Here is a 1,153,433-nt window from a genome sequence, read left to right as displayed (position 1 = left end):
CTACAGAGGCGATGACAAAGTATGATAGGCATTGTAAATCATTTTTGTGATTGCTTTTAAAATGTCTAGCCACCGGATATGATGGATCGTTGTTTACGATGGCACGGAGATGTTGAAGGATCCTGACATGCACGGGTTGTCGCGTACTGCCGACATACCTAAGTCCACATGTGCATGTCAGGACGTAAATGGCAAACTCAGTTTTACAAGTGAACTGGCCCCTGATGTTGATTGGGTCAGCACAGAACGGTGTGTAATACTGAGTAGTAGATTTGCCAAATTTGCACGCCCTGCAGGAAGTGCAGCGTTTGAAACCAAAACGAGATTTCATCCACTCTTGTTTCTTCCTAAGTTCAGGACAATCATGACAGATATGTGATCTTAAGGAAGGGCCCTTCCGAAAGGTCACAGTTGGACCATCAGGCAGTCTAGGTTTTAACACCTGATCTGTAAGCAAGACTGGCCACCTTTGTGACATGATAGATTTTATTAGTCTAGCTTGCCTGCTATAGGCAGTTATGAGTCTTGGTGCTTCAGTACTATTCTCAGGGACACTGACAGATCTAGTGTTCTGCGTTTGGTCTAGCAAAGATTCGCGAGTTCTGATGTTCGCTTTCTGCAAAGCCACTTTGAGAGTACATTCACGGTAGCCCCTTTGTCTGAATCTCTCCAAGGCTTCTTTAGTGCAGACCTCAAGATCAAATTCTGTGCTGCATATTCTTTTGATCCTGAGTAACTCGCCTAGGGGGATATTTTCCACTACATGTCTAGGGTGGGCACTGCTGGCATGAAGAATACTGTTGCCAGCAGTGCTTTTTCTATGCAGTTTAGTTGCTAGGTGTCCGTTATGTACAAAGATTTTAACATCCAAAAATTCAGCCTCACGGTCACTGATAGATTTAGTGAATCTTAGATTTTCCTGATTAGTATTGAGGCTAATCACAAAGTCATCAGCACTAGCAAAATCTCCACGCCATAAAACAAAAACATCGTCTATATAACGAATCCATAGCAAAACATGTTTGTCAAAAATAAACGCATGTTGCCGCCTGAGGACCTTTCCTCCCACCAGCCTACGTGTAAACAGGCATAGCTGGGGGAAAAACAGGCCCCCATAGCAACTCCACGCTTCTGAACAAAAATATCATTCCCAAATAAAAAGAAATTATTATTCAAACACCAAGTTGTTAACTCAATTAATACCTTGTTATGGCAATAACAATTGATGGGTCTCTTGCCAAGAAAGAAATCGAGCGCTCTTAGGCCAGATGTATGCTCTATGCTCGTATAGAGCGACTCGATATCTAAGGTGATCATTAACATATCACTGCTCCATGGAATATTGTTAATTTTAGCAATGAAGTCACTGGTGTCTTTAACATAAGTAGGTAAATCTTTAACCAAGTCCTGCAGGAAGTAGTCAATATACTGTGTAACATGTTCAGCCACCCCCCCAATAGCCGAGATGATAGGCCGACCAGGGACTGGTTTAACCTGCTTATGAATTTTTGGGAGTAGATATAATTTGGGCAAGATAGGAAACTCAATATGGAGAAAATCAAACTCCTGAGCGGAAATCATACCGTCTCTTTTACATTGAAATAGCAACTTTTTTAACCCATCCTTAGCATCATTGAAATGTTTCATGTTGGAAATAGAATAACATGTTGGATCATTCAGTTGCCTTTTAGCTTCTTCAATGTAGGCTTCCTGGGGCCAGATAACTACATTTCCCCCTTTGTCCGCAGTGGTTACAATAATGCTGTGGTCGTTACCCAGTTTTTTGATGAGTGAAAAATACTCAATTTCATGCTTGTTTTTGTAGCGTTTTTTATGCTTAGTTTTGTAGTGCAATTTTTTGAGGTCCTCAACCACCACGTCCTGGAACACATCAATCGAATCCCTAGGCATGGTGGGATTAAATTTAGACTTAGGTTTGAAAGGGCTGATGTTAGCCCCTACTTGTGGAATGGAAGCTGCTCTTAGTTCTTCCTGAGTCGAAATTAAATTTGAAGATGTTGCATTGTCAGAGGCCAGATCATGTAAAGCCAATAAAGGTTTAGCGTATCTTGATGGTAGAGCTAAAGATACATTTTCAGTTTCTTTGGAACGTGAACGCTCTTGTTCCTGTTCGTTAAGCCCCTCCTTGATGTTAAAGAATTTTTTAATTTTCAGTTTTCTAATATACAGGTAAACATCAATGCGAGTCTTTGCATAATTAAAGTCAGTTGCTGGACAGTATGTTAACCCTAAGTTTAGAAGTTGTTTCTCTGCCTCAGTTAGGGTAACAGTAGATAAATTAATGATAGTATTGTCACTTATCTTTTTTTGCGCCAGTACTGTCGCTTCGGTTTTCCTGGAGATTTTCCGCTTTTTCCGGCGCTCGCTCCTCCTTTTGTTGCACCTGGCTCGCTTGATTGCTGCTGCTGTTGTCCTTTCTGTTGATGTTTTGTCCGAGGTCTTAATGTTTGTAGTCGATCCGATACTAAAAAATCGACCTCCTCTCCTAAATCCAATACCAGGGAATTGCTGTCCCATAGAGTGTTTCCATCTTCATCAGATGTAGGGCCACTTGTAAGCGATTCATTGTCGCTTATTTCTAGATTGCCGGTCATTGCAGGTGCTCCCTGCGCTGAAGTGGAGGCGCCAGCCTGGTTTGTATTTTTGCCTTGCTTGGCTTGTGCTTGTTGGGCTTGCTGTGCTAATTTTGTTTGTTTTGCAATATCAAATTTACGTGCAAACGTGTAAATCCGACCCTGGGCGTAGTCCTCCTTGTCTCTGGCGAACTTGTAAACTTTTCTCGCCTTGATTTTTTCCTCTTGTTTCAGCAATCTTTCATCAATATCCTTGCGGCCCTTGGTAATAAGATCATGGGGTTCCAGTTTGCATAAGATATCATTTAAGTCCTCAATCTCCTTCATTAATATTTCCCTGTCAATGGCAGCATATTTTACCAAAATTTGTATTAGCTTTGTAGAGGACTCCAAATTAGTTTGGCCCCATTCTTTTAACATGTTCGGATTGGGCTTGTCATAGCTGGGTGCTAATAAAATCCGCAACCCACGTGGCACACGTTTTTCTTCCAGGTACATTGAAAGGGATTTATGTTCCCACCATTTCGACATTTCCTGGTACATGCATTTTTTCAATTTTTTGAGCGTTGTACGTATTTGGCTCTCTGTACTATTTTCGTTTGCAACAGAATCCACTTTGTTGCTAGTTCCAGCATTTGGGATAACTTTTGGCAAGTTAGAGTAGAGTGCAGCAGCCGCCGCCTCTCTACCACGCAGAGTTTCAGCTGACATTGCGTTGGACTGGGTGATTAACTTTTTAAATCTATTAAGCGGGAAGCGACCCGAGCAGATAAGCTCCCAGGGTCACACGCTAGTGCCAAGTACTCCTCCCCACCGCGCTCTGAAGTTTATCGAGCACTCACCGCAAGCATTGCTGTACCAGCGTCAGGCAGCCGCCCGGTGTGTTAAAAACGCCGCTGAAGCAAATCCTTGACACGAGTGAAAGTTGAGCTCGTTAAGCACGGGGGCTGCAGTTGAAGAAATTCCCTTCAGGAAAGGCAGTAAAGATGATTGAACACCGCAGCCAGCTTAAGGGGAGTGGATTCGCCTCGGAAACAATCACCTTCCGAAATTTAAATACAGCAACAGCAGTATTTCAGGGCTCCTCATTTCATCGACCCAGAAAGACCACACGAATCCAAAACGTAAATGAAGGCACAGGGTTTATTAAAGTCTAGTCCAACAAAATCTGACGCGTTTCGGGCATCCGCCCTTGCTCACAGACAGTCAGTTAGTGCGGCATTCACATTTAAGTACCCAGAGCTTCACAGTTTTTTTCGATGTGTCAATTAACATTTTTTTCATTAGCATTTTTTCTTTTTTTCAAACACTACACCATGTGATCATGGAAAGAAAGGACATACTCCATTGTAAGCACTACAAAGTCTGTTTTCCAAACATACATGTTAACAATTGATCTCTACTACATTAGATGGTTAAAATCCATAATATATAAAGAATGAGTTAGTTAAAATTCATTATTTATAACAATATATACAATGACCAATAAATGCGACAAAGTAAATACAATTAGACGCAAATAAAATAATTGCTTATAATGCAAGCATAATATATAATATATATATAATATATAATATATATATACATACATACATACATACATATATATATATATATATATATATATATATATATATATATATATATATATATATATATATATATATATATATATATATATATATATATATATATATATATATATATATATATATATTCACTGAAAAAACCATAGGTTTCACACCAGTTATAGTTAGGAATTAGCATTTAAAAAACCTATTAAATTCACTGAAAAAACCATAGGTTTCACACCAGTTATAGTTAGCTGGAAATTTTACTGATATAAAACCATTGAAATTCCCAGGTTATAGTTAGATGGACTCACTATAACTTGCGCGTGCAATGCACTGCTGATGACATCACATATTACATCACTCATGACATGGTCAGTGACATCACTCATGACATCACTGATGACACCATCCAGTGAATGTGTGTCTTTCTGAAAAATAAATATATTTTATATATGTATATGTAAAAGTTGATGGAAGAATAAATGTTTAAATAAGTGTCTAAATGGATGGTTTTTAAAAATTGATTGGTTAACTGGCTTAATAAGACATCATCAGCAGTGCATTGCACGCGCAAGTTATAGTGAGTCCATCTAACTATAACGTGGGAATTTCAATGGTTTTATATCAGTAAAATTTCCAGCTAACTATAACTGGTGTGAAACCTATGGTTTTTTCAGTGAATTTAATAGGTTTTTTAAATGCTAATTCCTAACTATAACTGGTGTGAAACCTATGGTTTTTTCAGTGAATTTCATAGGTTTTTTAAATGCTAATTCCTTTGTATATCGAGTTTCTAACCTTTTTTTTTTTTTTTTTTACAATTGCTGTTTTTTTTTAAAGTATTCATGTTTTTTTATATAATTTTTTTCTTTTGCGCTCTGGGTGCGCGCTCCGGGAAGCTTTCATCTAAGCTCTCCGGTAAGCTTTTCCGTGAGCTCATCTGAAAGCGCACCCAGAGCGCAACTGTCGTTCGTGAAAAAAAATATGAATGAAAAGTTAATAATAATGCAAAACATTTCGTACCATACAAATAAAATTCGTTTTTTTTAATAAGGAAAATGATTATGCATTTCTATAAAAGATTGATGACGTCACTTCGGCGCGCAACGTAAGTGCCCTCGGAAGCGCCTACGTTCGCGGCGCATAAACGCACGCAAAAGCGCCTACGATCGCGCCACGTTTGCGCCCCGGAAGCGCCTACGATCGCGCTGCGTAAACGCACTGGAAGTGCTCCGGAGCGCGCAGCGTAAACGCGTCGGGTCATGTGACCCTAAAATAACACTTTTCATTGGTTGCTAACAGTTTTTTTTTACAATGAATGAAATCCCCACCCATTTCCTTCACTTCTTCTTTCACTTTTGTGACTGAAAGACCTGCCTTTTTTTGCTGTTCCATATTCCTTGATTAATCATGGCTGCCAGACCATCCAGCAGTGAAGATGACTCCAATGATTTCACTAGTCCTTGGACGAGTGGACTACTGCAATAGTCTACTCATTTCTGCCAACCAGGAACAACTTCGCAGATGGTACAGAACACCGCGGCAAGACTTATCATGAATGCTCCGCCCCGCACCCCCTCCCGCCCCCTCCTCTCCCATCTTCATTGGCTCCCGGTGCAACAGCGTATTCATTTTAAGCTGTGCTGCATTATGCATAAATGTATCTACGGCTCTGGTCCCAAATATCTGAAAGATGTCTTTCTTCCTTACTCTCCTGGACGTACCCTACGCTCCAGCAACACTATGTTGCTATACGTACCTAAAATAAATAGAGCAAGACAGGGTGGTCGTGCCCCTTCCTTTAAAGGTCCAATGCTGTGGAACTCACTCCCTCCCCAGCTAAGACAAATTCCTCACCTTCTGAACTTTAGGAAGAAACTAAAGACCTACTTATTTACACAGGACTAATTTAGCCTCCCCTTTGCCCTTTCCGACTTATAGTTTTGCATTACTCATTCAGAAGCCACGCGCGGAGATACCCCTTCGGGGCTGATTCAAGCGCGATACAAGACTATAAATAAATAAATAAATAAAATTGATGAAGAGCCTCCTCAGCCGAAGGTCAAAGAACATTTCATCTGGAAATTTTTTAAGTTTCCAGCAGACCAGAAGAAGGTGAATGCACCAAAAGTAGAGTGCAGGATCTGCAAACAGGTCCTGTCACGGGGTAACCCCCCAAAAAAATACTCTTTTGGCAACTTCACCATGATTCGCCATGTGGAGAGGAGGCACCCCCAGAATTTTGCCCGGGAAAGTGTCAGGGCTCTGGCACAAGAGGTTCCCAGAGATGGGGCCTCTACATCAACAGGAGGAGCAACTTCTTCTGGGAGAGAACAATCGCAGGAGCAGGTAGCAAACATACAACCTGCATTTAACCATGGGGTCGTCAAATGCAGATACTGCAATCAACTCCTCACCTATGGGGAGCAAAGTGTCCTGCTCATGGTTCGAGCATTGGAGAACCATCGCTGCCCTTCCCACCCCTAATTTTTTTCTTTTCTTTTTGCTCCTGTTGAGCAGTTTCCATTCCCTGTTTTTGTTCCTGTTCAGTTAAAAGAAGAAAACCAAAAGTTCTTTTCAGAACTACCTCCAATTCTCATCAAAGAGCTATATTCTTAAAAAAATGAAGAGTAAGTGAAATATAGTGCATTGATAATTGAAAGGAGAATGAGTAAGAAAGAACAGAAAGGTATGAGAGGTGAAAGGAAGTGAAGTAGGAGGAATGAAAGAAGGTGAGTGTTAGAAAAGAAAGTTATGACACAGTGAATAAACTGGAGGCCTCATTTCTGAAAAGTGACGCATCGCTACGTGAAAACAGCGATGCGTCACTTTTCTGGACGCACTCCTTATGACATTCCAGATATGTCATATTTAATATATGACTAATCAATTCGCAAGGAGTTACAGATATGTCAGTATTTCTGACGTATCTGTAAACACAAAAGTAACGCATTGCAGGAGTGCGTCACAAAAGTGACGCAACTCCAGTAATGTGTCCTTTCACATGGAAAAAGCACCATGTGAAAGGTTTGCTGTGAAGCAGGTGCAAGATTTTGGCGCAACAGCATCCTAAAAGTGACGCACTGCGTCATTATTACCAAGCTTTTTGCAAGGAACACCCCCTCTGCATGCATTATACCTGACACTATTTTTTAAAAAGTGACGCATCTAGGTACATGGGTCACTTTTTAAAACTCTGCGCCACATTATATCTGCATCAGGTATAATGTATGCAGAGGGGGCAATCCCTCGCAAAAAGCTTGGTAATAACGACGTACTGAAATCTATAAGATTTCTCTGCGTCACTTTTAGGATGCTGTTGCGTCAAAATCTTGCGCCTGCCTCGCGTCACTTTCATGTTTACAGATATGTGAGAAATACTGACTTATCTGTAACTCCTTGCAACATGATTCATCATACATTAAATATGACACATCTGGAATGTCATAAGGACTGTGGACAGAAAAGTGACGCATCACACCAGCAGTGTAATAAAATGTGCCTCGTTGCACTATATTTAAAGGATGCAACAGCATCCTAAAAGTGACGCAGTGAAATCTCAAACATTTCACTGCGTCGCTATTACAAAGCTTTTTGTGGGGGAACACCCCTTCTGCATGCATTATACCTCACGCAGATATAATGTGGCGCTTGATTTTAAAAAGTGACCCATCTACCTAGATACGTCACTTTTTAAATATAACGCAACCATGCACATTTTTTTACACCACTGGTGCGATGCGTCACTTTTCTGTGCGCACTCCTTATGACATTCCAAGTAACGCATTGCTGGAGTGCGTCACAAAAGTGACGCAACTCCAGTAATGCGTCCTTTCAAATGGGGAAAGCAGCATGTGAAAGGTCTTGCCTCAGTCTAACACCTGCTGTAAAGCAGGCACAAGATTTTGACGCAACAGCATCCTAAAAGTGACGCAGTGAAATCTCAAAGATTTCACTGCGTCGCTATTACAAAGCTTTTTGCGGGAGAACACCCCCTCTGCATGCATTATACCTGACGCTATTTTTAAAAAGTGACGCATCTAGGTACATGGGTCACTTTTTAAAACTCTGCGCCACATTATATCTGCGTCAGGTATAATGTATGCAAAGGGGGCATTCCCCCGCAAAAAGCTTGGTAATAACGACGTACTGAAATCTATAAGATTTCTCTGCGTCACTTTTAGGATGCTGTTGCGACAAAATCTTGCACCTGCCTCGCATCACTTTTATGTTTACAGATATGTCAGAAATACTGACGTATCTGTAACTCCTTGCAACATGATTCGTCATACATTAAATATGACACATCTGGAATGTCATAAGGAATGCGCACAGAAAAGTGACGCATAACACCAGCAGTGTAATAAAATGTGCCTCGTTGTACTATATTTAAAAAGTGACGCATCTAGATAGATGCGTCACTTTTTAAATATTGCATAACAATGCGCATTTTTTTACACCGCTGGTGCGTCACAAAAATTGACGCACAGGAGGCGCAAAACTAGCAGCGCAAGGCCTTCATAAATATGGTCCTGGATTTTCCCCGTGCTTCGCCGGTGCGCGTACCATGCGCTTCCCCCGCGCAAAACGAAAAAAAAAATTTAATGCCCTGCAGGACCCTATTTTAGTCCCTACATAAAACCTAGGGGGTCAGAGGGGGTCTACTCTTCCCCCTTATGGTCATTTGCCCCTTTTTTTTTCAAACCCCTTGTGTCTCGATTTTACCGAGACACAAGATGGCGGCCGCTCCAGACTGTTTAGAATGTTTACAGACACCCAAGAGCCAATCAGCTTTCTGCGCGCAAGTCGCGTGTCGCGCCAGGAGCGCACTCCGGTGCGCGCACCGGAGAGCGCCTATAGATATATATATTTTTTTGAACCTAAATTACTCAAAATCCACTGGAGCACATATCTTGAGACATAGCAAAGGCACATTGGGCTACCAGTCCCTACAATTTTGCCAAGTTTGGTGTAAATCCATTCAGCCGTTCGGGCTAAAAGTGAAATCGACCGCCCTATGGAAATTAACATGGGGAAAATGTGTTTTGGGACCCCCCTTTTATCTCGGCCCCCGCTTGACGTATCCCCCCCAAACTTTCAGGGAAGGACCGGAGCTCAACGAGGCCATTTTCAGGAAATTTTCAGGCAGATTCGTCAACCGGTACCAAAGTGATTCCAAATAGAATTTTGAGATTTAACATTGAAAAAAATCCTAACTATAACTACCTACTGGCGACCGCCAGTAGGTAATATATATATATATATATATATATATATATATATATATATATATATATATATATATATATATATATATATTTTCGGTAGGTTGTCGTCCAAAACTCAGCATACTCAGCCGAACCAAAGGATGAAGCGAGACCCGATCTTTGGTGTAGATTATTTATTTGCCCAACACCAGTCAGCCATGTCGCGTTTTGGCTACCAAAAGCCTTGATCACTTGACACCGTCATGGGGGCTGGCCACCCATTTTTAAAGTGCAAGAGTGCCTGTTGCGCGATAGACATAGTGAAAACACTATATAAGTCATTGCATAAATGCGTTAAGCGTAATAAATTCATGGTAATGCATAGCTATTTTGCTGTTCATTATTAAAATGTATAAATACATAAAGGACAGACCATTACGCTAAAACAAAATAAAAACATTGCACAAGTGAGGATAAAATACATATCAGCAATATAGAATAAACACGATAAAACATAAATAACTAAAATGTTTTAAAACGTATAAATATTCCTAATCTGTGCCAATATCATATTAAATACAAAAAAGTCACGGTAAAAGGTGGTACCTAAAAAAAACCTCTGTATGCTGAGATTAGCAACAGGGGCGTTTGTGCAAAACATGCAAATGTAAACAATACATTTCATGGATGCAGACCATGACGATAATAATGCCCATGTGGGCTGGTCCTACTTCTTGTGCAAAATATCAAAGGTTGGTGTGCAAATTTACTAGATGTGCAAAATACGCAACAGTAAAATAAGTATGAGTGAGTAAATAAATGTGTGTGTAAATGTAAAAAAAGTGGATAAAATATCTCATAATTCAAAAAGTAGTGTGGAGGACAAGGGTAGTTCTATGATTATATAAAACGATACAGCTTCAAGTTGATAATCTCAGTACAGTACTTTTGACAATGCTATTGATTTACAGGTAAGGGTGACAGTCCTCACTGGTATTGAGCCCATTTGGCATCTTGGTGTCGAGCATAATGATATACCTGGTTTCTAGTTTACGTAATAAGGATTCTCTATCGCCACCTCTTCTCTGTGGGGGCACACAGTCTATTACAAAGTAAACTAGTCCAGTTGCATTTTTTCCATGTACTTGTGGATCTGCATTGCTGATTGCTCTTAAGTGTTGCAGTATCCTTTTATGCACTTGTGGTCTTGTGCTCCCTACATACCTTAGACCGCAGGGGCATTCTAAGACATAGACCGCATATTCTGACCTGCAGTTCAACTTTCTCTGATTTTGATGGGATTGGGGGAAAGCGGTGTCCTGTATTCAGCTCTACTTACACCATTTTTACAGGCTTTACAAGATGCACATCTCAAGAAGCCCCTACTTCCACCTAGCCACGAGCCCGTGACTACTTCAGGGCTGCTTGAGACCAAACTGTCCTGCATAGATTTGGCTTTCCTGTACGTTATGCTCGGTGAGTTGGTTACCATTTTTCCAACTACTGGGTCACTAGTAATTAAGGACCAATTGTCTTTACCTATCTTGCGGATTGATTTGTGTTGGTTGCTGTAGCCAATTATTAAGTGTGTTTCATTGGCAATTGTAGTTTTGTGAATTCTAACACAATCATCCAAGGGACTCAGGAGCTGCTGTCTTTCCTGTCTGTTGGCTCTAGTGATGGCACTGTCAATGATTTCCCTGTTGTAACCTCTGGCTAGGAATCTGACCTTACACTCATTTTGTGCAGTTAGGCACTCTGTGTTGTTACTGCAGATTCTCCTGATGCAGAGCATTTCCCCGTAGGGAATGCTCTTAATCAGGTGCACTGGGTGGTGGCTAGTGGCATGCAACACAGTGTTGCCGGCCGTGGGCTTTCTGTATAGCCTGGTCTGTAGCTTGCCATTGTCCATTAACATTTCAATATCCAGAAACACAACAGATTGGGCATTGATAGTACTGGTGAATTGAAGGTTCAGATTGTTCATATTCAGTTGTTCAATGAAGTTAGCCACTTCACTTGCAGAGCCATCCCATATGAAAAAGAGGTCATCGATATACCTCAGCCAACTTTTTACCTGTGTATTCATAATGGCGGTGTGGTTAGGCATGAGGACCTGCTCCTCCCAGTAGCCCATGTGAAGACAGGCCTAACTGGGAGAGAAGCAAGCCCCCATAGCCACCCCTCTAGTCTGCAAGAACAACTGGTTTGAGAATAAAAACACATTGTTGTCTAAACACATGGAGATCATGGCAACACTCATCTTGGAATGTTCAAGGTATTTAACAGGTCTCTTGTTGAGAAAATGTTGAATGGCCCTGATACCATCCCTATGATGGATGCTCGTATGGGAGGTTACATCCAATGACACTAGGAGGAAGCCTGGTTCCCACTTAAAGTCAGAAGGTTTTTTCAATAGGTCCCCTGTGTCAATGATGAATGACGGCAGGCTTCTGACATGCTCCTGCAGGAAAAAGTCAATATACCTGCTAACATTTTCCAAGATGCTGTTGCGGGCGAAAATGATTGGCCGTCCAGGCGGCTGTTGACAGTTCTTGTGAATTTTAGGGACAAAATATATCACAGGGGTCACAGGATAGTCATTTTTCAAATATTTATATTCTTCAAATGTTAGCAGGCCTTTGCTTCTCCAGGCCATTAGTTTGGAGTAGATCTCATTTTTGACTTGTTGTACCTCCTGGATATTGGTTCGCCTGTAGCAGTCCCTGTCATTCAACTGCTTTAATGCCTCATCCATATACATTTTGCGTGGCCATATTACGACATTTACACCTTTGTCTGATTGTTGGATCACCAGGTGTTTATTATTTCTCAGTTTTTTCACCAGGTTGTGATATTGTATGTCTCTGTAATTTCGTCGTTTTTTGGCATTAGCATTCTTTACTTGTAGGTCCTTGAGCTCAGATGACACTCGATCATGGAATATATCTAAGTTGTCCTTTAACATCAGGGGACAAAATTTAGATTTAGATTTAAAGGGTGTTTTGCAAAGGGCTTGTACCGGCTCCCCACCTGGGACCGGCTGTGTTAATGCCCCTTCATCTTCCTGCAATTCCATAAACTCCTGGGTGAGTGCTAGTCCCATGGCTGGGGGACTGCTCAGTGTCATTGTTGATGTGTGGGCAGGAGTAATTTCAGTGGTTTTCTGCGAGCTGTGGTGTTTCTTCAACTTAAATTTCCGGACATACTTGAATAGATCAATTTTCGTGCTAGCATAGTGAAAGTCCCCTCGTGCACTGTAAGAAAGACCCAGCGACAGGATGGCAGTTTCGCTAGGGGTGAGCCCTACGTCTGTCAAGTTAACCACAGTTTTGGCATCTACTACTTTTGTGTTTGATTGTGTTGCCACTTTGCCCGCTGCCTCTTTTGCCTCCCGCCCACATTTCCGCCTCTTGTTGCACTTTCTCCTTTCTGAGCGCTTTCTGTTCTCTTGTTGGCGGCGGCTCCCTGCGCGCCAGAGCGGAGAGTTAATTTTCGGTCCTGCTGGACCACTTCTAGCTCTTGAGCCGGGGTAAATTTGCGAAACCCCGACGTTTTATTGCGTTTAGCCTCCGTATCTGACTCACTGTCCACCTGCGAGCTGTCCCCTGAGATGGATGGGGCCTCTGCAAGACTCATGCTGGTAGATGGCCCTGACGTATTAGCAGTGACAGTATCATTTTTCCGTTGACGCTGTTTAAGATTATCGTACTTTTTGGAGAAAGTAAAAATCTGCCTGTGATCGTAATCTAAACAATCACGTTGAAACTTGTAGGCTTTGCGTCTTTTGATGATTTCCGCTTCACGCTTGAGCCGTGCATTCATGTCCTCACGGTATTTAATAGTTGCCGGGGAACTAGGGATCTTGTCCATTTTAGCTTCAATCCTTTCTATTTCCGCCAGTAACTTAATCCTGTCGCTTTCTGCATATTGGATTAAGATTTCTATTAAACGTCTTGATGAGTCTAGGTTGCACTGTGCCCAATCAGAGAGCATTTGGGGGTCCGGTTTCTCGTAGGAGGGTGCCAGCATTATTCTGAGATCACGCGGCACCCTCCCCACCTCCAAGTATCCGGACAGGGAGCTATGCTCCCACCACTTAGCCTGCTCACTCTTGCAGCATTTCTCCAAAGCCTTAAATAAATCTTTGATGTTGTTGCTCGGTTCAGGTACCGAGCTCGAAGCTGTATTGGGTGGGAACTCCCCGGCCGGGGAGTCCGATAACATGCCCTTAGATGCCTCCACACGCCCCGTACAGTGTCTGCCGGCATGGTGTTAGATATGGGCACAGACTTTGACAAGGTAAACCAGCACTCCTACCCGACAATGCTGAGGAGTCGGTCCCTTGCACACTCCACACAGGATTTTCTGCGGGGCTCCAATGACGTCACAGGTACTCTCGGTGCAGCTCCAGCTCTCAATCAACAAGCGCCGACCTCTGACCCGGAACCACTCCCGTTCTTCCCCGCGTTGCTATCGGATTCCCCGCCTCTCCTCGGGCGCTGACGGCGTCTCCTTCCTCGAGTCTTTGAAAAAGTGTCCCAGAAACCAGAACCGTTGCTTCAAGCCGTACTTGCCCAATCGTGGAGGGGTCTCGCTGAGTCCATAAAGTATATAAATCACGTTACTCTTCAGGAAAACCACAGCAGGCAACAGCATCCTTCATGCTCTCAGCAGCCACCCGGACTCACTCAAATGGAGTATTCCGTATGGTGAGCTGTTGAGAGCAAGAAGGAATTGTAGCGACACTGCAGGGTACCAAAGAGAAGCCAACACCATGATCAAAAGGTTCAGGGAAAGAGGGTACCCAGAATGGGTCCTCGACAGAGCAATGTCAAAAATGGAAACACTACGAGAAGTGATACATTGAAAGAAAAAATGAGGGAAAACACAGACAAATCGAGAGCCCAAGAGTAGTACTCACATATAATAGGGAATCTCAAAAAATCCAGAAGATACTCAATGAAAATTGGAAAATCCTGAAAAGTGACCCAGTCATAGGTCCCCAAATTAGCGACAGACCACAAATCACGTATCGCAAGAGTAGGAGCTTGAGAGACATACTCATGCAAAGTGATATAACAGAACTAAATGACCAGAGGAGACACAACCTGAAAGGATTTTATCCTTGTGGCCTCTGTAAAGCCTGTAAGTACAGCAGGATGGTCAAAGAATTCAGCATTCCTGATAGAATAAAGAAGAAGGAAATAACCCAGTTCCTTACGTGTAGTACACCTTATGTGATATACATCTTGGAATGCCCGTGCAACAAAAGATATGTTGGCAGTACTACTCTGATGGCAAAAAAGAGAGTTATGGAACACCTGAGAGCCATCACTAATAGGGACCCACAATATCCGGTGGCACGTCACTTTGTTGAATTTCACCTCTCCAACTGTAGTCTACTGAGGTACTTTGCCATAGAGCAGGTACACGTGGGACACAGGTGAGGGAACCGTGAACTTGACCTTAGGAGGAAAGAATCCAAATGGATACTAGACCTCGAGACCAAACAGCCGAAAGGGCATAACCAGGACGAGGAGTTAGCATCACACTTAATCGAGGAATAATTCTAATGCATGCTTTCTTTCCAGGAGTTATATGTATATGCTATGTGAAAATGTAAAATGTCTAACAATGGTTTTAATTCTGTATTAGGATATTAGGTACTCCCTTTTTAATCGTTATCTCTTTCTATTTTTCAACAGGAGATTAGGAAGGTGCCCAATTTCTGTAATTCACAAACACATCACCGGCAACCTACCCTTTTCTTCATCACCACTTGGAATGCACCAAGGAAGAAATAGTTAAGAGACTCTTCTCACTTTATCACCTTTTCACTTTAAGCACTTTCAGCACTGTAATTGTTGCCTTGGCCGCATAGTGAGTGACTTGTTATATAGTTGTGGAATTAGTATCCGATTCCAATATGCCTACTTCATTTGCCACTCGTAGCGAGTATGGATAACACTGAATCAGCCACTTGGCGTTAGTATTGATCAGTATGGCGCAACTGCAACGACGTAGAACCAGGGTATTGCTCTGATGATTTGCATTTGCACTATCACACATGTAAGGACTTCCAACTACTTCATATAGTGCGTTATTTCATTAGCATTACCTGCATAATTCATGTATTCGCAGGTATGCATAATCAATGACTAATGCATATCTCTATAAGAACAGGCACACTTTCTCGAAAGAAACTTGTAGAAGGTAACATGTCATAGAATGTAATTACCCCAGTGAAGCATAACAATGTGCACGCCCTTACATTCTAAGTGTGTTTCATGTACGATGTATGAAATTAATACGTATCGTACCGCATGACTGGAATGTCTGATAAACACATTTAGGAATGGCGACCAAAATCAGAAATGTCAAGTCCTCTTTCTATACGCATACATGGCGTCTATGTATTGCACCCAGTCACGAGCACACAATGTGTGATCAAGAGAGCTCTGACTCTCGAAACGCGTAACATTGGATTAATAAACCTGCTTCAGACTTTTAACTGAGCGCACGCTGTGATTTATAAACGTTATGGAATACAATTTGCCGGCGGTAGCTCCACCGGCCCTGGCGTGCCACTAGACGAAAGGCGGATTTCCCAGGAGGAGCTGAGACCTGATATATATATATATATATATATATCCGTTTTAAGGCCTTGATCATAGCCAACTCAGTCCTGCTGCTTGCTCATAAAGCAAGACTAGTAATACAAGCACTCTTTTTCTTTGCGAGCACACAATTTGTGCCCAATCAAATGCTGTAATCAAAGCGGTCAACATGTGGATGGTCCTGTAGCCCCTCTTCTAGTAGTGCTTTTGAAAGCTCTTTTTCTGTTGATCGCAAGGTATGGCGACTGATGTTCTGTCAAGCCAGACCCAAAAGGATAGGCAATGTGGTATTTCATGCACAGGTGTCATTCGCCTTTGAGCCCTTTCTTTAGCAGAATGGGCTGTGTGTGTGTGAGTCAGCAGATTCTGATTTAGAAAAGATGTCTAAAGTCTCATTTGTCACTGCTAATGATGCCCTTATGAGGTGCTGCACAGTCACATTCTTTTCCACCTTTGAAAGTTCAAGCAACTCAGATATGCTAACATGGATCTGAAAGTAGAAAGCACATTAGACTGAGGGCCAGATGTACGATCAAGTAAATTGCGCCTCACAAATTGCGACTCTTCTGAGAGACGCAATTTGCGAGGCGCATTTTATTATGTACAACAGTGTTTTTCTCGCTGTTAGCGATTCCCAATGGGGTCGCAAATTGAGAGGCGAATATTAATGAGCCTCTCGCAATTTGCGACCCCATTGGGAGTGGCAGGCCCTCCCAGGGATGGTGGCCTGCTGGGCTCAGCAGATCACCATGCCTGGGACTGCTTTTAAATAAAGCAGTATTTTTTTTTTAATGAAGCCCATTTTCCTTAAGGAAAACAGGTTGCATTTAAAAAAAAAAGAAAATTAAACGTTTCATTTTTTAAGAGCAGGCAGTGGTCCCTGGGACCACTGCCTGCCCTTAAAAAATATTTTCTCCTGTGTTTGCAAAGGGGTAGGGGTAATCTGGGACCCCTTCCCTTTTGCGACCCCATTACCACCCTCTTGAAGAGGGTGGTAATTTGCAAGAGTTTTGCGACCGCAATTGCAGTCACAAAACATTTGTACATAGGGTTGCGCACGCTATTAGGAAGGGAACGCCCCTTCCTAATAGCGAGTCGCAAAACCCTATTTTGCGAGTCGCAAAAAAATTGTGAATCGCAAAATAGGGTTTGTACATACCCCATGCCGTTTTTGCATTCCCAAACGGGTTCACAGGTATAAAATCTACGATAAAATAAACCCGGGTGAAAATTCTGTTACGGAAATGTAATCTTGTGTAATGTCTACTTACATTTGTTATACAAAATTCCTGAAATGGCGTTATTATACCAGGTTGCATAATAGTGCACAATTCGTGCAAAAATGACAGTTCTCTGCTCTTTTGCAAGTAGCACATCCACACACATATGAGCTCCTTCGGTGCCAAGGACCACTACGGCAATGTATCATTTCTGAGACCTAAAAATATCTTCACCTTTAGGTAATTTTTATTTTTTAATATTGCTAAAAAGAAAATCTTTGTATAAATCATGAGAAAACAAACACTGACAAAATGAAAAGGTCATCAGCTCATGTCGCAACTATTGGCTTTGCCAGTGCTTGTTTCTAAAAGTATCTAATTCCCATGCAAAGGGTCCCTTGAGGTAGCAGGAGGAAGTTAACACAAGGTCAAAGTAATATTACATATTGAAGGAAGTTCCTATTAATGCAGGCTACCAAATGACTCATGATCACCAAATGGCTCATGATCATCGGAGACTCCCTGTTCCAGGGCTAGGCTTTCCTTTTACCGATCATTCATTTGAGGCGCCAGCCTAATTTGCTCAGTCAAAATTAACAAGCACTACAACATCCAGGATTAATTACAATGCTAAATTATAGGCCAGCGCTGGAACATGGTGTCCCTGCGGCATGGGCTCATCTGTTCATTCGGATATTCAAGAGTCCCAATGTACCTTTCAAGGAAAAATAAATATTAAAGAGACAGTATAAACAATTAAAGGTGTGGACTATGTATTGCATGAAAAAGGAAAATATTTTGGATTTACCAATGCTTGTTTTTTAGGCAGCACAGTAGAGACATAAGCAACTGGAAAATGGATACTTTGTGGAAAAAGGATTTATTTAAATTCCATAGCACATCATTTTCAGATGCGTTGGTTAGAGTTGAGAGAGCGCAAACTGAACAAAATGTATGAGTGCACCAGAGTTGCAAGTAGTACGCACAATTCATAAAGAGAAATGCTATGAGTGCTGAAAATATATTCATATATACCTTGAAATGTGTAGTTAATTTAGAGATTTCATATAGAAGTGGAACTAATGCAAATATGTGGGAAAATGTATACTTTTATTAGAAGTGATTAATCAGGATCCATGTTATGTAGCTGCTAATGGAAGAAATCACGCTGTAAGGCATAGAAGGGAACGGGCCTTATGGCTAGGCCAGAAGGGTTCAGAAATGAAGATTGCTTTTCATATACATGGATTGCACTAATGTTACACTGATTTGTTTATTTATTAGATTTATATTCCATAGATGTGTTTTCTTATTATGCTAAGAGAAAGAAGCTAACATGTTATTTTAGTTAACTTGCGAAAGGGTTGTAGGCCTGAAATGATGAAAGGATTTTTTTTTTTGATTTGCACGTACTGGTACAGGCTGAACTGTGTCAGGGGAAAATGTTGCAAGCTTCTGTTAGAAGTCTATGAGAATGAAGATTCAGCTACGGATGTCTGTCTGCAAATGTGAGGGAGATCCAATTAATAATTGGATGAATAGAGTTTTGTTCATAGATTGGTGCAGACACGGAGGAGGGTTCAGGAATGTTTTAGGGGGTATCGGCGGGCCGGAGAAGAGTCTGAGAAGCAAGGTCAACGCTAACGCACGAGGCCCAAGAGAAGAACATCATGGAAAAAGCCAGAAGAGACACCACGTGAGGGGCGTCTCACAAGTGGCGTCTCAAATGTTGTTGTGATTTGTATTAGGGTCAGCACCCCGGGGTGGAGTTAGAGCAGATGCCTGAGGACCCTTTAAAGAGCGGATGGGTAGGCAGAGAGGGGTCATGACTGGCGATCATAGGTTTTCATCTTGAGACTAAGTGTGGGTGATCTCCTTAGGGAGCCATTCACAGCTGACACCTTTGGTAGGTTGGGATTCTGTTAAGTAGGGATACCATCCAGAGCAGGGTAGGGACAGCCTAACCTGAACCTTTCACTCCTGCTGTAAATGACGGAGAGATCACAATACGTGTCTATGCTTGCAGCCCTTTTGATTTTAGAATTGGTACTCGTAGTGTTCTTTGCTCGCTTAAGGGCCTTTCGAGAGCACATGTATGTAGTGGTGCCTGTATATCTTTTGAATCTCATTCTGAGATGCCTGTACTTGCAGTTAACCTTAACCTTGTAATAAATCTTTAAAAGCTAGAAGTAGTTTGTGGTTTTTCCGAGCGAGTCCATTATTGATTGAGTTAACCTGGTATTGGATGCACTTTCTTTCCTCAAAGACAGGCAATAAAGGTTCAGTTGACCAGAACGGGGTTTAGATCTAGAGTGATAAGATAGAGATCTACAATCTCGCCCTCGCAGTTGGTAGCTATAGAGGATGGTTTCCTTCTTGAGGAAGGTGATCTAGGCCAGGTTAGATTACCCCAAGGCCCCTAGAGATTGATGATCGGAAGAACCGCCCGCCGAAGAAGGTCCGGATGACGTGAGACAGAAAAGCAGCAGTATCGGTCGAGAGTGAGTATAAAGGGTCATGCGTGTTAGATTGCGGTGTTTTTGTGTTGTATCTATGTTGTAATGTCTGGCGGAGATGAATGCCTGTAGAGTGACTGTGGAACAGGTTGTGAGCGCGCGCAACCGGTGAAAATCTTAAGTTCAAGGAGAGCTTAAGTGGTTCGGGTGTATCGGACATCCAGAGTAATTGTCAACCAGTGTGAAGGGGGTCAGGAGGTACCATTGATCGCCCGCAGGACCATGATAGGGGGAACGTAAGTGTGAGTGCGTAAGTAACGGACGCTGGTCGGAAGTTACTGTGTGTAAGCAACCTATCAGAGAGACGGATGACATTTCGTCAGTTGGGGTGACAATTACAGATAGACTGTGGACGTACAGTCAAGGAAAGTGACGGCTTGGTCGGAAGCAGTCATTTTTCAGTGTATGAATGGGACGCATGTGTGACCGGGAGACGAGCTGAGAAAGGAGGGGTGCTGCTGCGAAGCGGAGGCGATTGACGTCAGAAAGTGCCGCGCTGGGATTGGCCGGCCAGAGCAAGACCGCGCTGTGATAGGCCAGTTAGCAAAGCCGCGCTAGGATTGGTGGATTGTCATCAGGAAGTAAACAGCATAGCGAGGTCGGAAATTGTACGTTTAATCATGAAATGTTTTAAATGGTTAAGAGCGGCGTTTAAAAGAGAGAGACGAAGATCTTATGATGGGGAAGAAGCCCCGCCTGAGGGTACACCAGCTTATTATATGGCAGCAAATGTTGGGCTACACACGATAATGTGGATTTCAGAGTGGAGTAAGATTACAGAAGGAAATGAGGAACTAACGTTCCCAAAGTACGGGACGTTCAGATTAGAGGTGCTACACCGATTAAAAGCAGTCATGACCTCAATGAGACCTATGCCTAGACCGACCCAGTTTGAAGCTCTTAATGCATGGATTAGGGCAGCGCACGAGAGGAACCTGAATAGACGACAAGAAAGGGTGAAACGATCGGTAAGAGCAGTGCAAGATGCCAAATGGGATGCGGATGCTAAAAGATGGAGAGTGAATAACTTAGAAGTAAATAAACTGTACCCAGTATTAGAGGTGGCAGGAAACAAGAGCCCATTCGAGGAAGATGAAGAGAGCGAGACAGAAGATAGCCTGATAAATAGGTTATTGACAGATAGGCCACCCCCGTATAACAATGAGACAGGAAATGTCGAGTCATGCAAAGAAGGGGGGCCTGGAAAAGGGGAGTATGGACCTGCTTCCCACTACAGATTGGGATCCCACTGCAAGCAAAGAATTGCTTCAATCTAGTCCGGTGCAGAAGGTAGTCGGAAGATTTGTGGTATAAAGGGTGCCAGAAACGGAGTGTGCCACCTCCTACGCACTGCCAGATGCCCTGCAAGTACCTGTTACCATAGGTCCTATAGTATCGATCTATGACCCAGGGAGAGAAAAAGGGGAGGAACAGGTACGACTGGACAGGGAGAGAGCAGAAATGACAAGGAGGAATGATACAATCAATTCACCAAGTCAGTTGACAAGACCGAGAGATTGGAGCACCCCAGTTCAAACAGCAGTAGATCCAATAGGGGATCCGGGGGGCCTGAGATGGCCGGAGGATCTGAGGGGATCAGGACGGAAATCCTTCCAGGAGCTAAGTGAGTACATGAGGAAATGGGATGAGGCAGTGGAGGCTCACAAGAGCATCATAGCAGCGGAAGCTGGAAGGGAAAGCCAGGATAGCAGGACCCGGACTCACTGTGGGGCTGACGAAAGCAGTCCAGAGTGGGACGGGAAGGGTCAGGACAGTAGAGGAGACACTTGTCCTACCAGGAGAAGAGGGAGACCAGACCTGGAAAACAGGAGCCCCGAGTGTGGGGGGTGTCTCGCCCAATTCACAGCGAAGGGGATAGGAGAACGCAGGAGTACAGGAACAGTTTTAAGTGCACCCACTATGCGTCTGACAATAGTGGGCAGAACGAGAGTTGCGAGAGGTCTCGCCATAACCCCTGTGACTACGGACAGGAACGCAGTCCTGGGGAGATGGGGAGCCGAGAAGGAACCTACCGTATCTTGAGTGACACTAGGCAACGGGAAGATAGCGACAGAAGAGAGAACAGCAGAGAATCCTATCAGGGAGCAAGAGAGGACAGAGGGAATGAGATTGGGGGAAACAGGCCCGTGTTTCATCACCTTCCAAGGCAGGATGGCCGAGCATGGGACTTAGAGAGATGGGAACAAGGGAGAACACTCCTTAACTCCCCTGAGCCCAAGCGTAGGACTCGGAGTTGGGATGGTAGAGAGACCAGTGAACCCCCTAAGAAAGAGATATTGCGAGCCGAGATAAAAGCCAAGAGACTCGATGTCGCCAGCCTAAAATCAGATCTGGATGACATGGTGGATGGTACCTTGCCTCTAGAGAGAATGGAGATGTATGAACAGGATGAGATACTGTTCATGGCAAAGGACATCACTCGGAAAGCGAGAGCGGCACATGAGAAAGTAGTCGAACTAGCAGGAAAATATATGGTAGACCTGTCAAGGACCAAAGCATTACAGGGTAACCATAGGCTCCATTATTCCGATCAGGACCTAGATGAGCGAAAAACAATAGGATTAAAAACACACATAAGGGAACTGATCACGGGAATAAGGACATGGAGAGCGCTTGATAAATGGGAAGAAAGGTGGTCCAAGAAAGGGACCGTCAGGAGAAGCATGCTTGGGATGACCCCGGAGGGAGGACTGCAGAGAGTAGAGGCATACCCTTTGCGTGAGGTTGCAAACGGGAATTATGTGCATGTGCCATGGAGTAGAGGAGACTTAGCAGCTTTTACCAACTCCTTCCCTAAATTGAGGGAGAACCCAGTCGAGTGGTATAAACAGGTGGAGAGGTTCGTGAAAATCTCCAAGGTACTGTGGATAGATCTGAATACACTGTTTGATATAGTGGTACCAGGAGACCTGTGGACCGCATGTAAGGTTAGTGCAGAGTGGCCCACAGTAGAACCAGAGAGAGATGCACGGACCAATGGGCCGTCCGAGACAGTAATGGTAAAATACGAGAGAGTGATAACTTGGCTGAAAGACAAGGTGCCCATGCAAGACATAGATTGGGTCAAAATAGATCGAACTAGGCAAGAACCCAAGGAGACGGTTCATGAATATTATGAGAGATTGCTGAAGGCGTTCAAACAATATAGCGGGTTGGACGTAATGGACCCGAAAGACATAGGGCAGTTTGTGTCTAAGTTTGTCTTAGGGTTGAGACCGGATATTAGTTTAATGATTCAGCAACACTTGATTTGTTGGCAAAATAAACCTTTGGATGAAATTCTGAGATATGCTAGGTACTGTTGTGATGAGATAGACTCAAAGGCAAAGAAGCTAAAGGAAAAACTGATGGTGGTGCATATGCAGTCAGCTGGCAAGGGTGGACAACAGCAACAGCAGCAGGGGACAGGGACTGGGGGTAAGAAACAGTATGGTCAGAACAAGGGCAATGAGGAGAACTCCACCTTCAGACCTAGGGTGGACATTGCGGCATTGAAAAAGACGACCCGGTGCCATCAGTGTAACGAGGTGGGCATTGGAAACGCGAGTGTCCCTACAACATTGAAATTGGAGAACAAGAGGTAGAGGAGGAAGAGATTCAAAGCACTCCAGGAAAAGGGGTAACGCCGTACCAAGGGAAGGTGGTCAAAGGGGGGACCCCAGCTCCGCGAGCTCAGTTCCATCAACCACCCAGAATAGGGACAACGGGAAAGACCTATAGACAGATGCCTCTGTTTGTAGGAGGAGAGGAGTGCTATTACGTTGATCCCTTAACCGGACAGAGAGTAGAGAGAGAAGACTGTACCCTCGGGGCAGCCTTAGATGTGGATCAAAGGGGACCTTATGTTGAGGCAGAAGTGGCAGGGTGCCCCACGACATTCTTAGTGGACACAGGAGCCACCAGATCCACGATAAGATCAGCTGCAGTTCCAGGCCTGCCTATGTCTGGAGAGACTATTCAAGTGGTGGGGGTCGCAAACAGGAGAATAACGAGCTCATTGACGGAACCGGTACAGGTGAAAATAGGGAAGTACAGCGATGAGCATCAGTTTGTGGTTTGCGACTCTAGTCCTGTATGTTTATTGGGAAGAGACCTATTGTGTAAGTTAAATTGTACCATATATTGCACCCCGCAGGGAGTGGAGGTATTAACCAATGATGATGACGCTGACTTCAAAGTCGCAAATTCAAGAATATGTGTGGAGCTGTATCCCACTTTGACAGTGGATGAGCTCCCCTGGGATCTAAGGGAGACAGTGGCACCAGAAGTGTGGGATTTCACTGGGGAAGAGATTGGACTAGTCAAAGGAGTAGACCCAGTGAAAATAATAGTGAAACCACATGCTGAGTTTCCAAGAACACCCCAATATAAATTGACTCCAGAAACGATTGCAGGTATAAAACCCGTGATCGAGTCCATGATTAAGCAGGGAATACTGAAAGAGATCGTGGGTAGTCCGTGTAACTCCCCGATCATGGGTTTGCAGAAACCCAACGGAAAATTCAGGATAGTGCAGGATCTTCGAAAGATTAATAACATAGTTGTCTCATGTTGTCCAGTGGTACCGAATCCATCAGTGATATTGTTTCAGATACCGTTCCAAGCCGAATGGTTCACTGTGATAGATCTTTGCCAGGCTTTCTTTTCGATCCCTCTGGACGAGGAGAGCCATTTTCTTTTCGCATTTAAGCTGGAAGGTCGCGTCCTAACATGGTGTATTCCTCAGGGGTATACAGAAAGCCCATCGATCTTTAACCAGCTGTTGAAGAAAAATCTTGAAAGTCTAGTGCTGCCCCAGAAGTCAGTTCTGGTCCAGTACATAGACGACCTGCTTGTGGCGTCAGAAACGGAAGAGGCTTGCAGGGAAGACTCCATCGCTTTGCTAAATCACTTAGCTGCAAATGGGCACAAGGTGTCCCCCGGAAAATTGCAGTACTGCCTGACAGAGGTGCAGTACTTGGGGCACAGAATAGAGAAGGGGAAACGGAAGGTCTCCCCAGACAGAATAGAGGCGATCATGAAGATGAATGCGCCCAAAACTCAGAGAGAGGTCAGGATGTTCCTAGGGATGGTGGGGTATTGCCGACAGTGGATAGCGAACTTTTCACTGAAAGCAAAACCCTTGCAAAAACTGACGCACAAGGAGGTGAGTGATCCGGTACCATGGGACAAAGACTGTTTGATGGCGTTCCTGCAGCTGAGAGAGGACCTGTGTCGTGCTCCTGCTCTGGGAATGCCTGATTACGATAAAATATTCTTGCTCTACTGCTGTGAAAGAGAGGGTTGTGCTTTGTCTGTCTTGGTCCAAATCCATGGGAATGCCCGTAGACCAGTTGCCTACTTTTCGGCTACATTAGACCCAGTAGCCGCAGCGTTGCCCGGATGTCTCAAATCCGTTGCTGCAACAGGTGTCAGTATCGAGCGTTGTGAGAACATCGTCATGGGACACCCGTTAGAGGTGTACGTGCCGCATTCTGTTGAATTGTTAATGACCAGGACCAAAACACAGCATCTGACCAATAGCAGGCTCACGCGATATGAGCAAGTCATTCTTGCTGCAGAGAACGTGACTCTCAAGAGATGCTCTGTTTTGAACCCTGCCACCTTGATGCCACTCCCAGGTGACATTGATGATGATGTATGTACAGACCATGATTGCCTTGATGTGACTGAACTATGCACCAAACCGAGACCCGACATCGTGGATGAGCCACTGACTGACCCTGATGAAATATTCTTTGTCGATGACTCATGTGTAAGAGACGAAGTTGGGCAGTTGAGAGCAGCTTATGCTGTTTGTACAATTACTGGAGTTGTGGAAGCCGGATGCCTGGAAGGAGTACACTCCGCTCAGGTAGCTGAAATTATTGCCTTGACGCGTGCCTGTTTGGCAAGCAACCAAATTCGAGTCACCATATACACCGACAGCCAATATGGTTTCGGGGTAGTTCATGATTACGGGCAATTGTGGTCTCAAAGAGGTTACATGACTTCTTCAGGCTCTCCCATTCGTAATGGAGAGTTTGTACGTTTACTGTTAGAAGCTTTGCAATGTCCAGCAGGTATTGCAGTTGTAAAATGTACCGCCCACACCAGAAATATGGACTTCGTGTCACAAGGCAATAGATATGCCGACGAAGTCGCGAGATATTGCACAGAACAAGGGTACTCTTTCACGGAGGTGGAAGTGGGCGGAATAAATGTAAGAACTGAATTAGCTATGATATTGGAAACTGTAGACACTTGGGATGAGTTAAAATGCATGCAAGAAAATGCACCCGATTTTGAAAAACAAACCTGGAGGACAGCAGGATGTGTGATAGGTGAAGCCCATTTCTGGGTTTCAGCAGATGGAAGAGCAGTGTTGCCCAATGAGATGGTGAGCCCAATGGCCAGGCAGATACATGGTCCAGTACATTTAGGGAGAGATGCTATGTTGAGAGTATTCAGACAAACCTGGTACAATCCTAAGTTCAGAGTAGCAGCAGAAGCCGTGTGCCAGCGTTGTGTGACCTGTCAGCAGTTGAATGTAGGAAAAAGAACACCAGTTACATTGAGTCACATAGGAAGGTCTGGAGGTCCATTCAATAGGATGCAGATAGATTTTATTGAAATGCCAAGGTGCAACCGCCTTCGTTATGTCCTGGTGGTTGTTTGCATATTTTCTAGATGGGTCGAGGCATACCCTACACGCAGGTGTGACACCCTCACAGTAGCCAAGTTATTGCTTAGGGAGCTCATACCACGGTTTGGGGTACCGGCCTCTTTGGAATCAGATAGGGGAACCCATTTCAATAGTGAGCTTGTGAAGATGATTTGTGCGGCTCTGAACATAGACCAGAAATTGCATTGTAGTTACAGACCCGAAGCTTCAGGAATTGTGGAGCAGATAAACAGCACCATCAAAAATCGGATTGCCAAAATGTGTTCATCAACGTCCCTGAGTTGGCCTGATGCTCTGCCATTGGTTCTTATGAGTATCCGTAGTACCCCAGACAGAAGAACGGGACTGTCACCGCACGAGGTGTTAATGGGGAGGGCAATGAGATTGCCATCAGTACCAACTGCTGCACTGTTAAACATCACAGATGATATGATCCTGGACTATTGTAAGGGGCTGTCTGACGCCATTCATTCTGTGTCCCTTCAGGTGCAGGCTGCCGAGGTTCCATCGTGCCAAGACCTGTGCCATGACCTGTACCCTGGAGATTGGGTGCTTGTGAAGAAACACGTAAGGAGAAGCTGCCTAGATGTTCGTTGGCGTGGACCCTACCAGATCATCCTGATCACGAACACCGCAGTGAAGGTGGGAGGCCTGCCCAATTGGATCCACGCGTCTCATACGCGGAGGGTTCCAGCACCTCTGGAAGAAACAGCTCCTCTCTCGGATGGAAGTCCAGCTGTGGACCGAGAAGCCATAGAGGGGGCTAGCCAAGCTGTAGAGGTGCAAGAAGAAGCAGGGAACGAGTCTGACCAAGCTGAGGACGGTCAGTACAACAGCGAAACGGACGACGCTACAGAAGGAGGAAGTAGCTGGGAGTACGAATCAGACACCGACCAGTCTGAAAGAGAGCGTGAACAGACCAGAAGGAGAAGGAGCAGAAGGGTACGTGGAGAAGCCAGTTGGCCACAAAGAAGGAGTTCTAGCCTGAGGTCAACTCCAGAGAGAACCCTTGCTCCAATATCGGAGGATTCAGACCCGGAGGAAGGTGCGCAGGGCGCTGAAGCACCAGATCTAAGAAGGTCAAGAAGAGTACGTGTGCCCAGCAGAAGATACGCCACTCCTGAGTGGACATATCTGGGGACAAATGTCTTTGGAGCGGGAGACAGGGAGGATACGAGCGGTGGTGGTGTCCAGCTCTGAGCCCATCATCACTGTGGAAGTACAGCTGTTAGTGCCCGGAGTCGAAGCAGAAGGGTCACTAACGTTCACACTCCCCAACCCTCCCCGCCTGAGCAAGTTAAAGCACATGTTTTTCACCGAATTGCAATTCCCTGACTTTGGAACCAAGATAACAACCCATGAAGAGCACACTCTTCGCCTGGAAATATTGAACTATGCTATTCAAGCCGCAGGCTCTAAACTCATTGTAGATGCTTAAAGACTTTTGTAAATAAGCAAGAAAAAGAAGATTACCTAGCGCCTAGGAAGCAGAGAATATTAGGGACCTTCCTATAAGTTGACGGAGAAGGGCTAGGGTTGTCTGTGTTCAAACTTTAAAGGACTTTGCAAAGGGGATTGCCAGCTTCCAATTCTATGGTTCTAAAGACTGAATGATCAAGAGAGACTGTAAAGGGACAAAGAAGAAAAGAATTTTGAAATTGAAACAGAGAGAGGGAACCATACTGTCTGAAGAGATGGAGGCCGGTAGTCCAACTCGTAGAGCTAAATGTATAATAGGCACACTAATAGTAGGAGTGATACTTTTAATAGCTTTAGTAGTTACTGTATCATATATAAAGGGACATGAGAGTGAGGCAAGGACATCAGACGAGAAGTCTGTAGTGACACCAAAACCCACTGTTGCTGGTAAGAAAGGGGAAAACATACAGGAGAAAGCGTTATTAGCAGCAGAAGCCCGCAGGTTACACATGGATGAGTCCCAAGGTGACTATAGGTCAAATGCTTATGCTAAACTTTTGTATGAATATGTGGATGCCATGGATGTCAAGGACTGCTACGTCTGCATGCAACTGCCGGCGTCTGTGGATGAAGGCATTAGATATCATCACCTCCCGTTGACATATGGCATTACATGTAGCTTATTGCTTAGCATATTTTATGGGAGAGATAGTTTTGAATACTATTTCTCTAATTATGACTCAGTGTTACCAGAAGTCCCAAATTACAAGCAAATGAATAAATGGGACTACTGGAAGAGTGAAAACAGATTGGCCAAGTTCTTCATTCCTTGGGATACCTTAGATACTTCACATGCCCGCAGAAATAACCTGACATGCAAGGTGTCAGAAGTCGAAAAGAAGTTTATAGGGCAGGTGGATGATCGGTATAGAAGGCAAAAGATTTTGAAGAAATCAGGACAATGGAAAACAGATTGGACCGAGGAAGAGAAGGCACACAAGAGAAAGGGTAGTAGTGGTCCAATAGCTTTGGATAAGACACAGAGAGGGAAGTTATGTCTTCACAGAAGCAAAACGTATTACGAAAATGTATTCGTAGGAGAAGTCAGTTGTGAACATGCTTTCAATTTAGAATATTACACAAAGGATTTCTTGAAAGGAATGCAAGTGATTCCAAATGTATATTTTGTATGTGGAAGAAATGCCTACGTGAGACTACCTGATAACTGGTATGGATCATGTTACTTGGCAATTGTCTTTCCCAAAATATACCATGCTCAAGACTTAGAGATCATCGAGGGCAAGGCCTCGAAGAGAGGGAGAAGAGACGTGGGAGATGCAGAATTAGTTGGAGATGTATTTGGAGCTGCATTTCCTATCTTAGGACTGATCCTCAATGATGTCAAAATTAGGCGACTGGCAACAGTCGTAGACAGGTTGTCTGCCAGCACTGCTAGATCCTTAATGCTGGTGGAAGGAGAGATGCAATCGATAAGGGCCATGGTGCTTCAAAACCGTCTTGCATTAGACGTCCTGCTAGCAAAAGAGGGCGGAGTCTGTAAGGCTTTGAAGGTCCAGGAATGTTGCACTTACATTCCAGACAATTCAAAACCTCTTGAGAAGGTCATTATGAATATAACTAATATTCATAAGGAGATCGAAGACCTAACCAAAGTAAATGTTTGGGAAAAAGTGGGTCATGGAATGGGCGAAGTTGGAGGTTGGTTCGCCAACCTAGGGAAGAGTTTTGTGTGGTATGTGCTGAAACCTATCATCATAATAGTGATCTGTGTGATCTTGTTGTGGGGACTGGTGAGGTCATACCAATGGTATAGATCAAATAGATTGGAGAGATCCAGAAAAGAGCAGTTACAGAGATTGGCTGCAATGCAAGACAATCAGTACCGGAGTCTGAGGGCTCTGGAAACGCAGAAACGTGGGGCATTAGCCATTAGTTCAGTTTAACTGTTGGTGATGACCCCTAGAGGTCATCAAAGGGGGGAACTGAGAGAGCGCAAACTGAACAAAATGTATGAGTGCACCAGAGTTGCAAGTAGTACGCACAATTCATAAAGAGAAATGCTATGAGTGCTGAAAATATATTCATATATACCTTGAAATGTGTAGTTAATTTAGAGATTTCATATAGAAGTGGAACTAATGCAAATATGTGGGAAAATGTATACTTTTATTAGAAGTGATTAATCAGGATCCATGTTATGTAGCTGCTAATGGAAGAAATCACGCTGTAAGGCATAGAAGGGAACGGGCCTTATGGCTAGGCCAGAAGGGTTCAGAAACGAAGATTGCTTTTCATATACATGGATTGCACTAATGTTACACTGATTTGTTTATTCATTAGATTTATATTCCATAGATGTGTTTTCTTATTATGCTAAGAGAAAGAAGCTAACATGTTATTTTAGTTAACTTGCGAAAGGGTTGTAGGCCTGAAATGATGAAAGGATTTTTTTTTGATTTGCACGTACTGGTACAGGCTGAACTGTGTCAGGGGAAAATGTTGCAAGCTTCTGTTAGAAGTCTATGAGAATGAAGATTCAGCTACGGATGTCTGTCTGCAAATGTGAGGGAGATCCAATTAATAATTGGATGAATAGAGTTTTGTTCATAGATTGGTGCAGACACGGAGGAGGGTTCAGGAATGTTTTAGGGGGTATCGGCGGGCCGGAGAAGAGTCTGAGAAGCAAGGTCAACGCTAACGCACGAGGCCCAAGAGAAGAACATCATGGAAAAAGCCAGAAGAGACACCACGTGAGGGGCGTCTCACAAGGGGCGTCTCAAATGTTGTTGTGATTTGTATTAGGGTCAGCACCCCGGGGTGGAGTTAGAGCAGATGCCTGAGGACCCTTTAGAGAGCGGATGGGTAGGCAGAGAGGGGTCATGACTGGCGATCATAGGTTTTCATCTTGAGACTAAGTGTGGGTGATCTCCTTAGGGAGCCATTCACAGCTGACACCTTTGGTAGGTTGGGATTCTGTTAAGTAGGGATACCATCCAGAGCAGGGTAGGGACAGCCTAACCTGAACCTTTCACTCCTGCTGTAAATGACGGAGAGATCACAATACGTGTCTATGCTTGCAGCCCTTTTGATTTTAGAATTGGTACTCGTAGTGTTCTTTGCTCGCTTAAGGGCCTTTCGAGAGCACATGTATGTAGTGGTGCCTGTATATCTTTTGAATCTCATTCTGAGATGCCTGTACTTGCAGTTAACCTTAACCTTGTAATAAATCTTTAAAAGCTAGAAGTAGTTTGTGGTTTTTCCGAGCGAGTCCATTATTGATTGAGTTAACCTGGTATTGGATGCACTTTCTTTCCTCAAAGACAGGCAATAAAGGTTCAGTTGACCAGAACGGGGTTTAGATCTAGAGTGATAAGATAGAGATCTACAATCTCGCCCTCGCAGAGTTCTCGCCTCAGAGCGCCTGGGCTTGCCAACTAACTTCAGGTGCCAAATAGTGCCTGTGCATTTCAATTAAGGCTGAATCCAATTGAAAAAAATACTGAAATATTTCCTTGGGCGTGATGTAATATATTGTCCGAGATTTACCAAGACTTTGCGTCGAGATTACGTTACTTTTTAACACAGAACTGAAGCAGGGTCTACTGGTGGGATTTACTATCCAAGGCAAATCGTGATTTCTGTTGGATTGTAACTCGGCGTAACGCAAGGCAGCACAATCCCTACCTGTGTTACTTTACGTCAAGGGGGCATTCCATGGTTGGAGTACGTGCATACTGATGCAACCACCCATGGGTTTTGAGGGAAATCCCTATCTGCAAAGAATTGTAGACGACGATTTGCGTCAAAATCCTGCGCCTCCCTGAGGCTGGCGTAATGAGGCGATATGTTGTCGTTTCTTCATGTTTTTCATCTTTGCACTTGGTCTACATTTGACAGCCCACCTGCAAACAGGAAAATGCCGTACAGCATAGTTTTTCTACAGGAAGAGACCCCTTCCTGCCATAAACTATGCTGATTACAGACACCCTTGCACTATGGCTCAAGAGTGCCTCCGTTGGACCATGGCTGCCAAATTGCACAGGCGCAGGGAAAGAGCAGAACTGCTCAACTCCTTAGTAACTATAAAGCAGTTCTGCTCTTCACGTTCACGGAGCGCAGCAACGTTACTCGCTGCATAAGCAGTGGCGACTCCTTCGCTAAGGCGGAGGAGCCTCGCCCTACTGCTTTTCAGCAGTGTAAAAAAGGAAAAATAAAAGGATAAAAACACAATCATTTTATTTTTCCCTGCTGTAGCAGTTTTGCGGGGCGGGCGGGGCTGCTCTGCTCACAGACCAGGGGGAGGAGTGGTAAGTGCATGGCAGTGCACATGATGGTTTGGCCAGCCGTCTTGGGCCAGCCAAACAGACATGCGCACTATGCATGTTCTCCACCCTGTAAAGCACAGCCTGGGTGGTGAACATGCACAGGCTCCCACTGCCTGTCTGAACGCCAAACCACGGCGCTCAAACCAATCACAACACTGCTGACAGTAGCACCATGATTGGCTAAGGGGAGCCTGTGTGATTCCTGCTTCCATCCTGGCCAGAAGAGACACGGAGAGACGATGGAGGAGAGACCCGGTGAAAAGATAAATGTATTTTCTTTTCTTTTTTTCCACGCCCTACCACCTCCAATCCGTGCCAGCCGCCACTGTGCATGAACTCTTTGGAAATCTGGCCCAAAGGGTTTCAAACAGAAGCTGAAGGTTACAGATCAAAAGAAGCCAACCTTTAAAGGACGTTGACTCAAAGTTGTATCAAATAGGTACAGAATATCATTTATTTGCTATGTGTGGCGCTAGTGCGATAAGCAGCAACCTCAAAATAGGAGCCCCATAAAATATAAAAATCCGCTTTCTAAAAACGCATTGTAAATCGAAGGTTCAAGCTCAAGTTATGACGCCTTATGGTTGTCACAGGTCTATTTTCCTCACAGGTCCAAGAATGCACCGTAATTTGAAAATCAAGTCTGGACCCAGCCTCGCCTGGCTGGTGGCGCGGATGGAGTGTAAGCCATTTAGCAATGTAACTGATTTCCAGATCATGTGTCTGATATTCAAAAGCACACACAGGTGCCAAAGGAACTCCTTTATATACTTAATTTCCCATCTAATCTGATTCCTACATAGTTGAAAAAAAGCCAATTGGCAACCAGACAGGCAGTGACTCAAAGAGCAAACTATGGAACCTGATAAGCGGTCAAATTTAAGGAGTTTGCAGACTCCTAGAAGTCATTGGAAGACCTGGGAAGCTGCTGTGATCAGAATCTGGTGTAAGTAGGGAGGCTGGGTTCTGTAATGTCTGTTGTTTTATGTCCCATTGGTGTCATCTGTGCTTGCCAGAGTGTGCGGGTACATAACATCGCATTGTAATCTGTGGCTGTGTGTTCCATGTGCTGTGCCATTGCTGGGGATTGCTGTTTGGAACTGTGACTATAGGTGACAGAAATAAAGTTTGGGCGTCCAGCCCTGCCATGTTTCCCAGGTCCATGTGTGGTTTTCTGCTCCAGTTCAGGTTTTTTACTTTGAATTCTGGGACTTGTAGTCTTGTTTATTCAATTATAAAGCAGGAGTAGGAGTCCAAGGGCCTTATTTATGAAAAGTGACGCATCGCTGCGTGAAAACAGCGATGCGTCACTTTTCACTGCGCACTCCTTGCGACACCAATGATGCATCATATTTAATGTATGACGCATCATGTCACAAGGAGTTACAGATACGTCAGTATTTCTGACGTATCTGTAAGCGCAAAAGTGACGCATTTCTGGAGTGTGTCACAAAAGTGACGCAACTCCAGCAATGCGTCCTTTCACATGGGGAAAGCCCCCTGTGAAAGGGCTTGCGTCAGTCTTACGCCTGCTGTGAGGCAGGCGCAAGATTTTGACGCAACAGCGTCCTAAAAGTGACGCAGTGAAATCTCATAGATTTTACTGCGTCACTATTACGAGGCTTTTTGCGGGGGAACGCCCCCTCTGCAAACATTATACCTGACGCAGGTATAATGTGGCGCAGGGGTTTAAAAAGTGTCGCATCTACCTAGATGCGTCACGTTTTAAATATGGCGCAACAAGGCGCATGTTTTACGCCGCCGATGCGTCACAAAAAGTGACGCATCAGCAGTGCAAAACTGACGCAAGGCCTCATAAATGAGGCCCCAAGAATTCAAGGAAAAAACTTGGACTGGAGCAGCACCTGGGAGACTAGGCAGTTAAGGCCGAGACCGACCCAAAAAATAATTTTACTAGGAGTATTCTACATAGTCTAGACACACAACCCCTCAAGTTAGGTCTTGTTAGGTCCAGTACTGGTTCGAATACGTATTCTAACCAGTACTGGACCTAACAGGACCTATCTTGAGGGGTTGTGTTGTCTCTGTAGGCAAGGCCTTAACAAATGTTGATTTGTTTGAACATATTGTGTTTTAAGTACACCTAACAATCCACACTCCTCTCTCTTCCACTCCCTCTTAAGCCCCCCTCATGCATGGCTTTTCTTATAATGTGTTTTAACAAGATGTCCCAGTGTGATTGTTGGGAAACCTGAAGCTCACACCCCCCAACTGAAACTGAACAAGCCACGCCCATGATTCAGCATAACTTCTCCATTGCTGCAGGTATTTCTGGGAGTTGCTGAGTTGACTCTTAGAGCTATCGTAGTGTAGTTTGTCATTTTTTCGCTTCAGCAGTTTTTTGCTAGGCAGGTTGATGGGAGAAAGAGGGAGGTTGAGATGTTAATGATTATCGAATATTTGTTACTGATTCCCCTTTAATCAGAGTCACTACATGATTTAAAGTCCTTGTATGGAATTTACCATTGATCAAATCTGATTACCAGGCTTGTTACCGACATGCTTGCATGTCCAGGGTGGCATTCTGCCAGTCTGGTGTTTTATGCTTCAGGGGAGGGGGCTGCTTTCAGAGCTAAAGGCTTTCATCACCCAACTGTGCCACAAGGCCCCATTCTAGCCATCCCTCCTTCTGTGTCAGGTTGGTTTGAACATTATTGTCTGGGTTGATTTTGGTTTCCAGCTCAGCTCAATGTGCTGTATTTGGAATTTGACCCAGAGATTGAAGTTTTCGTAAATTTCTCAAATGTTCAGCAATTTTTTTCGACTTTTTCTTCCCTGTGTAGTTCAAAACAAAATGAAAATGGCTTCTTTTTTTATTTTAGTTTTTCTAATTTTGCCAGCCTCGCATAATAAGGCTGTTATATTGGTTGTAGAGCACACATTACCCAAACTCACATGCTTCCCAAGCTCACGCGAAAGTAGCTCATCCAGGCCAAGTTCATAATTTCTTTGCAGTCTGGGGATAATGATCATTTTATAACGAGGCAAGCATTGATACAAGTCCCAGAATAATAATAAAACTCCTTGACTGTCTAATCCAAACTGGGGTGGCTCTCAGAGCCTTGAGACCTATGTGTGGCATGCACAGCTGTCCAGTCGCCCCAAGTGCTGCCCCTTCTGCCCGTCCTGGCTTCAATCCGAACCACTAGCAATAACAAGGAGTAGGATTTCAGGTCTTTGTCTTTTTTAATGTCTAGCTTAACAGCATGACTTATCGTCACCAGTTCTTTAAAAAATGCAGACTGTGCTTTGCTTCTGCCAAGAGAATTCTTTCTCGCTTCCCTTGTGCTATTTGGCGGTTTAGTGCATCTTTCCACATCATATAGAATGCTTGGATTGCAATGCATGATGGGCAATTTTACATCCCCCAAAAACTCGGAATAATCGTTCAGTACATCTGCTTACTATCTCATACCTGCGCTGTATACAGAAACCATGTTTGCTTTGTTTTTCACGTCAGCGGCCCTTTTAATGCAGGGCTGAAAATGGAAGGCAGTTCTGTCGGCTTTGCCAATTCTCGTTGCTCTCAGTGCCTTAACAGAAAATACCCAACCAAAAGGAGGAGGGATCACACTGCCTGGTATACCAGCACACAATCAGCCCAAATGCATTCTGGCAAATGCAGTGCTTGATAACTCACACTTCAGTTGAAAGTCTTTAGTATTCCTCCTGGTTGGCATAGCTGCAAAATCGGCCCTGTAACAAAATCTGCCGAAAACCGGCTCCCAGCAAAGAGCTCGGCGGCACCCCCAACCCCCCGGGGGAGGGGTGGCGGTCGAGCACTTTGCCAGGGCCTGTTTGGTTCCCAGTCCGGCCCTGCCCGTACCGACCCCTAAGCTCTATAGGGACACAGAACCAGGAGTCGACCTGAGTGCTTTTGGTCAACCGAAGCAGGCGTTACTGGAATGATTAAAGGCCACCTCACTAGCTCAACCTCAGGCTGGTACTTCAGGGATCCAACTTCCGGGCCACTCAGGGTGCTCTCCCCAACATATCTACCTTCGCCCAGTCCCCCCCAAGATTTGGATTCCTCTTCGGGTTCTGAAGCGGAGCCAGAGTCAGGCTCTTGCCCATGACACCCTTCACCCCGTGACACACAGTCAGTTACATCTCCGAGGATTCTGCCCAGACCCCCTCTGACATGCTGGACCTAGATACCCTGGTACACCCCCACTCCTCCGAGTGGACACCTACAGATAAAGTTGTGACTTACGTAGCGGGAGGTTTCACAAGTGTCTGGACAAAGACATCCACAACCGAATGAGAGCGGGAAGCCCGCACCCCTCCCTGGGGCACAAGGTAGCATTGAGATAGATGAACGCATGGCCACCTTTGTCAGGAAGTACGTATGGGTTCCGAAGAAGAGGATTGACAGTTCCTTGTGGGCTTGCCAGGACAAGCTCTTGGACATCTCTGGCCCCTTGACCCACATCCTCAACATGGCATAGGACGCCAAGGCATCTGAGTCATTGATTTCACCCTAGGTTCTTTCAAGTTGGGCTCAGCGGGCCATCATCTTTCTGCTGGCCATTTCCGAGGCAGGTCTCGTGGCCCACGGGGGACTGTTCAGGAACCCATTGATTTGTGAGCTGGGCAAATTCGTGCAGACCTTCAACTCACTAGACCAAGCTCAGAAGTCCATTTAACGCATCTTTATGCCCCACGTTTCTTCTGAGGCTGTTAGAGGCAGGGGAGCTTGTCCAGCTGCACGCAGCATGTAGTCTCCTTCAGAGGATATCCCAACAGGAGAGGGCAGTACCAGGACACCTCCAGATTTGGGAATTTCTACCCCTCCAAGGGTCACCCCAGTCACTGGGGACCAATAGGAGGACACCGCAGTGACAGCAACCAGACTTCTAATACAGGTGAGAGTTCATCTGGTTCCTATGAATTTTCTGGAGGGCAGGATTCAGGAGTTCATCAACAGCTGTGAGTTCCTTACCTCCGATGCTTGGGTCCTACAAATTGTAAAGGGGTTCCACATAGAGTTTTACGGTGGCCCCGTCCAGGAGAGGCCTCCTATGCCTTTGATCTTCTCTTCTGCGCATGCCGAGCTGGTAGACATAGAAGTCGCTGAACTTTTTCGCAAGGGGGCGATAGTGCGCACAATTCCACTTCCAAGGTTTTTTAAAGAAATCTCTTTGTGGTGGACAAATGGGATTGTGATCAATGACCCTTTATCAACCACAAGAAGTTCAATGCGTGGCGGGTTTACTGCCATTTCAAAATGAAAGGTATCCATCTAATTAGGGACTTCCTTCAACTCAACTACTGGATCGTGTGTCTGGACCTGAAGGACGCCTATTTTCAAGTTTAAATATTAGGGGGGATACATTGGAATTCACCACGCTCCACAGTAGTCTGTCCTCCACCACGTGATGCACCCAGTAGTGGAATTATTGAGTGCCCGGGGCATACGTATGGTAATCTACTTTGACAACATCCTCTTTATGGACCAATGCCCTCTTGCTCAGTCGCCACACCTTCTGGAGTCATTAGGTTTCATTATCAACCAAGACATGCTGATCCTTGTTCCCTTGCAATCTCTGGTGTTCCTTGGTTTTGTGGTAGACTCGGTCTGAGCCACCTTCAGCTTTCCTTCCCGGAAACTGACTAAGTACAAGCATTAGCTCTAACACCTCTTGGCACAACCCTATATCTTCCTGAGGCAGATCGTGTGGGTGGTGGGGCTCCTGTCATCCTCCATACAGGCCATTTTCCCAGGCCCTCATCATTATTGGGCCCTGCAACGTCTGAAAGCCTCACACCTCACGAAAGACCTTACTTACTCCCAGGCATTTCCCCATGTATTTCCCCTATCGGAGAAGGCTCAGGAGGAGATTCAATGGTGGCTGGCTCATATGGAGGCATGGTATGGCCGGGCGATCTTCGGGTCGATGCCAGACCTAGTGATAGAGTCCGACGCAAGCTTCTCAGGTTGGGGGGCAATTTGTGAGGATTTCTCCACAGGTAGAAGATGGTCCACACAAGAAAGATCCATTCATATCAACTGCCTTGAAGTCTTAGCTGGGTTGTTCACAGCCAGATGCTGGACCAAGAACCGAACGCAGTGTTGTGTCCTCCTCAAGATGGACAATGTGGCAGCGATGCAGTACACAAATCATCTTGGGGGAACCCATTCCAAGAATTTCTCAGACCTCCCCCGCAGCTTCTGGGACTACTGCTTGGAAAACCAGGTCTCAAGGTCGGCAAAACTCCTTCAGGTAGTGTCCAATCAGGTAGTGGATTGGCATTCCCGCCACTTCAAGACTTCATCCTTTGGCGTTTGCTCCCTCTGGTGTTTCAAGCCCTCCCGTCTGGATCACCAACTCCCAAGTGTTGGACTTGGCCTTCTCCCCTGAAATGTTTTGCTTTTGACCCCCTTGACTAGGATGTCTACCCCATGGTAGTAAACCTGTATAGGCCATGTGTGGTAGGAGTTACCCTGTTTTAAAAATGTAATGTCATGCAATGGTGTGAGCACTTGTCAATTTCCCCCATTGTAAAATGCACCCTGGTAAAATGTTGTGTTTTTAAAATGGCTGCCATGGCTGTGCGTTGTGCCACCTGACTGCAGGAGGTGAGCAGTCTAGTTGTTAGGTACCCAGCCACCCCTGCATTTGGAGGGAAAGCCTGGCACCCAGGGTGCTCTACTCCTCCCTCTGAGCCAGTTAGAACTTGTTCGCCTCTCTGAGGTGGGTTAGCGGTCTAGTTGTCTGGTACCCAGCAATCCCAGCATTTGGAGGGACCTTCTAGAAGCTTCCAGCCTTTCTGGTACAGGGAGAGCAGTAGAGATGTGATGTGCAGAGACAGAGCTGGGACGGAATGTGAGGGGACCTGCTGCAAGGGGATACCGCCACTTGGGCCTGTGTGCTGGACCCTGCACCCATCTAAAACCCCTCTACTGTCCCCAGGGCTTGTAAAGCCCCACTTCAGGAGTTCCGGCTGCCGTGTGGGAGGAGGGCCACGCTGCAGTGGGGATGGTGAAAGCCTACCACCCTGCTTTGATGATGCCCCCACTACATGCTGACCTGGCCCACTAGTGCTACTGATCTGTCCCCCGGGCCCCTGAGGAAGGAGGGCCCCCCTAGGTCCCTGGAGCTATCGGGACCCTGTGCTATGCAAGCGCTGCGCCAAGAAGCGCCGAGAAGGGAAGGAGTGTTGTGGACTGGACCCCCCAGGAGGTGAGAAGAGTTACCCTGGGACCCCTGGACGTGTTACTGGGACTGTCCGCCCCCCCCCCCCCTTGCGCTGTGTGCCTGGAAGCGCTGGCCTGCAGAAGACTGCTTGTGTCCCCAGAGTGCTGTGACCAAGATTGCCCTGCTGATTGCCTGCCAAGCGCTATAAACTGGAAAGCGCTGTGCTGCAGAAGCGCTGTATGGGGAGGATTGTACCCCCAAGGAGCTGTGCTGTGAGGAGCTGCCTGTTAAGCGCTATAATTTCAAAGCGCTGGAGAAGTGCTGCTGGCCCTTTGAGCCCCAGGGCCCTGAAAGCTGTGTGGCCCGAGTGGCCTGCGCAGGATTGAGGAGCTGAGAACCAAGTGCAGCCGGTGAGTGGGGCCTTGGTCAGACTGTGATGAGGGTAGAGGGCAACAGGGCACAGGGTCGGTGTCCGCCCCCCCATGACTTGGAATATTAGAGACCTTGGGATGGAGCCCAATGTGTGAGGGCCCCCCCCCCAGTGGGCCCTGTTTGGATGGTAAACATACCCTGAACTGGGCGACGGCCTGAAGTGCGAACTAGTGTAGGCTGGATGTCAATGCTTTGCCCCTGGGTTCCCCAAGGAGTATTAAAGCCCCAAGAGCTAGGGCCAGGACTTAGGTTAATGCTGGGTTGATGTTCAGGCCGATGGTTTTGCGCCCAGTGTGCTTATGGCCTAGTGTTAATGCCCCTGTTAATGGTGGGCATCCCCATGCGTTATACTGCTGAGTCCGACTGCCCCTCTAGGGAAGTGTTAGTCGCCCGAAAAGATATTTAGGGTTGCCCTAATGAAATGTTTATGCCTGCCCAGTGACCAGGTTATAGGAAATGTTTGATTGGTTGTGACCGGTTACTACCGTTACTGATGCCAATGTATATTGATGTTTCCCGCCTGTTAGGTGATCCTACGCTGATTCCAGGCTGTTATACAAATAAGGTTGTGGGCCCCTGCGGATGTTATTTACCTGCCTAAGTGAGCCTAATGTACGCACTGGTGAGGTGCGCAATGTGTTGGATGCCCATGGTATGGCTCGAATAATGCGCCAGTGTTGATATGCTCATGGTTAAATGCCTAATGTCACACCGTAATGTGTATGCCTAAGGTTTTATTGCATACAAGGTGCCTACTTACCTGATAAGATGGTCATCCCCCTGGCCTAAGGTGATGAGACCGATATCTAATATTGATGCCCTCATGCTTTCATGCAGGTCCCGGGTTGAGTAGTTATCCAGTACCGGTTGATTCCAGATATGCTGTTGAAGCCCTATGTTTACTGAGTTTGTGCCTAAAGTTGGATGCCAACATATTTAGGCATTACAAGTTCTGCCCAGTGTTTTATTCCCACAAGATGAGGGTGGAGAAAAACCTTGACGTGCCCTTTTACTGCAGGTGTCCTGCCCCTGTGCTGGCCTGACGTGTCATTCCAGGCCCCTGGTTATATCCCATGTTAATGAGCAAGCATTGCTGATTTATTACAGGTGTTCCTGTCTGTTGGGATTTGCTGTGATGCCATGAAGTTTTCCTTTACAGGGATCGGGTTGGAGTTATACTGAATGGGGGTGTCCTGATGCTAAAGTTGTACTTTGTTGTTACATTTTACTGCTAAGGATGAGAGCCTGAGTTGGCCCCGCCATAGTGACCCCAGTTTTAATGACAAATTTAATCACCTTCTTTATTTCAGCCATGGACTTACGGACTCAGCCCTTACTTCCCCTGTAAATAATCCCCCCTGATACACTTGGCTCTGGTGCCAGTTGGCGCCGTGTTGTGATACCGCTGTTTATGCATGTTTACCTTGCAGGTTGGAGATATACTAAACTACTTACTAATTTTCCAACTCAAACTGGTGTCCTTCCTCTTTTGTGGTGTGCCTGCTGGGTCGTATGTGGGTACTGCGTGAGTGCTTCACATGTCCTCTGAGGTTTGGCCTGCCCGCTTGGTTCCATGCTACCCCCTGGAGATTTGGTAACCCCATTTCTTACACCAAGAAATTACAGTTGGAGACCGGATCTGGAGGCAGTGGCCATGGAAGCTTTCCTGCTGGACTGTCAACTCAAACTGGGTATGCCTTTACGCCTTTCGCAAAGATCAGGAGAGAGAAGGCAGATGTCGTCCTGGTGACTTCAACTTGGAAATCGCAAGCCTGGGATTCGTTTCCACTGGAACTCTCTTGGGATTTTCCAAGCCCTCTACTCCTATTTCTAGATCACTTCAGAGATCCAGAGGGAAATCCCCATCATCTGGCCATTAAAGGATCTCTGTAGCTTACACTTGGAGGATTACAGGGAGCGTTGGAAAGTCCCAGTCCTTTCATGGCAGGATGCATCTCTCCTCTTGGGAGAATGGGCCATCAGCACCATCAACGCTACAGATAGGTGTGATGTAGGTGGTTGGGCTGGTGTCACCAGAGACATCTGGATCCCATGGGGATAGATATTGTCCACATTCTGAATTTCCTCAGTTTCCTGGTGTCAGAGGTCCTAGTCTATAGATCCATTAACTCCTTTAGATCAGCAATTTTGGCAGGCTATTCACCAGTGGGTGACCATCCAGTTGAGGAACACCTTTCATATGAAAGCTTTTGTGAATCATCCGCCTGTCCTTTCTTTCAGAACCCAGATACTCTGTCCTATAAGATGTGAACAAAGTCCTTAATATGTTTTTGTCTTGGAGATCCAACAAGTTCCTCTCAGGAAGGAGCTCTCATCTAAATTAGCCACCTTTTTATTTTTGGTTTCTTGGCGGTGAGTCTCAGATGTAAGCGCTCTGGATCTAATAGGTAGAGTTTTTTCACCGGACGGGGTTACTTTCTATACCTCAAGTTGTAATTCCCATTTGGTTACCCAACCTTCCTTACCAGATTCCCCAAATCTATGTCTAGTAAGGTTCATAAAGAGCTATGAGACGATGACAGCGGATGGCCATCCAAATGGAGAGAGACAACTCCTGATAGCCCTGAGGAAGCCATTCTGGGCAGTCTCTTCATCCACTATGCCAGATGGGTTACATGGGCATTGCAAGACGCTGGCATTGATACCAAATTGTTTGGCGCTCACTCGGTCTGGGGTGCTATTGAGGATATCCTCAAACCAGAGGTCTGGTCTAAAAACTCTACTTTTAAGAGGTTCTATTTCAAATCAGTCTAGACTATAGCTTCGCTGGTTGTTGATAAACTTTAAACCACCGTAATCTTCGGTCCTGATATAGAAAGTAAAATTTCCTAGCTATCGTAACAGAAAGTTTAAATTCTATTAAGGACACAGAGGCAAAGATTAACACACTAGATTAATTTACTCCCACCTCGATATGGGAGAAGCAAGTAGGAGTAGGTATGCTTGCTTTACTCTCTTGATACTGGTTGTGTAAAAATAATTTCTTGTTGATACTGTGTAGTTTCTGACAGAATATACTCCTAGTTGATATGATATATTGTTGGCTATAAACTTTGGCTGTCATCATATTCCGTATGTGGTTTCATATATCTCCATCCTTTTACTTAGGATCTGATGGGTCAAAACAGGATTAAGATTGTCACTACCCGTCTTCAGTCACAGGAAGAAAGGGGAAGAGGTGACAGTGCCAAAGGACTATGGAGATATTGCAGAGTCAAATGATTGGACATTGTTAAAGTATGAATTTTGACTTTTCCCCCCAAGGGTTGAGGGAAATGAAGTCTATCGAAGTGTTTTCCTACTGGCTGATGTAATAAAAGTGAAGAAAGAACAGCATAATCCTCGCCTCTGTGTCCTTGATGGAATTGAAACTTTCTGTTACGATAGCTAGGAAGTTTTACATTATTTAATCATTGCACCCAACTAACTACAAATCCCAGAGGTGCCCATGCTGCAAAATGGAAACTCATCTGGAAAGATGCTGTCTTGATGACATTAAGCTAGGTGGAGGATCAAATTATGCGGCATGGCTGACTAAATTAAGTTTATTAATTAATTGTGTGGTTTCTTAAAACCATTGGAATAAAATGACAAATTTTAAAATACAAGATACGTATTCCATAAATACCCAATAAAAGTAAATGTTATATCATGAGTTTAAAACGCACATATATATGTTTTAAAAACTTTAAGATCATTAGTTCCCGTCAGTTCTGTCTGTGTCCTCAAAGGTGGATTTTTCTGATCGTCACTTTGCCCAAGTTTTAAACGATTATGTATTTATAATAAAGTGCAAGTGCGAAAAAGGTGCAGCCAATGTTATCTTTTTGAGAACAGAATGATGTGAGGATGATGGTTCCGCTAATGGGGTACCACAGCAGCCTGGCTGTGCCTGTACTTGTTCCTGGTTATGAGTGTTACAAACATGTAAAGTAAAGTGAAGATGCATAAAAGTTCAAAAAAGTGCTGCAGATATTATCCACTTGAGATTAAGATTAAGGAGTAGTGGTTCTGCTAGTGGGCTACATTTACCTCAACAGGCCTTGGAAGTGTGCTGTGAGGCGTCCTTTTCTCCACCTTTTGCAGATATTTAACAAGGCGATAATTCAACTGAGGGTGCCCTTGATTGAAGCTGGCCAGCACGGCCTGCCTTTTCAATCGTATTCCTCTTTGATTGAAGGGAATTTCATGAACTGTCTCCTTTCACCATGTATCATTGCAGGAATAGACTAAGGGCCTGATTCTGATGTGGGTTGGAAAGCTTTGCGACTGAATCGGTTTGGAAATAGTTTCCGACCCACTCGGATCGGGAGAGTCCAACTGACGAAGTACGATGCATGCGGATGCTTCCAGATACGATTTGGTTGGACTCCCATTGACTTCAATGGGAGCATATGTTCCTAACCGCATCATAATTAGGCCCTGGGTCGGGAAGACACGTTCCCGATCCGATTTGGAAGGAGCAAATGCCATTAGGAGGCCTTCCTAATCGCATCAGAATCAGGGCCTAGGTGGGAATGCTTTCCTAGCCGCATCAGAATCAGGTCCGAAGTGGAGTAGATCTTCCTTCCCAACCCTGCATAGCCCGCATGTGTTCGTATGGCATTCTCGTAATCAGGGTGGTAGGAGGACCTTAACGGGTAGCAATCCCAGTCGATATTTCAAGAACTGCATTTTGACTACGGTTGGATTTCCTGTGGTGAAATATTTTTGCTGCGCAAGGTTTTTTAGTTGTTTAATGTCATCCATTTGTGTGTTCTTTTTGATAGCGAGGCCATAACCTCAATGACAGAGCGGATTTTGAAGGCCGTCCAGGCTGTCTGGTTGAAAAACTGGTGACTGGTGGGGGTGTCACAGAGTAGTGTGAGCTCTGTGCTCTCCAGTGAGTCCTGTAAATAGTCCCTTGCCAGTGATAAGTTGTGTCTTGCAGCTTCTTCCATCGCAGGTGATTCAATGTATTAGGCTCTGCTTTCTTGATCTGTTCCAGCATAGTAAGTATGTTCCTCGCTTGGCCAGAGTCTGTTGCAGCAATCCAAATTCCAGGTGGATCTGCGCAAGTGAAGTGAGTAGTGGGAGTGAGAAGATGATCCTATAGGCACGCACCATTGCATTGTCCAGGGTTCTGGCAACCTGGCCTCTAAGCATCTCACTCCCGTATGAAATTGTTGGTATGAGTTTTGATCACGCTACTTCAAGAAGGGGTGTCAGGGAAGGCCCGGACAGTTTTTTCTTCAGGTTTTTAAGGGTTACTCCCATCACCAACCCTTTCCTTTGTATTGTCTCCTTCTGCGCTGTGAAGGAGCGTTTTTCTTATCGATGATGACCCTTAGATATTTGTATTCCATCATACTTTCGATCCGGGTGTTTCCCTGCAAAATACTTGACCTTGTTGTCAACCAGGGAGATTAGGCGATAGTTAGCTGGAGATGATCTGTCGCCACCCTTGAAGATCAGTGATAGGTCTGGTCCCTGCCACGAGGAGGGCAGGATACATGAACTCCTGATCTGTGTCAAATCCGATGCTAGAGTTTCTGCCCATAGGGCTGGGTTGAGTTTGAACACAGCGGCAGGGATCCCATTGGGGATGCACCAAGAAAAGGCAAATTATGCAACATAAAGTGGCACAGTTTTTGACTGCATTATTTTGTCTTTTATGAAAAATGTGATTATTGTCTGGGCAAAGGTTTCACCATGTTAGTAACAGTTTAACACTCAAACACAGCAGTAGGTAATTGAGAGTTAACCAGATGGCTTTTGCGAGGGGGCTTTCACTATGCAACAACATGCATCGCCGCGTTTTTACTAACTTTTGATTCACTTGCACCAGCAACAATTTTTCTCCTTAAAATCACTGTAAAATGCAGTGGATGAGGTATTATGTGGCAAATGTGGCAAGTTCATAATTATGTGGAAAACTCTATGGCCGCAAAATCACATAATTCACGGTTCGATCGCCCGGCGGCTGCTCAGCTCAGTGCCATGTGACTTTGGGCAATAGCTCACTTAATCTCCCCGACGGCCCCTAGCGCCTTGAAACGCTGAAGGGGTGTGAGATGTTTGTGCTTCACAACTAGGAATTATTAGTATTATTGTCTCTGTATGTGTTTGTGATGTAAACTGCTCCGACACCCTATACTGGCGTGAGAGGCGCTATAAAACAAATGAAATACATGTGAGAGAGGAGCTCATTCAAGAACCCCAAAAAAGATTGTTGAATCCTGGTGCATTGTAAGGTCATCATTTCCTATGCTTATAAAAGAATATAATTGAGTATATAATAAAAAGTGTGTTGGAGAATGCACCATTTTCGCCATTTTCTTGGGGTTGGGGACCCCTACAAACCCCCTTGCAGTGGTCAGGCCCGCTGGCTGCACTCACACACACTATGCACCATATAGGATCTAGTCTGACAAAATCTGCCAGGGCTGCTTTGAGTACCCAGCCGGCTCTGGTCATGAGAGGCCATATGAATCTTTCCCAGTCTAGCAGGAGGAACGTAAATTACACTTCCCAGTTGTTGAGGCTGGCATTGCTCAGGGATCATCGCTAGGTAGCACAGGAGCGGCTTTAAGCAAGTCATGCCCCCTGCCTCTGTAACACGAGCGGACTGCAGCGCCTCTTGCCAGGGGGCAGAATTTGTTGCCGGTGCCTTGTCTTTACATGGATCTTACTTCCTGTTTGCAGGCTGTCATAAAAGGGACCTCCGGGATGCTCCACCTGCGGCGTCTGCTTCAGCCGTTCAGCTCAGTCACAACACAAGGGCGGCTCTGCACGCACGCGACAGACACCATGAGCCAAGGTAAGCCAGGGCGTCCTGTCCGGGCGGGGGCCAAGCGTCACGGGCTGTGCTGGGCACTGTCACTGGGTCTGCACTCTGTGCCAGGGAGTGTGTGCCAATGTCTGTGTTCTGGTGGTCTTGTGCAAAAACTATTTGTACATTTGCAATTTTTCTTTCTGTTTGTATTTCTTCCTTTGGTGACTTTACATCTTGTATAGTTGCAATTTTTTCTGTTTGTATGGTTTATGTAACGCATGTAATCTTAAATCTTTATGTTTTGCTACTGGTTCTTATGTAAAGCGCTCTGACACCTTCGGGTAAAGTTCGCGCTATATAAAATCGCATAGAATAAAATTAAAATAAATAAGAGTTAGATTAGAAAGCAGCGTGAAAGGGAACTTTGTGCTCATGCTGCGTCTGTGATCACCAGGTTTCAAGTAACTCTACACTTGCAGTGCCAGGGTGTAGGCACGCGGCTCAGCTCTGTGCCAAGGGATGTGACAGGCAGTATGCGCTCAGCAGTACCAGCGGGTCATGTGGGCTTTATTACGCCCGATGGCTGGGAACTAGGAGGACTATATGGAAGTGGGCGAGCCCTCAAAAACTCGAGCCAGATGCCTGGCTCGGTCTCGGCTCGAGGTCCTCCAGGCTACTCGAGCCCACAACGAGCCGATCTTTCTCGGGAGTTGATTTTCCTTACTGGCCACATCTGGTAATCCATCATAAGGGCCCGGGCTCAAATCCTGACAAAACTCCCGGTGCTGAAAAATGTACCGTGGTCTGTGTTTTGTGTCTTTGCCAATATCCCGTTATATAAAACAGCCCAAAATAAAACACGGATTCTGCCTGTCACCCACACTCTAAACCTCGTCATCAAATAAACAATTAGAAAGCATTACCCTTCGGGTCACAAAGAGACAACCCTTCTAGTTGTTAAATTGCAGTGTGAAACTGGAAAATCCGAAATAAATCCTAGATGAATCAAACGGTGTGATCATAGGCATATGCTTTATTACCTCCCGTCTGTTCATTATCAGATGTATGTATGTATGTATGTATAGGCATTTATATATCGCACTACTTACCCGGAGGGTCCCAAGGCGCTTCGACCGCTGCGTAACCCTTCCTGGCTTCCCTGAGAGATGGTCCCTTAATGGGTATCTCCAGGGTGAGACCAGGCATCCCCGGCGGTCTGGTAGGGCCGTTAGTGAAGATGAGGCAAGCTAATGCCCAAGACAGCACCTTCAAATACGTACATTTAGGATGGAGCTGAACAATAAACGTCTTGTGTTTAATAGCTTATCATATTGCCCCTTCTATAATAAGAAGTTAGGCAACATCTAAGGCGCGCGTGACAACTGACTTGCCTGTTAGATCGCTTTTAGCATTTTTATTACGGCGGGGACAGTGTTTAAGAACACACTTTTAATAAAGACTTTTTAAATTACCTAATGTGCTGAAAGAAATTCTCGTTAGCAAATTTTGAAGACGCCTTATCATATTGTACGTTATTTTCAAGGCTCGGCTACCGCACAAGCTCTTGGAGCCAGAGCTGACCCTTGGCTCGAGACTCTTGGAACCAGAGCTGACCCTTGGCTCGGCTCGAGACTCTTGGAGCCAGAGCTGACCCTTGGCTCGGCTCGAGACTCTTGGAGCCAGAGCTGACCCTTGGCTCGAGACTCTTGGAGCCAGAGCTGACCCTTGGCTCGAGACTCTTGGAACCAGAGCTGACCCTTGGCTCGGCTCGAGACTCTTGGAGCTAGAGCTGACCCTTGGCTCGGCTCGAGACTCTTGGAGCCAGAGCTGACCCTTGGCTCGGCTCGAGACACTTGGAGCCAGAGCTGACCCTTGGCTCGGCTCGAGACACTTGGAGCCAGAGCTGACCCTTGGCTCGGCTCGAGACTCTTGGAGCCAGAGCTGACCCTTTGGCTCGGCTCGAGACTCTTGGAGCCAGAGCTGACCCTTGGCTCGAGACTTTTGGAGCCAGATGTGACCGTCGGCTCGGCTCGAGACTCTTGGAGCCAGAGCTGACCCTTGGCTCGAGACTCTTGGAACCAGAGCTGACCCTTGGCTCGAGACTCTTGGAACCAGAGCTGACCCTTGGCTCGGCTCGAGACACTTGGAGCCAGAGCTGACCCTTGGCTCGGCTCGAGACTCTTGGAGCCAGAGCTGACCCTTGGCTGGAGACTCTTGGAGCCAGAGCTGACCCTTGGCTTGAGACTCTTGGAGCCAGAGCTGACCCTTGGCTCGAGACTTTTGGAGCCAGATGTGACCGTCGGCTCGGCTCGAGACTCTTGGAGCCAGAGGTTAACTTCGGCTCGGCTGGAGACTCTTGGAGCCAGAGCTGACCCTTGGCTCGACTCGAGACTCTTGGAGCCAGAGGTGACCCGTGGCTCGGCTCTGCTCTTCCTGCTAGTTTGTTGGCGCGCCCACCTATAGGGCTGAATCGCCTTAACTCAGCAGTGCGACAAGACGTCTTTGCTCAGCAGGCAGCGCAGTGTGCCAAATGGTCTGTGTTCAGCTGTGTGACTGGGGTCTGTGGTCACCACACCACTGTTCCAAATGACCTTTGTTTCGCAGTACGGCGGAGGTCTGTGTTCAGCAGTATACCATTACCATATGGTCTGTGTTCAGCCTTGTGCACGATTGTCTATTTTCAGCAATGTGCGGTGGGTCTGTGTTAGCCGTTTGCCATATGTCTGTCTGTGTTCATCCTTGTGCTATATGGCCTCTGTTCAGCAGTGCGTGGCGAACCTGTATTCAGCCGTGCGGGGGTCTGTGTTGAGCCGTGGTCCGTGTTCAGCCATGTGCCATATGGTCTGTGTCAGCAGTGCAGCGGAGGTCTGTGTTCAGCCGTGTGTCATATGGTCTGTGTCAGCAGTGCAGCGGAGGTCTCTGTTAAGCCGTGGTCCGTCTGTGTTCAGCCGTGGTCTGTGTTCAGCCGTGTGTCACATGGCCTGTGTGTCAGCAGTGCAGCGAAGGTCTGTGTTGGGGCCCATCGGGAGACGGGGAGGGGAAGAAACCGACCGGACACAGATGTAGGTGTGATAAAGGCCGCTTTATTGGGAAACAGGTGCATCCTGAAAAACATACCCCAACCTTGGCCTTTGCCGTACAAAACTAGGCCTAACTAATTATGCACGTACCTGACCAGAAACCCCCACCCCCTCCCCTAACAGTTCCCCGCCAACAACATAACATTATTATCAATAAACCAAACTTTTATCACTGTTTGAACATCAGCCCTCAGTACACTCCCTCTCCTCAGCCAGTAAAACTCCTTCCTCCTATCCTACCCCCCCCCCGTTTGACTAGGAAAGCGCCATCGGACATAATCATTGCAGCACCTGCCCCCAGCGACAACACAACCCCAAGCCCTAACACAGAAAGCACCTGCTTCACAACATCCCCCGGACATCCCGCCAAGCTCAAAATCCTGGGACAACACCCCCCCCCCCCCCCCCCCCCCCACATTCCCAGAAACCTGATCTGAGGGAGGGCGGGTGGGACAACGCTAACTAAGCCCACCGGCTGCTGGGTCACTGTCTCCGGAATGGTGCCCAGCGTCTTAAAATGGCCGGTTATAACCCCCCTAGCCCAAAAGGACCTAATCCTACTAGCTTAGCCCAAAACCCAACGTTCCATCCTGTGTCCCTGTCTAACTCTTCCCCCCTCCCCTTCCTCCCGGAGCCCCAAACTTCCCCGGGGGGGAGAGCCTCCCTCCGGTCGGCCACCCCCCGCAAAGCCCATTGGGGCCCATCGGGAGACGGGGAGGGGAAGAAACCGACCGGACACAGATGTAGGTGTGATAAAGGCCGCTTTATTGGGAAACAGGTGCATCCTGAAAAACATACCCCAACCTTGGCCTTTGCCGTACAAAACTAGGCCTAACTAATTATGCACGTACCTGACCAGAAACCCCCACCCCCTCCCCTAACAGTTCCCCGCCAACAACATAACATCATTATCAATAAACCAAACTTTTATTACTGTTTGAACATCAGCCCTCAGTACACTCCCTCTCCTCAGCCAGTAAAACTCCTTCCTCCTATCCTACCCCCCCCCCCTTTGACTAGGAAAGCGCCACTCGAAAGCTCCCCCTAAGGCTTTCGACCCCCCCCTTAGGGCCCCTGCACCTTAGGATACCTGCGCACCCCTATTGCCCAGTCTAACGCCTCCTTCAATTGCACGATATATAGCTCCATCCCATATCTCGACAAATGGACACCATCCTCAAGAAAAAAGTAGACCGCCCCATATTTCAATTCCGGGTGCTCCATCCTTCCCACCCCTTCCTTATCACAAAAGGCCCGCATCTCTCTGTTTATCTTCCTCCTAGTCCTATCTATGGCCCCCGGTCTCTCCGCTCCCCTCCAACACCTCCTGGGTATGAACTCGGACCATATGACATAGCACCCTGCCCATTGCCTCTTGATTTCCAGCAAGTCCCTCCTCATTTGTTTCAGTAGCGCCAGTCCCTTGCACTGCACCAAGTCGTTCTCCCCCAGGTGAATAACCACTACATCTGGGCAGATCCCCCCTCGCACCACATTGTTCAACACCGGCACCAACTCGTGCCAACGCATGCCCCCTTTGCCCCTCCAATGACACCTAAACAAATTCACATCCAGCTCCAGATTGAGATTCCTGCATTTCTCCCACTCAGCCCTCTCCGCTCTTTTGACAAACGAGTGGCCCACCACATATATGGACACTGCTGCCGCCGTAGGCCCCGCCACCGCACCTGTAAAGAGACATATGTAAGCAGCGAGCCCAGCATCCATTTTTTAATCCAACGCTACCCCTCGCAACCTAACATACGACTTATAGCAATCTGATTTCCAGCGCCCCAGCCGTTTGATCTCCTCCTTCCCCCAGCCTTTCCTCGCTGCCTCCGTCGCTGCCCCGATGCGAAAGGAATGCGTTCCAAACGCCCCCGGGTCCTCACCCATAGACCGCAGGGCGTGCCGCAGGACCCACAACAACTGCGCCGCCGTCACACGACCCCCTTCGCTCCTGCCAAAGACCTCCGCCACATCCTGTCCCTTTTCTTCCGCCAGCCGCCTCCCCCACTCCGCCGGGCACACCGACTCGGTCCCCCCGGGGCCCAACAAGACCCACGTACCTTTCCCCCGCTGATCAGTCTTGGACCGCCGAAGCCGTACCGCCACCTCCCGGCCTTCGATCTCCACATCCCCCCACCTCAAACCTGCATTGCCCCTTAAACCCACCAACTCCGACACCCGAAAGGCTCCAAAGTACAGCCACGACATCAACGTGGAAAACCGCACCGTCTCCGCCCGATCCCTGCACACCCGCGGTAAATGGCCCAGCAAGCCTGCCAACATTTCCTCCGTAATCGGCCGCCTCTTTCGCGCTCGAGCTCCTCTCTCCCTTTCCCAACCCTCCAGCAGTCTCCCCCCCAGTTCTCCCGCCGAGGGTGCATACCCCCACCACAGCTTGCCCATGAAGGCCACACCCGCCAGTTTACCCGCGATAGTCACTCTCGCCAAACCTTTGTCCATCAATCCCAGCATGAAGCGCACCACCTGCTCCTCCTGACACCACTTGCCCCGCTGCCTTACCGCTCCAAAACGCAGAAATTCCGTCCAGGCCTGCTCGTAACTCTTCCATGTCGACGCTGCCAGGGATGACCTCACCAACTGAACGACCCGCGCTCTCCCACCAACCACATCTCCTTCGGCACCTCCGTCTTGACCGCCGCTGCCTCCGTGGCTAGCCCATGGAACCTCTGCCACTGAGAACGAGACAAGGCATCAGCAATGTCATTGTCCACTCCCGGCACATGCCTAGCCTGAAACAAGATATCGTGTTCCAAGCACCTCAAGACAAAAACGCGCATCAACTTCAGCACCTGGGGTTCCCTTGCGGACTGCCGGTTAACTACCTGCACCACTGACATATTGTCCACCTCGAACAACACCCGCCTGTGCGCCAACTCTTGTGCCCACACGGTCACAGCCACCACCAGCGGGAACAATTCCAAGAAAGCAATGCTCCTACCCCCTGCCTGCCAATGCTCCGGCCATTGTTCCGCGCACCATCTGCCTGCCCAGTAGATTCCGAAACATCCAACTCCCGCCGCATCCGATGACATCGTCACGTCCCACTCCCAGTCCTCCGGGGGTGCCATGGGCACGCCATTGAAACGCTCCAAACAAGCCAACCACATGCGCAGGTCCTCCTTCGCGCCCGCCGAGATCCGCACATGATGATGCGGCCTCGTCAGACCGGCCAATGCCAAACCCAGCCGCCGACAGAAAGTTCGTCCCGTACGCACCACGCGACAAGCAAAGTTCAAATGCCCCAGCAACACCTGAACCTCCCGCACCAACACTTTCGGCCTGGCCAACATGCTCGTCACCAACTCCACCATAACCGTCCGCTTCTCCTCTGGCAGGCGTGCTTCCATGGCTGCTGAATCGAGCTCAATCCCGAGGAACTACAGCACCGTGCTGGGCCCTTGCGTCTTCTCTGGCGCCAACGGAACCCCCAGGTGACCCATCAGGTCCGTAAAACTGTCCAGACTCCGCTGGCAGTCCGTCGAACCGGGCCGACCCACCAGGGAGAAGTCGTCCAGGTAATGCGTAATCGCCTCAGAGCCTGTGCACCAGGAAAAAGCCCACTGCAAAAAGGAGCTGAATCGTTCAAACAAGGCGCACGACACGGAACATCCCATAGGAAGCGCTCTGTCCACAAAAATCCTGCCCATCAAGCTGAATTCCCAGCAACTGATGGTCCGCCGGGTGAACCGGCAGCAACCGAAAAGCCGACTTCACATCGCATTTCGCCATGAGCGCCCCCGTGCCTGCCGTCGTCACCAAACGCCTCGCGACGTCCACGGACGAGTACGACACGGACGCCAACTCTGCCGATATAAAGTCGTTCACCGATGTGCCCTCCGGCCACGAGAGATGTTGAATCAGTCGGAATTGGCCCTGCTCTTTTTTCGGGACCATTCCAATGGGGGAGATGATCAAGCCCTGCAACGGCGCCTCTGAAAAAGGCCCCGCCATCCTCCCTTCCCTCACTTCCTTAAAGAGCTTCTCCCGGACGATACCTTTGTGTGCGTTCACGGACTTCAGGTTCTCCGCCCACCGAGCGATCCGCGGACCCTCGTACCCCAACCGGAAACCCTCCCTGAAACCCCGACGCAGCACGGATGCATCATCCGCCCGCGGATACGCCTCCAACAACGGTTCTAGCCGATCCAGCCTAACCGGAGTACGAGCCTTTGCCCATGGTACCTGCCCCCCCTCTACCTCCACCCCTCCCTCTGCCGGACCCGGGCGCCGTGTATTGAGACTGCGCCGGGCTTCCCCACGGCCCCCAGCATCGCGCCTCTGGATGTCGTCTCCCACATGCGGAGCACTCGTGTCGGAAACGGCACGCCTGCCGTAAACAGGAATCCCTGTTGAAATCCCAACAGGTTCCGACACCCTGACTACCTCCGGTACCGCCCGCCCCCACCCCTCCCCGGGTGGGGCGGGCCGAAAAGGGGGGCGGCGCCAGTGGTAAACCACTGGCCGTGAAGATGGTGCGGCCAAACTTAGCCCCACTCATCGTCTGCTGGTAGAGGTCGGAGTCCAACTCCCCCCAATTAGCCTCCGGGTCCGACGCCATGCGCGCCTGAAACTCCTCATCATAATGCGACCAAGCATTCCCTCCGTAAGTCACCTGAGCCCGCCGCACTATATCCATATACTTGAACAGCGCGACCGCTCTATCCGGGTACTTCTGACAGTACACGCTGGCATAGATCAGAAAAGCCGCCGACCAATTCTCAATAGTGACAGGCACCTTCGGACGCCTAGCTAATTCCTGTTCCTCCTCCTTCGACCCTTCTTTGGCCATCAACTCCCTGTGAAGCAACCTCAAGATCTCCACGTATTCCCCCCTCCATATCTTTTCCTTAGTTGCCAGCGACAAGTGCGCCCCCAGCGGCTTCGCCACCCCCATGTACGGCAGCTTTTTCACCGGCACGTCACAACTCTCTTTCGCCCCCGCACTAGACGCCCCCGACCCACCGGCCTTCGCCGCGTCCCCCGACCCCGTGCTCCCTGCCGCCGCACCCCCCACCGATTCTGTGCCCGACGCACCGGCCTTCGCCGCGTCCCCCGGTGCCGTACTCCCTGCCGCTGCGCCCCCTACCCCCTCTGTACCCACCCCTGCATCCGCTACGTATCTGCCCTTCACCAAGCGCACCTCCTCACCACCGCCAGCATCTGTCCCCACGGACCTCTGGCCACCACCATCCGCACCCCCACCCTCCTGACCTCCATGAGGCCTGCCCAAGCCACACCCCGACCCCGCATTGGTCTTACCTGGCGTCAAGGCTAGCGTCCTCACCGGATCCCGCCGCCTAACCAGGTCTGTTGGGGGGGCCGTCACTCGCGGCACCACTTGCCGGGGGCATATCTGCAAAACACTGCCAACAACATTACCAGTTTCCCCCCGTCCTCCCGCAGTTCCCCTTCTTCCTCCGACTCCACCTCACGCTCTCCTCCTCCCAGAACCGCTCCTGTTGACATCCTGCTCAAACCTGCCTTGTCTCTACATGCTGCCATCAACATTCCTAAATCTACACTCTCCATACTCCTGTCCGCATTTTGGTGATCCTTATATCCTGCCACATTGCTGCTCCATCCCCGTCCCCCGGCGGCCGGAGTGACCCATCGGGAGGGGGGCGTTGGAGACCCATAACCTTGCCATCTGCTGCCCGTACGCGCCTGGTCCCTCGTGGGAGCGCGACCGCCCGTACTAGGCAGAGCCGGCCCATCCTCTCTGCGGGTTGGAGCCGCATGCTGCTCACCCGAGCCCCTTACCAACTGCTCCTGCCAAGAGAAAAACGGGGAAGTCCAGCATGCCGGGGCAAAAACACCGTCACCACCCCACCCCCCTCTCCCCCCTGCTGCCGAATGACCTCCTCGCCGCGCCGGAAGCCTTTCCTCCCAGCCCCCTTCCCCCCCACCCCCAAGCCCCTGACTCGCCCCCACCCCCCCATCCGCCCCCCCTCGGACCCCAATAATCTCCGCCGCCCCTCGGCCCCCATCCGCGACCTCCCATGGCCCCCCTGAAACCGTACTCTCCCCCGCCGTACCCCCCCCTCCCCCATCCCCATCCCCAATCCCCTCCTCCATCCTCCCGTGACCCCCGAGGCATCCCCTCCGCCCCGCTACCCCCTTCGCCGCTCCCCCTCCCTCTCTGCCCGGGGCCCCACCCCCGACCCTGCGGTGTAACCGGTCTACTGGGCGGCACCACGTCTTCATCTGCTGAGGACCCCAATTCTACCTCAACCGCCCCCCCCTCCCCCTCCCCGCCCCCCACCTCCTCCCCAGAATCCTCAATGAGTAATGGTGATCCCCCCCCCCCCGACTCCCCATGCCCCCCAGCCTCCTCTTCAATCACCATGTTCTCATCTCCCTGCTCCTCTCTCCCCCCCTCTCCACCCCCTCCCACTGACTCCCTCCCAACCGTTTGCACCCCTCCTTCCTGTGCTTCCCCTGCCATCCTCCCGTCACCCCCCACCACCCCCCCCAGCCTGGCATTCGCTTTTCGTGCCTGAACGCTCCCTCGGCCCCCGGCAGAGCCTGCCCCTCCCCCCGCTCCTCCCATAGCCTCCTCATGTATGCCCCCCTACCCCCCCCGGGCCTTCCGCCCCCTGTACAAAAACCAGCGGCGCCTTCTTTCGGCCGCCGCGCCCCTTCGCCGCACCTCCTCCTCGCTTTTGTGCCCCAGCCGCCTTCGGCCCGCCGCCTCGCGCCGCTCCACCCCTTGCTCCCGCCCCCTCCCCCTTCCTCGCACGCGACCTCGGAGGCTCGCACGCCATCACCGCTGCCACGGCGCCATCAGCAGCGCGCCGTGGCGGCCTTACCCTAACGTCGTCATGAAGGAGGTCCGTTCTGCCAGCCTCCCCCAGGAGCCTCAACGCCTCACGCACCCTCGGATCCGCCATGCTCTCGGCCGCCATACCACCAGGTACGCTCTCCACAGCTCCGCCGCCACTCGTAGCTCACCCTGCTCTCCCGCCCGGCACACTCCTGTTATCCCTGTCGCCAACCACCCTCCGCTATCTCCACCACGCTACTACCAACACCGTCGACAATATAACCTAAGGCCTGCCCCTAAGACAACGACAACGCTAACTAAGCCCACCGGCTGCTGGGTCACTGTCTCCGGAATGGTGCCCAGCGTCTTAAAATGGCCGGTTATAACCCCCCTAGCCCAAAAGGACCTAATCCTACTAGCTTAGCCCAAAACCCAACGTTCCATCCTGTGTCCCTGTCTAACTCTTCCCCCCTCCCCTTCCTCCCGGAGCCCCAAACTTCCCCGGGGGGGAGAGCCTCCCTCCGGTCGGCCACCCCCCGCAAAGCCCATTCAGCCGTGGTCTGTGTTCAGCCGTGGTTTGTGCTCAGCCGTGTTTTGTGTTCAACAGTTTCCATGTGGTATGTGTTCGTGGCCCAGATCACCGTCGGCGGTCTGTGTTCCGCAGTTCAGAGGGTCTTTGTAGAGGCTGATTAGAGGGAGCAGCCCCTCGGGGCGTCAGGAGCCCCGTTGGGGCGGCTCTAAGGGACCTTCGTCACTCAGTGTGAAAAGGGGGCTCGGAAGTCGTGTTATCCGTATATCATCTTCCGGGTCCTGCGAACAAAATAACTGTAGCAATACATGCTAAACTCCAGAAGAGGCTGGGCACAAGTTGGGGGTACATGCGGGTGGACGGCGTCCACCCACTTTTTGCACAGGGTGGTCGCCATCCGCCCTGCCAAGAAGTTCGGCACCACTGAAAAAGATGCTGAATTCGTCCGGGTGTACTTTGCAAACACCAGGACACTTTCAGCAGGGCCTGCACAATATCTGCTTTCGATCTGGAGCAACGTACAGGTGGAGAGGGGGCTTTCTTATTTCGGACTCCTGCCGGGCCCATAACACAGGCCGAATTTGACGTGTGATCAGGCCTCCTTTTGATAGTCTCCTGGGTTTCAGATTGCAAAGTGTGACATTTTCATAATTTCAGTGTAATTATGAGTGACATTTCAACGACTGTGAGTGACACTTTCTTGCAAGCAAAATCAAGCAATGAAGACACAGGAAACATTTAAATATCAGAAATTACACCCATTGAGCAATGAAATGGTCTTTAGAATCATGTGTTCAAACACATGTATATAGTTGAGCCAAACGGGCGTGCATCATACCAAATATAAGCCCATGTCCATCTTGTGTGGGGAATAGTGATGAGGTGGACGGGATATCAAAGGACCATGGCACAGTGAAAATCTCAATGTAGAAATTAATGTGAGTGGGCAGGATTTCTTTACATATGAAGAAGGGCTCCTACGACAGAACATGTAAGTAAACATAATGGTGAATGGGTAGTAAGCAACATCATAAATATGCTTTTAAGCTATAGATACATCACTGTAAGAACAGTTTTATGAGTCATTGAGCATAGTACTCTCCAGTAATGTTCTGCATAATTCTTGCCATCTAAGTAAACAGCCAACAAAAAGTAAAGTTATCTCCATACGCCAGTATGATAATGTATCCCTCTTATTTGTACACTTTTTAACTGCAAGTATAAGAAAGCTTTAAAAAAATGTGTTCCAGGGGAGGAGCCACGCCAGCGACCGAGATGGCTGCTTAGGGACCGGCTCCGTCGACCTAACCATCCTGGCCTAACATCCTGGCGCTCATCCTTAGCCCTGACCCCACGCCCTGGTGGGGGAACCGCAGCGACGCCCGCGGGTAGAAATTCGGTCCATTCCCGAGGTCCGGCGGCTGCGAAACGCCGCCAGTGAGATTGCAGCCTACCGCACTGGGAAGCCGGGGCCTCGAGTGGCGGTGTGGCCGCCCGCAAATGAGACCACATTGGCCGCTGTGGGCCGGATGGGGTCGGCCTGACTCAAGACCCACGAGGAAATGCACCTCAATTGCTGCTAAGCCCCGCATTGTTGGAGCATTGGTCCGGCAGCAACATAGGGGCCCGGACACTGTGCTACCTCCGGGATCTGCCCATCTTGTGGTGAATGGGCAACGGTGGAGCTATAAACGAGCCGCGATTGCCCCGGGATATGTGGCGGGGCCCGCAGCGTAAGATCATCAGCTGGGCATTAGCGGAGGGGCACGGTCGCAGTATTGCCCTGATGGCGTCGGCCTGATTTGGCAAGCGTGCCGCAATTGCCCCGCGATACTCATAAGGCCCCACATCACAGAAGCAATTGCCATACAACAGCATTGGGGCGCAGATGTGGAGCTGTCCACGGGACCTGCCCGCCTAACTGTGTGTTCGACCCCCGGTGGTGTGGAAAGAGAGCTGTGATTGCCCCGGGGTTGCGGGCGGGCCCAGCAGCGCAGGATCATCGACTGGGAAATAGCAGAAGGACACAGACGCTGCACTGCTCATTGGGTCTGCCCGATTGTTGGCGGCTGAGAGTCCCCAGTGGGTCCTGGACGTCCTGAGGAACTGCTCGGTGGGTGCTTGTGTTTTGTTGTGCGGCTCGGCCCCCCCCTCGGAGTGCATATAGTGTATGTTGCCAGACTATCGAGCTAACCACAGTGTTTGGCTGGCGAAGAGGCTCTGGCGGTGGCGTCTGACTTCTAATTAAGGCTGCCTCTCCCGGCGTGACACAGTCTAAGAGTAGCGACCTGGATTGGCTACTGGATTGGGCCTAGCAGAGGCGAGCGCTGTGAGATTGGAGGCGGCTCGTCTCCGGATATTGGGGGCTTGCGGAGATACTGCGACCTCAACGACAGACGGAGTACTTGTCATCGGAGGGTGAGAAGGCGGCGAAAGCGGACTCAGATAAATCCATGCCCAAGTCCACTAGTGGGACCAGAAACATCCAATCCAGCAAATTGGATCGCTATACCCTGCCTAAAGGATCTCAAATCAAACTGAAAAGGGGCCCGCGGGGGGAGCCGAGGACACTCCTGCTAGAGAAGAGCCGACGCTGCTGGATCTCATGGCGGCCATTACTGGATTGCAGACATCCTTGGGCCAGAAGATGGAGGCCTTGGATAATAAACTCAATACAGTCACAATTGAGGTGGGGCTGATAAGAGCAGATCTCACAAAAGCAAGTGAGAAAGTCAAATCGCTAGAAGTCAAGACAGTTAGCCTCATAGACGATGTTAACTTGTTGCAACAAGAGGTGCGTGATCTTAGGGCCTCCAGGGTTCTTACCGACCTGAAGCTTGATGATTATGAAGGACGGACAAGACGCAACAACATTCGTATACTGGGAGTTCCGGAGAAGTCAGAGGGTCCAGCGCCAGATCTATTCGTTGAAAATCTCATTCTCAATCATCTCAAACCTAAAGATCTTGGCAACTTCTTTACGGTTGAGCGTGCTCACAGGGTCCCGGGTGGTAGACCTCGACCGGGGGCGAACCCCCGTCCTATGATTGCTAGAGTTCTCAATTTCCGAGACAGAGATGTGATCCTTCAGACCGCTCGCGCCACAGCTCCATTGAGATTCGAAAATGCGACCTTCTTATTCTTCCTGGACTTTACCCAAACCGTGCAAAAGCAACAGGAGGGGTTTTTGGTGGTAAAAAAGCAACTGAGAGACAAGGGTATAAAGAACGCCATGATGTTTCCAGCCCGCCTTCGAGTAGAGCTCAACAGGAAGGCCTGGTTCTTTGACAATCCTGATGTAGCAGCGGACTGGTTGGATAATGCCCAAAGGCCAGGCTCCGAGACTCAAGACCAAGCAGAGGCGGATGAACAATGACTTCGTAACTGCAGGGATGTAATGGGGCCATCATTTGTAGTAAGTGCTGTAGGTTTGAAGGGGGCACGTAATTAGATCCCCTGCCTAGCTGAGTTTAGCAAATTATTTTGGTGAATCAAAGTGCAGGGGTGGCTATGATAAGTCAGGGGAGGAGGGGGGGAGGGGTGGCGGACCTACCAGATGGCCCTCCTCTGTTTTCTACTTTTAGTTAATTATATATTAGATTAGGGGCGGCAGGCACACTGCTAGTTGGGGATGAGCGCTAGCTACATGCAGGGGTGCAGGGTGGGGGGATGGGGGTTCAGAATTTTGAGTTGTTTTGAGTTTCAGGTTCCTTTTTGTTTATACATTTTTCTTTTGCATCTGGTGGCAGTATTGTATTTTGATGATAGTGGTGTGGGGTGAATGTCTCGTACTAGTCAGGGATCGGGGATGAAAGTGTTGAGCTGGAATGTCAATGGGCTGGGCGACAAGATCAAAAGAGGGATGGTGAATCAGTTAATCAGAAGACACTCCCGGAGGCTGCTTTATTACAGGAGACACATCTTGTTGGGAATCGATGTATGGCTCTCCATAGAGGGGGATATAAATTAGTTGCGCATGCTGGATTTACATCCGGGTCTAGGGGGGTTGGTGTCCTTCTTAAAAATTCCTTCCCATTCGATTTGCGGGCTACATGGTCAGACCAGAGAGGCAGATATGTTGGTATCTCGGGGAAGCTGGGGGGTAAGATGGTCACCTTCTTGTCCATATATGTGCCACCTGGCCTTCAGTCCGACACCTTTAAAGATCTGAGCTCTATTTTTCTAACCTTGCCCCTGGGTCTTCTGGTATTGGGGGGAGATTTTAATGCCGTACTGGATGGCGGGGTGGATAGATTCCCGCTGCATCCTCATGCGACTGCACAGAGGTGGCTTCCTGACTTTCTCGAATCACTGGGATTGGTAGATAGCTGGAAAGTGCACAACCCGACTCAGAGATGCTTCACTCATGTGTCCGCCGCACACAATAGCATGTCTAGACTAGACTACATACTGGTTCCAGCAGCCACGGCACATATGATTAGAGAAGCAAGATATCTGGGGAGGGGTGTTTCGGATCATTCCCCGATGTGGTTGCAGGTCGATATTGGGCAGTCGGTGGTTGGTAGAATAGCCCCAATCAATGCATGGCACTTGAAGGACCCGGCCACAAAGAAAGAGGTATTCCAAATCTCAGAACATTATTTTCTGGAGAATTTGGGTACAGTCGATTCTGCACAGTCCCTGTGGGAGGCATATAAAGTGGTACTAAGAGGTGCGGTCCACTCCCTGATTGCAGGTACAAAAAAAAGGCACACCAGGCAGATGTGGTCAGAGTAGAGGCGGAAGTCGTCGACTTAGAGGAAAAAGTGGCCGATGCGCGTCTCCCTGAGCTGCCTCATCTGTTGAAACTGAAGCAAGACTAATACAAAGGCCTCTCTAGGGAAAGGGCCATCTCGCATAATAACGACATGCAGAGCCGGGTGTACGAACACTGGGATAAAGCTGGTAGGCTGATCGCTTGGTTGGAAAGTGGAGAGCGTGCCTCTCATCTGGTGCCTGAGCTAGAGGGGTCGGGATCTGATAACATAACGGACCCGCAGGCGGTGGCAGACGCATTCTCAGAGTATTATAAAGATGTATACGTCTCAGCCAATAGTTTCACAGAGATCGAAAATAGTGAAATGATAAGAGACATAGCCATGCCGAGTCTCTCAGAAGAGCATAGGGAATACTTAGATTAATCTATTACAGAGGATGAAATTACGCAAGCAATTAGCAGCATAAAATCCGGGAAGGCGACTGGTCCTAAGGGATTGCCTATAGAACTATACAAACTAAATGCCCATAAAAGTGCTTCACATATTCGTGCCATGTTTCTGGAAAGCAGAAACTCAGGGCAACTCCCTTATGATCAACGGGTGGCAAATATAGTAGTCATTCATAAAGCAGGCAGAGCCCATCTCACTTCTCAATGCTGAGCCCAAGATGTTGCCGAAGTTGCTCGCCACCAGGTTGGTTAAAGTCTTCACAACCCTTATACACCCTGACCAATCTGGCTTCATGCCACGTCGTAATACAGCTTTAAACTTGCGGAGACTTCATGGGATTTTGGGTGGCTCCACTAAGATACTGGAACCGGCGGTCTTGGTGTCTCTGGATGCTATCATGGCATTTGATCGGGTCGAATGGGCTTATTTATTTGCGGTTTTGACCAAGCTGGGCTTTGGCTCGAAATTTATTGGATGGGTTTGATTGTTGTATGCCGCTCCCTTGGCTAGAGTGATCGTAAATAATTGTAAATCGGTCGACTTCGCCCTTGGGAGGGGCACGAGGCAGGGATGTCCGCTGTCCCCACTTCTTTTCGCACTGGCGCTGGAACCGCTGGGTGCCTGGGTCCGATAGGACCGATCAATACAGGGATACGATGGACATTGGAATGGGAGGATAAAATATCGCTCTATGCGGACGATATCCTGTTATATCTCACTAACCCCAGCGCATTCCTGAGCAACTTCTTATATGTCCTGATGATATTTGGTAGATACACTGGGTTTTCCATAAATTGGACGAAATCAGTATTGTTCGTTATATCAGGTGATCCCCCTGTGGTCCTGCAGACATGCCCTATAAAGATCGAACCGGTGGGATTCAAATATCTTGGCATATACATAACACTTGATCCCAAAGCGAGATATGCTAATAATTTGGAGCCCCCTTGAACCGGCTTGGAAGAGATGTCGAACGTTGGAGGGCCCTCCTTCTGTCTTTGCTTGGAAGAGCGGTGTTGTTCAAGATGATGGCTTTGCCTCGGTTCCTATACGTACTCCAAAATACTATGGACCCAGTGCCTGTCACCTATTTCAGTGAAATTGAGACACTCCAATGGCAGCTTCTTTGGGACGGTAGGGCCCGTATAGCATTTGTTAAACTGACTCTTCCTTGGTATGATGGGGGTATCTGCCTCCCGGATTTGAAGAAATATTATTGGGCTGCTCATCTTGCGGCAGTGAATCATGTAATTTATGGCCCCCCGGGGGACCCTGGCTTCGCCATGGACCGTGGGCAGGCTCCGGGCGGAGATATTGTTAGAGCATTATATGCCAGACCGGTAAGATTCGCACTGTCGCGGCCAACAGCACATGCGGTGCACGTCTGGCATGCGGCTGCTAGAGGTTTGAGCTAGGAAGGGAAGCTGACGATGGCAACCCCCTGTTTAATTCAGAGAAGCTTGGGAGCCTGTGGAGGACCAAAGGATTTGACAAATGGGACCTCATGGAATTAGTCAGATCAAGGACGTATGGGGGAAGGGCTGTGTGCAGACGTTTGAATCTCTTCAAAAACAATATAGACTGCATGATAATAAACACTTCCGCTATTGGCAGATTAGACATGCCCTCCTAACTCATATACCCCTGGGTACAGAACTACCGGAGGCCTCCCCCCTTGAGGATAGAGTGCTTGACGATTATCTCCCAGAAAAAAACATATCCATGATTTATAAGAAACCAATCAATAATATGGAAGACCCACTTGGGAGCAACAGGAAAGCATGGGAGGCGGATGGATTGGAACTGGATGATGAAGATTGGGTGGAGGTGGTTTCCTCCCCCAAGGTGGTCGCAAATCAGATGAGGTTCGATTGGTACAACTTAAAATCTTACATAGAACATACGTCACAGGGCCTAGTCTGGTACGCATGGGGAGAGTGGCGAGCGGAGACTGTAGGAGGGGATGTTGTGAATTGGGCACTTTCATGCATATTCTATGGCATTGTATAGAGATGCAATCGTATTGGCTGAAAATACATGATGTGATTAAAGATGTGCTGGGGGAGGTGATGCGACCGGAGGCCCGCAGATGTATATTGAACACATGGGAACCCACTGATTTGAATGGATACCAGAAACAGTGGGTGACTCTGGCATATATGGTGGCGAAGCGTAACATTGCTCAATTATGGGGAGCCAGCCAGTCACCCCAGCCTACCAAGTGGTCCCAGGATTTAGACTGGTGCATGTTTAGAGAAAGGGCGGTATATGTGGCCAGGGGCTGTCCGGAGAAGTCGGGGAAGATTTGGGGGGCTTGGAATACTTACCGTGGCAACTTGTGTACACCCCCTGTGAGACAGCTAGATGTTGCGGCGCTGGAGTCCCTGTGATCCCTGGGAAAAATGTATTGTACTATATTTGTGATTTGTACGATTGACAGTTCTAACCTTGCAACGTGGCTACTACTTGCTCACCTGATGCTTTTATGTATTGTATTGTTTGTTTATTCAATAAAAAGATATTTAAAAAATAAAATGTGTTCGAGCTGCATTAATCATCAATAACTGATAAAGTAAAGAAAGACAGAAAAGCCATGATAAAAATAAATTAAGATGTTTCATACTGACCCGATTCAGGTGGGAAACTCGATTATGTAAAGCCAAAAAAATTTCTCCCACCTGAAATGTGGAAACCGTAGTCTCTGCCTCAAATTACAACACACCAGGTATTGATGCAGCCCACTGCTACTATGATAAGCATACTGACATGGAACCCAATTCATCCTGTACATGAAAATAGCTCTCATTATGTGTATATTTTGCCACAGAAACAAACACCAATTGAGGAAGTACTGATATACACACTGTCACTTACAAGTGTCAACTCCAGGATGTGACCCCGTGGAGTTGGTTTAAAGGTGTTTGGTGTGCTGTAGAAGACACCCCAGAAGACTGTTGCACCACCGCTGCACTGCTGTAAATCAATCGGTCGACCTGGAACCGGACCTTCATTTTCAAAGGGGTTGAGACCCGAGAAGGGGGGGCGGCAAATGTGCATGACTCCTGGGTCAGGGAGGAGCTGCTAGGCAGGCGCTTCAGAAACACCCTGGTCGGGGACTCACACTGCAACAAGGCTGGTAGGTGCTAATCATGTCACGAGTGAGCCCCCCCTGTGGAAATCTTCCTTAGACTTCGGTTTCAGGCTGCTGCTGTCCTCACACAGTGGTGGTCAGTCTGGCTCTCCGTGACCCGTCCACTGCACTAATCCATCGGCCGGCTCGGAAATTTTAACTGAATGCGGCAGCAGCCTTGATTATAATGGCCTACCGGAGACTGTGGCCGAGCGTCATGTGCGAGCAACAGAGCTTCCCCATGATTTCGACGGCCTTCTTGTAGAATAAACTCCCCGCTCTTTACAGCCAGCAGGACGTGACATAACCCTGCTGCGCCCTTGATAGTATCTGTTAGGCACCAGCCCGAATACGCTAGGAAGGCGGACTCAGCGGCGCACGGTGCCGAGGGTGATACATAGTAGCAGAGAGCCAGGGGCTGGCAGGCCATTGCTTAGCTGGGATCACTGCCTCAAGACCACGGGAGCAGCGCGCCGGCACAGGCAGACTCCAGGCAGTGCCTGCAGCCAGCTGACACAAGCAAGTTTGCAGCCATCAGTGAGTGTGCACCTAAGGCTGCCACTATGCATTATGCGTGACAATGCATTTCAGTGCGGTGAAGGGGAGCACCACACTGAAATGCGTGAACGTCACACATGATGCGTGATACTTGGCAGGACTGGAAGTAAATGCAGCAAAGGGGAAACAAAGGCTCACACCTAGTCAGTACTTCACACATACTTGAGAGGTAGCTTTTCACTTTGTTCAGGCTCTGTTTAGGAGATCTGCATGCACTGTAAGAACATCAGATGTGTTGATCTTTTTTACACAAAATAAATAGCATTTGTATAGTGCTTATTACCCCTGAGGTGGAGTTGTAATGATTTAAATATCACAATTTTTTCTTGTAAAGCACAATAGCTAGAGGAAGCTTTACGCTAACAAAAGGCAACGTTGGTTTATGTGAAGCTTACAAAAGTGTGAATCTTCTGCCTTAATCAGGAGGGTTTGCAAGTCTACTCGAAATGTGGTCGAATGTATTCATGATAAACCTGCTAAACATATATGTGAGGGCTTAAGATCTGATGCCCATTCCTGTGTTGTCACGCGCCTCAAGCACCGCAATGTCACGCCCCGTGATGCCACATGCATACTGATTAATTAGGTTAGTCCCCCCATTTCTTTTTTTAGATCTCGCCTGATCCAGCGCATGTTGGCGATATATATATGTATATATATGTATATATATATATATATATATATATATATATATATATATATATATATATATATATATATATCCAACCAACTCCAGTTTATGCAAATAAATTTACACTGGTGCCGCGGCCTCTGTTAAACGCTTTTTATTAAATTTTGCAACGGGTGCCCAACGCGTTTCGCTGTTTCAATCACAGCTTGTTCACAGGTAGAGTTTTGCCGATACAGTGTTACATTTGAAGTGATAGAGACTAGAAAGCCGACAGCAAATAGTGTTACATATTGCAATATGATGCAGGTTATGTCTATTTATTAATTTTGAAGCCCACTGGGGCAGTACTCAAAACAAATCATGTTTATTTATTTTTTCCTTGAAGCAGGCGCAACAATGCAAAGTGAAGCGATGACCACTGGGGTAAAACACTGTTTATAAATATCATTTGCACTGGTATTTCTTAACATCTAAATGTCTCATTATAATTACATTTTAGTTAAAATTCACAGAACTTCATTGTTTAAGATTGCTTAAAGATTAACATTGGAGTCTTTTCACTGTTTCTATTGATTGAAGGTGGAACTAGTCTCTATCACTTTAAATGTAACACTGTATCGGCAAAACTCTACCCGTGAACAAGCTGTGATTGAAACAGCGAAACGCGTTGGGCACCCATTGCAAAATTTAATAAAAAGCGTTTAACAGAGTCCGCGGCACCAGTGTGGATTTATTTGCATAAACTGGAGTTGGTTGGATATTCGGGAGTGTCGTCCCTGCCGCGTTGCCCGCCGCCATTGAGGCTCGTCGTTTGCCGAAACTTAGTGTTGGGATACATATATATATATATATATATATATATATATATCTATATATATATATATATATATATATATATATACCAAGTTTGCCTGCAAAGGAAGGAGCCCGCAAGCAAGGTGAAATCACGGCTTTTTATTCCTGTTGGGAGCAACAGTGAAATGGATGCAAATTTCCAGCAGCAGCATCAAAGTCCAGCCTGACGCGTTTCGTAGCCTTACTTCATCAGAGGCTTGGGCTTGTACTCGGAGGCAAGCGTTTTTTTATCAGGCAGCAACATACTTCCCGCCTCAGTGGGCGTTGCCAAACAGATGGCCTTTTGGTCTTGGTAGTCACCTGTCTTACTCGAGTGAGTAGCCTGCCCCCAAGCACCTAAATAATGTCACAATAAAACCCGAGTGGGGTGTGCTGTTATGCTTCTCAAATCAAAGCTGTCCATAATCTGCCAACAAGTGCCCATTTGCTTCCATACCAGTGGCGTTTTTAGGCGTCTCCATGGGGGGCCAGCCAGCCCCAGGGCCTCCTTCCGCGGCTCAGGCTCACCGCTCAAACATAAACACCAAGTTTGCCTGCAAAGGAAGGAGCCCACAAGCAAGGTGAAATCACGGCTTTTTATTCCTGTTGGGAGCAACAGTGAAATGGATGCAAATTTCCAGCAGCAGCATCAAAGTCCAGCCTGACGCATTTCGTAGTCTTACTTCATCAGAGGCTTGGGCTTGTACTCGGAGGCAAGCGTTTTTTATCAGGCAGCAACATACTTCCCGCCTCAGTGGGCGTTGCCAAACAGATGGCCTTTTGGTCTTGGTATATATATATATATATATATATATATATATATATATATATATATATATATATATATATATATATATATATATATATATATATATATACACGAAAGGCAACTCCTTCTGGATCCCCACGACCCGTGAAAGGTGGCGTGCACGTCGGCGGAGTGAAGCCGAGCGTGCTTTACAGACTTTGTTGTGCAAGGAATATATTATATATATATATATATATATATATATATATATATATATATATATATATATGAATCAGCTCCTTACAGTTCCGCTTAGCGCGCCACGCCAGCAACGAAGGAGACGGACCAGCCAGGTACAGCAAGATGGTAAGTTTATTTCACAGAGAACATGTATATATATACCAGGCGCGCAACACCCATTGGGCTCACGGGGCTTCAGCCCCCCCCCCCCCCCCCCGTCGTGTGTGTCAGCCCGGGTTGACACAGCTTCGTGGGCTGGCGACCGTCTAATTGCAGCCGCACCCGAGTACTTAACAGGTCTTTAAAAGACCATTTACTTGTAAATTAGGCTTTTGTTGTTTTGTCACCCCTTCTTACAGTCACTCTGTCTATGGTTGGAAGAATTAGCCCCCCCCCCCCGAAGTTTTTTTCAGCCCCCCCGAAATTTGGCTCTAGTTGCCCGCCTGATATATACACACATACACCTGTAAAGTAAACATTAAAAAAATTAGAATATAAATTAAAATATTAATATATGTATTTTTTTTAACCATTTTACACTACATTTAGTGCAACAGTAGGAAAAGTGTTGGCTAGCGGAGGGTAAAAAATTGCTATTCCCACTACCAGCAAGTGCAACAGTAGGAAAAGTGTTAGATAGCAGAGGGGAATAATTTACTATTCCCTCTCCAATTAGTGCAACATTAGGGAAAGTGTTGGATAGCGGAGTATAAAAAATTACTATTCCCACTCCAGCGAGTGCAACAGTAGGGAAAGTGTTGGATAGCATAGGGTAAAATTTACTATTACCACTCCAGTGAGTGCAACAGTAGGGAAAGTGTTGGATAGCCTAGGGGTATAAATTACTATTCCCACTCCTGCGAATGCAACAGTAGGGAAAGTGTTGGATAGAAAAGGGGTAAAAATTACTATTTCCACAGAACAAAATTCAAATTTAAAAACAAACACAATATCAACTACAATACAAAATATAATAGAAAAACTAAAACAAAACATATATACAAATTAACAAAACATGGAAAATATTATAATGTTGCAAAAATCTAAAATGACATAAAAATATATATATTTTTAAATTTACCAAAAAAAGTACAAATAAAGATTTTGTATTAGAAATTAATTTGAATAATACAAATAAAAATTACATAAATGTAATATTAATTTCCTACCCTGTAACACCACACATCTAAATTTAACAAAAAAGTACACCTCCATAATTAACACAATTAATTATCAAACAAATATAATTTTTTTTAAAACACATTAAAAAATGTAAACATTAATATACTAACCAAAGGTTACAGCTATTGCACCTAAATCCCCAAAGAAAATAAAAAGTAAACTATTACCAAAAATATTTATCAATTAATAAATTAATATTCATGATCAACTAATGGTTAATTAACGTAAACAAAATTATTTCCCACCCTCTACCCCAATAAACATCAAAACACACACCTACAAATATTTACACAATTTCCATAACTAATTTTACAATAATAAATTAATATCAATTAACAACAAACCATTAACTAATTAAAAAAAATACTTCCCACCATTAACCACTATAAACCCCACAACTCACATATCAAAATGATTACACAATTGGCATACTTAAATTGTAATTAATTAATTGGGATTAATTAACAAATAATTAATTATAAATAAATAACCTCCCATATTTCCCTATAAATGCCACCACCAATTTCATAAAACATGACACAATTAACATAAATAATTAACAATTAATTAATTAATAACCATTAACAAGCAACATATAAATACATATTAATACATTTATTCACACAATTAACACTATAAAATAAAATAAATTAAATATTCTATCAAAAATATTAATAAATGTATTAAAATTAAATTACTTCCTACCCTATTCCCCTATCAACCCACAACCCGTCCTAAAAAAAGAAACAATGAACATAATTACCAATTCATTAATAATAATTAACAACCAATGACTAAATAATTATTAATTAATTAATTCCCACAGTTAACACTATAAAATATTAATTAATAAAAAATAATAATAAATTAATTATATTACTTCCCACCCTATTCCCCTATAAACCACAACCCGCTCCTAAAACAATGACACAATTAACATATTTACCAATTAATTAATCAATACAAATTAACAGCAAATTATTAATTAACTAATAATAAATTAATCCCAATAATTAACGCTATAAAATCGAAAATAAATAAATACTAATATATAAAAAAATAATATTCAATTTATTATAATTAAATTACTTCCCACCCTATTCCCCTATAATCCCACAACCCACTACGTAACTAAAACGCAAAAATTAATTAAAATAAAATTAATAACTTCAAGAAATGTAACACATATATTAAAACACAAATACAATACTTAGACAAAAAATAGAGCACATACATTTAAAATACATGCTAAAATACATAACACTAACTTAAAAAAATGATATTTTTTACAACTATATTTTTGCAAACGATCTTAATGACTTCGATATTTTAGAAAACAATATTTCCTACCTTAAACTCAATGTTCTTAATCACAATATTCTTGCAGTTGATATTTATGTATCTCGATATTTTGCACTCCATATTAGTGCAGGTCAACATTTCCAACTCGAATATGTGATAGTGATGTACATTAAAAACAATCCTTCTCATCTTTAGAAAAGCATTACCTGACCTCTTAGCCTTTCCAATGCTTGGCGATTATAAACAGCAGCCGCAAGCCACTAAAGCTTAAGTCTGACCAATGGGGAGGGTGGAACGTAGGAGCATGTGCCTACGTTATGACTCGCTGGTTAGGGAATAAGAGGGAAGGAGGAAGAAAGCACGTGCACTCCCATGGAGTGTTGAAAGCAAAAGAAACAAGTAGTTCCTTGAATGTAAGCAGTAGAAGGATACACGTCATTGGACCCAGAGGGTGGTAAAGCGACCATGGAACGGACAAAGACAAGAAGAGGCAGGCAAGTTAACAAATAAGAAGAGAGGAAATGAGTGACAGAGGTCAACCAATGGTAAGCAGTGGACGGCATGAAAGCCCACAGGAATTTCCAGTTAGGCCTAAAACTACATAAACAGGTATGATCCTACTCTAGAAGTCTCTATTTTTGTACTAATGTTAAATATTATAATGTGTCGGCCAGATTTAACCCCTTCGATGCTGATGACGAGCTCAGCTCGTCATCAGCCACGGGGGGCGTGTGCGGATGACGAGCTGAGCTCGTCATCTAACGCGGCTTTTCGAAAAAAGCCGCGTAGCGCAAAAATATGCGCCGCAGCGATGAGGTTAAGCATTTAAGTGCATCTGTAGTGTAGAGGAGAGCAACTAGGAGGGCAGGCGTCTCTGAAAAGCAGGCTTTAGTAGTGTGAAGATAAATCTGCTGAGCGTTCCTGAGAGTGGAATCCGCTGTTGAAAAGGCCCTGCTTGCTTCTTTGCGTTACAGTAGTCGAGAATGCAAAATAGCATATGCAGGATAAGCCCTGCACGCAGTGGTAAAACACCATAGTTTGTTGGGAAGGACCTGAAATCCTTTTGAGTTCATCCTTTGGGCGTAGACCTTCAACAATACTGGATATTCAAGACGCAACAAGTCAGAGTAGCTAGATGTGGTGAAATGTGGTCGCTCACTCTACCTCCAGGCCTATCTGAGCCACAGCTCTCCAGACCAGCTGGAGTCACAGATTCAGGTAGGCGGTGCTAATGCCGTGATAGTTATGGCGGCACTCACTCAAATGAGTTTTTAAAAGTGTATTTTAAAAGAGAAGTGAAATTTATCTGGTGAATGCTTTATTATAGCTCTTCCTTGACTGACTTGGGGCTTACCTTCATCTACCGTTTCACCGCATAAGGCATTTGACTCACTTTTGCTCACTACCCGGCACCATTAAATGACACAAATGGCTGCTCTGTATGGCTTTGGGTTCAGAGAATTGTTGATTGACCTATATGCCCTTAATAGCGGATGGCTTGCTGGGTCCTGATGAAGGCCTTAGCTGAAACACATGAACCTTACCATATTCATGGTAAACCTGGTCTTCTTCAGGACAGGTTGCATCATAACAGAGCCAAAAATGAAAACAATGTAAATGTACATCACTGTACTTTGTGGGGCATCTCTTAGAAAACCCTAGCGTAGAATAGAGAAGGCTTTGTTTTCCTGGAGAATTGCAGATACTTCGTCACAGAATGTTGCTTACTGCTTCATTATAGGTAGGACTCCCGGTTTTATGGTATTTCTTTTTTCAACATTTCCGCCTGTATTTTTCCATATTTATTTTTTGGCCATCTTATTGGAATTTATCCATATTTATTTTGTGTTTTGTGAATAAATGGAGTTGTATAATGGTATATGTCCTCATTTATTTAACGGAACAACATTCCCCCATATGTTGATGCCTGTCGCATTATCGAAAATTAAGAAGCCACATATAACAAAATTACTAAGCACTATAGCCACAGGTTAATATTAGCATTATATCCAAATGTATGTTAACATATAATAGTATTTTGGAATATTCCATCCTCTCTTTTAACTTCCCATGCTATCTATCTGTTCGGCTGCTGGCCTGGAATTCATGAAGGACAGAGTCTCATTCACAAGAAGCACCATTTTCTGTATTTTTCCACTTTAAAAAATACAGGCCGGAAACAAAAAATTTTCTGTCGGAAACAGAAAACCGGGAGCCTTAACTATAAGGTAGATTCTAAACATGGACATTAATTATACGAATTGCATAGCTACTTACATTTTACAAGTGTCCCACTTAATTTCTCACTAAGTTAATTTCACATGGGCGAATGCTGGTCAGATGTGCTTTGAGACTTCCAAAATAGAAAATACTGCTCTGGTCAACGAGTGTACGATTGAGGGCCCAATTCTTCTTCAACATGAAATGTTGAATTTGATTATAAATATTTTGCGACACTGTAATGATCAGTTCTAAGAGGTGTGTCTAGTTAAGTCCATCGTTTTTTTTGGAGTAAATTCGAGATTATTCTGAAAGAACTTTTTTCCCTTCATTCTCTAGTATGTACGCACAAACCACAGAGCGCAAATTCATGATATTCGATTGATGCCCGATGCAAAACGTCCATCTGTTATATGTACTGACACAACCCTTATTTACTCCAGATTCCAAGGGGCCGATAACGATGGCGGGCGCAGCTGCAAAAGGGACCGCCCGCCATAGGTGCGGCAGTCCCGCCATACCAATTAGGATGCACCTGCCACACTGGCGGGTGCATCCTGTATTTTAACATTGCAGCGGTGGCAGCCCCCGCCACAATGTTAAAATACATGTTGTGCTTTTGTAAGTACAACGTGACAGGCACCGTGCGGTACCTGCCACCTTGTACATGCAAATGCAGGGGGGTACCATAGGTACCCCACACATGCAGCACCCATCCCCGACCTCCCCGGGGGAGGCATTCTCCGCCTGTCTTTTTGCGGCGGGATCGCCGCCATAGCCCCACTGTACCGTGTCCCGCAAGGTGGGCGGAAAAGGACCGCCTTGCAGGACCACGGCGGACGGTCTTTCCGTCCGCCACTGTACCATTCCCATTCCCACCGCCATCCTAATTTGGCGGTGGGAACATTCAGGTCGATGGCAGGCGGTCCGCCACCACCGGGCCGGCGGTCCTCACCACCGCCCGGCGGTGGCGGACTTCCCGCCATCGTAATCGGCTCCTATATGCGGTCAGACCAAAAATGCAAACTGTAGTGAGACAGAGCTGCCAGTTTTAAACCTATGCAGCCAGCATTGAACCCACTGAGCTATCAGATTAGCTCCTAATTATGCAATATAGTGCAGGAAACAGCGTTTCTGCCGTATCGTGCATAATAAAGCTCCAAAACTTGAATAAAGGCTGCATGAATATCCTGATGTACAGCAATCGGTGTGTTAGGTGTTAGTGCTTGAATTAAGAGCGTTTCACCTTCTATTTTGGTCACCGATCTTTGGCTACTTGCCCAGTTGAGTGAGCATGCGCGGGAGTAGGCCGAAGCACAGGGCACTGTTTATTTTCTAAACAATGCGAATATTTACTAAAAGTATGAAGTAAGTTTTCCTTCCACTGTATTGACACAACCAGTTTCCCCTGGCTCCTTTTCTGAGTATTTCTATGGTGTTCATGATTGTGTACCATTTTAGTAGAGAGCTTAACCTCTGTCATGCAGAGGCTCACCTTTGGTCGGGCCTAGTATGTTGGCCAATAAAAGTTCCATTCACCGAAATCTCAAGTTTTCTTAGCGACAGATTTGGTAATGTTTCGGAGGTTTCTTTGAAGTCTGGGATGGTTATTTTTTTTTACAGAATAAAACTCAAATCCAGGGAATAAAATCCTGGTCCAGATGAGCTCCTCTGCGTGGCTTCGTGGAATTTGAGAGTTTTCTACTCTGAGGCTTGTAGGGCCATACTTGTGGAATTTGAGAGTTTTCTACTCTGAGGCTTGTAGGGCCATACTTGTGGAATTTGAGAGTTTTGTATGCTGAGGCTTGTAGGGCCATACTTGTGGAATTTGAGTTTTCTACTCTGAGGCTTGTATGGCCATACCTGTGGAATTTGAGAGTTTTCTATTTTGAGGCTTGTAGGGCCATACTTGTGGAATTTGAGAGTTTTGTACGCTGAGGCTTGTAGGGCCATACATGTGGAATTTGAGAGTTTTGTATGCTGAGGCTTGTAGGGCCATACTTGTGGAATTTGAGAGTTTTCTATTCTGAGGCTTGCAGGGCCGGACATGCGGAATTTGAGAGTTTTCTATTCTGAGGCTTGTAAGGCCGTACGTGTGGAATTGGAGAGTTTTGTACGCTGAGGCTTATAGGGCCATACTTGTGGAATTTGAGAGTTTTGTACTCTGAGGCTTGTAGGGCCATACATATGGAATTTGAGATTTTTGTACGCTGAGGCTTGTAGGGCCATACATGTGGAATTTGAGAGCTTTCTATTCTGAGGCTTGTAGGTCCGGACATGTGGAATTTGAGAGTTTTGTTTGCTGAGGCTTGTAGGGCCAGACATGTGTAATTTGAGAGTATTGTATGCTGAGGATTGTAGGGCCATACATGTGTTTGGGAAGAATAACAGTCAGTCCAAAGTGTTGCTATTTGCAAAGCCGGAACTAGTTGAAGGCGATTGCCAATGGCATGGAGCCAGTTGTCAGCTAAGTTCCTGTCCTTGGGGGTTCAGATCAGGCATTTGTGGTGTTAGTTTCTGTGGCGACTGGAGGCGCTTTAAAGAACCAGACAATACCCACTCTTCTTAGCAGTGGCCCTTATTATGAGTGACCTCTTAGTTCAGAAGGTGGTGTAACCACAATTAAAGCCACATGCAGAATTCTATTTTTTTCTACTTTCACAGAGAGGTTCAACTGCTGAAAACTTTTTTTTTCCCAAAGGCTTGGGGAGAATGTGGAATTACCAGTGGAACTAGATTAGAATTACCACTCCCTCTTACTCCCTCTGTCCCAACAAGGTCGGACAAGGACAGAAAATAGGCACTGGCATTAAAATAAAAGAGGCTTCCATTGTTAATTAGAAAGCTAAAAAACAGTGGCCCATGTTTGCAAATTGGGGCAGTTTTGAGCTTGTAAAGATGTGCTGTACAAGTGTTTTGCAAGGTATGGAAGGATGCATGGATTTGAGCTTGTTGCAAGTAATGTTTGTTTTAATATCAGGGAAATCGACTGTAAAAACCTGCCCAGCAGAACTTAAGCGGGCCCACAAACAGCCAATAAATGGCCCACATGCTGATCGGTCAGACCAGACCATCGGGCACTGCTTGAGTGCCCACAGGTGAGTGCCCACAGGCCAGTCCGACCCTAGGCCCCGTTCCTCATTTATGAGAGGGTCAGGGGGTCCAGCTCATAACGGGCTGGATAGCCCACAACCCTAGTGTTACCCCTACCTCAGTATCGGTAAATGTGTGGGCGGCAAAAACGTAGCTAATTTTGTGGACCACTCACGAATGCCCTTATGAAGAGTGGCTCAGATTTCTTGGTGTTACCAATATCGGTGGCATCAGTAACTCCGGGTGGGGGGCAAATCCAACCCCTTTCAAGTTAGACATGAGGCTCCACCTAGAAATGAGGATCTATATAATGAATTCGTAATTCTGCTCTCAATTTCACCCAGTAATTCCTCATTCCTCTCTTGGTTTTCAACCCTACATTTCGGCGGCTTGTAGATGGACGAGCAACCGACAGGGACAGCAGAGGCCTACCCCGAGCCAGAGGTCTGCCTCCTTCTTCCACCCACCTTTTTCATCCCTCATGCACTTTCTTTCCGTTTCCTGGCCAATTCCTACCAGATTCTTCCTCCGACATCCATCATGGTCCCACCTTCTCTTTCCTGCCTCCTTCATCAACCCTTCCGCTTAACCCTACTCCAGCCACCTTCTGTTCCCTGCTCTGTTTGTCCTATGCATCCTGTGCATCATCCTGATCTCCGAACACCCAATGGACTGGTCGCCCCGGCTTGCCACTCTGCACATTGACCGTCTGGCATAGTCTGTCAGTGGAGGGATCTGCTAGAAAGCCTCCCTCCATTTGGGTGAGCTTCTGGTGGCACTTTTGTAAATCTGCTCCTTGTTCTTCCTTCACTGTTTACTTTTTGTTTGAAGAGTGGATATGTTTGAATTACACAGGCTAAGATCCAAGATAACTAATACATCATTGGGCGTCAAGGGCCTTATGAAGAATGTGTTGGATGTTGGACATCTGCTAAAAAGTGGTGGTTGTCCCATCCAACCTGTTTAAGGTGTACGAAACCCTTCGCACACAAATGTGTGAATACCAGACCTCTGCCGCTCTGTAACAGATGTGCCGTATCAGCAGAACTCTAAACCAGGCTGTAAGTAAGTCAACATATGGGTCAGCCATAGTAGTAATGTGTGACCAATTGCATTAAGGTGTCTGATTGAAAAGGTATTTTTTAACTCGCTTGGTGCTCATTAATCAGGACCCTGATCTACCAGAGTGACTCTTACCCAAGGCTTGCGATAGCTGAATGGTACTGTGCCTCGTGCCCCATGTGAGGCTTCTTCAGCCTCACCCCAAACAAGCATTGAGAAACCAATTCTTTTATGTTTTGTAGAGTGAAAAGGTTTATAGCAAACTCCACAATCGCAAATAGTACACGTCCCCCTTGGACACGGTTCTCCGGCGCGGAGCGCCCTATGGCCAGTAGCTCTTGCATGTATCTTTTATCGATCAATTTTGCATTATGGATCTCAGCCTTGGTTGGATCTGATATTGGATGTACGTTGTTACACCGCATGCTTTTACCACGCATGCTTTGCAACGCAGGTTTTTCAACGCAAGTCGTTATAACGACTTGCGTTGGGGGGTGCTGGATAGTGAATAGTTTAATTTACTATTCCAACTCCAGTCCCCGTCGATAGTAGGAAAGGTGTTGGAGAGTAAATTAAACTATTACCTATCCTAGAGCCCCCCCAGCGCAATTCGTTGTAATGACTTGCGTTGAAAAACCTGTGTTGTAAAGGCACTGCGTGGTAAAAGTTGCGTCATAAAGGATGATATTTCTTGCAGGCTTTGTGTCCCTGCTGTACTGCAACAGAAAAAGTGTGGATGTGCCTTTCATCTCTGATAAACGCTAATATTCGCCATCATTTTTTATTTGACATTGAGGGGCCCCCCTCAACTGGGGAGATACCACAACCTGTATTGGCCTCAATTATGCTGTTGTTTGATCTGAATGTATGACATTACAACAAAAACTATTACAACGCATAGCTTTACAATGCGCTCAATATAAAGCAGCTTCCATTACAACGCATGCCATTACAACGCAAGCCTTTACAACGCATATTGTATTACAACGAAAATTACTAATCTAATACCGCCGGGTGCTTACCTTAGGGAAGGCGCTGGTCAGTGAGAGATATGCGTTGTAATCCCATGCGTTACAATGGCATGGTTGTAATGGATCCTGCGTTGTGTTGATCGCATTGTAAAGGCACTGCGTTGGAATGCCTGCGTTGGAATGGATGTTTCCCGTTTGATCGATATGTCTGTTCTTTCTGGTCATGTGTAAAGCGCTCTGATACCCTCTCGGGTCAGGGTCGCACTATATAAACCTTTTTAATAAATCACCATGCAGAGCACTTCCCTTCGAGCTCTGTCATCTCCCACATGGTTGGGTGCTGGCGGGTGACTGAGCAGAGCACTGTATGCTCCAGGCGGTGATATTGGTGATCACGCAACACTGGCTATGTGAAGCAGCCAGACTTTAGGTTTGAATGCATTTATACCACATGGAATCACTGTCCCACGTGTACGCCAGTGGTCATCATACATGACATGGAAACACTTCCCATATAGGATCAAAACAAAACATCCTTCCAACCACACACCCTAGGCAGAGTTGTGTGCTACTCATGTAGACAAGCGCTTCAGCTTATACCGGATAGTATGCGCTATGTAAATGCTGTAATACAGTTTTAGGTGCCTTGACCATCACAAATCTGTCTGGCTGCCTCCTGCTTTCCTTAGGTGCTCTGAGCCTGGACTCAAGGCTGACTAACAACTTAGGGGCTGTTAGACACTGACATCCTGTCACCCCTTCCACTCATTTCAACACCTTGGCTGCACAGGATATTCCTCTGCTGTGCTGGGCCATAATGATAATGGGTGTGGTCATGACGAGCTCAGCTCGTCATGAGGACACTCGCACCGTGCCTCATGACGAGCTGAGCTCGTCATGAGCACCGAAGGGGTTAAGGCTCCCTCAGGTGATAGAGAGCTTAGATTTTCATTTTGGATGTTTCGATCTGACAGATACCTAACCATTGGTAGGCCCTTGGTGGCAGATGTTTCGGCACCTTGAGCCTTGGCGCATGCCACTTCATCGGGGCGTATCCATACAGAAAATAGTGCACCTCAGAGGCAAGGTTCAAGGAACAATATTTGCTTTAGTTAGTATTTTTTTTTTTTAGGTCTGGTGTTAGCCAAAACGTTCTGTTCTCTTTACATAAATTCTAGGTTTAATATACTTATTTATAGGGGTTTTTACGCAGTCTCCTTCGTCCATTGGTCTGCTATTGTGCCATTCGGTGGCATTTTGAGCCTCATCGCTTTTGCAGAGTAAGTAGGAGTTGTCGCTGGACCTCATGGTATAGTAAGCTGTATCCCGCCAAAATGTGCCTCAGGTTTATGCTGTTCTATACGGTCTGCTGCTTTGCGGACAGAGCATCTCTGAACGCCCTTGCTGAATATCAGGGTAGTGCTGAGGGGTGGGAGATAAGGGCGGCTAAGTTAACCAAAGTCAGTGAAGGAGACAGAGAAAAAAATTAAAGATTTGAAAAAGGATGGAGAGAAGCAAATAGTGAGCTGGAGATGGAAATGAAAGAAAATGGGTAGAAGGAAATTGGAAAGGAGGAAAGCGAGAAGGAAGACCGGAAGAAATGGTGAAAGGAAAGATGGAAAAGGTAGGGTGGAAGAAAGGGATGGTAAAAAAACAATGAAGGAAGGGTTCACGGATTAAGGCTGAAGGGACGGATGACTGGGTGGAATAATGGATGTAGTTGGATGAATGGAGGGATGTTTGAGCAGAATGGCCATTGAATGAAATGGTGGATTGAATGACAAAAGAAAATGGTGGCTGGGTGGGTGAAAGGATGAATGGATCAAACTTGGAACAGATGGTTGGATAGATCATATGGGAAATGGATCAACAGAGGGGTGAAAGAAAGGATGGATGGATGGATGAAATGACGGACAAGAGGGGTATATTGAATTGCCAGATATATAGATACAAGTGTGAACAAAACTATTCTAAGGAGGGTTGGACTTGCTTGCCTCACCCACTAGGCATCATCTAAGGGTTGGTTTAAAGCGAGTGGAGCTGCAATTATCTGGCTACCCCCTTGATGTCATCCACTTTTTCTTCCATCCACTAAAGCACACATTGAGGGTAAATTAATCGACCCACTTCAGCTATTGGTTGTTTTTACTGTGAGTGCTGCCATACTCCCCTCTCACAAGGAGCACATCCGCACATTAAGTAGTTCCTCTAAGTGTCATGGACGACTATGGCAAAGTGTGCTTCTTGGCAGTTGTTCTGTTTGCGTGCTTTTTCGATTGCCATAATAAGGAAGTATTGCAAAATCCATGAAAAAACACAAAAAGTTCATAGCCAAAAAAGGCTGGTAGCCAACACCGGCCCTCATGACTTTGCCAATGCTTGTTCCATTTTGTTTGGCAAGGGCCTGGCAGCTCCATAGATACTGCTCCGTCCTGTTTGTATGCTTTGGTGTGCCCATGATTGTACTAAAACTCCTGTTAGCACCAAGATCAAAAGGACGACTCTAGTAATAATCGGGAATCTAAATATTGCTGCCTTCTTGATTTTGCCCCTGGTAAAGCCTGGTGCAAACCATACTGGTAAAAGAGAGAGAATTGGAGTTTGCACAGGTCATAATGGCAGAATAAGTAATAGTTACGTCATCTCCCATTCCACGGGCCAAAAGTCATAAAGATGCAATAATTTGTACACCTGGTGATGTGTGTGCCAGACAAAAGGCGCGGCCCGCCATCTCTGTATTTCTCACCTGTGCAGTGTGCATCAGGGATTGCTCAATGCTTGTCACGGGAGTGTGTGGGTCCATTGACCCTGTAATTACCCACACCCTGGTTCATGACAACATGACAACATGGTAACACGGATTCCTTGACAACCCCAAGCCCTGCAGTCATGGTCGTTCTAATACCGCAGCATATACACGTCAGTAATAGTTACACTGCTCTGAAAGACTATACTCTCAGCAGTTTCTGTAATCTGACCTGTACTCTTGGCTATAAAGATCTGTGCTGTGCTTAATTTGAGTCGGTGATTGCAGGTGGCGCCCACTGCACTTTGTTTTTTGGGGGACCATCACTTATTTTTCTTCAACAGACTTTGATCCAGAGCAAGAGGGTAAAAAAAGACAAGCACTGGCGTTGCCAATAGGTCTCGCAGTAGGAAAGTTGGAGCTATTGGTTTTGTAAATGACAAAGCACTTTAGGTTTTTAAAATGAAAACAAAAATAAAAGGCATTATTTGCAATTGTAATAGCTCCAACTTTCCAAATGCGAAACCTATTGGCAAGTGCTTGTTTCCACGTTAGTAGGAGCTGTAAACACTGGTGGTCCCGTGTGGGGTGGGGGGGGGGGCAGGTCCTTACTAGCTCAGCTCATTAAAACCCAGGTGAGAGGAGGGAGCGTACAGCACTGGTGAGAGGAGGGAGCATACAGCACGGGTGAGAGGAGGGAGCGTACAGCACAGGTGAGAGGAGGGAGCGTACAGCACGGGTGAGAGGCTCGTGAGGGGGTGCTGGCCCAATCTACCAAAGGTGGCTAACAATGAGCGAGTCTGCTGCCCGGGGTGTTGTCGTGTGCTTTGGGCGAGTAGAGTGGCTTTGAAAAAAGTATTCAGTAGACAGAAGTGCACAGGTCCCGAGGACTCACACGTCACGCGCACATAGGTAAAAATGTCTCACCAGCGGGTAAACTACTCGAGCAATGAAAGTCACCCAGATTCATCGGACGGATAATCGTTTACGGAGAAGTGTCTGCGTGTGCTTTTGAATCTGTCTTTGTGTATTGTGATAATGTGTTGTGGATTGTGTCTGTAGTCTTAACTTCAGAAGTGGTGCTCGGCCAAACCACCAAAACACAGCTCAACTATCAGACATATGCATAATCCACACCAAGTTACACAATTTACTTACATGAGCACATGAACATGCATTTCTCTTTACAATACACATTTACAAATCTAGGTTTCACGTAATGTCCTTGAATTGCCTGTTTGTGTATTCCTTTGTGTGTCTATGTGTGCGCCAATGTGTCTGCGTACATAAGTTTGAATGTCAGGGTGTATTTGTGCGTGATTGTGTGTGTGGGCAAATCGATTTTTCTGTATGCGTGTTTGTATTGCATCTTTCTGTTTGTGCGTCCATGTGTGTCTGCGTACTTACGTTTGCATGTATTGTGGGTGTGGCAGAGTGTATTTGTGCGCGAATGTGTGTGCGAGCGAGTCTATTTTTCTTTACCTCTATACGTGCCTGTATGTGTGTCTTTCTGGATGTGCGTCAGTGTGTGTCCGAGAACTTAAGTCTGAATGTTTGTGTGTGTGTGTTTGCCAGTGTGTATTTGTGCGTGTGGGCAAGTTTATTTTTCTGTGTGTGTTTTATTCGTGGTTGTATTGCATATGTGTGTGTGCATTTGTGCTCCCGTGCGTGTCAGCATACTTAAGTTTGAATGTATTTGTGTGTGAGTCAGGGTGTATTTGTGTGTGACTGTGCGTGTGGGCAGTCTTTGTTTCTGTACCTGTTTGCGTCTCTGTATTGTCTTTCTGTGTGTCTATGTGTGGCAGTGAGTGTGAGAGTACTTTTAAATTTGACTGTATATGTATGCCTGTCTGTCTGTGCGCGTGCGCTTGTATGTAAATGAATGGAACAAAGTATATCTCAGTTTTTGGGATGGGATTCCCTAAGGTCTCCACGTTGTAACCTTAAACAGCGCACACAACAAACCAACATTTCCATGTGCATCGTAAACTGTTGCCTCTATAAAACCCGAAGTGCTGGTTTTCCTGCGTGTTTTTTTCACGCACTAGAGTGAGTTGATGTCAGTGTGGAAGTTCCCGTATTTTTTGAACGGCTCCATCGTCGTGCAAGTGAGGCGCAAATTTATAAAGCACACGGAGAACGCGCGCTCCTTACTACACAAAATACTACTTAAATTCACCGACCAGTCCAAGCAGGGCAACATTTGCAGTGGTAGCTGGTAGGGAACGGTGGAGGCAGGGCGGGGGAATGTGACGTCAGGGAAACTGATACAGGAGGGAAGCCGGATGGGGGCGGGAGAGCCTGGTGGGGGGGCGTGAATGCGCGAGGGGAGGCGTGTGAGAGTACTTTTAAATTTGACTGTATATGTATGCCTGTCTGTCTGTGCGCGCGCGCTTGTATGTAAATGAATGGAACTAAGTATATCCCAGTTATTTGGGATGGGATTCCCTAAGGTCGCCACGTTGTAACGTTAAACAGCGCACACAACAAACCAACATTTCTGTTATGAATAGTCCTCAGGATCGTTTTGTTGAAAGGTAAGCCCACCTCTGAATCTAGCCAACACCTGGATAGCCGTTACAGCACAGAGTGTTGACAGGATTGAGTGAGGGGAAAAATAAGGAATATCAAGGAAGGAAAGGATGGGGACAGCAGGGAGGGAGATCTGAAAGACACAAACAAACACAGGCATAAGACTAAATCCCTACACAGTAAATGGGTAGCTTCTATGACTGTTACTATGAGGTTTCATACCTGTAAAAGAAAGGATAAAGCCTTGAGGATGTGAAGAGGTACGTAGGGTTGGATATGATGTAACTATATAAGACTCCACTAAACCTCACAGGGGTAGAGTGTAATCCACACCTCCTAATCCCCTGTTAATAGAAAAGCCAAAAGAACGAGTTACACATCTGTACATATATATATGATCCGTGATACCCTTTCACACACAGTGTTTGTTATGTCTCTCAAAACTCCTCTGGAAATTCCAAAGGTGGAATTCACAACTAATACCTCTTAGCTGGGTTCCAGTTATAGTCATATGTACAACAAAGAAAAAGAGCACCCCAAAAGGAGTAACTATCCAATGTTCGATAGTACAACTGAAATCACCGCCGTTGGCCGACAATACCAACCGGGACAAATCCAAAGTAAATCCCCAAAGCAAAACACCAGAACTAATCAAGGTCTCCACAAATGCCTATACAGCCGGAGGTGGTTAGGAAATAAACCACCGCTGATAAGGAACACACAGCGTCGCGGTAAACACACTCTTACCACACCAGCAGGACAGAACTCCAAGGACGAGCAAACTACGGGTCCGGAATCACCGACGACTTGCTCCGGCCGCCATTTCCTTTTTTATCGCATCGCGGAAGCGTGATGCGCCGCAAGGAATGCCGGGAGTTGTAGTCTTTTCCCGGAGGATGCCGGGATTTGTAGTTCGCGGTACCTCCGCGATCGTAACAATTTCCATGTGCATCGTAAACTGTTGCCTCTATAAAACCCGAAGTGCCGGTTTTCCTGCGTGTTTGTTTCACGCACTAGAGTGAGTTGATGTCAGTGTGGAAGTTCCCGTATTTTTTAAACGGCTCCATCGTCGTGCAAGTGAGGCGCAAATTTATAAAGCACACGGAGAACGCGCGCTCCTTACTACACAAAATACTACTTAAATTCACGACCAGTCCAAGCAGTGCAACATTTGCAGTGGTAGCTGGTAGGGAACGGTGGAGGCAGGGCGGGGGAATGTGACGTCAGGGAAACTGATACAGGAGGGAACTGAAAGTAAGGCCGGCCTGCGGCCGGCCATGAATAATTAGGGGAGGAGAGGCCGGGAAACTGAAAGTACGGCCGGCCTGCGGCCGGCCATGAATAATTAGGGGAGGAGAAGCCCTTTGATGTGCTGTGCTGGGCCTGAATGCGCGTGCTTGTTTGCTCACGTGATTCACGTGAACTTCAAGAAAACCGCGGCTGAAAGCCCTTGGTTTGACGAGGATTTTGCCGACATGAATTCTCGTTCCGGTCAATGCGCTTGCGCACATTGATAGGTCGCGAGACCTAAAAAACGAAAGTGGGAAAGAAGGAGAAAAGCAAAGTGATAAAGGAGGGGTGAAAGAAAACCTGAAAGAGCTAAGTGGAGACCGAGGGATTGTCTGGTGGGGGATTCAAGAGGCGTGAGGTGGGATGAAGGGTAGCAGCCTTGGTGCTCGGCCCACCGACCTTTGATAGCAGCGGCCTCAGGCCTCTGGGCCCCGCCACTTTTACAAACTAAGCCCTGGATCGGTGGAATTTGACAACCTAGCTCAGTGGGTTCGGTGGTTACCGCTGGAGCCTCGGTGCAATCTGAAGGTCACTTAAATAGGGAGTGATGGCGGTGTAACAACCCTCATCCTTTCCATATCTATTAAGAGGAGCATCCGATAACAGTGGCTACAGTCTTCGCAAAATATTCGTTTTTTAGGTCTCGCTGAGCCAGCGCATGCGCTGCTCTGCGAGACATTTAGTTTGTGGGCTTTTAAAAGTCCTACCACATGCTTTTGGCTGGCCTAGAGCGTGCTGTTACGCTCACAATGAAGAGCAGAGGCGCCATATGGCTTTCCTCTCTTGTCATGATGCACGCACACCACTCGCCAGCCTGCGTGTTTTTTTTTTTATTTACTTTTTGCGCGCGTGCACACAACTCCTGGTTGCGGCCGCACGTCTTGCTCGCGATCACTTTCGTGCGCACCATTTGCTTGTTTTCCTGTCGTTTCTAGGCACCCCCTACAGGACATGTGGTTTTTCACTCTTGGGCATTGAGAATCTGGATGGAGTTTATACCAGAGCAATTTGTGCGTAGTGACTTCTTGTTTGAAGATGGTTGTTGCCATGGAGTGAAGGGTTTCATTTACGGTTGGTTATTTCCCTTTAGGATGAAAAAATGTGCCAAACCCATAGATTGTCAAACATTTAAACGCACTAGTGGGGCAGGGCGTGTAGGAGAGAAGGATTAACCAGATGTATAGTGAATGTAAGCCGTGTGTTTCTGCTGGGAGCTCACATTTTAACGTAAACTGGATTTAAGGGCATACAGACTGAAGCAATATCCTCCTGTAACTTTGTGATCTCTGTGCCCATTAATTCCAGACGCTAAGAACAAATCACATTTTTCTCTTAAGGTAACAGCATTTTTCCGAAGCAGACACTTCCTGGATGTATGCGAAGGAAGAGGTGTGATAGCGCTCTGCTCTAAGCGGTGCTTGAGATATCCCTACCAGCTCTTAAGAACACCGAGGTCTCTCCAGTTCTTTGGAATCTGGCAGCCAGTCTTTTAAGTGCAGTTTGTTCCTCTTGCACACGCAGTAGTAGATCTCACACATATTAGCACGTCTTCTTCCATATTCGCATTCAGAGTGTTTCAGGTAAAGACTGCAAAGATGCAATCCCCTTTGGTAGCGCTTTATAGAATGCTCCAATACTTCTTGTGCACCTCCTTTTGGTTCAAGTCCACTTCACAACATTAGCTTTTTCCATCCGTTTTGGAGGGTATTTGGAGACAAAAGCCCTTAAAACTGGACTCCATACTTGCACCTGTTTTACTTGACAGATGTCCTTTTGGATTGTAATACATGGGCATGTGTGCTCTGTTTATTTACTCTCAGTAAATAGTTCTTACCACAGTTTTAAAAACAAGCATTTGCATAGCCAATAGGTCTCGACTTTGGGACCTTATAAGTGTTTAGTTATCCAGCACAATATCCTTGGTGCAACAACATTAACTGTTGCATGGCTAAACACTTATAAGGTCCCAAAGGCGAGACCTATAGGAAATGCCAATGCTTGTTTAAATGAAAGCCCAGGTCTGGAACAGCCAGAGCCCAGATGTTCCAACAAGCTCTATTGTAGTATAAAATCAATGAGGCGTTGCATAGCACAAAACCTCAGTGGCATTAGCCAAACTAATCCTTATTCGGCCATGGAAATGGTTTGAATATTTTGATCCCAATATGTCAACCCTCATTCACCCTTTATACTTACCCATTTTTACCACTCGCATGAACTCCCTCTAATAATTACACCTAACACTAGAAACTGGAGGACATACTACTGTCTCCTCAGACACAAGACAAACCCAATAACAAATGCATTTTCAAGAATAGCTACTAACCCCGAACTGTAGGTTGGGGTAGGGTGATACCTGCCATAACGCACTTCAGTGCCCCCACAGGGGTAGTAGGCACTGCATAAGTTAATTTACAATATAACTGTAAATGCCCAGTTGTCCTTTCCGCCCAGCACTTTTTCTGGAAGTCGCATACATGCTATTGAATGGTAGCATTCTTGCAGCCAAGGGGTTTGCAATTACAACTAATGTGCCCCCACCTGCTACCCTTTTACAACACAACGGGAGAGCAGCTCCAGTGCTTAATTTCAGCCAGTGGTGTCTAGTGCTCAGCACTGGTTCTTAATTGCTGGAACCAGCAGTTAATTTCCGGAACCTGCACTTATGACAGCTGCCACATCTTTGCGTAAGCCTGTAATAGCAAATGAGCAGAAAAACAGTTGTTTGTGAATTCAATACTCATTAAAAAAACTAATAACTGCCACCCAAGCCATACCTAAAGATTTTGTGTCCTCGAGCAGTCTGAATTGTCACACTTGTAGTGCGATGGTTAGTAGTTGTGTAAGTACGGTGCCATGTCTGGTGCAAACTGCAGTGGCCTAGAAGACGAGGGCCCTGCACTTATTTTTTTTTTTTTTTTAATTAAGCACATTGTTTCAGCTGATTGCTGAAACTCTGTGACAGGGTGGGACTGGCCAGTAAGGAGGTTTAGCAGTGCCCAAAAGGCTGGTCTCACATGTCAGTGTGTGGGCTGTTATTCTTTGCTTGTGGGCTGGTTTTATGGTTTAGTAACCCAGTATTTATTGTTGGTTTCTCTGATAGCACTACAAATATTGCCAGATCGAGTACAAATGCATGCACTCTCCTATACCTTACAAAACACTTGCAAAGCTTTGTCCTTCTAAGTTTAAAACTGCCCTGTTTTGTAAATGTGAGCCACTTTTTAACTATCTGATTGGGTAATGGGGCCAACTTTAATTTGTTGCCCGGACCTATTTTTTGTCCCAGTCCGACCCTGCTCTGTTATTCTGAGCAAGCGACTCTATGAGCTATATTGTTTTTTTAGTAATGCAGTGGGAGCACCATAACTTGGCATATACCTCTGTTCATGAATATGCTGGCAAAATGTAAAGTGGGCTGGCGTAATTCATGTATTTCAAAATTTTACATTAAGCTTGTTACACAAAATGGCGCCACTATGCGTCAATATGCTCCGTTCACAATAAAAATGTAGAGCGAATGGGGTGATTCGTGGGTGGAAAAATGTACTATGAATGCACATGAACTACAGCACACGAATGTCTGTTCACGGTAGTCCTGTTTAAATGTATCCTAGTGCCAACAATGACAAGAGGATGCATTTTGTGATTAAATATAACAGAATTTTAAGGAATATCATTTCTCATAATTACGCATAATTTTGTGATAATTGCGTGTATTTACATAAAAGCAAATTTTTCACACCCCTATCCACAAAGAGGTAAGATGCTACCTGAGAGATATCTCTGTTTCATTAAAGAGTGTAAGAGCTGAGTCGGTGTGAGTCGTGTAGCATCGGAGCTTTGTTCGGTAAGACCCGAGCATGCCAGTCCTGTGCAAATTTAGAGATAAATAAATTTGGGCTCTCCACCATGTCGTTCCTTGGAAATCAGAAATGTCCCCTTTAAAGAACACATCCCTGCGCTTGTGGCCAAATTGGTTGGACCACTTTTGGGGATTCAAGGGTAAAGTCATTAATTTATTCTGATTCCAAAGTATCATTGCCCTTCTCCTGCAGCACTACCTCTATGCTCTGCAGTCTCATCTGAGCACGAGGTGACGTCCAACAGCCTTATCCAATCCAGATGCTGCTCTCATGTTGCATGAGTGAAGCGGTTGGATTGGCTGGCATCAGCACTCCAAAAAGCACTGGAGGTCTCTGCTTGCTCTCCAAGGACAGCTGGGTTGGAGCGTCTGAATTGCGCATGTCGGTCTGACCGTAGCAAGGAAGCTGGCCAAACCTACATTCGCAGATCACACTAAGGGGCACTCCTCATTGCTGCCAATCACTTGGCAGCAATGACGCACTGGCCCCGCCCCTACACTTGGTTCGGCAGAGAGTTAAAAATAAAATGGCACTAAAACCATTTATTACCATTATATTTTCCACTCTTTCTGCAGGAGTGGGGGGGGGGGCGCTGCTGTAAATGGGGGCCCCTGAAGTGTGCCCACCACCCCTTGAACAGCAGATGCCTGGCCTGCCTTAAGCCCCTGATGCACATTTTTTATTTGATCGAACAATCTTGGCCTCTAGCCATCCTTCTGAATCTGGTATACGGAGCATGTTGAGAAGGTCTCTGGTTATATGGGGTACTCTAGAAACGAACCAGGACACTTCTAGACCTGCAGTGTTTCTTCACTGTTTGTTCTGCTATTATGGTGATTCAGTCCTGCCAAGTATCACGCATCATGCGTGACGCTCACGCATTTCAGTGCGGTGTTCCACATCACGGCACTGAAATGCATTGTCACGCATTTTGGGCACCTGCCAGTGCGCGCCACCAGCGGTGCCTGTGCAGGCTCTCTGCTGCTCTGGGAGACGTGCTGCTTGCTGGGCTGTCAGCTCCTAATAGTTAATTCTGCTCTCAGCTCTGTGGAGTGGCTGAGAGCGCTACAATGTACCTCACTCTGCTGCCTGCTGTGTCGGAAACAATGCGGCAAAAGTGGCTGCCTGCGGCGCCCGCCGGCGCCGCTTACAGTGATCCAGACACACACTCACAAGTGTTCCAATTAGGGGGGGGCTGCGCTCTCAGCAGTGGATACTGCCTGTCAGTCAACTGTGGCACACCATGGGGGCTGGGATTAATTATCCGGATGTGCCGGGCGACGGTAGAGTGTGCCGTCAAGTCCGGAGGAAGTCCAAGGCAGTAGGCGGCAGAAGCGACGGGGGACTCATCTGAGTCAGTGGAGTGTGGCACGAGATTCGAGGGCTGCTCTGTTTGATCATCCTTCCGAGTCGGTGAGCCTGCTGCCTGAGTCCTGGTTTTACCTCTGCTCTGTCTGAGTTTTTCCTCTAGGGCACCACTAGTTGGGTATTATCATCAAGTCGGGTCAGTGTGTGACCATTAACACACTCTGCAGTGTTCTTCACATCAGTGTTTTTTTTTGTGATTTGTGCCGGTCTGCCCGGTAACACACTGACGTCACACAGACAGACCTGTGCTGTTGACTCAGTGGCTCCTCTGCTCACACATCCTGTTTGGTCCTGGACGGTCTTTGAGAGAGACCTGCCACATGACTCAGACTCGAGGCCCAGGCCAGGGGCCCCAATCTTGTTGCTAAGCATCATTACAAGGAAAGGGGAGGAGAGGCAGCTGAGCACCAGTGATGTCACCTGCAGCCCCCACCAGCACAACAACAACAGGTGGCCAGCCGGTTGCTTTTGGTTCAGCCTGTGCCACGTGATAGAGAGGCCCTGTGATGATGCTCGCTCCAACTGCAGCATCTAGAAGAAGGGAAGAGGAGAGGCCCCACCTGCCCCACCACCAGCACACACAGATGACCAGCCCAGTTTTGCTTTCCATTCAGCCTGCCTGGCCTCTCTCTCATCCTGGTTTTTCCTGCCTCGTGGTGCCCCAGCCTGGCCTGCCCCCTCCACAGAATTGGTGCTTTGGTCAGGCCAACAGAACTTCCTCTGAACATCCGTCTCTAAGGGATGTACGTTGTTACAACGCATACCTTTACCACGCGGCCGCTACAACGCAAGTCGTTACCACGACTTGCGTTGGAGGGCGCGGATTTAGGATTTTTATAATTTTATATTCCAACACCAGTCCCCGTAACAGTAGGGAAGGTGTTGGAATATACATTTATAAAATTCCTTATCCCACAGCGCCCTCCAGCGCAAGTCGTGGTAACGACTTGCATTGTAACGGCCGCGTGGTAAAGGTACCGCGTGGTAAAAACTTTGTGGTAAAGGATGTTTACCGTCTCTAAGAGCACGTGCTCTGAGAGAGTTGAACTGGTGATGCGTTTGCCTGTGTTCTCCATCACAGTGCCACCAGACTCTCTTCTGCAACACAGTACCAGCGCCAGCTCCTCTCTACTCACCAGCCTCCGAGTCTTGTCATCTTCAACTGCATTGCCACTACAGCAGGACTTCAAAAGAATATTATTTATTTTATGCAAACGCTGTTGCATCCAGTAAGTATTTTTGTATTTACCTGTGCATGTGTCAGCATATGTACACAGAACTTTAATAAAGTACTGCTACTGAAAAACTAAACTTGTGTAATATCATGGTTATGCATTTGTTTACAGTACAGTCCGGTTACAGGAGGGAGCAATGGGGTTAGTGTCCTTCCATTTCTGGTGCTCTGCAACAGTTTCAAGAACTTCTTGGAGTTTCTTGTTGCTCAAATGGCTGTAATTTCTGATATTTAGAAGTTTCTCTCGTCCTCCTTGCATGATTTTTGCTCGCGAAAAAGTGTCACTCATAGTCGTTGAAATGTCACTCATAATTTTACTCACATTTTTAAAATGTCACACATGGCAATCTGAAACCTTGGCAGCTATGGTGATTGCCTCCTCCTTTGGATATCTCGGAGGAGGACATGTTGGGTGTGGTTTTATTACTGTGTGGTTCAGCTCCTCTTTCAGTGCCCATGGCCCCGAGCTCATACAGGGTGTTCTTGCTGTCTCACTGGTTTTTCTTAGGTGTGGTGTGCATGGACTTGGCGTGCTCAGTTGTGAGTTCAAGGTTATTCCTGTTTTAGTTCAGGAGTGATGATTGATGATTTAGGTAATTGAATGTTAACAGCTTTCTTTTTTTATCCTACAGCATTTTTAGTTGTGCTACTTCCCTTCTTTGGCTTTCAATACATGCTTTTATTTCCAACTCCATTGAGTTGTGTGTTTTGTTTCACTTCTGTTAAACCCAAATGATACATTTAGTTATATGTGGGTTGTGCTGCAAACATGGTTTGTGTCATCATTTATATTGTGCGATTTAAGAGTCAATCAGAGATTTGTGTATTGGTGCAGGTGTCATTTCATATATCCTTGATTTGTGTATTCACTCCAGGTGAAGTTAATCAGTGCTTAGTTTGGGCAGGTGGGGGCCACGGGAGCTAATTTTTGGGGACCTGCACTTATATTTCTGCAACAGAAATATACTGAAATCAAGAGAGAAAACACACAAACAAAAAATACCGGGGGAAGAGCACAGTAGCGGTTGGTCTCTAGGGCCGGACTGGGAACCTAAATCGGCCCTGGCAAACTGTTCTGCCAGCCCCCCTGTGGAGAAGGGGAAGTGCGGCCGAGCTGTTTGCTAGGGCCGGGTTCGGACAATTTTGTTACAGGGGGCCGATATTGCAGGTCCCCAGTAACAAAAATGGCCCCCTGGGGTCCAAAATCGTTCCTAACCCTTGCGGCCCACCGGGGAAACGCCCAGTGCCTGCTATGGCCAGTCCGGCCCTGTTGGTCTCACGGCAAAGTGACCGGGAAGGGTATGGGGTGGGGAGATGGATGGATGACAAAATAAACACAAAAAAAATAAATAATGTATCTGCTCCTTGCCGATCACCGCTTTGCCACTCTTCTCCTTCCTGCTGTGTGTCTGCTGAGGCTCCCAGGCTCCCCACGGCCAATCCCAGTGCTTCTGGCATGCTGGCCAGCATGAGAGAAGTGCTGGGATTGGCCGAAGTGGGCTTGTTTCCTGCTCCAAAGGGGACTGGGAGCCCTACGCCACTGTGCCTGTCATGGCATAGCCCCAACCCCAAAGAATCAGATGTGCCCAGAGGAAAATTAACATGATAATAATACTGTTTTATTATCATTTTATTTTTCCTTTCCCTCAGCAGGCCAGCAAGGGGGGGGGGGGGGGGGGGGGGGGTGAAGCTTCCCGGCCATTGTGGTGGACCACCGCTTGAAGAGCGACTTGAAAACAGTCACAAAGGGAGGAAGCAGGGTCCAGCAAGAGTGACATAAAGTGGCAGGGAGCACCTTATAGTGGATTAGAGAGGTACAGGGGGATTTAGGAATACAGTCTTGGTATTTCGCGCACATACATTGAATTGCCTCAGCCTTCTGAGCAGAGCTTTGGGCAGCAGCACACTTTCATTTACAAATTAAGTAATGGGTTACAGTCCTGGAAATCTGGAGTTATTCCCTGTTCTTATCGTTCACCTAATACTTCGTTTTCGGATTCAGAGCCTGTTGTTGGGGCCTCTGAAAAGGGGCCCTAAAATAAAAACTGTATCTGAGAAACCTCCACTGCCGATGTAACTGTGGATGCGGCCTAAGCATGTTAATTTATGATTTTTCTTGTAATAAACAAAACCCAATGGTCCTCAATAAATGACATTTTTCCCATTTAGAGATTTCATAGCATTCTCCCTCATTTTTTTTTCTCCCAATATTTAGGGCAACATATATTAACCTATTTTGCATTCACAAACGGTGCAAATCGCTAAATTTGACAGTTTGCGAATGCAAAATAGCCTTTCAAGATGTATGAACAGCTTTGGCAGTACATTTTAGCTAATTACAATTTTTTTGCGATCACTCAAAATTGTGACTACAAATAGGGAATTAGTATCAAGAAGAAGGAGTCTTGGGCTATTACTGCTCTTGTCAGAGCAGAAGGTCTACGCACGATGTGCCCAAATTACATGAAATACAAAAGGTTGTCGAGGTGTTCCTACTGAGAGGGAAGAAATTAGTGCAGTCTGTAATGCATGTGGATTACAACAGGGTAACCGAGTGGTCGCCCTGGGAATCCATTTTGTTGGATTTAATGCCCTCACACACCCTTTCAGGTGTCATGCTTCATCATTTGGGCTTGCTCCTCGTTGGGATGGCGGTGCAATACCCAACGGGCAACACCTCATAGAGGGGCTCTTTGGCGGAGATCTTTTTCCAACTGCCGTGTAAATGAAGTGCGGGTATGGGGCCAGGATTCAGGGTTCCAGCGGCGATGGGTAGGTGCTTATGAATGAAGCTCAGGCTAACATCAACATTGTGGTGGAAGATCTCCTGAAGCTTTACCCGCTGGATACTGTTGTTGTTTGATTGTTTTTAACTTTAGGTACTAACAATCGCAACTTGAAGAAGGGTAATGTAGTAATATTCGCCTGTTCAACCGCTAGGATGGTAGTTAAACTAACTTACATACACCATACCAAGTGGCAATAGTGTAGATAGTTACAGATACCTTTAGATACCTTCTAACTAGTCCCCCTGGTCCTGAAGAATCGCTCAGCAAATTGTAGATTAGCGAGAAACATGTTGACCGGACTTTAACACACTCCAGAAGAGAGTGGGAAACATCACTTTCCACTACTCTCCTCTAGGATATTGGTTTTAACTAAAGCTGTCGCCCTCCTGAATAAAATTGTCTCTGGTACCACTAGCTTTATTTTACTTCACATAGTAACCTCTACCCTGAATCCTGGCCCCATACCCGCACTTCATCTACACGGCAGTTGGAAAAAGATCTCCGCCAAAGAGCCCCTCTATGAGGTGTTGCCCGTTGGGTATTGCACCGCCGACCCAACGAGGAGCAAGCCCAAATGATGAAGCATGACACCTGAAAGGGTGTGTGAGGGCATTAAATCCAACAAAATGGATTCCCAGGGCGACCACTCGGTTACCCTGTTGTAATCCACATGCATTACAGACTGCACTAATTTCTTCCCTCTCAGGAGGAACACCTCGACAACCTTTTGTATTTCATACAAATAGGGAATCTCAATTTGTCTCTAAGCACATGTACCAAGGATTTTCTGAATGCAAACTGTGCGTTTAGGAAATGCTATTACCATTGACTCCAAGGAGTCGATGGTAACTGTGCAATTTTAGAAAATGCACAAAAAATTATTTTTTCAGAATACCATATAGGGCACACATGCCTCTCCATAGAAATGAATCGAGTAGTATTACCGAATAGGGATTACCAAATTACGTACCTATTGGTGGCAAAATGCTATTACAGGAATAGCCCGAACACTAGCAGCTGTAGTTAGTGATATTCTTTTTTTTCAGTGAAAAATGCACCACGGTTTCAAAATTGATTGAAGAATGAATTTTGTGCTAAAATAGAGCATTAAATGATGGATTTCCATTGTGCATAATTATGCATCATTTCACCAAAGTGTTGCATAATTACACCAAATCAAATTTAGCACACCTTCATATTGCATTTAATAGGTTTTCTTTTACTTACCAACATTGCTGGAAGATTTTATTGCATCCAAAATGGTAGATTCTTTGCTTTGAAAAGTAGCTATTGTTGTCTCAAGTTGGTGCTGAATTAGGAGGGAGGAGGTGCGGAAATGACTGACTCCCTCAAAAGCATTGTAAGGGTGTCACGGTGGCCGTCATGAAAGCAAGGAAAATGCCCTTCTGCATTCCTCTGTTGGGTAGTAAAATGCAGCAATAACCAGTGTGCACCGGGGTCCTCCCACCCCGGCACCTGTTCGCTGCTTCAGGTGGACACTACATACTTTGGGCCAGATTCACAAAGGGTCTACGCACTTGTGGCGAGGGTTCCAACCTCCCCCATGGACATCAGCAATGAGAAACTGCAATGCCGTGGTACCGCTCTAATTGTGGGCCCCCTACCACTACAGCGGGGAGTGTCTGCTCGTAGGGCTACAAATTAAGCTACATTTGGGAGCCTTGTGCAAAGTCAGTACAAGGACTTTAGGAGTCAGACCTTCCTATGCTGCGACTATTTAGAAACCAAATACTTTATTAAAGGATGTATACAAAAAAGTAAGATGGGAAATTTAAAAATGCTCTGTAAATGTTAACAAATTTGAAGTTGACGGCTAGCATTTTAAGTTAGTATGCTTAGCTTTACTTGCAGGAACAACATTAAACAGCAAATGGACTGTAGCACGAAAGACTGAGGGTCTCAATGGAAGGGCTGGTATGGAATCCTCACCCGCCACCCATTGGGCAAAATCATGGACAGTATTGAAAGCGGGCAGGGCAGTGGGCTTGTATGCAGTGCTTAATGTATAAAAAACGAAGTGCGAAGACCCATGCTATTACAGAGGAGTCCCCTGCAGCTGGCACCACTCGCTTATCACTGTAAACTGTAGGTTTCCGTCCTAGTTTTATCATTTGTAAGGTGCATTAAATAACTACATTCCCAACTAACAAGCTCTGCTAAAAAATACACAAACCATGCCACCCTGTGGTGCATTCTAATAAATGCATGCTGGTGTTTACAAATGCAAACGACACACACTTGATTGGCGGAAGAACAAATCAAAACATTCACCCCCAGTCAAGAGATCTGGGTTAAATCCATCATTCTTTTACTCACCATGCCACCCCAGTTTAGACCTTGCCATATGCAAATCAGTCTTGGCCTTGTGCCTCATGGGGACAGTCCAGCCCGAACTGCCAAGCCAGGTCCTCCCTGGACTGAAAACAAGCATCCTAGGACCGGTTTCGGGGTTTCCAGTGCTTAATTTGTAAAATATGAAGTCCAGGTGCTCAAATGTTTGTCAGAGGCCACACCTACTTTTCACGGACCCCACCCACTTACTCTATTGGCTCCACCCACATCCTCAACTGGCACTGCTAAAACTCAGATGTAATACCCAATCTAAATATTATGTTTCTTTTGTCTTCATTGATTGATTTTGCATGCCACAAAGTGTTATTCATACTTTTTGAAATGTCTCTCATACACACTTTCATGCTACTATAAAGAACCATCAGACAGCGAGTCTAAAACTGATCTAAAACTTATGGGCCCGGCCCTTTCGGAATCATGGACCGACCTTTATTGTTGAGTTCCAAGATATTAAAACAAACATTGCCTGCATTAAGCAGCATGATGTCACTTCCGGGAGGGCAGCAGGGTATTTAGGTGGGCACCACACCTGAATATTCCTTTTTTTTTTGTGGCCAGCAGCAGAGGGCGATGGGGCCGCTAAAAATGAGAACCTCAGGCCATAAGGGGCAATGAGAAGAATGCAGCGGTGACCCCTTCATCCCGGAAGGTACAGTTGGTGTCCTGACAGCTGGGGTTGGCCTTAACTCGCTCCATGGTGGCACGGGTGCAGCAACCATTAAGATCATTGGGCCGCAGCCCCAATGTGAAATATACAGCACCGGATGAATAATAAGGTGGCAATGTAATGCCTGGTGACTGGTCCACGATGGGTGTCAGCGGTTGGTCCTAAACGGTGCTGCACTCGTATGATCACCTGTACCTTAACCTTACGTGTGTACTGCATAACAGAATATGAATAAACTTGCAACAGTTTTCCCACAAAAAATGTGTGTGGTCTGTTTTTGTTGATGATGCAATTGTATTTTGTCACAAATGTATGTGAGTAGGCATGTCAGAGGACAGAGGGGCTAGGGGTGGAAACGCTAAGGCACTGAGTCAAGATGTCTACGGGAGGACTAGAAGTTTATTCTGTAGCCTGTGAGAAGTGTTTGGTGTTAGCAAGGGTGAGGAAAGCTAGACCCTTAAAATGAGAGTAATGTTTTCTAGAGGGAGGGTGGATTTAGAGTTCATTTGTTATTACACTGTTAGGCAGGGTTTTAAGTGGGATGAGAAAACTGTGGGGGGGCATTTCTCAGGGGGCGTGGCCATTGTAATTAACCACTTGGATGCTATGGTGCTTCTGGTGCCACAATGTAATTTCCATTGAAATCAATGGAAACTCCATGACGAGTTACCCTTGTCATTAGCGGCGAAGAGGTTAAGGGTGTGGCTTAAAAACACGTAAGCTAAAAGTTTGTGCTTACTAGCATAGTGTGCCACCCGACTGGTATATTGCTGTTTTTGTCATTGCATCCAGATATATGATACAAGTAACATCATACCTACAACAAGTCAGGACTATTGGCTTTGTCAATGGTTATTAGTTGCATAAGATAAATAAGCAGCAAGTGTGGCTTGTATACAATATTGAAACATCTTCCACATAAAACCCTTATGACACCACAACAATGTTACTGCTCCGGAGTTCCAAAAAGAGAAGAGAAATCCAGAGAGAAAATGACTCTCTTTAAAGGATTTCTCTTCCCCTACAACGCTCGAAAAAAAACGACCGCCTGCCACGGCACAAAGCAGAGCCCGATAGAGACCCATTTCGAGGCCTCCTTAAAAAAAAAACACTGGTGCTCAGATCTGGTGAGACCCGGCCCACTTAAAGCCCTGCTGTTAGGGACACCTAGACTAAACAGTTCAGCCAAGAATGCTTGCTTCCGAATAAAGCAGCCATTTTTCCTCAAAATAACCGGAGTGTCGCCCTTCCATAGGGGCTCCAGTTACCAATCACATCCCATTGTTACTACCCAAGGGTCATCGATGCAAAATCTTTGTGGGTTCACGTGTTTGGGAAATCCACCAGTTTTTCCGTTTGAAAGTTGTATACAGATTTTAATTTTTGGATTTCTTTTTCTTTTCTAATTGTTTCCCAACAAGTTAAAGTTATTTCATATGAAGATCTGAAGAAAGTGACTGGGAAAGTTCCAATTTTCGACGTGAGATCGCCGGAGGAGGTCTCCAATGGGAAAATCCCGAGCTCTGTTAATATTCCAGGTAAAGAGTCACACTTTTTTTCTTTCTTGGCGATCATTTTCCCTAGATGAGTAATCTGTGCACAATTGCATGCATTTTAATTTCAGACACTCCGTGAAACTGGAGAAGGGACTGGAACTGGGGTCTGATTGCCCATGTTTTTCATAACAGTTCGTTGCTCTGCGTTCATAAAGAAGTGTGAAGAAACTGGCTTGAGACCCAGTGTTGCACAGTTGGTTCTGTACGCTCATTGCATGATCTAAAAAAAATGTTCTACTGCTCTCCCATCATGTCTAAGCACTGTAAATAATAGTTTTTACTCCATCCAGATATGCAGACCTCAAAATTGAAGAAGTTTAAAGGTGGCCCTGGCGGGTTTGATTTTTTTTCTTTTTGAGATCTCTACAGATTTCAGTGGCGAGTGTTTAAGCCACCCCAGCATCCTCCTGGGGCGTGAAGGAAGACGGAAAGTAGTGGTTCGTTCCTTATATTGCATCTCTGAGCATTCTTAAAACTTCACACACACCTTCAACATTGTACACCCCCAGTGTCCATACCCCAGGTAAACTGTACACCCACACATATTATACCTAACTTTTTACACACAATGGATTCCATTTACCAAAGTATTTCTCTCCATAATTACAAGTTTACAGCCCAAAATACCCTTTTACACCTTCCTGGAATTCCTGGTGGGTGTAAATGCATTTACTACTGGAAATTCCCTGCCACCAGTGGGGAGAAACTTACAGTAGGAAATCTGACTCAGGGTTATGTAAGAGGGTGTTCCAGACTGAACTCAGACAAGACGGAAGTCCTCATCCTTGGACCATCACCCTCCGCCTGGTACGACTCCTGGTGGCCCCCAGCCCTGGGCACCGCCCCCAAGCCGACAGACCACGCACACAACCTGGGCTTCATCCTGGACTCCTCCCTCTCGATGACCAGACAAGTCAACGCCGTCTCCTCTTCATGCTTCCACACCCTCCGCATGTTCCGCAAGATCTTCCGATGGATCCCGATCGAAACCAGGAAGACGGTCACCCAGGCCCTCGTCACTAGCCGGCTGGACTACGGAAACACCCTCTACGCCGGAACCACAGCCAAGCTACAGAAAAGACTACAACGAATCCAGAACGCCTCCGCCCGATTCATCCTGGACATCCCTCGACGCAGCCACATCTCCAGCCACCTGAGGAACCTGCACTGGCTCCCCGTCAACAAGAGGATCACGTTCAGACTCCTCACCCACGCACACAAGTCTCTCCACAACCTGGGCCCCAAGTACCTCAACGACCGCCTGACCTTCCACACGCCCACCCGCCAGCTACGGTCCGCTAGCCTCGCCGCCGTACCACGCATCCGAAGAGCCACCGCCGGAGGCAGATCCTTCTCCTACCTAGCGGCCAAGACTTGGAACTCCCTCCCCACCCACCTTCGGCTGACCAAGGACCACCTCGCCTTCAGGAGACAACTCAAGACCTGGCTATTCGAGCAGTAGCGGCCCCCCTCCCCCAAGCGCCTTGAGACCCTCCCGGGTGAGTAGCGCGCTATACAAGTGTTTTGATTGATTGACCATGGTTTGTTGGGAAGTATGAGAACGCCAACAACATCTGTGTTTGCGGACATTCCCAAAACTCTTCTCTCACCTTTTCCAACATGGATATAAACAGTTGGAAATAGCTGGAGGAATTCCCCTTACATGATAGGAAAGGGGACAGATCACCTTGAGTTTTTCCTATGGAGAAAAAAAGGCTTTTTCACAGCAGTCTCTTCCATTTGTGGAGTCAGAGTTTTATGTTAAGACCTTTACTCAAGAAACCCTCTCTCGACCCTGGGGTGTTAAAGAATTTCCGCCCCATCTCACTGCTCCCAGCCCCCGCGAAGATGTTAGAAATCCATCTGAATAAACATCTTGCTGCCTTCGTGGAAAATTCTGGCTGTTTGGACCCTTCCCAGCATGGATTCAGGAGGGAACATAGTACAGAGTCTGCCCTCACCATAGTACTGGATAATATCCGCATGTGTGTGGATGGGGGGCAGACCTCCCTCCTGATCCTCTTAGACCTTACTGCCGCCTTCGATACCCTCTCTCCCTCAGTGCTAACATCTCGCCTGATGGAGATTGGGGTTCAGGGGGAGGCACTGGCTCTACTCACTTCTTTCCTCGACAAGCGAGAGCAAAGAGTGAAGCTGGGTAGGTTTCTATCTCCATCCCTGTCTGTGCAATGTGGGGTCCCTCAGGGGTCGGCGCTTAGCCCGACCCTTTTTAACATCTATGTGACCCCCCTTGCCAGACTTATTAGATCTTTTGGGATGGAGGTAGTTTCCTATGCGGATGACACCCAGATCCTCGTCTCTCTCTCCCGGTCAGTTACTACGACTGCCTCCAATTTTAGATCTTGTATGGAGGCGGTTGGACAGTGGATGATTCACAATTCACTGAAACTGAATGGGGAGAAGACTGAAGTGATGGTGTTTGGAGGCAAGGAGGAGGTATGGTCAACTGACTGGTGGCGGGACTCACTTGGAGCATGTCCTGTCCCTGCGTCATCTGCTAAAAATCTTGGGGTGGTGATCGATCCTTCCCTCAGTATGTGTCAACAGGTAAACAGGACTATTGCCACCTGCTGGGGCATTCTACGCATACTGAGGAAGATTAGGCACTACCTTTCACAGCAGGCTAGGAAACAACTGGCAGTGGCCCTAGTGGGCTCTCGTCTGGACTACTGCAATGCGCTGTACGCGGGACTGAATAAAAGCCTGCTGCAGCGCTTGCAGGTGGTCCAGAATGCAGCGGCCAGGTTCGCTCTGGATCTGCCTCGGGGCACCTCGGCCACGCTGGCCAGGAAACGGCTCCATTGGCTCCCAATGGAGGACCGCATTCTGTTCAAAACCCTGTGCTTAATCTATAGGACCTTAGCAAAAAATAGCTCTATAGGAATCGGATTTATCCTGTCCTGCTATAGTCCTTGCAGGATCTTACGTTCCTCTAATCAGGCTCTTCTATCTGTCCCGCGTATCAGAAAAGCTCGATGGGGAGGTAAAGCCTTCTCCAATCTTGCACCCAAGTGGTGGAACGGTCTTCCCATGGAATTGAGGTCCCTCCCCACTCTGCAGCTTTTCAGAAAAGCCCTGAAGACCCGTCTCTTCGCGCTCGCATATGCATAGTCTGATCTGCCATCTTTTCGGATTTATTTTGATAGGCGCCTTGACACCTTAGGGTTTTAGTTGCGCTGTACAAATTATCTTCAATTTCAATATGTTCCATAGCACAGGTACCCGCAAACATTTTTCAAGGGGCCAAAGAGTTTGGTCTGTGGTGTGACGGAAGGCTGCACTGATGCCTGTAGTTTGGCGGTGGGTGGTGGTGGGGGGGATCAGTGCAGAGGAAGCAGGCCTTGTACAGCTAGCGGCTCAACAGCACAATGTGAAACTACAAAACCTGGGGTCAATCCTGTCTTCCCCAATTTGGCCAAACACTGTGATTGTAGCCAATTGATGTATTTCACTTTCCCTTCCCTTTTCTATATTATCACATATAACAGGACCTCGAAATACATGACTTCAGGATGTGTGCTATACAAAACCTTCTCCTAGGTTTAGATTTGATAAACCATGATGTTGTTCATGTATAATAAATAGCAACCCAGGCCAACCAAAGCGTGCATATAAGAACCAACTTGCCTCTTTGTTCACTATTTGCATTGTTGTCGGGTTGGGGTAGATTAATATTCTTAAATTCATGTTTAAAAACAATGGCATTAAAAACATATACTTTCCAATGCACTAATCTAATCTGATGTACTAAGGTGAAATAGTGTAGCATCTAAATGAAATACACTTTTTGAATTTTGAAGAGTCTTAATCATATTTTACATGTTTACTACAAGAACTGCTACCAGAGTTCAGCAGTGCGGGACACCCTAGTTACTTCTTGTCTTTCACTTCAATTAACTGTTAAGGAAATACTTGCCCATATGTTTAACGTCTTTTTAATGTTAATGCGGAGTTGAGTAAACAGCAGCCCAATGCTGCTGTTGACTAGTATGCCACATGAAAATGTCAGGAGGGCCACATGTGGACCCAGGGTGGTACTTTGAGCATCAATGTACAATTGAATAGCAGGGATCTAGTGCCACACAAGTCACATAACATTTCCAGTATAACACCTGGAAGGAAGCCTTTCATTCATGCACATTTCCTGGCACAGTAGTAGAAATGTAGGTGAATGCAAAAACAAAAAAAACAATTGTAACTTCATAGTGAAACATCGTTATGTGTGGTGTGGCTCACTGGTTAGAGGCCGCAGACCCGGAAGCAGAGAACGGCCCGGGACCAGGGTTCAATTCCCGACGCGGCAGGGTCGTGGATAAGCATGGGCGAATTTTGCGAATCTCGCGTTCGCGAATTTTGCGGATTTGCGAACTCGCAATTCGCAAAATCCGCGAATTCTCGCAATTTTTTTTTTTTTTGTGTGTTCGCGCGGGTTTCTGCCAGTTCGCGAGGGTTTTGTACAATTTTGCAAACGCGAACTTACCTGTCGGGTCGCAAGTTTCGCAAACTTGTTGTTTCTACGTGTCCAGCCTGTTTGGGACACTCTTCTTCATCACTGCCACTCTGTCACCACTGCCACTCTCTGACTACTCATGCCACCCTCTGGCCCACCCATGCCACCCTCTGTTTCATCACAGCACCCTCTGGTTGTCCAGTCAGTGTACATTATTGTGGCAAAGCAAGCACACCTTCCCTGCCTCAAGTGACCTGAATTAATTTGGGGCTGATTAATGTGTCACAGAATATTTTTTTAGCTGGCACCTGCTTCCTTAGTGCTTCCTGATTAGTGATCTTTTGCACTTGCTAAGTGCTTTCATTGTTGCAAAATTAGTTACAACACCTGCCCTGCCCCAACTGACAATAATGAATTAGGGGCTGATTAATGGATTTGAACTTCCAGCCTGGCTCCTGCTTGTCTCCCTTAGCTGTAATTCAGGACCTTTGTGGCATATGTGTAACTATTCTGAGGTTCAGAGCAGGGTCACATAATAGTTGCAACTGGCAACTGAACTCTGGAGGGGCCCCTCAGGAAGCACTACAGGAAATGGCTACTAATGATGAGCCTGAACTTTTGAACCTGGTAAGTAGTTTCAGTTTTGCTAAGATCGTATTTCTGCAATTTTGCGCTTATTCGCGGGGCGCGAAGTTGTACTGGGAAGCCGCAAACTCACGCGAACAGTGCGAGCAAGCCATAAAATCCGCTGCTCGCGGATTTTGCGGGAGATTCGCGAATCTCGCGGATTGCGAATTTACCGAAAATCCGCAAAATCCGCGAGCGAAACGGATTTTCCGCCCATGCTTAGTCGTGGACCAGGGTCAGCGGACTCGATAATTCTCGCCTCGGTGCCTACTCTAACCAGGGATCACACTCGGCAACTCTGGGCATTAGGTGTCCTCATCTCTACAACGGCCCCCCACATTCGCCGGGGATGCCTGGTTTCACCTTGGAGATACCCAGTAGGGACCATCTCACAGGGATAGCCAGGACGGGTTCCCCAGCGGTCTACAGCGCCACAACGCCTCAGGGCAGCAGTGCGCTTTACAAGACCACATACATTACATACATTACATGTTGTCTCTGAAATGGGGGCAGTGCTTAATTTGAGCAAGTGGTTCCCAGTGCTCGGCACCGGCACTTGATTGTCAGCACTCTAATGACCGTTCACCACATGGTAGCGTTGTCTGTTTAATTTTGGGATGAGCCCAACAACTGTGTTTATTAAGTCAAATCACATTGAACATGAATAATACCAGCCTCTCACGCCCTTATTATAGCTTTGTGTGGCCTGAAATAGTCCGAATTGTCACACTTGTATGAGTGCGATGGTTAGGTGTTATGTTGGTACTGTCATTGGCAGCGCTGGCAGGGGCAATGCGTGGTGCAGGCTGCAGTGGCCTTCCGAGAAGGGTCATGGCACTTATTTATTTTTTTACAAGTTAAGCACTGATCGGGAAATAACCATTTGTGCAGGTTTTCAGTGATTCCAAGCACTTTTCCACCCATATTTACTACCTGCTCTTAGCAGATTGAAAATCAGAGTGGAGGTGGTCTGTCAGATCAGGTCTTGGCAGAACATTCTCTCCCACTGGTGGCAGGAGCAGGAGTTGTTTCACTGGCTGAGTAAAATAAAGGGTGTGTTTCTGCAGCTAATGAAAACAGGCTTGGTATTCCAGCACTCAGGAATACTGTGTGTGATATACTGGGCCGCTTGGCATTGACCGGGACAGTATTACCCTGGGGAATATCACCCTGGACAACTCTTTTATGTAGTTTGAGGTTATTCTGCCCGAACCTAGATGGTTACATTTTGGAATTGTGTGTGTGAATTGGGATCTTCATTAGAATGTTTCTATGTCTCTTGCCAGTTCTGCTCTGCACCAACTGCTCCTTGGTGTCTCCGAGTTCCAAGCACGCCCCAACATGGTTGTAGTCTTCTAAATAAAACCCTCTTGCCCAATTCACAACACCAGAGGCAGCCTAGCACACCGTCCGCCCTGCAGGATTAACAATAATCTCTCACCACTGGCTTCTGCCAGGCCATAATAACAGGGCGGGTCTGGGCGTAGCAAGCATTTGGCATTTTTCCTGGAGACTGCAAGGGTGGGGCCAGTTTTGCAGCAGTGGGGGTCAGTTTTGTGTTAAAGTGCTGCAATATAAGCCCCCAGTACCAAAAGTAGCAGTGCTTCACATTTGCACACCGCTGTTCCTACAACATTGCTAGGGCTGCTTTGGGTTCCCAGACCGGCCCTGCATACTAATGGCAGAATGTGTACTGTATAAATATGATGGCCTACCATGCTCTTAGGTACCCAGTTTCTATATTTCATTTCCTGGAAGACCCCATCCATTGCTGAAACAAATATGACCGTATAACTATTGCTCATAGGAAGATAAGTAGGTGGGTCTTGTGGTCCAGTTAAACCATTGTCTTGTTTGTTCTTTCCCTTAGTTGATGAGATCGACCAAGCTCTGAAAATGGACCCCGAAGACTTTAAGAAAAAATATGCTGTGAACAAACCGACGCCAGGAGACAACATCGTCGTGCACTGTCAGATGGGCCGAAGGGGCGCACGGGCTGCTGAGATTGCCATGGCTCAGGGATTTGCAAAGTAGGGGCACCTTATGTGATCGACCACCTTCCTCTGCAATTTGTACAGATTTTCTTAATCTCCCCAGTGCACATTTGAGTATCGCAGTGATGTGATAGCTACTTAGGGTCTGCTGGTTCCTACAAGATGCCCAGGTCCTGTTGACAATGTCCTATCACAAAGACTCTGCACGTGCCTGGATCTGTGAATATGATCTGCAATCCTAGTAAGCTAAAGGCATACCACAACAGATTTAGGCATGCAATAAAAGGCAGGTTGTAGCTCTGGTTTAGCTTTAGTCTAAGGAAGCAAGGCGTCATGTGGCATGTTTGTTCCTTTGAATCTGGCTACTTCGAGGGTTTTTGTGGATGGTCATACTTTTCTTATTTCTTATCTTCAAAAATTCATTTTAGCCTGTGCAATTGGAAAATAAGCTTCCCATGGTATACATAATCATATTTTTACTTTGCTAATGTCCATCCAACTGGCGATTCCTAGATGCAAATGTTTGCAGTTTGATTTCTCTGTCCAGTTTACTTTACATGTGGAGAACCATGGGGCATATTATCAAGAACGGCGTTAAAATTATTGCCGCATTAGCGGGAGGAAACTGCAGCTAAAGCGGCGATAATGGGCTTGATAATATGCCCTTGTGAATTCCCATAGAAGCCCATGTTCTGGTGTGAACCTGGGCTTCCATGGGAATTCTCAAGGGCATATTATCAAGCCCATTATCGCCGCTTTAGCAGCAGTTTCCTGCCGCTAAAGCGGCGATAATTTTAACGCCGTTCTTGATAATATGCCCCCATCTTCCTTGACACTCTACTGATCTCTCCTCCTTTATTTCCCTTTCTCCTTCGAGGCAGTCTCTTTTCACTTTAACGCTTATTGCTTTTATGTTTGTTACCCTCAGCTCGGGTCTGTTACTGTTCTCAAAGGCTCTTGGCAAGGAAAGGATAACAAATAGTGTGAATAGTTTCAAATTAAAATCAAAGCCTCTGTAATCGTTGGACACATGAGGAAGGAGGAAACTAGCTTTATTTTTTGTTATAGTGAAATTTTGTCAGCCAGAAACATCGTGGAATGCTTTAAACTGTCCTATGGAAATTGAATACAAATATGACAACAAAAATCAAATCGTTCTGGCAAATCCAGAATAGAAAAACAATGAGTGAAATATCATAGGAGGCAGAACATGCAGAGAAATCCCAGCTTTCACCTGGAACCTGGCATTGTCTGATCAGTCAGTGATGGGAAGGAAAAGACGGAAAAGCTTTTCTCAAAGCAATGGTTAAGCCCATAGGTCTGGGTTTACTACGCTAACACATTCAGCTTCAGCACATAAAAGCGAAGTGAGAGAGAGGCAGTGGACAGAGAGCGCTACAGATGTAAAGCAGTCCCTCACGCAGTTTGATGAAAGCACTGGAGTGAGGTGGAACAATACACCCAAACAGCCAATAGCATTAGGTGAGAGATTGATGCGCTACTGTTTGGATCCAATAAGTAATTGACTAAGTCTCAAGCCAGTGGCTAAAAGAGGGTGTTCGAAGAAAGCCATTGGTTGAAAGGGCAGACTCAAAGCCCTCTCTTTATTGTTAGTAATAGGTCTGTTTGATAGCTGCACGGTCGAAACTCAGACCTAAAAAGTAGGATTTGCAACAGCGGGCAGGTAACAAGTTTCAATGGGCTGTAGGTGGCTAAACAAAAACACCACCCGCCCACAACCATGGAGGACCTTGAAGGCCAACCATTAAGGGGGACACACGGATTACTGTGGAGTGGTTTCGGCTGCCCAGTCTGCAGACCACTAGAGCATGAACGGGTAATGGGAATCTGCTGGAAGAAAGAAAAAAAATGCAGGTGCAAAATAGGGAATAACATGAACACATTTTGACCAGCTTCTGATATGCACCTGAAAGCTAAAAGAGGGATCTTACAAAAAACATCTAAATATTAATGCTTTCAGAAAGAATAGGAGTAGTGCCAAATGGTTCAGAGAAGAAATTAAAACTAAATTAAAAGTAAGTGAGGTGAATACGTAAAAAAGAAACTTTGTGTAGAATTATTAATGTTAAGAAAGTGAGGTGCCATTCAGTCCTTAAAGATGGAAGAGTTTGGAGTCACAGACATACATTATTGATTCTTGGGTTGCATCCCAAAAACATTCTTGGAGCCATAGCAGAACTTTTGACATCCAGTTTTGACTTGTCCTCTCCTTTTCTAAATTATTTTTTGGAGTGTCTATACAGTTCTTTACTTTTACATCTACTTTCTCTTACTCCTGATGTAGTCTCTTCCTCTGTCTTTTTTCTACTAGATATATATCCCCTCAGCCTGTATGTAGCAGCTAACTTGTCTTCTTTTTAAAAATGTTTCTAACTTTATTTTCCGTCTTTGCTTCTCACTCTCTTAAATTGTTTTGAAAGCTCTTCAATGTTGACAATATCAAATTTAGTATCCAAAGTTTTAATCAGTCACTTTTTGTGTACAATGTGTAATTACAGGGTCCAGAACTATGCTGGTGGCTACAAAGAATGGTCAGAAAAAGGTGGAAAATGATGAACTTCTCCTGGTCACCAGCTAAGGAAAGTGCTGCTGTTCCTCTTGTTAATCCGCCCACCACTAAACGTTCTACTGGCGATGGAATGTGCAGTAACCCCGCCCGGTGAATTTCTTTTATTCATGGACAGCTTGGATGTGAAGATGAACATTAATGTTCTTGTGTGGTTTTTTTTTTGGAACCCTCTTGGTTTTAGTTTGTGAATTTACTAATATTTAAATAAAACTATGTAATTTGTAACTCGTGTAACTTTATTTGACCCTATTGATCTGCTCCTGCGCCGGTGCTATTGAAATGCTGCACAGCAGCATCAAACTGAACCATAAAAAAGTATGCCAGGGTATGTTTAATATTTAATAGATAAATCAATGAGCCATCTATCCTTTCACTCATCATTCCAAACCTCATTTTACTACTATGATCTACCAATAAACAAGTACTAGACTCTTTCCTCTTCTTTCCCTCCATTATCCTTTTCAATCCAACTACCAGACTGGCATGTAAACCATATTTCCCTATACTAATCTTTTTGGGTTCTGGAGTAGTGTTCTACTTGTCAAAGTGCTTTGAAGTCTCTTCAGGGGTAGTAAGCGCTATATGATTACAATTATCAACCCAAGAAAGTTGGAACTAACGGTAGAGGTAGGTGTCACACCATAGTCCACAATTTGTCAGCCATGTACCTTGCTCAGTCTACCGTATGTCAGCAGTGCTATGTAGCTCAGTTTACTGTGTCAGCAGTGCTCTGTAGCTCAGTTTACCGTATGTCAGCAGTGCTCTGTAGCTCAGTCTACCGTATGTCAGCAGTGCTTTGTAGCACAGTCACCATATGTCAGCAGTGCTCTGTAGCTCAGTCTACCGTATGTCAGCAGTGCTTTGTAGCACAGTCACCATATGCCAGCAGTGCTCTGTAGCTGTTTACCGTATTTGAACAGTGCTCTGTAGCTCAGTCTACCATATGAGTGTTCTGTAGCTCAGTCTGCCGTTTGTCAGCAGTGCTCTGTAGCTAAGTCTGCCGTATGTCAGCAGTGCTCTGTAGCTCAGTCTGCCGTATGTCAGCAGTGCTCTGTAGCTCAGTCTGCCGTATGTCAGCAGTGCTCTGTAGCTCAGTTTGTGGTTTAATCAACAGCGATGGATATATCACCTTTCAACAGCAACCCAGGGCCTCAACGATGCCATCCCATGGAACTCCCTGACATGACCACGACTTCAGGAACTATACCATACCATGACTGGTCACTAACCCAGGGCGGGTAATCTGACCATTAATTACAACAACCTTCGAATCCCTTTGTAACATATCTCCTTAGGAGATAGAGCCCCACAGTTCTGAGTATTGGGACACAGGGTGCCCCCCATGATGATAAAGTTTATTAGTGCCACCTTGGCGTTATGACCCATAACGCATATATTGGCACTCTGCTTCTCAAAAACCTCGCGCATCTGCTTGTATCACTCACCGCGCATGCGCATCAGTTACTATGTGCACTTCGCACATGTTTACCCCGACGCGCAGGCGCGTAGGCAACACTACCGCCCACACATGTGCAGCCCTAATCACGGGCTCCGCGCATGCGTGCTTATTTCGAGTAGCGTAACAGCAACGCCCTGGCGCCCCGCACATGCGCACTCCTCACCACGGGCTCCGCGCATGCGCACCTACTTCATGTAGCATAACAGTAACGCCCTGGCGCGCGATTAGGCACCATGACTCGGCAGTTCGAGTCTCTCTACTCTTGCCCCCACTATGCAGGTGCACATGCTTATCCAATCAAACACCGTATATAACACTCGGCAGAACCGGCCATTACTTACCGGTATGCGAAGGAGGCACTACAGGTCCAGAGCAGGCTCTGCCGAGAAAAGCTGTGAGTATGAGAAACAACCACCACTACGACTGGTAAGCGCTACCTTTCCTTCCCTACAGGTCTCCTAATGCGAGTGGCCAAAACCTTTCTTTCCCACAGGGTCAACCCCTCGCCCCTCCTCAACCTTGAAGCAAAAAACTGCTAAACTAGCGTAAGAACCAACTCTTGCGCCTCTTCTCACATATGCACTATGTATGTGGAAACCGTGTTTTAGCCACTCCACTCCCGAACTAAAAGTGTGAACTTCACCCTAATGGTACCACCAATACCATTACACTATAGCCGTCCATAGCCAGCACTCCTCTCGCTATAGTGTCGGCAATCAGATGTATATAATGCCATACATTTCAGTGACTCTCTTTTTTCATTGTATGTTTTGTCCTTGTCCATATATGTCAAATGTACAGGTGTTTTGAGAAGGGAATCCCCCTCTCACACATAGAAAAACACTTTAGGGCGTGTATACACATAGTCTGAATTACACACCCACTAGTTTAATCACATACACTTTTTTTATATAGGTCCTGAAGAAAGCCAGCATATTCATAAGGCACTGGCTGAAACATGTTGACCCACCACTGGATGTAGGAGGTCGTAACTCACCTCTAACATCCAACAGCCTTATTTTTAACCGCTGACGGTGGCCCAGGTATTAAAGTCTAATTTACCCTCGGGTACTGGGACCCCGCCAAGCCGTTTTAAAATCACTTTCATAACACTCTTCACTGCACACTCAGCGACATACCTGCTCCGCTGTAATCAGGCGTCGAAGCACACCCGGGACACGCTAGGTGTCACTGGGTGGGCCCGATGATGAAGCATGCCACCAACTAGGTTGGTGGGTGAGGGCTTCATGAGCACACTTACCAGGTGTTCCCACCCCCTGATGAAACATACTAGAGTCCTTTTGTCAAAATTTTGTAATGCATGAGCTAGTCTCCTTCTGATTAAACCACATATAAACCCCGGGGATAAGGACTAGCTTTCTGGTCCTCTCTCTCTCGATTCGCAATCTGTAGCTCAGTTTGCCATATGTCAGCAGTGCTCTGTAGTCCAGTCTGCCATATGTCAGCAGTGCTCTGTAGCTCAGTCTACCATGTCAGCAGTGCTTATAGCTCAGTTTACCATATGTCAGCAGTGCTCTGTAGCTCAGTCTATCATATGTCAGCAGTGCTCTGTAGCTCAGTTTACCTTATGTCAGCAGAGCTCTGTAGCTCAGTCTACCTTATGTCAGCAGTGCTCTGTAGCTCAGTCTACTGTATGTCAACGTCAACAGTGCTCTGCAGCTCAGTCTACCGTATGTCAGCAGTGCTCTGTAGCCCAGTCTACCGTATGTCAGCAGTGGTCTGTAGCTCAGTCTACCATATGTAAGCAGTTCTCTGTAGCTCACTTTCCCATATGTCAGCAGTGCTCTGTAGCTCAGTTTCCCATATGTCAGCAGTGCTCTGTAGCTCAGTCTACCATATGTAAGCAGTTCTCTGTAGCTCACTTTCCCATATGTCAGCAGTGCTCTGTAGCTCAGTTTCCCATATGTCAGCAGTGCTCTGTAGCTCAGTTTACAGTATGTGAGCAGTCCTTTGTAGCTCAGTCTACTGTATGTGAGCAGTCCTTTGTAGCTCAGTCACGATATGTCAACAGTGCTTTGTAGCTCAGTCTACTATATGTCAGCAGTGCTCTGTAGCTCACTCTACCATATGTCAGCAGTGCTCTGTAGCTCAGTCTACCGTATATCAGCAGTGCTCTGTAGCCCAGGCTACATATATCAGCAGTGCTCTGTTGCTCAGTCTACAATATGTCAGCAGGGCTTTGTAGCTCAGTCACCATATGTAAGCAGTGCTTTGTAGCTCAGTCTACCGTATGTCAGCAGTGCTCTGTAGCTCAGTCTGCCATATGTCAGCAGTGCTTTGTAGCTCAGTCTGCCATATGTCAGCAGTGCTCTGTAGCTCAGTCACCATATGTCAGCAGTGCTTTGTAGCTCAGTCACCATATGTCGGCTGAACCAGTGCTATTCCAAACCAAAAACTCCAAACCATCACTATATATCCCAGGAGCTATCAAACTTTACTCGTCGGTGGGGCCCATAACACCGCAAGTCATTCATTCACACAAATCACCCTGCTCCCAAGTCTGCCATATTTCACCAGTGCTCTGTAGCTCAGTTTGCCATATGTCAGCAGTGGTCTGTAGCTCACCGTACGTCAGCAGTGCTCTGTAGCTTAGTTTACCAAATGTCAGCAGTTCTTTGTAGCTCAGTTTACCATATGTCAGCAGTGCTCTGTAGCTCAGTCTACCATATGTCAGCAGTGCTCTGTAGCTCAGTCTACCATATGTCAGCAGTGCTCTGTAGCTCAGTTTACCATATGTCAGCAGTGCTCTGTAGCTCAGTCTACCATATGTCAGCAGTGCTCTGTAGCTCCGTCTACCATATGTCAGCAGTGCTCTGTAGCTCAGTTTACCGTATGTCAGCAGTGCTCTGTAGCTTAGTCTATTGTAGTGGGAGCGCAGAATCCGTGCTCACTCCCAGACTCGCTGCATAACTGGATACTAGATCCAACCAACTAATCACCATTTCGCTTTACTTAATTCTACCAATTTAGTCCACGGTTTTTCAAAATATTCTTTAACTCATTTATATGTCCACATACGTAACAAAATGCATTTTTGGAAGCTTCTCGTATTTACGTGAGCCCATCCGGACTTCTTCGGAAATATGATCTAAATACAACCAGTAGTTCGGTGGAGCATTTTTTTTATTGCAAACCCAATGCATTTTGGGCTGTGCCATCAGCCCTTCGTCAGGGGTCACTGCTCACTCCATTATCTTCAAGCCGCTCGGCAAACGCCTGCATCAGCCAAGGAATTCACGTGGCTCAGTATACAGTATGTCAGCAGTGCTCTGTAGCTCAGTCACCATATGTAAGCAGTGCTTTGTAGCTCAGTCTACCGTGTGTCAGCAGTGCTCTGTAGCTCAGTCTACCATATGGCAGCAGTGCTTTGTAGCTCAGTCTACCGTGTGTCAGCAGTGCTCTGTAGCTCAGTCTACCATATGGCAGCAGTGCTTTGTAGCTCAGTCTACCGTATGTCAGCAGTGCTCTGTAGCTCAGTCTACCATATGTCAGCAGTGCTCTGAAGCTCGGTCTACCATATGTCAGCAGTGCTCTGAAGCTCGGTCTACCATATGTCAGCAGTGCTCTGAAGCTCGGTCTACCATATGTCAGCAGTGCTCTGAAGCTCGGTCTACCATATGTCAGCAGTGCTCTGTAGCTCGGTCTACCATATGTCAGCAGTGCTCTGTAGCTCAGTCTACCATATGTCAGCAGTGCTCTGAAGCTCGGTCTACCATATGTCAGCAGTGCTCTGTAGCTCGGTCTACCATATGTCAGCAGTGCTCTGTAGCTCAGTCCCCATATGTCAGCAGTGCTCTGAAGCTCGGTCTACCATATGTCAGCAGTGCTCTGTAGCTCGGTCTACCATATGTCAGCAGTGCTCTGTAGCTCAGTCTACTATATGTCAGCAGTGCTCTGAAGCTCGGTCTACCATATGTCAGCTGTGCTATGTAGGTCAGTTACAATACGTCAGCACTATACTGCCACTCAGTCAACCACGTTGGCACTGTACTGTAGCTCAGTCTACACTTTATCCTCCGTGTACTGCTGTTGGCCATTATCTGGGAAGAAACATTGCAGTCTGTGAACACAATGTTGCCTGGATTTCCAAAACTGCAAATGTTTGCGATTGTTGCAAATGTGAGACTTAACCATGTATGGTTACCTCAAAACCTCGGATAGTTTAGCTTCTCATTATTCACCTCTTATTCCTACAGATTCTGAGAGAGGTATATTTACACTCACAGTAACATTTTAGCGAATACATTTCATTCCTGCTTTCTTCACTTATTTTAACTGTGCAGGCTTGGGTACATCGAACACTGTAAACTAAATACTGACTTGTTTCTGATGGAACCATAACGGCCTGACGCCCACAACGAGTCTACAAGTGGGAAGATCTGTACAGGAGGGTACTGTATAGAAAGTGCTGTGTTTGGAAAAAAAACGTTATTGAACTTGTTATTAAACACAAACCTAAGTAAACAACACAACTAAAATCCCTGTGCCCATCACATAAGACACACCTTCTTCTTGAATAAAGTTACTGATCACACTATGTGTAGTCCTGTAGGAAAAATACACTTTCATCATATGGACGCAAGACCCTCAAAGCACTTCATACCCCCCCCCCCGTGCCCCATGCCACACTGCCTCCACCTTGAAACAAGGAAGATGTAAATATACTCCAAGATGCAATGCTGGGAAGACCCAGCCTCTGTTTTGAGAATGTGTGAACTAAAGCGGCGTAATGGGGGAACAACTGGAAGGAGGTAGGAATGGAGGAAAAACTTTAGTGGATGGCAAGAAGTGGGTGGTCATTGAAAGTGGGCAATAGGGACTGCCAACACGGTGGTGGAGGAGCCTTTAAGGATTGTGGTAGGAGGTGCGGATGACCGATGGAATCTGGAGTCTGGGGCTATGGATCGAGTTGATGTCCCACCAGTGCAACCCACCAAGCTCCAGCTCCTAAGGCATAAGCATCTTAAAACTAGGATCCTGTATCTTTTCTCCAGTGAGCCGAGAAGTCCAGGTAGGGTCAGGTACTTGCATCGGTGAAGGGAGATGGCAATTATATGTGCAACTTGCACCTTGAGCCTCTTCGCAAGAACCCAAGGTCGAAAGTACGGTTCGAGTCCTAGGCTTAGACATCTTCTCAGGTTTATTCAGGCACGTATGATCTCAAATGCTGACATTTAATCCTTAAAACAGCCAAGTGGAGACATTTCCTTTCTTGTCTGACACTTGTGTTTCTGTCATCTGCTGGATCGTTTGCCATGGTTTCATGTGTCTGCTTTGGCAATGGGCAGGTCATGCAAGCTGTCTAATTGCCAATTATTCTCTATAAATACATCTAACAGTAGGTTCAGGGAAGAGATCACCCAAAGCTATATGTGATCCAACATATTAACTATAAATATAAAGACCGTGAAGAAAAAAACATAAATCAATGGAAGAAAAGAAAAGGTAATTAAAGAAGCCCTTCAAACAGTATCACTAGTATCAAAAATACATTATTTATTACATCTAGTACAAAAGATTCTAAAAACAGTTACGCTCAAGAGAAAGTGCTGGTATACAAAAAAGAACATATATCAGACCAGACATGTGGCAAACAAAACCATTACATATTATGGTAAAAGAACAACAAAAACAAAGATAATGTGTCCTTAATTTAATTTTGGCCATCAAAAAGCGTCGACTGCGTTTCGACCGCTATATTATTGTGCGGTCATCTTCAGGACTCATAGTTTGCCCGAGCGTTGTATATCTGTATAAAATTGTTAGGACCAATCATTAATTATGGTCATCCGCAGAAATTCTCAGAAATATGGCATAGACGAGTGAAGACACACTACGTCATAGAAACTTAGTGGAGTCTAATCAGTGGCATCAAACTTCCACCCAACTGAACTCCCATTTAATCCGCGACTCCAAAAGGATACCGGCAGAGATAGTGCCGCTAATTAGACGTGTTCTGTCTAATTAAGCCTATGTGATATCTGTTACTTAGTAGTTTTCACTTTTGTTTGCAGGCTCCCAGCCGCACCGCTCTGTTCTTCCAAGGACAGTGCTGCGAAGTGAAACTGTAACTTTTCATTGCTTCTCCTATGGGCCACATGTCACCCAACTATATGCAATGTCCTCGGGATGGGGCTGGGGTGTGTGTATGTGTGTGTATATATATATATATATATATATATATATATATATATATATATGGCCTTATATAGTTAGGAATTAGCATTTTAAAAAAACAATGAAATTGCTCTTATATAGTTAGTTATACTAACTATATTTCGTGCACCCGCAATCCACTGCCGATGTCACATATTAGATCATTCATGACATGGTCAGTGACATCACTGATGACATCTCAAATGACATCACTGATGACATCATCCAGTGAATGTGGTTTGCTTTGTTATTTAAATATGCATTATATATATATATATAGCAATTTGCATTGAAGAATGAGTGGATATATATAAATAAATATTTGGATGGAGGATTTAGTAGCAGTGTAATTGACTGTTTACTTGACCAATTTATAGGGTCTCACTAAATATAGTGGATAGTGACTAAACTGTGTGAATATCTGTATCACTTTGTCAGTTGTTGTGTAAACTGATTCTACAGGTGGTTACTAGCTATGTGAAAGTCTATATTAGTTATTGATTAGTTAACTGAGTATTTGTATGGGAGTGTGAAAGTGTGTGTGGCTCGGTGGGGGGTGTGTGACTGCCCAAAGATGTGTGAATAGTTGATTCAGTAGATATATGAAGTTAAAAGTACATGCTCTAACAGTTTGGGTGAGTGAATCTCTTTTTGGGTGTGGTGATGAGCAAATATATTTATCAATGGTACATGTCCAACAAACTAGAAAAATAAAAGGCAGTGTATGTGTCAGTTGTATATAAATAAGTATACATAAGACTCAATGATTGTGTGAGTGACTGTATGGATAACTGTATACTTGTAATAATGATTTTAAAATTCACTAAGTATGACTTACTATCTAAATGAGTAGATGAAGTGGTGTTTGTATAAGTGTTTTGCTAAGTAAATATGTAAGTATGATCCATTGTTTGCATAAGTGAGTAGGATGACTTCATATGTGAATAGGATGTGTGCTGTTGTTTAATGTCGATATAGGTATATAAGTATTTTTGATAGTGGTCTATTGTTCATTGACAGCATGTATGAGTGAATCTACAGGTAAGTGATTAGATGTGTGTATACATCTATGAATCACTGAGTGGATTTTTAGATACTTGTATTGCTGTGACAATGGATTCAAATATGATACTCTGTACTTTACAAAGAGTGAAGAAAGATTTTAATAGTGTATTAAAAGGTGTAAGATTGTCACGTGGATGATGTCATCAGTGATGTCATCAGTGATGTCTTTTGAGATGTCATCATTGATGTCACTGACCATGTCATGAATGATCTAATATGTGACATCATCAGCAGTGGATTGGGGGTGCGCGAAATATAGTTAGTACAACTAACTATATAGGAGCAATTTCATTGGTTTTTTAAATGCTAATTCCTAACTATATAAGGCCTGAAACCTATGGTTTTTTCAGTGAATTTCAAAGGTTTTGGATATGCTAACTCCTAACTATATAAGGCCTGAAACCTATGGTTTTGTCAGTGAATTCGCAAGGTTTTTTAAATGCTAATTCTATTAGCGGATAACGTTTAAATATGTTAATATCCTTGTGGGACCACCTGAGCAGCCCTAGGGGGTCAGGGTGTTTCTACCCTGCCCCCTTTTTGCATTCTACACCTTTGTTTTTCTGCTTCTTTTGTGCCTCGGTCTACCTAGCACAAGATGAATGCCAACACTTCCTGGTTAGAAGTGTTGACAGCCAATGAGCATGCTGCTTTCATGTGAAAGGCATGCTGATTGGCTGCCACTGTCTGTCAACACTCCAAACCAGGAAGTGTTGGCAGCCATCTTGTGCCTCGGTAGAACCAAGGCACAAGAAAGCAGTGAAACAAAGGTGCACAACACGCAAAGGGGGCAGGGTAGAAGCACCCTGACCCCCCTAGGCCTGCTCAGGGGGTCCCACAAAGCCCCCCCAGGCCCCCCAATTTTTTTTCCCAGAAAATCGCGGGGGTACGCGCACCGTACGCGCGTACCCCTGCGATTTGCAGAAAAAAAATGTTGGGGGCCTGGGGGGGGGCCTTGTGGGACCCCCAGAGCAGGCCTAGGGGGTCCGGGTGCTTCTACCCTGCCCCCTTTTTGAGTTCTACACGTTTGTTTTTCTGCTTTCCTGTGCCTCAGTCTACCGAGGCACAAGATGGCTGCCAACAATTTCTGTTTTGGAGTGTTGACAGACAGTGGCAGCCAATCAGCATGCGCTCATACTCGGGAAGGTACAGAGTACAGTAAGCTTACAGTGCACTCACGGTGTCCCACCCATAAATATATAATTTGGGAAAATTCAATTTTATCAACAACTACAGGAGCGATTTTCACCAAATATAAAAAGGGCACTACTGCATACCAGTCCCTACCATGTTGCTAAGTTTGGTGTAATTCCATTCAGCCGTTCTGGCTGTAGCCGTGTCTAAAAGTCCTATGGAAAATTGCATTGGGCTACATTTCACATTACATTTTTTCAAAAACTACTGGAGGGATTTACACCAAACATACAAAAGGCACTGCTGCATACCAGTCCCTACCATTTTGCCAAATCTGGTGTAATTCCATTCAGCCGTTCGAGCTGTAGCCTTGTCAGAATGTCCCTATGGAAATTCACATGGGGAAAACACGTTTTGGGACCCCCCTTTTTTCTCGGCCCCCGCTTGACGAATCCCCACGAAACTTTCAGGGAAGGAGCAGAGTGCAGCGAGGCAAATTTAAGGAAAATTACAGGCAGATCCCTCAATCGGCGCCAAAGTTATTCCCAATAGAATGTTCGGAATATCCTATGGTAACTAGGTCCTAACTATATATACCTACTGGCGACCGCCAGTAGGTAATATATATATATATATATAATAATAATTAAAATCACACAGTAATATGATATTATTCCAATTCAACAATGTTAAAAAGGACTAAAATCATAAATAGAAATAGCAGCAGTGTATTCATTCAAGATTAAATCAATTCATATGTAATGCATTAGCTGTAATCAGACTATCCCAAGAAACCATAAGCAGGGCTATTTACAAGAAATGATACAGATCCTCCGTATTGTTTAGACTGGTAGGAGTCTTACTGTCAAACTCAATAATCATTTGCAATTCTAATTTTCTCAACAATTTTTCCCTATTGCCTCCTCGTATATAAACGTGGTTCGGTCTTATGTATTATGTTGAGAGTTTTGTTAACTGTCACTAATAATGGAGTTATGTTATGATTGCGGTCTAAACCACCTACGAGCAGGGCTCGCTTTAGGGCAGTATGGCTGGTGCGGCCGCATTGGTTGCTGACCTTGGGAGGAGGCGCTGACCTCAGGGGGGGGAGTGCTGTGTTTAGCGGTAACCTACGATTTAAAAACACCTTCAGCAGAGTTCCTTGTACCTCCAGTTTTCAGGCAGCAATTAAAAATGTCATGATAGCTCTTGTGATTAATGTTCCTGCTAGAGAGAGAAATCAATGTTTTGTGTAGGGGCAGTTTTGACTCTTCATAAAGTAGCGCAGAGAGTTAAGATGCCGGCTTCAAACAACGTGAACCCTGCAGATCACAGGTCTCTATTTTATGTGGATAATTGAGTGGATTACTGCTTATGTCACAGAGATCCTTTTGTTACAGCATTTCATAAGATACAACCTTAATATAAAACAGGGACTGTCGCACCAGGTGCCCTTCAGCTCTAAAGCCAGCCCTGCCTATGAGGGATGTTGGGTGCATGTTAAGGGTTATGTTTAATGTTTCCTGTAGAATGCGGGGTATAAATGTGTAGCTGTCCTGCCACACTCCTCTGCTTAACTGGGTAGGAGTCACAGTCAGACCTGCGACTGCCATTCCTCTGTGCAGTTGCTCAAGGCGGGAAGTTTGAAAGTGATGTGCTGCGTTAACAAGTGACCTTATGTCATGAGTGACACCTCCAGTAAGTTCTGCCACTATCTGTTGCAGCAGCCCATTTTTCTGCCTCGTCGAGCATCACTATTTTCCTTCTACATGCCGCTAAGATCGTGGTCTTGTGACCTGGCTCTTTTCCTTAGCTCTCCTTCAGCACCTGCCCCCCATCGTAGAGTTCGTCTTCCACCCAAAGAGTCTGTTGACTCCCAATACTCTGTTCACCAATTCGTAACTCAGGAAGGTATGAAGTCTCGACTGATGGAGATCTAGATGCCTATATCAGGATTAACCCCAATATCTGCCCAGCGTCAGACATCCCCAAACCAGGCAGATCATCACTAGAGAAAACCATGCCATGGTCTTGCCTTCAAAGAAAGGTCCAACAGGCGAAGCTCTGGTAAGAAACTGAGAAACATGCAATGTGAAACACACTCTGAATCTCTAAAACTGCGTCGAATTCAGAGAATGAGGAGGACCGTTAGGTCCTGAGGGAAGCACTGGAAGTAGGGTGATGCTTGCAGTGGCTACCATTCCATCCAAGGAGTGCATAGAGGGCTCAAGATGCTGGTGGGAGGCCAAGAAGAGTGCCTAAGAAAGGGCAGAGGACCATGTGGGGAAAGAGAAGACTAGAAGACCCACCTCCCGGGTGCCACTACAAAACTAATGACCACCCAACCAAGCTTCTTCCAGGACTAACTAACTGAAGCACCCTCACACCACATCTAAGGGTCAGGAGCCAATAGGGTCTCTAATCCATTCTAACACTCTTCTGACCCCACCTCAGCACCTCCATCAAGTTTTCCACGGCCCTCCAACTTCCTCACGCCGGAGCCCTCTTAACCAGCGGCTAGACCCCCCAACTCTGAAACTTAAGAGCACTTCTCTGCCCCTACCTCCCACTTCTTATCTGCTCCTTAACCCCTTCGCTGCTCATGACGAGCTCAGCTCGTCATGAGGCACAGTGGAGCTGTGCTTATGACGAGCTGAGCTGGTCATGAAACAATAGTATTCAAAGCCTCTCAGCACAGGAGGGGAAAAGCCATAGCAGCCAAGGTATTAATTTGCCCTGACTGTGCATCGACTTTCTGCTTGGACAGATGAGAGACCATTCAGAACAGAAGCCCACCTAAGGGGATACCATTTCAGACTGAAGCCCACCTAAGGGGAGACCAGTCCGGACAGACGTTCACCTAAAGGGAGACCATCAGGACCGAAGACCACCTAAGAAGAGACCATTCTAGAAAGAAGACCACCTAAGGGGAGACTATTCCGGACAGAAGCCCACCTAAGGGGAGACTATTCCGGACAGAAGCCCACCTAAGGGGAGACCATTCTAGACAGAAGTCCACCTAAGGGGAGACCATCAGGACAGAAGACCTCCTAAGGAGAGACCATTCTGGACAGAAGTCCACCTAAGGGAGACCCTCAGGACAGAAGACCTCCTAAGGAGAGACCATTCTGGACAGAAGTCCACCTAAGGGAGACCCTCAGGACAGAAGACCACCTAAGGAGAGACCATTCTGGAAAGAAGACCACCCAAGGGGAGACTATCCTGGACAGAAGGCCACCTAAGGGGAGACCATTCTGGACAGAAGTCCACCTAAGGAGAGACCATTCTGGAAAGAAGACCACCCAAGGGGAGACTATTCTGGACAGAAGTCCACCTAAGGGGAGACCATTCTAGACAGAAGCCCATCTAAGGGGAGACCATTCTGGACAGAAGCTCACCACAAGCACTGAAGTTCCAAAGCATAATGCCAAGAGACGGGGACAATCGAAATTGAAAATCCTCTTTTACCCCAATTAGATGCTAGCCTGTAATACTAATTCCAATACTATGGCATGTCCTCGTTCTGGTTTTCAGAGTCAGATCTCCCCACCCACACACGCCCTCTCTCTCTCAAAGGCGCTGGAAACAGGTTTTTGGGGGTACTGTAGCACCCTCAACATAACTATACTGCAATTCTGAAGGTAGATGAGCAATACAGATGCCTTTTAAATGTTGTTTTTCTCTTGACATGTTCAGGGCATTCAATGACAGAGGTCAAATGCGAGGCTATGCCTTCCCAAAAATTGCCTCTTATTCCTTTAACCAGAGATTGGAGTTTACTTTTTTGTCCCTGACTGCAAAAGAGGATTTTGTAAAATGGAAGGCGACAATCATGCTCTACCAATGTTCCAAGCAATATTGCACAGTGTGCAGCATGAATAAGGAAAAAAAGGGAAACATTGACACCTGGGGTGTGAAGCGCATCCAATGGTGAGTGAGTGTTCTATCGGTATTTGGCTCACACAGACCCTTCTTTAAACCAGCAACCCATTGGACCGGTCCATTCTCTGAGAGTCCCAACCAGTGACATGGAGTCAGCTGCTATACATGCTTCAATGTTATGAGCAGGGCTCCTGGTTATTTGGTATTTCTTTTTCTGACATTATCGTCGATATTTATCCATATTTATTTTTTGCTCATTTTGGGCCATATGTATCAAGCCTTTTGTGATTCGTTAAGGCCGAAATTCGCAGAATTTCGGCCTTAGCAAATCGCAAACGGCCTTTTTTGCACTTTTGAAATGTATGAAAAAATAGCAAAATAAGGAATCGCTAAAAATTGTGATTCCTTATTTTGCTTAAGCATTTAAGGAATCGCAAATTTGCGATTCCTTAAATGCTATGTATGAAGCTTTTCCAAATAGCGATTTCAGGTTTAGAAATCGCAAATTACCACCAACTTGTAGTTGGCGGTAATTTGCAATTTCTTGTAAATATGGACCATTGCGCATTTCTAAGGGTGGCATATGACGCACATACATGCCCATTGGGCATGTATGTGCGCCATTTGCACACACATGTAATTTACAGGGGTGCAGCAGGGTGTCCTTGAGACGCCCCTGCACCCTTGCAATAATTGTCAAATTGCGATTAGGAAATTGCGAATTTGCAATTTGAGAATTATTTCGCAACCATTCCTATGGGCCTCCGGGCCCATAGGAATGCATTGGAAATTATTCCTTAATTGCGAATTCGCAAAATGCGAATTCGCAAATAAGGAAGATTAAGGAATCGCTAAAATAAAGCGAATTTCTTCATACATACCATTTTGCGATTCCTAAATAGCGATTCCTTAAAAATCGCTATTTAGGAATCGCAAAACTGAACTATGATACATATGGCCCTTTATCTGTATCTATTTTTGGCTTAGCATAAGAAAATATTCTGCGACTGGTATATTTCCACATTAATTTAACGAACCTTTACTCATGTTTGAATGTGTAATAGGTCTTGGCCATTTAGAGTACAATTAAGTCATTTTAAAACCATTTCTATTGTGGAACAGCTTAAACAGCAGTACAGCTGCAGTTTTTGTAGAAGACCCAATATGTTAACAAATCTTTTTCATTTTTTTTTAACTCCCCTACCTGTCAATCTGCTCAGCTATTGAGCAGGCACTAATGACTGACAGCAGTGCGGCTCGTCCACCAGAAAACCAATTTTCCATATTTAATACTAAATACAGACAGGAACATGAATTTCTTTCAGTCTGTATATATCTGAAAAAAATCTGTAAAAACAGAAAACTGGGAACCTTAATTATGAGTAAAATCGTGTGTCATATCGTAAAACTGAGGACCATTTGTACAGTGCACACATGAGAAAGAAAGATATCAAGGCGCTTCAACAAAACATCATTGTCGTCTGGATTAGTGCCATCCCTTGGGGGGGTGATGACATTTCACAGGAGGAGCTGGAAAGAATGCAAACTCTACTGTTTGAAAGTGCATCCATTATATATATATATATATATATATATATATATATATATATATATACACGAACTGAGGTTCCGTTCTCTGAGAGTCTGGACGAACGTTACAATGCCTGAGAGTCATGTCAGGAGACACCAAAAATATGCAATATAAGGTAACGAAAAATAAACACGATATAGCGTGACAACAGATGGAACACAGTGCGACATATTTACAAGCCACTTTCACCACCGGAGCGTCACTTTATTTGATGCTGTGGTGGCGTTGTGCCATTCCCCAGATTTACAAGGCTGGATAAAGCGCCAAAAACTAAATCCAGGGAACACCTCGTTTTTTGCTCTTTCTATGTGTGCTGCATTCTGCATGTGAGAAGCACCGATAGAAAAACAATCAATAATGGGGATTTGCTCTATGTGCAGTAAGGCGTCTCTTCATGCAAATGAACAATCACCCTGCGGCGCAGGCACCCTTGCAACATGGCGGCGCAGGCACCCTTGCAACATGCTTTAGTTGCACCAGTGCTAGAGGAAACACAGGGGTGCGCCGTATTTTTGTAAATACAGCACACAGGCCCGGACTGGCCGTTGCGGGCAACTGGCAATCCCCCGGTGCGCCGCAAGGGTGGGGGCTGGTTTTGGGCCCCTGGGGGCCGTTTTTGTCACAGGGCCGTTTGCTGCAAAAACGGCCCTGTAACAAAATCGGCCGAAAACCGGGCCTGGCAACGAGCACAGTCGCACCCCCCCACCACCACCCCGGGGGGTGGGGGGGCTGGTCGAGCACTTTGCCAGGGCCGGTTTTGGTTCTCAGTCCGGCCCTGACAGCACATCCCTGCGTTTTGAAAATGTCATAGTGCGGCGCTGCCAAATTTGGGGTAGCACTAGGCTCCAGCATTTTCTTGTACATGTGCCCCAGTGTATTTCCCAGAAGTATATTGTATGGAGCTTTGTGTATTTTGTTTTTAAACACAAACAAATTAGCCAAGCACATTGGGTGCATGTATTTTTTTGGTGGGCCAATAACGGGTTTGCATGAAATAGTAGATAAGAATGAGAGATGGGTGCTAAAATACAATATTTGCAGAGAGATATTTTACCTAAGGTGCTCGCTATAGTGCTGACTGGCTCTGGTGATCAGCTGAACGCTTTACACAAAACATAGTGAAAGTTTTGAACGTGCTGTAAGTGTAGAAGGGCAGTGAACAGAATGCAGCAGCGATGTATCGGGGTGAGTGAGGGTACCTGTAATTCAGATAGTACTAGAAGAACACTGTACAGTTCGAATTTTGTATCCCACCTATTCCAATCCAATTATGCATATTTACAGTTTCCCTTTTGGGCACAGGGTGGGCGAGCGCTTCGCTGAGAATCACACATGGTTTTTGATCAAGTGTTGATGCCAGGATTCAAATGTGAGGAACGTAACCACTAAACACAGCTGGGAGCTGCACCATGAAAGATTGCCTCTGTGACAGCTCATATCATATTTCAAAAACGATTGTCATGTATAATTTCCACCTAAACTTCCACCTGAACACTCATGAGGAACCCAAAACCACTGCCCTCCTAGAGAAACTCGCCAACATAGGACTGAAGCAACTTGTCCCTGCCCCCACACACACACAGTCGGACACACACTTTACCCCATCTTTGCAGAAGGAAACGGCGTCTCCTACAGCCACACCATGGAACTCCTTTGGACAGATCATCACTGCATCCACTTCTCCTTCAGAAAACTCACTTTAAACAAACACGCCCACCGCTCACGAAATAGAAGCTGGAACAAAGTCACCAAAGACCAGCTCACCTCCACCCTCATCCGCATCCCACCATCGACGAGGCAGACGCTAACAACGTGGCAAGCAACCTCCACCTCTGGATCATGAACTGGGCCAACACACTCGCCCCCTCTCAAGAAAGCCACAGGATGACACATCATGAAAGCAAGCTGGTCCCCCTCTGCACTCCAAGAATCCAAGTGCTCCTGACAACGACTTGAAAAGCATGGAGGAATAACAAAACCCCAGAAACACGCACAGCCTACAGAGCAGCCACCACAACACACCACTAACTCATCAAATCCACAAACAAGAAATTTCTCCAATGCAGAATCCTCACCAACGTCTACAACTCCAGAGAACTTCTCCATCATCTAGGAATTTGCCAAACCCTGCAGTGAAACAACACACATCCCACCCTCCCAAGACCTCTGCAAGACTCAGCACCTTCTTTCAACTCAAGATTAAGATGATCTACGACAACTTCGACATCCAAGACCTCCGCACCGCTCCAGCTCCAACCTCTAGTGACGCCACCCAACAGACCCTGCTCACTTGGACCCCTTTCAAGACAGAAGACACCATAAAGACCATGACGAGCATCCATTCCGGAGCACCGTCAGACCCCTGCCCACCCCACATTTTCCACAGAGCCATCACTTTCATCGCACCCGAACTACGCCGGATGATCAACTGCTCCCTCGAAACCACCACATTCTTTGATGACTGGAAACATACTGAAGTCAATCCTCTCCTGAAGAAACCCTCCACAGACCCGCCGGACCTCAAGAACTTCAGGCCCATCTCCCTGCTTCCCTTTGCAGCCAAGGCAATCGAAAAAGCCATCAACACCCAGCCTGCAAACTTCATCGAAGCCAACAGTGACCTGGACACCGAGACTACTCTACTCACTGCCATCAACGACATCTGCTCCATCCTCGACCTTGGCCAAATGGCAGCCCTCATCCTCCTGGATCTCTCACCTGCCTTCAACACTGTCTCCCACTGCACACTAGCCACCAGACTCCACGACGCAGGCATCCATGGAAAGAACCTTGATTGGATATATTCATTTTTCACAGGCAGAACTCACAGAGTCAGACTCCCGCCTTACCTCTCAGAACCAACAGAGACCAGATGTGGAGTGCCCAAGGTATCCTCCCTCAGCCCCACCCTGTTCAACAGCTACATGGCCCCCATCGCAAGCAGCGCTCAACATCACCTCCTACGCTGATGACAACCAGCTCATCCTCTCACTCACCAAAGAACCCAACATCACCAGGCACAACCTCCAAGAAGGGCTGAAAGCCATTGCCACCTGAATGAAGAAGAGGTGCCTGAAACTCAACTCTGAGAAAACAGAAGTCCTCATCCTTGGCTCCTCCCCCTGCATGTGGTATGACACCTTGTGGCCCCCAGCCCTCGGAAACCCCCCCCCACCCGGATGGACCCCGCATGGAATTTAAGCATCATACTAGACTCATCGCTCACGATTAACCTTCAAATCAACGCTGTATCCTAGGCCTGCTTCAACCCCCTCCGCATACTATGAAAAACGTTCAGATGGATCCCAACCGAATCCAAAACAAACGGTCACACAAGCCCTCGTTAGTAGCAGACTGGACTACATTAACGCTCCCTATGCCGGAATCAACAAGAAACTACTTTGCAAACTCCAGACCGCCCAGAACGCCGCAGCCAGACTGATCTTAGACATCCCCCGCCACAACCATATCACCCAACACCTCTGAGATCTCCACTGGCCCCTCATCCAAAGAAGAATAACCTTCAACCTCCTCACTCACGCATACAAGGCCCTCCACAACACTGGACCAGCATACCTGAATAACCGCCTCTCCTTCCATGTGCCCAAGAGACACCTCCAATCAGCTGACCTCCTTCTGGCCACCATCCCATGCATCTACGGGACCAGAGGGGAGGAAAGTCCTTCTCCGACCTCGCAGCCAAGGCCTGAAACGACCTCCCTCTACACCTCCGGCAATCCCCCACACTGCTCCAATGCAGGAAGGACCTCAAGACCTGGTGCCTTCGAATGACCCCAGGAATCAACAGAGCCACCCCCTCCCTCTTCCCGCTTTACCAACCCCTGATTAATTGATTGCTAATTCGGCGGCTGGTGACATTTGAAAGTGGTGGGGCGTAAAAGTTGGGGGATGAGTGTTGCATTGTGAGGGAGCCAGACTGACTTAAGGCGGGTTTGGGGTGGGGTTGAAGGACTTCCCTGTGAGAAAATGTTGAAAAAAGGAGTGGTAAATGGAGTATTTTAAAGCAAATTTGAGCAAGCAAGAAAATCTATTGTGAACATGAAGTCTTGAAATATTAAAATAAGAAAAGAATTGTGAAGAACAAAATGGCATAAAAGTCTACAGAGTCGACTTTATCACCTTTAAACCTGCAGGCACGTAACCTCGCCTTTAATGCGAAAACCAGTGTCTGCATATGTTTTTTTTAAACTGCATTATACACTTTCAGCACTGTAGCCAGCTCCTCCGTTTTATTATTATTATTATCTTATTTTAAGAAAAAATGATCTAACTGTCAGGCGAAGTCAAGTAATAATATTTTGGGGAAAATCCAGTAAATCAACCAAAGAAAGAGAAATGAATGTATTGCACAAAGGTTCCGTAGTTATTAATATGGTATGCAGTCAAGCCACTCCATTAAGATAAAAAAAGATGACCATTACTTATACATTGTTCAAACTAGGTTCATAAAAGACAATAAAAAGAAGCACATCTCATTTACTAACGCGCACACTTATTTACCTAAATAAATCATCATCATGGTTTCTCATTGTGGGCAATGAAATGCCGGTTCTAAAATTCTATAATTACCGGCGAGCAGCAGTCATGAATCTTTTGGGGAGATAATTGTGCGTCTGATACAAGTGGAAGCTGCAAACGAGGACAGAGAGCAACAGAGGTGTGCCCACTCTAGTGCTACCGAGATCCGACCTCGAGATAAACAAAACCGACTCCATCCAAAAGAGAAAACAACATTTAACTGGCACATTGTAATATCACACGTCTTCCTGGTTTTCAGACTAAGCATGCAGGCTGGATTATTTAATTTTTAATCTATGGTATGTACAAGTGACAAATCAACAGTCACGGCCAGCATGACGGGTAGGGTGGAAATGGGGTCATCGTGGGAGCATGGGGGGGAGGCGGGAGGGGTTTAATTAAAGAAAATAAAACTTACTGTCTCGCCGTCTCGGCCTGCATTACGGGGCAAAGAAATACGCTCAGATATTCGAGGACGGATTATTTATTTTTCAAGTTTGAATATCTGAGGAGAGAGAGTATGTTCGTATACATTTCTGGTAGTACCAGCACAGCAGTGGGGATACTAAAGTTACAGACAGCAGGTCAGGTGCTTGGTGGAATTTGTGTAGGCTTGCTTAATGCTACCTTTCCTTTCAGTCACTGTAAAAACGTGAACTTCACTTACTAGTATGAAACCTCTCTCGGAGTGTACTCGATAGATGACGTCTTCCCACCGACGCAGATTACAGCAAGCACCAGGCGGTCCATCCGTAGTAGGCACAAACTGCTGCAAGTCAGTCACGACGACGCACGAGTCACATGGTCCACTCTCATTACCTTCGTGCTGATGATACTTTCACTATCACTACTTCACTAGTTGTTGTGTGGCAGCACTTGTGCGCCACGCGCGGTGACATCACTGCAGTTTACTGAGTTTAGGGAAATGGCCAATCACAAACGGCATGGCTGATTATAGCCATATGTGATTGGCCATACTGTGCGGCCCTCAGCCAACACCCACGCGCGGTCCCATCCTGCTGCAGCAGCCAATCCTGGCGCAGCGCTATCAGCACCACTGCGCCAGGATTGGCCTACGAGCAGGAGACTATCTGCCCTAAATGAGCCCGGGGCCCCGGGTCCTGCTATGTGTGTGTGTGCTAGAGAGAGGGGAGGGGGAGGGACGGGCTACACTGTGCGCATGCGCGGGGAAGTAAAAATATTGAAGACTCCGGGTTTTACCTTGCGCAGTCACTGCCTGCTGCTTGTCTGTGCGCTGCCTGCCTGCCACTCTTTCTGCTGCAGCCCCGCCCCCCACGGCCCACTACCTTATGGATGCCCGATTCAGTCGGGCTGGTACCGGAACGGTTGCGCGCAGTGCTCGGGTGCCTGACAGTTGCGCATTTATTTTAAAAGAAGTTAATGATTGATTAGCAGTGCGGGTGCGGTCGTCCATGGCATGGGATAGTGGGGCAACGCCCCAACGCCCCCAATGGACGCACCGCCACTGTTCGACAAGTTATTGCCATCCATGGAAGGTGGGAATTCGATTTAAGCCTGAGAGATGGCCAGCTGTTATGACAATTTGTTTACACGAGTTCAATAGATTTTTCCAGAATCTGCTTGTCTCTGGGGAAGAGTTTGATTCTTATCTGTCGCGCCTTGAGCTTGATGACTGCCAGCTTACTGCAACACAAGGCTCATTGACAATATTTTGAGTTTTCACCAAAGAATAATGCCTGTTGAACATGCAGTTTAAAGTTTGCACCTGGTATAAACTGATTATCTACTAGCACAACGTGTTTTGACATTCACATTGCCATTACCTCCGGGTAATAAGGATAGTCCCGAGCTAGTGGTAATTAAAAAAACAAAGCAGATAGGAGCACTTTTACAACAGTCCAATTATTAAAACTTTTTAGAAATGCATGAAATACAAGTCTGCAAATTTTCATGTGCAAAAAAATAAAAATAAAAATTGAAACAGGGAAAAAATTGACCAGAAAGGAACGAGGGGTTGTGGGCACACATTTAGGGTTCCAACAACACAAAGTCTATTGCCTGGCCTGCGCTGGCTGTGTTGTAGCGCGTTTTTGTGCGTTGTTAATGGGAGGGAAGAGAACACGGGTGAAGGGAGAGAGGAAGAGTGTTTGGTGGGGACGACACAGACAATCGAGGGTGTGGGCAAATAAAGCACTATTAGGCGGCCAGCACTGCCCACATCATAGCGCTTTTTTTGGTTATGGTGGGTGGGGGGCAACACTGACAATAGAAGGAGGGGTGGCTGACAGGTGGGAGAGGCAAAACTGACAATGGAAGAAAGGAGGGCTGATTGGAGCCAGCAACAACATGGAAGAAGGAGGGGGTAAGTAACAACATGGGTGGTTGCAAGAAACAACTCAGAGGGAGGGGGGGGCGGGAAGCAACACAAATGAGGTAGGCAGTGCGGTAGGGGTGAGCGGGGAGAAATACACATGAGAACCAGCTGAAAAAGACACACTCTTACAGAATACTGAAAAACAAAGAAGAAAACTAGCAAATAAACATTTTAGCAGTGGAAGGGCACAAGTAATGTGTCCATACTCCAGGGGAGGGCCAAACGCATAAAGAGGATGGAAGCCTACAGCAGCTGACCAATAAGAAGTGTCCAAATAAGAGTGACAATGAAACCAACAAGTAAACAATGTGTGGCATCTGAACCCACTGTTATAAACCAATAGATATCACAAGTAACAGCGCATGCACTCTCTTATGAGAGACCCAAAAATGGCAGGACAACTGAAGGTGGCCCACGTGACATGAGGTCACTTGTTAATTAAGCTCATCACTTTCAACCTTCTTACCTTTTTTTTGTATGGAGAGTTGGTTCGAGCAAAATGTCTCATGAGTCATGACCATGTCAACTCAGGAGAGAAATCTTTACAATATATTTTCAGAAACTGGTGGGAAAATGGAGACCTCACAATTAAAAACACAATTATGGGTACAGGGTCGCAGTCAACAATTGTGCAGCAGGCGCAGTGGCACAGGACCCAAAGGACCACGTTAATTGTATTGTACACGTTATCCAGCAGTAAAACCTGTTATTTTTGAAAGAATTGTGTGTGCTACATCAAGAAAGCACACAGCTTGCACATGCCTTTAGCGGCCACATGCATCAATCTAGGATTTTGCATTTCCTAAATAGCGAAAATTAAGGAATCGCTATTTAGGAATTGCAAAATCCTATGCATCAAGAAATCCTACATTTTTTTAGGATTTCTTAAATTTCGGAATTTGCGATTCCTTAATTGCGAATCGCAATTAAGGAATGGCATTACATTGATTCCTATAGGCCTAGAGGCCCATAGGAATCAATGCCGTTTTGCATTTCTTTTTTTAGGAAATCGCAATTTGTTGATGCATTGCAAGGGTGCAGAGGGGGGTCCAAAGGACCCCCCCCTGCACCCCTGAAATGTATTTTAAAGTGCATGTTTCACACACACATGTCCTAAGGACATGTGTGTCTGTAACATGACACTTTTCAAAATGCATTTTTGTGCTTTTTGAAACAATTTTGCAAATTAACACGAGGGTCAACCTCATGTTAATTTGCACTTCCTATTTCAAAAATCGCATTTTTAAAAAAAAATTATGCATTGCATTTAAGGAATCGCACAAATGCGATTCCTTAAATGCATTCTCATTATTAGGAAATGCAAAAAAAAACGATTTTTGAAAAAATGTTTCATGAATCCCAAAAACGTATTTAGGAAGCGCAAACGGCCGAATTTACCGATTCGCACCGTTTGCATTTCCTAAATAGGTTGATGCATGTGCCCCTTAGTTATTAGTGAAAATGCTCTCCCTTACGTGTATGTTGAGCGGAGGAGTGCAAATGTTATCGGCGTTGTTTCTGCCTGTGTGTATCTGTGCATCCTAATTGTGTACAGGGCGAAGCCACAATAAAGTAATTTATTGGAATAGTTTAGGTCACCGTCATGGGCGGCACTTGAATTAGCCAGGTTGCCAGGGTATATGAGGAACATGTAATTTTTACTGTTGCTTTGAAAATGCCACCATGTGAAGTTTTACAGATCTCTGCCTGAAACTATTTTAGGCACAGTCGAGACAATCTAAAAACTCCATAAAATGCAATGAATAAATGAAATAGACGGTGGAGAGCACATGCTCTTTCTGGAAGATCATCCCAATGGCAGACTATTGAGCATTGTCAGCTCTCTATTTTGTAGCCGACCTCTAAAATAATCGTTTCCATAAAAAGAATACTCTTTGGTTCTGAAATAAAGACGAGTGTACATTTTAATACCAAACAATTAAAGAAAGACACTATAATTAAGAGTCCCTATTACCCTAGTTAGCCAGCAGATGGCAGCATACAGCCAAGTACCGCTACCAGCACTCCTCTCCGCACATTATTGGAGTCAGTGGCTGAAATTAGGATTCCATGTTGTTGTCGTTTGTAAAGGCTAATTTTGATTTATTTTCCATTTCTTTTTAAGCGCATGGCTACCCAGACACGGGCTTCCCTACGCTTGAACAGAAATCGGGACCAGCGCAAAAAGCCTACTTGGTTCGGCCCAGCACAACCTGTATCCAGCATGCTGCTTCCCTCACTAAAAATCCTGAGAACATCTATTTGTATATATATGTATATAGAGATAACTCTAACCACTAGTATATGTAGTAGACCTTTGTACTCACTACCATTCCTATGTGATTCTTAGAGTTTATCCATTTGTATCTCTTCCTTGAGTGACTTTACAACTTGTACATTTGCAATTTTTTCTGTTTGTATCTCTTCCTTATGTGACTTTACAACTTGTACATTTGCATTTTTTTTCTGTTTGTATCTTTTATGTAACTCATGTAATCCTGAAGTCCTTATGTATCGCAACTGGTTCTTTTGTAAAGCGCTCTGACACCTTCGAGTAATGTTCGCGCTATATGAAATCGCGTTAAATAAAAATAAATAAAAATATAAACAGAAAGCAGGAGCGGCTGGTGCAGGGAAGAGCGGTGAGGGGGAACTCGACAGAGGGCGAGGGAAAACTAAATAAATAATTAATTTCCAGCCGTGGTCAGTGGAGGAAACAGCGGCGGGGCCGCGGGTGGGCGGAGGTTGGGGTTAGAGGGAGGATGGAAAGGGAAAATTAAATAAATATTTAATTTTCCCTCGTCGTCCTCTGTCGAGTCCCCCCCACCCAACCCCATCTCCCCACCGCTCTTACATGCAGGGCCACTCCTGACAGAAAGGTTTTGTTGTCTTTCTAAAGCTGAGGAGGATGTCATTGGCCCTAAGATGGATGGGAAGCGAGTTCCAAAGCTTGGAGACCTGATAACTAAAAGATCGCCATCTGCTTCTGGCATTCTTAATTCTGGGTAGGGCCAGAAGAGACTGATTGTTTGTTCTCAAATCCTGGAAAATACTGTATGGGGCAATAAGATGACTCAGGCTATGTGAACCCTGAGCGTACTTTATACAGTGGAAACAACTTCAAAATCAATTCTTTTCTTGACTGGCAGCCAATGAAGGGTCTTTCTCAAGGCTCCTAACAGGCCAAAGCAGGTTCCTGACAATTTTTTGGCCTGTGAGGCCATAGCGAGAGCCTTATCTAGAAGAACTCCCAGGCTCTAGACTTCCAGTGACGTCCCCTAGGCATGCGGACCAAATGAGGTGGTCCCAGAGAAAAGGATTGTTTCCAACCACCATGGCCTCTGTTTTGCCGTCATTCAGTTTGAGGAAACTAGAGGCCATCACCCTAACTTGCTCAAGGCAACTAGAAAGGTTCACCATGGTTTGAGTCATATTAGGTGTCAAGGAGACGATAATCTGAGTGTTCCCAGCATAAGACGCCAGTGGTAAAACAAAATAAACAAATAAAATCTATCTAGCTAAAGGCTGTCAACATATGTTCAAAAGAGTGGGGTTTAGGTAAGATCTTTGAGGCACACCACAGTTAAGCAGATGCACAGCCGATAAACAAGAGCCGTTCCTGACCTGAAAACTTCAGATCTCATGGAAAGAAGTCAGCCATATCGATGCTATTCCTGTGATACTGAACATCTCCAAACCGTGTTGAAGGATGGCACGGGAGACAGTTTCAAAAGCTGCGCTCAAATCCAAAAGAATGAGTGCAGCTGATCCTAATTGGTCGAGGATTTTCTTAAAGTCTTCTGTAGCCAACAAGAGATCTGTCTCCGTACTATACCTGGTTGTGAAGCCGGTCTGAGTCTGATGCAGAAGATTATGGGTCTCCAGAATATGGCTCAGATAGCTGTTCACCACTTTCTCTAAGATCTTACTAATACCAGGGAGGAGAGATATTGGTCTATAGTTTTCTATCTTGACCTAGTCTAGGGAGGGCTTTCTTTTACAGTGCACTATTGAACGCATGTTTCCAGGAGTCCAGCATTTGCCCACGGTCCAGTGATATGTTATACATGCTGGTAAGAGCTTGAAATAAGGTATCTTGATGTCAATAGACACCAGGTCAAGGGAAGAGCCAGACTTGACTGTTTTTGCCGCTTCTCAAACAGTCTCACAACAAAGTTGGGGGAAGGCTAGGAGAATTGGGGAGCTTTTCCTGTCAGTTGACCGCTTCTTCTTTTTACAATGTGGGATTGAAACCTCTGCCAAAGAGTCGTAGAGCGATCTAACCTTACTAAGGAAGAAATTGGCCAGCTTGTTACAGCGATCCTTGGAAGGTGAGGGACCTGCTCCTATGACTTTCGGTTTCAAGAACTAATTCACGATTGAATAGTTTTTCTTCGAGGCTGGAGGGGACTGAGAAATCCTCTGTGCAAAGCCGCCAGCCTAGCTTTTCTAATGGCGCTTTGATAATGTTTCAACACCTTTTCATAAGTGGCCTTCTTCTTGTCATCATAATGTACTCTCCATTTTCTCTCTTCTCTCTTAAAGCCCTTCTTCAGCTCCCTGATTTCTGGAGTAAACCAAACAATGCTGGGACTAGCTTGAAAGGATTTCTGGAGTCAACGTGGTATGAGGGTATCTAAAGAGGACTCCATCCATTCTCCAAATGCCCAATAAATAATATCAATGTCCCCAGCCTGGCTCCAATGGGAGGCTTGCAGTGCCTCTAACCAAAGTGTAACGTCCAGTTTGGACCATGGTCTGGTCAGTCTAATAGAGGGGGAGCTAGGTATAGATAGCCCAAGCCTATTAATGAAAACGTTGATCAACAGATGATCTTTCCAGAGTACGGTTTGTGGCTCATTCTCCACCAAGTTGGTCAGGTTTGTAAAAACAGGGTCCAATAGGTGGCCTTTAATGTGCATGGAACCCGTGACTAACTGCAAAAACTGGATTGCTGCTATTTTGTGAATAAGATTCATAGCTTGCACACAGGAGTTATTACCCAAATGGATATTAAGATCCCCCAGCAAAGTAAAATGAGCTAATTTAAGGCTGCGGGAAGCTTCTACTTCCGGAATACGTCACACAAGTTCTGTAGCAGGGCCAGGGGGCCGATATATGAGAAGCTCTGAAACTGTAAAGGAATGTGAAAGTCTAAGGGAAAACAGCAGGTTTCCACATCCTACAATATTTAAGGGCGAGGACCTGCATTCATCCTCCTTTTTGAAAATAAAAGCAACTCCGCCTCCTTTCTTGCCAGTACCATCGTTCCTAGCGATTGCGTATTCAGGGGGGAGGGTGAGGGCTATATCCAACCCACTGTCCTCATTCAGCCAAGTTTCAGTGAGGAACAAAGCTGCAGGCTGTTGTCCCTCCAGTAGGGTAAACAATTCTGCACTCTGCTTAGCTAAAGATCTACAATTCAAGCAAATCATCAGCCATGGGGACATGGGCTGCTTTGTGCCCCCACTGTACCCGTTGGCAGTTGGAATAAAATGGCATCGCTGCTGACCGGGGTCCTTCTGTGTTAACATCATGTGTAACAAACCTGAAACTACATGTTTGACATTTACTAGGCAGACCAGCAGGGTTCATCGATAGCAGGCAATGACAACTGTTTCTGTGACATGGTTGTGCACTGTCACAGGCACACTTCGGTACAAATAGATAAAGCCATCGATGGTGTCTGAAGTTTGTTGGTGTTTGTGAGATACAGCGAATTAGTAGAGGTGGATGCGTCGCTGAAAGCTCTAGCTAGATGCCTGGTTCAAGCTAAGCTTTAGGTCCTCCTTGAACGTAAATGAGGCGAGCTTTCACTGAAGGTGATGTGGCCTAGTGCCAGGGGCAGATTGGCCTATAGGGAAGTCTGGCAGTGCCAGAAGGGCTGTTCTGATTGGTCAGTATGTGCCTTTTTGTGGACTGTTTGTGGGCCTGTTTTATGCTTTTAGGGCAGTGGCTTAGCAACTTTTGTCAACTTCCCTCAGTGATGACACCCAGGGCGGCCCGCAACCACCGCAACCCACTTCCTGCGCCCCTGTTTTGGGGTATGGTTTTTACTGTTAATTTCCCAGATATCACCACAGAGAATGTCTGCAGCAAACCTAAATGCATACCTTTCAAATTGCTATGCAGTGTGTCCTTATAAGTTCAAAACTGCCCTGATTTGCAAAAGTGGAAACCTTTTTTTTAGCTGTCTGATTCACATATGGGGTCCTCTTCAGTGGTTTGAAATGCAACCAGTTTCTCGACCTCTCTACCCCAACGGCTCACCGCGAACACTAAGCAGAACTGTAAAGCCTCCTTTTTGAACATTTTCTCCCTCAACGGCTTACCTCTGACACACAGCAGACTCTGTAAAGCTTCCCCTTTGAACTTTTTCTGTACTTCTCCCTCAATGCCTTTGCCGTGTATTTTGTCTCCTCTTCATCATGTTGTAAAGTGCTCCGATACCCTCGGGTCTGGCTAGCGCTATATGAGACTTCCAAATAAGTAAGTAAATAAATAAATATAGCTCTTGCAGTTGAAAATGACAATGTTATTTATTTTTGCTTTTTTGTATCCAGTGGAGTGATGATATTTTCATTGCACTATACCATACCTATAACCTTGCGGCGCTGGAGAACCAAAAAATGGTAAATAGTTCATGAGGGAGGGGAGCCAAGAGTAATACGCTGGCTGAAAAAAAAGTAACAACATCCTGGAAAAAGCAAACACCCATTGAGAATGCAAGATTAAGTAAAGCATGTGAAATGTAAGCAGGAACAACCTGGTAAAATATTGGTGAATGGACAAGAAAGTTACTAATAAGTTAGAAGAATAGACTATTTGTACGTCACCCAGTATGTATTGTAGAGATAGTGACTGCAGCTAACTGGAACAAAGGCGGTAAGCCAAAACTGTTACAAAAGCAAACAGGCTTTAGCCCACATTAGCAATGGAGAAGTTCACTAATGGAGTGAGCCAACAAAATCTCTTCAGTTAAGCCTGGAAGTCAATTCTGGACTACACTGATAAAAAGGACAGAACCTTGCTTTGCCCAACAAGGCGGAAAGCATTAGGTATGTTTTACTGCATATGCTGGTGATATTCTAAAGTGAAAATTGTGGTTGAAAGCAGCAGCGGCGCTCCATGAGAGTGGTGGAGTGCCGCCCCCGCCACCACCAGCGAATAAAATGATAATAAAATGGGCTTTAACCTCGTTTTTACTATTGTTTTATTTTAATCCCCTTGACCCGCACCCAGGACCCTGATAAGTCTTGGGGCGGGTCCAGGGGATGACACTGCTGGTGGGGGAGCGGTGGGTACTCCCTTCACTGCACATGAGGTGTTTTGCTGGTCGTCTCAGGCCGGCCAAGCCCCTCGTATGCAGTGAAGCTCCCTCCAGCCTCAGCTGCGTTGCTGGGGCTGGGGAGAGCAGGCACAGGCTCCCAGTCTGCCTGGGAGCACAAGTTGCCGGCGCGCAGGCCAATTCTGAAGCTGCTCTCATACGAGAGCAGCTTCATGATTGGCCACAAGGCGGGCTGGGAGCCCAGGCTGCGCCAGGAGACGGCGGCAGCATTAAGGTACGTTTATTTTTTATATATATTTTTTTGTCCTCGAACCATCCCCACCTCCTTCCTCCTCCCCACCTCTCTCCTCCTTCCTCCGGCCCGTCCCCCCACTTTAGCAGGGGACGGGCCGCTACTGGTTAAAAGAGATATGGATAGCTTTTGGGTTGAGGGAAAAGGATGGTGGTCTCTCAAGTGGGAAGAATGATAGGTCTGATTAGAGAGGGAATGAGGGGGTGCAAGGTGTGTTAGTTGTTTGAAGTTTAAGGAAAGGAGCAAGTTAACATAGTCAAAGATAGATACTTCAAAAATGGTTTGACATGTATGCAGTACATGTCTCAATAAAAAAAGAAGCTTGAAACAAAGTTGCAGCATGCCTGTTTCCTTTTTCCTATGCCAAAAGCTATAAACAATGCCTTTTTGGGTTGTCTTTACAATGGCCTATACAGTAGTATATCATACAACAGACAGCTTAATTCCAGAGTCAGCAATACTGCTCAAACAAGAAAATGTTGGGGGGAAATGCAAAACCCAAATAATGACCGCATATCACCCACCAATTTGTGTAGCCCTTGAGAAACACGCACACTTTTTTGCCAGTATGTTAAAGGTGGCGCCCCGCCCCCCCCCCCTCCCTACACACGTTCTGTGATCCACTTCCTTACCCAGATACGCCCTTTCCTGACTTTGTACTCCAATACACACCCTTTGCTAGAAACTAAAAACAAAGAAACACGATTCTAAACTTCCTGTAAACGAAATATACTACCAACTGCTTTTAAGCTCAGCCGAGAGGACAGTGTTGCATTAACATCAAAGACATTATTTCACATAGTCAAGCACTGTGACAAGCACAGAAAGAGAAAATGCTAGGTGAAAAGCCAGAGTATTAATGGTATTTGTATTGGGATGGCAGATCAAACCAGTAAACTAAACATATAAAATAAAATGCATGGAACACATAAAAATTAAGCTGGAAACATGGTACCATTTTACAGATTCGGAGGAAAGCAAAGTTCGCTCACAGTGGACCCTCAGAGGGAGATGTTTCTCTTTTTAAAAAAAATAATTTTATTTTGAATTTTATTAGCTGGGGTTTACATGCAAAACAATGCATTCATGGCAATAATGCATCAGAAAAAAAGAAGAAAAAAAAGGGAGAGATTTAAATTCATTACAACAATCAATCTGAGAAACAATTTCTTAAGGGCAAGCGAAGCAAATAATGAAAGAGATAAAAAGAAAAAAAGAACCAAAAAAGAGACACAGAGATGCTAATCTTAAAACAAGCAGAATAACCATAGACATGAGTAAAATAAATAAACTAATCCTATGATTTCATTTTCTCAATTTCAATTAATCCAATCTTCGACCGGTGCCCATATCCTAGATACTGTCTCCCTCCTCCTTCTACCCTTTAAAGAAAAAACTGACATTTCAAGCCTATGGATAGCTAATAATCTGGCTCGCCAATTCATGAAGGTGGGAGCTTCAGGGGACAGCCATTGAGAAGTTATACACTGCCGAATCTGGGACATAGCTATAAACAAAAAAGCTGATATATGTCGCGAGTTTTTTACTTCTTCATTGATCCCAACATCCACACCGAATAACACCAGTTCTGGAGACAGACTACAATTGATCTTAAGTGTAGAATTAATAAAACGCTCGATGTCTGCCAGAAAACCAGAAAGGGATGGACAAGTGTAAAACATATGAATGGCATCAGCTGCATATAACCCACACCTTCCACAAGAATCACCCTTTCTACTACCCCATTTTGAGATTTTGTCCGGTGTATAATATAAATCTAATATTGCCATATAACTTTGGGTTCTAAGGGTCCCAAAGCCAAAACCTCACTGGCAAGCACCGGAACTGGTGTTAAATCAGTGCCTGTCCTTCCAAGCTTACTATCCCACTTGACACTTTGAGCCAGCAAATCATCAGGGAAAATAGATAATAAATACTGATACAACATTCCTATTTTACTTCTTTTTTGAATTCATTCTATAATAGGGAGTTTATCTAGCCAAGTAGGTGCAGCCTTCAAACATTTAATTAAAAAGCTTTGAATCTCAAGATATTTACAAAAATCACGTGATAAGTACTTAAATTTATCCTTTAAAGAAACATAAGAAAGAAGTTGACCATCCCCAACTAAATCCCCTATAACCGAGCTCCAAGCACTTGCCATCTGAACATCGTCTGATCCTGAAATATGCCAGGCAGAAGTCGAGCAGCTTTAAAGGGGGTATAAATGTTCAAATTAGGGATACGTAGATTCCGCCTGATCTTCCGCCAGATGGCATTGGCAAACATAGCCATTATAACCTTAAATCTCGTTCTTTTATAATAACTTGGTTCTAGCACCTCCAATAAAATACCCTTGGCCTCAACGCCTAGGCCTATCTCAAAGATAGTCGGACGATTACATAGTGGCACAACTGCCTAATCTCCAAGCAGCGGTACACCCAACGTCTGAGCCATAACTGCCCAATAATAAAGTAATAGGTTTGGTACAGACCAACCACCCCGAGCGCGAGGGAGGCACATCCACTTAGCTGCCCGCCATGACCACCTATACCCCCACAAAAATCTATGACAAATCCTATCGGACTTACTCAAACTGCTTTGCGATAATTCTAAAGGAATCGTCCTGAACAGATATAGAAACTTCGGGAGTACTAGCATTTTAAGAACACTGCATTGGCCATATAGAGAGAGATGAAGGTGGTCTAATCGCTCTAATTTAGTATTAACCGCGCCACCACCGGAAGAATGTTTAAATCCGGAATAGTTTCAACTGCGGCGGTTATACGGACTCCAAGATATATGGCTTCTGTGACAACTGGAGCATCGGAAAATGGCATATCAGGTGTCTGAACTACTTGAGTTTTAGATACATTTAATTTGTACCCTGACACTGCCCCAAAGTGCTCAGCCGAGATCTTAAGTGCATTGAATGCTGAAGAGACATCAGATGTTAAAACAACTATATTGTCTGCATACGCTAAAGTGCAATACGTCATTCCACCAGCCCTTATCGGTATTATGCCCTGGTTGCCCTCTATCTTGCTCAAAAACGGATCGATATAAAGGGCAAATAGCAAGGGTGAGCACGGACACCCTTGCCGGGTGCCCCTGCTTATAAAAAACGCGCTGGTCCGTTGCCCAGAGATGCGAAGTGCAGCTTTTGGGAAGGAATACAATGCCTGAATCGCTTGAACAAATTCAGTACTAAATCCCTTCCACTGAAGCACGGCCCACAAGAACCCCCAGGAGACCCTGTTGAATGCCTTCTCGTCGTCCAACAGGATCACCCCGAGGGGAGAGGGCGTGACCTGTGCCCAATCTAATAAAGCAATAACACGTCTGATATGGTCTGACGTGTCCCACCCAGGGATAAATCCATGCTGGCGCATAGAGACCAAGGGAATGATCACCCGGACCAGCCTGGCTGCCAGAATTTTAGAGTAAATTTTAGAATCGCTATTTATTAGCGATATAGGTCGAAAGGATGAAGGTAGAAGTTCCGGTTTGCCTTTCTTTTTAAACAGGACTATAGTAGTGTCTTGCCAAGATTCCGGGACAATACCCTTCTGTGCAGCTCTAAGTACATTAAGCAGGTCTAACCGAATCTCCCCCAGGAATGTCTTATAGAACTCAAGAGGCACAGCATCTGGTCCACAAGCTTTACCGTTAGCTAAAGACTTCACCGCAAGTTCCACCTCATCCCATTGAATAGGGGCCAATAAAAATTCACTCTGCTCTTGTGACAACTTAGAGGTGTCAACTCCTGATAAAAAGTCCTCCACTTCCGTCTCGATCCGAGAACTCGAAATATCCGCCTTATACAGATTAGTATAGTAATTTAAAAACACTCCTCTTACACCCTCTTGCGTATCATGGACTACCCCCATTTGATCTTGAATTTTTACAACACGACTCTGTACACTTCGCTGATGGAGTCTCTTGGAAAGAACCCTGCCAGAGTTCTCACCAAACTCAAACATCATTGTACGATATTGAAGATATTTTGTGGCAAGGTCCTGTCCAATGGACTCCAAAAGTCTGGATTTCATGATTGCAATTTCCTGTTGACAGGATTCTATGTTGTGACCATGCTTAATTTTAAGAGCTAGCTCTACTTCAGCATCCCTCAACTCCTTCACAGGACTCTTAGCCAGCTCTTGCCCTGCCTTACATCTATACGAGGAAAAGCTTTTAGTTTCTCCACGCAGGCCAGCTTTCAAAGTGTCCCAAACGATCTGATCAGAAGCAGTGCCCCTATTAATATTTAAAAATTCCACTATACATTTCCTGATATGAACACAGTAGGCCTCATCTAACAACACCTTCCTTTCAAATGTCCACTCATGTGGAGGTTTTCTAATCCGTGGCCATGGGCATTCTGCTATCAATGGGTTATGGTCCGATAGAATCCGGGGAGGAGAAAAAATTGAAGAAACAGCTGCCACCTGCTCTGAAATAAAAACGTAATCTAACCTAACGTATTTTTTGTGGGGAGCCGAGTAATATGTGTATCCATCATCTAGTTTATTCTGTAAAAACCATAAATCTATGACTCCATGCTCCTGAAGTAAAGTCTGGAGCGCTTTAAATACTTTAGGCTTCCTACCAACATAATTAGCATCTTTTTCAAGATCAAAATCGCTTTTTATATTGACATTCATATCCCCGCAGACCAAAAGTGGGCTAGGCCACGAGGCTAACTCAACATCTAAAAACGTAATCTTCTCAGGATCATCAACATTAGAGCCATAGACATTGGATAACATTAATAGTCTATCACTAATTGAAAATTCGGCAATAGCCCGTCACCCCATTCGATCTTCCCGGACCCTTTTACAGGCCCCTACCCCCCACTTCATAAGAATAGCCACTCCTCTTATCATAGAAGATTGTTTGGAGCATGCTATAAGATCGAACCCCGGTATCTTCAAGCAATCCCGCCTTCCCCAAGGTATGTGTGTCTCCTGTATACATAAAATATCAAGATACATGGTCTGCACAATGTTAGAAAATAAAGCCCGCTTCTTAGCATCATTGAGACCACACACATTCCATGTACCTATAACAAGTTTATCCTGCCACATCTAAGCAATCAAAACAGAGCTTGCTTTGTAATTCTCCCAATTTTTCAAATACATCAAAAATAAGCATGTAATCATTTTGATCTAAATACATTGCCATTTCTGCAGAGACTTTCATGATCCTACTAATCCTTACCCCTGCCTTACACCCCCCAACACCAGCCCCCCTGCCCCTACCCTACCACCCAAATGGCACCACCCCCCCTTCACACCCCCATCCCTTACAACACCCCTAAGTGGCAACAGGACTAAGTCCTTGTGATGAAAAAAGCTGGTAGCCCACTCCCACACGGTTCCCTCACCCCATGGCACAAATAGAAGAGGCACGGCTGAGGGCAAGAACACTAGTTACAAATAAAAAACACACATATTGGCTTAATGGGAGAAGAAAAAAAAGAAAAAAAAGAAATAAAAAAAAACCCAGCCCATACAAGAGCGTATAGATTATTACTCCCATCGTACATCTGGTGCTAGCCCCTTCGACCTCCCACTCTACTTCCAAAAAGCACCAAATACCCCAGAACGGTCACTCCCTATTCAAAATTTACATCGCAGAGAGGAATTCCTTGTCTTGTATTTCAGATATAAAGAATTTTGTCTGCCCTTGCCAAATAACCTTTAGCTTTGAAGGGAAAAGCAAAAAAGCCTGTGCCCCATTCGCCTGAAAGGGGGCAATCAGTTGGCGGAGCTGCCACCTCCGCTCCACTGTTGCTGGACAGAAATCTGGCCGAACAAAGAAATTGCAGCCCTTGCCCCGCCTTTTCCTATCCGGTCTTGCTAATTCATATACTTTTTCCCTTGCTAAGAAATTATTAAGGCATATCAGTATTGCAAGGGGCTTATCCCCAGTCTTTTGCTGCTGTTTAAAAGGAAAACGATGGGCACGAAGGACTTCAACCTGCCAGTCCCCCTGTAGAGTTTCCGGAAATGCCTCTTGGAAAAGTTCAACCATAAATTGCCTCACGTCCCCCCCTTCAAGGCCCTCCGGAACCCCTATAATTCTAAGATTGTTTCTTCTCAGCCTATTTTCCAAATCAGTTAATTTCCATAGTATGTCCTCCTTCTGTGCCCCAATCCAATCATTTGCATTCTTCTGGGCAGCTAGAGCATCTTCAAGGTTGGAAATCCTTTCCTCTGCTTCCCCAATTCTAGTTGCTATTACCGTGCAAGTTTTTGCTACTCTCCGAATAGAATTCTGGACTCTACGACAGACTCCCTGGGTAGGGACATTCTCTTGGCGTGAATCCTCCCGATGCGCAACAATTGTTTGATAGAAAAGTGATAGCGTGATTTCAGAGGGTGGCAATTCAGATCCCTGAAAATGTGTTGTGGTTATCGCCACCGACCTGCATTCCTCTGGACCATCAGTTAGTGAGTTGTCTATAAGTGAGAGACCCTGCACCCCCGAGCCCTCTCTCACAGGACCCCGAGCTTTCTGCCCATTCCCCTTTCGAACTGTCCGGGGAAGCCGAGGGCCCAGCCCACTACTCAAGATATCATTCTGACGCCAATCCCCATTGTCGCTGCAATCATCCGTCCAGTCAGGATCAATCTCCTCTTCATCCAGAGATGACCCAGTATTCTCTGAGAGAGAAAAAAACTTTTCGCCTTCGAGCTCCTTGCAAAGCTGATTAGTCATATCCACGGCCTGACTAGTAGTATCACTTAACTTATTAACAGTTATACTACCCATAGGCGTATGTACCAGAACGGGCACTTCACTTCCTAACTAAACTACGTTTCCCAGAATGTAGTTCCCCGGATTACTCAAATCCATACTGGAGTCTATTCTTTGTGTGTTTTGCGCCAAGTAATCCTCCGCGGTCCCCTGTCCAGGGGCCACAGATATCTTCTCAACGTCATCCTGTGCAGAGGGGGTACTGCCATTTTTGACAGCACATACGGATAAAGCCAAAGTTGATGATCCCCCCCCTGCCTCCGCCTCAGAAGCTTTTAACACACCCTCAGTCACTTGGGTTACTACACCAGGATTTTTAGTTTTAGAATTTATCTGGTTAAACAGAGCCGGTACCGTCTTTGCACCTCCTTTTACAGACATACCATTACGGTCTGCTCCAGCCCCTGCCGGTTTCTCACTGCTCCGATCCTCTTGCGCAGTGTCTACAGACTCGTTCTGTGTCTACCGGTCGTTCACAGATCCCCCAGCGGCAGCTACCACGGAGCGTGCTCGCACTGCTAGTGCAGCCTTAGAAATGACCTTCGGCACCATAGTGCAGCTGTCAGGGTCTGACTAAGCGCCTGCATTACTGTGTGGGAAAACTGTATTACGCTACTTTGGAAATGACAAGGGAAACTACATTTCCCAGAAGCCTCGGCTGAGGCTACTTTAGGCTGCCTGACACGCTTCCTGTTGCGTGTTATTCCGGGTTCCGTGTTCGAGAGAGAGAGGAGTTCGCCTCTCGCAGCTTCGTGTGTTCACCGGGGGGCCGGGTGTTTTGGACCAGCGGCTGAAGGTAGGAGCGGTGCCCCGCCTCCGTGTTCACCGGCATTAAGCGGAGCGCTGTGGTATTCCGCCACGCGTTGCCGTCTTTTCCTGCGTACAGTGAAGGAACTGTAGCGCAGTATTCTTTTGGTTATTAGAGATGCGGAGCGTGGTGGTTTCTGCCACACGTTGCCGTGTCCATGTATGAAGTATCGGGGGATATTTCTTTGGCTTTTGAGGAAGGATTGGAAGAGCGGAGCGGAGTGGCATAGGCACCACACGCCGCCGTGTCTTCGTGACTTTTGCATTATTAATTCTTTTCTGCCTATCTACTGTACAGTAGGCGGTGCACGTTGGTGGTCGCAGCTACGTGTCACCAGAACAAGCTGCTTGTTTACACGTCTTGGTGTTTATTTGATGCAAATGTGAGCGGAACGCAGTGGCGGTCGCAGCTACGCGTTTCCGTGAGTGATACTACATGAGGTGTTGTGTCCTTATAGTATTAGCCTGAGACAATACTATTTAACAAACCTTTGTTCTTTCTTTTGGACTCATTCATTTCTTATCTGTGGAAATCAAACTGATTGTTTTTCCTTGGGATTCGGCAGAGCGGAATGCTGTGGTTCTTGCCTCCCACGCATTGCCGTGTTCTGTGTTTCTATCTTCTGTGCTGCCTCTCTTTGGATTCACCTCAGTCCTCCTCTTCAGTGTGATTAGTGGGAAGCGCTCCCAGGAACCCCTTATGTTAACTTGCAGTTGCATGTAGAAGGTATTGAGAGACATAGCATACCAGGTTCAATTCTCACAGTTGTGTATATGATTCTTGGTCTCACTGTGTTTATGTTTTGTATAGGACGAGGGTACAGGCAAAGAGGGATAACAGAGATACCTTTTCAGAATTCCTGCATTTATCCACAGGTATTCAGATTATAAAGAAACTATATGAGTGTTCATATTACAGAAAAGAACAGTGTTCTTATCTCTGTGTCTTTTGTCGTTTCAGATATTCCCTTTCCCCGCAGACCCCTCCCTTTTCTTCCCTGTTTATTATTTTGTATTTACCCCTCACCTAATGGCTCAAATCCTCTGTTGACTTTTAATCAGAGGGTTTGTGACGTTTGGAGGTGGGCTGTATGATCATCATCCGGATCCTGTGGAGCGTACCTGACAGAATAACATGCCCACGAATTTAGCTACACCCGATCCGGGTGGGGGTCATATGGCTACCTTGGAGGATGTGCTTCAGGCCTTGGTATTGGTGCAACAGAAACTTGTTGCCTCCAAGGCAGAGGCCACAGCCTTAAAGGAAAAAGTGGACAGATTAAGTAGGAACCCTTTTGATGCCTCTCCCTCACAAATCCAGGTTACTGTTCCACCTCCTATCCCTCTTGCTTGCCCAGAGAGATATTCTGGGGATCCCTCCAAAACCCAAGTATTCCTGACACAAATCATGATGCACTTCTCGTGCAAGCCGGCCTCCTTCCCGACCAATCATTCTAGAGTGGCTTTCGCTATCTCCTTTTTGATTGGAGATGCTGCTAATTGGGCTGTGCCTTTGGTGCGTAACGATGACCCTGTTCTGAATAACTGGACTGCGTTTAGGGCTGAGTTTGAGCGAGTGTTCGATCGCCGAGCCACCTCTTTCAGCGCAGACAGGGAATTGTTATCTCTTAGACAGGGGAAGAGAGACTTGATAACCTATTTAACGGATTTCAATCGTTTGGTAGCTGAAACAGCTTGGCCAGAAGAAAAAAGGATGTCCCTTTTTTATCAAGGGTTGAGGGATAGCCTTAAGGATGTTATAGCACAGATTGATCCCCCAGCCAGCTACCTGTGCTGACATGATAAACCTGACCCTCCGTCTGGATGGTCGGATAAGTGACAGAGGGAGTGACAGAAGGCGATGGGAACGAGGGAACTTTGGGTCCGAAACTACACCAAGGAGAGCAGTGATGGCTACAGAACAGGGGGCTGAACCTATGGAGATAGGGGCAGTCAAGGCCCCACTGACTAAGGAAGAAAAGGAACATCGTCGAGCTCTGGGTCTGTGCCTTTACTGTGGGAAGAAAGGCCACTATGTAAGGGAGTGTCCTACTAAGCCTAAGGCAAGTGGGGGTTGGAATCGGAGTAAGAAACCGGCCATTACATCAATGGGAACTCTGGAGAAAGGCAGGAATGTGGAGGCTGAAGTAGAAAAGGGTTCCCCGCCTTACCAAATTCCATCCTTAACGGTACTGACGCTGTTAGAAACCGAAACACATATACTCCTTCCCATGGGCTTGGAGAGTCAGCGGCAGACCCATCAGGTGAGCGTCATGATTGACTCTGGAGCCACTGGGAACTTTATTGATAGCGGGCTGGTATCCGCTCTACCTCTGGAGAGAGTGCCAAGGGAGTTCCCTGAAGAAGTTCTTGCTGTAGACGGGAAACCGTTAAAGTCAGGAAAGATTACTGAACAAACTGACACTCTTGTGTTGTCTGTGAACATACCGGAAGGGCTCCATAGAGAGGAACTAAAGTTGAATATCATTGAGGCCCTCAATACGAGGTTATACTTGGAATGCCCTGGTTAAGCCGCCACAATCCGACGATTGATTGGAAAACGAAGGAGGTTCGGTTTGCTTCCGAGGAGTGTAGAGAACATGTTATTGTATCTAGCGCAGAGAAGGCTGCAGTGTCTTACCTGCCGTTAGTAGTGGCCACAGCTGCAGAAAAAATGGTGGTGTTGCCCTCGCAATATAGGGGGTATGAGGATGTCTTCAGTGAAAGCATGGCTGAACAACTGCCTCCTCATAGACCCTATGATTGTCGGATAGATTTGGTGGAAGGGGCAACGCTTCCTTCCTGCAGGGTGTATGCCCTGTCAGTCCCTGAAACAGCGCATTTGAGGGAATATCTTGACCATTACATGGCCATTGGGTTCATCCGTCCCTCCAGATCCCCAGCTGCCTCCCCCTTGTTTTTTATCAAAAAATCAAACGGAGAGTTGAGGGTGTGTGTCGACTACAGAGTGTTAAATAAAAACACAGTAAGAAATAGATACCCTTTACCCTTAATAACAGTCTTGCTAGATCAGGTGAAGGATGCTAGAATCTACACTCGACTCGATTTAAGGGGAGCCTACCACCTGGTCCGGGTTAGGGAGGGCGACGAGTGGAAGACGGCCTTTAAGACTCGTTATGGCCTGTACGAATATACTGTCATGCCGTTTGGGCTGTGTAACGCCCCTGCGGCGTTCCAGTATTTTCTTAATGACGTCCTAAAGGAGTTTGTGGATGTGTGTGCGGTTGTCTACATAGACGACATTCTTATCTATTCCAACAACTCCAAACAGCACCATGGTCATGTCACTCAAGTATTGCAGAAGTTGGGGGACAACAGACTATTTTCCAAGCTTTCCAAGTGTGAGTTCAGTGTGTCTGAAGAAGAGTTTTTGGGGGTGATACTGAATCATTCTGGGTTGCAGATGTCTGAACGAAAGGTGAAGGCGGTGCAAGAATGGCCTGTTCCTAAAAGCGTTAAGGAAGTACAAAGCTTTTTGGGATTCTCCAACTATTACCGTAGGTTTATAGCACAGTTCTCCCAGGTGGCAGCCCCCTTGTCCAGGTTGTTGAGAAAAGGGGTACCTTTTCAGTGGACTGAGATTACTGATGAAGCCTTTCAGTCCCTCAAAACTGCATTTACATCAGCTCCCATCTTGGCACACCCTAAACCAGAATACCCTTTCATTGTCGAAGCGGATGCATCGGACGAGGCTATAGGGGCTATATTGTCTCAAAGAAATCATCTTACGGGTCAATTACATCCTGTGGCCTATCTATCGAAGAAGCTTAGTCTGGCCGAGAAGAATTACACTATAGCGGAAAAGGAGCTGCTTGCGATTAAAAAGGCCTTCCAAGAATGGCGCCAACACTTGTGGGGGGCTGCTTTTCCAGTTACTGTATTCTCAGATCACTGAAACTTACAGTACATGAAAACCGCCCGCAACCTCTCTCAGAGACAAATGAGGTGGATGCTGTTTTTCTCGGAATATGACTTTGTTATCACTTTCCGTCCAGGGGCTGACAAGAAGGCGGATACCTTATCCCGACAACAACAGGGGGAGACCTCCACAGAACTACCTAGACTTGAGGCCATTGTGGATCCAAAATAGGTGGTGTGTGTGCTACAGGCCGACTCATTCTTGGATCGCATCTGTCAGGCCAAGACTCCAGGGAACTGGGTTGAGTGGGCAGCCCAGGGTAGTGGTCGCACGTTAAAGAAAGGGCTTCCTTTCCAAAACAACAAACTGTTTCTTCCTGACGTTACCATGAGAAAAACAGCTTTCGAATGGTGTCACGATTCTCAGTTGGCAGGACATCAAGGAGTGTGCAAGACTATGCAGTTAATACAGAGATACTTTTGGTGGGACACTGTCAAGAAAGACGTGGCCGCTTGGGTAAGATCGTGCAGTGAATGTGCCATGGCGAAAAATGAGACTGGGAAAAAGAAAGGATTGTTGATCCCTTTACCCACACCCAAAAGACCCTGGCAGACTATAAGCTTGGACTTTGTTACCGGCCTACCCCCTGATCAAGGGAAAACTGCGATCCTAGTGGTGATCGATTGTCTCTCCAAATTGGGCCATTTCATCCCCTGTGTAAACCTGCCCACGGCAAGTCAGACAGCGCAACTACTGTTGACCCATGTCATTAGGCTTCATGGAGTACCCGAAATCATTGTCTCTGATAGGGGACCTCAGTTCATAGCCAGGTTTTGGAAGTTTTGGTGTCAGGCTCTGGGCATTCGATCCTCTCTTTCAACCAGTTTCCATCCACAAACAGATGGACAAACGGAAAGGTTGAATCAAACCCTGAAGAAGTATCTTCGGTGTTACGCGGCAGAAGCTCAGGATTCGTGGGTTTCTTTATTGTGGCTGGCTGAAGTAGCGTACAACAACGCTTGGCACTGTTCCTTGGGGGTGTCTCCTTTTTGTGCTACCTATGGGTACGACGCTAAAATCCTTCCCATTACCATTCCTGATGTCGTATCCAATCAGCCTACCGTATTGGGTCAGATGCGTAAGGTTCAGGCCATCCACAAGACCATCAGGACCCATTTGGTAAAAGCTAAAAGGGAGTACAAGAAATACGAGGATAGACACAGGAGACAAGGGCCGTCTTATGCAGTAGGGGATAAGGTATGGCTTTCTACAAAAAACATCAGATTCAAGCTTCGCAGCATTTTTCATCCCAAATTTATTGGGCCATACATGGTGGTGAAACAGATTAACCCAGTATCCTACAAACTGAAACTGCCTGGTTCTCTTCGCATACATCCAGTATTCCATTGTAACCTGTTGAAGCCTGCATTTTCGACCAGGCGTAGGGCTCCTCCCCCTGTGATGTGTGACGGAGGCTTCGAATACGTGGTGCGGAGCATCAAGGATTCAAAGTTTCGTAGGGGTGTGTTGTGGTACCTGGTATCGTGGAAAGGGTATTCAGCTGAGGATGACTCTTGGGAACCTGTGACCAACATCCACGCTCCTGATGCCATACGATCTTTCCATCGTAGGTTCCCCCTGCGGCCTGGTCCTAGTAGGCGCTGAGAAGGGGGACATACTGTCAGGGTCTGACTAAGCGCCTGCATTACTGTGTGGGAAAACTGTATTACGCTACTTTGGAAATGACAAGGGAAACTACATTTCCCAGAAGCCTCGGCTGAGGCTACTTTAGGCTGCCTGACACGCTTCCTGTTGCGTGTTATTCCGGGTCCGTGTTCGAGAGAGAGAGGAGTTCGCCTCTCGCAGCTTCGTGTGTTCACCGGGGGGCCGGGTGTTTTGGACCAGCGGCTGAAGGTAGGAGCGGTGCCCCGCCTCCGTGTTCACCGGCATTAAGCGGAGCGCTGTGGTATTCCGCCACGCGTTGCCGTCTTTTCCTGCGTACAGTGAAGGAACTGTAGCGCAGTATTCTTTTGGTTATTAGAGATGCGGAGCGTGGTGGTTTCTGCCACACGTTGCCGTGTCCATGTATGAAGTATCGGGGGATATTTCTTTGGCTTTTGAGGAAGGATTGGAAGAGCGGAGCGGAGTGGCATAGACACCACACGCCGCCGTGTCTTCGTGACTTTTGCATTATTAATTCTTTACTGCCTATCTACTGTACAGTAGGCGGTGCACGTTGGTGGTCGCAGCTACGTGTCACCAGAACAAGCTGCTTGTTTACACGTCTTGGTGTTTATTTGATGCAAATGTGAGCGGAACGCAGTGGCGGTCGCAGCTACGCGTTTCCGTGAGTGATACTACATGAGGTGTTGTGTCCTTATAGTATTAGCCTGAGACAATACTATTTAACAAACCTTTGTTCTTTCTTTTGGACTCATTCATTTCTTATCTGTGGAAATCAAACTGATTGTTTTTCCTTGGGATTCGGCAGAGCGGAATGCTGTGGTTCTTGCCTCCCACGCATTGCCGTGTTCTGTGTTTCTATCTTCTGTGCTGCCTCTCTTTGGATTCACCTCAGTCCTCCTCTTCAGTGTGATTAGTGGGAAGCGCTCCCAGGAACCCCTTATGTTAACTTGCAGTTGCATGTAGAAGGTATTGAGAGACATAGCATACCAGGTTCAATTCTCACAGTTGTGTATATGATTCTTGGTCTCACTGTGTTTATGTTTTGTATAGGACGAGGGTACAGGCAAAGAGGGATAACAGAGATACCTTTTCAGAATTCCTGCATTTATCCACAGGTATTCAGATTATAAAGAAACTATATGAGTGTTCATATTACAGAAAAGAACAGTGTTCTTATCTCTGTGTCTTTTGTCGTTTCAGATATTCCCTTTCCCCGCAGACCCCTCCCTTTCCTTCCCTGTTTATTATTTTGTATTTACCCCTCACCTAATGGCTCAAATCCTCTGTTGACTTTTAATCAGAGGGTTTGTGACGTTTGGAGGTGGGCTGTATGATCATCATCCGGATCCTGTGGAGCGTACCTGACAGCAGCCGCCAGTATGGACGCACTGGAGGGTTGAAACAAAGCACCACACAGCACGATGAAGCGCCCGATTGACACTAGCAGGATCCGATAGCCAGGTAACAAATCTGAACATAAGGCGAAAATCTGGAGTCAATTTCCCCGCATTTTCCTCAAGCTCTTATTGCACGGAGAAGGCAATAACCGGAGAGACCGCCTAAGAGGCTTATTGCAGCTGGGGGTTAGGTTCCGTGTGAGAGTATGCCAGCTCACACAGCCAAACGGACGGCCGCCATCTTGCCTCTAGAGGAAGGTGTTTCTCGTTGAGATTTCAATATTGAAGAGTAGAGAGTTTAAGTATTTTCTGTTTGGTGGTAGCAATGGTGTTTTCTACAGTTTATTTCAGAATTGGATGCAGTGCATATTCCCCAAGCAGGTTGTACTCAGTAAGTCCAACAGGTACATTTTTAGACATGATATCTTTCTTAACTTATACACTGGCACCTGTGGCGGCCAGGCCAGATCTGGGGTGTCGAGGCAGGGGCAGCGAGGGGATAAGGGGGTATAATTGTAAAAAAAGGAAAAATTCACTTACCATCTCACTGCTCTGTCCCACGTCGTCTCTCATCCGCCGAACAGGAAGCAGCCAAGCTCCCCTGAGCCAATCACAACGCTGCAATGCCTTAGCGGAGGAGCCGCCACCGACTACCAGGCATATCTAGCAGGTTGCACATTAGCACATATAAACAAATCACCTTTTACTTTTCAGGTTTCCTCTATTATCTAGCTAGAAGCACAAAGGTTTTTTTTATCGCACATGCCTGAAGGAGCTTACCACCGTGGCTAGAGTATCTATGAAAGTGCGCATCACCGGTGGTTATAGTATCCTCACACAGAGACAATTTTCACAAAGTTACTCTTGGTTCCGCTTGCTGAACACGAATTTGTGAGTAACATTTGGGTATAGAAACATAAAAAGTTGAAGACAGTGACGAATTTAGATGTGCTTGTTGTGAATAATCCAAACTTGCCGCATTATTGTTTTTGCTTAGAGAGGCCCCTGAAGAAGGGATTGCATCCCGAAATGCGTTGGACACCCCGCTCTTGAAATGAAAGTAAAACAAGAAATGTACTGTTGTTATAGTTTCAAATGTAAAAAATCAATATAATTGAAATTAATAGGATTGTTCAATGCATTAGAATAGGACAATTAAACTCTTTTGTTAAACACAACAAAAAAAGATTACTATAGTAGCAATTAAAACAAAGGCATATAAAATGCAAAATTGTTTTTTTTAATTGTATTATGTTGAATGATTAATTCTTTAAGCAATGCTCACTGAGTCTAAGATTCCAGCGGTTCACATATGTAAGGCAGCGTACATATCAATGATGCACACAACTGATTAATAATGAAATATTGAGTAAGAATGGAAATAAAAGAGTGCATAGTACGTTTACATTTTATATTACCATGTTACAGCTGCCCGGCTCTCAGAAATAAATAGATGGATTATGGGTTCGAGATGGGTCAAGGAACAGAAATAAAAAACACAAGAGTAATATGCTGGCTGAAAAAACCTGCAACATTTACTGTTCTAGTGTGCATGAAGCAGGGAAAGGGTGCAGTACCACAGCCTGTCGCTAGGTGTCCATTGGGACCTCTTTTTGTACTGCACCCTGTAATCCTGAATTCAACACATACCCAATGACTTTTGGGCACTGTGCTAAAAAAAATGAAGCGATGTACCTGTTTTGAGGAAAGTTTTACGCTATGCATTAAAAGTGCAGATTTATTCATGATTAGGAGCGCTTCCAAGGGGCATAATGTAAAGAACAAGAAATGCCCATAAAAAACAAATGCACAATAGAATGGGTGAATGGTATCATGGCTCCATAACGAGCGCCCAGGGGTGTGAACAGGAGCACTTCAATACCACTGCGGCAAGTGACCAGTGGAAACAACAATAAACAAGGGACAATACACCAATAAGCTGTGTGAATCATGTTAGGGTGGAAGACCAAGAGGAAGCAAGAACGCATTGGATGGTCAACCAGAATGATCATTTAGTGATGTACCCTGGGCAGGTACCAAGCACGTAAAGGAGGACCAATGACAAGCAATGCACCAATCAAAAGGCAGGATTTCTGAATGGTACAACAAAGAACCAATGATAATCAACAGGTGTGCTTTAAGCCCATATTCTGGATACAACATGCCTCGTAGAGCAGCCTGCGCGCTGCCCAGGTTCGACCTAAAAAAAAGGTGAATGCCAGGGTCAAAGGATTTTCCCACAAGACCACTGCAACTTGCACCACTCATTACCACAGCCAGCGCAGCCGGATGTCGTTACCACACACCTACTGATCTTCAAACTCCTTCAAGTGCGACAGTTGAAACTGTTCCCGGCCATCAAAAGCTGTAAAAAATAGCATTAACATGCAGATTTTTTTTTTTTACTTCTATGTTATATTGCCAAACACTTTGATGTGATGAGCTCATAAATACATATACAGCTTCAGTGGATTTTAATAAGCGCCGATGTTGGGAAATAATACTGGTGCCGAGCACTGCTCAAATAATCAGTTGGCCACTTTTATGTTATTTGCCTGGGCCCATTCCCTGTTCCAGTCTGAACCGGCACATGGTTGCAGCTGCCAACAGTGTAACATGGGGAACTAGCTTCAATTCCCGGCCTTGGCTCAGCAGCCTATGTATCTCCGTGCAAAATCCCTGTGTGCCGAATTAATAAACGTCTAAAGTAGTCTGTTTGAAGCACTTTTATCTCCTTTGGTGAAGCTGGCACTATGTAAAAGTATCAAATATAAAATGGAAATATGGAATTCTATCATCTACCACACTCTATATGGCTGAGATACCCGCCACCCCCTCTCAACACAATCCCCAAATGAGGGAAACCGGAAACAGTTCTTGAAGTTTTTTGGAAGTGGGAGGGAGTGACCCTCCCGGCCGTATTTATTAAAACAAAAAATTAAAACGGTTAAACATTAATGTACAATTTCATACCACATTGCGATGTTTGGCTAACTTTAACAGATTCTCTAATACAGAGGTTCTCCTAGCCGATCTAACATCCTACAAAACATTTACTTGAAATATTGAAATTGTACATCCTAACGTTTAAGGGCCAACGGCAAGGTCGTAACCGGTGTCAAGATCCCTAACCAGACATACCCCCCCCCACTTGGTAGGGGCGACCGCACTGAGGCGTACTCACGTGCAACTACTACAATTTCCCTTGTCTTGACGGGGGCACTTATCAACTCGACGCCATTTAAAGGTCGTTCGAACTCGTGTGAGGTATCTAGAAGGTATCGTAGACCTCCCCCCAACCCCACACAACTTACCGCATCTGCCGTCGCAGATGTCACTGGCCCCGGGAAATTCCCCAGGAGGGGGCTGTACCCCCTCCTACACAGGAAGGGGCCTTGACCGCCTTTCCTCTTCTTTCGGCGACCCATCCTTAGAAGGGACCGCCTCCCCGTTGAGGGGCCAAAGGCCACCTCCCCCGAGCGCTCCCATCCGTGTTGGGTGACGCCCACTCATAGGGATCTTCCAATTAGTGCTCACCGATCATGACCTTACCGCCTACCGTCTGACCGAAATAAATACGACAAATGCTACTTAAATGAAACTACATTGGCCACTATGACCGAAAAAACCTGTACTAAATGGACCTTAAATCCGAAATTCTTTAATCACACAACCTGAAAATTACACCAATCTTTATTACACACTAAATATCAACATAACACCAAAACAACCTGAAAACGAAATAGAATAACTGATCAACTTTATTAAAACAAACTAGCTGTCCTCAGGGGCTGGTGGGTGGGTCAAAATTGGCTCTTCGTTCCGTCTCGAGCTCACGTGCAGCGAGGAGGTGCAGCTTCAGAGCACAGGAACAAGAGGATGTCTTCTGGTCTTGCGTCTCCTTTTATTCATCTTCAGGGCGGGCGTAAACCCGCCCCTGCCTGCCCCGAGGGCGTGGCCGGCGGCGTCAGTGTCTAGGCCGGCCCACTCAAGGGCGGGAAAAAGCGCGCCCCGGCTACGCCGCTTCGGGCATACCAGCCGAGACGCGCCTCCCGCCCAAAATGGCTTCCCGGGGGGATCGAGGCACTCTGCCATACGTTCGGGGGGACCGAGTGGTCGCCCCTTTCCATATGGCTGAGATACCCGCCACCCCCTCTCAACACAATCCCCAAATGAGGGAAACCGGAAACAGTTCTTGAAGTTTTTTGGAAGTGGGAGGGAGTGACCCTCCCGGCCGTATTTATTAAAACAAAAAATTAAAACGGTTAAACATTAATGTACAATTTCATACCACATTGCGATGTTTGGCTAACTTTAACAGATTCTCTAATACAGAGGTTCTCCTAGCCGATCTAACATCCTACAAAACATTTACTTGAAATATTGAAATTGTACATCCTAACGTTTAAGGGCCAACGGCAAGGTCGTAACCGGTGTCAAGATCCCTAACCAGACATACCCCCCCCCACTTGGTAGGGGCGACCGCACTGAGGCGTACTCACGTGCAACTACTACAATTTCCCTTGTCTTGACGGGGGCACTTATCAACTCGACGCCATTTAAAGGTCGTTCGAACTCGTGTGAGGTATCTAGAAGGTATCGTAGACCTCCCCCCAACCCCACACAACTTACCGCATCTGCCGTCGCAGATGTCACTGGCCCCGGGAAATTCCCCAGGAGGGGGCTGTACCCCCTCCTACACAGGAAGGGGCCTTGACCGCCTTTCCTCTTCTTTCGGCGACCCATCCTTAGAAGGGACCGCCTCCCCGTTGAGGGGCCAAAGGCCACCTCCCCCGAGCGCTCCCATCCGTGTTGGGTGACGCCCACTCATAGGGATCTTCCAATTAGTGCTCACCGATCATGACCTTACCGCCACAAGGCCGGATAGTTGACCGGCTATCCGGACTCCCCACAAAAACTCCTACCTAAAGGTCATGTTTCAAAGATTTTAACCATGCTAAGAAGTCTCCTAAGAATAACTCATTCCCCACCCAAGACAAATGCACACCATCCCCCGAATACATCCTGTCATCATTAATACAGCCATGGGAAATAGAATGCAATGTCCTGGAACGGAACAACCTACTCACTTTATTGTTAAGCTTTCTAACGGAATGATTCAAAGCAGGTATAGAGATAGCCCCCTGCCACACCTTTCGTGGAATCAAATGGGACCATGCAATCGTACACCCCGGAACTCTCCTCGCCAACCAACTTACAGTGGAAAGCATTGCCTCCAGGAGTAGTCGTCTACCGATGGTGACCAAATCATTGCCCCCAACATGTACTATAACTATAGACGGCGGTGACCTTGTCCGCCCTAACAAATCCTCAAAGAATGTTTGAAACTGGTCAATACAGAGACCGCCCCTTCCATGGAAGGACATCCTGTACCCGTATTCCCCAGCTACGTGAACCAAGTCACCTGCTTTGAATACGTCTGCGGCACGCCTCACGTATGAGTGGCCCACGACCCACACCTCCTTTTTCACAGCCGGTGATGTCTGACCGCTGGCCCGGTGTAGGGTCGACTGCGTAGTCCGCCCCGCCTCGTAGGCTTGCGTAACTGAAACCAAACAAAAACAAGAAGCGTGAGTACAGAGTACATAATTACAGCTTCACAACATGTGCAACCGCACGTATCTTTTATAACAATTGGAGGACCAACGCCCCACTCGTTTCACTTGTTCAACATTAAGACCCCTGGCTGTAGCTTCCGTAGCAGCCCCTATCCGAAAGGAATGGGTCCCAAAATCGCCCGGGTTCAAGCCCGCAGCGGCAATTGACATCGCAAGCACCCGCTGAAACTGAAATTTCGTCAGTGGGGTGGCGTCCGCGTGTCTTAACAAAGTCCCCCCCCATGATGCCACCCTTCGTGCTAGGTAATCCTCTAAACACTTTACCGGACATATGGAGGACCCAGGAATCCTGCGTATGATGACGCAGTCACCCAACCCATCTTGGTCCGTCTTGGACCTTACAAAGGAGACAGTCATTGTTTCTCCCCTGATCTGAACGTGTTCCTGGCACAAACCCCCCGCCACATCCAGTTTGTTCCTCGCAACTAGTTCGCTTACCCGCATTGCACCGTGAAATGCTAGCGTAAAAGCGGCTCGGAACAGTACCGCCTCAAACTGAGATGAACACGTGGCAGGGAGTGTAGCCAACAACTGGGACAATCTATCCAAACCTATCGGGCGCCTTAAATCCACTCTGCGACCCTCCAGGCGTTGCCACCCACGCAGCGCTTTCTGCACAACGAAAGACGCTGTAGGGTCTTGGATAGCGTGTGCTCTGGCAACAAAGGAAATGGCAGCACGATGCCTCTGGGCCGTAGCCACCGATTTCCCAGCCCTACGTAAGGACAACAGGAAATTCACTACCCATTCCTCGTGACCCCAAAGTCGCTCTCTAACAGTCCCCAAAAAGGCTAAATAGGCCCTAAACGCCCCTTCGTATGCCTTCCTCGTCCTTGGTGCTAGACTCTCTCCCACGAGGTGACGAAGTTCGGGGCACCGAGAGACCAGAGAGCTTCGGGAAATGGTGCCGGCTCCGGGTCCGCTGAGGGAAGGAAACCCGAAAAAGCCTGCATTTGAAAACGAGACAGTGCGTCAGCCGCCTGATTCAACACCCCTGGAACGTGTTTTGCTCTGAATAGCACGTTCAATTGCATACACAGTAAAACAATTTCTTTAAGCAGTCTTAAGATCAGTTTACAACGTGCTGCCTGACTATTGATGCACTCGACCACGGTCATATTGTCAGACCAAAATATGACAGAGTGATCCTCGAACCCATCAGGCCATGTTCTCAAGGCCACCAAGATGGGAAACAGTTCGAGGAAAGCAATACTACTCGTCAGACCATTCTCATGCCACCATGTCGGCCAACTTTGTGCCGACCATTTTCTGCCGAAAATGGCGCCAAAACCTACGCTTCCCGCCGAATCTGTCCACAGCCCCAGCTCTTCAGAAGACACGGCTGGTTTATTCCAGACGATTCTACCATTGAAATCCGCCAAAAATGCTAACCAAATACGCATGTCCTGGCGGATCTCGGCTGATAGTCTCGTGCGATGATGGCCTTCTTTAAGGCCAACCATCGCTTGGGCAATTGAACGGGAAAACGGGCGGGCCATTGGTATTACCCTCAGGGCAAAATTCAACTGTCCCACCACCTGCTGTAATTGTTGCAGCGTAACTTTTGATGCATTTATACACAGTTGCAGCGCAGCCCTGAACTTCAACACTTTCTCGGCTGGCAAACGGAAACACCCCTCAATGGAGTCCAACTCGATCCCCAGAAACTCGAGGCAAGTCGTAGGACCCACTGTTTTACCCGGCGCCAATGGCACACCAAACTGGTTCATCAACACACAAAATTCGGCCAAGGCCCGGCCACATTCAAAACCCCCGTCAGCCCCAAGAAACAGGAAATCATCAAGGTAGTGCATTACATCTTGGAAACCCGTTTTCTTTGTGAAGACCCATTGTAGAAAACTACTGAATTTCTCGAAATAAGCACAGGATATAGAACACCCCATTGGCATACACCTATCCATGTAATAACAACCCTGAAACATGAAACCTAGGAGACGCTGGTCGTCTGGGTGTACCGGGAGCAATCGGAACGCTGACTCGATATCTGACTTCGCCATCAGCGCCCCGGGCCCCAGGCGATTCAAAATGGCTACGGCCTCATCAAAGGATGCGTACCGCACCGAACACACTTCTGGGTCGATTGCCTCATTTACGGAACAACCTCGTGGAGCCGATAAATTATGAATTAGTCGGAACTCTCCAGGGTCTTTCTTGGGGACTACCCCTAAGGGGGAACAAACAAAATTCTGGACCGGGGGTACACTAAACGGGCCAGCGACCCGACCCCGAGTCACCTCTTTCCGGATCTTATCCTGTACTACGGTTGTATGCTGCAAGACGGAATTTTGATTTTTACACTTCTCCACACCCTGAAAGTCCCCTACCGGGATGCGGAAACCATACGAAAAACCGTTTCGCAGCACCCCAGCAGAAGTACGATCCGGGTAGTCACTGAGCCAAGGAATCATTGCCAGGGTATCAATGGGAGTGGGTAAAGGCGCCCCTCGGACTATATTAGACCTGTTTGGCACCTCCTCTCCCCCCGTTATCACCCGTTCTGGCTCTGCACGAGGCCTCAGGATGGGACGACCCACAACCACTACATTCATGTTTGAATTTACACGATCCCTGCGGTCTCGTACATTTACCTCTGTTGTAATTAAAACAGAAACCCTTTCTTCCTGTATTGCCGGTAGGTTTCGAGTAATCGTCGGCACCCGAACCTGATCGAAAGGGCGTCCCCGCATATTGTCGGGAGGATTCGCCCACATTACTTCCTACCAACGGCATTTTCAACATTCCTGACTCTTTCATTTTATCCCAAGTCAAGGCATCATAACAATCCCAGGTTAAACTTTTATTATGCTCCTTCTCTTTTCTGAACATATTATCGTAACAAAACCAATGATTACCCTGGTGCGATGTTGAGTACCCCATGATTCGTGATTGGTAGATTGGGAACTCGGAAAGCAACTCAGGTCTACGTTCCCCCAAGATTGATGCAAAGATTCCCCAGGCATTGCCCCAATTGCCGATATTCTCATTCACTTTAAAGGCGGCCATTTTTGCGCGCCAAACACTCGGATGCATGAGATCCTTCTGACTCTTTACATGCTCCACCTCATAATGATCAACAAGCAATGAAAAAATGTTCACATACTCCCCCGCCCAAATCTTTTCCTTAATTGCCAAAGGAACATGTTGCCCCAACTTTTCTCTCCGAGAGGGTGTTGACTCATCCCTCGCGATCGGCAATGGCCGCTTACCTGCACCTGACGCTGCCTCTGTTGTCGCAATCGTCCCTGGTGTCTTGTCCCCTGCTGCAGCCGGCACGGGCACCTTGGCTGCTTCCCGTTTCTCACGCAATTGCTTTATCAGCGCCTGCGCTTCGACAGCCGTGGTACCCTCGTTACCTTTTCCCAACCACGCTGCCAATTGTGCTGCCAACTCGGGCGGCATATCATCCTCGGACACGGGGGTGATTGGATTCCCCTCCTCTGGCACGGGAATTGGGGCCTCGAGCGGGGCACTGGGACCGGGGATCTCATCACCCGCTGCCCCCCTCCTGGGCCTCTTGTTTTTCCCTCCCGGGGCTGCTCCCGCCAAAGGACGTTTTGGACCCCTTTCCTCATTCTTGTCCACCCGCTTCTTTAGCTCGGACATCTCCTTCATGAGAACACGCAGCATCTGGTCGGTATTCATGCGCTTTCCAACCTTCTTCGGCATTCTCCAACAAAGTAACTGAAAAACAAACAAGAACGATTAAAACGCTCAAAATTGGCTCTTCGTTCCGTCTCGAGCTCACGTGCAGCGAGGAGGTGCAGCTTCAGAGCACAGGAACAAGAGGATGTCTTCTGGTCTTGCGTCTCCTTTTATTCATCTTCAGGGCGGGCGTAAACCCGCCCCTGCCTGCCCCGAGGGCGTGGCCGGCGGCGTCAGTGTCTAGGCCGGCCCACTCAAGGGCGGGAAAAAGCGCGCCCCGGCTACGCCGCTTCGGGCATACCAGCCGAGACGCGCCTCCCGCCCAAAATGGCTTCCCGGGGGGATCGAGGCACTCTGCCATACGTTCGGGGGGACCGAGTGGTCGCCCCTTTCCAATCTCATCCTCCAAGAAATAAGGTCAAACCTTTCTCTTTGATGTCAGGAAGAGACACACCGCTGATGGAAAAATTCCACAGTGTGAGACTGGAAAACCCGGGATCAGTCCCAGCTTCCCTGCTTTTTTGTTTTGTTTTGTTTCACAATTCTTTATTGGAAGATCAAAACAGTGTATAGGGGAAGGGGGATGGGGAACACAAGGTACCATATGTGAAACAGTAATACTATACGAAAAACAGTGCAAGATGAAACAGAGCGCTAGGTACATAGCAAGTGGTGTTCCGACGGGAATCATCCTTTACAACGCAACTTTTACCATTCAGTGCTTTTACATCGCAACTTTTACAACGTAAACCATTACAACGCATTGCGCTGGGGGCGCGCTCTAGGATAGGGAATATATTTAATTTACTATCCAACACCTTCCCTACTATCCACGGGGACTGGAGTTGGAATAGTAAATTAAACTATTCACTATCGAGCACCCCTCAACACTATGCGTTGTAAAGGCATTCGTTGTGATGTCATACATCCTGTTCCGACGAGGCAGGGGTCCTTGAAGGACGAGGAAGGGCAATTTCAGGGAGGACATGCTGGTCCACGTCTGTGCACAGAATGGTCAGCGGGATAAGGGAAAAATGCAACATGACAAAAAGAAATAAATAGAGGAAAAGCAAACAGGGAGTCTATTCTCACATCCAGCTTCCCTGCTGGGCTAAATAGTGTGATGCTAGACCAATAGTTTATTTCACCACAGCTCCTTCTCAATCATTATAACATATGACATCTCCTTCAAATTTATCAGTTCAAGAAGTGCACTGTACAAAATCCTTTCTTGCGTTTACTGACCGATAACGTGGCTCCAGGTCTAATAAGAATCTAGGCAGCATATAGGGTACACATGACCTCTGACTTGCCTCTTAGTTTGCTAATAGCATTGTCCTAAAGGCAGGGGAAGGAATATGTCTCAGTTCATGTTCTATAACTCTCACTGCTAATAAATACTCAAATAATCTGATGTACTAAGGTGAAATGCTTCAGTGTGTTAAAGAAATACAATTTTTTTAATTTTGAAGTCACCTTATCATATTCTAATACTAGCTTACCCGTAGCGCATTGCTGAGATCTCAGAAGAAAGGACATTTAAGGAAACTTGTTATAACATTCAATTTACATTGTGTCATTTTTATTGAAACTTATTCATTTTAATATGTAAAACATTTTAAAGTGTTGTTTTAATTCTGTTTAATTTATTCGAGTGCTTGTGGATACACAGTATTTTTTTTTCTGTCTGGTGCGTACACGAATAAATCAGAAGGTGTTCTGACATGTGAGCTGGCCACATACAGTTGTCATTGTGAGAAGCACGGATTCTCCAAATGTAGTCCACATACTTGCAGCGATTGTCCTTGTGCTTTGTTGATGGTCATTGCAAAAGCGAGTTGCACCGTAAACTGTAAACGCTCAGTATTTGGAAGATTATGAGGGCCCTGGGGGGCCGGTGGGGCCAATATTTATCAATTTTTTAAAAAAAAATGTTTTGCCACAAACCTTCGCGGGAGTGTACTCAACTTTTAACAAATGTTTTTTTGGGTTTTTTTTGCCAGAAACCTTCGCTGGAGTGTACTTAACAACTTCCCAAAGTTTCATGGCGATCAGATGAATGGTGTAGTAATGCATCAAGGACAAACAGACATACTTTCGTTTTTATATATATATAGAAGATGATCATTGTTGCAATATTTAGATGCCAAATATTTTGAATTCTCGGCTCGTACACAACCTCTTAGAGTCATAGCCAACACTTGGCTCGACTCTAGCTCGGCTTTCCTTGTTAATCTGTTTGATCATCCATCTTTGATGTTTAGTTAACAAATAGTTTGTGCAATTTGTTCGGAAGGCTACTTGAGTGCGATTCAGGGAGATCTTTGTTGATTCATTTGTGTGTGGTGGATGTACCGAGGTGACACTTTTCACTGCATTGGGAGGTCGGTTGTCGATTGCTCGGCTGCAGTAAAACATTCTTAATATAATAATTACCCTCTTGGTAGGAAACTGTGCTGTGATGTGTGCATGGTGGTGTGTTATGTTTAAACTAGAGCTCTCAGAGTGGACCTGCTGTGTATGTTACTTTGTGTGTGAGACAGGGCTTTTGGTTTGGTTACCTTTTGCCAGCTGTATTGATAGGTTGCTCTGATATGAACATCTTAGAAGGTGAAGCCTCTGATTATTGTTTGCTGTTGAGAGTGCTCTTTTGAAGCTGTATCTGGAACAATGGTAAAGTAGGGCAGTCATCAATCAAGAGTACTCCTGGGAAACTGATAAGACCATGATGAAGGGCTAGCAGACGTACATGGTATATGTGATATGCAAGGATTATAAGCATGTGTGGAGTGCCATGGTCTATGGTCTGTGGTGCATGCTAAAACAGGGGATCCTCTAATCTGGAGCATATCTGATTAATAGATTACAGATGGTACAGATTGCGGCAGCGAGATTAATTTGTCGAATCCCGTTCCATAACCACATCTCTCCGCACATCAGAAAAACTTCATTAGCTACCTTTAGCTAAAAGGATAGAGTTTAAGTCCCGGACTCTGGCCTTTCGGGCTTTGCAAGATGGTGGCCCAGGCTATCTTAAGTGTAGGCTCTGCCTATACCAACAAGAACTCACACTGAGGTCTAACTCCCAGCACCTGCTCTGTGTACCTCGTTTTGCTAAGTCTCGTTTGGGAGGCAGGTCCTTCACTGTGGGGACGGCCAGGCTGTGGAACTCCCTGCCTTCCCATATGCGCCTGATCAAGTCCGAACGTGAGTTCAGAAAGACCTTGAAGTCTTGGCTCTTCAGCCAATGCTAGTACCTGAACTCAGACAAGACGGAGGTCCTCATCCTCGGACATTCCCCATCTGCCTGGGACGACTCCTTGTGGCCCACAGCATTGGGCACCGCACTGACACGCACGGACCACGCACACAACCTAGGATTCATCCTGGACTCCTCACTCTCTCAATGACCAAACAAGTCAACGCCATCTTATCCTCAAGCTTCAACACCCTGTGCATGCTCCGAAAAATCTTCCGGTGGATCCCCACCGAAACCAGAAAAACAGTGACCCAGGCACTCGTCACCAGCCGACTGGACTACGGGAACGCCCTATACGCAGGATCCACAGCCAAACTTCAGAAACGACTTCAGCGCATACAGAACGCCTACGCACGACTCATCCTCGACATCCCTCGCCACAGCCCACCTGAGAATCCTGCACTGGCTCCCTGTTAGCAAAAGGATCACGTTCAGACTCCTCACCCACGCACACAAAGCACTCCACGACATAGGCCCCGAATACCTTAACAAACGCCTCTCCTTCTACACTCTGACCTGCCAGCTCCGCTCCGCCAGCCTCGCCCTCGCCACCGTCCCACGAATTCGCAGAACCACCACCAGAGGAAGATCGTTCTCCTACCTGGCCGCCAAGACTTGGAACTCCCTCCCCGCCCACTTGCGAATGACCCAGGACCCCCTCACCTTCAGGAAGCACCTCAAGACCGGGCTATTCGAGCAGTAGCAGCACCTCCCCTCCCTTCAGCGCCTTTAATCCCTCACGGGTGAGTAGCACGCTCTATAAATGGACTGGTTGATTGATTGATTACCTCGATTGGACCTCCCTCACCTGCTGTTGATCACAAAATGCCTGGACACCTCTGCTTAAGGTAGTTGTTGCGCTCTACAAATGCTATTATTATTATTGTATGTATGTCTAAGAGTGAGGTTGAGTGATGGAGACGGGTGGTCCCCTAGGCATGCAGGCCAAATGAGGTGGTTCCAGAGAGAAGGATTGCTTCCAACCACAATGATCTCTGTTTTGTCGCCATTTATTTGAGGAGTCTAATGGCATCCATTTGTAACTTGCTCTAGGCAACTAAAAAGGTTAACCATGGTTTGAGTCATGGTGGGGTCTGGCGTGGAGGAATAGCGGTATGGGGCATCTATCTTCTTGTAACTCTTAGTATGCACACTAGGGTAAGATGTGATAGTTTTAGGATCCTAGCCAGCAGAGGGAGTAACTCTGCTTTATAATATAAACTATTGTCAGGGCCACTGGAATTATGCAGCAGGAGAGGCCCAAATTATGCGGCAGGTTTGAGTACATAAGCGGCAGGAAAAGGCAAATTAAGCATATAATGCAGCACATTTTCTAATAGTATTGCTACATTATTTCATCATTTTTAAACTTGGTAACACATTCTGGACTTTGGTTTCATTACATTATTACAAATTTAACACTCAAATATATCACAAAGCAACAGAAAGGTGACCTCTCCAGCTTTCTAAAGGCCTTTCCACTCCTCAGCAACTCGTGTTGTCGCATTTTTAGTAACTTTTGAACTGTTTGGGCAAGAAACAATTTTTTTGTTGTTACAATCTGCAGATTACGCGGTCGATGATAGATTATGTGGTAAATGTATTAAATCAGGAATGTGAAAATTGCCGCGCAATCGCATAATTTCAGTGGCCCTGACTATTGTACTTGACCTCTACATGCTGATCTCTGCTTGCGTGATGGCACATCCTCCGATTCAGCTCTATTCAAAATGCTGTTTTTTTGCTGTTTTACTAAGCACTTGCCTACAAATTAGTGAACGGCATGTACACTGCTCTCTAAGAAGCGGGGTCTAAATGCCTCACCACTTGCCACAGTAGGAGGCCAGATTTCCGGGGTCTGGATGACTCAAGGGCAGTGAGTCATCCTTATAACAAGACTTGTCCAGACAACACAGCTCATCCATGCAATAAATATAATGGTTTTTTTTAGTTCGAGCCTATCCCAATCCGCAAGGAATGGATAGGGGAGAATTTTAGTGTTGCATCAGGAAAGCTAAACCAGCCGGCGGATTTCCATAGTGCATGTGATCCTGAACGCGCATCCGCCTGCTGGTTTAGGTTTCCTGATGCAACTCTAGGGATCCGCTCTGCCCCCTGCTGCACACGCTTTCCATCCGCCTGCCTAGAGCGCGTCCACTTCAAAGCCATCTGTTGCTCGGTCTCACTTCTCCACTTCTCCTCCCCCCTCCTCCCCCCTAATTACATCCCTGTTCACGGCCGTGAGGCAGTGCTTCAAAGGGATCCGCAGTCCCGCCCCTAAAAGCTTCTTTCGGCTTAGGACATTTTTGTTGAGACTTTCGAAGATTTAAGCAATTCGCTGTTATATTGTGCCGAGATTGCTTTAGCTGGTCGTGCTATTATTCAAAGTACAACAACCGTTGCCAAATGACCTCGGTGTAAAGAACATAATCCCTATGTAAGCAGTTCCTTTCATTTGAGCAGTGTAATAAACATTTCTTTCATCTTATTAAGCTTCAGAACGATCTGCCCATCTGTTCGGATGGCGTGAACGCGCATCACTCTTCAAAGAGCAGGGGTTGTGCCGGTTACTGTTGTTTTACGCGGGATCTATTGCTTTAAATGCTCCCTAAAACTGTTTATCTTTAACTGATGCAGAGAAGGCGCTTCGAATCCAGTGACTGTTTAAGAGGACAGGAAAAGCCAGTAGGGTGGTCAGCTAGTGCGACCCTAGTCCTGTTCGTTTTTTGACTGAACACATTCTGTAATGGGAATAAATGATGTCATAACAACCTTTATATTGTGTTTGACCTAAAATGTAAAGGAGCTTAACATAGCTTTTCGGAGGAACAGAAAACGAGATTGCTTCTAAGCTCACATCTATTAGATTTTGAGTACCGCTCTCGTTGATTTCCTGGTAAATTCTAAATGTCACAATACATCATTTGAGTCCCACATTGGAAATGTGTGCTGAATTTTAGCATGCTGCTCGGCCTCACTTCTCCACTTCTCCTCCCCCCTCCTACCACCTAATTACACCCCTGTTCACGGTCGCGAGGCCGTGCTTCAAAGGGATCCGCAGTCCCGCCCCTAAAAGCTTCTTTCGGCTTAGGACATTTTTGTTGAGACTTTCAAAGATTTAAGCAATTCGCTGTTATATTGTGCCCAGATTGCTTTAGCTGGTCGTGCTGTTATTCAAAGTACAACGACCGTTGCCAAATGACATCGGTGTAAAGAACATAATCCCTATGTAAGCAGTTCCTATTGTTTGAGCAGTGTAATAAACATTTCTTTCATCTTATTATTTGGAGTTGAAGATGTGAAACTTGCTCCTAATTCTGGCTGAAATGCACTGTCTAGCATTTGCTCTTTAAAGGGACAGACAATGCAAATTACTATTTGTTACCGAAAAGAGCAGCTTATCTGTCTGAAGACCAGTTTTGTCTCTTGCCTTTTGTGCCTCCGCTGCTGCCCAAGTTCCACCGCTGTGAGCCCTCTGGGGTTGGCTGCCCTGAATCCCGGAAAGCATAGCAGAGGGGGATGTATGACATTACAACGCATGCTTTTACCACGCATGCTGCTACAACTCAGTTTGTATAACGCATGCTGTTACAACGCATAGCGCTTAGGGGTGCTGGATAGTGAATAGTTTAATTTACTATTCCAACTCCAGTCCCCGTGGATAGTAGTGAAGGTGTTGGATAGTAAATTAAATCCATTCCCTATCCTAGAGCGCCCCCCAGTGCAATGTGTTGTAATGACATGCGTTGTAATAGTTGCGTCGTAAAGGCACTGCGTGGTAAAAGTTTTGTTGTAAAGGATGTTTCCCAGCAGAGGGACATGAGATGAGCAAGACTAGGCCGCCCAAAACAACACACTTTCCCTTCATGGAGTCCCCATTGCTGTGTTGTTTCAGCAGCCGATTCTTTCCCTACCCCTCCAGCCCCCCTAACCTGCTGGGACGGTTTTCTTTTCTCCCTTCCTGCCTCTGCTATTACCTTTATTTAGCTTTTCTGTAATACATGGTCTTTTCGGTGCGTGGCCAGCTGGTGGCTTTTATATACACTACTTGAACTCGGACCCCTACTGAGTCCCCAGTGTGCTTACATTCCTGAAGTTTCCTGTGCTATTGCTAGATTGCTGTACTGCAATTTATATCAATAATGTTCCTGTGCTGGTCTTCGATCATTTCTTGCACTGCTCAGGGATGCACACTCTAGCCGGTAGCTGCTGCGCTTAACGTTTCTTGTCTTACTGCCTTTAATGCGCGTATTAGGAGTTCCCTTTCTTTTTGCGCACCCATGTCTTTTTATCTCCGAATTCAGATTACATAGCAATTGTAATTGTAGTCATTTAATGCTTACTAACCCTCACAAGATTATGCAACAAAAGGATTAAAACAAAGGTTTTTTTTAAAAAAACATGACCACGCTCGCTTCTGGTTAAATATCCAAATGTGACGATATGATATGCAGGGCACGGGGTCACATGCAAGCTATTTTTCTACTTGGAGTTATTGAAATTATCAATACCAATGTGTTTTACCGAGCCATGTGGTGGGACCTCTTTTGGTCACAAAAGATATAGACCCTGCAACATGGCTCGGTAAAATCATTGGTATTGATAATGCCAATAACTCCGACGCTGGGGTGTTCCTGCGTTCACCCCTCATAACCTGTGGGTTCACCTCCTCCCTCTGTCTGCCGGAAATGGCAGGACAGTGAGATGCAAGAGGAATGCGCTCGCTTTCACAAGAAGTCGGCTCCTGAGAGGCCCTGACAAAAATAACTGCCTTTGGAGACACTGTAAATAACTGCGTTCCTCTGCACTGTCTTTCACAGGCTCACTGTATTTTCAAAGGCAGTACACAGCACAAAGCAAGTTGCAGGAGTAAAAGTAACAGTAACAACATTTGTTTATTTATGCATAAGGAAATCAAGTCTTACAATTCTTACATAATTTTCTTAAATATCAATGCTTATGTAATTTTCGTACGTAAAAAATGTACGTAATTTCCATAACATTTACATTCACACCCCCTTACACCCTCACACACCGTCACACACCCTCACACACCCTCACTCACCCTCACTCACTCCCCCTCACACACCCTCACACACCCTCACTCACTCTCACTCCCCCTCACACACACACTCACACACACACACACTCACACACACTCACACACACACACTCACACAACCTCACCAGCATAGCATAACAAAACATAGCATAGCATAGCATAGCATAACAAAACACAGCATAGCATAACAAAAAAAAGCATAGGATAGCAAAACATAGCATAGCATAACAAAACAAAGCATAGGATAGGATAGCAAAACAAAACATAGCATAGCACAACACAACACAACAAAGCATAGCATAACAAAACACAACACAACAAAACAAAGCATAGGATAGCAAAACTAAACATAGCACAGCATAACAAAACATAGCATAACATAACAAAACATAGCACAGCAAAAAAAGCATAGGATAGCAAAACAAAACATAGCACAGCATAACAAAACATAGCATAACATAACAAAACATAGCACAGCTTAACCCCTTCCATGCTGCTGTCGGCCATTGGCCGACGGCAACGCTACCTCGCTGGTGCTGCCGTCGGCCAATGGCCGACACGGCCCGCCTGTTTTGCGGAAGTGCCCATTTTCCGAAAAGCATAACAAAACATAGCATAGCATAACAAAACATAGCATAGCATAACAAAGCATAGCATAGCATAACAAAGCATAGCATAACATAGCATAGCATAGCAAAACATAGCATGGCATATAAAACACAGCATAGCATAACAAATCAAAGCATAGGATAGCAAAACATAGCATGGCATAACAAAACAAAACATAGCGTAGCATACAGCATCACTCCGCACCACCACAGCATCACTCAGGGGCGCCACAACATCACTATGCGCTACCACTGCATCACTGAAGGCCACAGCATCACTCGTTCGCCATCACAGCATCACTCAGCGCCACCACAGCATCACTGAAGGCACAGCATCACTCGTTCGCCATCACAGCATCACTCAGCGCCACCACAGCATCAATCTGTGCAACCATTCAACAACACCTGGTTCACATATGTTCTCTCAATGTTTCAAGTTCTATTACAAATGTAACAAAAAGATGTTAATATTTCACTTCTATTCTTGGATTTTTGTCACAATAAAATACACTGAACATAATCTTCACAAGAAGTATTTACAAAACTTTAAGCTAGTGCCATTATAAATTACAATAACTTTCATTTAAGTATTCATTATTGAAAAAAAATTAAAAGCCATTGTTATTTGTAATATCAATACATTTAAGTCATGTAAATACAACACATATTGCATTACAAATGCTATAGGTGTCAAATTTGCAAAAGTTAGAACTATTGGCATTGTAAATGACAAAGCTATTAATTTCGCTATTTTCAAAAACAAAACATTAATACAAAATGTGTCATTTATAAGCATGGGCGGAAAATCCGTTACGCTCGCGGATTTTGCGGATTTTTTGGAAATTCGCAATCCGCGAGATTTGCGAATTTCCCGCAAAATCCGCAAATTCGCACGCAACGGATTTTTTTGGCGGCGCGCGGCGTTGGTGATACAATTTTTGCGGCGCGCGGCGTTTATCATCGTTTGCCGAGTTGTTTTTTTCGATAGTTTGCGAGTGCTGCGCCATTTTGGATCTTGCTGTGTGATCCCGCGGGAATTGGCGAGCGCGATTACGTCATCGCGGCTTGCCAGCGATAGTTTGTCAACGCGAGTACGGCGAGATCACGTCTCGCGGTACTTCACAATTGCGAGATTTGAGATGCGGCGAGCGAAAATATAAATTTGCAATTCTGCACAAGAAATCCACCAGCAAGCAGCATAAACCTTCTAGAAATGATGATTTTTATCTGAATAACTCCTTAGTTTGACATTTGCCTGCACTTTTTTAGCGAGGAGTCCATTTTGGGGAGGGGGGCAGGGGGGTGGGAGGAAGGAAGTGCCCCACAGTCTTCAACTTCCTGTTCCTGTTCAGCAGGCTCCTCCCAGTGCTTTGTCCATCTCCTGGTCACTTTTCATTTGGGTCTGGAGCTGGAAGGATTACTTTTTGTGGATGCTGCTGGATATTTGGATTTGAGGCCTTTTTGACTTTCTTTGGATCACTGTTGGATTAGAAATTTTACAAGTAAGTTTGTTTGGGGCATTACAGTTGCTGCAATTAAAATTTTGGAATTTTCGATTTTTGGGCTGTTTTGGGGCCTTTTGCCCAGGGGTACTCAGTGGTGGGTGGACTGAGTCTTTCTGTGGGTTGTCTTGAACTTAAACATCATGGAGGCCATGGATGAATTGGGATTGTGCTGATTTTTCTGTGTTTTTCGATTTTTGACCTGTTGTTGGGGCCTTGACCAGGGGTAGTGAGTGGTGCATGGGCCTAGTCTTTCTGTGGGCTGTCTTGAACTTAAACATCATGGAGGGCATGGATGGAATGGGATTGTGCTGATTTTTCTGTGTTTTTCGATTTTTGACCTGTTGTTGGGGCCTTGACCAGGGGTAGTGAGTGGTGCATGGGCCTAGTCTTTCTGTGGGGTGTCTTGAATTTAAACATCATGGAGGGCATGGATGGAATGGGATTGTGCTGATTTTGCAGTGTTTTTCGATTTTTGGGGGTGTTCATGGGGACAGGCCATGTGGGTGGGGGCCATTTTGAGTGCTGGTACAGGCAGGCCCTGGCCATGTGCTAGGAGGCAAGTGGCCATTTTGAATGCAGGCTTTGTTGTTAGGCCTCCAACCATTTTGCCTACTTTTCAACCTTTATTTATGCCCAGGGGTAGTGAGTCTTGCATGGGCCTAGTCTTTCTGTGGGTTGTCTTGAATTTAAACATCATGGAGGCCATGGATGGAATGGGATTGTGCTGATTTTGCAGTGTTTTTCGATTTTTGGGGGTGTTCATGGGGAGGGACATGCCATGTGGCTGGTGGCCATTTTGAGTGCAGCTACAGGCACTGGCCATGTGCTGGCAGGCAAGTGGCCATTTTGAATGCAGGCTTTGTTGTTAGGCCTCCAACCATTTTGCCTACTTTTCAACCTTTATTTATGCCCAGGGGTAGTGAGTCTTGCATGGGCCTAGTCTTTCTGTGGGTTGTCTTGAATTTAAACATCATGGAGGCCATGGATGGAATGGGATTGTGCAGATTTTTCAGTGATTTTCGTTTTTTGGGCCTGTACTTGTGGCCTTTTCACCAGGGGTATTTGAGTCTAGCATGGGCCTAGTCTTTCTGTGGGCTGTCTTGAACTTAAACATCATGGAGGGCATGGATGGAATGGGATTGTGCTGATTTTTCTGGGTTTTTCGATTTTTGACCTGTTGTTGGGGCCTTGACCAGGGGTAGTGAGTGGTGCATGGGCCTAGTCTTTCTGTGGGGTGTCTTGAATTTAAACATCATGGAGGGCATGGATGGAATGGGATTGTGCTGATTTTGCAGTGTTTTTCGATTTTTGGGGGTGTTCATGGGGACAGGCCATGTGGGTGGGGGCCATTTTGAGTGCTGGTACAGGCAGGCCCTGGCCATGTGCTAGGAGGCAAGTGGCCATTTTGAATGCAGGCTTTGTTGTTAGGCCTCCAACCATTTTGCCTACTTTTCAACCTTTATTTATGCCCAGGGGTAGTGAGTCTTGCATGGGCCTAGTCTTTCTGTGGGTTGTCTTGAATTTAAACATCATGGAGGCCATGGATGGAATGGGATTGTGCTGATTTTGCAGTGTTTTTCGATTTTTGGGGGTGTTCATGGGGAGGGACATGCCATGTGGCTGGTGGCCATTTTGAGTGCAGCTACAGGCACTGGCCATGTGCTGGCAGGCAAGTGGCCATTTTGAATGCAGGCTTTGTTGTTAGGCCTCCAACCATTTTGCCTACTTTTCAACCTTTATTTATGCCCAGGGGTAGTGAGTCTTGCATGGGCCTAGTCTTTCTGTGGGTTGTCTTGAATTTAAACATCATGGAGGCCATGGATGGAATGGGATTGTGCAGATTTTTCAGTGATTTTCGATTTTTGGGGGTGTTCATGGGGAGGGACATGCCATGTGGCTGGTGGCCATTTTGAGTGCAGCTACAGGCACTGGCCATGTGCTGGCACTGGCAGGCAAGTGGCCATTTTGAATGCAGGCTTTGTTGTTAGGCCTCCAACCATTTTGCCTACTTTTCAACCTTTATTTATGCCCAGGGGTAGTGAGTCTTGCATGGGCCTTGTCTTTCTGTGGGTTGTCTTGAATTTAAACATCATGGAGGCCATGGATGGAATGGGATTGTGCAGATTTTTCAGTGATTTTCGTTTTTTGGGCCTGTACTTGTGGCCTTTTCACCAGGGGTATTTGAGTCTAGCATGGGCCTAGTCTTTCTGTGGGCTGTCTTGAACTTAAACATCATGGAGGGCATGGATGGAATGGGATTGTGCTGATTTTTCTGTGTTTTTCGATTTTTGACCTGTTGTTGGGGCCTTGACCAGGGGTAGTGAGTGGTGCATGGGCCTAGTCTTTGTGTGGGGTGTCTTGAATTTAAACATCATGGAGGGCATGGATGGAATGGGATTGTGCTGATTTTGCAGTGTTTTTCGATTTTTGGGGGTGTTCATGGGGACAGGCCATGTGGGTGGGGGCCATTTTGAGTGCTGGTACAGGCAGGCCCTGGCCATGTGCTAGGAGGCAAGTGGCCATTTTGAATGCAGGCTTTGTTGTTAGGCCTCCAACCATTTTGCCTACTTTTCAACCTTTATTTATGCCCAGGGGTAGTGAGTCTTGCATGGGCCTAGTCTTTCTGTGGGTTGTCTTGAATTTAAACATTATGGAGGGCATGGATGGATTGGGATTGTGCTGATTTTGCAGTGTTTTTCGATTTTTTTGTGCTCTATAACTGAACTGATGTTCCTCTGTCTTCCATTTTTTTTAGGTGCACAAGACTCAAGAGAACCACCAGTGCCAGGAAGAAGTCCTGCAGCGGTGTGTGTGTGCAGCATAACGTCACGCGACGTCACGTCTGGCCTCAGACAACTCTACAATTCGTGCAACTGCGGCCTGCTGTCTGACCTGCTCTGAAGAAGATGGCCCCAAAGAAAGTTCTCCGTAGCTCCTCTAGCAAGAAAGTTGCTAGTAAGGAGCAGAAGAAGCAAGTTACCAAGGAGGCTGGTGTGCCACCCGCCACGTTTTTTGGGAGCAAAAAAAAAAGTACGCCTGCAGCAGCAGGATCTGCTGGGGACCAAGCTGGGAGCAGCACCCCTGCTCCATTGGGTTCAGTGCCTCCACCACCACGCCAACTTAAGTCAAAGCCCTTGAGTGCTTCAGAGGCAGTCAGTGTACTTCTCCAATCACCATCGACCAGTGATGTTGGCTCATCGCAAGAAAGTAGCAGCAATGTCCCTGAATCAACACAGGTTGTTGTAACTCATCTGACAAGTGTTGAACAACCACAGCCGCAACAACAACACCATGTGCAAGTACACGCCCAAGTACATGTGGAAGGAGAGGCAGCAAAAGGAGATGCGCAAGCAAAGGTGCATGGAGGTTCACAAGTGCCCACAATAGTTGTTCCTCCCGAAGTAGGGGCACATCAGGAAATCGACAATGAAGCCGAGGTATCATTGGAAGCCACTCCTCCTGATGATCATTCATTGTCTTCCACATCCCTAGCAAGGAAAAGATCAAGGGGGGTGTCTACATCTTCTTCAAGCCCACCTCGTTCTGATGCAAGTGATCTGTCTTGGGAACCACAACTGCGGTCTGACAGTGAGGCACACCATGATCTGACACCGGTACCTAAGCGTAAAAGGAAGGTCGTCCAAAAACTCAAACCTATGGAGTGTGATGAGGCTCAACAAGAAGTGACAGATACTGCTGGTGATGAAGCCTCTCACGATGACGACGAGCCAGTCATCACAAAGGTCACTGCAGCCCCACCGGGCATGCAGCAAAGAGACATTTTGACCCTATCCCGAGAAGCTGCTGAGCGTGATGATGATGTCGGCGAGGAGGCAATGGAAATGGAATCATTAGATTTGGAGTTAAGTAGTACACCAAAACCTACCGCTTCCATATTTCTTCCTCGCAAGAAGGTACCCACCTCGTCCTCGACCTCAATTCGTGGTGGTGAAAGTGCAAAACGTACTGAAGTTCGGCAATCCACATCCTCCACTTCATCTGGCATTAGCAGCAGGACCACCACCACCAGTATCGCCGCCTCCTCCGGCCCCCGAAGACATTTCAAGTCTCCAGTTTGGGACTTCTTTAGTGTTTGCCCAAAAAAGGAAAACGTAGCCATTTGTAGCCTTTGTAAGCTTCGAGTTAGTCGTGGTAAGTTGGGTTCCAACTATGGTACCGGAGGCCAGAGAGGTCATCTTAGGAGAACGCACGATGTCCAATGGTTTGCGCACCTACACGCGACAAGGAAGCCCGAATTGCACGCAATGAAAACGTTGATTTTTCATCTGATGATGACGCGGAGGTAGAAGACGATTCAAACACTTCACTTACACCCAGTTCCCCTGTCAGCAGCACACCCCATGGGAGCCACACTAAGAGTGTGGGAGAGAGTGAGACATCAATGCGGAAAAGTTCATCAGCGAGCGTAACTGGGTCGAAGAGATCATCATCATCCCGTAAATCCTTGGTCCAGGGCAACATTAAAAAGATGTTGTTTACAGAAGCGCAATATGAACGCAACCACCCAATGACCCGTCTGTATAACACTAAGCTGGCTAAAATGCTAGCTCTGGACCTTCTCCCTTTTTCTTTTGTAGAAGGGGTTGGTTTTCTAGAATTAGTGAGAGCGCTCTGCCCTAAATGGAAGGTTCCTAGCCGGTTCTATTTTGCCCGAGTTGCGGTTCCAGCACTACATGAAGATGTTCTGAAGGTGATTGGGGCAGCTTTGCAGAAGAGTGCTGTTCACACTATACATCTGACAACAGACATGTGGACCAGTGGCGCAGGCGCTGATTACATGTGCATCACTGCACACTGGGTCTCTTTTTCAGGGGCTAAAGCAAAGCTAAACGCAGGTGTTGACACGAACATTGTTTTTAAAGGTGCTCGGAAACATGCAACACTAGCCATGTTTGGTTTGGAGAAACGTCACACAGCAGAAAACATTTTGGATGTCTTTAACACAAAGGTCCTTAACTGGCTGTCCCCACTAAAACGCAAGGTTGGTTATGTTTCCACGGACAATGGCGCCAATATAGTTAAGGCCATGAGGGACGGTTACTATTTCAGAGTGCCGTGTTTGGCGCACTGTATAAACCTGGTTGTCCAAAAATTCTTGGGTAATAAAGGCAGTGCAGCGTACAGTGTATTGGAGACCTGCCGAAAAATGTGCAAGCATTTCAGGCATTCTTTTAAGGCCCGGAAGCAGCTGAGGAGCCTGCTATATCAACGTCAAATGCCAGTGAAAGCACTCATCCAGGAGGTGGTAACACGTTGCAACTCAACCTTCTACATGCTTGAGCGTCTGTATGAGCAGTATACGGAACTCGATCAATATTTCCTTAAAGAGGGTACAGAGGAGCTGAGGATGGGTGGGCCGCAATGGAACATAGTTGAAAGCCTGACACGCATGCTTCGTCCTTTTGAGTTCTTCACGCGTGCAGTCAGCAAGGAGGACTCTAATTTGGGAAAAGCTATCCCATTGTTGTACATGCTGGAGGACCAACTGAAGGAGGTGTGTTCTGTGTTTGGAAAAGATGACAAAAACCAAGACTCTTTGCTTCTGGCTGAGCAATTATTAGAGCTCCTACAAGGTGATGAACGTCTTAAAAAGATCCACTCAGAACAGCATTACATTTGTGCTACTATTCTGGATCCACGCTACAAAAAGGCGCTGGCAGGCCAAGCATTCTTTCCTTTTGATGATGAACATGTTCCAAAGTACAAACGTTGGCTAGCCTTGTCAGCCAAGAAGTTTGAAACAGAACGGCTGGAAATTGAAGGAAATGGCAGTACATCAGCAGGCCATCCCCAGTCAAAACAATCCACTTCTGCACCTGTGGCTGTGGCACAAGTGACCTCTCAGCCGTTAAAGACACCGGCAACCGGATCATCTGCACGAAAGACAACAGAAACATTGGAGGCTGAAGAGGATTGGCTAGCTCTGCGTGGGTTTGGTTCTCAAAAGGTCAGAGGCACAGCAAGAGCTAAGCAAAGTGGAGGAACCTTGGATGAGGACCTTGAGTCGATGGTGAAGGACTATCTGAATGACTCAACAGAGGTCTATGTTAATTCTGACCCATTGGCGTATTGGCATGGGAAAAAAGAATTGTGGCCACAGCTCACCAACCTGGCTTTAAACTACTTGTCTTGCCCACTCGCAAGCGTGTCTTCTGAACGGGTTTTCAGTGCGGCTGGTGGGATTGTAACTCCCAAACGGAGCCGCCTCTCGCCCAAAAATGTGGAGAGGTTAACAATGATCAAGATGAATCAGCACCTCATACCACCAGATTTCAGAGTACGAGAGAGCGTGCCGGATGAAGAGGAGGTGGCCAGCAACATAGATGAGGGAATTTCTACTCTGTCAGGTGACACTGAGCTCACCCTGCCTGAATTCGCAGAGTATGATGACGAAGCCTTATTCTTATTCCTGGACCGTGATACCGAGCCCTGAAAATGAGACAACGAATCAATAACTTTCTTTTTCATCCTTATTCACTTTTATTCCTGTGTGTCTGTCTTTCTTTGTTGTGCACAGTTAATATAATTCAAACTTTAATCAGATAATCACAAAAACAAGCCCATCAGCAGAACTGTCTTCACTTGTTTGCTAATTGATTTGAAGGTGCCGCAGTCTGCATTCCTCAGGTTCACAAGTTCAGAAGAACATGCTCCTCTATCCTCCTCCTCCAGACTCCTATTTCCATCAAAGCAGAGGGCTGGTTTACGCCCGATGAAGAAAGACTCAGCACTTGTGGGGGTGTTGTTCTACCTCTTTGCAGGTGAGTTGACGGGTCTGGGGCCATTGCTGGGAAGCACTAAAAGTGGTTTGGACCAAATCCGAGGCGGACATTTTTTTGTGTTTTTGATGACTTGCTTGCCTTTGAGGTGCTCTTAGGGGGGGTTCCGTCTGTTTGTGGGTGAGTTTCGTGGTCTGGGAGCATTGCTGGGACACTCTAATCTTGATTGCATTTGCTTTTCAGGAAATCCGTTGTGCCAACCCCGACTTATGGCCTAGCTACGCAGCGCGTTTGGACCGAAGGCCCAGAAATATTGCAAGTATGAGATTTTGCTTTTGGCCTGTTTGGGGGTGTTATGCTTCTTGGCGGGTGGGTTGGCGGGTCTTGGGGCATTCCTGGGAAGGTCTAATACCGGGTAGAAGTGGTTGGGACAAAATCCAGGCCGATTTTTTTTTGGCTATTTCTGACATTTTGCTCTATGTAGCGTTTTCGGGGGCCTGTTTGGGGGGCTTCCTGGTGTTTGTGGGTGAGTTTCGTGGTCTGGGAGCACTGCTGGGACACTCTAATCTTGATTGCATTTGCTTTTCAGGAAATCCGTCGTGGCAACCCCGACTTATGGCCTAGCTACGCAGTGCGTTTGGACCGAAGGCCCAGAAATATTGCAAGTATGAGATTTTGCTTTTGGCCTGTTTGGGGGTGTTATGCTTCTTGGCGGGTGGGTTGGCGGGTCTTGGGGCATTCCTGGGAAGGTCTAATACCGGGTAGAAGTGGTTGGGACAAAATCCAGGCCGATTTTTTTTTTGGCTATTTCTGACATTTTGCTCTATGTAGCGTTTTCGGGGGCCTGTTTGGGGGGCTTCCTGGTGTTTGTGGGTGAGTTTCGTGGTCTGGGAGCACTGCTGGCTATATATACTTTACTTTGCAAGAGGTTTGAAGCAAATCCATGGTGGCAGAGGGGAGTTAGGGCCTAGCTGCAGAGCGCGCGCGGAGTGATTTGGGAAATTTGTGAAAAATTGACTAAGTCCCCGTTTTTGTACTTTTGCTCTTTGGCTGTTTGGGGGTCTTCTACTCGTTTTCTCCTGGGTTGACGGCTCTGGGGCCATTGCTGGGAAGCTCTAATACCGGATAAAAGTGTTTTGGACCAAATCCCAGGCGGAATTTTTTTTGTGTTTTTGATGACTTGCTTGCCTTTGAGGTGCTCTTAGGGGGGGTTCCGTCTGTTTGTGGGTGAGTTTCGTGGTCTGGGACCATTGCTTGGACACTCTAATCTTGATTGCATTTGCTTTTCAGGAAATCCGTCGTGCCAACCCCGACTTATAGCCTAGCTACGCAGCGCGTTTGGACCGAAGGCCCAGAAATATTGCAAGTATGAGATTTTGCTTTTGGCCTGTTTGGGGGTGTTATGCTTCTTGGCGGGTGGGTTGGCGGGTCTTGGGGCATTCCTGGGAAGGTCTAATACCGGGTAGAAGTGGTTGGGACAAAATCCAGGCCGATTTTTTTTTTGGCTATTTCTGACATTTTGCTCTATGTAGCGTTTTCGGGGGCCTGTTTGGGGGGCTTCCTGGTGTTTGTGGGTGAGTTTCGTGGTCTGGGAGCACTGCTGGCTATATATACTTTACTTTGCAAGAGGTTTGAAGCAAATCCATGGTGGCAGAGGGGAGTTAGGGCCTAGCTCCAGAGCGCGCGCGGAGTGATTTGGGAAATTTGTGAAAAATTGACTAAGTCCCCATTTTTGTACTTTTGCTCTTTGGCTGTTTGGGGGTCTTCTACTAGTTTTCTCCTGGGTTGACGGCTCTGGGGCCATTGCTGGGAAGCTCTAATACCGGATAAAAGTGTTTTGGACCAAATCCCAGGCGGAAATTTTTGTGTGTTTTTGATGACTTGCTTGCCTTTGAGGTGCTCTTAGGGGGGGTTCCGTCTGTTTGTGGGTGAGTTTCGTGGTCTGGGAGCACTGCTGGGACACTCTAATCTTGATTGCATTTGCTTTTCAGGAAATCCGTCGTGGCAACCCCGACTTATGGCCTAGCTACGCAGTGCGTTTGGACCGAAGGCCCAGAAATATTGCAAGTATGAGATTTTGCTTTTGGCCTGTTTGGGGGTGTTATGCTTCTTGGCGGGTGGGTTGGCGGGTCTTGGGGCATTCCTGGGAAGGTCTAATACCGGGTAGAAGTGGTTGGGACAAAATCCTCGCGGAAAAGCCTTTAGTTTTGGCACTTTTTGTAACTTAGGGTTCGTTAGGGTTAGCCCTAGCAGCAGGATTGCATGTGTTTCGGGGTGTTCTAGATTATTCCAACTGAGTTCTGGGGTCTTAGAGCACTCGTGAGAATGTGTAATTTTGGTTGCAAGTCATTTGAAGAAAATCCATGGTGGGAAAGGGGGGATTTGGCATAGTTAAAGAAAGCCTTTGCCACTATTCTTAACTTAGGGTTCGTTAGGGTTAGCAGTATTTCTATTGCATGTGTTTGAGTGGGGGGGATTTCGAGTCTTGGAGCGATGCTGGCTATGGCTACTTTTGCTTGGTTGCTTGCAAGTGGTTTCAATGCAATCCACGGTGGGTAATGGGTAATTAGGAAGGGGGTACTTCGGCCTACTTTTACTTTCAAAGTAAGTTTTGTCACCAGTTTTCTGCTAGGCCTCGTTTTTTGAGATTTGATTGGGGGTCTTCTACATTTTTGCGACTGGCTTTAGTAAGGGTCTGGGTGGGAGCACTGCTAGGAAGATCTAATTTTGTTCTAAAACACAGTTTACAGTACACCTAGCTTGAGGGGCAAGATCCGCTACATTAATTTGCCCATACTTATTTATCCTTCAAAAGGTGACTCAGAGTACGCACTTTCAAAAATATTGTACTGTCTACTAGGAAAATCAAATTGTGACTTTTTGCACTCCACAGCCTACATACCTTATATTTATTTATCAGTGGTGTTGTAATATTATATCACTTCCTGTTTTTCGTTGAATAATTACAGGCCGGGTTTCAGTCTCTGCAATGGGGAAAAAAGGATGGAGTCAGGCTTCACAGTAGCGAGCCACAATTCAGCATCAGGCAGGCAGTGGACAGGGTGTCTTCTGGTGACCAACATCGATGGACGAAGCGTCGACTGCAATGGAGGAGTGCCGCTAATAGGAGGATTTTTTTTCTGCAGGCAACTTACTTACCACTTCCAACAGGACCACTACAACCACATAGATACAGTATCCCTTGCCTTTTTCTCTGACTGTGACTGCATTTCTTGGCTCTCTCTCGGCTTCTAAATTGATCCCTTAACACATCACTTAGTCCACTCCACTATCACATCTGCACCACACATAGTCATTTGTAAGTGCTCCTACGTAATTCGCAAGTCGCAGCACGCCCCAGCCCGTAGAGGACTAGGATGGCCCCAATGATGAAGCATGTCACCAAGGGGCAACCCTGGTGAGTGAGGGGACACCTAGAAAACAAGCAATTTCTCCTTTTCTATCTACTATACCTTCCAGACCAACCCCACTGAGTGTTGTTGTGAATGGATTTATAGTGACCAGCAAGGCTCTCGGGTATCTGGCTAAGTACAGAGACCTTATATTGAATATCGTTATCAATAATTCCACACAGGCCCTGTACTGTCGCATTCTTTCTTCCACAGTTGTCGAATGTACTACTTACTTTTCACTGACATGCATGCAGTAGTTCCTGCACTTTCAAAGATTGATGGATAGGTTTGTACCCAAAGAATTGTTTATGTTCCATTGTTTGTCTATGCTGTGCTTTTTTTTACAGGGTGTCTTCTGGTGACCAACATCGATGGACGAAGCGTCGGCTGCAATGGAGGAGTGCCGCTAAAAGGAGGATTTTTTTTCTGCAGGCAACTTACTTACCACTTCCAACAGGACCACTACAACCACATAGATACAGTATCCCTTGCCTTTTTCTCTGAGTGTGACTGCATTTCTTGGATCTCTCTCGGCTTCTAAATTGATCCCTTAACACATCACTTAGTCCACTCCACTATCACATCTGCACCACACATAGTCATTTGTAAGTGCTCCTACGTAATTCGCAAGTCGCAGCACGCCCCAGCCCGTAGAGGACTGGGATGGCCCCAATGATGAAGCATGTCACCAAGGGGCAACCCTGGTGAGTGAGGGGACACCTAGAAAAAAAGCAATTTCTCCTTTTCTATCTACTATACCTTCCAGACCAACCCCATTGAGTGTTGTTGTGAATGGATTTATAGTGACCAGCAAGGCTCTCAGGTATCTGGCTACAGAGACCTTATGTTGAATATAGTTATCAATATTTCCACCCACGCCCTGTACTGTCGCATTCTTTCTTCCACAGTTGTCGAAAGTACTACTTACTTTTAACTGACATGCATGCAGTAGTGTATGCACTTTCAAAGATTGATGGATATGTTTGTACCCAAAGATTTGTTTATGTTCACAATTGTGTGTCCATGCTGTGCTACTTTTTCTTGTCTCCCAAAACCTTTCCCAAAAACCCCCGTACCCATCCATTTTTCAAACCCTAACCCTCTTCCCCCGGGCTGTGTGGTTTTGATTGATGTGTGACTAAATTACAGCAATAAATCCACACACTTGCTGGGGAGGATAAGGTGATAGCAACAGGCTGGTGAAGAAATCCGAGGATATATTCTTACTCTGCTTGACAAAGACCCATGGCTAATGTCAAAGAACTTCAACCGAATTAGTTATATTTTAACATTTGTTAGGCTACAATGTGGCACTGTTCTAGTGTACTTCTGTCACCTGCTATATTCTGTATTGTACCTTTGTATTGCTCAGGAGGACAAACCAGATTTCATGTTCTTTTTTTTCATAGGCAAGCAACTGCCACTGTGTCACACCACTAGTACCACCACTATGAGGACATTTTATCCGCCCAGGATTGCCAACCTTATTTGCTGTTTCCCGTGGAGCCAGCCCTGGGCCTAGCCCTACTTGCAAACAGAAATTACAGGTAAGATAGGCGTTTGGTTGGAGGTAGTATAATGGAGTATTAGGAGAGACGAGAGATTTGATTGACAGTAGTACTACTAAAGTCCTAGGACTATTCAGGAAAACAAACTTACTGTTATGTTAAACCCCCACCCACCAGACTCAAAAGCAGTAAAAAACAGGTATGGTCAGATAAAGTTTCAAAAAGTATATTTTTATAGCCCTAACAAAAGAATCTCCCGCAAGACCCTCCCTAACCCCAACGATTGTCCTTCAAAAGTCCCCAAAAATCACAACTCCCAATTCCCACCCCCCAAAAGTCTCTAAAAAAGGGGCAAGGGACACTATGGCAGGGTGCTGTTGGAATTAGCAGCCAGGGCATCATGCTCCTTGCGGAGGGTGGCAAGTTCGAAGCGGAGGCCCTCCACCACGTTCTTATAATTATGGACCTCCTGCTCCAGGTAGGACAGTCTGAGGGATAAGCGGCGCCGGTGTGCCTTGCAAATCCTGTGAGGGGCAGCTGCTTTCTTTGCTGCTGGGCGGTGGCGTTTGGCTTTGGTAGCCCGGCTCCGTACCGCTGGAGCACTGCGCTGGCTGGCAGCACGCACGGAGGAGGATGCAGCTGTCCCAGTGGACGTTGTTGTTGTACCAGACTGCGTCTCCTCCTCCTCCAGGGCCACCAGCCGCCGATATTCAGCAACAGTGGCATCCAGCCTCCGTTGCCGGGCCATTCGAGCCAGCTCCTTCCTCCTTGATGGTGTCTTGGATTTGGAAGGAGCAACTACATGAAAAAAGAAAGACATAGTCTGTAACCAATGCTCCTTAAGATTAACACAAAATGATTGAGCAGAAAGTTGTCACAGTACAAGTAGCAAATTGAAAGCACAGTGCATAACTATTGAGGACAGTAGCTATGTAACCTCCGACTTCTTCATCCTTGCTCTAACATTAGTGGGAGTTTAAGGAACAAATTCTACGAGCACTATGGACTTCTATTACAGTCGACTATGACAGTACACCACTCTTATTCTTCTTCTTCTCTCTTGTTTAGGAAAATTGGTACGTTATCTTATGCAAGCCGCCATAATGCCAGCGCAGTGAACTTGCACCCGAGAAAAACAGACGCACACCATGGTGAGTGAGACAGACTTGCTTTACTGTACCGGTCCAGTACATGCAGGTGGTGAAGCTCTTACTTTTCTATTACGGGTGGCACTGAGAATACTCTGTTAAAAGGGCTACTGCTTAATTAATTTAGCTTTCACCCTACAGTGCAAATGAGTATTAGAAAAGGAAAATGAAGAAGCTAAATTATCTGATTATCTATCACTTCACATGGGATGTATTTGATGACATATGGGATGACTTTAGATGCTTTGCTTATTATTGAGTGAACAGTGATACCCCCACACATGAATGACGTACTACTACTAAACTAAAGTTATTAAGGGAGGTAGGGAGTGTCCACCGTAATAACTGGATATATGCTGTGCTTGCAGTTGCTATACAAACTACTGCTACTATTCATGGTAGTCTTTGGACAACGTTACAACTTCTTTTCCTTGCCTTTCCTACACTAGAACGGACGTGCGGGTGCGGTGTTACATGCTCTTCAAAGTAACACTTAGTTCATCCAGTGACCGTCTACTCTCTCTAGATTCACATATGCTATCTAAGAGTCAGATAGTACCATGAATGATCCAGGCATCCATCCATTCAAAGTATATTGCACACATACAGTTTCTGTCTCACCCACCCAGGCTGTTCTCCTTCCACCCATCCTTGCTTCATCATTCACCCAGCCATGCACCATACCATTTTCTTACCTTCCCAGCCACCTCGGGGACCAAGCAAACACATATCATTCTTCTTTGCCAGTCATCATTACATTTCTCGTGCTTCCACACTTACTTACACCCTTCTTTCGCTTTTCGTTCATCCCATCCATCAAGTTCACCTCAGATCTGATTGGGATTCTTCTCGCCAAAAACTTCACAGCTAAGTCGAAGTACATTTAGAGGAGGCTACTACCTGCTTTTTTTATAATACACCCGTGCAGAAAGCACACTCTGCAGTCTTCAATCTCAATGACTAAGGAATGTATAGCTTACCTCTGCCCGCCACCACCGTGTGAACCCTCACAGGCATGCCCTTGTCCGGCACTTGCACCGCCTCCTCCCCAGAGTTGTCCTCCTCGTCCAATGCCACCACCACCTCCGCGCTGGCCCCGTCTCCAGATGTTCCACCTACAAAGTACATTTAATAATGTTAGAATTCACCACTAACTACTATATAATATTTGGTCTAGGAGGAAGAAAGAAATGTGAAAAAAAGTGTACAATTTAATAATTTTTGACTGTGTACTCTAGAGTAAAAATGTCCCTTTTTCCAGGGAAGGCTGTTGTCTTGCTGCACTTTTTGGCACAACTGATGAATGTTTGCTTTTTACTTTTTAACACGCACCACTTTTTCTCCTAACAGACAGAACCTTGACTTCTAAGAACACGAGCAGGATCAAGTTCAAACCAGGTGAGAGCTCGGCTCGACCACAAGAAATGTGTCCAATTAATCGTCAGCACTAAGCACTTTTCCATTTTCAGTTACACGTTCACTTTTATGACAAACTTGAATTTAATAAATGTGTTTACTTTTAATAAAGCTTTTAAACTTAAGTAGACTCTGTGGTTTTTGGTCCTCCAGACTAGAGTGGATGAGCTAAAGGTTTTCGAATTTTTGCAAGCATGAGTCCGTGCCTCTGCCATCGGTGACTTTGGGAGCTAAATGACTCTGCCACACTATCTAGTCAGTAAGGAGATTGGGGGTTCAACTACAAAGTCTGTTATCACTGAGGTATGTGGAAAGTCCTCCTATCCAAACCAAAAGTAAAGTAGTATCTTATTATTTCTTGGTGGTGGTCATTCACCTTTTTATTGTTGGCAATGGTCAAAGCATAAACATTTAGAATACTTGAAAAGACATTATGGACAATCCCAGAGGACTACACTCAGTGCATACAGCTATTGCTGACTAGAATGGGAGTCCAATGGAAATGCCAAATGTGCAATCTTAGTTAGCTACACAGACAGACTAATAAGAATAATCTAGTAATACCACACGGAGTCATAGTCGAGGCAGGATAAGAATTTAGATCCTGTCTACAAGAAGATCAAAGACGATTTAGAAAAAATCGAATGAGGAACGCTAGGAAAAAATAAGTACTCTATATTAAAATTAAAACTTACTGGGGCCAGCAAAGGAGCCCTCGACTGCCCGGTCCTGGCCTGCATCGACAACAGCACCCTCCTCCTCCTCCTCCTGTGTCCTCCTCTTGCCCCTGGGGGAAGCTGATGTACAACATGAAAGAAAGAAAAACAGAAAACATGGATGATATTTCTCAACCAAATCAAACATTTAAAAAAGAACTAACAAAGTAACAAAATATTTTTGCGAAATAGCAAATAGGGAACGACTCCACGGGATATATTATTGACCAATCTCATGTGGTCGACTACGTCATTACTTTAGTATTGCTTGATTTGCGGACCGTCGAATTGGAAACTACCCTATGTAACTCACTAAACAAAGTACTAAAAAGGTTTGCCTAGGATTGGCAGGCAGCAGTCCGCAGCACGCAAAGTGACAGCCAAAGTCCATCGTGATTGAAGATCAGCGACAACACTAAAGTTTCCTACTACATTCACCAGTCATTAAAATACTCAAACTATTAATCCACCACCACTATTTCTTCTTATCGCCATGTGTACAAAGGAAGGACTGGACTTGAGTCTGTAGGGGCTGATTTAGAAGGCCCTTGCGGCTCTTTTGCTCCATTGTTGCGTGACTTTTGTGACGCAGCGACAGCACAAAAGAGGCGCAATGGTGCGGCGTATATTAACAACGTGACGCATCTGGGAGATGCATCACGTTGTAAAGCCCTGCGCCAATAGGGGTGTTCCGGCGCAAGGGAGGGCGTTCCTGCGCAGGAACGCATCCTAAAAGTGGCTGAGGGAAATCTACAAGATTTCAATCAGTCACTTTGAGGACAATGATGCGTGACTCAAACCCTGCGCCTGCTTGAAGCAGACGTACGGCTTGACGCAGCATTGGGGAGATAGGGCACCCCAGAGCATTGATGGAGCTGCACCATCGTTGCGACGCAACTCCAGCAATGCGCCGCCTTTACGGCACAGATGCGTAACGCTTTGGTGACGTTTTGGGCCCATGGCGCGCCGCATTGTAAATACGGCGCACCATGGGTGATGGTGGCGTGACGCACAATTACTGGTGCATCCCTGCAACTTTGCAGGGATGCGCCGGTAATTACAAATCTGAACCTTAGTGTGTAGCATTACGCAGTTCTTTCAACTACACTCATACATAATTTCACAGGCCAATGAAATGAACACAAAATCTAAAACAAATAAGCATAGTAGCAACACTACTGAGAAGAAGGAGAGCAGTGTACCTGAAATGCACAGAAGATTTTGAAATAAAATTTACCTACAATGTAATGAGCAGCATTATTGCTCTTGGTAAAAAACAAAAATTTGCAATATAATAACACAGCAGGAGAAAACATAGTAGTAAAGACATAGCTACTACTACTCACCAAGCCCGGGGATCTCAAGGCCAAGGAGGTCGAGCAGATCTCGCTCACGGGTCAGGACATCCGTCCAGCGGTGGGTGGCCTGGTTGTAGGTGCGCCAGACCCGAGAGTGGTGGTAAATGGCCTGGCACACCTTCTCCCACCGCTTCCGGCGCTCCCGGGCCCCGTACCCGGCACTGATCCTGCCGCCTCCCATGATGGTCCTGGGGAGGCGGCGCTGAACATAAAAAATGAGTTGGGCCACCTCCTCCGGGGTAAAGATCTCCCGTGGCATCACTAGCTCCCCCCTCAAACGCCCGCACGGGAGCCGGACACGGGGTGCGGGACCCTTCCCCTTCTCGGGATGCTTCCCGGCTCCCTTCACCATGGTCTGGGCGGAAAGGAATAAAGAAAATAGAATAGGGAAGAGAAGAAAAGAAAAGAGTTTACAAAAGTAGTTTAAAATTAACCAAAAGTAGCAGTAAACACAAAAATATAGGGCTAGAAAAATAGAGGGATAGATAATAAGTAAAATAGATCAAAAAAAACTTCAAACAAGCAAAGGATGGCAGAGATTGACAGAGGATACAAAGACCATGCCCAGAACCATAGCAATGAATGAGAAACAAGATGGCCGCGCCCGTTCACGACCGCGCGGGTAAGTTCGCGTGAGATTTTCCTTGCGAACACGCGCGAGACTGTACTGGCAAGCCGCGGACTATGCGAGATTACACGTCGCGCCCGGAAACGGAAATACGTCAGGCAAACAAGATGGCTGCGCCCTTGAACGACCGCGAGGGTAACTTCGCGTCTTGCGCTACGAGCGGCTCGCAAAAACGCACAAAACCTTGCCAACTAACACGCCGCAAAAAAAACAAATTGCATATTCGCACGAATTTGTGGCTTCCGAATCCGATCTCGCGCGTGTTCGCACCCCGCGAACCCCGCGAAATTGCAGAAAAACGAGTTTTTCAAAACTGAAAGCACTCGGCAGGGGCAAGAGTTCAAACTCATCATTAGTAACAATTCCCGGTAGTGCTTCCTGACTGGGGCCCCTCCAGAATTCAGTTGCTAGTTGCAACAATTGTATGACCCTGCTCTGACCCTCACAGCAGGCTCATACAATAGCTACAAGTAGGCCACAAAGAAGGTCCTGACTCCTGGGGAAAAAAAATGCACTGCAACAGAAAGCAAAATTACAGATAAGGAAGCAGGTGCCAGACTGGAATTTTAAAACAGTGACACATTAATAAACTAACCCCAAATTAATTCATCTCAGTTGAAGCAGGGCTGGTGTGCTTGCTTTTCCCCCCCATAATCTACAGTAATGATGAACCAGGGGGTGGCATTGATGTAACAGAGGGTTGCAGTGGTGAAACAGAGGGTGCTGGGAACCTGTGATGATGAACCAGACGTAGAAACAACATAATTCGCGACCGTTGCGCGACGAAATGTAAGTTCGCAATTGCGAACTGGTACGAAACCCTCGCGAACTGGCAGAAATCCTTGCGAACACAAAAAAAAAAAAAATCCGCAAATTCGCAAGAATTCGCGGATTTTGCGGATTGCGAGTTCGCAAATCCGCAAAATTCGCGAACGCGAGATTCGCAAAATTCGCCCATACTTAGTCATTTACAATACCAATAGCTCAAACTTTCCTAATGCGAGACCTATTGCATTGCAAATGCTTTTTTGTAGAGCGACTGGTTCGAAGGAAAACTATCTTGTGTGACATTCTTGTACTTGAACTTGTCTCCACTGCGACATTTTCTGCTTGAACCAGTCCCTTGCAGGAAAAAGTCCTCAATTTTCAATATTCCGAGTGATGTTGTGAATTACAAAAATTACACTGGTGTAACAGACAATTTTGCATGCGCCTTGTTCTATTACAAGAATGCTACAGAAACTATAACTATAGATGCCTATGCCAACAGTGCTTTTTCTAGATTCAAGGCTGCTGTACTTGGAAGCCCAATGAGGAAAAAGAAACAAGCCTTGGCAAAGCCAATAGGTTTCGACTTTGGGACCTATTGACATAGCCAATGTTTTTTTAGAGATGATGTACAGCATATACCTGATGCAGTGCAACATGGCTAAAGAAAAACAAAAAAAGCCTACAATGCAGTGGATCAAAACGTGCGGTTTTTCTTTTTTTTTCTCTATTTACTGGGCGAAGTTAGATTAGTAAACAAAAGGAAATAAACATGTGGGTAAGTGTTTTTTTTTAAAGCCGGTTAGAGGAAGCAAATCGTTGGAGGTAGAAAAACACTGTGGGCAAGGGAGGTGGAAGCAACACTGGGAGCAAGGGTGAGCGAAAGCAAGATGGAGCGTGAGAGTGGGCTGAAGCGACATGGAGGGCGCGGTTGGGGGCAGAGAAAAGCAAATGAGCAAGAGACAGAGCGAAGTGGAGTGAAGAGGGGAAAAACAAACTAGACTTGGACCTGGCGTAGAAGCACACGGGCGAGAAAGCAACGTGCTTGGAAAAAGCACACTATGATGAGCGCATCAGAAAGGTTGCGCATTAGAAGCATAAAAGAGAGAGAGAAAGCAACTCTGAGCATGGAGTGGGATGAAAACCACACTCGGAAGACAGCTGCAAAACAATGCACTCTTGTGGAGTGCTTAAGGAAAAAATATAGTTAACTAAGAGTGAGTAGCGGAAGGACACAAGTACATTTTCAATGCCCCCAGGAGTGGGACAGACACAGGATGGACAAGGAAAGCAATTAAGGCTCAAGGGGTGCAAGCCTTTATAGCGCACTAATCAAAACTAAAAGTTCTTTTACAGGGGAAGTTCCATATGTTTACGTGAATTGAAGAGGCCCAGGAGCTGCTTGAGGCTATTTCTGCTGGGAAGTAATTTGATGATTTCTCTCTTTGTTTGGGTAGTTGTTCCGATTAAGGGGGGGGGGGTGCAGGTCACCTATGGTGCAAAACCAGGGCACCAGGAGTCACTAGGGGGGTGAAATGTGGACAGCGGGGGAGCTCACATTTCTAGTGGGTTGGAGTCTCTTGGGATGGAGTCTCTGGGGAGTTGGGAAGGGGCGAAAAAAATCCCAGAAAATGGAAAAGCAATGTCAAGATTTTCCAACATCGGGAGTATGATTCCAAATAATAGATCTCGTATTATATCGCTTAACGCTAATGGCATTCTAAATAGGCAAAAATATGTCGGTTTGATTAGGTGATCGGTTACATTAAAACCCCAAGTTCTTTTTATGCAAGAAACCCATTTAAAAAATAATTTACCAAAACTTTTTATTCCGGGTTGGTTTTCAAAAGCCTTTTTTGCGTCAGCTGGGATCGCCGTGAGATGGGTTGCAATTTATTTCTCAAGAGATATCGACTGGGAATTTATACAAGAAAAACGAGACACTCAAGGTAGATGAATTTGGATTAAAGTTCAAATTAATGGCAATATTGTAAATGTTATCAATTACTGCGGGCCAATTACTGATGATTCTTCAGCATTATCAACAATTCATAATCTACTTATAGGTGAGCCTGGCCAAATTGTTTTAGGTGGTGATTTTAATTACATACAAAACTTAAAAATCGATACCTCGAATTAGAACGAAAAACAGCTAAAACCTCAGACAAAGAAGGTTTTTGATGGTCTGACTTCGGATTTATATTTGATCGATGCTTGGCGTAGGATTAATCAGACTGCTTTAGAGTATACTTACTACTCTCGTCAATTTCATATGCCTCGCAAATTGATTTTATTTTTACTTCTCGATCATTGGTCTTTGTTGCTGCAAAAATTGGTTTGAAGGCTTTTTCCGATCACTCATTTGTTCAAATTGATTTCAAATTAGGGAGTGGAGTGAGGAGGAGGTCTCGGTGGCAGATGGACTGCCTCCTCCTTCAGGACCCTCTTTGGCTGGAGAGTTTCAGGGTCTGGATTCTGGATTACTTTAACACAAATGAAGGGTCAGCCAAAAAAAATTTCCATTTGGGGTGGCTTTAAAGCAGCAGCTCCGGCTCAAATGAAAGCTGTATCTGCAGGAAAGGGAAAAAACGTCTGGAAAAAATTGCAGAACTTCAGCTATCTCTTCAGACCGCTTCCAGGCTTCGTAACTCTCCAACACAGGGCCAGTGGGAGGAAGCATAGAAGTCCTTGAGAGATTTTTTTATTCTTGAGGAAATCAATAGTTCCCAAACTAATACTAAAACTTCTATGAAGAAAGACAAATGGTTGGAAAAATGTTAGCCTGGGCAACAAAAGCACGGCAGAAATCAGCCTGCGTATTAGAGATAATTGATCCCAAAACGAATACAGTAGTATCGGATAGAATAGAGGTTGATCGGGTCTTCTTTGAACATTATTATCAACTCTACACTACAAAATATACCATTAATCCTGAAGCGATTCAGGAATATTTTGCAGGAGTAGAACTTCCCAGATTAGCTGCAAACTCAGTACTACAACTGCAAAATGATATCACAATATCAGAGATTTCGGAAGTTATAAAATCTATGGCGGGTGCAAAAGCCTGTGGGGAGCATGGATTACCCATCACATTTTTTAAAACCTTTGTAAAAGAGTTGACTCCTTTTCTTAAGAAACTCTTTAATCATGTTAAGAGAGGTGGTGTTGTTCCTGCAGAGTTTGAGGCTGATCGTAGTTAGTTTTACAAAAAAGGGTAAGGAACCTAATAACGTGAATTCATATAGACCCATCAGTCTTTTAAATGCTGACTATAGGATTCTGATGAAGATCTGGGTACAGCGTATCACCCTGCTGGCCCAAGAAGTAATTCACATGGATCAAACAGGTTTTGTTGAAGGATGGGCCATGTCATCTAATACTGAATATCTGATACAAGCATTGAATTATTTTAATGGCAATGGGACACCAGCCTGTATACTGATGGTTGATGCTGAAAAAGCTTTCGATTTAGTTAATTGGGATGCTTCATTTTTTGGACTTGAAAGATTTAATTTTCCCGCCCAAGTTATTTCTATGCTACAAAATATTTATAGGGGATCTCAGGCGCAGTTAGTAATACATCGCAACCAAATAGGCTCTGTGGATATTAACAGGGGTACTAGGCAAGATTGCCCTTTATCACCTTTATTATTTACCTTTTTTATAGAACCTTTAGTAATTAAAATAAGGAGTAATAGGAATATACAAGCACTGATCCCTGGAATGGCTAAATTGAAGTTATTTGCTGATGATGCTATTCTCTATTTATCCCCTGAAAGTCAAAATATTGATCCGATTTTGATTGAATTTAGCCAATTCGAATTAATCGGGGGATACAATATTAATCCAACCAAAACAGAGATTATAATATTAAATATTGGACATAAATTCTTGCCCCATAATCTTCAACATCAGGCTCGTTAAACAGATCCTATACGGTATCTTGGTATCTATGTAACAGGGAAATTTAATGAGTTAGCTAAACTAAACTATGAGGCCACCAGTATTAAAGTACAGAAACTTCAAGTCTGCCATTAACCTTGATAGGGCGAGTGGCGCTTATCAAGATGTGTATATTACCCCAATTCATTTTTATATTTTCCAACATCATCATCAAGGTCAATGCTACCTATTTCAAGGGACTCCATTCAATGATTAGATCTTGGAACAAAAAGGTTTCTAGAGTCAAACTTTCGGTTTTACAATTAGATGCAGAATCAGGTGGTTTAGATTTACCGCATATTCATACATACTATATACATACATAGATTTTGCAGCTTGTTTATTATCCTATACAAAATATAGAGATTTTTTTTATTAATAAAATGATTGTAGAAGCTCAAATTCCCACTTTTCTCAAAAGCTCGAAACTCCCCAAAAAAACTAGATACAAAACGCTCACTGATTTTATAGGAAGACTGAACCCATTCTTTAAACACAGTGAGTTCTCGGGTCTATATGCCTTAAAGCTAAATGAGTGTAGAGATCTGGGTCTCAATATACATTCCTTCCATATTAAAATCTGGTAGGAGTCTGGCTTGGGTACAGTTAATCAGTTTTTTGTTCAGGACAGGATCATTGCATGGGAAGAAGCTCAGACAAGGAGCCATGATCGTATTAAGCCTTTATTTTTTTAATATCTTCAAATTGCTTGTTTTTTAAATAAACACAAGTTAATATTGAATTGTTCCCCTTCCAAGGTAGCTACTTCTCTTTTCTCTGTCAATATCAGAGGGGTAGGTAATTGGTATAGATTATTGCGATCTCAAAATCAATCCTTTTTGGTGAAAAGCTTTTTAGAAAAGGTTACTTTGGAAACTGCATGTTCTTTTTCTAGCTTAGAATTGCAAAATATATCAGGTGCTGCCAATAAGGTTATTAGAGCTGCCAACTTTAAGAGAATGGCGTTTCTCACACACTGGATGGCGTATTATACTCCAAAGGCCCTTAATAAATGTTACCCCCAAGTTGAAAATGGGTGTTTTCGCTGCCTCTCTGCAACTGAAGGGGAATGGAGGCATATATTTTTCTCTTGTCCAAAACTCGGGACGTTCTGGACAAAATTATTGATTATTTTAGCCAGGCTATAAAGAGACCTTATCCCCCAATTGTGGAAGCAGCTCTGTTTGATATAACAAGTAGGAAAGTCAGTCTAGTTAAATCTGAGGGCCATTTTCTTGCTATTTCAATGTTCGTGGCCTGTTCCCTAATTTTACAAAATTGGAGGTCCCTCGAACCACCTTTATACGAAAAATGGTTTAATAAAATGAAGCGCACTAAAACATTTGAAGAAGTTTATGTTAAACGAACAGGAGGCACTTAAAATGTTTTCGTCTAGTTGGAAATATTTTTAAAAAATCTATTATCTGAGAATAATTTACTAAAATTTAGTTGGTAAAATGTCTCTACAAATTGTATTTTGTGATATATAGAATGACAATGTATGTTCAAGCAAGTTATATTTTCAAGCTGTATTTTCTTTATTTCTCTTTTTCCTAGACTTTGACTTTGTAAAGATGATATTTTATATCCTGATGTCCTGCTCAATAAAAAAAAAGGAACACAATTGAACAATAAGCAGGCAAATGGGAGTGACAGCAAAGCCAACCAATTGTAATCAATGGGCGGGCTGCAAGGCACTAAATGGTCTCGGTAAACCCACACTATGGGGCTCATTAGGATGGCGGGAGGACTTTGTCCGCCCGACACCCTAACGGAGAACGGGACCGCCCGCCAGAAGTGCGGGGGTCCCGTAGGGGGAATTAGGATGTGCCCGCCACAGTGGCGGGCACATCCTGTATTTTCAGTATTGTGGCGGGCAGTGCTCTCTGCACCGCCCACCACAATACTGAAAATGATATGCAGCATTTGCATAACCAAAGCGGCAGGCACCGCGCGGTGTAAATGTGGGGGGTACCACAGGTACCCCCCCCGTGTGCACCCCCCATTCTCCTTCACTCTGGGGGCCCACCGCCACGGAAAGCCATGCCAATTTGCCCATTGTAATATGGCTGGCGGTGTCTAACAGACACCGCCACTATATTAAACATTTTTTGCCCCGGCCGCAAGGCGACCGGGGCGGAATACAGGCGGGCAGTGTTTTACACCGCCGCAGTCCCCCCGCCATCCTAATATGGTGGGGGGGAATTGGGCAGTGGATGTCGGGCGGATTGCCTCCGCCAGGCCGGCAGTGGCTACCGCCAGCCTGGCGGAGGCAATCCGCCCGACATCCTAATGACTCCCTAAGTCTTTCACACTAACATGCCTGCTAGGTGTAACCTAGAAAAGACTCATATGTGGTCAGTTATTGTAACATGAACCATATATGAAAAGATACATCTATAATAGCTGTTTGTGTTCAAATCAGACAGTATTTGTAAATGATCGTATAAACTTTTCATTAAAAAAAAGGAGGAAAATGCAAATGGTTTTGATTTACAAAAAAAATACTTTGCAATTCCTTCTAAAGAAACATTTGTTCGTACAGAATTGTGTATTAGCTTAGTCTCCACTAGAGAGATTGTGCTGCCAGTAGTTATGGGAGAAATAGATATCTATTGAATTAATATCCAGATTAACTCCTATACTTGCTTTACAATAGAAGATAAAGAAAACAGGAAGAATAATAGGTTTCATTCCAATTTTTTTTATACATAACTCTAAATGGGAAAGCAAAACATTTTATCAAAAATTGGACATCTCATTCTCAATTTGTAAATGAGTGAGATGTGAATTCCTTGATTAATCTTTTCTTGCCTAACTGTCCTCTCTTTGCTTGGGAACTGTATCCTACCCACTTCTAAGTCAGTGCATGTCAACCATGTGGTAAATTAGAGGTCTGCTCAGGACGGGTATTGGGAATGCATCATGCTGCTTGCATCAAGAGCATAGGTTTGCATTTAAAGTTCCTCTGGTAGTAAAGTGAGTCAAGCAGGGGTGAGCCCCAATGTGATTATTTATACCTTAAACTAGAGCCTGTGGTCAGTTTGGTACTGATTATTTTACATTTGAAGGGCACGCAGTAAAAGGGTATTGCATATAGAGAACTCTCCAGACCTGTGTTCATAACATTAACATACATGTAAATAGGTGTTCTGTTGTTCATGGTCTAACACGCGTGGCTTTTGTTAGAACAAGATGCCACTACTAAGGAACCCAAGAGTCGGTCAACCGACAATAGATTGTCTGCTGCTTTTGGCACAGTGGTTCTTTATTGAGTTTACACACCATTGTTGGTGGATTCACCACACATAATAAATGTGGCGACAGCTGCGCATTGCGCAATGCAGGGCGGGTTGCCATCCTCAAGAGCCAGCTTAAGAGGCGTTGGAGAGTAACAGTAAAGATAAGGAAAAGAAGAACAAGACCAACAAGCTAACAAACCGGTCTCATGCTCAACACACAGCACAAAGTCAAGAGGTGCACTGAAAGAAGCATCTGCGTATCTCAGAGTCCATTACAACTCAAGAGGAGTGTCAGGGGGTGAAGTGAGCGCAAATATGATTGGCGAGAAAGCAGCCTTGATAGGGGTCCCTCTCCATCAGAGAATGCTTGTCCTGTTTTCACACTGAAAGTTGGGGTAGAGTGAATAGTTTGGCCCAGGAGAAGAACACAGCTCCCATTCGGAACCTGCGAAGTACTGCCATGAGATATGGCCATCCCAGAGTATCAAAGGCCTTCTTGATATCAAGTTATGCCACCCACAGGGCGGTCCCAGAGGCGAAATGTTGGGATAGCTGGTATGCTCAACAAACAAAGGGGCCAGACAGATTTGTTTTTTTGAAGATTTCTGATCCCGCCCAGCCAATTATTTCTGGAGGGTCATCTATTTTATTTTAGTTTTAATTGTATTTTTAGAAAAACATTAAACCATTTGATTGTATATGTCATCAAACGAACAGTCAGCGAACAGTGAAAAAATACATACATACAAGTGAAATGTGCAATGATGTACAAGTGCTATACAAGTAATAAAAAATATATGTACATAGTCAGTTCATACAGGCAACACCAAAAGTAATAAATCAAATACCTAACAGTACATTGACATTAGGAACCAGTCCTTTGTATTAGGCACAAGAAAGACAGGCGGGCACACAGTTCAAAGGCACTGCCTGCCTGTCTTACTAAACCAAGGATACAAAAATGTATTGGGGGGTTACAAAACTAGGGAAAACACTGTATAAATTTAAACGGCCCTAGTAGCACCCTTGTTCTTTTTCCAAGGCTTAGGGTCAACGCGTTTCGAACTGCAATGTTAGTATGGGTTCTCCTCAGGACACGGACTGGATGGAGCCGTAACTGGACACGACAGATGAGTGTCAATCATAAGTAGTTGCAGTGGAACAGTACAGATACGTTGTCACCTCACTGAATCCCACAGGAAGGTTGGCTAATTGTGTTCTATGCCCAGTCAGTCTTTGGACTCTCTGCGGAGACTGCTGACACAACTGTTGTTTGACTTAGTGCCGCCCAAAGACAGCTTAAAGGTGGAAACGCTTTCTGCTTCTATTGTGAAATAAGATTGCAGCATGCATCTGGGATTACTGTGTACACACGGATGAAAGACATACTCCCGCAAGGACGCGCCTTAGCCCAACATCCCCTAGGTTTGCCTGCTCACCCTGGGCATCTTGCCTAGCCTAGGGTTAAAAAACAAGCATCGATCTCTTATCTTTATGGGGCCATGTGTTAGAAACACATGGCCACATAAACATAAGAAAGTGCTTTGCGACAGACACAAAGCAGGCCACTGAGTCCGGCTCGGAGGCCAAAGGGCGTCTACAGAAAACCCTCATTTCCAATGGCAGGCCCCCGTTCAGCATAAACGGTGACGCCAGCCAACGGAAATGAGGGACGGGGATTAAAGCCCTCTTCCGAAAGTCCTTCTTAACAATAAATCTCACGAGGCGAGTAGCGCATGCGCTGCCACGCCACGCGAAGCCTCAAAAGGTCTATGTGAGATTGTAGGTTGTGGACCTCTGATTAATGGGAGAATTCTCTCTCATCTGGATAGAGCAGGTGCCAGATGTCCACTACCTGTGTATGCGTTGCTCATTGCCGAAGGCGTTTCAACATAAATATATACCAAGTGCCCAGAACAAGTGGGGAAGATATGTCCCAAACATTGTCCTGGACTGTATTAAAGTCTCCCTCCACCCAAGATACAGGGGTGAATGTGTTAGTGAGATGAGAGGGAGTCTAAAAGTAATGTTTGATTTGCGTTTGGTGCTTATAGCGCAATCAGTGATAGTGGCGTCCCATCTAGGAGCGTCAGGGTCTATGGAGTAGGTCTACATCGTAAAGAGGATTCCCAGGGGTATCCATATTAGTACACCCCTTGCGTACCTAGAATATGTGGTGCCAACCATTATATACCACCACAGTTTTCTGAGTTTCAGTACCTCTTCCTTGTTGAGGTGAGTCTCCTGTAAAAAAAACAATATGTATACGCTTCAGGACTGAATGTATTTTGTACCATTTAACATAATTAGCCCCTGACATTCTACTCTAGAGTATTATGTCTAGGGCTGGTAGAGCCGGTGGGGTATCTCAAGAGCCATATTGTGGAAACTGAACCCTGGTGCACACTCCCTGCAACAGTATCTGTACATTCCAGTGTCTCATGTGTCTCTGCAACCCTCTGGTGACCAATACAGAAATAAAAAACTGTGAAACTGAACTCATGAACCACTTACCAAATCCCCCTTCCCAGGTCAACACACCAACAGGTGCTCCATTTGCAATGCACTATTCTGTGCATAGTCTTCTCCGATAGTGTTGGAAATATTGGGGGGTGTGGTGGAGCAGCGTCCACCCCAGGCGGTCAGTGAAGATTACTCCCCGCAAGGTTACGTGTGTAGTTCTGTGCAACTTGTGTTATGAATCTAGTAACAATTGAGGACATCCTCCCCCGCTGGGACACCCTGAAGGTGTCAAGTGGCAGAGAGCATCCCATCTGCTGTCATTGGGGTCAAGTCTGGCCATCCCAGAGAATCAAGTACACCAAAGCCATATTGGTGTCAGCATAGTCCGATCAGTGTGCAGGCGAAATTTCCAAGTTCACCGAACATGGGAATCCCAGGTTTAAGCCAATTTGCCAAGCACACTCACCCACCACCATCTAGCAGCTTGTTCTCTGGGGAAGCCGGTCGGTTCCACCTCCGAAGCAGACACAGACCATCTTACAGTATCCTGTCTTCTCTCATCCGGTGTAGCCTTCCCACTGCTCTAGAGCCAACCCTAGTCCTTGTCTGATGAGGCGTGGAATATGATAGTGTCCTGGTGACTGAACTTAAGCTTAGCAGGAAACACGAGAGGGCACAGTGGATGTTCAACTCCCAAAGACATTGCTTCACCTTGTAGAACGACTTTTTCTTTTTTGTACTTCCGAAGTATAGTCCTCAAAAACGGTGACATTGTCGTTTTCTGATTCCCAGGGCCTTGTTGTGGGGTTTACCAGTTGGATGTGATTTTGGCCCCAATAGTTAAACAATTGTGCCACTACTAGGCATGGTGGGGCACCAGGAGGAGGGGTCTGAATGGGACTCTGTGAGCCCGTACGACAGAAAAGTACCTGGCCTGTTTGCTCCCCAGCCCAACATTAATCCGCCAGTCTTCCAGGAAGAGTTCCATGCTGGAGACCTTCCTCCCTTTCAGGCAGTCCAATGATCTGAATGTTATTCGGGCGCAAGTGGCCCTCTGCATCATCAACCCTCATTCTCACATGGCGAACTTCTTCCTAGAAGGTCTTAATAGGTGCCGGTGCATCTGTTACAGAGGGGCAGAGGGAGATTACATTGCAGATTCGTTCTTGTTCATCTTGTCCTTCAAATTATTGGGATCGGCATGCATGAGGCCTATGTCCATCCTGAGTTCATCTTGTTTGGGCTCAAGAGTGGGTTTTAATTTCAAGTATAGCTGCTAGAATCTTGGAGAATTGCCCTCTATTTCATGCAATATCTGTTCCATCGCGATGGTGCAATGCGGTCCTGCAGGTTCCTGGATGTGGTCACTCATCCAGCATTTTCTCGGGGGAGGGAGTCTTGCGACCACTAGTCATTGCCATCTTGGTTTATAATGCTATGTTGCCATTGTAAGGGTTATCTGGGTCCCCCCCCTTGAAGGACTTCTTACTACCACTATCCAAGGCCTTCAGCGCTGTTGCCTGCTTTCTGCGAGTGGTCACATGTTAGCTAGTATCAGACTATAAGTCCACATTTTGTCCGTAAGGGAGGGGTGGGACTGTTGCCCCAAGGCCCACCCATGTAGTGGGATGGACAAAAAGGAGAAAGAGGCGGGACCCGCGACAGCTGGACTGACCCTGGGTAAGATCCAGTTCGGGCCTGGGGGAGTACTGAAGCTTTGTAGCTGAGTGGATTATGGTGAGCCTCCAATCCCACAACTGCTTTTTCACCGTGGTACACTCCAGGCAGGTCGGGGGAAGCAGGCTGACACTTGTTGTGAAACCTGCGGCTTGCTCCAGCACTTCTTGTTGCGACCAGTGGGCCCCACCTGTAAAGGCCCACTGCATGCGGGGGTCGGCTCATGGTCTCTTTAGACTGGTAGGGGCAATATCAACCCTTTAGCCCCTGCTGCCGGATGCCACCCACAAGACAAATGGGGCGCTGTTTGGAGAGCTGCTCTAGTTCCACTGATGTTCTGGAGAACAGTGCATTGAACCAGGCTGCACTCTCGTCTGTGGTGATAAATAGGCCTCAGTCAGTGCCCAAGAGATACACTTGTGGGGTGACCAGGGACGACTCCTCCGTTATGGCAGAGGAGCATCGCTCCACTAGGTGGCAGCAGAGGTAAACACTTGAAAAATAAAATGATAATAAACCAATTTTATTTTTCTTCTTACCTGCGACTGCCAGCGAGTGCGTCATAGGGCAGGACCATGCACTCTGCAAGAGCAGTGGGAAGGGAGGGTGATGGGCACTACTAAGTGCGCAGGACTGTTTGGCCAGCCGTCTTAGGCCCGCCAAACTGTCATGCGCACCTAGCATTTCTGTGCTATACAGCCGGGTGGAGAAAAGCCACAGGCTTCCAGTCCCTGTCTTAGCTCTGAACCATGGCACTCAGACTAATCCCAGCACTGGTCTCATGCTGGGAAACACAATCCCAGCATGAGAGAAGCATAAGGAATTGGCATCTGGGAGCCTGCACAGTGTAATCAGCCCGGGACCAGACCAGCATCGGGAGAGGAACAATGAGGCAGGTAAGTTCTATTTATTTTTTTATTTTGTGTGTTCCCCCATCTCCCCCTCCCCACTGCTTAAGATCCTGTGCAGCCGCCACTGGGGGTGACCTAGGGGCACCCCACCGTCACACCAGATGTGTTGGGGGTGCAGGATGTGTCTCAGAATCGATGATTCGGGGTGGATTTGGGATTTTGGGAGCTCACAGTCAAACGTCTGTCCCAGCCCCCATCTTGGCCATGCCTCCCAATCAATTATGTCTTCAATGTAAAAAATAAACGGTACCTTGTTCTTTTGGCTCAAACATGAGAAAAGCATGAGATAATCCATTATTTCAAGTTTTCTGGATCTACCTCACTGGAGCTAGCTGTTCTTTCTGGTCATATATATCCCTTACTGTAGGACACTGATGTTTTTACGTCTTATACTGGCATGGTGAAGCCTCCTCTCAGGGGGCATGATATATTTTCCATTCTCAGGTCTCATTCAGTTCCGTAGGGGTGGTTTTAAGTTGAAGGGTGAGAATAGACTACTATGCCATGGGAGTCCCCCTTATGCCAATACTTACAATATGCCGTTGTCAGAATTTTGCAATTAATGCCACCCATATACCTTAAGTCAAAATGACCTCAAGTATGCCAGTGCACGTATTTTTACAATGGTCGCCCCGCATGCCAAATATTGCATACGGCATGCCAGTACCACTATTTTATGAAGTGTGACCATTGTGCTAAGAATTAACTCCAACATTTTGCAGCCAGAATTTTGTCACAGGTGCCTGACATGCTAACAACTGCCTCCAGTATGCCGGCAGCAGTATTTTTCCAGGACTGCCTGTACAAGCCAAGAATTACTATCAGTATGCCACGGCCAACGGGGGGCAGGCAAGCACATTTTTACCACTTTCACTCACATTGACTCACACACTCAATTATTCTTACTCACTGGCACTCATTCACTTGTGCTAATTATCTTGCACTTGTGCTTACTCACTGACTCCCTCATAGTCACTGACACTTGATCTCACTCCTTTTCACTCACTACCTGTCCCTGACTCACTCATTCTCCCTCGCACATGCTCACACATACAGATACATGCTCACAAACACACACTGTTTTGCTTACAAACACACTCTCACCCACAAGCACGCACACAACATACATTAAAAAACTTTTTTAACTTCCATCATCTGCCCCTGGAGATATAATTGCAGCTCCTGGTGCTCTATTTTTATTACACTTATTGTGAATATTAAACTATTATTCACACTGAGTGTAATAGCAAATAGGCAGCAAACAAGGGTGAGCACCGATGCCCATAAGCACGAGGTGCCTCAGTCTTTTTTGACACTGACTTTGCTACCTCTGAGGCCAAGGGTTGCAAAGGCAGGGCCGGGGGTTGCAAGGGGCAAGCCAGTGGTCGCAGCTGCGACCACTGGTGACTCCTAAATGACGATTCATGTGTAAACTCCAAACATTTTGATTAGATTCCTTGATTTAGGATGAACCAACAACAGATGAACTTTCACTTCTTTTTCCAACGACAATGCAAGAGTTTCAATAATATGTGTGTCAGATGGAACTAGTTAAGTTCTTCCGGGTTTCTATCAAAGAAGCTCATTTTAGTACCAACTGAAAGATTTACACTTCTTATGTAGACCAATTACATTGATTTTATCAACTAGCTTCATAAATTGCTGACTAAGTGAAACCCCAGCCAATATCTGTGTGTCCTATAAAATAACAAACTTTTATATAGTGCCTCTTAAATATGAAGAGATACCTCTAGTCTGACCTATACATTTTGATCTGGCGATTGAATCACGAAATATTTCAAGGAGGATGCAATATATAGAAAAAACGTTTATTTTATTTAGGCATATTATTTTTTACTTTTTTATTTGCTTAATTTTTATCGTATTAGATACACATTCATTTTATTAAAAAAGGATTTTGTCATAATTATCAACATTTCATATAAATAGATCTGTGTGAAGCACTCTTGTAGTGCGAAAACTCTTATTTATAGCTAGAACCCCAAAACAAAATCACCATCAATTCATACCATTCATTCCATCATACACTCTTCAACATTCACTCACCAACCTACGACCTTACATTACTAACAAATAGACACAAAATAGTGAACATACAACAATAAAACTACTGAGAACCCCCTATAGGTTTTACAGGACCGTATATTCAAAGTCTCTTTTTCAAAATGTTCTACAATTTCCAATCTCTTTATTCCTTGTCTTCTTTTTCTTTTTTTCCTTTTTTCTTTTTTTGTTTTTTTTGTTATCTCTCTCTCTGTGGGGGTCTCAGATGCGTAGTGCCTCTTAACACACATCTTTCATTTCTAAACACTATACTCAACGTAATGCCCTGGGAAGGATGGAAGCTGAATTTGACTTGCTTGGAATTAAACACATACCAACACAAGGGTTTAATTTACTGATCCGCCCAACCATCAGTACTAACAACTGTTTACGATAGGTTGGCGATACACATGTAGTACGAGAAAGACTTGTAGCACAAGGCAGCAAGCACAGGTATTCCTATACTATTGCCCAATTGTTCACCTATTAGTCAAGGGTGTCTCCACAGATAAATCAGTGGGTGCAAGAAAATCTACCCTATACCCTTAAATAGGGGTACTACCGTGCTGGAACCTTGTCAGATTTTCAGTCGAACCTCTGAATATAATAATTCAGGTTTAGGTTTATTGGGCTACGAAATATTATCGTTTGTCCAATGGTTATATCTAAGGTAACCTATACTTGGAGGCCTGCCTGCTCATGTCCAATCACCTGAGAGGTATAATTACAACTAGTCCACCCTGTTCAGTCTGTATTACATCACTGCATGTTTACACGAGGCATCAACTTTTTTTTGCTGATCTCTCTTCTTACATCCTCTGTAAATTAGATAAAAACAAATCACATATTTTATCCTTGCAACAAATTAACCCCTGATATTTAAATGAACAGCAGATGTCTTACAAGTTACTTGAACTGTCCAATAGGCTATCCAGAAGTTGCTTTATTTCACATTAAAACATGCTGGAGGCAAGGGAGGGGCCAGCAAATTAAAAACACCCCCACTTTGGACTTTCCCTCTAAGGTACTGAGTGGGCGAAGCAAGTCAGTACAAATGTTCAAAAGGAGGTGTTCCTAATGAAGGGATGTTCACATCCGAAGAACATTTTTAATAAAAAAAAAAGGGCAAATGGTGCCTTACAAAGTAATGTTTAAAAAAAAAAAAAAAAAAATGAAATGTCTTTCAGGCATTTCCGAATGGGCACCCGTGAATGAATCAAAAAAACATAAAATACTGCCGATTTTATCGAGGCAGGCGCCCCTTAGTAGTGAAGGGGTGCTTACTTCCTTCCTCTCTCCTTATGCCTTTCCTTCTTTCTCTCTTCCTCTGTTTTTCCTTTTCCCCTCTACTCAATACTTTATGTTTGTTTCATTATTGTCTCTCCTTGGCTATATCTTTGCTTTAATTTTTCCGTCCCCTTCTTCACGTTCCATTACTTCTCGCTCCCTGTCCCCATCACTGTATTTTGCTTCTTTGTCAGCCCAACACTTCTTACGTCTGTCGTGAATTCCTTGACAACTGCTATCTTCTATATGAGAGCCTTAAAGAACGAATGAAACTTACATTTTTCACTGCCTACTAGGACATTGGACCTAGTGGCAACCTCTGCAGTGGCTGCTGAACCGGAGGGTTGGGAAGCAGTGGTTGTCGAGTCGACTCCACTGCTGAGTAACATATATTCTCAGTTGTTCACCCCCTCAAAGTCTGCACTGAACAATGTGATAGGCTCTTTGAAGATGAAACCGCAAAACAAAAAGACAATCAATGTACTATTGTGACTAGTATTTTTTGTGACTCCCAAAGAAAACCCTGTGATGCCTTGTCAGCTGCACAGCATAGGAGTGGTACAGGGTCATTTTCACTTTCTTAGGCCCAAAATGATATGCATCAGTAGCCAAGTAGTCTTGGAGGGTTAAAGCTAAGCATCATTGTTTTCCCAAATATCTGTCCTCCTTGTTACCGCCTGTACTGTAGTACAATGTTATTCATGCAGCGGGTGAGTGTATTTTTTAGGGCTTTATTTTAAAGGGGCCACCAGGTGAATGTCAAAATAACCCTCAAGCAAAGCAGCATTCTAGAATGCCCAAGTAACATACTAGAATGCCTAAGTAACATACTGGAATGCCTACATAACATACTGGAATGCCTAAGTAACATTCTAGAATGCCTAAGTAACATACTAGAATGCCTAAGTAACATACTAGAATGCCTAAGTAACATTCTAGAATGCCTAAGTAACATTCTAGAATGCCTAAGTAACATTCTAGAATGCTTGGGTAACATTCTAGAATACCTATTGGTGGCAACTGTTGATGATGCAATGGGGTATTTTCTGCTGCAGAAAGTTTCGAAGACAAAAATGGTAATGCAAAAAGATGGTCACCTAACAGGTCAACTCGATCACAAGTTAAAGTCACTGTGGTGGGAACAAATGCAGTTACATACACATGACAGAAGAAGGCACATTAATGTAGACTCCTAAATGGGTTGCCTAACTCTGCATCTCAGCATCTATGTGTCAGAACAATGTATGGTAGTCACCGAGGCGTCCTGCATGTGATCAGGCTGTTTGTGTAGGGTGTGGACCATGCCAAGCTGGCAAGCCTAGGGAAACCCAGGGTGGGAATACTATGTGAGTTTGTTTTCCTTTCCTTCTTTTTAGCACAAAGGCTGTGTTGGGAGGGAACAGGAACAATGTCTTCATTTATTTAGCTTCCACTGAGCTATTTATTGTTCGTCTCCAGCATTTCACAGACATTATTCGTGCACTTTTGCCACAGGGATACACCCAGTTGTCTTTGTTTTTGGATCTCTTCAAATGCATACTGCAGAAGTTTGACTAAACTAGCATTTTAATTTGCATCTTTCTGCCCTCATATTATAAGGTTTGTAGTGAAAGTGAGTGGCCTTATTCATCCTCTAAACACCAGGGTGAAAGCACTAAAAGAAATCCCTGGTGAAATTTCATGCATTTTTTAAAAAACATAGGCCCTCTTCCTGTACACCAAGATGGGACAGCTACGCCAAGTACACCTGCTCGTGCTCATCTCCATGAAAGTCATGAAGGTCTACCGTAGAGACCATTGGATGGTCACTGCCACTACTCCACTATGGTGGGAAAGAGTGGATTGCTCTCCGCTGGTAAACTGACGACCCATATTGATTGACGGCGATGGCAACATATAGGAATATATTCTGGAACAGAAGAACCTCTGAAAAAGAGTGAGACCGCCAATCAATTTCAGTGGGTCTCTAAGAGTCAATGACTTTCCCGGTTTTGCAGAGAATTGGAAATGCTTATAGAAGGCCTCTCAAAGAAGCATTTTTGCATGGACAATGATAGTTTATTTTTTTTAAAAAGCTGCACAAAGTGAAGGATAGGTAGGAGGCAAAAAGAATCACATCGCAAGGCCGACTGGTAATTTCACAGATGAAGGAGCAGGCAGAAGACGGGGAACCATAGGACAACTTTAGAATGTGGGGCTTTCTCAGCAGGAAAACTACCACTTAAAAGCAGAGGCTTCACGGATGAATACATAAGTGAAACAATATGTGTAACTTCTCTTGAGCACATTCATAGACAGGGTTCCTTTGTACACTTTCAGCAAGTGGTAGTTAAGAGATTACTACTGAGGCCTTTCCTGGGGAGGCATGCACAACAGATATTAAACAGGGCTCAATAGGAAAACCTACCCAGATGGCCTGCAGTATAGACACACAAACAGCCAGCATAGTGTGTGTGTGTCCTATGAAGGGTGCCTAAACATCACTCCAATAGAACAACCGAATATGGTATTCACCACTGAGACCAGAGAATAGTGTCCCTTCACAGGATCGAAGTTTATATCTCACCCCGTAGGCCTATTTAAGAGCCGGGCAAGCACAAGGATGGGGATGTTCAGACAAAAGCATTTAATCGGGTGAACCATTCATCAGGTTTTCTCTTTTAAACTCGTAAGCAAGCCCAGGATTCTATTCGCAGGCCAAGCAGGCCCAGAATTAATTTTTCAGGTTCCTGAAATTGAAATCCAACCAAAAAGACCATAAACAGGGCACCTCTCATAAAGAACTAAAACAACATCAACAAGCTGAAGGCAAAGACCAGGGCGAGTCTCCACAAGGAGTCCTCTGGGCATCTCCAAATTCTGGAGCCAATGGCTAGCAGGACATTACAACAGGGAGGAATGGGGTGATGCCCCCAAAGTTCTGGCACCAGACAGCCGGAATCTAAACAGGGATGACTTGCAAAATAACCAAAGGCTGGATGCGATGTCCAAATGGACATACTGACAAGCAGGATTTAAGGAATATCCATATATTCACCATTATAGCTGGGGGCATCTAAAAGGAAATTATTTCAAGGACAGCTGCAGTAGGATGGCCGTGGTTAGACAAATATCTCAGGAGTTGAGGGCTATCTTTGCAATGAAGGACGTTGCAGGGAACATCTTAACAGCAGAATCTACTTTATCTGAACAAAACAGAAAGGGCTGAAAGGATATCACTTGTAGAGTTCTTGGTCAGGTGGCCGCTCAGTAAGGAGGACAAGAGAGGCAGATTCAGTAGGCCCAGCCCCATCGGCCAGGTATCTATCGTTGGGTGCAAGTGCACATTATCTATTTGCAGATGAATGTTAGAATATCCTTGACAAAAATAATGTCTGAAATAAATATTGTGTCCGAAATAGCATGTATAAAAATATTGTCCTTTTAGGTGTAGATTTCCTATTATTAACTACAAAGGGATGACGTTTCCATAAATTATATTTAGACGCAATATTTACATCATGTGTTTTTAGTCTAAGATATTGTGGTACCATACGCTAGCTGCACAAGGTGTACATTACTTTTAGTGGGTATTTGTTAGACCTGAGATCCCTGGTTGGCTGAGGTAGGTTCCTTAGGCCAAAAACGGACCCTGGTTTTCACATCAGGGAAAGGAAGGACACCTTCTCAGATAGCCCCCGCTCACCCCCTTGGTAGCTTGGCACGCGCAACCAGGCTTATCTTCAATGCAAATGTGTAATGTATTTGCAACCACACTCACAGCAACCCAATTATGACACCACAAATGGACTCTACACGAGTTTCATAAAAATGATAAATGTATATATAAAGATATACGATAAGACCACACGATATAAATCCAACATATGCGTTTTTGTGATATTCCAGTCCAGCCAGTCCTTGTAAATTCTGGTGATATTAATGAGCACTTCTAAAAGTTCCACTGTAGTCCTAATACAATGTTATGCAGTTCGTAATGCTAGAATCAGGCACTGTGCAATGTAAAATAATGCAATGCCAAACGCAACAATCAGGCTCTTTGCAATGTAAAAATAATGCAATGCGTAACGCAACAATCAGGTATTTTGTTATGCAGAAATAATGCAATGCACAATACACTAATTAGGTCGTTTGTTATGCAGGAATAATTCAATTCATAATACGCTAATCAGGTAGTTTGTTATGCAGAAACAATACAATGCGTCATACGACAATCAGGTAGTTCGTTATGCAGAAAATGCCATGCGTAATACACTAATCAGGTATTTCTTTATGCAGGACTAATGCAATGCATAATACACTAATCAGGTAGTTCATTATGCAGAAATAATGCAATGTGTAATACACTAATCAAGTAATTCGTTATGCAGAAATAATGCAATGCGTAGTACACCTTAGGCGGGGTCTCCGCTATTCCTGCTGACTCGCAGTCAGCCTCTGTCACCAGTTGCCCCCACCACGGGTATGGTGTAACAAAAAGGGCAGCTCTGCACTCCGGGTCCATTACTGCCACTCCCTTGGTAAGTCCAGGCTGAGATATGAGCCGAAGCAGAGGCTCGGGCTGTTGGAATGAGAGAGGCTGAGAGCGTCTTCCCCCAAGCCTGCACCCCGCCCCAGACATCTACACATGTTACCTGGGGGGTGCGACCTCACTCTCCTCTCCTCTCCCAGCGACATGTGCCTCCAATGCAATCTTTGCTAATTCCGGGCAGTGGGACTCGGGCCCTCCCTCGACGAGGTTGGCTGGAGGTCCCGCTCTGGCAACGGCAGGCTCGGGCCGACGGCTCAGCTTCTCTGGGGCTGCCAGTCCGGGCCGCTACTGCTACGAAGATCTCTGGCTGCCACAGGGCACACGCACACAGTGCGCTGAGACTCACATGAACCTCCGGTGCACAATCACAGGGAACTCCTCACGAAGGTCTCAGGCTGCACAAAGCACACGCACACAGCGTCGCTGAGTCTCACTTGGACTCCGGTGCACACGATCACAGGACAATCCTCACGAAGGGCTCAGGCTCTAAAAAGCACATGCACACAGCGTCGCAGAGACTCGCTTGGACTCCAGGTGCCCACGATCATGGGGCACTCCTTACGAGGGTCTCAGGCTGCAAAAAGCACACGCACACAGCGTCACTGAGACTCTCCTGGAAAACTTTTGTGTTCCTGAGTTTCCGCAACAGGGAGCCAGCTCACCTCGGGCCCTTGGGGATAAATTACTTCAGGCCACAGCACAGCAAAGTCCTTTCAAGTAAGGGTACAAAAGAAAACAGCAAAGTCCCTTTAGCCTCTCCTTGGTTAAAACAGCAAACTGCATGCCAGCCCTGGAACACACAGCAAGGGTCAGTTCTTTCCTTCAGTCTCTTCAGTTGTTTCTTCCTTGGCAAAGGTTCCTCTTGACCACGAAGTAGCTTCAGTCTTGTTCAATCTTGATCAATCCATTTCTCCAAAGTTCAGGGGCTTCAGATCTCATAGTTATATCCCTAAATGTCTTTGAAGTCTTTGTGTTCAGGGGGCACAGACCCCTGGTCAAACCAGTTCTGGGTGCCTCCCTGCCAGTGACACCTTCTTCCTTTGATTAGTGGGGGTCTGGATTCTCAATCACTCAGCAGGAGATGGGACAATTGCTTTATGGCAGCAACCCAGGCCTCTTCACCTCTAGGGGCTACTACTCCCCTACACTCCAGATGCAGGTCAGCCTGTTGCTGTCTCACCTCCCCCTGGGTCAAGACATTCCCCAGATCCTATCGCTTTCAAATCCAGACAGTCAATCCACAACCAGGCGGAGACACACAGAAAGCACAAAAACCCAGCCACTTCTAAAAGAGTGGCTTCTAAACACACAATGCAAAAACTACCTTCATAAAAAGATGTGTTATTACATTGTGAGTTCAAGCACACTAAACTTCACCTCTCCATCTTAAACCTTTGGGAAGATGGACTGGAAAACATATTACACAGCCTCCCCATTCTATCCTATGGGCAATATGGCCTTTCAACAGTGAAAAAAGAAATGGAGATTATTTCACTGTCAGGACATGGTACACACCTTAGTACATGTCCTACCTTTCGCATGCCCTGCACCCTGCCCAGGGGGTACCCTGGACCTACCCTAGGGGTGTCTGATGTGCATAGAAAGGGAAGGGCAAGGTCTGGCAAGTAGGTGCACTTTTCAGAACAACATGGCAGTTTAACAAACTGTGAGCAGGCCCAGCAGTGGCAGGCCTGCGTTCTCTATTTTAAGGCTACTTGTGTGGGTGGCACAATTAGTGCTGCAGGCCCACTAGTAGCATTTGCATTACCAGCCCTGGCACACATAGTGCACTTTACTAGTATGGCAAACATACCAATCATGGACAACCAATTACCATTACACTTTATACAGGGAGCACGTGCACTTTGACACTGATCAGCAGCGGCAAAGTGCCCAAAGCATCTAAGTTGGCAAATCGGAATCCATCACAGCATCAAAAATAGAGGAGGTAGAGGCAAAAAGTCTGGGGTAATCACGCCAAGAAATGCCAGGTCTAACAGTGGTACTGCTCTATCAAAGCTCAATCCTAGGCCACTGTATTAGGTGGATTTGAGATCGGAGCCAAAATCCCCAAATCTCACCATCAAGTAACTGCCTCTACCATCCTGTTTAGTGGAACTTTTATAGCCCGGGCTGCCCCTCCTAGGCTAATACTCTGAGGCAAACAAAATGCTGCATGCAAGAGGGGAGAAAAAGCAGGCTGAACGTTGGTGTTTCAATTCGACAGAGGAAGTTGCAATTGGCAATTCCAGCTATCAGAAAGTCCTGTGGCCCACTCCTGACACACCCCAAAGAAATGTAAGAGGTCTTTGCCTCTTGCTGCAAAATCTTGTGTACCGTCTCACGAGAACAAGACCATGAAGAAGAGAACAGATTCCATAATTCCCTTCCACTCCCCTTCGCTCACAGATGCCTTGTGTGTCGCAGAGGGAAAGTTTAAAAAGTGATTGACCATGACCACAGAATTTGGCCAAATGTGAGGCTGGAATTAAAAACGGTGTCGCCTGGTTCTATGTTTTCATCTAGATCTAATAGAACACAACTGGGTTGGAAGTTATTCTGATTGCTAATCCAAGGGACTTCCCTTCCTAGGAAAAATGACCCTGTGGTGTTGGACCTCTCAATATTTAGAATACAGGGTTTATTTCCAACATATACTCAGGTGAGGTAGTTAAACTGAGATTGGCTGCCAAGTATCCTACTTCCGTGGACCACTGGACCATGTTGCAATGAATGTGCACTGGGCACCATGCACAGTCCATACCCACCTTATGTTTCAACGATTAAAACTCTTTCATTCTATTTAGATAAGAAAGTTGTTTGTTTTCTAAAGTTGGCTCGAAAAGTTTTGATAATGAGCAGTCAAGGCTTACCCCATGAGGTGGTAAAGATATTAAAATTCAAATATAATCCAAATAGTAATCCCATTAGATATGCTCAGTCTGCAGACGAGTTATGTCTTTAATGATGGCCTGGTTTAGAGGAGAGGGCTATCGACTCATACCGCAAAAATGCCCTACGTGGTTCATTGACTCCCTGCTCCCAAATGTCTGCTAATGTCTCCTCAAGGAAAATGTCCTGCAAAGTGATAATAGAAAGTAGTCCACCATGACTACAAATTGAACACCACAGAGCACATTTTGGCAGAAAAAAAATACTGACTAAGTAAGCCCTGAAGAAGACTGTATCACATGTCCAGTTTTTCTTCCTTTATACTATTTAAATCTCAATTTTGATTAGATCTCATATGGGCCAATCCTCTGACCGAAATTCTTAACATCCCAGCTTTTCTTACACACAGCATAATAAAGTCTATTAACAGTTGTCAAAGCAAAAGCAGAAATGCTACAGACTGGAATACAGGAAAGTGACAAACAAACTGCTGGTGATACCTAACCATAATAATTCGAGCTATATAAAAATGCATAAATAAATGTAAAAAAAATCAGAAGTCGAAGTAGCTTGAACTGGACCCTGGATATAAGAAAAGGAACTGGAAAACAACAAAATGACTTTCTTTTTTTAAATCGCACGTGCAGCTGGCAAACATGACAGCGTTATGTCTCTATGCCATACGCCAAGTACATGGCCCAGCCCAGCTCTAACTCCACCCATGAAAGCATGCTGGTTTCTTTCACCTCCAGCAGGCTCCTTTCAAAAAAGTCTTCAGCGGTCGAAGGCAGGTTAATAAACCAGGAAGCCAATCATCTCAGCGCCGGTTGGTTCTAGGAATGACTGACACAGTCAGTATCCAATTATATACACCCTCAGGCACCCAATCACCGCCTCTAGGCGTGCACAGGTGAGTCAGTTCGTGCTAGGTGTGTGCACGGTGACGTCACCCCGAGCAGGGCGGGTTCGAGGCTTCCTTGTTTGCTTCGGGCTTTATCTCGGTTTCGGCCCAGTCGATTCGAGAGTTTTTGCTTCTGTTTTTATTTTATTTTACTTGTACGTGCTTTTTGGAAAAGCGAAGAAGAATGGCTGGCTCCCCGGCTGAAATTGTGACTTTGCTGCTGTTGCTGCTTTGTTCTTGTGAGTACGAGTCGGACATTATTTAACTCTGTCTCTGTTTGTATTTCCGCGGCTTTCACTGGTGCGCTCGGTCTCTGACCCTGGGAACATATTTGCATTTCTATAATTATGTTTGTAGGCTTTCTTTTTTTAATTTAATCAGAAAATGCTTTAGTTCATTGAGTATTTTTTAATTCTTTTTGCGTAACGTACAGTAGTAGACCATTTACATGTGGAAATTTACTTTAGTTCTCAAGACGTTCTGTGGCTTTTTTTTATGTCTCACCTTGTTCCCGGAAGAGGACAAACTGGAGGTTTGGCTGGTGCTCGAGGAAAGGGCCGTTTAGTCAAGTTTAATTTGAACAAAAGACATTGCATTAGCTCTAATCAGAACGTCAAGCTTTAAAGAAGAATGCATTTGTTGTAATCGCACACATGTCCTGTGTATGTTTCGTATTTTTTTGTTGTTGTTAGGAAAGTAACTTCCGGGGATTTGGCTTGAAATATTAACATAATATAATCCAATCAATACCGCTGGTCCTATTTTAATACAAGCTTTTTAAGTGTTGCATTGTGGGGTAAGTAATACCCGGGCCACTGGAATTATTGCGGAAAGGGAGGACCAAATTATTCAGCAACAAAAAGCAAATTATCTGGCAGGTGTTGTGATAGCATTACTTATTTTGTCATTGTTGTGTGTTCTGCAGCAGATGACGGTTTATGTGACTGGTCCGTAGCTATGTGAAAAACACAGTAGCTGCGGAAACAAATAATTCCAGTGGCACTTGTTTTTACACTCCTGTATAATACCTGTTTTTAGGTCCAGCTAGAGCCAGCGCGCATGCGCTGCTTTGGCGAGCAATTTAGTAGCTGGTTAGAAAAGTGCTACCCACAGGCTTTTGCCCGTCACCAGCTTCCTATTACGCGCACAAGCGCTCGCGACGTGCACAGCTGCCATCTGCCTTGCTGTGCACGTCGCATGCCCATCTGATGGCTGGCAAAATCCTGTGGGTAGACTGCTGTCTTCGCGAGTGGTGCGCGCGCACCCCTGCTTTCACGTTGCCGTCTTGTTTTTTATTTTTACACTTTTGCCGTCTTCATGAGTACTGAGCTATTGAAAGAGCTCTTCCAGTGCACCTCAGGCTTGATCCAGTGTGGACTTGTAATCTCAGCGCTGAGGCAAACACAGAACTCTGACAAAGCGCCTCTGTCATGACTCAAGGTGCTCTTCCATCTCACCACTGAGGCTCTCACCACATTCTTTAATGGGGCTTTGTGGGGGAGCGGCCGACCAGCGGGAGGCCTGCTGCCCCTGGGGTTTTTGGTGTCCGTGAAGGGGGGGAGGAGGTGGACAGAAGCAGTGCAGGTGGTGTGCGGATTTCCTCCTTTTGGGCTGGCTTGGGCGTGGGGAATTTTTTGGGCTATTTTTGGGCTGGGGGGTTCAAAAGCGGCCATTTCGTGTCACTGGACACCATTTTGGTGCGTCGACACCGCAGCCGGGTCGACAGCAGTGGCCACGCGTTTTTTCCTGCCCACCCTCCCCTGGTTTTCCCTGGAGGCTTGGTTGTTGTGGGGTGGGGGGGGGGGGGGGGGAGGCTGTTTGTGTAGGGCATTTGCCAGGGGGTTTCTTCTGGGGGTACAGGGTTGGAATGGTGTTTGTTGGGAGCCGGTGCATCAGGGTTTTTTTTTCTTGTGAGGGTTGTTTCGTGTCACTGGAACATGTGCTGGTGTGCGTGTAAGACGGAGGGCGTGTATTGCCTAGTATATGGGGGCACATGGTAAGAGGCCTGGCCTGTTTCTGAAAGGGGGGGTTGCATATGACAAGTCATTCTAGTTAGCTAGGGAGGCAGGGTGCAGTTGGCATTTGTGGTTGTTTGTTGGGGGGAACCATTTTAGGGGTGGGGGGCTGTTAGGCAGTTAATATTTAGTGAAGAGTAGTTTTGTACAGTGCTTTTGTGTTTGTAAGGTGCACCTGCTTCCAATAAAGCGGCCTTTGTCACACCATATTTGTGTCCGTGGTTGGTGCTGTCTCCCACCCCCCCTTTCCTGATGGGCCCCAAATACCGTTTGCAGGATGCATTGTAATGTCAGTTTGAAGAACTTCATGCTCTCTTAAAAGCGCATGGGGGTAAAGGCACCTGCTGCGGAGAATGGATCGGCAGAACCATCCTTCTAAAGTTGTTAAAGCCCAGAGTTAAAAATATAATTTTTTTTCACGAGCAGCCATCGGATCTTAAGTGTCAATCTCTGTCGCATAGCTCAGGGGGTTGAGCCCCCACTCAAGAGAACTGTGTCCAACCTACAGGTCACACACAGTTTCAATCTAAGCCCAGTGGTTAACAGCTCATACCGGCTCCGACAGTCTACCTTAGTTACACACAGGGTTTTGCCAGCTCTCTTCCCTTCAGAGCTACCCCTCACATTACACATGCAGACCTCACAGAGTGGCCGTATTTGCCCCGTTACACACCCCTTCCGTCCACTCTTCCAGCCCTCCAAGTCTTTACTCAGCTCTACTTCTGCCCCCTCCCGCTGCTCAACTCGCCTTTTCCCGCACCTGATTTCCCATTCCCTCCTCTCTGGCGTCAGTCTCATGCGCGGCTTCCTTCTCGTTTGCTCTGTCATTCTTTCTTCCTTCCTCTCGTCATCGCTGCCTGACCCCCCTTCTCTGCTGCCGCTCATCCTCAGACCATGCCTCCTTTCTTTTCCTTGCGCCCTCTCCTGCTATTCCATGTTTACCTTTCCTCTGCATCCCTCCTCGTTCTTTTCATTTTCATCCCTCTGATCTTACCTTACCACCTCCATCTTTCCCTTCATTTTCTCTTACATGCTTCTCTTATCTCGCTCCCCCCACCCCATCTCCATTCTCCCCTACTTTCCTTTCCGCTTTATCTTCATTCACCTCGCCCGGGTGCCGCTCGCTCATGACTGCAGTTGTTCCAGCAAAGTTGATATGTTTTAAACCTCTCCGTCGGGTTTCATCACTCCCTCCTTCTGAGTCAGAAAACGCAAATCCGCCCCCACCCAGTCCTGGACACCGTTGCAGGCCCACCCCGCGACACCAGACAAAGGGCCTGAAGTAACAGCCTTAAAATATCCTTCTGCCAATAAATGACCCGAAGCTTGGGGCATAAGACATCCCTATCCAAATACACAACCCGGAGCCTGGGGAATAACACATCCTGATCCAGGTACAGGAGCCAGAGTCTGGGGGTGAAAGAAGTCATCTCCTGGAGCATGAGCCAGAACCAGGGGAACAAAGTACTCACTTTCCAAAACACGAGCCACATACCGGGGTGTAAAGTGCTAATATCCTAATACACGAGCCACAGCATCACTCAGGGCCACCACAGCATCACTCAGCATCGCCTTTGCAATAGTACACCACCACATCGTCATCACTCGGCAAAACCTAAGTATCATTCAGCATCACCTCAGCATCGTCGCAGCACCAGTCACCACTACCACCTCAGCATCACTCAACACCACCTCAGCCTGCTCTCGGAATCTGCTATCTGTTGATTTTCTCCTAGCATCTGGCCGCTGCTAGTGTTATAATACAGTTACTAGTTCACAATCTTCAACCCCCAATTGTTTATGCCCCCTCAAAAAAACTTTAACAAGCATTGCAAGAACAAAAGAAAAGAGGATTTTTTTTAATTTACATACATTTTTTTAATATGTTCGTTCTGTTGGACTTAATGCCTTCGTGGTCCTATATAAGTTAACAAAAATGCTTCTGGCACTTTTTTATTACAACTTTTCAGCATGCTGCACAGCAGCCACACTTCTCTACAGCACAGCTTAAAGACACTGGCAAAGTCAATAGCTCTTCCTTAACACGTATAAGGCCCCAAAGGCGAGACCTATTGGCTATACCAATGCTTGTTCAGTGTGCAGCTGGACTGCTATGGGGATGTAGTAATGATGACCTTGTGTGACTATTAAAAAAAAAAAAAAAAAAAAAGTTAAAAAAACTTCTTTTTATAGCTTCATTTTAATGGATGGTAATGAGTTTGTGACTATCTTAAACCTCTATTTCTGCTTGTTTCATTCAGATAAACCAAATAAGCACTGGGCACTCTTAATTAGATCTTTAAAATACACTGAAACCTATCTGGATAGTTTAATGGCCTTGCACAAGTTGAAAATTAAAATATTTAAAATGGCATTTAGAGACTGATGTACAATAACGTTTTATGCTCCCACTAAAACGTTTCTATGAATAACATTTCCTGTTTTTGTTTTGCATTCTGGTCCCTGTGGTCATTTATTCTTAGAACCCCAAAAAATACTAAAGTGTGAAAGGAGAACCAGACTGAAATTCCATCTCAACTAACGTGATGCAGCTTTAAAGCTGGGCCCTTGAAAATCTCTCAGAACCCACTGATAACAGAGAAGTAAATGCTAGAACAAAGCTCATCAAATGTGCCAGGGCGATCTAAGAAAGATCTTTCACAGATAGCCAGACCTTTAATGGATTTGGATAATTAAGCCAACAAAAAATTGTATCATGTTATAGGGCTTGAAAATCTGGGTATGGGTGCAAGGGCATTCTTTGCTGGAAGCCTGCATGTCCCAGGACTACCACCGTCATTGGTTGTCTAGGGTGTTCAGCACTTGTACCAGTGTGCCTTGGATATTGTCGATGCCAGCTTTCTAAGGTGCGGCAAAGCTCCAAAAACCTTGCTCTGCCATCTCAACTTTCTTATCTAATACTTCAGCTATGTCATTCATAGTATTGACAATTTGTGTAATAGAAAATTGTCTTTTTGCTCAATATACATTATCAACCACAGTCCTCTATTACTTTGAACTTCTGTGCTTAGATGTGGCCAAGATATAAAAATATATAATTGGGTCTAGCCTAGAGGCAACGCGCGTGGGCTGCTCGGCGAGGCATGTTGTATTTGAGTATGCACTGGAAGTCCCGCCCATATTGTCATTGGCTTGTGTCATTGTCTTTCGTAAATGCTGGCTTCTGAATCGTAAATGGGCTTGCTAGTCCTTCCTTGGTATATCCTTGCCTGCATTTGTTACCTCCCATAGAGACTGGACCTTTTACTTGGCTTGTTACATGGTCTGCGTTTTAAGTCAGTGAGCACTATTTTGTTTATTGACTAACTGGGACAATGCTGACTGCTTTTTGTATTTGCAGCGCCCCCACACAGGACAATGGCAGCCGCTTTTCGTATGGAACGCTTTGCCGTTTTAACTTTAACACCTTGGCTGCTAGGTGTTTTCCCCTCCTGTGCTGACTTTTGATTATTTCCATTCTTTCATGACGAGCTCAGCTCGTCACCAGCACAGCTCAACCGTGCATCATGACGAGCTGAGCTCGTCATGAGCATGGAAAGGGTTAAAAGTGGCTGCCCACAGCACTCACGGTGCAATGGCAATGATTTTTTAAAAATTATTACTTAAGTAGAACGCAGCGTCCGCTTCAGGGACATAGTGCTTTCTTCTTTTATTTGTTTAAAAATAAATGTGCATGCGGAGTGCGACGCTCGCTTTAGGAACACTGCGCTCAGTTTCAATTATTATTATTTTTTAACTTTAATGGTGAGCATGGCACCTGCTTCAGACACCACGCTCTGCAATACAATAGGTCTCGCATTTGCCAAAGTTTGACCTACTGGTATCGTAAATGACCATGCCTTTTTAATATTATAAAAGGCATTGCCATTTACAATGCCAATTGCTCAAAATCTCGCAATTGCGAGACCTATTGCACTGTAAATGCTTGTTTTTATACATTGATAACTGTTGGGTAGACTGTCATTAAGGTTCAATATAGACCAAAACTATTTTATTATAAAGCATTTATTAAGCGCATAGTTATCCAAAGGCATCCCAGTGCTTCAGAATTCAATAAGCAATTAAAGGATTTTTTTTAAGTGCTTTTGCCTAATTGAGTTTGATAAGCCAATTCAAAAGGAAAATCCTAGAGTGAGAAGATTTTCTGAGGGTCTGGTGATTGTCATGGTTATCTTAAGTTTCTCTGTTAGGTGAAGGGTTTGGCAGCTGACATGAGTATGGCTCCCCAGAAACCTGCTGTTTTTGTTATAGTGGCTAGCCGAGATACCGATTTGAAGCCCCTTAAGTAGTCAGGGTTAACATTTTCCATATGAGAATCTGGTAAAGGTTTACTCTTGTGTCACAACCTCCAACTTGAAGAACAATCATGATCTTCTCAAAGAGTGCACCATCACAGTGACGTATTGACTACCAAATACATGGGCCATATGTATGAGCGCATTTTCCCATAGACTAGATAAAAACCTTTGATGCTTCTGGCCCTGAGCGCATAAAGGACACTCTGTACACTTTAGAGATGAGAGCGGTGTGAAGGACCTCAGTTTAAGGCGGCTGAATGGATTTTCCACGAGAGTTAGTATGAGCCTCTTAAGCAAGCACAGCTAAAAAAAATCAGTGCTTCCTTTTCACAAGTATACCTCCACCACTTCTTGCTGCCCTTATGATATAATATTGTGGTTACTAAAACTGGTAGCATGGCACAGGTGTCTAGGCAGGACTGTAACATTGGCCTTCGTCATCCCTTGTCCTGATTCTTTCAAAATTAGTTTGTAGGGTTATGTCCTGGTTACAGTCCCCCTCTGGTGCCATAAAAAGTGCTGTCTGTTTCAAATATCTTACCCCTTTGTCCACCTATTCATGCCCATTCGTTTTGCGGTCTCCTGTACTCTTCTAGGACGTTGATTCTCAGCTTGCCAATACTCCCGGTTGGAGCAGAGTAATCTGCATCCGTGCGTATAATGCAATTTGCCACTCCTTTTTCAACAGATTGGTGCTACTTAACGCTGTAACATTATGGCTTTTATTTTGTACGTATAAATTGCCCTACAAGTATGTAGGATTGGAAGGAAGGAAGCAAAGTATCTAGTCCAGGAAGGAAGCCTGACGTAGGGGCGAATAACCTAATGGTTTCTGTCTGCCATGTACAATGTCTTGGCCAGACTGCCTGACAACACATGCATTAATGTGCTACAATATTCAAGGAGTTTCAATTCAATTTGGAGCTGGTCTCTAAGGTAAGCGAAGGCACAAACTCGCAAGCATCCATCCCAAGCTTTGCCTGGGTAGCAGGTATCTGACATTGCACCAGGCGGGGAATGGGGGTGGGGGGTAACCCTGTCTTTCCAGGTTTCCTTGACTGACAGCAAGGCACCAGGCCCCATCAAGCCACGGGCAGGTGGGGTCATGAAGACCACCACCTCCATCAGGCAGGAGAAAAACAGGAGTTGCCTCAGGGAGCTGCTGTTACATGATTCTGCAAGACTTCACTAAGGCCTTTCAGAGTGTACAGGGCATCAGTGGTGTATCGGTGATTTTCATAATGGGTGTTCCTAAGCACACCAACTTTGGTTCATATCGATTTACCTCAAACATTTGCATTTTCAGACGAAGATCACTGGTATTCTCTCCAAACATATGTTAATCCGAGATGGGATTTGTCTGTATTATCCCTACCCCTGTGTTTTTACTGGTACTGTTCAATATCTGCACCAGGTGTAGGACACACCTGGGGCTGGTAAGATCACAACTAATTGGGGACTTTTGAGCGACTGTATGAGGTTGAAGTGGAGGGAGAGAGTGAACCAAGTCAGAATTGATTAATTATGTCGCATAGTGTGTGCATGCCGCTGCTATGCCTGTCAAGTTTTCAAGCCTTTCTGAAAGAATGGAATGGTGAACAGTGTTGTAACCGTTATTAGGGTCGTAGGGTCATGGGGTATGAGACCGTTTCTAGATATTCATCCGACCAGAGACAAGCTAATTCATTTTTTAATTGGCACCCAACGATTCATTGAGCTTATTAATGAAATTGTGCAAAGTATAGCCATATATGTCGATTCACCAAAATGGCAGGGGAAGTGGAAGTGGCATCACATGCCCTATGTTTGCAATGAACTCACAGAAAGTGACTTCATTTGACCTTACTTCACTGCCTCTCTATAGCCTTTCACCTATCTCCTACCTCATTCGTCTTTCCCCCCGCCTCCATCTCTATATCACCTCTCTACTTCTCCACTATCGTCCCCACCTCAGAGCAGTTGCTATTTCCTTCTCACCTGTCTATTTATCATTGCTTTCTCATCTATACCACCTTTATTTTTTCCAATTTGATCCCCTCTTTCTCAGTTCTCTCACACCAGTCTGCCTAGTTGTCACCTCTCATGTCTTCCCTGTTCTAGCTCTTTGAATTGTCTCTTTATGGTCTGTCCACCATCTTTTTCTTTGTCTCTCTCATCCATCCGTCTCTGCCACTTGTGTCGCAGTGGCTGTCTCTTTATCATCTGTTGTTACAGCCTGTGTCTTTTTCTTTGTCTCTCCTATCCATCTGTCTCTGCCACTTGCGTTGCAGTGGCTGTTTCTTTATCATCTGTTGTTACAGCCTGTGTCTTTCCCTCACCTCTCTCAATTTTCCTTTCAGGTGTTGTCTATTGCTATCACAATCGGTCTTCTTTGTCTGTCAGCTGTATCTTTAGCATCTTTTGGATTTACAAATACACACGGACACATGTTTTTGTCTTTCGGTCACTGATCTGCCACTCTGCAGTGTCCTCCTCCTGTCTTTTTTCTTCTTACCCTAGTCCTCTTCCCTGTTTCACTCGCTCTCATTGTGTGTCTCCCTTTCGCATGCGCTAATTTTCTTGTTTCTTTTTTTCTTCTTTTCCTTCCACACGTGCTCACTAACACCCAAAGACTTGGAGATGTTTTTTTCCTCTGGGCTTCCTCCACTAGGAAAATAAATGAACTATATTGCAAAATTGCTGCTTTCTGCCATGAGATTGTTTTTTCTTTCATGCCTTCCTGAACTGAAAAGTTAGTTAAGGTGCACCTCGTGGTAGGAGGCCCAGCACAAATGATGGTGCCATTGTCAGGTCTTACATGGAAATGCTTTGTTTCACAGTAGCCGAGTGTTCCACTCTGTAATGTAGTCAGCAGTCTAGTAGCTGGGTGGGTGGAGTTAGCCGGGCACCAGGGGAAGAGGAGGAGCGTAGGCAGGAAAGGGGCAGATAGCGTAGGGACAGGGAAGGATGTAAATAATAAAGCTCCTTGAAACATGAAGAATCGTGTCTGTCTTCCTTGAGTTGAGGAGTGTGTCGTGTCCTGACTCATTTATTCTCATAAAGAGTATGTCTAAATAGCTGTTGGCTACTAAAAGTAAACCAGACACACGAGCCCCCTATTTAATTTATATAGCTGTCACTTCCATAAGGACATCTGATGCCAGGGGTCAATTTTGCAATATAGTTCATTTATTTTCCTAGTGGAGGAAGCCCAGAGGAAAAAACATCTCGAGGATGTAATTTAGGGGTCGCAGCTGCGGCCCCTGACTTGTCCCCTACTGCACCTGGAACTTCCTTTGCGACCCCTAAATTACATCCGCGAGTATACCCCTGAAAGTTAACAAAGAACAAAAAGGGAAGCTAACAATTGATCGGGGAGAAAACTGGTAACACAAAAGAATTAAGCACAGCCTATTCTGTTTCTTTTGATATGAATAATCTACAGAAACTGTTCTGATCTCTCTTCTCCCCGACCCCCAAAGCGGACGAGCCCAACATCTCCTACTGCTGGTCATTATGGCCAGGATGGTGAATGACCGATTGCTTCTCTGAGTTTCCATCCCAGAATTCCTATCATCCCAGAGGCATTTCTCTACACCTTTGATGGTGGTTTTGCCTCACCACTACTTTGTCAATATAGGATGACTTTTTGTCTTGAAAGTTTGTTTCCTTTGTTCAATCAGCTATAGATAATATGCTGCTTACGTCAGTGGCTGAGACCTGCTGTCTTTGTCATACCGGCATGCCCAATTGTAGTTCTCTTCTGCAGTCCAAGCAGGTCCACAAGAGGTTTGGCAACATCTGGAGTAGAGGTCTACTGTGGGTTCTCCTCACACTTGCATAGGCCACTGCACCCCCTGAATAATTTTGCCCAATACTATGAACTTCACATTGGCGACGGACTCTGAATCTCAGTTTGGGGTTATAACCCTGCATTGTAACTCGTATAATCCTTCTTTCTCAGACTACATGTGGCAATTGAACTTTCTTTAGTTGCATGGCTGTCTGTGGGGTCTGCTCTATATCTTGCCAGATCTTTGAATGGTACCAGCATGTAAAATGTTCCACTGCCAATAGATTGATTTGTGTCAACATGATCTGGAGGTTAAGGTTTTGATAGTCAACATGGACCACATTGGGCTCACTTTGGCGTTTACAACCTTGTGACTTGTTGCATGGATGCTCATTATCTCAACATTGTACAAGATGAGTTGGTATATGCATAACTAGCACTAAGGATTTGGATGAGGCTTCTCATTGCCTTCTTACCCATTCCAAACCAAAAGGTATTTGTGGTCGCAGAGGGCTGGTATAGGTGTCATCCTACTGGGCATCTTCTTAGAAAAGAGGGCACTGTAATAATAATAAATGTGTTGCATGGCATGAGACCCCCACACACCTTCCTATGCAGGCTTTGAAACAACCTTCACCTGACTATGGTACAACAAGGAAGAAATCTCTCTATGGACCCTGCTTGTTTGTCGGTTATCTGCTCTGTGTCAGAAAGTACATCTCTCTTCCTGTTTGTGGGCTATATCAAATAACAAGAGCATGAAACACCTTTCTGTAGGGATGCCCTCCTCTTGTGTGGTGAGGCAGTTGAATTGCAACGTATATTAGGATTTCATTGGCTGCTTTGGTCTGCTCTTGAGGTAGCCCAAGGCTTGTAGACATACTAATGCAACATCAACGAGCGTTGGCAAAGCTAATTGTGCTCACCTTTTATTATGCAAGTGTCAAGTTTCTGGTCTTTGCCAATGTTGGTCTGTAAAATATTGCATTGAAAAAAAAGGAAAATCATAATACTGGAGGAAAAGAAAAAAACAAGTTTTTTGTAGCGCAAAGCTGTACATTGATTTCAATGTTTTCAATCTTCATGTCAAGTTCTGAACAGAATTTAAAAAGAGTAAGAAGATCGGCATGTAAAGGGAAATGCTCCACAAGGCTTATTCACTTTTCAGATGCATAGCCTTCTGCACAATCCCAGGAATCACATGCATGGGCCTTCAGGAGAAGTGCTGTGTTGAGAGTAATTTCTTTCTAAGCACTAGCTGAGTGAATGCAGCACATAGTCCTTCCCAGAGCACCATAAAAGCTTACGCGTGACAACGCATGTGCTTCATACAATATGTGCAATGCAGGAGATAAAACGGAAGCAACACTTAAGTCTCATCTTCAGCCAGGCCCCAACAAAAATCTCCTTGTTGCTGCTGGGGGGAGTGGGTAGCAGCATCGCAGATGTGTGTGGGAATTTGAAGTGGGGAAGCAGCAAATGAGGGAGAGAGCTAGAAAACGCATGCATTCTCATGGAGTGCTGAATAAAGAAAAAGGTAGTTCCCTGCATGTGGTTAGTAGAAGGATATAAGCTCAGTAATCAACAAAATCATGCAGATGCTATACTCCAGTGCAGGAGCAAACCAAAGCAGAGCAAGACAAGTCATCGAATAAGTAGCAAACAATTGAGTGACAAAGCCATCCAATGATGAGCAATGAGCAGGTTCTAAGTCCAGTTTAAATTCGTAATGTTTTCCCAACCAGCTAGCTTGCACTTTCTAGTAGGCTCGACCTAAAAATGTGTAAAAGTCTTACATCACTGCCAAACAATTTTTTCCCCCGGAGTTTTTTATAGCACAAACTTGACCCTGAGGTATTGAGTATCAGAGCACTTTACATGAGCACCAGTTGTGTTACAGATGGACAAAGTAATTTTTTTGTTAGGCATGGGTGATTGAGTGATTGCCCAGAATCACAGGATGCTGAGCTTTGTTGCCTAGACTCGAACCCGGTTCGCTAGATTCAAAGTCAACCCCCCCCCTAGCCATTAGGCCACATCCCCTCCCCAAACCATTGAATGACACCCCTTAATGAAGAAAAAAAGCAAGCCCTGTAATGTGTATTTGTTCCATATTTGCATGTCAATTGGTGCTTTTAACTAGTGATGGCTATGAAGCCGACAACCCATTGCATGGCAATGTTATTGGTGTGTTAAACTGATATATATATATATACATACAATAAAACCACATTTGAACAGGGCTTTCTGGGGAGCCAAATTCATAAAATGGGTGGTTGCTAGAAGGAAATTTCGGGAACGTTATTAATTGTTTAAGTTACCGAATTACTGTTAATGCAGGAATTAAGACCCATTTATCAATGTTCCTTTTTTTAAACTCGAAGTGTTTGCTCAAAGAAAGGTAGTTGACCTCTCTGGACATTTCACGATGTCCACATGTTTGCTGATCCTCTTGTGTGTTAAAAGGCTAAAAAATCGAACTGATGACTTTCATTTGACTCCTAATAAGGACTTTCTTATTGAGAGAGAATTTCCTGCTCAGACGGTCTTTTGTATCTCTGGACAAACCACAGCATTCTTCCTAGCTATAGGAAGACATTAGATCAGCTGAGGTGGGAGTTGCCATACTTTAGTGTACTGCAGGACAGTGGTTGTACTGCTCAGGGCGAGGACGCCACCAATGAGTCCTCCCCACACCCTGGCAGATTTTGGCAAGACTTGCTTCTGCACCCCAATGCCTTTCCAGACTAAGTTGAGTGAAAAACCGGCTTGACACTAGATAATGTGTCTCGTTCACCTGAATTTAATCGAAGCGGGCATGGCTTCTTACAGGGAGGCCATCGCCTATGCAATATGGGCTGAGATGTCTTTTATATGTTTAAGACCTTTTGGGTAACACGTTTAGCATCTTACTTTGGACGCCTCTGTTTGCATTTACCTAGGTCTGGTCTATGATAGCTGGAGTAATGCGTTCCCTTTATCATGTTTAGTTTTTTCATGTGATCTGCCAGTTGCATTTTGAAGTACAATATTTAATTTAAATATTTTTTTCGTTAACAATTTGAGATGCTTTAAGCTCAGATTGTAAAAGAATATTTTTTTACAATGCAAAGTAGTTTAAAAACCAAAACTCCTGATGGGCAGTCTTGAGTGCGGCATGGTTGTGTTATCATGTTAAGAGGTGGTGATACTCTCAGTTGAACTAACTCCTGTAACGACTCTGCTTGAAAGCTCTTCACCACCACCGTTAGGATTTCCCATAATATACTATTGAGTAGAATTGGCAAACAATTGCAGATTATTAGTAAGAGATGGGATGCTGGGTTTGAGAACTGCTCTGCCTCATAAATTTAGCTCACACTATGGAGAGCAGAATTGTTTTATCAAATGGATACTTTTTCACCAGCGGGACAGAGTTTGATGTAACCCCGTTGTCTAAAATATTATGTCTATAAACAAAAGATGTTTGTAATGTCGGTTGCTACACTCCGTCAGATGGCTACATGATCAAGAAATGAAAAAAGCAATCACTGTGGCATTATCGATTGTTTATATGTGGTAAGAGATGTCATGGTCTTTAGGCGATAGTGCAGAAAACAGTCTGCGAAAAAGGCACTCCTTACATATAAGCATTATGTGATGAAACAATACTCAACATAGAATCCACGGTGAAATTGCATAGTGCAAGCGGATACCAGTGCTTATTCGCTTAATTTAATCTACTTCCAACTGATGGTCCTCCTTCCTGTGCTCCTTGGATGCCTGGAGCTGGCATGCTGGAGGTGCTGTGGTGGTGTTGACTCCACTCCGGTCCAGGTTTTAGCAGGAGTGTCAGGTTTTTTTTTACCCCGTGCTGACCTACCATTTATTTCTTGATCTGCCATGTTCCTGCCTCTAGCACTCCGCTGCTTCTACAGGAAAAGCACTTAATCTATCTAAATGTGCTCAGTACAAAAATAAAATTGAAATATTGCAAGGAGGCCACTGATTCTAAAAATCGAATTCCCCAGTTGTACCGCCTTCCTTTAAGTATTGGATGCCCACTGGACTTGGAATCCTCCCTTTGGCTTGTCACTCGGTTCGGTTTCAAAGCTTTTATTCGATTTGTAAACAAATCATACAAGCAAAACATGAAATCAATCCATTACATTAAAAATTTAGAAAATACAAAATTTATACAGGAATCCGGGAAAATTCATGTAAAGATAGGACACATACTAGCACGCGTTTATATTGGATCATAATTAAGAAAGACACATAAAAGTGGCAAAAGGAATAGAAGTTGACAGGTAAAATCGTACAGACAGGAGTAGATAAATTAGCACAAAAGATTAATCCTGGCAGCTGTACGTTGAACAACAAACCCCCGCCTAATCATAGGACATTAAAATTTCATTTTAAAATTTGTTAATACAAGAAAAGAAAAACATGTACAGACAGGGTTAAAGATATATTGAACACTACCAAAAAAAGTGCTCACCCTGGCAGCTGTACGTTTTGAAAAGTTCAGACAGGAATATAAAAATCATGGCAACACAATACTTTTCCTGGCAGCTGTACATTTCAAAATATAGGTTGCAACAAAAAAACATATGTCCACGTTTTCTAAAACTGATACTAACACAAGGGCATTCTTAAAAGACCGTATATTGTATTTAATAAATATAGGTTTCAAGTACCTTAGTCTTATAAAATGATAAAATTTACAAAAAAGTAGGAAATGGCAGCAACTCTGGCGTGAAACATTGTCACAAGGGCAGGGGGTGTCAGATTTCTGTTTCTGTACTGGGAAAGCAACAAGATGGTGTGCAATACCCAACCTGACGCGAGTTAAAACATATTGGTGAGATGGGCGGCTGACATGTAGGAGATATGCTTGAAACCCCGATGGCAAGTTTAGTTCTCTATAGAACTTTACGGTAGTTAACTTGCCATATGCCTCATCTCGCCCTTTCTTTTTATACATCAAGAAAGTTTGTTTAATCTCTTTTTTGGGTATTTCTACCGCGAGTTCGGGGTCAGTAAGAACGTCAATATCAAACAGAGTTTTAAACCAAAAATTAATGTATTTCAGCCAAAGAATACGTGAAGAAAAGTCCAGGCCTATACAATCAAGAATAATTTCTTGAGTGAATCGAGTTTCGGGCTTAGCCCAAATAGAACGCCACAATAAGAGTGGACGAACGGCTGCTAAGTCCGAGATAAACTCGACCCCAACCTCGTCATGAATTAATTGAATGGAGGCGGAGTGGGGAACACATAGCACTTTTCTTAAGAACTTGTTCTCCTCTTTTTGGAGATGGGTGCCATCTGTGTGGCCCCACACTCCAGCCCCATACAATGCCGAGGGAACACAACGAATATTGTAGATGTTAATCATGTCACGAATACTTCTCGAACCGAGCTTAGAAGAGAAGCGAAAAACACTACTGGTACATCGAGTCATTTTCAACCTAGCATTTTCAAGCTCTGATTTCCAGGATCCATCACTGGCATAGGTGATTCCTAAGTAACAGAATGTTTTAACTTGTAACATTTTATCGCTGTCTAGATAGAAATTGGACTTCAGTTTATTGACTGACTCGCCGCACAACATAACATAGGTCTTAGATTTGTTTACACATAGTCTCCTTTTTTGTATAAACAACATAAAACCATCAATAAGGCGTTGTAAGCCTATCTGAGTACGTGATAAAAGTACCGCGTCATCCGCATAAAGTAAGATTGAGACAGAATTGCCTCCAATCTGCGGGGCATCTGCTGATATGGTGGCCAAGGTGCGATCTACACAGTTAATGAAAAGAGAAAATAAAAGAGGAGCTAGTACGCATCCTTGGCGGATGCCCCTAGATACCTTAAAAAATGGAGTGCATTCGCCATGGCTACCATATCGGACTTTACAAGAAAGTTTCTGGTAAAGCCTAGCCAGGAAATGTACTATTTCTTTCGGCGCCCCTAACTCCAATAAAACCTGCCATAAAATGCCATGATCAACTAAATCAAATGCGCTGCTCAGATCAGCAAAACATAAAAATAAATTACCCTTTTTAGCCACAGTGTACTTATTAATTAAAAGATCCAAGTTCACGCATTGCTCCAAGGTACCCATCCCCTTCCTGAAGCCGTATTGCACTTTAGTTAGAATGCTCATATCTTCTGCCCAAGTTTCTAATCGATTGAGCAGAATTCTGCTCATAACCTTCACTGAGGCATCCAATAGAGAAATTGGCCGATAGTTTGAGGCCTCAGATTTGCTGCCTTTTTTATGTAAGGGGACAATAACCGATTGACCCCAAGAGGGAGGGAAATTACCTTCTGCTGCGCAATTGAAAGTTCTAACCAAAATGGGAGCCCACAGGTTAGGTTCTGTTTTTAATAGATCCATGGGCACCCCATCAGGTCCCGGAGCCTTCCCCCCCTTGCTATTAGCAAGGCTTTCTAGTCCCTCTTGCAGCGTAATTTCCAGAGGTATAGGTGCCCACATTGGCAAATCAACAAGAGGTAGGGTCAGTGATACCTTTTCTGGGTTAAAAATATTGGTAAAGTGAGAGATCCAGTCCTCGCAAGCAACATAAGAAGTAATTTCTGGGACGCCTTCCGAATTTAAGAATGGACTGTTGACTATTTCCCAGTAGAGTTTACTATTTTTTGTCTCAACAGCTTCATTCAATTTATCCCAAGCTTCTCTCTGTAATACCTTTTTCCTGTTTGAGATAGCCAGTTTGTAATTAACCCTTGCTTCTTTGATGCTAATGCCATCACGGGGTTTGAGCCCCAAAACTCGTTTTAGTTCCCGTAAGGTTACAATACAAGGCTTATCAAACCATCCCAATTTTGTCGTTTTATTAACTGAGGGTTTTTTAGTAAAAATACCCTCAATGATGGTATTGATGTTAATAAATTGGGATATCAGAAGGTCGTGGTTAACAACATCATTAAGGCAATAGCTGAGCTCAATTTCACAGCTAACTACTACCTCCCTTTGTTTAGCCACAGAGTTGACCCCGGTCCACTTGATTCTCGGACCATTGGGCCGTTGGGACACTATATCGGTGGTACAGGTTTCCCCAGTTCTTTGTGTGACACCCCTTAGAGGAAGGGTAACGCAGATACTGTTATGATCGCTAAGACCTTCCTCTCTCACATACAAACTTGAATAGTCCCCATGACTTGAGAACAGGATGTGATCGATAAAAGTCCCAGCTTCCCTCCCTGTAAAAGTGGGGCAACTGGCATTCTGCTTATTTTTGTTGCAATTTAATAGGGATAAATCTAATTTTAGTAGCAGGTTATTTAAGGTGGAGCCGTAATGGCAGTGCGGGAAGTGGGGAGAATCCTCACTCTTTCCTATACCCCCATTGAAATTATCCGGCTCCACACCAAAACCACAAGGGTTACCCTTGGATAGCTGGCATGGCTGCAAATTAAAGTCACCAGCCCATAAGATGTCTAGCTGCTTATTAGAAATGCCTATAGCCTTAGCAATTTCTTTTTCCAAGGGGTACAAGATGTTCCCTCTGGAGGCATCAAAGATGTTGTTATAAAAGTTAACAAGAACCAGATCCTTACCCTTAGCACATGCAATCCTTAATACCTGGCTATGGGCTCCCACATTTGAACTACTTCTAACTTTGTAGGATTCCAGTCTGTTAGAAAGGAGAATCAAAAGACCCCCCTTTGCCCTGCCAGAATTGGATTTAGTGGCATTGAGGCAATAGGAGGAATAACCTTCTACGTTGATATCTTCCTGACTCCAGGTCTCCTGGAGGAGGACTATATCAAACCCTTCTCCTATAAATCTGGACCAAAAAGGGGTATTTAGTTTCCCTGCGATACCAGCAATATTCCATGATAACAAAGTAAGGTCACCAGGCTTAGTTACATGAACCGGTATCTTCAAAAGTCCTGTTACTACCTGACAAGTGGGGGATTGGGTGTTGAAAGGGTGGGGACAAAAGGGGGGTGAATGGATGGAAGAACTTTCGGATGCTGTAGGCTTATGTAAAACCATGTGACCACTAGAAAACACAGGGGCGACTATGGGGGCAGTTTTAGGGCTGACGGGGTCAGATTGCACAACCACATCGGATACCGACCGCCTGTAGACAGTTGGTGTCGGTAAAGATGGAACATAAAGTCAATCAACCATCTCCAGGCAGTCAAATCTATTAGTGGTTTGGATGCCCTGCCACCCGCAAAACGGTTGTTATTGGGATACCAAGGACGAGGTACCCAATCCCTACCTCTAAACTGTTGAGTGTGCCATGGGTCGCCATAGTCCCATTGGTGTTCTTGGTTCAAAGGCCAATTTGGCGGTGGAATTGGGTAGTGATAATTAGAAGTAGGAGGATAAAAAAAAGGAGAGTCGATGAGTATCGATTCCTCCCTTCTTCTCTAGGTCAGGCCATGAACATATGTGATTCACAGTAGCGGCATCCTCACATGTGATAATGACACAATCCCCTTGAATGCTCTTGGGGATCTTACCCACCCAAGAAACCCTTCGTACCAAGGATATTCTGCAAGTGAATGGGGGCTTCAGAGGCCTATGGATGCAAAGCCATTGCAAAATTTTATTCCGGAGGGACCAGTGGGGTTCGTCAGTTCCCTCTGGAAGTTCCGGTACTCCTGTTAAAATTGCCGTAAATGGAGATACCTCTGGGGCCAATTGAAAAGGGCGTTTAGGTCTAGGCCTCTTTTTGTCTGCATGTGAATTAGCTTTTGGGGCCTTTTTGTTGCTGGTAGATTCCTGTAAAGGCTCATTAGTAGGGGCACGATTAGCTTCATTGGAAGTACCCTGTGGGGTCTGGGCAGCAAGAGTTTGCTGACTGGATGACGGTGTCTGAGGTGTTGGTTTGTCTTTCGGCTTACATTTGGTGCAGTTAGTACAGGTGTTAGAATTAGACAGTGTTAAAATGGTAGGATCCTTTATTATAGATTTGGTACTAAACATAACTGTATTAGCAGATGGTTTATCTATGTTAGTCTTAGCTGAGGGGACCCCCGTACAGGACACCACAGCTGAAACCACAGGTGTAACCGCCCCCGATTTAGCTGCTCCTGCCCTTGGGTGGTTGGAAGATTTATCAATAAGTATAGCAAGCTGTTTCTCAATGGCCATGATACTCCGTTCCAGGGGCAGGAGTTGTTGTTTAAACAAGTCCCTAAGGCTTTCAAACAACTGGATATTATCAAAATCAGACGGTCCAGGTGCACCCCCCTGGACAATACCATTAGAAGTGCTATATGAATTAAGCGAGACAGATGATGCAGAGTTTGTGCCGGTAGGCATATTCATGGCTGGTGCTGTAGTAGTCCCTTTCTTTTTCTTGTTTTTCGGATGTTGATTGGCCTTGTTCCCTTTATTTGTAGGTATTAACTGCTTGGGAATGGCGCCTTCTCTCACCCCCATGGAATGAGTACCTTGAGTCTGGTCGTCAACTACAATCCGCTCTAGATCCGGGGTGATCTCAAGGTTCTCAATAGAATCCAGACCTAATGACAAGTTGGTGGCCGATAAATCTACGGCATTTGGAATGGAATGTAATTGTGCTGTAACATTTGCAGGTTGAGAAAGGCTGGGAATGGATGTTACTACTGGGGCTGGGGTTACGGCTGTAGCTATGAGACCCAGGGAGGATCTCCTAGCAAACGCAAGGTCCTGGGAAACCCTGCGCTCCAAAAGGGAGATGTTTAAATTGATAGCTTCAGTGGTGGTAGAAATAAATTTGTCAATAGGACCTATGAACTGAGCGGTTCTAAGTGCAGTCTTACTTCTGGATCCCCTTGTTACTGACATAGTGCAGATAGGCAGGCACAGAGGCAGTAGACCAAAGGAATCACAATCACTCACTGTGCCAAAAAGTACCTGTAGCTGAAGAGATGATCGTCAAGCGGGTACGAACCGGATCGAAAGGGGAGGGCCCTGCCCTGCCTGGAACGGGCTGAAACGGGCCCGCCCTTGGCCCGGGCGCTCCCGCGCGCGACTCGCGGGGGCGAGGGGCGTTCCGTTCTTTCAAGCGTCTCCGGGCGCTCGTGCGGCGTCACTTCCGCCGCCGGGGCACCTGGGAGTTGTAGTGTGGATGGCGCTGGAGCGCTATGGAGCAGAGCGCTGGTAGCGCTGGCCGTTTCCCTCACGGCGTCGGTAGAGCGCTGGAGCGCTGAAATGGTAAGCTGCCTGCTTTCTGTGATCTCGATGGCCGTTCACCTCACGGCTTTTGGAAATGGAAAATGTCCCACCGGAGCTCTGGACGCTCCGTTCTTTCAAGCGCCTCCGGGCGCTCGTGCGGCGTCACTTCCGCCGCCGGGGCACCTGGGAGTTGTAGTGTGGATGGCGCTGGAGCGCTATGGAGCAGAGCGCTGGTAGCGCTGGCCGTTTCCCTCACGGCGTCGGTAGAGCGCTGGAGCGCTGAAATGGTAAGCTGCCTGCTTTCTGTGATCTCGATGGCCGTTCACCTCACGGCTTTTGGAAATGGCTTGTCACTCATTCTTATTCAAATCAGAGTTCAGGGTACAGAAGAAGGAATCTTTCTCGGCAAGAAACCATGACCTATCCCTTGTTCAAACTCGCTTTTGAAGCTTTATAACAGCAGCACATAGGATTCGTCTTTATGGCTATGCCTCCGGGATTAATACAAATAGCTGCCTTGCCTACAGAAACTGCATTCCACTCCAAATATTTTAGCTCATTTAAAATTTCTGTCCGTGTATTGAACACTATTCAAGTATAATTTAAATTTTCCAGCATCTTTTTACATTTTGTATTTTGTAATGCTTTGTCTATGTTCACAGGATCTTATGTGTCCTACACTGGTCAGAAGTATATCTGTTTCATTTGTACAAAGTGAACAAAATGTATTTCCGTGTGGCATTGAGTTCGATCTTGAAATACTCTACTCTGGGACACAGCCGAGCCAATGGACTTTATCTTCACTCTTAGTTGTCTATTATTCTGAAAGTTTTTCTTACTAAGTGCTAGGTAATTCCCTCCCACTCAGTGGCCAGGACCTTTATGGTACTGATCTGATGCTCTCTAGTAAATAGAATAGTATGAGGCAGAGTGGCAAAAGTGGCATGACTTTGATCACCCATTAAAAACCTAGATTTTTAAGTATATTGTTCGTGTAAATCAAGCCTGCTTTTTGAGGATTGTTTTTTTTTTTTTTTTTTACATTCTTGAATGATAGTTGATTTGAGAAGCTTTGTGGATAAGGGTTACTATTGTTAGGAGATTGAATAGTTTTCTCTTGATAAATATGTCCATGTTATTAATGTATAGTCCCCTTTTGTGAAACAATGGAGGCTGTCACCCCAAGAGGCTTGGGTGATGTAGGGAGTGTTGTATTCTATGTACCATTCAAATATTAGAATGTCAAGATGTTAGGTGAAAAGTGTTGGTTTGATTAGTAAGAAGACACAACCTAGGGGCAGTCGCACTGTTTGGGTCTCTTGTGCATTATATGCTAAGAATTTGTTAATGAATAGTTAACCAATTAAGCACTTTGAAAGTGGCTTCTTCGTTGGCGACAAGGATTATTTTCTCCTTCACGCAGCTAGACCCTGCTCTACAGTTGCTTACGGAGATAGCTACAGTTGTTTTTGAGGACACGGCAGATGATGTGAACCATGTACTGTGATTGGCAGAGCTGTTGTATTGTGTCCAAACACAGGATGGCGGCCAATACGGAGGTGCAGTTTTGGCCGAACTGGGAAATTGGGTTTACATTCAAGGATGGAAGCCAGTTTGTCGGTCATATTTGCAATTTATTGTGCCTACACACATGTGAATTTATTAGAAAGGGCCATTGTGAGGTTAAAGCACAGTCTTTAGATCCCATACTGATTGTGTAATTACAGTTAGTGGAGTTACTGTTCAGCATTAAAGACGCAAGTGTTGTGGGGAAGCAGTTACATTTTAATTGATGCGTTCAGCAATCAAATACTAAATATAGCACTATATAGAAGACACACGCTCGTCCCATTTGTACGCTTTGCAGTGCGAGAACAGGGCGTGTGGCTTGACCGTTTGGGCCCCCAATAGTCACAATGATTTGGATGTCACACTTGGTAAAGGAAGGGATTAATAGCGTGTGATTAGAAGCCTGGATCGGAAGGAGGAGGGTTGGGGGGGACACTAACCTTACTGTGAAGCGGATCTGCGTTGAGACAGGTCTGCCTTATTTGCAGTGCGCTCTTTGTGTAGAGGACGTGCACATGACCAACAGTCAAACCACAGAACTGGATTGAATCCACGATGGAGTGATTTTGTTTCTGCTTCATCCACTCTGGAAATAGAAAAAAGACTGATACAGAAATATCGTCATACGAAGGAAAGCTGAATATTATTACTGTTTGACTGAATAAGCCGGAATGGAAAATTGAAGGCTAGTGACAACTATGACTTATTTTATTTAAAAAATAATTATATTACCAGTCAGGGAATCAATAGCGACCCCACCAATGTTTCTACAACACTTGGAGAACCAACCACATTTTAGGAAGATTAAAACAATACTTTTGCAACCTACCTTGAGGCTATTGGAGGTTATATTTTCATTCCCAAAAGAAAAATCACTGTTAGAACCCCCGTGCAAGTGGAGAATGCTTACCAAGAGGGCTCTTCTCAAGATGACAACACAGATTTTGACACTACTTATATCTCTAAACAGAGCATAGCTGGTACCTGTGCTGAACTCAATGATCCAGAGTGGATCACGACTTTAATTCCCTCTGACCTCTGTTTTCAGGAGACGTGGGATATTTAGGGGGCCTTCACCTTGAGGGTTGTGCTTCCTTTATCAGTGCCTCACCCTCACTTAGTGGGAGAGCAAGTGGGAGGCCTTGTGATCTTTTGGTAACTCAGATCTGACAAAAAAAATTAAAAAAATCCTGTGTAACTCCCTTCACATACTCTGGGTTCTCCTTTCTTTTACTAACCATAAGAGTGTTCTGCATAAACTTGTACAAAGCAATTTACGGTAAGGAGTCCGATTATGTAGTGACTTCACTTGGTGCCTTTTTTAAGACCCTTTTCTTTCCTCTGCCCCTCGTATGCACACTATTCTGATGATCACTGGAGATTTTAATCTTCACCCCTGTAGAGATTTATACCTTGCAACAGACCCTGAGGTTGGTTCTCAGAATCAAGTCCATCTTAAGCATGCGATTCAGGGTTATCTAATGAATGAGCTTTCGATAGACCGCAACCTGGCTCTCATATCGACTGTATATGTCTTCGACAGTCCCCCCATATATCCTCCTTAGTAAATTGGATTGTATCGTGATCATATTTACCTTTTTGCTTTTTTTCACTGAGATGAGGTGGGTTGATCCACACTTCTTTTAGAACCCCAGTCACCCTTAAAGACCAGGGGGGTAGGTTAAAGTGGGACAAAGTCATTCCCGATTTATTTTTATTTTTTCCGGGGAGCTGGGTATGACTTGTTAGTCTGAATTATAGATTTGCTTGGATGAAGAGACCCCTTTTGATGGTACACTGAGGGTTTATTGCACGGTGTGTACCCAAGTCAGTTCTTCCCTTTTGAAGCCTGGGCGGGCAGGACAAAGCCCAGAGTCGTTGGTTTGATAAGAATTGTATAATGGCGCAAAAGGCACTATTAGCTTCTCAAAAAAAAAAACGCTGATCATGGGGAGGTGTAAGAGAGTAGAGCCAAATATAGACCAGCTTTAAAACATAGGAAGTTAGAATTAGAAAAGGACTTGTGGGAGGAACTCCTCACAACCAGCACCCTGAAAGATAGCACCATGTTTTTGGAACGTGGTCAATCATCCCTTCTTTAAAGAACAGGTGTCTGACCGGGCAGCGCTAGTCCCGGCCCAGGCCTGGGAGGACCATTTCTTTGCCCTGTATCAAGGGCAGGACACTGAGAATCTGACGCTACCGCTGATGCTTGCTTTTAAGTTGACCATATTCTGGGGTGAGATAAAGGGTGCTATTATGTCCCTTCCAGTGGGCAAGGCTTTGGTTGCTAATGGGGTTCCAGGTGATCTGTTTAAGTCTCTTCTGGACTTTTGGGCCCCTTTTACGTACCCTCCACATTAATACTGTTGTCAGCTATTCTTTGCCTGAGGTGTGGCACCATTCCGTGATAGTGCCTGTATTCAAGAAGGGGGACAGGAGTGACCCAGCTTGCTACTGACCTATCTCTTAAATTGACGTAGAGGTGAACATCATCGAACAGGTCATTTTAAAGAGACTAACCAAGTGGGCTGACGATCATGACCTATTGTCCGACCTACAGTATGGGTTTTGGTCCGGCAGGGGTACAATGGAGCAGAATCTAAATCTACACCTAATAATAAATAAATATATATCTGGGCAAAGAGGAGATGCCTACAACTTGCCTTCATGGACCTCAACTCAGTCTTTGACAACAAAGGCAAGATCCGGGCCGAGCTGGGGTCCTTTGGTGCTGACCACTCTTTGGTTGTCTTTCTTACAGACCTTCATCATGGTCTGACTGGTTCTGTTAGATAAGGTAGCATTGGGGAATGCACTACGTGGTTGGATTTGGAAACGGGTATCCAGCAGGGGTGCATCCTGGCATCCTTCAATTTATATCGTATATATCAACTGTTTAGAGGGGTTACTTTCAGTCCAGGAACTAGATATACCAAGAACTGGGGAGAGATCCGTCCCAGCTCCTTTATGTGCAGACAATGCAGTCCTGATCGCTTGCATTGCTAGAAGTCTTCAGCAGATGTTAGATCTTTTATAAATGTTATGGATGGTCTGGACCTACTCAACAATTTTAAGAAATCTCACGTTATGGTTCTGGGTCCAAAAGCTCTACCTTTGTGGCGCAGGGACACGTTTTAGGCAAGGTGGATGCTTTACTTATTTCCGGGCTTTAACCGACTCTGGTCTCATTTGGCAACCATTATTTAAAAAAAAACAACATAGGAAGCCTCAAAAGGGCCTGTGCTGGTGTCACTGATTTCGCCTCCTGGCAGGGCTCGAAGCTGTTGAAAAATATGCTTGATTATAAAGCTAAACGTGTTCCTATTGCTAAGTTTGGTTGTGAGATCTGGTGCTACGTTAATATCATGGGGGAGAACAAATGTTTAAGGGGACTCTTGGGCGTTGGGCAGTGTGCACTCTGAGATCCTACAGGAAGAGCTCGGGTTGAGCTACACAGCTGATTTTATCCATCTACTCCACTTTTACTTTGGAGTGCAGTCTGACTAAAGGAGGAATTTAGCCGTAACATTCTAGTTAATCTGGATTGTCTGAATTTAGATAATACATCTAATGTTCCATGGTTGCTTTATGTGAAGGGAAATTTCCACACCCTTGGGAGGCCCGAGCGTCTGTCTAACCCAGGAAGCATTGGGAAACAGGATGTCAGGTTAAGGCAGGCCTTTCATCTCAGGGTGGAAGCTGAGAGGGAAGCCGCTGCATTGGGCAAACAGACGTATCGTCATTTTGCCATGGTCAACACCGTTCCCGGTGTTACATCTAATCTTCTTCCTGAAATAACAGGCCATCAACCGCGCTTATTAACCTATTTCAGGCTGGGCATATTTCATCAGTTGCTTTTTCCCCTCGAGGGCTTCTGGTTCAAGAAGGAGGACTTGCCACCATGTATTTCTTAACGGGTGTCTATTTGCAACACCTTGCACATTGTACTTATTTGTCCTAGTTTTAAGACCTTGCATCTTAAGTTTTTAAGACCACTCTGTGGTATTCTGCTCTTTGTACTCTGCATTCCTTTCTTTGTATTCTGTGCCCTGGTGCTCCGCTTTAGTGCGAGCGATGTCGTAGAATGTTCTTCTGTGCCTGGTTGAGTGAATGTCAGTTGGAGTGTGTGGGCTGAGCAGCTGGGAAGCTGCGCACAGTGGTGTTTCTACTACCTTATAAGTTATAACTTACAATTCCTGTAACCAATTACTCCTTCTTGAACCGAAGAATAAACTTTAATCTTGTTTCATCACCTGTGCTGGATACTCTCATTCTTACGTATTACACCCTCCTTTTAACATTTGACATTACACAGGCTAGACCCACTTTATTATATCTACAGCTTTTAGCGACGCCCAAAGTTTGTTCTTGCGTGTCTCGATACCGGTCATGATTGTTTTAGCGCTAATCACTAGGACCCACCTTCCTGCCTTTTTCTTTTATCTAGTCCAGGTTATTAAATAGATGGAGTTTTATCTTGGATGAGGTAATGTTGTGCCCCCCCGCCCCCAATCCTGCTTGACCTCTCTGCGACTCTTATTGGAAGAGTCCACAATATTGGTATCGAAGGACCTGCCTGCAAGAAATCTGGGGATCATCCTAGACCATAATCTCAACATGACGGCACAAGTCAGCGCAGTGAACACCTCCCTGCTTCCACATCCTGTGCATCCTATGAAAGATCTTCAAGTGGCTGCCACAAAATACCATATCGACACACACTCATCCCAAGCAGGCTTGACTATGGCAATGTACTCTACAATGGAATTTCCAAGCAACTCCTACACCGCCTTCAGACCATCCAGAATGCAGCTGCAAGACTCGTACTTTATCTCCTCACCCGCATCGCACCATGCCTCAAGGTACTTCACTGACTACCCATCCAAAAACGGATCCAAATTAAACTCCTCCTATGCACATACAAAGTCCTATGCAGCACTAGACCAGCATACCTGAACAGTCTCATACCTTTTACCAGTCTACCAGACATCTATGCTCTGACTCGCACCCAGCCATCATTCACAAAAGGAGAACAGGAGGTCGCTCATTCTCCTACATCACACCCAAAAAATGGAACAACCTCTCTCAACACATTTGAGGAGCCTCCTCCCTTCTTGAGTTCCATTAGAGGTAGAATACCTGGCTCTTCGAGTAACCCTGTGAGGACCACATGCCTAAAACTTGCTCAAGCACCTTGATACCCTCACAGGTTATTGGTGCACTATACGATCATCCTTACCTAACACCTAGACCTGGAAACAGGGAACAATTGAAATTTTTCCTAGGTTTAGCTGAATTTTAAGTACAATTTGTGAACCAACTCACAAAAACCTAGGAGAATGCTATTGAAGAGTGAAAGGTCACTGTGGTTATGATGGAGTACTGCTAGGGCTCCAACATTAGTAATTTAATCCAAAGTATAACCGTTTTTTATCATTACGGATGGAAGTGCGTGTGGTCTGGGTTCTCTACTGCACATCAAGGGGGCCAGAGAGTTGTAGCATTTGCTTCAAGAACTTTAAGAGGAGCAGCAGTAAGTTAAGTCCTTGAGCAGCACTTACTTGCTGATGGAGAGGTACAGAATTTTAGGACATTAGTCCTCAATTTAATTCTCCATGGATTAAAAACCACTCCTTGGTGTTTTTACAACAAAAAATAAGGGTAAAGTGACTCCTTGTATGGCTATGTGGTTGTTACGACTGAGTATTCGTTTAAATGAGATATGTGCCAGGAGTGAAAAATGTCAAGGCCAATTGTCGTTCACGTTTGCCACTAATGGCCACAGCAGATGGTGGGGAATGTGATTGGATAGTAAACAATTTAGAACTGTCTTTTGGGAGAGTTTTTGGTGAAGAGGAGTGTAAAACAATCCTCAATATTGGTGAAGAGTTAGAAATTAAAGGAAAACATAGCAACGGACTGGAAAAAGAGGAAGGATGGTTTGCTTGGACAATCCAAAGTAGTTTTGGTTGGAGTCATCTGCGGTGAAGGATGTGATGTATAAAGGTTTAAGATTGGTTGTACCTGAATATCTTCTCACAAGAATCACAGAACTACTAAATGATCATTGCAGAATGTCTGCCCTGAAGTGCAATACGGCATGGATTTATGGTTGCTAGGGATGGACCGTGATAGCTCGTCATCAGCATCGAAGGGGTTAAGGTCTGGAAATTTGCTTTTCGACATCCTAGGTCTGTCGGAGTTTGAATGGGGGAGGTTTTTTCTCGCTCCACCAGCTCCCGTGAAAACTCTTTCCTAATCTCTAGTTTCCCATTTGCATCGTGGACCGGTCTGTTGAAACTGGCGTGTGCGGAAGCTGTTTCTTCCTATGTTACATTTAAGCTGTTAATCACACCGATATCAATTTCTGTCGTGATGATGCAATGCTTTATAATGTCAGTAACGCACCATGGGTCTAGGAAAGAGGCAGTACCCTGCTACTGTAGTGTCTGCTGACTCTGCGTAATATTGAGTCCTCTTCAGAATGCTGTGCCCGCCTAACAAGCACTTGCAAACTCAATAGGTTTTGGTGTGATGTGCAGCACTAACACACGAGTGAAATATAGTTGTGGAAACCTGCCGGTGCAGATCGAGAGGGACCGCAGTTGTAAATGGGCTTTGATGAAATAAAGGCATCCGTTTAAAGTGATTTTCAAATATTACATCCATTCTCCACTGGTGTGCAACCTTTATCTGTAGTACCCTTGCAAGGTGCAAGCCAGCTGTTGATTGTAAGCCAGAAAAACCCCAGGGCTATCCGAAAATGGAGGCTCTGTGGCTGCCTTGAGAGAATGTACGTTCATCGACCATTGCGGGTTATTTTAGCCGTTTATTGTGATGTCCTTTTATGGGGACATTACTAATAGGTTTGTAGTTTTATTTTGCGGAAAGTAAGCATCAGTGTGTGCGAGATCTGTCGGATGGCAAAATGCTGTCATCCACTGTTAATACAACAGTTTTTAAAAAAATGTTTCGTTATCTAAGACCGATGTTACTAAAATTATATGTATATAACCTATATTGCATCCTACACCTTTTGTCTCTATGCACTACTGCGCAGTATTGCATGGGGCAGTGGGTCAGCTCACTCCAGATATTGGCTAACGGTGAGTGACTGCACTCTGCTTTTTCACAAAGAGCACACCGGCACATAAAGTAGCACTCGTCAGTTCCAGAGATTACTGTGGCAAAGTCTGCTTTTTTGACCCCCCCCCCCCCCCCCCCCCAACACAAAAAAATACTTTTTATTTCCTTTTAGATACTGCTTTTTTTGTTTGACTGAGGAGTGCCTGGAAGCTTGCCCAACAATAAATTATTTGAATACCGATCAAAACCAGTAGTGACAGAGCCAAAAGGCTGGCATCCAAATTCCCGTTACTTATTAGCACCTCTTAGAAATCCTGCTGTGCCTTATTAAAGGTATGTTCTGCATGATTCTATCTTTCGTGCCCTGTTTACAGTTCAGCTTCTCCACTTCCAAATGCTTTACCCTTTTTGAAGTGCTCTGTGCTGCAGCATTTGGTTTTGCTTATTCTTGTCAACAAACAAGACATTAAGGAGATGCTGCTGTCCCAATGAGCTTGGATAACCGTTCCGTCACCAATATGTTGACTTAAAATTGGGTGATGCAGAAATGAACCCCCTGCCTATGATCCAAAAGACCTGGGCAGTTCCAGAAATTAAACTGGATGGAATTGGGAACCCCCTTATCCACTTGTAGCTACAGCAATACAAAAAAAGCTTCTAAAACATTTACAATGCTCTGTCAGTTTCTATGAATGTTGAACATAGTTTCAATTGCCTAATCGAAATGGCAAAGCTTTCGCATAGGCAGCTTGTATCCTTGGAGTAGATAGCTCACACCCATACTGCTCACTGATGTGAAGTTAAATCTGTAGTAAATCCTCTCAGCCATGCAGTTGAGTACAGACCTTTTGCCAAAGTGTATTTCTACTTGAGAATCCTCATGATCATGCCGGCGTTAGTACCCTGTGGGGTCTGTAGTGTGAGAAGGTGGCCTGATATGCAGTGCTCACTTTTCTAGTGAACACTATGTATCAGTCCAGCAACCCTTATTGATTGGTTGTAAGTCAACCTTATAGACCAGCTATCCTAGTAGCGTGGATACGAGCAGTCTAAGGCTAAAGACTCGAGAGGGCGTGTTAAGCCAGCTGTTATACCACACATATACCCCTTGAATACCCAGTGAAAGGACACCACACAAGTGTTATGAAAATAAACAGTTATTTATTAAGAATCACAACAGCCCTGTACTCTTTATGAGGACAGGGTACTAAGCACAAACCAAAACTCTTACAAAAATACTTAAGTTAGCACAGTATATACAAATGCCCGAGGGGCACGGAAAACCATATACTCTGAAAGTGGAATGCGAAATTACTAGCAGGTAAGTACAGTACTAATAGGCTTTGGAATCGCTAGGACTTGACTATAGAATCGTTAGATTACTTCTAGGAGGGCGTGAGAGTGCAGGGTGTGCACTCTCACGCGAGATGCGGGACAAAGTCTATGGTAGCTAGAAATTGTAAAGTTAGTGTTCTCGGGCGAACCCGACCTGGTAGGGAGAAAACGAAAGTGGATCCTGACCCTTGGATAGTGAGGCTATGCTGGGGCACCGAAATGCCGAAGTTACCTAGCCCAGGGGCTGCAGCTGCATAGGACTCAAAAGACGTCGGGAATCCTCGTTGCCGGACCAGGAGCCTGGAAGAAAGAAGTTGCTGGCAGGCGACCAGTGAAGAAAGTTCGGTGGATCCAAGCCTGGATCGATGGAAGATGACACCTGAAAGCAGAGGGGACCAAGTTCGAGACTACTAGCCAGTAGTCAGTGGGCACCAGGAGGGCACCGGATGGTAGCCACCTCGACAAGGTGAGTGGGTGACGCTGTGCTCGAAGATCTCACGGACCAGGAGGCGTTGTCGGCGACCAGAAAGGAGGATCGAGCTGTCCCACGAAGGTAGAAGCTGTCGGCGTCGCTGGACCCAGGATTGGGCAACAAAGCCTTGGCAAATTCAAGCCCACGCGGTGGACCTAAAATGGAGTCTGGAGTGGACCAGGAGGGTCCGGGGTGCCTCTCTTGAAGAAGGAAGCAAGGGCCAGTCTGGAGCAACCAGACCAGCAGCAGTGATGTCGTCGGGCGTCGTGAAGAAGGCCACAAGCCAGCCGGCTAGTAGCCACACAGCGCGGTGAGCACGCAAAAGCAGAAGGGCCCCACGCAGATCGTGGAGATGCTGGAGGGCTGATCTTCGGTGCTGGAGCTGCTCAGGGTTGGGGCTTCTCGGACCCCAAAGCACTCACCAGTGGAAGACTCGGTGGGCTTGTTACAAAGAAGTCGTGCAGTCTTGGCGATCGTCGGTCCCTCGAGGTCTCGTCGCACTCACGGTTCTCAGCTTTGCTGTAGAGGTGAGTAGAGGTCAGAGGTGCCAGGGAAGCCGGGTCTCGTCGAGCTGGGTCGTCGGATTCGTGAAGGACTTGCAGCAGACCGCAGTGTTCTTAGGATGGTGCCCGCTTGATGCAGGGTGACTACTCCTTAGCCACAAGGGAGAATCTTGAAGAAGAAATCTTGAAGTCCTTTCGAAGAAAGTCGTGTCTTGATTCCAAAGATGATCTAATTTGAACGGGGGGCCCGCTCCCATCTTTATACTAAAAAAGGGGGCTGACCCGGTGACTAGGTCCTGCCTATGGGTGGGACTAGGAGGGGGGTGGTTACACCCCTCTGCCATGCCGGACTTTCCCCAGGCCAGGGGCTGGTGTGCCCCTGGAACTGGTTCTGACCGGCCTATGCGTAGTGAGCACCGGGGTGCCACTCAGCAGTCACCTTCCTGAAAAGCCCTGCCTACCCAGGATGCACAAAACCATGTCTGGGACGGTGCTAGCACCGCCCCTGACAGGAAACCCTTTGTCCAGGCTCCCCTCACTGGGAGGACTCCCAGCTGCAGGGGGTCAGACTCGTGTCTGTGGTGGCAGCATCCATTTTGTGGAGCTGGGGCTTTGCTTAACTTTAACCGGGGTTCACGGTTACATACATGTCGTGTCCCTCTAGAAGGGTGGAATGCTAACCCCGTCGCCAGAATTGGCGAGGGGTTAGTATTCCAATTCGTATGACACCTTACTCGACATGTTTTGATAAAGCAATACCAAAGATAGCATTTAACCGCGAGGATTATAATGCACTTAAGAGTATATGGTATGCGTTATCATGGAACAGCTATTAGGACTTGGTTCCGCAAGCTGCAAACGGGCTCAGCTCATGCCAGAGCACCATCTCACACGATTCCAAGCACTCTGCCTTCAGGATTGTTAAGGCCTGCCATAGGAGTGACTGATAGGAATCTGTGTGTCCATTTTAGGGTTAGATATAGGTATACTATATCTACAGCAAAGGGTGATTACACGACTTTGCCCCAGCTGTCATGCAGCCAGTTGTGTCAAATTTAGGAGGCCAGCCAGGGGTGGCATAATACATGCTTCAGCCCCTGGCAGCCCTGGGTACACCCATGCCCTGAGTTACAGGGTCTGATAGGATGGCCCAGTACCAATTGGAAATGCACCTAGGGTACATGGAATCCATTTTACAGAGAGAGCAGTAGGCCTGGGGTCCTGATTGGCAGGGCCCCAGGTCGACTATGTCAAAAACCAGCTAAAACACAGGGCAAAAAGTTGGGGGCAACCATAGTCAGGATGTACCTTCCTACATGTAGCTCCAAGCTTCAGCTCACATTTACTGAACCGTCTACAGCATCAGTCCTGTGCTAGGTAAACAACTTGGGCTGGTCCTATATTTTGTCACCCCTCACTTCTAAACATTCATTGTTGCTGGGACTTCGTCCTTTAGTTTTTATCTGCAGGTGTAATTGGTGACGGCATGTGAGAGTTCACTCAACCTGTTGTACCAGTTTCCCAGGCGATCTACTCTGATGCAGATAATCCACCCACACAGTTTGTGGGTGCAACTTTCAGTTTTCCTGACGGGCAGGAAAAATGCATGTAAGCGGCAAGTGACAAAAACAGAACGTGAGGTAGCTTAAGTACATGGAGAGACTGCTTCAATGTCTTTTTAGAATGCGTGGTTTATAACTGGTGGTTGGAGGATGGACAGTTCTAGGCCCGGCTATTCCGTTCTCTCTGAAGTAAAAACATAATGAGACCTAAGGCTTCCACAGCCTTTGTTTAGGTATATCTATATATTCGTCCTGTGCGAAGAACTGGCAGGCAGTATGTTGGAGCTGCTGACCAGTTCTTTTTGTGTAAGGCAGCTGTTATAAATCTGGGGTCAGCGGACCGCTATGGGTCCAGTTTACAACATACTCCAAAAACACAATGTTAAAAGATTATAAAATATATGCATTAAAAATAAAATGCTACATTAAATCTGGGGATTACTAAAGGAAACTATGACTCCTATCAATTCGTTTGAGGACTCGGCTAATACTAAATATTATTTTAAAAACACTTCTGTGCAGTTTTGCACAAAACTTCACTTGTGCTAAGAAAAGTGTCTGTAAATTCTTCGGTTGAATTAAAATTAGGAGTATTTGGTGGGTGTTGTTAAGGTTGTGTTCTTCACAAAATGCAGAACTTTGGTAATTAAGCACATCTAGTCCCGGTTTGTACGTACATATGCAATGTATTATATCACAAACCTAGCTGAAAGGGCAGAGCACTGTAAAGGACCAGAGGCAATGGTGCCTTCAGCAAGTGTATTGGCCTAGTTCAAGCGGCTGGAGCCCCAGGCCAAATGGCTTTCACGCAAGTTTATTTAAATCTGCCCTAGGAGATTGTGTAGCCCTGCTTAGCCCACTTTTTATTAAAAACTTCATGTGGGGGAATGCAATGCCGGACAGCTGGAACGGTGTCATACTTGCGCCAATCCACAAATAAGGTGCATGTGATAATCTATCTAACTTTTGGCTCATCGCCCTCCTTGATGGGATGGCAAATGATTTGCCAAAAACTTAGAGTAAGAACACTGGTCCAACTCCAAGGCCCTAATACCCATCATGCAATCGGGTTTTAGGCGTGGGCATGGCACAGAAGACAACCTGATCGTATTTTCTGCCTTGATTTAAAGCTGCCAACATAAGATCAGAAAAGCCCCCCCCCATGCTTGTATCAATCGTGTGTTTTTTTGTTTTGTTTTACTACTGCCTTTGATAAAGTCGACAGAGGAAGACTTTGGCAGAAGTTATCTAACTGGGGCATCTCGGAAAATCTAAGAGCCATCCGAAGCCTATACACCAGAACTTTGATAAAGAGGTAAAAAACACAACTAATCATCACAACCCATAAAATTTGGACCTCGTCCGGATTAAATCAAGGTTGTATCCTTGCACCACTGTTGTTCAATCTCTATCTGGTGGACCTAAATAAAGCTCTGTCGTCTACATGGGCTTTTTCTCCTAAATTTGCCTGCTCCCACATTCGTTGCCTCCAGTAGACCAATGGCACTTTTCTATTTGACCACATGGTGGTAGGGCTGCAGCGATCTCTGGCGGCCCTCTCCCTTTATGGTGCAGAAATCCAATTCAAAGTCGATCATGCCAAAACTAAAATCCTGTGGAGTAAAAAATAGGCTAACCGCTAAATAACATTTTATGATGAACAAAATGGCTGTGTAACAAATGACAAGCCAAATATCTGGGCACATTTTCAATCTGCGTGGTTACCCATGTCACATACCTGTCCAGCTTAAAGGAATATGCCTTGCCAATGAGCTTTAAAAAACTGGCATTGAAGATTAGCTGCCTGGTTCTAGCTGGCATCTGTGAAGTAATCAAATGTATGCCAATGCTCACATGTGGCTCATTGATTTCTAAAGATCACATCTCTTCTGGGCTGGACAAAACCCAGACCAGATGTTGCAGATGTCTACTTGACCTTCCCGATGCTGCACCATCCTCAGATAGGGCTGGAATTCGGTCTCTCTAAACAATTTATTGTGTTGAAAGTCCGGTTCTTGGGATATTATGCGTCGCTGAAGGATGTCACTTCAGGGTCCTTTAAAGAAATGATAGGGTAAAGTATTAAAGACAAAAATTATCTGTGGGAACCCTACCTGAGGGAGACAATGGAAGCACTTGACGTGCAGAACATCTTCAAACAAAGTCGAAGCCAAAAGCTCATTGCAAAATAGTTGGTTAAAACGGCTAAGATACAGTCGGGAATCGATGGAAAAACAAGTTCTTTATCAAAACAAATGCAAATCTATGTGAAACTTTGTACCTAGATCTGGAGAAAGTATCATATCTAGTTAGTCCCATGAAATTTGCTTTTAAAAAAGATCTCTTGAGGCTGAGATGTGGCTTAATTCCCCTAAAAGGCTTCACGTTTGACCTTATATTTGGGTCAGTGGAACATAACTGCTGTTTATGCAACTATTTGAAGGAAAGTCTGACCGATGTGATATGTGTGTTCAGCGCTGAAGAGATTAAGGTGGCATTGATTGAAACCGATGTTCTCCAACCTTTGTGTAACCCAATGCAACATGCCCATTGCCGCATGTAGTTGTGCAGCTATCAGTCAGATGTGTGGAAGTTCTCAGAGAATCACTTAAGCTACTGAATGCACCGCTGGAAAGCCAGTGAAATGGAGAATTCCTTGGTCCTTTATTCATTCTTTCAGGGTACCCCATTTATGACAAGCAGGTATGGCCGCGACTGTCCTGTTTGTGGATGTAAGCCACTGTAGAACGGTTCTAACTGGGCCTGTACCTGATCATCAGCGCTTCACCTAAAAATGTGACTACTAGAGCACAGCCAAAATGGACTTCCCGCATGGCATCGCATTAGTATATTAGCTAATGAAATCATAAGTTTGCACTTCAGTAATTTGCTTCACTGACTTTACTGCACCTGCCCGTTACCTCAAAAGAATCGGATTATAAGCGCACATACAAAATGGACTACAGCTATCTCGTTGCATTTCCACTTTCCCTTTAAACTTTAAATTCGCACTCCATCCGTTGGTTTCACTGCAGAGATGCCTGCCAGTTCTGAACCAGGCACGTTTTTCAATTGCAGTCTGTTTTAAATCGCTGGCCATTCACCTCAAAAGAATCCGACTATTAGAGCACAGCCAAAATGGACCTCTCGTTGCACTTTAATCGTACCTTAAATGTAAATTTGTCATCGGCCTTGCCGCAGAATTCCTGCCAGCTCTCATTGCACTAAGCACTTTACCAAAGTCAATCTGTTCTTTGTTCATGTTCCTTCTGTAGAATTCTTCAGCCTAAGGTTCCCGTCCCTGTCGCCTAACAAACTTGTTGCGCACATGCATGGTTGCTGCTCGCACTTTCTTCACTGTTCGTCCAGTTGTTACAACACTACTACCTTTGAAGACCACATCGATCTGTTATATGGCTGCCGAAGATGCACTCATTGACCTTTTCTTTTATTTGCCTGGTCCATTGTTGGTCGCTTTAGCTGCTCTTTATTTGACTCTTATATTAAATAGATATTACCTCCAATTCACAATCCTGCTTTTTAATTCAGCAGATTTGAAATACAATCCATTTAGTTATTGTACCTTACTTTAACAATTGTATCTTCTTGAAATCACCTTTAAGCAACAGTTATTCATACTTAATACATTAAAGGTTACACATTTCATTCTTCAGAACATAATTCTCTTATCAAACTAACATGAATTTGTGCATGACAAAAAACATTAAAAGCATATCATTGCAATAGCTCTTTTGCACATTTTTCATCGTTACACCAGTCAATATTGTGAACAAACTGCCTGCCTGTGCTAACATTATTTACACTTTTTTGTTTTACTAGGCACAAAAGCAGACTCGCTACAGGGAAATAAGTATTTTTTGACTCTAGCTTAGCACCCAGACCTTCGCAGTCCTGGGCCAGAAGCATGTTTCAACTACCTTTCTGTATCCCATTCCATCTGGCACTTAATTGGATTGCGGCCCAAATGTTATGCTTTGTGTGTTACTACGATAGACTGGCTGACCATGGCTTTTATTTGGAAAGCTACTTTGAAAGTGGATTTGGCTAGCTTCTGGTAAATTCTACTAATTTTAATACATCACTGCAATCTGTATAGATAAACATTCCTTACCAGGTAGGACAACCACTTGACAACATGCATGATAATGAAGACATTTCAATAAATTATTAAAAACAAAAAAAACTTGCTCTTGGATATTGGTTTGAGGTTTGAATGACTAATCCAAACAACAAATGTATCTCGAATAACTGTAATACGTTATTAGACGGTGCTAACACCTTCTGTGGAACTCTAATCAAAAGGTTATGTCCAAGAGTCATTTTGTGGGAAATTCTAAGGTAGATGGTTTTTGATCACTTCTCAGTCTTCTGCAAACGCTTCTGCTCTGCTTATTATGACCCACAAATTTAACAGTCTTTGATAGTTGAAATAAAAAGAATAGACTAATTTGTGATCAGTTCTGAATCGCGATGCTGTGTGCTTACTCTGCTTCTACCGTTAGTACTTAGCGATGACTGCTGTTCATGCAAACATGCCTCGACCTGAAACACCGAAGGGCTGTGTTCAAGGACCTTCTAAATCTGATTCATGCACATGTCACACCTTTATCTATTGTGTCTCGTGGTGGTTTAGATGGTGTTTAAGGTAGTACTTTTCCATCCTGAGAAAACGCTTATTAGTGGGGCTGGTAAGCCGGAGAATTAAGAATTGCCACGAGTGCGTTTTCTTCCAGTGTGAAATAAAGCACGCTCAGACCTGCTGTCCTTTTAGTAAGGGTTACAAACAAATGTACTAATATTAAAAATGTTGGCATAATTCAATCAGGGAATTCTGGAATGTGGGTATCTAGGGCTGTTCTTGATTCTGTACTGGAATGTTTCAGTCCTGCTGTTCGAATGAAGTTTTTGAAATATCCCAAAAATACATTTGTTGTGCTGCTAGTGGAATCGAGCAATGCGGTACAGTGGGAGTTGGAAAACTAAATAATAGTAATGTCTTCTAACATGGCTATGATACTAATGGTCTATGTAAGTCATCAAATATATCTGAGGTGTGTGTGTGTGTGTGTGGTCCCCCCCCCCCCCCCAAAAAAAACCGTTTCCTCTCTCAAATCACCCCCCCCCCCCCCCCCCCCCCCAGTTTGCAAAGGATATGTGGACCGGTTTTGCTGAGGAAGTTGTATGTGGTTAATTGGGCCTTTGACCTGTGTCCAACATATAGTGAAGGAATGATAATTTCATAGCTGCTAGTCACCAGTGCTTCATAGTTTAACAATATTGGCCCAAGCTGAGCCAGTCCTTAAGTTTTCTACCAAATCAAGTTTGCAGGTCTTCCCTTAACTTTTTCTCCCCTCCTGTGTTCATAATTGTGTGGAGTTATTGCAGTTTAAAAAGTAGATTTTCTTCTGCTCTTGATAAATAATAAAGAAGGACCCTGAAAGAAGCTCCAGAAAAAACTTTTGGTCTTGAATTTTAATTTGAGCACGGACGAAATGGCCGCCTTAACCAAAAAACCTGTTGGTTGACATGTGATATTATGTACTTCTTGCAACATAACTACTAAGATGAAATCAAAAGATTCTGTATATCCCATGGATTGCTTCAGATTTTTTTTCTATTGGTTTCTCAATGTGTTTATTATAATACCTTCAATGTGACGTGCCCTGCTTTTGGTGCTGTATCATAAGATTACATTCTTGGCGAATATATATAATATATATACACACACACACACACACACACGCCTGCAGTCTCTGCACTTAAATAGGGCAGTTCTATCTTGTGTGTGCAGTCTCCACAGTCGTTAAGAGACTACTAGTAAAATACCTTTGTGAATAGCACACAATCGTAAACATACACAAGTGTATTTGACTTTTGTGAATTGGGCCCACTATTGCAAAACGCCTAAACTGGAGGTCTTTCCTATGCATGTAGGGAGGTTCCTTCACACCCACATCTCCACGTTGTATGTGATTAAATTTGAGAGAATTCAGGATTTTTAATTGGACCAATCTGAATACCTCTTGTATTGCTACCTCTGAGGGTTGTTTTACCTGCTTCTTCCCAATCTACATCTTGCGGTGCATCAGCATACTTTTCCCATTGTTTCTCAGGCGCCTTAGCATATCTGTGGTGTTTGAGAGTAATATTTTTTTATGCATTTGATATTGCTTCAGTCTTTAGTAGTTTGAGAACACTGTATTTAAGGGGAGACCTATCCTGGAGGGCTTGCATAAAAAATGTGTGTGTATGTATATATGTATGTACGTGTGTGTTTTATATGTATGTCCTTTGAAACCATGAAGGCAGAGTGTTCCCTCCAGAATTCCCAGCACTATAATAAATATTTATTTTAGTGTTTGGACTTCTGGAGGCAAAACTCTACCTTCATGGTTTCAAAGGATTTCATCTCTGTTCCACACTTCCTATCTATAGTGTCTCATTTCCTAAAACCAGACCAGTTCCATGCCTTCTAAAGTACAGCAATATCCCAGGAGGGGTCTCTGCAGTAATTCTCCCTTCCGAAGCTATGCATTTTAGAGCCCACCTCTACCGTGAGTCGTGGGAGATCTCCCTCTATATTCTCTATCCTCCATCGCATGTCTAGCATTACACAGTTGCCTGATGTTGTGGAGAGAAGGTCTAATTCGCTGCCACCTACTGAGATGCCCAGTAATATTTTCTCCAATCCAGAATTCAGTGTCCTTGTTGTGTGGCTCCTATGGAGTATAGTCCATTCTATTTTACCCAGGCCTCTATCCCAGAGCAATCAACAAAGTACTCTGCTCTCCATTTTGAGAAACTCCTCTGCTACAAATGATAGATATTGTGGGTCATTTCGAGCAATGTATACAAAATGTAGGGCAGGAAAAAGTTTAAACCTAGCAGCCTGGCATAATAAAGGTAACCTTCTTTAGTGGGTCACTTTCATCTGACATCTGCTCAGAACAAACTAGTTTTTCAGCACGTTGTGATGTCCTCATTGGTAAGAGACGCCCAAATATAGACTTGCCTGGTTATTTGCAGCATGCAATATCGGGTAAAGGGGGGGCCTTGGTCAATGGCTTATTCTAATCACTGAGTATCGAACAAACATTTTGCATATCTAACCACCTCGGAATCCATTAGTCATTCTCAGCCACATATAAGTATAACTCATCCACATGTAGGGAGATCTTGGTATTGCATTCTCTATCCCCACACCCACCCCTAAGTCCACTAACTAGCACATCTTTACTCACCAAGCATGGGATTGGTTCAAGCACTAGTACTAAAAGCAGCTGGGTAAGTGGAGGTCCTGCCTTGTGAAGCAAGCTAAAAGGGGGGGCGAGTGGCAGCAAACAGTGAACCTTCATCCTTGCATTTCAGGTAGAATACAGGTATCCACGATAGGAACTTTAAGTAAAGTCCTGTATACTGAATAAAAAGCCTTTTATGGCATCAAATGATAAAAGAACAATCTATTCCCTGACTCAATTACCATATTTCAGAAAACACTGCAATCTACACATGTACAGTCCTGTTGGCCAATAACACATACATATAGACTAATCTGAACACACGAGTACACTTTCCTTTTGCCTTCCTATATAATCAGTTGGCTCGTATTTTTGCCAAAATGTTAACCTCCGTCCTTTGTGGGGATATGGTTTATACATGGCGTCTTTCCCAGGTGCTTTCCAGTCTTCATGCATTGGCGTTATTGTGGCCATTCATGGCGGTACTTAAGTCTGGTGGCGAAAACCTCATCAGTATAGCCTCTTCAACCATACACACATAAGATATGTGCCGCCGTTTTACTAGAACCACTTGCACATTTCAGCAGGGGACTGATGTGGTCTCGAGGCCTTCCCTCCCTTAAATTTACTTACTGCAGTTTTATTTCTTCAACGTCACATCCACTTCCAGCCTCTTTCTATCTTATGCACTCGTTTGTAGAACTGGAGCCTGCAAAAGCTATCTTTGAAGTGGAAATACCTGGTTAGTACTCACTAAACTTAAAATATGTTATCACATCAGCTACTCCAAGTTCAGTGACTTTCAGTCAAAGTTTCAAATTAGAACAGATACAAAACTAGAATATTTATGACTGTAAATCAAGGATAATTAACTGATTCTTTTGCATTGTGGTCCTGTTTATTTTCATAATGCTGCTTTATCTTAGGAGGTGTAAAGTTAACTTTAAGAATAGCAAGAGAAATACAATACAAGAGAGAATTTATGGAAACTGAGGGAGATTTTCTGGGATGACAGCCACAATCCGGTCTGGAGATGTCAGGCCTTTAACCAAGGCGTCGGAGTGTGTGAAGAAAATGGTTCATTCAGTGGAGAGGGCAGTGCATGAATTTGATAACAACATGTGTAGTTTTTTACTCTCTTATAGTACCTACTTCCTTTCAGAAGACCAAAAATTCGGAAATCAAATGAGGTTCGAGTTAGGATTGCCAGTGTGCTTACTTCATGCCTGCTACAAAAAAAGTTGTCTAATATTTGGAAATACCTCTAATCTTCCTATTAAACTGCTCCGGATTGTCCAAAATCTCTTTAAATGTAATGACTAGTTAGCTCCACCACTCCAGCTAGTTGACAGACGTATGCACTTACAATTCTTTCTGCAAGAACCTTGTTTTGCTACTACTTTGCCTCACAATCGTTCTCAGAAATATCTTAGTTTCATAGCCTTCTATTGAGTTTTTCTTTAGGCACAATTTCCAACTATTTTCATAAATATTACTATTAAACAGTCTGTTGCTAACAAGTTCATGGCTATGCTTTAAGTCTGGGTATTAAGTCCCTGTTGCGGCAGCACATTCGATAATCGCGCTGTGCACTCCTCACTGCGTGGTTCCACAGTCCTATCTCTAAAAATGTGGGCTTAATTTTAGTTTGAGGGAGTACCCAAGTAATTCAGACAAAAATGTTAATGAGAGATCAGGTATCAGGTATAGTTATGTATAATTGTAATTGAATTTATATAGCGCTTACCCATGACGAGGTGTCCAAGCATTTTTAAATGAGTAGTGCTCTACTCCGGAACCCAAAGGGGATTATAGGTGAATTAGTTTAGGGATATTTGAAATTAATTTGAGCTGTGGGCTTGGGGGTCTATTATTTGGTTTGGAAAGGACAGTGGAGGGAAGGGTCTAGTGTTTGGTTGGCGATCATAGGAGCAGGTTAACCATGTGATAGTGTGTGTTATTGACCCTTGACATATGATGATCCTACTCCCACAAGACTGCAGAAGTGTTGTCTGCTGTAGAAAGTTCGGTCTTGAAATGCAGTAAAGGTAGTGTATGCTGGTAAATGTAGTATGAAAGATATATATTTATATATATTCACTTAAAAAACCATAGGTTTCAGGCCTTATATAGTTAGGAAATAGCATTTAAAAAACCATTGAAATTGCTCCTATATAGTTAGTTGTACTAACTATATTTCGCGCACCCGCAATCCACTGCTGATGATGTCACATTACATCATTCATGACATGGTCAGTGACATCACTGATGACATCACTGATGACATCACTGATGACATCACTGATGACATCTCAAATGACATCACTGATGACATCTCAAATGACATCTCAAATGACATCTCAAATGACATCTCAAATGACATCTCAAATGACATCTCAAATGACATCTCAAATGACATCTCAAATGACATCTCAAATGACATCTCATTTGACATCACTGATGACATCATCCAGTGACTGTGTGTTTCTGTAAAGTTTAAATTTGTTTTACATATTGAAGAATGAGTGGATGTATAAGTGTCTGGATGAAGGATTTAGTAGGTGCGTGACTGACTGTATGAGTGAGTGATTAAATGTGTCTTACTAAATGCATTGGTTAGTGACTAAACTGTCTGAATGTGTGCATCAGTATGTCTGTTGTGTAAGCTGCTGCATGTGTTGATCAGTAGCTATATGGGTTATTGATTGGTTGATCAAGTATTTGAATGGGTGACTGAATGTGTGTGTGGGTGGCTGGGAGGTGTGTGACTCTGTGCATAGATGTGTGAGCAGTTGATTCACTAGGTGTATGAGTTCAAGAGTGCATGTGGAAACGGCTATATGGGCGGTTGACTGTGTGCATGGGTGTATTGGTGAGTGAATGGATATCTCAGTGCTACATGTCCAAGTAAGTACATATGTAAAACACAGTGCATGTGAGAGTTGGCATATATAAATGACTATACATGAGAGCTAGTGAATGTGCGAGTGGCTGTATGGATCATTGTGTACTTGTATCAGTGATTGTATAAGAGTAAGTATGTGTTGGTATATGTTTGAATAAGTAAGGTGTTGTGTGTATAACTGTATAGTTGAGGAAATGGAAGTGTGATTGATTCTTTGCATGACTGACTAGGTGTGTGAGTAACTCCATGGATGAGTAAAAGTGTGAGTGTCTGTATAGGTGTATGAGTGCATATGATAGTGTTGTATTGATGAGTCATTCTATGGGTGAATGTGTGTGTGTAGACCTAGGAATCAGTGAGTGCGTATGTAGTAACTGGTATTGGTGTGTCAATGGTTTCAAGAATGGTAGTCTGTATTTAACACTGGGTGTATCAAAGGTTATATTAGAGTGTGAGGAGGTGCATCGTATTATCACATGAATGATGTCATCTGTGATGTCATCTGTGATGTCACTGACCATGTCATGAATGATGTAATATGTGACATCATCAGCAGTGGATTGAGGGTGCGCGAAATATAGTTAGTACAACTAACTACATAGGAGCAATTTCAATGGTTTTTTAAATTCTAATTCCTAACTAAACAAGGCCTGAAACCTATGGTTTTTTAAGTGAATTTGCAAGGTTTTTAAAATGCAAATTCCTAACTATATAAGGCCTGAAACATATAGTTTTTTAAATGCTAATTCCTAACTATATCAGGCGTGAAACCTATATTTTTTTTCAATAAATTTCAAAGGTTTTGTAAATGCTAATTCTATTAGCGGATAACGTTTATATATGTTATTATCCTTCTGGGACCACCTGAGCAGCCATCTTGTTTCTCAGGAGAAGTGAGGCACAAGAGAGCACAAAACAAGAGTGGAAAACGCAAAAAGGGGGCAGGGTTGAGACCCCCTAGCCCTTCTCAGGGTGTCCCAGAAGGACCACCAAGTGCAAAAAATACATATATATTTTTTTAAATTGCGGGGTACGTGCACGGTACGCGTACCGCACTCGTACGGTGCGCGTACCCCGCAATTTTTTTTAATTTAATTTTTTTTGCCCTTGGGGGTCCTTTTGGGACCCCCTGAGAAGGGCTAGAGGGTTGGGGGGTCTCTACCCTGCTTCCTTTTCGTGTTTTCCACTCTTGTTTTGGGCTCTCTTGTGCCTCAGTTCTCCTGAAAAACAAGATGGTGGCCAACACTTCCTGGTTTGGACAGTTTGGAATGTTGACAGTCGACTGCCAGCCAATCAAACTCGCTCGCGCACGTAAGGGTACGTACGCGTACCGTACGCTTACGGTGCGCGTACGGTGATCGCATATAGATATATAATTTGCTCAAATTCAATTTTCTCAATAACTACTGTAGGGATTTTCACCAAATATAGAAAAGGCACTACTGCATACCTGTCCCTACCATTTTGCCAAGTTTGGTGTAATTCCGTTCGGGCGGTAGCCATGTCTACAGGTCCCATAGAAAATGCCATTTGAAAAATTTCAAATTTCTCAAGAACTACTGGAGGGATTTTCACCAAACATAGCAAAGGCACATCTGCAAACCAGGCCCTACCATTTTGCCAAGTTTGGTGTAATTCCATTCAGCCGTTCGGGCTGTAGCAGTGTCTAAAGGTCCCTATGGAAATTAACATGGAGAAAACACGTTTTGGGACCCCCCTTCCGGCCCCCGCTTGACAAATCCCCCCGAAACTTTCAGGGAAGGAGCGGAGCTGGCCAAAATTCTGAAATTACACACAGATTCCTCAATCGGGGCCAAAGTTATTCCCAATAGAATGTTGAGCGCATACAGATATATACTTTGCTCAAATTCAATTTTCTCAAAAACTACTGGAGGGATTTACACCAAACATACAAAAGGCACTGCTGCATACCAGTCCCTACCATTTTGCCAAATCTGGTGTAATTCCGTTCAGCCGTTCGAGCTGTAGCCTTGTAAGAATGTCCCTATGAAAATTAACATGGGGAAAACACGCTTTGGGACCCCCCCTTTTTTTCTCAGCCCCCACTTGTCGAATCCCCCCGAAACTTTAAGGGACGGACCGGAGCGCAGCAAGGCAAATTTAAGGAAAATTACAGGCAGATCCCTCAATCGGCGCCAAAGTTATAACCAATAGAATGTTCGGAATTTCCTATGGTAACGAGGTCCTAACTATATATACATACTGGCTATCGCCAGTAGGATATGTGTGTGTATATATATATATATATATATATATATATATATATATATATATATATATATATATATATATATATATATATATATATACATACACACGCTCCTAGTCAAATCTTCATTCAAAAAAGAAAACCAGAGTCGCGGCCCCAATGTTTGTAAAGTGCTAGGGTTTATTGGCACAAGAGAAAAAACACCCTACGCGTTTCGAGGTCAGCCGACCTCTTGCTCACCGGTGGAGTTCTAGTACATGGCCATTCTTTTTAAAGTGAGAGTTACAAGCTCAGCAAAGAACATGTGTTCAATAGACACAAACAAAATACTTCACAATGTTACATTATTACATAGAAAAGCTTGTTGGAAACAAAGTTTACAATTTTGTAACTTTAAATTCAGCACGACTGCCAATTAAACAAAGTGGAAACTTTTATCATAAGGACCAGGCTAAGTCTAAGTTTGGAAAAAGAAATCGTCCTTATCGCCCAAGTGCGCTAATGTCCAGTCTCATTTCGTGAATACATCTAGTGATATAGCCCGGGTATTACAATGTTCCAATTCAAAGATATATTGCCCCAGTGGGCTACAGAATCCTGCAATTCATACAATTTGATCCAGTTCCTGTAATCAAAAAAGAACAATGCAACGTTTTACTCAATAAGAATATATATGTAATGCTCACATGTCAAAGATTAAAAACCAATGTTACAGTTAAAAGAATGGAGATTCCAAACTAGGCAGCAGCGAGGCAAATTCACATGATATACAGCTTGTATTTAGGATTGTAGGTGAACTGCTAATTCCTTCCCCAAGTTGTGACCTGTGGGTTGTATCGTATTATACTTTATAATGTACTTGGACTCAAGTTTTCTTAGTTCCAACCATCTGTTGCCGCCCCTTCCTGTATTTTCAACAGTTAAGTACATAGAACTTCAGTAAATTAGGATTTTGATTGTGTTCAGCAGCAAAATGTATGTATGTGTGTGTATATATGTATATATATTCACCATAAGTTGCCCCTGCTCGAGAGCGCGCCAAAGGAGACAGCAGGATTCCGTTTTATTTTTAACATCGTCCTTTATTTCGCTAGTCTGCAGGTAGCATCTCACTCCATTTCTGAGCCCTACGTGTTTTGGGACATTCTTGTTCCTTGTTCACGGGCACTTCATGCAGCCAGGCAAAGTGGTGAAGTCGAAAACCATGACGCTTTTAAACTTCCTTTGGTGTGAAGCCCTCTGGTGGGTGACTTCCTCTCGTGGAAAGCCCTCTAAGCATTGTGGAATTCGTAGTCCCTTCATCCAATTAATTATCACCCTCCAGTGGGTGTTTGCAGTGTTTGCATCCATTTCTTTTCTCCCAATTAATTGCTCTCCAGTGAGCTGTGAGGTTTAAAAGCTTTATGGTTTTCGACTTCACCACTTTGCCTGGCTGCATGAAGTGCCCGTGAACAAGGAACAAGAATGTTCCGAAACACGTAGGGCTCAGAAATGGAGTGAGATGCTACCTGCAGACTAGCGGAATAAAGGACGATGTTCAGAATAAAACGGAATCCTGCTGTCTCTTTTGGCGTGTTCTCGAGCAGGGGCAACTCTTATAGTGAATATATTTAACTCGCACCATTTGCCACTGTTTCCCAAAACATTATTTTGAGCCAGGTACACAAATATCTTAATTAAGTTGTTTATATTAAGCCCTTTTAGGGTGAGATCTTTGCAATGGTTCCAGTGCGTTTTAGAACGCAAGATTGCCCCTGGAACTGAACCTCGAAATTCCACATTATATTAGATCTGCAGATCAACAGTATTTTAGAATGCAACACTTGTAATGCCTGATGATAACAATTTATTGACCAAGAACCATAAACCCACTGTAAAATGTGTTCTTGTTAGGCACTTTAAGATTCAATAAACTTCACTTATTGCCCAGAAAAATAGCATGCCAGAATACGTAGTATACAAGAGCTTCGTAGGGAGCACCCACAAATAATTTTAACTTTGATCCTGGCGATCGTTTGGTCCTTACTGTTCAAAGTGTTAGCCTCCTTCGAAGGTTTGGGCTAGTTGTGCCGGTGCTGTATATACACTGCTAGGGTTTACCAGCGTGGGCATATAGATTACCTTCTCACCTTGGACTTCAGGCAGACTGCATCCTTACTTTGGAGCACAGCCTTAAGTCCAGTCATGCCCTTGACATCAGGAGAGCCATCAGCCATGTTGATAGTTGCTCTTTGGGTGACCCAAAGCCACCTTAGTCTTGTAGTTCGCGTGTGCACGGTTTGCACAAAATGTATGTGGCACAGCTGCCAAGGGCTTTTAGATGTTGGCCTCCTGTTAAAGAGTTATACTGGATTTGTGAAGTGTTGAACCCTGGAACAGTGAGACATTGGGCTGCTCTGCCAGGGGCTTCGAGCACTACGGCCCATTGGAAATGGGCGCCACACATCGCAAGAGCGTGGGCTTCCCCGCGCTCTGTGTGTGGACTAGTGAACTTTCGTTTCTCGTCCAGGGTGGTGCTGTTCTGCATGGTTCCTACAGATCAGTTGTGCAGCTGTGTGGGCTGCTGCTCATCAGTGGCTACCTCTTTGGGACTGGCCCTTCTGCTGCATGCAGGCTGACTAGAGCATTTTGTAGAGTGTTGAGCAATATTGCAATGATTCTTGAATGTAGTTTAATGGTCACACATTGCTCCATCAGTTTCATATAGTCAGTTCCTTATAAGTGGCTGTGAGTCATGGGAAAATTTGAGCAAAGGCGTGTTTGAACTTTGGCCATTATTTACCCTTTCATTCCAGTCCTCGTTATCTCAGTCTCGGTGTTGTCCGCATCAACTAGTTTGCAGTGCGGACATTGTTCTTTGGCTCCTCGTACCTTTTGCATTACTTCTACAACCGAAAGTGGTTGACCATGTATGTCGCAAAAAGAGAACCCGCATTGGCAATGCCTATAGGTCTGGCCTTAAAGGAATGCTGTATGGTATAGTGAAGCATTACAAGTAAAGCATCGGAATGAATGTGATTGTGTGGAAGCAAAACACTGTTGAATAAGATTGGTGCAGGTTATAGGTCAGAAGACAGTTGCACTGTCAAGCCAGACCTAAAAATACATGTTGAATAATGACTGCCCTCCTGCTGCTGCCAGAGAAAAACCACCTTAATCATGTAGTTATCCAAGATGATTTAATAGCATTACAATGCCAAATGTGTGTCCTTGAAAGATCAAGCTCGGGTAGCTGTACAAATAAACCTGACCACAGCTGTATTAAAGGCAGGATTTTTTATGTGGAAAACTAACTTTTGTCCAGTCAAAACATGTAATCCTGGCTTACAACGTGGGTGGAGCCCATAGGTCCTCTCTAGTAATGCTCACATAATTGTCTGAGGTCAGTTCACTTAAGAGCCAGACCATAACCTGGGCTGGGTGCACTAACCTGCTCCAGAGATAAGAACTTGATCTCTCTCTGTGTTGGATCATTTCTTGTGTAAAGATTTTTTTATCGCGTTCCATTTGTAATGAGTGTAAGGAAGAAGAAACACAAAATAGAAGTGCCCCATAGCGTGCTTTTCAATGGTCATTTAGATGTAAAATCTGAGCAACTTAAGGGTTTCTTCCATTCCAATGGCTATGGGCTAGAGGTGCTAAATACACTAGTCACAAAATATTGGTCGCAATTTGGATCAGTGTGTTATTTTGTGAATCGACCTTATTTACTAATGGGTCAATTTGCAAAATATCAAACATGATTGTTAATGAGGTAGATGACAAATTGATACCAGTACGATTCACTGCCATGATGGGGATGGAGGAATGCTGGGGTCAGCTGACCAACATAGCAGTGATTTATTTTTAAATAAAGTATTTTTTGTAAATGTTTTTCTTTTTTAGATGCACCTGCTTTCCTTAAAAGAACAATGAATGTGTGTTGGGACGGATAAGTTGTCCACATGGTAAAGATGTGTACCCCTGCCCTGAGTGCCCTACCGTACTGTTGTCTGTATCCCTAATGCTTTCTCGTGGATTATTGTCTTGTTGGACCTGGAGGCATGCCCAAAGCGCTGCACTCAGTGGTGGAAGACTACTGCCTTCACCAGGATCTAAGCAGCATAAGTGCAGTGCAGCATACTATGTATTGATCAGTAGCAGTGAATGGGAAGGTTTTACTCTGTGTTGCTGGAATGAGGCCTACAGCTCACTGACTAAAAAAAAAAATTTAAATAAATGTTCAGGTGCTGTGTACTTTATTTACTCTTGACCTATATCTGGTCGATGTGGAGTGCTGCACAGTGCAGGAGTATTGACTGTGCATTTGTTGTGTGTGTGCATGGAAGGGTACCTTACAGGGATGAAATAGTACTGTGGAGTGCATGTGTGGGTAATACATGAACGAGGTGTATGTGTCTGTGAGGAATGCTTTACATGAGAGATGTAGTGCTGTGCAGTTTGTGCGCTGGGAAAGCATGTTCTGGGTTGTTTGTGTGCTTGCGTTAAAGTACAATACATGAAGGGAGAAGTGTTGTACAGCAGGCCCATAGTGTGTGTTGACAGGGTGTATATTAAAATAGGCACACCAGGGTTAATTATAGGAGAGCTTCAGTACCGGGCAGCGCGCAGACTCTGTGTGTGCTAAATGCATGTGCACATCCAACGGTACAAGGCATAGAGATATTAGTGCTGGGCAGTAAGTGTACTGTGAGTGTACACTGAGTAAATGTGCCTGCAAGGGTGCATTATATGGAGGATCCTGGGTTCCTTTTTGCCTGGTGAAGACCTGAAGAGAGGAATCCCCCCAGACAGGTTTGTGGATTGCTGCATTCCTCTGAGCTGAGACACACACTGGAGTGAGAGGAGAGACTTCATTTCTCTTCAAGAGGTTGCTCTTTGATTCAGTGATAGAAAACACGGAAGGGACCGGGACACACATCAGTAAGGGAGAGGTGGCTTATACCGAAATCCTAGAGAGTAGGTTCAGAACCTGGGATTGACCTTTTCATGCACATATCGCTGTGGCTGATATCCAGGCAGGCACTTTGCCCCATAAAACAATTCATGGGAGTTACAATCTGCTTCAGAGTCATGGCTGCTGCGACAGACCTCTTTCATGAAGAAAGAGAGGTGTGTCCACATAAAAAAAAATGCAGAACCCAACATAAAACTTCAAAGACTCGGACCCCAAGTCACATTTGCTGTCTGGAAAAGGACTATAAGACGGGGAGGTGGAGTCCCCAAAAAGTGTTTCATCTGTCAAGCAGCCAAACTGGCTGTGTGAGAAGGGGAAGCTTTGCAAGGCTTCCTCCTTTGACCAGGACTAAGGGCAAAGACCTGCTAGTCTCAATGCTGGGTGAGGGGACATCACCCTGGGCACGAAGCCTGGAGCCCTATTGCCCGTCTTCTTGTCAAGACCATTGTGCTCTGTGAGGGGGAGGAGAGCATTGGAGGGCGCAAGGTCAAGTGGGTAGCTCTGCATGAGGATTCCCTGAACAAGGTGTGAGGCTGTGCACCGATCAGGTCCTTGCCAGTGCCCAATATTGGCATTGTGACCCTTGAATGCCAAGAGAGTGGTCTGGGCTATATTGGAAACGGTGTGTGGGAAGCCCAAAGCTGCTCCACAGTGACCCCGTATGCCAAGGGGGAGACCAGTGAATTGATCTTGGGCTAGGTGCGTAGGACTTGTGGCTACTGAAATCGGCAACCCAGTATGCCAGGAGGGACAACTGTAGTTAGCGTAATCACATAAGGTGAGTTGGCGCCTGGATTGTGATTACTGTGGAACTCTGAATGCCAGGAGAAGCTGCCCATACCACTTACACCTAGGGTTCATGTTGTTGCCCGGAACAAAGGACTGCTGTGACCAGCGGGTCGTTCCTGCATTCTGTTATCTGTACCTGACAAAGTCTGCAAGGTTCACAGAGAAGCTGGTGAGGACTTCGGACACTCATTGGACCTCTGGTCGGGATCCAGACGACAACACTGGTACCCCCTGCCTTCTTGATTGCCGGGGGGGGGAAGAGAGCAACTTACCTTTTGTGTCCACTGAGTGGGCGCAGCTCTGATCACTGGAAACCGACCAGCAGCGCTGCTCAACATATCGTATATTTGTAAAGTGCACGTTCACCCAAGGGTATCTTGGTACTGAATATCAGATGTTTATTGCTACCCAACTCAGTGGTACTCCTTTTATCGACCTCAGAAGGATGAAAAGCTGAGTGGACCTGTCAGGATTTGAACCTGGGACCATGAGTACGAACACAGGCCCCTACAGTGGATCATTAGTCCACAAAGCCACCAGACCACACAGGAAGAGCCTTTACCGCCAGGCTCTGACACGTCAATCGCAGCAGCCTGACTTCACCATGCGGGACCTGGAATTGGGAGTGCTCAAGGAGAGGTCACTCACTGCACCCCTGAACACGGCTGTGCTGCCGGAGCGGATATGAATGAAACCGGGTCCTTATGCTGCTAACGTTGCCGCGGTGCCATAGGCACTTTTGACTAACTAATAAGAGTCAAAGGGAGAACTCTGGAGTATGGCCTAATAGTTTGAATTCCATGGATGCAGCCTCCATTGAATAGGGAATAAGCCTGAACATGTCACACAAAGGAGAGTGGGACAAGGATTTGACTGATAACAACATGCGCGCCGACCTCAAGGAAGAATGGTGCTTTTGCTTCTGAAAGTCGTATACATTTGCATGCGTAGAGTTGAAAATAAAATGTATTTCGTTTTTTAGAAAAGTGAGTATTGGACTGGACATGGATTTATTTTGTGCCCTGTTTGCATTTTGAGTGGTCTTGTTCACTAGCCTGTGTCTAAATCCAACCCCCACCAAGGCAACCATAACTGATTGTGCACAGCTACCACTGAGAGTAAAGGGCAGAAGGGTCACTTAGTCGCGTTGCTTAGGTCTCCTAGTAGGCCTGGCCCTGGGACAGCAGGAGTAAAAGGCCTCAACCACAGTGGTTTGGTCCAGTAGCCTCTGCGTGCCCTGTGGCCCTCTAAAAGTGGTTCTGGCAATGTGCTAAAAAAAAGTTCAGCCTTTAAATTGAAGTTGTTACTATCCGCATGTATAACCATACTATGTTTACCAATATCGGAACAATCGGTTGAAAGGGAAGGCAAGCTATTCAGCCAATTTGAGCCCTTTAAAAAAATTAATGTAGTCACTGGGTGGTGGTGATGGGGGAAGGGGGGGTATAAACACCTGTGGAACCATGTTTATGCATTGCACTCTTGAATAGTAGGTAGTCATCTTTCTTCTTGACTTTCTTTTTCGTGGTCTTATCGCACTTCAAGTTAAAGCTGAGTTGACCATTTAGTACACTTCAGGCTGATGTTTTCCATTTTTAGGTCGAGCCTACAGGCAGCGTGCATGCACTGTCGCTTGGCAACGACCTATTGTGTTTAAAAAAACAAAAACGTTAAGCATGTCTTTTGCTTGCTATCAGTTTGCATCCTTATCACTCTTCTTTGCTGCCTTCTAATTCAGCAGCACTTGCAAGACGTCATATACTGCGTGCCTTCCTTGTGTTTGTGTGAAGCATGGACGAAGCACAGATTGATTTTAAGTTGGTGTCTGTCCGCTGCTTCCTGCTGTAAATTGAGGTACTACTTCGTTATTTTTATATAGCACAAACCCAGCTCGATTGGAAAGTATTGGCAGCATTACATGAGCACCAGTTCCATTATACGCAAGTTCTTGTTCATTTTATTTATGCCAGAAAATTAAGCGATTTTTCTCAAAATCACGGCATGCTGAGCAGGTGATGCCACTTTTTTTTCTTCAGCTGAAGCCCTCCATTGTTGCAATTGTTGAGCCATTAGTGCACCACTGTGGGTGGGCTTCAGGCCGTGAGGTTTTCAGTTTGCTGCATATACACACGCTCACAAGGCAGTCTAGTGCTCCGTTGCCATTGAGTCTTTCATTAAATTGAGCCCTTGTGCTCCTTGTCCACATGAAGGCAGTCCACCACCATGTATGATTTCTATATTTTCCATTTACTTTAATTTAGGAAACCCCAGTCTTTGACTGTGTTCTTCCATACAAGGGGGAATCCTGTGCCTCTTTGCTTCATTGCATTTTACCGCATACTGAGCGCACTGCAGGCTAGCTTTTCACCTTCCATGTAGAGGCATTAAATTGATATATCCCACCTCCCTGACTGTGTTGGCTCCCACGGAGTAAGCAGCAATCTATACCCCCACTATTGTAGCATGTATTGGTTTCTAGCAGGGTAGGTACTTCCTTAGATAAGTTGAATTGAATTAAATTCTTATATAGCGCAACTGCCACCCTACGGGTATCCTGGCGCACAGACTTAAATAGACCAACCTAAACACAGACCAGGATAACTGCGGGGACAGGACTAAAGATCAATCCTAGGGAAGAGCCAAGTTTTCAGGCTCTTTCTGAACTCGGCCAGGGAATTGGCTTGTCTGATATTCTGGGGCAGCTCTTTCCATAAGTAGGCGGCTGCCACATTGAAAGCCGCCCCCCCTTCCTGGAGCGCCTACATCTGGTGGTTGTCAGCAGATATGCGTGGAGCTGTCTTTTGGGGTTGTACCAGGTGAACTTCTCTTGCAGTGGAACAGGACCCAAGTCATGTGCTGCTCTGTGGGCAATGCGGAGTGATGTAAAATGAACCCTCTTCTTAATAGGCAGCCAATGAAAGGTCTCTCTGAGCCAACATTGTGGAGGACCTACGTTGCCTGTTTAGCACCATTTTTGCAGCCATAGACTGGACTCTCTGCAACCCCTGGAAGATATAATGTGGTGCTCCCAAATACAGGGAGTTGCAGTAGTCCAGCCTACGCAGCACTATTTTCCTCACTACAAGGGAGAGCAAGTCTTTAGGGAGTAGCGGGAGGTTCATTTATCTCTCGCTCCACGTTTTTTACTTTGGTAAATCCGTGTTAGACAGAACAGCTTCAATTCTGCTCCTTGACAGTATAGGCCCATGCTAGGTTTTTCTAGAAAATGTAAATAAATAAAACACTGTTTTTGATCACAACATTTCGGGATCTTCCGTTTACTTACTGATCTTCTCACCTATAGACTTTACTCAGTTTTAGTCTTCTTTAACACTGATCTTCAAAGGTGTTTGCTCACATTAAGTGAGTTCACAACCTCTCACCACATATGTGCATCCAGCATGGTTAGCACATGATCTTATTTATGCTCCTTCGTTATGGAGCCGACCAGATGCGTTTTGTTTACATTGATGCATGACCATCCGTGCAGAGTCCTTTCACACATTAAGGTTCTTGCCAGAACTAGTTGAGTCTCCTGCCGGATCACACACATACACAATTCAGTATATCGCATTTGCAAACATGTTATCTCAAATTTTCATTCATCTAGACCCATGAATTGACACATCTATTTGTATCCGACTACTGCTGTGGATCCTTCATGCTGTATACTCAGACATCCACCGCAGGAGTACCACCCTTTAGGTACTTTCATATGCCATCCACCACATCAATCTAGTTATGTTATTTCTTTCAAACCTACTTACGGGGTTTCTGCTTCCCATGTGCTTCCGATCTATGATACTTCGTCCTGATGATGACCCTGTACAAATAATTCTTTTGGGTCGAAACGTTGACACAATAGTGTACTGTTTTTGGAGCTTACCAATCTGTCCCAGCATGTGAATCAAACCTTTGCGTCCTTATCAGTTGCTATTCATGTACATATACTGTATAGCACTTGCACACTTGCATCATTAAATGGTTACAAATCTTTAGCAAGGAAACTGAGATTCACAGTCTCTTCCCCTGCTCCCTCTCAAGGGACTGTTGTCTCTTCAGCAGGGAACATTCTACTCTTGTACTTTCAATGTTCCATTACAAATCCAAACACAGAGCCAGGGTCGCTGCCAGGCACCCTCTTGGTAGGACCAGCTGCATGTGTGACCCGGTCATTTCATGCAGTTAAACTCTTAAGAATGTGGCCCATTTGCATGTTCCGCAGAGACTGCTGCTGCTTTGCAATTTACCCCACTCCAATCTACTCTACGCTATCTACCTTTCTCCAATCTGCCGCAGTTGAATACAATCTACCCCACTCCAATCTTCTCTACTCTACTCCACTATACTGCTCCTGACTGACCTTCCTTAATGTACTCTGCCCCACCCTACCAGTCTACCCGACTGCACTACAATCTATCCCAATCTACCCACTAAGTAGTAGCAGTAGGTGTTATTTCTAAAGCACAACTATCGCTCTGCTGGAGTATCTTGGCGCTGTGCAGAGACCGACAGGACGGAAAGGAGGGTGCGGCTGCCTCAATTGCTGGAGAGTTAAATAGAGAGAAGCAAAGACAGTCTGTAGCTCCAAAAATCCAGGTTTTCAAAGATTTCTTGAAACTGGATTATGATTGAATGAAACAGAGAACTGGGGACATATTCCATGCCTTTACTCCAAGAACGGTTACTGATCTCCCACCCTTAGTTTTATTGGGTTTTAAAAGATTCGCTGAGGAAGACCTAAGAGGACGTGTGGTGACTAAATCTACCTTTCCTTACTCCACTTCACTGTACCCCAGGCTACCACACCCCAATCTACCCCACTAGCTTTTAGCCATGCTGAACAGCAGTCACACTGGTGTACAAAACACATTGCCATCAACACTAGCTCTTGCATAGGTGAGAGCTGTTGTGTTGCCAGTGCTTGTTGTTATTGGAACATTGTGTGTTTCTATGGTGAAAGAAAAGATAGGTGACATTTCTGATAGAATAAGTCATTTGTTACTATTTTTCTGTTCTATGACCAAAAAGTGCGCAGGTTTGCTTAAGAGCTCTTCAGTGGACTGGTGCACAAGGAGTAACCGCGTAGTTGTCGGTTCTGCCCACAACCCTGCCACCTGGCACAAGAACGATTTAGTTTAATTACTAATGTATCATGATGGGGCTCAAGAAGTAGGTCACGATCTCCAGACTTATTTAAAATTTCCCTTGCATGACGGGGATGTATGCAGAGAATATTGAGATTTTAAACCTCATGGATCATGTTGCCGTACTTGGTGGACAACGAGGGCAGAGTTATACATAGAGACGTGAGACTGAGAAGCCTGGATACTGAACTATAAAGGGTACAGAGGACAATACATGATTACAAGTTTGATACACCGCCCATAACAGAAACCCATTGTGGTCCGGAAGTATCACCACAATTCAAACAACTACTACTTGGAATATCTAGCCTTGAGGAAGTCGCAGGGCAACACCCCATGTGACGAAACGCCTGTTGGCTGTTGAGAGCTGATGAGGAAGCCTACATGAATAAATCTTGAAAAAGAGAACATAAGATGTTTACATTTGTGTTTTACTGTGTGATACATTATTACATGTTTGATGTTATAAGTGGGACACCATATTGAGATTTGACGTGTGCTGGGGAGTAAATTCTATTTCGTGTGAAGTTGAGGCTTTGATCTGTGGAGTTTGGTGGTTCTCCATACCCTGCAGCACCATCTGAACAAATAGAGAGATTCAAAATTAGCTGTGTGATTCTGCCCAGTGGTGCCACACACCTATACCCAATACCACATTTCGGAGTATTGCAAAATTGAAAGTGCACACAATATTGTTGCATTGTTCCAAGATGCACCTTAGCGACCATCTTAAGTATACAAAATGCCATCGCTAGATGCCAGCCTGGCGCCGCTTGATTTGTCAAAACTTGCAAAATAGTTCAGCAAAGGCATTAGCTGCGGGCAGCTTGGTGAGGGTTGCTATGCTTTGGGGGAGACGCCAACCAACAGAAGTGCTTGTTTGGGAGGGGAGTGGAAAGAGGCCAAAACTGAGGCAGTGCGTTGGGGAGTACTTATGATGGGGGAGGTGTGAGTCAAGACGTGAAAAAGCAAGCAAAATGCGCACTCCTTTCATGCGCTAACACCCAAAATACCAGAGAAGTATGCAAGTGTAAAGAAACTTTCAGCCAGACACAAATCTGGGTGAAATGTAAGTGCTACAGGAGCCGTACGAACATGAGAAGAAAGTCATCAAAACAGGCGAAGTGATGGAAATGGAAATATAAGCCGTCCACACACGTGAGCAAAGCGGAAGACCGACCCACTCGAAGTGCTCCCACTCTGGGCTTGTTGAAGTACTGGTTATAGACTCGATGCTGTCTTTATCATACCTCTGAAGCCGTCTGAAGCAATATCAAACAAGCAGCTGCAATGCAACCGGTCTCGTATTTTCGCGAGTTTGAGCTATTGGCATTGTCACAATCCCTTTTATGTTTTGTTTTTTAAAACCGAACTAAAAGTCATTGTCATTTACAATGCCAATAGCTTTAACTCTCGCAAATGTGAGACCTACTACATTGCAAATACTTTTTTTTGTAAAAATATCTGTTTGTCAAATGCTTTTTTTGTTTTTGTTTGTGAAAGCCCCCATGCTGCGGTTTCATTTTAATAGAGGTCTCGTACCTTTTTTTTTTTTTTTTTAGACCTGATTCTTCTAAAGGAAGGGGTGCGGCCTTCATGCACATGAAAGTGCGGCATTGGAGCTTTGACAACAAAAAAAATTTGCAATGCCATATTTCTCTCATTTGCTAGAGTTTAAGCTGCTGGCATTTGCAATGCCAATAGCTCAAACTCTCCTAAATGCGAGACCTATGGCATTGCAAAGAAGCGGCCGCTATTGAAGAAAATAGTGCTTACAGAAGAAATAAAACATATTGTGCAGCAACAGAAGTAAAAGGGCCACTCCTCATTGGAGGTTTCAAATGAAGACAAGGCGGTACTAAGGAGGAACTAACAGGCCTATTAGCGAATCGGAAGCCAGCATTTTCAGAGGGCAATGACAAGCCAATGAAAAACATGGGGGGAGAGTGGGCGGAGCATTACGTCCATACTCAAATACAGCATGCCTTGCAGAGTAGTGCATGCGCTGCCCAGGCTCGACCTAAAAACATAGAAACCAAAGTATTACACAAGGCTTGGGGATCTGCCATGGATGCCCAACAGATTTAACACAACATCCTGTGGCACTGATCAGTTTCACTGAGTGTAAATTTGGAGTGTTCAAGTTACTAGCTCAGAAGTGTAAGGAGACACCCTTATTTTCAGTGGTTAAGATTATTTGCCTTGGAATACACGCAGTAGTTTCTTGCCAGTTACTTGGATGTTGACAATACTTGGAGACAATTGGGTATTAAAACTCTTACGTGTAAAAGGTATAGCATGAGGACGTTGGCACTGTTGCACACCTCCACCTGCAGAATTATCAATGCAATAATTGTGCAAGCTTCCACTGGAAACAGAGGATCTCTTGTGGTGGCACTGGGCTGCTGGGCTGAAACTAGTCCGTTTAGAGGAGTCCTTTCAAGCCCTTTTTTGTGCTGCACGTTTGTAAAGTAGCCAAGCACGGAAACAAGTGCATGTGCCAGCTACTGATGTGACATGCATGCAGGAGTGCACGCTTAGCACATTCCTTTTCCATGCCAATATTTGTTCTAAGATACCCACTTGCTGTCTCTGGATAGTCTGTGGACATAAACATTTGTATAGTTTATTTTCTGTTTAATAGTTGGGAAAATAAATGGGAGAATTAAACTTGATGGTTGTGTAGGATGAGCCTGCCAGTGCACTGGTTTCTTAGCTGGTCCTGAAGCAGGGATGGCTAAAAAAGGTGCACAATGGCCAGTTCATTTCATATTATAAGGATGACATGGGCTTGTAAATCATTCCATTTTGAATACATTGAATATACTTTTCATTTAGGTATCTTGAAGATCTATTTTGTCCATCTTTGACCCTGGGTTGCCTGTGTTTGTAACCATTAAAGACGCTTATTTTTGAGAGGCGATTTGAGTAGTTTAAATTTGCACCAAATTATGATTTTTGAAGGGAAAATCTGTCTAGGTGTGATAAATCCATGTGGTGCTGGGCAATCGCGCAGATGGGGATCGGTTGGAGACTCATTCCCAAGAATCAATCCTTTCTCAGAGTGAATTCTCGGTATAAGCAGGGAGAATGCACTGTTTGGGTCTTCCTTGGCCATGGTTACAGCCTATGATATTGAAGCGGCATGGGTGAGGTTTGAGGGCTGGAAAGAAACAAGGTCTCGGTAAGTGCTAAGAAATTTAAGCATTTTCTGTCCTCAAGAGAAGCTCATAAAGATTTTTGTATATAGGACCAAATGAGGAACGTATAGATTCTTCTTTTTGTTAATCAGTGTGGATGTCTTCTGCCCAAGCCAGATGTTTACGTTCAGCTACAAGGAGAGTTGAAGCGAGGGAACCATACCAAGACCTCAATTTTTCAGATTCCTAGGGTGAGCTGAGTCCTTGAGTGCGAGCCCAGCTTTGTGATGGATTGGCTTGATTCTGCAGATGTAGGAGTTCCTTAAGTGGGCATTGATCCTTTGGAATGATCTTGGACCTTCGGGTTGGACTGTTTTTCTCTTGTACATTTTTATTGGCAGTCGGACATGATGGTCTTAAGGTAAAAGGCATGCAAGCATCCTCTGGGAGAAGGTAGGCATGGTGTACAGTTCCGGTGTAAAATGGGTTGAGTTGGCATATCATGAATGTGGGATGCCAATCAACAAATACTTGAGTGCTCACATACAGCTTTTCTTTATGTTGGTCGTCTTTGGGGTGGTGTTATCAAGGCAGTCCTGACTAAAGCAGTCTACAGCAGCGGATATGAAGCTACTTTATTTAGCTTTGGATGGTGGCATGGTACATGGTATCTGCAAGAAGTTGAGGTATTTTGGGCTGTGGGGTGAATGCATCCTTGCAGGGCTAGTGAACAAGAAGTGCTGATTATCTGTATGTCTGCGCATGGTTTTTTTTTTTTTTTTTTTTTTTTTGTGTCCTCATTAGCCCTTGGCTCGGTCCAATTGTGCTCCTGACCATATATCCATCGGGGCGGCTCGCTACTCAACACCACAAAGCCCATCAGTGAACTCCCAGTGTACAGAGAGACCGTCCCGGTGTCACCCGCAGAGCTTGGACGTACCTTCTCCCTTCAGGTCTGTTTGACCAGTTGTCCAAAATCTATACTGTGCCTCCCTTTGGACAAGGAGATTTTGGGCCTAATCATCGGACCCGGGGAAAGAGAATGCGCATGGTTGATGTGATTTTGCACTTGAGCTCTTTATTCCATGTGGATTGGGTACAGCAGCAGATGCAAAGTAGAGGTCTGGTGCGTTCTTTGCTTTTTGTTTGAAGGTATGCTCCTCTCTTATGATACTGGGATTTACAGCATAGTGATTCTGGAGCCTTTTGTGGTTAATAATTAAAATGCAGAACCAGCATTTCAGCGGTTTGGTTTGTTCTACAAAAGACCTCCTAGGTTTAACTTCTCCCCGCCTGGAGGTTTCTGGTGGCATATACCACGTAGATGACATGCTCCTGAAGGAGGGGAGCCATGCGTATAAAGGCTCGAGTGCTTGAACTGACTTCTGACCGAAATAGAATAGGCGTGAGTTGCGGATTATAGGAGGTAGTGCTCTATTTATGGATGATTGTGTGTATCTATCCATCAAATCATTTGCCCGGTACGTGAGATGGAGTCTGGAAAGTTTTGGGGTGTTCCGTCGAGCTGGGTCTGACAAAAAAAGAGGGGGGGGGGGGGGGGTCCTAAAATGCTTTTTCCAATATTAATTCCCATAGGATCTTTAAACAAGCATACAGCCCAAACGGCTGGACGGAATTACACCAAATTTGGCAAAAGCTAGATCTTGGCACGCGGATTGTGCTTTTTGTGATTTGGTGTAAATCCGTTCATTAGTTTGGGAGATATTAAGTGGAAAACAAATTTGTATAACTGGGGACACCGATAATTAACGGTTCTACCCGCAAATTATCCGCAAATCTTGAGGTGAAAAACGGGCCCCAAATGGCTGGCTGCAGCTTGAAAGAAAAGTTGTGGCCACCATTTTGTTTCTTCCTATCGGCTTGGTGATAAACTGTAGAAGGAGGCTTGATACAGGTATCCTGACCCCAGAGAACACAGGAGGGGTCCCTGAGGAACCCTTATGACCCTAAAAATGTTTTTTTTTTTTATCACTGCAATTTACTATTCGCAAATCCTTCGCATTTTGGCCCCAGCAGAAAAAAAACATTGGAATTTGCTGATAAAACCAAAGGTTGCTGGGTCGTTATAGCTACACTGACTTTTTACTCGTACAAAACCATAGAAATTCAGCACTTATAGTTATACTTATGGTTTTACTTACGTTAAGAAACTATACCTTGTGCCATTAAGTAACTTAAGGCAAAGAGTCAGTTTATTAGCGTAAGTAAAAACTATAAGTATAACTAGAACTGCTGAATTTGTAAGGTTTTGTATGAGTAAAAAGTCTGCATAACTAGGACCCCATAACCTTTAGTTTCATCAGTGAAAATATATACACAAACACACACACAAATGCAGGGTGAATGCCACCAAACCTTATCCCTCTGTGGTCACTGGAAAATTACTTGTACTTTGCTAACGAAAAACCTTTATGTACACTGATCGGGTTTAGTACTTTATACATAGTCTGTAATCTCTATAGGGAAGAGTGAATCAATTCAACTGAACTACAAGTGCCGAGGAGGGTATAACCCCATAAGACCTCAGGGTCCCAAACAGGTTGCGAAAAAAGTAGTTTTTTGTGGTTCTTAACAAGTTTGATTCCTTCCACCCCTCATCCCTCCGCTAAACTTCCAGCGCCTACTCTGTCCTGTTTTCTGAAGTGCCCAACCCACACTTTGCCCTCTCGATCCTAGTTCATTTCGACTTATTGTTGAGAAATTTAGTGGAAATATCGTTGGCTGGGCAATGATCGGAGATTGTCTACATTAGCACCCCCACCAATTATTACTCCGCCCCAACCATTACTCCGCCCCAACCCTTAATTGGTTGTGCTCTGATGATGTAATGTAGAATTTTACATTGCTGCCCTCCATCAATTTTGGGCCTTCTAGCCCAACAGCTTTTTTCTAACACTTAATTTCTTAGTAACCCTCTTTACAGGAACATTTGAACACTTCCTTACCCTGCTTTTGAGTAGCCAGCATATAGATTGGAAACGGTAATGAATTGCTAGTATCCCCATAAATTACAAAGTGTGTATATTTTCCTGGAAAGCAAAAGACTGTGGTTTCCTGTAAGTCGGATTCTTGTTGGCACCGCCCATTTCCGCAGTCCTGCTCCTTAAGTGTCACTTGAAATTGACCTGCCAACTAGCACTCGTGTAGGCTGGAATGTGGTAGAGCAGGTCAATACACCACATCTCCTAAGATAAAGTTTTCCCACCTCCTTCCGTTGTAGTTTGTTTTTCAGTTTTCACCATGACACGGTTTCACACCATCTGCTGATACTGATGATGCAAAAGGTTTTATCTATAGAGAGCAAATAGAGCCTAATGTACAAGACACATTTGAAACTAGGGATTTCCAAATAGCACACTGACTAATTTGCGAACAGGAAGCAGTTTATGATGTGATTTGTGTACTGGTTGCATCCCAAGTTGTCAGTTTGCAGCATGCTGCAAAACAACCGAACAAATGTATACCAATTAGACCTGTTGCAGTATGTGAGCCCTTATGATTGTCTGCGAATGCAGCAATGGAGAGCAGACCTCAGTCCATACTTTTGCTTTACCCAACAGGAAATCTTATTTTTAAAAGAGCCCACGAGAGTACATGTGTTTTCCAGCTGTCTCCCTCATGTCCTGCCGGTCCGTTGTGCTCCTTGTTGCTCTCTCACACTTGGGAGCTTATCCTTCTCTACTCCCTGCCACTTAGTGTTATGTTGGCCCGTATGTGCTTCACACTGCATTATTTTCTCGCCCTTGTGCTCGATCCACCCCAACAGCTCCATGCAGGACCGGTCCTAGAATTTCTGGGGGCCCCGGGCAGAATAGGAAAATAAGGGGCCCCTATAATTTGCATAAGATCAAACCTCGCAGCAACAGAGGCAGTGACATCACAGAAAGTAACATAAATTGACAACTCTCTGGCATCGCTGAAGAAACTTCGCAAGAAGCTACTTATCAAGTGTGGATAACAGAAAAAGGATAAACGTTTAAAACATAATCCTATTGACACCAGTACAAATAATGTTCAGCTCTATTAAGTGAAATACGTAAAAATTATCGAACTAGGTGCAAAAGCTAGGCATGTGTTTCACTAAAACTAATATAATTTCTGCAGCGTTCACTGACCGTTTCCAGTTAATGCGTTGTTAAAATTCCAAAACAGATTGTTTTAGAGCTATACAGCAGATCTCCAAGTGACACCCATATATACCATTGAGATCAATGGATAAGACCTTTTGGTTTTCAGCAGGCATGGGGGATCAACAATGCAAATGCTGCAGTAAAGAACAGATTACCAGAAATAAGAGGAGGAGATGGCAACTATGTCTTACACAGATGGGTCGTTGATGTATTGGGAGGCAAAAGCAGGAAATGCTGGACCACAGCAACACACTGTGCTCCTAAACACATTATTTACTTTCAAACTCAATGTTTAAGAGTTCAGAGAGCTGAGCTAACTTTAAGATGTTGAGAAGAAATGGCTTAAAATACAACCATTTGTCATTAGCAACAAACAAAAACTAACCATAAGTTAAACTGAGCCAATCACTAAGCCACAGCTTTCCAAACTCTTCATGTTGGGGACACACTTTTAGGAGATGTGTAATTTTGGGACACAGTAAGGCAGTGTAGCGAGCCCGAAGCAACTAAGGGGAGTTCGGAGGTCTCTGTCTCTCTCTCTCTCTCTGTCTCTCTCTGTCTCTCTCTCTCTCTCTGTCTCTCTCTCTGTCTCTGTCTCTGTCTCTGTGTGTCTCTCTCTCTCTCTCTCTCTGTGTCTCTCTCTCTCTCTCCCTCCCTCTGCGTGTCTCCCTCCCTCTGCGTGTCTCTCTCTCTCCCTCCCTCTGCGTGTCTCTCTCTCTCCCTCCCTCTGCGTGTCTCTCTCTCTCCCTCCCTCTGCGTGTCTCTCTCTCTCCCTCCCTCTGCGTGTCTCTCTCTCTCCCTCCCTCTGCGTGTCTCTCTCTCTCCCTCCCTCTGCGTGTCTCTCTCTCTCCCTCCCTCTGCGTGTCTCCCTCCCTCTGCGTGTCTCCCAGTCTCCCTCCCTCTGCATGCCTCCCTCCCTCTGTCACCTCAACCCAGCTTACAGGGCACACACACAGCTACACCTGAGTACTTCGCAGGTCTTTATGGTTTTAGTCTTTTATTAAAGTTTTTCAGAAAAACAAAACAAAAGGTCCCCAGTTGTCCCATCAGGCAAAGCAAGACATGTTCTAATGCAGTAAGGACATGCACATCCCGTGTCCGAAGGTGCTGATCAGCAATACAGCGGTACAAAAGGGGGTGGTGATGGACGGAGCATCTGAATCAATCAAACACTCACACCCAGTCAAAAGATCTGGGTTTAATCCATCACCGTTCTTTAGCCCACTCTGCCACCCCAGTTCAGACATGGCTATGTGCAAATCAGTCTGCTCGGACCTTAATTTGCGCTGGGGGCCTTCAGCGGGGAGAACCTGCGTTGCGCCCCAAGCTGCCGGTACGCCTCGAGGGTCTGTACTCAACGGAGGGCCCTCTACCTGTGCGGCCCGACCAGCATGGCGCTTGAAAATCAGGCAGTGAAAGCAGCATAGCGACCACGCAGGGCTGCCGCACCATCTCGGACATGTTAATAAAAGGCACCCCTAAAGGTGAGAAGAGCCCGGCGCTGCCTGCAACGGCTAAGAAACCTCCCGGGCAGGAGGATGGAGGGGCCCCCATCACCAAAGCCTTCCTAGAGTCCTTATGTAACTCCCTGAGGGAGGACTTCCAGACCCTCAAACAGGACATGGCAGGGTAACACCGGGAGTTGCGTCGCGACGTGGACGGATTGGGGGAACGGGTGGTGGCGATGGAGGAAGCGGACCACACTAGGAGTGAAGAAGTAGAACTCCTACAACAGGAGGTCATTCGTCTCTGCAAACAGGTCGATCTACAGGCGCACACTTAAGACCTCAAACCGCTCTCGACGAAACATAAGGGTCCGAGGTGTGCCTTCAAATCAGAAGGGGACAATATAACCTGCTATCTGCAGAAGCTGTTTCGAGAGATCCTGGGGGAACCCGATGATTTCGAGATACGCATTGACAGGGCACATAGAGCGGGCCTAGCGCGCCAGGTGCCTGCCCCTCCCCCCTGACATATCGGCCTTCCTACAAGACTTCTCATTAAAGGAGCACATCCTGAGAGGCACGCCAGAAACATCCCCTCAAATTCCGAGGTCACTCAGTGGCGTTATATCAAGACCTTTCAGCTATCACCCTACAATAGAGGAAGGCCTTCAAGGTGGCCACAACTTTCCTACGAGACAACGGGATCCCCTACTCCTGGGGCCACTCCTTTAGACTCATCTTTAAATGGAAGGGGACTCTACACCAGCTTCGGTACATGCGGGACATGTGTGCTTTGCTGGGCATCGACATGAGGAGGGTTCAAAAATGGAAGGGACTTCAACGCAGCTATCTCTGACAAAATCCTCCCGGGATGGATGGCAACGCGTGGGACGCCGACGCTCGCCCAGAAGCAATCTTAAACCGGACCCCACGACAATGGCGCAGGAACAAGCAGCAGCTATACTGGAAGTGTCCAAGGACACTACAATCGAGACTTGATGCAGAGATCACAGGGGGTTTATTTGCACTGCCATTACACGGGGCTGGTGGGAAACGTCGGGGGGCCAACAAGGTCGCCACTGCCACACACTCCTCTACTTCTTATTACTACAGGCCTGAACTGTGTGTGACTGGCCTGAGACTATGGTTTGCAATTTGGAACTTCACGTTGGTGTTCGGGAGGGGGAGGGGGGGGGGGAGTGAGAGAGGGGGAGGGGGGAAACCTGGAGTTGAGGGGACGAGCCTCGACAGGTTTGAAACACTGACTTGCATACGAGAATTCTTGGTTGGGGTGAGAGTTGGAGGGGGGTGGACGAGGGAGACTCTCCTGACTTGCTCGGAAGAGGTCGCTCCCCCACACTCCCAAGGCCTGGTGACTCCGTGAGCATAGAGCGCTTAAAAGCTGTCCCGTGGTATCGTAGCGCCTTCCAGCAGAGTCCTCAGCACGACCTTCTCCCCCGCATTACTGCCGCTGCCTGCATTGCTCGTTTTTACATGTTATATTGAATTTGTGCATTGTGCGTTTTACCATCTCTGTACTGTACTGCTAAGTCTGCGCATTGTTGTCAGAATAGTATTTTACTTTATGCCCGATTGTGCCTCTGTTTACCCCCCAGGCTCAGCCAGTTTCGATTTCTCCTATTTGCAGCCATTTTGTTATTTGTTGTGCTTCCCAGACCGTAGCTCCACCCCGCGCCTGCCTCACAGCTGACCCTGCCTCGCCCCTCCCCCCAACACCTACATATGACAGATGCTTTCGCGCGCAGCGATCGTGCCCCAAAGGTGCGCCAAAGGTAAGCCCGTCCGTGCCTGGACCGCGCCCAGCGCCAGACCCCCTGGCCCCCACATTCCGCACTCCTCCAGCATAACGTATGACGCCGCCACCCTCCTAGCCCTTAACCAGGGACGCACACCACAATGCTACGAAGCTGCCCCGGGACGTACCCACGGTCCCTTCGCCTGCCACTCCTGAGACCCATACAACATCCACTAACCCCAAAAACCTCTCAGACTCTAACCACCTGAATTGCATCCTGCTAAACACCCGCTCGGTCCACAGACACGCCACTGAACTCTGGGATCTACTCGACACTACATCACCGGACGTCGCCTTCCTTACTGAAACATGGATGAACGCATCAACAACACCCGACATCGCCATAGCCATCCCGGACAATTACAAGATCATCCGAAAAGACCGCACCGTCCAAACAGGAGGAGGCATCGCCATCGTCCATAAGAACACCATCAAAATCACGACCAGCTCCGACGATAACCTCTCGACCGCCGAGCACCTCCACTTCCAGATCCACACCGACCCTAGGACCACACTCAGAGGCACCCTCATCTACAGGCCTCCAGGAACCCGTAAACAAGTCAGCGAAGACATCACTGACTTAATCAGTCCACATGCCCTCGCCTCCGAGAACTACATTCTACTAGGATACCTCAACTTCCACCTGGAAAAGAAAAACGACAGCAACACCACCACCCTTCTTGACAACCTGGCCAATCTCGGCCTCAAACAACTTGTTGACACCCCCACCCATGTAGCCGGACATACGCTCGACCCAATCTTCACCTCCAGCAAACACATCTCCTTCGATCGCACCACAGCTCTCCATTGGACGGACCACAGTTGTGTTCACTTCAGATACAAAACCACCTCGACCCACAACCCCCCACAACCTATTCCCCGAAGAAAATGGAACAAAATCACCACCGACCAACTCCTCACATCGCTCAACCAAAACCCACCCGCCCTCTCATCGGACCCAAACCAAGCGGCCATCAATTTCAAACAATGGATCACTCACAGCGCTGACTAATTAGCACCCTTGAAAAACCATCACACCAAACAAGACAGCAAAAAGGCCCCCTGGTTCAACGATTACCTTAAGAAATCCAAGAAGCTATGCCGCACTCGAGAAAACATGGAGAAAAAACCCAACCACCGACAACATGACCACCTTTAAGGCAGCCACCCATAAACACCACCAGCTGATTCGATCCACCAAGAAATCAGCATTCAAGAATCGACTCGACAACAACGCCCATAACAGCAAGGAACTATTCAACATCGTCAAAGAATTCACCAACCCCACCGCAGCCTCAAACGACTTCACTCCCTCCCAAGACCTCTGCGATTTGTTATCCTCCATCTTCTACAACAAAATTGCCGACATACATAACAGCTTCGAAAACAGTTCCAACGAACAATCCTCTCCACCCCCCTCAGAACCTAAACTACCCTCTAACAACCTCAGCGCCTGGAACCCAATCACCACTGAAGACACCATCCGCCTAATGAACTCCATCCATTCTGGCTCGCCAACCGACCCATGCCCCCACCACATCTTCAACAAAGCAGACTCCATCATCGCACCCCATCTCCTTGATGTCATCAACTGCTCCTTCAACTCTGCTACCTTCCCAGAAAGCTGGAAACATGCCGAAGTCAGCGCCCTCCTGAAGAAACCCACTGCAGACCCCTCTGAACTTAAAAACTACCACCCCATATCCCTCCTCCTATTCCCGGCCAAAGTCATTGAGAAAGCCGTCAATAGCCAACTCGCCGCCTTCCTCGAATCCAACAACTCCCTCGATCCCTCACAGTCCGGCTTTCGAGCCAAACACAGCACCGAAACCGCCCTCATCACAGCAACAGACGACATCCGAACACTACTGGACAACGGAGAAACGGTGGCCCTCATTCTACTCGACCTCTCCGCCGCCTTCGACACAGTCTGTCACAGCACCCTCATACAACGCCTCAGCAACATCGGCATAAAAGGAAAAGCCTTGGACTGGATCATCTCGTTCCTAGCTGGGAGAACTCAGAGTCCAACTTCCCTCGTTCAAATCAGAGGCCACCGAAGTCATCTGTGGTGTACCACAAGGATCATCACTCAGTCCCACCCTCTTCAACATTTACATGAGTCCACTCGCTTCCATCGCGCGTCAACACAACCTTAACATCTCCTACGCTGACGACACCCAGCTGATCCTTTCCCTCACCAAAGACCCCAACACCGCCAAAACCAACCTTCACGAAGGCATGAAAGAAGTAGCCGTATGGATGAAAAACAGCCGCCTAAAACTTAACTCAGACAAAACGGAAGTGCTCATCCTAGGATCATCCCCTTCTGCCTGGGACGACTCATGGTGGCTTTCGGATCTGGGCTCAGCATCCATACCCACAGACCACGCACGTAACCTTGGCTTCATCCTAGACTCCTCACTCTCGATGACCAAACAAGTCAACGCCGTCTCATCCTCCTGCGTCAACTTACTTCGTATGCTCAAAAAAATCTTCCATTGGATCCCCGCCGAAACAAGAAAGACTGTCACCCACGCACTGGTTACGAGTCGGCTAGACTACGGAAACACCCTCTATGCCGGAATTACAGCCAAATTACAGAAAAAACTCCAACGCATCCAAAACGCATCAGCGAGACTCATTTTGGACATCCCTCGCCAAGATCACATTACCGGCCACCTGAAAGACCTCCACTGGCTTCCCGTCAACAAGAGAATAACATTCAGTCTCCTCACCCACGCACACAAGGCCCTCTACAAACTAGGGCCCGAATGCCTCAACACTCTACCATCCTTCTACACACCCACCCGCCAACTACACCCACCCGCCAACTAAGATCCTCTAATCAAGGCCTCGCCTCAGTTCCGCGTATCTAAAGATCCACCATGGGAGGTAGATCCTTCTCCTACTTGGCGGCCAAGACCTGGAACTCACTCCCCACTCACCTCCGCCTTACACAGAACCACATCTCCTTCAGAAAAGAACTTAAAACCTGGCTATTCGATAAATAATGAACCCCCCTCCCCAAGCGCCTTGAGACCCTCTGGGTGAGTAGTGCGCTATATAAATTCTTGAACTTGAACTTGAGGGAGTTGGAGGGGGGGTGGGTGCCGGAGAGGGAGGGAGTTCAGGTTGTTCCTTGAAGGGGGTTTGTTTGCAGGTGGGCACCCCTCTGTCCACCCCCTTTTTTTTTCTGGGTTTTCTTCCTTCCCTTATCCTGCGGCTATCCAGAGTCCCCGAGTCAAAATTGAGAGGTGATGACCCAATCTAGACTTAAAATTCTCACCCTCAATGTGCGACGGCTAAACAACCCCATAAAGACGCGTGGTCCTGTCCCTTTTAGAACACTCGACAGTCGACCTCTGTCTCCTACAGGACACTCATTTGCTACCTAAAGACCAACATCGACAGACTTAAATCCTGTGCCTTCCCCGCGCAACTTTTCTCGCCGTCCGCCAAGAAGGCGGCAGGGGTAGCAATATTAGTGTCCAGATCATTCCCGGGCAAGGTACTTCAGCGGGAGGCGGAGATAAAGTGGCGATTGCTGGTGTACCGCTTCCTGATAGCAGGCCACACACTAGTGGTGGGCTCTCTATATGCGCCCAATGAGGGAAAGGAAGCCTTTCTCCAGCAAGCACTAGCCGCTGCCACAGCTAACACTGATAGACTTTTACTATTAGGGGGTGATCTTAGTTTAGTCTTCCGTAACACAGCCGACCGCTCCTGCCAAAGGTCAGGTCAGGTGGGGGCTCTTTCCAAGCCTGGACAGGCACACCTACGGGACTTAAGCCTTATTGACCTGAGGAGACACCTACACTCACACAGCACCTCCTACACCTATCACTCAGGGGCCCATAAGTCCTATGCTAGGCTCGATTATTTTCTCTGCACCTCCGCACTGGTGCCACGAACACAGGAAGTAGTCATCACGCCGGCTTCCCTGTCTGACCATTCCCAGATGGTGGCAACCTTCCTTTTTACAGCGGTAACGAGGCCGCAGAGACATTGGCGCCTTAGAGAAGCTCTCCTCCATACTCCATCGACAATAGACCGGATCAAGTCCACCATTACGCACTACCTGACACACAACAACTCAACACAGTGGACTGCTCTTAAAGCGGTCATACGGGGCGAATGTATATCCTATCTATCTATCACCCTTCCCCTGCCTTTTGAAAGACTATAATCAAACCGTATGATTGATGTACATGGGGCAGGCGCAACACTAAGGGAATAGAACCTTAGTCTTTGTCAGAATCATTGGATTATCCTTTTTCACTCATTTTTTCTCTTTCACTTGAGCTCAAACTTTTGCACTTTCTACTGCGCCTGGCAGAACTCCCCCAACTTTTGGGTTTCTGTAAATATGTATATATGAATATGAAATAAATTGTGAATTTATATTGTCATGCAGAACTCTGTGTCATACAATCTGTTTTGGGTATTATATTTTTTGATAAGACTGCAAACGCATTTTGCTTGTTGTTTTTCTTTCTCTTTCAGGATTAAGTCCTAAAAAGATTACTCGGATGCAAAAATGAATACTACATTTAAATGTCTTAGATAAATTGTGTCTAGGACCACTTTGTTTTCTATACCATACAATACCCAGGTCGTTGACTTTTTCTGGGTTATACCCCATTTTCTTAATGGCAACCACTGTACGGGCTGCAAATTCCTTGGCCATCCTCGGACATTACGACCGACAAATGTGGTCGGAAATTGCTGCATTGGTTGACCTCATCCTTGAAGTATCCAGAGCTGAAGCGCTAAAGATCGTGCAATAGGGTAAGAAGATTTCTTCTGAAATTATCGACTGTACGGTTGATATTTCCTCGACTGGCTTAGGTTTTACGGAGACAAGGCTGGCTCAAGTCTACGTCTTTCCGGCCGGAGGTGCAAGCGAAGATGCTTGATTTGCCCTTCGATGGTGAGTCCCTCTTCGGTAAACATGTGGACGACGCCTTGGAATCTATTAAAAAGGACACGGACACTGCTTGCGCCCTCTGTTCTTTGCAATACCGGAAGAAGCCATTTCGTGGAGCACATGGTAGAGGTACATCCTCTCATTTTCGTGGCTCCTCCCAATACTGCACCTACAGTGACAACATGCAGCGTTATTCAAACCAATCGCAGTCTCGACAGACCGACTCCAGACCATACAGGCGGAAAACCACTTACAGAGGTGGTAACTCTTCCAAGAAAAAATGACTTTCGCAAATTCAAGTCTTTTCCCACTAAGCAAATTGGAGGTCGAATCTCCCAAAGAGTTTTAGATTGGTCAGCAATAACTTCCGACCGTTGGGTTTTGGAAGTCATCCAAAGAGGCCATGCTCTGGAATTCATCAAGTTCCCACCCAACCGCCTGTCATCTGGTCCTCCTCCAAAACATCTAAAGGAACTGTTTGCACAAGCTGCAGTTATGATTCAGAAAGGTGCAGTTGAAGTGGTTCCTCAAACAGGGGATGGGCTTTTATTCCCGATTTTTTTTTTTTTTTTTTTTTTTCTTATCAGGAAAAAGTCGGGAGAGTGGCGCCCGATTTTAGACCTCAGAGCCCTCAACAAATTTGTCAAGTCCAAGACATTTCTCATGCTGACCTTGCTGGAAATCTTAAAGTTCCTGAATCCAGAAGAATTCCTTTCTACAATCAACCTCCAGGATGCATACTTCCATGTGCCAATCCATCAAAGACACAGAAAGTACCTCCGTTTCACAGTGGGATAAAAGCACTACCAATTCAAGGTTCTACCTTTTTAGACTTTGTTCCGCGCCGAGGGTCTTCACAAAGATCATGGCCCCGGTTGCGGCTTATCTGCGCCTACAACGCATACAAATCTACCCTTACTTTGACGACTGCTTAATAAAGGCACCAACCTTCCAAGCAGCAAATCAACACACTCTGACTTGCCTTTCCCTCTTCCAAAGCTTGGGTCTTTCCATCAACCGCGTAAAGTCACATGTCCATCCCTCACAGTCTTTCTGGGAGGGTTGATAGATACACGTCTAGTGAAAGTGGTTGTCTCGCAAGAACAACTGGACCGCATCATCAAACTGGTGGCTCTTTTAGGCTCAAAGAGATCCATTTCTGTCCGGATGTTAAAATCCTTTCTGGGCATGACTACGTCCTGTATAGCACTGATTCCCAATTGCAGGTTGCACATGCGAGTCCTTCAAGAAGAATTGGACAAGCAATGGCGGCACGTCTCAGGGCCGTTCAACGACAGTCTTCCTGACCCCTCGCATCCAGAGCACATTGGAATGATGGGCTCACCTTCCAAACATCCTAACAGGGCGTCTGTTTCAAGAGCTGCCCACAGCGCTTACCCTTACGACGGACGCTTCCTTAGAGGGTTGGGGTTCACACCTCGAGGAGATGATAATCAAGGGCAAATGGACAGTCGACCAGCGCAAGTGGCACATCAATCGGCTGGAGCTCCTGGCTATCTTTCTCGCCCTGAAATAGTTTCGACTACTGGTGGAAGGAAAGTATTTGTTCGTGCGTACAGACAACACCACCAGTATGCACTACCTCAACAAGCAAGGGGGTACAAGATCTCTCCCGCTCTCCACACAGGCACAACAGATCTGGAAGTGGGCAATACAACATCGTGTTCACTTGACCGCTGTTCATGTCCCGGGCATTTCCAACGCCCTTGCAGACTCTCTCAGCAAATCGACCACAGACAACCACGAGTGGGAACTCCATCAGTCAACTCTGGAGTTCGGAATTCGCAGGGGGGTGGGGGTGTCGCTTCCGGATATGGATCTGTTTGCGACTCCAGTCAACCTCAAAATCCCCACAAAGGATCGAGTGGGAATGCATTTTCGATCAACTGGTCGAACAAATTCATGTACACTTTTTCGCCGACCCCTCTCGTACTTCGCCTTCTGCGCAGAATGAGGTTTCAACCGTGTCACATCCTGCTGATTGCACCCCGGTGGCCACGTCGACCGTGGTTCACGGATCTACTTCTTCTTTCGCAGTGCGATCCGATCCCTCTTCATCTGCTGCCTCACCTTCTCACCATGACTCATGGTCAGATTTGCCATCCAGACCCGGCATCTCTCCAGCTTCACGCTTGGAGCCTGAACACCATGAGTTCCCCCATCTGAATCTTGATCCGGACTGCAGAAAGGTCCTTGCTCAAGCACGTGCTCCATCAACCATTAAGACCTATAAATTAAAGTGGAAACTGTTTTGTGTCTGGTGCCATTCGGAAAACACTGACCCTACGCTCGCTACTCCTGAGCAGATCTTGTCTTTCTTCCTCCATTTGGCAAAATCGGGACTTTCACATTCCTCCCTCAAGGTTTTCCTGGCAGCACTTTCCCGTTTTCAACATGATGGATATAGGTCTCTGTACTCCTCTCGGATCATTTGCCAGTTCTTTAAAGGTCTGTTCTGGATGTTTCCACCTATCCAGCGTCCTCCACTGGCTTGGCGTCAGAATCTGGTCCTAGCCCAACTTCTCAAACCTCCTTTTGAACCTATTCACTCAGCGGATTTGATATTCCTTACTTGGAATGTTTCCCTCTTCCGCGCACTTACGTCATCTAGGAGAGTGAGTGACATCCACGCTTTTACCATACAGCCGCCCTTTCTCCAATTCTCTAAGGACGCTGTTACTCTTCGTACAAACCCTAAGTTTATTCCGAAGGTTCCATCAGACTTCCACCTTAATGAACCGATCATTCTCAAGACTTTTTTCCCTAATCCTCAGTCCCCAGCTGAGCGTACTCTTCATTCCCTAGACCTGAACCGGTACCTCAAATTCTACATCCAATGCACTGCTGCATTTCGAAAGTCTGACCAACTCTTTGTGGCCTATGGAAGGATGCGTAAGGGTCATCCGGTCACTAAGCAAACAATCACTCGTTAGATTTCTTCTGCCATCTCCTTCTGCCATCAACGAGCTGGCAAGCCTCTTTCAGCTCCTGTGCGAGCACACTCGATGAGAGCAGATACTTCCTCTACTGCCCTGTTTGCTGGAGTGCCTCTGCATCAGACCTGCAGGGCGGCAACGTGGTCCAGTAGGCACACGTTTGAGGCACTACTGTCTGGAGACAGTCAATGCTGCGGACACTGCTGTGGGTCAAGCGGTGCTTCGAAACCTCTTCAAATAAGGTGAGCCTCTGTTGCTTCCCGCCTCCTATCATAAAAGGTTTTTTCTTATGGATATGCAATGTTGCCTGTATAGGTCTATGTGATGCAACTTTCTTATTGCCTTTTATGATTCTTATTGTGGCGTACTGCTTTCTACTCTTATTCAAGCATGTGAATCTATGAAAGACACCCCTAATACTGGAGAAGAACAGAAGTTACTTACCTGTAAACTGTGGTTCACCAGTATTGGTGTCTTTCATAGATTCACATGCGACCCACCCTTTCTCCCCTCAGAGGCTCTCTTCTCCTCATGCACTCTTGGTCACTCCTGTGCTACGAAAATCTGAGGGCTTGAGCTTCTGAGGAGCAGGTTCTAGAGGGTGCTACAGCCTGATTGGCTGGAAAGTGGACTATTATAATGACATTGATATGTTACTAAAGTGAGCTCTCCCTCAATGCTTTCTATTGGCCTATTTTGTTCTATGGTACTTCAAGCCTTTATTTTTTTTAAATAATATACATATTATGGAATATTATTTTGTGTATATATGTATATTTTATGTATATATGCTTCTTACTACTATGTTATGTACCGTGGGACTCCCACTTCGACGCCAAAGAAAATATTCAAGCATGTGAATCTATGAAAGACACCAATACTTGAGAACCACAGTTTACATGTAAGTAACTTCTGTTCTTTTTTTTCCTATGTGGTGTTGTGTTTGAAGACTAGGCACCTAAATGGCCACCGGCACTAGAGTTTGTTTTATAAGAACTACATTTTGAACACAAGGTGTTTTGATATCCTCCCTAGATATTTAACACTGCCCTCTTACATTGTTCTGATGCACTCATTGATGACATTGGCACAACTGAGCTGTTCTTGTTCCATCTCTAATAGTCTTCTGTTCTGGCTTGTCGGGCAGATGGAAAAAAAATGTTTGAGTTAGCTGCTTTGGGTGACCTGGGATGTTTTGTAGAGTACAACTTTCAGCATGAGCCCTGGCAAGTTAACGTATAATGTGCACATAGAGGGAGAACTCTTAAAAGGTTGTACAATGTCCAGCAATATGATACTGAAGAATTCCCTTGCTTCAGTTGAATTGCTCTATGTCCTACTCTTGGTTTGGTTTCCTGTGGTGGATTTTGGTCAGCCCACCTCTGCAGATGGTTTCTTATGCGAGTCCCCTTCCTCTTTTGCCTTGTGGAATGCCAATCGAGTTTTGTCCTAGTCCGGAGGAGCACTTCCCCTTTACCACTGGGTAGCATTTTGATTGGCAGTGGTCTGTATCGTCTTAGTAAGATGTGGTGGTGGCTTATTTTGTCTACTGTACTTCTAATTGTTACAGCCAAGTCAATTTCTAGATAATATGCAAAGTGAAAAGTTAAAAGGAAGGGACGGACAATGGGAATCCTATGAAATCACTTTTGACATGCACGTCCATAGGCTGATGGTGTTCACTCATTCACCTGTCGATGCACACATTTATTGTATACCTTGGTCCTTACCTGCCTGAGATTAGCTACTTTTGGATGAGCACGTCATATCATTTGAAGTGCTAGAAAAGAAGATAGTTTGCAACAGATCTACTGAATCCCCCTGGACCTACATTTTTAGGATTATACCTCAAACTTTCTGAGACTAAACTATAGTGCAACTGTTAATGTGCAAAAGTTCGTCCACCAGTTTCAGCCCAGGTCCTGAACAATGATCACACTGCAATCATTCTACACATTTAGTGTCATTGGGCTTTTGCTTACCTTCTGAGTGTGGCCAATGGCATGGTCGAGCATGTGCATTCATTAGTTGATTGTATGCACTTTTGGGGTGTCTACTTGAAGGAGGTAGCTGGACTTATTAAAAGGGAAAAAAAGGGGTTTATACTGAAGTGAATTTTAGCAACGTAATCCTTTTAGGTTTAAAGTATTTTATTCAGCATGACATACAATTGAACATGGAGCTCTGAAATGCATTGAGCTACTGATCTGGTTTGTGTTTTTGTAACTTCAACCTACATCTTTTACCTTAAATATGTTTTTCTTCTGCAGGTTCAGTAGTCCTCGGCGAAGTCACTACTACAACTGCATATCAAGCTGTAAAGGAAAATGCCTGTAAGTGCTATTTTTAAATAGTAGATTCTTTCAATGAAACCTAGTGAGGCAGTTCCTGCATTTCGAGTGTCACATTTATTTAAAAAAACCTGCAGCGGTTATTTAAAACTCACACTTCCAATGGTTCTCGTACAACGGGCTTAGAAATTAATTGGATAATTACTTGTTTGGAACCTTTCATCTCCCACTTTACTGCCCTAAGTAATTTTTGTTTTCGTGTAAATGTGATTTCTATATTGCCAAATGTAAAAAGTCTACTACATCTGCCACTTTGTGGTTTGTTCATATAGAATTGCTTTAAGGTTCATAGAAGATAAGGAATTTTACGTAATCCAATGGTGTAATGTATAATATTGTAATATGAAAATTCTTTTTTGGAATGCGGCATGGGCCAGATGGACATTAGGTGTCCCTTAAGGTCGCAATTCATTACAGCATTCAACTGGAAGTCTAAAATACAAACACAAATGGAAGATAAATTTTGGACCAAACACTGAAATTTCCTTCTCATGTGATTCTTGTTTCTAATTTTGAGGGCTCCTTTGACTCTGCAATTCCTTTGTAAGACGCCCAAAAGGCAATTTTTACATGTGTGGATTTGGGCAACCTAAATTATTCCCTAAATTTGAATACATTGAGAAGTATTTACTCCAATACTTTGCCTGTGGGTTGAAATCGACTTGTATGTGACTGGAGCGCTGGTAATTCTGCCGGTAACCATGACCCACCCCCGATGTTATAATCTGCGCAGGCAGTCATGAACAATAATTTTCAGCCTGTAATTTGGATGGGAGGTAATTGTGAAACCAATGAGAGTACCAAGAAAGAGGTGCATGATGAGGATACATCCTAGCAAAGTACGTTCTTCAGGTGCCTGTCTCGTCTTTAATCCTGAAGAAAAGTTGAGCATATTATTCCAAGTCTGCTAGACAATAGTATGGGCAGCATCTATGAAAGTGTGTCATGGAAATGATTTGAATGCTTCTGAGATGGTAATGCCTGCAGTTCCACTGAAAACTCGGCGGATTGTGCTTCACAATCTGCATCACATTAAATGTAGCAAAGGACAAGTGTGTGCCAAGGTTGGAGCTCTTCCCTGGAACAGTTGAAATCCAAGAATTACTATGGGTGAGATCGAGCCTGGTCCTAAACTCAGGATATTTGAAAAAACAAGCTTGGATAGAAAGACACCTGGGCAGGATGGAGTTGTTTAATTGGAAAACATCAACTGACTTTTGTCAAATCATAAACTGACATCTATCCCTTCTACCCTAATCACTACCTAAGTAACTTGTACCGTGATGGGCCAAAGGTCCACCCAAGTGTTTTTTTGCACTTGCAAGATGGAATTTGTAAGTTAAGAGGATAAATGTCCTTTCTAAATGTCACTTTTCGGACTCCAGGAAAAACCCAATGAAGAACAAAACTTTGATACTGCGTTCCAAAAAAGAATGAATCTCAGCCTTGGTTCAAATCCATATTTTCTCCATCACACTTTTCCATGTGGTTTCTTTTTGAATGTTCCCTTCCCCTAAATTCCACTGTTGACCAAATATAAATGAAAGATTATCGTTTGCACTTATTTTCAAAGATTTCTTACAGTATGTATGTTTACATTCTGTATATGAACGGACCCATAGCATTGAAAATACTTCAGTGCAAAACGTAGAATGTCTCCTTAAATTTGAATCCTACAATTTCTTATGAATTTTATTTTCTGTGATTGGTTTAATTCAATTTTCAGCGGTTGACTTTGTCTGCAAAGCTAACTTTGACAATCCCAATTGGAGGTGGAAGTATCAAGACAAAGATGGATCGAAGAAATTGGTGTTCATTGATGGCAAATTCACAGGTAATTTAATCAAGACAGAAATATATCTTCAGGGTCAGTCCCCCATGACTACTCCTCAGTGGTTCAAGGAATGAAAGTAGTGCTGTGCAGTACCTCAGTTACTTGGCCATCTGCAAACTCAGTAACTAGTTGGAATCCCACCACTGCCTACACTGCCCTTCATTCTATATGAGACACATGAGTTTGGATTGGAAGTATTGGTGAAGTAACGAAATATTATTTAGCATGTTGTGTGACTGATATATTAGTTATTGCTGAGAGTCTTTTTTTTCCTACATTTCAGGGGGGATGGAAACTGTGCTCGATGGTTGTGTGATCCTTCATGGTATAACCTAAATGGGAAAGATTACCACAATATAAGCTTATTAATTCGAAGCACTGCCATAAGGAACGTCCTACTACCCAAACTAAAACCAGCATTCTTAATAGTCTCTTCTGATTTCTGTTGCCATTGGATCCTGGAATGTTATGTATTTTCTTTCGAATTAGCTTATCCAGCATTGTTGCTGTTGCATGGGCTTGTAGGGAGGGAAGTGGGCAATTCTACCCACACAACACTTCCTCTAACCTCCTACCAACCATCTGTTCTAACTCCTAGCCATTTAAGGTTGATCCGACAAAATCCCTGCTCACTGCTGTATTTCCATGTTGGACAATATCGTAATTGCTACATTCACTGTCTTAATTACTTTGCATCTTGCAGATGACTACATCGGCAGAGCAACGCTTACAGGAACTGGAATTCGACTTACCGGGGTCACCAGAAAAGATACTGGAGACTACACTTGTGATGCTACTGGGGCAAATAATGCATTTGGCGAGGCCACAATGAAGCTTGTTGTTGAAGGTATTGATATTTTCTTCTTTAAATCTGAACCAAACTAAAACCTAGTACACCACTGAATGTGACTTAAGATGTGCACTACTAGATATACTTCAATGACTGTTCTTTCCAGTTAAGAGTATATACTAGGAGCAATTTTTACCCACTAGACAGAGTTTTTGCCTAAGGAATCTATACCTTTCCTTCATTGAAGGCAGTGTTATATTGACTACTTATGTCTGTCCTTAGACCCCCCTCGCTAGTCCACAGCATTATCCATTTCTATGCCTTTGAAACCTCTGAGAACTAAGATCCTTTCCATTTCAGGCTGACACAGAAGTTAAAATTCAAAGGGAGTCACAACCGACTTAACTGAGGATACTTGCAGGGTGAGGCACAGAGGAAAGAGCAGCATTGCAGTGCAGGGAATTGTGGTCCGAGCCATCCAGGAAACTAGTGCAGAGTCGCTGGGAGGAAAAACCGAAGGCAACTGCCTTGTATTTTAAATATGACTGTTTCTCTTCCTCTTTACCAGTCTCTTTAATGTGTTGCCTCACCAGTCCTAGTCCTCTCTGTTCAGTTCCTAGTTCCCCAACTTTCACTGGAAATTAGCCTGTTTGTGCCTTGTATGCTTCCAGAAAAGTCTGAGCTAAAATAGTCGCCGGATACTGACTTTTCTTGATGCCAGTTTTTCTGTTTTTCCGGTGCCGAGCACCATCCAGAGCCAGCTCACATGAACTGAAATTACACATTTAGCCAACCAGTGCAAGTAGAACTCCTCAAATCCTGTTTACGTGGGGACCTTATGTGGATATTTTGTCAAGGGCTGGCATTGGGTTCAGGACTCTTGGGCACCAATTCTAACATACCACTTCACCAACTTCCATATAACTGGTCTCTAATGGCACAGTTGAGTCCAAATGATTACCAGTGGTGAAACCTTTCCACCCATCGCTTTTACTACTGACTAGGGAATGGAGTGAGGCCAAACCTTTGAGACCAAGAACCGGGGAGAGGACAGTCTCGGAGTTCCGTGCCTAGAGGCTTGTGATTGCAAAATGTAAAGAGCAGGTCCTGTATTAAAACTGTTGAGGTGAAAGAATGAAGGTGTTTTGGTAAAGGATTTGGTTTTTTTCAGTAGCTTTGCGATTTGATTAGGGACACTATGTCCACACATACAAGTTTGTGGGAGAACAATAAAGGTTGCAAACACATTAAAAACTAGTTTTATCAGTATGCAAATGCTGTTATTAAATGCTGTATTTTTGAGACCCCTCATCACAGCATCCAACTTGTCCTACTGTGGTGTGTGCTTGTCTGTGAAGTCCGAGTCACTTTTTGAGGTTGTTTGAGGACTGCGAGGCAATCTACATCCAAGTATAAAAAACACACTGGCATAATCTGCTTCATTCTGGCTGATCTGCTCTTTGTGGTTTAAGGCACATGGATGGGTGTTAGTGTGTAGGTCTTGCATATAGATGGAATCCGGGTACTGCCGGCCATTTCTGGACTTACTCCACATGTAGAGTTTGTCTGCTGGTTGGTTGCTTCTCAGTTGCTAGGTCATGTGCAGTCTGTTTTAGAATACTTGCACTGACTCAATCCACATAAATGTGTCCCTCTGGGGTGTTGTGGTCTACTACAGTTTTTCAAGTTCCTTGTGACTAGTTGGGTGCAAGAAAATACTTTTTCTTCTTGCAAAGTGATACATTTGAGTTCACGAATATTACCCTGGGTTTTACGACCAAGAGTGAAAGTTTCAGTTGCAATGACTTTGGGGGCCCAGAGAACTTGTAGATCCAACGCTTAGCTATAGTAAAAGTAGTGGTCTGTGTCAAGTCGCGTGTGTGTTTTGGGCAGTTGTGTTTGTGGATCAAGTATTTGCACATCATATAGACTAGTGTGATCCTAGTGTTTATGCATTTCAGGATATGTGTGCATATGGTTCTCTATCTCCTTGTAACTGTCCATCCACTTACTCCAGTCCCTCACATCAGCCAGTACTGATAGTGTGATAGAGGGCAAAGCTGTTGTATTGTGCTGACCGAGCAGTTGCCCTGAATGGAAACCTAGATTTGGAATATCTTGCTCCAGTTTTAGTGTTTTGTGTACCTGTAATAAATGTTACAAGAAAAGGAGCCACCTCAGAAATGACTGCATTTTGATAGGCTCCTGTGTTAGAAAAGGCTAATATTTTATTTGTAATTATTTGTAACTGCCCTAGCTTAAATTGTTAATGCAGCAACTGGTGGTATACTATTGTAATGCCTCTGAGGCCTCCCTTAACATCTCATTATACCGATAGCAAAGGGTCCCTTAAAAATCTGACTTATGAAGTAGTTTTGAAAGGTACTTCTCATCTCCTTTTGGCGACTTCAGTATTTTAACAGAAGTTTTAAGGCATGCAACATTGTGGCTGTGAGTTAGCATGCTGATGGACTGGTGATAAACCGAATCCAAAGTTCTTCAACCGTGGCTAGCCTTTATATAAAGGAAATCCTGATAGGTTTTCAAGGGTTTTTCTGAACAGGATGTGAGTGGGTCTGGATATCCGATTCCGGTGGAGTTCATTCAAGACTCTGGGCTTCCACGGTGGACCCTAGTGATATCACACAATATTAATAAGCAATCTGCAGTGTTTGAGCATTATTGATGCTGGGAGGCTGAAGGTTCAGTTACTGACCAATGGAAACACATTGGAAAGTGAGAAGGTTTGAGGGAAAAATAGGGTATCTAAAGTTGTATGACCATCAGATAGAAGTCATTATTGGTTAAGCAAAGTCTCATGCACTAACAAAGGTGCAGATCAGTCAAGCAACAGATTTGTAAAAGTGAAAGCACTATTCCTTTTTGTCATCATATTTAAACCTATATGTGATTGTTTTACTTCTCTGCTTCAAACTCAGTTTGCAAAGGTTTCATAGCTGCCTCCATCGATCCCTTGAATAAAATAATCCAAAGGCATTTTTGTTGAAAAGAAAGAATAACCTTTTACTTTTTGTCCTTCAATTTATGTTGTGAATTTCAAATGTGTTATTTAAGCCGCCTGTTGACAGTAACTTTCCTTTTACTGTAGCACCAACATTGAAACAATTCTGTAGTACGACTACAACAATCAAAGTAAAATAAGTATATAACTTGTTTTCTCCCCCTAACAGTGCCACCCTCTACACCAGTAATGCAAGTGCCTACATCAGTTACTACTGGGAGTGAGGCTGTGCTACGATGCATCGAGAAGGACGGCTCTCCGCCTTCTACGTTCAAGTGGTACAAGAATAAGACCCTGATGCCAGAAAAGCCCAAGAGTCTCCCAATGTTCCAAAACTCCTCTTACACACTGGATTCAGCAACGGGGGTGTTGGTGAGTCGGAGCAAAGTGATCTTTTTTGCGCAATCCTTGATTCTCACCCTTTAGCCATTTGTTGATGTTTTGTTGCATCTTAGTATTTATTCCAAAAGCTTTTTTTCTCTTTCATCAGCACTTCTCAACTACAACAAAGGATGACATTGGGGAGTATTACTGTGAAGCCTCCAACTCCCTTGGGAAAGCTGCTGCTACTACTCCTGTCCTCATGGAAGTTTGTAAGTTGTCCATATTGGCCTTTTCTGTTGTTGGAGCTAGCTTGGTGAAGCTGGATATAGTGTAGCCATGCAGTTTTGTACTCCTAATGGTCTTTTACCACCCTAGTTACTGGTATTTTATTGCCATTGAAAATCTGGAAGCATGAAGTTATCCTTACTGTCTATTGCCAGACTACATCACATGCTATTAATGACACATTTAGTTCTGTTAGATCCAGATGATTGTAAAGCATGCATTGAGATTCAAACTAGTTTGTAAATTAAAGTTGTCTATAGGTTTTGTTGGGATAAACTTTATAATTATTATTTTGTATTCCTTTGGTGGGATGCATGATTTCATTCTGTTTTAAAGGCGAGTACCATGCATACTATTGGTACATGACTTTTTGCTCACATTTTAGGTTTGCTTTCTAATATGCACCGATTTGTTCGCTGCTTCAAATATGTTGGTGGTTTTTATCATTGAATGGACTAGTGTATTAGCGAACCATTAACTCATAAGTATTTGTTTCCAAAATGTTCCTTCACATTCCAATTTTGGTGCAATTTACAACAATAGAAACAAGTCGTCTTCAAATCTATGTAGATATTCTTCAATGTAATCCCAATAATCACTCTAGGAATCTTCAAGTCATTTGAACAATGTTTGCCACATGCTTTCATTATAATTTTGGTCCTAAGGATATACTAATTGCCTGCTTGGATTATGAAGTAAAATTTGAGCCTTTTTGCAACTACTTAAAGATTCAATATGCCCTTCATCCATCCCCCTCCAACATCCAGTTTATTCTGAAATTGCTGTCATGAAGTAAAAGTACAGCTACAGAATTCATGCACCTAAAACCCACAAATAAAAATCAAAAAGAAAACCTATGAGGCTAGTTAACAAAGGTTCCCTTGTTCATCATAAAAGGCCAGTGGGTCCAGGGTATGTCCAGTAGGGCTGCTTCCATGTCAGATTTTCAAGATGTCCCCATAAAATCAATGTACACAATAATCATTCCAAACCTAACTTATTGCTATGATCAGATGCTATCTTCAAAATCCAAAAAACACAGTTGATGGACAGAATGTAGAACAATGTCATACATTCACCCCAGTACAAGGATCTGGGTCTAAATCCATCGTTTTTTTGCACTCCACACCACCCTGGGTTAGACACTTGCTATATGCAAATCAGCTCTGACCCTGTGCCCCATGGGAACAGTCCAGTCCGAACTACCAAGCCATGCCTTTCCCAGACCGGAATCAAGCATCCAAGGAACGGTTTCTGGCTATCAGCCTTCATTCAGCCTGGATAGCTTGACTCCAGTGGTGTGGAGAGCCTGGGACTCACGTCTGAGTATACCCAGCACACTCGGGGTGAAAATTGCAAAAAACACAGTTGATGGACAGAATGTAGAACAATGTCATACATTCACCCCAGTACAAGGATCTGGGCCTAAATCCATCGTTTGGATGCTTGATTCCTGTCTGGGAAAGACATGGCTTGGTAGTTCGGACTGGACTGTTCCCATGCGGCACAGGGTCAGAGCTGATTTGCATATAGCCAGTGTCTAACCCAGGGTGGTGTGGAGTGCAACAAAACGATGGATTTAGGCCCAGATCTTTGTACTGGGGTGAATGTATGACATTGTTCTACATTCTGTCCATCAACTGTGTTTTTTGCAATCTTCAAAATCCAGGCACTTGAATATATGTTGGAAATACATCCGCCTGGAGATGGTGTTTTTTTTGTTCCCCATTCACTGCAAGCTGGATTGCATGTAGGACTCCTTAAAATCACTTTTTCCTCACCTGCCCGGTAGAATATGGGATTCTCACTGATCTCCAACTTACCACCCAATAAAAATGCTGCAGCATCATAACTAAAACATCTGGGAAATGAGGAGTCGTCTTCTCCAACTTGCCTTTTTTCCCAAAAAGAGGGAGCCTTTTGGTTACTTATCGTTAAGCTGGTTCTTACCTGGGACAAGCTACCCAAAAAACTGCTCAGTTGCAGAGTTAGGCACTGACTTCCTACTTTAAGAAACCCATGGTCTTCTCCCAAAAAAATGAAAAGTCTAGATCAATATAGATTTGATTTTTTTTTCATTTAGTTCTAGATCATGTTCTACCCATACTATGATGTTGAAACGATTCACATAAATAGTAGATACAGTAAAGTAAAAACTGAAGAGGCGGATATACAGTAAAGGTATGAAGCCTTAAGTCTGTTCCATATTAAAACATGCAGTTAAGACAAAATTAAAGAAAGTTAGCTGGTTTGTAGAAGACATTTAGCTTGGCTAGATTTAAGCAGTGAAAAGGAAGGAGCTGTGCAGATCTTGCCAGATTTTAGGAGCAGTGCTGAAGAAACCTCGCTTTGTGGTGGATGTTGTTTGAACATAGGTAGGTTACGGCATAATCAGGCTTTCCCTCTCTGGTACTTGTTACCTCCAGATAGTCAGTTTAGTAGACCTATATGCTGATAGAAGCGCCTTATAGTGATGCAGGTAGTCTTGTAGGCTCTTCAAGGTTTAGCCAGCTTAATGTTGACTAAATTGATAAAATGTGTTAAATATATTCTTCCTATTAATGAGCTCAGCACAGAGTGAAGTACACGTTTCAGTGATGTCTCTTGATGAGGCATTGCTTTATTCTGCTCCTTTTGTAACCACGGTTTGAATTAATGCCGGACCAGTGATGGAAGAGTGACTAGGTTTTTTACGGTTCAGCGATGATGGTTGGCACACTTGGCTCTTGCATTTATTCTGTGGTTCCAGGCCCAGTTTTAAGTATAGCACAATAGATTCAACAGATGTCTGTATTCAGTTTATCCCGCCAGACCTGTAGTAGTTCCCTATGGGCTTCGAGGAGAAAACTAGAAATTCTGGTCTCTAGAATTTGAGTTTCTGTTTAATGTTGCTCCTCCTGAGTTTCTGTTTAATGTTGCTCATCCTGTTTTAAGTCGGTTTTGAGCTCTAGGTGTGATACATAAGCTGGAGGAAGGAGTCACCATAATTTTGCACTAATTCACATGAGTGTTTTGACCCTTAGATTGAACAGGATGTGGAATACCAAAGCATGATGCGGTAAGAGATGAGGTAGATTTGTGTATCCTCTCCTGCTGGACACCGGGAGATGGGATCGGAAAAGCTCAGCACAATTCGGTCAAGCTATTCGCTCTTTCAGGAGAGAACATTATTTCTTGATCAGTAGTATCAGTAAAGACCAGTTGAGTAAAGATGATTCTCCTTTGGCCATAGGTTGGATGGAGTAGACTACAACCGTACAGAGTCTCATTTCTGTGCTGTGGTTGAGTACCGAGACCTGATTTGCATGTCCTTAAAAATATTGTACTTGTGTGCTAATTTATTGGGGTTGCAACGCACGTTTCATCGCTTAGTCAGTATGGGAGGTCAGCAAGTGGCCTAAAATTCTATTTTTCTGTAATTTGCATCAGTTTTCTTCAGAAAACAATTTGCGTGACAGATATTGAGGTGATCAGGTACCATGCCATTTTGGAGTGAAGCCTTGACAAGGCTAAATATGAGGAATGAAATGGCATCCCCAAGTTCCCTTGCTTGGATATCTGGTTGTCAACCTTGATATGATTGCCTGGTTTCCCTCCGTTGTTCCTGCTTCTCTCATTGCATGCCTGTTGATAAGATTAGTATAAATAAGAGGTTATCTTTGATTTTCTGACTCTTGGGGTGTTGAGGGCAGCAAAGGTCCAGTATGCGTGTCCGTAATAGATTAAGTTCCAGGACTACAGCATTAGAATCTGTGTTATGTGAGGCCACCACCAACTCTTTAAAGGCTGGTTGGTGAGGCGGAGTGGTCTGTTCTACAAGTCTGTTTTATGATGATTCTGTTGGAGTGAAAAGTGTAGAAGAAATATGTTTGCTGAAGAAGAAACGGGAGGTATAGGTTTGCTCAGACCAGTCAACTGGAAGAGTTTCTATCTTTGCAAGAAACTTTGCCTAATGTTGGTGGATTCTTTAGTATGGTTCCAGTTGTAAGTGGGATTGTCTTGTAAAACAAGGCTTTCATTTGCTTTAGTGTCTTGTTCTTTCCATTACTATAAGGCTGTAGGTGCTTGAGCAATTTAGAGCGTGGTTTTGGTGTTATTGAGAGGTAAATATGTACACCACTCTGGGTATCCATTTATAGGCATGATCCCCATCCCCACCACTGCAGTTGTGAGCTCTGACTAGTGAGACTGGTAGCGAGGCAAAGGCATGCTTATTTTTAAACCATTTTAGCACATTTTCTCCCACCAGGAACTTTTTGGATGACCAACTGATTCCACATCTGAGCTCCGGGAAATGTCACTGCCCACTATAATGGTCAAACGTGTACAAGTTTAGGGCACAGTTTTCTACAGAACACAAATAATATCTAAATTAATCAGTACACAGACCAGAGCCTGCTTCATTTGCTTAAATTTGTACTTCTTGTAAAGGTACAATTACAGGACATATTAATGATGCCAAATTCAAACATATCAAAGACATTTCCAATTATTGTGCATTGTAACCTTCCCTTTGGAAAATCATTAGACTTCTACCCATGCACAAGAGATTACAGGCAGGGCCATGATGCAATACACTTCAAATCGATCTAAGATAAAAAAAATTCGAAGGAGCGTGTTATCTTTCAAGCCTCAAAGGGGTAAGGACAGGTGTGCTAATCTGTCGCTATAGCCAGTGGAGCTGTCATTTATTCAATGCACACACCCGTACAGAGGCTGTTGCGTTTCAATCCTGTCCATTTCAAAAAGTACAATATGAAAACGTTGACGTCGTATATCCGGATTACACTTTAACAATGGTCGGCATCAAAAAATCTTGCATTTGCATGGCACTGTAGCTTTGTCATGTGATGAAAGGGCATGGGCACTGTAGCAGCAATAGGATAACTCGTCAGCATCACTTGATGCTTTGTTACTGATGGTAATTGATGGGAGACGAGGCCTTGATCATGAAATTAAATTGTATACAATTTAAGGACAACATTGCAGATGCATGCAATGCTTGGAGGGGACATTTTGTTTGCTCTTCGAGGTGATGGTAGTTCGGTCTTTGACTGTTATTGTGATTCATAGAAAAGCCATGACACGTTCACCAAGCATTTACCATGACTAGGGTCTGCCCTGAATGTACATCACTTTCTAGATAAAATTCAGGTAATTTCATTTGTTTTCCTCTTTGTTTCAGATGACACTAACGTGGGGGGCATCGTGGCTGCAGTGATCATAGTCCTTCTGATTTTAGTGCTGGTCGGCGTGGGCCTGTGGTTCGCTTACAGTCGTGGATACATTGGCAGTAAGTTTTCTTTTGCATGTGTACTGCTCTTGGGCCTGCTCTACATTTCTGGCACTTTGTCTCAATAGTTACCTGTAAATTCTCCAATACATTTGTAAAGATAAGGGAGTTTTGTTCAGTAGGGGATGTGGGCTTTTTGTTGCTAATCCAGAATACAATGTTTTTAATATGTTTAAGGGTTTGTATAGGTTTTGGTATTTAGAGGCACCAATTTGACTGTTGCTACATTGTATTTTGCAAAGACTCCATTTCGTTATATTGTTGTACTTGAAAAAAATGCCACAAGGCTAATAATGGCAGTTTTACCTTGTTTGCTTGCCTTTAATTGATTCCTGGCTGCTGTTTTGTTTTCACGTCGGGCCCGGTCTTGCTCTGGTCTCTAAATGCCAGAATTTTCTGCATTTGGGCCAGTGCTTAATTTTAGCCGGTGGTTTACTGTGCCCAGCACCAGCGCTTTTAATGAGCGCCAGTTAAGGACGTGTTAGTTTACGAGGAGATTAAGTCAGTTGCCCAGAATTATAGAATGTTGAGCCGAGGCAGAGACTCGAACCTAGTTCCCCAGCTCAGAAGTCTTACAACTTTGGCCATTAAATCACATCCTCTCCTCACTTTCATGGTTAGTAGGTGGGGTGGTTCCATTTTAGGTGGCGTTAACAGTAGACCTGGGCTGGTGCAAGCTGCCTCCGGACAACAGATCCGTTTTTTTTTTTTTTTAACAGATTAACCACTGCTTATGACTAGAGTGCCGCCGTATTGCATGGACCTCTGTCCCTTTTCCACCATAGCAATATTTGGAATCTCTCGCCTGGTTTCATATTGGGACATCCCATTTAAAAATGATTGTCCACTTTCATACCTGAGTAACTTTACATTGCCAGAGTCAACACCTGCATTTGAATATGTTCAGTTTAAGTGTTGAAAAACAAAGGCATGGAGTTGTTAACAGCTGTGATCTAGTGCTTCAGTCCGGCTGTCAAATTTGCCTGGTTGTCTTTTTCTCTTTGTGCTTCACACAGCCAATGATGCCTCGCATTTTGACCGTTGCAAAGCCTAAACGTGTGACCAAGCCCTATCCTAAGGGCAAATTCAGGGCCCCATCAATCTCTGTAATAAATAGTTATTTCCAATTGAGCCTTGAGGCCTAACATGAAAATGTATTACATTTTCAATACATGACGCTCTTAAGTTAGCCTCACAGAGAAGACCGAGAGTGGTTCAGTTTTAAACCATAAATGTTATTAAAGGATTAGTTAAGTTACAGGTTGAAATCATCAAATTAGTTGTCAATCGATACAAGAATACATTAGCCAATGTATAGTTAAAAGCAATTCAAAAGTAATAAAAAAGGAAAACTTATAAAGTCGTCTAAAAGCGAAAGTTGAGCAAATCCGTTCTCCCATAAAGATGGCACCCTACTCTGCTAAATCAGGGAAATGCTCAGCCAGTTAGAGAAAGGTGGGTTCTGAATGCTCATCTACATTACACTAGTTTAAAACGTACAATTCTAACATTTGATACACATGTACGTGGATCCAATATAACTATATATGGTTCCTATGTAATCTGCTGACTTTGGAGCTGGGGAACCAGGTTCAAGTCTCTGCCTTGGCCCAACATCCTGTGATTCTGGCCAAGTCGCCTAAACTCCCAGTGCCTATCAAAAATGAACTTGTCCTTTCTTTTTTACTTGTGCCATAGATCTTTTCATCTTATGTGTTTATTTGCCTAGATGCCTTTATTAGTATGTTAAGTAATTATTCCTTTTGATATATCACTTCTTACTTGATGCTATATTTTATTGTATTCCCAACAAACTTTCTTTTGAAGCTTAAAAAATGAACTTGTCCTTGTGTAACTTAACTGGTGCTCATGTAAAGCACTGTAAAACCTGTGGGTCGAGTTAGCGCTATATTAAATTGCAGAAACCCCACCCCGCCCAAAAAAAAAACTAACCTAGACCATTTTTTTCTCAAATTCCTACACAGTGAGGCTTCTCTAATGGTCCTTTAAACGTAGTTATTGGTTACATAATGAGATTCATTGGACCAAGGTGTACTCTGCAGGAGCATTGCAATAAGTTTGTTAGCACATTCCTCAAGTATCAACTAGAAAACGAATTCACATGAGAACACAACTCTTAGGCCACATTGAGGTGGTACATGTGGTGTCTGCTTCTCCTTGAAATGTGAAGACCATTATGTGAAGCAACCAGACGTTAGCCCTACAGGCCTACATTAGCTATAGTTAGTCAAAATGTGAAAAATACATAATCAATACATTGGCGTCTCATGTTAAAGTCGAATGAATGAAAAACACGTGATATAAAAATAAACTCCATCACATGTTGACATGTCCGGTTTTTTCTGTTCATATATTAATTGGTACTTAATGTGTTCTGCCAAGTGGTAGATTGGCTGAGCCTTGCCCACACTTTGTTCTTTGACCTATTCTATAGAATAGGGTTGACCCCAAAGGCAGCCCTATATATTCATCTCATCGCACATTGTGCCCATTCCTGTATTCCTTGTGAATCTTCTATTCAGCTATGGCTGCATGAATTAGTTGAGTGGAAAATGTTGTATTGCAGAATACTTTAACTTTTATTCCCAGTATTTTAACCTTTTTACCTATTTTTTGTTTCTTTCTCATTTATTTTTCAGAAAAATCAGGGTATGTATGACACCGCCTTCCTCTGATGAAAAGTCCTGCATCTGTTTCGGAGTGCATGTGTCTGTATATTTCCCAGCGGACAGGTAGCCAATATCTCCGTGTTCTTTGGAGCCCGCCCTTCTCCAAGCAGCAGAGAATACAGACCAATTTAGCGCTGATATATAGAATATATATTGTCCATGTGTTTTCTAATAGTGTTTCACTTCCAACGAGTGAAAAGATGGGAAGGGTCTCTGCACCTTTGAAGGTGCATACAAGTTGTGTATGCAGTCTGCTCATTGCTCCAAGTCCGCACTATTTAAAAGTAAGGCCTGTTTATGGAATTGCACTTAAACATTTAATCGGATTTATTTTCGTTTTTGTAAAATAAATATATGAAGTCATTGCAGCCAAGCACGTTTACTTTTTACAAAAATGCTCACAACTAAAGTCCATGGTCTTAGCGCCACAAGCATGGATGGATAATACATCAACACTAATATGAAATTATTAGTATTGTGGTAGAAAACCGATTTTAATATCTAAAGCAGCTTATGCTTCATTAGCAAACTACGTGCCATTTTAAAATTACCTCCATGTTAATTTGAGCAGTCATGATTTACTGTATAAGGCAATCAAATAACAATTTCATTTTGATTTTTTTTTTTAATGTAGAAAGGAAATAGATTTTGACTGTTTCCTCTCTGAAAAGGGAAAAACGACCCTTAATCATTCTTTTTTTTTTTAGCAAAAATAAAAGTATTTAATTTTATATCCTGTTTTTTTCTCAGTACTGGTAAAAAGGTTATCTACAGCACTCCTTCGGAGACCAGAAGTGATGTAAGTAAATTACTTATTTTCTAATCCAATATTAGTATGTTGCGTAGTCTGCAATGTGTTCAGGTCTTCAAGCTTGTACACTAATTGTGTACTCTTTGTTGCAGTGTTTTATGTTGGCTTAGCATAAGTAAGAACAACACATTTTCTGGACTGTTTAACTTTTTTAATCTCAAATCCTGCATCTGTCCCACGGTCTTGTAATTTCAAATACCTTTTATAGAACTTTTTCAAATGCGGCTACCGTAATGACTGTCAATTTCATGTGCCTTGCTGTGTCTTGGTTGTTAGAAATGTTGTAGGTTTTGCTTTTACCCGGGACCCAGCTTTGATGCATAACTGGCTTGCAAATGGTGTTTCTTAATCCACCTCCCTGTTAATGTTAATCAGATTGTTCAGTGAAGATGAGAATGCTAACCTCAGTTCTCTTGAACCAGCGATGTTCTGGATATTGTCAAACTTGATTTGGATGGTAAGAGAACTCTGCCATTATCCTAAGCATATGACTAAATGCCCAAGTAGACAAAAATCATTTTGTTAAGTTTCTTTACATATAACGATATGATACCGAAGGTCTCAGAGGGTGCGAATAAAATACTTTCCCTGCCGCAATATCCCTTTTATAGATTTCCGTTGCATACATGGTGTCTGCGCAGTCATCTTGTACAGTTTTTTTTATATATGTCTGGAAGAAACCACATAATCACCTCATAAAATGCTTAAGTAATGTGTACAAAAATATGCTTTATGTTAAAGGGCTTCTCTCTATAAAAATTTATTTTTTGAATGGTTACATATTCTTGCCTTGTCATATGAGCACCCTCCTGGATGAAGTAACCCTGCTTTTACAATGCTGCTATGTGGGCGATTGTGGGCCTCGAAACACTGCACGTGTAGTAACAGCTCAGTCAATGACTTATGAATCTTTAAGGAGCCCCTTGTATGTTTTCAGCGGTCCATTCTAATTTGTACTTGAATCGGCAAATATATTGTATCACCAAGGCCTGTTATAATCTTAGAATTCTGCACAGGGGTTTTCCTTCTCTTCTTTGCTCCGATGGTTCTAGTTGTGAATGTCTTTGTGTAATTGGGAATAGACACCAGAAAATCAGTGTAATGATGTCTTCCAAAAGTGATGTAGACAAACTACAGTGCTTTTAAATGCTGTGTCTAGAACTATGCTGAGACTTGGGAGTTTGAACCAGTTCTCAATATCTTTGCACCAGTTCAATTAATTTCTGATTCCTAAAGTTTTTCTTTCCAGTCCGGATGTAGGTGCAGACAATGTAATGCTCATACAAGTTACTATTATAACAAAATTCTTCCACTACACCTAAATACGAGATTTGTCAATTAACCAGCCCCATCTTCAAGCTAAAATAACATGGGGTGTCGAGTTATTTGTGTGCAAAGAATCCTGCTGTGAAACGTTTTGCCATGCCATATTCATGCCAATTTTCACACCTTAAATGTTATGAGCATGAAATAGCATCTCAAGTTAGAGTATAATTTCTCTACCGAACAGTGCAGAGACACCATTGCCTTTTCTTTAGAGCTTTTACCACCATAAACATATTACCTACTGCAAAGAATGTAGATAAGTGGCAGTGTTGTATTCAGTGAGCTACTTAATGTTTATCAGTGAAGATTATCCATATGAGTGTGCTCTTTTAGGGACCAACATGCTGCTTACTGTGTGCTTATTTGCTTGTTACCCTAACACTTTTCTATAATCTTAATGATTTGTCTCTTGTCCATGCAGCGGAATTTCCAGCAGACCTCCTCGTTTGTCGTGTGATCCTCAGTGGCGCAGTCTCCATTTTTAACCTCAACTGGATCTCATATATTTGTACGAAATTCGATTCCTCAACATTGTTTTGTAAATTGAACTTGAATTATTTTATTTGCCTTTTGTCTCTTGGATTGCCTTTTTTTACACAACTGTTAGATTTATGAGATTGTTTTTAGACTTGTCCTTGGCATTGCTGTAAGAATACTTGATAAGTTGCACTGAACTGGAAGGCTTGCAATTTTAACGTTGGTCATGTTTTTATGTCCTTTTTTCCTTTTCCGCTTACCCGCTAATATTCCATTTACCCTTTGTGTTTATTTGATGTGACAGCCATAGTCCGCAAGAAGGATCAAATTGTTCATGAGCATCTTGAAAGGACTTGTGATCAGCGAATTGTGTTAACATTATTTTAGATTTCTTCTCCTTTGTTAAAAAACAATGCTATTGTGTACGGATACAGTAAATCTGACCTTCCATTCAGGGCAGCATTCCTTGAATATGTAATGGATAAATAACTTTGTACTTAACTTTTCTTCAGTACTTTCTAATGTGTATGAGTGACCTGTAATAATACTTGTGACGTTTTTGTTCACTGTTCTGTGCTTTGAGGGAGAAGGTTAAACTTTTATCCATGAGCTCAAATCCTAGTTATACCGTATCCGATTATGTCTGCGGTGAAGCAGGTCCTTGATTTTATTGTGTCTATTTGCAATCAATTTAAGCATTGACGATTGGATGAGTTTTAGATTTTTACACGTTGAATCTTATTAATATGATGATGTAGGAAGGCAGAAGCTGGTGGTGAATGATCAGATTACGTGCATGTCTAAATGTTACAGCAGGTGAAGAAACCAGTCAATACAGTGAGCTTAGGTAAGGAGAAGAATTGGACAATAGGTACAGAAAAGTTCGACTAAAATTTGTTTAGTTGCTGCGTTTTGGGATGGTCTGGCTTGCTTTAAATTTTAAAAAAGAAATGTGGTTCTTTTTCCGGTGTTTGGCTAGAGTTCCTTAAACCATGCACCTTCCTTGGGTCGTGGATAAGCATACTTCCTTGTGAGCTAACTTGCTCTTAAAATGTGGTTGTTTTAAGTCTCATTGATGGCAGTTTTTCTTAAGATATTGGTGCAATATTTGATTGCTATGGATATGTTAATTGGCAGCAGGGTCTAAATAAAGCATTTGGAAACAACAATTGTTTTGTCCTGGATTGAGCGTTAAATCTAATTAATTCTGGTCCAAAAGAGTATTTGGACTTTGTGTCAGACCGTATATACCAGATTCAAATGGCACATAGGATGCTTAACCAGTTTGCTGCTTCTGTCTGCCATCGCGAGCACTACCTCGGTAGTGCTGCGCACGTCCGTAGGCCGACGCGGTCCTGCCCGCTTAATAGAACGTTCCTCACTGGCGCAGCAAACTGGTTAAAGTGGCTTCTTTTTTATTGTAGTCTTTTTTTTTTTTTTTTTTTTAAGCCTAAATTATTGGAGAGTATTTTTGAAAGTATCTATTTTGGGAGACCTTCACTGATAACATTGGTGCTTCACGCGTCCATGCAGGTTGCTTAGATAACTTTATATTTTGATGCTTGGAAAATTTACATGGGCTGCCAACAGAACAAGTATGTGCTGCAATTGTGTTGATTGAAGCACAGAAAGGAAAATTGAATCCGTTTTAAAGTGGCCTTTTGACATTAGCTATATTTGCTTACTATCTAGCAGCCATGCCTTTCCTTTCAGTGGTGTGTTTGTCTACCCTTCAACTGTGATTTCAGATTACCAGTTGAATAAGGATTGTGCGAAAACCTGCTTCTTGTCCCTCTGGAGTAGAGTTTTGTGGGCCCTGGGTCTTGGATGTACATAGTCCTAGTCCATTGTCTATTTTCATTCATTAATGTAAAGCTAAATTTGCAACACAAGTTTAAATCATTTTAAGGTGTGCAATTTTTATGTTTTCAGAAAATTATACAAATAAAGCTTGTGCTGGCCAAATCTTGTCTTTAGTCTAATTTTTTTTCTCCATGTTCTTGTTTTTCCTCAAAGTTAGCATAAAACTGCAGTGGATGTTTCTGAAAATTAACAGGAGAGGGGATGATTTACTGGCATCACTGTATAATCTACCGAATTTTTGGCACAGCACACGTCAGTTTTCACAGTTTGCGTATCTCTTTGCACCTTGGGATATGGGTCCAGAGCTTTACTCCAAGATGTGTGGTTTTCCTACACCTTTCAAAACTGCAAACACTGTGGCAGCAAAATGCCACCATCGAAAATGAGATTTCAAGCTGTGCTGCGACTGCAGCATGCAGATGTTAGTCAAGGATCTGGGCGATAGTTGTCTTTGGTGCCTAGGCACAGGACACGATTCTAAGACATTCGATCAGTGCAGCCTCATGCACCTGAAGGAGTTTATACACCGTAAAGGGAATCTGCATGTTGTGGAGCACAAAAAGCAGTTGCAGCCTTCTCATGGATTCTCCTCCCAAAATACCAAGCTTGGCCTTGAGCCCAATCTGAGGTCTATTCCTGTGACCATTTTACTTCCTGCTTAAAGTCTTCTGGTAAACCAAAGTACAAATGCAAGCATACAAGAGCAAAACGATACTCAACCCCATCCCACCACACTGACTCCAAGAAGATGTGAGGGTGTCAAGATGTAACTCCAACGCCATTGAGATTGCCAGTCACTGCGCTGATTCTTCAGTTGATCCTGTCCACCCCACAGCAGTTTGAGATCCAGTCAGCCTATTGTCAGCGGTCTGCAATGTCGTCGTCCCCCCCCCCCCTCCCGCCTACCTTTTGGATGCACCACTAGCCCATGCTGCCTTTTGGTACAGACTTCCACAATGTCTCCACAATCCAGGCCAGTTCCTGGCATCTGATACATTTGTCGGGTCCTGAATGCCTCATTTGCAGCTCAGAGGGCAGCTCCAGTGCTAGGGCTACAGTGACCTCTATTGAGAGAAAGAGAAAAGTGTTAATGGAAATACTCCAACCTTGCCAGCAAAATCTGGGTCCTTGCTTCCTATCAATGAAGCTCTTACAGTACCCTGATGGCTGCCTCATGATAACCATGTTCTTGCCTGACTGTGAACTGGTCAGAAGGTGTGGGTCAGCACCTTGTGACCCTGATTTTCATTTGTATGATGGAACCACAACTCCCTAACCCACGCATGCCTTAACATGATATTAACAATGACCGCGTCTTTACCACACATGCGTTTACAATACATTTCCCTTCCACCCTGAGCCATAAAAATCCAGCCAGCCCTGAAAACTGTCCCTCTCCCCCTGCCCTGAGCTCTACAATGTGACCTTCAGCCCTAAAATCTACCCCACCCTTTTCCCTGAGCCCTAAAACCACCCTAGCCCTTCAAGCTACCCCGAGCCTCTTCCTACCTCCCCCCACCCCCCCCCCCCGCCACAACACTCCCTGGCCCCAGCTCTACTTGCCAGCCACATCTACTGCCACATCCAGGCAAGGACATCTTAAAGTTGTTGGGGGCCCTGGGCCAAACTTATTTTTGGGGCCCCTGTTCAGAACCGCTTAGAATTTATGATCCAGTTCAGCTTTTTCATGCCCTCCTTGACCAGGTCACTGCCAGTGCCCAGGCGCACTGGTCCAAATTCTAAATGTATTTACCTCTAATATTTAGGGATAGTGATCTGGGTTTTCAATATTTTAACACAGCAGCAACTCACTAATATTACTGCAAATAATCTAAGTGATATATGAATGTGAGGTCCTGTTCTGATCTAAAAGAAACCTTTCTATGGATGTTGCGTGAAACATAAACCAAACCTTCTTCTGCAAAATGTCTGTAATGGACTCTCGCGTATCGCCCACTTTAAAAATAAATTTAAAGGAAAATAAAATTTGAAACCAACTGCTTAAGAATTATTGATGGTCATCCAAGTAAGAGTCTCGGCAGAATAGAGCTGGATCTATTGGAGGCCACCTGAAAGGTTGGGGCCTGGGCCAAAGCCCACTTGGCCCAAGCTTTAAAACTTGTCTGCATGCAGGTCCTTCCTCTCCTGATCCTTCCTGTTCCTCTCCCTGCCCATCCATTTTTCGTGGTTAAGGCAAGTGTTTTTCGGCTTGCGTAGAAACTGCAATTGTGATTAAGCCCACGTTGTTAAGGCCATTTCCCAGATGTTCACATCAAGCATCCCATTGTAGAAAGCCTTATTGTGCGGGTGTCTTAACAGTAAAGTGAATCTTAATACATTTCTCACCACTCCTCCGAATAGGGAGTTAATGAGACTTCATGCCTTTGGCAAGTGCTTGTTAACTTCAGACCGTCTGGCATTGCAGTTTGTCTGTGCAGTCTGCTAGTTGGGTCATTACATGCATGCCCTTTGGGATGTGGCATGCAAGAGCTTTCCCTCAGTTCTGGAGGATCTGAGGGCTTATGTGGCCCAGAGAATACATGATTAAAAAATGCGGCCAAATATGTCATCTGCATAGGATTGGATACTTCAGATTTCCTTGGTAGAATGCCAGTGTGGTCCTTAATGCTTAGATGAGGCCTACTTGGTTGCCAGTCTATGTACAGGGTTCACCTTTAAAGAGGGAAGACAAGGTGTTCTTTTAGGCTGTTGGCTCTGGCTAAACCATTTCCACACCACCTATAGAAATTTAGAGACTACTCCAGGATGCTGATAGATGGACAATGTTTGTATACAGCGATGCAGCAGGCAACTCAGTCCTTTTGCGCAGTGGATGCAGAACTGACAGACCACATCCAAGCCAACAGGGGGACCGATCTTGCAACTTCTCTTTCTTTGCAACATCTGCCAATATGTCTTTTTAGTTTGCCTTCAGCTGTTCATGCCTACCAAGTTGAAGGCAGAATCCTCTTTTTCCTATTGGGTGCATCACAGATGACCGACTGGTCTTGAAAAAATTTCAGAACAGCTTTACTCTACCCTTTCTTACCACTTCACCCTTTATCAGAGGAGTACTTCCCCATTCTTCTACTGGAGATGCATCTGTGGCTTTCTAAAGGTGCAATAGATACAGGCACTGACTCCGAGAAAGCAGGAGATGTTCCACTGGACATTTCCCCACTCTGGAAAAGGATAGCAGCCTAGGGCCTATCTGTTCTCTCACTGCCTTCTTCTTAAAGGGCAGATTGAAGTTGCTCACATTTGTCCATATCCTGTGTGCCTTTGATCAGTGCAACAGGATAGTGTTTTTGGACTTGCAGGATGCTTGATTTTCATACATCCATTATGCAGTTAAACAGCAGTTAGCAGCTGTTCAAGGTGGCCCAAGAGCATTTTCAGTTTATTGTCCTCCCTTTTGGCCTTCCCTAATGTGTATCCCCATACCTCAGTGACTGGCAGCTGAAGGCAGACTCATCGAGGTCAGTTTTGATTTCCCCCTCCTGTTGGCGGCAGAGCTCTTGGTATCATTGGGTACACCAAAGTACCAACAGGTTCCCTCTTAGAGCCTTCCATCCATTAGCTGATCTTGGATTTGGTGGGTTTCCAGGCTTTCCGTTGGGAGCAAGGATGCCAAGACATTCTGGGTATGATCCTGGTGTTTCAATCTTGTTCCTGGATCTAGGTGAGGGCGGTTCTGAGACTTCTTGGCCTCTTAGTCTTGTGCATCCTCTTGATCAACCACATCAGATGGAACGTAAGAGCCATATAGTGGAACATGAAATGATGGCGGGCCCAGCACCAATACTGGCTTTCCAACAACTTTCATATTTCGTGGTGGCAGCTCAGGATCTACTGTGGTGGTAGACCGACTGCAGTCTGCCCTGTGGGTGGCTGCTCTTCATTCACCACTCTCCTCTGACAGTGCTGATGCATGCATCATTGGTTGATTGCATATTAGGTCACCTGGGGGAGGTGTAGATCTGAAGATTCTCATTTCGAGCCGGCCCTCCACTTGAGACCAAACTTCAAGAGCAGGGGGGCATTCATCTGGCCTTGATGGCTTACCTGCCATCAATCAATCAATGAGAGGGAAAAGGGGGGCAGGGAAAAATGGAACATGTAAATAAAAGTGTGCATACAATCTCACGATTTTCAATGAAAAAAAGGGAGGGAAAAGCAATTTATACAATCATTTTAAATTTCCCAACAAAAGATTATTTATGTGATCCCCTGATCCCAGGGTCACAAACACAGTATCAATCAGTTCAGTAGACTTTGTGGGCACCATGCTCCTAAAACAGCTTTAAGCATCATGCTAGTGGTAGAGGCTGGTCTAGTGGAGTAGAAGTCTACGTTTCGACCCAATATGAGGTGCAGGGAAAATACCCCTTGCGGGGAGGGTTTTCTTCAGGACAGGACGGGAAGGGGAGGGCGATCCTCCTAGGGGTAAGGAGAAGAGATAGTCACATAACGGGGAGGTCTCAACAGAGATCACTCGACATTGTGGGTATACCTCATAGCAACTAGTCAGATTTTGGAGAAACTCACATAACCGAAAACCAGAGGGTTTGTAGCAAAATGACAGTGTGGCCCTCGGTGGAGTAAAACGTATACATAGTTTGAATCACAGTCTTGGACTTAAGTGCAGATCTAACCAGCAGAAGCCAATGTCTGAGCCCTTCAGAACGAACGAGCCGCCTTATGGGGGTCAACCATATAAATTAAAAATGTTGTGGTCGCCCGCTGGAAACGGAGACCTAATTAGAGTGCACACAAGCACAATACATTCCATCAATATACCTGGAATGGGAGAATTTAGGAAAAGGACAGCTTACCTCGCCGCCCATGTTATCAAGGACGGGGGAAGGGTTGATTAGAAATCTAAAAACTGCGGCGTCTTAGGTGTGCGTTCCTAGAAAGATGCATAGTTCTGGTTTGAGAGCAAATATCAAAATTGTATTGATATTGATAAGAATAATTTGAAGGTATCAACCCAGGCTATCTTGCAAACAAAACACTAGCTATGTCAAAACATTATAATATACCAAAAACAGTCATAGACTATAACACAACAATGAACTTGATATCAAAAATAATTTTGTTTTTGTAGTCTGTCAGACTGACAGACTACAGCCTCAACAATATTAGATAGGATAAACATCATTGTTTTCCCAGTGGTTTTAACTCATATGTTTTATTTGTAAAGAATATCTGTTTTATTGCATCAATTCATCATGTATACAAAACTCGATTGTGAAACTAATCTTTTTTTAATTAAAACAAATTATTTTTGATATCCAGTTCATTGTTGTGTTATAGTCTATGACTGTTTTTGGTATATTATAATGTTTTGACATAGCTAGTGTTTTGTTTGCAAGATAGCCTGGGTTGATACCTTCAAATTGTACGTTTTTCCCTGACCCAGGATCTTTATCCTCACCAGGGGGCCCTTGTTATTTCACAAAAAAATTGATATTGATAAGAGACATCTGCGTAAATGATAATGCTCACCTGCCCGTAAGGCGGACGCAGAACAAGATACACAGTTGTGGAGGATTTCGAATTAAATGTTAAAAGCTGCCTCGATGGTCCAATGATTCTAAAAAATTGAGAAAATCGAAGGGAACCATGGTTGCCACTGTGATATCATGTTTGTAAATTCTCAGAGAATGACTGAGTCAAACCGGGCGCCCTTACCTAAATTTCTTTAGGGTACCAGGGAAAGTAGTTCCACTATTCAAAGAGGGGTGGAAGATTCGAGCAGCCACTCGGTCTCTAGTAATGTTTGTCTAGAAAACGAAAAACAGGGTTAGAAAGCGGGGTTAGCCCTGAGTGAAAAATGGACTTCTGCCATAGAAATATCAGGTGGCAAGAGGAGGATCTTACCTCTCTACATATCAGGTTAACCTCATTCAACGGGAATGGCAGCATGGACAGATCAGCAGTAGCGGTGCAGACACCTCCGCATAAGTTGTAGCGTGTGCAGATAATTTCCAGGCTATCTGGTTCCGGTACCTGGGTTCAGAGTCGGGGGAAGCACCATTTAACCAAAGAAAGGGAGGGCAACAGCGTGTTATATCGATACTCTCGAGGGGTCACCTTGCCTAAAGCTGGATACTTGTGAGGACACATATATCGTTCGTTCTGAAGGGCTCAGACATAGGCTTCTGCTGGTTAGATCTGCCCTTAAGTCCAAGACTGTGTTTCAAACTATGTATGTTTTACTCCACTGAGGGCCACACTGTCCATTTGCTACAAACCCTCTGGTTTTCTGTTATGTGAGTTTCTCCAAAATCTGACTAGTTGCTATGAGGTATACCCACAATGTCGAGTGATCTCTGTTGAGACCTCCCCGTTATGTGACTGTATCGCTTCTCCTTACCCCTAGGAGGATCGCCCTCCCCTTCCCGTCCTGAAGAAGATCCTCCCAGCAAGGGGTATTTTCCCTGCACCTCATATTGGGTCGAAACGTAAACTTCTACTCCACTACACCAGCCTCTACCGCTAGCATGATGCTTACAGCTGTTTTAGTAGCATGGTGCCCACAACGTCTACTGAACGGATTGATACTGTGTTTGTGACCCTGGGATCAGGGGATCACATAAATAATCTTTTGTCGGGAAATGTAAAATGATTGTATAAATTGCTTTTCCCTCCCTTTTTTCATTGAAAATTGTGAGATTGTATGTACACTTTTTTATTTACATATTCCATTTTTCCCTGCCCCCCCCCTTTCTCCTCCCATTTTGTATGGGCGCTTATTCAAAACTATTTTTCACTAAATGTATTCTAATGTTCAGCCATTGAATATGGTCTTCAGTACATTGTGAACAAAAACTGTACATTATCCTTTTTGGTTTTATGTATGTACGTATTGGTCTGTCTCTATTTGCTATAGATCTTTTCTTTCCCAGTCCGGGACCACCCTGTCTATAACGTTCAATCACCCAGGTCCCAGTGACTTATATGGGTCTAACCCTGTCTCCTGTAATATATCAATCAATGAGAGGCTAGTTCCAATGTCTTATGGACAACACCACTTTGATATGGTACTGCAACGGGGATGGCAAAGTGTGGTCCTGGGACTTGTGCCATGAAGCTGGTTGGAGTGCTTGAGCATCTGCCTGATCACAAATCACCAGGCAGTTTCACTGAAAGCCAGAGCTGACAAATGAGCAGATGTTTTCTGAAAGATCACAAGTAGATCTCTGCACCCTTCTATGGTGCTAGGTGTCTTGCAACAGTGGGGTGAGCCTTGGCTAGATCGCTTTGCCACCGTCAAGCTTTGATGTCTGCAGTTTTGCACTTTGGGTTGCAGCAGACACACTCATTAGGAGACTTATTCTGGTTGGAATGGAACAGGATTTCTTCACACCACCACCTCTACATCTCATGCCCTTATTTCTGAAGATGAAGAATGACTGGACCAAAGTCATCTTAGTGGCACTGACTGGGCCAGGAGATTGTTATTAGGAACGCCTGGGTATGAACATCTGTTCAATTAGTCTAGTACTTCACAAGTATCTCCAATCTCAGTAACAGAGCAGGATCCTCCACCTACATTTACACCTACATGCAAGACTTTGAGCTGTGGCAATTTACTGACTTGCTGACTCAAGTGGTGGAAGTGGGAAACATCTTGTACAACGCAGTGCCTTTACGATGCAACTTTTACAACGCAGACCATTACAACACATTGCGCTGGGGGGCGCTCTAGGAAAGGGAATACGTTTAATTTACTATCCAACACCTTTCCTAGTGTCCACGGGGACTGGAGTTGGAATAGTAAATTAAACTATTCACTATAAGCACCCCAAAGCGCTATGCGTTCTAAAGGTTTTCGTTGTAAATACCGCGTTGTAAAGGCATGCGTGGTAAAAGTATGCGTTGTAACGTCATACATCCGGTGGAAGTCCTCTTTGCAGCCAGGCATCATTCCATGAAATCCAGTTTTGGCAGCTGCTTTGACAAGTTTGTTACACTTACAATCAAAGCTGTTGTACCTCTGTGTGTCTGTAAGGCATTGCAGTCGGCACTTTCAAAGGTTATTTATCAGCCTATTTGGCCTTTGTTTTTCAGACCAGCCATCGTTGTTGAAATTACCAGTTGTGATGAGCTTTATATAAGGTTTAACAGACATTTCCAACAAGGCCATAACTTGGTCTTTACATTTCTTATGTATATGTTTTATAGGCCAATGCATATCTGCTTGCTGGTCTCCTGACTTGAAGACCGTCTTCCCCATTGTAATTACATCAGCTCGTTGCTTCAGGTTCTGTTGGTGAAACTGCCGTACACCATCTTTTTCCCGGACAGTTAAGTGCTAAGGACTCGGGCAGCCTTCCTAGCAAAACATATGACTCAGTTCTGTGTTGGGCAATGCATAACCTTTGCAGCATTCTTTCTTTCCCTTCGAAAGACTAGGAGAGGCTCCATTGGTTCGACCCAAGGTGGGCTTTAAGCACTTGCACTGATCATACCAATGACTATCAAGTGGGCAATCAGCTTTTTGTGTGGTTATCCAGAGCAAAGAAATGAAAGGTTGTGCAGAAGTGGACCTTGTTGAGGTGGATTGTCCTCTGCTATGAAATGACACAAGAAGCAGCCCCAGGAAGAGAACCAATTCCATCAGGGCAACTGCAGCTACCATGGTGTTTGGCAAACTGAATGCCTGGCCAGGCTGTGACATGGACGTCTGTGTATGCATTCATGAAGCACTACTGCCTTGACAGCTAGGTCCGCAGGAAGGATTCCTTACTGCTGCCCCATCTGCCCATTTTGTGGAGAAGCCTTGTTCTAATATCTAAAAGGGTTCAAAGCTGGTACTCTACACGCTGTTTACAACCATTTTCATGCTCCACATCTGTGCGTGCTAAAATTGAAAAGGCAAGATAATGATTACGCAGAGTTGGTGCTTAACACAGGGTTATAGGCTGATCCTCTCCAATTCAGGGGCATTGTGGAACCACACAACACCACCTAGGCCCTAGAGGCATGCAGGTGCGCTGCTGTGAAAACTCTTCCCATCCAGTCTGGCGGCTGGTGGAAATTCGAAGGTGAAGGGTCTGCGGTTAGAGTATCCAGCAGAAAGAGCATTAGCGAAGGTATGTTTTCATGTTGATAAACACATGTACCTCTTTACATAACCAACCGTTATAACGGTTCTGGCTCACAATCGTCGCACTCTGTACAGTTTCCACAATAACAAACAAAATGTATAAGAATATGCCCACTTCAAGGGCCAACCGCTACAGCCCTAATACTAAAGAATTTTACAAACAGGCTGAAGAGCACTAAAATGATTCAGTTAAGAATACATTTCCTACTAGGCTTGAAATAAATTCAGAAATGCAGTCTCACAATTACAATACTTCATGTGTTCCCAAGGAAGGCATGTCAAGACGCTTCTTTTCTCAGTGTGTTCTGTTCTTTATTTTTTCATTTTCAAATGGAACAAGGACACCGCCAATGTGTTTTGTCCCAAAACGTAGGGACTTCTTCAGGGCTGTCAGACCTATACGAATAAACAAAGTAGAATCCACTCAGAGTGGTGGTGATCCCTAAAGTGATGGGGAACACACAGTGTTGTTTAAATGCCCCTCACACACCAACATGCCCCTTGGTGTCATGCTTCATCATCGGGGCCTTCGCACCCCTCTACGGGATGCGGCGTGCTGCGACTCGCGAATACGCAGGAGCACTAGAAAGTGAGCTATGTGAGGGGGTGTGTTGCTAAAGTGTGAGTGAGGTGATGTGAAAAAGTGAATGGTTAAAAAATACCTGGCACGTGGGTGAAAAATAATTTTATTAAATCCCCGGCTGGTATTATTAAAAGAAGTGCAGGGCGGGGTTGTAAGAATACGGGTTAGGGTATTACAACCACTATAAAGGTGTCAACATGTTTCGGAGCGCGGGGGCTCCTTCTTCAGGACCAGGATAAGCACTTACCCTCCCCTTACTCACATGTAAATGTAAAAGTGTAAAAAATTATTACAACAATGTGTAATATACCTAACAATGTTATATATGTAGGTGGATGTAGTTGCGCCCAATTGGCGATAGATGAAAACTTATAGTTCTCAAATATAAGACCTCATGAGCCTATGCGTGTTATTGGGGGATCCTTCCTTACTGCTCAGAAAAAAGACGATGGAGCCGCGTTGAGGGAAGGCAGGCAACTAGCCATTGCAGTAACCGTCTTTTTTCTTAATTTTGTTAAATTCTGCTGTCAGCTTGCTTATAAGGTTGTGTTTTGGGATGGAACTAGTTGGCTCTGACCTTGTTCCTTTTGAAAATAAAAAAAATAAATAGCAGAACACTGAAGATGTGTCTTGACATACCTTCCTTTGAAACACACGACTTATTATAATGTGTCTGTGCATTTCTGATTTTATTTCAAGACATGTACCTCTTTAGCCACCCATGCATTGTTTTTTTATCACATTCCTAGCTTGTATTGGTGCTATACGGTGGCCTCCGGTTCTCCTTTCTTGGCCCCACCTTTTGGAATTCCCTTCCTGTGCTCTTTCGTCACTGCCCCACTTATGATTTGTTCCGTAAAACCCTGAAAACTCACCTTTTTAAGCTGGCCTTTGAGTAATGCTCCCTGCCTCAGTTTGTTATGTCTGTTTTGAGCGCCAAGAAACCGTCTCGGTGTACGTGCGCGGTATAAATTGTTTTACATAACATTCTCTCATTGCAACCCGAAGATATAATGAAAAATGTGTAAAATATCATTTTTTGCATATCCCAAATTAAGAAACCTATATCCCAGACGGCTAACCAAAAAATGTTGCCCTCTATGCCTGGAGACCGACATTATCAACTGTGTGGGTTTTCCCATGGCATGCAGTGTTCGCAAAATCTAATAGTGCAGATCACCAAATTGTCATGATCACGGTTTATAGTACTCTGTTCATTTGATGACTGATAAACAACTCAGAACTATATAGAAGTATAAAACCTATGTTTCTGTCTGACCTAAGGAATCTATTGGTGCAATTGGTCCTCGCTGTCTGGCCATAGAACACACTGAACATGACGCTTGTTTAGCAGTTACTTTTCCAAACTTGGTGGCTCTCTCCAATCTTCTTTGTGTAGGAACATATTCCTGCCAAGTTTTGACCCTAAACTTTGTACCTCTGTGTCTTCTAAGCGTGCAGGTATGGTGCTTGTAAATGGCTTTCTATGGATCTAACGTGTTTCTATTTAGAAAAAATGGAATGGAAATGCATGTTTAGGTTGTCCTTTAATCGCTCCATTGAAATCTACAAAAAACATATTTTTTTAACTTGCACACGACATAAGGATTCCCGTTGCTGGGTGTCTGACTACTCTTGCCAGGATAGGCAGGCCATGACAACACCACGAGCAAGACCTTTTTAGATTTTCATCATGTGTCGTCCCCCCCCCCCCACCCCCAGTATGGATGTTTTCTTCTTTTTGCCACATACAAACTTCTCAATGTCAATGTCCCTGTACCCCTGCCTGATTTGGTATCGTATTTGCTCTGTGCCTGACTGCTGACCGACCGTATTAATTCCTGTGCCAGACAGTGCTGATCGTATTGCTGCTATAATAATTTTTAGTCCCAGACTGTGCCGATCGTATTGCTGCTATCATTAATTTATGTGCCATATTGTGCTGATCGTATTGCTGGTGTAATTAATTTACGCGCCAGACTGTGCCCCGATCTCGCCCTGCATTACTTTGTTGTTGTTTGGTGGTGCCATTTTGTTGGTCCCCGCCAGTCTCCCCTCTCCCAGCCGCTGCTCCCGCGCGGCCCCACCCCCGCTCCCTACAGCATCTACACTCGATCCCATCTCCCCTCTCGCCACCCCGCTCCCGCCTCCCAGCTGCTCCTCCCTCGCTCCGCCCCATGCACTATCCACTTATGTCAGGGAGACTTACGCGCAGCGTTCACGCACAGCGGGCGCTCCCATGAGCGTCAAAGGTAAGCCCATCTACGCCCGTCCGCACCCAGCACCAGACCCCCTGGCGCTCGCAGAAACCACCCCTCCTGCCTAACATACGACGCCGCATCCCTCTCTGCACTCAACACCGGCCGCCTCCCCGACTGCCACCAAGCCGCCCCAGGACGTACCCATGGACCCTTCACCTGACAATCCTGCAAGTTCTGCTGCATCAGGACCCACACTACATCCACAAACGCGAAACAGAGCTCCGACAATAACCACCTGAAGTGCATCCTGCTCAACACCCGCTCGGTCCACAGACACGATATTGAACTATGGAACCTACTAGACACTACAACGCCGGACGTCGCCTTTCTTACAGAAACCTGGATGAACGCCTCATCAGCGCCCGGCATCGCCATAGCCATCCCGGACGGCTACAAGATCATCCGAAAGGATCGCATCAACCAAACAGGAGGAGGCATCGCGATCGTCCACAAGAACACCATCCGCATCACGACCAGCTCCGACGACACCCTCACAGCAGCCAAACACCTTCACTTCCAGATACACACCAACACCAAGACCACACTTAGAGGCACCCTCATCTACAGACCACCAGGACCCCGCACACAATTTTGCGAAGACATCACTGACTTTATCAGCCCACACGCCCTCCCCTCCGAGGACTACATTCTCCTAGGGGACCTCAACTTCCACCTGGAAAGGAACAACAGCAACACATCCACCCTTCTGGACAACCTCGCCAATCTCGGACTCAAACAACTGGTAAACACCCCCACCCACTACGCCGGACACACGCTCGACCCAATCTTCTCCTCCAGCAAGCACGTCTCCTATCACGCCACAGGACTCCACTGGATGGACCACAGCTGCGTCCATTTCAACTTCAGAAAGACCACGACACATCACCACCCACAACAAGTCCCCCGCAGAAACTGGAACAAAATTACCACCGACCAGCTCACCACATCGCTAAACCAAATCCCTCCCATCAAATCATCGGACCCAAATCAAGCAGCAATCAATCTCGCACAATGGATCACCCAATGCGCTGACAAATTAGCACCCTTGAAAAACCCTCACAACAAGCCAGGTTGCAAAAAAGCCTCCTGGTTCAATGACCACCTCAAGAACTCCAAAAAGAACTGCCGCACACTCTAGAAAGCCTGGTGAAAAAACCCAACCACAGACAACATGACCGCCCTCAAGGACGCCACCCGCAAACAGCACCAGCTGATCCGATCCACCAAGAAATCTGCATTCAAAGATCGACTCAACAACAACGCCCACAACAGCAAGGAACTCTTAAGCATCGTCAAAGAGCTTACCAATCCCAACGTAAGCATGGGCGAATTTTGCGGATCTCGCGTTCGCGAATTTTGCGGATTTGCGGATTCGCAATCCGCAAAATCCGCGAATTCCCGCGAATTTGCGGATTTTTTTTTTTTTGTGTTCGCCCGTGTTTCTGCCAGTTCGCGAGGGTTTTTACAATGTCGCAATTTGCGAACTTACCTGTCGGGTCGCAAGTTTTGCGAACTTGTTGTTTCTACATGTCCAGCCTGTTTGGGACACTCTTCTTCATCACTGCCACTCTGTCACCACTGCCACTCTCTGACTACTCATGCCACCCTCTGGCCCACCCATGCCACCCTCTGTTTCATCACCACACCCTCTGGTTGTCCAGTGTACATTATTTTCGGCAAAGCACACCTTCCCTGCCTCAAGTGACCTGAATTAATTTGGGGCTGATTAATGTGTCACAGAATATTTTTTTAGCTGGCACCTGCTTACTTAGTGCGCCCTGATTAGTGATCTTTTGCACTTGCTAAGTGCTTTCATTGTTGCAAAATTAGTTACAACACCTGCCCTGCCCCAACTGACAATAATGAATTAGGGGCTAATTAATGTGTCACTGAAAGAATTTAAAGTTCCAGCCTGGCACCTGCTTGTCTGCTCCTTTAGCTGTAAATCAGGACCTTTGTGGCATACAGTTAAGGTCAGAGCAGGGTCACACAAAATAGTTGCAAGCAGGCAACCGAATTCTGGAGGGCCCCCTCAGGAAGCACTACAAAGAATCGTTACAAATCATGAGGTTGACCTTTTGCACCTGCTCATTGCTTTTGCTTTTGCTGAAATCGTTTTTCGGTTTTTTTCGCGCTATTCGCGGGGCGCGGCGTCGTGCGAAACCGACCGCGGAAGCCGCCAATTCGTGCGAATGAGCATTTTATTTTTTTGCGGCTTGTTGTTTCGCGAGTTTTTTTGCAGTATTCGCGAGCCGCTTGCAGCGCAACACGCGAATTTACCCCAAGGTCGAGTACGGGCGCGGCCATTTTGTTTCCGTGACGTATTTCCGTTTCCGCCCGCTATGTATAATCTCGCGCACTAAGCGCATTGCGAGTAGAGGTTCGCACGAGATCGCGCGGGAAATCTACAGGTTCGCACGAGATCGCGAGGAAAATCTTGCGCGAACTTTCTTTCGCGCTCGTGAACGGGCGCCGGCCATCTTGTTTTTCATTCATTTCCTGTGTCTGGGCATGGTGTTTAATCCTCTTGGTATCTTTGCCATCCTTTGCTTGTTTTCAGTTTTTTTTTAACGATTTTGCTTCTTATCTATCCCTCTCTTTTCCTAGCTGTATATTTTTGTCTTTTCTGCTATTTTTCTTTACTTTTAAACTACTTTTTTAAACTCTTTTCTTTTCTTCTTCCCTATCCTATTCTTTCTTAATTTTCTACTTCTTCCTACCTTACCTGCCCAGACCATGGTCAATGTAATACGATTGAGATAGATGCACTGCTGGTTTTATGAGGTTGATTCAAGTTAGTTGAACGTTATCCAAGTTGTGTGGTGCTCAATTAGGAGGCGTTGAGTGCCCTACAACGCCAAGGAATTGTAGAATATGTGAATCCAGACAGAATCTGGTATCATCCCTGATTGGCACACACATTAAGTTGCGTTTTCTAGATCCAGAAAAACACTTTCATTCAATGTTCATTTATATCATGGTTTATTTGTTTTTATCGTTAATTCACGTTGCATATTTATTTTTTCATTTCAAAAAGATCATCAAATAATTTGGGTTTCAAACTTCAGGCAAAAGTCAAACGTGTCCAATGCATTTCGGGCACTGGTATAATGTGCCCTTCATCAGGGAAATGACAGTGCCTGTCAAGACGACCTATCTGTCAATCTGTTGGTTTAGAGCAACGAGGCTCACCATCCAGTCTGCCTGTCTCCGCGGTGCCGGATTCACATATTCTACAGACCATGGTCAAGCCAGGCGCCGTGAAGCTGCCCAGGCACTTGAGGGCCGCAGCGGCGGCGGGGAGTAGTGCTGGACCCAGTGGCAGGACAGCATGCGGGAGATTGAGGGGGGAGCAGGTGACGCGACGGGAGATCTTCAGCCCGGAGGAAGTGGGCGCGCTGGTCTACTTCGTCCAGCGCCGCCTGCCCAGGACCATCGCGGGAGGCGGCAGGATCGCGGCCGGCGGCTACAACATGCGGGAGCGCCGGAAGCGGTGGGAGAAGGTGTGCTGGGCCATATCCCACCTCTACGGGGTCCAGCGCACCTACAGCCAGGTCACCCATCGCTGGACGGACCTCCTGGACCGCGAGCGCGACCTGCTGGACCAGCTCGGCTTGGAGATCCCCGGGCTTGGTGAGTAGTAGTAGCCATTTAATCACTCACTACTATGATGTTTTCTCCTGCTCTGTGTTGTTGTATTGCAAATATTTGTTTTTTACATGGAGCAAGCCAATAATGCCGCTGATGACGATTACATTGTAGTTAAATTATATTTCAAAATCTTCTGTGCATTTCAGGTGCACTGCTCTCCTTCTCAGTGGCGTTGCTACTATGCTTATTTGTTTTCTATTTCGTGGTCTCATTGGCCTGAGTAACTATTATGTATGAGTGTACTTTACAGAACTGCGTAATGCTAGACACTAGGGGGCAGATTACATTTACAAGCCCCTTGCGCCACGTTTACGTTGCCTTGCGTGACGCAACAGCGGCGTAAACGTGCCGCATCCCTGCGAGTCATTTACAGCATGACGCATCTAGGGAGATGCGTCATGTTATAAAGCCATGGGCCTGCACCACAATGGGTGCGTTCCTAGTACGCAGGGTGGGCGCCGCGGTCCAGCGGCTGTGCGCCTCGCAAAATTGCCTGCGTGAAATGTACAAGATTTAACGCAGGCACTTCTGCGACGCTGCTACGTCAATTCAATTCCTTATGTCTGCTCGAAGCAGGCGAAAGGACTGACACAGCATGTTAAGTATTGGGTGGCCCTGAGCATTACTGGAGTTGCATTGCGTTGGCGACGTGACTCCAGCGATGCGCCGCTCTTACGTGACGAGATGCCTCACGCAAGTGCCTACCCTTGCGCCAGGGCGCGCCGCATTGTAAATGAGGCACATCTGCCGTGTCGCAAGGGTAGTTTTGCGTGACGCATTTGATCTGGCGCATCTCTGGAGATGCGCCAGAACGCGTAAGTAAGTATGCCCCTAAGGGGCAGAATTGCAATTACCGTCGCATCCCTGCAAAGTAGCAGGGATGCGCCATTAATTGTGCGGCCCGCTACCACCACCAAACATGGTGCGCCGTATTTGCAATGCGGCGCACCATGGGCCCAAAACGTCACCGAAGCTTTACTGCTGGAGTTGCGTCGCAACGATGGCGCAGCTCCATCAATGCTCTGGGGTACCCTATCTCCCCAATGCTGGGTCAAGCCGTACGTCTGCTTCAAGCAGGTGCAGGGTTTGTGTGACGCATCATTGTCCTAAAGGTGACTGATTGATATTTTGTAGATTTCCCTCAGCCACTATTAGGATGTGTTCCAGCGCAGGAATGCCCTCCCTTGCGCCGGAACGCCCCCTGATGGCGCAGGGCTTTATAACGGGATGCATCTCCCAAACGCGTCACGTTGTTATAATATTATACGCCGCACCATGGCGCCCTTTTTTGTTTAGCTGCTGCGTCACAAAAGTCACGCAAGAACGGCGCAAAAGAGCCGCAAGGGCTTAAATCTGCCCCTTCCTTTGTAACCCTGACAATAAGAAAAATAGTGGCGGTGGATTGATAGTTTGACTATTTAAATGACTGGTAATGTAGCAGGCAACTGTTAGTGTTGTCACTGATCTGACTGAAATCACAATGGAGTTTGTCTGTCACTTTGCGTCTTGCCTGCGGACTGCTGCCTGCCAGTCCTAGGTGAACGTTTCAGTACTTTGTTTAGTGAGTTACGTGACTTTCGAAGTCACAGGTCCGCAAATAAATGAAAAGTAACCATAATCAATATAATTTCGCAGAAATATTTTGTTATTGTTCTTTTGAAATGTTTGATTTGGTTGACATTGACAAGCAACAATCATCCATGTTTTCTGTTCTTTCTTTCATGTTGTACGTCAGCTCCCCCCAGGGGCGAGAGGAGTACACAGGAGCAGCAGGCGGCGGATGCTGTTCATCAACAGGGCCAGGATCGGGCAGGCGAGGGCTCCTCTGCTGGCCCCAGTAAGTTTTCATTTTAGACTAGTACCCATTTTTCCTAGCGTTCCTCATTTGACTTTTTTCAAAATTGTCTTTGCTCTTCTTGTAGACTGTATCTAAATTCTTATCCTGCCTCTACTATGACTCCCTGTGGTATTACTAGATTATTCTTATTAGTCTGTCTGTGTAGCGAACTAAGATTGCACGGTTGGCGAAACTCCCATGATTCTAGTCAGCAATAGCTCTATCAACTTAGTGCAGTCCTCTGGGATTGTCCATAATGTCTTTTGAACTGTTCTATCTGGACTCATGCTTGCAAAAATTGCAAAACCTTTCGCTCAGTCACTCTAGTCTGGACCAAAAAACACCGATTGTATTTAAGTTTAAAAGCTTTATTAAAAGTAAACACATTTATTAAAATGAAGTCATAATAAAACTAAACGTTTAACTGATAATGGAAAAGTGGTTAGTGCTGACGATTAATTGAAGACATTTCTTGTGGTCGAGCCGAGCTCTCACCTGGTTTCAACTTGATCTTGTTGTTAGAAGTCCATCTTCTGTCTGTGTGGAGAAAAATGGTGCGTGTTAAAAAAACAGATTTCATCAGTTGTGCCTAAAAGTGCAGCAAGACAACCTTCCCTGGAAAAAGGGACATTTTTTTTAAGTTTAACGTAGACAGTCACAAATTACATTGTTTTCACATGTCTTCATTCCTAGACCAAATACTAGTGACTAGTGAGTGCTTTATTCTAACATTCCTAAATGTACTTTGTAGGTGGAACATCTGGTGGCGGGGCCAGTGTGGAGGTGGTGGTGCTCGACACGGAGGCGGAGGGCGATTCTTCAGGGGAGGAGGCGGCGGCGGCAGCTGTGAGAGTTGAGACGGTGGTGGTGGCGGCCAGAGGTAAGCTCTTATATATTCCTTACTTATTGAGATTGAAGACTAGCTGGGAAGGCAAGAATATGAGATGCATGGCTGGGTGAATGATGAAGCAATGATGGGTGGAAGGACAACAGCCTGGGTGGGTGACACAGAAACTGTATGTGTCCATATACCTGGATCATGCTACTATCTGACTCTTAGATAGCATATGTGTATCTAGAGCAGGGGTACTCCTAGTACGGCCCGCGGGCCGGTGGTGGCCCGGCAAGCCTTCGTTGGCGGTGCGCAGACCTTGCAGACAATCACTGCTCCCCCGGCCCCCACAGAGCAGAGGCTTTTTTGTATTTCACCTGTTAGCGCCCCTGCATCTCCACTCTGACAATCACTGCTCCCCCGGCCCCCACAGAGCAGAGTGGAGATGCAAGGCCACAAAGAGGTGAAATAGAACAAAGCCTCTGCTCTGTGGGGCCGGGCAAGCAGTGATTGTCAGGGTGGAGAAGCAGGGGCGCTAAAACAAACAAAGCCTCAATAATATGTTAATGGTCTTTTAAAGACCTGTTAAGTACTTTGGTGTTGTTGTCTGTGTGTGCGCGTTGAGGAAGCGGTCTCAACCCGGGCTGAAGGCTGACACAGATAGACACACACACAGTGAGATGACAGAGGGGGAGGGAGAGGGAGGGCAGGAGGGAGAGAGAGATGGAGGGAGGGCAGGAGGGAGAGAGATGTATGTAAATGCTGGGTCTGGTGGCTCAGTGGATGAGGGCATCTGCTGCAGGGACCTGTGTGCAACCTCATGGTCACAAGTTATCGTTTTGCTTTAGCCCCGCCCCCTCTGACTCCGCCCCCACCAGTGCGGCCCTCGGCCCCAAACTACACTGTAAATGTAGCCCCTGAGAGAAAGTTTGTGAGTACCCATGATCTAGAGAGAGTAGATGGTCAGTGGATGAACTAAGTGTAACTTTGAAGAGCATGTAACACTGCACCCGCACGTCCGTTCCAGTGTAGGAAAGGCAAGGAAAAGAACTTTTAATTTTGTCCAAATACTACCATAAATAGTAGCAGTAGTTTGTATTGCAAGCACTGCATAGATCCGGTTATTATGGTGGCCACTCCCTACCTCTCTTAATAAGTTTAGTAGTACTCAGTCATTCATGTGTGGATGTATCACTGGTCACTCAATAAAAAGCAAAGCACCTAAAGTCATCCCATATATAAGCAAAAACATCCCATGTGAAGTGATAGATAATCAGATTATTTATCTTCTTCAATTTTCCATTTCTAGTACTCATTTCCACTGTAGGGTGAAAGTTAAATTAATTAAGCAGTAGCCCTTGAGTTGTAACAGAGTATTCTCAGTGCCACCCGTAATAGAAAAGTAAGAGATTCACCACCTGCATGTACTGGACGGGTACAGTAACGCAACGGCAACGCAAGTCTAGGTCACTCCTCATGGCGTGCGTCTCTTTTTCTCGGGTGCAAGTTTACCGCGCTGGCATTATGCCGGCTTGCAGAAAATAACGTACCAATTTTCCAAAACAAGAGATAAGAAGAAGAATAAGACTGGTGTACTTTCATAGTCGACTCCAATGGAAGTCCACAGTGCTCATAGAATTTGTTCCTTAAACTCCCACTAATGTTAGAGCAAGGATGAAGAAGTGTGAGGTTAGATAGATACTGGCCTCAATAGTTATGTAATGCGCTTGCAAGTTGCTAGTTGTACTGCAGCACAAATTTCTGCTGAATGATTGAGTTAATCTTAAAGAGCATTGGTTACAGACTATGTCTTTCTTTCTTCATATAGGTTCTCCTTCCAAACGAACAAGGAGGAAGGAGCTGGCTAGAGCGGCCCGGCAACGGAGGATCGAGGCCACTGTTGCGGAATATCGGCGGCTGGTGGCCCTGGAGGACGTGGAAAGTGTGCAGTCGACAACTACGACAACGTCGTCTGCATCGGCCTCCGTGGCCCCACGGGCTGCCACCCAGCACAGTGGTCCACCGAGACTGAGCCGGGCTGCCAAAGGCAAACGCCACCGCCGAGCAGCAAGGCCAACAGCTGCTTCTCACAGGCCTTGCACCTGCAAGGCAGTGAAGGCACGCCTGCGCCGCACTACCCTGATGGTGTCCCGCCTTCAGCAGGAGCTCGCCTTGCTCCGCGAGGAGCATGATGCCCTGGCCCAAAAAGTTAACAGCATCCACCCATAGTGTCCCTTGCCCCTTTTTTAGAGACTTTTGGGGGGTGGGAATTGGGAGTTGGGTTTTTGGGGACTTTTGAAGGACAATCGTTGGGGTTAGGGAGGGTCTTGCGGGAGATTATTTTGTTAGGGATATAAATATACTTTTTCAAACTTTATCTGAGCATACCTGTTTTTTACTGCTTGCCTGGTGGGTGGGGGTTTAACGTTGACTGTTTTCCTGAAAGTTTAGTTCCATTTTCTTCCTTTAAGTGTAAATGCCCAAATGTTTTCAACACTAAGTGCCTCTCACAGACTAAGTGAAGTGAATCCAAGAGTCCTAGGACTTTAGTAGTACTACCTTCAGTCTCTCGTCTCTCGTACTAATACTCCATTATACCCCCAAACCACCAAACGCTTATCTTACCTGTAATTTGTGTTTGAAAGTAGGGCTAGGCCCAGGGCTGGCTCCACGGGAAACACCGAATAACGTTGGCAATCTTGGTCGGATAAAATTTCCTCATAGCGGTGGTACTAGTGGTGTGACACAGTGGCAGTTGCATGCCTATGAAAAAAAAGAAAATGAAATCTGGTTTGTCCTCCTGAGCAATTCAACGGTACAACTGAGAATATAGCAGGTGACAGAAGTACAGTAGAGCAGTGCCACATTGTAGCCTAACAAATGGTAAAGTATAACTACTAATTCGGTTGAAGTTCTTTCACATTAGCAATGGTTCTTTGTCAAGCAGAGTAAGAATATATCATCGACAACTGTGGAAAGAAAGAATGCGACAGTACAGGGCCTGTGTGGAATTATTGATAATGATATTCAACATAAGGTCTCTGTAGCCAGATACCCGAGAGCCTTGCTGGTCACTATAAATCCATTCACAACAACACTCAATGGGGTTGGTCTGGAAGGTGTCAGGTTTACTCCCCGTGATCCAGTCGATGCAAATATGGTTCCACCTCCAAATGTCACCAACACCCAGAAGTGTAAACACAGGGTGTTCGAGGCATTAGGCGGGGGAGAAAAATAACAAACTAAAATAAAAAATGTGGGATGGGTAAAGGTAGGGTCAGCAGGGAAAGGATACCTGTAAGAGAAGACAAGACAGGCATCAGTGAAGTGATGTCCTAACATACAAGGGTACTCTCATATAGTCTCACTAAATAGTCTGCAAGTCTCCCGCCTACTCATGGGAAATGTAGTTTCATAGTACGGTAGGCGCTTAGGGGCTGCGTAACCTGACAGAAGGTATAGTAGATAGAAAAGGAGAAATTGCTTTTTTTCTAGGTGTCCCCTCACTCACCAGGGTTGCCCCTTGGTGACATGCTTCATCATTGGGGCCATCCCAGTCCTCTACGGCCTGGGGCGTGCTGCGACTTGCGAATTACGTAGGAGCACTTACAAATGACTATGTGTGGTGCAGATAGTGGAGTGGACTAAGTGATGTGTTAAGGGATCAATGTAGAAGCCGAGAGAGAGCCAAGAAATGCAGTCACAGTCAGAGAAAAAGGCAAGGGATACTGTATCTATGTGGTTGTAGTGGTCCTGTTGGAAGTGGTAAGTAAGTTGCCCGCAGAAAAAAAATCCTCCTATTAGCGGCACTCCTCCATTGCAGCCGACGCTTCGTCCACCGATGTTGGTCACCAGAAGACACCCTGTCCACTGCCTGCCTGATGCTGAATTGTGGCTCGCTACTGTGAAGCCTGACTCCATCCTTTTTTCCCCATTGCAGAGACTGAAACCCGGCCTGTAATTATTCAACGAAAAACAGGAAGTGATATAATATTACAACACCACTGATAAATAAATATAAGGTATGTAGGCTGTGGAGTGCAAAAAGTCACAATTTGTTTTTCCTAGTAGACAGTACAATGTTTTTGAAAGTGCGTACTCTGAGTCACCTTTTGAAGGATAAATAAGTATGGGCAAATTAATGTAGCGGATCTTGCCCCTCAAGCTAGGTGTACTGTAAACTGTGTTTTAGAACAAAAATAGATCTTCCTAGCAGTGCTCCCACCCAGACCCTTACTAAAGCCAGTCGCAAAAATGTAGAAGACCCCCAATCAAATCTCAAAAAACGAGGCCTAGCAGAAAACTGGTGACAAAACTTACTTTGAAAGTAAAAGTAGGCCGAAGTACCCTAATTACCCATTACCCACCGTGGATTGCATTCAAACCACTTGCAAGCAACCAAGCAAAAGTAGCCATAGCCAGCATCGCTCCAAGACTCGAAATCCCCCCCACTCAAACACATGCAATAGAAATACTGCTAACCCTAACGAACCCTAAGTTAAGAATAGTGGCAAAGGCTTTCTTTAACTATGCCAAATCCCCCCTTTCCCACCATGGATTTTCTTCAAATGACTTGCAACCAAAATTACACATTCTCACGAGTGCTCTAAGACCCCAGAACTCAGTTTGAAAAATCTAGAACACCCCGATACACATGCAATCCTGCTGCTAGGGCTAACCCTAACGAACCCTAAGTTACAAAAAGTGCCAAAACTAAAGTCTTTTCTGCGCGGATTTTGTCCCAACCACTTCTACCCGGTATTAGACCTTCCCAGGAATGCCCCAAGACCCGGCAACCCACCCGCCAAGAAGCATAACCCCCCCAAACAGGCCAAAAGCAAAATCTCATACTTGCAATATTTCTGGGCCTTCGGTCCAAACGCGCTGCGTAGCTAGGCCATAAGTCGGGGTTGGCACGACGGATTTCCTGAAAAGCAAATGCAATCAAGATTAGAGTGTCCCAGCAGTGCTCCCAGACCACGCAACTCGCCCACAAACACCAGGAAGCCCCCCAAACAGGCCCCCGAAAACGCTACATAGAGCAAAATGTCAGAAATAGCCCAAAAAAAAATCGGCCTGGATTTTGTCCCAACCACTTCTACCCGGTATTAGACCTTCCCAGGAATGCCCCAAGACCCGGCAACCCACCCGCCAAGAAGCATAACACCCCCAAACAGGCCAAAAGCAAAATCTCATACTTGCAATATTTCTGGGCCTTCGGTCCAAACGCGCTGCGTAGCTAGGCCATAAGTCGGGGTTGGCACGACGGATTTCCTGAAAAGCAAATGCAATCAAGATTAGAGTGTCCCAGCAGTGCTCCCAGACCACGCAACTCACCCACAAACACCAGGAAGCCCCCCAAACAGGCCCCCGAAAACGCTACATAGAGCAAAATGTCAGAAATAGCCCAAAAAAAAATCGGCCTGGATTTTGTCCCAACCACTTCTACCCGGTATTAGACCTTCCCAGGAATGCCCCAAGACCCGGCAACCCACCCGCCAAGAAGCATAACACCCCCAAACAGGCCAAAAGCAAAATCTCATACTTGCAATATTTCTGGGCCTTCGGTCCAAACGCGCTGCGTAGCTAGGCCATAAGTCGGGGTTGGCACGACGGATTTCCTGAAAAGCAAATGCAATCAAGATTAGAGTGTCCCAGCAGTGCTCCCAGACCACGCAACTCACCCACAAACACCAGGAAGCCCCCCAAACAGGCCCCCGAAAACGCTACATAGAGCAAAATGTCAGAAATAGCCCAAAAAAAAATCGGCCTGGATTTTGTCCCAACCACTTCTACCCGGTATTAGACCTTCCCAGGAATGCCCCAAGACCCGGCAACCCACCCGCCAAGAAGCATAACACCCCCAAACAGGCCAAAAGCAAAATCTCATACTTGCAATATTTCTGGGCCTTCGGTCCAAACGCGCTGCGTAGCTAGGCCATAAGTCGGGGTTGGCACGACGGATTTCCTGAAAAGCAAATGCAATCAAGATTAGAGTGTCCCAGCAGTGCTCCCAGACCACGAAACTCACCCACAAACAGACGGAACCCCCCCTAAGAGCACCTCAAAGGCAAGCAAGTCATCAAAAACACAAAAAATTTTCCGCCTCGGATTTGGTCCAAACCACTTTTAGTGCTTCACAGCAATGGCCCCAGACCCGTCAACTCACCTGCAAAGAGGTAGAACAACACCCCCACAAGTGCTGAGTCTTTCTTCATTGGGCGTAAACCAGCCCTCTGCTTTGATGGAAATAGGAGTCTGGAGGAGGAGGATAGAGGAGCATGTTCTTCTGAACTTGTGAACCTGAGGAATGCAGACTGCGGCACCTTCAAATAAATTAGCAAACAAGTGAAGACAGTTCTGCTGATGGGCTTGTTTTTGTGATTATCTGATTAAAGTTTGAATTATATTAACTGTGCACAACAAAGAAAGACAGACACACAGGAATAAAAGTGAATAAGGATGAAAAAGAAAGTTATTGATTCGTTGTCTCATTTTCAGGGCTCGAAGTCGGTATCACGGTCCAGGAATAAGAATAAGGCTTCGTCATCATACTCTGCGAATTCAGCCAGGGTGAGGTCAGTGGCACCTGACAGAGTAGAAATTCCCTCATCTATGTTGCTGGCCACCTCCTCTTCATCCGGCACGCTCTCTCGTACTCTTATATCTGGTGGTATGAGGTGCTGATTCATCTTGATCATTGTTAACCTCTCCACATTTTTGGGCGAGAGGCGGCTCCGTTTGGGAGTTACAATCCCACCAGCCGCACTGAAAACCCGTTCAGAAGACACACTTGCGAGTGGGCAAGACAAGTAGTTTAAAGCCAGGTTGGTGAGCTGTGGCCACAATTCTTTTTTCCCATGCCAATACGCCAATGGGTCAGAATTAACATAGACCTCTGTGGAGTCATTCAGATAGTCCTTCACCATCGACTCAAGGTCCTCCTCCAAGGTTCCTCCACTTTGCGTAGCTCTTGCTGTGCCTCTGACCTTTTGAGAACCAAACCCACGCAGAGCTAGCCTATCCTCTTCAGCCTCCAATGTTTCTGTTGTCTTTCGTGCAGATGATCCGGTTGCCGGTGTCTTTAACGGCTGAGAGGTCACTTGTGCCACAGCCACAGGTGCAGAAGTGGATTGTTTTGACTGGGGATGGCCTGCTGATGTACTGCCATTTCCTTCAATTTCCAGCCGTTCTGTTTCAAACTTCTTGGCTGACAAGGCTAGCCAACGTTTGTACTTTGTAACATCTTCATCACCAAAAGGAAAGAATGCTCTGCCTGCCAGCGCCTTTTTGTAGCGTGGATCCAGAATAGTAGCACAAATGTAATGCTGTTCTGAGTGGATCTTTTTAAGACGTTCATCACCTTGTAGGAGCTCTAATAATTGCTCAGCCAGAAGCAAAGAGTCTTTCTTTTTGTCATCTTTTCCAAACACAGAACACACCTCCTTCAGTTGGTCCTCCAGCATGTACAACAATGGGATAGCTTTTCCCAAATTAGAGTCCTCCTTGCTGACTGCACGCGTGAAGACCTCAAAAGGACGAAGCATGCGTGTTAGGCTTTCAACTATGTTCCATTGCGGCCCACCCATCCTCAGCTCCTCTATACCCTCTTTCAAGAAATATTGATCGAGTTGCGTATACTGCTCATACAGACGCTCAAGCATGTAGAAGGTTGAGTTCCAACGTGTTACCACCTCCTGGATGAGTGCTTTCACTGGCATTTGACATTGATATAGCATGCTCCTCAGCTGCTTCCGGGCCTTAAAAGAATGCCTGAAATGCTTGCAAATTTTTCGGCAGTTCTCCAATACACTGTACGCTGCACTGCGTTTATTACCCAAGAATTTTTGGACAACCAGGTTTATACAGTGCGCCAAACACGGCACTCTGAAATAGTAACCGTCCCTCATGGCCTTAACTATATTGGAGCCATTGTCCGTGGAAACATAACCAACCTTGCGTTTTAGTGGGGACAGACAGTTAAGGACCTTTGTGTTAAAGACATCCAAAATGTTTTCTGCTGTGTGACGTTTCTCCAAACCAAACATGGCTAGTGTTGCATGTTTCCGAGCACCTTTAAAAACAATGTTAGTGTCAACACCTGAGTTTAGCTTTGCTTTAGCCCCTGAAAAAGAGACCCAGTGTGCAGTGATGCACATGTAATCAGCGCCTGCGCCACTGGTCCACATGTCTGTTGTCAGATGTATAGTGTGAATAGCACTCTTCTGCAAAGCTGCCCCAATCACCTTCAGAACATCTTCATGTAGTGCTGGAACTGCAACTCGGGCAAAATAGAACCGGCTAGGAACCTTCCATTTAGGGCAGAGCGCTGTCACTAATTCTAGAAAACCAACCCCTTCTACAAAAGAAAAAGGGAGAAGGTCCAGAGCTAGCATTTTAGCCAGCTTAGTGTTATACAGACGGGTCATTGGGTGGTTGCGTTCATATTGCGCTTCTGTAAACAACATCTTTTTAATGTTGCCCTGGACCAATGATTTACGGGATGATGATGATCTCTTCGACCCAGTTACGCTCGCTGATGAACTTTCCCGCATTGATGTCTCACTCTCTCCCACACTCTTAGTGTGGCTCCCATGGGGTGTGCTGCTGACATGGGAACTGGGTGTAAGTGAAGTGTTTGAATCGTCTTCTTCTACCTCCTCGTCATCAGCAGATGACAAATCAACGTTTTCATTACGTGCCATTCCGGCTTTCTTGACCGCCTCTAGGTGCGGAAACCATTGGACAGGGTGCCTTCTCTCAAGATGACCTCTCTGGCCTCCGGTACCATAGTTAGAACCAAGCTTACCACGACTAAATCGAAGCTTACAAAGGCTACAAATGGCTACGTTTTCCTTTTTTGGGCAAACACTAAAGAAGTCCCAAACTGGAGACTTGAAATGTCTTCGGGGGCCGGAGGAGGCGGCGATACTGGTGGTGGTGGTCCTGCTGCTAATGACAGATGAAGTGGAGGATGTGGATTGCCGAACTTCAGTACGTTTTGCACTTTCACCACCACGAATTGAGGTCGAGGACGAGGTGGGTACCTTCTTGCGAAGAAATATGGAAGCGGTAGGTTTTGGTGTACTACTTAACTCCAAATCTAATGATTCCATTTCCATTGCCTCCTCGCCGACATCATCATCACGCTCAGCAGCTTCTCGGGATAGGGTCAAAATGTCTCTTTGCTGCATGCCCGGTGGGGCTGCAGTGACCTTTGTGATGACTGGCTCGTCGTCATCGTGAGAGGCTTCATCACCAGCAGTATCTGTCACTTCTTGTTGAGCCTCATCACACTCCATAGGTTTGAGTTTTTGGACGACCTTCCTTTTACGCTTAGGAGGTACCGGTGTCAGATCATGGTGTGCCTCACTCTCAGGCTGCCGTGGTGGTAGTACCCATTCGTCATCCAGATCATCAGAAGGCGGTGGGCTTGAAGAAGATGTAGACACCCCCCTTGATCTTTTCCTTGCTAGGGATGTGGAAGACAATGAATGATCATCAGGAGGAGTGGCTTCCAATGATACCTCAGCTTCATTGTCGATTTCCAAATGTGCCCCTACTTCGGGAGGAACAACTATTGTGGGCACTTGTGAACCTCCATGCACCTTTGCTTGCGCATCTCCTTTTGCTGCCTCTCCTTCCACATGTACTTGGGCGTGTACTTGCACATGGTGTTGTTGTTGCGGCTGTGGTTGTTCAACACTTGTCAGATGAGTTACAACAACCTGTGTTGATTCAGGGACATTGCTGCTACTTTCTTGCGATGAGCCAACATCACTGGTCGATGGTGATTGGAGAAGTACACTGACTGCCTCTGAAGCACTCAAGGGCTTTGACTTAAGTTGGCGTGGTGGTGGAGGCACTGAACCCAATGGAGCAGGGGTGCTGCTCTCAGCTTGGTCCCCAGCAGATCCTGCTGCTGCAGGCGTACTTTTTTTTTTGCTCCCAAAAAAAGTGGCGGGTGGCACACCAGCCTCCTTGGTAACTTGCTTCTTCTGCTCCTTACTAGCAACTTTCTTGCTAGAGGAGCTACGGAGAACTTTCTTTGGGGGCGGGGCCATCTTCTTCAGAGCAGGTCAGACAGCAGGCCGCAGTTGCACGAATTGTAGAGTTGTCTGAGGCCAGACGTGACGTCGCGTGACGTTATGCTGCACACACACACCGCTGCAGGACTTCTTCCTGGCACTGGTGGTTCTCTTGAGTCTTGTGCACCTAAAAAAAATGGAAGACAGAGGAACATCAGTTCAGTTATAGAGCACAAAAAAATCGAAAAACACTGCAAAATCAGCACAATCCCAATCCATCCATGCCCTCCATAATGTTTAAATTCAAGACAACCCACAGAAAGACTAGGCCCATGCAAGACTCACTACCCCTGGGCATAAATAAAGGTTGAAAAGTAGGCAAAATGGTTGGAGGCCTAACAACAAAGCCTGCATTTAAAATGGCCACTTGCCTGACAGCACATGGCCAGTGCCTGTAGCTGCACTCAAAATGGCCACCAGCCACATGGCATGTCCCTCCCCATGAACACCCCCAAAAATCGAAAAACACTGCAAAATCAGCACAATCCCATTCAATCCATGGCCTCCATGATGTTTAAATTCAAGACAACCCACAGAAATACTAGGCCCATGCAAGACTCACTACCCCTGGGCATAAATAAAGGTTGAAAAGTAGGCAAAATGGTTGGAGGCCTAACAACAAAGCCTGCATTCAAAATGGCCACTTGCCTGCCAGCACATGGCCAGTGCCTGTAGCTGCACTCAAAATGGCCACCAGCCACATGGCATGTCCCTCCCCATGAACACCCCCAAAAATCGAAAAACACTGCAAAATCAGCACAATCCCATTCCATCCATGGCCTCCATGATGTTTAAATTCAAGACAGCCCACAGAAAGACTAGGCCCATGCTAGACTCAAATACCCCTGGTGAAAAGGCCACAAGTACAGGCCCAAAAATCGAAAAACACTGCAAAATCAGCACAATCCCATTCCATCCATGGCCTCCATGATGTTTAAATTCAAGACAGCCCACAGAAAGACTAGGCCCATGCTAGACTCAAATACCCCTGGTGAAAAGGCCACAAGTACAGGCCCAAAAATCGAAAAACACTGCAAAATCAGCACAATCCCATTCCATCCATGGCCTCCATGATGTTTAAATTCAAGACAGCCCACAGAAAGACTAGGCCCATGCTAGACTCAAATACCCCTGGTGAAAAGGCCACAAGTACAGGCCCAAAAATCGAAAAACACTGCAAAATCAGCACAATCCCATTCAATCCATGGCCTCCATGATGTTTAAATTCAAGACAACCCACAGAAATACTAGGCCCATGCAAGACTCACTACCCCTGGGCATAAATAAAGGTTGAAAAGTAGGCAAAATGGTTGGAGGCCTAACAACAAAGCCTGCATTCAAAATGGCCACTTGCCTGCCAGCACATGGCCAGTGCCTGTAGCTGCACTCAAAATGGCCACCAGCCACATGGCATGTCCCTCCCCATGAACACCCCCAAAAATCGAAAAACACTGCAAAATCAGCACAATCCCATTCCATCCATGGCCTCCATGATGTTTAAATTCAAGACAGCCCACAGAAAGACTAGGCCCATGCTAGACTCAAATACCCCTGGTGAAAAGGCCACAAGTACAGGCCCAAAAATCGAAAAACACTGCAAAATCAGCACAATCCCATTCCATCCATGGCCTCCATGATGTTTAAATTCAAGACAGCCCACAGAAAGACTAGGCCCATGCTAGACTCAAATACCCCTGGTGAAAAGGCCACAAGTACAGGCCCAAAAATCGAAAAACACTGCAAAATCAGCACAATCCCATTCAATCCATGGCCTCCATGATGTTTAAATTCAAGACAACCCACAGAAATACTAGGCCCATGCAAGACTCACTACCCCTGGGCATAAATAAAGGTTGAAAAGTAGGCAAAATGGTTGGAGGCCTAACAACAAAGCCTGCATTCAAAATGGCCACTTGCCTGCCAGCACATGGCCAGTGCCTGTAGCTGCACTCAAAATGGCCACCAGCCACATGGCATGTCCCTCCCCATGAACACCCCCAAAAATCGAAAAACACTGCAAAATCAGCACAATCCCATTCCATCCATGGCCTCCATGATGTTTAAATTCAAGACAGCCCACAGAAAGACTAGGCCCATGCTAGACTCAAATACCCCTGGTGAAAAGGCCACAAGTACAGGCCCAAAAATCGAAAAACACTGCAAAATCAGCACAATCCCATTCCATCCATGGCCTCCATGATGTTTAAATTCAAGACAGCCCACAGAAAGACTAGGCCCATGCTAGACTCAAATACCCCTGGTGAAAAGGCCACAAGTACAGGCCCAAAAATCGAAAAACACTGCAAAATCAGCACAATCCCATTCCATCCATGGCCTCCATGATGTTTAAATTCAAGACAGCCCACAGAAAGACTAGGCCCATGCTAGACTCATATACCCCTGGTGAAAAGGCCACAAGTACAGGCCCAAAAATCGAAAAACACTGCAAAATCAGCACAATCCCATTCCATCCATGGCCTCCATGATGTTTAAATTCAAGACAGCCCACAGAAAGACTAGGCCCATGCACCACTCACTACCCCTGGTCAAGGCCCCAACAACAGGTCAAAAATCGAAAAACACAAAATTTTACAAAAAAAAAAATCGAAAAACACAGAAAAATCAGCACAATCCCAATTCATCTATGGCCTCCATGATGTTTAAGTTCAAGACAACCCACAGAAAGAATCAGTCCACCCACCACTGAGTACCCCTGGGGAAAAGGCCCCAAAACAGCCCAAAAATCGAAAATCCCAAAATTTTAGTTGCAGCAACTGTAATGCCCCAAACAAACTTACTTGTAAAATTTCTAATCCAACAGTGATCCAAAGAAAGTCAAAAAGGCCTCAAATCCAAAGATCCAGCAGCATCCACAAAAAGTAATCCTTCCAGGTCCACATCCGAATGAAAAGTGACCAGGAGATGGACAAAGCACTGGGAGGAGCCTGCTGAACAGGAACAGGAAGTTGAAGACTATGGGGCACTTCCTTCCTCCCACCCCCCTGCCCCCCTCCCCAAAATGGACTCCTCGCTAAAAAAGTGCAGGCAAATGTCAAACTAAGGAGTTATTCACATAAAAATCATAATTTCTAGAAGGTTTATGCTGCTTGCTGGTGGATTTCTTGTGCAGAATTGCAAATTTATATTTTCGCTCGCCGCATCTCAAATCTCGCAATTGCGAAGTACCGCGGGACGTGATCTCGTCGTACTCGCGTTGACAAACTATCGCTGGCAAGCCGCGATGACGTAATCGCGCTCGCCAATTCCCGCGGGATCACACAGCAAGATCCAAAATGGCGCAGCACTCGCAAACTATCGAAAAAAACAACTCGGCAAACGATGATAAACGCCGCGCGCCGCAAAAATTGTATCACCAACGCCGCGCGCCGCCAAAAAAATCCGCTGCGTGCGAATTTGCGGATTTTGCGGGAAATCCGCAAATCTCGCGGATTGCGGATTTCCCGAAAATCCGCAAAATCCGCGAGCGGAACGGATTTTCCGCCCACGCTTAGCACCAACGATATCACCCCCTCTCAAGACCTCTGCAACTCTCTAGCCTCGTTCTTCCACAACAAAATCGCTGACCTACTTAACAGCTTCAGCGACCAGTCCACCCCCCTTACCACCGAACTGAAGCCCCCCACCACCACCATTCGCGCCTGTAACCCGATCAGCACCGTAGACACCATCCGCTTGATGAACTCCATTCACTCCGGATCACCTACCGACCCATGCCCCCACCACATCTTCAACAAGGCCGATTCCATCATCGCACCCCATCTCCGGGATATCAACTGCTCCCTCAACACCGCTACTTTCCAGGAAAGCTGGAAACATGCCGAACTCAGTGCCCTCCTGTAGAAAGCTACAGCAGACCCCACTGAACTTCAGAACTACCGCCCCATCTCGCTCCTCCCTTTCCCTGCCAAAGTCATAGACACAGTCAACAGTCAGCTCGCCGCCTTCCTCGAGTCTAACGGATCCCTCTGCCCCTCACAGTCCGGCTTCCGAGCCAAACACAGCACCGAGACCGCCCTTTTTCGCAGCCACAGACGACATCTGAACACTACTCGACAAAGGGGAAACAGTGGCCCTCCTCCTCCTGGACCTCTCCGCAGCGTTTGACACGGTATGTCACAGCACCCTTGTACAACGCCTCGTCAACGCGGGGATAAAAGGAAAAGCATTGGACTGGATCATCTCGTTCCTCGCCGGAAGAACCCAGAGAGTCCGCCTACCCCCTTTCAGATCAGGGGCCACTGAAGTCATCTGTGGCGTATCACAAGGATCATCGCTCAGCCCCACCCTCTTCAACGTCTACATGAGCCCCCTCGCGTCCATCGCACGCCAGCACAACCTCAGCATCATCTCCTACGCTGACGACACACAGCTGATCCTCTCCCTCACCAAAGACCCAAACACCGCCAAAACCAATCTACATGAAGGGATGAAAAACGTGGATGAAGAACAGCCGCTTAAAACTGAAGTCAGACAAAACGGGAGTCCTCATCCTAGGATCATCCCCCTCTGCATGGGACGACTCATGGTGGCCACCGGCCTTGGGCAGCGCACCCAAACCAACGGACCATGCTCGCAACCTGGGATTTATTCTAGACTCCTCCCTCTCGATGACGAGACAAGTTAACGCCATCTCATCATCATGCTTTAACATCTTCGCATGCTCAGAAAGATCTTCCGATGGATCCCCACCGAAACAAGAAAGACTGTCACCCAGGCACTGGTCACAAGCCGACTGGACTACGGAAACACCCTCTATGCCGGAACCACAGCCAAATTACAGAAAAACTCCAACGCATTCAGAACGCCTCCGCCCGACTCATCCTAGACATACCCCGCCACAATCACATAACCGGTCACTTGAGAGACCTTCACTGGCTCCCCGTCAACAAGAGAATGTTCCGTCTCCTCACCCACGCACCCAAAGCCCTCTACGACCTAGGACCCAAATACCTCAACACGCGCCTGACCTTTTACACCCCCACCCGCCAACTACGATCGTCCAATCAAGCCCTCGCCGAGATTCCACGCATCCGAAGAGCCACCATGGGAGGAAGATCTTTCTCCTACTTAGCGGCCAAAACCTGGAATTCTCTCCCCACCCACCTCCGCCTTACACAGAACCACCTCTCCTTCAGCAAACAACTCAAAACCTGGCTATTTGATAAGTAGAGAACCCCTCTCCCTCAAGCACCTTGAGACCCTCTGGGTGAGTAGTGCGCTATACAAATTTTGACTTGATATGAGCGTTGGTTTACCAAGCATGTGACTTTTCCAGAGGTTGAGAAGTGAGCTGCACAATAGATTCCAGGCAAATGTTTTGAAGGGTAACAAATCCATGGGGATTCTTTGTAGTGTTTGACCATGGGCATCAGCTGGCACCAAGGGGAACCTACTAACCCATACATTTCCCGAAAACTAGACACAGAATTCCATAGTGATGTGGCTGGCATGACTCCCAATTCTTTTTTTTTTTTTAATTTTTTTTTTAAATTTTTTACCCAGAATACATTGCAAGTGTCAAAGGATAAAAAAAAAAATCTTCACGTTTATGTGATTGAAAATTCACTGATTTCGATTTTTCTGAGATTCTACCATCGAAAGTTTTCTCACTTCTCGGGATAAAAAGAGTAGGCTAAATGTGTGTGAAGGCCTATTACATGGTACAGGAATAGGTCAAAATTATGCAGATAACATTAACTTGACATTGTCACAGATTTAGTTTGGAAGTCTGTTTCGATTGGCCAACCCACACAAAGTAAAAGTGTGGGAATGCTGGATGGTAGGAGTTTTGCTTTCACTGCCCCTGACCCCGTATCCCCGCACGCCCCCCCCCCCCCGTTCAGTTAGACCGGCTTTTTTTTTTTTTACCTGAGCCTATGTTTATACTGTACAGGGAATTCTGAGTAAGTAATAGTTGTGTGACGCACACAACCCATGATTTCACATTGTGTGTAGTTGTCAGAAACATCTGGGTTTGAAGCTTTCATTGGGGGGTGGTGTGACCCCAGGCCTATGCATCTGTGTACCATGAAGCAGCTATATGCTCCTTGGATTAATTGGCTAAGAAAATACAGTGTCGGGCGCCTCGATGTCCCACCGGTGTGTTTGCAGCTCGATATTGTATGAATTTTCCGTAGGTTAAGGAGAAATCCAAACGGCATCTGTATTCTTGCAGGGACACAACTGTTGTATATGAAAAGAGTCAGACCCTGTTACCCAAATAAAAAATGTAAAAAAAACTAAGTGTCTCCATGTGGGTGGCTCCATACAGTGGGATCGAAGCATAGTTTCTTCCTCCCACAATGGTTGTTGGACAAAGCAGCATTGTAAGAACAAGCATTTACAATGCAATGGTTTTGCCTTTGTTAAAGTTTGAGCTATTGGCAAAGCTCTTGACATTTTTATTTTAACATAAATAAATGGCAGTTATTTGCAATGCCACTAGCTTTCTTTCGCAAATGACACCCACAAACACCTACAGAGCCCCCCAACACACACCCACACAGAGCCCCCCCACACACTGCGAGCCTCCCCCACACACTGCGAGCCTCCCCCACACACTGCGAGCCTCCCACACACACTGCGAGCCTCCCCCACACACTGCGAGCCTCCCCCACACACTGCGAGCCTCCCCCACACACTGCGAGCCTCTTCCACACACTGCGAGCCACCCCCCACACAGAGAGCCTACCCCACACACTGAAAGCCCCTCCCCCACACACTGAAAGTCTCCCCCCCCCCACACACACAGAGCCCCCCGCCCACACACAGAGAGCCCTCCCCTTGTCTGGCAATGTACACTAGACCCTTAGAGTTCTATAAAGCTTTGGAGAGAGTTATTCTGCTACTGTTCATTATAAAGAATATATTCGTTCCCAACTATACAATGGTGGACAATATATCTTATACAAGCCACTCTCAGATGGACGCAGGTAGCTGCTTAGAAACTTCTTTAAACAACATACACAATGAGGTCAAGGTCTTAGAATGCGAGTGCACGTATTGTTGTAAAACATCAATAAGGCACATGAGGATGACACACAGAACCATGCATAGGCACAATCTTGCACAGTGACTTTACTAGTTTGAAAAACCCCATAACTTCTGAAGAATCTGAAGATTGATGTATAAAAGGTTGCATGGATGAATGATGGATGTGTGAAAAGGTGGGTGGGTGGATGGATAGAAACGTGGATGTCTAAAGGATGGATGTATGGATGGAAGGATGAAAGGGTGGATGGATGCAGGATGGATTGTTGAAAGTGTGGATGGAAGGATGCGTGGAAGGATGAAAGGGTGGACGGATGAAGGACGGATGGAAGAAAAGGTGGATGTATGGATGGATAAAAGGTTGCATGGATGAATGATGTATGGATGTGTGAAAAGGTGGTGGGATGAATGATGGGTGGATGGATGAAAGGGTGGGTGGATGGATGTATAGATGAAAGGGTGGGTGGATGGATGTATAGATGAAAGGGTGGATGGATGAAGGATAGATGTATGGATGGGAGAATGAAAGGATGGATAGATAAAATGTTGCATGGATGAATGATGTATGTGTGAAAAGGTAGGTGGATGAATGATGGGTGGGTGGATGGATGGATGGATGGATGCATTGATGTATGTATAGATTGGAGAATGAAATGTTAGATGGATGTATGGATGTAGAAAATGTTGCATGGATGAATGATTTATGGATGTTTGAAAAGGTGGGTGGACGAATGATGGGTGGATGGATAGAAGGGTGGATGGGTAAAGGATGGATGTATGGATGGAAAGATGAAAGGGTGGATGGATGTATTGTTAGGAGAATGAAATGGTAGATGGATGTATGGATGGATAAAAGGTTGCATGGATGAATGATGTATGGATGTGTGAAAAGGTGGGTGGCTGTATGATGGCTGGATGGATAGAAGGGTGGATGTGTAAAGGATGTATGGATGGAAAGATGCAAGGGTGGATGGATGAAGGATGGATGAATGAAAGTGTGGATGAAAGGATGCATGGAAGGATAAAAGGGTGGACGGATGAAGGACGGATGGAAGAAAAGGTTGCTGGATGGATAAAACGTTGCATGGATGAATGATGTGTGAAAAGGTGGTGGGATGAATGATGGGTGGATGGATGAAAGGGTGGGCGTATGGATGTATAGATGAAAGGGTGGGCGTATGGATGTATAGATGAAAGGGTGGATGGATGAAGAATGGATGGATGTATGGATGGGAGGATGAAAGGATGGATGGATAGATAAAACGTTGCATGGATGGATGTGTGAAAAGGTAAGTGGATGAATGATGGATGAAAGGGTGGATGGATGTATAGATGCGAGAATGAAATGTTAGATGGATGTATGGATGTAGAAAATGTTGCATGGATGAATGATGGATGGATGTCTGAAAAGGTGGGAGGACGAATGATGGGTGGATGGATAGAAGGGTGGATGGGTAAAGGATAGATGTATGGATGGAAAGATGAAAGGGTGGGTGGATGGATGTATAGTTAGGAGAATGAAATGGTAGATGGATGGATAAAAGGTTGCATGGATGAATGATGGATGGATGTGTGAAAAGGTGGGTGGCTGTATGATGGGTGCATGGATAGAAGGGTGGATGTGTAAAGGATGGATGGATGTATGGATGGAAAGAGGAAAAGGTGGATGAAGGATGGATGGAAGGATGAAAGGATGGATGTGTGAAAGTTTGAGTGGATGAATGATGGTTGGATGTGATGAGGTCTAACAGGTGCATTTATTGTTGTCAAAAGTTGATGAGGAGTACCAGTTTCTAGAAACTTTTGTTGGAAGGGGGTCCTTATGCCAAAAAATGTTTTACAAGTGTGTCTCGCAAGTGTGTCTCTGCATGAAAGTATGAAGACCTCTGCCCTTCACACACTCACACAGAGCTCCTCACACACCCACCCAGAGCTCTTTTCACACTGCGAGCTTTTTCCATACACTGTGAGGCACACACACTGTGATGTACTCTCACACACTGCGAGCTCCTCTCACATACGGGGAGTCTCCACACACATTGCGAGGTCTACAGACTGCAAGCCCTACACTCTGCAAGTCGTACACACTGCAAGCTCAACACACTGTTAGGCATTGTACATGAGGCCCTCAGAGTCTATACAGCTTTGGAGAGTTATTTTGCAACTGTTTATTATAAAGAATAGATTCTTTCTTAATTTTACAATAAAATGATATTGAAAGACACTTGCAGTTGTAAGTCTTTTTGAAGTAACTTGTTTTTCGACTATTTTCTTTCGAAGCTCACAATGCTTATTGTTGACTTGAATTGCCCATATTACAAATGTAATGTAAGACAATATATCTTATAGGAGTTCCAATGAACTTGTGATTTGTAATTTTTTTTACTATTCACTCAGAAGTTAGAAGACAGATGAACTTGCTATAGGATATACAATGAGTGCATTTGTTATAGCTTAAAAATAATTTTTTTGCACAGTAACATATGTTATGCAGTTCGTAAATAGATATGGACTGTAAGTGCCTATCTTATTCACATTGTTTAGCTTGTTGTGAGTATTATCACTGGAGTAGCACTTCTAATGAACGTGGCTATGTTTTTTTTACCATTCTTTCTGAAGGTATAAGACAGATGAATTTGCTACAGAACATAGAATGAGTGCATGTGGTATAGCTTCTTTAAAAAAAAAATTTTGCACAGTAACATATCTTAGGCATTTTGATCAATTTGCTATAGAACATAGAATGAGTGCATTTGTTGTAGTCTCTTTAAACTAAATTTGCCCAGTAACATATCTTATGTAGTTTGTAAATAATAATGCAAAGACAAGATAAGGTTTAACAATTTTATGTAAGTAAATATATTTACTATTATTGTATGAAAGCAAATTAAACTGTAATGAAAATACTGTTCTTTTTTGCATTTTTTATGAAACATAATTTGAATATTTTCTCTCTTTACTTCTATTTACAGTAAAGTATTGTGTCCTTTTTTACAACTCATGTATTTTTAGTATGTATCCGTTTTGAAAAATGACATTAACATTTTTTGGCAAGTTAGGCATTAGAGTTTCTTGAATGTCGTCAATGTCGGCTGGTATATTGAAGAAGTCCATTAGAATAGTGTTATTTATTTCCACAGATTGTAAATTTTCGGCGTTCTCAATATGTACATTTAGTGTACAGTGTTCCTGATTTGCAGTTTCTAGCCCATATATAGTCAGATTTATTTCTTCTTGTGGTGGTTGTATTTTCTGTGAAGGAAAAAGAAAAGAGTTAGTTAATTAAATTTTTTTGAAGTTCTTTTGTTTCTTTTTTTTGTTGTTGTGTTGACCTAAGCAAAACATTCTTGTTATATGCAGGCTTAAATCATGTTAATAAGTGGTGAAGATATTTGAAGAAAGGAAAGATGTGAGTAAAGATAGTGAAAAGGTATAATATAGTGTGTATAATAGAGGATTAGAGACTGTTTTGTAATGTTATAGCTACTTTAGTAAAAATACGTATTAATAAATAGTGACTAGTAGGTACTAGTATTGTGTTTTAGAGTAGTATTGTAAATAGTGATTATAGTTAATAGTGCAGTGTGAGTAGAGTTTGTGAGTTATTAGTAGAGTGTGTATGAGTTCTTTAGTGCATTGTCGAATATTTTTGGGAGTATTTCAGTTATTGGCGTACTAGTATAGAGAGAATTAGAAAGGGACAAAAAATTGTGTACTCAAGTGTTAGTATTAAAGTCATATTTGTAAGTGATAGTTGGGCATTATTAGTAAGTCATTTTGAAATAGTGAATGTTATTTTTCCGTAATAATGTGTTTTTTATGGTGTGAGTAATAAACAGAGAGTAGTAAAGATTGAGTAGTAGATTTATTAGGGGAGAGTATTAGTGAGTTTTATAGTAGTGATTAGTAGAATATGTAGTATAGCTTAACCAATTTTGATAGTGAGTATTAGAAGAGAGAGTTAGAGGGAATTGTATCTAGTGAATATAGAGTTGTATAGTGTTTTAAAAAGTAAATAGTATAGATGAGTAGTAGAGCAAGGTATTAATAGTTTAATAATTTGTACTCACTTGAAATTGTGTATTTCTTGTTGTGTTCAACATTTTATTGCTGTTAAATTCATGCACTGTCAGGTGCGTCATCTTTATGTAGGAACCAATTTCTATCGGGAAGTCTGTGGCATCTCTCCAAAGAGTTATTTTCACTGAGTCCGTTGTATCTTTCACAGTTATTGATTTAAGTTTTGTATCTTGGCCAGCGATAATAATTGTTTTTGTTTCTTCTTCCTGTAAGACAAAAAATTTGTAATAGAAATTTGTTTATTATGTTAGTGTTGGTGTGTAAGAGTGTGGGTGTTAAAGAGTGGGTGTGAGTGTTGTAGTAGAATGTGTGTGTTAAAGAGTGTGTGTGAAAGTGTTTTTTTATGAAAGTGTGTGAAAGTGTGTTTTTTTATGAAGGAGTGTTTGCGGGAGTGTTTGCGGGAGTGTTTGCGGGAGTGTTTGCGGGAGTGTTTGCGGGAGTGTTTGCGGGAGTGTTTGCGGGAGTGTTTGCGGGAGTGTTTGCGGGAGTGTTTGCGGGAGTGTTTGCGGGAGTGTTTGCGGGAGTGTTTGCGGGAGTGTTTGCGGGAGTGTTTGCGGGAGTGTTTGCGGGAGTGTTTGCGGGAGTGTTTGCGTGAGTGTTTGCGTGAGTGTTTGCGTGAGTGTTTGCGTGAGTGTTTGCGTGAGTGTTTGCGTGAGTGTTTGCGTGTTTGCGTGAGTGTTTGCGTGTTTGCGTGAGTGTTTGCGTGTTTGCGTGAGTGTTTGCGTGTTTGCGTGAGTGTTTGCGTGTTTGCGTGAGTGTTTGCGTGTTTGCGTGAGTGTTTGCGTGTTTGCGTGTTTGCGTGAGTGTTTGCGTGTTTGCGTGAGTGTTTGCGTGTTTGCGTGTTTGCGTGAGTGTTTGCGGGAGTGTTTGCGGGAGTGTTTGCGTGTTTGCGTGAGTGTTTGCGTGTTTGCGTTAGTGTTTGCGTGTTTGCGTGAGTGTTTGCGGGAGTGTTTGCGTGAGTGTTTGCGTGTTTGCGGGAGTGTTTGCGTGTTTGCGGGAGTGTTTGCGTGTTTGCGGGAGTGTTTGCGTGTTTGCGGGAGTGTTTGCGTGTTTGCGGGAGTGTTTGCGTGTTTGCGGGAGTGTTTGCGGGAGTGTTTGCGTGAGTGTTTGCGTGTTTGCGTGAGTGTTTGCGTGTTTGCTTGCGTGTTTGCGTGTTTGCTTGCGTGTTTGCGGGAGTGTTTGCGTGTTTGCGGGAGTGTTTGCGTGTTTGCGAGAGTGTTTGCGTGAGTGTTTGCGGGAGTGTTTGCGGGAGTGTTTGCGGGAGTGTTTGCGTGTTTGCGGGAGTGTTTGCGTGTTTGCGGGAGTGTTTGCGTGTTTGCGGGAGTGTTTGCGTGTTTGCGGGAGTGTTTGCGTGTTTGCGGGAGTGTTTGCGTGTTTGCGGGAGTGTTTGCGTGTTTGCGGGAGTGTTTGCGTGTTTGCGGGAGTGTTTGCGTGTTTGCGGGAGTGTTTGCGTGTTTGCGGGAGTGTTTGCGTGTTTGCGTGAGTGTTTGCGTGTTTGCGTGAGTGTTTGCGTGTTTGCGTGAGTGTTTGCGTGTTTGCGTGAGTGTTTGCGTGTTTGCGGGAGTGTTTGCGTGTTTGCGTGAGTGTTTGCGTGTTTGCGTGAGTGTTTGCGTGTTTGCGTGAGTGTTTGCGGGTTTGCGGGAGTGTTTGCGGGAGTGTTTGCGGGAGTGTTTGCGGGAGTGTTTGCGGGAGTGTTTGCGGGAGTGTTTGAGTGTTTGAGTGTTTGAGTGTTTGCGGGTTTGCGTGTTTGCGGGATTATTTGAGTGTTTGCGTGAGTGTTTGAGTGTTTGCGTGTTTGCTTGAGTGTTTGAGTGTTTGCGGGAGTGTTTGAGTGTTTGCGTGTTTGCTTGAGTGTTTGAGTGTTTGCGGGAGTGTTTGAGTGTTTGAGTGTTTGCGTGTTTGAGTGTTTGCGTGTTTGAGTGTTTGCGTGTTTGCGGGAGTGTTTGCGTGTTTGAGTGTTTGCGGGAGTGTTTGCGGGAGTGTTTGCGGGAGTGTTTGCGGGAGTGTTTGCGGGAGTGTTTGCGGGAGTGTTTGCGGGAGTGTTTGCGGGAGTGTTTGCGGGAGTGTTTGCGGGAGTGTTTGCGGGAGTGTTTGCGGGAGTGTTTGCGGGAGTGTTTGCGTGAGTGTTTGCGTGAGTGTTTGCGTGAGTGTTTGCGTGAGTGTTTGCGTGAGTGTTTGCGTGAGTGTTTGCGTGAGTGTTTGCGTGAGTGTTTGCGTGTTTGCGTGAGTGTTTGCGTGTTTGCGTGAGTGTTTGCGTGTTTGCGTGAGTGTTTGCGTGTTTGCGTGAGTGTTTGCGTGTTTGCGTGAGTGTTTGCGTGTTTGCGTGAGTGTTTGCGTGTTTGCGTGTTTGCGTGAGTGTTTGCGTGTTTGCGTGAGTGTTTGCGTGTTTGCGTGTTTGCGTGAGTGTTTGCGGGAGTGTTTGCGGGAGTGTTTGCGTGTTTGCGTGAGTGTTTGCGTGTTTGCGTTAGTGTTTGCGTGTTTGCGTGAGTGTTTGCGGGAGTGTTTGCGTGAGTGTTTGCGTGTTTGCGGGAGTGTTTGCGTGTTTGCGGGAGTGTTTGCGTGTTTGCGGGAGTGTTTGCGTGTTTGCGGGAGTGTTTGCGTGTTTGCGGGAGTGTTTGCGTGTTTGCGGGAGTGTTTGCGGGAGTGTTTGCGTGAGTGTTTGCGTGTTTGCGTGAGTGTTTGCGTGTTTGCTTGCGTGTTTGCGTGTTTGCTTGCGTGTTTGCGGGAGTGTTTGCGTGTTTGCGGGAGTGTTTGCGTGTTTGCGAGAGTGTTTGCGTGAGTGTTTGCGGGAGTGTTTGCGGGAGTGTTTGCGGGAGTGTTTGCGTGTTTGCGGGAGTGTTTGCGTGTTTGCGGGAGTGTTTGCGTGTTTGCGGGAGTGTTTGCGTGTTTGCGGGAGTGTTTGCGTGTTTGCGGGAGTGTTTGCGTGTTTGCGGGAGTGTTTGCGTGTTTGCGGGAGTGTTTGCGTGTTTGCGGGAGTGTTTGCGTGTTTGCGGGAGTGTTTGCGTGTTTGCGGGAGTGTTTGCGTGTTTGCGTGAGTGTTTGCGTGTTTGCGTGAGTGTTTGCGTGTTTGCGTGAGTGTTTGCGTGTTTGCGTGAGTGTTTGCGTGTTTGCGGGAGTGTTTGCGTGTTTGCGTGAGTGTTTGCGTGTTTGCGTGAGTGTTTGCGTGTTTGCGTGAGTGTTTGCGGGTTTGCGGGAGTGTTTGCGGGAGTGTTTGCGGGAGTGTTTGCGGGAGTGTTTGCGGGAGTGTTTGCGGGAGTGTTTGAGTGTTTGAGTGTTTGAGTGTTTGAGTGTTTGCGGGTTTGCGTGTTTGCGGGATTATTTGAGTGTTTGCGTGAGTGTTTGAGTGTTTGCGTGTTTGCTTGAGTGTTTGAGTGTTTGCGGGAGTGTTTGAGTGTTTGCGTGTTTGCTTGAGTGTTTGAGTGTTTGCGGGAGTGTTTGAGTGTTTGAGTGTTTGCGTGTTTGAGTGTTTGCGTGTTTGAGTGTTTGCGTGTTTGCGGGAGTGTTTGAGTGTTTGAGTGTTTGAGTGTTTGCGGGAGTGTTTGCGGGAGTGTTTGCGTGTTTGCGTGTTTGAGTGTTTGCGTGTTTGAGTGTTTGAGTGTTTGAGTGTTTGAGTGTTTGCGGGTTTGCGTGTTTGCGGGAGTGTTTGCGGGAGTGTTTGCGTGTTTGCGTGAGTGTTTGCGTGAGTGTTTGCGTGTTTGCGTGAGTGTTTGCGTGTTTGCGTGAGTGTTTGCGTGTTTGCGTGAGTGTTTGCGGGAGTGTTTGCGTGAGTGTTTGCGTGTTTGCGGGAGTGTTTGCGTGTTTGCGGGAGTGTTTGCGTGTTTGCGGGAGTGTTTGCGTGTTTGCGGGAGTGTTTGCGTGTTTGCGGGAGTGTTTGCGTGTTTGCGTGAGTGTTTGCGGGAGTGTTTGCGTGAGTGTTTGCGTGTTTGCGTGAGTGTTTGCGTGTTTGCTTGCGTGTTTGCGTGTTTGCTTGCGTGTTTGCGGGAGTGTTTGCGTGTTTGCGGGAGTGTTTGCGTGTTTGCGAGAGTGTTTGCGTGAGTGTTTGCGGGAGTGTTTGCGGGAGTGTTTGCGTGTTTGCGGGAGTGTTTGCGTGTTTGCGGGAGTGTTTGCGTGTTTGCGGGAGTGTTTGCGTGTTTGCGGGAGTGTTTGTGTGTTTGCGTGTTTGCGGGAGTGTTTGCGTGTTTGCGGGAGTGTTTGCGTGTTTGCGGGAGTGTTTGCGTGTTTGCGTGAGTGTTTGCGTGTTTGCGGGAGTGTTTGCGTGTTTGCGGGAGTGTTTGCGTGTTTGCGGGAGTGTTTGCGTGTTTGCGGGAGTGTTTGCGTGTTTGCGTGAGTGTTTGCGTGTTTGCGTGAGTGTTTGCGTGAGTGTTTGCGGGAGTGTTTGCGGGAGTGTTTGCGTGTTTGCGTGAGTGTTTGCGTGTTTGCGTGAGTGTTTGCGTGTTTGCGGGAGTGTTTGCGGGAGTGTTTGCGGGAGTGTTTGCGGGAGTGTTTGCGGGAGTGTTTGCGGGAGTGTTTGCGGGAGTGTTTGCGGGAGTGTTTGCGGGAGTGTTTGCGTGTTTGAGTGTTTGAGTGTTTGAGTGTTTGAGTGTTTGAGTGTTTGCGTGTTTGAGTGTTTGAGTGTTTGAGTGTTTGCGGGTTTGCGTGTTTGCGTGTTTGCAGGAGTGTTTGCGGGTTTGCGTGTTTGCGGGAGTGTTTGCGGGAGTGTTTGCGGGAGTGTTTGCGGGAGTGTTTGCGGGAGTGTTTGCGGGAGTGTTTGCGGGAGTGTTTGCGGGAGTGTTTGCGTGAGTGTTTGCGTGTTTGAGTGTTTGAGTGTTTGAGTGTTTGAGTGTTTGAGTGTTTGAGTGTTTGAGTGTTTGAGTGTTTGCGTGTTTGCGTGTTTGCGTGTTTGCGTGTTTGCGTGAGTGTTTGCGTGTTTGCGGGAGTGTTTGAGTGTTTGCGTGAGTGTTTGAGTGTTTGCGGGTTTGCGTGTTTGCGTGAGTGTTTGAGTGTTTGCGTGTTTGCTTGAGTGTTTGCGTGTTTGAGTGTTTGCGTGTTTGAGTGTTTGCGTGTTTGAGTGTTTGCGTGTTTGCGGGAGTGTTTGAGTGTTTGAGTGTTTGAGTGTTTGAGTGTTTGAGTGTTTGAGTGTTTGAGTGTTTGAGTGTTTGAGTGTTTGAGTGTTTGAGTGTTTGAGTGTTTGAGTGTTTGAGTGTTTGAGTGTTTGCGTGTTTGCGTGTTTGAGTGTTTGAGTGTTTGAGTGTTTGAGTGTTTGAGTGTTTGAGTGTTTGAGTGTTTGAGTGTTTGAGTGTTTGAGTGTTTGAGTGTTTGAGTGTTTGAGTGTTTGCGTGTTTGAGTGTTTGAGTGTTTGAGTGTTTGAGTGTTTGAGTGTTTGCGTGTTTGCAGGAGTGTTTGCGGGAGTGTTTGCGGGTTTGCGTTTTTGCGTGAGTGTTTGAGTGTTTGCGTGTTTGCGGGAGTGTTTGAGTGTTTGAGTGTTTGAGTGTTTGAGTGTTTGAGTGTTTGAGTGTTTGCGTGTTTGCGGGAGTGTTTGCGTGTTTGAGTGTTTGAGTGTTTGAGTGTTTGAGTGTTTGCGTGTTTGCGGGAGTGTTTGCGGGAGTGTTTGAGTGTTTGCGTCAAACACTCCCGCAAACACTCCCGCAAACACGCAAACACTCCCGCAAACACTCCCGCAAACACTCAAACACTCCCGCAAACACTCCCGCAAACACTCAAACACTCCCGCAAACACTCAAACACTCCCGCAAACACTCCCGCAAACACTCCCGCAAACACTCAAACACTCCCGCAAACACTCCCGCAAACACGCAAACACTCCCGCAAACACGCAAACACTCCCGCAAACACTCCCGCAAACACTCAAACACTCCCGCAAACACTCCCGCAAACACTCCCGCAAACACGCACACACTCCCGCAAACACGCAAACACTCGAACACTCCCGCAAACACTCAAACACTCCCGCAAACACTCCCGCAAACATGCAAACACTCCCGCAAACACGCAAACACTCCCGCAAACACTCCCGCAAACACTCAAACACTCCCGCAAACACTCCCGCAAACACTCCCGCAAACACTCCCGCAAACACCCAAACACTCGAACACTCCCGCAAACACTCCCGCAAACACTCAAACACTCCCGCAAACACTCAAACACTCCCGCAAACACGCAAACACTCCCGCAAACACTCCCGCAAACACTCAAACACTCCCGCAAACACTCCCGCAAACACGCAAACACTCCCGCAAACACGCAAACACTCCCGCAAACACTCCCGCAAACACTCAAACACTCCCGCAAACACTCCCGCAAACACTCCCGCAAACACGCAAACACTCCCGCAAACACGCAAACACTCGAACACTCCCGCAAACACTCAAACACTCCCGCAAACACTCCCGCAAACATGCAAACACTCCCGCAAACACGCAAACACTCCCGCAAACACTCCCGCAAACACTCAAACACTCCCGCAAACACTCCCGCAAACACTCCCGCAAACACTCCCGCAAACACGCAAACACTCCCGCAAACACCCAAACACTCGAACACTCCCGCAAACACTCCCGCAAACACTCAAACACTCCCGCAAACACTCAAACACTCCCGCAAACACGCAAACACTCCCGCAAACACTCCCGCAAACACTCAAACACTCCCGCAAACACTCCCGCAAACACTCAAACACTCCCGCAAACACTCAAACACTCCCGCAAACACTCCCGCAAACACTCCCGCAAACACTCCCGCAAACACTCCCGCAAACACTCCCGCAAACACTCCCGCAAACACTCCCGCAAACACTCCCGCAAACACTCCCGCAAACACTCAAACACTCAAACACTCAAACACTCAAACACTCAAACACTCAAACACTCAAACACTCAAACACTCAAACACTCAAACACTCAAACACTCAAACACTCAAACACTCAAACACTCCCGCAAACACGCAAACACTCAAACACTCCCGCAAACACTCAAACACTCAAGCAAACACGCAAACACTCAAACACTCACGCAAACACTCAAATAATCCCGCAAACACGCAAACCCGCAAACACTCAAACACTCCCGCAAACACTCCCGCAAACACTCCCGCAAACACTCCCGCAAACACTCCCGCAAACACTCCCGCAAACACTCCCGCAAACACTCCCGCAAACACTCCCGCAAACACTCAAACACTCCCGCAAACACTCAAACACTCCCGCAAACACTCAAACACTCCCGCAAACACTCAAACACTCCCGCAAACACTCAAACACTCCCGCAAACACTCCCGCAAACACTCCCGCAAACACTCCCGCAAACACTCCCGCAAACACTCCCGCAAACACTCCCGCAAACACTCAAACACTCCCGCAAACACTCAAACACTCCCGCAAACACTCAAACACTCCCGCAAACACTCAAACACTCCCGCAAACACTCAAACACTCCCGCAAACACTCAAACACTCCCGCAAACACTCAAACACTCCCGCAAACACTCAAACACTCCCGCAAACACTCCCGCAAACACTCCCGCAAACACTCCCGCAAACACTCCCGCAAACACTCCCGCAAACACTCAAACACTCCCGCAAACACTCCCGCAAACACTCAAACACTCAAACACTCCCGCAAACACTCAAACACTCCCGCAAACACTCCCGCAAACACTCAAACACTCCCGCAAACACTCAAACACTCCCGCAAACACTCAAACACTCCCGCAAACACTCCCGCAAACACTCCCGCAAACACTCAAACACTCCCGCAAACACCCAAACACTCAAACACTCCCGCAAACACTCAAACACTCCCGCAAACACTCCCGCAAACACTCAAACACTCCCGCAAACACTCAAACACTCCCGCAAACACTCCCGCAAACACTCAAACACTCCCGCAAACACTCAAACACTCCCGCAAACACTCCCGCAAACACTCAAACACTCCCGCAAACACTCCCGCAAACACTCAAACACTCCCGCAAACACTCAAACACTCCCGCAAACACTCCCGCAAACACTCAAACACTCCCGCAAACACCCAAACACTCAAACACTCCCGCAAACACTCAAACACTCCCGCAAACACTCAAACACTCCCGCAAACACTCCCGCAAACACTCAAACACTCCCGCAAACACTCAAACACTCCCGCAAACACTCCCGCAAACACTCCCGCAAACACTCAAACACTCCCGCAAACACTCCCGCAAACACTCAAACACTCAAACACTCCCGCAAACACTCCCGCAAACACTCAAACACTCAAACACTCCCGCAAACACTCAAACACTCAAACACTCCCGCAAACACTCCCGCAAACACTCAAACACTCCCGCAAACACTCCCGCAAACACTCAAACACTCAAACACTCCCGCAAACACTCCCGCAAACACTCCCGCAAACACTCAAACACTCCCGCAAACACTCCCGCAAACACTCCCGCAAACACTCAAACACTCCCGCAAACACTCCCGCAAACACTCCCGCAAACACTCCCGCAAACACTCCCGCAAACACTCCCGCAAACACTCAAACACTCCCGCAAACACTCAAACACTCCCGCAAACACTCACACACTCCCGCAAACACTCCCGCAAACACTCACACACTCCCGCAAACACTCCCGCAAACACTCCCGCAAACACTCCTGCAAACACTCCTGCAAACACTCCTTCAAACACTCCTTCAAACACTCCTTCAAACACTCCCGCAAACACTCAAACACTCCCGCAAACACTCCCGCAAACACTCCCGCAAACACTCCCGCAAACACTCCCGCAAACACTCCCGCAAACACTCCCGCAAACACTCCCGCAAACACTCCCGCAAACACTAAAACACTCAAACACTCCCGCAAACACTCAAACACTCCCGCAAACACTCAAACACTCCCGCAAACACTCCCGCAAACACTCAAACACTCCCGCAAACACTCAAACACTCCCGCAAACACTCCCGCAAACACTCAAACACTCCCGCAAACACTCCCGCAAACACTCAAACACTCCCGCAAACACTCCCACACTCAAACACTCCCGCAAACACCCAAACACTCAAACACTCCCGCAAACACTCAAACACTCCCGCAAACACTCCCGCAAACACTCAAACACTCCCGCAAACACGCAAACACTCAAACACTCCCGCAAACACGCAAACACTCAAACACTCCCGCAAACACTCCCGCAAACACTCCCGCAAACACTCCCGCAAACACTCAAACACTCCCGCAAACACTCCCGCAAACACTCAAACACTCCCGCAAACACTCAAACACTCCCGCAAACACTCCCACAAACACTCCCGCAAACACTCAAACACTCCCGCAAACACTCAAACACTCCCGCAAACACTCAAACACTCCCGCAAACACTCAAACACTCCCGCAAATACTCAAACACTCCCGCAAACACTCCCGCAAACACTCAAACACTCCCGCAAACACGCAAACACTCAAACACTCCCGCAAACACGCAAACACTCAAACACTCCCGCAAACACTCCCGGAAACACGCAAACACTCCCGCAAACACTCCCGCAAACACTCAAACACTCCCGCAAACACTCCCGCAAACACTCAAACACTCCCGCAAATACTCCCGCAAACACTCAAACACTCCCGCAAACACTCAAACACTCCCGCAAACACTCCCACAAACACTCCCGCAAACACTCAAACACTCCCGCAAACACTCCCGCAAACACTCAAACACTCCCTCAAACACTCAAACACTCCCGCAAACACTCCCGCAAACACTCAAACACTCCTGCAAACACACAAACACTCCCGCAAACACTCCCGCAAACACTCCCGCAAACACTCAAACACTCAAACACTCCCGCAAACACTCCCGCAAACACTCAAACACTCCCGCAAACACTCCCGCAAACACTCCCGCAAACACTCCCGCAAACACTCAAACACTCCCGCAAACACTCCCGCAAACACTCAAACACTCCCGCAAACACTCAAACACTCCCGCAAACACTCCCGCAAACACTCAAACACTCCCGCAAACACTCAAACACTCCCGCAAACACTCCCGCAAACACTCAAACACTCCCGCAAACACTCCCGCAAACACTCAAACACTCCCGCAAACACTCAAACACTCAAACACTCCCGCAAACACTCCCGCAAACACTCAAACACTCCCGCAAACACTCCCGCAAACACTCCCGCAAACACTCCCGCAAACACTCAAACACTCCCGCAAACACTCCCGCAAACACTCAAACACTCCCGCAAACACTCCCGCAAACACTCCCGCAAACACTCCCGCAAACACTCCTGCAAACACTCCTGCAAACACTCCTGCAAACACTCCTGCAAACACTCCTGCAAACACTCCTGCAAACACTCCTGCAAACACTCCTGCAAACACTCCTGCAAACACTCCTGCAAACACTCCTGCAAACACTCCTGCAAACACTCCCGCAAACACTCCCGCAAACACTCCCGCAAACACTCCCGCAAACACTCCCGCAAACACTCCCGCAAACACTCCCGCAAACACTCCCGCACAAACACGCAAACACGCAAACACTCCCGCAAACACTCCCGCAAACACTCCCGCAAACACTCCCGCAAACACTCCCGCAAACACTCCCGCAAACACTCCCGCAAACACGCAAACACGCAAACACGCAAACACTCAAACACTCCCGCAAACACGCAAACACTCAAACACTCCCGCAAACACTCAAACACTCCCGCAAACACTCAAACACTCCCGCAAACACTCAAACACTCAAACACTCCCGCAAACACTCCCGCAAACACTCAAACACTCCCGCAAACACTCCCGCAAACACTCCCGCAAACACTCCCGCAAACACTCCCGCAAACACTCCCGCAAACACTCCCGCAAACACTCAAACACTCCCGCAAACACTCCCGCAAACACTCAAACACTCAAACACTCCCGCAAACACTCAAACACTCCCGCAAACACTCAAACACTCCCGCAAACACTCCCGCAAACACTCAAACACTCCCGCAAACACTCCCGCAAACACTCAAACACTCCCGCAAACACTCCCGCAAACACTCCCGCAAACACTCCCGCAAACACTCCCGCAAACACTCCCGCAAACACTCCCGCAAACACTCCCGCAAACACTCCCGCAAACACTCCCGCAAACACTCCCGCAAACACTCCCGCAAACACTCCCGCAAACACTCCCGCAAACACTCCCGCAAACACTCCCGCAAACACTCCAACACTCCCGCAAACACTCCAACACTCCCGCAAACACTCCAACACTCCCGCAAACACTCCAACACTCCCGCAAACACTCCAACACTCCCGCAAACACTCCAACACTCCCGCAAACACTCCAACACTCCCGCAAACACTCCAACACTCCCGCAAACACTCCAACACTCCCGCAAACACTCCAACACTCCCGCAAACACTCCAACACTCCCGCAAACACTCCCGCAAACACTCCAACACTCCCGCAAACACTCCCGCAAACACTCCCGCAAACACTCCCGCAAACACTCCCGCAAACACTCCCGCAAACACTCCGCAAACACTCCGCAAACACTCCGCAAACACTCCGCAAACACTCCGCAAACACTCCCGCAAACACTCCCGCAAACACTCCAACACTCCCGCAAACACTCCAACACTCCCGCAAACACTCCCGCAAACACTCCAACACTCCCGCAAACACTCCCGCAAACACTCCAACACTCCCGCAAACACTCCCGCAAACACTCCCGCAAACACTCCCGCAAACACTCAAACACTCCCGCAAACACTCCCGCAAACACTCAAACACTCAAACACTCCCGCAAACACTCAAACACTCCCGCAAACACTCAAACACTCCCGCAAACACTCCCGCAAACACTCAAACACTCCCGCAAACACTCCCGCAAACACTCAAACACTCCCGCAAACACTCCCGCAAACACTCAAACACTCCCGCAAACACTCCCGCAAACACTCCCGCAAACACTCCCGCAAACACTCCCGCAAACACTCCCGCAAACACTCCCGCAAACACTCCCGCAAACACTCCCGCAAACACTCCCGCAAACACTCCAACACTCCCGCAAACACTCCAACACTCCCGCAAACACTCCAACACTCCCGCAAACACTCCAACACTCCCGCAAACACTCCAACACTCCCGCAAACACTCCAACACTCCCGCAAACACTCCAACACTCCCGCAAACACTCCAACACTCCCGCAAACACTCCAACACTCCCGCAAACACTCCAACACTCCCGCAAACACTCCAACACTCCCGCAAACACTCCAACACTCCCGCAAACACTCCAACACTCCCGCAAACACTCCAACACTCCCGCAAACACTCCCGCAAACACTCCAACACTCCCGCAAACACTCCCGCAAACACTCCAACACTCCCGCAAACACTCCCGCAAACACTCCCGCAAACACTCCCGCAAACACTCCCGCAAACACTCCCGCAAACACTCCGCAAACACTCCGCAAACACTCCGCAAACACTCCGCAAACACTCCGCAAACACTCCCGCAAACACTCCCGCAAACACTCCAACACTCCCGCAAACACTCCAACACTCCCGCAAACACTCCCGCAAACACTCCCGCAAACACTCCCGCAAACACTCCCGCAAACACTCCCGCAAACACTCCCGCAAACACTCCAACACTCCCGCAAACACTCCAACACTCCCGCAAACACTCCAACACTCCCGCAAACACTCCAACACTCCCGTGTTGGACTTTGGCCCTTAGGGCAGGTTCACCCCTAGACTTTTTGCGTGAAATGGTGACCTGGCAATGATGATTTTAGGGATTCTGCGCACTTTCACTGTGTCCCAGTGGAAAGTGCGTGCGCACTCTGAGTGCATGTGCTGAGCTAGGCCTGCCCGTCCATAGGAATGCATGGGGAATGTATGTGTCCCTGGTAGTTCCTGATGCGTGGGGTGTACAGGCTTGAGTCTGGTATGTGTGAACTCGTGAGAGTGAATGCTGCGAGATGGTGTATGCAGCATGTATGTGTCTAGTAGGGAAGCGCCATTTCTAGACATGGCTGTACGTGTGCTGTGAGGGTGCTGGCGTGTGATTGGCTGGAGCTGGCTGGCATGCCAGGCTCCAGGAAGTCTGGATGGGTCTGCCCCGGTGGTGAGTGGGAGATTAGCATGAGTGATGTGTGGGAGGAGTGTACCTGTGTCCTGGAGGGGCTGGGTTTTCCCCACACAATGCTGGCTCCGCCCCCCTGTGGTGCGTCTAATGACCCAAGCCCTGCCAGTGAATAGAGAGGGTGGTTGAGGTAAACAGAGTACTCAAGAACCAGCTGCGACTGGTTCCGCCCCCACTCTGCACCCTTGGACAAAGGAATACACTGTATAAAAATGGGGCTGTGTCCCCACTGAACTTGTTCTCTTCCAGGATCCTGAGGGAGCTGCTGCTGCTGACGCTGGGCCAGAGGACCGCCACTTGGAGTGTCTCCCTGCTTGGAGACCCAGTGAGCTGGCTCTGGGCCCAGCCTTGCCCCCCTGCCTGCCCAAGGACTTGTTTGCTGGGGCCCTGTCCTTGCCCCTGGGAGCACTTTATTCTGCTCGTAGCGCTCGTAGCGCGCTTTATGCCCTCTACCGCTTGGAAGCGCTTTATTCTTGATTATAGCGCTTGGAGCGCTGTGATTATCTGCCTAGCGCCTGGGAGCGCTTTTTGCACCGCCGGTGCCCACCCGGCATTTGCCCGCTCTAATTTGCCAATTTGGAAGCCCCTGGCGAGTGCCCACCTCGCCAGGGACTGTGCCGCTATTGTCGTGGCCATAGCGAGAGCCCACCTCGCCTTCTATCTAAATTTGAGGGTTCACCGCCGCTGCCCGGAGTTTGCCTCGAGGGCCCGCCTCCCGACCGAGGGCCGCGCTGCCATTGGCGGCCCCCAGTCACAGGAAGTCAGGCAGGCTATAGCGGGACAACCGGAAGTCCCGTCCTGCCCCCGGGCCCCAGGAGGAGAGAGACCCAGCGAGGAGCAGCGCGAGAAGAAGAAGCCGGCACCTGTCCCCCCCCCCCCCCCGAGGCTCCAAGAAAGTGAGGAGAGCCCCGGGGAGAGGGGAAGCGCCGGCGGAGCAGAGACGCCGCCGAGACCCAGCGCGACGGCAGGAAGCCGGTGAGTGCCGATAGACGGGAGGGGCGCCGGGACCCATTGTCGGGGTCCGCCCCCCCTAGCACGGTCTAGCGCTGTTGCTTGTTCGGGAACCACAAGGGGCATTCCTTTGTTGAGCCTAGGGGGCTCCCCCCGCCAGAGCGAGGCTCCCTCCACAGCCACATCCAGTATTTCGAGCCTAGAGAGGCTCTGACGGGCATACTTGAGTTTAGAGTCCCCCGTGAGGGACTCCGTCGTTGTGAAGGATCACAAGGGGTGATAGAGCGGCCCCACTTGGCAGCGGGTCGCTCCCCATGGTGTCGGCCCATTTGGTTTACTAGCCCAGAGAAGGCTCAAGGTGACCCATTTGTTTAAGAGCCCAGAGAGGCTCCACAGCGCCACATTTGTGTTAAGAGCCCAGCGAGGCTCTAGGGGGCACATCTTTGTTCCAGGGCACAGAGCCTGCGAGGCTCCCACGTGTGTTTTGCCCCACCCTTACCCAGTTGCCCAGCACTTTGTGGGCAACTGCCACGTTTAGGCTGGTGTACATTTGGCTCATTACAGCCTGCCCTAACTTTGGACACAGGGACTGCCACAGGTGGTGGCTAATGTGGATTTTGCGCTATTGTGGTTGCTGTTCTTGCACCTCTGAATGTGTTGGTAATACGTCATGTGCTTTGCTTTTACACCTCTGAATGTATTGTGATGCATCATGTGTTTCCTTCCTTAGACCCCTACAGGTATAGCAATACTTAGGTGGTTGTTTTATCCCTAGTACAGGTGGTGCTAGTGAGGTCCTGGTTACCAGTGATTACTGGTTGTGTGCTATTTTGTGCTAATGTAATTTTACATTCTAAGTGCTATTTTCTAAAAAGTGTTACTTCTAAAAGTGCTGATTCCTGACAGTGGTCCAGGTGGCCCTGTCTTGTAATATCCCCTGTAAATTCTGCCCGTGCCCCTGGCACATTGTAAAGTGTGTGTTTTATCTAATGTGTTTTGGTGTAACTCCCTTGCCCTGACCTTAGGAATGGTGATCCCTGACTGACCTTGACGCGAGTCTTGGCCAGCCAGGATCCCGTTTCTAACATCCCGCAAACACTCCAACACTCCCGCAAACACTCCAACACTCCCGCAAACACTCCAACACTCCCGCAAACACTCAAACACTCCCGCAAACACTCCCGCAAACACTCCCGCAAACACTCAAACACTCCCGCAAACACTCCCGCAAACACTCCCGCAAACACTCAAACACTCCCGCAAACACTCCCTCAAACACTCCCTCAAACACTCCCGCAAACACTCCCGCAAACACTCCCGCAAACACTCCAGCAAACACTCCCGCAAACACTCCCGCAAACACTCCCGCAAACACTCAATTACTCCCGCAAACACTCAAACACTCCCGCAAACACTCCCGCAAACACTCCCGCAAACACTCCCGCAAACACTCCCACAAACACTCAAACACGCAAACACTCAAACACTCCCGCAAACACTCAAACACTCCCGCAAACACTCCCGCAAACACTCCCGCAAACACTCCCGCAAACACTCCCGCAAACACTCCCGCAAACACTCCCGCAAACACTCCCACAAACACTCCCGCAAACACTCAAACACTCCCGCAAACACTCAAACACTCCCGCAAACACTCAAACACTCCCGCAAACACTCAAACACTCCCGCAAACACTCCCGCAAACACTCCCACAAACACTCCCACAAACACTCCCGCAAACACTCAAACACTCAAACACTCCCGCAAACACTCAAACACTCCCGCAAACACTCAAACACTCCCGCAAACACTCAAACACTCCCGCAAACACTCCCGCAAACACGCAAACACTCAATCACTCCCGCAAACACTCCCGCAAACACTCCCGCAAACACTCAAACACTCCCGCAAACACTCAAACACTCCCGCAAACACTCAAACACTCCCGCAAACACTCAAACACTCCCGCAAACACTCCCGCAAACACTCCCGCAAACACTCCCGCAAACACTCCCGCAAACACTCCCGCAAACACTCCCGCAAACACTCCCGCAAACACTCCCGCAAACACTCAAACACTCCCGCAAACACTCAAACACTCCCGCAAACACTCAAACACTCCCGCAAACACTCAAACACTCCCGCAAACACTCAAACACTCCCGCAAACACTCAAACACTCCCGCAAACACTCAAACACTCCCGCAAACACGCAAACACTCCCGCAAACACTCCCGCAAACACTCCCGCAAACACTCCCGCAAACACTCCCGCAAACACTCCCGCAAACACTCCCGCAAACACTCCCGCAAACACTCCCGCAAACACTCCCGCAAACACTCCCGCAAACACTCCCGCAAACACTCCCGCAAACACTCCCGCAAACACGCAAACACTCCCGCAAACACTCCCGCAAACACTCAAACACTCCCGCAAACACTCCCGCAAACACTCTAACACTCCCGCAAACACGCAAACACTCAAACACTCCCGCAAACTCTCCCGCAAACACTCCCGCAAACACTCAAACACTCCCGCAAACACTCAAACACTCCCTCAAACACTCAAACACTCAAACACTCAAACACTCCAACACTCCCGCAAACACTCCCGCAAACACTCCCGCAAACACTCCCGCAAACACTCCCGCAAACACTCCCGCAAACACTCCCGCAAACACTCCCGCAAACACTCCCGCAAACACTCTAACACTCCCGCAAACACGCAAACACTCAAACACTCCCGCAAACTCTCCCGCAAACACTCCCGCAAACACTCAAACACTCCCGCAAACACTCCCGCAAACACTCCCGCAAACACTCCCGCAAACACTCAAACACTCCCGCAAACACTCCCGCAAACACTCCCGCAAACACTCCCGCAAACACTCCCGCAAACACTCCCGCAAACACTCCCGCAAACACTCCCGCAAACACTCCCGCAAACACTCCCGCAAACACTCCCGCAAACACTCCCGCAAACACTCCCGCAAACACTCCCGCAAACACTCCCGCAAACACTCAAACACTCCCGCAAACACTCAAACACTCCCGCAAACACTCAAACACTCCCGCAAACACTCAAACACTCCCGCAAACACTCAAACACTCCCGCAAACACTCCCGCAAACACTCAAACACTCCCGCAAACACGCAAACACTCCCGCAAACACTCCCGCAAACACTCCCGCAAACACGCAAACACTCCCGCAAACACTCCCGCAAACACTCCCGCAAACACTCCCGCAAACACGCAAACACTCAATCACTCCCGCAAACACTCCCGCAAACACTCCCGCAAACACTCCCGCAAACACTCCCGCAAACACTCAAACACTCCCGCAAACACTCAAACACTCACTCAAACACTCACGCAAACACTCAAACAAACACTCAAACACTCACGCAAACACTCAAACACTCACGCAAACACTCAAACACTCACGCAAACACTCAAACACTCACGCAAACACTCAAACACTCACGCAAACACGCAAACACTCACGCAAACACTCAAACACTCCCGCAAACACTCCCTCAAACACTCCCGCAAACACTCAAACACTCCCGCAAACACTCAAACACTCCCGCAAACACTCAAACACTCCTGCAAACACTCAAACACTCCCGCAAATACTCCCGCAAATACTCCCGCAAACACTCCCGCAAACACTCCCGCAAACACTCCCGCAAACACTCCCGCAAACACTCCCGCAAACACTCCCGCAAACACTCCCGCAAACACTCCCGCAAACACTCCCGCAAACACTCAAACACTCAAACACTCCCGCAAACACTCCCGCAAACACTCAAACACTCAAACACTCCTGCAAACACGCAAACACTCAAACACTCCCGCAAACACTCCCGCAAACACTCCCGCAAACACTCAAACACTCCCGCAAACACTCAAACACTCCCGCAAACACTCAAACACTCAAACACTCCCGCAAACACTCAAACACTCAAACACTCCCGCAAACACTCAAACACTCAAACACGCAAACACTCCCGCAAACACTCCCACAAACACGCAAACACTCAAACACTCCCGCAAACACTCCCGCAAACACTCAAACACTCCCGCAAACACTCAAACACTCCCGCAAACACTCCCGCAAACACTCCCGCAAACACTCCCGCAAACACTCCCGCAAACACTCCAACACTCAAACACTCAAACACTCCCGCAAACACTCAAACACTCCCGCAAACACTCCAACACTCAAACACTCAAACACTCCCGCAAACACTCAAACACTCCCGCAAACACTCAAACACTCCCGCAAACACGCAAACACTCAAACACTCCCGCAAACACTCAAACACTCAAACACTCCCGCAAACACTCAAACACTCGCGCAAACACTCCCGCAAACACTCAAACACTCAAACACTCCCGCAAACACTCAAACACTCCCGCAAACACTCCAACACTCAAACACTCCCGCAAACACTCAAACACTCCCGCAAACACTCAAACACGCAAACACTCCCGCAAACACTCAAACACTCAAACACTCCCGCAAACACTCAAACACTCGCGCAAACACTCAAACACTCCCGCAAACACTCAAACACTCAAACACTCCCGCAAACACTCAAACACTCGCGCAAACACTCAAACACTCCCGCAAACACTCAAACACTCCCGCAAACACTCAAACACTCCCGCAAACACTCAAACACTCCCGCAAACACGCAAACACTCAAACACTCCCGCAAACACTCAAACACTCCCGCAAACACGCAAACACTCAAACACTCCCGCAAACACTCAAACACTCAAACACTCCCGCAAACACTCAAACACTCCCGCAAACACGCAAACACTCAAACACTCCCGCAAACACTCCCGCAAACACTCCCGCAAACACTCCCGCAAACACTCCCGCAAACACTCCCGCAAACACTCCCGCAAACACTCCCGCAAACACTCCCGCAAACACTCCCGCAAACACTCCCGCAAACACTCCCGCAAACACTCCCGCAAACACTCCCGCAAACACTCCCGCAAACACTCCCGCAAACACTCCCGCAAACACTCCCGCAAACACTCCCGCAAACACTCCCGCAAACACTCCCGCAAACACTCCCGCAAACACTCCCGCAAACACTCCCGCAAACACTCCCGCAAACACTCCCGCAAACACTCCCGCAAACACTCCCGCAAACACTCCCGCAAACACTCCCGCAAACACTCCCGCAAACACTCCCGCAAACACTCCCGCAAACACTCCCGCAAACACTCAAACACTCAAACACTCCCGCAAACACTCCCGCAAACACTCAAACACTCAAACACTCCCGCAAACACTCCCGCAAACACTCAAACACTCAAACACTCCCGCAAACACTCCCGCAAACACTCAAACACTCCCGCAAACACTCCCGCAAACACTCCCGCAAACACTCCCACAACACTCCCACAACACTCCCGCAAACACTCCCGCAAACACTCCCGCAAACACTCCCACAACACTCAAACACTCCCGCAAACACTCCCGCAAACACTCCCGCAAACACTCCCGCAAACACTCCCGCAAACACTCCCGCAAACACTCCCGCAAACACTCCCGCAAACACTCCCGCAAACACTCCCGCAAACACTCAAACACTCAAACACTCCCGCAAACACTCCCGCAAACACTCAAACACTCCCGCAAACACTCCCGCAAACACTCCCGCAAACACTCAAACACTCCCGCAAACACTCAAACACTCCCGCAAACACTCAAACACTCCCGCAAACACTCCCGCAAACACTCCCGCAAACACTCAAACACTCCCGCAAACACTCCCGCAAACACTCCCGCAAACACTCAAACACTCCCGCAAACACTCAAACACTCCCGCAAACACTCAAACACTCCCGCAAACACTCCCGCAAACACTCCCGCAAACACTCAAACACTCCCGCAAACACTCCCGCAAACACTCAAACACTCAAACACTCCCGCAAACACTCAAACACTCCCGCAAACACTCAAACACTCCCGCAAACACTCAAACACTCCCGCAAACACTCCCGCAAACACTCCCGCAAACACTCAAACACTCCCGCAAACACTCAAACACTCCCGCAAACACTCCCGCAAACACTCCCGCAAACACTCAAACACTCCCGCAAACACTCAAACACTCCCGCAAACACTCAAACACTCAAACACTCCCGCAAACACTCAAACACTCAAACACTCAAACACTCCCTCAAACACTCAAACACTCAAACACTCCCGCAAACACTCCAACACTCAAACACTCAAACACTCCCGCAAACACTCAAACACTCCCGCAAACACTCCAACACTCAAACACTCAAACACTCCCGCAAACACTCAAACACTCCCGCAAACACTCAAACACGCAAACACTCCCGCAAACACTCAAACACTCCCGCAAACACTCAAACACTCCCGCAAACACTCAAACACTCCCGCAAACACTCAAACACTCCCGCAAACACGCAAACACTCAAACACTCCCGCAAACACTCAAACACTCAAACACTCCCGCAAACACTCAAACACTCGCGCAAACACTCCCGCAAACACTCAAACACTCAAACACTCCCGCAAACACTCAAACACTCCCGCAAACACTCCAACACTCAAACACTCAAACACTCCCGCAAACACTCAAACACTCCCGCAAACACTCCAACACTCAAACACTCAAACACTCCCGCAAACACTCAAACACTCCCGCAAACACTCAAACACGCAAACACTCCCGCAAACACTCAAACACTCAAACACTCCCGCAAACACTCAAACACTCCCGCAAACACTCAAACACTCCCGCAAACACGCAAACACTCAAACACTCCCGCAAACACTCAAACACTCGCGCAAACACTCCCGCAAACACTCAAACACTCAAACACTCCCGCAAACACTCAAACACTCCCGCAAACACTCCAACACTCAAACACTCAAACACTCCCGCAAACACTCCAACACTCAAACACTCAAACACTCCCGCAAACACTCAAACACTCCCGCAAACACTCAAACACGCAAACACTCCCGCAAACACTCAAACACTCAAACACTCCCGCAAACACTCAAACACTCGCGCAAACACTCAAACACTCCCGCAAACACTCAAACACTCCCGCAAACACTCAAACACTCCCGCAAACACTCAAACACTCCCGCAAACACGCAAACACTCAAACACTCCCGCAAACACTCAAACACTCCCGCAAACACGCAAACACTCAAACACTCCCGCAAACACTCAAACACTCCCGCAAACACTCAAACACTCCCGCAAACACTCCCGCAAACACTCCCGCAAACACTCCCGCAAACACTCCCGCAAACACTCCCGCAAACACTCCCGCAAACACTCCCGCAAACACTCCCGCAAACACTCCCGCAAACACTCCCGCAAACACTCCCGCAAACACTCCCGCAAACACTCCCGCAAACACTCCCGCAAACACTCCCGCAAACACTCCCGCAAACACTCCCGCAAACACTCCCGCAAACACTCCCGCAAACACTCCCGCAAACACTCCCGCAAACACTCCCACAACACTCAAACACTCCCGCCAACACTCCCGCCAACACTCCCGCAAACACTCCCGCAAACACTCCCGCAAACACTCCCGCAAACACTCCCGCAAACACTCCCGCAAACACTCCCGCAAACACTCCCGCAAACACTCCCGCAAACACTCCCGCAAACACTCCCGCAAACACTCCCGCAAACACTCAAACACTCAAACACTCCCGCAAACACTCCCGCAAACACTCCCGCAAACACTCCCGCAAACACTCCCGCAAACACTCCCGCAAACACTCCCGCAAACACTCCCGCAAACACTCCCGCAAACACTCCCGCAAACACTCCCGCAAACACTCCCGCAAACACTCCCGCAAACACTCAAACACTCAAACACTCCCGCAAACACTCAAACACTCCCGCAAACACTCAAACACTCCCGCAAACACTCCCGCAAACACTCAAACACTCCCGCAAACACTCCCGCAAACACTCCCGCAAACACTCCCGCAAACACTCCCGCAAACACTCAAACACTCAAACACTCCCGCAAACACTCAAACACTCCCGCAAACACTCAAACACTCCCGCAAACACTCAAACACTCCCGCAAACACTCAAACACTCAAACACTCCCGCAAACACTCAAACACTCGCGCAAACACTCCCGCAAACACTCAAACACTCAAACACTCCCGCAAACACTCAAACACTCGCGCAAACACTCGCGCAAACACTCCCGCAAACACGCAAACACTCCCGCAAACACTCCCGCAAACACTCCCGCAAACACTCACGCAAACACTCCCGCAAACACTCACGCAAACACTCCCGCAAACACTCACGCAAACACTCACGCAAACACTCCCGCAAACACTCACGCAAACACTCCCGCAAACACTCAAACACTCCCGCAAACACTCAAACACTCCCGCAAACACTCCCGCAAACACTCCCGCAAACACTCCCGCAAACACTCCCGCAAACACTCCCGCAAACACTCCCGCAAACACTCCCGCAAACACTCCCGCAAACACTCCCGCAAACACTCCCGCAAACACTCACGCAAACACGCAAACACTCACGCAAACACTCACGCAAACACTCACGCAAACACTCAAACACTCCCGCAAACACTCCCGCAAACACTCCCGCAAACACTCCCGCAAACACTCCCGCAAACACTCCCGCAAACACTCAAACACTCAAACACTCCCGCAAACACTCAAACACTCCCGCAAACACTCAAACACTCCCGCAAACACTCCCGCAAACACTCCCGCAAACACTCCCGCAAACACTCCCGCAAACACTCCCGCAAACACTCCCTCAAACACTCCCGCAAACACTCAAACACTCCCGCAAACACTCAAACACTCCCGCAAACACTCCCGCAAACACTCCCGCAAACACTCAAACACTCAAACACTCCCGCAAACACTCCCGCAAACACTCAAACACTCCCGCAAACACTCAAACACTCCCGCAAACACTCAAACACTCCCGCAAACACTCAAACACTCCCGCAAACACGCAAACACTCCCGCAAACACGCAAACACTCAAACACTCCCGCAAACACTCCCGCAAACACTCAAACACTCGCGCAAACACTCCCGCAAACACTCAAACACTCGCGCAAACACTCCCGCAAACACTCAAACACTCCCGCAAACACTCCCTCAAACACGCAAACACTCAAACACTCAAACACTCCCGCAAACACGCAAACACTCCCGCAAACACTCCTGCAAACACTCCAACACGCAAACACTCAAACACTCCCGCAAACACGCAAACACTCAAACACTCCCGCAAACACTCCCGCAAACACTCCCGCAAACACTCCCGCAAACACTCCCGCAAACACTCCCGCAAACACGCAAACACGCAAACACGCAAACACGCAAACACGCAAACACGCAAACACGCAAACACTCAAACACTCCCGCAAACACGCAAACACTCAAACACTCAAACACTCCCGCAAACACTCAAACACTCCCGCAAACACTCAAACACTCCCGCAAACACTCAAACACTCAAACACTCCCGCAAACACTCAAACACTCCCGCAAACACTCCCGCAAACACTCCCGCAAACACTCCCGCAAACACTCCCGCAAACACTCCCGCAAACACTCCAACACTCAAACACTCAAACACTCAAACACTCCCGCAAACACTCAAACACTCAAACACTCCCGCAAACACTCCCGCAAACACTCAAACACTCCCGCAAACACTCCCGCAAACACTCCCGCAAACACTCCCGCAAACACTCCCGCAAACACTCCCGCAAACACTCCCGCAAACACTCAAACACTCAAACACTCCCGCAAACACTCCCGCAAACACTCCCGCAAACACTCCCGCAAACACTCCCGCAAACACTCCCGCAAACACTCCCGCAAACACTCCCGCAAACACTCCCGCAAACACTCCCGCAAACACGCAAACACGCAAACACGCAAACACGCAAACACGCAAACACTCTAACACTCCCGCAAACACGCAAACACTCAAACACTCCCGCAAACACTCAAACACTCCCGCAAACACTCGCACAAACACTTGCGCAAACACTCGCGCAAACACTCGCGCAAACACTCGCGCAAACACTCGCGCAAACACTCCCGCAAACACTCAAACACTCCCGCAAACACTCCCGCAAACACTCAAACACTCCCGCAAACACTCCCGCAAACACGCAAACACTCAAACACTCCCGCAAACACTCCCGCAAACACTCCCGCAAACACTCCCGCAAACACTCCCGCAAACACTCCCGCAAACACTCGCGCAAACACTCGCGCAAACACTCGCGCAAACACTCCCGCAAACACTCCCGCAAACACTCCCGCAAACACTCCCGCAAACACTCCCGCAAACACTCCCGCAAACACTCCCGCAAACACTCCCGCAAACACTCAAACACTCCCGCAAACACTCCCGCAAACACTCAAACACTCCCGCAAACACTCCCGCAAACACTCCCGCAAACACTCCCGCAAACACTCAAACACTCCCGCAAACACTCCCGCAAACACTCCCGCAAACACTCCCGCAAACACTCCCGCAAACACTCAAACACTCCCGCAAACACTCAAACACTCCCGCAAACACTCCCGCAAACACGCAAACACTCAAACACTCCCGCAAACACTCCCGCAAACACTCCCGCAAACACTCGCGCAAACACTCCCGCAAACACTCCCGCAAACACTCCCGCAAACACTCCCGCAAACACTCGCGCAAACACTCGCGCAAACACTCCCGCAAACACTCGCGCAAACACTCGCGCAAACACTCGCGCAAACACTCGCGCAAACACTCGCGCAAACACTCGCGCAAACACTCGCGCAAACACTCGCGCAAACACTCGCGCAAACACTCGCGCAAACACTCGCGCAAACACTCGCGCAAACACTCGCGCAAACACTCGCGCAAACACTCGCGCAAACACTCGCGCAAACACTCGCGCAAACACTCGCGCAAACACTCAAACACTCGCGCAAACACTCGCGCAAACACTCGCGCAAACACTCAAACACTCGCGCAAACACTCAAACACTCGCGCAAACACTCAAACACTCGCGCAAACACTCAAACACTCGCGCAAACACTCAAACACTCGCGCAAACACTCCCGCCAACACTCCCGCCAACACTCCCGCCAACACTCCCGCCAACACTCCCGCCAACACTCCCGCCAACACTCCCGCCAACACTCCCGCCAACACTCCCGCCAACACTCCCGCCAACACTCCCGCCAACACTCCCGCCAACACTCCCGCAAACACTCCCGCAAACACTCCCGCAAACACTCCCGCAAACACTCCCGCAAACACTCCCGCAAACACTCCCGCAAACACTCCCGCAAACACTCCCGCAAACACTCCCGCAAACACTCCCGCAAACACTCCCGCAAACACTCCCGCAAACACTCCCGCAAACACTCCCGCAAACACTCCCGCAAACACTCCCGCAAACACTCCCGCAAACACTCCCGCAAACACTCCCGCAAACACTCCCGCAAACACTCCCGCAAACACTCCCGCAAACACTCCCGCAAACACTCAAACACTCCCGCAAACACTCCCGCAAACACTCAAACACTCCCGCAAACACTCCCGCAAACACTCAAACACTCCCGCAAACACTCCCGCAAACACTCAAACACTCCCGCAAACACTCAAACACTCCCGCAAACACTCAAACACTCCCGCAAACACTCAAACACTCCCGCAAACACTCCCGCCAACACTCCCGCCAACACTCCCGCAAACACTCCCGCCAACACTCCCGCCAACACTCCCGCAAACACTCCCGCAAACACTCCCGCCAACACTCCCGCAAACACTCCCGCAAACACTCCCGCAAACACTCCCGCAAACACTCCCGCAAACACTCCCGCAAACACTCCCGCAAACACTCCCGCCAACACTCCCGCCAACACTCCCGCCAACACTCCCGCCAACACTCCCGCAAACACTCAAACACTCCCGCCAACACTCCCGCAAACACTCCCGCAAACACTCAAACACTCCCGCAAACACTCCCGCAAACACTCAAACACTCCCGCAAACACTCCCGCAAACACGCAAACACTCAAACACTCCCGCAAACACTCCCGCAAACACTCCCGCAAACACTCCCGCAAACACTCCCGCAAACACTCCCGCCAACACTCCCGCCAACACTCCCGCCAACACTCCCGCCAACACTCCCGCAAACACTCAAACACTCCCGCCAACACTCCCGCAAACACTCCCGCAAACACTCAAACACTCCCGCAAACACTCCCGCAAACACTCAAACACTCCCGCAAACACTCCCGCAAACACGCAAACACTCAAACACTCCCGCAAACACTCCCGCAAACACTCCCGCAAACACTCCCGCAAACACTCCCGCAAACACTCCCGCCAACACTCCCGCCAACACTCCCGCCAACACTCCCGCCAACACTCCCGCAAACACTCAAACACTCCCGCCAACACTCCCGCAAACACTCCCGCAAACACTCAAACACTCCCGCAAACACTCAAACACTCCCGCAAACACTCCCGCAAACACGCAAACACTCAAACACTCCCGCAAACACTCCCGCAAACACTCCCGCAAACACTCCCGCAAACACTCAAACACTCAAACACTCCCGCAAACACTCAAACACTCCCGCAAACACTCCCGCAAACACTCCCGCCAACACTCCCGCCAACACTCCCGCCAACACTCCCGCAAACACTCAAACACTCCCGCCAACACTCCCGCAAACACTCCCGCAAACACTCAAACACTCCCGCAAACACTCAAACACTCCCGCAAACACTCCCGCAAACACTCCCGCAAACACTCCCGCAAACACTCCCTCAAACACTCCCTCAAACACTCAAAGACTCCCGCAAACACTCAAACACTCCCGCAAACACGCAAACACTCAAACACTCCCGCAAACACTCCCGCAAACACTCCCGCAAACACTCCCGCCAACACTCCCGCAAACACTCCCGCCAACACTCCCGCCAACACTCCCGCCAACACTCCCGCCAACACTCCCGCAAACACTCCCGCAAACACTCCCGCCAACACTCCCGCCAACACTCCCGCCAACACTCCCGCCAACACTCCCGCCAACACTCCCGCCAACACTCCCGCCAACACTCCCGCCAACACTCCCGCAAACACTCCCGCAAACACTCCCGCAAACACTCCCGCAAACACTCCCGCAAACACTCCCGCAAACACTCCCGCAAACACTCCCGCAAACACTCCCGCAAACACTCCCGCAAACACTCCCGCAAACACGCAAACACTCAAACACTCCCGCAAACACTCCCGCAAACACTCCCGCAAACACTCCCGCAAACACTCAAACACTCAAACACTCCCGCAAACACTCAAACACTCCCGCAAACACTCCCGCAAACACTCCCGCCAACACTCCCGCCAACACTCCCGCCAACACTCCCGCAAACACTCAAACACTCCCGCCAACACTCCCGCAAACACTCCCGCAAACACTCAAACACTCCCGCAAACACTCAAACACTCCCGCAAACACTCCCGCAAACACTCCCGCAAACACTCCCGCAAACACTCCCGCAAACACTCCCTCAAACACTCCCTCAAACACTCAAAGACTCCCGCAAACACTCAAACACTCCCGCAAACACGCAAACACTCAAACACTCCCGCAAACACTCCCGCAAACACTCCCGCAAACACTCCCGCCAACACTCCCGCAAACACTCCCGCCAACACTCCCGCCAACACTCCCGCCAACACTCCCGCCAACACTCCCGCAAACACTCCCGCAAACACTCCCGCCAACACTCCCGCCAACACTCCCGCCAACACTCCCGCCAACACTCCCGCCAACACTCCCGCCAACACTCCCGCCAACACTCCCGCCAACACTCCCGCCAACACTCCCGCAAACACTCCCGCAAACACTCCCGCAAACACTCCCGCAAACACTCCCGCAAACACTCCCGCAAACACTCCCGCAAACACTCCCGCAAACACTCCCGCAAACACTCCCGCAAACACTCCCGCAAACACTCCCGCAAACACTCCCTCAAACACTCCCTCAAACACTCAAACACTCAAAGACTCCCGCAAACACACAAACACTCCCGCAAACACTCAAACACTCCCGCAAACACTCCCGCAAACACTCCCTCAAACACTCCCTCAAACACTCAAACACTCAAAGACTCCCGCAAACACTCAAACACTCCCGCAAACACTCCCGCAAACACTCCCTCAAACACTCAAACACTCCCGCAAACACTCCCGCAAACACTCAAACACTCCCGCAAACACTCCCGCAAACACGCAAACACTCAAACACTCCCGCAAACACTCCCGCAAACACTCAAACACTCCCGCAAACACTCCCGCAAACACGCAAACACTCAAACACTCCCGCAAACACTCCCGCAAACACTCCCGCAAACACTCCCGCCAACACTCCCGCCAACACTCCCGCCAACACTCCCGCCAACACTCCCGCCAACACTCCCGCAAACACTCCCGCAAACACTCCCGCAAACACTCCCGCAAACACTCCCGCAAACACTCCCGCAAACACTCCCGCAAACACTCCCGCAAACACTCCCGCAAACACTCCCGCAAACACTCCCGCAAACACTCCCGCAAACACTCCCTCAAACACTCCCTCAAACACTCAAACACTCAAAGACTCCCGCAAACACACAAACACTCCCGCAAACACTCAAACACTCCCGCAAACACTCCCGCAAACACTCCCGCAAACACTCCCGCAAACACTCCCTCAAACACTCCCTCAAACACTCAAACACTCAAAGACTCCCGCAAACACTCAAACACTCCCGCAAACACTCAAACACTCCCGCAAACACTCCCGCAAACACTCAAACACTCAAAGACTCCCGCAAACACTCAAACACTCCCGCAAACACTCAAACACTCCCGCAAACACTCCCGCAAACACTCCCTCAAACACGCAAACACTCAAACACTCAAACACTCCCGCAAACACGCAAACACTCCCGCAAACACTCAAACACTCCCGCAAACACTCCCGCAAACACTCAAACACTCCCGCAAACACTCAAACACTCCCGCAAACACTCAAACACTCCCGCAAACACTCAAACACTCCCGCAAACACTCAAACACTCCCGCAAACACTCCTGCAAACACGCAAACACTCAAACACTCAAACACTCCCGCAAACACTCCCGCAAACACTCAAACACTCCCGCAAACACTCAAACACTCCCGCAAACACTCAAACACTCCCGCAAACACTCCCGCAAACACTCAAACACTCCCGCAAACACTCAAACACTCCCGCAAACACTCCCGCAAACACTCAAACACTCCCGCCAACACTCCCGCCAACACTCCCGCCAACACTCCCGCCAACACTCCCGCCAACACTCCCGCCAACACTCCCGCCAACACTCCCGCCAACACTCCCGCCAACACTCCCGCCAACACTCCCGCCAACACTCCCGCAAACACGCCCGCAAACACGCCCGCAAACACTCCCGCAAACACTCCCGCAAACACTCCCGCAAACACTCCCGCAAACACTCCCGCAAACACTCCCGCAAACACTCCCGCAAACACTCCCGCAAACACTCCCGCAAACACTCCCGCAAACACTCCCGCAAACACTCCCTCAAACACTCCCTCAAACACTCAAACACTCAAAGACTCCCGCAAACACTCAAACACTCCCGCAAACACTCCCGCAAACACTCAAACACTCCCGCAAACACTCCCGCAAACACTCAAACACTCAAACACTCCCGCAAACACTCAAACACTCCCGCAAACACTCAAACACTCCCGCAAACACTCAAACACTCCCGCAAACACTCAAACACTCCCGCAAACACTCCCGCAAACACGCAAACACTCAAACACTCCCGCAAACACTCCCGCAAACACTCCCGCAAACACTCCCGCAAACACTCCCGCAAACACTCCCGCCAACACTCCCGCCAACACTCCCGCCAACACTCCCGCCAACACTCCCGCCAACACTCCCGCAAACACTCCCGCCAACACTCCCGCCAACACTCCCGCCAACACTCCCGCCAACACTCCCGCCAACACTCCCGCCAACACTCCCGCCAACACTCCCGCCAACACTCCCGCCAACACTCCCGCCAACACTCCCGCCAACACTCCCGCCAACACTCCCGCCAACACTCCCGCCAACACTCCCGCCAACACTCCCGCCAACACTCCCGCCAACACTCCCGCCAACACTCCCGCCAACACTCCCGCCAACACTCCCGCCAACACTCCCGCCAACACTCCCGCCAACACTCCCGCAAACACTCCCGCAAACACTCCCGCAAACACTCCCGCAAACACTCCCGCAAACACTCCCGCAAACACTCCCGCAAACACTCCCGCAAACACTCCCGCAAACACTCCCGCAAACACTCCCGCAAACACTCCCGCAAACACTCCCGCAAACACTCCCGCAAACACTCCCGCAAACACTCCCGCAAACACTCCCGCAAACACTCCCGCAAACACTCCCGCAAACACTCCCGCAAACACTCCGCAAACACTCCTGCAAACACTCCCGCAAACACTCAAACACTCCCGCAAACACTCCCGCAAACACTCCCGCAAACACTCCCGCAAACACTCCCGCCAACACTCCCGCAAACACTCCCGCAAACACTCCCGCAAACACTCCCGCAAACACTCCCGCAAACACTCCCGCAAACACTCCTGCAAACACTCCCGCAAACACTCCCGCAAACACTCCCGCAAACACTCCCGCAAACACTCCCGCAAACACTCCCGCAAACACTCCCGCAAACACTCCCTCAAACACTCCCTCAAACACTCCCTCAAACACTCAAACACTCCCGCAAACACTCCCGCAAACACTCAAACACTCCCGCAAACACTCCCGCAAACACTCAAACACTCCCGCAAACACTCCCGCAAACACTCAAACACTCCCGCAAACACTCAAACACTCCCGCAAACACTCAAACACTCCCGCAAACACTCAAACACTCCCGCAAACACTCAAACACTCCCGCAAACACTCCCGCAAACACTCAAACACTCCCGCAAACACTCAAACACTCCCGCAAACACTCAAACACTCCCGCAAACACTCAAACACTCCCGCAAACACTCAAACACTCCCGCAAACACGCAAACACTCAAACACTCCCGCAAACACTCCCGCAAACACTCCCGCAAACACTCCCGCAAACACTCCCTCAAACACTCAAACACGCAAACACTCCCGCAAACACGCAAACACTCCCGCAAACACTCAAACACTCCCGCAAACACTCCCGCAAACACTCAAACACTCCCGCAAACACTCAAACACTCCCGCAAACACTCCCGCAAACACTCAAACACTCCCGCAAACACTCCTGCAAACACGCAAACACTCAAACACTCCCGCAAACACGCAAACACTCCCGCAAACACTCAAACACTCCCGCAAACACTCCCGCAAACACTCAAACACTCCCGCAAACACTCAAACACTCCCGCAAACACTCCCGCAAACACTCAAACACTCCCGCAAACACTCCCGCAAACACTCAAACACTCCCGCAAACACTCCCGCAAACACGCAAACACTCCCACAAACACTCAAACACTCCCGCAAACACTCAAACACTCCCGCAAACACTCCCGCAAACACTCCTGCAAACACTCCCGCAAACACTCAAACACTCAAACACTCAAACACTCCTGCAAACACTCAAACACTCCCGCAAACACTCAAACACTCCCGCAAACACTCCCGCAAACACTCCCGCAAACACTCCCGCAAACACTCAAACACTCAAACACTCAAACACTCCCGCAAACACTCCCGCAAACACTCCCGCAAACACTCCCGCAAACACTCCCGCAAACACTCCCGCAAACACTCCCGCAAACACTCCCGCAAACACTCCCGCAAACACTCCCGCAAACACTCCCTCAAACACTCCCTCAAACACTCAAACACTCAAAGACTCCCGCAAACACACAAACACTCCCGCAAACACTCAAACACTCCCGCAAACACTCCCGCAAACACTCCCGCAAACACTCCCGCAAACACTCCCTCAAACACTCCCTCAAACACTCAAACACTCAAAGACTCCCGCAAACACTCAAACACTCCCGCAAACACTCAAACACTCCCGCAAACACTCCCGCAAACACTCAAACACTCAAAGACTCCCGCAAACACTCAAACACTCCCGCAAACACTCAAACACTCCCGCAAACACTCCCGCAAACACTCCCTCAAACACGCAAACACTCAAACACTCAAACACTCCCGCAAACACGCAAACACTCCCGCAAACACTCAAACACTCCCGCAAACACTCCCGCAAACACTCCTGCAAACACTCCCGCAAACACTCAAACACTCAAACACTCAAACACTCCTGCAAACACTCAAACACTCCCGCAAACACTCAAACACTCCCGCAAACACTCCCGCAAACACTCCCGCAAACACTCCCGCAAACACTCAAACACTCAAACACTCAAACACTCCCGCAAACACTCCCGCAAACACTCCCGCAAACACTCCCGCAAACACTCCCGCAAACACTCCCGCAAACACTCCCGCAAACACTCCCGCAAACACTCCCGCAAACACTCCCGCAAACACTCAAACACTCCCGCAAACACTCCCGCAAACACTCAAACACTCAAACACTCCCGCAAACACTCAAACACTCCCGCAAACACTCCCGCAAACACTCAAACACTCAAACACTCCCGCAAACACTCACTCCCGCAAACACTCCCGCAAACACTCCCGCAAACACTCAAACACTCCCGCAAACACTCAAACACTCCCGCAAACACTCAAACACTCCCGCAAACACTCAAACACTCCCGCAAACACTCCCGCAAACACTCAAACACTCCCGCAAACACTCCCGCAAACACTCCCGCAAACACTCCCGCAAACACTCCCGCAAACACTCCCGCAAACACTCCCGCAAACACTCAAACACTCAAACACTCCCGCAAACACTCACTCCCGCAAACACTCCCGCAAACACTCCCGCAAACACTCAAACACTCCCGCAAACACTCAAACACTCCCGCAAACACTCAAACACTCCCGCAAACACTCAAACACTCCCGCAAACACTCAAACACTCCCGCAAACACTCCCGCAAACACTCAAACACTCCCGCAAACACTCCCGCAAACACACAAACACTCCCACAAACACTCAAACACTCCCGCAAACACTCAAACACTCCCGCAAACACTCCCGCAAACACTCCTGCAAACACTCAAACACTCCCGCAAACACTCAAACACTCCCGCAAACACTCCCGCAAACACTCCCGCAAACACTCCCGCAAACACTCCCGCAAACACTCCCGCAAACACTCCCGCAAACACTCCCGCAAACACTCCCACACTCCCGCAAACACTCAAACACTCCCGCAAACACTCAAACACTCCCGCAAACACTCAAACACTCCCGCAAACACTCAAACACTCCCGCAAACACTCCCGCAAACACTCAAACACTCCCGCAAACACTCCCGCAAACACACAAACACTCCCACAAACACTCAAACACTCCCGCAAACACTCAAACACTCCCGCAAACACTCCCGCAAACACTCCTGCAAACACTCCCGCAAACACTCAAACACTCCCGCAAACACTCAAACACTCCCGCAAACACTCCCGCAAACACTCCCGCAAACACTCCCGCAAACACTCCCGCAAACACTCCCGCAAACACTCCCGCAAACACTCCCGCAAACACTCCCGCAAACACTCCCGCAAACACTCCCGCAAACACTCCCGCAAACACTCCCGCAAACACTCCCGCAAACACTCCCGCAAACACTCCCGCAAACACTCCCGCAAACACTCCCGCAAACACTCCCGCAAACACTCAAACACTCCCGCAAACACTCCCGCAAACACTCAAACACTCAAACACTCCCGCAAACACTCACTCCCGCAAACACTCCCGCAAACACTCAAACACTCCCGCAAACACTCAAACACTCCCGCAAACACTCAAACACTCCCGCAAACACTCAAACACTCCCGCAAACACTCAAACACTCCCGCAAACACTCAAACACTCCCGCAAACACTCAAACACTCCCGCAAACACTCAAACACTCCCGCAAACACTCCCGCAAACACTCCAACACTCCCGCAAACACTCCAACACTCCCGCCAACACTCCCGCAAACACTCCCGCAAACACTCCCGCAAACACTCCCGCAAACACTCCAGCAAACACTCAAACACTCCCGCAAACACTCAAACACTCCCGCAAACACTCAAACACTCCCGCAAACACTCAAACACTCCCGCAAACACTCCCGCAAACACTCCCGCAAACACTCAAACACTCAAACACTCCCGCAAACACTCCCGCAAACACTCAAACACTCCCGCAAACACTCAAACACTCAAACACTCCCGCAAACACTCAAACACTCAAACACTCCCGCAAACACTCAAACACTCCCGCAAACACTCCCGCAAACACTCAAACACTCCCGCAAACACTCCCGCAAACACTCAAACACTCCCGCAAACACTCCCGCAAACACTCCCGCAAACACTCCCGCAAACACTCAAACACTCCCGCAAACACTCCCGCAAACACTCAAACACTCCCGCAAACACTCAAACACTCAAACACTCCCGCAAACACTCAAACACTCAAACACTCCCGCAAACACTCCCGCAAACACTCAAACACTCCCGCAAACACTCCCGCAAACACTCAAACACTCCCGCAAACACTCAAACACTCAAACACTCCCGCAAACACTCAAACACTCCCGCAAACACTCCCGCAAACACTCAAACACTCCCGCAAACACTCAAACACTCCCGCAAACACTCAAACACTCCCGCAAACACTCCCGCAAACACTCAAACACTCCCGCAAACACTCCCGCAAACACGCAAACACTCCCGCAAACACGCAAACACTCCCGCAAACACTCCCGCAAACACTCCCGCAAACACTCAAACACTCCCGCAAACACTCCCGCAAACACTCAAACACTCCCGCAAACACTCAAAAACTCCCGCAAACACTCAAACACTCCCGCAAACACTCCCGCAAACACTCAAACACTCCCGCAAACACGCAAACACTCCCGCAAACACTCCCGCAAACACGCAAACACTCCCGCAAACACTCCCGCAAACACTCCCGCAAACACTCCCGCAAACACTCCCGCAAACACTCCCGCAAACACTCAAACACTCCCGCAAACACTCAAACACTCCCGCAAACACTCAAACACTCCCGCAAACACGCAAACACTCCCGCAAACACTCCCGCAAACACTCCAACACTCCCGCAAACACTCCCGCAAACACTCAAACACTCCCGCAAACACGCAAACACTCAAACACTCCCGCAAACACTCCCGCAAACACTCCCGCAAACACTCCCGCAAACACTCAAACACTCAAACACTCCCGCAAACACTCAAACACTCCCGCAAACACTCCCGCAAACACTCAAACACTCCCGCAAACACTCCCGCAAACACTCAAACACTCCCGCAAACACTCCCGCAAACACTCCCGCAAACACTCCCGCAAACACTCAAACACTCCCGCAAACACTCCCGCAAACACTCAAACACTCCCGCAAACACTCAAACACTCAAACACTCCCGCAAACACTCAAACACTCAAACACTCCCGCAAACACTCCCGCAAACACTCAAACACTCCCGCAAACACTCCCGCAAACACTCAAACACTCCCGCAAACACTCAAACACTCAAACACTCCCGCAAACACTCAAACACTCCCGCAAACACTCCCGCAAACACTCAAACACTCCCGCAAACACTCAAACACTCCCGCAAACACTCAAACACTCCCGCAAACACTCCCGCAAACACTCAAACACTCCCGCAAACACTCCCGCAAACACGCAAACACTCCCGCAAACACGCAAACACTCCCGCAAACACTCCCGCAAACACTCCCGCAAACACTCAAACACTCCCGCAAACACTCCCGCAAACACTCAAACACTCCCGCAAACACTCAAAAACTCCCGCAAACACTCAAACACTCCCGCAAACACTCCCGCAAACACTCAAACACTCCCGCAAACACGCAAACACTCCCGCAAACACTCCCGCAAACACTCCCGCAAACACTCCCGCAAACACTCCCGCAAACACTCCCGCAAACACTCCCGCAAACACTCCCGCAAACACTCAAACACTCCCGCAAACACTCAAACACTCCCGCAAACACTCAAACACTCCCGCAAACACGCAAACACTCCCGCAAACACTCCCGCAAACACTCCAACACTCCCGCAAACACTCCCGCAAACACTCAAACACTCCCGCAAACACTCAAACACTCCCGCAAACACTCAAACACTCCCGCAAACACTCAAACACTCAAACACTCCCGCAAACACTCCCGCAAACACTCAAACACTCCCGCAAACACTCAAACACTCAAACACTCCCGCAAACACTCCCGCAAACACTCCCGCAAACACTCCCGCAAACACTCAAACACTCAAACACTCCCGCAAACACTCAAACACTCCCGCAAACACTCAAACACTCCCGCAAACACTCAAACACTCAAACACTCCCGCAAACACTCCCGCAAACACTCAAACACTCCCGCAAACACGCAAACACTCCCGCAAACACGCAAACACTCCCGCAAACACTCCCGCAAACACTCAAACACTCCCGCAAACACTCCCGCAAACACTCAAACACTCCCGCAAACACTCCCGCAAACACGCAAACACTCAAACACTCCCGCAAACACTCAAACACTCCCGCAAACACTCAAACACTCCCGCAAACACTCCCGCAAACACGCAAACACTCCCGCAAACACTCCCGCAAACACTCCCGCAAACACTCCCGCAAACACTCCCGCAAACACTCCCGCAAACACTCCCGCAAACACTCCCGCAAACACTCCCGCAAACACTCCCGCAAACACTCCCGCAAACACTCCCGCAAACACTCCCGCAAACACTCCCGCAAACACTCCCGCAAACACTCGAACACTCCCGCAAACACTCAAACACTCCCGCAAACACTCAAACACTCCCGCAAACACTCAAACACTCCCGCAAACACTCAAACACTCCCTCAAACACTCAAACACTCCCTCAAACACTCCTGCAAACACTCAAAAACTCCCGCAAACACTCCTGCAAACACTCAAAAACTCCCGCAAACACTCCCGCAAACACTCCCGCAAACACTCCCGCAAACACTCCCGCAAACACTCCCGCAAACACTCCCGCAAACACTCCCGCAAACACTCCCGCAAACACTCCCGCAAACACTCCCGCAAACACTCCCGCAAACACTCCCGCAAACACTCCCGCAAACACTCCCGCAAACACTCCCGCAAACACTCCCGCAAACACTCCCGCAAACACTCCCGCAAACACTCCCGCAAACACTCCCGCAAACACTCAAACACTCCCGCAAACACTCAAACACTCCCGCAAACACTCAAACACTCCCGCAAACACTCAAACACTCCCGCAAACACTCAAACACTCCCGCAAACACTCAAACACTCCCGCAAACACTCAAACACTCCCGCAAACACTCAAACACTCAAACACTCCCGCAAACACTCAAACACTCCCGCAAACACTCAAACACTCCCTCAAACACTCAAACACTCCCTCAAACACTCAAACACTCCCTCAAACACTCCTGCAAACACTCAAAAACTCCCGCAAACACTCCCGCAAACACTCAAACACTCAAACACTCCCGCAAACACTCAAACACTCCCGCAAACACTCAAACACTCCCTCAAACACTCCTGCAAACACTCAAAAACTCCCGCAAACACTCCCGCAAACACTCAAACACTCCCGCAAACACTCAAACACTCCCGCAAACACTCAAACACTCCCGCAAACACTCAAACACTCCCTCAAACACTCAAACACTCCCTCAAACACTCCTGCAAACACTCAAAAACTCCCGCAAACACTCCTGCAAACACTCAAAAACTCCCGCAAACACTCCCGCAAACACTCCCGCAAACACTCCCGCAAACACTCCCGCAAACACTCCCGCAAACACTCCCGCAAACACTCCCGCAAACACTCCCGCAAACACTCCCGCAAACACTCCCGCAAACACTCCCGCAAACACTCCCGCAAACACTCCCGCAAACACTCCCGCAAACACTCCCGCAAACACTCCCGCAAACACTCAAACACTCCCGCAAACACTCAAACACTCCCGCAAACACTCAAACACTCCCGCAAACACTCAAACACTCCCGCAAACACTCAAACACTCCCGCAAACACTCAAACACTCCCGCAAACACTCAAACACTCCCTCAAACACTCAAACACTCCCTCAAACACTCCTGCAAACACTCAAAAACTCCCGCAAACACTCCCGCAAACACTCAAACACTCAAACACTCCCGCAAACACTCAAACACTCCCGCAAACACTCAAACACTCCCTCAAACACTCCTGCAAACACTCAAAAACTCCCGCAAACACTCCCGCAAACACTCAAACACTCAAACACTCCCGCAAACACTCCCGCAAACACTCAAACACTCCCGCAAACACTCAAACACTCCCGCAAACACTCAAACACTCCCGCAAACACTCCCGCAAACACTCAAACACTCCCGCAAACACTCAAACACTCCCGCAAACACTCAAACACTCCCTCAAACACTCAAACACTCCCTCAAACACTCAAACACTCCCTCAAACACTCCTGCAAACACTCAAAAACTCCCGCAAACACTCAAACACTCCCTCAAACACTCAAACACTCCCTCAAACACTCCTGCAAACACTCAAAAACTCCCGCAAACACTCCCGCAAACACTCAAACACTCAAACACTCCCGCAAACACTCAAACACTCCCGCAAACACTCCCGCAAACACTCAAACACTCCCGCAAACACTCAAACACTCCCGCAAACACTCAAACACTCCCGCAAACACTCCTGCAAACACTCAAACACTCCCGCAAACACTCCCGCAAACACTCCCGCAAACACTCAAACACTCAAACACTCCCGCAAACACTCAAACACTCCCGCAAACACTCAAACACTCCCGCAAACACTCCCGCAAACACGCAAACACTCCCGCAAACACTCCCGCAAACATGCAAACACTCCCGCAAACACGCAAACACTCCCGCAAACACGCAAACACTCCCGCAAACACTCCCGCAAACACTCCCGCAAACACTCCCGCAAACACTCAAACACTCCCGCAAACACTCCCGCAAACACTCCCGCAAACACGCAAACACTCCCGCAAACACGCAAACACGCAAACACTCCCGCAAACACGCAAACACTCCCGCAAACACGCAAACACTCCCGCAAACACGCAAACACTCCCGCAAACACGCAAACACTCCCGCAAACACTCAAACACTCCCGCAAACACTCAAACACTCCCGCAAACACTCCCGCAAACACTCAAACACTCCCGCAAACACTCAAACACTCCCGCAAACACTCAAACACTCCCGCAAACACTCAAACACTCCCGCAAACACTCCAACACTCCCGCAAACACTCAAACACTCCCGCAAACACTCAAACACTCCCGCAAACACTCCAACACTCCCGCAAACACTCCAACACTCCCGCAAACACTCCCGCAAACACTCCCGCAAACACTCCCGCAAACACTCAAACACTCCCGCAAACACTCCCGCAAACACTCAAACACTCCCGCAAACACTCCCGCAAACACTCAAACACTCCCGCAAACACTCAAACACTCCCGCAAACACTCAAACACTCCCGCAAACACTCAAACACTCCCGCAAACACTCCCGCAAACACTCAAACACTCCCGCAAACACTCCCGCAAACACTCAAACACTCCCGCAAACACTCCCGCAAACACGCAAACACTCCCGCAAACACTCCCGCAAACACTCCCGCAAACACTCAAACACTCCCGCAAACACTCCCGCAAACACTCAAACACTCCCGCAAACACTCCCGCAAACACGCAAACACTCAAACACTCCCGCAAACACTCAAACACTCAAACACTCCCGCAAACACTCAAACACTCCCGCAAACACTCCCGCAAACACTCCCGCAAACACTCCCGCAAACACTCCCGCAAACACTCCCGCAAACACTCCCGCAAACACGCAAACACTCCCGCAAACACTCCCGCAAACACTCCCGCAAACACTCCCGCAAACACGCAAACACTCCCGCAAACACTCCCGCAAACACACAAACACTCCCGCAAACACGCAAACACTCCCGCAAACACTCCCGCAAACACTCAAACACTCCCGCAAACACTCAAACACTCCCGCAAACACTCAAACACTCCCGCAAACACTCCCTCAAACACTCCCTCAAACACTCCCGCAAACACTCCCGCAAACACTCCCGCAAACACTCCCGCAAACACTCAAACACTCCCGCAAACACTCAAACACTCCCGCAAACACTCAAACACTCCCGCAAACACTCCCGCAAACACTCCCGCAAACACTCAAACACTCCCGCAAACACTCAAACACTCCCGCAAACACTCCCGCAAACACTCCCGCAAACACTCCCGCAAACACTCAAACACTCCCGCAAACACTCAAAAACTCCCGCAAACACTCAAAAACTCCCGCAAACACTCCCTCAAACACTCAAACACTCCCGCAAACACTCAAACACTCCCGCAAACACTCCCGCAAACACTCCCGCAAACACTCCCGCAAACACGCAAACACTCCCGCAAACACTCCCGCAAACACGCAAACACTCCCGCAAACACGCAAACACTCCCGCAAACACTCCCGCAAACACTCAAACACTCCCGCAAACACTCCTGCAAACACTCAAACACTCCCGCAAACACTCAAAAACTCCCGCAAACACTCCCTCAAACACTCAAACACTCCCGCAAACACGCAAACACTCCCGCAAACACTCCCGCAAACACGCAAACACTCCCGCAAACACGCAAACACTCCCGCAAACACTCCCGCAAACACTCCCGCAAACACTCCCGCAAACACTCCCGCAAACACTCCAACACTCCCGCAAACACTCCAACACTCCCGCAAACACTCCCGCAAACACTCCAACACTCCCGCAAACACTCCCGCAAACACTCAAACACTCCCGCAAACACTCAAACACTCCCGCAAACACTCCCGCAAACACTCCCGCAAACACTCCCGCAAACACTCCTGCAAACACTCCTGCAAACACTCCTGCAAACACTCCTGCAAACACTCCTGCAAACACTCCTGCAAACACTCCTGCAAACACTCCCGCAAACACTCCCGCAAACACTCCCGCAAACACTCCCGCAAACACTCCCGCAAACACTCCCGCAAACACTCCCGCAAACACTCCCGCAAACACTCCTGCAAACACTCCTGCAAACACTCCTGCAAACACTCCTGCAAACACTCAAACACTCAAACACTCAAACACTCAAACACTCCCGCAAACACACACTCAAACACTCCCGCAAACACTCAAACACTCCCGCAAACACTCCCGCAAACACTCCCGCAAACACTCCCGCAAACACTCCCGCAAACACTCCCGCAAACACTCCCGCAAACACTCCCGCAAACACTCCCGCAAACACTCAAACACTCAAACACTCCCGCAAACACACACTCAAACACTCCCGCAAACACTCAAACACTCCCGCAAACACTCCCGCAAACACTCCCGCAAACACGCAAACACTCCCGCAAACACTCCCGCAAACACGCAAACACTCCCGCAAACACTCCCGCAAACACGCAAACACTCCCGCAAACACTCCCGCAAACACGCAAACACTCCCGCAAACACTCCCGCAAACACGCAAACACTCCCGCAAACACTCCCGCAAACACGCAAACACTCCCGCAAACACGCAAACACTCCCGCAAACACTCCCGCAAACACTCCCGCAAACACTCCCGCAAACACTCCCGCAAACACTCCCGCAAACACTCCCGCAAACACTCCCGCAAACACTCCCGCAAACACTCAAACACTCCCGCAAACACTCCCGCAAACACGCAAACACTCCCGCAAACACTCCCGCAAACACGCAAACACTCCCGCAAACACTCCCGCAAACACGCAAACACTCCCGCAAACACTCCCGCAAACACGCAAACACTCCCGCAAACACGCAAACACTCCCGCAAACACGCAAACACTCCCGCAAACACTCCCGCAAACACTCCCGCAAACACTCCAACACTCCCGCAAACACTCCCGCAAACACTCCCGCAAACACTCCCGCAAACACTCCCGCAAACACTCCCGCAAACACTCCCGCAAACACTCCCGCAAACACTCCCGCAAACACTCCCGCAAACACTCCCGCAAACACTCAAACACTCCCGCAAACACTCAAACACTCCCGCAAACACTCCCGCAAACACTCCTGCAAACACTCCTGCAAACACTCCTGCAAACACTCCCGCAAACACTCCCGCAAACACTCCCGCAAACACTCCCGCAAACACTCCCGCAAACACTCAAACACTCAAACACTCCCGCAAACACACACTCAAACACTCCCGCAAACACTCCCGCAAACACGCAAACACTCAAACACTCCCGCAAACACGCAAACACTCCCGCAAACACTCCCGCAAACACTCCCGCAAACACGCAAACACTCCCGCAAACACGCAAACACTCCCGCAAACACGCAAACACTCCCGCAAACACGCAAACACTCCCGCAAACACGCAAACACTCCCGCAAACACTCCCGCAAACACTCCCGCAAACACTCCCGCAAACACTCCCGCAAACACTCCCGCAAACACTCAAACACTCCCGCAAACACTCAAACACTCCCGCAAACACTCAAACACTCCCGCAAACACTCAAACACTCCCGCAAACACTCAAACACTCCCGCAAACACTCCCGCAAACACTCCCGCAAACACTCCCGCAAACACTCCCGCAAACACGCAAACACTCCCGCAAACACGCAAACACTCCCGCAAACACTCCCGCAAACACGCAAACACTCCCGCAAACACTCCCGCAAACACTCCCGCAAACACTCCCGCAAACACTCCCGCAAACACTCCCGCAAACACTCCCGCAAACACTCAAACACTCCCGCAAACACTCCCGCAAACACTCCCGCAAACACTCCCGCAAACACTCCCGCAAACACACAAACACTCCCGCAAACACGCAAACACTCCCGCAAACACTCCCGCAAACACTCCCGCAAACACTCCCGCAAACACTCCCGCAAACACTCCCGCAAACACTCCCGCAAACACTCCCGCAAACACGCAAACACTCCCGCAAACACGCAAACACTCCCGCAAACACTCCCGCAAACACTCCCGCAAACACTCCCGCAAACACTCAAACACTCCCGCAAACACTCCCGCAAACACTCCCGCAAACACTCCCGCAAACACTCAAACACTCCCGCAAACACTCCCGCAAACACTCCCGCAAACACTCCCTCAAACACTCCCGCAAACACGCAAACACTCCCGCAAACACTCCCGCAAACACTCCCGCAAACACTCCCGCAAACACTCAAACACTCCCGCAAACACTCCCGCAAACACTCCCGCAAACACTCCCGCAAACACTCCCGCAAACACTCCCGCAAACACACAAACACTCCCGCAAACACGCAAACACTCCCGCAAAAACTCCCGCAAACACTCCCGCAAAAACTCCCGCAAACACTCCCGCAAACACTCCCGCAAACACTCCCGCAAACACTCCCGCAAACACTCCCGCAAACACTCAAACACTCCCGCAAACACTCCCGCAAACACTCAAACACTCCCGCAAACACTCCCGCAAACACTCCCTCAAACACTCCCGCAAACACTCAAACACTCCCGCAAACACTCAAACACTCCCGCAAACACTCAAACACTCCCGCAAACACTCAAACACTCCCGCAAACACTCAAACACTCCCGCAAACACTCAAACACTCCCGCAAACACTCCCGCAAACACTCAAACACTCCCGCAAACACTCAAACACTCCCGCAAACACTCAAACACTCCCGCAAACACTCCTGCAAACACTCAAACACTCCCGCAAACACTCAAAAACTCCCGCAAACACTCCCTCAAACACTCAAACACTCCCGCAAACACTCAAACACTCCCGCAAACACTCAAACACTCCCGCAAACACTCCCGCAAACACTCAAACACTCCCGCAAACACTCAAACACTCCCGCAAACACTCCTGCAAACACTCAAAAACTCCCGCAAACACTCAAAAACTCCCGCAAACACTCCTGCAAACACTCCCGCAAACACTCCCGCAAACACTCCCGCAAACACTCAAACACTCCCGCAAACACTCAAACACTCCCGCAAACACTCAAACACTCCCGCAAACACTCAAACACTCCCGCAAACACTCCCGCAAACACTCAAACACTCCCGCAAACACTCCCGCAAACACGCAAACACTCCCGCAAACACTCCCGCAAACACGCAAACACTCCCGCAAACACTCCCGCAAACACTCCCGCAAACACTCCCGCAAACACTCCCGCAAACACTCCCGCAAACACTCCCGCAAACACTCCCGCAAACACTCCCGCAAACACTCCAACACTCCCGCAAACACTCCCGCAAACACTCCAACACTCCCGCAAACACTCCAACACTCCCGCAAACACTCCCGCAAACACTCAAACACTCCCGCAAACACTCCCGCAAACACTCAAACACTCCCGCAAACACTCAAACACTCCCGCAAACACTCAAACACTCCCGCAAACACTCCCGCAAACACTCAAACACTCCCGCAAACACTCCCGCAAACACTCAAACACTCCCGCAAACATGCAAACACTCCCGCAAACACTCCCGCAAACACTCCCGCAAACACTCCCGCAAACACTCAAACACTCCCGCAAACACTCAAACACTCCCGCAAACACTCAAACACTCCCGCAAACACTCCCGCAAACACTCAAACACTCCCGCAAACACTCAAACACTCCCGCAAACACTCAAACACTCCCGCAAACACTCAAACACTCCCGCAAACACTCAAACACTCCCGCAAATACTCAAACACTCCCGCAAACACTCCCGCAAACACTCAAACACTCCCGCAAACACTCCCGCAAACACTCCCGCAAACACTCAAACACTCCCGCAAACACTCAAACACTCCCGCAAACACTCAAACACTCCCGCAAACACTCCCGCAAACACTCCCTCAAACACTCCCGCAAACACGCAAACACTCCCGCAAACACTCCCGCAAACACTCCCGCAAACACTCAAACACTCCCGCAAACACTCAAACACTCCCGCAAACACTCCCGCAAACACTGGGAGTGTTTGCGGGAGTGTTGGAGTGTTTGCGGGAGTGTTTGCGGGAGTGTTTGAGTGTTTGCGGGAGTGTTTGAGTGTTTGCGGGAGTGTTTGTTCCCGCAAACACTCCCGCAAACACTCAAACACTCCCGCAAACACTCAAACACTCCCGCAAACACTCAAACACTCCCGCAAACACTCCTGCAAACACTCAAACACTCCCGCAAACACTCAAAAACTCCCGCAAACACTCCCTCAAACACTCAAACACTCCCGCAAACACTCAAACACTCCCGCAAACACTCCCGCAAACACTCAAACACTCCCGCGAACACTCCCGCAAACACTCCCGCAAACACTCAAACACTCCCGCAAACACTCAAACACTCCCGCAAACACTCCCGCAAACACTCAAACACTCCCGCAAACACTCCCGCAAACACTCCCTCAAACACTCCCGCAAACACGCAAACACTCCCGCAAACACTCCCGCAAACACTCCCGCAAACACTCCCGCAAACACTCCCGCAAACACTCCCGCAAACACTCCCGCAAACACTCCCGCAAACACTCCCGCAAACACTCAAACACTCCCGCAAACACTCAAACACTCCCGCAAACACTCCCGCAAACACTCAAACACTCCCGCAAACACTCAAACACTCCCGCAAACACTCAAACACTCCCGCAAACACTCAAACACTCCCGCAAACACTCCCGCAAACACTCAAACACTCCCGCAAACACTCAAACACTCCCGCAAACACTCCTGCAAACACTCAAACACTCCCGCAAACACTCAAAAACTCCCGCAAACACTCCCGCAAACACTCCCGCAAACACTCCCGCAAACACTCCCGCAAACACTCCCGCAAACACTCAAACACTCCCGCAAACACTCAAACACTCCCGCAAACACTCAAACACTCAAACACTCCCGCAAACACTCAAACACTCCCGCAAACACTCCCGCAAACACTCAAACACTCCCGCAAACACTCAAACACTCCCGCAAACACTCAAACACTCCCGCAAACACTCCCGCAAACACGCAAACACTCCCGCAAACACTCCCGCAAACAAGCAAACACTCCCGCAAACACTCCCGCAAACACTCCCGCAAACACTCCCGCAAACACTCCCGCAAACACTCCCGCAAACACTCCCGCAAACACTCAAACACTCCCGCAAACACTCAAACACTCCCGCAAACACTCAAACACTCCCGCAAACACTCAAACACTCCCGCAAACACTCAAACACTCCCGCAAACACTCCAACACTCCCGCAAACACTCCCGCAAACACTCAAACACTCCCGCAAACACTCAAACACTCCCGCAAACACTCAAACACTCCCGCAAACACGCAAACACTCAAACACTCCCGCAAACACTCAAACACTCCCGCAAACACTCCCGCAAACACTCAAACACTCCCGCAAACACTCAAACACTCCCGCAAACACTCAAACACTCCCGCAAACACTCAAACACTCCCGCAAACACTCAAACACTCCCGCAAACACTCAAACACTCCCGCAAACACTCCCGCAAACACTCAAACACTCCCGCAAACACTCAAACACTCCCGCAAACACTCAAACACTCCCGCAAACACTCAAACACTCCCGCAAACACTCCCGCAAACACTCCAACACTCCCGCAAACACTCAAACACTCCCGCAAACACTCAAACACTCCCGCAAACACGCAAACACTCAAACACTCCCGCAAACACTCAAACACTCCCGCAAACACTCAAACACTCCCGCAAACACTCAAACACTCCCGCAAACACTCAAACACTCCCGCAAACACTCAAACACTCCCGCAAACACTCAAACACTCCCGCAAACACTCAAACACTCCCGCAAACACTCCCGCAAACACTCCAACACTCCCGCAAACACTCCCGCAAACACTCAAACACTCCCGCAAACACTCAAACACTCCCGCAAACACTCAAACACTCCCGCAAACACTCAAACACTCCCGCAAACACTCAAACACTCCCGCAAACACGCAAACACTCAAACACTCCCGCAAACACTCAAACACTCCCGCAAACACTCAAACACTCCCGCAAACACTCAAACACTCCCGCAAACACGCAAACACTCAAACACTCCCGCAAACACTCCCGCAAACACGCAAACACTCAAACACTCCCGCAAACACTCCCGCAAACACGCAAACACTCAAACACTCCCGCAAACACGCAAACACTCAAACACTCCCGCAAACACTCAAACACTCCCGCAAACACTCAAACACTCCCGCAAACACTCAAACACTCAAACACTCAAACACTCAAACACTCCCGCAAACACTCCCGCAAACACTCCCGCAAACACTCCCGCAAACACTCCCGCAAACACTCCCGCAAACACTCAAACACTCCCGCAAACACTCCCACAAACACTCAAACACTCAAACACTCAAACACTCCCGCAAACACTCAAACACTCAAACACTCCCGCAAACACTCCCGCAAACACTCAAACACTCCCGCAAACACTCCCGCAAACACTCAAACACTCAAACACTCCCGCAAACACTCCCGCAAACACTCCCGCAAACACTCAAACACTCCTGCAAACACTCCCGCAAACACTCCCGCAAACACTCCCGCAAACACTCCTGCAAACACTCCTGCAAACACTCCTGCAAACACTCCTGCAAACACTCCTGCAAACACTCCTGCAAACACTCCTGCAAACACTCCTGCAAACACTCCTGCAAACACTCCTGCAAACACTCCTGCAAACACTCCCACACTCCCGCAAACACTCCCGCAAACACTCCCGCAAACACTCCCGCAAACACTCCCGCAAACACTCAAACACTCCCGCAAACACTCAAACACTCCCGCAAACACGCAAACACTCAAACACTCCCGCAAACACTCCCGCAAACACTCAAACACTCCCGCAAACACTCAAACACTCCCGCAAACACTCAAACACTCCCGCAAACACTCAAACACTCCCGCAAACACTCAAACACTCCCGCAAACACTCAAACACTCCCGCAAACACTCAAACACTCCCTCAAACACTCAAACACTCCCGCAAACACTCAAACACTCCCGCAAACACTCCCGCAAACACGCAAACACTCAAACACTCCCGCAAACACTCCCGCAAACACTCAAACACTCCCGCAAACACTCCCGCAAACACTCAAACACTCAAACACTCCCGCAAACACTCCCGCAAACACTCAAACACTCCCGCAAACACTCAAACACTCAAACACTCAAACACTCCCTCAAACACTCCCGCAAACACTCAAACACTCAAACACTCCCGCAAACACGCAAACACTCCCGCAAACACTCCCGCAAACACTCCCGCAAACACTCCCGCAAACACTCCCGCAAACACTCAAACACTCCCGCAAACACTCAAACACTCCCGCAAACACTCCCACACTCCCGCAAACACTCAAACACTCCCGCAAACACTCAAACACTCCCGCAAACACTCAAACACTCCCGCAAACACTCAAACACTCCCGCAAACACTCAAACACTCCCGCAAACACTCAAACACTCCCGCAAACACTCCCGCAAACACTCCCGCAAACACTCCCGCAAACACTCCCGCAAACACTCCCGCAAACACTCCCGCAAACACTCCCGCAAACACTCCCGCAAACACTCCCGCAAACACTCCCGCAAACACTCAAACACTCCCGCAAACACTCAAACACTCCCGCAAACACTCAAACACTCCCGCAAACACTCAAACACTCCCGCAAACACTCAAACACTCCCGCAAACACTCAAACACTCCCGCAAACACTCAAACACTCCCGCAAACACTCCCGCAAACACTCAAACACTCAAACACTCAAACACTCCCGCAAACACTCAAACACTCCCGCAAACACTCAAACACTCCCGCAAACACTCAAACACTCCCGCAAACACTCAAACACTCCCGCAAACACTCAAACACTCCCGCAAACACTCAAACACTCCCGCAAACACTCAAACACTCCCGCAAACACTCAAACACTCCCGCAAACACTCCCGCAAACACTCAAACACTCCCGCAAACACTCAAACACTCCCGCAAACACTCAAACACTCCCGCAAACACTCAAACACTCCCGCAAACACTCAAACACTCCCGCAAACACTCCCGCAAACACTCCCGCAAACACTCCCACACTCCCGCAAACACTCCCGCAAACACTCCCGCAAACACTCCCGCAAACACTCCCGCAAACACTCCCGCAAACACTCAAACACGCAAACACTCCCGCAAACACTCAAACACTCCCGCAAACACGCAAACACTCCCGCAAACACGCAAACACTCCCGCAAACACGCAAACACTCCCACACTCCCGCAAACACTCCCACACTCCCGCAAACACTCCCACACTCCCGCAAACACTCCCGCAAACACTCCCGCAAACACTCAAACACTCCCGCAAACACGCAAACACTCAAACACTCCCGCAAACACTCCCGCAAACACTCCCACACTCCCGCAAACACTCCCGCAAACACTCCCGCAAACACTCCCGCAAACACTCCCGTAAACACTCCCGCAAACACTCCCGCAAACACTCAAACACGCAAACACTCCCGCAAACACTCAAACACTCCCGCAAACACTCAAACACTCCCGCAAACACGCAAACACGCAAACACTCCCGCAAACACTCAAACACTCCCGCAAACACTCAAACACTCCCGCAAACACGCAAACACTCCCACACTCCCGCAAACACTCCCACACTCCCGCAAACACTCCCGCAAACACTCCCGCAAACACTCCCGCAAACACTCCCGCAAACACTCCCGCAAACACTCCCGCAAACACTCCCGCAAACACTGCCGCAAACACTGCCGCAAACACGCAAACACTCCCACAAACACTCCCGCAAACACTCCCACAAACACTCCCGCAAACACTCCCGCAAACACTCCCGCAAACACTCCCGCAAACACTCCCGCAAACACTCCCGCAAACACTCAAACACTCCCGCAAACACTCAAACACTCCCGCAAACACTCCCGCAAACACTCCCGCAAACACTCCCGCAAACACTCAAACACTCCCGCAAACACTCAAACACTCCCGCAAACACTCAAACACTCCCGCAAACACTCAAACACTCCCGCAAACACTCAAACACTCCCGCAAACACTCAAACACTCCCGCAAACACTCAAACACTCCCGCAAACACTCCTGCAAACACGCAAACACTCAAACACTCAAACACTCCCGCAAACACTCCCGCAAACACGCAAACACTCAAACACTCCCGCAAACACTCCCGCAAACACTCAAACACTCCCGCAAACACTCCCGCAAACACTCAAACACTCAAACACTCCCGCAAACACTCCCGCAAACACTCAAACACTCCCGCAAACACTCAAACACTCCCGCAAACACTCAAACACTCAAACACTCAAACACTCCCGCAAACACTCAAACACTCCCGCAAACACTCCCGCAAACACTCAAACACTCCCGCAAACACTCCCGCAAACACTCAAACACTCCCGCAAACACTCCCGCAAACACTCAAACACTCCCGCAAACACTCAAACACTCAAACACTCCCGCAAACACTCAAACACTCCCGCAAACACGCAAACACTCAAACACTCCCGCAAACACTCAAACACTCCCGCAAACACTCAAACACTCCCGCAAACACTCAAACACTCCCGCAAACACTCCCGCAAACACTCAAACACTCCCGCAAACACTCAAACACTCAAACACTCCCGCAAACACTCAAACACTCCCGCAAACACTCAAACACTCCCGCAAACACTCCCGCAAACACTCAAACACTCCCGCAAACACTCAAACACTCAAACACTCCCGCAAACACTCAAACACTCAAACACTCAAACACTCCCGCAAACACTCAAACACTCAAACACTCCCGCAAACACGCAAACACTCCCGCAAACACTCCCGCAAACACTCCCGCAAACACTCCCGCAAACACTCCCGCAAACACTCCCGCAAACACTCCCACAAACACTCCCGCAAACACTCCCGCAAACACTCCCGCAAACACTCCCACACTCCCGCAAACACTCAAACACTCCCGCAAACACTCAAACACTCCCGCAAACACTCAAACACTCCCGCAAACACTCAAACACTCCCGCAAACACTCAAACACTCCCGCAAACACTCAAACACTCCCGCAAACACTCAAACACTCCCGCAAACACTCAAACACTCCCGCAAACACTCCCGCAAACACTCCCGCAAACACTCCCGCAAACACTCCCGCAAACACTCCCGCAAACACTCCCGCGGGAGATCAAACACTCCCGCAAACACTCAAACACTCCCGCAAACACTCAAACACTCCCGCAAACACTCAAACACTCCCGCAAACACTCAAACACTCCCGCAAACACTCAAACACTCCCGCAAACACTCCCGCAAACACTCAAACACTCCCGCAAACACTCCCGCAAACACTCAAACACTCAAACACTCCCGCAAACACTCAAACACTCCCGCAAACACTCAAACACTCCCTCAAACACTCCCGCAAACACTCAAACACTCCCGCAAACACTCCCGCAAACACGCAAACACTCAAACACTCCCGCAAACACTCCCGCAAACACTCAAACACTCCCGCAAACACTCAAACACTCCCGCAAACACTCAAACACTCCCGCAAACACTCAAACACTCCCGCAAACACTCAAACACTCCCGCAAACACTCAAACACTCCCGCAAACACTCCCGCAAACACTCAAACACTCCCGCAAACACTCAAACACTCCCGCAAACACGCAAACACTCCCGCAAACACTCCCGCAAACACTCCCGCAAACACTCCTGCAAACACTCCCGCAAACACTCAAACACTCCCGCAAACACTCAAACACTCCCGCAAACACTCAAACACTCCCGCAAACACTCAAACACTCCCGCAAACACTCAAACACTCCCGCAAACACTCAAACACTCCCGCAAACACTCAAACACTCAAACACTCAAACACTCCCGCAAACACTCCCGCAAACACTCCTGCAAACACTCCCGCAAACACTCAAACACTCCCGCAAACACTCAAACACTCCCGCAAACACTCAAACACTCCCGCAAACACTCAAACACTCCCGCAAACACTCCCGCAAACACTCAAACACTCCCGCAAACACTCAAACACTCAAACACTCCCGCAAACACTCAAACACTCCCGCAAACACTCAAACACTCCCGCAAACACTCAAACACTCCCGCAAACACTCAAACACTCCCGCAAACACTCCCGCAAACACTCAAACACTCCCGCAAACACTCAAACACTCCCGCAAACACTCAAACACTCAAACACTCAAACACTCCCGCAAACACTCAAACACTCAAACACTCCCGCAAACACGCAAACACTCCCGCAAACACTCCCGCAAACACTCCCGCAAACACTCCCGCAAACACTCCCACAAACACTCCCGCAAACACTCCCGCAAACACTCCCGCAAACACTCAAACACTCCCGCAAACACTCAAACACTCCCGCAAACACTCAAACACTCCCGCAAACACTCAAACACTCCCGCAAACACTCAAACACTCCCGCAAACACTCAAACACTCCCGCAAACACTCAAACACTCCCGCAAACACTCAAACACTCCCGCAAACACTCCCGCAAACACTCCCGCAAACACTCCCGCAAACACTCCCGCAAACACTCCCGCAAACACTCCCGCGGGAGATCAAACACTCCCGCAAACACTCAAACACTCCCGCAAACACTCAAACACTCCCGCAAACACTCAAACACTCCCGCAAACACTCAAACACTCCCGCAAACACTCAAACACTCCCGCAAACACTCCCGCAAACACTCAAACACTCCCGCAAACACTCAAACACTCAAACACTCCCGCAAACACTCAAACACTCCCGCAAACACTCAAACACTCCCGCAAACACTCCCGCAAACACTCAAACACTCCCGCAAACACTCAAACACTCCCGCAAACACTCCCGCAAACACGCAAACACTCAAACACTCCCGCAAACACTCCCGCAAACACTCAAACACTCCCGCAAACACTCAAACACTCCCGCAAACACTCAAACACTCCCGCAAACACTCAAACACTCCCGCAAACACTCAAACACTCCCGCAAACACTCAAACACTCCCGCAAACACTCCCGCAAACACTCAAACACTCCCGCAAACACTCAAACACTCCCGCAAACACGCAAACACTCCCGCAAACACTCCTGCAAACACTCTCGCAAACACTCAAACACTCCCGCAAACACTCAAACACTCCCGCAAACACTCAAACACTCCCGCAAACACTCAAACACTCCCGCAAACACTCAAACACTCCCGCAAACACTCAAACACTCAAACACTCAAACACTCCCGCAAACACTCCCGCAAACACTCCCGCAAACACTCCCGCAAACACTCCTGCAAACACTCCCGCAAACACTCAAACACTCCCGCAAACACTCAAACACTCCCGCAAACACTCAAACACTCCCGCAAACACTCAAACACTCCCGCAAACACTCAAACACTCCCGCAAACACTCAAACACTCCCGCAAACACTCAAACACTCCGGCAAACACTCCCGCAAACACTCAAACACTCAAACACTCCCGCAAACACTCAAACACTCAAACACTCCCGCAAACACTCAAACACTCCCGTAAACACTCCCGCAAACACTCAAACACTCCCGCAAACACTCCCGCAAACACTCCCGCAAACACTCCCGCAAACACTCCCGCAAACACTCAAACACTCCCGCAAACACTCAAACACTCCCGCAAACACTCCGCAAACACTCAAAAACTCCCGCAAACACGCAAACACTCAAACACTCCCGCAAACACTCAAACACTCCCGCAAACACTCAAACACTCCCGCAAACACTCCCGCAAACACTCGCGCAAACACTCGCGCAAACACTCGCGCAAACACTCGCGCAAACACTCGCGCAAACACTCGCGCAAACACTCGCGCAAACACTCGCGCAAACACTCGCGCAAACACTCGCGCAAACACTCGCGCAAACACTCGCGCAAACACTCGCGCAAACACTCGCGCAAACACTCGCGCAAACACTCGCGCAAACACTCGCGCAAACACTCGCGCAAACACTCGCGCAAACACTCGCGCAAACACTCGCGCAAACACTCAAACACTCGCGCAAACACTCAAACACTCAAACACTCCCGCAAACACTCAAACACTCCCGCAAACACTCAAACACTCCCGCAAACACTCCCGCAAACACTCCCGCAAACACTCCCGCAAACACTCCCGCAAACACTCCCACACGCAAACACGCAAACACTCAAACACTCCCGCAAACACGCAAACACTCAAACACTCCCGCAAACACGCAAACACTCAAACACTCCCGCAAACACTCAAACACTCCCGCAAACACTCCCGCAAACACTCCCGCAAACACTCCCGCAAACACTCCCGCAAACACTCCCGCAAACACGCAAACACTCAAACACTCCCGCAAACACTCCCGCAAACACTCCCGCAAACACTCCCGCAAACACTCCCGCAAACACGCAAACACTCAAACACTCCCGCAAACACTCCCGCAAACACTCCCGCAAACACTCCCGCAAACACTCCCGCAAACACTCCCGCAAACACTCCCGCAAACACTCCCGCAAACACTCCCGCAAACACTCCCGCAAACACTCCCGCAAACACTCCCTCAAACACTCCCTCAAACACTCCCTCAAACACTCCCGCAAACACGCAAACACTCAAACACTCCCGCAAACACTCAAACACTCCCGCAAACACTCCCGCAAACACTCCCGCAAACACTCCCTCAAACACTCCCGCAAACACGCAAACACTCAAACACTCCCGCAAACACTCCCGCAAACACTCCCGCAAACACTCCCGCAAACACTCCCGCAAACACTCCCTCAAACACTCCCTCAAACACTCCCTCAAACACTCCCGCAAACACGCAAACACTCAAACACTCCCGCAAACACTCAAACACTCCCGCAAACACTCAAACACTCCCGCAAACACTCAAACACTCCCGCAAACACTCCCGCCAACACTCCCGCCAACACTCAAACACTCCCGCAAACACTCCCGCCAACACTCCCGCCAACACTCCCGCAAACACGCAAACACTCAAACACTCCCGCAAACACTCCCGCAAACACTCCCGCAAACACTCCCGCAAACACTCAAACACTCAAACACTCCCGCAAACACTCAAACACTCCCGCAAACACTCCCGCAAACACTCCCGCCAACACTCCCGCCAACACTCCCGCAAACACTCGCGCAAACACTCGCGCAAACACTCGCGCAAACACTCGCGCAAACACTCGCGCAAACACTCCCGCCAACACTCCCGCCAACACTCCCGCCAACACTCCCGCAAACACTCCCGCAAACACTCCCGCAAACACTCCCGCAAACACTCCCGCAAACACTCCCGCAAACACTCCCGCAAACACTCAAACACTCCCGCAAACACTCCCGCCAACACTCCCGCCAACACTCAAACACTCCCGCAAACACTCCCGCCAACACTCCCGCCAACACTCCCGCCAACACTCCCGCCAACACTCCCGCCAACACTCCCGCCAACACTCCCGCCAACACTCCCGCAAACACTCCCGCAAACACTCCCGCAAACACTCCCGCAAACACTCCCGCAAACACTCCCGCAAACACTCCCGCAAACACTCCCGCAAACACTCCCGCAAACACTCAAACACTCCCGCAAACACTCAAACACTCCCGCAAACACTCAAACACTCCCGCAAACACTCCCGCAAACACGCAAACACTCAAACACTCCCGCAAACACTCAAACACTCCCGCAAACACTCCCGCCAACACTCCCGCCAACACTCCCGCCAACACTCCCGCCAACACTCCCGCCAACACTCCCGCCAACACTCCCGCCAACACTCCCGCAAACACTCCCGCAAACACTCCCGCAAACACTCCCGCAAACACTCCCGCAAACACTCCCGCAAACACTCCCGCAAACACTCAAACACTCCCGCAAACACTCAAACACTCCCGCAAACACTCCCGCAAACACGCAAACACTCAAACACTCCCGCAAACACTCAAACACTCAAACACTCCCGCAAACACGCAAACACTCCCGCAAACACTCCCTCAAACACGCAAACACTCCCGCAAACACTCCCTCAAACACGCAAACACTCAAACACTCAAACACTCCCGCAAACACTCAAACACTCCCGCAAACACTCAAACACTCCCGCAAACACTCCCGCAAACACTCCCGCAAACACTCCCGCAAACACTCCCGCAAACACTCCCGCAAACACTCCCGCAAACACTCCCGCAAACACTCCCGCAAACACTCCCGCAAACACTCCCGCAAACACTCCCGCAAACACTCAAACACTCCCGCAAACACTCCCGCAAACACTCCCGCAAACACTCAAACACTCCCGCAAACACTCAAACACTCCCGCAAACACTCCCGCAAACACTCAAACACTCCCGCAAACACTCAAACACTCAAACACTCCCGCAAACACGCAAACACTCCCGCAAACACTCCCGCAAACACTCAAACACTCAAACACTCCCGCAAACACTCAAACACTCCCGCAAACACTCAAACACTCCCGCAAACACTCAAACACTCCCGCAAACACTCCCGCAAACACTCAAACACTCCCGCAAACACTCAAACACTCCCGCAAACACTCCCGCAAACACTCAAACACTCCCGCAAACACTCAAACACTCAAACACTCCCGCAAACACGCAAACACTCCCGCAAACACTCCCGCAAACACTCAAACACTCAAACACTCCCGCAAACACTCAAACACTCCCGCAAACACTCAAACACTCCCGCAAACACTCAAACACTCCCGCAAACACTCCCGCAAACACTCAAACACTCCCGCAAACACTCAAACACTCCCGCCAACACTCCCGCCAACACTCCCGCAAACACTCCCGCAAACACTCCCGCAAACACTCCCGCAAACACTCCCGCAAACACTCCCGCAAACACTCCCGCAAACACTCCCGCAAACACTCCCGCAAACACTCAAACACTCCCGCAAACACTCAAACACTCCCGCAAACACTCCCGCAAACACTCCCGCAAACACTCAAACACTCAAACACTCCCGCAAACACGCAAACACTCCCGCAAACACTCCCTCAAACACGCAAACACTCAAACACTCAAACACTCCCGCAAACACTCAAACACTCCCGCAAACACTCAAACACTCCCGCAAACACTCCCGCAAACACTCAAACACTCCCGCAAACACTCCCACACTCCCGCAAACACTCCCGCAAACACTCAAACACTCCCGCAAACACTCAAACACTCCCGCAAACACTCCCACACTCCCGCAAACACTCCCGCAAACACTCAAACACTCCCGCAAACACTCCCGCAAACACTCAAACACTCCCGCAAACACTCAAACACTCCCGCAAACACTCCCGCAAACACTCAAACACTCCCGCAAACACTCCTGCAAACACGCAAACACTCAAACACTCCCGCAAACACGCAAACACTCAAACACTCCCGCAAACACTCCCGCAAACACTCAAACACTCCCGCAAACACTCCCGCAAACACGCAAACACTCCCGCAAACACTCAAACACTCCCGCAAACACTCAAACACTCCCGCAAACACTCCCGCAAACACTCCTGCAAACACTCAAACACTCCCGCCAACACTCCCGCCAACACTCCCGCAAACACTCCCGCAAACACTCCCGCAAACACTCCCGCAAACACTCCCGCAAACACTCCCGCAAACACTCCCGCAAACACTCAAACACTCAAACACTCAAACACTCCCGCAAACACTCAAACACTCCCGCAAACACTCAAACACTCCCGCAAACACTCAAACACTCAAACACTCAAACACTCCCGCAAACACTCAAACACTCAAACACTCAAACACTCCCGCAAACACTCAAACACTCCCGCAAACACTCAAACACTCCCGCAAACACTCAAACACTCCCGCAAACACGCAAACACTCAAACACTCCCGCAAACACTCAAACACTCCCGCAAACACGCAAACACTCAAACACTCCCGCAAACACTCAAACACTCCCGCAAACACGCAAACACTCCCGCAAACACGCAAACACTCCCGCAAACACTCCCTCAAACACGCAAACACTCAAACACTCCCGCAAACACTCAAACACTCCCGCAAACACGCAAACACTCCCGCAAACACTCCCTCAAACACGCAAACACTCAAACACTCCCGCAAACACTCAAACACTCCCGCAAACACTCAAACACTCCCGCAAACACTCCCGCAAACACTCAAACACTCCCGCAAACACTCAAACACTCCCGCAAACACTCCCGCAAACACTCCTGCAAACACGCAAACACTCAAACACTCCCGCAAACACGCAAACACTCAAACACTCCCGCAAACACTCCCGCAAACACTCAAACACTCCCGCAAACACTCCCGCAAACACGCAAACACTCCCGCAAACACTCAAACACTCCCGCAAACACTCAAACACTCCCGCAAACACTCCCGCAAACACTCCTGCAAACACTCCCGCAAACACTCAAACACTCCCGCAAACACTCAAACACTCCCGCAAACACTCCCGCAAACACTCCCGCAAACACTCCCGCAAACACTCCCGCAAACACTCCCGCAAACACTCCCGCAAACACTCCCGCAAACACTCCCGCAAACACTCCCGCAAACACTCCCGCAAACACTCAAACACTCCCGCAAACACTCCCGCAAACACTCCCGCAAACACTCCCGCAAACACTCCCGCAAACACTCCCGCAAACACTCCCGCAAACACTCCCGCAAACACTCCCGCAAACACTCCCGCAAACACTCCCGCAAACACTCCCGCAAACACTCCCGCAAACACTCCCGCAAACACTCCCGCAAACACTCCCGCAAACACTCACACACTCCCGCAAACACTCCCGCAAACACTCCTGCAAACACTCAAACACTCCCGCAAACACTCAAACACTCCCGCAAACACTCCCGCAAACACTCCCGCAAACACTCCCGCAAACACTCCCGCAAACACTCCCGCAAACACTCCCGCAAACACTCCCGCAAACACTCCCGCAAACACTCCCGCAAACCCGCAAACACTCCCGCAAACACTCCCGCAAACACTCCCGCAAACACTCCCGCAAACACTCACACACTCCCGCAAACACTCACACACTCCCGCAAACACTCCCGCAAACACTCCCGCAAACACTCCTGCAAACACTCCCTCAAACACTCAAACACTCCCGCAAACACTCAAACACTCCCGCAAACACTCAAACACTCCCGCAAACACTCAAACACTCCCGCAAACACTCAAACACTCCCGCAAACACTCCCGCAAACACTCCCGCAAACACTCCCGCAAACACGCAGACACTCCCGCAAACACTCCCGCAAACACGCAAACACTCCCGCAAACACTCAAACACTCCCGCAAACACTCAAACACTCCCGCAAGCAAACACTCAAACACTCCCGCAAACACTCCCGCAAACACTCAAACACTCCCGCAAACACTCTCGCAAACACTCAAACACTCCCGCAAACACTCAAACACTCCCGCAAACACTCAAACACTCCCGCAAACACTCAAACACTCCCGCAAACACTCCCGCAAACACTCCCGCAAACACTCCCGCAAACACTCCCGCAAACACTCCCGCAAACACTCCCGCAAACACTCCCACAACACTCAAACACTCCCGCAAACACTCCCGCAAACACTCCCGCAAACACTCCCACAAACACTCCCGCAAACACTCCCACAACACTCAAACACTCCCGCAAACACTCCCGCAAACACTCAAACACTCCCGCAAACACTCCCGCAAACACTCCCGCAAACACTCCCGCAAACACTCCCGCAAACACTCCCGCAAACACTCCCGCAAACACTCCCGCAAACACTCCCGCAAACACTCCCGCAAACACTCCCGCAAACACTCCCGCAAACACTCCCTCAAACACTCCCTCAAACACTCCCTCAAACACTCAAACACTCCCGCAAACACGCAAACACTCAAACACTCCCGCAAACACTCAAACACTCCCGCAAACACTCCCGCCAACACTCCCGCCAACACTCCCGCCAACACTCCCGCCAACACTCCCGCCAACACTCCCGCCAACACTCCCGCCAACACTCCCGCCAACACTCCCGCCAACACTCCCGCAAACACTCCCGCAAACACTCCCGCAAACACTCCCGCAAACACTCCCGCAAACACTCCCGCAAACACTCCCGCCAACACTCCCGCAAACACTCAAACACTCCCGCAAACACTCAAACACTCCCGCAAACACTCAAACACTCCCGCAAACACTCAAACACTCCCGCAAACACTCAAACACTCCCGCAAACACTCAAACACTCAAACACTCCCGCAAACACTCAAACACTCCCGCAAACACTCAAACACTCCCGCAAACACTCCCGCAAACACTCAAACACTCCCGCAAACACTCCTGCAAACACGCAAACACGCAAACACTCAAACACTCCCGCAAACACGCAAACACTCAAACACTCCCGCAAACACTCAAACACTCCCGCAAACACTCCCGCAAACACGCAAACACTCCCGCAAACACTCAAACACTCCCGCAAACACTCAAACACTCCCGCAAACACTCCCGCAAACACTCCTGCAAACACTCCCGCAAACACTCAAACACTCCCGCAAACACTCAAACACTCCCGCAAACACTCAAACACTCCCGCAAACACTCCCGCAAACACTCCCGCAAACACTCCCGCAAACACTCCCGCAAACACTCAAACACTCCCGCAAACACTCCCGCAAACACTCCCGCAAACACTCCCGCAAACACTCCCGCAAACACTCCCGCAAACACTCCCGCAAACACTCCCGCAAACACTCCCGCAAACACTCCTGCAAACACTCCCGCAAACACTCCCGCAAACACTCCCGCAAACACTCCCGCAAACACTCCCGCAAACACTCCCGCAAACACTCCCGCACTCCCGCAAACACTCCCGCAAACACTCACACACTCCCGCAAACACTCCCGCAAACACTCACACACTCCCGCAAACACTCCCGCAAACACTCACACACTCCCGCAAACACTCCCGCAAACACTCACACACTCCCGCAAACACTCCCGCAAACACTCAAACACTCCCGCAAACACTCAAACACTCCCGCAAACACTCCCGCAAACACTCCTGCAAACACGCAAACACTCAAACACTCCCGCAAACACGCAAACACTCAAACACTCCCGCAAACACTCAAACACTCCCGCAAACACTCAAACACTCCCGCAAACACTCAAACACTCCCGCAAACACTCAAACACTCCCGCAAACACTCAAACACTCCCGCAAACACGCAAACACTCCCGCAAACACGCAAACACTCAAACACTCCCGCAAACTCAAACACTCCCGCAAACACTCAAACACTCCCGCAAACACTCAAACACTCCCGCAAACACTCAAACACTCCCGCAAACACTCAAACACTCCCGCAAACACTCCCGCAAACACTCCAACACTCCCGCAAACACTCAAACACTCCCGCAAACACTCAAACACTCCCGCAACACTCAAACACTCCCGCAAACACTCCCGCAAACACTCAAACACTCCCGCAAACACTCAAACACTCCCGCAAACACTCAAACACTCCCGCAAACACTCCCGCAAACACGCAAACACTCAAACACTCCCGCAAACATGCAAACACTCCCGCAAACACTCCCGCAAACACTCCCGCAAACACTCCCGCAAACACTCCCGCAAACACTCAAACACTCCCGCAAACACTCAAACACTCCCGCAAACACTCCCGCAAACACCCAAACACTCAAACACTCCCGCAAACACTCAAACACTCAAACACTCCCGCAAACACTCAAACACTCCCGCAAACACGCAAACACTCAAACACTCCCGCAAACACTCCCGCAAACACTCAAACACTCCCGCAAACACTCCCGCAAACACTCAAACACTCCCGCAAACACGCAAACACTCAAACACTCCCGCAAACACGCAAACACTCAAACACTCCCGCAAACACTCAAACACTCCCGCAAACACTCAAACACTCCCGCAAACACTCAAACACTCAAACACTCAAACACTCAAACACTAAAAAACTCAAACACTCCCGCAAACACTCCCGCAAACACTCCCGCAAACACTCCCACAAACACTCCCGCAAACACTCCCGCAAACACTCAAACACTCCCGCAAACACTCCCGCAAACACTCAAACACTCAAACACTCCCGCAAACACTCAAACACTCAAACACTCCCGCAAACACTCAAACACTCCCGCAAACACTCCCGCAAACACTCCCGCAAACACTCCCGCAAACACTCAAACACTCCCGCAAACACTCCCGCAAACACTCAAACACTCCTGCAAACACTCCTGCAAACACTCCTGCAAACACTCCTGCAAACACTCCCGCAAACACTCCCGCAAACACTCCCGCAAACACTCCCGCAAACACTCCCGCAAACACTCAAACACTCCCGCAAACACTCCCGCAAACACTCAAACACTCCTGCAAACACTCCTGCAAACACTCCTGCAAACACTCCTGCAAACACTCCTGCAAACACTCCTGCAAACACTCCCGCAAACACTCCTGCAAACACTCCTGCAAACACTCCTGCAAACACTCCCACACTCCCGCAAACACTCCCGCAAACACTCCCGCAAACACTCCCGCAAACACTCCCGCAAACACTCCCGCAAACACTCCCGCAAACACTCAAACACGCAAACACTCCCGCAAACACTCAAACACTCCCGCAAACACTCAAACACTCCCGCAAACACGCAAACACTCACACTCCCGCAAACACTCCCACACTCCCGCAAACACTCCCGCAAACACTCCCGCAAACACTCCCGCAAACACTCCCGCAAACACTCCCGCAAACACTCCCGCAAACACTCCCGCAAACACTCCCGCAAACACTCCCGCAAACACTCCCGCAAACACTCCCGCAAACACTCCCGCAAACACTCCCGCAAACACTCCCGCAAACACTCAAACACTCCCGCAAACACTCAAACACTCCCGCAAACACTCAAACACTCCCGCAAACACTCCCGCAAACACTCAAACACTCCCGCAAACACTCAAACACTCCCGCAAACACTCAAACACTCCCGCAAACACTCCCGCAAACACTCAAACACTCCCGCAAACACTCAAACACTCCCGCAAACACTCAAACACTCCCGCAAACACCCAAACACTCCCGCAAACACTCCCGCAAACACTCAAACACTCCCGCAAACACTCAAACACTCCCGCAAACACTCCCGCAAACACGCAAACACTCAAACACTCCCGCAAACACTCCCGCAAACACGCAAACACTCCCGCAAACACTCCCGCAAACACTCAAACACGCAAACACTCCCGCAAACACTCAAACACTCCCGCAAACACGCAAACACTCACACTCCCGCAAACACTCCCACACTCCCGCAAACACTCCCGCAAACACTCCCGCAAACACTCAAACACTCCCGCAAACACTCCCGCAAACACTCAAACACTCCCGCAAACACTCAAACACTCCCGCAAACACTCCCGCAAACACTCAAACACTCCCGCAAACACTCAAACACTCCCGCAAACACTCAAACACTCCCGCAAACACTCCCGCAAACACGCAAACACTCCCGCAAACACTCAAACACTCCCGCAAACACTCAAACACTCCCGCAAACACTCAAACACTCCCGCAAACACTCAAACACTCCCGCAAACACCCAAACACTCCCGCAAACACTCCCGCAAACACTCAAACACTCCCGCAAACACTCCCGCAAACACTCAAACACTCCCGCAAACACTCAAACACTCCCGCAAACACTCCCGCAAACACGCAAACACTCAAACACTCCCGCAAACACTCCCGCAAACACGCAAACACTCCCGCAAACACTCCCGCAAACACTCAAACACGCAAACACTCCCGCAAACACTCAAACACTCCCGCAAACACGCAAACACTCACACTCCCGCAAACACTCCCACACTCCCGCAAACACTCCCGCAAACACTCCCGCAAACACTCCCGCAAACACTCAAACACTCCCGCAAACACTCCCGCAAACACTCAAACACTCCCGCAAACACTCAAACACTCCCGCAAACACTCCCGCAAACACTCAAACACTCCCGCAAACACTCAAACACTCCCGCAAACACTCAAACACTCCCGCAAACACTCCCGCAAACACGCAAACACTCAAACACTCCCGCAAACACTCCCGCAAACACTCAAACACTCCCGCAAACACTCCCGCAAACACTCAAACACTCCCGCAAACACTCAAACACTCCCGCAAACACTCCCGCAAACACTCAAACACTCCCGCAAACACTCAAACACTCCCGCAAACACTCCCGCAAACACGCAAACACTCAAACACTCCCGCAAACATTCCCGCAAACACGCAAACACTCAAACACTCCCGCAAACACTCCCGCAAACACTCAAACACTCCCGCAAACACTCCCTCAAACACTCCCGCAAACACTCCCGCAAACACTCAAACACTCCCGCAAACACTCAAACACTCCCGCAAACACTCAAACACTCAAACACTCAAACACTCAAACACTCCCGCAAACACTCAAACACTCCCGCAAACACTCCCGCAAACACTCAAACACTCCCGCAAACACTCCCGCAAACACTCAAACACTCCCGCAAACACTCAAACACTCAAACACTCCCGCAAACACTCCCGCAAACACTCAAACACTCCCGCAAACACGCAAACACTCAAACACTCCCGCAAACACTCAAACACTCCCGCAAACACTCCCGCAAACACTCAAACACTCCCGCAAACACTCAAACACTCCCGCAAACACTCAAACACTCAAACACTCAAACACTCCCGCAAACACTCAAACACTCAAACACTCAAACACTCCCGCAAACACTCAAACACTCAAACACTCCCGCAAACACGCAAACACTCCCGCAAACACTCCCGCAAACACTCCCGCAAACACTCCCGCAAACACTCCCGCAAACACTCCCGCAAACACTCCCGCAAACACTCCAACACTCAAACACTCAAACACTCCCGCAAACACTCCCGCAAACACGCAAACACTCAAACACTCCCGCAAACACTCCCGCAAACACTCAAACACTCCCGCAAACACTCCCGCAAACACTCAAACACTCCCGCAAACACTCCCGCAAACACTCAAACACTCCCGCAAACACTCAAACACTCCCGCAAACACTCAAACACTCAAACACTCAAACACTCAAACACTCCCGCAAACACTCAAACACTCCCGCAAACACTCCCGCAAACACTCAAACACTCCCGCAAACACTCCCGCAAACACTCAAACACTCCCGCAAACACTCAAACACTCAAACACTCCCGCAAACACTCCCGCAAACACTCAAACACTCCCGCAAACACGCAAACACTCAAACACTCCCGCAAACACTCAAACACTCCCGCAAACACTCCCGCAAACACTCAAACACTCCCGCAAACACTCCCGCAAACACTCAAACACTCCCGCAAACACTCAAACACTCAAACACCCCCGCAAACACTCAAACACTCAAACACTCAAACACTCCCGCAAACACTCAAACACTCCCGCAAACACTCAAACACTCAAACACTCCCGCAAACACGCAAACACTCCCGCAAACACTCCCGCAAACACTCCCGCAAACACTCCCGCAAACACTCCCGCAAACACTCCCGCAAACACTCCCGCAAACACTCCCGCAAACACTCCCGCAAACACTCCCGCAAACACTCCCGCAAACACTCCCGCAAACACTCCCGCAAACACTCCCGCAAACACTCCCACACTCCCGCAAACACTCAAACACTCCCGCAAACACTCAAACACTCCCGCAAACACTCAAACACTCCCGCAAACACTCAAACACTCCCGCAAACACGCAAACACTCCCGCAAACACGCAAACACTCCCGCAAACACTCCCGCAAACACTCCCGCAAACACTCCCGCAAACACTCCCGCAAACACTCCCGCAAACACTCCCGCAAACACTCCCGCAAACACTCCCGCAAACACTCCCGCAAACACTCCCGCAAACACTCAAACACTCCCGCAAACACTCAAACACTCCCGCAAACACTCAAACACTCCCGCAAACACTCAAACACTCCCGCAAACACTCCCGCAAACACTCAAACACTCCCGCAAACACTCCCGCAAACACTCAAACACTCCCTCAAACACTCCCGCAAACACTCAAACACTCCCTCAAACACTCCCGCAAACACTCCCGCAAACACTCAAACACTCCCGCAAACACTCAAACACTCAAACACTCAAACACTCAAACACTCAAACACTCCCGCAAACACTCAAACACTCCCGCAAACACTCCCGCAAACACTCAAACACTCCCGCAAACACTCCCGCAAACATTCAAACACTCCCGCAAACACTCAAACACTCCCGCAAACACTCAAACACTCAAACACTCCCGCAAACACTCCCGCAAACACTCAAACACTCCCGCAAACACGCAAACACTCAAACACTCCCGCAAACACTCAAACACTCCCGCAAACACTCCCGCAAACACTCAAACACTCCCGCAAACACTCCCGCAAACACTCAAACACTCCCGCAAACACTCAAACACTCCCGCAAACACTCAAACACTCAAACACTCCCGCAAACACTCAAACACTCAAACACTCAAACACTCCCGCAAACACTCAAACACTCCCGCAAACACGCAAACACTCCCGCAAACACTCCCGCAAACACTCCCGCAAACACTCCCGCAAACACTCAAACACTCAAACACTCCCGCAAACACTCCCGCAAACACGCAAACACTCAAACACTCCCGCAAACACTCCCGCAAACACTCAAACACTCCCGCAAACACTCCCGCAAACACTCAAACACTCAAACACTCCCGCAAACACTCCCGCAAACACTCAAACACTCCCGCAAACACTCAAACACTCAAACACTCAAACACTCAAACACTCAAACACTCCCGCAAACACTCAAACACTCCCGCAAACACTCCCGCAAACACTCAAACACTCCCGCAAACACTCAAACACTCCCGCAAACACTCCCGCAAACACTCAAACACTCCCGCAAACACTCCCGCAAACACTCAAACACTCCGGCAAACACTCAAACACTCAAACACTCCCGCAAACACTCCCGCAAACACTCAAACACTCCCGCAAACACGCAAACACTCAAACACTCCCGCAAACACTCAAACACTCCCGCAAACACTCCCGCAAACACTCAAACACTCCCGCAAACACTCCCGCAAACACTCAAACACTCCCGCAAACACTCAAACACTCAAACACTCCCGCAAACACTCAAACACTCAAACACTCAAACACTCAAACACTCCCGCAAACACTCAAACACTCAAACACTCCCGCAAACACGCAAACACTCCCGCAAACACTCCCGCAAACACTCCCGCAAACACTCCCGCAAACACTCCCGCAAACACTCCCGCAAACACTCCCGCAAACACTCCCGCAAACACTCCCGCAAACACTCCCGCAAACACTCAAACACTCCCGCAAACACTCAAACACTCCCGCAAACACTCAAACACTCCCGCAAACACTCAAACACTCCCGCAAACACGCAAACACTCCCGCAAACACTCCCGCAAACACTCCCGCAAACACTCCCGCAAACACTCCCGCAAACACTCAAACACTCCCGCAAACACTCAAACACTCCCGCAAACACTCAAACACTCCCGCAAACACTCAAACACTCCCGCAAACACTCAAACACTCCCGCAAACACTCCCGCAAACACTCAAACACTCCCGCAAACACTCCCGCAAACACTCAAACACTCCCGCAAACACTCAAACACTCCCGCAAACACTCCCGCAAACACGCAAACACTCAAACACTCCCGCAAACACTCCCGCAAACACTCAAACACTCCCGCAAACACTCAAACACTCCCGCAAACACTCAAACACTCCCGCAAACACTCAAACACTCCCGCAAACACTCAAACACTCCCGCAAACACTCAAACACTCCCGCAAACACTCCCGCAAACACTCAAACACTCCCGCAAACACTCAAACACTCCCGCAAACACGCAAACACTCCCGCAAACACTCCCGCAAACACTCAAACACTCCCGCAAACACTCCCACACTCCCGCAAACACTCAAACACTCCCGCAAACACTCAAACACTCCCGCAAACACTCAAACACTCCCGCAAACACTCAAACACTCCCGCAAACACTCAAACACTCCCGCAAACACTCAAACACTCCCGCAAACACTCCCACAAACACTCAAACACTCCCGCAAACACTCAAACACTCCCGCAAACACTCAAACACTCCCGCAAACACTCCCGCAAACACTCCCGCAAACACTCCCGCAAACACTCAAACACTCAAACACTCCCGCAAACACTCAAACACTCCCGCAAACACTCAAACACTCCCGCAAACACTCAAACACTCCCGCAAACACTCAAACACTCCCGCAAACACTCAAACACTCCCGCAAACACTCAAACACTCCCGCAAACACTCCCGCAAACACTCAAACACTCCCGCAAACACTCAAACACTCCCGCAAACACTCCCGCAAACACTCAAACACTCCCGCAAACACTCCCACAAACACTCCCGCAAACACTCAAACACTCCCGCAAACACTCAAACACTCCCGCAAACACGCAAACACTCAAACACTCCGGCAAACACTCCCGCAAACACTCAAACACTCAAACACTCCCGCAAACACTCAAACACTCCCGCAAACACTCCCGCAAACACTCAAACACTCCCGCAAACACTCCCGCAAACACTCCCGCAAACACTCCCGCAAACACTCCCGCAAACACTCAAACACTCCCGCAAACACTCAAACACTCCCGCAAACACTCCGCAAACACTCAAAAACTACCGCAAACACGCAAACACTCAAACACTCCCGCAAACACTCAAACACTCCCGCAAACACTCCCGCAAACACTCGCGCAAACACTCGCGCAAACACTCGCGCAAACACTCGCGCAAACACTCGCGCAAACACTCGCGCAAACACTCGCGCAAACACTCGCGCAAACACTCGCGCAAACACTCGCGCAAACACTCGCGCAAACACTCGCGCAAACACTCGCGCAAACACTCGCGCAAACACTCAAACACTCAAACACTCAAACACTCCCGCAAACACTCAAACACTCAAACACTCCCGCAAACACTCAAACACTCCCGCAAACACTCAAACACTCCCGCAAACACTCAAACACTCCCGCAAACACTCAAACACTCCCGCAAACACTCAAACACTCCCGCAAACACTCCCGCAAACACTCCCGCAAACACTCCCGCAAACACTCCCGCAAACACTCCCGCAAACACTCCCGCAAACACTCCTGCAAACACTCCCGCAAACACTCCCGCAAACACTCAAACACTCCCGCAAACACTCAAACACTCCCGCAAACACGCAAACACTCCCGCAAACACTCCCGTAAACACTCCCGCAAACACTCCCGTAAACACTCCCGCAAACACTCCCGCAAACACTCCCACAAACACTCCCACACGCAAACACGCAAACACTCAAACACTCCCGCAAACACTCAAACACTCCCGCAAACACTCAAACACTCCCGCAAACACTCAAACACTCCCGCAAACACTCCCGCAAACACGCAAACACTCAAACACTCCCGCAAACACTCAAACACTCAAACACTCCCGCAAACACTCAAACACTCAAACACTCCCGCAAACACTCCCGCAAACACTCAAACACTCCCGCAAACACTCCCGCAAACACTCAAACACTCCCGCAAACACTCCTGCAAACACGCAAACACTCAAACACTCCCGCAAACACGCAAACACTCAAACACTCCCGCAAACACTCCCGCAAACACTCAAACACTCCCGCAAACACTCCCGCAAACACTCAAACACTCAAACACTCCCGCAAACACTCCCGCAAACACTCCCGCAAACACTCCCGCAAACACTCCCGCCAACACTCCCGCCAACACTCCCGCCAACACTCCCGCAAACACTCCCGCAAACACTCCCGCAAACACTCCCGCAAACACTCCCGCAAACACTCCCGCAAACACTCCCGCAAACACTCCCGCAAACACTCCCGCAAACACTCAAACACTCCCGCAAACACTCCCGCAAACACTCCCGCAAACACTCCCGCAAACACTCCCGCAAACACTCCCGCAAACACTCAAACACTCCCGCAAACACTCCCGCAAACACTCCCGCAAACACTCCCGCAAACACTCCCGCAAACACTCCCGCAAACACTCCCGCAAACACTCCCTCAAACACTCCCGCAAACACGCAAACACTCAAACACTCCCGCAAACACGCAAACACTCCCGCAAACACTCCCGCAAACACTCCCGCAAACACTCCCGCAAACACTCCCGCAAACACTCCCGCAAACACTCCCGCAAACACTCAAACACTCAAACACTCCCGCAAACACTCAAACACTCCCGCAAACACTCAAACACTCCCGCAAACACTCCCGCAAACACTCCCGCAAACACTCCCGCAAACACTCCCGCAAACACTCCCGCAAACACTCCCGCAAACACTCAAACACGCAAACACTCAAACACTCCCGCAAACACTCCCGCCAACACTCCCGCCAACACTCCCGCAAACACTCCCGCAAACACTCCCGCAAACACTCCCGCAAACACTCCCGCAAACACTCCCGCAAACACTCCCGCAAACACTCCCGCAAACACTCAAACACTCCCGCAAACACTCAAACACTCCCGCAAACACTCCCGCCAACACTCCCGCCAACACTCCCGCCAACACTCCCGCCAACACTCCCGCAAACACTCCCGCAAACACTCCCGCAAACACTCCCGCAAACACTCCCGCAAACACTCCCGCAAACACTCCCGCAAACACTCCCGCAAACACTCCCGCAAACACTCAAACACTCAAACACTCCCGCAAACACTCAAACACTCCCGCAAACACTCAAACACTCCCGCAAACACTCAAACACTCCCGCAAACACTCAAACACTCCCGCAAACACGCAAACACTCAAACACTCAAACACTCCCGCAAACACGCAAACACTCAAACACTCAAACACTCCCGCAAACACTCAAACACTCCCGCAAACACTCAAACACTCCCGCAAACACTCCCGCAAACACTCCCGCAAACACTCCCGCAAACACTCCCGCAAACACTCCCGCAAACACTCCCGCAAACACTCCCGCAAACACTCAAACACTCAAACACTCCCGCAAACACTCAAACACTCCCGCAAACACTCAAACACTCCCGCAAACACTCCCGCCAACACTCCCGCCAACACTCCTGCCAACACTCCCGCAAACACTCCCGCCAACACTCCCGCCAACACTCCCGCCAACACTCCTGCCAACACTCCTGCCAACACTCCCGCAAACACTCCCGCAAACACTCCTGCAAACACTCCCGCAAACACTCCCGCAAACACTCCCGCAAACACTCCCGCAAACACTCCAACACTCAAACACTCAAACACTCCCGCAAACACTCAAACACTCCCGCAAACACTCAAACACTCCCGCAAACACTCCCGCAAACACGCAAACACGCAAACACTCCCGCAAACACTCAAACACTCAAACACTCCCGCAAACACGCAAACACTCAAACACTCAAACACTCCCGCAAACACGCAAACACTCCTGCAAACACTCCCTCAAACACGCAAACACTCAAACACTCAAACACTCCCGCAAACACTCAAACACTCCCGCAAACACTCAAACACTCCCGCAAACACTCCCGCAAACACTCAAACACTCCCGCAAACACTCCTGCAAACACGCAAACACTCAAACACTCCCGCAAACACGCAAACACTCAAACACTCCCGCAAACACTCCCGCAAACACTCAAACCCTCCCGCAAACACTCCCGCAAACACTCCCGCAAACACTCAAACACTCCCGCAAACACTCAAACACTCCCGCAAACACTCCCGCAAACACTCCCGCCAACACTCCCGCCAACACTCCCGCCAACACTCCCGCCAACACTCCCGCCAACACTCCCGCCAACACTCCCGCCAACACTCCCGCAAACACTCCCGCAAACACTCCCGCAAACACTCCCGCAAACACTCCCGCAAACACTCCCGCAAACACTCCCGCAAACACTCCCGCAAACACTCAAACACTCAAACACTCCCGCAAACACTCCCGCAAACACTCAAACACTCCCGCAAACACTCAAACACTCCCGCAAACACTCCCGCAAACACTCAAACACTCCCGCAAACACTCCCGCAAACACTCAAACACTCCCGCAAACACTCCTGCAAACACGCAAACACTCAAACACTCCCGCAAACACTCAAACACTCCCGCAAACACTCCCGCAAACACTCAAACACTCCCGCAAACACTCCCGCAAACACTCCCGCAAACACTCCCGCCAACACTCCCGCCAACACTCCCGCCAACACTCCCGCCAACACTCCCGCCAACACTCCCGCCAACACTCCCGCCAACACTCCCGCCAACACTCCCGCCAACACTCCCGCCAACACTCCCGCAAACACTCCCGCAAACACTCCCGCAAACACTCCCGCAAACACTCCCGCAAACACTCCCGCAAACACTCCCGCAAACACTCCCGCAAACACTCCCGCAAACACTCAAACACTCCCGCAAACACTCAAACACTCCCGCAAACACTCAAACACTCCCGCAAACACTCAAACACTCCCGCAAACACTCAAACACTCCCGCAAACACTCAAACACTCCCGCAAACACTCAAACACTCCCGCAAACACGCAAACACTCCCGCAAACACTCCCGCAAACACTCAAACACTCCCGCAAACACTCCCGCAAACACTCAAACACTCCCGCAAACACTCCCGCAAACACGCAAACACTCCCGCAAACACTCAAACACTCCCGCAAACACTCAAACACTCCCGCAAACACTCAAACACTCCCGCAAACACTCCCGCAAACACTCCCGCAAACACTCCCGCAAACACGCAGACACTCCCGCAAACACTCCCGCAAACACGCAAACACTCCCGCAAACACTCAAACACTCCCGCAAACACTCAAACACTCCCGCAAGCAAACACTCAAACACTCCCGCAAACACTCCCGCAAACACTCAAACACTCCCGCAAACACTCTCGCAAACACTCAAACACTCCCGCAAACACTCAAACACTCCCGCAAACACTCAAACACTCCCGCAAACACTCAAACACTCCCGCAAACACTCAAACACTCCCGCAAACACTCCCGCAAACACTCCCGCAAACACTCCCGCAAACACTCCCGCAAACACTCCCACAACACTCAAACACTCCCGCAAACACTCCCGCAAACACTCCCGCAAACACTCCCACAAACACTCCCGCAAACACTCCCACAACACTCAAACACTCCCGCAAACACTCCCGCAAACACTCAAACACTCCCGCAAACACTCCCGCAAACACTCCCGCAAACACTCCCGCAAACACTCCCGCAAACACTCCCGCAAACACTCCCGCAAACACTCCCGCAAACACTCCCGCAAACACTCCCGCAAACACTCCCGCAAACACTCCCGCAAACACTCCCTCAAACACTCCCTCAAACACTCCCTCAAACACTCAAACACTCCCGCAAACACGCAAACACTCAAACACTCCCGCAAACACTCAAACACTCCCGCAAACACTCCCGCCAACACTCCCGCCAACACTCCCGCCAACACTCCCGCCAACACTCCCGCCAACACTCCCGCCAACACTCCCGCCAACACTCCCGCCAACACTCCCGCCAACACTCCCGCCAACACTCCCGCAAACACTCCCGCAAACACTCCCGCAAACACTCCCGCCAACACTCCCGCAAACACTCCCGCAAACACTCCCGCAAACACTCCCGCAAACACTCCCGCAAACACTCCCGCCAACACTCCCGCAAACACTCAAACACTCCCGCAAACACTCAAACACTCCCGCAAACACTCAAACACTCCCGCAAACACTCAAACACTCCCGCAAACACTCCCGCAAACACGCAAACACTCAAACACTCCCGCAAACACTCAAACACTCAAACACTCCCGCAAACACTCAAACACTCAAACACTCCCGCAAACACTCAAACACTCCCGCAAACACTCAAACACTCCCGCAAACACTCCCGCAAACACTCAAACACTCCCGCAAACACTCCTGCAAACACGCAAACACGCAAACACTCAAACACTCCCGCAAACACGCAAACACTCAAACACTCCCGCAAACACTCAAACACTCCCGCAAACACTCCCGCAAACACGCAAACACTCCCGCAAACACTCAAACACTCCCGCAAACACTCAAACACTCCCGCAAACACTCCCGCAAACACTCCTGCAAACACTCCCGCAAACACTCAAACACTCCCGCAAACACTCAAACACTCCCGCAAACACTCAAACACTCCCGCAAACACTCCCGCAAACACTCCCGCAAACACTCCCGCAAACACTCCCGCAAACACTCAAACACTCCCGCAAACACTCCCGCAAACACTCCCGCAAACACTCCCGCAAACACTCCCGCAAACACTCCCGCAAACACTCCCGCAAACACTCCCGCAAACACTCCCGCAAACACTCCCGCAAACACTCCCGCAAACACTCCCGCAAACACTCCCGCAAACACTCCCGCAAACACTCCCGCAAACACTCCCGCAAACACTCCCGCAAACACTCCCGCACTCCCGCAAACACTCCCGCAAACACTCACACACTCCCGCAAACACTCCCGCAAACACTCACACACTCCCGCAAACACTCCCGCAAACACTCACACACTCCCGCAAACACTCCCGCAAACACTCACACACTCCCGCAAACACTCCCGCAAACACTCAAACACTCCCGCAAACACTCAAACACTCCCGCAAACACTCCCGCAAACACTCCTGCAAACACGCAAACACTCAAACACTCCCGCAAACACTCAAACACTCCCGCAAACACTCAAACACTCCCGCAAACACTCAAACACTCCCGCAAACACTCAAACACTCCCGCAAACACTCAAACACTCCCGCAAACACTCAAACACTCCCGCAAACACGCAAACACTCCCGCAAACACGCAAACACTCAAACACTCCCGCAAACTCAAACACTCCCGCAAACACTCAAACACTCCCGCAAACACTCAAACACTCCCGCAAACACTCAAACACTCCCGCAAACACTCAAACACTCCCGCAAACACTCCCGCAAACACTCCAACACTCCCGCAAACACTCAAACACTCCCGCAAACACTCAAACACTCCCGCAAACACTCAAACACTCCCGCAAACACTCCCGCAAACACTCAAACACTCCCGCAAACACTCAAACACTCCCGCAAACACTCAAACACTCCCGCAAACACTCCCGCAAACACGCAAACACTCAAACACTCCCGCAAACATGCAAACACTCCCGCAAACACTCCCGCAAACACTCCCGCAAACACTCCCGCAAACACTCCCGCAAACACTCAAACACTCCCGCAAACACTCCCGCAAACACTCAAACACTCCCTCAAACACTCCCGCAAACACTCAAACACTCAAACACTCCCGCAAACACTCAAACACTCCCGCAAACACGCAAACACTCAAACACTCCCGCAAACACTCCCGCAAACACTCAAACACTCCCGCAAACACTCCCGCAAACACTCAAACACTCCCGCAAACACGCAAACACTCAAACACTCCCGCAAACACGCAAACACTCAAACACTCCCGCAAACACTCAAACACTCCCGCAAACACTCAAACACTCCCGCAAACACTCAAACACTCAAACACTCAAACACTCAAACACTAAAAAACTCAAACACTCCCGCAAACACTCCCGCCAACACTCCCGCCAACACTCCCGCCAACACTCCCGCCAACACTCCCGCCAACACTCCCGCCAACACTCCCGCCAACACTCCCGCAAACACTCCCGCAAACACTCCCGCAAACACTCCCGCAAACACTCCCGCAAACACTCCCGCAAACACTCCCGCAAACACTCCCGCAAACACTCCCGCAAACACTCCCGCAAACACTCCCGCAAACATGCAAACACTCCCGCAAACACTCCCGCAAACACTCCCGCAAACACTCCCGCAAACACTCCCGCAAACACTCAAACACTCCCGCAAACACTCCCGCAAACACTCAAACACTCCCTCAAACACTCCCGCAAACACTCAAACACTCAAACACTCCCGCAAACACTCAAACACTCCCGCAAACACGCAAACACTCAAACACTCCCGCAAACACTCCCGCAAACACTCAAACACTCCCGCAAACACTCCCGCAAACACTCAAACACTCCCGCAAACACGCAAACACTCAAACACTCCCGCAAACACGCAAACACTCAAACACTCCCGCAAACACTCAAACACTCCCGCAAACACTCAAACACTCCCGCAAACACTCAAACACTCAAACACTCAAACACTCAAACACTAAAAAACTCAAACACTCCCGCAAACACTCCCGCAAACACTCCCGCAAACACTCCCACAAACACTCCCGCAAACACTCCCGCAAACACTCAAACACTCCCGCAAACACTCCCGCAAACACTCAAACACTCAAACACTCCCGCAAACACTCAAACACTCCCGCAAACACTCAAACACTCCCGCAAACACTCAAACACTCCCGCAAACACTCAAACACTCCCGCAAACACTCAAACACTCCCGCAAACACTCCCGCAAACACTCAAACACTCCCGCAAACACTCAAACACTCCCGCAAACACTCCCGCAAACACTCAAACACTCCCGCAAACACTCCCACAAACACTCCCGCAAACACTCAAACACTCCCGCAAACACTCAAACACTCCCGCAAACACGCAAACACTCAAACACTCCGGCAAACACTCCCGCAAACACTCAAACACTCAAACACTCCCGCAAACACTCAAACACTCCCGCAAACACTCCCGCAAACACGCAAACACTCAAACACTCCCGCAAACACTCCCGCAAACACTCAAACACTCCCGCAAACACTCCCGCAAACACTCAAACACTCCCGCAAACACTCAAACACTCCCGCAAACACTCCCGCAAACACTCAAACACTCCCGCAAACACTCAAACACTCCCGCAAACACTCCCGCAAACACGCAAACACTCAAACACTCCCGCAAACATTCCCGCAAACACGCAAACACTCAAACACTCCCGCAAACACTCCCGCAAACACTCAAACACTCCCGCAAACACTCCCTCAAACACTCCCGCAAACACTCCCGCAAACACTCAAACACTCCCGCAAACACTCAAACACTCCCGCAAACACTCAAACACTCAAACACTCAAACACTCAAACACTCCCGCAAACACTCAAACACTCCCGCAAACACTCCCGCAAACACTCAAACACTCCCGCAAACACTCCCGCAAACACTCAAACACTCCCGCAAACACTCAAACACTCAAACACTCCCGCAAACACTCCCGCAAACACTCAAACACTCCCGCAAACACGCAAACACTCAAACACTCCCGCAAACACTCAAACACTCCCGCAAACACTCCCGCAAACACTCAAACACTCCCGCAAACACTCAAACACTCCCGCAAACACTCAAACACTCAAACACTCAAACACTCCCGCAAACACTCAAACACTCAAACACTCCCGCAAACACTCAAACACTCAAACACTCCCGCAAACACTCCCGCAAACACTCCCGCAAACACTCCCGCAAACACTCCCGCAAACACTCCCGCAAACACTCCCGCAAACACTCCCGCAAACACTCCCGCAAACACTCCCGCAAACACTCCAACACTCAAACACTCAAACACTCCCGCAAACACTCCCGCAAACACGCAAACACTCAAACACTCCCGCAAACACTCCCGCAAACACTCAAACACTCCCGCAAACACTCCCGCAAACACTCAAACACTCCCGCAAACACTCCCGCAAACACTCAAACACTCCCGCAAACACTCAAACACTCCCGCAAACACTCAAACACTCAAACACTCAAACACTCAAACACTCCCGCAAACACTCAAACACTCCCGCAAACACTCCCGCAAACACTCAAACACTCCCGCAAACACTCCCGCAAACACTCAAACACTCCCGCAAACACTCAAACACTCAAACACTCCCGCAAACACTCCCGCAAACACTCAAACACTCCCGCAAACACGCAAACACTCAAACACTCCCGCAAACACTCAAACACTCCCGCAAACACTCCCGCAAACACTCAAACACTCCCGCAAACACTCCCGCAAACACTCAAACACTCCCGCAAACACTCAAACACTCAAACACTCCCGCAAACACTCAAACACTCAAACACTCCCGCAAACACGCAAACACTCCCGCAAACACTCCCGCAAACACTCCCGCAAACACTCCCGCAAACACTCCCGCAAACACTCCCGCAAACACTCCCGCAAACACTCCCGCAAACACTCCCGCAAACACTCCCGCAAACACTCCCGCAAACACTCCCGCAAACACTCCCGCAAACACTCCCGCAAACACTCAAACACTCCCGCAAACACTCAAACACTCCCGCAAACACTCCCACACTCCCGCAAACACTCAAACACTCCCGCAAACACTCAAACACTCCCGCAAACACTCAAACACTCCCGCAAACACTCAAACACTCCCGCAAACACGCAAACACTCCCGCAAACACGCAAACACTCCCGCAAACACTCCCGCAAACACTCCCGCAAACACTCCCGCAAACACTCCCGCAAACACTCCCGCAAACACTCCCGCAAACACTCCCGCAAACACTCCCGCAAACACTCCCGCAAACACTCCCGCAAACACTCCCGCAAACACTCCCGCAAACACTCCCGCAAACACTCAAACACTCCCGCAAACACTCAAACACTCCCGCAAACACTCAAACACTCCCGCAAACACTCAAACACTCCCGCAAACACTCCCGCAAACACTCAAACACTCCCGCAAACACTCCCGCAAACACTCAAACACTCCCTCAAACACTCCCGCAAACACTCCCGCAAACACTCAAACACTCCCGCAAACACTCAAACACTCAAACACTCAAACACTCAAACACTCAAACACTCCCGCAAACACTCAAACACTCCCGCAAACACTCCCGCAAACACTCAAACACTCCCGCAAACACTCCCGCAAACACTCAAACACTCCCGCAAACACTCAAACACTCCCGCAAACACTCAAACACTCAAACACTCCCGCAAACACTCCCGCAAACACTCAAACACTCCCGCAAACACGCAAACACTCAAACACTCCCGCAAACACTCAAACACTCCCGCAAACACTCCCGCAAACACTCAAACACTCCCGCAAACACTCCCGCAAACACTCAAACACTCCCGCAAACACTCAAACACTCCCGCAAACACTCAAACACTCAAACACTCCCGCAAACACTCAAACACTCAAACACTCCCGCAAACACTCAAACACTCCCGCAAACACGCAAACACTCCCGCAAACACTCCCGCAAACACTCCCGCAAACACTCCCGCAAACACTCAAACACTCAAACACTCCCGCAAACACTCCCGCAAACACGCAAACACTCAAACACTCCCGCAAACACTCCCGCAAACACTCAAACACTCCCGCAAACACTCCCGCAAACACTCAAACACTCAAACACTCCCGCAAACACTCCCGCAAACACTCAAACACTCCCGCAAACACTCAAACACTCAAACACTCAAACACTCAAACACTCAAACACTCCCGCAAACACTCAAACACTCCCGCAAACACTCCCGCAAACACTCAAACACTCCCGCAAACACTCAAACACTCCCGCAAACACTCCCGCAAACACTCAAACACTCCCGCAAACACTCCCGCAAACACTCAAACACTCCGGCAAACACTCAAACACTCAAACACTCCCGCAAACACTCCCGCAAACACTCAAACACTCCCGCAAACACGCAAACACTCAAACACTCCCGCAAACACTCAAACACTCCCGCAAACACTCCCGCAAACACTCAAACACTCCCGCAAACACTCCCGCAAACACTCAAACACTCCCGCAAACACTCAAACACTCAAACACTCCCGCAAACACTCAAACACTCAAACACTCAAACACTCAAACACTCCCGCAAACACTCAAACACTCAAACACTCCCGCAAACACGCAAACACTCCCGCAAACACTCCCGCAAACACTCCCGCAAACACTCCCGCAAACACTCCCGCAAACACTCCCGCAAACACTCCCGCAAACACTCCCGCAAACACTCCCGCAAACACTCAAACACTCCCGCAAACACTCAAACACTCCCGCAAACACTCCCACACTCCCGCAAACACTCAAACACTCCCGCAAACACTCAAACACTCCCGCAAACACGCAAACACTCCCGCAAACACTCCCGCAAACACTCCCGCAAACACTCCCGCAAACACTCCCGCAAACACTCAAACACTCCCGCAAACACTCAAACACTCCCGCAAACACTCAAACACTCCCGCAAACACTCAAACACTCCCGCAAACACTCAAACACTCCCGCAAACACTCCCGCAAACACTCAAACACTCCCGCAAACACTCCCGCAAACACTCAAACACTCCCGCAAACACTCAAACACTCCCGCAAACACTCCCGCAAACACGCAAACACTCAAACACTCCCGCAAACACTCCCGCAAACACTCAAACACTCCCGCAAACACTCAAACACTCCCGCAAACACTCAAACACTCCCGCAAACACTCAAACACTCCCGCAAACACTCAAACACTCCCGCAAACACTCAAACACTCCCGCAAACACTCCCGCAAACACTCAAACACTCCCGCAAACACTCAAACACTCCCGCAAACACGCAAACACTCCCGCAAACACTCCCGCAAACACTCAAACACTCCCGCAAACACTCCCACACTCCCGCAAACACTCAAACACTCCCGCAAACACTCAAACACTCCCGCAAACACTCAAACACTCCCGCAAACACTCAAACACTCCCGCAAACACTCAAACACTCCCGCAAACACTCAAACACTCCCGCAAACACTCCCACAAACACTCAAACACTCCCGCAAACACTCAAACACTCCCGCAAACACTCAAACACTCCCGCAAACACTCCCGCAAACACTCCCGCAAACACTCCCGCAAACACTCAAACACTCAAACACTCCCGCAAACACTCAAACACTCCCGCAAACACTCAAACACTCCCGCAAACACTCAAACACTCCCGCAAACACTCAAACACTCCCGCAAACACTCAAACACTCCCGCAAACACTCCCGCAAACACTCAAACACTCCCGCAAACACTCAAACACTCCCGCAAACACTCCCGCAAACACTCAAACACTCCCGCAAACACTCCCACAAACACTCCCGCAAACACTCAAACACTCCCGCAAACACTCAAACACTCCCGCAAACACGCAAACACTCAAACACTCCGGCAAACACTCCCGCAAACACTCAAACACTCAAACACTCCCGCAAACACTCAAACACTCCCGCAAACACTCCCGCAAACACTCAAACACTCCCGCAAACACTCAAACACTCCCGCAAACACTCCGCAAACACTCAAAAACTACCGCAAACACTCCCGCAAACACTCCCGCAAACACTCCCGCAAACACTCCCGCAAACACTCAAACACTCCCGCAAACACTCAAACACTCCCGCAAACACTCCGCAAACACTCAAAAACTACCGCAAACACGCAAACACTCAAACACTCCCGCAAACACTCAAACACTCCCGCAAACACTCGCGCAAACACTCGCGCAAACACTCGCGCAAACACTCGCGCAAACACTCGCGCAAACACTCGCGCAAACACTCGCGCAAACACTCGCGCAAACACTCGCGCAAACACTCGCGCAAACACTCGCGCAAACACTCGCGCAAACACTCGCGCAAACACTCGCGCAAACACTCGCGCAAACACTCAAACACTCAAACACTCAAACACTCCCGCAAACACTCAAACACTCAAACACTCCCGCAAACACTCAAACACTCCCGCAAACACTCAAACACTCCCGCAAACACTCAAACACTCCCGCAAACACTCAAACACTCCCGCAAACACTCAAACACTCCCGCAAACACTCCCGCAAACACTCCCGCAAACACTCCCGCAAACACTCCCGCAAACACTCCCGCAAACACTCCTGCAAACACTCCCGCAAACACTCCCGCAAACACTCAAACACTCCCGCAAACACTCAAACACTCCCGCAAACACGCAAACACTCCCGCAAACACTCCCGTAAACACTCCCGCAAACACTCCCGTAAACACTCCCGCAAACACTCCCGCAAACACTCCCACAAACACTCCCACACGCAAACACGCAAACACTCAAACACTCCCGCAAACACGCAAACACTCAAACACTCAAACACTCCCGCAAACACTCAAACACTCCCGCAAACACTCCCGCAAACACTCCCGCAAACACTCCCGCAAACACTCCCGCAAACACTCAAACACTCCCGCAAACACTCAAACACTCCCGCAAACACTCAAACACTCCCGCAAACACTCAAACACTCCCGCAAACACTCAAACACTCCCGCAAACACTCCCGCAAACACGCAAACACTCAAACACTCCCGCAAACACTCCCGCAAACACTCAAACACTCCCGCAAACACGCAAACACTCAAACACTCCCGCAAACACTCCCGCAAACACTCAAACACTCCCGCAAACACTCCCGCAAACACTCAAACACTCCCGCAAACACTCCTGCAAACACGCAAACACTCAAACACTCCCGCAAACACGCAAACACTCAAACACTCCCGCAAACACTCCCGCAAACACTCAAACACTCCCGCAAACACTCCCGCAAACACTCAAACACTCAAACACTCCCGCAAACACTCCCGCAAACACTCCCGCAAACACTCCCGCCAACACTCCCGCCAACACTCCCGCCAACACTCCCGCCAACACTCCCGCAAACACTCCCGCAAACACTCCCGCAAACACTCCCGCAAACACTCCCGCAAACACTCCCGCAAACACTCCCGCAAACACTCCCGCAAACACTCCCGCAAACACTCAAACACTCCCGCAAACACTCCCGCAAACACTCCCGCAAACACTCCCGCAAACACTCCCGCAAACACTCCCGCAAACACTCCCGCAAACACTCCCGCAAACACTCAAACACTCCCGCAAACACTCCCGCAAACACTCCCGCAAACACTCCCGCAAACACTCCCGCAAACACTCCCGCAAACACTCCCGCAAACACTCCCTCAAACACTCCCGCAAACACGCAAACACTCAAACACTCCCGCAAACACGCAAACACTCCCGCAAACACTCCCGCAAACACTCCCGCAAACACTCCCGCAAACACTCCCGCAAACACTCCCGCAAACACTCCCGCAAACACTCCCGCAAACACTCAAACACTCAAACACTCCCGCAAACACTCAAACACTCAAACACTCAAACACTCCCGCAAACACTCAAACACTCCCGCAAACACTCAAACACTCCCGCAAACACTCCCGCAAACACTCCCGCAAACACTCCCGCAAACACTCCCGCAAACACTCCCGCAAACACTCCCGCAAACACTCAAACACTCAAACACTCCCGCAAACACTCCCGCCAACACTCCCGCCAACACTCCCGCAAACACTCCCGCAAACACTCCCGCAAACACTCCCGCAAACACTCCCGCAAACACTCCCGCAAACACTCAAACACTCCCGCAAACACTCAAACACTCCCGCAAACACTCCCGCCAACACTCCCGCCAACACTCCCGCCAACACTCCCGCCAACACTCCCGCCAACACTCCCGCAAACACTCCCGCAAACACTCCCGCAAACACTCCCGCAAACACTCCCGCAAACACTCCCGCAAACACTCCCGCAAACACTCCCGCAAACACTCCCGCAAACACTCAAACACTCAAACACTCCCGCAAACACTCAAACACTCCCGCAAACACTCAAACACTCCCGCAAACACTCAAACACTCCCGCAAACACTCAAACACTCCCGCAAACACGCAAACACTCAAACACTCAAACACTCCCGCAAACACGCAAACACTCAAACACTCAAACACTCCCGCAAACACTCAAACACTCCCGCAAACACTCAAACACTCCCGCAAACACTCCCGCAAACACTCCCGCAAACACTCCCGCAAACACTCCCGCAAACACTCCCGCAAACACTCCCGCAAACACTCCCGCAAACACTCAAACACTCAAACACTCCCGCAAACACTCAAACACTCCCGCAAACACTCAAACACTCCCGCAAACACTCCCGCCAACACTCCCGCCAACACTCCTGCCAACACTCCCGCAAACACTCCCGCCAACACTCCCGCCAACACTCCCGCCAACACTCCTGCCAACACTCCCGCAAACACTCCCGCAAACACTCCTGCAAACACTCCCGCAAACACTCCCGCAAACACTCCCGCAAACACTCCCGCAAACACTCCCGCAAACACTCCAACACTCAAACACTCAAACACTCCCGCAAACACTCAAACACTCCCGCAAACACTCAAACACTCCCGCAAACACTCCCGCAAACACGCAAACACGCAAACACTCCCGCAAACACTCAAACACTCAAACACTCCCGCAAACACGCAAACACTCCTGCAAACACTCCCTCAAACACGCAAACACTCAAACACTCAAACACTCCCGCAAACACTCAAACACTCCCGCAAACACTCAAACACTCCCGCAAACACTCCCGCAAACACTCAAACACTCCCGCAAACACTCCTGCAAACACGCAAACACTCAAACACTCCCGCAAACACGCAAACACTCAAACACTCCCGCAAACACTCCCGCAAACACTCAAACCCTCCCGCAAACACTCCCGCAAACACTCCCGCAAACACTCAAACACTCCCGCAAACACTCAAACACTCCCGCAAACACTCCCGCAAACACTCCCGCCAACACTCCCGCCAACACTCCCGCCAACACTCCCGCCAACACTCCCGCCAACACTCCCGCCAACACTCCCGCCAACACTCCCGCAAACACTCCCGCAAACACTCCCGCAAACACTCCCGCAAACACTCCCGCAAACACTCCCGCAAACACTCCCGCAAACACTCCCGCAAACACTCAAACACTCAAACACTCCCGCAAACACTCCCGCAAACACTCAAACACTCCCGCAAACACTCCCGCAAACACTCAAACACTCCCGCAAACACTCCCGCAAACACTCAAACACTCCCGCAAACACTCCTGCAAACACGCAAACACTCAAACACTCCCGCAAACACTCAAACACTCCCGCAAACACTCCCGCAAACACTCAAACACTCCCGCAAACACTCCCGCAAACACTCCCGCCAACACTCCCGCCAACACTCCCGCCAACACTCCCGCCAACACTCCCGCCAACACTCCCGCCAACACTCCCGCCAACACTCCCGCCAACACTCCCGCCAACACTCCCGCAAACACTCCCGCAAACACTCCCGCAAACACTCCCGCAAACACTCCCGCAAACACTCCCGCAAACACTCCCGCAAACACTCCCGCAAACACTCCCGCAAACACTCCCGCAAACACTCAAACACTCCCGCAAACACTCAAACACTCCCGCAAACACTCAAACACTCCCGCAAACACTCAAACACTCCCGCAAACACTCAAACACTCCCGCAAACACTCAAACACTCCCGCAAACACTCAAACACTCCCGCAAACACTCAAACACTCCCGCAAACACGCAAACACTCCCGCAAACACTCCCGCAAACACTCAAACACTCCCGCAAACACTCCCGCAAACACTCAAACACTCCCGCAAACACTCCCGCAAACACGCAAACACTCCCGCAAACACTCAAACACTCCCGCAAACACTCAAACACTCCCGCAAACACTCAAACACTCCCGCAAACACTCAAACACTCCCGCAAACACTCCCGCAAACACTCCCGCCAACACTCCCGCCAACACTCCCGCCAACACTCCCGCCAACACTCCCGCCAACACTCCCGCCAACACTCCCGCAAACACTCCCGCAAACACTCCCGCAAACACTCCCGCAAACACTCCCGCAAACACTCCCGCAAACACTCCCGCAAACACTCCCGCAAACACTCCCGCAAACACTCAAACACTCCCGCAAACACTCAAACACTCCCGCAAACACTCAAACACTCCCGCAAACACTCAAACACTCCCGCAAACACTCAAACACTCCCGCAAACACTCAAACACTCCCGCAAACACTCAAACACTCCCGCAAACACTCAAACACTCCCGCAAACACTCAAACACTCCCGCAAACACTCAAACACTCCCGCAAACACTCAAACACTCCCGCAAACACTCAAACACTCCCGCAAACACTCAAACACTCCCGCAAACACGCAAACACTCAAACACTCCCGCAAACACTCAAACACTCCCGCAAACACGCAAACACTCAAACACTCCCGCAAACACTCAAACACTCCCGCAAACACTCAAACACTCCCGCAAACACTCAAACACTCCCGCAAACACGCAAACACTCAAACACTCCCGCAAACACTCAAACACTCCCGCAAACACTCCCGCAAACACGCAAACACTCCCGCAAACACTCAAACACTCCCGCAAACACTCAAACACTCCCGCAAACACTCAAACACTCCCGCAAACACTCCCGCAAACACTCCTGCAAACACTCCCGCAAACACTCAAACACTCCCGCAAACACTCAAACACTCCCGCAAACACTCCCGCAAACACTCCCGCAAACACTCCCGCAAACACTCCCGCAAACACTCCCGCAAACACTCCCGCAAACACTCCCGCAAACACTCCCGCAAACACTCCCGCAAACACTCCCGCAAACACTCCCGCAAACACTCACACACTCCCGCAAACACTCAAACACTCCCGCAAACACTCAAACACTCCCGCAAACACTCAAACACTCCCGCAAACACTCCCGCAAACACGCAAACACTCCCGCAAACACTCAAACACTCCCGCAAACACTCAAACACTCCCGCAAGCAAACACTCAAACACTCCCGCAAACACTCCCGCAAACACTCCCGCAAACACTCCCGCAAACACTCCCGCAAACACTCCCGCAAACACTCCCGCAAACACTCAAACACTCCCGCAAACACTCAAACACTCCCGCAAACACTCAAACACTCCCGCAAACACTCAAACACTCCCGCAAACACGCAAACACTCAAACACTCCCGCAAACACTCAAACACTCCCGCAAACACGCAAACACTCAAACACTCCCGCAAACACTCAAACACTCCCGCAAACACTCCCGCAAACACGCAAACACTCCCGCAAACACTCAAACACTCCCGCAAACACTCAAACACTCCCGCAAACACTCAAACACTCCCGCAAACACTCCCGCAAACACGCAAACACTCCCGCAAACACTCAAACACTCCCGCAAACACTCAAACACTCCCGCAAACACTCAAACACTCCCGCAAACACGCAAACACTCAAACACTCCCGCAAACACTCAAACACTCCCGCAAACACTCCCGCAAACACGCAAACACTCCCGCAAACACTCAAACACTCCCGCAAACACTCAAACACTCCCGCAAACACTCAAACACTCCCGCAAACACTCCCGCAAACACGCAAACACTCCCGCAAACACTCAAACACTCCCGCAAACACTCAAACACTCCCGCAAACACTCAAACACTCCCGCAAACACTCCCGCAAACACTCCTGCAAACACTCCCGCAAACACTCAAACACTCCCGCAAACACTCAAACACTCCCGCAAACACTCAAACACTCAAACACTCAAACACTCCCGCAAACACTCCCGCAAACACTCCCGCAAACACTCCCGCAAACACTCCCGCAAACACTCCCGCAAACACTCCCGCAAACACGCAAACACTCCCGCAAACACTCCCGCAAACACTCCCGCAAACACTCCCGCAAACACTCCCGCAAACACTCCCGCAAACACTCACACACTCCCGCAAACACTCCCGCAAACACTCCCGCAAACACTCAAACACTCCCGCAAACACTCAAACACTCCCGCAAACACTCCCGCAAACACGCAAACACTCCCGCAAACACTCAAACACTCCCGCAAACACTCAAACACTCCCGCAAGCAAACACTCAAACACTCCCGCAAACACTCCCGCAAACACTCCCGCAAACACTCCCGCAAACACTCCCGCAAACACTCCCGCAAACACTCCCGCAAACACTCCCGCAAACACTCCCGCAAACACTCCCACAACACTCAAACACTCCCGCAAACACTCCCGCAAACACTCCCGCAAACACTCCCGCAAACACTCCCGCAAACACTCCCGCAAACACGCAAACACTCCCGCAAACACTCCCGCAAACACTCCCGCAAACACTCCCGCAAACACTCCCGCAAACACTCCCGCAAACACTCACACACTCCCGCAAACACTCCCGCAAACACTCCCGCAAACACTCAAACACTCCCGCAAACACTCAAACACTCCCGCAAACACTCAAACACTCCCGCAAACACTCCCGCAAACACGCAAACACTCCCGCAAACACTCAAACACTCCCGCAAACACTCAAACACTCCCGCAAGCAAACACTCAAACACTCCCGCAAACACTCCCGCAAACACTCCCGCAAACACTCCCGCAAACACTCCCGCAAACACTCCCGCAAACACTCCCGCAAACACTCCCACAAACACTCCCACAACACTCAAACACTCCCGCAAACACTCCCGCAAACACTCCCGCAAACACTCCCGCAAACACTCCCGCAAACACTCCCGCAAACACTCCCGCAAACACTCCCGCAAACACTCCCGCAAACACTCCCGCAAACACTCCCGCAAACACTCCCGCAAACACTCCCGCAAACACTCCCTCAAACACTCCCTCAAACACTCCCTCAAACACTCAAACACTCCCGCAAACACGCAAACACTCAAACACTCCCGCAAACACTCAAACACTCCCGCCAACACTCCCGCCAACACTCCCGCCAACACTCCCGCCAACACTCCCGCAAACACTCCCGCAAACACTCCCGCAAACACTCCCGCAAACACTCCCGCAAACACTCCCGCAAACACTCCCGCAAACACTCCCGCAAACACTCAAACACTCAAACACTCCCGCAAACACTCAAACACTCCCGCAAACACTCAAACACTCCCGCAAACACTCAAACACTCCCGCAAACACTCAAACACTCCCGCAAACACTCAAACACTCCCGCAAACACTCAAACACTCAAACACTCCCGCAAACACGCAAACACTCCCGCAAACACGCAAACACTCCCGCAAACACGCAAACACTCCCGCAAACACTCCCTCAAACACGCAAACACTCAAACACTCAAACACTCCCGCAAACACTCAAACACTCCCGCAAACACTCAAACACTCCCGCAAACACTCCCGCAAACACTCAAACACTCCCGCAAACACTCCTGCAAACACTCAAACACTCCCGCAAACATGCAAACACTCAAACACTCCCGCAAACACTCCCGCAAACACTCAAACACTCCCGCAAACACTCCCGCAAACACGCAAACACTCCCGCAAACACTCAAACACTCCCGCAAACACTCAAACACTCCCGCAAACACTCCCGCAAACACTCCCGCAAACACTCCCGCAAACACTCCCGCAAACACTCCCGCAAACACTCCCACACTCAAACACTCCCGCAAACACTCAAACACTCCCGCAAACACTCAAACACTCCCGCAAACACTCAAACACTCCCGCAAACACTCCCGCAAACACGCAAACACTCAAACACTCCCGCAAACACTCAAACACTCCCGCAAACACGCAAACACTCCCGCAAACACTCCCTCAAACACGCAAACACTCAAACACTCAAACACTCCCGCAAACACTCAAACACTCCCGCAAACACTCAAACACTCCCGCAAACACTCAAACACTCCCGCAAACACTCCCGTAAACACTCAAACACTCCCGCAAACACTCAAACACTCCCGCAAACACGCAAACACTCAAACACTCCCGCAAACACTCCCGCAAACACTCAAACACTCCCGCAAACACTCCCGCAAACACGCAAACACTCCCGCAAACACTCAAACACTCCCGCAAACACTCAAACACTCCCGCAAACACTCCCGCAAACACTCCTGCAAACACTCCCGCAAACACTCAAACACTCCCGCAAACACTCAAACACTCCCGCAAACACTCAAACACTCCCGCAAACACTCCCGCAAACACTCCCGCAAACACTCCCGCAAACACTCAAACACTCAAACACGCAAACACTCCCGCAAACACTCCCGCAAACACTCCCGCAAACACTCCCGCAAACACTCCCGCAAACACGCAAACACTCCCGCAAACACTCCCGCAAACACGCAAACACTCCCGCAAACACTCCCGCAAACACTCCCGCAAACACTCACACACTCCCGCAAACACTCCCGCAAACACTCCTGCAAACACTCAAACACTCCCGCAAACACTCAAACACTCCCGCAAACACTCAAACACTCCCGCAAACACTCCCGCAAACACGCAAACACTCCCGCAAACACTCAAACACTCCCGCAAACACTCAAACACTCCCGCAAGCAAACACTCAAACACTCCCGCAAACACTCCCGCAAACACTCAAACACTCCCGCAAACACTCAAACACTCCCGCAAACACTCAAACACTCCCGCAAACACTCTCGCAAACACTCAAACACTCAAACACTCAAACACTCCCGCAAACACTCAAACACTCAAACACTCCCGCAAACACTCAAACACTCCCGCAAACACTCAAACACGCAAACACTCCCGCAAACACTCCCGCAAACACGCAAACACTCAAACACTCCCGCAAACACTCCCGCAAACACTCCCGCAAACACTCCCGCAAACACTCCCGCAAACACTCCCGCAAACACTCCCGCAAACACTCCCGCAAACACTCCCACAAACACTCCCGCAAACACTCCCGCAAACACTCCCGCAAACACTCCCGCAAACACTCCCGCAAACACTACCGCAAACACTCACACACTCCCGCAAACACTCCCGCAAACACTCAAACACTCCCGCAAACACTCAAACACTCCCGCAAACACTCCCGCAAACACTCCCGCAAACACTCCCTCAAACACTCAAACACTCCCGCAAACACTCACTCCCGCAAACACTCACTCCCGCAAACACTCCCGCAAACACTCCCGCAAACACTCCCGCAAACACTCCCGCAAACACTCAAACACTCCCGCAAACACTCAAACACTCCCGCAAACACTCCCGCAAACACTCCAACACTCCCGCAAACACTCCCGCAAACACTCAAACACTCAAACACTCAAACACTCCCGCAAACACTCCCGCAAACACTCAAACACTCAAACACTCCCGCAAACACTCCCGCAAACACTCAAACACTCCCGCAAACACTCCCGCAAACACTCAAACACTCCCGCAAACACTCCCGCAAACACTCAAACACTCCCGCAAACACTCCCGCAAACACTCAAACACTCCCGCAAACACTCCCGCAAACACTCCCGCAAACACTCCCGCAAACACTCCCGCAAACACTCCCGCAAACACTCCCGCAAACACTCAAACACTCCCGCAAACACTCAAACACTCCCGCAAACACTCAAACACTCCCGCAAACACTCAAACACTCCCGCAAACACTCAAACACTCCCGCAAACACTCAAACACTCCCGCAAACACTCAAACACTCCCGCAAACACTCAAACACTCCCGCAAACACTCAAACACTCCCGCAAACACGCAAACACTCCCGCAAACACTCAAACACTCCCGCAAACACTCCCTCAAACACGCAAACACTCAAACACTCAAACACTCCCGCAAACACTCAAACACTCCCGCAAACACTCAAACACTCCCGCAAACACTCCCGCAAACACTCCTGCAAACACGCAAACACTCAAACACTCCCGCAAACACGCAAACACTCAAACACTCCCGCAAACACTCCCGCAAACACTCAAACACTCCCGCAAACACTCCCGCAAACACGCAAACACTCCCGCAAACACTCAAACACTCCCGCAAACACTCAAACACTCCCGCAAACACTCAAACACTCCCGCAAACACTCCCGCAAACACTCCCGCAAACACTCCCGCAAACACTCAAACACTCCCGCAAACACTCAAACACTCCCGCAAACACTCCCGCAAACACTCCCGCAAACACTCAAACACTCAAACACTCAAACACTCCCGCAAACACTCCCGCAAACACTCCCGCAAACACTCCCGCAAACACTCCCGCAAACACTCCCGCAAACACTCCCGCAAACACTCCCGCAAACACGCAAACACTCCCGCAAACACGCAAACACTCCCGCAAACACTCACACACTCCCGCAAACACTCCCGCAAACACTCACACACTCCCGCAAACACTCCCGCAAACACTCCCGCAAACACTCCCGCAAACACTCCCGCAAACACTCCCGCAAACACTCCCGCAAACACTCCCGCAAACACTCAAACACTCCCGCAAACACTCAAACACTCCCGCAAACACTCAAACACTCCCGCAAACACTCAAACACTCCCGCAAACACTCCCGCAAACACGCAAACACTCCCGCAAACACTCAAACACTCCCGCAAACACTCAAACACTCCCGCAAGCAAACACTCAAACACTCCCGCAAACACTCCCGCAAACACTCAAACACTCCCGCAAACACTCTCGCAAACACTCAAACACTCCCGCAAACACTCAAACACTCCCGCAAACACGCAAACACTCAAACACTCCCGCAAACACGCAAACACTCAAACACTCCCGCAAACACTCCCGCAAACACTCCCGCCAACACTCCCGCCAACACTCCCGCCAACACTCCCGCCAACACTCCCGCCAACACTCCCGCCAACACTCCCGCCAACACTCCCGCCAACACTCCCGCAAACACTCAAACACTCCCGCAAACACGCAAACACTCCCGCAAACACTCCCTCAAACACGCAAACACTCAAACACTCAAACACTCCCGCAAACACTCAAACACTCCCGCAAACACTCAAACACTCCCGCAAACACTCCCGCAAACACTCAAACACTCCCGCAAACACTCCTGCAAACACGCAAACACTCAAACACTCCCGCAAACACGCAAACACTCAAACACTCCCGCAAACACTCCCGCAAACACTCAAACACTCCCGCAAACACTCCCGCAAACACGCAAACACTCCCGCAAACACTCCCGCAAACACTCAAACACTCCCGCAAACACTCCCGCAAACACTCCTGCAAACACTCCCGCAAACACTCAAACACTCCCGCAAACACTCAAACACTCCCGCAAACACTCCCGCAAACACTCCCGCAAACACTCCCGCAAACACTCCCGCAAACACTCAAACACTCAAACACGCAAACACGCAAACACTCCCGCAAACACTCCCGCAAACACTCCCGCAAACACTCCCGCAAACACTCCCGCAAACACTCCCGCAAACACTCCCGCAAACACTCCCGCAAACACTCCCGCAAACACGCAAACACTCCCGCAAACACTCCCGCAAACACTCACACACTCCCGCAAACACTCCCGCAAACACTCACACACTCCCGCAAACACTCAAACACTCCCGCAAACACTCAAACACTCCCGCAAACACTCAAACACTCCCGCAAACACGCAAACACTCCCGCAAACACTCAAACACTCCCGCAAACACTCAAACACTCCCGCAAGCAAACACTCAAACACTCCCGCAAACACTCAAACACTCCCGCAAACACTCAAACACTCCCGCAAACACTCAAACACTCCCGCAAACACTCTCGCAAACACTCAAACACTCAAACACTCAAACACTCAAACACTCCCGCAAACACTCAAACACTCAAACACTCCCGCAAACACTCAAACACTCCCGCAAACACTCAAACACGCAAACACTCCCGCAAACACTCCCGCAAACACGCAAACACTCAAACACTCCCGCAAACACTCCCGCAAACACTCCCGCAAACACTCAAACACTCCCGCAAACACTCAAACACTCCCGCAAACACTCAAACACTCCCGCAAACACTCAAACACTCCCGCAAACACGCAAACACTCCCGCAAACACTCCCGCAAACACTCCAACACTCCCGCAAACACTCCCGCAAACACTCAAACACTCAAACACTCAAACACTCAAACACTCCCGCAAACACTCCCGCAAACACTCCCGCAAACACTCAAACACTCAAACACTCCCGCAAACACTCCCGCAAACACTCAAACACTCCCGCAAACACTCAAACACTCAAACACTCCCGCAAACACTCCCGCAAACACTCAAACACTCCCGCAAACACTCCCGCAAACACTCAAACACTCCCGCAAACACTCCCGCAAACACTCAAACACTCCCGCAAACACTCCCGCAAACACGCAAACACTCCCGCAAACACGCAAACACTCCCGCAAACACTCAAACTCCCGCAAACACTCCCGCAAACACTCAAACACTCCCGCAAACACTCCCGCAAACACGCAAACACTCAAACACTCCCGCAAACACTCAAACACTCAAACACTCCCGCAAACACTCAAACACTCCCGCAAACACTCCCGCAAACACGCAAACACTCCCGCAAACACTCCCGCAAACACTCAAACACTCCCGCAAACACTCCCGCAAACACGCAAACACTCCCGCAAACACTCCCGCAAACACGCAAACACTCCCGCAAACACGCAAACACTCCCGCAAACACTCCCGCAAACACTCCCGCAAACACTCAAACACTCCCGCAAACACTCCCGCAAACACTCCCGCAAACACTCAAACACTCCCGCAAACACGCAAACACTCAAACACGCAAACACTCAAACACTCAAACACTCAAACACTCAAACACTCCCGCAAACACTCCCGCAAACACTCCCGCAAACACTCCTGCAAACACTCAAACACTCCCGCAAACACTCCCGCAAACACTCCCGCAAACACTCAAACACTCAAACACTCCCGCAAACACTCAAACACTCCCGCAAACACTCAAACACTCCCGCAAACACTCAAACACTCCCGCAAACACTCCTGCAAACACTCAAACACTCCCGCAAACACTCCTGCAAACACTCAAACACTCCCGCAAACACTCAAAAACTCCCGCAAACACTCCCGCAAACACTCAAACACTCAAACACTCCCGCAAACACTCAAACACTCCCGCAAACACTCCCGCAAACACTCAAACACTCAAACACTCCCGCAAACACTCCCGCAAACACTCAAACACTCCTGCAAACACTCCCGCAAACACTCAAACACTCCCGCAAACACTCAAACACTCCCGCAAACACGCAAACACTCAAACACTCCCGCAAACACTCCCGCAAACACTCAAACACTCCCACAAACACTCCCGCAAACACTCCCGCAAACACTCAAACACTCCCGCAAACACTCAAACACTCCCGCAAACACTCAAACACTCCCGCAAACACTCAAACACTCCCGCAAACACTCCCGCAAACACTCCCGCAAACACTCCCGCAAACACTCCCGCAAACACTCCTGCAAACACTCCTGCAAACACTCCCGCAAACACGCAAACACTCCCGCAAACACGCAAACACTCCCGCAAACACTCCCGCAAACACTCCCGCAAACACTCCCGCAAACACTCAAACACGCAAACACGCAAACACTCCCGCAAACACTCAAACACTCCCGCAAACACTCAAACACTCCCGCAAACACGCAAACACTCAAACACTCCCGCAAACACGCAAACACTCAAACACTCCCGCAAACACTCAAACACTCCCGCAAACACTCAAACACTCCCGCAAACACTCCCGCAAACACTCCCGCAAACACTCCCGCAAACACTCCCGCAAACACTCCCGCAAACACTCCCGCAAACACTCCCGCAAACACTCCCGCAAACACTCCCGCAAACACGCAAACACTCCCGCAAACACGCAAACACTCAAACACTCCCGCAAACACTCAAACACTCCCGCAAACACTCAAACACTCCCGCAAACACTCCCGCAAACACTCAAACACTCCCGCAAACACTCCCGCAAACACTCAAACACTCCCGCAAACACTCCCGCAAACACTCCCGCAAACACTCAAACACTCAAACACTCCCGCAAACACTCCCGCAAACACTCAAACACTCAAACACTCCCGCAAACACTCCCGCAAACACTCAAACACTCCCGCAAACACTCAAACACTCCCGCAAACACTCAAACACTCAAACACTCCCGCAAACACTCAAACACTCCCGCAAACACTCCCGCAAACACTCAAACACTCCCGCAAACACTCAAACACTCAAACACTCCCGCAAACACTCCTGCAAACACTCAAACACTCCCGCAAACACTCCCGCAAACACTCAAACACTCCAACACTCCCGCAAACACTCAAACACTCACGCAAACACTCAAACACTCAAACACTCAAACACTCCCGCAAACACTCAAACACTCAAACACTCAAACACTCAAACACTCCCGCAAACACTCAAACACTCCCGCAAACACTCCCGCAAACACCCCCGCAAACACTCCCGCAAACACTCCCGCAAACACTCAAACACTCCCGCAAACACTCCCGCAAACACTCAAACACTCCCGCAAACACTCAAACACTCCCGCAAACACTCAAACACTCCCGCAAACACTCAAACACTCCTGCAAACACTCAAACACTCCCGCAAACACTCAAACACTCCCGCAAACACTCCCGCAAACACTCCCGCAAACACTCCCGCAAACACTCCCGCAAACACTCCCGCAAACACTCCTGCAAACACTCCTGCAAACACTCCTGCAAACACTCCTGCAAACACTCCTGCAAACACTCCTGCAAACACTCCTGCAAACACTCCTGCAAACACTCCTGCAAACACTCCCGCAAACTTGCAAACACTCCCGCAAACACTCAAACACTCCCGCAAACACGCAAACACTCCCGCAAACACTCCCGCAAACACTCAAACACTCAAACACTCCCGCAAACACTCAAACACTCCCGCAAACACTCCCGCAAACACTCAAACACTCCCGCAAACACTCCCGCAAACACTCAAACACGCAAACACTCAAACACGCAAACACTCCCGCAAACACTCAAACACTCCCGCAAACACTCCCGCAAACACTCAAACACTCCCGCAAACACTCCCGCAAACACTCCCGCAAACACTCCCGCAAACACTCCCGCAAACACTCCCGCAAACACTCCCGCAAACACTCCCGCAAACACTCCCGCAAACACTCAAACACTCCCGCAAACACTCCCGCAAACACTCCCGCAAACACTCCCGCAAACACTCCCGCAAACACTCCCGCAAACACTCCCGCAAACACTCCCGCAAACACTCCCGCAAACACGCAAACACTCAAACACTCCCGCAAACACTCAAACACTCCCGCAAACACTCCCGCAAACACTCAAACACTCCCGCAAACACTCCCGCAAACACTCCCGCAAACACTCCCGCAAACACTCCCGCAAACACTCAAACACTCAAACACTCCCGCAAACACTCAAACACTCCCGCAAACACTCAAACACGCAAACACTCAAACACTCCCGCAAACACTCAAACACTCCCGCAAACACTCAAACACTCAAACACTCAAACACTCCCGCAAACACTCAAACACTCCCGCAAACACTCCCGCAAACACTCAAACACTCCCGCAAACACTCCCGCAAACACTCAAACACTCCCGCAAACACTCAAACACTCAAACACTCCCGCAAACACTCCCGCAAACACTCAAACACTCCCGCAAACACTCAAACACTCCCGCAAACACTCAAACACTCCCGCAAACACTCCTGCAAACACTCAAACACTCCAACACTCCCGCAAACACTCAAACACTCCCGCAAACACTCAAACACTCACGCAAACACTCCCGCAAACACTCAAACACTCAAACACTCCCGCAAACACTCAAACACTCAAACACTCAAACACTCAAACACTCCCGCAAACACTCAAACACTCCCGCAAACACTCCCGCAAACACTCCCGCAAACACTCCCGCAAACACTCCCGCAAACACTCCCGCAAACACTCCCGCAAACACTCCCGCAAACACTCCCGCAAACACTCAAACACTCCCGCAAACACTCAAACACTCCCGCAAACACTCCCGCAAACACTCCCGCAAACACTCCCGCAAACACTCCCGCAAACACTCCCGCAAACACTCCCGCAAACACTCCCGCAAACACTCCCGCAAACACTCCCGCAAACACTCCCGCAAACACGCAAACACTCAAACACTCCCGCAAACACTCAAACACTCCCGCAAACACTCCCGCAAACACTCAAACACTCCCGCAAACACTCCCGCAAACACTCCCGCAAACACTCCCGCAAACACTCCCGCAAACACTCAAACACTCAAACACTCCCGCAAACACTCAAACACTCCCGCAAACACTCAAACACGCAAACACTCAAACACTCCCGCAAACACTCAAACACTCCCGCAAACACTCAAACACTCAAACACGCAAACACTCAAACACTCCCGCAAACACTCCCGCAAACACTCAAACACTCCCGCAAACACTCAAACACTCCCGCAAACACTCAAACACTCAAACACTCCCGCAAACACTCCCGCAAACACTCAAACACTCCCGCAAACACTCAAACACTCCCGCAAACACTCAAACACTCCCGCAAACACTCCTGCAAACACTCAAACACTCCAACACTCCCGCAAACACTCAAACACTCCCGCAAACACTCAAACACTCACGCAAACACTCCCGCAAACACTCAAACACTCAAACACTCCCGCAAACACTCAAACACTCAAACACTCAAACACTCAAACACTCCCGCAAACACTCAAACACTCCCGCAAACACTCCCGCAAACACTCCCGCAAACACTCCCGCAAACACTCCCGCAAACACTCCCGCAAACACTCCCGCAAACACTCCCGCAAACACTCCCGCAAACACTCAAACACTCCCGCAAACACTCAAACACTCCCGCAAACACTCAAACACTCCCGCAAACACTCAAACACTCCCGCAAACACTCAAACACTCAAACACTCCCGCAAACACTCCCGCAAACACTCCCGCAAACACTCCTGCAAACACTCCTGCAAACACTCCTGCAAACACTCCTGCAAACACTCCTGCAAACACTCCCGCAAACACTCCCGCAAACTTGCAAACACTCCCGCAAACACTCAAACACTCCCGCAAACACGCAAACACTCCCGCAAACACTCCCGCAAACACTCAAACACTCCCGCAAACACTCAAACACTCCCGCAAACACTCAAACACTCCCGCAAACACTCCCGCAAACACTCAAACACTCCCGCAAACACTCCCGCAAACACTCCCGCAAACACTCAAACACTCCCGCAAACACGCAAACACTCAAACACTCCCGCAAACACTCCCGCAAACACTCCCGCAAACACTCCCGCAAACACTCCCGCAAACACTCAAACACTCCCGCAAACACTCCCGCAAACACTCCCGCAAACACTCCCGCAAACACTCCCGCAAACACTCCCGCAAACACTCCCGCAAACACTCCCGCAAACACTCCCGCAAACACTCCCGCAAACACGCAAACACTCAAACACTCCCGCAAACACTCAAACACTCCCGCAAACACTCAAACACTCCCGCAAACACTCCCGCAAACACTCAAACACTCCCGCAAACACTCAAACACTCCCGCAAACACTCCCGCAAACACTCCCGCAAACACTCCCGCAAACACTCCCGCAAACACTCCCGCAAACACTCCCGCAAACACTCCCGCAAACACTCCCGCAAACACTCAAACACTCCCGCAAACACTCAAACACTCCCGCAAACACTCAAACACTCCCGCAAACACTCAAACACTCCCGCAAACACTCAAACACTCCCGCAAACACTCCCGCAAACACTCCCGCAAACACTCCCGCAAACACTCCCGCAAACACTCCCGCAAACACTCAAACACTCCCGCAAACACTCAAACACTCCCGCAAACACTCAAACACTCCCGCAAACACTCAAACACTCCCGCAAACACTCAAACACTCCCGCAAACACTCAAACACTCCCGCAAACACTCCCGCAAACACTCCCGCAAACACTCCCGCAAACACTCCCGCAAACACTCCCGCAAACACTCCCGCAAACACTCCCGCAAACACTCCCGCAAACACTCAAACACTCCCGCAAACACTCAAACACTCCCGCAAACACTCAAACACTCCCGCAAACACTCAAACACTCCCGCAAACACTCAAACACTCCCGCAAACACTCAAACACTCCCGCAAACACTCCCGCAAACACTCCCGCAAACACTCCCGCAAACACTCCCGCAAACACTCCCGCAAACACTCCTGCAAACACTCCTGCAAACACTCCTGCAAACACTCCCGCAAACACTCCTGCAAACACTCCCGCAAACTTGCAAACACTCCCGCAAACACTCAAACACTCCCGCAAACACGCAAACACTCCCGCAAACACTCCCGCAAACACTCAAACACTCCCGCAAACACTCAAACACTCCCGCAAACACTCAAACACTCCCGCAAACACTCAAACACTCCCGCAAACACTCCCGCAAACACTCAAACACTCCCGCAAACACTCCCGCAAACACTCAAACACTCCCGCAAACACTCCCGCAAACACTCAAACACTCCCGCAAACACTCCCGCAAACACTCCCGCAAACACTCAAACACTCAAACACTCCCGCAAACACGCAAACACTCAAACACTCCCGCAAACACTCCCGCAAACACTCCCGCAAACACTCCCGCAAACACTCCCGCAAACACTCCCGCAAACACTCCCGCAAACACTCCCGCAAACACTCCCGCAAACACTCCCGCAAACACTCCCGCAAACACTCCCGCAAACACTCCCGCAAACACTCCCGCAAACACTCCCGCAAACACTCAAACACTCCCGCAAACACTCAAACACTCCCGCAAACACTCAAACACTCCCGCAAACACTCAAACACTCCCGCAAACACTCCCGCAAACACTCCCGCAAACACTCAAACACTCCCGCAAACACTCAAACACTCCCGCAAACACTCAAACACTCCCGCAAACACTCCCGCAAACACTCAAACACTCCCGCAAACACTCCCGCAAACACTCCCGCAAACACTCCCGCAAACACTCCCGCAAACACTCCCGCAAACACTCCCGCAAACACTCAAACACTCCCGCAAACACTCAAACACTCCCGCAAACACTCAAACACTCCCGCAAACACTCAAACACTCCCGCAAACACTCAAACACTCCCGCAAACACTCAAACACTCCCGCAAACACTCAAACACTCCCGCAAACACTCAAACACTCCCGCAAACACTCAAACACTCCCGCAAACACTCAAACACTCCCGCAAACACTCCCGCAAACACTCCCGCAAACACTCCCGCAAACACTCAAACACTCCCGCAAACACTCCCGCAAACACTCAAACACTCCCGCAAACACTCCCGCAAACACTCCCGCAAACACTCAAACACTCCCGCAAACACTCAAACACTCCCGCAAACACTCCCGCAAACACTCCCGCAAACACTCAAACACTCAAACACTCCCGCAAACACTCAAACACTCCCGCAAACACTCAAACACTCCCGCAAACACTCAAACACTCCCGCAAACACTCAAACACTCCCGCAAACACTCAAACACTCCCGCAAACACTCCCGCAAACACTCCCGCAAACACTCAAACACTCCCGCAAACACTCAAACACTCAAACACTCCCGCAAACACTCAAACACTCCCGCAAACACTCAAACACTCCCGCAAACACTCAAACACTCCCGCAAACACTCAAACACTCCCGCAAACACTCCCGCAAACACTCCCGCAAACACTCAAACACTCCCGCAAACACTCCCGCAAACACTCCCGCAAACACTCAAACACTCCCGCAAACACTCAAACACTCCCGCAAACACTCCCGCAAACACTCCCGCAAACACTCCCGCAAACACTCCCGCAAACACTCCCGCAAACACTCCCGCAAACACTCCCGCAAACACTCCCGCAAACACTCCCGCAAACACGCAAACACTCAAACACTCCCGCAAACACTCAAACACTCCCGCAAACACTCAAACACTCCCGCAAACACTCAAACACTCCCGCAAACACTCCCGCAAACACTCAAACACTCCCGCAAACACTCAAACACTCCCGCAAACACTCCCGCAAACACTCCCGCAAACACTCCCGCAAACACTCCCGCAAACACTCCCGCAAACACTCAAACACTCCCGCAAACACTCCCGCAAACACTCAAACACTCCCGCAAACACTCAAACACTCCCGCAAACACTCAAACACTCCCGCAAACACTCCCGCAAACACTCCCGCAAACACTCCCGCAAACACTCCCGCAAACACTCCCGCAAACACTCAAACACTCCCGCAAACACTCAAACACTCCCGCAAACACTCCCGCAAACACTCCCGCAAACACTCCCGCAAACACTCCCGCAAACACTCCCGCAAACACTCCCGCAAACACTCCCGCAAACACTCCCGCAAACACTCCCGCAAACACTCCTGCAAACACTCCTGCAAACACTCCTGCAAACACTCCTGCAAACACTCCTGCAAACACTCCCGCAAACTTGCAAACACTCCCGCAAACACTCAAACACTCCCGCAAACACGCAAACACTCCCGCAAACACTCCCGCAAACACTCAAACACTCAAACACTCCCGCAAACACTCAAACACTCCCGCAAACACTCAAACACTCCCGCAAACACTCCCGCAAACACTCAAACACTCAAACACTCCCGCAAACACTCCCGCAAACACTCAAACACTCAAACACTCCCGCAAACACGCAAACACTCCCGCAAACACTCCCGCAAACACTCCCGCAAACACTCCCGCAAACACTCAAACACTCAAACACTCCCGCAAACACTCCCGCAAACACTCAAACACTCCCGCAAACACTCCCGCAAACACTCAAACACTCCCGCAAACACTCAAACACTCCCGCAAACACTCCCGCAAACACTCCCGCAAACACTCCCGCAAACACTCCCGCAAACACTCCCGCAAACACTCCCGCAAACACTCCCGCAAACACTCAAACACTCCCGCAAACACTCCCGCAAACACTCAAACACTCCCGCAAACACTCAAACACTCCCGCAAACACTCAAACACTCCCGCAAACACTCAAACACTCCCGCAAACACTCACACACTCCCGCAAACACTCCCGCAAACACTCCCGCAAACACTCAAACACTCCTGCAAACACGCAAACACTCAAACACTCCCGCAAACACGCAAACACTCAAACACTCCCGCAAACACTCCCGCAAACACTCAAACACTCCCGCAAACACTCCCGCAAACACTCAAACACTCCCGCCAACACTCCCGCAAACACTCCCGCAAACACTCCCGCAAACACTCCCGCAAACACTCCCGCAAACACTCCCGCAAACACTCAAACACTCCCGCAAACACTCAAACACTCCCGCAAACACTCAAACACTCCCGCAAACACTCAAACACTCCCGCAAACACTCAAACACTCCCGCAAACACTCCCGCAAACACTCCCGCAAACACTCCCGCAAACACTCCCGCAAACACTCCCGCAAACACTTCCGCAAACACTCCCACAACACTCAAACACTCCCGCAAACACTCCCGCAAACACTCCCGCAAACACTCCCGCAAACACTCAAACACTCCCGCAAACACTCCCGCAAACACTCCCGCAAACACTCCCGCAAACACTCCCGCAAACACTCCCGCAAACACTCCCGCAAACACTCCCGCAAACACTCCCGCAAACACTCCCTCAAACACTCCCTCAAACACTCAAACACTCCCGCAAACACGCAAACACTCAAACACTCCCGCAAACACTCAAACACTCCCGCAAACACTCCCGCAAACACTCCCGCCAACACTCCCGCCAACACTCCCGCCAACACTCCCGCCAACACTCCCGCCAACACTCCCGCCAACACTCCCGCCAACACTCCCGCCAACACTCCCGCCAACACTCCCGCAAACACTCCCGCAAACACTCCCGCAAACACTCCCGCAAACACTCCCGCAAACACTCCCGCAAACACTCCCGCAAACACTCCCACACTCAAACACTCAAACACTCCCGCAAACACTCAAACACTCCCGCAAACACTCAAACACTCCCGCAAACACTCAAACACTCCCGCAAACACTCCCGCAAACACGCAAACACTCAAACACTCCCGCAAACACTCAAACACTCCCGCAAACACGCAAACACTCCCGCAAACACTCAAACACGCAAACACTCAAACACTCAAACACTCCCGCAAACACTCAAACACTCCCGCAAACACTCAAACACTCCCGCAAACACTCCCGCAAACACTCAAACACTCCCGCAAACACTCCTGCAAACACGCAAACACTCAAACACTCCCGCAAACATGCAAACACTCAAACACTCCCGCAAACACTCCCGCAAACACTCAAACACTCCCGCAAACACTCCCGCAAACACTCAAACACTCCCGCCAACACTCCCGCAAACACTCCCGCAAACACTCCCGCAAACACTCCCGCAAACACTCCCGCAAACACTCCCGCAAACACTCCCGCAAACACTCCCGCAAACACTCCCGCAAACACTCCCGCAAACACTCAAACACTCAAACACTCAAACACTCAAACACTCCCGCAAACACTCAAACACTCCCGCAAACACTCAAACACTCCCGCAAACACTCAAACACTCCCGCAAACACTCAAACACTCCCGCAAACACGCAAACACTCCCGCAAACACTCCCTCAAACACGCAAACACTCAAACACTCCCGCAAACACTCAAACACTCCCGCAAACACTCAAACACTCCCGCAAACACTCCCGCAAACACTCAAACACTCCCGCAAACACTCCTGCAAACACGCAAACACTCAAACACTCCCGCAAACACGCAAACACTCAAACACTCCCGCAAACACTCCCGCAAACACTCAAACACTCCCGCAAACACTCCCGCAAACACGCAAACACTCCCGCAAACACTCAAACACTCCCGCAAACACTCAAACACTCCCGCAAACACTCCCGCAAACACTCCTGCAAACACTCCCGCAAACACTCAAACACTCCCGCAAACACTCAAACACTCCCGCAAACACTCCCGCAAACACTCCCGCAAACACTCCCGCAAACACTCCCGCAAACACTCCCGCAAACACTCCCGCAAACACTCCCACACTCAAACACTCCCGCAAACACTCCCGCAAACACTCCCGCAAACACTCCCGCAAACACTCCCGCAAACACTCCCGCAAACACTCCCGCAAACACTCCCGCAAACACTCCCGCAAACACGCAAACACTCCCGCAAACACTCACACACTCCCGCAAACACTCCCGCAAACACTCACACACTCCCGCAAACACTCCCGCAAACACTCCTGCAAACACTCAAACACTCCCGCAAACACTCAAACACTCCCGCAAACACTCAAACACTCCCGCAAACACTCAAACACTCCCGCAAACACTCAAACACTCCCGCAAGCAAACACTCAAACACTCCCGCAAACACTCCCGCAAACACTCAAACACTCCCGCAAACACTCAAACACTCCCGCAAACACTCAAACACTCCCGCAAACACTCTCGCAAACACTCAAACACTCAAACACTCAAACACTCCCGCAAACACTCAAACACTCAAACACTCCCGCAAACACTCAAACACTCAAACACTCCCGCAAACACTCAAACACTCCCGCAAACACTCAAACACGCAAACACTCCCGCAAACACTCCCGCAAACACGCAAACACTCAAACACTCCCGCAAACACTCCCGCAAACACTCCCGCAAACACTCCCGCAAACACTCCCGCAAACACTCCCGCAAACACTCCCGCAAACACTCCCGCAAACACTCCCACAAACACTCCCGCAAACACTCCCACAAACACTCCCGCAAACACGCAAACACTCCCGCAAACACTCCCGCAAACACTCCCGCAAACACTCCCGCAAACACTCACACACTCCCGCAAACACGCAAACACTCCCGCAAACACTCCCGCAAACACTCCCGCAAACACTCCCGCAAACACTCACACACTCCCGCAAACACTCCCGCAAACACTCAAACACTCCCGCAAACACTCAAACACTCCCGCAAACACTCCCGCAAACACTCCCGCAAACACTCCCTCAAACACTCAAACACTCCCACAAACACTCACTCCCGCAAACACTCACTCCCGCAAACACTCCCGCAAACACTCCCGCAAACACTCAAACACTCCCGCAAACACTCAAACACTCCCGCAAACACTCAAACACTCCCGCAAACACTCAAACACTCCCGCAAACACGCAAACACTCAAACACTCCCGCAAACACTCCCGCAAACACTCCAACACTCCCGCAAACACTCCCGCAAACACTCAAACACTCAAACACTCAAACACTCCCGCAAACACTCCCGCAAACACTCCCGCAAACACTCAAACACTCAAACACTCCCGCAAACACTCCCGCAAACACTCAAACACTCCCGCAAACACTCAAACACTCAAACACTCCCGCAAACACTCAAACACTCCCGCAAACACTCCCGCAAACACTCAAACACTCCCGCAAACACTCCCGCAAACACTCCCGCAAACACGCAAACACTCCCGCAAACACGCAAACACTCCCGCAAACACTCCCGCAAACACTCAAACACTCCCGCAAACACTCCCGCAAACACTCCCGCAAACACTCAAACACTCCCGCAAACACTCCCGCAAACACTCCCGCAAACACGCAAACACTCCCGCAAACACGCAAACACTCCCGCAAACACTCCCGCAAACACTCAAAAACTCCCGCAAACACTCCCGCAAACACTCAAACACTCCCGCAAACACTCCCGCAAACACGCAAACACTCAAACACTCCCGCAAACACTCAAACACTCAAACACTCCCACAAACACTCAAACACTCCCGCAAACACTCCCGCAAACACGCAAACACTCCCGCAAACACTCCCGCAAACACTCAAACACTCCCGCAAACACTCCCGCAAACACGCAAACACTCCCGCAAACACTCCCGCAAACACGCAAACACTCCCGCAAACACGCAAACACTCCCGCAAACACTCCCGCAAACACTCAAACACTCCCGCAAACACTCCCGCAAACACTCAAACACTCCCGCAAACACGCAAACACTCAAACACGCAAACACGCAAACACTCAAACACTCAAACACTCAAACACTCCCGCAAACACTCCGCAAACACTCCTGCAAACACTCAAACACTCCCGCAAACACTCCCGCAAACACTCCCGCAAACACTCAAACACTCAAACACTCCCGCAAACACTCAAACACTCCCGCAAACACTCAAACACTCCCGCAAACACTCAAACACTCCCGCAAACACTCCTGCAAACACTCAAACACTCCCGCAAACACTCCTGCAAACACTCAAACACTCCCGCAAACACTCAAAAACTCCCGCAAACACTCCCGCAAACACTCAAACACTCAAACACTCCCGCAAACACTCAAACACTCCCGCAAACACTCCCGCAAACACTCAAACACTCAAACACTCCCGCAAACACTCCCGCAAACACTCAAACACTCCCGCAAACACTCAAACACTCCCGCAAACACTCAAACACTCCTGCAAACACTCCCGCAAACACTCAAACACTCCCGCAAACACTCAAACACTCCCGCAAACACGCAAACACTCAAACACTCCCGCAAACACTCCCGCAAACACTCAAACACTCCCGCAAACACTCCCGCAAACACTCCCGCAAACACTCAAACACTCCCGCAAACACTCCCGCAAACACTCAAACACTCCCGCAAACACTCAAACACTCCCGCAAACACTCAAACACTCCCGCAAACACTCAAACACTCCCGCAAACACTCCCGCAAACACTCCCGCAAACACTCCCACAAACACTCCCGCAAACACTCCCGCAAACACTCCTGCAAACACTCCCGCAAACACGCAAACACTCCCGCAAACACGCAAACACTCCCGCAAACACTCCCGCAAACACTCCCGCAAACACTCCCGCAAACACTCCCGCAAACACTCCCGCAAACACTCAAACACTCAAACACGCAAACACTCCCGCAAACACTCAAACACTCCCGCAAACACGCAAACACTCCCGCAAACACGCAAACACTCAAACACTCCCGCAAACACGCAAACACTCAAACACTCCCGCAAACACGCAAACACTCAAACACTCCCGCAAACACTCAAACACTCCCGCAAACACTCAAACACTCCCGCAAACACTCAAACACTCCCGCAAACACTCCCGCAAACACTCCCGCAAACACTCCCGCAAACACTCCCGCAAACACTCCCGCAAACACTCCCGCAAACACTCCCGCAAACACTCCCGCAAACACTCCCGCAAACACTCCCGCAAACACTCCCGCAAACACGCAAACACTCAAACACTCCCGCAAACACTCAAACACTCCCGCAAACACTCAAACACTCCCGCAAACACTCAAACACTCCCGCAAACACTCAAACACTCCCGCAAACACTCCCGCAAACACTCAAACACTCCCGCAAACACTCCCGCAAACACTCAAACACTCCCGCAAACACTCCCGCAAACACTCCCGCAAACACTCAAACACTCAAACACTCCCGCAAACACTCCCGCAAACACTTAAACACTCAAACACTCCCGCAAACACTCCCGCAAACACTCAAACACTCAAACACTCCCGCAAACACTCAAACACTCCCGCAAACACTCAAACACTCAAACACTCAAACACTCCCGCAAACACTCAAACACTCCCGCAAACACTCCCGCAAACACTCAAACACTCCCGCAAACACTCCCGCAAACACTCAAACACTCCCGCAAACACTCCCGCAAACACTCAAACACTCCCGCAAACACTCAAACACTCCCGCAAACACTCCCGCAAACACTCCCGCAAACACTCCCTCAAACACTCAAACACTCCCGCAAACACTCCTGCAAACACTCAAACACTCCCGCAAACACTCCCGCAAACACTCAAACACTCCAACACTCCCGCAAACACTCAAACACTCCAACACTCCCGCAAACACTCAAACACTCAAACACTCAAACACTCCCGCAAACACTCAAACACTCCCGCAAACACTCCCGCAAACACTCAAACACTCCCGCAAACACTCCCGCAAACACTCAAACACTCCCGCAAACACTCCCGCAAACACTCAAACACTCCCGCAAACACTCAAACACTCCCGCAAACACTCCCGCAAACACTCCCGCAAACACTCCCTCAAACACTCAAACACTCCCGCAAACACTCCTGCAAACACTCAAACACTCCCGCAAACACTCCCGCAAACACTCAAACACTCCAACACTCCCGCAAACACTCAAACACTCCAACACTCCCGCAAACACTCAAACACTCACGCAAACACTCCCGCAAACACTCAAACACTCAAACACTCAAACACTCCCGCAAACACTCAAACACTCCCGCAAACACTCCCGCAAACACTCAAACACTCCCGCAAACACTCCCGCAAACACTCAAACACTCCCGCAAACACTCAAACACTCCCGCAAACACTCAAACACTCCCGCAAACACTCAAACACTCCTGCAAACACTCAAACACTCCCGCAAACACTCAAACACTCAAACACTCAAACACTCCCGCAAACACTCAAACACTCAAACACTCAAACACTCCCGCAAACACTCAAACACTCCCGCAAACACTCCCGCAAACACTCCCGCAAACACTCCCGCAAACACTCAAACACTCAAACACTCAAACACTCCCGCAAACACTCAAACACTCCCGCAAACACTCCCGCAAACACTCCCGCAAACACTCCCGCAAACACTCCCGCAAACACTCCCGCAAACACTCCCGCAAACACTCCCGCAAACACTCAAACACTCCCGCAAACACTCAAACACTCCCGCAAACACTCCCGCAAACACTCCCGCAAACACTCCCGCAAACACTCCCGCAAACACTCCCGCAAACACTCCCGCAAACACTCCCGCAAACACTCCCGCAAACACTCCCGCAAACACTCCCGCAAACACTCCTGCAAACACTCCCGCAAACACGCAAACACTCCCGCAAACACTCCCGCAAACACTCCCGCAAACACTCCCGCAAACACTCAAACACGCAAACACTCAAACACGCAAACACTCCCGCAAACACTCAAACACTCCCGCAAACACTCAAACACTCCCGCAAACACTCAAACACTCCCGCAAACACTCAAACACTCCCGCAAACACGCAAACACTCAAACACTCCCGCAAACACGCAAACACTCAAACACTCCCGCAAACACGCAAACACTCAAACACTCCCGCAAACACTCAAACACTCAAACACTCAAACACTCCCGCAAACACTCAAACACTCCCGCAAACACTCCCGCAAACACTCAAACACTCCCGCAAACACTCAAACACTCAAACACTCCCGCAAACACTCAAACACTCAAACACTCCCGCAAACACTCCTGCAAACACTCAAACACTCCCGCAAACACTCCCGCAAACACTCAAACACTCCAACACTCCCGCAAACACTCAAACACTCACGCAAACACTCCCGCAAACACTCAAACACTCACTCAAACACTCCCGCAAACACTCAAACACTCAAACACTCAAACACTCCCGCAAACACTCAAACACTCCCGCAAACACTCCCGCAAACACTCAAACACTCCCGCAAACACTCCCGCAAACACTCAAACACTCCCGCAAACACTCAAACACTCCCGCAAACACTCAAACACTCCCGCAAACACTCAAACACTCCTGCAAACACTCAAACACTCCCGCAAACACTCAAACACTCCCGCAAACACTCCCGCAAACACTCCCGCAAACACTCCCGCAAACACTCCCGCAAACACTCCCGCAAACACTCCTGCAAACACTCCTGCAAACACTCCTGCAAACACTCCTGCAAACACTCCTGCAAACACTCCTGCAAACACTCCTGCAAACACTCCCGCAAACACTCCCGCAAACTTGCAAACACTCCCGCAAACACTCAAACACTCCCGCAAACACGCAAACACTCCCGCAAACACTCCCGCAAACACTCAAACACTCAAACACTCCCGCAAACACTCAAACACTCCCGCAAACACTCAAACACTCCCGCAAACACTCCCGCAAACACTCAAACACTCCCGCAAACACTCCCGCAAACACTCAAACACGCAAACACTCCCGCAAACACTCAAACACTCCCGCAAACACTCAAACACTCCCGCAAACACTCCCGCAAACACTCCCGCAAACACTCCCGCAAACACTCCCGCAAACACTCCCGCAAACACTCCCGCAAACACTCCCGCAAACACTCCCGCAAACACTCCCGCAAACACTCCCGCAAACACTCAAACACTCCCGCAAACACTCAAACACTCCCGCAAACACTCCCGCAAACACTCCCGCAAACACTCCCGCAAACACTCCCGCAAACACTCCCGCAAACACTCAAACACTCAAACACTCCCGCAAACACTCAAACACTCCCGCAAACACTCAAACACGCAAACACTCAAACACTCCCGCAAACACTCAAACACTCCCGCAAACACTCAAACACTCCCGCAAACACTCAAACACTCAAACACTCAAACACTCCCGCAAACACTCAAACACTCCCGCAAACACTCCCGCAAACACTCAAACACTCCCGCAAACACTCCCGCAAACACTCAAACACTCCCGCAAACACTCAAACACTCAAACACTCCCGCAAACACTCCCGCAAACACTCAAACACTCCCGCAAACACTCAAACACTCCCGCAAACACTCAAACACTCAAACACTCCCGCAAACACTCCTGCAAACACTCCCGCAAACACTCAAACACTCAAACACTCCCGCAAACACTCCTGCAAACACTCAAACACTCCAACACTCCCGCAAACACTCAAACACTCCAACACTCCCGCAAACACTCAAACACTCACGCAAACACTCCCGCAAACACTCAAACACTCCCGCAAACACTCCCGCAAACACTCAAACACTCCCGCAAACACTCAAACACTCAAACACTCCCGCAAACACTCAAACACTCCCGCAAACACTCCCGCAAACACTCCCGCAAACACTCCCGCAAACACTCCCGCAAACACTCCCGCAAACACTCAAACACTCCCGCAAACACTCAAACACTCAAACACTCCCGCAAACACTCAAACACTCCCGCAAACACTCAAACACTCCCGCAAATACTCAAACACTCCCGCAAACACTCAAACACTCCCGCAAACACTCCCGCAAACACTCAAACACTCCCGCAAACACTCAAACACTCCCGCAAACACGCAAACACTCCCGCAAACACTCCCGCAAACACTCCCGCAAACACTCCCGCAAACACTCCCGCAAACACTCCCGCAAACACTCCCGCAAACACTCCCGCAAACACTCCCGCAAACACTCCCGCAAACACTCCTGCAAACACTCCTGCAAACACTCAAACACTCCCGCAAACACTCAAACACTCCCGCAAACACTCCCGCAAACACTCAAACACTCCCGCAAACACTCCCGCAAACACTCCCGCAAACACTCAAACACTCAAACACTCAAACACTCCCGCAAACACGCAAACACTCAAACACTCCCGCAAACACTCCCGCAAACACTCCCGCAAACACTCAAACACTCCCGCAAACACTCCCGCAAACACTCCCGCAAACACTCCCGCAAACACTCCCGCAAACACTCCCGCAAACACTCCCGCAAACACGCAAACACTCAAACACTCCCGCAAACACTCAAACACTCCCGCAAACACTCAAACACTCCTGCAAACACTCCCGCAAACACTCCCGCAAACACTCAAACACTCCCGCAAACACTCAAACACTCCCGCAAACACTCCCGCAAACACTCCCGCAAACACTCCCGCAAACACTCCCGCAAACACTCCCGCAAACACTCCCGCAAACACTCCCGCAAACACTCAAACACTCCCGCAAACACTCCCGCAAACACTCAAACACTCCCGCAAACACTCAAACACTCCCGCAAACACTCAAACACTCCCGCAAACACTCAAACACTCCCGCAAACACTCAAACACTCCCGCAAACACTCAAACACTCCCGCAAACACTCCCGCAAACACTCAAACACTCCCGCAAACACTCCCGCAAACACTCAAACACTCCCGCAAACACTCAAACACTCCCGCAAACACTCCCGCAAACACTCCCGCAAACACTCCCGCAAACACTCCCGCAAACACTCCCGCAAACACTCCCGCAAACACTCCCTCAAACACTCCCGCAAACACTCCCGCAAACACTCAAACACTCCCGCAAACACTCAAACACTCCCGCAAACACTCAAACACTCCCGCAAACACTCAAACACTCCCGCAAACACTCAAACACTCCCGCAAACACTCCCGCAAACACTCAAACACTCCCGCAAACACTCAAACACTCCCGCAAACACTCAAACACTCCCGCAAACACTCAAACACTCCCGCAAACACTCCCGCAAACACTCCCGCAAACACTCCCGCAAACACTCCCGCAAACACTCCTGCAAACACTCCTGCAAACACTCCCGCAAACACTCCCGCAAACACTCCCGCAAACTTGCAAACACTCCCGCAAACACTCAAACACTCCCGCAAACACGCAAACACTCCCGCAAACACTCCCGCAAACACTCAAACACTCAAACACTCCCGCAAACACTCAAACACTCCCGCAAACACTCCCGCAAACACTCAAACACTCCCGCAAACACTCCCGCAAACACTCAAACACTCAAACACTCCCGCAAACACTCCCGCAAACACTCAAACACTCAAACACTCCCGCAAACACGCAAACACTCAAACACTCCCGCAAACACTCAAACACTCCCGCAAACACTCCCGCAAACACTCCCGCAAACACTCAAACACTCAAACACTCCCGCAAACACTCCCGCAAACACTCAAACACTCCCGCAAACACTCCCGCAAACACTCAAACACTCCCGCAAACACTCAAACACTCCCGCAAACACTCAAACACTCCCGCAAACACTCCCGCAAACACTCCCGCAAACACTCCCGCAAACACTCCCGCAAACACTCCCGCAAACACTCCCGCAAACACGCAAACACTCCCGCAAACACTCCCGCAAACACTCAAACACTCCCGCAAACACTCCCGCAAACACTCCCGCAAACACTCCCGCAAACACTCCCGCAAACACTCCCGCAAACACTCCCGCAAACACTCACTCAAACACTCCCGCAAACACTCCCGCAAACACTCCTGCAAACACTCACTCAAACACTCAAACACTCAAACACTCCCGCAAACACGCAAACACTCAAACACTCCCGCAAACACTCCCGCAAACACTCCAACACTCAAACACTCCCGCAAACACTCCCGCAAACACTTAAACACTCCCGCAAACACTCAAACACTCCCGCAAACACTCCCGCAAACACTCAAACACTCCCGCAAACACTCAAACACTCAAACACTCCCGCAAACACTCAAACACTCCCGCAAACACTCAAACACTCCCGCAAACACTCAAACACTCCCGCAAACACTCCCGCAAACACTCCCGCAAACACTCCCGCAAACACTCCCGCAAACACTCCCGCAAACACTCCCGCAAACACTCCCGCAAACACGCAAACACTCAAACACTCCCGCAAACACTCAAACACTCCCGCAAACACTCAAACACTCCCGCAAACACTCCCGCAAACACTCAAACACTCCCGCAAACACTCAAACACTCCCGCAAACACTCCCGCAAACACTCCCGCAAACACTCCCGCAAACACTCCCGCAAACACGCAAACACTCCCGCAAACACTCCCGCAAACACTCACGCAAACACTCCCGCAAACACTCAAACACGCAAACACTCAAACACGCAAACACTCCCGCAAACACTCCCGCAAACACTCAAACACGCAAACACTCAAACACGCAAACACTCCCGCAAACACTCAAACACTCCCGCAAACACTCCCGCAAACACTCAAACACTCCCGCAAACACTCCCGCAAACACTCCCGCAAACACTCACTCAAACACTCAAACACTCCCGCAAACACTCCCGCAAACACTCCCGCAAACACTCCCGCAAACACTCAAACACTCAAACACTCCCGCAAACACTCAAACACTCAAACACTCCCGCAAACACTCAAACACTCCCGCAAACACTCAAACACTCCCGCAAACACTCAAACACTCAAATACTCCCGCAAACACTCAAACACGCAAACACTCCCGCAAACACTCAAACACTCCCGCAAACACGCAAACACGCAAACACTCCCGCAAACACTCCCGCAAACACTCCCACACTCCCGCAAACACTCCCGCAAACACTCCCACACTCCCTCAAACACTCCCGCAAACACTCAAACACTCCCGCAAACACTCAAACACTCAAACACTCCCTCAAACACTCCCGCAAACACTCCCGCAAACACTCCCGCAAACACTCAAACACTCAAACACTCCCGCAAACACGCAAACACTCCCGCAAACACGCAAACACTCCCGCAAACACTCCCGCAAACACGCAAACACTCCCGCAAACACTCAAACACTCCCGCAAACACTCCCGCAAACACTCAAACACTCCCGCAAACACGCAAACACTCAAACACTCCCGCAAACACTCCCGCAAACACGCAAACACGCAAACACTCCCGCAAACACGCAAACACTCAAACACTCAAACACTCCCGCAAACACGCAAACACTCCCGCAAACACTCCTGCAAACACGCAAACACTCCCGCAAACACGCAAACACTCCCGCAAACACGCAAACACTCCCGCAAACACTCAAACACTCCCGCAAACACTCAAACACTCCCGCAAACACTCAAACACTCCCGCAAACACTCAAACACTCCCGCAAACACTCAAACACTCCCGCAAACACTCCCACAAACACGCAAACACTCCCGCAAACACTCCCGCAAACACTCCCGCAAACACTGCCGCAAACACTCCCGCAAACACTCCCGCAAACACTCAAACACTCCCGCAAACACTCCCGCAAACACTCCTGCAAACACTCCTGCAAACACTCCCGCAAACCCGCAAACACTCCCGCAAACCCGCAAACACTCCCGCAAACCCGCAAACACTCCCGCAAACCCGCAAACACTCCCGCAAACACTCCCGCAAACCCGCAAACACTCCCCCAAACACTCCCCCAAACACTCCCCCAAACACTCCCGCAAACACTCCCGCAAACACTCCCGCAAACACTCCCGCAAACACTCCCGCAAACACTCCCTCAAACACTCCCTCAAACACTCAAACACTCCCTCAAACACTCAAACACTCCCTCAAACACTCCCGCAAACACTCAAACACTCCCGCAAACACTCAAACACTCCCGCAAACACTCCCGCAAACACTCCCGCAAACACTCCCGCAAACACTCCCGCAAACACTCAAACACTCAAACACTCCCGCAAACACTCAAACACTCCCGCAAACACTCAAACACTCCCGCAAACACTCAAACACTCCCGCAAACACTCCCGCAAACACGCAAACACTCCTGCAAACACTCCCGCAAACACTCCCGCAAACACACAAACACTCCCGCAAACACTCCCGCAAACACTCCCGCAAACACTCAAACACTCCCGCAAACACTCAAACACTCCCGCAAACACTCAAACACTCCCGCAAACACTCAAACACTCCCGCAAACACTCAAACACTCCCGCAAACACTCCCGCAAACACTCCCGCAAACACTCCCGCAAACACTCCCGCAAACACTCCCGCAAACACTCCCGCAAACACTCCCGCAAACACGCAAACACTCAAACACTCCCGCAAACACTCAAACACTCCCGCAAACACTCAAACACTCCCGCAAACACTCCCGCAAACACTCAAACACTCCCGCAAACACTCAAACACTCCCGCAAACACTCCCGCAAACACTCCCGCAAACACTCCCGCAAACACTCCCGCAAACACTCCCGCAAACACGCAAACACTCCCGCAAACACTCCCGCAAACACTCACGCAAACACTCCCGCAAACACTCAAACACGCAAACACTCAAACACGCAAACACTCCCGCAAACACTCCCGCAAACACTCAAACACGCAAACACTCAAACACGCAAACACTCCCGCAAACACTCAAACACTCCCGCAAACACTCAAACACTCCCGCAAACACTCCCGCAAACACTCCCGCAAACACTCCCGCAAACACTCCCGCAAACACTCCCGCAAACACTCCCGCAAACACTCACTCAAACACTCAAACACTCCCGCAAACACTCCCGCAAACACTCCCGCAAACACTCCCGCAAACACTCAAACACTCAAACACTCCCGCAAACACTCAAACACTCAAACACTCCCGCAAACACTCAAACACTCCCGCAAACACTCAAACACTCCCGCAAACACTCAAACACTCAAATACTCCCGCAAACACTCAAACACGCAAACACTCCCGCAAACACTCAAACACTCCCGCAAACACGCAAACACGCAAACACTCCCGCAAACACTCCCGCAAACACTCCCACACTCCCGCAAACACTCCCGCAAACACTCCCACACTCCCGCAAACACTCCCGCAAACACTCAAACACTCCCGCAAACACTCAAACACTCCCGCAAACACTCAAACACTCCCGCAAACACTCAAACACTCAAACACTCCCTCAAACACTCCCGCAAACACTCCCGCAAACACTCCCGCAAACACTCAAACACTCAAACACTCCCGCAAACACGCAAACACTCCCGCAAACACGCAAACACTCCCGCAAACACTCCCGCAAACACGCAAACACTCCCGCAAACACTCAAACACTCCCGCAAACACTCCCGCAAACACTCAAACACTCCCGCAAACACTCAAACACTCCCGCAAACACTCCCGCAAACACGCAAACACGCAAACACTCCCGCAAACACGCAAACACTCAAACACTCAAACACTCCCGCAAACACGCAAACACTCCCGCAAACACTCCTGCAAACACGCAAACACTCCCGCAAACACGCAAACACTCCCGCAAACACGCAAACACTCCCGCAAACACTCAAACACTCCCGCAAACACTCAAACACTCCCGCAAACACTCAAACACTCCCGCAAACACTCAAACACTCCCACAAACACGCAAACACTCCCGCAAACACTCCCGCAAACACTCCCGCAAACACTGCCGCAAACACTCCCGCAAACACTCCCGCAAACACTCAAACACTCCCGCAAACACTCCCGCAAACACTCCTGCAAACACTCCTGCAAACACTCCCGCAAACCCGCAAACACTCCCGCAAACCCGCAAACACTCCCGCAAACCCGCAAACACTCCCGCAAACCCGCAAACACTCCCGCAAACACTCCCGCAAACCCGCAAACACTCCCCCAAACACTCCCCCAAACACTCCCCCAAACACTCCCGCAAACACTCCCGCAAACACTCCCGCAAACACTCCCGCAAACACTCCCGCAAACACTCCCTCAAACACTCCCTCAAACACTCAAACACTCCCTCAAACACTCCCGCAAACACTCAAACACTCCCGCAAACACTCAAACACTCCCGCAAACACTCAAACACTCCCGCAAACACTCAAACACTCCCGCAAACACTCAAACACTCCCGCAAACACTCCCGCAAACACTCCCGCAAACACTCCCGCAAACACTCCCGCAAACACTCCCGCAAACACTCCCGCAAACACTCCCGCAAACACTCCCGCAAACACTCCCGCAAACACTCCCGCAAACACTCAAACACTCAAACACTCCCGCAAACACTCAAACACTCCCGCAAACACTCAAACACTCCCGCAAACACTCAAACACTCCCGCAAACACTCAAACACTCCCGCAAACACTCCCGCAAACACGCAAACACTCCTGCAAACACTCCCGCAAACACTCCCGCAAACACACAAACACTCCCGCAAACACTCCCGCAAACACTCCCGCAAACACTCAAACACTCCCGCAAACACTCAAATTCTCCCGCAAACACTCCCGCAAACACGCAAACACTCAAACACTCCCGCAAACACTCCCGCAAACATGCAAACACTCCCGCAAACACTCCCGCAAACACGCAAACACTCAAACACTCAAACACTCACGCAAACACTCAAACACTCAAACACTCACGCAAACACTCAAACACTCAAACACTCCCGCAAACACTCAAACACTCCCGCAAACACTCAAACACTCCCGCAAACACACAAACACTCCCGCAAACACTCCCGCAAACACTCAAACACTCCCGCAAACACTCAAACACTCCCGCAAACACTCAAACACTCCCGCAAACACTCAAACACTCCCACAAACACTCCCGCAAACACTCAAACACTCCCGCAAACACTCCCGCAAACACTCAAACACTCCCGCAAACACTCCCGCAAACACTCCCGCAAACACTCCCGCAAACACTCCCGCAAACACTCCAACACTCCCGCAAACACTCAAACACTCCCGCAAACACTCAAACACTCCCGCAAACACTCCCGCAAACATGCAAACACTCCCGCAAATACGCAAACACTCCCGCAAACACTCAAACACTCCCGCAAACACTCAAACACTCCCGCAAACACTCCCGCAAACACGCAAACACTCCCGCAAACACTCCCGCAAACACTCAAACACTCCCGCAAACACTCCTGCAAACACTCAAACACTCCCGCAAACACTCCCGCAAACACTCAAACACGCAAACACTCCCGCAAACACGCAAACACTCCCGCAAACACTCCCGCAAACACGCAAACACTCCCGCAAACACTCCCGCAAACACGCAAACACTCCCGCAAACACTCAAACACTCCCGCAAACACTCCCGCAAACACTCAAACTCTCCCGCAAACACTCAAACACTCCCGCAAACACTCAAACACTCCCGCAAACACTCAAACACTCCCGCAAACACTCAAACACTCCCGCAAACACTCAAACACTCCCGCAAACACTCCCGCAAACACTCAAACACTCCCGCAAACACTCCCGCAAACACTCAAACATTCCCGCAAACACTCCCGCAAACACTCAAACACTCCCGCAAACACTCCCGCAAACACTCAAACACTCCCGCAAACACTCCCGCAAACACGCACACACTCAAACACTCCCGCAAACATGCAAACACTCCCGCAAACACATAAAACACGCAAACACTCAAACACTACCGCAAACACGCAAACACTCCCGCAAACACTCCTGCAAACACTCCTGCAAACACTCCCGCAAACACTCCTGCAAACACTCCCGCAAACACTCCCGCAAACACTCCCGCAAACACTCCAACACTCCCGCAAACACTCCCGCAAACACTCAAACACTCCCGCAAACACTCCCGCAAACACTCCCGCAAACACTCCCGCAAACACTCCCGCAAACACTCCCGCAAACACTCCCGCAAGCACTCCCGCAAGCACTCCCGCAAGCACTCCCGCAAGCACTCCCGCAAGCACTCCCGCAAACACTCCCGCAAACACTCCCTCAAACACTCCCGCAAACACTCCCTCAAACACTCCCGCAAACACTCAAACACTCCCGCAAACACTCAAACACTCCCGCAAACACTCAAACACTCCTGCAAACACGCAAACACTCAAACACTCCCGCAAACACTCCTGCAAACACGCAAACACTCAAACACTCCCGCAAACACTCAAACACTCCCACAAACACTCAAACACTCCCACAAACACTCCCACAAACACTCCCACACTCCCGCAAACACTCCCGCAAACACTCAAACACTCCCGCAAACACTCAAACACTCCCGCAAACACTCCCGCAAACACTCAAACTCTCCCGCAAACACTCAAACACTCCCGCAAACACTCAAACACTCCCGCAAACACTCAAACACTCCCGCAAACACTCAAACACTCCCGCAAACACTCCTGCAAACACGCAAACACTCCCGCAAACACTCAAACACTCCCGCAAACACTCCCGCAAACACTCAAACACTCCCGCAAACACTCCCGCAAACACTCAAACACTCCCGCAAACACGCAAACACTCAAACACTCCCGCAAACATGCAAACACTCCCGCAAACACGCAAACACGCAAACACGCAAACACTCCCGCAAACACGCAAACACTCAAACACTCAAACACTCCCGCAAACACGCAAACACTCCCGCAAACACTCAAACACTCCCGCAAACACTCCCGCAAACACTCACGCAAACACTCCCACAAACACTCCAACACTCCAGCAAACACTCCCGCAAACACTCAAACACTCCCGCAAACACTCCCGCAAACACTCCCGCAAACACTCCCGCAAACACTCCCGCAAACACTCTCGCAAACACTCTCGCAAACACTCCCGCAAACACTCCCGCAAGCACTCCCGCAAGCACTCCCGCAAGCACTCCCGCAAACACTCCCTCAAACACTCCCGCAAACACTCCCTCAAACACTCCCGCAAACACACCCGCAAACACTCAAACACTCCCGCAAACACTCAAACACTCCCGCAAACACTCAAACACTCCCGCAAACACTCAAACACTCCCGCAAACACTCAAACACTCCCGCAAACACGCAAACACTCAAACACTCCCGCAAACACTCCTGCAAACACGCAAACACTCAAACACTCCCGCAAACACTCCCGCAAACACTCCTGCAAACACGCAAACACTCAAACACTCCCGCAAACACACCCGCAAACACTCAAACACTCCCGCAAACACTCAAACACTCCCGCAAACACTCAAACACTCCCGCAAACACTCAAACACTCCCGCAAACACTCAAACACTCCTGCAAACACGCAAACACTCAAACACTCCCGCAAACACTCCCGCAAACACACAAACACTCCCGCAAACACTCAAACACTCCCGCAAACACTCAAACACTCAAACACTCCCGCAAACACTCAAACACTCAAACACTCCCGCAAACACTCCCGCAAACACTCAAACACTCCCGCAAACACTCCCGCAAACACGCAAACACTCCCGCAAACACTCCCGCAAACACACAAACACTCCCGCAAACACGCAAACACTCCCGCAAACACTACCGCAAACACTCCAATTCTCCCGCAAACACTCCCGCAAACACGCAAACACTCAAACACTCCCGCAAACACTCCTGCAAACACGCAAACACTCCCGCAAACACTCAAACACTCCCGCAAACACTCAAACACTCCCGCAAACACTCAAACACTCCCGCAAACACTCAAACACTCCCGCAAACACTCAAACACTCAAACACTCCCGCAAACACACAAACACTCAAACACTCCCGCAAACACTCAAACACTCACGCAAACACTCAAACACTCAAACACTCCCGCAAACACTCCCGCAAACACTCAAACACTCAAACACTCCCGCAAACACTCAAACACTCAAACACTCCCGCAAACACTCCCGCAAACACGCAAACACTCCCGCAAACACTCCCGCAAACACTCCCGCAAACACTCCCGCAAACACTCCCGCAAACACTCCCGCAAGCACTCCCGCAAACACTCCCGAAAACACTCCCGCAAACACTCCCGCAAACACTCCCGCAAACACTCCTGCAAACACGCAAACACTCAAACACTCCCGCAAACACTCAAACACTCCCGCAAACACTCAAACACTCCCGCAAACACTCCCGCAAACACTCAAACACTCCCGCAAACACTCAAACACTCCCGCAAACACTCAAACACTCAAACACTCCCGCAAACACTCAAACACTCAAACACTCCCGCAAACACTCAAACACTCAAACACTCCCGCAAACTCAAACACTCCCGCAAACACTCAAACACTCCCGCAAACACTCCCGCAAACACGCAAACACTCCCGCAAACACTCCCGCAAACACACAAACACTCCCGCAAACACGCAAACACTCCCGCAAACACTCAAACACTCCCGCAAACACTCCCGCAAACACTCCCGCAAACACTCCCGCAAACACTCAAACACTCCCGCAAACACTCAAACACTCCCGCAAACACTCAAACACTCCAACACTCCCGCAAACACTCAAACACTCCCGCAAACACTCCCGCAAACACGCAAACACTCAAACACTCCCGCAAACACTCCCGCAAACACTCAAACACTCCCGCAAACACTCAAACACTCAAACACTCCCGCAAACACTCCAACACTCAAACACTCCCACAAACACTCCCGCAAACACGCAAACACGCAAACACTCCCGCAAACACTCCCGCAAACACTCAAACACTCCCGCAAACACTCAAACACTCCCGCAAACACTCAAACACTCAAACACTCCCGCAAACACTCAAACACTCAAACACTCAAACACTCCCGCAAACACTCAAACACTCCCGCAAACACTCAAACACTCCCGCAAACACTCAAACACTCAAACACTCCCGCAAAACACTCAAACACTCCCGCAAACACTCAAACACTCAAACACTCCCGCAAAACACTCCCGCAAACACGCAAACACTCAAACACTCCCGCAAACACTCCTGCAAACACGCAAACACTCCCGCAAACACTCAAACACTCCCGCAAACACTCAAACACGCAAACACACACTCAAACACGCAAACACTCCCGCAAACACTCCCGCAAACACTCAAACACTCCCGCAAACACTCAAACACTCCCGCAAACACTCAAACACTCCCGCAAACACTCAAACACTCCCGCAAACACTCAAACACTCCCGCAAACACTCCCGCAAACACTCAAACTCTCCCGCAAACACTCAAACACTCCCGCAAACACTCAAACACTCCCGCAAACACTCAAACACTCCCGCAAACACTCAAACACTCCCGCAAACACTCCCGCAAACACTCAAACACTCCCGCAAACACTCCCGCAAACACTCAAACACTCCCGCAAACACTCCCGCAAACACTCAAACACTCCCGCAAACACTCCCGCAAACACTCAAACACTCCCGCAAACACTCCCGCAAACACTCCCGCAAACACTCCCGCAAACACGCAAACACTCAAACACTCAAACACTCCCGCAAACACGCAAACACTCCCGCAAACACGCAAACACTCAAACACTCCCGCAAACACGCAAACACTCCCGCAAACACTCAAACACTCCCGCAAACACTCCCGCAAACACTCAAACACTCCCGCAAACACTCCCGCAAACACGCAAACACTCCCGCAAACACTCCAACACTCCCGCAAACACTCCAACACTCCCGCAAACACTCCCGCAAACACTCAAACACTCCCGCAAACACTCCCGCAAACACTCAAACACTCCCGCAAACACTCCCGCAAACACTCCCCCAAACACTCCCGCAAACACTCCCGCAAACACTCCCGCAAACACTCCCGCAAACACTCCCGCAAACACTCCCGCAAGCACTCCCGCAAGCACTCCCGCAAGCACTCCCGCAAGCACTCCCGCAAACACTCCCGCAAACACTCCCTCAAACACTCCCGCAAACACTCAAACACTCCCGCAAACACTCAAACACTCCCGCAAACACTCAAACACTCCTGCAAACACGCAAACACTCAAACACTCCCGCAAACACTCAAACACTCCCGCAAACACTCAAACACTCCCGCAAACACTCAAACACTCCCGCAAACACTCAAACACTCCTGCAAACACGCAAACACTCAAACACTCCCGCAAACACTCCTGCAAACACGCAAACACTCAAACACTCCCGCAAACACTCAAACACTCCCACAAACACTCAAACACTCCCACAAACACTCCCACAAACACTCCCACACTCCCGCAAACACTCCCGCAAACACTCAAACACTCCCGCAAACACTCAAACACTCCCGCAAACACTCCCGCAAACACTCAAACACTCCCGCAAACACTCAAACACTCCCACAAACACTCAAACACTCCCACAAACACTCCCACAAACACTCCCACACTCCCGCAAACACTCCCGCAAACACTCAAACACTCCCGCAAACACTCAAACACTCCCGCAAACACTCCCGCAAACACTCAAACTCTCCCGCAAACACTCAAACACTCCCGCAAACACTCAAACACTCCCGCAAACACTCAAACACTCCCGCAAACACTCAAACACTCCCGCAAACACTCCTGCAAACACGCAAACACTCCCGCAAACACTCCCGCAAACACTCAAACACTCCCGCAAACACTCCCGCAAACACTCAAACACTCCTGCAAACACTCCCGCAAACACTCCCGCAAACACTCAAACACTCCCGCAAACACTCCCGCAAACACTCCCGCAAACACGCAAACACTCAAACACTCCCGCAAACATGCAAACACTCCCGCAAACACGCAAACACGCAAACACGCAAACACTCCCGCAAACACGCAAACACGCAAACACTCAAACACGCAAACACTCAAACACTCAAACACTCCCGCAAACACGCAGACACTCCCGCAAACACTCCCGCAAACACTCCCGCAAACACTCAAACACTCCCGCAAACACTCCCGCAAACACGCAAACACTCCCGCAAACACTCCAACACTCCCGCAAACACTCCCGCAAACACTCAAACACTCCCGCAAACACTCCCGCAAACACTCCCGCAAACACTCCCGCAAACACTCCCGCAAACACTCTCGCAAACACTCTCGCAAACACTCCCGCAAACACTCCCGCAAGCACTCCCGCAAGCACTCCCGCAAGCACTCCCGCAAGCACTCCCGCAAGCACTCCCGCAAACACTCCCGCAAACACTCCCTCAAACACTCCCTCAAACACTCCCGCAAACACACCCGCAAACACTCAAACACTCCCGCAAACACTCAAACACTCCCGCAAACACTCAAACACTCCCGCAAACACTCCTGCAAACACGCAAACACTCAAACACTCCCGCAAACACTCCTGCAAACACGCAAACACTCAAACACTCCCGCAAACACTCCCACAAACACTCAAACACTCCCACAAACACTCCCGCAAACACGCAAACACTCCAGCAAACACTCAAACACTCCCGCAAACACTCAAACACTCCCGCAAACACTCAAACACTCAAACACTCCCGCAAACATTCAAACACTCCCGCAAACACTCCCGCAAACACTCCCGCAAACACTCCCGCAAACACGCAAACACTCCCGCAAACACTCCCGCAAACACACAAACACTCCCGCAAACACGCAAACACTCCCGCAAACACTACCGCAAACACTCCAATTCTCCCGCAAACACTCAAACACTCCCGCAAACACTCAAACACTCCCGCAAACACTCAAACACTCCCGCAAACACTCAAACACTCCCGCAAACACTCAAACACTCAAACACTCCCGCAAACACTCCCGCAAACACTCAAACACTCCCGCAAACACTCAAACACTCACGCAAACACTCAAACACTCCCGCAAACACTCCCGCAAACACTCAAACACTCCCGCAAACACTCAAACACTCAAACACTCCCGCAAACACTCCCGCAAACACTCCCGCAAACACTCCCGCAAACACTCCCGCAAACACTCCCGCAAACACTCCCGCAAACACTCCCGCAAACACTCCCGCAAGCACTCCCGCAAGCACTCCTGCAAGCACTCCTGCAAGCACTCCCGCAAACACTCCCGAAAACACTCCCGCAAACACTCCCGCAAACACTCAAACACTCCCGCAAACACTCCTGCAAACACGCAAACACTCAAACACTCCCGCAAACACTCAAACACTCCCGCAAACACTCCCGCAAACACTCAAACACTCCCTCAAACACTCAAACACTCCCGCAAACACTCAAACACTCAAACACTCCCGCAAACTCAAACACTCCCGCAAACACTCAAACACTCCCGCAAACACTCCCGCAAACACGCAAACACTCCCGCAAACACTCCCGCAAACACACAAACACTCCCGCAAACACGCAAACACTCCCGCAAACACTCAAACACTCCCGCAAACACTCCCGCAAACACTCCCGCAAACACTCCCGCAAACACTCAAACACTCCCGCAAACACTCAAACACTCCCGCAAACACTCAAACACTCCCGCAAACACTCCCGCAAACACGCAAACACTCAAACACTCCCGCAAACACTCCCGCAAACACTCAAACACTCCCGCAAACACTCAAACACTCAAACACTCCCGCAAACACTCCGCAAACACTCAAACACTCCCGCAAACACTCAAACACTCCCGCAAACACGCAAACACGCAAACACTCCCGCAAACACTCCCGCAAACACTCCCGCAAACACTCAAACACTCCCGCAAACACTCAAACACTCCCGCAAACACTCAAACACTCAAACACTCAAACACTCCCGCAAACACTCAAACACTCCCGCAAACACTCAAACACTCCCGCAAACACTCAAACACTCAAACACTCCCGCAAAACACTCCCGCAAACACGCAAACACTCAAACACTCCCGCAAACACTCCTGCAAACACGCAAACACTCCCGCAAACACTCAAACACGCAAACACTCCCGCAAACACGCAAACACACACTCAAACACGCAAACACTCCCGCAAACACGCAAACACTCCCGCAAACACTCCCGCAAACACTCCCGCAAACACTCAAACACTCCCGCAAACACTCAAACACTCCCGCAAACACTCAAACACTCCCGCAAACACTCAAACACTCCCGCAAACACTCCTGCAAACACGCAAACACTCCCGCAAACACTCAAACACTCCCGCAAACACTCCCGCAAACACTCAAACACTCCCGCAAACACTCCCGCAAACACGCAAACACTCAAACACTCCCGCAAACACTCAAACACTCAAACACTCCGCAAACACTCAAACACTCAAACACTCCCGCAAACACTCCCGCAAACACTCAAACACTCAAACACTCCCGCAAACACTCAAACACTCCCGCAAACACTCAAACACTCCCGCAAACACTCAAACACTCAAACACTCAAACACTCAAACACTCCCGCAAACACTCAAACACTCCCGCAAACACTCAAACACTCCCGCAAACACTCAAACACTCCCGCAAACACTCAAACACTCCCGCAAACTCAAACACTCCCGCAAACACTCAAACACTCAAACACTCCCGCAAACACTCAAACACTCAAACACTCCCGCAAACACTCAAACACTCCCGCAAACACTCCCGCAAACACTCCCGCAAACACTCAAACACTCCCGCAAACACTCAAACACTCCCGCAAACACAAACACTCCCGCAAACACTCAAACACTCCCGCAAACATGCAAACACTCAAACACTCCCGCAAACACGCAAACACTCAAACACTCCCGCAAACACGCAAACACTCAAACACTCCCGCAAACACGCAAACACTCAAACACTCCCGCAAACACTCAAACACTCCCGCAAACACGCAAACACTCAAACACTCCCGCAAACACGCAAACCCGCAAACACTCCCGCAAACACTCCCGCAAACACTCCCGCAAACACTCAAACACTCCCGCAAACACTCAAACACTCCCGCAAACACTCCCGCAAACACTCCCGCAAACACTCAAACACTCCCGCAAACACTCCCGCAAACACTCAAACACTCAAACACTCCCGCAAACACTCAAACACTCCCGCAAACACTCAAACACTCCCGCAAACACTCAAACACTCCCGCAAACACTCAAACACTCCCGCAAACACGCAAACACTCAAACACTCCCGCAAACACGCAAACACTCAAACACTCCCGCAAACTCAAACACTCCCGCAAACACTCAAACACTCAAACACTCCCGCAAACACGCAAACACTCAAACACTCAAACACTCCCGCAAACACTCAAACACTCAAACACTCCCGCAAACACTCGAACACTCAAACACTCCCGCAAACACTCAAACACTCCCGCAAACACTCCCGCAAACACTCAAACACTCCCGCAAACACTCCCGCAAACACTCAAACACTCCCGCAAACACGCAAACACTCCCGCAAACACTCAAACACTCCCGCAAACACTCAAACACTCCCGCAAACACTCAATCACTCCCGCAAACACTCAAACACTCCCGCAAACACTCAAACACTCCCGCAAACACTCAAACACTCCCGCAAACACGCAAACACGCAAACACTCAAACACTCCCGCAAACACGCAAACACGCAAACACTCCCGCAAACACTCCCGCAAACACTCCCGCAAACACTCCCGCAAACACTCCCGCAAACACTCAAACACTCCCGCAAACACTCAAACACTCCCGCAAACACTCAAACACTCCTGCAAACACTCAAACACTCCTGCAAACACTCCCGCAAACACTCAAACACTCCCGCAAACACGCAAACACGCAAACACTCCCGCAAACACTCACGCAAACACTCACGCAAACACTCAAACACTCACGCAAACACTCAAACACTCCCGCAAACACTCCCGCAAACACTCCCGCAAACACTCCCGCAAACACTCCCGCAAACACTCCCGCAAACACTCCCGCAAACACTCCCGCAAACACTCCCACACTCCCACACTCCCACACACACTCCCACACTCCCACACACACTCCCACACTCCCACACACACTCAAACACTCCTGCAAACACTCAAACACTCCCGCAAACACTCAAACACTCCCGCAAACACTCAAACACTCAAACACTCCCGCAAACACGCAAACACTCAAACACTCAAACACTCCCGCAAACACGCAAACACTCAAACACTCCCGCAAACACTCCCGCAAACACTCCCGCAAACACTCAAACACTCCCGCAAACACTCAAACACTCCCGCAAACACTCAAACACTCCCTCAAACACTCCCGCAAACATGCAAACACTCCCGCAAACACTCCCGCAAACACGCAAACACTCAAACACTCCCGCAAACACTCAAACACTCCCGCAAACACTCAAACACTCCCTCAAACACTCCCGCAAACACGCAAACACTCCCGCAAACACTCCCGCAAACACTCCCGCAAACACTCCCGCAAACACTCCCGCAAACACTCAAACACTTAAACACTTAAACACTCAAACACTCAAACACTCAAACACTCCCGCAAACACTCCCGCAAACACTCCCGCAAACACTCCCGCAAACACTCAAACACTCAAACACTCAAACACTCCCGCAAACACTCCTGCACACACTCAAACACTCCCGCAAGCACTCCCGCAAACACTCAAACACTCCCGCAAACACTCCAACACGCAAACACTCAAACACTCCCGCAAACACTCAAACACTCCCGCAAACACTCAAACACTCCCGCAAACACTCCCGCAAACACGCAAACACTCCCGCAAACACTCCCGCAAACACACAAACACTCCCGCAAACACGCAAACACTCCCGCAAACACTCAAACACTCCCGCAAACACTCCCGCAAACACTCCCGCAAACACTCCCGCAAACACTCAAACACTCCCGCAAACACTCAAACACTCCCGCAAACACTCAAACACTCCCGCAAACACTCAAACACTCCCGCAAACACTCCCGCAAACACGCAAACACTCAAACACTCCCGCAAACACTCCCGCAAACACTCAAACACTCCCGCAAACACTCAAACACTCAAACACTCCCGCAAACACTCCGCAAACACTCAAACACTCCCGCAAACACTCAAACACTCCCGCAAACACGCAAACACGCAAACACTCCCGCAAACACTCCCGCAAACACTCAAACACTCCCGCAAACACTCAAACACTCCCGCAAACACTCAAACACTCAAACACTCCCGCAAACACGCAAACACTCCCGCAAAACACTCCCGCAAACACGCAAACACTCCCGCAAACACTCAATCACGCAAACACTCCCGCAAACACTCAAACACGCAAACACACACTCAAACACGCAAACACGCAAACACTCCCGCAAACACGCAAACACTCCCGCAAACACTCCCGCAAACACTCAAACACTCCCGCAAACACTCAAACACTCCCGCAAACACGCAAACACTCAAACACTCCCGCAAACACGCAAACACTCAAACACTCCCGCAAACTCAAACACTCCCGCAAACACTCAAACACTCAAACACTCCCGCAAACACTCAAACACTCAAACACTCCCGCAAACACTCAAACACTCAAACACTCCCGCAAACACTCGAACACTCAAACACTCCCGCAAACACTCAAACACTCCCGCAAACACTCCCGCAAACACTCAAACACTCCCGCAAACACTCCCGCAAACACTCAAACACTCCCGCAAACACGCAAACACTCCCGCAAACACTCAAACACTCCCGCAAACACTCAAACACTCCCGCAAACACTCAATCACTCCCGCAAACACTCAAACACTCCCGCAAACACTCAAACACTCCCGCAAACACTCAAACACTCCCGCAAACACGCAAACACGCAAACACTCAAACACTCCCGCAAACACGCAAACACGCAAACACTCCCGCAAACACTCCCGCAAACACTCCCGCAAACACTCAAACACTCCCGCAAACACTCAAACACTCCCGCAAACACTCCCGCAAACACTCAAACACTCCCGCAAACACTCCCGCAAACACTCAAACACTCCCGCAAACACGCAAACACTCCCGCAAACACTCAAACACTCCCGCAAACACTCAAACACTCCCGCAAACACTCAATCACTCCCGCAAACACTCAAACACTCCCGCAAACACTCAAACACTCCCGCAAACACGCAAACACGCAAACACTCAAACACTCCCGCAAACACGCAAACACGCAAACACTCCCGCAAACACTCCCGCAAACACTCCCGCAAACACTCAAACACTCCCGCAAACACTCAAACACTCCCGCAAACACTCAAACACTCAAACACTCCCGCAAACACTCAAACACTCAAACACTCCCGCAAACACTCAAACACTCAAACACTCCCGCAAACACTCGAACACTCAAACACTCCCGCAAACACTCAAACACTCCCGCAAACACTCCCGCAAACACTCAAACACTCCCGCAAACACTCCCGCAAACACTCAAACACTCCCGCAAACACGCAAACACTCCCGCAAACACTCACGCAAACACTCACGCAAACACTCAAACACTCACGCAAACACTCAAACACTCCCGCAAACACTCCCGCAAACACTCCCGCAAACACTCCCGCAAACACTCCCGCAAACACTCCCACACTCCCACACACACTCCCACACTCCCACACACACTCCCACACTCCCACACACACTCAAACACTCCTGCAAACACTCAAACACTCCCGCAAACACTCAAACACTCCCGCAAACACTCAAACACTCAAACACTCCCGCAAACACGCAAACACTCAAACACTCAAACACTCCCGCAAACACTCAAACACTCAAACACTCCTGCAAACACGCAAACACTCAAACACTCCCGCAAACACTCCCGCAAACACTCCCGCAAACACTCAAACACTCCCGCAAACACTCAAACACTCCCGCAAACACTCAAACACTCCCGCAAACACTCAAACACTCCCTCAAACACTCCCGCAAACACGCAAACACTCCCGCAAACACTCCCGCAAACACTCAAACACTCCCGCAAACACTCATACACTCCCGCATACACTCCTGCAAACACTCCCGCAAACACTCCCGCAAACACTCCCGCAAACACTCCCGCAAACACTCCCGCAAACACTCCCGCAAACACTTAAACACTTAAACACTCAAACACTCCCGCAAACACTCCCGCAAACACTCCCGCAAACACTCCCGCAAACACTCAAACACTCAAACACTCAAACACTCCCGCAAACACTCCTGCAAACACTCAAACACTCCCGCAAGCACTCCCGCAAACACTCAAACACTCCCGCAAACACTCCCGCAAACACGCAAACACTCAAACACTCCCGCAAACACTCAAACACTCCCGCAAACACTCAAACACTCCCGCAAACACTCAAACACTCCCGCAAACACTCAAACACTCAAACACTCCCGCAAACACTCAAACACTCCCGCAAACACTCAAACACTCCCGCAAACACTCAAACACTCCCGCAAACACTCCCGCAAACACTCAAACACTCCCGCAAACACTCCCGCAAACACTCCCGCAAACACTCCCGCAAACACTCCCGCAAACACTCCCGCAAACACTCCCGCAAACACGCAAACACTCAAACACTCCCGCACTCAAACACTCCCGCAAACACTCAAACACTCCCGCAAACACTCAAACACTCAAACACTCACGCAAACACGCAAACACGCAAACACGCAAACATGCAAACACGCAAACACTCCCGCAAACACTCCCGCAAACACTCCCGCAAACACTCCCGCAAACACTCCCGCAAACACTCCCGCAAACACTCCCGCAAACACTCCCACACTCCCACACACACTCAAACACTCCCGCAAACACGCAAACACTCAAACACTCAAACACTCCCGCAAACACTCAAACACTCAAACACTCAAACACTCAAACACTCCCGCAAACACGCAAACACTCAAACACTCCCGCAAACACTCAAACACTCCCGCAAACACTCAAACACTCCCGCAAACACTCAAACACTCCCGCAAACACTCAAACACTCCCTCAAACACTCCCGCAAACACGCAAACACTCAAACACTCAAACACTCCCGCAAACACTCAAACACTCAAACACTCAAACACTCAAACACTCCCGCAAACACGCAAACACTCAAACACTCCCGCAAACACTCAAACACTCCCGCAAACACTCAAACACTCCCGCAAACACTCAAACACTCCCGCAAACACTCAAACACTCCCTCAAACACTCAAACACTCCCGCAAACACTCAAACACTCCCGCAAACACTCAAACACTCCCGCAAACACTCAAACACTCCCGCAAACACTCAAACACTCCCGCAAACACTCAAACACTCCCTCAAACACTCCCGCAAACACGCAAACACTCCCGCAAACACTCCCGCAAACACGCAAACACTCAAACACTCCCGCAAACACTCAAACACTCCCGCAAACACTCAAACACTCCCGCAAACACTCCCGCAAACACTCCCGCAAACACTCCCGCAAACACTTAAACACTTAAACACTCAAACACTCAAACACTCAAACACTCCCGCAAACACTCCCGCAAACACTCCCGCAAACACTCCCGCAAACACTCAAACACTCAAACACTCCCGCAAACACTCCTGCAAACACGCAAACACTCACGCAAACACGCAAACACTCAAACACTCCCGCAAACACTCAAACACTCCCGCAAACACTCAAACACTCCCGCAAACACTCAAACACTCCCGCAAACACTCAAACACTCCCGCAAACACTCAAACACTCCCGCAAACACTCAAACACTCCCGCAAACACTCCCGCAAACACGCAAACACTCAAACACTCCCGCAAACACTCCCGCAAACACTCAAACACTCCCGCAAACACTCCCGCAAACACTCCCGCAAACACTCCCGCAAACACTCCCGCAAACACGCAAACACTCAAACACTCCCGCAAACACTCCCGCAAACACGCAAACACTCAAACACTCCCGCAAATACTCCCGCAAACACTCAAACACTCCCGCAAACACGCAAACACTCAAACACTCCCGCAAACACGCAAACACTCCCGCAAACATGCAAACACTCAAACACTCCCGCAAACACTCCCGCAAACACTCCCACAAACACTCAAACACTCCCGCAAACACTCAAACACTCCCGCAAACACTCAAACACTCCCGCAAACACTCAAACACTCAAACACTCCCGCAAACACTCAAACACTCCCGCAAACACTCAAACACTCCCGCAAACACTCAAACACTCCCGCAAACACTCCCGCAAACACGCAAACACTCAAACACTCCCGCAAACACTCCCGCAAACACTCAAACACTCCCGCAAACACTCCCGCAAACACTCCCGCAAACACTCCCGCAAACACGCAAACACTCCCGCAAACACTCCCGCAAACACTCAAACACTCCCACAAACACTCAAACACTCCCGCAAACACTCAAACACTCCGCAAACACTCAAACACTCAAACACTCCCGCAAACACTCCTGCAAACACTCAAACACTCAAACACTCCCGCAAACACTCAAACACTCCCGCAAACACTCAAACACTCCCGCAAACACTCAAACACTCAAACACTCCCGCAAACACTCAAACACTCCCGCAAACACTCAAACACTCCCGCAAACACTCAAACACTCCCGCAAACACTCAAACACTCCCGCAAACACTCAAACACTCCTCACTCAAACACTCCCGCAAACACTCAAACACTCCCGCAAACACTCAAACACTCCCGCAAACACTCAAACACTCCAGCAAACACTCAAACACTCCCGCAAACACTCAAACACTCAAACACTCCCGCAAACTCAAACACTCCCGCAAACACTCAAACACTCAAACACTCCCGCAAACACTCAAACACTCAAACACTCCCGCAAACACTCAAACACTCCCGCAAACACTCCCGCAAACACTCCCGCAAACACTCAAACACTCCCGCAAACACTCAAACACTCCCGCAAACACTCAAACACTCAAACACTCCCGCAAACACGCAAACACTCAAACACTCCCGCAAACACGCAAACACTCAAACACTCCCGCAAACACGCAAACACTCAAACACTCCCGCAAACACGCAAACACTCAAACACTCCCGCAAACACTCAAACACTCCCGCAAACACTCAAACACTCCCGCAAACACGCAAACACGCAAACCCGCAAACACTCCCGCAAACACTCCCGCAAACACTCCCGCAAACACTCCAACACTCCAACACTCCAACACTCAAACACTCAAACACTCAAACACTCCCGCAAACACTCAAACACGCAAACACTCAAACACTCAAACACTCCCGCAAACACTCAAACACTCCCGCAAACACTCAAACACTCCCGCAAACACTCAAACACTCCCACAAACACTCAAACACTCCCGCAAACACGCAAACACTCAAACACTCCCGCAAACACGCAAACACTCAAACACTCCCGCAAACTCAAACACTCCCGCAAACACTCAAACACTCAAACACTCCCGCAAACACGCAAACACTCAAACACTCAAACACTCCCGCAAACACTCAAACACTCAAACACTCCCGCAAACACTCGAACACTCAAACACTCCCGCAAACACTCAAACACTCCCGCAAACACTCCCGCAAACACTCAAACACTCCCGCAAACACTCCCGCAAACACTCAAACACTCCCGCAAACACTCCCGCAAACACTCAAACACTCCCGCAAACACGCAAACACTCCCGCAAACACTCAAACACTCCCGCAAACACTCAAACACTCCCGCAAACACTCAAACACTCCCGCAAACACTCAAACACTCCCGCAAACACGCAAACACGCAAACACTCAAACACTCCCGCAAACACGCAAACACTCAAACACTCACGCAAACACGCAAACACGCAAACACTCCCGCAAACACTCCCGCAAACACTCAAACACTCCTGCAAACACTCAAACACTCCTGCAAACACTCCCGCAAACACTCAAACACTCCCGCAAACACGCAAACACGCAAACACTCCCGCAAACACTCCCGCAAACACTCACACAAACACTCAAACACTCACGCAAACACTCAAACACTCCCGCAAACACTCCCGCAAACACTCCCGCAAACACTCCCGCAAACACTCCCGCAAACACTCCCGCAAACACTCCCGCAAACACTCCCGCACTCCCGCACTCCCACACTCCCGCACTCCCACACACACTCCCACACTCCCACACTCCCACACACACTCCCACACACACTCCCACACTCCCACACTCCCACACACACTCAAACACTCCTGCAAACACTCAAACACTCCCGCAAACACTCAAACACTCCCGCAAACACTCAAACACTCAAACACTCCCGCAAACACGCAAACACTCAAACACTCAAACACTCCCGCAAACACTCAAACACTCAAACACTCCTGCAAACACGCAAACACTCAAACACTCCCGCAAACACTCCCGCAAACACTCCCGCAAACACTCCCGCAAACACTCAAACACTCCCGCAAACACTCAAACACTCCCGCAAACACTCAAACACTCCCGCAAACACTCAAACACTCCCTCAAACACTCCCGCAAACACTCCCGCAAACACTCCCGCAAACACGCAAACACTCAAACACTCCCGCAAACACTCATACACTCCCGCAAACACTCCCGCAAACACTCCCGCAAACACTCCCGCAAACACTCCCGCAAACACTCAAACACTCAAACACTCCCGCAAACACTCCTGCAAACACTCAAACACTCCCGCAAGCACTCCCGCAAACACTCAAACACTCCCGCAAACACTCCCGCAAACACGCAAACACGCAAACACTCAAACACTCCCGCAAACACTCAAACACTCCCGCAAACACTCAAACACTCCCGCAAACACTCAAACACTCCCGCAAACACTCAAACACTCAAACACTCCCGCAAACACTCAAACACTCCCGCAAACACTCAAACACTCCCGCAAACACTCCCGCAAACACGCAAACACTCAAACACTCCCGCAAACACTCCCGCAAACACTCAAACACTCCCGCAAACACTCCCGCAAACACTCCCGCAAACACTCCCGCAAACACTCCCGCAAACACTCCCGCAAACACTCCCGCAAACACTCCCGCAAACACTCCCGCAAACACTCCCGCAAACACTCCCGCAAACACTCCCGCAAACACTCCCACACTCCCACACTCCCACACACACTCAAACACTCCCGCAAACACGCAAACACTCAAACACTCAAACACTCCCGCAAACACTCAAACACTCAAACACTCAAACACTCAAACACTCCCGCAAACACGCAAACACTCAAACACTCCCGCAAACACTCAAACACTCCCGCAAACACTCAAACACTCCCGCAAACACTCAAACACTCCCGCAAACACTCAAACACTCCCTCAAACACTCCCGCAAACACGCAAACACTCCCGCAAACACTCCCGCAAACACGCAAACACTCAAACACTCCCGCAAACACTCAAACACTCCCGCAAACACTCCCGCAAACACTCCCGCAAACACTCCCGCAAACACTCCCGCAAACACTCCCGCAAACACTCCCGCAAACACTCAAACACTCAAACACTTAAACACTTAAACACTCAAACACTCAAACACTCAAACACTCCCGCAAACACTCCCGCAAACACTCCCGCAAACACTCAAACACTCAAACACTCCCGCAAACACTCCTGCAAACACTCAAACACTCCCGCAAACACTCCCGCAAACACTCCCGCAAAAACTCACGCAAACACGCAAACACTCAAACACTCCCGCAAACACTCAAACACTCCCGCAAACACTCAAACACTCCCGCAAACACTCAAACACTCCCGCAAACACTCAAACACTCCCGCAAACACTCAAAAACTCAAACACTCCCGCAAACACTCAAACACTCCCGCAAACACTCAAACACTCCCGCAAACACTCCCGCAAACACGCAAACACTCAAACACTCCCGCAAACACTCCCGCAAACACTCAAACACTCCCGCAAACACTCCCGCAAACACGCAAACACTCAAACACTCCCGCAAACACTCCCGCAAACACTCAAACACTCCCGCAAACACTCCCGCAAACACGCAAACACTCCCGCAAACACGCAAACACTCCCGCAAACACTCAAACACTCCCGCAAACACTCCCGCAAACACTCCCACAAACACTCAAACACTCCCGCAAACACTCAAACACTCCCGCAAACACTCAAACACTCCCGCAAACACTCAAACACTCAAACACTCCCGCAAACACTCAAACACTCCCGCAAACACTCAAACACTCCCGCAAACACTCAAACACTCCCGCAAACACTCCCGCAAACACGCAAACACTCAAACACTCCCGCAAACACTCCCGCAAACACTCAAACACTCCCGCAAACACTCAAACACTCCCGCAAACACTCAAACACTCCCGCAAACACTCAAACACTCCCGCAAACACTCAAACACTCCCGCAAACACTCAAACACTCCCTCAAACACTCCCGCAAACACGCAAACACTCCCGCAAACACTCCCGCAAACACGCAAACACTCAAACACTCCCGCAAACACTCAAACACTCCCGCAAACACTCCCGCAAACACTCCCGCAAACACTCCCGCAAACACTCCCGCAAACACTCCCGCAAACACTCCCGCAAACACTCAAACACTCAAACACTCCCGCAAACACTCCTGCAAACACTCAAACACTCCCGCAAACACTCCCGCAAACACTCCCGCAAAAACTCACGCAAACACGCAAACACTCAAACACTCCCGCAAACACTCAAACACTCCCGCAAACACTCAAACACTCCCGCAAACACTCAAACACTCAAACACTCCCGCAAACACTCAAACACTCCCGCAAACACTCAAAAACTCAAACACTCCCGCAAACACTCAAACACTCCCGCAAACACTCAAACACTCCCGCAAACACTCAAACACTCCCGCAAACACTCCCGCAAACACGCAAACACTCAAACACTCCCGCAAACACTCCCGCAAACACTCCCGCAAACACTCCCGCAAACACTCCCGCAAACACTCCCGCAAACACGCAAACACTCAAACACTCCCGCAAACACTCCCGCAAACACGCAAACACTCAAACACTCCCGCAAACACTCCCGCAAACACGCAAACACTCCCGCAAACACGCAAACACTCCCGCAAACATGCAAACACTCAAACACTCCCGCAAACACTCCCGCAAACACTCCCACAAACACTCAAACACTCCCGCAAACACTCAAACACTCCCGCAAACACTCAAACACTCCCGCAAACACTCAAACACTCAAACACTCCCGCAAACACTCAAACACTCCCGCAAACACTCAAACACTCCCGCAAACACTCAAACACTCCCGCAAACACTCCCGCAAACACGCAAACACTCAAACACTCCCGCAAACACTCCCGCAAACACTCAAACACTCCCGCAAACACTCAAACACTCCCGCAAACACTCCCGCAAACACTCCCGCAAACACTCCCGCAAACACTCCCGCAAACACTCCCGCAAACACTCCCGCAAACACGCAAACACTCAAACACTCCCGCAAACACGCAAACACTCCCGCAAACATGCAAACACTCAAACACTCCCGCAAACACTCCCGCAAACACTCCCGCAAACACTCCTGCAAACACTCAAACACTCCCGCAAACACTCAAACACTCCCGCAAACACTCCCGCAAACACTCAAACACTCCCGCAAACACTCACGCAAACACTCCCGCAAACACGCAAACACTCCCGCAAACACTCCCGCAAACACGCAAACACTCCCGCAAACCCGCAAACACTCCCGCAAACACTCCCGCAAACACTCCCGCAAACACTCCCGCAAACACTCCCGCAAACACTCCCGCAAACACTCCCGCAAACACTCCCGCAAACACTCCCGCAAACACTCCCGCAAACACTCCCGCAAACACTCCCAAACTCCCGCAAACACTCCCACACTCCCGCAAACACTCCCACACTCCCGCAAACACTCCCACACTCCCGCAAACACTCCCACACTCCCGCAAACACTCCCACACTCCCGCAAACACTCAAACACTCCCGCAAACACTCAAACACTCCCGCAAACACTCCCGCAAACACTCCCACAAACACGCAAACACTCCCGCAGACACTCAAACACTCCCGCAAACACTCTCGCAAACACTCAAACACTCCCGCAAACACTCTCGCAAACACTCCCGCAAACACGCAAACACTCCCGCAAACACTCCCGCAAACACTCAAACACTCAAACACTCCCGCAAACACTCAAACACTCCCGCAAACACTCCCGCAAACACTCAAACACTCCCGCAAACACTCCTGCAAACACTCAAACACTCAAACACTCCCGCAAACACTCAAACACTCCCGCAAACACTCAAACACTCAAACACTCCCGCAAACACTCCCGCAAACACTCCCGCAAACACTCCCGCAAACACTCCCGCAAACACTCAAACACTCAAACACTCCCGCAAACACTCCCGCAAACACGCAAACACTCAAACACTCCCGCAAACACTCAAACACTCCCGCAAACACTCAAACACTCCCGCAAACACTCCCGCAAACACTCAAACACTCCCGCAAACACTCCCGCAAACACTCAAACACTCAAACACTCCCGCAAACACTCAAACACTCCCGCAAACACTCAAACACTCAAACACTCCCGCAAACACTCAAACACTCAAACACTCCCGCAAACACTCAAACACTCAAACACTCCCGCAAACACTCAAACACTCCCGCAAACACTCAAACACTCAAACACTCCCGCAAACACTCAAACACTCAAACACTCCCGCAAACACTCAAACACTCAAACACTCCCGCAAACACTCAAACACTCCCGCAAACACTCAAACACTCCCGCAAACACTCAAACACTCCCGCAAACACTCAAACACTCCCGCAAACACTCAAACACTCAAACACTCACGCAAACACTCAAACACTCAAACACTCCCGCAAACACTCAAACACTCCCGCAAACACTCAAACACTCCCGCAAACACTCCCGCAAACACTCAAACACTCCCGCAAACACTCAAACACTCCCGCAAACACTCAAACACTCCCGCAAACACTCAAACACTCCCGCAAACACGCAAACACTCCCGCAAACACGCAAACACTCAAACACTCCCGCAAACACTCCCGCAAACACGCAAACACTCAAACACTCCCGCAAACACGCAAACACTCAAACACTCCCGCAAACACTCAAACACTCCCGCAAACACGCAAACACTCAAACACTCCCACAAACACGCAAACACGCAAACCCGCAAACACTCCCGCAAACACTCCCGCAAACACTCCCGCAAACACTCCCGCAAACACTCCCGCAAACACTCCCGCAAACACTCCCGCAAACACTCCAACACTCCAACACTCCAACACTCCAACACTCCAACACTCAAACACTCAAACACTCCCGCAAACACTCAAACACTCAAACACTCCCGCAAACACTCAAACACTCCCGCAAACACTCAAACACTCAAACACTCCCGCAAACACTCCCGCAAACACTCAAACACTCCCGCAAACACTCAAACACTCCCGCAAACACTCAAACACTCCCGCAAACACTCAAACACTCCCGCAAACACGCAAACACTCAAACACTCCCGCAAACTCAAACACTCCCGCAAACACTCAAACACTCCCGCAAACACTCAAACACTCCCGCAAACACTCAAACACTCCCGCAAACACGCAAACACTCCCGCAAACACTCAAACACTCAAACACTCCCGCAAACACTCAAACACTCCCGCAAACACGCAAACACTCAAACACTCCCGCAAACACTCCCGCAAACACTCAAACACTCCCGCAAACACTCAAACACTCCCGCAAACACTCAAACACTCCCGCAAACACGCAAACACTCCCGCAAACACGCAAACACGCAAACACTCAAACACTCCCGCAAACACGCAAACACTCACGCAAACACGCAAACACGCAAACACGCAAACACTCCCGCAAACACGCAAACACGCAAACACTCAAACACTCCCGCAAACACGCAAACACTCACGCAAACACGCAAACACTCAAACACTCCCGCAAACACTCAAACACTCCTGCAAACACTCCCGCAAACACTCAAACACTCCCGCAAACACTCCCGCAAACACTCCCGCAAACACTCCCGCAAACACTCCCGCAAACACTCCCGCAAACACTCCCGCAAACACTCAAACACTCCCGCAAACACGCAAACACTCCCGCAAACACTCCCGCAAACACTCCCGCAAACACTCCCGCAAACACTCCCGCAAACACTCCCGCAAACACTCCCGCAAACACTCCCGCAAACACTCCCGCAAACACTCCCGCAAACACTCCCGCAAACACTCCCGCAAACACTCCCGCAAACACTCCCACACTCCCACACTCCCACACTCCCACACTCCCACACTCCCACACTCCCACACTCCCACACTCCCACACTCCCACATTCACTCAAACACTCAAACACTCCCGCAAACACTCAAACACTCCCGCAAACACTCAAACACTCAAACACTCAAACACTCCCGCAAACACTCAAACACTCCCGCAAACACTCAAACACTCCCTCAAACACTCCCGCAAACACGCAAACACGCCCGCAAACACTCCCACAAACACGCAAACACTGAAACACTCCCGCAAACACTCAAACACTCCCGCAAACACTCCCGCAAACACTCCCGCAAACACTCAAACACGCAAACACTCCCGCAAACACTCAAACACTCAAACACTCAAACACTCCCGCAAACACTCAAACACTCCCGCAAACACGCAAACACTCCCGCAAACACGCAAACACTCAAACACTCCCGCAAACACTCAAACACTCCCGCAAACACTCCTGCAAACACTCAAACACTCCCGCAAACACTCCCGCAAACACTCCCGCAAACACTCCTGCAAACACTCAAACACTCCCGCAAACACTCCCGCAAACACTCCCGCAAACACTCAAACACTCCCGCAAACACTCCCGCAAACACGCAAACACGCAAACACTCAAACACTCCCGCAAACACTCAAACACTCCCGCAAACACTCAAACACTCCCGCAAACACGCAAACACTCCCGCAAACACTCAAACACTCCCGCAAACACTCAAACACTCCCGCAAACACTCAAACACTCAAACACTCCCGCAAACACTCAAACACTCCCGCAAACACTCCCGCAAACACTCAAACACTCCCGCAAACACTCCCGCAAACACTCAAACACTCCCGCAAACACTCAAACACTCCCGCAAACACTCAAACACTCCCGCAAACACTCCCGCAAACACTCCCGCAAACACTCCCGCAAACACTCCCGCAAACACTCCCGCAAACACGCAAACACTCAAACACTCCCGCAAACACTCCCGCAAACACGCAAACACTCAAACACTCCCGCAAACACTCCCGCAAACACTCAAACACTCCCGCAAACACGCAAACACTCAAACACTCCCGCAAACACTCCCGCAAACACTCCCACAAACACTCAAACACTCCCGCAAACACTCAAACACTCCCGCAAACACTCAAACACTCCCGCAAACACTCAAACACTCCCGCAAACACTCAAACACTCAAACACTCCCGCAAACACTCCCGCAAACACGCAAACACTCCCGCAAACACTCCCGCAAACACGCAAACACTCAAACACTCCCGCAAACACTCAAACACTCCCGCAAACACGCAAACACTCAAACACTCCCGCAAACACGCAAACACGCAAACCCGCAAACACTCCCACAAACACTCCCGCAAACACTCCCGCAAACACTCCAACACTCCAACACTCCAACACTCCCGCAAACACTCAAACACGCAAACACTCAAACACTCAAACACTCCCGCAAACACTCAAACACTCCCGCAAACACTCAAACACTCCCGCAAACACTCAAACACTCCCGCAAACACTCAAACACTCCCGCAAACACGCAAACACTCAAACACTCCCGCAAACACGCAAACACTCAAACACTCCCGCAAACTCAAACACTCCCGCAAACACTCAAACACTCAAACACTCCCGCAAACACGCAAACACTCAAACACTCAAACACTCCCGCAAACACTCAAACACTCAAACACTCCCGCAAACACTCAAACACTCCCGCAAACACTCAAACACTCCCGCAAACACTCAAACACTCCCGCAAACACTCCCGCAAACACTCAAACACTCCCGCAAACACTCCCGCAAACACTCAAACACTCCCGCAAACACGCAAACACTCCCGCAAACACTCAAACACTCCCGCAAACACTCAAACACTCCCGCAAACACTCAATCACTCCCGCAAACACTCAAACACTCCCGCAAACACTCAAACACTCCCGCAAACACTCAAACACTCCCGCAAACACTCAAACACTCCCGCAAACACGCAAACACGCAAACACTCAAACACTCCCGCAAACACGCAAACACTCAAACACTCACGCAAACACGCAAACACTCCCGCAAACACTCCCGCAAACACTCAAACACTCCCGCAAACACTCAAACACTCCTGCAAACACTCAAACACTCCTGCAAACACTCCCGCAAACACTCAAACACTCCCGCAAACATGCAAACACGCAAACACTCCCGCAAACACTCCCGCAAACACTCACGCAAACACTCAAACACTCACGCAAACACTCAAACACTCCCGCAAACACTCCCGCAAACACTCCCGCAAACACTCCCGCAAACACTCCCGCAAACACTCCCGCAAACACTCCCGCAAACACTCCCGCAAACACTCCCGCAAACACTCCCGCAAACACTCCCGCAAACACTCCCACACTCCCACACTCCCACACACACTCCCACACTCCCACACACACTCCCACACTCCCACACACACTCCCACACACACTCAAACACTCCTGCAAACACTCAAACACTCCCGCAAACACTCAAACACTCCCGCAAACACTCAAACACTCAAACACTCACGCAAACACTCAAACACTCAAACACTCCCGCAAACACTCAAACACTCCTGCAAACACGCAAACACTCCCGCAAACACTCAAACACTCCCGCAAACACTCCCGCAAACACTCCCGCAAACACTCCCGCAAACACTCCCGCAAACACTCAAACACTCCCGCAAACACTCAAACACTCCCGCAAACACTCAAACACTCCCGCAAACACTCAAACACTCCCGCAAACACTCAAACACTCCCTCAAACACTCCCGCAAACACGCAAACACTCCCGCAAACACTCCCGCAAACACTCAAACACTCCCGCAAACACTCATACACTCCCGCAAACACTCCCGCAAACACTCCCGCAAACACTCCCGCAAACACTCCCGCAAACACTCCCGCAAACACTTAAACACTTAAACACTTAAACACTTAAACACTCAAACACTCAAACACTCCCGCAAACACTCCCGCAAACACTCAAACACTCAAACACTCCCGCAAACACTCCTGCAAACACTCAAACACTCCCGCAAGCACTCCCGCAAACACTCAAACACTCCCGCAAACACTCCCGCAAACACGCAAACACGCAAACACTCAAACACTCCCGCAAACACTCAAACACTCCCGCAAACACTCAAACACTCCCGCAAACACTCAAACACTCCCGCAAACACTCAAACACTCAAACACTCCCGCAAACACTCAAACACTCCCGCAAACACTCAAACACTCCCGCAAACACTCCCGCAAACACTCAAACACTCCCGCAAACACTCCCGCAAACACTCCCGCAAACACTCCCGCAAACACTCCCGCAAACACTCCCGCAAACACTCCCGCAAACACTCCCGCAAACACTCCCGCAAACACTCCCGCAAACACTCAAACACTCCCGCAAACACTCCCGCAAACACGCAAACACTCAAACACTCCCGCAAACACTCCCGCAAACACGCAAACACTCCCGCAAACACTCAAACACTCCCGCAAACACTCAAACACTCAAACACTCAAACACTCACGCAAACACGCAAACACGCAAACATGCAAACACGCAAACACTCCCGCAACCACTCCCGCAAACACTCCCGCAAACACTCCCGCAAACACTCCCGCAAACACTCCCGCAAACACTCCCGCAAACACTCCCGCAAACACTCCCACACTCCCACACACACTCAAACACTCCCGCAAACACGCAAACACTCCCACACACACTCAAACACTCCCGCAAACACGCAAACACTCAAACACTCAAACACTCCCGCAAACACTCAAACACTCAAACACTCAAACACTCAAACACTCCCGCAAACACGCAAACACTCAAACACTCCCGCAAACACTCAAACACTCCCGCAAACACTCAAACACTCCCGCAAACACTCAAACACTCCCGCAAACACTCAAACACTCCCGCAAACACTCAAACACTCCCTCAAACACTCCCGCAAACACGCAAACACTCCCGCAAACACTCCCGCAAACACGCAAACACTCAAACACTCCCGCAAACACTCAAACACTCCCGCAAACACTCCCGCAAACACTCCCGCAAACACTCCCGCAAACACTCCCGCAAACACTCCCGCAAACACTCAAACACTCAAACACTTAAACACTTAAACACTTAAACACTTAAACACTCAAACACTCAAACACTCAAACACTCCCGCAAACACTCCCGCAAACACTCCCGCAAACACTCCCGCAAACACTCAAACACTCAAACACTCCCGCAAACACTCCTGCAAACACTCAAACACTCCCGCAAACACTCCCGCAAACACTCCCGCAAAAACTCACGCAAACACGCAAACACTCAAACACTCCCGCAAACACTCAAACACTCCCGCAAACACTCAAACACTCCCGCAAACACTCAAACACTCCCGCAAACACTCAAACACTCCCGCAAACACTCAAACACTCCCGCAAACACTCAAACACTCAAACACTCCCGCAAACACGCAAACACTCCCGCAAACACGCAAACACTCAAACACTCCCGCAAACACTCCCGCAAACACTCAAACACTCCCGCAAACACTCCCGCAAACACTCCCGCAAACACGCAAACACTCAAACACTCCCGCAAACACTCCCGCAAACACGCAAACACTCAAACACTCCCGCAAACACTCCCGCAAACACTCAAACACTCCCGCAAACACGCAAACACTCCCGCAAACATGCAAACACTCAAACACTCCCGCAAACACTCCCGCAAACACTCCCACAAACACTCAAACACTCCCGCAAACACTCAAACACTCCCGCAAACACTCAAACACTCAAACACTCCCGCAAACACTCAAACACTCCCGCAAACACTCAAACACTCCCGCAAACACTCAAACACTCCCGCAAACACTCCCGCAAACACGCAAACACTCAAACACTCCCGCAAACACTCCCGCAAACACTCAAACACTCCCGCAAACACTCCCGCAAACACTCCCGCAAACACTCCCGCAAACACTCCCGCAAACACTCCCGCAAACACTCCCGCAAACACTCCCGCAAACACTCCCGCAAACACTCACGCAAACACTCACGCAAACACTCAAACACTCCCGCAAACACGCAAACACTCCCGCAAACATGCAAACACTCAAACACTCCCGCAAACACTCCCGCAAACACTCCCGCAAACACTCCCGCAAACACTCCCACAAACACTCAAACACTCAAACACTCCTGCAAACACTCAAACACTCCCGCAAACACTCAAACACTCCCGCAAACACTCAAACACTCCCGCAAACACTCAAACACTCCCGCAAACACTCAAACACTCCCGCAAACACTCAAACACTCCCGCAAACACTCAAACACTCCCGCAAACACTCAAACACTCCCGCAAACACTCAAACACTCCCGCAAACACTCACGCAAACACTCCCGCAAACACGCAAACACTCCCGCAAACACTCCCGCAAACACGCAAACACTCCCGCAAACACGCAAACACTCCCGCAAACACGCAAACACTCCCGCAAACACTCCCGCAAACACTCCCGCAAACACTCCCGCAAACACTCCCGCAAACACTCCCGCAAACACTCCCGCAAACACTCCCGCAAACACTCCCGCAAACACTCCCGCAAACACTCCCGCAAACACTCCCGCAAACACTCCCACACTCCCGCAAACACTCCCACACTCCCGCAAACACTCCCACACTCCCGCAAACACTCCCACACTCCCGCAAACACTCCCACACTCCCGCAAACACTCCCACACTCCCGCAAACACTCAAACACTCAAACACTCCCGCAAACACTCCCGCAAACACGCAAACACTCAAACACTCCCGCAAACACTCAAACACTCCCGCAAACACTCAAACACTCCCGCAAACACTCCCGCAAACACTCAAACACTCCCGCAAACACTCCCGCAAACACTCAAACACTCAAACACTCCCGCAAACACTCAAACACTCAAACACTCCCGCAAACACTCAAACACTCCCGCAAACACTCAAACACTCCCGCAAACACTCAAACACTCCCGCAAACACTCAAACACTCAAACACTCCCGCAAACACTCAAACACTCAAACACTCCCGCAAACACTCAAACACTCCCGCAAACACTCAAACACTCAAACACTCCCGCAAACACTCAAACACTCAAACACTCCCGCAAACACTCAAACACTCCCGCAAACACTCAAACACTCCCGCAAACACTCAAACACTCCCGCAAACACTCAAACACTCAAACACTCACGCAAACACTCAAACACTCAAACACTCCCGCAAACACTCAAACACTCCCGCAAACACTCAAACACTCCCGCAAACACTCCCGCAAACACTCAAACACTCCCGCAAACACTCAAACACTCCCGCAAACACGCAAACACTCAAACACTCCCGCAAACACTCCCGCAAACACGCAAACACTCAAACACTCCCGCAAACACGCAAACACTCAAACACTCCCGCAAACACTCAAACACTCCCGCAAACACTCAAACACTCCCGCAAACACGCAAACACGCAAACCCGCAAACACTCCCGCAAACACTCCCGCAAACACTCCCGCAAACACTCCCGCAAACACTCCCGCAAACACTCCCGCAAACACTCCCGCAAACACTCCCGCAAACACTCCAACACTCCAACACTCCAACACTCCAACACTCCAACACTCCAACACTCCAACACTCCAACACTCCAACACTCAAACACTCCAACACTCCAACACTCAAACACTCCCGCAAACACTCAAACACTCCCGCAAACACTCAAACACTCAAACACTCCCGCAAACACTCCCGCAAACACTCAAACACTCCCGCAAACACTCAAACACTCCCGCAAACACTCAAACACTCCCGCAAACACTCAAACACTCCCGCAAACACGCAAACACTCAAACACTCCCGCAAACTCAAACACTCCCGCAAACACTCAAACACTCAAACACTCCCGCAAACACGCAAACACTCAAACACTCCCGCAAACACGCAAACACTCAAACACTCCCGCAAACACTCAAACACTCAAACACTCCCGCAAACACTCAAACACTCCCGCAAACACGCAAACACTCAAACACTCCCGCAAACACTCCCGCAAACACTCAAACACTCCCGCAAACACTCAAACACTCCCGCAAACACTCAAACACTCCCGCAAACACTCAAACACTCCCGCAAACACGCAAACACTCCCGCAAACACGCAAACACTCAAACACGCAAACACTCACGCAAACACGCAAACACGCAAACACGCAAACACTCCCGCAAACACTCCCGCAAACACTCCCGCAAACACTCCCGCAAACACTCAAACACTCCCGCAAACACTCAAACACTCCTGCAAACACTCCCGCAAACACTCAAACACTCCCGCAAACACTCCCGCAAACACTCCCGCAAACACTCCCGCAAACACTCCCGCAAACACTCCCGCAAACACTCCCGCAAACACTCACGCAAACACTCAAACACTCCCGCAAACACTCCCGCAAACACTCCCGCAAACACTCCCGCAAACACTCCCGCAAACACTCCCGCAAACACTCCCGCAAACACTCCCGCAAACACTCCCGCAAACACTCCCGCAAACACTCCCGCAAACACTCCCGCAAACACTCCCGCACTCCCACACTCCCACACTCCCACACTCCCACACTCCCACACTCCCACATTCACTCAAACACTCAAACACTCAAACACTCCCGCAAACACTCAAACACTCCCGCAAACACTCAAACACTCAAACACTCAAACACTCCCGCAAACACTCAAACACTCAAACACTCCCGCAAACACTCAAACACTCCCGCAAACACTCAAACACTCCCTCAAACACTCAAACACTCCCTCAAACACTCCCGCAAACACGCAAACACGCCCGCAAACACTCCCGCAAACACGCAAACACTGAAACACTCCCGCAAACACTCAAACACTCCCGCAAACACTCCCACAAACACTCCCGCAAACACTCCCGCAAACACTCCCGCAAACACTCCCGCAAACACTCCCGCAAACACTCAAACACGCAAACACTCCCGCAAACACTCAAACACTCAAACACTCAAACACTCCCGCAAACACGCAAACACTCCCGCAAACACGCAAACACTCAAACACTCCCGCAAACACTCAAACACTCCCGCAAACACTCCTGCAAACACTCAAACACTCCCGCAAACACTCCCGCAAACACTCAAACACTCCCGCAAACACTCCTGCAAACACTCAAACACTCCCGCAAACACTCCCGCAAACACTCCCGCAAACACTCAAACACTCCCGCAAACACTCCCGCAAACACGCAAACACGCAAACACTCAAACACTCCCGCAAACACTCAAACACTCCCGCAAACACTCAAACACTCCCGCAAACACTCAAACACTCCCGCAAACACGCAAACACTCCCGCAAACACTCAAACACTCCCGCAAACACTCAAACACTCCCGCAAACACTCAAACACTCAAACACTCCCGCAAACACTCCCGCAAACACTCAAACACTCCCGCAAACACTCCCGCAAACACTCAAACACTCCCGCAAACACTCCCGCAAACACTCAAACACTCCCGCAAACACTCAAACACTCCCGCAAACACTCCCGCAAACACTCCCGCAAACACTCCCGCAAACACTCCCGCAAACACTCCCGCAAACACTCCCGCAAACACGCAAACACTCAAACACTCCCGCAAACACTCCCGCAAACACTCAAACACTCCCGCAAACACTCCCGCAAACACTCAAACACTCCCGCAAACACGCAAACACTCAAACACTCCCGCAAACACTCCCGCAAACACTCCCGCAAACACTCAAACACTCCCGCAAACACTCAAACACTCCCGCAAACACTCAAACACTCCCGCAAACACTCAAACACTCCCGCAAACACTCCCGCAAACACGCAAACACTCCCGCAAACACTCCCGCAAACACGCAAACACTCCCGCAAACACTCCCACAAACACTCCCGCAAACACTCCCGCAAACACGCAAACACTCCCGCAAACACGCAAACACTCCCGCAAACACTCCCGCAAACACTCCCGCAAACACTCCCGCAAACACTCCCGCAAACACTCCCACACTCCCGCAAACACTCCCACACTCCCGCAAACACTCCCACAAACACGCAAACACTCCCGCAGACACTCAAACACTCCCGCAAACACTCCCGCAAACACTCCCGCAATCACGCAAACACTCCCGCAAACACTCCCGCAAACACTCAAACACTCCCGCAAACACTCCCGCAAACACTCAAACACTCAAACACTCCCGCAAACACTCCCGCAAACACTCAAACACTCCCGCAAACACTCAAACACTCCCGCAAACACTCAAACACTCCCGCAAACACTCAAACACTCCCGCAAACACGCAAACACTCCCGCAAACACGCAAACACGCAAACACTCAAACACTCCCGCAAACACGCAAACACTCAAACACTCCCGCAAACACGCCCGCAAACACTCCCGCAAACACTCCCGCAAACACTCAAACACTCCCGCAAACACTCCCGCAAACACTCAAACACTCCCGCAAACACTCCCGCAAACACTCAAACACTCCCGCAAACACTCCCGCAAACACTCCCGCAAACACTCAAACACTCCCGCAAACACTCCCGCAAACACGCAAACACTCAAACACTCCCGCAAACACGCAAACACTCAAACACTCAAACACTCCCGCAAACACTCCCGCAAACACTCAAACACTCCCGCAAACACGCAAACACTCAAACACTCAAACACTCCCGCAAACACTCCCGCAAACACTCAAACACTCCCGCAAACACTCAAACACTCCCGCAAACACTCCCGCAAACACTCCCGCAAACACTCCCGCAAACACTCAAACACTCAAACACTTAAACACTCCCGCAAACACGCAAACACTCAAACACTCCCGCAAACACTCAAACACTCAAACACTCAAACACTCCCGCAAACACTCCCGCAAACACTCCTGCAAACACTCAAACACGCAAACACTCCCGCAAACACTCCCGCAAACACTCCCGCAAACACTCCCGCAGACACGCAAACACTCCCGCAAACACTCCCGCAAACACTCCCGCAAACACTCCCGCAAACACTCAAACACTCCCGCAAACACTCCCGCAAACACTCCCGCAAACACGCAAACACTCAATCACTCCCGCAAACACTCCCGCAAACACTCCCGCAAACACGCAAACACTCAATCACTCCCGCACACACGCAAACACTCAAACACTCCCGCAAACACTCAAACACTCCCGCAAACACTCCCGCAAACACGCAAACACTCAAACACTCCCGCAAACACGCAAACACTCCCGCAAACACTCCCGCAAACACTCTAACACTCCCGCAAACACGCAAACACTCCCGCAAACACTCAAACACTCCCGCAAACACGCAAACACTCAAACACTCCCGCAAACACTCAAACACTCCCGCAAACACTCAAACACTCCCTCAAACACTCAAACACTCAACACTCCCGCAAACACTCAAACACTCCCGCAAACACTCCCGCAAACACTCAAACACTCCCTCAAACACTCCCGCAAACACTCCCGCAAACACTCAAACACTCCCGCAAACACTCAAACACTCCCGCAAACACTCAAACACTCCCGCAAACACTCAAACACTCAAACACTCCCACAAACACTCAAACACTCCTGCAAACACTCAAACACTCAAACACTCCCACAAACACTCAAACACTCCCGCAAACACTCAAACACTCCCGCAAACACTCCCGCAAACACTCCCGCAAACACGCAAACACTCCCGCAAACACTCCCGCAAACACTCAAACACTCCCGCAAACACTCCCGCAAACACTCCCGCAAACACTCCCGCAAACACGCAAACACTCCCGCAAACACGCAAACACTCCCGCAAACACTCCCGCAAACACTCAAACACGCAAACACTCCCGCAAACACTCAAACACTCCCGCAAACACTCCCGCAAACACTCAAACACTCCCGCAAACACGCAAACACTCAAACACTCAAACACTCCCGCAAACACTCAAACACTCCCGCAAACACTCAAACACTCCCGCAAACACTCCCGCAAACACTCCCGCAAACACTCCCGCAAACACGCAAACACTCAAACACTCCCGCAAACACGCAAACACTCAAACACTCCCGCAAACACTCAAACACTCACGCAAACACTCAAACACTCCCGCAAACACTCAAACACTCACGCAAACACTCAAACACTCCCGCAAACACTCAAACACTCCCGCAAACACTCCCGCAAACACTCCAACACTCAAACACTCCCGCAAACACTCAAACACTCCCGCAAACACTCCCGCAAACACTCCCGCAAACACTCCCGCAAACACTCCCGCAAACACTCCCGCAAACACTCAAACACTCCCGCAAACACTCCCGCAAACACTCCCGCAAACACTCCCGCAAACACTCAAACACTCCCGCAAACACTCAAACACTCCCGCAAACACTCAAACACTCCCGCAAACACTCAAACACTCCCGCAAACACTCAAACACTCCCGCAAACACTCCCGCAAACACTCCCGCAAACACGCAAACACTCAAACACTCCCGCAAACACTCAAACACTCCCGCAAACACGCAAACACTCAAACACTCCCGCAAACACTCAAACACTCCCGCAAACACTCCAACACGCAAACACTCCCGCAAACACGCAAACACTCCCGCAAACACTCAAACACTCCCGCAAACACTCAAACACTCCCGCAAACACTCAAACACTCCCGCAAACACTCAAACACTCCCGCAAACACTCCCGCAAACACTCCCGCAAACACTCAAACACTCCCGCAAACACTCAAACACTCCCGCAAACACTCAAACACTCCCGCAAACACTCAAACACTCCCGCAAACACTCCCTCAAACACGCAAACACTCAAACACTCCCGCAAACACTCCCGCAAACACTCCCGCAAACACGCAAACACTCAAACACTCCCGCAAACACTCCCGCAAACACTCAAACACTCCCGCAAACACTCCCGCAAACACTCAAACACTCCCGCAAACACTCAAACACTCCCGCAAACACTCAAACACTCCCGCAAACACTCCCGCAAACACGCAAACACTCCCGCAAACACGCAAACACTCAAACACTCCCGCAAACACTCCCGCAAACACGCAAACACTCAAACACTCCCGCAAACACTCAAACAGTCCCGCAAACACTCCCGCAAACACTCAAACACTCCCACAAACACTCCCGCAAACACTCAAACACTCCCGCAAACACTCCCGCAAACACGCAAACACTCAAACACTCAAACACTCCCGCAAACACTCCCGCAAACACTCAAACACTCCCGCAAACACTCAAACACTCCCGCAAACACTCAAACACTCCCGCAAACACTCAAACACTCCCGCAAACACTCCCGCAAACACGCAAACACTCCCGCAAACACGCAAACACTCAAACACTCCCGCAAACACTCCCGCAAACACTCAAACACTCCCGCAAACACGCAAACACTCCCGCAAACACTCCCGCAAACACTCCCGCAAACACTCCCGCAAACACTCAAACACTCAAACAAACACTCCCGCAAACACTCCCGCAAACACTCCCGCAAACACTCCCGCAAACACGCAAACACTCCCGCAAACACTCCCGCAAACTCAAACACTCCCTCAAACACTCCCGCAAACACTCCCTCAAACACTCCCGCAAACACTCAAACACTCCCGCAAACACGCAAACACTCAAACACTCAAACACTCCCGCAAACACTCCCGCAAACACTCCCGCAAACACTCCCGCAAACACTCCCGCAAACACTCCCGCAAACACTCCCGCAAACACTCAAACACTCCCGCAAACACTCAAACACTCCCGCAAACACTCAAACACTCCCGCAAACACTCCCGCAAACACGCAAACACTCCCGCAAACACTCCCACAAACACTCAAACACTCCCGCAAACACTCCCGCAAACACTCAAACACTCCCGCAAACACTCCCGCAAACACGCAAACACTCAAACACTCCCGCAAACACGCAAACACTCAAACACTCCCGCAAACACTCCCGCAAACACTCAAACACTCAAACACGCAAACACTCCCGCAAACACTCAAACACTCAAACACTCAAACACTCCCGCAAACACTCAAACACTCCCGCAAACACTCAAACACTCCCGCAAACACTCAAACACTCCCGCAAACACTCCCTCAAACACGCAAACACTCAAACACTCAAACACTCCCGCAAACACTCCCGCAAACACTCAAACACTCAAACACTCCCGCAAACACTCCCGCAAACACGCAAACACTCCCGCAAACACTCAAACACTCCCGCAAACACTCAAACACTCCCGCAAACACTCCCGCAAACACGCAAACACTCAAACACTCAAACACTCCCGCAAACACTCCCGCAAACACGCAAACACTCAAACACTCAAACACTCCCGCAAACACTCAAACACTCCCGCAAACACTCCCGCAAACACTCCCGCAAACACGCAAACACTCAAACACTCCCGCAAACACTCACACACTCCCGCAAACACTCCCGCAAACACGCAAACACTCCCGCAAACACTCCCGCAAACACTCAAACACGCAAACACTCCCGCAAACACTCAAACACTCAAACACTCCCGCAAACACTCAAACACTCCCGCAAACACTCCCGCAAACACTCAAACACTCCCGCAAACACTCCCGCAAACACTCAAACACTCCCGCAAACACTCCCGCAAACACGCAAACACTCAAACACTCCCGCAAACACGCAAACACTCCCGCAAACACGCAAACACTCAAACACTCCCGCAAACACTCACACACTCCCGCAAACACTCCCGCAAACACTCCCGCAAACACTCCCGCAAACACTCAAACACGCAAACACTCCCGCAAACACTCAAACACTCAAACACTCAAACACTCCCGCAAACACTCAAACACTCCCGCAAACACTCAAACACTCCCGCAAACACTCCCGCAAACACTCCCGCAAACACTCCCGCAAACACTCAAACACTCCCGCAAACACTCCCGCAAACACTCCCGCAAACACGCAAACACTCAAACACTCCCGCAAACACGCAAACACTCAAACACTCAAACACTCCCGCAAACACTCCCGCAAACACTCCCGCAAACACTCAAACACTCCCGCAAACACTCAAACACTCCCGCAAACACTCAAACACTCCCGCAAACACTCCCGCAAACACTCAAACACTCCCGCAAACACTCCCGCAAACACTCAAACACTCAAACACTCCCGCAAACACTCAAACACTCCCGCAAACACTCCCGCAAACACTCAAACACTCCCGCAAACACTCCCGCAAACACTCCCGCAAACACTCAAACACTCCAGCAAACACTCCCGCAAACACTCAAACACTCCCGCAAACACTCCTGCAAACACTCAAACACTCCCGCAAACACTCAAACACTCCCGCAAACACTCAAACACTCCCGCAAACACTCCCGCAAACACTCCCGCAAACACTCAAACACTCCCGCAAACACTCCCGCAAACACTCCCGCAAACACTCCCGCAAACACTCAAACACTAAAACACTCCCGCAAACACTCCCGCAAACACTCAAACACTCAAACACTCCCGCAAACACTCCCGCAAACACTCAAACACTCCCGCAAACACTCCCGCAAACACTCAAACACTCCCGCAAACACTCCCGCAAACACTCCCGCAAACACGCAAACACTCCCGCAAACACTCCCGCAAACACTCAACCACTCCCGCAAACACTCCCGCAAACACTCAAACACTCCCGCAAACACGCAAACACTCAAACACTCAAACACTCCCGCAAACACTCCCGCAAACACTCAAAAACTCAAACACTCCCGCAAACACTCCCGCAAACACGCAAACACTCCCGCAAACACTCAAACACTCCCGCAAACACTCAAACACTCCCGCAAACACGCAAACACTCCCGCAAACACTCCCGCAAACACTCCCGCAAACACTCCCGCAAACACTCCCGCAAACACTCCCGCAAACACTCCCGCAAACACTCCCGCAAACACTCCCGCAAACACTCCCGCAAACACTCCCGCAAACACTCCCGCAAACACTCAAACACTCCCGCAAACACTCAAACACTCCCGCAAACACTCAAACACTCCCGCAAACACTCAAACACTCCCGCAAACACTCAAACACTCCCGCAAACACTCAAACACTCCCGCAAACACTCAAACACTCCCGCAAACACTCACACTCCCGCAAACACTCAAACACTCCCGCAAACACTCACACTCCCACAAACACTCCCGCAAACACTCCCGCAAACACTCAAACACTCACTCAAACACTCCCGCAAACACGCAAACACTCAAACACTCAAACACTCCCGCAAACACGCAAACACTCAAACACTCCCGCAAACACTCAAACACTCCCGCAAACACTCAAACACTCCCGCAAACACTCAAACACTCCCGCAAACACTCAAACACTCCCGCAAACACTCCCGCAAACACTCCCGCAAACACTCCCGCAAACACTCAAACACTCCCGCAAACACTCCCGCAAACACTCCCGCAAACACGCAAACACTCAAACACTCCCGCAAACACGCAAACACTCAAACACTCAAACACTCCCGCAAACACTCCCGCAAACACTCCCGCAAACACTCAAACACTCCCGCAAACACTCAAACACTCCCGCAAACACTCAAACACTCCCGCAAACACTCCCGCAAACACTCAAACACTCCCGCAAACACTCCCGCAAACACTCAAACACTCAAACACTCCCGCAAACACTCAAACACTCCCGCAAACACTCCCGCAAACACTCAAACACTCCCGCAAACACTCCCGCAAACACTCAAACACTCCCGCAAACACTCCCGCAAACACTCAAACACTCCCGCAAACACTCCTGCAAACACTCAAACACTCCCGCAAACACTCAAACACTCCCGCAAACACTCAAACACTCCCGCAAACACTCCCGCAAACACTCCCGCAAACACTCAAACACTCCAGCAAACACTCCCGCAAACACTCCCGCAAACACTCCCGCAAACACTCAAACACTCAAACACTAAAACACTCCCGCAAACACTCCCGCAAACACTCAAACACTCAAACACTCCCGCAAACACTCCCGCAAACACTCAAACACTCCCGCAAACACTCCCGCAAACACTCAAACACTCCCGCAAACACTCCCGCAAACACTCCCGCAAACACGCAAACACTCCCGCAAACACTCCCGCAAACACTCAACCACTCCCGCAAACACTCCCGCAAACACTCAAACACTCCCGCAAACACTCAAACACTCCCTCAAACACTCAAACACTCCCGCAAACACTCAAACACTCCCGCAAACACTCAAACACTCCCGCAAACACTCAAACACTCCCGCAAACACTCAAACACTCCCGCAAACACTCAAACACTCCCTCAAACACTCCCGCAAACACGCAAACACTCCCGCAAACACTCCCGCAAACACGCAAACACTCAAACACTCCCGCAAACACTCAAACACTCCCGCAAACACTCAAACACTCCCGCAAACACTCCCGCAAACACTCCCGCAAACACTCCCGCAAACACTTAAACACTTAAACACTCAAACACTCAAACACTCAAACACTCCCGCAAACACTCCCGCAAACACTCCCGCAAACACTCCCGCAAACACTCAAACACTCAAACACTCCCGCAAACACTCCTGCAAACACGCAAACACTCACGCAAACACGCAAACACTCAAACACTCCCGCAAACACTCAAACACTCCCGCAAACACTCAAACACTCCCGCAAACACTCAAACACTCCCGCAAACACTCAAACACTCCCGCAAACACTCAAACACTCCCGCAAACACTCAAACACTCCCGCAAACACTCCCGCAAACACGCAAACACTCAAACACTCCCGCAAACACTCCCGCAAACACTCAAACACTCCCGCAAACACTCCCGCAAACACTCCCGCAAACACTCCCGCAAACACTCCCGCAAACACGCAAACACTCAAACACTCCCGCAAACACTCCCGCAAACACGCAAACACTCAAACACTCCCGCAAATACTCCCGCAAACACTCAAACACTCCCGCAAACACGCAAACACTCAAACACTCCCGCAAACACGCAAACACTCCCGCAAACATGCAAACACTCAAACACTCCCGCAAACACTCCCGCAAACACTCCCACAAACACTCAAACACTCCCGCAAACACTCAAACACTCCCGCAAACACTCAAACACTCCCGCAAACACTCAAACACTCAAACACTCCCGCAAACACTCAAACACTCCCGCAAACACTCAAACACTCCCGCAAACACTCAAACACTCCCGCAAACACTCCCGCAAACACGCAAACACTCAAACACTCCCGCAAACACTCCCGCAAACACTCAAACACTCCCGCAAACACTCCCGCAAACACTCCCGCAAACACTCCCGCAAACACGCAAACACTCCCGCAAACACTCCCGCAAACACTCAAACACTCCCACAAACACTCAAACACTCCCGCAAACACTCAAACACTCCGCAAACACTCAAACACTCAAACACTCCCGCAAACACTCCTGCAAACACTCAAACACTCAAACACTCCCGCAAACACTCAAACACTCCCGCAAACACTCAAACACTCCCGCAAACACTCAAACACTCAAACACTCCCGCAAACACTCAAACACTCCCGCAAACACTCAAACACTCCCGCAAACACTCAAACACTCCCGCAAACACTCAAACACTCCCGCAAACACTCAAACACTCCTCACTCAAACACTCCCGCAAACACTCAAACACTCCCGCAAACACTCAAACACTCCCGCAAACACTCAAACACTCCAGCAAACACTCAAACACTCCCGCAAACACTCAAACACTCAAACACTCCCGCAAACTCAAACACTCCCGCAAACACTCAAACACTCAAACACTCCCGCAAACACTCAAACACTCAAACACTCCCGCAAACACTCAAACACTCCCGCAAACACTCCCGCAAACACTCCCGCAAACACTCAAACACTCCCGCAAACACTCAAACACTCCCGCAAACACTCAAACACTCAAACACTCCCGCAAACACGCAAACACTCAAACACTCCCGCAAACACGCAAACACTCAAACACTCCCGCAAACACGCAAACACTCAAACACTCCCGCAAACACGCAAACACTCAAACACTCCCGCAAACACTCAAACACTCCCGCAAACACTCAAACACTCCCGCAAACACGCAAACACGCAAACCCGCAAACACTCCCGCAAACACTCCCGCAAACACTCCCGCAAACACTCCAACACTCCAACACTCCAACACTCAAACACTCAAACACTCAAACACTCCCGCAAACACTCAAACACGCAAACACTCAAACACTCAAACACTCCCGCAAACACTCAAACACTCCCGCAAACACTCAAACACTCCCGCAAACACTCAAACACTCCCACAAACACTCAAACACTCCCGCAAACACGCAAACACTCAAACACTCCCGCAAACACGCAAACACTCAAACACTCCCGCAAACTCAAACACTCCCGCAAACACTCAAACACTCAAACACTCCCGCAAACACGCAAACACTCAAACACTCAAACACTCCCGCAAACACTCAAACACTCAAACACTCCCGCAAACACTCGAACACTCAAACACTCCCGCAAACACTCAAACACTCCCGCAAACACTCCCGCAAACACTCAAACACTCCCGCAAACACTCCCGCAAACACTCAAACACTCCCGCAAACACTCCCGCAAACACTCAAACACTCCCGCAAACACGCAAACACTCCCGCAAACACTCAAACACTCCCGCAAACACTCAAACACTCCCGCAAACACTCAAACACTCCCGCAAACACTCAAACACTCCCGCAAACACGCAAACACGCAAACACTCAAACACTCCCGCAAACACGCAAACACTCAAACACTCACGCAAACACGCAAACACGCAAACACTCCCGCAAACACTCCCGCAAACACTCAAACACTCCTGCAAACACTCAAACACTCCTGCAAACACTCCCGCAAACACTCAAACACTCCCGCAAACACGCAAACACGCAAACACTCCCGCAAACACTCCCGCAAACACTCACACAAACACTCAAACACTCACGCAAACACTCAAACACTCCCGCAAACACTCCCGCAAACACTCCCGCAAACACTCCCGCAAACACTCCCGCAAACACTCCCGCAAACACTCCCGCAAACACTCCCGCACTCCCGCACTCCCACACTCCCGCACTCCCACACACACTCCCACACTCCCACACTCCCACACACACTCCCACACACACTCCCACACTCCCACACTCCCACACACACTCAAACACTCCTGCAAACACTCAAACACTCCCGCAAACACTCAAACACTCCCGCAAACACTCAAACACTCAAACACTCCCGCAAACACGCAAACACTCAAACACTCAAACACTCCCGCAAACACTCAAACACTCAAACACTCCTGCAAACACGCAAACACTCAAACACTCCCGCAAACACTCCCGCAAACACTCCCGCAAACACTCCCGCAAACACTCAAACACTCCCGCAAACACTCAAACACTCCCGCAAACACTCAAACACTCCCGCAAACACTCAAACACTCCCTCAAACACTCCCGCAAACACTCCCGCAAACACTCCCGCAAACACGCAAACACTCAAACACTCCCGCAAACACTCATACACTCCCGCAAACACTCCCGCAAACACTCCCGCAAACACTCCCGCAAACACTCCCGCAAACACTCAAACACTCAAACACTCCCGCAAACACTCCTGCAAACACTCAAACACTCCCGCAAGCACTCCCGCAAACACTCAAACACTCCCGCAAACACTCCCGCAAACACGCAAACACGCAAACACTCAAACACTCCCGCAAACACTCAAACACTCCCGCAAACACTCAAACACTCCCGCAAACACTCAAACACTCCCGCAAACACTCAAACACTCAAACACTCCCGCAAACACTCAAACACTCCCGCAAACACTCAAACACTCCCGCAAACACTCCCGCAAACACGCAAACACTCAAACACTCCCGCAAACACTCCCGCAAACACTCAAACACTCCCGCAAACACTCCCGCAAACACTCCCGCAAACACTCCCGCAAACACTCCCGCAAACACTCCCGCAAACACTCCCGCAAACACTCCCGCAAACACTCCCGCAAACACTCCCGCAAACACTCCCGCAAACACTCCCGCAAACACTCCCACACTCCCACACTCCCACACACACTCAAACACTCCCGCAAACACGCAAACACTCAAACACTCAAACACTCCCGCAAACACTCAAACACTCAAACACTCAAACACTCAAACACTCCCGCAAACACGCAAACACTCAAACACTCCCGCAAACACTCAAACACTCCCGCAAACACTCAAACACTCCCGCAAACACTCAAACACTCCCGCAAACACTCAAACACTCCCTCAAACACTCCCGCAAACACGCAAACACTCCCGCAAACACTCCCGCAAACACGCAAACACTCAAACACTCCCGCAAACACTCAAACACTCCCGCAAACACTCCCGCAAACACTCCCGCAAACACTCCCGCAAACACTCCCGCAAACACTCCCGCAAACACTCCCGCAAACACTCAAACACTCAAACACTTAAACACTTAAACACTCAAACACTCAAACACTCAAACACTCCCGCAAACACTCCCGCAAACACTCCCGCAAACACTCAAACACTCAAACACTCCCGCAAACACTCCTGCAAACACTCAAACACTCCCGCAAACACTCCCGCAAACACTCCCGCAAAAACTCACGCAAACACGCAAACACTCAAACACTCCCGCAAACACTCAAACACTCCCGCAAACACTCAAACACTCCCGCAAACACTCAAACACTCCCGCAAACACTCAAACACTCCCGCAAACACTCAAAAACTCAAACACTCCCGCAAACACTCAAACACTCCCGCAAACACTCAAACACTCCCGCAAACACTCCCGCAAACACGCAAACACTCAAACACTCCCGCAAACACTCCCGCAAACACTCAAACACTCCCGCAAACACTCCCGCAAACACGCAAACACTCAAACACTCCCGCAAACACTCCCGCAAACACTCAAACACTCCCGCAAACACTCCCGCAAACACGCAAACACTCCCGCAAACACGCAAACACTCCCGCAAACACTCAAACACTCCCGCAAACACTCCCGCAAACACTCCCACAAACACTCAAACACTCCCGCAAACACTCAAACACTCCCGCAAACACTCAAACACTCCCGCAAACACTCAAACACTCAAACACTCCCGCAAACACTCAAACACTCCCGCAAACACTCAAACACTCCCGCAAACACTCAAACACTCCCGCAAACACTCCCGCAAACACGCAAACACTCAAACACTCCCGCAAACACTCCCGCAAACACTCAAACACTCCCGCAAACACTCAAACACTCCCGCAAACACTCAAACACTCCCGCAAACACTCAAACACTCCCGCAAACACTCAAACACTCCCGCAAACACTCAAACACTCCCTCAAACACTCCCGCAAACACGCAAACACTCCCGCAAACACTCCCGCAAACACGCAAACACTCAAACACTCCCGCAAACACTCAAACACTCCCGCAAACACTCCCGCAAACACTCCCGCAAACACTCCCGCAAACACTCCCGCAAACACTCCCGCAAACACTCCCGCAAACACTCAAACACTCAAACACTCCCGCAAACACTCCTGCAAACACTCAAACACTCCCGCAAACACTCCCGCAAACACTCCCGCAAAAACTCACGCAAACACGCAAACACTCAAACACTCCCGCAAACACTCAAACACTCCCGCAAACACTCAAACACTCCCGCAAACACTCAAACACTCAAACACTCCCGCAAACACTCAAACACTCCCGCAAACACTCAAAAACTCAAACACTCCCGCAAACACTCAAACACTCCCGCAAACACTCAAACACTCCCGCAAACACTCAAACACTCCCGCAAACACTCCCGCAAACACGCAAACACTCAAACACTCCCGCAAACACTCCCGCAAACACTCCCGCAAACACTCCCGCAAACACTCCCGCAAACACTCCCGCAAACACGCAAACACTCAAACACTCCCGCAAACACTCCCGCAAACACGCAAACACTCAAACACTCCCGCAAACACTCCCGCAAACACGCAAACACTCCCGCAAACACGCAAACACTCCCGCAAACATGCAAACACTCAAACACTCCCGCAAACACTCCCGCAAACACTCCCACAAACACTCAAACACTCCCGCAAACACTCAAACACTCCCGCAAACACTCAAACACTCCCGCAAACACTCAAACACTCAAACACTCCCGCAAACACTCAAACACTCCCGCAAACACTCAAACACTCCCGCAAACACTCAAACACTCCCGCAAACACTCCCGCAAACACGCAAACACTCAAACACTCCCGCAAACACTCCCGCAAACACTCAAACACTCCCGCAAACACTCAAACACTCCCGCAAACACTCCCGCAAACACTCCCGCAAACACTCCCGCAAACACTCCCGCAAACACTCCCGCAAACACTCCCGCAAACACGCAAACACTCAAACACTCCCGCAAACACGCAAACACTCCCGCAAACATGCAAACACTCAAACACTCCCGCAAACACTCCCGCAAACACTCCCGCAAACACTCCTGCAAACACTCAAACACTCCCGCAAACACTCAAACACTCCCGCAAACACTCCCGCAAACACTCAAACACTCCCGCAAACACTCACGCAAACACTCCCGCAAACACGCAAACACTCCCGCAAACACTCCCGCAAACACGCAAACACTCCCGCAAACCCGCAAACACTCCCGCAAACACTCCCGCAAACACTCCCGCAAACACTCCCGCAAACACTCCCGCAAACACTCCCGCAAACACTCCCGCAAACACTCCCGCAAACACTCCCGCAAACACTCCCGCAAACACTCCCGCAAACACTCCCAAACTCCCGCAAACACTCCCACACTCCCGCAAACACTCCCACACTCCCGCAAACACTCCCACACTCCCGCAAACACTCCCACACTCCCGCAAACACTCCCACACTCCCGCAAACACTCAAACACTCCCGCAAACACTCAAACACTCCCGCAAACACTCCCGCAAACACTCCCACAAACACGCAAACACTCCCGCAGACACTCAAACACTCCCGCAAACACTCTCGCAAACACTCAAACACTCCCGCAAACACTCTCGCAAACACTCCCGCAAACACGCAAACACTCCCGCAAACACTCCCGCAAACACTCAAACACTCAAACACTCCCGCAAACACTCAAACACTCCCGCAAACACTCCCGCAAACACTCAAACACTCCCGCAAACACTCCTGCAAACACTCAAACACTCAAACACTCCCGCAAACACTCAAACACTCCCGCAAACACTCAAACACTCAAACACTCCCGCAAACACTCCCGCAAACACTCCCGCAAACACTCCCGCAAACACTCCCGCAAACACTCAAACACTCAAACACTCCCGCAAACACTCCCGCAAACACGCAAACACTCAAACACTCCCGCAAACACTCAAACACTCCCGCAAACACTCAAACACTCCCGCAAACACTCCCGCAAACACTCAAACACTCCCGCAAACACTCCCGCAAACACTCAAACACTCAAACACTCCCGCAAACACTCAAACACTCCCGCAAACACTCAAACACTCAAACACTCCCGCAAACACTCAAACACTCAAACACTCCCGCAAACACTCAAACACTCAAACACTCCCGCAAACACTCAAACACTCCCGCAAACACTCAAACACTCAAACACTCCCGCAAACACTCAAACACTCAAACACTCCCGCAAACACTCAAACACTCAAACACTCCCGCAAACACTCAAACACTCCCGCAAACACTCAAACACTCCCGCAAACACTCAAACACTCCCGCAAACACTCAAACACTCCCGCAAACACTCAAACACTCAAACACTCACGCAAACACTCAAACACTCAAACACTCCCGCAAACACTCAAACACTCCCGCAAACACTCAAACACTCCCGCAAACACTCCCGCAAACACTCAAACACTCCCGCAAACACTCAAACACTCCCGCAAACACTCAAACACTCCCGCAAACACTCAAACACTCCCGCAAACACGCAAACACTCCCGCAAACACGCAAACACTCAAACACTCCCGCAAACACTCCCGCAAACACGCAAACACTCAAACACTCCCGCAAACACGCAAACACTCAAACACTCCCGCAAACACTCAAACACTCCCGCAAACACGCAAACACTCAAACACTCCCACAAACACGCAAACACGCAAACCCGCAAACACTCCCGCAAACACTCCCGCAAACACTCCCGCAAACACTCCCGCAAACACTCCCGCAAACACTCCCGCAAACACTCCCGCAAACACTCCAACACTCCAACACTCCAACACTCCAACACTCCAACACTCAAACACTCAAACACTCCCGCAAACACTCAAACACTCAAACACTCCCGCAAACACTCAAACACTCCCGCAAACACTCAAACACTCAAACACTCCCGCAAACACTCCCGCAAACACTCAAACACTCCCGCAAACACTCAAACACTCCCGCAAACACTCAAACACTCCCGCAAACACTCAAACACTCCCGCAAACACGCAAACACTCAAACACTCCCGCAAACTCAAACACTCCCGCAAACACTCAAACACTCCCGCAAACACTCAAACACTCCCGCAAACACTCAAACACTCCCGCAAACACGCAAACACTCCCGCAAACACTCAAACACTCAAACACTCCCGCAAACACTCAAACACTCCCGCAAACACGCAAACACTCAAACACTCCCGCAAACACTCCCGCAAACACTCAAACACTCCCGCAAACACTCAAACACTCCCGCAAACACTCAAACACTCCCGCAAACACGCAAACACTCCCGCAAACACGCAAACACGCAAACACTCAAACACTCCCGCAAACACGCAAACACTCACGCAAACACGCAAACACGCAAACACGCAAACACTCCCGCAAACACGCAAACACGCAAACACTCAAACACTCCCGCAAACACGCAAACACTCACGCAAACACGCAAACACTCAAACACTCCCGCAAACACTCAAACACTCCTGCAAACACTCCCGCAAACACTCAAACACTCCCGCAAACACTCCCGCAAACACTCCCGCAAACACTCCCGCAAACACTCCCGCAAACACTCCCGCAAACACTCCCGCAAACACTCAAACACTCCCGCAAACACGCAAACACTCCCGCAAACACTCCCGCAAACACTCCCGCAAACACTCCCGCAAACACTCCCGCAAACACTCCCGCAAACACTCCCGCAAACACTCCCGCAAACACTCCCGCAAACACTCCCGCAAACACTCCCGCAAACACTCCCGCAAACACTCCCGCAAACACTCCCACACTCCCACACTCCCACACTCCCACACTCCCACACTCCCACACTCCCACACTCCCACACTCCCACACTCCCACATTCACTCAAACACTCAAACACTCCCGCAAACACTCAAACACTCCCGCAAACACTCAAACACTCAAACACTCAAACACTCCCGCAAACACTCAAACACTCCCGCAAACACTCAAACACTCCCTCAAACACTCCCGCAAACACGCAAACACGCCCGCAAACACTCCCACAAACACGCAAACACTGAAACACTCCCGCAAACACTCAAACACTCCCGCAAACACTCCCGCAAACACTCCCGCAAACACTCAAACACGCAAACACTCCCGCAAACACTCAAACACTCAAACACTCAAACACTCCCGCAAACACTCAAACACTCCCGCAAACACGCAAACACTCCCGCAAACACGCAAACACTCAAACACTCCCGCAAACACTCAAACACTCCCGCAAACACTCCTGCAAACACTCAAACACTCCCGCAAACACTCCCGCAAACACTCCCGCAAACACTCCTGCAAACACTCAAACACTCCCGCAAACACTCCCGCAAACACTCCCGCAAACACTCAAACACTCCCGCAAACACTCCCGCAAACACGCAAACACGCAAACACTCAAACACTCCCGCAAACACTCAAACACTCCCGCAAACACTCAAACACTCCCGCAAACACGCAAACACTCCCGCAAACACTCAAACACTCCCGCAAACACTCAAACACTCCCGCAAACACTCAAACACTCAAACACTCCCGCAAACACTCAAACACTCCCGCAAACACTCCCGCAAACACTCAAACACTCCCGCAAACACTCCCGCAAACACTCAAACACTCCCGCAAACACTCAAACACTCCCGCAAACACTCAAACACTCCCGCAAACACTCCCGCAAACACTCCCGCAAACACTCCCGCAAACACTCCCGCAAACACTCCCGCAAACACGCAAACACTCAAACACTCCCGCAAACACTCCCGCAAACACGCAAACACTCAAACACTCCCGCAAACACTCCCGCAAACACTCAAACACTCCCGCAAACACGCAAACACTCAAACACTCCCGCAAACACTCCCGCAAACACTCCCACAAACACTCAAACACTCCCGCAAACACTCAAACACTCCCGCAAACACTCAAACACTCCCGCAAACACTCAAACACTCCCGCAAACACTCAAACACTCAAACACTCCCGCAAACACTCCCGCAAACACGCAAACACTCCCGCAAACACTCCCGCAAACACGCAAACACTCAAACACTCCCGCAAACACTCAAACACTCCCGCAAACACGCAAACACTCAAACACTCCCGCAAACACGCAAACACGCAAACCCGCAAACACTCCCACAAACACTCCCGCAAACACTCCCGCAAACACTCCAACACTCCAACACTCCAACACTCCCGCAAACACTCAAACACGCAAACACTCAAACACTCAAACACTCCCGCAAACACTCAAACACTCCCGCAAACACTCAAACACTCCCGCAAACACTCAAACACTCCCGCAAACACTCAAACACTCCCGCAAACACGCAAACACTCAAACACTCCCGCAAACACGCAAACACTCAAACACTCCCGCAAACTCAAACACTCCCGCAAACACTCAAACACTCAAACACTCCCGCAAACACGCAAACACTCAAACACTCAAACACTCCCGCAAACACTCAAACACTCAAACACTCCCGCAAACACTCAAACACTCCCGCAAACACTCAAACACTCCCGCAAACACTCAAACACTCCCGCAAACACTCCCGCAAACACTCAAACACTCCCGCAAACACTCCCGCAAACACTCAAACACTCCCGCAAACACGCAAACACTCCCGCAAACACTCAAACACTCCCGCAAACACTCAAACACTCCCGCAAACACTCAATCACTCCCGCAAACACTCAAACACTCCCGCAAACACTCAAACACTCCCGCAAACACTCAAACACTCCCGCAAACACTCAAACACTCCCGCAAACACGCAAACACGCAAACACTCAAACACTCCCGCAAACACGCAAACACTCAAACACTCACGCAAACACGCAAACACTCCCGCAAACACTCCCGCAAACACTCAAACACTCCCGCAAACACTCAAACACTCCTGCAAACACTCAAACACTCCTGCAAACACTCCCGCAAACACTCAAACACTCCCGCAAACATGCAAACACGCAAACACTCCCGCAAACACTCCCGCAAACACTCACGCAAACACTCAAACACTCACGCAAACACTCAAACACTCCCGCAAACACTCCCGCAAACACTCCCGCAAACACTCCCGCAAACACTCCCGCAAACACTCCCGCAAACACTCCCGCAAACACTCCCGCAAACACTCCCGCAAACACTCCCGCAAACACTCCCGCAAACACTCCCACACTCCCACACTCCCACACACACTCCCACACTCCCACACACACTCCCACACTCCCACACACACTCCCACACACACTCAAACACTCCTGCAAACACTCAAACACTCCCGCAAACACTCAAACACTCCCGCAAACACTCAAACACTCAAACACTCACGCAAACACTCAAACACTCAAACACTCCCGCAAACACTCAAACACTCCTGCAAACACGCAAACACTCCCGCAAACACTCAAACACTCCCGCAAACACTCCCGCAAACACTCCCGCAAACACTCCCGCAAACACTCCCGCAAACACTCAAACACTCCCGCAAACACTCAAACACTCCCGCAAACACTCAAACACTCCCGCAAACACTCAAACACTCCCGCAAACACTCAAACACTCCCTCAAACACTCCCGCAAACACGCAAACACTCCCGCAAACACTCCCGCAAACACTCAAACACTCCCGCAAACACTCATACACTCCCGCAAACACTCCCGCAAACACTCCCGCAAACACTCCCGCAAACACTCCCGCAAACACTCCCGCAAACACTTAAACACTTAAACACTTAAACACTTAAACACTCAAACACTCAAACACTCCCGCAAACACTCCCGCAAACACTCAAACACTCAAACACTCCCGCAAACACTCCTGCAAACACTCAAACACTCCCGCAAGCACTCCCGCAAACACTCAAACACTCCCGCAAACACTCCCGCAAACACGCAAACACGCAAACACTCAAACACTCCCGCAAACACTCAAACACTCCCGCAAACACTCAAACACTCCCGCAAACACTCAAACACTCCCGCAAACACTCAAACACTCAAACACTCCCGCAAACACTCAAACACTCCCGCAAACACTCAAACACTCCCGCAAACACTCCCGCAAACACTCAAACACTCCCGCAAACACTCCCGCAAACACTCCCGCAAACACTCCCGCAAACACTCCCGCAAACACTCCCGCAAACACTCCCGCAAACACTCCCGCAAACACTCCCGCAAACACTCCCGCAAACACTCAAACACTCCCGCAAACACTCCCGCAAACACGCAAACACTCAAACACTCCCGCAAACACTCCCGCAAACACGCAAACACTCCCGCAAACACTCAAACACTCCCGCAAACACTCAAACACTCAAACACTCAAACACTCACGCAAACACGCAAACACGCAAACATGCAAACACGCAAACACTCCCGCAACCACTCCCGCAAACACTCCCGCAAACACTCCCGCAAACACTCCCGCAAACACTCCCGCAAACACTCCCGCAAACACTCCCGCAAACACTCCCACACTCCCACACACACTCAAACACTCCCGCAAACACGCAAACACTCCCACACACACTCAAACACTCCCGCAAACACGCAAACACTCAAACACTCAAACACTCCCGCAAACACTCAAACACTCAAACACTCAAACACTCAAACACTCCCGCAAACACGCAAACACTCAAACACTCCCGCAAACACTCAAACACTCCCGCAAACACTCAAACACTCCCGCAAACACTCAAACACTCCCGCAAACACTCAAACACTCCCGCAAACACTCAAACACTCCCTCAAACACTCCCGCAAACACGCAAACACTCCCGCAAACACTCCCGCAAACACGCAAACACTCAAACACTCCCGCAAACACTCAAACACTCCCGCAAACACTCCCGCAAACACTCCCGCAAACACTCCCGCAAACACTCCCGCAAACACTCCCGCAAACACTCAAACACTCAAACACTTAAACACTTAAACACTTAAACACTTAAACACTCAAACACTCAAACACTCAAACACTCCCGCAAACACTCCCGCAAACACTCCCGCAAACACTCCCGCAAACACTCAAACACTCAAACACTCCCGCAAACACTCCTGCAAACACTCAAACACTCCCGCAAACACTCCCGCAAACACTCCCGCAAAAACTCACGCAAACACGCAAACACTCAAACACTCCCGCAAACACTCAAACACTCCCGCAAACACTCAAACACTCCCGCAAACACTCAAACACTCCCGCAAACACTCAAACACTCCCGCAAACACTCAAACACTCCCGCAAACACTCAAACACTCAAACACTCCCGCAAACACGCAAACACTCCCGCAAACACGCAAACACTCAAACACTCCCGCAAACACTCCCGCAAACACTCAAACACTCCCGCAAACACTCCCGCAAACACTCCCGCAAACACGCAAACACTCAAACACTCCCGCAAACACTCCCGCAAACACGCAAACACTCAAACACTCCCGCAAACACTCCCGCAAACACTCAAACACTCCCGCAAACACGCAAACACTCCCGCAAACATGCAAACACTCAAACACTCCCGCAAACACTCCCGCAAACACTCCCACAAACACTCAAACACTCCCGCAAACACTCAAACACTCCCGCAAACACTCAAACACTCAAACACTCCCGCAAACACTCAAACACTCCCGCAAACACTCAAACACTCCCGCAAACACTCAAACACTCCCGCAAACACTCCCGCAAACACGCAAACACTCAAACACTCCCGCAAACACTCCCGCAAACACTCAAACACTCCCGCAAACACTCCCGCAAACACTCCCGCAAACACTCCCGCAAACACTCCCGCAAACACTCCCGCAAACACTCCCGCAAACACTCCCGCAAACACTCCCGCAAACACTCACGCAAACACTCACGCAAACACTCAAACACTCCCGCAAACACGCAAACACTCCCGCAAACATGCAAACACTCAAACACTCCCGCAAACACTCCCGCAAACACTCCCGCAAACACTCCCGCAAACACTCCCACAAACACTCAAACACTCAAACACTCCTGCAAACACTCAAACACTCCCGCAAACACTCAAACACTCCCGCAAACACTCAAACACTCCCGCAAACACTCAAACACTCCCGCAAACACTCAAACACTCCCGCAAACACTCAAACACTCCCGCAAACACTCAAACACTCCCGCAAACACTCAAACACTCCCGCAAACACTCAAACACTCCCGCAAACACTCACGCAAACACTCCCGCAAACACGCAAACACTCCCGCAAACACTCCCGCAAACACGCAAACACTCCCGCAAACACGCAAACACTCCCGCAAACACGCAAACACTCCCGCAAACACTCCCGCAAACACTCCCGCAAACACTCCCGCAAACACTCCCGCAAACACTCCCGCAAACACTCCCGCAAACACTCCCGCAAACACTCCCGCAAACACTCCCGCAAACACTCCCGCAAACACTCCCGCAAACACTCCCACACTCCCGCAAACACTCCCACACTCCCGCAAACACTCCCACACTCCCGCAAACACTCCCACACTCCCGCAAACACTCCCACACTCCCGCAAACACTCCCACACTCCCGCAAACACTCAAACACTCAAACACTCCCGCAAACACTCCCGCAAACACGCAAACACTCAAACACTCCCGCAAACACTCAAACACTCCCGCAAACACTCAAACACTCCCGCAAACACTCCCGCAAACACTCAAACACTCCCGCAAACACTCCCGCAAACACTCAAACACTCAAACACTCCCGCAAACACTCAAACACTCAAACACTCCCGCAAACACTCAAACACTCCCGCAAACACTCAAACACTCCCGCAAACACTCAAACACTCCCGCAAACACTCAAACACTCAAACACTCCCGCAAACACTCAAACACTCAAACACTCCCGCAAACACTCAAACACTCCCGCAAACACTCAAACACTCAAACACTCCCGCAAACACTCAAACACTCAAACACTCCCGCAAACACTCAAACACTCCCGCAAACACTCAAACACTCCCGCAAACACTCAAACACTCCCGCAAACACTCAAACACTCAAACACTCACGCAAACACTCAAACACTCAAACACTCCCGCAAACACTCAAACACTCCCGCAAACACTCAAACACTCCCGCAAACACTCCCGCAAACACTCAAACACTCCCGCAAACACTCAAACACTCCCGCAAACACGCAAACACTCAAACACTCCCGCAAACACTCCCGCAAACACGCAAACACTCAAACACTCCCGCAAACACGCAAACACTCAAACACTCCCGCAAACACTCAAACACTCCCGCAAACACTCAAACACTCCCGCAAACACGCAAACACGCAAACCCGCAAACACTCCCGCAAACACTCCCGCAAACACTCCCGCAAACACTCCCGCAAACACTCCCGCAAACACTCCCGCAAACACTCCCGCAAACACTCCCGCAAACACTCCAACACTCCAACACTCCAACACTCCAACACTCCAACACTCCAACACTCCAACACTCCAACACTCCAACACTCAAACACTCCAACACTCCAACACTCAAACACTCCCGCAAACACTCAAACACTCCCGCAAACACTCAAACACTCAAACACTCCCGCAAACACTCCCGCAAACACTCAAACACTCCCGCAAACACTCAAACACTCCCGCAAACACTCAAACACTCCCGCAAACACTCAAACACTCCCGCAAACACGCAAACACTCAAACACTCCCGCAAACTCAAACACTCCCGCAAACACTCAAACACTCAAACACTCCCGCAAACACGCAAACACTCAAACACTCCCGCAAACACGCAAACACTCAAACACTCCCGCAAACACTCAAACACTCAAACACTCCCGCAAACACTCAAACACTCCCGCAAACACGCAAACACTCAAACACTCCCGCAAACACTCCCGCAAACACTCAAACACTCCCGCAAACACTCAAACACTCCCGCAAACACTCAAACACTCCCGCAAACACTCAAACACTCCCGCAAACACGCAAACACTCCCGCAAACACGCAAACACTCAAACACGCAAACACTCACGCAAACACGCAAACACGCAAACACGCAAACACTCCCGCAAACACTCCCGCAAACACTCCCGCAAACACTCCCGCAAACACTCAAACACTCCCGCAAACACTCAAACACTCCTGCAAACACTCCCGCAAACACTCAAACACTCCCGCAAACACTCCCGCAAACACTCCCGCAAACACTCCCGCAAACACTCCCGCAAACACTCCCGCAAACACTCCCGCAAACACTCACGCAAACACTCAAACACTCCCGCAAACACTCCCGCAAACACTCCCGCAAACACTCCCGCAAACACTCCCGCAAACACTCCCGCAAACACTCCCGCAAACACTCCCGCAAACACTCCCGCAAACACTCCCGCAAACACTCCCGCAAACACTCCCGCAAACACTCCCGCACTCCCACACTCCCACACTCCCACACTCCCACACTCCCACACTCCCACATTCACTCAAACACTCAAACACTCAAACACTCCCGCAAACACTCAAACACTCCCGCAAACACTCAAACACTCAAACACTCAAACACTCCCGCAAACACTCAAACACTCAAACACTCCCGCAAACACTCAAACACTCCCGCAAACACTCAAACACTCCCTCAAACACTCAAACACTCCCTCAAACACTCCCGCAAACACGCAAACACGCCCGCAAACACTCCCGCAAACACGCAAACACTGAAACACTCCCGCAAACACTCAAACACTCCCGCAAACACTCCCACAAACACTCCCGCAAACACTCCCGCAAACACTCCCGCAAACACTCCCGCAAACACTCCCGCAAACACTCAAACACGCAAACACTCCCGCAAACACTCAAACACTCAAACACTCAAACACTCCCGCAAACACGCAAACACTCCCGCAAACACGCAAACACTCAAACACTCCCGCAAACACTCAAACACTCCCGCAAACACTCCTGCAAACACTCAAACACTCCCGCAAACACTCCCGCAAACACTCAAACACTCCCGCAAACACTCCTGCAAACACTCAAACACTCCCGCAAACACTCCCGCAAACACTCCCGCAAACACTCAAACACTCCCGCAAACACTCCCGCAAACACGCAAACACGCAAACACTCAAACACTCCCGCAAACACTCAAACACTCCCGCAAACACTCAAACACTCCCGCAAACACTCAAACACTCCCGCAAACACGCAAACACTCCCGCAAACACTCAAACACTCCCGCAAACACTCAAACACTCCCGCAAACACTCAAACACTCAAACACTCCCGCAAACACTCCCGCAAACACTCAAACACTCCCGCAAACACTCCCGCAAACACTCAAACACTCCCGCAAACACTCCCGCAAACACTCAAACACTCCCGCAAACACTCAAACACTCCCGCAAACACTCCCGCAAACACTCCCGCAAACACTCCCGCAAACACTCCCGCAAACACTCCCGCAAACACTCCCGCAAACACGCAAACACTCAAACACTCCCGCAAACACTCCCGCAAACACTCAAACACTCCCGCAAACACTCCCGCAAACACTCAAACACTCCCGCAAACACGCAAACACTCAAACACTCCCGCAAACACTCCCGCAAACACTCCCGCAAACACTCAAACACTCCCGCAAACACTCAAACACTCCCGCAAACACTCAAACACTCCCGCAAACACTCAAACACTCCCGCAAACACTCCCGCAAACACGCAAACACTCCCGCAAACACTCCCGCAAACACGCAAACACTCCCGCAAACACTCCCACAAACACTCCCGCAAACACTCCCGCAAACACGCAAACACTCCCGCAAACACGCAAACACTCCCGCAAACACTCCCGCAAACACTCCCGCAAACACTCCCGCAAACACTCCCGCAAACACTCCCACACTCCCGCAAACACTCCCACACTCCCGCAAACACTCCCACAAACACGCAAACACTCCCGCAGACACTCAAACACTCCCGCAAACACTCCCGCAAACACTCCCGCAATCACGCAAACACTCCCGCAAACACTCCCGCAAACACTCAAACACTCCCGCAAACACTCCCGCAAACACTCAAACACTCAAACACTCCCGCAAACACTCCCGCAAACACTCAAACACTCCCGCAAACACTCAAACACTCCCGCAAACACTCAAACACTCCCGCAAACACTCAAACACTCCCGCAAACACGCAAACACTCCCGCAAACACGCAAACACGCAAACACTCAAACACTCCCGCAAACACGCAAACACTCAAACACTCCCGCAAACACGCCCGCAAACACTCCCGCAAACACTCCCGCAAACACTCAAACACTCCCGCAAACACTCCCGCAAACACTCAAACACTCCCGCAAACACTCCCGCAAACACTCAAACACTCCCGCAAACACTCCCGCAAACACTCCCGCAAACACTCAAACACTCCCGCAAACACTCCCGCAAACACGCAAACACTCAAACACTCCCGCAAACACGCAAACACTCAAACACTCAAACACTCCCGCAAACACTCCCGCAAACACTCAAACACTCCCGCAAACACGCAAACACTCAAACACTCAAACACTCCCGCAAACACTCCCGCAAACACTCAAACACTCCCGCAAACACTCAAACACTCCCGCAAACACTCCCGCAAACACTCCCGCAAACACTCCCGCAAACACTCAAACACTCAAACACTTAAACACTCCCGCAAACACGCAAACACTCAAACACTCCCGCAAACACTCAAACACTCAAACACTCAAACACTCCCGCAAACACTCCCGCAAACACTCCTGCAAACACTCAAACACGCAAACACTCCCGCAAACACTCCCGCAAACACTCCCGCAAACACTCCCGCAGACACGCAAACACTCCCGCAAACACTCCCGCAAACACTCCCGCAAACACTCCCGCAAACACTCAAACACTCCCGCAAACACTCCCGCAAACACTCCCGCAAACACGCAAACACTCAATCACTCCCGCAAACACTCCCGCAAACACTCCCGCAAACACGCAAACACTCAATCACTCCCGCACACACGCAAACACTCAAACACTCCCGCAAACACTCAAACACTCCCGCAAACACTCCCGCAAACACGCAAACACTCAAACACTCCCGCAAACACGCAAACACTCCCGCAAACACTCCCGCAAACACTCTAACACTCCCGCAAACACGCAAACACTCCCGCAAACACTCAAACACTCCCGCAAACACGCAAACACTCAAACACTCCCGCAAACACTCAAACACTCCCGCAAACACTCAAACACTCCCTCAAACACTCAAACACTCAACACTCCCGCAAACACTCAAACACTCCCGCAAACACTCCCGCAAACACTCAAACACTCCCTCAAACACTCCCGCAAACACTCCCGCAAACACTCAAACACTCCCGCAAACACTCAAACACTCCCGCAAACACTCAAACACTCCCGCAAACACTCAAACACTCAAACACTCCCACAAACACTCAAACACTCCTGCAAACACTCAAACACTCAAACACTCCCACAAACACTCAAACACTCCCGCAAACACTCAAACACTCCCGCAAACACTCCCGCAAACACTCCCGCAAACACGCAAACACTCCCGCAAACACTCCCGCAAACACTCAAACACTCCCGCAAACACTCCCGCAAACACTCCCGCAAACACTCCCGCAAACACGCAAACACTCCCGCAAACACGCAAACACTCCCGCAAACACTCCCGCAAACACTCAAACACGCAAACACTCCCGCAAACACTCAAACACTCCCGCAAACACTCCCGCAAACACTCAAACACTCCCGCAAACACGCAAACACTCAAACACTCAAACACTCCCGCAAACACTCAAACACTCCCGCAAACACTCAAACACTCCCGCAAACACTCCCGCAAACACTCCCGCAAACACTCCCGCAAACACGCAAACACTCAAACACTCCCGCAAACACGCAAACACTCAAACACTCCCGCAAACACTCAAACACTCACGCAAACACTCAAACACTCCCGCAAACACTCAAACACTCACGCAAACACTCAAACACTCCCGCAAACACTCAAACACTCCCGCAAACACTCCCGCAAACACTCCAACACTCAAACACTCCCGCAAACACTCAAACACTCCCGCAAACACTCCCGCAAACACTCCCGCAAACACTCCCGCAAACACTCCCGCAAACACTCCCGCAAACACTCAAACACTCCCGCAAACACTCCCGCAAACACTCCCGCAAACACTCCCGCAAACACTCAAACACTCCCGCAAACACTCAAACACTCCCGCAAACACTCAAACACTCCCGCAAACACTCAAACACTCCCGCAAACACTCAAACACTCCCGCAAACACTCCCGCAAACACTCCCGCAAACACGCAAACACTCAAACACTCCCGCAAACACTCAAACACTCCCGCAAACACGCAAACACTCAAACACTCCCGCAAACACTCAAACACTCCCGCAAACACTCCAACACGCAAACACTCCCGCAAACACGCAAACACTCCCGCAAACACTCAAACACTCCCGCAAACACTCAAACACTCCCGCAAACACTCAAACACTCCCGCAAACACTCAAACACTCCCGCAAACACTCCCGCAAACACTCCCGCAAACACTCAAACACTCCCGCAAACACTCAAACACTCCCGCAAACACTCAAACACTCCCGCAAACACTCAAACACTCCCGCAAACACTCCCTCAAACACGCAAACACTCAAACACTCCCGCAAACACTCCCGCAAACACTCCCGCAAACACGCAAACACTCAAACACTCCCGCAAACACTCCCGCAAACACTCAAACACTCCCGCAAACACTCCCGCAAACACTCAAACACTCCCGCAAACACTCAAACACTCCCGCAAACACTCAAACACTCCCGCAAACACTCCCGCAAACACGCAAACACTCCCGCAAACACGCAAACACTCAAACACTCCCGCAAACACTCCCGCAAACACGCAAACACTCAAACACTCCCGCAAACACTCAAACAGTCCCGCAAACACTCCCGCAAACACTCAAACACTCCCACAAACACTCCCGCAAACACTCAAACACTCCCGCAAACACTCCCGCAAACACGCAAACACTCAAACACTCAAACACTCCCGCAAACACTCCCGCAAACACTCAAACACTCCCGCAAACACTCAAACACTCCCGCAAACACTCAAACACTCCCGCAAACACTCAAACACTCCCGCAAACACTCCCGCAAACACGCAAACACTCCCGCAAACACGCAAACACTCAAACACTCCCGCAAACACTCCCGCAAACACTCAAACACTCCCGCAAACACGCAAACACTCCCGCAAACACTCCCGCAAACACTCCCGCAAACACTCCCGCAAACACTCAAACACTCAAACAAACACTCCCGCAAACACTCCCGCAAACACTCCCGCAAACACTCCCGCAAACACGCAAACACTCCCGCAAACACTCCCGCAAACTCAAACACTCCCTCAAACACTCCCGCAAACACTCCCTCAAACACTCCCGCAAACACTCAAACACTCCCGCAAACACGCAAACACTCAAACACTCAAACACTCCCGCAAACACTCCCGCAAACACTCCCGCAAACACTCCCGCAAACACTCCCGCAAACACTCCCGCAAACACTCCCGCAAACACTCAAACACTCCCGCAAACACTCAAACACTCCCGCAAACACTCAAACACTCCCGCAAACACTCCCGCAAACACGCAAACACTCCCGCAAACACTCCCACAAACACTCAAACACTCCCGCAAACACTCCCGCAAACACTCAAACACTCCCGCAAACACTCCCGCAAACACGCAAACACTCAAACACTCCCGCAAACACGCAAACACTCAAACACTCCCGCAAACACTCCCGCAAACACTCAAACACTCAAACACGCAAACACTCCCGCAAACACTCAAACACTCAAACACTCAAACACTCCCGCAAACACTCAAACACTCCCGCAAACACTCAAACACTCCCGCAAACACTCAAACACTCCCGCAAACACTCCCTCAAACACGCAAACACTCAAACACTCAAACACTCCCGCAAACACTCCCGCAAACACTCAAACACTCAAACACTCCCGCAAACACTCCCGCAAACACGCAAACACTCCCGCAAACACTCAAACACTCCCGCAAACACTCAAACACTCCCGCAAACACTCCCGCAAACACGCAAACACTCAAACACTCAAACACTCCCGCAAACACTCCCGCAAACACGCAAACACTCAAACACTCAAACACTCCCGCAAACACTCAAACACTCCCGCAAACACTCCCGCAAACACTCCCGCAAACACGCAAACACTCAAACACTCCCGCAAACACTCACACACTCCCGCAAACACTCCCGCAAACACGCAAACACTCCCGCAAACACTCCCGCAAACACTCAAACACGCAAACACTCCCGCAAACACTCAAACACTCAAACACTCCCGCAAACACTCAAACACTCCCGCAAACACTCCCGCAAACACTCAAACACTCCCGCAAACACTCCCGCAAACACTCAAACACTCCCGCAAACACTCCCGCAAACACGCAAACACTCAAACACTCCCGCAAACACGCAAACACTCCCGCAAACACGCAAACACTCAAACACTCCCGCAAACACTCACACACTCCCGCAAACACTCCCGCAAACACTCCCGCAAACACTCCCGCAAACACTCAAACACGCAAACACTCCCGCAAACACTCAAACACTCAAACACTCAAACACTCCCGCAAACACTCAAACACTCCCGCAAACACTCAAACACTCCCGCAAACACTCCCGCAAACACTCCCGCAAACACTCCCGCAAACACTCAAACACTCCCGCAAACACTCCCGCAAACACTCCCGCAAACACGCAAACACTCAAACACTCCCGCAAACACGCAAACACTCAAACACTCAAACACTCCCGCAAACACTCCCGCAAACACTCCCGCAAACACTCAAACACTCCCGCAAACACTCAAACACTCCCGCAAACACTCAAACACTCCCGCAAACACTCCCGCAAACACTCAAACACTCCCGCAAACACTCCCGCAAACACTCAAACACTCAAACACTCCCGCAAACACTCAAACACTCCCGCAAACACTCCCGCAAACACTCAAACACTCCCGCAAACACTCCCGCAAACACTCCCGCAAACACTCAAACACTCCAGCAAACACTCCCGCAAACACTCAAACACTCCCGCAAACACTCCTGCAAACACTCAAACACTCCCGCAAACACTCAAACACTCCCGCAAACACTCAAACACTCCCGCAAACACTCCCGCAAACACTCCCGCAAACACTCAAACACTCCCGCAAACACTCCCGCAAACACTCCCGCAAACACTCCCGCAAACACTCAAACACTAAAACACTCCCGCAAACACTCCCGCAAACACTCAAACACTCAAACACTCCCGCAAACACTCCCGCAAACACTCAAACACTCCCGCAAACACTCCCGCAAACACTCAAACACTCCCGCAAACACTCCCGCAAACACTCCCGCAAACACTCCCGCAAACACGCAAACACTCCCGCAAACACTCCCGCAAACACTCAACCACTCCCGCAAACACTCCCGCAAACACTCAAACACTCCCGCAAACACGCAAACACTCAAACACTCAAACACTCCCGCAAACACTCCCGCAAACACTCAAAAACTCAAACACTCCCGCAAACACTCCCGCAAACACGCAAACACTCCCGCAAACACTCAAACACTCCCGCAAACACTCAAACACTCCCGCAAACACGCAAACACTCCCGCAAACACTCCCGCAAACACTCCCGCAAACACTCCCGCAAACACTCCCGCAAACACTCCCGCAAACACTCCCGCAAACACTCCCGCAAACACTCCCGCAAACACTCCCGCAAACACTCCCGCAAACACTCCCGCAAACACTCAAACACTCCCGCAAACACTCAAACACTCCCGCAAACACTCAAACACTCCCGCAAACACTCAAACACTCCCGCAAACACTCAAACACTCCCGCAAACACTCAAACACTCCCGCAAACACTCAAACACTCCCGCAAACACTCACACTCCCGCAAACACTCAAACACTCCCGCAAACACTCACACTCCCACAAACACTCCCGCAAACACTCCCGCAAACACTCAAACACTCACTCAAACACTCCCGCAAACACGCAAACACTCAAACACTCAAACACTCCCGCAAACACGCAAACACTCAAACACTCCCGCAAACACTCAAACACTCCCGCAAACACTCAAACACTCCCGCAAACACTCAAACACTCCCGCAAACACTCAAACACTCCCGCAAACACTCCCGCAAACACTCCCGCAAACACTCCCGCAAACACTCAAACACTCCCGCAAACACTCCCGCAAACACTCCCGCAAACACGCAAACACTCAAACACTCCCGCAAACACGCAAACACTCAAACACTCAAACACTCCCGCAAACACTCCCGCAAACACTCCCGCAAACACTCAAACACTCCCGCAAACACTCAAACACTCCCGCAAACACTCAAACACTCCCGCAAACACTCCCGCAAACACTCAAACACTCCCGCAAACACTCCCGCAAACACTCAAACACTCAAACACTCCCGCAAACACTCAAACACTCCCGCAAACACTCCCGCAAACACTCAAACACTCCCGCAAACACTCCCGCAAACACTCAAACACTCCCGCAAACACTCCCGCAAACACTCAAACACTCCCGCAAACACTCCTGCAAACACTCAAACACTCCCGCAAACACTCAAACACTCCCGCAAACACTCAAACACTCCCGCAAACACTCCCGCAAACACTCCCGCAAACACTCAAACACTCCAGCAAACACTCCCGCAAACACTCCCGCAAACACTCCCGCAAACACTCAAACACTCAAACACTAAAACACTCCCGCAAACACTCCCGCAAACACTCAAACACTCAAACACTCCCGCAAACACTCCCGCAAACACTCAAACACTCCCGCAAACACTCCCGCAAACACTCAAACACTCCCGCAAACACTCCCGCAAACACTCCCGCAAACACGCAAACACTCCCGCAAACACTCCCGCAAACACTCAACCACTCCCGCAAACACTCCCGCAAACACTCAAACACTCCCGCAAACACGCAAACACTCAAACACTCAAACACTCCCGCAAACACTCCCGCAAACACTCAAAAACTCAAACACTCCCGCAAACACTCCCGCAAACACGCAAACACTCCCGCAAACACGCAAACACTCCCGCAAACACTCAAACACTCCCGCAAACACACCCGCAAACACTCCCGCAAACACTCCCGCAAACACTCCCGCAAACACTCCCGCAAACACTCCCGCAAACACTCCCGCAAACACTCCCGCAAACACTCCCGCAAACACTCCCGCAAACACTCCCGCAAACACTCCCGCAAACACTCCCGCAAACACTCCCGCAAACACTCCCGCAAACACTCAAACACTCCCGCAAACACTCAAACACTCCCGCAAACACTCAAACACTCCCGCAAACACTCAAACACTCCCGCAAACACTCAAACACTCCCGCAAACACTCAAACACTCCCGCAAACACTCAAACACTCCCGCAAACACTCAAACACTCCCGCAAACACTCACACTCCCACAAACACTCCCGCAAACACTCCCGCAAACACTCAAACACTCCCGCAAATACTCAAACACTCACTCAAACACTCCCGCAAACACGCAAACACTCAAACACTCAAACACTCCCGCAAACACGCAAACACTCAAACACTCCCGCAAACACTCAAACACTCCCGCAAACACTCAAACACTCCCGCAAACACTCAAACACTCCCGCAAACACTCAAACACTCCCGCAAACACTCAAACACTCCCGCAAACACTCAAACACTCCCGCAAACACGCAAACACTCCCGCAAACACTCAAACACGCAAACACTCCCGCAAACACTCAAACACTCAAACACTCAAACACTCCCGCAAACACTCCCGCAAACACTCCCGCAAACACTCCCGCAAACACTCAAACACTCCCGCAAACACTCCCGCAAACACTCAAACACTCCCGCAAACACTCAAACACTCCCGCAAACACTCCCGCAAACACTCAAACACTCCCGCAAACACTCAAACACTCCCGCAAACACTCCCGCAAACACGCAAACACTCAAACACTCCCGCAAACACGCAAACACTCAAACACTCCCGCAAACACTCCCGCAAACACGCAAACACTCCCGCAAACACTCCCGCAAACACTCCCGCAAACACTCCCGCAAACACTCCCGCAAACACTCCCGCAAACACTCCCGCAAACACTCCCGCAAACACTCCCGCAAACACTCCCGCAAACACTCAAACACTCAAACACTCAAACACTCCCGCAAACACTCAAACACTCCCACAAACACTCCCGCAAACACGCAAACTCCCGCAAACACTCCCGCAAACACGCAAACACTCCCGCAAACACTCAAACACGCAAACACTCCCGCAAACACTCAAACACTCAAACACTCAAACACTCCCGCAAACACTCCCGCAAACACTCCCGCAAACACTCCCGCAAACACTCAAACACTCCCGCAAACACTCCCGCAAACACTCAAACACTCCCGCAAACACTCAAACACTCCCGCAAACACTCCCGCAAACACTCCCGCAAACACTCAAACACTCCCGCAAACACTCCCGCAAACACGCAAACACTCAAACACTCCCGCAAACACGCAAACACTCAAACACTCCCGCAAACACTCCCGCAAACACGCAAACACTCCCGCAAACACTCCCGCAAACACTCCCGCAAACACTCCCGCAAACACTCCCGCAAACACTCCCGCAAACACTCCCGCAAACACTCAAACACTCAAACACTCAAACACTCCCGCAAACACTCAAACACTCCCACAAACACTCCCGCAAACACGCAAACTCCCGCAAACACTCCCGCAAACACTCCCGCAAACACTCAAACACTCCCGCAAACACTCAAACACTCCCGCAAACACTCAAACACTCCCGCAAACACTCCCACAAACACTCCCACAAACACGCAAACACTCCCGCAGACACTCAAACACTCCCGCAAACACTCCCGCAAACACTCCCGCAAACACGCAAACACTCCCGCAAACACTCCCGCAAACACTCCCGCAAACACTCAAACACTCCCGCAAACACGCAAACACTCAAACACTCCCGCAAACACTCCCGCAAACACGCAAACACTCAAACACTCCCGCAAACACTCCCGCAAACACTCAAACACTCCCGCAAACACTCCCGCAAACACGCAAACACTCCCGCAAACATGCAAACACTCAAACACTCCCGCAAACACGCAAACACTCAAACACTCCCGCAAACACGCCCGCAAACACTCCCGCAAACACTCCCGCAAACACTCAAACACTCCCGCAAACACTCAAACACTCCCGCAAACACTCCCGCAAACACGCAAACACTCCCGCAAACACTCCCGCAAACACTCAAACACTCCCGCAAACACTCAAACACTCCCGCAAACACTCCCGCAAACACTCCCGCAAACACTCAAACACTCAAACACTTAAACACTCACGCAAACACTCAAACACTCAAACACTCAAACACTCAAACACTCCCGCAAACACTCAAACACTCAAACACTCCCGCAAACACTCAAACACTCAAACACTCCCGCAAACACTCCCGCAAACACTCCCGCAAACACTCCCGCAAACACTCCCGCAAACACTCCCGCAGACACTCAAACACTCCTGCAAACACTCCCGCAAACACTCCCGCAAACACTCAAACACTCCCGCAAACACTCAAACACTCCCGCAAACACTCCCGCAAACACTCCCGCAAACACTCCCGCAAACACGCAAACACTCAATCACTCCCGCAAACACTCCCGCAAACACTCAAACACTCCCGCAAACACTCAAACACTCCCGCAAACACTCAAACACTCCCGCAAACACGCAAACACTCCCGCAAACACTCAAACACTCCCGCAAACACTCAAACACTCCCGCAAACACTCAAACACTCAAACACTCCCGCAAACACTCAAACACTCCCGCAAACACTCAAACACTCCCGCAAACACTCAAACACTCAAACACTCAAACACTCCCGCAAACACTCAAACACTCCCGCAAACACTCAAACACTCCCGCAAACACTCCCGCAAACACTCAAACACTCAAACACTCCCGCAAACACTCAAACACTCAAACACTTCCGCAAACACTCAAACACTCAAACACTCAAACACTCCCGCAAACACTCAAACACTCCCGCAAACACTCAAACACTCCCGCAAACACTCCCGCAAACACTCAAACACTCCCGCAAACTCTCCCGCAAACACTCAAACACTCAAACACTCCCGCAAACACTCAAACACTCCCGCAAACACTCAAACACTCAAACACTCCCGCAAACACTCAAACACTCCCGCAAACACTCAAACACTCAAACACTCCCGCAAACACTCAAACACTCAAACACTCCCACAAACACTCAAACACTCCCGCAAACACTCAAACACTCCCGCAAACACTCAAACACTCCCGCAAACACTCCCGCAAACACTCCCGCAAACACTCCCGCAAACACTCCCGCAAACACTCCTGCAAACACTCCCGCAAACACTCCCGCAAACACGCAAACACTCCCACACTCCCGCAAACACGCAAACACTCCCGCAAACACGCAAACACTCCCGCAAACACTCCCACAAACACTCCCGCAAACACTCCCGCAAACACTCAAACACGCAAACACTCAAACACGCAAACACTCCCGCAAACACTCAAACACTCACGCAAACACTCAAACACTCAAACACTCCCGCAAACACGCAAACACTCCCGCAAACACTCAAACACTCCCGCAAACACTCAAACACTCCCGCAAACACTCCCGCAAACACTCCCGCAAACACTCCCTCAAACACTCAAACACTCCCGCAAACACGCAAACACTCAAACACTCAAACACTCCCGCAAACACTCAAACACTCCCGCAAACACGCAAACACTCCCGCAAACACTCCCGCAAACACTCAAACACTCCCGCAAACACTCCCGCAAACACTCAAACACTCCCGCAAACACTCAAACACTCCCGCAAACACTCAAACACTCAAACACTCCCTCAAACACTCAAACACTCCCGCAAACACTCAAACACTCCCGCAAACACTCCAACACTCCCGCAAACACTCCCGCAAACACGCAAACACTCAAACACTCCCGCAAACACTCAAACACTCCCGCAAACACGCAAACACTCAAACACTCCCGCAAACACTCCCGCAAACACTCAAACACTCCCGCAAACACTCCCGCAAACACTCAAACACTCCCGCAAACACTCCCGCAAACACGCAAACACTCAAACACTCCCCCAAACACGCAAACACTCAAACACTCCCGCAAACACTCCCGCAAACACTCAAACACTCCCGCAAACACGCAAACACTCAAACACTCCCGCAAACACTCAAACACTCCCGCAAACACTCCCGCAAACACTCCCGCAAACACTCCCGCAAACACTCAAACACTCCCGCAAACACTCAAACACTCCCGCAAACACTCAAACACTCCCGCAAACACTCAAACACGCAAACACTCAAACACGCAAACACTCCCGCAAACACTCAAACACTCAAACACTCAAACACTCCCGCAAACACTCCCGCAAACACTCCCGCAAACACTCCCGCAAACACTCCCGCAAACACTCCCGCAAACACTCCCGCAAACACTCCCGCAAACACTCCAACACTCCAACACTCCAACACTCCAACACTCCAACACTCCAACACTCCAACACTCAAACACTCAAACACTCCCGCAAACATGCAAACACTCAAACACTCCCGCAAACACTCAAACACTCCCGCAAACACTCCCGCAAACACTCCCGCAAACACTCAAACACTCCCGCAAACACTCAAACACTCCCGCAAACACTCAAACACTCCCGCAAACACTCAAACACTCCCGCAAACACTCCCGCAAACACTCAAACACTCCCGCAAACACGCAAACACTCCCGCAAACACTCCCTCAAACACGCAAACACTCAAACACTCAAACACTCCCGCAAACACTCCCGCAAACACGCAAACACTCCCGCAAACACTCCCGCAAACACTCCCGCAAACACTCCCTCAAACACTCAAACACTCCCGCAAACACTCAAACACTCCCGCAAACACTCAAACACTCCCGCAAACACTCAAACACGCAAACACTCAAACACGCAAACACTCCCGCAAACACTCAAACACTCAAACACTCAAACACTCCCGCAAACACTCCCGCAAACACTCCCGCAAACACTCCCGCAAACACTCCCGCAAACACTCCCGCAAACACTCCCGCAAACACTCCAACACTCCAACACTCCAACACTCCAACACTCCAACACTCCAACACTCCAACACTCAAACACTCAAACACTCCCGCAAACATGCAAACACTCAAACACTCCCGCAAACACTCAAACACTCCCGCAAACACTCCCGCAAACACTCCCGCAAACACTCAAACACTCCCGCAAACACTCAAACACTCCCGCAAACACTCCCGCAAACACTCAAACACTCCCGCAAACACGCAAACACTCCCGCAAACACTCCCGCAAACACTCCCGCAAACACTCAAACACTCAAACACTCCCGCAAACACTCAAACACTCCTGCAAACACTCCCGCAAACACGCAAACACTCAAACACTCCCGCAAACACTCCCGCAAACACTCAAACACTCCCGCAAACACTCCCTCAAACACTCAAACACTCCCGCAAACACTCCCTCAAACACTCAAACACTCCCGCAAACACTCCCGCAAACACTCCCGCAAACACTCACGCAAACACGCAAACACTCCCGCAAACACTCCCGCAAACACTCAAACACTCCCGCAAACACTTCTGCAAACACGCAAACACTCAAACACTCCGGCAAACACTCAAACACTCCAGCAAACACTCAAACACTCCCGCAAACACTCCCGCAAACACTCCCGCAAACACTCCCGCAAACACTCCCGCAAACACTCAAACACTCAAACACTCAAACACTCCCGCAAACACTCAAACACTCCCGCAAACACTCCCGCAAACACTCAAACACTCCCGCAAACACTCCCGCAAACACTCCCGCAAACACTCCCGCAAACACGCAAACACTCAAACACTCCCGCAAACACTCAAACACTCCCGCAAACACGCAAACACTCCCGCAAACACGCAAACACTCCCGCAAACACTCAAACACTCCCGCAAACACTCCCGCAAACACGCAAACACTCAAACACTCCCGCAAACACTCCCGCAAACACTCCCGCAAACACTCCCGCAAACACTCCCGCAAACACTCCCACACTCCCGCAAACACACAAACACTCCCGCAAACACGCAAACACTCCCGCAAACACTCCCGCAAACACTCAAACACTCCTGCAAACACTCCCGCAAACACTCAAACACTCCCGCAAACACTCAAACACTCCCGCAAACACTCAAACACTCCCGCAAACACTCAAACACTCCCTCAAACACTCCCGCAAACACTCCCGCAAACACGCAAACACTCCCGCAAACACTCCCGCAAACACTCAAACACTCCCGCAAACACTCCCGCAAACACTCAAACACTCCCGCAAACACTCAAACACTCCCGCAAACACTCAAACACTCCCGCAAACACTCCCGCAAACACTCCCGCAAACACGCAAACACTCCCGCAAACACTCCCGCAAACACTCCCGCAAACACTCAAACACTCCCGCAAACACTCAAACACTCCCACAAACACTCCCGCAAACACTCCCGCAAACACTCCCGCAAACACTCCCGCAAACACGCAAACACTCCCGCAAACACTCCCGCAAACACTCAAACACTCCCGCAAACACTCCCGCAAACACGCAAACACTCAAACACTCCCGCAAACACTCCCGCAAACACGCAAACACTCAAACACTCCAGCAAACACTCAAACACTCCCGCAAACACTCCCGCAAACACGCAAACACTCCCGCAAACACTCCAGCAAACACTCAAACACTCCCGCAAACACTCCCGCAAACACGCAAACACTCAAACACTCAAACACTCCTGCAAACACGCCCGCAAACACGCAAACACTCAAACACTCCCGCAAACACTCCCGCAAACACTCAAACACTCCCGAAAACACTCCCGCAAACACTCAAACACTCCCGCAAACACTCCCGCAAACACTCCCGCAAACACTCCCGCAAACACTCCCGCAAACACTCCCGCAAACACGCAAACACTCAAACACTCCCGCAAACACGCAAACACTCAAACACTCAAACACTCCTGCAAACACTCCCGCAAACACGCAAACACTCCCGCAAACACTCCCGCAAACACTCAAACACTCCCGCAAACACTCCCGCAAACACTCCCGCAAACACTCCCGCAAACACTCCCGCAAACACTCCCGCAAACACTCAAACACTCAAACACTCAAACACTCAAACACTCAAACACTCCCGCAAACACTCAAACACTCAAACACTCAAACACGCAAACACGCAAACACGCAAACACTCAAACACTCAAACACTCAAACACTCCCGCAAACACTCAAACACTCCCGCAAACACTCCCGCAAACACTCCCGCAAACACTCAAACACTCCCGCAAACACTCCCGCAAACACTCCCGCAAACACTCCCGCAAACACTCCCGCAAACACTCCCACAAACACTCAAACACTCCCGCAAACACGCAAACACTCAATCACTCCCGCAAACACTCCCGCAAACACTCAAACACTCCCGCAAACACTCAAACACTCCCGCAAACACTCCCGCAAACACTCCCGCAAACACGCAAACACTCAAACACTCCCGCAAACACGCAAACACTCAAACACTCCCGCAAACACTCAAACACTCCCGCAAACACTCAAACACTCCCGCAAACACTCAAACACTCAAACACTCCCGCAAACACTCAAACACTCCCGCAAACACTCCCGCAAACACTCAAACACTCCCGCAAACACTCCCGCAAACACTCCCGCAAACACTCCCGCAAACACTCCTGCAAACACTCCCGCAAACACTCCCGCAAACACGCAAACACTCCCGCAAACACTCAAACACTCCCGCAAACACGTAAACACTCCCGCAAACAAGCAAACACTCCCGCAAACACTCCCGCAAACACTCAAACACGCAAACACTCAAACACGCAAACACTGAAACACGCAAACACTCCCGCAAACACTCAAACACTCCCGCAAACACGCAAACACTCAAACACTCCCGCAAACACTCCCGCAAACACTCAAACACTCCCGCAAACACGCAAACACTCCCGCAAACATGCAAACACTCAAACACTCCCGCAAACACTCCCACAAACACTCAAACACTCAAACACTCCCGCAAACACTCAAACACTCCCGCAAACACTCCCGCAAACACGCAAACACTCCCGCAAACACGCAAACACTCCCGCAAACACTCCCGCAAACACTCAAACACTCCCGCAAACACTCAAACACTCCCGCAAACACTCAAACACTCCCGCAAACACTCAAACACTCCCGCAAACACTCAAACACTCCCGCAAACACTCCCGCAAACACTCCCGCAAACACGCAAACACTCCCGCAAACACTCCCGCAAACACGCAAACACTCCCGCAAACACTCCCGCAAACACTCCCGCAAACACTCCCGCAAACACTCCCGCAAACACTCCCGCAAACACTCCCACACTCCCGCAAACACTCCCACACTCCCGCAAACACTCCCACACTCCCGCAAACACTCCCACACTCCCGCAAACACTCCCGCAAACACTCAAACACTCCCGCAAACACTCAAACACTCCCGCAAACACTCCCGCAAACACTCCCACAAACACGCAAACACTCCCGCAGACACTCAAACACTCCCGCAAACACTCTCGCAAACACTCAAACACTCCCGCAAACACTCTCGCAAACACTCCCGCAAACACGCAAACACTCCCGCAAACACTCCCGCAAACACTCCCGCAAACACTCAAACACTCCCGCAAACACTCCCGCAAACACTCAAACACTCAAACACTCCCGCAAACACTCAAACACTCCCGCAAACACTCCCGCAAACACTCCCGCAAACACTCAAACACTCCCGCAAACACTCCCGCAAACACTCAAACACTCAAACACTCCCGCAAACACTCAAACACTCCCGCAAACACTCAAACACTCAAACACTCCCGCAAACACTCCCGCAAACACTCCTGCAAACACTCAAACACTCCCGCAAACACTCCCGCAAACACTCAAACACTCAAACACTCCCGCAAACACGCAAACACTCCCGCAAACACTCAAACACTCCCGCAAACACTCCCGCAAACACTCAAACACTCCCGCAAACACTCCCGCAAACACTCAAACACTCAAACACTCCCGCAAACACTCAAACACTCCCGCAAACACTCAAACACTCAAACACTCCCGCAAACACTCAAACACTCCCGCAAACACGCAAACACTCAAACACTCCCGCAAACACTCAAACACTCCCGCAAACACTCAAACACTCCCGCAAACACTCAAACACTCCCGCAAACACTCAAACACTCAAACACTCCCGCAAACTCAAACACTCCCGCAAACACTCAAACACTCAAACACTCACGCAAACACTCAAACACTCAAACACTCCCGCAAACACTCAAACACTCCCGCAAACACTCAAACACTCCCGCAAACACTCCCGCAAACACTCAAACACTCCCGCAAACACTCAAACACTCCCGCAAACACTCAAACACTCCCACAAACACGCAAACACTCCCGCAAACACGCAAACACTCAAACACTCCCGCAAACACTCCCGCAAACACGCAAACACTCAAACACTCCCGCAAACACGCAAACACTCAAACACTCCCGCAAACACTCAAACACTCCCGCAAACACTCAAACACTCCCGCAAACACGCAAACACGCAAACCCGCAAACACTCCCGCAAACACTCCCGCAAACACTCCCGCAAACACTCCCGCAAACACTCCCGCAAACACTCCCGCAAACACTCCCGCAAACACTCCCGCAAACACTCAAACACTCCCGCAAACACGCAAACACTCAAACACTCCCGCAAACACTCCCGCAAACACGCAAACACTCAAACACTCCCGCAAACACTCCCGCAAACACTCAAACACTCCCGCAAACACTCCCGCAAACACGCAAACACTCCCGCAAACATGCAAACACTCAAACACTCCCGCAAACACGCAAACACTCAAACACTCCCGCAAACACGCCCGCAAACACGCAAACACTCCCGCAAACACTCCCGCAAACACTCCCGCAAACACTCCCGCAAACACTCCCGCAAACACTCAAACACTCCCGCAAACACTCAAACACTCCCGCAAACACTCAAACACTCCCGCAAACACTCAAACACTCCCGCAAACACTCCCGCAAACACTCCCGCAAACACTCAAACACTCCCGCAAACACTCAAACACTCCCGCAAACACTCCCGCAAACACTCCCGCAAACACTCAAACACTCAAACACTTAAACACTCACGCAAACACTCAAACACTCAAACACTCAAACACTCCCGCAAACACTCAAACACTCAAACACTCCCGCAAACACTCAAACACTCAAACACTCCCGCAAACACTCCCGCAAACACTCCCGCAAACACTCCCGCAAACACTCCCGCAAACACTCCCGCAAACACTCCCGCAGACACTCAAACACTCCCGCAAACACTCCCGCAAACACTCCCGCAAACACTCAAACACTCCCGCAAACACTCAAACACTCCCGCAAACACTCCCGCAAACACTCCCGCAAACACGCAAACACTCAATCACTCCCGCAAACACTCCCGCAAACACTCAAACACTCCCGCAAACACTCAAACACTCCCGCAAACACGCAAACACTCAAACACTCCCGCAAACACTCAAACACTCCCGCAAACACTCCCGCAAACACTCAAACACTCCCGCAAACACTCCCGCAAACACTCCCGCAAACACTCCCGCAAACACTCCTGCAAACACTCCCGCAAACACTCCCGCAAACACGCAAACACTCCCGCAAACACTCAAACACTCCCGCAAACACGTAAACACTCCCGCAAACAAGCAAACACTCCCGCAAACACTCCCGCAAACACTCAAACACGCAAACACTCAAACACGCAAACACTGAAACACGCAAACACTCCCGCAAACACTCAAACACTCCCGCAAACACGCAAACACTCAAACACTCCCGCAAACACTCCCGCAAACACTCAAACACTCCCGCAAACACGCAAACACTCCCGCAAACATGCAAACACTCAAACACTCCCGCAAACACTCCCACAAACACTCAAACACTCAAACACTCCCGCAAACACTCAAACACTCCCGCAAACACTCCCGCAAACACGCAAACACTCCCGCAAACACTCCCGCAAACACTCCCGCAAACACTCAAACACTCCCGCAAACACTCAAACACTCCCGCAAACACTCAAACACTCCCGCAAACACTCAAACACTCCCGCAAACACTCCCGCAAACACTCCCGCAAACACGCAAACACTCCCGCAAACACTCCCGCAAACACGCAAACACTCCCGCAAACACTCCCGCAAACACTCCCGCAAACACTCCCGCAAACACTCCCGCAAACACTCCCGCAAACACTCCCGCAAACACTCCCGCAAACACTCCCACACTCCCGCAAACACTCCCACACTCCCGCAAACACTCCCACACTCCCGCAAACACTCCCACACTCCCGCAAACACTCCCGCAAACACTCAAACACTCCCGCAAACACTCAAACACTCCCGCAAACACTCCCGCAAACACTCCCACAAACACGCAAACACTCCCGCAGACACTCAAACACTCCCGCAAACACTCTCGCAAACACTCAAACACTCCCGCAAACACTCTCGCAAACACTCCCGCAAACACGCAAACACTCCCGCAAACACTCCCGCAAACACTCCCGCAAACACTCAAACACTCCCGCAAACACTCCCGCAAACACTCAAACACTCCCGCAAACACTCCCGCAAACACTCAAACACTCCCGCAAACACTCCCGCAAACACTCAAACACTCCCGCAAACACTCCCGCAAACACTCCCGCAAACACTCAAACACTCCCGCAAACACTCCCGCAAACACTCAAACACTCAAACACTCCCGCAAACACTCAAACACTCCCGCAAACACTCCCGCAAACACTCCTGCAAACACTCAAACACTCCCGCAAACACTCCCGCAAACACTCAAACACTCAAACACTCCCGCAAACACTCCCGCAAACACGCAAACACTCCCGCAAACACTCAAACACTCCCGCAAACACTCCCGCAAACACTCAAACACTCCCGCAAACACTCCCGCAAACACTCAAACACTCAAACACTCCCGCAAACACTCAAACACTCCCGCAAACACTCAAACACTCCCGCAAACACTCAAACACTCAAACACTCCCGCAAACACTCAAACACTCCCGCAAACACTCAAACACTCCCGCAAACACTCAAACACTCAAACACTCCCGCAAACACTCAAACACTCCCGCAAACACTCAAACACTCCCGCAAACACTCAAACACTCCCGCAAACACTCAAACACTCAAACACTCCCGCAAACTCAAACACTCCCGCAAACACTCAAACACTCAAACACTCACGCAAACACTCAAACACTCAAACACTCCCGCAAACACTCAAACACTCCCGCAAACACTCAAACACTCCCGCAAACACTCCCGCAAACACTCAAACACTCCCGCAAACACTCAAACACTCCCGCAAACACTCAAACACTCCCACAAACACGCAAACACTCCCGCAAACACGCAAACACTCAAACACTCCCGCAAACACTCCCGCAAACACGCAAACACTCAAACACTCCCGCAAACACGCAAACACTCAAACACTCCCGCAAACACTCAAACACTCCCGCAAACACTCAAACACTCCCGCAAACACGCAAACACGCAAACACGCAAACACGCAAACCCGCAAACACTCCCGCAAACACTCCCGCAAACACTCCCGCAAACACTCCCGCAAACACTCCCGCAAACACTCCCGCAAACACTCCCGCAAACACTCAAACACTCCCGCAAACACGCAAACACTCAAACACTCCCGCAAACACGCAAACACTCAAACACTCCCGCAAACACTCCCGCAAACACGCAAACACTCAAACACTCCCGCAAACACTCCCGCAAACACTCAAACACTCCCGCAAACACTCCCGCAAACACGCAAACACTCCCGCAAACATGCAAACACTCAAACACTCCCGCAAACACGCAAACACTCAAACACTCCCGCAAACACGCCCGCAAACACGCAAACACTCCCGCAAACACTCCCGCAAACACTCCCGCAAACACTCCCGCAAACACTCAAACACTCCCGCAAACACTCAAACACTCCCGCAAACACTCAAACACTCCCGCAAACACTCCCGCAAACACTCCCGCAAACACTCAAACACTCCCGCAAACACTCAAACACTCCCGCAAACACTCCCGCAAACACTCCCGCAAACACTCAAACACTCAAACACTTAAACACTCACGCAAACACTCAAACACTCAAACACTCAAACACTCCCGCAAACACTCAAACACTCAAACACTCCCGCAAACACTCAAACACTCAAACACTCCCGCAAACACTCCCGCAAACACTCCCGCAAACACTCCCGCAAACACTCCCGCAAACACTCCCGCAAACACTCCCGCAAACACTCCCGCAGACACTCAAACACTCCCGCAAACACTCCCGCAAACACTCCCGCAAACACTCAAACACTCCCGCAAACACTCAAACACTCCCGCAAACACTCCCGCAAACACTCCCGCAAACACTCCCGCAAACACGCAAACACTCAATCACTCCCGCAAACACTCCCGCAAACACTCAAACACTCCCGCAAACACTCAAACACTCCCGCAAACACGCAAACACTCAAACACTCCCGCAAACACTCAAACACTCCCGCAAACACTCAAACACTCAAACACTCCCGCAAACACTCAAACACTCCCGCAAACACTCAAACACTCCCGCAAACACTCCCGCAAACACTCAAACACTCCCGCAAACACTCCCGCAAACACTCAAACACTCAAACACTTCCGCAAACACTCAAACACTCAAACACTCAAACACTCCCGCAAACACTCAAACACTCCCGCAAACACTCAAACACTCCCGCAAACACTCCCGCAAACACTCAAACACTCCCGCAAACTCTCCCGCAAACACTCAAACACTCCCGCAAACACTCAAACACTCAAACACTCCCGCAAACACTCAAACACTCCCGCAAACACTCAAACACTCAAACACTCCCGCAAACACTCAAACACTCAAACACTCCCACAAACACTCAAACACTCCCGCAAACACTCAAACACTCCCGCAAACACTCAAACACTCCCGCAAACACTCCCGCAAACACTCCCGCAAACACTCCCGCAAACACTCCCGCAAACACTCCCGCAAACACTCCCGCAAACACTCCTGCAAACACTCCCGCAAACACTCCCGCAAACACGCAAACACTCCCACACTCCCGCAAACACGCAAACACTCCCGCAAACACGCAAACACTCCCGCAAACACGCAAACACTCCCGCAAACACTCCCACAAACACTCCCGCAAACACTCCCGCAAACACTCAAACACGCAAACACTCAAACACGCAAACACTCCCGCAAACACTCAAACACTCACGCAAACACTCAAACACTCAAACACTCACGCAAACACTCAAACACTCAAACACTCCCGCAAACACTCAAACACTCCCGCAAACACTCAAACACTCCCGCAAACACTCCCGCAAACACTCCCGCAAACACTCCCGCAAACACTCCCTCAAACACTCAAACACTCCCGCAAACACGCAAACACTCAAACACTCAAACACTCCCGCAAACACTCAAACACTCCCGCAAACACGCAAACACTCCCGCAAACACTCCCGCAAACACTCAAACACTCCCGCAAACACTCCCGCAAACACTCAAACACTCCCGCAAACACTCAAACACTCCCGCAAACACTCAAACACTCAAACACTCCCGCAAACACTCAAACACTCAAACACTCCCGCAAACACTCAAACACTCCCGCAAACACTCCAACACTCCCGCAAACACTCCCGCAAACACGCAAACACTCAAACACTCCCGCAAACACTCAAACACTCCCGCAAACACTCCCGCAAACACTCAAACACTCCCGCAAACACTCCCGCAAACACTCAAACACTCCCGCAAACACTCCCGCAAACACTCAAACACTCCCCCAAACACGCAAACACTCAAACACTCCCGCAAACACTCCCGCAAACACTCAAACACTCCCGCAAACACGCAAACACTCAAACACTCCCGCAAACACTCAAACACTCCCGCAAACACTCCCGCAAACACTCCCGCAAACACTCCCGCAAACACTCCCGCAAACACTCAAACACTCAAACACTCCCGCAAACACTCAAACACTCCCGCAAACACTCAAACACTCCCGCAAACACTCAAACACGCAAACACTCAAACACGCAAACACTCCCGCAAACACTCAAACACTCAAACACTCAAACACTCCCGCAAACACTCCCGCAAACACTCCCGCAAACACTCCCGCAAACACTCCCGCAAACACTCCAACACTCCAACACTCCAACACTCCAACACTCCAACACTCCAACACTCCAACACTCAAACACTCAAACACTCCCGCAAACACGCAAACACTCAAACACTCCCGCAAACACTCCCGCAAACACTCCCGCAAACACTCAAACACTCCCGCAAACACTCAAACACTCCCGCAAACACTCAAACACTCCCGCAAACACTCCCGCAAACACTCCCGCAAACACTCAAACACTCCCGCAAACACGCAAACACTCCCGCAAACACTCCCTCAAACACGCAAACACTCAAACACTCAAACACTCCCGCAAACACTCCCGCAAACACGCAAACACTCCCGCAAACACTCCCGCAAACACTCCCGCAAACACTCCCTCAAACACTCAAACACTCAAACACTCAAACACTCAAACACTCCCGCAAACACGCAAACACTCAAACACTCCCGCAAACACTCAAACACTCCCGTAAACACTCTCGCAAACACTCAAACACTCCCGCAAACACGCAAACACTCCCACAAACACTCCCGCAAACACTCCCGCAAACACTCCCGCAAACACTCAAACACTCAAACACTCCCGCAAACACTCAAACACTCCCGCAAACACTCAAACACTCCTGCAAACACTCCCGCAAACACGCAAACACTCAAACACTCCCGCAAACACTCCCGCAAACACTCAAACACTCCCGCAAACACTCCCTCAAACACTCAAACACTCCCGCAAACACTCCCTCAAACACTCAAACACTCAAACACTCCCGCAAACACTCCCGCAAACACTCCCGCAAACACTCACGCAAACACGCAAACACTCCCGCAAACACTCCCGCAAACACTCAAACACTCCCGCAAACACTTCTGCAAACACGCAAACACTCAAACACTCCGGCAAACACTCAAACACTCCAGCAAACACTCAAACACTCCCGCAAACACTCCCGCAAACACTCCCGCAAACACTCCCGCAAACACTCCCGCAAACACTCAAACACTCAAACACTCAAACACTCCCGCAAACACTCAAACACTCCCGCAAACACTCCCGCAAACACTCCCGCAAACACTCCCGCAAACACTCCCGCAAACACTCCCGCAAACACTCCCGCAAACACGCAAACACTCAAACACTCCCGCAAACACGCAAACACTCCCGCAAACACTCAAACACTCCCGCAAACACTCCCGCAAACACTCCCGCAAACACTCCCGCAAACACTCCCGCAAACACTCCCGCAAACACTCAAACACTCCCGCAAACACGCAAACACTCCCGCAAACACGCAAACACTCCCGCAAACACGCAAACACTCCCGCAAACACTCAAACACTCCCGCAAACACTCCCGCAAACACGCAAACACTCAAACACTCCCGCAAACACTCCCGCAAACACTCCCGCAAACACTCCCGCAAACACTCCCGCAAACACTCCCGCAAACACTCCCGCAAACACTCCCGCAAACACTCCCACACTCCCGCAAACACTCCCGCAAACACTCCCACACTCCCGCAAACACTCCCGCAAACACTCCCACACTCCCGCAAACACTCCCGCAAACACTCCCACACTCCCGCAAACACGCAAACACTCCCGCAAACACTCAAACACTCAAACACTCCCGCAAACACTCAAACACTCCCGCAAACACTCCCGCAAACACGCAAACACTCCCGCAAACACTCAAACACTCCCGCAAACACTCCCGCAAACACTCAAACACTCCCGCAAACACACAAACACTCCCGCAAACACACAAACACTCCCGCAAACACTCCCGCAAACACTCAAACACTCCTGCAAACACTCCCGCAAACACTCAAACACTCCCGCAAACACTCAAACACTCCCGCAAACACTCAAACACTCCCGCAAACACTCAAACACTCCCGCAAACACTCAAACACTCCCGCAAACACTCCCGCAAACACTCCCGCAAACACTCCCGCAAACACTCCCGCAAACACTCAAACACTCCCGCAAACACTCCCGCAAACACTCAAACACTCCCGCAAACACTCAAACACTCCCGCAAACACTCAAACACTCCCGCAAACACTCCCGCAAACACTCCCGCAAACACTCCCGCAAACACTCCCGCAAACACGCAAACACTCCCGCAAACACTCCCGCAAACACTCAAACACTCCCGTAAACACTCAAACACTCCCACAAACACTCCCGCAAACACTCCCGCAAACACTCCCGCAAACACGCAAACACTCCCGCAAACACTCCCGCAAACACTCAAACACTCCCGCAAACACTCCCGCAAACACGCAAACACTCAAACACTCCCGCAAACACTCCCGCAAACACGCAAACACTCAAACACTCCCGCAAACACTCAAACACTCCCGCAAACACTCCCGCAAACACGCAAACACTCCCGCAAACACTCCAGCAAACACTCAAACACTCCCGCAAACACTCCCGCAAACACGCAAACACTCAAACACGCAAACACTCAAACACTCCTGCAAACACGCCCGCAAACATGCAAACACTCAAACACTCCCGCAAACACTCCCGCAAACACTCAAACACTCCCGAAAACACTCCCGCAAACACTCAAACACTCCCGCAAACACTCCCGCAAACACTCCCGCAAACACTCCCGCAAACACGCAAACACTCAAACACTCCCGCAAACACGCAAACACTCAAACACTCAAACACTCCTGCAAACACTCCCGCAAACACGCAAACACTCCCGCAAACACTCCCGCAAACACTCAAACACTCCCGCAAACACTCCCGCAAACACTCCCGCAAACACTCCCGCAAACACTCCCGCAAACACTCCCGCAAACACTCCCGCAAACACTCCCGCAAACACTCAAACACTCAAACACTCAAACACTCAAACACTCAAACACTCCCGCAAACACTCAAACACTCAAACACGCAAACACGCAAACACTCAAACACTCAAACACTCCCGCAAACACTCAAACACTCCCGCAAACACTCCCGCAAACACTCCCGCAAACACTCAAACACTCCCGCAAACACTCCCGCAAACACTCCCGCAAACACTCCCGCAAACACTCCCGCAAACACGCAAACACTCAATCACTCCCGCAAACACTCCCGCAAACACTCAAACACTCCCGCAAACACTCAAACACTCCCGCAAACACTCCCGCAAACACGCAAACACTCAAACACTCCCGCAAACACGCAAACACTCAAACACTCCCGCAAACACTCAAACACTCCCGCAAACACTCAAACACTCCCGCAAACACTCAAACACTCCCGCAAACACTCAAACACTCCCGCAAACACTCCCGCAAACACTCAAACACTCCCGCAAACACTCCCGCAAACACTCAAACACTCCCGCAAACACTCCCACAAACACTCAAACACTCCCGCAAACACTCCCACAAACACTCAAACACTCCCGCAAACACTCCCACAAACACTCAAACACTTCCGCAAACACTCAAACACTCAAACACTCCCGCAAACACTCAAACACTCCCGCAAACACTCAAACACTCCCGCAAACACTCCCGCAAACACTCCCGCAAACACTCAAACACTCAAACACTCCCACAAACACTCAAACACTCAAACACTCCCGCAAACACTCCGCAAACACTCAAACACTCCCGCAAACACTCAAACACTCAAACACTCCCACAAACACTCAAACACTCCCGCAAACACTCAAACACTCCCGCAAACACTCAAACACTCCCGCAAACACTCAAACACTCCCGCAAACACTCCCGCAAACACTCCCGCAAACACTCCCGCAAACACTCCTGCAAACACTCCCGCAAACACTCCCGCAAACACTCAAACACTCCCGCAAACACTCAAACACTCCCGCAAACACGTAAACACTCCCGCAAACAAGCAAACACTCCCGCAAACACTCCCGCAAACACTCAAACACGCAAACACTGAAACACGCAAACACTCCCGCAAACACTCAAACACTCCCGCAAACACGCAAACACTCAAACACTCCCGCAAACACTCCCGCAAACACTCAAACACTCCCGCAAACACGCAAACACTCCCGCAAACATGCAAACACTCAAACACTCCCGCAAACACTCCCACAAACACTCAAACACTCAAACACTCCCGCAAACACTCAAACACTCCCGCAAACACTCCCGCAAACACGCAAACACTCCCGCAAACACGCAAACACTCCCGCAAACACTCAAACACTCCCGCAAACACTCAAACACTCCCGCAAACACTCAAACACTCCCGCAAACACTCAAACACTCCCGCAAACACTCCCGCAAACACTCCCGCAAACACGCAAACACTCCCGCAAACACTCCCGCAAACACGCAAACACTCCCGCAAACACGCAAACACTCCCGCAAACACGCAAACACTCCCGCAAACACTCCCGCAAACACTCCCGCAAACACTCCCGCAAACACTCCCGCAAACACTCCCGCAAACACTCCCGCAAACACTCCCGCAAACACTCCCACACTCCCGCAAACACTCCCACACTCCCGCAAACACTCCCACACTCCCGCAAACACTCCCACACTCCCGCAAACACTCAAACACTCAAACACTCCCGCAAACACTCAAACACTCCCGCAAACACTCCCACAAACACGCAAACACTCCCGCAGACACTCAAACACTCCCGCAAACACTCTCGCAAACACTCAAACACTCCCGCAAACACTCCCGCAAACACTCAAACACTCAAACACTCCCGCAAACACTCAAACACTCCCGCAAACACTCCCGCAAACACTCCCGCAAACACTCAAACACTCCCGCAAACACTCCCGCAAACACTCAAACACTCAAACACTCCCGCAAACACTCAAACACTCCCGCAAACACTCAAACACTCAAACACTCCCGCAAACACTCCCGCAAACACTCCTGCAAACACTCAAACACTCCCGCAAACACTCCCGCAAACACTCAAACACTCAAACACTCCCGCAAACACTCCCGCAAACACGCAAACACTCCCGCAAACACTCAAACACTCCCGCAAACACTCCCGCAAACACTCAAACACTCAAACACTCCCGCAAACACTCAAACACTCCCGCAAACACTCAAACACTCAAACACTCCCGCAAACACTCAAACACTCCCGCAAACACTCAAACACTCAAACACTCCCGCAAACACTCAAACACTCAAACACTCCCGCAAACACTCAAACACTCCCGCAAACACTCAAACACTCCCGCAAACTCAAACACTCCCGCAAACACTCAAACACTCAAACACTCACGCAAACACTCAAACACTCAAACACTCCCGCAAACACTCAAACACTCCCGCAAACACTCCCGCAAACACTCAAACACTCCCGCAAACACTCAAACACTCCCACAAACACGCAAACACTCCCGCAAACACGCAAACACTCAAACACTCCCGCAAACACTCCCGCAAACACGCAAACACTCAAACACTCCCGCAAACACTCAAACACTCCCGCAAACACTCAAACACTCCCGCAAACACGCAAACACGCAAACACGCAAACACGCAAACCCGCAAACACTCCCGCAAACACTCCCGCAAACACTCCCGCAAACACTCCCGCAAACACTCCCGCAAACACTCCCGCAAACACTCCCGCAAACACTCCCGCAAACACTCCCACACTCCCACACACACTCAAACACTCCCGCAAACACGCAAACACTCAAACACTCAAACACTCCCGCAAACACTCAAACACTCAAACACTCAAACACTCAAACACTCCCGCAAACACGCAAACACTCAAACACTCCCGCAAACACTCAAACACTCCCGCAAACACTCAAACACTCCCGCAAACACTCAAACACTCCCGCAAACACTCAAACACTCCCGCAAACACTCAAACACTCCCTCAAACACTCCCGCAAACACGCAAACACTCAAACACTCAAACACTCCCGCAAACACTCAAACACTCAAACACTCAAACACTCAAACACTCCCGCAAACACGCAAACACTCAAACACTCCCGCAAACACTCAAACACTCCCGCAAACACTCAAACACTCCCGCAAACACTCAAACACTCCCGCAAACACTCAAACACTCCCTCAAACACTCAAACACTCCCTCAAACACTCAAACACTCCCGCAAACACTCAAACACTCCCGCAAACACTCAAACACTCCCGCAAACACTCAAACACTCCCGCAAACACTCAAACACTCCCGCAAACACTCAAACACTCCCTCAAACACTCCCGCAAACACGCAAACACTCCCGCAAACACTCCCGCAAACACGCAAACACTCAAACACTCCCGCAAACACTCAAACACTCCCGCAAACACTCAAACACTCCCGCAAACACTCCCGCAAACACTCCCGCAAACACTCAAACACTTAAACACTTAAACACTCAAACACTCAAACACTCAAACACTCCCGCAAACACTCCCGCAAACACTCCCGCAAACACTCCCGCAAACACTCAAACACTCAAACACTCCCGCAAACACTCCTGCAAACACGCAAACACTCACGCAAACACGCAAACACTCAAACACTCCCGCAAACACTCAAACACTCCCGCAAACACTCAAACACTCCCGCAAACACTCAAACACTCCCGCAAACACTCAAACACTCCCGCAAACACTCAAACACTCAAACACTCCCGCAAACACTCAAACACTCCCGCAAACACTCAAACACTCCCGCAAACACTCCCGCAAACACGCAAACACTCAAACACTCCCGCAAACACTCCCGCAAACACTCAAACACTCCCGCAAACACTCCCGCAAACACTCCCGCAAACACTCCCGCAAACACTCCCGCAAACACTCCCGCAAACACGCAAACACTCAAACACTCCCGCAAACACTCCCGCAAACACGCAAACACTCAAACACTCCCGCAAATACTCCCGCAAACACTCAAACACTCCCGCAAACACGCAAACACTCCCGCAAACATGCAAACACTCAAACACTCCCGCAAACACTCCCGCAAACACTCCCACAAACACTCAAACACTCCCGCAAACACTCAAACACTCCCGCAAACACTCAAACACTCCCGCAAACACTCAAACACTCAAACACTCCCGCAAACACTCAAACACTCCCGCAAACACTCAAACACTCCCGCAAACACTCAAACACTCCCGCAAACACTCCCGCAAACACGCAAACACTCAAACACTCCCGCAAACACTCCCGCAAACACTCAAACACTCCCGCAAACACTCCCGCAAACACTCCCGCAAACACTCCCGCAAACACGCAAACACTCCCGCAAACACTCCCGCAAACACTCAAACACTCCCACAAACACTCAAACACTCCCGCAAACACTCAAACACTCAAACACTCCGCAAACACTCAAACACTCAAACACTCCCGCAAACACTCCTGCAAACACTCAAACACTCAAACACTCCCGCAAACACTCAAACACTCCCGCAAACACTCAAACACTCCCGCAAACACTCAAACACTCAAACACTCCCGCAAACACTCAAACACTCCCGCAAACACTCAAACACTCCCGCAAACACTCAAACACTCCCGCAAACACTCAAACACTCCCGCAAACACTCAAACACTCCTCACTCAAACACTCCCGCAAACACTCAAACACTCCCGCAAACACTCAAACACTCCCGCAAACACTCAAACACTCCAGCAAACACTCAAACACTCCCGCAAACACTCAAACACTCAAACACTCCCGCAAACTCAAACACTCCCGCAAACACTCAAACACTCAAACACTCCCGCAAACACTCAAACACTCAAACACTCCCGCAAACACTCAAACACTCCCGCAAACACTCCCGCAAACACTCCCGCAAACACTCAAACACTCCCGCAAACACTCAAACACTCCCGCAAACACTCAAACACTCAAACACTCCCGCAAACACGCAAACACTCAAACACTCCCGCAAACACGCAAACACTCAAACACTCCCGCAAACACGCAAACACTCAAACACTCCCGCAAACACGCAAACACTCAAACACTCCCGCAAACACTCAAACACTCCCGCAAACACGCAAACACTCAAACACTCCCGCAAACACGCAAACACGCAAACCCGCAAACACTCCCGCAAACACTCCCGCAAACACTCCCGCAAACACTCCAACACTCCAACACTCCAACACTCAAACACTCAAACACTCAAACACTCCCGCAAACACTCAAACACGCAAACACTCAAACACTCAAACACTCCCGCAAACACTCAAACACTCCCGCAAACACTCAAACACTCCCGCAAACACTCAAACACTCCCACAAACACTCAAACACTCCCGCAAACACTCAAACACTCCCGCAAACACGCAAACACTCAAACACTCCCGCAAACACGCAAACACTCAAACACTCCCGCAAACTCAAACACTCCCGCAAACACTCAAACACTCAAACACTCCCGCAAACACGCAAACACTCAAACACTCAAACACTCCCGCAAACACTCAAACACTCAAACACTCCCGCAAACACTCGAACACTCAAACACTCCCGCAAACACTCAAACACTCCCGCAAACACTCCCGCAAACACTCAAACACTCCCGCAAACACTCCCGCAAACACTCAAACACTCCCGCAAACACTCCCGCAAACACTCAAACACTCCCGCAAACACGCAAACACTCCCGCAAACACTCAAACACTCCCGCAAACACTCAAACACTCCCGCAAACACTCAAACACTCCCGCAAACACTCAAACACTCCCGCAAACACGCAAACACTCAAACACTCCCGCAAACACGCAAACACTCAAACACTCACGCAAACACGCAAACACGCAAACACTCCCGCAAACACTCCCGCAAACACTCAAACACTCCTGCAAACACTCAAACACTCCTGCAAACACTCCCGCAAACACTCAAACACTCCCGCAAACACGCAAACACGCAAACACTCCCGCAAACACTCACACAAACACTCAAACACTCACGCAAACACTCAAACACTCCCGCAAACACTCCCGCAAACACTCCCGCAAACACTCCCGCAAACACTCCCGCAAACACTCCCGCAAACACTCCCGCAAACACTCCCGCACTCCCACACTCCCACACTCCCACACTCCCACACACACTCCCACACTCCCACACACACTCCCACACTCCCACACACACTCAAACACTCCTGCAAACACTCAAACACTCCCGCAAACACTCAAACACTCCCGCAAACACTCAAACACTCAAACACTCCCGCAAACACGCAAACACTCAAACACTCAAACACTCCCGCAAACACTCAAACACTCAAACACTCCTGCAAACACGCAAACACTCAAACACTCCCGCAAACACTCCCGCAAACACTCCCGCAAACACTCCCGCAAACACTCAAACACGCAAACACTCAAACACGCAAACACTGAAACACGCAAACACTCCCGCAAACACTCAAACACTCCCGCAAACACGCAAACACTCAAACACTCCCGCAAACACTCCCGCAAACACTCAAACACTCCCGCAAACACGCAAACACTCCCGCAAACATGCAAACACTCAAACACTCCCGCAAACACTCCCACAAACACTCAAACACTCAAACACTCCCGCAAACACTCAAACACTCCCGCAAACACTCCCGCAAACACGCAAACACTCCCGCAAACACGCAAACACTCCCGCAAACACTCCCGCAAACACTCAAACACTCCCGCAAACACTCAAACACTCCCGCAAACACTCAAACACTCCCGCAAACACTCAAACACTCCCGCAAACACTCAAACACTCCCGCAAACACTCCCGCAAACACTCCCGCAAACACGCAAACACTCCCGCAAACACTCCCGCAAACACGCAAACACTCCCGCAAACACTCCCGCAAACACTCCCGCAAACACTCCCGCAAACACTCCCGCAAACACTCCCGCAAACACTCCCGCAAACACTCCCGCAAACACTCCCACACTCCCGCAAACACTCCCACACTCCCGCAAACACTCCCACACTCCCGCAAACACTCCCACACTCCCGCAAACACTCCCGCAAACACTCAAACACTCCCGCAAACACTCAAACACTCCCGCAAACACTCCCGCAAACACTCCCACAAACACGCAAACACTCCCGCAGACACTCAAACACTCCCGCAAACACTCTCGCAAACACTCAAACACTCCCGCAAACACTCTCGCAAACACTCCCGCAAACACGCAAACACTCCCGCAAACACTCCCGCAAACACTCCCGCAAACACTCAAACACTCCCGCAAACACTCCCGCAAACACTCAAACACTCCCGCAAACACTCCCGCAAACACTCAAACACTCCCGCAAACACTCCCGCAAACACTCAAACACTCCCGCAAACACTCCCGCAAACACTCCCGCAAACACTCAAACACTCCCGCAAACACTCCCGCAAACACTCAAACACTCAAACACTCCCGCAAACACTCAAACACTCCCGCAAACACTCCCGCAAACACTCCTGCAAACACTCAAACACTCCCGCAAACACTCCCGCAAACACTCAAACACTCAAACACTCCCGCAAACACTCCCGCAAACACGCAAACACTCCCGCAAACACTCAAACACTCCCGCAAACACTCCCGCAAACACTCAAACACTCCCGCAAACACTCCCGCAAACACTCAAACACTCAAACACTCCCGCAAACACTCAAACACTCCCGCAAACACTCAAACACTCCCGCAAACACTCAAACACTCAAACACTCCCGCAAACACTCAAACACTCCCGCAAACACTCAAACACTCCCGCAAACACTCAAACACTCAAACACTCCCGCAAACACTCAAACACTCCCGCAAACACTCAAACACTCCCGCAAACACTCAAACACTCCCGCAAACACTCAAACACTCAAACACTCCCGCAAACTCAAACACTCCCGCAAACACTCAAACACTCAAACACTCACGCAAACACTCAAACACTCAAACACTCCCGCAAACACTCAAACACTCCCGCAAACACTCAAACACTCCCGCAAACACTCCCGCAAACACTCAAACACTCCCGCAAACACTCAAACACTCCCGCAAACACTCAAACACTCCCACAAACACGCAAACACTCCCGCAAACACGCAAACACTCAAACACTCCCGCAAACACTCCCGCAAACACGCAAACACTCAAACACTCCCGCAAACACGCAAACACTCAAACACTCCCGCAAACACTCAAACACTCCCGCAAACACTCAAACACTCCCGCAAACACGCAAACACGCAAACACGCAAACCCGCAAACACTCCCGCAAACACTCCCGCAAACACTCCCGCAAACACTCCCGCAAACACTCCCGCAAACACTCCCGCAAACACTCCCGCAAACACTCCCGCAAACACTCAAACACTCCCGCAAACACGCAAACACTCAAACACTCCCGCAAACACTCCCGCAAACACGCAAACACTCAAACACTCCCGCAAACACTCCCGCAAACACTCAAACACTCCCGCAAACACTCCCGCAAACACGCAAACACTCCCGCAAACATGCAAACACTCAAACACTCCCGCAAACACGCAAACACTCAAACACTCCCGCAAACACGCCCGCAAACACGCAAACACTCCCGCAAACACTCCCGCAAACACTCCCGCAAACACTCCCGCAAACACTCAAACACTCCCGCAAACACTCAAACACTCCCGCAAACACTCAAACACTCCCGCAAACACTCCCGCAAACACTCCCGCAAACACTCAAACACTCCCGCAAACACTCAAACACTCCCGCAAACACTCCCGCAAACACTCCCGCAAACACTCAAACACTCAAACACTTAAACACTCACGCAAACACTCAAACACTCAAACACTCAAACACTCCCGCAAACACTCAAACACTCAAACACTCCCGCAAACACTCAAACACTCAAACACTCCCGCAAACACTCCCGCAAACACTCCCGCAAACACTCCCGCAAACACTCCCGCAAACACTCCCGCAAACACTCCCGCAGACACTCAAACACTCCCGCAAACACTCCCGCAAACACTCAAACACTCCCGCAAACACTCAAACACTCCCGCAAACACTCCCGCAAACACTCCCGCAAACACTCCCGCAAACACGCAAACACTCAATCACTCCCGCAAACACTCCCGCAAACACTCAAACACTCCCGCAAACACTCAAACACTCCCGCAAACACGCAAACACTCAAACACTCCCGCAAACACTCAAACACTCCCGCAAACACTCAAACACTCAAACACTCCCGCAAACACTCAAACACTCCCGCAAACACTCAAACACTCCCGCAAACACTCCCGCAAACACTCAAACACTCCCGCAAACACTCCCGCAAACACTCAAACACTCAAACACTTCCGCAAACACTCAAACACTCAAACACTCAAACACTCCCGCAAACACTCAAACACTCCCGCAAACACTCAAACACTCCCGCAAACACTCCCGCAAACACTCAAACACTCCCGCAAACTCTCCCGCAAACACTCAAACACTCCCGCAAACACTCAAACACTCAAACACTCCCGCAAACACTCAAACACTCCCGCAAACACTCAAACACTCAAACACTCCCGCAAACACTCAAACACTCAAACACTCCCACAAACACTCAAACACTCCCGCAAACACTCAAACACTCCCGCAAACACTCAAACACTCCCGCAAACACTCCCGCAAACACTCCCGCAAACACTCCCGCAAACACTCCCGCAAACACTCCTGCAAACACTCCCGCAAACACTCCCGCAAACACGCAAACACTCCCACACTCCCGCAAACACGCAAACACTCCCGCAAACACGCAAACACTCCCGCAAACACGCAAACACTCCCGCAAACACTCCCACAAACACTCCCGCAAACACTCCCGCAAACACTCAAACACGCAAACACTCAAACACGCAAACACTCCCGCAAACACTCAAACACTCACGCAAACACTCAAACACTCAAACACTCCCGCAAACACGCAAACACTCAAACACTCAAACACTCCCGCAAACACTCAAACACTCCCGCAAACACTCAAACACTCCCGCAAACACTCCCGCAAACACTCCCGCAAACACTCCCTCAAACACTCAAACACTCCCGCAAACACGCAAACACTCAAACACTCAAACACTCCCGCAAACACTCAAACACTCCCGCAAACACGCAAACACTCCCGCAAACACTCCCGCAAACACTCAAACACTCCCGCAAACACTCCCGCAAACACTCAAACACTCCCGCAAACACTCAAACACTCCCGCAAACACTCAAACACTCAAACACTCCCGCAAACACTCAAACACTCAAACACTCCCGCAAACACTCAAACACTCCCGCAAACACTCCAACACTCCCGCAAACACTCCCGCAAACACGCAAACACTCAAACACTCCCGCAAACACTCAAACACTCCCGCAAACACGCAAACACTCAAACACTCCCGCAAACACTCCCGCAAACACTCAAACACTCCCGCAAACACTCCCGCAAACACTCAAACACTCCCGCAAACACTCCCGCAAACACTCAAACACTCCCCCAAACACGCAAACACTCAAACACTCCCGCAAACACTCCCGCAAACACTCAAACACTCCCGCAAACACGCAAACACTCAAACACTCCCGCAAACACTCAAACACTCCCGCAAACACTCCCGCAAACACTCCCGCAAACACTCCCGCAAACACTCCCGCAAACACTCAAACACTCAAACACTCCCGCAAACACTCAAACACTCCCGCAAACACTCAAACACTCCCGCAAACACTCAAACACGCAAACACTCAAACACGCAAACACTCCCGCAAACACTCAAACACTCAAACACTCAAACACTCCCGCAAACACTCCCGCAAACACTCCCGCAAACACTCCCGCAAACACTCCCGCAAACACTCCCGCAAACACTCCAACACTCCAACACTCCAACACTCCAACACTCCAACACTCCAACACTCCAACACTCAAACACTCCCGCAAACACGCAAACACTCAAACACTCCCGCAAACACTCCCGCAAACACTCCCGCAAACACTCAAACACTCCCGCAAACACTCAAACACTCCCGCAAACACTCAAACACTCCCGCAAACACTCCCGCAAACACTCAAACACTCCCGCAAACACGCAAACACTCCCGCAAACACTCCCTCAAACACGCAAACACTCAAACACTCAAACACTCCCGCAAACACTCCCGCAAACACGCAAACACTCCCGCAAACACTCCCGCAAACACTCCCGCAAACACTCCCTCAAACACTCAAACACTCAAACACTCAAACACTCCCGCAAACACGCAAACACTCAAACACTCCCGCAAACACTCAAACACTCCCGTAAACACTCTCGCAAACACTCAAACACTCCCGCAAACACGCAAACACTCCCGCAAACACTCCCGCAAACACTCCCGCAAACACTCCCGCAAACACTCAAACACTCAAACACTCCCGCAAACACTCAAACACTCCCGCAAACACTCAAACACTCCTGCAAACACTCCCGCAAACACGCAAACACTCAAACACTCCCGCAAACACTCCCGCAAACACTCAAACACTCCCGCAAACACTCCCTCAAACACTCAAACACTCAAACACTCCCGCAAACACTCCCTCAAACACTCAAACACTCAAACACTCCCGCAAACACTCCCGCAAACACTCCCGCAAACACTCACGCAAACACGCAAACACTCCCGCAAACACTCCCGCAAACACTCAAACACTCCCGCAAACACTTCTGCAAACACGCAAACACTCAAACACTCCGGCAAACACTCAAACACTCCAGCAAACACTCAAACACTCCCGCAAACACTCCCGCAAACACTCCCGCAAACACTCCCGCAAACACTCCCGCAAACACTCAAACACTCAAACACTCAAACACTCCCGCAAACACTCAAACACTCCCGCAAACACTCCCGCAAACACTCCCGCAAACACTCCCGCAAACACTCCCGCAAACACTCCCGCAAACACTCCCGCAAACACGCAAACACTCAAACACTCCCGCAAACACGCAAACACTCCCGCAAACACTCAAACACTCCCGCAAACACTCCCGCAAACACTCCCGCAAACACTCCCGCAAACACTCCCGCAAACACTCCCGCAAACACTCAAACACTCCCGCAAACACGCAAACACTCCCGCAAACACGCAAACACTCCCGCAAACACGCAAACACTCCCGCAAACACTCAAACACTCCCGCAAACACTCCCGCAAACACGCAAACACTCAAACACTCCCGCAAACACTCCCGCAAACACTCCCGCAAACACTCCCGCAAACACTCCCGCAAACACTCCCGCAAACACTCCCGCAAACACTCCCGCAAACACTCCCACACTCCCGCAAACACTCCCGCAAACACTCCCACACTCCCGCAAACACTCCCACACTCCCGCAAACACGCAAACACTCCCGCAAACACTCAAACACTCAAACACTCCCGCAAACACTCAAACACTCCCGCAAACACTCCCGCAAACACGCAAACACTCCCGCAAACACTCAAACACTCCCGCAAACACTCCCGCAAACACTCAAACACTCCCGCAAACACACAAACACTCCCGCAAACACACAAACACTCCCGCAAACACTCCCGCAAACACTCAAACACTCCTGCAAACACTCCCGCAAACACTCAAACACTCCCGCAAACACTCAAACACTCCCGCAAACACTCAAACACTCCCGCAAACACTCAAACACTCCCGCAAACACTCAAACACTCCCGCAAACACTCAAACACTCCCGCAAACACTCCCGCAAACACTCCCGCAAACACTCCCGCAAACACTCCCGCAAACACTCAAACACTCCCGCAAACACTCCCGCAAACACTCAAACACTCCCGCAAACACTCAAACACTCCCGCAAACACTCAAACACTCCCGCAAACACTCCCGCAAACACTCCCGCAAACACTCCCGCAAACACTCCCGCAAACACGCAAACACTCCCGCAAACACTCCCGCAAACACTCCCGCAAACACTCAAACACTCCCGTAAACACTCAAACACTCCCACAAACACTCCCGCAAACACTCCCGCAAACACTCCCGCAAACACGCAAACACTCCCGCAAACACTCCCGCAAACACTCAAACACTCCCGCAAACACTCCCGCAAACACGCAAACACTCAAACACTCCCGCAAACACTCCCGCAAACACGCAAACACTCAAACACTCCCGCAAACACTCAAACACTCCCGCAAACACTCCCGCAAACACGCAAACACTCCCGCAAACACTCCAGCAAACACTCAAACACTCCCGCAAACACTCCCGCAAACACGCAAACACTCAAACACGCAAACACTCAAACACTCCTGCAAACACGCCCGCAAACACGCAAACACTCAAACACTCCCGCAAACACTCCCGCAAACACTCAAACACTCCCGAAAACACTCCCGCAAACACTCAAACACTCCCGCAAACACTCCCGCAAACACTCCCGCAAACACTCCCGCAAACACTCCCGCAAACACGCAAACACTCAAACACTCCCGCAAACACGCAAACACTCAAACACTCAAACACTCCTGCAAACACTCCCGCAAACACGCAAACACTCCCGCAAACACTCCCGCAAACACTCAAACACTCCCGCAAACACTCCCGCAAACACTCCCGCAAACACTCCCGCAAACACTCCCGCAAACACTCCCGCAAACACTCCCGCAAACACTCCCGCAAACACTCAAACACTCAAACACTCAAACACTCAAACACTCAAACACTCCCGCAAACACTCAAACACTCAAACACGCAAACACGCAAACACTCAAACACTCAAACACTCCCGCAAACACTCAAACACTCCCGCAAACACTCCCGCAAACACTCCCGCAAACACTCAAACACTCCCGCAAACACTCCCGCAAACACTCCCGCAAACACTCCCGCAAACACTCCCGCAAACACGCAAACACTCAATCACTCCCGCAAACACTCCCGCAAACACTCAAACACTCCCGCAAACACTCAAACACTCCCGCAAACACTCCCGCAAACACGCAAACACTCAAACACTCCCGCAAACACGCAAACACTCAAACACTCCCGCAAACACTCAAACACTCCCGCAAACACTCAAACACTCCCGCAAACACTCAAACACTCCCGCAAACACTCAAACACTCCCGCAAACACTCCCGCAAACACTCAAACACTCCCGCAAACACTCCCGCAAACACTCAAACACTCCCGCAAACACTCCCACAAACACTCAAACACTCCCGCAAACACTCCCACAAACACTCAAACACTCCCGCAAACACTCCCACAAACACTCAAACACTTCCGCAAACACTCAAACACTCAAACACTCCCGCAAACACTCAAACACTCCCGCAAACACTCAAACACTCCCGCAAACACTCCCGCAAACACTCCCGCAAACACTCAAACACTCAAACACTCCCACAAACACTCAAACACTCAAACACTCCCGCAAACACTCCGCAAACACTCAAACACTCCCGCAAACACTCAAACACTCAAACACTCCCACAAACACTCAAACACTCCCGCAAACACTCAAACACTCCCGCAAACACTCAAACACTCCCGCAAACACTCAAACACTCCCGCAAACACTCCCGCAAACACTCCCGCAAACACTCCCGCAAACACTCCTGCAAACACTCCCGCAAACACTCCCGCAAACACGCAAACACTCCCGCAAACACTCAAACACTCCCGCAAACACGTAAACACTCCCGCAAACAAGCAAACACTCCCGCAAACACTCCCGCAAACACTCAAACACGCAAACACTCAAACACGCAAACACTGAAACACGCAAACACTCCCGCAAACACTCAAACACTCCCGCAAACACGCAAACACTCAAACACTCCCGCAAACACTCCCGCAAACACTCAAACACTCCCGCAAACACGCAAACACTCCCGCAAACATGCAAACACTCAAACACTCCCGCAAACACTCCCACAAACACTCAAACACTCAAACACTCCCGCAAACACTCAAACACTCCCGCAAACACTCCCGCAAACACGCAAACACTCCCGCAAACACGCAAACACTCCCGCAAACACTCAAACACTCCCGCAAACACTCAAACACTCCCGCAAACACTCAAACACTCCCGCAAACACTCAAACACTCCCGCAAACACTCCCGCAAACACTCCCGCAAACACGCAAACACTCCCGCAAACACTCCCGCAAACACGCAAACACTCCCGCAAACACGCAAACACTCCCGCAAACACGCAAACACTCCCGCAAACACGCAAACACTCCCGCAAACACTCCCGCAAACACTCCCGCAAACACTCCCGCAAACACTCCCGCAAACACTCCCGCAAACACTCCCGCAAACACTCCCGCAAACACTCCCGCAAACACTCCCACAAACACTCCCACACTCCCGCAAACACTCCCACACTCCCGCAAACACTCCCACACTCCCGCAAACACTCAAACACTCAAACACTCCCGCAAACACTCAAACACTCCCGCAAACACTCAAACACTCCCGCAAACACTCAAACACTCCCGCAAACACTCAAACACTCCCGCAAACACTCCCGCAAACACTCCCGCAAACACGCAAACACTCCCGCAAACACTCCCGCAAACACGCAAACACTCCCGCAAACACGCAAACACTCCCGCAAACACGCAAACACTCCCGCAAACACTCCCGCAAACACTCCCGCAAACACTCCCGCAAACACTCCCGCAAACACTCCCGCAAACACTCCCGCAAACACTCCCGCAAACACTCCCGCAAACACTCCCGCAAACACTCCCGCAAACACTCCCACAAACACTCCCACACTCCCGCAAACACTCCCACACTCCCGCAAACACTCCCACACTCCCGCAAACACTCAAACACTCAAACACTCCCGCAAACACTCAAACACTCCCGCAAACACTCCCACAAACACGCAAACACTCCCGCAGACACTCAAACACTCCCGCAAACACTCTCGCAAACACTCAAACACTCCCGCAAACACTCCCGCAAACACTCAAACACTCAAACACTCCCGCAAACACTCAAACACTCCCGCAAACACTCCCGCAAACACTCCCGCAAACACTCAAACACTCCCGCAAACACTCCCGCAAACACTCAAACACTCAAACACTCCCGCAAACACTCAAACACTCCCGCAAACACTCAAACACTCAAACACTCCCGCAAACACTCCCGTAAACACTCCTGCAAACACTCAAACACTCCCGCAAACACTCCCGCAAACACTCAAACACTCAAACACTCCCGCAAACACTCCCGCAAACACGCAAACACTCCCGCAAACACTCAAACACTCCCGCAAACACTCCCGCAAACACTCAAACACTCCCGCAAACACTCCCGCAAACACTCAAACACTCAAACACTCCCGCAAACACTCAAACACTCCCGCAAACACTCAAACACTCAAACACTCCCGCAAACACTCAAACACTCCCGCAAACACTCAAACACTCAAACACTCCCGCAAACACTCAAACACTCAAACACTCCCGCAAACACTCAAACACTCCCGCAAACACTCAAACACTCCCGCAAACACTCAAACACTCCCGCAAACACTCAAACACTCCCGCAAACTCAAACACTCCCGCAAACACTCAAACACTCAAACACTCACGCAAACACTCAAACACTCAAACACTCCCGCAAACACTCAAACACTCCCGCAAACACTCAAACACTCCCGCAAACACTCCCGCAAACACTCAAACACTCCCGCAAACACTCAAACACTCCCACAAACACGCAAACACTCCCGCAAACACTCAAACACTCCCGCAAACACTCCCGCAAACACGCAAACACTCAAACACTCCCGCAAACACTCAAACACTCCCGCAAACACTCAAACACTCCCGCAAACACGCAAACACGCAAACACGCAAACACGCAAACCCGCAAACACTCCCGCAAACACTCCCGCAAACACTCCCGCAAACACTCCCGCAAACACTCCCGCAAACACTCCCGCAAACACTCCCACACTCCCACACACACTCAAACACTCCCGCAAACACGCAAACACTCAAACACTCAAACACTCCCGCAAACACTCAAACACTCAAACACTCAAACACTCAAACACTCCCGCAAACACGCAAACACTCAAACACTCCCGCAAACACTCAAACACTCCCGCAAACACTCAAACACTCCCGCAAACACTCAAACACTCCCGCAAACACTCAAACACTCCCTCAAACACTCCCGCAAACACGCAAACACTCAAACACTCAAACACTCCCGCAAACACTCAAACACTCAAACACTCAAACACTCAAACACTCCCGCAAACACGCAAACACTCAAACACTCCCGCAAACACTCAAACACTCCCGCAAACACTCAAACACTCCCGCAAACACTCAAACACTCCCGCAAACACTCAAACACTCCCTCAAACACTCAAACACTCCCTCAAACACTCAAACACTCCCGCAAACACTCAAACACTCCCGCAAACACTCAAACACTCCCGCAAACACTCAAACACTCCCGCAAACACTCAAACACTCCCGCAAACACTCAAACACTCCCTCAAACACTCCCGCAAACACGCAAACACTCCCGCAAACACTCCCGCAAACACGCAAACACTCAAACACTCCCGCAAACACTCAAACACTCCCGCAAACACTCAAACACTCCCGCAAACACTCCCGCAAACACTCCCGCAAACACTCAAACACTTAAACACTTAAACACTTAAACACTCAAACACTCAAACACTCAAACACTCCCGCAAACACTCCCGCAAACACTCCCGCAAACACTCCCGCAAACACTCAAACACTCAAACACTCCCGCAAACACTCCTGCAAACACGCAAACACTCACGCAAACACGCAAACACTCAAACACTCCCGCAAACACTCAAACACTCCCGCAAACACTCAAACACTCCCGCAAACACTCAAACACTCCCGCAAACACTCAAACACTCCCGCAAACACTCAAACACTCAAACACTCCCGCAAACACTCAAACACTCCCGCAAACACTCAAACACTCCCGCAAACACTCCCGCAAACACGCAAACACTCAAACACTCCCGCAAACACTCCCGCAAACACTCAAACACTCCCGCAAACACTCCCGCAAACACTCCCGCAAACACTCCCGCAAACACTCCCGCAAACACGCAAACACTCAAACACTCCCGCAAACACTCCCGCAAACACGCAAACACTCAAACACTCCCGCAAATACTCCCGCAAACACTCAAACACTCCCGCAAACACGCAAACACTCCCGCAAACATGCAAACACTCAAACACTCCCGCAAACACTCCCGCAAACACTCCCACAAACACTCAAACACTCCCGCAAACACTCAAACACTCCCGCAAACACTCAAACACTCCCGCAAACACTCAAACACTCAAACACTCCCGCAAACACTCAAACACTCCCGCAAACACTCAAACACTCCCGCAAACACTCAAACACTCCCGCAAACACTCCCGCAAACACTCAAACACTCCCGCAAACACTCCCGCAAACACTCAAACACTCCCGCAAACACTCCCGCAAACACTCCCGCAAACACTCCCGCAAACACGCAAACACTCCCGCAAACACTCCCGCAAACACTCAAACACTCCCACAAACACTCAAACACTCCCGCAAACACTCAAACACTCAAACACTCCGCAAACACTCAAACACTCAAACACTCCCGCAAACACTCCTGCAAACACTCAAACACTCAAACACTCCCGCAAACACTCAAACACTCCCGCAAACACTCAAACACTCCCGCAAACACTCAAACACTCAAACACTCCCGCAAACACTCAAACACTCCCGCAAACACTCAAACACTCCCGCAAACACTCAAACACTCCCGCAAACACTCAAACACTCCCGCAAACACTCAAACACTCCTCACTCAAACACTCCCGCAAACACTCAAACACTCCCGCAAACACTCAAACACTCCCGCAAACACTCAAACACTCCAGCAAACACTCAAACACTCCCGCAAACACTCAAACACTCAAACACTCCCGCAAACTCAAACACTCCCGCAAACACTCAAACACTCAAACACTCCCGCAAACACTCAAACACTCAAACACTCCCGCAAACACTCAAACACTCCCGCAAACACTCCCGCAAACACTCCCGCAAACACTCAAACACTCCCGCAAACACTCAAACACTCCCGCAAACACTCAAACACTCAAACACTCCCGCAAACACGCAAACACTCAAACACTCCCGCAAACACGCAAACACTCAAACACTCCCGCAAACACGCAAACACTCAAACACTCCCGCAAACACGCAAACACTCAAACACTCCCGCAAACACTCAAACACTCCCGCAAACACGCAAACACTCAAACACTCCCGCAAACACGCAAACACGCAAACCCGCAAACACTCCCGCAAACACTCCCGCAAACACTCCCGCAAACACTCCAACACTCCAACACTCCAACACTCAAACACTCAAACACTCAAACACTCCCGCAAACACTCAAACACGCAAACACTCAAACACTCAAACACTCCCGCAAACACTCAAACACTCCCGCAAACACTCAAACACTCCCGCAAACACTCAAACACTCCCACAAACACTCAAACACTCCCGCAAACACTCAAACACTCCCGCAAACACGCAAACACTCAAACACTCCCGCAAACACGCAAACACTCAAACACTCCCGCAAACTCAAACACTCCCGCAAACACTCAAACACTCAAACACTCCCGCAAACACGCAAACACTCAAACACTCAAACACTCCCGCAAACACTCAAACACTCAAACACTCCCGCAAACACTCGAACACTCAAACACTCCCGCAAACACTCAAACACTCCCGCAAACACTCCCGCAAACACTCAAACACTCCCGCAAACACTCCCGCAAACACTCAAACACTCCCGCAAACACTCCCGCAAACACTCAAACACTCCCGCAAACACGCAAACACTCCCGCAAACACTCAAACACTCCCGCAAACACTCAAACACTCCCGCAAACACTCAAACACTCCCGCAAACACTCAAACACTCCCGCAAACACGCAAACACTCAAACACTCCCGCAAACACGCAAACACTCAAACACTCACGCAAACACGCAAACACGCAAACACTCCCGCAAACACTCCCGCAAACACTCAAACACTCCTGCAAACACTCAAACACTCCTGCAAACACTCCCGCAAACACTCAAACACTCCCGCAAACACGCAAACACGCAAACACTCCCGCAAACACTCACACAAACACTCAAACACTCACGCAAACACTCAAACACTCCCGCAAACACTCCCGCAAACACTCCCGCAAACACTCCCGCAAACACTCCCGCAAACACTCCCGCAAACACTCCCGCAAACACTCCCGCACTCCCACACTCCCACACTCCCACACTCCCACACACACTCCCACACTCCCACACACACTCCCACACTCCCACACACACTCAAACACTCCTGCAAACACTCAAACACTCCCGCAAACACTCAAACACTCCCGCAAACACTCAAACACTCAAACACTCCCGCAAACACGCAAACACTCAAACACTCCCGCAAACACTCAAACACTCAAACACTCCTGCAAACACGCAAACACTCAAACACTCCCGCAAACACTCCCGCAAACACTCCCGCAAACACTCCCGCAAACACTCAAACACTCCCGCAAACACTCAAACACTCCCGCAAACACTCAAACACTCCCGCAAACACTCAAACACTCCCGCAAACACTCAAACACTCCCTCAAACACTCCCGCAAACACGCAAACACTCCCGCAAACACTCCCGCAAACACGCAAACACTCAAACACTCCCGCAAACACTCATACACTCCCGCAAACACTCCCGCAAACACTCCCGCAAACACTCCCGCAAACACTCCCGCAAACACTCCCGCAAACACTCAAACACTCAAACACTCAAACACTCCCGCAAACACTCCTGCAAACACTCAAACACTCCCGCAAGCACTCCCGCAAACACTCAAACACTCCCGCAAACACTCCCGCAAACACGCAAACACGCAAACACTCAAACACTCCCGCAAACACTCAAACACTCCCGCAAACACTCAAACACTCCCGCAAACACTCAAACACTCCCGCAAACACTCAAACACTCAAACACTCCCGCAAACACTCAAACACTCCCGCAAACACTCCCGCAAACACGCAAACACTCAAACACTCCCGCAAACACTCCCGCAAACACTCAAACACTCCCGCAAACACTCCCGCAAACACTCCCGCAAACACTCCCGCAAACACTCCCGCAAACACTCCCGCAAACACTCCCGCAAACACTCCCACACTCCCACACTCCCACACACACTCAAACACTCCCGCAAACACGCAAACACTCAAACACTCAAACACTCCCGCAAACACTCAAACACTCAAACACTCAAACACTCAAACACTCCCGCAAACACGCAAACACTCAAACACTCCCGCAAACACTCAAACACTCCCGCAAACACTCAAACACTCCCGCAAACACTCAAACACTCCCTCAAACACTCCCGCAAACACGCAAACACTCCCGCAAACACTCCCGCAAACACGCAAACACTCAAACACTCCCGCAAACACTCAAACACTCCCGCAAACACTCCCGCAAACACTCCCGCAAACACTCCCGCAAACACTCCCGCAAACACTCCCGCAAACACTCAAACACTCAAACACTTAAACACTTAAACACTCAAACACTCAAACACTCAAACACTCCCGCAAACACTCCCGCAAACACTCCCGCAAACACTCAAACACTCAAACACTCCCGCAAACACTCCTGCAAACACTCAAACACTCCCGCAAACACTCCCGCAAACACTCCCGCAAAAACTCACGCAAACACGCAAACACTCAAACACTCCCGCAAACACTCAAACACTCCCGCAAACACTCAAACACTCCCGCAAACACTCAAACACTCCCGCAAACACTCAAACACTCCCGCAAACACTCAAAAACTCAAACACTCCCGCAAACACTCAAACACTCCCGCAAACACTCAAACACTCCCGCAAACACTCCCGCAAACACGCAAACACTCAAACACTCCCGCAAACACTCCCGCAAACACGCAAACACTCAAACACTCCCGCAAACACTCCCGCAAACACTCAAACACTCCCGCAAACACTCCCGCAAACACGCAAACACTCAAACACTCCCGCAAACACTCCCGCAAACACGCAAACACTCAAACACTCCCGCAAACACTCCCGCAAACACGCAAACACTCCCGCAAACACGCAAACACTCCCGCAAACATGCAAACACTCAAACACTCCCGCAAACACTCCCGCAAACACTCCCACAAACACTCAAACACTCCCGCAAACACTCAAACACTCCCGCAAACACTCAAACACTCCCGCAAACACTCAAACACTCAAACACTCCCGCAAACACTCAAACACTCCCGCAAACACTCAAACACTCCCGCAAACACTCAAACACTCCCGCAAACACTCCCGCAAACACGCAAACACTCAAACACTCCCGCAAACACTCCCGCAAACACTCAAACACTCCCGCAAACACTCAAACACTCCCGCAAACACTCAAACACTCCCGCAAACACTCAAACACTCCCGCAAACACTCAAACACTCCCGCAAACACTCAAACACTCCCTCAAACACTCCCGCAAACACGCAAACACTCCCGCAAACACTCCCGCAAACACGCAAACACTCAAACACTCCCGCAAACACTCAAACACTCCCGCAAACACTCCCGCAAACACTCCCGCAAACACTCCCGCAAACACTCCCGCAAACACTCCCGCAAACACTCCCGCAAACACTCACACACTCAAACACTTAAACACTTAAACACTCAAACACTCAAACACTCAAACACTCCCGCAAACACTCCCGCAAACACTCCCGCAAACACTCCCGCAAACACTCAAACACTCAAACACTCCCGCAAACACTCCTGCAAACACTCAAACACTCCCGCAAACACTCCCGCAAACACTCCCGCAAAAACTCACGCAAACACGCAAACACTCAAACACTCCCGCAAACACTCAAACACTCCCGCAAACACTCAAACACTCCCGCAAACACTCAAACACTCAAACACTCCCGCAAACACTCAAACACTCCCGCAAACACTCAAAAACTCAAACACTCCCGCAAACACTCAAACACTCCCGCAAACACTCAAACACTCCCGCAAACACTCAAACACTCCCGCAAACACTCCCGCAAACACGCAAACACTCAAACACTCCCGCAAACACTCCCGCAAACACTCAAACACTCCCGCAAACACTCCCGCAAACACTCCCGCAAACACTCCCGCAAACACGCAAACACTCAAACACTCCCGCAAACACTCCCGCAAACACGCAAACACTCAAACACTCCCGCAAACACTCCCGCAAACACGCAAACACTCCCGCAAACATGCAAACACTCAAACACTCCCGCAAACACTCCCGCAAACACTCCCACAAACACTCAAACACTCCCGCAAACACTCAAACACTCCCGCAAACACTCAAACACTCCCGCAAACACTCAAACACTCAAACACTCCCGCAAACACTCAAACACTCCCGCAAACACTCAAACACTCCCGCAAACACTCAAACACTCCCGCAAACACTCCCGCAAACACGCAAACACTCAAACACTCCCGCAAACACTCCCGCAAACACTCAAACACTCCCGCAAACACTCAAACACTCCCGCAAACACTCCCGCAAACACTCCCGCAAACACTCCCGCAAACACTCCCGCAAACACTCCCGCAAACACGCAAACACTCAAACACTCCCGCAAACACGCAAACACTCCCGCAAACATGCAAACACTCAAACACTCCCGCAAACACTCCCGCAAACACTCCCGCAAACACTCCCACAAACACTCAAACACTCAAACACTCCTGCAAACACTCAAACACTCCCGCAAACACTCAAACACTCCCGCAAACACTCCCGCAAACACTCAAACACTCCCGCAAACACTCACGCAAACACTCCCGCAAACACGCAAACACTCCCGCAAACACTCCCGCAAACACGCAAACACTCCCGCAAACCCGCAAACACTCCCGCAAACACTCCCGCAAACACTCCCGCAAACACTCCCGCAAACACTCCCGCAAACACTCCCACACTCCCGCAAACACTCCCACACTCCCGCAAACACTCCCACACTCCCGCAAACACTCCCACACTCCCGCAAACACTCCCACACTCCCGCAAACACTCCCACACTCCCGCAAACACTCAAACACTCCCGCAAACACTCAAACACTCCCGCAAACACTCCCGCAAACACTCCCACAAACACGCAAACACTCCCGCAGACACTCAAACACTCCCGCAAACACTCTCGCAAACACTCAAACACTCCCGCAAACACTCTCGCAAACACTCCCGCAAACACGCAAACACTCCCGCAAACACTCCCGCAAACACTCAAACACTCAAACACTCCCGCAAACACTCAAACACTCCCGCAAACACTCCCGCAAACACTCAAACACTCCCGCAAACACTCCTGCAAACACTCAAACACTCAAACACTCCCGCAAACACTCAAACACTCCCGCAAACACTCAAACACTCAAACACTCCCGCAAACACTCCCGCAAACACTCAAACACTCCCGCAAACACTCCCGCAAACACTCAAACACTCAAACACTCCCGCAAACACTCCCGCAAACACGCAAACACTCAAACACTCCCGCAAACACTCAAACACTCCCGCAAACACTCAAACACTCCCGCAAACACTCCCGCAAACACTCAAACACTCCCGCAAACACTCCCGCAAACACTCAAACACTCAAACACTCCCGCAAACACTCAAACACTCCCGCAAACACTCAAACACTCAAACACTCCCGCAAACACTCAAACACTCAAACACTCCCGCAAACACTCAAACACTCAAACACTCCCGCAAACACTCAAACACTCCCGCAAACACTCAAACACTCAAACACTCCCGCAAACACTCAAACACTCAAACACTCCCGCAAACACTCAAACACTCAAACACTCCCGCAAACACTCAAACACTCCCGCAAACACTCAAACACTCCCGCAAACACTCAAACACTCCCGCAAACACTCAAACACTCCCGCAAACACTCAAACACTCCCGCAAACACTCAAACACTCAAACACTCACGCAAACACTCAAACACTCAAACACTCCCGCAAACACTCAAACACTCCCGCAAACACTCAAACACTCCCGCAAACACTCCCGCAAACACTCAAACACTCCCGCAAACACTCAAACACTCCCGCAAACACTCAAACACTCCCGCAAACACTCAAACACTCCCGCAAACACGCAAACACTCCCGCAAACACGCAAACACTCAAACACTCCCGCAAACACTCCCGCAAACACTCAAACACTCCCGCAAACACGCAAACACTCAAACACTCCCGCAAACACTCAAACACTCCCGCAAACACGCAAACACTCAAACACTCCCGCAAACACGCAAACACGCAAACCCGCAAACACTCCCGCAAACACTCCCGCAAACACTCCCGCAAACACTCCCGCAAACACTCCCGCAAACACTCCCGCAAACACTCCCGCAAACACTCCAACACTCCAACACTCCAACACTCCAACACTCCAACACTCCAACACTCCAACACTCAAACACTCAAACACTCCCGCAAACACTCAAACACTCAAACACTCCCGCAAACACTCAAACACTCCCGCAAACACTCAAACACTCAAACACTCCCGCAAACACTCCCGCAAACACTCAAACACTCCCGCAAACACTCAAACACTCCCGCAAACACTCAAACACTCCCGCAAACACTCAAACACTCCCGCAAACACGCAAACACTCAAACACTCCCGCAAACACGCAAACACTCCCGCAAACACTCAAACACTCAAACACTCCCGCAAACACTCAAACACTCCCGCAAACACGCAAACACTCAAACACTCCCGCAAACACTCCCGCAAACACTCAAACACTCCCGCAAACACTCAAACACTCCCGCAAACACTCAAACACTCCCGCAAACACGCAAACACTCCCGCAAACACGCAAACACGCAAACACTCAAACACTCCCGCAAACACGCAAACACTCACGCAAACACGCAAACACGCAAACACGCAAACACTCCCGCAAACACTCCCGCAAACACTCCCGCAAACACTCAAACACTCCCGCAAACACTCAAACACTCCTGCAAACACTCCCGCAAACACTCAAACACTCCCGCAAACACTCCCGCAAACACTCCCGCAAACACTCCCGCAAACACTCCCGCAAACACTCCCGCAAACACTCCCGCAAACACTCAAACACTCCCGCAAACACTCAAACACTCCCGCAAACACTCCCGCAAACACTCCCGCAAACACTCCCGCAAACACTCCCGCAAACACTCCCGCAAACACTCCCGCAAACACTCCCGCAAACACTCCCGCAAACACTCCCGCAAACACTCCCGCAAACACTCCCGCAAACACTCCCGCAAACACTCCCACACTCCCACACTCCCACACTCCCACACTCCCACACTCCCACACTCCCACATTCACTCAAACACTCAAACACTCCCGCAAACACTCAAACACTCCCGCAAACACTCAAACACTCAAACACTCAAACACTCCCGCAAACACTCAAACACTCCCGCAAACACTCAAACACTCCCTCAAACACTCCCACAAACACGCAAACACTGAAACACTCCCGCAAACACTCAAACACTCCCGCAAACACTCCCGCAAACACTCCCGCAAACACTCAAACACGCAAACACTCCCGCAAACACTCAAACACTCAAACACTCAAACACTCCCGCAAACACTCAAACACTCCCGCAAACACGCAAACACTCCCGCAAACACGCAAACACTCAAACACTCCCGCAAACACTCAAACACTCCCGCAAACACTCCTGCAAACACTCAAACACTCCCGCAAACACTCCCGCAAACACTCCCGCAAACACTCCTGCAAACACTCAAACACTCCCGCAAACACTCCCGCAAACACTCCCGCAAACACTCAAACACTCCCGCAAACACTCCCGCAAACACGCAAACACGCAAACACTCAAACACTCCCGCAAACACTCAAACACTCCCGCAAACACTCAAACACTCCCGCAAACACGCAAACACTCCCGCAAACACTCAAACACTCCCGCAAACACTCAAACACTCCCGCAAACACTCAAACACTCAAACACTCCCGCAAACACTCAAACACTCCCGCAAACACTCCCGCAAACACTCAAACACTCCCGCAAACACTCCCGCAAACACTCAAACACTCCCGCAAACACTCAAACACTCCCGCAAACACTCAAACACTCCCGCAAACACTCCTGCAAACACTCAAACACTCCCGCAAACACTCAAACACTCCCGCAAACACTCAAACACTCCCGCAAACACTCAAACACTCCCGCAAACACTCAAACACTCCCGCAAACACTCAAACACTCCCGCAAACACTCAAACACTCCCTCAAACACTCAAACACTCCCGCAAACACTCAAACACTCCCGCAAACACTCAAACACTCCCGCAAACACTCAAACACTCCCGCAAACACTCAAACACTCCCGCAAACACTCAAACACTCCCTCAAACACTCCCGCAAACACGCAAACACTCCCGCAAACACTCCCGCAAACACGCAAACACTCAAACACTCCCGCAAACACTCAAACACTCCCGCAAACACTCAAACACTCCCGCAAACACTCCCGCAAACACTCCCGCAAACACTCCCGCAAACACTCAAACACTTAAACACTCAAACACTCAAACACTCAAACACTCCCGCAAACACTCCCGCAAACACTCCCGCAAACACTCCCGCAAACACTCAAACACTCAAACACTCCCGCAAACACTCCTGCAAACACGCAAACACTCCCGCAAACACTCAAACACTCCCGCAAACACTCAAACACTCCCGCAAACACTCAAACACTCCCGCAAACACTCAAACACTCAAACACTCCCGCAAACACTCAAACACTCCCGCAAACACTCAAACACTCCCGCAAACACTCCCGCAAACACGCAAACACTCAAACACTCCCGCAAACACTCCCGCAAACACTCAAACACTCCCGCAAACACTCCCGCAAACACTCCCGCAAACACTCCCGCAAACACTCCCGCAAACACGCAAACACTCAAACACTCCCGCAAACACTCCCGCAAACACGCAAACACTCAAACACTCCCGCAAATACTCCCGCAAACACTCAAACACTCCCGCAAACACGCAAACACTCCCGCAAACATGCAAACACTCAAACACTCCCGCAAACACTCCCGCAAACACTCCCACAAACACTCAAACACTCCCGCAAACACTCAAACACTCCCGCAAACACTCAAACACTCCCGCAAACACTCAAACACTCAAACACTCCCGCAAACACTCAAACACTCCCGCAAACACTCAAACACTCCCGCAAACACTCAAACACTCCCGCAAACACTCCCGCAAACACGCAAACACTCAAACACTCCCGCAAACACTCCCGCAAACACTCAAACACTCCCGCAAACACTCCCGCAAACACTCCCGCAAACACTCCCGCAAACACGCAAACACTCCCGCAAACACTCCCGCAAACACTCAAACACTCCCACAAACACTCAAACACTCCCGCAAACACTCAAACACTCAAACACTCCGCAAACACTCAAACACTCAAACACTCCCGCAAACACTCCTGCAAACACTCAAACACTCAAACACTCCCGCAAACACTCAAACACTCCCGCAAACACTCAAACACTCACTCAAACACTCCCGCAAACACTCAAACACTCCCGCAAACACTCAAACACTCCCGCAAACACTCAAACACTCCCGCAAACACTCAAACACTCCTCACTCAAACACTCCCGCAAACACTCAAACACTCCCGCAAACACTCAAACACTCCCGCAAACACTCAAACACTCCAGCAAACACTCAAACACTCCCGCAAACACTCAAACACTCAAACACTCCCGCAAACTCAAACACTCCCGCAAACACTCAAACACTCAAACACTCCCGCAAACACTCAAACACTCAAACACTCCCGCAAACACTCAAACACTCCCGCAAACACTCCCGCAAACACTCCCGCAAACACTCAAACACTCCCGCAAACACTCAAACACTCCCGCAAACACTCAAACACTCAAACACTCCCGCAAACACGCAAACACTCAAACACTCCCGCAAACACGCAAACACTCAAACACTCCCGCAAACACGCAAACACTCAAACACTCCCGCAAACACGCAAACACTCAAACACTCCCGCAAACACTCAAACACTCCCGCAAACACGCAAACACTCAAACACTCCCGCAAACACGCAAACACGCAAACCCGCAAACACTCCCGCAAACACTCCCGCAAACACTCCCGCAAACACTCCAACACTCCAACACTCCAACACTCAAACACTCAAACACTCAAACACTCCCGCAAACACTCAAACACGCAAACACTCAAACACTCAAACACTCCCGCAAACACTCAAACACTCCCGCAAACACTCAAACACTCCCGCAAACACTCAAACACTCCCACAAACACTCAAACACTCCCGCAAACACTCAAACACTCCCGCAAACACGCAAACACTCAAACACTCCCGCAAACACGCAAACACTCAAACACTCCCGCAAACTCAAACACTCCCGCAAACACTCAAACACTCAAACACTCCCGCAAACACGCAAACACTCAAACACTCAAACACTCCCGCAAACACTCAAACACTCAAACACTCCCGCAAACACTCGAACACTCAAACACTCCCGCAAACACTCAAACACTCCCGCAAACACTCCCGCAAACACTCAAACACTCCCGCAAACACTCCCGCAAACACTCAAACACTCCCGCAAACACTCCCGCAAACACTCAAACACTCCCGCAAACACGCAAACACTCCCGCAAACACTCAAACACTCCCGCAAACACTCAAACACTCCCGCAAACACTCAAACACTCCCGCAAACACTCAAACACTCCCGCAAACACGCAAACACTCAAACACTCCCGCAAACACGCAAACACTCAAACACTCACGCAAACACGCAAACACGCAAACACTCCCGCAAACACTCCCGCAAACACTCAAACACTCCTGCAAACACTCAAACACTCCTGCAAACACTCCCGCAAACACTCAAACACTCCCGCAAACACGCAAACACGCAAACACTCCCGCAAACACTCACACAAACACTCAAACACTCACGCAAACACTCAAACACTCCCGCAAACACTCCCGCAAACACTCCCGCAAACACTCCCCCCCGCAAACACTCCCGCAAACACTCCCGCAACCCCGCAAACACTCCCGCACTCCCACACTCCCACACTCCCACACTCCCACACACACTCCCACACTCCCACACACACTCCCACACTCCCACACACACTCAAACACTCCTGCAAACACTCAAACACTCCCGCAAACACTCAAACACTCCCGCAAACACTCAAACACTCAAACACTCCCGCAAACACGCAAACACTCAAACACTCAAACACTCCCGCAAACACTCAAACACTCAAACACTCCTGCAAACACGCAAACACTCAAACACTCCCGCAAACACTCCCGCAAACACTCCCGCAAACACTCCCGCAAACACTCAAACACTCCCGCAAACACTCAAACACTCCCGCAAACACTCAAACACTCCCGCAAACACTCAAACACTCCCGCAAACACTCAAACACTCCCTCAAACACTCCCGCAAACACGCAAACACTCCCGCAAACACTCCCGCAAACACGCAAACACTCAAACACTCCCGCAAACACTCATACACTCCCGCAAACACTCCCGCAAACACTCCCGCAAACACTCCCGCAAACACTCCCGCAAACACTCCCGCAAACACTCCCGCAAACACTCAAACACTCAAACACTCAAACACTCCCGCAAACACTCCTGCAAACACTCAAACACTCCCGCAAGCACTCCCGCAAACACTCAAACACTCCCGCAAACACTCCCGCAAACACGCAAACACGCAAACACTCAAACACTCCCGCAAACACTCAAACACTCCCGCAAACACTCAAACACTCCCGCAAACACTCAAACACTCCCGCAAACACTCAAACACTCAAACACTCCCGCAAACACTCAAACACTCCCGCAAACACTCAAACACTCCCGCAAACACTCAAACACTCCCGCAAACACTCCCGCAAACACGCAAACACTCAAACACTCCCGCAAACACTCCCGCAAACACTCAAACACTCCCGCAAACACTCCCGCAAACACTCCCGCAAACACTCCCGCAAACACTCCCGCAAACACTCCCGCAAACACTCCCGCAAACACTCCCGCAAACACTCCCGCAAACACTCCCACACTCCCACACTCCCACACACACTCAAACACTCCCGCAAACACGCAAACACTCAAACACTCAAACACTCCCGCAAACACTCAAACACTCAAACACTCAAACACTCCCGCAAACACGCAAACACTCAAACACTCCCGCAAACACTCAAACACTCCCGCAAACACTCAAACACTCCCGCAAACACTCAAACACTCCCGCAAACACTCAAACACTCCCTCAAACACTCCCGCAAACACGCAAACACTCCCGCAAACACTCCCGCAAACACGCAAACACTCAAACACTCCCGCAAACACTCAAACACTCCCGCAAACACTCCCGCAAACACTCCCGCAAACACTCCCGCAAACACTCCCGCAAACACTCCCGCAAACACTCAAACACTCAAACACTTAAACACTTAAACACTCAAACACTCAAACACTCAAACACTCCCGCAAACACTCCCGCAAACACTCCCGCAAACACTCAAACACTCAAACACTCCCGCAAACACTCCTGCAAACACTCAAACACTCCCGCAAACACTCCCGCAAACACTCCCGCAAAAACTCACGCAAACACGCAAACACTCAAACACTCCCGCAAACACTCAAACACTCCCGCAAACACTCAAACACTCCCGCAAACACTCAAACACTCCCGCAAACACTCAAACACTCCCGCAAACACTCAAACACTCCCGCAAACACTCAAAAACTCAAACACTCCCGCAAACACTCAAACACTCCCGCAAACACTCAAACACTCCCGCAAACACTCCCGCAAACACGCAAACACTCAAACACTCCCGCAAACACTCCCGCAAACACTCAAACACTCCCGCAAACACTCCCGCAAACACGCAAACACTCAAACACTCCCGCAAACACTCCCGCAAACACGCAAACACTCAAACACTCCCGCAAACACTCCCGCAAACACGCAAACACTCCCGCAAACACGCAAACACTCCCGCAAACATGCAAACACTCAAACACTCCCGCAAACACTCCCGCAAACACTCCCACAAACACTCAAACACTCCCGCAAACACTCAAACACTCCCGCAAACACTCAAACACTCCCGCAAACACTCAAACACTCAAACACTCCCGCAAACACTCAAACACTCCCGCAAACACTCAAACACTCCCGCAAACACTCAAACACTCCCGCAAACACTCCCGCAAACACGCAAACACTCAAACACTCCCGCAAACACTCCCGCAAACACTCAAACACTCCCGCAAACACTCAAACACTCCCGCAAACACTCAAACACTCCCGCAAACACTCCCGCAAACACGCAAACACTCAAACACTCCCGCAAACACTCCCGCAAACACTCAAACACTCCCGCAAACACTCAAACACTCCCGCAAACACTCAAACACTCCCGCAAACACTCAAACACTCCCGCAAACACTCAAACACTCCCGCAAACACTCAAACACTCCCTCAAACACTCCCGCAAACACGCAAACACTCCCGCAAACACTCCCGCAAACACGCAAACACTCAAACACTCCCGCAAACACTCAAACACTCCCGCAAACACTCCCGCAAACACTCCCGCAAACACTCCCGCAAACACTCCCGCAAACACTCCCGCAAACACTCCCGCAAACACTCACACACTCAAACACTTAAACACTTAAACACTCAAACACTCAAACACTCAAACACTCCCGCAAACACTCCCGCAAACACTCCCGCAAACACTCCCGCAAACACTCAAACACTCAAACACTCCCGCAAACACTCCTGCAAACACTCAAACACTCCCGCAAACACTCCCGCAAACACTCCCGCAAAAACTCACGCAAACACGCAAACACTCAAACACTCCCGCAAACACTCAAACACTCCCGCAAACACTCAAACACTCCCGCAAACACTCAAACACTCAAACACTCCCGCAAACACTCAAACACTCCCGCAAACACTCAAAAACTCAAACACTCCCGCAAACACTCAAACACTCCCGCAAACACTCAAACACTCCCGCAAACACTCAAACACTCCCGCAAACACTCCCGCAAACACGCAAACACTCAAACACTCCCGCAAACACTCCCGCAAACACTCAAACACTCCCGCAAACACTCCCGCAAACACTCCCGCAAACACTCCCGCAAACACGCAAACACTCAAACACTCCCGCAAACACTCCCGCAAACACGCAAACACTCAAACACTCCCGCAAACACTCCCGCAAACACGCAAACACTCCCGCAAACATGCAAACACTCAAACACTCCCGCAAACACTCCCGCAAACACTCCCACAAACACTCAAACACTCCCGCAAACACTCAAACACTCCCGCAAACACTCAAACACTCCCGCAAACACTCAAACACTCAAACACTCCCGCAAACACTCAAACACTCCCGCAAACACTCAAACACTCCCGCAAACACTCAAACACTCCCGCAAACACTCCCGCAAACACGCAAACACTCAAACACTCCCGCAAACACTCCCGCAAACACTCAAACACTCCCGCAAACACTCAAACACTCCCGCAAACACTCCCGCAAACACTCCCGCAAACACTCCCGCAAACACTCCCGCAAACACTCCCGCAAACACGCAAACACTCAAACACTCCCGCAAACACGCAAACACTCCCGCAAACATGCAAACACTCAAACACTCCCGCAAACACTCCCGCAAACACTCCCGCAAACACTCCCACAAACACTCAAACACTCAAACACTCCTGCAAACACTCAAACACTCCCGCAAACACTCAAACACTCCCGCAAACACTCCCGCAAACACTCAAACACTCCCGCAAACACTCACGCAAACACTCCCGCAAACACGCAAACACTCCCGCAAACACTCCCGCAAACACGCAAACACTCCCGCAAACCCGCAAACACTCCCGCAAACACTCCCGCAAACACTCCCGCAAACACTCCCGCAAACACTCCCGCAAACACTCCCACACTCCCGCAAACACTCCCACACTCCCGCAAACACTCCCACACTCCCGCAAACACTCCCACACTCCCGCAAACACTCCCACACTCCCGCAAACACTCCCACACTCCCGCAAACACTCAAACACTCCCGCAAACACTCAAACACTCCCGCAAACACTCCCGCAAACACTCCCACAAACACGCAAACACTCCCGCAGACACTCAAACACTCCCGCAAACACTCTCGCAAACACTCAAACACTCCCGCAAACACTCTCGCAAACACTCCCGCAAACACGCAAACACTCCCGCAAACACTCCCGCAAACACTCAAACACTCAAACACTCCCGCAAACACTCAAACACTCCCGCAAACACTCCCGCAAACACTCAAACACTCCCGCAAACACTCCTGCAAACACTCAAACACTCAAACACTCCCGCAAACACTCAAACACTCCCGCAAACACTCAAACACTCAAACACTCCCGCAAACACTCCCGCAAACACTCAAACACTCCCGCAAACACTCCCGCAAACACTCAAACACTCAAACACTCCCGCAAACACTCCCGCAAACACGCAAACACTCAAACACTCCCGCAAACACTCAAACACTCCCGCAAACACTCAAACACTCCCGCAAACACTCCCGCAAACACTCAAACACTCCCGCAAACACTCCCGCAAACACTCAAACACTCAAACACTCCCGCAAACACTCAAACACTCCCGCAAACACTCAAACACTCAAACACTCCCGCAAACACTCAAACACTCAAACACTCCCGCAAACACTCAAACACTCAAACACTCCCGCAAACACTCAAACACTCCCGCAAACACTCAAACACTCAAACACTCCCGCAAACACTCAAACACTCAAACACTCCCGCAAACACTCAAACACTCAAACACTCCCGCAAACACTCAAACACTCCCGCAAACACTCAAACACTCCCGCAAACACTCAAACACTCCCGCAAACACTCAAACACTCCCGCAAACACTCAAACACTCCCGCAAACACTCAAACACTCAAACACTCACGCAAACACTCAAACACTCAAACACTCCCGCAAACACTCAAACACTCCCGCAAACACTCAAACACTCCCGCAAACACTCCCGCAAACACTCAAACACTCCCGCAAACACTCAAACACTCCCGCAAACACTCAAACACTCCCGCAAACACTCAAACACTCCCGCAAACACGCAAACACTCCCGCAAACACGCAAACACTCAAACACTCCCGCAAACACTCCCGCAAACACTCAAACACTCCCGCAAACACGCAAACACTCAAACACTCCCGCAAACACTCAAACACTCCCGCAAACACGCAAACACTCAAACACTCCCGCAAACACGCAAACACGCAAACCCGCAAACACTCCCGCAAACACTCCCGCAAACACTCCCGCAAACACTCCCGCAAACACTCCCGCAAACACTCCCGCAAACACTCCCGCAAACACTCCAACACTCCAACACTCCAACACTCCAACACTCCAACACTCCAACACTCCAACACTCAAACACTCAAACACTCCCGCAAACACTCAAACACTCAAACACTCCCGCAAACACTCAAACACTCCCGCAAACACTCAAACACTCAAACACTCCCGCAAACACTCCCGCAAACACTCAAACACTCCCGCAAACACTCAAACACTCCCGCAAACACTCAAACACTCCCGCAAACACTCAAACACTCCCGCAAACACGCAAACACTCAAACACTCCCGCAAACACGCAAACACTCCCGCAAACACTCAAACACTCAAACACTCCCGCAAACACTCAAACACTCCCGCAAACACGCAAACACTCAAACACTCCCGCAAACACTCCCGCAAACACTCAAACACTCCCGCAAACACTCAAACACTCCCGCAAACACTCAAACACTCCCGCAAACACGCAAACACTCCCGCAAACACGCAAACACGCAAACACTCAAACACTCCCGCAAACACGCAAACACTCACGCAAACACGCAAACACGCAAACACGCAAACACTCCCGCAAACACTCCCGCAAACACTCCCGCAAACACTCAAACACTCCCGCAAACACTCAAACACTCCTGCAAACACTCCCGCAAACACTCAAACACTCCCGCAAACACTCCCGCAAACACTCCCGCAAACACTCCCGCAAACACTCCCGCAAACACTCCCGCAAACACTCCCGCAAACACTCAAACACTCCCGCAAACACTCAAACACTCCCGCAAACACTCCCGCAAACACTCCCGCAAACACTCCCGCAAACACTCCCGCAAACACTCCCGCAAACACTCCCGCAAACACTCCCGCAAACACTCCCGCAAACACTCCCGCAAACACTCCCGCAAACACTCCCGCAAACACTCCCGCAAACACTCCCACACTCCCACACTCCCACACTCCCACACTCCCACACTCCCACACTCCCACATTCACTCAAACACTCAAACACTCCCGCAAACACTCAAACACTCCCGCAAACACTCAAACACTCAAACACTCAAACACTCCCGCAAACACTCAAACACTCCCGCAAACACTCAAACACTCCCTCAAACACTCCCACAAACACGCAAACACTGAAACACTCCCGCAAACACTCAAACACTCCCGCAAACACTCCCGCAAACACTCCCGCAAACACTCAAACACGCAAACACTCCCGCAAACACTCAAACACTCAAACACTCAAACACTCCCGCAAACACTCAAACACTCCCGCAAACACGCAAACACTCCCGCAAACACGCAAACACTCAAACACTCCCGCAAACACTCAAACACTCCCGCAAACACTCCTGCAAACACTCAAACACTCCCGCAAACACTCCCGCAAACACTCCCGCAAACACTCCTGCAAACACTCAAACACTCCCGCAAACACTCCCGCAAACACTCCCGCAAACACTCAAACACTCCCGCAAACACTCCCGCAAACACGCAAACACGCAAACACTCAAACACTCCCGCAAACACTCAAACACTCCCGCAAACACTCAAACACTCCCGCAAACACGCAAACACTCCCGCAAACACTCAAACACTCCCGCAAACACTCAAACACTCCCGCAAACACTCAAACACTCAAACACTCCCGCAAACACTCAAACACTCCCGCAAACACTCCCGCAAACACTCAAACACTCCCGCAAACACTCCCGCAAACACTCAAACACTCCCGCAAACACTCAAACACTCCCGCAAACACTCAAACACTCCCGCAAACACTCCTGCAAACACTCAAACACTCCCGCAAACACTCAAACACTCCCGCAAACACTCAAACACTCCCGCAAACACTCAAACACTCCCGCAAACACTCAAACACTCCCGCAAACACTCAAACACTCCCGCAAACACTCAAACACTCCCTCAAACACTCAAACACTCCCGCAAACACTCAAACACTCCCGCAAACACTCAAACACTCCCGCAAACACTCAAACACTCCCGCAAACACTCAAACACTCCCGCAAACACTCAAACACTCCCTCAAACACTCCCGCAAACACGCAAACACTCCCGCAAACACTCCCGCAAACACGCAAACACTCAAACACTCCCGCAAACACTCAAACACTCCCGCAAACACTCAAACACTCCCGCAAACACTCCCGCAAACACTCCCGCAAACACTCCCGCAAACACTCAAACACTTAAACACTTAAACACTCAAACACTCAAACACTCAAACACTCCCGCAAACACTCCCGCAAACACTCCCGCAAACACTCCCGCAAACACTCAAACACTCAAACACTCCCGCAAACACTCCTGCAAACACGCAAACACTCACGCAAACACGCAAACACTCAAACACTCCCGCAAACACTCAAACACTCCCGCAAACACTCAAACACTCCCGCAAACACTCAAACACTCCCGCAAACACTCAAACACTCCCGCAAACACTCAAACACTCAAACACTCCCGCAAACACTCAAACACTCCCGCAAACACTCAAACACTCCCGCAAACACTCCCGCAAACACGCAAACACTCAAACACTCCCGCAAACACTCCCGCAAACACTCAAACACTCCCGCAAACACTCCCGCAAACACTCCCGCAAACACTCCCGCAAACACTCCCGCAAACACGCAAACACTCAAACACTCCCGCAAACACTCCCGCAAACACGCAAACACTCAAACACTCCCGCAAATACTCCCGCAAACACTCAAACACTCCCGCAAACACGCAAACACTCCCGCAAACATGCAAACACTCAAACACTCCCGCAAACACTCCCGCAAACACTCCCACAAACACTCAAACACTCCCGCAAACACTCAAACACTCCCGCAAACACTCAAACACTCCCGCAAACACTCAAACACTCAAACACTCCCGCAAACACTCAAACACTCCCGCAAACACTCAAACACTCCCGCAAACACTCAAACACTCCCGCAAACACTCCCGCAAACACGCAAACACTCAAACACTCCCGCAAACACTCCCGCAAACACTCAAACACTCCCGCAAACACTCCCGCAAACACTCCCGCAAACACTCCCGCAAACACGCAAACACTCCCGCAAACACTCCCGCAAACACTCAAACACTCCCACAAACACTCAAACACTCCCGCAAACACTCAAACACTCAAACACTCCGCAAACACTCAAACACTCAAACACTCCCGCAAACACTCCTGCAAACACTCAAACACTCAAACACTCCCGCAAACACTCAAACACTCCCGCAAACACTCAAACACTCACTCAAACACTCCCGCAAACACTCAAACACTCCCGCAAACACTCAAACACTCCCGCAAACACTCAAACACTCCCGCAAACACTCAAACACTCCTCACTCAAACACTCCCGCAAACACTCAAACACTCCCGCAAACACTCAAACACTCCCGCAAACACTCAAACACTCCAGCAAACACTCAAACACTCCCGCAAACACTCAAACACTCAAACACTCCCGCAAACTCAAACACTCCCGCAAACACTCAAACACTCAAACACTCCCGCAAACACTCAAACACTCAAACACTCCCGCAAACACTCAAACACTCCCGCAAACACTCCCGCAAACACTCCCGCAAACACTCAAACACTCCCGCAAACACTCAAACACTCCCGCAAACACTCAAACACTCAAACACTCCCGCAAACACGCAAACACTCAAACACTCCCGCAAACACGCAAACACTCAAACACTCCCGCAAACACGCAAACACTCAAACACTCCCGCAAACACGCAAACACTCAAACACTCCCGCAAACACTCAAACACTCCCGCAAACACGCAAACACTCAAACACTCCCGCAAACACGCAAACACGCAAACCCGCAAACACTCCCGCAAACACTCCCGCAAACACTCCCGCAAACACTCCAACACTCCAACACTCCAACACTCAAACACTCAAACACTCAAACACTCCCGCAAACACTCAAACACGCAAACACTCAAACACTCAAACACTCCCGCAAACACTCAAACACTCCCGCAAACACTCAAACACTCCCGCAAACACTCAAACACTCCCACAAACACTCAAACACTCCCGCAAACACTCAAACACTCCCGCAAACACGCAAACACTCAAACACTCCCGCAAACACGCAAACACTCAAACACTCCCGCAAACTCAAACACTCCCGCAAACACTCAAACACTCAAACACTCCCGCAAACACGCAAACACTCAAACACTCAAACACTCCCGCAAACACTCAAACACTCAAACACTCCCGCAAACACTCGAACACTCAAACACTCCCGCAAACACTCAAACACTCCCGCAAACACTCCCGCAAACACTCAAACACTCCCGCAAACACTCCCGCAAACACTCAAACACTCCCGCAAACACTCCCGCAAACACTCAAACACTCCCGCAAACACGCAAACACTCCCGCAAACACTCAAACACTCCCGCAAACACTCAAACACTCCCGCAAACACTCAAACACTCCCGCAAACACTCAAACACTCCCGCAAACACGCAAACACTCAAACACTCCCGCAAACACGCAAACACTCAAACACTCACGCAAACACGCAAACACGCAAACACTCCCGCAAACACTCCCGCAAACACTCAAACACTCCTGCAAACACTCAAACACTCCTGCAAACACTCCCGCAAACACTCAAACACTCCCGCAAACACGCAAACACGCAAACACTCCCGCAAACACTCACACAAACACTCAAACACTCACGCAAACACTCAAACACTCCCGCAAACACTCCCGCAAACACTCCCGCAAACACTCCCGCAAACACTCCCGCAAACACTCCCGCAAACACTCCCGCAAACACTCCCGCACTCCCACACTCCCACACTCCCACACTCCCACACACACTCCCACACTCCCACACACACTCCCACACTCCCACACACACTCAAACACTCCTGCAAACACTCAAACACTCCCGCAAACACTCAAACACTCCCGCAAACACTCAAACACTCAAACACTCCCGCAAACACGCAAACACTCAAACACTCAAACACTCCCGCAAACACTCAAACACTCAAACACTCCTGCAAACACGCAAACACTCAAACACTCCCGCAAACACTCCCGCAAACACTCCCGCAAACACTCCCGCAAACACTCAAACACTCCCGCAAACACTCAAACACTCCCGCAAACACTCAAACACTCCCGCAAACACTCAAACACTCCCGCAAACACTCAAACACTCCCTCAAACACTCCCGCAAACACGCAAACACTCCCGCAAACACTCCCGCAAACACGCAAACACTCAAACACTCCCGCAAACACTCATACACTCCCGCAAACACTCCCGCAAACACTCCCGCAAACACTCCCGCAAACACTCCCGCAAACACTCCCGCAAACACTCCCGCAAACACTCAAACACTCAAACACTCAAACACTCCCGCAAACACTCCTGCAAACACTCAAACACTCCCGCAAGCACTCCCGCAAACACTCAAACACTCCCGCAAACACTCCCGCAAACACGCAAACACGCAAACACTCAAACACTCCCGCAAACACTCAAACACTCCCGCAAACACTCAAACACTCCCGCAAACACTCAAACACTCCCGCAAACACTCAAACACTCAAACACTCCCGCAAACACTCAAACACTCCCGCAAACACTCAAACACTCCCGCAAACACTCAAACACTCCCGCAAACACTCCCGCAAACACGCAAACACTCAAACACTCCCGCAAACACTCCCGCAAACACTCAAACACTCCCGCAAACACTCCCGCAAACACTCCCGCAAACACTCCCGCAAACACTCCCGCAAACACTCCCGCAAACACTCCCGCAAACACTCCCGCAAACACTCCCGCAAACACTCCCACACTCCCACACTCCCACACACACTCAAACACTCCCGCAAACACGCAAACACTCAAACACTCAAACACTCCCGCAAACACTCAAACACTCAAACACTCAAACACTCCCGCAAACACGCAAACACTCAAACACTCCCGCAAACACTCAAACACTCCCGCAAACACTCAAACACTCCCGCAAACACTCAAACACTCCCGCAAACACTCAAACACTCCCTCAAACACTCCCGCAAACACGCAAACACTCCCGCAAACACTCCCGCAAACACGCAAACACTCAAACACTCCCGCAAACACTCAAACACTCCCGCAAACACTCCCGCAAACACTCCCGCAAACACTCCCGCAAACACTCCCGCAAACACTCCCGCAAACACTCAAACACTCAAACACTTAAACACTTAAACACTCAAACACTCAAACACTCAAACACTCCCGCAAACACTCCCGCAAACACTCCCGCAAACACTCAAACACTCAAACACTCCCGCAAACACTCCTGCAAACACTCAAACACTCCCGCAAACACTCCCGCAAACACTCCCGCAAAAACTCACGCAAACACGCAAACACTCAAACACTCCCGCAAACACTCAAACACTCCCGCAAACACTCAAACACTCCCGCAAACACTCAAACACTCCCGCAAACACTCAAACACTCCCGCAAACACTCAAACACTCCCGCAAACACTCAAAAACTCAAACACTCCCGCAAACACTCAAACACTCCCGCAAACACTCAAACACTCCCGCAAACACTCCCGCAAACACGCAAACACTCAAACACTCCCGCAAACACTCCCGCAAACACTCAAACACTCCCGCAAACACTCCCGCAAACACGCAAACACTCAAACACTCCCGCAAACACTCCCGCAAACACGCAAACACTCAAACACTCCCGCAAACACTCCCGCAAACACGCAAACACTCCCGCAAACACGCAAACACTCCCGCAAACATGCAAACACTCAAACACTCCCGCAAACACTCCCGCAAACACTCCCACAAACACTCAAACACTCCCGCAAACACTCAAACACTCCCGCAAACACTCAAACACTCCCGCAAACACTCAAACACTCAAACACTCCCGCAAACACTCAAACACTCCCGCAAACACTCAAACACTCCCGCAAACACTCAAACACTCCCGCAAACACTCCCGCAAACACGCAAACACTCAAACACTCCCGCAAACACTCCCGCAAACACTCAAACACTCCCGCAAACACTCAAACACTCCCGCAAACACTCAAACACTCCCGCAAACACTCAAACACTCCCGCAAACACTCAAACACTCCCTCAAACACTCCCGCAAACACGCAAACACTCCCGCAAACACTCCCGCAAACACGCAAACACTCAAACACTCCCGCAAACACTCAAACACTCCCGCAAACACTCCCGCAAACACTCCCGCAAACACTCCCGCAAACACTCCCGCAAACACTCCCGCAAACACTCCCGCAAACACTCACACACTCAAACACTTAAACACTTAAACACTCAAACACTCAAACACTCAAACACTCCCGCAAACACTCCCGCAAACACTCCCGCAAACACTCCCGCAAACACTCAAACACTCAAACACTCCCGCAAACACTCCTGCAAACACTCAAACACTCCCGCAAACACTCCCGCAAACACTCCCGCAAAAACTCACGCAAACACGCAAACACTCAAACACTCCCGCAAACACTCAAACACTCCCGCAAACACTCAAACACTCCCGCAAACACTCAAACACTCAAACACTCCCGCAAACACTCAAACACTCCCGCAAACACTCAAAAACTCAAACACTCCCGCAAACACTCAAACACTCCCGCAAACACTCAAACACTCCCGCAAACACTCAAACACTCCCGCAAACACTCCCGCAAACACGCAAACACTCAAACACTCCCGCAAACACTCCCGCAAACACTCAAACACTCCCGCAAACACTCCCGCAAACACTCCCGCAAACACTCCCGCAAACACGCAAACACTCAAACACTCCCGCAAACACTCCCGCAAACACGCAAACACTCAAACACTCCCGCAAACACTCCCGCAAACACGCAAACACTCCCGCAAACATGCAAACACTCAAAAACTCCCGCAAACACTCCCGCAAACACTCCCACAAACACTCAAACACTCCCGCAAACACTCAAACACTCCCGCAAACACTCAAACACTCCCGCAAACACTCAAACACTCAAACACTCCCGCAAACACTCAAACACTCCCGCAAACACTCAAACACTCCCGCAAACACTCAAACACTCCCGCAAACACTCCCGCAAACACGCAAACACTCAAACACTCCCGCAAACACTCCCGCAAACACTCAAACACTCCCGCAAACACTCAAACACTCCCGCAAACACTCCCGCAAACACTCCCGCAAACACTCCCGCAAACACTCCCGCAAACACTCCCGCAAACACGCAAACACTCAAACACTCCCGCAAACACGCAAACACTCCCGCAAACATGCAAACACTCAAACACTCCCGCAAACACTCCCGCAAACACTCCCGCAAACACTCCCACAAACACTCAAACACTCAAACACTCCTGCAAACACTCAAACACTCCCGCAAACACTCAAACACTCCCGCAAACACTCCCGCAAACACTCAAACACTCCCGCAAACACTCACGCAAACACTCCCGCAAACACGCAAACACTCCCGCAAACACTCCCGCAAACACGCAAACACTCCCGCAAACCCGCAAACACTCCCGCAAACACTCCCGCAAACACTCCCGCAAACACTCCCGCAAACACTCCCGCAAACACTCCCACACTCCCGCAAACACTCCCACACTCCCGCAAACACTCCCACACTCCCGCAAACACTCCCACACTCCCGCAAACACTCCCACACTCCCGCAAACACTCCCACACTCCCGCAAACACTCAAACACTCCCGCAAACACTCAAACACTCCCGCAAACACTCCCGCAAACACTCCCACAAACACGCAAACACTCCCGCAGACACTCAAACACTCCCGCAAACACTCTCGCAAACACTCAAACACTCCCGCAAACACTCTCGCAAACACTCCCGCAAACACGCAAACACTCCCGCAAACACTCCCGCAAACACTCAAACACTCAAACACTCCCGCAAACACTCAAACACTCCCGCAAACACTCCCGCAAACACTCAAACACTCCCGCAAACACTCCTGCAAACACTCAAACACTCAAACACTCCCGCAAACACTCAAACACTCCCGCAAACACTCAAACACTCAAACACTCCCGCAAACACTCCCGCAAACACTCAAACACTCCCGCAAACACTCCCGCAAACACTCAAACACTCAAACACTCCCGCAAACACTCCCGCAAACACGCAAACACTCAAACACTCCCGCAAACACTCAAACACTCCCGCAAACACTCAAACACTCCCGCAAACACTCCCGCAAACACTCAAACACTCCCGCAAACACTCCCGCAAACACTCAAACACTCAAACACTCCCGCAAACACTCAAACACTCCCGCAAACACTCAAACACTCAAACACTCCCGCAAACACTCAAACACTCAAACACTCCCGCAAACACTCAAACACTCCCGCAAACACTCAAACACTCCCGCAAACACTCAAACACTCAAACACTCCCGCAAACACTCAAACACTCAAACACTCCCGCAAACACTCAAACACTCAAACACTCCCGCAAACACTCAAACACTCCCGCAAACACTCAAACACTCCCGCAAACACTCAAACACTCCCGCAAACACTCAAACACTCCCGCAAACACTCAAACACTCCCGCAAACACTCAAACACTCCCGCAAACACTCAAACACTCAAACACTCACGCAAACACTCAAACACTCAAACACTCCCGCAAACACTCAAACACTCCCGCAAACACTCAAACACTCCCGCAAACACTCCCGCAAACACTCAAACACTCCCGCAAACACTCAAACACTCCCGCAAACACTCAAACACTCCCGCAAACACGCAAACACTCCCGCAAACACGCAAACACTCCCGCAAACACGCAAACACTCAAACACTCCCGCAAACACTCCCGCAAACACTCAAACACTCCCGCAAACACGCAAACACTCAAACACTCCCGCAAACACTCAAACACTCCCGCAAACACGCAAACACGCAAACCCGCAAACACTCCCGCAAACACTCCCGCAAACACTCCCGCAAACACTCCCGCAAACACTCCCGCAAACACTCCCGCAAACACTCCCGCAAACACTCCCGCAAACACTCCAACACTCCAACACTCCAACACTCCAACACTCCAACACTCCAACACTCCAACACTCCAACACTCAAACACTCAAACACTCCCGCAAACACTCAAACACTCAAACACTCCCGCAAACACTCAAACACTCCCGCAAACACTCAAACACTCAAACACTCCCGCAAACACTCCCGCAAACACTCAAACACTCCCGCAAACACTCAAACACTCCCGCAAACACTCAAACACTCCCGCAAACACGCAAACACTCAAACACTCCCGCAAACACGCAAACACTCCCGCAAACACTCAAACACTCAAACACTCCCGCAAACACTCAAACACTCCCGCAAACACGCAAACACTCAAACACTCCCGCAAACACTCCCGCAAACACTCAAACACTCCCGCAAACACTCAAACACTCCCGCAAACACTCAAACACTCCCGCAAACACGCAAACACGCAAACACTCAAACACTCCCGCAAACACGCAAACACTCACGCAAACACGCAAACACGCAAACACGCAAACACTCCCGCAAACACTCCCGCAAACACTCCCGCAAACACTCAAACACTCCCGCAAACACTCAAACACTCCTGCAAACACTCCCGCAAACACTCAAACACTCCCGCAAACACTCCCGCAAACACTCCCGCAAACACTCCCGCAAACACTCCCGCAAACACTCCCGCAAACACTCCCGCAAACACTCAAACACTCCCGCAAACACTCAAACACTCCCGCAAACACTCCCGCAAACACTCCCGCAAACACTCCCGCAAACACTCCCGCAAACACTCCCGCAAACACTCCCGCAAACACTCCCGCAAACACTCCCGCAAACACTCCCGCAAACACTCCCACACTCCCACACTCCCACACTCCCACACTCCCACACTCCCACACTCCCACACTCCCACATTCACTCAAACACTCAAACACTCCCGCAAACACTCAAACACTCCCGCAAACACTCAAACACTCAAACACTCAAACACTCCCGCAAACACTCAAACACTCCCGCAAACACTCAAACACTCCCTCAAACACTCCCACAAACACGCAAACACTGAAACACTCCCGCAAACACTCAAACACTCCCGCAAACACTCCCGCAAACACTCCCGCAAACACTCAAACACGCAAACACTCCCGCAAACACTCAAACACTCAAACACTCAAACACTCCCGCAAACACTCAAACACTCCCGCAAACACGCAAACACTCCCGCAAACACGCAAACACTCAAACACTCCCGCAAACACTCAAACACTCCCGCAAACACTCCTGCAAACACTCAAACACTCCCGCAAACACTCCCGCAAACACTCCCGCAAACACTCCTGCAAACACTCAAACACTCCCGCAAACACTCCCGCAAACACTCCCGCAAACACTCAAACACTCCCGCAAACACTCCCGCAAACACGCAAACACGCAAACACTCAAACACTCCCGCAAACACTCAAACACTCCCGCAAACACTCAAACACTCCCGCAAACACGCAAACACTCCCGCAAACACTCAAACACTCCCGCAAACACTCAAACACTCCCGCAAACACTCAAACACTCAAACACTCCCGCAAACACTCAAACACTCCCGCAAACACTCCCGCAAACACTCAAACACTCCCGCAAACACTCCCGCAAACACTCAAACACTCCCGCAAACACTCAAACACTCCCGCAAACACTCAAACACTCCCGCAAACACTCCCGCAAACACTCCCGCAAACACTCCCGCAAACACTCCCGCAAACACTCCCGCAAACACTCCCGCAAACACGCAAACACTCAAACACTCCCGCAAACACTCCCGCAAACACGCAAACACTCAAACACTCCCGCAAACACTCCCGCAAACACTCAAACACTCCCGCAAACACGCAAACACTCAAACACTCCCGCAAACACTCCCGCAAACACTCCCACAAACACTCAAACACTCCCGCAAACACTCAAACACTCCCGCAAACACTCAAACACTCCCGCAAACACTCAAACACTCCCGCAAACACTCAAACACTCAAACACTCCCGCAAACACTCCCGCAAACACGCAAACACTCCCGCAAACACTCCCGCAAACACGCAAACACTCAAACACTCCCGCAAACACTCAAACACTCCCGCAAACACGCAAACACTCAAACACTCCCGCAAACACGCAAACACGCAAACCCGCAAACACTCCCACAAACACTCCCGCAAACACTCCCGCAAACACTCCAACACTCCAACACTCCAACACTCCCGCAAACACTCAAACACGCAAACACTCAAACACTCAAACACTCCCGCAAACACTCAAACACTCCCGCAAACACTCAAACACTCCCGCAAACACTCAAACACTCCCGCAAACACTCAAACACTCCCGCAAACACGCAAACACTCAAACACTCCCGCAAACACGCAAACACTCAAACACTCCCGCAAACTCAAACACTCCCGCAAACACTCAAACACTCAAACACTCCCGCAAACACGCAAACACTCAAACACTCAAACACTCCCGCAAACACTCAAACACTCAAACACTCCCGCAAACACTCAAACACTCCCGCAAACACTCAAACACTCCCGCAAACACTCCCGCAAACACTCAAACACTCCCGCAAACACTCCCGCAAACACTCAAACACTCCCGCAAACACTCCCGCAAACACTCAAACACTCCCGCAAACACGCAAACACTCCCGCAAACACTCAAACACTCCCGCAAACACTCAAACACTCCCGCAAACACTCAATCACTCCCGCAAACACTCAAACACTCCCGCAAACACTCAAACACTCCCGCAAACACTCAAACACTCCCGCAAACACTCAAACACTCCCGCAAACACGCAAACACGCAAACACTCAAACACTCCCGCAAACACGCAAACACTCAAACACTCACGCAAACACGCAAACACTCCCGCAAACACTCCCGCAAACACTCAAACACTCCCGCAAACACTCAAACACTCCTGCAAACACTCAAACACTCCTGCAAACACTCCCGCAAACACTCAAACACTCCCGCAAACATGCAAACACGCAAACACTCCCGCAAACACTCCCGCAAACACTCACGCAAACACTCAAACACTCACGCAAACACTCAAACACTCCCGCAAACACTCCCGCAAACACTCCCGCAAACACTCCCGCAAACACTCCCGCAAACACTCCCGCAAACACTCCCGCAAACACTCCCGCAAACACTCCCGCAAACACTCCCACACTCCCACACTCCCACACACACTCCCACACTCCCACACACACTCCCACACACACTCAAACACTCCTGCAAACACTCAAACACTCCCGCAAACACTCAAACACTCCCGCAAACACTCAAACACTCAAACACTCACGCAAACACTCAAACACTCAAACACTCCCGCAAACACTCAAACACTCCTGCAAACACGCAAACACTCCCGCAAACACGCAAACACTCAAACACTCCCGCAAACACTCCCGCAAACACTCCCGCAAACACTCCCGCAAACACTCAAACACTCCCGCAAACACTCAAACACTCCCGCAAACACTCAAACACTCCCGCAAACACTCAAACACTCCCGCAAACACTCAAACACTCCCTCAAACACTCCCGCAAACACGCAAACACTCCCGCAAACACTCCCGCAAACACGCAAACACTCAAACACTCCCGCAAACACTCATACACTCCCGCAAACACTCCCGCAAACACTCCCGCAAACACTCCCGCAAACACTCCCGCAAACACTCCCGCAAACACTTAAACACTTAAACACTTAAACACTTAAACACTCAAACACTCAAACACTCCCGCAAACACTCCCGCAAACACTCCCGCAAACACTCAAACACTCAAACACTCAAACACTCCCGCAAACACTCCTGCAAACACTCAAACACTCCCGCAAGCACTCCCGCAAACACTCAAACACTCCCGCAAACACTCCCGCAAACACGCAAACACGCAAACACTCAAACACTCCCGCAAACACTCAAACACTCCCGCAAACACTCAAACACTCCCGCAAACACTCAAACACTCCCGCAAACACTCAAACACTCAAACACTCCCGCAAACACTCAAACACTCCCGCAAACACTCAAACACTCCCGCAAACACTCAAACACTCCCGCAAACACTCCCGCAAACACTCAAACACTCCCGCAAACACTCCCGCAAACACTCCCGCAAACACTCCCGCAAACACTCCCGCAAACACTCCCGCAAACACTCCCGCAAACACTCCCGCAAACACTCCCGCAAACACTCCCGCAAACACTCCCGCAAACACTCCCGCAAACACTCCCGCAAACACTCCCGCAAACACTCCCGCAAACACTCAAACACTCCCGCAAACACTCCCGCAAACACGCAAACACTCAAACACTCCCGCAAACACTCCCGCAAACACGCAAACACTCCCGCAAACACTCAAACACTCCCGCAAACACTCAAACACTCAAACACTCAAACACTCACGCAAACACGCAAACACGCAAACATGCAAACACGCAAACACTCCCGCAACCACTCCCGCAAACACTCCCGCAAACACTCCCGCAAACACTCCCGCAAACACTCCCGCAAACACTCCCGCAAACACTCCCACACTCCCACACACACTCAAACACTCCCGCAAACACGCAAACACTCCCACACACACTCAAACACTCCCGCAAACACGCAAACACTCAAACACTCAAACACTCCCGCAAACACTCAAACACTCAAACACTCAAACACTCAAACACTCCCGCAAACACGCAAACACTCAAACACTCCCGCAAACACTCAAACACTCCCGCAAACACTCAAACACTCCCGCAAACACTCAAACACTCCCGCAAACACTCAAACACTCCCGCAAACACTCAAACACTCCCTCAAACACTCCCGCAAACACGCAAACACTCCCGCAAACACTCCCGCAAACACGCAAACACTCAAACACTCCCGCAAACACTCAAACACTCCCGCAAACACTCCCGCAAACACTCCCGCAAACACTCCCGCAAACACTCCCGCAAACACTCCCGCAAACACTCCCGCAAACACTCAAACACTCAAACACTTAAACACTTAAACACTTAAACACTTAAACACTCAAACACTCAAACACTCAAACACTCCCGCAAACACTCCCGCAAACACTCCCGCAAACACTCCCGCAAACACTCAAACACTCCCGCAAACACTCCTGCAAACACTCAAACACTCCCGCAAACACTCCCGCAAACACTCCCGCAAAAACTCACGCAAACACGCAAACACTCAAACACTCCCGCAAACACTCAAACACTCCCGCAAACACACAAACACTCCCGCAAACACACAAACACTCCCGCAAACACTCAAACACTCCCGCAAACACTCAAACACTCCCGCAAACACTCAAACACTCCCGCAAACACTCAAACACTCAAACACTCCCGCAAACACGCAAACACTCCCGCAAACACGCAAACACTCAAACACTCCCGCAAACACTCCCGCAAACACTCAAACACTCCCGCAAACACTCCCGCAAACACTCCCGCAAACACGCAAACACTCAAACACTCCCGCAAACACTCCCGCAAACACGCAAACACTCAAACACTCCCGCAAACACTCCCGCAAACACTCAAACACTCCCGCAAACACGCAAACACTCCCGCAAACATGCAAACACTCAAACACTCCCGCAAACACTCCCGCAAACACTCCCACAAACACTCAAACACTCCCGCAAACACTCAAACACTCCCGCAAACACTCAAACACTCAAACACTCCCGCAAACACTCAAACACTCCCGCAAACACTCAAACACTCCCGCAAACACTCAAACACTCCCGCAAACACTCCCGCAAACACGCAAACACTCAAACACTCCCGCAAACACTCCCGCAAACACTCAAACACTCCCGCAAACACTCCCGCAAACACTCCCGCAAACACTCCCGCAAACACTCCCGCAAACACTCCCGCAAACACTCCCGCAAACACTCCCGCAAACACTCCCGCAAACACTCCCGCAAACACGCAAACACTCAAACACTCCCGCAAACACGCAAACACTCCCGCAAACATGCAAACACTCAAACACTCCCGCAAACACTCCCGCAAACACTCCCGCAAACACTCCCGCAAACACTCCCACAAACACTCAAACACTCAAACACTCCTGCAAACACTCAAACACTCCCGCAAACACTCAAACACTCCCGCAAACACTCAAACACTCCCGCAAACACTCAAACACTCCCGCAAACACTCAAACACTCCCGCAAACACTCAAACACTCCCGCAAACACTCACGCAAACACTCCCGCAAACACGCAAACACTCCCGCAAACACTCCCGCAAACACGCAAACACTCCCGCAAACACGCAAACACTCCCGCAAACACGCAAACACTCCCGCAAACACTCCCGCAAACACTCCCGCAAACACTCCCGCAAACACTCCCGCAAACACTCCCGCAAACACTCCCGCAAACACTCCCGCAAACACTCCCGCAAACACTCCCGCAAACACTCCCGCAAACACTCCCGCAAACACTCCCACACTCCCGCAAACACTCCCACACTCCCGCAAACACTCCCACACTCCCGCAAACACTCCCACACTCCCGCAAACACTCCCACACTCCCGCAAACACTCAAACACTCAAACACTCCCGCAAACACTCCCGCAAACACGCAAACACTCAAACACTCCCGCAAACACTCAAACACTCCCGCAAACACTCAAACACTCCCGCAAACACTCCAGCAAACACTCAAACACTCCCGCAAACACTCCCGCAAACACTCAAACACTCCCGCAAACACTCAAACACTCAAACACTCCCGCAAACACTCAAACACTCCCGCAAACACTCAAACACTCAAACACTCCCGCAAACACTCAAACACTCCCGCAAACACTCAAACACTCAAACACTCCCGCAAACACTCAAACACTCAAACACTCCCGCAAACACTCAAACACTCCCGCAAACACTCAAACACTCAAACACTCCCGCAAACACTCAAACACTCAAACACTCCCGCAAACACTCAAACACTCCCGCAAACACTCAAACACTCCCGCAAACACTCAAACACTCAAACACTCACGCAAACACTCAAACACTCAAACACTCCCGCAAACACTCAAACACTCCCGCAAACACTCAAACACTCCCGCAAACACTCCCGCAAACACTCAAACACTCCCGCAAACACTCAAACACTCCCGCAAACACTCAAACACTCCCGCAAACACGCAAACACTCCCGCAAACACGCAAACACTCCCGCAAACACGCAAACACTCAAACACTCCCGCAAACACTCCCGCAAACACGCAAACACTCAAACACTCCCGCAAACACTCAAACACTCCCGCAAACACTCAAACACTCCCGCAAACACTCAAACACTCCCGCAAACACGCAAACACGCAAACCCGCAAACACTCCCGCAAACACTCCCGCAAACACTCCCGCAAACACTCCCGCAAACACTCCCGCAAACACTCCCGCAAACACTCCCGCAAACACTCCCGCAAACACTCCCGCAAACACTCCCGCAAACACTCCAACACTCCAACACTCCAACACTCCAACACTCCAACACTCCAACACTCCAACACTCCAACACTCCAACACTCCAACACTCAAACACTCCCGCAAACACTCAAACACTCCCGCAAACACTCAAACACTCAAACACTCCCGCAAACACTCCCGCAAACACTCAAACACTCCCGCAAACACTCAAACACTCCCGCAAACACTCAAACACTCCCGCAAACACTCAAACACTCCCGCAAACACGCAAACACTCAAACACTCCCGCAAACTCAAACACTCCCGCAAACACTCAAACACTCAAACACTCCCGCAAACACGCAAACACTCAAACACTCCCGCAAACACTCAAACACTCAAACACTCCCGCAAACACTCAAACACTCCCGCAAACACGCAAACACTCAAACACTCCCGCAAACACTCCCGCAAACACTCAAACACTCCCGCAAACACTCAAACACTCCCGCAAACACTCAAACACTCCCGCAAACACGCAAACACTCCCGCAAACACGCAAACACTCAAACACGCAAACACTCACGCAAACACGCAAACACGCAAACACGCAAACACTCCCGCAAACACTCCCGCAAACACTCCCGCAAACACTCAAACACTCCCGCAAACACTCAAACACTCCTGCAAACACTCCCGCAAACACTCAAACACTCCCGCAAACACTCCCGCAAACACTCCCGCAAACACTCCCGCAAACACTCCCGCAAACACTCCCGCAAACACTCACGCAAACACTCAAACACTCCCGCAAACACTCCCGCAAACACTCCCGCAAACACTCCCGCAAACACTCCCGCAAACACTCCCGCAAACACTCCCGCAAACACTCCCGCAAACACTCCCGCAAACACTCCCGCAAACACTCCCGCAAACACTCCCGCAAACACTCCCGCAAACACTCCCACACTCCCACACTCCCACACTCCCACATTCACTCAAACACTCAAACACTCCCGCAAACACGCAAACACTCAAACACTCAAACACTCAAACACTCAAACACTCCCGCAAACACTCAAACACTCAAACACTCAAACACTCCCGCAAACACTCAAACACTCCCGCAAACACTCAAACACTCCCGCAAACACTCAAACACTCCCTCAAACACTCCCGCAAACACGCAAACATGCCCGCAAACACTCCCGCAAACACGCAAACACTGAAACACTCCCGCAAACACTCAAACACTCCCGCAAACACTCCCACAAACACTCCCGCAAACACTCCCGCAAACACTCCCGCAAACACTCCCGCAAACACTCCCGCAAACACTCAAACACGCAAACACTCCCGCAAACACTCCCACAAACACTCCCGCAAACACTCCCGCAAACACTCCCGCAAACACTCCCGCAAACACTCCCGCAAACACTCAAACACGCAAACACTCCCGCAAACACTCAAACACTCAAACACTCAAACACTCCCGCAAACACGCAAACACTCCCGCAAACACGCAAACACTCAAACACTCCCGCAAACACTCAAACACTCCCGCAAACACTCAAACACTCCCGCAAACACTCCCGCAAACACTCAAACACTCCCGCAAACACTCCTGCAAACACTCAAACACTCCCGCAAACACTCCCGCAAACACTCCCGCAAACACTCAAACACTCCCGCAAACACTCCCGCAAACACGCAAACACGCAAACACTCAAACACTCCCGCAAACACTCAAACACTCCCGCAAACACTCAAACACTCCCGCAAACACTCAAACACTCCCGCAAACACGCAAACACTCCCGCAAACACTCAAACACTCCCGCAAACACTCAAACACTCCCGCAAACACTCCCGCAAACACTCCCGCAAACACTCAAACACTCCCGCAAACACTCAAACACTCCCGCAAACACTCCCGCAAACACTCAAACACTCCCGCAAACACTCAAACACTCCCGCAAACACTCCCGCAAACACTCCCGCAAACACTCCCGCAAACACTCCCGCAAACACTCCCGCAAACACTCCCGCAAACACTCAAACACTCCCGCAAACACTCCCGCAAACACTCAAACACTCCCGCAAACACTCCCGCAAACACTCAAACACTCCCGCAAACACGCAAACACTCAAACACTCCCGCAAACACTCCCGCAAACACTCCCGCAAACACTCAAACACTCCCGCAAACACTCAAACACTCCCGCAAACACTCAAACACTCCCGCAAACACTCCCGCAAACACGCAAACACTCCCGCAAACACTCCCGCAAACACGCAAACACTCCCGCAAACACTCCCACAAACACTCCCGCAAACACTCCCGCAAACACGCAAACACTCCCGCAAACACGCAAACACTCCCGCAAACACTCCCGCAAACACTCCCACACTCCCGCAAACACTCCCACACTCCCGCAAACACTCCCGCAAACACTCCCACAAACACGCAAACACTCCCGCAGACACTCAAACACTCCCGCAAACACTCCCGCAAACACTCCCGCAATCACGCAAACACTCCCGCAAACACTCCCGCAAACACTCAAACACTCCCGCAAACACTCCCGCAAACACTCAAACACTCAAACACTCCCGCAAACACTCCCGCAAACACTCAAACACTCCCGCAAACACTCAAACACTCCCGCAAACACTCAAACACTCCCGCAAACACTCAAACACTCCCGCAAACACTCCCGCAAACACGCAAACACGCAAACACTCAAACACTCCCGCAAACACGCAAACACTCAAACACTCCCGCAAACACGCCCGCAAACACTCCCGCAAACACTCCCGCAAACACTCAAACACTCCCGCAAACACTCCCGCAAACACTCAAACACTCCCGCAAACACTCCCGCAAACACTCCCGCAAACACTCAAACACTCCCGCAAACACTCCCGCAAACACGCAAACACTCAAACACTCCCGCAAACACGCAAACACTCAAACACTCAAACACTCCCGCAAACACTCCCGCAAACACGCAAACACTCAAACACTCCCGCAAACACGCAAACACTCAAACACTCAAACACTCCCGCAAACACTCCCGCAAACACTCAAACACTCCCGCAAACACTCAAACACTCCCGCAAACACTCCCGCAAACACTCCCGCAAACACTCCCGCAAACACTCAAACACTCAAACACTTAAACACTCCCGCAAACACGCAAACACTCAAACACTCCCGCAAACACTCAAACACTCAAACACTCAAACACTCCCGCAAACACTCCCGCAAACACTCCTGCAAACACTCAAACACGCAAACACTCCCGCAAACACTCCCGCAAACACTCCCGCAAACACTCCCGCAGACACGCAAACACTCCCGCAAACACTCCCGCAAACACTCAAACACTCCCGCAAACACTCCCGCAAACACTCCCGCAAACACGCAAACACTCAATCACTCCCGCAAACACTCCCGCAAACACTCCCGCAAACACGCAAACACTCAATCACTCCCGCACACACGCAAACACTCAAACACTCCCGCAAACACTCAAACACTCCCGCAAACACTCCCGCAAACACGCAAACACTCAAACACTCCCGCAAACACGCAAACACTCCCGCAAACACTCCCGCAAACACTCTAACACTCCCGCAAACACGCAAACACTCCCGCAAACACTCAAACACTCCCGCAAACACGCAAACACTCAAACACTCCCGCAAACACTCAAACACTCCCGCAAACACTCAAACACTCCCTCAAACACTCAAACACTCAACACTCCCGCAAACACTCAAACACTCCCGCAAACACTCCCGCAAACACTCAAACACTCCCTCAAACACTCCCGCAAACACTCCCGCAAACACTCAAACACTCCCGCAAACACTCAAACACTCCCGCAAACACTCAAACACTCAAACACTCCCACAAACACTCAAACACTCCTGCAAACACTCAAACACTCAAACACTCCCACAAACACTCAAACACTCCCGCAAACACTCAAACACTCCCGCAAACACTCCCGCAAACACTCCCGCAAACACGCAAACACTCCCGCAAACACTCCCGCAAACACTCAAACACTCCCGCAAACACTCCCGCAAACACTCCCGCAAACACTCCCGCAAACACGCAAACACTCCCGCAAACACGCAAACACTCCCGCAAACACTCCCGCAAACACTCAAACACGCAAACACTCCCGCAAACACTCAAACACTCCCGCAAACACTCCCGCAAACACTCAAACACTCCCGCAAACACTCAAACACTCAAACACTCCCACAAACACTCAAACACTCCTGCAAACACTCAAACACTCAAACACTCCCGCAAACACTCAAACACTCCCGCAAACACTCAAACACTCCCGCAAACACTCCCGCAAACACTCCCGCAAACACTCCCGCAAACACGCAAACACTCAAACACTCCCGCAAACACGCAAACACTCAAACACTCCCGCAAACACTCAAACACTCACGCAAACACTCAAACACTCCCGCAAACACTCAAACACTCACGCAAACACTCAAACACTCCCGCAAACACTCAAACACTCCCGCAAACACTCCCGCAAACACTCCAACACTCAAACACTCCCGCAAACACTCAAACACTCCCGCAAACACTCCCGCAAACACTCCCGCAAACACTCCCGCAAACACTCCCGCAAACACTCAAACACTCCCGCAAACACTCAAACACTCCCGCAAACACTCCCGCAAACACTCCCGCAAACACTCCCGCAAACACTCAAACACTCCCGCAAACACTCAAACACTCCCGCAAACACTCAAACACTCCCGCAAACACTCAAACACTCCCGCAAACACTCCCGCAAACACGCAAACACTCAAACACTCCCGCAAACACTCAAACACTCCCGCAAACACGCAAACACTCAAACACTCCCGCAAACACTCAAACACTCCCGCAAACACTCCAACACGCAAACACTCCCGCAAACACGCAAACACTCCCGCAAACACTCAAACACTCCCGCAAACACTCAAACACTCCCGCAAACACTCAAACACTCCCGCAAACACTCAAACACTCCCGCAAACACTCCCGCAAACACTCCCGCAAACACTCAAACACTCCCGCAAACACTCAAACACTCCCGCAAACACTCAAACACTCCCGCAAACACTCAAACACTCCCGCAAACACTCCCTCAAACACGCAAACACTCAAACACTCCCGCAAACACTCCCGCAAACACTCCCGCAAACACGCAAACACTCAAACACTCCCGCAAACACTCAAACACTCCCGCAAACACTCCCGCAAACACTCAAACACTCCCGCAAACACTCAAACACTCCCGCAAACACTCAAACACTCCCGCAAACACGCAAACACTCCCGCAAACACGCAAACACTCAAACACTCCCGCAAACACTCCCGCAAACACGCAAACACTCAAACACTCCCGCAAACACTCAAACAGTCCCGCAAACACTCCCGCAAACACTCAAACACTCCCACAAACACTCCCGCAAACACTCAAACACTCCCGCAAACACTCCCGCAAACACGCAAACACTCAAACACTCAAACACTCCCGCAAACACTCCCGCAAACACTCAAACACTCCCGCAAACACTCAAACACTCCCGCAAACACTCAAACACTCCCGCAAACACTCCCGCAAACACGCAAACACTCCCGCAAACACGCAAACACTCAAACACTCCCGCAAACACTCCCGCAAACACTCAAACACTCCCGCAAACACGCAAACACTCCCGCAAACACTCCCGCAAACACTCCCGCAAACACTCCCGCAAACACTCCCGCAAACACTCCCGCAAACACTCCCGCAAACACTCCCGCAAACACTCCCGCAAACACTCAAACAAACACTCCCGCAAACACTCCCGCAAACACTCCCGCAAACACTCCCGCAAACACGCAAACACTCCCGCAAACACTCCCGCAAACTCAAACACTCCCTCAAACACTCCCGCAAACACTCCCGCAAACACTCAAACACTCCCGCAAACACTCAAACACTCCCGCAAACACGCAAACACTCAAACACTCAAACACTCCCGCAAACACTCCCGCAAACACTCCCGCAAACACTCCCGCAAACACTCCCGCAAACACTCCCGCAAACACTCCCGCAAACACTCAAACACTCCCGCAAACACTCAAACACTCCCGCAAACACTCAAACACTCCCGCAAACACTCCCGCAAACACGCAAACACTCCCGCAAACACTCCCACAAACACTCAAACACTCCCGCAAACACTCCCGCAAACACTCAAACACTCCCGCAAACACTCCCGCAAACACGCAAACACTCAAACACTCCCGCAAACACGCAAACACTCAAACACTCCCGCAAACACTCCCGCAAACACTCCCGCAAACACTCAAACACGCAAACACTCCCGCAAACACTCAAACACTCAAACACTCAAACACTCCCGCAAACACTCAAACACTCCCGCAAACACTCCCGCAAACACTCAAACACTCCCGCAAACACTCAAACACTCCCGCAAACACTCCCTCAAACACGCAAACACTCAAACACTCAAACACTCCCGCAAACACTCCCGCAAACACTCAAACACTCAAACACTCCCGCAAACACTCCCGCAAACACGCAAACACTCCCGCAAACACTCAAACACTCCCGCAAACACTCAAACACTCCCGCAAACACTCCCGCAAACACGCAAACACTCAAACACTCAAACACTCCCGCAAACACTCCCGCAAACACGCAAACACTCAAACACTCAAACACTCCCGCAAACACTCAAACACTCCCGCAAACACTCCCGCAAACACGCAAACACTCCCGCAAACACGCAAACACTCAAACACTCCCGCAAACACTCACACACTCCCGCAAACACTCCCGCAAACACGCAAACACTCCCGCAAACACTCCCGCAAACACTCAAACACGCAAACACTCCCGCAAACACTCAAACACTCAAACACTCCCGCAAACACTCAAACACTCCCGCAAACACTCCCGCAAACACTCAAACACTCCCGCAAACACTCCCGCAAACACTCAAACACTCCCGCAAACACTCCCGCAAACACGCAAACACTCAAACACTCCCGCAAACACGCAAACACTCCCGCAAACACGCAAACACTCAAACACTCCCGCAAACACTCACACACTCCCGCAAACACTCCCGCAAACACTCCCGCAAACACTCCCGCAAACACTCAAACACGCAAACACTCCCGCAAACACTCAAACACTCAAACACTCAAACACTCCCGCAAACACTCAAACACTCCCGCAAACACTCAAACACTCCCGCAAACACTCCCGCAAACACTCCCGCAAACACTCCCGCAAACACTCAAACACTCCCGCAAACACTCCCGCAAACACTCCCGCAAACACGCAAACACTCAAACACTCCCGCAAACACGCAAACACTCAAACACTCAAACACTCCCGCAAACACTCCCGCAAACACTCCCGCAAACACTCAAACACTCCCGCAAACACTCAAACACTCCCGCAAACACTCAAACACTCCCGCAAACACTCCCGCAAACACTCAAACACTCCCGCAAACACTCCCGCAAACACTCAAACACTCAAACACTCCCGCAAACACTCCCGCAAACACTCCCGCAAACACTCAAACACTCCCGCAAACACTCCCGCAAACACTCAAACACTCCCGCAAACACTCCCGCAAACACTCAAACACTCCCGCAAACACTCCTGCAAACACTCAAACACTCCCGCAAACACTCAAACACTCCCGCAAACACTCAAACACTCCCGCAAACACTCCCGCAAACACTCCCGCAAACACTCAAACACTCCAGCAAACACTCCCGCAAACACTCCCGCAAACACTCCCGCAAACACTCAAACACTAAAACACTCCCGCAAACACTCCCGCAAACACTCAAACACTCAAACACTCCCGCAAACACTCCCGCAAACACTCAAACACTCCCGCAAACACTCCCGCAAACACTCAAACACTCCCGCAAACACTCCCGCAAACACTCCCGCAAACACGCAAACACTCCCGCAAACACTCCCGCAAACACTCAACCACTCCCGCAAACACTCCCGCAAACACTCAAACACTCCCGCAAACACGCAAACACTCAAACACTCAAACACTCCCGCAAACACTCCCGCAAACACTCAAAAACTCAAACACTCCCGCAAACACTCCCGCAAACACGCAAACACTCCCGCAAACACTCAAACACTCCCGCAAACACTCAAACACTCCCGCAAACACGCAAACACTCCCGCAAACACTCCCGCAAACACTCCCGCAAACACTCCCGCAAACACTCCCGCAAACACTCCCGCAAACACTCCCGCAAACACTCCCGCAAACACTCAAACACTCCCGCAAACACTCAAACACTCCCGCAAACACTCAAACACTCCCGCAAACACTCAAACACTCCCGCAAACACTCAAACACTCCCGCAAACACTCAAACACTCCCGCAAACACTCAAACACTCCCGCAAACACTCAAACACTCCCGCAAACACTCACACTCCCGCAAACACTCAAACACTCCCGCAAACACTCACACTCCCACAAACACTCCCGCAAACACTCCCGCAAACACTCAAACACTCACTCAAACACTCCCGCAAACACGCAAACACTCAAACACTCAAACACTCCCGCAAACACGCAAACACTCAAACACTCCCGCAAACACTCAAACACTCCCGCAAACACTCAAACACTCCCGCAAACACTCAAACACTCCCGCAAACACTCCCGCAAACACTCCCGCAAACACTCCCGCAAACACTCAAACACTCCCGCAAACACTCCCGCAAACACTCCCGCAAACACGCAAACACTCAAACACTCCCGCAAACACGCAAACACTCAAACACTCAAACACTCCCGCAAACACTCCCGCAAACACTCCCGCAAACACTCAAACACTCCCGCAAACACTCAAACACTCCCGCAAACACTCAAACACTCCCGCAAACACTCCCGCAAACACTCAAACACTCCCGCAAACACTCCCGCAAACACTCAAACACTCAAACACTCCCGCAAACACTCAAACACTCCCGCAAACACTCCCGCAAACACTCAAACACTCCCGCAAACACTCCCGCAAACACTCAAACACTCCAGCAAACACTCCCGCAAACACTCCCGCAAACACTCCCGCAAACACTCAAACACTCAAACACTAAAACACTCCCGCAAACACTCCCGCAAACACTCAAACACTCAAACACTCCCGCAAACACTCCCGCAAACACTCAAACACTCCCGCAAACACTCCCGCAAACACTCAAACACTCCCGCAAACACTCCCGCAAACACTCCCGCAAACACGCAAACACTCCCGCAAACACTCCCGCAAACACTCAACCACTCCCGCAAACACTCCCGCAAACACTCAAACACTCCCGCAAACACGCAAACACTCAAACACTCAAACACTCCCGCAAACACTCCCGCAAACACTCAAAAACTCAAACACTCCCGCAAACACTCCCGCAAACACGCAAACACTCCCGCAAACACGCAAACACTCCCGCAAACACTCAAACACTCCCGCAAACACTCCCGCAAACACTCCCGCAAACACTCCCGCAAACACTCAAACACTCCAGCAAACACTCCCGCAAACACTCCCGCAAACACTCCCGCAAACACTCAAACACTCAAACACTAAAACACTCCCGCAAACACTCCCGCAAACACTCAAACACTCAAACACTCCCGCAAACACTCCCGCAAACACTCAAACACTCCCGCAAACACTCCCGCAAACACTCAAACACTCCCGCAAACACTCCCGCAAACACTCCCGCAAACACGCAAACACTCCCGCAAACACTCCCGCAAACACTCAACCACTCCCGCAAACACTCCCGCAAACACTCAAACACTCCCGCAAACACGCAAACACTCAAACACTCAAACACTCCCGCAAACACTCCCGCAAACACTCAAAAACTCAAACACTCCCGCAAACACTCCCGCAAACACGCAAACACTCCCGCAAACACGCAAACACTCCCGCAAACACTCAAACACTCCCGCAAACACACCCGCAAACACTCCCGCAAACACTCCCGCAAACACTCCCGCAAACACTCCCGCAAACACTCCCGCAAACACTCCCGCAAACACTCCCGCAAACACTCCCGCAAACACTCCCGCAAACACTCAAACACTCCCGCAAACACTCAAACACTCCCGCAAACACTCAAACACTCCCGCAAACACTCAAACACTCCCGCAAACACTCAAACACTCCCGCAAACACTCAAACACTCCCGCAAACACTCACACTCCCACAAACACTCCCGCAAACACTCCCGCAAACACTCAAACACTCCCGCAAATACTCAAACACTCACTCAAACACTCCCGCAAACACGCAAACACTCAAACACTCAAACACTCCCGCAAACACGCAAACACTCAAACACTCCCGCAAACACTCAAACACTCCCGCAAACACTCAAACACTCCCGCAAACACTCAAACACTCCCGCAAACACTCAAACACTCCCGCAAACACTCAAACACTCCCGCAAACACTCAAACACTCCCGCAAACACGCAAACACTCCCGCAAACACTCAAACACGCAAACACTCCCGCAAACACTCAAACACTCAAACACTCAAACACTCCCGCAAACACTCCCGCAAACACTCCCGCAAACACTCCCGCAAACACTCAAACACTCCCGCAAACACTCCCGCAAACACTCAAACACTCCCGCAAACACTCAAACACTCCCGCAAACACTCCCGCAAACACTCAAACACTCCCGCAAACACTCAAACACTCCCGCAAACACTCCCGCAAACACGCAAACACTCAAACACTCCCGCAAACACGCAAACACTCAAACACTCCCGCAAACACTCCCGCAAACACGCAAACACTCCCGCAAACACTCCCGCAAACACTCCCGCAAACACTCCCGCAAACACTCCCGCAAACACTCCCGCAAACACTCCCGCAAACACTCCCGCAAACACTCCCGCAAACACTCAAACACTCAAACACTCCCGCAAACACTCAAACACTCCCACAAACACTCCCGCAAACACGCAAACTCCCGCAAACACTCCCGCAAACACGCAAACACTCCCGCAAACACTCAAACACGCAAACACTCCCGCAAACACTCAAACACTCAAACACTCAAACACTCCCGCAAACACTCCCGCAAACACTCCCGCAAACACTCCCGCAAACACTCAAACACTCCCGCAAACACTCCCGCAAACACTCAAACACTCCCGCAAACACTCAAACACTCCCGCAAACACTCCCGCAAACACTCAAACACTCCCGCAAACACTCAAACACTCCCGCAAACACTCCCGCAAACACGCAAACACTCAAACACTCCCGCAAACACGCAAACACTCAAACACTCCCGCAAACACTCCCGCAAACACGCAAACACTCCCGCAAACACTCCCGCAAACACTCCCGCAAACACTCCCGCAAACACTCCCGCAAACACTCCCGCAAACACTCCCGCAAACACTCAAACACTCAAACACTCAAACACTCCCGCAAACACTCAAACACTCCCACAAACACTCCCGCAAACACGCAAACTCCCGCAAACACTCCCGCAAACACTCCCGCAAACACTCAAACACTCCCGCAAACACTCAAACACTCCCGCAAACACTCAAACACTCCCGCAAACACTCCCACAAACACTCCCACAAACACGCAAACACTCCCGCAGACACTCAAACACTCCCGCAAACACTCCCGCAAACACTCCCGCAAACACGCAAACACTCCCGCAAACACTCCCGCAAACACTCCCGCAAACACTCAAACACTCCCGCAAACACGCAAACACTCAAACACTCCCGCAAACACTCCCGCAAACACGCAAACACTCAAACACTCCCGCAAACACTCCCGCAAACACTCAAACACTCCCGCAAACACTCCCGCAAACACGCAAACACTCCCGCAAACATGCAAACACTCAAACACTCCCGCAAACACGCAAACACTCAAACACTCCCGCAAACACGCCCGCAAACACGCAAACACTCCCGCAAACACTCCCGCAAACACTCCCGCAAACACTCCCGCAAACACTCAAACACTCCCGCAAACACTCAAACACTCCCGCAAACACGCAAACACTCCCGCAAACACTCCCGCAAACACTCAAACACTCCCGCAAACACTCAAACACTCCCGCAAACACTCCCGCAAACACTCCCGCAAACACTCAAACACTCAAACACTTAAACACTCACGCAAACACTCAAACACTCAAACACTCAAACACTCCCGCAAACACTCAAACACTCAAACACTCCCGCAAACACTCAAACACTCAAACACTCCCGCAAACACTCCCGCAAACACTCCCGCAAACACTCCCGCAAACACTCCCGCAAACACTCCCGCAAACACTCCCGCAGACACTCAAACACTCCTGCAAACACTCCCGCAAACACTCCCGCAAACACTCAAACACTCCCGCAAACACTCAAACACTCCCGCAAACACTCCCGCAAACACTCCCGCAAACACTCCCGCAAACACGCAAACACTCAATCACTCCCGCAAACACTCCCGCAAACACTCAAACACTCCCGCAAACACTCAAACACTCCCGCAAACACTCAAACACTCCCGCAAACACGCAAACACTCAAACACTCCCGCAAACACTCAAACACTCCCGCAAACACTCAAACACTCCCGCAAACACTCAAACACTCCCGCAAACACTCAAACACTCAAACACTCAAACACTCCCGCAAACACTCAAACACTCCCGCAAACACTCAAACACTCCCGCAAACACTCCCGCAAACACTCAAACACTCCCGCAAACACTCCCGCAAACACTCAAACACTCAAACACTCCCGCAAACACTCAAACACTCAAACACTTCCGCAAACACTCAAACACTCAAACACTCAAACACTCCCGCAAACACTCAAACACTCCCGCAAACACTCAAACACTCCCGCAAACACTCCCGCAAACACTCAAACACTCCCGCAAACTCTCCCGCAAACACTCAAACACTCCCGCAAACACTCAAACACTCAAACACTCCCGCAAACACTCAAACACTCCCGCAAACACTCAAACACTCAAACACTCCCGCAAACACTCAAACACTCCCGCAAACACTCAAACACTCCCGCAAACACTCAAACACTCAAACACTCCCACAAACACTCAAACACTCCCGCAAACACTCAAACACTCCCGCAAACACTCAAACACTCCCGCAAACACTCCCGCAAACACTCCCGCAAACACTCCCGCAAACACTCCCGCAAACACTCCTGCAAACACTCCCGCAAACACTCCCGCAAACACGCAAACACTCCCACACTCCCGCAAACACGCAAACACTCCCGCAAACACGCAAACACTCCCGCAAACACTCCCACAAACACTCCCGCAAACACTCCCGCAAACACTCAAACACGCAAACACTCAAACACGCAAACACTCCCGCAAACACTCAAACACTCACGCAAACACTCAAACACTCAAACACTCCCGCAAACACGCAAACACTCAAACACTCAAACACTCCCGCAAACACTCAAACACTCCCGCAAACACTCAAACACTCCCGCAAACACTCCCGCAAACACTCCCTCAAACACTCAAACACTCCCGCAAACACGCAAACACTCAAACACTCAAACACTCCCGCAAACACTCAAACACTCCCGCAAACACGCAAACACTCCCGCAAACACTCCCGCAAACACTCAAACACTCCCGCAAACACTCCCGCAAACACTCAAACACTCCCGCAAACACTCAAACACTCCCGCAAACACTCAAACACTCAAACACTCCCGCAAACACTCAAACACTCCCGCAAACACTCCAACACTCCCGCAAACACTCCCGCAAACACGCAAACACTCAAACACTCCCGCAAACACTCAAACACTCCCGCAAACACGCAAACACTCAAACACTCCCGCAAACACTCCCGCAAACACTCAAACACTCCCGCAAACACTCCCGCAAACACTCAAACACTCCCGCAAACACTCCCGCAAACACGCAAACACTCAAACACTCCCCCAAACACGCAAACACTCAAACACTCCCGCAAACACTCCCGCAAACACTCAAACACTCCCGCAAACACGCAAACACTCAAACACTCCCGCAAACACTCAAACACTCCCGCAAACACTCCCGCAAACACTCCCGCAAACACTCCCGCAAACACTCAAACACTCAAACACTCCCGCAAACACTCAAACACTCCCGCAAACACTCAAACACTCCCGCAAACACTCAAACACGCAAACACTCAAACACGCAAACACTCCCGCAAACACTCAAACACTCAAACACTCAAACACTCCCGCAAACACTCCCGCAAACACTCCCGCAAACACTCCCGCAAACACTCCCGCAAACACTCCCGCAAACACTCCAACACTCCAACACTCCAACACTCCAACACTCCAACACTCCAACACTCCAACACTCCAACACTCCAACACTCAAACACTCAAACACTCAAACACTCCCGCAAACACGCAAACACTCAAACACTCCCGCAAACACTCAAACACTCCCGCAAACACTCCCGCAAACACTCCCGCAAACACTCAAACACTCCCGCAAACACTCAAACACTCCCGCAAACACTCAAACACTCCCGCAAACACTCCCGCAAACACTCAAACACTCCCGCAAACACGCAAACACTCCCGCAAACACTCCCTCAAACACGCAAACACTCCCGCAAACACTCCCGCAAACACTCCCGCAAACACTCCCTCAAACACTCAAACACTCAAACACTCAAACACTCAAACACTCCCGCAAACACGCAAACACTCAAACACTCCCGCAAACACTCAAACACTCCCGCAAACACTCCCGCAAACACTCAAACACTCCCGCAAACACGCAAACACTCCCGCAAACACTCCCGCAAACACTCCCGCAAACACTCCCGCAAACACTCAAACACTCAAACACTCCCGCAAACACTCAAACACTCCCGCAAACACTCAAACACTCCTGCAAACACTCCCGCAAACACGCAAACACTCAAACACTCCCGCAAACACTCCCGCAAACACTCAAACACTCCCGCAAACACTCCCTCAAACACTCAAACACTCCCGCAAACACTCCCTCAAACACTCAAACACTCCCGCAAACACTCCCGCAAACACTCCCGCAAACACTCACGCAAACACGCAAACACTCCCGCAAACACTCCCGCAAACACTCAAACACTCCCGCAAACACTTCTGCAAACACGCAAACACTCAAACACTCCGGCAAACACTCAAACACTCCAGCAAACACTCAAACACTCCCGCAAACACTCCCGCAAACACTCCCGCAAACACTCCCGCAAACACTCCCGCAAACACTCAAACACTCAAACACTCAAACACTCCCGCAAACACTCAAACACTCCCGCAAACACTCCCGCAAACACTCAAACACTCCCGCAAACACTCCCGCAAACACTCCCGCAAACACTCCCGCAAACACGCAAACACTCAAACACTCCCGCAAACACTCAAACACTCCCGCAAACACGCAAACACTCCCGCAAACACGCAAACACTCCCGCAAACACTCAAACACTCCCGCAAACACTCCCGCAAACACGCAAACACTCAAACACTCCCGCAAACACTCCCGCAAACACTCCCGCAAACACTCCCGCAAACACTCCCGCAAACACTCCCGCAAACACTCCCGCAAACACTCCCGCAAACACTCCCGCAAACACTCCCGCAAACACTCCCACACTCCCGCAAACACACAAACACTCCCGCAAACACGCAAACACTCCCGCAAACACTCCCGCAAACACTCAAACACTCCTGCAAACACTCCCGCAAACACTCAAACACTCCCGCAAACACTCAAACACTCCCGCAAACACTCAAACACTCCCGCAAACACTCAAACACTCCCGCAAACACTCAAACACTCCCGCAAACACTCCCGCAAACACTCCCGCAAACACGCAAACACTCCCGCAAACACTCCCGCAAACACTCAAACACTCCCGCAAACACTCCCGCAAACACTCAAACACTCCCGCAAACACTCAAACACTCCCGCAAACACTCAAACACTCCCGCAAACACTCCCGCAAACACTCCCGCAAACACGCAAACACTCCCGCAAACACTCCCGCAAACACTCCCGCAAACACTCAAACACTCCCGCAAACACTCAAACACTCCCACAAACACTCCCGCAAACACTCCCGCAAACACTCCCGCAAACACTCCCGCAAACACGCAAACACTCCCGCAAACACTCCCGCAAACACTCAAACACTCCCGCAAACACTCCCGCAAACACGCAAACACTCAAACACTCCCGCAAACACTCCCGCAAACACGCAAACACTCAAACACTCCAGCAAACACTCAAACACTCCCGCAAACACTCCCGCAAACACGCAAACACTCCCGCAAACACTCCAGCAAACACTCAAACACTCCCGCAAACACTCCCGCAAACACGCAAACACTCAAACACTCAAACACTCCTGCAAACACGCCCGCAAACACGCAAACACTCAAACACTCCCGCAAACACTCCCGCAAACACTCAAACACTCCCGAAAACACTCCCGCAAACACTCAAACACTCCCGCAAACACTCCCGCAAACACTCCCGCAAACACTCCCGCAAACACTCCCGCAAACACTCCCGCAAACACGCAAACACTCAAACACTCCCGCAAACACGCAAACACTCAAACACTCAAACACTCCTGCAAACACTCCCGCAAACACGCAAACACTCCCGCAAACACTCCCGCAAACACTCAAACACTCCCGCAAACACTCCCGCAAACACTCCCGCAAACACTCCCGCAAACACTCCCGCAAACACTCCCGCAAACACTCAAACACTCAAACACTCAAACACTCAAACACTCAAACACTCCCGCAAACACTCAAACACTCAAACACTCAAACACGCAAACACGCAAACACGCAAACACTCAAACACTCAAACACTCAAACACTCCCGCAAACACTCAAACACTCCCGCAAACACTCCCGCAAACACTCCCGCAAACACTCAAACACTCCCGCAAACACTCCCGCAAACACTCCCGCAAACACTCCCGCAAACACTCCCGCAAACACTCCCACAAACACTCAAACACTCCCGCAAACACGCAAACACTCAATCACTCCCGCAAACACTCCCGCAAACACTCAAACACTCCCGCAAACACTCAAACACTCCCGCAAACACTCCCGCAAACACTCCCGCAAACACGCAAACACTCAAACACTCCCGCAAACACGCAAACACTCAAACACTCCCGCAAACACTCAAACACTCCCGCAAACACTCAAACACTCCCGCAAACACTCAAACACTCAAACACTCCCGCAAACACTCAAACACTCCCGCAAACACTCCCGCAAACACTCAAACACTCCCGCAAACACTCCCGCAAACACTCCCGCAAACACTCCCGCAAACACTCCTGCAAACACTCCCGCAAACACTCCCGCAAACACGCAAACACTCCCGCAAACACTCAAACACTCCCGCAAACACGTAAACACTCCCGCAAACAAGCAAACACTCCCGCAAACACTCCCGCAAACACTCAAACACGCAAACACTCAAACACGCAAACACTGAAACACGCAAACACTCCCGCAAACACTCAAACACTCCCGCAAACACGCAAACACTCAAACACTCCCGCAAACACTCCCGCAAACACTCAAACACTCCCGCAAACACGCAAACACTCCCGCAAACATGCAAACACTCAAACACTCCCGCAAACACTCCCACAAACACTCAAACACTCAAACACTCCCGCAAACACTCAAACACTCCCGCAAACACTCCCGCAAACACGCAAACACTCCCGCAAACACGCAAACACTCCCGCAAACACTCCCGCAAACACTCAAACACTCCCGCAAACACTCAAACACTCCCGCAAACACTCAAACACTCCCGCAAACACTCAAACACTCCCGCAAACACTCCCGCAAACACTCCCGCAAACACGCAAACACTCCCGCAAACACTCCCGCAAACACGCAAACACTCCCGCAAACACTCCCGCAAACACTCCCGCAAACACTCCCGCAAACACTCCCGCAAACACTCCCGCAAACACTCCCACACTCCCGCAAACACTCCCACACTCCCGCAAACACTCCCACACTCCCGCAAACACTCCCACACTCCCGCAAACACTCCCGCAAACACTCAAACACTCCCGCAAACACTCAAACACTCCCGCAAACACTCCCGCAAACACTCCCACAAACACGCAAACACTCCCGCAGACACTCAAACACTCCCGCAAACACTCTCGCAAACACTCAAACACTCCCGCAAACACTCTCGCAAACACTCCCGCAAACACGCAAACACTCCCGCAAACACTCCCGCAAACACTCCCGCAAACACTCAAACACTCCCGCAAACACTCCCGCAAACACTCAAACACTCAAACACTCCCGCAAACACTCAAACACTCCCGCAAACACTCCCGCAAACACTCCCGCAAACACTCAAACACTCCCGCAAACACTCCCGCAAACACTCAAACACTCAAACACTCCCGCAAACACTCAAACACTCCCGCAAACACTCAAACACTCAAACACTCCCGCAAACACTCCCGCAAACACTCCTGCAAACACTCAAACACTCCCGCAAACACTCCCGCAAACACTCAAACACTCAAACACTCCCGCAAACACTCCCGCAAACACGCAAACACTCCCGCAAACACTCAAACACTCCCGCAAACACTCCCGCAAACACTCAAACACTCCCGCAAACACTCCCGCAAACACTCAAACACTCAAACACTCCCGCAAACACTCAAACACTCCCGCAAACACTCAAACACTCAAACACTCCCGCAAACACTCAAACACTCCCGCAAACACTCAAACACTCAAACACTCCCGCAAACACTCAAACACTCCCGCAAACACTCAAACACTCAAACACTCCCGCAAACACTCAAACACTCCCGCAAACACTCAAACACTCCCGCAAACACTCAAACACTCCCGCAAACACTCAAACACTCAAACACTCCCGCAAACTCAAACACTCCCGCAAACACTCAAACACTCAAACACTCACGCAAACACTCAAACACTCAAACACTCCCGCAAACACTCAAACACTCCCGCAAACACTCAAACACTCCCGCAAACACTCCCGCAAACACTCAAACACTCCCGCAAACACTCAAACACTCCCGCAAACACTCAAACACTCCCACAAACACGCAAACACTCCCGCAAACACGCAAACACTCAAACACTCCCGCAAACACTCCCGCAAACACGCAAACACTCAAACACTCCCGCAAACACGCAAACACTCAAACACTCCCGCAAACACTCAAACACTCCCGCAAACACTCAAACACTCCCGCAAACACGCAAACACGCAAACACGCAAACCCGCAAACACTCCCGCAAACACTCCCGCAAACACTCCCGCAAACACTCCCGCAAACACTCCCGCAAACACTCCCGCAAACACTCCCGCAAACACTCCCGCAAACACTCAAACACTCCCGCAAACACGCAAACACTCAAACACTCCCGCAAACACTCCCGCAAACACGCAAACACTCAAACACTCCCGCAAACACTCCCGCAAACACTCAAACACTCCCGCAAACACTCCCGCAAACACGCAAACACTCCCGCAAACATGCAAACACTCAAACACTCCCGCAAACACGCAAACACTCAAACACTCCCGCAAACACGCCCGCAAACACGCAAACACTCCCGCAAACACTCCCGCAAACACTCCCGCAAACACTCCCGCAAACACTCAAACACTCCCGCAAACACTCAAACACTCCCGCAAACACTCAAACACTCCCGCAAACACTCCCGCAAACACTCCCGCAAACACTCAAACACTCCCGCAAACACTCAAACACTCCCGCAAACACTCCCGCAAACACTCCCGCAAACACTCAAACACTCAAACACTTAAACACTCACGCAAACACTCAAACACTCAAACACTCAAACACTCCCGCAAACACTCAAACACTCAAACACTCCCGCAAACACTCAAACACTCAAACACTCCCGCAAACACTCCCGCAAACACTCCCGCAAACACTCCCGCAAACACTCCCGCAAACACTCCCGCAAACACTCCCGCAAACACTCCCGCAGACACTCAAACACTCCCGCAAACACTCCCGCAAACACTCCCGCAAACACTCAAACACTCCCGCAAACACTCAAACACTCCCGCAAACACTCCCGCAAACACTCCCGCAAACACTCCCGCAAACACGCAAACACTCAATCACTCCCGCAAACACTCCCGCAAACACTCAAACACTCCCGCAAACACTCAAACACTCCCGCAAACACGCAAACACTCAAACACTCCCGCAAACACTCAAACACTCCCGCAAACACTCCCGCAAACACTCAAACACTCCCGCAAACACTCCCGCAAACACTCCCGCAAACACTCCCGCAAACACTCCTGCAAACACTCCCGCAAACACTCCCGCAAACACGCAAACACTCCCGCAAACACTCAAACACTCCCGCAAACACGTAAACACTCCCGCAAACAAGCAAACACTCCCGCAAACACTCCCGCAAACACTCAAACACGCAAACACTCAAACACGCAAACACTGAAACACGCAAACACTCCCGCAAACACTCAAACACTCCCGCAAACACGCAAACACTCAAACACTCCCGCAAACACTCCCGCAAACACTCAAACACTCCCGCAAACACGCAAACACTCCCGCAAACATGCAAACACTCAAACACTCCCGCAAACACTCCCACAAACACTCAAACACTCAAACACTCCCGCAAACACTCAAACACTCCCGCAAACACTCCCGCAAACACGCAAACACTCCCGCAAACACGCAAACACTCCCGCAAACACTCCCGCAAACACTCAAACACTCCCGCAAACACTCAAACACTCCCGCAAACACTCAAACACTCCCGCAAACACTCAAACACTCCCGCAAACACTCAAACACTCCCGCAAACACTCCCGCAAACACTCCCGCAAACACGCAAACACTCCCGCAAACACTCCCGCAAACACGCAAACACTCCCGCAAACACTCCCGCAAACACTCCCGCAAACACTCCCGCAAACACTCCCGCAAACACTCCCGCAAACACTCCCACACTCCCGCAAACACTCCCACACTCCCGCAAACACTCCCACACTCCCGCAAACACTCCCACACTCCCGCAAACACTCCCGCAAACACTCAAACACTCCCGCAAACACTCAAACACTCCCGCAAACACTCCCGCAAACACTCCCACAAACACGCAAACACTCCCGCAGACACTCAAACACTCCCGCAAACACTCTCGCAAACACTCAAACACTCCCGCAAACACTCTCGCAAACACTCCCGCAAACACGCAAACACTCCCGCAAACACTCCCGCAAACACTCCCGCAAACACTCAAACACTCCCGCAAACACTCCCGCAAACACTCAAACACTCCCGCAAACACTCCCGCAAACACTCAAACACTCCCGCAAACACTCCCGCAAACACTCAAACACTCCCGCAAACACTCCCGCAAACACTCCCGCAAACACTCCCGCAAACACTCAAACACTCCCGCAAACACTCCCGCAAACACTCAAACACTCAAACACTCCCGCAAACACTCAAACACTCCCGCAAACACTCCCGCAAACACTCCTGCAAACACTCAAACACTCCCGCAAACACTCCCGCAAACACTCAAACACTCAAACACTCCCGCAAACACTCCCGCAAACACGCAAACACTCCCGCAAACACTCAAACACTCCCGCAAACACTCCCGCAAACACTCAAACACTCCCGCAAACACTCCCGCAAACACTCAAACACTCAAACACTCCCGCAAACACTCAAACACTCCCGCAAACACTCAAACACTCAAACACTCCCGCAAACACTCAAACACTCCCGCAAACACTCAAACACTCAAACACTCCCGCAAACACTCAAACACTCCCGCAAACACTCAAACACTCCCGCAAACACTCAAACACTCAAACACTCCCGCAAACACTCAAACACTCCCGCAAACACTCAAACACTCCCGCAAACACTCAAACACTCCCGCAAACACTCAAACACTCAAACACTCCCGCAAACTCAAACACTCCCGCAAACACTCAAACACTCAAACACTCACGCAAACACTCAAACACTCAAACACTCCCGCAAACACTCAAACACTCCCGCAAACACTCAAACACTCCCGCAAACACTCCCGCAAACACTCAAACACTCCCGCAAACACTCAAACACTCCCGCAAACACTCAAACACTCCCACAAACACGCAAACACTCCCGCAAACACGCAAACACTCAAACACTCCCGCAAACACTCCCGCAAACACGCAAACACTCAAACACTCCCGCAAACACGCAAACACTCAAACACTCCCGCAAACACTCAAACACTCCCGCAAACACTCAAACACTCCCGCAAACACGCAAACACGCAAACACGCAAACCCGCAAACACTCCCGCAAACACTCCCGCAAACACTCCCGCAAACACTCCCGCAAACACTCCCGCAAACACTCCCGCAAACACTCCCGCAAACACTCCCGCAAACACTCAAACACTCCCGCAAACACGCAAACACTCAAACACTCCCGCAAACACTCCCGCAAACACGCAAACACTCAAACACTCCCGCAAACACTCCCGCAAACACTCAAACACTCCCGCAAACACTCCCGCAAACACGCAAACACTCCCGCAAACATGCAAACACTCAAACACTCCCGCAAACACGCAAACACTCAAACACTCCCGCAAACACGCCCGCAAACACGCAAACACTCCCGCAAACACTCCCGCAAACACTCCCGCAAACACTCCCGCAAACACTCAAACACTCCCGCAAACACTCAAACACTCCCGCAAACACTCAAACACTCCCGCAAACACTCCCGCAAACACTCCCGCAAACACTCAAACACTCCCGCAAACACTCAAACACTCCCGCAAACACTCCCGCAAACACTCCCGCAAACACTCAAACACTCAAACACTTAAACACTCACGCAAACACTCAAACACTCAAACACTCAAACACTCCCGCAAACACTCAAACACTCAAACACTCCCGCAAACACTCAAACACTCAAACACTCCCGCAAACACTCCCGCAAACACTCCCGCAAACACTCCCGCAAACACTCCCGCAAACACTCCCGCAAACACTCCCGCAAACACTCCCGCAGACACTCAAACACTCCCGCAAACACTCCCGCAAACACTCCCGCAAACACTCAAACACTCCCGCAAACACTCAAACACTCCCGCAAACACTCCCGCAAACACTCCCGCAAACACTCCCGCAAACACGCAAACACTCAATCACTCCCGCAAACACTCCCGCAAACACTCAAACACTCCCGCAAACACTCAAACACTCCCGCAAACACGCAAACACTCAAACACTCCCGCAAACACTCAAACACTCCCGCAAACACTCAAACACTCAAACACTCCCGCAAACACTCAAACACTCCCGCAAACACTCAAACACTCCCGCAAACACTCCCGCAAACACTCAAACACTCCCGCAAACACTCCCGCAAACACTCAAACACTCAAACACTCCCGCAAACACTCAAACACTCAAACACTTCCGCAAACACTCAAACACTCAAACACTCAAACACTCCCGCAAACACTCAAACACTCCCGCAAACACTCAAACACTCCCGCAAACACTCCCGCAAACACTCAAACACTCCCGCAAACTCTCCCGCAAACACTCAAACACTCCCGCAAACACTCAAACACTCAAACACTCCCGCAAACACTCAAACACTCCCGCAAACACTCAAACACTCAAACACTCCCGCAAACACTCAAACACTCAAACACTCCCACAAACACTCAAACACTCCCGCAAACACTCAAACACTCCCGCAAACACTCAAACACTCCCGCAAACACTCCCGCAAACACTCCCGCAAACACTCCCGCAAACACTCCCGCAAACACTCCTGCAAACACTCCCGCAAACACTCCCGCAAACACGCAAACACTCCCACACTCCCGCAAACACGCAAACACTCCCGCAAACACGCAAACACTCCCGCAAACACGCAAACACTCCCGCAAACACTCCCACAAACACTCCCGCAAACACTCCCGCAAACACTCAAACACGCAAACACTCAAACACGCAAACACTCCCGCAAACACTCAAACACTCACGCAAACACTCAAACACTCAAACACTCCCGCAAACACGCAAACACTCAAACACTCAAACACTCCCGCAAACACTCAAACACTCCCGCAAACACTCAAACACTCCCGCAAACACTCCCGCAAACACTCCCGCAAACACTCCCGCAAACACTCCCTCAAACACTCAAACACTCCCGCAAACACGCAAACACTCAAACACTCAAACACTCCCGCAAACACTCAAACACTCCCGCAAACACGCAAACACTCCCGCAAACACTCCCGCAAACACTCAAACACTCCCGCAAACACTCCCGCAAACACTCAAACACTCCCGCAAACACTCAAACACTCCCGCAAACACTCAAACACTCAAACACTCCCGCAAACACTCAAACACTCAAACACTCCCGCAAACACTCAAACACTCCCGCAAACACTCCAACACTCCCGCAAACACTCCCGCAAACACGCAAACACTCAAACACTCCCGCAAACACTCAAACACTCCCGCAAACACGCAAACACTCAAACACTCCCGCAAACACTCCCGCAAACACTCAAACACTCCCGCAAACACTCCCGCAAACACTCAAACACTCCCGCAAACACTCCCGCAAACACGCAAACACTCAAACACTCCCCCAAACACTCAAACACTCCCGCAAACACTCCCGCAAACACTCAAACACTCCCGCAAACACGCAAACACTCAAACACTCCCGCAAACACTCAAACACTCCCGCAAACACTCCCGCAAACACTCCCGCAAACACTCCCGCAAACACTCAAACACTCAAACACTCCCGCAAACACTCAAACACTCCCGCAAACACTCAAACACTCCCGCAAACACTCAAACACGCAAACACTCAAACACGCAAACACTCCCGCAAACACTCAAACACTCAAACACTCAAACACTCCCGCAAACACTCCCGCAAACACTCCCGCAAACACTCCCGCAAACACTCCAACACTCCAACACTCCAACACTCCAACACTCCAACACTCCAACACTCCAACACTCCAACACTCAAACACTCAAACACTCCCGCAAACACGCAAACACTCAAACACTCCCGCAAACACTCCCGCAAACACTCCCGCAAACACTCAAACACTCCCGCAAACACTCAAACACTCCCGCAAACACTCAAACACTCCCGCAAACACTCAAACACTCCCGCAAACACTCCCGCAAACACTCAAACACTCCCGCAAACACGCAAACACTCCCGCAAACACTCCCTCAAACACGCAAACACTCAAACACTCAAACACTCCCGCAAACACACTCCCGCAAACACGCAAACACTCCCGCAAACACTCCCGCAAACACTCCCGCAAACACTCCCTCAAACACTCAAACACTCAAACACTCAAACACTCAAACACTCCCGCAAACACGCAAACACTCAAACACTCCCGCAAACACTCAAACACTCCCGCAAACACTCCCGCAAACACTCAAACACTCCCGCAAACACGCAAACACTCCCGCAAACACTCCCGCAAACACTCCCGCAAACACTCCCGCAAACACTCAAACACTCAAACACTCCCGCAAACACTCAAACACTCCCGCAAACACTCAAACACTCCTGCAAACACTCCCGCAAACACGCAAACACTCAAACACTCCCGCAAACACTCCCGCAAACACTCAAACACTCCCGCAAACACTCCCTCAAACACTCAAACACTCAAACACTCCCGCAAACACTCCCTCAAACACTCAAACACTCAAACACTCCCGCAAACACTCCCGCAAACACTCCCGCAAACACTCACGCAAACACGCAAACACTCCCGCAAACACTCCCGCAAACACTCAAACACTCCCGCAAACACTCAAACACTCCCGCAAACACTCAAACACGCAAACACTCAAACACGCAAACACTCCCGCAAACACTCAAACACTCAAACACTCAAACACTCCCGCAAACACTCCCGCAAACACTCCCGCAAACACTCCCGCAAACACTCCAACACTCCAACACTCAAACACTCCCGCAAACACTTCTGCAAACACGCAAACACTCAAACACTCCGGCAAACACTCAAACACTCCAGCAAACACTCAAACACTCCCGCAAACACTCCCGCAAACACTCCCGCAAACACTCCCGCAAACACTCCCGCAAACACTCAAACACTCAAACACTCAAACACTCCCGCAAACACTCAAACACTCCCGCAAACACTCCCGCAAACACTCCCGCAAACACTCCCGCAAACACTCCCGCAAACACTCCCGCAAACACTCCCGCAAACACGCAAACACTCAAACACTCCCGCAAACACGCAAACACTCCCGCAAACACTCAAACACTCCCGCAAACACTCCCGCAAACACGCAAACACTCAAACACTCCCGCAAACACTCCCGCAAACACTCCCGCAAACACTCCCGCAAACACTCCCGCAAACACTCCCGCAAACACTCCCGCAAACACTCCCGCAAACACTCCCGCAAACACTCCCACACTCCCGCAAACACTCCCGCAAACACTCCCACACTCCCGCAAACACTCCCGCAAACACTCCCACACTCCCGCAAACACGCAAACACTCCCGCAAACACTCAAACACTCAAACACTCCCGCAAACACTCAAACACTCCCGCAAACACTCCCGCAAACACGCAAACACTCCCGCAAACACTCAAACACTCCCGCAAACACTCCCGCAAACACTCAAACACTCCCGCAAACACACAAACACTCCCGCAAACACACAAACACTCCCGCAAACACTCCCGCAAACACTCAAACACTCCTGCAAACACTCCCGCAAACACTCAAACACTCCCGCAAACACTCAAACACTCCCGCAAACACTCAAACACTCCCGCAAACACTCAAACACTCCCGCAAACACTCAAACACTCCCGCAAACACTCCCGCAAACACGCAAACACTCCCGCAAACACTCCCGCAAACACTCCCGCAAACACTCAAACACTCCCGCAAACACTCCCGCAAACACTCAAACACTCCCGCAAACACTCAAACACTCCCGCAAACACTCAAACACTCCCGCAAACACTCCCGCAAACACTCCCGCAAACACTCCCGCAAACACTCCCGCAAACACTCCCGCAAACACGCAAACACTCCCGCAAACACTCCCGCAAACACTCCCGCAAACACTCAAACACTCCCGCAAACACTCAAACACTCCCACAAACACTCCCGCAAACACTCCCGCAAACACTCCCGCAAACACGCAAACACTCCCGCAAACACTCCCGCAAACACTCAAACACTCCCGCAAACACTCCCGCAAACACGCAAACACTCAAACACTCCCGCAAACACTCCCGCAAACACGCAAACACTCAAACACTCCCGCAAACACTCAAACACTCCCGCAAACACGCAAACACTCCCGCAAACACTCCAGCAAACACTCAAACACTCCCGCAAACACTCCCGCAAACACGCAAACACTCAAACACGCAAACACTCAAACACTCCTGCAAACACGCCCGCAAACACGCAAACACTCAAACACTCCCGCAAACACTCCCGCAAACACTCAAACACTCCCGAAAACACTCCCGCAAACACTCAAACACTCCCGCAAACACTCCCGCAAACACTCCCGCAAACACTCCCGCAAACACGCAAACACTCAAACACTCCCGCAAACACGCAAACACTCAAACACTCAAACACTCCTGCAAACACTCCCGCAAACACGCAAACACTCCCGCAAACACTCCCGCAAACACTCAAACACTCCCGCAAACACTCCCGCAAACACTCCCGCAAACACTCCCGCAAACACTCCCGCAAACACTCAAACACTCAAACACTCAAACACTCAAACACTCAAACACTCCCGCAAACACTCAAACACTCAAACACGCAAACACGCAAACACTCAAACACTCAAACACTCCCGCAAACACTCAAACACTCCCGCAAACACTCCCGCAAACACTCCCGCAAACACTCAAACACTCCCGCAAACACTCCCGCAAACACTCCCGCAAACACTCCCGCAAACACTCCCGCAAACACGCAAACACTCAATCACTCCCGCAAACACTCCTGCAAACACTCAAACACTCCCGCAAACACTCAAACACTCCCGCAAACACTCCCGCAAACACGCAAACACTCAAACACTCCCGCAAACACGCAAACACTCAAACACTCCCGCAAACACTCAAACACTCCCGCAAACACTCAAACACTCCCGCAAACACTCAAACACTCCCGCAAACACTCAAACACTCCCGCAAACACTCCCGCAAACACTCAAACACTCCCGCAAACACTCCCGCAAACACTCAAACACTCCCGCAAACACTCCCACAAACACTCAAACACTCCCGCAAACACTCAAACACTCCCGCAAACACTCCCACAAACACTCAAACACTTCCGCAAACACTCAAACACTCAAACACTCCCGCAAACACTCAAACACTCCCGCAAACACTCAAACACTCCCGCAAACACTCCCGCAAACACTCCCGCAAACACTCAAACACTCAAACACTCCCACAAACACTCAAACACTCAAACACTCCCGCAAACACTCCGCAAACACTCAAACACTCCCGCAAACACTCAAACACTCAAACACTCCCACAAACACTCAAACACTCCCGCAAACACTCAAACACTCCCGCAAACACTCAAACACTCCCGCAAACACTCAAACACTCCCGCAAACACTCCCGCAAACACTCCCGCAAACACTCCCGCAAACACTCCTGCAAACACTCCCAACACTCCCGCAAACACTCCCGCAAACACTCCCGCAAACACTCCCGCAAACACTCCTGCAAACACTCCCGCAAACACTCCCGCAAACACGCAAACACTCCCGCAAACACTCAAACACTCCCGCAAACACGTAAACACTCCCGCAAACAAGCAAACACTCCCGCAAACACTCCCGCAAACACTCAAACACGCAAACACGCAAACACTGAAACACGCAAACACTCCCGCAAACACTCAAACACTCCCGCAAACACGCAAACACTCAAACACTCCCGCAAACACTCCCGCAAACACTCAAACACTCCCGCAAACACGCAAACACTCCCGCAAACATGCAAACACTCAAACACTCCCGCAAACACTCCCACAAACACTCAAACACTCAAACACTCCCGCAAACACTCAAACACTCCCGCAAACACTCCCGCAAACACGCAAACACTCCCGCAAACACGCAAACACTCCCGCAAACACTCCCGCAAACACTCAAACACTCCCGCAAACACTCAAACACTCCCGCAAACACTCAAACACTCCCGCAAACACTCAAACACTCCCGCAAACACTCAAACACTCCCGCAAACACGCAAACACTCCCGCAAACACTCCCGCAAACACGCAAACACTCCCGCAAACACGCAAACACTCCCGCAAACACGCAAACACTCCCGCAAACACTCCCGCAAACACTCCCGCAAACACTCCCGCAAACACTCCCGCAAACACTCCCGCAAACACTCCCGCAAACACTCCCACACTCCCGCAAACACTCCCACACTCCCGCAAACACTCCCACACTCCCGCAAACACTCCCACACTCCCGCAAACACTCCCGCAAACACTCAAACACTCCCGCAAACACTCAAACACTCCCGCAAACACTCCCGCAAACACTCCCACAAACACGCAAACACTCCCGCAGACACTCAAACACTCCCGCAAACACTCTCGCAAACACTCCCACACTCCCGCAAACACTCCCACACTCCCGCAAACACTCCCACACTCCCGCAAACACTCCCGCAAACACTCAAACACTCCCGCAAACACTCAAACACTCCCGCAAACACTCCCGCAAACACTCCCACAAACACTCAAACACTCCCGCAGACACTCAAACACTCCCGCAAACACTCTCGCAAACACTCAAACACTCCCGCAAACACTCCCGCAAACACTCAAACACTCAAACACTCCCGCAAACACTCAAACACTCCCGCAAACACTCCCGCAAACACTCCCGCAAACACTCAAACACTCCCGCAAACACTCCCGCAAACACTCAAACACTCAAACACTCCCGCAAACACTCAAACACTCCCGCAAACACTCAAACACTCAAACACTCCCGCAAACACTCCCGCAAACACTCCTGCAAACACTCAAACACTCCCGCAAACACTCCCGCAAACACTCAAACACTCAAACACTCCCGCAAACACTCCCGCAAACACGCAAACACTCCCGCAAACACTCAAACACTCCCGCAAACACTCCCGCAAACACTCAAACACTCCCGCAAACACTCCCGCAAACACTCAAACACTCAAACACTCCCGCAAACACTCAAACACTCCCGCAAACACTCAAACACTCAAACACTCCCGCAAACACTCAAACACTCCCGCAAACACTCAAACACTCAAACACTCCCGCAAACACTCAAACACTCCCGCAAACACTCAAACACTCCCGCAAACACTCAAACACTCAAACACTCCCGCAAACACTCAAACACTCCCGCAAACACTCAAACACTCCCGCAAACACTCAAACACTCCCGCAAACACTCAAACACTCCCGCAAACACTCAAACACTCCCGCAAACTCAAACACTCCCGCAAACACTCAAACACTCAAACACTCACGCAAACACTCAAACACTCAAACACTCCCGCAAACACTCAAACACTCCCGCAAACACTCAAACACTCCCGCAAACACTCCCGCAAACACTCAAACACTCCCGCAAACACTCAAACACTCCCACAAACACGCAAACACTCCCGCAAACACGCAAACACTCAAACACTCCCGCAAACACTCCCGCAAACACGCAAACACTCAAACACTCCCGCAAACACTCAAACACTCCCGCAAACACTCAAACACTCCCGCAAACACTCAAACACTCCCGCAAACACGCAAACACGCAAACACGCAAACACTCCCGCAAACACTCCCGCAAACACTCCCGCAAACACTCCCGCAAACACTCCCGCAAACACTCCCGCAAACACTCCCGCAAACACTCCCGCAAACACTCCCGCAAACACTCCCGCAAACACTCCCGCAAACACTCCCGCAAACACTCCCACACTCCAACACTCCAACACTCCAACACTCAAACACTCCCGCAAACACTCAAACACGCAAACACTCAAACACTCAAACACTCCCGCAAACACTCCCGCAAACACTCAAACACTCCCGCAAACACTCAAACACTCCCGCAAACACTCAAACACTCCCGCAAACACGCAAACACTCAAACACTCCCGCAAACTCAAACACTCCCGCAAACACTCAAACACTCAAACACTCCCGCAAACACGCAAACACTCAAACACTCCCGCAAACACTCAAACACTCAAACACTCCCGCAAACACTCAAACACTCCCGCAAACACGCAAACACTCAAACACTCCCGCAAACACTCAAACACTCCCGCAAACACTCAAACACTCCCGCAAACACTCAAACACTCCCGCAAACACTCAAACACTCCCGCAAACACTCAAACACTCCCGCAAACACTCAAACACTCCCGCAAACACTCAATCACTCCCGCAAACACTCAATCACTCCCTCAAACACTCCCGCAAACACTCAAACACTCCCGCAAACACGCAAACACTCCCGCAAACACGCAAACACGCAAACACTCAAACACTCCCGCAAACACGCAAACACTCACGCAAACACGCAAACACGCAAACACGCAAACACTCCCGCAAACACTCCCGCAAACACTCAAACACTCCCGCAAACACTCAAACACTCCCGCAAACACTCAAACACTCCCGCAAACACTCAAACACTCCTGCAAACACTCCCGCAAACACTCAAACACTCCCGCAAACACGCAAACACGCAAACACTCCCGCAAACACTCCCGCAAACACTCACGCAAACACTCACGCAAACACTCAAACACTCCCGCAAACACTCCCGCAAACACTCCCGCAAACACTCCCGCAAACACTCCCGCAAACACTCCCGCAAACACTCCCGCAAACACTCCCGCAAACACTCCCGCAAACACTCCTTCAAACACTCCCGCAAACACTCCCACACTCCCACACTCCCACATTCCCACACTCCCACATTCACTCAAACACTCAAACACTCCCGCAAACACGCAAACACTCAAACACTCAAACACTCAAACACTCCCGCAAACACTCAAACACTCAAACACTCAAACACTCCCGCAAACACTCAAACACTCAAACACTCAAACACTCCCGCAAACACTCAAACACTCCCGCAAACACTCAAACACTCCCTCAAACACTCCCGCAAACACGCAAACACGCCCGCAAACACTCCCGCAAACACGCAAACACTCAAACACTCCCGCAAACACTCAAACACTCCCGCAAACACTCCCGCAAACACTCCCGCAAACACTCCCGCAAACACTCCCGCAAACACTCCCGCAAACACTCCCGCAAACACTCAAACACGCAAACACTCCCGCAAACACTCAAACACTCCCGCAAACACTCAAACACTCCCGCAAACACTCCCGCAAACACGCAAACACTCAAACACTCCCGCAAACACTCAAACACTCCCGCAAACACTCCTGCAAACACTCAAACACTCCCGCAAACACTCCTGCAAACACTCAAACACTCCCGCAAACACTCCCGCAAACACTCAAACACTCCCGCAAACACTCCTGCAAACACTCAAACACTCCCGCAAACACTCCCGCAAACACTCCCGCAAACACTCAAACACTCCCGCAAACACTCCCGCAAACACGCAAACACGCAAACACTCAAACACTCCCGCAAACACTCAAACACTCCCGCAAACAAACACTCCCGCAAACACGCAAACACTCCCGCAAACACTCAAACACTCCCGCAAACACTCAAACACTCCCGCAAACACTCAAACACTCCCGCAAACACTCAAACACTCCCGCAAACACTCAAACACTCCCGCAAACACTCAAACACTCCCGCAAACACTCCCGCAAACACTCAAACACTCCCGCAAACACTCAAACACTCCCGCAAACACTCAAACACTCCCGCAAACACTCCCGCAAACACTCCCGCAAACACTCCCGCAAACACTCCCGCAAACACGCAAACACTCAAACACTCCCGCAAACACGCAAACACTCAAACACTCCCGCAAACACTCCCGCAAACACTCCCGCAAACACTCAAACACTCCCGCAAACACGCAAACACTCAAACACTCCCGCAAACACTCAAACACTCCCGCAAACACTCAAACACTCCCGCAAACACTCAAACACTCCCGCAAACACTCAAACACTCCCGCAAACACTCCCGCAAACACGCAAACACTCCCGCAAACACTCCCGCAAACACGCAAACACTCCCGCAAACACTCCCACAAACACGCAAACACTCCCGCAAACACGCAAACACTCCCGCAAACACTCCCGCAAACACTCCCGCAAACACTCCCGCAAACACTCCCACACTCCCGCAAACACTCCCACAAACACGCAAACACTCCCGCAGACACTCAAACACTCCCGCAAACACTCCCGCAAACACTCCCGCAATCACGCAAACACTCCCGCAAACACTCCCGCAAACACTCCTGCAAACACTCAAACACTCCCGCAAACACTCCCGCAAACACTCAAACACTCAAACACTCCCGCAAACACTCCTGCAAACACTCAAACACTCCCGCAAACACTCAAACACTCCCGCAAACACTCAAACACTCCCGCAAACACTCCCGCAAACACTCAAACACTCCCGCAAACACTCCCGCAAACACGCAAACACTCCCGCAAACACGCAAACACTCAAACACTCCCGCAAACACGCAAACACTCAAACACTCCCGCAAACACGCCCGCAAACACTCCCGCAAACACTCCCGCAAACACTCAAACACTCCCGCAAACACTCCCGCAAACACGCAAACACTCAAACACTCCCGCAAACACTCCCGCAAACACTCCCGCAAACACTCAAACACTCCCGCAAACACTCCCGCAAACACGCAAACACTCAAACACTCCCGCAAACACGCAAACACTCAAACACTCAAACACTCCCGCAAACACTCCCGCAAACACGCAAACACTCCCGCAAACACTCAAACACTCCCGCAAACACTCCCGCAAACACTCCCGCAAACACTCCCGCAAACACTCAAACACTCAAACACTTAAACACTCCCGCAAACACGCAAACACTCAAACACTCCCGCAAACACTCCCGCAAACACTCCCGCAAACACTCAAACACTCCCGCAAACACGCAAACACTCAAACACTCCCGCAAACACTCAAACACTCCCGCAAACACTCCCGCAAACACTCCCGCAAACACTCAAACACTCAAACACTCAAACACTCCCGCAAACACTCAAACACTCCCGCAAACACTCAAACACTCAAACACTCAAACACTCCCGCAAACACTCAAACACTCCCGCAAACACTCAAACACGCAAACACTCAAACACGCAAACACTCCCGCAAACACTCAAACACTCAAACACTCAAACACTCAAACACTCCCGCAAACACTCCCGCAAACACTCCCGCAAACACTCCCGCAAACACTCCCGCAAACACTCCCGCAAACACTCCCGCAAACACTCCCGCCAACACTCCAACACTCAAACACTCAAACACTCAAACACTCAAACACTCAAACACTCAAACACTCCCGCAAACACGCAAACACTCAAACACTCCCGCAAACACTCCCGCAAACACTCCCGCAAACACTCCCGCAAACACTCAAACACTCCCGCAAACACTCCCGCAAACACTCAAACACTCAAACACTCCCGCAAACACTCAAACACTCCCGCAAACACTCAAACACTCCCGCAAACACTCCCGCAAACACTCAAACACTCCCGCAAACACGCAAACACTCCCGCAAACACTCCCTCAAACACGCAAACACTCAAACACTCAAACACTCCCGCAAACACTCCCGCAAACACGCAAACACTCCCGCAAACACTCCCGCAAACACTCCCGCAAACACTCCCGCAAACACTCCCTCAAACACTCAAACACTCAAACACTCAAACACTCAAACACTCCCGCAAACACGCAAACACTCCCGCAAACACTCCTGCAAACACTCAAACACTCCCGCAAACACTCAAACACTCCCGCAAACACTCCCGCAAACACTCAAACACTCCCGCAAACACTCCCGCAAACACGCAAACACTCCCGCAAACACTCCCGCAAACACTCCCGCAAACACTCAAACACTCCCGCAAACACTCCCGCAAACACTCAAACACTCAAACACTCCCGCAAACACTCAAACACTCCCGCAAACACTCAAACACTCCTGCAAACACTCCCGCAAACACTCAAACACTCCCGCAAACACTCCCGCAAACACTCAAACACTCCCGCAAACAGTCCCTCAAACACTCAAACACTCAAACACTCCCGCAAACACTCCCTCAAACACTCAAACACTCCCGCAAACACTCACGCAAACACGCAAACACTCCCGCAAACACTCCCGCAAACAATCAAACACTCCCGCAAACACTTCTGCAAACACGCAAACACTCAAACACTCCCGCAAACACTCAAACACTCCAGCAAACACTCAAACACTCCCGCAAACACTCCCGCAAACACTCCCGCAAACACTCCCGCAAACACTCCCGCAAACACTCAAACACTCAAACACTCCCGCAAACACTCAAACACTCCCGCAAACACTCCCGCAAACACTCAAACACTCCCGCAAACACTCCCGCAAACACTCCCGCAAACACGCAAACACTCCCGCAAACACGCAAACACTCAAACACTCCCGCAAACACGCAAACACTCCCGCAAACACGCAAACACTCCCGCAAACACGCAAACACTCCCGCAAACACTCAAACACTCCCGCAAACACTCAAACACTCCCGCAAACACTCCCGCAAACACTCAAACACTCCCGCAAACACGCAAACACTCAAACACTCCCGCAAACACTCCCGCAAACACTCCCGCAAACACTCCCGCAAACACTCCCGCAAACACTCCCGCAAACACTCCCGCAAACACTCAAACACTCCCGCAAACACTCAAACACTCCCGCAAACACTCAAACACTCAAACACTCCCGCAAACACTCCCGCAAACACGCAAACACTCCCGCAAACACTCGAACACTCCCGCAAACACTCGAACACTCCCGCAAACACTCCCGCAAACACTCAAACACTCCCGCAAACACTCCCGCAAACACTCAAACACTCCCGCAAACACTCAAACACTCAAACACTCCCGCAAACACTCCCGCAAACACTCCCGCAAACACTCAAACACTCCCGCAAACACTCCCGCAAACACTCAAACACTCCCGCAGACACGCAAACACTCCCGCAAACACTCCCGCAAACACTCCCGCAAACACTCAAACACTCCCGCAAACACTCCCGCAAACACTCCCGCAAACACGCAAACACTCAATCACTCCCGCAAACACTCCCGCACACACGCAAACACTCAAACACTCCCGCAAACACTCCCGCAAACACGCAAACACTCAAACACTCCCGCAAACACTCAAACACTCCCGCAAACACTCAAACACTCCCGCAAACACTCCCGCAAACACTCCCGCAAACACTCAAACACTCCCGCAAACACTCCCGCAAACACTCAAACACTCAAACACTCCCTCAAACACTCAAACACTCCCGCAAACACTCCAACACACAAACACTCCCGCAAACACTCCCGCAAACACTCCCGCAAACACTCCCGCAAACACTCAAACACTCAAACACTCCCGCAAACACTCCCGCAAACACTCAAACACTCCCGCAAACACTCAAACACTCCCGCAAACACTCCCGCAAACACTCAAACACTCCCGCAAACACTCAAACAATCCCGCAAACACTCAAACACTCCCGCAAACACTCAAACACTCCCGCAAACACTCAAACACTCAAACACTCCCGCAAACACTCCCGCAAACACTCAAACACTCCCGCAAACACTCCCGCAAACACTCAAACACTCCCGCAAACACTCAAACACTCCCGCAAACACTCAAACACTCCCGCAAACACTCAAACACTCCCGCAAACACTCAAACACTCAAACACTCCCGCAAACACTCCCGCAAACACTCAAACACTCCCGCAAACACGCAAACACTCAAACACTCCCGCAAACACTCCCACAAACACTCCCGCAAACACTCAAACACTCCCGCAAACACTCCCGCAAACACTCAAATACTCAAACACTCCCGCAAACACTCAAACACTCAAACACTCAAACACTCCCGCAAACACTCCCGCAAACACTCCCGCAAACACTCCCGCAAACACTCCCGCAAACACTCCCGCAAACACTCCCGCAAACACTCCCGCAAACACTCAAACACTCCCGCAAACACTCCCGCAAACACTCCCGCAAACACTCCCGCAAACACTCCCGCAAACACTCAAACACTCAAACACTCAAACACTCCCGCAAACACTCCCGCAAACACTCCCGCAAACACTCCCGCAAACACTCAAACACTCAATTACTCCCGCAAACACTCAATTACTCCCGCAAACACTCAATTACTCCCGCAAACACTCAAACACTTCCGCAAACACTCAAACACTCCCGCAAACACTCAAACACTCCCGCAAACACTCAAACATTCCCGCAAACACTCCCGCAAACACTCCCGCAAACACTCAAACACTCCCGCAAACACTCCCGCAAACACTCCCGCAAACACGCAAACACTCCCGCAAACACTCCCGCAAACACTCCCGCAAACACTCCCGCAAACACTCCCGCAAACACTCCCGCAAACACTCCCGCAAACACTCAAACACTCCCGCAAACACTCCCGCAAACACTCAAACACTCCCGCAAACACTCAATTACTCCCGCAAACACTCAAACACTTCCGCAAACACTCCCGCAAACACTCAATTACTCCCGCAAACACTCCCGCAAACACTCAATTACTCCCGCAAACACTCAAACACTCCCGCAAACACTCCCGCAAACACTCCCGCAAACACTCCCGCAAACACTCCCGCAAACACTCAAACACTCAAACACTCAAACACTCCCGCAAACACTCAAACACTCCCGCAAACACTCAAACACTCCCGCAAACACTCAAACACTCCCGCAAACACTCCCGCAAACACTCCCGCAAACACGCAAACACTCCCGCAAACACTCCCGCAAACACTCCCGCAAACACTCCCGCAAACACTCCCGCAAACACTCAAACACTCCCGCAAACACTCAAACACTCCCGCAAACACTCCCACAAACACTCCCGCAAACACTCCCGCAAACACTCAAACACTCCCGCAAACACTCAAACACTCCCGCAAACACTCCCGCAGACACTCAAACACTCCCGCAAACACTCCCGCAAACACTCCCGCAAACACTCAAACACTACCGCAAACACTCCCGCAAACACGCAAACACTCAAACACTCCCGCAAACACTCAAACACTCCCGCAAACACTCCCGCAAACACTCAAACACTCCCGCAAACACTCCCGCAAACACGCAAACACTCCCGCAAACACTCAAACACTCCCGCAAACACGCAAACACTCAAACACTCCCGCAAACACGCCCGCAAACACGCAAACACTCAAACACTCCCGCAAACACTCCCGCAAACACTCAAACACTCCCGCAAACACTCCCGCAAACACTCCCGCAAACACTCAAACACTCCCGCAAACACGCAAACACTCAAACACTCAAACACTCCCGCAAACACACACGCAAACACTCCCGCAAACACTCCCGCAAACACTCAAACACTCCCGCAAACACTCAAACACTCCCGCAAACACTCCCGCAAACACTCCCGCAAACACTCCCGCAAACACTCAAACACTCCCGCAAACACTCCCGCAAACACGCAAACACTCCCGCAAACACTCCAACACTCCCGCAAACACGCAAACACTCAAACACTCAAACACTCAAACACTCCCGCAAACACTCAAACACTCCCGCAAACACTCAAACACTCAAACACTCAAACACTCAAACACTCCCGCAAACACTCCGGCAAACACTCCCGCAAACACTCCCGCAAACACTCCCGCAGACACTCAAACACTCCCGCAAACACTCCCGCAAACACTCCCGCAAACACTCCCGCAAACACTCCCGCAAACACTCAAACACTCCCGCAAACACTCAAACACTCCCGCAAACACTCCCGCAAACACTCAAACACTCAAACACTCCCGCAAACACTCCCGCAAACACTCAAACACTCCCGCAAACACTCCCGCAAACACTCAAACACTCCCGCAAACACTCAAACACTCAAACACTCCCGCAAACACTCAAACACTCCCGCAAACACTCAAACACTCCCGCAAACACTCAAACACTCAAACACTCCCGCAAACACTCAAACACTCCCGCAAACACTCAAACACTCAAACACTCCCGCAAACACTCCCACAAACACTCCCGCAAACACTCAAACACTCCCGCAAACACTCAAACACTCCCGCAAACACTCCCGCAAACACTCAAACACTCCCGCAAACACTCAAACACTCCCGCAAACACTCCCGCAAACACTCCCGCAAACACTCCCGCAAACACGCAAACACTCCCGCAAACACGCAAACACTCCCGCAAACACTCCCGCAAACACTCCCGCAAACACTCCCGCAAACACTCCCGCAAACACTCCCGCAAACACTCAAACACGCAAACACTCAAACACGCAAACACGCAAACACTCCCGCAAACACGCAAACACTCAAACACTCCCGCAAACACACAAACACTCAAACACTCCCGCAAACACACAAACACTCAAACACTCCCGCAAACACGCAAACACGCAAACACTCAAACACTCCCGCAAACACTCAAACACTCCCGCAAACACTCAAACACTCCCGCAAACACTCAAACACTCCCGCAAACACTCCCGCAAACACTCAAACACTCCCGCAAACACTCCCGCAAACACTCAAATACTCAAACACTCCCGCAAACACTCAAACACTCCCGCAAACACTCCCGCAAACACTCCCGCAAACACTCAAACACTCCCGCAAACACTCCCGCAAACACTCCCGCAAACACTCCCGCAAACACTCCCGCAAACACTCCCGCAAACACTCCCGCAAACACTCCCGCAAACACTCCCGCAAACACTCCCGCAAACACTCAAACACTCAAACACTCCCGCAAACACTCCCGCAAACACTCAAACACTCCCGCAAACACTCCCGCAAACACTCCCGCAAACACTCCCGCAAACACTCAAACACTCAATTACTCCCGCAAACACTCAAACACTCAATTACTCCCGCAAACACTCAATTACTCCCGCAAACACTCAATTACTCCCGCAAACACTCAAACACTTCCGCAAACACTCAAACACTCCCGCAAACACTCCCGCAAACACTCCCGCAAACACTCCCGCAAACACTCCCGCAAACACTCAAACACTCCCGCAAACACTCCCGCAAACACTCCCGCAAACACTCCCGCAAACACGCAAACACTCCCGCAAACACTCCCGCAAACACTCCCGCAAACACTCCCGCAAACACTCCCGCAAACACTCCCGCAAACACTCAAACACTCCCGCAAACACTCCCGCAAACACTCAAACACTCCCGCAAACACTCAATTACTCCCGCAAACACTCAATTACTCCCGCAAACACTCAAACACTTCCGCAAACACTCCCGCAAACACTCAATTACTCCCGCAAACACTCAAACACTCCCGCAAACACTCCCGCAAACACTCCCGCAAACACTCCCGCAAACACTCAAACACTCCCGCAAACACTCAAACACTCCCGCAAACACTCAAACACTCCCGCAAACACTCAAACACTCCCGCAAACACTCCCGCAAACACTCCCGCAAACACGCAAACACTCCCGCAAACACTCCCGCAAACACTCCCGCAAACACTCCCGCAAACACTCCCGCAAACACTCCCGCAAACACTCAAACACTCCCGCAAACACTCAAACACTCCCGCAAACACTCCCGCAAACACTCCCGCAAACACTCAAACACTCCCGCAAACACTCAAACACTCCCGCAAACACTCAAACACTCCCGCAAACACTCCCGCAGACACTCAAACACTCCCGCAAACACTCTCGCAAACACTCCCGCAAACACTCAAACACTACCGCAAACACTCCCGCAAACACGCAAACACTCAAACACTCCCGCAAACACTCAAACACTCCCGCAAACACTCCCGCAAACACTCAAACACTCCCGCAAACACTCCCGCAAACACGCAAACACTCCCGCAAACACGCAAACACTCAAACACTACCGCAAACACGCCCGCAAACACGCAAACACTCAAACACTCCCGCAAACACTCCCGCAAACACTCAAACACTCCCGCAAACACTCCCGCAAACACTCAAACACTCCCGCAAACACGCAAACACTCAAACACTCAAACACTCCCGCAAACACTCCCGCAAACACGCAAACACTCCCGCAAACACTCCCGCAAACACTCAAACACTCCCGCAAACACTCAAACACTCCCGCAAACACTCCCGCAAACACTCCCGCAAACACTCAAACACTCCCGCAAACACGCAAACACTCCCGCAAACACTCCAACACTCCCGCAAACACGCAAACACTCAAACACTCAAACACTCAAACACTCAAACACTCAAACACTCCCGCAAACACTCAAACACTCAAACACTCCCGCAAACACTCAAACACTCAAACACTCCCGCAACCACTCCCGCAAACACTCCCGCAAACACTCCCGCAAACACTCCCGCAGACACTCAAACACTCCCGCAAACACTCCCGCAAACACTCCCGCAAACACTCCCGCAAACACTCCCGCAAACACTCCCGCAAACACTCAAACACTCCCGCAAACACTCAAACACTCCCGCAAACACTCCCGCAAACACTCAAACACTCAAACACTCAAACACTCAAACACTCAAACACTCCTGCAAACACTCCCGCAAACACTCCCGCAAACACTCCCGCAAACACTCCCGCAGACACTCAAACACTCCCGCAAACACTCCCGCAAACACTCCCGCAAACACTCAAACACTCCCGCAAACACTCCCGCAAACACTCCCGCAAACACTCCCGCAAACACTCAAACACTCCCGCAAACACTCCCGCAAACACGCAAACACTCAATCACTCCCGCAAACACTCCCGCAAACACTCAAACACTCCCGCAAACACTCCCGCAGACACTCAAACACTCCCGCAAACACTCCCGCAAACACTCAAACACTCCCGCAAACACTCCCGCAAACACTCTAACACTCCCGCAAACACGCAAACACTCAAACACTCCCGCAAACACTCCCGCAAACACTCCCGCAAACACTCAAACACTCCCGCAAACACTCAAACACTCCCGCAAACACTCAAACACTCCCGCAAACACTCAAACACTCCCTCAAACACTCCCTCAAACACTCCCGCAAACACTCCCGCAAACACTCCCGCAAACACTCCCGCAGACACTCAAACACTCCCGCAAACACTCCCGCAAACACTCCCGCAAACACTCAAACACTCCCGCAAACACTCAAACACTCCCGCAAACACTCCCGCAAACACTCCCGCAAACACTCAAACACTCCCGCAAACACTCCCGCAAACACTCAAACACTCCCGCAAACACTCCCGCAAACACTCTAACACTCCCGCAAACACGCAAACACTCAAACACTCCCGCAAACACTCCCGCAAACACTCCCGCAAACACTCCCGCAAACACTCAAACACTCCCGCAAACACTCAAACACTCCCGCAAACACTCAAACACTCCCGCAAACACTCAAACACTCCCGCAAACACTCAAACACTCAAACACTCCCGCAAACACTCAAACACTCCCGCAAACACTCCCGCAAACACTCAAACACTCCCGCAAACACTCCCGCAAACACTCAAACACTCAAACACTCCCGCAAACACTCAAACACTCAAACACTTCCGCAAACACTCAAACACTTCCGCAAACACTCAAACACTCCCGCAAACACTCAAACACTCCCTCAAACACTCCCGCAAACACTCAAACACTCCCGCAAACACTCCCGCAAACACTCAAACACTCCCGCAAACACTCCGCAAACACTCAAACACTCAAACACTCCCGCAAACACTCAAACACTCAAACACTCCCGCAAACACTCAAACACTCAAACACTCCCGCAAACACTCAAACACTCAAACACTCCCGCAAACACTCAAACACTCCCGCAAACACTCAAACACTCCCGCAAACACTCCTGCAAACACTCCCGCAAACACTCCCGCAAACACGCAAACACTCCCGCAAACACTCAAACACTCAAACACTCCCGCAAACACTCAAACACTCAAACACTCCCGCAAACACTCAAACACTCAAACACTCCCGCAAACACTCCCGCAAACACTCAAACACTCCCGCAAACACTCAAACACTCCCGCAAACACTCCCGCAAACACTCCCGCAAACACTCCTGCAAACACTCCCGCAAACACTCCCGCAAACACGCAAACACTCCCGCAAACACTCAAACACTCCCGCAAACACGCAAACACTCCCGCAAACACGCATACACTCCCGCAAACACTCCCGCAAACACTCCCGCAAACACTCCCGCAAACACTCCCGCAAACACTCCCGCAAACACGCAAACACTCACGCAAACACTCAAACACTCACGCAAACACTCAAACACTCAAACACTCCCGCAAACACTCAAACACTTCCGCAAACACTCAAACACTTCCGCAAACACTCAAACACTCCCGCAAACACTCAAACACTCCCTCAAACACTCCCGCAAACACTCAAACACTCCCGCAAACACTCCCGCAAACACTCAAACACTCAAACACTCACGCAAACACGCAAACACTCAAACACTCCCGCAAACACGCAAACACTCAAACACTCAAACACTCCCGCAAACACTCAAACACTCCCGCAAACACTCCCGCAAACACTCCCGCAAACACTCCCGCAAACACTCCCGCAAACACTCCCGCAAACACTCCCGCAAACACTCCCTCAAACACTCAAACACTCAAACACTCCCGCAAACACTCAAAAACTCCCGCAAACACTCCCGCAAACACTCCCGCAAACACTCAAACACTCCCGCAAACACTCCCGCAAACACTCAAACACTCCCGCAAACACTCAAACACTCCCGCAAACACTCCCGCAAACACGCAAACACTCAAACACTCCCGCAAACACTCAAACACTCACGCAAACACTCAAACACTCAAACACTCCCGCAAACACTCCCGCAAACACTCAAACACTCCCGCAAACACTCCCGCAAACACGCAAACACTCAAACACTCCCGCAAACACTCCCGCAAACACTCAAACACTCCCGCAAACACTCCCGCAAACACTCAAACACTCCCGCAAACACTCCTGCAAACACTCAAACACTCCCGCAAACACGCAAACACTCAAACACTCCCGCAAACACTCCCGCAAACACTCCCGCAAACACTCAAACACTCCCGCAAACACTCCCGCAAACACTCAAACACTCAAACACTCAAACACTCCCGCAAACACTCAAACACTCCCGCAAACACTCAAACACTCCCGCAAACACTCAAACACTCCCGCAAACACTCCCGCAAACACTCCCGCAAACACTCCCGCAAACACTCCCGCAAACACTCCCGCAAACACTCCCGCAAACACTCAAACACTCCCGCAAACACTCCCGCAAACACTCCCGCAAACACTCCCGCAAACACTCCCGCAAACACTCCCGCAAACACTCCCGCAAACACTCAAACACTCCCGCAAACACTCCCGCAAACACTCCCGCAAACACTCCCGCAAACACTCCCGCAAACACTCCCGCAAACACTCCCGCAAACACTCCCGCAAACACTCCCGCAAACACTCCCGCAAACACTCCCTCAAACACTCCCGCAAACACTCAAACACTCAAACACTCCCGCAAACACGCAAACACTCAAACACTCCCGCAAACACTCAAACACTCCCGCAAACACTCCCGCAAACACTCCCGCAAACACTCAAACACTCCCGCAAACACTCCCGCAAACACTCAAACACTCCCGCAAACACTCAAACACTCCCGCAAACACTCAAACACTCCCGCAAACACTCCTGCAAACACTCAAACACTCCCGCAAACACGCACCCACTCAAACACTCCCGCAAACACTCCCGCAAACACGCAAACACTCAAACACTCCCGCAAACACTCCCGCAAACACTCCCGCAAACACTCAAACACTCCCGCAAACACTCAAACACTCCCGCAAACACTCCCGCAAACACTCCTGCAAACACTCCCGCAAACACTCAAACACTCAAACACTCCCGCAAACACTCAAACACTCCCGCAAACACTCAAACACGCAAACACTCCCGCAAACACTCCCGCAAACACGCAAACACTCCCGCAAACACTCCCGCAAACACTCCCGCAAACACTCCCGCAAACACTCAAACACTCAAACACTTAAACACTCCCGCAAACACGCAAACACTCAAACACTCAAACACTCAAACACTCAAACACTCCCGCAAACACTCAAACACTCAAACACTCCCGCAAACACTCAAACACTCAAACACTCCCGCAAACACTCAAACACTCCCGCAAACACTCCCGCAAACACTCAAACACTCCCGCAAACACTCCCGCAAACACTCCCGCAAACACTCCCGCAAACACTCCCGCAGACACTCCCGCAGACACTCTCACAAACACTCCCGCAAACACTCCCGCAAACACTCAAACACTCCCGCAAACACTCAAACACTTCCGCAAACACTCCCGCAAACACTCCCGCAAACACTCAAACACTCCCGCAAACACTCCCGCAAACACGCAAACACTCAATCACTCCCGCAAACACTCCCGCAAACACTCAAACACTCAATCACTCCCGCAAACACTCCCGCAAACACTCAAACACTCAATCACTCCCACAAACACTCCCGCAAACACTCAAACACTCCCGCAAACACGCAAACACTCAAACACTCCCGCAAACACTCCCGCAAACACTCCCGCAAACACTCAAACACTCCCGCAAACACTCAAACACTCCCGCAAACACTCAAACACTCCCGCAAACACTCCCTCAAACACTCCCGCAAACACTCCCGCAAACACTCCCGCAAACACTCCCGCAAACACTCAAACACTCCCGCAAACACTCCCGCAAACACTCCCGCAAACACTCCCGCAAACACTCAAACACTCCCGCAAACACTCCCGCAAACACGCAAACACTCAATCACTCCCGCAAACACTCAAACACTCAATCACTCCTGCAAACACTCCCGCAAACACTCAAACACTCCCGCAAACACTCCCGCAAACACGCAAACACTCAAACACTCCCGCAAACACTCCCGCAAACACTCCCGCAAACACTCAAACACTCCCGCAAACACTCAAACACTCCCGCAAACACTCAAACACTCCCGCAAACACTCAAACACTCAAACACTCCCGCAAACACTCAAACACTCCCGCAAACACTCCCGCAAACACTCAAACACTCCCGCAAACACTCCCGCAAACACTCCCGCAAACACTCCCGCAAACATTCAAACACTCCCGCAAACACTCCCGCAAACACTCAAACACTCAAACACTCCCACAAACACTCAAACACTTCCGCAAACACTCAAACACTCCCGCAAACACTCAAACACTCCCGCAAACACTCCCGCAAACACTCAAACACTCCCGCAAACACTCCCGCAAACACTCAAACACTCAAACACTCCCGCAAACACTCCGCAAACACTCAAACACTCAAACACTCCCGCAAACACTCAAACACTCAAACACTCCCGCAAACACTCAAACACTCAAACACTCCCGCAAACACTCAAACACTCCCGCAAACACTCAAACACTCCCGCAAACACTCAAACACTCCCGCAAACACTCAAACACTCCCGCAAACACTCCCGCAAACACTCCCGCAAACACTCCTGCAAACACTCCCGCAAACACTCCCGCAAACACGCAAACACTCCCGCAAACACTCAAACACTCCCGCAAACACGCAAACACTCCCGCAAACACTCCCGCAAACACTCCCGCAAACACTCCCGCAAACACGCAAACACTCCCGCAAACACTCAAACACTCCCGCAAACACGCAAACACTCCCGCAAACACTCCCGCAAACACTCACGCAAACACGCAAACACGCAAACACTCACGCAAACACTCAAACACTCACGCAAACACTCAAACACTCCCGCAAACACGCAAACACTCAAACACTCCCGCAAACACGCAAACACTCAAACACTCAAACACTCCCGCAAACACTCAAACACTCCCGCAAACACTCCCGCAAACACTCGCGCAAACACTCAAACACTCCCGCAAACACTCCCGCAAACACTCCCGCAAACACTCGCGCAAACACTCGCGCAAACACTCCCGCAAACACTCCCGCAAACACTCCCGCAAACACTCCCTCAAACACTCAAACACTCAAACACTCAAACACTCCCGCAAACACGCAAACACTCAAACACTCCCGCAAACACTCCCGCAAACACTCCCGCAAACACTCCCGCAAACACTCAAACACTCCCGCAAACACTCCCGCAAACACTCAAACACTCCCGCAAACACTCAAACACTCCCGCAAACACTCAAACACTCCCGCAAACACTCCCGCAAACACGCAAACACTCAAACACTCCCGCAAACACTCAAACACTCCCGCAAACACGCTAACACTCCCGCAAACACTCCCGCAAACACTCAAACACTCCCGCAAACACTCCCGCAAACACGCAAACACTCAAACACTCCCGCAAACACTCCCGCAAACACTCAAACACTCCCGCAAACACTCCCGCAAACACTCAAACACTCCCGCAAACACTCCCGCAAACACTCAAACACTCCCGCAAACACTCCTGCAAACACGCAAACACTCAAACACTCCTGCAAACACGCAAACACTCAAACACTCCCGCAAACACTCCCGCAAACACTCCCGCAAACACTCCCGCAAACACTCCCGCAAACACTCCCGCAAACACTCAAACACTCCCGCAAACACTCCCGCAAACACGCAAACACTCAAACACTCCCGCAAACACTCCCGCAAACACTCAAACACTCCCGCAAACACTCAAACACTCCCGCAAACACTCCCGCAAACACTCCCGCAAACACTCCCGCAAACACTCTCGCAAACACTCCCGCAAACACTCCCGCCAACACTCCCGCAAACACTCCCGCAAACACTCCCGCAAACACTCCCGCAAACACTCCCGCAAACACTCCCGCAAACACTCCCACAACACTCAAACACTCCCGCAAACACTCCCGCAAACACTCCCGCAAACACTCAAACACTCCCGCAAACACTCCCGCAAACACTCCCGCAAACACTCCCGCAAACACTCCCGCAAACACTCCCTCAAACACTCCCTCAAACACTCAAACACTCAAACACTCCCGCAAACACGCAAACACTCAAACACTCCCGCAAACACGCAAACACTCCCGCAAACACTCCCGCAAACACTCCCGCAAACACTCAAACACTCCCGCAAACACTCCCGCAAACACTCAAACACTCCCGCAAACACTCAAACACTCCCGCAAACACTCCCGCAAACACACAAACACTCAAACACTCCCGCAAACACTCAAACACTCCCGCAAACACTCAAACACTCCCGCAAACACGCAAACACTCCCGCAAACACTCAAACACTCCCGCAAACACTCCCTCAAACACGCAAACACTCAAACACTGAAACACTCCCGCAAACACGCAAACACTCCCGCAAACACTCAAACACTCCCGCAAACACTCCCGCAAACACTCAAACACTCCCGCAAACACTCCTGCAAACACGCAAACACTCAAACACTCCTGCAAACACGCAAACACTCAAACACTCCCGCAAACACTCCCGCAAACACTCAAACACTCCCGCAAACACGCAAACACTCCCGCAAACACTCAAACACTCCCGCAAACACTCAAACACTCCCGCAAACACTCCCGCAAACACTCCCGCAAACACTCAAACACTCAAACACTCAAACACTCCCGCAAACACTCCCGCAAACACTCAAACACTCCCGCAAACACTCCCGCAAACACTCCCGCAAACACTCCCGCAAACACTCCCGCAAACACTCCCGCAAACACTCCCGCAAACACGCAAACACTCCCGCAAACACTCCCGCAAACACTCCCGCAAACACTCCCGCAAACACTCAAACACTCTCGCAAACACTCAAACACTCCCGCAAACACTCCCGCAAACACTCCTGCAAACACTCCCGCAAACACTCAAACACTCAAACACTCAAACACTCAAACACTCCCGCAAACACGCAAACACTCCCGCAAACACTCCCGCAAACACGCAAACACTCAAACACTCCCGCAAACACTCCCGCAAACACTCCCGCAAACACTCCCGCAAACACTCCCGCAAACACTCAAACGCTCAAACACTCCCGCAAACACTCCCGCAAACACTCCCGCAAACACTCAAACACTCAAACACTCCCGCAAACACTCAAACACTCCCGCAAACACTCCCGCAAACACTCCCGCAAACACTCAAACACTCCCGCAAACACTCCCGCAAACACTCCCGCAAACACTCCCGCAAACACTCAAACACTCCCGCAAACACTCAAACACTCCCGCAAACACTCAAACACTCCCGCAAACACTCAAACACTCCCGCAAACACTCCCGCAAACACGCAAACACTCCCGCAAACACTCCAACACTCCCGCAAACACTCCCGCAAACACTCAAACACTCCCGCAAACACTCCCGCAAACACGCAAACACTCAAACACTCAAACACTCCCGCAAACACTCCCGCAAACACTCCCGCAAACACTCAAACACTCAAACACTCCCGCAAACACTCCCGCAAACACTCAAACACTCCCGCAAACACTCAAACACTCAAACACTCCCGCAAACACTCAAACACTCCCGCAAACACTCCCGCAAACACTCAAACACTCCCGCAAACACTCCCGCAAACACTCAAACACTCCCGCAAACACTCCCGCAAACACGCAAACACTCCCGCAAACACGCAAACACTCCCGCAAACACTCCCGCAAACACTCAAACACTCCCGCAAACACTCCCGCAAACACTCAAACACTCCCGCAAACACTCCCGCAAACACGCAAACACTCAAACACTCAAACACTCCCGCAAACACTCAAACACTCAAACACTCCCGCAAACACTCAAACACTCCCGCAAACACTCAAACACTCCCGCAAACACGCAAACACTCCCGCAAACACTCCCGCAAACACTCAAACACTCCCGCAAACACTCCCGCAAACACGCAAACACTCCCGCAAACACTCCCGCAAACACGCAAACACTCCCGCAAACACTCCCGCAAACACTCCCGCAAACACTCCCGCAAACACTCCCGCAAACACTCCTGCAAACACTCAAACACTCCCGCAAACACTCCCGCAAACACGCAAACACTCAAACACTCCCGCAAACACTCAAACACTCAAACACTCCTGCAAACACTCCCGCAAACACTCCCGCAAACACTCAAACACTCCCGCAAACACTCAAACACTCCCGCAAACACTCCCGCAAACACTCCCGCAAACACTCCCGCAAACACTCCCGCAAACACTCCCGCAAACACTCAAACACTCCCGCAAACACTCAAACACTCCCGCAAACACTCCCGCAAACACTCAAACACTCCCGCAAACACTCAAACACTCCCGCAAACACTCCTGCAAACACTCAAACACTCCCGCAAACACTCAAAAACTCCCGCAAACACTCCCGCAAACACTCAAACACTCAAACACTCCCGCAAACACTCAAACACTCCCGCAAACACTCCCGCAAACACTCAAACACTCCCGCAAACACTCAAACACTCCCGCAAACACTCCTGCAAACACTCAAACACTCCCGCAAACACTCAAAAACTCCCACAAACACTCCCGCAAACACTCCCGCAAACACTCCCGCAAACACTCCCGCAAACACTCAAACACTCAAACACTCCCGCAAACACTCAAACACTCAAACACTCCCGCAAACACTCAAACACTCCCGCAAACACTCCCGCAAACACTCAAACACTCCCGCAAACACTCAAACACTCCCGCAAACACGCAAACACTCCCGCAAACACGCAAACACTCCCGCAAACACTCCCGCAAACACTCCCGCAAACACTCAAACACTCCCGCAAACACTCAAACACTCCCGCAAACACTCAAACACTCCCGCAAACACTCAAACACTCCCGCAAACACTCAAACACTCCCGCAAACACTCCCGCAAACACGCAAACACTCCCGCAAACACTCCCGCAAACACTCCCGCAAACACTCCCGCAAACACTCCCGCAAACACTCAAACACTCAAACACTCCCGCAAACACTCCCGCAAACACTCAAACACTCCCGCAAACACGCAAACACTCAAACACTCCCGCAAACACTCAAACACTCCCGCAAACACTCAAACACTCCCGCAAACACTCAAACACTCCCGCAAACACTAAAAAACTCAAACACTCAAACACTCCCGCAAACACTCCCGCAAACACTCCCACAAACACTCCCGCAAACACTCCCGCAAACACTCAAACACTCCCGCAAACACTCCCGCAAACACTCCAACACTCAAACACTCAAACACTCCCGCAAACACTCAAACACTCAAACACTCCCGCAAACACTCCCGCAAACACACAAACACTCAAACACTCCCGCAAACACTCAAACACTCCCGCAAACACTCAAACACTCAAACACTCCCGCAAACACTCCCGCAAACACTCAAACACTCCCGCAAACACTCCCGCAAACACTCAAACACTCCCGCAAACACTCCCGCAAACACTCAAACACTCAAACACTCCCGCAAACACGCAAACACTCAAACACTCCCGCAAACACTCCCGCAAACACTCCCGCAAACACTCAAACACTCCCGCAAACACTCCCGCAAACACTCAAACACTCCCGCAAACACTCAAACACTCCCGCAAACACTCCCGCAAACACTCCCGCAAACACTCCCGCAAACACTCCTGCAAACACTCCCGCAAACACGCAAACACTCCCGCAAACACGCAAACACTCCTGCAAACACGCAAACACTCCCGCAAACACTCCCGCAAACACTCCCGCAAACACTCAAACACGCAAACACTCCCGCAAACACGCAAACACTCAAACACTCCCGCAAACACGCAAACACTCAAACACTCCCGCAAACACGCAAACACTCAAACACTCCCGCAAACACGCAAACACTCCCGCAAACACTCCCGCAAACACTCCCGCAAACACTCCCGCAAACACTCCCGCAAACACTCCCGCAAACACTCCCGCAAACACTCACTCAAACACTCAAACACTCCCGCAAACACTCCCGCAAACACTCCCGCAAACACTCCCGCAAACACGCAAACACTCCCGCAAACACTCCCGCAAACACTCCCGCAAACACTCCCGCAAACACTCCCGCAAACACTCAAACACTCCCGCAAACACTCCCGCAAACACTCAAACACTCCCGCAAACACTCCCGCAAACACTCAAACACTCCCGCAAACACTCCCGCAAACACGCAAACACTCAAACACTCCCGCAAACACGCAAACACTCAAACACTCCCGCAAACACTCCCGCAAACACTCAAACACTCAAACACTCCCGCAAACACTCAAACACTCCCGCAAACACTCAAACACTCAAACACTCAAACACTCCCGCAAACACTCAAACACACCCGCAAACACTCAAACACTCCCGCAAACACTCCCGCAAACACTCAAACACTCCCGCAAACACTCAAACACTCCCGCAAACACTCCCGCAAACACTCAAACACTCAAACACTCCCGCAAACACTCAAACACTCAAACACTCCCGCAAACACTCCCGCAAACACTCAAACACTCCCGCAAACACGCAAACACTCAAACACTCCCACAAACACTCAAACACTCCCGCAAACACTCCCGCAAACACTCAAACACTCAAACACTCAAACACTCCCGCAAACACTCAAACACTCCCGCAAACACTCAAACACTCCCGCAAACACTCAAACACTCCCGCAAACACTCCCGCAAACACTCAAACACTCCCGCAAACACTCAAACACTCCCGCAAACACTCAAACACTCCCGCAAACACTCCCGCAAACACTCCCGCAAACACTCCCGCAAACACTCCTGCAAACACTCCTGCAAACACTCCCGCAAACACTCCCGCAAACACGCAAACACTCCCGCAAACACTCAAACACGCCCGCAAACACTCCCGCAAACACTCCCGCAAACACTCAAACACTCCCGCAAACACTCCCGCAAACACTCCCGCAAACACGCAAACACTCAAACACTCACGCAAACACTCAAACACTCAAACACTCCCGCAAACACTCCCGCAAACACTCCCGCAAACACTCCCGCAAACACTCAAACACTCCCGCAAACACTCCCGCAAACACTCAAACACTCCCGCAAACACTCCCGCAAACACTCAAACACTCAAACACTCCCGCAAACACGCAAACACTCAAACACTCCCGCAAACACTCAAACACTCCCGCAAACACTCCCGCAAACACTCCCGCAAACACTCAAACACTCCCGCAAACACTCAAACACTCAAACACTCCCGCAAACACTCCCGCAAACACTCAAACACTCCCGCAAACACTCCCGCAAACACTCCCGCAAACACACAAACACTCAAACACTCCCGCAAACACTCAAACACTCCCGCAAACACTCCCGCAAACACTCAAACACTCAAACACTCCCGCAAACACTCCCGCAAACACTCCCGCAAACACGCAAACACTCCCGCAAACACTCCTGCAAACACTCAAACACTCCCACAAACACGCAAACACTCCCGCAAACACGCAAACACTCCCGCAAACACTCCCGCAAACACTCAAACACGCAAACACTCAAACACGCAAACACTCCCGCAAACACTCAAACACTCCCGCAAACACGCAAACACTCAAACACTCCCGCAAACACGCAAACACTCAAACACTCCCGCAAACACTCAAACACTCCCGCAAACACTCAAACACTCCCGCAAACACTCCCGCAAACACTCCCGCAAACACTCCCGCAAACACTCCCGCAAACACTCCCGCAAACACTCCCGCAAACACTCACTCAAACACTCAAACACTCAAACACTCCCGCAAACACTCAAACACTCCCGCAAACACTCCCGCAAACACTCCCGCAAACACTCCCGCAAACACTTAAACACTCCCGCAAACACTCAAACACTCCCGCAAACACTCAAACACTCCCACAAACACGCAAACACTCAAACACTCCCGCAAACACTCAAACACTCCCGCAAACACTCAAACACTCCCGCAAACACTCCCGCAAACACTCCCGCAAACACTCAAACACTCCCGCAAACACTCCCGCAAACACTCCCGCAAACACTCAAACACTCCCGCAAACACTCAAACACTCCCTCAAACACTCCCGCAAACACTCAAACACTCCCGCAAACACTCAAACACTCCCGCAAACACTCAAACACTCCCGCAAACACTCCCGCAAACACGCAAACACTCCCGCAAACACTCCAACACTCCCGCAAACACTCCCGCAAACACTCAAACACTCCCGCAAACACTCCCGCAAACACGCAAACACTCAAACACTCAAACACTCCCGCAAACACTCCCGCAAACACTCCCGCAAACACTCAAACACTCAAACACTCCCGCAAACACTCCCGCAAACACTCAAACACTCCCGCAAACACTCAAACACTCCCGCAAACACTCCCGCAAACACTCAAACACTCCCGCAAACACTCCCGCAAACACGCAAACACTCCCGCAAACACGCAAACACTCCCGCAAACACTCAAACACTCCCGCAAACACTCCCGCAAACACTCAAACACTCCCGCAAACACTCCCGCAAACACGCAAACACTCAAACACTCAAACACTCCCGCAAACACTCAAACACTCAAACACTCCCGCAAACACTCAAACACTCCCGCAAACACTCAAACACTCCCGCAAACACTCCCGCAAACACGCAAACACTCCCGCAAACACTCCCGCAAACACTCAAACACTCCCGCAAACACGCAAACACTCCCGCAAACACGCAAACACTCCCGCAAACACTCCCGCAAACACGCAAACACTCCCGCAAACACTCCTGCAAACACTCAAACACTCCCGCAAACACTCCCGCAAACACGCAAACACTCAAACACTCCCGCAAACACTCAAACACTCAAACACTCCTGCAAACACTCCCGCAAACACTCCCGCAAACACTCAAACACTCCCGCAAACACTCAAACACTCCCGCAAACACTCCCGCAAACACTCCCGCAAACACTCCCGCAAACACTCAAACAATCCCGCAAACACTCAAACACTCCCGCAAACACTCCCGCAAACACTCAAACACTCCCGCAAACACTCAAACACTCCCGCAAACACTCAAACACTCCCGCAAACACTCCTGCAAACACTCAAACACTCCCGCAAACACTCAAAAACTCCCGCAAACACTCCCGCAAACACTCAAACACTCAAACACTCCCGCAAACACTCAAACACTCCCGCAAACACTCCCGCAAACACTCAAACACTCCCGCAAACACTCAAACACTCCCGCAAACACTCCTGCAAACACTCAAACACTCCCGCAAACACTCAAAAACTCCCACAAACACTCCCGCAAACACTCCCGCAAACACTCCCGCAAACACTCCCGCAAACACTCAAACACTCCCGCAAACACTCAAACACTCAAACACTCCCGCAAACACTCAAACACTCCCGCAAACACTCCCGCAAACACTCCCGCAAACACTCAAACACTCCCGCAAACACGCAAACACTCCCGCAAACACGCAAACACTCCCGCAAACACTCCCGCAAACACTCCCGCAAACACTCCCGCAAACACTCAAACACTCCCGCAAACACTCAAACACTCCCGCAAACACTCAAACACTCCCGCAAACACTCAAACACTCCCGCAAACACTCCCGCAAACACGCAAAGACTCCCGCAAACACTCCCGCAAACACTCCCGCAAACACTCCCGCAAACACTCAAACACTCCCGCAAACACTCCCGCAAACACCAAACACTCAAACACTCCCGCAAACACTCCCGCAAACACTCCCGCAAACACTCAAACACTCCCGCAAACACTCAAACACTCCCGCAAACACTCAAACACTCCCGCAAACACTCAAACACTCCCGCAAACACTCAAACACTCCCGCAAACACTCCCGCAAACACGCAAACACTCCCGCAAACACTCCCGCAAACACTCCCACAAACACTCCCGCAAACACTCCCGCAAACACTCAAACACTCAAACACTCCCGCAAACACTCAAACACTCAAACACTCCCGCAAACACTCAAACACTCCCGCAAACACTCCCGCAAACACTCAAACACTCCCGCAAACACTCAAACACTCCCGCAAACACGCAAACACTCCCGCAAACACGCAAACACTCCCGCAAACACTCCCGCAAACACTCCCGCAAACACTCCCGCAAACACTCAAACACTCCCGCAAACACTCAAACACTCCCGCAAACACTCAAACACTCCCGCAAACACTCAAACACTCCCGCAAACACTCAAACACTCCCGCAAACACTCAAACACTCCCGCAAACACTCAAACACTCCCACAAACACTCCCGCAAACACGCAAACACTCCCGCAAACACTCCCGCAAACACTCCCGCAAACACTCAAACACTCAAACACTCCCGCAAACACTCCCGCAAACACTCAAACACTCCCGCAAACACGCAAACACTCAAACACTCCCGCAAACACTCAAACACTCCCGCAAACACTCAAACACTCCCGCAAACACTCAAACACTCCCGCAAACACTAAAAAACTCAAACACTCAAACACTCCCGCAAACACTCCCGCAAACACTCCCACAAACACTCCCGCAAACACTCCCGCAAACACTCAAACACTCCCGCAAACACTCCCGCAAACACTCCAACACTCCCGCAAACACTCCCGCAAACACTCCAACACTCAAACACTCAAACACTCCCGCAAACACTCAAACACTCAAACACTCCCGCAAACACTCCCGCAAACACTCAAACACTCCCGCAAACACACAAACACTCAAACACTCCCGCAAACACTCAAACACTCCCGCAAACACTCAAACACTCAAACACTCCCGCAAACACTCCCGCAAACACTCAAACACTCCCGCAAACACTCCCGCAAACACTCAAACACTCCCGCAAACACTCCCGCAAACACTCCCGCAAACACTCAAACACTCCCGCAAACACTCCCGCAAACACTCAAACACTCCCGCAAACACTCAAACACTCCCGCAAACACGCAAACACTCAAACACTCCCGCAAACACTCCCGCAAACACTCCCGCAAACACTCAAACACTCCCGCAAACACTCCCGCAAACACTCAAACACTCCCGCAAACACTCAAACACTCCCGCAAACACTCCCGCAAACACTCCCGCAAACACTCCCGCAAACACTCCTGCAAACACTCCCGCAAACACGCAAACACTCCCGCAAACACGCAAACACTCCCGCAAACACACAAACACTCCCGCAAACACTCCAGCAAACACTCCCGCAAACACTCCCGCAAACACTCAAACACGCAAACACTCCCGCAAACACGCAAACACTCCTGCAAACACTCAAACACTCCCGCAAACACGCAAACACTCAAACACTCCCGCAAACACGCAAACACTCAAACACTCCCGCAAACACGCAAACACTCCCGCAAACACTCCCGCAAACACTCCCGCAAACACTCCCGCAAACACTCCCGCAAACACTCCCGCAAACACTCCCGCAAACACTCACTCAAACACTCAAACACTCCCGCAAACACTCCCGCAAACACTCCCGCAAACACTCCCGCAAACACTCCCAACACGCAAACACTCCCGCAAACACTCCCGCAAACACTCCCGCAAACACTCCCGCAAACACTCCCGCAAACACTCAAACACTCCCGCAAACACTCCCGCAAACACTCAAACACTCCCGCAAACACTCCCGCAAACACTCAAACACTCCCGCAAACACTCCCGCAAACACGCAAACACTCAAACACTCCCGCAAACACTCAAACACTCCCGCAAACACGCAAACACTCAAACACTCCCGCAAACACTCCCGCAAACACTCAAACACTCAAACACTCCCGCAAACACTCAAACACTCCCGCAAACACTCAAACACTCAAACACTCCCGCAAACACTCAAACACACCCGCAAACACTCAAACACTCCCGCAAACACTCCCGCAAACACTCAAACACTCCCGCAAACACTCAAACACTCCCGCAAACACTCCCGCAAACACTCAAACACTCAAACACTCCCGCAAACACTCAAACACTCAAACACTCCCGCAAACACTCCCGCAAACACTCAAACACTCCCGCAAACACGCAAACACTCAAACACTCCCACAAACACTCAAACACTCCCGCAAACACTCCCGCAAACACTCAAACACTCAAACACTCAAACACTCCCGCAAACACTCAAACACTCCCGCAAACACTCAAACACTCCCGCAAACACTCAAACACTCCCGCAAACACTCCCGCAAACACTCAAACACTCCCGCAAACACTCAAACACTCCCGCAAACACTCAAACACTCCCGCAAACACTCCCGCAAACACTCCCGCAAACACTCCTGCAAACACTCCTGCAAACACTCCCGCAAACACTCCCGCAAACACGCAAACACTCCCGCAAACACTCAAACACTCCCGCAAACACTCCCGCAAACACTCCCGCAAACACTCAAACACTCCCGCAAACACTCCCGCAAACACTCCCGCAAACACGCAAACACTCAAACACTCACGCAAACACTCAAACACTCAAACACTCCCGCAAACACTCCCGCAAACACTCCCGCAAACACTCCCGCAAACACTCCCGCAAACACTCAAACACTCCCGCAAACACTCCCGCAAACACTCAAACACTCCCGCAAACACTCCCGCAAACACTCAAACACTCCCGCAAACACGCAAACACTCAAACACTCCCGCAAACACTCAAACACTCCCGCAAACACTCCCGCAAACACTCCCGCAAACACTCCCGCAAACACTCCCGCAAACACGCAAACACTCAAACACTCCCGCAAACATTCAAACACTCCCGCAAACACTCCCGCAAACACTCAAACACTCCCGCAAACACTCCCGCAAACACTCCCGCAAACACTCCCGCAAACACACAAACACTCAAACACTCCCGCAAACACTCAAACACTCCCGCAAACACTCCCGCAAACACTCAAACACTCAAACACTCCCGCAAACACTCCCGCAAACACTCCCGCAAACACGCAAACACTCCCGCAAACACTCCCGCAAACACTCAAACACTCCCACAAACACGCAAACACTCCCGCAAACACGCAAACACTCCCGCAAACACTCAAACACGCAAACACTCAAACACGCAAACACTCCCGCAAACACTCAAACACTCCCGCAAACACGCAAACACTCAAACACTCCCGCAAACACGCAAACACTCAAACACTCCCGCAAACACTCAAACACTCCCGCAAACACTCAAACACTCCCGCAAACACTCAAACACTCCCGCAAACACTCAAACACTCCCGCAAACACTCCCGCAAACACTCCCGCAAACACTCCCACAAACACTCCCGCAAACACTCCCGCAAACACTCACTCAAACACTCAAACACTCAAACACTCCCGCAAACACTCAAACACTCCCGCAAACACTCCCGCAAACACTCCCGCAAACACTCCCGCAAACACTTAAACACTCCCGCAAACACTCAAACACTCCCGCAAACACTCAAACACTCCCACAAACACGCAAACACTCAAACACTCCCGCAAACACTCAAACACTCCCGCAAACACTCAAACACTCCCGCAAACACTCCCGCAAACACTCCCGCAAACACTCAAACACTCCCGCAAACACTCCCGCAAACACTCCCGCAAACACTCAAACACTCCCGCAAACACTCAAACACTCCCTCAAACACTCCCGCAAACACTCAAACACTCCCGCAAACACTCAAACACTCCCGCAAACACTCAAACACTCCCGCAAACACTCCCGCAAACACGCAAACACTCCCGCAAACACTCCAACACTCCCGCAAACACTCCCGCAAACACTCAAACACTCCCGCAAACACTCAAACACTCCCGCAAACACTCCCGCAAACACGCAAACACTCAAACACTCAAACACTCCCGCAAACACTCCCGCAAACACTCCCGCAAACACTCAAACACTCCCGCAAACACTCCCGCAAACACTCAAACACTCCCGCAAACACTCAAACACTCAAACACTCCCGCAAACACTCCCGCAAACACTCAAACACTCCCGCAAACACTCCCGCAAACACGCAAACACTCCCGCAAACACGCAAACACTCCCGCAAACACTCCCGCAAACACTCAAACACTCCCGCAAACACTCAAACACTCCCGCAAACACTCCCGCAAACACTCAAACACTCCCGCAAACACTCCCGCAAACACGCAAACACTCAAACACTCAAACACTCCCGCAAACACTCAAACACTCAAACACTCCCGCAAACACTCAAACACTCCCGCAAACACTCAAACACTCCCGCAAACACTCCCGCAAACACGCAAACACTCCCGCAAACACTCCCGCAAACACTCAAACACTCCCGCAAACACTCCCGCAAACACGCAAACACTCCCGCAAACACTCCCGCAAACACGCAAACACTCCCGCAAACACGCAAACACTCCCGCAAACACTCCCGCAAACACTCCCGCAAACACGCAAACACTCCCGCAAACACGCAAACACTCCCGCAAACACTCCCGCAAACACTCCCGCAAACACTCCTGCAAACACTCAAACACTCCCGCAAACACTCCCGCAAACACGCAAACACTCCCGCAAACACGCAAACACTCCCGCAAACACTCCCGCAAACACTCCCGCAAACACGCAAACACTCCCGCAAACACGCAAACACTCCCGCAAACACTCCTGCAAACACTCCCGCAAACACTCCCGCAAACACTCAAACACTCCCGCAAACACTCAAACACTCCCGCAAACACTCCCGCAAACACTCCCGCAAACACTCCCGCAAACACTCAAACAATCCCGCAAACACTCAAACACTCCCGCAAACACTCCCGCAAACACTCAAACACTCCCGCAAACACTCAAACACTCCCGCAAACACTCAAACACTCCCGCAAACACTCCTGCAAACACTCAAACACTCCCGCAAACACTCAAAAACTCCCGCAAACACTCCCGCAAACACTCAAACACTCAAACACTCCCGCAAACACTCAAACACTCCCGCAAACACTCCCGCAAACACTCAAACACTCCCGCAAACACTCAAACACTCCCGCAAACACTCCTGCAAACACTCAAACACTCCCGCAAACACTCAAAAACTCCCACAAACACTCCCGCAAACACTCCCGCAAACACTCCCGCAAACACTCCCGCAAACACTCAAACACTCCCGCAAACACTCAAACACTCAAACACTCCCGCAAACACTCAAACACTCCCGCAAACACTCCCGCAAACACTCCCGCAAACACTCAAACACTCCCGCAAACACGCAAACACTCCCGCAAACACGCAAACACTCCCGCAAACACTCCCGCAAACACTCCCGCAAACACTCCCGCAAACACTCAAACACTCCCGCAAACACTCAAACACTCCCGCAAACACTCAAACACTCCCGCAAACACTCAAACACTCCCGCAAACACTCCCGCAAACACGCAAACACTCCCGCAAACACTCCCGCAAACACTCCCGCAAACACTCCCGCAAACACTCAAACACTCCCGCAAACACTCCCGCAAACACCAAACACTCAAACACTCCCGCAAACACTCAAACACTCCCGCAAACACTCCCGCAAACACTCAAACACTCCCGCAAACACTCCCGCAAACACTCAAACACTCCCGCAAACACGCAAACACTCAAACACTCCCGCAAACACTCCCGCAAACACTCAAACACTCCCGCAAACACGCAAACACTCAAACACTCCCGCAAACACGCAAACACTCAAACACTCCCGCAAACACTCAAACACTCCCGCAAACACTCAAACACTCCCGCAAACACTGAAAAACTCAAACACTCAAACACTCCCGCAAACACTCCCGCAAACACTCCCACAAACACTCCCGCAAACACTCCCGCAAACACTCCCGCAAACACTCCAACACTCAAACACTCAAACACTCCCGCAAACACTCAAACACTCAAACACTCCCGCAAACACTCCCGCAAACACTCAAACACTCCCGCAAACACACAAACACTCAAACACTCCCGCAAACACTCAAACACTCCCGCAAACACTCAAACACTCAAACACTCCCGCAAACACTCCCGCAAACACTCAAACACTCCCGCAAACACTCAAACACTCCCGCAAACACTGAAAAACTCAAACACTCAAACACTCCCGCAAACACTCCCGCAAACACTCCCACAAACACTCCCGCAAACACTCCCGCAAACACTCCCGCAAACACTCCAACACTCAAACACTCAAACACTCCCGCAAACACTCAAACACTCAAACACTCCCGCAAACACTCCCGCAAACACTCAAACACTCCCGCAAACACACAAACACTCAAACACTCCCGCAAACACTCAAACACTCCCGCAAACACTCAAACACTCAAACACTCCCGCAAACACTCCCGCAAACACTCAAACACTCCCGCAAACACTCCCGCAAACACTCAAACACTCCCGCAAACACTCCCGCAAACACTCAAACACTCAAACACTCCCGCAAACACGCAAACACTCAAACACTCCCGCAAACACTCCCGCAAACACTCCCGCAAACACTCAAACACTCCCTCAAACACTCCCGCAAACACTCAAACACTCCCGCAAACACTCCCGCAAACACTCCCGCAAACACTCCCGCAAACACTCCTGCAAACACTCCCGCAAACACGCAAACACTCCCGCAAACAACTCCCGCAAACACGCAAACACTCCCGCAAACACGCAAACACTCCCGCAAACACGCAAACACTCCCGCAAACACGCAAACACTCCCGCAAACACTCCAGCAAACACTCCCGCAAACACTCCCGCAAACACTCAAACACGCAAACACTCCCGCAAACACGCAAACACTCCCGCAAACACTCAAACACTCCCGCAAACACGCAAACACTCAAACACTCCCGCAAACACGCAAACACTCAAACACTCCCGCAAACACGCAAACACTCCCGCAAACACTCCCGCAAACACTCCCGCAAACACTCCCGCAAACACTCCCGCAAACACTCCCGCAAACACTCCCGCAAACACTCCCGCAAACACTCCCGCAAACACTCACTCAAACACTCCCGCAAACACTCCCGCAAACACTCACTCAAACACTCAAACACTCCCGCAAACACTCCCGCAAACACTCCCGCAAACACTCCCGCAAACACTCAAACACTCCCGCAAACACTCCCGCAAACACTCCCGCAAACACTCCCGCAAACACTCCCGCAAACACTCAAACACTCCCGCAAACACTCCCGCAAACACTCAAACACTCCCGCAAACACTCAAACACTCCCGCAAACACTCCTGCAAACACGCAAACACTCAAACACTCAAACACTCCCGCAAACACGCAAACACTCAAACACTCCCGCAAACACTCAAACACTCCCGCAAACACTCCCGCAAACACGCAAACACTCAAACACTCCCGCAAACACTCCCGCAAACACTCAAACACTCAAACACTCCCGCAAACACTCAAACACTCCCGCAAACACTCAAACACTCAAACACTCAAACACTCAAACACTCCCGCAAACACTCAAACACTCCCGCAAACACTCAAACACTCCCGCAAACACTCCTGCAAACACTCCTGCAAACACTCCCGCAAACACTCCCGCAAACACGCAAACACTCCCGCAAACACTCAAACACTCCCGCAAACACTCCCGCAAACACTCAAACACTCCCGCAAACACTCCCGGAAACACTCCCGCAAACACGCAAACACTCAAACACTCACGCAAACACTCAAACACTCAAACACTCCCGCAAACACTCCCGCAAACACTCCCGCAAACACTCCCGCAAACACTCCCGCAAACACTCAAACACTCCCGCAAACACTCCCGCAAACACTCAAACACTCCCGCAAACACTCCCGCAAACACTCAAACACTCCCGCAAACACGCAAACACTCAAACACTCCCGCAAACACTCAAACACTCCCGCAAACACTCCCGCAAACACTCAAACACTCCCGCAAACACTCCCGCAAACACTCCCGCAAACACACAAACACTCAAACACTCCCGCAAACACTCCCGCAAACACTCCCGCAAACACTCAAACACTCCCGCAAACACTCCCGCAAACACTCCCGCAAACACGCAAACACTCCCGCAAACACTCCCGCAAACACTCAAACACTCCCACAAACACGCAAACACTCCCGCAAACACGCAAACACTCCCGCAAACACTCAAACACGCAAACACGCAAACACTCAAACACGCAAACACTCCCGCAAACACTCAAACACTCCCGCAAACACGCAAACACTCAAACACTCCCGCAAACACGCAAACACTCAAACACTCCCGCAAACACGCAAACACTCAAACACTCCCGCAAACACTCAAACACTCCCGCAAACACTCAAACACTCCCGCAAACACTCCCGCAAACACTCCCGCAAACACTCCCGCAAACACTCCCGCAAACACTCACTCAAACACTCAAACACTCCCGCAAACACGCAAACACTCAAACACTCCCGCAAACACTCCCGCAAACACTCCCGCAAACACTCCCGCAAACACTTAAACACTCCCGCAAACACTCAAACACTCCCGCAAACACTCAAACACTCCCACAAACACGCAAACACTCAAACACTCCCGCAAACACTCCCGCAAACACTCAAACACTCCCGCAAACACGCAAACACTCAAAAACACGCAAACACTCAAACACTCCCGCAAACACGCAAACACTCAAACACTCCCGCAAACACTCAAACACTCCCGCAAACACTCAAACACTCCCGCAAACACTCAAACACTCAAACACTAAAAAACTCAAACACTCAAACACTCCCGCAAACACTCCCACAAACACTCCCGCAAACACTCCCGCAAACACTCAAACACTCCCGCAAACACTCCCGCAAACACTCAAACACTCAAACACTCCCGCAAACACTCAAACACTCAAACACTCCCGCAAACACACAAACACTCAAACACTCCCGCAAACACTCCCGCAAACACTCAAACACTCCCGCAAACACTCAAACACTCCCGCAAACACTCAAACACTCCCGCAAACACTCCCGCAAACACTCAAACACTCCCGCAAACACTCCCGCAAACACTCAAACACTCCCGCAAACACGCAAACACTCAAACACTCCCGCAAACACTCCCGCAAACACTCCCGCAAACACTCCCGCAAACACTCAAACACTCCCGCAAACACTCCCGCAAACACTCAAACACTCCCGCAAACACTCAAACACTCCCGCAAACACTCCCGCAAACACTCCCGCAAACACTCCCGCAAACACTCCTGCAAACACTCCCGCAAACACTCCCGCAAACACGCAAACACTCCCGCAAACACTCCCGCAAACACGCAAACACTCCCGCAAACACGCAAACACTCCCGCAAACACTCCCGCAAACACTCCCGCAAACACTCCTGCAAACACTCAAACACGCAAACACTCAAACACGCAAACACTCCCGCAAACACTCAAACACTCCCGCAAACACGCAAACACTCAAACACTCCCGCAAACACGCAAACACTCAAACACTCCCGCAAACACTCCCGCAAACACTCCCGCAAACACTCCCGCAAACACTCCCGCAAACACTCCCGCAAACACTCCCGCAAACACTCAAACACTCCCGCAAACACTCCCGCAAACACTCCCGCAAACACTCCCGCAAACACTCCCGCAAACACTCCCGCAAACACTCACGCAAACACTCCCGCAAACACTCCCGCAAACACTCCCGCAAACACTCCCGCAAACACTCAAACACTCCCGCAAACACTCCCGCAAACACTCAAACACTCCCGCAAACACTCCTGCAAACACTCAAACACTCCCGCAAACACTCCTGCAAACACGCAAACACTCAAACACTCAAACACTCCCGCAAACACTCCCGCAAACACGCAAACACTCAAACACTCCCGCAAACACTCCCGCAAACACTCAAACACTCCCGCAAACACTCCCGCAAACACTCAAACACTCCCGCAAACACTCCCGCAAACACTCAAACACTCCCGCAAACACTCAAACACTCCCGCAAACACTCAAACACTCCCGCAAACACTCAAACACTCCCGCAAACACTCCCGCAAACACTCCCGCAAACACTCCCGCAAACACTCCCGCAAACACTCCCGCAAACACTCAAACACTCCCGCAAACACTCAAACACTCCCGCAAACACTCCCGCAAACACTCCCGCAAACACTCCCGCAAACACTCCCGCAAACACTCCCGCAAACACTCAAACACTCCCGCAAACACTCAAACACTCCCGCAAACACTCAAACACTCCCGCAAACACTCAAACACTCCCGCAAACACTCCCTCAAACACGCAAACACTCAAACACTCAAACACTCCCGCAAACACTCCCGCAAACACGCAAACATTCAAACACTCACTCAAACACTCCCTCAAACACTCCCGCAAACACTCAAACACTCCCGCAAACACTCAAACACTCCCGCAAACACTCAAACACTCCCGCAAACACTCCCGCAAACACGCAAACACTCAAACACACACGCAAACACTCCCGCAAACACTCAAACACTCCCGCAAACACTCCCGCAAACACGCAAACACTCCCCCAAACACTCAAACACTCCCGCAAACACTCGAACACTCCCGCAAACATTCAAACACTCCCGCAAACACGCAAACACTCAAACACTCCCGCAAACACTCCCGCAAACACTCAAACACTCCCGCAAACACTCCCGCAAACACGCAAACACTCAAACACTCCTGCAAACACTCCCGCAAACACTCCCGCAAACACTCCCGCAAACACTCCCGCAAACACTCCCGCAAACACTCCCGCAAACACTCCCGCAAACACTCCCGCAAACACTCAAACACTCCCGCAAACACTCCCGCAAACACTCAAACACTCCCGCAAACACTCCCGCAAACACTCCCGCAAACTCCCGCAAACACTCCCGCAAACACTCCCGCAAACACTCCCACAAACACGCAAACACTCAAACACTCCCGCAGACACTCCCGCAAACACTCCCGCAAACACTCCCGCAAACACTCAAACACTCCCGCAAACACTCCCGCAAACACTCCCGCAAACACGCAAACACTCCCGCAAACACTCCCACAAACACGCAAACACTCAAACACTCCCGCAAACACTCACGCAAACACTCCCGCAAACACTCCCGCAAACACTCAAACACTCCCGCAAACACGCAAACACTCAAACACTCCCGCAAACACGCAAACACTCCCGCAAACACTCAAACACTCCCGCAAACACTCAAACACTCCCGCAAACACTCAAACACTCAAACACTCAAACACTCCCGCAAACACTCAAACACTCCCGCAAACACTCCCGCAAACACGCAAACACTCAAACACTCCCGCAAACACTCAAACACTCCCGCAAACACTCCCGCAAACACTCAAACACTCCCGCAAACACGCAAACATTCCCGCAAACACTCCCGCAAACATGCAAACACTCAAACACTCCCGCAAACACTCAAACACTCAAACACTCCCGCAAACACTCCCGCAAACACTCAAACACTCCCGCAAACACGCAAACACTCAAACACTCCCGCAAACACTCAAACACTCCTGCAAACACTCCCGCAAACACTCAAACACTCAAACACTCAAACACTCCCGCAAACACTCAAACACTCAAACACTCCCGCAAACACTCAAACACTCAAACACTCCCGCAAAGACTCAAACACTCCCGCAAACACTCAAACACTCCCGCAAACACTCCCGCAAACACTCCCGCAAACACTCCCGCAAACACTCCCGCAAACACTCCCGCAAACACTCCTGCAAACACTCCCGCAAACACTCCCGCAAACACGCAAACACTCCCGCAAACACTCCCGCAAACACGCAAACACTCCCGCAAACACTCCCGCAAACACTCAAACACTCAAACACTCCCGCAAACACTCAAACACTCCCGCAAACACTCCCGCAAACACTCAAACACTCCCGCAAACACTCCCGCAAACACTCAAACACTCAAACCCTCCCGCAAACACTCAAACACTCAAACACTCCGGCAAACACGCAAACACTCAAACACTCCCGCAAACACTCAAACACTCCCGCAAACACTCCCGCAAACACTCAAACACTCAAACACTCCCGCAAACACTCCCGCAAACACTCAAACACTCCCGCAAACACTCCCGCAAACACTCAAACACTCCCGCAAACACTCAAACACTCCCGCAAACACTCAAACACTCAAACACTCCCGCAAACACTCCCGCAAACACTCCCGCAAACACGCAAACACTCCCGCAAACACTCCCGCAAACACTCAAACACTCCCGCAAACATGCAAACACTCCCGCAAACACGCAAACACTCCCGCAAACACTCAAACACGCAAACACGCAAACACTCAAACACGCAAACACTCCCGCAAACACTCAAACACTCCCGCAAACACTCAAACACTCCCGCAAACACGCAAACACTCAAACACTCCCGCAAACACGCAAACACTCAAACACTCCCGCAAACACTCAAACACTCCCGCAAACACTCCCGCAAACACTCCCGCAAACACTCCCGCAAACACTCCCACAAACACTCACTCAAACACTCAAACACTCCCGCAAACACGCAAACACTCAAACACTCCCGCAAACACTTAAACACTCCCGCAAACACTCAAACACTCCCGCAAACACTCAAACACTCCCACAAACACGCAAACACTCAAACACTCCCGCAAACACTCCCGCAAACACTCAAACACTCCCGCAAACACGCAAACACTCAAACACTCCCGCAAACACGCAAACACTCAAACACTCCCGCAAACACTCAAACACTCCCGCAAACACTCAAACACTCCCGCAAACACTCAAACACTCAAACACTAAAAAACTCAAACACTCAAACACTCCCGCAAACACTCCCGCAAACACTCCCGCAAACACTCCCGCAAACACTCAAACACTCCCGCAAACACTCCCGCAAACACTCAAACACTCAAACACTCCCGCAAAGACTCAAACACTCCCGCAAACACTCAAACACTCCCGCAAACACTCCCGCAAACACTCAAACACTCCCGCAAACACACAAACACTCAAACACTCCCGCAAACACTCAAACACTCCCGCAAACACTCCCGCAAACACTCAAACACTCAAACACTCCCGCAAACACTCCCGCAAACACTCAAACACTCCCGCAAACACTCAAACACTCCCGCAAACACTCCCGCAAACACTCAAACACTCCCGCAAACACTCCCGCAAACACTCAAACACTCCCGCAAACACTCCCGCAAACACTCAAACACTCCCGCAAACACGCAAACACTCAAACACTCCCGCAAACACTCCCGCAAACACTCCCGCAAACACTCAAACACTCCCGCAAACACTCCCGCAAACACTCCCGCAAACACTCAAACACTCCCGCAAACACTCCCGCAAACACTCAAACACTCCCGCAAACACTCAAACACTCCCGCAAACACTCCCGCAAACACTCCCGCAAACACTCCCGCAAACACGCAAACACTCCCGCAAACACGCAAACACTCCCGCAAACACTCCCACAAACACTCCCGCAAACACTCCCGCAAACACTCCCGCTAACACTCAAACACGCAAACACTCAAACACGCAAACACTCCCGCAAACACTCAAACACTCCCGCAAACACGCAAACACTCAAACACTCCCGCAAACACGCAAACACTCAAACACTCCCGCAAACACTCCCGCAAACACTCCCGCAAACACTCCCGCAAACACTCCCGCAAACACTCCCGCAAACACTCCCGCAAACACTCACTCAAACACTCAAACACTCCCGCAAACACTCCCGCAAACACTCCCGCAAACACGCAAACACTCCCGCAAACACTCCCGCAAACACTCCCGCAAACACTCAAACACTCCCGCAAACACTCAAACACTCCCGCTAACACTCCCGCAAACACTCAAACACTCCCGCAAACACTCAAACACTCCCGCAAACACTCCTGCAAACACTCAAACACTCAAACACTCCCGCAAACACTCCCGCAAACACGCAAACACTCAAACACTCCCGCAAACACTCAAACACTCCCGCAAACACTCCCGCAAACACTCAAACACTCCCGCAAACACTCCCGCAAACACTCAAACACTCCCGCAAACACTCCCGCAAACACTCAAACACTCAAACACTCCCTCAAACACTCAAACACTCCTGCAAACACTCAAACACTCAAACACTCAAACACTCCCGCAAACACTCCCGCAAACACTCAAACACTCCCGCAAACACTCCCGCAAACACTCAAACACTCCCGCAAACACTCAAACACTCAAACACTCCCGCAAACACTCCCGCAAACACTCAAACACTCCCGCAAACACTCAAACACTCAAACACTCCCGCAAACACTCCCGCAAACACTCAAACACTCCCGCAAACACGCAAACACTCAAACACTCCCGCAAACACTCCCGCAAACACTCAAACACTCCCGCAAACACTCCCGCAAACACTCCCGCAAACACTCCCGCAAACACTCCCGCAAACACTCACTCAAACACTCAAACACTCAAACACTCCCGCAAACACGCAAACACTCAAACACTCCCGCAAACACTCCCGCAAACACTCCCGCAAACACTCCCGCAAACACTTAAACACTCCCGCAAACACTCAAACACTCCCGCAAACACTCAAACACTCCCACAAACACGCAAACACTCAAACACTCCCGCAAACACTCCCGCAAACACTCAAACACTCCCGCAAACACGCAAACACTCAAACACTCCCGCAAACACGCAAACACTCAAACACTCCCGCAAACACTCAAACACTCCCGCAAACACTCAAACACTCCCGCAAACACTCAAACACTCAAACACTAAAAAACTCAAACACTCAAACACTCCCGCAAACACTCCCGCAAACACTCAAACACTCCCGCAAACACTCCCGCAAACACTCAAACACTCAAACACTCCCGCAAACACTCAAACACTCAAACACTCCCGCAAACACACAAACACTCAAACACTCCCGCAAACACTCCCGCAAACACTCAAACACTCCCGCAAACACTCAAACACTCCCGCAAACACTCAAACACTCCCGCAAACACTCCCGCAAACACTCAAACACTCCCGCAAACACTCCCGCAAACACTCAAACACTCCCGCAAACACGCAAACACTCAAACACTCCCGCAAACACTCCCGCAAACACTCCCGCAAACACTCCCGCAAACACTCAAACACTCCCGCAAACACTCCCGCAAACACTCAAACACTCCCGCAAACACTCAAACACTCCCGCAAACACTCCCGCAAACACTCCCGCAAACACTCCCGCAAACACTCCTGCAAACACTCCCGCAAACACTCCCGCAAACACGCAAACACTCCCGCAAACACTCCCGCAAACACGCAAACACTCCCGCAAACACGCAAACACTCCCGCAAACACTCCCGCAAACACTCCCGCAAACACTCCCGCAAACACTCAAACACGCAAACACTCAAACACGCAAACACTCCCGCAAACACTCAAACACTCCCGCAAACACGCAAACACTCAAACACTCCCGCAAACACTCAAACACTCCCGCAAACACTCCCGCAAACACTCCCGCAAACACTCCCGCAAACACTCCCGCAAACACTCCCGCAAACACTCCCGCAAACACTCCCGCAAACACTCAAACACTCCCGCAAACACTCCCGCAAACACTCCCGCAAACACTCCCGCAAACACTCCCGCAAACACTCCCGCAAACACTCCCGCAAACACTCAAACACTCCCGCAAACACTCCCGCAAACACTCAAACACTCCCGCAAACACTCCTGCAAACACTCAAACACTCCCGCAAACACTCCTGCAAACACGCAAACACTCAAACACTCAAACACTCCCGCAAACACTCCCGCAAACACGCAAACACTCAAACACTCCCGCAAACACTCCCGCAAACACTCAAACACTCCCGCAAACACTCCCGCAAACACTCAAACACTCCCGCAAACACTCCCGCAAACACTCAAACACTCAAACACTCCCGCAAACACTCCCGCAAACACTCAAACACTCCCTCAAACACTCAAACACTCCCGCAAACACTCCCGCAAACACTCAAACACTCCCGCAAACACTCCCGCAAACACTCAAACACTCCCGCAAACACTCAAACACTCAAACACTCCCGCAAACACTCCCGCAAACACTCAAACACTCAAACACTCCCGCAAACACTCAAACACTCAAACACTCCCGCAAACACTCCCGCAAACACTCAAACACTCCCGCAAACACGCAAACACTCAAACACTCCCGCAAACACTCCCGCAAACACTCAAACACTCAAACACTCAAACACTCCCGCAAACACTCAAACACTCAAACACTCAAACACTCAAACACTCCCGCAAACACTCAAACACTCCCGCAAACACTCCCGCAAACACTCCCGCAAACACTCAAACACTCCCGCAAACACTCCCGCAAACACTCAAACACTCCCGCAAACACTCAAACACTCCCGCAAACACTCAAACACTCCCGCAAACACTCCCGCAAACACTCCCGCAAACACTCCCGCAAACACTCCCGCAAACACTCCCGCAAACACTCCTGCAAACACTCCCGCAAACACTCCTGCAAACACTCCTGCAAACACTCCCGCAAACACTCCCGCAAACACGCAAACACTCCCGCAAACACTCCCGCAAACACTCAAACACTCCCGCAAACACGCAAACACTCCCGCAAACACTCCCGCAAACACTCAAACACTCAAACACTCCCGCAAACACTCCCGCAAACACTCAAACACTCCCGCAAACACTCCCGCAAACACTCAAACACTCAAACACTCCCGCAAACACTCCCGCAAACACTCAAACACTCAAACACTCCCGCAAACACGCAAACACTCAAACACTCCCGCAAACACTCAAACACTCCCGCAAACACTCCCGCAAACACTCAAACACTCAAACACTCCCGCAAACACTCCCGCAAACACTCCCGCAAACACTCCCGCAAACACTCCTGCAAACACTCCCGCAAACACGCAAACACTCCCGCAAACACTCCCGCAAACACTCAAACACTCCCGCAAACACTCCCGCAAACACGCAAACACTCCCGCAAACACTCCCGCAAACACTCAAACACGCAAACACGCAAACACTCCCGCAAACACTCAAACACTCCCGCAAACACGCAAACACTCAAACACTCCCGCAAACACGCAAACACTCAAACACTCCCGCAAACACGCAAACACTCAAACACTCCCGCAAACACTCAAACACTCCCGCAAACACTCAAACACTCCCGCAAACACTCAAACACTCCCGCAAACACTCCCGCAAACACTCCCGCAAACACTCACTCAAACACTCAAACACTCAAACACTCCCGCAAACACGCAAACACTCAAACACTCCCGCAAACACTCCCGCAAACACTCCCGCAAACACTCCCGCAAACACTCAAACACTCAAACACTCCCGCAAAACACTCCCGCAAACACTTAAACACTCCCGCAAACACTTAAACACTCCCGCAAACACTCAAACACTCCCGCAAACACTCAAACACTCCCGCAAACACTCAAACACTCCCGCAAACACTCAAACACTTCCGCAAACACTCAAACACTCCCGCAAACACGCAAACACTCAAACACTCAAACACTCCCGCAAACACTCCCGCAAACACTCAAACACTCCCGCAAACACTCCCGCAAACACGCAAACACCCAAACACTCCCGCAAACACTCAAACACTCCCGCAAACACTCCTGCAAACACTCAAACACTCCCGCAAACACTCCTGCAAACACTCAAACACTCCCGCAAACACGCAAACACTCAAACACTCAAACACTCCCGCAAACACACAAACACTCAAACACTCCCGCAAACACTCCCGCAAACACTCAAACACTCCCGCAAACACGCAAACACTCAAACACTCCCGCAAACACTCCCGCAAACACTCCCTCAAACACTCCCGCAAACACTCCCGCAAACACTCCCGCAAACACTCCCGCAAACACTCCCGCAAACACTCACTCAAACACTCAAACACTCAAACACTCAAACACTCAAACACTACCGCAAACACTCCCGCAAACACTCCAACACTCCCGCAAACACTCCCGCAAACACTCCCGCAAACACTCCCGCAAACACTCAAACACTCCCGCAAACACTCCCGCAAACACTCAAACACTCCCGCAAACACTCAAACACTCCCGCAAACACTCCCGCAAACACTCCCGCAAACACTCCCACAAACACTCCCGCAAACACTCCCGCAAACACTCAAACACTCCCGCAAACACTCAAACACTCCCGCAAACACTCCCGCAAACACTCCCGCAAACACTCCCGCAAACACTCAAACACTCCCGCAAACACTCAAACACTCCCGCAAACACTCAAACACTCCCGCAAACACTCCCGCAAACACTCCCGCAAACACTCCCGCAAACACTCCCGCAAACACTCCCGCAAACACTCAAACACTCCCGCAAACACTCAAACACTCCCGCAAACACTCCCGCAAACACTCCCGCAAACACTCCCGCAAACACTCCCGCAAACACTCCCGCAAACACTCCCGCAAACACTCCCGCAAACACTCCCGCAAACACTCAAACACTCCCGCAAACACTCAAACACTCCCGCAAACACTCAAACACTCCCGCAAACACTCAAACACTCCCGCAAACACTCCCTCAAACACGCAAACACTCAAACACTCAAACACTCCCGCAAACACTCCCGCAAACACGCAAACATTCAAACACTCCCGCAAACACTCAAACACTCCCTCAAACACTCCCGCAAACACTCAAACACTCCCGCAAACACTCAAACACTCCCGCAAACACTCAAACACTCCCGCAAACACTCCCGCAAACACGCAAACACTCAAACACACACGCAAACACTCCCGCAAACACTCAAACACTCCCGCAAACACTCCCGCAAACACGCAAACACTCCCCCAAACACTCAAACACTCCCGCAAACACTCGAACACTCCCGCAAACATTCAAACACTCCCGCAAACACGCAAACACTCAAACACTCCCGCAAACACTCCCGCAAACACTCAAACACTCCCGCAAACACTCCCGCAAACACGCAAACACTCAAACACTCCTGCAAACACTCCCGCAAACACTCCCGCAAACACTCCCGCAAACACTCCCGCAAACACTCCCGCAAACACTCCCGCAAACACTCCCGCAAACACTCCCGCAAACACTCCCGCAAACACTCCCGCAAACACTCAAACACTCCCGCAAACACTCCCGCAAACACTCAAACACTCCCGCAAACACTCCCGCAAACACTCCCGCAAACACTCCCGCAAACACTCCCGCAAACACTCCCACAAACACGCAAACACTCAAACACTCCCGCAGACACTCCCGCAAACACTCCCGCAAACACTCCCGCAAACACTCAAACACTCCCGCAAACACTCCCGCAAACACTCCCGCAAACACGCAAACACTCCCGCAAACACTCCCACAAACACGCAAACACTCAAACACTCCCGCAAACACTCACGCAAACACTCCCGCAAACACTCCCGCAAACACTCAAACACTCCCGCAAACACGCAAACACTCAAACACTCCCGCAAACACTCCCGCAAACACTCAAACACTCCCGCAAACACTCAAACACTCCCGCAAACACTCAAACACTCAAACACTCAAACACTCCCGCAAACACTCAAACACTCCCGCAAACACTCCCGCAAACACGCAAACACTCAAACACTCCCGCAAACACTCAAACACTCCCGCAAACACTCCCGCAAACACTCAAACACTCCCGCAAACACGCAAACATTCCCGCAAACACTCCCGCAAACATGCAAACACTCAAACACTCCCGCAAACACTCAAACACTCAAACACTCCCGCAAACACTCCCGCAAACACTCAAACACTCCCGCAAACACGCAAACACTCAAACACTCCCGCAAACACTCAAACACTCCCGCAAACACTCCCGCAAACACTCAAACACTCAAACACTCAAACACTCCCGCAAACACTCAAACACTCAAACACTCCCGCAAACACTCAAACACTCAAACACTCCCGCAAAGACTCAAACACTCCCGCAAACACTCAAACACTCCCGCAAACACTCCCGCAAACACTCCCGCAAACACTCCCGCAAACACTCCCGCAAACACTCCTGCAAACACTCCCGCAAACACTCCCGCAAACACGCAAACACTCCCGCAAACACTCCCGCAAACACGCAAACACTCCCGCAAACACTCAAACACTCAAACACTCCCGCAAACACTCAAACACTCCCGCAAACACTCCCGCAAACACTCAAACACTCCCGCAAACACTCAAACACTCAAACACTCCCGCAAACACTCCCGCAAACACTCAAACACTCCCGCAAACACGCAAACACTCAAACACTCCCGCAAACACTCCCGCAAACACTCCCGCAAACACTCCCGCAAACACTCCCGCAAACACTCCCACAAACACGCAAACACTCAAACACTCCCGCAGACACTCCCGCAAACACTCCCGCAAACACTCAAACACTCAAACACTCCCGCAAAGACTCAAACACTCAAACACTCCCGCAAACACTCCCGCAAACACTCAAACACTCAAACACTCCCGCAAAGACTCAAACACTCCCGCAAACACTCAAACACTCCCGCAAACACTCCCGCAAACACTCCCGCAAACACTCAAACACTCAAACCCTCCCGCAAACACTCAAACACTCAAACACTCCGGCAAACACGCAAACACTCAAACACTCCCGCAAACACTCAAACACTCCCGCAAACACTCCCGCAAACACTCAAACACTCAAACACTCCCGCAAACACTCCCGCAAACACTCAAACACTCCCGCAAACACTCCCGCAAACACTCAAACACTCCCGCAAACACTCAAACACTCCCGCAAACACTCCCGCAAACACTCAAACACTCAAACACTCCCGCAAACACTCCCGCAAACACTCCCGCAAACACGCAAACACTCCCGCAAACACTCCCGCAAACACTCAAACACTCCCGCAAACATGCAAACACTCCCGCAAACACGCAAACACTCCCGCAAACACTCAAACACGCAAACACGCAAACACTCAAACACGCAAACACTCCCGCAAACACTCAAACACTCCCGCAAACACTCAAACACTCCCGCAAACACGCAAACACTCAAACACTCCCGCAAACACGCAAACACTCAAACACTCCCGCAAACACTCAAACACTCCCGCAAACACTCCCGCAAACACTCCCGCAAACACTCCCGCAAACACTCCCACAAACACTCACTCAAACACTCAAACACTCAAACACTCCCGCAAACACGCAAACACTCAAACACTCCCGCAAACACTTAAACACTCCCGCAAACACTCAAACACTCCCGCAAACACTCAAACACTCCCACAAACACGCAAACACTCAAACACTCCCGCAAACACTCCCGCAAACACTCAAACACTCCCGCAAACACGCAAACACTCAAACACTCCCGCAAACACGCAAACACTCAAACACTCCCGCAAACACTCAAACACTCCCGCAAACACTCAAACACTCCCGCAAACACTCAAACACTCAAACACTAAAAAACTCAAACACTCAAACACTCCCGCAAACACTCCCGCAAACACTCCCGCAAACACTCCCGCAAACACTCAAACACTCCCGCAAACACTCCCGCAAACACTCAAACACTCAAACACTCCCGCAAAGACTCAAACACTCCCGCAAACACTCAAACACTCCCGCAAACACTCCCGCAAACACTCAAACACTCCCGCAAACACACAAACACTCAAACACTCCCGCAAACACTCAAACACTCCCGCAAACACTCCCGCAAACACTCAAACACTCAAACACTCCCGCAAACACTCCCGCAAACACTCAAACACTCCCGCAAACACTCAAACACTCCCGCAAACACTCCTGCAAACACTCAAACACTCCCGCAAACACTCCCGCAAACACTCAAACACTCCCGCAAACACTCCCGCAAACACTCAAACACTCCCGCAAACACGCAAACACTCAAACACTCCCGCAAACACTCCCGCAAACACTCCCGCAAACACTCAAACACTCCCGCAAACACTCCCGCAAACACTCCCGCAAACACTCAAACACTCCCGCAAACACTCCCGCAAACACTCAAACACTCCCGCAAACACTCAAACACTCCCGCAAACACTCCCGCAAACACTCCCGCAAACACTCCCGCAAACACTCCCGCAAACACTCCCGCAAACACTCCCGCAAACACTCCCGCAAACACTCCTGCAAACACTCCCGCAAACACGCAAACACTCCCGCAAACACGCAAACACTCCCGCAAACACTCCCACAAACACTCCCGCAAACACTCCCGCAAACACTCCCGCTAACACTCAAACACGCAAACACTCAAACACGCAAACACTCCCGCAAACACTCAAACACTCCCGCAAACACGCAAACACTCAAACACTCCCGCAAACACGCAAACACTCAAACACTCCCGCAAACACTCCCGCAAACACTCCCGCAAACACTCCCGCAAACACTCCCGCAAACACTCCCGCAAACACTCCCGCAAACACTCACTCAAACACTCAAACACTCCCGCAAACACTCCCGCAAACACTCCCGCAAACACGCAAACACTCCCGCAAACACTCCCGCAAACACTCCCGCAAACACTCAAACACTCCCGCAAACACTCAAACACTCCCGCTAACACTCCCGCAAACACTCAAACACTCCCGCAAACACTCCCGCAAACACTCAAACACTCCCGCAAACACTCCTGCAAACACTCAAACACTCAAACACTCCCGCAAACACTCCCGCAAACACGCAAACACTCAAACACTCCCGCAAACACTCAAACACTCCCGCAAACACTCCCGCAAACACTCAAACACTCCCGCAAACACTCCCGCAAACACTCAAACACTCCGCAAACACTCCCGCAAACACTCAAACACTCAAACACTCCCTCAAACACTCAAACACTCCTGCAAACACTCAAACACTCAAACACTCAAACACTCCCGCAAACACTCCCGCAAACACTCAAACACTCCCGCAAACACTCCCGCAAACACTCAAACACTCCCGCAAACACTCAAACACTCAAACACTCCCGCAAACACTCCCGCAAACACTCAAACACTCCCGCAAACACTCAAACACTCAAACACTCCCGCAAACACTCCCGCAAACACTCAAACACTCCCGCAAACACGCAAACACTCAAACACTCCCGCAAACACTCCCGCAAACACTCAAACACTCAAACACTCCCGCAAACACTCAAACACTCAAACACTCAAACACTCAAACACTCCCGCAAACACTCAAACACTCCCGCAAACACTCCCGCAAACACTCAAACACTCCCGCAAACACTCCCGCAAACACTCAAACACTCCCGCAAACACTCCCGCAAACACTCCCGCAAACACTCCCGCAAACACTCCCGCAAACACTCCCGCAAACACTCCTGCAAACACTCCCGCAAACACTCCCGCAAACACGCAAACACTCCCGCAAACACTCCCGCAAACACTCAAACACTCCCGCAAACACGCAAACACTCCCGCAAACACTCAAACACTCCCGCAAACACTCCCGCAAACACTCAAACACTCAAACACTCCCGCAAACACTCCCGCAAACACTCAAACACTCAAACACTCCCGCAAACACGCAAACACTCAAACACTCCCGCAAACACTCAAACACTCCCGCAAACACTCCCGCAAACACTCAAACACTCAAACACTCCTGCAAACACTCCTGCAAACACTCCCGCAAACACTCCCGCAAACACGCAAACACTCCCGCAAACACTCCCGCAAACACTCAAACACTCCCGCAAACACGCAAACACTCCCGCAAACACGCAAACACTCCCGCAAACACTCAAACACTCAAACACGCAAACACGCAAACACTCAAACACGCAAACACTCCCGCAAACACTCAAACACTCCCGCAAACACGCAAACACTCAAACACTCCCGCAAACACGCAAACACTCAAACACTCCCGCAAACACTCAAACACTCCCGCAAACACTCAAACACTCCCGCAAACACTCCCGCAAACACTCCCGCAAACACTCCCGCAAACACTCCCGCAAACACTCACTCAAACACTCAAACACTCAAACACTCCCGCAAACACGCAAACACTCAAACACTCCCGCAAACACTCCCGCAAACACTCCCGCAAACACTCCCGCAAACACACAAACACTCAAACACTCCCGCAAACACTCAAACACTCCCGCAAACACTCCCGCAAACACTCAAACACTCAAACACTCCCGCAAACACTCCCGCAAACACTCCCGCAAACACGCAAACACTCCCGCAAACACTCCCGCAAACACTCAAACACGCAAACACTCAAACACGCAAACACTCCCGCAAACACTCAAACACTCCCGCAAACACGCAAACACTCAAACACTCCCGCAAACACGCAAACACTCAAACACTCCCGCAAACACGCAAACACTCAAACACTCCCGCAAACACTCAAACACTCCCGCAAACACTCAAACACTCCCGCAAACACTCCCGCAAACACTCCCGCAAACACTCCCGCAAACACTCACTCAAACACTCAAACACTCAAACACTCCCGCAAACACGCAAACACTCAAACACTCCCGCAAACACTCCCGCAAACACTCCCGCAAACACTCAAACACTCCCGCAAACACTCAAACACTCCCACAAACACGCAAACACTCAAACACTCCCGCAAACACTCCCGCAAACACTCAAACACTCCCGCAAACACGCAAACACTCAAACACTCCCGCAAACACGCAAACACTCAAACACTCCCGCAAACACTCAAACACTCCCGCAAACACTCAAACACTCCCGCAAACACTCAAACACTCAAACACTAAAAAACTCAAACACTCAAACACTCCCGCAAACACTCCCACAAACACTCCCGCAAACACTCCCGCAAACACTCAAACACTCCCGCAAACACTCCCGCAAACACTCAAACACTCAAACACTCCCGCAAACACTCAAACACTCAAACACTCCCGCAAACACACAAACACTCAAACACTCCCGCAAACACTCAAACACTCCCGCAAACACTCCCGCAAACACTCAAACACTCAAACACTCCCGCAAACACTTAAACACTCCCGCAAACACTCAAACACTCCCGCAAACACTCCCGCAAACACTCAAACACTCCCGCAAACACTCCCGCAAACACTCAAACACTCAAACACTCCCGCAAACACGCAAACACTCAAACACTCCCGCAAACACTCCCGCAAACACTCCCGCAAACACTCAAACACTCCCGCAAACACTCCCGCAAACACTCCCGCAAACACTCAAACACTCCCGCAAACACTCCCGCAAACACTCAAACACTCCCGCAAACACTCAAACACTCCCGCAAACACTCCCGCAAACACTCCCGCAAACACTCCTGCAAACACTCCCGCAAACACTCCCGCAAACACTCCCGCAAACACGCAAACACTCCCGCAAACACGCAAACACTCCCGCAAACACTCCCGCAAACACTCCCGCAAACACTCCCGCAAACACTCAAACACGCAAACACTCAAACACGCAAACACTCCCGCAAACACTCAAACACTCCCGCAAACACGCAAACACTCAAACACTCCCGCAAACACTCCCGCAAACACTCCCGCAAACACTCCCGCAAACACTCCCACAAACACGCAAACACTCAAACACTCCCGCAGACACTCCCGCAAACACTCCCGCAAACACTCCCGCAAACACTCAAACACTCCCGCAAACACTCCCGCAAACACTCCCGCAAACACGCAAACACTCCCGCAAACACTCCCACAAACACGCAAACACTCAAACACTCCCGCAAACACTCACGCAAACACTCCCGCAAACACTCCCGCAAACACTCAAACACTCCCGCAAACACGCAAACACTCAAACACTCCCGCAAACACGCAAACACTCCCGCAAACACTCAAACACTCCCGCAAACACTCAAACACTCAAACACTCAAACACTCCCGCAAACACTCAAACACTCCCGCAAACACTCCCGCAAACACGCAAACACTCAAACACTCCCGCAAACACTCAAACACTCCCGCAAACACTCCCGCAAACACTCAAACACTCCCGCAAACACGCAAACACTCCCGCAAACACTCCCGCAAACATGCAAACACTCAAACACTCCCGCAAACACTCAAACACTCAAACACTCCCGCAAACACTCCCGCAAACACTCAAACACTCCCGCAAACACGCAAACACTCAAACACTCCCGCAAACACTCAAACACTCCCGCAAACACTCCCGCAAACACTCAAACACTCAAACACTCAAACACTCCCGCAAACACTCAAACACTCAAACACTCCCGCAAACACTCAAACACTCAAACACTCCCGCAAACACTCAAACACTCCCGCAAACACTCCCGCAAACACTCAAACACTCCCGCAAAGACTCAAACACTCCCGCAAAGACTCAAACACTCCCGCAAACACTCAAACACTCCCGCAAACACTCCCGCAAACACTCCCGCAAACACTCCCGCAAACACTCCTGCAAACACTCCTGCAAACACTCCCGCAAACACTCCCGCAAACACGCAAACACTCCCGCAAACACTCCCGCAAACACGCAAACACTCCCGCAAACACTCCCGCAAACACTCAAACACTCAAACACTCCCGCAAACACTCAAACACTCCCGCAAACACTCCCGCAAACACTCAAACACTCCCGCAAACACTCCCGCAAACACTCAAACACTCAAACACTCCCGCAAACACTCAAACACTCAAACACTCCCGCAAACACGCAAACACTCAAACACTCCCGCAAACACTCAAACACTCCCGCAAACACTCCCGCAAACACTCAAACACTCAAACACTCCCGCAAACACTCCCGCAAACACTCAAACACTCCCGCAAACACTCCCGCAAACACTCAAACACTCCCGCAAACACTCAAACACTCCCGCAAACACTCAAACACTCCCGCAAACACTCCCGCAAACACTCCCGCAAACATTCCCGCAAACACACAAACACTCAAACACTCCCGCAAACACTCAAACACTCCCGCAAACACTCCCGCAAACACTCAAACACTCAAACACTCCCGCAAACACTCCCGCAAACACTCCCGCAAACACTCCCGCAAACACGCAAACACTCCCGCAAACACTCCCGCAAACACTCAAACACTCCCGCAAACACGCAAACACTCCCGCAAACACGCAAACACTCCCGCAAACACTCCCGCAAACACTCAAACACGCAAACACGCAAACACTCAAACACGCAAACACTCCCGCAAACACTCAAACACTCCCGCAAACACGCAAACACTCAAACACTCCCGCAAACACGCAAACACTCAAACACTCCCGCAAACACGCAAACACTCAAACACTCCTGCAAACACTCAAACACTCCCGCAAACACTCAAACACTCCCGCAAACACTCCCGCAAACACTCCCGCAAACACTCCCGCAAACACTCACTCAAACACTCAAACACTCCCGCAAACACGCAAACACTCAAACACTCCCGCAAACACTCCCGCAAACACTCCCGCAAACACTCCCGCAAACACTCCCGCAAACACTTAAACACTCCCGCAAACACTCAAACACTCCCGCAAACACTCAAACACTCCCACAAACACGCAAACACTCAAACACTCCCGCAAACACTCCCGCAAACACTCAAACACTCCCGCAAACACGCAAACACTCAAACACTCCCGCAAACACGCAAACACTCAAACACTCCCGCAAACACTCAAACACTCCCGCAAACACTCAAACACTCCCGCAAACACTCAAACACTCCCGCAAACACTCAAACACTCAAACACTAAAAAACTCAAACACTCAAACACTCCCGCAAACACTCCCGCAAACACTCCCGCAAACACTCCCGCAAACACTCAAACACTCAAACACTCCCGCAAACACTCAAACACTCAAACACTCCCGCAAACACTCAAACACTCCCGCAAACACTCAAACACTCCCGCAAACACTCCCGCAAACACTCAAACACTCCCGCAAACACTCCCGCAAACACTCAAACACTCCCGCAAACACTCCCGCAAACACTCAAACACTCCCGCAAACACGCAAACACTCAAACACTCCCGCAAACACTCCCGCAAACACTCCCGCAAACACTCAAACACTCCCGCAAACACTCCCGCAAACACTCCCGCAAACACTCAAACACTCCCGCAAACACTCCCGCAAACACTCAAACACTCCCGCAAACACTCCCGCAAACACTCCCGCAAACACTCCCGCAAACACTCCCGCAAACACTCCCGCAAACACTCCTGCAAACACTCCCGCAAACACTCCCGCAAACACGCAAACACTCCCGCAAACACTCCCGCAAACACGCAAACACTCCCGCAAACACGCAAACACTCCCACAAACACTCCCGCAAACACTCCCGCAAACACTCCCGCTAACACTCAAACACGCAAACACTCAAACACGCAAACACTCCCGCAAACACTCAAACACTCCCGCAAACACGCAAACACTCAAACACTCCCGCAAACACGCAAACACTCAAACACTCCCGCAAACACTCAAACACTCCCGCAAACACTCCCGCAAACACTCCCGCAAACACTCCCGCAAACACTCCCGCAAACACTCACTCAAACACTCAAACACTCCCGCAAACACTCCCGCAAACACTCCCGCAAACACTCCCGCAAACACTCCCGCAAACACTCCCGCAAACACTCCCGCAAACACTCAAACACTCCCGCAAACACTCAAACACTCCCGCTAACACTCCCGCAAACACTCAAACACTCCCGCAAACACTCCCGCAAACACTCAAACACTCCCGCAAACACTCCTGCAAACACGCAAACACTCAAACACTCAAACACTCCCGCAAACACTCCCGCAAACACGCAAACACTCAAACACTCCCGCAAACACTCCCGCAAACACTCAAACACTCCCGCAAACACTCCCGCAAACACTCAAACACTCCCGCAAACACTCCCGCAAACACTCAAACACTCCCGCAAACACTCCCGCAAACACTCCCGCAAACATTCCCGCAAACACACAAACACTCAAACACTCCCGCAAACACTCAAACACTCCCGCAAACACTCCCGCAAACACTCAAACACTCAAACACTCCCGCAAACACTCCCGCAAACACTCCCGCAAACACTCCCGCAAACACGCAAACACTCCCGCAAACACTTCCGCAAACACTCAAACACTCCCGCAAACACTCCCGCAAACACTCCCGCAAACACGCAAACACTCCCGCAAACACTCCCGCAAACACTCAAACACGCAAACACGCAAACACTCAAACACGCAAACACTCCCGCAAACACTCAAACACTCCCGCAAACACGCAAACACTCAAACACTCCCGCAAACACGCAAACACTCAAACACTCCCGCAAACACGCAAACACTCAAACACTCCTGCAAACACTCAAACACTCCCGCAAACACTCAAACACTCCCGCAAACACTCCCGCAAACACTCCCGCAAACACTCCCGCAAACACTCCCGCAAACACTCACTCAAACACTCAAACACTCCCGCAAACACGCAAACACTCAAACACTCCCGCAAACACTCCCGCAAACACTCCCGCAAACACTCCCGCAAACACTCCCGCAAACACTTAAACACTCCCGCAAACACTCAAACACTCCCGCAAACACTCAAACACTCCCACAAACACGCAAACACTCAAACACTCCCGCAAACACTCCCGCAAACACTCAAACACTCCCGCAAACACGCAAACACTCAAACACTCCCGCAAACACGCAAACACTCAAACACTCCCGCAAACACTCAAACACTCCCGCAAACACTCAAACACTCCCGCAAACACTCAAACACTCCCGCAAACACTCAAACACTCAAACACTAAAAAACTCAAACACTCAAACACTCCCGCAAACACTCCCGCAAACACTCCCGCAAACACTCCCGCAAACACTCAAACACTCAAACACTCCCGCAAACACTCAAACACTCAAACACTCCCGCAAACACTCAAACACTCCCGCAAACACTCAAACACTCCCGCAAACACTCCCGCAAACACTCAAACACTCCCGCAAACACTCCCGCAAACACTCAAACACTCCCGCAAACACTCCCGCAAACACGCAAACACTCAAACACTCCCGCAAACACTCCCGCAAACACTCCCGCAAACACTCAAACACTCCCGCAAACACTCCCGCAAACACTCCCGCAAACACTCAAACACTCCCGCAAACACTCCCGCAAACACTCAAACACTCCCGCAAACACTCCCGCAAACACTCCCGCAAACACTCCCGCAAACACTCCCGCAAACACTCCCGCAAACACTCCCGCAAACACTCCCGCAAACACGCAAACACTCCCGCAAACACTCCCGCAAACACGCAAACACTCCCGCAAACACGCAAACACTCCCACAAACACTCCCGCAAACACTCCCGCAAACACTCCCGCTAACACTCAAACACGCAAACACTCAAACACGCAAACACTCCCGCAAACACTCAAACACTCCCGCAAACACGCAAACACTCAAACACTCCCGCAAACACGCAAACACTCAAACACTCCCGCAAACACTCAAACACTCCCGCAAACACTCCCGCAAACACTCCCGCAAACACTCCCGCAAACACTCCCGCAAACACTCACTCAAACACTCAAACACTCCCGCAAACACTCCCGCAAACACTCCCGCAAACACTCACGCAAACACTCCCGCAAACACTCCCGCAAACACTCCCGCAAACACTCAAACACTCCCGCAAACACTCAAACACTCCCGCTAACACTCCCGCAAACACTCAAACACTCCCGCAAACACTCCCGCAAACACTCAAACACTCCCGCAAACACTCCTGCAAACACGCAAACACTCAAACACTCAAACACTCCCGCAAACACTCCCGCAAACACGCAAACACTCAAACACTCCCGCAAACACTCCCGCAAACACTCAAACACTCCCGCAAACACTCCCGCAAACACTCAAACACTCCCGCAAACACTCCCGCAAACACTCAAACACTCCCGCAAACACTCCCGCAAACACTCAAACACTCAAACACTCCCTCAAACACTCAAACACTCCTGCAAACACTCAAACACTCAAACACTCAAACACTCCCGCAAACACTCCCGCAAACACTCAAACACTCAAACACTCCCGCAAACACTCCCGCAAACACTCAAACACTCCCGCAAACACGCAAACACTCAAACACTCCCGCAAACACTCCCGCAAACACTCAAACACTCAAACACTCAAACACTCCCGCAAACACTCAAACACTCAAACACTCAAACACTCAAACACTCCCGCAAACACTCAAACACTCCCGCAAACACTCCCGCAAACACTCAAACACTCCCGCAAACACTCCCGCAAACACTCAAACACTCCCGCAAACACTCAAACACTCCCGCAAACACTCAAACACTCCCGCAAACACGCAAACACTCCCGCAAACACTCCCGCAAACACTCCTGCAAACACTCCCGCAAACACTCCCGCAAACACGCAAACACTCCCGCAAACACTCCCGCAAACACTCAAACACTCCCGCAAACACGCAAACACTCCCGCAAACACTCAAACACTCCCGCAAACACTCCCGCAAACACTCAAACACTCAAACACTCCCGCAAACACTCCCGCAAACACTCAAACACTCAAACACTCCCGCAAACACGCAAACACTCAAACACTCCCGCAAACACTCAAACACTCCCGCAAACACTCAAACACTCAAACACTCCCGCAAACACTCCCGCAAACACTCCCGCAAACACTCCTGCAAACACTCCTGCAAACACTCCCGCAAACACTCCCGCAAACACGCAAACACTCCCGCAAACACTCCCGCAAACACTCAAACACTCCCGCAAACACGCAAACACTCCCGCAAACACGCAAACACTCCCGCAAACACTCCCGCAAACACTCAAACACTCAAACACGCAAACACGCAAACACTCAAACACGCAAACACTCCCGCAAACACTCAAACACTCCCGCAAACACGCAAACACTCAAACACTCCCGCAAACACGCAAACACTCAAACACTCCCGCAAACACTCAAACACTCCCGCAAACACTCAAACACTCCCGCAAACACTCAAACACTCCCGCAAACACTCCCGCAAACACTCCCGCAAACACTCCCGCAAACACTCCCGCAAACACTCACTCAAACACTCAAACACTCAAACACTCCCGCAAACACGCAAACACTCAAACACTCCCGCAAACACTCCCGCAAACACTCCCGCAAACACTCCCGCAAACACTCCCGCAAACACTCAAACACTCAAACACTCCCGCAAAACACTCCCGCAAACACTTAAACACTCCCGCAAACACTTAAACACTCCCGCAAACACTCAAACACTCCCGCAAACACTCAAACACTCCCGCAAACACTCAAACACTCCCGCAAACACTCAAACACTTCCGCAAACACTCAAACACTCAAACACTCAAACACTCCCGCAAACACTCCCGCAAACACTCAAACACTCCCGCAAACACTCCCGCAAACACGCAAACACCCAAACACTCCCGCAAACACTCAAACACTCCCGCAAACACTCCCGCAAACACTCAAACACTCCCGCAAACACTCCTGCAAACACGCAAACACTCAAACACTCCCGCAAACACGCAAACACTCAAACACTCAAACACTCCCGCAAACACACAAACACTCCCGCAAACACTCAAACACTCCCGCAAACACTCAAACACTCCCGCAAACACTCAAACACTCCCGCAAACACTCAAACATTCAAACACTCAAACACTCCCGCAAACACTCCCGCAAACACTCCCGAAAACACTCCCGCAAACACTCCCGCAAACACTCCCGCAAACACTCAAACACTCCCGCAAACACTCCCGCAAACACTCAAACACTCCCGCAAACACTCAAACACTCCCGCAAACACTCCCGCAAACACTCCCGCAAACACTCAAACACTCCCGCAAACACTCCCGCAAACACTCAAATACTCCCGCAAACACTCCTGCAAACACTCAAACACTCAAACACTCAAACACTCAAACACTCAAACACTCCCGCAAACACGCAAACACTCAAACACTCCCGCAAACACTCCCGCAAACACTCCCGCAAACACTCCCGCAAACACTCCCGCAAACACTCAAACACTCCCGCAAACACTCCCGCAAACACGCAAACACTCAAACACTCCCGCAAACACTCCCGCAAACACTCCCGCAAACACTCCCGCAAACACTCCCGCAAACACTCCCGCAAACACTCAAACACTCCCGCAAACACTCCCGCAAACACTCAAACACTCCCGCAAACACTCAAACACTCCCGCAAACACTCAAACACTCCCGCAAACACTCCCGCAAACACTCCCGCAAACACTCCCGCAAACACTCCCGCAAACACTCCCGCAAACACTCCCGCAAACACTCCCGCAAACACTCCCGCAAACACTCCCGCAAACACTCCCGCAAACACTCCCACACTCAAACACTCAAACACTCAAACACTCAAACACTCCCGCAAACACGCAAACACTCAAACACTCCCGCAAACACTCCCGCAAACACTCCCGCAAACACTCCCGCAAACACTCCCGCAAACACTCCCGCAAACACTCAAACACTCCCGCAAACACTCCCGCAAACACTCAAACACTCCCGCAAACACTCAAACACTCCCGCAAACACTCCCGCAAACACTCCCGCAAACACTCAAACACTCCCGCAAACACTCCCGCAAACACTCAAACACTCCCGCAAACACTCCCGCAAACACTCAAACACTCAAACACTCCCGCAAACACTCCCGCAAACACTCCCGCAAACACTCCCGCAAACACTCCTGCAAACACTCCCGCAAACACTCCCGCAAACACTCCCGCAAACACTCCCGCAAACACTCAAACACTCAAACACTCCCGCAAAACACTCCCGCAAACACTTAAACACTCCCGCAAACACTCAAACACTCCCGCAAACACTCAAACACTCCCGCAAACACTCAAACACTCCCGCAAACACTCAAACACTCCCGCAAACACTCCCGCAAACACTCCCGCAAACATTCCCGCAAACACACAAACACTCAAACACTCCCGCAAACACTCAAACACTCCCGCAAACACTCCCGCAAACACTCAAACACTCAAACACTCCCGCAAACACTCCCGCAAACACTCCCACAAACACTCCCGCAAACACGCAAACACTCCCGCAAACACTCCCGCAAACACTCAAACACTCCCGCAAACACGCAAACACTCCCGCAAACACGCAAACACTCCCGCAAACACTCCCGCAAACACTCAAACACGCAAACACTCAAACACGCAAACACTCCCGCAAACACTCAAACACTCCCGCAAACACGCAAACACTCAAACACTCCCGCAAACACGCAAACACTCAAACACTCCCGCAAACACGCAAACACTCAAACACTCCTGCAAACACTCAAACACTCCCGCAAACACTCAAACACTCCCGCAAACACTCCCGCAAACACTCCCGCAAACACTCCCGCAAACACTCCCGCAAACACTCACTCAAACACTCAAACACTCCCGCAAACACGCAAACACTCAAACACTCCCGCAAACACTCCCGCAAACACTCCCGCAAACACTCCCGCAAACACTCCCGCAAACACTTAAACACTCCCGCAAACACTCAAACACTCCCGCAAACACTCAAACACTCCCACAAACACGCAAACACTCAAACACTCCCGCAAACACTCCCGCAAACACTCAAACACTCCCGCAAACACGCAAACACTCAAACACTCCCGCAAACACGCAAACACTCAAACACTCCCGCAAACACTCAAACACTCCCGCAAACACTCAAACACTCCCGCAAACACTCAAACACTCCCGCAAACACTCAAACACTCAAACACTAAAAAACTCAAACACTCAAACACTCCCGCAAACACTCCCGCAAACACTCCCGCAAACACTCCCGCAAACACTCAAACACTCAAACACTCCCGCAAACACTCAAACACTCAAACACTCCCGCAAACACTCAAACACTCCCGCAAACACTCAAACACTCCCGCAAACACTCCCGCAAACACTCAAACACTCCCGCAAACACTCCCGCAAACACTCAAACACTCCCGCAAACACTCCCGCAAACACTCAAACACTCCCGCAAACACGCAAACACTCAAACACTCCCGCAAACACTCCCGCAAACACTCCCGCAAACACTCAAACACTCCCGCAAACACTCCCGCAAACACTCCCGCAAACACTCAAACACTCCCGCAAACACTCCCGCAAACACTCAAACACTCCCGCAAACACTCCCGCAAACACTCCCGCAAACACTCCCGCAAACACTCCCGCAAACACTCCCGCAAACACTCCTGCAAACACTCCCGCAAACACTCCCGCAAACACGCAAACACTCCCGCAAACACTCCCGCAAACACGCAAACACTCCCGCAAACACGCAAACACTCCCACAAACACTCCCGCAAACACTCCCGCAAACACTCCCGCTAACACTCAAACACGCAAACACTCAAACACGCAAACACTCCCGCAAACACTCAAACACTCCCGCAAACACGCAAACACTCAAACACTCCCGCAAACACGCAAACACTCAAACACTCCCGCAAACACTCAAACACTCCCGCAAACACTCCCGCAAACACTCCCGCAAACACTCCCGCAAACACTCCCGCAAACACTCACTCAAACACTCAAACACTCCCGCAAACACTCCCGCAAACACTCACGCAAACACTCCCGCAAACACTCCCGCAAACACTCCCGCAAACACTCCCGCAAACACTCAAACACTCCCGCAAACACTCAAACACTCCCGCTAACACTCCCGCAAACACTCAAACACTCCCGCAAACACTCCCGCAAACACTCAAACACTCCCGCAAACACTCCTGCAAACACGCAAACACTCAAACACTCAAACACTCCCGCAAACACTCCCGCAAACACGCAAACACTCAAACACTCCCGCAAACACTCCCGCAAACACTCAAACACTCCCGCAAACACTCCCGCAAACACTCAAACACTCCCGCAAACACTCCCGCAAACACTCAAACACTCCCGCAAACACTCCCGCAAACACTCCCGCAAACATTCCCGCAAACACACAAACACTCAAACACTCCCGCAAACACTCAAACACTCCCGCAAACACTCCCGCAAACACTCAAACACTCAAACACTCCCGCAAACACTCCCGCAAACACTCCCGCAAACACTCCCGCAAACACGCAAACACTCCCGCAAACACTTCCGCAAACACTCAAACACTCCCGCAAACACGCAAACACTCCCGCAAACACGCAAACACTCCCGCAAACACTCCCGCAAACACTCAAACACGCAAACACGCAAACACTCAAACACGCAAACACTCCCGCAAACACTCAAACACTCCCGCAAACACGCAAACACTCAAACACTCCCGCAAACACGCAAACACTCAAACACTCCCGCAAACACGCAAACACTCAAACACTCCTGCAAACACTCAAACACTCCCGCAAACACTCAAACACTCCCGCAAACACTCCCGCAAACACTCCCGCAAACACTCCCGCAAACACTCCCGCAAACACTCACTCAAACACTCAAACACTCCCGCAAACACGCAAACACTCAAACACTCCCGCAAACACTCCCGCAAACACTCCCGCAAACACTCCCGCAAACACTCCCGCAAACACTTAAACACTCCCGCAAACACTCAAACACTCCCGCAAACACTCAAACACTCCCACAAACACGCAAACACTCAAACACTCCCGCAAACACTCCCGCAAACACTCAAACACTCCCGCAAACACGCAAACACTCAAACACTCCCGCAAACACGCAAACACTCAAACACTCCCGCAAACACTCAAACACTCCCGCAAACACTCAAACACTCCCGCAAACACTCAAACACTCCCGCAAACACTCAAACACTCAAACACTAAAAAACTCAAACACTCAAACACTCCCGCAAACACTCCCGCAAACACTCCCGCAAACACTCCCGCAAACACTCAAACACTCAAACACTCCCGCAAACACTCAAACACTCAAACACTCCCGCAAACACTCAAACACTCCCGCAAACACTCAAACACTCCCGCAAACACTCCCGCAAACACTCAAACACTCCCGCAAACACTCCCGCAAACACTCAAACACTCCCGCAAACACTCCCGCAAACACGCAAACACTCAAACACTCCCGCAAACACTCCCGCAAACACTCCCGCAAACACTCAAACACTCCCGCAAACACTCCCGCAAACACTCCCGCAAACACTCAAACACTCCCGCAAACACTCCCGCAAACACTCAAACACTCCCGCAAACACTCCCGCAAACACTCCCGCAAACACTCCCGCAAACACTCCCGCAAACACTCCCGCAAACACTCCCGCAAACACTCCCGCAAACACGCAAACACTCCCGCAAACACTCCCGCAAACACGCAAACACTCCCGCAAACACGCAAACACTCCCACAAACACTCCCGCAAACACTCCCGCAAACACTCCCGCTAACACTCAAACACGCAAACACTCAAACACGCAAACACTCCCGCAAACACTCAAACACTCCCGCAAACACGCAAACACTCAAACACTCCCGCAAACACGCAAACACTCAAACACTCCCGCAAACACTCAAACACTCCCGCAAACACTCCCGCAAACACTCCCGCAAACACTCCCGCAAACACTCCCGCAAACACTCACTCAAACACTCAAACACTCCCGCAAACACTCCCGCAAACACTCCCGCAAACACTCACGCAAACACTCCCGCAAACACTCCCGCAAACACTCCCGCAAACACTCAAACACTCCCGCAAACACTCAAACACTCCCGCTAACACTCCCGCAAACACTCAAACACTCCCGCAAACACTCCCGCAAACACTCAAACACTCCCGCAAACACTCCTGCAAACACGCAAACACTCAAACACTCAAACACTCCCGCAAACACTCCCGCAAACACGCAAACACTCAAACACTCCCGCAAACACTCCCGCAAACACTCAAACACTCCCGCAAACACTCCCGCAAACACTCAAACACTCCCGCAAACACTCCCGCAAACACTCAAACACTCCCGCAAACACTCCCGCAAACACTCAAACACTCAAACACTCCCTCAAACACTCAAACACTCCTGCAAACACTCAAACACTCAAACACTCAAACACTCCCGCAAACACTCCCGCAAACACTCAAACACTCAAACACTCCCGCAAACACTCAAACACTCAAACACTCCCGCAAACACTCCCGCAAACACTCAAACACTCCCGCAAACACGCAAACACTCAAACACTCCCGCAAACACTCCCGCAAACACTCAAACACTCAAACACTCAAACACTCCCGCAAACACTCAAACACTCAAACACTCAAACACTCAAACACTCCCGCAAACACTCAAACACTCCCGCAAACACTCCCGCAAACACTCAAACACTCCCGCAAACACTCCCGCAAACACTCAAACACTCCCGCAAACACTCAAACACTCCCGCAAACACTCAAACACTCCCGCAAACACGCAAACACTCCCGCAAACACTCCCGCAAACACTCCTGCAAACACTCCCGCAAACACTCCCGCAAACACGCAAACACTCCCGCAAACACTCCCGCAAACACTCAAACACTCCCGCAAACACGCAAACACTCCCGCAAACACTCAAACACTCCCGCAAACACTCCCGCAAACACTCAAACACTCAAACACTCCCGCAAACACTCCCGCAAACACTCAAACACTCAAACACTCCCGCAAACACGCAAACACTCAAACACTCCCGCAAACACTCAAACACTCCCGCAAACACTCAAACACTCAAACACTCCCGCAAACACTCCCGCAAACACTCCCGCAAACACTCCTGCAAACACTCCTGCAAACACTCCCGCAAACACTCCCGCAAACACGCAAACACTCCCGCAAACACTCCCGCAAACACTCAAACACTCCCGCAAACACGCAAACACTCCCGCAAACACGCAAACACTCCCGCAAACACTCCCGCAAACACTCAAACACTCAAACACGCAAACACGCAAACACTCAAACACGCAAACACTCCCGCAAACACTCAAACACTCCCGCAAACACGCAAACACTCAAACACTCCCGCAAACACGCAAACACTCAAACACTCCCGCAAACACTCAAACACTCCCGCAAACACTCAAACACTCCCGCAAACACTCAAACACTCCCGCAAACACTCCCGCAAACACTCCCGCAAACACTCCCGCAAACACTCCCGCAAACACTCACTCAAACACTCAAACACTCAAACACTCCCGCAAACACGCAAACACTCAAACACTCCCGCAAACACTCCCGCAAACACTCCCGCAAACACTCCCGCAAACACTCCCGCAAACACTCAAACACTCAAACACTCCCGCAAAACACTCCCGCAAACACTTAAACACTCCCGCAAACACTTAAACACTCCCGCAAACACTCAAACACTCCCGCAAACACTCAAACACTCCCGCAAACACTCAAACACTCCCGCAAACACTCAAACACTTCCGCAAACACTCAAACACTCAAACACTCAAACACTCCCGCAAACACTCCCGCAAACACTCAAACACTCCCGCAAACACTCCCGCAAACACGCAAACACCCAAACACTCCCGCAAACACTCAAACACTCCCGCAAACACTCCCGCAAACACTCAAACACTCCCGCAAACACTCCTGCAAACACGCAAACACTCAAACACTCCCGCAAACACGCAAACACTCAAACACTCAAACACTCCCGCAAACACACAAACACTCCCGCAAACACTCAAACACTCCCGCAAACACTCAAACACTCCCGCAAACACTCAAACACTCCCGCAAACACTCAAACATTCAAACACTCAAACACTCCCGCAAACACTCCCGCAAACACTCCCGAAAACACTCCCGCAAACACTCCCGCAAACACTCCCGCAAACACTCAAACACTCCCGCAAACACTCCCGCAAACACTCAAACACTCCCGCAAACACTCAAACACTCCCGCAAACACTCCCGCAAACACTCCCGCAAACACTCAAACACTCCCGCAAACACTCCCGCAAACACTCAAATACTCCCGCAAACACTCCTGCAAACACTCCCGCAAACACTCCCGCAAACACTCCCGCAAACACTCCCGCAAACACTCAAACACTCCCGCAAACACTCAAACACTCCCGCAAACACTCAAACACTCCCGCAAACACTCAAACACTCCCGCAAACACTCAAACACTCCCGCAAACACTCAAACACTCAAACACTCAAACACTCAAACACTCCCGCAAACACGCAAACACTCAAACACTCCCGCAAACACTCCCGCAAACACTCCCGCAAACACTCCCGCAAACACTCCCGCAAACACTCAAACACTCCCGCAAACACTCCCGCAAACACGCAAACACTCAAACACTCCCGCAAACACTCCCGCAAACACTCCCGCAAACACTCCCGCAAACACTCCCGCAAACACTCCCGCAAACACTCAAACACTCCCGCAAACACTCCCGCAAACACTCAAACACTCCCGCAAACACTCAAACACTCCCGCAAACACTCAAACACTCCCGCAAACACTCCCGCAAACACTCCCGCAAACACTCCCGCAAACACTCCCGCAAACACTCCCGCAAACACTCCCGCAAACACTCCCGCAAACACTCCCGCAAACACTCCCGCAAACACTCCCGCAAACACTCCCACACTCAAACACTCAAACACTCAAACACTCAAACACTCCCGCAAACACGCAAACACTCAAACACTCCCGCAAACACTCCCGCAAACACTCCCGCAAACACTCCCGCAAACACTCCCGCAAACACTCAAACACTCCCGCAAACACTCCCGCAAACACTCAAACACTCCCGCAAACACTCAAACACTCCCGCAAACACTCCCGCAAACACTCCCGCAAACACTCAAACACTCCCGCAAACACTCCCGCAAACACTCAAACACTCCCGCAAACACTCCCGCAAACACTCAAACACTCAAACACTCCCGCAAACACTCCCGCAAACACTCCCGCAAACACTCCCGCAAACACTCCTGCAAACACTCCCGCAAACACTCCCGCAAACACTCCCGCAAACACTCCCGCAAACACTCAAACACTCAAACACTCCCGCAAAACACTCCCGCAAACACTTAAACACTCCCGCAAACACTCAAACACTCCCGCAAACACTCAAACACTCCCGCAAACACTCAAACACTCCTGCAAACACTCAAACACTTCCGCAAACACTCAAACACTCCCGCAAACACGCAAACACTCAAACACTCAAACACTCCTGCAAACACTCCTGCAAACACTCAAACACTCCCGCAAACACTCCCGCAAACACGCAAACACCCAAACACTCCCGCAAACACTCAAACACTCCCGCAAACACTCAAACACTCCCGCAAACACTCAAACACTCCCGCAAACACTCCTGCAAACACGCAAACACTCAAACACTCCCGCAAACACGCAAACACTCAAACACTCAAACACTCCCGCAAACACACAAACACTCAAACACTCCCGCAAACACTCCCGCAAACACTCAAACACTCCCGCAAACACGCAAACACTCAAACACTCCCGCAAACACTCAAACAATCCCGCAAACACTCCCGCAAACACTCCCGCAAACACTCAAACATTCAAACACTCAAACACTCCCGCAAACACTCCCGCAAACACTCCCGCAAACACTCCCGCAAACACTCCCGCAAACACTCCCGCAAACACTCCCGCAAACACTCAAACACTCAAACACTCAAACACTCCCGCAAACACTCAAACACTCCCGCAAACACTCAAACACTCCCGCAAACACTCCCGCAAACACTCCCGCAAACACTCAAACACTCCTGCAAACACTCCCGCAAACACTCAAACACTCCCGCAAACACTCAAACACTCCCGCAAACACTCCCGCAAACACTCCCGCAAACACTCCCACAAACACTCCCGCAAACACTCCCGCAAACACTCAAACACTCCCGCAAACACTCAAACACTCCCGCAAACACTCCCGCAAACACTCCAGCAAACACTCCCGCAAACACTCAAACACTCTAACACTCCCGCAAACACTCCCGCAAACACTCCCGCAAACACTCCCGCAAACACTCCCGCAAACACTCCCGCAAACACTCCCGCAAACACTCCCGCAAACACTCAAACACTCCCGCAAACACTCCCGCAAACACTCAAACACTCCCGCAAACACTCAAACACTCCCGCAAACACTCCCGCAAACACTCCCGCAAACACTCAAACACTCCCGCAAACACTCCCGCAAACACTCAAACACTCAAACACTCCCGCAAACACTCCCGCAAACACTCCCGCAAACACTCCTGCAAACACTCCTGCAAACACTCCCGCAAACACTCCCGCAAACACGCAAACACTCCCGCAAACACTCCCGCAAACACTCAAACACTCCCGCAAACACGCAAACACTCCCGCAAACACGCAAACACTCCCGCAAACACTCCCGCAAACACTCCCGCAAACACTCAAACACGCAAACACGCAAACACTCAAACACGCAAACACTCCCGCAAACACTCAAACACTCAAACACTCCCGCAAACACGCAAACACTCAAACACTCCCGCAAACACTCAAACACTCCCGCAAACACTCAAACACTCCCGCAAACACTCAAACACTCCCGCAAACACTCCCGCAAACACTCCCGCAAACACTCCCGCAAACACTCACTCAAACACTCAAACACTCCCGCAAACACGCAAACACTCAAACACTCCCGCAAACACTCCCGCAAACACTCAAACACTCCCGCAAACACTCCCGCAAACACTCCCGCAAACACTCCCGCAAACACTCACTCAAACACTCAAACACTCCCGCAAACACGCAAACACTCAAACACTCCCGCAAACACGCCCGCAAACACTCCCGCAAACACTCCCGCAAACACTCAAACACTCAAACACTCCCGCAAAACACTCCCGCAAACACTTAAACACTCCCGCAAACACTTAAACACTCCCGCAAACACTCAAACACTCCCGCAAACACTCAAACACTCCCGCAAACACTCAAACACTTCCGCAAACACGCAAACACTCAAACACTCAAACACTCCCGCAAACACTCCCGCAAACACTCAAACACTCCCGCAAACACTCCCGCAAACACGCAAACACCCAAACACTCCCGCAAACACTCAAACACTCCCGCAAACACTCCCGCAAACACTCAAACACTCCCGCAAACACTCCTGCAAACACGCAAACACTCAAACACTCCCGCAAACACGCAAACACTCAAACACTCAAACACTCCCGCAAACACACAAACACTCAAACACTCCCGCAAACACTCCCGCAAACACTCAAACACTCCCGCAAACACGCAAACACTCAAACACTCCCGCAAACACTCAAACACTCCCGCAAACACTCCCGCAAACACTCCCGCAAACACTCAAACATTCAAACACTCAAACACTCCCGCAAACACTCCCGCAAACACTCCCGCAAACACTCCCGCAAACACTCCCGCAAACACTCCCGCAAACACTCCCGCAAACACTCCCGCAAACACTCCCGCAAACACTCAAACACTCAAACACTCAAACACTCCCGCAAACACGCAAACACTCAAACACTCCCGCAAACACTCAAACACTCCCGCAAACACTCCCGCAAACACTCCCGCAAACACTCCCGCAAACACTCCCGCAAACACTCAAACACTCCTGCAAACACTCCCGCAAACACTCAAACACTCCCGCAAACACTCAAACACTCCCGCAAACACTCCCGCAAACACTCCCGCAAACACTCCCGCAAACACTCCCAGCAAACACTCAAACACTCCCGCAAACACTCAAACACTCCCGCAAACACTCCCGCAAACACTCCCGCAAACACTCCCGCAAACACTCAAACACTCCCGCAAACACTCAAACACTCCCGCAAACACTCAAACACTCCCGCAAACACTCCCGCAAACACTCCCGCAAACACTCCCGCAAACACTCAAACACTCCCGCAAACACTCAAACACTCCCGCAAACACTCCCTCAAACACGCAAACACTCAAACACTCAAACACTCCCGCAAACACTCCCGCAAACACGCAAACATTCAAACACTCCCGCAAACACTCAAACACTCCCTCAAACACTCCCGCAAACACTCAAACACTCCCGCAAACACTCAAACACTCCCGCAAACACTCAAACACTCCCGCAAACACTCCCGCAAACACGCAAACACTCAAACACTCCCGCAAACACGCAAACACTCCCGCAAACACTCAAACACTCCCGCAAACACTCCCGCAAACACTCAAACACTCCCGCAAACACTCGAACACTCCCGCAAACATTCAAACACTCCCGCAAACACGCAAACACTCAAACACTGCCGCAAACACTCCCGCAAACACTCAAACACTCCCGCAAACACTCCCGCAAACACGCAAACACTCAAACACTCCCGCAAACACTCCCGCAAACACTCCCGCAAACACTCCCGCAAACACTCCCGCAAACACGCAAACACTCAAACACTCCCGCAAACACTCCCGCAAACACTCCCGCAAACACTCCCGCAAACACTCCCGCAAACACGCAAACACTCCCGCAAACACTCCCGCAAACACTCAAACACTCCCGCAAACACTCCCGCAAACACTCAAACACTCCCGCAAACACTCCCGCAAACACTCAAACACTCCCGCAAACACTCCCGCAAACACTCCCGCAAACACTCCCGCAAACACGCAAACACTCCCGCAAACACTCCCGCAAACACTCCCGCAAACACTCCCGCAAACACTCCCGCAAACACTCCCGCAAACACTCCCACAAACACGCAAACACTCAAACACTCCCGCAGACACTCCCGCAAACACTCCCGCAAACACTCCCGCAAACACTCAAACACTCCCGCAAACACTCCCGCAAACACTCCCGCAAACACGCAAACACTCCCGCAAACACTCCCACAAACACGCAAACACTCAAACACTCCCGCAAACACTCACGCAAACACTCAAACACTCCCGCAAACACTCCCGCAAACACTCAAACACTCCCGCAAACACGCAAACACTCAAACACTCCCGCAAACACTCAAACACTCCCGCAAACACTCAAACACTCAAACACTCAAACACTCCCGCAAACACTCAAACACTCCCGCAAACACGCAAACACTCAAACACTCCCGCAAACACTCCCGCAAACACTCAAACACTCCCGCAAACACTCAAACACTCCCGCAAACACTCAAACACTCCCGCAAACACGCAAACACTCCCGCAAACACTCCCGCAAACATGCAAACACTCAAACACTCAAACACTCCCGCAAACACTCAAACACTCAAACACTCCCGCAAACACTCAAAAACTCCCGCAAACACTCCCGCAAACACTCAAACACTCCCGCAAACACTCAAACACTCCCTCAAACACTCCCGCAAACACGCAAACACTCAAACACTCCCGCAAACACTCACTCAAACACTCCCGCAAACACTCCCGCAGACACTCCCGCAAACACTCCCGCAAACACTCCCGCAAACACTCAAACACTCCCGCAAACACTCCCGCAAACACTCCCGCAAACATGCAAACACTCAAACACTCCCGCAAACACTCAAACACTCCCGCAAACACTCCTGCAAACACGCAAACACTCAAACACTCCCGCAAACACTCCCGCAAACACGCAAACACTCAAACACTCAAACACTCCCGCAAACACTCCCGCAAACACGCAAACACTCAAACACTCCCGCAAACACTCAAACACTCCCGCAAACACGCAAACACTCAAACACTCCCGCAAACACTCAAACACTCCCGCAAACACTCCCGCAAACACTCAAACACTCAAACACTCAAACACTCCCGCAAACACTCCCGCAAACACTCCCGCAAACACTCAAACATTCAAACACTCAAACACTCCCGCAAACACTCCCGCAAACACTCCCTCAAACACTCCCTCAAACACTCCCGCAAACACTCCCGCAAACACTCAAACACTCCCGCAAACACTCAAACACTCCCGCAAACACTCCCGCAAACACTCCCGCAAACACTCCCTCAAACACGCAAACACTCAAACACTCAAACACTCCCGCAAACACTCCCGCAAACATGCAAACACTCAAACACTCCCGCAAACACTCAAACACTCCCGCAAACACTCAAACACTCCCGCAAACACTCCCGCAAACACTCAAACACTCAAACACTCCCGCAAACACTCAAACACTCCCGCAAACACTCCCGCAAATACTCCCGCAAACACGCAAACACTCCCGCAAACACTCCCGCAAACACTCCCGCAAACACTCAAACACTCCCGCAAACACGCAAACACTCCCGCAAACACTCCTGCAAACACTCCTGCAAACACTCCTGCAAACACTCCCGCAAACACTCCCGCAGACACTCCCACAAACACTCCCGCAGACACTCCCGCAGACACTCCCGCAGACACTCCCGCAAACACTCCCGCAAACACTCCCGCAAACACTCAAACACTCCCGCAAACACTCCCGCAAACATGCAAACACTCAAACACTCAAACACTCCCGCAAACACGCAAACACTCAAACACTCAAACACTCCCGCAAACACTCAAACACTCCCGCAAACACTCCCTCAAACACTCAAACACTCCCTCAAACACGCAAACACTCAAACACTCCCTCAAACACTCCCGCAAACACTCCCGCAAACACTCAAACACTCCCGCAAACACTCAAACACTCCCGCAAACACTCCCGCAAACACTCACGCAAACACTCACGCAAACACTCAAACACTCCCGCAAACACTCAAACACTCCCGCAAACACTCCCTCAAACACTCCCGCAAACACTCCCGCAAACACGCAAACACTCAAACACTCCCGCAAACACGCAAACACTCAAACACTCCCTCAAACACTCCCGCAAACACTCCCGCAAACACTCCCGCAAACACTCAAACACTCCCGCAAACACTCAAACACTCCCGCAAACACTCCCGCAAACACTCCCGCAAACACTCCCGCAAACACTCAAACACTCCCGCAAACACTCCCTCAAACACTCCCGCAAACACTCCCGCAAACACGCAAACACTCCCGCAAACACGCAAACACTCAAACACTCAAACACTCAAACACTCCCGCAAACACTCAAACACTCCCGCAAACACTCCCGCAAACACTCCCGCAAACACTCCCGCAAACACTCCCGCAAACACTCCCGCAAACACTCAAACACTCCCGCAAACACTCCCGCAAACACTCCCGCAAACACGCAAACACTCCCGCAAACACGCAAACACTCCCGCAAACACTCAAACACTCAAACACTCCCGCAAACACTCCCGCAAACACTCAAACACTCAAACACTCCCGCAAACACTCCCGCAAACACTCCCGCAAACACTCCCGCAAACACTCAAACACTCAAACACTCCCGCAAACACTCCCGCAAACACTCACGCAAACACTCACGCAAACACTCAAACACTCCCGCAAACACTCAAACACTCCCGCAAACACTCCCTCAAACACTCCCGCAAACACTCCCGCAAACACGCAAACACTCAAACACTCCCGCAAACACGCAAACACTCAAACACTCCCTCAAACACTCCCGCAAACACTCCCGCAAACACTCCCGCAAACACTCAAACACTCCCGCAAACACTCAAACACTCCCGCAAACACTCCCGCAAACACTCCCGCAAACACTCCCGCAAACACTCAAACACTCCCGCAAACACTCCCTCAAACACTCCCGCAAACACTCCCGCAAACACTCCCGCAAACACTCCCGCAAACACTCAAACACTCCCGCAAACACTCCCGCAAACACTCCCGCAAACACTCCCGCAAACACTCAAACACTCCCGCAAACACTCCCGCAAACACTCCCGCAAACACGCAAACACTCCCGCAAACACGCAAACACTCCCGCAAACACTCAAACACTCAAACACTCCCGCAAACACTCCCGCAAACACTCAAACACTCAAACACTCCCGCAAACACTCCCGCAAACACTCCCGCAAACACTCCCGCAAACACTCCCGCAAACACTCAAACACTCAAACACTCCCGCAAACACTCCCGCAAACACTCCCGCAAACACTCCCGCAAACACTCCCGCAAACACTCCCGCAAACACTCCCGCAAACACGCAAACACTCCCGCAAATACGCAAACACTCCCGCAAACACTCAAACACTCAAACACTCCCGCAAACACTCCCGCAAACACTCAAACACTCAAACACTCCCGCAAACACTCCCGCAAACACTCCCGCAAACACTCCCGCAAACACTCAAACACTCCCGCAAACACTCCCGCAAACACGCAAACACTCAAACACTCCCGCAAACACTCCCGCAAACACTCAAACACTCCCCCAAACACTCAAACACTCCCGCAAACACGCAAACACTCAAACACTCCCTCAAACACTCCCGCAAACACTCAAACACTCAAACACTCCACTCAAACACTCCCGCAAACACTCAAACACTCCCGCAAACACTCAAACACTCCCGCAAACACTCAAACACTCAAACACTCCCGCAAACACTCAAACACTCAAACACTCAAACACTCCCGCAAACACTCAAACACTCAAACACGCACGCAAACACTCAAACACTCACTCAAACACTCAAACACTCAAACACTCCCTCAAACACTCCCGCAAACACTCCCGCAAACACTCAAACACTCCCGCAAACACTCAAACACTCCCGCAAACACTCCCGCCAACACTCCCGCCAACACTCCCGCCAACACTCCCGCCAACACTCCCGCCAACACTCCCGCAAACACTCCCGCAAACACTCCCGCAAACACTCCCGCAAACACTCCCGCAAACACTCCCGCAAACACTCCCGCAAACACTCCCGCAAACACTCCCGCAAACACTCAAACACTCCCGCAAACACTCAAACACTCCCGCAAACACTCAAACACTCCCGCAAACACTCAAACACTCCCGCAAACACTCCCGCAAACACGCAAACACTCAAACACTCCCGCAAACACTCAAACACTCAAACACTCCCGCAAACACTCAAACACTCAAACACTCCCGCAAACACTCAAACACTCCCGCAAACACTCAAACACTCCCGCAAACACTCAAACACTCCCGCAAACACTCAAACACTCAAACACTCCCGCAAACACTCAAACACTCCCGCAAACACTCAAACACTCCCGCAAACACTCCCGCAAACACTCAAACACTCCCGCAAACACTCCTGCAAACACGCAAACACGCAAACACTCAAACACTCCCGCAAACACGCAAACACTCAAACACTCCCGCAAACACTCAAACACTCCCGCAAACACTCCCGCAAACACGCAAACACTCCCGCAAACACTCAAACACTCCCGCAAACACTCAAACACTCTCGCAAACACTCCCGCAAACACTCCTGCAAACACTCCCGCAAACACTCAAACACTCCCGCAAACACTCAAACACTCCCGCAAACACTCAAACACTCCCGCAAACACTCCCGCAAACACTCCCGCAAACACTCCCGCAAACACTCCCGCAAACACTCCCGCAAACACTCCCGCAAACACTCAAACACTCCCGCAAACACTCCCGCAAACACTCCCGCAAACACTCCCGCAAACACTCCCGCAAACACTCCCGCAAACACTCCCGCAAACACTCCCGCAAACACTCCCGCAAACACTCCCGCAAACACTCCCGCAAACACTCCCGCAAACACTCCCGCAAACACTCCCGCAAACACTCCCGCAAACACTCCCGCAAACACTCCCGCAAACACTCCCGCAAACACTCACACACTCCCGCAAACACTCCCGCAAACACTCACACACTCCCGCAAACACTCCCGCAAACACTCACACACTCCCGCAAACACTCCCGCAAACACTCCCGCAAACACTCAAACACTCCCGCAAACACTCAAACACTCCCGCAAACACTCCCGCAAACACTCCTGCAAACACGCAAACACTCCCGCAAACATGCAAACACTCCCGCAAACACTCCCGCAAACACTCCCGCAAACACTCCCGCAAACACTCAAACACTCCCGCAAACACTCCCGCAAACACTCAAACACTCCCGCAAACACTCCCGCAAACACCCAAACACTCAAACACTCCCGCAAACACTCAAACACTCAAACACTCCCGCAAACACTCAAACACTCCCGCAAACACTCAAACACTCCCGCAAACACTCAAACACTCAAACACTCAAACACTCAAACACTAAAAAACTCAAACACTCCCGCAAACACTCCCGCAAACACTCCCGCAAACACTCCCACAAACACTCCCGCAAACACTCCCGCAAACACTCAAACACTCCCGCAAACACTCCCGCAAACACTCAAACACTCAAACACTCCCGCAAACACTCAAACACTCCCGCAAACACTCCCGCAAACACTCCCGCAAACACTCCCGCAAACACTCAAACACTCCCGCAAACACTCAAACACTCCTGCAAACACTCCCGCAAACACTCCTGCAAACACTCCCGCAAACACTCCCGCAAACACTCCCGCAAACACTCCCGCAAACACTCCCGCAAACACTCCCGCAAACACTCCCGCAAACACTCAAACACTCCCGCAAACACTCCCGCAAACACTCAAACACTCCTGCAAACACTCCTGCAAACACTCCTGCAAACACTCCTGCAAACACTCCCGCAAACACTCCCGCAAACACTCCCGCAAACACTCCTGCAAACACTCCCGCAAACACTCCTGCAAACACTCCTGCAAACACTCCTGCAAACACTCCCACACTCCTGCAAACACTCCCGCAAACACTCCCGCAAACACTCCCGCAAACACTCCCGCAAACACTCCCGCAAACACTCAAACACGCAAACACTCCCGCAAACACTCAAACACTCCCGCAAACACTCAAACACTCCCGCAAACACGCAAACACTCACACTCCCGCAAACACTCCCACACTCCCGCAAACACTCCCGCAAACACTCCCGCAAACACTCCCGCAAACACTCCCGCAAACACTCCCGCAAACACTCCCGCAAACACTCCCGCAAACACTCCCGCAAACACTCCCGCAAACACTCACTCAAACACTCCCGCAAACACTCCCGCAAACACTCCCGCAAACACTCCCGCAAACACTCCCGCAAACACTCCCGCAAACACTCCCGCAAACACTCCCGCAAACACTCCCGCAAACACTCCCGCAAACACTCAAACACTCCCGCAAACACTCAAACACTCCCGCAAACACTCAAACACTCCCGCAAACACTCCCGCAAACACTCAAACACTCCCGCAAACACTCCCGCAAACACTCAAACACTCCCGCAAACACTCAAACACTCCCGCAAACACTCCCGCAAACACTCAAACACTCCCGCAAACACTCAAACACTCCCGCAAACACTCAAACACTCCCGCAAACACTCAAACACTCCCGCAAACACTCAAACACTCCCGCAAACACCCAAACACTCCCGCAAACACTCCCGCAAACACTCAAACACTCCCGCAAACACTCCCGCAAACACTCAAACACTCCCGCAAACACTCAAACACTCCCGCAAACACTCCCGCAAACACGCAAACACTCAAACACTCCCGCAAACACTCCCGCAAACATGCAAACACTCCCGCAAACACTCCCGCAAACACTCAAACACGCAAACACTCCCGCAAACACTCAAACACTCCCGCAAACACTCAAACACTCCCGCAAACACGCAAACACTCACACTCCCGCAAACACTCCCACACTCCCGCAAACACTCCCGCAAACACTCCCGCAAACACTCCCGCAAACACTCCCGCAAACACTCCCGCAAACACTCCCGCAAACACTCCCGCAAACACTCCCGCAAACACTCCCGCAAACACTCACTCAAACACTCAAACACTCCCGCAAACACTCCCGCAAACACTCCCGCAAACACTCCCGCAAACACTCCCGCAAACACTCCCGCAAACACTCCCGCAAACACTCCCGCAAACACTCAAACACTCCCGCAAACACTCAAACACTCCCGCAAACACTCAAACACTCCCGCAAACACTCCCGCAAACACTCAAACACTCCCGCAAACACTCCCGCAAACACTCAAACACTCCCGCAAACACTCAAACACTCCCGCAAACACTCCCGCAAACACTCAAACACTCCCGCAAACACTCAAACACTCCCGCAAACACTCAAACACTCCCGCAAACACTCAAACACTCCCGCAAACACTCAAACACTCCCGCAAACACTCCCGCAAACACGCAAACACTCAAACACTCCCGCAAACACTCCCGCAAACACTCAAACACTCCCGCAAACACTCCCGCAAACACTCAAACACTCCCGCAAACACTCAAACACTCCCGCAAACACTCCCGCAAACACTCAAACACTCCCGCAAACACTCAAACACTCCCGCAAACACTCCCGCAAACACGCAAACACTCAAACACTCCCGCAAACACTCCCGCAAACACGCAAACACTCAAACACTCCCGCAAACACTCCCGCAAACACTCAAACACTCCCGCAAACACTCCCTCAAACACTCCCGCAAACACTCCCGCAAACACTCAAACACTCCCGCAAACACTCAAACACTCCCGCAAACACTCAAACACTCAAACACTCAAACACTCCCGCAAACACTCAAACACTCCCGCAAACACTCCCGCAAACACTCAAACACTCCCGCAAACACTCCCGCAAACACTCAAACACTCCCGCAAACACTCAAACACTCAAACACTCCCGCAAACACTCCCGCAAACACTCAAACACTCCCGCAAACACGCAAACACTCAAACACTCCCGCAAACACTCAAACACTCCCGCAAACACTCCCGCAAACACTCAAACACTCCCGCAAACACTCCCGCAAACACTCAAACACTCCCGCAAACACTCCCGCAAACACTCAAACACTCCCGCAAACACTCAAACACTCAAACACTCAAACACTCCCGCAAACACTCAAACACTCAAACACTCAAACACTCCCGCAAACACTCAAACACTCAAACACTCCCGCAAACACGCAAACACTCCCGCAAACACTCCCGCAAACACTCCCGCAAACACTCCCGCAAACACTCCCGCAAACACTCCCGCAAACACTCCAACACTCAAACACTCAAACACTCCCGCAAACACTCCCGCAAACACTCAAACACTCCCGCAAACACTCCCGCAAACACTCAAACACTCCCGCAAACACTCCCGCAAACACTCAAACACTCAAACACTCCCGCAAACACTCAAACACTCAAACACTCAAACACTCAAACACTCCCGCAAACACTCAAACACTCCCGCAAACACTCAAACACTCAAACACTCCCGCAAACACGCAAACACTCCCGCAAACACTCCCGCAAACACTCCCGCAAACACTCCCGCAAACACTCCCGCAAACACTCCCGCAAACACTCCCGCAAACACTCCCGCAAACACTCCCGCAAACACTCCCGCAAACACTCCCGCAAACACTCAAACACTCCCGCAAACACTCCCACACTCCCGCAAACACTCCCGCAAACACTCAAACACTCCCGCAAACACTCAAACACTCCCGCAAACACTCAAACACTCCCGCAAACACGCAAACACTCCCGCAAACACGCAAACACTCCCGCAAACACTCCCGCAAACACTCCCGCAAACACTCCCGCAAACACTCCCGCAAACACTCCCGCAAACACTCCCGCAAACACTCCCGCAAACACTCCCGCAAACACTCAAACACTCCCGCAAACACTCAAACACTCCCGCAAACACTCAAACACTCCCGCAAACACTCAAACACTCCCGCAAACACTCCCGCAAACACTCAAACACTCCCGCAAACACTCCCGCAAACACTCAAACACTCCCTCAAACACTCCCGCAAACACTCCCGCAAACACTCAAACACTCCCGCAAACACTCAAACACTCCCGCAAACACTCCCGCAAACACTCCCGCAAACACTCAAACACTCAAACACTCCCGCAAACACTCAAACACTCCCGCAAACACTCCCGCAAACACTCAAACACTCCCGCAAACACTCCCGCAAACACTCAAACACTCCCGCAAACACTCAAACACTCAAACACTCCCGCAAACACTCCCGCAAACACTCAAACACTCCCGCAAACACGCAAACACTCAAACACTCCCGCAAACACTCAAACACTCCCGCAAACACTCCCGCAAACACTCAAACACTCCCGCAAACACTCCCGCAAACACTCAAACACTCCCGCAAACACTCAAACACTCCCGCAAACACTCAAACACTCAAACACTCCCGCAAACACTCAAACACTCAAACACTCAAACACTCCCGCAAACACTCAAACACTCCCGCAAACACGCAAACACTCCCGCAAACACTCCCGCAAACACTCCCGCAAACACTCCCGCAAACACTCAAACACTCAAACACTCCCGCAAACACTCCCGCAAACACGCAAACACTCAAACACTCCCGCAAACACTCCCGCAAACACTCAAACACTCCCGCAAACACTCCCGCAAACACTCAAACACTCAAACACTCCCGCAAACACTCCCGCAAACACTCAAACACTCCCGCAAACACTCAAACACTCAAACACTCAAACACTCAAACACTCAAACACTCCCGCAAACACTCAAACACTCCCGCAAACACTCCCGCAAACACTCAAACACTCCCGCAAACACTCAAACACTCCCGCAAACACTCCCGCAAACACTCAAACACTCCCGCAAACACTCCCGCAAACACTCAAACACTCCGGCAAACACTCAAACACTCAAACACTCCCGCAAACACTCCCGCAAACACTCAAACACTCCCGCAAACACGCAAACACTCAAACACTCCCGCAAACACTCAAACACTCCCGCAAACACTCCCGCAAACACTCAAACACTCCCGCAAACACTCAAACACTCAAACACTCCCGCAAACACTCAAACACTCAAACACTCAAACACTCAAACACTCCCGCAAACACTCAAACACTCAAACACTCCCGCAAACACGCAAACACTCCCGCAAACACTCCCGCAAACACTCCCGCAAACACTCCCGCAAACACTCCCGCAAACACTCCCGCAAACACTCCCGCAAACACTCCCGCAAACACTCAAACACTCCCGCAAACACTCCCACACTCCCGCAAACACTCAAACACTCCCGCAAACACTCAAACACTCCCGCAAACACTCAAACACTCCCGCAAACACGCAAACACTCCCGCAAACACTCCCGCAAACACTCCCGCAAACACTCCCGCAAACACTCCCGCAAACACTCCCGCAAACACTCCCGCAAACACTCCCGCAAACACTCAAACACTCCCGCAAACACTCAAACACTCCCGCAAACACTCAAACACTCCCGCAAACACTCAAACACTCCCGCAAACACTCCCGCAAACACTCAAACACTCCCGCAAACACTCCCGCAAACACTCAAACACTCCCGCAAACACTCAAACACTCCCGCAAACACGCAAACACTCAAACACTCCCGCAAACACTCCCGCAAACACTCAAACACTCCCGCAAACACTCAAACACTCCCGCAAACACTCAAACACTCCCGCAAACACTCAAACACTCCCGCAAACACTCAAACACTCCCGCAAACACTCCCGCAAACACTCAAACACTCCCGCAAACACTCAAACACTCCCGCAAACACTCCCGCAAACACTCAAACACTCAAACACTCCCGCAAACACTCCCGCAAACACTCCCGCAAACACTCCCGCAAACACTCCCGCAAACACTCAAACACTCCCGCAAACACTCCCGCAAACACGCAAACACTCAAACACTCCCGCAAACACTCCCGCAAACACTCAAACACTCCCCCAAACACTCAAACACTCCCGCAAACACGCAAACACTCAAACACTCCCTCAAACACTCCCGCAAACACTCAAACACTCAAACACTCCACTCAAACACTCCCGCAAACACTCAAACACTCAAACACTCCCGCAAACACTCAAACACTCCCGCAAACACTCAAACACTCAAACACTCCCGCAAACACTCAAACACTCAAACACTCAAACACTCCCGCAAACACTCAAACACTCAAACACGCACGCAAACACTCAAACACTCACTCAAACACTCAAACACTCAAACACTCCCTCAAACACTCCCGCAAACACTCCCGCAAACACTCAAACACTCCCGCAAACACTCAAACACTCCCGCAAACACTCCCGCCAACACTCCCGCCAACACTCCCGCCAACACTCCCGCCAACACTCCCGCCAACACTCCCGCAAACACTCCCGCAAACACTCCCGCAAACACTCCCGCAAACACTCCCGCAAACACTCCCGCAAACACTCCCGCAAACACTCAAACACTCCCGCAAACACTCAAACACTCCCGCAAACACTCAAACACTCCCGCAAACACTCAAACACTCCCGCAAACACTCCCGCAAACACGCAAACACTCAAACACTCCCGCAAACACTCAAACACTCAAACACTCCCGCAAACACTCAAACACTCAAACACTCCCGCAAACACTCAAACACTCCCGCAAACACTCAAACACTCCCGCAAACACTCAAACACTCCCGCAAACACTCAAACACTCAAACACTCCCGCAAACACTCAAACACTCCCGCAAACACTCAAACACTCCCGCAAACACTCCCGCAAACACTCAAACACTCCCGCAAACACTCCTGCAAACACGCAAACACGCAAACACTCAAACACTCCCGCAAACACGCAAACACTCAAACACTCCCGCAAACACTCAAACACTCCCGCAAACACTCCCGCAAACACGCAAACACTCCCGCAAACACTCAAACACTCCCGCAAACACTCAAACACTCTCGCAAACACTCCCGCAAACACTCCTGCAAACACTCCCGCAAACACTCAAACACTCCCGCAAACACTCAAACACTCCCGCAAACACTCAAACACTCCCGCAAACACTCCCGCAAACACTCCCGCAAACACTCCCGCAAACACTCCCGCAAACACTCCCGCAAACACTCCCGCAAACACTCAAACACTCCCGCAAACACTCCCGCAAACACTCCCGCAAACACTCCCGCAAACACTCCCGCAAACACTCCCGCAAACACTCCCGCAAACACTCCCGCAAACACTCCCGCAAACACTCCCGCAAACACTCCCGCAAACACGCAAACACTCCCGCAAACACTCACACACTCCCGCAAACACTCACACACTCCCGCAAACACTCCCGCAAACACTCACACACTCCCGCAAACACTCCCGCAAACACTCACACACTCCCGCAAACACTCCCGCAAACACTCCCGCAAACACTCAAACACTCCCGCAAACACTCAAACACTCCCGCAAACACTCCCGCAAACACTCCTGCAAACACGCAAACACTCAAACACTCCCGCAAACACGCAAACACTCAAACACTCCCGCAAACACTCAAACACTCCCGCAAACACTCAAACACTCCCGCAAACACTCAAACACTCCCGCAAACACTCAAACACTCCCGCAAACACTCAAACACTCCCGCAAACACTCAAACACTCCCGCAAACACGCAAACACTCAAACACTCCCGCAAACTCAAACACTCCCGCAAACACTCAAACACTCCCGCAAACACTCAAACACTCCCGCAAACACTCAAACACTCCCGCAAACACTCAAACACTCCCGCAAACACTCCAACACTCCCGCAAACACTCAAACACTCCCGCAAACACTCAAACACTCCCGCAAACACTCAAACACTCCCGCAAACACTCCCGCAAACACTCAAACACTCCCGCAAACACTCAAACACTCCCGCAAACACTCAAACACTCCCGCAAACACTCCCGCAAACACGCAAACACTCAAACACTCCCGCAAACATGCAAACACTCCCGCAAACACTCCCGCAAACACTCCCGCAAACACTCCCGCAAACACTCAAACACTCCCGCAAACACTCCCGCAAACACTCAAACACTCCCGCAAACACTCCCGCAAACACCCAAACACTCAAACACTCCCGCAAACACTCAAACACTCAAACACTCCCGCAAACACTCAAACACTCCCGCAAACACGCAAACACTCAAACACTCCCGCAAACACTCAAACACTCCCGCAAACACTCAAACACTCCCGCAAACACTCAAACACTCAAACACTCAAACACTCAAACACTAAAAAACTCAAACACTCCCGCAAACACTCCCGCAAACACTCCCGCAAACACTCCCACAAACACTCCCGCAAACACTCCCGCAAACACTCAAACACTCCCGCAAACACTCCCGCAAACACTCAAACACTCAAACACTCCCGCAAACACTCAAACACTCAAACACTCCCGCAAACACTCAAACACTCCCGCAAACACTCCCGCAAACACTCCCGCAAACACTCCCGCAAACACTCAAACACTCCCGCAAACACTCCCGCAAACACTCAAACACTCCTGCAAACACTCCCGCAAACACTCCTGCAAACACTCCCGCAAACACTCCCGCAAACACTCCCGCAAACACTCCCGCAAACACTCCCGCAAACACTCCCGCAAACACTCAAACACTCCCGCAAACACTCCCGCAAACACTCAAACACTCCTGCAAACACTCCTGCAAACACTCCTGCAAACACTCCTGCAAACACTCCCGCAAACACTCCCGCAAACACTCCCGCAAACACTCCTGCAAACACTCCCGCAAACACTCCTGCAAACACTCCCGCAAACACTCCTGCAAACACTCCTGCAAACACTCCTGCAAACACTCCCACACTCCTGCAAACACTCCCGCAAACACTCCCGCAAACACTCCCGCAAACACTCCCGCAAACACTCCCGCAAACACTCAAACACGCAAACACTCCCGCAAACACTCAAACACTCCCGCAAACACGCAAACACTCACACTCCCGCAAACACTCCCACACTCCCGCAAACACTCCCGCAAACACTCCCGCAAACACTCCCGCAAACACTCCCGCAAACACTCCCGCAAACACTCCCGCAAACACTCCCGCAAACACTCCCGCAAACACTCCCGCAAACACTCCCGCAAACACTCCCGCAAACACTCAAACACTCCCGCAAACACTCCCGCAAACACTCCCGCAAACACTCCCGCAAACACTCCCGCAAACACTCCCGCAAACACTCCCGCAAACACTCCCGCAAACACTCCCGCAAACACTCCCGCAAACACTCAAACACTCCCGCAAACACTCAAACACTCCCGCAAACACTCAAACACTCCCGCAAACACTCCCGCAAACACTCAAACACTCCCGCAAACACTCCCGCAAACACTCAAACACTCCCGCAAACACTCAAACACTCCCGCAAACACTCCCGCAAACACTCAAACACTCCCGCAAACACTCAAACACTCCCGCAAACACTCAAACACTCCCGCAAACACTCAAACACTCCCGCAAACACTCAAACACTCCCGCAAACACTCAAACACTCCCGCAAACACCCAAACACTCCCGCAAACACTCCCGCAAACACTCAAACACTCCCGCAAACACTCCCGCAAACACTCAAACACTCCCGCAAACACTCAAACACTCCCGCAAACACTCCCGCAAACACGCAAACACTCAAACACTCCCGCAAACACTCCCGCAAACACGCAAACACTCCCGCAAACACTCCCGCAAACACTCAAACACGCAAACACTCCCGCAAACACTCAAACACTCCCGCAAACACTCAAACACTCCCGCAAACACTCCCGCAAACACGCAAACACTCAAACACTCCCGCAAACACTCAAACACTCAAACACTCCCGCAAACACTCAAACACTCAAACACTCCCGCAAACACTCAAACACTCCCGCAAACACTCAAACACTCCCGCAAACACTCAAACACTCCCGCAAACACTCAAACACTCAAACACTCCCGCAAACACTCAAACACTCCCGCAAACACTCAAACACTCCCGCAAACACTCCCGCAAACACTCAAACACTCCCGCAAACACTCCTGCAAACACGCAAACACGCAAACACTCAAACACTCCCGCAAACACGCAAACACTCAAACACTCCCGCAAACACTCAAACACTCCCGCAAACACTCCCGCAAACACGCAAACACTCAAACACTCCCGCAAACACTCAAACACTCCCGCAAACACTCCCGCAAACACGCAAACACTCCCGCAAACACTCAAACACTCCCGCAAACACTCAAACACTCTCGCAAACACTCCCGCAAACACTCCTGCAAACACTCCCGCAAACACTCAAACACTCCCGCAAACACTCAAACACTCCCGCAAACACTCAAACACTCCCGCAAACACTCCCGCAAACACTCCCGCAAACACTCCCGCAAACACTCCCGCAAACACTCCCGCAAACACTCCCGCAAACACTCAAACACTCCCGCAAACACTCCCGCAAACACTCCCGCAAACACTCCCGCAAACACTCCCGCAAACACTCCCGCAAACACTCCCGCAAACACTCCCGCAAACACTCCCGCAAACACGCAAACACTCCCGCAAACACTCACACACTCCCGCAAACACTCACACACTCCCGCAAACACTCCCGCAAACACTCACACACTCCCGCAAACACTCCCGCAAACACTCACACACTCCCGCAAACACTCCCGCAAACACTCCCGCAAACACTCAAACACTCCCGCAAACACTCAAACACTCCCGCAAACACTCCCGCAAACACTCCTGCAAACACGCAAACACTCAAACACTCCCGCAAACACGCAAACACTCAAACACTCCCGCAAACACTCAAACACTCCCGCAAACACTCAAACACTCCCGCAAACACTCAAACACTCCCGCAAACACTCAAACACTCCCGCAAACACTCAAACACTCCCGCAAACACTCAAACACTCCCGCAAACACTCAAACACTCCCGCAAACACGCAAACACTCAAACACTCCCGCAAACTCAAACACTCCCGCAAACACTCAAACACTCCCGCAAACACTCAAACACTCCCGCAAACACTCAAACACTCCCGCAAACACTCAAACACTCCCGCAAACACTCCAACACTCCCGCAAACACTCAAACACTCCCGCAAACACTCAAACACTCCCGCAAACACTCAAACACTCCCGCAAACACTCCCGCAAACACTCAAACACTCCCGCAAACACTCAAACACTCCCGCAAACACTCAAACACTCCCGCAAACACTCCCGCAAACACGCAAACACTCAAACACTCCCGCAAACATGCAAACACTCCCGCAAACACTCCCGCAAACACTCCCGCAAACACTCCCGCAAACACTCAAACACTCCCGCAAACACTCCCGCAAACACTCAAACACTCCCGCAAACACTCCCGCAAACACCCAAACACTCAAACACTCCCGCAAACACTCAAACACTCAAACACTCCCGCAAACACTCAAACACTCCCGCAAACACGCAAACACTCAAACACTCCCGCAAACACTCAAACACTCCCGCAAACACTCAAACACTCCCGCAAACACTCAAACACTCAAACACTCAAACACTCAAACACTAAAAAACTCAAACACTCCCGCAAACACTCCCGCAAACACTCCCGCAAACACTCCCACAAACACTCCCGCAAACACTCCCGCAAACACTCCCGCAAACACTCAAACACTCAAACACTCCCGCAAACACTCAAACACTCAAACACTCCCGCAAACACTCAAACACTCCCGCAAACACTCCCGCAAACACTCCCGCAAACACTCCCGCAAACACTCAAACACTCCCGCAAACACTCCCGCAAACACTCAAACACTCCTGCAAACACTCCCGCAAACACTCCTGCAAACACTCCCGCAAACACTCCCGCAAACACTCCCGCAAACACTCCCGCAAACACTCCCGCAAACACTCCCGCAAACACTCAAACACTCCCGCAAACACTCCCGCAAACACTCAAACACTCCTGCAAACACTCCTGCAAACACTCCTGCAAACACTCCTGCAAACACTCCCGCAAACACTCCCGCAAACACTCCCGCAAACACTCCTGCAAACACTCCCGCAAACACTCCTGCAAACACTCCTGCAAACACTCCTGCAAACACTCCCACACTCCTGCAAACACTCCCGCAAACACTCCCGCAAACACTCCCGCAAACACTCCCGCAAACACTCCCGCAAACACTCAAACACGCAAACACTCCCGCAAACACTCAAACACTCCCGCAAACACGCAAACACTCACACTCCCGCAAACACTCCCACACTCCCGCAAACACTCCCGCAAACACTCCCGCAAACACTCCCGCAAACACTCCCGCAAACACTCCCGCAAACACTCCCGCAAACACTCCCGCAAACACTCCCGCAAACACTCCCGCAAACACTCCCGCAAACACTCCCGCAAACACTCCCGCAAACACTCAAACACTCCCGCAAACACTCCCGCAAACACTCCCGCAAACACTCCCGCAAACACTCCCGCAAACACTCCCGCAAACACTCCCGCAAACACTCCCGCAAACACTCCCGCAAACACTCCCGCAAACACTCAAACACTCCCGCAAACACTCAAACACTCCCGCAAACACTCCCGCAAACACTCAAACACTCCCGCAAACACTCCCGCAAACACTCAAACACTCCCGCAAACACTCAAACACTCCCGCAAACACTCCCGCAAACACTCAAACACTCCCGCAAACACTCAAACACTCCCGCAAACACTCAAACACTCCCGCAAACACTCAAACACTCCCGCAAACACTCAAACACTCCCGCAAACACTCAAACACTCCCGCAAACACCCAAACACTCCCGCAAACACTCCCGCAAACACTCAAACACTCCCGCAAACACTCCCGCAAACACTCAAACACTCCCGCAAACACTCAAACACTCCCGCAAACACTCCCGCAAACACGCAAACACTCAAACACTCCCGCAAACACTCCCGCAAACACGCAAACACTCCCGCAAACACTCCCGCAAACACTCAAACACGCAAACACTCCCGCAAACACTCAAACACTCCCGCAAACACTCAAACACTCCCGCAAACACGCAAACACTCACACTCCCGCAAACACTCCCACACTCCCGCAAACACTCCCGCAAACACTCCCGCAAACACTCCCGCAAACACTCCCGCAAACACTCCCGCAAACACTCCCGCAAACACTCCCGCAAACACTCCCGCAAACACTCCCGCAAACACTCCCGCAAACACTCCCGCAAACACTCCCGCAAACACTCACTCAAACACTCAAACACTCCCGCAAACACTCCCGCAAACACTCCCGCAAACACTCCCGCAAACACTCCCGCAAACACTCCCGCAAACACTCCCGCAAACACTCAAACACTCCCGCAAACACTCAAACACTCCCGCAAACACTCAAACACTCCCGCAAACACTCCCGCAAACACTCAAACACTCCCGCAAACACTCCCGCAAACACTCAAACACTCCCGCAAACACTCAAACACTCCCGCAAACACTCCCGCAAACACTCAAACACTCCCGCAAACACTCAAACACTCCCGCAAACACTCAAACACTCCCGCAAACACTCCCGCAAACACGCAAACACTCAAACACTCCCGCAAACACTCCCGCAAACACTCAAACACTCCCGCAAACACTCCCGCAAACACTCAAACACTCCCGCAAACACTCAAACACTCCCGCAAACACTCCCGCAAACACTCAAACACTCCCGCAAACACTCAAACACTCCCGCAAACACTCCCGCAAACACGCAAACACTCAAACACTCCCGCAAACACTCCCGCAAACACGCAAACACTCAAACACTCCCGCAAACACTCCCGCAAACACTCAAACACTCCCGCAAACACTCCCTCAAACACTCCCGCAAACACTCCCGCAAACACTCAAACACTCCCGCAAACACTCAAACACTCCCGCAAACACTCAAACACTCAAACACTCAAACACTCCCGCAAACACTCAAACACTCCCGCAAACACTCCCGCAAACACTCAAACACTCCCGCAAACACTCCCGCAAACACTCAAACACTCCCGCAAACACTCAAACACTCAAACACTCCCGCAAACACTCCCGCAAACACTCAAACACTCCCGCAAACACGCAAACACTCAAACACTCCCGCAAACACTCAAACACTCCCGCAAACACTCCCGCAAACACTCAAACACTCCCGCAAACACTCCCGCAAACACTCAAACACTCCCGCAAACACTCCCGCAAACACTCAAACACTCCCGCAAACACTCAAACACTCAAACACTCAAACACTCAAACACTCCCGCAAACACTCAAACACTCAAACACTCCCGCAAACACTCAAACACTCCCGCAAACACGCAAACACTCCCGCAAACACTCCCGCAAACACTCCCGCAAACACTCCCGCAAACACTCCCGCAAACACTCCAACACTCAAACACTCAAACACTCCCGCAAACACTCCCGCAAACACGCAAACACTCAAACACTCCCGCAAACACTCCCGCAAACACTCAAACACTCCCGCAAACACTCCCGCAAACACTCAAACACTCAAACACTCCCGCAAACACTCCCGCAAACACTCAAACACTCCCGCAAACACTCAAACACTCCCGCAAACACTCAAACACTCAAACACTCAAACACTCAAACACTCAAACACTCCCGCAAACACTCAAACACTCCCGCAAACACTCCCGCAAACACTCAAACACTCCCGCAAACACTCCCGCAAAAACACTCAAACACTCCCGCAAACACTCAAACACTCAAACACTCCCGCAAACACTCCCGCAAACACTCAAACACTCCCGCAAACACGCAAACACTCAAACACTCCCGCAAACACTCAAACACTCCCGCAAACACTCCCGCAAACACTCAAACACTCCCGCAAACACTCCCGCAAACACTCAAACACTCAAACACTCCCGCAAACACTCAAACACTCAAACACTCAAACACTCAAACACTCCCGCAAACACTCAAACACTCCCGCAAACACTCAAACACTCAAACACTCCCGCAAACACGCAAACACTCCCGCAAACACTCCCGCAAACACTCCCGCAAACACTCCCGCAAACACTCCCGCAAACACTCCCGCAAACACTCCCGCAAACACTCCCGCAAACACTCCCGCAAACACTCAAACACTCCCGCAAACACTCCCACACTCCCGCAAACACTCAAACACTCCCGCAAACACTCAAACACTCCCGCAAACACTCAAACACTCCCGCAAACACTCAAACACTCCCGCAAACACTCAAACACTCCCGCAAACACGCAAACACTCCCGCAAACACTCCCGCAAACACTCCCGCAAACACTCCCGCAAACACTCCCGCAAACACTCCCGCAAACACTCCCGCAAACACTCCCGCAAACACTCCCGCAAACACTCAAACACTCCCGCAAACACTCAAACACTCCCGCAAACACTCAAACACTCCCGCAAACACTCAAACACTCCCGCAAACACTCCCGCAAACACTCAAACACTCCCGCAAACACTCCCGCAAACACTCAAACACTCCCTCAAACACTCCCGCAAACACTCCCGCAAACACTCAAACACTCCCGCAAACACTCAAACACTCAAACACTCAAACACTCAAACACTCAAACACTCCCGCAAACACTCAAACACTCCCGCAAACACTCCCGCAAACACTCAAACACTCCCGCAAACACTCCCGCAAACACTCAAACACTCCCGCAAACACTCAAACACTCAAACACTCCCGCAAACACTCCCGCAAACACTCAAACACTCCCGCAAACACGCAAACACTCAAACACTCCCGCAAACACTCAAACACTCCCGCAAACACTCAAACACTCCCGCAAACACTCCCGCAAACACTCAAACACTCCCGCAAACACTCAAACACTCCCGCAAACACTCAAACACTCAAACACTCCCGCAAACACTCAAACACTCAAACACTCAAACACTCCCGCAAACACTCAAACACTCCCGCAAACACGCAAACACTCCCGCAAACACTCCCGCAAACACTCCCGCAAACACTCCCGCAAACACTCAAACACTCAAACACTCCCGCAAACACTCCCGCAAACACGCAAACACTCAAACACTCCCGCAAACACTCCCGCAAACACTCAAACACTCCCGCAAACACTCCCGCAAACACTCAAACACTCAAACACTCCCGCAAACACTCCCGCAAACACTCAAACACTCCCGCAAACACTCAAACACTCAAACACTCAAACACTCAAACACTCAAACACTCCCGCAAACACTCAAACACTCCCGCAAACACTCCCGCAAACACTCAAACACTCCCGCAAACACTCAAACACTCCCGCAAACACTCCCGCAAACACTCAAACACTCCCGCAAACACTCCCGCAAACACTCAAACACTCCGGCAAACACTCAAACACTCAAACACTCCCGCAAACACTCCCGCAAACACTCAAACACTCCCGCAAACACGCAAACACTCAAACACTCCCGCAAACACTCAAACACTCCCGCAAACACTCCCGCAAACACTCAAACACTCCCGCAAACACTCCCGCAAACACTCAAACACTCCCGCAAACACTCAAACACTCAAACACTCCCGCAAACACTCAAACACTCAAACACTCAAACACTCAAACACTCCCGCAAACACTCAAACACTCAAACACTCCCGCAAACACGCAAACACTCCCGCAAACACTCCCGCAAACACTCCCGCAAACACTCCCGCAAACACTCCCGCAAACACTCCCGCAAACACTCCCGCAAACACTCCCGCAAACACTCCCGCAAACACTCAAACACTCCCGCAAACACTCCCACACTCCCGCAAACACTCAAACACTCCCGCAAACACTCAAACACTCCCGCAAACACTCAAACACTCCCGCAAACACTCAAACACTCCCGCAAACACGCAAACACTCCCGCAAACACTCCCGCAAACACTCCCGCAAACACTCCCGCAAACACTCCCGCAAACACTCCCGCAAACACTCCCGCAAACACTCAAACACTCCCGCAAACACTCAAACACTCCCGCAAACACTCAAACACTCCCGCAAACACTCAAACACTCCCGCAAACACTCCCGCAAACACTCCCGCAAACACTCAAACACTCCCGCAAACACTCCCGCAAACACTCAAACACTCCCGCAAACACTCAAACACTCCCGCAAACACTCCCGCAAACACGCAAACACTCAAACACTCCCGCAAACACTCCCGCAAACACTCAAACACTCCCGCAAACACTCAAACACTCCCGCAAACACTCAAACACTCCCGCAAACACTCAAACACTCCCGCAAACACTCAAACACTCCCGCAAACACTCAAACACTCCCGCAAACACTCCCGCAAACACTCAAACACTCCCGCAAACACTCAAACACTCCCGCAAACACGCAAACACTCCCGCAAACACTCCCGCAAACACTCCCGCAAACACTCCCGCAAACACTCCCGCAAACACTCAAACACTCCCGCAAACACTCAAACACTCCCGCAAACACTCAAACACTCCCGCAAACACTCAAACACTCCCGCAAACACTCAAACACTCCCGCAAACACTCAAACACTCCCGCAAACACTCAAACACTCCCGCAAACACTCAAACACTCCCGCAAACACTCAAACACTCCCGCAAACACTCCCACAAACACTCAAACACTCCCGCAAACACTCAAACACTCCCGCAAACACTCAAACACTCCCGCAAACACTCCCGCAAACACTCCCGCAAACACTCCCGCAAACACTCAAACACTCAAACACTCCCGCAAACACTCAAACACTCCCGCAAACACTCAAACACTCCCGCAAACACTCCCGCAAACACTCAAACACTCCCGCAAACACTCAAACACTCCCGCAAACACTCCCGCAAACACTCAAACACTCCCGCAAACACTCCCACAAACACTCCCGCAAACACTCAAACACTCCCGCAAACACTCAAACACTCCCGCAAACACGCAAACACTCAAACACTCCGGCAAACACTCCCGCAAACACTCAAACACTCAAACACTCCCGCAAACACTCAAACACTCCCGCAAACACTCCCGCAAACACTCAAACACTCCCGCAAACACTCCCGCAAACACTCCCGCAAACACTCCCGCAAACACTCCCGCAAACACTCAAACACTCCCGCAAACACTCAAACACTCCCGCAAACACTCCGCAAACACTCAAAAACTCCCGCAAACACGCAAACACTCAAACACTCCCGCAAACACTCAAACACTCCCGCAAACACTCAAACACTCCCGCAAACACTCCCGCAAACACTCGCGCAAACACTCGCGCAAACACTCGCGCAAACACTCGCGCAAACACTCGCGCAAACACTCGCGCAAACACTCGCGCAAACACTCGCGCAAACACTCGCGCAAACACTCGCGCAAACACTCGCGCAAACACTCGCGCAAACACTCAAACACTCAAACACTCCCGCAAACACTCAAACACTCAAACACTCCCGCAAACACTCAAACACTCCCGCAAACACTCAAACACTCCCGCAAACACTCAAACACTCCCGCAAACACTCCCGCAAACACTCCCGCAAACACTCCCGCAAACACTCCCGCAAACACTCCCGCAAACACTCCCGCAAACACTCCTGCAAACACTCCCGCAAACACTCCCGCAAACACTCAAACACTCCCGCAAACACGCAAACACTCCCGCAAACACTCCCGCAAACACTCCCGCAAACACTCCCGTAAACACTCCCGCAAACACTCCCGCAAACACTCCCACAAACACTCCCACACGCAAACACGCAAACACTCAAACACTCCCGCAAACACGCAAACACTCAAACACTCCCGCAAACACGCAAACACTCAAACACTCAAACACTCCCGCAAACACTCAAACACTCCCGCAAACACTCCCGCAAACACTCCCGCAAACACTTCCGCAAACACTTCCGCAAACACTCGCGCAAACACTCGCGCAAACACTCCCGCAAACACTCCCGCAAACACTCCCGCAAACACTCCCGCAAACACTCCCTCAAACACTCAAACACTCAAACACTCCCGCAAACACTCCCGCAAACACTCCCGCAAACACTCCCGCAAACACTCCCGCAAACACTCCCGCAAACACTCCCGCAAACACTCAAACACTCCCGCAAACACTCAAACACTCCCGCAAACACTCAAACACTCCCGCAAACACTCAAACACTCCCGCAAACACTCCCGCAAACACGCAAACACTCAAACACTCCCGCAAACACTCAAACACTCAAACACTCCCGCAAACACTCCCGCAAACACTCAAACACTCCCGCAAACACGCAAACACTCAAACACTCCCGCAAACACTCCCGCAAACACTCAAACACTCCCGCAAACACTCCCGCAAACACTCAAACACTCCCGCAAACACTCCTGCAAACACGCAAACACTCAAACACTCCCGCAAACACGCAAACACTCAAACACTCCCGCAAACACTCCCGCAAACACTCAAACACTCCCGCAAACACTCCCGCAAACACTCAAACACGCAAACACTCCCGCAAACACTCCCGCAAACACTCCCGCAAACACTCCCGCCAACACTCCCGCCAACACTCCCGCCAACACTCCCGCAAACACTCCCGCAAACACTCCCGCAAACACTCCCGCAAACACTCCCGCAAACACTCCCGCAAACACTCCCGCAAACACTCCCGCAAACACTCAAACACTCCCGCAAACACTCCCGCAAACACTCCCGCAAACACTCCCGCAAACACTCCCGCAAACACTCAAACACTCCCGCAAACACTCCCGCAAACACTCCCGCAAACACTCCCGCAAACACTCCCGCAAACACTCCCGCAAACACTCCCTCAAACACTCAAACACTCCCGCAAACACGCAAACACTCAAACACTCCCGCAAACACGCAAACACTCCCACAAACACTCCCGCAAACACTCCCGCAAACACTCCCGCAAACACTCCCGCAAACACTCCCGCAAACACTCCCGCAAACACTCAAACACTCCCGCAAACACTCAAACACTCCCGCAAACACTCAAACACTCCCGCAAACACTCCCGCAAACACTCCCGCAAACACTCCCGCAAACACTCCCGCAAACACTCCCGCAAACACTCCCGCAAACACTCCCGCAAACACTCAAACACGCAAACACTCAAACACTCCCGCAAACACTCCCGCCAACACTCCCGCCAACACTCCCGCCAACACTCCCGCAAACACTCCCGCAAACACTCCCGCAAACACTCCCGCAAACACTCCCGCAAACACTCCCGCAAACACTCCCGCAAACACTCAAACACTCAAACACTCCCGCAAACACTCAAACACTCCCGCAAACACTCCCGCCAACACTCCCGCCAACACTCCCGCCAACACTCCTGCCAACACTCCCGCAAACACTCCCGCAAACACTCCCGCAAACACTCCCGCAAACACTCCCGCAAACACTCCCGCAAACACTCCCGCAAACACTCCCGCAAACACTCAAACACTCAAACACTCCCGCAAACACTCAAACACTCCCGCAAACACTCAAACACTCCCGCAAACACTCCCGCAAACACGCAAACACTCCCGCAAACACTCAAACACTCAAACACTCCCGCAAACACGCAAACACTCCCGCAAACACTCCCTCAAACACGCAAACACTCAAACACTCAAACACTCCCGCAAACACTCAAACACTCCCGCAAACACTCAAACACTCCCGCAAACACTCCCGCAAACACTCAAACACTCCCGCAAACACTCCCGCAAACACTCCCGCAAACACTCCCGCAAACACTCCCGCAAACACTCCCGCAAACACTCCCGCAAACACTCAAACACTCAAACACTCCCGCAAACACTCAAACACTCCCGCAAACACTCCCGCCAACACTCCCGCCAACACTCCCGCCAACACTCCTGCCAACACTCCCGCAAACACTCCCGCAAACACTCCCGCAAACACTCCCGCAAACACTCCCGCAAACACTCCCGCAAACACTCCCGCAAACACTCCCGCAAACACTCCAACACTCAAACACTCCCGCAAACACTCAAACACTCCCGCAAACACTCAAACACTCCCGCAAACACTCCCGCAAACACGCAAACACTCCCGCAAACACTCAAACACTCAAACACTCCCGCAAACACGCAAACACTCCCGCAAACACTCCCTCAAACACGCAAACACTCAAACACTCAAACACTCCCGCAAACACTCAAACACTCCCGCAAACACTCAAACACTCCCGCAAACACTCCCGCAAACACTCAAACACTCCCGCAAACACTCCTGCAAACACGCAAACACTCAAACACTCCCGCAAACACGCAAACACTCAAACACTCCCGCAAACACTCCCGCAAACACTCAAACACTCCCGCAAACACTCCCGCAAACACGCAAACACTCCCGCAAACACTCAAACACTCCCGCAAACACTCAAACACTCCCGCAAACACTCCCGCAAACACTCCCGCAAACACTCCCGCCAACACTCCCGCCAACACTCCCGCCAACACTCCCGCAAATACTCCCGCAAACACTCCCGCAAACACTCCCGCAAACACTCCCGCAAACACTCCCGCAAACACTCCCGCAAACACTCCCGCAAACACTCCCGCAAACACTCCCGCAAACACTCCCGCAAACACTCAAACACTCAAACACTCCCGCAAACACTCCCGCAAACACTCAAACACTCCCGCAAACACTCCTGCAAACACGCAAACACTCAAACACTCCCGCAAACACGCAAACACTCAAACACTCCCGCAAACACTCCCGCAAACACTCAAACACTCCCGCAAACACTCCCGCAAACACGCAAACACTCCCGCAAACACTCAAACACTCCCGCAAACACTCAAACACTCCCGCAAACACTCCCGCCAACACTCCCGCCAACACTCCCGCCAACACTCCCGCCAACACTCCCGCCAACACTCCCGCAAACACTCCCGCAAACACTCCCGCAAACACTCCCGCAAACACTCCCGCAAACACTCCCGCAAACACTCCCGCAAACACTCCCGCAAACACTCCCGCAAACACTCCCGCAAACACTCCCGCAAACACTCAAACACTCCCGCAAACACTCAAACACTCCCGCAAACACTCAAACACTCCCGCAAACACTCAAACACTCCCGCAAACACTCAAACACTCCCGCAAACACTCAAACACTCCCGCAAACACGCAAACACTCCCGCAAACACTCCCTCAAACACGCAAACACTCAAACACTCAAACACTCCCGCAAACACTCAAACACTCAAACACTCCCGCAAACACTCAAACACTCCCGCAAACACTCAAACACTCCCGCAAACACTCAAACACTCCCGCAAACACTCCCGCAAACACTCCTGCAAACACGCAAACACTCAAACACTCCCGCAAACACGCAAACACTCAAACACTCCCGCAAACACTCCCGCAAACACTCAAACACTCCCGCAAACACTCCCGCAAACACTCAAACACTCCCGCAAACACTCCCGCAAACACGCAAACACTCCCGCAAACACTCAAACACTCCCGCAAACACTCAAACACTCCCGCAAACACTCCCGCAAACACTCCCGCAAACACTCCCGCCAACACTCCCGCCAACACTCCCGCCAACACTCCCGCAAACACTCCCGCAAACACTCCCGCAAACACTCCCGCAAACACTCCCGCAAACACTCCCGCAAACACTCCCGCAAACACTCCCGCAAACACTCCCGCAAACACTCCCGCAAACACTCCCGCAAACACTCAAACACTCAAACACTCCCGCAAACACTCCCGCAAACACTCAAACACTCCCGCAAACACTCAAACACTCCCGCAAACACTCCCGCAAACACTCAAACACTCCCGCAAACACTCCTGCAAACACGCAAACACTCCCGCAAACACTCCCGCAAACACTCCCGCAAACACTCCCGCAAACACTCCCGCAAACACTCCCGCAAACACTCCCGCAAACACTCCCGCAAACACTCCCGCAAACACTCCCTCAAACACTCCCTCAAACACTCCCTCAAACACTCAAACACTCCCGCAAACACGCAAACACTCAAACACTCCCGCAAACACTCAAACACTCCCGCCAACACTCCCGCCAACACTCCCGCCAACACTCCCGCCAACACTCCCGCCAACACTCCCGCCAACACTCCCGCAAACACTCCCGCAAACACTCCCGCAAACACTCCCGCAAACACTCCCGCAAACACTCCCGCAAACACTCAAACACTCAAACACTCCCGCAAACACTCAAACACTCCCGCAAACACTCAAACACTCCCGCAAACACTCAAACACTCCCGCAAACACTCCCGCAAACACGCAAACACTCAAACACTCCCGCAAACACTCAAACACTCCCGCAAACACGCAAACACTCCCGCAAACACTCCCTCAAACACGCAAACACTCAAACACTCAAACACTCCCGCAAACACTCAAACACTCCCGCAAACACTCAAACACTCCCGCAAACACTCCCGCAAACACTCAAACACTCCCGCAAACACTCCTGCAAACACGCAAACACTCAAACACTCCCGCAAACACGCAAACACTCAAACACTCCCGCAAACACTCCCGCAAACACTCAAACACTCCCGCAAACACTCCCGCAAACACGCAAACACTCCCGCAAACACTCAAACACTCCCGCAAACACTCAAACACTCCCGCAAACACTCCCGCAAAAACTCCCGCAAACACTCCCGCAAACACTCCCGCAAACACTCCCGCAAACACTCCCGCAAACACTCCCGCAAACACTCCCGCAAACACTCCCGCAAACACTCAAACACTCAAACACTCCCGCAAACACTCCCGCAAACACTCAAACACTCCCGCAAACACTCAAACACTCCCGCAAACACTCCCGCAAACACGCAAACACTCAAACACTCCCGCAAACACTCAAACACTCCCGCAAACACTCCCGCAAACACTCCTGCAAACACTCCCGCAAACACTCAAACACTCCCGCAAACACTCAAACACTCCCGCAAACACTCAAACACTCCCGCAAACACTCCCGCAAACACGCAAACACTCAAACACTCCCGCAAACACTCAAACACTCCCGCAAACACGCAAACACTCCCGCAAACACTCCCTCGAACACGCAAACACTCAAACACTCAAACACTCCCGCAAACACTCAAACACTCCCGCAAACACTCAAACACTCCCGCAAACACTCCCGCAAACACTCAAACACTCCCGCAAACACTCCTGCAAACACGCAAACACTCAAACACTCCCGCAAACACGCAAACACTCAAACACTCCCGCAAACACTCCCGCAAACACTCAAACACTCCCGCAAACACTCCCGCAAACACGCAAACACTCCCGCAAACACTCAAACACTCCCGCAAACACTCAAACACTCCCGCAAACACTCCCGCAAACACTCCTGCAAACACTCCCGCAAACACTCAAACACTCCCGCAAACACTCAAACACTCCCGCAAACACTCAAACACTCCCGCAAACACTCCCGCAAACACTCAAACACTCCCGCAAACACACAAACACTCAAACACTCCCGCAAACACTCCCGCAAACACTCCCGCAAACACTCAAACACTCAAACACGCAAACACTCCCGCAAACACTCCCGCAAACACTCCCGCAAACACTCCCGCAAACACGCAAACACTCCCGCAAACACTCCCGCAAACACGCAAACACTCCCGCAAACACTCCCGCAAACACTCCCGCAAACACTCACACACTCCCGCAAACACTCCCGCAAACACTCCTGCAAACACTCAAACACTCCCGCAAACACTCAAACACTCCCGCAAACACTCAAACACTCCCGCAAACACTCCCGCAAACACGCAAACACTCCCGCAAACACTCAAACACTCCCGCAAACACTCAAACACTCCCGCAAGCAAACACTCAAACACTCCCGCAAACACTCCCGCAAACACTCAAACACTCCCGCAAACACTCAAACACTCCCGCAAACACTCAAACACTCCCGCAAACACTCTCGCAAACACTCAAACACTCAAACACTCAAACACTCAAACACTCCCGCAAACACTCAAACACTCAAACACTCCCGCAAACACTCAAACACTCCCGCAAACACTCAAACACGCAAACACTCCCGCAAACACTCAAACACTCCCGCAAACACGCAAACACTCAAACACTCCCGCAAACACTCCCGCAAACACTCCCGCAAACACTCCCGCAAACACTCCCGCAAACACTCCCGCAAACACTCCCGCAAACACTCCCACAAACACTCCCGCAAACACTCCCACAAACACTCCCGCAAACACGCAAACACTCCCGCAAACACTCCCGCAAACACTCCCGCAAACACTCCCGCAAACACTACCGCAAACACTCACACACTCCCGCAAACACTCAAACACTCCCGCAAACACTCCCGCAAACACTCCCGCAAACACTCCCTCAAACACTCAAACACTCCCGCAAACACTCACTCCCGCAAACACTCACTCCCGCAAACACTCCCGCAAACACTCCCGCAAACACTCCCGCAAACACTCAAACACTCCCGCAAACACTCAAACACTCCCGCAAACACTCAAACACTCCCGCAAACACGCAAACACTCAAACACTCCCGCAAACACTCCCGCAAACACTCCAACACTCCCGCAAACACTCCCGCAAACACTCAAACACTCAAACACTCAAACACTCCCGCAAACACTCCCGCAAACACTCAAACACTCAAACACTCCCGCAAACACTCCCGCAAACACTCAAACACTCCCGCAAACACTCCCGCAAACACTCAAACACTCCCGCAAACACTCCCGCAAACACTCAAACACTCCCGCAAACACTCCCGCAAACACTCCCGCAAACACTCCCGCAAACACTCCCGCAAACACTCCCGCAAACACTCCCGCAAACACTCCCGCAAACACTCCCGCAAACACTCCCGCAAACACTCAAACACTCCCGCAAACACTCAAACACTCCCGCAAACACTCAAACACTCCCGCAAACACTCAAACACTCCCGCAAACACGCAAACACTCCCGCAAACACTCAAACACTCCCGCAAACACTCAAACACTCCCGCAAACACGCAAACACTCCCGCAAACACTCAAACACTCCCGCAAACACTCCCTCAAACACGCAAACACTCAAACACTCCCGCAAACACTCAAACACTCCCGCAAACACTCAAACACTCCCGCAAACACTCCCGCAAACACTCCTGCAAACACGCAAACACTCAAACACTCCCGCAAACACGCAAACACTCAAACACTCCCGCAAACACTCCCGCAAACACTCAAACACTCCCGCAAACACTCAAACACTCCCGCAAACACTCAAACACTCCCGCAAACACTCAAACACTCCCGCAAACACTCCCGCAAACACTCCTGCAAACACTCCCGCAAACACTCAAACACTCCCGCAAACACTCAAACACTCCCGCAAACACTCCCGCAAACACTCCCGCAAACACTCAAACACTCAAACACTCAAACACTCCCGCAAACACTCCCGCAAACACTCCCGCAAACACTCCCGCAAACACTCCCGCAAACACTCCCGCAAACACTCCCGCAAACACTCCCGCAAACACTCCCGCAAACACGCAAACACTCCCGCAAACACTCACACACTCCCGCAAACACTCCCGCAAACACTCACACACTCCCGCAAACACTCCCGCAAACACTCCCGCAAACACTCCCGCAAACACTCCCGCAAACACTCCCGCAAACACTCAAACACTCCCGCAAACACTCTCGCAAACACTCAAACACTCCCGCAAACACTCAAACACTCCCGCAAACACGCAAACACTCAAACACTCCCGCAAACACGCAAACACTCAAACACTCCCGCAAACACTCAAACACTCCCGCAAACACTCCCGCAAACACTCCCGCCAACACTCCCGCCAACACTCCCGCCAACACTCCCGCCAACACTCCCGCCAACACTCCCGCCAACACTCCCGCAAACACTCAAACACTCCCGCAAACACGCAAACACTCCCGCAAACACTCCCTCAAACACGCAAACACTCAAACACTCAAACACTCCCGCAAACACTCAAACACTCCCGCAAACACTCAAACACTCCCGCAAACACTCCCGCAAACACTCAAACACTCCCGCAAACACTCCTGCAAACACGCAAACACTCAAACACTCCCGCAAACACGCAAACACTCAAACACTCCCGCAAACACTCCCGCAAACACTCAAACACTCCCGCAAACACTCCCGCAAACACGCAAACACTCCCGCAAACACTCCCGCAAACACTCAAACACTCCCGCAAACACTCCCGCAAACACTCCTGCAAACACTCCCGCAAACACTCAAACACTCCCGCAAACACTCAAACACTCCCGCAAACACTCCCGCAAACACTCCCGCAAACACTCCCGCAAACACTCAAACACTCAAACACGCAAACACTCCCGCAAACACTCCCGCAAACACTCCCGCAAACACTCCCGCAAACACTCCCGCAAACACTCCCGCAAACACTCCCGCAAACACGCAAACACTCCCGCAAACACTCCCGCAAACACTCACACACTCCCGCAAACACTCCCGCAAACACTCACACACTCCCGCAAACACTCAAACACTCCCGCAAACACTCAAACACTCCCGCAAACACTCCCGCAAACACGCAAACACTCCCGCAAACACTCAAACACTCCCGCAAACACTCAAACACTCCCGCAAGCAAACACTCAAACACTCCCGCAAACACTCAAACACTCCCGCAAACACTCAAACACTCCCGCAAACACTCAAACACTCCCGCAAACACTCTCGCAAACACTCAAACACTCAAACACTCAAACACTCAAACACTCCCGCAAACACTCAAACACTCAAACACTCCCGCAAACACTCAAACACTCCCGCAAACACTCAAACACGCAAACACTCCCGCAAACACTCACGCAAACACTCAAACACTCCCGCAAACACTCCCGCAAACACTCCCGCAAACACTCAAACACTCCTGCAAACACTCAAACACTCCCGCAAACACTCAAACACTCCCGCAAACACTCAAACACTCCCGCAAACACGCAAACACTCAAACACTCCCGCAAACACTCCAACACTCCCGCAAACACTCCCGCAAACACTCAAACACTCAAACACTCAAACACTCAAACACTCCCGCAAACACTCCCGCAAACACTCCCGCAAACACTCAAACACTCAAACACTCCCGCAAACACTCCCGCAAACACTCAAACACTCCCGCAAACACTCAAACACTCAAACACTCCCGCAAACACTCCCGCAAACACTCAAACACTCCCACAAACACTCCCGCAAACACTCAAACACTCCCGCAAACACTCCCGCAAACACTCAAACACTCCCGCAAACACTCCCGCAAACACTCAAACACTCCCGCAAACACTCCCGCAAACACGCAAACACTCCCGCAAACACGCAAACACTCCCGCAAACACTCAAACTCCCGCAAACACTCCCGCAAACACTCAAACACTCCCGCAAACACTCCCGCAAACACGCAAACACTCAAACACTCCCGCAAACACTCAAACACTCAAACACTCCCGCAAACACTCAAACACTCCCGCAAACACTCCCGCAAACACGCAAACACTCCCGCAAACACTCCCGCAAACACTCAAACACTCCCGCAAACACTCCCGCAAACACGCAAACACTCCCGCAAACACTCCCGCAAACACGCAAACACTCCCGCAAACACGCAAACACTCCCGCAAACACTCCCGCAAACACTCCCGCAAACACTCAAACACTCCCGCAAACACTCCCGCAAACACTCCCGCAAACACTCAAACACTCCCGCAAACACGCAAACACTCAAACACGCAAACACTCAAACACTCAAACACTCAAACACTCAAACACTCCCGCAAACACTCCCGCAAACACTCCCGCAAACACTCCTGCAAACACTCAAACACTCCCGCAAACACTCCCGCAAACACTCCCGCAAACACTCAAACACTCAAACACTCCCGCAAACACTCAAACACTCCCGCAAACACTCAAACACTCCCGCAAACACTCAAACACTCCCGCAAACACTCCTGCAAACACTCAAACACTCCCGCAAACACTCCTGCAAACACTCAAACACTCCCGCAAACACTCAAAAACTCCCGCAAACACTCCCGCAAACACTCAAACACTCAAACACTCCCGCAAACACTCAAACACTCCCGCAAACACTCCCGCAAACACTCAAACACTCAAACACTCCCGCAAACACTCCCGCAAACACTCAAACACTCCCGCAAACACTCAAACACTCCCGCAAACACTCAAACACTCCTGCAAACACTCCCGCAAACACTCAAACACTCCCGCAAACACTCAAACACTCCCGCAAACACTCAAACACTCCCGCAAACACGCAAACACTCAAACACTCCCGCAAACACTCCCGCAAACACTCAAACACTCCCACAAACACTCCCGCAAACACTCCCGCAAACACTCAAACACTCCCGCAAACACTCAAACACTCCCGCAAACACTCAAACACTCCCGCAAACACTCCCGCAAACACTCCCGCAAACACTCCCGCAAACACTCCCGCAAACACTCCTGCAAACACTCCTGCAAACACTCCCGCAAACACGCAAACACTCCCGCAAACACTCCCGCAAACACTCCCGCAAACACTCCCGCAAACACTCAAACACGCAAACACGCAAACACTCCCGCAAACACTCAAACACTCCCGCAAACACTCAAACACTCCCGCAAACACGCAAACACTCAAACACTCCCGCAAACACGCAAACACTCAAACACTCCCGCAAACACGCAAACACTCAAACACTCCCGCAAACACTCAAACACTCCCGCAAACACTCCCGCAAACACTCCCGCAAACACTCCCGCAAACACTCCCGCAAACACTCCCGCAAACACTCCTGCAAACACTCCCGCAAACACTCCCGCAAACACTCCCGCAAACACTCCCGCAAACACTCCCGCAAACACTCCCGCAAACACTCCCGCAAACACTCCCGCAAACACTCCCGCAAACACTCCCGCAAACACGCAAACACTCAAACACTCCCGCAAACACTCAAACACTCCCGCAAACACTCAAACACTCCCGCAAACACTCCCGCAAACACTCAAACACTCCCGCAAACACTCCCGCAAACACTCAAACACTCCCGCAAACACTCCCGCAAACACTCAAACACTCCCGCAAACACTCCCGCAAACACTCCCGCAAACACTCAAACACTCAAACACTCCCGCAAACACTCCCGCAAACACTCAAACACTCAAACACTCCCGCAAACACTCAAACACTCCCGCAAACACTCAAACACTCAAACACTCAAACACTCCCGCAAACACTCAAACACTCCCGCAAACACTCCCGCAAACACTCAAACACTCCCGCAAACACTCAAACACTCCCGCAAACACTCCTGCAAACACTCAAACACTCCCGCAAACACTCCCGCAAACACTCAAACACTCCAACACTCCCGCAAACACTCAAACACTCACGCAAACACTCAAACACTCAAACACTCAAACACTCCCGCAAACACTCAAACACTCAAACACTCAAACACTCCCGCAAACACTCAAACACTCCCGCAAACACTCCCGCAAACACTCCCGCAAACACTCCCGCAAACACTCCCGCAAACACTCAAACACTCCCGCAAACACTCCCGCAAACACTCAAACACTCCCGCAAACACTCAAACACTCCCGCAAACACTCAAACACTCCCGCAAACACTCAAACACTCCCGCAAACACTCAAACACTCCCGCAAACACTCCCGCAAACACTCCCGCAAACACTCCCGCAAACACTCCCGCAAACACTCCTGCAAACACTCCTGCAAACACTCCTGCAAACACTCCTGCAAACACTCCTGCAAACACTCCCGCAAACACTCCCGCAAACTTGCAAACACTCCCGCAAACACTCAAACACTCCCGCAAACACGCAAACACTCCCGCAAACACTCCCGCAAACACTCAAACACTCAAACACTCCCGCAAACACTCAAACACTCCCGCAAACACTCAAACACTCCCGCAAACACTCCCGCAAACACTCAAACACTCCCGCAAACACTCCCGCAAACACTCAAACACGCAAACACTCAAACACGCAAACACTCCCGCAAACACTCAAACACTCCCGCAAACACTCAAACACTCCCGCAAACACTCAAACACTCCCGCAAACACTCCCGCAAACACTCCCGCAAACACTCCCGCAAACACTCCCGCAAACACTCCCGCAAACACTCCCGCAAACACTCCCGCAAACACTCCCGCAAACACTCAAACACTCCCGCAAACACTCCCGCAAACACTCCCGCAAACACTCCCGCAAACACTCCCGCAAACACGCAAACACTCAAACACTCCCGCAAACACTCAAACACTCCCGCAAACACTCCCGCAAACACTAAAAAAAATCCCGCAAACACTCAAACACTCCCGCAAACACTCCCGCAAACACTCCCGCAAACACTCCCGCAAACACTCCCGCAAACACTCAAACACTCAAACACTCCCGCAAACACTCAAACACTCCCGCAAACACTCAAACACGCAAACACTCAAACACTCCCGCAAACACTCAAACACTCCCGCAAACACTCAAACACTCAAACACTCAAACACTCCCGCAAACACTCAAACACTCCCGCAAACACTCCCGCAAACACTCAAACACTCCCGCAAACACTCCCGCAAACACTCAAACACTCCCGCAAACACTCAAACACTCAAACACTCCCGCAAACACTCCCGCAAACACTCAAACACTCCCGCAAACACTCAAACACTCCCGCAAACACTCAAACACTCAAACACTCCCGCAAACACTCCTGCAAACACTCAAACACTCCAACACTCCCGCAAACACTCAAACACTCCCGCAAACACTCAAACACTCACGCAAACACTCCCGCAAACACTCAAACACTCAAACACTCCCGCAAACACTCAAACACTCAAACACTCAAACACTCAAACACTCCCGCAAACACTCAAACACTCCCGCAAACACTCCCGCAAACACTCCCGCAAACACTCCCGCAAACACTCCCGCAAACACTCCCGCAAACACTCCCGCAAACACTCAAACACTCCCGCAAACACTCAAACACTCCCGCAAACACTCAAACACTCCCGCAAACACTCAAACACTCCCGCAAACACTCAAACACTCCCGCAAACACTCAAACACTCAAACACTCCCGCAAACACTCCTGCAAACACTCCTGCAAACACTCCTGCAAACACTCCTGCAAACACTCCTGCAAACACTCCTGCAAACACTCCCGCAAACACTCCCGCAAACTTGCAAACACTCCCGCAAACACTCAAACACTCCCGCAAACACGCAAACACTCCCGCAAACACTCCCGCAAACACTCAAACACTCCCGCAAACACTCAAACACTCCCGCAAACACTCAAACACTCCCGCAAACACTCCCGCAAACACTCAAACACTCCCGCAAACACTCCCGCAAACACTCCCGCAAACACTCAAACACTCCCGCAAACACGCAAACACTCAAACACTCCCGCAAACACTCCCGCAAACACTCCCGCAAACACTCCCGCAAACACTCCCGCAAACACTCAAACACTCCCGCAAACACTCAAACACTCAAACACTCCCGCAAACACTCCCGCAAACACTCCCGCAAACACTCCCGCAAACACTCCCGCAAACACTCCCGCAAACACTCCCGCAAACACTCCCGCAAACACTCCCGCAAACACGCAAACACTCAAACACTCCCGCAAACACTCAAACACTCCCGCAAACACTCAAACACTCCCGCAAACACTCCCGCAAACACTCAAACACTCCCGCAAACACTCAAACACTCCCGCAAACACTCCCGCAAACACTCCCGCAAACACTCCCGCAAACACTCCCGCAAACACTCCCGCAAACACTCAAACACTCCCGCAAACACTCCCGCAAACACTCAAACACTCCCGCAAACACTCAAACACTCCCGCAAACACTCAAACACTCCCGCAAACACTCAAACACTCCCGCAAACACTCAAACACTCCCGCAAACACTCCCGCAAACACTCCCGCAAACACTCCCGCAAACACTCCCGCAAACACTCCCGCAAACACTCCCGCAAACACTCCCGCAAACACTCCCGCAAACACTCAAACACTCCCGCAAACACTCAAACACTCCCGCAAACACTCAAACACTCCCGCAAACACTCAAACACTCCCGCAAACACTCAAACACTCCCGCAAACACTCCCGCAAACACTCCCGCAAACACTCCCGCAAACACTCCTGCAAACACTCCTGCAAACACTCCTGCAAACACTCCTGCAAACACTCCCGCAAACACTCCCGCAAACACTCCCGCAAACTTGCAAACACTCCCGCAAACACTCAAACACTCCCGCAAACACGCAAACACTCCCGCAAACACTCCCGCAAACACTCAAACACTCCCGCAAACACTCAAACACTCCCGCAAACACTCAAACACTCCCGCAAACACTCAAACACTCCCGCAAACACTCAAACACTCAAACACTCCCGCAAACACTCCTGCAAACACTCCTGCAAACACTCCTGCAAACACTCCTGCAAACACTCCTGCAAACACTCCTGCAAACACTCCCGCAAACACTCCCGCAAACTTGCAAACACTCCCGCAAACACTCAAACACTCCCGCAAACACGCAAACACTCCCGCAAACACTCCCGCAAACACTCAAACACTCCCGCAAACACTCAAACACTCCCGCAAACACTCAAACACTCCCGCAAACACTCCCGCAAACACTCAAACACTCCCGCAAACACTCCCGCAAACACTCCCGCAAACACTCAAACACTCCCGCAAACACGCAAACACTCAAACACTCCCGCAAACACTCCCGCAAACACTCCCGCAAACACTCCCGCAAACACTCCCGCAAACACTCAAACACTCCCGCAAACACTCAAACACTCAAACACTCCCGCAAACACTCCCGCAAACACTCCCGCAAACACTCCCGCAAACACTCCCGCAAACACTCCCGCAAACACTCCCGCAAACACTCCCGCAAACACTCCCGCAAACACGCAAACACTCAAACACTCCCGCAAACACTCAAACACTCCCGCAAACACTCAAACACTCCCGCAAACACTCCCGCAAACACTCAAACACTCCCGCAAACACTCAAACACTCCCGCAAACACTCCCGCAAACACTCCCGCAAACACTCCCGCAAACACTCCCGCAAACACTCCCGCAAACACTCAAACACTCCCGCAAACACTCCCGCAAACACTCAAACACTCCCGCAAACACTCAAACACTCCCGCAAACACTCAAACACTCCCGCAAACACTCAAACACTCCCGCAAACACTCCCGCAAACACTCCCGCAAACACTCCCGCAAACACTCCCGCAAACACTCCCGCAAACACTCCCGCAAACACTCCCGCAAACACTCCCGCAAACACTCCCGCAAACACTCCCGCAAACACTCAAACACTCCCGCAAACACTCAAACACTCCCGCAAACACTCAAACACTCCCGCAAACACTCAAACACTCCCGCAAACACTCAAACACTCCCGCAAACACTCCCGCAAACACTCCCGCAAACACTCCCGCAAACACTCCTGCAAACACTCCTGCAAACACTCCTGCAAACACTCCTGCAAACACTCCCGCAAACACTCCCGCAAACACTCCCGCAAACTTGCAAACACTCCCGCAAACACTCAAACACTCCCGCAAACACGCAAACACTCCCGCAAACACTCCCGCAAACACTCAAACACTCCCGCAAACACTCAAACACTCCCGCAAACACTCAAACACTCCCGCAAACACTCAAACACTCCCGCAAACACTCCCGCAAACACTCAAACACTCCCGCAAACACTCCCGCAAACACTCAAACACTCCCGCAAACACTCCCGCAAACACTCCCGCAAACACTCAAACACTCAAACACTCCCGCAAACACGCAAACACTCAAACACTCCCGCAAACACTCCCGCAAACACTCCCGCAAACACTCCCGCAAACACTCCCGCAAACACTCAAACACTCCCGCAAACACTCAAACACTCAAACACTCCCGCAAACACTCCCGCAAACACTCCCGCAAACACTCCCGCAAACACTCCCGCAAACACTCCCGCAAACACTCCCGCAAACACTCCCGCAAACACTCCCGCAAACACTCAAACACTCCCGCAAACACTCAAACACTCCCGCAAACACTCAAACACTCCCGCAAACACTCCCGCAAACACTCAAACACTCCCGCAAACACTCAAACACTCCCGCAAACACTCCCGCAAACACTCCCGCAAACACTCCCGCAAACACTCCCGCAAACACTCCCGCAAACACTCCCGCAAACACTCCCGCAAACACTCCCGCAAACACTCAAACACTCCCGCAAACACTCAAACACTCCCGCAAACACTCAAACACTCCCGCAAACACTCAAACACTCCCGCAAACACTCCCGCAAACACTCCCGCAAACACTCCCGCAAACACTCCCGCAAACACTCCCGCAAACACTCCCGCAAACACTCAAACAACTCCCGCAAACACTCCCGCAAACACTCCCGCAAACACTCCCGCAAACACTCCCGCAAACACTCCCGCAAACACTCAAACACTCCCGCAAACACTCCCGCAAACACTCAAACACTCCCGCAAACACTCAAACACTCCCGCAAACACTCAAACACTCCCGCAAACACTCAAACACTCCCGCAAACACTCAAACACTCCCGCAAACACTCCCGCAAACACTCCCGCAAACACTCCCGCAAACACTCAAACACTCCCGCAAACACTCCCGCAAACACTCCCGCAAACACTCAAACACTCCCGCAAACACTCAAACACTCCCGCAAACACTCCCGCAAACACTCCCGCAAACACTCCCGCAAACATTCCCGCAAACACTCCCGCAAACACTCCCGCAAACACTCCCGCAAACACTCTCGCAAACACGCAAACACTCAAACACTCCCGCAAACACTCAAACACTCCCGCAAACACTCAAACACTCCCGCAAACACTCCCGCAAACACTCAAACACTCCCGCAAACACTCAAACACTCCCGCAAACACTCCCGCAAACACTCCCGCAAACACTCCCGCAAACACTCCCGCAAACACTCCCGCAAACACTCCCGCAAACACTCCCGCAAACACTCCCGCAAACACTCAAACACTCCCGCAAACACTCAAACACTCCCGCAAACACTCAAACACTCCCGCAAACACTCAAACACTCCCGCAAACACTCCCGCAAACACTCCCGCAAACACTCCCGCAAACACTCCCGCAAACACTCAAACACTCCCGCAAACACTCCCGCAAACACTCCCGCAAACACTCCCGCAAACACTCCCGCAAACACTCCCGCAAACACTCCCGCAAACACTCCCGCAAACACTCCTGCAAACACTCCTGCAAACACTCCTGCAAACACTCCTGCAAACACTCCTGCAAACACTCCCGCAAACTTGCAAACACTCCCGCAAACACTCAAACACTCCCGCAAACACGCAAACACTCCCGCAAACACTCCCGCAAACACTCAAACACTCAAACACTCCCGCAAACACTCAAACACTCCCGCAAACACTCAAACACTCCCGCAAACACTCCCGCAAACACTCAAACACTCAAACACTCCCGCAAACACTCCCGCAAACACTCAAACACTCAAACACTCCCGCAAACACGCAAACACTCCCGCAAACACTCCCGCAAACACTCCCGCAAACACTCCCGCAAACACTCAAACACTCAAACACTCCCGCAAACACTCCCGCAAACACTCAAACACTCCCGCAAACACTCCCGCAAACACTCAAACACTCCCGCAAACACTCAAACACTCCCGCAAACACTCCCGCAAACACTCCCGCAAACACTCCCGCAAACACTCCCGCAAACACTCCCGCAAACACTCCCGCAAACACTCCCGCAAACACTCAAACACTCCCGCAAACACTCCCGCAAACACTCAAACACTCCCGCAAACACTCAAACACTCCCGCAAACACTCAAACACTCCCGCAAACACTCAAACACTCCCGCAAACACTCACACACTCCCGCAAACACTCCCGCAAACACTCCCGCAAACACTCAAACACTCCCGCAAACACTCAAACACTCCCGCAAACACTCAAACACTCCCGCAAACACTCAAACACTCCCGCAAACACTCCACTCCCGCAAACACTCAAACACTCCCGCAAACACTCAAACACTCCCGCAAACACTCCCGCAAACACTCCCGCAAACACTCCCGCAAACACTCCCGCAAACACTCCCACAACACTCAAACACTCCCGCAAACACTCCCGCAAACACTCCCGCAAACACTCCCGCAAACACTCAAACACTCCCGCAAACACTCCCGCAAACACTCCCGCAAACACTCCCGCAAACACTCCCGCAAACACTCCCGCAAACACTCCCGCAAACACTCCCGCAAACACTCCCGCAAACACTCCCGCAAACACTCCCGCAAACACTCCCGCAAACACTCCCGCAAACACTCCCTCAAACACTCCCTCAAACACTCCCTCAAACACTCAAACACTCCCGCAAACACGCAAACACTCAAACACTCCCGCAAACACTCAAACACTCCCGCAAACACTCCCGCAAACACTCCCGCCAACACTCCCGCCAACACTCCCGCCAACACTCCCGCCAACACTCCCGCCAACACTCCCGCCAACACTCCCGCCAACACTCCCGCCAACACTCCCGCAAACACTCCCGCAAACACTCCCGCAAACACTCCCGCAAACACTCCCGCAAACACTCCCGCAAACACTCCCGCAAACACTCCCGCAAACACTCCCACACTCAAACACTCAAACACTCAAACACTCCCGCAAACACTCAAACACTCCCGCAAACACTCAAACACTCCCGCAAACACTCCCGCAAACACTCAAACACTCCCGCAAACACTCAAACACTCCCGCAAACACGCAAACACTCCCGCAAACACTCAAACACGCAAACACTCAAACACTCAAACACTCCCGCAAACACTCAAACACTCCCGCAAACACTCAAACACTCCCGCAAACACTCCCGCAAACACTCAAACACTCCCGCAAACACTCCTGCAAACACGCAAACACTCAAACACTCCCGCAAACACGCAAACACTCAAACACTCCCGCAAACACTCCCGCAAACACTCAAACACTCCCGCAAACACTCCCGCAAACACTCAAACACTCCCGCCAACACTCCCGCAAACACTCCCGCAAACACTCCCGCAAACACTCCCGCAAACACTCCCGCAAACACTCCCGCAAACACTCCCGCAAACACTCCCGCAAACACTCAAACACTCAAACACTCAAACACTCAAACACTCCCGCAAACACTCAAACACTCCCGCAAACACTCAAACACTCCCGCAAACACTCCCGCAAACACGCAAACACTCAAACACTCCCGCAAACACTCAAACACTCCCGCAAACACGCAAACACTCCCGCAAACACTCCCTCAAACACGCAAACACTCAAACACTCCCGCAAACACTCAAACACTCCCGCAAACACTCAAACACTCCCGCAAACACTCCCGCAAACACTCAAACACTCCCGCAAACACTCCTGCAAACACGCAAACACTCAAACACTCCCGCAAACACGCAAACACTCAAACACTCCCGCAAACACTCCCGCAAACACTCAAACACTCCCGCAAACACTCCCGCAAACACGCAAACACTCCCGCAAACACTCAAACACTCCCGCAAACACTCAAACACTCCCGCAAACACTCCCGCAAACACTCCTGCAAACACTCCCGCAAACACTCAAACACTCCCGCAAACACTCAAACACTCCCGCAAACACTCCCGCAAACACTCCCGCAAACACTCCCGCAAACACTCCCGCAAACACTCCCGCAAACACTCCCGCAAACACTCCCACACTCAAACACTCAAACACTCCCGCAAACACTCCCGCAAACACTCCCGCAAACACTCCCGCAAACACTCCCGCAAACACTCCCGCAAACACTCCCGCAAACACTCCCGCAAACACTCCCGCAAACACGCAAACACTCCCGCAAACACTCCCGCAAACACTCCCGCAAACACTCACACACTCCCGCAAACACTCCCGCAAACACTCACACACTCCCGCAAACACTCCCGCAAACACTCCTGCAAACACTCAAACACTCCCGCAAACACTCAAACACTCCCGCAAACACTCAAACACTCCCGCAAACACTCAAACACTCCCGCAAACACTCAAACACTCCCGCAAGCAAACACTCAAACACTCCCGCAAACACTCCCGCAAACACTCAAACACTCCCGCAAACACTCAAACACTCCCGCAAACACTCAAACACTCCCGCAAACACTCTCGCAAACACTCAAACACTAAAACACTCAAACACTCCCGCAAACACTCAAACACTCAAACACTCCCGCAAACACTCAAACACTCCCGCAAACACTCAAACACGCAAACACTCCCGCAAACACTCCCGCAAACACGCAAACACTCAAACACTCCCGCAAACACTCCCGCAAACACTCCCGCAAACACTCCCGCAAACACTCCCGCAAACACTCCCGCAAACACTCCCGCAAACACTCCCGCAAACACTCCCACAAACACTCCCGCAAACACTCCCACAAACACTCCCGCAAACACGCAAACACTCCCGCAAACACTCCCGCAAACACTCCCGCAAACACTCCCGCAAACACTCACACACTCCCGCAAACACTCCCGCAAACACTCAAACACTCCCGCAAACACTCAAACACTCCCGCAAACACTCCCGCAAACACTCCCGCAAACACTCCCTCAAACACTCAAACACTCCCACAAACACTCACTCCCGCAAACACTCACTCCCGCAAACACTCCCGCAAACACTCCCGCAAACACTCAAACACTCCCGCAAACACTCAAACACTCCCGCAAACACTCAAACACTCCCGCAAACACTCAAACACTCCCGCAAACACGCAAACACTCAAACACTCCCGCAAACACTCCCGCAAACACTCCAACACTCCCGCAAACACTCCCGCAAACACTCAAACACTCAAACACTCAAACACTCCCGCAAACACTCCCGCAAACACTCCCGCAAACACTCAAACACTCAAACACTCCCGCAAACACTCCCGCAAACACTCAAACACTCCCGCAAACACTCAAACACTCAAACACTCCCGCAAACACTCCTGCAAACACTCAAACACTCCCGCAAACACTCCCGCAAACACTCAAACACTCCCGCAAACACTCCCGCAAACACTCCCGCAAACACGCAAACACTCCCGCAAACACGCAAACACTCCCGCAAACACTCCCGCAAACACTCAAACACTCCCGCAAACACTCCCGCAAACACTCCCGCAAACACTCAAACACTCCCGCAAACACTCCCGCAAACACTCCCGCAAACACGCAAACACTCCCGCAAACACGCAAACACTCCCGCAAACACTCCCGCAAACACTCAAAAACTCCCGCAAACACTCCCGCAAACACTCAAACACTCCCGCAAACACTCCCGCAAACACGCAAACACTCAAACACTCCCGCAAACACTCAAACACTCAAACACTCCCGCAAACACTCAAACACTCCCGCAAACACTCCCGCAAACACGCAAACACTCCCGCAAACACTCCCGCAAACACTCAAACACTCCCGCAAACACTCCCGCAAACACGCAAACACTCCCGCAAACACTCCCGCAAACACGCAAACACTCCCGCAAACACGCAAACACTCCCGCAAACACTCCCGCAAACACTCAAACACTCCCGCAAACACTCCCGCAAACACTCCCGCAAACACTCAAACACTCCCGCAAACACGCAAACACTCAAACACGCAAACACTCAAACACTCAAACACTCAAACACTCAAACACTCCCGCAAACACTCCCGCAAACACTCCTGCAAACACTCAAACACTCCCGCAAACACTCCCGCAAACACTCCCGCAAACACTCAAACACTCAAACACTCCCGCAAACACTCAAACACTCCCGCAAACACTCAAACACTCCCGCAAACACTCAAACACTCCCGCAAACACTCAAACACTCCCGCAAACACTCCTGCAAACACTCAAACACTCCCGCAAACACTCCCGCAAACACTCCAACACTCCCGCAAACACTCCCGCAAACACTCAAACACTCAAACACTCAAACACTCCCGCAAACACTCCCGCAAACACTCCCGCAAACACTCCCGCAAACACTCCCGCAAACACTCCCGCAAACACTCCCGCAAACACTCCCGCAAACACGCAAACACTCCCGCAAACACTCCCGCAAACACTCCCGCAAACACTCACACACTCCCGCAAACACTCCCGCAAACACTCACACACTCCCGCAAACACTCCCGCAAACACTCCTGCAAACACTCAAACACTCCCGCAAACACTCAAACACTCCCGCAAACACTCAAACACTCCCGCAAACACTCAAACACTCCCGCAAACACTCAAACACTCCCGCAAGCAAACACTCAAACACTCCCGCAAACACTCCCGCAAACACTCAAACACTCCCGCAAACACTCAAACACTCCCGCAAACACTCAAACACTCCCGCAAACACTCTCGCAAACACTCAAACACTAAAACACTCAAACACTCCCGCAAACACTCAAACACTCAAACACTCCCGCAAACACTCAAACACTCCCGCAAACACTCAAACACGCAAACACTCCCGCAAACACTCCCGCAAACACGCAAACACTCAAACACTCCCGCAAACACTCCCGCAAACACTCCCGCAAACACTCCCGCAAACACTCCCGCAAACACTCCCGCAAACACTCCCGCAAACACTCCCGCAAACACTCCCGCAAACACTCCCACAAACACTCCCGCAAACACTCCCACAAACACTCCCGCAAACACGCAAACACTCCCGCAAACACTCCCGCAAACACTCCCGCAAACACTCCCGCAAACACTCACACACTCCCGCAAACACTCCCGCAAACACTCAAACACTCCCGCAAACACTCAAACACTCCCGCAAACACTCCCGCAAACACTCCCGCAAACACTCCCTCAAACACTCAAACACTCCCACAAACACTCACTCCCGCAAACACTCACTCCCGCAAACACTCCCGCAAACACTCCCGCAAACACTCAAACACTCCCGCAAACACTCAAACACTCCCGCAAACACTCAAACACTCCCGCAAACACTCAAACACTCCCGCAAACACTCAAACACTCCCGCAAACACGCAAACACTCAAACACTCCCGCAAACACTCCCGCAAACACTCCAACACTCCCGCAAACACTCCCGCAAACACTCAAACACTCAAACACTCAAACACTCCCGCAAACACTCCCGCAAACACTCCCGCAAACACTCAAACACTCAAACACTCCCGCAAACACTCCCGCAAACACTCAAACACTCCCGCAAACACTCAAACACTCAAACACTCCCGCAAACACTCCTGCAAACACTCAAACACTCCCGCAAACACTCCCGCAAACACTCAAACACTCCCGCAAACACTCCCGCAAACACTCCCGCAAACACGCAAACACTCCCGCAAACACGCAAACACTCCCGCAAACACTCCCGCAAACACTCAAACACTCCCGCAAACACTCCCGCAAACACTCAAACACTCCCGCAAACACTCCCGCAAACACTCCCGCAAACACGCAAACACTCCCGCAAACACGCAAACACTCCCGCAAACACTCCCGCAAACACTCAAAAACTCCCGCAAACACTCCCGCAAACACTCAAACACTCCCGCAAACACTCCCGCAAACACGCAAACACTCAAACACTCCCGCAAACACTCAAACACTCAAACACTCCCGCAAACACTCAAACACTCCCGCAAACACTCCCGCAAACACGCAAACACTCCCGCAAACACTCCCGCAAACACTCAAACACTCCCGCAAACACTCCCGCAAACACGCAAACACTCCCGCAAACACTCCCGCAAACACGCAAACACTCCCGCAAACACGCAAACACTCCCGCAAACACTCCCGCAAACACTCAAACACTCCCGCAAACACTCCCGCAAACACTCCCGCAAACACTCAAACACTCCCGCAAACACGCAAACACTCAAACACTCAAACACTCAAACACTCAAACACTCCCGCAAACACTCCCGCAAACACTCCTGCAAACACTCAAACACTCCCGCAAACACTCCCGCAAACACTCCCGCAAACACTCAAACACTCAAACACTCCCGCAAACACTCAAACACTCCCGCAAACACTCCTGCAAACACTCAAACACTCCCGCAAACACTCCTGCAAACACTCAAACACTCCCGCAAACACTCAAAAACTCCCGCAAACACTCCCGCAAACACTCAAACACTCAAACACTCCCGCAAACACTCAAACACTCCCGCAAACACTCCCGCAAACACTCAAACACTCAAACACTCCCGCAAACACTCCCGCAAACACTCAAACACTCCCGCAAACACTCAAACACTCCCGCAAACACTCAAACACTCCTGCAAACACTCCCGCAAACACTCAAACACTCCCGCAAACACTCAAACACTCCCGCAAACACTCAAACACTCCCGCAAACACGCAAACACTCAAACACTCCCGCAAACACTCCCGCAAACACTCAAACACTCCCGCAAACACTCCCGCAAACACTCAAACACTCCCGCAAACACTCAAACACTCCCGCAAACACTCAAACACTCCCGCAAACACTCAAACACTCCCGCAAACACTCCCGCAAACACTCCCGCAAACACTCCCGCAAACACTCCCGCAAACACTCCTGCAAACACTCCCGCAAACACGCAAACACTCCCGCAAACACGCAAACACTCCCGCAAACACTCCCGCAAACACTCCCGCAAACACTCCCGCAAACACTCAAACACGCAAACACTCAAACACGCAAACACTCCCGCAAACACTCAAACACTCCCGCAAACACTCAAACACTCCCGCAAACACGCAAACACTCAAACACTCCCGCAAACACGCAAACACTCAAACACTCCCGCAAACACGCAAACACTCAAACACTCCCGCAAACACTCAAACACTCCCGCAAACACGCAAACACTCAAACACTCCCGCAAACACTCAAACACTCCCGCAAACACTCCCGCAAACACTCCCGCAAACACTCCCGCAAACACTCCCGCAAACACTCCCGCAAACACTCCCGCAAACACTCCCGCAAACACTCCCGCAAACACTCCCGCAAACACTCCCGCAAACACTCCCACACTCCCGCAAACACTCCCGCAAACACTCCCGCAAACACTCCCGCAAACACTCCCGCAAACACGCAAACACTCAAACACTCCCGCAAACACTCAAACACTCCCGCAAACACTCAAACACTCCCGCAAACACTCAAACACTCCCGCAAACACTCCCGCAAACACTCAAACACTCCCGCAAACACTCCCGCAAACACTCAAACACTCCCGCAAACACTCCCGCAAACACTCAAACACTCCCGCAAACACTCCCGCAAACACTCCCGCAAACACTCAAACACTCAAACACTCCCGCAAACACTCCCGCAAACACTCAAACACTCAAACACTCCCGCAAACACTCCCGCAAACACTCAAACACTCAAACACTCCCGCAAACACTCAAACACTCCCGCAAACACTCAAACACTCAAACACTCAAACACTCCCGCAAACACTCAAACACTCCCGCAAACACTCCCGCAAACACTCAAACACTCCCGCAAACACTCCCGCAAACACTCAAACACTCCCGCAAACACTCCCGCAAACACTCAAACACTCCCGCAAACACTCAAACACTCCCGCAAACACTCCCGCAAACACTCCCGCAAACACTCCCTCAAACACTCAAACACTCCTGCAAACAAACACTCCAACACTCCCGCAAACACTCAAACACTCACGCAAACACTCCCGCAAACACTCAAACACTCAAACACTCAAACACTCCCGCAAACACTCAAACACTCAAACACTCAAACACTCCCGCAAACACTCAAACACTCCCGCAAACACTCCCGCAAACACTCCCGCAAACACTCCCGCAAACACTCAAACACTCAAACACTCAAACACTCCCGCAAACACTCAAACACTCCCGCAAACACTCCCGCAAACACTCCCGCAAACACTCCCGCAAACACTCCCGCAAACACTCCCGCAAACACTCCCGCAAACACTCCCGCAAACACTCAAACACTCCCGCAAACACTCAAACACTCCCGCAAACACTCAAACACTCCCGCAAACACTCAAACACTCCCGCAAACACTCCCGCAAACACTCCCGCAAACACTCCCGCAAACACTCCCGCAAACACTCCTGCAAACACTCCCGCAAACACTCCCGCAAACACTCCTGCAAACACTCCCGCAAACACGCAAACACTCCCGCAAACACTCCCGCAAACACTCCCGCAAACACTCCCGCAAACACTCAAACACGCAAACACTCAAACACGCAAACACTCCCGCAAACACTCAAACACTCCCGCAAACACTCAAACACTCCCGCAAACACTCAAACACTCCCGCAAACACGCAAACACTCAAACACTCCCGCAAACACGCAAACACTCAAACACTCCCGCAAACACGCAAACACTCAAACACTCCCGCAAACACTCAAACACTCCCGCAAACACTCAAACACTCCCGCAAACACTCCCGCAAACACTCCCGCAAACACTCCCTCAAACACTCAAACACTCCCGCAAACACTCCTGCAAACACTCAAACACTCCCGCAAACACTCCCGCAAACACTCAAACACTCCAACACTCCCGCAAACACTCAAACACTCCAACACTCCCGCAAACACTCAAACACTCACGCAAACACTCCCGCAAACACTCAAACACTCAAACACTCAAACACTCCCGCAAACACTCAAACACTCAAACACTCAAACACTCCCGCAAACACTCAAACACTCCCGCAAACACTCCCGCAAACACTCCCGCAAACACTCCCGCAAACACTCAAACACTCAAACACTCAAACACTCCCGCAAACACTCAAACACTCCCGCAAACACTCCCGCAAACACTCCCGCAAACACTCCCGCAAACACTCCCGCAAACACTCCCGCAAACACTCCCGCAAACACTCCCGCAAACACTCCCGCAAACACTCAAACACTCCCGCAAACACTCAAACACTCCCGCAAACACTCAAACACTCCCGCAAACACTCCCGCAAACACTCCCGCAAACACTCCCGCAAACACTCCCGCAAACACTCCCGCAAACACTCCTGCAAACACTCCCGCAAACACTCCTGCAAACACTCCCGCAAACACGCAAACACTCCCGCAAACACTCCCGCAAACACTCCCGCAAACACTCCCGCAAACACTCCCGCAAACACTCAAACACGCAAACACTCAAACACGCAAACACTCCCGCAAACACTCAAACACTCCCGCAAACACTCAAACACTCCCGCAAACACTCAAACACTCCCGCAAACACTCAAACACTCCCGCAAACACGCAAACACTCAAACACTCCCGCAAACACGCAAACACTCAAACACTCCCGCAAACACGCAAACACTCAAACACTCCCGCAAACACTCAAACACTCCCTCAAACACTCAAACACTCAAACACTCCCGCAAACACTCAAACACTCCCGCAAACACTCCCGCAAACACTCAAACACTCCCGCAAACACTCAAACACTCAAACACTCCCGCAAACACTCAAACACTCAAACACTCCCGCAAACACTCCTGCAAACACTCAAACACTCCCGCAAACACTCCCGCAAACACTCAAACACTCCAACACTCCCGCAAACACTCAAACACTCACGCAAACACTCCCGCAAACACTCAAACACTCACTCAAACACTCCCGCAAACACTCAAACACTCAAACACTCAAACACTCCCGCAAACACTCAAACACTCCCGCAAACACTCCCGCAAACACTCAAACACTCCCGCAAACACTCCCGCAAACACTCAAACACTCCCGCAAACACTCAAACACTCCCGCAAACACTCAAACACTCCCGCAAACACTCAAACACTCCTGCAAACACTCAAACACTCCCGCAAACACTCAAACACTCCCGCAAACACTCCCGCAAACACTCCCGCAAACACTCCCGCAAACACTCCCGCAAACACTCCCGCAAACACTCCTGCAAACACTCCTGCAAACACTCCTGCAAACACTCCTGCAAACACTCCTGCAAACACTCCTGCAAACACTCCTGCAAACACTCCTGCAAACACTCCCGCAAACACTCCCGCAAACTTGCAAACACTCCCGCAAACACTCAAACACTCCCGCAAACACGCAAACACTCCCGCAAACACTCCCGCAAACACTCAAACACTCAAACACTCCCGCAAACACTCAAACACTCCCGCAAACACTCAAACACTCCCGCAAACACTCCCGCAAACACTCAAACACTCCCGCAAACACTCCCGCAAACACTCAAACACGCAAACACTCCCGCAAACACTCAAACACTCCGGCAAACACTCAAACACTCCCGCAAACACTCCCGCAAACACTCCCGCAAACACTCCCGCAAACACTCCTGCAAACACTCCCGCAAACACTCCCGCAAACACTCCCGCAAACACTCCCGCAAACACTCCCGCAAACACTCCCGCAAACACTCCCGCAAACACGCAAACACTCCCGCAAACACTCCCGCAAACACTCCCGCAAACACTCCCGCAAACACTCAAACACTCCCGCAAACACTCAAACACTCCCGCAAACACTCCCGCAAACACTCCCGCAAACACTCCCGCAAACACTCCCGCAAACACTCAAACACTCAAACACTCCCGCAAACACTCAAACACTCCCGCAAACACTCAAACACGCAAACACTCAAACACTCCCGCAAACACTCAAACACTCCCGCAAACACTCAAACACTCAAACACTCAAACACTCCCGCAAACACTCAAACACTCCCGCAAACACTCCCGCAAACACTCAAACACTCCCGCAAACACTCCCGCAAACACTCAAACACTCCCGCAAACACTCAAACACTCAAACACTCCCGCAAACACTCCCGCAAACACTCAAACACTCCCGCAAACACTCAAACACTCCCGCAAACACTCAAACACTCAAACACTCCCGCAAACACTCCTGCAAACACTCAAACACTCCAACACTCCCGCAAACACTCAAACACTCACGCAAACACTCCCGCAAACACTCAAACACTCCCGCAAACACTCAAACACTCAAACACTCAAACACTCAAACACTCAAACACTCCCGCAAACACTCAAACACTCCCGCAAACACTCCCGCAAACACTCCCGCAAACACTCCCGCAAACACTCCCGCAAACACTCCCGCAAACACTCCCGCAAACACTCAAACACTCCCGCAAACACTCAAACACTCCCGCAAACACTCAAACACTCCCGCAAATACTCAAACACTCCCGCAAACACTCAAACACTCCCGCAAACACTCCCGCAAACACTCAAACACTCCCGCAAACACTCAAACACTCCCGCAAACACTCAAACACTCCCGCAAACACTCCCGCAAACACTCCCGCAAACACTCCCGCAAACACTCCCGCAAACACTCCCGCAAACACTCCCGCAAACACTCCCGCAAACACTCCCGCAAACACTCCTGCAAACACTCCTGCAAACACTCAAACACTCAAACACTCCCGCAAACACTCAAACACTCCCGCAAACACTCAAACACTCCCGCAAACACTCCCGCAAACACTCAAACACTCCCGCAAACACTCCCGCAAACACTCCCGCAAACACTCAAACACTCAAACACTCAAACACTCCCGCAAACACGCAAACACTCAAACACTCCCGCAAACACTCAAACACTCCCGCAAACACTCCCGCAAACACTCCCGCAAACACTCAAACACTCCCGCAAACACTCCCGCAAACACTCCCGCAAACACTCCCGCAAACACTCCCGCAAACACTCCCGCAAACACTCCCGCAAACACGCAAACACTCAAACACTCCCGCAAACACTCAAACACTCCCGCAAACACTCAAACACTCCCGCAAACACTCCCGCAAACACTCCCGCAAACACTCAAACACTCCCGCAAACACTCAAACACTCCCGCAAACACTCCCGCAAACACTCCCGCAAACACTCCCGCAAACACTCCCGCAAACACTCCCGCAAACACTCCCGCAAACACTCAAACACTCCCGCAAACACTCCCGCAAACACTCAAACACTCCCGCAAACACTCAAACACTCCCGCAAACACTCAAACACTCCCGCAAACACTCAAACACTCCCGCAAACACTCAAACACTCCCGCAAACACTCCCGCAAACACTCCCGCAAACACTCAAACACTCCCGCAAACACTCCCGCAAACACTCAAACACTCCCGCAAACACTCAAACACTCCCGCAAACACTCAAACACTCCCGCAAACACTCCCGCAAACACTCCCGCAAACACTCCCGCAAACACTCCCGCAAACACTCCCGCAAACACTCCCTCAAACACTCCCGCAAACACTCCCGCAAACACTCAAACACTCCCGCAAACACTCAAACACTCCCGCAAACACTCAAACACTCCCGCAAACACTCAAACACTCCCGCAAACACTCAAACACTCCCGCAAACACTCCCGCAAACACTCAAACACTCCCGCAAACACTCAAACACTCCCGCAAACACTCAAACACTCCCGCAAACACTCAAACACTCCCGCAAACACTCAAACACTCCCGCAAACACTCCCGCAAACACTCCCGCAAACACTCCCGCAAACACTCCCGCAAACACTCCTGCAAACACTCCTGCAAACACTCCTGCAAACACTCCCGCAAACACTCAAACACTCCCGCAAACACTCAAACACTCCCGCAAACACTCAAACACTCCCGCAAACACTCAAACACTCCCGCAAACACTCAAACACTCCCGCAAACACTCCCGCAAACACTCCCGCAAACACTCCCGCAAACACTCCCGCAAACACTCCTGCAAACACTCCTGCAAACACTCCTGCAAACACTCCCGCAAACACTCCCGCAAACACTCCCGCAAACTTGCAAACACTCCCGCAAACACTCAAACACTCCCGCAAACACGCAAACACTCCCGCAAACACTCCCGCAAACACTCAAACACTCAAACACTCCCGCAAACACTCAAACACTCCCGCAAACACTCCCGCAAACACTCAAACACTCCCGCAAACACTCCCGCAAACACTCAAACACTCAAACACTCCCGCAAACACTCCCGCAAACACTCAAACACTCAAACACTCCCGCAAACACGCAAACACTCAAACACTCCCGCAAACACTCAAACACTCCCGCAAACACTCCCGCAAACACTCCCGCAAACACTCAAACACTCAAACACTCCCGCAAACACTCCCGCAAACACTCAAACACTCCCGCAAACACTCCCGCAAACACTCCCGCAAACACTCAAACACTCCCGCAAACACTCAAACACTCCCGCAAACACTCCCGCAAACACTCCCGCAAACACTCCCGCAAACACTCCCGCAAACACTCCCGCAAACACTCCCGCAAACACGCAAACACTCCCGCAAACACTCCCGCAAACACTCAAACACTCCCACAAACACTCCCGCAAACACTCCCGCAAACACTCCCGCAAACACTCCCGCAAACACTCCCGCAAACACTCCCGCAAACACTCACTCAAACACTCCCGCAAACACTCCCGCAAACACTCCTGCAAACACTCACTCAAACACTCAAACACTCAAACACTCCCGCAAACACGCAAACACTCAAACACTCCCGCAAACACTCCCGCAAACACTCCAACACTCAAACACTCCCGCAAACACTCCCGCAAACACTTAAACACTCCCGCAAACACTCAAACACTCCCGCAAACACTCCCGCAAACACTCAAACACTCCCGCAAACACTCAAACACTCAAACACTCCCGCAAACACTCAAACACTCCCGCAAACACTCAAACACTCCCGCAAACACTCAAACACTCCCGCAAACACTCCCGCAAACACTCCCGCAAACACTCCCGCAAACACTCCCGCAAACACTCCCGCAAACACGCAAACACTCAAACACTCCCGCAAACACTCAAACACTCCCGCAAACACTCAAACACTCCCGCAAACACTCCCGCAAACACTCAAACACTCCCGCAAACACTCAAACACTCCCGCAAACACTCCCGCAAACACTCCCGCAAACACTCCCGCAAACACTCCCGCAAACACGCAAACACTCCCGCAAACACTCCCGCAAACACTCAAACACGCAAACACTCAAACACGCAAACACTTCCGCAAACACTCAAACACTCCCGCAAACACGCAAACACTCAAACACTCCCGCAAACACGCAAACACTCAAACACTCCCGCAAACACTCAAACACTCCCGCAAACACTCAAACACTCCCGCAAACACTCCCGCAAACACTCCCGCAAACACTCCCGCAAACACTCCCGCAAACACTCCCGCAAACACTCCCGCAAACACTCCCGCAAACACTCACTCAAACACTCAAACACTCCCGCAAACACTCCCGCAAACACTCCCGCAAACACTCCCGCAAACACTCAAACACTCAAACACTCCCGCAAACACTCAAACACTCAAACACTCAAACACTCCCGCAAACACTCAAACACTCAAACACTCCCGCAAACACTCAAACACTCCCGCAAACACTCAAACACTCAAATACTCCCGCAAACACTCAAACACGCAAACACTCCCGCAAACACTCAAACACTCCCGCAAACACGCAAACACGCAAACACTCCCGCAAACACGCAAACACTCCCGCAAACACTCCCACACTCCCGCAAACACTCCCGCAAACACTCCCACACTCCCGCAAACACTCCCGCAAACACTCAAACACTCAAACACTCCCGCAAACACTCAAACACTCCCGCAAACACTCAAACACTCAAACACTCCCTCAAACACTCCCGCAAACACTCCCGCAAACACTCCCGCAAACACTCAAACACTCAAACACTCCCGCAAACACGCAAACACTCCCGCAAACACTCCCGCAAACACGCAAACACTCCCGCAAACACGCAAACACTCCCGCAAACACTCCCGCAAACACGCAAACACTCCCGCAAACACTCAAACACTCCCGCAAACACTCCCGCAAACACTCAAACACTCCCGCAAACACGCAAACACTCAAACACTCCCGCAAACACTCCCGCAAACACGCAAACACGCAAACACGCAAACACTCCCGCAAACACGCAAACACTCAAACACTCAAACACTCCCGCAAACACGCAAACACTCCCGCAAACACTCCTGCAAACACGCAAACACTCCCGCAAACACGCAAACACTCCCGCAAACACGCAAACACTCCCGCAAACACTCAAACACTCCCGCAAACACTCAAACACTCCCGCAAACACTCAAACACTCCCGCAAACACTCAAACACTCCCGCAAACACTCCCACAAACACGCAAACACTCCCGCAAACACTCCCGCAAACACTCCCGCAAACACTGCCGCAAACACTCCCGCAAACACTCCCGCAAACACTCAAACACTCCCGCAAACACTCCCGCAAACACTCCTGCAAACACTCCTGCAAACACTCCCGCAAACCCGCAAACACTCCCGCAAACCCGCAAACACTCCCGCAAACCCGCAAACACTCCCGCAAACCCGCAAACACTCCCGCAAACACTCCCGCAAACCCGCAAACACTCCCCCAAACACTCCCCCAAACACTCCCGCAAACACTCCCGCAAACACTCCCGCAAACACTCCCGCAAACACTCCCTCAAACACTCCCTCAAACACTCAAACACTCCCTCAAACACTCCCGCAAACACTCAAACACTCCCGCAAACACTCAAACACTCCCGCAAACACTCAAACACTCCCGCAAACACTCAAACACTCCCGCAAACACTCCCGCAAACACTCCCGCAAACACTCCCGCAAACACTCCCGCAAACACTCCCGCAAACACTCAAACACTCAAACACTCCCGCAAACACTCAAACACTCCCGCAAACACTCAAACACTCCCGCAAACACTCCCGCAAACACGCAAACACTCCTGCAAACACGCAAACACTCCCGCAAACACTCCCGCAAACACACAAACACTCCCGCAAACACTCCCGCAAACACTCCCGCAAACACTCAAACACTCCCGCAAACACTCAAATTCTCCCGCAAACACTCCCGCAAACACGCAAACACTCAAACACTCCCGCAAACACTCCCGCAAACATGCAAACACTCCCGCAAACACTCCCGCAAACACGCAAACACTCAAACACTCAAACACTCACGCAAACACTCAAACACTCAAACACTCACGCAAACACTCAAACACTCAAACACTCCCGCAAACACTCAAACACTCCCGCAAACACTCAAACACTCCCGCAAACACACAAACACTCCCGCAAACACTCCCGCAAACACTCAAACACTCCCGCAAACACTCAAACACTCCCGCAAACACTCAAACACTCCCGCAAACACTCAAACACTCCCACAAACACTCCCGCAAACACTCAAACACTCCCGCAAACACTCCCGCAAACACTCAAACACTCCCGCAAACACTCCCGCAAACACTCCCGCAAACACTCCCGCAAACACTCCCGCAAACACTCCAACACTCCCGCAAACACTCAAACACTCCCGCAAACACTCAAACACTCCCGCAAACACTCCCGCAAACACGCAAACACTCCCGCAAATACGCAAACACTCCCGCAAACACTCAAACACTCCCGCAAACACTCAAACACTCCCGCAAACACTCCCGCAAACACGCAAACACTCCCGCAAACACTCCCGCAAACACTCAAACACTCCCGCAAACACTCCTGCAAACACTCAAACACTCCCGCAAACACTCCCGCAAACACTCAAACACGCAAACACTCCCGCAAACACGCAAACACTCCCGCAAACACTCCCGCAAACACGCAAACACTCCCGCAAACACTCCCGCAAACACGCAAACACTCCCGCAAACACTCAAACACTCCCGCAAACACTCCCGCAAACACTCAAACTCTCCCGCAAACACTCAAACACTCCCGCAAACACTCAAACACTCCCGCAAACACTCAAACACTCCCGCAAACACTCAAACACTCCCGCAAACACTCCCGCAAACACTCAAACACTCCCGCAAACACTCCCGCAAACACTCAAACACTCCCGCAAACACTCCCGCAAACACTCAAACACTCCCGCAAACACTCCCGCAAACACTCAAACACTCCCGCAAACACTCCCGCAAACACGCACACACTCAAACACTCCCGCAAACATGCAAACACTCCCGCAAACACATAAAACACGCAAACACTCAAACACTACCGCAAACACGCAAACACTCCCGCAAACACTCCCGCAAACACTCCTGCAAACACTCCCGCAAACACTCCTGCAAACACTCCCGCAAACACTCCCGCAAACACTCCCGCAAACACTCCAACACTCCCGCAAACACTCCCGCAAACACTCAAACACTCCCGCAAACACTCCCGCAAACACTCCCGCAAACACTCCCGCAAACACTCCCGCAAACACTCCCGCAAACACTCCCGCAAGCACTCCCGCAAGCACTCCCGCAAGCACTCCCGCAAGCACTCCCGCAAGCACTCCCGCAAACACTCCCGCAAACACTCCCTCAAACACTCCCGCAAACACTCAAACACTCCCGCAAACACTCAAACACTCCCGCAAACACTCAAACACTCCTGCAAACACGCAAACACTCAAACACTCCCGCAAACACTCCTGCAAACACGCAAACACTCAAACACTCCCGCAAACACTCAAACACTCCCACAAACACTCAAACACTCCCACAAACACTCCCACAAACACTCCCACACTCCCGCAAACACTCCCGCAAACACTCAAACACTCCCGCAAACACTCAAACACTCCCGCAAACACTCCCGCAAACACTCAAACTCTCCCGCAAACACTCAAACACTCCCGCAAACACTCAAACACTCCCGCAAACACTCAAACACTCCCGCAAACACTCAAACACTCCCGCAAACACTCCTGCAAACACGCAAACACTCCCGCAAACACTCCCGCAAACACTCAAACACTCCCGCAAACACTCCCGCAAACACTCAAACACTCCCGCAAACACTCCCGCAAACACTCAAACACTCCCGCAAACACTCCCGCAAACACGCAAACACTCAAACACTCCCGCAAACATGCAAACACTCCCGCAAACACGCAAACACGCAAACACGCAAACACTCCCGCAAACACGCAAACACTCAAACACGCAAACACTCAAACACTCAAACACTCCCGCAAACACGCAAACACTCCCGCAAACACTCAAACACTCCCGCAAACACTCCCGCAAACACTCACGCAAACACTCCCACAAACACTCCAACACTCCCGCAAACACTCCCGCAAACACTCAAACACTCCCGCAAACACTCCCGCAAACACTCCCGCAAACACTCCCGCAAACACTCCCGCAAACACTCTCGCAAACACTCTCGCAAACACTCCCGCAAACACTCCCGCAAGCACTCCCGCAAGCACTCCCGCAAGCACTCCCGCAAACACTCCCTCAAACACTCCCGCAAACACTCCCTCAAACACTCCCGCAAACACACCCGCAAACACTCAAACACTCCCGCAAACACTCAAACACTCCCGCAAACACTCAAACACTCCCGCAAACACGCAAACACTCAAACACTCCCGCAAACACTCCTGCAAACACGCAAACACTCAAACACTCCCGCAAACACTCAAACACTCCCTCAAACACTCCCACAAACACTCCCGCAAACACGCAAACACTCCAGCAAACACTCAAACACTCCCGCAAACACTCCCGCAAACACTCCAACACTCCCGCAAACACTCCCGCAAACACTCAAACACTCCCGCAAACACTCAAACACTCAAACACTCCCGCAAACACTCAAACACTCAAACACTCCCGCAAACACTCCCGCAAACACTCAAACACTCCCGCAAACACTCCCGCAAACACGCAAACACTCCCGCAAACACTCCCGCAAACACACAAACACTCCCGCAAACACGCAAACACTCCCGCAAACACTACCGCAAACACTCCAATTCTCCCGCAAACACTCCCGCAAACACGCAAACACTCAAACACTCCCGCAAACACTCCTGCAAACACGCAAACACTCCCGCAAACACTCAAACACTCCCGCAAACACTCAAACACTCCCGCAAACACTCAAACACTCCCGCAAACACTCAAACACTCCCGCAAACACTCAAACACTCAAACACTCCCGCAAACACGCAAACACTCAAACACTCCCGCAAACACTCAAACACTCACGCAAACACTCAAACACTCAAACACTCCCGCAAACACTCCCGCAAACACTCAAACACTCAAACACTCCCGCAAACACTCAAACACTCAAACACTCCCGCAAACACTCCCGCAAACACGCAAACACTCCCGCAAACACTCCCGCAAACACTCCCGCAAACACTCCCGCAAACACTCCCGCAAACACTCCCGCAAGCACTCCCGCAAACACTCCCGAAAACACTCCCGAAAACACTCCCGCAAACACTCCCGCAAACACTCCCGCAAACACTCCTGCAAACACGCAAACACTCAAACACTCCCGCAAACACTCAAACACTCCCGCAAACACTCAAACACTCCCGCAAACACTCCCGCAAACACTCAAACACTCCCGCAAACACTCAAACACTCCCGCAAACACTCAAACACTCAAACACTCCCGCAAACACTCAAACACTCAAACACTCCCGCAAACTCAAACACTCCCGCAAACACTCAAACACTCCCGCAAACACTCCCGCAAACACGCAAACACTCCCGCAAACACTCCCGCAAACACACAAACACTCCCGCAAACACGCAAACACTCCCGCAAACACTCAAACACTCCCGCAAACACTCCCGCAAACACTCCCGCAAACACTCCCGCAAACACTCAAACACTCCCGCAAACACTCAAACACTCCCGCAAACACTCAAACACTCCAACACTCCCGCAAACACTCAAACACTCCAACACTCCCGCAAACACTCCCGCAAACACGCAAACACTCAAACACTCCCGCAAACACTCCCGCAAACACTCAAACACTCCCGCAAACACTCAAACACTCAAACACTCCCGCAAACACTCCGCAAACACTCAAACACTCAAACACTCCCACAAACACTCCCGCAAACACGCAAACACGCAAACACTCCCGCAAACACTCCCGCAAACACTCAAACACTCCCGCAAACACTCAAACACTCCCGCAAACACTCAAACACTCAAACACTCCCGCAAACACTCAAACACTCAAACACTCCCGCAAACACTCAAACACTCCCGCAAACACTCAAACACTCCCGCAAACACTCAAACACTCAAACACTCCCGCAAAACACTCAAACACTCCCGCAAACACTCAAACACTCAAACACTCCCGCAAAACACTCCCGCAAACACGCAAACACTCAAACACTCCCGCAAACACTCCTGCAAACACGCAAACACTCCCGCAAACACTCAAACACTCCCGCAAACACTCAAACACGCAAACACACACTCAAACACGCAAACACTCCCGCAAACACTCCCGCAAACACTCAAACACTCCCGCAAACACTCAAACACTCCCGCAAACACTCAAACACTCCCGCAAACACTCAAACACTCCCGCAAACACTCAAACACTCCCGCAAACACTCCAGCAAACACTCAAACACTCCCGCAAACACTCCCGCAAACACTCAAACTCTCCCGCAAACACTCAAACACTCCCGCAAACACTCAAACACTCCCGCAAACACTCAAACACTCCCGCAAACACTCAAACACTCCCGCAAACACTCCCGCAAACACTCAAACACTCCCGCAAACACTCCCGCAAACACTCAAACACTCCCGCAAACACTCCCGCAAACACTCAAACACTCCCGCAAACACTCCCGCAAACACTCAAACACTCCCGCAAACACTCCCGCAAACACTCCCGCAAACACTCCCGCAAACACGCAAACACTCAAACACTCCCGCAAACATGCAAACACTCCCGCAAACACGCAAACACTCAAACACTCCCGCAAACACGCAAACACTCCCGCAAACACTCAAACACTCCCGCAAACACTCCCGCAAACACTCCCGCAAACACTCAAACACTCCCGCAAACACTCCCGCAAACACGCAAACACTCCCGCAAACACTCCAACACTCCCGCAAACACTCCAACACTCCCGCAAACACTCCCGCAAACACTCAAACACTCCCGCAAACACTCCCGCAAACACTCAAACACTCCCGCAAACACTCCCGCAAACACTCCCGCAAACACTCCCGCAAACACTCCCGCAAACACTCCCGCAAACACTCCCGCAAACACTCCCGCAAGCACTCCCGCAAGCACTCCCGCAAGCACTCCCGCAAGCACTCCCGCAAACACTCCCGCAAACACTCCCTCAAACACTCCCGCAAACACTCAAACACTCCCGCAAACACTCAAACACTCCCGCAAACACTCAAACACTCCTGCAAACACGCAAACACTCAAACACTCCCGCAAACACTCAAACACTCCCGCAAACACTCAAACACTCCCGCAAACACTCAAACACTCCCGCAAACACTCAAACACTCCTGCAAACACGCAAACACTCAAACACTCCCGCAAACACTCCTGCAAACACTCAAACACTCCCGCAAACACTCAAACACTCCCACAAACACTCAAACACTCCCACAAACACTCCCACAAACACTCCCACACTCCCGCAAACACTCCCGCAAACACTCAAACACTCCCGCAAACACTCAAACACTCCCGCAAACACTCCCGCAAACACTCAAACTCTCCCGCAAACACTCAAACTCTCCCGCAAACACTCAAACACTCCCGCAAACACTCAAACACTCCCGCAAACACTCAAACACTCCCGCAAACACTCAAACACTCCCGCAAACACTCAAACACTCCCGCAAACACTCCTGCAAACACGCAAACACTCCCACAAACACTCCCGCAAACACTCAAACACTCCCGCAAACACTCCCGCAAACACTCAAACACTCCTGCAAACACTCCCGCAAACACTCCCGCAAACACTCAAACACTCCCGCAAACACTCCCGCAAACACTCCCGCAAACACGCAAACACTCAAACACTCCCGCAAACATGCAAACACTCCCGCAAACACGCAAACACGCAAACACGCAAACACTCCCGCAAACACGCAAACACGCAAACACTCAAACACGCAAACACTCAAACACTCAAACACTCCCGCAAACACGCAGACACTCCCGCAAACACTCCCGCAAACACTCCCGCAAACACTCAAACACTCCCGCAAACACTCCCGCAAACACGCAAACACTCCCGCAAACACTCCAACACTCCCGCAAACACTCCCGCAAACACTCAAACACTCCCGCAAACACTCCCGCAAACACTCCCGCAAACACTCCCGCAAACACTCTCGCAAACACTCTCGCAAACACTCCCGCAAACACTCCCGCAAGCACTCCCGCAAGCACTCCCGCAAGCACTCCCGCAAGCACTCCCGCAAACACTCCCTCAAACACTCCCGCAAACACTCCCGCAAACACTCCCTCAAACACTCCCTCAAACACTCCCGCAAACACACCCGCAAACACTCAAACACTCCCGCAAACACTCAAACACTCCCGCAAACACTCAAACACTCCCGCAAACACTCCTGCAAACACGCAAACACTCAAACACTCCCGCAAACACTCCTGCAAACACGCAAACACTCAAACACTCCCGCAAACACTCCCACAAACACTCAAACACTCCCACAAACACTCCCGCAAACACGCAAACACTCCAGCAAACACTCAAACACTCCCGCAAACACTCAAACACTCCCGCAAACACTCAAACACTCAAACACTCCCGCAAACATTCAAACACTCCCGCAAACACTCCCGCAAACACTCCCGCAAACACTCCCGCAAACACGCAAACACTCCCGCAAACACTCCCGCAAACACACAAACACTCCCGCAAACACGCAAACACTCCCGCAAACACTACCGCAAACACTCCAATTCTCCCGCAAACACTCAAACACTCCCGCAAACACTCAAACACTCCCGCAAACACTCAAACACTCCCGCAAACACTCAAACACTCCCGCAAACACTCAAACACTCAAACACTCCCGCAAACACGCAAACACTCAAACACTCCCGCAAACACTCAAACACTCACGCAAACACTCAAACACTCCCGCAAACACTCCCGCAAACACTCAAACACTCCTGCAAACACTCAAACACTCAAACACTCCCGCAAACACTCCCGCAAACACTCCCGCAAACACTCCCGCAAACACTCCCGCAAACACTCCCGCAAACACTCCCGCAAACACTCCCGCAAACACTCCCGCAAACACTCCCGCAAGCACTCCTGCAAGCACTCCTGCAAGCACTCCCGCAAACACTCCCGAAAACACTCCCGCAAACACTCCCGCAAACACTCAAACACTCCCGCAAACACTCCTGCAAACACGCAAACACTCAAACACTCCCGCAAACACTCAAACACTCCCGCAAACACTCCCGCAAACACTCAAACACTCCCTCAAACACTCAAACACTCCCGCAAACACTCAAACACTCAAACACTCCCGCAAACTCAAACACTCCCGCAAACACTCAAACACTCCCGCAAACACTCCCGCAAACACGCAAACACTCCCGCAAACACTCCCGCAAACACACAAACACTCCCGCAAACACGCAAACACTCCCGCAAACACTCAAACACTCCCGCAAACACTCCCGCAAACACTCCCGCAAACACTCCCGCAAACACTCAAACACTCCCGCAAACACTCAAACACTCCCGCAAACACTCAAACACTCCCGCAAACACTCAAACACTCCCGCAAACACTCCCGCAAACACGCAAACACTCAAACACTCCCGCAAACACTCCCGCAAACACTCAAACACTCCCGCAAACACTCAAACACTCAAACACTCCCGCAAACACTCCGCAAACACTCAAACACTCCCGCAAACACTCAAACACTCCCGCAAACATGCAAACACGCAAACACTCCCGCAAACACTCCCGCAAACACTCAAACACTCCCGCAAACACTCAAACACTCCCGCAAACACTCAAACACTCAAACACTCCCGCAAACACTCAAACACTCAAACACTCAAACACTCCCGCAAACACTCAAACACTCCCGCAAACACTCAAACACTCCCGCAAACACTCAAACACTCAAACACTCCCGCAAAACACTCCCGCAAACACGCAAACACTCAAACACTCCCGCAAACACTCCTGCAAACACGCAAACACTCCCGCAAACACTCAAACACGCAAACACTCCCGCAAACACGCAAACACACACTCAAACACGCAAACACTCCCGCAAACACGCAAACACTCCCGCAAACACTCCCGCAAACACTCCCGCAAACACTCAAACACTCCCGCAAACACTCAAACACTCCCGCAAACACTCAAACACTCCCGCAAACACTCCCGCAAACACTCAAACACTCCCGCAAACACTCCTGCAAACACGCAAACACTCCCGCAAACACTCAAACACTCCCGCAAACACTCCCGCAAACACTCAAACACTCCCGCAAACACTCCCGCAAACACGCAAACACTCAAACACTCCCGCAAACACTCAAACACTCAAACACTCCGCAAACACTCAAACACTCAAACACTCCCGCAAACACTCCCGCAAACACTCAAACACTCCCGCAAACACTCAAACACTCCCGCAAACACTCAAACACTCCCGCAAACACTCCCGCAAACACTCCCGCAAACACTCCCGCAAACACTCCCGCAAACACTCCTGCAAACACTCCTGCAAACACTCCCGCAAACACGCAAACACTCCCGCAAACACTCCCGCAAACACTCCCGCAAACACTCCCGCAAACACTCAAACACGCAAACACGCAAACACTCCCGCAAACACTCAAACACTCCCGCAAACACTCAAACACTCCCGCAAACACGCAAACACTCAAACACTCCCGCAAACACGCAAACACTCAAACACTCCCGCAAACACGCAAACACTCAAACACTCCCGCAAACACTCAAACACTCCCGCAAACACTCCCGCAAACACTCCCGCAAACACTCCCGCAAACACTCCCGCAAACACTCCCGCAAACACTCCTGCAAACACTCCCGCAAACACTCCCGCAAACACTCCCGCAAACACTCCCGCAAACACTCCCGCAAACACTCCCGCAAACACTCCCGCAAACACTCCCGCAAACACTCCCGCAAACACTCCCGCAAACACGCAAACACTCAAACACTCCCGCAAACACTCAAACACTCCCGCAAACACTCAAACACTCCCGCAAACACTCCCGCAAACACTCAAACACTCCCGCAAACACTCCCGCAAACACTCAAACACTCCCGCAAACACTCCCGCAAACACTCAAACACTCCCGCAAACACTCCCGCAAACACTCCCGCAAACACTCAAACACTCAAACACTCCCGCAAACACTCCCGCAAACACTCAAACACTCAAACACTCCCGCAAACACTCAAACACTCCCGCAAACACTCAAACACTCAAACACTCAAACACTCCCGCAAACACTCAAACACTCCCGCAAACACTCCCGCAAACACTCAAACACTCCCGCAAACACTCAAACACTCCCGCAAACACTCCTGCAAACACTCAAACACTCCCGCAAACACTCCCGCAAACACTCAAACACTCCAACACTCCCGCAAACACTCAAACACTCACGCAAACACTCAAACACTCAAACACTCAAACACTCCCGCAAACACTCAAACACTCAAACACTCAAACACTCCCGCAAACACTCAAACACTCCCGCAAACACTCCCGCAAACACTCCCGCAAACACTCCCGCAAACACTCCCGCAAACACTCAAACACTCCCGCAAACACTCCCGCAAACACTCAAACACTCCCGCAAACACTCAAACACTCCCGCAAACACTCAAACACTCCCGCAAACACTCAAACACTCCCGCAAACACTCAAACACTCCCGCAAACACTCCCGCAAACACTCCCGCAAACACTCCCGCAAACACTCCCGCAAACACTCCTGCAAACACTCCTGCAAACACTCCTGCAAACACTCCTGCAAACACTCCTGCAAACACTCCCGCAAACACTCCCGCAAACTTGCAAACACTCCCGCAAACACTCAAACACTCCCGCAAACACGCAAACACTCCCGCAAACACTCCCGCAAACACTCAAACACTCAAACACTCCCGCAAACACTCAAACACTCCCGCAAACACTCAAACACTCCCGCAAACACTCCCGCAAACACTCAAACACTCCCGCAAACACTCCCGCAAACACTCAAACACGCAAACACTCAAACACGCAAACACTCCCGCAAACACTCAAACACTCCCGCAAACACTCAAACACTCCCGCAAACACTCAAACACTCCCGCAAACACTCCCGCAAACACTCCCGCAAACACTCCCGCAAACACTCCCGCAAACACTCCCGCAAACACTCCCGCAAACACTCCCGCAAACACTCCCGCAAACACTCCCGCAAACACTCAAACACTCCCGCAAACACTCCCGCAAACACTCCCGCAAACACTCCCGCAAACACTCCCGCAAACACGCAAACACTCAAACACTCCCGCAAACACTCAAACACTCCCGCAAACACTCCCGCAAACACTCAAACACTCCCGCAAACACTCAAACACTCCCGCAAACACTCCCGCAAACACTCCCGCAAACACTCCCGCAAACACTCCCGCAAACACTCAAACACTCAAACACTCCCGCAAACACTCAAACACTCCCGCAAACACTCAAACACGCAAACACTCAAACACTCCCGCAAACACTCAAACACTCCCGCAAACACTCAAACACTCAAACACTCAAACACTCCCGCAAACACTCAAACACTCCCGCAAACACTCCCGCAAACACTCAAACACTCCCGCAAACACTCCCGCAAACACTCAAACACTCCCGCAAACACTCAAACACTCAAACACTCCCGCAAACACTCCCGCAAACACTCAAACACTCCCGCAAACACTCAAACACTCCCGCAAACACTCAAACACTCAAACACTCCCGCAAACACTCCTGCAAACACTCAAACACTCCAACACTCCCGCAAACACTCAAACACTCCCGCAAACACTCAAACACTCACGCAAACACTCCCGCAAACACTCAAACACTCAAACACTCCCGCAAACACTCAAACACTCAAACACTCAAACACTCAAACACTCAAACACTCCCGCAAACACTCAAACACTCCCGCAAACACTCCCGCAAACACTCCCGCAAACACTCCCGCAAACACTCCCGCAAACACTCCCGCAAACACTCCCGCAAACACTCCCGCAAACACTCCCGCAAACACTCAAACACTCCCGCAAACACTCAAACACTCCCGCAAACACTCAAACACTCCCGCAAACACTCAAACACTCCCGCAAACACTCAAACACTCAAACACTCCCGCAAACACTCCTGCAAACACTCCTGCAAACACTCCTGCAAACACTCCTGCAAACACTCCTGCAAACACTCCTGCAAACACTCCCGCAAACACTCCCGCAAACTTGCAAACACTCCCGCAAACACTCAAACACTCCCGCAAACACGCAAACACTCCCGCAAACACTCCCGCAAACACTCAAACACTCCCGCAAACACTCAAACACTCCCGCAAACACTCAAACACTCCCGCAAACACTCCCGCAAACACTCAAACACTCCCGCAAACACTCCCGCAAACACTCCCGCAAACACTCAAACACTCCCGCAAACACGCAAACACTCAAACACTCCCGCAAACACTCCCGCAAACACTCCCGCAAACACTCCCGCAAACACTCCCGCAAACACTCAAACACTCCCGCAAACACTCAAACACTCAAACACTCCCGCAAACACTCCCGCAAACACTCCCGCAAACACTCCCGCAAACACTCCCGCAAACACTCCCGCAAACACTCCCGCAAACACTCCCGCAAACACGCAAACACTCAAACACTCCCGCAAACACTCAAACACTCCCGCAAACACTCAAACACTCCCGCAAACACTCCCGCAAACACTCAAACACTCCCGCAAACACTCAAACACTCCCGCAAACACTCCCGCAAACACTCCCGCAAACACTCCCGCAAACACTCCCGCAAACACTCCCGCAAACACTCAAACACTCCCGCAAACACTCCCGCAAACACTCAAACACTCCCGCAAACACTCAAACACTCCCGCAAACACTCAAACACTCCCGCAAACACTCAAACACTCCCGCAAACACTCAAACACTCCCGCAAACACTCAAACACTCCCGCAAACACTCCCGCAAACACTCCCGCAAACACTCCCGCAAACACTCCCGCAAACACTCCCGCAAACACTCCCGCAAACACTCCCGCAAACACTCAAACACTCCCGCAAACACTCAAACACTCCCGCAAACACTCAAACACTCCCGCAAACACTCAAACACTCCCGCAAACACTCAAACACTCCCGCAAACACTCAAACACTCCCGCAAACACTCCCGCAAACACTCCTGCAAACACTCCTGCAAACACTCCTGCAAACACTCCTGCAAACACTCCCGCAAACACTCCCGCAAACACTCCCGCAAACTTGCAAACACTCCCGCAAACACTCAAACACTCCCGCAAACACGCAAACACTCCCGCAAACACTCCCGCAAACACTCAAACACTCCCGCAAACACTCAAACACTCCCGCAAACACTCAAACACTCCCGCAAACACTCAAACACTCCCGCAAACACTCAAACACTCAAACACTCCCGCAAACACTCCTGCAAACACTCCTGCAAACACTCCTGCAAACACTCCTGCAAACACTCCTGCAAACACTCCTGCAAACACTCCCGCAAACACTCCCGCAAACTTGCAAACACTCCCGCAAACACTCAAACACTCCCGCAAACACGCAAACACTCCCGCAAACACTCCCGCAAACACTCAAACACTCCCGCAAACACTCAAACACTCCCGCAAACACTCAAACACTCCCGCAAACACTCCCGCAAACACTCAAACACTCCCGCAAACACTCCCGCAAACACTCCCGCAAACACTCAAACACTCCCGCAAACACGCAAACACTCAAACACTCCCGCAAACACTCCCGCAAACACTCCCGCAAACACTCCCGCAAACACTCCCGCAAACACTCAAACACTCCCGCAAACACTCAAACACTCAAACACTCCCGCAAACACTCCCGCAAACACTCCCGCAAACACTCCCGCAAACACTCCCGCAAACACTCCCGCAAACACTCCCGCAAACACTCCCGCAAACACTCCCGCAAACACGCAAACACTCAAACACTCCCGCAAACACTCAAACACTCCCGCAAACACTCAAACACTCCCGCAAACACTCCCGCAAACACTCAAACACTCCCGCAAACACTCAAACACTCCCGCAAACACTCCCGCAAACACTCCCGCAAACACTCCCGCAAACACTCCCGCAAACACTCCCGCAAACACTCAAACACTCCCGCAAACACTCCCGCAAACACTCAAACACTCCCGCAAACACTCAAACACTCCCGCAAACACTCAAACACTCCCGCAAACACTCAAACACTCCCGCAAACACTCAAACACTCCCGCAAACACTCCCGCAAACACTCCCGCAAACACTCCCGCAAACACTCCCGCAAACACTCCCGCAAACACTCCCGCAAACACTCCCGCAAACACTCCCGCAAACACTCCCGCAAACACTCAAACACTCCCGCAAACACTCAAACACTCCCGCAAACACTCAAACACTCCCGCAAACACTCAAACACTCAAACACTCCCGCAAACACTCCCGCAAACACTCCCGCAAACACTCCCGCAAACACTCCTGCAAACACTCCTGCAAACACTCCTGCAAACACTCCTGCAAACACTCCCGCAAACACTCCCGCAAACACTCCCGCAAACTTGCAAACACTCCCGCAAACACTCAAACACTCCCGCAAACACGCAAACACTCCCGCAAACACTCCCGCAAACACTCAAACACTCCCGCAAACACTCAAACACTCCCGCAAACACTCAAACACTCCCGCAAACACTCAAACACTCCCGCAAACACTCCCGCAAACACTCAAACACTCCCGCAAACACTCCCGCAAACACTCAAACACTCCCGCAAACACTCCCGCAAACACTCCCGCAAACACTCAAACACTCAAACACTCCCGCAAACACGCAAACACTCAAACACTCCCGCAAACACTCCCGCAAACACTCCCGCAAACACTCCCGCAAACACTCCCGCAAACACTCAAACACTCCCGCAAACACTCAAACACTCAAACACTCCCGCAAACACTCCCGCAAACACTCCCGCAAACACTCCCGCAAACACTCCCGCAAACACTCCCGCAAACACTCCCGCAAACACTCCCGCAAACACTCCCGCAAACACTCCCGCAAACACTCAAACACTCCCGCAAACACTCAAACACTCCCGCAAACACTCAAACACTCCCGCAAACACTCCCGCAAACACTCAAACACTCCCGCAAACACTCAAACACTCCCGCAAACACTCCCGCAAACACTCCCGCAAACACTCCCGCAAACACTCCCGCAAACACTCCCGCAAACACTCCCGCAAACACTCCCGCAAACACTCAAACACTCCCGCAAACACTCAAACACTCCCGCAAACACTCAAACACTCCCGCAAACACTCAAACACTCCCGCAAACACTCAAACACTCCCGCAAACACTCCCGCAAACACTCCCGCAAACACTCCCGCAAACACTCCCGCAAACACTCCCGCAAACACTCCCGCAAACACTCAAACAACTCCCGCAAACACTCCCGCAAACACTCCCGCAAACACTCCCGCAAACACTCCCGCAAACACTCCCGCAAACACTCAAACACTCCCGCAAACACTCCCGCAAACACTCAAACACTCCCGCAAACACTCAAACACTCCCGCAAACACTCAAACACTCCCGCAAACACTCAAACACTCCCGCAAACACTCAAACACTCCCGCAAACACTCCCGCAAACACTCCCGCAAACACTCCCGCAAACACTCAAACACTCCCGCAAACACTCCCGCAAACACTCCCGCAAACACTCAAACACTCCCGCAAACACTCAAACACTCCCGCAAACACTCCCGCAAACACTCCCGCAAACACTCCCGCAAACATTCCCGCAAACACTCCCGCAAACACTCCCGCAAACACTCCCGCAAACACTCCCGCAAACACTCTCGCAAACACGCAAACACTCAAACACTCCCGCAAACACTCAAACACTCCCGCAAACACTCAAACACTCCCGCAAACACTCCCGCAAACACTCAAACACTCCCGCAAACACTCAAACACTCCCGCAAACACTCCCGCAAACACTCCCGCAAACACTCCCGCAAACACTCCCGCAAACACTCCCGCAAACACTCCCGCAAACACTCCCGCAAACACTCCCGCAAACACTCAAACACTCCCGCAAACACTCAAACACTCCCGCAAACACTCAAACACTCCCGCAAACACTCAAACACTCCCGCAAACACTCCCGCAAACACTCCCGCAAACACTCCCGCAAACACTCCCGCAAACACTCAAACACTCCCGCAAACACTCCCGCAAACACTCCCGCAAACACTCCCGCAAACACTCCCGCAAACACTCCCGCAAACACTCCCGCAAACACTCCCGCAAACACTCCCGCAAACACTCCCGCAAACACTCCCGCAAACACTCCTGCAAACACTCCTGCAAACACTCCTGCAAACACTCCTGCAAACACTCCTGCAAACACTCCCGCAAACTTGCAAACACTCCCGCAAACACTCAAACACTCCCGCAAACACGCAAACACTCCCGCAAACACTCCCGCAAACACTCAAACACTCAAACACTCCCGCAAACACTCAAACACTCCCGCAAACACTCAAACACTCCCGCAAACACTCCCGCAAACACTCAAACACTCAAACACTCCCGCAAACACTCCCGCAAACACTCAAACACTCAAACACTCCCGCAAACACGCAAACACTCCCGCAAACACTCCCGCAAACACTCCCGCAAACACTCCCGCAAACACTCAAACACTCAAACACTCCCGCAAACACTCCCGCAAACACTCAAACACTCCCGCAAACACTCCCGCAAACACTCAAACACTCCCGCAAACACTCAAACACTCCCGCAAACACTCCCGCAAACACTCCCGCAAACACTCCCGCAAACACTCCCGCAAACACTCCCGCAAACACTCCCGCAAACACTCAAACACTCCCGCAAACACTCCCGCAAACACTCAAACACTCCCGCAAACACTCAAACACTCCCGCAAACACTCAAACACTCCCGCAAACACTCAAACACTCCCGCAAACACTCACACACTCCCGCAAACACTCCCGCAAACACTCCCGCAAACACTCAAACACTCCCGCAAACACTCAAACACTCCCGCAAACACTCAAACACTCCCGCAAACACTCAAACACTCCCGCAAACACTCCACTCCCGCAAACACTCAAACACTCCCGCAAACACTCAAACACTCCCGCAAACACTCCCGCAAACACTCCCGCAAACACTCCCGCAAACACTCCCGCAAACACTCCCACAACACTCAAACACTCCCGCAAACACTCCCGCAAACACTCCCGCAAACACTCCCGCAAACACTCAAACACTCCCGCAAACACTCCCGCAAACACTCCCGCAAACACTCCCGCAAACACTCCCGCAAACACTCCCGCAAACACTCCCGCAAACACTCCCGCAAACACTCCCGCAAACACTCCCGCAAACACTCCCGCAAACACTCCCTCAAACACTCCCTCAAACACTCCCTCAAACACTCAAACACTCCCGCAAACACGCAAACACTCAAACACTCCCGCAAACACTCAAACACTCCCGCAAACACTCCCGCAAACACTCCCGCCAACACTCCCGCCAACACTCCCGCCAACACTCCCGCCAACACTCCCGCCAACACTCCCGCCAACACTCCCGCCAACACTCCCGCCAACACTCCCGCAAACACTCCCGCAAACACTCCCGCAAACACTCCCGCAAACACTCCCGCAAACACTCCCGCAAACACTCCCGCAAACACTCCCGCAAACACTCCCGCAAACACTCCCACACTCAAACACTCAAACACTCAAACACTCCCGCAAACACTCAAACACTCCCGCAAACACTCAAACACTCCCGCAAACACTCCCGCAAACACTCAAACACTCCCGCAAACACTCAAACACTCCCGCAAACACGCAAACACTCCCGCAAACACTCAAACACGCAAACACTCAAACACTCAAACACTCCCGCAAACACTCAAACACTCCCGCAAACACTCAAACACTCCCGCAAACACTCCCGCAAACACTCAAACACTCCCGCAAACACTCCTGCAAACACGCAAACACTCAAACACTCCCGCAAACACGCAAACACTCAAACACTCCCGCAAACACTCCCGCAAACACTCAAACACTCCCGCAAACACTCCCGCAAACACTCAAACACTCCCGCCAACACTCCCGCAAACACTCCCGCAAACACTCCCGCAAACACTCCCGCAAACACTCCCGCAAACACTCCCGCAAACACTCCCGCAAACACTCCCGCAAACACTCAAACACTCAAACACTCAAACACTCAAACACTCCCGCAAACACTCAAACACTCCCGCAAACACTCAAACACTCCCGCAAACACTCCCGCAAACACGCAAACACTCAAACACTCCCGCAAACACTCAAACACTCCCGCAAACACGCAAACACTCCCGCAAACACTCCCTCAAACACGCAAACACTCAAACACTCCCGCAAACACTCAAACACTCCCGCAAACACTCAAACACTCCCGCAAACACTCCCGCAAACACTCAAACACTCCCGCAAACACTCCTGCAAACACGCAAACACTCAAACACTCCCGCAAACACGCAAACACTCAAACACTCCCGCAAACACTCCCGCAAACACTCAAACACTCCCGCAAACACTCCCGCAAACACGCAAACACTCCCGCAAACACTCAAACACTCCCGCAAACACTCAAACACTCCCGCAAACACTCCCGCAAACACTCCTGCAAACACTCCCGCAAACACTCAAACACTCCCGCAAACACTCCCGCAAACACTCCCGCAAACACTCCCGCAAACACTCCCGCAAACACTCCCGCAAACACTCCCGCAAACACTCCCACACTCAAACACTCAAACACTCCCGCAAACACTCCCGCAAACACTCCCGCAAACACTCCCGCAAACACTCCCGCAAACACTCCCGCAAACACTCCCGCAAACACTCCCGCAAACACGCAAACACTCCCGCAAACACTCCCGCAAACACTCCCGCAAACACTCACACACTCCCGCAAACACTCCCGCAAACACTCACACACTCCCGCAAACACTCCCGCAAACACTCCTGCAAACACTCAAACACTCCCGCAAACACTCAAACACTCCCGCAAACACTCAAACACTCCCGCAAACACTCAAACACTCCCGCAAACACTCAAACACTCCCGCAAGCAAACACTCAAACACTCCCGCAAACACTCCCGCAAACACTCAAACACTCCCGCAAACACTCAAACACTCCCGCAAACACTCAAACACTCCCGCAAACACTCTCGCAAACACTCAAACACTAAAACACTCAAACACTCCCGCAAACACTCAAACACTCAAACACTCCCGCAAACACTCAAACACTCCCGCAAACACTCAAACACGCAAACACTCCCGCAAACACTCCCGCAAACACGCAAACACTCAAACACTCCCGCAAACACTCCCGCAAACACTCCCGCAAACACTCCCGCAAACACTCCCGCAAACACTCCCGCAAACACTCCCGCAAACACTCCCGCAAACACTCCCGCAAACACTCCCACAAACACTCCCGCAAACACTCCCACAAACACTCCCGCAAACACGCAAACACTCCCGCAAACACTCCCGCAAACACTCCCGCAAACACTCCCGCAAACACTCACACACTCCCGCAAACACTCCCGCAAACACTCAAACACTCCCGCAAACACTCAAACACTCCCGCAAACACTCCCGCAAACACTCCCGCAAACACTCCCTCAAACACTCAAACACTCCCACAAACACTCACTCCCGCAAACACTCACTCCCGCAAACACTCCCGCAAACACTCCCGCAAACACTCAAACACTCCCGCAAACACTCAAACACTCCCGCAAACACTCAAACACTCCCGCAAACACTCAAACACTCCCGCAAACACGCAAACACTCAAACACTCCCGCAAACACTCCCGCAAACACTCCAACACTCCCGCAAACACTCCCGCAAACACTCAAAAACTCAAACACTCAAACACTCCCGCAAACACTCCCGCAAACACTCCCGCAAACACTCAAACACTCAAACACTCCCGCAAACACTCCCGCAAACACTCAAACACTCCCGCAAACACTCAAACACTCAAACACTCCCGCAAACACTCCTGCAAACACTCAAACACTCCCGCAAACACTCCCGCAAACACTCAAACACTCCCGCAAACACTCCCGCAAACACTCCCGCAAACACGCAAACACTCCCGCAAACACGCAAACACTCCCGCAAACACTCCCGCAAACACTCAAACACTCCCGCAAACACTCCCGCAAACACTCCCGCAAACACTCAAACACTCCCGCAAACACTCCCGCAAACACTCCCGCAAACACGCAAACACTCCCGCAAACACGCAAACACTCCCGCAAACACTCCCGCAAACACTCAAAAACTCCCGCAAACACTCCCGCAAACACTCAAACACTCCCGCAAACACTCCCGCAAACACGCAAACACTCAAACACTCCCGCAAACACTCAAACACTCAAACACTCCCGCAAACACTCAAACACTCCCGCAAACACTCCCGCAAACACGCAAACACTCCCGCAAACACTCCCGCAAACACTCAAACACTCCCGCAAACACTCCCGCAAACACGCAAACACTCCCGCAAACACTCCCGCAAACACGCAAACACTCCCGCAAACACGCAAACACTCCCGCAAACACTCCCGCAAACACTCAAACACTCCCGCAAACACTCCCGCAAACACTCCCGCAAACACTCAAACACTCCCGCAAACACGCAAACACTCAAACACGCAAACACTCAAACACTCAAACACTCAAACACTCAAACACTCCCGCAAACACTCCCGCAAACACTCCTGCAAACACTCAAACACTCCCGCAAACACTCCCGCAAACACTCCCGCAAACACTCAAACACTCAAACACTCCCGCAAACACTCAAACACTCCCGCAAACACTCAAACACTCCCGCAAACACTCAAACACTCCCGCAAACACTCCTGCAAACACTCAAACACTCCCGCAAACACTCCCGCAAACACTCCAACACTCCCGCAAACACTCCCGCAAACACTCAAACACTCAAACACTCAAACACTCCCGCAAACACTCCCGCAAACACTCCCGCAAACACTCCCGCAAACACTCCCGCAAACACTCCCGCAAACACTCCCGCAAACACTCCCGCAAACACTCCCGCAAACACGCAAACACTCCCGCAAACACTCCCGCAAACACTCCCGCAAACACTCACACACTCCCGCAAACACTCCCGCAAACACTCACACACTCCCGCAAACACTCCCGCAAACACTCCTGCAAACACTCAAACACTCCCGCAAACACTCAAACACTCCCGCAAACACTCAAACACTCCCGCAAACACTCAAACACTCCCGCAAACACTCAAACACTCCCGCAAGCAAACACTCAAACACTCCCGCAAACACTCCCGCAAACACTCAAACACTCCCGCAAACACTCAAACACTCCCGCAAACACTCAAACACTCCCGCAAACACTCTCGCAAACACTCAAACACTAAAACACTCAAACACTCCCGCAAACACTCAAACACTCAAACACTCCCGCAAACACTCAAACACTCCCGCAAACACTCAAACACGCAAACACTCCCGCAAACACTCCCGCAAACACGCAAACACTCAAACACTCCCGCAAACACTCCCGCAAACACTCCCGCAAACACTCCCGCAAACACTCCCGCAAACACTCCCGCAAACACTCCCGCAAACACTCCCGCAAACACTCCCGCAAACACTCCCACAAACACTCCCGCAAACACTCCCACAAACACTCCCGCAAACACGCAAACACTCCCGCAAACACTCCCGCAAACACTCCCGCAAACACTCCCGCAAACACTCACACACTCCCGCAAACACTCCCGCAAACACTCAAACACTCCCGCAAACACTCAAACACTCCCGCAAACACTCCCGCAAACACTCCCGCAAACACTCCCTCAAACACTCAAACACTCCCACAAACACTCACTCCCGCAAACACTCACTCCCGCAAACACTCCCGCAAACACTCCCGCAAACACTCAAACACTCCCGCAAACACTCAAACACTCCCGCAAACACTCAAACACTCCCGCAAAAACTCAAACACTCCCGCAAACACTCAAACACTCCCGCAAACACGCAAACACTCAAACACTCCCGCAAACACTCCCGCAAACACTCCAACACTCCCGCAAACACTCCCGCAAACACTCAAACACTCAAACACTCAAACACTCCCGCAAACACTCCCGCAAACACTCCCGCAAACACTCAAACACTCAAACACTCCCGCAAACACTCCCGCAAACACTCAAACACTCCCGCAAACACTCAAACACTCAAACACTCCCGCAAACACTCCTGCAAACACTCAAACACTCCCGCAAACACTCCCGCAAACACTCAAACACTCCCGCAAACACTCCCGCAAACACTCCCGCAAACACGCAAACACTCCCGCAAACACGCAAACACTCCCGCAAACACTCCCGCAAACACTCAAACACTCCCGCAAACACTCCCGCAAACACTCAAACACTCCCGCAAACACTCCCGCAAACACTCCCGCAAACACGCAAACACTCCCGCAAACACGCAAACACTCCCGCAAACACTCCCGCAAACACTCAAAAACTCCCGCAAACACTCCCGCAAACACTCAAACACTCCCGCAAACACTCCCGCAAACACGCAAACACTCAAACACTCCCGCAAACACTCAAACACTCAAACACTCCCGCAAACACTCAAACACTCCCGCAAACACTCCCGCAAACACGCAAACACTCCCGCAAACACTCCTGCAAACACTCAAACACTCCCGCAAACACTCCCGCAAACACGCAAACACTCCCGCAAACACTCCCGCAAACACGCAAACACTCCCGCAAACACGCAAACACTCCCGCAAACACTCCCGCAAACACTCAAACACTCCCGCAAACACTCCCGCAAACACTCCCGCAAACACTCAAACACTCCCGCAAACACGCAAACACTCAAACACTCAAACACTCAAACACTCAAACACTCCCGCAAACACTCCCGCAAACACTCCTGCAAACACTCAAACACTCCCGCAAACACTCCCGCAAACACTCCCGCAAACACTCAAACACTCAAACACTCCCGCAAACACTCAAACACTCCCGCAAACACTCAAACACTCCCGCAAACACTCCTGCAAACACTCAAACACTCCCGCAAACACTCCTGCAAACACTCAAACACTCCCGCAAACACTCAAAAACTCCCGCAAACACTCCCGCAAACACTCAAACACTCAAACACTCCCGCAAACACTCAAACACTCCCGCAAACACTCCCGCAAACACTCAAACACTCAAACACTCCCGCAAACACTCCCGCAAACACTCAAACACTCCCGCAAACACTCAAACACTCCCGCAAACACTCAAACACTCCTGCAAACACTCCCGCAAACACTCAAACACTCCCGCAAACACTCAAACACTCCCGCAAACACTCAAACACTCCCGCAAACACGCAAACACTCAAACACTCCCGCAAACACTCCCGCAAACACTCAAACACTCCCGCAAACACTCCCGCAAACACTCAAACACTCCCGCAAACACTCAAACACTCCCGCAAACACTCAAACACTCCCGCAAACACTCAAACACTCCCGCAAACACTCCCGCAAACACTCCCGCAAACACTCCCGCAAACACTCCCGCAAACACTCCTGCAAACACTCCCGCAAACACGCAAACACTCCCGCAAACACGCAAACACTCCCGCAAACACTCCCGCAAACACTCCCGCAAACACTCCCGCAAACACTCAAACACGCAAACACTCAAACACGCAAACACTCCCGCAAACACTCAAACACTCCCGCAAACACTCAAACACTCCCGCAAACACGCAAACACTCAAACACTCCCGCAAACACGCAAACACTCAAACACTCCCGCAAACACGCAAACACTCAAACACTCCCGCAAACACTCAAACACTCCCGCAAACACGCAAACACTCAAACACTCCCGCAAACACTCAAACACTCCCGCAAACACTCCCGCAAACACTCCCGCAAACACTCCCGCAAACACTCCCGCAAACACTCCCGCAAACACTCCCGCAAACACTCCCGCAAACACTCCCGCAAACACTCCCGCAAACACTCCCGCAAACACTCCCACACTCCCGCAAACACTCCCGCAAACACTCCCGCAAACACTCCCGCAAACACTCCCGCAAACACGCAAACACTCAAACACTCCCGCAAACACTCAAACACTCCCGCAAACACTCAAACACTCCCGCAAACACTCAAACACTCCCGCAAACACTCCCGCAAACACTCAAACACTCCCGCAAACACTCCCGCAAACACTCAAACACTCCCGCAAACACTCCCGCAAACACTCAAACACTCCCGCAAACACTCCCGCAAACACTCCCGCAAACACTCAAACACTCAAACACTCCCGCAAACACTCCCGCAAACACTCAAACACTCAAACACTCCCGCAAACACTCCCGCAAACACTCAAACACTCAAACACTCCCGCAAACACTCAAACACTCCCGCAAACACTCAAACACTCAAACACTCAAACACTCCCGCAAACACTCAAACACTCCCGCAAACACTCCCGCAAACACTCAAACACTCCCGCAAACACTCCCGCAAACACTCAAACACTCCCGCAAACACTCCCGCAAACACTCAAACACTCCCGCAAACACTCAAACACTCCCGCAAACACTCCCGCAAACACTCCCGCAAACACTCCCTCAAACACTCAAACACTCCTGCAAACACTCCTGCAAACACTCAAACACTCCCGCAAACACTCCCGCAAACACTCAAACACTCCAACACTCCCGCAAACACTCAAACACTCCAACACTCCCGCAAACACTCAAACACTCACGCAAACACTCCCGCAAACACTCAAACACTCAAACACTCAAACACTCCCGCAAACACTCAAACACTCAAACACTCAAACACTCCCGCAAACACTCAAACACTCCCGCAAACACTCCCGCAAACACTCCCGCAAACACTCCCGCAAACACTCAAACACTCAAACACTCAAACACTCCCGCAAACACTCAAACACTCCCGCAAACACTCCCGCAAACACTCCCGCAAACACTCCCGCAAACACTCCCGCAAACACTCCCGCAAACACTCCCGCAAACACTCCCGCAAACACTCAAACACTCCCGCAAACACTCAAACACTCCCGCAAACACTCAAACACTCCCGCAAACACTCAAACACTCCCGCAAACACTCCCGCAAACACTCCCGCAAACACTCCCGCAAACACTCCCGCAAACACTCCTGCAAACACTCCCGCAAACACTCCCGCAAACACTCCTGCAAACACTCCCGCAAACACGCAAACACTCCCGCAAACACTCCCGCAAACACTCCCGCAAACACTCCCGCAAACACTCAAACACGCAAACACTCAAACACGCAAACACTCCCGCAAACACTCAAACACTCCCGCAAACACTCAAACACTCCCGCAAACACTCAAACACTCCCGCAAACACGCAAACACTCAAACACTCCCGCAAACACGCAAACACTCAAACACTCCCGCAAACACGCAAACACTCAAACACTCCCGCAAACACTCAAACACTCCCGCAAACACTCAAACACTCCCGCAAACACTCCCGCAAACACTCCCGCAAACACTCCCTCAAACACTCAAACACTCCCGCAAACACTCCTGCAAACACTCCCGCAAACACTCAAACACTCCAACACTCCCGCAAACACTCAAACACTCCAACACTCCCGCAAACACTCAAACACTCACGCAAACACTCCCGCAAACACTCAAACACTCAAACACTCAAACACTCCCGCAAACACTCAAACACTCAAACACTCAAACACTCCCGCAAACACTCAAACACTCCCGCAAACACTCCCGCAAACACTCCCGCAAACACTCCCGCAAACACTCAAACACTCAAACACTCAAACACTCCCGCAAACACTCAAACACTCCCGCAAACACTCCCGCAAACACTCCGCAAACACTCCCGCAAACACTCCCGCAAACACTCCCGCAAACACTCCCGCAAACACTCCCGCAAACACTCCCGCAAACACTCCCGCAAACACTCAAACACTCCCGCAAACACTCAAACACTCCCGCAAACACTCAAACACTCCCGCAAACACTCCCGCAAACACTCCCGCAAACACTCCCGCAAACACTCCCGCAAACACTCCCGCAAACACTCCTGCAAACACTCCCGCAAACACTCCTGCAAACACTCCCGCAAACACGCAAACACTCCCGCAAACACTCCCGCAAACACTCCCGCAAACACTCCCGCAAACACTCCCGCAAACACTCAAACACGCAAACACTCAAACACGCAAACACTCCCGCAAACACTCAAACACTCCCGCAAACACTCAAACACTCCCGCAAACACTCAAACACTCCCGCAAACACTCAAACACTCCCGCAAACACGCAAACACTCAAACACTCCCGCAAACACGCAAACACTCAAACACTCCCGCAAACACGCAAACACTCAAACACTCCCGCAAACACTCAAACACTCCCTCAAACACTCAAACACTCAAACACTCCCGCAAACACTCAAACACTCCCGCAAACACTCCCGCAAACACTCAAACACTCCCGCAAACACTCAAACACTCAAACACTCCCGCAAACACTCAAACACTCAAACACTCCCGCAAACACTCCTGCAAACACTCAAACACTCCCGCAAACACTCCCGCAAACACTCAAACACTCCAACACTCCCGCAAACACTCAAACACTCACGCAAACACTCCCGCAAACACTCAAACACTCACTCAAACACTCCCGCAAACACTCAAACACTCAAACACTCAAACACTCCCGCAAACACTCAAACACTCCCGCAAACACTCCCGCAAACACTCAAACACTCCCGCAAACACTCCCGCAAACACTCAAACACTCCCGCAAACACTCAAACACTCCCGCAAACACTCAAACACTCCCGCAAACACTCAAACACTCCTGCAAACACTCAAACACTCCCGCAAACACTCAAACACTCCCGCAAACACTCCCGCAAACACTCCCGCAAACACTCCCGCAAACACTCCCGCAAACACTCCCGCAAACACTCCTGCAAACACTCCTGCAAACACTCCTGCAAACACTCCTGCAAACACTCCTGCAAACACTCCTGCAAACACTCCTGCAAACACTCCTGCAAACACTCCCGCAAACACTCCCGCAAACTTGCAAACACTCCCGCAAACACTCAAACACTCCCGCAAACACGCAAACACTCCCGCAAACACTCCCGCAAACACTCAAACACTCAAACACTCCCGCAAACACTCAAACACTCCCGCAAACACTCAAACACTCCCGCAAACACTCCCGCAAACACTCAAACACTCCCGCAAACACTCCCGCAAACACTCAAACACGCAAACACTCCCGCAAACACTCAAACACTCCGGCAAACACTCAAACACTCCCGCAAACACTCCCGCAAACACTCCCGCAAACACTCCCGCAAACACTCCTGCAAACACTCCCGCAAACACTCCCGCAAACACTCCCGCAAACACTCCCGCAAACACTCCCGCAAACACTCCCGCAAACACTCCCGCAAACACGCAAACACTCCCGCAAACACTCCCGCAAACACTCCCGCAAACACTCCCGCAAACACTCAAACACTCCCGCAAACACTCAAACACTCCCGCAAACACTCCCGCAAACACTCCCGCAAACACTCCCGCAAACACTCCCGCAAACACTCAAACACTCAAACACTCCCGCAAACACTCAAACACTCCCGCAAACACTCAAACACGCAAACACTCAAACACTCCCGCAAACACTCAAACACTCCCGCAAACACTCAAACACTCAAACACTCAAACACTCCCGCAAACACTCAAACACTCCCGCAAACACTCCCGCAAACACTCAAACACTCCCGCAAACACTCCCGCAAACACTCAAACACTCCCGCAAACACTCAAACACTCAAACACTCCCGCAAACACTCCCGCAAACACTCAAACACTCCCGCAAACACTCAAACACTCCCGCAAACACTCAAACACTCAAACACTCCCGCAAACACTCCTGCAAACACTCAAACACTCCAACACTCCCGCAAACACTCAAACACTCACGCAAACACTCCCGCAAACACTCAAACACTCCCGCAAACACTCAAACACTCAAACACTCAAACACTCAAACACTCAAACACTCCCGCAAACACTCAAACACTCCCGCAAACACTCCCGCAAACACTCCCGCAAACACTCCCGCAAACACTCCCGCAAACACTCCCGCAAACACTCCCGCAAACACTCAAACACTCCCGCAAACACTCAAACACTCCCGCAAACACTCAAACACTCCCGCAAATACTCAAACACTCCCGCAAACACTCAAACACTCCCGCAAACACTCCCGCAAACACTCAAACACTCCCGCAAACACTCAAACACTCCCGCAAACACTCCCGCAAACACTCCCGCAAACACTCCCGCAAACACTCCCGCAAACACTCCCGCAAACACTCCCGCAAACACTCCCGCAAACACTCCCGCAAACACTCCTGCAAACACTCCTGCAAACACTCAAACACTCAAACACTCCCGCAAACACTCAAACACTCCCGCAAACACTCAAACACTCCCGCAAACACTCCCGCAAACACTCAAACACTCCCGCAAACACTCCCGCAAACACTCCCGCAAACACTCAAACACTCAAACACTCAAACACTCCCGCAAACACGCAAACACTCAAACACTCCCGCAAACACTCAAACACTCCCGCAAACACTCCCGCAAACACTCCCGCAAACACTCAAACACTCCCGCAAACACTCCCGCAAACACTCCCGCAAACACTCCCGCAAACACTCCCGCAAACACTCCCGCAAACACTCCCGCAAACACGCAAACACTCAAACACTCCCGCAAACACTCAAACACTCCCGCAAACACTCAAACACTCCCGCAAACACTCCCGCAAACACTCCCGCAAACACTCAAACACTCCCGCAAACACTCAAACACTCCCGCAAACACTCCCGCAAACACTCCCGCAAACACTCCCGCAAACACTCCCGCAAACACTCCCGCAAACACTCCCGCAAACACTCAAACACTCCCGCAAACACTCCCGCAAACACTCAAACACTCCCGCAAACACTCAAACACTCCCGCAAACACTCAAACACTCCCGCAAACACTCAAACACTCCCGCAAACACTCAAACACTCCCGCAAACACTCCCGCAAACACTCCCGCAAACACTCAAACACTCCCGCAAACACTCCCGCAAACACTCAAACACTCCCGCAAACACTCAAACACTCCCGCAAACACTCAAACACTCCCGCAAACACTCCCGCAAACACTCCCGCAAACACTCCCGCAAACACTCCCGCAAACACTCCCGCAAACACTCCCTCAAACACTCCCGCAAACACTCCCGCAAACACTCAAACACTCCCGCAAACACTCAAACACTCCCGCAAACACTCAAACACTCCCGCAAACACTCAAACACTCCCGCAAACACTCAAACACTCCCGCAAACACTCCCGCAAACACTCAAACACTCCCGCAAACACTCAAACACTCCCGCAAACACTCAAACACTCCCGCAAACACTCAAACACTCCCGCAAACACTCAAACACTCCCGCAAACACTCCCGCAAACACTCCCGCAAACACTCCCGCAAACACTCCCGCAAACACTCCTGCAAACACTCCTGCAAACACTCCTGCAAACACTCCCGCAAACACTCAAACACTCCCGCAAACACTCAAACACTCCCGCAAACACTCAAACACTCCCGCAAACACTCAAACACTCCCGCAAACACTCAAACACTCCCGCAAACACTCCCGCAAACACTCCCGCAAACACTCCCGCAAACACTCCCGCAAACACTCCTGCAAACACTCCTGCAAACACTCCTGCAAACACTCCCGCAAACACTCCCGCAAACACTCCCGCAAACTTGCAAACACTCCCGCAAACACTCAAACACTCCCGCAAACACGCAAACACTCCCGCAAACACTCCCGCAAACACTCAAACACTCAAACACTCCCGCAAACACTCAAACACTCCCGCAAACACTCCCGCAAACACTCAAACACTCCCGCAAACACTCCCGCAAACACTCAAACACTCAAACACTCCCGCAAACACTCCCGCAAACACTCAAACACTCAAACACTCCCGCAAACACGCAAACACTCAAACACTCCCGCAAACACTCAAACACTCCCGCAAACACTCCCGCAAACACTCCCGCAAACACTCAAACACTCAAACACTCCCGCAAACACTCCCGCAAACACTCAAACACTCCCGCAAACACTCCCGCAAACACTCCCGCAAACACTCAAACACTCCCGCAAACACTCAAACACTCCCGCAAACACTCCCGCAAACACTCCCGCAAACACTCCCGCAAACACTCCCGCAAACACTCCCGCAAACACTCCCGCAAACACGCAAACACTCCCGCAAACACTCCCGCAAACACTCAAACACTCCCACAAACACTCCCGCAAACACTCCCGCAAACACTCCCGCAAACACTCCCGCAAACACTCCCGCAAACACTCCCGCAAACACTCACTCAAACACTCCCGCAAACACTCCCGCAAACACTCCTGCAAACACTCACTCAAACACTCAAACACTCAAACACTCCCGCAAACACGCAAACACTCAAACACTCCCGCAAACACTCCCGCAAACACTCCAACACTCAAACACTCCCGCAAACACTCCCGCAAACACTTAAACACTCCCGCAAACACTCAAACACTCCCGCAAACACTCCCGCAAACACTCAAACACTCCCGCAAACACTCAAACACTCAAACACTCCCGCAAACACTCAAACACTCCCGCAAACACTCAAACACTCCCGCAAACACTCAAACACTCCCGCAAACACTCCCGCAAACACTCCCGCAAACACTCCCGCAAACACTCCCGCAAACACTCCCGCAAACACTCCCGCAAACACGCAAACACTCAAACACTCCCGCAAACACTCAAACACTCCCGCAAACACTCAAACACTCCCGCAAACACTCCCGCAAACACTCAAACACTCCCGCAAACACTCAAACACTCCCGCAAACACTCCCGCAAACACTCCCGCAAACACTCCCGCAAACACTCCCGCAAACACGCAAACACTCCCGCAAACACTCCCGCAAACACTCAAACACGCAAACACTCAAACACGCAAACACTTCCGCAAACACTCAAACACTCCCGCAAACACGCAAACACTCAAACACTCCCGCAAACACGCAAACACTCAAACACTCCCGCAAACACTCAAACACTCCCGCAAACACTCAAACACTCCCGCAAACACTCCCGCAAACACTCCCGCAAACACTCCCGCAAACACTCCCGCAAACACTCCCGCAAACACTCCCGCAAACACTCCCGCAAACACTCACTCAAACACTCAAACACTCCCGCAAACACTCCCGCAAACACTCCCGCAAACACTCCCGCAAACACTCAAACACTCAAACACTCCCGCAAACACTCAAACACTCAAACACTCAAACACTCCCGCAAACACTCAAACACTCAAACACTCCCGCAAACACTCAAACACTCCCGCAAACACTCAAACACTCAAATACTCCCGCAAACACTCAAACACGCAAACACTCCCGCAAACACTCAAACACTCCCGCAAACACGCAAACACGCAAACACTCCCGCAAACACGCAAACACTCCCGCAAACACTCCCACACTCCCGCAAACACTCCCGCAAACACTCCCACACTCCCGCAAACACTCCCGCAAACACTCAAACACTCAAACACTCCCGCAAACACTCAAACACTCCCGCAAACACTCAAACACTCAAACACTCCCTCAAACACTCCCGCAAACACTCCCGCAAACACTCCCGCAAACACTCAAACACTCAAACACTCCCGCAAACACGCAAACACTCCCGCAAACACTCCCGCAAACACGCAAACACTCCCGCAAACACGCAAACACTCCCGCAAACACTCCCGCAAACACGCAAACACTCCCGCAAACACTCAAACACTCCCGCAAACACTCCCGCAAACACTCAAACACTCCCGCAAACACGCAAACACTCAAACACTCCCGCAAACACTCCCGCAAACACGCAAACACGCAAACACGCAAACACTCCCGCAAACACGCAAACACTCAAACACTCAAACACTCCCGCAAACACGCAAACACTCCCGCAAACACTCCTGCAAACACGCAAACACTCCCGCAAACACGCAAACACTCCCGCAAACACGCAAACACTCCCGCAAACACTCAAACACTCCCGCAAACACTCAAACACTCCCGCAAACACTCAAACACTCCCGCAAACACTCAAACACTCCCGCAAACACTCCCACAAACACGCAAACACTCCCGCAAACACTCCCGCAAACACTCCCGCAAACACTGCCGCAAACACTCCCGCAAACACTCCCGCAAACACTCAAACACTCCCGCAAACACTCCCGCAAACACTCCTGCAAACACTCCTGCAAACACTCCCGCAAACCCGCAAACACTCCCGCAAACCCGCAAACACTCCCGCAAACCCGCAAACACTCCCGCAAACCCGCAAACACTCCCGCAAACACTCCCGCAAACCCGCAAACACTCCCCCAAACACTCCCCCAAACACTCCCGCAAACACTCCCGCAAACACTCCCGCAAACACTCCCGCAAACACTCCCTCAAACACTCCCTCAAACACTCAAACACTCCCTCAAACACTCCCGCAAACACTCAAACACTCCCGCAAACACTCAAACACTCCCGCAAACACTCAAACACTCCCGCAAACACTCAAACACTCCCGCAAACACTCCCGCAAACACTCCCGCAAACACTCCCGCAAACACTCCCGCAAACACTCCCGCAAACACTCAAACACTCAAACACTCCCGCAAACACTCAAACACTCCCGCAAACACTCAAACACTCCCGCAAACACTCCCGCAAACACGCAAACACTCCTGCAAACACGCAAACACTCCCGCAAACACTCCCGCAAACACACAAACACTCCCGCAAACACTCCCGCAAACACTCCCGCAAACACTCAAACACTCCCGCAAACACTCAAATTCTCCCGCAAACACTCCCGCAAACACGCAAACACTCAAACACTCCCGCAAACACTCCCGCAAACATGCAAACACTCCCGCAAACACTCCCGCAAACACGCAAACACTCAAACACTCAAACACTCACGCAAACACTCAAACACTCAAACACTCACGCAAACACTCAAACACTCAAACACTCCCGCAAACACTCAAACACTCCCGCAAACACTCAAACACTCCCGCAAACACACAAACACTCCCGCAAACACTCCCGCAAACACTCAAACACTCCCGCAAACACTCAAACACTCCCGCAAACACTCAAACACTCCCGCAAACACTCAAACACTCCCGCAAACACTCAAACACTCCCACAAACACTCCCGCAAACACTCAAACACTCCCGCAAACACTCCCGCAAACACTCAAACACTCCCGCAAACACTCCCGCAAACACTCCCGCAAACACTCCCGCAAACACTCCCGCAAACACTCCAACACTCCCGCAAACACTCAAACACTCCCGCAAACACTCAAACACTCCCGCAAACACTCCCGCAAACACGCAAACACTCCCGCAAATACGCAAACACTCCCGCAAACACTCAAACACTCCCGCAAACACTCAAACACTCCCGCAAACACTCCCGCAAACACGCAAACACTCCCGCAAACACTCCCGCAAACACTCAAACACTCCCGCAAACACTCCTGCAAACACTCAAACACTCCCGCAAACACTCCCGCAAACACTCAAACACGCAAACACTCCCGCAAACACGCAAACACTCCCGCAAACACTCCCGCAAACACGCAAACACTCCCGCAAACACTCCCGCAAACACGCAAACACTCCCGCAAACACTCAAACACTCCCGCAAACACTCCCGCAAACACTCAAACTCTCCCGCAAACACTCAAACACTCCCGCAAACACTCAAACACTCCCGCAAACACTCAAACACTCCCGCAAACACTCAAACACTCCCGCAAACACTCCCGCAAACACTCAAACACTCCCGCAAACACTCCCGCAAACACTCAAACACTCCCGCAAACACTCCCGCAAACACTCAAACACTCCCGCAAACACTCCCGCAAACACTCAAACACTCCCGCAAACACTCCCGCAAACACGCACACACTCAAACACTCCCGCAAACATGCAAACACTCCCGCAAACACATAAAACACGCAAACACTCAAACACTACCGCAAACACGCAAACACTCCCGCAAACACTCCCGCAAACACTCCTGCAAACACTCCCGCAAACACTCCTGCAAACACTCCCGCAAACACTCCCGCAAACACTCCCGCAAACACTCCAACACTCCCGCAAACACTCCCGCAAACACTCAAACACTCCCGCAAACACTCCCGCAAACACTCCCGCAAACACTCCCGCAAACACTCCCGCAAACACTCCCGCAAACACTCCCGCAAGCACTCCCGCAAGCACTCCCGCAAGCACTCCCGCAAGCACTCCCGCAAGCACTCCCGCAAACACTCCCGCAAACACTCCCTCAAACACTCCCGCAAACACTCAAACACTCCCGCAAACACTCAAACACTCCCGCAAACACTCAAACACTCCTGCAAACACGCAAACACTCAAACACTCCCGCAAACACTCCTGCAAACACGCAAACACTCAAACACTCCCGCAAACACTCAAACACTCCCACAAACACTCAAACACTCCCACAAACACTCCCACAAACACTCCCACACTCCCGCAAACACTCCCGCAAACACTCAAACACTCCCGCAAACACTCAAACACTCCCGCAAACACTCCCGCAAACACTCAAACTCTCCCGCAAACACTCAAACACTCCCGCAAACACTCAAACACTCCCGCAAACACTCAAACACTCCCGCAAACACTCAAACACTCCCGCAAACACTCCTGCAAACACGCAAACACTCCCGCAAACACTCCCGCAAACACTCAAACACTCCCGCAAACACTCCCGCAAACACTCAAACACTCCCGCAAACACTCCCGCAAACACTCAAACACTCCCGCAAACACTCCCGCAAACACGCAAACACTCAAACACTCCCGCAAACATGCAAACACTCCCGCAAACACGCAAACACGCAAACACTCCCGCAAACACGCAAACACTCAAACACGCAAACACTCAAACACTCAAACACTCCCGCAAACACGCAAACACTCCCGCAAACACTCAAACACTCCCGCAAACACTCCCGCAAACACTCACGCAAACACTCCCACAAACACTCCAACACTCCCGCAAACACTCCCGCAAACACTCAAACACTCCCGCAAACACTCCCGCAAACACTCCCGCAAACACTCCCGCAAACACTCCCGCAAACACTCTCGCAAACACTCTCGCAAACACTCCCGCAAACACTCCCGCAAGCACTCCCGCAAGCACTCCCGCAAGCACTCCCGCAAACACTCCCTCAAACACTCCCGCAAACACTCCCTCAAACACTCCCGCAAACACACCCGCAAACACTCAAACACTCCCGCAAACACTCAAACACTCCCGCAAACACTCAAACACTCCCGCAAACACGCAAACACTCAAACACTCCCGCAAACACTCCTGCAAACACGCAAACACTCAAACACTCCCGCAAACACTCAAACACTCCCTCAAACACTCCCACAAACACTCCCGCAAACACGCAAACACTCCAGCAAACACTCAAACACTCCCGCAAACACTCCCGCAAACACTCCAACACTCCCGCAAACACTCCCGCAAACACTCAAACACTCCCGCAAACACTCAAACACTCAAACACTCCCGCAAACACTCAAACACTCAAACACTCCCGCAAACACTCCCGCAAACACTCAAACACTCCCGCAAACACTCCCGCAAACACGCAAACACTCCCGCAAACACTCCCGCAAACACACAAACACTCCCGCAAACACGCAAACACTCCCGCAAACACTACCGCAAACACTCCAATTCTCCCGCAAACACTCCCGCAAACACGCAAACACTCAAACACTCCCGCAAACACTCCTGCAAACACGCAAACACTCCCGCAAACACTCAAACACTCCCGCAAACACTCAAACACTCCCGCAAACACTCAAACACTCCCGCAAACACTCAAACACTCCCGCAAACACTCAAACACTCAAACACTCCCGCAAACACGCAAACACTCAAACACTCCCGCAAACACTCAAACACTCACGCAAACACTCAAACACTCAAACACTCCCGCAAACACTCCCGCAAACACTCAAACACTCAAACACTCCCGCAAACACTCAAACACTCAAACACTCCCGCAAACACTCCCGCAAACACGCAAACACTCCCGCAAACACTCCCGCAAACACTCCCGCAAACACTCCCGCAAACACTCCCGCAAACACTCCCGCAAGCACTCCCGCAAACACTCCCGAAAACACTCCCGAAAACACTCCCGCAAACACTCCCGCAAACACTCCCGCAAACACTCCTGCAAACACGCAAACACTCAAACACTCCCGCAAACACTCAAACACTCCCGCAAACACTCAAACACTCCCGCAAACACTCCCGCAAACACTCAAACACTCCCGCAAACACTCAAACACTCCCGCAAACACTCAAACACTCAAACACTCCCGCAAACACTCAAACACTCAAACACTCCCGCAAACACTCAAACACTCAAACACTCCCGCAAACTCAAACACTCCCGCAAACACTCAAACACTCCCGCAAACACTCCCGCAAACACGCAAACACTCCCGCAAACACTCCCGCAAACACACAAACACTCCCGCAAACACGCAAACACTCCCGCAAACACTCAAACACTCCCGCAAACACTCCCGCAAACACTCCCGCAAACACTCCCGCAAACACTCAAACACTCCCGCAAACACTCAAACACTCCCGCAAACACTCAAACACTCCAACACTCCCGCAAACACTCAAACACTCCAACACTCCCGCAAACACTCCCGCAAACACGCAAACACTCAAACACTCCCGCAAACACTCCCGCAAACACTCAAACACTCCCGCAAACACTCAAACACTCAAACACTCCCGCAAACACTCCGCAAACACTCAAACACTCAAACACTCCCACAAACACTCCCGCAAACACGCAAACACGCAAACACTCCCGCAAACACTCCCGCAAACACTCAAACACTCCCGCAAACACTCAAACACTCCCGCAAACACTCAAACACTCAAACACTCCCGCAAACACTCAAACACTCAAACACTCAAACACTCCCGCAAACACTCAAACACTCCCGCAAACACTCAAACACTCCCGCAAACACTCAAACACTCAAACACTCCCGCAAAACACTCAAACACTCCCGCAAACACTCAAACACTCAAACACTCCCGCAAAACACTCCCGCAAACACGCAAACACTCAAACACTCCCGCAAACACTCCTGCAAACACGCAAACACTCCCGCAAACACTCAAACACTCCCGCAAACACTCAAACACGCAAACACACACTCAAACACGCAAACACTCCCGCAAACACTCCCGCAAACACTCAAACACTCCCGCAAACACTCAAACACTCCCGCAAACACTCAAACACTCCCGCAAACACTCAAACACTCCCGCAAACACTCAAACACTCCCGCAAACACTCCAGCAAACACTCAAACACTCCCGCAAACACTCCCGCAAACACTCAAACTCTCCCGCAAACACTCAAACACTCCCGCAAACACTCAAACACTCCCGCAAACACTCAAACACTCCCGCAAACACTCAAACACTCCCGCAAACACTCCCGCAAACACTCAAACACTCCCGCAAACACTCCCGCAAACACTCAAACACTCCCGCAAACACTCCCGCAAACACTCAAACACTCCCGCAAACACTCCCGCAAACACTCAAACACTCCCGCAAACACTCCCGCAAACACTCCCGCAAACACTCCCGCAAACACGCAAACACTCAAACACTCCCGCAAACATGCAAACACTCCCGCAAACACGCAAACACTCAAACACTCCCGCAAACACGCAAACACTCCCGCAAACACTCAAACACTCCCGCAAACACTCCCGCAAACACTCCCGCAAACACTCAAACACTCCCGCAAACACTCCCGCAAACACGCAAACACTCCCGCAAACACTCCAACACTCCCGCAAACACTCCAACACTCCCGCAAACACTCCCGCAAACACTCAAACACTCCCGCAAACACTCCCGCAAACACTCAAACACTCCCGCAAACACTCCCGCAAACACTCCCGCAAACACTCCCGCAAACACTCCCGCAAACACTCCCGCAAACACTCCCGCAAACACTCCCGCAAGCACTCCCGCAAGCACTCCCGCAAGCACTCCCGCAAGCACTCCCGCAAACACTCCCGCAAACACTCCCTCAAACACTCCCGCAAACACTCAAACACTCCCGCAAACACTCAAACACTCCCGCAAACACTCAAACACTCCTGCAAACACGCAAACACTCAAACACTCCCGCAAACACTCAAACACTCCCGCAAACACTCAAACACTCCCGCAAACACTCAAACACTCCCGCAAACACTCAAACACTCCTGCAAACACGCAAACACTCAAACACTCCCGCAAACACTCCTGCAAACACTCAAACACTCCCGCAAACACTCAAACACTCCCACAAACACTCAAACACTCCCACAAACACTCCCACAAACACTCCCACACTCCCGCAAACACTCCCGCAAACACTCAAACACTCCCGCAAACACTCAAACACTCCCGCAAACACTCCCGCAAACACTCAAACTCTCCCGCAAACACTCAAACTCTCCCGCAAACACTCAAACACTCCCGCAAACACTCAAACACTCCCGCAAACACTCAAACACTCCCGCAAACACTCAAACACTCCCGCAAACACTCAAACACTCCCGCAAACACTCCTGCAAACACGCAAACACTCCCACAAACACTCCCGCAAACACTCAAACACTCCCGCAAACACTCCCGCAAACACTCAAACACTCCTGCAAACACTCCCGCAAACACTCCCGCAAACACTCAAACACTCCCGCAAACACTCCCGCAAACACTCCCGCAAACACGCAAACACTCAAACACTCCCGCAAACATGCAAACACTCCCGCAAACACGCAAACACGCAAACACGCAAACACTCCCGCAAACACGCAAACACGCAAACACTCAAACACGCAAACACTCAAACACTCAAACACTCCCGCAAACACGCAGACACTCCCGCAAACACTCCCGCAAACACTCCCGCAAACACTCAAACACTCCCGCAAACACTCCCGCAAACACGCAAACACTCCCGCAAACACTCCAACACTCCCGCAAACACTCCCGCAAACACTCAAACACTCCCGCAAACACTCCCGCAAACACTCCCGCAAACACTCCCGCAAACACTCTCGCAAACACTCTCGCAAACACTCCCGCAAACACTCCCGCAAGCACTCCCGCAAGCACTCCCGCAAGCACTCCCGCAAACACTCCCTCAAACACTCCCGCAAACACTCCCGCAAACACTCCCTCAAACACTCCCTCAAACACTCCCGCAAACACACCCGCAAACACTCAAACACTCCCGCAAACACTCAAACACTCCCGCAAACACTCAAACACTCCCGCAAACACTCCTGCAAACACGCAAACACTCAAACACTCCCGCAAACACTCCTGCAAACACGCAAACACTCAAACACTCCCGCAAACACTCCCACAAACACTCAAACACTCCCACAAACACTCCCGCAAACACGCAAACACTCCAGCAAACACTCAAACACTCCCGCAAACACTCAAACACTCCCGCAAACACTCAAACACTCAAACACTCCCGCAAACATTCAAACACTCCCGCAAACACTCCCGCAAACACTCCCGCAAACACTCCCGCAAACACGCAAACACTCCCGCAAACACTCCCGCAAACACACAAACACTCCCGCAAACACGCAAACACTCCCGCAAACACTACCGCAAACACTCCAATTCTCCCGCAAACACTCAAACACTCCCGCAAACACTCAAACACTCCCGCAAACACTCAAACACTCCCGCAAACACTCAAACACTCCCGCAAACACTCAAACACTCAAACACTCCCGCAAACACGCAAACACTCAAACACTCCCGCAAACACTCAAACACTCACGCAAACACTCAAACACTCCCGCAAACACTCCCGCAAACACTCAAACACTCCTGCAAACACTCAAACACTCAAACACTCCCGCAAACACTCCCGCAAACACTCCCGCAAACACTCCCGCAAACACTCCCGCAAACACTCCCGCAAACACTCCCGCAAACACTCCCGCAAACACTCCCGCAAACACTCCCGCAAGCACTCCTGCAAGCACTCCTGCAAGCACTCCCGCAAACACTCCCGAAAACACTCCCGCAAACACTCCCGCAAACACTCAAACACTCCCGCAAACACTCCTGCAAACACGCAAACACTCAAACACTCCCGCAAACACTCAAACACTCCCGCAAACACTCCCGCAAACACTCAAACACTCCCTCAAACACTCAAACACTCCCGCAAACACTCAAACACTCAAACACTCCCGCAAACTCAAACACTCCCGCAAACACTCAAACACTCCCGCAAACACTCCCGCAAACACGCAAACACTCCCGCAAACACTCCCGCAAACACACAAACACTCCCGCAAACACGCAAACACTCCCGCAAACACTCAAACACTCCCGCAAACACTCCCGCAAACACTCCCGCAAACACTCCCGCAAACACTCAAACACTCCCGCAAACACTCAAACACTCCCGCAAACACTCAAACACTCCCGCAAACACTCAAACACTCCCGCAAACACTCCCGCAAACACGCAAACACTCAAACACTCCCGCAAACACTCCCGCAAACACTCAAACACTCCCGCAAACACTCAAACACTCAAACACTCCCGCAAACACTCCGCAAACACTCAAACACTCCCGCAAACACTCAAACACTCCCGCAAACATGCAAACACGCAAACACTCCCGCAAACACTCCCGCAAACACTCAAACACTCCCGCAAACACTCAAACACTCCCGCAAACACTCAAACACTCAAACACTCCCGCAAACACTCAAACACTCAAACACTCAAACACTCCCGCAAACACTCAAACACTCCCGCAAACACTCAAACACTCCCGCAAACACTCAAACACTCAAACACTCCCGCAAAACACTCCCGCAAACACGCAAACACTCAAACACTCCCGCAAACACTCCTGCAAACACGCAAACACTCCCGCAAACACTCAAACACGCAAACACTCCCGCAAACACGCAAACACACACTCAAACACGCAAACACTCCCGCAAACACGCAAACACTCCCGCAAACACTCCCGCAAACACTCCCGCAAACACTCAAACACTCCCGCAAACACTCAAACACTCCCGCAAACACTCAAACACTCCCGCAAACACTCCCGCAAACACTCAAACACTCCCGCAAACACTCCTGCAAACACGCAAACACTCCCGCAAACACTCAAACACTCCCGCAAACACTCCCGCAAACACTCAAACACTCCCGCAAACACTCCCGCAAACACGCAAACACTCAAACACTCCCGCAAACACTCAAACACTCAAACACTCCGCAAACACTCAAACACTCAAACACTCCCGCAAACACTCCCGCAAACACTCAAACACTCAAACACTCCCGCAAACACTCAAACACTCCCGCAAACACTCAAACACTCCCGCAAACACTCAAACACTCAAACACTCAAACACTCAAACACTCCCGCAAACACTCAAACACTCCCGCAAACACTCAAACACTCCCGCAAACACTCAAACACTCCAGCAAACACTCAAACACTCCCGCAAACTCAAACACTCCCGCAAACACTCAAACACTCCCGCAAACACTCAAACACTCAAACACTCCCGCAAACACTCAAACACTCCCGCAAACACTCCCGCAAACACTCCCGCAAACACTCAAACACTCCCGCAAACACTCAAACACTCCCGCAAACACAAACACTCCCGCAAACACTCAAACACTCCCGCAAACATGCAAACACTCAAACACTCCCGCAAACACGCAAACACTCAAACACTCCCGCAAACACGCAAACACTCAAACACTCCCGCAAACACGCAAACACTCAAACACTCCCGCAAACACTCAAACACTCCCGCAAACACGCAAACACTCAAACACTCCCGCAAACACGCAAACCCGCAAACACTCCCGCAAACACTCCCGCAAACACTCCCGCAAACACTCAAACACTCCCGCAAACACTCAAACACTCCCGCAAACACTCCCGCAAACACTCCCGCAAACACTCAAACACTCCCGCAAACACTCCCGCAAACACTCAAACACTCAAACACTCCCGCAAACACTCAAACACTCCCGCAAACACTCAAACACTCCCGCAAACACTCAAACACTCCCGCAAACACTCAAACACTCCCGCAAACACGCAAACACTCAAACACTCCCGCAAACACGCAAACACTCAAACACTCCCGCAAACTCAAACACTCCCGCAAACACTCAAACACTCAAACACTCCCGCAAACACGCAAACACTCAAACACTCAAACACTCCCGCAAACACTCAAACACTCAAACACTCCCGCAAACACTCGAACACTCAAACACTCCCGCAAACACTCAAACACTCCCGCAAACACTCAAACACTCCCGCAAACACGCAAACACTCCCGCAAACACTCAAACACTCCCGCAAACACTCAAACACTCCCGCAAACACTCAATCACTCCCGCAAACACTCAAACACTCCCGCAAACACTCAAACACTCCCGCAAACACTCAAACACTCCCGCAAACACGCAAACACGCAAACACTCAAACACTCCCGCAAACACGCAAACACGCAAACACTCCCGCAAACACTCCCGCAAACACTCCCGCAAACACTCCCGCAAACACTCCCGCAAACACTCAAACACTCCCGCAAACACTCAAACACTCCCGCAAACACTCAAACACTCCTGCAAACACTCAAACACTCCTGCAAACACTCCCGCAAACACTCAAACACTCCCGCAAACACGCAAACACGCAAACACTCCCGCAAACACTCCCGCAAACACTCACGCAAACACTCAAACACTCACGCAAACACTCAAACACTCCCGCAAACACTCCCGCAAACACTCCCGCAAACACTCCCGCAAACACTCCCGCAAACACTCCCGCAAACACTCCCGCAAACACTCCCACACTCCCACACTCCCACACACACTCCCACACTCCCACACACACTCCCACACTCCCACACACACTCAAACACTCCTGCAAACACTCAAACACTCCCGCAAACACTCAAACACTCCCGCAAACACTCAAACACTCAAACACTCCCGCAAACACGCAAACACTCAAACACTCAAACACTCCCGCAAACACTCAAACACTCAAACACTCCTGCAAACACGCAAACACTCAAACACTCCCGCAAACACTCCCGCAAACACTCCCGCAAACACTCAAACACTCCCGCAAACACTCAAACACTCCCGCAAACACTCAAACACTCCCGCAAACACTCAAACACTCCCTCAAACACTCCCGCAAACACGCAAACACTCCCGCAAACACTCCCGCAAACACGCAAACACTCAAACACTCCCGCAAACACTCAAACACTCCCGCAAACACTCAAACACTCCCTCAAACACTCCCGCAAACACGCAAACACTCCCGCAAACACTCCCGCAAACACTCCCGCAAACACTCCCGCAAACACTCCCGCAAACACTCAAACACTTAAACACTTAAACACTCAAACACTCAAACACTCAAACACTCCCGCAAACACTCCCGCAAACACTCCCGCAAACACTCCCGCAAACACTCAAACACTCAAACACTCAAACACTCCCGCAAACACTCCTGCACACACTCAAACACTCCCGCAAGCACTCCCGCAAACACTCAAACACTCCCGCAAACACTCCAACACGCAAACACTCAAACACTCCCGCAAACACTCAAACACTCCCGCAAACACTCAAACACTCCCGCAAACACTCCCGCAAACACGCAAACACTCCCGCAAACACTCCCGCAAACACACAAACACTCCCGCAAACACGCAAACACTCCCGCAAACACTCAAACACTCCCGCAAACACTCCCGCAAACACTCCCGCAAACACTCCCGCAAACACTCAAACACTCCCGCAAACACTCAAACACTCCCGCAAACACTCAAACACTCCCGCAAACACTCAAACACTCCCGCAAACACTCCCGCAAACACGCAAACACTCAAACACTCCCGCAAACACTCCCGCAAACACTCAAACACTCCCGCAAACACTCAAACACTCAAACACTCCCGCAAACACTCCGCAAACACTCAAACACTCCCGCAAACACTCAAACACTCCCGCAAACACGCAAACACGCAAACACTCCCGCAAACACTCCCGCAAACACTCAAACACTCCCGCAAACACTCAAACACTCCCGCAAACACTCAAACACTCAAACACTCCCGCAAACACTCAAACACTCCCGCAAAACACTCCCGCAAACACGCAAACACTCAAACACTCCCGCAAACACTCCTGCAAACACGCAAACACTCCCGCAAACACTCAATCACGCAAACACTCCCGCAAACACTCAAACACGCAAACACACACTCAAACACGCAAACACGCAAACACTCCCGCAAACACGCAAACACTCCCGCAAACACTCCCGCAAACACTCCCGCAAACACTCAAACACTCCCGCAAACACTCAAACACTCCCGCAAACACGCAAACACTCAAACACTCCCGCAAACACGCAAACACTCAAACACTCCCGCAAACTCAAACACTCCCGCAAACACTCAAACACTCAAACACTCCCGCAAACACTCAAACACTCAAACACTCCCGCAAACACTCAAACACTCAAACACTCCCGCAAACACTCGAACACTCAAACACTCCCGCAAACACTCAAACACTCCCGCAAACACTCAAACACTCCCGCAAACACTCCCGCAAACACTCAAACACTCCCGCAAACACGCAAACACTCCCGCAAACACTCAAACACTCCCGCAAACACTCAAACACTCCCGCAAACACTCAATCACTCCCGCAAACACTCAAACACTCCCGCAAACACTCAAACACTCCCGCAAACACTCAAACACTCCCGCAAACACGCAAACACGCAAACACTCAAACACTCCCGCAAACACGCAAACACGCAAACACTCCCGCAAACACTCCCGCAAACACTCCCGCAAACACTCAAACACTCCCGCAAACACTCAAACACTCCCGCAAACACTCCCGCAAACACTCAAACACTCCCGCAAACACTCCCGCAAACACTCAAACACTCCCGCAAACACGCAAACACTCCCGCAAACACTCAAACACTCCCGCAAACACTCAAACACTCCCGCAAACACTCAATCACTCCCGCAAACACTCAAACACTCCCGCAAACACTCAAACACTCCCGCAAACACTCAAACACTCCCGCAAACACGCAAACACGCAAACACTCAAACACTCCCGCAAACACGCAAACACGCAAACACTCCCGCAAACACTCCCGCAAACACTCCCGCAAACACTCAAACACTCCCGCAAACACTCAAACACTCCCGCAAACACTCAAACACTCCTGCAAACACTCAAACACTCCTGCAAACACTCCCGCAAACACTCAAACACTCCCGCAAACACGCAAACACTCCCGCAAACACTCACGCAAACACTCACGCAAACACTCAAACACTCACGCAAACACTCAAACACTCCCGCAAACACTCCCGCAAACACTCCCGCAAACACTCCCGCAAACACTCCCGCAAACACTCCCACACTCCCACACACACTCCCACACTCCCACACACACTCCCACACTCCCACACACACTCAAACACTCCTGCAAACACTCAAACACTCCCGCAAACACTCAAACACTCCCGCAAACACTCAAACACTCAAACACTCCCGCAAACACGCAAACACTCAAACACTCAAACACTCCCGCAAACACTCAAACACTCAAACACTCCTGCAAACACGCAAACACTCAAACACTCCCGCAAACACTCCCGCAAACACTCCCGCAAACACTCCCGCAAACACTCAAACACTCCCGCAAACACTCAAACACTCCCGCAAACACTCAAACACTCCCTCAAACACTCCCGCAAACACGCAAACACTCCCGCAAACACTCCCGCAAACACTCAAACACTCCCGCAAACACTCATACACTCCCGCAAACACTCCCGCAAACACTCCCGCAAACACTCCCGCAAACACTCCCGCAAACACTCCCGCAAACACTCCCGCAAACACTTAAACACTTAAACACTCAAACACTCAAACACTCAAACACTCCCGCAAACACTCCCGCAAACACTCCCGCAAACACTCAAACACTCAAACACTCCCGCAAACACTCCTGCAAACACTCAAACACTCCCGCAAGCACTCCCGCAAACACTCAAACACTCCCGCAAACACTCCCGCAAACACGCAAACACTCAAACACTCCCGCAAACACTCAAACACTCCCGCAAACACTCAAACACTCCCGCAAACACTCAAACACTCCCGCAAACACTCAAACACTCAAACACTCCCGCAAACACTCAAACACTCCCGCAAACACTCAAACACTCCCGCAAACACTCAAACACTCCCGCAAACACTCCCGCAAACACTCAAACACTCCCGCAAACACTCCCGCAAACACTCCCGCAAACACTCCCGCAAACACTCCCGCAAACACTCCCGCAAACACTCCCGCAAACACTCCCGCAAACACTCCCGCAAACACTCAAACACTCCCGCAAACACTCAAACACTCCCGCAAACACTCAAACACTCCCGCAAACACTCAAACACTCAAACACTCACGCAAACACGCAAACACGCAAACATGCAAACACGCAAACACTCCCGCAAACACTCCCGCAAACACTCCCGCAAACACTCCCGCAAACACTCCCGCAAACACTCCCACACTCCCACACACACTCAAACACTCCCGCAAACACGCAAACACGCAAACACTCAAACACTCAAACACTCCCGCAAACACTCAAACACTCAAACACTCAAACACTCAAACACTCCCGCAAACACGCAAACACTCAAACACTCCCGCAAACACTCAAACACTCCCGCAAACACTCAAACACTCCCGCAAACACTCAAACACTCCCGCAAACACTCAAACACTCCCGCAAACACTCAAACACTCCCTCAAACACTCCCGCAAACACGCAAACACTCAAACACTCAAACACTCCCGCAAACACTCAAACACTCAAACACTCAAACACTCCCGCAAACACGCAAACACTCAAACACTCCCGCAAACACTCAAACACTCCCGCAAACACTCAAACACTCCCGCAAACACTCAAACACTCCCGCAAACACTCAAACACTCCCTCAAACACTCCCGCAAACACGCAAACACTCCCGCAAACACTCCCGCAAACACGCAAACACTCAAACACTCCCGCAAACACTCAAACACTCCCGCAAACACTCAAACACTCCCGCAAACACTCCCGCAAACACTCCCGCAAACACTCCCGCAAACACTCAAACACTTAAACACTTAAACACTCAAACACTCAAACACTCAAACACTCCCGCAAACACTCCCGCAAACACTCCCGCAAACACTCCCGCAAACACTCAAACACTCAAACACTCCCGCAAACACTCCTGCAAACACGCAAACACTCACGCAAACACGCAAACACTCAAACACTCCCGCAAACACTCAAACACTCCCGCAAACACTCAAACACTCCCGCAAACACTCAAACACTCAAACACTCCCGCAAACACTCAAACACTCCCGCAAACACTCCCGCAAACACGCAAACACTCAAACACTCCCGCAAACACTCCCGCAAACACTCAAACACTCCCGCAAACACTCCCGCAAACACTCCCGCAAACACTCCCGCAAACACTCCCGCAAACACGCAAACACTCAAACACTCCCGCAAACACTCCCGCAAACACGCAAACACTCAAACACTCCCGCAAATACTCCCGCAAACACTCAAACACTCCCGCAAACACGCAAACACTCCCGCAAACATGCAAACACTCAAATACTCCCGCAAACACTCCCGCAAACACTCCCACAAACACTCAAACACTCCCGCAAACACTCAAACACTCCCGCAAACACTCAAACACTCCCGCAAACACTCAAACACTCCCGCAAACACTCAAACACTCAAACACTCCCGCAAACACTCAAACACTCCCGCAAACACTCAAACACTCCCGCAAACACTCAAACACTCCCGCAAACACTCCCGCAAACACGCAAACACTCAAACACTCCCGCAAACACTCCCGCAAACACTCAAACACTCCCGCAAACACTCCCGCAAACACTCCCGCAAACACTCCCGCAAACACGCAAACACTCCCGCAAACACTCCCGCAAACACTCAAACACTCCCACAAACACTCAAACACTCCCGCAAACACTCAAACACTCAAACACTCCGCAAACACTCAAACACTCAAACACTCCCGCAAACACTCCTGCAAACACTCAAACACTCAAACACTCCCGCAAACACTCAAACACTCCCGCAAACACTCAAACACTCCCGCAAACACTCAAACACTCAAACACTCCCGCAAACACTCAAACACTCCCGCAAACACTCAAACACTCCCGCAAACACTCAAACACTCCCGCAAACACTCAAACACTCCCGCAAACACTCAAACACTCCAGCAAACACTCAAACACTCCCGCAAACACTCAAACACTCAAACACTCCCGCAAACTCAAACACTCCCGCAAACACTCAAACACTCAAACACTCCCGCAAACACTCAAACACTCAAACACTCCCGCAAACACTCAAACACTCCCGCAAACACTCCCGCAAACACTCCCGCAAACACTCAAACACTCCCGCAAACACTCAAACACTCCCGCAAACACTCAAACACTCCCGCAAACACTCAAACACTCAAACACTCCCGCAAACACTCAAACACTCCCGCAAACACTCAAACACTCCCGCAAACACTCAAACACTCCCGCAAACACTCAAACACTCAAACACTCCCGCAAACACGCAAACACTCAAACACTCCCGCAAACACGCAAACACTCAAACACTCCCGCAAACACGCAAACACTCAAACACTCCCGCAAACACGCAAACACTCAAACACTCCCGCAAACACTCAAACACTCCCGCAAACACGCAAACACTCAAACACTCCCGCAAACACGCAAACACGCAAACCCGCAAACACTCCCGCAAACACTCCCGCAAACACTCCCGCAAACACTCCAACACTCCAACACTCCAACACTCAAACACTCAAACACTCAAACACTCCCGCAAACACTCAAACACGCAAACACTCAAACACTCAAACACTCCCGCAAACACTCAAACACTCCCGCAAACACTCAAACACTCCCGCAAACACTCAAACACTCCCGCAAACACTCAAACACTCCCGCAAACACTCAAACACTCCCGCAAACACGCAAACACTCAAACACTCCCGCAAACACGCAAACACTCAAACACTCCCGCAAACTCAAACACTCCCGCAAACACTCAAACACTCAAACACTCCCGCAAACACGCAAACACTCAAACACTCAAACACTCCCACAAACACTCAAACACTCAAACACTCCCGCAAACACTCGAACACTCAAACACTCCCGCAAACACTCAAACACTCCCGCAAACACTCCCGCAAACACTCAAACACTCCCGCAAACACTCCCGCAAACACTCAAACACTCCCGCAAACACTCCCGCAAACACTCAAACACTCCCGCAAACACGCAAACACTCCCGCAAACACTCAAACACTCCCGCAAACACTCAAACACTCCCGCAAACACTCAAACACTCCCGCAAACACTCAAACACTCCCGCAAACACGCAAACACTCAAACACTCCCGCAAACACGCAAACACTCAAACACTCACGCAAACACGCAAACACGCAAACACTCCCGCAAACACTCCCGCAAACACTCAAACACTCCTGCAAACACTCAAACACTCCTGCAAACACTCCCGCAAACACTCAAACACTCCCGCAAACACGCAAACACGCAAACACTCCCGCAAACACTCCCGCAAACACTCACACAAACACTCAAACACTCACGCAAACACTCAAACACTCCCGCAAACACTCCCGCAAACACTCCCGCAAACACTCCCGCAAACACTCCCGCAAACACTCCCGCAAACACTCCCGCACTCCCACACTCCCACACTCCCACACTCCCACACACACTCCCACACTCCCACACACACTCCCACACTCCCACACACACTCAAACACTCCTGCAAACACTCAAACACTCCCGCAAACACTCAAACACTCCCGCAAACACTCAAACACTCAAACACTCCCGCAAACACGCAAACACTCAAACACTCAAACACTCCCGCAAACACTCAAACACTCAAACACTCCTGCAAACACGCAAACACTCAAACACTCCCGCAAACACTCCCGCAAACACTCCCGCAAACACTCCCGCAAACACTCAAACACTCCCGCAAACACTCAAACACTCCCGCAAACACTCAAACACTCCCGCAAACACTCAAACACTCCCGCAAACACTCAAACACTCCCTCAAACACTCCCGGAAACACGCAAACACTCCCGCAAACACTCCCGCAAACACGCAAACACTCAAACACTCCCGCAAACACTCATACACTCCCGCAAACACTCCCGCAAACACTCCCGCAAACACTCCCGCAAACACTCCCGCAAACACTCCCGCAAACACTCCCGCAAACACTCAAACACTCAAACACTCAAACACTCCCGCAAACACTCCTGCAAACACTCAAACACTCCCGCAAGCACTCCCGCAAACACTCAAACACTCCCGCAAACACTCCCGCAAACACGCAAACACGCAAACACTCAAACACTCCCGCAAACACTCAAACACTCCCGCAAACACTCAAACACTCCCGCAAACACTCAAACACTCCCGCAAACACTCAAACACTCAAACACTCCCGCAAACACTCAAACACTCCCGCAAACACTCAAACACTCCCGCAAACACTCCCGCAAACACGCAAACACTCAAACACTCCCGCAAACACTCCCGCAAACACTCAAACACTCCCGCAAACACTCCCGCAAACACTCCCGCAAACACTCCCGCAAACACTCCCGCAAACACTCCCGCAAACACTCCCGCAAACACTCCCGCAAACACGCAAACACTCCCGCAAACACTCCCGCAAACACGCAAACACTCAAACACTCCCGCAAACACTCCCGCAAACACGCAAACACTCCCGCAAACACTCAAACACTCCCTCAAACACTCAAACACTCACGCAAACACGCAAACACGCAAACATGCAAACACGCAAACACTCCCGCAAACACTCCCGCAAACACTCCCGCAAACACTCCCGCAAACACTCCCGCAAACACTCCCGCAAACACTCCCGCAAACACTCCCGCAAACACTCCCACACTCCCACACTCCCACACACACTCAAACACTCCCGCAAACACGCAAACACTCAAACACTCAAACACTCCCGCAAACACTCAAACACTCAAACACTCAAACACTCAAACACTCCCGCAAACACGCAAACACTCAAACACTCCCGCAAACACTCAAACACTCCCGCAAACACTCAAACACTCCCGCAAACACTCAAACACTCCCGCAAACACTCAAACACTCCCTCAAACACTCCCGCAAACACGCAAACACTCCCGCAAACACTCCCGCAAACACGCAAACACTCAAACACTCCCGCAAACACTCAAACACTCCCGCAAACACTCCCGCAAACACTCCCGCAAACACTCCCGCAAACACTCCCGCAAACACTCCCGCAAACACTCCAACACTCAAACACTCAAACACTTAAACACTTAAACACTCAAACACTCAAACACTCAAACACTCCCGCAAACACTCCCGCAAACACTCCCGCAAACACTCCCGCAAACACTCAAACACTCAAACACTCCCGCAAACACTCCTGCAAACACTCAAACACTCCCGCAAACACTCCCGCAAACACTCCCGCAAAAACTCACGCAAACACGCAAACACTCAAACACTCCCGCAAACACTCAAACACTCCCGCAAACACTCAAACACTCCCGCAAACACTCAAACACTCCCGCAAACACTCCCGCAAACACGCAAACACGCAAACACTCAAACACTCCCGCAAACACTCAAACACTCCCGCAAACACTCAAACACTCCCGCAAACACTCAAACACTCCCGCAAACACTCAAACACTCAAACACTCCCGCAAACACTCAAACACTCCCGCAAACACTCAAACACTCCCGCAAACACTCCCGCAAACACGCAAACACTCAAACACTCCCGCAAACACTCCCGCAAACACTCAAACACTCCCGCAAACACTCCCGCAAACACTCCCGCAAACACTCCCGCAAACACTCCCGCAAACACTCCCGCAAACACTCCCGCAAACACGCAAACACTCCCGCAAACACTCCCGCAAACACGCAAACACTCAAACACTCCCGCAAACACTCCCGCAAACACGCAAACACTCCCGCAAACACTCAAACACTCCCTCAAACACTCAAACACTCACGCAAACACGCAAACACGCAAACATGCAAACACGCAAACACTCCCGCAAACACTCCCGCAAACACTCCCGCAAACACTCCCGCAAACACTCCCGCAAACACTCCCGCAAACACTCCCGCAAACACTCCCACACTCCCACACTCCCACACACACTCAAACACTCCCGCAAACACGCAAACACTCAAACACTCAAACACTCCCGCAAACACTCAAACACTCAAACACTCAAACACTCAAACACTCCCGCAAACACGCAAACACTCAAACACTCCCGCAAACACTCAAACACTCCCGCAAACACTCAAACACTCCCGCAAACACTCAAACACTCCCGCAAACACTCAAACACTCCCTCAAACACTCCCGCAAACACGCAAACACTCCCGCAAACACTCCCGCAAACACGCAAACACTCAAACACTCCCGCAAACACTCAAACACTCCCGCAAACACTCCCGCAAACACTCCCGCAAACACTCCCGCAAACACTCCCGCAAACACTCCCGCAAACACTCCCGCAAACACTCAAACACTCAAACACTTAAACACTTAAACACTCAAACACTCAAACACTCAAACACTCCCGCAAACACTCCCGCAAACACTCCCGCAAACACTCCCGCAAACACTCAAACACTCAAACACTCCCGCAAACACTCCTGCAAACACTCAAACACTCCCGCAAACACTCCCGCAAACACTCCCGCAAAAACTCACGCAAACACGCAAACACTCAAACACTCCCGCAAACACTCAAACACTCCCGCAAACACTCAAACACTCCCGCAAACACTCAAACACTCCCGCAAACACTCAAACACTCCCGCAAACACTCAAACACTCCCGCAAACACTCAAAAACTCAAACACTCCCGCAAACACTCAAACACTCCCGCAAACACTCAAACACTCCCGCAAACACTCAAACACTCCTGCAAACACTCCCGCAAACACGCAAACACTCAAACACTCCCGCAAACACTCCCGCAAACACTCAAACACTCCCGCAAACACTCCCGCAAACACTCCCGCAAACACTCCCGCAAACACGCAAACACTCAAACACTCCCGCAAACACTCCCGCAAACACGCAAACACTCCCGCAAACACGCAAACACTCCCGCAAACATGCAAACACTCAAACACTCCCGCAAACACTCCCGCAAACACTCCCACAAACACTCAAACACTCCCGCAAACACTCAAACACTCCCGCAAACACTCAAACACTCCCGCAAACACTCAAACACTCAAACACTCCCGCAAACACTCAAACACTCCCGCAAACACTCAAACACTCCCGCAAACACTCAAACACTCCCGCAAACACTCCCGCAAACACGCAAACACTCAAACACTCCCGCAAACACTCCCGCAAACACTCAAACACTCCCGCAAACACTCAAACACTCCCGCAAACACTCAAACACTCCCTCAAACACTCCCGCAAACACGCAAACACTCCCGCAAACACTCCCGCAAACACGCAAACACTCAAACACTCCCGCAAACACTCAAACACTCCCGCAAACACTCCCGCAAACACTCCCGCAAACACTCCCGCAAACACTCCCGCAAACACTCCCGCAAACACTCAAACACTCAAACACTTAAACACTTAAACACTCAAACACTCAAACACTCAAACACTCCCGCAAACACTCCCGCAAACACTCCCGCAAACACTCCCGCAAACACTCAAACACTCAAACACTCCCGCAAACACTCCTGCAAACACTCAAACACTCCCGCAAACACTCCCGCAAACACTCCCGCAAAAACTCACGCAAACACGCAAACACTCAAACACTCCCGCAAACACTCAAACACTCCCGCAAACACTCAAACACTCCCGCAAACACTCAAACACTCAAACACTCCCGCAAACACTCAAACACTCCCGCAAACACTCAAAAACTCAAACACTCCCGCAAACACTCAAACACTCCCGCAAACACTCAAACACTCCCGCAAACACTCAAACACTCCCGCAAACACTCCCGCAAACACGCAAACACTCAAACACTCCCGCAAACACTCCCGCAAACACTCAAACACTCCCGCAAACACTCCCGCAAACACTCCCGCAAACACTCCCGCAAACACGCAAACACTCAAACACTCCCGCAAACACTCCCGCAAACACGCAAACACTCAAACACTCCCGCAAACACTCCCGCAAACACGCAAACACTCCCGCAAACACGCAAACACTCCCGCAAACATGCAAACACTCAAACACTCCCGCAAACACTCCCGCAAACACTCCCACAAACACTCAAACACTCCCGCAAACACTCAAACACTCCCGCAAACACTCAAACACTCCCGCAAACACTCAAACACTCAAACACTCCCGCAAACACTCAAACACTCCCGCAAACACTCAAACACTCCCGCAAACACTCAAACACTCCCGCAAACACTCCCGCAAACACGCAAACACTCAAACACTCCCGCAAACACTCCCGCAAACACTCAAACACTCCCGCAAACACTCAAACACTCCCGCAAACACTCCCGCAAACACTCCCGCAAACACTCCCGCAAACACTCCCGCAAACACTCCCGCAAACACGCAAACACTCAAACACTCCCGCAAACACGCAAACACTCCCGCAAACATGCAAACACTCAAACACTCCCGCAAACACTCCCGCAAACACTCCCGCAAACACTCCCACAAACACTCAAACACTCAAACACTCCTGCAAACACTCAAACACTCCCGCAAACACTCAAACACTCCCGCAAACACTCCCGCAAACACTCAAACACTCCCGCAAACACTCACGCAAACACTCCCGCAAACACGCAAACACTCCCGCAAACACTCCCGCAAACACGCAAACACTCCCGCAAACCCGCAAACACTCCCGCAAACACTCCCGCAAACACTCCCGCAAACACTCCCGCAAACACTCCCGCAAACACTCCCGCAAACACTCCCGCAAACACTCCCGCAAACACTCCCGCAAACACTCCCGCAAACACTCCCACACTCCCGCAAACACTCCCACACTCCCGCAAACACTCCCACACTCCCGCAAACACTCCCACACTCCCGCAAACACTCCCACACTCCCGCAAACACTCCCACACTCCCGCAAACACTCCCACACTCCCGCAAACACTCAAACACTCCCGCAAACACTCAAACACTCCCGCAAACACTCCCGCAAACACTCCCACAAACACGCAAACACTCCCGCAGACACTCAAACACTCCCGCAAACACTCTCGCAAACACTCAAACACTCCCGCAAACACTCTCGCAAACACTCCCGCAAACACGCAAACACTCCCGCAAACACTCCCGCAAACACTCAAACACTCAAACACTCCCGCAAACACTCAAACACTCCCGCAAACACTCCCGCAAACACTCAAACACTCCCGCAAACACTCCTGCAAACACTCAAACACTCAAACACTCCCGCAAACACTCAAACACTCCCGCAAACACTCAAACACTCAAACACTCCCGCAAACACTCCCGCAAACACTCCCGCAAACACTCAAACACTCCCGCAAACACTCCCGCAAACACTCAAACACTCAAACACTCCCGCAAACACTCCCGCAAACACGCAAACACTCAAACACTCCCGCAAACACTCAAACACTCCCGCAAACACTCAAACACTCCCGCAAACACTCCCGCAAACACTCAAACACTCCCGCAAACACTCCCGCAAACACTCAAACACTCAAACACTCCCGCAAACACTCAAACACTCCCGCAAACACTCAAACACTCAAACACTCCCGCAAACACTCAAACACTCAAACACTCCCGCAAACACTCAAACACTCAAACACTCCCGCAAACACTCAAACACTCCCGCAAACACTCAAACACTCAAACACTCCCGCAAACACTCAAACACTCAAACACTCCCGCAAACACTCAAACACTCAAACACTCCCGCAAACACTCAAACACTCCCGCAAACACTCAAACACTCCCGCAAACACTCAAACACTCCCGCAAACACTCAAACACTCCCGCAAACACTCAAACACTCCCGCAAACACTCAAACACTCAAACACTCACGCAAACACTCAAACACTCAAACACTCCCGCAAACACTCAAACACTCCCGCAAACACTCAAACACTCCCGCAAACACTCCCGCAAACACTCAAACACTCCCGCAAACACTCAAACACTCCCGCAAACACTCAAACACTCCCGCAAACACTCAAACACTCCCGCAAACACGCAAACACTCCCGCAAACACGCAAACACTCAAACACTCCCGCAAACACTCCCGCAAACACGCAAACACTCAAACACTCCCGCAAACACGCAAACACTCAAACACTCCCGCAAACACTCAAACACTCCCGCAAACACGCAAACACTCAAACACTCCCGCAAACACGCAAACACGCAAACCCGCAAACACTCCCGCAAACACTCCCGCAAACACTCCCGCAAACACTCCCGCAAACACTCCCGCAAACACTCCCGCAAACACTCCCGCAAACACTCCCACACTCCAACACTCCAACACTCCAACACTCCAACACTCCAACACTCAAACACTCAAACACTCCCGCAAACACTCAAACACTCAAACACTCCCGCAAACACTCAAACACTCCCGCAAACACTCAAACACTCAAACACTCCCGCAAACACTCCCGCAAACACTCAAACACTCCCGCAAACACTCAAACACTCCCGCAAACACTCAAACACTCCCGCAAACACTCAAACACTCCCGCAAACACGCAAACACTCAAACACTCCCGCAAACTCAAACACTCCCGCAAACACTCAAACACTCAAACACTCCCGCAAACACGCAAACACTCCCGCAAACACTCAAACACTCAAACACTCCGCAAACACTCAAACACTCCCGCAAACACGCAAACACTCAAACACTCCCGCAAACACTCCCGCAAACACTCAAACACTCCCGCAAACACTCAAACACTCCCGCAAACACTCAAACACTCCCGCAAACACGCAAACACTCCCGCAAACACGCAAACACGCAAACACTCAAACACTCCCGCAAACACGCAAACACTCACGCAAACACGCAAACACGCAAACACGCAAACACTCCCGCAAACACTCCCGCAAACACTCCCGCAAACACTCAAACACTCCCGCAAACACTCAAACACTCCTGCAAACACTCCCGCAAACACTCAAACACTCCCGCAAACACTCCCGCAAACACTCCCGCAAACACTCCCGCAAACACTCCCGCAAACACTCCCGCAAACACTCAAACACTCCCGCAAACACTCAAACACTCCCGCAAACACTCCCGCAAACACTCCCGCAAACACTCCCGCAAACACTCCCGCAAACACTCCCGCAAACACTCCCGCAAACACTCCCGCAAACACTCCCGCAAACACTCCCGCAAACACTCCCGCAAACACTCCCGCAAACACTCCCACACTCCCACACTCCCACACTCCCACACTCCCACACTCCCACATTCACTCAAACACTCAAACACTCCCGCAAACACTCAAACACTCAAACACTCAAACACTCCCGCAAACACTCAAACACTCCCGCAAACACTCAAACACTCCCTCAAACACTCCCGCAAACACGCAAACACGCCCGCAAACACTCCCACAAACACGCAAACACTGAAACACTCCCGCAAACACGCAAACACTCCCGCAAACACTCCCGCAAACACTCAAACACGCAAACACTCCCGCAAACACTCAAACACTCAAACACTCAAACACTCCCGCAAACACTCAAACACTCCCGCAAACACGCAAACACTCCCGCAAACACGCAAACACTCAAACACTCCCGCAAACACTCAAACACTCCCGCAAACACTCCTGCAAACACTCAAACACTCCCGCAAACACTCCCGCAAACACTCAAACACTCCCGCAAACACTCCTGCAAACACTCAAACACTCCCGCAAACACTCCCGCAAACACTCCCGCAAACACTCAAACACTCCCGCAAACACTCCCGCAAACACGCAAACACGCAAACACTCAAACACTCCCGCAAACACTCAAACACTCCCGCAAACACTCAAACACTCCCGCAAACACGCAAACACTCCCGCAAACACTCAAACACTCCCGCAAACACTCAAACACTCCCGCAAACACTCAAACACTCAAACACTCCCGCAAACACTCAAACACTCCCGCAAACACTCCCGCAAACACTCAAACACTCCCGCAAACACTCCCGCAAACACTCAAACACTCCCGCAAACACTCAAACACTCCCGCAAACACTCAAACACTCCCGCAAACACTCCCGCAAACACTCCCGCAAACACTCCCGCAAACACTCCCGCAAACACGCAAACACTCAAACACTCCCGCAAACACTCCCGCAAACACGCAAACACTCAAACACTCCCGCAAACACTCCCGCAAACACTCAAACACTCCCGCAAACACGCAAACACTCAAACACTCCCGCAAACACTCCCGCAAACACTCCCACAAACACTCAAACACTCCCGCAAACACTCAAACACTCCCGCAAACACTCAAACACTCCCGCAAACACTCAAACACTCCCGCAAACACTCAAACACTCAAACACTCCCGCAAACACTCCCGCAAACACGCAAACACTCCCGCAAACACTCCCGCAAACACGCAAACACTCAAACACTCCCGCAAACACTCAAACACTCCCGCAAACACGCAAACACTCAAACACTCCCGCAAACACGCAAACACGCAAACCCGCAAACACTCCCGCAAACACTCCCGCAAACACTCCCGCAAACACTCCAACACTCCAACACTCCAACACTCCCGCAAACACTCAAACACGCAAACACTCAAACACTCAAACACTCCCGCAAACACTCAAACACTCCCGCAAACACTCAAACACTCCCGCAAACACTCAAACACTCCCGCAAACACGCAAACACTCAAACACTCCCGCAAACACGCAAACACTCAAACACTCCCGCAAACTCAAACACTCCCGCAAACACTCAAACACTCAAACACTCCCGCAAACACGCAAACACTCAAACACTCAAACACTCCCGCAAACACTCAAACACTCAAACACTCCCGCAAACACTCAAACACTCCCGCAAACACTCAAACACTCCCGCAAACACTCCCGCAAACACTCAAACACTCCCGCAAACACTCCCGCAAACACTCAAACACTCCCGCAAACACTCCCGCAAACACTCAAACACTCCCGCAAACACGCAAACACTCCCGCAAACACTCAAACACTCCCGCAAACACTCAAACACTCCCGCAAACACTCAATCACTCCCGCAAACACTCAAACACTCCCGCAAACACTCAAACACTCCCGCAAACACTCAAACACTCCCGCAAACACGCAAACACGCAAACACTCAAACACTCCCGCAAACACGCAAACACTCAAACACTCACGCAAACACGCAAACACTCCCGCAAACACTCCTGCAAACACTCAAACACTCCCGCAAACACTCAAACACTCCCGCAAACACTCAAACACTCCTGCAAACACTCAAACACTCCTGCAAACACTCCCGCAAACACTCAAACACTCCCGCAAACACGCAAACACGCAAACACTCCCGCAAACACTCCCGCAAACACTCACGCAAACACTCAAACACTCACGCAAACACTCAAACACTCCCGCAAACACTCCCGCAAACACTCCCGCAAACACTCCCGCAAACACTCCCGCAAACACTCCCGCAAACACTCCCGCAAACACTCCCGCAAACACTCCCGCAAACACTCCCGCAAACACTCCCGCAAACACTCCCACACTCCCACACTCCCACACACACTCCCACACTCCCACACACACTCCCACACTCCCACACACACTCCCACACTCCCACACACACTCAAACACTCCTGCAAACACTCAAACACTCCCGCAAACACTCAAACACTCCCGCAAACACTCAAACACTCCCGCAAACACGCAAACACTCAAACACTCCCGCAAACACTCCCGCAAACACTCAAACACTCACGCAAACACTCAAACACTCAAACACTCCCGCAAACACTCAAACACTCCCGCAAACACGCAAACACTCCCGCAAACACGCAAACACTCAAACACTCCCGCAAACACTCCCGCAAACACTCCCGCAAACACTCCCGCAAACACTCAAACACTCCCGCAAACACTCAAACACTCCCGCAAACACTCAAACACTCCCGCAAACACTCAAACACTCCCGCAAACACTCAAACACTCCCGCAAACACTCAAACACTCCCTCAAACACTCCCGCAAACACGCAAACACTCCCGCAAACACTCCCGCAAACACGCAAACACTCAAACACTCCCGCAAACACTCATACACTCCCGCAAACACTCCCGCAAACACTCCCGCAAACACTCCCGCAAACACTCCCGCAAACACTCCCGCAAACACTTAAACACTTAAACACTTAAACACTTAAACACTCAAACACTCAAACACTCCCGCAAACACTCCCGCAAACACTCCCGCAAACACTCAAACACTCAAACACTCAAACACTCCCGCAAACACTCCTGCAAACACTCAAACACTCCCGCAAGCACTCCCGCAAACACTCAAACACTCCCGCAAACACTCCCGCAAACACGCAAACACGCAAACACTCAAACACTCCCGCAAACACTCAAACACTCCCGCAAACACTCAAACACTCCCGCAAACACTCAAACACTCCCGCAAACACTCAAACACTCAAACACTCCCGCAAACACTCAAACACTCCCGCAAACACTCCCGCAAACACTCAAACACTCCCGCAAACACTCCCGCAAACACTCCCGCAAACACTCCCGCAAACACTCCCGCAAACACTCCCGCAAACACTCCCGCAAACACTCCCGCAAACACTCCCGCAAACACTCCCGCAAACACTCCCGCAAACACTCCCGCAAACACTCAAACACTCCCGCAAACACTCCCGCAAACACGCAAACACTCAAACACTCCCGCAAACACTCCCGCAAACACGCAAACACTCCCGCAAACACTCAAACACTCCCGCAAACACTCAAACACTCAAACACTCACGCAAACACGCAAACACGCAAACACGCAAACACTCCCGCAACCACTCCCGCAAACACTCCCGCAAACACTCCCGCAAACACTCCCGCAAACACTCCCGCAAACACTCCCGCAAACACTCCCACACTCCCACACACACTCAAACACTCCCGCAAACACGCAAACACTCCCACACACACTCAAACACTCCCGCAAACACGCAAACACTCAAACACTCAAACACTCCCGCAAACACTCAAACACTCAAACACTCAAACACTCAAACACTCCCGCAAACACGCAAACACTCAAACACTCCCGCAAACACTCAAACACTCCCGCAAACACTCAAACACTCCCGCAAACACTCAAACACTCCCGCAAACACTCAAACACTCCCGCAAACACTCAAACACTCCCTCAAACACTCCCGCAAACACGCAAACACTCCCGCAAACACTCCCGCAAACACGCAAACACTCAAACACTCCCGCAAACACGCAAACACTCCCGCAAACACTCCCGCAAACACTCCCGCAAACACTCCCGCAAACACTCCCGCAAACACTCCCGCAAACACTCAAACACTCAAACACTCAAACACTTAAACACTTAAACACTTAAACACTCAAACACTCAAACACTCAAACACTCCCGCAAACACTCCCGCAAACACTCCCGCAAACACTCCCGCAAACACTCAAACACTCAAACACTCCCGCAAACACTCCTGCAAACACTCAAACACTCCCGCAAACACTCCCGCAAACACTCCCGCAAAAACTCACGCAAACACTCAAACACTCCCGCAAACACTCAAACACTCCCGCAAACACTCAAACACTCCCGCAAACACTCAAACACTCCCGCAAACACTCAAACACTCCCGCAAACACTCAAACACTCCCGCAAACACTCAAACACTCAAACACTCCCGCAAACACGCAAACACTCCCGCAAACACGCAAACACTCAAACACTCCCGCAAACACTCCCGCAAACACTCAAACACTCCCGCAAACACTCCCGCAAACACTCCCGCAAACACTCCCGCAAACACGCAAACACTCAAACACTCCCGCAAACACTCCCGCAAACACGCAAACACTCAAACACTCCCGCAAACACTCCCGCAAACACTCAAACACTCCCGCAAACACGCAAACACTCCCGCAAACATGCAAACACTCAAACACTCCCGCAAACACTCCCGCAAACACTCCCACAAACACTCAAACACTCCCGCAAACACTCAAACACTCCCGCAAACACTCAAACACTCCCGCAAACACTCAAACACTCCCGCAAACACTCAAACACTCCCGCAAACACTCAAACACTCCCGCAAACACTCCCGCAAACACTCCCGCAAACACTCAAACACTCCCGCAAACACTCCCGCAAACACTCCCGCAAACACTCCCGCAAACACTCCCGCAAACACTCCCGCAAACACTCCCGCAAACACTCCCGCAAACACGCAAACACTCAAACACTCCCGCAAACACGCAAACACTCCCGCAAACATGCAAACACTCAAACACTCCCGCAAACACTCCCGCAAACACTCCCGCAAACACTCCCACAAACACTCAAACACTCAAACACTCCTGCAAACACTCAAACACTCCCGCAAACACTCAAACACTCCCGCAAACACTCAAACACTCCCGCAAACACTCAAACACTCCCGCAAACACTCAAACACTCCCGCAAACACTCAAACACTCCCGCAAACACTCACGCAAACACTCCCGCAAACACGCAAACACTCCCGCAAACACTCCCGCAAACACGCAAACACTCCCGCAAACACGCAAACACTCCCGCAAACACGCAAACACTCCCGCAAACACTCCCGCAAACACTCCCGCAAACACTCCCGCAAACACTCCCGCAAACACTCCCGCAAACACTCCCACACTCCCGCAAACACTCCCACACTCCCGCAAACACTCCCACACTCCCGCAAACACTCCCACACTCCCGCAAACACTCAAACACTCCCGCAAACACTCAAACACTCCCGCAAACACTCCCGCAAACACTCCCACAAACACGCAAACACTCCCGCAGACACTCAAACACTCCCGCAAACACTCTCGCAAACACTCAAACACTCCCGCAAACACTCTCGCAAACACTCCCGCAAACACGCAAACACTCCCGCAAACACTCCCGCAAACACTCAAACACTCCCGCAAACACTCAAACACTCCCGCAAACACTCCCGCAAACACTCCCGCAAACACTCAAACACTCCCGCAAACACTCCTGCAAACACTCAAACACTCAAACACTCCCGCAAACACTCAAACACTCCCGCAAACACTCAAACACTCCCGCAAACACTCCCGCAAACACTCCCGCAAACACTCAAACACTCCCGCAAACACTCCCGCAAACACTCAAACACTCAAACACTCCCGCAAACACTCCCGCAAACACGCAAACACTCAAACACTCCCGCAAACACTCAAACACTCCCGCAAACACTCAAACACTCCCGCAAACACTCCCGCAAACACTCAAACACTCCCGCAAACACTCCCGCAAACACTCAAACACTCAAACACTCCCGCAAACACTCAAACACTCAAACACTCCCGCAAACACTCAAACACTCCCGCAAACACTCAAACACTCAAACACTCCCGCAAACACTCAAACACTCCCGCAAACACTCAAACACTCAAACACTCCCGCAAACACTCAAACACTCAAACACTCCCGCAAACACTCAAACACTCCCGCAAACACTCAAACACTCAAACACTCCCGCAAACACTCAAACACTCAAACACTCCCGCAAACACTCAAACACTCCCGCAAACACTCAAACACTCCCGCAAACACTCAAACACTCCCGCAAACACTCAAACACTCAAACACTCACGCAAACACTCAAACACTCAAACACTCCCGCAAACACTCAAACACTCCCGCAAACACTCAAACACTCCCGCAAACACTCCCGCAAACACTCAAACACTCCCGCAAACACTCAAACACTCCCGCAAACACTCAAACACTCCCGCAAACACTCAAACACTCCCGCAAACACGCAAACACTCCCGCAAACACGCAAACACTCAAACACTCCCGCAAACACTCCCGCAAACACGCAAACACTCAAACACTCCCGCAAACACGCAAACACTCAAACACTCCCGCAAACACTCAAACACTCCCGCAAACACTCAAACACTCCCGCAAACACGCAAACACGCAAACCCGCAAACACTCCCGCAAACACTCCCGCAAACACTCCCGCAAACACTCCCGCAAACACTCCCGCAAACACTCCCGCAAACACTCCCGCAAACACTCCAACACTCCAACACTCCAACACTCCAACACTCCAACACTCCAACACTCCAACACTCAAACACTCCAACACTCCAACACTCAAACACTCCCGCAAACACTCAAACACTCCCGCAAACACTCAAACACTCAAACACTCCCGCAAACACTCCCGCAAACACTCAAACACTCCCGCAAACACTCTCGCAAACACTCAAACACTCCCGCAAACACTCAAACACTCCCGCAAACACGCAAACACTCAAACACTCCCGCAAACTCAAACACTCCCGCAAACACTCAAACACTCAAACACTCCCGCAAACACGCAAACACTCAAACACTCCTGCAAACACTCAAACACTCAAACACTCCCGCAAACACTCAAACACTCCCGCAAACACGCAAACACTCAAACACTCCCGCAAACACTCCCGCAAACACTCAAACACTCCCGCAAACACTCAAACACTCCCGCAAACACTCAAACACTCCCGCAAACACTCAAACACTCCCGCAAACACGCAAACACTCCCGCAAACACGCAAACACTCAAACACGCAAACACTCACGCAAACACGCAAACACGCAAACACGCAAACACTCCCGCAAACACTCCCGCAAACACTCCCGCAAACACTCAAACACTCCCGCAAACACTCAAACACTCCTGCAAACACTCCCGCAAACACTCAAACACTCCCGCAAACACTCCCGCAAACACTCCCGCAAACACTCCCGCAAACACTCACGCAAACACTCAAACACTCCCGCAAACACTCCCGCAAACACTCCCGCAAACACTCCCGCAAACACTCCCGCAAACACTCCCGCAAACACTCCCGCAAACACTCCCGCAAACACTCCCGCAAACACTCCCGCAAACACTCCCACACTCCCACACTCCCACACTCCCACATTCACTCAAACACTCAAACACTCCCGCAAACACGCAAACACTCAAACACTCAAACACTCAAACACTCAAACACTCCCGCAAACACTCAAACACTCAAACACTCAAACACTCCCGCAAACACTCAAACACTCAAACACTCCCGCAAACACTCAAACACTCCCGCAAACACTCAAACACTCCCTCAAACACTCCCGCAAACACGCAAACACGCCCGCAAACACTCCCGCAAACACGCAAACACTGAAACACTCCCGCAAACACTCAAACACTCCCGCAAACACTCCCACAAACACTCCCGCAAACACTCCCGCAAACACTCCCGCAAACACTCCCGCAAACACTCCCGCAAACACTCAAACACGCAAACACTCCCGCAAACACTCAAACACTCAAACACTCAAACACTCCCGCAAACACGCAAACACTCCCGCAAACACGCAAACACTCAAACACTCCCGCAAACACTCAAACACTCCCGCAAACACTCCTGCAAACACTCAAACACTCCCGCAAACACTCCCGCAAACACTCAAACACTCCCGCAAACACTCCTGCAAACACTCAAACACTCCCGCAAACACTCCCGCAAACACTCCCGCAAACACTCAAACACTCCCGCAAACACTCCCGCAAACACGCAAACACGCAAACACTCAAACACTCCCGCAAACACTCAAACACTCCCGCAAACACTCAAACACTCCCGCAAACACTCAAACACTCCCGCAAACACGCAAACACTCCCGCAAACACTCAAACACTCCCGCAAACACTCAAACACTCCCGCAAACACTCAAACACTCAAACACTCCCGCAAACACTCAAACACTCCCGCAAACACTCAAACACTCCCGCAAACACTCCCGCAAACACTCAAACACTCCCGCAAACACTCCCGCAAACACTCAAACACTCCCGCAAACACTCAAACACTCCCGCAAACACTCAAACACTCCCGCAAACACTCCCGCAAACACTCCCGCAAACACTCCCGCAAACACTCCCGCAAACACTCCCGCAAACACTCCCGCAAACACGCAAACACTCAAACACTCCCGCAAACACTCCCGCAAACACTCAAACACTCCCGCAAACACTCCCGCAAACACTCAAACACTCCCGCAAACACGCAAACACTCAAACACTCCCGCAAACACTCCCGCAAACACTCCCGCAAACACTCAAACACTCCCGCAAACACTCAAACACTCCCGCAAACACTCAAACACTCCCGCAAACACGCAAACACTCCCGCAAACACTCCCGCAAACACGCAAACACTCCCGCAAACACTCCCACAAACACTCCCGCAAACACTCCCGCAAACACGCAAACACTCCCGCAAACACGCAAACACTCCCGCAAACACTCCCGCAAACACTCCCGCAAACACTCCCGCAAACACTCCCACACTCCCGCAAACACTCCCACACTCCCGCAAACACTCCCGCAAACACTCCCACAAACACGCAAACACTCCCGCAGACACTCAAACACTCCCGCAAACACTCCCGCAAACACTCCCGCAATCACGCAAACACTCCCGCAAACACTCCCGCAAACACTCAAACACTCCCGCAAACACTCCCGCAAACACTCAAACACTCAAACACTCCCGCAAACACTCCCGCAAACACTCAAACACTCCCGCAAACACTCAAACACTCCCGCAAACACTCAAACACTCCCGCAAACACTCAAACACTCCCGCAAACACGCAAACACTCCCGCAAACACGCAAACACTCAAACACTCCCGCAAACACGCAAACACTCAAACACTCCCGCAAACACGCCCGCAAACACTCCCGCAAACACTCCCGCAAACACTCAAACACTCCCGCAAACACTCCCGCAAACACTCAAACACTCCCGCAAACACTCCCGCAAACACTCCCGCAAACACTCAAACACTCCCGCAAACACTCCCGCAAACACGCAAACACTCAAACACTCCCGCAAACACGCAAACACTCAAACACTCAAACACTCCCGCAAACACTCCCGCAAACACGCAAACACTCAAACACTCCCGCAAACACGCAAACCCTCAAACACTCAAACACTCCCGCAAACACTCCCGCAAACACTCAAACACTCCCGCAAACACTCAAACACTCCCGCAAACACTCCCGCAAACACTCCCGCAAACACTCCCGCAAACACTCAAACACTCAAACACTTAAACACTCCCGCAAACACGCAAACACTCAAACACTCCCGCAAACACTCAAACACTCAAACACTCAAACACTCCCGCAAACACTCCTGCAAACACTCAAACACGCAAACACTCCCGCAAACACTCCCGCAAACACTCCCGCAAACACTCCCGCAGACACGCAAACACTCCCGCAAACACTCCCGCAAACACTCCCGCAAACACTCAAACACTCCCGCAAACACTCCCGCAAACACTCCCGCAAACACGCAAACACTCAATCACTCCCGCAAACACTCCCGCAAACACTCCCGCAAACACGCAAACACTCAATCACTCCCGCACACACGCAAACACTCAAACACTCCCGCAAACACTCAAACACTCCCGCAAACACTCCCGCAAACACGCAAACACTCAAACACTCCCGCAAACACGCAAACACTCCCGCAAACACTCCCGCAAACACTCTAACACTCCCGCAAACACGCAAACACTCCCGCAAACACTCAAACACTCCCGCAAACACGCAAACACTCAAACACTCCCGCAAACACTCAAACACTCCCGCAAACACTCAAACACTCCCTCAAACACTCAAACACTCAACACTCCCGCAAACACTCAAACACTCCCGCAAACACTCCCGCAAACACTCAAACACTCCCGCAAACACTCCCGCAAACACTCAAACACTCCCTCAAACACTCCCGCAAACACTCCCGCAAACACTCAAACACTCCCGCAAACACTCAAACACTCCCGCAAACACTCAAACACTCCCGCAAACACTCAAACACTCAAACACTCCCACAAACACTCAAACACTCCTGCAAACACTCAAACACTCAAACACTCCCACAAACACTCAAACACTCCCGCAAACACTCAAACACTCCCGCAAACACTCCCGCAAACACTCCCGCAAACACGCAAACACTCCCGCAAACACTCCCGCAAACACTCAAACACTCCCGCAAACACTCCCGCAAACACTCCCGCAAACACTCCCGCAAACACGCAAACACTCCCGCAAACACGCAAACACTCCCGCAAACACTCCCGCAAACACTCAAACACGCAAACACTCCCGCAAACACTCAAACACTCCCGCAAACACTCCCGCAAACACTCAAACACTCCCGCAAACACGCAAACACTCAAACACTCAAACACTCCCGCAAACACTCAAACACTCCCGCAAACACTCAAACACTCCCGCAAACACTCCCGCAAACACTCCCGCAAACACTCCCGCAAACACTCCCGCAAACACGCAAACACTCAAACACTCCCGCAAACACGCAAACACTCAAACACTCCCGCAAACACTCAAACACTCACGCAAACACTCAAACACTCCCGCAAACACTCAAACACTCACGCAAACACTCAAACACTCCCGCAAACACTCAAACACTCCCGCAAACACTCCCGCAAACACTCCAACACTCAAACACTCCCGCAAACACTCAAACACTCCCGCAAACACTCCCGCAAACACTCCCGCAAACACTCCCGCAAACACTCAAACACTCCCGCAAACACTCAAACACTCCCGCAAACACTCCCGCAAACACTCCCGCAAACACTCCCGCAAACACTCAAACACTCCCGCAAACACTCAAACACTCCCGCAAACACTCAAACACTCCCGCAAACACTCAAACACTCCCGCAAACACTCCCGCAAACACTCCCTCAAACACGCAAACACTCAAACACTCAAACACTCCCGCAAACACTCCCGCAAACACGCAAACACTCAAACACTCCCGCAAACACTCAAACACTCCCGCAAACACGCAAACACTCAAACACTCCCGCAAACACTCAAACACTCCCGCAAACACTCCAACACGCAAACACTCCCGCAAACACGCAAACACTCCCGCAAACACTCAAACACTCCCGCAAACACTCAAACACTCCCGCAAACACTCAAACACTCCCGCAAACACTCAAACACTCCCGCAAACACTCCCGCAAACACTCCCGCAAACACTCAAACACTCCCGCAAACACTCAAACACTCCCGCAAACACTCAAACACTCCCGCAAACACTCAAACACTCCCGCAAACACTCCCTCAAACACGCAAACACTCAAACACTCCCGCAAACACTCCCGCAAACACTCCCGCAAACACGCAAACACTCAAACACTCCCGCAAACACTCCCGCAAACACTCAAACACTCCCGCAAACACTCCCGCAAACACTCAAACACTCCCGCAAACACTCAAACACTCCCGCAAACACTCAAACACTCCCGCAAACACTCCCGCAAACACGCAAACACTCCCGCAAACACGCAAACACTCAAACACTCCCGCAAACACTCCCGCAAACACGCAAACACTCAAACACTCCCGCAAACACTCAAACAGTCCCGCAAACACTCCCGCAAACACTCAAACACTCCCACAAACACTCCCGCAAACACTCAAACACTCCCGCAAACACTCCCGCAAACACGCAAACACTCAAACACTCAAACACTCCCGCAAACACTCCCGCAAACACTCAAACACTCCCGCAAACACTCAAACACTCCCGCAAACACTCCCGCAAACACGCAAACACTCCCGCAAACACGCAAACACTCAAACACTCCCGCAAACACTCCCGCAAACACTCAAACACTCCCGCAAACACGCAAACACTCCCGCAAACACTCCCGCAAACACTCCCGCAAACACTCCCGCAAACACTCCCGCAAACACTCCCGCAAACACTCAAACACTCAAACACTCCCGCAAACACTCCCGCAAACACTCCCGCAAACACTCCCGCAAACACTCCCGCAAACACGCAAACACTCCCGCAAACACTCCCGCAAACTCAAACACTCCCTCAAACACTCCCGCAAACACTCCCGCAAACACTCAAACACTCCCGCAAACACTCAAACACTCCCGCAAACACGCAAACACTCAAACACTCAAACACTCCCGCAAACACTCCCGCAAACACTCCCGCAAACACTCCCGCAAACACTCCCGCAAACACTCCCGCAAACACTCCCGCAAACACTCCCGCAAACACTCCCGCAAACACTCAAACACTCCCGCAAACACTCAAACACTCCCGCAAACACTCAAACACTCCCGCAAACACTCCCGCAAACACGCAAACACTCCCGCAAACACTCCCACAAACACTCAAACACTCCCGCAAACACTCCCGCAAACACTCAAACACTCCCGCAAACACTCCCGCAAACACGCAAACACTCCCGCAAACACGCAAACACTCAAACACTCCCGCAAACACTCCCGCAAACACTCCCGCAAACACTCCCGCAAACACTCAAACACTCCCGCAAACACTCAAACACTCCCGCAAACACTCAAACACTCCCGCAAACACTCCCTCAAACACGCAAACACTCAAACACTCAAACACTCCCTCAAACACTCCCGCAAACACTCAAACACTCAAACACTCCCGCAAACACTCCCGCAAACACGCAAACACTCCCGCAAACACTCAAACACTCCCGCAAACACTCAAACACTCCCGCAAACACTCCCGCAAACACGCAAACACTCAAACACTCAAACACTCCCGCAAACACTCCCGCAAACACGCAAACACTCAAACACTCAAACACTCCCGCAAACACTCAAACACTCCCGCAAACACTCCCGCAAACACGCAAACACTCCCGCAAACACGCAAACACTCAAACACTCCCGCAAACACTCACACACTCCCGCAAACACTCCCGCAAACACGCAAACACTCCCGCAAACACTCCCGCAAACACTCAAACACGCAAACACTCCCGCAAACACTCAAACACTCAAACACTCCCGCAAACACTCAAACACTCCCGCAAACACTCCCGCAAACACTCAAACACTCCCGCAAACACTCCCGCAAACATTCAAACACTCCCGCAAACACTCCCGCAAACACGCAAACACTCCCGCAAACACGCAAACACTCAAACACTCCCGCAAACACTCACACACTCCCGCAAACACTCCCGCAAACACTCCCGCAAACACTCCCGCAAACACTCAAACACGCAAACACTCCCGCAAACACTCAAACACTCAAACACTCAAACACTCCCGCAAACACTCAAACACTCCCGCAAACACTCAAACACTCCCGCAAACACTCCCGCAAACACGCAAACACTCCCGCAAACACTCCCGCAAACACTCAAACACTCCCGCAAACACTCCCGCAAACACTCCCGCAAACACTCCCGCAAACACGCAAACACTCAAACACTCCCGCAAACACGCAAACACTCAAACACTCAAACACTCCCGCAAACACTCCCGCAAACACTCCCGCAAACACTCAAACACTCCCGCAAACACTCAAACACTCCCGCAAACACTCAAACACTCCCGCAAACACTCCCGCAAACACTCAAACACTCCCGCAAACACTCCCGCAAACACTCAAACACTCAAACACTCCCGCAAACACTCAAACACTCCCGCAAACACTCCCGCAAACACTCAAACACTCCCGCAAACACTCCCGCAAACACTCAAACACTCCCGCAAACACTCCCGCAAACACTCAAACACTCCCGCAAACACTCCTGCAAACACTCAAACACTCCCGCAAACACTCAAACACTCCCGCAAACACTCAAACACTCCCGCAAACACTCCCGCAAACACTCCCGCAAACACTCAAACACTCCAGCAAACACTCCCGCAAACACTCCCGCAAACACTCCCGCAAACACTCAAACACTCAAACACTAAAACACTCCCGCAAACACTCCCGCAAACACTCAAACACTCCCGCAAACACTCCCGCAAACACTCAAACACTCAAACACTCAAACACTCCCGCAAACACTCCCGCAAACACTCCCGCAAACACTCAAACACTCCCGCAAACACTCCCGCAAACACTCCCGCAAACACGCAAACACTCCCGCAAACACTCCCGCAAACACTCAACCACTCCCGCAAACACTCCCGCAAACACTCAAACACTCCCGCAAACACGCAAACACTCAAACACTCAAACACTCCCGCAAACACTCCCGCAAACACTCAAAAACTCAAACACTCCCGCAAACACTCCCGCAAACACGCAAACACTCCCGCAAACACTCAAACACTCCCGCAAACACTCAAACACTCCCGCAAACACGCAAACACTCCCGCAAACACTCCCGCAAACACTCCCGCAAACACTCCCGCAAACACTCCCGCAAACACTCCCGCAAACACTCCCGCAAACACTCCCGCAAACACTCCCGCAAACACTCCCGCAAACACTCAAACACTCCCGCAAACACTCAAACACTCCCGCAAACACTCAAACACTCCCGCAAACACTCAAACACTCCCGCAAACACTCAAACACTCCCGCAAACACTCAAACACTCCCGCAAACACTCAAACACTCCCGCAAACACTCACACTCCCGCAAACACTCAAACACTCCCGCAAACACTCACACTCCCACAAACACTCCCGCAAACACTCCCGCAAACACTCAAACACTCCCGCAAATACTCAAACACTCACTCAAACACTCCCGCAAACACGCAAACACTCAAACACTCAAACACTCCCGCAAACACGCAAACACTCAAACACTCCCGCAAACACTCAAACACTCCCGCAAACACTCAAACACTCCCGCAAACACTCAAACACTCCCGCAAACACTCAAACACTCCCGCAAACACTCCCGCAAACACGCAAACACTCCCGCAAACACTCCCGCAAACACTCAAACACTCCCGCAAACACTCCCGCAAACACTCCCGCAAACACGCAAACACTCAAACACTCCCGCAAACACGCAAACACTCCCGCAAACACTCCCGCAAACACTCAAACACTCCCGCAAACACTCCCGCAAACACTCCCGCAAACACGCAAACACTCAAACACTCCCGCAAACACTCCCGCAAACACTCCCGCAAACACTCAAACACTCCCGCAAACACTCAAACACTCCCGCAAACACTCCCGCAAACACTCAAACACTCCCGCAAACACTCAAACACTCCCGCAAACACTCAAACACTCCCGCAAACACTCCCGCAAACACTCAAACACTCCCGCAAACACTCCCGCAAACACTCAAACACTCCCGCAAACACTCCCGCAAACACTCAAACACTCCCGCAAACACTCCCGCAAACACTCAAACACTCCCGCAAACACTCCTGCAAACACTCAAACACTCCCGCAAACACTCAAACACTCCCGCAAACACTCAAACACTCCTGCAAACACTCCCGCAAACACTCCCGCAAACACTCAAACACTCCAGCAAACACTCCCGCAAACACTCCCGCAAACACTCCCGCAAACACTCAAACACTCAAACACTAAAACACTCCCGCAAACACTCCCGCAAACACTCAAACACTCAAACACTCCCGCAAACACTCCCGCAAACACTCAAACACTCCCGCAAACACTCCCGCAAACACTCAAACACTCCCGCAAACACTCCCGCAAACACTCCCGCAAACACTCCCGCAAACACGCAAACACTCCCGCAAACACTCCCGCAAACACTCAACCACTCCCGCAAACACTCCCGCAAACACTCAAACACTCCCGCAAACACGCAAACACTCAAACACTCAAACACTCCCGCAAACACTCCCGCAAACACTCAAAAACTCAAACACTCCCGCAAACACTCCCGCAAACACGCAAACACTCCCGCAAACACTCAAACACTCCCGCAAACACTCAAACACTCCCGCAAACACGCAAACACTCCCGCAAACACTCCCGCAAACACTCCCGCAAACACTCCCGCAAACACTCCCGCAAACACTCCCGCAAACACTCCCGCAAACACTCCCGCAAACACTCCCGCAAACACTCCCGCAAACACTCCCGCAAACACTCCCGCAAACACTCAAACACTCCCGCAAACACTCAAACACTCCCGCAAACACTCAAACACTCCCGCAAACACTCAAACACTCCCGCAAACACTCCCGCAAACACTCAAACACTCCCGCAAACACTCCCGCAAACACTCAAACACTCCCGCAAACACTCAAACACTCCCGCAAACACTCAAACACTCCCGCAAACACTCACACTCCCGCAAACACTCAAACACTCCCGCAAACACTCACACTCCCACAAACACTCCCGCAAACACTCCCGCAAACACTCCCGCAAACACTCCCGCAAATACTCAAACACTCACTCAAACACTCCCGCAAACACGCAAACACTCAAACACTCAAACACTCCCGCAAACACGCAAACACTCAAACACTCCCGCAAACACTCAAACACTCCCGCAAACACTCAAACACTCCCGCAAACACTCAAACACTCCCGCAAACACTCAAACACTCCCGCAAACACTCAAACACTCCCGCAAACACGCAAACACTCCCGCAAACACTCAAACACGCAAACACTCCCGCAAACACTCAAACACTCAAACACTCAAACACTCCCGCAAACACTCCCGCAAACACTCCCGCAAACACTCCCGCAAACACTCAAACACTCCCGCAAACACTCCCGCAAACACTCAAACACTCCCGCAAACACTCAAACACTCCCGCAAACACTCCCGCAAACACTCAAACACTCCCGCAAACACTCAAACACTCCCGCAAACACTCCCGCAAACACGCAAACACTCAAACACTCCCGCAAACACGCAAACACTCAAACACTCCCGCAAACACTCCCGCAAACACGCAAACACTCCCGCAAACACTCCCGCAAACACTCCCGCAAACACTCCCGCAAACACTCCCGCAAACACTCCCGCAAACACTCCCGCAAACACTCCCGCAAACACTCCCGCAAACACTCAAACACTCAAACACTCAAACACTCCCGCAAACACTCAAACACTCCCACAAACACTCCCGCAAACACGCAAACTCCCGCAAACACTCCCGCAAACACTCCCGCAAACACTCAAACACTCCCACAAACACTCAAACACTCCCGCAAACACTCAAACACTCCCGCAAACACTCCCACAAACACTCCCACAAACACGCAAACACTCCCGCAGACACTCAAACACTCCCGCAAACACTCCCGCAAACACTCCCGCAAACACGCAAACACTCCCGCAAACACTCCCGCAAACACTCCCGCAAACACTCAAACACTCCCGCAAACACTCAAACACTCCCGCAAACACTCCCGCAAACACGCAAACACTCAAACACTCCCGCAAACACTCCCGCAAACACTCAAACACTCCCGCAAACACTCCCGCAAACACGCAAACACTCCCGCAAACATGCAAACACTCAAACACTCCCGCAAACACGCAAACACTCAAACACTCCCGCAAACACGCCCGCAAACACGCAAACACTCCCGCAAACACTCCCGCAAACACTCCCGCAAACACTCCCGCAAACACTCAAACACTCCCGCAAACACTCAAACACTCCCGCAAACACTCCCGCAAACACGCAAACACTCCCGCAAACACTCCCGCAAACACTCAAACACTCCCGCAAACACTCAAACACTCCCGCAAACACTCCCGCAAACACTCCCGCAAACACTCAAACACTCAAACACTTAAACACTCACGCAAACACTCAAACACTCAAACACTCAAACACTCAAACACTCAAACACTCAAACACTCCCGCAAACACTCAAACACTCAAACACTCCCGCAAACACTCAAACACTCAAACACTCCCGCAAACACTCCCGCAAACACTCCCGCAAACACTCCCGCAAACACTCCCGCAAACACTCCCGCAAACACTCCCGCAGACACTCAAACACTCCCGCAAACACTCCCGCAAACACTCCCGCAAACACTCAAACACTCCCGCAAACACTCAAACACTCCCGCAAACACTCCCGCAAACACTCCCGCAAACACTCCCGCAAACACGCAAACACTCAATCACTCCCGCAAACACTCCCGCAAACACTCAAACACTCCCGCAAACACTCAAACACTCCCGCAAACACTCAAACACTCCCGCAAACACGCAAACACTCAAACACTCCCGCAAACACTCAAACACTCCCGCAAACACTCAAACACTCCCGCAAACACTCAAACACTCAAACACTCCCGCAAACACTCAAACACTCCCGCAAACACTCAAACACTCCCGCAAACACTCCCGCAAACACTCAAACACTCCCGCAAACACTCCCGCAAACACTCAAACACTCAAACACTCCCGCAAACACTCAAACACTCAAACACTTCCGCAAACACTCAAACACTCAAACACTCAAACACTCCCGCAAACACTCAAACACTCCCGCAAACACTCAAACACTCCCGCAAACACTCCCGCAAACACTCAAACACTCCCGCAAACTCTCCCGCAAACACTCAAACACTCCCGCAAACACTCAAACACTCAAACACTCCCGCAAACACTCAAACACTCCCGCAAACACTCAAACACTCAAACACTCCCGCAAACACTCAAACACTCAAACACTCCCACAAACACTCAAACACTCCCGCAAACACTCAAACACTCCCGCAAACACTCAAACACTCCCGCAAACACTCCCGCAAACACTCCCGCAAACACTCCCGCAAACACTCCTGCAAACACTCCCGCAAACACTCCCGCAAACACGCAAACACTCCCACACTCCCGCAAACACGCAAACACTCCCGCAAACACGCAAACACTCCCGCAAACACTCCCACAAACACTCCCGCAAACACTCCCGCAAACACTCAAACACGCAAACACTCAAACACGCAAACACTCCCGCAAACACTCAAACACTCACGCAAACACTCAAACACTCAAACACTCCCGCAAACACGCAAACACTCAAACACTCAAACACTCCCGCAAACACTCAAACACTCCCGCAAACACTCAAACACTCCCGCAAACACTCCCGCAAACACTCCCGCAAACACTCCCTCAAACACTCAAACACTCCCGCAAACACGCAAACACTCAAACACTCAAACACTCCCGCAAACACTCAAACACTCCCGCAAACACGCAAACACTCCCGCAAACACTCCCGCAAACACTCAAACACTCCCGCAAACACTCCCGCAAACACTCAAACACTCCCGCAAACACTCAAACACTCCCGCAAACACTCAAACACTCAAACACTCCCGCAAACACTCAAACACTCAAACACTCCCGCAAACACTCAAACACTCCCGCAAACACTCCAACACTCCCGCAAACACTCCCGCAAACACGCAAACACTCAAACACTCCCGCAAACACTCAAACACTCCCGCAAACACGCAAACACTCAAACACTCCCGCAAACACTCCCGCAAACACTCAAACACTCCCGCAAACACTCCCGCAAACACTCAAACACTCCCGCAAACACTCCCGCAAACACGCAAACACTCAAACACTCCCCCAAACACGCAAACACTCAAACACTCCCGCAAACACTCCCGCAAACACTCAAACACTCCCGCAAACACGCAAACACTCAAACACTCCCGCAAACACTCAAACACTCCCGCAAACACTCCCGCAAACACTCCCGCAAACACTCAAACACTCAAACACTCAAACACTCCCGCAAACACTCAAACACTCCCGCAAACACTCAAACACTCCCGCAAACACTCAAACACGCAAACACTCAAACACGCAAACACTCCCGCAAACACTCAAACACTCAAACACTCAAACACTCCCGCAAACACTCCCGCAAACACTCCCGCAAACACTCCCGCAAACACTCCCGCAAACACTCCAACACTCCAACACTCCAACACTCCAACACTCCAACACTCAAACACTCAAACACTCAAACACTCCCGCAAACACGCAAACACTCAAACACTCCCGCAAACACTCAAACACTCCCGCAAACACTCCCGCAAACACTCCCGCAAACACTCAAACACTCCCGCAAACACTCAAACACTCCCGCAAACACTCAAACACTCCCGCAAACACTCAAACACTCCCGCAAACACTCCCGCAAACACTCAAACACTCCCGCAAACACGCAAACACTCCCGCAAACACTCCCTCAAACACGCAAACACTCAAACACTCAAACACTCCCGCAAACACTCCCGCAAACACGCAAACACTCCCGCAAACACTCCCGCAAACACTCCCGCAAACACTCCCTCAAACACTCAAACACTCAAACACTCAAACACTCAAACACTCCCGCAAACACGCAAACACTCAAACACTCCCGCAAACACTCAAACACTCCCGCAAACACTCCCGCAAACACTCAAACACTCCCGCAAACACGCAAACACTCCCGCAAACACTCCCGCAAACACTCCCGCAAACACTCCCGCAAACACTCAAACACTCAAACACTCCCGCAAACACTCAAACACTCCCGCAAACACTCAAACACTCCTGCAAACACTCCCGCAAACACGCAAACACTCAAACACTCCCGCAAACACTCCCGCAAACACTCAAACACTCCCGCAAACACTCCCTCAAACACTCAAACACTCCCGCAAACACTCCCGCAAACACGCAAACACTCCCGCAAACACTCCCGCAAACACGCAAACACTCCCGCAAACACTCCCACAAACACTCCCGCAAACACTCCCGCAAACACGCAAACACTCCCGCAAACACGCAAACACTCCCGCAAACACTCCCGCAAACACTCCCGCAAACACTCCCGCAAACACTCCCACACTCCCGCAAACACTCCCACACTCCCGCAAACACTCCCGCAAACACTCCCACAAACACGCAAACACTCCCGCAGACACTCAAACACTCCCGCAAACACTCCCGCAAACACTCCCGCAATCACGCAAACACTCCCGCAAACACTCCCGCAAACACTCAAACACTCCCGCAAACACTCCCGCAAACACTCAAACACTCAAACACTCCCGCAAACACTCCCGCAAACACTCAAACACTCCCGCAAACACTCAAACACTCCCGCAAACACTCAAACACTCCCGCAAACACTCAAACACTCCCGCAAACACTCCCGCAAACACGCAAACACTCCCGCAAACACGCAAACACTCAAACACTCCCGCAAACACGCAAACACTCAAACACTCCCGCAAACACGCCCGCAAACACTCCCGCAAACACTCCCGCAAACACTCAAACACTCCCGCAAACACTCCCGCAAACACTCAAACACTCCCGCAAACACTCCCGCAAACACTCCCGCAAACACTCAAACACTCCCGCAAACACTCCCGCAAACACGCAAACACTCAAACACTCCCGCAAACACGCAAACACTCAAACACTCAAACACTCCCGCAAACACTCCCGCAAACACGCAAACACTCAAACACTCCCGCAAACACGCAAACACTCAAACACTCAAACACTCCCGCAAACACTCCCGCAAACACTCAAACACTCCCGCAAACACTCAAACACTCCCGCAAACACTCCCGCAAACACTCCCGCAAACACTCCCGCAAACACTCAAACACTCAAACACTTAAACACTCCCGCAAACACGCAAACACTCAAACACTCCCGCAAACACTCAAACACTCAAACACTCAAACACTCCCGCAAACACTCCCGCAAACACTCCTGCAAACACTCAAACACGCAAACACTCCCGCAAACACTCCCGCAAACACTCCCGCAAACACTCCCGCAGACACGCAAACACTCCCGCAAACACTCCCGCAAACACTCCCGCAAACACTCCCGCAAACACTCAAACACTCCCGCAAACACTCCCGCAAACACTCCCGCAAACACGCAAACACTCAATCACTCCCGCAAACACTCCCGCAAACACTCCCGCAAACACGCAAACACTCAATCACTCCCGCACACACGCAAACACTCAAACACTCCCGCAAACACTCAAACACTCCCGCAAACACTCCCGCAAACACGCAAACACTCAAACACTCCCACAAACACGCAAACACTCCCGCAAACACTCCCGCAAACACTCTAACACTCCCGCAAACACGCAAACACTCCCGCAAACACTCAAACACTCCCGCAAACACGCAAACACTCAAACACTCCCGCAAACACTCAAACACTCCCGCAAACACTCAAACACTCCCTCAAACACTCAAACACTCAACACTCCCGCAAACACTCAAACACTCCCGCAAACACTCCCGCAAACACTCAAACACTCCCGCAAACACTCCCGCAAACACTCAAACACTCCCTCAAACACTCCCGCAAACACTCCCGCAAACACTCAAACACTCCCGCAAACACTCAAACACTCCCGCAAACACTCAAACACTCCCGCAAACACTCAAACACTCAAACACTCCCACAAACACTCAAACACTCCTGCAAACACTCAAACACTCAAACACTCCCACAAACACTCAAACACTCCCGCAAACACTCAAACACTCCCGCAAACACTCCCGCAAACACTCCCGCAAACACGCAAACACTCCCGCAAACACTCCCGCAAACACTCAAACACTCCCGCAAACACTCCCGCAAACACTCCCGCAAACACTCCCGCAAACACGCAAACACTCCCGCAAACACGCAAACACTCCCGCAAACACTCCCGCAAACACTCAAACACGCAAACACTCCCGCAAACACTCAAACACTCCCGCAAACACTCCCGCAAACACTCAAACACTCCCGCAAACACGCAAACACTCAAACACTCAAACACTCCCGCAAACACTCAAACACTCCCGCAAACACTCAAACACTCCCGCAAACACTCCCGCAAACACTCCCGCAAACACTCCCGCAAACACTCCCGCAAACACGCAAACACTCAAACACTCCCGCAAACACGCAAACACTCAAACACTCCCGCAAACACTCAAACACTCACGCAAACACTCAAACACTCCCGCAAACACTCAAACACTCACGCAAACACTCAAACACTCCCGCAAACACTCAAACACTCCCGCAAACACTCCCGCAAACACTCCAACACTCAAACACTCCCGCAAACACTCAAACACTCCCGCAAACACTCCCGCAAACACTCCCGCAAACACTCCCGCAAACACTCCCGCAAACACTCAAACACTCCCGCAAACACTCAAACACTCCCGCAAACACTCCCGCAAACACTCCCGCAAACACTCCCGCAAACACTCAAACACTCCCGCAAACACTCAAACACTCCCGCAAACACTCAAACACTCCCGCAAACACTCAAACACTCCCGCAAACACTCAAACACTCCCGCAAACACTCCCGCAAACACTCCCTCAAACACGCAAACACTCAAACACTCAAACACTCCCGCAAACACTCCCGCAAACACGCAAACACTCAAACACTCCCGCAAACACTCAAACACTCCCGCAAACACGCAAACACTCAAACACTCCCGCAAACACTCAAACACTCCCGCAAACACTCCAACACGCAAACACTCCCGCAAACACGCAAACACTCCAGCAAACACTCAAACACTCCCGCAAACACTCAAACACTCCCGCAAACACTCAAACACTCCCGCAAACACTCAAACACTCCCGCAAACACTCCCGCAAACACTCCCGCAAACACTCAAACACTCCCGCAAACACTCAAACACTCCCGCAAACACTCAAACACTCCCGCAAACACTCAAACACTCCCGCAAACACTCCCTCAAACACGCAAACACTCAAACACTCCCGCAAACACTCCCGCAAACACTCCCGCAAACACGCAAACACTCAAACACTCCCGCAAACACTCCCGCAAACACTCAAACACTCCCGCAAACACTCCCGCAAACACTCAAACACTCCCGCAAACACTCAAACACTCCCGCAAACACTCAAACACTCCCGCAAACACTCCCGCAAACACGCAAACACTCCCGCAAACACGCAAACACTCCCGCAAACACTCCCGCAAACACGCAAACACTCAAACACTCCCGCAAACACTCAAACAGTCCCGCAAACACTCCCGCAAACACTCAAACACTCCCACAAACACTCCCGCAAACACTCAAACACTCCCGCAAACACTCCCGCAAACACGCAAACACTCAAACACTCAAACACTCCCGCAAACACTCCCGCAAACACTCAAACACTCCCGCAAACACTCAAACACTCCCGCAAACACTCCCGCAAACACGCAAACACTCCCGCAAACACGCAAACACTCAAACACTCCCGCAAACACTCCCGCAAACACTCAAACACTCCCGCAAACACGCAAACACTCCCGCAAACACTCCCGCAAACACTCCCGCAAACACTCCCGCAAACACTCCCGCAAACACTCCCGCAAACACTCAAACACTCAAACACTCCCGCAAACACTCCCGCAAACACTCCCGCAAACACTCCCGCAAACACTCCCGCAAACACGCAAACACTCCCGCAAACACTCCCGCAAACTCAAACACTCCCTCAAACACTCCCGCAAACACTCCCGCAAACACTCAAACACTCCCGCAAACACTCAAACACTCCCGCAAACACGCAAACACTCAAACACTCAAACACTCCCGCAAACACTCCCGCAAACACTCCCGCAAACACTCCCGCAAACACTCCCGCAAACACTCCCGCAAACACTCCCGCAAACACTCCCGCAAACACTCAAACACTCCCGCAAACACTCAAACACTCCCGCAAACACTCAAACACTCCCGCAAACACTCCCGCAAACACGCAAACACTCCCGCAAACACTCCCACAAACACTCAAACACTCCCGCAAACACTCCCGCAAACACTCAAACACTCCCGCAAACACTCCCGCAAACACGCAAACACTCAAACACTCCCGCAAACACGCAAACACTCAAACACTCCCGCAAACACTCCCGCAAACACTCCCGCAAACACTCCCGCAAACACTCAAACACTCCCGCAAACACTCAAACACTCCCGCAAACACTCAAACACTCCCGCAAACACTCCCTCAAACACGCAAACACTCAAACACTCAAACACTCCCGCAAACACTCCCGCAAACACTCAAACACTCAAACACTCCCGCAAACACTCCCGCAAACACGCAAACACTCCCGCAAACACTCAAACACTCCCGCAAACACTCAAACACTCCCGCAAACACTCCCGCAAACACGCAAACACTCAAACACTCAAACACTCCCGCAAACACTCCCGCAAACACGCAAACACTCAAACACTCAAACACTCCCGCAAACACTCAAACACTCCCGCAAACACTCCCGCAAACACGCAAACACTCCCGCAAACACGCAAACACTCAAACACTCCCGCAAACACTCACACACTCCCGCAAACACTCCCGCAAACACGCAAACACTCCCGCAAACACTCCCGCAAACACTCAAACACGCAAACACTCCCGCAAACACTCAAACACTCAAACACTCCCGCAAACACTCAAACACTCCCGCAAACACTCCCGCAAACACTCAAACACTCCCGCAAACACTCCCGCAAACACTCAAACACTCCCGCAAACACTCCCGCAAACACGCAAACACTCAAACACTCCCGCAAACACGCAAACACTCCCGCAAACACGCAAACACTCAAACACTCCCGCAAACACTCACACACTCCCGCAAACACTCCCGCAAACACTCCCGCAAACACTCCCGCAAACACTCAAACACGCAAACACTCCCGCAAACACTCAAACACTCAAACACTCAAACACTCCCGCAAACACTCAAACACTCCCGCAAACACTCAAACACTCCCGCAAACACTCCCGCAAACACGCAAACACTCCCGCAAACACTCCCGCAAACACTCAAACACTCCCGCAAACACTCCCGCAAACACTCCCGCAAACACGCAAACACTCAAACACTCCCGCAAACACGCAAACACTCAAACACTCAAACACTCCCGCAAACACTCCCGCAAACACTCCCGCAAACACTCAAACACTCCCGCAAACACTCAAACACTCCCGCAAACACTCAAACACTCCCGCAAACACTCCCGCAAACACTCAAACACTCCCGCAAACACTCCCGCAAACACTCAAACACTCAAACACTCCCGCAAACACTCAAACACTCCCGCAAACACTCCCGCAAACACTCAAACACTCCCGCAAACACTCCCGCAAACACTCAAACACTCCCGCAAACACTCCCGCAAACACTCAAACACTCCCGCAAACACTCCTGCAAACACTCAAACACTCCCGCAAACACTCAAACACTCCCGCAAACACTCAAACACTCCCGCAAACACTCCCGCAAACACTCCCGCAAACACTCAAACACTCCAGCAAACACTCCCGCAAACACTCCCGCAAACACTCCCGCAAACACTCAAACACTCAAACACTAAAACACTCCCGCAAACACTCCCGCAAACACTCAAACACTCAAACACTCCCGCAAACACTCCCGCAAACACTCAAACACTCCCGCAAACACTCCCGCAAACACTCAAACACTCCCGCAAACACTCCCGCAAACACTCCCGCAAACACGCAAACACTCCCGCAAACACTCCCGCAAACACTCAACCACTCCCGCAAACACTCCCGCAAACACTCAAACACTCCCGCAAACACGCAAACACTCAAACACTCAAACACTCCCGCAAACACTCCCGCAAACACTCAAAAACTCAAACACTCCCGCAAACACTCCCGCAAACACGCAAACACTCCCGCAAACACTCAAACACTCCCGCAAACACTCAAACACTCCCGCAAACACGCAAACACTCCCGCAAACACTCCCGCAAACACTCCCGCAAACACTCCCGCAAACACTCCCGCAAACACTCCCGCAAACACTCCCGCAAACACTCCCGCAAACACTCCCGCAAACACTCCCGCAAACACTCAAACACTGCCGCAAACACTCAAACACTCCCGCAAACACTCAAACACTCCCGCAAACACTCAAACACTCCCGCAAACACTCAAACACTCCCGCAAACACTCAAACACTCCCGCAAACACTCAAACACTCCCGCAAACACTCACACTCCCGCAAACACTCAAACACTCCCGCAAACACTCACACTCCCACAAACACTCCCGCAAACACTCCCGCAAACACTCAAACACTCCCGCAAATACTCAAACACTCACTCAAACACTCACGCAAACACTCAAACACTCAAACACTCCCGCAAACACGCAAACACTCAAACACTCCCGCAAACACTCAAACACTCCCGCAAACACTCAAACACTCCCGCAAACACTCAAACACTCCCGCAAACACTCAAACACTCCCGCAAACACTCCCGCAAACACGCAAACACTCCCGCAAACACTCCCGCAAACACTCAAACACTCCCGCAAACACTCCCGCAAACACTCCCGCAAACACGCAAACACTCAAACACTCCCGCAAACACGCAAACACTCAAACACTCAAACACTCCCGCAAACACTCCCGCAAACACTCCCGCAAACACTCAAACACTCCCGCAAACACTCAAACACTCCCGCAAACACTCAAACACTCCCGCAAACACTCCCGCAAACACTCAAACACTCCCGCAAACACTCCCGCAAACACTCAAACACTCAAACACTCCCGCAAACACTCAAACACTCCCGCAAACACTCCCGCAAACACTCAAACACTCCCGCAAACACTCCCGCAAACACTCAAACACTCCCGCAAACACTCCCGCAAACACTCAAACACTCCCGCAAACACTCCCGCAAACACTCAAACACTCCCGCAAACACTCCTGCAAACACTCAAACACTCCCGCAAACACTCAAACACTCCCGCAAACACTCAAACACTCCCGCAAACACTCCTGCAAACACTCCCGCAAACACTCAAACACTCCAGCAAACACTCCCGCAAACACTCCCACAAACACTCAAACACTCAAACACTAAAACACTCCCGCAAACACTCCCGCAAACACTCAAACACTCAAACACTCCCGCAAACACTCCCGCAAACACTCAAACACTCCCGCAAACACTCCCGCAAACACTCAAACACTCCCGCAAACACTCCCGCAAACACTCCCGCAAACACTCCCGCAAACACGCAAACACTCCCGCAAACACTCCCGCAAACACTCAACCACTCCCGCAAACACTCCCGCAAACACTCAAACACTCCCGCAAACACGCAAACACTCAAACACTCAAACACTCCCGCAAACACTCCCGCAAACACTCAAAAACTCAAACACTCCCGCAAACACTCCCGCAAACACGCAAACACTCCCGCAAACACTCAAACACTCCCGCAAACACTCAAACACTCCCGCAAACACGCAAACACTCCCGCAAACACTCCCGCAAACACTCCCGCAAACACTCCCGCAAACACTCCCGCAAACACTCCCGCAAACACTCCCGCAAACACTCCCGCAAACACTCCCGCAAACACTCCCGCAAACACTCCCGCAAACACTCCCGCAAACACTCAAACACTCCCGCAAACACTCAAACACTCCCGCAAACACTCAAACACTCCCGCAAACACTCAAACACTCCCGCAAACACTCAAACACTCCCGCAAACACTCAAACACTCCCGCAAACACTCACACTCCCGCAAACACTCAAACACTCCCGCAAACACTCACACTCCCACAAACACTCCCGCAAACACTCCCGCAAACACTCAAACACTCCCGCAAATACTCAAACACTCACTCAAACACTCCCGCAAACACGCAAACACTCAAACACTCAAACACTCCCGCAAACACGCAAACACTCAAACACTCCCGCAAACACTCAAACACTCCCGCAAACACTCAAACACTCCCGCAAACACTCAAACACTCCCGCAAACACTCAAACACTCCCGCAAACACTCAAACACTCCCGCAAACACGCAAACACTCCCGCAAACACTCAAACACGCAAACACTCCCGCAAACACTCAAACACTCAAACACTCAAACACTCCCGCAAACACTCCCGCAAACACTCCCGCAAACACTCCCGCAAACACTCAAACACTCCCGCAAACACTCCCGCAAACACTCAAACACTCCCGCAAACACTCAAACACTCCCGCAAACACTCCCGCAAACACTCAAACACTCCCGCAAACACTCAAACACTCCCGCAAACACTCCCGCAAACACGCAAACACTCAAACACTCCCGCAAACACGCAAACACTCAAACACTCCCGCAAACACTCCCGCAAACACGCAAACACTCCCGCAAACACTCCCGCAAACACTCCCGCAAACACTCCCGCAAACACTCCCGCAAACACTCCCGCAAACACTCCCGCAAACACTCCCGCAAACACTCAAACACTCAAACACTCAAACACTCCCGCAAACACTCAAACACTCCCACAAACACTCCCGCAAACACGCAAACTCCCGCAAACACTCCCGCAAACACTCCCGCAAACACTCAAACACTCCCGCAAACACTCAAACACTCCCGCAAACACTCAAACACTCCCGCAAACACTCCCACAAACACTCCCACAAACACGCAAACACTCCCGCAGACACTCAAACACTCCCGCAAACACTCCCGCAAACACTCCCGCAAACACGCAAACACTCCCGCAAACACTCCCGCAAACACTCCCGCAAACACTCAAACACTCCCGCAAACACGCAAACACTCAAACACTCCCGCAAACACTCCCGCAAACACGCAAACACTCAAACACTCCCGCAAACACTCCCGCAAACACTCAAACACTCCCGCAAACACTCCCGCAAACACGCAAACACTCCCGCAAACATGCAAACACTCAAACACTCCCGCAAACACGCAAACACTCAAACACTCCCGCAAACACGCCCGCAAACACGCAAACACTCCCGCAAACACTCCCGCAAACACTCCCGCAAACACTCCCGCAAACACTCAAACACTCCCGCAAACACTCAAACACTCCCGCAAACACTCCCGCAAACACGCAAACACTCCCGCAAACACTCCCGCAAACACTCAAACACTCCCGCAAACACTCAAACACTCCCGCAAACACTCCCGCAAACACTCCCGCAAACACTCAAACACTCAAACACTTAAACACTCACGCAAACACTCAAACACTCAAACACTCAAACACTCAAACACTCAAACACTCCCGCAAACACTCAAACACTCAAACACTCCCGCAAACACTCAAACACTCAAACACTCCCGCAAACACTCCCGCAAACACTCCCGCAAACACTCCCGCAAACACTCCCGCAAACACTCCCGCAAACACTCCCGCAGACACTCAAACACTCCCGCAAACACTCCCACAAACACTCCCGCAAACACTCAAACACTCCCGCAAACACTCAAACACTCCCGCAAACACTCCCGCAAACACTCCCGCAAACACTCCCGCAAACACGCAAACACTCAATCACTCCCGCAAACACTCCCGCAAACACTCAAACACTCCCGCAAACACTCAAACACTCCCGCAAACACTCAAACACTCCCGCAAACACGCAAACACTCAAACACTCCCGCAAACACTCAAACACTCCCGCAAACACTCAAACACTCCCGCAAACACTCAAACACTCAAACACTCAAACACTCCCGCAAACACTCAAACACTCCCGCAAACACTCAAACACTCCCGCAAACACTCCCGCAAACACTCAAACACTCCCGCAAACACTCCCGCAAACACTCAAACACTCAAACACTCCCGCAAACACTCAAACACTCAAACACTTCCGCAAACACTCAAACACTCAAACACTCAAACACTCCCGCAAACACTCAAACACTCCCGCAAACACTCAAACACTCCCGCAAACACTCCCGCAAACACTCAAACACTCCCGCAAACTCTCCCGCAAACACTCAAACACTCCCGCAAACACTCAAACACTCAAACACTCCCGCAAACACTCAAACACTCCCGCAAACACTCAAACACTCAAACACTCCCGCAAACACTCAAACACTCAAACACTCCCACAAACACTCAAACACTCCCGCAAACACTCAAACACTCCCGCAAACACTCAAACACTCCCGCAAACACTCCCGCAAACACTCCCGCAAACACTCCCGCAAACACTCCCGCAAACACTCCTGCAAACACTCCCGCAAACACTCCCGCAAACACGCAAACACTCCCACACTCCCGCAAACACGCAAACACTCCCGCAAACACGCAAACACTCCCGCAAACACTCCCACAAACACTCCCGCAAACACTCCCGCAAACACTCAAACACGCAAACACTCAAACACGCAAACACTCCCGCAAACACTCAAACACTCACGCAAACACTCAAACACTCAAACACTCCCGCAAACACGCAAACACTCAAACACTCAAACACTCCCGCAAACACTCAAACACTCCCGCAAACACTCAAACACTCCCGCAAACACTCCCGCAAACACTCCCGCAAACACTCCCTCAAACACTCAAACACTCCCGCAAACACGCAAACACTCAAACACTCAAACACTCCCGCAAACACTCAAACACTCCCGCAAACACGCAAACACTCCCGCAAACACTCCCGCAAACACTCAAACACTCCCGCAAACACTCCCGCAAACACTCAAACACTCCCGCAAACACTCAAACACTCCCGCAAACACTCAAACACTCAAACACTCCCGCAAACACTCAAACACTCAAACACTCCCGCAAACACTCAAACACTCCCGCAAACACTCCAACACTCCCGCAAACAGTCCCGCAAACACGCAAACACTCAAACACTCCCGCAAACACTCAAACACTCCCGCAAACACGCAAACACTCAAACACTCCCGCAAACACTCCCGCAAACACTCAAACACTCCCGCAAACACTCCCGCAAACACTCAAACACTCCCGCAAACACTCCCGCAAACACGCAAACACTCAAACACTCCCCCAAACACGCAAACACTCAAACACTCCCGCAAACACTCCCGCAAACACTCAAACACTCCCGCAAACACGCAAACACTCAAACACTCCCGCAAACACTCAAACACTCCCGCAAACACTCCCGCAAACACTCCCGCAAACACTCCCGCAAACACTCAAACACTCCCGCAAACACTCCCGCAAACACGCAAACACTCCCGCAAACACTCAAACACTCCCGCAAACACTCAAACACTCCCGCAAACACTCAAACACGCAAACACTCAAACACGCAAACACTCCCGCAAACACTCAAACACTCAAACACTCAAACACTCCCGCAAACACTCCCGCAAACACTCCCGCAAACACTCCCGCAAACACTCCCGCAAACACTCCCGCAAACACTCCAACACTCCAACACTCCAACACTCCAACACTCCAACACTCAAACACTCAAACACTCAAACACTCCCGCAAACACGCAAACACTCAAACACTCCCGCAAACACTCAAACACTCCCGCAAACACTCCCGCAAACACTCCCGCAAACACTCAAACACTCCCGCAAACACTCAAACACTCCCGCAAACACTCAAACACTCCCGCAAACACTCAAACACTCCCGCAAACACTCCCGCAAACACTCAAACACTCCCGCAAACACGCAAACACTCCCGCAAACACTCCCTCAAACACGCAAACACTCAAACACTCAAACACTCCCGCAAACACTCCCGCAAACACGCAAACACTCCCGCAAACACTCCCGCAAACACTCCCGCAAACACTCCCTCAAACACTCAAACACTCAAACACTCAAACACTCAAACACTCCCGCAAACACGCAAACACTCAAACACTCCCGCAAACACTCAAACACTCCCGCAAACACTCCCGCAAACACTCAAACACTCCCGCAAACACGCAAACACTCCCGCAAACACTCCCGCAAACACTCCCGCAAACACTCCCGCAAACACTCAAACACTCAAACACTCCCGCAAACACTCAAACACTCCCGCAAACACTCAAACACTCCTGCAAACACTCCCGCAAACACGCAAACACTCAAACACTCCCGCAAACACTCCCGCAAACACTCAAACACTCCCGCAAACACTCCCTCAAACACTCAAACACTCCCGCAAACACTCCCTCAAACACTCAAACACTCCCGCAAACACTCCCGCAAACACTCCCGCAAACACTCACGCAAACACGCAAACACTCCCGCAAACACTCCCGCAAACACTCAAACACTCCCGCAAACACTTCTGCAAACACGCAAACACTCAAACACTCCGGCAAACACTCAAACACTCCAGCAAACACTCAAACACTCCCGCAAACACTCCCGCAAACACTCCCGCAAACACTCACGCAAACACGCAAACACTCCCGCAAACACTCCCGCAAACACTCAAACACTCCCGCAAACACTTCTGCAAACACGCAAACACTCAAACACTCCGGCAAACACTCAAACACTCCCGCAAACACTCAAACACTCCCGCAAACACTCCCGCAAACACTCAAACACTCCCGCAAACACTCCCGCAAACACTCCCGCAAACACTCCCGCAAACACTCCCGCAAACACGCAAACACTCAAACACTCCCGCAAACACTCAAACACTCCCGCAAACACGCAAACACTCCCGCAAACACGCAAACACTCCCGCAAACACTCAAACACTCCCGCAAACACTCCCGCAAACACGCAAACACTCAAACACTCCCGCAAACACTCCCGCAAACACTCCCGCAAACACTCCCGCAAACACTCCCGCAAACACTCCCGCAAACACTCCCGCAAACACTCCCGCAAACACTCCCACACTCCCGCAAACACTCAAACACTCCCGCAAACACTCAAACACTCAAACACTCCCGCAAACACTCAAACACTCCCGCAAACACTCCCGCAAACACGCAAACACTCCCGCAAACACTCGAACACTCCCGCAAACACTCGAACACTCCCGCAAACACACAAACACTCCCGCAAACACGCAAACACTCCCGCAAACACTCCCGCAAACACTCAAACACTCCTGCAAACACTCCCGCAAACACTCAAACACTCCCGCAAACACTCAAACACTCCCGCAAACACTCAAACACTCCCGCAAACACTCAAACACTCCCGCAAACACTCAAACACTCCCGCAAACACTCAAACACTCCCGCAAACACTCCCGCAAACACGCAAACACTCCCGCAAACACTCCCGCAAACACTCAAACACTCCCGCAAACACTCCCGCAAACACTCAAACACTCCCGCAAACACTCAAACACTCCCGCAAACACTCAAACACTCCCGCAAACACTCCCGCAAACACTCCCGCAAACACGCAAACACTCCCGCAAACACTCCCGCAAACACTCCCGCAAACACTCAAACACTCCCGCAAACACTCAAACACTCCCACAAACACTCCCACAAACACTCCCACAAACACTCCCGCAAACACTCCCGCAAACACTCCCGCAAACACTCCCGCAAACACGCAAACACTCCCGCAAACACTCCCGCAAACACTCAAACACTCCCGCAAACACTCCCGCAAACACGCAAACACTCAAACACTCCCGCAAACACTCCCGCAAACACGCAAACACTCCCGCAAACACTCAAACACTCCCGCAAACACTCCCGCAAACACGCAAACACTCCCGCAAACACTCCAGCAAACACTCAAACACTCCCGCAAACACTCCCGCAAACACGCAAACACTCAAACACTCAAACACTCCTGCAAACACGCCCGCAAACACGCAAACACTCAAACACTCCCGCAAACACTCCCGCAAACACTCAAACACTCCCGAAAACACTCCCGCAAACACTCAAACACTCCCGCAAACACTCCCGCAAACACTCCCGCAAACACTCCCGCAAACACGCAAACACTCAAACACTCCCGCAAACACGCAAACACTCAAACACTCAAACACTCCTGCAAACACTCCCGCAAACACGCAAACACTCCCGCAAACACTCCCGCAAACACTCAAACACTCCCGCAAACACTCCCGCAAACACTCCCGCAAACACTCCCGCAAACACTCCCGCAAACACTCCCGCAAACACTCAAACACTCAAACACTCAAACACTCAAACACTCAAACACTCCCGCAAACACTCAAACACTCAAACACTCAAACACTCAAACACGCAAACACGCAAACACGCAAACACTCAAACACTCAAACACTCAAACACTCCCGCAAACACTCAAACACTCCCGCAAACACTCCCGCAAACACTCCCGCAAACACTCAAACACTCCCGCAAACACTCCCGCAAACACTCCCGCAAACACTCCCGCAAACACTCCCGCAAACACTCCCACAAACACTCAAACACTCCCGCAAACACGCAAACACTCAATCACTCCCGCAAACACTCCCGCAAACACTCAAACACTCCCGCAAACACTCAAACACTCCCGCAAACACTCCCGCAAACACTCCCGCAAACACGCAAACACTCAAACACTCCCGCAAACACGCAAACACTCAAACACTCCCGCAAACACTCAAACACTCCCGCAAACACTCAAACACTCCCGCAAACACTCAAACACTCAAACACTCCCGCAAACACTCAAACACTCCCGCAAACACTCCCGCAAACACTCAAACACTCCCGCAAACACTCCCGCAAACACTCCCGCAAACACTCCCGCAAACACTCCTGCAAACACTCCCGCAAACACTCCCGCAAACACGCAAACACTCCCGCAAACACTCAAACACTCCCGCAAACACGTAAACACTCCCGCAAACAAGCAAACACTCCCGCAAACACTCCCGCAAACACTCAAACACGCAAACACTCAAACACGCAAACACTGAAACACGCAAACACTCCCGCAAACACTCAAACACTCCCGCAAACACGCAAACACTCAAACACTCCCGCAAACACTCCCGCAAACACTCAAACACTCCCGCAAACACGCAAACACTCCCGCAAACATGCAAACACTCAAACACTCCCGCAAACACTCCCACAAACACTCAAACACTCAAACACTCCCGCAAACACTCCCGCAAACACGCAAACACTCCCGCAAACACGCAAACACTCCCGCAAACACTCCCGCAAACACTCAAACACTCCCGCAAACACTCAAACACTCCCGCAAACACTCAAACACTCCCGCAAACACTCAAACACTCCCGCAAACACTCCCGCAAACACTCCCGCAAACACGCAAACACTCCCGCAAACACTCCCGCAAACACGCAAACACTCCCGCAAACACTCCCGCAAACACTCCCGCAAACACTCCCGCAAACACTCCCGCAAACACTCCCGCAAACACTCCCGCAAACACTCCCGCAAACACTCCCACACTCCCGCAAACACTCCCACACTCCCGCAAACACTCCCACACTCCCGCAAACACTCCCACACTCCCGCAAACACTCCCGCAAACACTCAAACACTCCCGCAAACACTCAAACACTCCCGCAAACACTCCCGCAAACACTCCCACAAACACGCAAACACTCCCGCAGACACTCAAACACTCCCGCAAACACTCTCGCAAACACTCAAACACTCCCGCAAACACTCTCGCAAACACTCCCGCAAACACGCAAACACTCCCGCAAACACTCCCGCAAACACTCCCGCAAACACTCAAACACTCCCGCAAACACTCCCGCAAACACTCAAACACTCAAACACTCCCGCAAACACTCAAACACTCCCGCAAACACTCCCGCAAACACTCCCGCAAACACTCAAACACTCCCGCAAACACTCCCGCAAACACTCAAACACTCAAACACTCCCGCAAACACTCAAACACTCCTGCAAACACTCAAACACTCAAACACTCCCGCAAACACTCCCGCAAACACTCCCGCAAACACTCAAACACTCAAACACTCCCGCAAACACTCCCGCAAACACGCAAACACTCAAACACTCCCGCAAACACTCCCGCAAACACGCAAACACTCCCGCAAACACTCAAACACTCCCGCAAACACTCCCGCAAACACTCAAACACTCCCGCAAACACTCCCGCAAACACTCAAACACTCAAACACTCCCGCAAACACTCAAACACTCCCGCAAACACTCAAACACTCAAACACTCCCGCAAACACTCAAACACTCCCGCAAACACTCAAACACTCAAACACTCCCGCAAACACTCAAACACTCCCGCAAACACTCAAACACTCCCGCAAACACTCAAACACTCAAACACTCCCGCAAACACTCAAACACTCCCGCAAACACTCAAACACTCCCGCAAACACTCAAACACTCCCGCAAACACTCAAACACTCCCGCAAACACTCAAACACTCAAACACTCCCGCAAACTCAAACACTCCCGCAAACACTCAAACACTCAAACACTCACGCAAACACTCAAACACTCAAACACTCCCGCAAACACTCAAACACTCCCGCAAACACTCAAACACTCCCGCAAACACTCCCGCAAACACTCAAACACTCCCGCAAACACTCAAACACTCCCGCAAACACTCAAACACTCCCACAAACACGCAAACACTCCCGCAAACACGCAAACACTCAAACACTCCCGCAAACACTCCCGCAAACACGCAAACACTCAAACACTCCCGCAAACACGCAAACACTCAAACACTCCCGCAAACACTCAAACACTCCCGCAAACACTCAAACACTCCCGCAAACACGCAAACACGCAAACACGCAAACCCGCAAACACTCCCGCAAACACTCCCGCAAACACTCCCGCAAACACTCCCGCAAACACTCCCGCAAACACTCCCGCAAACACTCCCGCAAACACTCAAACACTCCCGCAAACACGCAAACACTCAAACACTCCCGCAAACACTCCCGCAAACACGCAAACACTCAAACACTCCCGCAAACACTCCCGCAAACACTCAAACACTCCCGCAAACACTCCCGCAAACACGCAAACACTCCCGCAAACATGCAAACACTCAAACACTCCCGCAAACACGCAAACACTCAAACACTCCCGCAAACACGCCCGCAAACACGCAAACACTCCCGCAAACACTCCCGCAAACACTCCCGCAAACACTCCCGCAAACACTCAAACACTCCCGCAAACACTCAAACACTCCCGCAAACACTCAAACACTCCCGCAAACACTCAAACACTCCCGCAAACACTCCCGCAAACACGCAAACACTCCCGCAAACACTCCCGCAAACACTCAAACACTCCCGCAAACACTCAAACACTCCCGCAAACACTCCCGCAAACACTCCCGCAAACACTCAAACACTCAAACACTTAAACACTCACGCAAACACTCAAACACTCAAACACTCAAACACTCAAACACTCCCGCAAACACTCAAACACTCAAACACTCCCGCAAACACTCAAACACTCAAACACTCCCGCAAACACTCCCGCAAACACTCCCGCAAACACTCCCGCAAACACTCCCGCAAACACTCCCGCAAACACTCCCGCAGACACTCAAACACTCCTGCAAACACTCCCGCAAACACTCCCGCAAACACTCAAACACTCCCGCAAACACTCAAACACTCCCGCAAACACTCCCGCAAACACTCCCGCAAACACTCCCGCAAACACGCAAACACTCAATCACTCCCGCAAACACTCCCGCAAACACTCAAACACTCCCGCAAACACTCAAACACTCCCGCAAACACGCAAACACTCAAACACTCCCGCAAACACTCAAACACTCCCGCAAACACTCAAACACTCCCGCAAACAGTCAAACACTCAAACACTCAAACACTCCCGCAAACACTCAAACACTCCCGCAAACACTCAAACACTCCCGCAAACACTCCCGCAAACACTCAAACACTCCCGCAAACACTCCCACAAACACTCAAACACTCAAACACTCCCGCAAACACTCAAACACTCAAACACTTCCGCAAACACTCAAACACTCAAACACTCAAACACTCCCGCAAACACTCAAACACTCCCGCAAACACTCAAACACTCCCGCAAACACTCCCGCAAACACTCAAACACTCCCGCAAACTCTCCCGCAAACACTCAAACACTCCCGCAAACACTCAAACACTCAAACACTCCCGCAAACACTCAAACACTCCCGCAAACACTCAAACACTCAAACACTCCCGCAAACACTCAAACACTCAAACACTCCCACAAACACTCAAACACTCCCGCAAACACTCAAACACTCCCGCAAACACTCAAACACTCCCGCAAACACTCCCGCAAACACTCCCGCAAACACTCCCGCAAACACTCCCGCAAACACTCCTGCAAACACTCCCGCAAACACTCCCGCAAACACGCAAACACTCCCACACTCCCGCAAACACGCAAACACTCCCGCAAACACGCAAACACTCCCGCAAACACGCAAACACTCCCGCAAACACTCCCACAAACACTCCCGCAAACACTCCCGCAAACACTCAAACACGCAAACACTCAAACACGCAAACACTCCCGCAAACACTCAAACACTCACGCAAACACTCAAACACTCCCGCAAACACACAAACACTCAAACACTCAAACACTCCCGCAAACACTCAAACACTCCCGCAAACACTCAAACACTCCCGCAAACACTCCCGCAAACACTCCCGCAAACACTCCCGCAAACACTCCCTCAAACACTCAAACACTCCCGCAAACACGCAAACACTCAAACACTCAAACACTCCCGCAAACACTCAAACACTCCCGCAAACACGCAAACACTCCCGCAAACACTCCCGCAAACACTCAAACACTCCCGCAAACACTCCCGCAAACACTCAAACACTCCCGCAAACACTCAAACACTCCCGCAAACACTCAAACACTCAAACACTCCCGCAAACACTCAAACACTCAAACACTCCCGCAAACACTCAAACACTCCCGCAAACACTCCAACACTCCCGCAAACACTCCCGCAAACACGCAAACACTCAAACACTCCCGCAAACACTCAAACACTCCCGCAAACACGCAAACACTCAAACACTCCCGCAAACACTCCCGCAAACACTCAAACACTCCCGCAAACACTCCCGCAAACACTCAAACACTCCCGCAAACACTCCCGCAAACACGCAAACACTCAAACACTCCCCCAAACACGCAAACACTCAAACACTCCCGCAAACACTCCCGCAAACACTCAAACACTCCCGCAAACACGCAAACACTCAAACACTCCCGCAAACACTCAAACACTCCCGCAAACACTCCCGCAAACACTCCCGCAAACACTCCCGCAAACACTCAAACACTCAAACACTCCCGCAAACACTCAAACACTCCCGCAAACACTCAAACACTCCCGCAAACACTCAAACACGCAAACACTCAAACACGCAAACACTCCCGCAAACACTCAAACACTCAAACACTCAAACACTCCCGCAAACACTCCCGCAAACACTCCCGCAAACACTCCCGCAAACACTCCCGCAAACACTCCCGCAAACACTCCAACACTCCAACACTCCAACACTCCAACACTCCAACACTCCAACACTCCAACACTCAAACACTCAAACACTCCCGCAAACACGCAAACACTCAAACACTCCCGCAAACACTCAAACACTCCCGCAAACACTCCCGCAAACACTCCCGCAAACACTCAAACACTCCCGCAAACACTCAAACACTCCCGCAAACACTCAAACACTCCCGCAAACACTCAAACACTCCCGCAAACACTCCCGCAAACACTCAAACACTCCCGCAAACACGCAAACACTCCCGCAAACACTCCCTCAAACACGCAAACACTCAAACACTCAAACACTCCCGCAAACACTCCCGCAAACACGCAAACACTCCCGCAAACACTCCCGCAAACACTCCCGCAAACACTCCCGCAAACACTCCCTCAAACACTCAAACACTCAAACACTCAAACACTCAAACACTCCCGCAAACACGCAAACACTCAAACACTCCCGCAAACACTCAAACACTCCCGCAAACACTCCCGCAAACACTCAAACACTCCCGCAAACACGCAAACACTCCCGCAAACACTCCCGCAAACACTCCCGCAAACACTCCCGCAAACACTCAAACACTCAAACACTCCCGCAAACACTCAAACACTCCCGCAAACACTCAAACACTCCTGCAAACACTCCCGCAAACACGCAAACACTCAAACACTCCCGCAAACACTCCCGCAAACACTCAAACACTCCCGCAAACACTCCCTCAAACACTCAAACACTCAAACACTCCCGCAAACACTCCCTCAAACACTCAAACACTCAAACACTCCCGCAAACACTCCCGCAAACACTCCCGCAAACACTCACGCAAACACGCAAACACTCCCGCAAACACTCCCGCAAACACTCAAACACTCCCGCAAACACTTCTGCAAACACGCAAACACTCAAACACTCCGGCAAACACTCAAACACTCCAGCAAACACTCAAACACTCCCGCAAACACTCCCGCAAACACTCCCGCAAACACTCCCGCAAACACTCCCGCAAACACTCAAACACTCAAACACTCCCGCAAACACTCAAACACTCCCGCAAACACTCCCGCAAACACTCAAACACTCCCGCAAACACTCCCGCAAACACTCCCGCAAACACTCCCGCAAACACTCCCGCAAACACGCAAACACTCAAACACTCCCGCAAACACGCAAACACTCCCGCAAACACTCAAACACTCCCGCAAACACTCCCGCAAACACTCCCGCAAACACTCCCGCAAACACTCCCGCAAACACTCCCGCAAACACTCAAACACTCCCGCAAACACGCAAACACTCCCGCAAACACGCAAACACTCCCGCAAACACTCAAACACTCCCGCAAACACTCCCGCAAACACGCAAACACTCAAACACTCCCGCAAACACTCCCGCAAACACTCCCGCAAACACTCCCGCAAACACTCCCGCAAACACTCCCGCAAACACTCCCGCAAACACTCCCACACTCCCGCAAACACTCCCGCAAACACTCCCACACTCCCGCAAACACTCCCGCAAACACTCCCACACTCCCGCAAACACGCAAACACTCCCGCAAACACTCAAACACTCAAACACTCCCGCAAACACTCAAACACTCCCGCAAACACTCCCGCAAACACGCAAACACTCCCGCAAACACTCAAACACTCAAACACTCCCGCAAACACACAAACACTCCCGCAAACACACAAACACTCCCGCAAACACTCCCGCAAACACTCAAACACTCCTGCAAACACTCCCGCAAACACTCAAACACTCCCGCAAACACTCAAACACTCCCGCAAACACTCAAACACTCCCGCAAACACTCAAACACTCCCGCAAACACTCAAACACTCCCGCAAACACTCCCGCAAACACGCAAACACTCCCGCAAACACTCCCGCAAACACTCAAACACTCCCGCAAACACTCCCGCAAACACTCAAACACTCCCGCAAACACTCAAACACTCCCGCAAACACTCAAACACTCCCGCAAACACTCCCGCAAACACTCCCGCAAACACGCAAACACTCCCGCAAACACTCCCGCAAACACTCCCGCAAACACTCAAACACTCCCGCAAACACTCAAACACTCCCACAAACACTCCCGCAAACACTCCCGCAAACACTCCCGCAAACACGCAAACACTCCCGCAAACACTCCCGCAAACACTCAAACACTCCCGCAAACACTCCCGCAAACACGCAAACACTCAAACACTCCCGCAAACACTCCCGCAAACACGCAAACACTCAAACACTCCCGCAAACACTCAAACACTCCCGCAAACACTCCCGCAAACACGCAAACACTCCCGCAAACACTCCAGCAAACACTCAAACACTCCCGCAAACACTCCCGCAAACACGCAAACACTCAAACACTCAAACACTCCTGCAAACACGCCCGCAAACACGCAAACACTCAAACACTCCCGCAAACACTCCCGCAAACACTCAAACACTCCCGAAAACACTCCCGCAAACACTCAAACACTCCCGCAAACACTCCCGCAAACACTCCCGCAAACACTCCCGCAAACACGCAAACACTCAAACACTCCCGCAAACACGCAAACACTCAAACACTCAAACACTCCTGCAAACACTCCCGCAAACACGCAAACACTCCCGCAAACACTCCCGCAAACACTCAAACACTCCCGCAAACACTCCCGCAAACACTCCCGCAAACACTCCCGCAAACACTCCCGCAAACACTCCCGCAAACACTCAAACACTCAAACACTCAAACACTCAAACACTCCCGCAAACACTCCCGCAAACACTCCCGCAAACACTCCCGCAAACACTCAAACACTCAAACACTCAAACACTCAAACACTCAAACACGCAAACACGCAAACACTCAAACACTCAAACACTCCCGCAAACACTCAAACACTCCCGCAAACACTCCCGCAAACACTCCCGCAAACACTCAAACACTCCCGCAAACACTCCCGCAAACACTCCCGCAAACACTCCCGCAAACACTCCCGCAAACACTCCCACAAACACTCAAACACTCCCGCAAACACGCAAACACTCAATCACTCCCGCAAACACTCCCGCAAACACTCAAACACTCCCGCAAACACTCAAACACTCCCGCAAACACTCCCGCAAACACTCCCGCAAACACGCAAACACTCAAACACTCCCGCAAACACGCAAACACTCAAACACTCCCGCAAACACTCAAACACTCCCGCAAACACTCAAACACTCCCGCAAACACTCAAACACTCCCGCAAACACTCAAACACTCCCGCAAACACTCCCGCAAACACTCAAACACTCCCGCAAACACTCCCGCAAACACTCAAACACTCCCGCAAACACTCCCACAAACACTCAAACACTCCCGCAAACACTCCCACAAACACTCAAACACTCCCGCAAACACTCCCACAAACACTCAAACACTTCCGCAAACACTCAAACACTCAAACACTCCCGCAAACACTCAAACACTCCCGCAAACACTCAAACACTCCCGCAAACACTCCCGCAAACACTCCCGCAAACACTCAAACACTCAAACACTCCCACAAACACTCAAACACTCAAACACTCCCGCAAACACTCCGCAAACACTCAAACACTCCCGCAAACACTCAAACACTCAAACACTCCCACAAACACTCAAACACTCCCGCAAACACTCAAACACTCCCGCAAACACTCAAACACTCCCGCAAACACTCAAACACTCCCGCAAACACTCCCGCAAACACTCCCGCAAACACTCCCGCAAACACTCCTGCAAACACTCCCGCAAACACTCCCGCAAACACGCAAACACTCCCGCAAACACTCAAACACTCCCGCAAACACGTAAACACTCCCGCAAACAAGCAAACACTCCCGCAAACACTCCCGCAAACACTCAAACACGCAAACACTCAAACACGCAAACACTGAAACACGCAAACACTCCCGCAAACACTCAAACACTCCCGCAAACACGCAAACACTCAAACACTCCCGCAAACACTCAAACACTCCCGCAAACACGCAAACACTCCCGCAAACATGCAAACACTCAAACACTCCCGCAAACACTCCCACAAACACTCAAACACTCAAACACTCCCGCAAACACTCAAACACTCCCGCAAACACTCCCGCAAACACGCAAACACTCCCGCAAACACGCAAACACTCCCGCAAACACTCCCGCAAACACTCAAACACTCCCGCAAACACTCAAACACTCCCGCAAACACTCAAACACTCCCGCAAACACTCAAACACTCCCGCAAACACTCAAACACTCCCGCAAACACTCCCGCAAACACTCCCGCAAACACGCAAACACTCCCGCAAACACTCCCGCAAACACGCAAACACTCCCGCAAACACGCAAACACTCCCGCAAACACTCCCGCAAACACTCCCGCAAACACTCCCGCAAACACTCCCGCAAACACTCCCGCAAACACTCCCGCAAACACTCCCACACTCCCGCAAACACTCCCACACTCCCGCAAACACTCCCACACTCCCGCAAACACTCCCACACTCCCGCAAACACTCCCGCAAACACTCAAACACTCCCGCAAACACTCAAACACTCCCGCAAACACTCCCGCAAACACTCCCACAAACACGCAAACACTCCCGCAGACACTCAAACACTCCCGCAAACACTCTCGCAAACACTCAAACACTCCCGCAAACACTCCCGCAAACACTCAAACACTCAAACACTCCCGCAAACACTCAAACACTCCCGCAAACACTCCCGCAAACACTCCCGCAAACACTCAAACACTCCCGCAAACACTCCCGCAAACACTCAAACACTCAAACACTCCCGCAAACACTCAAACACTCCCGCAAACACTCAAACACTCAAACACTCCCGCAAACACTCCCGCAAACACTCCTGCAAACACTCAAACACTCCCGCAAACACTCCCGCAAACACTCAAACACTCAAACACTCCCGCAAACACTCCCGCAAACACGCAAACACTCCCGCAAACACTCAAACACTCCCGCAAACACTCCCGCAAACACTCAAACACTCCCGCAAACACTCCCGCAAACACTCAAACACTCAAACACTCCCGCAAACACTCAAACACTCCCGCAAACACTCAAACACTCAAACACTCCCGCAAACACTCAAACACTCCCGCAAACACTCAAACACTCAAACACTCCCGCAAACACTCAAACACTCCCGCAAACACTCAAACACTCCCGCAAACACTCAAACACTCAAACACTCCCGCAAACACTCAAACACTCCCGCAAACACTCAAACACTCCCGCAAACACTCAAACACTCCCGCAAACACTCAAACACTCCCGCAAACACTCAAACACTCAAACACTCCCGCAAACTCAAACACTCCCGCAAACACTCAAACACTCAAACACTCACGCAAACACTCAAACACTCAAACACTCCCGCAAACACTCAAACACTCCCGCAAACACTCAAACACTCCCGCAAACACTCCCGCAAACACTCAAACACTCCCGCAAACACTCAAACACTCCCGCAAACACTCAAACACTCCCACAAACACGCAAACACTCCCGCAAACACGCAAACACTCAAACACTCCCGCAAACTCAAACACTCCCGCAAACACTCAAACACTCAAACACTCACGCAAACACTCAAACACTCAAACACTCCCGCAAACACTCAAACACTCCCGCAAACACTCCCGCAAACACTCAAACACTCCCGCAAACACTCAAACACTCCCGCAAACACTCAAACACTCCCGCAAACACTCAAACACTCCCGCAAACACTCCCGCAAACACGCAAACACTCAAACACTCCCGCAAACACGCAAACACTCAAACACTCCCGCAAACACTCAAACACTCCCGCAAACACTCAAACACTCCCGCAAACACGCAAACACGCAAACACGCAAACACGCAAACCCGCAAACACTCCCGCAAACACTCCCGCAAACACTCCCGCAAACACTCCCGCAAACACTCCCGCAAACACTCCCGCAAACACTCCCGCAAACACTCCCGCAAACACTCCCGCAAACACTCCCACACTCCAACACTCCAACACTCCAACACTCCAACACTCCAACACTCAAACACTCCCGCAAACACTCAAACACGCAAACACTCAAACACTCAAACACTCCCGCAAACACTCCCGCAAACACTCAAACACTCCCGCAAACACTCAAACACTCCCGCAAACACTCAAACACTCCCGCAAACACGCAAACACTCAAACACTCCCGCAAACTCAAACACTCCCGCAAACACTCAAACACTCAAACACTCCCGCAAACACGCAAACACTCAAACACTCCCGCAAACACTCAAACACTCAAACACTCCCGCAAACACTCAAACACTCCCGCAAACACGCAAACACTCAAACACTCCCGCAAACACTCAAACACTCCCGCAAACACTCAAACACTCCCGCAAACACTCAAACACTCCCGCAAACACTCAAACACTCCCGCAAACACTCAAACACTCCCGCAAACACTCAAACACTCCCGCAAACACTCAAACACTCCCGCAAACACTCAATCACTCCCGCAAACACTCAATCACTCCCTCAAACACTCCCGCAAACACTCAAACACTCCCGCAAACACGCAAACACTCCCGCAAACACGCAAACACGCAAACACTCAAACACTCCCGCAAACACGCAAACACTCACGCAAACACGCAAACACGCAAACACGCAAACACTCCCGCAAACACTCCCGCAAACACTCAAACACTCCCGCAAACACTCAAACACTCCCGCAAACACTCAAACACTCCCGCAAACACTCAAACACTCCTGCAAACACTCCCGCAAACAATCAAACACTCCCGCAAACACGCAAACACGCAAACACTCCCGCAAACACTCCCGCAAACACTCACGCAAACACTCACGCAAACACTCACGCAAACACTCAAACACTCCCGCAAACACTCCCGCAAACACTCCCGCAAACACTCCCGCAAACACTCCCGCAAACACTCCCGCAAACACTCCCGCAAACACTCCCGCAAACACTCCCGCAAACACTCCTTCAAACACTCCCGCAAACACTCCCACACTCCCACACTCCCACACTCCCACACTCCCACACTCCCACACTCCCACACTCCCACATTCACTCAAACACTCAAACACTCCCGCAAACACTCAAACACTCAAACACTCCCGCAAACACTCAAACACTCAAACACTCAAACACTCCCGCAAACACTCAAACACTCCCGCAAACACTCAAACACTCCCTCAAACACTCCCGCAAACACGCAAACACGCCCGCAAACACTCCCGCAAACACGCAAACACTCAAACACTCCCGCAAACACTCAAACACTCCCGCAAACACTCCCGCAAACACTCCCGCAAACACTCCCGCAAACACTCCCGCAAACACTCCCGCAAACACTCCCGCAAACACTCCCGCAAACACTCCCGCAAACACTCAAACACTCCCGCAAACACTCAAACACTCCCGCAAACACTCCCGCAAACACGCAAACACTCAAACACTCCCGCAAACACTCAAACACTCCCGCAAACACTCCTGCAAACACTCAAACACTCCCGCAAACACTCCTGCAAACACTCAAACACTCCCGCAAACACTCCCGCAAACACTCAAACACTCCCGCAAACACTCCTGCAAACACTCAAACACTCCCGCAAACACTCCCGCAAACACTCCCGCAAACACTCAAACACTCCCGCAAACACTCCCGCAAACACGCAAACACGCAAACACTCAAACACTCCCGCAAACACTCAAACACTCCCGCAAACAAACACTCCCGCAAACACGCAAACACTCCCGCAAACACTCAAACACTCCCGCAAACACTCAAACACTCCCGCAAACACTCAAACACTCAAACACTCCCGCAAACACTCAAACACTCCCGCAAACACTCAAACACTCCCGCAAACACTCAAACACTCCCGCAAACACTCAAACACTCCCGCAAACACTCCCGCAAACACTCAAACACTCCCGCAAACACTCAAACACTCCCGCAAACACTCCCGCAAACACTCCCGCAAACACTCCCGCAAACACGCAAACACTCAAACACTCCCGCAAACACGCAAACACTCAAACACTCCCGCAAACACTCCCGCAAACACTCAAACACTCCCGCAAACACGCAAACACTCAAACACTCCCGCAAACACTCCCGCAAACACTCCCGCAAACACTCCCACAAACACTCAAACACTCCCGCAAACACTCAAACACTCCCGCAAACACTCAAACACTCCCGCAAACACTCAAACACTCCCGCAAACACTCAAACACTCAAACACTCCCGCAAACACTCCCGCAAACACGCAAACACTCCCGCAAACACTCCCGCAAACACGCAAACACTCCCGCAAACACTCCCACAAACACTCCCGCAAACACTCCCGCAAACACGCAAACACTCCCGCAAACACGCAAACACTCCCGCAAACACTCCCGCAAACACTCCCGCAAACACTCCCGCAAACACTCCCACACTCCCGCAAACACTCCCACAAACACGCAAACACTCCCGCAGACACTCAAACACTCCCGCAAACACTCCCGCAAACACTCCCGCAATCACGCAAACACTCCCGCAAACACTCCCGCAAACACTCCTGCAAACACTCAAACACTCCCGCAAACACTCCAACACTCAAACACTCCCGCAAACACTCCTGCAAACACTCAAACACTCCCGCAAACACTCAAACACTCCCGCAAACACTCAAACACTCCCGCAAACACTCCCGCAAACACTCAAACACTCCCGCAAACACTCCCGCAAACACGCAAACACTCCCGCAAACACGCAAACACTCAAACACTCCCGCAAACACGCAAACACTCAAACACTCCCGCAAACACGCCCGCAAACACTCCCGCAAACACTCCCGCAAACACTCAAACACTCCCGCAAACACTCCCGCAAACACGCAAACACTCAAACACTCCCGCAAACACTCCCGCAAACACTCCCGCAAACACTCAAACACTCCCGCAAACACTCCCGCAAACACGCAAACACTCAAACACTCCCGCAAACACGCAAACACTCAAACACTCAAACACTCCCGCAAACACTCCCGCAAACACGCAAACACTCCCGCAAACACTCAAACACTCCCGCAAACACTCCCGCAAACACTCCCGCAAACACTCCCGCAAACACTCAAACACTCAAACACTTAAACACTCCCGCAAACACGCAAACACTCAAACACTCCCGCAAACACTCCCGCAAACACTCCCGCAAACACTCAAACACTCCCGCAAACACGCAAACACTCAAACACTCCCGCAAACACTCAAACACTCCCGCAAACACTCCCGCAAACACTCCCGCAAACACTCCCGCAAACACTCAAACACTCAAACACTCAAACACTCCCGCAAACACTCAAACACTCCCGCAAACACTCAAACACTCAAACACTCAAACACTCCCGCAAACACTCAAACACTCCCGCAAACACTCAAACACGCAAACACTCAAACACGCAAACACTCCCGCAAACACTCAAACACTCAAACACTCAAACACTCAAACACTCCCGCAAACACTCCCGCAAACACTCCCGCAAACACTCCCGCAAACACTCCCGCAAACACTCCCGCAAACACTCCCGCAAACACTCCCGCAAACACTCCAACACTCCAACACTCAAACACTCAAACACTCAAACACTCCCGCAAACACGCAAACACTCAAACACTCCCGCAAACACTCCCGCAAACACTCCCGCAAACACTCCCGCAAACACTCAAACACTCCCGCAAACACTCCCGCAAACACTCAAACACTCAAACACTCCCGCAAACACTCAAACACTCCCGCAAACACTCAAACACTCCCGCAAACACTCAAACACTCCCGCAAACACTCCCGCAAACACTCAAACACTCCCGCAAACACGCAAACACTCCCGCAAACACTCCCTCAAACACGCAAACACTCAAACACTCAAACACTCCCGCAAACACTCCCGCAAACACGCAAACACTCCCGCAAACACTCCCGCAAACACTCCCGCAAACACTCCCTCAAACACTCAAACACTCAAACACTCAAACACTCAAACACTCCCGCAAACACGCAAACACTCCCGCAAACACTCCTGCAAACACTCAAACACTCCCGCAAACACTCAAACACTCCCGCAAACACTCCCGCAAACACTCAAACACTCCCGCAAACACTCCCGCAAACACGCAAACACTCCCGCAAACACTCCCGCAAACACTCCCGCAAACACTCAAACACTCCCGCAAACACTCCCGCAAACACTCAAACACTCAAACACTCCCGCAAACACTCCCGCAAACACTCAAACACTCCTGCAAACACTCCCGCAAACACTCAAACACTCCCGCAAACACTCCCGCAAACACTCAAACACTCCCGCAAACAGTCCCTCAAACACTCAAACACTCAAACACTCCCGCAAACACTCCCTCAAACACTCCCGCAAACACTCACGCAAACACGCAAACACTCCCGCAAACACTCCCGCAAACACTCAAACACTCCCGCAAACACTTCTGCAAACACGCAAACACTCAAACACTCCCGCAAACACTCAAACACTCCAGTAAACACTCAAACACTCCCGCAAACACTCCCGCAAACACTCCCGCAAACACTCCCGCAAACACTCAAACACTCCCGCAAACACTCAAACACTCCCGCAAACACTCCCGCAAACACTCAAACACTCCCGCAAACACTCCCGCAAACACTCCCGCAAACACGCAAACACTCCCGCAAACACGCAAACACTCAAACACTCCCGCAAACACTCAAACACTCCCGCAAACACGCAAACACTCCCGCAAACACGCAAACACTCCCGCAAACACGCAAACACTCCCGCAAACACTCAAACACTCCCGCAAACACTCAAACACTCCCGCAAACACTCCCGCAAACACTCAAACACTCCCGCAAACACGCAAACACTCAAACACTCCCGCAAACACTCCCGCAAACACTCCCGCAAACACTCCCGCAAACACTCCCGCAAACACTCCCGCAAACACTCCCGCAAACACTCCCGCAAACACTCAAACACTCCCGCAAACACTCAAACACTCCCGCAAACACTCAAACACTCAAACACTCCCGCAAACACTCCCGCAAACACGCAAACACTCCCGCAAACACTCGAACACTCCCGCAAACACTCGAACACTCCCGCAAACACTCCCGCAAACACTCAAACACTCCCGCAAACACTCCCGCAAACACTCAAACACTCCCGCAAACACTCAAACACTCCCGCAAACACTCAAACACTCAAACACTCCCGCAAACACTCCCGCAAACACTCAAACACTCCCGCAAACACTCCCGCAAACACTCAAACACTCCCGCAGACACGCAAACACTCCCGCAAACACTCCCGCAAACACTCCCGCAAACACTCCCGCAAACACTCCCGCAAACACGCAAACACTCAATCACTCCCGCAAACACTCCCGCACACACGCAAACACTCAAACACTCCCGCAAACACTCCCGCAAACACGCAAACACTCAAACACTCCCGCAAACACTCAAACACTCCCGCAAACACTCAAACACTCCCGCAAACACTCCCGCAAACACTCCCGCAAACACTCAAACACTCCCGCAAACACTCCCGCAAACACTCAAACACTCAAACACTCCCTCAAACACTCAAACACTCCCGCAAACACTCCAACACACAAACACTCCCGCAAACACTCAAACACTCCCGCAAACACTCCCGCAAACACTCCCGCAAACACTCAAACACTCAAACACTCCCGCAAACACTCCCGCAAACACTCAAACACTCCCGCAAACACTCAAACACTCCCGCAAACACTCCCGCAAACACTCAAACACTCCCTCAAACACTCAAACACTCCCGCAAACACTCAAACACTCCCGCAAACACTCAAACACTCCCGCAAACACTCAAACACTCAAACACTCCCGCAAACACTCCCGCAAACACTCAAACACTCCCGCAAACACGCAAACACTCAAACACTCCCGCAAACACTCCCACAAACACTCCCGCAAACACTCAAACACTCCCGCAAACACTCCCGCAAACACTCAAATACTCAAACACTCCCGCAAACACTCAAACACTCAAACACTCAAACACTCCCGCAAACACTCCCGCAAACACTCCCGCAAACACTCCCGCAAACACTCCCGCAAACACTCCCGCAAACACTCCCGCAAACACTCAAACACTCCCGCAAACACTCCCGCAAACACTCCCGCAAACACTCCCGCAAACACTCCCGCAAACACTCCCGCAAACACTCCCGCAAACACTCAAACACTCAAACACTCCCGCAAACACTCCCGCAAACACTCCCGCAAACACTCCCGCAAACACTCAAACACTCAATTACTCCCGCAAACACTCAATTACTCCCGCAAACACTCAATTACTCCCGCAAACACTCAAACACTCCCGCAAACACTCAAACATTCCCGCAAACACTCCCGCAAACACTCCCGCAAACACTCCCGCAAACACTCAAACACTCCCGCAAACACTCCCGCAAACACTCCCGCAAACACGCAAACACTCCCGCAAACACTCCCGCAAACACTCCCGCAAACACTCCCGCAAACACTCCCGCAAACACTCCCGCAAACACTCCCGCAAACACTCCCGCAAACACTCAAACACTCCCGCAAACACTCCCGCAAACACTCAAACACTCCCGCAAACACTCAATTACTCCCGCAAACACTCAATTACTCCCGCAAACACTCAAACACTTCCGCAAACACTCCCGCAAACACTCAATTACTCCCGCAAACACTCCCGCAAACACTCAATTACTCCCGCAAACACTCAAACACTCCCGCAAACACTCCCGCAAACACTCCCGCAAACACTCCCACAAACACTCCCGCAAACACTCAAACACTCAAACACTCAAACACTCCCGCAAACACTCAAACACTCCCGCAAACACTCAAACACTCCCGCAAACACTCAAACACTCCCGCAAACACTCAAACACTCCCGCAAACACTCCCGCAAACACTCCCGCAAACACGCAAACACTCCCGCAAACACTCCCGCAAACACTCCCGCAAACACTCCCGCAAACACTCCCGCAAACACTCAAACACTCCCGCAAACACTCAAACACTCCCGCAAACACTCCCACAAACACTCCCGCAAACACTCCCGCAAACACTCAAACACTCCCGCAAACACTCAAACACTCCCGCAAACACTCCCGCAGACACTCAAACACTCCCGCAAACACTCCCGCAAACACTCCCGCAAACACTCAAACACTACCGCAAACACTCCCGCAAACACGCAAACACTCAAACACTCCCGCAAACACTCAAACACTCCCGCAAACACTCCCGCAAACACTCAAACACTCCCGCAAACACTCCCGCAAACACGCAAACACTCCCGCAAACACTCAAACACTCCCGCAAACACGCAAACACTCAAACACTCCCGCAAACACGCCCGCAAACACGCAAACACTCAAACACTCCCGCAAACACTCCCGCAAACACTCAAACACTCCCGCAAACACTCCCGCAAACACTCCCGCAAACACTCAAACACTCCCGCAAACACGCAAACACTCAAACACTCAAACACTCCCGCAAACACACACGCAAACACTCCCGCAAACACTCCCGCAAACACTCAAACACTCCCGCAAACACTCAAACACTCCCGCAAACACTCCCGCAAACACTCCCGCAAACACTCCCGCAAACACTCAAACACTCCCGCAAACACTCCCGCAAACACGCAAACACTCCCGCAAACACTCCAACACTCCCGCAAACACGCAAACACTCAAACACTCAAACACTCAAACACTCCCGCAAACACTCAAACACTCCCGCAAACACTCAAACACTCAAACACTCAAACACTCAAACACTCCCGCAAACACTCCCGCAAACACTCCCGCAAACACTCCCGCAAACACTCCCGCAGACACTCAAACACTCCCGCAAACACTCCCGCAAACACTCCCGCAAACACTCCCGCAAACACTCCCGCAAACACTCAAACACTCCCGCAAACACTCAAACACTCCCGCAAACACTCCTGCAAACACTCAAACACTCAAACACTCCCGCAAACACTCCCGCAAACACTCAAACACTCCCGCAAACACTCCCGCAAACACTCAAACACTCCCGCAAACACTCAAACACTCAAACACTCCCGCAAACACTCAAACACTCCCGCAAACACTCAAACACTCCCGCAAACACTCAAACACTCAAACACTCCCGCAAACACTCAAACACTCCCGCAAACACGCAAACACTCAAACACTCCCGCAAACACTCCCACAAACACTCCCGCAAACACTCAAACACTCCCGCAAACACTCCCGCAAACACTCAAACACTCCCGCAAACACTCAAACACTCCCGCAAACACTCCCGCAAACACTCCCGCAAACACTCCCGCAAACACGCAAACACTCCCGCAAACACGCAAACACTCCCGCAAACACTCCCGCAAACACTCCCGCAAACACTCCCGCAAACACTCCCGCAAACACTCCCGCAAACACTCCCGCAAACACTCAAACACGCAAACACTCAAACACGCAAACACGCAAACACTCCCGCAAACACGCAAACACTCAAACACTCCCGCAAACACACAAACACTCAAACACTCCCGCAAACACACAAACACACAAACACTCAAACACTCCCGCAAACACGCAAACACGCAAACACTCAAACACTCCCGCAAACACTCAAACACTCCCGCAAACACTCCCGCAAACACTCAAACACTCCCGCAAACACTCCCGCAAACACTCAAATACTCAAACACTCCCGCAAACACTCAAACACTCCCGCAAACACTCCCGCAAACACTCCCGCAAACACTCCCGCAAACACTCCCGCAAACACTCCCGCAAACACTCAAACACTCCCGCAAACACTCCCGCAAACACTCCCGCAAACACTCCCGCAAACACTCCCGCAAACACTCAAACACTCAAACACTCCCGCAAACACTCCCGCAAACACTCCCGCAAACACTCCCGCAAACACTCAAACACTCAATTACTCCCGCAAACACTCAATTACTCCCGCAAACACTCAATTACTCCCGCAAACACTCAAACACTTCCGCAAACACTCAAACACTCCCGCAAACACTCAAACACTCCCGCAAACACTCCCGCAAACACTCCCGCAAACACTCCCGCAAACACTCAAACACTCCCGCAAACACTCCCGCAAACACTCCCGCAAACACGCAAACACTCCCGCAAACACTCCCGCAAACACTCCCGCAAACACTCCCGCAAACACTCCCGCAAACACTCCCGCAAACACTCAAACACTCCCGCAAACACTCCCGCAAACACTCAAACACTCCCGCAAACACTCAATTACTCCCGCAAACACTCAATTACTCCCGCAAACACTCAAACACTTCCGCAAACACTCCCGCAAACACTCAATTACTCCCGCAAACACTCAAACACTCCCGCAAACACTCCCGCAAACACTCCCGCAAACACTCCCGCAAACACTCCCGCAAACACTCAAACACTCAAACACTCAAACACTCCCGCAAACACTCAAACACTCCCGCAAACACTCAAACACTCCCGCAAACACTCAAACACTCCCGCAAACACTCAAACACTCCCGCAAACACTCCCGCAAACACTCCCGCAAACACGCAAACACTCCCGCAAACACTCCCGCAAACACTCCCGCAAACACTCCCGCAAACACTCCCGCAAACACTCCCGCAAACACTCAAACACTCCCGCAAACACTCAAACACTCCCGCAAACACTCCCGCAAACACTCCCGCAAACACTCAAACACTCCCGCAAACACTCAAACACTCCCGCAAACACTCAAACACTCCCGCAAACACTCCCGCAGACACTCAAACACTCCCGCAAACACTCCCGCAAACACTCCCGCAAACACTCAAACACTACCGCAAACACTCCCGCAAACACGCAAACACTCAAACACTCCCGCAAACACTCAAACACTCCCGCAAACACTCCCGCAAACACTCAAACACTCCCGCAAACACTCCCGCAAACACGCAAACACTCCCGCAAACACGCAAACACTCAAACACTCCCGCAAACACGCAAACACTCAAACACTACCGCAAACACGCCCGCAAACACGCAAACACTCAAACACTCCCGCAAACACTCCCGCAAACACTCAAACACTCCCGCAAACACTCCCGCAAACACTCCCGCAAACACTCAAACACTCCCGCAAACACGCAAACACTCAAACACTCAAACACTCCCGCAAACACTCCCGCAAACACGCAAACACTCCCGCAAACACTCCCGCAAACACTCAAACACTCCCGCAAACACTCAAACACTCCCGCAAACACTCCCGCAAACACTCCCGCAAACACTCAAACACTCCCGCAAACACTCCCGCAAACACGCAAACACTCCCGCAAACACTCCAACACTCCCGCAAACACGCAAACACTCAAACACTCAAACACTCAAACACTCAAACACTCAAACACTCCCGCAAACACTCAAACACTCAAACACTCCCGCAAACACTCAAACACTCAAACACTCAAACACTCCCGCAAACACTCCCGCAAACACTCCCGCAAACACTCCCGCAAACACTCCCGCAGACACTCAAACACTCCCGCAAACACTCCCGCAAACACTCCCGCAAACACTCCCGCAAACACTCCCGCAAACACTCCCGCAAACACTCAAACACTCCCGCAAACACTCAAACACTCCCGCAAACACTCCCGCAAACACTCAAACACTCAAACACTCAAACACTCAAACACTCAAACACTCCTGCAAACACTCCCGCAAACACTCCCGCAAACACTCCCGCAAACACTCCCGCAGACACTCAAACACTCCCGCAAACACTCCCGCAAACACTCCCGCAAACACTCAAACACTCCCGCAAACACTCCCGCAAACACTCCCGCAAACACTCCCGCAAACACTCAAACACTCCCGCAAACACTCCCGCAAACACGCAAACACTCAATCACTCCCGCAAACACTCCCGCAAACACTCAAACACTCCCGCAAACACTCCCGCAAACACTCAAACACTCCCGCAAACACTCCCGCAAACACTCAAACACTCCCGCAAACACTCCCGCAAACACTCTAACACTCCCGCAAACACGCAAACACTCAAACACTCCCGCAAACACTCCCGCAAACACTCCCGCAAACACTCAAACACTCCCGCAAACACTCAAACACTCCCGCAAACACTCAAACACTCCCTCAAACACTCCCTCAAACACTCCCGCAAACACTCCCGCAAACACTCCCGCAAACACTCCCGCAAACACTCCCGCAGACACTCAAACACTCCCGCAAACACTCCCGCAAACACTCCCGCAAACACTCAAACACTCCCGCAAACACTCAAACACTCCCGCAAACACTCCCGCAAACACTCCCGCAAACACTCAAACACTCCCGCAAACACTCCCGCAAACACTCAAACACTCCCGCAAACACTCCCGCAAACACTCTAACACTCCCGCAAACACGCAAACACTCAAACACTCCCGCAAACACTCCCGCAAACACTCCCGCAAACACTCAAACACTCCCGCAAACACTCAAACACTCCCGCAAACACTCAAACACTCCCGCAAACACTCAAACACTCCCGCAAACACTCAAACACTCCCGCAAACACTCAAACACTCAAACACTCCCGCAAACACTCAAACACTCCCGCAAACACTCCCGCAAACACTCAAACACTCCCGCAAACACTCCCGCAAACACTCAAACACTCAAACACTCCCGCAAACACTCAAACACTCAAACACTTCCGCAAACACTCAAACACTTCCGCAAACACTCAAACACTCCCGCAAACACTCAAACACTCCCTCAAACACTCCCGCAAACACTCAAACACTCCCGCAAACACTCCCGCAAACACTCAAACACTCCGCAAACACTCAAACACTCAAACACTCCCGCAAACACTCAAACACTCAAACACTCCCGCAAACACTCAAACACTCAAACACTCCCGCAAACACTCAAACACTCAAACACTCCCGCAAACACTCAAACACTCCCGCAAACACTCAAACACTCCCGCAAACACTCAAACACTCCCGCAAACACTCCCGCAAACACTCCCGCAAACACTCCTGCAAACACTCCCGCAAACACTCCCGCAAACACGCAAACACTCCCGCAAACACTCAAACACTCCCGCAAACACGCAAACACTCCCGCAAACACGCATACACTCCCGCAAACACTCCCGCAAACACTCCCGCAAACACTCCCGCAAACACTCCCGCAAACACTCCCGCAAACACGCAAACACTCACGCAAACACTCAAACACTCACGCAAACACTCAAACACTCAAACACTCCCGCAAACACTCAAACACTTCCGCAAACACTCAAACACTTCCGCAAACACTCAAACACTCCCGCAAACACTCAAACACTCCCTCAAACACTCCCGCAAACACTCAAACACTCCCGCAAACACTCCCGCAAACACTCAAACACTCAAACACTCACGCAAACACGCAAACACTCAAACACTCCCGCAAACACGCAAACACTCAAACACTCAAACACTCCCGCAAACACTCAAACACTCCCGCAAACACTCCCGCAAACACTCCCGCAAACACTCCCGCAAACACTCCCGCAAACACTCCCGCAAACACTCCCGCAAACACTCCCTCAAACACTCAAACACTCCCGCAAACACTCAAACACTCCCGCAAACACTCCCGCAAACACGCAAACACTCAAACACTCCCGCAAACACTCAAACACTCACGCAAACACTCAAACACTCAAACACTCCCGCAAACACTCCCGCAAACACTCAAACACTCCCGCAAACACTCCCGCAAACACGCAAACACTCAAACACTCCCGCAAACACTCCCGCAAACACTCAAACACTCCCGCAAACACTCAAACACTCCCGCAAACACTCCTGCAAACACTCAAACACTCCCGCAAACACGCAAACACTCAAACACTCCCGCAAACACTCCCGCAAACACTCCCGCAAACACTCAAACACTCCCGCAAACACTCCCGCAAACACTCAAACACTCAAACACTCAAACACTCCCGCAAACACTCAAACACTCCCGCAAACACTCAAAAACTCCCGCAAACACTCCCGCAAACACTCCCGCAAACACTCAAACACTCCCGCAAACACTCCCGCAAACACTCAAACACTCCCGCAAACACTCAAACACTCCCGCAAACACTCCCGCAAACACGCAAACACTCAAACACTCCCGCAAACACTCAAACACTCACGCAAACACTCAAACACTCAAACACTCCCGCAAACACTCCCGCAAACACTCAAACACTCCCGCAAACACTCCCGCAAACACGCAAACACTCAAACACTCCCGCAAACACTCCCGCAAACACTCAAACACTCCCGCAAACACTCAAACACTCCCGCAAACACTCCTGCAAACACTCAAACACTCCCGCAAACACGCAAACACTCAAACACTCCCGCAAACACTCCCGCAAACACTCCCGCAAACACTCAAACACTCCCGCAAACACTCCCGCAAACACTCAAACACTCAAACACTCAAACACTCCCGCAAACACTCAAACACTCCCGCAAACACTCAAACACTCCCGCAAACACTCAAACACTCCCGCAAACACTCAAACACTCCCGCAAACACTCCCGCAAACACTCCCGCAAACACTCCCGCAAACACTCCCGCAAACACTCCCGCAAACACTCCCGCAAACACTCCCGCAAACACTCAAACACTCCCGCAAACACTCCCGCAAACACTCCCGCAAACACTCCCGCAAACACTCCCGCAAACACTCCCGCAAACACTCCCGCAAACACTCCCGCAAACACTCCCGCAAACACTCCCGCAAACACTCCCTCAAACACTCCCGCAAACACGCAAACACTCAAACACTCAAACACTCCCGCAAACACGCAAACACTCAAACACTCGCGCAAACACTCAAACACTCCCGCAAACACTCCCGCAAACACTCCCGCAAACACTCAAACACTCCCGCAAACACTCCCGCAAACACTCAAACACTCCCGCAAACACTCAAACACTCCCGCAAACACTCCCGCAAACACGCAAACACTCAAACACTCCCGCAAACACTCCCTCAAACACGCAAACACTCAAACACTCGCGCAAACACTCCCGCAAACACTCAAACACTCCCGCAAACACTCCCTCAAACACGCAAACACTCAAACACTCCCGCAAACACTCAAACACTCCCGCAAACACTCAAACACTCCCGCAAACACTCCTGCAAACACTCAAACACTCCCGCAAACACGCAAACACTCAAACACTCCCGCAAACACTCCCGCAAACACTCCCGCAAACACTCAAACACTCCCGCAAACACTCAAACACTCCCGCAAACACTCCCGCAAACACTCCTGCAAACACTCCCGCAAACACTCAAACACTCAAACACTCCCGCAAACACTCAAACACTCCCGCAAACACTCAAACACGCAAACACTCCCGCAAACACTCCCGCAAACACGCAAACACTCCCGCAAACACTCCCGCAAACACTCCCGCAAACACTCCCGCAAACACTCAAACACTCAAACACTTAAACACTCCCGCAAACACGCAAACACTCAAACACTCAAACACTCAAACACTCAAACACTCCCGCAAACACTCAAACACTCAAACACTCCCGCAAACACTCAAACACTCAAACACTCCCGCAAACACTCAAACACTCCCGCAAACACTCCCGCAAACACTCAAACACTCCCGCAAACACTCCCGCAAACACTCCCGCAAACACTCCCGCAAACACTCCCGCAGACACTCCCGCAGACACTCCCGCAAACACTCCCGCAAACACTCCCGCAAACACTCAAACACTCCCGCAAACACTCAAACACTTCCGCAAACACTCCCGCAAACACTCCCGCAAACACTCAAACACTCCCGCAAACACTCCCGCAAACACGCAAACACTCAATCACTCCCGCAAACACTCCCGCAAACACTCAAACACTCAATCACTCCCGCAAACACTCCCGCAAACACTCAAACACTCAATCACTCCCACAAACACTCCCGCAAACACTCAAACACTCCCGCAAACACGCAAACACTCAAACACTCCCGCAAACACTCCCGCAAACACTCCCGCAAACACTCAAACACTCCCGCAAACACTCAAACACTCCCGCAAACACTCAAACACTCCCGCAAACACTCCCTCAAACACTCCCGCAAACACTCCCGCAAACACTCCCGCAAACACTCCCGCAAACACTCAAACACTCCCGCAAACACTCAAACACTCCCGCAAACACTCCCGCAAACACTCCCGCAAACACTCAAACACTCCCGCAAACACTCCCGCAAACACGCAAACACTCAATCACTCCCGCAAACACTCAAACACTCAATCACTCCTGCAAACACTCCCGCAAACACTCAAACACTCCCGCAAACACTCCCGCAAACACGCAAACACTCAAACACTCCCGCAAACACTCCCGCAAACACTCCCGCAAACACTCAAACACTCCCGCAAACACTCAAACACTCCCGCAAACACTCAAACACTCAAACACTCCCGCAAACACTCAAACACTCCCGCAAACACTCCCGCAAACACTCAAACACTCCCGCAAACACTCCCGCAAACACTCAAACACTCCCGCAAACACTCCCGCAAACACTCCCGCAAACACTCCCGCAAACACTCAAACACTCCCGCAAACACTCCCGCAAACACTCAAACACTCAAACACTCCCACAAACACTCAAACACTTCCGCAAACACTCAAACACTCCCGCAAACACTCAAACACTCCCGCAAACACTCAAACACTCCCGCAAACACTCCCGCAAACACTCAAACACTCCCGCAAACACTCCCGCAAACACTCAAACACTCAAACACTCCCGCAAACACTCCGCAAACACTCAAACACTCAAACACTCCCGCAAACACTCAAACACTCAAACACTCAAACACTCCCGCAAACACTCAAACACTCAAACACTCCCGCAAACACTCAAACACTCCCGCAAACACTCAAACACTCCCGCAAACACTCAAACACTCCCGCAAACACTCAAACACTCCCGCAAACACTCCCGCAAACACTCCCGCAAACACTCCTGCAAACACTCCCGCAAACACTCCCGCAAACACGCAAACACTCCCGCAAACACTCAAACACTCCCGCAAACACGCAAACACTCCCGCAAACACTCCCGCAAACACTCCCGCAAACACTCCCGCAAACATGCAAACACTCCCGCAAACACTCAAACACTCCCGCAAACACGCAAACACTCCCGCAAACACTCCCGCAAACACTCACGCAAACACGCAAACACGCAAACACTCACGCAAACACTCAAACACTCACGCAAACACTCAAACACTCCCGCAAACACGCAAACACTCAAACACTCCCGCAAACACGCAAACACTCAAACACTCAAACACTCCCGCAAACACTCAAACACTCCCGCAAACACTCCCGCAAACACTCGCGCAAACACTCAAACACTCCCGCAAACACTCCCGCAAACACTCGCGCAAACACTCGCGCAAACACTCCCGCAAACACTCCCGCAAACACTCCCTCAAACACTCAAACACTCAAACACTCAAACACTCCCGCAAACACTCAAACACTCCCGCAAACACTCCCGCAAACACTCCCGCAAACACTCCCGCAAACACTCAAACACTCCCGCAAACACTCCCGCAAACACTCAAACACTCCCGCAAACACTCAAACACTCCCGCAAACACTCAAACACTCCCGCAAACACTCCCGCAAACACGCAAACACTCAAACACTCCCGCAAACACTCAAACACTCCCGCAAACACGCTAACACTCCCGCAAACACTCCCGCAAACACTCAAACACTCCCGCAAACACTCCCGCAAACACGCAAACACTCAAACACTCCCGCAAACACTCCCGCAAACACTCAAACACTCCCGCAAACACTCCCGCAAACACTCAAACACTCCCGCAAACACTCCCGCAAACACTCAAACACTCCCGCAAACACTCCTGCAAACACGCAAACACTCAAACACTCCTGCAAACACGCAAACACTCAAACACTCCCGCAAACACTCCCGCAAACACTCCCGCAAACACTCCCGCAAACACTCCCGCAAACACTCCCGCAAACACTCAAACACTCCCGCAAACACTCCCGCAAACACGCAAACACTCAAACACTCCCGCAAACACTCCCGCAAACACTCAAACACTCCCGCAAACACTCAAACACTCCCGCAAACACTCCCGCAAACACTCCCGCAAACACTCCCGCAAACACTCCCGCAAACACTCCCGCAAACACTCCCGCAAACACTCCCGCCAACACTCCCGCAAACACTCCCGCAAACACTCCCGCAAACACTCCCGCAAACACTCCCGCAAACACTCCCGCAAACACTCCCACAACACTCAAACACTCCCGCAAACACTCCCGCAAACACTCCCGCAAACACTCAAACACTCCCGCAAACACTCCCGCAAACACTCCCGCAAACACTCCCGCAAACACTCCCGCAAACACTCCCGCAAACACTCCCTCAAACACTCCCTCAAACACTCAAACACTCAAACACTCAAACACTCCCGCAAACACGCAAACACTCAAACACTCCCGCAAACACTCAAACACTCCCGCAAACACTCCCGCAAACACTCCCGCAAACACTCAAACACTCCCGCAAACACTCCCGCAAACACTCAAACACTCCCGCAAACACTCAAACACTCCCGCAAACACTCCCGCAAACACACAAACACTCAAACACTCCCGCAAACACTCAAACACTCCCGCAAACACTCAAACACTCCCGCAAACACGCAAACACTCCCGCAAACACTCAAACACTCCCGCAAACACTCCCTCAAACACGCAAACACTCAAACACTCAAACACTCCCGCAAACACGCAAACACTCCCGCAAACACTCAAACACTCCCGCAAACACTCCCGCAAACACTCAAACACTCCCGCAAACACTCCTGCAAACACGCAAACACTCAAACACTCCTGCAAACACGCAAACACTCAAACACTCCCGCAAACACTCCCGCAAACACTCAAACACTCCCGCAAACACTCCCGCAAACACGCAAACACTCCCGCAAACACTCAAACACTCCCGCAAACACTCAAACACTCCCGCAAACACTCCCGCAAACACTCCCGCAAACACTCAAACACTCAAACACTCAAACACTCCCGCAAACACTCCCGCAAACACTCAAACACTCCCGCAAACACTCCCGCAAACACTCCCGCAAACACTCCCGCAAACACTCCCGCAAACACTCCCGCAAACACTCCCGCAAACACTCCCGCAAACACTCCCGCAAACACTCCCGCAAACACTCAAACACTCAAACACTCAAACACTCAAACACTCCCGCAAACACGCAAACACTCCCGCAAACACTCCCGCAAACACGCAAACACTCAAACACTCCCGCAAACACTCCCGCAAACACTCCCGCAAACACTCCCGCAAACACTCCCGCAAACACTCAAACGCTCAAACACTCCCGCAAACACTCCCGCAAACACTCCCGCAAACACTCAAACACTCAAACACTCCCGCAAACACTCAAACACTCCCGCAAACACTCCCGCAAACACTCCCGCAAACACTCCCGCAAACACTCAAACACTCCCGCAAACACTCCCGCAAACACTCCCGCAAACACTCCCGCAAACACTCAAACACTCCCGCAAACACTCAAACACTCCCGCAAACACTCAAACACTCCCGCAAACACTCAAACACTCCCGCAAACACTCCCGCAAACACGCAAACACTCCCGCAAACACTCCAACACTCCCGCAAACACTCCCGCAAACACTCAAACACTCCCGCAAACACTCCCGCAAACACGCAAACACTCAAACACTCAAACACTCCCGCAAACACTCCCGCAAACACTCCCGCAAACACTCAAACACTCAAACACTCCCGCAAACACTCCCGCAAACACTCAAACACTCCCGCAAACACTCAAACACTCAAACACTCCCGCAAACACTCAAACACTCCCGCAAACACTCCCGCAAACACTCAAACACTCCCGCAAACACTCCCGCAAACACTCAAACACTCCCGCAAACACTCCCGCAAACACGCAAACACTCCCGCAAACACGCAAACACTCCCGCAAACACTCCCGCAAACACTCAAACACTCCCGCAAACACTCCCGCAAACACTCAAACACTCCCGCAAACACTCCCGCAAACACGCAAACACTCAAACACTCAAACACTCCCGCAAACACTCAAACACTCAAACACTCCCGCAAACACTCAAACACTCCCGCAAACACTCAAACACTCCCGCAAACACTCCCGCAAACACGCAAACACTCCCGCAAACACTCCCGCAAACACTCAAACACTCCCGCAAACACTCCCGCAAACACGCAAACACTCCCGCAAACACTCCCGCAAACACGCAAACACTCCCGCAAACACGCAAACACTCCCGCAAACACTCCCGCAAACACTCCCGCAAACACTCCTGCAAACACTCAAACACTCCCGCAAACACTCCCGCAAACACGCAAACACTCAAACACTCCCGCAAACACTCAAACACTCAAACACTCCTGCAAACACTCCCGCAAACACTCCTGCAAACACTCCCGCAAACACTCCCGCAAACACTCAAACACTCCCGCAAACACTCAAACACTCCCGCAAACACTCCCGCAAACACTCCCGCAAACACTCCCGCAAACACTCCCGCAAACACTCCCGCAAACACTCAAACACTCCCGCAAACACTCAAACACTCCCGCAAACACTCAAACACTCCCGCAAACACTCAAACACTCCCGCAAACACTCCTGCAAACACTCAAACACTCCCGCAAACACTCAAAAACTCCCGCAAACACTCCCGCAAACACTCAAACACTCAAACACTCCCGCAAACACTCAAACACTCCCGCAAACACTCCCGCAAACACTCAAACACTCCCGCAAACACTCAAACACTCCCGCAAACACTCCTGCAAACACTCAAACACTCCCGCAAACACTCAAAAACTCCCACAAACACTCCCGCAAACACTCCCGCAAACACTCCCGCAAACACTCCCGCAAACACTCAAACACTCAAACACTCCCGCAAACACTCAAACACTCAAACACTCCCGCAAACACTCAAACACTCCCGCAAACACTCCCGCAAACACTCAAACACTCCCGCAAACACTCAAACACTCCCGCAAACACGCAAACACTCCCGCAAACACGCAAACACTCCCGCAAACACTCCCGCAAACACTCCCGCAAACACTCCCGCAAACACTCAAACACTCCCGCAAACACTCAAACACTCCCGCAAACACTCAAACACTCCCGCAAACACTCAAACACTCCCGCAAACACTCAAACACTCCCGCAAACACTCCCGCAAACACGCAAACACTCCCGCAAACACTCCCGCAAACACTCCCGCAAACACTCCCGCAAACACTCAAACACTCAAACACTCCCGCAAACACTCCCGCAAACACTCAAACACTCCCGCAAACACGCAAACACTCAAACACTCCCGCAAACACTCAAACACTCCCGCAAACACTCAAACACTCCCGCAAACACTAAAAAACTCAAACACTCAAACACTCCCGCAAACACTCCCGCAAACACTCCCACAAACACTCCCGCAAACACTCCCGCAAACACTCAAACACTCCCGCAAACACTCCCGCAAACACTCCAACACTCAAACACTCAAACACTCCCGCAAACACTCAAACACTCAAACACTCCCGCAAACACTCCCGCAAACACTCAAACACTCCCGCAAACACACAAACACTCAAACACTCCCGCAAACACTCAAACACTCCCGCAAACACTCAAACACTCAAACACTCCCGCAAACACTCCCGCAAACACTCAAACACTCCCGCAAACACTCCCGCAAACACTCAAACACTCCCGCAAACACTCCCGCAAACACTCAAACACTCAAACACTCCCGCAAACACGCAAACACTCAAACACTCCCGCAAACACTCCCGCAAACACTCCCGCAAACACTCAAACACTCCCGCAAACACTCCCGCAAACACTCAAACACTCCCGCAAACACTCAAACACTCCCGCAAACACTCCCGCAAACACTCCCGCAAACACTCCCGCAAACACTCCTGCAAACACTCCCGCAAACACGCAAACACTCCCGCAAACACGCAAACACTCCCGCAAACACTCCCGCAAACACTCAAACACGCAAACACTCCCGCAAACACGCAAACACTCCTGCAAACACTCAAACACTCCCGCAAACACGCAAACACTCAAACACTCCCGCAAACACGCAAACACTCAAACACTCCCGCAAACACTCCCGCAAACACTCCCGCAAACACTCCCGCAAACACTCCCGCAAACACTCCCGCAAACACTCCCGCAAACACTCACTCAAACACTCAAACACTCCCGCAAACACTCCCGCAAACACTCCCGCAAACACTCCCGCAAACACTCCCGCAAACACTCCCGCAAACACTCCCGCAAACACGCAAACACTCCCGCAAACACTCCCGCAAACACTCCCGCAAACACTCCCGCAAACACTCCCGCAAACACTCCCGCAAACACTCCCGCAAACACTCAAACACTCCCGCAAACACTCCCGCAAACACTCAAACACTCCCGCAAACACTCCCGCAAACACTCAAACACTCCCGCAAACACTCCCGCAAACACGCAAACACTCAAACACTCCCGCAAACACTCAAACACTCCCGCAAACACGCAAACACTCAAACACTCCCGCAAACACTCCCGCAAACACTCAAACACTCAAACACTCCCGCAAACACTCAAACACTCCCGCAAACACTCAAACACTCAAACACTCCCGCAAACACTCAAACACACCCGCAAACACTCAAACACTCCCGCAAACACTCCCGCAAACACTCAAACACTCCCGCAAACACTCAAACACTCCCGCAAACACTCCCGCAAACACTCAAACACTCAAACACTCCCGCAAACACTCAAACACTCAAACACTCCCGCAAACACTCCCGCAAACACTCAAACACTCCCGCAAACACGCAAACACTCAAACACTCCCACAAACACTCAAACACTCCCGCAAACACTCCCGCAAACACTCAAACACTCAAACACTCAAACACTCAAACACTCCCGCAAACACTCAAACACTCCCGCAAACACTCAAACACTCCCGCAAACACTCAAACACTCCCGCAAACACTCCCGCAAACACTCAAACACTCCCGCAAACACTCAAACACTCCCGCAAACACTCAAACACTCCCGCAAACACTCCCGCAAACACTCCCGCAAACACTCCCGCAAACACTCCCGCAAACACTCCTGCAAACACTCCTGCAAACACTCCTGCAAACACTCCCGCAAACACGCAAACACTCCCGCAAACACTCAAACACTCCCGCAAACACTCCCGCAAACACTCCCGCAAACACTCAAACACTCCCGCAAACACTCCCGCAAACACTCCCGCAAACACGCAAACACTCAAACACTCACGCAAACACTCAAACACTCAAACACTCCCGCAAACACTCCCGCAAACACTCCCGCAAACACTCCCGCAAACACTCCCGCAAACACTCAAACACTCCCGCAAACACTCCCGCAAACACTCAAACACTCCCGCAAACACTCCCGCAAACACTCAAACACTCAAACACTCCCGCAAACACGCAAACACTCAAACACTCCCGCAAACACTCAAACACTCCCGCAAACACTCCCGCAAACACTCCCGCAAACACTCCCGCAAACACTCCCGCAAACACGCAAACACTCAAACACTCCCGCAAACACTCAAACACTCAAACACTCCCGCAAACACTCCCGCAAACACTCAAACACTCCCGCAAACACTCCCGCAAACACTCCCGCAAACACACAAACACTCAAACACTCCCGCAAACACTCAAACACTCCCGCAAACACTCCCGCAAACACTCAAACACTCAAACACTCCCGCAAACACTCCCGCAAACACTCCCGCAAACACGCAAACACTCCCGCAAACACTCCCGCAAACACTCAAACACTCCCACAAACACGCAAACACTCCCGCAAACACGCAAACACTCCCGCAAACACTCCCGCAAACACTCAAACACGCAAACACTCAAACACGCAAACACTCCCGCAAACACTCAAACACTCCCGCAAACACGCAAACACTCAAACACTCCCGCAAACACGCAAACACTCAAACACTCCCGCAAACACTCAAACACTCCCGCAAACACTCCCGCAAACACTCAAACACTCCCGCAAACACTCAAACACTCCCGCAAACACTCAAACACTCCCGCAAACACTTAAACACTCCCGCAAACACTCAAACACTCCCGCAAACACGCAAACACTCCCGCAAACACGCAAACACTCCCGCAAACACTCCCGCAAACACTCAAACACGCAAACACTCAAACACGCAAACACTCCCGCAAACACTCAAACACTCCCGCAAACACGCAAACACTCAAACACTCCCGCAAACACGCAAACACTCAAACACTCCCGCAAACACTCAAACACTCCCGCAAACACTCAAACACTCCCGCAAACACTCAAACACTCCCGCAAACACTCCCGCAAACACTCCCGCAAACACTCCCGCAAACACTCCCGCAAACACTCCCGCAAACACTCACTCAAACACTCAAACACTCAAACACTCCCGCAAACACTCAAACACTCCCGCAAACACTCCCGCAAACACTCCCGCAAACACTCCCGCAAACACTTAAACACTCCCGCAAACACTCAAACACTCCCGCAAACACTCAAACACTCCCACAAACACGCAAACACTCAAACACTCCCGCAAACACTCAAACACTCCCGCAAACACTCAAACACTCCCGCAAACACTCCCGCAAACACTCCCGCAAACACTCAAACACTCCCGCAAACACTCCCGCAAACACTCCCGCAAACACTCAAACACTCCCGCAAACACTCAAACACTCCCTCAAACACTCCCGCAAACACTCAAACACTCCCGCAAACACTCAAACACTCCCGCAAACACTCAAACACTCCCGCAAACACTCCCGCAAACACGCAAACACTCCCGCAAACACTCCAACACTCCCGCAAACACTCCCGCAAACACTCAAACACTCCCGCAAACACTCCCGCAAACACGCAAACACTCAAACACTCAAACACTCCCGCAAACACTCCCGCAAACACTCCCGCAAACACTCAAACACTCAAACACTCCCGCAAACACTCCCGCAAACACTCAAACACTCCCGCAAACACTCAAACACTCAAACACTCCCGCAAACACTCCCGCAAACACTCAAACACTCCCGCAAACACTCAAACACTCCCGCAAACACTCCCGCAAACACTCAAACACTCCCGCAAACACTCCCGCAAACACGCAAACACTCAAACACTCAAACACTCCCGCAAACACTCAAACACTCAAACACTCCCGCAAACACTCAAACACTCCCGCAAACACTCAAACACTCCCGCAAACACTCCCGCAAACACGCAAACACTCCCGCAAACACTCCCGCAAACACTCAAACACTCCCGCAAACACTCCCGCAAACACGCAAACACTCCCGCAAACACTCCCGCAAACACGCAAACACTCCCGCAAACACGCAAACACTCCCGCAAACACTCCCGCAAACACTCCCGCAAACACTCCTGCAAACACTCAAACACTCCCGCAAACACTCCCGCAAACACGCAAACACTCAAACACTCCCGCAAACACTCAAACACTCAAACACTCCTGCAAACACTCCCGCAAACACTCCCGCAAACACTCAAACACTCCCGCAAACACTCAAACACTCCCGCAAACACTCCCGCAAACACTCCCGCAAACACTCCCGCAAACACTCCCGCAAACACTCAAACAATCCCGCAAACACTCAAACACTCCCGCAAACACTCCCGCAAACACTCAAACACTCCCGCAAACACTCAAACACTCCCGCAAACACTCCTGCAAACACTCAAACACTCCCGCAAACACTCAAAAACTCCCGCAAACACTCCCGCAAACACTCAAACACTCAAACACTCCCGCAAACACTCAAACACTCCCGCAAACACTCCCGCAAACACTCAAACACTCCCGCAAACACTCAAACACTCCCGCAAACACTCCTGCAAACACTCAAACACTCCCGCAAACACTCAAAAACTCCCACAAACACTCCCGCAAACACTCCCGCAAACACTCCCGCAAACACTCCCGCAAACACTCAAACACTCCCGCAAACACTCAAACACTCAAACACTCCCGCAAACACTCAAACACTCCCGCAAACACTCCCGCAAACACTCCCGCAAACACTCAAACACTCCCGCAAACACGCAAACACTCCCGCAAACACGCAAACACTCCCGCAAACACTCCCGCAAACACTCCCGCAAACACTCCCGCAAACACTCAAACACTCCCGCAAACACTCAAACACTCCCGCAAACACTTAAACACTCCCGCAAACACTCAAACACTCCCGCAAACACTCAAACACTCCCGCAAACACTCCCGCAAACACGCAAACACTCCCGCAAACACTCCCGCAAACACTCCCGCAAACACTCCCGCAAACACTCAAACACTCCCGCAAACACTCCCGCAAACACCAAACACTCAAACACTCCCGCAAACACTCCCGCAAACACTCCCGCAAACACTCAAACACTCCCGCAAACACTCAAACACTCCCGCAAATACTCAAACACTCCCGCAAACACTCAAACACTCCCGCAAACACTCAAACACTCCCGCAAACACTCCCGCAAACACGCAAACACTCCCGCAAACACTCCCGCAAACACTCCCACAAACACTCCCGCAAACACTCCCGCAAACACTCCCGCAAACACTCCCGCAAACACTCAAACACTCAAACACTCCCGCAAACACTCAAACACTCAAACACTCCCGCAAACACTCAAACACTCCCGCAAACACTCCCGCAAACACTCAAACACTCCCGCAAACACTCAAACACTCCCGCAAACACGCAAACACTCCCGCAAACACGCAAACACTCCCGCAAACACTCCCGCAAACACTCCCGCAAACACTCCCGCAAACACTCAAACACTCCCGCAAACACTCAAACACTCCCGCAAACACTCAAACACTCCCGCAAACACTCCCGCAAACACGCAAACACTCCCGCAAACACTCCCGCAAACACTCCCGCAAACACTCCCGCAAACACTCAAACACTCAAACACTCCCGCAAACACTCCCGCAAACACTCAAACACTCCCGCAAACACGCAAACACTCAAACACTCCCGCAAACACTCAAACACTCCCGCAAACACTCAAACACTCCCGCAAACACTCAAACACTCCCGCAAACACTAAAAAACTCAAACACTCAAACACTCCCGCAAACACTCCCGCAAACACTCCCACAAACACTCCCGCAAACACTCCCGCAAACACTCAAACACTCCCGCAAACACTCCCGCAAACACTCCAACACTCAAACACTCAAACACTCCCGCAAACACTCAAACACTCAAACACTCCCGCAAACACTCCCGCAAACACTCAAACACTCCCGCAAACACACAAACACTCAAACACTCCCGCAAACACTCAAACACTCCCGCAAACACTCAAACACTCAAACACTCCCGCAAACACTCCCGCAAACACTCAAACACTCCCGCAAACACTCCCGCAAACACTCAAACACTCCCGCAAACACTCCCGCAAACACTCAAACACTCAAACACTCCCGCAAACACTCAAACACTCCCGCAAACACTCCCGCAAACACTCCCGCAAACACTCAAACACTCCCGCAAACACTCCCGCAAACACTCAAACACTCCCGCAAACACTCAAACACTCCCGCAAACACTCCCGCAAACACTCCCGCAAACACTCCCGCAAACACTCCTGCAAACACTCCCGCAAACACGCAAACACTCCCGCAAACACGCAAACACTCCCGCAAACACGCAAACACTCCCGCAAACACTCCAGCAAACACTCCCGCAAACACTCCCGCAAACACTCAAACACGCAAACACTCCCGCAAACACGCAAACACTCCTGCAAACACTCAAACACTCCCGCAAACACGCAAACACTCAAACACTCCCGCAAACACGCAAACACTCAAACACTCCCGCAAACACGCAAACACTCCCGCAAACACTCCCGCAAACACTCCCGCAAACACTCCCACAAACACTCCCGCAAACACTCCCGCAAACACTCCCGCAAACACTCCCGCAAACACTCCCGCAAACACTCACTCAAACACTCAAACACTCCCGCAAACACTCCCGCAAACACTCCCGCAAACACTCCCGCAAACACGCAAACACTCCCGCAAACACTCCCGCAAACACTCCCGCAAACACTCCCGCAAACACTCAAACACTCCCGCAAACACTCAAACACTCCCGCAAACACTCCCGCAAACACTCAAACACTCCCGCAAACACTCCCGCAAACACGCAAACACTCAAACACTCCCGCAAACACTCAAACACTCCCGCAAACACGCAAACACTCAAACACTCCCGCAAACACTCCCGCAAACACTCAAACACTCAAACACTCCCGCAAACACTCAAACACTCCCGCAAACACTCAAACACTCAAACACTCAAACACTCCCGCAAACACTCAAACACACCCGCAAACACTCAAACACTCCCGCAAACACTCCCGCAAACACTCAAACACTCCCGCAAACACTCAAACACTCCCGCAAACACTCCCGCAAACACTCAAACACTCAAACACTCCCGCAAACACTCAAACACTCAAACACTCCCGCAAACACTCCCGCAAACACTCAAACACTCCCGCAAACACGCAAACACTCAAACACTCCCACAAACACTCAAACACTCCCGCAAACACTCCCGCAAACACTCAAACACTCAAACACTCCCGCAAACACTCAAACACTCCCGCAAACACTCAAACACTCCCGCAAACACTCCCGCAAACACTCAAACACTCCCGCAAACACTCAAACACTGCCGCAAACACTCCCGCAAACACTCCCGCAAACACTCCCGCAAACACTCCTGCAAACACTCCCGCAAACACTCCCGCAAACACGCAAACACTCCCGCAAACACTCAAACACTCCCGCAAACACTCCCGCAAACACTCCCGCAAACACTCAAACACTCCCGCAAACACTCCCGCAAACACTCCCGCAAACACGCAAACACTCAAACACTCACGCAAACACTCAAACACTCAAACACTCCCGCAAACACTCCCGCAAACACTCCCGCAAACACTCCCGCAAACACTCCCGCAAACACTCAAACACTCCCGCAAACACTCCCGCAAACACTCAAACACTCCCGCAAACACTCCCGCAAACACTCAAACACTCAAACACTCCCGCAAACACGCAAACACTCAAACACTCCCGCAAACACTCAAACACTCCCGCAAACACTCCCGCAAACACTCCCGCAAACACTCCCGCAAACACTCCCGCAAACACGCAAACACTCAAACACTCCCGCAAACACTCAAACACTCAAACACTCCCGCAAACACTCCCGCAAACACTCAAACACTCCCGCAAACACTCCCGCAAACACTCCCGCAAACACTCCCGCAAACACACAAACACTCAAACACTCCCGCAAACACTCAAACACTCCCGCAAACACTCCCGCAAACACTCAAACACTCAAACACTCCCGCAAACACTCCCGCAAACACTCCCGCAAACACGCAAACACTCCCGCAAACACTCCCGCAAACACTCAAACACTCCCACAAACACGCAAACACTCCCGCAAACACGCAAACACTCCCGCAAACACTCAAACACGCAAACACTCAAACACGCAAACACTCCCGCAAACACTCAAACACTCCCGCAAACACGCAAACACTCAAACACTCCCGCAAACACGCAAACACTCAAACACTCCCGCAAACACTCAAACACTCCCGCAAACACTCAAACACTCCCGCAAACACTCAAACACTCCCGCAAACACTCAAACACTCCCGCAAACACTCCCGCAAACACTCCCGCAAACACTCCCACAAACACTCCCGCAAACACTCACTCAAACACTCAAACACTCAAACACTCCCGCAAACACTCAAACACTCCCGCAAACACTCCCGCAAACACTCCCGCAAACACTCCCGCAAACACTTAAACACTCCCGCAAACACTCAAACACTCCCGCAAACACTCAAACACTCCCACAAACACGCAAACACTCAAACACTCCCGCAAACACTCAAACACTCCCGCAAACACTCAAACACTCCCGCAAACACTCCCGCAAACACTCCCGCAAACACTCAAACACTCCCGCAAACACTCCCGCAAACACTCCCGCAAACACTCAAACACTCCCGCAAACACTCAAACACTCCCTCAAACACTCCCGCAAACACTCAAACACTCCCGCAAACACTCAAACACTCCCGCAAACACTCAAACACTCCCGCAAACACTCCCGCAAACACGCAAACACTCCCGCAAACACTCCAACACTCCCGCAAACACTCCCGCAAACACTCAAACACTCCCGCAAACACTCCCGCAAACACGCAAACACTCAAACACTCAAACACTCCCGCAAACACTCCCGCAAACACTCCCGCAAACACTCAAACACTCAAACACTCCCGCAAACACTCCCGCAAACACTCAAACACTCCCGCAAACACTCAAACACTCAAACACTCCCGCAAACACTCCCGCAAACACTCCCGCAAACACGCAAACACTCCCGCAAACACGCAAACACTCCCGCAAACACTCCCGCAAACACTCAAACACTCCCGCAAACACTCAAACACTCCCGCAAACACTCCCACAAACACTCAAACACTCCCGCAAACACTCCCGCAAACACGCAAACACTCAAACACTCAAACACTCCCGCAAACACTCAAACACTCCCGCAAACACTCAAACACTCCCGCAAACACTCCCGCAAACACGCAAACACTCCCGCAAACACTCCCGCAAACACTCAAACACTCCCGCAAACACTCCCGCAAACACGCAAACACTCCCGCAAACACTCCCGCAAACACGCAAACACTCCCGCAAACACGCAAACACTCCCGCAAACACTCCCGCAAACACTCCCGCAAACACTCCTGCAAACACTCAAACACTCCCGCAAACACGCAAACACTCAAACACTCCCGCAAACACTCAAACACTCAAACACTCCTGCAAACACTCCCGCAAACACTCCCGCAAACACTCAAACACTCCCGCAAACACTCAAACACTCCCGCAAACACTCCCGCAAACACTCCCGCAAACACTCCCGCAAACACTCAAACAATCCCGCAAACACTCAAACACTCCCGCAAACACTCCCGCAAACACTCAAACACTCCCGCAAACACTCAAACACTCCCGCAAACACTCAAACACTCCCGCAAACACTCCTGCAAACACTCAAACACTCCCGCAAACACTCAAAAACTCCCGCAAACACTCCCGCAAACACTCAAACACTCAAACACTCCCGCAAACACTCAAACACTCCCGCAAACACTCCCGCAAACACTCAAACACTCCCGCAAACACTCAAACACTCCCGCAAACACTCCTGCAAACACTCAAACACTCCCGCAAACACTCAAAAACTCCCACAAACACTCCCGCAAACACTCCCGCAAACACTCCCGCAAACACTCCCGCAAACACTCAAACACTCCCGCAAACACTCAAACACTCAAACACTCCCGCAAACACTCCCGCAAACACTCCCGCAAACACTCAAACACTCCCGCAAACACGCAAACACTCCCGCAAACACGCAAACACTCCCGCAAACACTCCCGCAAACACTCCCGCAAACACTCCCGCAAACACTCAAACACTCCCGCAAACACTCAAACACTCCCGCAAACACTCAAACACTCCCGCAAACACTCAAACACTCCCGCAAACACTCAAACACTCCCGCAAACACTCCCGCAAACACGCAAACACTCCCGCAAACACTCCCGCAAACACTCCCGCAAACACTCCCGCAAACACTCAAACACTCCCGCAAACACTCCCGCAAACACCAAACACTCAAACACTCCCACACTCCCGCAAACACTCCCGCAAACACTCAAACACTCCCGCAAACACTCCCGCAAACACTCAAACACTCCCGCAAACACGCAAACACTCAAACACTCCCGCAAACACTCCCACACTCCCGCAAACACGCAAACACTCAAACACTCCCGCAAACACGCAAACACTCAAACACTCCCGCAAACACTCAAACACTCCCGCAAACACTCAAACACTCCCGCAAACACTGAAAAACTCAAACACTCAAACACTCCCGCAAACACTCCCGCAAACACTCCCACAAACACTCCCGCAAACACTCCCGCAAACACTCAAACACTCCCGCAAACACTCCCGCAAACACTCCAACACTCAAACACTCAAACACTCCCGCAAACACTCAAACACTCAAACACTCCCGCAAACACTCCCGCAAACACTCAAACACTCCCGCAAACACACAAACACTCAAACACTCCCGCAAACACTCAAACACTCCCGCAAACACTCAAACACTCAAACACTCCCGCAAACACTCCCGCAAACACTCAAACACTCCCGCAAACACTCCCGCAAACACTCAAACACTCCCGCAAACACTCCCGCAAACACTCAAACACTCAAACACTCCCGCAAACACGCAAACACTCAAACACTCCCGCAAACACTCCCGCAAACACTCCCGCAAACACTCAAACACTCCCTCAAACACTCCCGCAAACACTCAAACACTCCCGCAAACACTCCCGCAAACACTCCCGCAAACACTCCCGCAAACACTCCCGCAAACACTCCTGCAAACACTCCCGCAAACACGCAAACACTCCCGCAAACACGCAAACACTCCCGCAAACACGCAAACACTCCCGCAAACACGCAAACACTCCCGCAAACACTCCAGCAAACACTCCCGCAAACACTCCCGCAAACACTCAAACACGCAAACACTCCCGCAAACACGCAAACACTCCCGCAAACACTCAAACACTCCCGCAAACACGCAAACACTCAAACACTCCCGCAAACACGCAAACACTCAAACACTCCCGCAAACACGCAAACACTCCCGCAAACACTCCCGCAAACACTCCCGCAAACACTCCCGCAAACACTCCCGCAAACACTCCCGCAAACACTCCCGCAAACACTCACTCAAACACTCAAACACTCCCGCAAACACTCCCGCAAACACTCACTCAAACACTCAAACACTCCCGCAAACACTCCCGCAAACACTCCCGCAAACACTCCCGCAAACACTCAAACACTCCCGCAAACACTCCCGCAAACACTCCCGCAAACACTCCCGCAAACACTCCCGCAAACACTCAAACACTCCCGCAAACACTCCCGCAAACACTCAAACACTCCCGCAAACACTCAAACACTCCCGCAAACACTCCTGCAAACACGCAAACACTCAAACACTCAAACACTCCCGCAAACACGCAAACACTCAAACACTCCCGCAAACACTCAAACACTCCCGCAAACACTCCCGCAAACACGCAAACACTCAAACACTCCCGCAAACACTCCCGCAAACACTCAAACACTCAAACACTCCCGCAAACACTCAAACACTCCCGCAAACACTCAAACACTCAAACACTCAAACACTCCCGCAAACACTCAAACACTCCCGCAAACACTCAAACACTCCCGCAAACACTCCCGCAAACACTCAAACACTCCCGCAAACACTCAAACACTCAAACACTCCCGCAAACACTCCCGCAAACACTCAAACACTCCTGCAAACACTCAAACACTCAAACACTCCCGCAAACACTCCCGCAAACACTCAAACACTCCCGCAAACACGCAAACACTCAAACACTCCCACAAACACTCAAACACTCCCGCAAACACTCCCGCAAACACTCAAACACTCAAACACTCCCGCAAACACTCAAACACTCAAACACTCAAACACTCCCGCAAACACTCAAACACTCCCGCAAACACTCAAACACTCCCGCAAACACTCAAACACTCCTGCAAACACTCCCGCAAACACTCAAACACTCCCGCAAACACTCAAACACTCCCGCAAACACTCAAACACTCCCGCAAACACTCCCGCAAACACTCCTGCAAACACTCCTGCAAACACTCCCGCAAACACTCCCGCAAACACGCAAACACTCCCGCAAACACTCAAACACTCCCGCAAACACTCCCGCAAACACTCCCGCAAACACTCAAACACTCCCGCAAACACTCCCGGAAACACTCCCGCAAACACGCAAACACTCAAACACTCACGCAAACACTCAAACACTCAAACACTCCCGCAAACACTCCCGCAAACACTCCCGCAAACACTCCCGCAAACACTCCCGCAAACACTCAAACACTCCCGCAAACACTCCCGCAAACACTCAAACACTCCCGCAAACACTCCCGCAAACACTCAAACACTCAAACACTCCCGCAAACACGCAAACACTCAAACACTCCCGCAAACACTCAAACACTCCCGCAAACACTCCCGCAAACACTCAAACACTCCCGCAAACACTCCCGCAAACACTCCCGCAAACACACAAACACTCAAACACTCCCGCAAACACTCCCGCAAACACTCCCGCAAACACTCAAACACTCCCGCAAACACTCCCGCAAACACTCCCGCAAACACGCAAACACTCCCGCAAACACTCCCGCAAACACGCAAACACTCCCGCAAACACTCCCGCAAACACTCAAACACTCCCACAAACACGCAAACACTCCCGCAAACACGCAAACACTCCCGCAAACACTCAAACACGCAAACACGCAAACACTCAAACACGCAAACACTCCCGCAAACACTCAAACACTCCCGCAAACACGCAAACACTCAAACACTCCCGCAAACACGCAAACACTCAAACACTCCCGCAAACACGCAAACACTCAAACACTCCCGCAAACACTCAAACACTCCCGCAAACACTCAAACACTCCCGCAAACACTCCCGCAAACACTCCCGCAAACACTCCCGCAAACACTCCCGCAAACACTCACTCAAACACTCAAACACTCAAACACTCCCGCAAACACGCAAACACTCAAACACTCCCGCAAACACTCCCGCAAACACTCCCGCAAACACTCCCGCAAACACTTAAACACTCCCGCAAACACTCAAACACTCAAACACTCCCGCAAACACTCCCGCAAACACTCAAACACTCCCGCAAACACTCAAACACTCAAACACTCCCGCAAACACTCAAACACTCCCGCAAACACTCCCGCAAACACTCAAACACTCCCGCAAACACTCCCGCAAACACTCAAACACTCCCGCAAACACTCCCGCAAACACGCAAACACTCCCGCAAACACGCAAACACTCCCGCAAACACTCCCGCAAACACTCAAACACTCCCGCAAACACTCCCGCAAACACTCAAACACTCCCGCAAACACTCCCGCAAACACGCAAACACTCAAACACTCAAACACTCCCGCAAACACTCAAACACTCAAACACTCCCGCAAACACTCAAACACTCCCGCAAACACTCAAACACTCCCGCAAACACTCCCGCAAACACGCAAACACTCCCGCAAACACTCAAACACTCCCGCAAACACTCCCGCAAACACGCAAACACTCCCGCAAACACTCCCGCAAACACGCAAACACTCCCGCAAACACGCAAACACTCCCGCAAACACTCCCGCAAACACTCCCGCAAACACTCCTGCAAACACTCAAACACTCCCGCAAACACTCCCGCAAACACGCAAACACTCAAACACTCCCGCAAACACTCAAACACTCAAACACTCCTGCAAACACTCCCGCAAACACTCCCGCAAACACTCAAACACTCCCGCAAACACTCAAACACTCCCGCAAACACTCCCGCAAACACTCCCGCAAACACTCCCGCAAACACTCCCGCAAACACTCCCGCAAACACTCAAACACTCCCGCAAACACTCAAACACTCCCGCAAACACTCCCGCAAACACTCAAACACTCCCGCAAACACTCAAACACTCCCGCAAACACTCCTGCAAACACTCAAACACTCCCGCAAACACTCAAAAACTCCCGCAAACACTCCCGCAAACACTCAAACACTCAAACACTCCCGCAAACACTCAAACACTCCCGCAAACACTCCCGCAAACACTCAAACACTCCCGCAAACACTCCTGCAAACACTCAAACACTCCCGCAAACACTCAAAAACTCCCACAAACACTCCCGCAAACACTCCCGCAAACACTCCCGCAAACACTCCCGCAAACACTCAAACACTCAAACACTCCCGCAAACACTCAAACACTCAAACACTCCCGCAAACACTCAAACACTCCCGCAAACACTCCCGCAAACACTCAAACACTCCCGCAAACACTCAAACACTCCCGCAAACACGCAAACACTCCCGCAAACACGCAAACACTCCCGCAAACACTCCCGCAAACACTCCCGCAAACACTCCCGCAAACACTCAAACACTCCCGCAAACACTCAAACACTCCCGCAAACACTCAAACACTCCCGCAAACACTCAAACACTCCCGCAAACACTCAAACACTCCCGCAAACACTCCCGCAAACACGCAAACACTCCCGCAAACACTCCCGCAAACACTCCCGCAAACACTCCCGCAAACACTCCCGCAAACACTCAAACACTCAAACACTCCCGCAAACACTCCCGCAAACACTCAAACACTCCCGCAAACACGCAAACACTCAAACACTCCCGCAAACACTCAAACACTCCCGCAAACACTCAAACACTCCCGCAAACACTCAAACACTCCCGCAAACACTAAAAAACTCAAACACTCAAACACTCCCGCAAACACTCCCGCAAACACTCCCACAAACACTCCCGCAAACACTCCCGCAAACACTCAAACACTCCCGCAAACACTCCCGCAAACACTCCAACACTCAAACACTCAAACACTCCCGCAAACACTCAAACACTCAAACACTCCCGCAAACACTCCCGCAAACACTCAAACACTCCCGCAAACACACAAACACTCAAACACTCCCGCAAACACTCAAACACTCCCGCAAACACTCAAACACTCAAACACTCCCGCAAACACTCCCGCAAACACTCAAACACTCCCGCAAACACTCCCGCAAACACTCAAACACTCCCGCAAACACTCCCGCAAACACTCAAACACTCAAACACTCCCGCAAACACGCAAACACTCAAACACTCCCGCAAACACTCCCGCAAACACTCCCGCAAACACTCAAACACTCCCGCAAACACTCCCGCAAACACTCAAACACTCCCGCAAACACTCAAACACTCCCGCAAACACTCCCGCAAACACTCCCGCAAACACTCCCGCAAACACTCCTGCAAACACTCCCGCAAACACGCAAACACTCCCGCAAACACGCAAACACTCCCGCAAACACGCAAACACTCCCGCAAACACTCCCGCAAACACTCCCGCAAACACTCAAACACGCAAACACTCCCGCAAACACGCAAACACTCCTGCAAACACTCAAACACTCCCGCAAACACGCAAACACTCAAACACTCCCGCAAACACGCAAACACTCAAACACTCCCGCAAACACGCAAACACTCCCGCAAACACTCCCGCAAACACTCCCGCAAACACTCCCGCAAACACTCCCGCAAACACTCCCGCAAACACTCCCGCAAACACTCACTCAAACACTCAAACACTCCCGCAAACACTCCCGCAAACACTCCCGCAAACACTCCCGCAAACACTCCCGCAAACACTCCCGCAAACACTCCCGCAAACACTCCCGCAAACACTCCCGCAAACACTCCCGCAAACACTCCCGCAAACACTCAAACACTCCCGCAAACACTCCCGCAAACACTCAAACACTCCCGCAAACACTCCCGCAAACACTCAAACACTCCCGCAAACACTCCCGCAAACACGCAAACACTCAAACACTCCCGCAAACACTCAAACACTCCCGCAAACACGCAAACACTCAAACACTCCCGCAAACACTCCCGCAAACACTCAAACACTCAAACACTCCCGCAAACACTCAAACACTCCCGCAAACACTCAAACACTCAAACACTCAAACACTCCCGCAAACACTCAAACACACCCGCAAACACTCAAACACTCCCGCAAACACTCCCGCAAACACTCAAACACTCCCGCAAACACTCAAACACTCCCGCAAACACTCCCGCAAACACTCAAACACTCCCGCAAACACTCAAACACTCAAACACTCCCGCAAACACTCCCGCAAACACTCAAACACTCCCGCAAACACGCAAACACTCAAACACTCCCACAAACACTCAAACACTCCCGCAAACACTCCCGCAAACACTCAAACACTCAAACACTCAAACACTCCCGCAAACACTCAAACACTCCCGCAAACACTCAAACACTCCCGCAAACACTCAAACACTCCCGCAAACACTCCCGCAAACACTCAAACACTCCCGCAAACACTCAAACACTCCCGCAAACACTCAAACACTCCCGCAAACACTCCCGCAAACACTCCCGCAAACACTCCTGCAAACACTCCTGCAAACACTCCTGCAAACACTCCCGCAAACACGCAAACACTCCCGCAAACACTCAAACACTCCCGCAAACACTCCCGCAAACACTCCCGCAAACACTCAAACACTCCCGCAAACACTCCCGCAAACACTCCCGCAAACACGCAAACACTCAAACACTCACGCAAACACTCAAACACTCAAACACTCCCGCAAACACTCCCGCAAACACTCCCGCAAACACTCCCGCAAACACTCCCGCAAACACTCAAACACTCCCGCAAACACTCCCGCAAACACTCAAACACTCCCGCAAACACTCCCGCAAACACTCAAACACTCAAACACTCCCGCAAACACGCAAACACTCAAACACTCCCGCAAACACTCAAACACTCCCGCAAACACTCCCGCAAACACTCCCGCAAACACTCCCGCAAACACGCAAACACTCAAACACTCCCGCAAACACTCAAACACTCAAACACTCCCGCAAACACTCCCGCAAACACTCAAACACTCCCGCAAACACTCCCGCAAACACTCCCGCAAACATTCCCGCAAACACACAAACACTCAAACACTCCCGCAAACACTCAAACACTCCCGCAAACACTCCCGCAAACACTCAAACACTCAAACACTCCCGCAAACACTCCCGCAAACACTCCCGCAAACACGCAAACACTCCCGCAAACACTCCCGCAAACACTCAAACACTCCCACAAACACGCAAACACTCCCGCAAACACGCAAACACTCCCGCAAACACTCCCGCAAACACTCAAACACGCAAACACTCAAACACGCAAACACTCCCGCAAACACTCAAACACTCCCGCAAACACGCAAACACTCAAACACTCCCGCAAACACGCAAACACTCAAACACTCCCGCAAACACTCAAACACTCCCGCAAACACTCAAACACTCCCGCAAACACTCAAACACTCCCGCAAACACTCCCGCAAACACTCCCGCAAACACTCCCGCAAACACTCCCGCAAACACTCCCGCAAACACTCACTCAAACACTCAAACACTCAAACACTCCCGCAAACACTCAAACACTCCCGCAAACACTCCCGCAAACACTCCCGCAAACACTCCCGCAAACACTTAAACACTCCCGCAAACACTCAAACACTCCCGCAAACACTCAAACACTCCCACAAACACGCAAACACTCAAACACTCCCGCAAACACTCAAACACTCCCGCAAACACTCAAACACTCCCGCAAACACTCCCGCAAACACTCCCGCAAACACTCAAACACTCCCGCAAACACTCCCGCAAACACTCCCGCAAACACTCAAACACTCCCGCAAACACTCAAACACTCCCTCAAACACTCCCGCAAACACTCAAACACTCCCGCAAACACTCAAACACTCCCGCAAACACTCAAACACTCCCGCAAACACTCCCGCAAACACGCAAACACTCCCGCAAACACTCCAACACTCCCGCAAACACTCCCGCAAACACTCAAACACTCCCGCAAACACTCCCGCAAACACGCAAACACTCAAACACTCAAACACTCCCGCAAACACTCCCGCAAACACTCCCGCAAACACTCAAACACTCAAACACTCCCGCAAACACTCCCGCAAACACTCAAACACTCCCGCAAACACTCAAACACTCAAACACTCCCGCAAACACTCCCGCAAACACTCAAACACTCCCGCAAACACTCAAACACTCCCGCAAACACTCCCGCAAACACTCAAACACTCCCGCAAACACTCCCGCAAACACGCAAACACTCAAACACTCAAACACTCCCGCAAACACTCAAACACTCAAACACTCCCGCAAACACTCAAACACTCCCGCAAACACTCAAACACTCCCGCAAACACTCCCGCAAACACGCAAACACTCCCGCAAACACTCCCGCAAACACTCAAACACTCCCGCAAACACTCCCGCAAACACGCAAACACTCCCGCAAACACTCCCGCAAACACGCAAACACTCCCGCAAACACGCAAACACTCCCGCAAACACTCCCGCAAACACTCCCGCAAACACTCCTGCAAACACTCAAACACTCCCGCAAACACTCCCGCAAACACGCAAACACTCAAACACTCCCGCAAACACTCAAACACTCAAACACTCCTGCAAACACTCCCGCAAACACTCCCGCAAACACTCAAACACTCCCGCAAACACTCAAACACTCCCGCAAACACTCCCGCAAACACTCCCGCAAACACTCCCGCAAACACTCAAACAATCCCGCAAACACTCAAACACTCCCGCAAACACTCCCGCAAACACTCAAACACTCCCGCAAACACTCAAACACTCCCGCAAACACTCAAACACTCCCGCAAACACTCCTGCAAACACTCAAACACTCCCGCAAACACTCAAAAACTCCCGCAAACACTCCCGCAAACACTCAAACACTCAAACACTCCCGCAAACACTCAAACACTCCCGCAAACACTCCCGCAAACACTCAAACACTCCCGCAAACACTCAAACACTCCCGCAAACACTCCTGCAAACACTCAAACACTCCCGCAAACACTCAAAAACTCCCACAAACACTCCCGCAAACACTCCCGCAAACACTCCCGCAAACACTCCCGCAAACACTCAAACACTCCCGCAAACACTCAAACACTCAAACACTCCCGCAAACACTCAAACACTCCCGCAAACACTCCCGCAAACACTCCCGCAAACACTCAAACACTCCCGCAAACACGCAAACACTCCCGCAAACACGCAAACACTCCCGCAAACACTCCCGCAAACACTCCCGCAAACACTCCCGCAAACACTCAAACACTCCCGCAAACACTCAAACACTCCCGCAAACACTCAAACACTCCCGCAAACACTCAAACACTCCCGCAAACACTCAAACACTCCCGCAAACACTCCCGCAAACACGCAAACACTCCCGTTAACACTCCCGCAAACACTCCCGCAAACACTCCCGCAAACACTCAAACACTCCCGCAAACACTCCCGCAAACACCAAACACTCAAACACTCCCGCAAACACTCCCGCAAACACTCCCGCAAACACTCAAACACTCCCGCAAACACTCAAACACTCCCGCAAACACTCAAACACTCCCGCAAACACTCAAACACTCCCGCAAACACTCAAACACTCCCGCAAACACTCCCGCAAACACGCAAACACTCCCGCAAACACTCCCGCAAACACTCCCACAAACACTCCCGCAAACACTCCCGCAAACACTCCCGCAAACACTCCCGCAAACACTCAAACACTCAAACACTCCCGCAAACACTCAAACACTCAAACACTCCCGCAAACACTCAAACACTCCCGCAAACACTCCCGCAAACACTCAAACACTCCCGCAAACACTCAAACACTCCCGCAAACACGCAAACACTCCCGCAAACACGCAAACACTCCCGCAAACACTCCCGCAAACACTCCCGCAAACACTCCCGCAAACACTCAAACACTCCCGCAAACACTCAAACACTCCCGCAAACACTCAAACACTCCCGCAAACACTCAAACACTCCCGCAAACACTCAAACACTCCCGCAAACACTCCCGCAAACACGCAAACACTCCCGCAAACACTCCCGCAAACACTCCCGCAAACACTCCCGCAAACACTCAAACACTCAAACACTCCCGCAAACACTCCCGCAAACACTCAAACACTCCCGCAAACACGCAAACACTCAAACACTCCCGCAAACACTCAAACACTCCCGCAAACACTCAAACACTCCCGCAAACACTCAAACACTCCCGCAAACACTAAAAAACTCAAACACTCAAACACTCCCGCAAACACTCCCGCAAACACTCCCACAAACACTCCCGCAAACACTCCCGCAAACACTCAAACACTCCCGCAAACACTCCCGCAAACACTCCAACACTCAAACACTCAAACACTCCCGCAAACACTCAAACACTCAAACACTCCCGCAAACACTCCCGCAAACACTCAAACACTCCCGCAAACACACAAACACTCAAACACTCCCGCAAACACTCAAACACTCCCGCAAACACTCAAACACTCAAACACTCCCGCAAACACTCCCGCAAACACTCAAACACTCCCGCAAACACTCCCGCAAACACTCAAACACTCCCGCAAACACTCCCGCAAACACTCAAACACTCAAACACTCCCGCAAACACGCAAACACTCAAACACTCCCGCAAACACTCCCGCAAACACTCCCGCAAACACTCAAACACTCCCGCAAACACTCCCGCAAACACTCAAACACTCCCGCAAACACTCAAACACTCCCGCAAACACTCCCGCAAACACTCCCGCAAACACTCCCGCAAACACTCCTGCAAACACTCCCGCAAACACGCAAACACTCCCGCAAACACGCAAACACTCCCGCAAACACGCAAACACTCCCGCAAACACTCCAGCAAACACTCCCGCAAACACTCCCGCAAACACTCAAACACGCAAACACTCCCGCAAACACGCAAACACTCCTGCAAACACTCAAACACTCCCGCAAACACGCAAACACTCAAACACTCCCGCAAACACTCAAACACTCCCGCAAACACGCAAACACTCCCGCAAACACTCCCGCAAACACTCCCGCAAACACTCCCGCAAACACTCCCGCAAACACTCCCGCAAACACTCCCGCAAACACTCCCGCAAACACTCCCGCAAACACTCCCGCAAACACTCCCGCAAACACTCACTCAAACACTCAAACACTCCCGCAAACACTCCCGCAAACACTCCCGCAAACACTCCCGCAAACACGCAAACACTCCCGCAAACACTCCCGCAAACACTCCCGCAAACACTCCCGCAAACACTCAAACACTCCCGCAAACACTCCCGCAAACACTCAAACACTCCCGCAAACACTCCCGCAAACACTCAAACACTCCCGCAAACACTCCCGCAAACACGCAAACACTCAAACACTCCCGCAAACACTCAAACACTCCCGCAAACACGCAAACACTCAAACACTCCCGCAAACACTCCCGCAAACACTCAAACACTCAAACACTCCCGCAAACACTCAAACACTCCCGCAAACACTCAAACACTCAAACACTCAAACACTCCCGCAAACACTCAAACACACCCGCAAACACTCAAACACTCCCGCAAACACTCCCGCAAACACTCAAACACTCCCGCAAACACTCAAACACTCCCGCAAACACTCCCGCAAACACTCAAACACTCAAACACTCCCGCAAACACTCAAACACTCAAACACTCCCGCAAACACTCCCGCAAACACTCAAACACTCCCGCAAACACGCAAACACTCAAACACTCCCACAAACACTCAAACACTCCCGCAAACACTCCCGCAAACACTCAAACACTCAAACACTCAAACACTCCCGCAAACACTCAAACACTCCCGCAAACACTCAAACACTCCCGCAAACACTCAAACACTCCCGCAAACACTCCCGCAAACACTCAAACACTCCCGCAAACACTCAAACACTCCCGCAAACACTCAAACACTCCCGCAAACACTCCCGCAAACACTCCCGCAAACACTCCTGCAAACACTCCTGCAAACACTCCCGCAAACACTCCCGCAAACACGCAAACACTCCCGCAAACACTCAAACACTCCCGCAAACACTCCCGCAAACACTCCCGCAAACACTCAAACACTCCCGCAAACACTCCCGCAAACACTCCCGCAAACACGCAAACACTCAAACACTCACGCAAACACTCAAACACTCAAACACTCCCGCAAACACTCCCGCAAACACTCCCGCAAACACTCCCGCAAACACTCCCGCAAACACTCAAACACTCCCGCAAACACTCCCGCAAACACTCAAACACTCCCGCAAACACTCCCGCAAACACTCAAACACTCAAACACTCCCGCAAACACGCAAACACTCAAACACTCCCGCAAACACTCAAACACTCCCGCAAACACTCCCGCAAACACTCCCGCAAACACTCCCGCAAACACTCCCGCAAACACGCAAACACTCAAACACTCCCGCAAACACTCAAACACTCAAACACTCCCGCAAACACTCCCGCAAACACTCAAACACTCCCGCAAACACTCCCGCAAACACTCCCGCAAACACTCCCGCAAACACACAAACACTCAAACACTCCCGCAAACACTCAAACACTCCCGCAAACACTCCCGCAAACACTCAAACACTCAAACACTCCCGCAAACACTCCCGCAAACACTCCCGCAAACACGCAAACACTCCCGCAAACACTCCCGCAAACACTCAAACACTCCCACAAACACGCAAACACTCCCGCAAACACGCAAACACTCCCGCAAACACTCAAACACGCAAACACTCAAACACGCAAACACTCCCGCAAACACTCAAACACTCCCGCAAACACGCAAACACTCAAACACTCCCGCAAACACGCAAACACTCAAACACTCCCGCAAACACTCAAACACTCCCGCAAACACTCAAACACTCCCGCAAACACTCAAACACTCCCGCAAACACTCAAACACTCCCGCAAACACTCCCGCAAACACTCCCGCAAACACTCCCACAAACACTCCCGCAAACACTCCCGCAAACACTCACTCAAACACTCAAACACTCAAACACTCCCGCAAACACTCAAACACTCCCGCAAACACTCCCGCAAACACTCCCGCAAACACTCCCGCAAACACTTAAACACTCCCGCAAACACTCAAACACTCCCGCAAACACTCAAACACTCCCACAAACACGCAAACACTCAAACACTCCCGCAAACACTCAAACACTCCCGCAAACACTCAAACACTCCCGCAAACACTCCCGCAAACACTCCCGCAAACACTCCCGCAAACACTCAAACACTCCCGCAAACACTCCCGCAAACACTCCCGCAAACACTCAAACACTCCCGCAAACACTCAAACACTCCCGCAAACACTCAAACACTCCCGCAAACACTCAAACACTCCCGCAAACACTCAAACACTCCCGCAAACACTCCCGCAAACACGCAAACACTCCCGCAAACACTCCAACACTCCCGCAAACACTCCCGCAAACACTCAAACACTCCCGCAAACACTCCCGCAAACACGCAAACACTCAAACACTCAAACACTCCCGCAAACACTCCCGCAAACACTCCCGCAAACACTCAAACACTCAAACACTCCCGCAAACACTCCCGCAAACACTCAAACACTCCCGCAAACACTCAAACACTCAAACACTCCCGCAAACACTCCCGCAAACACGCAAACACTCCCGCAAACACGCAAACACTCCCGCAAACACTCCCGCAAACACTCAAACACTCCCGCAAACACTCAAACACTCCCGCAAACACTCCCGCAAACACTCAAACACTCCCGCAAACACTCCCGCAAACACGCAAACACTCAAACACTCAAACACTCCCGCAAACACTCAAACACTCAAACACTCCCGCAAACACTCAAACACTCCCGCAAACACTCAAACACTCCCGCAAACACTCCCGCAAACACGCAAACACTCCCGCAAACACTCCCGCAAACACTCAAACACTCCCGCAAACACTCCCGCAAACACGCAAACACTCCCGCAAACACTCCCGCAAACACGCAAACACTCCCGCAAACACGCAAACACTCCCGCAAACACTCCCGCAAACACTCCCGCAAACACTCCTGCAAACACTCAAACACTCCCGCAAACACTCCCGCAAACACGCAAACACTCAAACACTCCCGCAAACACTCAAACACTCAAACACTCCTGCAAACACTCCCGCAAACACTCCCGCAAACACTCAAACACTCCCGCAAACACTCAAACACTCCCGCAAACACTCCCGCAAACACTCCCGCAAACACTCCCGCAAACACTCAAACAATCCCGCAAACACTCAAACACTCCCGCAAACACTCCCGCAAACACTCAAACACTCCCGCAAACACTCAAACACTCCCGCAAACACTCAAACACTCCCGCAAACACTCCTGCAAACACTCAAACACTCCCGCAAACACTCAAAAACTCCCGCAAACACTCCCGCAAACACTCAAACACTCAAACACTCCCGCAAACACTCAAACACTCCCGCAAACACTCCCGCAAACACTCAAACACTCCCGCAAACACTCAAACACTCCCGCAAACACTCCTGCAAACACTCAAACACTCCCGCAAACACTCAAAAACTCCCACAAACACTCCCGCAAACACTCCCGCAAACACTCCCGCAAACACTCCCGCAAACACTCAAACACTCCCGCAAACACTCAAACACTCAAACACTCCCGCAAACACTCAAACACTCCCGCAAACACTCCCGCAAACACTCCCGCAAACACTCAAACACTCCCGCAAACACGCAAACACTCCCGCAAACACGCAAACACTCCCGCAAACACTCCCGCAAACACTCCCGCAAACACTCCCGCAAACACTCAAACACTCCCGCAAACACTCAAACACTCCCGCAAACACTCAAACACTCCCGCAAACACTCAAACACTCCCGCAAACACTCCCGCAAACACGCAAACACTCCCGCAAACACTCCCGCAAACACTCCCGCAAACACTCCCGCAAACACTCAAACACTCCCGCAAACACTCCCGCAAACACCAAAAAATCAAACACTCCCGCAAACACTCAAACACTCCCGCAAACACTCCCGCAAACACTCAAACACTCCCGCAAACACTCCCGCAAACACTCAAACACTCCCGCAAACACGCAAACACTCAAACACTCCCGCAAACACTCCCGCAAACACTCAAACACTCCCGCAAACACGCAAACACTCAAACACTCCCGCAAACACGCAAACACTCAAACACTCCCGCAAACACTCAAACACTCCCGCAAACACTCAAACACTCCCGCAAACACTGAAAAACTCAAACACTCAAACACTCCCGCAAACACTCCCGCAAACACTCCCACAAACACTCCCGCAAACACTCCCGCAAACACTCAAACACTCCCGCAAACACTCCCGCAAACACTCCAACACTCAAACACTCAAACACTCCCGCAAACACTCAAACACTCAAACACTCCCGCAAACACTCCCGCAAACACTCAAACACTCCCGCAAACACACAAACACTCAAACACTCCCGCAAACACTCAAACACTCCCGCAAACACTCAAACACTCAAACACTCCCGCAAACACTCCCGCAAACACTCAAACACTCCCGCAAACACTCCCGCAAACACTCAAACACTCCCGCAAACACTCCCGCAAACACTCAAACACTCAAACACTCCCGCAAACACGCAAACACTCAAACACTCCCGCAAACACTCCCGCAAACACTCCCGCAAACACTCAAACACTCCCTCAAACACTCCCGCAAACACTCAAACACTCCCGCAAACACTCCCGCAAACACTCCCGCAAACACTCCCGCAAACACTCCCGCAAACACTCCTGCAAACACTCCCGCAAACACGCAAACACTCCCGCAAACACGCAAACACTCCCGCAAACACGCAAACACTCCAGCAAACACGCAAACACTCCCGCAAACACGCAAACACTCCCGCAAACACTCCAGCAAACACTCCCGCAAACACTCCCGCAAACACTCAAACACGCAAACACTCCCGCAAACACGCAAACACTCCCGCAAACACTCAAACACTCCCGCAAACACTCCCGCAAACACTCAAACACTCCCGCAAACACTCAAACACTCCCGCAAACACTCAAACACTCCCGCAAACACTCCTGCAAACACTCAAACACTCCCGCAAACACTCAAAAACTCCCGCAAACACTCCCGCAAACACTCAAACACTCAAACACTCCCGCAAACACTCAAACACTCCCGCAAACACTCCCGCAAACACTCAAACACTCCCGCAAACACTCAAACACTCCCGCAAACACTCCTGCAAACACTCAAACACTCCCGCAAACACTCAAAAACTCCCACAAACACTCCCGCAAACACTCCCGCAAACACTCCCGCAAACACTCCCGCAAACACTCAAACACTCCCGCAAACACTCAAACACTCAAACACTCCCGCAAACACTCAAACACTCCCGCAAACACTCCCGCAAACACTCCCGCAAACACTCAAACACTCCCGCAAACACGCAAACACTCCCGCAAACACGCAAACACTCCCGCAAACACTCCCGCAAACACTCCCGCAAACACTCCCGCAAACACTCAAACACTCCCGCAAACACTCAAACACTCCCGCAAACACTCAAACACTCCCGCAAACACTCAAACACTCCCGCAAACACTCCCGCAAACACGCAAACACTCCCGCAAACACTCCCGCAAACACTCCCGCAAACACTCCCGCAAACACTCAAACACTCCCGCAAACACTCCCGCAAACACCAAAAAATCAAACACTCCCGCAAACACTCAAACACTCCCGCAAACACTCCCGCAAACACTCAAACACTCCCGCAAACACTCCCGCAAACACTCAAACACTCCCGCAAACACGCAAACACTCAAACACTCCCGCAAACACTCCCGCAAACACTCAAACACTCCCGCAAACACGCAAACACTCAAACACTCCCGCAAACACGCAAACACTCAAACACTCCCGCAAACACTCAAACACTCCCGCAAACACTCAAACACTCCCGCAAACACTGAAAAACTCAAACACTCAAACACTCCCGCAAACACTCCCGCAAACACTCCCACAAACACTCCCGCAAACACTCCCGCAAACACTCAAACACTCCCGCAAACACTCCCGCAAACACTCCAACACTCAAACACTCAAACACTCCCGCAAACACTCAAACACTCAAACACTCCCGCAAACACTCCCGCAAACACTCAAACACTCCCGCAAACACACAAACACTCAAACACTCCCGCAAACACTCAAACACTCCCGCAAACACTCAAACACTCAAACACTCCCGCAAACACTCCCGCAAACACTCAAACACTCCCGCAAACACTCCCGCAAACACTCAAACACTCCCGCAAACACTCCCGCAAACACTCAAACACTCAAACACTCCCGCAAACACGCAAACACTCAAACACTCCCGCAAACACTCCCGCAAACACTCCCGCAAACACTCAAACACTCCCTCAAACACTCCCGCAAACACTCAAACACTCCCGCAAACACTCCCGCAAACACTCCCGCAAACACTCCCGCAAACACTCCCGCAAACACTCCTGCAAACACTCCCGCAAACACGCAAACACTCCCGCAAACACGCAAACACTCCCGCAAACACGCAAACACTCCAGCAAACACGCAAACACTCCCGCAAACACGCAAACACTCCCGCAAACACTCCAGCAAACACTCCCGCAAACACTCCCGCAAACACTCAAACACGCAAACACTCCCGCAAACACGCAAACACTCCCGCAAACACTCAAACACTCCCGCAAACACGCAAACACTCAAACACTCCCGCAAACACGCAAACACTCAAACACTCCCGCAAACACGCAAACACTCCCGCAAACACTCCCGCAAACACTCCCGCAAACACTCCCGCAAACACTCCCGCAAACACTCCCGCAAACACTCCCGCAAACACTCACTCAAACACTCAAACACTCCCGCAAACACTCCCGCAAACACTCACTCAAACACTCCCGCAAACACTCCCGCAAACACTCCCGCAAACACTCCCGCAAACACTCAAACACTCCCGCAAACACTCCCGCAAACACTCCCGCAAACACTCCCGCAAACACTCCCGCAAACACTCAAACACTCCCGCAAACACTCAAACACTCCCGCAAACACTCCTGCAAACACGCAAACACTCAAACACTCAAACACTCCCGCAAACACGCAAACACTCAAACACTCCCGCAAACACTCAAACACTCCCGCAAACACTCCCGCAAACACGCAAACACTCAAACACTCCCGCAAACACTCCCGCAAACACTCAAACACTCAAACACTCCCGCAAACACTCAAACACTCCCGCAAACACTCAAACACTCAAACACTCAAACACTCCCGCAAACACTCAAACACTCCCGCAAACACTCAAACACTCCCGCAAACACTCCCGCAAACACTCAAACACTCCCGCAAACACTCAAACACTCAAACACTCCCGCAAACACTCCCGCAAACACTCAAACACTCCTGCAAACACTCAAACACTCAAACACTCCCGCAAACACTCCCGCAAACACTCAAACACTCCCGCAAACACGCAAACACTCAAACACTCCCACAAACACTCAAACACTCCCGCAAACACTCCCGCAAACACTCAAACACTCAAACACTCCCGCAAACACTCAAACACTCAAACACTCAAACACTCCCGCAAACACTCAAACACTCCCGCAAACACTCAAACACTCCCGCAAACACTCAAACACTCCTGCAAACACTCCCGCAAACACTCAAACACTCCCGCAAACACTCAAACACTCCCGCAAACACTCAAACACTCCCGCAAACACTCCCGCAAACACTCCTGCAAACACTCCTGCAAACACTCCCGCAAACACTCCCGCAAACACGCAAACACTCCCGCAAACACTCAAACACTCCCGCAAACACTCCCGCAAACACTCCCGCAAACACTCAAACACTCCCGCAAACACTCCCGGAAACACTCCCGCAAACACGCAAACACTCAAACACTCACGCAAACACTCAAACACTCAAACACTCCCGCAAACACTCCCGCAAACACTCCCGCAAACACTCCCGCAAACACTCCCGCAAACACTCAAACACTCCCGCAAACACTCCCGCAAACACTCAAACACTCCCGCAAACACTCCCGCAAACACTCAAACACTCAAACACTCCCGCAAACACGCAAACACTCAAACACTCCCGCAAACACTCAAACACTCCCGCAAACACTCCCGCAAACACTCAAACACTCCCGCAAACACTCAAACACTCCCGCAAACACTCCCGCAAACACTCCCGCAAACACACAAACACTCAAACACTCCCGCAAACACTCCCGCAAACACTCCCGCAAACACTCAAACACTCCCGCAAACACTCCCGCAAACACTCCCGCAAACACGCAAACACTCCCGCAAACACTCCCGCAAACACTCAAACACTCCCACAAACACGCAAACACTCCCGCAAACACGCAAACACTCCCGCAAACACTCAAACACGCAAACACGCAAACACTCAAACACGCAAACACTCCCGCAAACACTCAAACACTCCCGCAAACACGCAAACACTCAAACACTCCCGCAAACACGCAAACACTCAAACACTCCCGCAAACACGCAAACACTCAAACACTCCCGCAAACACTCAAACACTCCCGCAAACACTCAAACACTCCCGCAAACACTCCCGCAAACACTCCCGCAAACACTCCCGCAAACACTCCCGCAAACACTCACTCAAACACTCAAACACTCAAACACTCCCGCAAACACGCAAACACTCAAACACTCCCGCAAACACTCCCGCAAACACTCCCGCAAACACTCCCGCAAACACTTAAACACTCCCGCAAACACTCAAACACTCCCGCAAACACTCAAACACTCCCACAAACACGCAAACACTCAAACACTCCCGCAAACACTCCCGCAAACACTCAAACACTCCCGCAAACACGCAAACACTCAAACACTCCCGCAAACACGCAAACACTCAAACACTCCCGCAAACACTCAAACACTCCCGCAAACACTCAAACACTCCCGCAAACACTCAAACACTCAAACACTAAAAAACTCAAACACTCAAACACTCCCACAAACACTCCCGCAAACACTCCCGCAAACACTCCCGCAAACACTCAAACACTCAAACACTCCCGCAAACACTCAAACACTCAAACACTCCCGCAAACACACAAACACTCAAACACTCCCGCAAACACTCAAACACTCCCGCAAACACTCCCGCAAACACTCAAACACTCCCGCAAACACTCAAACACTCCCGCAAACACTCAAACACTCCCGCAAACACTCCCGCAAACACTCAAACACTCCCGCAAACACTCCCGCAAACACTCAAACACTCCCGCAAACACGCAAACACTCAAACACTCCCGCAAACACTCCCGCAAACACTCCCGCAAACACTCCCGCAAACACTCAAACACTCCCGCAAACACTCCCGCAAAAACTCAAACACTCCCGCAAACACTCAAACACTCCCGCAAACACTCCCGCAAACACTCCCGCAAACACTCCCGCAAACACTCCTGCAAACACTCCCGCAAACACTCCCGCAAACACGCAAACACTCCCGCAAACACTCCCGCAAACACGCAAACACTCCCGCAAACACGCAAACACTCCCGCAAACACTCCCGCAAACACTCCCGCAAACACTCCCGCAAACACTCAAACACGCAAACACTCAAACACGCAAACACTCCCGCAAACACTCAAACACTCCCGCAAACACGCAAACACTCAAACACTCCCGCAAACACGCAAACACTCAAACACTCCCGCAAACACTCCCGCAAACACTCCCGCAAACACTCCCGCAAACACTCCCGCAAACACTCCCGCAAACACTCCCGCAAACACTCCCGCAAACACTCCCGCAAACACTCCCGCAAACACTCACTCAAACACTCCCGCAAACACTCCCGCAAACACTCCCGCAAACACTCCCGCAAACACTCCCGCAAACACTCCCGCAAACACTCCCGCAAACACTCCCGCAAACACGCAAACACTCCCGCAAACACTCCCGCAAACACTCCCGCAAACACTCCCGCAAACACTCAAACACTCCCGCAAACACTCCCGCAAACACTCAAACACTCCCGCAAACACTCCTGCAAACACTCAAACACTCCCGCAAACACTCCTGCAAACACGCAAACACTCAAACACTCAAACACTCCCGCAAACACTCCCGCAAACACGCAAACACTCAAACACTCCCGCAAACACTCCCGCAAACACTCAAACACTCCCGCAAACACTCCCGCAAACACTCAAACACTCCCGCAAACACTCCCGCAAACACTCAAACACTCAAACACTCCCGCAAACACTCCCGCAAACACTCAAACACTCCCTCAAACACTCAAACACTCCCGCAAACACTCCCGCAAACACTCAAACACTCCCGCAAACACTCCCGCAAACACTCAAACACTCCCGCAAACACTCAAACACTCAAACACTCCCGCAAACACTCCCGCAAACACTCAAACACTCAAACACTCCCGCAAACACTCAAACACTCAAACACTCCCGCAAACACTCCCGCAAACACTCAAACACTCCCGCAAACACGCAAACACTCAAACACTCCCGCAAACACTCCCGCAAACACTCAAACACTCAAACACTCAAACACTCCCGCAAACACTCAAACACTCAAACACTCAAACACTCAAACACTCCCGCAAACACTCAAACACTCCCGCAAACACTCCCGCAAACACTCCCGCAAACACTCAAACACTCCCGCAAACACTCCCGCAAACACTCAAACACTCCCGCAAACACTCAAACACTCCCGCAAACACTCAAACACTCCCGCAAACACTCCCGCAAACACTCCCGCAAACACTCCCGCAAACACTCCTGCAAACACTCCCGCAAACACTCCTGCAAACACTCCTGCAAACACTCCCGCAAACACTCCCGCAAACACGCAAACACTCCCGCAAACACTCCCGCAAACACTCAAACACTCCCGCAAACACGCAAACACTCCCGCAAACACTCCCGCAAACACTCAAACACTCAAACACTCCCGCAAACACTCAAACACTCCCGCAAACACTCCCGCAAACACTCAAACACTCCCGCAAACACTCCCGCAAACACTCAAACACTCAAACACTCCCGCAAACACTCCCGCAAACACTCAAACACTCAAACACTCCCGCAAACACGCAAACACTCAAACACTCCCGCAAACACTCAAACACTCCCGCAAACACTCCCGCAAACACTCAAACACTCAAACACTCCCGCAAACACTCCCGCAAACACTCCCGCAAACACTCCCGCAAACACTCCTGCAAACACTCCTGCAAACACTCCCGCAAACACGCAAACACTCCCGCAAACACTCCCGCAAACACTCAAACACTCCCGCAAACACTCCCGCAAACACGCAAACACTCCCGCAAACACTCCCGCAAACACTCAAACACGCAAACACGCAAACACGCAAACACTCCCGCAAACACTCAAACACTCCCGCAAACACGCAAACACTCAAACACTCCCGCAAACACGCAAACACTCAAACACTCCCGCAAACACGCAAACACTCAAACACTCCCGCAAACACTCAAACACTCCCGCAAACACTCAAACACTCCCGCAAACACTCAAACACTCCCGCAAACACTCCCGCAAACACTCCCGCAAACACTCACTCAAACACTCAAACACTCAAACACTCCCGCAAACACGCAAACACTCAAACACTCCCGCAAACACTCCCGCAAACACTCCCGCAAACACTCCCGCAAACACTCCCGCAAACACTCAAACACTCAAACACTCCCGCAAAACACTCCCGCAAACACTTAAACACTCCCGCAAACACTTAAACACTCCTGCAAACACGCAAACACTCAAACACTCCCGCAAACACGCAAACACTCAAACACTCAAACACTCCCGCAAACACTCCCGCAAACACTCCCGCAAACACTCCCGCAAACACTCCCGCAAACACTCCCGCAAACACTCCCGCAAACACTCCCGCAAACACTCACTCAAACACTCAAACACTCAAACACTCAAACACTCAAACACTCCCGCAAACACTCCCGCAAACACTCCAACACTCCCGCAAACACTCCCGCAAACACTCCCGCAAACACTCCCGCAAACACTCAAACACTCCCGCAAACACTCCCGCAAACACTCAAACACTCCCGCAAACACTCAAACACTCCCGCAAACACTCCCGCAAACACTCCCGCAAACACTCCCACAAACACTCCCGCAAACACTCCCGCAAACACTCAAACACTCCCGCAAACACTCAAACACTCCCGCAAACACTCCCGCAAACACTCCCGCAAACACTCCCGCAAACACTCAAACACTCCCGCAAACACTCAAACACTCCCGCAAACACTCAAACACTCCCGCAAACACTCAAACACTCCCGCAAAACACTCAAACACTCCCGCAAACACTCAAACACTCCCGCAAACACTCAAACACTCCCGCAAACACTCAAACACTCCCGCAAACACTCCCGCAAACACTCCCGCAAACACTCCCGCAAACACTCCCGCAAACACTCCCGCAAACACTCAAACACTCCCGCAAACACTCAAACACTCCCGCAAACACTCCCGCAAACACTCCCGCAAACACTCCCGCAAACACTCCCGCAAACACTCCCGCAAACACTCCCGCAAACACTCAAACACTCCCGCAAACACTCAAACACTCCCGCAAACACTCAAACACTCCCGCAAACACTCAAACACTCCCGCAAACACTCCCTCAAACACGCAAACACTCAAACACTCAAACACTCCCGCAAACACTCCCGCAAACACGCAAACATTCAAACACTCCCGCAAACACTCAAACACTCCCTCAAACACTCCCGCAAACACTCAAACACTCCCGCAAACACTCAAACACTCCCGCAAACACTCAAACACTCCCGCAAACACTCCCGCAAACACGCAAACACTCAAACACACACGCAAACACTCCCGCAAACACTCAAACACTCCCGCAAACACTCCCGCAAACACGCAAACACTCCCCCAAACACTCAAACACTCCCGCAAACACTCGAACACTCCCGCAAACATTCAAACACTCCCGCAAACACGCAAACACTCAAACACTCCCGCAAACACTCCCGCAAACACTCAAACACTCCCGCAAACACTCCCGCAAACACGCAAACACTCAAACACTCCCGCAAACACTCCCGCAAACACTCCCGCAAACACTCCCGCAAACACTCCCGCAAACACTCCCGCAAACACTCCCGCAAACACTCAAACACTCCCGCAAACACTCCCGCAAACACTCAAACACTCCCGCAAACACTCCCGCAAACACTCCCGCAAACACTCCCGCAAACACTCCCACAAACACGCAAACACTCAAACACTCCCGCAGACACTCCCGCAAACACTCCCGCAAACACTCCCGCAAACACTCAAACACTCCCGCAAACACTCCTGCAAACACTCCCGCAAACACTCCCGCAAACACGCAAACACTCCCGCAAACACTCCCGCAAACACGCAAACACTCCCGCAAACACGCAAACACTCCCGCAAACACTCCCGCAAACACTCCCGCAAACACTCCCGCAAACACTCAAACACGCAAACACTCAAACACGCAAACACTCCCGCAAACACTCAAACACTCCCGCAAACACGCAAACACTCAAACACTCCCGCAAACACGCAAACACTCAAACACTCCCGCAAACACTCCCGCAAACACTCCCGCAAACACTCCCGCAAACACTCCCGCAAACACTCCCGCAAACACTCACTCAAACACTCAAACACTCCCGCAAACACTCCCGCAAACACTCCCGCAAACACTCCCGCAAACACTCCCGCAAACACGCAAACACTCCCGCAAACACTCCCGCAAACACTCCCGCAAACACTCCCGCAAACACTCAAACACTCCCGCAAACACTCCCGCAAACACTCAAACACTCCCGCAAACACTCCTGCAAACACTCAAACACTCCCGCAAACACTCCTGCAAACACGCAAACACTCAAACACTCAAACACTCCCGCAAACACTCCCGCAAACACGCAAACACTCAAACACTCCCGCAAACACTCCCGCAAACACTCAAACACTCCCGCAAACACTCAAACACTCCCGCAAACACTCCCGCAAACACTCAAACACTCAAACACTCCCGCAAACACTCCCGCAAACACTCAAACACTCCCTCAAACACTCAAACACTCCCGCAAACACTCCCGCAAACACTCAAACACTCCCGCAAACACTCCCGCAAACACTCAAACACTCCCGCAAACACTCAAACACTCAAACACTCCCGCAAACACTCCCGCAAACACTCAAACACTCAAACACTCCCGCAAACACTCCCGCAAACACTCAAACACTCCCGCAAACACGCAAACACTCAAACACTCCCGCAAACACTCCCGCAAACACTCAAACACTCAAACACTCAAACACTCCCGCAAACACTCAAACACTCAAACACTCAAACACTCAAACACTCCCGCAAACACTCAAACACTCCCGCAAACACTCCCGCAAACACTCCCGCAAACACTCAAACACTCCCGCAAACACTCAAACACTCCCGCAAACACTCAAACACTCCCGCAAACACTCCCGCAAACACTCCCGCAAACACTCCTGCAAACACTCCCGCAAACACTCCTGCAAACACTCCTGCAAACACTCCCGCAAACACTCCCGCAAACACGCAAACACTCCCGCAAACACTCCCGCAAACACTCAAACACTCAAACACTCCCGCAAACACTCCCGCAAACACTCAAACACTCCCGCAAACACTCCCGCAAACACTCAAACACTCAAACACTCCCGCAAACACTCCCGCAAACACTCAAACACTCAAACACTCCCGCAAACACGCAAACACTCAAACACTCCCGCAAACACTCAAACACTCCCGCAAACACTCCCGCAAACACTCAAACACTCAAACACTCCCGCAAACACTCCCGCAAACACTCCCGCAAACACTCCCGCAAACACTCCTGCAAACACTCCTGCAAACACTCCCGCAAACACGCAAACACTCCCGCAAACACTCCCGCAAACACTCAAACACTCCCGCAAACACTCCCACAAACACGCAAACACTCCCGCAAACACTCCTGCAAACACTCCCGCAAACACTCCTGCAAACACTCCTGCAAACACTCCCGCAAACACTCCCGCAAACACGCAAACACTCCCGCAAACACTCCCGCAAACACTCAAACACTCCCGCAAACACGCAAACACTCCCGCAAACACTCCCGCAAACACTCAAACACTCCCGCAAACACTCCCGCAAACACTCAAACACTCCCGCAAACACTCCCGCAAACACTCAAACACTCAAACACTCCCGCAAACACTCCCGCAAACACTCAAACACTCAAACACTCCCGCAAACACGCAAACACTCAAACACTCCCGCAAACACTCAAACACTCCCGCAAACACTCCCGCAAACACTCAAACACTCAAACACTCCCGCAAACACTCCCGCAAACACTCCCGCAAACACTCCCGCAAACACTCCTGCAAACACTCCTGCAAACACTCCCGCAAACACGCAAACACTCCCGCAAACACTCCCGCAAACACTCAAACACTCCCGCAAACACTCCCACAAACACGCAAACACTCCCGCAAACACTCCCGCAAACACTCAAACACGCAAACACGCAAACACGCAAACACTCCCGCAAACACTCAAACACTCCCGCAAACACGCAAACACTCAAACACTCCCGCAAACACGCAAACACTCAAACACTCCCGCAAACACGCAAACACTCAAACACTCCCGCAAACACTCAAACACTCCCGCAAACACTCAAACACTCCCGCAAACACTCAAACACTCCCGCAAACACTCCCGCAAACACTCCCGCAAACACTCACTCAAACACTCAAACACTCAAACACTCCCGCAAACACGCAAACACTCAAACACTCCCGCAAACACTCCCGCAAACACTCCCGCAAACACTCAAACACTCAAACACTCCCGCAAAACACTCCCGCAAACACTTAAACACTCCCGCAAACACTTAAACACTCCCGCAAACACTCAAACACTCCCGCAAACACTCAAAAACTCCCGCAAACACTCAAACACTTCCGCAAACACTCAAACACTCCCGCAAACACGCAAACACTCAAACACTCAAACACTCCCGCAAACACTCCCGCAAACACTCAAACACTCCCGCAAACACTCCCGCAAACACGCAAACACCCAAACACTCCCGCAAACACTCAAACACTCCCGCAAACACTCCTGCAAACACTCAAACACTCCCGCAAACACTCCTGCAAACACGCAAACACTCAAACACTCCCGCAAACACGCAAACACTCAAACACTCAAACACTCCCGCAAACACTCCCGCAAACACTCAAACACTCCCGCAAACACGCAAACACTCAAACACTCCCGCAAACACTCCCGCAAACACTCCCTCAAACACTCCCGCAAACACTCCCGCAAACACTCCCGCAAACACTCCCGCAAACACTCCCGCAAACACTCCCGCAAACACTCCCGCAAACACTCACTCAAACACTCAAACACTCAAACACTCAAACACTCAAACACTCCCGCAAACACTCCCGCAAACACTCCAACACTCCCGCAAACACTCCCGCAAACACTCCCGCAAACACTCCCGCAAACACTCAAACACTCCCGCAAACACTCCCGCAAACACTCAAACACTCCCGCAAACACTCAAACACTCCCGCAAACACTCCCGCAAACACTCCCGCAAACACTCCCACAAACACTCCCGCAAACACTCCCGCAAACACTCAAACACTCCCGCAAACACTCAAACACTCCCGCAAACACTCCCGCAAACACTCCCGCAAACACTCCCGCAAACACTCAAACACTCCCGCAAACACTCAAACACTCCCGCAAACACTCAAACACTCCCGCAAACACTCAAACACTCCCGCAAACACTCCCGCAAACACTCCCGCAAACACTCCCGCAAACACTCCCGTAAACACTCAAACACTCCCGCAAACACTCAAACACTCCCGCAAACACTCCCGCAAACACTCCCGCAAACACTCCCGCAAACACTCCCGCAAACACTCCCGCAAACACTCAAACACTCCCGCAAACACTCAAACACTCCCGCAAACACTCAAACACTCCCGCAAACACTCAAACACTCCCGCAAACACTCCCTCAAACACGCAAACACTCAAACACTCAAACACTCCCGCAAACACTCCCGCAAACACGCAAACATTCAAACACTCCCGCAAACACTCAAACACTCCCTCAAACACTCCCGCAAACACTCAAACACTCAAACACTCCCGCAAACACTCAAACACTCCCGCAAACACTCCCACAAACACTCCCGCAAACACTCCCGCAAACACTCAAACACTCCCGCAAACACTCAAACACTCCCACAAACACTCCCGCAAACACGCAAACACTCAAACACTCAAACACTCCCGCAAACACTCCCGCAAACACGCAAACACTCAAACACACACGCAAACACTCCCGCAAACACTCAAACACTCCCGCAAACACTCCCGCAAACACGCAAACACTCCCCCAAACACTCAAACACTCCCGCAAACACTCGAACACTCCCGCAAACATTCAAACACTCCCGCAAACACGCAAACACTCAAACACTCCCGCAAACACTCCCGCAAACACTCAAACACTCCCGCAAACACTCCCGCAAACACGCAAACACTCAAACACTCCCGAAAAACACTCCCGCAAACACTCCCGCAAACACTCCCGCAAACACTCCCGCAAACACTCCCGCAAACACTCAAACACTCCCGCAAACACTCCCGCAAACACTCAAACACTCCCGCAAACACTCCCGCAAACACTCCCGCAAACACTCCCGCAAACACTCCCGCAAACACTCCCGCAAACACTCCCACAAACACGCAAACACTCAAACACTCCCGCAGACACTCCCGCAAACACTCCCGCAAACACTCCCGCAAACACTCAAACACTCCCGCAAACACTCCTGCAAACACTCCCGCAAACACTCCCGCAAACACGCAAACACTCCCGCAAACACTCCCGCAAACACGCAAACACTCCCGCAAACACGCAAACACTCCCGCAAACACTCCCGCAAACACTCCCGCAAACACTCCCGCAAACACTCAAACACGCAAACACTCAAACACGCAAACACTCCCGCAAACACTCAAACACTCCCGCAAACACGCAAACACTCAAACACTCCCGCAAACACGCAAACACTCAAACACTCCCGCAAACACTCCCGCAAACACTCCCGCAAACACTCCCGCAAACACTCCCGCAAACACTCCCGCAAACACTCCCGCAAACACTCCCGCAAACACTCCCGCAAACACTCACTCAAACACTCAAACACTCCCGCAAACACTCCCGCAAACACTCCCGCAAACACTCCCGCAAACACTCCCGCAAACACGCAAACACTCCCGCAAACACTCCCGCAAACACTCCCGCAAACACTCCCGCAAACACTCAAACACTCCCGCAAACACTCCCGCAAACACTCAAACACTCCCGCAAACACTCCTGCAAACACTCAAACACTCCCGCAAACACTCCTGCAAACACGCAAACACTCAAACACTCAAACACTCCCGCAAACACTCCCGCAAACACGCAAACACTCAAACACTCCCGCAAACACTCCCGCAAACACTCAAACACTCCCGCAAACACTCCCGCAAACACTCAAACACTCCCGCAAACACTCCCGCAAACACTCAAACACTCAAACACTCCCGCAAACACTCCCGCAAACACTCAAACACTCCCTCAAACACTCAAACACTCCCGCAAACACTCCCGCAAACACTCAAACACTCCCGCAAACACTCCCGCAAACACTCAAACACTCCCGCAAACACTCAAACACTCAAACACTCCCGCAAACACTCCCGCAAACACTCAAACACTCAAACACTCCCGCAAACACTCAAACACTCAAACACTCCCGCAAACACTCCCGCAAACACTCAAACACTCCCGCAAACACGCAAACACTCAAACACTCCCGCAAACACTCCCGCAAACACTCAAACACTCAAACACTCAAACACTCCCGCAAACACTCAAACACTCAAACACTCAAACACTCAAACACTCCCGCAAACACTCAAACACTCCCGCAAACACTCCCGCAAACACTCCCGCAAACACTCAAACACTCCCGCAAACACTCCCGCAAACACTCAAACACTCCCGCAAACACTCAAACACTCCCGCAAACACTCAAACACTCCCGCAAACACTCCCGCAAACACTCCCGCAAACACTCCCGCAAACACTCCTGCAAACACTCCCGCAAACACTCCTGCAAACACTCCTGCAAACACTCCCGCAAACACTCCCGCAAACACGCAAACACTCCCGCAAACACTCCCGCAAACACTCAAACACTCCCGCAAACACGCAAACACTCCCGCAAACACTCCCGCAAACACTCAAACACTCAAACACTCCCGCAAACACTCAAACACTCCCGCAAACACTCCCGCAAACACTCAAACACTCCCGCAAACACTCCCGCAAACACTCAAACACTCAAACACTCCCGCAAACACTCCCGCAAACACTCAAACACTCAAACACTCCCGCAAACACGCAAACACTCAAACACTCCCGCAAACACTCAAACACTCCCGCAAACACTCCCGCAAACACTCAAACACTCAAACACTCCCGCAAACACTCCCGCAAACACTCCCGCAAACACTCCCGCAAACACTCCTGCAAACACTCCTGCAAACACTCCCGCAAACACGCAAACACTCCCGCAAACACTCCCGCAAACACTCAAACACTCCCGCAAACACTCCCGCAAACACGCAAACACTCCCGCAAACACTCCCGCAAACACTCAAACACGCAAACACGCAAACATGCAAACACTCCCGCAAACACTCAAACACTCCCGCAAACACGCAAACACTCAAACACTCCCGCAAACACGCAAACACTCAAACACTCCCGCAAACACTCAAACACTCCCGCAAACACTCAAACACTCCCGCAAACACTCAAACACTCCCGCAAACACTCCCGCAAACACTCCCGCAAACACTCACTCAAACACTCAAACACTCAAACACTCCCGCAAACACGCAAACACTCAAACACTCCCGCAAACACTCCCGCAAACACTCCCGCAAACACTCCCGCAAACACTCCCGCAAACACTCAAACACTCAAACACTCCCGCAAAACACTCCCGCAAACACTTAAACACTCCCGCAAACACTTAAACACTCCCGCAAACACTCAAACACTCCCGCAAACACTCAAACACTCCCGCAAACACTCAAACACTCCCGCAAACACTCAAACACTTCCGCAAACACTCAAACACTCCCGCAAACACGCAAACACTCAAACACTCAAACACTCCCGCAAACACTCCCGCAAACACTCAAACACTCCCGCAAACACTCCCGCAAACACGCAAACACCCAAACACTCCCGCAAACACTCAAACACTCCCGCAAACACTCCTGCAAACACTCAAACACTCCCGCAAACACTCCTGCAAACACGCAAACACTCAAACACTCCCGCAAACACGCAAACACTCAAACACTCAAACACTCCCGCAAACACTCCCGCAAACACTCAAACACTCCCGCAAACACGCAAACACTCAAACACTCCCGCAAACACTCCCGCAAACACTCCCTCAAACACTCCCGCAAACACTCCCGCAAACACTCCCGCAAACACTCCCGCAAACACTCCCGCAAACACTCCCGCAAACACTCCCGCAAACACTCACTCAAACACTCAAACACTCAAACACTCAAACACTCCCGCAAACACTCCCGCAAACACTCCAACACTCCCGCAAACACTCCCGCAAACACTCCCGCAAACACTCCCGCAAACACTCAAACACTCCCGCAAACACTCCCGCAAACACTCAAACACTCCCGCAAACACTCAAACACTCCCGCAAACACTCCCGCAAACACTCCCGCAAACACTCCCACAAACACTCCCGCAAACACTCCCGCAAACACTCAAACACTCCCGCAAACACTCAAACACTCCCGCAAACACTCCCGCAAACACTCCCGCAAACACTCCCGCAAACACTCAAACACTCCCGCAAACACTCAAACACTCCCGCAAACACTCAAACACTCCCGCAAACACTCAAACACTCCCGCAAACACTCCCGCAAACACTCCCGCAAACACTCCCGCAAACACTCCCGCAAACACTCAAACACTCCCGCAAACACTCAAACACTCCCGCAAACACTCCCGCAAACACTCCCGCAAACACTCCCGCAAACACTCCCGCAAACACTCCCGCAAACACTCAAACACTCCCGCAAACACTCAAACACTCCCGCAAACACTCAAACACTCCCGCAAACACTCAAACACTCCCGCAAACACTCCCTCAAACACGCAAACACTCAAACACTCAAACACTCCCGCAAACACTCCCGCAAACACGCAAACATTCAAACACTCCCGCAAACACTCAAACACTCCCTCAAACACTCCCGCAAACACTCAAACACTCCCGCAAACACTCAAACACTCCCGCAAACACTCAAACACTCCCGCAAACACTCCCGCAAACACGCAAACACTCAAACACACACGCAAACACTCCCGCAAACACTCAAACACTCCCGCAAACACTCCCGCAAACACGCAAACACTCCCCCAAACACTCAAACACTCCCGCAAACACTCGAACACTCCCGCAAACATTCAAACACTCCCGCAAACACGCAAACACTCAAACACTCCCGCAAACACTCCCGCAAACACTCAAACACTCCCGCAAACACTCCCGCAAACACGCAAACACTCAAACACTCCCGCAAACACTCCCGCAAACACTCCCGCAAACACTCCCGCAAACACTCCCGCAAACACTCCCGCAAACACTCCCGCAAACACTCCCGCAAACACTCCCGCAAACACTCAAACACTCCCGCAAACACTCCCGCAAACACTCAAACACTCCCGCAAACACTCCCGCAAACACTCCCGCAAACACTCCCGCAAACACTCCCGCAAACACTCCCGCAAACACTCCCACAAACACGCAAACACTCAAACACTCCCGCAGACACTCCCGCAAACACTCCCGCAAACACTCCCGCAAACACTCAAACACTCCCGCAAACACTCCCGCAAACACTCCCGCAAACACGCAAACACTCCCGCAAACACTCCCACAAACACGCAAACACTCAAACACTCCCGCAAACACTCACGCAAACACTCCCGCAAACACTCCCGCAAACACTCAAACACTCCCGCAAACACGCAAACACTCAAACACTCCCGCAAACACGCAAACACTCAAACACTCCCGCAAACACTCAAACACTCCCGCAAACACTCCCGCAAACACTCAAACACTCAAACACTCCCGCAAACACTCCCGCAAACACTCCCGCAAACACTCCCGCAAACACTCCTGCAAACACTCCTGCAAACACTCCCGCAAACACGCAAACACTCCCGCAAACACTCCCGCAAACACTCAAACACTCCCGCAAACACTCCCGCAAACACGCAAACACTCCCGCAAACACTCCCGCAAACACTCAAACACGCAAACACGCAAACACGCAAACACTCCCGCAAACACTCAAACACTCCCGCAAACACGCAAACACTCAAACACTCCCGCAAACACGCAAACACTCAAACACTCCCGCAAACACGCAAACACTCAAACACTCCCGCAAACACTCAAACACTCCCGCAAACACTCAAACACTCCCGCAAACACTCAAACACTCCCGCAAACACTCCCGCAAACACTCCCGCAAACACTCACTCAAACACTCAAACACTCAAACACTCCCGCAAACACGCAAACACTCAAACACTCCCGCAAACACTCCCGCAAACACTCCCGCAAACACTCCCGCAAACACTCAAACACTCAAACACTCCCGCAAAACACTCCCGCAAACACTTAAACACTCCCGCAAACACTTAAACACTCCCGCAAACACTCAAACACTCCCGCAAACACTCAAACACTCCCGCAAACACTCAAACACTCCCGCAAACACTCAAACACTTCCGCAAACACTCAAACACTCCCGCAAACACGCAAACACTCAAACACTCAAACACTCCCGCAAACACTCCCGCAAACACTCAAACACTCCCGCAAACACTCCCGCAAACACGCAAACACCCAAACACTCCCGCAAACACTCAAACACTCCCGCAAACACTCCTGCAAACACTCAAACACTCCCGCAAACACTCCTGCAAACACGCAAACACTCAAACACTCCCGCAAACACGCAAACACTCAAACACTCAAACACTCCCGCAAACACACAAACACTCAAACACTCCCGCAAACACTCCCGCAAACACTCAAACACTCCCGCAAACACGCAAACACTCAAACACTCCCGCAAACACTCCCGCAAACACTCCCTCAAACACTCCCGCAAACACTCCCGCAAACACTCCCGCAAACACTCCCGCAAACACTCCCGCAAACACTCACTCAAACACTCAAACACTCAAACACTCCCGCAAACACTCCCGCAAACACTCCAACACTCCCGCAAACACTCCCGCAAACACTCCCGCAAACACTCCCGCAAACACTCAAACACTCCCGCAAACACTCCCGCAAACACTCAAACACTCCCGCAAACACTCAAACACTCCCGCAAACACTCCCGCAAACACTCCCGCAAACACTCCCACAAACACTCCCGCAAACACTCCCGCAAACACTCAAACACTCCCGCAAACACTCAAACACTCCCGCAAACACTCCCGCAAACACTCCCGCAAACACTCCCGCAAACACTCAAACACTCCCGCAAACACTCAAACACTCCCGCAAACACTCAAACACTCCCGCAAACACTCAAACACTCCCGCAAACACTCCCGCAAACACTCCCGCAAACACTCCCGCAAACACTCCCGCAAACACTCCCGCAAACACTCAAACACTCCCGCAAACACTCAAACACTCCCGCAAACACTCCCGCAAACACTCCCGCAAACACTCCCGCAAACACTCCCGCAAACACTCCCGCAAACACTCAAACACTCCCGCAAACACTCAAACACTCCCGCAAACACTCAAACACTCCCGCAAACACTCAAACACTCCCGCAAACACTCCCTCAAACACGCAAACACTCAAACACTCAAACACTCCCGCAAACACTCCCGCAAACACGCAAACATTCAAACACTCCCGCAAACACTCAAACACTCCCTCAAACACTCCCGCAAACACTCAAACACTCCCGCAAACACTCAAACACTCCCGCAAACACTCAAACACTCCCGCAAACACTCCCGCAAACACGCAAACACTCAAACACACACGCAAACACTCCCGCAAACACTCAAACACTCCCGCAAACACTCCCGCAAACACGCAAACACTCCCCCAAACACTCAAACACTCCCGCAAACACTCGAACACTCCCGCAAACATTCAAACACTCCCGCAAACACGCAAACACTCAAACACTCCCGCAAACACTCCCGCAAACACTCAAACACTCCCGCAAACACTCCCGCAAACACGCAAACACTCAAACACTCCCGCAAACACTCCCGCAAACACTCCCGCAAACACTCCCGCAAACACTCCCGCAAACACTCCCGCAAACACTCCCGCAAACACTCAAACACTCCCGCAAACACTCCCGCAAACACTCAAACACTCCCGCAAACACTCCCGCAAACACTCCCGCAAACACTCCCGCAAACACTCCCGCAAACACTCCCGCAAACACTCCCGCAAACACTCCCACAAACACGCAAACACTCAAACACTCCCGCAGACACTCCCGCAAACACTCCCGCAAACACTCCCGCAAACACTCAAACACTCCCGCAAACACTCCCGCAAACACTCCCGCAAACACGCAAACACTCCCGCAAACACTCCCACAAACACGCAAACACTCAAACACTCCCGCAAACACTCACGCAAACACTCCCGCAAACACTCCCGCAAACACTCAAACACTCCCGCAAACACGCAAACACTCAAACACTCCCGCAAACACGCAAACACTCCCGCAAACACTCAAACACTCCCGCAAACACTCAAACACTCCCGCAAACACTCAAACACTCAAACACTCAAACACTCCCGCAAACACTCAAACACTCCCGCAAACACTCCCGCAAACACGCAAACACTCAAACACTCCCGCAAACACTCAAACACTCCCGCAAACACTCCCGCAAACACTCAAACACTCCCGCAAACACGCAAACATTCCCGCAAACACTCCCGCAAACATGCAAACACTCAAACACTCAAACACTCCCGCAAACACTCAAACACTCAAACACTCCCGCAAACACTCCCGCAAACACTCAAACACTCCCGCAAACACGCAAACACTCAAACACTCCCGCAAACACTCAAACACTCCCGCAAACACTCCCGCAAACACTCAAACACTCAAACACTCAAACACTCCCGCAAACACTCAAACACTCAAACACTCAAACACTCCCGCAAACACTCAAACACTCAAACACTCCCGCAAAGACTCAAACACTCCCGCAAACACTCAAACACTCCCGCAAACACTCCCGCAAACACTCCCGCAAACACTCCCGCAAACACTCCTGCAAACACTCCTGCAAACACTCCCGCAAACACTCCCGCAAACACGCAAACACTCCCGCAAACACTCCCGCAAACACGCAAACACTCCCGCAAACACTCCCGCAAACACTCAAACACTCAAACACTCCCGCAAACACTCAAACACTCCCGCAAACACTCCCGCAAACACTCAAACACTCCCGCAAACACTCCCGCAAACACTCAAACACTCAAACCCTCCCGCAAACACTCAAACACTCAAACACTCCGGCAAACACGCAAACACTCAAACACTCCCGCAAACACTCAAACACTCCCGCAAACACTCCCGCAAACACTCAAACACTCAAACACTCCCGCAAACACTCCCGCAAACACTCAAACACTCCCGCAAACACTCCCGCAAACACTCAAACACTCCCGCAAACACTCAAACACTCCCGCAAACACTCCCGCAAACACTCAAACACTCAAACACTCCCGCAAACACTCCCGCAAACACTCCCGCAAACACGCAAACACTCCCGCAAACACTCCCGCAAACACTCAAACACTCCCGCAAACACGCAAACACTCCCGCAAACACGCAAACACTCCCGCAAACACTCAAACACGCAAACACGCAAACACTCAAACACGCAAACACTCCCGCAAACACTCAAACACTCCCGCAAACACTCAAACACTCCCGCAAACACTCAAACACTCCCGCAAACACGCAAACACTCAAACACTCCCGCAAACACTCAAACACTCCCGCAAACACTCCCGCAAACACTCCCGCAAACACTCCCGCAAACACTCCCACAAACACTCACTCAAACACTCAAACACTCAAACACTCCCGCAAACACGCAAACACTCAAACACTCCCGCAAACACTTAAACACTCCCGCAAACACTCAAACACTCCCGCAAACACTCAAACACTCCCACAAACACGCAAACACTCAAACACTCCCGCAAACACTCCCGCAAACACTCAAACACTCCCGCAAACACGCAAACACTCAAACACTCCCGCAAACACGCAAACACTCAAACACTCCCGCAAACACTCAAACACTCCCGCAAACACTCAAACACTCCCGCAAACACTCAAACACTCAAACACTAAAAAACTCAAACACTCAAACACTCCCGCAAACACTCCCGCAAACACTCCCGCAAACACTCCCGCAAACACTCAAACACTCCCGCAAACACTCCCGCAAACACTCAAACACTCAAACACTCCCGCAAACACTCAAACACTCAAACACTCCCGCAAACACTCCCGCAAACACTCAAACACTCCCGCAAACACACAAACACTCAAACACTCCCGCAAACACTCAAACACTCCCGCAAACACTCCCGCAAACACTCAAACACTCAAACACTCCCGCAAACACTCCCGCAAACACTCAAACACTCCCGCAAACACTCAAACACTCCCGCAAACACTCCCGCAAACACTCAAACACTCCCGCAAACACTCCCGCAAACACTCAAACACTCCCGCAAACACTCCCGCAAACACTCAAACACTCCCGCAAACACGCAAACACTCAAACACTCCCGCAAACACTCCCGCAAACACTCCCGCAAACACTCAAACACTCCCGCAAACACTCCCGCAAACACTCCCGCAAACACTCAAACACTCCCGCAAACACTCCCGCAAACACTCAAACACTCCCGCAAACACTCAAACACTCCCGCAAACACTCCCGCAAACACTCCCGCAAACACTCCCGCAAACACTCCTGCAAACACTCCCGCAAACACGCAAACACTCCCGCAAACACGCAAACACTCCCGCAAACACTCCCACAAACACTCCCGCAAACACTCCCGCAAACACTCCCGCTAACACTCAAACACGCAAACACTCAAACACGCAAACACTCCCGCAAACACTCAAACACTCCCGCAAACACGCAAACACTCAAACACTCCCGCAAACACGCAAACACTCAAACACTCCCGCAAACACTCCCGCAAACACTCCCGCAAACACTCCCGCAAACACTCCCGCAAACACTCCCGCAAACACTCACTCAAACACTCAAACACTCCCGCAAACACTCCCGCAAACACTCCCGCAAACACGCAAACACTCCCGCAAACACTCCCGCAAACACTCCCGCAAACACTCCCGCAAACACTCAAACACTCCCGCAAACACTCAAACACTCCCGCTAACACTCCCGCAAACACTCAAACACTCCCGCAAACACTCCCGCAAACACTCAAACACTCCCGCAAACACTCCTGCAAACACTCAAACACTCAAACACTCCCGCAAACACTCCCGCAAACACGCAAACACTCAAACACTCCCGCAAACACTCAAACACTCCCGCAAACACTCCCGCAAACACTCAAACACTCCCGCAAACACTCCCGCAAACACTCAAACACTCCCGCAAACACTCCCGCAAACACTCAAACACTCAAACACTCCCTCAAACACTCAAACACTCCTGCAAACACTCAAACACTCAAACACTCAAACACTCCCGCAAACACTCCCGCAAACACTCAAACACTCCCGCAAACACTCCCGCAAACACTCAAACACTCCCGCAAACACTCAAACACTCAAACACTCCCGCAAACACTCCCGCAAACACTCAAACACTCCCGCAAACACTCAAACACTCAAACACTCCCGCAAACACTCCCGCAAACACTCAAACACTCCCGCAAACACGCAAACACTCAAACACTCCCGCAAACACTCCCGCAAACACTCAAACACTCAAACACTCAAACACTCCCGCAAACACTCAAACACTCAAACACTCAAACACTCAAACACTCCCGCAAACACTCAAACACTCCCGCAAACACTCCCGCAAACACTCAAACACTCCCGCAAACACTCCCGCAAACACTCAAACACTCCCGCAAACACTCCCGCAAACACTCCCGCAAACACTCCCGCAAACACTCCCGCAAACACTCCCGCAAACACTCCCGCAAACACTCCTGCAAACACTCCCGCAAACACTCCCGCAAACACGCAAACACTCCCGCAAACACTCCCGCAAACACTCAAACACTCCCGCAAACACGCAAACACTCCCGCAAACACTCAAACACTCCCGCAAACACTCCCGCAAACACTCAAACACTCAAACACTCCCGCAAACACTCCCGCAAACACTCAAACACTCAAACACTCCCGCAAACACGCAAACACTCAAACACTCCCGCAAACACTCAAACACTCCCGCAAACACTCCCGCAAACACTCAAACACTCAAACACTCCTGCAAACACTCCTGCAAACACTCCCGCAAACATTCCCGCAAACACGCAAACACTCCCGCAAACACTCCCGCAAACACTCAAACACTCCCGCAAACACGCAAACACTCCCGCAAACACGCAAACACTCCCGCAAACACTCAAACACTCAAACACGCAAACACGCAAACACTCAAACACGCAAACACTCCCGCAAACACTCAAACACTCCCGCAAACACGCAAACACTCAAACACTCCCGCAAACACGCAAACACTCAAACACTCCCGCAAACACTCAAACACTCCCGCAAACACTCAAACACTCCCGCAAACACTCCCGCAAACACTCCCGCAAACACTCCCGCAAACACTCCCGCAAACACTCCCGCAAACACTCACTCAAACACTCAAACACTCCCGCAAACACGCAAACACTCAAACACTCCCGCAAACACTCCCGCAAACACTCCCGCAAACACTCCCGCAAACACACAAACACTCAAACACTCCCGCAAACACTCAAACACTCCCGCAAACACTCCCGCAAACACTCAAACACTCAAACACTCCCGCAAACACTCCCGCAAACACTCCCGCAAACACGCAAACACTCCCGCAAACACTCCCGCAAACACTCAAACACGCAAACACTCAAACACGCAAACACTCCCGCAAACACTCAAACACTCCCGCAAACACGCAAACACTCAAACACTCCCGCAAACACGCAAACACTCAAACACTCCCGCAAACACGCAAACACTCAAACACTCCCGCAAACACTCAAACACTCCCGCAAACACTCAAACACTCCCGCAAACACTCCCGCAAACACTCCCGCAAACACTCCCGCAAACACTCACTCAAACACTCAAACACTCAAACACTCCCGCAAACACGCAAACACTCAAACACTCCCGCAAACACTCCCGCAAACACTCCCGCAAACACTCCCGCAAACACTTAAACACTCCCGCAAACACTCAAACACTCCCGCAAACACTCAAACACTCCCACAAACACGCAAACACTCAAACACTCCCGCAAACACTCCCGCAAACACTCAAACACTCCCGCAAACACGCAAACACTCAAACACTCCCGCAAACACGCAAACACTCAAACACTCCCGCAAACACTCAAACACTCCCGCAAACACTCAAACACTCCCGCAAACACTCAAACACTCAAACACTAAAAAACTCAAACACTCAAACACTCCCGCAAACACTCCCACAAACACTCCCGCAAACACTCCCGCAAACACTCAAACACTCCCGCAAACACTCCCGCAAACACTCAAACACTCAAACACTCCCGCAAACACTCAAACACTCAAACACTCCCGCAAACACACAAACACTCAAACACTCCCGCAAACACTCAAACACTCCCGCAAACACTCCCGCAAACACTCAAACACTCAAACACTCCCGCAAACACTTAAACACTCCCGCAAACACTCAAACACTCCCGCAAACACTCCCGCAAACACTCAAACACTCCCGCAAACACTCCCGCAAACACTCAAACACTCAAACACTCCCGCAAACACGCAAACACTCAAACACTCCCGCAAACACTCCCGCAAACACTCCCGCAAACACTCAAACACTCCCGCAAACACTCCCGCAAACACTCCCGCAAACACTCAAACACTCCCGCAAACACTCCCGCAAACACTCAAACACTCCCGCAAACACTCAAACACTCCCGCAAACACTCCCGCAAACACTCCCGCAAACACTCCTGCAAACACTCCCGCAAACACTCCCGCAAACACGCAAACACTCCCGCAAACACTCCCGCAAACACGCAAACACTCCCGCAAACACGCAAACACTCCCGCAAACACTCCCGCAAACACTCCCGCAAACACTCCCGCAAACACTCCCGCAAACACTCAAACACGCAAACACTCAAACACGCAAACACTCCCGCAAACACTCAAACACTCCCGCAAACACGCAAACACTCAAACACTCCCGCAAACACTCCCGCAAACACTCCCGCAAACACTCCCGCAAACACTCCCGCAAACACTCCCGCAAACACTCCCACAAACACGCAAACACTCAAACACTCCCGCAGACACTCCCGCAAACACTCCCGCAAACACTCCCGCAAACACTCAAACACTCCCGCAAACACTCCCGCAAACACTCCCGCAAACACGCAAACACTCCCGCAAACACTCCCACAAACACGCAAACACTCAAACACTCCCGCAAACACTCACGCAAACACTCCCGCAAACACTCCCGCAAACACTCAAACACTCCCGCAAACACGCAAACACTCAAACACTCCCGCAAACACGCAAACACTCCCGCAAACACTCAAACACTCCCGCAAACACTCAAACACTCAAACACTCCCGCAAACACTCAAACACTCCCGCAAACACTCCCACAAACACGCAAACACTCAAACACTCCCGCAAACACTCAAACACTCCCGCAAACACTCCCGCAAACACTCAAACACTCCCGCAAACACGCAAACACTCCCGCAAACACTCCCGCAAACATGCAAACACTCAAACACTCCCGCAAACACTCAAACACTCAAACACTCCCGCAAACACTCCCGCAAACACTCAAACACTCCCGCAAACACGCAAACACTCAAACACTCCCGCAAACACTCAAACACTCCCGCAAACACTCCCGCAAACACTCAAACACTCAAACACTCAAACACTCCCGCAAACACTCAAACACTCAAACACTCCCGCAAACACTCAAACACTCAAACACTCCCGCAAACACTCAAACACTCCCGCAAACACTCCCGCAAACACTCAAACACTCCCGCAAAGACTCAAACACTCCCGCAAACACTCAAACACTCCCGCAAACACTCCCGCAAACACTCCCGCAAACACTCCCGCAAACACTCCTGCAAACACTCCTGCAAACACTCCCGCAAACACTCCCGCAAACACGCAAACACTCCCGCAAACACTCCCGCAAACACTCCCGCAAACACTCCCGCAAACACTCAAACACTCAAACACTCCCGCAAACACTCAAACACTCCCGCAAACACTCCCGCAAACACTCAAACACTCCCGCAAACACTCCCGCAAACACTCAAACACTCAAACACTCCCGCAAACACTCAAACACTCAAACACTCCCGCAAACACGCAAACACTCAAACACTCCCGCAAACACTCAAACACTCCCGCAAACACTCCCGCAAACACTCAAACACTCAAACACTCCCGCAAACACTCCCGCAAACACTCAAACACTCCCGCAAACACTCCCGCAAACACTCAAACACTCCCGCAAACACTCAAACACTCCCGCAAACACTCAAACACTCCCGCAAACACTCCCGCAAACACTCCCGCAAACATTCCCGCAAACACACAAACACTCAAACACTCCCGCAAACACTCAAACACTCCCGCAAACACTCCCGCAAACACTCAAACACTCAAACACTCCCGCAAACACTCCCGCAAACACTCCCGCAAACACTCCCGCAAACACGCAAACACTCCCGCAAACACTCCCGCAAACACTCAAACACTCCCGCAAACACGCAAACACTCCCGCAAACACGCAAACACTCCCGCAAACACTCCCGCAAACACTCAAACACGCAAACACGCAAACACTCAAACACGCAAACACTCCCGCAAACACTCAAACACTCCCGCAAACACGCAAACACTCAAACACTCCCGCAAACACGCAAACACTCAAACACTCCCGCAAACACGCAAACACTCAAACACTCCTGCAAACACTCAAACACTCCCGCAAACACTCAAACACTCCCGCAAACACTCCCGCAAACACTCCCGCAAACACTCCCGCAAACACTCCCGCAAACACTCACTCAAACACTCAAACACTCAAACACTCCCGCAAACACGCAAACACTCAAACACTCCCGCAAACACTCCCGCAAACACTCCCGCAAACACTCCCGCAAACACTCCCGCAAACACTTAAACACTCCCGCAAACACTCAAACACTCCCGCAAACACTCAAACACTCCCACAAACACGCAAACACTCAAACACTCCCGCAAACACTCCCGCAAACACTCAAACACTCCCGCAAACACGCAAACACTCAAACACTCCCGCAAACACGCAAACACTCAAACACTCCCGCAAACACTCAAACACTCCCGCAAACACTCAAACACTCCCGCAAACACTCAAACACTCAAACACTAAAAAACTCAAACACTCAAACACTCCCGCAAACACTCCCGCAAACACTCCCGCAAACACTCCCGCAAACACTCCCGCAAACACTCAAACACTCAAACACTCCCGCAAACACTCAAACACTCAAACACTCCCGCAAACACTCAAACACTCCCGCAAACACTCCCGCAAACACTCAAACACTCCCGCAAACACTCCCGCAAACACTCAAACACTCCCGCAAACACTCCCGCAAACACTCAAACACTCCCGCAAACACGCAAACACTCAAACACTCCCGCAAACACTCCCGCAAACACTCCCGCAAACACTCAAACACTCCCGCAAACACTCCCGCAAACACTCCCGCAAACACTCAAACACTCCCGCAAACACTCCCGCAAACACTCAAACACTCCCGCAAACACTCCCGCAAACACTCCCGCAAACACTCCCGCAAACACTCCCGCAAACACTCCTGCAAACACTCCCGCAAACACTCCCGCAAACACGCAAACACTCCCGCAAACACTCCCGCAAACACGCAAACACTCCCGCAAACATGCAAACACTCCCACAAACACTCCCGCAAACACTCCCGCAAACACTCCCGCTAACACTCAAACACGCAAACACTCAAACACGCAAACACTCCCGCAAACACTCAAACACTCCCGCAAACACGCAAACACTCAAACACTCCCGCAAACACTCAAACACTCCCGCAAACACTCCCGCAAACACTCCCGCAAACACTCCCGCAAACACTCCCGCAAACACTCACTCAAACACTCAAACACTCCCGCAAACACTCCCGCAAACACTCCCGCAAACACTCACGCAAACACTCCCGCAAACACTCCCGCAAACACTCCCGCAAACACTCCCGCAAACACTCCCGCAAACACTCAAACACTCCCGCAAACACTCAAACACTCCCGCTAACACTCCCGCAAACACTCAAACACTCCCGCAAACACTCCCGCAAACACTCAAACACTCCCGCAAACACTCCTGCAAACACGCAAACACTCAAACACTCAAACACTCCCGCAAACACTCCCGCAAACACGCAAACACTCAAACACTCCCGCAAACACTCCCGCAAACACTCAAACACTCCCGCAAACACTCCCGCAAACACTCAAACACTCCCGCAAACACTCCCGCAAACACTCAAACACTCCCGCAAACACTCCCGCAAACACTCAAACACTCAAACACTCCCTCAAACACTCAAACACTCCTGCAAACACTCAAACACTCAAACACTCAAACACTCCCGCAAACACTCCCGCAAACACTCAAACACTCAAACACTCCCGCAAACACTCAAACACTCAAACACTCCCGCAAACACTCCCGCAAACACTCAAACACTCCCGCAAACACGCAAACACTCAAACACTCCCGCAAACACTCCCGCAAACACTCAAACACTCAAACACTCAAACACTCCCGCAAACACCCAAACACTCAAACACTCAAACACTCAAACACTCCCGCAAACACTCAAACACTCCCGCAAACACTCCCGCAAACACTCAAACACTCCCGCAAACACTCCCGCAAACACTCAAACACTCCCGCAAACACTCAAACACTCCCGCAAACACTCAAACACTCCCGCAAACACGCAAACACTCCCGCAAACACTCCCGCAAACACTCCCGCAAACACTCCCGCAAACACTCCCGCAAACACTCCTGCAAACACTCCCGCAAACACTCCCGCAAACACGCAAACACTCCCGCAAACACTCCCGCAAACACTCAAACACTCCCGCAAACACGCAAACACTCCCGCAAACACTCAAACACTCCCGCAAACACTCCCGCAAACACTCAAACACTCAAACACTCCCGCAAACACTCCCGCAAACACTCAAACACTCAAACACTCCCGCAAACACGCAAACACTCAAACACTCCCGCAAACACTCAAACACTCCCGCAAACACTCAAACACTCAAACACTCCCGCAAACACTCCCGCAAACACTCCCGCAAACACTCCTGCAAACACTCCTGCAAACACTCCCGCAAACACTCCCGCAAACACGCAAACACTCCCGCAAACACTCCCGCAAACACTCAAACACTCCCGCAAACACGCAAACACTCCCGCAAACACGCAAACACTCCCGCAAACACTCCCGCAAACACTCAAACACTCAAACACGCAAACACGCAAACACTCAAACACGCAAACACTCCCGCAAACACTCAAACACTCCCGCAAACACGCAAACACTCAAACACTCCCGCAAACACGCAAACACTCAAACACTCCCGCAAACACTCAAACACTCCCGCAAACACTCAAACACTCCCGCAAACACTCCCGCAAACACTCCCGCAAACACTCCCGCAAACACTCCCGCAAACACTCACTCAAACACTCAAACACTCAAACACTCCCGCAAACACGCAAACACTCAAACACTCCCGCAAACACTCCCGCAAACACTCCCGCAAACACTCCCGCAAACACTCCCGCAAACACTCAAACACTCAAACACTCCCGCAAAACACTCCCGCAAACACTTAAACACTCCCGCAAACACTTAAACACTCCCGCAAACACTCAAACACTCCCGCAAACACTCAAACACTCCCGCAAACACTCAAACACTCCCGCAAACACTCAAACACTTCCGCAAACACTCAAACACTCAAACACTCAAACACTCCCGCAAACACTCCCGCAAACACTCAAACACTCCCGCAAACACTCCCGCAAACACGCAAACACCCAAACACTCCCGCAAACACTCAAACACTCCCGCAAACACTCCCGCAAACACTCAAACACTCCCGCAAACACTCCTGCAAACACGCAAACACTCAAACACTCCCGCAAACACGCAAACACTCAAACACTCAAACACTCCCGCAAACACACAAACACTCCCGCAAACACTCAAACACTCCCGCAAACACTCAAACACTCCCGCAAACACTCAAACACTCCCGCAAACACTCCCGCAAACACTCCCGCAAACACTCAAACATTCAAACACTCAAACACTCCCGCAAACACTCCCGCAAACACTCCCGCAAACACTCCCGAAAACACTCCCGCAAACACTCCCGCAAACACTCCCGCAAACACTCAAACACTCCCGCAAACACTCCCGCAAACACTCAAACACTCCCGCAAACACTCAAACACTCCCGCAAACACTCCCGCAAACACTCCCGCAAACACTCAAACACTCCCGCAAACACTCCCGCAAACACTCAAATACTCCCGCAAACACTCCCGCAAACACTCAAACACTCAAACACTCAAACACTCAAACACTCAAACACTCAAACACTCCCGCAAACACGCAAACACTCAAACACTCCCGCAAACACTCCCGCAAACACTCCCGCAAACACTCCCGCAAACACTCCCGCAAACACTCAAACACTCCCGCAAACACTCCCGCAAACACTCAAACACTCCCGCAAACACTCAAACACTCCCGCAAACACTCCCGCAAACACTCCCGCAAACACTCAAACACTCCCGCAAACACTCCCGCAAACACGCAAACACTCAAACACTCCCGCAAACACTCCCGCAAACACTCCCGCAAACACTCCCGCAAACACTCCCGCAAACACTCCCGCAAACACTCAAACACTCCCGCAAACACTCCCGCAAACACTCAAACACTCCCGCAAACACTCAAACACTCCCGCAAACACTCAAACACTCCCGCAAACACTCCCGCAAACACTCCCGCAAACACTCCCGCAAACACTCCCGCAAACACTCCCGCAAACACTCCCGCAAACACTCCCGCAAACACTCCCGCAAACACTCCCGCAAACACTCCCACACTCAAACACTCAAACACTCAAACACTCAAACACTCCCGCAAACACGCAAACACTCAAACACTCCCGCAAACACTCCCGCAAACACTCCCGCAAACACTCCCGCAAACACTCCCGCAAACACTCCCGCAAACACTCAAACACTCCCGCAAACACTCCCGCAAACACTCAAACACTCCCGCAAACACTCAAACACTCCCGCAAACACTCCCGCAAACACTCCCGCAAACACTCAAACACTCCCGCAAACACTCCCGCAAACACTCAAACACTCCCGCAAACACTCCCGCAAACACTCAAACACTCCCGCAAACACTCCCGCAAACACTCCCGCAAACACTCCTGCAAACACTCCTGCAAACACTCCCGCAAACACTCCCGCAAACACGCAAACACTCCCGCAAACACTCCCGCAAACACTCAAACACTCAAACACTCCCGCAAAACACTCCCGCAAACACTTAAACACTCCCGCAAACACTCAAACACTCCCGCAAACACTCAAACACTCCCGCAAACACTCAAACACTCCCGCAAACACTCAAACACTTCCGCAAACACTCAAACACTCCCGCAAACACGCAAACACTCAAACACTCAAACACTCCTGCAAACACTCCTGCAAACACTCAAACACTCCCGCAAACACTCCCGCAAACACGCAAACACCCAAACACTCCCGCAAACACTCAAACACTCCCGCAAACACTCAAACACTCCCGCAAACACTCCTGCAAACACGCAAACACTCAAACACTCCCGCAAACACGCAAACACTCAAACACTCAAACACTCCCGCAAACACACAAACACTCAAACACTCCCGCAAACACTCCCGCAAACACTCAAACACTCCCGCAAACACGCAAACACTCAAACACTCCCGCAAACACTCAAACACTCCCGCAAACACTCCCGCAAACACTCCCGCAAACACTCAAACATTCAAACACTCAAACACTCCCGCAAACACTCCCGCAAACACTCCCGCAAACACTCCCGCAAACACTCCCGCAAACACTCCCGCAAACACTCAAACACTCAAACACTCAAACACTCCCGCAAACACTCAAACACTCCCGCAAACACTCAAACACTCCCGCAAACACTCCCGCAAACACTCCCGCAAACACTCAAACACTCCTGCAAACACTCCCGCAAACACTCAAACACTCCCGCAAACACTCAAACACTCCCGCAAACACTCCCGCAAACACTCCCGCAAACACTCCCACAAACACTCCCGCAAACACTCCCGCAAACACTCAAACACTCCCGCAAACACTCAAACACTCCCGCAAACACTCCCGCAAACACTCCCGCAAACACTCCAGCAAACACTCCCGCAAACACTCCCGCAAACACTCAAACACTCTAACACTCCCGCAAACACTCCCGCAAACACTCCCGCAAACACTCCCGCAAACACTCCCGCAAACACTCCCGCAAACACTCCCGCAAACACTCCCGCAAACACTCAAACACTCCCGCAAACACTCCCGCAAACACTCAAACACTCCCGCAAACACTCAAACACTCCCGCAAACACTCCCGCAAACACTCCCGCAAACACTCAAACACTCCCGCAAACACTCCCGCAAACACTCAAACACTCCCGCAAACACTCCCGCAAACACTCCCGCAAACACTCCTGCAAACACTCCTGCAAACACTCCCGCAAACACTCCCGCAAACACGCAAACACTCCCGCAAACACTCCCGCAAACACTCAAACACTCCCGCAAACACGCAAACACTCCCGCAAACACGCAAACACTCCCGCAAACACTCCCGCAAACACTCCCGCAAACACTCAAACACGCAAACACGCAAACACTCAAACACGCAAACACTCCCGCAAACACTCAAACACTCAAACACTCCCGCAAACACGCAAACACTCAAACACTCCCGCAAACACTCAAACACTCCCGCAAACACTCAAACACTCCCGCAAACACTCAAACACTCCCGCAAACACTCCCGCAAACACTCCCGCAAACACTCCCGCAAACACTCACTCAAACACTCAAACACTCCCGCAAACACGCAAACACTCAAACACTCCCGCAAACACTCCCGCAAACACTCAAACACTCCCGCAAACACTCCCGCAAACACTCCCGCAAACACTCCCGCAAACACTCACTCAAACACTCAAACACTCCCGCAAACACGCAAACACTCAAACACTCCCGCAAACACGCCCGCAAACACTCCCGCAAACACTCCCGCAAACACTCAAACACTCAAACACTCCCGCAAAACACTCCCGCAAACACTTAAACACTCCCGCAAACACTTAAACACTCCCGCAAACACTCAAACACTCCCGCAAACACTCAAACACTCCCGCAAACACTCAAACACTTCCGCAAACACGCAAACACTCAAACACTCAAACACTCCCGCAAACACTCCCGCAAACACTCAAACACTCCCGCAAACACTCCCGCAAACACGCAAACACCCAAACACTCCCGCAAACACTCAAACACTCCCGCAAACACTCCCGCAAACACTCAAACACTCCCGCAAACACTCCTGCAAACACGCAAACACTCAAACACTCCCGCAAACACGCAAACACTCAAACACTCAAACACTCCCGCAAACACACAAACACTCAAACACTCCCGCAAACACTCCCGCAAACACTCAAACACTCCCGCAAACACGCAAACACTCAAACACTCCCGCAAACACTCAAACACTCCCGCAAACACTCCCGCAAACACTCCCGCAAACACTCAAACATTCAAACACTCAAACACTCCCGCAAACACTCCCGCAAACACTCCCGCAAACACTCCCGCAAACACTCCCGCAAACACTCCCGCAAACACTCCCGCAAACACTCCCGCAAACACTCCCGCAAACACTCAAACACTCAAACACTCAAACACTCCCGCAAACACGCAAACACTCAAACACTCCCGCAAACACTCAAACACTCCCGCAAACACTCCCGCAAACACTCCCGCAAACACTCCCGCAAACACTCCCGCAAACACTCAAACACTCCTGCAAACACTCCCGCAAACACTCAAACACTCCCGCAAACACTCAAACACTCCCGCAAACACTCCCGCAAACACTCCCGCAAACACTCCCACAAACACTCCCGCAAACACTCCCAGCAAACACTCAAACACTCCCGCAAACACTCAAACACTCCCGCAAACACTCCCGCAAACACTCCCGCAAACACTCCCGCAAACACTCAAACACTCCCGCAAACACTCAAACACTCCCGCAAACACTCAAACACTCCCGCAAACACTCCCGCAAACACTCCCGCAAACACTCCCGCAAACACTCAAACACTCAAACACTCCCGCAAACACTCCCGCAAACACGCAAACATTCAAACACTCCCGCAAACACTCAAACACTCCCTCAAACACTCCCGCAAACACTCAAACACTCCCGCAAACACTCAAACACTCCCGCAAACACTCAAACACTCCCGCAAACACTCCCGCAAACACGCAAACACTCAAACACTCCCGCAAACACGCAAACACTCCCGCAAACACTCAAACACTCCCGCAAACACTCCCGCAAACACGCAAACACTCCCCCAAACACTCAAACACTCCCGCAAACACTCGAACACTCCCGCAAACATTCAAACACTCCCGCAAACACGCAAACACTCAAACACTGCCGCAAACACTCCCGCAAACACTCAAACACTCCCGCAAACACTCCCGCAAACACGCAAACACTCAAACACTCCCGCAAACACTCCCGCAAACACTCCCGCAAACACTCCCGCAAACACTCCCGCAAACACGCAAACACTCAAACACTCCCGCAAACACTCCCGCAAACACTCCCGCAAACACTCCCGCAAACACTCCCGCAAACACGCAAACACTCCCGCAAACACTCCCGCAAACACTCAAACACTCCCGCAAACACTCCCGCAAACACTCAAACACTCCCGCAAACACTCCCGCAAACACTCAAACACTCCCGCAAACACTCCCGCAAACACTCCCGCAAACACTCCCGCAAACACGCAAACACTCCCGCAAACACTCCCGCAAACACTCCCGCAAACACTCCCGCAAACACTCCCGCAAACACTCCCGCAAACACTCCCACAAACACGCAAACACTCAAACACTCCCGCAGACACTCCCGCAAACACTCCCGCAAACACTCCCGCAAACACTCAAACACTCCCGCAAACACTCCCGCAAACACTCCCGCAAACACGCAAACACTCCCGCAAACACTCCCACAAACACGCAAACACTCAAACACTCCCGCAAACACTCACGCAAACACTCAAACACTCCCGCAAACACTCCCGCAAACACTCAAACACTCCCGCAAACACGCAAACACTCAAACACTCCCGCAAACACGCAAACACTCCCGCAAACACTCAAACACTCCCGCAAACACTCAAACACTCAAACACTCAAACACTCCCGCAAACACTCAAACACTCCCGCAAACACGCAAACACTCAAACACTCCCGCAAACACTCCCGCAAACACTCAAACACTCCCGCAAACACTCAAACACTCCCGCAAACACTCAAACACTCCCGCAAACACGCAAACACTCCCGCAAACACTCCCGCAAACATGCAAACACTCAAACACTCAAACACTCCCGCAAACACTCAAACACTCAAACACTCCCGCAAACACTCAAAAACTCCCGCAAACACTCCCGCAAACACTCAAACACTCCCGCAAACACTCAAACACTCCCTCAAACACTCCCGCAAACACGCAAACACTCAAACACTCCCGCAAACACTCACTCAAACACTCCCGCAAACACTCACTCAAACACTCCCGCAAACACTCCCGCAGACACTCCCGCAAACACTCCCGCAAACACTCCCGCAAACACTCAAACACTCCCGCAAACACTCCCGCAAACACTCCCGCAAACATGCAAACACTCAAACACTCAAACACTCCCGCAAACACTCAAACACTCCCGCAAACACTCCTGCAAACACGCAAACACTCAAACACTCCCGCAAACACTCCCGCAAACACGCAAACACTCAAACACTCAAACACTCCCGCAAACACTCCCGCAAACACGCAAACACTCAAACACTCCCGCAAACACTCAAACACTCCCGCAAACACGCAAACACTCAAACACTCCCGCAAACACTCAAACACTCCCGCAAACACTCCCGCAAACACTCAAACACTCAAACACTCAAACACTCCCGCAAACACTCAAACACTCCCGCAAACACTCCCGCAAACACTCCCGCAAACACTCCCGCAAACACTCAAACATTCAAACACTCAAACACTCCCGCAAACACTCCCGCAAACACTCCCTCAAACACTCCCTCAAACACTCCCGCAAACACTCCCGCAAACACTCAAACACTCCCGCAAACACTCAAACACTCCCGCAAACACTCCCGCAAACACTCCCGCAAACACTCCCTCAAACACGCAAACACTCAAACACTCAAACACTCCCGCAAACACTCCCGCAAACATGCAAACACTCAAACACTCCCGCAAACACTCAAACACTCCCGCAAACACTCAAACACTCCCGCAAACACTCCCGCAAACACTCAAACACTCAAACACTCCCGCAAACACTCAAACACTCCCGCAAACACTCCCGCAAATACTCCCGCAAACACGCAAACACTCCCGCAAACACTCCCGCAAACACTCCCGCAAACACTCAAACACTCCCGCAAACACGCAAACACTCCCGCAAACACTCCTGCAAACACTCCTGCAAACACTCCTGCAAACACTCCCGCAAACACTCCCGCAGACACTCCCACAAACACTCCCGCAAACACTCCCGCAGACACTCCCGCAGACACTCCCGCAAACACTCCCGCAAACACTCCCGCAAACACTCAAACACTCCCGCAAACACTCCCGCAAACACTCCCGCAAACATGCAAACACTCAAACACTCAAACACTCCCGCAAACACGCAAACACTCAAACACTCAAACACTCCCGCAAACACTCAAACACTCCCGCAAACACTCCCTCAAACACTCAAACACTCCCTCAAACACGCAAACACTCAAACACTCCCTCAAACACTCCCGCAAACACTCCCGCAAACACTCAAACACTCCCGCAAACACTCAAACACTCCCGCAAACACTCCCGCAAACACTCACGCAAACACTCACGCAAACACTCAAACACTCCCGCAAACACTCAAACACTCCCGCAAACACTCCCTCAAACACTCCCGCAAACACTCCCGCAAACACGCAAACACTCAAACACTCCCGCAAACACGCAAACACTCAAACACTCCCTCAAACACTCCCGCAAACACTCCCGCAAACACTCCCGCAAACACTCAAACACTCCCGCAAACACTCAAACACTCCCGCAAACACTCCCGCAAACACTCCCGCAAACACTCCCGCAAACACTCAAACACTCCCGCAAACACTCCCTCAAACACTCCCGCAAACACTCCCGCAAACACGCAAACACTCAAACACTCCCGCAAACACGCAAACACTCAAACACTCAAACACTCAAACACTCCCGCAAACACTCCCGCAAACACTCAAACACTCCCGCAAACACTCCCGCAAACACTCCCGCAAACACTCCCGCAAACACTCCCGCAAACACTCAAACACTCCCGCAAACACTCCCGCAAACACTCCCGCAAACACGCAAACACTCCCGCAAACACGCAAACACTCCCGCAAACACTCAAACACTCAAACACTCCCGCAAACACTCCCGCAAACACTCAAACACTCAAACACTCCCGCAAACACTCCCGCAAACACTCCCGCAAACACTCCCGCAAACACTCCCGCAAACACTCAAACACTCAAACACTCCCGCAAACACTCCCGCAAACACTCACGCAAACACTCACGCAAACACTCAAACACTCCCGCAAACACTCAAACACTCCCGCAAACACTCCCTCAAACACTCCCGCAAACACTCCCGCAAACACGCAAACACTCAAACACTCCCGCAAACACGCAAACACTCAAACACTCCCTCAAACACTCCCGCAAACACTCCCGCAAACACTCCCGCAAACACTCAAACACTCCCGCAAACACTCAAACACTCCCGCAAACACTCCCGCAAACACTCCCGCAAACACTCCCGCAAACACTCAAACACTCCCGCAAACACTCCCTCAAACACTCCCGCAAACACTCCCGCAAACACGCAAACACTCAAACACTCCCGCAAACACGCAAACACTCAAACACTCAAACACTCAAACACTCCCGCAAACACTCCCGCAAACACTCAAACACTCCCGCAAACACTCCCGCAAACACTCCCGCAAACACTCCCGCAAACACTCCCGCAAACACTCCCGCAAACACTCAAACACTCCCGCAAACACTCCCGCAAACACTCCCGCAAACACGCAAACACTCCCGCAAACACGCAAACACTCCCGCAAACACTCAAACACTCAAACACTCCCGCAAACACTCCCGCAAACACTCAAACACTCAAACACTCCCGCAAACACTCCCGCAAACACTCCCGCAAACACTCCCGCAAACACTCCCGCAAACACTCAAACACTCAAACACTCCCGCAAACACTCCCGCAAACACTCCCGCAAACACTCCCGCAAACACTCCCGCAAACACTCAAACACTCCCGCAAACACTCCCGCAAACACTCCCGCAAACACGCAAACACTCCCGCAAACACGCAAACACTCCCGCAAACACTCAAACACTCAAACACTCCCGCAAACACTCCCGCAAACACTCAAACACTCAAACACTCCCGCAAACACTCCCGCAAACACTCCCGCAAACACTCCCGCAAACACTCCCGCAAACACTCAAACACTCCCGCAAACACTCAAACACTCCCGCAAACACTCCCGCAAACACGCAAACACTCAAACACTCCCGCAAACACTCCCGCAAACACTCAAACACTCCCCCAAACACTCAAACACTCCCGCAAACACGCAAACACTCAAACACTCCCTCAAACACTCCCGCAAACACTCAAACACTCAAACACTCCACTCAAACACTCAAACACTCAAACACTCCCGCAAACACTCAAACACTCCCGCAAACACTCAAACACTCAAACACTCCCGCAAACACTCAAACACTCAAACACTCAAACACTCCCGCAAACACTCAAACACTCAAACACGCACGCAAACACTCAAACACTCACTCAAACACTCAAACACTCAAACACTCCCTCAAACACTCCCGCAAACACTCCCGCAAACACTCAAACACTCCCGCAAACACTCAAACACTCCCGCAAACACTCCCGCAAACACTCCCGCAAACACTCCCGCAAACACTCCCGCAAACACTCCCGCAAACACTCAAACACTCCCGCAAACACTCAAACACTCCCGCAAACACTCCCGCAAACACTCAAACACTCCCGCAAACACTCCCGCAAACACTCAAACACTCCCGCAAACACTCCCGCAAACACTCCCGCAAACACTCCCGCAAACACGCAAACACTCCCGCAAACACTCCCGCAAACACTCCCGCAAACACTCCCGCAAACACTCCCGCAAACACTCCCGCAAACACTCCCGCAAACACTCCCACAAACACGCAAACACTCAAACACTCCCGCAGACACTCCCGCAAACACTCCCGCAAACACTCCCGCAAACACTCAAACACTCCCGCAAACACTCCCGCAAACACTCCCGCAAACACGCAAACACTCCCGCAAACACTCCCACAAACACGCAAACACTCAAACACTCCCGCAAACACTCACGCAAACACTCAAACACTCCCGCAAACACTCCCGCAAACACTCAAACACTCCCGCAAACACGCAAACACTCAAACACTCCCGCAAACACGCAAACACTCCCGCAAACACTCAAACACTCAAACACTCAAACACTCCCGCAAACACTCAAACACTCCCGCAAACACGCAAACACTCAAACACTCCCGCAAACACTCCCGCAAACACTCAAACACTCCCGCAAACACTCAAACACTCCCGCAAACACTCAAACACTCCCGCAAACACGCAAACACTCCCGCAAACACTCCCGCAAACATGCAAACACTCAAACACTCAAACACTCCCGCAAACACTCAAACACTCCCGCAAACACTCAAAAACTCCCGCAAACACTCCCGCAAACACTCAAACACTCCCGCAAACACTCAAACACTCCCTCAAACACTCCCGCAAACACGCAAACACTCAAACACTCCCGCAAACACTCACTCAAACACTCCCGCAAACACTCCCGCAGACACTCCCGCAAACACTCCCGCAAACACTCCCGCAAACACTCAAACACTCCCGCAAACACTCCCGCAAACACTCCCGCAAACATGCAAACACTCAAACACTCAAACACTCCCGCAAACACTCAAACACTCCCGCAAACACTCCTGCAAACACGCAAACACTCAAACACTCCCGCAAACACTCCCGCAAACACGCAAACACTCAAACACTCAAACACTCCCGCAAACACTCCCGCAAACACGCAAACACTCAAACACTCCCGCAAACACTCAAACACTCCCGCAAACACGCAAACACTCAAACACTCCCGCAAACACTCAAACACTCCCGCAAACACTCCCGCAAACACTCAAACACTCAAACACTCAAACACTCCCGCAAACACTCAAACACTCCCGCAAACACTCCCGCAAACACTCCCGCAAACACTCCCGCAAACACTCAAACATTCAAACACTCAAACACTCCCGCAAACACTCCCGCAAACACTCCCTCAAACACTCCCTCAAACACTCCCGCAAACACTCCCGCAAACACTCAAACACTCCCGCAAACACTCAAACACTCCCGCAAACACTCCCGCAAACACTCCCGCAAACACTCCCTCAAACACGCAAACACTCAAACACTCAAACACTCCCGCAAACACTCCCGCAAACATGCAAACACTCAAACACTCCCGCAAACACTCAAACACTCCCGCAAACACTCAAACACTCCCGCAAACACTCCCGCAAACACTCAAACACTCCCGCAAACACTCAAACACTCCCGCAAACACTCCCGCAAATACTCCCGCAAACACGCAAACACTCCCGCAAACACTCCCGCAAACACTCCCGCAAACACGCAAACACTCCCGCAAACACTCCCGCAAACACGCAAACACTCCCGCAAACACTCCTGCAAACACTCCTGCAAACACTCCTGCAAACACTCCTGCAAACACTCCCGCAAACACTCCCGCAGACACTCCCACAAACACTCCCGCAAACACTCCCGCAGACACTCCCGCAGACACTCCCGCAAACACTCCCGCAAACACTCCCGCAAACACTCAAACACTCCCGCAAACACTCCCGCAAACACTCCCGCAAACATGCAAACACTCAAACACTCCAACACTCCCGCAAACACGCAAACACTCAAACACTCAAACACTCCCGCAAACACTCAAACACTCCCGCAAACACTCCCTCAAACACTCAAACACTCCCTCAAACACGCAAACACTCAAACACTCCCTCAAACACTCCCGCAAACACTCCCGCAAACACTCAAACACTCCCGCAAACACTCAAACACTCCCGCAAACACTCCCGCAAACACTCACGCAAACACTCACGCAAACACTCAAACACTCCCGCAAACACTCAAACACTCCCGCAAACACTCCCTCAAACACTCCCGCAAACACTCCCGCAAACACGCAAACACTCAAACACTCCCGCAAACACGCAAACACTCAAACACTCCCTCAAACACTCCCGCAAACACTCCCGCAAACACTCCCGCAAACACTCAAACACTCCCGCAAACACTCAAACACTCCCGCAAACACTCCCGCAAACACTCCCGCAAACACTCCCGCAAACACTCAAACACTCCCGCAAACACTCCCTCAAACACTCCCGCAAACACTCCCGCAAACACGCAAACACTCAAACACTCCCGCAAACACGCAAACACTCAAACACTCAAACACTCAAACACTCCCGCAAACACTCCCGCAAACACTCAAACACTCCCGCAAACACTCCCGCAAACACTCCCGCAAACACTCCCGCAAACACTCCCGCAAACACTCCCGCAAACACTCAAACACTCCCGCAAACACTCCCGCAAACACTCCCGCAAACACGCAAACACTCCCGCAAACACGCAAACACTCCCGCAAACACTCAAACACTCAAACACTCCCGCAAACACTCCCGCAAACACTCAAACACTCAAACACTCCCGCAAACACTCCCGCAAACACTCCCGCAAACACTCCCGCAAACACTCCCGCAAACACTCAAACACTCAAACACTCCCGCAAACACTCCCGCAAACACTCACGCAAACACTCACGCAAACACTCAAACACTCCCGCAAACACTCAAACACTCCCGCAAACACTCCCTCAAACACTCCCGCAAACACTCCCGCAAACACGCAAACACTCAAACACTCCCGCAAACACGCAAACACTCAAACACTCCCTCAAACACTCCCGCAAACACTCCCGCAAACACTCCCGCAAACACTCAAACACTCCCGCAAACACTCAAACACTCCCGCAAACACTCCCGCAAACACTCCCGCAAACACTCCCGCAAACACTCAAACACTCCCGCAAACACTCCCTCAAACACTCCTGCAAACACTCCCGCAAACACGCAAACACTCAAACACTCCCGCAAACACGCAAACACTCAAACACTCAAACACTCAAACACTCCCGCAAACACTCCCGCAAACACTCAAACACTCCCGCAAACACTCCCGCAAACACTCCCGCAAACACTCCCGCAAACACTCCCGCAAACACTCCCGCAAACACTCAAACACTCCCGCAAACACTCCCGCAAACACTCCCGCAAACACGCAAACACTCCCGCAAACACGCAAACACTCCCGCAAACACTCCCGCAAACACTCCCGCAAACACTCCCGCAAACACTCAAACACTCAAACACTCCCGCAAACACTCCCGCAAACACTCCCGCAAACACTCCCGCAAACACTCCCGCAAACACTCAAACACTCCCGCAAACACTCCCGCAAACACTCCTGCAAACACGCAAACACTCCCGCAAACACGCAAACACTCCCGCAAACACTCAAACACTCAAACACTCCCGCAAACACTCCCGCAAACACTCAAACACTCAAACACTCCCGCAAACACTCCCGCAAACACTCCCGCAAACACTCCCGCAAACACTCCCGCAAACACTCAAACACTCCCGCAAACACTCAAACACTCCCGCAAACACTCCCGCAAACACGCAAACACTCAAACACTCCCGCAAACACTCCCGCAAACACTCAAACACTCCCCCAAACACTCAAACACTCCCGCAAACACGCAAACACTCAAACACTCCCTCAAACACTCCCGCAAACACTCAAACACTCAAACACTCCACTCAAACACTCCCGCAAACACTCAAACACTCAAACACTCCCGCAAACACTCAAACACTCCCGCAAACACTCAAACACTCAAACACTCCCGCAAACACTCAAACACTCAAACACTCAAACACTCCCGCAAACACTCAAACACTCAAACACGCACGCAAACACTCAAACACTCACTCAAACACTCAAACACTCAAACACTCCCTCAAACACTCCCGCAAACACTCCCGCAAACACTCAAACACTCCCGCAAACACTCAAACACTCCCGCAAACACTCCCGCAAACACTCCCGCAAACACTCCCGCAAACACTCCCGCAAACACTCCCGCAAACACTCAAACACTCCCGCAAACACTCAAACACTCCCGCAAACACTCCCGCAAACACTCCCGCAAACACTCCCGCAAACACTCAAACACTCCCGCAAACACTCAAACACTCCCGCAAACACTCAAACACTCCCGCAAACACTCAAACACTCCCGCAAACACTCCCGCAAACACTCCCGCAAACACTCCCGCAAACACTCCCGCAAACACTCCCGCAAACACTCAAACACTCCCGCAAACACTCAAACACTCCCGCAAACACTCAAACACTCCCGCAAACACTCAAACACTCCCGCAAACACTCCCTCAAACACGCAAACACTCAAACACTCAAACACTCCCGCAAACACTCCCGCAAACACGCAAACATTCAAACACTCCCGCAAACACTCAAACACTCCCTCAAACACTCCCGAAAACACTCAAACACTCCCGCAAACACTCAAACACTCCCGCAAACACTCAAACACTCCCGCAAACACTCCCGCAAACACGCAAACACTCAAACACTCCCGCAAACACGCAAACACTCCCGCAAACACTCAAACACTCCCGCAAACACTCAAACACTCCCGCAAACACTCCCGCAAACACGCAAACACTCCCCCAAACACTCAAACACTCCCGCAAACACTCCCGCAAACACGCAAACACTCAAACACTCCCGCAAACACTCCCGCAAACACTCAAACACTCCCGCAAACACTCCCGCAAACACTCCCGCAAACACTCCCGCAAACACTCCCGCAAACACTCCCGCAAACACACACGCAAACACTCCCGCAAACACTCCCGCAAACACTCAAACACTCCCGCAAACACTCCCGCAAACACTCCCGCAAACACTCCCGCAAACACGCAAACACTCCCGCAAACACTCCCGCAAACACTCCCGCAAACACTCCCGCAAACACTCCCGCAAACACTCCCGCAAACACTCCCACAAACACTCCCACAAACACGCAAACACCCAAACACTCCCGCAGACACTCCCGCAAACACTCCCGCAAACACTCCCGCAAACACTCAAACACTCCCGCAAACACTCCCGCAAACACTCCCGCAAACACGCAAACACTCCCGCAAACACTCCCACAAACACGCAAACACTCAAACACTCCCGCAAACACTCACGCAAACACTCAAACACTCCCGCAAACACTCCCGCAAACACTCAAACACTCCCGCAAACACGCAAACACTCAAACACTCCCGCAAACACGCAAACACTCCCGCAAACACTCAAACACTCCCGCAAACACTCAAACACTCAAACACTCAAACACTCCCGCAAACACGCAAACACTCAAACACTCCCGCAAACACTCAAACACTCCCGCAAACACTCCCGCAAACACTCAAACACTCCCGCAAACACTCAAACACTCCCGCAAACACTCAAACACTCCCGCAAACACGCAAACACTCCCGCAAACACTCCCGCAAACATGCAAACACTCAAACACTCCTGCAAACACTCCCGCAAACACTCAAACACTCCCGCAAACACTCCCGCAAACACTCCCGCAAACACTCCCGCAAACACGCAAACACTCCCGCAAACACTCCCGCAAACACTCAAACACTCCCGCAAACACTCCTGCAAACACTCCCACAAACACTCCCGCAAACACTCCCACAAACACTCCCACAAACACGCAAACACTCAAACACTCCCGCAGACACTCCCGCAAACACTCCCGCAAACACTCCCGCAAACACTCAAACACTCCCGCAAACACTCCCGCAAACACTCCCGCAAACACGCAAACACTCCCGCAAACACTCCCACAAACACGCAAACACTCAAACACTCCCGCAAACACTCACGCAAACACTCAAACACTCCCGCAAACACTCCCGCAAACACTCAAACACTCCCGCAAACACGCAAACACTCAAACACTCCCGCAAACACGCAAACACTCCCGCAAACACTCAAACACTCCCGCAAACACTCAAACACTCAAACACTCAAACACTCCCGCAAACACTCAAACACTCCCGCAAACACTCCCGCAAACACGCAAACACTCAAACACTCCCGCAAACACTCAAACACTCCCGCAAACACTCCCGCAAACACTCAAACACTCCCGCAAACACTCAAACACTCCCGCAAACACGCAAACACTCCCGCAAACACTCCCGCAAACATGCAAACACTCAAACACTCAAACACTCCCGCAAACACTCAAACACTCAAACACTCCCGCAAACACTCAAAAACTCCCGCAAACACTCCCGCAAACACTCAAACACTCCCGCAAACACTCAAACACTCCCTCAAACACTCCCGCAAACACGCAAACACTCAAACACTCCCGCAAACACTCCCGCAAACACTCAAACACTCCCGCAAACACTCCCGCAGACACTCCCGCAAACACTCCCGCAAACACTCCCGCAAACACTCAAACACTCCCGCAAACACTCCCGCAAACACTCCCGCAAACATGCAAACACTCAAACACTCCCGCAAACACTCAAACACTCCCGCAAACACTCAAACACTCCCGCAAACACTCCTGCAAACACGCAAACACTCAAACACTCCCGCAAACACTCCCGCAAACACGCAAACACTCAAACACTCAAACACTCCCGCAAACACTCCCGCAAACACGCAAACACTCAAACACTCCCGCAAACACTCAAACACTCCCGCAAACACGCAAACACTCAAACACTCCCGCAAACACTCAAACACTCCCGCAAACACTCCCGCAAACACTCAAACACTCAAACACTCAAACACTCCCGCAAACACTCAAACACTCCCGCAAACACTCCCGCAAACACTCCCGCAAACACTCCCGCAAACACTCCCGCAAACACTCAAACATTCAAACATTCAAACACTCCCGCAAACACTCCCGCAAACACTCCCTCAAACACTCCCGCAAACACTCCCGCAAACACTCAAACACTCCCGCAAACACTCAAACACTCCCGCAAACACTCCCGCAAACACTCCCGCAAACACTCCCGCAAACACTCCCTCAAACACGCAAACACTCAAACACTCAAACACTCCCGCAAACACTCCCGCAAACATGCAAACACTCAAACACTCAAACACTCCCGCAAACACGCAAACACTCAAACACTCCCGCAAACACTCAAACACTCCCGCAAACACTCCCGCAAACACTCAAACACTCAAACACTCCCGCAAACACTCAAACACTCCCGCAAACACTCCCGCAAATACTCCCGCAAACACGCAAACACTCAAACATTCAAACACGCAAACACTCCCGCAAACACTCCCGCAAACACTCCCGCAAACACTCAAACACTCCCGCAAACACGCAAACACTCCCGCAAACACTCCTGCAAACACTCCTGCAAACACTCCTGCAAACACTCCCGCAAACACTCCCGCAGACACTCCCGCAAACACTCCCGCAAACACTCCCGCAGACACTCCCGCAGACACTCCCGCAAACACTCCCGCAAAACCTCCCGCAAACACTCAAACACTCCCACAAACACTCCCGCAAACACTCCCGCAAACATGCAAACACTCAAACACTCAAACACTCCCGCAAACACGCAAACACTCAAACACTCAAACACTCCCGCAAACACTCAAACACTCCCGCAAACACTCCCTCAAACACTCAAACACTCCCGCAAACACGCAAACACTCAAACACTCCCTCAAACACTCCCGCAAACACTCCCGCAAACACTCAAACACTCCCGCAAACACTCAAACACTCCCGCAAACACTCCCGCAAACACTCCCGCAAACACTCCCGCAAACACTCAAACACTCCCGCAAACACTCAAACACTCCCGCAAACACTCCCGCAAACACGCAAACACTCAAACACTCCCGCAAACACGCAAACACTCAAACACTCCCTCAAACACTCCCGCAAACACTCCCGCAAACACTCAAACACTCCCGCAAACACTCAAACACTCCCGCAAACACTCCCGCAAACACTCCCGCAAACACTCCCGCAAACACTCAAACACTCCCGCAAACACTCAAACACTCCCGCAAACACTCCCTCAAACACTCCCGCAAACACTCCCGCAAACACGCAAACACTCAAACACTCCCGCAAACACGCAAACACTCAAACACTCAAACACTCAAACACTCCCGCAAACACTCCCGCAAACACTCAAACACTCCCGCAAACACTCAAACACTCCCGCAAACACTCCCGCAAACACTCCCGCAAACACTCCCGCAAACACTCAAACACTCCCGCAAACACTCCCGCAAACACTCCCGCAAACACTCAAACACTCCCGCAAACACTCCCGCAAACACTCCCGCAAACACGCAAACACTCCCGCAAACACTCAAACACTCAAACACTCAAACACTCCCGCAAACACTCCCGCAAACACTCAAACACTCAAACACTCCCGCAAACACTCCCGCAAACACTCCCGCAAACACTCCCGCAAACACTCAAACACTCCCGCAAACACTTCCGCAAACACGCAAACACTCAAACACTCCTGCAAACACTCAAACACTCCCGCAAACACGCAAACACTCAAACACTCCCGCAAACACTCCCGCAAACACTCAAACACTCCCCCAAACACTCAAACACTCCCGCAAACACGCAAACACTCAAACACTCCCTCAAACACTCCCGCAAACACTCAAACACTCAAACACTCCACTCAAACACTCCCGCAAACACTCAAACACTCAAACACTCCCGCAAACACTCAAACACTCCCGCAAACACTCAAACACTCAAACACTCCCGCAAACACTCAAACACTCAAACACGCACGCAAACACTCAAACACTCACTCAAACACTCAAACACTCCCTCAAACACTCCCGCAAACACTCAAACACTCCCGCAAACACTCAAACACTCAAACACTCAAACACTCCCGCAAACACTCAAACACTCCCGCAAACACTCAAACACTCCCGCAAACACTCAAACACTCCCGCAAACACTCAAACACTCAAACACTCAAACACTCCCGCAAACACTCAAACACTCCCGCAAACACGCAAACACTCAAACACTCCCGCAAACACTCAAACACTCAAACACTCCCGCAAACACTCAAACACTCAAACACTCCCACAAACACTCAAACACTCCCCCAAACACTCCCGCAAACACTCCCGCAAACACTCCCGCAAACACTCCCGCAAACACTCCCGCAAACACTCAAACACTCCCGCAAACACTCAAACACTCCCGCAAACACTCAAACACTCCCGCAAACACTCCCGCAAACACTCAAACACTCAAACACTCCCGCAAACACTCAAACACTCCCGCAAACACTCAAACACTCCCGCAAACACTCAAACACTCAAACACTCCCGCAAACACTCAAACACTCAAACACTCCCGCAAACACTCAAACACTCAAACACTCCCGCAAACACTCAAACACTCCCGCAAACACTCAAACACTCAAACACTCCACTCAAACACTCCCGCAAACACTCAAACACACCCGCAAACACTCAAACACTCAAACACTCAAACACTCCCGCAAACACTCAAACACTCAAACACTCCCGCAAACACTCCCGCAAACACTCCCGCAAACACTCCCGCAAACACTCCCGCAAACACGCAAACACTCCCGCAAACACTCCCGCAAACACTCCTGCAAACACTCCCGCAAACACTCAAACACTCCCGCAAACACTCCCGCAAACACTCAAACACTCAAACACTCCCGCAAACACTCTCGCAAACACTCCCGCAAACACTCCCGCAAACACTCCCGCAAACACTCCCGCAAACACGCAAACACTCCCGCAAACACTCCCGCAAACACTCCTGCAAACACTCCCGCAAACACTCCCGCAAACACTCCCGCAAACACTCCCGCAAACACTCCCGCAAACACTCGCGCAAACACTCCCACAAACACTCCCACAAACACGCAAACACTCAAACACTCCCGCAGACACTCCCGCAAACACTCCCGCAAACACTCCCGCAAAGACTCCCGCAAACACTCCCGCAAACACTCCCGCAAACACGCAAACACTCCCGCAAACACTCCCACAAACACGCAAACACTCAAACACTCCCGCAAACACTCACGCAAACACTCAAACACTCCCGCAAACGCTCCCGCAAACACTCAAACACTCCCGCAAACACGCAAACACTCAAACACTCCCGCAAACATGCAAACACTCCCGCAAACACTCAAACACTCCCGCAAACACTCCCGCAAACACTCAAACACTCCCGCAAACACTCAAACACTCAAACACTCAAACACTCCCGCAAACACTCCCGCAAACACGCAAACACTCAAACACTCCCGCAAACACTCCCGCAAACACGCAAACACTCAAACACTCCCGCAAACACTCAAACACTCCCGCAAACACTCCCGCAAACACTCAAACACTCCCGCAAACACTCAAACACTCCCGCAAACACGCAAACACTCCCGCAAACATGCAAACACTCCCGCAAACACGCAAACACTCCCGCAAACACTCCCGCAAACATGCAAACACTCAAACACTCAAACACTCCCGCAAACACTCAAACACTCAAACACTCCCGCAAACACTCAAAAACTCCCGCAAACACTCCCGCAAACACTCAAACACTCCCTCAAACACTCCCGCAAACACGCAAACACTCAAACACTCCCGCAAACACTCCCGCAAACACTCAAACACTCCCGCAAACACTCCCACAGACACTCCCGCAAACACTCCCGCAAACACTCCCGCAAACACTCAAACACTCCCGCAAACACTCCCGCAAACACTCCCGCAAACATGCAAACACTCAAACACTCCCGCAAACACTCAAACACTCAAACACTCCCGCAAACACTCAAACACTCCCGCAAACACTCCTGCAAACACGCAAACACTCAAACACTCCCGCAAACACTCCCGCAAACACGCAAACACTCAAACACTCAAACACTCCCGCAAACACTCCCGCAAACACGCAAACACTCAAACACTCCCGCAAACACTCCCGCAAACACTCAAACACTCCCGCAAACACGCAAACACTCAAACACTCCCGCAAACACTCCCGCAAACACTCAAACACTCAAACACTCAAACACTCCCGCAAACACTCAAACACTCCCGCAAACACTCCCGCAAACACTCCCGCAAACACTCCCGCAAACACTCAAACATTCAAACACTCAAACACTCCCGCAAACACTCCCGCAAACACTCCCTCAAACACTCCCGCAAACACTCCCGCAAACACTCCAACACTCCCGCAAACACTCAAACACTCCCGCAAACACTCCCGCAAACACTCCCGCAAACACTCCCGCAAACACTCCCTCAAACACGCAAACACTCAAACACTCAAACACTCCCGCAAACACTCCCGCAAACATGCAAACACTCAAACACTCAAACACTCCCGCAAACACGCAAACACTCAAACACTCCCGCAAACACTCAAACACTCCCGCAAACACTCAAACACTCCCGCAAACACTCCCGCAAACACTCAAACACTCAAACACTCAAACACTCCCGCAAACACTCAAACACTCCCGCAAACACTCCCGCAAACACTCCCGCAAATACTCCCGCAAACACGCAAACACTCAAACATTCAAACACGCAAACACTCCCGCAAACACTCCTGCAAACACTCCCGCAAACACTCAAACACTCCCGCAAACACTCAAACACTCCCGCAAACACTCCCGCAAACACTCCTGCAAACACTCCTGCAAACACTCCTGCAAACACTCCCGCAAACACTCCCGCAGACACTCCCGCAAACACTCCCGCAAACACTCCCGCAAACACTCCCGCAGACACTCCCGCAAACACTCCCGCAAACACTCCCGCAAACACTCAAACACTCCCGCAAACACTCCCGCAAACACTCCCGCAAACATGCAAACACTCAAACACTCCCGCAAACACGCAAACACTCAAACACTCAAACACTCCCGCAAACACTCAAACACTCCCGCAAACACTCCCTCAAACACTCAAACACTCCCGCAAACACGCAAACACTCCCTCAAACACTCCCGCAAACACTCCCGCAAACACTCAAACACTCCCGCAAACACTCAAACACTCCCGCAAACACTCCCGCAAACACTCACGCAAACACTCCCGCAAACACTCAAACACTCCCGCAAACACTCCCGCAAACACTCCCGCAAACACGCAAACACTCAAACACTCCCGCAAACACGCAAACACTCAAACACTCCCTCAAACACTCCCGCAAACACTCCCGCAAACACTCCCGCAAACACTCAAACACTCCCGCAAACACTCAAACACTCCCGCAAACACTCAAACACTCAAACACTCCCGCAAACACTCAAACACTCAAACACTCCCGCAAACACTCAAACACTCCCGCAAACACTCCCGCAAACACTCCCGCAAACACTCCCGCAAACACTCAAACACTCCCGCAAACACTCAAACACTCCCGCAAACACTCCCTCAAACACTCCCGCAAACACTCCCGCAAACACGCAAACACTCAAACACTCCCGCAAACACGCAAACACTCAAACACTCAAACACTCAAACACTCCCGCAAACACTCCCGCAAACACTCAAACACTCCCGCAAACACTCCCGCAAACACTCCCGCAAACACTCCCGCAAACACTCCCGCAAACACTCAAACACTCCCGCAAACACTCCCGCAAACACTCCCGCAAACACTCAAACACTCCCGCAAACACTCCTGCAAACACGCAAACACTCAAACACTCCCGCAAACACTCCCGCAAACACGCAAACACTCAAACACTCAAACACTCCCGCAAACACTCCCGCAAACACGCAAACACTCAAACACTCCCGCAAACACTCCCGCAAACACTCAAACACTCCCGCAAACACGCAAACACTCAAACACTCCCGCAAACACTCCCGCAAACACTCAAACACTCAAACACTCAAACACTCCCGCAAACACTCAAACACTCCCGCAAACACTCCCGCAAACACTCCCGCAAACACTCAAACATTCAAACACTCAAACACTCCCGCAAACACTCCCGCAAACACTCCCTCAAACACTCCCGCAAACACTCCCGCAAACACTCAAACACTCCCGCAAACACTCAAACACTCCCGCAAACACTCCCGCAAACACTCCCGCAAACACTCCCGCAAACACTCCCTCAAACACGCAAACACTCAAACACTCAAACACTCCCGCAAACACTCCCGCAAACATGCAAACACTCAAACACTCAAACACTCCCGCAAACACGCAAACACTCAAACACTCCCGCAAACACTCAAACACTCCCGCAAACACTCAAACACTCCCGCAAACACTCCCGCAAACACTCCCGCAAATACTCCCGCAAACACGCAAACACTCAAACATTCAAACACGCAAACACTCCCGCAAACACTCCTGCAAACACTCCCGCAAACACTCAAACACTCCCGCAAACACTCAAACACTCCCGCAAACACTCCCGCAAACACTCCTGCAAACACTCCTGCAAACACTCCTGCAAACACTCCCGCAAACACTCCCGCAGACACTCCCGCAAACACTCCCGCAGACACTCCCGCAGACACTCCCGCAAACACTCCCGCAAACACTCCCGCAAACACTCAAACACTCCCGCAAACACTCCCGCAAACACTCCCGCAAACATGCAAACACTCAAACACTCAAACACTCCCGCAAACACGCAAACACTCAAACACTCAAACACTCCCGCAAACACTCAAACACTCCCGCAAACACTCCCTCAAACACTCAAACACTCCCGCAAACACGCAAACACTCCCTCAAACACTCCCGCAAACACTCCCGCAAACACTCAAACACTCCCGCAAACACTCAAACACTCCGGCAAACACTCCCGCAAACACTCACGCAAACACTCCCGCAAACACTCAAACACTCCCGCAAACACTCCCGCAAACACTCCCGCAAACACGCAAACACTCAAACACTCCCGCAAACACGCAAACACTCAAACACTCCCTCAAACACTCCCGCAAACACTCCCGCAAACACTCAAACACTCAAACACTCCCGCAAACACTCAAACACTCCCGCAAACACTCCCGCAAACACTCCCGCAAACACTCCCGCAAACACTCAAACACTCCCGCAAACACTCAAACACTCCCGCAAACACTCCCTCAAACACTCCCGCAAACACTCCCGCAAACACGCAAACACTCAAACACTCCCGCAAACACGCAAACACTCAAACACTCAAACACTCAAACACTCCCGCAAACACTCCCGCAAACACTCAAACACTCCCGCAAACACTCCCGCAAACACTCCCGCAAACACTCCCGCAAACACTCCCGCAAACACTCAAACACTCCCGCAAACACTCCCGCAAACACTCCCGCAAACACTCAAACACTCCCGCAAACACTCCCGCAAACACGCAAACACTCCCGCAAACACGCAAACACTCCCGCAAACACTCAAACACTCAAACACTCAAACACTCCCGCAAACACTCCCGCAAACACTCAAACACTCAAACACTCAAACACTCCCGCAAACACTCCCGCAAACACTCCCGCAAACACTCCCGCAAACACTCCCGCAAACACTCCCGCAAACACTCCCGCAAACACTCAAACACTCCCGCAAACACTCCCGCAAACACGCAAACACTCAAACACTCCCGCAAACACTCAAACACTCCCGCAAACACTCCCGCAAACACGCAAACACTCAAACACTCCCGCAAACACTCCCGCAAACACTCAAACACTCCCCCAAACACTCAAACACTCCCGCAAACACGCAAACACTCAAACACTCCCTCAAACACTCCCGCAAACACTCAAACACTCAAACACTCCACTCAAACACTCTCGCAAACACTCAAACACTCAAACACTCCCGCAAACACTCAAACACTCCCGCAAACACTCAAACACTCCCGCAAACACTCAAACACTCAAACACTCAAACACTCCCGCAAACACTCAAACACTCAAACACGCACGCAAACACTCAAACACTCACTCAAACACTCAAACACTCAAACACTCCCTCAAACACTCCCGCAAACACTCAAACACTCCCACAAACACTCAAACACTCCCGCAAACACTCAAACACTCCCGCAAACACTCAAACACTCCCGCAAACACTCAAACACTCAAACACTCCCGCAAACACTCAAACACTCCCGCAAACACTCAAACACTCAAACACTCCCGCAAACACTCAAACACTCAAACACTCCCGCAAACACTCAAACACTCCCCCAAACACTCCCGCAAACACTCCCGCAAACACTCCCGCAAACACTCCCGCAAACACTCCCGCAAACACTCAAACACTCCCGCAAACACTCAAACACTCCCGCAAACACTCAAACACTCCCGCAAACACTCCCGCAAACACTCAAACACTCCCGCAAACACTCAAACACTCCCGCAAACACTCAAACACTCCCGCAAACACTCAAACACTCCCGCAAACACTCAAACACTCAAACACTCCCGCAAACACTCAAACACTCAAACACTCCCGCAAACACTCAAACACTCCCGCAAACACTCAAACACTCAAACACTCCACTCAAACACTCCCGCAAACACTCAAACACTCCCGCAAACACTCAAACACTCAAACACTCAAACACTCCCGCAAACACTCAAACACTCCCGCAAACACTCAAACACTCAAACACTCCCCCAAACACTCCCCCAAACACTCCCGCAAACACTCCCGCAAACACTCCCGCAAACACTCCCGCAAACACTCACGCAAACACTCCCGCAAACACTCCCACAAACACTCCCGCAAACACTCAAACACTCCCGCAAACACTCCCGCAAACACTCAAACACTCCCGCAAACACTCCCGCAAACACTCAAACACTCAAACACTCCCGCAAACACTCCCGCAAACACTCCCGCAAACACTCCCGCAAACACTCCCGCAAACACTCCCGCAAACACGCAAACACTCCCGCAAACACTCCCGCAAACACTCCCGCAAACACTCCCGCAAACACTCCCGCAAACACTCCCGCAAACACTCCCACAAACACTCCCACAAACACGCAAACACTCAAACACTCCCGCAGACACTCCTGCAAACACTCCCGCAAACACTCCCGCAAACACTCAAACACTCCCGCAAACACTCCCGCAAACACGCAAACACTCCCGCAAACACTCCCACAAACACGCAAACACTCAAACACTCCCGCAAACACTCAAACACTCCCGCAAACACTCCCGCAAACACTCAAACACTCCCGCAAACACGCAAACACTCAAACACTCCCGCAAACACGCAAACACTCAAACACTCCCGCAAACATGCAAACACTCCCGCAAACACTCAAACACTCCCGCAAACACTCAAACACTCAAACACTCAAACACTCCCGCAAACACTCAAACACTCCCGCAAACACTCCCGCAAACACGCAAACACTCAAACACTCCCGCAAACACTCCCGCAAACACTCAAACACTCCCGCAAACACTCAAACACTCCCGCAAACACTCAAACACTCCCGCAAACACTCAAACACTCCCGCAAACACGCAAACACTCCCGCAAACACTCCCGCAAACATGCAAACACTCAAACACTCCCGCAAACACTCAAACACTCAAACACTCCCGCAAACACTCAAAAACTCCCGCAAACACTCCCGCAAACACTCAAACACTCCCGCAAACACTCAAACACTCCCTCAAACACTCCCGCAAACACGCAAACACTCAAACACTCCCGCAAACACTCCCGCAAACACTCAAACACTCCCGCAAACACTCCCGCAAACACTCCCGCAAACACTCAAACACTCCCGCAAACACTCAAACACTCCCTCAAACACTCCCGCAAACACGCAAACACTCAAACACTCCCGCAAACACTCCCGCAAACACTCAAACACTCCCGCAAACACTCCCGCAGACACTCCCGCAAACATGCAAACACTCAAACACTCCCGCAAACACTCAAACACTCAAACACTCCCGCAAACACTCAAACACTCCCCCAAACACTCCCGCAAACACTCCCGCAAACACTCCCGCAAACACTCCCGCAAACACTCCCGCAAACACTCAAACACTCCCGCAAACACTCAAACACTCCCGCAAACACTCCCGCAAACACTCAAACACTCAAACACTCCCGCAAACACTCAAACACTCCCGCAAACACTCAAACACTCCCGCAAACACTCAAACACTCAAACACTCCCGCAAACACTCAAACACTCAAACACTCCCGCAAACACTCAAACACTCCCGCAAACACTCAAACACTCAAACACTCCCGCAAACACTCAAACACTCCCGCAAACACTCAAACACTCCCGCAAACACTCCTGCAAACACGCAAACACTCAAACACTCCCGCAAACACTCCCGCAAACACGCAAACACTCAAACACTCAAACACTCCCGCAAACACTCCCGCAAACACGCAAACACTCAAACACTCCCGCAAACACTCCCGCAAACACTCAAACACTCACGCAAACACTCAAACACTCCCGCAAACACTCAAACACTCCCGCAAACACTCCCGCAAACACTCAAACACTCAAACACTCAAACACTCCCGCAAACACTCCCGCAAACACTCAAACACTCCCGCAAACACTCCCGCAAACACTCAAACACTCCCGCAAACACTCCCGCAAACACTCCCTCAAACACTCCCGCAAACACTCCCGCAAACACTCAAACATTCAAACATTCAAACATTCAAACACTCAAACACTCCCGCAAACACTCCCGCAAACACTCCCTCAAACACTCCCGCAAACACTCAAACACTCCCGCAAACACTCAAACACTCCCGCAAACACTCCCGCAAAGACTCCCGCAAAGACTCCCGCAAACACTCCCGCAAACACTCCCGCAAACACTCCCGCAAACACTCCCTCAAACACTCAAACACTCCCGCAAACACTCCCGCAAACATGCAAACACTCAAACACTCAAACACTCCCGCAAACACGCAAACACTCAAACACTCCCGCAAACACTCAAACACTCCCGCAAACACTCAAACACTCCCGCAAACACTCCCGCAAACACTCAAACACTCAAACACTCAAACACTCCCGCAAACACTCAAACACTCCCGCAAACACTCCCGCAAATACTCCCGCAAACACGCAAACACTCAAACATTCAAACACGCAAACACTCCCGCAAACACTCCCGCAAACACTCAAACACTCCCGCAAACACTCAAACACTCCCGCAAACACTCCCGCAAACACTCCTGCAAACACTCCTGCAAACACTCCTGCAAACACTCCTGCAAACACTCCCGCAGACACTCCCGCAAACACTCCCGCAAACACTCCCGCAGACACTCCCGCAAACACTCCCGCAAACACTCCCGCAAACACTCAAACACTCCCGCAAACACTCCCGCAAACACTCCCGCAAACATGCAAACACTCAAACACTCAAACACTCCCGCAAACACGCAAACACTCAAACACTCAAACACTCCCGCAAACACTCAAACACTCCCGCAAACACTCCCTCAAACACTCAAACACTCCCGCAAACACGCAAACACTCAAACACTCCCTCAAACACTCCCGCAAACACTCCCGCAAACACTCAAACACTCCCGCAAACACTCAAACACTCCCGCAAACACTCCCGCAAACACTCCCGCAAACACTCCCGCAAACACTCAAACACTCCCGCAAACACTCAAACACTCCCTCAAACACTCCCGCAAACACTCCCGCAAACACTCAAACACTCCCGCAAACACGCAAACACTCAAACACTCAAACACTCCCGCAAACACTCCCGCAAACACTCAAACACTCCCGCAAACACTCCCGCAAACACTCCCGCAAACACTCCCGCAAACACTCAAACACTCCCGCAAACACTCCCGCAAACACTCCCGCAAACACTCAAACACTCCCGCAAACACTCAAACACTCCCGCAAACACTCCCGCAAACACTCCCGCAAACACTCCCGCAAACACGCAAACAATCCCGCAAACACGCAAACACTCCCGCAAACACTCAAACACTCAAACACTCCCGCAAACACTCAAACACTCAAACACTCCCGCAAACACTCCCGCAAACACTCCCGCAAACACTCCCGCAAACACTCCCGCAAACACTCCCGCAAACACTCCCGCAAACACTCCCGCAAACACTCAAACACTCCCGCAAACACTCCCGCAAACACGCAAACACTCAAACACTCCCGCAAACACTCCCGCAAACACTCAAACACTCAAACACTCCCGCAAACACTCCCGCAAACACTCAAACACTCCCGCAAACACTCCCGCAAACACTCCCGCAAACACTCAAACACTCCCGCAGACACTCCCGCAAACACTCCCGCAAACACTCCCGCAAACACTCCCGCAAACACTCAAACATTCAAACATTCAAACACTCAAACACTCCCGCAAACACTCCCTCAAACACTCCCGCAAACACTCCCGCAAACACTCAAACACTCCCGCAAACACTCAAACACTCCCGCAAACACTCCCGCAAAGACTCCCGCAAACACTCCCGCAAACACTCCCTCAAACACTCAAACACTCAAACACTCCCGCAAACACTCCCGCAAACATGCAAACACTCAAACACTCAAACACTCCCGCAAACACGCAAACACTCAAACACTCCCGCAAACACTCAAACACTCCCGCAAACACTCAAACACTCCCGCAAACACTCCCGCAAACACTCAAACACTCAAACACTCCCGCAAACACTCAAACACTCCCGCAAACACTCCCGCAAACACTCCCGCAAATACTCCCGCAAACACGCAAACACTCAAACATTCAAACACGCAAACACTCCCGCAAACACTCCCGCAAACACTCAAACACTCCCGCAAACACTCAAACACTCCCGCAAACACTCCCGCAAACACTCCTGCAAACACTCCTGCAAACACTCCTGCAAACACTCCCGCAAACACTCCCGCAGACACTCCCGCAGACACTCCCGCAAACACTCCCGCAAACACTCCCGCAGACACTCCCGCAAACACTCCCGCAAACACTCAAACACTCCCGCAAACACTCCCGCAAACACTCCCGCAAACATGCAAACACTCAAACACTCAAACACTCCCGCAAACACGCAAACACTCAAACACTCAAACACTCCCGCAAACACTCAAACACTCCCGCAAACACTCCCTCAAACACTCAAACACTCCCGCAAACACGCAAACACTCAAACACTCCCTCAAACACTCCCGCAAACACTCCCGCAAACACTCAAACACTCCCGCAAACACTCAAACACTCCCGCAAACACTCCCGCAAACACTCCCGCAAACACTCCCGCAAACACTCCCGCAAACACTCAAACACTCCCGCAAACACTCCCTCAAACACTCCCGCAAACACTCCCGCAAACACGCAAACACTCAAACACTCCCGCAAACACGCAAACACTCAAACACTCAAACACTCCCGCAAACACTCCCGCAAACACTCAAACACTCCCGCAAACACTCCCGCAAACACTCCCGCAAACACTCAAACACTCCCGCAAACACTCCCGCAAACACTCCCGCAAACACTCAAACACTGCGCAAACACTCCCGCAAACACGCAAACACTCCCGCAAACACGCAAACACTCCCGCAAACACTCAAACACTCAAACACTCAAACACTCCCGCAAACACTCAAACACTCAAACACTCCCGCAAACACTCCCGCAAACACTCCCGCAAACACTCCCGCAAACACTCCCGCAAACACTCCCGCAAACACTCAAACACTCCCGCAAACACTCCCGCAAACACGCAAACACTCAAACACTCCCGCAAACACTCAAACACTCCCGCAAACACTCCCGCAAACACTCAAACACTCAAACACTCCCGCAAACACTCCCGCAAACACTCAAACACTCCCCCAAACACTCAAACACTCCCGCAAACACGCAAACACTCAAACACTCCCTCAAACACTCCCGCAAACACTCAAACACTCAAACACTCCACTCAAACACTCCCGCAAACACTCAAACACTCAAACACTCCCGCAAACACTCAAACACTCAAACACTCCCGCAAACACTCAAACACTCAAACACTCAAACACTCCCGCAAACACTCAAACACTCAAACACGCACGCAAACACTCAAACACTCACTCAAACACTCAAACACTCAAACACTCCCTCAAACACTCCCGCAAACACTCAAACACTCCCGCAAACACTCAAACACTCCCGCAAACACTCAAACACTCCCGCAAACACTCCCTCAAACACTCCCGCAAACACTCAAACACTCCCGCAAACACTCAAACACTCCCGCAAACACTCAAACACTCAAACACTCAAACACTCCCGCAAACACTCAAACACTCCCGCAAACACGCAAACACTCAAACACTCCCGCAAACACTCAAACACTCAAACACTCCCGCAAACACTCAAACACTCAAACACTCCCGCAAACACTCAAACACTCCCCCAAACACTCCCGCAAACACTCCCGCAAACACTCCCGCAAACACTCCCGCAAACACTCCCGCAAACACTCAAACACTCCCGCAAACACTCAAACACTCCCGCAAACACTCCCGCAAACACTCAAACACTCAAACACTCCCGCAAACACTCAAACACTCCCGCAAACACTCAAACACTCCCGCAAACACTCAAACACTCAAACACTCCCGCAAACACTCAAACACTCAAACACTCCCGCAAACACTCAAACACTCCCGCAAACACTCAAACACTCAAACACTCCCGCAAACACTCAAACACTCCCGCAAACACTCAAACACTCAAACACTCCACTCAAACACTCCCGCAAACACTCAAACACTCCCGCAAACACTCAAACACTCAAACACTCAAACACTCCCGCAAACACTCAAACACTCCCGCAAACACTCAAACACTCAAACACTCCCCCAAACACTCCCCCAAACACTCCCCCAAACACTCCCGCAAACACTCCCGCAAACACTCCCGCAAACACTCCCGCAAACACTCCCGCAAACACTCCCGCAAACACTCAAATACTCCCGCAAACACTCAAACACTCCGGCAAACACTCAAACACGCCCGCAAACACTCAAACACTCCCGCAAACACTCCCGCAAACACTCAAACACTCAAACACTCCCGCAAACACTCAAACACTCCCGCAAACACTCAAACACTCAAACACTCCTGCAAACACTCAAACACTCCCGCAAACACTCAAACACTCAAACACTCCCGCAAACACTCAAACACTCCCCCAAACACTCCCGCAAACACTCCCGCAAACACTCCCGCAAACACTCCCGCAAACACTCCCGCAAACACTCAAACACTCCCGCAAACACTCAAACACTCCCGCAAACACTCAAACACTCAAACACTCCCGCAAACACTCAAACACTCAAACACTCCCGCAAACACTCAAACACTCAAACACTCCCGCAAACACTCAAACACTCAAACACTCCCGCAAACACTCAAACACTCCCGCAAACACTCAAACACGCACGCAAACACTCAAACACTCACTCAAACACTCAAACACTCAAACACTCAAACACTCCCGCAAACACTTAAACACTCAAACACTCCCGCAAACACTCAAACACTCCCGCAAACACTCAAACACTCAAACACTCCCGCAAACACTCAAACACTCAAACACTCCCGCAAACACTCAAACACCCACGCAAACACTCAAACACTCACTCAAACACTCAAACACTCAAACACTCCCGCAAACACTCAAACACTCAAACACTCCCGCAAACACTCAAACACTCCCGCAAACACTCAAACACTCCCGCAAACACTCAAACACTCACTCAAACACTCAAACACTCAAACACTCCCGCAAACACTCAAACACTCCCGCAAACACTCAAACACTCACTCAAACACTCAAACACTCCCGCAAACACTCAAACACTCCCGCAAACACTCAAACACTCCCGCAAACACTCAAACACTCAAACACTCCCGCAAACACTCAAACACTCCCGCAAACACTCAAACACTCCCGCAAACACTCAAACACTCAAACACTCCCTCAAACACTCCCGCAAACACTCAAACACTCAAACACTCCCTCAAACACTCAAACACTCCCGCAAACACTCAAACACTCCCGCAAACACTCAAACACTCCCGCAAACACTCAAACACTCAAACACTCCCGCAAACACTCAAACACTCCCGCAAACACTCAAACACTCCCGCAAACACTCAAACACTCAAACACTCCACTCAAACACTCCCGCAAACACTCAAACACTCAAACACTCCCGCAAACACTCAAACACTCAAACACTCCCGCAAACACTCAAACACTCAAACACTCCCGCAAACACTCAAACACTCCCGCAAACACTCAAACACTCCCGCAAACACTCAAACACTCCCGCAAACACTCAAACACTCAAACACGCACGCAAACACTCAAACACGCACGCAAACACTCAAACACGCACGCAAACACTCAAACACTCACTCAAACACTCAAACACTCAAACACTCAAACACTCAAACACTCCCTCAAACACTCCCGCAAACACTCAAACACTCCCGCAAACACTCAAACACTCCCGCAAACACTCAAACACTCCCGCAAACACTCAAACACTCCCGCAAACACTCAAACACTCAAACACTCCCGCAAACACTTAAACACTCAAACACTCCCGCAAACACTCAAACACTCCCGCAAACACTCAAACACTCAAACACTCCCGCAAACACTCCCGCAAACACTCCCGCAAACACTCCCGCAAACACTCCCGCAAACACTCAAACACTCCCGCAAACACTCCCGCAAACACGCAAACACTCAAACACTCCCGCAAACACTCAAACACTCCCGCAAACACTCCCGCAAACACTCAAACACTCAAACACTCCCGCAAACACTCCCGCAAACACTCAAACACTCCCCCAAACACTCAAACACTCCCGCAAACACGCAAACACTCAAACACTCCCTCAAACACTCCCGCAAACACTCAAACACTCAAACACTCCACTCAAACACTCCCGCAAACACTCAAACACTCAAACACTCCCGCAAACACTCAAACACTCAAACACTCCCGCAAACACTCAAACACTCAAACACTCAAACACTCCCGCAAACACTCAAACACTCAAACACGCACGCAAACACTCAAACACTCACTCAAACACTCAAACACTCAAACACTCCCTCAAACACTCCCGCAAACACTCAAACACTCCCGCAAACACTCAAACACTCCCGCAAACACTCAAACACTCCCGCAAACACTCCCTCAAACACTCCCGCAAACACTCAAACACTCCCGCAAACACTCAAACACTCCCGCAAACACTCAAACACTCAAACACTCAAACACTCCCGCAAACACTCAAACACTCCCGCAAACACGCAAACACTCAAACACTCCCGCAAACACTCAAACACTCAAACACTCCCGCAAACACTCAAACACTCAAACACTCCCGCAAACACTCAAACACTCCCCCAAACACTCCCGCAAACACTCCCGCAAACACTCCCGCAAACACTCCCGCAAACACTCCCGCAAACACTCAAACACTCCCGCAAACACTCAAACACTCCCGCAAACACTCCCGCAAACACTCAAACACTCAAACACTCCCGCAAACACTCAAACACTCCCGCAAACACTCAAACACTCCCGCAAACACTCAAACACTCAAACACTCCCGCAAACACTCAAACACTCAAACACTCCCGCAAACACTCAAACACTCCCGCAAACACTCAAACACTCAAACACTCCCGCAAACACTCAAACACTCCCGCAAACACTCAAACACTCAAACACTCCACTCAAACACTCCCGCAAACACTCAAACACTCCCGCAAACACTCAAACACTCAAACACTCAAACACTCCCGCAAACACTCAAACACTCCCGCAAACACTCAAACACTCAAACACTCCCCCAAACACTCCCCCAAACACTCCCCCAAACACTCCCGCAAACACTCCCGCAAACACTCCCGCAAACACTCCCGCAAACACTCCCGCAAACACTCAAATACTCCCGCAAACACTCAAACACTCCGGCAAACACTCAAACACGCCCGCAAACACTCAAACACTCCCGCAAACACTCCCGCAAACACTCAAACACTCAAACACTCCCGCAAACACTCAAACACTCCCGCAAACACTCAAACACTCAAACACTCCTGCAAACACTCAAACACTCCCGCAAACACTCAAACACTCAAACACTCCCGCAAACACTCAAACACTCCCCCAAACACTCCCGCAAACACTCCCGCAAACACTCCCGCAAACACTCCCGCAAACACTCAAACACTCCCGCAAACACTCAAACACTCCCGCAAACACTCAAACACTCAAACACTCCCGCAAACACTCAAACACTCAAACACTCCCGCAAACACTCAAACACTCAAACACTCCCGCAAACACTCAAACACTCAAACACTCCCGCAAACACTCAAACACTCCCGCAAACACTCAAACACGCACGCAAACACTCAAACACTCACTCAAACACTCAAACACTCAAACACTCAAACACTCCCGCAAACACTTAAACACTCAAACACTCCCGCAAACACTCAAACACTCCCGCAAACACTCAAACACTCAAACACTCCCGCAAACACTCAAACACTCAAACACTCCCGCAAACACTCAAACACCCACGCAAACACTCAAACACTCACTCAAACACTCAAACACTCAAACACTCCCGCAAACACTCAAACACTCAAACACTCCCGCAAACACTCAAACACTCCCGCAAACACTCAAACACTCCCGCAAACACTCAAACACTCACTCAAACACTCAAACACTCAAACACTCCCGCAAACACTCAAACACTCCCGCAAACACTCAAACACTCACTCAAACACTCAAACACTCCCGCAAACACTCAAACACTCCCGCAAACACTCAAACACTCCCGCAAACACTCAAACACTCAAACACTCCCGCAAACACTCAAACACTCCCGCAAACACTCAAACACTCCCGCAAACACTCAAACACTCAAACACTCCCTCAAACACTCCCGCAAACACTCAAACACTCAAACACTCCCTCAAACACTCAAACACTCCCGCAAACACTCAAACACTCCCGCAAACACTCAAACACTCCCGCAAACACTCAAACACTCAAACACTCCCGCAAACACTCAAACACTCCCGCAAACACTCAAACACTCCCGCAAACACTCAAACACTCAAACACTCCACTCAAACACTCCCGCAAACACTCAAACACTCAAACACTCCCGCAAACACTCAAACACTCAAACACTCCCGCAAACACTCAAACACTCAAACACTCCCGCAAACACTCAAACACTCCCGCAAACACTCAAACACTCCCGCAAACACTCAAACACTCCCGCAAACACTCAAACACTCAAACACGCACGCAAACACTCAAACACGCACGCAAACACTCAAACACGCACGCAAACACTCAAACACTCACTCAAACACTCAAACACTCAAACACTCAAACACTCAAACACTCCCTCAAACACTCCCGCAAACACTCAAACACTCCCGCAAACACTCAAACACTCCCGCAAACACTCAAACACTCCCGCAAACACTCAAACACTCCCGCAAACACTCAAACACTCAAACACTCCCGCAAACACTTAAACACTCAAACACTCCCGCAAACACTCAAACACTCCCGCAAACACTCAAACACTCAAACACTCCCGCAAACACTCAAACACTCCCGCAAACACTCAAACACTCAAACACGCACGCAAACACTCAAGTTCAAGTTCAAAGCTTTTATTCGATTTGTGCATACAAATCATACAAGCAAAAATACATAATTAAAATATTAAAAATCACCAAATGAACTCTCCTAGAGAGACGAAAAAAGGCTAAAGTGCAGCAAATAGTAAGTGATCATGTCTCTTTGGGTCAGCATATTATTATAAAATACAAAACATTCTTACATAAACAAACTGGGGATCAGTAGGAGTTACTCAATAGGCCTTTCCTGGGAGCTGTACATTAAAATTATTAAGTAATCGTACAATACTGTGGACCTCTTCAAATATAAAAAATACCTTAATTACAGAAATTGATATAAATTTTAAAATTGAAGGCATATATATACAGACAGGAGTGTTAACGGTAATAGCATCATAAAACAATTCCTGGCAGCTGTATAACATAAGTACAGACAGGTAAGTAAAAACATTATTATAGTACAATACTTTTCCTGGCAGCTGTACATTTTAAAATAAAAGTAGCCAAAAAGAAACAAATCTCCTCGTTCTCTAATGAGGATAAAAATATCAATGCTGTTTGTGTAGTACGAATGTTATACTTGATAAAAATTGGCTTAATGTATTTTAACCTGAGAAACTGAAAGAATTTACAAAAGAGTAAAAAATGGCAACTACTCTGCCGGGAGATACTGTCACACGGACAGGGTATGTCTGAACTGGTTTTTGTGTTTGGAAAAGCAACCAAGTGGTGAACAATGCCCAATCTGACCCGTGTTAAAACATACTGATGAGAGGGACGAGTCACATATACAAGATAGGGTTGGAGTCCCGAAGTTAGATTTAAATCTTTATAGAATTTCACAGTGACAAGATTACCAACGGTTTTATCTCGCTCAGCCTTACGGAAGTTTAGGAACGTTGTCTTGATTTCTTTTTTTGAAATAGAAACAACATTTTCAGGCTCACGGAACACATCAATGTTAAAAAGAAGGAGATACCAGTGGTGAATGTATCTTAACCACAGTATACGTGAAGAGTGGTCCAAACCTATACAATCAAGGATAATATCCTGAGTGAATCGAGTCTCTGGCTTAGCCCAAATAGAACGCCACAATAAGAGTGGCCGAACTGCTGCTAAGTCAGAAATGTACTCGATCCCGACTTCTTCATGAATCAGCTGGATGGAGGCAGAAGGGGGAACACATAACAACCTCCTTAAAAACTTATTTTCCTCCTTCTGCAGGGAAATACCCTCGCAGTGTCCCCACACCCCTGCCCCATACAGAGCAGAGGAGACACAACATACATTGTATATGTTCATCATATCTGGAATACTTCGTGAGCCAAGTTTAGAAGCAAAGCGAAAAATACTACTAGTAGACCGTAGCATTTTTATTCTAACAGCATCAAATTCCGCATTCCAGGACCCACTGTTGTTATATGTTATTCCCAGATAACAAAAGGACTTAACAGAAGTCAACTTTTCCTTATCTAGAAAAAAAGTATGCTTTACCTGCTTAGCTGCCTGACCACATGACATTACATACGTCTTGGTTTTGTTCACACGTAGCCGCCTAACTTGAATAAACTGCATAAAATTATCAATTAGGCGCTGGAGGCCCATCTGTGTTCGAGATAAAAGAACAGCGTCATCCGCATAAAGTAACAGCGGAACAGTTTTACCACCAATCATGGGGGCATCTGCTGGGATGTCGGCCAAGGAACGGTCGACACCGTTGATAAAAAGGGAAAATAAAAGCAGAGCCAAAACACATCCCTGGCGTATGCCCCGGGACACTTTAAAGAACGGTGTACATTCGCCAAGGGTGCCATAGCGGACTTTACATGAAAGTTTTTCGTAAAGTCTAGCTAAAAAATGAACTATTTCCCTTGGGGCCCCTGCATCAAGCAAAACCTCCCAGAGAATGTTATGGTTAACCAAATCAAAAGCGCTGCTCAAATCAGCAAAACATAAAAAGAGGTTGCCATTTTTAGCCACAGTATATTTATTGATTAAAAGGTCCAGATTTACACAAACACGCAAACACTCAAACACGCACGCAAACACTCAAACACTCACTCAAACACTCAAACACTCAAACACTCAAACACTCAAACACTCAAACACTCAAACACTCAAACACTCACGCAAACACGCAAACACTCCCTCAAACACTCCCGCAAACACTCAAACACTCCCGCAAACACTCAAACACTCCCGCAAACACTCAGACACTCAAACACTCCCGCAAACACTCAAACACGCAAACACTCCCGCAAACACGCAAACACTCCCGCAAACACGCAAACACTCAAACACTCCCGCAAACACTCAAACACTCCCGCAAACACGCAAACACTCCCGCAAACACGCAAACACTCAAACACTCCCGCAAACACTCAAACACTCCCGCAAACACTCAAACACTCCCTCAAACACTCAAACACTCCCTCAAACACTCAAACACTCAAACACTCCCGCAAACACTGAAACACTCAAACACTCCCGCAAACACTCAAACACGCAAACACTCCCGCAAACACGCAAACACTCAAACACTCCCGCAAACACTCAAACACTCCCGCAAACACTCAAACACTCAAACACTCAAACACTCAAACACTCCCGCAAACACTCAAACACTCAAACACTCCCGCAAACACTCAAACACTCCCGCAAACACTCAAACACTCAAACACTCCCGCAAACACTCAAACACGCACGCAAACACTCAAACACGCACGCAAACACTCAAACACGCACGCAAACACTCAAACACTCAAACACTCCCGCAAACACTCAAACACTCAAACACTCCCGCAAACACTCAAACACTCCCGCAAACACTCAAACACTCCCGCAAACACTCAAACACTCCCGCAAACACTCAAACACTCAAACACGCACGCAAACACTCAAACACTCCCGCAAACACTCAAACACTCAAACACGCACGCAAACACTCAAACACACCCGCAAACACTCAAACACTCAAACACGCACGCAAACACTCAAACACGCACACAAACACTCAAACACGCACGTAAACACTCAAACACGCAAACACGCAAACACTCAAACACTCCCGCAAACACTCAAACACTCCCGCAAACACGCAAACACTCCCGCAAACACTCCCGCAAACACTCCTGCAAACACTCCTGCAAACACTCCCGCAAACACTCCCGCAAACACTCCCGCAAACACTCCCGCAAACACTCCCGCAAACACTCAAACACTCCCGCAAACACTCAAACACTCCCGCAAACACTCCCGCAAACACTCAAACACTCCCGCAAACACTCAAACTTTCCCGCAAACACTCAAACACTCCCGCAAACACTCCCGCAAACACTCAGACACTCAAACACTCCCGCAAACACTCCCGCAAACACTCAAACACTCCCGCAAACACTCAAACACTCCCGCAAACACTCCCGCAAACACTCAAACACTCCCGAAAACACTCCCGCAAACACTCAAACACTTCCGCAAACACTCCCGCAAACACTCAAACACTCCCGCAAACACTCCCGCAAACACTCAAACACTCCCGCAAACACTCCCGCAAACACTCAAACACTCCCGCAAACACTCAAAAACTCCCGCAAACACTCCCGCAAACACTCAAACACTCCCGCAAACACTCCCGCAAACACTCAAACACTCCCGCAAACACTCCCGCAAACACTCCCTGCAAACACTCCCGCAAACACTCCCGCAAACACTCCCGCAAACACTCCCGCAAACACGCAAACACGCAAACACTCCCGCAAACACTCCCGCAAACACTCAAACACTCCCGCAAACACTCCCGCAAACACTCAAACACTCCCGCAAACACTCCCCCAAACACTCCCGAAAACACTCAAACACTCCCGCAAACACTCAAACACTCCCCCAAACACGCAAACACTCCCGCAAACACTCAAACACTCCCGCAAACACTCAAACACTCCCGCAAACACTCAAACACTCCCGCAAACACGCAAACACTCAAACACTCCCGCAAACACTCAAACACTCCCGCAAACACTCAAACACTCCTGCAAACACTCAAACACTCCCGCAAACACTCAAACACTCCCGCAAACACTCAAACACTCCCGCAAACACTCCCGCAAACACTCCCGCAAACACTCAAACACTCCCGCAAACACTCCCGCAAACACTCCCGCAAACACTCCCGCAAACACTCAAACACTCCCGCAAACACTCCCGCAAACACTCCCGCAAACACTCCCGCAAACACTCCCGCAAACACTCAAACACTCCCGCAAACACTCCCGCCAACACTCAAACACTCCCGCAAACACTCCCGCCAACACTCAAACACTCCCGCAAACACTCCCGCCAACACTCCTGCAAACACTCAAACACTCCCGCAAACACTCCCGCAAACACTCAAACACTCCCGCAAACACTCCCGCAAACACTCAAACACTCCCGCAAACACTCAAACACTCCCGCAAACACTCAAACACTCCCGCAAACACTCCCGCAAACACTCCCGCAAACACTCCCGCAAACACTCCCGCAAACACTCAAACACTCCCGCAAACACTCCCGCAAACACTCAAACACTCCCGCAAACACTCCCGCAAACACTCAAACACGCAAACACTCCCGCAAACACGCAAACACTCAAACACTCCCGCAAACACTCAAACACTCCCGCAAACACTCAAACATTCAAACACTCCCGCAAACACTCAAACACTCAAACACTCCCGCAAACACTCCCGCAAACACTCAAACACTCAAACACTCCCGCAAACACTCAAACACTCCCGCAAACACTCAAACACTCAAACACGCACGCAAACACTCAAACACGCACGCAAACACTCAAACACTCAAACACTCCCGCAAACACTCAAACACTCCCGCAAACACTCCCGCAAACACTCCCGCAAACACTCAAACACTCCCGCAAACACTCAAACACTCCCGCAAACACTCCAGCAAACACTCAAACACTCCCGCAAACACTCAAACACTCCCGCAAACACTCAAACACTCCCGCAAACACTCCCGCAAACACTCCCGCAAACACTCCCGCAAACACTCAAACACTCCCGCAAACACTCCCGCAAACACTCAAACACTCAAACACGCACGCAAACACTCAAACACGCACGCAAACACTCAAACACGCACGCAAACACTCAAACACTCAAACACGCAAACACTCAAACACTCCCGCAAACACTCAAACACTCCCGCAAACACGCAAACACTCCCGCAAACACTCCCGCAAACACTCCCGCAAACACTCCCGCAAACACTCCCGCAAACACTCCCGCAAACACTCCCGCAAACACTCAAACACTCCTGCAAACACTCCTGCAAACACTCCTGCAAACACTCCCGCAAACACTCCCGCAAACACTCCCGCAAAAACTCCCGCAAACACTCCCGCAAACACTCCCGCAAACACTCCCGCAAACACTCAAACACTCCCGCAAACACTCAAACACTCCCGCAAACACTCAAACACTCCCGCAAACACTCCCGCAAACACTCAAACACTCCCGCAAACACTCAAACACTCCCGCAAACACTCCCGCAAACACTCAAACACTCCCGCAAACACTCCCGCAAACACTCAAACACTCCCGCAAACACTCCCGCAAACACTCAAACACTCCCGCAAACACTCCTGCAAACACTCAAACACTCCCGCAAACACTCCCGCAAACACTCAAACACTCAAACACTCCCGCAAACACTCAAACACTCCCGCAAACACTCAAACACTCCCGCAAACACTCCCGCAAACACTCAAACACTCCCGCAAACACTCCCGCAAACACTCCGCAAACACTCCAGCAAACACTCAAACACTCCCGCAAACACTCCCGCAAACACTCCCGCAAACACTCCCGCAAACACTCCCACAAACACTCCCACAAACACTCCCGCAAACACGCAAACACTCAAACACTCCCGCAAGCACTCCCGCAAACACTCCCGCAAACACTCCCGCAAACACTCAAACACTCCCGCAAACACTCCCGCAAACACTCAAACACTCCCGCAAACACTCCCCCAAACACTCCCGCAAACACTCCCCCAAACACTCCCGCAAACACTCAAACACTCCCGCAAACACGCAAACACTCCCGCAAACACTCAAACACTCCCGCAAACACTCAAACACTCAAACACTCCCGCAAACACTCAAACACTCCCGCAAACACTCAAACACTCCCGCAAACACTCAAACACTCCCGCAAACACGCAAACACTCAAACACTCCCGCAAACACTCAAACACTCCCGCAAACACTCAAATACTCCCGCAAACACTCAAACACTCAAACACTCCCGCAAACACTCAAACACTCCCGCAAACACTCAAACACTCCCGCAAACACTCCCGCAAACACTCCCGCAAACACTCCCGCAAACACTCCCGCAAACACTCCCGCAAACACTCCCGCAAACACTCCTGCAAACACTCCCGCAAACACTCCCGCAAACACTCAAACACTCCCGCAAACACTCCCGCAAACACTCAAACACTCCCGCAAACACTCCCGCAAACACTCAAACACTCCCGCAAACACTCCCGCAAACACTCCCGCAAACACTCAAACACTCCTGCAAACACTCCCGCAAACACTCAAACACTCCCGCAAACACTCAAACACGCAAACACTCCCGCAAACACTCCTGCAAACACTCCCGCCAACACTCCTGCAAACACTCCCGCCAACACTCCTGCAAACACTCAAACACTCCCACAAACACTCCCGCAAACACTCAAACACTCCCGCAAACACTCCCGCAAACACTCAAACACTCCTGCAAACACTCCCGCAAACACCCAAACACTCCCCCAAACACTTCCCCAAACACTCCCGCAAACACTCCCGCAAACACTCCCGCAAACACTCCCGCAAACACTCCCGCAAACACTCCTGCAAACACTCCCGCAAACACTCCCGCAAACACTCAAACACTCCCGCAAACACTCACTCAAACACTCCCGCAAACACTCAAACACTCCCGCAAACACTCAAACACTCCCGCAAACACTCAAACACTCCCGCAAACACTCCCGCAAACACTCAAACACTCCCGCAAACACGCAAACACTCCCGCAAACACTCAAACACTCCCGCAAACACTCCCGCAAACACTCAAACACTCCCGCAAACACTCCCGCAAACACTCCCGCAAACACTCAAACACTCCCGCAAACACTCCCGCAAACACGCAAACACTCAAACACTCCCGCAAACACTCCCGCAAACACTCCCGCAAACACTCCCGCAAACACTCCCGCAAACACTCAAACACTCCCGCAAACACTCCCGCAAACACTCAAACACTCCCGCAAACACTCCCCCAAACACTCCCGCAAACACTCCCCCAAACACTCCCGCAAACACTCAAACACTCCCGCAAACACTCAAACACTCCCGCAAACACGCAAACACTCCCGCAAACACTCAAACACTCCCGCAAACACTCAAACACTCAAACACTCCCGCAAACACTCAAACACTCCCGCAAACACTCAAACACTCCCGCAAACACGCAAACACTCAAACACTCCCGCAAACACTCAAACACTCCCGCAAACACTCAAATACTCCCGCAAACACTCAAACACTCAAACACTCCCGCAAACACTCAAACACTCCCGCAAACACTCAAACACTCCCGCAAACACTCCCGCAAACACTCCCGCAAACACTCCCGCAAACACTCAAACACTCCCGCAAACACTCCCGCAAACACTCAAACACTCCCGCAAACACTCCCGCAAACACTCAAACACTCCCGCAAACACTCCCGCAAACACTCCCGCAAACACTCAAACACTCCTGCAAACACTCCTGCAAACACTCCCGCAAACACTCCCGCAAACACTCCCGCAAACACTCAAACACGCAAACACTCCCGCAAACACGCAAACACTCCCGCAAACACTCCTGCAAACACTCCCGCCAACACTCCTGCAAACACTCAAATACTCCCGCAAACACTCCCGCAAACACTCAAACACTCCCGCAAACACTCCCGCAAACACTCAAACACTCCCGCAAACACTCAAACACTCCTGCAAACACTCCCGCAAACACTCAAACCCTCCCGCAAACACTCAAACACTCCCTCAAACACTCCCGCAAACACTCAAACACTCCCGCAAACACTCCCGCAAACACGCAAACACTCCCGCAAACACTCAAACACTCCCGCAAACACTCCCGCAAACACTCAAACACTCCCGCAAACACTCAAACACTCCCGCAAACACTCCCGCAAACACTCCCGCAAACACTCCCGCAAACACTCCCGCAAACACTCCCGCAAACACTCCCGCAAACACTCCCGCAAACACTCCCGCAAACACTCAAACACTCCCGCAAACACTCAAACACTCCCACAAACACTCAAACACTCCCACAAACACTCAAACACTCCCGCAAACACCCAAACACTCCCCCAAACACTTCCCCAAACACTCCCGCAAACACTCCCGCAAACACTCCCGCAAACACTCCCGCAAACACTCCCGCAAACACTCCTGCAAACACTCCCGCAAACACTCCCGCAAACACTCAAACACTCCCGCAAACACTCACTCAAACACTCACTCAAACACTCAAACACTCCCGCAAACACTCCCTCAAACACTCAAACACTCCCGCAAACACTCCCGCAAACACTCCCGCAAACACTCAAACACTCAAACACTCCCGCAAACACTCAAACACTCAAACACGCACGCAAACACTCAAACACTCAAACACGCACTCAAACACTCAAACACTCCCGCAAACACTCAAACACGCACGCAAACACTCAAACACTCCCGCAAACACTCCCGCCAACACTCAAACACTCCCGCAAACACTCCCGCCAACACTCAAACACTCCCGCAAACACTCCTGCCAACACTCCTGCAAACACTCAAACACTCCCGCAAACACTCCCGCAAACACTCAAACACTCCCGCAAACACTCAAACACTCCCGCAAACACTCAAACACTCCCGCAAACACTCCCGCAAACACTCAAACACTCCCGCAAACACTCAAACACTCCCGCAAACACTCAAACACTCCCGCAAACACTCAAACACTCCCGCAAACACTCCCGCAAACACTCCTGCAAACACTCAAACACTCCCGCAAACACTCCCGCAAACACTCAAACACTCCCGCAAACACTCCCGCAAACACTCAAACACTCCCGCAAACACTCCCGCAAACACTCAAACACTCCCGCAAACACTCCCGCAAACACTCAAACACGCAAACACTCCCGCAAACACTCAAACACTCCCGCAAACACTCAAACACTCAAACACTCAAACACTCCCACAAACACTCAAACACTCCCGCAAACACTCAAACACTCCCGCAAACACTCCCGCAAACACTCAAACACTCCCGCAAACACTCCCGCAAACACTCCCGCAAACACTCAAACACTCAAACACTCCCGCAAACACTCCCGCAAACACTCAAACACTCCCGCAAACACTCCCGCAAACACTCAAACACGCAAACACTCCCGCAAACACTCAAACACTCAAACACTCAAACACTCCCGCAAACACTCAAACACTCCCGCAAACACTCAAACACTCCCGCAAACACTCCCGCAAACACTCAAACACTCCCGCAAACACTCCCGCAAACACTCCCGCAAACACTCAAACACTCAAACACTCCCGCAAACACTCAAACACTCCCGCAAACACTCCCGCAAACACTCAAACACTCAAACACGCATGCAAACACTCAAACACGCATGCAAACACTCAAACACTTCCGCAAACACTCAAACACTCAAACACTCCCGCAAACACTCAAACACTCATACACTCCCGCAAACACTCAAACACTCAAACACTCCCGCAAACACTCAAACACTCCCGCAAACACTCAAACACTCCCGCAAACACTCAAACACTCCCGCAAACACTCAAACACTCAAACACGCACGCAAACACTCAAACACTCCCGCAAACACTCAAACACGCACGCAAACACTCAAACACGCACTCAAACACTCCCGCAAACACTCAAACACTCAAACACGCATGCAAACACTCAAACACTCCCGCAAACACTCAAACACTCAAACACGCACGCAAACACTCAAACACTCAAACACTCCCGCAAACACTCAAACACGCACACAAACACTCAAACACTCCCGCAAACACTCAAACACGCACGCAAACACTCAAACACGCACGCAAACACTCAAACACGCAAACACTCAAACACTCCCGCAAACACTCCCGCAAACACTCCCGCAAACACTCAAACACTCCCGCAAACACTCCCGCAAACACTCCCGCAAACACTCCCGCAAACACTCCCGCAAACACTCAAACACTCCCGCAAACACTCCCGCAAACACTCCCGCAAACACTCAAACACTCCCGCAAACACTCCCCCAAACACTCCCGCAAACACTCAAACACTCCTGCAAACACTCAAACACTCCCGCAAACACGCAAACACTCCCGCAAACACTCAAACACTCCCGCAAACACTCAAACACTCCCGCAAACACTCACACACTCCCGCAAACACTCCCGCAAACACTCAAACACTCCCGCAAACACGCAAACACTCAAACACTCCCGCAAACACGCAAACACTCAAACACTCCCGCAAACACTCAAACACTCCCGCAAACACTCAAACAATCCCGCAAAAACTCAAACACTCCCGCAAACACTCAAACACTCCCGCAAACACTCAAACACTCAAACACTCCCGCAAACACTCAAACACTCCCGCAAACACTCCCGCAAACACTCAAACACTCCCGCAAACACTCCCGCAAACACTCCCGCAAACACTCCCGCAAACACTCCCGCAAACACTCCCGCAAACACTCCCGCAAACACTCAAACACTCCCGCAAACACTCCCGCAAACACTCCCGCAAACACTCCCACAAACACTCCCGCAAACACTCAAACACTCCCGCAAACACTCAAACACTCCCGCAAACACTCCCGCAAACACTCAAACACTCCCTCAAACACTCCCGCAAACACTCAAACACTCCCGCAAACACTCAAACACTCCCGCAAACACTCAAACACTCCCGCAAACACTCAAACACTCCCGCAAACACTCAGACACTCCCGCAAACACTCAGACACTCAAACACTCCCGCAAACACTCAGACACTCAAACACTCCCGCAAACACTCAAACACTCAAACACTCCCGCAAACACGCAAACACTCAAACACTCCCGCAAACACTCAAACACTCCCGCAAACACTCAAACACTCCCGCAAACACTCAAACACTCAAACACTCCCGCAAACACTTAAACACTCAAACACTCCCGCAAACACTCAAACACTCCCGCAAACACTCAAACACTCAAACACTCCCGCAAACACTCAAACACTCCCGCAAACACTCAAACACTCAAACACGCACGCAAACACTCAAACACTCCCGCAAACACTCCCGCAAACACTCAAACACTCCCGCAAACACTCCCGCAAACACTCAAACACGCAAACACTCCCGCAAACACTCAAACACTCCCGCAAACACTCAAACACTCAAACACTCAAACACTCCCGCAAACACTCAAACACTCCCGCAAACACTCAAACACTCCCGCAAACACTCCCGCAAACACTCAAACACTCCCGCAAACACTCCCGCAAACACTCCCGCAAACACTCAAACACTCAAACACTCCCGCAAACACTCCCGCAAACACTCAAACACTCCCGCAAACACTCCCGCAAACACTCAAACACGCAAACACTCCCGCAAACACTCAAACACTCAAACACTCAAACACTCCCGCAAACACTCAAACACTCCCGCAAACACTCAAACACTCCCGCAAACACTCCCGCAAACACTCAAACACTCCCGCAAACACTCCCGCAAACACTCCCGCAAACACTCAAACACTCAAACACTCCCGCAAACACTCAAACACTCCCGCAAACACTCCCGCAAACACTCAAACACTCAAACACGCATGCAAACACTCAAACACGCATGCAAACACTCAAACACTTCCGCAAACACTCAAACACTCAAACACTCCCGCAAACACTCAAACACTCATACACTCCCGCAAACACTCAAACACTCAAACACTCCCGCAAACACTCAAACACTCCCGCAAACACTCAAACACTCCCGCAAACACTCAAACACTCCCGCAAACACTCAAACACTCAAACACGCACGCAAACACTCAAACACTCCCGCAAACACTCAAACACGCACGCAAACACTCAAACACGCACTCAAACACTCCCGCAAACACTCAAACACTCAAACACGCATGCAAACACTCAAACACTCCCGCAAACACTCAAACACTCAAACACGCACGCAAACACTCAAACACTCAAACACTCCCGCAAACACTCAAACACGCACACAAACACTCAAACACTCCCGCAAACACTCAAACACGCACGCAAACACTCAAACACGCACGCAAACACTCAAACACGCAAACACTCAAACACTCCCGCAAACACTCCCGCAAACACTCCCGCAAACACTCAAACACTCCCGCAAACACTCCCGCAAACACTCCCGCAAACACTCCCGCAAACACTCCCGCAAACACTCAAACACTCCCGCAAACACTCCCGCAAACACTCCCGCAAACACTCAAACACTCCCGCAAACACTCCCGCAAACACTCCCGCAAACACTCAAACACTCCCGCAAACACTCCCCCAAACACTCCCGCAAACACTCAAACACTCCTGCAAACACTCAAACACTCCCGCAAACACGCAAACACTCCCGCAAACACTCAAACACTCCCGCAAACACTCAAACACTCCCGCAAACACTCACACACTCCCGCAAACACTCCCGCAAACACTCAAACACTCCCGCAAACACGCAAACACTCAAACACTCCCGCAAACACGCAAACACTCAAACACTCCCGCAAACACTCAAACACTCCCGCAAACACTCAAACAATCCCGCAAAAACTCAAACACTCCCGCAAACACTCAAACACTCCCGCAAACACTCAAACACTCAAACACTCCCGCAAACACTCAAACACTCCCGCAAACACTCCCGCAAACACTCAAACACTCCCGCAAACACTCCCGCAAACACTCCCGCAAACACTCCCGCAAACACTCCCGCAAACACTCCCGCAAACACTCCCGCAAACACTCAAACACTCCCGCAAACACTCCCGCAAACACTCCCGCAAACACTCCCACAAACACTCCCGCAAACACTCAAACACTCCCGCAAACACTCAAACACTCCCGCAAACACTCCCGCAAACACTCAAACACTCCCTCAAACACTCCCGCAAACACTCAAACACTCCCGCAAACACTCAAACACTCCCGCAAACACTCAAACACTCCCGCAAACACTCAAACACTCCCGCAAACACTCAGACACTCCCGCAAACACTCAGACACTCAAACACTCCCGCAAACACTCAGACACTCAAACACTCCCGCAAACACTCAAACACTCAAACACTCCCGCAAACACGCAAACACTCAAACACTCCCGCAAACACTCAAACACTCCCGCAAACACTCAAACACTCCCGCAAACACTCAAACACTCAAACACTCCCGCAAACACTTAAACACTCAAACACTCCCGCAAACACTCAAACACTCCCGCAAACACTCAAACACTCAAACACTCCCGCAAACACTCAAACACTCCCGCAAACACTCAAACACTCAAACACGCACGCAAACACTCAAGTTCAAGTTCAAAGCTTTTATTCGATTTGTGCATACAAATCATACAAGCAAAAATACATAATTAAAATATTAAAAATCACCAAATGAACTCTCCTAGAGAGACGAAAAAAGGCTAAAGTGCAGCAAATAGTAAGTGATCATGTCTCTTTGGGTCAGCATATTATTATAAAATACAAAACATTCTTACATAAACAAACTGGGGATCAGTAGGAGTTACTCAATAGGCCTTTCCTGGGAGCTGTACATTAAAATTATTAAGTAATCGTACAATACTGTGGACCTCTTCAAATATAAAAAATACCTTAATTACAGAAATTGATATAAATTTTAAAATTGAAGGCATATATATACAGACAGGAGTGTTAACGGTAATAGCATCATAAAACAATTCCTGGCAGCTGTATAACATAAGTACAGACAGGTAAGTAAAAACATTATTATAGTACAATACTTTTCCTGGCAGCTGTACATTTTAAAATAAAAGTAGCCAAAAAGAAACAAATCTCCTCGTTCTCTAATGAGGATAAAAATATCAATGCTGTTTGTGTAGTACGAATGTTATACTTGATAAAAATTGGCTTAATGTATTTTAACCTGAGAAACTGAAAGAATTTACAAAAGAGTAAAAAATGGCAACTACTCTGCCGGGAGATACTGTCACACGGACAGGGTATGTCTGAACTGGTTTTTGTGTTTGGAAAAGCAACCAAGTGGTGAACAATGCCCAATCTGACCCGTGTTAAAACATACTGATGAGAGGGACGAGTCACATATACAAGATAGGGTTGGAGTCCCGAAGTTAGATTTAAATCTTTATAGAATTTCACAGTGACAAGATTACCAACGGTTTTATCTCGCTCAGCCTTACGGAAGTTTAGGAACGTTGTCTTGATTTCTTTTTTTGAAATAGAAACAACATTTTCAGGCTCACGGAACACATCAATGTTAAAAAGAAGGAGATACCAGTGGTGAATGTATCTTAACCACAGTATACGTGAAGAGTGGTCCAAACCTATACAATCAAGGATAATATCCTGAGTGAATCGAGTCTCTGGCTTAGCCCAAATAGAACGCCACAATAAGAGTGGCCGAACTGCTGCTAAGTCAGAAATGTACTCGATCCCGACTTCTTCATGAATCAGCTGGATGGAGGCAGAAGGGGGAACACATAACAACCTCCTTAAAAACTTATTTTCCTCCTTCTGCAGGGAAATACCCTCGCAGTGTCCCCACACCCCTGCCCCATACAGAGCAGAGGAGACACAACATACATTGTATATGTTCATCATATCTGGAATACTTCGTGAGCCAAGTTTAGAAGCAAAGCGAAAAATACTACTAGTAGACCGTAGCATTTTTATTCTAACAGCATCAAATTCCGCATTCCAGGACCCACTGTTGTTATATGTTATTCCCAGATAACAAAAGGACTTAACAGAAGTCAACTTTTCCTTATCTAGAAAAAAAGTATGCTTTACCTGCTTAGCTGCCTGACCACATGACATTACATACGTCTTGGTTTTGTTCACACGTAGCCGCCTAACTTGAATAAACTGCATAAAATTATCAATTAGGCGCTGGAGGCCCATCTGTGTTCGAGATAAAAGAACAGCGTCATCCGCATAAAGTAACAGCGGAACAGTTTTACCACCAATCATGGGGGCATCTGCTGGGATGTCGGCCAAGGAACGGTCGACACCGTTGATAAAAAGGGAAAATAAAAGCAGAGCCAAAACACATCCCTGGCGTATGCCCCGGGACACTTTAAAGAACGGGGTACATTCGCCAAGGGTGCCATAGCGGACTTTACATGAAAGTTTTTCGTAAAGTCTAGCTAAAAAATGAACTATTTCCCTTGGGGCCCCTGCATCAAGCAAAACCTCCCAGAGAATGTTATGGTTAACCAAATCAAAAGCGCTGCTCAAATCAGCAAAACATAAAAAGAGGTTGCCATTTTTAGCCACAGTATATTTATTGATTAAAAGGTCCAGATTTACACAAACACGCAAACACTCAAACACGCACGCAAACACTCAAACACTCACTCAAACACTCAAACACTCAAACACTCAAACACTCAAACACTCAAACACTCACGCAAACACGCAAACACTCCCTCAAACACTCCCGCAAACACTCAAACACTCCCGCAAACACTCAAACACTCAAACACTCCTGCAAACACTCAGACACTCAAACACTCCCGCAAACACTCAAACACGCAAACACTCCCGCAAACACGCAAACACTCCCGCAAACACTCAAACACTCCCGCAAACACGCAAACACTCCCGCAAACACTCAAACACTCCCGCAAACACTCAAACACTCCCGCAAACACTCAAACACTCAAACACTCCCGCAAACACTCAAACACTCAAACACTCCCGCAAACACTGAAACACTCAAACACTCCCGCAAACACTCAAACACGCAAACACTCCCGCAAACACTCAAACACTCCCGCAAACACTCAAACACTCCCGCAAACACTCAAACACTCAAACACTCAAACACTCAAACACTCCCGCAAACACTCAAACACTCAAACACTCCCGCAAACACTCAAACACTCAAACACTCCCGCAAACACTCCCGCAAACACTCAAACACTCCCGCAAACACTCAAACACTCAAACACGCACGCAAACACTCAAACACGCACGCAAACACTCAAACACGCACGCAAACACTCAAACACTCAAACACTCCCGCAAACACTCAAACACTCAAACACTCCCGCAAACACTCAAACACTCCCGCAAACACTCAAACACTCCCGCAAACACTCAAACACTCCCGCAAACACTCAAACACTCAAACACGCACGCAAACACTCAAACACTCCCGCAAACACTCAAACACTCAAACACGCACGCAAACACTCAAACACTCCCGCAAACACTCAAACACTCAAACACGCATGCAAACACTCAAACACGCACGCAAACACTCAAACACGCACGCAAACACTCAAACACGCAAACACGCAAACACTCAAACACTCCCGCAAACACTCAAACACTCCCGCAAACACGCAAACACTCCCGCAAACACTCCCGCAAACACTCCCGCAAACACTCCCGCAAACACTCCCACAAACACTCCCGCAAACACTCCCGCAAACACTCAAACACTCCTGCAAACACTCCTGCAAACACTCCTGCAAACACTCCCGCAAACACTCCCGCAAACACTCCCGCAAACACTCCCGCAAACACTCAAACACTCCCGCAAACACTCAAACACTCCCGCAAACACTCCCGCAAACACTCAAACACTCCCGCAAACACTCAAACACTCCCGCAAACACTCAAACACTCCCGCAAACACTCCCGCAAACACTCAAACACTCCCGCAAACACTCCCGCAAACACTCCCGCAAACACTCAAACACTCCCGCAAACATTCCCGCAAACACTCAAACACTCCCGCAAACACTCAAACACTCCCGCAAACACTCCCGCAAACACTCAAACACTCCCGCAAACACTCCCGCAAACACTCAAACACTTCCGCAAACACTCCCGCAAACACTCAAACACTCCCGCAAACACTCCCGCAAACACTCCCGCAAACACTCAAACACTCCCGCAAACACTCAAACACTCCCGCAAACACTCCCGCAAACACTCAAACACTCCCGCAAACACTCCCGCAAACACTCAAACACTCCCGCAAACACTCCCGCAAACACTCCCGCAAACACTCCCGCAAACACTCCCGCAAACACGCAAACACGCAAACACTCCCGCAAACACTCCCGCAAACACTCCCGCAAACACTCAAACACTCCCGCAAACACTCCCGCAAACACTCCCGCAAACACTCAAACACTCCCGCAAACACTCCCCCAAACACTCCCGCAAACACTCAAACACTCCCCCAAACACGCAAACACTCCCGCAAACACTCAAACACTCCCGCAAACACTCAAACACTCCTGCAAACACTCAAACACTCCCGCAAACACTCAAACACTCCCGCAAACACGCAAACACTCAAACACTCCCGCAAACACTCAAACACTCCCGCAAACACTCAAACACTCCCGCAAACACTCAAACACTCCCGCAAACACTCAAACACTCCCGCAAACACTCAAACACTCCCGCAAACACTCCCGCAAACACTCAAACACTCCCGCAAACACTCCCGCAAACACTCCCGCAAACACTCCCGCAAACACTCAAACACTCCCGCAAACACTCCCGCAAACACTCCCGCAAACACTCCCGCAAACACTCCCGCAAACACTCAAACACTCCCGCAAACACTCCCGCCAACACTCAAACACTCCCGCAAACACTACCGCCAACACTCAAACACTCCCGCAAACACTCCCGCCAACACTCCTGCAAACACTCAAACACTCCCGCAAACACTCCCGCAAACACTCAAACACTCCCGCAAACACTCAAACACTCCCTCAAACACTCCCGCAAACACTCAGACACTCAAACACTCCCGCAAACACTCAGACACTCAAACACTCCCGCAAACACTCAAACACTCAAACACTCCCGCAAACACGCAAACACTCAAACACTCCCGCAAACACTCAAACACTCCCGCAAACACTCAAACACTCCCGCAAACACTCAAACACTCAAACACTCCCGCAAACACTTAAACACTCAAACACTCCCGCAAACACTCAAACACTCCCGCAAACACTCAAACACTCAAACACTCCCGCAAACACTCAAACACTCCCGCAAACACTCAAACACTCAAACACGCACGCAAACACTCAAGTTCAAGTTCAAAGCTTTTATTCGATTTGTGCATACAAATCATACAAGCAAAAATACATAATTAAAATATTAAAAATCACCAAATGAACTCTCCTAGAGAGACGAAAAAAGGCTAAAGTGCAGCAAATAGTAAGTGATCATGTCTCTTTGGGTCAGCATATTATTATAAAATACAAAACATTCTTACATAAACAAACTGGGGATCAGTAGGAGTTACTCAATAGACCTTTCCTGGGAGCTGTACATTAAAATTATTAAGTAATCGTACAATACTGTGGACCTCTTCAAATATAAAAAATACCTTAATTACAGAAATTGATATAAATTTTAAAATTGAAGGCATATATATACAGACAGGAGTGTTAACGGTAATAGCATCATAAAACAATTCCTGGCAGCTGTATAACATAAGTACAGACAGGTAAGTAAAAACATTATTATAGTACAATACTTTTCCTGGCAGCTGTACATTTTAAAATAAAAGTAGCCAAAAAGAAACAAATCTCCTCGTTCTCTAATGAGGATAAAAATATCAATGCTGTTTGTGTAGTACGAATGTTATACTTGATAAAAATTGGCTTAAGGTATTTTAACCTGAGAAACTGAAAGAATTTACAAAAGAGTAAAAAATGGCAACTACTCTGCCGGGAGATACTGTCACACGGACAGGGTATGTCTGAACTGGTTTTTGTGTTTGGAAAAGCAACCAAGTGGTGAACAATGCCCAATCTGACCCGTGTTAAAACATACTGATGAGAGGGACGAGTCACATATACAAGATAGGGTTGGAGTCCCGAAGTTAGATTTAAATCTTTATAGAATTTCACAGTGACAAGATTACCAACGGTTTTATCTCGCTCAGCCTTACGGAAGTTTAGGAACGTTGTCTTGATTTCTTTTTTTGAAATAGAAACAACATTTTCAGGCTCACGGAACACATCAATGTTAAAAAGAAGGAGATACCAGTGGTGAATGTATCTTAACCACAGTATACGTGAAGAGTGGTCCAAACCTATACAATCAAGGATAATATCCTGAGTGAATCGAGTCTCTGGCTTAGCCCAAATAGAACGCCACAATAAGAGTGGCCGAACTGCTGCTAAGTCAGAAATGTACTCGATCCCGACTTCTTCATGAATCAGCTGGATGGAGGCAGAAGGGGGAACACATAACAACCTCCTTAAAAACTTATTTTCCTCCTTCTGCAGGGAAATACCCTCGCAGTGTCCCCACACCCCTGCCCCATACAGAGCAGAGGAGACACAACATACATTGTATATGTTCATCATATCTGGAATACTTCGTGAGCCAAGTTTAGAAGCAAAGCGAAAAATACTACTAGTAGACCGTAGCATTTTTATTCTAACAGCATCAAATTCCGCATTCCAGGACCCACTGTTGTTATATGTTATTCCCAGATAACAAAAGGACTTAACAGAAGTCAACTTTTCCTTATCTAGAAAAAAAGTATGCTTTACCTGCTTAGCTGCCTGACCACATGACATTACATACGTCTTGGTTTTGTTCACACGTAGCCGCCTAACTTGAATAAACTGCATAAAATTATCAATTAGGCGCTGGAGGCCCATCTGTGTTCGAGATAAAAGAACAGCGTCATCCGCATAAAGTAACAGCGGAACAGTTTTACCACCAATCATGGGGGCATCTGCTGGGATGTCGGCCAAGGAACGGTCGACACCGTTGATAAAAAGGGAAAATAAAAGCGGAGCCAAAACACATCCCTGGCGTATGCCCCGGGACACTTTAAAGAATGGGGTACATTCGCCAAGGGTGCCATAGCGGACTTTACATGAAAGTTTTTCGTAAAGTCTAGCTAAAAAATGAACTATTTCCCTTGGGGCCCCTGCATCAAGCAAAACCTCCCAGAGAATGTTATGGTTAACCAAATCAAAAGCGCTGCTCAAATCAGCAAAACATAAAAAGAGGTTGCCATTTTTAGCCACAGTATATTTATTGATTAAAAGGTCCAGATTTACACAAACACGCAAACACTCAAACACGCACGCAAACACTCAAACACTCACTCAAACACTCAAACACTCAAACACTCAAACACTCAAACACTCAAACACTCAAACACTCACGCAAACACGCAAACACTCCCTCAAACACTCCCGCAAACACTCAAACACTCCCGCAAACACTCAAACACTCAAACACTCCCGCAAACACTCAGACACTCAAACACTCCCGCAAACACTCAAACACGCAAACACTCCCGCAAACACGCAAACACTCCCGCAAACACGCAAACACTCAAACACTCCCGCAAACACTCAAACACTCCCGCAAACACGCAAACACTCCCGCAAACACGCAAACACTCAAACACTCCCGCAAACACTCAAACACTCCCGCAAACACTCAAACACTCCCGCAAACACTCAAACACTCAAACACTCAAACACTCCCTCAAACACTCAAACACTCAAACACTCCCGCAAACACTGAAACACTCAAACACTCCCGCAAACACTCAAACACGCAAACACTCCCGCAAACACGCAAACACTCAAACACTCCCGCAAACACTCAAACACTCCCGCAAACACTCAAACACTCAAACACTCAAACACTCAAACACTCCCGCAAACACTCAAACACTCCCGCAAACACTCAAACACTCAAACACTCCCGCAAACACTCAAACACTCCCGCAAACACTCAAACACTCAAACACTCCCGCAAACACTCAAACACGCACGCAAACACTCAAACACGCACGCAAACACTCAAACACGCACGCAAACACTCAAACACTCAAACACTCCCGCAAACACTCAAACACTCAAACACTCCCGCAAACACTCAAACACTCCCGCAAACACTCAAACACTCCCGCAAACACTCAAACACTCCCGCAAACACTCAAACACTCAAACACGCACGCAAACACTCAAACACTCCCGCAAACACTCAAACACTCAAACACGCATGCAAACACTCAAACACTCCCGCAAACACTCAAACACTCAAACACGCACGCAAACACTCAAACACGCACGCAAACACTCAAACACGCACGTAAACACTCAAACACGCAAACACGCAAACACTCAAACACTCCCGCAAACACTCAAACACTCCCGCAAACACGCAAACACTCCCGCAAACACTCCCGCAAACACTCCTGCAAACACTCCTGCAAACACTCCCGCAAACACTCCCGCAAACACTCAAACACTCCCGCAAACACTCAAACACTCCCGCAAACACTCCCGCAAACACTCAAACACTCCCGCAAACACTCAAACACTCCCGCAAACACTCCCGCAAACACTCAAACACTCCCGCAAACACTCCCGCAAACACTCAGACACTCAAACACTCCCGCAAACACTCCCGCAAACACTCAAACACTCCCGCAAACACTCCCGCAAACACTCAAACACTCCCGCAAACACTCCCGCAAACACTCAAACACTTCCGCAAACACTCCCGCAAACACTCAAACACTCCCGCAAACACTCCCGCAAACACTCAAACACTCCCGCAAACACTCCCGCAAACACTCAAACACTCCCGCAAACACTCAAAAACTCCCGCAAACACTCCCGCAAACACTCAAACACTCCCGCAAACACTCCCGCAAACACTCAAACACTCCCGCAAACACTCCCGCAAACACTCCCGCAAACACTCCCGCAAACACTCCCGCAAACACTCCCGCAAACACGCAAACACTCCCGCAAACACTCCCGCAAACACTCAAACACTCCCGCAAACACTCCCGCAAACACTCCCGCAAACACTCAAACACTCCCGCAAACACTCCCCCAAACACTCCCGCAAACACTCAAACACTCCCGCAAACACTCAAACACTCCCCCAAACACGCAAACACTCCCGCAAACACTCAAACACTCCCGCAAACACTCAAACACTCCCGCAAACACTCAAACACTCCCGCAAACACTCAAACACTCCCGCAAACACGCAAACACTCAAACACTCCCGCAAACACTCAAACACTCCCGCAAACACTCAAACACTCCTGCAAACACTCAAACACTCCCGCAAACACTCAAACACTCCCGCAAACACTCAAACACTCCCGCAAACACTCCCGCAAACACTCCCGCAAACACTCAAACACTCCCGCAAACACTCCCGCAAACACTCCCGCAAACACTCCCGCAAACACTCAAACACTCCCGCAAACACTCCCACAAACACTCCCGCAAACACTCCCTCAAACACTCCCGCAAACACTCAAACACTCCCGCAAACACTCCCGCCAACACTCAAACACTCCCGCAAACACTCCCGCCAACACTCAAACACTCCCGCAAACACTCCCGCCAACACTCCTGCAAACACTCAAACACTCCCGCAAACACTCCCGCAAACACTCAAACACTCCCGCAAACACTCCCGCAAACACTCAAACACTCCCGCAAACACTCAAACACTCCCGCAAACACTCAAACACTCCCGCAAACACTCAAACACTCCCGCAAACACTCCCGCAAACACTCCCGCAAACACTCCCGCAAACACTCAAACACTCCCGCAAACACTCCCGCAAACACTCAAACACTCCCGCAAACACTCCGGCAAACACTCAAACACGCAAACACTCCCGCAAACACGCAAACACTCAAACACTCCCGCAAACACTCAAACACTCAAACACTCAAACACTCCCGCAAACACTCAAACACTCAAACACTCCCGCAAACACTCCCGCAAACACTCAAACACTCAAACACTCCCGCAAACACTCAAACACTCCCGCAAACACTCAAACACTCAAACACTCCCGCAAACACTCAAACACTCCCGCAAACACTCCCGCAAACACTCAAACACTCCCGCAAACACTCCAGCAAACACTCAAACACTCCCGCAAACACTCAAACACTCCCGCAAACACTCAAACACTCCCGCAAACACTCAAACACTCCCGCAAACACTCCCGCAAACACTCCCGCAAACACTCAAACACTCCCGCAAACACTCCCGCAAACACTCAAACACTCCCGCAAACACTCCCGCAAACACTCAAACACTCCCGCAAACACTCCCGCAAACACTCAAACACTCCCGCAAACACTCCCGCAAACACTCAAACACTCCCGCAAACACTCCCGCAAACACTCAAACACTCCCGCAAACACTCAAACACTCCCGCAAACACTCCCGCAAACACTCAAACACTCCCGCAAACACTCAAACACTCCCGCAAACACTCCCGCAAACACTCAAACACTCCCGCAAACACTCCCGCAAACACTCAAACACTCAAACACTCCCGCAAACACTCAAACACTCCCGCAAACACTCAAACACTCCCGCAAACACTCAAACACTCAAACACGCACGCAAACACTCAAACACTCCCGCAAACACTCAAACACTCAAACACGCAAACACTCAAACACGCACTCAAACACTCAAACACTCCCGCAAACACTCAAACACTCAAACACGCACGCAAACACTCAAACACTCAAACACGCACGCAAACACTCAAACACTCAAACACTCCCGCAAACACTCAAACACTCAAACACGCACGCAAACACTCAAACACTCCCGCAAACACTCAAACACTCAAACACGCACGCAAACACTCAAACACGCACGCAAACACTCAAACACGCACGCAAACACTCAAACACTCAAACACGCAAACACTCAAACACTCCCGCAAACACTCAAACACTCCCGCAAACACGCAAACACTCCCGCAAACACTCCCGCAAACACTCCCGCAAACACTCCCGCAAACACTCCCGCAAACACTCCCGCAAACACTCAAACACTCCTGCAAACACTCCTGCAAACACTCCTGCAAACACTCCCGCAAACACTCCCGCAAACACTCCCGCAAACACTCCCGCAAACACTCCCGCAAACACTCCCGCAAACACTCAAACACTCCCGCAAACACTCAAACACTCCCGCAAACACTCAAACACTCCCGCAAACACTCCCGCAAACACTCAAACACTCCCGCAAACACTCAAACACTCCCGCAAACACTCCCGCAAACACTCAAACACTCCCGCAAACACTCCCGCAAACACTCAAACACTCCCGCAAACACTCCCGCAAACACTCAAACACTCCCGCAAACACTCCCGCAAACACTCAAACACTCCCGCAAACACTCCCGCAAACACTCAAACACTCCCGCAAACACTCCCGCAAACACTCAAACACTCCCGCAAACACTCAAACACTCCCGCAAACACTCAAACACTCCCGCAAACACTCCCGCAAACACTCAAACACTCCCGCAAACACTCCCGCAAACACTCAAACACTCCCGCAAACACTCCCGCAAACACTCCCGCAAACACTCAAACACTCCCGCAAACACTCCCGCAAACACTCCCGCAAACACTCCCGCAAACACTCCCGCAAACACTCCCACAAACACTCCCGCAAACACGCAAACACTCAAACACTCCCGCAAGCACTCCCGCAAACACTCCCGCAAACACTCCCGCAAACACTCAAACACTCCCGCAAACACTCCCGCAAACACTCAAACACTCCCGCAAACACTCCCCCAAACACTCCCGCAAACACTCCCCCAAACACTCCCGCAAACACTCAAACACTCCCGCAAACACTCAAACACTCCCGCAAACACGCAAACACTCCCGCAAACACTCAAACACTCCCGCAAACACTCAAACACTCCCGCAAACACTCAAATACTCCCGCAAACACTCAAACACTCAAACACTCCCGCAAACACTCAAACACCCCCGAAAACACTCAAACACTCCCGCAAACACTCCCGCAAACACTCCTGCAAACACTCCCGCAAACACTCCTGCAAACACTCCCGCAAACACTCCCGCAAACACTCAAACACTCCCGCAAACACTCCCGCAAACACTCAAACACTCCCGCAAACACTCCCGCAAACACTCAAACACTCCCGCAAACACTCCCGCAAACACTCCCGCAAACACTCAAACACTCCTGCAAACACTCCCGCAAACACTCAAACACTCCCGCAAACACTCAAACACGCAAACACTCCCGCAAACACTCAAACACTCCCGCAAACACGCAAACACTCCCGCAAACACTCCTGCAAACACTCCCGCCAACACTCCTGCAAACACTCAAACACTCCCGCAAACACTCCCGCAAACACTCAAACACTCCCGCAAACACTCCCGCAAACACTCAAACACTCCCGCAAACACTCAAACACTCCTGCAAACACTCCCGCAAACACTCAAACCCTCCCGCAAACACTCAAACACTCCCGCAAACACTCAAACACTCCCGCAAACACTCAAACACTCCCGCAAACACTCCCGCAAACACTCAAACACTCCCGCAAACACGCAAACACTCCCGCAAACACTCAAACACTCCCGCAAACACTCCCGCAAACACTCAAACACTCCCGCAAACACTCCCGCAAACACTCCCGCAAACACTCAAACACTCCCGCAAACACTCCCGCAAACACGCAAACACTCAAACACTCCCGCAAACACTCCCACAAACACTCCCGCAAACACTCCCGCAAACACTCCCGCAAACACTCAAACACTCCCGCAAACACTCCCGCAAACACTCAAACACTCCCGCAAACACTCCCCCAAACACTCCCGCAAACACTCCCCCAAACACTCCCGCAAACACTCAAACACTCCCGCAAACACGCAAACACTCCCGCAAACACTCAAACACTCCCGCAAACACTCAGACACTCAAACACTCCCGCAAACACTCAAACACTCCCGCAAACACTCAAACACTCCCGCAAACACTCAAACACTCCCGCAAACACGCAAACACTCAAACACTCCCGCAAACACTCAAACACTCCCGCAAACACTCAAATACTCCCGCAAACACTCAAACACTCAAACACTCCCGCAAACACTCAAACACTCCCGCAAACACTCAAACACTCCCGCAAACACTCAAACACTCCCGCAAACACTCCCGCAAACACTCCCGCAAACACTCCCGCAAACACTCAAACACTCCCGCAAACACTCCCGCAAACACTCAAACACTCCCGCAAACACTCCCGCAAACACTCAAACACTCCCGCAAACACTCCCGCAAACACTCCCGCAAACACTCAAACACTCCTGCAAACACTCCTGCAAACACTCCCGCAAACACTCCCGCAAACACTCCCGCAAACACTCAAACACGCAAACACTCCCGCAAACACGCAAACACTCCCGCAAACACTCCTGCAAACACTCCCGCCAACACTCCTGCAAACACTCAAATACTCCCGCAAACACTCCCGCAAACACTCAAACACTCCCGCAAACACTCCCGCAAACACTCAAACACTCCCGCAAACACTCCTGCAAACACTCCCGCAAACACTCAAACCCTCCCGCAAACACTCAAACACTCCCGCAAACACTCAAACACTCCCGCAAACACTCAAACACTCCCGCAAACACTCCCGCAAACACGCAAACACTCCCGCAAACACTCAAACACTCCCGCAAACACTCCCGCAAACACTCAAACACTCCCGCAAACACTCAAACACTCCCGCAAACACTCCCGCAAACACTCCCGCAAACACTCCCGCAAACACTCCCGCAAACACTCCCGCAAACACTCCCGCAAACACTCCCGCAAACACTCCCGCAAACACTCCCGCAAACACTCCCGCAAACACTCAAACACTCCCGCAAACACTCAAACACTCCCACAAACACTCAAACACTCCCGCAAACACCCAAACACTCCCCCAAACACTCCCCCAAACACTTCCCCAAACACTCCCGCAAACACTCCCGCAAACACTCCCGCAAACACTCCCGCAAACACTCCCGCAAACACTCCTGCAAACACTCCCGCAAACACTCCCGCAAACACTCAAACACTCCCGCAAACACTCACTCAAACACTCACTCAAACACTCCCGCAAACACTCCCTCAAACACTCAAACACTCCCGCAAACACTCCCGCAAACACTCCCGCAAACACTCCCGCAAACACTCAAACACTCAAACACGCAAACACTCCCGCAAACACTCCCGCAAACACTCAAACACTCCCGCAAACACTCACTCAAACACTCACTCAAACACTCAAACACTCCCGCAAACACTCCCTCAAACACTCAAACACTCCCGCAAACACTCCCGCAAACACTCCCGCAAACACTCAAACACTCAAACACTCCCGCAAACACTCAAACACTCAAACACTCCCGCAAACACTCAAACACTCAAACACGCACGCAAACACTCAAACATGCACTCAAACACTCAAACACGCACGCAAACACTCAAACACTCCCGCAAACACTCCCGCCAACACTCAAACACTCCCGCAAACACTCCCGCCAACACTCAAACACTCCCGCAAACACTCCTGCCAACACTCCTGCAAACACTCAAACACTCCCGCAAACACTCCCGCAAACACTCCCGCAAACACTCAAACACTCCCGCAAACACTCAAACACTCCCGCAAACACTCAAACACTCCCGCAAACACTCCCGCAAACACTCAAACACTCCCGCAAACACTCAAACACTCCCGCAAACACTCAAACACTCCCGCAAACACTCCCGCAAACACTCAAACACTCCCGCAAACACTCCCGCAAACACTCAAACACTCCCGCAAACACTCCCGCAAACACTCAAACACTCCCGCAAACACTCCCGCAAACACTCAAACACGCAAACACTCCCGCAAACACTCAAACACTCCCGCAAACACTCAAACACTCCCGCAAACACTCAAACACTCAAACACTCAAACACTCCCGCAAACACTCAAACACTCCCGCAAACACTCAAACACTCCCGCAAACACTCCCGCAAACACTCAAACACTCCCGCAAACACTCCCGCAAACACTCAAACACTCAAACACTCCCGCAAACACTCCCGCAAACACTCAAACACTCCCGCAAACACTCCCGCAAACACTCAAACACTCAAACACTCCCGCAAACACTCAAACACTCCCGCAAACACTCCCGCAAACACTCAAACACTCAAACACGCATGCAAACACTCAAACACGCACGCAAACACTCAAACACTCAAACACTCCCGCAAACACTCAAACACTCCCGCAAACACTCAAACACTCATACACTCCCGCAAACACTCAAACACTCAAACACTCCCGCAAACACTCAAACACTCCCGCAAACACTCAAACACTCCCGCAAACACTCAAACACTCAAACACGCACGCAAACACTCAAACACTCAAACACTCCCGCAAACACTCAAACACGCACGCAAACACTCAAACACTCCCGCAAACACTCAAACACGCACGCAAACACTCAAACACGCACGCAAACACTCAAACACGCACGCAAACACTCAAACACGCAAACACTCAAACACTCCCGCAAACACTCCCGCAAACACTCCCGCAAACACTCAAACACTCCCGCAAACACTCCCGCAAACACTCCCGCAAACACTCCCGCAAACACTCCCGCAAACACTCCCGCAAACACTCCCGCAAACACTCAAACACTCCCGCAAACACTCCCGCAAACACTCCCGCAAACACTCAAACACTCCCGCAAACACTCCCGCAAACACTCCCGCAAACACTCAAACACTCCCGCAAACACTCCCCCAAACACTCCCGCAAACACTCAAACACTCCTGCAAACACTCAAACACTCCCGCAAACACACAAACACTCCCGCAAACACTCAAACACTCCCGCAAACACTCAAACACTCAAACACTCCCGCAAACACTCAAACACTCCCGCAAACACTCCCGCAAACACTCAAACACTCCCGCAAACACGCAAACACTCAAACACTCCCGCAAACACTCAAACACTCCCGCAAACACTCAAACAATCCCGCAAAAACTCAAACACTCCCGCAAACACTCAAACACTCCCGCAAACACTCAAACACTCCCGCAAACACTCAAACACTCCCGCAAACACTCCCGCAAACACTCAAACACTCCCGCAAACACTCCCGCAAACACTCCCGCAAACACTCCCGCAAACACTCAAACACTCCCGCAAACACTCCCGCAAACACTCCCGCAAACACTCCCACAAACACTCCCGCAAACACTCCCGCAAACACTCAAACACTCCCGCAAACACTCCCGCAAACACTCCCGCAAACACTCAAACACTCCTGCAAACACTCCCGCAAACACTCCCGCAAACACTCAAACACTCCCGCAAACACTCAAACACGCAAACACTCCCGCAAACACTCAAACACTCCAGCAAACACTCAAACACGCAAACACTCCCGCAAACACTCCCGCAAACACTCCCGCCAACACTCCTGCAAACACTCAAACACTCCCGCAAACACTCCCGCAAACACTCCCGCAAACACTCAAACACTCCCGCAAACACTCCCGCAAACACTCAAACACTCCCGCAAACACTCCCGCAAACACTCAAACACTCCCGCAAACACTCAAACACTCCCGCAAACACTCCCGCAAACACTCAAACACTCCCGCAAACACTCAAACACTCCCGCAAACACTCCCGCAAACACTCAAACACTCCCGCAAACACTCCCGCAAACACTCAAACACTCAAACACTCCCGCAAACACTCAAACACTCAAACACTCCCGCAAACACTCAAACACTCCCGCAAACACTCAAACACTCAAACACGCACGCAAACACTCAAACACTCCCGCAAACACTCAAACACTCAAACACGCAAACACTCAAACACGCACTCAAACACTCAAACACTCCCGCAAACACTCAAACACTCAAACACGCACGCAAACACTCAAACACTCAAACACGCACGCAAACACTCAAACACTCAAACACTCCCGCAAACACTCAAACACTCCCGCAAACACTCAAACACTCAAACACGCACGCAAACACTCAAACACGCACGCAAACACTCAAACACGCACGCAAACACTCAAACACTCAAACACGCAAACACTCAAACACTCCCGCAAACACTCAAACACTCCCGCAAACACGCAAACACTCCCGCAAACACTCCCGCAAACACTCCCGCAAACACTCCCGCAAACACTCCCGCAAACACTCCCGCAAACACTCAAACACTCCTGCAAACACTCCTGCAAACACTCCCGCAAACACTCCCGCAAACACTCCCGCAAACACTCCCGCAAACACTCCCGCAAACACTCCCGCAAACACTCAAACACTCCCGCAAACACTCAAACACTCCCGCAAACACTCAAACACTCCCGCAAACACTCCCGCAAACACTCAAACACTCCCGCAAACACTCAAACACTCCCGCAAACACTCCTGCAAACACTCAAACACTCCCGCAAACACTCCCGCAAACACTCAAACACTCCCGCAAACACTCCCGCAAACACTCAAACACTCCCGCAAACACTCCCGCAAACACTCAAACACTCCCGCAAACACTCCCGCAAACACTCAAACACTCCCGCAAACACTCAAACACTCCCGCAAACACTCCCGCAAACACTCAAACACTCCCGCAAACACTCCCGCAAACACTCAAACACTCCCGCAAACACTCCCGCAAACACTCCCGCAAACACTCAAACACTCCCGCAAACACTCCCGCAAACACTCCCGCAAACACTCCCGCAAACACTCCCGCAAACACTCCCGCAAACACTCCCACAAACACTCCCGCAAACACGCAAACACTCAAACACTCCCGCAAGCACTCCCGCAAACACTCCCGCAAACACTCCCGCAAACACTCAAACACTCCCGCAAACACTCCCGCAAACACTCAAACACTCCCGCAAACACTCCCCCAAACACTCCCGCAAACACTCCCCCAAACACTCCCGCAAACACTCAAACACTCCCGCAAACACTCAAACACTCCCGCAAACACTCAAACACTCCCGTAAACACTCAAACACTCCCGCAAACACTCCCGCAAACACTCCCGCAAACACTCCCGCAAACACTCAAACACTCCCGCAAACACTCCCGCAAACACTCCCGCAAACACTCCCGCAAACACTCCCGCAAACACGCAAACACTCCCGCAAACACTCAAACACTCCCGCAAACACTCAAACACTCCCGCAAACACTCAAACACTCCCGCAAACACTCAAACACTCCCGCAAACACGCAAACACTCAAACACTCCCGCAAACACTCAAACACTCCCGCAAACACTCAAATACTCCCGCAAACACTCAAACACTCAAACACTCCCGCAAACACTCAAACACTCCCGCAAACACTCAAACACTCCCGCAAACACTCCTGCAAACACTCCCGCAAACACTCCTGCAAACACTCCCGCAAACACTCCCGCAAACACTCAAACACTCCCGCAAACACTCCCGCAAACACTCAAACACTCCCGCAAACACTCCCGCAAACACTCAAACACTCCCGCAAACACTCCCGCAAACACTCCCGCAAACACTCAAACACTCCTGCAAACACTCCCGCAAACACTCAAACACTCCCGCAAACACTCAAACACGCAAACACTCCCGCAAACACTCAAACACTCCCGCAAACACGCAAACACTCCCGCAAACACTCCTGCAAACACTCCCGCCAACACTCCTGCAAACACTCAAACACTCCCGCAAACACTCCCGCAAACACTCCCGCAAACACTCCCGCAAACACTCAAACACTCCCGCAAACACTCCCGCAAACACTCAAACACTCCCGCAAACACTCAAACACTCCTGCAAACACTCCCGCAAACACTCAAACCCTCCCGCAAACACTCAAACACTCCCGCAAACACTCAAACACTCCCGCAAACACTCAAACACTCCCGCAAACACGCAAACACTCCCGCAAACACTCAAACACTCCCGCAAACACTCCCGCAAACACTCAAACACTCCCGCAAACACTCCCGCAAACACTCCCGCAAACACTCAAACACTCCCGCAAACACTCCCGCAAACACGCAAACACTCAAACACTCCCGCAAACCCTCCCGCAAACACTCCCGCAAACATTCCCGCAAACACTCAAACACTCCCGCAAACACTCCCGCAAACACTCAAACACTCCCGCAAACACTCCCCCAAACACTCCCGCAAACACTCAAACACTCCCACAAACACTCAAACACTCCCGCAAACACCCAAACACTCCCCCAAACACTTCCCCAAACACTCCCGCAAACACTCCCGCAAACACTCCCGCAAACACTCCCGCAAACACTCCCGCAAACACTCAAACACTCCCGCAAACACTCCCTCAAACACTCCCGCAAACACTCCCGCAAACACTCCCGCAAACACTCAAACACGCAAACACTCCCGCAAACACTCCCGCAAACACTCAAACACTCCCGCAAACACTCACTCAAACACTCACTCAAACACTCAAACACTCCCGCAAACACTCCCTCAAACACTCAAACACTCCCGCAAACACTCCCGCAAACACTCCCGCAAACACTCAAACACTCAAACACTCCCGCAAACACTCAAACACTCAAACACGCACGCAAACACTCAAACACTCCCGCAAACACTCAAACACGCACGCAAACACTCAAACACTCCCGTAAACACTCCCGCCAACACTCAAACACTCCCGCAAACACTCCCGCCAACACTCAAACACTCCCGCAAACACTCCTGCCAACACTCCTGCAAACACTCAAACACTCCCGCAAACACTCCCGCAAACACTCCCGCAAACACTCAAACACTCCCGCAAACACTCAAACACTCCCGCAAACACTCAAACACTCCCGCAAACACTCAAACACTCCCGCAAACACTCAAACACTCCCGCAAACACTCAAACACTCCCGCAAACACTCCCGCAAACACTCAAACACTCCCGCAAACACTCCCGCAAACACTCAAACACTCCCGCAAACACTCCCGCAAACACTCAAACACTCCCGCAAACACTCCCGCAAACACTCAAACACGCAAACACTCCCGCAAACACTCAAACACTCCCGCAAACACTCAAACACTCAAACACTCAAACACTCCCGCAAACACTCAAACACTCCCGCAAACACTCAAACACTCCCGCAAACACTCCCGCAAACACTCAAACACTCCCGCAAACACTCCCGCAAACACTCAAACACTCAAACACTCCCACAAACACTCCCGCAAACACTCAAACACTCCCGCAAACACTCCCGCAAACACTCAAACACTCAAACACTCCCGCAAACACTCAAACACTCCCGCAAACACTCCCGCAAACACTCAAACACTCAAACACGCATGCAAACACTCAAACACGCATGCAAACACTCAAACACGCACGCAAACACTCAAACACTCAAACACTCCCGCAAACACTCAAACACTCAAACACTCCCGCAAACACTCAAACACTCATACACTCCCGCAAACACTCAAACACTCCCGCAAACACTCAAACACTCCCGCAAACACTCAAACACTCCCGCAAACACTCAAACACTCCCGCAAACACTCAAACACTCAAACACGCACGCAAACACTCAAACACTCCCGCAAACACTCAAACACGCACGCAAACACTCAAACACGCACTCAAACACTCCCGCAAACACTCAAACACTCAAACACGCATGCAAACACTCAAACACTCCCGCAAACACTCAAACACTCAAACACTCCCGCAAACACTCCCGCAAACACTCCCGCAAACACTCCCGCAAACACTCCCGCAAACACTCAAACACTCCCGCAAACACTCCCGCAAACACTCCCGCAAACACTCAAACACTCCCGCAAACACTCCCGCAAACACTCCCGCAAACACTCAAACACTCCCGCAAACACTCCCCCAAACACTCCCGCAAACACTCAAACACTCCTGCAAACACTCAAACACTCCCGCAAACACGCAAACACTCCCGCAAACACTCAAACACTCCCGCAAACACTCAAACACTCAAACACTCCCGCAAACACTCAAACACTCCCGCAAACACTCCCGCAAACACTCATACACTCCCGCAAACACGCAAACACTCAAACACTCCCGCAAACACTCAAACAATCCCGCAAAAACTCAAACACTCCCGCAAACACTCAAACACTCCCGCAAACACTCAAACACTCCCGCAAACACTCAAACACTCCCGCAAACACTCCCGCAAACACTCAAACACTCCCGCAAACACTCCCGCAAACACTCCCGCAAACACTCCCGCAAACACTCCCGCAAACACTCAAACACTCCCGCAAACACTCCCGCAAACACTCCCGCAAACACTCCCGCAAACACTCCCACAAACACTCCCACAAACACTCCCGCAAACACTCAAACACTCCCGCAAACACTCCCGCAAACACTCCCGCAAACACTCAAACACTCCTGCAAACACTCCCGCAAACACTCCCGCAAACACTCAAACACTCCCGCAAACACTCAAACACGCAAACACTCCCGCAAACACTCAAACACTCCCGCAAACACTCAAACACGCAAACACTCCCGCAAACACTCCCGCAAACACTCCCGCCAACACTCCTGCAAACACTCCTGCAAACACTCAAACACTCCCGCAAACACTCCCGCAAACACTCCCGCAAACACTCAAACACTCCCGCAAACACTCCCGCAAACACTCAAACACTCCCGCAAACACTCAAACACTCCCGCAAACACTCCTGCAAACACTCAAACACTCCCGCAAACACTCAAACACTCCCGCAAACACTCAAACACTCCCGCAAACACTCAAACACTCCCGCAACACTCCCGCAAACACTCCCGCAAACACTCCCGCAAACACTCAAACACTCCCGCAAACACTCCCGCAAACACTCAAACACTCCCGCAAACACTCCCGCAAACACTCCCGCAAACACTCCCGCAAACACTCCCGCAAACACTCCCGCAAACACTCCCGCAAACACTCCCTCAAACACTCCCGCAAACACTCAAACACTCCCGCAAACACTCCCCCAAACACTCCCCCAAACACTCCCCCAAACACTCCCGCAAACACTCCCGCAAACACTCCCGCAAACACTCCCGCAAACACTCAAACACTCCCGCAAACACTCCCTCAAACACTCAAACACTCCCGCAAACACTCAAACACTCCCGCAAACACTCCCTCAAACACTCCCGCAAACACTCAAACACTCAAACACTCAAACACGCACGCAAACACTCAAACACTCAAACACGCACTCAAACACTCAAACACTCCCGCAAACACTCAAACACTCAAACACGCACGCAAACACTCCTGCAAACACTCAAACACTCAAACACGCACGCAAACACTCAAACACTCCCGCAAACACTCAAACACGCACGCAAACACTCAAACACGCACGCAAACACTCAAACACTCAAACACTCAAACACGCAAACACTCAAACACTCCCGCAAACACGCAAACACTCCCGCAAACACGCAAACACTCCCGCAAACACGCAAACACTCCCGCAAACACTCCCGCAAACACTCCCGCAAACACTCCCGCAAACACTCCCGCAAACACTCAAACACTCCTGCAAACACTCCTGCAAACACTCCTGCAAACACTCCTGCAAACACTCCTGCAAACACTCCCGCAAACACTCCCGCAAACACTCCCGCAAACACTCCCGCAAACACTCCCGCAAACACTCCCGCAAAGTCAAGTCAAGTCAAGTCATAAAATTTATATAGCGCACTACATACCCAGAGGGTTTCAAGGCGCTTAGGAGGGGGAGGGTGATTATTTGTCAAAAATCCACGTTTTAAGCTGTTTTCTGAACGCTAGGTGATTCTGGGTGAGGCGAAGGTAAGCGGGGAGTGAGTTCCATGTTCTGGCAGCCAGGTAAGAGAAGGATCTGCCTCCCATGGTGGTCTTGTTGATGCGAGGTACAGTGGCGAGGGCTTGGCTGGAAGAGCGAAGTTGGCGGGAGGGGGTGTAGAAGGACAGTCGAGAGTTGAGGCAATCTGGTCCGATGTCGTAGAGTGATTTGTGTGCGTGGGTAAGCAGACGGAAAGTAATTCTCTTATTGACGGGTAGCCAGTGGAGGTCTTTGAGGTGGCCCGAGATGTGTTCGTTGCGTGGGATGTCTAATATGAGCCTGGCTGAGGCGTTTTGGATTAGTTGTAGTTTCTTCTGAAGTTTAGCGGTGGTACCTGCGTAGAGGGTATTTCCGTAGTCCAGTCGGCTCGTGACCAGGGCATGGGTGACTGTTTTCCTTGTTTCGGTGGGGATCCAGCGAAAAGTTTTTCTGAGCATGCGAAGAATGTTAAAGCAGGAAGAGGATACGGCGCTGACTTGTTTGTTCATAGAGAGTGAAGAATCCAGGATGACGCCAAGGTTCCGTGCGTGGTCTGTCGGGATGGGTGCATTTCCGAGGGCTTCCGGCCACCAGGAGTCGTCCCATGCAGAGGGGGATTTACCTAAGATGAGGACTTCTGTTTTGTCTGAGTTCAGTTTCAGACGGCTTTGTTTCATCCATTCGGCGACTTCTTTCATTCCTTCGTGTAGGTTAGTTTTGGCGGTGCTGGGGTCCTTGGTGAGAGATAGGATCAGTTGAGTGTCATCCACGTAAGAGATGATGTTGAGGTTGTGTTGGCGGGCGATGGCCGCGAGGGGGCTCATGTATACGTTGAAGAGGGTGGGACTGAGTGAGGATCCTTGTGGTACGCCGCAGATGATTTCAGAGGCCTCGGATTTGAATGGTGGGAGGCGGACTCTCTGGGTTCTTCCGGTGAGGAATGAGGTGATCCATTCCAGTGCCTTTCCTTGGATTCCGATGTTTTTGAGGCGTTGTAAAAGGGTGCTGTGGCAGACTGTGTCGAAGGCTGCAGAGAGGTCGAGGAGGATGAGGGCGACTGTGTCTCCATTGTCCAGTAGAGTTCGAATGTCGTCTGTTGCTGCGATGAGGGCGGTCTCAGTGCTGTGTTTGGCTTGGAAGCCAGATTGTGAGGGGTCGAGTGATTTGTTGGCTTCGATGAAGGCGGCGAGCTGGTTGTTGACAGCTTTCTCGATGACTTTGGCCGGGAATGGAAGAAGCGAGATGGGGCGGTAGTTTTTGAGTTCGGTGGGGTCTGCTGTTGGTTTTTTCAGAAGGGCGGTGAGTTCAGCGTGTTTCCAGTCTTCTGGGAAGGTAGCGGAGTTGAAGGAACAGTTGATGACGTCTCGGAGGTGTGGAGCTATGACGGAGTCTGCTTTGTTGAAGATGTGGTGAGGGCATGGGTCTGTGGGGGATCCAGAGTGGATGGAATTCATCAGGCGGATGGTGTCTTCAGTGGAGATTGGGTTCCAGGCGTTAAGGGTGTTAACGAGGGGAAGATGGTCGGCTGATGGTAGGGTGGGTTGGCTTCCGGGTTGGTTGTCAAAGCTGTTGTGGATGTCAGCAATCTTGTTGTGGAAAAAAGAGGCTAGGGAATCGCAGAGGGTTTGAGAGGGGGTGATGTCGTTGGAGTTGGCCGAGGGGTTGGAAAATTCCTTGACGATGTTGAAAAGTTCCTTGCTGTTGTGGGCGTTGTTGTCAAGTCGATCCTTGAATGCTGTTTTCTTGGCTTTTCGGATCAGTTGGTGGTGAGTGCGGATGGCGCTTTTGAAGGCGTCTTTGGTGTTGGTGGATGGGTCTTTTTTCCAGGCCTTTTCAAGGGAGCGGCACAGTTTCTTGGACTTCTTGAGGTCATCGTTGAACCATGAGGCCTTCTTGATGCCAGGTTTGTGTTGACGTTTTTTCAGTGGTGCTAAGGTGTCGACGGTGTTGGATAGCCAGAGGGTGAGGTTGGAGGCGGCTTCGTTGGCGTTAGAAGAGAGGGCTGGGGAGGTTTGGAGGAGTGATGTGGAGATCTGGTCGGTGGTGATCTTGTTCCAGTTTCTTTGTAGAGTTGGTTGGAGGTGGATGGTGGGTTTCGGCTTGTTGTAGGTGAAGTGAACGCAGCTGTGGTCAGTCCAAAGGAGATCCGTAGTGTGGCTGAAGGAGACATGGTTGCTAGAGGTGAAGATGGGGTCGAGTGTGTGACCTGCGATGTGGGTGGGTGAAGTGACCAGTTGTTTAAGTCCGAGGTTGGCGAGGTTGTCCAAGAGGGTGGCGGTGTTGCGGTCGTTGATCTTTTCAAGGTGAAAGTTGAGGTCTCCCAGAAGGATGTAGTCTTTGGAGGGGAGCGCGTGTGGGGTGATGAAGTCCGTGATGTCTTCACTGAATTTTGCGCGGGGTCCTGGTGGTCTGTAGAGGAGGGTGCCTCGGAGTGTGGTTTTGGGGTCGATGTGGATCTGGAAGTGAAGGTGTTCGGAGTTAGCGAGGTTGGCGTCAGAGCTGGTTGAGATGCGGATTGATTTCTTATGGACGATAGCGATTCCTCCTCCTGTATGGTCGGTGCGGTCCTTGCGTGTGATCTTATAGTCATCCGGGATAGCGATGGCGATGTCAGGGGCGGAGGAAGCGTTCATCCATGTTTCCGTTAGGAAGGCGACGTCAGGAGAGATGGTGTCTAGTAGGTTCCAAAGGTCAATGGCGTGCCTGTGGACCGAGCGGGTGTTGAGAAGGATGCATTCTAGGTGGTTGGGGTCGGTAATCTGTGTCAAACACTCCCGCAAACACTCAAACACTCCCGCAAACACTCCCGCAAACACTCAAACACTCCCGCAAACACTCCCGCAAACACGCAAACACTCAAACACTCCCGCAAACACTCCCGCAAACACTCCCGCAAACACTCCCGCAAACACTCAAACACTCCCGCAAACACTCAAACACTCCCGCAAACACTCCCGCAAACACTCCCGCAAACACTCAAACACTCCCGCAAACACTCCCCCAAACACTCCCGCAAACACTCAAACACTCCCGCAAACACTCAAACACTCCCGCAAACACGCAAACACTCCCGCAAACACTCAAACACTCCCGCAAACACTCAAACACTCAAACACTCCCGCAAACACTCAAACACTCCCGCAAACACTCAAACACTCCCGCAAACACTCAAACACTCCCACAAACACTCAAACACTCCCGCAAACACTCCCGCAAACACTCAAACACTCCCGCAAACACTCCCGCAAACACTCCCGCAAACACTCAAACACTCCCGCAAACACTCAAACACTCCCGCAAACACTCAAACACTCCCGCAAACACTCCCGCAAACACTCCCGCAAACACTCCCGCAAACACTCCCGCAAACACTCCAGCAAACACTCAAACACTCCCGCAAACACTCCCGCAAACACTCCCGCAAACACTCCCGCAAACACTCCCGCAAACACTCCCGCAAACACTCCCGCAAACACTCAAACACTCCCGCAAACACTCCCGCAAACACTCCCGCAAACACTCCCGCAAACACTCCCGCAAACACTCAAACACTCCCGCAAACACTCCCGCAAACACTCAAACACTCCCGCAAACACTCCCGCAAACACTCAAACACTCCCGCAAACACTCCCGCAAACACTCAAACACTCCCGCAAACACTCCCGCAAACACTCAAACACGCAAACACTCCCGCAAACACGCAAACACTCAAACACTCCCGCAAACACTCAAACACTCAAACACTCAAACACTCCCGCAAACACTCAAACACTCAAACACTCCCGCAAACACTCAAACACTCCCGCAAACACTCAAACACTCAAACACTCCCGCAAACACTCAAACACTCCCGCAAACACTCAAACACGCACGCAAACACTTAAACACTCCCGCAAACACTCAAACACTCAAACACTCCCGCAAACACTCAAACACTCAAACACTCCCGCAAACACTCAAACACTCCCGCAAACACTCAAACACTCCCGCAAACACTCAAACACTCAAACACGCACGCAAACACTCAAACACTCCCGCAAACACTCAAACACTCAAACACGCACGCAAACACTCAAACACGCACGCAAACACTCAAACACGCACTCAAACACTCAAACACGCAAACACTCAAACACTCCCGCAAACACTCAAACACTCCCGCAAACACGCAAACACTCCCGCAAACACTCCCGCAAACACTCCCGCAAACACTCCCGCAAACACTCCCGCAAACACTCCCGCAAACACTCCTGCAAACACTCCCGCAAACACTCCCGCAAACACTCCCGCAAACACTCCCGCAAACACTCCCGCAAACACTCAAACACTCCTGCAAACACTCCTGCAAACACTCCTGCAAACACTCCCGCAAACACTCCCGCAAACACTCCCGCAAACACTCCCGCAAACACTCCCGCAAACACTCCCGCAAACACTCCCGCAAACACTCAAACACTCCCGCAAACACTCAAACACTCCCGCAAACACTCAAACACTCCCGCAAACACTCCCGCAAACACTCAAACACTCCCGCAAACACTCCCGCAAACACTCAAACACTCCCGCAAACACTCCCGCAAACACTCAAACACTCCTGCAAACACTCCCGCAAACACTCAAACACTCCCGCAAACACTCAAACACTCCTGCAAACACTCCTGCAAACACTCCCGCAAACACTCAAACACTCCCGCAAACACTCCCGCAAACACTCCCGCAAACACTCCCGCAAACACTCCCGCAAACACTCAAACACTCCCGCAAACACTCCCGCAAACACTCAAACACTCCTGCAAACACTCAAACACTCCCGCAAACACTCCCGCAAACACTCAAACACTCCCGCAAACACTCCCGCAAACACTCAAACACTCCCGCAAACACTCCCGCAAACACTCAAACACTCCCGCAAACACTCCCGCAAACACTCAAACACTCCCGCAAACACTCCCGCAAACACTCAAACACTCCTGCAAACACTCCCGCAAACACTCAAACACTCCCGCAAACACTCCCGCAAACACTCAAACACTCCCGCAAACACTCAAACACTCCCGCAAACACTCCCGCAAACACTCAAACACTCCCGCAAACACTCCCGCACAAACACGCAAACACTCCCGCAAACACTCCCGCAAACACTCCCGCAAACACTCAAACACTCCCGCAAACACTCCCGCAAACACTCCTGCAAACACTCCCGCAAACACTCCCGCAAACACTCCCGCAAACACTCCCACAAACACTCTCGCAAACACGCAAACACTCAAACACTCCCGCAAACACTCCCGCAAACACTCCCGCAAACACTCAAACACTCCCGCAAACACTCCCGCAAACACTCCCGCAAACACTCAAACACTCCCGCAAACACTCCCCCAAACACTCCCGCAAACACTCCCCCAAACACTCCCGCAAACACTCCCCCAAACACTCCCGCAAACACTCAAACACTCCCGCAAACACTCAAACACTCCCGCAAACACGCAAACACTCCCGCAAACACTCAAACACTCCCGCAAACACTCAAACACTCAAACACTCCCGCAAACACTCAAACACTCCCGCAAACACTCAAACACTCCCGCAAACACTCCCGCAAACACTCAAACACTCCCGCAAACACTCCCGCAAACACTCAAACACTCCCGCAAACACTCAAACACTCCTGCAAACACTCCCGCAAACACTCAAACCCTCCCGCAAACACTCAAACACTCCCGCAAACACTCAAACACTCCCGCAAACACTCAAACACTCCCGCAAACACTCCCGCAAACACTCAAACACTCCCGCAAACACTCAAACACTCCCACAAACACTCAAACACTCCCGCAAACACTCACTCAAACACTCACTCAAACACTCACTCAAACACTCAAACACTCCCGCAAACACTCCCTCAAACACTCCCGCAAACACTCAAACACTCCCGCAAACACTCAAACACTCAAACACGCACGCAAACACTCAAACACTCAAACACGCACTCAAACACTCAAACACTCCCGCAAACACTCAAACACTCAAACACGCACGCAAACACTCAAACACGCACGCAAACACTCAAACACTCACTCAAACACTCCCGCAAACACTCCCGCCAACACTCAAACACTCCCGCAAACACTCCTGCCAACACTCCTGCAAACACTCAAACACTCCCGCAAACACTCCCGCAAACACTCAAACACTCCCGCAAACACTCAAACACTCCCGCAAACACTCAAACACTCCCGCAAACACTCCTGCAAACACTCAAACACTCCCGCAAACACTCAAACACTCCCGCAAACACTCAAACACTCCCGCAAACACTCCCGCAAACACTCCCGCAAACACTCCCGCAAACACTCAAACACTCCCGCAAACACTCCCGCAAACACTCAAACACTCCCGCAAACACTCCCGCAAACACTCAAACACTCCCGCAAACACTCCCGCAAACACTCAAACACGCAAACACTCCCGCAAACACGCAAACACTCAAACACTCCCGCAAACACTCAAACACTCCCGCAAACACTCCCGCAAACACTCAAACACTCCCGCAAACACTCCCGCAAACACTCAAACACTCAAACACTCCCGCAAACACTCCCACAAACACTCAAACACTCCCGCAAACACTCCCGCAAACACTCAAACACTCCCGCAAACACTCAAACACTCCCGCAAACACTCCCGCAAACACTCAAACACTCAAACACGCATGCAAACACTCAAACACGCACGCAAACACTCAAACACGCACGCAAACACTCAAACACTCAAACACTCCCGCAAACACTCAAACACTCAAACACTCCCGCAAACACTCAAACACTCAAACACTCCCGCAAACACTCAAACACTCCCGCAAACACTCAAACACTCCCGCAAACACTCAAACACTCAAACACGCACGCAAACACTCAAACACTCCCGCAAACACTCAAACACGCACGCAAACACTCAAACACTCCCGCAAACACTCAAACACTCAAACACGCATGCAAACACTCAAACACTCCCGCAAACACTCAAACACTCAAACACGCACGCAAACACTCAAACACTCAAACACTCCCGCAAACACTCAAACATGCACGCAAACACTCAAACACTCCCGCAAACACTCAAACACTCAAACACGCACGCAAACACTCAAACACGCACGCAAACACTCAAACACGCACGCAAACACTCAAACACGCAAACACTCAAACACTCCCGCAAACACTCCCGCAAACACTCCCGCAAACACTCAAACACTCCCGCAAACACTCCCGCAAACACTCCCGCAAACACTCCCGCAAACACTCAAACACTCCCGCAAACACTCCCGCAAACACTCCCGCAAACACTCAAACACTCCCGCAAACACTCCCGCAAACACTCCCGCAAACACTCAAACACTCCCGCAAACACTCCCCCAAACACTCCCGCAAACACTCAAACACTCCTGCAAACACTCAAACACTCCCGCAAACACGCAAACACTCCCGCAAACACTCAAACACTCCCGCAAACACTCAAATACTCAAACACTCCCGCAAACACTCAAACACTCCCGCAAACTCTCCCGCAAACACGCAAACACTCAAACACTCCCGCAAACACTCAAACACTCCCGCAAACACTCAAACAATCCCGCAAAAACTCAAACACTCCCGCAAACACTCAAACACTCCCGCAAACACTCAAACACTCAAACACGCACGCAAACACTCAAACACTCCCGCAAACACTCAAACACTCCCACAAACACTCAAACACTCCCGCAAACACTCAAACACTCCCGCAAACACTCAAACACTCCCGCAAACACTCCCGCAAACACGCAAACACTCCCGCAAACACTCAAACACTCCCGCAAACACTCCCGCAAACACTCCCGCAAACACTCAAACACTCCCGCAAACACTCAAACACTCCCGCAAACACTCCCGCAAACACTCAAACACTCCCGCAAACACTCCCCCAAACACTCCCGCAAACACTCAAACACTCCCGCAAACACTCAAACACTCCCGCAAACACGCAAACACTCCCGCAAACACTCAAACACTCCCGCAAACACTCAAACACTCCCGCAAACACTCAAACACTCAAACACTCCAGCAAACACTCAAACACTCCCGCAAACACTCAAACACTCCCGCAAACACTCAAACACTCCCGCAAACACTCAAACACTCCCGCAAACACTCCCGCAAACACTCAAACACTCCCGCAAACACTCCCGCAAACACTCCCGCAAACACTCCCGCAAACACTCAAACACTCCCGCAAACACTCAAACACTCCCGCAAACACTCAAACACTCCCGCAAACACTCCCGCAAACACTCCCGCAAACACTCCCGCAAACACTCCCACAAACACTCCCGCAAACACTCCCGCAAACACTCCCGCAAACACTCCCGCAAACACTCCCGCAAACACTCAAACACTCCCGCAAACACTCAAACACTCCCGCAAACACTCAAACACTCCCGCAAACACTCAAACACTCCCGCAAACACTCCCGCAAACACTCAAACACTCAAAACCTCCCTCAAACACTCAAACACTCCCGCAAACACTCAAACACTCAAACACTCCCGCAAACACTCAAACACTCCCGCAAACACTCAAACACTCCCGCAAACACTCAAACACTCCCGCAAACACTCAAACACTCCCTCAAACACTCCCGCAAACACTCAAACACTCAAACACTCCCGCAAACACTCAAACACTCAAACACTCCCGCAAACACTCAAACACTCAAACACTCCCGCAAACACTCAAACACTCAAACACTCCCGCAAACACTCAAACACTCAAACACGCACGCAAACACTCAAACACTCCCGCAAACACTCAAACACTCAAACACTCCCGCAAACACTCAAACACTCAAACACTCCCGCAAACACTCAAACACTCCCGCAAACACTCAAACACTCCCGCAAACACTCAAACACTCAAACACGCACGCAAACACTCAAACACTCCCGCAAACACTCAAACACTCAAACACGCACGCAAACACTCAAACACTCAAACACGCACGCAAACACTCAAACACTCAAACACTCCCGCAAACACTCAAACACTCAAACACGCACGCAAACACTCAAACACTCCCGCAAACACTCAAACACTCAAACACGCACGCAAACACTCAAACACGCACGCAAACACTCAAACACGCACTCAAACACTCAAACACGCAAACACTCAAACACTCCCGCAAACACTCAAACACTCCCGCAAACACGCAAACACTCCCGCAAGCACTCCCGCAAACACTCCCGCAAACACTCCCGCAAACACTCCCGCAAACACTCCCGCAAACACTCCCGCAAACACTCAAACACTCCTGCAAACACTCCTGCAAACACTCCCGCAAACACTCCTGCAAACACTCCCGCAAACACTCCCGCAAACACTCCCGCAAACACTCCCGCAAACACTCCCGCAAACACTCCCGCAAACACTCAAACACTCCTGCAAACACTCCCGCAAACACTCCCGCAAACACTCCCGCAAACACTCCCGCAAACACTCCCGCAAACACTCAAACACTCCCGCAAACACTCAAACACTCCCGCAAACACTCCCGCAAACACTCAAACACTCCCGCAAACACTCAAACACTCCCGCAAACACTCCCGCAAACACTCAAACACTCCCGCAAACACTCCCGCAAACACTCAAACACTCCCGCAAACACTCCCGCAAACACTCCCGCAAACACTCAAACACTCCGGCAAACACTCCCGCAAACACTCAAACACTCCTGCAAACACTCCCGCAAACACTCAAACACTCCCGCAAACACTCAAACACTCCCGCAAACACTCCCGCAAACACTCAAACACTCCCGCAAACACTCCCGCAAACACTCAAACACTCCCGCAAACACTCCCGCAAACACTCCCGCAAACACTCAAACACTCCCGCAAACACTCCCGCAAACACTCCCGCAAACACTCCCGCAAACACTCCCGCAAACACTCCCACAAACACTCCCGCAAACACGCAAACACTCAAACACTCCCGCAAACACTCCCGCAAACACTCCCGCAAACACTCAAACACTCCCGCAAACACTCCCGCAAACACTCCCGCAAACACTCAAACACTCCCGCAAACACTCCCCCAAACACTCCCGCAAACACTCCCCCAAACACTCCCGCAAACACTCAAACACTCCCGCAAACACGCAAACACTCCCGCAAACACTCAAACACTCCCGCAAACACTCAAACACTCCCGCAAACACTCAAACACTCCCGCAAACACTCAAACACTCCCGCAAACACGCAAACACTCAAACACTCCCGCAAACACTCAAACACTCCCGCAAACACTCAAACACTCCCGCAAACACTCAAATACTCCCGCAAACACTCAAACACTCAAACACTCCCGCAAACACTCAAACACTCCCGCAAACACTCAAACACTCCCGCAAACACTCAAACACTCCCGCAAACACTCCCGCAAACACTCCCGCAAACACTCCCGCAAACACTCCCGCAAACACTCCCGCAAACACTCCCGCAAACACTCCCGCAAACACTCAAACACTCCCGCAAACACTCCCGCAAACACTCAAACACTCCCGCAAACACTCCCGCAAACACTCAAACACTCCCGCAAACACTCCCGCAAACACTCCCGCAAACACTCAAACACTCCTTCAAACACGCAAACACTCCCGCAAACACTCAAACACGCAAACACTCCCGCAAACACTCAAACACTCCCGCAAACACTCCCGCAAACACTCAAACACTCCCGCAAACACTCCCGCAAACACTCCCGCCAACACTCCTGCAAACACTCAAACACTCCCGCAAACACTCCCGCAAAAACTCCCGCAAACACTCAAACACTCCCGCAAACACTCCCGCAAACACTCAAACACTCCCGCAAACACTCAAACACTCCTGCAAACACTCCCGCAAACACTCAAACCCTCCCGCAAACACTCAAACACTCCCGCAAACACTCAAACACTCCCGCAAACACTCAAACACTCCCGCAAACACTCCCGCAAACACTCAAACACTCCCGCAAACACGCAAACACTCCCGCAAACACTCCCGCAAACACTCCCGCAAACACTCCCGCAAACACTCAAACACTCCCGCAAACACTCAAACACTCAAACACGCACTCAAACACTCCCGCAAACACTCAAACACTCAAACACGCACGCAAACACTCAAACACGCACGCAAACACTCAAACACTCCCGCAAACACTCCCGCCAACACTCAAACACTCCCGCAAACACTCCCGCCAACACTCAAACACTCCCGCAAACACTCCTGCCAACACTCAAACACTCCCGCAAACACTCCCGCAAACACTCAAACACTCCCGCAAACACTCAAACACTCCCGCAAACACTCAAACACTCCCGCAAACACTCCCGCAAACACTCAAACACTCCCGCAAACACTCAAACACTCCCGCAAACACTCCCGCAAACACTCCCGCAAACACTCCCGCAAACACTCCCGCAAACACTCAAACACTCCCGCAAACACGCCCGCAAACACTCAAACACTCCCGCAAACACTCCCGCAAACACTCAAACACTCCCGCAAACACTCCCGCAAACACTCAAACACGCAAACACTCCCGCAAACACGCAAACACTCAAACACTCCCGCAAACACTCAAACACTCCCGCAAACACTCAAACACTCAAACACTCAAACACTCCCGCAAACACTCAAACACTCCCGCAAACACTCAAACACTCCCGCAAACACTCCCGCAAACACTCAAACACTCCCGCAAACACTCCCGCAAACACTCAAACACTCAAACACTCCCGCAAACACTCCCGCAAACACTCAAACACTCCCGCAAACACTCAAACACTCCCGCAAACACTCCCGCAAACACTCAAACACTCAAACACGCATGCAAACACTCAAACACGCACGCAAACACTCAAACACTCAAACACTCCCGCAAACACTCAAACACTCAAACACTCCCGCAAACACTCAAACACTCAAACACTCCCGCAAACACTCAAACACTCAAACACTCCCGCAAACACTCAAACACTCCCGCAAACACTCAAACACTCCCGCAAACACTCAAACACTCAAACACGCACGCAAACACTCAAACACTCCCGCAAACACTCAAACACTCAAACACGCACGCAAACACTCAAACACTCCCGCAAACACTCAAACACTCAAACACGCATGCAAACACTCAAACACTCCCGCAAACACTCAAACACTCAAACACGCACGCAAACACTCAAACACTCAAACACTCCCGCAAACACTCAAACACGCACGCAAACACTCAAACACTCCCGCAAACACTCAAACACTCAAACACGCACGCAAACACTCAAACACGCACGCAAACACTCAAACACGCACGCAAACACTCAAACACGCAAACACTCAAACACTCCCGCAAACACTCCCGCAAACACTCCCGCAAACACTCAAACACTCCCGCAAACACTCCCGCAAACACTCCCGCAAACACTCCCGCAAACACTCAAACACTCCCGCAAACACTCCCGCAAACACTCAAACACTCCCGCAAACACTCCCGCAAACACTCCCGCAAACACTCCCGCAAACACTCAAACACTCCCGCAAACACTCCCCCAAACACTCCCGCAAACACTCAAACACTCCTGCAAACACTCAAACACTCCCGCAAACACGCAAACACTCCCGCAAACACTCAAACACTCCCGAAAAACACTCAAATACTCAAACACTCCCGCAAACACTCAAACACTCCCGCAAACACTCCCGCAAACACTCAAACACTCCCGCAAACACGCAAACACTCAAACACTCCCGCAAACACTCAAACAATCCCGCAAAAACTCAAACACTCCCGCAAACACTCAAACACTCCCGCAAACACTCAAACACTCAAACACGCACGCAAACACTCAAACACTCCCGCAAACACTCAAACACTCCCGCAAACACTCAAACACTCCCGCAAACACTCAAACACTCCCGCAAACACTCCCGCAAACACGCAAACACTCAAACACTCCCGCAAACACTCCCGCAAACACTCAAACACTCCCGCAAACACTCCCGCAAACACTCCCGCAAACACTCCCGCAAACACTCCCGCAAACACTCAAACACTCCCGCAAACACTCCCCCAAACACTCCCGCAAACACTCAAACACTCCCGCAAACACTCAAACACTCCCGCAAACACGCAAACACTCCCGCAAACACTCAAACACTCCCGCAAACACTCAAACACTCCCGCAAACACTCAAACACTCCCGCAAACACTCAAACACTCCCGCAAACACTCAAACACTCCCGCAAACACTCCCGCAAACACTCCCGCAAACACTCAAACACTCCTGCAAACACTCCCGCAAACACTCCCGCAAACACTCCCGCAAACACTCAAACACTCCCGCAAACACTCAAACACTCCCGCAAACACTCCCGCAAACACTCCAGCAAACACTCCCGCAAACACTCCCGCAAACACTCCCGCAAACACTACCGCAAACACTCAAACACTCCCGCAAACACTCCCGCAAACACTCAAACACTCCCGCAAACACTCCCGCAAACACTCCCGCAAACACTCCCGCAAACACTCCCGCAAACACTCAAACACTCAAACACTCCCGCAAACACTCAAACACTCCCGCAAACACTCAAACACTCCCGCAAACACTCCCGCAAACACTCAAACACTCAAACACTCCCTCAAACACTCAAACACTCCCGCAAACACTCAAACACTCCCGCAAACACTCAAACACTCCCGCAAACACTCAAACACTCCCTCAAACACTCCCGCAAACACTCAAACACTCAAACACTCCCGCAAACACTCAAACACTCAAACACTCCCGCAAACACTCCCGCAAACACTCCCGCAAACACTCAAACACTCCCGCAAACACTCCCGCAAACACTCCGGCAAACACTCCGGCAAACACTCCCGCAAACACTCCCGCAAACACTCCCGCAAACACTCCCGCAAACACTCCCGCAAACACTCCCGCAAACACTCCCGCCAACACTCCCGCCAACACTCCTGCAAACACTCAAACACTCCCGCAAACACTCCCGCAAACACTCCCGCAAACACTCAAACACTCCCGCAAACACTCAAACACTCCCGCAAACACTCAAACACTCCCGCAAACACTCAAACACTCCCGCAAACACTCCCGCAAACACTCCCGCAAACACTCCCACAAACACTCCCGCAAACACTCAAACACTCCCGCAAACACTCCCGCAAACACTCAAACACTCCCGCAAACACTCCCGCAAACACTCAAACACTCCCGCAAACACTCCCGCAAACACTCCCTCAAACACTCCCGCAAACACTCCCGCAAACACTCCCGCAAACACTCCCGCAAACACTCCCGCAAACTGTTAGAAACGGGACCCTGGCTGGCCAAGACTCGCGTCGAGGTCAGTCAGGGATCACCATTCCCAAGGTCAGAGCAAGGGAGTTACACGCCAAGATAACCCCTACTCGCCCTCTAGGTAACGTGGCGCGAGCAGCAAGGCTAAACTTGGAGGCGATATGAGTTAAGTATTTGCGCACGCACCCCAGCAACAACACCCAAGGCCCACCACAAAGGAAACTCCACACAAGGATATATATAAAAATTAGCCTTTGTATTACACCAAACACATTAGATAAAACACACACTTTACAATGTGCCAGGGGCACGGGCAGAATTTACAGGGGATATGTACAAGACAGGGCCACCTGGACCACTGTCAGGAATCAGAAGTAACACTTTCAGAGATAGCACTTAGTACGTAGAATATAGCACAAAATAGCACACAACCAGTAATCACTGGTAACCAGGACCTCACTAGCACCACCTGCACTAGGGAGAAAACAACCACCTAAGTATTACAATACCTGTAGGGGTCTAAGGAAGGAAACACATGATGCATCACAATACATTCAGAGGTGTAAAAGCAACAACACACATGATGAATACACTACCCATTCAGAGGTGTAAAGGTAAAGCACATGACGCATAACATACACATTCAGCGGTGCAGCGCAGGAGAACACAATTGCGCAAAATCCACATTAGCCACCACCTGTGGCAGTCCCTGTGTCCAAATGTCAGGGTCCTAAACGTGGCAGTTGCCCACAAAGTGCTGGGCAACTGGGTGAGGATGGGGCAACACGAGGGAGCCTCGCAGGCTCTGAGTAAACCACTGTCCCCTTGAGCCTCCTCTGGGCTCTAAAACATCAAGGGGCGCAGGGAGCCTCTCTCAGGCTTTAAAACAATAACATGCCCCCTCAAGCCTCTTCTGGGCTCGTAACAAGGGTGCCGCCTTGGTTGGAGTCCCCCCTCTGGGGGACTCGAGACGCAGAAAATGCCCCTTGAGCCTCTCAGGGCTCAAACAACAAATGCGAGGCCTGGAGCCCTCGTGGCTCTGTAAGGAGAGAAAATGCACCCTTTTCCGTTGGAGCGGCCCTCTGTCAACCGGGCCCGCTCTATAAACAAAAAGGAAACTGGCCCCGCACTCACCGGGGCGTCGGGGCTCCCTTCTGACGCTGCTCCGGCTCTCTTTGGGGGACTTGTGGACAATGCTCCACTCACCGGCTGGCTGCGGAGGTCCGGGGCTCTCCTCACAGGCTGCGGAGACTCTGCAGGCGGCGGCTGGGGCTGGAAGACTCCCGCTTCTCCCACGGGACAGGCCAGACCTCCGGGGCTCCCCCTTCACTCGGGAGCCTCGGCAGGACGCGCAGGCTGCTTCCTGCTTCTCCTGCCTGGCCCAGTCACACCGCAATCCGCCTGACTTCCTCTGGGGCCGCCAATGGCAGCGCGGCCCTGGGGGTTGAAGGCGGGACTTCCGGGTCGCACTTGGCAGCGGCCCGGCAACGTTTTCAGAGCACTCCGGGCTGCGGCGGTGATTCGATGCTCTAATGTAGATAGCAGGCGAGGTGGGCTCTCGCTATGGCCACAACAATAGCGGCCCAGTCCCTGGCGAGGTGGGCACTCGCCAGGGGCTTCTAAATTGGCAAATTAGAGCGGGCAAATGCCGGGTGGGCACCGGCTGTGCACAAAAGCGCTCCCAGGTGCTGGGACCTAAAATAAAGCGCTCTCAAGCGCTAAAGACAAATAAAGCGCTTCCAGGCTCCAGGGAAAGTCCAAAAGCGCTCCCAGGTGCTAGGACAGCGCCCCAGCAAACAAGTCCTTGGGCAGGCAGGGGGGGCAAGGCTGGGCCAGGGGCCAGCTCACTGGCCCTCCAGGCAGGGAGGCAGTCCAAGTGGCGGTTCCTCCTGGCCCCAGCAGCAGCAGCCCCTCAAGTAGGATCAGGAAAAGAACAACTTCTGTGGGGACACAGCCCCATTTTTATACAGTACATTCCTTTGTCTGAAGGTGCAGGGTGGGGGCGGAACCAGTCGCAGCTGGTTCTTGAGTACCCTTGATGGCCCAACCACCCCTTTCTTTCACTGGCAGGGCTAGGGACATCAGTCACACCACAGGGGGGCGGAGCCAGCATTGTCTGGGGAAAACCCAGCCTCATTCAGGCCACAGGTACACTCCTCCCCAGCCATCAGCATGCTAATCTCCCACTCACCACCGGGCAGACCCATCCAGCCTTCCTGGAGCCAGGCTCACCAGCCTGCTCCAGCCAATCACACACCAGACACATTTTATATTAATATGCCAACTCCTAGAAGTGGCACTTCTACATATGACACACTCATGCAACACACACCATTGCGAAGCATTCACTCCCACGAGTTCGCACATATCAGATTCGAACCTGTACACCCCACGCATCAGGAACTACCAGGGACACATACATTCCCCATGCATTCCTATGGGAGGGCAGGCCTATCTCATCACATGCACTCAGAGTGCGCACGCACTTTCCACTGGGACACAGTGAAAGTGCGCAGAACCCAAAAATCACCATCACCAGGTCACCATTACAAGCAAAAAGTCTAGGGGTGAACCTGCCATAAGGGCCAAGTCCAACACAAACACTCCCGCAAACACTCCCGCAAACACTCAAACACTCCCGCAAACACTCAAACACTCCCGCAAACACTCAAACACTCCCGCAAACACTCAAACACTCCCGCAAACACTCAAACACTCCCCCAAACACTCCCCCAAACACTCCCCCAAACACTCCCACAAACACTCCCGCAAACACTCCCGCAAACACTCCCGCAAACACTCCCGCAAACACTCCCGCAAACACTCCCGCAAACACTCAAACACTCCCGCAAACACTCCCTCAAACACTCCCCCAAACACTCCCGCAAACACTCCCGCAAACACTCCCGCAAACACTCCCGCAAACACTCCAGCAAACACTCCCGCAAACACTCAAACACTCAAACACTCAGACACTCAAACACTCACGCAAACACGCAAACACTCCCTCAAACACTCCCGCAAACACGCAAACACTCAAACACTCCCGCAAACACGCAAACACTCCCGCAAACACGCAAACACTCAAACACTCCCGCCAACACTCAAACACTCCCGCAAACACTCAAACACTCAAACACTCAAACACTCCCGCAAACACTCAAACACTCAAACACTCAAACACTCCCGCAAACACTCAAACACTCAAACACTCCCGCAAACACTCAAACACTCAAACACTCCCGCAAACACTCAAACACTCCCGCAAACACTCAAACACTCAAACACTCCCGCAAACACTCAAACACTCAAACACTCAAACACTCAAACACTCCCGCAAACACTCAAACACTCAAACACTCCCGCAAACACTCAAACACTCAAACACTCCCGCAAACACTCAAACACTCCCGCAAACACTCAAACACTCAAACACTCCCGCAAACACTCAAACACTCCCGCAAACACTCAAACACTCCCGCAAACACTCAAACACTCAAACACGCACGCAAACACTCAAACACTCCCGCAAACACTCAAACTCGCACGCAAACACTCAAACACTCCCGCAAACACTCAAACACTTCCCCAAACACTCCCCCAAACACTCCCCCAAAAACTCCCGCAAACACTCCCGCAAACACTCCCGCAAACACTCCAGCAAACACTCCCACAAACACTCCCGCAAACACTCAAACACTCCCGCAAACACTCCCTCAAACACTCAAACACTCCCGCAAACACTCAAACACTCCCGCAAACACTCCCTCAAACACTCCCGCAAACACTCAAACACTCAAACACTCCCGCAAACACTCAAACACTCCCGCAAACACTCCCGCAAACACTCAAACACTCCCGCAAACACTCAAACACTCCCTCAAACACTCAAACACTCCCGCAAACACTCAAACACTCAAACACTCCCTCAAACACTCCCGCAAACACTCAAACACTCCCTCAAACACTCCCGCAAACACTCAAACACTCCCGCAAACACTCAAACACTCCCGCAAACACTCAAACACTCAAACACTCCCGCAAACACTCAAACACTGCCGCAAACACTCAAACACTCCCGCAAACACTCAAACACTCCCGCAAACACTCAAACACTCAAACACTCAAACACTCCACTCAAACACTCCAACACTCAAACACTCCCGCAAACACTCAAACACTCAAACACTCCCGCAAACACTCAAACACTCAAACACTCCCGCAAACACTCAAACACTCCCGCAAACACTCAAACACTCCCGCAAACACTCAAACACTCAAACACGCACGCAAACACTCAAACACTCACTCAAACACTCAAACACTCAAACACTCAAACACTCCCTCAAACACTCCCGCAAACACTCAAACACTCCTGCAAACACTCAAACACTCCCGCAAACACTCAAACACTCCCGCAAACACTCAAACACTCCCGCAAACACTCAAACACTCAAACACTCAAACACTCCCGCAAACACTCAAACACTCAAACACTCCCGCAAACACTCAAACACTCCCGCAAACACTCAAACACTCCCGCAAACACTCAAACACTCCCGCAAACACTCAAACACTCAAACACTCCCGCAAACACTCAAACACTCCCGCAAACACTCAAACACTCAAACACTCCCGCAAACACTCAAACACTCAAACACTCCCGCAAACACTCAGACACTCAAACACGCACGCAAACACTCAAACACGCACGCAAACACTCAAACACTCACTCAAACACTCAAACACTCAAACACTCAAACACTCAAACACTCAAACACTCACGCAAACACTCCCTCAAACACTCCCGCAAACACTCAAACACTCCCGCAAACACTCAAACACTCAAACACTCCCGCAAACACTCAGACACTCAAACACTCCAGCAAACACTCAAACACTCAAACACTCCCGCAAACACGCAAACACTCAAACACTCCCGCAAACACTCAAACACTCCCGCAAACACTCAAACACTCAAACACTCAGACACTCAAACACTCACGCAAACACGCAAACACTCCCTCAAACACTCCCGCAAACACTCAAACACTCAAACACTCCCGCAAACACGCAAACACTCCCGCAAACACGCAAACACTCAAACACTCCCGCAAACACGCAAACACTCCCGCAAACACTCAAACACTCCCGCAAACACTCAAACACTCCCGCAAACACTCAAACACTCAAACACTCAAACACTCCCGCAAACACTCAAACACTCAAACACTCCCGCAAACACTCAAACACTCAAACACTCCCGCAAACACTCAAACACTCCCGCAAACACTCAAACACTCAAACACTCAAACACTCCCGCAAACACTCCCGCAAACACTCCCTCAAACACTCCCGCAAACACTCAAACACTCAAACACTCCCGCAAACACTCAAACACTCCTGCAAACACTCAAACACTCCCGCAAACACTCAAACACTCAAACACTCCCGCAAACACTCAAACACTCAAACACTCCCGCAAACACTCAAACACTCCCGCAAACACTCAAACACTCAAACACTCCTGCAAACACTCAAACACTCAAACACTCCCGCAAACACTCAAACACTCCTGCAAACACTCAAACACTCAAACACTCCCGCAAACACTCAAACACTCAAACACTCCCGCAAACACTCAAACACTCCCGCAAACACTCAAACACTCAAACACTCCCGCAAACACTCAAACACTCCCGCAAACACTCAAACACTCCCGCAAACACTCAAACACTCAAACACGCACGCAAACACTCAAACACTCCCGCAAACACTCAAACTCGCACGCAAACACTCAAACACTCCCGCAAACACTCAAACACTTCCCCAAACACTCCCCCAAACACTCCCCCAAAAACTCCCGCAAACACTCCCGCAAACACTCCCGCAAACACTCCCGCAAACACTCCAGCAAACACTCCCGCAAACACTCCCACAAACACTCCCGCAAACACTCAAACACTCCCGCAAACACTCCCTCAAACACTCAAACACTCCCGCAAACACTCAAACACTCCCGCAAACACTCCCTCAAACACTCCCGCAAACACTCAAACACTCCCGCAAACACTCCCGCAAACACTCAAACACTCCCGCAAACACTCAAACACTCCCTCAAACACTCAAACACTCCCGCAAACACTCAAACACTCAAACACTCCCTCAAACACTCCCGCAAACACTCAAACACTCCCTCAAACACTCCCGCAAACACTCAAACACTCCCGCAAACACTCAAACACTCCCGCAAACACTCAAACACTCAAACACTCCCGCAAACACTCAAACACTCCCGCAAACACTCAAACACTCCCGCAAACACTCAAACACTCAAACACTCAAACACTCCACTCAAACACTCCAACACTCAAACACTCCCGCAAACACTCAAACACTCAAACACTCCTGCAAACACTCAAACACTCAAACACTCCCGCAAACACTCAAACACTCCCGCAAACACTCAAACACGCACGCAAACACTCAAACACTCACTCAAACACTCAAACACTCAAACACTCAAACACTCCCTCAAACACTCCAGCAAACACTCAAACACTCCTGCAAACACTCAAACACTCCCGCAAACACTCAAACACTCCCGCAAACACTCAAACACTCCCGCAAACACTCAAACACTCAAACACTCAAACACTCCCGCAAACACTCAAACACTCAAACACTCCCGCAAACACTCAAACACTCCCGCAAACACGCAAACACTCAAACACTCCCGCAAACACGCAAACACTCAAACACTCCCGCAAACACTCAAACACTCCCGCAAACACTCAAACACTCCCGCAAACACTCAAACACTCCCGCAAACACTCAAACACTCAAACACTCCCGCAAACACTCAAACACTCAAACACTCCCGCAAACACTCAGACACTCAAACACGCACGCAAACACTCAAACACGCACGCAAACACTCAAACACTCACTCAAACACTCAAACACTCAAACACTCAAACACTCAAACACTCACGCAAACACGCAAACACTCCCTCAAACACTCCCGCAAACACTCCCGCAAACACTCCAGCAAACACTCCCGCAAACACTCCCACAAACACTCCCGCAAACACTCAAACACTCCCGCAAACACTCCCTCAAACACTCAAACACTCCCGCAAACACTCAAACACTCCCGCAAACACTCCCTCAAACACTCCCGCAAACACTCCCTCAAACACTCCCGCAAACACCCAAACACTCCCGCAAACACTCAAACACTCCCGCAAACACTCAAACACTCCCTCAAACACTCAAACACTCCCGCAAACACTCAAACACTCAAAAACTCCCTCAAACACTCCCGCAAACACTCAAACACTCCCTCAAACACTCCCGCAAACACTCAAACACTCCCGCAAACACTCAAACACTCCCGCAAACACTCAAACACTCAAACACTCCCGCAAACACTCAAACACTCCCGCAAACACTCAAACACTCCCGCAAACACTCAAACACTCAAACACTCAAACACTCCACTCAAACACTCCAACACTCAAACACTCCCGCAAACACTCAAACACTCAAACACTCCCGCAAACACTCAAACACTCAAACACTCCCGCAAACACTCAAACACTCCCGCAAACACTCAAACACTCAAACACTCCCGCAAACACTCAAACACTCAAACACGCACGCAAACACTCAAACACTCACTCAAACACTCAAACACTCAAACACTCAAACACTCCCTCAAACACTCCCGCAAACACTCAAACACTCCTGCAAACACTCAAACACTCCCGCAAACACTCAAACACTCCCGCAAACACTCAAACACTCCCGCAAACACTCAAACACTCAAACACTCAAACACTCCCGCAAACACTCAAACACTCAAACACTCCCGCAAACACTCAAACACTCACGCAAACACTCAAACACTCCCGCAAACACTCAAACACTCCCGCAAACACTCAAACACTCAAACACTCCCGCAAACACTCAAACACTCCCGCAAACACTCAAACACTCAAACACTCCCGCAAACACTCAAACACTCAAACACTCCCGCAAACACTCAGACACTCAAACACGCACGCAAACACTCAAACACGCACGCAAACACTCAAACACTCACTCAAACACTCAAACACTCAAACACTCAAACACTCAAACACTCACGCAAACACTCCCTCAAACACTCCCGCAAACACTCAAACACTCCCGCAAACACTCAAACACTCAAACACTCCCGCAAACACTCAGACACTCAAACACTCCAGCAAACACTCAAACACTCAAACACTCCCGCAAACACGCAAACACTCAAACACTCCCGCAAACACTCAAACACTCCCGCAAACACTCAAACACTCAGACACTCAAACACTCACGCAAACACGCAAACACTCCCTCAAACACTCCCGCAAACACTCAAACACTCAAACACTCCCGCAAACACGCAAACACTCCCGCAAACACGCAAACACTCAAACACTCCCGCAAACACGCAAACACTCCCGCAAACACGCAAACACTCCCGCAAACACGCAAACACTCAAACACTCCCGCAAACACTCAAACACTCCCGCAAACACTCAAACACTCAAACACTCAAACACTCCCGCAAACACTCAAACACTCAAACACTCCCGCAAACACTCAAACACTCAAACACTCCCGCAAACACTCAAACACTCCCGCAAACACTCAAACACTCAAACACTCAAACACTCCCGCAAACACTCCCGCAAACACTCCCTCAAACACTCCCGCAAACACTCAAACACTCAAACACTCCCGCAAACACTCAAACACTCCCGCAAACACTCCCGCAAACACTCAAACACTCCCGCAAACACTCAAACACTCCCGCAAACACTCAAACACTCCCGCAAACACTCAAACACTCCTGCAAACACTCAAACACTCCCGCAAACACTCAAACACTCAAACACTCAAACACTCCCGCAAACACTCAAACACTCAAACACTCCCGCAAACACTCAAACACTCCCGCAAACACTCAAACACTCAAACACTCCCGCAAACACTCAAACACTCCCGCAAACACTCAAACACTCCCGCAAACACTCAAACACTCAAACACTCCCGCAAACACTCAAACACTCCCCCAAACACTCCCCCAAACACTCCCGCAAACACTCCCGCAAACACTCCCGCAAACACTCCAGCAAACACTCCCGCAAACACTCCCGCAAACACTCCCGCAAACACTCCCGCAAACACTCCCTCAAACACTCAAACACTCCCGCAAACACTCAAACACTCCGGCAAACACTCCCTCAAACACTCCCGCAAACACTCAAACACTCAAACACTCCCGCAAACACTCAAACACTCCCGCAAACACTCCCGCAAACACTCAAACACTCCCGCAAACACTCAAACACTCCCGCAAACACTCAAACACTCCCGCAAACACTCAAACACTCCCGCAAACACTCAAACACTCCCCCAAACACTCCCCCAAACACTCCCGCAAACACTCCCGCAAACACTCCCGCAAACACTCCCGCAAACACTCCCGCAAACACTCCCGCAAACACTCAAGCACTCCCGCAAACACTCCCTCAAACACTCAAACACTCCCGCAAACACTCAAACACTCCCGCAAACACTCCCTCAAACACTCCCGCAAACACTCAAACACTCCCGCAAACACTCAAACACTCCTGCAAACACTCAAACACTCCCACAAACACTCCCGCAAACACTCAAACACTCCCGCAAACACTCCCGCAAACACTCAAACACTCCGCAAACACTCCCGCAAACACTCAAACACTCCCGCAAACACTCCCGCAAACACTCCCGCCAACACTCCCGCCAACACTCCTGCAAACACTCAAACACTCCCGCAAACACTCCCGCAAACACTCCCGCAAACACTCAAACACTCCCGCAAACACTCAAACACTCCCGCAAACACTCCCGCAAACACTCCCGCAAACACTCCCGCAAACACTCCCGCAAACACTCAAACACTCCCGCAAACACTCCCGCAAACACTCAAACACTCCCGCAAACACTCCCGCAAACACTCAAACACTCCCGCAAACACTCCCGCAAACACTCCCGCAAACACTCCCTCAAACACTCCCGCAAACACTCCCGCAAACACTCCCGCAAACACTCCCGCAAACACTCCCGCAAACACTCCCGCAAACACTCCCGCAAACACTCAAACACTCCCGCAAACACTCAAACACTCCCGCAAACACTCAAACACTCCCGCAAACACTCAAACACTCCCGCAAACACTCAAACACTCCCCCAAACACTCCCCCAAACACTCCCCCAAACACTCCCCCAAACACTCCCGCAAACACTCCCGCAAACACTCCCGCAAACACTCCCGCAAACACTCCCGCAAACACTCCCGCAAACACTCCCGCAAACACTCCCGCAAACACTCCCTCAAACACTCAAACACTCCCGCAAACACTCAAACACTCCCGCAAACACTCCCTCAAACACTCCCCCAAACACTCCCGCAAACATTCCCGCAAACACTCCCGCAAACACTCCAGCAAACACTCCCGCAAATACTCAAACACTCCCGCAAACACTCAAACACTCAAACACTCAGACACTCAAACACTCACGCAAACACGCAAACACTCCCTCAAACACTCCCGCAAACACGCAAACACTCAAACACTCCCGCAAACACGCAAACACTCCCGCAAACACGCAAACACTCAAACACTCCCGCAAACACTCAAACACTCAAACACTCAAACACTCCCGCAAACACTCAAACACTCAAACACTCCCGCAAACACTCAAACACTCCCGCAAACACTCAAACACTCCCGCAAACACTCAAACACTCAAACACTCCCGCAAACACTCAAACACTCAAACACTCAAACACTCAAACACTCCCGCAAACACTCAAACACTCAAACACTCCCGCAAACACTCAAACACTCAAACACTCCCGCAAACACTCAAACACTCCCGCAAACACTCAAACACTCAAACACTCCCGCAAACACTCAAACACTCCCGCAAACACTCAAACACTCCCGCAAACACTCAAACACTCAAACACGCACGCAAACACTCAAACACTCCCGCAAACACTCAAACTCGCACGCAAACACTCAAACACTCCCGCAAACACTCAAACACTTCCCCAAACACTCCCCCAAACACTCCCCCAAAAACTCCCACAAACACTCCCGCAAACACTCCAGCAAACACTCCCGCAAACACTCCCACAAACACTCCCGCAAACACTCAAACACTCCCGCAAACACTCCCTCAAACACTCAAACACTCCCGCAAACACTCAAACACTCCCGCAAACACTCCCTCAAACACTCCCGCAAACACTCAAACACTCAAACACTCCCGCAAACACTCAAACACTCCCGCAAACACTCCCGCAAACACTCAAACACTCCCGCAAACACTCAAACACTCCCTCAAACACTCAAACACTCCCGCAAACACTCAAACACTCAAACACTCCCTCAAACACTCCCGCAAACACTCAAACACTCCCTCAAACACTCCCGCAAACACTCAAACACTCCCGCAAACAATCAAACACTCCCGCAAACACTCAAACACTCAAACACTCCCGCAAACACTCAAACACTCCCGCAAACACTCAAACACTCCCGCAAACACTCAAACACTCCCGCAAACACTCAAACACTCAAACACTCAAACACTCCACTCAAGCACTCCAACACTCAAACACTCCCGCAAACACTCAAACACTCAAACACTCCCGCAAACACTCAAACACTCAAACACTCCCGCAAACACTCAAACACTCCCGCAAACACTCAAACACTCAAACACTCCCGCAAACACTCAAACACGCACGCAAACACTCAAACACTCACTCAAACACTCAAACACTCAAACACTCAAACACTCCCTCAAACACTCCCGCAAACACTCAAACACTCCTGCAAACACTCAAACACTCCCGCAAACACTCAAACACTCCCGCAAACACTCAAACACTCCCGCAAACACTCAAACACTCCCGCAAACACTCAAACACTCAAACACTCCCGCAAACACTCAAACACTCAAACACTCCCGCAAACACTCAAACACTCCCGCAAACACGCAAACACTCAAACACTCCCGCAAACACTCAAACACTCCCGCAAACACTCAAACACTCAAACACTCCCGCAAACACTCAAACACTCCCGCAAACACTCAAACACTCAAACACTCCCGCAAACACTCAGACACTCAAACACGCACGTAAACACTCAAACACGCACGCAAACACTCAAACACTCACTCAAACACTCAAACACTCAAACACTCAAACACTCAAACACTCACGCAAACACGCAAACACTCCCTCAAACACTCCCGCAAACACTCAAACACTCCCGCAAACACTCAAACACTCAAACACTCCCGCAAACACTCAGACACTCAAACACTCCAGCAAACACTCAAACACTCAAACACTTCCGCAAACACTCCCGCAAACACGCAAACACTCAAACACTCCCGCAAACACTCAAACACTCCCGCAAACACTCAAACACTCAAACACTCAGACACTCAAACACTCACGCAAACACGCAAACACTCCCTCAAACACTCCCGCAAACACTCAAACACTCAAACACTCCCGCAAACACGCAAACACTCCCGCAAACACGCAAACACTCAAACACTCCCGCAAACACGCAAACACTCCCGCAAACACGCAAACACTCAAACACTCCCGCAAACACTCAAACACTCCCGCAAACACTCAAACACTCAAACACTCAAACACTCCCGCAAACACTCAAACACTCAAACACTCCCGCAAACACTCAAACACTCAAACACTCCCGCAAACACTCAAACACTCCCGCAAACACTCAAACACTCAAACACTCAAACACTCCCGCAAACACTCCCGCAAACACTCCCTCAAACACTCCCGCAAACACTCAAACACTCAAACACTCCCGCAAACACTCAAACACTCCCGCAAACACTCAAACACTCCCGCAAACACTCAAACACTCCCGCAAACACTCAAACACTCCCGCAAACACTCAAACACTCCCTCAAACACTCCCGCAAACACTCAAACACTCCCGCAAACACTCAAACACTCCCGCAAACACTCAAACACTCAAACACTCAAACACTCCCGCAAACACTCAAACACTCAAACACTCCCGCAAACACTCAAACACTCCCGCAAACACTCAAACACTCAAACACTCCCGCAAACACTCAAACACTCCCGCAAACACTCAAACACTCCCGCAAACACTCAAACACTCAAACACGCACGCAAACACTCAAACACTCCCGCAAACACTCAAACACTCCCCCAAACACTCCCCCAAACACTCCCCCAAACACTCCTGCAAACACTCCCGCAAACACTCCCGCAAACACTCCAGCAAACACTCCCGCAAACACTCCCGCAAACACTCCCGCAAACACTCCCTCAAACACTCAAACACTCCCGCAAAAACTCAAACACTCCCGCAAACACTCCCTCAAACACTCCCGCAAACACTCAAACACTCCCGCAAACACTCAAACACTCCCGCAAACACTCCCGCAAACACTCAAACACTCCCGCAAACACTCAAACACTCCCGCAAACACTCAAACACTGCCCAAAAAAACTCCCGCAAACACTCCCCCAAACACTCCCGCAAACACTCCCGCAAACACTCCCGCAAACACTCCCGCAAACACTCCCGCAAACACTCAAGCACTCCCGCAAACACTCCCTCAAACACTCAAACACTCCCGCAAACACTCCCGCAAACACTCAAACACTCCCGCAAACACTCAAACACTCCCGCAAACACTCAAACACTCCCACAAACACTCCCGCAAACACTCAAACACTCCCGCAAACACTCCCGCAAACACTCAAACACTCCCGCAAACACTCCCGCAAACACTCAAACACTCCCGCAAACACTCAAACACTCCCGCAAACACTCCCGCAAACACTCCCGCAAACACTCAAACACTCCCGCAAACACTCCCGCAAACACTCAAACACTCCCGCAAACACTCCCGCAAACACTCAAACACTCCCGCAAACACTCAAACACTCCCGCAAACACTCAAACACTCAAACACTCCCGCAAACACTCAAACACTCCCGCAAACACTCAAACACTCCCACAAACACTCAAACACTCCCACAAACACTCCCGCAAACACTCAAACACTCCCGCAAACACTCCCGCAAACACTCAAACACTCCCGCAAACACTCCCGCAAACACTCAAACACTCCCGCAAACACGCAAACACTCCCGCAAACACTCAAACACTCCCGCAAACACTCAAACACTCCCGCAAACACTCAAACACTTAAACACTCCCGCAAACACTCAAACACTCCCGCAAACACTCAAACACTCCCGCAAACACTCAAACACTCCCGCAAACACTCCCGCAAACACTCCCGCAAACACTCCCGCAAACACTCCTGCAAACACTCCCGCAAACACTCCCGCAAACACTCCCGCAAACACTCCCGCAAACACTCAAACACTCCCGCAAACACTCAAACACTCCCGCAAACACGCAAACACTCCCGCAAACACTCCCGCAAACACTCAAACACTCCCGCAAACACTCAAACACTCCCGCAAACACTCAAACACTCAAACACTCCCGCAAACACTCAAACACTCCCGCAAACACTCAAACACTCAAACACTCCTGCAAACACTCAAACACTCCCGCAAACACTCAAACACTCCCGCAAACACTCAAACACTCCCGCAAACACTCAAACACTCAAACACTCAAACACTCCCGCAAACACTCAAACACGCACGCAAACACTCAAACACTCACTCAAACACTCAAACACTCAAACACTCCCGCAAACACGCAAACACTCCCGCAAACACTCAAACACTCCCGCAAACACTCAAACACTCCCGCAAACACTCAAACACTCCCGCAAACACGCAAACACTCAAACACTCCCGCAAACACTCAAACACTCCCGCAAACACTCAAACACTCCCGCAAACACTCAAACACTCCCGCAAACACTCAAACACTCCCGCAAACACTCAAACACTCAAACACTCCCGCAAACACTCAAACACGCACGCAAACACTCAAACACTCCCGCAAACACTCAAACACTCAAACACTCCCGCAAACACTCAAACACTCAAACACTCCCTCAAACACTCCCGCAAACACTCAAACACTCCCTCAAACACTCCCGCAAACACTCAAACACTCCCGCAAACACTCAAACACTCAAACACTCCCGCAAACACTCAAACACTCCCGCAAACACTCAAACACTCCCGCAAACACTCAAACACTCCCGCAAACACTCAAACACTCAAACACTCAAACACTCCACTCAAACACTCCAACACTCAAACACTCCCGCAAACACTCAAACACTCAAACACTCCCGCAAACACTCAAACACTCAAACACTCCCGCAAACACTCAAACACTCAAACACGCACGCAAACACTCAAACACTCACTCAAACACTCAAACACTTAAACACTCCCGCAAACACTCAAACACTCCTGCAAACACTCAAACACTCCCGCAAACACTCAAACACTCCCGCAAACACTCAAACACTCCCGTAAACACTCAAACACTCCCGCAAACACTCAAACACTCCCGCAAACACTCAAACACTCAAACACTCCCGCAAACACTCAAACACTCAAACACTCCCGCAAACACGCAAACACTCCCGCAAACACGCAAACACTCAAACACTCCCGCAAACACGCAAACACTCCCGCAAACACGCAAACACTCAAACACTCCCGCAAACACTCAAACACTCCCGCAAACACTCAAACACTCACGCAAACACTCAAACACTCCCGCAAACACTCAAACACTCAAACACTCCCGCAAACACTCAAACACTCCCGCAAACACTCAAACACTCAAACACTCCCGCAAACACTCAAACACGCACGCAAACACTCAAACACTCACTCAAACACTCAAACACTCAAACACTCAAACACTCAAACACTCCCGCAAACACTCAAACACTCCTGCAAACACTCAAACACTCCCGCAAACACTCAAACACTCCCGCAAACACTCAAACACTCCCGTAAACACTCAAACACTCCCGCAAACACTCAAACACTCCCGCAAACACTCAAACACTCAAACACTCCCGCAAACACTCAAACACTCCCGCAAACACGCAAACACTCCCGCAAACACGCAAACACTCAAACACTCCCGCAAACACGCAAACACTCCCGCAAACACGCAAACACTCAAACACTCCCGCAAACACTCAAACACTCCCGCAAACACTCAAACACTCACGCAAACACTCAAACACTCCCGCAAACACTCAAACACTCCCGCAAACACTCAAACACTCAAACACTCCCGCAAACACTCAAACACTCAAGCACTCCCGCAAACACTCAAACACGCACGCAAACACTCAAACACGCACGCAAAAACTCAAACACTTACTCAAACACTCAAACACTCAAACACTCAAACACTCAAACACTCACGCAAACACGCAAACACTCCCTCAAACACTCCCGCAAACACTCAAACACTCCCGCAAACACTCAAACACTCAAACACTCCAGCAAACACTCAAACACTCCCGCAAACACTCCCGCAAACACCCAAACACTCAAACACTCCCGCAAACACTCAAACATTCCCGCAAACACTCAAACACTCAAACACTCAGACACTCAAACACTCACGCAAACACGCAAACACTCCCTCAAACACTCCCGCAAACACTCAAACACTCAAACACTCCCGCAAACACGCAAACACTCCCGCAAACACGCAAACACTCAAACACTCCCGCAAACACTCAAACACTCCCGCAAACACTCAAACACTCAAACACTCAAACACTCCCGCAAACACTCAAACACTCAAACACTCCCGCAAACACTCAAACACTCCCGCAAACACTCAAACACTCAAACACTCCCGCAAACACTCAAACACTCAAACACTCAAACACTCCCGCAAACACTCAAACACTCAAACACTCCCGCAAACACTCAAACACTCAAACACTCCCGCAAACACTCAAACACTCCCGCAAACACTCAAACACTCAAACACTCCCGCAAACACTCAAACACTCCCGCAAACACTCAAACACTCCCGCAAACACTCAAACACTCAAACACGCACGCAAACACTCAAACACTCCCGCAAACACTCAAACTCGCACGCAAATACTCAAACACGCACGCAAACACTCAAACACTCAAACACTCCCGCAAACACTCAAACACTCAAACACTCCCGCAAACACTCAAACACTCCCGCAAACACTCAAACACTCCCGCAAACACTCAAACACTCAAACACGCACGCAAACACTCAAACACGCACGCAAACACTCAAACACGCACGCAAACACTCAAACACTCCCGCAAACACGCAAACACTCCCGCAAACACTCCCGCAAACACTCCCGCAAACACTCCCGCAAACACTCCCGCAAACACTCAAACACTCACGCAAACACTCACGCAAACACTCAAACACTCCCGCAAACACTCCCGCAAACACTCCCGCAAACACTCCCGCAAACACTCAAACACTCCCGCAAACACTCAAACACTCCCGCAAACACTCCCGCAAACACTCCCGCAAACACTCAAAGACTCCCGCAAACACTCCCCCAAACACTCCCGCAAACACTCAAACACTCCCGCAAACACTCAAACACTCCCGCAAACACTCAAACACTCCCGCAAACACTCCCGCAAACACTCAAACACTCCCGCAAACACTCCCGCAAACACTCAAACACTCCCGCAAACACTCAAACACTCCCGCAAACACTCCCGCAAACACTCCCGCACTCCCGCAAACACTCTCGCAAACACTCCCGCAAACACTCAAACACTCCCGCAAACACTCCCGCAAACACTCCCGCAAACACTACCGCAAACACTCCCGCAAACACTCCCGCAAACACTCAAACACTCCCGCAAACACTCCCGCAAACACTCAAACACTCCCGCAAACACTCCCGCAAACACTCCCGCAAACACTCCCGCAAACACTCAAACACTCCCGCAAACACTCCCGCAAACACTCAAACACTCCCGCAAACACTCAAACACTCCTGCAAACACTCAAACACTCCCGCAAACACTCAAACACTCCCGCAAACACTCAAACACTCCCGCAAACACTCCCGCAAACACTCCCGCAAACACTCCCGCAAACACTCAAACACTCCTGCAAACACTCAAACACTCCCGCAAACACTCAAACACTCCCGCAAACACTCCCGCAAACACTCAAACACTCCCGCAAACACTCAAACACTCCCGCAAACACTCCCGCAAACACTCAAACACTCCCGCAAACACTCCCGCAAACACTCAAACACTCCCGCAAACACTCAAACACTCCCGCAAACACTCCCGCAAACACTCCCGCAAACACTCCCGCAAACACTCCCGCAAACACTCCCGCAAACACTCAAACACTCCCGCAAACACTCAAACACTCCCGCAAACACTCAAACACTCCCCCAAACACTCCCGCAAACACTCCCCCAAACACACCCGCAAACACTCCCGCAAACACTCCCGCAAACACTCAAACACTCCCGCAAACACTCCCGCAAACACTCAAACACTCCCGCAAACACTCCCGCAAACACTCCCGCAAACACTCAAACACTCCCGCAAACACTCAAACACTCCCGCAAACACTCAAACACTCCCCCAAACACTCCCGCAAACACTCCCCCAAACACTCCCGCAAACACTCCCGCAAACACTCCCGCAAACACTCAAACACTCCCGCAAACACTCCCGCAAACACTCAAACACTCCCGCAAACACTCAAACACTCCCGCAAACACTCCCCCAAACACTCCCCCAAACACTCCCCCAAACACTCCCGCAAACACTCCCGCAAACACTCCCGCAAACACTCAAACACTCCCGCAAACACTCCCGCAAACACTCCCGCAAACACTCCCGCAAACACTCCCGCAAACACTCCCGCAAACACTCCCGCAAACACTCAAACACTCCCGCAAACACTCAAACACTCCCGCAAACACTCAAACACTCCCCCAAACACTCCCGCAAACACTCCCCCAAACACTCCCGCAAACACTCCCGCAAACACTCCCGCAAACACTCCCGCAAACACTCAAACACTCCCGCAAACACTCCCGCAAACACTCCCGCAAACACTCAAACACTCCCGCAAACACTCAAACACTCCCGCAAACACTCAAACACTCCCCCAAACACTCCCCCAAACACTCCCGCAAACACTCCCCCAAACACTCCCGCAAACACTCCCGCAAACACTCCCGCAAACACTCCCGCAAACACTCTCGCAAACACTCAAACACTCCCGCAAACACTCCCGCAAACACTCCCGCAAACACTCCCGCAAACACTCCCGCAAACACTCCCGCAAACACTCAAACACTCAAACACTCCCGCAAACACTCAAACACTCCCGCAAACACTCAAACACTCCCGCAAACACTCAAACACTCCCGCAAACACTCAAACACTCAAACACGCACGCAAACACTCAAACACTCCCGCAAACACTCAAACTCGCACGCAAATACTCAAACACGCACGCAAACACTCAAACACTCAAACACTCCCGCAAACACTCAAACACTCAAACACTCCCGCAAACACTCAAACACTCCCGCAAACACTCAAACACTCCCGCAAACACTCAAACACTCAAACACGCACGCAAACACTCAAACACGCACGCAAACACTCAAACACGCACGCAAACACTCAAACACTCCCGCAAACACGCAAACACTCCCGCAAACACTCCCGCAAACACTCCCGCAAACACTCCCGCAAACACTCCCGCAAACACTCACGCAAACACTCACGCAAACACTCAAACACTCCCGCAAACACTCCCGCAAACACTCCCGCAAACACTCCCGCAAACACTCAAACACTCCCGCAAACACTCAAACACTCCCGCAAACACTCCCGCAAACACTCCCGCAAACACTCAAACACTCCCGCAAACACTCCCCCAAACACTCCCGCAAACACTCAAACACTCCCGCAAACACTCAAACACTCCCGCAAACACTCAAACACTCCCGCAAACACTCCCGCAAACACTCAAACACTCCCGCAAACACTCCCGCAAACACTCAAACACTCCCGCAAACACTCAAACACTCCCGCAAACACTCCCGCAAACAATCCCGCAAACACTCCCGCAAACACTCCCCCAAACACTCCCGCAAACACTCCCGCAAACACTCCCGCAAACACTCCCGCAAACACTCCCGCAAACACTCAAACACTCCCGCAAACACTCCCGCAAACACTCCCGCAAACACTCCCGCAAACACTCCCGCAAACACTCCCGCAAACACTCCCGCAAACACTACCGCAAACACTCCCGCAAACACTCCCGCAAACACTCCCGCAAACACTCAAACACTCCCGCAAACACTCCCGCAAACACTCAAACACTCCCGCAAACACTCCCGCAAACACTCCCGCAAACACTCCCGCAAACACTCCCGCAAACACTCAAACACTCCCGCAAACACTCCCGCAAACACTCAAACACTCCCGCAAACACTCAAACACTCCCGCAAACACTCAAACACTCCCGCAAACACTCCCGCAAACACACCCGCAAACACTCCCGCAAACACTCAAACACTCCTGCAAACACTCAAACACTCCCGCAAACACTCAAACACTCCCGCAAACACTCCCGCAAACACTCAAACACTCCCGCAAACACTCAAACACTCCCGCAAACACTCCCGCAAACACTCAAACACTCCCGCAAACACTCCCGCAAACACTCAAACACTCCCGCAAACACTCCCGCAAACACTCAAACACTCCCGCAAACACTCAAACACTCCCGCAAACACTCCCGCAAACACTCCAGCAAACACTCCCGCAAACACTCCCGCAAACACTCCCGCAAACACTCCCGCAAACACTCCCGCAAACACTCAAACACTCCCGCAAACACTCAAACACTCCCGCAAACACTCAAACACTCCCCCAAACACTCCCGCAAACACTCCCCCAAACACTCCCGCAAACACTCCCGCAAACACTCCCGCAAACACTCCCGCAAACACTCAAACACTCCCGCAAACACTCCCGCAAACACTCAAACACTCCCGCAAACACTCCCGCAAACACTCCCGCAAACACTCAAACACTCCCGCAAACACTCAAACACTCCCCCAAACACTCCCGCAAACACTCCCGCAAACACTCCCGCAAACACTCAAACACTCCCGCAAACACTCCCGCAAACACTCAAACACTCCCGCAAACACTCAAACACTCCCGCAAACACTCCCCCAAACACTCCCGCAAACACTCCCCCAAACACTCCCGCAAACACTCCCGCAAACACTCCCGCAAACACTCAAACACTCCCGCAAACACTCCCGCAAACACTCCCGCAAACACTCCCGCAAACACTCCCGCAAACACTCCCGCAAACACTCCCGCAAACACTCAAACACTCCCGCAAACACTCAAACACTCCCGCAAACACTCAAACACTCCCCCAAACACTCCCGCAAACACTCCCCCAAACACTCCCGCAAACACTCCCGCAAACACTCCCGCAAACACTCAAACACTCCCGCAAACACTCCCGCAAACACTCAAACACTCCCGCAAACACTCAAACACTCCCGCAAACACTCAAACACTCCCCCAAACACTCCCCCAAACACTCCCGCAAACACTCCCCCAAACACTCCCGCAAACACTCCCGCAAACACTCCCGCAAACACTCCCGCAAACACTCCCGCAAACACTCAAACACTCCCGCAAACACTCCCGCAAACACTCCCGCAAACACTCCCGCAAACACTCCCGCAAACACTCCCGCAAACACTCAAACACTCCCGCAAACACTCCCCCAAACACTCCCCCAAACACTCCCGCAAACACTCCCGCAAACACTCCAGCAAACACTCAAACACTCCCGCAAACACTCAAACACTCCCGCAAACACTCCCGCAAACACTCAAACACTCCCGCAAACACTCAAACACTCCCGCAAACACTCCCGCAAACACTCAAACACTCCCGCAAACACTCAAACACTCCCGCAAACACTCCCGCAAACACTCAAACACTCCCGCAAACACTCAAACACTCCCGCAAACACTCCCGCAAACACTCCCATAAACACTCAAACACTCCCGCAAACACTCAAACACTCCCGCAAACACTCAAACACTCCCGCAAACACTCCCGCAAACACTCCCGCAAACACTCCCGCAAACACTCAAACACTCCCGCAAACACTCAAACACTCCCGCAAACACTCAAACACTCAAACACTCAAACACTCCAGCAAACACTCAAACACTCCCGCAAACACGCAAACACTCAAACACTCCCACAAACACTCCCGCAAACACTCAAACACTCCCGCAAACACTCCCGCAAACACTCAAACACTCCCGCAAACACTCCCGCAAACACTCAAACACTCCCGCTAACACTCCCGCAAACACTCAAACACTCCCGCAAACACTCCCGCAAACACTCCCGCAAACACTCCCGCAAACACTCAAACACTCCCGCAAACACTCATACACTCCCGCAAACACTCCCGCAAACACTCAAACACTCCCGCAAACACTCAAACACTCAAACACTCCCGCAAACACTCAAACACTCCCGCAAACACTCAAACACTCCCGCAAACACTCAAACACTCCCGCAAACACTCAAACACTCCCGCAAACACTCAAACACTCCCGCAAACACTCAAACACCCCCGCAAACACTCCCGCAAACACTCCCGCAAACACTCCCGCAAACACTCCCGCAAACAGTCCCGCAAACACTCCCGCAAACACTCAAACACTCCCGCAAACACTCAAACACTCCCGCAAACACTCAAACACTCCCGCAAACACTCCCGCAAACACTCAAACACTCCCGCAAACACTCAAACACTCAAACACTCCTGCAAACACTCAAACACTCCCGCAAACACTCAAACACTCCCGCAAACACTCAAACACTCAAACACTCCCGCAAACACTCAAACACTCCCGCAAACACTCAAACACTCCCGCAAACACTCAAACACTCCCGCAAACACTCCCGCAAACACTCCCGCAAACACTCAAACACTCAAGCACTCCAACACTCCCGCAAACACTCAAACACTCCCGCAAACACTCAAACACTCCCGCAAACACTCCCGCAAACACTCCCGCAAACACTCCCACAAACACTCCCGCAAACACTCCCGCAAACACTCCTGCAAACACTCAAACACTCCTGCAAACACTCAAACACTCCCGCAAACACTCAAACACTCCCGCAAACACTCAAACACTCCCGCAAACACTCAAACACTCCCGCAAACACTCCCGCAAACACTCAAACACTCCCGCAAACACTCAAACACTCCCGCAAACACTCCCGCAAACACTCAAACACTCCCGCAAACACTCCTGCAAACACTCCCGCAAACACTCAAACACTCCCGCAAACACTCCCGCAAACACTCAAACACTCCCGCAAACACTCAAACACTCCCGCAAACACTCCCGCAAACACTCCCGCAAACACTCAAACACTCCCGCAAACACTCAAACACTCCCGCAAACACTCCCGCAAACACTCAAACAATCCCGCAAACACTCAAAAACTCCCGCAAACACTCCCGCAAACACTCAAACACTCCCGCAAACACTCCCGCAAACACTCCCGCAAACACTCCCGCAAACACTCAAACACTCCCGCAAACACTCCCGCAAACACTCCCGCAAACACTCCCGCAAACACTCCCTCAAACACTCCCGCAAACACTCAAACACTCCCGCAAACACTCCCGCAAACACTCAAACACTCCCGCAAACACTCAAACACTCCCGCAAACACTCAAACACTCAAACACTCCACTCAAACACTCCCGCAAACACTCAAACACTCCCGCAAACACTCAAACACTCAAACACTCCCGCAAACACTCAAACACTCAAACACGCACGCAAACACTCAAACACTCAAACACTCAAACACTCAAACACTCACTCAAACACTCAAACACTCAAACACTCAAACACTCCCGCAAACACGCAAACACTCCCGCAAACACTCAAACACTCCCGCAAACACTCCCGCAAACACGCAAACACTCAAACACTCCCGCAAACACTCAAACACGCAAACACTCCCGCAAACACGCAAACACTCCCGCAAACACTCAAACACGCAAACACTCCCGCAAACACGCAAACACTCCCGCAAACACTCAAACACTCCCGCAAACACTCCCGCAAACACGCAAACACTCCCGCAAACACTCCCGCAAACACTCAAACGTGTTTGCGTGTTTGCGGGAGTGTTTGCGTGTTTGCGGGAGTGTTTGCGTGTTTGCGTGTTTGCGGGAGTGTTTGCGGGAGTGTTTGCGTGTTTGCGGGAGTGTTTGCGTGTTTGCGGGAGTGTTTGCGGGAGTGTTTACGTGTTTGCAGGAGTGTTTGCGGGAGTGTTTGCGGGAGTGTTTGAGTGTTTGCGGGAGTGTTTGCGGGAGTGTTTGAGTGTTTGCGGGAGTGTTTGCGGGAGTGTTTGCGTGTTTGGGGGAGTGTTTGCGTGTTTGCTGGAGTGTTTGCGGGAGTGTTTGAGTGTTTGCGGGAGTGTTTGCGTGTTTGCGGGAGTGTTTGCGGGAGTGTTTGCGTGTTTGCGGGAGTGTTTGAGTGTTTGCGGGAGTGTTTGCGGGAGTGTTTGCGGGAGTGTTTGCGGGAGTGTTTGCGGGAGTGTTTGCGTGTTTGCTGGAGTGTTTGCGTGTTTGCTGGAGTGTTTGCGGGAGTGTTTGAGTGTTTGCGGGAGTGTTTGAGTGTTTGCGGGAGTGTTTGCGTGTTTGCGGGAGTGTTTGCGGGAGTGTTTGCGTGTTTGCGGGAGTGTTTGAGTGTTTGCGTGTTTGCGGGAGTGTTTGAGTGTTTGCGTGTTTGCGGGAGTGTTTGCGGGAGTGTTTGCGTGTTTGCGGGAGTGTTTGAGTGTTTGAGTGTTTGCGGGAGTGTTTGAGTGTTTGAGTGTTTGCGGGAGTGTTTGAGGGAGGGTTTGAGTGTTTGCGGGAGTGTTTGAGTGTTTGCGGGAGTGTTTGCGGGAGTGTTTGCGGGAGTGTTTGAGTGTTTGCGGGAGTGTTTGCGGGAGTGTTTGAGTGTTTGCGGGAGTGTTTACGGGAGTGTTTGAGTGTTTGCGGGAGTGTTTGCGGGAGTGTTTGAGTGTTTGCGGGAGTGTTTGCGGGAGTGTTTGCGGGAGTGTTTGCGGGAGTGTTTGAGTGTTTGCGGGAGTGTTTGCGTGTTTGCGGGAGTGTTTGCAGGAGTGTTTGCGTGTTTGCGGGAGTGTTTGCGTGAGTGTTTGCGTGTTTGCGTGAGTGTTTGCGGGAGTGTTTGCGGGAGTGTTTGCATGAGTGTTTGCATGTTTGCGGGAGTGTTTGCTTGTTTGCTGGAGTGTTTGCGGGAGTGTTTGCGTGTTTGCGGGAGTGTTTGCGTGTTTGCGGGAGTGTTTGCGTGTTTGCGGGAGTGTTTGAGGGAGTGTTTGCGGGAGTGTTTGCGTGTTTGCGGGAGTGTTTGCGGGAGTGTTTGAGTGTTTGCGGGAGTGTTTGAGTGTTTGAGTGTTTGCGGGAGGGTTTGAGTGTTTGCGGGAGTGTTTGAGTGTTTGCGGGAGTGTTTGAGTGTTTGCGGGAGTGTTTGCGGGAGTGTTTGCGGGAGTGTTTGCGGGAGTGTTTGCGGGAGTGTTTGAGTGTTTGCGGGAGTGTTTGCGGGAGTGTTTGAGTGTTTGCGGGAGTGTTTGAGTGTTTGAGTGTTTGCGGGAGTGTTTGAGTGAGTGTTTGCGGGAGTGTTTGAGTGTTTGAGTGTTTGCGGGAGTGTTTGAGTGTTTGCGGAAGTGTTTGAGTGTTTGCGGGAGTGTTTGCGGGAGTGTTTGAGTGTTTGCGGGAGTGTTTGCGGGAGTGTTTGAGTGTTTGCGGGAGTGTTTGCGGGAGTGTTTGAGTGTTTGCGGGAGTGTTTGAGTGTTTGCGGGAGTGTTTGCGGGAGTGTTTGAGTGTTTGCGGGAGTGTTTGAGTGTTTGCGGGAGTTTTTGCGGGAGTGTTTGAGTGTTTGCGTGTTTGCGGGAGTGTTTGCGGGAGTGTTTGAGTGTTTGCGGGAGTGTTTGAGTGTTTGCGTGTTTGCGGGAGTGTTTGCGGGAGTGTTTGCGTGAGTGTTTGCGGGAGTGTTTGAGTGTTTGCGGGAGTGTTTGCGGGAGTGTTTGAGTGTTTGCGGGAGTGTTTGCGGGAGTGTTTGCGGGAGTGTTTGAGTGTTTGCGTGTTTGCGGGAGTGTTTGCGGGAGTGTTTGCGGGAGTGTTTGAGTGTTTGCGGGAGTGTTTGCGTGTTTGAGTGTTTGCGGGAGTGTTTGCGTGTTTGCGGGAGTGTTTGCGTGTTTGAGTGTTTGCGGGAGTGTTTGCGTGTTTGAGTGTTTGCGGGAGTGTTTGCGTGTTTGAGTGTTTGCGGGAGTGTTTGCGGGAGTGTTTGCGTGTTTGCGGGAGTGTTTGCGGGTTTGCGTGTTTGCGGGAGTGTTTGCGGGAGTGTTTGAGTGTTTGAGTGTTTGCGGGAGTGTTTGCGGGAGTGTTTGCGGGAGTGTTTGCGGGAGTGTTTGAGTGTTTGAGTGTTTGAGTGTTTGCGGGAGTGTTTGCGGGAGTGTTTGAGTGTTTGCGGGAGTGTTTGCGGGAGTGTTTGCGGGAGTGTTTGCGGGAGTGTTTGCGGGAGTGTTTGCGGGAGTGTTTGCGGGAGTGTTTGCGGGAGTGTTTGAGTGTTTGCGGGAGTGTTTGCGGGAGTGTTTGAGTGTTTGCGGGAGTGTTTGCGGGAGTGTTTGAGTGTTTGCGGGAGTGTTTGCGGGAGTGTTTGCGGGAGTGTTTGCGGGAGTGTTTGTGGGAGTGTTTGCGTGTTTGCGTGTTTGCGGGAGTGTTTGCGGGAGTGTTTGCGTGTTTGCGGGAGTGTTTGCGGGAGTGTTTGCGTGTTTGCGGGAGTGTTTGCGGGAGTGTTTGCGGGAGTGTTTGAGTGTTTGCGGGAGTGTTTGCGGGAGTGTTTGCGGGAGTGTTTGCGGGAGTGTTTGTGGGAGTGTTTGCGTGTTTGCGTGTTTGCGGGAGTGTTTGCGGGAGTGTTTGCGTGTTTGCGGGAGTGTTTGCGGGAGTGTTTGCGTGTTTGCGGGAGTGTTTGCGGGAGTGTTTGCGGGAGTGTTTGAGTGTTTGCGGGAGTGTTTGCGGGAGTGTTTGCGTGTTTGCTGGAGTGTTTGCGGGAGTGTTTGAGTGTTTGCGGGAGTGTTTGAGTGTTTGCGGGAGTGTTTGAGTGTTTGCGGGAGTGTTTGCGTGTTTGCGGGAGTGTTTGCGGGAGTGTTTGCGTGTTTGCGGGAGTGTTTGAGTGTTTGCGTGTTTGCGGGAGTGTTTGAGTGTTTGCGTGTTTGCGGGAGTGTTTGCGGGAGTGTTTGCGTGTTTGCGGGAGTGTTTGAGTGTTTGAGTGTTTGCGGGAGTGTTTGAGTGTTTGAGTGTTTGCGGGAGTGTTTGAGGGAGGGTTTGAGTGTTTGCGGGAGTGTTTGAGTGTTTGCGGGAGTGTTTGCGGGAGTGTTTGCGGGAGTGTTTGAGTGTTTGCGGGAGTGTTTGCGGGAGTGTTTGAGTGTTTGCGGGAGTGTTTGCGGGAGTGTTTGAGTGTTTGCGGGAGTGTTTGCGGGAGTGTTTGAGTGTTTGCGGGAGTGTTTGCGGGAGTGTTTGCGGGAGTGTTTGCGGGAGTGTTTGAGTGTTTGCGGGAGTGTTTGCGTGTTTGCGGGAGTGTTTGCAGGAGTGTTTGCGTGTTTGCGGGAGTGTTTGCGTGAGTGTTTGCGTGTTTGCGTGAGTGTTTGCGTGAGTGTTTGCGGGAGTGTTTGCGGGAGTGTTTGCGGGAGTGTTTGCATGAGTGTTTGCATGTTTGCGGGAGTGTTTGCGTGTTTGCTGGAGTGTTTGCGGGAGTGTTTGCGTGTTTGCGGGAGTGTTTGCGTGTTTGCGGGAGTGTTTGCGTGTTTGCGGGAGTGTTTGAGGGAGTGTTTGCGGGAGTGTTTGCGTGTTTGCGGGAGTGTTTGCGGGAGTGTTTGAGTGTTTGCGGGAGTGTTTGAGTGTTTGAGTGTTTGCGGGAGGGTTTGAGTGTTTGCGGGAGTGTTTGAGTGTTTGCGGGAGTGTTTGAGTGTTTGCGGGAGTGTTTGCGGGAGTGTTTGCGGGAGTGTTTGCGGGAGTGTTTGAGTGTTTGCGGGAGTGTTTGCGGGAGTGTTTGAGTGTTTGCGGGAGTGTTTGAGTGTTTGAGTGTTTGCGGGAGTGTTTGAGTGAGTGTTTGCGGGAGTGTTTGAGTGTTTGAGTGTTTGCGGGAGTGTTTGAGTGTTTGCGGGAGTGTTTGAGTGTTTGCGGGAGTGTTTGCGGGAGTGTTTGAGTGTTTGCGGGAGTGTTTGCGGGAGTGTTTGAGTGTTTGCGGGAGTGTTTTCGGGAGTGTTTGAGTGTTTGCGGGAGTGTTTGCGGGAGTGTTTGAGTGTTTGCGGGAGTGTTTGCGGGAGTGTTTGAGTGTTTGCGGGAGTGTTTGAGTGTTTGCGGGAGTGTTTGCGGGAGTGTTTGAGTGTTTGCGGGAGTGTTTGAGTGTTTGCGGGAGTTTTTGCGGGAGTGTTTGAGTGTTTGCGTGTTTGCGGGAGTGTTTGCGGGAGTGTTTGAGTGTTTGCGGGAGTGTTTGAGTGTTTGCGTGTTTGCGGGAGTGTTTGCGGGAGTGTTTGCGTGAGTGTTTGCGGGAGTGTTTGAGTGTTTGCGGGAGTGTTTGCGGGAGTGTTTGAGTGTTTGCGGGAGTGTTTGCGGGAGTGTTTGCGGGAGTGTTTGAGTGTTTGCGTCTTTGCGGGAGTGTTTGCGGGAGTGTTTGCGGGAGTGTTTGAGTGTTTGCGGGAGTGTTTGCGTGTTTGAGTGTTTGCGGGAGTGTTTGCGTGTTTGCGGGAGTGTTTGCGTGTTTGAGTGTTTGCGGGAGTGTTTGCGTGTTTGAGTGTTTGCGGGAGTGTTTGCGTGTTTGAGTGTTTGCGGGAGTGTTTGCGGGAGTGTTTGTGTGTTTGCGGGAGTGTTTGCGGGTTTGCGTGTTTGCGGGAGTGTTTGCGGGAGTGTTTGAGTGTTTGAGTGTTTGCGGGAGTGTTTGCGGGAGTGTTTGCGGGAGTGTTTGCGGGAGTGTTTGAGTGTTTGAGTGTTTGAGTGTTTGCGGGAGTGTTTGCGGGAGTGTTTGAGTGTTTGCGGGAGTGTTTGCGGGAGTGTTTGCGGGAGTGTTTGCGGGAGTGTTTGCGGGAGTGTTTGCGGGAGTGTTTGCGGGAGTGTTTGAGTGTTTGCGGGAGTGTTTGCGGGAGTGTTTGAGTGTTTGCGGGAGTGTTTGCGGGAGTGTTTGAGTGTTTGCGGGAGTGTTTGCGGGAGTGTTTGCGGGAGTGTTTGCGGGAGTGTTTGCGGGAGTGTTTGCGTGTTTGCGTGTTTGCGGGAGTGTTTGCGGGAGTGTTTGCGTGTTTGCGGGAGTGTTTGCGGGAGTGTTTGCGTGTTTGCGGGAGTGTTTGCGGGAGTGTTTGCGGGAGTGTTTGAGTGTTTGCGGGAGTGTTTGCGGGAGTGTTTGCGTGTTTGCTGGAGTGTTTGCGGGAGTGTTTGAGTGTTTGCGGGAGTGTTTGAGTGTTTGCGGGAGTGTTTGAGTGTTTGCGTGTTTGCGGGAGTGTTTGCGGGAGTGTTTGAGTGTTTGCGGGAGTGTTTGAGTGTTTGCGTGTTTGCGGGAGTGTTTGCGGGAGTGTTTGCGTGAGTGTTTGCGGGAGTGTTTGAGTGTTTGCGGGAGTGTTTGCGGGAGTGTTTGAGTGTTTGCGGGAGTGTTTGCGGGAGTGTTTGCGGGAGTGTTTGAGTGTTTGCGTGTTTGCGGGAGTGTTTGCGGGAGTGTTTGCGGGAGTGTTTGAGTGTTTGCGGGAGTGTTTGCGTGTTTGCGGGAGTGTTTGCGTGTTTGCGGGAGTGTTTGCGTGTTTGAGTGTTTGCGGGAGTGTTTGCGTGTTTGAGTGTTTGCGGGAGTGTTTGCGTGTTTGAGTGTTTGCGGGAGTGTTTGCGGGAGTGTTTGCGTGTTTGCGGGAGTGTTTGCGGGTTTGCGTGTTTGCGGGAGTGTTTGCGGGAGTGTTTGAGTGTTTGAGTGTTTGCGGGAGTGTTTGCGGGAGTGTTTGCGGGAGTGTTTGCGGGAGTGTTTGAGTGTTTGAGTGTTTGAGTGTTTGCGGGAGTGTTTGCGGGAGTGTTTGAGTGTTTGCGGGAGTGTTTGCGGGAGTGTTTGCGGGAGTGTTTGCGGGAGTGTTTGCGGGAGTGTTTGCGGGAGTGTTTGAGTGTTTGCGGGAGTGTTTGCGGGAGTGTTTGAGTGTTTGCGGGAGTGTTTGCGGGAGTGTTTGAGTGTTTGCGGGAGTGTTTGCGGGAGTGTTTGCGGGAGTGTTTGTGGGAGTGTTTGCGTGTTTGCGTGTTTGCGGGAGTGTTTGCGTGTTTGCGGGAGTGTTTGCGGGAGTGTTTGCGTGTTTGCGGGAGTGTTTGCGGGAGTGTTTGCGGGAGTGTTTGAGTGTTTGCGGGAGTGTTTGCGGGAGTGTTTGCGTGTTTGCTGGAGTGTTTGCGGGAGTGTTTGAGTGTTTGCGGGAGTGTTTGAGTGTTTGCGGGAGTGTTTGAGTGTTTGCGGGAGTGTTTGCGTGTTTGCGGGAGTGTTTGCGGGAGTGTTTGAGTGTTTGCGGGAGTGTTTGCGGGAGTGTTTGAGTGTTTGCGGGAGTGTTTGCGGGAGTGTTTGAGTGTTTGCGGGAGTGTTTGAGTGTTTGCGGGAGTGTTTGAGTGTTTGCGTGTTTGCGGGAGTGTTTGAGTGTTTGCGTGTTTGCGGGAGTGTTTGCAGGAGTGTTTGAGTGTTTGCGGGAGTGTTTGCGGGAGTGTTTGCGGGAGTGTTTGAGTGTTTGCGGGAGTGTTTGCGTGTTTGAGTGTTTGCGGGAGTGTTTGCGTGTTTGCTGGAGTGTTTGCGTGTTTGTGTTTGCGGGAGTGTTTGCGTGTTTGCTCGAGTGTTTGCATGTTTGAGTGTTTGCGGGAGTGTTTGCGTGTTTGCGGGAGTGTTTGCGTGTTTGCGGGAGTGTTTGAGTGTTTGCGTGTTTGCGGGAGTGTTTGCGGGAGTGTTTGAGTGTTTGAGTGTTTGCGGGAGTGTTTGAGTGTTTGAGTGTTTGCGGGAGTGTTTGAGGGAGTGTTTGAGTGTTTGCGGGAGTGTTTGAGTGTTTGCGGGAGTGTTTGAGTGTTTGCGGGAGTGTTTGCGGGAGTGTTTGAGTGTTTACGGGAGTGTTTGAGTGTTTGAGTGTTTGCGGGAGTGTTTGAGTGTTTGAGGGAGTGTTTGAGTGTTTGAGTGTTTGCGGGAGTGTTTGAGTGTTTGAGTGTTTGCGGGAGTGTTTGCGGGAGTGTTTGCGGGAGTGTTTGAGTGTTTGTGGGAGTGTTTGTGGGAGTGTTTGCGGGAGTGTTTGCGGGAGTGTTTGAGTGTTTGCGGGAGTGTTTGCGGGAGTGTTTGAGTGTTTGCAGGAGTGTTTGCGGGAGTGTTTGCGTGTTTGCGGGAGTGTTTGCGGGAGTGTTTGCGGGAGTGTTTGCGTGTTTGCGGGAGTGTTTGCGGGAGTGTTTGAGTGTTTGCGGGAGTGTTTGCGGGAGTGTTTGAGTGTTTGTGGGAGTGTTTGAGTGTTTGAAAGTTTGCGGGAGTGTTTGCGGGAGTGTTTGAGTGTTTGCGGGAGTGTTTGAGTGTTTGCGGGAGTGTTTGAGTGTTTGCGGGAGTGTTGCGGGAGTGTTTGAGTGTTTCGTGTTTGCGGGAGTGTTTGCGGGAGTGTTTGAGTGTTTGCGTGTTTGCGGGAGTGTTTGAGTGTTTGCGTGTTTGCGGGAGTGTTTGTGGGAGTGTTTGAGTGTTTGAGTGTTTGCGTGTTTGCGGGAGTGTTTGAGTGTTTGCGGGAGTGTTTGAGGGAGTGTTTGAGTGTTTGCGGGAGTGTTTGCGGGAGTGTTTGAGTGTTTGCGGGAGTGTTTGAGTGTTTGCGTGTTTGCGAGAGTGTTTGCGTGTTTGCGGGAGTGTTTGCGGGAGTGTTTGTGGGAGTGTTTGAGTGTTTGCGGGAGTGTTTGCGGGAGTGTTTGAGTGTTTGCGTGAGTGTTTGCGGGAGTGTTTGAGTGTTTGCGTGAGTGTTTGCGGGAGTGTTTGAGTGAGTGTTTGAGTGTTTGCGGGAGTGTTTGAGTGTTTGTGGGAGTGTTTGAGTGTTTGCGGGAGTGTTTGCGGGAGTGTTTGAGTGTTTGAGTGTTTGCGGGAGTGTTTGAGTGTTTGCGTGTTTGCGGGAGTGTTTGCGTGTTTGCGGGAGTGTTTGCGGGAGTGTTTGCGTGAGTTTTTGAGTGTTTGCGGGAGTGTTTGCGGGAGTGTTTGCGTGTTTGAGTGGTTGCGGGAGTGTTTGCGTGTTTGCGGGAGTGTTTGCGGGAGTGTTTGAGTGTTTGCGGGAGTGTTTGAGTGTTTGCAGGAGTGTTTGAGTGTTTGCGTGTTTGCGGGAGTGTTTGTGGGAGTGTTTGAGTGTTTGAGTGTTTGCGTGTTTGCGGGAGTGTTTGAGTGTTTGCGGGAGTGTTTGAGGGAGTGTTTGAGTGTTTGCGGGAGTGTTTGCGGGAGTGTTTGAGTGTTTGCGGGAGTGTTTGAGTGTTTGCGTGTTTGCGAGAGTGTTTGCGTGTTTGCGGGAGTGTTTGCGGGAGTGTTTGCGGGAGTGTTTGCGGGAGTGTTTGAGTGTTTGCGGGAGTGTTTGCGGGAGTGTTTGAGTGTTTGCGTGAGTGTTTGCGGGAGTGTTTGAGTGTTTGCGTGAGTGTTTGCGGGAGTGTTTGAGTGAGTGTTTGAGTGTTTGCGGGAGTGTTTGAGTGTTTGCGGGAGTGTTTGAGTGTTTGCGGGAGTGTTTGCGGGAGTGTTTGAGTGTTTGAGTGTTTGCGGGAGTGTTTGAGTGTTTGCGTGTTTGCGGGAGTGTTTGCGTGTTTGCGGGAGTGTTTGCGTGAGTTTTTGAGTGTTTGCGGGAGTGTTTGCGTGTTTGAGTGGTTGCGGGAGTGTTTGCGTGTTTGCGGGAGTGTTTGCGGGAGTGTTTGAGTGTTTGCGGGAGTGTTTGAGTGTTTGCGGGAGTGTTTGAGTGTTTGCGGGAGTGTTTGAGTGTTTGCGTGTTTGCGGGAGTGTTTAAGTGTTTGAGTGTTTGCGTGTTTGTGGGAGTGTTTGCGTGTTTGCGGGAGTGTTTGCGGGAGTGTTTGAGTGTTTGCGTGTTTGCAGGAGTGTTTGAGTGTTTGCGTGTTTGCGGGAGTGTTTGAGTGTTTGAGTGTTTGAGTGTTTGAGTGTTTGCGTGTTTGCGGGAGTGTTTGCGGGAGTGTTTGAGTGTTTGCGGGAGTGTTTGAGTGTTTGCGGGAGTGTTTGCGGGAGTGTTTGCGTGTTTGCGGGAGTGTTTGAGTGTTTGCGGGAGTGTTTGAGTGTTTGCGTGTTTGCGGGAGTGTTTGTGGGAGTGTTTGAGTGTTTGCGGGAGTGTTTGCGGGAGTGTTTGAGTGTTTGTGGGAGTGTTTGCGGGAGTGTTTGAGTGTTTGCGTGTTTGCGGGAGTGTTTGCGGGAGTGTTTGCGTGTTTGCGGGAGTGTTTGCGGGAGTGTTTGCGTGTTTGCGGGAGTGTTTGCGGGAGTGTTTGAGTGTTTGCGGGAGTGTTTGCGGGAGTGTTTGAGTGTTTGAGTGTTTGCGGGAGTGTTTGAGTGTTTGAGTGTTTGCGGGAGTGTTTGAGTGTTTGCGGGAGTGTTTGAGTGTTTGCGGGAGTGTTTGAGTGTTTGCGTGTTTGCGGGAGTGTTTGAGTGTTTGCGGGAGTGTTTGAGTGTTTGCGGGAGTGTTTGCGGGAGTGTTTGCGGGAGTGTTTGAGTGTTTGCGGGAGTGTTTGAGTGTTTGCGTGTTTGCGGGAGTGTTTGCGGGAGTGTTTGAGTGTTTGCGGGTTTGCGGGAGTGTTTGAGTGTTTGCGGGAGTGTTTGAGTGTTTGCGGGAGTGTTTGCGGGAGTGTGAGTGTTTGCGGGAGTGTGAGTGTTTGCGGGAGTGTTTGAGTGTTTGCGGGAGTGTTTGCGGGAGTGTTTGAGTGTTTGCGGGAGTGTTTGAGTGTTTGCGGGAGTGTTTGCGGGAGTGTTTGAGTGTTTCGTGTTTGCGGGAGTGTTTGCGGGAGTGTTTGAGTGTTTGCGTGTTTGCGGGAGTGTTTGAGTGTTTGCGTGTTTGCGGGAGTGTTTGTGGGAGTGTTTGAGTGTTTGCGTGTTTGCGGGAGTGTTTGCGGGAGTGTTTGAGTGTTTGCGGGAGTGTTTGAGTGTTTGCGGGAGTGTTTGCGGGAGTGTTTGAGTGTTTGCGGGAGTGTTTGCGTGTTTGCGGGAGTGTTTGCGTGTTTGCGGGAGTGTTTGCGGGAGTGTTTGAGTGTTTGCGGGAGTGTTTGCGGGAGTGTTTGAGTGTTTGCGGGAGTGTTTGCGGGAGTGTTTGAGTGTTTGCGGGAGTGTTTGCGGGAGTGTTTGAGTGTTTGCGTGAGTGTTTGCGGGAGTGTTTGAGTGTTTGCGTGAGTGTTTGCGGGAGTGTTTGAGTGTTTGAGTGTTTGCGGGAGTGTTTGAGTGTTTGAGTGTTTGCGGGAGTGTTTGAGTGTTTGCGTGTTTGCGGGAGTGTTTGCGTGTTTGCGGGAGTGTTCGCGGGAGTGTTTGCGTGAGTTTTTGAGTGTTTGCGGGAGTGTTTGCGGGAGTGTTTGCGTGTTTGAGTGGTTGCGGGAGTGTTTGCGTGTTTGCGGGAGTGTTTGCGGGAGTGTTTGAGTGTTTGCGGGAGTGTTTGAGTGTTTGCGGGAGTGTTTGAGTGTTTGCGTGTTTGCGGGAGTGTTTAAGTGTTTGAGTGTTTGCGTGTTTGTGGGAGTGTTTGCGTGTTTGCGGGAGTGTTTGCGGGAGTGTTTGAGTGTTTGCGTGTTTGCGGGAGTGTTTCAGTGTTTGCGTGTTTGCGGGAGTGTTTGAGTGTTTGAGTGTTTGAGTGTTTGAGTGTTTGCGTGTTTGCGGGAGTGTTTGCGGGAGTGTTTGAGTGTTTGCGGGAGTGTTTGAGTGTTTGCGGGAGTGTTTGCGGGAGTGTTTGCGGGAGTGTTTGAGTGTTTGCGTGTTTGCGGGAGTGTTTGAGTGTTTGCGGGAGTGTTTGAGTGTTTGCGTGTCTGCGGGAGTGTTTGTGGGAGTGTTTGAGTGTTTGCGGGAGTGTTTGCGGGAGTGTTTGAGTGTTTGCGGGAGTGTTTGCGGGAGTGTTTGAGGGAGTGTTTGCGGGAGTGTTTGAGTGTTTGCGGGAGTGTTTGCGGTAGTGTTTGAGTGTGTGCGGGAGTGTTTGCGGGAGTGTTTGAGTGTTTGCGTGAGTGTTTGCGGGAGTGTTTGAGTGTTTGCGGGAGTGTTTGCGGGAGTGTTTGAGTGTTTGCGGGAGTGTTTGTGGGAGTGTTTGAGTGTTTGCGGGAGTGTTTGCGTGTTTGCAGGAGTGTTTGCGGGAGTGTTTGCGTGTTTGCACGAGTGTTTGCGGGAGTGTTTGCGGGAGTGTTTGAGTGTTTGCGGGAGTGGTGGCGGGAGTGTTTGAGTGTTTGCGGGAGTGTTTGCGTGTTTGCAGGAGTGTTTGCGGGAGTGTTTGCGTGTTTGCACGAGTGTTTGCGGGAGTTTTTGAGTGTTTGCGGGAGTGTTTGCGTGTTTGCGGGAGTGTTTGCGGGAGTGTTTGAGTGTTTGCGGGAGTGTTTGCGGGAGTGTTTGCGTGTTTGCGGGAGTGTTTGAGTGTTTGCGGGAGTGTTTGAGTGTTTGAGTGTTTGCGTGTTTGCGGGAGTGTTTGAGTGTTTGCGTGTTTGCGGGAGTGTTTGCGGGAGTGTTTGCGTGTTTGCGGGAGTGTTTGAGTGTTTGAGTGTTTGCGGGAGTGTTTGAGTGTTTGAGTGTTTGCGGGAGTGTTTGAGGGAGGGTTTGAGTGTTTGCGGGAGTGTTTGAGTGTTTGCGGGAGTGTTTGCGGGAGTGTTTGCGGGAGTGTTTGAGTGTTTGCGGGAGTGTTTGCGGGAGTGTTTGAGTGTTTGCGGGAGTGTTTGCGGGAGTGTTTGAGTGTTTGCGGGAGTGTTTGAGTGTTTGCGGGAGTGTTTGCGGGAGTGTTTGAGTGTTTGCGGGAGTGTTTGCGGGAGTGTTTGCGGGAGTGTTTGCGGGAGTGTTTGAGTGTTTGCGGGAGTGTTTGCGTGTTTGCGGGAGTGTTTGCAGGAGTGTTTGCGTGTTTGCGGGAGTGTTTGCGTGAGTGTTTGCGTGAGTGTTTGCGTGAGTGTTTGCGTGAGTGTTTGCGGGAGTGTTTGCGGGAGTGTTTGCGGGAGTGTTTGCGTGAGTGTTTGCGTGTTTGCGGGAGTGTTTGCGTGTTTGCGGGAGTGTTTGAGGGAGTGTTTGCGGGAGTGTTTGCGTGTTTGCGGGAGTGTTTGCGGGAGTGTTTGAGTGTTTGCGGGAGTGTTTGAGTGTTTGAGTGTTTGCGGGAGGGTTTGAGTGTTTGCGGGAGTGTTTGAGTGTTTGCGGGAGTGTTTGAGTGTTTGCGGGAGTGTTTGCGGGAGTGTTTGCGGGAGTGTTTGCGGGAGTGTTTGAGTGTTTGCGGGAGTGTTTGCGGGAGTGTTTGAGTGTTTGCGGGAGTGTTTGAGTGTTTGAGTGTTTGCGGGAGTGTTTGAGTGTTTGAGTGTTTGCGGGAGTGTTTGAGTGTTTGAGTGTTTGCGGGAGTGTTTGAGTGTTTGCGGGAGTGTTTGAGTGTTTGCGGGAGTGTTTGCGGGAGTGTTTGAGTGTTTGCGGGAGTGTTTGCGGGAGTGTTTGAGTGTTTGCGGGAGTGTTTGCGGGAGTGTTTGAGTGTTTGCGGGAGTGTTTGAGTGTTTGCGGGAGTGTTTGCGGGAGTGTTTGAGTGTTTGCGGGAGTGTTTGAGTGTTTGCGGGAGTGTTTGAGTGTTTGCGTGTTTGCGGGAGTGTTTGCGGGAGTGTTTGAGTGTTTGCGGGAGTGTTTGAGTGTTTGCGTGTTTGCGGGAATGTTTGCGGGAGTGTTTGCGTGAGTGTTTGCGGGAGTGTTTGAGTGTTTGCGGGAGTGTTTGCGGGAGTGTTTGAGTGTTTGTGGGAGTGTTTGCGTGTTTGCGGGAGTGTTTGCGGGAGTGTTTGAGTGTTTGCGTGTTTGCGGGAGTGTTTGTGGGAGTGTTTGCGGGAGTGTTTGAGTGTTTGCGGGAGTGTTTGCGTGTTTGAGTGTTTGCGGGAGTGTTTGCGTGTTTGCGGGAGTGTTTGCGTGTTTGAGTGTTTGCGGGAGTGTTTGCGTGTTTGAGTGTTTGCGGGAGTGTTTGCGGGAGTGTTTGCGGGAGTGTTTGCGGGTTTGCGTGTTTGCGGGAGTGTTTGCGGGAGTGTTTGAGTGTTTGAGTGTTTGCGGGAGTGTTTGCGGGAGTGTTTGCGGGAGTGTTTGCGGGAGTGTTTGAGTGTGTGAGTGTTTGCGGGAGTGTTTGCGGGAGTGTTTGAGTGTTTGAGTGTTTGCGGGAGTGTTTGCGGGAGTGTTTGCGGGAGTGTTTGCGTGAGTGTTTGCGGGAGTGTTTGCGGGAGTGTTTGAGTGTTTGCGGGAGTGTTTGCGGGAGTGTTTGAGTGTTTGCGGGAGTGTTTGCGGGAGTGTTTGCGGGAGTGTTTGCGGGAGTGTTTGCGGGAGTGTTTGCGTGTTTGCGTGTTTGCGGGAGTGTTTGCGGGAGTGTTTGCGTGTTTGCGGGAGTGTTTGCGGGAGTGTTTGCGTGTTTGCGGGAGTGTTTGCGGGAGTGTTTGCGGGAGTGTTTGAGTGTTTGCGGGAGTGTTTGCGGGAGTGTTTGCGTGTTTGCTGGAGTGTTTACGGGAGTGTTTGAGTGTTTGCGGGAGTGTTTGCGGGAGTGTTTGAGTGTTTGCGGGAGTGTTTGAGTGTTTGCGGGAGTGTTTGCGGGAGTGTTTGAGTGTTTGCGGGAGTGTTTGCGGGAGTGTTTGAGTGTTTGCGGGAGTGTTTGAGTGTTTGCGTGTTTGCGGGAGTGTTTGCGGGAGTGTTTGAGTGTTTGCGTGTTTGCGGGAGTGTTTGCGGGAGTGTTTGAGTGTTTGCGGGAGTGTTTGAGTGTTTGCGGGAGTGTTTGAGTGTTTGCGGGAGTGTTTGCGGGAGTGTTTGAGTGTTTGCGGGAGTGTTTGCGGGAGTGTTTGAGTGTTTGCGGGAGTGTTTGCGGGAGTGTTTGAGTGTTTGCGGGAGTGTTTGAGTGTTTGCGGGAGTGTTTGCGGGAGTGTTTGAGTGTTTGCGGGAGTGTTTGAGTGTTTGCGGGAGTGTTTGAGTGTTTGCGTGTTTGCGGGAGTGTTTGCGGGAGTGTTTGAGTGTTTGCGGGAGTGTTTGAGTGTTTGCGTGTTTGCGGGAGTGTTTGCGGGAGTGTTTGCGTGAGTGTTTGCGGGAGTGTTTGAGTGTTTGCGGGAGTGTTTGCGGGAGTGTTTGAGTGTTTGTGGGAGTGTTTGCGTGTTTGCGGGAGTGTTTGCGGGAGTGTTTGAGTGTTTGCGTGTTTGCGGGAGTGTTTGTGGGAGTGTTTGCGGGAGTGTTTGAGTGTTTGCGGGAGTGTTTGCGTGTTTGAGTGTTTGCGGGAGTGTTTGCGTGTTTGCGGGAGTGTTTGCGTGTTTGAGTGTTTGCGGGAGTGTTTGCGTGTTTGAGTGTTTGCGGGAGTGTTTGCGGGAGTGTTTGCGGGAGTGTTTGCGGGTTTGCGTGTTTGCGGGAGTGTTTGCGGGAGTGTTTGAGTGTTTGAGTGTTTGCGGGAGTGTTTGCGGGAGTGTTTGCGGGAGTGTTTGCGGGAGTGTTTGAGTGTGTGAGTGTTTGCGGGAGTGTTTGCGGGAGTGTTTGAGTGTTTGAGTGTTTGCGGGAGTGTTTGCGGGAGTGTTTGCGGGAGTGTTTGCGTGAGTGTTTGCGGGAGTGTTTGCGGGAGTGTTTGAGTGTTTGCGGGAGTGTTTGCGGGAGTGTTTGAGTGTTTGCGGGAGTGTTTGAGTGTTTGCGGGAGTGTTTGCGGGAGTGTTTGCGGGAGTGTTTGCGGGAGTGTTTGCGGGAGTGTTTGCGTGTTTGCGTGTTTGCGGGAGTGTTTGCGGGAGTGTTTGCGTGTTTGCGGGAGTGTTTGCGGGAGTGTTTGCGTGTTTGCGGGAGTGTTTGCGGGAGTGTTTGCGGGAGTGTTTGAGTGTTTGCGGGAGTGTTTGCGGGAGTGTTTGCGTGTTTGCTGGAGTGTTTGCGGGAGTGTTTGAGTGTTTGCGGGAGTGTTTGCGGGAGTGTTTGAGTGTTTGCGGGAGTGTTTGCGTGTTTGCGGGAGTGTTTGAGGGAGTGTTTGAGTGTTTGCGGGAGTGTTTGCGGGAGTGTTTGAGTGTTTGCGGGAGTGTTTGCGGGAGTGTTTGAGTGTTTGCGGGAGTGTTTGCGGGAGTGTTTGAGTGTTTGCGTGTTTGCGGGAGTGTTTGCGGGAGTGTTTGAGTGTTTGCGTGTTTGCGGGAGTGTTTGCGGGAGTGTTTGAGTGTTTGCGTGTTTGCGGGAGTGTTTGCGGGAGTGTTTGAGTGTTTGCGGGAGTGTTTGCGTGTTTGAGTGTTTGCGGGAGTGTTTGCGTGTTTGCGGGAGTGTTTGCGTGTTTGAGTGTTTGCGGGAGTGTTTGAGTGTTTGCGGGAGTGTTTGCATGTTTGAGTGTTTGCGGGAGTGTTTGCGTGTTTGCGGGAGTGTTTGCGTGTTTGAGTGTTTGCGGGAGTGTTTGCGTGTTTGCGGGAGTGTTTGCGTGTTTGCGGGAGTGTTTGCGGGAGTGTTTGAGTGTTTGCGTGTTTGCGGGAGTGTTTGCGGGAGTGTTTGAGTGTTTGAGTGTTTGAGGGAGTGTTTGAGTGTTTGCGGGAGTGTTTGAGTGTTTGCGGGAGTGTTTGAGTGTTTGCGGGAGTGTTTGAGTGTTTGCGGGAGTGTTTGAGTGTTTGAGGGAGTGTTTGAGTGTTTGCGGGAGTGTTTGAGTGTTTGCGGGAGTGTTTGAGTGTTTGCGGGAGTGTTTGCGGGAGTGTTTGCGGGAGTGTTTGAGTGTTTGTGGGAGTGTTTGTGGGAGTGTTTGCGGGAGTGTTTGCGGGAGTGTTTGAGTGTTTGCGGGAGTGTTTGCGGGAGTGTTTGAGTGTTTGCGGGAGTGTTTGCGGGAGTGTTTGCGTGTTTGCGGGAGTGTTTGCGTGTTTGCGGGAGTGTTTGAGTGTTTGCGGGAGTGTTTGCGGGAGTGTTTGAGTGTTTGCGGGAGTGTTTGAGTGTTTCGTGTTTGCGGGAGTGTTTGCGGGAGTGTTTGAGTGTTTGCGTGTTTGCGGGAGTGTTTGAGTGTTTGCGTGTTTGCGGGAGTGTTTGAGTTTTTGCGGGAGTGTTTGAGGGAGTGTTTGAGTGTTTGCGGGAGTGTTTGCGGGAGTGTTTGAGTGTTTGCGGGAGTGTTTGAGTGTTTGCGTGTTTGCGAGAGTGTTTGCGTGTTTGCGGGAGTGTTTGCGGGAGTGTTTGCGGGAGTGTTTGCGGGAGTGTTTGCGGGAGTGTTTGAGTGTTTGCGGGAGTGTTTGCGGGAGTGTTTGAGTGTTTGCGGGAGTGTTTGCGGGAGTGTTTGAGTGTTTGCGGGAGTGTTTGCGGGAGTGTTTGAGTGTTTGCGTGAGTGTTTGCGGGAGTGTTTGAGTGAGTGTTTGAGTGTTTGCGGGAGTGTTTGAGTGTTTGCGGGAGTGTTTGAGTGTTTGCGGGAGTGTTTGCGGGAGTGTTTGAGTGTTTGAGTGTTTGCGGGAGTGTTTGAGTGTTTGCGTGTTTGCGGGAGTGTTTGCGTGTTTGCGGGAGTGTTTGCGGGAGTGTTTGCGTGAGTTTTTGAGTGTTTGCGGGAGTGTTTGCGTGTTTGAGTGGTTGCGGGAGTGTTTGCGTGTTTGCGGGAGTGTTTGCGGGAGTGTTTGAGTGTTTGCGGGAGTGTTTGAGTGTTTGCGGGAGTGTTTGAGTGTTTGCGTGTTTGCGGGAGTGTTTGTGGGAGTGTTTGAGTGTTTGAGTGTTTGCGTGTTTGCGGGAGTGTTTGAGTGTTTGCGGGAGTGTTTGAGGGAGTGTTTGAGTGTTTGCGGGAGTGTTTGCGGGAGTGTTTGAGTGTTTGCGGGAGTGTTTGAGTGTTTGCGTGTTTGCGAGAGTGTTTGCGTGTTTGCGGGAGTGTTTGCGGGAGTGTTTGCGGGAGTGTTTGCGGGAGTGTTTGAGTGTTTGCGGGAGTGTTTGCGGGAGTGTTTGAGTGTTTGCGTGAGTGTTTGCGGGAGTGTTTGAGTGTTTGCGTGAGTGTTTGCGGGAGTGTTTGAGTGAGTGTTTGAGTGTTTGCGGGAGTGTTTGAGTGTTTGCGGGAGTGTTTGAGTGTTTGCGGGAGTGTTTGCGGGAGTGTTTGAGTGTTTGAGTGTTTGCGGGAGTGTTTGAGTGTTTGCGTGTTTGCGGGAGTGTTTGCGTGTTTGCGGGAGTGTTTGCGGGAGTGTTTGCGTGAGTTTTTGAGTGTTTGCGGGAGTGTTTGCGGGAGTGTTTGCGTGTTTGCGGGAGTGTTTGAGTGTTTGCGGGAGTGTTTGAGTGTTTGCGGGAGTGTTTGAGTGTTTGCGTGTTTGCGGGAGTGTTTAAGTGTTTGAGTGTTTGCGTGTTTGTGGGAGTGTTTGCGTGTTTGCGGGAGTGTTTGAGTGTTTGCGTGTTTGCGGGAGTGTTTGAGTGTTTGCGTGTTTGCGGGAGTGTTTGAGTGTTTGAGTGTTTGAGTGTTTGAGTGTTTGAGTGTTTGAGTGTTTGCGTGTTTGCGGGAGTGTTTGCGGGAGTGTTTGAGTGTTTGAGTGTTTGCGGGAGTGTTTGCGGGAGTGTTTGAGTGTTTGAGTGTTTGCGGGAGTGTTTGCGGGAGTGTTTGCGGGAGTGTTTGCGTGAGTGTTTGCGGGAGTGTTTGCGGGAGTGTTTGAGTGTTTGCGGGAGTGTTTGCGGGAGTGTTCGAGTGTTTGCGGGAGTGTTTGCGGGAGTGTTTGAGTGTTTGCGGGAGTGTTTGAGTGTTTGCGGGAGTGTTTGCGGGAGTGTTTGCGGGAGTGTTTGCGGGAGTGTTTGCGGGAGTGTTTGCGTGTTTGCGTGTTTGCGGGAGTGTTTGCGTGTTTGCGGGAGTGTTTGCGGGAGTGTTTGCGTGTTTGCGGGAGTGTTTGCGGGAGTGTTTGCGGGAGTGTTTGCGTGTTTGCGGGAGTGTTTGCGGGAGTGTTTGCGTGTTTGCTGGAGTGTTTGCGGGAGTGTTTGAGTGTTTGCGGGAGTGTTTGCGGGAGTGTTTGAGTGTTTGCGGGAGTGTTTGCGTGTTTGCGGGAGTGTTTGCGGGAGTGTTTGAGTGTTTGCGGGAGTGTTTGCGGGAGTGTTTGAGTGTTTGCGGGAGTGTTTGCGGGAGTGTTTGAGTGTTTGCGGGAGTGTTTGAGTGTTTGCGGGAGTGTTTGAGTGTTTGCGTGTTTGCGGGAGTGTTTGCGGGAGTGTTTGAGTGTTTGCGTGTTTGCGGGAGTGTTTGCGGGAGTGTTTGAGTGTTTGCGTGTTTGCAGGAGTGTTTGCGGGAGTGTTTGCGGGAGTGTTTGAGTGTTTGCGGGAGTGTTTGCGTGTTTGAGTGTTTGCGGAAGTGTTTGCGTGTTTGCGGGAGTGTTTGCGTGTTTGAGTGTTTGCGGGAGTGTTTGCATGTTTGAGTGTTTGCGGGAGTGTTTGCGTGTTTGCGGGAGTGTTTGCGTGTTTGAGTGTTTGCGGGAGTGTTTGCGTGTTTGCGGGAGTGTTTGCGTGTTTGCGGGAGTGTTTGCGGGAGTGTTTGAGTGTTTGCGTGTTTGCGGGAGTGTTTGCGGGAGTGTTTGAGTGTTTGAGTGTTTGCGGGAGTGTTTGAGTGTTTGAGTGTTTGCGGGAGTGTTTGAGGGAGTGTTTGAGTGTTTGCGGGAGTGTTTGAGTGTTTGCGGGAGTGTTTGAGTGTTTGCGGGAGTGTTTGAGTGTTTGCGGGAGTGTTTGAGTGTTTGCGGGAGTGTTTGAGTGTTTGAGTGTTTGCGGGAGTGTTTGAGTGTTTGAGTGTTTGCGGGAGTGTTTGCGGGAGTGTTTGCGGGAGTGTTTGAGTGTTTGCGGGAGTGTTTGCGGGAGTGTTTGCGTGTTTGCGGGAGTGTTTGCGGGAGTGTTTGCGGGAGTGTTTGCGTGTTTGCGGGAGTGTTTGCGGGAGTGTTTGAGTGTTTGCGGGAGTGTTTGCGGGAGTGTTTGAGTGTTTGCGGGAGTGTTTGAGTGTTTGAAAGTTTGCGGGAGTGTTTGAGTGTTTGCGGGAGTGTTTGAGTGTTTGCGGGAGTGTTTGAGTGTTTGCGGGAGTGTTTGAGTGTTTGCGGGAGTGTTGCGGGAGTGTTTGAGTGTTTCGTGTTTGCGGGAGTGTTTGCGGGAGTGTTTGAGTGTTTGCATGTTTGCGGGAGTGTTTGAGTGTTTGCGTGTTTGCGGGAGTGTTTGTGGGAGTGTTTGAGTGTTTGAGTGTTTGCGTGTTTGCGGGAGTGTTTGCGGGAGTGTTTGAGGGAGTGTTTGAGTGTTTCGTGTTTGCGGGAGTGTTTGCGGGAGTGTTTGAGTGTTTGCATGTTTGCGGGAGTGTTTGAGTGTTTGCGTGTTTGCGGGAGTGTTTGTGGGAGTGTTTGAGTGTTTGAGTGTTTGCGTGTTTGCGGGAGTGTTTGCGGGAGTGTTTGAGGGAGTGTTTGAGTGTTTGCGGGAGTGTTTGCGGGAGTGTTTGAGTGTTTGCGGGAGTGTTTGAGTGTTTGCGTGTTTGCGAGAGTGTTTGCGTGTTTGCGGGAGTGTTTGCGGGAGTGTTTGCGGGAGTGTTTGCGGGAGTGTTTGAGTGTTTGCGGGAGTGTTTGCGGGAGTGTTTGAGTGTTTGCGTGAGTGTTTGCGGGAGTGTTTGAGTGTTTGCGTGAGTGTTTGCGGGAGTGTTTGAGTGAGTGTTTGAGTGTTTGCGGGAGTGTTTGAGTGTTTGCGGGAGTGTTTGAGTGTTTGCGGGAGTGTTTGCGGGAGTGTTTGAGTGTTTGAGTGTTTGCGGGAGTGTTTGAGTGTTTGTGTGTTTGCGGGAGTGTTTGAGTGTTTGCGGGAGTGTTTGCGGGAGTGTTTGCGTGAGTTTTTGAGTGTTTGCGGGAGTGTTTGCGGGAGTGTTTGCGTGTTTGAGTGGTTGCGGGAGTGTTTGCGTGTTTGCGGGAGTGTTTGCGGGAGTGTTTGAGTGTTTGCGGGAGTGTTTGAGTGTTTGCGGGAGTGTTTGAGTGTTTGCGTGTTTGCGGGAGTGTTTGTGGGAGTGTTTGAGTGTTTGAGTGTTTGCGTGTTTGCGGGAGTGTTTGAGTGTTTGCGGGAGTGTTTGAGGGAGTGTTTGAGTGTTTGCGGGAGTGTTTGCGGGAGTGTTTGAGTGTTTGCGGGAGTGTTTGAGTGTTTGCGTGTTTGCGAGAGTGTTTGCGTGTTTGCGGGAGTGTTTGCGGGAGTGTTTGAGTGTTTGCGGGAGTGTTTGCGGGAGTGTTTGAGTGTTTGCGTGAGTGTTTGCGGGAGTGTTTGAGTGTTTGCGTGAGTGTTTGCGGGAGTGTTTGAGTGAGTGTTTGAGTGTTTGCGGGAGTGTTTGAGTGTTTGCGGGAGTGTTTGAGTGTTTGCGGGAGTGTTTGAGTGTTTGCGGGAGTGTTTGCGGGAGTGTTTGAGTGTTTGAGTGTTTGCGGGAGTGTTTGAGTGTTTGCGTGTTTGCGGGAGTGTTTGCGTGTTTGCGGGAGTGTTTGCGGGAGTGTTTGCGTGAGTTTTTGAGTGTTTGCGGGAGTGTTTGCGGGAGTGTTTGCGTGTTTGAGTGGTTGCGGGAGTGTTTGCGTGTTTGCGGGAGTGTTTGCGGGAGTGTTTGAGTGTTTGCGGGAGTGTTTGAGTGTTTGCGGGAGTGTTTGAGTATTTGCGTGTTTGCGGGAGTGTTTAAGTGTTTGAGTGTTTGCGTGTTTGTGGGAGTGTTTGCGTGTTTGCGGGAGTGTTTGCGGGAGTGTTTGAGTGTTTGCGTGTTTGCGGGAGTGTTTGAGTGTTTGCGTGTTTGCGGGAGTGTTTGAGTGTTTGAGTGTTTGAGTGTTTGAGTGTTTGCGTGTTTGCGGGAGTGTTTGCGGGAGTGTTTGAGTGTTTGCGGGAGTGTTTGAGTGTTTGCGGGAGTGTTTGAGTGTTTGCGGGAGTGTTTGCGGGAGTGTTTGCGTGTTTGCGGGAGTGTTTGAGTGTTTGCGGGAGTGTTTGAGTGTTTGCGTGTTTGCGGGAGTGTTTGTGGGAGTGTTTGAGTGTTTGCGGGAGTGTTTGCGGGAGTGTTTGAGTGTTTGTGGGAGTGTTTGCGGGAGTGTTTGAGTGTTTGCGTGTTTGCGGGAGTGTTTGCAGGAGTGTTTGCGTGTTTGCGGGAGTGTTTGCGTGTTTGCGGGAGTGTTTGCGGGAGTGTTTGAGTGTTTGCGGGAGTGTTTGCGGGAGTGTTTGAGTGTTTGAGTGTTTGCGGGAGTGTTTGAGTGTTTGAGTGTTTGTGGGAGTGTTTGAGTGTTTGCGGGAGTGTTTGAGTGTTTGCGGGAGTGTTTGAGTGTTTGCGTGTTTGCGGGAGTGTTTGAGTGTTTGCGGGAGTGTTTGAGTGTTTGCGGGAGTGTTTGCGGGAGTGTTTGCGGGAGTGTTTGAGTGTTTGCGGGAGTGTTTGCGGGAGTGTTTGAGTGTTTGAGTGTTTGCGTGTTTGCGGGAGTGTTTGCGGGAGTGTTTGAGTGTTTGCGGGTTTGCGGGAGTGTTTGAGTGTTTGCGGGAGTGTTTGAGTGTTTGCGGGAGTGTTTGCGGGAGTGTGAGTGTTTGCGGGAGTGTGAGTGTTTGCGGGAGTGTTTGAGTGTTTGCGGGAGTGTTTGCGGGAGTGTTTGAGTGTTTGCGGGAGTGTTTGAGTGTTTGCGGGAGTGTTTGCGGGAGTGTTTGAGTGTTTCGTGTTTGCGGGAGTGTTTGCGGGAGTGTTTGAGTGTTTGTGTGTTTGCGGGAGTGTTTGAGTGTTTGCGTGTTTGCGGGAGTGTTTGTGGGAGTGTTTGAGTGTTTGCGTGTTTGCGGGAGTGTTTGCGGGAGTGTTTGAGTGTTTGCGGGAGTGTTTGAGTGTTTGCGGGAGTGTTTGAGTGTTTGCAGGAGTGTTTGCGGGAGTGTTTGAGTGTTTGCGGGAGTGTTTGCGTGTTTGCGGGAGTGTTTGCGTGTTTGCGGGAGTGTTTGCGGGAGTGTTTGAGTGTTTGCGGGAGTGTTTGCGGGAGTGTTTGAGTGTTTGCGGGAGTGTTTGCGGGAGTGTTTGAGTGTTTGCGGGAGTGTTTGCGGGAGTGTTTGAGTGTTTGCGTGAGTGTTTGCGGGAGTGTTTGAGTGTTTGCGTGAGTGTTTGCGGGAGTGTTTGAGTGTTTGAGTGTTTGCAGGAGTGTTTGCGGGAGTGTTTGAGTGTTTGAGTGTTTGCGGGAGTGTTTGAGTGTTTGCGTGTTTGTGGGAGTGTTTGCGTGTTTGCGGGAGTGTTCGCGGGAGTGTTTGCGTGAGTTTTTGAGTGTTTGCGGGAGTGTTTGCGGGAGTGTTTGCGTGTTTGAGTGGTTGCGGGAGTGTTTGCGTGTTTGCGGGAGTGTTTGCGGGAGTGTTTGAGTGTTTGCGGGAGTGTTTGAGTGTTTGCGTGTTTGCGGGAGTGTTTAAGTGTTTGAGTGTTTGCGTGTTTGTGGGAGTGTTTGCGTGTTTGCGGGAGTGTTTGAGTGTTTGCGTGTTTGCGGGAGTGTTTGAGTGTTTGCGTGTTTGCGGGAGTGTTTGAGTGTTTGAGTGTTTGAGTGTTTGAGTGTTTGAGTGTTTGAGTGTTTGCGTGTTTGCGGGAGTGTTTGCGGGAGTGTTTGAGTGTTTGAGTGTTTGCGGGAGTGTTTGCGGGAGTGTTTGAGTGTTTGAGTGTTTGCGGGAGTGTTTGCGGGAGTGTTTGCGGGAGTGTTTGCGGGAGTGTTTGCGTGAGTGTTTGCGGGAGTGTTTGCGGGAGTGTTTGAGTGTTTGCGGGAGTGTTTGCGGGAGTGTTTGAGTGTTTGCGGGAGTGTTTGCGGGAGTGTTTGAGTGTTTGCGGGAGTGTTTGAGTGTTTGCGGGAGTGTTTGCGGGAGTGTTTGCGGGAGTGTTTGCGGGAGTGTTTGCGTGTTTGCGTGTTTGCGGGAGTGTTTGCGGGAGTGTTTGCGTGTTTGCGGGAGTGTTTGCGGGAGTGTTTGCGTGTTTGCGGGAGTGTTTGCGGGAGTGTTTGCGGGAGTGTTTGCGTGTTTGCGGGAGTGTTTGCGGGAGTGTTTGCGGGAGTGTTTGAGTGTTTGCGGGAGTGTTTGCGGGAGTGTTTGAGTGTTTGCGGGAGTGTTTGCGTGTTTGCGGGAGTGTTTGCGGGAGTGTTTGAGTGTTTGCGGGAGTGTTTGCGGGAGTGTTTGAGTGTTTGCGGGAGTGTTTGCGGGAGTGTTTGAGTGTTTGCGGGAGTGTTTGAGTGTTTGCGGGAGTGTTTGAGTGTTTGCGTGTTTGCGGGAGTGTTTGCGGGAGTGTTTGAGTGTTTGCGTGTTTGCGGGAGTGTTTGCGGGAGTGTTTGAGTGTTTGCGTGTTTGCGGGAGTGTTTGCGGGAGTGTTTGCGGGAGTGTTTGAGTGTTTGCGGGAGTGTTTGCGTGTTTGAGTGTTTGCGGGAGTGTTTGCGTGTTTGCGGGAGTGTTTGCGTGTTTGAGTGTTTGCGGGAGTGTTTGCATGTTTGAGTGTTTGCGGGAGTGTTTGCGTGTTTGCGGGAGTGTTTGCGTGTTTGAGTGTTTGCGGGAGTGTTTGCGTGTTTGCGGGAGTGTTTGCGTGTTTGCGGGAGTGTTTGCGGGAGTGTTTGAGTGTTTGCGTGTTTGCGGGAGTGTTTGCGGGAGTGTTTGAGTGTTTGAGTGTTTGCGGGAGTGTTTGAGTGTTTGAGTGTTTGCGGGAGTGTTTGAGGGAGTGTTTGAGTGTTTGCGGGAGTGTTTGAGTGTTTGCGGGAGTGTTTGAGTGTTTGCGGGAGTGTTTGAGTGTTTGAGGGAGTGTTTGAGTGTTTGAGTGTTTGCGGGAGTGTTTGAGTGTTTGAGTGTTTGCGGGAGTGTTTGCGGGAGTGTTTGCGGGAGTGTTTGAGTGTTTGCGGGAGTGTTTGCGGGAGTGTTTGCGTGTTTGCGGGAGTGTTTGCGGGAGTGTTTGCGGGAGTGTTTGCGTGTTTGCGGGAGTGTTTGCGGGAGTGTTTGAGTGTTTGCGGGAGTGTTTGCGGGAGTGTTTGAGTGTTTGCGGGAGTGTTTGAGTGTTTGAAAGTTTGCGGGTGTGTTTGAGCGTTTGCGGGAGTGTTTGAGTGTTTGCGGGAGTGTTTGAGTGTTTGCGGGAGTGTTTGAGTGTTTGCGGGAGTGTTGCGGGAGTGTTTGAGTGTTTCGTGTTTGCGGGAGTGTTTGCGGGAGTGTTTGAGTGTTTGCGTGTTTGCGGGAGTGTTTGAGTGTTTGCGTGTTTGCGGGAGTGTTTGTGGGAGTGTTTGAGTGTTTGAGTGTTTGCGTGTTTGCGGGAGTGTTGGCGGGAGTGTTTGAGGGAGTGTTTGAGTGTTTGCGGGAGTGTTTGCGGGAGTGTTTGAGTGTTTGCGGGAGTGTTTGAGTGTTTGAGTGTTTGCGTGTTTGCGAGAGTGTTTGCGTGTTTGCGGGAGTGTTTGCGGGAGTGTTTGCGGGAGTGTTTGCGGGAGTGTTTGAGTGTTTGCGGGAGTGTTTGCGGGAGTGTTTGCGGGAGTGTTTGCGTGTTTGCGGGAGTGTTTGCGGGAGTGTTTGCGTGTTTGCTGGAGTGTTTGCGGGAGTGTTTGAGTGTTTGCGGGAGTGTTTGCGGGAGTGTTTGAGTGTTTGCGGGAGTGTTTGCGTGTTTGCGGGAGTGTTTGCGGGAGTGTTTGAGTGTTTGCGGGAGTGTTTGCGGGAGTGTTTGAGTGTTTGCGGGAGTGTTTGCGGGAGTGTTTGAGTGTTTGCGGGAGTGTTTGAGTGTTTGCGGGAGTGTTTGAGTGTTTGCGTGTTTGCGGGAGTGTTTGCGGGAGTGTTTGAGTGTTTGCGTGTTTGCGGGAGTGTTTGCGGGAGTGTTTGAGTGTTTGCGTGTTTGCAGGAGTGTTTGCGGGAGTGTTTGCGGGAGTGTTTGAGTGTTTGCGGGAGTGTTTGCGTGTTTGAGTGTTTGCGGGAGTGTTTGCGTGTTTGCGGGAGTGTTTGCGTGTTTGAGTGTTTGCGGGAGTGTTTGCATGTTTGAGTGTTTGCGGGAGTGTTTGCGTGTTTGCGGGAGTGTTTGCGTGTTTGAGTGTTTGCGGGAGTGTTTGCGTGTTTGCGGGAGTGTTTGCGTGTTTGCGGGAGTGTTTGCGGGAGTGTTTGAGTGTTTGCGTGTTTGCGGGAGTGTTTGCGGGAGTGTTTGAGTGTTTGAGTGTTTGCGGGAGTGTTTGAGTGTTTGAGTGTTTGCGGGAGTGTTTGAGGGAGTGTTTGAGTGTTTGCGGGAGTGTTTGAGTGTTTGCGGGAGTGTTTGAGTGTTTGCGGGAGTGTTTGAGTGTTTGCGGGAGTGTTTGAGTGTTTGAGGGAGTGTTTGAGTGTTTGAGTGTTTGCGGGAGTGTTTGAGTGTTTGAGTGTTTGCGGGAGTGTTTGCGGGAGTGTTTGCGGGAGTGTTTGAGTGTTTGCGGGAGTGTTTGCGGGAGTGTTTGCGTGTTTGCGGGAGTGTTTGCGGGAGTGTTTGAGTGTTTGCGGGAGTGTTTGCGGGAGTGTTTGAGTGTTTGCGGGAGTGTTTGAGTGTTTGAAAGTTTGCGGGAGTGTTTGAGTGTTTGCGGGAGTGTTTGAGTGTTTGCGGGAGTGTTTGAGTGTTTGCGGGAGTGTTTGAGTGTTTGCGGGAGTGTTGCGGGAGTGTTTGAGTGTTTCGTGTTTGCGGGAGTGTTTGCGGGAGTGTTTGAGTGTTTGCGTGTTTGCGGGAGTGTTTGAGTGTTTGCGTGTTTGCGGGAGTGTTTGCGTGTTTGCGTGTTTGCGGGAGTGTTTGTGGGAGTGTTTGAGTGTTTGAGTGTTTGCGTGTTTGCGGGAGTGTTTGCGGGAGTGTTTGAGGGAGTGTTTGAGTGTTTGCGGGAGTGTTTGCGGGAGTGTTTGAGTGTTTGCGGGAGTGTTTGAGTGTTTGCGTGTTTGCGAGAGTGTTTGCGTGTTTGCGGGAGTGTTTGCGGGAGTGTTTGCGGGAGTGTTTGCGGGAGTGTTTGAGTGTTTGCGGGAGTGTTTGCGGGAGTGTTTGAGTGTTTGCGTGAGTGTTTGCGGGAGTGTTTGAGTGTTTGCGTGAGTGTTTGCGGGAGTGTTTGAGTGAGTGTTTGAGTGTTTGCGGGAGTGTTTGAGTGTTTGCGGGAGTGTTTGAGTGTTTGCGGGAGTGTTTGCGGGAGTGTTTGAGTGTTTGAGTGTTTGCGGGAGTGTTTGAGTGTTTGTGTGTTTGCGGGAGTGTTTGAGTGTTTGCGGGAGTGTTTGCGGGAGTGTTTGCGTGAGTTTTTGAGTGTTTGCGGGAGTGTTTGCGGGAGTGTTTGCGTGTTTGAGTGGTTGCGGGAGTGTTTGCGTGTTTGCGGGAGTGTTTGCGGGAGTGTTTGAGTGTTTGCGGGAGTGTTTGAGTGTTTGCGGGAGTGTTTGAGTGTTTGCGTGTTTGCGGGAGTGTTTGTGGGAGTGTTTGAGTGTTTGAGTGTTTGCGTGTTTGCGGGAGTGTTTGAGTGTTTGCGGGAGTGTTTGAGGGAGTGTTTGAGTGTTTGCGGGAGTGTTTGCGGGAGTGTTTGAGTGTTTGCGGGAGTGTTTGAGTGTTTGCGTGTTTGCGAGAGTGTTTGCGTGTTTGCGGGAGTGTTTGCGGGAGTGTTTGCGGGAGTGTTTGCGGGAGTGTTTGAGTGTTTGCGGGAGTGTTTGCGGGAGTGTTTGAGTGTTTGCGTGAGTGTTTGCGGGAGTGTTTGAGTATTTGCGTGAGTGTTTGCGGGAGTGTTTGAGTGAGTGTTTGAGTGTTTGCGGGAGTGTTTGAGTGTTTGCGGGAGTGTTTGAGTGTTTGCGGGAGTGTTTGAGTGTTTGCGGGAGTGTTTGCGGGAGTGTTTGAGTGTTTGAGTGTTTGCGGGAGTGTTTGAGTGTTTGCGTGTTTGCGGGAGTGTTTGCGTGTTTGCGGGAGTGTTTGCGGGAGTGTTTGCGTGAGTTTTTGAGTGTTTGCGGGAGTGTTTGCGGGAGTGTTTGCGTGTTTGAGTAGTTGCGGGAGTGTTTGCGTGTTTGCGGGAGTGTTTGCGGGAGTGTTTGAGTGTTTGCGGGAGTGTTTGAGTGTTTGCGGGAGTGTTTGAGTATTTGCGTGTTTGCGGGAGTGTTTAAGTGTTTGAGTGTTTGCGTGTTTGTGGGAGTGTTTGCGTGTTTGCGGGAGTGTTTGCGGGAGTGTTTGAGTGTTTGCGTGTTTGCGGGAGTGTTTGAGTGTTTGCGTGTTTGCGGGAGTGTTTGAGTGTTTGAGTGTTTGAGTGTTTGAGTGTTTGCGTGTTTGCGGGAGTGTTTGCGGGAGTGTTTGAGTGTTTGCGGGAGTGTTTGAGTGTTTGCGGGAGTGTTTGCGGGAGTGTTTGCGTGTTTGCGGGAGTGTTTGAGTGTTTGCGGGAGTGTTTGAGTGTTTGCGTGTTTGCGGGAGTGTTTGTGGGAGTGTTTGAGTGTTTGTGGGAGTGTTTGCGGGAGTGTTTGAGTGTTTGCGTGTTTGCGGGAGTGTTTGCAGGAGTGTTTGCGTGTTTGCGGGAGTGTTTGCGTGTTTGCGGGAGTGTTTGCGGGAGTGTTTGAGTGTTTGCGGGAGTGTTTGCGGGAGTGTTTGAGTGTTTGAGTGTTTGCGGGAGTGTTTGAGTGTTTGAGTGTTTGTGGGAGTGTTTGAGTGTTTGCGGGAGTGTTTGAGTGTTTGCGGGAGTGTTTGAGTGTTTGCGTGTTTGCGGGAGTGTTTGAGTGTTTGCGGGAGTGTTTGAGTGTTTGCGGGAGTGTTTGCGGGAGTGTTTGCGGGAGTGTTTGAGTGTTTGCGGGAGTGTTTGCGGGAGTGTTTGAGTGTTTGAGTGTTTGCGTGTTTGCGGGAGTGTTTGCGGGAGTGTTTGAGTGTTTGCGGGTTTGCGGGAGTGTTTGAGTGTTTGCGGGAGTGTTTGAGTGTTTGCGGGAGTGTTTGCGGGAGTGTGAGTGTTTGCGGGAGTGTGAGTGTTTGCGGGAGTGTTTGAGTGTTTGCGGGAGTGTTTGCGGGAGTGTTTGAGTGTTTGCGGGAGTGTTTGAGTGTTTGCGGGAGTGTTTGCGGGAGTGTTTCGTGTTTGCGGGAGTGTTTGCGGGAGTGTTTGAGTGTTTGTGTGTTTGCGGGAGTGTTTGAGTGTTTGCGTGTTTGCGGGAGTGTTTGTGGGAGTGTTTGAGTGTTTGCGTGTTTGCGGGAGTGTTTGCGGGAGTGTTTGAGTGTTTGCGGGAGTGTTTGCGTGTTTGCGGGAGTGTTTGCGTGTTTGCGGGAGTGTTTGCGGGAGTGTTTGAGTGTTTGCGGGAGTGTTTGCGGGAGTGTTTGAGTGTTTGCGGGAGTGTTTGCGGGAGTGTTTGAGTGTTTGCGGGAGTGTTTGCGGGAGTGTTTGAGTGTTTGCGTGAGTGTTTGCGGGAGTGTTTGAGTGTTTGCGTGAGTGTTTGCGGGAGTGTTTGAGTGTTTGAGTGTTTGCGGGAGTGTTTGCGGGAGTGTTTGAGTGTTTGAGTGTTTGCGGGAGTGTTTGAGTGTTTGCGTGTTTGCGGGAGTGTTTGCGTGTTTGCGGGAGTGTTCGCGGGAGTGTTTGCGTGAGTTTTTGAGTGTTTGCGGGAGTGTTTGCGGGAGTGTTTGCGTGTTTGAGTGGTTGCGGGAGTGTTTGCGTGTTTGCGGGAGTGTTTGCGGGAGTGTTTGAGTGTTTGCGGGAGTGTTTGAGTGTTTGCGGGAGTGTTTGAGTGTTTGCGTGTTTGCGGGAGTGTTTAAGTGTTTGAGTGTTTGCGTGTTTGTGGGAGTGTTTGCGTGTTTGCGGGAGTGTTTGAGTGTTTGCGTGTTTGCGGGAGTGTTTGCGGGAGTGTTTGAGTGTTTGAGTGTTTGCGGGAGTGTTTGCGGGAGTGTTTGAGTGTTTGAGTGTTTGCGGGAGTGTTTGCGGGAGTGTTTGCGGGAGTGTTTGCGGGAGTGTTTGCGTGAGTGTTTGCGGGAGTGTTTGCGGGAGTGTTTGAGTGTTTGCGGGAGTGTTTGCGGGAGTGTTTGAGTGTTTGCGGGAGTGTTTGCGGGAGTGTTTGAGTGTTTGCGGGAGTGTTTGAGTGTTTGCGGGAGTGTTTGCGGGAGTGTTTGAGTGTTTGCGGGAGTGTTTGCGTGTTTGAGTGTTTGCGGGAGTGTTTGCGTGTTTGCGGGAGTGTTTGCGTGTTTGAGTGTTTGCGGGAGTGTTTGCATGTTTGAGTGTTTGCGGGAGTGTTTGCGTGTTTGCGGGAGTGTTTGCGTGTTTGAGTGTTTGCGGGAGTGTTTGCGTGTTTGCGGGAGTGTTTGCGTGTTTGCGGGAGTGTTTGCGGGAGTGTTTGAGTGTTTGCGTGTTTGCGGGAGTGTTTGCGGGAGTGTTTGAGTGTTTGAGTGTTTGCGGGAGTGTTTGAGTGTTTGAGTGTTTGCGGGAGTGTTTGAGGGAGTGTTTGAGTGTTTGCGGGAGTGTTTGAGTGTTTGCGGGAGTGTTTGAGTGTTTGCGGGAGTGTTTGAGTGTTTGCGGGAGTGTTTGAGTGTTTGAGGGAGTGTTTGAGTGTTTGAGTGTTTGCGGGAGTGTTTGAGTGTTTGAGTGTTTGCGGGAGTGTTTGCGGGAGTGTTTGCGGGAGTGTTTGAGTGTTTGCGGGAGTGTTTGCGGGAGTGTTTGCGTGTTTGCGGGAGTGTTTGCGGGAGTGTTTGAGTGTTTGCGGGAGTGTTTGCGGGAGTGTTTGAGTGTTTGCGGGAGTGTTTGAGTGTTTGAAAGTTTGCGGGAGTGTTTGAGTGTTTGCGGGAGTGTTTGAGTGTTTGCGGGAGTGTTTGAGTGTTTGCGGGAGTGTTTGAGTGTTTGCGGGAGTGTTGCGGGAGTGTTTGAGTGTTTCGTGTTTGCGGGAGTGTTTGCGGGAGTGTTTGAGTGTTTGCGTGTTTGCGGGAGTGTTTGAGTGTTTGCGTGTTTGCGGGAGTGTTTGCGTGTTTGCGTGTTTGCGGGAGTGTTTGTGGGAGTGTTTGAGTGTTTGAGTGTTTGCGTGTTTGCGGGAGTGTTTGCGGGAGTGTTTGAGGGAGTGTTTGAGTGTTTGCGGGAGTGTTTGCGGGAGTGTTTGAGTGTTTGCGGGAGTGTTTGAGTGTTTGCGTGTTTGCGAGAGTGTTTGCGTGTTTGCGGGAGTGTTTGCGGGAGTGTTTGCGGGAGTGTTTGCGGGAGTGTTTGAGTGTTTGCGGGAGTGTTTGCGGGAGTGTTTGAGTGTTTGCGTGAGTGTTTGCGGGAGTGTTTGAGTGTTTGCGTGAGTGTTTGCGGGAGTGTTTGAGTGAGTGTTTGAGTGTTTGCGGGAGTGTTTGAGTGTTTGCGGGAGTGTTTGAGTGTTTGCGGGAGTGTTTGCGGGAGTGTTTGAGTGTTTGAGTGTTTGCGGGAGTGTTTGAGTGTTTGTGTGTTTGCGGGAGTGTTTGAGTGTTTGCGGGAGTGTTTGCGGGAGTGTTTGCGTGAGTTTTTGAGTGTTTGCGGGAGTGTTTGCGGGAGTGTTTGCGTGTTTGAGTGGTTGCGGGAGTGTTTGCGTGTTTGCGGGAGTGTTTGCGGGAGTGTTTGAGTGTTTGCGGGAGTGTTTGAGTGTTTGCGGGAGTGTTTGAGTGTTTGCGTGTTTGCGGGAGTGTTTGTGGGAGTGTTTGAGTGTTTGAGTGTTTGCGTGTTTGCGGGAGTGTTTGAGTGTTTGCGGGAGTGTTTGAGGGAGTGTTTGAGTGTTTGCGGGAGTGTTTGCGGGAGTGTTTGAGTGTTTGCGGGAGTGTTTGAGTGTTTGCGTGTTTGCGAGAGTGTTTGCGTGTTTGCGGGAGTGTTTGCGGGAGTGTTTGCGGGAGTGTTTGCGGGAGTGTTTGAGTGTTTGCGGGAGTGTTTGCGGGAGTGTTTGAGTGTTTGCGTGAGTGTTTGCGGGAGTGTTTGAGTATTTGCGTGAGTGTTTGCGGGAGTGTTTGAGTGAGTGTTTGAGTGTTTGCGGGAGTGTTTGAGTGTTTGCGGGAGTGTTTGAGTGTTTGCGGGAGTGTTTGAGTGTTTGCGGGAGTGTTTGCGGGAGTGTTTGAGTGTTTGAGTGTTTGCGGGAGTGTTTGAGTGTTTGCGTGTTTGCGGGAGTGTTTGCGTGTTTGCGGGAGTGTTTGCGGGAGTGTTTGCGTGAGTTTTTGAGTGTTTGCGGGAGTGTTTGCGGGAGTGTTTGCGTGTTTGAGTGGTTGCGGGAGTGTTTGCGTGTTTGCGGGAGTGTTTGCGGGAGTGTTTGAGTGTTTGCGGGAGTGTTTGAGTGTTTGCGGGAGTGTTTGAGTATTTGCGTGTTTGCGGGAGTGTTTAAGTGTTTGAGTGTTTGCGTGTTTGTGGGAGTGTTTGCGTGTTTGCGGGAGTGTTTGCGGGAGTGTTTGAGTGTTTGCGTGTTTGCGGGAGTGTTTGAGTGTTTGCGTGTTTGCGGGAGTGTTTGAGTGTTTGAGTGTTTGAGTGTTTGAGTGTTTGCGTGTTTGCGGGAGTGTTTGCGGGAGTGTTTGAGTGTTTGCGGGAGTGTTTGAGTGTTTGCGGGAGTGTTTGCGGGAGTGTTTGCGTGTTTGCGGGAGTGTTTGAGTGTTTGCGGGAGTGTTTGAGTGTTTGCGTGTTTGCGGGAGTGTTTGTGGGAGTGTTTGAGTGTTTGTGGGAGTGTTTGCGGGAGTGTTTGAGTGTTTGCGGGAGTGTTTGAGTGTTTGCGGGAGTGTTTGAGTGTTTGCGTGTTTGCGGGAGTGTTTGTGGGAGTGTTTGAGTGTTTGAGTGTTTGCGTGTTTGCGGGAGTGTTTGAGTGTTTGCGGGAGTGTTTGAGGGAGTGTTTGAGTGTTTGCGGGAGTGTTTGCGGGAGTGTTTGAGTGTTTGCGGGAGTGTTTGAGTGTTTGCGTGTTTGCGAGAGTGTTTGCGTGTTTGCGGGAGTGTTTGCGGGAGTGTTTGCGGGAGTGTTTGCGGGAGTGTTTGAGTGTTTGCGGGAGTGTTTGCGGGAGTGTTTGAGTGTTTGCGTGAGTGTTTGCGGGAGTGTTTGAGTATTTGCGTGAGTGTTTGCGGGAGTGTTTGAGTGAGTGTTTGAGTGTTTGCGGGAGTGTTTGAGTGTTTGCGGGAGTGTTTGAGTGTTTGCGGGAGTGTTTGAGTGTTTGCGGGAGTGTTTGCGGGAGTGTTTGAGTGTTTGAGTGTTTGCGGGAGTGTTTGAGTGTTTGCGTGTTTGCGGGAGTGTTTGCGTGTTTGCGGGAGTGTTTGCGGGAGTGTTTGCGTGAGTTTTTGAGTGTTTGCGGGAGTGTTTGCGGGAGTGTTTGCGTGTTTGAGTGGTTGCGGGAGTGTTTGCGTGTTTGCGGGAGTGTTTGCGGGAGTGTTTGAGTGTTTGCGGGAGTGTTTGAGTGTTTGCGGGAGTGTTTGAGTATTTGCGTGTTTGCGGGAGTGTTTAAGTGTTTGAGTGTTTGCGTGTTTGTGGGAGTGTTTGCGTGTTTGCGGGAGTGTTTGCGGGAGTGTTTGAGTGTTTGCGTGTTTGCGGGAGTGTTTGAGTGTTTGCGTGTTTGCGGGAGTGTTTGAGTGTTTGAGTGTTTGAGTGTTTGAGTGTTTGCGTGTTTGCGGGAGTGTTTGCGGGAGTGTTTGAGTGTTTGCGGGAGTGTTTGAGTGTTTGCGGGAGTGTTTGCGGGAGTGTTTGCGTGTTTGCGGGAGTGTTTGAGTGTTTGCGGGAGTGTTTGAGTGTTTGCGTGTTTGCGGGAGTGTTTGTGGGAGTGTTTGAGTGTTTGTGGGAGTGTTTGCGGGAGTGTTTGAGTGTTTGCGTGTTTGCGGGAGTGTTTGCAGGAGTGTTTGCGTGTTTGCGGGAGTGTTTGCGTGTTTGCGGGAGTGTTTGCGGGAGTGTTTGAGTGTTTGCGGGAGTGTTTGCGGGAGTGTTTGAGTGTTTGAGTGTTTGCGGGAGTGTTTGAGTGTTTGAGTGTTTGTGGGAGTGTTTGAGTGTTTGCGGGAGTGTTTGAGTGTTTGCGGGAGTGTTTGAGTGTTTGCGTGTTTGCGGGAGTGTTTGAGTGTTTGCGGGAGTGTTTGAGTGTTTGCGGGAGTGTTTGCGGGAGTGTTTGCGGGAGTGTTTGAGTGTTTGCGGGAGTGTTTGCGGGAGTGTTTGAGTGTTTGAGTGTTTGCGTGTTTGCGGGAGTGTTTGCGGGAGTGTTTGAGTGTTTGCGGGTTTGCGGGAGTGTTTGAGTGTTTGCGGGAGTGTTTGAGTGTTTGCGGGAGTGTTTGCGGGAGTGTGAGTGTTTGCGGGAGTGTGAGTGTTTGCGGGAGTGTTTGAGTGTTTGCGGGAGTGTTTGCGGGAGTGTTTGAGTGTTTGCGGGAGTGTTTGAGTGTTTGCGGGAGTGTTTGCGGGAGTGTTTCGTGTTTGCGGGAGTGTTTGCGGGAGTGTTTGAGTGTTTGTGTGTTTGCGGGAGTGTTTGAGTGTTTGCGTGTTTGCGGGAGTGTTTGTGGGAGTGTTTGAGTGTTTGCGTGTTTGCGGGAGTGTTTGCGGGAGTGTTTGAGTGTTTGCGGGAGTGTTTGCGTGTTTGCGGGAGTGTTTGCGTGTTTGCGGGAGTGTTTGCGGGAGTGTTTGAGTGTTTGCGGGAGTGTTTGCGGGAGTGTTTGAGTGTTTGCGGGAGTGTTTGCGGGAGTGTTTGAGTGTTTGCGGGAGTGTTTGCGGGAGTGTTTGAGTGTTTGCGTGAGTGTTTGCGGGAGTGTTTGAGTGTTTGCGTGAGTGTTTGCGGGAGTGTTTGAGTGTTTGAGTGTTTGCGGGAGTGTTTGCGGGAGTGTTTGAGTGTTTGAGTGTTTGCGGGAGTGTTTGAGTGTTTGCGTGTTTGCGGGAGTGTTTGCGTGTTTGCGGGAGTGTTCGCGGGAGTGTTTGCGTGAGTTTTTGAGTGTTTGCGGGAGTGTTTGCGGGAGTGTTTGCGTGTTTGAGTGGTTGCGGGAGTGTTTGCGTGTTTGCGGGAGTGTTTGCGGGAGTGTTTGAGTGTTTGCGGGAGTGTTTGAGTGTTTGCGGGAGTGTTTGAGTGTTTGCGTGTTTGCGGGAGTGTTTAAGTGTTTGAGTGTTTGCGTGTTTGTGGGAGTGTTTGCGTGTTTGCGGGAGTGTTTGAGTGTTTGCGTGTTTGCGGGAGTGTTTGCGGGAGTGTTTGAGTGTTTGAGTGTTTGCGGGAGTGTTTGCGGGAGTGTTTGAGTGTTTGAGTGTTTGCGGGAGTGTTTGCGGGAGTGTTTGCGGGAGTGTTTGCGGGAGTGTTTGCGTGAGTGTTTGCGGGAGTGTTTGCGGGAGTGTTTGAGTGTTTGCGGGAGTGTTTGCGTGAGTGTTTGAGTGTTTGCGGGAGTGTTTGCGGGAGTGTTTGAGTGTTTGCGGGAGTGTTTGAGTGTTTGCGGGAGTGTTTGCGGGAGTGTTTGAGTGTTTGCGGGAGTGTTTGCGTGTTTGAGTGTTTGCGGGAGTGTTTGCGTGTTTGCGGGAGTGTTTGCGTGTTTGAGTGTTTGCGGGAGTGTTTGCATGTTTGAGTGTTTGCGGGAGTGTTTGCGTGTTTGCGGGAGTGTTTGCGTGTTTGAGTGTTTGCGGGAGTGTTTGCGTGTTTGCGGGAGTGTTTGCGTGTTTGCGGGAGTGTTTGCGGGAGTGTTTGAGTGTTTGCGTGTTTGCGGGAGTGTTTGCGGGAGTGTTTGAGTGTTTGAGTGTTTGCGGGAGTGTTTGAGTGTTTGAGTGTTTGCGGGAGTGTTTGAGGGAGTGTTTGAGTGTTTGCGGGAGTGTTTGAGTGTTTGCGGGAGTGTTTGAGTGTTTGCGGGAGTGTTTGAGTGTTTGCGGGAGTGTTTGAGTGTTTGAGGGAGTGTTTGAGTGTTTGAGTGTTTGCGGGAGTGTTTGAGTGTTTGCGGGAGTGTTTGCGGGAGTGTTTGCGGGAGTGTTTGAGTGTTTGCGGGAGTGTTTGCGGGAGTGTTTGCGTGTTTGCGGGAGTGTTTGCGGGAGTGTTTGAGTGTTTGCGGGAGTGTTTGCGGGAGTGTTTGAGTGTTTGCGGGAGTGTTTGAGTGTTTGAAAGTTTGCGGGAGTGTTTGAGTGTTTGCGGGAGTGTTTGAGTGTTTGCGGGAGTGTTTGAGTGTTTGCGGGAGTGTTTGAGTGTTTGCGGGAGTGTTGCGGGAGTGTTTGAGTGTTTCGTGTTTGCGGGAGTGTTTGCGGGAGTGTTTGAGTGTTTGCGTGTTTGCGGGAGTGTTTGAGTGTTTGCGTGTTTGCGGGAGTGTTTGCGTGTTTGCGTGTTTGCGGGAGTGTTTGTGGGAGTGTTTGAGTGTTTGAGTGTTTGCGTGTTTGCGGGAGTGTTTGCGGGAGTGTTTGAGGGAGTGTTTGAGTGTTTGCGGGAGTGTTTGCGGGAGTGTTTGAGTGTTTGCGGGAGTGTTTGAGTGTTTGCGTGTTTGCGAGAGTGTTTGCGTGTTTGCGGGAGTGTTTGCGGGAGTGTTTGCGGGAGTGTTTGCGGGAGTGTTTGAGTGTTTGCGGGAGTGTTTGCGGGAGTGTTTGAGTGTTTGCGTGAGTGTTTGCGGGAGTGTTTGAGTGTTTGCGTGAGTGTTTGCGGGAGTGTTTGAGTGAGTGTTTGAGTGTTTGCGGGAGTGTTTGAGTGTTTGCGGGAGTGTTTGAGTGTTTGCGGGAGTGTTTGCGGGAGTGTTTGAGTGTTTGAGTGTTTGCGGGAGTGTTTGAGTGTTTGTGTGTTTGCGGGAGTGTTTGAGTGTTTGCGGGAGTGTTTGCGGGAGTGTTTGCGTGAGTTTTTGAGTGTTTGCGGGAGTGTTTGCGGGAGTGTTTGCGTGTTTGAGTGGTTGCGGGAGTGTTTGCGTGTTTGCGGGAGTGTTTGCGGGAGTGTTTGAGTGTTTGCGGGAGTGTTTGAGTGTTTGCGGGAGTGTTTGAGTGTTTGCGTGTTTGCGGGAGTGTTTGTGGGAGTGTTTGAGTGTTTGAGTGTTTGCGTGTTTGCGGGAGTGTTTGAGTGTTTGCGGGAGTGTTTGAGGGAGTGTTTGAGTGTTTGCGGGAGTGTTTGCGGGAGTGTTTGAGTGTTTGCGGGAGTGTTTGAGTGTTTGCGTGTTTGCGAGAGTGTTTGCGTGTTTGCGGGAGTGTTTGCGGGAGTGTTTGCGGGAGTGTTTGCGGGAGTGTTTGAGTGTTTGCGGGAGTGTTTGCGGGAGTGTTTGAGTGTTTGCGTGAGTGTTTGCGGGAGTGTTTGAGTATTTGCGTGAGTGTTTGCGGGAGTGTTTGAGTGAGTGTTTGAGTGTTTGCGGGAGTGTTTGAGTGTTTGCGGGAGTGTTTGAGTGTTTGCGGGAGTGTTTGAGTGTTTGCGGGAGTGTTTGCGGGAGTGTTTGAGTGTTTGAGTGTTTGCGGGAGTGTTTGAGTGTTTGCGTGTTTGCGGGAGTGTTTGCGTGTTTGCGGGAGTGTTTGCGGGAGTGTTTGCGTGAGTTTTTGAGTGTTTGCGGGAGTGTTTGCGGGAGTGTTTGCGTGTTTGAGTGGTTGCGGGAGTGTTTGCGTGTTTGCGGGAGTGTTTGCGGGAGTGTTTGAGTGTTTGCGGGAGTGTTTGAGTGTTTGCGGGAGTGTTTGAGTATTTGCGTGTTTGCGGGAGTGTTTAAGTGTTTGAGTGTTTGCGTGTTTGTGGGAGTGTTTGCGTGTTTGCGGGAGTGTTTGCGGGAGTGTTTGAGTGTTTGCGTGTTTGCGGGAGTGTTTGAGTGTTTGCGTGTTTGCGGGAGTGTTTGAGTGTTTGAGTGTTTGAGTGTTTGAGTGTTTGCGTGTTTGCGGGAGTGTTTGCGGGAGTGTTTGAGTGTTTGCGGGAGTGTTTGAGTGTTTGCGGGAGTGTTTGCGGGAGTGTTTGCGTGTTTGCGGGAGTGTTTGAGTGTTTGCGGGAGTGTTTGAGTGTTTGCGTGTTTGCGGGAGTGTTTGTGGGAGTGTTTGAGTGTTTGTGGGAGTGTTTGCGGGAGTGTTTGAGTGTTTGCGTGTTTGCGGGAGTGTTTGCAGGAGTGTTTGCGTGTTTGCGGGAGTGTTTGCGTGTTTGCGGGAGTGTTTGCGGGAGTGTTTGAGTGTTTGCGGGAGTGTTTGCGGGAGTGTTTGAGTGTTTGAGTGTTTGCGGGAGTGTTTGAGTGTTTGAGTGTTTGTGGGAGTGTTTGAGTGTTTGCGGGAGTGTTTGAGTGTTTGCGGGAGTGTTTGAGTGTTTGCGTGTTTGCGGGAGTGTTTGAGTGTTTGCGGGAGTGTTTGAGTGTTTGCGGGAGTGTTTGCGGGAGTGTTTGCGGGAGTGTTTGAGTGTTTGCGGGAGTGTTTGCGGGAGTGTTTGAGTGTTTGAGTGTTTGCGTGTTTGCGGGAGTGTTTGCGGGAGTGTTTGAGTGTTTGCGGGTTTGCGGGAGTGTTTGAGTGTTTGCGGGAGTGTTTGAGTGTTTGCGGGAGTGTTTGCGGGAGTGTGAGTGTTTGCGGGAGTGTGAGTGTTTGCGGGAGTGTTTGAGTGTTTGCGGGAGTGTTTGCGGGAGTGTTTGAGTGTTTGCGGGAGTGTTTGAGTGTTTGCGGGAGTGTTTGCGGGAGTGTTTCGTGTTTGCGGGAGTGTTTGCGGGAGTGTTTGAGTGTTTGTGTGTTTGCGGGAGTGTTTGAGTGTTTGCGTGTTTGCGGGAGTGTTTGTGGGAGTGTTTGAGTGTTTGCGTGTTTGCGGGAGTGTTTGCGGGAGTGTTTGAGTGTTTGCGGGAGTGTTTGCGTGTTTGCGGGAGTGTTTGCGTGTTTGCGGGAGTGTTTGCGGGAGTGTTTGAGTGTTTGCGGGAGTGTTTGCGGGAGTGTTTGAGTGTTTGCGGGAGTGTTTGCGGGAGTGTTTGAGTGTTTGCGGGAGTGTTTGCGGGAGTGTTTGAGTGTTTGCGTGAGTGTTTGCGGGAGTGTTTGAGTGTTTGCGTGAGTGTTTGCGGGAGTGTTTGAGTGTTTGAGTGTTTGCGGGAGTGTTTGCGGGAGTGTTTGAGTGTTTGAGTGTTTGCGGGAGTGTTTGAGTGTTTGCGTGTTTGCGGGAGTGTTTGCGTGTTTGCGGGAGTGTTCGCGGGAGTGTTTGCGTGAGTTTTTGAGTGTTTGCGGGAGTGTTTGCGGGAGTGTTTGCGTGTTTGAGTGGTTGCGGGAGTGTTTGCGTGTTTGCGGGAGTGTTTGCGGGAGTGTTTGAGTGTTTGCGGGAGTGTTTGAGTGTTTGCGGGAGTGTTTGAGTGTTTGCGTGTTTGCGGGAGTGTTTAAGTGTTTGAGTGTTTGCGTGTTTGTGGGAGTGTTTGCGTGTTTGCGGGAGTGTTTGAGTGTTTGCGTGTTTGCGGGAGTGTTTGAGTGTTTGCGTGTTTGCGGGAGTGTTTGAGTGTTTGAGTGTTTGAGTGTTTGAGTGTTTGAGTGTTTGAGTGTTTGAGTGTTTGCGTGTTTGCGGGAGTGTTTGCGGGAGTGTTTGAGTGTTTGAGTGTTTGCGGGAGTGTTTGCGGGAGTGTTTGAGTGTTTGAGTGTTTGCGGGAGTGTTTGCGGGAGTGTTTGCGGGAGTGTTTGCGGGAGTGTTTGCGTGAGTGTTTGCGGGAGTGTTTGCGGGAGTGTTTGAGTGTTTGCGGGAGTGTTTGCGGGAGTGTTTGAGTGTTTGCGGGAGTGTTTGCGGGAGTGTTTGAGTGTTTGCGGGAGTGTTTGAGTGTTTGCGGGAGTGTTTGCGGGAGTGTTTGCGGGAGTGTTTGCGGGAGTGTTTGCGGGAGTGTTTGCGTGTTTGCGTGTTTGCGGGAGTGTTTGCGGGAGTGTTTGCGTGTTTGCGGGAGTGTTTGCGGGAGTGTTTGCGTGTTTGCGGGAGTGTTTGCGGGAGTGTTTGCGGGAGTGTTTGCGTGTTTGCGGGAGTGTTTGCGGGAGTGTTTGAGTGTTTGCGGGAGTGTTTGCGGGAGTGTTTGAGTGTTTGCGGGAGTGTTTGCGTGTTTGCGGGAGTGTTTGCGGGAGTGTTTGAGTGTTTGCGGGAGTGTTTGCGGGAGTGTTTGAGTGTTTGCGGGAGTGTTTGCGGGAGTGTTTGAGTGTTTGCGGGAGTGTTTGAGTGTTTGCGTGTTTGCGGGAGTGTTTGCGGGAGTGTTTGAGTGTTTGCGTGTTTGCGGGAGTGTTTGCGGGAGTGTTTGAGTGTTTGCGTGTTTGCGGGAGTGTTTGCGGGAGTGTTTGCGGGAGTGTTTGAGTGTTTGCGGGAGTGTTTGCGTGTTTGAGTGTTTGCGGGAGTGTTTGCGTGTTTGCGGGAGTGTTTGCGTGTTTGAGTGTTTGCGGGAGTGTTTGCATGTTTGAGTGTTTGCGGGAGTGTTTGCGTGTTTGCGGGAGTGTTTGCGTGTTTGAGTGTTTGCGGGAGTGTTTGCATGTTTGCGGGAGTGTTTGCGTGTTTGCGGGAGTGTTTGCGGGAGTGTTTGAGTGTTTGCGTGTTTGCGGGAGTGTTTGCGGGAGTGTTTGAGTGTTTGAGTGTTTGCGGGAGTGTTTGAGTGTTTGAGTGTTTGCGGGAGTGTTTGAGGGAGTGTTTGAGTGTTTGCGGGAGTGTTTGAGTGTTTGCGGGAGTGTTTGAGTGTTTGCGGGAGTGTTTGAGTGTTTGAGGGAGTGTTTGAGTGTTTGAGTGTTTGCGGGAGTGTTTGAGTGTTTGAGTGTTTGCGGGAGTGTTTGCGGGAGTGTTTGCGGGAGTGTTTGAGTGTTTGCGGGAGTGTTTGCGGGAGTGTTTGCGTGTTTGCGGGAGTGTTTGCGGGAGTGTTTGCGGGAGTGTTTGCGGGAGTGTTTGCGTGTTTGCGGGAGTGTTTGCGGGAGTGTTTGAGTGTTTGCGGGAGTGTTTGCGGGAGTGTTTGAGTGTTTGCGGGAGTGTTTGAGTGTTTGAAAGTTTGCGGGAGTGTTTGAGCGTTTGCGGGAGTGTTTGAGTGTTTGCGGGAGTGTTTGAGTGTTTGCGGGAGTGTTTGAGTGTTTGCGGGAGTGTTGCGGGAGTGTTTGAGTGTTTCGTGTTTGCGGGAGTGTTTGCGGGAGTGTTTGAGTGTTTGCGTGTTTGCGGGAGTGTTTGAGTGTTTGCGTGTTTGCGGGAGTGTTTGTGGGAGTGTTTGAGTGTTTGAGTGTTTGCGTGTTTGCGGGAGTGTTTGCGGGAGTGTTTGAGGGAGTGTTTGAGTGTTTGCGGGAGTGTTTGAGTGTTTGCGGGAGTGTTTGAGTGTTTGCGTGTTTGCGAGAGTGTTTGCGTGTTTGCGGGAGTGTTTGCGGGAGTGTTTGCGGGAGTGTTTGCGGGAGTGTTTGAGTGTTTGCGGGAGTGTTTGCGGGAGTGTTTGAGTGTTTGCGTGAGTGTTTGCGGGAGTGTTTGAGTGTTTGCGTGAGTGTTTGCGGGAGTGTTTGAGTGAGTGTTTGAGTGTTTGCGGGAGTGTTTGAGTGTTTGCGGGAGTGTTTGAGTGTTTGCGGGAGTGTTTGCGGGAGTGTTTGAGTGTTTGTGTGTTTGCGGGAGTGTTTGCGTGTTTGCGGGAGTGTTTGCGGGAGTGTTTGCGTGAGTTTTTGAGTGTTTGCGGGAGTGTTTGCGGGAGTGTTTGCGTGTTTGAGTGGTTGCGGGAGTGTTTGCGTGTTTGCGGGAGTGTTTGCGGGAGTGTTTGAGTGTTTGCGGGAGTGTTTGAGTGTTTGCGGGAGTGTTTGAGTGTTTGCGTGTTTGCGGGAGTGTTTGTGGGAGTGTTTGAGTGTTTGAGTGTTTGCGTGTTTGCGGGAGTGTTTGAGTGTTTGCGGGAGTGTTTGAGGGAGTGTTTGAGTGTTTGCGGGAGTGTTTGCGGGAGTGTTTGAGTGTTTGCGGGAGTGTTTGAGTGTTTGCGTGTTTGCGAGAGTGTTTGCGTGTTTGCGGGAGTGTTTGCGGGAGTGTTTGCGGGAGTGTTTGCGGGAGTGTTTGAGTGTTTGCGGGAGTGTTTGCGGGAGTGTTTGAGTGTTTGCGTGAGTGTTTGCGGGAGTGTTTGAGTGTTTGCGTGAGTGTTTGCGGGAGTGTTTGAGTGAGTGTTTGAGTGTTTGCGGGAGTGTTTGAGTGTTTGCGGGAGTGTTTGAGTGTTTGCGGGAGTGTTTGAGTGTTTGCGGGAGTGTTTGCGGGAGTGTTTGAGTGTTTGAGTGTTTGCGGGAGTGTTTGAGTGTTTGCGTGTTTGCGGGAGTGTTTGCGTGTTTGCGGGAGTGTTTGCGGGAGTGTTTGCGTGAGTTTTTGAGTGTTTGCGGGAGTGTTTGCGGGAGTGTTTGCGTGTTTGAGTGGTTGCGGGAGTGTTTGCGTGTTTGCGGGAGTGTTTGCGGGAGTGTTTGAGTGTTTGCGGGAGTGTTTGAGTGTTTGCGGGAGTGTTTGAGTATTTGCGTGTTTGCGGGAGTGTTTAAGTGTTTGAGTGTTTGCGTGTTTGTGGGAGTGTTTGCGTGTTTGCGGGAGTGTTTGCGGGAGTGTTTGAGTGTTTGCGTGTTTGCGGGAGTGTTTGAGTGTTTGCGTGTTTGCGGGAGTGTTTGAGTGTTTGAGTGTTTGAGTGTTTGCGTGTTTGCGGGAGTGTTTGCGGGAGTGTTTGAGTGTTTGCGGGAGTGTTTGAGTGTTTGCGGGAGTGTTTGAGTGTTTGCGGGAGTGTTTGCGGGAGTGTTTGCGTGTTTGCGGGAGTGTTTGAGTGTTTGCGGGAGTGTTTGAGTGTTTGCGTGTTTGCGGGAGTGTTTGTGGGAGTGTTTGAGTGTTTGCGGGAGTGTTTGCGGGAGTGTTTGAGTGTTTGTGGGAGTGTTTGCGGGAGTGTTTGAGTGTTTGCGTGTTTGCGGGAGTGTTTGCAGGAGTGTTTGCGTGTTTGCGGGAGTGTTTGCGTGTTTGCGGGAGTGTTTGCGGGAGTGTTTTAGTGTTTGCGGGAGTGTTTGCGGGAGTGTTTGAGTGTTTGAGTGTTTGCGGGAGTGTTTGAGTGTTTGAGTGTTTGTGGGAGTGTTTGAGTGTTTGCGGGAGTGTTTGAGTGTTTGCGGGAGTGTTTGAGTGTTTGCGTGTTTGCGGGAGTGTTTGAGTGTTTGCGGGAGTGATTGAGTGTTTGCGGGAGTGTTTGCGGGAGTGTTTGCGGGAGTGTTTGAGTGTTTGCGGGAGTGTTTGCGGAAGTGTTTGAGTGTTTGAGTGTTTGCGTGTTTGCGGGAGTGTTTGCGGGAGTGTTTGAGTGTTTGCGGGTTTGCGGGAGTGTTTGAGTGTTTGCGGGAGTGTTTGAGTGTTTGCGGGAGTGTTTGCGGGAGTGTGAGTGTTTGCGGGAGTGTGAGTGTTTGCGGGAGTGTTTGAGTGTTTGCGGGAGTGTTTGCGGGAGTGTTTGAGTGTTTGCGGGAGTGTTTGAGTGTTTGCGGGAGTGTTTGCGGGAGTGTTTGAGTGTTTCGTGTTTGCGGGAGTGTTTGCGGGAGTGTTTGAGTGTTTGTGTGTTTGCGGGAGTGTTTGAGTGTTTGCGTGTTTGCGGGAGTGTTTGTGGGAGTGTTTGAGTGTTTGCGTGTTTGCGGGAGTGTTTGCGGGAGTGTTTGAGTGTTTGCGGGAGTGTTTGAGTGTTTGCGGGAGTGTTTGCGGGAGTGTTTGAGTGTTTGCGGGAGTGTTTGCGTGTTTGCGGGAGTGTTTGCGTGTTTGCGGGAGTGTTTGCGGGAGTGTTTGAGTGTTTGCGGGAGTGTTTGCGGGAGTGTTTGAGTGTTTGCGGGAGTGTTTGCGGGAGTGTTTGAGTGTTTGCGGGAGTGTTTGCGGGAGTGTTTGAGTGTTTGCGTGAGTGTTTGCGGGAGTGTTTGCGTGAGTGTTTGCGGGAGTGTTTGAGTGTTTGAGTGTTTGCGGGAGTGTTTGCGGGAGTGTTTGCGGGAGTGTTTGAGTGTTTGAGTGTTTGCGGGAGTGTTTGAGTGTTTGCGTGTTTGCGGGAGTGTTTGCGTGTTTGCGGGAGTGTTCGCGGGAGTGTTTGCGTGAGTTTTTGAGTGTTTGCGGGAGTGTTTGCGGGAGTGTTTGCGTGTTTGAGTGGTTGCGGGAGTGTTTGCGTGTTTGCGGGAGTGTTTGCGGGAGTGTTTGAGTGTTTGCGGGAGTGTTTGAGTGTTTGCGGGAGTGTTTGAGTGTTTGCGTGTTTGCGGGAGTGTTTGAGTGTTTGCGTGTTTGTGGGAGTGTTTGCGTGTTTGCGGGAGTGTTTCAGTGTTTGCGTGTTTGCGGGAGTGTTTGCGGGAGTGTTTGAGTGTTTGCGGGAGTGTTTGAGTGTTTGCGGGAGTGTTTGCGGGAGTGTTTGAGTGTTTGCGGGAGTGTTTGCGGGAGTGTTTGAGTGTTTGCGGGAGTGTTTGCGGGAGTGTTTGCGGGAGTGTTTGAGTGTTTGCGGGAGTGTTTGAGTGTTTGAGTGTTTGAGTGTTTGAGTGTTTGAGTGTTTGAGTGTTTGCGTGTTTGCGGGAGTGTTTGCGGGAGTGTTTGAGTGTTTGCGGGAGTGTTTGAGTGTTTGCGGGAGTGTTTGCGGGAGTGTTTGCGGGAGTGTTTGAGTGTTTGCGTGTTTGCGGGAGTGTTTGAGTGTTTGCGGGAGTGTTTGAGTGTTTGCGTGTCTGCGGGAGTGTTTGAGTGTTTGCGTGTTTGCGGGAGTGTTTGTGGGAGTGTTTGAGTGTTTGCGGGAGTGTTTGCGGGAGTGTTTGAGTGTTTGCGGGAGTGTTTGCGGGAGTGTTTGCGGGAGGGTTTGAGGGAGTGTTTGCGGGAGTGTTTGAGTGTTTGCGGGAGTGTTTGCGGTAGTGTTTGAGTGTGTGCTGGAGTGTTTGGGGGAGTGTTTGAGTGTTTGCGTGAGTGTTTGCGGGAGTGTTTGAGTGTTTGCGGGAGTGTTTGCGGGAGTGTTTGAGTGTTTGCGGGAGTGTTTGTGGGAGTGTTTGAGTGTTTGCGGGAGTGTTTGCGGGAGTGTTTGCGGGAGTGTTTGAGTGTTTGCGGGAGTGTTTGCGTGTTTGCAGGAGTGTTTGCGGGAGTGTTTGCGTGTTTGCACGAGTGTTTGCGGGAGTTTTTGAGTGTTTGCGGGAGTGTTTGCGGGAGTGTTTGCGGGAGTGTTTGAGTGTTTGCGGGAGTGTTTGAGTGTTTGCGTGTTTGCGGGAGTGTTTGAGTGTTTGCGGGAGTGTTTGAGTGTTTGAGTGTTTGCGTGTTTGCGGGAGTGTTTGCGTGTTTGCGTGTTTGCGGGAGTGTTTGAGTGTTTGCGGGAGTGTTTGTGGGAGTGTTTGAGTGTTTGAGTGTTTGAGTGTTTGAGTGTTTGAGTGTTTGCTGGAGTGTTTGCGGGAGTGTTTGAGTGTTTGCGGGAGTGTTTGAGTGTTTGCGGGAGTGTTTGCGGGAGTGTTTGAGTGTTTGCGGGAGTGTTTGCGGGAGTGTTTGAGTGTTTGCGGGAGTGTTTGCGGGAGTGTTTGCGGGAGTGTTTGAGTGTTTGCGGGAGTGTTTGCGGGAGTGTTTGAGTGTTTGCGGGAGTGTTTGCGGGAGTGTTTGAGTGTTTGCGGGAGTGTTTGCAGGAGTGTTTGAGTGTTTGCGGGAGTGTTTGCGGGAGTGTTTGAGTGTTTGCGGGAGTGTGTGTTGGAGTGTTTGCGTGTTGGAGTGTTTGCGGGAGTGTGTGTTGGAGTGTTTGCGTGTTGGAGTGTTTGCGGGAGTGTGTGTTGGAGTGTTTGCGTGTTGGAGTTTTTGCGGGAGTGCTTGAGTGTTTGCGTGTTTGCGTGAGTGTTTGAGTGTTTGCGGGAGTGTTTGAGTGTTTGCGGGAGTGTTTGAGTGTTTGCGGGAGTGTTTGCGGGAGTGTTTGAGGGAGTGTTTGAGTGTTTGCGTGTTTGCGGGAGTGTTTGAGTGTTTGCGGGAGTGTTTGCGTGTTTGCAGGAGTGTTTGCGGGAGTGTTTGCGTGTTTGCAGGAGTGTTTGCGGGAGTGTTTGAGTGTTTGCGGGAGTGTTTGAGTGTTTGCGGGAGTGTTTGAGTGTTTGCGTGTTTGCGGGAGTGTTTGAGTGTTTGCGTGTTTGCGGGAGTGTTTGCGTGTTTGCAGGAGTGTTTGCGGGAGTGTTTGCGTGTTTGCAGGAGTGTTTGCGGGAGTGTTTGCGTGTTTGCGGGAGTTTTTGAGTGTTTGCGGGAGTGTTTGCGGGAGTGTTTGCGGGAGTGTTTGAGTATTTGCGGGAGTGTTTGCGGGAGTTTTTGAGTGTTTGCGGGAGTGTTTGCGGGAGTGTTTGAGTATTTGCGGGAGTGTTTGAGTGTTTGCGGGAGTGTTTGCGGGAGTGTTTGAGTGTTTGCGGGAGTGTTTGAGTGTTTGCGGGAGTGTTTGCGGGAGTGTTTGAGTGTTTGCGGGAGTGTTTGAGTGTTTGCGGGAGTGTTTGCGGGAGTGTTTGAGTGTTTGCGGGAGTGTGTGTTGGAGTGTTTGCGGGAGTGTGTTGGAGTGTTTGCGTGTTGGAGTGTTTGCGGGAGTGTGTGTTGGAGTGTTTGCGTGTTGGAGTGTTTGCGGGAGTGTGTGTTGGAGTGTTTGCGTGTTGGAGTGTTTGCGGGAGTGTGTGTTGGAGTGTTTGCGTGTTGGATTGTTTGCGGGAGTGTGTGTTGGAGTGTTTGCGTGTTGGAGTTTTTGCGGGAGTGTGTGTTGGAGTGTTTGCGTGTTAGAGTGTTTGCGTGTTGGAGTGTTTGCGTGTTGGAGTGTTTGCGTGAGTGTTTGCGTGAGTGTTTGCGTGAGTGTTTGCGTGAGTGTTTGCGGGAGTGTTTGCGTGTTTGCGGGAGTGTTTGCGGGAGTGTTTGCGTGTTTGCGGGAGTGTTTGCGGGAGTGTTTGCGTGTTTGCGGGAGTGTTTGCGGGAGTGTCGGCGTGTTGGAGTGTTTGCGGGAGTGTGTGTTGGAGTGTTTGCGTGTTGGAGTGTTTGCGGGAGTGTGTGTTGGAGTGTTTGCGTGTTGGAGTGTTTGCGGGAGTGTGTGTTGGAGTGTTTGCGTGTTGGAGTGTTTGCGGGAGTGTGTGTTGGAGTGTTTGCGTGTTGGAGTGTTTGCGGGAGTGTGTGTTGGAGTGTTTGCGTGTTGGAGTGTTTGCGGGAGTGTGTGTTGGAGTGTTTGCGTGTTGGAGTTTTTGCGGGAGTGTGTGTTGGAGTGTTTGCGTGTTGGAGTGTTTGCGTGTTGGAGTGTTTGCGTGAGTGTTTGCGTGAGTGTTTGCGGGAGTGTTTGCGTGTTTGCGGGAGTGTTTGCGTGTTTGCGGGAGTGTTTGCGTGTTTGCGGGAGTGTTTGCGTGTTTGCGGGAGTGTTTGCGGGAGTGTCGGCGTGTTGGAGTGTTTGCGGGAGTGTGTGTTGGAGTGTTTGCGTGTTGGAGTGTTTGCGGGAGTGTGTGTTGGAGTGTTTGCGTGTTGGAGTGTTTGCGGGAGTGTGTGTTGGAGTGTTTGTGTGTTGGAGTGTTTGCGGGAGTGTGTGTTGGAGTGTTTGCGTGTTGGAGTGTTTGCGGGAGTGTGTGTTGGAGTGTTTGCGTGTTGGAGTGTGTGCGGGAGTGTGTGTTGGAGTGTTTGCGTGTTGGAGTGTGTGCGGGAGTGTGTGTTGGAGTGTTTGCATGTTGGAGTGTGTGCGGGAGTGTGTGCGGGAGTGTGTGTTGGAGTGTTGGAGTGTTTGCGGGAGTGTGTGTTGGAGTGTGTGCGTGTTGGAGTGTTTGCGGGAGTGTGTTGGAGTGTTTGCGTGTTGGAGTGTTTGCGGGAGTGTGTGTTGGAGTGTTTGCGTGTTGGAGTGTTTGCGGGAGTGTGTGTTGGAGTGTTTGCGTGTTGGAGTGTTTGCGGGAGTGTGTGTTGGAGTGTTTGCGGGAGTGTGTGTTGGAGTGTTTGCGGGAGTGTGTGTTGGAGTGTTTGCGGGAGTGTGTGTTGGAGTGTTTGCGGGAGTGTGTGTTGGAGTGTTTGCGGGAGAGTGTGTTTGCGGGAGAGTGTGTTTGCGGGAGAGTGTGTTTGCGGGAGAGTGTGTTTGCGGGAGAGTGTGTTTGCGGGAGAGTGTGTTTGCGGGAGAGTGTGTTTGCGAAGTGATGTAGCTAGTAAATAGTGATTGTGAAAGTGTGGTTGTGAATAGTGGTTGTGAATAGTGGTTGTGAATAGTGCTTGTGAATAGTGGTTGTGAATAGTGGTTGTGAATAGTGGTTGTGAATAGTGGTTGTGAAAGTGTGTTTGTGAATAGTGGTTGTGAATAGTGGTTGTGAGAGTGTGTTTGTGAATAGTGGTTGTGAATAGTGGTTGTGAATAGTGGTTGTGAATAGTGGTTGTGAATAGAGGTTGTGAATAGTGTGTTTGCGAAAGTGTGTTTGTGAATAGTGGTTGTGAATAGTGGTTGTGAATAGTGGTTGTGAAAGTGTGTTTGCGAAAGTGTGTTTGCGAAAGTGTGTTTGCGAAAGTGTGTTTGCGAAAGTGTGTTTGTGATTAGTGGTTGTGAATAGTGGTTGTGAATAGTGGTTGTGAATAGTGGTTGTGAATAGTGGTTGCGAAAGTGTGTTTGCGAAAGTGTGTTTGCGAAAGTGTTTGTGAATAGTGGTTGTGAAAGTGTGTTTGCGATGTGATGTAGCTAGTAAATAGTGGTTGTGAAAGTGTGTTTGTGAATAGTGGTTGTGAATAGTGGTTGTGAATAGTGGTTGTGAATAGTGGTTGTGAATAGTGGTTGTGAAAGTGTGTTTGCGAAGTGATGTAGCTAGTAAATAGTGGTTGTGAAAGTGTGTTTGTGAATAGTGGTTGTGAATAGTGGTTGTGAATAGTGGTTGTGAATAGTGGTTGTGAATAGTGGTTGTGAATAGTGTGTTTGTGAATAGTGGTTGTGAATAGTGGTTGTGAAAGTGTGTTTGCGAAAGTGTGTTTGTGAATAGTGGTTGTGAATAGTGGTTGTGAATAGTGTGTTTGTGAATAGTGGTTGTGAATAGTGGTTGTGAAAGTGTGTTTGCGAAAGTGTGTTTGCGAAAGTGTGTTTGCGAAAGTGTGTTTGCGAAAGTGTGTTTGCGAAAGTGTGTTTGCGGAAGTGTGTTTGCGGAAGTGTGTTTGCGGAAGTGTGTTTGCGAATAGTGGTTGTGAATTGTGTTTGTGAAAGTGTGTTTGCGAAAGTGTGTTTGCGAAAGTGTGTTTGCGAAAGTGTGTTTGCGAAAGTGTGTTTGCGAATAGTGGTTGTGAAAGTGTGTTTGCGAAAGTGTGTTTGTGAATAGTGGTTGCAAAAGTGTGTTTGCGAAAGTGTGTTTGCGAAAGTGTGTTTGCGAAAGTGTGTTTGCGAATAGTGGTTGTGAAAGTGTGTTTGTGAATAGTGGTTGTGAAAGTGTGTTTGCGAAAGTGTGTTTGTGAATAGTGGTTGTGAAAGTGTGGTTGTGAATAGTGGTTGTGAATAGTGGTTGTGAATAGTGGTTGTGAATAGTGGTTGTGAATAGTGGTTGTGAAAGTGTGTTTGTGAAAGTATGTTTGTGAATAGTGGTTGTGAAAGTGTGTTTGTGAAAGTGTGTTTGTGAAAGTGTGTTTGTGAATAGTGGTTGTGAAAGTGTGTTTGCGAAAGTGTGTTTGTGAATAGTGGTTGTGAAAGTGTTTGCGAAAGTGTGTTTGCGAAAGTGTGTTTGCGAAAGTGTGTTTGCGAAAGTGTGTTTGCGAAAGTGTGTTTGTGATTAGTGGTTGTGAAAGTGTGTTTGCGAAAGTGTGTTTGTGAATAGTGGTTGTGAAAGTGTGTTTGTGAATAGTGGTTGTGAATAGTGGTTGTGAATAGTGGTTGTGAAAGTGTGTTTGTGAATAGTGGTTGTGAAAGTGTGTTTGTGAATAGTGGTTGTGAATAGTGGTTGTGAATAGTGGTTGTGAATAGCGGTTGTGAATAGTGGTTGTGAAAGTGTGTTTGTGAATAGTGGTTGTGAATAGTGGTTGTGAATAGTGGTTGTGAAAGTGTGTTTGCGAAAGTGTGTTTGTGAATAGTGGTTGTGAATTGTGTTTGCGAAAGTGTGTTTGTGAATAGTGGTTGTGAAAGTGTGTTTGTGAATAGTGGTTGTGAAAGTGTGTTTGTGAAAGTGTGTTTGTGAAAGTGTGTTTGTGAAAGTGTGTTTGTGAATAGTGGTTGTGAATAGTGGTTGTGAAAGTGTGTTTGTGAATAGTGGTTGTGAATAGTGTTTGTGAATAGTGTTTGTGAATAGTGTTTGTGAATAGTGTTTGTGAATAGTGGTTGTGAATTGTGTTTGTGAATAGTGTTTGTGAATAGTGTTTGTGAATTGTGTTTGTGAATAGTGGTTGTGAAAGTGTGTTTGTGAATAGTGGTATAGTGTTTGTGAATAGTGGTTGTGAATTGTGTTTGTGAATAGTGTTTGTGAATAGTGTTTGTGAATTGTGTTTGTGAATAGTGGTTGTGAAAGTGTGTTTGTGAATAGTGGTTGTGAAAGTGTGTTTGTGAATAGTGGTTGTGAATAGTGGTTGTGAATAGTGGTTGTGAAAGTGTGTTTGTGAATAGTGGTTGTGAAAGTGTGTTTGTGAATAGTGGTTGTGAATAGTGGTTGTGAATAGTGGTTGTGAATAGTGGTTGTGAATAGTGGTTGTGAATAGTGGTTGTGAATAGTGGTTGTGAAAGTGTGTTTGTGAATAGTGGTTGTGAATAGTGGTTGTGAAAGTGTGTTTGCGAAAGTGTGTTTGTGAATAGTGGTTGTGAATTGTGTTTGCGAAAGTGTGTTTGTGAATAGTGGTTGTGAAAGTGTGTTTGTGAATAGTGGTTGTGAAAGTGTGTTTGTGAAAGTGTGTTTGTGAAAGTGTGTTTGTGAATAGTGGTTGTGAATAGTGGTTGTGAAAGTGTGTTTGTGAATAGTGGTTGTGAATAGCGGTTGAGAATTGTGTTTGTGAAAGTGTGTTTGTGAAAGTGTGTTTGTGAAAGTGTGTTTGTGAAAGTGTGTTTGTGAATTGTGGTTGTGAATAGTGGTTGTGAATAGTGGTTGTGAATAGTGGTTGTGAATAGTGGTTGTGAATAGTGGTTGTGAATAGTGGTTGTGAATAGTGGTTGTGAATAGTGGTTGTGAAAGTGTGTTTGTGAATAGTGGTTGTGAATTGTGTTTGTGAATAGTGGTTGTGAATAGTGGTTGTGAATTGTGTTTGTGAATAGTGGTTGTGAATTGTGTTTGTGAATAGTGGTTGTGAATAGTGGTTGTGAATTGTGTTTGTGAATAGTGGTTGTGAAAGTGTGTTTGTGAATAGTGGTTGTGAAAAGTGGTTGAGAATTGTGTTTGTGAAAGTGTGTTTGTGAAAGTGTGGTTGTGAATTGTGGTTGTGAATAGTGGTTGTAAATAGTGGTTGTGAATAGTGGTTGTGAATTGTAGTTGTGAATAGTGGTTGTGAATAGTGGTTGTGAATTGTGGTTGTGAATAGTGGTTGTGAAAGTGTGTTTGTGAAAGTGTGTTTGTGAAAGTGTGTTTGTGAAAGTGTGTTTGTGAAAGTGTTTGTGAAAGTGTGTTTGTGAAAGTGTGTTTGTGAATTGTGTTTGTGAATTGTGTTTGTGAATTGTGTTTGTGAATAGTGGTTGTGAATAGTGGTTGTGAATAGTGGTTGTGAATAGTGTTTGTGAATAGTGTTTGTGAATAGTGTTTGTGAATAGTTGTTGTGAATAGTGTTTGTGAATAGTGTTTGTGAATAGTGTTTGTGAATAGTGTTTGTGAATTGTGTTTGTGAATAGTGTTTGTGAATAGTGTTTGTGAATAGTGTTTGTGAATTGTGTTTGTGAATAGTGGTTGTGAATTGTGTTTGTGAATAGTGGTTGTGAATAGTGGTTGTGAATTGTGTTTGTGAATAGTGGTTGTGAAAGTGTGTTTGTGAATAGTGGTTGTGAAAAGTGGTTGAGAATTGTGTTTGTGAAAGTGTGTTTGTGAAAGTGTGGTTGTGAATTGTGGTTGTGAATAGTGGTTGTAAATAGTGGTTGTGAATAGTGGTTGTGAATTGTAGTTGTGAATAGTGGTTGTGAATAGTGGTTGTGAATTGTGGTTGTGAATAGTGGTTGTGAAAGTGTGTTTGTGAAAGTGTGTTTGTGAAAGTGTGTTTGTGGAAAGGGGCGACCACTCGGTCCCCCCGAACGTATGGCAGAGTGCCTCGATCCCCCCGGGAAGCCATTTTGGGCGGGAGGCGCGTCTCGGCTGGTATGCCCGAAGCGGCGTAGCCGGGGCGCGCTTTTTCCCGCCCTAGAGTGGGCTGGCCTAGACACTGACGCGGCTGGCCACGCCCTCGGGGCAGGCAGGGGCGGGTTTACGCCCGCCCTGAAGATGGATAAAAAGGGACGCAAGACCAGAAGACATCCTCTTGTTCCTGTGCTCTGAAGCTGCACCTCCTCGCTGCACGTGAGCTCGAGACGGAACGAAGAGCCAATTTTGAGCGTTTTAATCGTTCTTGTTTGTTTTACAGTTACTTTGTTGGAGAATGCCGAAGAAGATGGGAAAGCGCATGACTACTGACCAGATGCTGCGTGTTCTCATGAAGGAGATGTCCGAGCTAAAAAAGCGGGTGGACAAGAATGAGGAAGGGGGTCCAAAACGTCCTTTGGCGGGAGCAGCCCCGGAAGGGAGAAACAAGAGGCCCAGGAGGGGGGCAGCGGGTGAAGACATCCCGGGTCCCAGTGCCCCGCTCGAGGCTCCAGCTCCCGTGCCGGAGGAGGGGAATCCAATTCCCGTTGTGGTCACCCCCGTGTCCGAGGATGATATGCCGCCCGAGCTGGTAGCACAATTGGCAGCGTGGTTGGGAAAAGGTAACGAGGGCGCCACGGCTGTCGATGCGCAGGCGCTGATAAAGCAATTGCGGGAGAAACGGGAAGCAGCCAAGGTGCCCGTGCCGGCTGCAGTAGGGGACAAGACACCAGGGACGATTGCGACCACCGAGGCAGCGTCAGGTGCAGGTAAGCGGCCATTGCCGATCGCGAGGGATGAGTCAACACCCTCTCGGAGAGAAAAGTTGGGGCAACATGTTCCTTTGGCAATTATGGAAAAGATTTGGGCGGGGGAGTATGTGAACATTTTCTCACTGCTTGTTGATCATTATGAGGTAGAGCATGTAAAGAGTCAGAAGGATCTCATGCATCCAAGTGTTTGGCGAGCAAAAATGGCCGCCTTTAAAGTGAATGAGAATATCGGCAATTGGGGCAATGCTTGGGGAATCTTTACATCAATCTTGGGGGAACGTAGACCTGAGTTGCTTTCCGAGTTCCCAATCTATCAATCACGAATCATGGGGTACTCGACATCGCACCAGGGTAATCATTGGTTCTGTTACGATAATCTGTTCAGAAAGGAAAAAGAGCATAATAAAAGTTTAACCTGGGATTGTTATGATTCCTTGACTTGGGATAAAATGAAGGAGTCAGGAATGTTGAAAATGCCGTTGGTGGGAAGTAATGTTGGCGAATCCTCCCGGCAATATGCGGGGACGCCCTTTCGATCAGGTACGGGTGCCGACGATTACTCGAAACCTGCCGGCAATACCGGGAAAAGGGGTTTCTGCTTTAATTACAACAGAGGTAAATGTACTAGACCCCAGGGATTGTGTAAATTCAAACATGAATGTAGTGGTTGTGGGTCGTCCCATCCTGAGTCCTCGTGCAGAGCCAGAACGGGTGATAATGGGGGGAGAGGAGGTGCCAAACAGGTCTAATATAGTCCGAGGGGCGCCTTTACCTACCCCAGTTGATACCCTGGCGATGATTCCCTGGCTCAGTGAATACCCGGATCGTACTTCTGCTGGGGTGCTGCGGAACGGTTTTTCGTATGGTTTCCGCATCCCGGTTGGGGACTTTCAGGGTGTGGAAAAGTGTAAAAATCAACTGTCCATCTTGCAGCATACGACCGTAGTACAGGATAAGATCCGGAAAGAGGTGACTCGAGGTCGGGTCGCCGGCCCGTTTAGTGCACCCCCGGTCCGGAATTTTGTGTGTTCTCCCTTAGGGGTAGTCCCCAAGAAAGACCCCGGTGAGTTCCGACTGATTCATAATTTATCAGCTCCACGAGGTCTTTCCGTAAATGATGCAATCGATCCAGAAGTGTGTTCGGTGCGGTACGCATCCTTCGATGAGGCCGTAGCCATTTTAAATCGCCTGGGGCCCGGGGCGCTGATGGCGAAGTCAGATATCGAGTCAGCGTTCCGATTGCTCCCGGTACACCCAGACGACCAGCGTCTCCTAGGATTCATGTTTCAGGGTTGTTATTACATGGATAGGTGTATGCCAATGGGGTGCTCTATATCCTGTGCTTATTTCGAGAAATTCAGTAGTTTTCTACAATGGGTCTTCAGAAAGAAAACAGGTTGCCAAGATGTAATGCACTACCTTGATGATTTTCTGTTTCTTGGGGCAGCCGGGGATCTTGAATGTGGCCGGGCCTTGGCCGAATTTTGTGTGTTAATGAAACAGTTTGGTGTGCCATTGGCGCCGGGTAAAACAGTGGGTCCTACGACTTGCCTCGAGTTTCTGGGGATCGAGTTGGACTCCATTGAAGGGTGTTTCCGTTTGCCATCTGAGAAAGTGTTGAAGTTCAGGGCTGCGCTGCAAGTGTGTATAAATGCATCAAAAGTTACGCTGCAACAATTACAGCAGTTGGTGGGACAGTTGAATTTTGCCCTGAGGGTAATGCCAATGGCCCGCCCCTTTTCCCGTTCAATTGCCCAAGCGATGGTCGGCCTTAAAGAGTGCCATCATCGCACGAGACTATCGGCCGAGATCCGCCAGGACATGCGTATTTGGTTAGCATTTCTGGCGGACTTCAATGGTGAATCGTCTGGAATGAACCAGCCGTGTCTTCTGAAGAGCTGGGGCTGTGGACAGATTCAGCAGGAAGCATAGGTTTTGGCGCCATCTTCGGCACGAAATGGTCGGCACAAAGATGGCCGACATGGTGGCATGAGAATGGTCTGACTAGTAATATTGCTTTCCTGGAACTGTTTCCCATCTTGGTGGCCTTGAGGACATGGCCCGATGGGTTCAAAGATCACTCCGTCATATTTTGGTCTGACAATATGACCGTGGTCGAGTGCATCAATAGTCAGGCAGCACGTTGTAAACTGATTTTAAGACTGCTTAAGGAAATTGTTTTACTATGTATGCAATTGAACGTGCTATTCAGAGCAAAACATGTTCCAGGGGTGATGAATCAGGCGGCTGACGCACTGTCTCGTTTTCAAATGCAGGCTTTTTCGGGTTTCCTCCCCTCAGCGGACCCAGAGCCGGCACCCTTTCCCAAAGCTCTCTGGTCTCTCGGTGCCCCAAACTTCGTCACCTCGTGGGAGAGAGTCTAGCACCAAGGACGAGGAAGGCATACGAAGGGGCGTTTCGGGCCTATTTAGCCTTTTTGGGGAGTGATAGAGAGCGACTTTGGGGTCACGAGGAAGGGGTAGTGAATTTCCTGATGTCCTTACGTAGGGCTGGGAAGTCGGTGGCTACGGCCCAGAGGCATCGTGCTGCCATTTCCTTTGTTGCCAGAGCACACGCTATCCAGGACCCAACAGCGTCCTTCGTTGTACAGAAAGCGCTGCGTGGGTGGCAACGCCTTGAGGGTCGCAGAGTAGATGAAAGGCGCCCGATAGGTTTGGATAGATTGTCCCAGTTGTTGGCCACACTCCCGGCCACATGTTCATCTCAGTTTGAGGCGGTGCTGTTCCGAGCCGCTTTTACGCTAGCATTTCACGGAGCAATGCGGGTAAGCGAACTAGTTGCAAGGAACAAACTGGATGTGGCAGGGGGTTTGTGCCAGGAACACGTTCAGATCAGGGGAGAAACAATGACTGTCTCCTTTGTAAAATCCAAGACTGATCAAGATAGGATGGGTGACTGCGTCATCATACGCAGGATTCCTGGGTCCTCCATGTGTCCGGTAAAGTGTTTAGAGGATTACCTAGCACGAAGGGTGGCATCATGGGGAGGGACTTTGTTAAGACACGCTGACGCCACCCCACTGACGAAATTTCAGTTTCAGCGGGTGCTTGCGATGTCAATTGCCGCTGCGGGCTTGAACCCGGGCGAATTTGGGACCCATTCCTTTCGGATAGGGGCTGCTACGGAAGCTACAGCCAGGGGTCTTAATGTTGAGCAAGTGAAACGAGTGGGGCGTTGGTCCTCCAATTGTTACAAAAGATACGTGCGGTTGCACATGTTGTGAAGCTGTAATAATGTACTCACGCTTCTTGTTTTTGTTTGGTTTTCAGTTACGCAAGCCTACGAGGCGGGGCGGACTATGCAGTCGACCCTACACCGGGCCAGCGGTCAGACATCACCGGCTGTGAAAAAGGAGGTGTGGGTCGTGGGCCACTCATACGTGAGGCGTGCCGCAGACGTATTCAAAGCAGGTGACATGATTCACGTAGCTGGGGAATACGGGTACAGGATGTCCTTCTACGGAAGGGGCGGTCTCTGTATTGACCAGTTTCAAACATTTTTTGAGGGTTTGTTAGGGCGGACAAGGTCACCGCCGTCTATAGTTATAGTGCATGTTGGGGGTAATGATTTGGTCACCATCGGTAGACGACTACTCCTGGAGGCAATGCTTTCCACCGTAAGTTGGTTGGCGAGGAGAGTTCCGGGGTGCACGATTGCATGGTCCCATTTGATTCCACGAAAGGTGTGGCGGGGGGCTATCTCTATTCCTGCTTTGAACCATTCTGTTAGAAAGCTTAACAATAAAGTGAGTAGGTTGTTCCGTTCCAGGACATTGCATTCTATTTCTCATAGCTGTATTAATGATGACAGTATGTATTCGGGGGATGGTGTGCATTTGTCTTGGGTGGGGAATGAGTTACTCTTAGGAGACTTCTTAGCATGGTTAAAATCGTTGAAACATGACCTTTAGGTAGGAGTTGTGTGGGGGGTCCGGATAGCCGGTCAACTATCCGGCCTGTGGCGGTAAGGTCATGATCGGTGAGCACTAATTGGAAGATCCCTATGAGTGGGCGTCACCCAACACGGATGGGAGCGCTCGGGGGAGGTGGCCTTTGGCCCCTCAACGGGGAGGCGGTCCCTTCTAAGGATGGGTCGCCGAAAGAAGAGGAAAGGCGGTCAAGGCCCCTTCCTGTGTAGGAGGGGTTACAGCCCCCTCCTGGGGAATTTCCCGGGGCCAGTGACATCTGCGACGACAGATGCGGTAAGTTGTGTGGGGTTGGGGGGAGGTCTACGATACCTTCTAGATACCTCACACGAGTCTTCGAACGACCTTTAACTGGCGTCGAGTTGATAAGTGCCCCCGTCAAGTCAAGGGAAATTGGTAGTAGTTGCACTTGAGTACGCCTCAGTGCTGTCGCCCCTCCAAGTGGGGGGGGTATGTCTGGTTAGGGATCTTGACACCGGTTACGACCTTGCCGTTGGCCCTTAAACGTTAGGATGTACAATTTCAATATTTCAAGTAAATGTTTTGTAGGATGATAGTTCGGCTAGGAGAACCTCTGTATTAGAGAATCTGTTAAGGTTAGCCAAACATCGCAATGTGGTATGAAATTGTACATTAATGTTTAAATGTTTATAATTTTTTGTTTTAATAAATACGGCCGGGAGGGTCACTCCCTCCCACTTCCAAAAACTTCAAGAACTGTTTCCGGTTTCCCTCCTTTGGGGATTGTGTTGAGAGGGGGTGGCGGGTATCTCAGCCATATGGAAAGGGGCGACCACTCGGTCCCCCCGAACGTATGGCAGAGTGCCTCGATCCCCCCGGGAAGCCATTTTGGGCGGGAGGCGCGTCTCGGCTGGTATGCCCGAAGCGGCGTAGCCGGGGCGCGCTTTTTCCCGCCCTAGAGTGGGCTGGCCTAGACACTGACGCGGCTGGCCACGCCCTCGGGGCAGGCAGGGGCGGGTTTACGCCCGCCCTGAAGATGGATAAAAAGGGACGCAAGACCAGAAGACATCCTCTTGTTCCTGTGCTCTGAAGCTGCACCTCCTCGCTGCACGTGAGCTCGAGACGGAACGAAGAGCCAATTTTGACCCACCCACCAGCCCCTGAGGACAGCCAGTGGTTTTAATAAATTTTGATCAATTATTCTATTTCGTTTACAGGTTATTGTAGTGTTGTGTTGATGTTGAAATGCTTAATAAAGATTGGTCTAATTTTACAAGTTTGCGATTAAAGAACTTCGGATGTAAGGTCCATTTATAAACAGGTTTTTCGGTCATAGTGGCCAATGTAGTTTCGTTTAGTTAGCAGTTGTCGTATTTATTTTGGTCGGGCGGTAAGGTCATGATCGGTGAGCACTAATTGGAAGATCCCTATGAGTGGGCGTCACCCAACACGGATGGGAGCGCTCGGGGGAGGTGGCCTTTGGCCCCTCAACGGGGAGGCGGTCCCTTCTAAGGATGGGTCGCCGAAAGAAGAGGAAAGGCGGTCAAGGCCCCTTCCTGTGTAGGAGGGGTTACAGCCCCCTCCTGGGGAATTTCCCGGGGCCAGTGACATCTGCGACGGCAGATGCGGTAAGTTGTGTGGGGTTGGGGGGAGGTCTACGATACCTTCTAGATACCTCACACGAGTCTTCGAACGACCTTTAACTGGCGTCGAGTTGATAAGTGCCCCCGTCAAGTCAAGGGAAATTGGTAGTAGTTGCACTTGAGTACGCCTCAGTGCTGTCGCCCCTCCAAGTGGGGGGGGTATGTCTGGTTAGGGATCTTGACACCGGTTACGACCTTGCCGTTGGCCCTTAAACGTTAGGATGTACAATTTCAATATTTCAAGTAAATGTTTTGTAGGATGATAGTTCGGCTAGGAGAACCTCTGTATTAGAGAATCTGTTAAGGTTAGCTAAACATCGCAATGTGGTATGAAATTGTACATTAATGTTTAAATGTTTATAATTTTTTGTTTTAATAAATACGGCCGGGAGGGTCACTCCCTCCCACTTCCAAAAACTTCAAGAACTGTTTCCGGTTTCCCTCCTTTGGGGATTGTGTTGAGAGGGGGTGGCGGGTATCTCAGCCATATGAAAGTGTGTTTGTGAAAGTGTTTGTGAAAGTGTGTTTGTGAAAGTGTGTTTGTGAATTGTGTTTGTGAATTGTGTTTGTGAATTGTGTTTGTGAATAGTGGTTGTGAATAGTGGTTGTGAATAGTGGTTGTGAATAGTGGTTGTGAATAGTGTTTGTGAATAGTGTTTGTGAATAGTGTTTGTGAATAGTGGTTGTGAATAGTGTTTGTGAATAGTGTTTGTGAATAGTGTTTGTGAATAGTGGTTGTGAATTGTGTTTGTGAATAGTGTTTGTGAATAGTGTTTGTGAATAGTGTTTGTGAATAGTGGTTGTGAATTGTGGTTGTGAATAGTGGTTGTGAATAGTGGTTGTGAATTGTGTTTGTGAATAGTGGTTGTGAATAGTGGTTGTGAAAGTGTGTTTGTGAATAGTGGTTGTGAATTGTGTTTGTGAAAGTGTGTTTGTGAAAGTGTGTTTGTGAATAGTGGTTGTGAAAGTGTGTTTGTGAATAGTGGTTGTGAATTGTGTTTGTGAATAGTGGTTGTGAATAGTGGTTGTGAATAGTGGTTGTGAATTGTGTTTGTGAATAGTGGTTGTGAATAGTGGTTGTGAAAGTGTGTTTGTGAATAGTGGTTGTGAATTGTGTTTGTGAATAGTGGTTGTGAATAGTGGTTGTGAATTGTGTTTGTGAATAGTGGTTGTGAATATTGGTTGTGAATAGTGGTTGTGAATAGTGGTTGTGAATAGTGGTTGTGAAAGTGTGTTTGTGAATAGTGGTTGTGAAAAGTGGTTGAGAATTGTGTTTGTGAAAGTGTGTTTGTGAAAGTGTGGTTGTGAATTGTGGTTGTGAATAGTGGTTGTAAATAGTGGTTGTGAATAGTGGTTGTGAATTGTAGTTGTGAATAGTGGTTGTGAATAGTGGTTGTGAATTGTGGTTGTGAATAGTGGTTGTGAATAGTGGTTGTGAATAGTGGTTGTGAACTGTGTTTGTGAATAGTGGTTGTGAATTGTGTTTGTGAATAGTGGTTGTGATATAGTGGTTGTGAATAGTGGTTGTGAATAGTGGTTGTGAATAGTGGTTGTGAATTGTGTTTGTGAATTGTGTTTGTGAATTGTGGTTGTGAATAGTGGTTGTGATAGTGTGTTTGTGAAAGTGTGTTTGTGAAAGTGTGTTTGTGAAAGTGTGTTTGTGAATAGTGGTTGTGTAAGTGTGTTTGTGAAAGTGTGTTTGTGAATGGTGGTTGTGAAAGTGTGTTTGTGAAAGTATGTTTGTGAATAGTGGTTGTGAAAGTGTGTTTGTGAAAGTGTGTTTGTGAAAGTGTGTTTGTGAATAGTGGTTGTGAAAGTGTGTTTGTGAAAGTGTGTTTGTGAAAGTGTGTTTGTGAAAGTGTGTTTGTGAAAGTGTGTTTGTGAAAGTGTGTTTGTGAAAGTGTGTTTGTGAAAGTGTGTTTGTGAAAGTGTGTTTGTGAAAGTGTGCTTGTGAATAGTGGTTGTGAATTGTGGTTGTGAATAGTGGTTGTGAATTGTGGTTGTGAATTGTGTTTGTGAATAGTGTTTGTGAATAGTGTTTGTGAATAGTGTTTGTGAATAGTGTTTGTGAATAGCGTTTGTGAATAGTGTTTGTGAATAGTGTTTGTGAATAGTGTTTGTGAATAGTGTTTGTGAATAGTGGTTGTGAATTGTGTTTGTGAATAGTGTTTGTGAATAGTGTTTGTGAATAGTGTTTGTGAATAGTGGTTGTGAATTGTTTGTGAAATGTTTGTGAATTGTGTTTGTGAATAGTGGTTGTGAATAGTGGTTGTGAATAGTGTCTGTGAATAGTGGTTGTGAATTGTGTTTGTGAATAGTGGTTGTGAATTGTGTTTGTGAATAGTGGTTGTGAATTGTGGTTGTGAATTGTGGTTGTGAATAGTGGTTGTGAATAGTGGTTGTGAATTGTGGTTGTGAATAGTGCTTGTGAATAGTGCTTGTGAATAGTGCTTGTGAATAGTGGTTGTGAATTGTGGTTGTGAATAGTGGTTGTGAATTGTGGTTGTGAATTGTGGTTGTGAAAGTGTGTTTGTGAAAGTATGTTTGTGAATAGTGTTTGTGAATAGTGTTTGTGAATAGTGTTTGTGAATAGTGTTTGTGAATAGTGTTTGTGAATAGTGTTTGCGAATAGTGTTTGTGAATAGTGGTTGTGAATAGTGGTTGTGAATAGTGGTTGTGAATTGTTTGTGAATAGTGGTTGTGAATTGTGTTTGTGAATAGTGGTTGTGAATTGTGTTTGTGAATAGTGGTTGTGAATTGTTTGTGAATAGTGGTTGTGAATTGTGTTTGTGAATAGTGGTTGTGAATTGTGTTTGTGAATAGTGGTTGTGAATTGTGTTTGTGAATAGTGTTTGTGATAGTGTGTTTGTGAAAGTGTGTTTGTGAATAGTGGTTGTGAAAGTGTGTTTGTGAAAGTGTGTTTGTGAATAGTGGTTGTGAAAGTGTGTTTGTGAAAGTATGTTTGTGAATAGTGGTTGTGAATAGTGGTTGTGAAAGTGTGTTTGTGAAAGTGTGTTTGTGAATAGTGGTTGTGAATTGTGTTTGTGAAAGTGTGTTTGTGAATAGTGGTTGTGAATTGTGTTTGTGAATTGTGTTTGTGAATAGTGGTTGTGAATAGTGGTTGTGAATAGTGGTTGTGAATAGTGTTTGTGAATAGTGGTTGTGAATAGTGTTTGTGAATAGTGTTTGTGAATTGTGTTTGTGAATTGTGTTTGTGAATTGTGTTTGTGAATAGTGGTTGTGAATAGTGGTTGTGAATAGTGGTTGTGAATAGTGGTTGTGAATTGTGTTTGTGAATAGTGGTTGTGAATTGTGTTTGTGAATAGTGGTTGTGAATTGTGTTTGTGAATAGTGGTTGTGAATTGTGTTTGTGAATAGTGGTTGTGAATAGTGGTTGTGAATAGTGGTTGTGAATTGTGGTTGTGAATTGTGGTTGTGAATTGTGTTTGTGAATAGTGTTTGTGAATAGTGGTTGTGATAGTGTGTTTGTGAATAGTGGTTGTGATAGTGTGTTTGTGAATAGTGGTTGTGATAGTGTGTTTGTGAGATTTTTTGTAATAGTATTTTTTAAAGACTGTAAGTGTTTTGTAAAGGGTGTTTTATATTGTGTGGGTGCAATAGTGTGCTAGTGGTAAAGAGTTTGTGTGTTTAATATTGTTGTAGTTAAAGACTGTGTTGTAGAAAGTAGTGTGTGAAAGAAGGGTGTATGTGTAATAGTGTGTGTGCGAAATAGTATGTAATAGTGTTGTTTTGGAACTGTGTGTGTGTGAAACAATGTTTGCTAGTTTTTGTTTGAAAGATTGTGCGGTAAGTATTGTGTGCAAGAGTATGTGTGAAAGAGTGTGTGGTATATAGTGTGTGTGTAAAAGTGTGTTAAAGGGTGTGTGTGATAATTTTGTTTATTTTTATAAGCTTACCTCTGCAATTGTCACAGAAATGCTCATTAATGAGCGTAGTGTAGATGCTTTAACTGTTTTTATAGGTGATATTGGTGGAGCAGGGGGTTGTAGGATATATTCTGCCTCTTGTATAATTTCTTGAGGTATAGTTAAGGGGATCATGCGGGATATTTTCGTTTGTTTCGTGATGATAATCACATTGTTTTTGGATAAGAAATTTCGAATCATAATAGCTTGTCCTTCTTTAGTTTGCTGGTAAAATTGCTCATTGTAGCATGTTGCTTTAATGCAACTACTTTCATCAGCTAGAGCTAGATGATACATGACTTTGTTCTCTTGTTTTGCATTTGTATAGTTTGTTTTTGTTGAACATTTTACAATGTTGGCTCTGATTGTTTTTTGGTACGGTTTGTTGTCTTCATGTTTAGATTTTTTGAGGTCTTGTATGGAAATCATCTGAAACGAGAGTAAATGTTAGTACACATTCTGAACATAAATATTTCCCCTTTTGCTATTACCTGTAATAAAATAGCATGTTAATGAAGTGTTTGCATTTTAAACTGCCACCCATAATGCTTTGTGATCACTATATTATGATTCTAATGTACCGTAGTGCATGATGTTGTCATTAGTATAGATGTGATCTTGTGTTGAATTGTAGTCTGTTGTGTATTGTTGTATTTTTTGCTGGAATTGAAATTGCTGCAGCATATATTCTAATAGCAAAGTTCTGTTTGGTGACATTTGTGTTAAATCTATATTGAAGTCTCCCATGATGACATATTTCGAATTTGGATAAAAGTTAATTATGCTACTTAAAACTTGTAATAATGTCTGCAAACATACATGTGGTGGTTTGTACAGTATAATAAATAAGTATTCAGAATCATTAAGATGCTGAGTGAAAAATAAAAAAGTCAATTTCGTGTTGTGTTTCATATATTGGTGATAAAAGCATGTTTTTCTTGTAATAAATGGCAATACCATGCTTTGTTTGCGGTTAGTGAAATTTATCAAATAATACTAGGTGATATTATTCTATTAAGAACGTATTCTTATCTGCTTTTCTAGTTGTGTTTATTTCAGTGAGGCATATAATATCACTGTTCATGATATTTTTGTCTGATTTAATAGCAGTGTAATTTCTTTGCAAGGACCGTATGTTATGGACAATTATATTACACTGTTGTTTATAGCTATCTAATTGTGGTACTGATATTTGTAATTGCATGTGTGTTCTTAAACGTGTCATTTCTTCATGTACTTTTGGATGTACAGCTATTTTGTCTTGCTGAAAGTTTCTAATGTATATGTTGGCTAAAGATTTAGCTCTGCTTAAAGCTACGTAATGCATATGATGTACTTTACTGTTGTTAAAGTGAATGTAAAGGGGCTCAATTGTTTCTCCTTGTGTTCTATGTATAGTTCTTGCAGATGATTGTCGCAATGGGAATTGTTTGCGTATAATTGTTATAAATTTCTGGGTATATTGGAAATGCCGTGTAATAGCATGAATTGGTGTCCAATGAGGCAAAATATTACTGTGATATATGTGTTTGTTTTCTTGTCTTGTTAATTTGCCTACTGTTTCTTTATCCAAATTACATTTGGGCTGTTATTGATAGCTTCTACAAATTCTACTATACCTGTTGCACCATTTGTTAAACCATCATTGACATTTATATTGTTAGTTAAATCATATCTTAATTTTAATGCAATATGTAATATTGATGGCAGGCTCATTGTTTTAGTAGGATCTGTGGGCAACTGTTGGAGTAATTTTTTTTTTTTACTGCTTCACTTAAGTCTGCTGCAACTGTATCTATTGCTGTAGCTGTGTAAACTGGGTAATGGGTTATATGTTCTAATAAAACTGCATTATTTATGCTATTCACTTCATTGTTAGTTCCCATAATGTAAGGGATCGTTTTGCTAATGTTTTCAGGTGGTTCTATTTCTCGTGTTTTTATCTGTATAATATCTTCATTTGTTTGTTTCCCTTCTCTTAATCTGTTTAGTAGTTCAGCAAATGGTAAGTCATTTTGTTGTCTCATGATTTTAGTTAACTCAACTAACTTGAAATGTGTCTGCCATAAATTAGTACTTACTGGCCTGTATGAATGTTTCGGGTTGTCAAATATGTATGGGTCAAAAACTGGCTTCAATTGGTAAAAGTCTCCAATTGCTAAAATAGATATTCCGCCAAAAGGGAGATCAGACATTTTTATCTCTTGCAATCTATTATGTATGAAATTGAATACATTAGCCCCTACCATTGATATTTCATCAATTATTAGCAATTTAAGATGCATTAGCTGACCTTGTAGTGTGCTTCTATTCTCATGAGTTAGCGGTCTATGAGTTAGTGTTTGTGATATTGGTATTTTAAAAGTACTATGTAGTGTTTTGCCTTGAATGTTATGTGCTGCTTTGCCAGTTGGAGCTGTAAGCAATACATATGTTATCTGGGTTTTCTCCTGCTTTTGTATTGTAATAACGTACTAATGTTTGGTAAAGTGCTGTAATAAGGAAACTTTTGCCTACTCCTGCACCACCTGTACAAAATGTGTAGCATGGGGTTTCTTTTGTTTTAACCCAATGCAAATGATGATATATAAAGTTAAGTTGTTCTGCTGTTAGATTTTGCATTATACTGTCATATTGTTCTTTTGGCATTATGTTATTGGTTAGTGCTTCTTCTGTACTTGTACTTCTAATGCCTAAATCAAATGATAGGTCATACAATGGCTTTTCATTATTTTGCACTTCATGGAATATGGTGTTATCTGCTTCGGTATCTATTGGTGGTAGCAATGTATCTAATATACTAGTTTCATTGCTATTAGTTGTTAGTTGTTTATTATGTTTATTATATTTATTATGGTTAGTCAACTGCATCTTTAAGTTCTAGATAGCGTTCATAATACGTTTCCTTGTTATTAATTATATTATGTTCATTTCTCCATGGGTAAAAAAGCATGAGCAATTCTCTATAGTAATTTTCAAGTCATTTTTGATAAATCTGCAATAGCGAATTACTCTTGCTTTTTTTCTTTTTATGTAGTCTGTTTTGTGTACTAAATTTATCTCAAGTTCTTCGTCATCTGAGCTATGAAAGTTATTTTCAATAAGGAAATTGTCATGGCCTGTTTCTTGTTTTCCTTTTACATTTCTTCTTTTCATTATACATAGATGCATAGTCAGCTAATGTACATGTTTCTAATTTTACAGGGCGTTTGCTGTACCTCACTATAATATTATCATATTTTATTTTACAAGACTCATCTGGTAAAGAATTGATAGTTTCGATGTCTTTTAATAAGTATGTACGCTTTTCATTAGGACTTGTATTGATAAATACAAAAGATCTTGAACTTTTCCGTAAAGGAATTTGTAGTATTAGATATGCTGCTTCTTGGGCACTTATTTCTGTACAGTTTAAGAATTTGTTACCTATATGCTTAAGTTGTTCTTTAATACTTGGATTGGCATGTACTTTTTTAGCAGCTTGGGCAATTAATTTGCTCATTCCTCGCTGTGATTTACTAATGTATGAAACAATATACGCAGCACATGCATATGCATCTAAGATGTATTGTATATCTATGTTTGCTTGCCATGCTTGCAAAATAGTAGGATTGTAGTTCTTTATAAAGCATTCAGCTGGTGTCCTTCAAGAAAATAGTATTTTTTCTATAATAGATTGTATACATAAAGTATATTGTTTTAAATCTATGTTCATTGAATGTAAAAACTGTTCAAAAGTATAATTTGAAAATTCTTGGCTGTTTATAGTTAGATGTATTAGTTCAATTTGTTGTAAGAGCTCTTTATCTGTTTTGTCTAGCTCTATTGGTTCTAGTATAAAAGTTTCAGGCATTGGATATCTGGGATAATGATATTTGCATGTTCTTTTATGTTTGATACGGCAGTTTTTTGTATGGCCGTGTCTTTGTAGAGGTAGTAAAGACTCTATATCTTGTTCTTGTGTTTTTGCACATGTAACATACTTATTTATGAAAGTAGTGACTTAATTTTTATCTGAACTTTCATATAGTGGAGCATTTTCTATCCATATTATAGCATGTATATGTGGTGATCCCCGTTGTTGGAATTCCACTCTACAAAAGTAATCAATAATTTTGCCAATAGGATTACTTTCATGCAATAAAATAGAATTAAATAATTTTCTAACTTGGAAGTCGAAATGTCTTGCACATGTAATGGGATTTTGCTGTATTAATTTGCATTTTGTTTCCCATGACATATTTTTAAATTCTTCTTTTGTGCATTCTGGTCTTTTTTCTGTACGTAATAATATGTTAATTAAGTGATACCATTTAGTTTCTGCAGCTGATAATGTTAAAAAAATGTTGGTAATCCTAATTGTCTAATCATAGCAAAGAGGTCTTTCTTGCATTGCTCCCAATACGGTGGTGAACTACGGATTGTTTTAAGTATTTTGTATCCTTCATTATACTGTAAAATGGTATCTAATTTATCTTTTATGTCTTTGGCATTTATAATGTTTCCATTATTAAAGTATTTCCTAAGAGATATAAATATTTTGCTCTGTATTTGTTTAATGTGTAATGTTTTTAATTTAAAGAAAAGATTAGTAACACACTTTGCTACTCTTAGATCTTTACTTCTTACTTCTGATTGACAGATTGTACTGTAATGTTTTGGGACATGCCTTTCTTTATTAGTCGGCCTTCGTTTTCCGCAAAATATAGTTGGGAATCCCAAATATTCGGAATCTTTGTCTTCATACAAGCCTCTTGGTGTGTTATATTCTGCAGGTGCTAAACTTAAAATATTATTTGTTTCTGTAGTAATGGTTTCATTATCTAACATAGTATCTAAATTTCCTGCTGGAATGTTGTCTGAGGAATCTGACGTATTACTTTTATCTGAAGTCTCATCACAAGAATGTATATCTTGTGTTGTATAATCCCAATCTTTATTAATAGTGATTCCATATTCTTGAAACAAACTGCTAGTAGTTGCTAAATATAAAGCTGCACGTTTTACTTTGTTTGGTCTAACATTTTCATAAAGGGTATAAGATTTATAACTTAATTTTCTTTTTCATTTTATTGGAATTGTCATGTTATCATTAATTTGCCTTGGTAAAACAGTTACAGTTGTCATAACATCTGCAGGTACATTTACTACTGCACCTGATAGAGATTTTTGGAATCCACGTGGTAATGTTCTAATTTGTAAAAAAGGTATTCTTAGTGATACTAATCTTTCTTCTAAGTTATGCAAGTGTTAGACTGCTGGGATATCAGGAAATGTCATCCCATTATAAACTGAACATGGAGGTATTTTGTCTTTACATATATATGTGTAACATGTTCTGCATATCTCATCTGTTGTGTATTTGCTAATGTTACATTCTATGAATTTAGCTCGCTTACTAATACTGTTTGTTTTTTGAAGACTTTGCATATGCCATAGTTGATTGCAAATAGTGCAAGTGTACTCAGGTCCATATCGTATTTCTTCCTGAAATATCCTAATTATATCATTTGTTGTTTGACTTGTCATATCTCTATTATTAAGTGCATTTTCGCTGTTTTGTGTCTGTTTTCTTTTCCTATTACTGTTTATTTCTAGAATTTGTATATTGGTTGTTTGAATTAGTGATTCAACATTAGGTGTTAATGTGTTTCTTATATCAGTATTGTTAAGAGCTATGTGTGAAGCTAAATAACTGTATTCTGTTACATGCAGTCTATTGTCTTGACTATTGTTGTTTTGTGTGTTTATTATTGTAGTTTCTACTTGTAAGTTATTTGAAGGAATTTCTAGTAATGCATTTATAGATGTGTCGTATGAACATATATGCTTTTTCTAGACTTTACATTTCCTTGTTTATGATTTCATTGTTTGCTGTAATCCTTTTTTTCTAATTGTCTTTATGTTCACTGTAGTTAAATCTAAAATAATCTCAGAATTTGTAATCTTTTCTCTATCGGCTAACTTTATGATGTATTCTATAATAAGATTAATAGAGTCAATTTGGATAGCAATAAGTGTTCCATTAGGATGTTGTATTGCATTTTCATTTTGGCTATGTGAATCAAATAGAGAGTATGTATGTATAGTTTTGAAGACTGAAATTATATATCTACCTATAGAGATCAATACACCAGTTTGTGAATTAATTGTAGAAGTTAATGCGGATATAAATTTACCATGTAAAGTTTGTGCTGATTTTGTTAGTTTTTCGCTAAAGCATTTTTTGAGCTTTATAGAATAGATTGTCATTGCTATGTATGTAATTTGGTAACTTTAGAGGTTGCATACAATCTTGTTCATTAACAGAGTGCATTTCTGTGTACAAAGCGTCTCCAAGATTCATAATACAATGTAAATCTACACTATCCCAAATATTTGCTGGTTTACAGTAGTTCTTTAGAATAGCAAATATACTATTTTGCAGAGAATGTGTATAGTGAATACTTTTTGCACTATGTGTATTTTTTTCCTGTGTATGTGTCTTATGTAAAAATTGAATTTCTTGTGGTGTTTGTGTTAAAATACTTGAATCTATATTGGTATTATTTGTGGTACTTTGCTTGTTGTGCAAATTATCATGAAGTAAACTGTCATTACTTCCAGTAATAAGTTTATATGTATTATAGTAATCACTTGAATATGCGTTGGTATGTAAATTACTTGTGGATATTGTCTGTTGTACATTTTTGTGTGTGCTATTAATTAAATTACTAGAATATGTGTTGGTATGTAAATTACTTGCTGGTATTGTCTGTTGTACATTTGTGTGTGCTATTAATATGTTGTCTTTCTGTGTTGCCCTTTAGTGTTTTCTTAAGTATACTTGCATATGTGTCAGTAGGAGTAGTCTCTTGTGGTGTATTAGTATATTGTGTTGTGCTTATCTTCTTGCTGTTGTTTTTAGATAGATTATTAGGCCCTGTTGGAGTGAAAAGTGCACTGGAATATGTACTAGTAATAGGAGTATTATCTAAAGATGCTAATGGCTGTTCCTTATTCAAAAAAGTTTGTTTTAGATTTACATCTCTGAATGAAATTTTTGGCACTTTCTATACGCATTTCAAATGCTCGTGTGAAAAAATGTTCACATGCTTTAGTAGAATACACATAAAGATTTTTCGGTGCTACTGCATTCCTATTTTTTTCATGAAGCACCATTGCTTTTTGAAGTGATTCTTTTTTTAATCGTACTTATTTGTATTGGAGTTAATTCATACGGTACGCAATTCATGTTTGGTTTCTTTAGATAGTGTGCCAGATTTGTGATGTACTCTATAAGTTTTTCAAATATGAACTGTATAGTAATACATGTTCCATTTGGGTGAGGCATTCCAGTGTTATCACGACTATGAGTCAAATACAAAGTACGAATCATTTTTCTTAAAAATGGATATAACATAAATTTCCATGCAAAGTATAACACCGGAGTTGAAATCAAGTGCAGGTTTTAATATTTTGTTCAAATTTGGAAACGAAGGGTCACATTGTTGTAATATGTCTCCATAATAAGGTTCTTTAAGTTTAAGCGAATAGATAGTAGTATTGTGTTCAATAAAATTTGGTAACTCATCTGGATGCCTAAGTTGTTCGCTATTAAGTAAATGCATATCTATATATAAAGCATCACCTAATTTCATAATGTAATGCAAGTCTTCTTTAGTCCATGTATGTGCATCTTTGTAATAGTTGTGTATAATTGCAAATGTACTATTTGGCAAGCATTGATAACCTCTAGAATTGCATGTAAATTAGTCATGACCTTGATGATAACCTGCTGCTTGTATTTGCATCTTTGCTTAGCTAATTTATTAAATAATTTGATATTACGCTACAGTATTGCTAGATTTTTTGTTATTGCTGTGTCTTATTTTTTGGTTATATATATATATATATATATATATATATATATATATATATATATATTCAATGAAAAAACCATTGGTTTTAGGCCATATATAGTTAGGGATTTGCATTTAGAAAACCTTATTTTACTCGCATAAAACCATTGAAATTCCATATATAGTTATAAGCGCTAACTATATATCGCGCACCCGCAATCCACTGCTGATGATGTCACATATTACATCATTCATGACATGGTTAGTGACATCACTGATGACATCACTGATGACATCTCAAATGACATCACTGATGACATCACTGATTACAACATCCAGTGACTGTATGTTTCTGTAAAGTTAAAATATGTCTTACATATTGAAGAATGAGTGGATGTATAAGTGTCTGGATGAAGGATTTAGTAGGTGCAAGACTGACTGTATGAGTGAGTGATTAAATGTGTCTCACTGAGTGCATGGGTTAGTGACTAAACTGTTTTAATTTGTGCATCATTATATCTGTTGTTCTACAAACTGCTGCATATGTTGATCAGTAGCTATATGAGTAACTGTATGGGTTATTGATTGGTTGCCAAGTATTTGTATGGGAAACTGAGTGTGTGTGTATGGGTGGCTGGGAGGTGTGTGACTCTGTACATAGATGTGTGAGTAGTTGATTCACTATATGTATAGATTCAAAACTGCATGTGGAAACAGCTGTATGGGCGGTTGACTGTGCATGAGTGTATTAGTGAGTGAATGGATATCTCAGTGCTACATGTCAAATTAAGTACATATGTAAAACACAGTACATGTGAGAGTTGACATCTATAAATAACTGTGCATAAGAGCTAGTGAATGTGTGAGTGGCTGTATGGATCATTGTGAACATGTATCAGAGATTGTATAAGAGAGTAAAGTAAATATGTGTTAGTATATGTTTGAATAAGTAAGGTGTGTATAACTGTATAGTTGAGAAAATGGAGGTGTGATTGATTTTTGGCATAACTGACTAGGTGTGTGAGTAACTCCATGGATGAGTGACTGTCTGTTTACACTGATTGTATCTAAGGTTATATTAGAGTCTGAAGAGGTTCATGGTATTATCACATGAATGATATCATCAGTGATGTGATCAGTCATGTCAAATGAGATGTTATCAGTGATGTCATCAGTGATGTCATTTGAGATGTCATCAGTGATGTCATCAGTGATGTCACTAACCATGTCATGAATGATGTAATATGTGACATCATCAGCAGTGGATTGCGGGTGCGCGATATATAGTTAGCGCTTATAACTATATATGGAATTTCAATGGTTTTATGCGAGTAAAATAAGGTTTTCTAAATGCAAATCCCTAACTATATATGGCCTAAAACCAATGGTTTTTTCATTAAATTTTCAAGGTTTTGTAAATGCAAATTCCTAACTATATATGGAGTATAACCTATGGTTTTTTCTGTGAATTTCAATGGTTTTTTAATAGCAAACATCAAAAGCTGTCAAATGTCAAGTACGTGATAGGTAAAAACGTTTTCGTGTTTATGCACGCTGATGTGCTTTGAACGCTGCCCCCCCCCCCACTCCCCTCTTTTCTCTTAGTAGTACTCTCTCTTTGCAGATAGTGAACGGTAGTTAACGCAGACCTTTACCCCTGTTGTAATCCGTCGTACCTGCTTGTCTCTCCATTTGATTGATTATTATCCAAGCATTTACTGTTTTACAATTGGTTCTCTTTGGATCATTCTCTATTTACAAACAAGCACAAAGTCGCAATACTCTGTTTAGTCTTTGCAGATAGTGAAAAATCGTGTAAAAAAATAAAAGTAATCGAGCAAAATCAGTAGACCACTAATTCGATCTCTTTTTAACCTCGGTAAAATACAAACATTAGGAATAACCCTTCATGAGAAATACGAAAATAGTGAAATGAATTGAGCTCCACACCATGAGGGCTGCAAAACAGCTCGACTCCGCCACCCACACCGCCCCAAATAACGGCAAACCCTATGCAAATATTATAAATATACACAACACACCAGCAAAGAAACAGGGTAAAACATTTTATTAAATAACTATTTACATAACTATTTTATACTTTTTATTGCCCGATCCGGCTAGCTCAATCGATCGAGCATGAAACTCATGCACTGATAACAAGCGTTGAGAGTTTGTAGAATGATGGCTTCAGATTTTCCACATACGGTGTAGTGGCGCGAACTGGCAGGGGGCGTTTGGATTCTACCCCTTCTCCAAATAAGATTTTCATACGTGAATGTTCGTTCATGCTTTTTGTCCCTGAGTTGCTTCCATGTCACTGCCTTACATAAATGGCATAAGTCTTGGTTATTGAGTGCCATACTTCAGAGTTCTAAGCAGTTCTTGTAACACTATTTAAACCTTATTTGCACCTGCTGCAGCTTCACTATTCAAAGTAAGTGGGGTCCATTTGTGGACCTGACTGCATTGGAAAACAATGTGATACGGTGCCTCCCTAAACCGCTTGACGGAGGCCCCCGAGGGGCGGTGAGATGGCGCTGACTGAGAGGGGGCGCTTGGCTCCTGCCCCCTCCCCAAGTCGTGTTGCCCTGGTGTGGCCTGAGATCGCCCCCGGCATAGGCGGCCGGCTCCCGGGGTCCGGCGGAATTTTTTCCCTTTTGAAGAATCTTTCATTCTGGACCTTGTCCCACAATCCGTTTCACCTGAAGACACGCTGTCGTAGGGCGCCCCTTTACCGTTTTAGTTGCCATTCCGCCCCCCTTTTGGTACTCTGTGCCTCTTCCGCCATTCAGCTGTTTACCGCTCGCTCTTGCGACTACAACGTCTCGCTCACCATGTAGTTGAGTTGCTCCCGCTCTTAAGATTTGACCGAACTTTTTGGACTGCTGAAAGCGGTGGAATTCCGACCGCTGGTTGGTGGAGACATTTTGACTATATTCTGCACCTGCATTGTCGCGTAATGCGTCATATGACGCGACGCCTTAGCGCACCCGGAAGTGCTCCGGTGCGCAAGGCGCAGCTTCCCGGAAACGATCCAGAGCGCGCTGCGCAGCGCGTAACGTAAGCATAACAGGTCATGTGACTTGTTAATAAAACTTTTCATTGGTTCATTTTACTTTTCTTTTCCTAATTATGTAAGACTAGGTCATGTGACCTAAAAATAACACTTTTCATTGGATTAAAACATTTTTTTTCCCCAAACGATGAAAGCCCCACCTTGTTTCTGGATGTTTCAGACTGAAGCTGGCGTCACCATTAGAGCACCACCATCTCGTAGCTCCGTCGTGGCCATTCCGCAAGCAATCATGGCAGCCGCTCCCCACCGGAAGCCTGCGGGAGTCGAGGGCCCCCAAGACTTTTGTACAATCTTCAAGGCTGAGGGGACGCTTTCGAGAATGGAACCCAAGCCCTGGCAGACAAGCGTCCGAGTTCCAAGGTGTCCCAGGGCCATTTTACTGGACCAGGCCCAAATCCGAAGAGCCGGCCGCCATTTTAAGAGTCCTGTGGCAGCCGCCTACCGCTGCACCGCAAGAGTGGGAACAACTCAACTACATGGTGAGCGAGACGCTGTAGCCGTAAGAGAGGGCGGTAAACAGCTGAATGGCGGATGAGGCACAGTGTAGCAAAAGCGGGCGGAATGGCGACTGAAACGATAAAGGGGCGCCCCACTACAGCAGACAAGCCTCCGCCATGTGCTTCAAAACTGCATATGTATCTCGTGATATCAAGGTTGGGCAACCAGTACAGAACAAGCAGTTACGAGTCCCATTTACACCGGCGCCATTTTGGGCGCGGCCGGGCAGGTCCAGGTTCTACTGAAACATAAAAAATGAGGCTGACGTCTCTGAAGCAGTTCACGAACAGCAGGACATAGCAAATAAACATGAACTCTCTAAAGCTGTTAACTCACTGCAGAACAAAACAAGTGAACCTGAAACCTCTGGAATAATTGTCGCTCAAAAGAACAACACACAAAACTCTGTAGAGCCTGAAGAAAAAAAAACAGAAGGGCACTGTAGTTTCAGACACACTTAACACTAATGACTAAACAAAGATATCGTCTGTTTATAAAGCAGTTATCATCTTGACAGAATTGACAAAGAAGTGTACAGACACCAATGCATCAGCATTCTCGGAGATAACATCTTAAGGAACAAAGAAAGACCTGTTCACTCTTGACACCCCAGGTGCTGTGTATATTGCACTATAGTGCTGCATCGAGAAAACGGGCAACCCTATTGATGTGGATTTTTCATTATTGCTTATTGTAAAGAAATGGTGACTCCCCCCTTTAGCAGATTAGCTAAATGTTTGCGTAATTTAGACATAAAAGTTATATTATTGTTGTTGTTGTTGTTATCGTTATAGTTCTGGTTAATTTAAAAAAATGGTTAAATATATTTACAGTTTTTGTTGCGTTCGTTATATTTAAATATTAATAAACTTTTAAAATGTAACTGTCTTGGAGTACTATATTTTTTTTAAAAATCGGGTGAATGGGGCCTTGAATCGGGTTATTGTCATGTGTGGGCTTTGCAAGTGTACTGCTACAAGATCGGACATTTCAAACTCAAATGCACGTTCTTTTTCTTACCTTTCCGAAGCATGGAGCGCAATAGCAGGCAGAGAAAGGGTGATGCACGTGTTGAACACTGCCTGGCCTGCAAATTGCTGCCAGTGCCCCCCCGCCCGCTCCTGAAAGAGGACAAACACACACCGCCGCCCCGAGTACTTCACAAATCTTTAAAAGACCATGCGCTTGTTCAATGGGAAGTGGATAACATGGCTAAGAGCATTTGCTGACTAATGCATGAATATCGCTGACTTTTCAGCGATATTCATGCATTGCGGCCGTTTTTTATCGCATTTGCGATAAACCTTGCTAATAGCAAGGTTTATGTGCGATAAAATTCGCCGAAGTGCGGCGATAATTATTGTCTCTAAACAAGTTAGAGACAAAAATTACCGCTAGTTGTTGGAAATATGCCCCCGGGTTTTTCCTTGCAGGAATCGGGAAGCGAAAGACTAGCACTGAAATCAGTAGTCTCACACCTGAATCGGAAGGGTTGGCATGTCTGGATACTCTACAGCTGGAGCCATAAACTACATCCGCAGGGCTAGGTGATAGCCTAGGTCCGGCCTGGACAATCGGACACAGAGGAAGAGAAGTGTCAGAGGGTGCGGTAGTGAATAGGGTGAAAGGGAGGTGTCGAACGGGCACAGGGTGTGATTCTCAGAGAAGAGCAGCGCAGATGGGGGAAGTATATGGCCCATGCATGAGAGAGAGAGCGGGGGTGACCATTGCGTGGGGGACATGCGTGCGAGGGTGGGGAGCCATGCTGAGAATCGACGGCGTGCAGAGAGTGGCCCTGGTCAAGGCATCTAAAATGGCTGCCGTGCACGACAAAATTGTGGCATTGGACAAAAACGCAAGATGGCGCAGACAATGTTTATCAATAAGGATTCATTTATAACAAAATATTTACTCGCAGTGACAAAATGGTGTTCAACACTTCCTGATTTCCATTGAATCGAACGTTAACAAACGTCACGCAGCAAAAAAAAAAAAAAAAAAGAAGCTCACGCACAGAGCGGTTTTTAGCCATGTTATCCAATGGAAGGTGGATAACATGGCTAAGAGCATTTGCTGGATAATGCATGAATATCGCTGACTTTTCAGCGATATTCATGCATTGTGGCCGATGTGCGGCGATAATTTTTGTCTCTAAACAATAAAAACGAAGCACAAAATGGCGAATTCCCGTTTCGCTACCAGTTTGCGGCCCAGTTCGCGGCCCGTGAAGCGCTTCTACCGTGAAAAATCAATTTTTTTTTATTTTCCCCACGGGACCCTTTAATAACCCCAACAACATTCCTAGGGGGTCAAGAGGGGTATACCTTGCCCCCTTTCAATAAATTCCCCCTTCGTTTTTCACCTCTTCTTCTCTCTCGATCCTACCGAGAGATAAGATGGCGGCCGCTCCGGACTATTTAGAATGTTGACAGACACCGGAGAACCAATCAGCTTTCTGTTATCCAATGGAAGGTGGATAACATGGCTAAGAGCATTTGCTGGATAATGCATGAATATCGCTGACTTCAACGATATTCATGCATTGTGGCCGATGTGCGGCGATAATTTTTGTCTCTAAACAATTAAAACGAAGCACAAAATGGCGAATTCCCGTTTCGCTACCAGTTTGCGGCCCAGTTCGCGGCCCGGGAAACGCTTCTACCGTGAAAAATAATTTTTTTTTTATTTTCCCCACGGGACCCTTTAATAACCCCAACAACAATCCTAGGGGGTCAAGAGGGGTATACCTTGCCCCCTTTCAATAAATTCCCCCTTCGTTTTTCACCTCTTCTTCTCTCTCGATCCTACCGAGAGATAAGATGGCGGCCGCTCCGGACTATTTAGAATGTTGACAGACACCGGAGAACCAATCAGCTTTCTGTTATCCAATGGAAGGTGGATAACATGGCTAAGAGCATTTGCTGGATAATGCATGAATATCGCTGACTTTTCAACGATATTGATGCATTGTGGCCGATGTGCGGCGATAATTTTTGTCTCTAAACAATTAAAACGAAGCACAAAATGGCGAATTCCCGTTTCGCTACCAGTTTGCGGCCCAGTTCGCGGCCCGGGAAACGCTTCTACTGTGAAAAATAATTTTTTTTTTATTTTCCCCACGGGACCCTTTAATAACCCCAACAACAATCCTAGGGGGTCAATAATTTCCCCCTTCGTTTTTCACCTCTTCTCTCTCGATCCTACCGAGAGATAAGATGGCGGCCGCTCCGGACTGTTTAGAATGTTGACAGACACCGGAGAGCCAATCAGCTTTCTGCGCGCAAAGTTCCATTTCGCGAAAAGTAAGCGGACCGGATCGCTGCCCGGAGCGCTGTTACAGATATATATCTTGTTTTGAACGTTAATTTCTCAAAAACTACTGGAGCACATATATTGAGACCTAGCAAAGGCACATCGGGCTAACAGTCCCTACAATTTTGCCAAGTTTCGTGCAAATCCATTCAGCCGTTCGAGCTAAAAGTGAGTCCAACCGCCCTATGGAAAAATGAATGGGAAAAACGTGTTTTGGGACCCCCCTTTTTTCTCAGCCCCCCCTTGACGAAACTCCACCAAATTTTCAGGGGCTGCTCAGAAACAAAATGTGCCATTTTCCTGAAAATTTCAGCCGATTCCGTCCACAAACGCTAAAGTTATTAGACATAGAATTTTCAGAAATCCCATAGGGAAAAAATCCTAACTATATATACCTACTGGCGACCGCCAGTAGGTAATATATATATATATATATATATATATATATTCAATGAAAAAACCATAGGTTATACTCCATATATAGTTAGGAATTAGCATTTACAAAACCTTATTTTACTCGCATAAAACCATTGAAATTCCATATATAGTTAGATGCGCTAACTATATATCGCGCACCCGCAATCCACTGCTGATGATGTCACATATTACATCATTCATGACATGGTCAGTGACATCACTGATGACATCACTGATGACAACATCCAGTGACTGTATGTTTCTGTAAAGTTAAAATATGTCTTACATATTGAAGAATGAGTGGATGTATAAGTGTCTGGATGAAGGATTTAGTAGGTGCATGAGTGACTGTATGAGTGAGTGATTAAATGTGTCTCACTGAGTGCATGGGTTAGTGACTAAACTGTCTTAATTTGTGCATCATTATGTCTGTTGTTCTGTAAACTGTTGCATGTGTTGATAAGTAGCTATATGAGTAACTATATGGGTTATTGATTGGTTGCCCAAGTATTTGTATGGGAGACTGAGTGTGTGTGTGGGTGGCTGGGAGGTGTATGACTCTGTGCATAGATGTGTGAGCAGTTGATTCACTAGATGTATGATTTCAAAAGTGCATGTGGAAACAGCTGTATGGGCGGTTGACTGTGTGCATGAGTGTATTGGTGAGTGAATGGATATCTCAGTGCTACATGTCACAGTAAGTACATATGTAAAACACAGTACATGTGAGAGTTGACATATATAAATAACTGTGCATAAGAGCCAGTGAATGTGTGAGTGGCTGTATGGATCATTGTGAACTTGTATCAGGGATTGTATAAGAGAGTAAATATGTGTTAGTATATGTTTGAATAAGTAAAGTTTGTATAACTGTATAGTTGAGGAAATTGAGGTGTGATTGATTCTTTGCATGACTGACTAGGTGTGTGAGTAACTCCATGGATGTGTGACAGTCTGTGACTGTCTGTTTACACTGAGTGTACCTAAGGTTATATTACAGTCTGAAGATGTTCATTGTATTATCACATAAATGATATCATCAGTGATGTGATCAGTAATGTCAAATGAGATGTCAAATGAGATGTCATCAGTGATATCATTTGAGATGTCATCAGTGATGTCATCAGTGATGTCATCAGTGATGTCATTTGAGATGTCATCAGTGATGTCATCAGTGATGTCATTTGAGATGTCATCAGTGATGTCATCAGTGATGTCACTGACCATGTCATGAATGATGTAATATGTGACATCATCAGCAGTGGATTGCGGGTGCGCGATATATAGTTAGCGCATCTAACTATATATGGAATTTCAATGGTTTTATGCGAGTAAAATAAGGTTTTGTAAATGCTAATTCCTAACTATATATGGAGTATAACCTATGGTTTTTTCATTGAATTTCAATGGTTTTTTAAAAGCTAATATCTGTAGCTGTACAATGTATTGTTCTTTAAATTTTGAAATATATTTTTCATGTTCTTTAGACAATTTTTTTAAAACATTTTTTTTTGTTCCGCTCCCAGTCCGCGAACCGGTCTGCTTCCCGTTAGCTCAATTTAAAGCCGCGGCTTAGTACGCGAACCGGTCAACGTTCCTTTAGCGTAACTGTTACGTTTGCATGACGTTTTGCGTTATCGCGTAATACGTCGTTGGACGCGCCAAGTTAGCGGACCCGGAAGTGGACCGGAAAGCGGAGCAAAGCGCGAAACGTAAACACAGCAGGTCATGTGACTCGAAAATAACACTTTTCATTGGTTCATTTCACTTTTGGTTTCCTAATGATGTAATACTTGGTCATGTGATATAAAATTAACACTTTTCATTGGTTTAGAATTTTTCCTTCTCCCAAATGATGAAAACCCCTCCTTCTTTCCTCACTCTGACTTTCATCTTGGTGAGAGAAAGACCTTTTTTGATTCATCAGCAATGGCTTCAATGGTTGCTTCTGCCAGTGTGCCCCCACCACCTCCTCCACCTCCTCATGGGAAGAAAAGACTACCTGCTTCACTAATTATAGAAGAGGAGGAAAATCAAGAAGAGGAAGAACAGCAAGAAAATGACGAGTTTTTGCCAGAGGAGCCCAGAAGATATAATAGGAAAGAAAATTATATCTGGCAATTTTTTAAATTTCCTGCTGACCAAAAGAAAGTAAATGCCAGATACGTCTTTTGTCGCATTTGCGGCGATCGTCTTTCAAGGGGCACAGACAAAAAGTACAGTTTTGGCAATCATACAATGCACAGGCACATGAGTCGATGGCACCCTAACAATTACAGCAATGCACAACTTCGCGACCAACAACAAAATCCGCCAGAAATGGCAAGAAGATCTGTTGTTCAGGAGGTATCGGGACCGGAGGCGAGGGAGGTGATCCCGAACATCCAAATCAACATGGGAGAAGTGAAGCAAGTCTGTGTGTGGTGCAACCAGACACTTTGCTACCGCGAAAGTAGCATTACCCTGATAATGAGAGCCATCACCAATCATGTGTGCCCAAAACGCCCCAAAAAGTAAATTCTTTTTTTTTTTGTTGCTCCTGTTGAGCCGTCTTCGATGAATCATTTTTGTTTCCCCCCTCCCCCCCAAAAATAAAAAAAAATACAAAATGTTCAGAAAAAAACAAAAAAATATAAAAAATGTTCAGAAAACTAATAAAAAAAATTTAAAACAACAAAAACAAAAAAAAACAGTTCTTTTCAGAACTACCTCCCCATTATTAAAAAAATTGGTAGAATTCTTTGAACTCTGCCAAGCTCTATTTCTATTAGTTCGCTACCAGTTCGCACTCCGGTACGCGTACTTTGAGCGTACCAAAAAATTTTTTTTAAAAAAAGGAACAGTAAGTATAAGGAAAGGAAACAGACAGTTATGTTACAAAAAAAGACAGCTATAGGGAGTAAAGAAAAGATACTGTTACCCGCAATTCACTTCTGATCATGTCATATATTACATAATTTTTTACATGGTCAGTGAGATCATCAGCAGTGGATTGCGAGTAACAGTTTTTTCTGTTTACTTCCTATAGTTGTCTTTCTTGTAACATAAATGTCTTTTCCTATCCTTATACTTACTGTTCTTGTTTTTAAAATTTTTGGAGATCATTCAGAAACAGTAACATTAATAGAGACAGAATTAGTGAATAATAATGAAGAAGTATGAGAAGAGAGGGACTGAGAAAAATACTTGAAGGAATAGAAAAATTAAGTAATAGAGAAAGGAAGGAGAGAAGTAGCAAACACAGGAAAGTAAAGATTAAAGAAATGAAGCAGTAGAACTAATAGATGTTAAATGTGATAGATTAAATGATTGAGTGAGGGTGACGATAAGGTGTGTCCTCTCTAAAAGTTTGTTTAAGGTGAACCGTACTCTGGGTTGCATATCAAATTTATGCTTGTTGAAGAATACAGACGAGATAATAGATGTGAAGACCTACCATTGCAGTAAAACATGCCCATTTATTACATCAATCATAACATAGTCAGTAACATCATCAGTAGTGGAATGTAGGTTAAAAAAGTAGAAAACATTTACCTTATAATTCATGTTAACTTTTCAAGCAAATTTTTCATACATTCAATCTGTAAAAGAGAGAACAAACATTTCCAAAAATATTAAAACATGTATTTAAAAATTAGAAAAAAGAAGGGAAAAGGTTCAAGAAGAAACAGTTTTTAAACAACTTTGACATTTACAGAAACCTCTACTTCCCTACGACCCCTACACAATCCTAAAGATATTTATTTTAAAAAAACAGTATCTTCATGCTGATGAAATGAGGCCTATTTTGAAACATGATGCTTCTTTTGCATTGCTTATGTCTCACAATAGTGATGCAATAACAGCGCAAAAAAGATGTAAAGCCATCATAAAATTGTGTCAAACATTTTAAATGATTGTTTTAGGATGCAAATAAGATGTGTGCTTTCAAGAGCTTTCTTTGAGGTGAGGCCTATTTCTTTTTTTTAAAAAAAAACAATACCTAGAAGTACAGCACTGTAAGCATTAAAATTGACACTTACAGAAGACTCTGCTTCTCCATATCTACCTCACATTTCTAAATATATATCATAATTTCAAAAATCATAACATTAATTATACATGTTAAATGGTTTATTTTTGCTGTTCTCAGAATGTATCAAATTTCACTTAAATCAGTGACTTGAAGGTATTCATCATGTAACAGCGGGAAAAAAAAAACACAATCAAAATGATTGTGTTTAAAAAACCCATACAACCTTCGAAATCTGATTTCAAAACTCCTTAAAATTAACTTACTTTCAATGACGTCGAACGATCTCCTATGAACAGCATCCACTCTGTTGTGCTACAAATATTTTCAGCCCGCCACTTTCTGAAAGAAAACCTCCATCGATACGTGAAATATGTTACATAGAAAAAAAGACTTCTCTCATTATATCACATGTTTCCACTAGGCCAAATCATGTTGCCGCGATTCGCAAGTCTTGTTATTCTTCCAATCAAATCCCGACATTTTCTATTTTCGCAACTTTCAAAAATAAAATATTTGAGATTATTTTCACAATCCTGGACTACTAATAACTTACTCTTCTTTGTCACTCATGTTCTCCTTTTCCTATGACACTGATACTGCTTACTATGAAGCAGACTTACTTGCATTAGGTTTATATAGTTGGATTTTTAATCTAGACAGCATTGCAGACTTACATTCCCTCTACTTAAAATTTTGGTTTTAAAAACACCAGGTAAGAATTTTTAAGGTCAAACGGCAATTTTTTTTTGAACGTTACAACGGAATCATTACAGAATGACCAGCCGTTTCCAGACTTTAAGTAAGCTGTATAATGTCCTGATGTTGTTGATGGACCATCGTGATAGATAATTGCTACAGTAACAAAAGTCCTCCCTGATATTGACAGCTGAGAAGCCACAAAATTTTTTATTAAAGTTGACAATTTTGATCCATCAGGCCTACAACGTTGGATCATTAAAATGACATACTGGCCATATCTACGTATAAATAATGTTGACATCATATCACATTTACATTGGCTACACTCCATGTTGTGATCCGCTGCATTTACTAGCTTATTAAAGGAGACTGATTTACTGTCTGGCAAAGTTAAATATATAAATCTTTCTGAGTCTACACTAGTAGTACTTGATACCATACAGTTCTCGCAGTCATGCTGCCATTGATAAGAAAGCCCAAACAGGTGATCTACATCTACACCCTCAACTTGCAATATATCAAGCATATACATTAAAAACTCCTGACAATCTTGCTGATTATTTTCAGAGAAGTCTGTTTGACCTGAACATTCATCTAACAGATAACGAACTTCAGACACACTTTCTACTTTTGTTCGATCAGTGCTACATTTCTCGAAAACAGAATTCAACAAACAGCATAAAATTTGTTCAGAATTCAACAGAATCTGTTCTTTTAAACTCTCTAGTGAAAAGAGAACATTAACCACTACATTTGCATAGCAGTTGACACCAGAACTGTTTTCAAATTGAAAACCGACAACATCTTCAACAGAATCCACTTTCTTTCTGCTAACAATTTTCGGTTCATTGACTTTTGGTCTTTTTGCAACAACCTCCCTACTATTACTGCTATTTCTACGTTTGCGGCCTACCACACGTTTCTCAAACAAAGGATATTGAGGCAAATGTGGCGCATACTCTCTTCTTAACCTATTGTATTCCTTAACACAATCTAGATCCGCACAAATGTTTGTGACATCACAGTCAATCAAGTACAATCCCGATAAAGTTCTAACTCGTGACAATGCCACATATGCCATACCCTCCTTGAACACAGAACTGCCAATATTCACCAATGCACAGTCTACACTTAAACCTTGCGATTTATGGATTGTCACCGCATATGCCAAGCAAACAGGAAACTGTTTACGGCGAACATATAAGTCTTTAACAAGCAAAAACCTAGCAGAACAACGACCAATTTGCTGTACTTCCTCAATGCCATCAAATTTAATTTTTAAAAATTCTATTCCATCTCTATTTCTGTATTTCTCAAAATCAACAACATTACCCATTGATCCATTTACCAGACCTCTTTCTACATGTAAATTCCTTCTCAAAATAATTCGGCAATTTAAACACACATTCAAAGTCTTTTCAAAACCCGCTGTTTTAGATATAGTCTTCTCTAATGAATCCAATTTTGATTTCAAATTGTCTGACAAAATAATTGTTGATCCCATATGCTCTAATTTGTCGATAGCTTCAAGTTTCACAATCTCTTGCTTTTCTAAATTCAACATTTTGTTGTTAAAGATGGCACATTCTGCAAGAGTTGGCATGAGACATATCCCGGATTTCTTCTCAGTAATTTTCCGAAAAATATTCTCAGGCACAATCTCTTGTTTGGGATATAATTTTGACAGTAATCGTGCATTTAAAGCTTCTTTCCCATGCTCGGTCACTTTTCCAATTCTAATATCTTGTAGAATATTCTTGTAATCTTCATCCTTTGCCTGACGCATATTTTGATGCAGTTCTGCATAATTGAAGTTTAACCATATATTGACGTTGCCAATGCTCCCTAGGCACTTCCTGGTATCTTCATGCGTGAGTATTTTGAACACAGGTTGACCTTTTACTGGTGTCAGCTGCAGAAGATCTCCGAAAACAATGATGTGTTTCCCACCAAATAACACATCATATTCAGTTTTAAGTACTTCTTGCATTCTCAAATGCACAAAGGCAAGCATGACATTGGAAACCATGCTTACTTCGTCAATGATAAGTAGTTTCATTTTCCTCAAGACTCTTGAAACTTCACAGCAAGCATCTCCAGATAACTTGTTGTATTGTAATTTGTTGTCATGCTCCACCGGCAGCATCAATAGACGATGCAAAGTAATACCTTTAATATTATGTGCTGCCAGTCCAGTAGGAGCGGTGACAACACAAGACAGCGATGACTCAGTCCTTTCCTGCAAATAACAAGAGATTGCTTTAATGAGGAAACTTTTTCCAGTTCCCGCTTCTCCACTCACGTACAGTCGGACAGGCTTCAACGACGTACACGAGCACTCTTTCTTCTCATGACTTAATCCGTGCTCAATTTCCTTGGTAACTTCATCATATATTTTCCTCTGCTCAACGTTGAGTTGTTTTTCCAAGTCTTGTAAGTTAACTGAATCCTCCTGAGCATGTGCCATGGCTCTTTCTACTTCATTCATAGCAGTGGCAGCTTCATTTTCGATAATAGGTCCTCCAAGTGGATCTTGACTCAATGAAACAGAACTCTGACTGTCCTGAGAACTGTCTCTGGCAATCTCGGCTGCAATCGTTGCTTCCTGCTCAATTTCCAAAGTTAGCATTTCTTGATATTTAGAAAAAGCAGGACATTCTATGGACTCCTTGGCTGCATTGAAAGAGTCTTCGTAACAGAGGAAATCTCCAAGCAGTTCCTCTTCTGCACGCCAAGGCTTGAAAAGTTGCAAAAGTGCTAAATAGAAAAACTCCTTTTTTTCTGGAGATTCGCCACTTAATTTTCGATGGTTTACTAATTGGCATTTTCTTTGCTTGACCAGGCATCCCTCACTTCCAATTACAGCATACACTCCTTTCTCAATATCTTCTTTGATGTTCCTCTTGAATATATAATTTTGGAGAACCTCATATAGACAAACATTCTCAAGGTGACTGCTTCGATTTGGATAATATGTATCCAACATGTTGGTCTTCAAAATGTCGGTACTGTTTGGTTCCTTTTCTGCCAAATACTCAATTTCCCGAACAGGTTTTAGAACTCGATTTCGCGTTGCAGCAAGACCAAGACTCGCCCAAACGAGACTCCTGGATTTGGCATAGAGACTTGCTGAAGACAATCGATCAGAACATTCGTAAGCTCCGATTTCTCGATGCGACAACATCTTCAGACTGAAACTGTACAACTTCTTGCTGAGGCTCTTTTCATGGGAAATGTCCTCCCACATATCCTTCAGTTCGGTCTTTTCTTTTTTGGTGATGTAAGATGTCACATACCGAGCCACAGCCATACAGTTGTCAGCCACAAACTGTATATCCATGTTGGCATTCCACATGGACAAAATCACTGGGTTGTAGTCATTGATGTACTTGGACTCTTCGTTCCTTTTCAAATTGTATGTATTCTTGGGTGATTTCCTCATCACATTATGTCGCAGCGAAGACATCAAACTGTTCACTCTTCCTTTAGAAATCACCGGTCGTGGAAAGTTGAAACGACATTTGGTGTAGAACTTGTCCTTGTTTCTGAATTTACGACGACAGTACTTTCCACAACGATGGCTTTGGAAACGTAGAACTTGTTCTCTTAGACTTTTCTTCTCCGTTGCGTTTGGAACAGCACACGTAGAATACTGTTCGATGAAATTCATCACTAAGTCATCCGGATCTGTTCCAAATTTAGGTGCATCCTTGATCCACAGCAACATATGTATATGAGGGGCACCTCTTGCTTGGTACTCCTTTCTCCAGAAGAAATCCAACACCTCTCCAAGAGGTGGATTCTTTTTATTTGTGATGAAAGACATCATAGCTTCAAATCTATGATTGAAGTACCTGCATACATTCACAGGATCCAAAGAACACAGTTCTCCAGGTGTCTTGAATTCAATGTTTTCAATATTTCCATTTGCCTCTCGTAGAAATTCAAGTAAGTCATCCCAGCCATACTCGGCACAGCTCAGAGTGAGGAACCATGTCGGAGTTCCTAAGTTCCTCAGCATACATTTTAAGTCACCATGACGACGGTACCAGTACTCATTAGTACCACGCTGACACGCCATGAGATTAATTAAGTGAGAATCCAAAATACTGTCTTGGACATTGACTTTATGCATAAAGTCACTTGCCGAGATGTTTCGCATCTGTATACCACTTTTTAAGATGTGGTTCACTGCATATGACAGTCCAGACAGATCGCTTTCAAACAGGAGATGAAACAAATAGGGAATGCATTGCCGAAACCTAGGATCTTCTGCATACAATCGTAAAGTCCGGTATTCAGATGCAGGAATTTCACGAGGTCGCTCATCATATCTTCCTCCTTGACCTGTGGGAAATAGCTGTGGGAAACACCGAGCTTCCAAACTTTCCTCCCAAACACTAATGGGACTCCCTTTGGCTTGTTTCATTTGAAACAACTCAATAGCATTCCCCATCACTTCCTTCGAATGCAAAGGATGAACACTATAATGTTCATATATTTCTTCACTTTTAGAGGCCTCTACTTTCTCAATTTGGCCAGCACACAAATCGCTATCCTCTTCATCACTTACTTCCTCTTCTGCAACATATACATTCTTATAGTACTTATTATTTTTCTTCAAATACACTGTTGCCTTTTTGACTTTCCTAACATCCACTAAATCTTGCCATATTTTCTTATTCTTTGTCGGAACCCCATTAACCAAGATAACCAGAGGTTCCTCTTCCACTTTTTCTATTCCAATTGTGTTAATGTTTTTGTTCAAATCTAGAGGCAAATAAACAACTCTTCCCTTTAATCCTCTCTGTAAATCTGCTGGAGGCAATTTCCCTGTCTTTGGCTCCATTCTTACAATAGCCTGAAAGGGATGGATACTTTGAATCAAAATAGATTCATAAGTATTTAAATCCTTCAATTCAGAAGGAATCTCAACCAATTCCAGATTATTATGAACTGCCCTAGCAGGCATCTGGTTTTGGTTTAATTTATTACAACAATAAGTACACACACGTTGATCCGATCCCAAATCAAAATAATTTTCTACCATCAAGTATGTGGCTAAATCCTTCCATTCACTATTATTTTCCCTTTCACTTTTTGCATATAAATCCACTACCTTAGTCTGATTCTTATAATAAGTGCGTCGACAACATACACAAGTGAAATTAGGCCTCTCACTTGATTTCATCTGAAACGTGGCAATTTCCTTCTGAAAATTATCTGTACTGGAAACCTGTACATTATCTTCCACATTACCCTCTACTTCAGGGTCAATTTGAACATTCTCATCTTTACTACCAAAGTAACAAAACTCAATTTCTTCACAAAGATTCTTCACATCTATTTCAGAACCATGCAAAAGAGCAGCACATAACTGTTTAAGCATAATTGCTGGACTCTTAGCATAATACAACATTCTCACTAATTTTCTCACTTTATTATGATGCACTGCTAGCATCCTGAAATGATGAAAAACACTCTGGCATACTCTCCTGGAAAGACAAGCCAGTGAATGACCACGCAAACCTGTCATTTGTCTCACTCTGCAAGGATCTAAATCTTGCAACAACTTCATTTTCTGCTTCAAACTTTTCTTATTAAATGTCCGTATAAAATCACATAGCAAATTGATGGAAACCTGTCGCACACTGCAAATAGAACTACACTTCCAAATGTACACAGGACCCTTAGGACGTCTTCCTAAAACCTCATCACTTAGCGCCTCTTCTGTCTCTGTTGTCACAAGTTGTTCTTTTTCAACTGGACAACCATCCTTCACTTCATAAGCTCGACCACTGATGTCAACTGCATGCACCAAATCATTATCCTGAAAATAAGTCTCCTCATTAAAAAATGCCTCAGAACTTGAACTATGCATCCATTCTCCAGAAAAAACTTCACAAAAGTTAGTACGATTTACTACTCTCTTCCATCTACTTTTTGTTTTGAAATCAGAAATTACCTTGCTTAGTTTCCTAATTCTATTGATTACCAAAATAAACAACTTTCGCTTGATTTCAAAAGCATGATCAATAATTTTCTCTACATTTTTCTTCCTCCTATAAAATGCCGCTTTCTGTTGGCCTTTCTTTTTAATATTTTTCAATAAATTAACTAATATCCTATTACGGAACATTCGTTGTCGAATGTCCCTAAACTGTTGTTTCCTTCTACTATCATGCACAGAGTTATCTCTTCCTCTACCAGTAACATTTGTGATGGGTCTCTCCTTTCCATTTAAATTACTTCTCTTTTTGTTAAGAGACACATTTTTTTGAGCAAAATTTTTTTTACTACAAATATTTCTTAAGAATGATTTCATGCTCTTACCCGGACCTTTCTTGGTGTTTTGACAAGTATTTGGGGAAGAGGACTGCTGCAATAAAACATCATCCTGCTGTCTTTGACGTTTTCTAGCCTTTCGTATTCGACTTCTGGAAGGCATTTTCCAAACTATGAAAGAATCTGCAGTTGAATCTGTGAAAAAATATAATATAAAATGTTATTAACCACTATTACCAAACAGTAAATAAATAACAGTCATCTAAAACTTAATGCCGTACTAATTATTTAACATAGCAAATATTTTCCACCAGCACTGCATCACAAAAATGACACTCAATGGTACAAAACAGGCATACAACACTCATAAATCACTCCCTAATATTTTAAATCATTAATTCAGGATGACGATAAGATGTAGCCTATCTAAAGGTTTGTTTAGGCCCAGATCTTTGGACTGGGGTGAATGTGTGTCATTGATCCACATTCAGTCCATCACCTGTTTTGTTTATTTGAGGTGAGGCCAACACATGGTTGCAGATAAGATTTTCACTGAAAAAAAACCAAGGTAAAAAAACATGTGAAGGCCTACCAATGAAGTAAATCATTAAATGAAAACCAATACATTTCTGGAAATATGCACTACTAGTGCTTCATAAGATGTTTTGGATCATATTTATAAGTTATTTGAGTATCTAGTATGCTATTTTACATTCTTCATGGTGCAAATTTATTGTAAATACGCTCCCACCTGCGGTTGGCAAATTTAGATTTTGATTATGGGAGTTAGATAGGCATGTTAATAATTTCCCAAAAATGGTATATAACCCCAAACAACCTTTGAAGCAAATTCTCTTAGCCATGTTATCCACCTCCCATTGGATAACATGGCTAAGAAGTGCTTGCAAATGTGATAAAAAAAGGCCTGCAATGCATGAATAACGCAGAAAAATCAGCGATATTCATGCATTTTCCAACAAATGCTCTTAGCCATGTTATCCACTTCCTATTAAATAACATGGCTAAGAACTGCTCAGGGCACCATGAGGAACGCTTTCCATTTAAAAAGGGAAAAATAACATCAAAGACACTAAAATGCCTTCTAAATATGAACCCAAACAACCTATGAAGCAATGTGAAAAAAAACTGCCGCAATGCATGAATATAGCAGAAAAATCAGCGATATTCATGCATTTCCCAGCAAATGCTCTTAGCCATGTTATCCACTTCCAATTAAATAACATGGCTAAGAACTGCTCAGGGCCCCATGAGGAACGCTTTCCATTTAAAAAGGGAAAAATAACATCAAAGACACTAAAATGCCTTCTAAATATGAACCCAAACAACCTATGAAGCAATGTGAAAAAAACGGCCACAATGCATGAATATAGCAAAAAAATCAGCGATATTCATGCATTTTCCAGCAAATGCTCTTAGCCATGTGATCCACTTCCTATTAAATAACATGGCTAAGAACTGCTCAGGGCCCCATGAGGAACGCTTTCCATTTAAAAAGGGAAAAATAACATCAAAGACACTAAAATGCCTTCTAAATATGAACCCAAACAACCTATGAAGCAATGTGAAAAAAAACGGCCACAATGCATGAATATAGCAAAAAAATCAGCGATATTCATGCATTTCCCAGCAAATGCTCTTAGCCATGTTATCCACTTCCTATTAAATAACATGGCTAAGAACTGCTCAGGGCCCCATGATGAACGCTTTCCATTTAAAAAGGGAAAAATAACATCAAAGACACTAAAATGCCTTCTAAATATGAACCCAAACAACCTATGAAGCAATGTGAAAAAAAACGGCCACAATGCATGAATATAGCAGAAAAATCAACGATATTCATGCATTTCCCAGCAAATGCTCTTAGCCATGTTATCCACTTCCTATTAAATAACATGGCTAAGAACTGCTCAGGGCCCCATGAGGAACGCTTTCCATTTAAAAAGGGAAAAATAACTTCAAAGACACTAAAATGCCTTCTAAATATGACCCCAAACAACCTATGAAGCTCTAACAGTACATATCCTGAAATTTAATTCATTTCAAAATTCGTTTTTAAACACAGCATATAAATCAATTGTATACCTGCATTCATGAAGAAATGACTAAAAATGTCCTTGAGACACATGAAAGTGTTTTCTGGAATGCCCTAGCACCATTTTTGGGACACTATTAACATGGCTAGGTAACTCCCATAATCAAAATCTAAATTTGCCAAGCACAAGTGGGAGCGTATTTACAAGACACTTGTCCCATGAGGAACACTTTACATTTTAAAAGGCGAACACAACATCTTAGACACTCAAATACCTTATAAATATGGCCCAAAACAACCTATGAAGCTCTAGCAGTACATATCTAGAAATGTAATTGATTTCTTAAATCGTTTTTAAAAGCAACATATCTGTTTCAGCTTACATAACAGACCATGAAATGGCCTCCATGTATTACAATATCTTGTGTAACTGCATGCCAGAATGTTACACCAAATATGCAATTATAATTTCTCTTTGAAACTAATTCTATTAGTATATCACTAGAGACAAAACCACATTTTAAAAACACAGCTTTCTTCATCATTTTCTCCTTAAATCATACTATTCTCTATCTAAATTAAATAAATCTTTTCTCACCTTAGCAAATATTTTTTGAGTTTTGAAAACAGTCTCAGAAATACACCAAATTGTCTTCAGCAGAAGAAAAAGGATGCACTCCAAAGGCTGCAGCTATTGAAAGCACAGAAATACAGATATTCTTTTCACATATCTCTCATATTAGCCAATCATACCTCTTCCCTCACTTTTTTCAAATCAAAATCCTTCCCCCCTCTGCCCTGTCTGCCTTGTATCCATAGCAACCACCTCCTGGAAGACCTCTCATGTTTGCAAATTCACACAACAATGTTTCAATTGAACTCTGAACTCTCAGTGCACCTGCGTATCCAGTGCAATCTTTCATTAAATGTTTCTTACTTGACCATTCAAATTACATCTTTCAAAGAACACATCCATGCACCCTAACTTTCTGTTTTCAGAAATGGAAATGCACCAATCACTGCTAATGAATCATTAGCATTGTAAATCCACAGTTTTTTTTCTTTAGAAACTCCTACTGTTTCAACTGCCCTTTCATTACCACACTTCATCTGACTGCAGAACAACCTTCAGCCACCATGTTTAACGTCTGGATTGTTGGACATAGTTACATCCACTGGGCTCAAAGGTATGCTGAGAGCAGAAATTTACCTAACCTCAATTTACAAGATGTGGAAATTAAGTGGTTGGGCCAAAGAGGATTAAAATGTCACCAATTGATACCATTGGTGAAAACCTTTATGCATTTGCCAAAACCTGACCTGTTAATAGTGCACTGTGGAGGTAATGATTTGGGCACTTTGACAGGGGTAGGTCTGGAAATGCTTTTAAAGGACACCTTTGAGCAATTAATGGCACTTTTTCCTCAAACTGCCTTGGTATATTCCAATATATGCCAAAGACAGAAATGGAGGTGGTCCAACCAATTTTGTCCACAAATTGAGAAAGCGAGGAAGCATGTAAACAAATCTGTGTCAGCTTTCATGAGAGACCATGGAATGGGCTCTCTGTACAACAATAACTTGCGTTACTACATGCAAGATATCTACAGAGGAGATGGAGTTCACTTCTCAGATGAGGGCAACAGAATTTTCATTCTGAATTTAAGACTGTGCATTGGTACCTACTTATAAGTACCTAAATGTACCATAAACCCAAAAGCTCTTCTCAGAGCTACCCTTCATCTGATCACACACTTTTATTATTTTTTTTCTAACTTTTTTCTGTAATTTTCAACAAACTACGCTTAAAGAGCGCTATCCGGTACGCGAACTGGAAGCTAACCGCGCAAAATTTCAAAAAAAAGTTTTTTCTTCGCAAATATAGTCCTCCTCAGCCACCCTCAGAAAACGTAGGGGGGCAAAATACTTGTACCATGCCCCCTTCTACCCATTCAGAACATTATTTACCCTCCATTTTATACCTTGATTCGACCGTAACACAAAATGGTGGACTCCCGTTACGCTCCAAGTACGCGGACCGGACCGCTATCCGGGAAGCGGTCCAAAAAAAAGGCGGGAAAGTAATTTACAGAAAAACGACTAGAGACACTCTCACCAAATATAAATTAGCTCATACTACATAACAATCCCTTTCATTCTCACAAATTTGATTGAAATTTCATTTAGCCATTTAGCCTTTAGACCTCTCCAAATACCGTGAGGTAAATTACTTCACAAAACACATCTGAACTGTTGGAATTGACAACCAATGAAAATGTTACTTTCATTTTCTACTTTTATTACCTGACATTTGATTGGTTATATACTTGAATATATATAAAGGAAGAGAAGAAAACACAGCCATTTTGACTACTACTTCTTGTTGTACAACACCTTTTAATAGCTTCCAAAAACTTCAACTTCTTTGTGAAGGTAAGATATAATTTTTAAAAACGAAATATATTGTGCACTATAACTTAATATAATAGAATTTTTCTGCTACGTATACACTATCCCTCTGTAGTAGTAATGTATTTAGATAGACTTCTCTGTTATAGTTATGAATGGAGTTAGGCTTGTCTTGGTTAAATCACATACACTTTTTTATAGTCCTATTTCCACTCTGATACTATACACTGCCAAAAGATAAATTCACTGATAAAAAATGACTATCTAAAATTAATCCCAACAGTGCCCTATCTCTACTAATATATATTTTCTTATTCAAAATTTCAGGCAAAATGGAAGGCGAACAACAAATTTCATTTTCGATTGAACTGAAGGAGAGCAGCCAAGACAAACTTGATGACTTTATGGATGACAGTAGAGACCACGAACTTCTACAATGTGTTGAAGCAGTAGACAACTTGCTTGAAAATGAAAAACAATTACACCCTATAATAAATTATGACATTTCTGACAATGAAATGTTAGAAAATTTAATAAAGTATGAAAAACAATGAAAATAACAAAAATAACTTTAAAAATAAAGACAACAAAAAAAAAAAAGAAAAAAAACCAAACAATTAACATACAGTCTTTGAAAAGTGTATCATTCTATTATCCTTATAGTACGCTGCCCAGAACGCTTTCCGGTTCGCGTACTAGACGCTCATCGCGAAAAAAAAAAATATATATATTTTTTTGGACCCTGCTGGGCCCTTTTAAAAACACCACATAAAACCTAGGGGGTCAGGGAGGATCTACTATGCCCCCTTATGGAAATTTCCCTCTTTGTTTTGGCCTCCTCTTGTCTCTCGATCCTACCGAGAGAGAAGATGGCGGCTGCACCGGACTGTTTAGAATGTTGACAAAC

The 1,153,433-nt window shown here is 49.3% G+C and overlaps 3 protein-coding genes and 1 long non-coding RNA gene across 4 annotated transcripts; 3 read left to right on the top strand and 1 right to left on the bottom strand.

Moving 5' to 3' along the window:
- Positions 1-46,439: 46,439 nt before the first annotated feature.
- TSTD1 (thiosulfate sulfurtransferase like domain containing 1) lies at positions 46,440-108,417 on the top strand. The gene is made up of 4 exons (XM_086945399.1): positions 46,440-46,593; positions 98,376-98,492; positions 105,479-105,638; positions 108,122-108,417. Exons 1-4 carry the CDS (start codon positions 46,455-46,457, stop codon positions 108,174-108,176), a joined length of 471 nt encoding a protein of 156 aa, XP_086801525.1. The 5' UTR covers positions 46,440-46,454; the 3' UTR covers positions 108,177-108,417.
- Positions 108,418-213,859: 105,442 nt separating this feature from the next.
- On the top strand, positions 213,860-309,507 carry F11R (F11 receptor). The gene is made up of 9 exons (XM_086945398.1): positions 213,860-214,087; positions 290,610-290,672; positions 292,417-292,524; positions 293,228-293,371; positions 296,506-296,708; positions 296,827-296,929; positions 302,131-302,238; positions 305,679-305,727; positions 307,487-309,507. Exons 1-9 carry the CDS (start codon positions 214,033-214,035, stop codon positions 307,548-307,550), a joined length of 897 nt encoding a protein of 298 aa, XP_086801524.1. The 5' UTR covers positions 213,860-214,032; the 3' UTR covers positions 307,551-309,507.
- A 17,284-nt stretch (positions 309,508-326,791) lies between these two features.
- On the top strand, positions 326,792-329,675 carry LOC147677760 (uncharacterized). The gene is made up of 3 exons (XR_015302568.1): positions 326,792-326,855; positions 327,607-327,735; positions 329,516-329,675. It is a non-coding gene; the product is annotated as an uncharacterized LOC147677760 (long non-coding RNA).
- Positions 329,676-347,777: 18,102 nt separating this feature from the next.
- On the bottom strand, positions 347,778-1,122,347 carry LOC147677759 (uncharacterized). The gene is made up of 3 exons (XM_086945584.1): positions 1,121,910-1,122,347; positions 348,857-349,072; positions 347,778-348,038 (listed from the first exon to the last, which is right to left on the bottom strand). The coding sequence occupies exons 1-3, from the start codon at positions 1,122,345-1,122,347 to the stop codon at positions 347,778-347,780; spliced, it is 915 nt and encodes a 304-aa protein (XP_086801710.1).
- Between the last annotated feature and the right edge of the window lie 31,086 nt (positions 1,122,348-1,153,433).

Source organism: Lissotriton vulgaris, chromosome 12 (assembly GCF_964263255.1).
Source record: "Lissotriton vulgaris chromosome 12, aLisVul1.2, whole genome shotgun sequence".
NCBI classification, from domain to species: domain Eukaryota; kingdom Metazoa; phylum Chordata; class Amphibia; order Caudata; family Salamandridae; genus Lissotriton; species Lissotriton vulgaris.
Note: the sequence above shows the minus strand (reverse complement) of the source record. Positions and strands in the feature narration are given on the sequence as shown.

Excerpts from the sequence above, each read along its gene's own strand:
- F11R (XM_086945398.1), top strand. The coding sequence starts at position 214,033 with ATGGCTGGCTCCCCGGCTGAAATTGTGACTTTGCTGCTGTTGCTGCTT. Across the intron at positions 214,088-290,609 it reads GCTGTTGCTGCTTTGTTCTT|GTTCAGTAGTCCTCGGCGAA; the intron begins GTGAGTACGAGT and ends TTTCTTCTGCAG. Across the intron at positions 296,930-302,130 it reads TCCTGTCCTCATGGAAGTTT|ATGACACTAACGTGGGGGGC; the intron begins GTAAGTTGTCCA and ends TCTTTGTTTCAG.
- TSTD1 (XM_086945399.1), top strand. The coding sequence starts at position 46,455 with ATGGATCTTACTTCCTGTTTGCAGGCTGTCATAAAAGGGACCTCCGGG. Across the intron at positions 46,594-98,375 it reads GACAGACACCATGAGCCAAG|TTAAAGTTATTTCATATGAA; the intron begins GTAAGCCAGGGC and ends TTTCCCAACAAG. Across the intron at positions 98,493-105,478 it reads GAGCTCTGTTAATATTCCAG|TTGATGAGATCGACCAAGCT; the intron begins GTAAAGAGTCAC and ends TCTTTCCCTTAG.
- LOC147677759 (XM_086945584.1), bottom strand. The coding sequence starts at position 1,122,347 with ATGATTTCCATACAAGACCTCAAAAAATCTAAACATGAAGACAACAAA. Across the intron at positions 349,073-1,121,909 it reads TTTCTGTGACAATTGCAGAG|GAAGAAGAAACAAAAACAAT; the intron begins GTAAGCTTATAA and ends TTTGTCTTACAG. Across the intron at positions 348,039-348,856 it reads CAAGAAATACACAATTTCAA|AAAATACAACCACCACAAGA; the intron begins GTGAGTACAAAT and ends TTTCCTTCACAG.